This window comes from Panthera onca, chromosome B4 (genome assembly GCF_046562875.1).
Source record: "Panthera onca isolate mPanOnc1 chromosome B4, mPanOnc1 haplotype 2, whole genome shotgun sequence".
Lineage (NCBI taxonomy): Eukaryota > Metazoa > Chordata > Mammalia > Carnivora > Felidae > Panthera > Panthera onca.
The window spans coordinates 58441720-59595152 of record NC_138345.1 but is presented as its reverse complement, the minus strand read 5'-3'; the positions used below and the strand labels follow the sequence as shown (position 1 = coordinate 59595152).

Below are 1153433 nucleotides of genomic sequence, written 5' to 3'. Positions count from 1 at the left end.
CTGAGATGAAGTCAAGAGTCAGATGCTTAACCCACTGAGCCACCCAGATGCCCCCAACTCTTGATAATAGAAACATTATTTTAGAAACCAATAAACAAATCATATTTATGATAGGAGTAACAATGTTTTAAGTGTTTAGTATTATGGTAGAAACATCTAGAAAGGTAACTAAGTTACCTAAACTTCAGAAGCCAGGAGGTTAAAGTATATATATTTTCCTGTTTTAAATGATTTCAGTCAATTTAACTTGCTTCATATTCATCCTGTCTTCCCAGATATGATTCTATAACAGACTCTTCCAGAAATGATATGAAGAGGAAATTTGCACTGACAATGGAATTTGTTGAAGAATACTTGAAAGAAGTTGTAAATCAGCCCTTTCCTTTTGGGGATAAAGAAAAAAACAAACTGACATTTGAGGTATTTTATAAAAACAATTCATTTGTGAGGTTATTCAGTTTTTTCTGTGAAAAGGTAGATACATTGAGCATCAAAGATTTTTTTTCCTCTAATATTTAGGATGTCTTGGTAATTGGGTATTTTGGTTGATGAAGGTATGATCCCTCTGCCATGGATTAAAAGATAGATTTGATGCTTTAATTATACCTGAAGTGCAATACAAAATATTTTAGTTACAATTATCTGTTATATACTATTTTCCTGGATTTTTTGGGGGGGGGGGTTCATTTATGTAAACTTTGTTGCATTTAATGAACAAAGACAGTTTGCATACATTGTCATTTGTTTGGATACATCCCCCCCGCCCCCGACTCGTGGAAATGAAATTTTTAGCCTCATTAAACTGAATTGAAATACCTTTGGTTTTAATATCATTTGGGGAATATAGTGACAAAACGAGAGAATAGATGCCATTACTTGATAACCTGGTGTGTTAGGCATCTACTGGTGTGTAACAGATTACCCCCAAACTTAGCCCAAAGGAACAAGCATTTATTATCTCACAGTTTCTATGGGTCAGGAATCTGGAAATGCATGATTGGGTAGTTCTGGCTCAGGGACTCTTAGGAAGTGTAATCAAGCTGTTGACGGGGGTTGCAGTTATCTGGGGCTGGGTGATCTGCTGCTAAGCTTGCTTATGTGTTTCTTGGTGGCCCTACCTCCTTGCTGGCTATTTACCTGACACTTCATCTTCTTGCCATGTGGGCCTTTCCATAGGCTGCCTGTGTCCTTATGGCATGGCACTCAGAGCAAGCCATTAGAGAGAGAGAGAGAGAGAGAGAGAGAGAGAGAGAGAGAGCCCAAGATGGAAGTTGCAATCTTCTATAACCTAATCTTGGAAGTAGCGTGCTATCACTTCTGCCATATTCTGTTGGTCACACAGACCATCCTTGGTGCAATGTGAAAGGAGACCATAGCTTGGGGACCCTCTGGAAACTGTCATACCTAGATTGCCTTATAGTATCCAGAAAGCCACAAAGCAGCATAGGGACATATATTTCTGGACAAATTCATGGATAATATCCATTTATTAAAGTAACTCATTAATGTAACCATTTATTAAGTGATATCCTACTGACTTAAATAAGTTAATATTTAGTTAAGTAAACCATTCCAGTGTAAGTTTCTTTAAACACCTTGATACACCTAAAGTCTTCTCTTTTTGGCTTCCTTATTGGCTGTTGACCACGTGCCTCATCTTGTCATGTTGGGTTTTGATAGAGGTGACAAACTGGCCCTATTTAGATTTAATCATAAGCTCGAATAAATCAGAGTTCAGTGTTTGCTTTTGTAGGCATTTCAATTCATAGGTGTTAAAGAATTAGAAAGTTTAGAAACACCTGCGCTAATTGAGATGCTATAAAAAAAACCAATGTTAATTTCAGTTTCTAATGTTTTTTGTTTCTTTTCCACCCCCCTCCCTTTCTTTATTAAGGTGGTCCACTTGGCTCGGAATCTTATATACTTTGGATTTTATAGCTTCAGTGAATTGCTAAGGCTAACAAGAACACTTCTGGCTATCCTAGATATTGTACAGGTCCCCATGTCGTCGTATTTTGAAAGATTGAGCAAATTTCAAGATGGAGGTAAGAATTTTTAAGAAAAGTTATAATCTTTTTGGAGGTAAGGTGAAAACATATCTACAGGGAAGTGGTTATTGACATGTACCTGCTAGTGTATGTGTACACATGAAAATTGATCCTAGGATAGCACTGTGTGCTAATAGGCTGGATTTCTAAACATTCTTCTCTGTTTTTAAATTAAAGCTTTGAAAGAAAAATTTATAGATCAATGAGTTCTGTCTTTGGCAACTAATATTATGGCTAATTTACTATTGAAAATATTATGTATTAAAGAATCAAAAACATCTTAATATTTGTGATCAGTTTGGTATGTGTCATATGCTGGCTATGCTTCATAGCAGGGAATAGAAATGTACAAAAAATTGGAACAGTAATGGTTGTGCCAGAGAAGCACTGAATGCAAAACCAGTGTGGGAGGCAGTATAGAGAATGGGTTTTTGAGTTAGAGTGCTGTATTCAAATCCTGCCTTTGCCATTTGTTAACTTAGGCAAGGTACTTCTCTTAAGAGTTTATTTTTTTTCTTGTCTGAGATATGAAGACGATAGCAACAGTATCTTCCTCACAGTTTCCTTGTGAGATTTAGTGAATGTCTACAATATATTCAAGGTACTTCCAACAGTGCCTGTTTCCTAACTCAATTAAAAAATCTTTTGATGGTGATTATCTTAGGTTGGATGCCTTGCAAACACAGAGATAGAGAATTGCTTGCAGGCAGTATATTGAAGGGTGCATACAGGATATACACCTGCAAGGAAGTGAGGAAGGTAGGACTGGGCAGATGGAGGAGCTGATCCACCCTGTAGGTACATCTTGCAAATCAGCTCATCCTATAGGAAGCCCTAGAGCAGGGCTGGCCCTTTGTAGTTGTCACAGATTAAGGCAAAGGTGCTGAGTTTTGTGTTTTTGCATTAGCCAGCCATTGACTGACGGTTTTATCATGAAGTGGGGAGTGTACCCTTGGGTAAGGTAGTTCCCTTCGGCCAGGGGTCACTCTTAGTGAGAGGCATAGTGGGAAGTCAGCACCATGATGTTCAACAACTGGGGGAATAGGTGCCTAAGCTCTGAAGAAGGGACGTGGGTGGAGCATAGTGTGGCCACTATAATGTCCACTACAGGATTAAAAAAGTGAAACCAGAAATGTAATTTCAGACATAAGGAAGAAATATCTGGTTAAGATTTTAAATGAGGAACTTGCAGGTAGCTGAAGTAATTAATTGCTGCTACCTAAATCTCAAGAATCTCTACGTCTTCCAAAAATCTGTAGAGATCAATAAGAAGCAAATTAAACCACATAAATCCCTCACCTTCAGCAGAACAAGAAGAAAGAGGACAATACAAACTTCAGGTGTAAGTAGAAAAGTAGCATCAGTTTTCAGTAGAGCTCTCTCCCAGGTTCTCACTGCAAGCCTTTGTAGACAGTTAGAAGGTTCTGGAAAACCTGGGCTGAAGAGACAAGAAGGGATTGTGTGCAAATCACCCTCAGAAAGAGAAAGTCTATGCTAAGTGTGAAAATACTGACAGAGAATCTAGGTGGATAAGAGCACTGAGTAAAGACGAAGGGACTTAACAGTGCATAGGTAGAAATTGTGGAAATGCAATGCCTCTCAGGAAGAGGAGGGTTAATGTTTATCCCTAGGGATGAAGGAGAGGCACCCTTTGGAATCTTGTTGGTGAAGGGAAAAATAAGCAAGGTGGCAAAATCCTGAGTACCACAAGATAAAAGAAAACCACAAAATTGAAGGAAATGTGCATAATTCCTTTCCATTGCCCCCCCACCAAGAGCCAAACTTTAAAGAAATTGCACTTCACCACTCTGACAGGAGAGGGTGATCTTGAACTAAAGATTACATGAACCAGCTCACATTGTCAACCTTGTCCAAGAAATGCAAATATGAAGTTGGTCCTCCTCTATATGAAACTGTTGTAAGAGCAAAATAGAATAAAAAATCAAAACATATCAGTTGATGGAAATTCTTCTCTGGAAAACAACCATAAAAGATAAAAAAAATTATAACACGAGACTCTAAAGTGAAATAACTATCTTAAAACAGACATTGGGATGTGAAAAATACCTTGAATCATAGATTCAAAAACTAATGTTAGAAATAGACCAAAAAACTAGGAAGAAATGAAATGAAAGTTTATTGGATTTGGGAAAGAAATAGAATAAAATATAGACTTTATTTTTTTTAGAAATACAGACTAAATTATATTATCAAAAGAGTAGATTAGAATGAAAGTGTAATATGAACCATTGAAGAAAGGCAGGAAAACAATGATGAGAATGTCAGTGATATGGAGAAACAAGTAAAAAGAGTCAGAGAGAAAGTGGATGAAATGGAAGAAAGGCAAAGAAGAGCTATCATATGAATAATTGGAGCTCCTTTGAAGAAGAAAAATAAAACCATGGAGCAGAACTTGTATTTAAAATCACAATCCAAGAGAACATTTTGTAAATAAAAGATAACCTAAGTCCTACATGGTGAAATTGTCCAGAATGGTGATTTCTAAGACATAGCATGATAAAATTATGTATAGTGTATATTCAGAGAGAGTCGTGGTGTGTGGGTGGAGGCACTATGAAAACAAATGGAGAAAAAATGAGAATGTGTATAAGTATTCTATTCTGTTCTTGCATCTTTTATATATAATCTTGAAATTTTATAAAAATAAAAGTCTATGGACAATATCTGAATGAAAGCAAAGGAAAAGCCAAGAACAGCAATGGTATATCAAAGAGCAGGGACATGCTGATAGACTATCCTGTTTCTGTTTCCTGAATCTCATCAGTGAGAGGCTTCTCTTAACAGTCCCAGAGGGTACATAGGAGTTGAGATATTGTGTTAAAGATATTTCTTGATGTGATGCTTTTATAATCTTCAGTTTACTATGAACTAAACTATTCTTAAAATGTTAGAAATTGATCTTGACTGTTGGTCCCAGTGCTCACAGTCTGCTTTCAGAGTATTACCATAAAGAAAAGTAGTTTTTGTCCTCTCAAAATTTGATAATATCTTGTTTGCACTTTTCACTGTCATATCCAGGTCTACCCTGTAAGAGGCATTTTTTAAGTTTATTTATTTATTTTGAGAGAGAGAGAGAGAGAGAGAATCCCAAGCAGGCTCTGCACTGTCAGCACACAGCCCAGTGTGGGACCAGAACCCATGAACTGTGAGATCATGATCTGAGCTGAAATCAAGAGTCAGATGCCTAACTGGCTGAGCCACCCAGACACCACTAAGATGCATTTTTTACTTTTTCAAATTGTTTCTAATTCTCATATTTTCTCATGGACTCCACCCATCTCTGGATATCTTCATCATTCTTTCAGCAATCTGAGAACCATTGGTTAATTTTTTCAACAGGAATTTATTGAGTTACTATTGTATGCCAGACACTGTTCTACACACTGGAAATAAAGAAGATAAAGTCCTTAGCCACAAGGAGGACAATTAATAAATACAGAGGCAGAGTCCCTCCCTCCTCTGTATTGGGGGAAACAGATAATAAACAAATGAATATATACTGTTACATCAGATAATGTTGTAAAGAAAAATAAAGTAGGCCAATATGGAGAGGAGTAAGTGGGGAGGATGGCAGAATCGACTGAACAACCTCTGACATTTGAGCAGAGGCCCACGTATGTCATGGAGGTCAGCCCTGAGGCAGAATATGCTTGACATGTGGGAGGAGCAGCAGGAAGGCCATTTTGGCTGAGGTAAAATGAGAAGGAGGAGAATAGTAGGACAGAAAGTTGGAGAAGCCTGGATTGTTGAGACTTGCAGACCTGTGAATCTGAATTTTGTTGAGTCTGTTGGGCAATTTTTGGAGGGATTTGAGAAGGGACTGATATTATCTGATAATTTTGGCTGCTGAGTAGAGAACAGAGAATACTGATGTGGACATAGTGGTAGGAAGACCATAGTAAGAAGCTGTCGGGGAATTGGGTAATGGTGACGAACTAGGAGAGTAGTGGTAGGCAAGGGGAGAAGTGGATGAATTGGGAATTTTACAGTCTTAACTGATAGGACTTGAATGTGGAAAGAGAAAGACAGTCAGAGATTATTCCTAGGTTTGAATTAATATTTGGGTGAATGTGGTACTGTTATTGAGGTGGGAAAGACTGGTGGATGAGGGGGTTGGAGAGAAAATCAGGATGTCTGTTTGGGCATGTTAGGTTTGAAATGCCTGTGGGGCATCCAAGTAGAGAGGTTGTGTCAACAGCTGGGTATATGAATGAAATTTTAGGGTAATGTCGGGGTAGGAAATATAAATGGGAGAATTAATGCACAGAAATCATTCAAAATATCAGACTGAATAAGATCAGTTACAGAGTGATTATTGATCGGGAGGAAATGAGATCTAAACATTGACTCCTGGGACCCTCCAATACTGAGCTATGAAATAGAGGAAGTGTCAGCAAGAGACTGGGGCAGAGAGACCAGTGAATAAAGAATACTAGGAGAATGTGATATCTTGGAAGCCAAGTAAAAAGTAGCACTAGATAATTTTAATTATTTGTTGGCTCATCTACATATATTTTCTAGGTAACTAATATTCATTGAGTACTCTATATGCTAAGTGGTTTTACATGGATTACCTTCCATGTAGTGATTTCTGCTTAATGACACACATTATTTTACTCCATTATTAAAATATGAAACATGACAATTTTACTCAGTATTAAAATAGATTAACAATAGTTTTTGTGAGCCAATTACAATTCTCTAAGAAAGTTCATTTTGTATTGATGGGAAATATCTCTGTATACATACTGCATCAACCAAGACTCAGAGGTTTCTTCCTTTTGAGACTGGTATGTCAAGTAGAATAATATCTCTTCATTTGGGGAAATACATTTTCCTAATTTGTGGAAAGGAGTTTGTGGATTTTGGCTACGTTTTTGAGATCTGAAAGAATGTGCTTATCCCCTTACTAGTAAATACCCAAGAGTTCTGTTATCCTAGTTTTTGGTGTACTGAAATTAATTTGAATTTAAGGACCATAGTTTCAAGATGCCTTCTCTTGATACCTTTCAAATCAGGGTAAATTATTTTTTTATACATTCCTATGATCGGGTACCTAATGTAATCTGCGAGAAAACAGAGTTTGTTGTTAAGCATGATTTGATCACAATTATGATTGAATTATAGATGATACCTCTGAGAGACATTGTTATGCTGTGCTTTCTTCCTTCCACTAACCTCTAGAAGTACTTCCCAAGGAATCATTTTTGCTTTTACTAATGTTCAATGTTTATTTTATGTTAACTTGCATTATTAGCTTTTTAGAAAGTTTTATTTTAAAGTACCAACATAGAAAAGCATATTCAGGGAGATTAATTAACTTGCCCAAGATGTGCTAGTAAGTTAGCAGCATTGCTAAGAGTTAAAGCATAAGAAAGTAGTTTTCCTATTGTTTGTACCACTTGATTATGTGTTAGTTCAGAAAGCTAATACTTTAAAACAATTGTTACTGAGGTTAAATCTTCGGTTCATAAACTTTTTTAAGTAAAAGCTTTGTGTGGGATCTTATAAATATAGATATTTTTAAGGTAAGTAAACAAAATATAGAGTTTAAAATGAAAGGAAATTGAGACAAAGCAATGTCATGTGCCTCTAGATATGATGCACTAAGAAGGACGTAGCATCACCTAGTAAGTGTCCCTGACAAAAATTCAGAATCTCCAGCTAATCACGAAGAATTATGAGACGAATACAAATTGTGGGATATTTTATGAAACAACTGGCTTGGACTTTTCAAAATGTCCATGTCATGAAAGATAAAGAAAGGCTAAGAAACTGTTCCAGATTTACAGGTGATTAAAGAGAAATGACAACTAGATACAATATGTGATTCTGGATCAGGGAAACTATCATTTACAGAAGATATTATTGTCACAATTGGTGAAATTGGAATCTGAATTGTACATTAGGTTGTGGCAGTGGATCAGATTTCCTGAATTTTATAATTGTACTGTGGTTATGTAAGAGGATGTACTTGTTTTTACCAAATAAAAGGTCAAGAAATGAGAATAAAAAGGTCATGGTGTGTGGAACTAACTCTTAAAGGGTGTAGGAAAGATATGTAAGATCTATGTAAAGAGAGAGAGAGGGTGGGAAAGGATGCAAATATGGCTGAGTTTGTGACTCTCATAAAACTGGTCAGAAGATATTATAGGAGTTCTTTGTATTATTTTTGCAGTTCTTCCCATATTTTGGAAGTGTTTCAAAACAACAAGTTAATGACTGAAATAATTAGCCAAGTAGGAAAATGATTTATTGTATTTAAGATGACACTTCAAACTTAAAGTATTATCTGGCATCTCTACTAGGAAGTGTGTTATTATAGCTGAGTTGTATTAGACTATAAATTCCTAACAAAAGTTCTGTTAGACTCTATAAATTCTTAATAAAAAAAGCAAGAGAGAACACATTTCTGGAATCTCCAAATGTGGAGACAGGATTTTCAGGCCTGGGAAAAATTCCTGTGGTATAGGATGAGACAGAGGTTGATGCCAGAGAGGAAATCCCAGACTACAGAAAGTACCTGGGGGGAAAAAAATAACTGTTAGTTTAAAGGACAACTCATGGGAGCCATAGCATTGTGGCCACATTACAATACTCAGTATATCATCATCTTGGCTTTTATAGTTAAATGATATGGATTATATTTTCCTATTTTAGTGAAACCTTATTCAATTGGAAGTCATTTGCAAAGCAAGATTTTTTAAAAACAGGAAGTAACTTTATAAGCATTGTTGCTAGATGAAGCAGTTCCTTTAAGTATGTGATAATAGTTTTCTTTTCTCATACCATGTCTGGAAAATTTTGTGCAATAGAACCGGGTCTTTTTTTTTTATCCTTCTGATCTACTTACAACTTACTAATTCTGCTCCAGCACAGTTGGGGTTGGACATTCAGGGAAATGTGTTTGGTAGCAGTTTGGCAGGTCAGACCCAGGGGAGCGGAGGAAGAGGTGTGTCCAGAAGGAAAGGGCTTTCAGTTCCTGGAGTTCCATTTCTTGCCGGCCTCAGGGGCACCTGACTTAAGGAGGGTGTGCATGCACAGTGTGCAGTATTCTTTTTTTTTTTTTTTTTTTAATCCTGTAGGTTTAGATGTCGGTAATTAGTGTTTGAGGTGATGGGGATGGCTGGCTAGACAAGTGGCAATCACAGAAGCTTTCCTCTTTGGGGTCCTGGGTAACAGCCCACCTCTGTGCCCCTGTGAGTTGTCGTCACGCTGGAGTTGGTTGGGGGTCTGAATGTAGCTCCCAGGCCGTGACTGCTCAACAACACAGTGGTTTTCAGTTGGCACGCTCAGCAGAAGTGGCTAGGCTCCGAAGCAACTTTTCATTTGTGTGCCCTAGAGGTGGCCTGCTCAGAAAATTATGCAGGTGTCCCCACATGGAGGCGCTGGGAGCCAGCACTGCCCTGGCCTGTGCTGTCATGAAATAGAAGATCCTAACCTTCAGAGCCATCAATCCAATACTCTTCATTGGCTATGCACTCACTTAAGAAAACAAATACTGTTTTCAAACAAATGTATTTGCTCCCAGCAGGCTATGTTGTTGAGTCAATTTGCTTTGCCTAATACCTATCATTTGCTCTCAGTGATTTAAAGTGCACAGGCATCATTCAGTGTAATTGATCTTTTGGGTGGAAGGATTATGTCAAGCAGTGCTGTTTTTTGTCACGTATACAAGTTAAAAGCAAATGCATATGCTGGCTGATAAGTCAGATATTTTCAATATACTTTTGAAAGTACATTTTACTTATTTATTTATTTATTTATTTATTTATTTATTTATTTATTTATTTATTATTTATTTATTTAAACTACATTCTATTTAAAAATTATACTTTTTTTTCTCTTTATGCTTATGGAAGGATGTACAATCCAAGGATTGATACTACTGTTAATCAAGATCACTTTTTGTGGCAGGGTGGGTGTATTTTGTTCTCCTAGAGAGTCATTAAATTTGGGAAGACATGTGAATACGACTCACATTCTTCTAACGAACATTACATGTTAGCTCTGAGCGGTGAGGGTAAGTCTCATCTCCACTGAACAGGGTACAGAATGTGATACAGTCTGGGGATGGTTTGGGTCTAACTCCTTATTTAGTGATCTGGCCAGTATCCTTCCATGTGTCTGTTTGTTGTTTGAATGGAACTGGGGTTCAAATTTCAATCTCCAACAGGGAGCAAGAAAGCCTTATCCATGGAATACGATGCAGGCCTAGTTAGGGCATCTAGGCCACCACCATCATTTCTTTTCACAGTTGTCTCCCCGTCCTTGAACTCACCACAGTTTGAAAATGCAGTATATCAGAAAAGTATCAAAAGACCAAACCAGAGCTGAACAGTTTCTTTTAATCTTCTGTCATTTTGCTTTTTTACAACTTCAAATTCTTGGGAGTTTCCATGGTCAAGCCCCAAAATGTGGGCCAGTCCCTAATCAGTAACCAGATAATCTCTTTTTTTGGCATATGTGTTATAATGTTAAAAATGGGAAATCACTAAAAAAGTCAAATGGAGAATTCCATTTGCTCTTAGGATTTCCTTTCTTTTGAGGCTTCAGGCTCGGAGCTAAAGTGCCTTTGGTTTCAGAGAATAAGAAACAGATAACCACAATGCCCTGAAATTACCTTTCTGCCCTAAAAGGGTTGGAGCTGCACTGGGTGAGTTACAGCCCTGTGGGCCCAACCCAGGGTAGGGAAGAGATAAGACGACGGGCTGGAAGAGGCACTTGGCATATATGTCTGTCTGGGGGCACCACTTTGCCTCAGGAGATTTGGGGAAGAGAGTAAGAGCAAACTAACTCTCCGCCTAGCGGCAAAGAACCAGCCTTTTTCTTCAGTTTAACTTTTGCTTTGTCTTGGCAGGGACTGTACACGATCCACCTTGAAATGCTTTTTCTGGCAGCATGTTGCTGTTAAAAAGAAAGGAAACTGAGATGAGAGGTGGAGCAGAAACATTTTTTAATATTGTGATATGGGTGGGAAAGGAAGAGAATATTTGCCGGCAGAATATCTGCCAGAAAATAGTTTCTTCCTTTATGAAATTAGATTAGTCTAACTGTGATCTTTACGGTCTCTTTCAGTTCAAAACTGTGATTCTTTGAAGATTAGTGTGTAACTCTCATTCACTCACTGAATGGTGTCTTTTTAAAGTGTGTTGCAAAAACGCTCCTGTGAGTCAATATCCATGAAGCATATCTCCTGGTTAATAGCTGTGATTCCTCTTTGTGAAGACAGCAGCTAGAATGCCTTGAAACCAGAAGCCTTTGTTCACTTCAGATTTTGAGTGGATCACAAAAAAAGCAAGGAAGCAAGCAAGAAAGGATTTCCCTGGGTGTGGGTGAGGCTGAGGACATATATATGGGGAGCTGGGAGTGAGGATGAACAGAAATGAGGTTTAGTACAAAGACCGTAACTGAAGAGGAAGTACCTGAGGTACAAGGCAGCTTTCATTGTAAAGACTCATTCACGTGTTCCTTCATCTTCTTTTAATTTCTCATCTGATTGAGTTCTTTCCAGGTCTCTATTAAGGATTTGTTTGCAGGGGAGTTCAGAGTACTCAGAAGTGTTAGCAAGGTTTACCTGTAGGGGGAAGGTACCACAGTTTCCATTTGTCATCTGAAAATCTCTTGCAGCGATTTCTGAACTTATGTTTTCCCGATACCATTCTGCCTATCCGTATTCTCCTTTGGATGGCCTTCTTCTTTGACCTGTCTTCCTTCAACTCTGCTTTCAGTGACGTCCCTTTACTTCACATACGTCTGTCTTATCTCCAGTGTGTATCTTGTTCCTCATACCTCCCTACTTCCTGTATGCTGTTCTCTTCTGCCTACTTCTTTCCGTGTGAACCATGTATTTCTAGTAAAGGAAATTTCTAGTATTTCTAGTATTTCATGTATTTCTAGTAAAGGAAATTTCTAGAAATTCTGTATTTCTAGTGCAGTCCTATTCACGGTTCTAGGTTTTCTCTTGTCCCTTTGTGTGTGTGCGTACCGTGTCCGATGAGCATGTTATCATAATGCCTTGAGATTCTTCCACTAATTTTTAAATAATAACAACGGCAACAGCAATGATGCCAGTGTCCCTGAACCTCTGGAGTTACTCATTGCTGGTTATGTTCCCCAGGAAGCAGGCCCTGAACTGGATATTAGCATGAAGGTTTACTAGCTTAATCGTAGGATCAACACCAGTGCAATGGAATGGGAAGAAGTAGGACTGGGCAAAGGGAGAAATTAGGTTGTGATGCAGACCTAGTGGGAAGCTCTGGAATGAGGGGAGAGGTCTGCTGTTGGGACGTCCTTCCAGAATTGTCTCCTATTGGAATGAGGGTGGGGGCTGAGCCTTTATGCCTGCATGGACTGCCCTGGAATGGGTGTGTGGCCTTGCTTGAGGTGGCACTCTTCAGACTAGTCAGTCCCCATAGAGGGCTGACATTTGAGGGCTGTCCTCCAAGTAGCTGAGGCAGTATACTGTCCTTCATCCCTGAAAGGGCATCTGGGCAAGACCATCACAGAGTCCACCATAGGTATCTCCCAGAAAAGTACCATGATTGGAAAATTTGTAGGTCAAGATTAAGATCTCATAGGAAATACAGATTAGGAAGAAAAATAAAAATGATTATGATCTTCTAGGAAATAGAGATTAGGGAGAAAAGTAAAAACATTAAAGCATTTAAATGTACAACAAAGGTCTCGATATGAAAAAAAAAAATTTCTAGAAGCTGCCTACTTCCAAATGCCCCAGAATCATAAGCATCAGAAACCTGTTCTGGGAAGCAAGTCTTTTCTGGAATCATCTTCTTCAGATATGAAGGAGGATTTCTGTGACATTCTGATTCTGAGGCTGGTTCTCCCATGGCTTTGCACTATGCTGACTACACCTCTGAGTTCTTTCTGGCATAATGTACAATGTCTTATACTCCCTGTACCTGCCCCCCTTGGCTTTAAGCTTTTATAAGTTTTAGAAAAAGTGCCTGTAACTGACCAGTTTTCTTTTAGTTATCAATAAAGCCTAAAAGGACTTTTTCCCCTTCTGGGCTTAATCCTCTTTATATATGTCGAGAAAGTTTCAAATAGATGATCTATGTGAGATCATGTTCCTTTTAAAAATCAAATGCATGTTTAAAAATAGGTAGAGAATAACTATGTGATATGTCTACTATATACTGAGTTTCTACCATATGCCAGGCCACACGTTGGCAAAAGATTACTATAAAGGGATACTTATTATTTATATTCAACATTTAATACACCTCTAGATCTTTTGCATACTTTTACTTTTAATCCATATTGGCCTCCAGCAATTAGGTATCATGATCACTATTTTGTCGAGGAAATAAGATTATAGAAGGGTAAATACTTTGCCTAAGATCATACAGCTTGTAGCTTACTGAGCCAAATTTTGAATTCAGGTTTCTTTTCTTCACTTCCTTAAAAATACCCTACAGCCCTACAGTTGATGTTCTTTCTGTTATTATTACACAACTTTCTATTTAGATGACTTCTTCATCTGCAGGGACTTTGTTTTCCACTTTTTCCAAGTTTCCCAAGAAAGTTTAGTACTAAACAGTAGGTGTTTACTAAAGAGTTTCGATTTCACTTGAAGGGATTTTACAGGTCACATCAAGAAAACTTTTTAAAATCGATAGTCATCCCGTCATGAATGGTTGGCTTGTCTCTGAAACAAAGTTTTAATCACAAGTCTTAAAAGTTTTACCACTTAAATTTCTCTTGAAGCTCGATGTTCCTCTTCACTTCTTGCAATAAATTCTGACTGATCTCCCTGACTCCATTTTTGGGCCTTCTTCCCCCCCTCCCCCAATCCAGTATGAGGATCCTTCTAAATCACATATACTATCTTTTTTACTAGCTCTCATCATCTCTGGAGAGTAACTCAGTTCCTTAAGTTGGTGCCCAAAGGTCTTCACAATCTGCACCAGACATCTCTAGCTCTGTCTCTTGCTGTTTCCCCAGTAATTCTAAACACTTTTATTCTCCTAGACACGTTTCTACATCTCATATATACTTTCATAACTCACTTATCATTAGGATGGATGTATGCAAGTGCCATGCCTTATATAAAATATGCATGCATTTGGAGGACAAAGGTTCTTAGAGATCCCAATATTCCAAATATATATTTGTGTCTTTCTTTTGTTCATTTCTGTAATTATTTTTTTAAGTCTTCTTTTCCTAGTAGACTTATAAAAGGCTCATGACTCTTAGATTTACTACTTGGATTATTCTATAATTATCATAATTCAGATTTATTGACTGAGAGAAGCAAGGTGGAGAGAAAAACTGTGAAAACAGATTCTATTTCTGGTTCTCTAAGCTTATTCGTACCGTGTATAATATACTATTATATACATACTAGGCTTTCAAAAATATCTATTGAGTGAAACGCATTTGATGAATGCATGCAAATTACATGTTTTATATAAATATGTAAGTATTTGAATGTCAAAAATATGTGTTAGACCATGACATTCCAAATATATGATTGTTTTCTTTTATTACTTATGAACTTCTAGTTTGGCTTTTCAAACTTCCGGTGAATGAGAGAGAACATGACAAATGCCAGTTCATGTTAAAATACTTCCTGAGATTTTATTTTAGCAGCTTTAATGATTAATGTTATGCTTTTTCAGTGCCCTCTGATGCACCATCTTAATAGAGTAATATGATTGAAATATTCACTTGCTAACTGTATAAGTTAATAAATTTCAGAAGGACTTAATGGGTATGATGCATGTATAATTTACATAGTACAGCAAGTCACGAAGTACCTGTGTAACTTCCTTTTGGTTCTCAATCAGATGTTAGTCACATAAAGTTATAATACATAAAATTATTTTTGTTAAACTTCATAATTAATTGACTTAGTAGAGGCAGAAGACCCACATTCTGTGTTTGTCTGTGTTTCTGTGGGATTTGTCAGAAACAAAGGCATGATCTGTAGGTTTTCAGGGTTTTGATTTCCTAAAGGTGTCAGCTAAAAAGTGACTCTGAAGGTCTCTGGAGTTACCTAGGAGTGATATGAATGACTCCTGGCACCCAGGATGACTACTAATATTACCATATTGAGTTAATAGGACAGAATCAATACCGAAGGATGCCCTCACAAATAACGAGAATGACTAAAGAGGACTACGTTGTCCACACCTCTTCTCTACTCCAACCATTTCCTCTAATTATAAATATAGTTTGAACCTCAGAGTCTGATGCCTCAGTGTTAATACACTGGCTTCCCCAGTTCTCTCAATATCTGTTGAAGAGAGTCCACCAGGGATCTACAATAAAGTGCATTATTGGCACCCAAACATAAATTTATAGAATGTTTGCATATAAAAGGACTGTTGAAATCATCTAAACAATATATGAACTTCAAATCTTCATATAACACCTATTACAAGTGGTCATCTAGGATCTCCTTGACCACCTGAGTGACCAAGATTTTGTTGCTGCAGAAGGCAAGTCTTTCTTCTTTCCAAGAACTCCAGTTATTAGTTCTCATATGTTAGATTATCCTGAATATACCTCCCTCTAACTTCCAATAAGCAGTCCTTCTTTGTTACCTGGAGCCACATTGAAATTGAACACGGCTTCCACATGTCAGTTCTCTCTGCGTTTGAAAATGGCCAGGGTGTTTCCTGAGCATCTCCTCCTCTCTGTGTCATCACCTGCAGTTTCTTTAACTATTTCTCTTATGATTCAATTATCACTGGTCACTGGCCTGACCAGCGTAGAGGCAAGGACAGTTATTTTCTCATTCATTCTGAACACTTTACTTTTGTAATGCAGTCTAGGTGAAATGGGTATTTTGGGTAATAGTGACACAGAATAGATTCCCATGGAACTTGAACACAACTCAAGTTTGAATTTGTGCTCTGACACATCACATTTTTTTTTCATCATATGCTTCAGTTGGCTTTATTTACATCTATGTACAGGGCATTTTATATTTTGATTTTAGCATATGTTTTCAACCTGTTGATGTAGTTTGGGGATTTGATGGAATCATTCATTATATTAGCTATCCTTTCTTGTTTCATGCTACCTTTACATTTAAGAAACGTGCTATCTCTGACTTCAGCAATCACCAACAAAAATACTTACCTGGTCGAGGCAACAGTAGAGCGGCAAGGAACTAGAGACCCTTCTGTACTTTAACAATGATTAATTTACTCGTACTCTTTGGTTACAATCATTTAACTATAATCATACCTATTATTAAATGTATGTATCTACGGTGTGATGAATCAGAAGAGTGGTTGCTCTTGATGGTGGTGGGGGAATGTAGAGGAGATGAAGCAGAGAAAGGCACAAAGGAGCTTCTGGGGGTAAATGGGAATGTTTGGTATCTGAATGACATGTGGCTTAGATAGGTGTATGCTCTTCTTCAGCAGAACTGCGGAAACCTTTCATTTAAGATCTGTGCATTTCATTGTCTTTAAATTGTATCTCGCTTGTAAAACAGTGTGTAAATTCAATTATTGCTTGGATTACCAATTATTAACAATTAAAGTCAGTTTTGCAAATTAAAATCTTGAGGTTTGGAATATCAAAATGGCTTTGTCAGTATTTGACAGTGATGAAATCCAAAGTAGGATGTAGAACTCAACCACTGTTTTGTATGAATTGCCTTTTAAATTCATCCTTTGAATAACACTTCTTTAGGGTGTGGGTGGGATGGGAAATAATTTTCTTTTGAGCAGTCGACTTGATATTCAAAAAAAGATGGATAATAACATTACTATATTTTGGGAACATATTTTCAATAGGTTTTGCTTTGCTCTGATTCTAAGGTTTTGGAAATCTGTAAATGGGTTATCAACATGCTATATTCAGTGAGTGTTTATTTAGAATGGAGAAAATTAGGTGTCATATTGTCTATTTTGTTCACTGAGTATTCTTTACATACCACTTCTCTGAAGGACTTCTCCTTTCCAAGGTGTGACAATCATGCCATAGTGTAAGAAATTATGAGCTATGATTATGTGATGGAACCACACGTTCATTAATAGAATGGTGGCCACGATAATAGAACATGATGCAAAGTAGAATGGCTGTTTTTCAGAGATATAACAAAAGTGCACAAATGTCCTCCACTTTTCATTATGAGCTAATATCTTACGATTATGTGATACTTTTTATTCTTCACGACTTTTTTGCACGTGTTATATAATCTTATTCTCACACGACTTGGAACATATTTTGTTAGGATTAAAATCGTGTACATAGGATGGTGAAATAATTTGAGAAAGATCACACTAAGCTGTCAGCAGCACAGAGCCCAATACGGGGCTCGAACTCACAAACCATGAGATCATGATCTGACAGACTCTCAACAGACCGAGCCACCCAGGTGCCGCACCCAGGCCCAGAGCCTGCTTGGGATTCTGTGTCTCCCTCTCTCTCTGCCCTTCCACCACTTGTGCTCTGTCTCTCTCTTTCTCTCTCTCTCTTTCTCTCTCTCTCAAAAAAAATATTAAAATAAATTTATAAAAACAATAAATACGTTCTGAACAAGAGCTATCCTTAAAATTAAATTGTGCAATAAAAATAAAATGCTACGAGTAGTGCGTGGCCCATCATGTACAATAAAAACTCGTTGGATAAATTCACTTGAGGATAATGTGACCAAGTTTATTATATGATTGATAGTAATTCGACATATTTAGCACACAGTTTTAACTAGAATCTTTGCTTTCTGGGGGTGCCTGGCTGGCTCAGTCAGTAGAGCATGTAACTCTTAATCTCAGGGTGGTGCGTTCAAGCCCCATGTTGGGCATTGAGCCTACTTAAAAAAAAAACCAACAATATTAAAAGAAGAATCTTTGCTTTCTGCATTTTGTAGGTTTTCTGAGTTCTAGTATAAAATGTTTGGAAACTTGTAAGGTGATGGGCTATTAGCAAAGCATCATGGTATTGGGGAAAAAGCTGCATGTTGTTACTGGTTGACCTCTATCAGAAGCTTAACCACTTTCTGCTTGAGTAAAGTGGGATGGGCCCCCCAAGCCCCCACTCTACTAGGATATATTTGGCCCAACAAAATACATGGGATGTTATTTGCCCTTGATAAGGGCAGATTTTATTATTTCCCTTATCTCACTGATATCTATTTTATTACTTCCTTTCTATTTAATGGAAAAGTTTTTAAGTAACATGAAATTATACGTACTTTTTGAAAAAATTTAGAAAATTTAGGAAAGTATAAAGGAAAGCAAGCAAAAACTTACCTTAATGAAAGATGGGCTATTTCTAATGTAATAAGATCCAATTTTAAAGTAAAAATGTCAATCTCATTTTTAATAACTCATTTATCAAATCTTTTTTTCTTTTATTAGTGCATTAATCTAGCAAACAGTGATTGAATGACTGCTGTGTGTCAGGTACTATTCCAGGAGTTGGAGATAGAGCAGTAAACTAGGCAGAATCTTTGTTTTCATGGAGCTTATGTTTTTCTGAGGGGAGTATACAATAAACACATAAACAAATATAAAATATGATGTGAGATGGTGATAATGCCCCATGACTGAAATGTAAAGCAGGTACGTGGGTTCAGAATGATGGCAGTCCTTTTTCAGAGAGAGAGTGGCCAGAAGAAGTCTATCTGAGGATGTGACGTTGCACCTGAAATCATAAAGGTGTGAGAAAGCAAGTTAAGTGAGCATCTGGTTAAGGGAACTCTAAGCGCAGGAACAGTAAATTCCCACCAGGTCCAGCACAAAGCCTAAAAACCTGACAGAGACTGGATATCTAGCTCTCTACAATACCATGATCTAACTTTGATATCATGGTACCCATTATTCTGCTTGTATCCCTAGCTTAATTAAGGCTTTCATCTTATGTTAATCTTTTTTTGTTTTTTTTTGTTTTTTTTGTTTTTTTTTTTGCATGTGTAAAAGTCCTTTTATAACCAAACCCTCAACCACTGGGAGGAAGCACTGCTCCAGAGAATGTTCAAAATAGAAAACTGCTCCAATTCTAAAGTGTGGGCGTCTAGCAGCAAGTAGAGGTTTATAAGAGGCTGCTGAGCAGGGAGGGAAGATTTCCTGAGTCATGTCTTTATGGTTTAATATCATTCTGTTTCAAATGAATTATGATAACAGCAGATGCATTTTTTCAAATTCAACTATGAAAGTATGTTTCAGGGAAGTAAGAATGGTTTTTTGGGTTATCCATATTTTTGGCTTTTATTATAAAATGCTGAGCTGACTTTAGTAGTCACAGAGCAATTAAATTGCCGTGAAAATTATTCCCAGACTCTTCTAATCAAATATTTCATTTATCTCTTATAAATGCTGAGAAGATCCCAGAAATGCCTTTTTGAAATCTAAACAAATTCAAATTACTGTTTCTACTCTTATGTATCTAAAAGAGAATAGTATTTCTAATAGAAAAAGATAATAAATAAAGGTGATTTTAAATAAAATACCAATAGGTATAAAGTTAATTTCAACCAAGTTATACTTTCTAGAATATCACATAACTCTCAATGATTGTTGAGCTCAGTAGTGCTCACCAGCAGTAACATGACTTCTGAATAGGTAAAATTAAATCATGGTCAGCACAGCTTTAGTGTTATGTAGATTTCATATTGCGTTTTATTTCTCTGGAATTGGTAATGGAAACTTGACTCATTAGAACAATCAGAAAAACAAAGAAACAAACAGTGTGTTCTCAGTCCACCCCCAGTCACCATTCGCATTATGCATTTAGCATACCTGTCTTACTTTTAAGTTTTTCTCTTGAGGGAATTAGGATTAATAAAACTATCCGTACAATCATAAAGTAAAAGAACCTGAAAAATCCATCTGCTTGCCTTCCTTCCTTCCTTCCTTCCTTCCTTCCTTCCTTCCTTCCTTCCTTCTTTTTCTTTCTTTCTTTCTTTCTCTCAGTTTAGGGGCAGAGAGAGATGGAGAGACAGAATCCCAAGCAAGTTCCATGATGTCAGTGCAGAGCCCCACACAGGGCTCGATCTCATGACCATGACATCATGACCTGAACCTAAATCAAGAGTCTGACACTGCACCACCCAGGCATCCTCATCTGCTTTTACTTCTAAGCAACTCCTTCTTTCTTCTTTTTGCTTAACAAACATGAAACCCATTTTTTCAAACCATCTCAACACCCTTTATACATAAATCCAAATTCTGGCTGCTGGGTTAAAATGAAAGACATAGAAAAGCTGGACTTTTAGGGGTTAGTTTGTCCACAGGGTTTATATGATAATAAAGTAGCTTTTCCACTGAAAACTTCTTAGTAGTATTAACTAATTATAGTTGAGAAGAGAAATGGTAACATTTCTTCTTTGGCAGCATTGAAAACTGATGGCCTGTGACTTATCTCAATAGTCTAGAATCAGAAATTTGTCTGTGGAAAATGGATACTTGGGAGCCTTGCACATCTGTGATTTATGTGGCATTTGACTATAGTTTTCCAAGCTGTGATAGTTCACAATTTAAGCACTTCTCATCACCACCAAGCAACTCCAGAAAATATAGCATCTTTTAATTTGAGACCTCTCAGTTGGCCATACATGGAGATGTCAGGAGAGTTTTGTGGTGACCACGTGCCACAGGCATCTAAGGATATGGTGGAACCGGAATGAACCCGTCCATGTCACTGACAACATGTGTTATGTATTATTATGGTTCTGGTCTCTAGATTTTAATTTCTTGGTGACAGGATCTATATTTGGGGAAAAAGAATTGTCTGGGCTAACTTTCTGTGTAATAATCGTTTGGATTAAATGATTATTTTCCATGCAAATCTAAATAAGATGCAGAGACTGTGGGTGCCAAGGATTTCTGTGTGAATCAGGGGGTAGGAATAACAAAGGAGGCTGTTCTGTGTTAGTGGTAAGAAAGCATCTCTTGGAGGCTAACACATATACATATTCGAATCAAGATTCAGGTAAATGTACTGGTTAAATGGTGGTCACCTGAAACCATTACCAACAATCAGATGTGCAACCCTGCAGTCCACGTGGCAAACATGGGGGGTGGGGGTTGGAAGAAGTCAACTGCTCTGATTGCTTGAGAACCGCAGACAATGCAGCAATCTTCTCCTCGAAGTTGTTCTGGTAGAAAATAGGCCTCTTTCAAATCCGTGGTCTCAATCTCGTCCAAACCTGGAAGTTACCTTTCACATATATTTTTTCTTATTGCCTGCCTGCTTTTTGGTTTATGCAAACAGCAGTCAAAGAAAAGGTTATAGACTCTCAGAATGAAAACCAAACTTAACTTCTGCCTGGAAAATGCCACTCAAGAAAAAAAAATTTTTACTTATTTGCCACCTCACAAGTGTACTATTTGAGCACTACCCTTTACTATATGTATTTTTTTCATATATGGATAAGATAATAAGTTTTAAAAGGGATTTCACTTTTCACAGTGATTACTAGTGGCTTGATGATAATTGCAGGTTGGTCTGCACAAGACCATCAAGAGTTTTTGGGGGTCATCCTTTAAATATTTTCCTTTTCTTTATTGGTTTGCCTTCCAATCATGTAGATATTCCAACAGATTATACTCTTCAATTAGAGCTGAGAGTTTTATCTCATCCCATCTTATTTCCATTTCCCTTTCTCCTGGTGTACGTGCGTGTGTGTGTGTGTATTTATTTATTCCGTGGTATATACCCTGAGACTCTTAGGGAAAGGAAAATTATTTGCTAGATTCTTAGGCCTTTGCCTGAGGCAAAGTTCCATGAACATACAGGAAGTAAAGACCACTGTTTTGAAAGAAAAGTAGACAATTGTTCTTTTGAATCCTTCCTGCCTGTTGTAGGAACTGAGAAGTGAGAAACAGCAGTGAGGCTGGAGAAAATAAATTGGAGCAGTGTCAGGAGGTTGCTTTGGTACAGCTGCTCATGCTCAGTGAAGGAATGAGTGTACATGCAATTTTACTGGAGGACAAATGAATGAGAAGTCAAACACAGAAGATGTAGAAAGAGGGTGATGCCTTTTTGAAAATGATAATTTAAAAGAAAATTTTAATGCTTATTTATTTTTGAGAGAGAGAGAGAGAGACAGAGTGTGAGCAGTGGGAGGGGCAGAGAGAGGGAGACACAGAATCGGAAGCAGGCTCCAGACTCTGAGCTGTCAGCACAGAGCCCAACATGGGGCTTGAACCCACAGACTGTGAGATCATGACCTGAGCCAAAGTCAGACACTTAACTGACTGAGCCACCCAGATGTCCCGAAAATGATCATGTTTGTCACTAAATTGTTTTTGTGATTACCTCAAATATAATTGCTTTTTGTGGATTTTGAATAATGATTTTTTTATTCAAATGGGATGAAGGAATGGGAAGTGTATCATCAAATACATGCTTCTTCCCCAGATGAAACTGTCTTTTTCTTAAAATGAGGTTATAACAATCCTCCTCACAAGCATTATGAAAGCAAAGCTATGAAGTCCTTGGTTTGAGGGTAGGATTAGGATGCTAGTCACCACTTACATGTTTTCATGTAACTCATTTATCGTAGGGTTCTTTCACATTATTATAAAAGTTAGAGCTTATTGGTGTGACAGTTGAGAGGACTTACTGTGTCCCAGAAGGACCTGCCTTGGATGTTATCAGAGCTACCACAACTCATCCTTGGTACCTCATTTGAAAGTATTTTCTGAGAAAAGTAAACTTTCATTTTTAAAATCTGTCAGTTTGAAATGCGTCTGTCAGGACCTTCCCTATGTCTGTAAGGAAAGAGCCAGAACAGTGTTGATGCTATTCTTTCTTATGTCATTACTTTTCCTGTCATGTTTCCAGTCTGGTTTTGACCAACTGGATATTATATCTGTTTCCCCAGGTGTTGTGTGTATTGACTAAAGGGCTTTTCTTTTGCTAGGAAACAATGTCATGAGAACCATCCATGGGGTGGGAGAGATGATGACCCAAATGGTACTCAGTAGAGGCTCTATCTTCCCCATGAGTGTGCCTGACGTTCAGCCCAGCATCCACCCCAGCAAGCAAGGAAGCCCTGTAGAGCCTGAGGACGTGACCGTGATGGACACCAAACTGAAGATTATTGAGATTTTACAGGTATGCTGCATAATGGAAGCAAAGTGACAAACACCTAATTGAGCTTCTTGGTTTAACTTTCTTACAGACTTTGTTCCACATCACTGTGGAAATATTCTGAAATGCTATTGATCTAATTTATTTCTTTTAAGTTAATGACACTATTTAACATATTAATTACATTTGTTCATTTCCATTAAATGTATTAATGGTGATATCTAACGATTGTGGAGTGCTTTGAGGTTGACAAAACCTCTTTCATATGCATTTTCTCATTTAGTATTGACCCTGATTTCATTTTACCTTCATTTAAGGATTTCAGAGCAGGCAAACTTGAGATTGAATTCTAACTCTATTTCTATTTTTAATTGAATTGGATATGTAATTCTGGGTATCCAGGTTTATCACTGTAGCAAGAAACTGAAATAAAATTTTATTTATTATTAGCAAAATGTTAATAATTGGTTTTTGTATTTTATATAAGTGACTATCTTTGTGCTTTTGAGGCTAGGAATAATATATATATTTAAAATTAACATAGTCTAATACCTAGCTCTGTGAATTTAAAGGAGATAAATTATTATTTTATTCCCCCTGGTTTAGTGAATAAATTCCCTATTACTGTAGCTGTGAATTCTTATATATTTTTTCAAGTTTGGAAAGTAGTTTTATGATACTTTAATTATAGCATTTATTCCAGATTTGGAGAATGGAGCCTGGAGTTTTCAAGGGTCTATTAAGATTCTGGATACAATTTGCTAGGTCTTTCATCATAATTTAATGTAGACTGAACTACCAGAAGTGGGTTAGTAGTCCTGGAAGGGTCTGTACATTTTTATTTAAAGTAATTAGATTTATAATCATAAAGGGTTTCACATTTCCTCCAGGAATTCCAAAGGCTGAATCCTGAGAAATATTGGCAGGCCTCCCAACCCTGTGTTCATGACCCTGAAAAATCACTTAGTTCTCCTCTTCTTAAACTGAGAAACGTAGTGATCACCTGACCTGCGGATCTAATGGGCCCATAGCTTAACATCATCCTACTCACTGGACAACCTGTAAAATATGTGACCTCATTTTAGCCCCAGTTACAGAAGATCAGCGTTTGAAAAACATTCTCTAACAGCTCAAAAATGATGAGATGGAGATACTACTGCGGTGGGACAGATTAGGGCTGACCTTTCTTTGCTGCCTCTTTCGGGCTTTTAATGTATTTCTTGTTGAAACTCTTTCCTCACTCTGATTTTTGTGTTCCGTGTCTGGGTCTGCTTCACTCTGTCTGCGTTCCTATGTGCTGCTCTTGAAGACGTTTCTTTCTTAGAACACCTCTTCAAGAATTTCTTTGTAGCTACATTCCTTACGCAAGTCTCCTGCTTCCTGCCAGCTCTTCCTCCTCACGGGGTCTTCCTTTCTTTTCCCCCATATTTTATGTATCTCTCTTTTTATTTCTCTCTCTCATTCTATCTTTGGCCCTCTCTCAACTATCTTTCTCTGCATTTGTTTTTATTCTTCCCTTTGTCCCTTTCCTACCTTCCATTTATGTTTCACAATTAAATATATTGGAAGATGAAAGTTTTTATTTTGGTTCTATTTATAAATAAAAATCTAGGGGTGCTGGGATGGCTCAGTGGGTTAAGCGTCCAACTCTTAGTTTTGGCTCAGGTCACTATCTCATGGTTCGTGATTTCGAGCACTGCGTCGGGCTCCGTGTTTACACTGCAGAGCCTGTTTGGGATTCTCTGTCTCACACTCTCTCTGCTCCTCTCCTGCTCACTCCCTTTCTCTCTCTTTCAAAATAAAGAAACATTTAAAAAAATAAAATACAAGTCTATGAGCACTAATCTTCAACGAAAATGTAATAAGTATTTCACCAATTAGTGTCTTATTAATTTATTCTTTACGTAGTTTTTTTTTTTTAAACCCTTCCTTTCAAGCACCTGCAATCAGTTTCTGTCCCCACCCTTCTGCTCAAGGCTACCAAATCCAATGGCCCCCTCTCAGCCTGTTTTCCCACAATCTGTCCCCTGTTTTGAAATCCCCTTAACTAGAATCCATTCAACCTGTATGTATTGTAGCACTCACCACATGCTCGTAAAAGAGACTCTTTGGTGTTTGTTACCCTTCTATGTTATATGCTCTTCAAAGGCAGGTCTTATATCCTTGGCAACTTTTTTGTACCCTCAGGTACCTTTCTTAGTACCTGGCTTAGCAAATGTTTATTGACATGAAGCATGTTTGTTGCCCATAAGGAGCATAGACGGCTAGCAGAGGAGAGAGAGAGATAGAGACAGAGAGACAGAGAATAAATAATAGATGTATTAGGTAGCCAAGAGACAAATAGGTGTAAATAATGGGTTGGGTGAGCAAAAAAGAGAACAGTTGGTTTGGATTGGGGAACCAGGGAAAGCTTCTTTAGAAAAGGGATTTAAACTGGATCTTGGAGAGTATCTCAAAGGCTAGTTGTTCTGGGTGGAAGAGAATTTTCAAGGTAAAGTGGACACTGAACAAATGTGAGAAGGCAAAAAAAGAAATATCCAGTGCTATTGGAACAGAGCAGTGTGAGAGGGAGAATGCAAGAAGGGAGGGGGGAAGGACCAGGGAGGGAGGGGTGTGATACAGGAGTCACAGAAATGGTAGGAGATCAGGTCAGATGGTACCATACATGTCCGTTATTGGTTACTGTCCAAACAAGGCTCTTTTGAGAGTGTAGGGGGCACTAATAGTAATTTTACTGCAACAAAAGCTTAAACTAGGCTTATTTCAGGCAAGCTGGAATGGAAGGGAACCTCGTATTAAACCACTTCTTTATTGTTTCCCTTCTCCACTCAGAAATCTGTAGCACATACTTTTTCTTTCTCTGATCTCCACTGAAGTCTGTGCAGCCTGATTTAGTTCTTGACACTTTTTTAACGTTTTTATTTATTTTTGAGAGACAGAGAGAGACAGAGCATGAGCAGGGGAGGGGCAGAGAAGGAGACATAGAATCTGAAGCAGGCTCCAGGCTCTGAGCTGTCAGCACAGAGCCCGACACAGAGCTTGAACTCACGAACTGTGAAATCATGACCTGAGCCGAAGTTGGATGCTTAACCCACTGAGCCGTCCAGGCGCCCCTCGATAATTTTCTAATTATGTTAACCATGCTATATTTTGTTTTCCCAATTCAGGCATAGGCTTCTTGAGAGCAGGGGTTTCAAGTGTTTGCATTCTTCATAGTACCCAGCACAGGCAGGAACCTTATTGTCTTATTCCCTTAGTGTCTCTCAACGTGTTAGTTAAGGAGGCAAGGTCAACAACACAATCCAAGGGAAAGCAAGCACCAATGAAGCTAATCCATGGTATATTTGGATGCTGCTTCCTCAGCTGTCCTTTTGTAGCCTAGATCCCAAACTGATTGTGGTAGAGCCAGAATCCACACTATAGTACCTGGAAGTTTAGCCTCTCTGTGCGTGAATGAAAATCATAGCACCAGCAGTCTCCTCCTAGAGCCAATGTTACCTCCGCAAAATGCTCAGTGAAATAGTCATCATTACCTCTTCATCCAGACTCGTTGGATACCTTGGTCTGGAATATTCAGAGTAATCACGGGGGAATCATTTTCTTTTTCCTAAAAAACTGCTTTGGGATTTTACTGACATTGGCTAATGGAAATGCATCACTCTTGTTAGCTTTATGGCTGATGAGCATGTATGCAACTGGAGTGTTAAGAGCTGAGATTTGTAATTAGTTCGTGTGAAATGTTAATAGTTACGTTGTTCTTGGTGTAATGAACTGTCGTTTTAAACATGATGCTAATAAAATTATGTTTTTAATGCTCTTTTGTAGTTTATCCTGAGTGTCAGACTGGATTATAGGATCTCATATATGCTGTCAATATATAAGAAGGAATTTGGAGAGAATAATGAAAACGCTGAAGCATCTGCCAGTGGCTCTCCAGATACATTACTACCATCAGGTACCTCCTTTGTGACAATATTCACCCTGTAGCATTCATATTTTAAGACATAGTAATATTTCTAGGAGACATAAATGCAGAAACCATATCCACCAATGACATGAAGGAACTGAGACAGAGCCTAGAACGTCTTGGAGGATGTTTGCAGTTACTTGGTGCTAAGTCCTCAGAATGCAGTTAATTTTGTAGCCTTCACAATTCGATGAGGGAGAGGTACTGTTTATGTGCCACTTTACAGATAAGAAAACCGAGGTCAGATGGGTTAAATTACTGGCTAAAGGTCACGAAAGTAGTGGAGGAGGGATTCCCTCAGAGGTCTCTCCAGTTTCAGGGCCTGAATCTTGTAAGCACCATACCGTGTTGGTGAAAGTCCAAGGGAGACTTTTTTGCTTGATCAAAGAGCAGTGTGAAATGTAGCTTTCGGGAAGAAAGGTGATTTTTAGGAAGCTGTTGCCCAGCTCAAGAACAAAGACATGGTATCTCCCAAAGGTCTGAATGAGGGTGGTGATGTGTGTGTGTGCGTGCACTTACTTTGCATGGTTATGAACTGGTACCATATGTCAATTTTTCACATTTAAAAATGTAAGAATGAAAACCACTCTTATCTCCGTGTGTAGGAGCATAGTGAAGAAAGAGCGTAAGAATTACTGTAAAAATTTTGTGACTGTAGAGAATACCTTATGAAACCTAAGAAATACTACATTTCCATGTTTCTGAATAGGTCAGGCCAGTAACAGCAGTCTAGAAACTACTGTATTAAAGATTTAGCCAGGTAACTGAATTCTTTTTCTGAGGATCAGATTTGTGTACAAATATGAAATGTTCTTCTAATCGCAACCAGTATGAAAGTGTCAGGGAACCTCCTCTTTTTTCCCTGTCATTCGATTTGGCAGGAATGATTCTGTGATTGTAAGTGTGTAGTTAAAATGAGTGGTAGACCGGGGTGCCTGGGTGGCTCAGTCGGTTAAGCGTCCGACTTCAGCTCAGGTCATGATCTCGCGGTCCGTGAGTTCAAGCCCCGCGTCGGGCATCTGGGCTCTGATGGCTCAGAGCCTGGAGCCTGCTTCCGATTCTGTGTCTCCCTCTCTCTCTGCCCCTCCCCCATTCATGCTCTGTCTTTCTGTGTCTCAAAAATAAATAAACGTTAAAAAAAATTTAAAAAAAAAATGAGTGGTAGACCACTCAGCTCTCTGACTCCTTAGAACCATCCAGAAGACAGCATGCCTCTGTAGATGGGTTAAGTTTGCCTACGTGAGAAGTCACTTCTGGTACATTTGCAACAGTATTGTTTTTATGTTTCCCAGAAGTATAGAACCCCAGAGGGCCATTTCCAGGAGTCATGTGGCTGAACCAGAGAGCCTAGCTGGCGGTTGCATTGACAGTATCATAAAAATTATTGGCTCTCAGAAGCCAGACTTCTGGAAATAGAAGCTCCAAGTGTCAGTAAAGTATGGGAGGGAACCCCCAGAAAACCAGTTCTTTCTGATTTACCTGATCTCTTTCATTGGTTGAGTCTGGAAGAGAGAGCTTTCTGGGGAGAATTCTTTTTCTTTCTTTCTTTCTTTCTTTCTTTCTTTCTTTCTCTGCTTTGTTTTGTGCTTTGGAGATGAGAAATAAATAATGTACTTATTTAAATGTGTTATTTTAAGAAAGATATCTTCAAAATATTGGTGGTGAGGATGGGTGAGGAATCACGATTGGTTCACATAAGAAAATTAATGTCCCATAAGAAGAAGGGATGGAATTGTAGAAGAGGAGCATTCTGAAAGGACCATGTTGTTTGGAAATACCGTAACAGTTACAAGGTTCATTACTGCTATGTTTTGATTCTTTAAAAAACATATTTAAAAAACGTCCTTCCACGTCATCACCCAGTTAAATTATATAAGTGTGTGTGTGTGTGTGTGTGTGTGTGTAGCTGATGCATATATATATGTTTATACAGGTGATGCAACTTTGTAAATGGTGCTTTCTGATCTAAATATATCTTTGTAGCAATATATGTTTCAAAATGTAAACTTTGTTTAAAACGTTGATATGTAAGTGAAATTATATTGCGGCTTTTTAAACTATTGACTTTTCCTGGCAGGAAGGAATGAAGGCAAAATATTTTTAGGTGTGCTAATATCAATATAAATATTGTGACTCTTAATTATGATAAGATAAAGAATGGATTTTACCCTTTGTCTTTGTAGCGATTGTTCCTGATATAGATGAAATCGCAGCTCAGGCAGAAACGATGTTTGCTGGAAGGTATAGTAACACGTCTGTGGCTTTATCTTGTGAATACGATTTTTGCTTAGAATTTTATTGATACTTTGCTATTGTTTACCTCCCGATATTTATTTAATTTTAGATCCTTTATTGTTGGCAACATAATTTCTGCCAGAAATGAAGCTGCTAATTTACTGTAGAAGAGGAAAGCCTAGCTTTTCTTTTAGGTAGGCCAGGGGGAAAAAGACAAGAGAGATGAGATCAGTGTATTGAACTTTTCCCTGAATTCTTTTTGCTTTTCTTTCCTCAAATAATGACAGCACGCGAATGCCCTTTAAGTCCCCTGGTATCAGTAGCGCTGTGTCTTGCAAAACATCGCTTGCCTGAATCTAAAAAAATTTGAGGCAAGGAAGTAACTTCTTTCAATGTTATCATTAACTATTTGTGAGAAATAAAGCTATTTGCTGCCTGTTGGAAATATCCATGATTAAAGAAAACGTGCCTCTGGCATGGCTACCCTCCTTTGTTACTGGGAGCCCCGACGTTTATTGTTTTAAAGTTGCTTCTTTCCTTTTCAGAAATGAAAACTAATAGCAGTAAAAAAGAAAAGTAAAGGAAAAAAAAAAATGAACCTGAAATGTCTAAGCTACAACTTACTGAGTTTCTAGCATTCATTTCTGTTATAGGTTTGCCATGAGAAACTAAACAAATTTCACACTAAGCCCTTTGTTGCATTTTCTTTGGTTAGAAAGACAAACAAGAATGAAGAATCAAGGGAACCAAAAAGGATTTTTATCTCTAGTGAACATTTGGTTCAGCTTTGTTTTCATGTTGTTTTGGTGGATTTTGTTGTTGTTATTGTTGTGTTTTCCTATTCAAGTATTTCATTATTCCCGAGAAGAGATAGATAATAAATCAGTGTATGATTTTTCACCTTGAAATAAATGGACCTCTTCCTCCAGTGCGGTCTTGCCCAGTGTCTGAGTATAGCAAATACCCAGAGCAGCTCTGGTGATTGTGTCCACATGTGTGTGTGTGGGTGTATGCCCTTGTCCTTTTCCCAGCTGTCACTACCTGTCGTGGAGGGGTCTCTAGGGTTCTGGGGAAAGTCAGCTGTTGCTGTACATCCCTCCTAGTATCTCTTCTCAGTACTAGAGTCGAAATTTTTTGGATCGATTTAGATTTCTAGCCTTTGTCTATGTCGAAGTGAGCAACTCATCCTGGTTGGCCTCGTACCTTCCCAGTACGAGCTCTGAAAAGTCTTCCATTCTGGGAACCCCCTCCATCTCGGACATATTTGGAGGGTTGGTCACCCCTGCTTTTCGTGGACACATAACACAGGCTTTTCTTTGTGCTTTGTTTCTTGATCAGTTACATGAGGGGGGAAGAAAAGTGTAAAATTATTTTGCTTTTTATTTTCCAGTTTTTTGGGGAGGAAAGGAATATATAGCTCTGAGAATGTATACATAATTTGAATACCACTTATGAATAGATTTTATGTAAATATAAGTTATTGTAGAATCATTGTTGGTTTTATAGAAAGGAGAAAAATCCAGTTCAACTTGATGATGAAGGAGGCAGGACATTTTTACGGGTCCTCATTCATCTGATCATGCACGACTACCCGCCTCTGCTATCAGGGGCCCTGCAACTACTGTTCAAGCACTTTAGCCAGAGAGCCGAAGTTTTACAGGCATTTAAACAGGTAAGATTGAGTAGCCCCTCAATGGTGCCAGAGCGGAAGCTCCGAAAATGTTGTCTATAACATCCAACCTGACTTCATGGTTGCAGAGTTAATGAGACTGTGAGGCTTTTCCTGGAGATGCTTTCTATTTTTAAAGATAGATGTGGCCTTGTCTTAAGCCAAGACATGATCTATTTTAGAAAGAGTTCCCCATGAGTGATTTTCAGTTAATATCTTTAATGTAAATGACAGGCACAAAGATTTAGGAAGGTGCTGGGGGGTAATACCATATTAGGAATCTTGTTGCCATGGCTATTATTTTGACCCCAGACTTTACTGATAAATTTGGATAGGACAAAATGTATACAGGTGAAAGAAAGGAACTGTTTTGGATCTAATCTTTTTCTTTGTCATCTGAATGACATCAGTCTTGAGACTATTCATGAATAATACCTAAGTGCTTACATGTGTTTCACTAATATTTATTTTATTTAATAAAGGGCTGATCTTCATTAGGAAGTTTTATAAGAATCTATTAAAATATGAAATAATTCCAAGACTAAAAAAATAGACATAATAGTGCATATATTTGGATATGTCATATAATACACATAAATTATAATGAAATCAAAGTTTATACCATGAGGTTTAGACTGTATCAGAATTCTCTTCCATTTATTTTTGTATTTCTACCTCTTTTCAATCACATAGACTCTTGGAGAAATGAACTTTAGCAGTGAAACTAGAGTTGAGGTATCTTTTATTTTACGTTACTCCTTAGCACTTTGCTAGGACTCACTTTTTAAAAATTTATAATTCTTTATATATTGGCTTAGTGTTCACAGATACCTCCAGGTAAGTTTTCATGCTCAATATACATCTAAAATATCCACAAATATTCTAGAAACATGAAACTTCAACTGAGGAACAGCTTAAAAGACCTGGGATTTTTGGCATAATTGAAATAGGAATGAAGGAATTTCCTTAAGTACATTAAGGGTTCAGAGTTTTCTGTTTCCAGGTGCAATTGCTGGTGTCCAATCAAGATGTAGATAACTACAAGCAGATCAAGGCGGATCTAGACCAGCTTCGACTCACTGTAGAAAAATCTGAGTTATGGGTTGAGAAGAGCAGCAGCTATGAGAATGGAGAAATGGGTGAAAGTCAAGTAAAAGGTGGTGAAGAGCCAATTGAGGTTCGTTTTCACGATATTTTTGGAAATAATGATTTTTCAATTTCTTAAGTCATATGCCATCTAGCCAAAGTTGTTCATAAAGAAAAACTTTATTCTGAGTAATACAGCATCAACTTTTTATTTGCCAAATCAGTTAACTCCCTACACCTGTATTTTGGAATTAGTTCTCTCCAATTGCTATCACTTCTTAGCTCATTTGCCTACTTTTTCACTCTCTCTCCTTTTCACGATACATCTGACAGTCCAGGAATCAGGACAATAGGATGGAGTCAGATGGACAAAGAAGGAGTGGGTCCTAAGCATAGACTTGAATAAAGAGGTGAAGTTTTGTCACCACCATTCACCGTGGCTGTTTACTGCCAACCTGTAAATTATTCCTTTCTTTATTGCATATCCTTATATAATACATAAAAATAGCTAACTGGAACAATCTGCTTTAGTGACAGCATGAAAATAGCAAAATTCTGCATTTGCTCTAAAGAGTGGTAAGATGGTGATCCTATGTCTTCTGTTGTATAGGTTTTAGTTTTCAGTGGGTTAATTAGTTGCTGTTTTCACATTTCACTAAATACTAAATAACCATCTAAAGTTTTTAAAACTGTATTTTAATGGTAACACTTAGCAGACCAATGCCAACATCATAATCGATAAGATATTATTTCTTAAATGCCTATCTAGTGTTTTATTGAGTTGTTTTTTAATCTGTAGGAATGCAGACTATTTAGGTAGGGTTTGCCTACCGCAGCTTCTCTGTTTGTTGGAATACCCAAAGTATTGTGTAGTGAAAGGTGAAGATGGAGTGGGAAATAATTTGAGTCCTCAACATGTGGAAAGGGAAGTTCCTCTGGTGGGTTCCTCTGGTGGGTTCCTTGTCTCAGGACCACTTACCACTAATCTGCACAAAACTTTTGACTGAATCTGTTAGCACCTTTTTCTGTGATTTTATAATGTAAGTTACTAGAATGTAGAATTTCTACTCCGTATAAATTTCTTTCATGACCAGATTTGTTGTTGTTGTTGAAGTAGAGTTCTTCCATAGCATATTTAAGAAATAAGAGGACATTTCATATTAATTTAGTACCTGCTATACATCAAGTCTTAAAGCAGACATTTTCATACACGGTATCTCATTTTGTATGTTACAACAAACTTTGGAGAGAGTTAGATCACATTTCTAAGGATGAGTCAGCTGGAGCTCAGAAAACCCAAGGATTTCGTCACTATTAGGCAGCTCTGCGTGACTCAGCTGAGATTTTAACCTGGGTCTTTCTGATGATACATTCCAGGCTCTTTAGTGTAAGACTGCGCTTTCTGATATAATATTTAAAGGTAATAAGAGATGTATTATGCTTTCACAAGGTTGGAATACCTCTTCCTTTTGCAAATACATAATTTGTACATGTTCTAGGGAATAAACATAACGTTGCTTCCCCTTCCAGAACATTGGATTTTTAAAAATAAAGAACAGCTCTAAAACAGAGATAAAAGCATTATGCTCTTTGTAAAAGTTTGCACAAAATCAGTTAAGAGTATAGGTGAGATGTTCCATGAAAGATGTGAGTCACTAGTCTGAAGTTTAAGTTCCTAATTACTGAAAGAAGTAGAGAAAGACCCTCTATCGTAGTGAATATCCAGGGTACCCCCTTCTCAGTTTAATAAGCAATGTTTTGATGTAAGAAAGGAGAAGGTGTTTGATTGAGGATGCCTTCAAAATAAAACTGCATTCTGTGTGGGTTATAAATCTATTTTTCTAGGGATTTCAGACGAATATAAGTCAATGAAGCTGGAATTTATTTATTTATTTGTTGAGCACAGGATTTATCAGTTCAGAAAATGGTGATAATTTTAGGCACTTGAAGCAGGAAGTGATTTAATACAAGCAGTTATATTTTTGGAAAGTCTGGAGGTGTACACTTCGGAGGCTGCCCCTGGACTATTGATTTCAAGGTCAAACAGTCGTAGCTACGATTCAGAGGTCAAGAAGCTTCTTTGGTTGCTGCCGACACTGCTGCTCCAGCGCCACTGACTCACACCTGAAAAAACATGTGACCAGATAATGGAACACTCCCGTCTATCAGGATTTTCTTCTCAGCCCTTACAGACACAGAAAGATGGCCTTGAATGGATAGGGTATTGAGAGCATGGGTTTTGAGGTCAGATACCCTAGAATTTGCCACCAAGTATATGTGTGACTTTGGGCAACTTATTTTAATTCCCTAAGTGTTTTTTTAATAGTCTATTCAGTGGACACAATAATGGCACTTAGCTCATGGAAATACTGTGAAGATTAAGTGAGCAAGCTGTGCACAAGGCGTGTCAGTGAAAAGGACTCCGGTGGGAAAATATAAACAATAAGGTGACATGTTATCTACCAACACGTCAAGAAGTAAGGCTTCAGCTTTAATTCATTCATTTCTCAGTGTGGTAATTATTCACAAATAGACTTAATTTTGAGACTGGTCTTTTCATGGTTGCATCATGGCAGCAGCGTCCTAGACATTATGCCCCTGCGTGACAACACCAGGAAGGGGTATCTATGATTTTCATGCATTCCTGAGTCTCCTGTTTAGGAGCAAGAAAACCTTTTCCAGGCATCCCTTAGTAGGTTCTATCTCATGCCTACTTGACCAAAGCAGGGCCACATGTTTACCTCTAAACCAATGGATTATAAGATTAATTCAGACTAAGTAATAGATGATCCTTAATCTCCAGGATACCCTCCCCTAAATTACAGTGGGAAAGGATAGATAGTAGAACAAAAATGAAATCTACTATCAAGAAAGAACAGCCGACAGCATCTGCCAAAGTCAGTAGTCAGTGAATGCTTGTTATAATTATTATTGGTTTTTATGTACAGCATATTGTGCTGTTGACTATGATGGATATTGAATTATGAAATTTTAGGGTTAAAATATACTCATAGGGGTATCAAGTCCAATTCCTGTGTGATATTTATTTTCTCTCTGAATACCTCACATGAGATAGTTCTTAAAACCAAACCACCCTTCTGTGATGGCAAATTCAGTAGCTCTTGAGGTAGCACATTCTACTGAAATGAACACGTAGTTTAAGAAATAGAATATTACCAGTAAGGAGTCCCTGCAGTCCCTCCCCATATCCCAGAAGAAATCATTCTCCTGAGTTTATGATTATTCCCTTGCTTTTCTTAATGGTTTTATCACACATGTTTGTATTTCTGGAACATGGGGCATTTGGGTGGCTCAGTTGTTTCAGTGTCTGACTCTTGATTTCAGCTCAGGTCATGATCTCATAATCTATGAGTTGGAGCCCTACATGGGGCTCCACACTGGACATGAAGCCTGCTTGAGATTCTCTTTCTGCCCCTCCCCTTTTCATGCACACACACAAACTCCCTCTCAAAAAATAAATAAATAAAACAAAAAAATATGAAAAATATTTCATTTAGTCTGTTTTGGGTATATTTTTGTCCTCCATCCTTGTTTATATATAGCTGTAACCCATTGATTTTTTTCTAATATATATTAGAATGCGCATTGCATTTTATGCACATGTTTATCTAGTTAACTGTTGGTGGACATTTTCATTCTTTAAAGTTCTAGCGTTTTTAAAGAAAATTTGCTACCAAAAGAAATGCTACTTTGAAAACTTTTGTATGTCACCCGATGCACATGTTTAAGAGACTCTTCCAATTAAAGACTTAGATGTGAGACCTGAAACTATAAAAATCTTACAGGAACACACAGGCAGTAATTTCTTTGACATTGGCTGTAGATATTTTTCTACATATGTCTCCTAAGACAAGGGAAACAAAAGCAAAAATAAACTACTGGGATTATATCAAAATAAAGGCTTATATTTATTTTTTAAATGCTTTTATAGTTACTTTTATTTTAGACAGAGAGAGAGAGAGAGAGAGAGCGAGCGAGCATGAGCAGGGGAGACAGGCAGAAGGAGAGAGAGAGAATATTAAGTAGGCTCAGTGTAGAGCCCAACATGGTGCTCAATCCCATGACCCTGGGATCATGACCTGAGCTGAAATCAAGAACTCGGACACTCAACCAACTGAGCTACCCAGGTGCCCCCAAATAAAAAGCTTTTAAACAGCACAGGAAACCATCAATAAAACACAAAGGCAGCCTACTGAATGGAAAATATTTGCAAATGATATATCTGCTAAGAGGTTAATATCCAAAATACATAAAGAACTTATACAACTCAGCACCAAAAAACCGAATAATCCCATTAAAGGTGGGCAGAGGACCAGGGTGCCTGGGCAGCTAAGTCAGTTGTGCATCTGACTCTTGATTTTGGCTCAGGTCATGATCCCAGGGTCATGGGATGAACCCCATGTCTGACTTTGTGCTGAGCATGGAGCCTGCTTAAGAGTCTCTCTTCCCCTCTCTCTCCATCCCGTTCCCTCTCTCTCTCCCTTGCCCCTTCCTCCTTCTCGTACTCTTTCTCTCTCTCTAAATAAAAAAGAAATCTACTTAAAAAATGGGCAGAGAGCATAAGTAGACATTTTTCCAAAGAAGACATACAGATGAACAGCATGATAAGATGCTCAACATCACTTATCATCAGGGAAATGCAATTTGAAGCCACAATGAGATATCGCCTTACATGTGTCAAAATAGCCAAAAATCAAAAAGACAAGAAATAAGTGTTGACAAGGATGTGGAGAAAAAGGAACCCTTGTGAACTGTTGGTAGCAATGTTAATTGGTACAGCCACTGTGGAAAACAGTATGGAGGTTCCTCAAGAAATTAAAAATAAAAATACCATATAATCCAATCATTGCACCAGTGGGTATTTACCCAATGAAAATTAAAACACTAATTCAAAAAGATATATGCAATATATGCCCCCTTACTTTTATTGCAGCATTATTTACAGTAGCCATGATGTAGAAGCAACCTAAGTGTCCATTGATAGATGAATAGATACAAAGATGTGGTGTATGTATGTGTACACACACACACACACACACACACACACACACGAATATTACACAGCCATAAAAAAGAATGAGATTGTGCCATTTGCAACAGCATGGATGGACTTAGCATTATGCCAAGTGAAATAGGTTGGACTGAGAAAGATAAAAACCACATGATTTCATTCATATGTGGGATCTAAAATAAAACCAGTGAACACACAAACAAAAAGCAGAATCAGATCTGTAAGTACAGAGAATAAACTGAGGGAGAAAGAGGGGATGGGCAAGATGGATGAAGGATAGGAGATCTAGGTTTCCAGTTAGGGAAGGAATAAGTCACTGGAATAAAAGGCACAGTACAGGGGATATATCAATGATAATGTAATAGTGTGGTGTGGTGACAGATGGTAGCTACACTGGGTATCATAGAGAGAACTTGAATTGCTATGTTGCACACGTAAACTGATGTAACATTGTGTGTCAACTATCCTCAAATTAAAAAAAAATTAAAAAGAGACTTCAGGATATATATTTAGGTGTAAAACACCTAGTGTGTTTACTTTTACCAAATAATGCCAGTTGTTTTCCAAAGACCGAGTGACACTCCCTCCAGCAATATATGAGAGTTCCTTATCCTCATAACTGCTGGTTTTTTCGCTTTTCCATTTCTGACATTTGGGTGCATTGACACATTTTCTCTGTTGTGATTTTGCTGCCATTACTCATGAGGTTGAGCATATTTTCATATGCTTATTGGCCATTTCACTTCCACTTCCATTTTAGATTAGGTTAAATTTTGTATGGGCAAATTAGGTCCTACCAATCCATGTATACCTACTACTGAGGCTAAAAATATTAAAAAAATTTTTTTTTAGTGTTTATTTATTTTTGAGAGAGAGACAGTGCGAGCGGGAGAGGGCAGAGAGAGAGGGAGACACAGAATCTGAAGACACAGACTCTCCAGGCTCTGAGCTGTCAGCACAGAGCCCAACGCAGGGCTCGAACTCACAGACTGAGAGATCATGACCTGAGCCGAAGTTGGACGCTTAACTGACTGAGCCACCCGGGCGCCCCAAGGCTAAAAATATTTTTGACTGCAAGTCATGATTATCCTATCCTATAAGTTCAAACTTGCGTACAATCTTTTCATCTGTTATTTCTTTTTCTCTTGCTTTGTTGTATTGGTAAGATTTTTCCAGTATAATGTTGAAAAGATAATGTCTTGCTATCCTTGTCTTGCTTCTGATCTTTAAGGGAATAATTTTAATACTTCACTGTTGAACATAATGTTTATTATCCATTTGTTTTGTAGATACCCTTTATCAATTATAGAAATCCCCTTCTATTTCTAGTTTGCTAATTTTTACCATGAATTGTTATTGGCTTTAATTAAATACAGTGTAAGCATTTATCAAGATTATGTTCTTTTTATGTAATCTTAATCTGCTAATTTTTAAAAAGTTTTCATCGAAGTTCTAGTTACTTAACGTATAGTGTAATGTTAGTTTCAGGTGCACGATATAGTGATTCGACACTTCCATACATCAGCCAGTGCTCATCACAAGTGCACTCCTTCATCCCCATCACCTATTTCACCCATCCTCCCCTAATCTGCTAATTTTTAAAAAAAATGTTTATTTTTATTTATTTTGAGAGAGAAAGAGAGCACAAGGGGGAGGGGCAGAAAGAGAGGAGAATCCCGAGAGAGAGAGAGAATCCCAAGCAGGCTCCCTGCTGTCAGCGCAGACCCCGCTGCGGGGCTTGTGGGTTTGATCTCACGAACCACGAGATCATGACCTGAGCCGAAATCAAGAGTCGAATGCTTAATTGACTGAGCCACTCAGGCACTGCTAATTTTAATAGCATGACTCATAAATAGAGCTTCTACCATAGTAACCTTGCATTCTAAAATAAATATATCTTGGTGATAATTTTTACATTGCTAGATCCAGTTTGCTAATATTTTGTTTAGGATTTAACATCTATGTTGTCAGTGAGACTGGCCTGTAATTTTCCTTACTTGTACTGTTCCTCTCAAGTGTCAGTAGCAAGGTTAGACTGATTTCATAATAAAGTGAGTTGCAAGATCTAATCCTTTCTGTGCATATGATTAGATATCTATTCCATAAATGTTTTTAAAAATATTTTTTATAGTTTATTTATTTATTTTGAGAGAGAGAGCGAGCATGAGTGAGAGGGAGGCAGAGAGAGAAGGATAGAGAGAGAATTCCAAGCAGGCGCCACGCTGTCAGCATGGATCCTGATGTGGGGCTTGAACTCACAAACCATGAGATCATGACCTGAGCTGAGGTCAGACACTTAACTGACTGAGCCCTATTCTGTAAATGTTTGACAAAGCTCATCTGTGAATCTGCCTGGGCCTTGGATTTAGTTTGTGGGAAGATTTTAACTACTGATTCAATTTCTTTAATGGATATAAATTAATTCAAATTTTCTATTTTGGGTCAGTTTGTTTTATTTTTCTGGCCATATGCTTTAGCTTTCAAATTTATTGGCCTAAATTTATTGATATTCTTTCATTATCTTTTAACATTTCTTCTATCTCTTTAGCTTCAGACCCCTTTTTTATTCCTGATATTGTTTACTTGTGTTAAATTTTTCTTTTGCCCCTTTTGATTTCACTATTTGTGTTGTATACTTCTGTGGGTTCTGACAAATGCACAATGTCGTGTGTCATCTTACCAGCATTGCACATATTTTGATCATCCTTTTTAGTGAATCCATTTTTGGCTTTGTTGAGCTTTTGGTTTGTTATTTTGTTATATTTATTCTGCTATAACCTTTTATGTTTCAGATTTTAAAAAATTTAACGGTATAATTTCCTTCTAAGGAACTGCATTCCACAAATTTTGACAAATGCCATTTATATTATTGTTCAATATTAGATATTTTAAAATTTCCATTATGACTTCTTCTTTCTCCCAGAATTACTTGGAAATGAGTTCTTAAATTTCCAAATGTCTAGACAAAATTTATCCCTTTTTGTTATTGAATTCTTAATTAATTAACTTGTGGCAAGAGAACGTGGTTCTGATGCCATCAGTTATCCAAAATTTGTTGAGACTTGCTTTTTGGCCTATTATATACCATCAGGTTTTGTAAATGTTTTATGTGGGCTTGAGAAGAATGTGAACAGGCATAGGGTTCCTTGTATATGGGTAGTAAGTCAAGCTTATTGTGTTTAAAATTTTTCTTAATGTTTATTTTTGAGAGACAGAGAAAGACAGAGTGTGAGTGGGGGAAGGGAAGAGAGCAAGAGGGAGACACAGAATCCAAAGCAAGCTCCAGGTTCGGGGCTGTCAGCACAGAGCCACTGCAGGGCTTGAACTCATGCACCATGAGATCATGACCTGAGCTGAAGTCGGACGCTTAACCAACCCAGCCACCCAGGTGCCCCAAGCTTCTTGTGTTTGAATCATTTATCTACTTACTAATATTTTTGTTTTCTTGACATATCCGTAATTGAGAGAGATTTGTTGACATTTCCACTACAATAGTAGGTTTATGAATTTTTTCCTGTAGTTTTATTAATTTTTACTTTGTATGTTTTAAGGCTATTTTTGTTTGCTTGGTTTTCTTCCACTTAACTTTTTAAAAAAATTTGTGTATAGTTGACATGTTTTAAAAACTTTTTTAATGTTTATGTGTTTATTTTGAGGGGGAGAGAGAGAGAGTACATGCACACAAGCAGGAGAGGACAGAGAGAGGAGAGAGAGAATCCCAAGGAGACTCTGTAGTGTCAGTGCAGAGCCTGATGTGGGGCTTGAACTCACAAACCATGAGATCATGACCTGAGCCGAAATCAAGAGTCAGACACTTAACCAACTGAGCCACCCAGGTGCCCCTAGTTGACATGTTTTAAGGCTATTTTATTTGATGCCTATAAATTTAAAATTAGTTTTTTCTGGGAAGACACCTTTTATCGGTTGAAAGATATTTTCTCCCACTTCTGATGATAATATTTCATGTCTTCAGGCTTCCGTTGGTACTGTTGAAAAGTTTGCTGTCTGTTGAATAGTGGTGCTTTAATTCTGAAACTGATTAAGTGTATGTTAAAATTTATGATTGCTTCAATATCTGTTAATTTCCTTTTCATGTTTTCCCTACCTGGGACTTTGTGCTGAATTGGAATAATTTTTTTAGACATATAAGTCTCTCTTTAAATATGTCTTATCTGCAGTCCACCTACTGAGTTTGTAACTTCAGTCATTATATTTTTTCATACTTGCAATTTGATTTTTAAAACAATCCTTTTGGTCATTTTTGATCATCTTTTGTTGCTTGCTAATTTTTGTGATTCCATATGGCTATTTTTTAGACTGTGTATAATAATTCCAGGATCAGAATACCTTGGGTATTTTTTATGATTCTCACTCATGTTGCCTGTTTCCTCATATATTTGGTCATCTTTGATTATGAGCTCATACCTTTTTTTTAATAGACTTTTTTAGAGCAGTTTTAGATTTAGAGAAAAACTGTGCACAGAGTACAGTAAATTCCCATATACTTCCCCTATGGTCATATGATCATTAATATGGCACATTTATTCTTCGATAAGCCAATATGGATACATTACTATTAATTAAAGCCCATAAGTTTACTTTAGGTTTTACTATTTATGTTGTAAAATTCTATGGCTTTTGACAAATGCATAACGTCACACATGGTATCACACCATGAATAGCTTCACTGAATAGCTTCACTGCCCTAAAAATCCTCTGTGCTCCACCTGTTTGTTCTTCCCTTGTGAAACCCCGAGTCCGGGAAACCACCGATCTCTTTACTGTCTTTATTTTTTTGCCTTCTCCAGAATGTCGTGTGGTTGGAATCGCACAACATACAGTTTTTGGAGACTGGCTTCTTTCATTTAGCAGTACACATTTGAGGTTCTTTTATGCCCTTTTGTAACTTGCTAGCTCATTTCTTTTTATCACTGAATAACACCCCATTGTTGGATTGACAACAGTTTATCCATTCACCTATTGAAGGACATCTTGGTTGCTTCCAGTTTGGGGCAGTTACGAATCATGCTGCTGTCAACATTCGAGTGTGGGATTTGAGCTCTTATGTTTTTGACTTCGGGCATGGGGGTTGAAATTGGGCATATTTTTCTCCTGAGTATTTGTATTTGTGATTGCCTTGGCCTGATGCCAGGGGTCGCTGCTGGCCTGAGACCACGATGCTTTCTTCTCCTACATCTGTCTGAAGGCAGGAGTCTCAGGTTTAGTTCCCCGAATTTGACACTTGCTTAGAACTGACTTCATCTGTGTTTTTAGCATTCGCATTTACCTTCAGGAAACCTTATCATGTTGCCTTGAAGCTTAGAGTTCTGATTTGGTTTCAGGTTACTTTTTTTCTTTTCTTTTCTTCGTTTCTTTTTTTTTTTTTTTTTTTCCCAGTAGATGGAAGATGGGGTTTTGGAGTTCTCCTTTGTTTTCTGTGAGCCCAGAAATGTACTTCAAATAGGTTCTTTATCTAGGATGTAGCTGTTTTGTAATAGGAGGGTCGTTTGCAGTTTTAAATTTGCGACTCTTGCAGGAGTCCATGGGAATGTGTTTACTTAGATATTTAGTAATTTAAAAAATTTATTATGAACTTATATCCTATGGAACTTTATATGTGTAATTCCTCTGAGGGTTATGTTTAATCTAGAGAAAATTTCATTTGCTTCTGTGAGGCACTTTAGGTTGCTTTATTTTTTGTAACTGTATTAAACAATCTTTTTGGCTTTGGACCTTTGAGGGCCCTTTAATAGTGGGAATTCTAGTCACAAATGTTTTTTTTTTATAACTTTTTTAAATGTTTTATTTATTTTTGAGACAGAGAGACAGAGCATGAGCAGGGGAAGGGCAGAGAGAGAGGGAGACACAGAATCTGAAATAGGCTCCAGGCTCTGAGCTGTCAGCACAGAGCCAGATGCAGGGCTCAAACTCACAAACTGTGAGATCATGACCTGAGCTGAAGTCAGATGCCCAACCTACTGAGCCACTCAGGTGCCCCTCTAGTCACAAATCTTAAGTGAAAATGGGCTTGTCTTTGTATGCAGGAGCTAAGGAGAATTCTTTTTTGTTTTTTGGCTTTGACCAAGCCAAGGCCAAGTCAGGTATCCCTTTGTTCTTCTTTGGGCCACATCTTTTCCTGGTTTATTATTCTGGGTATCTCCTCTAAGGATTCCTGGTTTGAAGGCAGTGTCTCTAATCAGAACTCCTGTCGTCCTTGGGATTCAGGCTTTGTTTGCTTTCCATTGTGTGGGTGAGACATATTTAAACTCAGTCTCCAGGTTATAAGATACGGACAGATGCCCTGAGGGCCAGTCCTGTTTGAATCCAGTGGTTGACTACTGCTTGGAAATTTTGATGAATTTTTATGTTTTCTGGCCTCTATTTACTCCCTTTTTTAAATTTTTACTAAAAAAGGATCTTTTTTTTCAAAATGGGATATTTAAAAGGTTTTATCTATCACTTTTAGATGTTGTACTTGGAGGGGTTTCTCCACACTTCTACTTTGTCATATTGGACAGTTCTTAAGTTTTCTTTAAACTCTTCAAACTCTTCTTTATTTTGAGCCCATGCATTTGTCCTTTTAATATCTGTTTACTGATGTAGGTTTGAGGCAATGTGGACCATATCTGAACTGTCTCTGTTGGATTACTGTTGTGCCTCTCTAGAGCAAAATCCTTCTTTTGAACATTCTGCTTAAAGTGTAATTTCAATTTCTTCCCCATCATGCCTATGTAAGCCTTTGTACACACCTAAACTTCTCATTTCCCTCCTTGAAATTCAATATCCGCAATCAGAACTAATGTTCCAGATATGGCTCTTGTCCTCAAAGAACGAACGTGTACCAAACAGTGTGACAAAATGCATGATTAAATACTGAACTGTGTTTGTAAAAATGAGGGAGGAGTCACCGTGGGCCTGAGGACTTGGAGAAAGCTACACTATTTTGAAGGGTTGGGAACACTTAATTAGCTAATAGATTAAAGAATAGTAGCAAGAGAAGCAGAGTTCAACAGGAATAAGTGGTCTGTATTTGAAGTGTCTGGAAACCGGGAGCCTCTGAAACTTCTTGGGTTTGGAGGTGAGTATACTATCTTGGAAAGTTTAGTCTGGCAGAACAAGAGACTAAAGGTGGGGACCAAGTAGGAGCCTCTTGCTTACATTGAGGTGTGAGGTTATACAGGTATGAACTAGGGCAGCAGGGGTAGAAATATATATACATAGGTGGGTAGATTGCAAAGACAGGAGAGTTTTGCATTTATAATAGCCTAGTACAAGGAGAAAAAAGTGAGAAACTACAAAGTTACTAACATACACAGCCAAATAAGCTATGCTTTGCAATGAACCAACTGCCAAAGCTCGTGACAATTTATTGTCAACAGGGTGAAATATGTCACAATATCAATGGAAACAGCCAGTAGCAGGCAGCATGCACTCTAGCAGGCCAAAACAGATAATAATCCTTTGTTGTTCAGTAAATCTTTACAAAGGGTCTAAACACAGAATGATTAGCATTGTTTTAAAATGGCTCATAAGGGTCTTTGTGCCTGCTTAGATATCAGAAGACCAGATAACATTAATGTGATTCTTTATTTTTAAACGTGGTTCTTCATCTTAGTAATAAAACATGTTTCTTATAACATAACATGAAAGGTTTTTTTTTTCTTAATGGTAAGACACCTTTACCTTGGGCAAGAAATGTGAATTGACAATCCATCTACTAATACTAACAAATCTCAGCATATGATCCCAAACTCTCCTATTATTGTAGTTGATTCTCTTATAAATAGGGCAGTGGATGGGGTGGATTTGGTCGTTAGCAGCTATGAGTTTTATTACCTGTTGTATGTTATATTTTCTTTTATTAAACTTATTTTCCAGGGCATTAGAAGACTATACTCTCCTTGTTGAAAGATTAAAGGCTAGAATAGAACAAGTTGCCAAATATCAGTAGTATTACTAATTCATCACATTCAAATATGTGTCGAATTCTAAACATAGGAAAGAGGGATTAATTCAGAAAAACATATTCAAAGGGGTTAAGTCAGGATTGCCCTTCACATCCATGCATTCTAGATTTATATCTGCCCATTTAATTTCATAATTTTCTATTCTTTTAATTGATGTGTAATGTAAGGAACAGAATTAACTGAAAAATATCCTTGGATTTCCACACAACAAGCTGGCTGGACTGTTTTGGAGGTCAGAGTAGGGAGTGTGGGAGGCAGTGTCTTCTCTTTTGAGTGTCTGCACCCAGTTCAGCTTCTGATGGGCAGAACTATGGCTCCGGTCCTCAGCCAGAACTGTCCAATTTCTATGGACTCCTAGGTGGTGTTCCTGATACATTCCTATAAACAGTGGGCGCCTAAATCCAGACAGCCTAGTGCCCAAGACGTTAGTGTGCACCTTCATTGGTAGATTTGCTCTTACACTTGCCCCATAAGAAGTTACTACAAGGTGGAGTAGGAGCAGTTGCTCAGAAATCTAGACCCATGCTGCTGTTTGGCATAGTACCCAGCCCCTACGTGGGGTGATGGAAGGATGGGGGACACGTGCCTTTCTTGCTGACACTTGGCTTGTGCTTTCCCCCTTGCCCAATGAAACTATTCTTTCTCTATGCTAAGGGATGCTATGGAGTCACCCTGGGCATGTGGTAATCACAGAGGAGTCCACGTGGTGTGAGAGACATTATTCCTCACTTTATCTCTATGATTATTTTAAACACAAGTCCTTGAAGATTTTGCATTTCACTGGGAATGATACACTCTCATTATTAAGGATTTTTGTTCTCTTAGCATCAACTTTCCTCATAGGTATTTGAATTTTCATTTGCAGATTTATCTTAGTGAGAGAATGAATTTAAATCTTTCCTGTCTTCTCTCTTTCCTTTTTTTCCCTTCCCTCCATTGTTTTTTCTCTATTTCTCTCTGGGCACACCTTTCTCGTCTCATGGTTTTTCTATTACCTCCATATGCTATTATTCTTTAAAAGCAAAAACTGGTTTCCATTCTTTGCCTACTGCTTCTGATCTTTTTTCTCTGATAAGCAAGAAGGCAAGGAGGCAGATCCCTCTAGAAGGATATCTTGAAAGAAAATTGTGCTTTTCCAAGTGTTAGTACTTTGATTCTGCACAGCAGGAAAATAGTTCTACATAAACTTTGTTTCTTCAACAAAACTTCTGATTGACTAACTCTTGACAAAAGCAACGGGTACAATTTCTAACCTTCATGACTTGGTACAGATGGAGTCCATGTGCTTTAGACAGAACCTTCCTACATGTCCTGCCCAATGAAGGACACTGTGACATTTGCATTAAGAACTTTTGTCCATTGATTTCGGGGCATGCTTTCCTGAATTTTCCTTTTCTGGAATTTGTTTTCTTATCTCCATTTTTTAAATTTTGCCACAGACCTTGTTGTATATTTATTTCATTTATTTATATAACATTACATATCCTGTCTTTGCCTCTGAGCAAATGCTACTGAAGGTGATTGCTTAGGTGAGTGCCACAAAAATAAGTCCTTTCACAAGATACCCATCTGAAAATGAATTTTTGGTTTTGAGCCAAATGCTACTTTTATACATCCTCATTCCATTTGGTTATAATGCAAATTCTTAAATGTAATGCTTACATCCCCTGAGTTTGTTTCTTTGAATTACTTCTACTATAAGAGTCTTTTCCCTTCTTGTCTTTTGGCCTACATTTAAAATTAATGCTGTTTTAGGATAAACTTAGTATTTCCCTTCTTGTTATAAAGAACAGTTCCTGTCTTGCTATTTTTTTTTTTTCACTTTGCCATTTGTTCGCAATTTCATGTAAGTTGTCAGTGAGAATTCTAAGTTTTTATATGGTTTCTTTTCCTCAGCAAGTAGCTTATAAGAATATGATAGAAGTTGATTCATTCACATTAGAGCAGATGTCATTGGACCAGGCACTAACGTTTCTGTAACGCTTGCTTGCTAAAGAGTGAGTCTAAAAGAAGGTGCTGATGGCTTTCCTTTACATTCTGTGTGTACATCCCCCTTCTCACAGCTACATCAGGGAGTGTTGTGATATGATTGTTTCTAGGGAAGCTTCTTTCACACAGCATCTCAGGTATCAGACACAGTCTCTAAGGACTCTATTATATTGCTGTTTTCATTTTCTGTACTGTGCTTTGTTATTCTGTGTCACCCTGTTGACAAAAGGGTTGCCTGTCCTTTCTATGTTTTATATCACTGGTGAGGATTATATTAAAAAGTATTATAGTATAAATACAGTATTGTAAAAAGTGTTATATATTGCTATACTGTAATGGGTTCCTGATGCATTTTTATGAAAACAACTATGAGTTTACATTGAGAAGACCTGTCATCCATTTATTCCCTGTTTTCCTAAATTCCCTCCAGTGCCCTCTAGTGGCACACCCTCTTTTGGTACCTTATTTATCAGAGATATAGATGGCCAAGGAGATTTGGGATGTTTTCTAGGACATCTGATTAAACATCATCAAATACTAATTAAAATGCTGTCAAATGAGTCCATATTGTATTTGTCTTGGGACAAAGGGAAAGGAAATGGGTTTGGGGTAAGGTTAGGAATATGTTTTTACCCTCTAGAAGGGAAAGTATTTGGATTTGAGTTGAAGGAAGTCTGAAGGGAAGTTATCTGCCAGTGATGGTGGACACCATCTCTTCTGCAAACTGTAGATCTTGGGCCAAATCTTCAAGCAGCCTTACATGTCAACCAGAAGCAGAAACTGTCAACCATGACCCCATAATTGTCCAAATTAGCTTTACATCCAAGGTCAGATAAGTAGATCTAGGGTGATTTTAGGGATCTGCAACCCTCTAGAAGTCTTCCTAAATGACTGGTATATGACATTACTCTTAGATGGGAGGGAGAAAAATGCCATCCCACAGTGAGGTTATCATTCTGTTGTCTGAGGAAGGTGACATATATTATGAAGGGCTTTAAACTAAATTATAATAAAAAATATTGATTATTAGATTTTTTTCCCCATGCTTTGGAAGAATCTGGGAAGGGAGAAGGAAGGCATTTGACTTCTGAAGTTGGGAGGATGGTGACTGGTAAATGATGCCACTGATTCAGTTGAATAATGGTTACAGGAAGAGAAGGCTAGGGATACAGATGGTGAGCAGAATGCTTTGCAGTCTTGCTGACTTGACAACATTGCTGAGGAAGGACATCCTGTAACTTCACTGGGGTGGGAACAAAGAGAAGACATGCACTGAGCTATTTTAATAATGCAGCTGCAGATGCAGGCAGTTCTACATAGTAGGATTTGGAAGGTTGTTGTTGTTGTTGTTGTTGTTGTTGTTGTTGTTGTTGTTTTACAAGCATGATTGCCCTTGTGGAAATTAAGGAGCCAGATTCCCATTAACTGGTGCCAATATTTAACTCATCATACAGTTCATATAAAATTATTTCCCTTTATGATTTTTGCTATTGATATAAAAGCATTTCCTTGACTGATGCAAGATAAATTTTGGGGGTTAGCTCTATTCAGAACCAGTATTTGTTTAAATATTCGCTCTTTGAGTGTCTGCCTAGAACCTTGCTCTCCATACAATTTCTAGACTCTTCTAGAAATGTCTAGATCCTTCTAGACTATCCTCGCTATATTGTTTCTGAACCTACTGCTTTATGTTACAGTGTATGCTATGCAATTAAAAATCTACCTTCCTCTATAAAATCACTGAATTAAGCAGTTTCCCATATTCCATTAGAGGAAATAAATTCAAATTCTTCTAGATGATAGGAAATAATTATAGTAAAGTGCAAATACTTTTGGAGAGCCATTTTTATTTTTCATCACTGTTGCCAAAAGGGTAATTGGGGTATCTACTATGCGCATGGCTCTGTTCTTAGTGTTACGCATTTTTTTTTCTGAGCCTACTCAGCTTTGGGGCTCTGCATAAGTTACATTTCTACCTTTTGTAGCTTACTAATATTTTGTTTACTAGAATGAAGGCAGGGATTTGTAGAGTTGGCCACTAACCTAAGGTCAAAGTTATATAGGATTTAAAATGTATAATCAATTTCTGCCCTTTCTGGAGGAAAACTTTTGGAATACCTTGACTTAGAGCATTTTGGCATCAAAATTAAAAAACTCAAATGTGACTGTAATTATACAATTTCCATGTTTTTTAAATCCCCCTGATCTGCTTTGGAATCATCCAGATGTTCTCTGGGTTAATATTTTTGTTCCATTTAATTACACTGAATTATTTTCTGAAATTAAAAGGGGTTGATTTTGAATTCTCTAGTGCTGCCTCCTTTTGTTGACTGCTGGCAGTTTTAAATTAAAATAATTATTCTTCATAATTCCCATACTTAGGGAGTTTAGCACTGTCCGTGTCTTTTCCCAGGCTGAACTAAAGAGCATAGATTTGTAATGTAGTACATTTTGCCTGAGATTACTTTTCTTAAAACAAGACAGCTGCTTTTCCTTCAGGTCATTGTTTGAAAAAATAGACTTAAATATACCTGCCAAAGCTTTGCCAGTATTTTCAACTGATTTTTTTTTTTTTATAAAGGTGACATATATCAGAAAGATCTCCTTTCTACCCTAGGAGATTTGTCATTCTTTACTCTTGTAATATCTTAATCCTAGTTTGTAGTACAAACTTGGTTGTCTTTAATTTTCTTCTCTTCCAGAAAAAAAAGAACATGGCCTTTTAAAATTCAACCTCCACGTTTAAGAGACAAAAGAAATTTAATTATATTTCTAGCTTTCGCAATTTCAATTTCTCATCAATAGTTTTTGTTATCAAATAGAAACTCTGTCTCATTCTCTGACCTCCTGTCTTTTTCTATCTAAATGGTTTCCATTCATATCAGCAGTTGGGCTCCTTCCCTCTTCTGCACTGGCTTCACTTACATATATAGCTTGACACTTCCTCCTACAACTTTTTAGGATTTACTTAGTGACGTCTTGTAGACAGTCTCTCTCGCATTCTTTTTTCTCTTTTATATACCTGTGGTGGAGGTTGGACTGCTTTCCTTTCCCTCCTAGCATCTATCTATTCGAGGATAGATAGATAGGTGATACCATCCTACAATCCAACAGCAACCTTGTGAATGCTTCTGTTCCCTATCCGTTACTTTCTGCAATTATAATACTATTGAGTGAAAGAGATAAGGTGGTCAGAAAGGTAGAAAGTAATCTTGAAGACTATCATGGCATGATAAAGAAAGAGAGTGGGGTTTAAAGAAAATGGTAGTGAACTACAGAATCAAATGCTAAAGAAAGTTTTGGTAATTATGAGTCATTGGCACACAAAGCAATTTTAGTACAGTGTGGTAGAGAGTATTCTTTTCTTTTAAAAAAATTTTTTTTAAGTTTATTTATTTATTTAGAGAGAGAGCAAGCAGGAGAGGGGCAGAGAGAGATGGAGAGAAAGAGAATTCCAAGCACGCTCCACACCATCAGCATGGAGCCTGATGTGGGGCTTGAACCCCTGAACCGTGAGATAGTGACCTGAGCCGAAACCAAGAGTCTAGAGCTTAATGGACTGAGCTACCCAGGCGTCCCTTATTTTGGAAATGTAGTAGGGGCCATAATCTGAGATGCATGACTTCTTCCAAGGCTGGGCATATCACTTAAAAATGGTAGTTTAGCCTCAACTTAGCCATATTTTTAAAGAGGTGAGAATGAATCAGTAGAGAGTAGAAACTGCTCACGCACAGGAAACAGAGATGAAGCAGGGAGAGGAGGCAGGGGAGATGGAATTTTTAAAAGCCATGCATGAGAAGTTTTGTTTTGTTTTGTTTTTTCCTCTGAGACCCAGCAGGGAAGGTAGGTTTGTAGATGGTACTGGAATTTGCAGATGGAAAAGAGGAGATGTTCATAGCCTCTGTAAAATGGTGAGAGAGGTTATTTACTAAGGTTGGCATTCAGATTGGGAACCTCCATCTTGGGCAATATTTGCCTGACAAAAGCAAAGGTGAATACAAAGTTTACTAAGGCGTGGTGATGGGTCTGCACTGGTAGAGTCACTCCCCTACTTGAAGCCTTTCATCAAAATTCCTTTTTTTAAAATGTTTATTTATTTTTGAGAGAGAGAGAGAGAGAGAGAGAGAGAGAGTGTGGGGGAGGGGCAGAGAGAGAGGGAGACACAGAATCCGAAGCAGGCTCCAGTTTCTGAGCTGACAGCACAGTGCCTGATGTGGGGCTCGAACCCAGGAACCATGAAATCATGGCCTGAGCTGAAGTTGGATGCTTAACCAACTAAGCCACCCAGGCACCCCATCATCAGAATTCTTTGACCAGCACACAAAGGTTTGTCTGTTTGTTTGTTTCTTTTCTTTCTTGGTTTGCATTAATTTTGTGATTTGTCATGGAGACGGCTTTGGACAACAGCTGGAGACAAATGAAATTACATTGGCTGGCTTTGCATATGTTTGTCACTTCTTTTCCCTGGGTTTAGATTGGGGGTCCCCTCTAACTGTGAGAACCCAACACCATCAATATAGTCAGGAGTTCAATGTGTTGTTTGACACAAGTTGGATGTGACATTCATCCCAGTGCCATTTTGTATGTGTTGTAAATCAGGAAGGTAATCAGGCGCCACTCTACTAATTGGTCTCTCTACAGGATGCACGGACAGTTCTTGCCTTTCTCTATACACTATTCTGTGTGTTCTTTCTGCAGAGCCCTTTGGCTGCAGTGACCTCTTCACTTAACAAGTGCTCCTCTACCTCCACACATCTCTCATACTTAAATAAATTTCATCTTTCAAGACCTTGGCTTCAACTTGACCTCCTTCATAAAGCTGTCTAAAACTATAGTTTTTCTCCCTTTCCCTCTCTGAATAGTGAATTCTGCTCAGTTCAAATCTTTATTTTCATGTTTTCCCAGTTTTCCTAATTAGACTGTACTGTTCATGTGGGAAGGACCACATATTCTATTTCTTTTCGATCTGTTCATCTTTGTCTGTTACCAGGCATGTGTGAAGTCTTAATAAATGTTCACTTATTAAATTATTTGTGACATATTTTATTTTTATTTAATGATTACGAGAGTTGATATTTAAAATATGTCACTCCCTGGGGCGCCTGCGTGGCTCAGTCGGTTGGGCATCCGACTTCGGCTCAGGTCATGATCTCGTGGTTCGTGAGTTCGAGCCCCGCGTTGGGCTCTGTGCTGACAGCTCAGGGCCTGGAGCCTACTTCGAATTCTGTGTCTCCCTCTCTCTGACCCTCCCCCGTTCATTCTCTGTCTCTCTCTGTCTCAAAAATAAATAAATGTTAAAAAAAATTAAAAAAAAAATATGTCACTCCCTATCTTTGTGTTTTTATCGTACTGCTACAAATAATTGTTGTCACAATGAAGTATTTTGGTGTTTTGGGACCTCTTAGGAAGCTTTATTAATTTACTACTTTAGAATATTATTTTTAATTTAAATTTTCTTTTCTTTTCTTCATTTTCATGGTTTTTTACATGCTTTGCTGGCCCCAAGTCATGACTCTTAAGGATGTCATGGTAACCTGGCAGAGAATTCTTGGGTTAAAGTGTTCTTTCCTTCCATTCCTGCAGTGTTTTTTCAGCTGTTATGATATGATTCTTCACTCTTTTTTTCCCTGTAGTTTATCCCTGATGATGAAATTACACATTTTATGCCCTGGATTTTTACTATTCTTTCTCCTATAGGCAATATAAAGCAATGATATATCTGATATGTTTAGCATAAGGAAATACACTGATAACGTTATGTGTATTATCTTTTCCTTTTTAACTTAACTCTTTAATTATCAGTAATACTGTTTATCTTGTAATTTGGTGACTATTTGGAAATAGTCATTTGCATGACTTTTTCAAACCAAGGAACTTTTTATGGGATAAAAAAGTACAAAGGAAACATTTAAGAACATTTTATAATATACTCATTATTTATTACAAAGTTATATATGGGATAAAAATGCATACTTGTGTTTGTTTTAGGAATCAAGCATTTTAAGTCCAGTGCAGGATGGAACAAGGAAACCTCAGATTGACAGCAATAGGGGTAATAACTACCGGATCGTGAAGGAGGTCAGCAGATGTCCACCATTTTTATATGGGCTTATGTTTGCATGGCAAATAATTTTTGCTTGTGTATCATATTTAATACTATATCTTTTATATTTAATGCTTTTCCTCTTTTTCAAGATTTTGATTAGACTAAGTAAACTCTGTGTACAGAATAAAAAGTGTCGGAATCAACATCAACGATTACTGAAAAATATGGGAGCCCATTCGGTGGTGTTGGATCTTCTGCAGATACCCTATGAAAAGGTTAGTTCTTAGTTACTTAAAAAATTTTTTTTAATTTTGATATGATCTACTATCATATATAGCAAAGTTACAAGAATTTTTTTCCCTGAACTACTTGAAAGTAAGTTGCCGATCTGATCAGCCCTGAGCCCTTTAGCTTGTGCTTCCTACAGAAAGGACATTCTTCTTTCTACATAACCACACAACAACCTTCCAGGTCAGGAAAGAGCATGACACTTTACTGCCACTTAAGCCTCAGTCACTGGTCACATTTTTCTCATCATCTGAAATGTGTCCTGTGTGACAAAAAGGTCCACTTGAGAAACAGGTGCTGTTTGGAGCTCCTATGACATTGACACTTTTGAAGACAGACCAGCTCTTTTGAAAACTGTTCCTTAATTTGGGCCAGCTAATGTTTCCTCATGATTAGATTCAGTTATGCATCTTTGGCAGGAACATAACAAGTGAGGCTACATTCTTCCCACCACTTCCTATCAGGAGGCACATGATTCTGATTTTGATCCCATCACTGATGGTGTTTACTTTGATCACTTGATTAAGGCGGTGTCTGCCAGGATTCTCCACTGTGAAGTACTCATTTTCCCTTGGTAATTAATAAGTATTTTGTGGAGAGGCGCTCTGAAACTAAGCAAATACACCATTCTTCATCAAACTTTCAATTTATTTATTCACTTATTTATTTTGATCAGTATAAACTTGTGGATGCTCTTTATTCAGTAGGTTATTCTAGGCTTCTCTAATTATCTATTTGATTCTCAAATTGTCCCCAGTCTGCCCACTGGGACTCCTCTGAATTAGCTTCTCTGTCCTCTAACATGCCACATCATTCTTTGAATAGTTTCTTGCTTTTTGCACCTTAAAACGTTCCAAGGTCACCTTACATTTTTCTTGTTCCAGCTCTGGAGGTGGCCATTTCTTTAAGTGGCCCTGCTTCTGTTTGGGGAAGTATGTGTTTAGAAGCAAAGTTCTGAAAATTAAGTGTACTTACTGCTTTTGGGGTTTTGTCCCTCTAGGCTCTCTAAATAGACAAATCCAGGGAACATACGTGTGTATTGAAACAGTTACCCATGTCAATACTTTGTAATAGCTAATCTTCCATTACTGCTATTGCCTACTACTCCATGTGGACACCCTCCGCACCTCAGGCTCTGACAACCCCCCACGCCAGGGTGGATGCCCCTTTATCTCTCAAGCACCACCATGCCCTGCCAGGCCTTTCCTGGTGCATATGTTCTCCTGACTTGGACTTTCACTCCTTATGTAGGCTTGCTCCCCTATTCAGCTTACTTTTTAACAGGTAAGCTTATAAATTCTATCATTCCTTGGGTGGCATAATTCATTCAATGCATAGAATGCAATACAAGATTTATTGAAAGGCAACAAAAGGTATTAAATCCTCAGCATTTATTATCCAAATTATTTCATCTTTGATATTGTAACGTGGGCATTGGACATGTCATCAAGTCCCTTTTTCTAATAACATATCTGTAGCATTCAGTATTTTACTACTATGTTATGTTTATAGATTGATTTGTTCAGTTTTAAGAGCTGCCTTGTTCAGAAACATAAAAAGAATAAGATGAGAGTTTCAAAGAAATGTCAGATACGGTAGTTCTGGCCCTGGTGTTCTATACTGGCCAGCTTTTCAGTGGGAATTGGGTATTCCTGTGGCTGAAGTCTCTTTGATGCCTTTCATCTATCCCTGGATTACACAAGTGAAGGAAAGTGTTAGTAGATTTTGAATTAAAATTTTCTATTTTTCAGTTAGGAATGAAGTTTTTTTGTTTTATTTATTCTCCAGTTAAGTATGAGGAAATGGGTCTATTAATGATCATAGGCTGTTTAGTTAGTTATAGATAGCATAAACTATAGACTCTTAGATTAGGAAAAACAGAAAACATTAAATTATTTATTAAAACTACTACTGAAAATATGAGTACATTATGTTCTCTGACACTGCCTACATGACAGATCGGATAATCAACTACCCAGAAAAAACTTAGGTGGTTCCAGTGATATTGTTGAAAGACCACTTTTGAGAAGAGAACTTTGTATTCTTTGTGAATTTCGAGACTTCATTTCTTATTGAGATTTCTATAAGTGAATGATAGTGTCGTGGGACTTTGGAAAATGACAGTAAATAAGGAAAAGAACTTATGAGTACATGTGTTAAGATAGAGGGGGACCCAAAAAAGACTGGGGAAGGGAGGGGGTCAGAGAGCAAAGAGGAACAGGAAAACAAAGAGATGGAAATAAGAGACAAAGTACATAGAAGGTGAGGGCAGAGAGCAGGGGAGGGGGAAGTAGAGTTGAGATGAGGTCAGAAATATATATAAAGAGAAATTTATGGGTGGGAATGGAGGAAAAGTGAGTGGAGAGAAGAAAGAGACTAGGGACAAGGCAAGAGGATGAGAGATGACAGATGCTGGGAAAAACAGTAGGAAGGGAAGAGTTTGGGAAGGAGAAGAATCTAGAAGGTGGGAAAGAGGAGGAAGCAAGAAAAAGGAATATCCAGATACATGGAAGTACTGGGAAAGAGAGCAAGTCCAAGAGAAGGGAGGGGTAAGAGGGATTTGGGGTAAAGCAGAGAGGAGGGAACAGAGAGGTCCAGGGGACAGAGAGAAAGGAAGGCAGGACAGGTGAGCTGTGGGCACAGAGGCAGGGGAGGAAGATGAAGCTGTAGGCAGACTTGGGTGAAGGTAGTGAACAAGCAGGAAGGCTGGGGACCAACAAAAACAAAGAGGGGCTGAGAGCGTGGAGCAGAACAGGTAATAGAAGGAGAAATAAAGAGGAGGTAAGAAACATCTAGAAGATGGTGGAGGTGGGGGATGGTAACAGTGAGGTAACCTGGAGAGGTGTAGAAACAGCAAGAGCACAGAGGAGGGGGAGCATAGAACAGTGGCAGAGAGGAAAAAGAATACATGTGGGAAAGAAGGTTCTTTTTCATAATATTTGGTATTATGGTATGTTTGTTTCTTCATATCATTGCTACTCTCTCGCTTACAGAATGACGAAAAGATGAATGAAGTGATGCATCTGGCCCACACATTCCTGCAGAATTTCTGTCGGGGAAATCCACAGAACCAAGTTCTCCTTCACAAACATCTCAATTTGTTTTTAACTCCTGGTGTAAGTATTTTAGTGACTTCTAATATTTATAGAAAAGTTCCATCAAATTTGTTTTAGCAGCATTGATGAATGGAATTTTATTAGCCTTTGCCACCTTATTTTTTCCTCGTAGAGGTTCTCTCCCTAAAAGTGAATATGTTTTATTTCCATTAAGGAAACATTTACAGACACTTGAAATATTACATGAATTTTACCTGAAAGTGACAACTTCCTTTATATGTATATAGTTTAATGTTAGGGAAAAAATATGGTAGAACAAAGATCTAACTGAAATGCCCTGAGTGAGATAAATATGGAAAACTCAAAGGTAGAGTTAACTCTGTAAAATGCGTGTTGGCGGATCCTGGGGAAGAGCTAACTTTGAGTAATAATTAATCTCAAGAATACCATTGCCAACATGCTGACCTTTATGACAATCAACTCCTTCTTCCAACTAAATTCCTTTGTGAGCTCAGTTTTCTTTTAATGGTGAATGATCTCACTGCATTTCGTAGAAGACTTGCACAGGAAACCCACTATGGCTTTGCATAAAGTAGAAAACTGATCACAAGCAGGGAAATTAGCCTAAGTAGAGTAAAATAGAAAATTGATCGTGTCAGAATTACAAGGGCACATTCCTCTCTGGTTAGCTCCTTGAAGCAGAAACCATGCGGCACATCTTCATGAACAATTACCATCTCTGCAATGAGATCAGCGAGAGGGTAGTACAACACTTTGTGCACTGCATTGAGACACATGGCCGCCACGTGGAGTACCTGAGGTTTTTGCAAACGATTGTAAAAGCAGATGGCAAATATGTGAAGAAATGCCAGGATATGGTAATGACAGAGGTATGTTCTCAGTTTGCATTTTAAGCAGCTTCCCAGAAATAATGGGCTCAAGTAGGTGTTTTCTGTGAATGTATAGTGTAGAAAACCCCCCACAATAAAGGTTTGGAAAGCAATTGAATCCTGACGACTTCAGCAACAAATATATTTTGTTTAGATCTAGTGAAGGAACATAATGTATGTTGATTTTATAACTTTCCAAGAGTTTATTTTTCTTTTTGATCCTTAATGAATTTATGTATTTTAAATGGCAAAATTGTATGAAATGTTATAATTTAGAAGGGAAGCGATACATTTTATATTTAAAATTTTTTCAATATGTAACAACAATGGTTTAAACTTTGCTTTCCCACTGCCTTTTGATACTCTGTTCCTCAAATATAGAATGGATATTCTCTGCTACCATTTGTAGAAAGGTTTGAAGGGAATTAAATTAATTAATAGAAATTATCCATTGGTGATTTATTATAGGTAGAACCGTAGGTATTTAGAGTAAGTTGAAAATTTAAGAAATTCAAATTGTTGAAGTACCTCATTTATGTTGCCCTCTTCATTGTGATGTTTGACATTGAGTGAGGTTTATGCAATGAATAAGTTACTCACCAGGAACCAAGTGGTACTTTGGAGAAATTGAGCCCATTTGGGTAAATCATTTCTCTGTGACCTAATGGTTCTCTAAAGGCCTATATGGATTAAGGCTGCTTTCAACCATGGCGACTAAACAGTCACGTAATAGATTATATTGATATGAGGGGATTTTCATAATTCTATACTTTAAACTTGGGAATGGGGGAAGACTTCTATATTGACACGATGTGATCCCTCCTGCCCCATAGAAATCTTAAAATTAATTCAGCCTAAAGCCTTGAATTTTTTAATATTTATTTATTTATTTTGAGAGGGGGTGGGGGGAAGGGGCAGAGAGAGAGAGGGAGACCCCAATCCAAAGCAGGCTCCAGGCTCTGAGCTGTCAGCACAGAGCCTGATGTGGGGCTCAAACCTGTGAACCATGACATCATGACCTGAGCTGAAGTTGGATGCTTAACTGAGTGAGCCACCCAGGTTCCCCTCTCTCTCTTTTTTTAAGTGTTCTTTTTCTCTCATCTCCACTTTTACCTCCATTCCCTATTGCTGCCCATGACACATGGAACTTCCAGATTCTTGTTGAGCTGCATTTGGCTCAAAGTACTTGCTTTTTGTTTGTTTGTTTGTTTATTTTTGAGCAAGAGAAAGAGTGCGAGTGGGGGAGGGGCAGACAGAGAGGGAGACACAGAATCAGAAGCAGGCCTCACTCAGGCTCTGAGCTGTCAGCGCAGAGTCTGATGCGGGGCTCTAACCCACGAACTGTGAGATCATGAACTGAGCCGAAGTCAGATGCTTAACAAATTGAGCCACCCAGGTGCCCCAAGATACTTGCCTTTTTATTCTGTCACTATTGAAGGGAGTGGAGATATTTTATTCTGTTTTAGTAAGATTAGACTTATGAGATTTCTCATGTCTTTGGCAACGGCATCTTCTATTTGAAGTAGAGGAAAGTAAGTTTATTCAAATATTTTGCAGGTTTAATTTCAGGGGGTAACTCACTGGTGAGTGATTAACTATCATCCATGTCACTTAATTCTTGTCCCTATCCATCCTCCCCATATCTCCCTGGCTGGTTTTGATAGTATTCATAAATAATCACTTGGCGCATGACCAGAATCTTTTTACTACTCTGTCTTGGTATAGTTCTGCTTTTGCAACATTATTTGTGTTTTTACAAAGCGATGCATGTATTTCCAGATAGACCAAGCCTTTAGAAATAACTGCACAGATGAACATTCGATTTGGACTGCTATGTAGATTCTCTTATTATCGTTTCAGTTGATAAATGGGGGTGAAGATGTGCTGATATTTTACAATGACAGAGCCTCATTTCCCATCCTTCTCCATATGATGTGTTCAGAGAGAGACCGAGGGGATGAGAGTGGCCCCTTAGCTTACCACATCACGCTGGTGGAGCTGCTGGCAGCATGTACAGAGGGGAAAAATGTCTATACTGAAATCAAGTGCAATTCCCTTCTGCCCTTGGACGACATAGTAAGGGTGGTGACCCATGATGACTGCATCCCTGAGGTAAGCCTGGCAAAAGCTTAGCAGCCATGGAATTGTTATTAATATAAAGTCCATAAGTGCCGAAGTCCCCATACTATTTATAACGAGATGACGTATTTAGTCAAGAAATTGTACTCAGCTATGTAATTAGAAAAATTTAAAAGGGCATAACAAGTTTACTTTTTCAGTTCCACAAGAAGCTATGAAAGATGATCCATTTTTCAAAGTAGAGACACTGTTGGTTTACTGGGAGCTACTATAAGTCTCTTAAATTCTAAGTATGTCAAGATGGTAAAACAGATTTACTTGTAACCTGTGGTATGTTCTTGAGAATGTAAAAAATGCTCCATAAATAATTCATGGTCATCAGTAGGAGAGGCCAGGATGGGCAGCAGTATCATCGATTAGACTCTGTAGGTTTACCTTGCTTTACGGAATAAATGCATTCATGGAAATATGGACATGCATTTTGCTTTATTCACACATCTGTTTTTTGCTCTCTGTCCTTCTTTGGCTGATAATAGGGAAAAAAAAAACTTGTTAAAAACTGGTTGTCTGCCAACAGGATTAATGAGGCTTCCAGGAATGTATATTGCAATAATTTCTTTTTTTTTTCTACTGTTGTATTGCTGCAAAGTTCATTAATGTGTGATGCATTGAATATAAGTCCAAACATTTTTTTTTAAAGAATCAGGTTGTAGCAAAAAGTTTATGAAGAAAAATAACAGTGCCCTGCTCGTCCCATCCACCTTTCTTCCTTCATTTTTCAAATCTTCCCTCCCGTCCTTCCAATCAGTTTTACTTTTTATTTTTAATTTATTTTTTAAATTTACATCCAAGTTAGTAAGCATATAATGCATCAATGATTTCAGGAGTAGATTCCTTAATGCCCCTTACCCATTTAGCCCATCCCCCCCCCCCGACAACCCCTCCAGTAACCCTCTGTTCTTCATATTTAAGAGTCTCTTATGTTTTGTCCCCCTCCCTGTTTTTATATTATTTTTGCTTCTCTTCCCTTGTGTTCATCTGTTCTGTATCTTAAAGTCCTCATATGAGTGAAATCATACTATATTTGTCTTTCTCTGACTGACTAATTTCACTTAGCATAATACCCTCTAGTTCCATCCACATAGTTGCAAATAGCAAGATTTCATCCTTTTTGATTGCCGAGTAATACTCCATTGTATATATACATACCACTCCTTCGTTATCCATTCATCCATCGATGGGCATTTGGTCTCTTTCCATACTTTGGCTATTGTTGATAGTGCTGCTCTAAACATTGGGGTGCATGTGTCCCTTCGAAATAGCATCCCTGTCTCCTTTAGTAAATCCAAACATTTTAAGTTAGAATGACTTAAGAATGTGTTAGATTAACTTCCCTACTTCCAACTAGTGCTATGTAGTGATGAACTTAAAAATATATTTTTGTGAAATTTTGTGGAATTATTGACACTTCATATGAAAGGTACTTCATGCTTTGATTAGTTTGAAAGAAGATGGCAAAGAAAGGAAGCATAGTGTAGTGCTTAAATTCATGGGTTCTGTCTTTATTTGAGGCCTGAAGCTCACTGTGCTTCTTCCCACATGCAGTTCTTTCTGACCACACCACTCCGACCTCTTATATTCACCTACCTTGCTCCTCTTCATCCTTCTTGATTCAAGCATTACTTCTTTAAGGAACACTTCCCTGGCCTCCCATAGTAGATAGAGTCTATACGAGTCTACAATTTGAAATTTGGCCTTTGGATTTTGTTAACACATGTCTATAGCCTTCACATCCTTTCTCAAGATTATAAGCTTGATGAGAATAGCAACTAGGTTGTTTCTATTTACCATTATATTGTCTGAACCTAAGTCTATACTTAATAAATATGTTGTGAGGGGCATCTGTGTGGCTCAGTTGGTTGAGTGTCCAACTCTTGACTTCGGCTCAGGTCATGATCTCACGGTTTGTGAGATGGAGTCTTGTGAAGGGCTCAGTGCTGACAGTACAGAGCCTGCTTGAGATTCCCTTCCTCTATGCCCCTCCCCAGATCATTTTCTCTCTCAAGGTAAATAAATAAACATTTAAAAATTATATGTTTTGAGTGAATGAATGAATGAATGAGTCAGAATCCTGGATCCGTTACTTCTAGCTGTGTGACTGATTCCAACAGGTTACTTAACCTTTCTGATCTTCAATTTCCACAACTTTATTTTATTTTGTTTTGTTTATTTTACTTATGTAAGTAATCTCTGCACCCAGCATGGGGCTTGAATTCATGACCTGAGATCAAGAGTCGCATGCTCTTCTGACTGAGCCAGCTAGGTGCCCCAATTTCCACAGTTTTTAAGTGAAACAAGGATAGTATATATCTGAGAGGATTGTTGGAGGATTAAATTAAGTAAGATATTACTTACAAAATGCTGAAGGTGTTTGGCATGCAGCAAACCATGGATAAATATAAGCTGCTGTCAAGATGATTATGATAATGCACTGAATGGTTCCGATGTCTCCTTTCCTATAATCAGTTCTTGACACAGGCACCCTGTCACTGAAGGTTTGTTTTTGACCAGAGTCAAGTAGAGATAAGCACTGAAGGCATGAAAGCTGGCCCTGTATTCCTTATGGTTCTAAGTTGGATTCAATGAATCCTTGAAATTGTTTACATGATTTTGTATTTTATATGCATTTTTGAGGGAGGTTTATAGCACACATCACATTTTCATCAAAAAGAAAGAAAAGAAAAGAAAAGAAAAACTACTGCCCTACACACTTTAGAAGCACTCTATGTTGGTGAGATTCAGTCCTTTTTGAGGCATTTTGTTAAGTATGGAAAAGAATTTTATTACATCTTAAAATAATGTAATTTTTTGTAAACTGTGAGCCTGTTTCTTCTCAGAAATAGTAATTTAAATATTTCTGAATGGCAATAACAGTATTTAATGAATACATTTAAACATTATATTAGAATCCTCTTGGTTTCAAAATATAGAGACCTATCTTAAATGGTTTAAATAAAAAAAAGGGAATTTTATTGGCTCTTGTATTTGGAAATTTGAAGGATAGTTCTTATGATGGGTCAAGATATTCAAACAATGTCAGAATTCTTCCATCTCTTGGTCCCTTTACCTTTGTGGTTTTGCATCGTTCTCCTGAGCTTGTTTGTCCTCCACACGTCTGGAAAAGATGGCTTCTTGGAATTCAGGTTTACCTTGTTCTACTTTAGTAATAAGAGAGAGAGAGAGAGGGGGGGGGGGTGGAGGGGAGGGGGAATGACAGAGATGGAGAGAAAGAAAGAGAAAGAGAAATGGGGAGGGAGAGGAAAGAAGACAGGGAAAGGGATCACATTTGACTCTCAGTGTCTCAGGTACAATAGACTTGGTTTAAGTCAAGTGTACTCTTGCACACCAATCACCGGGCCCAGGGGAACAGGCCCCTAGGTCATGTGTTTACCCTGGGTCAGGGGCTGGAGTGGTTTAGTAAAAAAAGGGAAACGAGAATGCTTTCTAGGTAGAAACAAAACATGCTATAATCCACGATAGTCACTCAGATTTTACTTAACTTGTTGTAATTGGCATTTGAAAATGAACAATCAAGAAAACAAACTTTCTTTTGTATTTGAAACTTGCACAGGTTAAAATTGCTTATGTGAATTTCGTTAATCACTGTTATGTGGACACAGAAGTGGAAATGAAAGAAATCTACACAAGTAACCACATTTGGAAGTTATTTGAGAACTTCTTGGTGGATATGGCAAGGGTGAGTTACACTTCCATCATTAAATAGTACTGCATGTTTAGTTAGGCTGTTGATATATATTTTGACAAGGTGGTATCAAAGATCTGGATGAAAACTTGGAATTAAACTCGCCAACTTTGGATGTAATCCATTACATTGAAAAAGTTGTGAATGCATTTCACAAGATTGTGACATTTAATGAGTTCATGTGCACAAAATACCCAGTATAGTGTGTGTAGCAACAAAGCGTTCGTTTTTCCTTTTAAAACTGACTATATCATTTTGTTATGAAATGGGATTTTAGTGGCATTTTTACAGTGGTTAGGAAGATATTGGCAGAGGTCAATTTGTATTCACCCTCTTAACATGGGTGCAATTATGAACCATAGACGGAAGAGATCTCGGGAAGCCTTGACCCATGCTTTCAGACAGACAGGTACTTGACCAGACTACCCAGGGCTTAGCATTGCTCAGTGTTGCCTATTCAGAATTTTCTTTGGGAGAGTGCTCCAGTAATTGAATCATCTGGTATTTTCACTTGTCAGTCAAAATATCTCTTGCTTTTTACTGAGTCCATTTCCTCTTGTTTGACTTTTGGTGGGGATTGGAGAGGACATGTGGAGCTGGTTGACATTTTCTAGATATTGTCCAGCATATGGTTTTGAGTAAAACTGAGTAAATGAATGCACAACTGAAGAAAGGAAGGAAGGAATCTTCTTTATAGACAGCACTTAATTTCATTTAGTTTATCTTAGGCCCTCCCCCGCATTTTGGCATGTTGAATTGTCAAAACATACAGGTTCTATTATGTTAGTATTTTTTGATCTTCTCTAGTTTTCCTTTGAAGTTATGGGATATAATGTTCAAAGAGTTGCACTAATAGAAGATAGTATATAGATAATCCCTAGAACTATGATGACTTATGGTGGACTGGCCCAGTGCTTTGGCTCTCTGCATTCCTGAGTGCTTTATGCCTCATTTAGATATATTTAGAGGAGAGGGATTAGTGAGGTCCATATTTCCACTGTCTTATAAGAATGGATGCTGACTGTTATCCACTAGCTAACTGCCTCCATACAACCCTTTCTGGAAGGAGAGAAGACAAAGGGGGTATGATAAAACATCGAGACAGACTCAGACATCTGAGAGTAATCTTGGAAAATAAAATAAATCATTATTATTCCAGTCCAGGAACTCTTTTATTTAGTCAGAGTTTTCGGGTGAAGTGTGCTTGTTTTACCTTGGCTGTGGTGTGGGATGAGCCAACTCTACTATGTTCAAGCACATGTGGAGTAAGGCAGTTCCGATTTGACTTCATTTCTATAGAATGAAAAGCCACTCATTACCTTTGTCAGGTAAACCAGCACCTGTGGAGAAATCATCTTGTTTTACACAGGACTTTTGTACCACTCATATTTACCCCTGTGTCCTAGAGAAAGCCCTTGTGTCTGATCGGCTGCAAGTATCTCTAGAGACCTTGAAGTAAAGGATGGTTTATATGCCGATGACTGAGCTTTAAAACTGCGCATGCAGGAAGATATTAAAGAGATTATAGACTGATTTGCAGAGTTGCACAGTGCCATGGACTAAAGATAAGCTTGAAAAGACCAAGGTCACATTCTAGGTGGCATGAACTGCAAAGCTAAAAGGATTTTTATTTTTTAAACCATAGAAAGCTGATGGTAACTGCCACTGGTTATGCCACCTTGGAAACACCCTTTTCATTGATGTGTTCGTAAGGCTAAGACCTATATATTCTTTTTTTGTTTGTGTGTTTTCAAAGCATGTGCCTGCTAGGAAAGATTTTTATTTTAATTGTTTTGAGTAAGTAGACAATTAATGTTATTTGTTATGAAGCCTTGAGGGGAGTTTTGAGATCTTTTTAGTTTATTCATTCATTATGTCTAACCACAACAGCTTATCTATATTGCAAAAAGCATTTTTTTTTTTACCTTCTTGTTTTCCTCTTATTTATATTTTAAAACAGCAGCTGTCTTATCCCCTCACTAAGAATGACAAAGAATCACCCTTCCTATTTCAGGGAAGGGACAGGAAACCGGACTTTTCCATAACTGGGCTCTTTCTCCTCTTGAAGAAAAATTAAGGAGCCACCTCATACTCAAATTCAAACACAAAAATTTGTTAAAATAAGGAGAATGTGGCCTTCTAGGCAAATTTCTAGTTGAGTAGATCAGTAGTTCTTAAGCTTCGGTGAGCATCAGAATTACCTGGAGAGTTTGTTAAAGCACAGATTGCTGAGCTCTACCCCAGAGTTTCTGATTCAGTAGATGTGAGTCTTTTCATTTTTAACAAGTTCCTAGGTGATGCTGAAGCCGCTGGTCCAGGGGCCATACTTTGGGAACCATTGCAGTAGAATATAGTAGTGTAAGAGTAGGTACTTTAGAGGCATTAGGCAGACCAAAGTTCAAGTCCAGATTCTGCCTCTTCCCAGCTCAGTTCCCTTGAGCAAAGTACTTACTCCTCTGACTCTGAGTTTCCATATTTGTAAAATGAATACAATAACACATTCCTCATAGGGTTACCAGGAGGATTCAACGTGATAATGTGTATAAGGCTCTTAGCACGTGTGTGGCACTTACTAAGAGTGCTGGTAACATCATCTATTCCATCCAAATTATGGCAACATCACTGCGATTATTATAAGGTTATATGTAGCCTTTAAAGCAATTGCAACAATCTTCCTCAATACCTATGCCAAATAGTAATGTTGAGGATGACCAAAAGGAAGACCATGCAGTGCAGGCGAGAGCCAGAAACCATGCCCGTGAAGCAGGACATGCACAATACTGGCTTGACATAGAGATGGGCTAAATTCAGATGTTCCCATAAAGTGATGAAGTCCTAGAGCAGCTGATTCACATCAGTGAGAAATGGTGGAGGGAATCTGGAGGGAAAGTATGTGGCAACTTGGGCCTAAAGAATCATAGGATCTTAAGGTTGGAAGAGACTGGCAGTCGTATAGTTCATAGTCTTCAGCACCTGCCTGTGTATTTCCAGTAACAATGATCTCACTATTTTTTTTTTTTTTGAGACAACTGGTTTCATTATTGCATAACTTTAATTGTTAAAGTTAATAAGATTAATTTGCTAGCGTGGGGTGACTTGCCTCGCTAGGAGCAAGAGCTGGGAAGTCTGCTGCGGCCTAATCCAGTGCCTTTTCCCTAACAGCTCCTCAGATTTGTTATGACAGCTCATGTCTTGCAGTGGTGCCTCTTCTGGTATGGTTTCTGGGCTCCTTACTCTTTTAGATACACTTTTGGGTTCTCTCTAATTTGTCAGTGTTTTAAAAGTATGACATTTGGACTGGAACCCAGTGTTTCAGGCAGGGTCCGGCCAGCACAAGGCAGATGACTATTTTAGTAGAAGTTTGGAGAACAATCTTATTTAAAAGGCGAATGAAATGAAATATTAATATGGAGAGGCATTCATACCACCTTCCACTTTTCTTTTCATGTTTCTCTGGAGTCATTTGTACCAGGTTCTTTTTGTTTGCTCTTGGGTAAAGCTCTCTAAAGAGTCTTATTTTTTTAAAAAATATTTATTTATTTATTTATTTATTTAAGAGCGTGAGCAGGGGCGATGGGCAGGGGGCGGAGAGAGCATGGAGCCTGACATGGGGCTCGATTCCTTGACCCTGGGATCATGACCTGAGCTGAAATCAAGAGTTGGATGCTCAACCAACTGAGCCACCCAGGCACCCCTAAAGACTCTTTATTAATATCCTTCATATTCCTGTTTTCACCCCCTTGTCTTTTATCTTGCTAAGACCCATATAAGAAAATCTTTTTGAAAGACCATTTTTAATAAACTGGTGCTATGTTTCACATACTTAATTCCATTCTGATTTCCTGACAGCATCCGTGTTCTGTAAAGACACCATGTTTAGGTAGGCAGCAAAGGTATTAGACTCATGAAAAGCTGTTCCACTGTCTTTCAGAGCATGTAGTGGCAGCTCACTTTGGTCCATGTTCCACTGGGCTAAAATTGGCATTCGTAGGGCAGAAATACTTTCCTTTGCAGAGTCAGGGGATTTGAGTCGTTATTAGAAAGCACCTTAAGAGGAGTGGACTATGGTCAATGTTAGCTTCAGAGTGTAGTTTTTTCTCCTGAAGAAGTTTCCAATTTTGCTATTAATTTCAAGATTTTTGTAATGACCAATGGTACTCTAAGTGACATATTGGCAGAATGAAATTAGACCAAGAAATAACTTAGAGGTGCATCTAATGTAGTGTCATGTCATTGTCCCATCAGTCACTGCTTAACAGGACAAATTGGAGTATTTTATTTTCAAATAGTGAGCCATTCCTGCCCGTTTCTTAGCTTACCGAATAGGTCGGAAGTAGGAGTAAAGGCGGAATTTATATGCGCTTTGAACCACACTTTCCAAATTCTCTAATTTGACAGAATTGAGTAAGTTTTCTTTGCTGGATGATTTGATTCTAGAGTTTTTTTGTTTTTTTGTTTGTTTGTTTGTTTTTTGTTTTTTGTTTTTGACTTTCTTAAGTTGAAGGAGCCATTGACAAGTCTTATTTTAAAGGGTTCCTTTCGTCTGGCCTTATTAGCTAGTATTGCAGGGAAGTGAAGAGTAGAAAGACTCTATAAACCTTATCCTTTGTGTGGCACTTTTCCTTCAGTTGTGAAGCCTCCCTCCTTATTGCCCACTCTTTCTCAAGTTTAAAAATTTTTTTTTTAAGTTTTTATTTATTTTTGAGAGAGCATTTGGCTCAAAGTACTTTTTAATTTTTTTAGTGTTTATTTATTTTTGAGAGAGAGAGAGAGAGAGAGAGAGAGACAGAGTGTGAAACGGAGGGTGGGGAACAGAGAGAGGGAGACACAGAATCTGATGCAGGCTCCAGGCTCCGAGCTATCAGCACAAAGCCTGATGCAGGGCTCGAACTCACAAACCACGAGATTGAGACCTGAGCTGAAGTCGGATGCTTAATTGACTGAGCCATCCAGGCACAACTTTCTTAAGTTTTTTTTTTCTCTTTCCCCCGAATCTTTCCAAATATTGGAATGTGCCAGACTCAAACTTTGGACTTACTCCCTTCTATTTACAATCACTTGCTTGCTGATCTCATCATTCTCCTGTCTTTAATACCAGACTGATTTAATACCTTCGCCTGATGTCTAGTCTCCAACTGCCCATATGACATCTCCTCTTGGCCATCTAACCTCATTTACCCCTATGTCCCACTAAAAATTAATTCCCTCTCAAGTCTTTTGCATCTCATTAAATGGCAATTCCATGATTCATTCTAGGCATTCAAGCAAAAAATCTTGGTGTTATCTGTAAGTTTTGTTTTCTTATACTCTAAATCCATTCCTTAAGCAAATTCTCCAAACTCTAAAATATTCAAAACATGACTACTTCTGAACAGTTCTTCACTACCACCTTTCTCCAAGATTAACTCTTGTCTGGATTATTGCAGTAACCTCATTACCTGTTTCCATGCTTTCATGCTTGCTCTCTTTCTTCATCTATTCTCTGTACAACAGCCATAATGACTAAAAAGGAGAATAAGAAGAATGCTGGCTCAGGTCACTCCTCTGCTTAGATTCCTCTGAACGTAAAATGTCTACATGATTTGGCTATTCCCCTGTTTACCCTGTGTCCACTTAATTTCCCCTAGCTCTCTGTTCCATCTACTGGCCATCTTGCTGCTCCTCAAATATGCCAAACACACCTTTCTGTCTGCCTGGGATGCACTGGTCTTCCAGGTATCTTCAAGACCTCTTTCATGTTCCTACTTAAAGTCTTCCAAGAGCCCTTCACTTACTACCTTCTGTATAGCAGCTTCTTCCCTCTTCTCCCCCCTTCACTTGCTCCAGTTTTCTTCATAGAACTTATCTCCATATGACATTTTTATATGCATTTGTATTTTTTTCTACTGAAACAAACAATGGGAAGGGGTTTTGTTTGGTTCATTGCTGCACGCCTGACCTAGAACAGGTTCTCACACATAGTAGATAGTATGTATTTGTGGAATAAATAAATAGATGTCCACTGAGGTGAAAAATATTAAAGAGATGAATTAGAAAACAAAATAAGTGTAGTCTTAGCATAGAATTAAATCAATGTATCAACAGAATGAAATAAATAGGCATAAACAGATTTTACATATGTAAGATATTTATGTAATAAAGAAATTGTTACCCAAGAGTAGGGAAGTGATTAGTTACTTTCAGGGATGAGCAAACTTTTTCTGTAAATGGCAAGGTAGTTAATATTTCAGCTTTTGAGGCCATTATCACAACAGCTATAGCAATTACTAAAGGGAAAGGAGCCACAGACAATATGTAAATGAATGGATATGGCTAGATTTGTCCCTTAGGCTATAGTTTGCTTACTGCTAGATTATTAAAGTAATAATAGAAGCTACATTAAGGTAGTGATTCTTATATATTTAATTCATCGATAGACCTCAGGTACATAGAACATTCTTGGCATGGAATAGGCATTCAACAAAAATCATTGATTTGAACTAAATCAGAATGACATTTGAGGACACTGGCAATGTGGGGTGAAATGAACTCCGCTCCTAACCTAAATCATACAATGGCGCAAATTGCAATTAGATTAAGATTTTAGAGATAAATGTGGAACAATAAAAATGGATGGGAATATAGGTGGATATTTATCTGTCTTTAGATGAGAAAGTTCTTTTTAAGCATAAAAGCAGTGAATGAGAAGAGCTAAGGAAAATAATAGACTTTTCACTATTTGAAAGTTTCAAATTTAAGGACATAAAAACATCACGTGCATAAATAAAAAAAATCAAAATAGAAAAAGTTACTAAATATTTTTAAAAAGGCCTAAGTAATCTTTACATAAAGAACTTTTATGTATAGGTAAGAAAAGCACTCAAAATCTAATAATGAAATGGTCAAGACCCAGGCATTCATGATTTATAGAGGAGGAAATACAAGTGAACCCCTGAAAAAAATAGTCAACTGCTAATAATTTTTTAAAAAAACAAAGAAAAATAAGATCCAGTTTCTAACTATCAAAGTTGTAAGGGCAAAAAGATAAAAGTAAAGAGATAATGTTAAATGGTGGTTCACATACTTTGCTGATGAGAATGTAAATTTATGTCGTCTTTCTGAAAAGCATTTTGGTAGTACATTAAAAGAAACCTTCATACCTTTTTAATGTGTCAAATAATTTACCTTCCAAGAATCTGTCCTTGGGAAATAATTAGAAATGATATCAAAGATTTATGGTCAAAGAAGTTCAACATGCTTTTATAATAATAGATAGTCGGAAATAGTTTCAAATTTTAATAATAGAGAAATAGTTCAATAAATTATGATATATCTATAAGATTGATGTTATGGAGTCATTGAGATTATTTTTCGAGGATTTTTAATAACGTGGGAAGGTGCTAATGGTTCAATGATGAGTATAAAAAGAATACAAAACTGGTTATCTAGAATAATTTCAGTTATGTAAAATGTACATGGTAGAGCACAAGGATTATAAGAGAGGATTGTAAGAGGTTAATCATGGTTTTATCTAGATTTTTGTATTATGGATAATTTTTTCTTTCCATTTTGTGCTTTTCTGTATTTTTTTCAGGGTTCCTATGATCAATACATACTGATATTAAGAAAAATATTATGTTTTTAAAAGATGAATTTAGAATTCTGAGAAAGCCAACTGAGTGTACAAACCGATGCCTCACCTAAAAAGGAGGTGTAAAAAGCAAATGTTTGGAGGTTTTGGCCTCATGAGTGAAGGAATGCAAATGCAAATAAAAATGTGCCATGACCTCAGCTATGCAAAGGAACATGTTTACTGTGAATGAGGAATACAAAAACAATCCTTAGGACTAGTATTCCTTAGTGTCTGTGATCACAATTATGTTACTGACACTAGAGTTGCTCTATCCTACAGGGTAGCAACTTGCCACATCTAAAATTAAATTTTAATTGAGTAAAATTAAATCAAATAGAAAATCCCGTTCCTCAGTAGCAAGAGCCACCTTTCAAGTGCCCAATAAGCATGTGCATGGGACATCGCAGAAACAGATCCATCATTGCAGAAAGTCCTAATGGACAGTGCTACTCTAGCATATAATAATGTATTTAACCCCACCTGTCATCTTTGGAAGAGGAGCAGTCGCTTTCAGAGCCAAAGGGAGAAGGGACATTCTATATGCAAGGGGAGAAATGTTAGTCATAATTATGTCTAGAAATATTGTTTAATATTTGTTTTTCAGCAAGTGATTTTATACCCACTATGTGCTGAGGGCCTGCATGTGCAGTGGTGAGCAAGTCAGACTAGTTTCTGGTGTCAAGGGACTTATATTCTACTGGTGAAGACAGATTTTCACTTGCTCTTTCCCCCAGAAACCTCCAGGGCTGTTTCCTCCCTCCCTTCAGTTTTTTATTAAAATGTCACCTTATCCAGAGAGGTTCCCCAAGCAAGTTATATAAAATAGTAATCCTCAATTGTGCCCATTCATCCTGCAGCATGAAAAAGGAGCTGTACTCCTCCCTGTACAGCCTGACCTTCTTTATTTTTCTCTAGAGTCTTCTATCTGCTCTATTTTCCACTTATATTATGTATTTATTGGTTTGTCTATTGTGTGTCTTTCCTGGTTAGAAGAAAGGCTCTTCTAGATTAGGGACTTTGTTTTGTTTGGTTCACTGTTCTAACTCCTAATCCAATCTTTAGCTTCCATTTAAATAATAATAGTTTAATAATTTAAACAAATAACTTGAAAATAATAATAGGTGGAGTTTGGGATTGTTTTAATATTTTATTTTACAAATATTTTAAAAATAATGACACGTGGAATATACCAGAGATATTTAAATAGTGATTAATGACGTGCTATAAGACAAACCTCAAGCAACCTAAGAATGAGACAACAAATTGCTGTTCAGTAAGTTTTTGGAGGACGGTTGGATATCAAAATGGGAAAAATTGATCACAATCCATAAGTCAGGTCACTACAGCAGCAAACTGCTAGATAGTGTGAAGAGTTAATGGGAGTCAAGATGTGTACAGGGATGGAGAAAGACTAGTAAGAAACTAGAGCAAAACGTATAGCATATCCTTTTCTTTTGTGGAAGGGAGTTTTTCCTTCTTTATATTAAGTAAATAGAAATGATCTAAATAAAAAATGCTCAGAATTCTGAATATTAAGAATTATTTGACACAACGAAATGTAATGGAATGAACATTCTAAATAAAAAATCAGAATGTGAGAATATATGTGAAATGACAATCAAAAACGGCTTACTATGAAAAATATGTTAAAATGATACATACTGTATCAGTCATTATCCAGGTCTTATTTAAAGTGGTTAGAGGATTTGGATCATCTGTACATGACAAAATAGGCATGAAATGATTACATGGGAAGTGCCAGGCCTCATTAGCAATGTCAGAAACACAAAATAACTTTTAGGTGTCATTAAATGGGCAAAATAATGATAATTTACTGGTAGAACAGTCCGTTTCAGCAGGAACCAGATGGCATACTCCAGGAGATGCGGGCAGTGTGTAAAGGACTGAGAAGGCCCGGGGTAGCACCCAGGAATTGGGAACAATGCAAAGCTGTTTGCACCCAGGCCTGGAGGGGCAAGGGCAGTGCCATTGTTACTGGAGGCACTGCAGAAGGGCTCAATAGGAGCTGTCCCCAGAGATGCAGACATTGCTAAAGCCTTTGTGAGGAGGAGTTGGGGCTGGAGGCAGAGGCCTGGCAGGCACCTGACTTCCTTCTCTTCCACTCTGTTCTCCTGCTGGTGCTCCGTATCAGTTGAAACCAACTGGAGCCTGAACACAAGAGCTGGTTGGTACTAATGGGGGAACAAAAAGGTTGTTGATAGCATTGTAAATTTATTATTTTAGAGGATCAGCTCATGAACAGTACAAAACGATCTATATATCCTCATCTGGTGATTCTTCTTTTGGTGGAATGTACCCCAAAAATCTGGAAGTAAAAATAATAATTTTGCACAATTCTTTATGGTTGCAAAAAATTTTTAGGGAAATCACACAAAAGACTAGCAAGAAGGAAATAACCAAGAAAATAAGAAAATGATTTGTATTTTTGGTTATATATACCTCAATTTATTCCCCAAATGGATTAAGGCATGATGGTGCATTAAAATGATGGAATAAGTATAACCTTTTAAAGTGAGTGTTTCAAGAATGACGTGGGATGTGCCTTATAGGAAATAATGGTATGTGAATAATCTGTGCAAATAGATTGAAACTTTGAAAATACATGAATTACACATAAAAGTTAAGTTAATGTGATATCAGTTTTTGAATCATTTCCAATCTTTCCTCCAATTGGAATGAGGCAGTAGAAAGAGGTAAAAGGACAGAGAAATACTGTTATATTTTGGGTTCTTTTTTTCCCTGGAAAGTTTTAAAGAATTTTAATAAGAAAAGTGGCTTCTTACATCTCTTCACTATCCATGATATTATGATGTAGGATGCAAGGTTCTAGAGGTACAAAAATTTTATCATTCATATGGGGCAGAAGAAATATCTTGAAAATTTATTTGAATTTCTGATTCAAATTCATTGAGGAATATATTCAGATAGTTCTGTAAACCCAGACTTTTCATTACCCAGGATTTTGAGGAAAGTCTTTGTATAGAAATAGATTACTTTTACTAATCCACTGACTAAAGCAAATTTCTGAGAGGCTCTTTAGCAAATGTCTAGTTGCAGGCAATTCAGTGTGATACTATAATAGCTCTGGAGAGCCCCACACTATTGTGTGAAATGTCACTGGATTTGGAAGAAGGTTATTTGGGCTGGTAATAATAGAAGTGGTCAGCTACTTCTTCAACTTTAATATATTTTTATCTTACAAATCAGAAAATTTCAGTATAAAAGCCAGTGCTGGGAAGAAACTAAATGAAATAAATCCTACTTTATGTCCATCATGGGAAAACTAATTTTATATTAGTTCTGGGACCGCATTCGATTTTAGTCCTGATGTTCCACAAATATAGCCTAACCCAACGTTAACCTTAAATAGTGTAAGAGTCTTTTTATTCTTTCATTTTTAAAATTAATTGATTCATTCATTTCCCAAATATTTACTGACCATGTTGTTTATGTCAGGCATTATGTTATATGCTGGAACACTAACCAAAAGATTACATAATTTGACATAATTTATTTCCTTTAATTGCACTGTTCTCTGCAATAACTGTGAATTAATTCTAATGCAACCCTGCCAGGTAGTTGACACTTAATAGATGAGGGAAAAATGAAGTGCCCTGATGGGAAATGACCTAGAAGGAAAACAATCCCTGTGCTCTTTTACCTCCACTCGGCAAATACTGTTATTTTTTAAACCAAAACACTGGGACACACGTTTCAGAAAGGAATTTTTCTCTTTCGTGAACTTATTTGTGTGAAAGGTTTTAAAGCAATATCAAATTAAATTATACTTGTTCTTTTGATTAATCATCTTACTGAAAAGAAAAAAATGATGTAGAAATTTGGATTGTGTAAGAACGTCTGGAACATCTGGCCACCATATTTCCCCACCATCACTGTGTGAATGTTTAAATGCTGTTACTCTGCCTCAGGTTCTCACACCCTATGCTTTCCCCCTTCCACTTTCTTCTTCTTCTTTTTTTAATATGAAATTTATTGTCAAATTGGTTTCCATACAACACCCAGTGCTCATCCCAACAGGTGCTGTCCTCAATACCCATCAGCCACCCTCCCCTACTTCTTCTTTTTATCTTCAAGTTTCTTTTTGTTACCCAGCTTTTTTTCATTTGTTTTTAATCATGTATCTTCACGGTTGCAATTTGTCTCCCCTGACATACTTGGAAATTTGTAGTTTGTGTTACAAAATGACCAATTTCTGCCTCATTTAATCACATAGAGCAGGGCAGGAACCAGGCCTATGTTCTTTTTTGATATATCCTTAGCACGTGTATTATCTCTTCTTGCTTAGCTTACATGAAGAAGGAAGCATACAAAGGCGCACTTCCATGCTTCCCAGTTAATCTATGGATGAAAAGGTCAAAAGTGTTGGAAAGAGTTTTATCTTCTTTCAGCTTTCTATTTTCCTTGCCAAATATTTTCTCTTGGCATCTCCAATTTGGGCCAGGTATTATAGGTGAAAATATGTAGAGATATAAACCACCATTAATCACATTCACCCCTTTCTTATAATGACTGTTTCCTCTTTGATTCGCTCACATTGTGTACAAGGGTGTCTTCCAGCAAAGCCAAGCTTGGGGACAGAGGGAGAAGGTTGGTGTGCAAGAGTGTGTAGGAGCAGAGCAGGAGGAAGGGGCTGGGGTCTATGAAAGAACTCTGGTCCAAGGATGAAATGACAACCAAACTTAAAGGAGCAGCTACAGTAGAATGATAAAATTTTAATAGATTTTAGGTAGAAATGTGTCTATTTAAAACAACTTTAAAAAGCACAAGAAATGTTATAAACAACAATTTCAGAGCGATTTCTACAAGGTCTCAGTATTGAGTTAGCATTCAAAGATGTGATAGGACGTATTGAGTTCTATTTTTCTCTCCAGGTTTGCAACACAACCACAGACAGGAAACACGCAGACATCTTCTTGGAGAAGTGTGTTACCGAGTCAATAATGAACATCGTGAGCGGCTTCTTTAATTCCCCATTTTCAGACAACAGTACCAGCCTCCAGGTAACATAAACAAGTACAAAAGCATTCTGATGCATGATTTACTTCCCTCGTTTGAGTAGGAAAAAAGTTTAATCTAACCAGGAAGTCATTTATCACACTTCTGAAGGTTATTTTTCTCTCATATTTTTTATTATTATGCCCCTGAGTTTACCAAACTTTATTTTAAATAAAAAGGCCCCATCTTCTATCTTCAAATTGAATTATTCCTTCTCCCCCTAAGCATAATAGGAATATTCATTTCAGTATATTGGCCGTGTGCCAAATGGTGCAATGAACAGTTCTTTAAATGAACAGGCATTCTGACTCAATAATTCCACTTTAGTAATTTATCCTGAAAGAATTAGCAGGAATTTATATACTAAGATTTTCATTCAAGCATTTATAGTACTTAAAAATTGATATCGACCTTAAATGTCCATGAATAGAGGAATAGCTAAATAAATTATGGTGTGTCTGTAGGGTGGCTTATTACATAGCAATTGGAAATCATGTTTTAAAAGAAATATTTATGACTAAGGAAAATGATTATGAAGTAATATGAAGTGAAACAGGCCCCAGAATTGCAATATAGGATCATCCAAATCTGAGTGTGTTAAGAATATGGGTGCAGGTATACACAGAAAAACTCAGGGAGTAAATATCTTCAAAATCTCGATACTGATTATCTCTACATGGTAGGATTATTGGTGATTTTCATTTCTGTGTTTCCCAAATATGCTACATTGATTGTGTATTACTTTTATAAAAATACCATTTCAGGAGCGGTGGGTTGCTCAGTCGGTTAAGCATCTGACTTCCACTCAGGTCATGATCTCACGGTTCGTGAATTTGAGCCCCATGTAGGGCTCTGTGCTGACAGATCAGAGCCTGGAGCCTGGTTCAGATTCTGTGTCTCCTTCTGTCTCTGCTCCTCCCCCACTCACGCTCTGTCTCTCTTTCAAAAATAAATCAACAGTAAAAAAAAATTTTTTTAAATTCCATTTCAATTATACTTTCTTTAGGGGAAACTTTGAAACTATTAGAACCATATGAAATTGTTTTTGTAGGTCATAATTATTATCTCCTGTACTTGCATGTCATATGAAACCAAAGTATACAATCAGTCAAACAAGCAAACCCAAAACACCTCCTCTATTTATACTGGGAAATAAACCAGAGATTATTAAAGTAAATACTTAAATTCATGTCATTGGTTTCAAACAATGCCAATTTCTTTCTGATTAAGAATATAGTTAAAATGCAAATAATTGGTTTTCTATAGAGTCTGGCATGGTGCCTGTCACGAGCTGGGTACATAATAAATATTTGTTGAATGAGATATTCTGTGAATGGCACTGACACTCAAAAAGACCTGATCATAGTTTATTTTGATGAACATTTTTGATAATGCAATAAATGCTATGTCAGGAGCATGAATGGTTTAATGGTCTATTTGCATACTTTCTGTTTTCAGACACATCAGCCAGTTTTTATTCAGCTGCTTCAATCTGCCTTCAGGATTTACAATTGCACCTGGCCAAATCCAGCACAGAAATCATCTGTGGAGTCTTGTATCAGAACTTTGGCTGAAGTGGGTAAGTCAGAATGTCAGGTCTTATCTATTTTTACATTTTGTTAAAGAAATTGGGCTTTTGGCTAGTAGGCAATACAAGTGGCTTTCCAGTTTGCAATTTAATAAGAAAGCAGGTATGGGAAAGAGCAATGAGCAGCAAACAGGTCTGAATGTTGCATACTTTTGGGGAGGGGAATATAATTATTCTATTTCTTTTTTTCCAAAATTTAACATTTATTTATATATTTTTAATTCTTGTATTTCTAAACTTAAATTTAATATTGTATATGACACTAACATAGCTCCAGAAGATTTTACAGAAAGGAGTTTAGTTTGTTGCCTCACATTTCATTATAGAATTGTTTCCTCTGTTAAGTAGCCTGGCATCCGAATACCTTCATAGAGCAGTGGGACCTTTTAAGGGTTTTGGTTTTCCAACGTTGTTTGAAATCCATCAGTATTTACTAAGGTTTTGTTGTATATAGAAGCCTTCAGAAATTACAAATGAAATGGAAGGTGAGAGGATTATAGCTAAGGGAAGGTTAGTAGATTTTAGAGAGAGTTTCTCATAAATTCCTATTTTCTCTCTTTCTTTCTTTCTTTCTTTCTTTCTTTCTTTCTTTCTTTCTTTCTTTCTCTTCCTCCCTCCCTCCCTCCTTCTTTCTTCCTTCCTTCCTTCCTTCCTTCCTTCCTTCCTTCCTTCCTTCCTTCCTCCCTCCCTCCCTCCCTCCCTCCCTTCCTCTTTCTCTTTCTTTCTTTCTTTCTTTCTCTTTCTCTTTCTCTTTCTCTTCCTCCCTCCTTCCTTCGTTCCTTCGTTCGTTCGTTCGTTCGTTCGTTCCTTCCTTCCTTCCTTTCTTCCTTCCTTTGTCTTTCTTTCTTGCTTTCTTGCTTTCTTTCCTTCTTTCTCTTTCTCTTTCTTCCTCCTTCCTTCCTTCCTTCCTTCCTTTGTCTTTCTTTCTTTCTTTCTTTCTTTCTTTCTTTCTTTCTTTCTTTCTTTCTTTCTGTTAAGAGAAATACTGGACTTAAAAAACAGATGAGCTTGAGCACTCTCGCAACTACTGGTGGTTCTGCAGGCATTGGGAAGGGTAACTTACAGTGTATGTCATCACCGCTGACATTTCTTGAGCAGTCGCCTTGTGCATTGCTAAGCAATTTACTTGCATTGTCTCATTTAATGCCTGGATAGGTTCTTTGTTTATTTACATTTTACACTTGGGAAAAACACAACTATCTAGATTAGGTAACTTGACTAGGGTTAGTTATAGTGTATGCTCAGTAAGTATTTGATAAACGAATAAATGATTTACTAATTAATGACCATCTAAATTTTGTCTTTCCTCCATCCGCAAATTGACCTAAGTGACTGTATATTAACAAGATTTAATGACTGCTCAATTTTAATTTGAATAAATAACCTAAGATAACCTAAGAGGATCAATTTTAAAATTTTAGAACTAAGGAACTAATAGAGTTCATCTCAGTTATTTATTATAAATAAGTAGTAAACTTGATAGATTTTCTATATACCAAAACGAAACAGACTACACTGTGTAAAATGCATTATTCACACTAACAATAAAAATATTAAATACTTAAGAGAAAAGTTATTAACAAGAAACACGAGAGAATAATATACTATATAATACTATATACTATATATAATATATAATGCTATATTGAGGGCTATAAAAATGTATGATAAATAGAGATCTTTACTATTATTGGATTTAAAACTTCCCTTTCTAGGGATGCTGGCTCTCCTCACATAACTGATAAGCATAATGCTTCAACAGTCAGGAACCCTCCTCCACACACACAGCCTACTTGTGCTTAGGTAACACATGCGAGGCCAGACCCCACAATGGTGTGTCCCCTGGCAGCCTGGCCTCTGATGCCCTTCTATGAAGAGACCCTCTTTACTTCCTGTGGGTACCCACAGTCTACCTCGAGCTGCCGAGGGACCTTCTTTCCACCAGCGTGGTCCCTGACTCTGCTGGTCACTCCTTCGCATGCATACGCCCATCACGTTTGATACCCTGTGCCAGGCTGTCCCTGAGCATTGACATGCTCCTCACCCCTCCAAGTTCTGATTCGCCACCCCTGGCAGCCTCCCACACAGGCACCTCTGCTTCCTTTTGACTCAGAAGCTCTGGATCACGTCAGGACTGTGTGCCCTTCTTGCCTAGTGTAGACACTTAACTTTGCTCTGCTCCTCCTACAGATTCTAGGAATGAATCCCTTAAGAACAGAAAGGAAGAAATGAGGGACGAGGCCATAATAAAAAGGACACAAAAGAGAACCTAATTCTTACTTTAAAAAGACACACATAACAAAATGTCCAGAAGGATATAAGTAAAATATTAACACTGATGATCTCTGAGTGGTGAAATTATAGGTGTATCTGGTTCTGTTGTTCATGCTTTAGTATAACTTCTTAGTTTTTAATAATATACTTTTAAGCTATAATGAACCATTACCAAAAGCATTTTTATTTGGATGAAATCGTCTGGGAAATATTCTAGTCATTAAAAGATAAAATCCAAAGGAAAAGCAAAGCAATAAGATGATGCTTTTTTTTTTTTTTTTTTTTTTTTTTTTTTTTTACATAGGAATACATTGTCTTAGCTGCCAAGTATGTTTCTATATTTTACATTTTAAGGCCGCCTGCCTTCTTCTTCCTTCTTTCTCTCTCTGTCCTCCTCCTCTTCCACCTCCTTTTTCTTCTCATCCATCTTGTCCTCCTCCTCTTCCTCCCTCAGTATTTAGCAAATGCAATGGAGGAAAAATACCAGTTGGCCCTACACAGAATGTGGAAAGTGTGCTCTTCATACAGTTAAAAATTGAGATGAAGAGGGACGCCTGGGTGGCTCAGTAGGTTGAGCATCCAACTCTTGGCTTTGGTTCAGGTCATGATCTCCTGGTTCCTCAGATTGAGCCCCAAGTTGGGCTCTGTGCAGACAGCATGGAGCCTGCGTGGGATTCTCTATCCCTCCCTTTGTCTCTGCCCCTCTCCTGCTCGCTCTCTCTCTCTCTCTCTCTCTCTCAAAATAAATAAATAAACTTAAAGAAAATTGAGATGAAGAACTTTGAGCCATAATTGAGACCCCACGCCATGCTTTCTGTCTGAGTTCTGACATCAATGGTATTTCTTGTGCAGTCAAACCAGTTCTTGCATAACAGGATGGCCCAGTGTTGGAGATTTAAAATAGTCACCAGCACCATATTAGTCTAAAGATCTCTTTTTTTTTCTAAGTTATAAGATTTCATTTTCTATCAATCCTCTACTGGCTTGAACCTTATGATTTAGCAGAATATTTTAGTGACTTTTTGTATGCTATAAAGACATGGGTGATAAAGAGTCTAAAAATTAATTATACCTAAGTCTGTAATCAAGGTAGGTTTGGAAGGGTGATGCTTTGGTGTAAAATCTCAGTTTTATCTTTGTGAGAAGGCATGTTTTCTTTCACTTCCTCATTTGTCCTTTCCACTCGAGATAAAGCTCTGGAAACTTTATCTCTATTGTCCCTTTGCATCTGTAGCTCTCCTTCATTCCCTTCCATTAAAGCCTTGACTTCCTTTCTGGACCACTGTAGCAATGCAATGTTCTCGCTTGTCTTTCTTTACTTAAATAAATCTGCTACCAGAGTAATCTTCTTGAAGTGAAATTCTCTCTGTTGGTTTATAAACAGTAACAACAAAGTCCCCAGCCTTCAGCACCATCCCTTTGTCTAACAAACTGAGAACAGATTTCTTTCCTTCTTTAAAAAAGTTTATTTTGAGGGAGGAGGGGCAGAGTGAGAGGGAGAAAGAGAATCTCAAGCAGGTTCCATGAGTCAGCACTGAGCCCAACTCGGGGCTCAATCTCATGAACCGTGAGATCATGACCTGAGCTGAAACTAAGAGTCGGACACTTCCCACGCAGGCACCTGTGAGCACAGATTTCTTACTGTAACATTCATGGTCTCTAGAGCACAGCCCTACCTTACCTTTCTGACTGCCTTGCCCGCTGGTTCCCACACAACTCATGTGACAGAAGACTCAACTATTAGGCCCTAGCCTTGCTCACGCTGTAACTTACTTTCTGTATTTCTGTTTGGTTCTTTTTCTTTTTCTCTCCAGTTTCCACCATTGCCGCTTGTCAGCATCTTTCCCATTATTCAAAATGTTTTGTTCTAATTTCTCCATAAAAGACATTCTTAACTCCCATATCTAGAGCTGAGCTTATCCCCCTTTGACCACTCACACTTTTCTTATGGTCTTTATTTGATCATAGTTTAGCTCATCCTAAGTCATAACCTTATTTCCCCTCTTAGACTTTGAGGGACAATTATTATGAAGTGCCGATCACAAAGACATTGATAAAAAACTATTGTCTGGGATTAAGAAGGTAGAAAGCAAAGTCTGCTTTGTGATAGTGAGACCACATCTCTTTTTGCTTGGGCATGGATGCTGTTCATAGAAAAACATACTCAAAATGAAAGGTGCTCAGAAGTGAGCCTCCACAGTAGTAAAGTGATCTAAACCCAACTTACCTGAATGGTGATTGCAAACATTTGAACTATTTAGACAAAGAAGAGAAAGCTGAGGGTGAACATAAGAATCTTTTGACATTTGAAGGTGATAAGGAACTTCTTTTACAGGGAAAGGGTTATAACTAACATGTGTCAGCTGTAAGAGGCAGATTTTTGTCCTAATATAAAGGATAACTATTTTATAGTTGGTACTCTTTTAAAACCTTAGGGGTCACATTTGATTTTTCTATGTTGTTCAGGCTCTATTGGCTCCATTTCCAAAATATATCTTTTTTCTTTTCCTGTGTGACACTCTTGTCCAAATTCACCTTCATGTGACGTGGACTACAGAAGCATCTTCTTACTGAATCCCTCACCCCCCGTCTCACTACCATCCATTCCCTACACAGCGGTTAGAACAATCTTAAAATGTACGTCAAGTCGTTATCACTCACCTACTCTCCACTGCACTTGAAACTTGTATTCCTTACCGTGGCTTAGAAAGCCCTTTATCGTCTGAGCCTCGTCTTCTTTTTCTACCTTTCCTTCACTCCTCGCCCAATTCTACTGGTCCACCCACACTGGCTTTCCTTCTGTTTCTAATCTACACCAGGTTTGTTCTCATCTCAGGGCATTTTCACACGCCATTTCTTCCGTCTGGATCCTCTCCCTCGGCATCCCCCCACCTCGGCCCGATTGTCATATGCTCAGAATGTAAGTTCTCGGTGAAATGTTCCAGAAAATTCCATAGACAGTGTCCCACTTTCTTCCTGCTCCTTATCCTATTCTATTATCTTATTTTCCTCTTAGAACTTAACACTGTTTGAAACCATCTTGTTTGTTTATTTATTTTTCCTTCTTGTTGTCTGCTTCTCTCATTAGAATGTAAACTATGAAAGCAGGGACTTTGCCTTATTCACTGACTGGTAGGTCCTGAAAGCGTCTGGATGATCAGGTTAATGAGTGTTTGTTGACTGACAGTAATTCACGGGCTAGGAATTTTGCAGATAGTGAAATTTAGGCTTAGAAAGGTTAAATAACTTGTCCAATTAATAAGTAGTTGAGTTGGGTTTAAAATCCAGGTTTCTCTGAGTATGCCACAGTATGCCATACTGTGTTCCCCCAGAAGTCCTATCTTAGGAAGCCCTAAAAAATAAACTAGAACTTGGCAGTTTGGCTTGCTGAGTAGGGATTTACCTGAAATTTTACAACTCAGGTACAAAATCATTTTTGTGCTTCACCAACCCTTTAAGAATGCAAAGAGGTGCTACAATTTAACACAATTCATATATGTAAGAATTTGTAATATTGGAGAGAACAAAGAGGATACATATTTAAGAAAAAGTCAAGAGTACACTCTTTTCATAAAGCAAATGTCCAGTGCATTTATAAGTTGGTAAACACACTCCTGTAATGCAAATATTTATTACAGATCTTCCTTGACTTATGATGGGGTTACATCCTATAAACACCTCCTAACTTGAAAATATCATAAATCAAAAATACACTTAATACAACCTAACCTACCAAACATCTTAACTTAGCCTAGGCTGCCTTAAATGTGTGCAGAACACTTACATTAGCCTACAGTTGGGAAAATCATCCAACACAAAGCTCTTATTCTTTAATAAAGTGCCGAATATCTCATGTATTTATTTTTAAAAAAATTTTTTTTAACGTTTATTTATTTTTGAGACAGAGAGAGACACAGCATGAATGGGGGAGGGGCAGAGAGAGAGGGAGACACAGAATCTGAAACAGGCTCCAGGCTCTGAGCCATCAGCCCAGAGCCCGACACGGGGCTCGAACTCTCAGACCGCGAGATCGTGACCTGAGCTGAAGTCGGACACTTAACCGACTGAGCCACCCAGGCGCCCCTCATGTATTTATTGAATATTATCCTGAAATTGAAAAACAGAATGGTTGCACGGGTGCAGGGCCCTCATGATCACGTGGCTGGCTGGGAGCTGTGGCTCGCTGTCACCTGCCTAGCATTGTGAGAGAGGATTTTACTGCATATCACTAGCCTGGGAAAAGGGAAAAGATCCAAATTCAAAATTCAAAGTACGATTTTTCTACTGAATGTGTACCACTTTTGCACTATCGTAAAGTTGAAAAATTGGTAAGTCAGACCACCATAGCTCAAGAACTTTCTGTGTAGTTACATTGACATAACACTTTGCAATTTGTAATGTGCTCTCAAGTACATAAACTCAACTCATTTATTACCAAAAATTCTTAGTTCTCTTCATTATTTGTACATTAGATACAAAAATTAGTAAAAGACAAGAGCACTTCCTTCATTAGTGCTTACGCTGCTGAGAGCAGTAAGTATTTATTGAGTGTTGGACGGTGTGGTAAACCTTACGATGTGGACATAATTCTTACCCCATCTCATGATGGGGATGTGAGTTCAGCAAGGTGAGGCAGCTTGCCCAAGGTCACACAGGTACATGAGGACAGAGCCAGGATCTTCAATGCTGACACATGCTACCAGGCATTTGTGATGCCCCACTGTCAAATCAGTTTCAACAAGCATTATTTGTTTTATGCCTTTAAGACACAAAATGTAGATCAAAATGGTAATTTAAGCTGTATGTGAAACGAATGCATACAGCTTTCAAATAACTTAAAAAGAATACAAGGAGATTGTGAGTTAAGTTAGTAAGGGTTTGGAGGAAGTCCTTATAGAAAAAAGAGTGCTTCCTATCATTTGTCTCTTTTTCCTTCATGAATACTCCAGAAATATGCTACAGTTTTATCAGTTACTATCAAATGTGTTGAGGACTTGATCAGTTGTGCATTCCTTATGTCATGTTCAATTTGTCTGATAGAACTTCATAAGCATTTAAAGTTGAAGCTGTGATCAGTTGTGAATGTACCATGTATATCATATTAGGTTTATCTGAATAAACTTCCTAATCTTTTAAAAGCTGAGGTGCTTTTGAGTGATTTGTATCTGCAGAAATTACTGATAGTTACCTCCATTGCTACACTTTTTCCCAAGTTATGTGGAATTTGAAATTGATAGGAAGATACAGGGTCTTAAATGGTAATAAATGCAAATTCCCAGGTAATGTCATAGGCAGGGGGCAGAGGGCTACCTGGAATAAGATATAAATATCTCTATCATTCTCTCCTCAGTGAGGTAAGTTAAGGCTGGTTTAGGAGCAAGTATGGATGGGGATCTCTGGAATAAATGCACACCATAAATGCACTGAGATTTGAGAAATGATAGGGCCATTAAGGCCAGGGAAAGTTTTTTTTGTTTTTGTTTTTTATGTTTTTAAATGTTTATTTTAGTCTTGAGAGAGACAGAGCTTGACCGGGGGAGAAGCAGAGAGAGAGGGGGGGATATGGAATCCAAACAGGCTCCAGGCTCTGAGCTGTCAGCACAGAGCTTGACACGGGACTCAGACCCACAAACCATGAGATCACGACCTGAGCTGAAGTTGGACACTCAACCGACTGAGCCACCCAGGCGCCCTAAGGCCATGTACAGTTTTAAATGCGCTTGGTCAGTGCCTGTTCCTCAGTTTACTCTTTTACATAAGACACAATAGCACATGTTAGAAGTACTTTGAGAAAAAGCATCCAAAAATTACTTCCATATTATTTCACTTAAAAAAGAATTTTGTTCCATGTGTTTCATAATCTTCAAATGATTTGGGGGGGATTAATGTTGGGTACTTTGTTGGCAACAGAATCTTTTTTCCAAATGGAAATTCTGTAAAATATCTTCTACAAATGGTTTGAATAATGAACATCAATCTTCAAGCCAATTTTGCCCCAAAAATTTGAAATGTAGAAAATAGTAACTCTTTGAGAAGAGAAATTCAGTCTCTATTAAACAAACAAATCCATTTTAATCTACCTATGGTGTTGTAGTTGACTGTGTGATGAGTTTGACATAATGCACTCCTGTAATTCTGATTTTTCAAACTGTCGTTATTACTTTTGAAAAATTAAATCTGAATAAGTTACAAGATGGGACAAAATCTTATAAATTTTTCACATATTCATTGGTTCATTGGATTTATAATGACTGTTCATTATCTGCAATGTTATCATTTTAGTTGTTTGGAAAAACAATCTGTCAAACTTTATTTCCTGTCCTCAATGAATTTCTAGTACATTGGGAGTAAACAACATGTACAGAGATCACAAAGCAGAATAAGTATCTTAACTAGCAGTGCTAAGTATCCTATCTGTTACAAAATTTTAGAGCCTGAGATAGATAGTGCCTGGAGCCTCTGTAGGTACTCAGTGAATATTTATTACATGAATAAAATAAATGGATGAATATACGTAAATGAATGAATATCCTACTCTTGTCATTGGCTGCATAAGATCTTATTATGGGCCTATATTCTAATTTATTTAACCCCATTGCTGGATATTTATTTTGTTTCAAATTATTTTGCCTATGAGGAAGAATAAGGTAAATACCTAGGAGTAGGATTTCTGGGTTATTTTTTATTCATTTATTTAGTTAGTTTCATGTTTTTATTTAAATCCAGTTAGTTAACATACAGTGTAATATTAGTTTCAGGTGTAGAATTTACTGACTCATCACTTCCATACAACACCTGTGCTCATCACATGTGCCCTCCTAGCCCATCACCTATTTAGCCCATCCCCCTACCCACCTCCCCTTCGGGGAATCTTCAGTTTTTTCTGGGTATTTTAATTTTGACAGACACTGTCCTCTGAAGAGATTGTTTAATTTACATATCACCAGTGATGTAGGAGAGCATCTTCCTCCTCGATAGCATGTTGTTGCCAAATTCTTAGATCTTTGCCAATCTTAACATGTCATTATAGATAATTACAAATATTGTTATAGAAGATATCATTCTAAATAACAGTATTGTTATATATGTGTTTCTCTTTTTATGAATGCAGAAAAAAATCTGTCCGTATGATGGAGTCCTTGATATTTCCTTTTCTGTGGATTTACTTGTGTTTTGCCCACTTTCCCTAAAGGTTTTTTTTTTTTAACCTTAATACTTTCTCAATCATTAATTTATTAAGAAAATATGTTCTTTGCCTATAAGTAACATTTTTAAAAGTTTTTCATTTGTCATTTGAATTTTTATTTTGTTTTATTTTTTTGGCATGCAGAAATTTAGTTTCTTTCAGGCTTTTTAGGTTTTCTTTCATCTTCAGAATGGCCTTGATCAGACTGAGTTTTGTTTTTGTTTTTAATTCCCATTGAGAATTTTCATGATTTTGGTTTTTCTGTCTGTCTGTTTGTGTTCTTGGTGTGGCTGTTTACAATTTCAAGCTGTCTGGAATATATTATGTTATAAGGTAGAAGGTATGGAGTCAACTTTATTTTTTCCAGATGATCAGTCAGGTGTGCCAATAGTAGTTATTGCATAACCCATAAAATTATAAAATTATTCAATTTGGGCATTAATTGAGTGTATGTTGAGTGCCAAACAGGAAAGATGCATTTTGTATCTTTAATGTTCTTCAGATTTAACAGCACTCGTGCTTCAATAGAGACTTACCCTGGATATTATGACATGATACAGAAAAGACACCACACTGCCCACCCCATCACACCTTCTTTGTGGGCCAACTGTTGTGGTTCTTGTGAGCCCACACAGTCAGGCTAGACAACCAACCAAGTGTTCTAATTAGTGCTGATTCTTTCTGTTGCCTTTCTTTCCCCCAACCTGTCAGTTTATCTCTCTAAGCATTTTTTTCCACGGCACCCATCACTGCAATATGTGTGTTCTCAGAGATTTTGTTCTGGCAGACACCATCAGTGATGTTGTCTAATTAAAAATTTTCACACAATAGTCAATATTTAATGAATAATAATTAGAAGTAGATTTCGATTATATCTTAAGATCACTGCAAAGACTAGTCATATCTAGAGAATTTTCAGAATTTATAAGCCTAATTAGTAGGTTAGCCGAATCATCAAAATACCTGTGAGTCAAGATAGCTCATTTTAGAGAACTAGCTATTGCTAGGCAGAGCTCTACAAAAGATAAATGTATTAATAACAACCCATCCTTTCTACCATTAGTTTTTTTAAGAACTCCATATACTTACTCTCTGACAAAATATCATTAACAAGGTATGATCCCAATTGCATTCTAATTCAGAAGAGAAATAGGAGGATTTCTTTTTTAAATGTTTTAAACTTTAACGTGACTCATTCCATTAAAGCACACAGTTGGAGTTAATGCTATAGGCCAGAAGAGTGACTGACTGTAGTAAATTCATTAGTTCTCCCTTAATGAGAGAGAGAGGGGGGCAGTGAACAGCCAGTAATCCAAAATACAGCCTAGTTCACATGTCGATGTACTGTACTATTCATACCATAATTTCCCTAATTTAATAAAAGTAAGATAAATTTGGATTATTTTTTTGGTTGCATTCTAGCTTTTAGGTTTTTGTAAGCCTTTTCTTTTTCTAGTCACAATTTTCTTTTCTGCTTTAATTTTTAAATAATATATGGAAAGCTAATTAGCATTGTCAGCTTTGCTTTTGAATTACTATTTATAATATTTTGACAGTGTAGAGAATCTATTTCAGGCCATATCTTTAAAAGGATTCATATTTTTATAATTGCTTGAAAAATTTTTATCATTATCTCCACAGCTGACTTATTTTAACTCAAATTCTCTTTTCCCCAATTGCATAGTTAATTTTCTTTTATTACTTAAAAATTGTGATCTAGCCCTCGGCTAGAGTTAACCTTAGGCATGACAGAGTAGTGTATTTTACTCAGTTAATCTATAATGTACAATTTGTGCTAAGATAGGAGACTAGAAAAATACCAATGAAAGTAGTACAATTTGAGGAAAGCAAGCAAACAAAAACCCCTTTCGGCAAAGTCTGGGCCAGTGAATTCTCCTGAAGCTGGTGTGTCCATGCTGTTGGTCGTGGTGGAATAGTGGCCGCAACATCTGGGATGGGTGAGATTCCCCTGAGATGGCTAATTAGAAGCCTGCCCTGCTGAGATGAATAGAAGTGCTGTCATTGGACTGCATCTCCACTGGTGTCATTAGAAAAATATTCATTGAGGGACACCTGGGTGGCTCAGTAAGGTTGAGCGTCCGACTTTAGCTCAGGTCCTCCTCATCTAGCAGTTCATGAGTTCAAGCCACGCATGGGGCTCTGTGCTGACAGCTCAGAGCCTGGAGCCTGCTTCGGATTCTGTGTCTCCCTCTCTGCTCCTCCCTGGCTTGTGCGCTCTCTCTCTCTCTCTCTCTCTCTCTCTCTCTCTCTCCCAAAAATAAATAAATAAATAAATATTTAAAAAAAAGAAAAATATTCATTGAATACTTCTTTGTGTACATTCTATTCACAGCAACAGCACTTCCTTGATGGTCAGTTGTACCTAATGTACCTGATTCCTAAAGGGGAGATACATCCCAATCCCCTCCTCTATTTTTTTTTTTTTAAATGTTAGTGTAAACTTGGCTATGATATATTTTGAGGAACATTGAAGTTTATCAATTTTTATTTTTTTGTTGCTTAGAAAAGAACATAGAACAGTATTGTCTTCTGTTTGACTTTCGGATGTTTAGAGCAAGCCCAGCTTATTTGTTAAGGAGCCAGAAAAGGAAGAAAGTCTCGCCAGGGCTTGATCGTGGCGCAGGACTGAGTATTTACACAAATATGTGCAGCTTGGCGGTGTCGAGGCCGTCTGTCCTTCAGATGGAACAGGAGTGAGGTTGCTCTGCTGTGTGTGATGGACATAGACAGCGACATTGTATGCTTTGGAAAAAGGACATTTATAATGAATATCGGGAAAACATTCACTAGGGAAATCTAGGCAGTGGTACAATTAATTGTTTAGGGTTGCCTTAGAGCTTTATTATTTCCTTAAACTTCAGCTAGAGCTCTTCTTTAAATCAGTAACTTTTTATATTGGTAGCTAAAATTACCTGTTTTCAAAGAAGTTTCAAAGTATCTCTCAACTTCAGAGAATTTTCACCAGCATAACTAGTATTATTGCTGCTTCCATTATATGAAGGAAGCTGTATTCTCTCTGTCTCTCTTTATTCTTTCTTTCCTACTTCCATTCATTTAAAAAAGTCTTCCAGGGACTATCACAGTATTTTTTTTAAATTTTCTAAAAGTTTATTCTTTTTTTTTTTTGAGAGAGAGAGAGAGAGAAAGAGAGAGAGAGAGAGAGAACAAGTGGGGGAGGGGCAGAGAGAGGGAGAGAAAGAAACTAAAGCAGACTCCAGGCTTCGAGCTATTGGCACAGAGCCTGATGTGGGGCTCGAACCCATGAACTGTGAGATTATGACCTGAGCCCAAGATGGATGCTCAACTGACTGAGCAACCCAGGTGCCCCAATCACAGTAACTTTAAATAATATCCTTACATCTCTGTATCTTGATTTAACAGCTGTAAATAATGTCCATATCTCCACGCTGAAAAATGAGGAACTTAACATGTTGACTTTGTTTTTATTTCTTCTCTCCCACTCTATGTTCTAACTATTGTTAAGTAGATTATTGCTTTTACATCGTTATGATTTATGGAATTTGTATTCTATTTGGAAATATAATGAAATATTTTATAGGGTGATAAAATTTAAAAATCAGTGATCAGACTTTACAATATTATGAGATGTAAATATTTTTCACTCTGTAACCATTAGAGACAAGGATGTCATGTAATGATATTGAAACTTTTCCAACTGGAAGGAAATTTTCCAGCCATTAATGTCTAATGGATCTTCTTTCATTTGTGTCTTGCTTTATTCTCTTCTTCAGGTTCATACTCAGTTGCCATGATTTCTCATATTCACACTGACATTTTCTTGGATTCCTGTCTCTCTTTTTTTTTAGTGATTTTCATAGCTGGTTTTGAGAAAATTTTCTGAGACATGTTCTGAAATGTTTTTATTTGAGTATCACTTTTGATTTTCAGTTTAGATGGGTGTAAACTCCTAGTTTCAAAGTTTGTTGTCCATTAGCTCTTAAAGGTATAATACTACTGATTCTAGCCTTCAATATTGATGGTGAGAAGTTTGGTGCCAGTATTTTTTTCTGTAGGAATCCTATTTTTTTTCCCCCTAGGAGTTCTTGCCATTTTCTCTTGGCTATTGGCATTTATATTACTTTCATAGGGCCACCATAACAAATTTCCAGAACTAGGTGGCTTACAATAATAGAAATGTACTATTTCACAGTTTTGGAGGTGGAAAGTCTAATCAAGATGTGAGTGGCACCATACTCTCTGAGACTTCATACCTTTCTCTTAGCTTCCAGTGTTCCTTGGCAGTCCTTGGCATTCCTTGAGTTGAAGCTGTGTACGTCCAGTCTCTGCTTTCATCTTCATGTGGCGTTCTTGTCTCTCTCTCTCTCTCTCTCTCTCTCTCTCTCTCTCTCTCCCTGTGTGTGTGTGTGTGTGTGTGTGTGTGTGTGTTTCCCTTACCCCTTTCTTATAAGGACACCAGTTGTATTGGATAAGGGCCCACCCTAATTTAGTATTACTTTATCTTAACTTGATTACATTTGCAAAGACCCTATTTCCAAATAAAATCACATTTACAGGTACCTATGATTTAGACTTGAATATTCTTGGGAGGCACAATTCAACCCACGATAGCATTGTCAGTTTTTATCAGAATATGGTCAATATGCTTGCTTATTTAATCCTTTTAACACACAGTGGGCCCTTTCAGTCTGAAGACATAGGTCTTTCTTCAGATCAGGTAAATTGTCATTTATTATTTTCTTAATAATTTTTTCCCTTCCTTTGTCTCTTACGTTTTTTGATGAAACTTATACATTTTAGATATTTGACTTCCTGGATGACTCTTTCTGTTTCATATTCTCTCTGTTTTATTCTCCCTTTTCATCTTTTATGCTTTATGTTCTAGAAGATTCTTTGACATTCCCAGATTATGAACTTGGTATTTATTCTTATTCTTTTCTTTTTCAGCCAGTTTGAAATCTTTATATGTGCAACTATATTTTCATTTCCAAGATTTCTTTATTTTTCTGATTTGCTAATTTGCTAATGCTCACATTTTCCGAGGATGATAATTAGAATTATTTAAATATTTTTTGTACTTCTTTGAATCATTTCTGTTTTTTACTGGGGCCAGTTATTCTTTTTTTTTAAGTTTATTTATTTATTTTTGAGAGAGAGACAGAGAGAGGGAAAGAGAGAATGTCAAGCAGGCTCTGCACTGTCAGCATGGAGCCTATATGGGGATCGAACTCACAAACCATGAGATCATGACCTGAGCCAAAACCAAGAGTCAGATAGTTAACCAACTGAGCCACCCAGACACCCCATGGGGCCAGTTATTCTTAATGATGATAGTTTTCCCTGTGATTCTTGGTGGTGTGTTCATGGTTATAAAGGTCTTTAATGACTACATGGGCTCCACTTCAGTTTTGAGGGGTTTCTCTACTAGCATTTCCTGTGTAAATGACAGGTCTGACCCAGAGTTCTGAGTGAGGGGCTGAATAAATGATTCAAGCTTTCCTTTGGAGTGTGTGTGTGTGTGTGTGTGTGTGTGTGTGTGTGTGTGAAGCAGAAGACCAGCTGAGAATACTGACAAGTGTTAAAATAGGAGAGCTTTGCTCAGGGGTTAGAGTCTTTTGTATATTTTCTCTTTTTGCTGGAGCTGCCTCTTCTCTCTTCCCTATTCGACTCCTTATTTGATGAGGATCTTTGGAGTTACTTCAAGCCCTGTTCTGCTTCTCTGTCAAGTCCCGACACCTTCATTTGGCATTCTCTCCAGACAGGTATTTCACTTTCATGAGAAAACATTTCTGCAGTTCCCTAACTTTATCCTCTGGATAAAACTTGCTGCTGCTAACTTGTCTGCTTATGCTAGTGAGAGGGAGGAGGGCCTTGGCTTCCCAGCGGTTCACATGCTATGCTTTAACGAGTTGCCCTGATGACTCCCCTGTACCCCATTACCACTCTTGGTGTTCGTTCACTATATTCTGAGGAAGACCTGTTCTAACTCTTAGCTCTTGTAGAGCGGTGTATATTCTCTCCTTTTCTGAGGGACCAGTCATATCCTCATTCTGCTTGTAAAAATGCCTCAACATTTCTGTTTTCCTTATGGCAAGTATTCTCATTTTTTAGTACTGTGATGTAAGTCTGATGAAATACACATTTCAGTAAATTTTGGGAAGAAGGACATGTACCGCATGCCCTCTTCAAATGCAAATTTTTAAATACTCTTCAAGTTTTTATTTTTTTCTTCAGACGTTTCACTAGCTGGAATTCTGCATGAGTGCTCATGTGTGTGCATACACACATGCACATCAGTTGTACTAATGAGCGGACTGGCAGGATTTTATCATGTGTTTTGTGTCTCCTTTCATATTTTCCTTGGCAGTTGGGAAAGTACAAATTTTCATGGTTGTTATACACTGTTTTTCTATATTGATGCTCTATGAAGTTCATTTCAAACATTAATCATCAAGAAATCAAATAAGTTCTTGAATGTTTAATGAGCCCAGTTTAATAATTGGTCATAAGAATTGAAATACTTTCAGGTTAAATGCTTTTGTACTTATAGAAAAGAATTCAATGGCAGAGTTTAAAGATTTGATTTTTTTCTTTTTTTCCTAGTTTTACTTAAATATAATTGACATATTATATTGGTTTAGAGTATACAACATAATGACTTAATATATGAATATATTGCAAAATGATTACCACAATAAATTTAGTTAACATTCATCACCTTAGGTAGTTAGAATGTTTTTCTTGTATGAGACCTTTTAATATTTATTCTCTTTAACAAATTTCAAATATATGATACAGTATTGTTAACTATAGTCACCATACTGTTCATTACATCATAGAACTTATATATTTTTTTCTTTTTTATTCTATGCTTATAACACCATTTTAGTAATGTGTAAGAAGCTTTAGTCAGATTAAGAGAAAAATATTTTAAACCTTTCTTTTTCAGCAAAGAATCGCGGGATTGCCATTCCAGTGGATTTGGACAGCCAAGTGAATACTCTTTTCCTGAAGAGCCATTCTAATATGGTGCAGAGAGCAGCTATGGGTTGGAGACTATCTGCTCGCTCTGGACCACGTTTTAAGGAAGCTCTTGGAGGGCCTGCTTGGGATTATAGAAACATTATTGAAAAGTTGCAGGTACAATAATAGCATGCAATGGCTTACTATTTTCTAAATTATAATTTTTAATATATGTAGTAACACAAAATATGGTTAGAAATGTCAAATTCTAATTGGGGACCAGGCTTTACTTTACAATTCTCTACCAATACTACTCTTTTCAATTTTTATTAATGTTTGTTTATTTATTTATTTATTTATTTATTTATTTATTAATATAATTTGTTGTCAAGTTGGCTAACACACAGTGTATACAGTGTGCTTTTGGATTTGGGGGTATCTTTATTTGTTTTTGAGAGAGAAAGAGAGACAGAGCATGAGCATGGGAGGGGAGACACAGAATCCAAAGCAGGCTCCAGGCTTTGAGCTGTCAGCACAGAGCCCGACACGGGGGTTTCAACTCACAAACCGCGAGATCATGACCTGAGCTGAAGTCGGACACTTAACCAACTGAGCCACTCAGGCACCCAATACTATTCTTTTTAAAAACATAGCTTCTATGTAAACGTTGTTTAGTTATTTTTAGTGAGTATGTATTACTTAATGTGTTTGATAGTATAGTAATGAGTTGTAATATCAAAACAATACCATAATAATAAGATTTGGAGAAATAAGTTACCATAAATTCTCATGTAATAAATTAAATATTCATAACCTTGTTTCAGTTTATCTCTTAGTATTCTCTTCTAGTCCTATTGGTGAAAATGATGTAACCACCTTTAGTCCCAAATTTTTTACATAGTATCCCAATCCTGTGTTTGGCCTGGACATTCTGGGGACATCAAGTAAAGAGAGACATTACATTCATTTACTCAGGCTGCCATCACAAAATATCACAGACTGGGTGGTTTAAGCAACAGAAATTTATTTTATGATAGTTCTGGAGCTAGAAACCCAAGTTCAAGGTGTTGGCCCAAGTTAAAGGTTTCTTTCCTTCTGAATCCCCTCTCCTTGACCGGGTGGTCACCTGGTCACTGTGTCTTCCTGTGGTCATTCTTCTGTGCGCATACATGTCTGTATCCTAATCGCTTCTTGTTGTAAGGACATCAGTCATATTGGATTAAAGCCTGCCCATATGAATTCATTTTACCTTAATTACCTCTTTAAAGGCCCTATATACAATAATAGTCACATTCTGAAGTACTTCAACATATGAGTTTTGTTAGGGAGACACAATTCAACCCATAACAGAAATCTTCCCACCCACATAATTGTAGACGATTTCATGGAGTCAATTAGGGTATGGTTTAAGGAAATTGTTTGGCTTGGAGAATAGTCAAGACATGAACTGGAATAAATATTGCAAGAGGTCACATGTAGAATAATTGGTAGAGCTCCAGAGTTTTAATAGCTGAGTGTTATATGTGATTAAAAAGACAAGTTAGACTCAGTATGAAAAGCTTGAAGGCTATGAGTCATTAAAAATTTGGTGGAAATGTCATTATAAGTGATTAAACAGTTACTAGTTTTCAGGAAAGAATTATCAGGAAGAGACTAGAAGAGGACAGATTAGTTAAGAATCACTAGATATCTCAGCCAGGTGGCGGTATGAATGAAATGAAGAAAAAGGCCTTGCATCCAATAATGAAAGCAGGGTCAACAGACCTGGTGGCTCCTAGATGGAGATAAGAGACAGTGAGAGGCATATAAGAGGCACTGCTGTTTGGAAACCGGGTGATATTATTAAGACTTTTTATTGTAGCAGGGAAGGAAAGAATACAGTAAAAGGAGGTTGGCCATGTTCATTGATAATATGCTGAATCACATTAACAGACTGTGAAATGTATGGGAAATTAAGTCTATATTTGGAGATATTAGTTGGAGCAAGGACAGCAGATGGTGTTGCTAAAAGAGAGAATATAGTGATAGGAAAAACAAAGAACATCTTGTAAGAGGCCAGGGTGGCAGAATGGCCAAGTAAGAGAGACAAATGGCAGGGTCAAAAAGGAGAGGAGTCAGGTTCGTGAGAGCCAAATGAGTAGAACGTTTCAGAGAGAGATGGACAGAAGTGTTAGCCAGCATAGAGAAGGAGTTCCTTGGACTTCTTTTGGAACACTCACTGGCATTCATTAAATAAATATGTCTTTGGTGAAAACGATACCAGCTACTGTGTGCTGGAGATAGAGCTGTGGGCTCTGTGCTCTCATGGAAGGTCTATCCTCACCCATTAGATGGATGCTTTAATGTTAGGTAATTAAAACTATGAGGGGCACCTGGGTGCCTCTGTCAGCTCAGCATCTGACTCTTGATCTTGGCTCAGGGCATGATCTCAAGGTTCATGAGATAGAGCCCCACATTGGGCTCTGCACTGACAACAAGGAGCCTGCTTGGGATTCTTCCTCTCCCTCTCTCTCTGCCCCTCCACCACTCGTGTGTGCGCACACGTGTGCTCTCTCTCTCTCTGTCTCTCTCAAAATAAATAAATAAACATTAAAAAAATGCTATGAATAAAATAAAGCATGGTAACAACATGGTGAAGAAATACTGGGAGAAAGATCTTTTAGCAGGGAACTCTACTCTGTTGAGGTGACATTTGAATTGAGATTCGAATTAATGAAGAGGAATAATCTATTCAAAGATTTGAGGACAGAGATTTTTATTGGGAGAAAATAGTAAATTCAAACGTATTTAGACCGGAATGAATTTGGCAGTTTTGAGGAACCAAGAGAAGCCCATTGGGGTGGAAGTTTAGTGAGCAAAGGAAGAGAGGATTATGAAATTAGGAACTCAGTCATGTAGAGACTTGCTTGGTAAGGCATTTGGATTTTATTCTAAGTGAGATGGCAAATCATTGGAGATTTTTCAGTAGAGGATAAGCATGACATGATTTACTTACTGGATTTTGAGAGATAAATAGATTATAGGGTCCAGACATGGAAGCAGTGAGTCTCTTGCATTAATTCAGGCAAAGGATGGTGGCAGTGCGGCTTAAGTGGATAGTGATAGTAGTGAAGAGAGGTAGATGAATTTTGGATATGTTTGGTTGTAAGGCCAGCAGGACTTGGTAGATGGGTGGATGAGTTGTGGGGTGTTGGAAAGAATAGAGGATATGATATGATTGAATCATTTGCTAAGATAGGAATGGGAGAATTATAATCAGGAATTCTTTTGGGGGGATTTTAAGTGCGAGATACCTGTTTACATGTCCACGTGGGTTTGTCAAACAGGCAGTTGAATAGGAGTCCAGAGTGGACATCTTGGCATGATGTCCATGCAGGAAATATAAATGTGGGATGTTCAAGCACATATAGGATATTAAAACCATGGACTTGGATGAGATCCCTCATAAGAAACGACCAGGAGCTACTGGGAGTTGGCGGTGGAAAATAGAGAAAGTATGATGTCACAGAAGCCAAGAGCAGAAAGTGTTTGACAGAGTAGAAGCAAGTGTGTAAAATGCTTAGCAGTGGTTGGGTAAGATGAGGACAGCAAAATAAGCACTGGGTTTATTAATAGGGTGATGATTGCAGCTAACTAGTACTCCACAGTAATGATTACAAACATGTATCAAGGAATAAAAAGAGGCCAGTATGTGTTAGAGGAGGTTCTACATACTTACCTTTAATTCTCCCGGCAAACCCATGTGATTGGGAGTATAATTATCTCGACTTTTAATATGGGGGAATAACAAGTTAGAGAGATTACATATTGGCCCATGATCAAAATAAACGATGAAGACAGAATTCACATCATAGGAACCTGAGCACAATTTGTTTAGTAAATAAAGTGAAGAGAGGTAATCTGAAAAATAGGCACCTTTTAGTGACATTTTATTAAATATGGTTATAGTTGATAAGCAGATTTTCTTCCCACCTTTATAATATCTAGTTTCCTATTTATGTTATTTCCTTCCTGGTAGTATCTTTTACCTGTCGTCAGAATTTTCTCAGAAAGCTTATTAGAATAGTTGAAGTAGAGGGGTGCCTGGGTGGCTCAGTCGGTTGGGCGTCCGACTTCGGCTCAGGTCACGATCTCACGGTCCGTGAGTTCGAGCCCCGCGTCGGGCTCTGGGCTGATGGCTCAGAGCCTGGACCCTGCTTCCAATTCTGTGTCTCCCTCTCTCTCTGCCCCTCCCCCGTTCATGCTCTGTCTCTGTCTCAAAAATAAATAAAACGTTAAAAAAAAAATTAAAAAAAAAATAGTTGAAGTAGAAATGGTCACTTTTGCTAAAAAGGAAACAAGAATCCAGCAAGAGTTAACTCCCGAAATCTAGACATAAGAAATGAAGAGAGGTGGTACCCCCATCTGTGCTGCTATAGCTGAAAGTAACAAAAAACAATTGACACCAGTTTTCTGCTTAACAAAATATGTCACAGGTATGGGTGAAATTACTCCTGAAACCATCATTACACTATATGTTCACTAACTTGGATTTAAATAAAAATAAATAAATAAAAGGAAAAATAATATTGCTTTATGTGAGAAGATTTTTTTTTTGTCTTTTAACACAGTTATTTTAAAAACAAAAAAGGGATGCGTTAGTCATTAAAGAATGTTCAGTAAATTGTCATTGCCCACAGACCATTTTAGAAACATGTCGGTGCGAAGGCATTCAGCTACAATTAACACGATTTTAACTAAAAGTGGCTTAAACAATGAAAAAAAAATACATCATTCCACATAGCAAGGAATCTGGAGTTGGGACTCTTCCTGCATTGGTTAATTTAGTAGCTCGATAGATCAGGGCACTGACACTGTTGGTCTGTTGGCTTTCAGCTTAAGGCTGGTCTCCAAAGGTCTTATGAGGGCTGCCTCACATTTTGGGTTCACATTCTCAAGCTGTCTTGAGAGCCTTAGGTAGTTTCCAAAGAGTATGCCCCTTCCTCCCCTAACACACACCACCGTCTCTGCTTAGCAAGCCTCACCCGATGTCCTGTTAGCCAGGACTGTGTCACATAATCATGCTTAGACTAATCACTGGGAGGGGAACTGGAATGACCATTATTGGCTTATACTAATCAACCATGACCCTGGGCTGAGGGGCCTCATCTCCCTGAGGACGTTGCTCCCTAATTGAGAAACAACATGGGAATTCTGTTAGCAAGAAGGGTGAAGAAAAGCTTTTGGTTAGATGACCAGTAATGTCTATCAAAAAATGTAATTTGAGGGACACTTGGGTGGCTCAGTCAGTTGAGTGTCTGACTTTTGATTTGGGCTCAGGTCATGATCTCATGGTCGTTGGATCACGCCCCATGTCAGGCTCTGCACTGGGCATGGAGACTGCTTGAGATTCTCTCCCTCCTTCTCCCTTTGCCCTTCTCCCTGCCTGTGTGCTCTCTCTCTAGAAAAATTGAAAAAAAAAAAAAGTAATTTGAAATAGTATTAAATGTCATAAAATCCCTGTGAAGTGCTAATACTGCTTCAAATATCATATCAAGGGATTTCCCCGTTGGAAGATATGGTTAGTTCCAGATGACCAGAAACACATAGAGAATCTTTTTATTTTTTATCTGTTCCTCAAAGAATATCCCACTTTAGCCTAATTTGCTGAATACCTACCGGGTCTCTGTTAAAATCCTAGATACTATAGGGCTCATCACAGTGGCTTTACTGACTTTTCACTTTGTATATATATCCTTAGAAATCATCTACCTACCCACCCTTCTCTTATCTTGTAAATGAAAAAGGTGGCCCAAGCAGTACTCATATAGAAAACCAGACTATACTTAAAGCACAGACTTTTGATGCCATGGGAAGGTAGGGTGCATCTCTGAAATTCCAAGTCTCATTTCTGGTTAGTATTCTTAGCCTGTCATATCTTAAAAGTATGAAGTCTGATTTAGATCTTCACGTGGGTTCTCTTGTGCTTTATTTCTCAGGATGTTGTGGCCTCCTTGGAACAACAGTTCAGCCCAATGATGCAGGCTGAGTTCTCGGTGTTGGTTGATGTGTTGTATAGTCCAGAACTACTGTTCCCTGAGGGGAGTGATGCAAGAATAAGATGTGGTGCTTTCATGTCCAAGTAAGTGTGTACAATCGGAGATTCTGCTTGTGTTACCAAACCAAGATGGCCTCTAGCACATTTCTGCTTTTTACTCTGCTGGTACATAATGATAGTCCACAGAGTACGTGAAAGGTCTGAAATGCATGTTAAAATATACTTCCAAAATAATTAACTTGATTCAATTGAAATTTCTCTTTGATGAAGGTCAAGTTATATTTTGCTGAAATTTCCTGAAAATGAAATGTGTCATTATTGGGCACAAAATTTCACATGCAATTGTTTTTTTGGTTCTAATTCCTTGCTATAACCATATGGGGTGACCTTCCAAAAGATTCCTGTTTCAAGTCACTTATTTTCTTTAACAGAGAGGAAGGAAGGGGAACTAGCATTTATTGCGGTCTTACTGTGTGCATCGTTGTCCTCCGTGTGCTTACCTCTTGTATCATCTATCTGCATGAACACTCTGAGAGATTGACGTCTCAGCCTCATTTTAGTGGTGAGAAGGCTGAAGCATGCTTCAGATGAAGAGCTGTGACGTCTCTGCCCAGCACTCGGCCATGCTGCCTTGATCTTCCTCATCTGCAGCCCTCTCATTTACTTGTTTCTCTCAGCATTTTTGTGGAATTGTCAGATCTAGTATAGCTGATGTGTTTATCCTAGAATATTTCCATTTTTGTGGTAAATGAGCAATTCTCAAGGAAGAGCTGCAAGTTCTGACAGAAAATGTAACCATCTCCAGAAAAAAAAGAGACATATCATAATGCTGAGGGCGCTCATTGAGTAATTCACTCATGATGGCTGGTCAGGTGTACTTGGTCTTCTTGGGAAGAGTATCTGGATGGACAGTCGGAGGAGGCTGCCAACCCCTTGACCATTATCCATCACAGCTAATTGGCTGCCAACCCCTTGACCATTATCCATCACAGCTAATTCCTGTGTCATTGAGGACATTGCTCAAAGAGGTCTCAAAACCCCCTCTGTTGACTGTGATGCACTGAGGCAGAAATGGAAGGACTGGGGGACACAAGAAGTGTGTTCTTGCTTTTTCCAATTAAAGCTGGGATTTGCAGAGAGAAAACAAGATACAGGATGAGAAGAACTGACCACAAGAATCATGTTGAATGGGTGGTGTTTCTGTATTATGGCCTGAATCATGGATTCTTGGCTCTAGACCCTCTCCGTCTTATAGGGACTGGAAAGAATGTGTTTGTCTGGACACTTGCCAGTCTCCTAACAAGAATTTTTAAATGAAGAGGTCCAGAGTATCTGCAAAACTGATGACTGTGGAAGCCATTAGAAAAAAAATTCAGTAGAGATATTGGGTAGTAATTCAATATAAAAAATAGGGCCTTTGGGAAATATCCTTTACCTCCTGTGAATGTATATCAATGCATAGAATATTAATTAGAAAGTGGGTAATAAAAATATAAAAAATAAAAAGTGGGTAATAAATGAGAATTTTAACTCCAGGAAATTCATATGATACTACAGATATATCCCAGAGGGTTGATAATCTAGAACAGGACTGGCAACCGCTGGCTTCAGGGTACAGTGGTCCTTTTGATCATTTTTACAAATAAAGTTTTTTGAAACATAGCTACACACTTTCATTTACATATTGTCTGTGTGGCTATCATACCAGCGTCAGCTGGTGGCCACAGAGGTTGTATATACGGCCCACACAGCCTAATCGTTTACTCTTTGGCTCTTGAGGAAAAAAGTTGGCTGGCTCAGTGTCAAGAATGAGGCTGTCAATACAATAGTTACGAACTACACATAGCTATTCAAGTTAAAATTTAAGTTAATAAAAATAAAAATAAAATAGGGGTGCCTGGGTGGCTCAGTCAGTTAAGCGTCCTACTTCGGCTCAGGTCATGATCTCGTGGTCTGTGAGTTCGAGCCCCGCATTGGGCTCTGTGCTGACAGCTCAGAGCCTGGAGCCTGTTTCAGATTCTGTGTCTCCCTCTCTCTGACCCTCCCCCGTTCATGCTCTGTCTCTCTCTGTCTCAAAAATAAATAAACATTAAAAAAAATAAAAAAAAAATAAAATAAAATATTCAGTTCCTCAGTCACATTTGCCACATTTTAAGTGCTTAAGAGCCATATGTAACTAGTAGCCAACAAATTTATAGCACAGGTACGCAACATTTCAATTATTGCAGAAAATGTTATGTTGGATGGCACCAGTCTAGATCTTAAAGATATACATCTATGAAAAGATGATATAAAGTTAACTCAAAATGCCAAAAAAATATTGACCTGTGCTGCAAATGTGCTGAAAGCAAATCCGTTGCAACACCCGGTATCTAAAAGGAGAGAAACAGAGCGAAATAATAGTGGGAACATATTACAGATAATACACCGAGATGGGAAAAAAAAGTCACATACTTTAGTGGTTAGAGAAGAGATTTTTGTGTTATTATGATTTTAGTATGGCCAGCGACTTGGGAATATCTGTTTTCTGCTCTAGTGATTATCCTACCCTTTCCCTAACTCTGTGAAGAACCAAGGGTTTTATTTGCAAGGATATCTAATGAAATTAGAATCCAACTTTATTAATAGCTATGCAAGAGCCCTTGTATTACTGTGCAGAGCTCTCTGGTAAAGCTTAGCTAGAGAATACAGCTTAGGTCCAAGGCCTTAGTGGGGCTTCTGACTTCCTCAAATGAATTTCATTCTTGGAACATGTTGACTCAGATGGGTCTGCTGGAGAATGTGAGGGATAGATCCCAGGAAAGAACCCAAATGCATATGTCTATTTTGTCATATGGAGAGAGAAGAGAATAAAGAGAGAACAGGTCAATGTGGGTGTTAACCTTTAAGGCATCTGGTTACAATATTCAAATCACCACTTAGTCCTCCCTTATGAAGGATAATCTCAGTGTTTATCACACTGTGGGATGTGTTTCACTTATGAGTTTAAAAATTAATTTAGAAGGAGAGGCAGCCACTAATTTAAAAAATGAATTAGGGGAAGATATAAAAATCAGAGTGCATCTCATATAGTAAAAGTAACTTTTGTGTTAGTTTAATACACCTGTATTTATATGGTGAGTTGTTTCATGAAATTTATTTTTGCATAGATCATAGAAAAAATATTAGAAGGCCATGGATTTTACTCAACCAAACATTATGTAATGGGCAAATACCTTGTATAAACCCCTAGAAGATGGTATTCACCCTTATGCTTGCTCTTTGCAAATCGTTAGTAAATTAAGTATTTATCTAAGAGGAGTTAAATTAAAATAGTCTGAGAGAAAAAAATAAAAAGAAATTGACAATGCCCACCAAAACTATTTTAATGGATTCAAAGACTACTACGTGAAAGAAAAGACCAAATAACAGAAGTTTCAGGAAGGCAGATATTTTCCTTGCAAGGAGAACTCTAGAAGAATTATTCTGCCTGCTGAGCCTGACCGCGTGGATCTAGAACACCTTGTCCGAGTTCACATGTCTAAGAGGAAATCACTTTTCCTTTCCTGCATGCTATTCCTTCAGCATGACCTAGGTATCATTGAAAAGTATTGCTGTCCATCTGTTCACCCAGTCTATAAATTTCAGGTGTCTATGATCTGCCCTTCCTCCTCTTCTTCTATTTCCCATTTGTCATTACTTACCAAGTCCTGGCTATTTTATTTCTCTATTACTTCTTGCATCATAACCCCATCACATGCCCTGTTCACCCCTGGCCTTGTTCTCACTCTTCCATGTTGTCTTTCACATGTGGGCAGGGCCATTCAGGTCCTTGATAATAGTGGTTCCATATTTTCTATAGAGTAAAGTCCACTGTTTAGCATAATATTCCCAGTTCCTTCTTTTCAGATTGCATGTCTTACCCTGTCTTCTTTCATGTCTTCATGTGTCAGCTGGCAGTTGGAGTACTTATCATTTCCTGGACATGATGGTCAGCTTTCTGCCTCTGCCCTTTGTTCATATTGTGCCCTTTGGAAGGATGCCTTCCCTCCCCACCTTTCTCTGCCAGGTGAAATCTTCATTGTTAGAAGTTATCTCTTCACTGAAACCTCTGATCAGCCCTAGGAAACTCCCCCAACAGAACGTAATCATTTCTTTGTCTAGTTTATGGTATTTGTCATTACCTGTATTGTAACACTTATCATATCATATAGAGGTGGCTGTGTGGGGACTCTCTTCACAGTAACTCTGAGACTCAAGAGATTAGTAAATGCATGGTGTCACCACAGAATGGTGCTTCAGAATCTTGGCTCTGTAGTCAGATGGATGTGGGTCTGTTTCCAGATCCCACCACTTAATGATTGTGTAACTGCAGGCAAGTTGCTGTATCTCTTTGGACCTCAGTTTTCTCATGAGCCTGATAATAGAACGTGTAGCATTGTTGTGAGGATGAACTGAGAGAATCCATGGGAAGTCCTCGTACTTCACCTTGACGCCTGATAACCACTGACTAGGTATTATCTAGTGAAAGCTCACTTTTCCTCAGGGTTTCCCCATGGTACTCCTGTTATGTCACTGAAATGGGACCATTACATTATGTTTGACATCATTTTGTTTTTCTAGGAAGACATATCTCACAGGGTCATTGTAGGAGCCAGCTTTTTAAGAGTTATATATGTTAAACTATAAATAGTGATTATAAATATTTTGCTTGGTTTTGAGTTCTTGAGGATGTGATCCTCAAACTCTTCTCCTGAGAGGACACCAGTGCAAAGGTTACCACTACAAAATTAGAGTTTATGCCCAAATTATAGTAAAATAGTCAATGGAGGGGCACCTGGGTGGCTCAATCAGTTGAGCATCTGACTCTTGATTTCAGCTCAGGTCATGATCCCAGGGTCATGGGATTGAGCCCTGCATCAGGATCCATGTTAAACATGGAGCCTACTTAAGGTTCTCTCTCTCTCTCTCTCTCTCTCTCTCTCCCTCTCTCCCCCTCTGCCCCTCTCCCATCCCTCTCTAAAATAAAAAAATAAAAAATAAATAAATGGATAGACTGTCTTGATGTTACTTTGTTGTTGTTTTCTGCTTCTAATTACAAAACCGCCGATTTCTACCAAGTCCTAGCAGTGAAAAATAGCACATTATTATTATTAATGCAAACTGGAAAGCAGCCCATTATGCTAAGGTTGCAGTGTTGTATACTGCTACAGCACCTGTATCATTAAGGTAACACAGTACAGAGAAAATAATATAGTACAACATAATGAAATGTAATATGCTACAAATACTCATATTTCTCTACTACTCAAATTGCTTTAGTTCATACGATGGGATTAAACATCATCAGTGTCTCATTGTCTTTTAGAGTATTGTGTCCCACTAAAAGTACGCTACTTGAATAAATTTAAAAGCACTGAGATATACCACCTATAAAAGAAAGGATGGTTTGTAATACAAAGTTTATGAGCTTAAGTGTAATTTTAAAAGTTTTTAAAATAGGTATCTTGTTTACTTCATATTTTCAAGTAATAGTGTGATGTTTTTTTCCCTCTAGTATATGTTAGTATATAGCTCAAAGAGAAATCACTGTTGTATTTAAGGTTTCATGTTTTGCTTTCAGGTTGATTAATCATACAAAGAAACTGATGGAGAAGGAAGAAAAGTTGTGCATTAAAATTCTCCAGACTTTACGAGAAATGCTAGAGAAGAAAGACAGCTTTGTGGAAGAGGTAATATGGTTTTAATGTTTAGTACTTGAAAATCAAGTAAAATTTCTAGAATACTGTAACCAATGAATTACACAGGCTATGATACGATTGCTTGTATTACGTACTGATGGCATGTGTACTTAGATGAATTAGATAATCTCAGTTTTTATGGCATTCGTCTTTCGTGTCTGCTTTGAATTGAGAAAAAAAAACAACTAAGATTAGAATGGCTAAATATTTGGGTTATTTGTTTTATTATATTTTATCTTGAATATGTGTATTTTTCTCATGTAGACCAATGACCTTTTTTACAATGAACAACTGAGATTCATGATTAAAATTTCGTATAAAGTTCTGCTGAGTATTGAAATGGCCCATGCACTTGGGCACATGTTGATCTTTTATTGTAAATAATTGTTCCATTTTCTATAATGTTATGACAGGTACTATAAAATAATACTATTTTTTATAAGTGAAATAGTATGTTTCTATTCTTACCTGTATTAAGTATTGCACAAATGATTCTCAGGGAGTAGAACTTAGAGATAATAATTGTCATTCTGTTATTAAAAATGACAGCTCAGGCGCTCATTAGGAGATAGCTAGCAGCATGTTTAATACCCAAGGTGATACACTTAAGTATAAAATATAAATCCAGGGGAGGTTTTTTTTTTTTTTTTTTAAGCTAGCTACCTATACCTATAACTCTTAGGTATCAAACAAAATGTGTACATGTTCCTTAATAACTTTTGGTATGATTCCATAAATACTCATCATCTGATATATTTAAAATTGGAAGAATTTATTTATTAATTTATGTATATGCTATCTAATTCCAAAAAGATCATAGTGTTGGTTTTTTGTTGTTGTTGTTGTCGTTTTTAACTTAATCCATAGAAAATAAATGTAATGGCATCTTGGGTATTCATTGAAGGGGTGTAACTTCAAAATACTCCATTTGAATCAGAGGCTTGCTTTATACTCAAAATGACTCTTGCTTTGCATTAATTCTCTTCATCATATCATCTATCTTTGGGAAGCAAATTATGGAAATAAAGGTTGTTAGTGCTATTTTGGCAAATGCTTCTATGACCTAGGACTCAAGAAAAATGCTCATAGGTCTGAGTTTTTGGCATACTTGTAAAAAATGGTAAATTTCAGACTTCCTTGTTGTCTTTTTCCAGTTCCTTAAAATATTGCTCTAGATGGTTTGATTTTGACTGAAGTACTAGATCCTAAATAGAAAAATGGGGTCAATATAAATTTTTGACAGAGGAGTGAGGTTTACGGTAATAGTAACTTGTGGTTAACAGGAGATACATGATAAGAGTTGCACTTTTATGTAACAGATTATTATTGAACTATTCTCAAGGAAAATAAGAAAGAAATCAAAGAAGATTTTACTTTGACTAGTCAAGAGTATTTGAGTGTATCTCCCAAACCACCCTAAATCATGCTGGTGCCTGTTTCTCCTTTCCATTCCCACTGCTCTCACTGGTTCAGGCTTTCACTATCCCTTGCCTACAAGACTCCAGTAGCCTGCCTCTCTGAGACAGAGCTGGAAGGGAGGCAGAGATGCTGTTTTCAAAAGTCCAAGAGGCGCCATTGACATGATATTATGTGAATGGCACCACCAGGACATAGCCCTTAGGGAAGAGTTAAGATGAGAAAGGCTAGTTGGGCTTATTCACTCAGTCATTTAACACATATACTGTGAGCCATATTAAATACTGGTTATTGTGCCTGGTCACTGGGGATAAGGAGATGAGTGACACAGCTTGCCAAGAGCCACTGCACATGCCACAGCTCACGTGCTAGACGACTCCTGGAATAGTCTGCAGTGATCATAAAAGCCTTTCAGAAACTTCCAGGGGCTCTGCACTGCTTTCATATTCCAGACTCTCTCTTATGTCCCTAGTGCTTTCTCCTCCCACCCTTCCTCATCCATTTACCTCCAGAAATCTGTGTTAATGTGTGCCTGACATGTCCCTCAGGCTTATCCTGCACTGAACATTTGGAATCATGTATTGCTAAAATCCAGACAAACCTCAATAACTCCTAGTGATATTTTTGTGGAGGAGCTCTGATGGGTGGTACTTATCAGTTGTTCCAGTCAGCGATGATGACTTTCTCAATAGAATTACCAAAATACATTGTGCCTCTCTTTTATGACACTTCAGGCTATTTCTGAGTATGTAGCCCAAGTATTTATAAATAATGTCATTGAGACCCAGAGAGGTTATGTGATTTGCCTGAGGTCACACAGCAAATTCCAGACCAGGACTTAAATTAGGTCAATTATTCGTGTCAGTGGAGGGGAGTTAAATGATTCACCACTCTGGGTGAAATGACTCTCACGATAGATTCAGAAAATGATCAAAACTATTATTTTACACTCATTGTGTGCTCTCAGGAAAAAAAAAAAAAGCCTGATTATCGGTAGCAGGATCATAGGCTGTTTTCATGATTGTATTAGTTTTCCATTTACCAAAAATTTAGTGGTTTAAAATCACACAAGTTTATTACCTTATAGTTTGGGAGGTCAAAAGCCTGAAATCAAGGTATTGGCAGGGATACATTCTATCTGGAGACTGTAAGGGAGAATTTCTTTCTTTGCCTTTTCTAGTTTCTAGAGCCTCCTGCATTCCTTGGCTTGTGACTCAGTCCTCCATCTTCAATGCCAGCAACGTTGCATCTTCCAACCTCCCTGGCCCCCAACCACCACCACGTGCTCTCTCTCAGACACACACACTCCACTTCATATCTCCTTCTCTTACTCTGACCCTTCTGCCTCCCTCTTATACTTAGGCTTATATTGGACCCACCTAGATAATCCAGTATACTCCCCCTATCTTAAGATTCTTAATCACATCTGCAAAATCCTCTTGCCATGTAGCATATTCACTGGTTCTGGAGGTTAGGACATAGACACATGTGTGGAGGGCCACCATTCAATATATCACAATGATTCTTTTACTGACAGTGAGAAATGACATGTAGTACGTAGATGGAGTGTTTACTTGTGGCTGATTAAAATTGCTGGGTAGGACAGTATAAATGTAAATGAATGTAACAAAAAATGCTTTGAATTTATAGCCCTTTGCTGTTTTCAAAGTATTTTAAAATACTTTGCTACCTTTGGACAGTTCTAGGAAATACGTGGGGCTGGTGGTGTTATCTCCACATTTGTAATGTGGAGACACTCGGAATGGTGTGAAGTCACAGAAGGTACCTAATATCTTGTCTAATATCTGGATTTCTACCATCAACTGTTTTTCTACTATCTGTGTATCAAAGCATTTCCAAAAGATCTCTCAGAAGTCAAAACAGCAAATTCATACCAGGGTTTTTCACACTAGCTATCCTAATACAGTTTTCCTCTGCTATCCCAAAGTGGAATGTTCTCTAAAACCTTTCATAGGCCAAAATGGTGTAAAACAAATAAGCGATTACTATTAATTAATTAATCGATTTTAAATGTTTATTTATTTTGAGACAGAGAGAGAGAGAGAGAGAGAGAGAGAGAGAGCAGAAGAGGGGCAGAAAAAAAAAGGGAGAGAGAGATTCCCCCACAGGCTCGACACTCAGTATAGAGCCCAACGCGGGGCTCAGTCTCACAATCTTGAGATCATGACCTGAGCTGAAATCAAGAGTCAGATGCTGAACTAACCGAGCCACCCAGGCACCCCTGCACCATTAATTTATATGGAAATTTTTTATGCATTCCTAGGCCTAAAATATAGTCTCTCTAAGGCTTTTCTAATACCTCAGGGCGCACCTTGCTAACGAATGCACAGAATAAATAAAAACAAAGCACAGGTGCTGACAGACACAACTCAAAACTCTGGTGACTTCATGTCGTGATGCTGAGTGTGGTTCCCAGGGAGGGAGTTTGGTGGGGCCATTCCCACTGCTTGAGGTCCCTGCTGCCTCTATAAGAGCTGTCCAGCTCTCCGGCAAAGCAAATGTTGAATGCCTTTTTTGCTTTTGCCTTTTGTTGTAGAAGTGAAAATCTTCAGAGTTCTTTCAGTTAGCAAAAACAGGTACTAATATAGGTCTTTTATAAATGCAAAGTGATGTGCCATGAACTTGCAAAAAGTGCAGGGATACATTTGAGACTCCACCTGTTTAAATTTAAAACCTTAAAAAAATCACCATTTACATTTATGTTTCTTTGGTCTCTGATATCCGAAGTTGTGTCTGTTTGTGTAGCTGATAAAATTAAAATAAAATAGAACAATGAAGCACAAATTTACTTCATGGTTGAGTTTGATGCTCTTTGAAGCAATTTCCAACTTTAAGATCTCAGTTTTCTGATTTTATTTGCCTTCTCTGTATGATATATTTAAAAAATTTTTTAAAAATGTTTATTTACTTTTGAGAGAGGAAGAGAGACAAAGCACGAGTGGGGAAAGGGCAGAGAGAGAGTGAGACACAGAATCCGAAGCAGGCTCCAGGCTTTGCACTGACAGCAGAGAGCCTGATGTGGGGCTTGAACTCATGAACTATGAGATCATACCCGAACCAAAAGTGAATGCTTAACCGACTGAGCCACCTAGGCGCCCCAATTCTCTGTGTGATATATTAAGTAGAATCATCATGTAATTACATTTTATGTGGTAGTCAATTATTTAAAAACATTTATAATTTATAATACTATGATTGCAATTCCTAGATGAATTTTACTTAGTATTGTTCCTTGTTTCATTTTTCTTAGTTTGTGCCAAAAATTTGAGAAATACGATGGGCAATAGCTTGAAGATTTCCAATAGACTATTATAAGTAGAGGAAAATTTAATTTTCTGTTATGTGTGTCTCTGTGTGAATCATCTAGTGATCATACATGTACCATATGTTATAGTATAAATTATAGTACTTATTTTTATTGAAGGATAAAACATGAAAATTATATATAAAAAGTCCTTAAAGGGAAAAATTACTAGAGTTTTATAAAAATTCCATGTAAGTATTGTTTGCTTAGGTGATTCTGGTAGGAAAGCAAAAAAAAATTACAAAGGATATAATTCTAACAACCTTGAAATCCCTTTGGGATTGGTCATGTTTGAAGCATTTTACAGGTAACAACAGCTGGTATATTTATTTGCATTAAAAAATATGTAGGGGTGCGTGAGTGGCTCAGTTGGTTCAACATCCAACTTGTTTTTGTCTCAGGTCATGATCTCACAGTTTGTGGCTTCAAGCCCTGCATCAGGCTCAGTGCTGACAGTGTGGAGCCTACTTGGGATTCTTTCTCTGCCCCTCCCCCACTCACACGGGCATTCTCTCTCTCTCTCTCTCTCTCTCTCTCTCTCTCTCTCAAAATAAATAAATAAAAACATTTAAAAAATAAAAAAAATAAAAATGTATGTTGACAATCTGGGGAGAGAAGCAAGAGAAGGAATGTTTTAAAATGGCTTTAGGGCAGTGAGATTTCAAATGTTCTCGATCCTTTAAGCTATTTTGTCCCACTCTTATTTCTATGACCTCTCTACCACAAAAAAAGTCATAACTTGATAGCATATGTGTGCTGTTGAACAGAGCAGTGTAATTATAGCACCACACCATTATTTTGCATGTTTTTTAAATGTTTATTTATGTTGGGGGGAGTGGCAGAGAGAGGAAGAGAGAATCCCAAGCAGCCTCCACCTGCTGATAGCACAGAGATTGATGCAAGGCTCAATCTCATGAACCATGAGATCATGACCTGAGCCGAAATTGAGTCGGATGGTCAACAGACAGAGCCAGCCAGGCGCCCCTGTTTTATGTATTTAAAGACATTTCAGGTCTATACCTGATAAGCATTTACCTGAGGTGGTAATGGAGATACAAGCTTTTGTGGGTTCGTTAGAGGTGAGCTGATGAGGGGGAGTAGGAAACAATAAGGACTTTGTTCAGAGGATTGGTTTGGTTTAAAGATTTTTTTTCTTTATCTTACACTCTTTAGTAGACATGTCCATTAAGATTTATAGAGCATTACAAATTATTCCTCTCATAAAAAAACATATATAAATCATAAATATAGTCTATAAACTCTGATCCTAAATACATAACATGTAGCTTCTGTAGTTTAGAACTGGAAAAGATAATGAGTCCTGAAAGTATTCGCTGATAGCCTGTGGAACTGGTAAAGTTACTTTACTTAGGCGGCAGTCAGAGAAGTTGACCTATGTGGAATGCCAGTCATAATTTCCCCTGAGAATATATTGCTATCTACTCATAAATTACACTGACATACATATAATCTACAGGACAACAAAGATATTTTAGTCAAATTCAATATTCTTAAAATGTTCGGGTTAAAATGCCAATATCCTTGGAATTAATAGAAACTTCCTCTATAATAGCTATGGAGTGGTTTTAACCACTGGTTTTTATAAATGGTAACAGCCCAGCATTTATCAGGAGCTTACTGTGTATCAGATCCTGTTCCTGATCCTTTATATGTATTATTATTTTCATCTTCAAGCCCATGTTATAGGAGGTCCTCTTACCTCCCTTTCACTAGTGAGGAAACAGGTATGGAGTATAAGGTCACACATCCAACAGGCGGAAGAGAGCTGGTAAACCAGCCCAGACATTTTGGCTCCTGAGCTCACACTCTTAATCAGCATATTGGAGCCACACAGGTTATATGGCTTGTAATCATAACCTTTTATTTTCTCAGATATTCAGCTAAATAAAATGAGTTCTTTGATTTTATTCTTGATAAAATTTGCATACATATTTACTGGAAAGCATAAGCCTTTTATTCAGTGAGCTGCTAAGGAAGAGGCTTGAGATTTCAGACCAAGTTGATTGGGAACAGTTTATGACACAATAGCTGTGGGGTTTTTCGGGTTTTATTGTTAACAGCCCTACAGATCAGTATCAGAGCTCCCCACATCCCACCCTGTGATCATGGTCTGAATTGTTAGTACCCTGAATATTAGATTTAAAAGTTCTAAACAGTGCTTTATAAGATGACCATCATAGGCAGCCCCTTGCGGAAATGTGGCATTCAACAAACAGCACAGCATCTAATTGAGAGCTGTGATCTTTACCAATGCCCAGGTGGGGTAGGTGGTATTTACACATTGAACAATAATGGCAGATAGTGGCTTCTTGATTTAAAAGTTGGTATCTGGAGTGATATGGAATAAAGGTCTTTAAGAAATGTTGCCTTCAATTATTTTTAAGATATCTTCCATCATTTTTTTTTAACTCTAAAATTTACTGTCAGCTGAGTTAACAAGAATTTATTCTTCCCCTCAGCAGGAAAAAAAAATCATTGTAACTAATCTCTTATTTCATATTTTGAGGAGCAGCAAAAAAAGAATAAGGAATTATACTAAGGAGCTTACCTCCTACTTCAAATATGCAGACCTGTCAGTCTCGACAGTAATCACATTGTTGCAAATTTATAAAGTGTATCAAGCTACTCTTATCATAAGAGTCTGTGCAGAATCATTCACCTTCTACGCACATACTAATTTTACTCTCTAGCAGGCAAATAAACAAATTTAAGTAGAATTGCTATACAGAGTGCACAGTAGCTTAAGAATTTGATAATAACTGTTTTGCTAGGGGAAAATAAATTTCGGTTTTTAGTATCAGCTGTGTTTTGTAGACTTTCTTACTAAATACATTTTAGAGGTGAATGCAACTTTTTTTTGCAATGTTCTAATGCTGTTTTAAACTATGTACATACAAGAAGTGATGTTGCACACATACTGTTCTATCTTAATCATTCGTATGTTGGGAGTGTGTGTGTTATTTAAATTTAGATAACTAGATGGTTGGAAATATGAAAATATGTTGATGTCTCCTTAAAATAAGAGATCTTTTTAAGAACATAATTAATATACTCTTTCACTTTGGAATCTTGATTATAGTTTCATCTAGGCAATGATCATTAAGATGGACATAAAAGCAATAATTGTTTATAGAAATTTACTTCTTTCAATTGCTGAGCTGGCTGGTGACTGGTTAAGCTATGAAATTGCTAAGTTTACCCAATTATAGTCATTATAACCTCATTGTTTCAAAAATTTATAAAATTCTTTTTTTTAAATTTTTAAATGTTTATTTATTTTTGAGAGACAGAGCATGAGTGGGGGAGGAGCAGAGAGAGAGGGAGACACAGAATCTGAAGCAGGCTTCAGGCTCTAAGCTGTCAGCACAGAGCCTGATGCGGAGCTCAAACCCACAAACCATGAGATCATGGCCTGAGCCGAAGTCAGATGCTTAACTGACTGAGCCACCCAGGCGCCCCTAAAAAATTTATAAAATTCTTAATTATACCTTGTCTTTACTTTTCTGTTTTAAAATCTGACAGCATTGCCTCAGTAGTTTTTGAGATATGCTGTGATTCTGTAGGGATCAATGACTAAAATATCATGATGAAAACATTATCAGTACTCAAAATTTAGCCAACCATTCATTGCTTCTAGTAAGTGTAAGACATTTGGTAGTTAATGATTGTAGATGAAAAATGGTATTGTGATTAAAGAAAAGAAAGAAGAACAAAAAGAAAAGCACATGAAAATTAATATATTATGAAACTATGATGCTAGTTCTTTCCACCTAAATCTAAGTTAAACAACTTTTCAGGAAGCATTCCATGATTCGTTTCTTATAACTCCATGTTATTCTAGTTTATGAACATTTCAGCTCTTATAAAATCCTGTCTGTCTTATTAGCATAGAACCTTTATTATCATGCTTTATGAAGGTTTTTTTTTCTTTATGTTGTTATTTTAAATAAACTAGAAACTCCTTGATAGGCATATCTATCTTATTCATCTAGCCTATGTATAAGGTGTATAAGATGAAGAAATGTCCAGAAGGCCTTGAGTGCTGAGATTCTTTGAGGGTATGGTTGTGTATCTCTCTTCAGTCCCACTCCATTCTCCATAAAGTGTTGTACTTATTGAGGGCATAGACTGGTGATCTTATTCACTGGGGTATTCCCATTGTCTGGCATTGTTCTCTGCACAGAGTCGTTGCTCAATAAATGTTCATGGACTGACTTATTTGCACATGGTAGCAATAAATGTTATCGACTACTGCAAGAACAATGCATTGATCTTCACTAGTGGTATCCAAGGAGTAGCTTCTAGAATTATCACTTCAAGTTTCACTTTACATCTCTTTGTAGCCCAGGAAATAGTAGATTTCTTAATAGTTGGCATGCAGAGTTGGGCCAGCAGTGGACAGAGCAATGGCAGAGAGGGCCAATGAGGAGATTATCTTGCAGCAAGCACTATGTTGGAGTGGCTGTGACATCCATGTTGCTGTCTGACTTGGAAAGCAAAAGGAGGAGTGGATGCAGGGTCCCCAGACCCTGCACAGTAATGATGGAAGCTCAGCCAAGGGAGGCTGGAGCTAAAGAAGGGTGACCAGATCTGGAGGCAAGCAAATGGAAGGAAGGCTCCAGCCACTGTGCTTCTCTTTCAGGAAGGGCTGAAAGGGACCCAGAAAGAACTAGCAAGCGACTCAGGCTGCAGAAGAAGCAGGAAAAGCCCCCTGGAAAACCAGAGGAACATGGGAGCAACTGGGGCTCTGGAGAGAGGCTGAGGCCCAGTCATCCAAACTGGGACATTGAGTGAGTTTAGCTAGAGTAATTAGCTGCAATGTCCAGCTGTGATCTCGAGTAGCATCAGGATCGCCTGCCACGGGGAAAGTTGGTATTTGGAGCTGCTCTGTGTTGTTCCTATCGTAAGGAAGAAAAGGGACATAGAAAGGTTGTGGAGCAGATTGGGCCTGATATGTGTTACCTTTTCTATCAGTACGTTTATTTCTGGACTCCTATTTGAACAGGTCCTCAGAGACGGTGTGTGTGTGTGTGTGTGTGTGTGTGTGTGTGTGTGTGTGTGTATAATCTGTATGTGAGGTACTAAAGCTACATTATTATTATTGATGTTGTTGTTACTTAAGTTTGCTGACTGTGCATCTCTAGGGAAGCTATTTGCAAAGCAACAATGTGTGTGCTCTTGGATCCCCACTGTAACTCTCAGAGATAGGAAAGTAATTTTTAATCTCCATTTTATAGGAAGACTAAGGCCCAGGAGGTGCAATGATCTAGTAAGAACCATACTGTTAGTAACTGACGGAACAGGGATGTGAATCAAGGTTTTCTGAGTCTACTCTACATGTGATGCTTCTCCACATGGCAGAGAATTAAGTAATGCTGGGGAAAATCAATTATAGCTTAAATTTGCTTTTACCTTTTGAAACCACTATCTGAGGCTTTTACTTCTTTTATAGGAGTTTGAATCTGAGGGCTCAAGAAATCTTAAAATAAAAATATTAAAAAAGGAAATGTATTCTTATCAACTTTTAGGTACATGCTCTAAGTAATAGTAACAGCTAACCCTTGTATGGTGTTTACTATGTTATAAAAGCCAGTTGCTTGCATAAATACTTTACAATGTTACTTCATTTAACTCTCATTAACAACACATGGAGGAAATTGTAGCACAGAAAAGTTAAGGATCTTGATCAAAGTCACACAGAAAAAAAGAAAAACGGATGAAAACTGGGCATCTGGCTCCAGTGCTGGTGTTTACCATCACTATGTCAGACTGTCTTCATTCTATCCTGGTATCAATTTGCAAAGCTGTAGGGCCGTCACCCGTGGCTTTCAAAGGAAAATGATTTTCCTGTTTAAAATAACACCCAAAAACCTTAAGATATTTCTTCTTGTGTGTAATGATTTTGAACATCTACTGTTTACTGATTTTTTCAGGGTAGGCTTGGTTTCTGCACATGCTGTCTGGTGCTTGAAAATGAAACAACACACAACATTTTGAATACTTGCAGATTGCTCAGCGCAACTGTTGGGTTTCTCTTTACTTAGTTGTTCCTGACCGTTGGCTGAATTTCTAAATAAAATGCAAATTATAGACTATACTAGTTCTTCTGTTCTGGAATAGGGAAAACCAACATGATATGTTAATGAACACAACATAGCACCTCGGTATAATGAGTTGGTGGCACGAAATCCAAATGAGAGCATGTGGACAATTATAATCAGATCAAATACTTTTAATTAATATCAGATAGATGGCAGAATGGTGAAGACAGTGACTCAGAGACATTCAGTTAAATTCTGCTCCAAGTATTGCATTGATTTCGCGCTCAACATACCAGAGTGTAGCGATCAGGGAAGTACTTGCCGAAAGGTAAGTGGCAACCAGCAATAATCTGACACCTTTGTGGGGGCGCTTGCTTTAGGCTTCTCCCTACCTACCACCTTTGAGAGGGGTGCTTGCTTTAGGCTTCTCCCTACCTACCACCATGGTGTGTAGTCATTTATTCATCTATACATTCAATGAATAGGCTGCACTGTGTGCAGACTGGCTGAGTCCCTCATCGCCTTGATAGAGTTAGATACGACCTCTGGCTACTGGTTGCTCACTCTCTTGAGAGAAGCGGCTGGTATCGATTCTACCATGCTTTTGCCCATCAGTGCACAAAGGGTAAGCACAAAATCCTTCCGGGCCTGGCCCCAGTGTATACTGGACCCTGCCCCGACCCTGCCATTTCTGTCCTCCTCAGTCTCTCAGACTCTTCTTCTCCTGCTCTGTCCTGTTCAGGAAATGCTCCTGTGTCCTGAACTTCTTCAACTGTTCCTTCCACCTTCTTGCTTTAAATGAAGACTCACTCTCCATGAAGGCCTCCTCGCTTTCTCAGCAGCTCTGTCAAAGAGTGTTTCTTTCTTATGTGAAGAGACTTGGTGTCCCTGTTGCTTCTCCTTGTTCCTCATAGCCTGATTCCTCTGCCCTCTTAAAGTCCAAAACTCCTTTGAGGTTAAGCCTCTCTCACTGTATCACCCCGGCATCTGCCAACATTCTGGGCATTCCCTCTCCTCCACCCAGGACTTTGGAACCTGGCTCACATTCTGTGTTTTGGTTTCCAGACCTGCTATCATCAGACGGGACTTTAGTTCTCACGGGCTGTGTTTCCCACGTGCTGGCTGCTTCTGACCTTCTCTTCTCCATGTCCATCACCCACATCTTCTGTAACACCTTGGAAGTTTTCGTCACCAAGAACTGCTTCTTTCCCACCATAGCCAATCCAGGCATCCCACTGGCTGACCTTTACTTTCTCCCATTCAGCGTCCTTGTTTGCACCCATTATGACTATCCTTTTACCTAGTCAGATCCACTGACCCCTCTGAGTTCCCAGTTGCTCAGTTTGCTCCCTTCTTCTGCTTATTAAGCCTAGATTTCATAGTCACAAGTTCAGCTATGGAACAGCTGTTTAAGACCAGGCAGAAACAAAGAGTCCCAACAAAACAGCATGGGTGAGGGGAAGAAATGTTTTTCGGAAGAGAATCAGAATGTGGTTGCCAAAAGATAGTAGAAAGGATGCCAGGGGGCCAAGACACAACCAATGACCCCACCAATTTCTTCTGCAATTTCTTCCTGACAGATTGAGTTATTTAGATTATTTGAGTTATTTGGCTCATTTTCTGTTCATGTTCCACGTCAACATGTATGCCACTTCTTTCCAAATGAAACCAGAAATCTTGGCTCAAAGTTCCCATACAAAAAAAGCTTCTCTACTCCACTATATACACAGGCACTCTGTGTTCTCCAAAATTGAAATGACTGAGGATATCTTTTCTCAAGGCTGAGAAAACATATGGACGAGAGTATGCTACTTCTCATAGTCTGCAGCCTTTTGACAAGACATCTGCTACAACATTTTTTGTTCTTGCATCATGGACTGTTGTTTGCCAATTGTTTTCATAAATATTAATCCTTGAAATCTTGACTGACATATAAGTTGTTCCTTTTTGGTTTCTTTTCTTCTTTATATGCACCATCTTTAAATAATTGTGTCACAATATAATAAACAAGGATTTTCTTATGAAAAATGCCTATTTTAAAACTGGAAGCTAAAATATCTAATTAAAAAACCTGTGTTTTCTCTCTTCTTCTTCTTCTTCTTCTCCTCTCTCTCTCTCTTTTTACATTTGAATTCTCCTCGCTTTTCCTTTACTTAACTAAGTGATTTATTGCTGTTGGAATACTGCTTCTGCATTAATGTTGTGGTCTTTCACTTCAGCTCTTAGAAGTACCTCAGGAAGACATTTAAACTTAACTTCCCCAAGCACGTGATTGATTTAGTCCCAAGGTAGTTGACTATTCCTTCTTAGTCAGATAATAGGAGCGCTAGAGCTAGGTCAGGAGTTTGAACTGGACTATGAATCGCCTAGTAAATATGTTTACTAGTGGCAGTCAATGCATGTTAATTTCTACTCATACGTTTGCATGAGGAGATAACTGAAAAGTCTGCGATGGAAGATACAATGAGCACTTTCCACTGAGCACACTTTGCACTGTTGACAAAGTTTTATTGTTCTCGACCATGCTCCAAGTAGCACATATAAAGAACTGTAAGTGCTATGTGCAGCTTTGTGGGGGCCCATTTTTATTATGCATGGTATTTCCTGATTTATTTTACTATTACCTCTAAGAATCAGCAATTCAGCACAGTTTAAATTGTTTCAATTATTTCTCAATTAATAAATCAACTGAAACAGCAGAATCCTTTCCTACAGATACTTGATTGTAAGGCCTGTTAGCATAGTCATGTGCGTGAAGCCATGGACACCAAACACATCTGGTGCTTAGTTTAGAGGGAAGTTTATTTGAAAACGATGCCGTTGGATCTTCTGTCCTTAGTGAACCACCTTTTCAACATTGAATTCATCTTTGTCTTTACAAATACATTACAAGGTCTCTTTACAAGATCTTGAGAGGAATGCTTCATGGTCAGGTTTTCATAAGAGGCTTAGTTGTTTTTATTTATTTTTGTTTTAAATTAAGAGTACTCCATTATCAAAGGAGAGTTAATAAACTGGAAAATATAGTTGCTTATCAATGTGCGATGAAATTGTTTTGTCCTCGGCTCCATCTAGAATCATGTAAAATTATATTTAGAGTAGAAGAGATTTTCATATTGTGCTATCTCTAGAGGCTCTCTCAGGGATTGGGAATGTATCTCACAGTTGAGATCAAGCACAGTTTCCTCTGAGGTCTATTGGCAAGAGTCAGCTCTCTCCTACATCTGCCATTTTCTGAGAATAAAATGAGATTCACATGTTTGCATACCATCTTGCTAATCCTTGCCAGGGATACTTTCTGGAAAGAGCATACTGAATATTTCTGCTGTGCCTCTATTTTAGGGAGAAAAGAGAATCTCAGAAAAATTGGGAGCTGTTCCGGGATTGGGCCAGAAGTTGAGGAGTAGATGCAGGGCTCATTCCAGGGAGGCTGCTGCTGGGGCAGCTAGTGATTCCATGCAGGTAGGAGGATGGAGGTGTTGAGCCCTGTTCCGCCATGTCAGAGATTAGCACCAGAGAGAGGATTATTTGGAGAGAAGCCTGGCCTCACTTGCATGGTTTCTGTCAATGACCAATACCTATTGAGTGTTATATCGCACTCTGTGGTAAGACACAAAGGAATGAAATGATACTGCCTGTATTCGTTTTCTGTGGCTGTCATAACAATGAACCACAGACTGGCAAACAACAGAAATAAGCTCTTTGGGAGCTCTGGAAGCTAGATGTCCAAGATCCAGATGCTAGCAGGGTTGGCTCCTTATGAGGGAAGAATGTGTTCCAGGCTTCTCTCCTTGTTTCTAGTTGGCCGTCTTCTCCCTGTGTCTTCATGTGGTCTTCCCTCTGTACATTTTTCTGTGTCCAAATGTCCTCTTCCTATAAGGACACCAGTAATAGTGGATTAGGACCCACCCTAATGACCTCATTTCAATTTAATTACCTCTTGAAAGTCTGTCTCCAAATACGGTTCTGTTCTTTGGTAACAGGATTTAGGACTTCAACATGAAGTTTTGGGTGATGCAATTCAGCCCGTAATACCACTTCAGTCTTTCATCTACTCATAGATAAGACATGTGCAAATGTTTTCTGTGTGCTTCTCCTGTGCTCATTTTGTTGAGGGCAGTTAAATGCCCTGAGCAGATGGCTGGCATCCACAGAAATTGAGGCAGTTACTTCTAAACTTTATTATTTAAGTCAGTCTAAACCAACACAGAAACATAGAACAGTGATTTTGCTTTTCTCTTATTTATAACTTAGACTGATGTTAAAAGAAAACAGTTGATTGGCATAAAACTCCGGGGGCACCCGGGTGCCTGGGTGGCTCAGTCAGTTGAGTATCCAACTTCGACTCAGGTTATGATCTCATGGTTCGTGGGTTAAGCCCCACATCAGGCTCTGCACTGGCAGTTTGGAGCCTGCTTGGGATTCTCTCTCTCTCTCTCTCTCTCTCTCTCTCTCTTCCTCTCTCTCTGCCCCTCCTCCACTTGGGCTCTCTCTTTCAAAATAAATAAATAAAAACTTAAAAAAAAAAAAGCTCCAGTGACACCGAGAAGTACATGGGTAGATGTTTGAGAATAAAACTGAAACATGTAGATCTGACTGGTTTTGAAAACAAAAAATGGGAACATTTGATAAAAGTTTAATTTTAGTATTTGTTACATTCTTCAGTTTCGGGCCATCTCTCAATAGCATAGTCCAGTTTATTTTCTGAGCACTTTTCATAAATGTGTCAGCAGTCATGAAAAATGGCAAGTTTCAGATATGATCTTCGGAGTTTCTGTATTTTTACAAGTTGGTTAAAAAAAATTATTCTGGGCTACTGTTTTGGCAATTTATCATTGTATTTCTCTCAGAGCAAAATATACACTTAAAATCCTTCACTAAAAAATGTACCTTTTCTGGAGGAGGGCTTCGTGCTATTTACAAGTATTTGTAAACTATACATGCACAATTTTACTATTTAGTTTGCTAAGTGACCAGTTTTTAAAATGGTTGTTTCTGGGACACCTGGGTGGCTCAGTTGGTTATACATCCAACTTTAGCTTGGGTCATAATCTCCTGGTTCGTGAGTTCGAGCCCCGCGTTGGGCTCTGTGCTGACAGCTCAGAGCCTGGAGCCTGCTTGGGATTCTGTCTCTTTCTCTCTCTCTGCCCTTCCCCTGCTTATGCGCTCGCTCTCTCTCTCTCTCTCTCTCTCTCCCCCCTCTCTCAAAAATAAATAAATAAACATTAAAAAAAGTTATTTCTAATACCCACATAAGGCTAAAGTGAATTTTAAAAGAAATGTGGCACAAACAGGGACACTACTTTAAGCCTAGTCTCAATGCCTTATTCTTTGCACCTGTATGTGGGAGATAACAACAAAATAATAAGTTCTCATTATTTTAAGAAAGAAAATGACTCAAGTTACAGGGCTAATTACTTTTGTAAATACCCTGGTTTATAGAATATTTTTCTGTTATTTTAAGGTACCATTGTTTTATTTTCTTAGGTGCAAAATTTTCCTGCTTCTTATATGTTTTAAACTAGTTCTCTCATACCAACAAAACTAGGACAATTAGCGTCAGAAAAATAGAGTTCAGGATACATTCCAGACTAATTCCTTCCGTCCTCCAACAAGTGGCTATTTGCATAGCCAGGTTAAGATTATTGATCATTTGTGTTTTGATGCAGGTATCATCTTTCCCATGAGATTTTAAGTCATTGGTTACTTCACTAGTTTCTCGAGGAAAGGGAATTTCATGGATCGTTCAGACATACGCTTATGTAAATGCAGTAAATGTGAGACATAGAACTTGGTAGCAGGAAATCAATGGTGTAAATGAGAAAATACCACCTGTTAAAAATGAGAGTGAAGTTCATTATTCTGGAAGTGGAGAGTCAGTTGAAGCCATATAAGAATAATAATCATCAGAGTATTGTTAGAGATGTATCACGAAGCCAAGGGGAGTGGAAAAATCCAGAAGCAGTTTTAAAAACCAGTATTTCTCTAAATTTGGTTTTTACTTCAAGTTGATACACATGACCAGTATGTGGTAAATGGTTAGAAGCAGGTTACAGAATTTAATGTGGAAATCATTTGTTGGATTTTATAGTTCAGTGTTGGCATTTTCTGTGTATTTATTGAAATGTCTTACACACTTCATGCTCTGGAGTGTTACACATGTTTGTAGTTCACATTCGCCTCAGATATTTCAGTGAGCAGAATACAATAAGGAAAATTAGGAAAGCCCAATGAATATTTATGGTGATCGAAGGGAGCCACACACAGAAATGAAGTTGCTTGCTTCCCAGACATCTATCTTTCATTTTATTCTTAAGGGTATTTAACAAAAAAATAATTTGTTGTAGTCGATTTATTTTACCAAGTATACTGAGATTTCAGTGGCTATATCCAAACCTAAAAATGTTGATAGTTCAACACTAAAAGTAGGTTTAAATTGAATCATAAAAGTGTTTACTCTTAAAAGGCTCATTTTTGGCTTTTATCTATCATCAGCTCTTTGTTGGATGTAATTTTTATGATTTAATATTTATAAATTGGATGGCATTCATTTGGAAAACCCAAAATGAGAAAATAAAATATTCCTGGAAAGAAGTATTCTTTTTTTTCTCTGAATGTATTGTTGTAGTCCAATGTAGATAAACTACAGTGTTTGACAAGGCTACATACCTGTAGCCTTTCTATCCAGAACTATATTCTTACCATTTAAGAACCTAGTAGGGGGGTATTTAAGGTTGAGATCGACCCCAGAGATTCCCACACCAAGTACAGTTCCTGATTTAGGGAGTAGAAGGCAGGAGACATTGCGTGTGGAGGTTCTCGCTGTGTGGATTCCTGTTGTTCTTGGCCCCTATAGGTGGGCTAAAGAATAAGAGTCCTCCTACATTTACTCCTGAACAATCAAGAAAGAAAAAAGTCTCCAGGATTAATGGTGAAAATGATCCTCAGCAAATAATATCATCAGAAGATTATTAACATTTGGCAACACAAAAATGAAGTTTCCATCACATAACCATGAACACAAAAGAATGACCCAAATAATTTCAAGTATTCTGTGGTCTCTGGGTCTTTGTTTTTGTAAGGACTTCAGAACTACAAATTCCAGAACAAATGATTGGGAAATTAGCTGGTATTCTGACCCCATATGAATGAGTTTGAGCCCCATGTATGAGAAAACAAAGTATCATCTATGGATTCTTGACTATACAATACTATTAAACATTAACTTAATCAACCTGACTCTGTACACAGACCAAATATGGCATTTAAGGTAACCTTGTACAATGTGAACAGCACTGGTCTGGGACATAGGGGCTCTCTCTGTATCATTACTAGCTGTGGGATCTTAGGCCCCTTGGCTCTCACCTGCTTTACCCATCAAGTTAAATGAAAAACCCAAACTGAACCAGATATCTTCTGAGGTCCCTTCTCTCATGTTTCTCTGACTTTCCTTCTGTTTTCTGGATTTAGATTCTGAGTGTGACTAAACAATAAATAAAATTCTATTCAGAAGTAGCAGAGGGTAGACTTAAGCTCCCCCCCCCCATCATAATAAAAATTTTATTAAGCTGCTCCCCAAGATTATAATAAAAATTATAATAAAAATTTACTGAGATATTTAATCCTCATGACAGTTGTATCAGATAGATGTCATTTCAATCTCCATTTTATAAGTGACAGAACTGAAGTATAGAGATGTTAAGTCATTTGCCTCAGGTTGCACAGACAGGCCCAGGTGACCCAGCTGGGATTAGAACCCAGGCAGCATGGTTCATAGGATCTTTGCTCTTTAATACTAGGTTACTCTGATGCCTGTCTTTGAGCAAAAGCAGGGGAAGGAGAAAAGTGATAGGGGTTTGTGTTTCATGTGAGCTGTTAAGACAATGTCTCTTTGACACGTAATATTTGAGGGAGGTATTAATAGAAAGATGAGTCAAAAATGACTCTAACGAGTGTGGACCAAATAACTGGAAGGATGGAGGTGCCATTTATTGTGAAGGAGAAGACCATGGGAAGAGCCTTACTTACCTTGTGCCCCTGGTGCTCAGCACAGCGAATAGGTGTATTATGGAACTGAACCGGTTCAGTGCAGAATTATTCCTTCTCCTGCCAGGCTTCCTCAAATGAATACAGAAAGCTAAGGCAATGAATTCTAGCCAAGACACCATGTCCCCTTTACAAGGTATTTTGAGCATGCAAGTGGCAGCCACATCAAAAGGGAAAATACAGTTTTAGTTTGGAGGGAGATCGACTTTCATGAGTGGCGAACCTGAATTTAAGATAGGTATGTAACAAAAAGTTTCACTCTTCTACAATGTGTTGAGTGATTTTGAGCAGGATTTCAGGGACTGGTGAAGAAATGTTATTCCAGTACAACTTCTTTCTTGGGGCTTTCATAAGGATGGACATTGTTATAATAAGTGACTAAGGAAGAATTTGGAAGAGGATGATAGGATAGACACTATTTCCTGCGATATGTGCAGCGTTCCTAGAACAGGCAAATGTGTTGGATCCTATGATTAGCTTTGTAGCTTCCAAAGAAAGTTCAACACCCTATATAGCTCTAATTCAAGCTAATGTTAGTATTAGGGCTTTGGGAAGCTCTTTGAGTCACGTCCCTCTCCCAGGATTTGGAATAGTTGAGAGACAGGAACCATTCAGATCAAAGTCAGAATGTAGCTTAATACCCTCAGTGTCCAACTGGAAAACATAGTTTAGATCTGCGGATGTTTTTGGTGGTATTTTGCCCCAACTCAGGAACAACCCCACGTTCCCCCAAAGGGACAAGACTCTAAGACTATGGCAGAGAGTGGTCCAGAATTCACATGCTCTTGTGGTCGGAAAAGAACTTGGGAGAGGTGTTCCTAAGCATCCCCTCATTCCTTCTTTCCAACTCACTAATCACATAAAGTACTTCCCTTTTTCAGGGGAGTGAGTGACTGAGTGGGTGGGCAGAGAGAGGTTAGCATGTCACTAATTGGAGTCCTTCCCCTGTGACATATGAGGTGAGGAACTTCTCCATTTACCTTTCCCTATCAGGAGCTTTTCTCATTACATAGGGTTCCATTGCCTTTCTCCATGCTAAGTTCACATTTTTATGAGAGATACTGTATATGTATATTATTTACTTTGTACTATAGGAGCAGTAGGTCTTAGCTTTTCCCCATAGAAACCTTGATCAATAACAAGTCATTTGTCACACCTCACTATGTGCTTCTGCTAAGCCATGTGTAATTGTCAGTTTTATTGACAATCGTTTCTTTTCTCTGTGAGCTTGAGGACCACTAGCATAAGGCATGTTTCAGTAAAGACTGGCTCAAGAAAAATTATTTTTTTCAAACTTTTTTTTAATGTTTATTTATTTTGAGAGAGAGAGAGAGAGATTGAGAGAGAGAGATTGAGAATGTGAGCGGGGGAGGGACAGAGAGAGAGGGAGACACAGAATCTGAAGCAGGCTCCAGGCTCCGAGCTGTCAGCACAGAGCCTGATGTGGGGCCCAAACCCACGAGCTGTGAGATCATGACCTGAGCCGAAGTCGGAAGCTTAACTGACTGAGCCACCCAGGCACCCCAAGAAAACTTCTTTAAAATGAATATTTGGAATTTATTTCCCCAAAAGTTTGCCAGTATACCTGAATTGAAAGGCATTTGCTTTCCATTCCCCAAATGCTGAGTGTTAAACTATATCAGAACCATATTGGCTGGTGGTGCAGTGTTTAGTAGAATTTTCAAAATTGGATGCCACTGTTAAAACATTATACTCTTCATCATTAACAACAAACATTTATCAGAGCCTCCTTCATACCAAATACAGTATCAAGTTCTGAGCCAACAGGAAGCAGCAATTAACTTTCCACAGATGTTTGTGCTACAGTATAGAATGCATGCCATGTGAGTCCGTGTAAAAAATAAATAATATGTTAGGCCTGTGCTATTTGCTAAGTGAATTATATAGGTGTTAGAGGCAGAATGTGATGTCATGAACCAAAGACATTTTTGACAGATTTGGAATGTGTATAAGCCCTTTCTTAGGAATTATTCATAAAGCTTGCGACACTAGAAATGAGTGTTACTGTTACCTTTTTAGAAATTGATCATTATGGGCTTTTTGGTCCTAGGAAATTTCAGGATGGGATAGAATTTTAGCTGGTCCTCAAATAACCCAAGGATGAACTGTTTGTGTGTGCCCTCCTCACATCCCCCCGAATTCCTCTGATTAATAAATAGCATCCCCCTCCTCCAAGCTGTTCAATCAGAACCTTAAGTGTCATTCTTGGTTCCTCTTTGTCTCCCACCCCACATGGCAAATGCATCAGCAAGTCCCAATGATTCTGCCTATAAATGTTTCTCGAACACACCCAGCTGCCTGTCGGCCCTGCTGTCCTCTGGCCTAAGCCTGTTATCCTGAACGAAGACATCATCATCTCCTGCATGGGCTATCCCACGATCTCCTAATTCATCTCCCTGCTTCCAGTGTTTGTAACCTCCAACCCATTATTTCTATAGACTTAGAGTCATAAATCATAAGTCACATTATGTCATTCCCCTGTTAAAACCCTTTGATGTTTTTCTATTGCTCTTTAAAAGAAAATCCACATTTCTTTTTTTTTAATTTTTTTTTAATGTTTGTTTTTGAGAGAGAGAGAGAGAGAGAGAGCGAGTGAGCGCGGGGAGGGGCAGAGAGTGAGGGAGACACAGAATCCGAAGCAGGCTCCAGGCTCTGAGCTGTCAGCACAGAGCCCGATGCGGGGCTCAAACTTGTAAACTGTGAGATCATGACCTGAGCCGAAGTTGGATGCTTAATGGACTGAGCCACCCAGGAGCCCCCAAAATTCACATCTCTTGCCAGAATAAACAAGGCCCTATGTGACCTAGTTTGTGCCATCTTTTTAACTTCTCTCCCTTATTTTCCTAGAGTGTAGCTACAATGGTATCCTTTCTGTTCCTCAAACAAGATAATCTCTTTCCATTTAGAGGCTTTTTGTTTGCCATTCCTTCTGTCTGGAATGCTGTTCCTCTGCCTATTTGTGCACCTGACTCCTTTTATCCTTCAGATATCAGCTCAAGTATCACATGCTCAGCTCAAATGCCTTTCTTGACAACTCTAACAGAACTTTTTTCCATTTGTTCTTTATTACAATATCCTGTTCATTATTTTTCACAGCACATTTTAGAATCTGGTTTCATTTTTTGTTCTTGTTTACTTGTTTGTTGTTTGTTTTCCTCAGGAGGCCTGCAACTCCAGGAGGGTAAGAATCTTGTCTTTGTATTTATTACTGAATCTGCTGTGCATTATCACAGTCTTAGATTACTCACTAGTTGTTTGTAAAATGAATAAAGAAGGCAGCCTGCGTAAGCAGAGGAGAAAGAAAGGCCACACCAGGCTGGGTGAGTGCAAGGAAAGAGCTGGAGACAGTGTGTAGCATCTTAGCAGTAGCAGTGGGGTCCTCCTGCTTTGGGGCCGGGGAAGCCTAGCAGGGATTAGCAGTGGTGGCTGGGGTTGGAGGTTGGGGCCTGGGGCTGGGCTAGAATGGCTGAAAGTGAGAGTGTCAATGGTGAGTGTGAATTGTGTTCAAAGAAGGAAACAAGAGATTAATAGCAGAAGAACCATATTAAGCAACAGGTCCGATAGGGTGAGTTCAGGTTGTAGAGAGAAGATACCAGAGAACATTAGGAGTAGGGCATAGTATAGAAGACAAGAGAATAAATGCAAAATAATTCAGGCTGTGGTTTGTGAACAAATCGTCCGTAGCGCTGTTTGAGAGTAATCCTGTTTATGTGGTGCAGAGTTTTATTTTGTTAATGCTAGGATATAAATTTGGAAAGTAAAACTAACTTGTAGAAGGTCTTAACATCAAAGCTGTGGGAGTAGAATTTACCTTTCAGTCAACTTGAGGCCACTGAGAAAGAGTTTTAATCAGGGAGTGACTCTTTAGAGTTAATCCTGTGGATACCATTGGTGAGAAATGCTGTGAGCTGAGAGGTCAGGTTGGAGAGGATTGTTGCGGTCCAGCTGAGAGCTTAGGAGATGTATTTCTAAGGCCATTCATTTAAAAGGATGGACTTTTTATGTCGGACATGGATCCCAAACTAAAAACTACTCAAAGGAACTTATTATGCAGTGAAGGGAATGAGGACTTGGGCTTTGAGGAGCTTTATGAATAGAAAAATTGGCACAAACATAGAAGTATCTCTTCTTTGCCATTCCTTGCCTTCCATGTTTGCACTCTCTTCACCCTAGAGATACTGGTGTTTTGCCTTGAAATCTTTTGAAATTTCCTTTTCCTGTCTCTGAGGAGATTGGTGGACAAAGCCTGTAAAGCTGGGCTGCAATATTACAATGCGTCAGTAGGTGTCACCGTCTCACAAACGCTTTTTCCCAATCTTAGAATTTCTCAAGTCCACAGCTTTAAATTATATAAAATAATGTTTTATTATATCCCACATATTTTGAGTTCTCCACAGTCGTAAATATTTATTCAGGTCACAGGAAATCAACTTTTTTTCTTAATCTAGCTACTTAAAGTAACAGTCACATTTTATGCAGGGTGATACTTTTATACAATTGATAGCCTGCTTAATTTTAGTTACTGTAATGTTACATTATTTATTTTTATAATATTTTAATATTGGTAGAGCTATAGACACATCCTAGAACCAGAAAAAGTATCGCTTCTATACTTTGTTTTCATTTTTATTCTCTCCATGTAGCATTTCTACCATCACAGAAAATTCTGTTAGAACTGGCATAGAAGTTCTATTAGCCCTGGCATAGATCAAACTTATCTCATTCATAAAAAAAAATGCAGATATTACTCTGTGCCTGGGTTCAGGATCTTACACACAGATATGCTTAAAAAAATTAAAATATGGCTAGGAATGTATTTTCTTAGTACATTTTATTCTTAGTTTTAGAGATTTGTTTTATATTAGGGCACAGGTTAGTAATAAAATGGAAAGAAGGCAAAGGTTAAATGTCTAGGTGTATATAATAGCTCAATATCTATTTATTTATTTATACAATGGAGTATTACTCAGCCATTAAAAAGAATGAAATCTTGCCATTTGTAATGACATGGATGGAGCTAGAGAGTATTAATGCTAAGGGAAATAAGAGTTAGAGAAAAACACCATGATTTCACTCATATGTGGAATTTAAGATACAAAACAGATGAGCGTAGTGGAGGGAAAAAAAAGAGAGGGAAACCAGGAAACAGACTCTTAACGACAGAGAAGAAACTGAGGGTTACTGGAGGGGATGTGGACAGAGGGATGGGTTAAATGGGTGATGGGGATTAAGGAGGGCACTTGTGATGAGCACCGGGTGTTGTCTGTAAGTGATGAATCAATAAATTCTACACCTGAAACTAATATTACACTTTATGTTAACTAACTGGAATTTAAATAAAAGTATGAAAAAATAGCTCTATTATTTATAAATCTAATAGCATTACTTGAAAATTACTTAATATTTTAAAATGCATAGTAATATTACTCAATACTTTAAAAATGGATGTTCTAATTGATCCTTGGATATAAAATGATGAGACTACAAGCCTAGGAACCCCCGTGGCTCATGTTGAGGAATAGACGACTCATGTGAGACAATTGGCCAGACTCTATGTCGTGTGCTAAAAATGTTATTCGCCTGCCTTCCCCATTTGAAAATTCATTTGAAATGGCAGAGATAACGTATATCCTTAGTGTCTAGGAAAGGCACACTGTTTTCCTTTACCTTCACACTTTATTTCTGGCCACCAAATGTGTGAGTTTCTTCCCCATCGACTAATTCTCCACCACAAGCTAGGTGTCCTTCAGTGTAACTCAGTTCTGCACTATGTGGAGTGTCAAACCACACAGGCTAAAGGCTCAGACCCACAAGGCTGCTCCCCTCTTTCAGATGCCAATCATAAGTCTAGGTCATCACCTGTGCTTCTGAACAACCAGCTATAAACCTGAGGTTCTCAGGACCCTCTCCTCAGGTCTGATAATTTGCCATTGTGGCTCACAGAACTCAGGAAAAACAGTTCACTTACTAAATTACAAGTGTATTGTGAAAAGACACAACTCAGGAATAGCCAGATGAAAGGGCCGCATCGGGCAAGGTAGATGGGAAGGGGAGTGGTGCTTCCATGCCCTCTCCGGACACACCACCCTCCCAGTACCGCCACATGTTCACCAGCCTGGAAGCTTTCTAGATGCATACTTCGGGGATTTTTATGGAAGCTTCATCATGTAGGCACAATCAATTGTTAAGTCCATTTCCGGTCCCTCTCCCCTCTCCGGAGAATGGGGCATGGGGGCTGAGAGTTCCAAACTTCTGATCATGAGTTAGTCTCTATGGTGACCAACCCTCATCCAGCAGCCCACCAAGAGTCGCCTCATTAGAATGAAAGATGCTTCTGTCACTCAGGAAATTGCAAGGGATTTAGGAGCTCTGTGTTAGATGCTCCTATCATTCAGGAAATTACAAGAGTTTTAGGGGCTTCTTGTTAGGAACCAGGGTCGAAGACCAAATATTAGCAGGGAGACAGAAACCCTTGTACGTATTTCTTATTATTTCCCATATGGTTGTTTGGAAAGTACAGTAGAATATTTGATATGTGCTTTCTCTCTGGCTTGCTTAGAAGCTGCAGTGTTCTATGCGTCTTTTATCCTGGTAAATCTTGTGTGCTGAATGACTGGTTCTAATGAACTGTTTCTACCAGTAGGGAAATGGTCCCTGTTTTATTTGCGGCTATGAAAGTCTCAAAACATGTGACTGTCCATGTGAACACTCTGTGCAGATTAAAACTGCAGGGCATGATTGGAGGAGACACAAACTGCCAAGCCACCGAGGCGGCTAAGAAGGCGTCCTCTGCCAACGACAGCATGGGCTTATGTAACGCCTGCAGTGTCTGGCACTGTGTTCCACTGGAGACACATCACGTGTTGTGCAATGCTCTTGGCCCTGAAATTCAATTAGATTGCTTTGAACGATCCGTGAGTCTGCATGAGATAAGCTTTTACTGCTCCACACTAGAAAGCAAATGGGTTGATTAGCTGCACATAAATTGATAAATTGCCATTGTAATTCAAGCAAGGATATTTGCATTATATGTACATCGTCATGCCACGGAGGAGCAGAATTTAAGCATTATGTAACCTGGAAATATAATGGGGCAGAAAAACCCAACTGTCACGACTAGAGAAAAAAATATTTTCTTACAGACACTTAGCAATAGTTTTTTGTTGTTGTTATTTGTTTTTATAGGTTTTGCCATTGTTTGGGGGAATCTGCTTAATGGCTGCCGGTGGTTTTTTTTAATGCCGTGATCTGTGAACGAGAGTAAAGAAATTGACAGAGTGATAATTTTGGTGGGGGGAAGGAACTTCTATTAGAATGGATTTTCAATAGTTCAAGTAGCCTTTTAATACTGAGCAGATTTACTTTCATTGCGAACTTATAGTTGATCAATTTAAGGAATTGGGAACCATCAGAAATTAACCTCATATTGTTTGACTGAGACCTTTTGATATCTTTTCACAAAAGGAGATCTGGATGGAGGAGAGAAGGTAATAGTAAGTGTTGGGATATTGAGATCTTGGGAAGAATTTGAGGGTTATTATCATATTAAGGGCTTTAAAGAGACACTGGGAAACCACCAAAATCAATGATGTGAGTTTGACTTTCCTCCTTCTACCCCCATTTTCCTCCAAATAGGATTTAAGGTTTTTGCCAAAAGCCCTGGTAAGAAGTTGATGTTCATTAGAATCATTAGGGACTCTGAGTTGAAGCCTAAGGCCCTGAAATATTATACAGAGAGCTTCCCTTCTGTTATATCGATGGGGATTAGGTGTACAGTTCCTTTGTGATTTTAGGTGAAGAGGGCTTGAACTGTAGCAAAACCAGTGCTATTTTGTTTTCTCCTTGTTGGAAAAAGGCTTTTATTTCTATCTCTTGAAAACCTTTTCAGGACACAAATTTGCTCAATGTAACCTTATATCCTGACTTTTAATCTAAGTGGCTATTCACGAGTGGGTTTTTTCCTACTGAGTCATATTAAATCCCAGATTTTAACAGGTTTTTATTTTAGTGGATTATCTAAATTTTGTGAGATTTAACAGGCACATGTATTTACCATTCATTAATTTTTCTAACCGTCTGCAGTAGATGCTATTGAAAAACAGATTTATAAAGAGGTACGGTGAGCTGCCAGAGGCACAGTGCAAGGAGGTGACTGGAGAGGGTTCCACAGCAGACTGTAAGCTTTTCATCCCATTATAATAATGGCCCCCAAATGCAGTTCCAGGGACTGATACCAGGCTAGCCCATATTTCAAGGAAATTCTATTTTATTATGCCTGGAATAAAGGCCTGGGAATCTGTCATTTTTAAAAAGCTTTCCAGATGATCCTGATGTAAGATCAGAATTGGTAGCTACTTCATGTCCAATATTCTGAACTGTAGAGATAGCATTAGAACATCTCTATTTATGCTGTACTTCACATATATTTTTTTCTGTTCATCCTCCTTATATATAAATATATAATCTCCATATATACAATACCTATAAACTCAAACTCAAACCAAACTGTAAAAATATAGTTCAGCCTTTTTTGTTTCTTTGTAAAACTTTAGTAAAAATATATTTTTATAGAATAGACATGAAATATTCTGTGGCTAGCATAGCAGTTTTTAATAGTTGAAAGAATATAGTGGGAAATGTAATTCAATAATGACATCTGCTATAAAAAGGCTAGTCTCTAGGTCTTAAATTGATGCCAGCTGGTGTAACTTTGTTAATGAATGAATTCAGAGTTGGTTTAATGAGTTGGTGATAGAGGGATGGCTCGTTATCGTCAGTGAATATAACTTGCTGATGCTTCTTTAGAAAATAATAAAAAGGGACTAGTTCATCCCCTACCCTACCATAATTGAGTCTCCCCCCGCCCCCACCTTTTCCTGTTTGCTTGTTTAAAACATGATATATAATCCATCACTGCTGAGGCTGGGGCTCCATGAACATCTTTCTTTTCTTTACCTCCCTTCCCCGCCCCTGTCGTCTTTTCGCGAAGATCATCTTGTTTTGTACCACAAACATGTGTTTTAAAGGGGAATGTCTTCAAAGGCCAAATTAAGTCTGTGAATCTACATGTTTCATGACCAAAGTATCATGGCTCAGGCTTTGAACAGACTCCAGAGGGGGCTCTGAATGCACACAATGAATCTGAAAAATTTTGACAGTTCTAAGTTAACAAGCAGGGTACAGATAACTTTGCAGAACACGCACTTTCGAGAAACACATTCTTAATGCTTCAACTGTCATAGTGCATTTACCAAGTGTATGACTAGCAGTTAAGGCATTTTTTTTGCTTTAATTTTATTATTTACATAATACCAGTATTACATAATAAGTAGCAATAATTTTTCATGTGTTGTACTTATAAAAATAAATAATAATAAAGTGTTATGGTTTTGTGAACCTCAGTCATGAGTGAATAAATTTTTCTTTGCAAATGAACCAAATATTAATGTCAGCTTTGCATAACTACTGAAAATGCACTGCCTCGCCAAAATGTCTTCAGGTAATAAAACAAGTGAAATCAGCATTATACAGGTTGGTTAGGTGGGGTTTCTTCCTGAGGATTTATACCATATAAAGGAAGCTACTGAAGGGCAGACTCGGGGTCTTCAATGTATTTTCTTTCACAGTAGCTAACATTGCAACATTAATATGATGAAGTTTGGTCCAGTATATAATTTATCAAGGTACTCCAAAAAGAAACAAATTTCGTTCCTTATGTAAATGAATTCTCCCCAGCACCTGAATTGTTCTGCTATGATTTTTAAAAGTTCTATCAGCCTATAGAAGATCCATTCCCATGAATACCTAATCAAATTCATAATAGTATGTGCTTAAAAAATAAAAAGAAAGATTTGCTTGCTATACTGGTCAGGTTTGAGTGAGGAACAGAATAAACACAAGTTATTTTAACAAATTATTTAATATAAAGAATTGCTAACTGGGAATTGAAGAAAGGAAAGAGAACACTAAAGTGTCACACAGATAGCAAATTTAATAAGCAGCTATGACCTCTAGGGCTGGAGCCAAGGGAAGAGATTGGAATTACTAAAACGTTAACAATGCGGAAGAGGGGACTTGTGTGGCTGGATGCAGACTTCTGAGATCTCCAGCAAAAGCCAAGTGCAGATGTTTCTTAGGGAAAGGCACAACAGAAAAACTACATACTGGGTTAACTAACTAGCTATGGCAGGAACCACCCCTGCCAGAATAATGTATGGCTGGAATGCAACTCATAGGAACAGGAAGTAAAACCAGGAAGTCAACAGGAAGCTCAACAGAAGCAGGCAAGAAATAACAAGTGTCTTCCTCCAGCCTTGCAGCTCCCCTTTCATGCCTTGCCTGTAGTCAGTCACCAAAGAAGAAATGTGATTTATAAAATTCCAACCCCACCATCACAAGGGCCTTGTTGGAGCTGAGAGGCAATAGCTTAATAATTGGCATGCTCAAGTGTCTTTGAGAATCTTAAGAAAATTTTCTCCAAGTGTTTTAAATTTTTAGGTAATATACCACATGGTACAAAAATATAAAGAGAATAGTTTCTCTCTCACCGTCATGGCCCTTAGGAACTTCCCACCCTGCCACCCACCTCCACCTAGATAATCATTGCGGTTAGTTTCTTATACGTACACAAGCAAACATAAATATATAATCTTATCTTCCTAATCATATTAGTTATCATACCCCTATTTTGCACCTTGCTCTTTTTACTTAATCATATATCTTGTTGATCTTGCTGTATCAGTACCCAGAGAGCGTCTTTGTGTTTTTAAATTTCATTACCTTAACAGATCCTTTTACTGTTTTCATAGGTTTTCACTTTATTCTCTTTGGTGTTCATAGGATAACATGACATCATCTGCAAATACTGATAGTTTCCAAATTTTCTATCTCTAAAATCATTTGTCTCTGCTAATTGTTTTGGCTTGTACATCTAACGCAATGTTAAATATTAATGGTAATGGTGAACATCTTTGTCTCTTTCCGGCCTTATTGGGAGTGCTTCTAATATATCCCATTAAGCATGATGCTGGATTTGGGGATAAGAGAAACATATTTTATTTTGTTAAGGAAGTATCCATTTGTTGAGATTATTTTTTTAAATCAGAAATGATGTTGAATTTTGACAAATGGCTTTTCAACATCAAGCATGACCATATGACTTTTCTTTTTACACCTAATATACTATGCAATATATTTCCTTACATATCCTACATTGTTAATAGATTTTCTAATGTTTCTAATATTGAGCTTTGTATTCCTGGAACAAAGTCCAATGGGTCATGGAATTTGCGCGCGCGCGCGCGCACACACACACACACACACACACACACACACACACACACTATAAGAAGGGTGTAGGGATTCATGATTGTTAATCACTATTTGTCAGGGTTTTATATCAGTTTTACTTGTTTCATAAGAAGAATTTGGAAGATTTTCTTGTTTTCCTCTGCTCTGAACCAGTTAAAGAACATTGGAATGAACTCTCCTTTAGTTTGGTAGAATTTCCCTGTGAAACTATCTGGGCTTTGTACTTCTTGGGTGTTTAGCTCTTTGATAGTTTCCTCTGTTGGAAATGGTCCTTTGAGATTTTCTGCGTCATTTTGGCTCAATTTTAGAAACTATATTTTCTAGAAATTTATTCGTTTTGGCTTTCAAGAAAATTTTTATATGGAGATGTGAAAACTATGTTGATCATAGAGAATCTTATGATCATTTATATGTTTTTTGTTTGTTTCTTTGATTATTGCCCCTTTGCAGTGTACTCCTTAGTGGTTTAGCGTTTTAGTTTCTTTCTTTACTGGGTTGCCTGATGGTTAATATTTTTCTTTTTTCTTCCCAAAAGGCAAGTTTTCAAAAATTTATTAGTGCCACTTACTTTCTTTCTTTCTTTTTTTTTTTGTTCTGAACAGAGACTATTTATTTCTTTCAAGGGTGTTTCCTCTAAAACCTTTTTTTTAATTTTATTTTTAATTTTTTAAAATTTGCATCCAAATTAGTTAGCATATAGCGAAACAATGATTTCAGGAGTAGATTCCTTAAAGAAAATGTGATATATATATATATATATATATATATATATATATATATATATATACACACACACATACATACATGCAATGGAGTATTACTTGGCAGTCAAAAAGAATGAAATCTTGCCATTTGCAACTACATGGATAGAACTGGAGGGTATTATGCTAAGTGAAATGAGTCAGTCGGAGAAAGACAAAAATCATATGACTTCACTCATATGAGGACTTTCATATACGAAACAGATGAACACAAGGAAAGGGAAACAAAAATAATATTTACTTTCTTTTGTAACACATTACATTGTACTTCTATATTTAAAATTGTATCTGGCTTAAATTTTTGCTGTTTTTAATTTTGAATATGACATTTAATTCACTTTTAATTGCTATAAATGTTTAAGGCTCTGGAGTTTTCTCCCTGCACTACTTTAGCTATCTCCTATAGTCTTCTTTCTATATAGGAATTTATTTATTGTTGTTTCCTAGAAATTCTGAAATTTAGTTTGAATTTTCTCTGGCCCAAAAGTTGTTTAAGGAGAGTTTATTATTTTCCAGACACAAGGGATTTAATTTTTTTTATTATTGAATTATAGTTGACTTACAATGTTATATTAGATTCACATGTACAACACAGGGATTCAACATTTCTACACATTACTCAATACTTTCATATCCTTTTTATATATTTTTCTGTTGATACAACCAACAATTTACAGGAGGTCTTTGAAGTTCCCAAAGCTCTTTCCTTTTCTGCCATCACAAAGATAGGACACAGCCTATAAATATGGCTGCTCTCTTGATTCCTGTTCAGCTGTAGTGTCTCTGCATTTCTGACATTGCCTTTCCTCACCCCCATTCTGACTTCTAGTGATACAATATGGAATGGAGCTTTTGTACTTCTGGTGGGCTTCTTAACTCCAGGACATCTCACTTTGCCTTTCCTTTCTGGTGCTGCTGCTGGGCCATGTTACCGCTCTTATTGTTTCCTCCCTTGGCTTTGTCCTACATGGTTTCTGCCTGATGGCTGCTGACATGGGCAGCAGGACTCACATGTCCTCTGTAGTCTTCAGATTATATCTGTCTTTTCCTTCTACTGAAAATGGAATTTTCAGGGTTTCATTTTATTCTCCTTGTTGATTTTATTGATTTACATGGAAGTAGAATGGTGATAAATTAATTAGCCATGCATACACTGGAAGTCACTATGTGCTTTTAAAGAATAGCATTTTCATATTAGGGCTTTGATAGTTTACACTGGTAATACAGTAATTACAGCAGGTGCTGTACAAATGTCGAAGCAAAATAATGTTCAGACTGCCCCAAAAAAGTCACTGTAGAAAATGAGAGAGATGCTACTTTTCTCTTTCTCCTTTCCTTAAAAACAAACAAACAAACAAACAAATCCAAAAACTTTAGTATTGAAATTTGATGGTAGTATTTGTGTAGTGCAGGAAGATTATTTTCATTAATAAATGATACAAAGCTTTTGGGATTTTTGAGTTATTTTTACCCCTGCAGTTTCCATTTTTTTTTTAACCCATAAGTTCTTTTTTTCTCTTTCTCTTATTCTCCTGCTAGTACTGGAGCAAATTGGTTCAATCTGAGTAAGATTTTATGGTCCCTTTTCACTGTTCTTATAAATGTCTTCTTACTTTTGACAGTGCAGAATATGTTACTGAGTCCTGGGGTAGAAATTAATTTGTATATTTGTTAAACTTTTCCTTGTTTAGGAGAATAGTTTTCTACCATCTTACTTTTAGTTAATAGGAAAATACACAGACCTGTCCCGTTTGAGGGCTATTTTTTTTCAGTCTGTTGTTATAAATCCAGACACTGGTAGATAATTATATTTTGCCTGAAGAATTAATCATAGTTTCAAGGCAAGTTTTAATTGATAAATTAAAATAAAAAATTTAAGGTCAGATGTTCATTAAATCTTATTCCTTTTTGGTGATTGTTAGTAACCAAGGTTAAACTAGGTTGGATTAAGATGAAAAGTAAAGCTTTAAAATGGATTTCCCTTTAAAATATAGTTCTCAGCAACACTCAGAAAATAAATGAACTGAAGTCAGTGTTCCAACCGTATAACTATGCATACAGTGGCAAGTTACTGGAGCTGGCAATTTCCAAATGATAGTAGCTGGTTATATAAGTCACCCAAGATGGCTTAATGTACTATTATTTCCAGACAGAATTGGAAATAACACGTGCCAAGGCAACAGGCAGTCAGACGAAAACATAACAATTTACTTTCCAATAATTATCATCACCTCTAGCCAGGCTGGAACTTGATTGATCCAGTACAGAAGAATATCTTTTGTATGGATTTATTTCAAGGCCCAAAAACATCATGACTACAGTAAATATTCCTGTAAATCATTTTCTGGACTTTATTAGAAGAAATGGCAATAATCACTTCATTCCTTCTGTATCAAACTAAACTGATACAAACTCCAGCCACTATGATCCATCCATTCATTTGTCCTGTTCTCTCTTTGCTTCACTCTTTCTTTTTTCCTCTCTCTCATCTAGAAAAAATTACAGTTAACTAGAAGCTTTTTATATGAGGGTTGATTATACTAAGGAATTTAGCTGGTATTTCTTCCATAGTGGGTAGAATCATAAAAAAACTAAAAACAAAATCTTACTTCATATTGTGCATAAGTATCACATTGTTCTTGGGATATAAAGTTAATTGAGGGATTTCTGAGCACTTTCAGAGGCGTATTAATCCTTAAGCTATCACCGTGGAAGGAAAATATTTTCAGAGGTTCAAAGGCAGGACAAATGAAAACGGACAAATGACAAGGTTGGTGGAAAATAGCTGAAAGCTAGTTTGAAACAGTTGATAATGTACATGTGGCCTGCAGTCAGGTGATTTTCCTTCTGAGTAGCTTTTATGATCTAAACTGAATCTATTCAGGGACAGCTACAGGGGAAAGAGAGAAAGGGAATGTGTGTGTGTGTGTGTGTGTGTGTGTGTGTGTGTGTGTGTGTGAATTGTAGTACTGGGGACTGAGAGATCATGGAAAAATTGGCTAGCAGAGATCAGGCAAAGATATGGGAAAGAGGGAATGCTGTGACAAGTTAAGGGACACCTGGAGAGACTCCTTGTTGATGAAATTGTATTCCCAGATGACTTTTCACGGCAGCTTCGTGACTAGCTTGTGCTCAGAGTCCAAAGTTCTCCAGACACCAGTGGGTCTGGACAAAATACCTTAAGAAGAGTCACAACCGAAGCTGCCCAGGACAAGACTGGCGATTGCCCATCCCGACTGACCCTCACTAGCTTATATTGTTTATGGTAGCACTAGGTGATGAAACATAAACCTGGGAACCTCTGGGGCTTAATCTAATAAAAGCTTACTTACATCAGTGTTAGAAAAGTTAAAATCCCAACGTGAGCGTTTCCACTGGGCAGTACTCCCCCCTACTTAGCTCCCCTAGCAATTTGGAGCCCTAGGTTCCTTCTGTTTTGGGGGTCTGCATCTTCCTAGGCTGCCTTTACCTTTTTGCATCAGGCTGCAAAGAACGCAAGATTCCCACGTGGGCCAGATTCGTGTCACTTCTGCTCACCTTCAGTTTGTTCATCCTCAGTCATGTGGCCCCACCTGACTGCACAGAAGGCTGGGCCGTGTAGTCTGGTTGTATGCAGAGGGAGAGGATTTGGTGAACAGCTGGTCAGCCTCTGCCTCCTCTGGCAGTACACCAGAGTGTTTGTCTTTTACTCTCTTGTGTTGGTAATGACAAATTTTACAGGGCAGGGATATCTGATGGTATCTTTTAACCATGGATTTTTGCCAAAAAAAAATGTTATGTTTTCTGGAAGGAACAGCTATACTAAGATTCTTTTTGCAGGGAGTTAAAATGTTAGCATCATGGCAGTGTCATAATGAATCTTAATTCTGACTTAAGCAGAGGCTTTTAAAATGTAGGATGGAAATGGCTTTCACAAACCTGAGAAATCCCCTGGGCATAAATGCAGCACACTGTGCTTTACGATGATACTGCAGTGTGCCTTCCTGCAAAGTGTCTGCTCAGATGCTTCAGAGTTAATAATTGGTTCCCTTCTCTGTTCACTGAGAGGTAAGACAAGGGCAGAGGGATGTTTTCGGTGGAGGTTTGAAAGAGGTGAAGGGTAACTGAGGCAGAGAGGTACCAGGAGCTTCTTCCAGATGACAGAAGTTGCAAAGCACGGGAGGTTAGTGCCAAGAATGGCAAGCCTGTGTGCAAAGGCATCCAGGAAGTCAGAGGTCAGAGCTAAAGACACTGATGAAGTCTAAAGGGTCAGAGTGGAAGACAGAGAGGGCTTGGGCTTCAAGACTTCATCTTCAGCTAGAGTGGACATGTGGAAATTCCCTTCCACCCTACCATCCTCCGGTTGTTTGTACGTTGGTCCCACACATGTCCCAAACGTGGCCACACAGATGTTTGTATGTTGGTCCCACAAGTGCTTCCAAGTGATTATTTTCTGTCCAACGGGCCAAAATAGGATGGATAGTATTTATTTCATAGTATGACTTTTTAGGTGATTTTGAAAACAGGAATCTGATTCTAAGGAAATTTTCTCGTTAGGAAGTCATAAAAATGATAGAAAACAGAGGTGTTTGGAAATAGAGAAAAAGGGATGAGACAGAATATACTTACAAAAAATTATTGAATGTCTGCTAAGTACTGGAGATGTGTTGCTAAACAACCTAATATACCCCCATAGAGTTGAGGGGTTAGTGAGAAAGTCAGGTACCAACCGAAATGAACAAGGATTGACTAGTTTCTCTTTTTTTTTGTTTTGTTTTTGTTTTGTTTTGTTTGAGAGAGAGAGAATGAGAGAGGGCATGCACGTGAGCAGGGGAGGGGCAGGGGGAGAGGGATAGAGACAATCTTAAGCTGGCTCCCTGCTTGGCAGAAGCCCAAGCACTGGGCTGGATCTCGTGACCATGATGTCATGACCTGACCCAAACTCAAGAGTTGGTTGCTTAACTGACCGAGCCACCCTGGTGACTTTACTTAATTACTTTGAAGGAGAAGTCCTGAGTGCTGTAAGAGTGTGTCCCTGGAGGCTAGGGCAGAAATATCCAGAAGATGGTTTTCCCAAGAAGGTGACATGGAACCTGAGACCTGAAAGATGTGGGTCTTTGGAGAAAGCAGGAAGAGCCTTGCAATGATGCACAGTGGGGGGGGGGGGGGGGGAAGGGGGCAGGGAGGAACAGGTTTCAAGGCCACCGCACTGCTGATGGGGTGATACTCTTCTACCTTTAAAACAATTAGACATATGGAAGCAAAAGGGACTGACGGAAGAATTTGGTTACAGTTCAGGTAAAAAGAAACTGAGAAAACAGGAAGAATTTGAGTGAATCGAAATGATGGTGAATAAGAAGTAGGGGAAGAGAGTTGACAACAGTAAAGAAAACTTGATTAGAGCAGAGTTCTATTTAATATAGTTATTTCTCTAGAGAATGTTCTTTTTGCATTTTTCTGCTACTAATTCCTCTCCCCAATACTTTGAATGAACATTTTCTAATTTTTCACAAGGTTGTCTTTAACATTGAATTAAAACAAATACATACTTCTCAAAAATATTTGCGAACAGAGTAACACAGTTGACTCTTGCTGCTAAGCTAGGTGATATCTTAGTTTGCTATGAGCATTGAATGAAATATTTGTCAAATTGTCCTTATACATAACCAAATACAGTAAAACCCTGGATTGTGAGTAACTTGTTCTGTGAGTGTTCCACAAGACCAGCATTTCTAATAAATTTTAACTTGATAAATGAGCCATGTCTTGCAATAGGAGTAGTTCCTGACGCCGAATGTCACATGATCACATCTGAGCCAATGGTTCATGAAATTCACTTTGATATACAAGTGCTTTGGATTACAAGCATGTTTCTGAAATGAATTATGCTGGCAAGTCAAGGTTTTACTATATTGGTTTAATTTGATTCAGATTTACTGATTCATTTGTCTCCTTTGTTAAAACAAGTTGTGTTCTTTTCCCTCATTTATGCTGGAGCTCATGTAATGACTGGACTGAATGGTCCATAGAAAACAGCTACATTTCCACGCACGCTGATTATCTCTTGAGTTCTGGGAATAAATCCCAACTCGATTGCCTAATAGTGGAAGAGATTTGGGGACATGGAAAAAGCTAATGCTATAACTTTCTTGTTCTTCCTTCTCTAACCTGTTAACGGTATGAACAAACAGGTGTGTGGTCAGGTCTTCTCAACAAAGTGGTGTGGGAAATATCTCCTTTTCTTATGGACACTACATGTATTTTTCTTATGCTTTATTTTGTCTGATTCCAAAATGGTTCGTTAATAACACTGTGGCTTTTATGCTACATCTGGAAGATATGCAGTCTTATTTCATGGGAAGGAGCAAAAGGACGGTGGGCGGAGTAACCTGGTTGTAATTACAGTGTACATTTATTTGGAAAGATCAGCATATTAGTATGCAGTGGCCAGATTAATTAAACTCAGCTGGGATAATTCAATCTAGTTGGTTCCTATAAAAGCTAAACATCTTTAAAACTCTTGAGGTTTGCTGTAAACCTTATGATGATAGAAGCATTTTGAATCTCTCTCTCTCTCTCTCTCCTATGAATTATAAAGCAACTTAAAAACCAGCCTTTTAAAAATTTTGGCTCCCTCTCCCTAAAAAAAATCCCCTATCTACTTGTCAACAAAATAGATTCTAACATCTTTCATCAGGAAGATTAGTATTTTTTTGTTAATGTATTTTTGAAGCATAATTTTTGTGAAGTTGTTTATAATTTTTAGTTTCTACACCTCCAGCAATGTGAGGTATCCATGGAAACTGTCTAGCCTATATTCAGTGCACTGGACTGCCTTCCCACACAGGTCAAGACACAAATAATCCTAGGTACTAGCTCGATTTTGGTGCCTTAGCCATTAGGCAGTTTTAACAAGAAATTGGCTTCTAATTGACACATACATTTTCATTTTTAATTAGCAGTTTGAGCCTCTACATTTTACTAACAGATGTAACATTCAAAACATGTGCCATTGTAATACATCTGTTGTACAGATGCATTTAACGGAAGGGACTTTGTGGCAAATAGTATTAATGCCTCGGCTGCCTAGCAAAAATTTGGACAGAACTGACATTATTTTCTTTAAGATGTGTTTTTAGAAAATACTTAAAGAGTCAGTCTTCTCAACCAATCTAATGGATTTTCTATTTCTATAACAGCTTTTTTGAGATATTCACACACTGTAAAATTCACCCTGCTGAAGTATCCAGTTCAGTGGTTTTTAGTATATTCACAGATTTGCAGACAATGCCCACTGACTTATTTTAGAACATTTTCATTACTCCAGAAAGAAACCCCATACCCATTGGGAATCACTCTCCACTCTCCCACCCCTAACTCCTGGCTACCACTAATCTACTTTCTATTTCAATGGATTCTCCTCTTGTAGAAATCTCATGTAAATGTAATAATAAAGTATGTGATCTTTTATAACTGCCTTCTTCCACTGAGAGCAATATTTTCAAGGCTCATCTATTGTTGTAACATGAATCAGTACCTCATTCCCTTTTTGTTGCCAAATAATATTCCATTGTATGGTATACCACATTTTATGTACCCATTTAGCATTTGATGGACATTTGGGTTGTTTCTACTTTTCAGCTATTATGAATACTGCCTCCATTAACATTCATGTACAAGTCTTTGTGCAGACGTATCTTTTTATTTCTCTTTTGTATAGCCCCAGGACTCTCCCTCTCCCTCCCCCCTCTCTTTCTCTCCCTCTCTCTCGAGAGTTGCTAGGTCACATGATAACTGTTCAATTTTTAGGGATTGTAAAATGGTTTTCCAAAGTGGTTGTACCATTTAATATTTCAATCAACAATGTATAAGGGTCCCTATTTTTCTACATCCACAGACTTGTTATTGTCTCTCTTTTTTATCTTAATCATCCTAGCAGATATGCAGGGGTATGAAGGGGCAGGTTTTTTTTTTAAGGAGAGCAATTTAGTATTGTGCAAGCTTCTAAATTAATTAAATGAATTTATATTACTTATTTACTTATCCACTGCTCTTGATTTGTAAGTAAATATACCTCTTATCTCTATCCATACTGTTGTTTTCTTTACTAATCTTAATGCGGGCCCGACTCAACATATGACATCAAAACTTAAGTTGGTGGTAAATTGAAGTATCGTATAGAATGTGGAGCAATGAACAAAGGCAAACACTTAAAACAAATAGTTTGATTAAAAAATTATTTCCTAAATTTCTGGCTTAATTTAATCTTGCTTTATGTGAACTGAAAAATGGGTATGTTAGTGATGCCACCTGCTCTGAACCTTAGTTGTTTCCAATGTCAGATTAAATCCATTCAATATAATATATCTTCCAATTCTAATCTGCCATCAGTTGTATTGCTGGAAAGATAAAGAGCACTGCCAATTGAGCTATAACACACTATTGATTTTGGATTGACCTGTCTTTCAGAAATGTTAAAATGTGGAGAAAAAAATGTCTGTTACAATCATTGAGATTGAGGGGCGCCTGGGTGGCTCAGTCACTTAAGTGTCTGACTTTGGTTCAGGTCATGATCTCACTGTTCATGAGTTCGAGTCCTGTGTCGGGCTCTGTGCTGACAGCTCAGAGCCTGGAGCCTGCTTCCGATTCTGTATCTCCCTCTCTCTCTGGCCCTCTCCCGCTTGTGCTCTGTCTCTCTCTCTCAAAACTGAATAAACATTAAAAAAAATTTTAAAAAGAATCATTGAGATTGAAATATAATAGAGAAGGAGGTGTGATGTGCACTTCTTGCCCCCTCTACCCCCTGCCTTGGAGGCAACCCAGTCATCTATGCTTACCTATACCCAGGGGAGAAACAAGACTTTTAACAATTCAAGACTTGATAAGTACCTTTTACAAATATGCATTAATATCTAGGAATTAAAAAAAATGGTATATTACCCAGACCACACACAGGAAAAGTGGAGAGAGGTACTTGTTAGTTTAGGGGTATGAGATCAGCAACCTATAGTTCACTGAAATGATTCTTTCCCCTCTCCTCTTCAATGTACTAATTAAAAATAGCTGGATGTTTACCTCAAATCATATTTATTAAAGTGTGTAAGTTTTCTTTTCAGCCCAAGTATGCTTTGTTTTGTTTCTTTCGGAAGCCGACATCAGCAGGCGATTCATAAGCTTGTGAAAATTGTGTTTATAATGCAGATGCCTGGCACCCCAGCTTTACCAAGAAACTACCTTTTCATAACAACAAATGTGCTTTGCATGTTATCGAAAATAACCTTTTTAGTACCTGGATTCTAGTTACAGTCTTAGATATATAAGGTAGTGTAATATCTGCTGGGGTATATGCCAGAGGGAATCAAAATGATTTTAAAAATAGGGTTTAAAAGACCTACTAGTGTTTAAGGATACCTAGTGTTTAATAAACCTACTCAAGGACTTTCTGAAAAAGTCTGCTCCTGAGTTAGGCATATGGCCTTTAATCAGCTCAGGCAGCTTTAGGTTTGTTTGAATTAATACCTCTTTTGTTTGGAGGGGGTGGGTAATAATTGTATTGGTACTCTGAAACACTGATGAATATTTAAGGAATTCCTAGTTTCCACTAGCTCTAAATCATTATCTCATAGTTTTTCACTGTGAAATTCTTTGAAAATTATGATTAACATGGCACACAATGAGGAGCTCATGGGGGAAGATACTAGATATTAAAGCAGGCAAAATATATGGTCTCATGGACAATTTGATGCAGGAAATGATCAAAATCAGGTCTACATATTTTTTTAATGTCATAACAACAACACTAAAGAAAGAAAATGATTTTCATTTTATGAGGGAAAAGTGAAATAAAAGAATTATCTTTAATTTTATCCTGCATTAAAATTATGACACACTAGGAGCGCCTGGGTGGCTCAGTTGTTTAAGCTTCCAACTTCAGCTCAGGTCATGATCTCATGGTTTGTGGGTTCGAGCCGGGTGTCGGACTCTGTGCTGACAGTGCAGAACCTGGAGCCTACTTTGGATTCTGTTTCTTCCTCTCTCTCTCTGCCCCTCCCCCACTTGTGCTCTGTCTCTCTCTCAAAAATAAATAGACATTAAAAAAATAAAATAAATAAAATTATGACACACCCAAACATAATATCTTAAAAAGACAATAGTGGCTTTGTATATTTTGAAATGACATATTCACATAATACTAGAAATTATGTCGCTAAGTCACAGCCTTGTGTGTGATCAAGGTGGTTTCTATGTTTGTCAATAAAACATAAAAAATCCTATTCCCATAGACATATTGTAACAAGGAAGGCCTTGACTAGTCTCTTGGCATATTAATGTGTTCTTTTGCCTTAGGTCATATCTGTGACCATTAGTTCATATTTTACCTTCTGACAATTCAAAGAAATTGTTCATCTTTATTTTTAAGTCTTTTCTAACATTTCGCTTATTGGATTCTAACATAATTTCCTTCTTTCAGCCATAGAACCATAGTTAATGAGCTTATACACTAAAAATATTTAGTTTGCAAGTAACATTGAATGCATCTCAAATATTTGCCAAAGTTATAAGACATGATATACAATGTATATCACAGCCTTTAAATAGATGGCACTCAGCATCAAATTTTGTTGGTAAACATGGTGATCTCTAATGCAGAATCATTTCTTCATACACTTACTCAAAATTATTTATTGAGTAGTTAATGTGCCAAGTTTTGCATAGATCTTAGAGTCACTGATCAGCAAATAAAGAAGAAAAAGGCAGTCCCTATCCTCGTGGTGTTTACAGTCCAGTAGAAGGATACTGAGATCATTCAAAGATTGAAATAAATACATATATAACTCAAACACATGGTGAAGCATGTGGTGTTTGAGGCGATTGAATGAGAGCTGACTTGGTGCAGCTGGAGAGGATGACCCTGATATGGATGAGCTGAGACCTAAAGTTGAGTGGGAGTTAAGTAAGCAAAGTTGGGAGTATTGGTGTTGAGGGGTTGGGCACTGAAAGCATGACTGGCGAAAGGGAACATTATCTGCTAATGTCCTGAGACAGAAGGGAACATGGTGAGACACTAAATGGCTTGTGTGGCGGGAGGAAGATGTGGATTGGTTGAGAAAACAATGTGGATAACGGTTCAAGATTTGTGGGTGTTGTATCCTGGATCCTCGCCTATGCCATGTGATGGATCGTGGTCAGTATTCAGAGGGGTGAAAAGCAACAGAACGTCAAATGTAGGAAGCTATCGCCATTTTGAGGTTGAACATTTTTTGAGTATTTTCTTTTAATAGGATGTTGAATTTATTCGAAATAATAGGGACATCATTTTTAATTGTAAAGCATAGTAATATAATGAAGAGCCATGAACCCCTCAGCCAAGTAAAGAATGAAAAAATTATCAATACCTTGTATCTACCTATGTACTCTGTCTTCCCTTCCAGAGACAACAGGTAGCTCACATTTTAATACCACACTAGGACTTGCTTTTTCCCCTTTCTCTGAATATTATGTTTCTAAGATTCATCAAGGTGGTTGTATATTGCTGTGAGACTCTGGTTCATTCGTGTTTACATTGTATAATATTCTGCTCTGGGAATACACCACAATTTATCGATCCATTTTCCTGTCAGTAGGTATTTGGGTTGATTTGTTTGTTTGTTTTTGTGTTGTTGTTGTCATTGTATTTGCTATCAATGCTTGTATGAATGCCTGTGATGTGGTACTTATATAAATATAAAATGCCAGCTCAATTCTTTTGTTCACTTTTCTACTGGATTATTTTTTTCATTGATTTGTAAGCATTATTCATATATTCATATACAGTAAAACCTCAGTTTGCGAGCAAAATTCATTCTGGAAACATGTTTGTAATCCAAAGCACTCATGTATCAAAACGAATTTCAAGAACCATTGGCTCAGTTGTGATCATGTGACATTCTGCATCATATACTCCTTTTGCAAGACATCGCTCATTTATCAAGTTAAAATTTATTAGACATGTTTGCTCCTCTTGGGGAACACTCACAGAACAAGCTACTCGCAATCCAGGGTTTTACTGCATTCTGAATTTTAGTTCTCTGTTGTTTCAAAAGCCTCTGAATACTGAGTGCAAAATGAATTAGAGGGGCACCAAATGAATATAAGGAGAATAGTTAGGAAGTATACCCTTTCTTAATGAACGATTATTGCATGATAATTTTATAAATGTATTTAATAACCTTATATTTCTCATGTTAAAAATGAATATCAGGAACATGGAACATTGGTTTTCCTACTGACGGTACTTTAAGAAAAGTTGGTCTCAATTGGCTTCTGATGAATTCCACTTTGTGCATGCAGTAGGGATGATTGAAACCTACGCACGTGTAGGTGTTGTTTTTATGAAAAAAACCTACTGATCAAATTGGCTCTGAAGTAATATTCTTCAGAATTAATGCTGTTTTCATTTTCCTTCTCTTAAAAACTAGTGGAAGGTCAGATCTGGATATAGATATGAGTGGGTAAAGCTATTTCTGTCTTCATGGCACTGGGCATTGTAATGTCCTGTACATGCTGTGAGTTTGACAAGTCTTATTTTCCTGTAAACATTAAAAACTATTATAATAACTGTTTACTTAGCACTTATTATAGATTAAGGACTTAAAGCTTTTCATATATACTTTACATATAGCCCTGCGGTATGGACATTATTATTCACAGATAGGGAAATTGAGTGTCAGGGCAGTTAAATAAAGTTCTTGAGATTGCAAAGCCAGTGGCAGAACCTGGATCCAAACCAATTGCATTGGTCTCCAAGACATCATCTTTTCTACTAAGTATACAGGCTTTTCATTCCCAGAGTTTCATAAACTAAATTTATTCCATGTCAAGCTGTGTATATAAATATTATCTCATTTAATTCTCAAGATCTTCCTTTGAAATTGTGCTATGCAGAGCTCCTCATCATTCCAGCAGCTCCATAAACATTTCTCTCCTACCTGAGGAACTTCTAAATATATTCTGAATTTGTTAAAATTTGGCTTTCTTTTGTCAAAATATTTGCACTGATTATGAGTAATGCGTTAGTTTTCTTCCTCCCTTCTAAAGACAATTTCTTTCATTGTATATGGGAAAAGAGATGAGTCCCCCACCCTCCCCCCTCCTTACTCTGTGTGTGTTCAGGGGAGTGGGGGAGGATTCTCTACAATGTTGTTCCCTTGACAACTTCAAGGTCATGTCTTCCTCTCACTGCCCTGTGGGCCAACACTCTCTTGGTTATGATCAGTAGTTCACAGCTTGGAGCTCATAGATGGCACTGGGAACATGAGACTTTAGAGAAATAGGCAGGTCTATGCAAGGCTGAAGAGTGCTGGTCTTCTCTGTCTTTCTGTATGTTTCTTACCTCTTGTGACACCAGCTTGCAAAGTGGTACGCATATATCAATCTTTACTAAATAGTTGTGGAAATATAACAGGAATCACAGCAGGTGAGGATTTGAAATTTTTTTGTTTTTTTAATGTTTTATTTATTTTTGAGAGAGAGAGAGACAGAATATGAGTGGGGGAGGTGCAGAGAGAGAGGGAGACACAGAATCCATGAAGCAGGCTCCAGACTTTGAGCTGTCAGCACAGAACCCGACGCAGGGCTTGAACCCATGAACCAGGACCTGAGCCAAAGTCGGATGCTAAACCAACTGAGCCACCCAAGTGCCCCACAGCATGTGAGGATTTAAAACAGCAAGCTAAATAGGAGCCTTCCCATTATTCGAGAGGAAACCTCTCCCATTATACTTCATATTGTTATTCAGATCCGAGTTGGTTCTCTCATTTATTCTCATCTCTTCCCACTCCTGCTTTATCCTCTCATTTTCTCTGGGACCTCCCATAAACTGAGTCTGTTATTGAACTACATACCTCACTGTATTATCCCTCAGGGACATAGTCTTTGCAGAAGCTTTGAAATGACCACTTGAAATTCCATTTTTCCCAACCTTTGGTGTGAGAGCACATGCTTGCATTGGCAGCATATTGATCCCATTTTTCCAGAAACAAATAGTGCTCAGTAGGTTTCTACACTATGTACCAAGGGATTATGGGCTTAGTATTAGTGGTTGTGCGCACTGCCATTTGAGTGTAATTTTATGAGGTAGTGACTTATGATGTGTGAATCTGGTAGTTGGACTTCAATAGTGAAATGGTAGCTAACACTTACCTGTTTATTTCTTGTTTATTTACCCTTCTTTCAACGCTTTATGTTCTGCAGATCAGATAAAGACTGCTTACGCAGAACACTAACCAATCACAAGCAGAAAAAAAAAATCCATTCTCCAGTACCAAGGGTGAGGGATTGCATATGTTCTCAAACTCTGAATTTAAGCAGACCCTGTATTTAAATTGCTGAGGTGTTTGAGTCCATTGAGTTTGATATCAGTCAGCGTGCTTCTTGGAAATCAAATACCGAGAGGCTTTTATTATACCCCAAGAAAAGAAATAGTTTCCTTTTTTCCTCGCTAGTTATGGGGTGCAGGCTCATCCCCTAACACAGCCTTTTCAGCAACCCTGTTTGCTGAGAGGCTAGGTTTTTTGATCATCCTGGAGTGATGACCGAAGTCATTTTTAGCTTCAGCATCATCATCAAATGTTTACATATGATTTACTGTTTAAATGTTTAAATTTCACAAATGGAATCAAATGGTCTGGTGAGGATTATTTATATTGAAAAACAGTGCCATGTGCCTTAACTCTACATATTTGGAAATTCTTTCAGCATATGCTGCCGAAGTTTTTGCCCCCTTCCCTTTCCTAACAGTTCCTGACATGTGTGTGGTAGAAATGCAGGATGTTCTTACAATGAATAAGAAAAAAAAAAAAGGAAGGAAGATAGAAGTATATTGCCACAGTAGTGTATGAATAATTTGTTTTAACATTTTCTAGTCTTTTTTATAAGCCCTTTTCCTAGAATTGTTGAGACATCCATATGTTTTTCAAGATTACAATGATTATGTTGTTATATTGATGAAGAGCATTTTGTGGATGTATATAATAACTACTCCTGTTGAAGTTTGTGTGTTTCATCTTGCGAAAGCTGGGAAGAAGCATCCAGGGTAGGAATGGCCTTCACTGCTTGGAGTCAGGGACTAAGAAATTCAAACCATTAGACAGCTAGATTATAGGAGACTGGCCACATTTTTCCCAAAGGAGTTCCTTGAAGATGTAGTTGAGTATAATGATGGACCTAATGTAATTCCAATTAGGGTACAGCTATTGCAAGAATTTATTTGAAATTAAAAATGTACCTTTTTACCCCTGGGAATTCAAGTGAGGAAAAATATCTAAGCAGACATGCTATCATTAAACAAAAAGGTTAAGGAAATATCAATTAGGCTAAACCAGGTTTAATGTTAAAAAGAGTCTATGTGGAGTCTACAGGTACATACAATAACTTCCTTACAGATCTCATCCACACTGATTAGTAGCTAAGCGATAGTCTTTGAGGGAAAACCCTAAATTAAGCATCTCCAGTTTGCAGTTGTCATTACCTTTCGAATTTCCAATGGAGGACTTGTTTTCGAGGATTCCGGTTGTGGTTGTCATGGTTTGATGGTGTCTTCATTATATTTTCCACAGTGGAAAAAATATTATTTCAATGTGTCATTTTTCCAAGGGAAAGGGAACACATGTGGATTCAGTACCTCAAATATCATGTCCTTGAACTTTTCACTCTTAAAGCTATTAACCTATTATGGCAAACAGTGTTGTGCTTTCTGGAAAATCAAAGAAAATCCTTGGTCCTTTCTAAGACTAGTAAACTTTTGTTATTCTTTCTACCCATAAAAAGCAATAATTTCTAAGCTTAATTTTTGATACACTGGAGTTGGTGCAACAGGAAGTGGCCAGGAAAAAAACGGTCCTCCCAGATATTCACAAACTGTCAGCATGATTGCTCTGGCCACAAAAGATGTCTTTTTATGGAGATGTTTTGTTGTAATTTCAGAAGGTGGTTGTTAGTTATCTTGGCTCCATTACATTTAGCACATCTGGGATGTGTTCACATGAAGACATTGGCTAAAAGCTGTGTCTTGTGGCCTGGAATTGACTCTGATATTGAAAAGACTGGAAAGGACATTTCTTGCTAGTTGGCCTCATCCATCAAGGACACCTTCCATGGGAAGCCCAGTCAGGAATTCATTTTGGAATTGAAGAGTGAGTATAATAGAAGTCAAACTTCTCAATTGTTGTAGAATTCTTTTCAAAATGGCTTAATGTGCTTTTCGTTCTTTCCCGAATTTCTGCCTTGACAGTTATAGCTCCATGGCACCAGAATTTACAACCCTGGCACCAGAATTTCTGCCAGTAATTCTAAAATTAATTTATTGGAGTTAAAGGAATTTGTGGAAATGACTGTCATCTGAATTATCACCACTGTAACCCATCACCGATAGTGCAGGCCACTAAGGATACCTTAGACAAGTGTGAACACAGGACTTGCCTTGATCCTCAAGTCAGAATTTGGTGTTTGGCAGAAGAAATCAGTTGTGCTCGACTCGTCATGTAGCAATATCGGGAGTTTTCAAAGCTTAAACGAGGATAACTAAGACAAACAATAGAGTCCCATTCATCTACACCTATTCTTGTTCATTTTTAGTGCCGAAGTTTGTGTCTGTTGAAAACCATGGAGTTGGAGCCACAGTAGAGTTTTTCCACTTTAGTTGGACTTCTAGAAAGGTCCATTTTATATAGTGCAGTGTACACATATTAGCTCACACAGACAGAATTCCAAGGACTGGTTAATAGTGGACGAATTAGGATTTTCAGGTAGTTTATCATTTATTACTTTTGCTCTTTCGTTAGTGGATATAGAAACTTTGTCACTTACATGGGAAGGTTTGGTATGAAGTGAGAAAGTCTGTACAAAAGCACTTTGTAAATTGAACACTGTTGTGTGATCTGGATAATATCAATACTGGCAGCAATAGCACCAGCTCTGCACAACTTACGTCGCACCTCCTATGTGCTGGGAACTATTCTGAGTATCTTATAAGTTTTTACCTATTTAATCATCACAGAAACCCAAGGAGGATAAGCATTATGACTATTCCATTTGACAGTTATGGGACTGAGGGCGAGGGGGATGGAATAACTTGCTTAAGGTCCCCCAGTTGATATGTGGCATGAAGAGAAGTGGAACCCAGGCAGTGTGGCTCCAGAGTTAAGAACAGGGATAGAGGAAGTCCTTTCCTCCTTCCATGGCATTCTGAATATTACATAGTTAGAAAATGGATGCTGTTGACAAGGCTGGAATTGGATAAGAAAGATTTAAAAAAATCAAATTACTCATTTGATTGTGATGTTTATGAATCTGACAAGTATCTGTGATTTTATTTTATCTTCCCAAAGAAAATTTAGGAATAATAGCAAATATGAGGCTTGTCTTAATTTGATATGACACACTTCTACTCTGTAGTTGATTTTGAACAGCTTTATTCTTCTCGCAATATAAAGGGCATTTTTAAAAACCAAGGATAAAATGCAGCTTTCTATTCTCCTTTTTAAAAAAGATACACCATTGTCTTATCTTTTGGTTGGGTTCTTGGAGTAATGTGGTTAAAAGGCTCTCTTACATAGACTAAAAAGAGAGCTAATTCACAAGGACCCAGGAGCTCTGTTTACAGCAGGTTCTCTTCCAGACAGTGACACGGACTTGAGTGATTTTAAGAAAAACAGGCCTGCATTTTCATGTTTTTCAGCTTTATTTATTGTAGGTGGGCCAACTGTATCTTACAGAGTTTGAGTGAGAAGCAGTACATTGGCCTGTAGAGGTGAGAAGCATGGTTACTATAACAAACTGAGCTACCCTTTATAGAAATTTAGTACTTAAGTAAAAATATTCTCATATTTTTCTTCCCAACATACAACTATAGCTCCATAGTTAATGGGTCTCAAAGCTCTCTTAGAACATCTCCTTCTGCTATAACAAGATGCACAGCAAAAGCCCATTTGACTTCAAAGAAATATTTTATTTTGTTTTCCCTTTCCTTTTGGAAAGATCATTTTTTTTTTTTTTTTTTTGGTCTGATGAAATTAGTTCAACTCGAAAGGCTTTCTCTTAATAGAATAAAGAGACAGACTCTTTTTTTCTTACGTATTCTCTAGGTTCTCTATTTCTTCCAAGACTGGGCATCACCTTTACTCACTATAATATTATATGAAAAAGTCTTAAAGGAAGAAAACATGAAATAGGGAACAATGGCAAATGTCTGTGTGCTAAAATTTTAATTATCGATAAATAAAAGTCACTCTAAGGATAAAGAACTCCAGACACTCTAAGTGTCTATTAAAATTCTTTGCACTGTGACATTTAGGGCATATTTGTTGTGCATCGACTATGCACAGGACAGCTTTGCGCTGATGATTGTATGGTTAGTAGAGGAGATTTGCATATAAAGCCTCTTCAAAGTCAAGCCTCTTCAAAGTTTTACATGCTTCCACAGGGCCTAATATATGTGCCTATTATGGTACTGACCTTATTGTAAACACTTTGACTGGAAGATTACATATTATTCACTTAGAATAGTGTCTAGGAGTACCTGGGTGACTCAGTAGGTTAAGTGTCCCACTCTTGATTTTGGCTCAGGTGAATCGTGAGGTTGAGCCCTGTGCTGGGCTCTGTGCTGATAATGCAGAGCCAGTTTGGGATTCTCTCTCTCTCCCTCTCTCTCTGCCCCTCCCTTGCTCGTACACTCTCTGTCTCTCTCAAAAATAAATAAACTTAAAAAAAAAAAGAATAGTGTCTAAAACAGAGTAGGTACTTAATGAATATCTGTAGAATGAAGAGGGGGGATAGGTGGTATCCATAAGGTGGAAGAAAAGAACATGACATATGAGAAAGCAAAAAGACTGAGAAAACTGTGGTTGAGAAATCATCATATAGTTCAGTTCAGTTAAAATATTATGTGCGAAGACACTATTGGAAGCTACACCTGAAAAGATAGAATAGGTAGGATTTCACAAATCATTGTCAAGATAAGGGGTTAGTAGATGATCTCTTAGGTTTGGGGCCTTAAATGATCAACATGGTTCTGATGTAAAAAGAAATTGAAATTGAAAGGAAAACAGGTTTAAGAAAGGACAATAAGTGATGTTGAACATCTTTTCATGTGTCTGTTGGCCATATGTATGTCTTCTTTGGAAAAATGTCTGTTTAGGTCCTCTGCCCATTTTTTAATCGGGTTGTTTGTTTTTTCTTGGTGTTGAGTTGTAGAAGTTCTTTATATAGTTTGGATATTAACCTTTTATTGGATGTATCATTTACAAATATCTTCTCCCATTCAGTAGGTTACCTTTTTGTTTTGTTGATAGTTTACTTTGCTGCTTAAGAGCCTTTTATTCTGGAGTAGTCCCAATAATTTATTTCATTTTTATTTCTCTTGCGTGAAGTGACATGTCTAGAAAAATGTTTCTACAGCTAATGTCAGAGGTATTACTGCCTATGTTTTCTTCTAGGAGTGTTATAGTTTCAGATCTCGCATTTAGATCTTTAATCCATTTTGAGTTTATTTTTGTATGTAGTGTAAGAAAGTGGTCCAGTTTCATTCATTTGCATGTAGCTGTCCAGTTTTCCCAGCACCATTTTTGAAGAGACTGTCTTTTTCCCATTTTATCTTACTGCCTCCTTTTTAATAGATTAATTGACCATACAGGCATGGGTTCATTTCTGGGATCTCCTATGTGTCTGTTTTTGTTCTTTAGTACCACACTATTTTGATTACCAAAGCTTTGTGGTATAACTTGATATCTGGAATTGTGATACCTCTCGCTTTGATTTCCTTTCTCAACATTGCTTTGGATATTTGGGGTCTTTTATGGGTCCGTACAAATTTTAGGATTATTTGTTTTAGTTCTGTGAAAAATGTTATTGGTATTTTGATAGGGGTTGCCTTAAATCTGTAGATTGTACTACTCATCAGGGAAATGCAAATTAAAGCCATAAGATACCAGTTTACACCTGTCAGAATGGCTAAAATCAAAATTACAAGAAATAAAAAGTGTTGGCAAGAATGTGGAGAAAAAGGAATCCTTGTGCACTGCTGGTGGGAATGCAAACTGGTATAGCCACTGTGGAAAACAGTATAGAGGTTTCTCAAAAAATGAAAGTAAGTTTTCATATGATCCAGTGATTGAATTAGTGAGTATTTACCCAAAGAAAACAAAAACACTAGTTTGAAAAAATACATGCACCCCTATGTTTATTGCAGCATTGTTTACAATAGCTAAGAGGGGAGCCTGGGTGGGTCGGTCGGTTAAGAATCCGACTCTTGATTTAGGCTCAGGTTGTGATCTCACAGTGTGTGAGTTCAAGTCCCACATCGGGTTCTGTGCTGATAGGGCAGATCCTGCTTGGGATTCTTTGTCTTCCCCTCTCTGTCCCTTCTCTCTCTCTCTCTCTCAAAAATAAAGAATCTTAAAAAAAGACTATGAAAGAAAACAAGGAGTACAATAGCCAAGATATAGAAGCAACCCAAGTGTCCATGGATAGATAGATAAATGAATGGATAAAGAGGTGGTGTGTGTGTGTGTGTGTGTGTGTGTGTGTGTGTGTGTGTGTGTGTATATATATATATACATACAATGGAATATTACTAAACCATACAATAGAATGAGATTGTGCCATTTGACCAACATGGATGGGCCTAGAGGGTATAATGATAAGTGAAATAAATCAGTTGGAGAAAGACAAATACCATATGATTTCACTCATATCTGGAATTTAAGAAACAAAACAAATGAACAAGCAAACAAAGGAAAAAAGAGACAAACAGAAAAACAGACTCTTAAACCAAACTTGTGGTCGCCAGAAGGGAAGTGGGTGGGGGGATGGGTGAAATAGGTAGAGGGAATTAAGAATGTACTCATCTTGATGAGCACGGAGTAATATATAGAATTAGCGAATCACTATATTGTACACGTGAAACTAATATATTTTGTTAATTATACTTCCAAGAAAAAAAAGAATAAAAAAGAGGAGGTCATTCCATTGTGACAAATTGAGTTTGAGGTGCCAGTAGAAACTCCAGATGAAGATAAGGAAATCTAAGTGGAAACAGGATGAAAAGCTTAGGGGAGCCAGGTCGAGCTGGAGGAAAGACATTTGGCAGTCAGACTGCAGAAGTGGTTATGCAACCAGGGATCAGATAAATTTGCTGACAGGGAGAGGGAAGGCGAGGAGAGCAGCAGGACAAGAGAGCTGAGGATGAAACCTCAGAGCATGAGAAGGAGGTCTAACCAGAGCAAGAGAGAGAGAGGAAACGGTGAGGGCCACGTGTCAAAGTGTCACAGCATTGGAAGGTGTGCCTGGGGAGTGACCCTGGGTACCGTGTGTGGAAATGGCCTGGGCGACTCCGTCAAGCACTGAGTTCAGCTCTTTGCTGTACCACCTGTTAGCTGCACGATCTACATCCGGTTACCTGAGCTCTTGGGCCCCAGTGTTCTTACCCACAAGATGGGACTAACACCTCAGTAGTTGCTGTGTTAATTTAGTTTTTAAAAGTATTCTTTAATAATACCTTAAAATCACTTGTCTATTGAAATAATAAGACCAATAAAATGGAAGATCTGGAGTTATCTGTATGTCTTATGTACATCAAGGAACTATATTGCAAAACATTGTATTTTTTTTTGTTGTTGTTTATTTATTTGTTTTGAGAGAGAGAGAGCACATAAGCCAGGGAGGAGCAGAGAGACAGGGAGAGAGAGAATCCCAAGCAGATGGAGCCCTATGCAGGGACTCGATCTCAGGAACCATGAGATCATGACTTGAGCCAAAATTAAGAGTTGGTCATTTAAACGATTGAGTCACCCAGGTACACCAACAAAATATAGTATTTTATTTTTTTTACTTTAATTTTTTTAAAGAGAAAGAGAGGGAGAGCATGATTTGGAGAGAGGGAGAGAGAGAGAGAAAGAGAGAGAGAGAGAAAATCTTAAGGAGGCTCCACACTCAGTGCAGAGCCCAAAGTGGGGCTCAATGCGGTGCTCAATCCCACAACCCTGGGATACTGACCTGAGCTGAAGAGCATCGAGAATCGGATGCTCAACTGACTGAGCCACTCAGGTGCCCCAAAATATAGTATTTTTAAAATGTCTTGTAATCAGTATAACATTGAAGACTTAGGAACTTCTGAATTACATATTTTATAAAGGAATACACTTGTCTTTTGCCCATCAGTTTCTGAATAAAGCCCTTGGAATTTAAATATATTCACTCTGTCTTATCAAGCTTAATTTTTTGAGCACCTGTTGTATACCCAGCACTTTCCTGGCTCTATTTACCAATCTCCTCTTAAATAGGGCTTTTGGTTTCCAATTCTCAGGGTGTTTATTAAACTGTGTCTTCTTTAGGCATCACTAATATTCTTAACAACACTAGGACCCTCAGCCTTTGAGGCAATCTTAAATTTATAGTGCATAGATTTTCTTAGTACAATCTGTTGTGATTTTCTCAGTACATTTCATGGAAAGTACTCTAGTTTGTTCTTTATTTCTGGGAGAAGCAAAATCATTTTCTTAGAAAGCATTTGCAAATTTTCATCTCGGAAAATATTCTATATAAAATTAATTCTTCCATATCAACACCATTGATAAAATGCATCTTGAGTGGGCATTTTAATGTACTGCTACTTTCCCTTTTCATTAGAAAGAGAAACAATAAGAAACACTTTTCTTATCCCTTTTATTAGGGCAACACATTAAGAAAAATACTCCTGAATCGCTACTTTAAAGGAGACTATGGAGTTGGTATCAATGGACACCTCTCTGGAACCTACAGCAAATCTGCACAAGGGGGAGGTAAGACTGATCATTTGCCCCTCGTTCTAGGATTCTAGTCACATGTCTTTCTGCTGGTGCTATGCTGGTATTTAACTTAAAATAGCATAAATATAAAAAATTCACTTGAAAAGCACTATTACAAACTTTTGACATTTTTTGAACCCAAGCCCCTATTATATTTAATGGGGAAGGGAAAAAATTCCAATGATAAATATTCTTTTAAAAAAATTTTTTTTAAATGTTTATTTAGTTTTGAGAGAGAGAGAGAGAGAATGTGAGCTGGCAAGGGGCAGAGAGAGAAGAGGACACAGAATCTAAAAGAGGCTCCAGGCTCTGAGCTGTCATGTCAGCACAGAGCCTGACGCAGGGCTTGAACCCGCCAACCGTGAGATCATGACCTGAGCCGAAGTTGGACACTTAACCAACTGAGACACCCAGGCGCCCTCAATGATAAATATTTTTAAGGTCTAAGAATTCAAAAATGTTACGTACTAATAATGTCTGTAATTAAGTTTTACTTATTTATTTTTGCTAATCACAGGGAGCTTTTCGGGACAAGATTCAGATAAGATGGGGATATCAATGTCAGATATTCAGTGTCTACTGGATAAAGAAGGTGCATCTGAACTTGTCATTGATGTTATAGTGAACACCAAAAATGACAGAATTTTTTCAGAAGGAATTTTACTTGGCATTGCCTTGCTCGAAGGAGGAAATACACAAACTCAGGTATCTGTTTATCATGATGAGCGTTATGTTGGTTATTTGTATTTCTTATTTACTTGTCATAGAAACCAAGGAAAGTAATGTCTTTTTCTCTTACCTTCTCATGACTATCTTAAAAAAAAAACCTAGCAACTTTCATATTTTCCTTATAAATTTATTTAATTTACTGTAGAAACTACAGACCTTCACAAATTATTCAGTGAAGCTGAACATTCCTCAGAAGCATCCTTTCTAACATCATACCAGAAATTCTGATTTGTTGAGGGGAACTTTCAGCAGAGAAAAACAACATTTTGACTCATCTAAGAATTAAATGTAAAAATAGATAGATAGATTCATTCAATGAGCTAATATATATAAACACCTCACACAGTATTTGGCATCAATCAGGTTTTAGTAACATTGACCACCCCTATCAGCACATCCCCTTCCATTTACTTTTCTAGAAGTTTAGAATAGCACCTTTACTCGATGCCCCAAATCTCCCAGTGCTTATTACCCTGATCCCTCTGAGTAAGTGAATTCTCACTGGTCCAGGGAGAGAAGAACAATTTCATTCATTCATTTATCCTAGGAGAGGAGAGTTGAAAGCTGTTACCACCTGCTTGCAGGGATCATCAGCCACGCTTTCTCAAAAAGCACACACTTCACTTTGAAACTCTTACCAGTTGCCCCTGGGCTCCTGCACTCCCAAAGGCAGAGCACACTGGGTGAGCTAGAGGACAGTGCTGGCGAGTGTTCCCAGAGAACACACATCTTCCTCCTTGTCCTGCCACTCACTAAACCTGCTCTTTCCAGGTTTGTCTCGGTTGGAGAAGGAAGCTATGCTTACAGCTAATTGGAAATGGCAGAATCAACCTTTCCTATTCATGGCAAATAGAAACCCTATCTAATTGAAAGCCAGGATATTTTCCTTTATTAACCCACTAGATGCAATGAACAACAGAAGTTTCACTATATCTAATAGCAGGTGGCTTTAGGAATAAAGGCCTCATGAGCAACAGATGTCACGGTGACCAAAAAGCATCTCCCAAACGCCGATCCCTCTTAGTCGAAAAACAAATTTTGAAAAGTCTTGTGGTGGTGAAGCTTCAGCACAAACTCCTCTGAGGGACGTTGGGGAAAGTGGGTGGTGGAGGGATTTGTGTGGGTTTTCTTGGAAGTAGTCTTGTCTTCCACAACCAGATATTCACTTGGGACTTTCTAAAGAAATTGTCTAGGCAACTACATAATATGAGATGTAGATTATCCAGACAGTAGTGAAGGAATTCTTTTTTTTTTTTTTTTTTTTTTTTTGCATCTCAAGATAGAAGCAATCCTTGCTGATATAGTATCTTCTAGATTCCTGTTATTGGACCACATAGGGTCATCAGATGAGATCATCTTTCACCCTCCATACATATGTACGTCTATTTATGTCCTCATATTGCTACAGAATAACCCAGCTTCTGTCAGAAGCTTCCTGTTCTACTTTAAGATTCTTGACAAGTTCCCTGAACCCTCAAATACCTTTTAGTCCCTTTTCACATGATGTTTCTGTGGCAGTTGTCACTGATGACTTTTTCTTTGGTTTTGAAACCTTTTCAGCTTAGGTCTTGGGACACCACTCTCTTCTCACCTCCTGCCATTTCTTCTTAGCCTTCTGTGTAAGCTCTTCTTGATTTACTTAACTGTTGAATCCTGATGTCTCCCAAGTTTCTTTGGGCTCTCCTCTGTTTATTTTGCTTGTTCCTTCATCCTGACCTCATTCATTTCTGCATCTTTAACTTCCATTCGATGCTGATGATTCCCCACTCTGTGCACCAATAGACTCTACCTCCAGCTATCTTCCAGAAATATCTTGTGGGATGTCCCACAGGTACCTTAAACTCAACATGTCCCACACTGAATCCACTCTTATTCTCCATCCACCCACTTCTCCTCTTACTTTGCCTCCCTCAGTGACTGGCAGTCCATCCACACGGATATCTGGCCAGAAGTTGAAAACCCACCTTGACCTCAGCCTACTCATCCTCACTCCCTTCCTGAACGTCTCATTGAAGGCCAATCTCTGTGATTCTGCCCTGTTAACATGTCTCATACCCACACTCTGCTTTCGATCTCTCCATATCCAGCCTTCATTATCCATCCTTCTTATCTTTTCCTGGGCCATGGTGTCTTTCAGGAGGTATCCCTGATCCCACTTCTGTGCTTCTCCAAATCATTCTACACTTTGCCTCCAAAGCTATCTTTCCAAAAAACATGTTTTTCTTCTGCTTAAAATCAGTCACTTGCCCTATAAAGGTAAACTCCCTAACAAAGTCCATAAGATCTTCATGATTTAATCTCTTTACATTTTCCCATTTTCCTTTCTTATCCCACCTCCTCCCTCCTCTGTCCTGTCTCCTGCATACCAGCTATACTAAGCTCTTCATCGTTCCTCATATGTGTTGTGTTATTTCTCTTACGTTGTTTTCTCCTCCAGGAGGACCCAACTCATGAGCTTCTCTTGGAAGCCTTCTCTGATCCCACGTCCCCCTGGGCAGAATTGTCCAGTGGTTACTATATGCTCCTGCTGTATCCTGCAGATGCCTTCAGTGACATTTTTGGCCACTTTATTGCATACGCCTTTTCATGTGTGCACCAGGCTCTAACTTAAGAGGTTACATTATAAATTTAATGATTTAAAGACAGAGAATCTAGATTGAAATCCTAGCTTTACCACTTACTAGTTATGTAATGTTGGGCAAGTCATTTACCTTTACTAAACTTTATCTTATTGATCTACAAAATGGAAAGTCCTTAAAAAATTGAGACCCCATGTGGTTCATCTTTGGATCCCTTGTGTCTGACACCATGTCTGGCCCAGTAAATGTTCAGGAGTGATGGCTGTATGAATGAATGGTTTGAATCAAATTCTACCCCCTTCACAAAATCTTCCTTATCTGGCATGGGCCTTGACAACCACTCCTTTATCTGAGCTCCCATAACACTTGTTTCCTTAATATTTATTTGGCACTCTTCCTGTGCTACTTTGTTTTGTTATTATTTGTATGACATTTTGCCTCTCCAATTAAATTTCATCTTTCTTAAAGTAGATCATGTCCGGTCTCTGACATTTATGTGCTTTATCGCCATTCAGCAAATATTTGTTGATGAAAAAGCATTAAATTATTTTTGTATATGAAAGCCTTTTTTAAAGATGGGTTATGACAATGTCATTTACCAGCCATCCCTTTTTTAGGTTTGTCACTTAACTATATCATGGTGTAACCCAGAGAGCAGCTGTGTGCTTCTGTCTCTAAAAGGTCTCACTGAGGTCAACTTGAATCCTGTTCCTTGACCTTTAGCAGTCTAAAATCCACTCCTCCCCAAGACTCCTGGCAGTCCCCAGAGGGTTTTACATTGTCACGGTGCCCTTAAGCACTAGTGACTTGACACTCCTACGTCTATAGTACTGGGGTAGGAATCTGATTCCCCTCCTTACTTTATACCCTTCTAGCTACATAAGCCAATTTATGTGTCTAATGTACATTATTGAAGATTGGTTGAAGGGGAGGATAGGAGACGTATTTCTATTTTAATTTCAAACTGAACACCAATAACAATAATGAAGATAATACCTACTAAATACCAGGCACCGTTCTTAGTGCTTTATATGTACTAACTTGGTTAATTCTCACAACAGCTGGTGGGGTAACATATATCATCTCATTTTACCAAAGAAGAATTTGAGGTAGACAGTCTAAGCTCCTTACCAAGCTCACATGGCTAGTTATAGGGAGAGTCAGGACTCGAACCCATGTGGACTGGCTCCAGGATTGGTGCTCTTAACCACTATAAACATCTCCTTTCTGAAATAACCTTCTACTTCCTGACTCCTGGTAAATTTTGCTGGCTGATTCACCCTGCGTCATTATCCTAAGCCCACTTCATCTCTAGTTCCTCACTTCATGTTCCTTCTCTGCCTTCGCTCTTCTACTCTTCCCCATCCTTCTTGGGGGGAAAGTCTTTCCTCTCCCATATAGATCTGTTGGTCCATCATCCTTGGTTCCTGAAAAAAGCCTCAAGAGTTTCCCCTTATACTCTCAAGCTTATGGAAACAGTTTCCTAATCAAAAACCATATCTTCTACAAGGGAAATCCTTATGCTGCCTGTTGAGATTATATATGTATATATAAAACATACTTTTTATTTTTGTTAAAGACACACTGTTCAGCTTTGTAGTGCCCTGGTTTTAAAAAGGTGTGGTCTATGTAAATGACCAATTATTTTGAGCTTAAGAGGTTACTTTATAAATTTAATGATTTAAAGACAGAGAATCTAGATTGAAATCCTAGCTTTACCACTTACTAGTTATGTAATGTTGGGCAAGTCATTTACCTTTACTAAACTTTATCTTATTGATCTATAAAATGGAAATAAGATTACTCTCTATCACACAGTTGTATTGAAAGTATCAATGAGATCATGTATTTCAAGGAACTAAATAAATTATAAAACTTTGCTTTAATAGAGCCACAAATTTCCTATAACTTCCTCATTAATATATTGGGAACTCCTTTCACCTTTTAACCTGGTTATATTGAAAATATTAGGATTTAAGCATCAGCTTAATTTGTGGGACTGTAGAGGTCTGTAAATGCTGCATTTATCCTTTGAATTAATGGAACCAGTGTGACTGTTTCCCTGTAGTTGCTATGGTTACTGTGGCTTTTTGTCCTGCTTTCTTGAGGGTTTGCTAGCCTCCTGCTTAGAGCTTCCACCTTTTAGGTATGAAGGCGACTCCTAAGTCTTCATAAATTGCTCTTTACTCATACATTGTTCACATTGAAAATTGCAGGACAGACATCCATTTCAAGACTTGATGTCATTAGTTTTACCTGCAAGTCCCAGGACCTATCAGTCATGGTTCTAAGCATTCTTTTAAGAAAGCCTATGTACAGGAGCCAAACTCACCAGAATTAGTTGTTTCCATTTGCTGGATTATGGTTCATTGTACTTGATTAGGTAGTCATTACTTTTCATGTTTTCTTCACACTATCTCTCATTAAGGTTATATAACTTTCTTTCCATCAGTATAGTTACTAGAATTATTTTCATTTATTTTTTTTACTTTATTTCAAATTCTATTTTACCTGGTACATATCACCTTTCCCATCTCCTACCTCTTCTGGATACTGCCATAAGTCACTAAGCAGACAGTGATTAGATAGATATTCTCAAGGCTTAGTATTTCTACCTCTCACTAAGACATATTTTATCATTGTTTTGGTGTTGAGCTCTTTCTACATCATTATTCACTCTTAAAGCAGAATCCATTTTATGCATCTTATGGCAGGCTTGTCCTAGACCCCATGCAAAGCAGTGTAGCTAATGAAGTACCAAAAAAACTTAGGGCCTATCTATCAGTGGGTTCCTGTGAGTGAGGCTGCCATGGTAACACATTCTAAATTAAATGTACTATAATTTAGATAAAGAGAAAAATAACTCTTTGTAACTCTACGTAAACCCGCATTTAGACAGCATGATCATTGGATTAGTGGCTGTTTTCCACTCTAGGTGACACACTTATGAGGGGAGGGATTGTGGTGGCTTTTCCTTTTTGCTCTATGCCTCGTAGTAGCAAGGGCCTGGCACGTAGTAGGCACTCAATAAATATGTGTTGAATCAAGACATGAGTTTACAATATTATAAAAATCAAGGCACTCCTTGCATACAACTTCTTACAATGCACTTATAAATTTTTAAAATAAAATAATCACTAAAGGTGAATTAAATAACAGGAAAATATATTGGATTTTACTGGAAAGTGCTAAGCAAACACAAGTTATTATTAGTATATGTTAAATGGTACAGGAGACTGGCAAAGGCTGCTAATTTATGAAATAATGGGCAGCACATGAAATGTGTGCTTTTATTCATAATGTTTATATTTATTTCAAGCAAGAAAGCACTATTTTTCTCCCCTTGGGTGTTGATATCTTAAAATATGCTTTCTTGCAGTACTCCTTCTACCAGCAATTACATGAACAAAAAAAGTCAGAAAAATTCTTCAAAGTTCTGTATGACCGAATGAAGGCTGCTCAGAAAGAGATAAGATCAACAGTGACCGTTAATACCATAGACTTAGGTAACAAAAAAAGGGATGATGACAATGAATTGATGACATCTGGTCCACGAATGAGAGGTAAAGAGATAGTTGAGTACGTGGGGGAATAGAGAAAAAAGAAGGTCACACCACCTTTAGATCTCACTTACCTTCATCTCAATATCCCATCTGTGGTTCTGTGTATGGAGCTCCATCCTTAAAATCCTATGGCCACGGGCCACGGGGCTGACTTTGAAACAGCTTTGTAGGACCAAATTCAAACAAGGCATTATTAACGCAAAGGAACAAGTGACATTGAAAAGTTTGACTTCATTGTGGAAGGCATGGTAAAGAGCAACTGCCCAAACCTTTTGAGTATTCATGAAACCCAAATTTTAAGAATAGGAGTTACAGCACCTTACTGTAATGAAAGATTCTTGGTATTTGGAATAACAAAGTCATCAGTGAAGTTAATACAAATCATATAAACATAACATTTTGAAGCTTGCCATATTTTCCCCCACCTTCTTGTATTCAAGAATTCTCATATTTTATATTTATCAGAAAGACACAAGCCCTTCTGAAATTGGCTGAACATTCAGATTTTTTTTTTTTAATGTCCTGTGCAAATTTAATTCTGTAGTTGCTAGATTATTTTGGGAGAAATTGTTGCACCTCTTGTCAAATGTTTTTTGATTTAGTTGTTAGAGTATTGGGGTAACTGGAGGTCTTGTTTTTTAATTGGCAAAAGGAAGCTAATTCAGAAATCTAAGAGTACTGTTTTATTTCAGTGAGAGATTCATCATTACTTTTAAAAGAGGGAATGAAAGGGCAATTAACAGAAGCTTCTTCGGCAACCTCCAAAGCGTATTGTGCTTACCGAAGAGAAATGGATCCAGAAATCGACATGATGTGTGCAGGATCCGAAGCAGGAAATGCCGAGGAAAAGTCTGCCGAGGAAGTAACCATGAGTCCTGCAATTGCCATCATGCAGCCCATACTGAGGTTTCTGCAGTTGCTGTGTGAGAATCACAACCGGGAGCTGCAGGTATTTGTTCTACTTTGTGTAACAGTTGAGAATACGGCCTGTGATTGTAGGTAACTAAATTCCAATGAAACTAATGTGTAGCTCTGGAGAGATAATCAATAAAACCAATGGGGTGCTCTTTTGAGTCGGGAAGAAACTTTTGCATCTAAGTGAAGGAAAATGAAGGGAAAATTCCTTTATGTGTGAAAAAAATCAGGCTTGTACAGTATCATCCTTTGTATCCTCAACTCACATCTGTTTAGCCTCAGCATTATCTATTCCTAATATTCTGGTATTTGTTGAGTAAGGTCACATTTGCCTCAACTATACCTCTCATGGTTTTGTAGATACAGGGGGTTTCATCATTTCCGAATCAGTTCATGTATCTTTTTTTTTTTTTCAATTCATATATCTTGAGTGAAGATACAGAGTATGTTTATGTCTTCATTAGAGACAGTTAATATACAAGAGGATTTTTCAGGACAGTAAAGGTTGATACCTTTGTAGATGAATATGATCCCGGTCTTACATCTTCTTTGGTACATTTTTCTTTGTCAAGTAGGTGGACTTAGCAGTGCTTAGGAATTTTCGCCTCTTGTTTTTTTCGTTGTTGGTGCACACTGCTTATGTCACTGTGGCATAATTACGTGAAAGGTGCAATAGTCTCTAACAGCATATGTCCAGGATTAGAGAGAGCAGAGTTTGAAGTTGTGTTCTCTAGTAAGAGCCTAGAGTGCAGGTGTTCTGAGTTGGTAAGAGATAGTAGATTCATGTAAATTGCATTAAATATCCTTCAAGGAGAGGAGAAGCTCTGGAATTAATAAGTGGTAGAAGCTATGAGTCTTGTGGACCACATCATGGAGAGGGCTGCTGCAGACCTGGGCCGGGCAGAGACCAGTGTATTACTTCCAGAGGGAAGATACTGGATATATGCCTACATGCTTATGCTGATCCACTTGGTCTGTCCATGTAGCAGATAGATACATAGTATCTGATCAAATATTTTTCTTACAGGAGTGTGGGATCAAACAGTTTGGAAAATGCTACTTATAAAAAAAAACCTTTGTTTTAATAGGACAAATGGTAGACTTACTCACAATAGCTAATATATAGAATTGCCCCAATGTCCATCAACAGATAGGTATACAAAATGTGGTATATGGGTGCAATGGAATACTGTTCAACCTTACCAAGGAAGAAAATTATGACATAGGCTACAACATGTATCACCCTTGAGATATTATGCCAAGTGACATGAAATCAGTCACATAAAGACAAATACTGTGTGATTCTATTTTTATGACATATTTAGAGTAGTCAAAATGACAGAGACAGAAAGTAGAGTAGTGGTTGCTAGGGGGAGGGGGAGGGGAGAATGAGACGTTAATAGGTATAGAGTTTCAGTTTTACAAGATGAAAAGAGGTTTAGAAATGGATGATGGTGATGGTAGCTCAACATTATGAATATATTTAATACCACTGAACTATACACTTAAAAATGTTTAAGATGGTAAATTTTATATCTATTTTGCCACAATAAAAAAGTGGAAAAAAATCACACAAAAAAACCCCCTAAACAAAGATAAGTGGTTGGAATAAATTCAAATAAGTAAATTACATAATAAATCAATAAAAATAAATAATAAATAAAATAAAAATAAAACTTTCCCTCTCTGCCTCCCCTTTCACCAGGTTTACTCTCCCAAAGAAATTACGTTAACAGTTGTACTTCCTTCGAGAAATTTCTACGTACATAGAAGCATATCGATCTGTACATGTAAACTTAAAAAAAAACTAGATTATATAATGTTCTTCGAGTTACTTTTTTCATTTAGTAATACATCTTATTACGAAATTATTACTAGACTGTGTTTATATCAGTATATATTGAAGTACCTCATTTTTATAGCTTTGCAGTATTCCAATGTTTAGATGTACTATTATTTGTTAAACCAGTTGCATTATGATAGGTATGGTATGGTTTCCAGTTTTTGCTATTAATAAGCAGTGTGCAGGGAACCTCTTTGTAGTCTTATGTGCATGTATTATATATATATACATATAAGTTACCATATATATGGTATATAATATAGATATAGATATAGATATAGATATAGATATAGATATAGATATAGATATAGATATAGATATAGATATAATATGGTAACTTAGGAAGTGGAATTGTATATTAACTGAAAATTTTAATAGGTGCTTCCAACTTGCCCTCCATAATGGTTGTATCATCCACTGTTTGAAGCTGCACTGTTTACGAGGGATCCTTTACTTGAAAATTTGATTGCTTCCTTCCCTAAAGAACTTCTTTCTAGTTTCTTTTTCCCTTCTCCTTTTCCTACTACTTCTTTGTTTGTTTGTTTGTTTTTGCCTTGTCCATATAGTTTGAAGATAATGACACTGAGAAATGTTTGTTATGAACTATACTGAGAAATTTAGATTCTTGAGGAAAAACTTAAGAGTCTTTTTCTTAAACCCAGGGGAAATTTAATAAATGTGAACACTTTCTTATAAAAAGCAATTCCATTCCACATTGCCACGGGGATATTTTTGAGTTAGAAAAACACACATAGTGAGAGAGCTGAAAACAATTAGCACAGTGATTTCTTTTAACCCCTCAGGTATATTTTCTTTTGCCTTCAGAACTTCTTGAGGAATCAAAACAACAAAACAAATTATAACCTTGTCTGTGAGACCCTTCAGTTTTTGGACTGCATTTGTGGAAGTACCACCGGTGGCCTGGGCCTATTGGGTCTCTACATCAATGAGAAGAATGTAGTGCTGGTCAACCAGACTCTGGAGAGCTTGACGGAGTATTGCCAGGGCCCATGCCATGAAAATCAGGTAACCGTGAAAGCAGCTCTTCACGCAAAAGTATTCATGACGAATTAGCAAAAGGATCAAATTGGTGAAGGAGCCAACCTTTGTCTACATTTAAAAGGTCTTTCTTCTTGCTTTGCCAGATATTTTTACTTTTCTCACAAAACATACAAAGACTGAATTATAGACTAGCAAATACTATGCCATATTTTTATTTAATTTCATTGTAAAAGAAATTTCCCATGAAAATGTTCCAGATAAAAATCAGACCTACCAAAAAGAGTAAAAGGCATTTCTTCATCGTTGCTCAGTTTTCATCTTCAATGATTCTTTTCCAGGATTCGTAGAACACACTCCCTTTGGCTCCTTCCACTGCACTGCAGTGGGCAGTATATATTATCTCCTTTATATTCACAAAATTAGGAAATAGGTCTTCTTGCTCCCATTTGTGGATGAATAGGCTCTGACTCAGAGGTTAAGTGATGTTCTATTGTCTCAGAGTGATGGAATCAGTAAATTGTAGAGCTGTTCCTAAAACTCAGGATTTTGATGGAGTCTAAAAAGAGTGCGCTTTTGACTGTATTACCTTTTCCGGGGTGAAATTTTACCTCTCTCTTCCAGAATGTTTGCCTGATTCCATTTTCTTGGATATCAAGGACACATTGTGGGAGTAGAAGATAGGACACGTGAACTAGTAAAGGGAGGGGAGCCACCCTAGAGTTTATTAATTGACCATTCACATCCACTTAATTATGGGGCTACCATTGCAAGCATGGATTCACCCTGAAAGAAAAAGTTTTCGGGTTGTAAACGTCTTTGGAAATAAATTTTAAAGTAGCCATTGGGACCAAACATCAGTGCATAACGTAGAAAGAAGTGTGAAAAAAACTGCTGCTTTTCTATTGCAAACTATATGACATATGCACAAAAAATGCATAAACATGTGCACACACATATGCATACATACAGAGGTATGTAGGATAAAAACTCAACAATTGCTGACATAAAGAATTTGTTATGAGGATACTCTTCTCCCCTCTGCAATGCACATGTTCCCTGATAAAGGACTTTTCAGATTTTGCCCTGGATTTTCCTGGATTGTATTTCAGTCTCCTAGGGTAATGATACAAGAAAACTTAACTATTGATTTAAAGTTAAGGAAAAATATGTAGATTTAGAGATTTGGTTTTGTTGTTGGTGAAAACATGTATACCTGTAATGCCAAACACATATTCCCCACTTTTGGTCTTATAAATGGATGAAATTGAGTTTTAAAAATCATTTATTAAGTCAGGTAAGCTCTAAAAGTAAAAACTAATAATAAAATAACATAATAAAACAATATAAGTAATAATAATGAACAGGAATCCCATATCTAAAAATATACTTACTTTGAACCCCGTGCTCTGAAAATGTGTGCGAGAAAAGAAGGTTGCCAGAAAATTCCAGAAATGATCTGCAAATCGATTGCCTCTAAGTCTAGCAAGTGTTTTAATGATCAGAACCTCAGGAAATGTAGAAGATGAATAGAGGACACCTTTCCTTTGTGTCATGGGAGTGAAAAAAATTTTGTGCAAAAGGAGAAATGAAGCCCATTCTGAAAAATAGCAGTCATTCCAGAGTTACCTTGATTTTACTCTTGCTCATTTAACTCCACCCGAGTTTCCATTTTTCAACCCCCTTGACTGGGTGCTGCATTATAACATGTAATTCCACAAACTCCAACCCACAGGTTTCTGTTTTTCAAGTTCTATAAATTGAATTAAGTTCAGAATCGGGGCACAGTAGACCTTAACTTCAAAATACTGATATTTATCTCTCAGGATGTTTTATAAACTTTCCCCAAGTAAGGTTCCTCTCTAAATCACTCAGGTTTAAGGAATCTGCAACTTTTCATTAGCCATCATCATGGACAGGATGTCCCCAGAACATTGGAAGGCACCTGTATGCCTTGTCTGCTGCCACCCAGCACGTGCGGCAACATCATTTGTGACTCACTGAGTACTAAGTACCAGATAAATTGGTATGCTACATCAGTGCCAATAACATTGACTTGCAGACCTTAGGCATATCACAAACACTACTTTCATAAATGGGAATATTCTCTTAGCCAGGAGAGATCAGGTCTTAAAATTCTGAATTTAAGGCACTCTTCTATTGTAGGGAATATTGGAATTTGTTGGTTGAAAGAGTATTTAACTTAATTTTTGAAATTCTTTGAAAGTCTATAAAAGTGGTTCATTTTAAAAGATACCTGGGGTCCCTGGGTGAGTTCATAATAATACATAGAGTGCTCCTATTGGGTGAGTTCAGTTGGTTAAGCGTTCCTCTTGATTTTGGCTCAGGTCATGATCCCACAGTTGTGAGATCAAGTCCGGCACCAGGCTCTATGCTTACAGCACGGAGTCTGCTTGGGATTCTCTCTCTCCCTCTCTCTGCTCCTCTTCCATTCACTCTCTCTTTCTGTCTCTCAAAATAAATAAATAAACATGTTAAAAATAAAAGACACCTGTTACACACGGTCTCTTTCAGTGTTCTGCATTCAAAGCCATTTAATCAAAACTAATCAATTAAAAGATTCTATATAAAAGAACAAAGGAAACTTAAATCCTTGACTTCAAAGTTAAATCTTAATTATATTTTAAAGGTCAAAAAAACTAAGGTGACTGTTATTTTATGTTAGATAATTTCTAGTGCTTTTATGTTGTAAATAAAATATTGTTTACAAACATTTTGCTTTCTAGACGTGTATTGCTACTCATGAATCCAATGGGATTGATATCATCATTGCTTTGATTCTAAATGACATAAACCCTCTTGGAAAATATCGAATGGATCTGGTGCTCCAACTAAAGGTAGAGTAAATCCACTATGTGGAGGGGCGGGGATAGGGAGTGACATGTTCTATATAAAACTTGCTTTCTGAATTGACTCTGAATCTTCAAATAGCTCTTGTAAAACCCCAGATATTATCCTATTTTCAGCTAATGACTTGACAGAAAGGAATAGCAAAAGCACAATGCGCACTAAATTCCTAATGAAATGTCCAACAAGCTTCGAGATAATGTTTGGCTAGAGGGTACTTTACTGAAAGGTCTTTTAAGTAGCTACTTTGTTTCACTACTTCCCTTTGTTTTTATTTTACATTTTTTATTATATAGAGGAAGATAAGGTGTTAAAAACTCATCATGCCATATATTTTTTAATTCATCTTGACTACAGAATTCTATCTAGCAAGTCACAATGAATTAGACTATTTAAAAAAGGGCTGCATTCTAGTTTTATTCTGCTCTCTTCTAAAAGTTGTTTTCTTTTAAATCAGAATCTTATTTTTTCCCCAAATACTGCGAGCTATTTTCACACTCCCTTTGAGAAGCTGCCTTAACTTAAGCTGTGCACATACTTCCCAGCAGTTACATTTATCAGAGATCAGGAAGAAAATGGCATTTAAAAAAAATTTCATCAAGTTTTTGTTCAAATGGAAACAGACAAATGAATATACACAAGAAGCTATATAAATCCCAAATCCAAAGGCATGATATTCAATACAGATGAATTATTAAAGACCACATTATTGTGTTTAGTGTTAAAGAGGTAAAAAAAAAAATTGGTTGAATACAATTTTTCTGTAAAGACAGGTCTATCCAATATCACAGCAAGTATAATTAAGTTAAACTTTGTGTAGGTAGATTTATGGCTAGGGAGAATAGGAATGACATTTTTATAATTTTGTTTCTTTTTTATTAAAAAAATTTTTAAACATTTTTATTTATTTTTGAGACACAGAGAGACAGAGCATGAGCAGAGGGAGGGGCAGAGAGAGAGAGGGAGACACAGATTCCCTAACAGGCTCCCCAGGCTCTGGGCTGTCAGCACAAAGCCCGAGGCAGGGCTTGAACCCATGAACCATGAGATCATGACCTGAGCCGAAGTCAGATGCTTAACTGACTGAGCCACCCAGGCACCCCTATAATTTTGTTTCTAAATATGGATTTAGATATATAATGGAATCATATGTTGTGCTTATGTGTAGATTGTGCTAAGAGCTCCTAATAAGCAAATGTTTCTTTTCATAGACGAGATGAATTTGTATTTTTTTCACTGTTTTCATTGGCAATATGTATAAGCCTTCAGTCTTTCTGTTCATAGAATAGAATGAAGATGATCCTTACATAGATTGAACTTGTATCCTTTTCTTCGTTAACATCATGCTTTAGTTAATGAAGCCAAGCTAGGACCATGTGACAGATAGCTTAGGTTGAGTTACAAGAAAAATGTTTATTTCATCTTATATTCATCTTTAATCATAATTCATAAAAAAACAACATACAGAAGCCTTGACCTTTGGCTTTTAAAGTCCTTTATTGGCCTAAAAACTCATTTTTAATTGATATAACTTAATGGAGGGAAATACTGAGTGATTCATCGATTAGAACAAAGTATGGGCGTATAGATTATTTACAAATCCAGACCTATTAAAAAACTAAATGATGGGGTATTACTTAACCGTATATAAATATTTTTATCTATTCAAATGAAAATGCTTTTTTGATAAAGGATTATTTAAAATTTCACTTATGTTACTAGGCACTATTATGTATATCTTTTCAAAATATGACAGTTGGCTAAATCAAGATATGTATAAAATACCAGAGGGATGGATTTAACTTGAAATATTTAAAATATAGTCTTCTACTTAAGGAACAAGGCATATATACCTTTCCAAACAATCTATGAAGCTTTATGTATAATGGCCAATATGAGAACAATGTTTTTAAAGCAGAGCAATACAAAGTGGCAAATTTTAGGGGGCTTCCATGGGTAGAATGCTTTTAATTATAAATTCTCCATAACATAGAGTATGCCATAGCAAAAATGCTAAATTAAGTTTTATTTTATATCAGTCATTCTTAAATTTAATTGCTTAATTATTTATAATTTTAACTGTACTTAATTTTATATACTCATTTACTATATAGGTTTATGAATTTTTTATGCATATGTCTTATCCTTTCATTTTTAATTTATATTTCATAGCTGAGCTGTGACTGTAAAGTGTTGAATGTGTCAATAGGTAGCTTTTTTTTTTATAAAGGTCCCTAGCTCCCTTTGGAAGAAAATCTTCTGTTAACACTGGCACACACATTTGATTTCTTAGTGTATGTAGGCTCTTGTACTTTCAATTTGATTCAGATTTCTGTAGGTCATTTACAAGATTTCTATTCTTCCAACATAGTATAAAAAGAAGATTGGTTGGAAAAAATATCATCTTGCCAATGGTATTCTGAAATTGGATGTATTTTTAAGCTATTATGTACTGGGCCTGCTAAGTAAGGTTCATTAGAGAATACTGTGAGTGTTACCAAGGTTTTAGCTTTAAATTCTGTGGGGTCAGTTCAGATTGGTCTGAGGATCTCAGCTCCACTAATCCTGGAACCTTATTTTTTTTAGGTACGTTGTTTGTATAGGATGCTAGATTATAAAAATGGATTTTTAGGATTTAGTACCAATCCTTAAAAATTGAAACTGGAACAGAAAAAAAAAATAATGCCACTTCCCTTACAAAATTCTAAAGCTTTTTCAGGACATTGCTACCATCATCATCAGACATCATTGCTACTAATATTAGTCATTTAAAGACAGTCTTTAGGCTGTACTCGTGAAAGAAAAAAGTGGAGAGAATTTAGTATTAAACTACTCAATAAAATTAATTTGTATAAAATTAACAAAATTTATGTAGTGAATATCTGCATACATCAAGCAACTGATTCAGTTCAGGTTTTTGTCCCGTAAGATGTTATTTTTGACTCACTGAGAAACATCTTAAAGCCATTTGACTCTACTTCTCTTGTGCTCCTATCAAAGATTGTGTGTGGAAGTTGAGATTTTTATCGAAATAAATATTGCAAAAACACTGTAGAAATATCTCCCAGGTGGTTTTTATCATTTCACAGGTGGCCACAATTCTGGAGCGGTGCTATTGAAAACAGTGTAAAGAAACATCTTCCCACATGTTGAGGATATTGTGCTTTGTGTAATAAGACTTTCTGTAATTCTTTGGATCATAAATCAACTATATCAGAAACATTTTTGGAATCCATAGGTTAAATGTTTGAGAATACATATTTATAAACCAAATTGGAACATTAAAGACAACATAAACTGTTTTTAGTCTCTATTAAACAAAATTAGAAAATATTATTCTTCAACAACCCAGATGATAAACATGATGCATATATACTGGCATATAGTGAGACGAATAAACTATTATCAGTAAATTTATATTTTACTTCTAACTTGTGAATTTAGAATTTTAGATTAATTCTCAGCAATTATTGCTTAAATTTATTTAAAGTTTTGGTATGCTAATATGCTAACATGTTACAAGCTATTACACTAAATTCTTTAAATTATATACCATTTCTATAAAATACATTGTTGCTACTGGTTCACCTTACTGTCATTTTTTTAAATTGTTTTAAATGTTTATTTTTGAGAGAAAAAGAGAGAGAGCAGGGGAGGGGCAGAGAGAGAGAGGGAGACACAGAATCCAAAGCAGGCTGCAGGCTCTGCACTGTCAGCACAGAGCCCAATGCAGGGCTTGAACCCACGAACCATGAGATCATGACCTGAGCTGAAGTCAGATGTTTAACCGACTGAGCCACCCAGGCACCCCTCACCTTACTTTCTTATTAAAATGGCATCATGGCAATGCCTATTTAGAAAATAGTGAAGGAAAATATTATATTTTAATGCATTACGTACAAAGTCAATTTTGTATTTAAAACACCCTTTCACCAATATTTAAAATATTCTTTGTAACATACCTCTCATGATTCATTATTTTTATTTCTTGTTGACAATGAAGTAAAGCATTCTATTTAATTTATTTTTTGTTTTTATTTATTTATTTATTTATTTATTTATTTATTTATTGAGAGAGAGCATATGCGTGTGCACATGTGCAGGTGAGCAGGGGAGAGGCAGGAGAGGGAGAGAGAGAATCTTAAGCAGGTTTCATGCTCAGTGGATTCCATGACTGTGAGATCATGACCTGAGCCCAAATCAAGAGTTGGATGCTAAACTGACCGAGCCACCCAGGTGCCCCTAAAACATTCTATTTTAAAATGTTAGTTAGCCAAATGAAATTAGCAGTTTAAAATTGTGTTTATTTTTTAAAAAATGCTCCTGGTAATGTCAATCAAAACAAATGCAGGGATTGTTAATCCATGAAATAGACTTTTCATGTGCATTAACTAAATCTGTATCTCTAGAACAATGCCTCCAAGCTTTTGCTGGCCATCATGGAAAGCAGACACGACAGTGAGAATGCGGAAAGAATTCTTTTTAACATGAGACCCAGAGAACTGGTAAGAAAACTTTTGAAACTGTGCTAATAGTGTGCATCCAAAAAGGGACAAATTTGTAGTATGCATGTCATGAAACAAGTCTAGTGGCTTTCACTGCCCTACCAGGCATGATGGCACATCACAACCTACCTTTAAAAGTAACTCAGGAGTTCCCATGATGCAAAAGACCTTTGTGATTTGGGTCCTTACTTCATTGGTTTTATCCACTCTAGGCACTTTTCTTTTAAGTTTATTTATTTTGAGTGAGAGAAACAGGTAGAGAGTGCATGAACAGGAGAGGGACAGAGAGAGAGAGGGAGAGAGAGAATCCCAAGCAGGGTCCATGCTGTCAGTGCAGAGCCCGATGTGGGGCTCAATCTCACAAACTGTGAGTTCATGACCTGAGCCACAACCAAGAGTTGGACAGTTAACTGGCCGAGCCACCCAGACGCTCCTCTAAGTACTTTTCTTAATCAAACTGTCACAGTCTATTAAACTGTCTGCAAATTCTTTTTGCCAGAAAAAAAAGCAAGTTTTCTTTAGTTTGTGTATTGGAATATTTGAGAAAGGTATGTGAAAAATGTTTGTACTCCTCGAAAATTTTATTTTTATCTCTTTCTGAACAATAAGAATAAAACCAATTCCTTCTGTGCTTGTTTGTATCATTGAAATGTTACACCATGCTTGGCCTAAAGAAAATTATCTGAAGACTTGACTGGGGATTCCACAGAGATCATTATTGTAGAAGTTATATTTTCCTCCTTGCTTGTAACATAAAAATTATGAAGTAATATCAGCATGCTTTAAAAGCACTGGGCTTTTTTTTTTTTTTATTTTAATTCCAGTATATTTAACATACAGCGTTATTTTAGTTCCAGGTGCACAATATAGTGATTGAACAATTCCATGCATCATCCAGGGCTCTTCACGACATGTGCCCTCCTTAATCCCCACCACCTATTTCACCGCCCCTCCCCCACCCCCCCCCCATCATCTCACTTCTGGTAACCATAAGTTTGTTCTCTATAGTTAAGAGTCTGTTTCTTGGTTTGCCTCTCCCTTTTTGTCCTTGAAAGCATGGGGTTTCAAAAGCATTGCTCTCTCTTTAATAGTGAGGAATGAAGTTGAGGAGGGCAGATAAAAATGTAAGATACAGTTTTATTTAACATATATTTACTGAGAGCCTCATATCTGTAGGTAGTGGACTACGAGGACCAAGACATTCTCTATTCTTATGGTTAAATGGGGCTAAGAGTTACATGTTCATTCAACAGCAGCAATGTACGATAGCCCTCTGCCTACAACACCTTATTCTCAACATCCACTTCCTTCTTGTGGCCCCCCATCAGTCTCTTGCCTGAGTTCATGTCCCTACTGTGTGCTCACTAGGTGCCTCACACTTAGTGCTGCTGTAGAACTGTTGTGTTCACCTCTTGATGTACTGACTCTCCCGCTGGACAGTAAGTTCCTTGAGAGCATATACTGTGTTGTACCCACTGTTGGGTCCTCAGTACAGAGGACGACGTCCAGCACCATTTGTCCCTGTACCTAGTGGAAGCTTAATAAATAATGGATGTGTCTCAGGGTTCTAGAGCTGCCTAATTCATTGGAACTTTGGCATTGTCAGTATTCAAACATCAAAGCAAAAATGTTCAAGGAAGACAGAAAATATTGTTCATGTTTATTTAAATAAAGATGATTTCTAAGGCCATTTTCATTTATAGTTCTTTCGTAGTTTTCAAGTCTTTGGAAGTGTTCCAGTTTTTAAAATTTTTTTATTTAAAAAATTTTTTTTTAATGTTTATTTATTTTTGAGACAGTGGGAGACAGAACGCTAGTGGGGGAGGGGCATAGAGAGGGGGAGACACAGAATCTGAAACAGGCTCAAACCCACAATGCAGAGCTCAAACCCACAAACTGTGAGATCATGACCTGAGCCGAAGTCGGACGCTTAACCGACTGAGCCACCCAGGTGCCCCAGAAGTGTTCCAATTTTTCATTATACCTCATAGACAACGTAAAATGCCTGTTCTTCCTATTTGTTTTTTTGATAGGTGGATGTGATGAAGAACGCCTATAACCAAGGATTGGAATGTGACCATGGGGATGATGATGGAGGAGATGACGGTGTTTCCCCAAAAGATGTTGGACACAATATCTATATTCTGGCCCATCAGGTATCACATTTTATGTCCAATATTATTTTGTTAATCTTAACAGTTGTGTTTTGTGCCATGGCTTGTTATATTTTCATGTTCTGGTCCCTTCATTTCTTCAGCACCTGCCCCCTTGTTCTGGGCCAAGGAGAAGAAAATGCTCTCAGAATGCCCAGTTGTGTTCCGGGAGTTATGCTAGGGGCTGATCTACAAGAAAATGATACTTGCCACCAAAAACTGCTGGGCCAGGAGGGAGGAAACAGTCCCAGGTCAGAGCCTGAAAAATAGGAAAACCATGGCAACTAACGGCAGTTTGAAGGAGAGAGGAGGAGAGGCTGAGAAAATAGAGAGTGTGAAGGAAGGGGGTATGTTCAGGTCTAATCAGGATAAACCTTGAGGATGGCTTTTGGCCTCTTGGAGTCGTAGGTTGGCATGTTTCATACAGAAGCTGTAAGTATCAGCCTGTAATTAGTTTCCATTGGACTTCTAACAGATATTAGGCTAAATTTTAAATTCTTTTAGAGGAACCATTTTCATTTTATAGTACCTCATGAAAATAGGTGCTTAATAAGTGTTGTTTGATTAATTTAATTTTATTGACATGAAGATCAACTTGAAATTTGCATCTTCTAACACAGATTTGTTTAAACGTTAAAAATATTGAATGCACAATGCCAATTTGATTTTTTCCATAGTAGCTTCTTTTTTTTTTTTTTTTTTTTACAGGTTAAAGTCCAAACTTTCTGGACTTTCCCAGTCTTTCTCTCCAGTCATTTTCTCACATTGTCAACCTCTCCCTCTTCCTTCTTCCCATACATCTTAACAGTTAATTGAACAGACATTGGTAGATATAAAGTAAGATCCTGAGTACATTTATTTATTTTTACTTTTTTTATTTTTCCAGTTTTATTGAGATATAATTGACATATACAGCACTATGTAAGTTTAAGGTGTTGAAAGGTTGCTCTTTAGACACTTCTTGCCCTTCTCTTCTTTGCATAACTATCTAATATACATAAACTTGAATATAACTTTTACAAAAGATTCTGGGAAGGTGTCACATTCTAGGATATATTAACAAAAGAGGTTGCTCTGTTTTTTTTTAATACATTTCAATCACTGACAAGATTTTTGGGTCTCTCATAGTATAGCAAAATGCATATACAGAATGGAAACAGGTAAGGGCAGATAGATTATAGCTAGAAAGACAAAAGAGGATTTTAGGTATTGAAGGATAAAGGACGGAATGAAGGGCAAGTTGAAGGAAGTAGAACACAGAGGTTTAGGATGTGGAAAAGGTGTTTTTGAGAGAAAGAGAAATTCAGATGATAGGAATTGAGTCAGTCTAGAAAAGGAGTGACTAAAGATTGAATGTGAATGGAAAGAAAAAAAATCACAGGCTGAGAATGAAAATCAAATTGGCTACTAGAATGAATAGAGAAACCTGATGGCCCAACATGGACATGGGCAAGGAGTTATTTCACAAGCTGTAGCATGGTGGAAGGAAAACAACAGGGAAGAATGGGCCAGAATGAGCAGTGAAAATTTTAGAAGAAGGAAGTAGAGGAGTCCAGCCACCCATGTGCTCTTGACTGAAGGCTAATTTTGCTCTGTCTGGAGAGGCTGTCCCCTCTGCCCGAGTGAGCAGTTACATGAACAAGTCCTGACCTTGCAGCCTTTCAATGGGAAATGAACAACCAGACCAGCTAAGGCAGCCTTGGAACCAGTAGAATAGCAGATGTTTGAACCAATCACCCAGATCCATGAAGAGGAGGTTTAAAAATGCAACCTCAGATTACCAGTATGATGTATGTAATAGTAAAAATGTCAAGGTCAAGAAGAGACTTTTCTAGGTCAGTTCATTTTTAAGCAGACTAAGTATAGGGTAGAGAATACAAATTTTAAAAACAGGCTATGGGGGATGTTGAAAAGAATGAAGAATGAGAATAAAGAATGCAAGAGCTAGTCACAGATTGAAAGGTAATGACACAAAATACAAACAATGTTAAAAGCGAACATGGTGCAAGGGTCAATGGTCTTGATGGATTTAAGTTTATGACAGTTCTTGAAGAGAATAGCTTAGATTCAAAAATTATGGTGGAGTTGTCCAAAAGTGGGAGTTCAGAAGTAGTAAAAAAAAAAAAAAAAAAAAAAAAAAGGGAACAAGGGGATAAAAACAACTTACTGAAACAAAGAGATAAAATTACAGATGTGAAAATGGCTTGCATGGATATGTAGAGGTTTCTCAATTTCACAAAACCAAAACGTTGAAAAAGCAACAGTTTGCAGAACCAGGATGGTACAGTGTGGATATACATAAATGAAGCCCGATTTCAGGAAGAGGGAGTACATCAGAGGGGTAAAGGGAAGGAGATTCGGAATTGCTGAACACTCTAAGCCTTGTGATTAAATTGTTAGGAGTAAATATGAAATGAGAGTCCATGCACATTCTTCTAGGAACTCAAAACGGGGTAGGAATGGCAAAATATATGGAACGGGGTATGTGCAGCTGACAGTGTCGGGTCACGCAATTGTCCTCTTACTTAGTTACAGTGACGCAGAACATTGTTACCTTATTACTTTTAAATGCATTCTCTTGGGTAACTCTTCCCACCATCTTTTAATGAAAAATTCAGTTTTCACTCATAGAAGAGAATCCTCTGTGCTCTTTTGATCTTTCCACAAGTGACTCCTTCAGCTTTCTCTAGGCTTGGATGTTATATTTGGTTAAGTGCATTATGAATCTGTTACCCAAACAGCTCCCTCACCGAAGCACAAATGCAAAGAGCAGGGGGTGTATACTTGGCTTCAGGAGGAGCCATGTAGCTGTGCTCCAAGGGTTTGGTGGAGCCCAGGTTTCACTGCTTTCATTGTGGACATGGAATTATTTGCCTCCTGAACACTGATGACCATGCAGATTGGTTTCTGCCTTTGCACAGTTCAGTAATTCTAAAACCAAGGTTCAACTTCCTCCTTGTTTTACTATAATCATCTTTTGTACAGACAGTTTATTTTGGTGCACTGAGACTTTCAATTTTTGTTGTTATTCTTTTCATGGTATTGAGGTAGTTCTGCTTTTCTGCCATGACATCCTTTTTGGCCCTTCCTGTGGTTGGTGTTACAAGAAACAAATAATGCTTCTTGTAAGTGTCTTGTCTGATCTACATAATACTATAAATACATCAAAAAGGGAATTTCTTAAGTTCTAATACTATGGTGTGTGCAGAGAATTTCCTTAAAATTCAGCTATGTGTCCTTTTTGATTTTCTGTCCTCCACATGTTCTCCTTACGCATTTCTGTCTCTTCTTTCTGCTGTGGTCTTGTTCTTTTATATTTTGCTTTCTTCCTGTTCCTTCTCCCATCTTTCCTCTCTTTCTATAGAATAGTCACTACCTGCAATCTAGGACATTCTTCAGTGCTTTGTGTATGTTTAACTTGTATTAAACCATATTGCTTTTCTGATCCCATGTAGCAATTTCTGTTTTTTGTGTCTGAAATTTTTTTTTATTTTATTTTCCCCCAAACCTTATTGAGATATAATTGACACATAACACTGTATAAGTTTAAGGTGTATAATGTGATGATTTGGCACATTTGTGTGTTGCAAAATGATTACCACCAACCATTAGCTTCATCTCATTGCATCATTATTTCTTATTTGCTGAGAACATTTAAGGTATACTCTCTTGGCAACATTCAAGTATATGATACAGTATTATTAGCTATATTCACCACTCTATACATTAGATCCCTGGAACTTGTTAATCTTATAACCGTACATTTGTATCCTTTGACCAACATCTTCTTATTTTTCCCACCTCCAACCCCTGGCAACCATACTTACACTGTTTCTATGAGTTCCACATTTTTAGATTCCACATGTAAGAGATCATATGATATTTGTCTTTCTCTGACTTATGTAACTGAGCATAATGCCCTCAGGGTCCATCCAGGTTGTTGCAAACGGCAGGATTTCCTTCTTTCTTAGAGCTAAATAGTATTCCATTGTGTAAATATATACACCACCACCTATGTTGTTTCCATATCTTGGCTATTATAAATAATGCTTCAGTGAACATGCGAGACCTTCTATTTTAATACCTACCAGAACTAAGATTTATATGGAGAAACTTCTTTCTGTCTCATGAGGCAAGAAAGAAGGGATCATTATAATTGGCTATATGAAATTATTTTTAAAATATAGGTTTTAAAAGTTTTAGTAAGCATTTCCCTATGTCACTAAATGGTCTTTGAAAACATAATTTTAATGTGTGCATAATCATTCATCATTTGAATGTACCATAATTTATTTAATCACTCCTATTGTTGGACATTTAGATTTCTAATGTGTTGGTATTATAAATTATGCTATGATTAACATCCTCATACATTAATCTTTGTCTGCTACACTGATTACTTCCCTAGGATAAATTCCAAGAAGTTTAATTACTAGGTCACAGGATAGGAACTATTTTATGGTTCTTGATGCATATCATAAAATTGTTTTTCACAATGTGTGATGGTATTAATTTTACTGAATCCTAAAATTACTACTGTTTAAAAAAATATTTGCCAAACTTACAGTGTTTGGAACATAGTGACCACTCCGCAAATGTTTGTTAAATGAGTTAATCAATTATAGATGAAAGGGGATCTCATTAAAAAAAATTTAGTTAACATTTATTCATTTTTGAGAGACAGAGAGAGACAGAGCATGAGCAGGGGAGAGGCAGAGGGAGAGAGGGAGACACAGAATCCGAAGCAGGCTCCAGGCTCTGAGTGGTCAGCACAGAGCCCCATGCAGGGCTTGAACTTACAAACCGTGAGACTATGAACTGAGCCAAAGTCGGACGTTTAACCGACTGAGCCACCCAGGTGCCCCGAAAGGGAATCTCATTTTAATTCACATCTTTTGGATTATAAATAAAATGGACTATCTTTTAATGCTATTTGATATTTCTATTTTCTGTGAATTATTTGAAAATGTGTTTATCCATTCTTCTGACAGCGTCCATTTTTTGTTAGTGAATTTTAATTAACAGTAACAAATCTTAGTCATAGTAGTTATATCTACTTTTTCCTGATTAATTTGCTTTTTAATGTTTTTTGTTTTTTTTTTTTTTAACGTTTATTTTTGAGACAGAGAGAGACAGAGCATGAACGGGGGAGGGTCAGAGAGAGGGAGACACAGAATCTGAAACAGGCTCCAGGCTCTGAGCTGTCAGCACAGAGCCCGACGTGGGGCTCAAACTCACAGACCGCGAGATCATGACCTGCGCTGTTTTTTAATGTTTTAATGATAGGTTTCTTTTGCCACGTTGAGATCTCTTAAACACTCACCTAGATTTTCTTCTGGTATATAATGAATTCAGTTTTGTATTTGATTATATAATCTTTCCATGTCATAATGCAGAAATAATAAAAAAGTAAGTTCTGATGCTAAGTTATCTCTGAAGATACAGTCTCAGATTTAGTAGTAACAGCAGTCCATGAGGACAGGGTTTATAGGAGTCATGTGAGTGTGATGTAGAGCATGGGTCACAGAGACAGCTTTAGCAGAAGAGGTCAGGGCCAAATCGAGACCACCTTCATGGTCAGACGGGGCATGTGACTGAGTGCTGAGGGAGCAGGTGAGGCTGGGACAGTCTGGTGATCCTCGTCCAAAGCAGGCAACCATTACTCACCTCTGCTGACTTTCCAATTGGGATTGTAGGCCCTAGATTTCCACTTCTTTCAGCATTTCAACAGAAACCTGAATTTTGAAATTTTTGAAAAATGTAAAATCTTTTAATTTTTAAATTTGACAACTCATTCAGTATTAAAAAAAAAAACAACAAAACATGAGCAGTCCAAACAAAGCTCGCCAGCAAGTGGAACGTAGCCCATAAGCCATAGTTTGCCACTTATGGAAAAGAGGATCCAAATTTCTCATTTATTCTTCATTCAATTGCATGGATTTCTTGTGTGCTTACTCGATGGCAGGCACTGTGCTAGATGGTAGGAGTACAGCAGTGGAAACTAAGAGATCAGCTCTCAGGGAATTTACATTCTGACTGGGAGCAATGAAGAGTAGACAAACCAGAAAGACAGGAGAGTGTGATATAAGCTCTGTGGTGAATGAGAACAGGGTGTGATGAAAGACAGTGGTGAAATGCCATTGTAGATTGGGGATCAGGAGGGTTTTCTTTGAGGAGCTGAAATTGAAGCTAGCTCTAAGTGAGAAAGCTAATGCCAGCGGTATGAAATGGGGAGGGTGGGGGACATCCCAGAGCAGAGAGTGGCTTGAAAGTGGCAATGAGCTTGGCGTGTTTAGAGGGACAGAAGATCTGTGAGACTAGACCCTCAACCAGCTGTTAGCACTCAAATATTATAATAATCACGTACAGTGCACCTAAGTCTCCTTTATTATAAGATAGTCATTCAAGAATATTCATTGAGCACTTCTTACATTAGGCATCGTTTCAGTTGCTAAAATGGAAAGATGAATAAAGATGCCATCAAGGAGCTCGCAGTTAAGAGCTCGCAGCTCTAACAGGGGGATAGATAAATCATAATTTAATATGCTTTTGTTAAAATGGAAGCATGCACAAAATACATTTTCCCTAGGAGTCAGGAGAGGGTTCATGGAAGAGGCAACACTTGAACTGAATCTTGAAGGATAGATAAAGGGGGAAGACATTCCATCAGAGGCAACAAGTTCTGCAAAAATGCACCATAGATATTTTAGAGGAAGGAACTTCTTTGGGGAAAATTGGTAGGGCTCTTGTGTGATAGCTGCTCATGTCTTTATAAGAAATGAATTGTAATCATTTGAATTAAATCAACATCTTTGATAACTGTGAAGACCTTGATTATAGGCGTTTAACAAATGTATGAATGAATGAATGAAAAATGAATAAACGAATGAATTAATGATTAAGACATGATGTACTCTAAAATGTCAGTGTTTATAATTTCAGTATTATAATTAAAAAAGTGAATAAATGTAATTTCTTGTTATCATCATCATCCTTATCATGATCAAAACTAATGATAAATGTTTCCACTGGAATATAAATTCTGTGTGCACAGGCAGTATTTTTTTTCTCATCCTGTGCCAGCTACACCTTAGCATATAGCACATACTCAAGATGAGTTTGGAGGAATAATTTCTTGCAAAAATGCATGCAGGCTGATATTATTTTTATGTAATAATACAGGTACTATGTAGGATTAATAGAAATAATCCTACCAAACTGGTACTAGCTTTCTGGGAGCCAAGATCTTATTCAACTTTGATGGAGTTTTTAATTCTGTAGATCACCCTTTACCAATCATATCAGCAAACTCTACATAGATAGACACAGCCGTATAATATTTTCCAGGCACTTTTCTTACTTTTGTTCATGATGCCACCTCAGAACTAATAAAATATCTCCTTCTCTTAAAACTCATTTTAGTACTACATTAGTTTTTCTAAGGTTTCAAATTGAGATGGACTTACCCCATTTCTTAGATGAATCCAACCAACAATGATCTTCTCTTTGTATTGAATTCCTACAGCTGTAATGTTCACCCCAAACTGCATACATACTTTCATAATAGCCTATGCTGTATATCATCCTAGAATTGTTCTTTGTTTCATATGTGTAGGTCTTGGCTACTTAATTAGTAGTAGATTCTCCAAATCGGGGCACCCATGAGGCCTCATTTAAAAAAATGAAAGGAAACTTTCCACAAAGAAAAATATCTTGGGGGAAAATACTTGACATATTAGATTTAAATCCTTTAATGGGCACCTACATATCTTTCACCAAGCAACAAAGACTCTTTGGATTACTTCCACTTACATGACCTCTCAAATTCATGGTTAATGGGAGTAATAAAAAATGCAATCCAGGAAATGGATTGAAATTGGACTCTCTAATTGTTAGTTTGGTGTAAGGATCATGAAGCCAAGTTCAGTGGAAGCAATTATTTTTCTGCTTAACATTTCATGTTTGGTAGATATGTATTTATTTCTGAGCGACATAATTGTTATGTTACAGCATCAATCTGAATTCTAGCAACTTAGAAAGCCTTTGCCATAACTTGGCTCCTTCTTATGTCTGCTCTGATTTCAACCATATCCACTGAATTCAAAGTCTAATAGGAAAGCTGGAGATATCAGGCAGGGGTGCTTCTATATGTATTTTTTTTTTCCATGCAGAAAAGTACATAGCATTTCCTAACATATTTTAAACGCTTGGATTGTTACACTGTCCCCACTAGAAGACAGTATCTCTTTCTTTCCTTTCAGGAGAGAGAGAACGAATGGTAGGAATAGTCATGTTTCAAGGAATAGGGTTCTTAAAATTTTTTTTAAGTTTATTTATTTACTCTGAGAGAGAGCGAAAGTGCGAGTCAGGAAGGGGCTGAGAGAGATAGATAATCCCAAGCAGTCTCTGGACTGTCAGCGCAAAGCCCAAACTGGGGCTTGAATTCACGAACCTCTTGATCATGACCTGAGCCAAAGTTGGAAGCTCAACCAACTGAACCACCCAGGCGCCCCTTAAATCTTTTTTATTTTAATTAAAAAAAATTTTTTTAATGTTTTATTTATTTTTGAGAGAGAGAGAGAGATAGAGCGTGAGCAGGGGAGGGGCAGAGAGAGAGGGAGACACAGAATCCCAAGCAGGCTCCAAGCTCTGAATGGCAGCACAGAGCCCGACGCGGGGCTCAAACTCACAAACAGTGAGATCATGACCTGAGCTGAAGTCGGACGCTTAACTGACTGAGCCACCCAGGCACCCCTTTATAAAAATTTTTTAATGTTTATTTATTCTTGAGAGAGAGCGAGAGTGGGGGAGGGGCAAAGAGAGAGGGAGACACAGAATCCCGAGCAGGCTCCAAGCTCTGAATGGCAGCACAGAGCCTGATGTGGGGCTTGAACTCATAAGCCGTGAGATCTTGACCTGAACCAAAGTTGGACACACAACCAACTGAGCCACCCAGGCACCCCAAATCTTTTTTTTAATGTTTATTTATTTTTGAGAAAGAGAGAGAGAGAGCGAGAGGCAAAGAAAGAGGGAGACAGAGGATCCAAAGCAGCCTCTGCACTAACAGTGAGCCTGTTGTGGGACTTGAACTGGTGAACCTTGAGATTATGACCTGAATAAGATCTTGACCTGAGTGAGATTATGACCTGAGCTGAAGTCAAACTTAACTGACTGAGCCACCTAGGTGCCCCTCAAGGACTAGGATTCTTAATGTTACGTTATGCTGAAGGAATTTGCTGGATGTCCTGATAGTCCTCATTAATCCATTTTCTTTTCCTTAAGTATTTGACCTCAGAGCTGCAATTGCTTGAGCTATATTCATTTTAAGGGATGCGCATATACATACTCTAAGCAGCTAAATTTTAATTTATACTGAAGTGGAATGAAATGTATATATTACTCAGACTACTTAAAATGTTTTCCTTAGAGACTTTGCCACTCACCTCTTTGCAATTTCTATTTTGTTATGTTAATATATAGTAATCAGCATTGCTTCGTTTACTTTATTTGTAGAAACAGAAGGATGGGTTTGTAATTGGATACATAACTTCCATCTTTAATATCTTTGAAGGGTTTTAACTGATTTACAATTACTTCATCTTTATTATTGCTTGTAGTGCAGAAAGTAGAAAACACAGCTGGGCTTTTCAGCTCACAGAGGCACTTGTAACTCAGTAATATGTTGGCTAGAATATTATACAAATAGCTTAGTTGTTATTCACCCTCCATTTTCTCCATTAGCTGATTACGTCACTCAACTTCTCTGACTTTACCTTTCTTGTCTATAAAAATCTGAGGGGTATCCATCAACTGTGTTTCCAGAGTAAACTTTCAGAGACTTTTATGGACACTTAGAGAATAGTTGGACCATGATGGCTCTTTTACCGGATTAGATTATGTTTTAAATAATGTAACAGAGAAACTAACCAGCTACTGGATATTTACGTATTTATTTATACCTTTCCTACTCATGAAAGGAATCTGAGGTCAAGTAAGAAATGCACTTGTATAATTAGATTGTTAGAATTCAAGATCAAAAGCCCTGAGAAGGAAAAGGAATCTAAGTATGCTAAGGGTCTTGGCTGATATTCTTACTGCTTATCAGTAGGACTCTGAGCTTCTTGGTAACCAAGAGTAAAAAATCATGTGCAATACAATTAACATCTTTACAGTTCGTTAATGGCCAACTTTTTTCTGGTATTTAATTCTAAAAGAAAACTATGTAAGGGCATAGGACAGCATGGTAGACGGTGTTTTCTAAGCAGTTCTACAGAACACACCAGATTTTATACAAGTGCACAGAGCTGTTTTTCAGTCTTCGGGGATGAATAATGTTCAGCACTTCTGAGTTACAATCAAAAGTGAGTATAAATAAACTGGAAGTATTTACAGTACAATAGTCATTGTGAAAGTAGATATGTAAGGTCACTTCGTAGAGAGACTTCGATAATGTAGAAACTTTCCAATATGTAAACTTAGTAGAAAAAAACCTTTTCTAATGTCAAGAGATTATTTTACTAAAATCGCAGAAAATGGACTAAACTTAATTGCCCAGCTACATGAAGAAAAACTATTGTTAAGTCTTGGCAGCAGATATGTAGAAATATAAGCAACTGAAGGAACTTTGCCTGAAAACTTAACATAATTGTAAGTTTTCTTTTCTAAAAGAAATTCTTTCCAAAAAAAAAATTCGGGCTCAACTATTTTCCCCCTACCAAAAGATATTTTTCTGTGTTGCCTTCACAAAGCAGTTTGAGGTAATAAAATGCATGATTATTAACTAATGCTACTTTGAGCATTAATTATTCTGTGTTTCTTGGCAACCAAGGCAAAGAGAAATACTTTACATGATTCATATATAATGCAAAAAAACAACAACAAAAAGCCACTCCTGTTGATTATTGGTGTAGCACAAAATTTCTTTGCACTTAATTTTAAGAGGAATTCATTGAGGGAACCCTCATGTAGTAATATTAATTTTTGGTGGTGTGACAGAGGTTGGGATTAGCAGGCCTTTCTCACTAGTATAATTTGGAAATAAAAAATGCCTCTCAGACACCAAATTAAAAAAAATAAATAAAAATCTTGTGGTATCCTGTTGCCATACATTCTCTGTAGTAAAAAAAGTAAGCAGATTTTCAATTAAAATTTTAATGTAATATAAAGGTTGAAAATTTTTCGATCAACAGCCCATGCGTCCGGCATCTACATGGAGCCTGGTGCACAGGAAGTGCTCCATAGACATTAAGTCTCATCAGAATTCCTTTCATAACTTTCCCCAGCTAAATTCATTCTTAATTCGTTCTTTATTCAGTGCATATTTACTGGTTACCTGCTGTAACCAGGCTCTGTTCCGTGCTCGGGATAAAGTAGTGAGCAGACAGACGAAAATCCCTCCCCTCAATGAGCTTGCATTCTCATGGGGATAGGTCTCTCCTTGTGACTACATCATTTGCTCCTTTCGGGGGCAGATAATCTACAGGTATCATTTGTGCCATGGACATGAAGATTAAGGTGTGCAAATGAGATATAGTCTCTACCCTCATGAAATTTACCATTCGTTACAGGGAGACATAAAAATAATCACAGTGTGGCAGCTCCTGTAGAATATGTATATCTGGAGTGCCCTGGGGTGTCGGGTTAGGAGTGGGCCTCGGAAAGTGAGCTGGTGGCAGAGACAGGGGAAGAGCCAGAGGAATAGAGAGAGAACAATTTCTTTCTATACTCGATCATTCCATCATTTGCTCAGCATTCAAGCATGAAAATCTGCTTCTCTAAAGCCCCTAGTCCACTGGGCCATTACTCTGCTCCCTTTTATACCAAAACTTCTCAAAAGATTGTACACAATTGCTATCTCCAATTCTTCTCTTTCTCTTCTCTCTGGAATCCATCCCTGCCAGGCTTTCATCCTCAGCATGGCACCAAAACAGCTCATGGTGAGGTCACCAGTGACTGCCGTCTTGTTACATCTAATTTGTTCTCATTCCTCATCTTATCTAGCCTGTCACTAACATTTGACACAGTGGGTCACTCTCTTCTTTTTGAAATAATTCCTCCACTTAGCTTTCACACAGCACAGTTTCCTGGTCTTTCTGCTTCCTTATTGGCCCTTCTCAATTTCTCTTACTGGTTCCTATTGCTCTCTCCTGCTTCTGTCAGAAGTGTTCTAGTCAGTGTGTTCTAGGACTCATTCCATGGATCTCTTGTCTCCTCAACTGACACTCACTCCGGAGATAATCTCATTCAGTCACGTGACTTTAAACACCAGCTGTACCACAATAAGTCCCAAATTTATATCTTCGGCGTGGGCCTCTCTTCTGAACACCGGACTGGTACATCCAACTGCTTGTTTGAGATCTGCATCTAAATGTCTTTTTAGGCATCTCACACTTTACATATCCATAATGGAACTCTAGATTTCCCAGTTTTTCTAACTCTGATGCAAATCCAGGCACTGTGACTCCAGAACCTGAGCTCCTTATCATTACTTTACCCCGTCTGTTCCTGGGTGTTCCCATTGCACACTGTGCTTACATCTATCAGTGAATTATTGTGGCCTATTTAGTTGTTTGTCTTCTCTTCTGGACTCCGAATTCAGTAAAAGCGGGTGTTATGTATTATTCATGAATGTGTTGCGAAACGCATAACATAATACTTGTATTTGATATGACAAATACTCTTGATTGATTAAGTGGATGAGTGACTATTACAGTCAACAAGTGAGCGCCATAGATGACTTAAAAGGAAATAGCTAATCTTGGCTGGAGTTACTGCAATGGGCTTTGTGGAGGGGCTGATATTTTAGATGAATCTTACATATGGATGAGTTTTAGATAGGCAGAAAAAAAGTGAGGAGGGGGGGTTCTCCATCATAGGGAAAGAATGAGCATGAGTAGAGGAAATATTCACCATAATACGTATGTGGAGGTTAAATGCTCTGGGACATTACATTAAAGGGACAGAGGAAACAGTGTGGTGCCGATGTGAGAAGTAGCAGTGGAGGGCACATCTTAGCAAATTCTAGAGGGCTTTAAGTACCAAAAAATAATTAAGTGTAAATATATATTGAAATGTGACATAGCATAAATTTCTGCTAAACTGCTCCTTAGGGTACTTAGTTCTTATTCATGGTGCCATAAAATTAATGAGATATTAATGATTTTGTAGAATGCTGAAACAATAACACAAAAACAAATGGCACAGAAATCTGCCTTAGAAGGTATCCACTGACTCAAAAGTATTATTACAAGTCTTAAAAAGATCTTTTAATGATTGTACTTTTATTCATGCACTAATTCATACCCTGACATTAAGCAAGTGTTTAAAGATAAATCAATTAAAAATGAACCCAAGAGAAAATATAATTAGTGAACACATGAGCCAGTATAAAAACATTGACATCAAAGCACTGAGTAATATTCTGGGCCTGCATGTTTATACACGTGCTTGCATGTATCTGCCTATGCATATTGATTAACTTGTTTTTCTAGCTAAAACATAAATGTAAGAAGGATAAACTATACAGCTGACACTTTATCCTGAAGACGCATTGTAGAAGTATAAGACAGGATGGCATGAGAGAGATCCAAATAATACCTTTTAGTCAGTAGATCCAGTTCTAGAACATATTAAGCTAGTATATGAAAACAATTCTCTTCTGATTTAAGAGCTGAGAGACTCATATAGGGATGTGAATCTTACTAGTAATGTAGTGAGCTTGCTCAGCACTTGTGTTTTGTGGCTATTGGTACATTCTGAATTTCAGAATTACTTACAGAGGCACAGAAAAATGACAGACCATTATAACAAAATCACTCTGGAAGATAAACTGTTGGGTAAAAAGTCAAGTTTCAGAAGGGGAAATAGTTATCCTCGGCCAGACCAAAAAAGTCCCCCTTCTACGTCACAACCAAGTAGTTATATGAAATTATACAGCGGGGGAAATTTCTGGAAAGTCCCTTGTTAAGATTTATGTTATTGATAAAATAGAATCATTTTTAGACATATAAAATTGGTTGGTTCAAAACCTAACTTCTAGAAACCTATGTATGTGTGTATCTATTTCTCTATGTTTCTATCATTTTAACATCTTGTCAGCTGTATGAGACCCGCAAACCATAAATATGCGTTACATTTATAAAGAGTTTGCCAACATTTTGCAAAGGGTCCCATAGTAAATATTTTGGGCTGTCTCTGCTGTAGATACTCAACTTTGCCATTCTACTGTAAAAACAGTCATAGAGAATACGTAAACAAATGAGCATGGCTGTGTTAAAGTGAAACTTCACTTAAAAAAACAACAGGTGGCAAGTCCGATTTGACCCATGAGCTGTAGTTTTCCAAACCCTGCTTTAGATGATTTTTACAATCTTCACAGTCAAAAAGTTTCCCGTGTGTCCCACATTTGAAGTGTCTTTATGCACGGGGCGCCTGGGTGACTCAGTTAAGTGTCCGACTTTGGCTCAGGTCGTGATCTTGTGGTTTGTGAGTTTGAGCCCCACGTCAGGTTCTGTGCCGACAGCTGGGAGCCTGGAGCCTGCTTCAGATTCTGTGTCTCCCTCTCTCTCTGCCCCTCCCCTGCTCATGCCCTGTCTCTCTCTGTCTCTCAATAATAAATAGAAATGTGAAAAACGTTGAAGTATCTTTTTTTTTTTTTAACGTTTATTTATTTTTGAGACAGAGAGAGACAGAGCATGAACGGGGGAGGGTCAGAGAGAGAGGGAGACACAGAATCTGAAACAGGCCCCAGGCTCTGAGCTGTCAGCACAGAGCCCGACGCGGGGCTCAAACTCACAGACTGTGAGATCATGACCTGAGCTGAAGTTGGACGCTCAACCAATTGAGCCACCCAGGTGCCCCAAACATTGAAGTATCTTTATGCAGAAGAATCAATAGGTCATGTGTTTGTAAGTATTTTTCATGTTTATATTTATAATGTTTAACTCATTTTGTATGTGAGTGTAACACACACACACACACACATAGAGAGAGACATAGAGTTTCTGACTGGATAAAAGAGAGCACACTGGCCATTCTTTCCTTCCATTGCTATGACTCTGATTTCAGTGTTCTGTGAACAGTGAGAGTTTGATCATAAATGAGAATTGACTAAGCAATCGACGGGGCAGACATATGTTCATTCATCAAATTGAGCAAATGAATGAATGAAGTATGAAACAGGAGTATGCATGAATCAAGTAGCAGAAGCAGAAGAGGGGGACAGGAAGGCAGAAGCAATTGGAATGAGAGAGAATTAGGGGTCAAACTTGAAGAAACTTAGCTGGGGAAAAATGTAGTTTTCTGTTTGCATCTGATATACAACTTGGGACAAACTGTGTGTTAAAGTTGAGGTCAAAAGCAGTGGTTCTCAAATTGTAGTGTGCCTCAAATCCTGGACCCCATCCCCAGAGACTTTGAGTCAGTCTGGGTCAGAGCCCCAAATTGCTTTTTTACAATACATCCTGGATATTTTACTCGAGTTGTCTGCAGGCCAAAAAGTTTCAAAAAAGCTACTCCAGACTTTCTCCCTCCTCAGCTTCCTTCCCTAATTGTCTGAGAGCCTGATCACCTGATCCAGATACAGCTATTTCATTTCATTCCCTTCCTTCTACTTTTGTGCTTTCCACCTTCCAGATATCAGGCTAATTTGATTATCACCTAACTTTCGTTCCTGTTAAACCACCCTTTCTCAGAAATTATAGGAATTGATCTTTGCTATTTTGTAATAGGAAGAGACCTTTTAAAAACTTGCACCAAAACAAATGAAAACCATAACTCTTTTGTAGGCATCTATTCCTTGGCCCTATAAGGCAATGTGAGAATCCCAAGCCTCCTACTGCTTTATATATAAAGTCTCTAATGGCCAAATATGAAGAGAAGGCCAGAATGTCGGGCAAAAGAGGGAGAGGGACACAGATGAGGCTGAGGAGGTAGGCAGGCAGGGTCAGGTCCGGAGGGTGTGTAGATCTTGGCAAGGAGAAGCCATCACCACCTCCTTAACCCAAGCACTGCTGCATCCCTGGCCAATTTAATGAGTGGGAAAGGTATGAGGAGAGTGGGAATCATGTGTGAGTCTTGGATAACTCCCAGGTACAGAGTTGGTGGGTGAGTAGATGATGGTACATTTCACAAGATTGGAAATAGAAAAGGCTTGGAGGTACAGTGTGGAGAGGAGAAGCCTGGTTCTAGATCTTTGGTATCTGAGAACCTAGGGGACATTAGGTTGGAGGTGTACAACGTGCAGTTGATTACATGTACTTGATTCTCAGAAAAGAGAGCCAGGCTTGGAACATCGATGTACAGAGACGTTAGTATAGATGCTGTTGGAAATGGTGGGTGTAGTTGAGATTTTGCCGACATTTTGCAAATGTCCAGGAAGAACCACTGGAAAGAGAGGGGTAAACCGTCAAGAACAGAACTCTGAGGGCATCTGGGTAGCTCCACCAGTTAAGCATCCAACTTCAGCTCAGGTCACGATCTCACCATTGGTGAGTTCGAGCCCCTCATCAGGCTCTGTGCTGACAGCTCAGAACCTGCAGCCTGCTTTGGATTCTGTGTCTCTCTCCCTCTCTCTCCCTCCCCTGCTCACACTCTTTCTCTCAAAAATAAATAAACATTTAAAAAATGTTCAAAAAAGAAGAGAATGGAACTCTGAGTAATATCACACTTTAAAAGAAAGGACGAGGAGAAACCTGCAGAAATGGGCTGAGAATGAGTGGTCTGAGGAACGGGATGTGAACGTGAGGTAGGACGCAGACTCACAAAGGGGAGGGACCAGGGGCTCCAAAGAATTCAACACACAAGGTGCAGCCATAAATCTGATTCCGGGATTTGGCACTCAGCAGGTCACCAACAGTCTTACCAAGAGCAATCCACACTGAGTGCTGGGGGCCCCAAATGGGCAGCAGCAAACGGAGGAGGCTGAATGATTACTACCTAAAAAGTAGATACACTCCAAAGTGTACATTAGAGTCAAAGGAGCAATGATTCAAAGCACCTCAGCCAAAATGTCCCATTCTGACCCCAATCTTATGCAGAACAGAAGTGAAATATTAGTTCTAAAACATCAAGGGGAGGGAAAACAAGATGTAAACAATGGTGCCATTACAATTCACTGTTGTCCCGCTGAGCAACTTTATTGATAACCCTCAATACACTACAGTGACTCTTCAGAAGAAGTGGTGTGTGTTTGCGGGTATGTGTTTGGTTTAAAACGTCCTCCAAGATGTCCTAACCCTCCTCGTATTTATCCTTGCTTTCCTTTCAGCTCCGTGGCCTTACCAAAAAACAGTATCAGTAAAGGGCCAATAGGAAATACTCACAGGTTCCAGTTTGCAAAAGCACATCTTGTTCTGTCAGACGGGGATTTGTTTTAGCTTGTACCCACCCTGGGTGGTGCTTCATGGCTCTCATCTAGTAAGACGTGCTCTGGGATCGCAGCAACAGTGCTAATGAAATGTCAGTGGGCTTGGGAGCTGCAGTGAGGCCTTCCCGCTCTGACTGCTGAGACGGAGGCAGGAAGGAGAGGCGCATCAACCCTCCGGAAGCTCATTAGGGCAAGGTAGGGCTCGAATTCAGACAGCGTCAGCATCAGGCTCTAAATGGATGCTGCAAGAGGGCCCACAAATGAGCTCCAAAAGGAATAAACAGCATACCTCTTTATAGCTTTAACAGAAAACAATTTATTAGGGCAAGATTTCCTTGCAGTTGTTCCCCTCCGTCGCCCCTAATTTTATTGACTGCATCACAGATTCTAGAAGTGCCTCATATTTAACTTGTTTTTAAAGTTGAGCACTCCCACATGTTCCACATTGACACAAACTGAGGAGAAGTTTTCCAAAGCAATAAATTGAACACACTTATCAGGAGAAGATCAATGCTTTGGTGTTGGTGGTGACAGGCAGCCAGGCCCTTGCTAGCTTCCCCCAAAGGCCCTGACATTCTCCTTTCTTCTATGTGGCAATCTGAGCCCACTGTGGCACAGGGAAGCTAAGTCTTGAAGTCCTCATCTGTCCCTCCCGAGAGTTACTCTGAGCTCTCTTTCTAGTGAGTGGCATGGTTCTTTAACCAGTTATCAAGCTAGAAAGCTGGCATTCGTCTTGACCCTTCCATGGCTGCCATCCAGAGAGCACATCCCTTCGGTTCTACCTCCTGAATGTCGCTGGGATCCTCTCCGCTTCTTACTCTTTCTGCATTTCCTCCTCTTGGCCATCCTCGTTTCTTGCCTGGACAACTGCAGCAGCCTCTTGTTTCTTTGCCTCTGGTTAGAGTCCTTTCAGTCACTTTCCACAGGGAAGTCAAAGGGATTATTCTCAAAAGTGTCTGTCTCTTCATTAAACACTTCAGTAGCTTCCAATAGAACAGAGTATGCACCCACTGGCATGACTTAGGAGACATTTTAATGTCATGTTCCTGATTACTCTTCCTTCTTTCTATTATGTTAGCTCACATTTAGCAACATCTTACTTTGTATGAGGTGCGGTGTCTCATCTAATCATCTCATAGGTAAATATTAAAAAGCACTGTTATTAACCTCATTTTGCTGAAGAAGAAAGTGAAGCTCAGTGAGGCTGTTACTTTGTCCACGATGCTTGATTAACAAGTGGGATAGAAAGGATTTGAACCCAGGTCTCTCCAGAGCCCGTGATACTAACTATGCAGTCCTACTCCCTAGCCATCTCTGGCATCATCCCTCTTCTTGCACTATATGTTTCAGAATCTGGCCACATTCCTCACCACCACCTGGTCCCAAACTGCCATCTCTCACTGGGATTATTGCAATGAGCGTCTGTTCTCCCTGCTTCCATTCACCTGTGTCTGCCTTTATGTCTTCTCTAACACAGTGACAGCACTAGCCCTTAAATAGAGTATGTCATCTGTCTGCTCATAACTTCCCAATATCCAATTTCTGAGCAAAACTCAAATCTTGGCATTGGCCTCAAAAGCCTCTCAATATGGCCTGGCCCCTTTTCCCCCTTCACCCATCTCTCTGGCTACCTTCCTCCTTACCTGCTCAAGCCACACGGGTCTCATGGCTGTGCTTTGAAGTCAAGAAGTATTGCTTTGTGTTGTTGAGTTTACTGTTTCTTCTCCCTTTTAACTTTCTGCTAAACCCTTCTGATCATTTGATTTAAAATGGTAACTTCCTGGGGGTGCCTCAGTTGGTTAAGCATCCATCTCTTGATCTCAGCTCACATCTTGATCTTGGGGTCATGAGTTGGAGCCCTGCCTTGGGCTCCTTGCTGGGCATTGGCCTGCTTAAAGATAAGATAAGATAAGATAAGATAAGATAAGATAAGATAAGATAAGATAAGATAAGATAAGATAAGATAAATAAAATAAAAATAAAAAAAATAAAATAAAATGGCAACTTCCATTGCCCGGTGCTCCTTACTCCCGTCCTCTGATTTATTTTCTTCTTAGCATTTGCTCGTTAGTTTGTGTCTTCTCCATTACCAGAAAGTCAATCCATAAAGGCTGAAGATTTGACTGTCTTGTTCACTTTTATAACTCCATTTCCTGGGGAATCACTGGGCACACATCAGGGGTTCATGAACTATTTTAGAACGAGCATACAAGACATACACCCGTCATTGTATTTGCTCATGATTGCTTAAGTTATAAGGAAAACTTTTTTTGTTATTTTGGATTGGGATTATGAGTCCTTCGTTGTATAAAAATTGCATATAACATGCTTTATGGATCTAACAATTTTATGTTCCATTTATAGATAATTCGTGACCTCATCATATAGTACCAAAGAAGCTTATAACACAGGCAGTAACTGTCTATAGCATCTATGTTTGTGATCAATACCTGTACCCTTAAATGTCTTTTCTACCAGCTAGCTGTATAATTTTCTGAGAAAGTAGAACAGGATTTCCTAAATGAGTTTGTCTCTAAATTGTATTTCCTCCCTTCTTTTCATGCCCTCCTTTGTATTTTCATTTACAACCTGGGCAATTTAACTTCTGAATGACTAGATAGCATTTAAAAGGGTGTTGGATGTCACAGAATGAACAAGTAACAAAATACATCTGTTCAAAATTCTTTGTCTCTTTTCACTTTGATTCAAGTGATCTGTATCCTTACTTAGAGTTGAAATTCACCTTGCCACCTCATTTCCTCCTTTATTAGGTTTGCCTTTGAAATGCAGAAGTTCACTTGAGCAATAATTCTCTCACTTTTGAGAACCACTCTAACAAAAGCTGACCTTTTTTTTAAGCAGCTGTTGATTAGACAGTTAAACATCGAGGCAGCACTCGCATGATAGTTCTCAGTCTGATGTAACTTGGAAATAGAAAGCTATAACAACCTGAGGTTGAAATGCTTTCAAGCAATTGAGCTTAAAGTTCCTGAAAATTATCTTGTAGGGCTTCTTCTCAATTCCCCACATTCCACCCCCCCCCCCCCCCCGATTTTACATCTGGCTAATTTGCACACTTCAGATTGGATTCCTGAGCACACTGGCAGTGTGAGAACTGTTGTGGAACTCATCATTATCATTCCAAGCCTTTAATTAACCCACTTGAAAGTGGCTTTGTCATGTCTATGAGCAACAGAAAAGCAATTGACTCATTCTTAGAATAGGTGTATCATAGGGGAGAGTAATGAGTAATACTGTGCTCTTCACTAAAGCCTCATCGGTCCAGGAGCATAAGGAACATTAAGAACACAGATCCTCCAGTAATTCTCTTTGATACAATAGTGTAGGTATTACTGTTTTCTCACAGCTAGGTAAATTAGACATAGAAAGGTCGAGTGATTTGTACGTGTGCCCATGAAAGGTCAGTGGCAGAACCAGAGGTAATCCCTCGGTGTGAATGATAAGACCACTCTCTCCAACAATTGCTTTGAGAGCAAGGACCCTAACTTTTTTTTCAGTCAACTGCAAGACCTATTTTAATATGGTCAGAGGTCTCAAAAAGATGCTTCTTTTCACCTCTCTGTGCTGGCCTTGGAAAAAAAGAATCACTAGAAACAGTGAAAGAATTAGAATGCTTTTGAAGAGATAAGGGACAGTATAATTCTTATTTTCTTTATGTTGTAAGTAAATGACTAATCACTTTATTCCATAAATACGAACTAAAATATCTTTCACATTTACAAATTGTAATTCAACATTTCATAAAAATCAATCTCCTCTGGAAAATTAGAAACATATACCATTAAAAATAGGTCAGACAGGAACATTCTATGCCATCCATCCATTCAATAAATATTTATTAAGGACCTGTTCGGTACTGGACACTATTCTGGAGGCATGGGATACAACAGTGAACACAAAATTCCTGTCATCCTGAAACTTATAGTTTAGGTGAGGGAGACACACTAAAATCAAATAAATAGTATTTCACACTCGCATATCATCATCTGAATTGTCATAGAGAAGGATCCTTGTGTTCTGCTGTTCCTATCCAGACCACATTTGAAAAATCACTCGGGAGGGAACGCGGATGGGAAATATCCAACACGCTGATTTGTAAATGCTTGATGGAGCTACCAAAGTAGTCTTATCCTCTCGTCTCTGGATCTGAAGAAATAAATACATTACTTCCTTATAGGAATAGTAAGACCCAGAAATTTCGAAGACTTATCTTTATGATCATCAGAAAGAAATAGAGTTTGGATGAACATCTGTGTTTCATCAATTCTATGGAACAAAAAAAAAAACTACAAGTGTACATCATTTGGGGGTTTCCTAGAGATTAGTTGCTACTTTCTCTGTTTATTAATGTTTATTTGTGTTTTGTATAATCACATGAAACATGGAGAATTGGTTTCATTTTTTGCTTCTCACCCCCAAATATTTTATCCGTTTTGAATAGGACACTACAACGATGATTAATGTAGAATATTTTTGTGAAATACTGATTTCAGATAAGATGATCTACTTACTATTTTTATGTAGTTTTTTTCATGTAGTTTTAGTCATTCAGAAAATATTGATGTATATTCTTACTATGATATCAGAAGCAATTAAGCATGATACTTCATTAAACTTTGCATGAAAAATATAAAATGACAGGTATTTTTTTCTAAAAGTGAAAAAATTTTTTATAAAATTCTAATATATATAGCTTTTGAAGTATTGAAGTAAAAGAAAGTATGACCTGTTCTAGTTGAGCAAAATCAAACTCAAGAATAAGTTTGACTTAAATAATTGTAGGGAAAAAGTTTGTTTTAGAAGGTAATTTTGTTCATCTACTCTTTTCATGAGAATAAGCATATAAACTAATTTTATAAACTAATACGTGTACTATATATTTTGATAAATATTATAGAAACCTCCTTATTAGCAATTTTTTTACTTGAATGGGGTTCTAGTACAGAAATATTTTTAAAAGTGTAAAATGAGCTCAGAAATTAAAGCTATGAGTGATAAATGACCAATATTTATTTATTTGTTTGGTTTTTTACTTATTTACTTATTTATTTACTTATAATTTATTTTTCTTTCAAGTTTTTATTTAAATTCCAGTTAGTTAACATATAGTATAACATTGGTTTTCAGGAGTAGAATTTAGCAATTCATCACTTACATATAACACCCAGTGCTCATCACAAATGCCCTCCTTAATGCCCATCACCCATTTAGCCCATCCCCCTACCCAGCACCCCTCCATCAACCCTCAATTTATTCTCTGTCCTTAAGAGTTTATGGTTTGCCTCCCTCTCTTTTTTTTCCTTTCATTTCCTTATGTTCATCTGTTTTGTTGCTTAAATTCTACATATGAGTGAAATCATATAGTAGATAAATGACCAATTTTTAAAAGCTAAATGGAATATTTTTCATACGTCTGATCTCAGTTACAATTGAAAAAAAATTGTTCAGGAAATTACTGTTATTAAGGCTATCTAATATTGTTTACATTTTTCTTGTAGGGAAGGGAAAAAAAAACTCCTTTAAAACCCGTTGCTTCTTTAGTTTTAGATTTTTTTTAAATTTTTTTTTAATGTTTTTTAAATTTATTTTTGAGACAGAGAGAGACAGAGCATGAACGGGGGAGGGGCAGAGAGAGAGGGAGACACAGAATCGGAAGCAGGCTCCAGGCTCTGAGCCATCAGCCCAGAGCGCGACGCGGGGCTCGAACTCACGGACAGCGAGATGGTGACCTGAGCTGAAGTGGGTCGCTTAACCGACTGAGCCACCCAGGCGCCCCTTTTAGTTATAGATTTAAATGGAAAGTGGATTCCTGTCCAGTATTTAAATTGGTCCTGGTGGTAAAATTTCCTCTCCAAGAAGACAGTGGTTCTTAAATGTAGTCAGGATTGAAATCACCCAGAGGGCTTGCTAAAGTGGTTGCTGGGCCCCACCCACAGAGTTTCTGATTCTAAAGGGCCCTGAGGCAATACCTAGGAATTTGGGTTTCTGAGGAGTTCCCAGGTGATGCTGATGCAGCTGGTTCAGGAACCACATTTTGAGAACCACTCCATTAGGATGAAATTCAGCAACCACTAGGAAAGCTGGAGTTTTCATAGCAACACTTTGAATGCTTTATGTCAAAACCATAGTGCAAATATAACCTACTACCTTAAATCATTTAAAAATGCATTGTTGCTGGTGGGCCATTTATGTCGGGGGTTTTTTCTTTCCTACTTTGCTTTGCTTTGAAGTTTGAGCTATCAAACATATCTTCATTATAATAACGAAAGGTCTTTTATTGATTTTACTGTGATTTTAGATAGACCCTAATGAATAGGAGTCCAGACCATCTGAAAATTGAGTGTTTTTTGGGGGGGGGGGGGTGCGGGGGTTGTCCGTTTGGTTGGTTGGTTTTGGTGAATTTCTTGTCATTTTGTCCATCTTTGTCTTAGTTTGGCCACAATGGAAAAAATTAACTGTTTTCTAAGAACCGTAAAGAATTTATTTTGGATATTGGATGAATAAAACCTATATATTTTTTAAACTCCTTTTATAAACATGCTCCTTTATCAACTCCTTTGATAAAGTATAGAGTAATGTTGGCATTCTAGGCTACTTTAGTCCTGTAGGAGGAGGGAAGGAACCAGGTCATTACTTCCCTATGGTTGTAGGTATGAGGAAACAGTCCTGAGATCTCATGCTTTCCTTTGTGTCTGAGGTCGTTGGTCTGGCAGTCCACCCGTCCTCTACAACTGCCTCTCAAGGTGTTCAGGGGTTTGTGTCGTCTCTTTCCCAGGCTTACTGATTTGTATTTCTCAGAGTGACACTCCCTCTGTTCACCTTCCTCTCCATTGCTATGCTTTCCTCTTGGCCATGCTTTCTTTGAGGCATTCTCTGTTTTTTTGTGTGTGTTTTTTTAAACTTTATTAATTTATTTTGAGAGAGAGAGAGAATGTGTGTGTGCAAGAGCAGGGGAGAGGCAGAGAGAGAGAGAGAGAGAGAGAGAGAGAGAGAATCCCAGGCAGGCTCCAGGCTGTCAGAACAGAGCCCAATGCAGGGCTCCATCTCACAAACCACAAGATCATGACCTGAGCTGAAATCGAGATGGTTAACTGACTGAGCCACCCAGGCGCCCCTGAGGCGTGCTCTTCAGATTCTTTTGGAAGTCCAGAAAAATAAACATTAGGTCTTTCTCTTTCCACTCTAGTTAAAATCCAAATTCTGCAAGACATTATGGACAACCATGCTTGACTAGGGAACAAGAAAGTCTGGGAAGGAGAAAAAAGAACTAGCATTAACTTTAAGAAAGACTGAGGTTTTCCAGCTAATCCATTTCTTTACACTCTTTGGTGGAGAATCAGTACTTTCGTCTGCTTCCCATAGCCTTATCTATAATACTATATAGATATTGTATACATAATATCAAACCCATGTCTGTAATACTCGTCCACATTTTCTCCCCTCACTTTACCCCTCACCCCCAACTCTCTAATGTGCTCACCCTCTTCTGGAAATGCCACCATTTCTGCATCTTTCACTATTTAACCTCAGATTTAATTTGAAAATTACTGGGGGGGTTCCTGCAGCCTTGATTTACTGATTGAAGTAGAGAGCAAGTGATCCTCTCTTTTAGAAATGCCAGAAGTTTATATGCTTATAAAGGGTCTAAGTGCACATACCCTGCCACAGTGAATATTTTCTTGCTGAGACCACACAGTTCAGTCTCATGTGAGAAAGCCTTTTCTTCTTAACATGAGTTTGACCCTACTCCGAACACAATCATAATCCTGGTTTCAATGTTCTAGAGGGACAGTTATTTCTTCTTTCGGTTATTTTCTTTATAAGGGACTTTGTAGTACTGAGAGCAGCTCTGGACAGTTGGCACCATTCTCAAATGGTTTCTCTCTATCCCCCAATTCTTTTTCTAATAGAAGGGGAAAAGAATAAGAAGATCTTAGTTTATCATATCAAAATTAAGAGAAAAATTCCTTAATGGCTTGCATTTGTATTAGCTTCTGCTATAGATTGAATGTTTGTGCCACCCACCACCCCCAAATTCGTATGTTGAATCCCAACATCCAGTGCAATGGTGTTTGGAATTTTTACCTATGAGAGGTGATTAGGTCATGGTGGTAGAGCCCTCATGAATGGGATTAATGCCCTTATACCAGAGACCTGAAAGATCCCTTGCCCTTTCCACCAATGAGGTTTTAGTGAAAAGACGCCTGTCTATGAGGAAGTGAGCTCTCCCCAGACACCAAATCTGCTGGTGCTTTTTCCCTTCAACTTCCCAGCCTCTAGAAGTGTGAGAAGTAAATCTGTATGATATATAAGCCATCCAGGCTCTGGTATTTCTGTTTAGCATCCCAAACAGACTGATACAGCATGCTAGGGCTGCTGTACCAAATTACCACAATTTTGAATTTTTTTTAAGTTTGTTTATTTATTTTGAGAGAGACACAGACAGCATGAGTGGAGGAAGGGCAGCTAGAGAGGGAGAGAGAGAGAGAGAGAGAGAGAGAGAGAGAGAGAGAGAGAGAGAATCCCAAGCAGGCTCCGTGCTGCCAGCACTGAGCCCAATGTGGGGCTTGAACCCACGAAGCTGTGAGATCATGACCTGAGCTGAAACCAAGAGTCGGACGCTTAACTGATGGAGCCACCCAGGCGCCCCCAATTACCACAATTTTGATAGTCTAAAATGGCAGACATTTATTCCCTTCCAGTTCTGAGGGCTGCAAGTCCTAAATGAAGGTATTGGCAGAGCCATGCTTTCCCTGAAAGCTCTAAGGTAGGGTCCTCACCTGCGTCTTCTTTGCTTCTGCTGGTAACAGCAACCCTTGGTGCTGTTGGCCTTGTATCAATCCCTGTCTCCTGTTATTACATGGCATTCTCCCTATGTGTCTGTGTCTGTGTCCAAATTTCCCTCTTCTTACAAGGACACTAGTCTTTGCATTAGGACCCACCTTCATCCAGTATGACCTCATCTTAACTGAATACATCTGCAAAGACCCTATATTCAAGTAAGATCACACTCACAGCTATTGGGGGTTAGGACTTGAGTATGTCTTTTTGGTGGACACAGTTCAACTTCAATAGTATTCTCTGCTCAAACTCCTACATGGGCATTTAGTATGATTGCACCTTCCAGACCTGTCTCTCTCTACCCATCTTCTGTGACTTTCTTCATGCATGTCCCCATCTCCCCTAAGAACGGCTTCCTCATGACATCCTCACCTCCCCCTTCCTGCCTATGGACATTTTATCCATTCTTTAAAACCTTTATCAGATGCATTTTTTACATGATTCTTTTCCTAGTGCTACCACCAAATGTGATCTCTTGCATTCCTGCCCGTATTTTCCTTCATATTAATTACATTTCTATAATTATTTTCATTCCTCCAACTAGAAAGTAGATTGCTTAAAGAAAGAGAATAAGTCTTACTTATCTCTATAATCCCACAGTAGTGTTTTTTGCTTTCTACATAAAAGAAACACCAAATCAGAGAAAGATACATGTTTTGAAAACAGGTTTGTGTATTTTAAGCATGTTAGAAAAGGTAAACACCTTAGTTTATATTCTCCTGCTAATTTCTCTCTGCTTCTAACAGGAAGAGTGTTTGCTATAAAAGCATTGTACAATTATTAACGTAAACGTACAAGCCAATTATTCTGACTTCAGGCTCCAGCGCACTTTGTGATCTTTGGAAAGGCAGTTGCTCTGTCAGTTTTACCAATTAATACAAGTGGAACTCACATGAAAAAAATCACATGAGAAGTGCCAAAGAATAATTATTGTTGAATATCATTCAAGTGCAATTGCTTGATTTTTTTTTTTTACTCCATCCCTATTTGGACCAAAACTGAAATGAATCAGAATTCTAATGATGGGAAGATAAATGTGAATGGTTTAATAAGGGATGCTGCTAAAAATAAAAAGCCTAAATCTGTCATCTTTATTCCCTAATCTTGGATTTAAAAAGCTGCACGGTGTTACTTAAAGACTTAGCTGTAGGTTATATATGTTTGTGTATATGGTTGTGTATATGGTACTTATGAGTGTGTATGTATTTTATATATATGCACAAATTTTTATTCCTGTTTAAAGTTGTATATGTATTTAAATTGCAAATATGTCATGACTAGTAATGAAGTGCATGATTTTCCTTCCCCCCCAACACATAATGAAAGATCTCTATGCATTCAAGGGAGTCTTTCCTTGTGGGAGTTATGTCTTTATTCTTTTATAAGACTAACTGCCAATGTTTTGATTTCTTTCTCCCTGATATATATATATGCATATATCTACACATGTATTACATTGCATTTTTTAAAACTTTAATATTATGAAAGGGATAAATTATCTCAGGCTAGTTTTTCTGTTTGTAGTAATGAGCTAATAAGAGTTTTTTATTGGTAAAATTCTTTCATCACCATTTACCAAGCAGGTATGGCGAATGTAGGCATCATGTCCATGCCATGTATAAAACGATTGCTACAATTTCACCTAATAAAGACTGTTGTGGATTGTAACTATTTCTAGGTCCCAGAGATTTTCTAACTATAACATTATTCCTTTTTAGTATTCAGTGATGATGCCCATGTTCAGATTCTCATTATTAGTAACATTGATGGATGGTTGGTTTTCCAGACCATGTTGTATAGTGACATCAGGTAATTTCAAATACTGTTGTGAGGGTCTCTGTGAGCTAAAGTTATATATCATAAGATGACTGTCCTTGTATGTCTTCATTAACTCTTTTCAAGTTTTTAATTAAGATTTAAATTACATTTCTCATTGTGATGGATCTCCACAGATGTGCTATACTTGTCTAGAAACTTACCGTTTTTTTTTTTTTTTTTCACATTTGGTTTCCAAAGCACATGATATTAAATGATGCTGTTGCTTCTTTGAATTCTGGGGTTGTTTTTCTTTATTTGTGTCATATAAAAAAGTATGTGGCAGGGAATGGTAGAGAAAATTGGCTAAAGTAAAGAGCCCATCACTAAGAAAAAACTAATGTTTATGATTGGCAGCATGGTCATTCTGGGTAACATTTTTAATAGGAGTGCATATAAAGGGGACTAAATCTTTTAAAAAAACCCAAAACTGTTGAGCATATGTTAATTGGTCTCTGAGAATTTATACTGTGCTTCTAGTACACTGTAAACTTGGACCAGAGAGCTCTGTATCGATACCAGTTATTTTCACATGTTTTAGAATCATTGAGATATTATTTACTTTTGTATTTTGTTTATATAATAGGGATTCTATCCTTGCTTCACAGGGTTCAAGCCCACATTTATTGAGTATTCAGGTCCTTCTTCTCCAAATAGCTTACAATACAGCAGAAGAGATATAAGTACATGAATTAACTATGAAATAAGAACAGAATATTAAAGTATTTTATTTCTACAAACCCTGGGAATTCTACCATCATCTGATGTCTAACTATATTTCTTTGGCCTTTGTATTTTATCAAGGAGGAAACAGAGAGATAATTCATCGAGATTTAAGAGTTTTTGCCCAATAAATACATAATGAATGTCATTCACTAACTTGTTTCTTTAGCAAATATCTATTGTGTCTATTTGGTGTACCAAGTTCTGTTTTTTCCTCTGAGAATGTAGAGGTTAAGACAAGGTCCTTTTCCTTGGAGAGACATAATATTAACTAAGATACCATATGAGAAATTTTGCTATCTAGGTATGTTACAGGGCACCATCTGAACACAGAACAAGCAAGAGCAAACTAGGCTAATTAGTCAGGAAAGGCTCTCAGTCACAAAATAATGTAAAAGATATCCAGGCAGAAAAAAAATGGTACAGTTATTTCTATTTTGTTTTTTCTTATTATATATTTTTAATTTTCCAATGTATGTGTAGATTACATATATAATTATGAATAAATTTTATTTTAAATGTTTGAACATGTGAGAGAGGCCTCCACATCTTATTTTTTTAAAGTGTCTTTGAGAGTGCCATTATCTTCAATAAAACAAGAAAATGTAGAATCATCTCATTAACACTGCAGGAAAGAGAGAAGTCCTGCTGTTTCTGTTAAGTAGTACATACTAAATGAAAATTATCTGTATAGATTTGTACTATTCATTATATCACATAAAATGGCATTGTTGATTTCTTAAAATCATTATGTTAATTTTAATACTATAAAGTAACTATAAAGAAGTAAAAGTTTTTAATAAATAAATTTATAAGAAATTATTCAAATTAATGTCTTACATTGGAAAGCTATCCTTTGTTTATGATTTAAGAGTTCTGATATTTATATTTAATTTATTAAACAAATATGTATTGAATATCTACTATGTGCCAGACACTGTTCTAAGCCTTGGAAATATAACAGTGAACAAAATGGATGAAAATCTCTGTTCTCCAAGAACATAAGCTTACTCTGTTGTGGCAGGGATAGTTAATGAAGACATTGATAATAAAATATGGTATGTCAGATCATAGTATGCTATGGGGAAAAATAAAGGAGGAAATGTTGTTGGATGTATTAGGAAAGATGGACGAGGTCATTATTCAAAGCATGTTTATTGATAAGCCGGTATTTGAAAGGAGTCCTGAAGAAGGTGAGGAAGCAAACCATGCAGGTGTCTAGAGGAAGAGGATCCAGAAAGGGAACACCTACAAAGCCTTGAGATGGATACACGCTTCTCAGGTTGAAGGAACAGTCAGGAGCCCAGAAGGGCTGGGATCTTGGGGAGGTACCAGGAGAGTAATGAGAAAGGTGTAACAAGGCCAGATTCTATTGGCCTCGTTGGCCATGGTGAAGACTTGGCTCTAACTCTAACTGAGATGGCAGCCATTGGAGGGTTTTGAGTCGAAGAGGCATGATTGTACCAAAAAGATGACTCTGGTTCCTGTGTTAAGGCTAAACTCTGGGAGACCAGGGTGACTCAGGGAGACCAGTTAAAGGCTATTGCAATATTCCAGGTGAGAGAAGATGGTGGCTCAGGGCAGTGTGGTGATGGAGACCAGATGATAGATATATGGTTACACCTAAAACCTGATCAGTACTAGTCACTGCTCCCTGCCCCCCATCAGTGAGTTCCACTTTAAGTATCTCAGGCTGGCTTGCCTTTTCTAACTAGTACTTTTCTTCTAGCACTTCAACTGCAACACATTTTTTTAAAGACATTAGAAGCTACAATTCATTGATCCTACCACCTTTTCATTGTCCCTCTTGGCTTCATTACCTTTGTAATTCAGCTTAGCTTCCATGGACCCATTGAAAGTCCTAGCATGGACTCTTAATTTCCACGTATGTCTTTTTGGTGTGTTGTTGACCTTGTCCTGAAAAACCACAAATCCCATTAATTACAATTCTGTCTACTTATGCCTGGACCCAGACAGCTGAACCTCACTGGAGAAAAACACACAAACATGCTTACTGACCTCGCTTTCACCATCACAGAAAGGGAGCTCTTAGGACTTCCTGACAATCCTACTACATTTTCCAAGTGTGTTCACTTTCCCTAGCTCACCATCTCATATCTTCTCTTCCTCAAATTTCCAACACCTCCTTTCTCATCCTCATTATCAGCTTCCTACTACACTGAGAAAATAAAAGTAACCAGGAAAAAACCCAAAACTTTTCTGTGTTCCCATCATCAAAACTAACACCCTCCTGACTCTGCGCCCATAGCTCTGCTGTCAGTATGGTTGAATTTGTTTCTATCTAAGGCAAAAACCTTCCACTTACATCTTAGATTATTCCATTCTCACCTAGTCAAGATGTTGCTTTAGCAAACGTTCCAGCTCTCTCAAAATTAAACGAACATGATGTTACAATTCTCATCTTTAAAAATACCTCCCTTTTGCCTTATCCATTTGTCTAGCTACCACCCTGTCTCTTGGCTCCCCCTTATAGTGGTGCTTTTCAAGAGTTGCCTATACTCATTGTTTATACTTCTTATCCACGCATTCTTACTTCAACTTGTTACATTAGGCTTTGGTGTCCACCATTCTCTGAAACTGTTGCTGTCGAGGTTATCAGTGACTTTTAACTGTCACTTCCTGGTCATCATTTGATTCAACTGTCATCAACTTTTGACACAAATGATCACTCCCTCCATCCTGAAGTTCTTTCTTCATTTGGCTGCCAGGACCCTGATTTCACTGGTTTTGTTCCGACCTCCCTGGCGCAAATTTCTCAGTCTTCTTTTCAGATTCCCCTCCTCTTCCTAAATTCTATTGGTGTTCTTTGGATCTCTTTTCTCTGTCTGAGCTCACTTTTAGGTCATCTCATTAAGCTCATGATTTTAAGTATGACACATATACTGATGACACCTCAGTACATAGTTCCATTCCCGAACTCTGCACAGAACTCTTGATAAACACGTCCATCCAACAGCCTGCTCATCGTCTCCTTTTGCATGATATATAAAGTTTCATGTGTCCAAAATCAAAGTCTTGATTTTCTCTCCCTAAATATGGTCCTTCTGCATTTTTCCTTAGTTACTGGAATTTCTAAGCCTTCAGTTGCTCAGGTCTATACCGTTGGGGTCAATCCTAACTCCTTCATGCCCTAGATGCAAACTGTAAACAAGTCATGCCAATTTTACCTTCAACAAACTTCTTAAAACATATGCTAATGTGCCTAAATGATTATAATAATTCCATCCTTTGAAACATATTTAGAATTTTAGAAGCACCTATAAGTCACAACAAATTTCATGACTACAGTTTGTAATAAAAATCTGTATAATTCACATTTAGTCAAGAATGAAATGTAAATGGTTTTCTTGAGTGAATTATAAATATCCCTGAAAGCCAATCTAAAATAATAGCTTTGGAAATGATTTGCTTTAGAGCAGCATCAATGGAATGAATATTTAATTTACCACGTTACCACTTACAAGTATAATTTTTATGAGGTTTTTATAGGTCCTGGATTATTGTTTAAAATTTATCTCCATTCTTAATAATCACAATTTGAGTTAACATCTTAAGAATAGTACAAAGACTTATTTATTGCTCTGTAAGTTGATAAGAATACTATGAAACCATACTGCTTGAGTTCAATACTGGCTCTATCATTTTCTAGAGACATTATCATGGGCAACTCCCTTAAATGCTCTGTGCCTCAGTTTCCTTATCTGTAAAATGGGGATAATACGAGTGCCTACTTTAGGATTTCCTAGAAGGATCAAATGAGACCATGCACTTAAGTGTTTAGGATTAGTGGCTGGCACAGGGTAAGAGATAGGAATGGTGCCAGGAATAAGAATTATATGTGGATTCTTTTTACTAGAAGCCCTCAGGAAACTTGAGGCATGAGTAGAATACCTGAAAGGTTAAAGACATTGCAGGGTTTCAGGAATTGTTCAAGACAGCCATAAAAGTGATATGTGAAGGCATCATGTATTAGTTATTTACAACGTGAGAGAACTGGCACGTTCAAATGGGACGTTCAAATAGACGTTCAAATAGACGTTCAAATGGGAGAGAAAGATTACTTCTATCAACAGAAGTTTAAGACAATTTGTGGTGAAATTTTTATTCTGTAAATGCCATTTCCACTCCTAATAAAACTGAGAAAAGTATGAATTCTGACATATGAATATTCAGAAGCATAGGACTTTAGTACAAACTGCTAATGTAGAGAGCTTTGATTAGATTCCATAAGAGAAATTCCTCTGAAATATAAATACCTATTTATTTGTGTATATAGAAGCTGCCATTTATATTGGTACTGTTACCTACTGAAGTATCACACTGCTGATCAAGTTGTTTTAGATATGCATGTATTTTAAATCTATTATAGGGAGTATCAGTTATATATCTCTGCAGGTGTTTCTTCTTCCTGGCTCAATTATACATTTATCTAAGATATAAATTTAATCAACAGATAGTAAGTGAACACCTACTCTGGGAGAGACACGGTCTTCTCATGAGAGGAACATATATATTGCCAAACAAAAAAATGTAAAATTGATATGGTAATAACAGCTGATCCTTATAGTTTCATTATTTATAGCTTTCAAATGGACATGCCTTACTGAAGTGTAATTAATCACCGTTAACCCCAGAACTGTGAAGCTATGTGTACAAGTGGACAAAGTAATTTCAAAGTTTAATCCCAGGAAAGGGGGAAAAAGAGACCTAAATCCTTTTCTCTTCTCTTTCCCTCTAGTTGGCCCGTCACAACAAACTCTTACAACAGATGCTCAAACCAGGATCAGATCCAGATGATGGGGATGAAGCCTTAAAATATTATGCCAATCACACTGCACAGATTGAGGTAACCATCAATTATTTCTTGAAAGGGATCAACTGTGAAAATATATGTTCACTTTCTATTTCAGGACATTTTCATAATTGTTTCCTAGAACAATGAAGCAGAATTTAAAAATATAAACTGGAAAAGTATATATCAAAAGATAAGATGTGAAGAGTCATCTATAAGAAATCGAGGTGCATATCTTTCAAAGCAGTCTTTGATTTTGGCAGATAAAGCAGTCTTTAGCTTTTGGCCAGAACTATATCTAAATTTTCTTTTGTAATTAATGTGACTTTTGTTTTATTTTGGTCATAGAAGCAATCATTGCAGAGCAGTGGTGTTTTCATGAAAAGATTATTATAATAGAAGTATCATTCAAGAAAAGCATGCTCGGTCAAAACTCTAAAAGGCTAATTAAAAGAGATCTCTGTGTAAGACAGTGTTCAAAAGTATGGAAGGCACTATAAAGTTTTCATATTGATAGCATAAACTTGGAATGATTTATAGCAGTTTCCATTTTCAGTACGCAGCAATTGATGCCCTACCCCCTAAATGAAACATTATTTAATAGCTGGTGGCAACTCAGAAGGTGGAGGTCAACATGGACTTATCATTATGTGTTGTGAGACCCATCTGGCTGTCATTTACTAGCTATGGTATCATTTTGACACTAGTTGGCAGAGCTAATCAGGCAGAAGTGAGCAGAGTAGTTGACGCTTGTCACTCGTAATTTACATTCATACATTTATTCACTTTGGCAGGTATTTTTTTAGTTTTCAGCAGAATGCATGATGGGTAACACTGCTATTAACTCTCAGGGTATATTATCACTACACCTTGTTGTTTCCTATTGCCAAACATTTGGAATAATGAGCATTATTACCTCATATCACAGGATGGATCTCTTGCTCACGTTTATAGACATGAATAATACTGCAGCCTTGGTGGGAGATTTGACCCTGGTAGAACCCATGAGCTGGACCAGAAGCAGAAACATTCTTTATTGCATCAGGTGCTTAGAGACAGAGAGGCTGGCCAAGTCAGGAAGCTGGGGAAATTGATACAAATTTATCACCAAACCACTTAGGTTCTGAGGAAGGTCCCAGAAGTCACAGTACAAAGCTACAGGATTAGAAGAGGTAGGAATAGGAGGTGGGCTGGGTGGGTCAGAGGAAGGGTCCAGTTAATACCTGTGTGAGAGATGGCAGCTATCATTTGAGGTTGGATTTTTACTGGTTTCCCAGCAATGAGGAGGTATTTCACTGCAAATACACAACTTTAGTAATTTGTTAGCAGATCACTTACTCTCCATCACATACAGAAGATAATTCTGTGTAATAAGTGCATAAACAAAGGGCGAAGGAAATGTAGAGAAAACAGCAATTAACTGTGCCTGGGGAGTTTCAGGATGGATTTTACAGACAGTTGCCAAAAAAATATATTAAAGATTGAGTAGAAGTTTCTTCATTAAAGATTTGGCACAGAATTTCAGATAGAAGTAAATGAAAGAAAGATGTGAAAGAACATATGAGTGGGGGTGTCTCTTTTCAAAAGAACAACTGTGAAAGATGATGGTATTGAAGATGACTACACTGGAGAAAAACATGTGTGTGTGTGTGTGTGTGTGTGTGTGTGTGTGTGCATGCACGCATGCGTGCGTGCACGTCTCTGTGTGTGTGTAGGATATTTATAATGCTCCTTATAAAATGTGATCACCTAAGGAAAAGGGTATGGAAAAGGACACCCCTGGGCTTCTGGTCTGAATAAATAAGCAGAACTGGTGTTGCGCATTGGGGGCCTAGCTCTGAGACCCCAGAGAAAGGAAGACCATTTGTTGGTTCTTGGATAAATAGAACTTGAGGTGACTTTGAGGCATGCATGAAGTTGGGTACAGAAGTCCAGGGTTCAAAGGAACAGTCTGGACTGATGATCTAACTTATACATGTTGACCAGTCCTCATGCTCATTGGAAGACCAGCTCATATGCCCCACGCAGAGAGGCCTCTCACCCTTCTATCAGGCATTCATTAGTTTCATCCCACTGCACCTCCCACAACAGTTTGATCATGCTGTTAAATATATCATATTGGAATATGTGTATTATGTATCACTTGTCCCTTCCTTGAGACAGGGCCCATTCTTGATCATCTCTATGTTTCCAAAACTGACACTGTGCCTGGAGCACCACCATAATAATGATTATTGTTGAAAATAATAGGTTTTCTAAAGTTATAGACTGAAAGACACTGGGAAATTTGAAGGACCTTGTGGGTCACCCATCCAAAGAGAAATTATTCTGTAATGATCCTGCTTCCACTTCCAATTCTTCCTGTGATAGAGATCTCACTACTTCAGAAGGAAACAGATCCAATTTTGAACAATTTGAATAATTAGAAAGTTATTTTTTTATAAAGAGTGCACATCAGCCCACTTTAATGTTTACCCAGTGTTCAGAACATTTGCTCCTCCATCAGCATGATAGCTTGGCTGTACCATTTGAAGACCCATGATGATCACTAAGCTATAGCCTCCTATAGATTGGGATTCATGATGTTTTTTCACTTTGAATTCCCCAGAGCTCCTTACCTAAGGAGTGAATAGTCATTTGTTGAATAAATATATTGAAAACATTATCCATTTTGGCTTTTTACAGTTAATACATCCCCCTTGTCTGCAGCAATCCCTCTAGTTTGTAGGTGCCCCCTTGTAAAATGTGACAACCAGAATCAAACATAGCATCTCATAAAGGACTGAATAGTTTGGTTTGTAATAAATAAGGCTCTATTTATTTTTCAAAATTAATCTTAATTTTAATTTTTGATTTAAATTTTTAAAAAGTCAAAAGCAATGCACCCATTTTTCCCACATCCCGTCCCCTGACTCTGGCAACCACCAATCTATTGTCTGTATCTATGTATATCTATTGTATGTATCTATTTATATTCAGAGTCCACATATAAGAGAGATCATGTGCTATTTGTCTTTCTCTATCTGACTTTTTTCATTTATATGAATAATATAAATGGACCCTTGAGGTCCATTCATTTGTTGTCATAAATGGTGAGATTTTGTTATTCTTTATGGCAAATATTCCTCTGTGTATATATACCACCATTTTCTTTACCCATTCATCCATTGACAGACACTTAGGTTGTTTCCATAATCCGACTATTGTAAATAGTGTTGCAGTGAACATGGGGGTGCAGATATTTTTCAAATTAGTATTTTTGTTTATCTTGGATAAATATGCAAAAGTGGAATTGCTGGATCACATAGTAGTTCCAATTTTAATTTTTGAGGAACCTCCATATTGTTTTCTACAGTGGCCACACCAATTTACATTTCCACCAAGAGTGCACAAAGGTTCCCTTTTCTCCACATCTTCACCAATACTTAATATTTCTAGTCTTTTTGATAATAGTCATTCTAACATGTGTGAGATCATATCACATTGTGGTTTTGATTTGAAGTTTCTTGATGATGAATGATGTAGGGCATCTTTTCAAGTATTTATTGCCCATTTGTCTATCTTCTTCAGAAAATTATCTATTCAGATCTTCTGCCCATTTTTTAATCAGATTGGGTTTTTCCGCTATTGAGTTGTATGAATTCTTTATATAGTTTGGCTATTAGCCCCTTATTGGATATTTGATTTGCATATATTTTCTCCCATTCAGTAACTTGCTTTTTCACTTTGTTGATGGTTTCCTTTGATGTGCAAAAGCTTTTTAGTTCGATGTAGTCCCACTTGTTTATTTTTGCTTTTGTTGCCTTAGCTTTTGTCATGTGATTTAAATCATCATCTTCAAGACCTATGTCAAGGAACTTACTACCTGTTTTCTTCTAAGACTTTTTGTGGTTTCAAGTCTTCTGTTTAAGTTTTGATCATTTTGAGTTAATTTTTGTGTACTGTGTAAGGTAGTGGTCCAGTTTCATTCTTTTGCATGTAGCTGTCCAATTTTCCAAACCATTTATTGAAGAGACTGTCCTTTCCTCATTTTGTGTTCTTGGTTCCTTCATGGTTAACTAATTGACCACATATGCATGGATTTATTTCTGGGGTCTCTATTGTGATCCATTCATCTGTGTTTCTGTTTTTATGCCAATACCACACTGTTTCATTACTATAGCTTTGTAATACTGTTTGAAATCAGGGAGTGTAATTTCTGTCTGTAACTTGCTTTGGCTATCTGGGGTCTTCAGTGATTCCATACAAATTTTAAGACTGTTCCTTTTTTGTTAGGAGTGTTTGTTCCATTTGAAAAATATCATGGAAATTTTGACAGGGATTGCATTGAATCTGTATATTGCTTAGGGTAGTATGGATATTTTTTAAAAATATTAGTTTTTCCAAACAATGAGCATGAAATATTTTTCCATTTATTTGTGGCTTCTTCAATTTCTTTCATTGGTGTCTTACAGTTTTTAATACATAGATCTTTTAGCTCCTTGATTAAATTTATTTCTAGGTATTGGAGAGAGAGAGAGAGAGAGCGAGCACACAAGTGGGGGAGAGGAGCAGAGGGAGAGAAAGACAGACAGAGAGAGAATATCTTAAACAGGCTTTATGCTCAGTGCAGAACTCCATGTGGGGCTTGATCCCATGACCCTGGGATCATGACCTCAGCCAAAATCTAGAGTTGGATGCTCAAATGACTGAGCCACCTAGGAGCCACTGTTGTGTTCTTTTTGATGAAATTCTGAATGAGGTTGTTTTCTTTATTTCTCTTTCTGATAGTTCATTATGAGTGCATAGCAATACAACAGAGTTTTGTGTATTAATTTTTGTGTCTTGCCATTTTACTGAATTTGTTTAGTATTCCTAACACTTTTTTGTTGGAGTATTTAGGGTTTTCTATACCTAATATCATGTCCTCTAGATATAGTGACCATTTAACTTCTTTTTTTCCAATTTGGATGCCTTTTATTTTGTTTTCTTGTCTAATGGCTCTGGTTAGGACTTCTAATACTATGTTGAATAAAAGTGATATGTGTCTTGAGAACCAGAACAGGGCAGGGTTACCTAGTGAGCAAAAAGTGTGATGGGACAAAACAGAAGAATTAATGTTGATTTCAACACATCATTGTCTTGGTACTGATCTTAGAGGAGGAACTTTCATCTTTGTACTGTTGGTATATTATGATAGCTGTGTGACTTTGTCAGGTATGGCTTTTATGTTGAGATATGTTCCCTCTATACCCACTTTGTTGAAAGTTTTTACCATAAATGGATGTTGAACTTTCTCAAATGCTTTTTCTGCATCTGTTGAACTGATTATATGATTTTAATGTTTTATTTTGTTACTGTACTACATCACATTGACTGATTTGTGGATGTTGAACATCCCTTGCGTCCCTGGAGTATATCCCACTTGATCATGGTATACAGACACTATTTCTTAAATGCATCCTGAGAATTTTTTTTTATGGTTTTATACTTTTGGATCAAGAAAAAAAAAAACAACGTTTTTTTCCCCCTGCAATATAAATAGGTCCAATTTTTCTTTTGTATAATTGACTTCTTTAACCTGTGTTTGGGAATTTTATTTACTGCTACTAAATTTCATTCTGTGTGTGTATTTTTTTTCATTTTTTAATGTTTATTTATTTTTGATAAAGAGACAGAGACAGAGACAGAAATAGTGCATGAATAGGGGAGGGGCAGCAAGAGTGGGAGACACAAAATCTGAAACAGGCTCTACGCTGTGAACTGTCAGCACAGAGTCGACATGGGGCTCAAAGCCACGAACTGTGAGATCATGACCTGAGCCAAAGTCGGATGCTTAACCGACTGAGCCAACCAGGTGCCCCTTTTTTGTTTGTTTATATGATAGTATTCTAGCATTTAGTTTGCATATTTACATATCATTTAGGATAGCTTATATTACAAGTAACAGAACACCAGATTGACCATTGTTTGAACAATAAAAATATTTGATTATCCCACATAAAATGAAATCTGTAGGTACCGGTAGTTCTACAATTGATTCAATAACTCAAGTGATGTCTTCAGACATGCAAGCCTTTCCTATCGTACTTTGTGTCTTCCTTATTATGCTGGTGATATCTCACCTCAAGATTGCAAAAGGGCTGCCAGAGTTTTAAGCATCATGCCCTTCTATTACCTTTTGTTCTAAGTGGGAAGAAAAAGAATACAGGCCAAAACAAGAGTTTTTTGTATTTTGTATTTAGTTTTTTGGCTTTATTATTTTGTTTCTTTCATGTGACTCTCTGTTTTTTCAGGAAGCAAAATCTTTCCTGATTCCCTCTCCCCTGCCACCAGGATATTTCTACTTATGCCTCATTTCCTGGAACTAGGTCACATGCTTGCCCCACTATACCAGCCTGTGGTGAAGGGGAGTAGTAGGGTGGCCTTTCTGGCTTAGACCAATCCTGATTCATTCTTGAGGGATAAGCACAGTATATAAACATGTACCTTGAGATTTAGTCTAAACAAACCCTTGTTGCATGGTGAATTCATATGAAAATATTCAGCTGGTTTTTGTTTTGTTTAGTCTAACATTAAACTGTCACAAGTACCAAATAAGACAAATTGAAAATAAGGAGTACTTACATCTAGTTATATATTTAAATGGATATTATACCTACAAAAATATGTTTTGCCATGAGTAGGAAACATTTTAATGATATAAAGCACCTTTTTCTATAGAACTCAGGGCACATCACGTTGAGTATGTCATTTGGTCTCCAACAGATCTTTTTAGGAAGAACAAGCTAAGAATAAGATGCAGATATACCAAGTGCTGTGTTTAAGGTTATGCAGCCAATCACTTAGTTCTTAATTCTCTGATGTAACTCATGAAAATAAAAAATGGGTGACAGAAGTTTAATGTTATTCCAGAAAGAATAAAGATTTGGGGTTTTGTTATTTATAACAGTATTTATGATACAGTCATCAGTTAATTTTTCTTTTTTTATTATTTTTTAATATTCATTTATTATTTATTATTCATTTATTCTTTTTTTAATGTTCATTTACTTTTGAGAGAGAGAGAGAGACCTAGTGTGAGTGGGACAGGGGCAGAGAGAGAGGGAGACACAGAATCTGAAGCAGGCTTCAGGCTATGAGCTGTCCACCCAGAGCCTGACATGGGCTTGAACTCACAAACTGTGAGATCATGACCTGAGCCAAAGTCGGATGCTTAACCGACTGAGCCACCCAGGTGTCCCTAATTTTTCTTAAAGACACCAATGAAAAGTAGTGCACTAAAGGATTATTCTAGGGATTTCATGCTGGCATGTTTTTTCAAACTTAATTAATAAAATATCATTCATAAACTCATGCTAAAAACACAAAATAGTCTAAGACTGAAGTGCCCAAAAGCTAAAGCAAATGCACATTAATATTTTCAGATTGTTCGGCATGACAGGACAATGGAACAAATAGTTTTTCCTGTCCCCAATATATGTGAATACCTTACGCGAGAATCCAAGAGCCGTGTGTTCAACACAACTGAAAGGGATGAACAAGGAAGTAAAGTGAATGACTTTTTCCAGCAAACTGAAGATCTCTACAATGAAATGAAGTGGCAGAAGAAAATCAGGAGTAAGTACAATAAAGTAAAATGGTTAGTTTTGAGCATAATGGTAGATAAGTTGGTACTTTAGGATACATAACAGGATTCATTTAAAATTTTTTTACAGCTTATTTATTTATTCTGAGCGAGAGTGTGAGTAGAGCAGGGACAGAGAGAGAGGTAGAGAGAGAATCCCAAGTAGGCTTTATGCTGTTAGTGCAGAGTCTGATGCAGGGCTTGATCCATGAGATCATGACCATGAGATCATGACCTGAGCGCAAACCAAGAGTTGGACGCTTAACTGACTGAGCCACCCAGGCATCCCTAAATTGGCTTTTAATTTCTTGCCATTTGATGGTACTCAAATCACTTATAAGCTTAAGAATATAATCTCAGTCCACACCTGAGTGAGAGCTGAGACACCTGTGGCTTAACAGAAACAGAAGACTACATTAGATCATCTTTTAGTGCTGATCCTGTAGTTTTATAAATATTATGAAATGCAAGCTTGCAGCTGTATGTTTCAACTGCTGAACAGCTGCAAGTCTGCTGTCCTTGAATGGGCTCTGACTGGCCTTAACGATCAGTGAATGGGATGGAGAGACATCGGCACCAGCATGCTTGTCCTCTCTTATCTTAAGATCCTATGAGTGAATAGATTGTTTAATGTTTTCTTGAAAGTCATTCTTTCTTTCAAAATATCTTTACCTTGCCAAGTCAGACTAAAAATTCTATGGCACTTGTATAAAAATAAAGCAATGTTATAATTTTACAGTTAAAAATTAATATAATGCAGGAGCGCCTGGGTAGCTCAGTCACTTGAGCATCGTTCTTGATTTCAGCCTACGTCATAATCTCATAGTTGTGAAACTGTAACTCGTGTTGGGCTCCACACTGTGGAGCCTGCTTGAGATTCTCTTTCTCTGCCTCGCCTCTGCCCCTCCCCTCCCCCCAAATTAATATAATACAGTTTCCATTACTTACATCACAGCAGTCAACTCTATATGCAAATATTGAGTTTTAAAATTTTTAAATTCTTTTTTTAAAGTTTATTTATTTGGGGGGTAGGGTCAGAGTGAGATGGGGCAGAAGATCTGAAGTGGGTTCTGTGCTGACAGCAGAGAAACTGATGTGGGACTTGAAGTCACAAACCTTGAGAACCATGAGAACCTGAGCTGAAGTTGGACACTTAACCAACTGAGCCACCGAGGCACACCTAAAATTTCAAAATTTTAAAGTTTATAATACACTTTAGTTTGCTTCCCCAGATAAGGGATATCATGAGTTTTAAACAAAAATTATTAGGGGGGAACTCTAGATTAGGTCTTTCCTATCCTTGGGGGATGTTTTCCAGACCAGCAGGCATATGTTCTCAATACCTCCATTCAACAGTGTTTCATCATTCCAGTTTCCTAGGAACTTTACTGAGTGTGGTTTATGGATTTGAGTGGAGCTTGTGACATACCATCTTTGGCTATAAGATTATGGTATCCACTGTTAGGCTTTCTTATCAGAATATTTGAAAAATAAAGAAATGACTCTCCCTTAGCATTTTGCCATATAGAACCTTATGGAATTCAGAGAAAATTTAGGGTGTCTAGAACACATACATGAAAATTCAACAATTTTATCTGGGACATTGGAAAAGCACACATTTTATCCCTGACTAAACTAAGTTGAATAATGAACTAGTGCTTGTGGGGTTTGTTCTTTTTTGGATAAATATTTTATCAATTATTAAAAAACAAATCTTAAAATGAATTTCAATGTACATCTTACATTTAAAGTTTGGAAGCAACTTACTATGAGGTTATAGATAGAATGATTCATTGGATGTACTACAAATGTATGTATCAACATCTTCTATTTTGTCTTAATGTTCAACTTTTCATTTTTTTAAGTTTATTTATTTTGAGTGGGGGGAGAGCATGTGAGGGAGGAAAGGCAGAGAGAGAGGGAGAGAGAGAATCCCAAACAGGCTCCATGCTGCCATCACAGAGCCCAGTGTGGGGCTCGATCTCAAGAACCACGAGATCATGACTTGAACCAAAGTCAAGAGTTGGGCACTTAACCAACTGAGTCATCTGGGTGCCCCAATATTCTGCTTTTTAAAATGAAGACTCCTAATAAAAATGATGGAGATGCAGATATTTACAATTTAAGATACATCAGTCAACTAAATGCCATAGCAAATCATAGCCTGTTTCAGCTTTGGGATCCTTTATTCCAAGAGAAGGAAAACAACATATACTGAAGGGAAGTGCAGTTTATAAGTGAGCAGCAGATCCCAGATTGGAATTCACAGAACATAATTTGAAAAGTTTATAATTTCTCCTTGAAATTTGATGTTCCTTTCTCCCTCATGTAACTCCAATATTTTAGATGTGATGTTTAGATAGTAAGAGTTAGAGAATGGACAAGCTCTGAAAAAGTCATGTGGTCAAATTTGTATGCATTTCATATTTGTTCAGTTATTTAGGAGACGTAGATTTAGTAGATGCACCTACTAATTCATTTCTGAAGATAAATACAGAATCTCATTTCTGAAAATATTCAGTAAAGCCTCTCCCACTTATTAGTACTTCCTATTGTATCTTTCATGTTTTTCTGCTGTTAAAAACCCAAGTTTTTAGGAAGTGTTAAGGTTTAAAACTTAGATATTGTAAGGGGCACCTGAGTGGTTCAGTTGGTTAAGCATCCAACTGTTGATTTCAGCTCAGGTCATGATGTCACAGTTCATGGGATTGATCCCACATTCATGGGATTCTCTTTCCCTCTCTTTTTGCCCTTCCCCCCAATCGTTCTCTCTTTCTCTCTCTCTCTCTCTCTCAAAAATAAATAAAACTTAGATATTATAAATCATGAGTTCCCAGTAAGCAGTATTATACCATGCTATTAAGGTTCAGAATTTCAGGTTACTTTGGGTCATAGGAATATTCATCAGACATGAGTCTGGTTTGGGCTTTTTTTTTCCTTTTCCTTTTCTTTTCCTTTTCTTTTCTTTTCTTTTCTTTTCTTTTCTTTTCTTTTCTCTTCTTTGCTTCTTCTTTTACTTCTTCTTTTCTTCTTCTTCTTCTTCTTCTTCTTCTTCTTCTTCTTCTTCTTTTGACTGTAAGGCATGGGAGTGGGACCAATTAATCAATATTACTGACTTACAAAGTGATACATACTGTTCTGTTAAGGGGGGCCCCAGGCATCCACTAACCTGTCTTTCCCCTAATCTGCTCTAGGGATGTGTCAGAGGGAATTATTACAGAATCACCTTTTCTGACCGTGTTTAGCAATTGCAAAATTACCCACCCCTTTATAATGGCTTGGGTGTAAATTGGCTGAAGAATAAAGAAGGAATCAAATAGAAAACTTCCTTATGGTACTGATTATAAACTTTCTTAAATAAGTCACTTTGGATGTTTATTTAAATGTGCTTTTATACTACTTTACAAAAACACAATTTAGTAAAATGTTGTTTCAGTAGGGTTCTTGTGTTGAGATCAAAATTAATTCTTCTGTTTTGTCCCATCACACTTTTTGCTCACTAGGTAACCCTGCCCTGTTCTGGTTCTCAAGGCACATATCCCTGTGGGGGAGCATTTCCTTCAACTTGGCTGTGTTCATCAATTTAGCTGTTGCTCTCTTCTACCCATTTGGGGATGATGGAGATGAAGGCAAGTGCTTGTCTTTCTTTAAATGATAAATAATTTTAAAGTTCTAAAAATAATACTCTTAAAAATACATCCCTTAACTAGTTAGAGCTTCAAAATAATAATAAGTTAATTCTTGTTACATAAACTTTTCTGTATTCATTGGAAGTAGACAATGGTGGTAAGTAGATTAGGCAGAAAACAATGGTCAATAGAAATGTTAGTTTTCCAAAACCTCACATACAGAAGAGCTATTAGAGGTATGCTAGACTGGCAAACAAAGCAATGAAAAAGAATTATTATTTCTACCTGATTAGTCTTACTGAAAGCATTTTTAATATGGTATCATCTTAATTATATAAATATATGGGAAAATGAGAGGTTTCTGCAAAAATATCCATTACGATTACCTTAAATGGTGGAATTTGTAATTTGCTCTCTTCCTTTCTTTTTGTTTTGTTTTAGTTTTCGATAGTGAACACACATGGACTCTGAAAAAAATTTTTTTAATGTACAGCATAGAGCAGAATATGATCATAGAGAATATCTCACATTCTCAGATTAGAAGCTAATTCTTGTTTCCAATCTAGGACTTGTCTACATGATGACTGACTGAAATTAATATTATTAAACTAACAATAAATGAAGTTTTACAAAAGCAAAGATAAGAGATATCTCATTTTACATGAAATGGGAAGTAGAAGTGGAATATGCTGAAGGGTGGGACTGTGGAAAGAAAGTTTTGTTTAAGTCTCCCAAAGCGCATGGGAAAATATGTTGCAGGCTTTGGATACATTCGGTAAATAGCTCTGAAATGTGTGTGGAGAGAACTGATTGAAGGAAAAGATGAGAAACATTAATAAACAAGAACCACAAAGTGCTTTTATATTTCACCTGTTCATAGAATTATTGTAAGAATTGAATGAGATGCTATATAGGTAAAGCATTTGGAACAGTACCTGGCAAGCATTCCATGAAGCTTAGTTGTTGTTGATGTCACTGTTGTTAAATATTAGTACAACAAAGGGAAGCCCAGTGAAAATAATAGTACAATGAGAGCAACAGGTATTTAAGCCGATTTCAGATGAACTGAAAGTGAGCATGGAGGGAAATGAGAATCCAGGACTAATTTGCTATTTCAAAGCTCTCTTACAGTTAATAGACATCAAAATCCAAACCTTTAGGTATAATTTGAATGCCTTTTAAAAAAGTTTGATATTTTAGAAGGCATGCTTGTACTGAAAGAAGAATACTCAACAGTGGAGCAGATGGGTGAGGAGTGAAATAGAAAACATAGCAAATATTTGGCCATCCGTTGTGGGAAGTTGCAAATACACCAGGAAGTGGAAACAGCTTTCTTTTCACTGTTTAGTCTTATTTAGTGATGACAGCCCTCTTGGCAGAGAAGAATGTAACTCTCGTAAGAAGAGAAGTCCAGCATGAAATGATAAATTGGTATCATCTGCACACAGAACGTTGAGAGTAGGTTGTAGAGTCTCAGTTAATAGAAGCATAAGGTCTTAGATATGGAAGCAATTCTGGAAATCCTCTGATATCAAATCCTCATTTGACAGATAAAGAGATGGAATCCCAGAGAGGCTAAAAAATGGTAGCCTCTCTTTAGTAGAAAGTTAACTCCTTTGTTTCCAATCCAGGACTTTTCTACATAGATAATTGGGTTGGGAGCATATAGATAACAGGAAGATGACAAATCTTCATATAGAAGATTATTTTTTCTGAGTTCCATTCTATGGTATCCCTTACTTGACCACTAGAGCCAATGTATATAGCCTCTGCTGCCACCTATTGTACATGAAATATAATGGTAATGGGCAATGCCACCCCTCTAGACATCTATTTTTTACTCATTCAGGAGAAAGTAAAATATCTGATACATTTTTGATACTTGCCTAGTAACAGTTATAGCAGTAATATTTATATAATAATAATAGCAGCTGATGTTGTTTACTATTTAGCTTGGGTCGAGCAGAATGCTAAACACTTCACATACATAATTTCATTGACTCTTCCTGACAATCCTATAAAGCAAGCACTTCATCTTTATGGATGAAGATCTGAGGCTTAAGAAGATTTGCCCAATAATTCAGGAGAGGAGTCCATAAATATGTATTTTTTAACAAGCTCCCAAGGTATTGCTGATGCAACTGGTCATTGAGCAAGCACTTGAAACCACATGTATAGTACAGTTTGGAGTAAGGCTTCAGCGTCAGAAAGAAATAGGACTAACAAAAACATGACTGAAAAACATGGTGCCTCATCATCATGTGAAGATGCAGATTTTACTCTTCCAAAAGGACTGGGTAATAGTTAATACTAGTAACCAAGGTAGAGGCTCAATCTTAGGTGTCCGTGTCGAGTGAGGGGCACTGATGCTAAGAGAGAAGAGAAGGCATGAGCTGCCATTTTGGCAATATGGAATCCCAAGGTCATGTTTGGCTAACCTAATTACAGTTCTGGATGAGTTATTTAATTATAATTCTATGAATAAAGTTAAAATTTTGGTCAGGATTAGCTCAGTCTTTAACCTTCAGTTGTACACTATGCGTAGCTAGGAAGACTGAGAAAACAAAGTCAAAACGGAGAAGCGTACTTGGATATCAGAACTGTCTGGAGAAGGATAATCCTGTGCTGGACATGCAAGTTCTCTAATGCTGGATTTTGTTAGACATAGTTTGGGTGACTACTTGCCAAGAGCACTTGGAGGTGATTTAAAGGTGGATTAGTTGAGCATTAACATTCCTTCCACAAAGTACATGAAAATGATGGAGACATGTCAAAGAACACAAGATCCAACTTGCAAAGCTTCCCAGTGACCACATCTGCAGAAATTTTGAGGAAAAAAAAAATGTATTGACAATAATACATAATAACCCATGCAATAAAATGAGAATCTAGGAGTCTATATGGATCATGAGAAAAGAAAGCTCCTCCTTACAATAGTATTCCAATTAATAAAAGTAGAAGGAGGGGCACCTGGGTGGCTCAGTCAGTTAAGCTTCCGACTCTTGATTTTGACTCAGGTCATGATCTCGTGGTTTGTGAGTTCAAGCTCTGTGTTGGGTTCTGTGATGACAGTGCGGAGCCTGCTTGGAAATCTCTCTCCCTCTCTCTCTGTCCCCACCCCATTTTTGCTTTGCTCTCTGTCTTTCAAAATAAACTTTAAAAAAAAGCATTAAAAGAAAAATTAAAAATAAATGTAGAAGGAATGATGGATATAGAATATCACCATTTGGCAAACAATACTGTAGTAAGAATCATCAATTGAATATTAGTACTACATTTAATGGATGCTAAAATTCATAGGTGAATGTTAGATGAAAACGCATAATGAGACACAGGATATTGACATAGTCTCAAAGTGTTTTACCCCAACATACTTATTCATTACGAGAGGAGAAAGAATAACTTTAATTTGGAGAAATCACTTTAAATGATCAGCGTTAATGTCACCAGTAATGAGATGTCAATAACAAGTACCTCTTGATATGATCCACTGACAAGGACATGGCAGTATTAGCCAAAAATACATAAACTGAGGAAATTTTAGACAAACCCCAAATTAGGGACATTCTTCAAAATAATTGGTTAGTAATCTTTAAGCTTATGAAAGATAAAGATAGAGGAACGTTTCAAATTAATAGAGACTAAAGAGATATGACAACTGATATAATATGTGATCCTGGTCCAGATAAAGAATACTAATTGGGCAACTGATAAATTTTGAATAAGGCCTATAGATTAGATAAAAGTGATATATCAAAATAAAGTACCTAGGAATAAACTTAACCAAGGAGGTGAAAGACCTGTACTCTGAACAGTATAAAACACTGATGAAAGAAACTGGAAATGACACAAAGAAATGGAAAGATATTCCATGCTCACAGACTGAAAGAACCAATATTGTTAAAATGTCCATACTACCCAAAGCAATCTACAGATTTAATGCAATCCCTATCAAAAGACCAACATCATGTTTTACAGAACTAGAACAAATAATCCTAAAATTTTATAGGACGACGAAAGTGGTGGAATATCCAAAGCCGCACAAAGCTAGAGGCATCACAATCCCAGATTTCTATTATACTACAAAGCTGTATAATCAAAACAGTATGGTCTAGCACATACACACACAAAAAGACACATATATCAGTGGAACGGAATAGAGAGCCTAGAAATAAACCCTTGCATTCATGGTCAATTAATCTTTGACAAAGGAGACAAGAATATGCAATGGGAAAAAGATAGTCTCTTCAACAAACGGTGCTCGGAAAACTGGACAGCCACATGCAGAAGAATGAAACTACACCACTTCCTTACACTATCACAAAAATAAACTCAAGATGGATTAAAGATCTAAATGTGAGACCTGAAACTGTAACAGTCCTAGAAGAAAACATAGACAGCAATCTTTTTGACATCAGCCATAGAGATATTTTTCTAGATCTGTCTCCTCAGGCAAGGGAAACAAAAGCAAAATTAAACTATTGAGACTACTCCAAAATAAAAAGCTTTTTCACAGCAAAAGGAAACCATCAACAAAACCAAAAGGCAACCTACTGAATAGGAGAAGATATTTGCAAATATCCGGTAAGGGGTTAATATCCCTTAATAAATGTATTCAAAAACTCAAAATATATTGATTTATATTATCAAGGTATATAAGCAATTCAAAACTCCCCCCAAAAAAATCAATTAAAAAATGGACAGAGCACCTGAGTAGACAATTTTCCAAAGAAGACATATAGATGGCCAGCAGACATATGAAAAGATGCTCAACATCACTCATCATCAGGGAAATGCAAATTAAAACCACAATTAGATATCACCTTACACAGGTCAGAATGGCTAAAATCAAAACAATAAGAAGTAGCAAGTGTTGGTGAAGATGTGGAGATAAAGGAACCCTTGTGCGCTGTTGGTGGGAATGCAAACTGGTGCAGTCACTGTGGAAAACAGTATGGAGGTTCCTCAAAAAGTTAAAAATAGGGTTAAAATAGAATAATTCAACTACTGAGTATTTATCCTGAGAAAATGAACATACTAATTTAAAAAGATATGGGCATCCCTATGTTTATTATAGCATTATTTACAATAGCCAAGATATGGAAGTGAACCCATGTTTATCCAAAAATGAATGGTTAGGTGAAATAAGTCAGTCAGAAAAAGACAAATACAGTATAATTTCACTCATCTGTGGAATTTGAGAAACAAAATAAGTGAACAAACAAAGAAAAAAACAGACAAAAAGACTCTTAAATACTGAGAATAAACCGGTGGCTTCCAGAGAGGAGGTGGGTGGGGAATGAGTGAAATAGAGAAAAAGAATTAAGAGTACATTTATCTTGATAAGCACAGAAAAATGTATAGAATTGTTAAATCATTTCATTGTTCACCTGGAACTAATATAACACTGCATGTTAATTATACTTCAATTTAAAAAAGAAAAGATAAATAAAAATAAAAAATGGTGTATTGCATTAATTTCTTGATATTCATGACTGTAATATGGTTATGTAAGATGGAATCCACGTGAGGGGGATATAGTAATTTTGCATTATATTTGCAGCTGTTATACAAATCTGAAAGTGTTTTGGAATGAAAAGTAAAAAAAGAAAAGATAAATATGAGGATTCTGTCCAACTCTAAAGTCCCTGGATTCTGGGTATAGACATTGATCATGAAATCACCTGGGAAATCCTGGGCCAAAAAAAAAAAAAAAAAAAAAAAAAAAGGCTTTGGTCATAATGAGCCACTTTTCCCAACCCCACACCCTACAGGCTGTTCCAGAGTCATTGTGGCTACTGTGGCAGTGAGGACAGGGATGCTGACAGAGGCAATGGGCTGTGTAAGCTTTCTCCAACCATGTTTTCCAGCCTGATCACACATGAACTGGGAATTACTGGTGTTTATATACCTAGTGTACTGTTGGATTGTAATATTAACTGAGAGTGCATTGTCTCCCTTCAACCATAGTAGTGGTGTATAATAATTAACAGAAGGGTCACCTGGGTGGCCCAGTGAGTTAAGCAGCCAACTCTTGATTTCGGCTCTGGTCATGATCTCATGGTTCCTGAGATAGAGCCCTACTTCTTAAGATTCTCTCTCTCCCCCCTTGCCTGCTGCCCCTTCCCCATGTGCATGTGTACTTTCTTTCTCAAAAAAGTTTTTGAGAATAAAATATATAGAATAAATATAAAAGAAGTAATTAAAGGGAGGTACTTAAGGGGAAGGTGATTCTCAGGGGATCAGCTTAGTGCACTCTCTCCCCAAATCCTGCTGTAGATCATTGCCTTTCATTGCCAGGCTTTGAAGAGCTCAGTTTGAATTTTTTTTGTTTGTTTGTTTGGGGGAATATTATGCAGTAGTTTTTATTTATTCAACTACAAAAATTATGGCAATTTTTTTGATGGGTAACACTTTAGAGTAACACTATATTGCTATACATTTGGTTGAGGATCAGATTGGATTCAGGAACAAGTGAAAACAATAACAAAAATCTTCAAACATTGAAGCAAAGAAATACTTTTTTTCTCCCCTTTAATTAAATGCTACTTTCCCATAGGCTTCCCTAGACTGGTTTGCAGTCTAAGGTGATAGGAAACAAGGCTTTGGGCATTCTCAAGAGACTGCAGGTTAAGCTATGGTGCCAAGGAGGAGACTGAAACCCTGATCTGAGTGTTAATCTTAGGCATGTTCTGAGAACAGAGGCAGATTCTCAAATGTTGCCTAGTGGTCTTTCCTCTGAACCAATTATATTTTCCCTTCTCTGGCTAATTCAATGCAGTAACAATCCTGTCACTACCTTTCCTGGTTATGTGGAGGGAACCTGACAGGAATGTGTGGCTTCTGACTGGAGAGACAATGGACTAGCTTTGATCTATCTCCTCCTGAACAGTGAGGAGTTGCTGAGGAAGGCCTCTTTGGGCAACTGAAAGGTCCTGTGTCTTGGGATAAACATTTCTTACCCTTGGGAAATGGAGGACCTCTCAGCATGAAACTGTGAGCTCTTGAAGGCATTTCCACTTGACCGCTCTACTCTGTCCCACACGATTCAACTTGGTAACTGGGCTGTAGGAAACTTTGTTAGATGTAAAAACAAAAAGAAGTTAACACAGGTCACTTTTTATGCCATTCTAAATATTTTGGGTTTTTTCTCTCATTTCCTCTTTACCATTTTTGGAGAGGAAGCCCTTTTTTCCCTTTGACCTTTCCCAATGGTATGGATTGATTTTGATTGGTCATTTCCACCAGGAATCATAGATGACTGATGCCAGGTTTAGGAAGGGTGAGCTCAGTTTACATTTATTCAGGAATGCAAGGTTTATTTGTATGGCTACTGGTTTTGGTTTTGGCTTCTTTGTTTGGTTGATTGGTTTATTTATTTAACATATGCCTCTCTAAAAAGGAAACTTGTGCCCAGAGTTGAGTAATGAGGTTATGGCTGCAGCTGTTGGTGCTAGAGAATATCCTAGATGTCCATCCAGAAGCTGAACATTTGCCATGCCAACTGCCCCTGCCCAGTTTGGAAAAGGCAGACTAATTAGTGGAGAAAATTGCTGCTATGGGAATTTCTTATATCCAGAGAACATGTTTTTTTTTCCTAAATCAGTTTCAAATTTAGAGTGCAATTTGTTTTTCCCTCCAGTGCTTTGTGTTAAAGAAAGTTAAGTTCTTCAAGGTTATTTTAATTCATTCAATTTAATAACAACCACTGATGAAGTGTGTCTATATGCCAGGCACTGTACTAGGCCCTAAAGACACAGAGGTTGGTAAAGCTGTCCTTGCCCTCAAGGAGCTTATGGTCTAATTAAGGGACGAAGAAATGAGTAAGGCACAATAAGTGAAGACCACCCATGGATTTATGGCTGGATGTCTACTTTAGCTGGAATGAGGTGGGAGAAACAGGAAAGTCTTAGGAGGTTACATGGAAGGCAGAGAAATGGAGAGAGACTTGAGGTAAGAAGCAGCGTGTTCTGTACAGTAAGCTATAAACGAGTTACTATGAAATGGATAAGATACTCCCATTATGTGAATTGAATTGAGGTCGCCAAGTTTGCTGTTTGAATTTTCTCCCATAAAGGACAAACTTCGTACTTTTTAAGACTTAAAAATATGTAGAGTGAATTTTTTAAAAAAATTCCATTATTAAAGTAACAATGCTTATAATGGAAAATTTATACAAATATAAAATATTAAGAAGAGTCACCCCTCCCACATTTAGTGGGTAAAAACTGTCTTTGACAATTTGTACTGTACTGTTGTCAGAGTTTAAATTTATTACTATTTTTGCATTAAATCTTCAGCCTGAAGCCAATGTGACCATTCTTACAGAATATGATTGCACCTATTGACAATTGGCAATATTGCCATTTTAAGTAACTTTTAAGTTTATTAACTTCACAAATATGTATCTAGCATTAAACTATGTGCAAGGTACTACATTAGATGCTCTTTGAGTTCTTTCTACAAAGGGATCAAATGCCCAATTTTTTAAAATATAATTTATTGTCAAATTGGCTTACATATGACACCCAGTGCTCATCCCAACAAGTGCCCTCCTCAATGCCCATCACCCACTTTCCCCTCTTCCCCACCCCCCCCATAACCCTTGGTTTGTTCTCTGTATTTAAGAGTCTCATGGTTTGCCTCCCTCCCTCTCTGTAACTATTTTTTTCCCCTTCCCTTGCCCCATGGCCTTCTGTTAAGTTTCTCAAGATCCACATAGGAGTGAAAACATATATCTTTCTCTGACTGACTTACTTCACTCAGCATAATACCATCCAGTTCCATCCATGTTGCTGCAAATGGCATGATTTCATTCTTTCTCATTGCCAAGTAGTATTCCATTGTTTATATAAATCACATCTTCTTTATCCATTCATCAGTTGATGGACATTTAGGCTCTTTCCATAATTTGGCTGTTGTTGAAAGTGCTGCTATAAACATTGGGGTACAAGTGCCCCTATGCATCAGCAGTCCTGTATCCCTTGTGTAAATTCCTAGTACTGCTATTGCTGGGTCATAGGGTAGTTCTATTTTTAATTTTTTGAGGAACCTCCACACTGTTTTCCAGAGCAGCTGCACCAGTTTGCATTCCCACAAACAGTGCAAGAGGGTTCCCATTTCTCCATATCCTCGCCAGCATCTATAGTTTCCTGAGTTGTTCATTTTAGCCACTCTGACAAGTGTGAGGTGGTATCTCAGTATGGCTTTGATTTGTATTTCCCTGATGATGAGTGATGTTGAGTATCGTTTCATGTGTCTGTTGGCCATCTGGATGTCTTCTTTGGAAAAATGTCTATTCATGTCTTCTGCCCATTTCTTCACTGGATTATTTGTTTTTTGGGTGTAGAGTTCAGTGAGTTCTTTATAGATTTTGGATACTAGCCCTTTATCTGATATGTCATTTGCAAATATCTTTTCCCATTACATTGGTTGCCTTTTAGTTTTGTTGATTGTTTCCTTTGCAGTGCAGAAGGTTTTTATCTTAATGAGGTCCCAATAGTTCATTTTTGCTTTTAATTCCCTTGCCTTTAGAGATGTGTGGAGTAAGAAATTGCTGTGGCTGAGGACAAAGAGGTTGTTGCCTGCTTTCTCCTCTAGTGCTTTGATGGTTTCCTGTCTCACATTGAGGTCTTTCATTCATTTTGAGTTTCTTTTTGTGTATGGTATAAGAAAGTGGTCTAGTTTCATTCTTTTTTTAAAAATTTTTTTTAATGTTTATTTATTTTTGAGACAGAGAGAGACAGAGCATGAGCAGGGAAGGGGCAGAGAGAGAGGGAGACACAGAATGTGAAGCAGGCTCCAGGCTCCAAGCTGTCAGCACAGAGCCCAACGCGGGGCTCGAACTCACGAACTGTGAGATCATGACCTAAGCCGAAGTTGGACGCTTAACCGACTGAGCCACCCAGGCGCCCCTAGTTTCATTCTTCTACATGTTGCTGTCCAGTTCTCCCAGCATCATTTGCTAAAGAGACTGTCTTTTTTCCATTGGATACTCTTTCCTGCTTTGTCAAAGATTAGTTGGCCATACATTTGGGGATCCGATTCCAGGTTTTCTATTCTATTCCATTGGTCAATGTGTCTGTTTTTGTGCCAATACCATACTGTCTTGATGATTACAGCTTTGTAGTAGAGGCCAAAAGTCTGGGATTGTGATGCCCCCGCTTCGGTTTTCTTCAGTATTACTTTGGCTATTCGGTGTCTTTTGTGGTTCCATACAAATTTTAGAATTGCTTGTTCTAGCTTCGAGAAGAATGCTGTTGCAATTTTGATTGCGATTGCATTGAGTGTGTAGATTGCTTTGGGTAGTATTGACATTTTAACAATATTTATTCTTCCAATCCATGAGCATGGAATGTTTTTCCATTTCTTTGTATCTTCTTCAATTTCCTTCATAAACTTTCTATAGTTTTCAACATACAGATCTTTTGCATCTTTGGTTAGGTTTATTCCTAGGTATTTTATGCCTCTTGGTGCCGTTGTGAATGGGATCAGTTTCTTTCTCATTCTGTTGCTTCATTATTGGTATATAAAAATGCAACTCATATCTGTTTGTTGATTTTGCACCCTGCAACTTTGTGGAATTCATGTATCAGTTCTAGCAGTCTTTTGGTGGTCAAATGTCCAGTTTTAAGTGCATGGTTACAATTTCTTGTTTAATCAGGGCTCCTGGGTGGCTCAGGCAATTAAATGTTGACTCTTGATTTGGGCTTAGGTCATGATCTCACAGTTTGGTTTGTGGGATCGAGGCCCTGCATTGGGTTCATGCTGACAGCGTGGAGCCTGCTTGGGATTCTCTCTCTTCCTCTGTCTCTTTCCCTCTCCCACTCATGGGCATGTGCTTCTTGCTCTTGCTGTCTCTCTCTCAAAACAAACAAACAAAAAAACAACCAAACTTAAAAAAACACACACAATACTTTCTTATTTAATCTAGGGGAAATCTTGGCAGGCCAGATACTGTCTAGGAAAGAATAGTCAAGATGTGTTTAGCCTATCAGGCATAAATAACAATGAGCAGTGTAACTATTAGTGTCAACACTAGGATTTTTAAAATAAGAATGTCATGGGGTGCCTGCGTGGCTCAGTTAAGCGTCCGACTATTGATTTCTGCTCAGGTCATGATGTCATGGTTCATGAATTTAAGCCCTGGTTTGGGCTCTGCACTAACAATGTGGAGCCTGCTTGGGATTGTCTGTCTCCCTCTCTCTGCCTCTCTCTCTCTCTCTCTCTCTCAAAAATAAATAAATAAAAATTTAAAAATAATAAAATAAAATAAGAATGTTGCACCAAGCCACTGCTTGTGAATTATACCGAAGAGTCCAGTGACTGGCTGAAAGTTGTTAAATGAACATCGATGTTGGCAGTTTTAGTAAACTTAAGAGTGAAGCTCCACAACTAGCAAATTTTTAACCAGAGACTTAGTTATGGACTCAAAATGAGCTCACAGATTATGTTTTTGTTTATTCATTTAATCAATGAATATTTACTCATTGCTGCATGCCACATTTGTGATAGGCCCAGAGATCACTCTTACAAAGCTAACATTCTGACAGAGTCCAAATAAGAATGAGAGAAAGTTGAAGGCACTATGGTCTCCATGGATCTTTGAGATCTGTGAAGCTAGGGTTGTTGGTGGTCAGGCTATGTTTTGGTAGACATAAAGTGTGAATCAGCCAACATAATAATAAACATGAATTGGGTACCCATTTTGTTAGCATTGCCAGAAGATGGGAATTAGGCTAATTTCCAGAGAATTGTATCCCCTCTTCTTTCCCCATCTTCAAAGTCATGTAATCAGATCATAAATATGGTGAGGAACTTAGATCAGTTCTCTCTTCCCAAATTTCTTTCATCACTGTTTGAGGCAACATGATAATAATAAACACTGAAAAAAGAAAACAGCTAATGCTGTTTACTTCCTGACTTGTTTTGTTTTGTTTTTTAATGTCTAACAGACTCTTCCTACCTATTTTTGATCTATTAGCACTCACTATGAACTAAAGGCTTACACAGAATTCATTGAAGGAATTCAAATAATCCCAGGGTGTCAGTGATAATACAGAAACTCTACACACCAAAGCATTTGTGGTGTTTTGCATGCAGAAGTGAATTTTATAAATAATGAAACTGGCCAAAAGAAATAACTAGTGGAAAATCTCCATTTTGTTGTTTCTCCTGTGACTTCATTAGCCAATAGACCCGTGTTTGAGGTCCTACAGCTGATCTAATCAGCCCAAGAATGTGGCCCCTTACTTTACTTCTGCAAATCCAGCACCCCCAACCTTCACCCAGGGGTTCCTCAAATCCACATAGTGAGTACAAATATCAATGAATTATACTTTTTTAGAAAGGAAATATATTTTTTAAACTTGTTTTGGGTAATTTCTAAAGAAATTTTGTTTGTAATGGCGTTCATTTTTTTAAGTGTTTGGCCACTTTTGTTTTCTGAGGCTTTAAATAGCTCACCATCTTTTTAGAACTTGAGTTGCGTCTCAGAACATACATTCAAACACACATATACACATTCGTACACATATATACACATGTATGTGTTAACAGCTAAAGCTTATGTCTATTTTATTAAAGACTGGATATTTTACATTCTTTTTTTTTTAATGTTTATTTATTTTTTGAGAGAGAGAGTGTGAGCAGGGGAGGGGCAGAGAAAGAGGGAGACACAGAATCTGAAGCAGGCGCCAGGCTCTGAGCTGTCAGCACAGACCCCGACACGGGGCTCAAACCCACGAACCATGAGATTATGATCTGAGCTGAAGTTGGATGCTTAACCAACTCAGCCACCCAGGTGCCGCTAAAGACTGGGTATTTTACATTCTGAATTCTTTACAAGAATCTATAATATAGAAGCTTCATAACAATAGAAGAAAGCAAGGTATGAGTTCAGTGAATAAAATACTTGGTTTCATATGATGTAGCTGCACACTTAATAGTCATTAATCCTAAATTTTGAATTAAGGTTCCCAAGTGAACTACATCTAGCAGAAGAAGTATTTAACCGATAACTCTCATAGGAGAGAAAGATGAACAATTCTCCGACTTAATGGAAGGAACATTAACTAGGGAGTATTTAAACATCCTGAAAATAACCACAAACTTTCTGGAAATGTAATAATGAGGGATGTGTTCAGAGACATTGCCTCTAAATATATAGTGTGTAGAGTGGGTTGTTATGAAATTCAGTGTCTTATGGCTTGACTTGCTATTGTTATATAAGGTGGAGTGGCAAAGAGTTTTACATTTTCTACTTTTGTCCTCAGTAAAAATAAACTTCTTCCACATTTTACAGGTACGCTTTCCCCGTTGTTCTCAGTTCTACTTTGGATAGCAGTTGCAATCTGCACATCGATGCTATTTTTCTTCTCCAAGCCTGTGGGTATTCGGCCATTTCTTGTGTCAGTAATGCTCAGATCAATATATACAATAGGTCTTGGGCCTACATTAATACTTCTTGGTGCAGCTAATGTAAGTACTTTACTTAGCTTTGTCCTATTATAAATTAATTAAAAATGTACTAACTATAAAAGTGTAACTATATATTTTAACTCAGGTATGCATAGTAAATTCTTATGTGTTGTGAATCCAAATTAATGAGAGTTTAATTTGTACATTCTTAATTTTGAGGAGAAAAAAATGACAAGTAAAAATTTGATATATTTAAGAAGGTGGCATTTGAGGCGTGACCCAGTTCTGCAATCAATTTAATCCAATCCAGTTTTAATGCCTTCTATACCCAAAGCTATTGACAAAAATGCTTCTGAGCCACTGTTAACATCCTAAAGTGACTTCTAAACCACCCAAGAAAGATTAAATTATATTTGGTAGAATTTTAGAAGTAAGTACCTTTTATAAAATGATCAAAGAAAAAAGGATTGCTATATGAGAAAATACGAAATTGGTCTCTTTTTATGTGAACAAAACCTATAAACTTGTGAAAGACATAGATGAAATTAATATTTTTTTCACTAAATTTTAAAATATTAGAACAAAGGAACACATTTCAAAACCTCTGTTAGGTAGGTTTAAAATAAGTAAGCCAGAGTACCATTGTATAGCAATATGTATAGCATTATTATTGTATAGCAATAATGTATAGCATTAATGTATACAATTATTAGCATATTATTGTATACATTAGCATATATATTATATATGTATATATTAGCATATACAAATAGCAATAATTGTACTCAAGAGATAAAATTTTAAAGGGATTAGACAGCTTTCTACATGGTATATCCATAAAGGAATATTAAGAAAAGGGCAAATCCTCAGGTCAATGAAAGAAAAAATGTTCAATTAGTATATTGCTAATATGTCTGCTGAATACCTGAAGCACTGTCTATATCTTGTACTGTGTTTCTAACATAAGGTCCTATATTCTGGTATCTGCATAAATGACTTATCTCCCCTACTACATTATACATTTCTTATGGATAATGATTGACCATTCAGTGTCTTGGATTGTCATTGGTACTAACAAATATTTCTTTAATGAATTAACTAATGAGTGAGTGAATGAATGAGTGAAAAATTATCTTTGTATTCTTCTACATTTACAGTGCCTTGTACATAAAATACATGGCAAGTATTTACTGAGAATGAACAAATGAAATAGTCAACCAAACTTTTGAGAATTATAAAGCTGAGATAGAATGACCAAGTCTGTGTTTCTGACCATTAGCATATTACACTTCTTTGAAGGTTCAACATGGTATATATGACAGGTCCCAGTTAGAACATTCAGGCAACCAAATTACCAGTTATTCCTCAATCACTGTCAATAAAGGGAAGTTTACTGTACATGCAAAGAGATCTATCAGTGAAGAATTCTGTCAAGTACCAAATATACGATTCCTAAGCTTTTTGAGGGCAGGGGTTGTCATGTTCGTGGTATAATCCTGCCCTCCTCATTCCCAACTCCATTTTTCTCCCACTTCATGCCTACTACTTAAACATTCAAAAATTATTTACTTGAACTGAACTTGTACTTTGAATGTTTTGAAAATAAGCTAATTTTGCAATATTGCCAACCAAGCTAATTGAAGAATCTTCATGGATTTATCTAAAATTTTCTAAATTGGGGTGCTTGGGTGGCTCAGTCAGTTAAGCGACCGACTTTGGCTCAGGTCATGATCTCACCGTTTCCAAGTTCAAGCCCCACGTCGGGCTCTCTGCTGACAGCTCAGAGCCTGGAGCCTGCTTTGGATTCTGTGTCTCCCTCTCTCTCTCTCTGCCCCTTCTCCACTCGTGCTCTGTCTTTCTCTCTCAAAAATAAATAAACATTAAAAAAATTAAAAAATAAAATAAAATTTTCTAAATCTATTAGAAAACTTGAATTAAGGAAGTCTGGCTTATTATTTTAAAAAAATACATTCAATTTTGAGCCAGATTATTTGAAGAAGCAAATAATATTCATAAAATGGCAGCTGGTCTTCAATAAGACATTAATTCAAGAAAGAGAATATAAGTTTGATAAGTTGAAATAATAGCTAGCTAGAGTTGGGCCAGAAAAAAACAAGCATTTATTGGGCCTCTGTTATCTGATAGACATTGAAAACACCAAGAAGTGGAGAATGTGGTTCTTTCCATACAGAAGCTTCAAGAACATATAAAGAGATAAGGAAAAACATTTTAATGTCTATTGTGGAAACCCAAAACATTTGGAATTATTTTTCCTTTCCCCCTTGGGGACAGGTTAAAAAGATGATTTCTGCCTAAGGTTTGGTGAGAATAGTTTCATTACAGGAAATGAAAATTCATATGAGAGGCAAGTATTGTACTTTAATTTCTTCATGGGGAGAAAATACATGGAAATGTATCTTTCTTATTAACTGTATGAATCTGTGAGTACTCTTCTATTTCTCACAGCATAAAAAATCCATTTGCACACCCCCTGAATGGTACATTATAATTCGGTAGTTCAGGGTATTTTGACAAAGAAAATAATCAACTTTAATTTGAAACAAACAAACTGGATAGAATAATTGTGATTTTGATAATATTGATAGAAGTTTTATCTATAGTTTTGATATTGTACAGATTAATAAAATGTTTTAGCCAATAATCATTCACCTTAACTTTTAACATAACAGGCTTCTTCCTGTGCTTTACCATTTCCCAGGAGGCAGGAAAAAAATTCAAACATTAATCAGCCCTATTTTGTAACTTAGGATTTAATATATTTATTTACTTAATTGGAACTTAAAAGTTTGCATTGTGTAACAGGTAAAACTAGAAGTGCTAAAATTATAAGTATCAGAAGTAGGGAGAAACAAAAGCAAGTATCTACCTGACAGTTATGCCTTAAGGAGAATCAGAATTCAAGATAGGCAGATCAAGCCTCTGAGTGTAATTTTTCTCATCAGTGAAATGAAGATATTAAAGCTTAGTCTTCACCCACCACTTGTTGAAAAGCTGAGTGTGAAGATTTAGAACAGGGCAGTAACAGTGATGCTATAATACCAAAAAAGGCTGCCATTTATCAAGCTCCTAATATGTGAGGTGCTATTTAATTGTAAAACATTGGTACCATAATCGTAAAAGTAATTGTGTTTCGGTCCACAGAGAGTTATTTGTTTCTGACTCAGTGTCTTTCATAATGTTAAGCAAATGTAGACAGTCACTTTTCTGGAACAGGAAACAAGTGGAAGGAAAAACCTCAATGTCTGTTCTGAGCATTTAATATTATCAGTTTCTGTTTATTTTGATGCTCCATTTTTATCATCTTCACTCATTTCTAAAATCAAAGTTTTGTTTAGATTGCAACTAATTTCTCTGTCTTGTCACAAGGGTTCTCTCAATGTTTAAGATGTTTCAAAAAATTCAGGTGTTTTTCTCTTAAAACGCATACCTTATAACCCAGTACAATTTACTTCTCATTGTCTACGTTGTAATGGAAATTAACATATTGTTTTGGTAAATATAAACACACATTTTATAAATTTTGGATCACCTAATATTTCTATACCACTAATAATAATATTCCCAGTCATATGGATGCTATATAATGTATTTAACCATTCCACTAATTTTTATTATTTACATTTTTAGATATTTTTTTCTAATAATGCAGTAAATACCTGTGTAAGATCTTTTAATATCTTCTAAATACTCTTATGTACAATGTTATTTTCTTCTGTAGTAGTGCCTGGAAATGTGTAATTTATTTAGGGCACTTGTAAATTATTTGCCTTTCTACAGTTATTTGTAAGGTGAAAGTGTTTCCTTCTGCCGAAACTTGGTCTTGCCATTTTGCAGACAGGAGAGACAGGTGGAGTTTCGCAGATAGCTGTCTATTAGCAATAAGCCACAGTGTTCAAATTTAGTAGTGTCATGCCCTTAGTTACTTACCTGCAGATAGTTTCCTGGTAGGGCTCATGTTACTGCTATAATGTTGAGCCCACCATATGTTCATTTAACATATACAAATTCAATTATATATTCTGAGTCAAAGCATTCTCTCTCTGTCTGTCTGTCTCTCTCTCTCTCTCTCTCTCTCTCACACACACACACAAACACACACACACACACACACACACACACACACACAGCCTGTGTTTCATATAATATGGTCACTAAATGCTCATAACTAATTCTGATATTCAGTTGTAGTAGTAGAAAACTGCTTCAGTTGCTGGAGGAAGGACTAGCATGTGTTGAATTTATTAAAAGACAGTATAGTTTACACCACCCTTGTTTATGATACTGTTTTGTCAGCAGTTTAAAAGATTTCCAGGGTGATATTGACTACCTGAAGATTTTCCTATGCTCTGACCATACAACCGTATCCTGTGTAAGATGTAACACTACTGAAATGGAGATTTTTTGTAACACCATTGAAATGGAGAGTTTTGAATCAAATCGCATCAGTTTTAGTAAGGATGATGGTTGATGACAATATAGTAACGTAGTTAATGTGTAGTTCAATAAATTCAATTTTACTTTTCAATAAATACTAGATGGCCTTTTTCAGTGGGGGTGGGGGGATGCTATAGTTTATTCCTGGAAAATAGGTTATTGTTTTCCCCTAGGCACAACGTAACATGGGGATAGAATTCCTGATCAGGGACATAGAACCAAATAAGACAAAAAGGATAACATAAAGGCAGCTATAAATTTCTGTAATCACATAGAACAGTAAAATTTAAAGAACATCCCATAGAATTCTAGACCATTGAGGCACCTTAAGGATTATTCACTTCCAGGCATTTCATTTTAGAAATGAGTATACAGAATCCGACAGAGACCAGGAAGATTTACTAAAGCAACTGGTGGCAGAGCCAAGAATGGAACCCAGATGGTCCAACTTCTAGTCCAGTGTCTTTCTATTCTGCTGCACTGTTAAAAGTCCTGTAAAGACATATCAGTGAATTATGAAGCATATATGAAAACAGTACTGTACTATATAATTAATTTACCCAATTAAAATGAATGAACTTGATTCACTCTACATTAATTAACAAATGGACATTAATTTTGTTTTTGCTTTTAGAAAACCTATTGGTAAATCATTTTTCAAAAGGCCACACAGAACGCTTACATTGATGCTGTTTCCCTACCCGACTGCCTGCTTTTCCCCCACCATCACCCGAGTCACCTCATCCTCAACAAAATGTACAGTGAAAGGCATTTTGAAGAATAGATGGAAAATGTTAAAAATATGTGGGACAGTTGTGGTCATTTAGATTAGTATGCTGATTCAAGACTCTTCTCAGCACCAATTCAGAAGGGGCTGGTCTTTTAACCACCTTGTCAAGTTCCCACTCCCTCTATTTATCATTGCCCACACGGACCCTTGCCTCAGAAACGAAGATTGCCTAGGTAACGGTATTGACAAATGAAGGACTAGTTAGACAACATCAAGCAAGTCATGGCATGAAAAGGGAGAATAAGTTTTGTAATTTCTTCGTTACTATAAATATTCCCAACTTTCATGGAAATGCTCTATAAAAACAATGTATACATTTCAGGGTCACGGTGCAGGAAAAAACAGAGTTCAACTTCTTTCCTACCCACATCACTTATTCTCATACTTATTTCTCCTTGGTATGAACAAAGGACAATTTCCTTCCTTCTGATCTCCACAGAAATAGATGTATGTCACTGCCAATATCAACTCCACTCTAGTTTGAGACGTAGTCAAGACAACAGGGACATATCCATCAACACCAAGCTCTAGATCAAAGTTCAAGGAAAATAAAAATCAACCTGTAAACAAAGAAGGCAAACCTTTATTTTTCATGCAAAAGTAGCAGTGGCTTTTTTAGGCAGAAATAAGGCTTTTGCATTATTTGAGAACTGAAGTGTATTGCTTTGAGAACTTGAATTCAATGTATTGTTTTTCCTCAGTGTATAGATTTATAAATAGTTTTCCTGCATCATTTTTTAATGATCCAGTTTAGGGAAGTAAAGATCAGGAAACAACACATGAACAATTTGTCTTGAACATATCCACCCTTCTGAAAAGTCTTATGACTTCCAGGTTTTAACTTTATTTTTTACAGAACTTATTATTTCTTTTTTGTATTGATAAACTATAGTGGGTGAATCAAGGCAAATAATTTGAACTTAAATAGCCATTCAAAACAATTTAAAGAGTAAAACATTGAATATTGCTTCACCTAGACATTCTGTATTTCACCATCTTCATGGTTGTTTATTGTCAAATAGGACACTTATCTGAACACCTTGTATATATTTCCTGTATATATTTGTATATATTTCCTGAGTTTTTTAAATGATGACTTTTTATAATATTAAACTTACTCTTGGATAATAATCATAAAGACATCCATTATACTGTAACAATGCTTAATAATAAAGATCTGATGATGAAATACTAAAATAATGAAGTACAACTTTCTGCTTGACATTATTCAAGTTCTCAAAAAGACGATGGAAGAACTGATAATACTGATTATTGAAAAGATAGTTAATTAGCATGGTGAAATTTTAGGGAAGGTTGAACTTCTATGCTATTGATTCAGTTTGACTGTTAACACATTTCTCATTTTGTCTGTATTGATTTGGACTTCAGAAAGTTGAAGGAAAAGGTTTTTCCCATCTCTTAAATTTCACTTCTGCCTCAAAGTGTTATGCTCCTTCTTATGTTATTTTAAATCATTCCATAAGGCAATTTTTTATTTTTTTTTATTTTTTTTTTTATAAGGCAATTTTTTAAATATATAATATAGCTAAAGTCAACAATGTTGCAAAAAGCAACGTGTTTTCCCTCACTTAAGTTTGGACTAGAAAGACAAATATGGTGCCATCAGATAACTTGAAGAACTCAGGAAACAATTTGGAAGAACTGAAATTTGAAATCTATAATTCTTTCCATGACGACCAAGAGGCAGAATTGTCTCTTTAGTTTATAAATAAAGTAGTGACTCCAGAACCAAATATATGACACTAAGTTTATGATAACTGTGTTCTTTGGAAGTCACCGCACAGATCACTGTTATTGCCAAAGAATCTCAGTGTAAATTTCTATATTCCAAAGTTACACCACAAAAGACAATTTTAAATAGTTTAAACACAAATACATAGCACCAAGCATAATAAACACTCCAAAATATCTAATGAATAATTACTTCACATGGAGCTTAGAAAATATATGCATACATTATATTTATTTTAACCTAACTGCATAAGTATATTCATATTTTCATGTATTTAAATTAAATTCAAGAATCACCTTTAATGGCTTGCTTTTTAAAAATAATATTCAGTAGAGAAAGTCTAGGCTAAAAAAATCAAGGATAGATCTTTTCTGGATATTTTCAGAGAAGATACTTTTCTGTTACATACCCAATATAATAAAAATATTACATATATTATTTTTAATATGGAAAATATGATGAGTAGTATTTAAAGCATCATTGTACTAAGTGTTTCAAATGCATTATGAATTGTTTAATACTCTGAAGAGGTCTATGCGATGGGAGTTCCTTTACTCCAATTCTTCCGAAGAAACAGTCCAGGCCTGCAGCTGCATGACCAGGGTGCGACAGGGGTGAGACAGCCAGGGTTTAAATTCAGGTCTGCCTCGATTGTCCAGCTGGGGCTCTTCATCATTCTCATTTTCCCTGGAACTGCAGACAATACAACTTTTGTGTGTATTACGTTTACATGCAGATTTGTAAGCAGTGCTGAAAAATCACCAAATAAAAAAATGAGAAAAGAAAACCACAGAACTCGTGAATAATAGGTTTTGCCAATGACTGTTATTTTTGTGAGCTTCCAGATAAATAAGACAGTAAAATCTAATCTTTTCCTCCCTGTAGCTTTGTAATAAAATAGTGTTTCTGGTGAGTTTTGTGGGAAATCGTGGCACTTTCACCCGAGGCTACCGAGCGGTCATCCTGGATATGGCCTTTCTCTACCACGTGGCATATGTCCTGGTTTGCATGCTGGGCCTCTTTGTCCATGAATTCTTCTATAGCTTCCTGGTGAGTACTTCTCCGTGTGGACAATCAATGCTGAAAAAATACACAATGCTGCCTCTTCCTTTGATTTTTTTTTTTTAAAGCAGGGCCTGACATTTAGGACAAATTATGTTATTTTTAGAATTTCCTAGGAAAAGTGTGAATTATTATTATTTTTAATCTTTTCCTCTGAGAAACCACATAGGTGGTGGAATTCTTTATTTCCTCTCTGAGAAGTCACTAACGACCCCACCTCTTGACCCAGGCTTCATATAGCAGCTGCTTTTGGTTTCGGCCAAATCCTTACTTCACTTTACATTTAGAGAGTCTCGAACAGAGTGTAGGGGGAAAGTATGGGGATATATTTTCATAGTACTGGAATCATTGCATTTTGTTTACAACAACAAATATTATTGTGACTTTAGAATGGCGTATACATAAAATGAGGGAGAAACTGCCAACCTAGTAAAAAAAACATAGTGAGTTGTTTTAAGTCTTCATTTCAGATTTAATGTGTCATTGTTGCTAAGCTTATCTCCATGTATCTAACTCATTAAATGGATTTGCAGATTTCTTCTAGAGGTCTGTTTTTTGTTTTTCACGTTATCCATTTTACTTCCTGTATATAGACTGTTTGATAGCCATAAACTAGGAGAGGAGACAGTATAAATATGTGGTAATATTTTGAAACCTAAAACACTACCAGGTTAATATCACGATGTCATGGGAGAAATTTATTTATATCTCCCACCCATGGCTGGCATGCAGTGGAGAGCACTAGCCAGTAAAATAATTCCTGAAACCTAAGGTAAAGATCTAAAAACATTACGATGGCCCTGTTTGCTTGGGTCGTGAGGAACAAATCCATTGCCTACTGCTTTCCTGTTTTCTAGCAAATCCATGTAGGAAGCCTGAAAAGAGGCAAATTTTCTATTTACTCTCAAAGAGCCCCAGTGATACACAACTATCTTCTAGGTAGTTAAGTTAGATTATTCAACAGTCAAAAGTAGATTTTTTTTTCTGTTCCAGGGATCCAAATGAATTCCCTTTCTGCTCTAATTTTCCATAAAGAATCCACTTTTTAAAACATGCCTGTGATATATAAAGTCTTATTATACTCAGCACTTTTACCGGACTGTGATATATAACAAACATTCTGTAATGTTTTTGTGCTTCAACCCTTCTCGTCTATAAAATCGATAGGGAGAGGATAATAGACTCGTACTATCAAGATTCATTAAAGAGATAATATAAAAAAAACATGTGAAATGATGTATGTAAATCTTTATGTTTTCCAAGAAAAGGCATTTGACAAAATGAAGGTGTATTTGAATTATTATATTAGCTATTGATAGTAATGTTACTTTTAATTTACGTTACTTAACCTTATTTTCCAATTGTATTTTCTTCTTGTGTTTTATCTTTCAAATCTTACAATACTGATGCTAATTTGTTTTCACTGCGTTGTTTGTGAAAACGATATTATCCATTTTTAAAAGTTTGTTTATTTATTTATTATTTATTTATTTAGAGAACGAGAGTGAGAGCAAGAGAGAGGCAGAGACAGAGGGAGAGAGAGAGAATCCCATGTGGGGCTCTATCTCACAAACTATGAGATCATGACCTGGGCAAAATCGAGAGTCAGACACTTAACTGACTAGGCCACCCAGGTGCCCCAAGGATATTGTCCATTTTGATGTTTAGAGTATTAGGAGGAAATTATAATGGACGTGATGCCAAAATGGCATTTAAGTATTTTTTAAAATATGTATTGTATTTTAAAAAATACATGAATATGTATTCCTAGTTACATCCACAAATACCAATACTTTATCCAAAATAATAAAAGCCATTTTCCTTTCAGATATAAATAGAAAGAACCATCAACCTGCCCAATGTCAATACCTTTTTTGCCTTCCCAAGATTCTGATTCCATGGGAATGGAATGGGGCCCAGAAATAAGCATTTTTAGTAAGCATCCCATGGGCTTCTGGAAGTGATAAACTTTTAGAAACCATTCAGAAGTGACCTAGAGTCCATTGCCAAACCTTTTCTTTAAGCCACTGTTGAGTTAAAGTAAAGGAATATCTCCTTTATGTCAATGACATGCTTAAGTAAGTTAAGTCAGAGTGTCGATAATTTGGAAGTTGAATTTGCATTAGTTAATTTTGTCTGTACTGAGGAACATTGACTTTATTTCTGGAAGTTTCTGCTCCCTCCAGAAGATAAGCAGATAGCAAAATATTTAAACACTTTTTTTTATGTATGATCATGATAAAATGTCAACTTCCTAAGGTGAACAAATAAGGTAATATCTTTATGGCAATTATTTGCAAGACTAGAATTAAATTGGAAAGTAAGTATATAACCCTCAGTACTCAGAAAAACAGAGTATAAACAAGGCCCTGGTGTTTCCGAAGGGATTTGTAACACTGGTAATGGATCATTTCAACCAGTTCAGAAATTCTAATCAGTGCCCTCAGAGAGCAGGAGACAAACCTTAATTATTCCAACTTCCAAAATAGTATTCATTTCCAAACAGATATTTATGCCTTTTTAAGTGAATGTTAATTTATTGCTTTTAACCCGCTTTTGATAATATAACATGTACTTGCTAATGTATAATTTCAACTTAATAATAGAGCAATAAATAAAACTGCCCTTGGTGTGGACTCCAGACAGCAAACACATACCTAGGTTCTTGACCAGTGCATAGATTCTCTACTACTAAACACAAAATGGATAATAACCCATTAGAGGAAGTGGAAATTTAACAAATTGTGTCCTATAGTTTTGCTTATACTTCTGTTTCCAAATGTACATACTAAAATAATAGGTTTTGTTTTTGTTATGTCCTTGTAGCCAGGAAATGCATTTCCATTCCTCAAATATTTTTAAATTTCCTATCTTTTCTATGGCAGCAGGCTCATCAAATTGTTCTGGTAGTTTCTCCTCTAATCCTTCGATTAAACAATACATTTAATGAATCTGTCAATTATTCATCACTTAGGCAAATGTAATTCAGCATTCTCACCTTAGCCATTTTACGTATTCCAGAAGCAACTGCAGAACATCAGTAAGATTAAAAATAAGGAATAAGTAACTAAGTTGGTTAAGTATAGTATTACAATTTTTCTAAATTCAAATGTGACACTATGCTATTTCTGTATCTTACAAAATTAAAGTTATGTTGGTTATGAAACCAACACACATTATATGCACATTATATGCCATGTTAGAGTTATCTTTATTGAAAAACAGTTTATTAATACATTCCAACTGTAGAAGAAACACATATTTTGGTGCACCTTTAAGGTATCACTTAGATTGTTATTTTTTCGCAGACAAACTAAAACGGCTTGCATTTGTATCCATAATTACCTTTACGTTTATTCAGCTTTTGCTCCATTGCATTTTTTTCTTGTTTTGTTTTGTGTTTGTAGCTGTTTGATTTGGTGTACAGAGAAGAGACTCTGCTCAATGTCATAAAGAGTGTCACACGGAATGGCCGCTCCATTATTCTAACTGCAGTCCTGGCTCTCATCCTTGTCTACCTGTTTTCCATTATTGGATTCCTTTTTCTGAAGGATGACTTCACAATGGAAGTGGATAGGCTGAAAAACAGAACTCCCGTTACAGGTATTGCTATTACCACCAAATGAGCTTCCTCTCGTGGCAGACATGACTTGTACACAGCTTAAGAGCATTACAGATAAACACTAATGGAGGAAATGTTTCCTTGAAAACATGTTCTTGTTCACTGAGAGCTCATGAATGTCCAATACTCCTCAGCGGTTTTTTAGCCGTCAATGTGTATAGAGAAATCCTGATATAAGAAACATCATCTGGGCTCAGTTTCAGTGAGAAAGTTTCAACAATGCTAACTATTTTCCAGAAGACAGTCAACAACTTCAGTGTAGGAGAATGGCTTTGGAATCTTTTCTTCCTCTTTTTTCCTGTCTTCCCCCAAGAACAACATCTAGCATCATTCACAACCATTATTCCACATATGTTTGCTCACGGTACATCATATTATACTTAAATAATTGAAAATGATAAATGTTTTGATTTGGAAACCATCAGGAAGTAAGAAATTTGGTATTGAAAAAATTCTCAACATGCTGTCATTAAGGAGCTCAATTCATCAGTATGTGGCTATCACAATTTCTGTACAATATTTCTGTTTTCTCACTGGTTAGACATCATCCACTTAGACTTACTGTGATTCTTGTGGTGATAGGGCTTATTCTTTCCATCTTACTTTGAATTTTTATTTATCATGCTTTCTAATGGTTTCTTTTTTTCCCCCTTTCCTACCTTTTGTTGTTTGGGTTAAATTTCTTTGTTACTCTTTTTCCTCCTCTCCTGCTTTGCTGGATACAAATCATAGTTCTGCACTTTGCTGTTTGTTTCTCTGGGTGATTCTGCTGCCTATGAGTTGTAGAGAATGGAAACCACAAAATGACTCTCCCCTCAAGCCATTAAATTTAAAGGTATGACATAATTAGTGGTGACTTATAAACAATATTCTTTCTTTCCTTTAACAAACATTTCTTGATTATTAAATTGATGACAGATGGTAGTTTCTTGCTTAGAATATGGGATAATTAGGTGATGTTTAGATCTGTTATTAAGTCTAAGTGATCAAAGCACAGAATAGAAATGTCATATACATAGATTGAAAGTTATTAAACTGGAGACTGAATTTCATACCTAGGTATTCATCTTTATTCAGAGGAACGTGAAATATTTTGTTACTGTCTTTCCTGTTCTCCCATAAATGTTACTTGTTCCAGAATTTTACAGGCATATATATTTAAAGAAAGGGCTCATATTTGTAAGTAGCCTCTCAAACTCCCCCAAAACTATCTGTGAATCATAAACAAAAATCTTCAGGTTTTAATTATTTCTTATTTACCAGGCATGATCACAATGAGTTACTCAGTACAGGGAGAGTCTGAAGCTGAAGCAATCACAATCCCTGAATCCAAATGTATACAATAGTTATTGTTTTCTGACTCTAGTCATAAATATTTTTGTGTTATTAAAAAGGATGTTAGTGACATTATGAACATTTCTTCCTTAGAAATATAAAAAGGGGCACCTCGGTGGCTCAGTTGGTTAAGTGTCTGACTTCAGCTCAGGTCATGATCTCGCAGTTTATGGGTTCAAGCCCCGGGTTAGTCTCTGTGCTGACAGCTCAGAGCCTGGAGCCTGCTTCACATTCTGTGTGTCTCCCTCTCTCTCTGCCCCTCCCCACTCATGCTCTGTCTTTCAGAAATGAATAAAAGTTAAAAATTTTTTTATTTTTATTTTTTATTTTTATTTTTCTAATTTTTAATGTTTATTTATTTTTGAGAGAGATACAGAGCATGAACAGGGGAGGGGCAGAGAGAGAGGGAGACACAGAATCCAAATCACGCTCCAGGCTCTGAGCTGTCAGCACAGAGTCCTACGTGGGGCTTGAACTCACAAACCGTGAGATCATGACCTGAGCCAAAGTTGGATCCTAACTGACTGAGCCACCCAGGTGCCCCAGAAAATAAAAATTTTTTTTAAAGAAATATAAAAATATCTTTCCTTTTTTCTTACAAAATAGGCAGCATTAGACCTAAAATGTCAAGATCTTTATTAAAAAATGTTCATATTTAGGGGTGCCTGGGTGGCTCAGTCAGTTGAGAGTCCGACTTTGGCTCAGGCCATGATCTCACTGTCTGTGAGGTCGAGCCCTGCGTCGGGCTCTGTGCTGTCGAGGCCTGGAGCCTGCTTCGGATTCTGTGTCTCCCTCTCTCTCTGCCCCTCCCCCACTCATGCTCTGTCTCTATCAAAAAGTGAATAAAAGTTAAAAATTTTTTTTAAAAATGTGCATATTTACATGAAAAACTGTTAAATAAGAGAAAGCATTTGTAAATACTATGAAAATCTAGTATACAAGAAGTTAAACTCTTGACTCTTCATAGATTGAGAATGTTTGTTGCATAGGGCTGAGAGTGAATATGATATTGTGCCCTGAGGAAAGCGCCTTTATTTTCATAATATTTTTAATTATTTAATTTGTAACACCATCTGTCTATTGATAAATAGCATCAAGTTTGTTTTTTCAAGTACCAAACACTATTTGCTCCCAAAGTTGAGTGAAAGCTTATTGAGGATAACCAGCCTAGGTAGCAAGTGAAATCTGGAGGGCAGACATGTGCAGTTGTTCAGGGGGTAGGAAATAGTCATGGGAAAGCCAGGAGGTGGGAACAAGGAGGGAAGGTTGGGAGTTCTAGAGCTTGCGGCAGAGCATTGCAGACACATAGGAGAGTGGAGGATGGATAATTTGCAAATGGCATCGGGAATTTAGGAAAACGCAGATCCTACCTCTGAGACGCGGGGCCCCGCGCTCCACAGAGGAAGCAGCTGCCACTTGACGGGGTTGAGGGGGGCCCATGTCTTAGAAAAGCCCAAGGAGTTGGAGAGAAGGATCTGTTGACAAGCAGAGATTACAGTGTTTCTCACGTGTTCTTTCTTCCCCCTTCTCAGTGCTGCCCTCTGGCTTCCCACCCTCATTTCCTCTCACCCAGGAGACTAGGAACCTCTTAGGTGGCTTCCCCACCTGCAGCCCCTTCTTCCCGCCCAATTCATTCATTGTAACCTCTGATTGATTCGGTGTCTCATTGATTCAAAAACTGCTGGGATCTGCACTGGCTGTGAGATGTTTGGTTTAAAACAATAGCCTGGATGCTCAGGTCACTCTGCTCCCATGTCTGTGCCTTCGCTGGCCTCTGTGCCTTTTGTCATAACAAACTGCACCAGGAATCCCGCCCACCACCCCCCCCCCCCATCTTTCTATGTGTGAATCCCATGTCTTTAGATGTATCCTTCTCCAAAACGCTTTCTGTTTGTTTGTCTGTTTGTTTGTTTGTTTGTTTGTTCCTAGAATTCACGTCTCTCTCGTAATGCACTCCATTACGTTAACTGTACTTTACTTCCTCCACTCAAGGGTAATCCTGTCTTTGCCTCTCGGTATTCCCGAATTATCAGGTCTCTGAGGCCTCGACTCTGGGCCCTCAGAGCCTGGCATGGAGCCAATAAATATTAAGTAAGAGAATGGCCACCAGGACACATTCAGAAACCCCATCTCTCTCCTTCTCTGACCACCAGAAACCCTCTCCAGCACCAGATGGTGCACCTGCCCTTTCCCCGGAGCTTGCCCCAGTCAAGGGGCAAGGAAAGGTGGAGGTGAATGTGTGACCTCCCTTCCCTGAGTGGACTCTGTCTTTCTCAGCTCCAAGGCTTGGGTTGCAGGCAACCCCAGGCCTGGTCCGTCCCCCAATCATGTGTCCTAACTTCAGCTCCTGTTTGTCACTTCTGCCCTCATCTCATCAGAGAACCAGGATAACTTGGTGTGATGTTGCTCTGATATGCACTTGAGTATTTCTTCAATCCTTTGTATATACAAATGAACTTACTCCTGCCCCTCCTTCTCATGGACTTTGATGACTGTTTGAAAAATCGGTTTGAAGAGAGGGAGGGAGGCAAACCACAAGAGACTTAAATACAGAGAACAAACCAAGGGTTATGGGGGGTGGGGGAGAGGAGAAAGTGGGTGATGGGCATTGGGCAGGCACCTGTTGGGATGAGCACTGGGTGTTGTATGGAAACCAATTTGACAATAAATTATATTAAAATTTTTTTTAAAAAAAGAAAAATCGGTTTGAGAAGTATGAACCTCTTTACTTTGTATTTGTTACTAACAACAAAAAAAATTTCTTATAAAGCTTCTTTCGCACAGATACGAAGTTTACCATTTTCTGTTCCATTCTGGCTGGGGAGATAGGCCAAGCAGATGGATCCTTGGGAACTAAGGGAGAAAAGAAAGATTCCCCCCACCCCCCACCCCAACTGTACTGTTAGAACTGCCATGACCTGAAAGTCTCTACCTGCTATAGGGACTGACCAGTGGCTTAGAATCTGGGAAACCAACTGCTCTGGGGGAAATGTGTTCTGTCATTCCAAGTCTGAATCCTGAATGCATTTGGCCATGGAAACATTGTACATGGTGGTTAAGGTCTGCATTATTATTAATACTTTATCTTTGCCACTTCAAAAAGGTATAAAAGGCTTTTAGTGGGTTGGCTTGTGAACTTACTCCCTATTTATAAAATGCCTTCAATACACAAAACTGTGTTCAGAGTTCCAAACCAAGTTCCTAAAAGACTTTAGGATCACAGCTAAGTTGAGGTAGTAGTGATTTTTATTTATACGCCTTTGTAACTATATGTTCATTTCTTGTCATTTGCGTATTTGTCTCTATACCATATTCTAATTTGTGTGTTCTCAGGGAGTAATGAAGTTCCTACTATGACTTTAACTTCAATGATGGGAACATGTGAAAAGGACAACTGCTCACCCACAATACCAGCTTCAAATACAGGTCTGTAAAAAGGACCCCAGAACAGTACAAACCTGATACTTTGTAGTTATGTTTATTACTGCTAAGGGAGTTGCTCTAAGAATTTCGTGGTGGATTGAAATAGAATCATGGAGGGTAAAAGAACCAAAAAGTTTCAAACTAGAGAAAGGATTCCCATATCTGTCATTTTGTATCCCCACCCCATTCCTTATATTATTCCTATTCTTGAGGATTTATCAGATTTACCTTGTGGTACCTGCTGCTAAAAATACTATTACCAAATTGCAAACCCATACCACACTTGACACCCTTTTAAATGTATAGCCTTTAACAGAGAATCTGGAAACACACAGGCTTGGAACTCAAAAGACTTGGTATAATCCTGGACTTCCCACTTTCTAGCTCTCTGTCTTAGATATGTTATGCAAATTTCCTGGACTTTGTTCACATGGTTTGCCCAGAGTGGGAGGGGGTGAGGGACCAGACAGACAGACAGAGAGAATATGATCCTTTCCTTGCTTCCAAAGGAGCAAATGGGAACCATGCTCATAAAAAGAATTTTTGAAACTCTAAATTGTTCTCAATGGTTTGGAAACTATGGCATATGTGAAATTTAATGAACTGTAGAAGGAATTAGTGATCTCTTTCCAGAAGCAGCAGTGATTTAGGGAGTATATATCTTTAAATATTTGAAGAGTTTTATATATAAAAAAGGAGTGGATCCAGTCTGTATTACATCTATGAAAGGCAACAGTGGACTCAGGGGAGATGATGGAAGGAAGAGTTAAGCACAGTGTGAGGACAGAGTCCCCCTTTTCCATCTGGGAGCACACTGTTTCTCTGATCATAATGATAGGGGCTTCTTTCCTAAATTGCCTTTTTCCTTGAGATGTTGGATTGTTGCATGAGGAAAAATGGATGTGCCCTTTGGCGAATGAAACATTTCAACCTTTATGACCTAAGGGGAGAAATAAACACATGTACATTCCATCCTAATGTCTCAGTAGTCAAAGGAACTGTGAGCAACTGCCTCCCAGGCTTCTTTCCTCCCCTAAGTCCTGGCTACTGGGCTAAGGCTTCCAAACAACAAACCAGCTCATTCCATGCTTGTGTAGCTTTACTGTGCTCTGCAATTTCTAAAATCCTGGTACATGCATCCTCCAGTCTAAACATTTCCAATTTCCTCAGCCTTCCCTACATATTACAGCAGTGACTTTTGATGTAACACTCCAAGGCAAGAAGCTGAGTGGTGTTATCTTATTCTGGATAGTGGAATTGGGAATCACACCATACCCTTGACCCAGATTTGGCTGACTCTTGGCTAACATGCCATTCTTCACTGGTTCAGCTGTTAAGCCATAAATGCCTATCCTGTACTCATGTAATTGGGAGTTTGGAATTTCAAGCATAAAACGGTGCATTTATTTTTACTTATTTCTGCCACCCCTAATCCAAGGCCATCTCAGTTTGTCCTGGAAATAGACAAGGAGTTGTTTTGCCTGGTTGAACTCTAAGTTTCCAGCACCTTCTAGTTCTAACCTGTCACAGAGCTCATGATATCTTTATGGATCCTGATTCTGTTAAGCAATATGCTCATTCTCTCTTATGTCATCCTCAAGTTGATAAGCTGTAGAACAGGGATTGGCAAACTATGGCCTGCGGGGAAATCTGATTTGCCACCTGTTTTTGTACAGTCCTTGGGCTAGGACTAGTTGTAACATTTTTAAAAAGTATTTTCTTTAAAGAAAAAGATGCAATGGAGGCTTTATGTCACCCACAAAGCCTATAACATTTCCCATCTGCCTCTTTGAAAAACAAAATTGCCCACCTCTGCAAAGGAAGATTTTCATTAAAAGTGCTAGAAATGTTACATAGGACAGTGCTAAGCTCAAAATCTTTAGCATGCTACTAGAAACATGCTTTCAGACTGACATAATCATGTTCTGTGCAGTTCTTCAGCCACAGAGAACTCTGTCTTAAATAAACTATCAGTGAGCCCATGTTTCTCTATCTTTAAAAGAAAAATCATGGGACTCCTCAGAGTCTCCTTGCCAAATCCCAGACACATGTCTGTCACATCCCCAATTTGAGGTGAGTGTGAACCCATGCTGGTTTCTCTTGACGCCTCCTTCTTCCCACACCATCCTTTCAATGATCCATTTTGGTATGTTATCTTGGGGATCAGCATCAGGCCTATTTGTCAGCAGTTTGCTGAATCTATCACAATCTCAAATTCAGGTCTATAAATGCTCCTCTCTTCTTATTATTCATGATTTAAAAAGAAATATCATAGCTATTTTAAAAACTTGGGCATAGTTTAAGTAGCTGTGTAAAACTAAATAGCTCTTAGGATCTTTACCCCATCTTGAACTTCAATCTATTGTCACTAGAACTTGTTATCTTCTTTTCAATACAGCCTTCTTTCTCCTTAACAGTGTGAAAAATAATGGGTTAAAAATTTAACTTTCTTTTTAGCACAAATATTCTAACAACAGTGTCCCAAGTATATAGTGACTCAATTCCTGCCTTGCTCTCCTGTCTCTGAATATTACCTTACAATTATTTCCTTTATTTTAAAGCAAATATACATTACCTATAGTTTGATTTTAAGAAAAGAATATTACTTTGCCAGTGAACCAAACACAAAGCCAGCATTCTTCCTGCCAGAGACCATAAAGATGGGAGACCCAGGGGCCCAGCACAGTGGCTGAGCTAGTGATGCTCATCCCCAGCATGGGAGCCAGAAGCTCCTAAGACTCGGGGAAATAGCTGCCAGAGGCTCTTGTCCTGGAGTGAGATCTTCCCGGTCTTATGTGCTGTGAGCATGTCCCAGGACGTGGTTGCCCAGCTCTGTACAATCTTACAAATTTTAGGCTTTATACAATTGTTATTGATAACCAACCAGGCATTCTATTGTAATTGTTTTATGTGCTGTTACTAATTGTGACATTTTGATCTTAACGTTTTAAAAAAAGTGAAGTGAATATTTTTGTAAAACCAGAAATTCATTAAGTCGGTTCAGTACACATGATCATGATATTATTAATTATATATAATTAATAATTCTATATATTTAGATATATATTTATATATAGAATCTATATATATATTTTTATATAGAATTATTAATAACTAATAAAACCTTAATAATCAATTAATTATTATAATTATAAATCCTTACTCGTTCCTTCATATAGCAATACTTGTTGAGCCTGTACTACTGGCCAGCCACCATGTTAGGTGTTCAAGACATAGTATTGAACAGACAAACATGATCCTAGTCCTTATGGAACTTATAAAACACTGAGGGGGAGGCATAAAAAGTCATAAAATATGGTGAGTCCTACAAGCGGCACTATGATAGATAATCACAAGAGAGTTTGGCTGTAGGTAGAGCAAACAGAAAGGCCTTTCTGAGGAGGGATTATTTAAATTGAGACTTGGAGCATGAAAAGGAGCCAATCACACCAAGAGGTAGTGCAAGTACATTCTAGGCACAGGGAACAGCATGGGTGAGGGCCCTGAGGCATGTCAAGGGTGTAGATAGATGCTCTTAATTATCCTCACGTTATACGTAAAAACACTGAAGGACACAAACTTTAAGTAAGGTCACAATAGCTCGTAGACTAAGCTAGACCTCCAGTTCCAGGGCCTGTCCTCCAGTCTTCTAAGTTTTATTGTCTTCTAGTTAAAGGATTAACTGGGAGGAATGCTAGGGGCGTCTGATGAATAGAGGCCAGGGATTCTGCTAAACATCCTACAATGCATAGGACAGCCCCCCTCAGCAAAGAACCATCCAGCCCAAAATATGAATGGTGTTGAGGTTGAGAAACTCTGTTCCATCACAAAGTCCATTTGGATATTGATTTACAACTCTGAATACAAACTCATAAAAGGCTTCTCATAAAAACCTCTACAACCTGTGACTCACCTCATATATTACCCAAAGAAGAGAACTTCCCTTTTCGGGTAGACAGATGGGGACAATTCTTCCTGGCTTATTACGCCAGAAGCAAAGTCTCCATTTATTTAGGCTCCACCTGCACTGGGAGCAGGGAAAGGCAGGTATGACTTTGCAGGGAAGCTCCCAGAGAATGGAGATGAGGACAGCAGAGGAATGTCAGCCCCAGAGGGTGACAGGAACACTGTTGGGAGCCAGAGCTGATGGCAATCATTCCTAAATCGGTCTTTAAAACTGCAGGAATGCCTGTATTAATGTGCCTACTCTTTCCCCTGTGCCCGTTTTGCGTTTGGCACGGTTAAGTGATAAAATTCATTGGGCTGAAAAGTCCACAGATTTGATCCTCTAGCCCTTGGCCACATGTATTTACTGCAGAAGTGAATAAAAGCCAGAACCTGGTGTTTGCTGTGCACCATGTGCCACTGAGATTTAAAAATAACTTTTCTATGTCTACAATCAGAATTAAATTTTAATTTGCAAACCCTAGTGTGCATTTGTGACGGCCTTGGTTTGTTACCTTGTGGACAGCAGGTCCGTGTTACAAAAGGCCCAGACACATACACAGTAGCAGAATAACAAGCCTTGTGGTGACTGGGAAGCCCAGCGGCCGGTCCCCGAGGAAGTTCCAGCAGATGCCGGTAGGGTCATTGTCCCAGGAGCCGCACATTCGTACGGTAACTGGCAACCAACTGTGGTCGGAAAAAAAAATAAAAAGAACTTTTATTTCATTTGCTGCAGACCTACCTGAATTCTTAGACAAATATAATCACCAAAGAAACACCAGAAAAATTTAATAACTGATTTTCTAGAAAGCTTAGGGCTTTTTTAGGCAATTTACAAAACACAGTTACAATTATTTTCCAAGGAAAGGTCATTTGAATATACAGAAAAGGGAGGAAGTTCACAGATTTCTCACACTAATGAGTAATTCAAATGTAACATGTTTTGGTATTTTACTTTAATGAAAAAGACTGAGGAATAGCAGAAACCAATCAGCCTTAGTGCCAGTCTACGTCTTGGCTTCCCACTGGGGGCCCCGCGTTTTAAGTCTCTCTTTCTAGTTAAAATTTTTAGAAAAAGAATTTCCATAATGAAGCGATTGTAGTTAAAGTTTAAAACTAACAAACAAGAAATTTTCAATTGCACTCAGGCTTTCAGATATATATCTCAGTGATAATCTGTTGTTTCTAAAAAATCACTAAAAATGGATAATTTAATTATTAAAACAGAAAAAAATAGTCTTATTAACAGCTCTTAATTCAAGCATGCCCAATATTTGAAAAAATTTATAGATTAACACCTCGGATCGGAGCCAATCGAATATATTTTTATTCATTTCTTCATATAAAACACTTCAATTTCTTTTATGAATTAAGAAAAACCACTTTATTTTACTAATACTCAACTGAAAAGGAGGATAATTTAACCCCATATTGTTCAAGTATCAAGTTTGTTATACTAAAACTATAACTTTGTATAAGATTTTGTAGCCCTCTATCACCAATAATGAAATTATGATACCTACGTTTGTTACCCCCCATGTGCCAAGTGTGTCCTCAGTTTCTTACAGGTATATATTTAGTTTTTTTAAGTGTGTCCACATGGCCCATCTATTTCCATGAATTCTTTACTTTTGCCTGTACACAAGCATGTGTTGTCACTGTTTTTTTTCCATAAAGCCTATTTATTTATTTATCTATCTCTCTATGTATCTATCCATTTATTTAGAACAGGGGAGGGGCAGAAGGAGAGGGAGAGAGAATCTCAAGCAGGCTCTGCACTGCCAGCACAGAGCTCAACATGGGGCTCAAACTTGTGAGATCATGACCTGAGCCAAAATCAAGAGTTGAATGCTTAACTGGCTGAGCTACCCAGGTGCCCCTGTGCTGTCGCTTCTTTTATAACTGCCTGTTTTCATCATTACCCCCTCGCCACCATTAGCTAGATTATTGTTCTTGCATTTGAAATCTCCTTGCTACCATCTGCTTGAACCTTCCTCTGCTCTCTGTTATCCCCACAAACTAATCCATCTCCTTCCTTTCAGGACCAAAGTTTCCTATAAAACAATTGACCTACCCTCTCTCCTTGATTTCTGCATCAGTCGTCTTCTGTTTCACTGTCTACCATCTTCCCGTTGTTTCCTGATGACCTTAATGTTCAATCCATCGACCTTTTCTTGCTTCTCATTGCCTTTGACTCTTCTGTAATTTTTACACTTTTTTGTGCCTTCTCCATCTTTAAGTTATTTTCTTCCTGAATTTAAGGTCACATTACTCTCCCAGCTGTCTTGTGCTCTGTAGCTTTTAAAAATGTTTTCTGGGGTGCCTGATTGGCTTGGTCGGTTAAGCATCTGACTTTGGCTTAGGTCATGATCTTGCAATTCCTGGGTTTGAGCCCCACATCAGGCTCTATGCTGACAGCTCAGAGCCTGGAGCCTGCTTCGGATTCTGTGTCTCCGTCTTTCTCTGCCCCTCTCCTGCTTGTGCTCTGTGTCTCTCTCTCAAAAATAAACAAACATTTAACAAATTTAAAAATGTTTGCTCATCTTCTCATCTACACACACAGAAATCATCTGAAATTCTTTCTTTGTCTTCATCATAACACCTTACATCCAGCTCCCCCTTCTCAGTTGTCAATTTCTGTGGTTTAATGGGACCATCCATTCCCAAGTAAGCTCTGGCTGGAAGCTTCAGTAGGATGTGTAACATTGCCTTCTCCCTCATGCCTAGGGTCATGGCACCTCCTGTTCATCCATACTTTTCATTCTCATGGCCATCACCCTGTTGAGGCTCATCACACATTATGCCTCCTATCTGGTCTTTCTACCTCCAGGCATTCTCTTCTCTTCAATTCACCTACTGTATCACCACTAGACTGCTTACCAGAAATCACTGCTTTGGGTATATTTTCCCCTACCCCAATGCATGATTTTCATGATACTCCATTGCCTGCCAAATAAAACCCAAACTCACAGAGAGCCCCCAGTTTCTCTCCCCAGAATTATCTTCCACTCCTCTACATACTGGTTTATTTGATCTTCTATCTTCATCATATAGGTGAATGTTTTTCTACCTCTTGGGCTCTGTGGCCATACCATGTGAATGCCTCTCTGCTACTATTTTAATCCATTGAATATTCAAGGCAAACTCAGAGGCTATAGTCATTAGAGGGACTCCCCTCTCATTATCCCTAGTATTAAGTGTTCTTTCTCTATTCTGATTTCTTTGTATCACTTCTGTGGCTTTAAACACATGTGAATTTGCCTTATTATTTAAGTAAATATTCTATCTCATACTGTTTCATCAGCTAGTTGATAAACCACCTTGCCCCTATTTAAAGTTCTCCAGTGGCTTCTCTTGGCTTTCAGATAAAGTTGAAACCCTTTATCTGAGTGTGTGAGTCTCTCCATAATAAACAGGCCCCTTCCTGTTTTTCTTCTCACACTTGTCTACATGCACCAAAGGCCCGGTCATTACAATACACCTGCGGTTCCAAAAGCACCTCATATGCATTCATGCCTGTTGACCTTTGCTCATCCCACTTTCTCTGCCTGGAATGTCTTACTTTGCTGATATTACTAGCCAGGCAATATCTCTTTCAATATTCAACTCAGGCGCCACCTCCTTCAAGATGCTGTCCCCAATGCCCCCCATCCTGTGAGATGCATACCACCCTGCCTGCACATTGCATTGTCTTTGTTCACCTGCTGACACATCTTTCCTAGGAAGCCACAAATCTCCTAGGGACCCCCACACTCTGCTCTCCCCACCTGTATACCCGGCACTTAGCACAGGGTCTGTTGAGGTAGTGAGATGAGACAGGTTTGGCATAGAGAAGGCAAGGTGGTTATGTAGGTAGGTCTCCACAAGGTGGCATTTACTTAGGTGAATTTACTATGACTCAGGGCCTGGCTTTCAGCCTGAAGGCCTGGGAACTTGGCTTAACATATTGTGAATAAATCCATCTCACAAAGATAGAGCCTTATTAAAACCAAGCTCTTGGAGGCTGCTATATAAAACTAGCATGCCTCTGCACCGGATATTATAGAGTGAATATCAATTGTTGTCATTGACCTGACCTGGGTATTCTCCCCCTGTTTATATGCCACACAGAAGGTCAGTACTCTCATTATATATATTTGCAGCCAATGAATTTTATTTCACAATGGCTAATCATGTGAATTGTGTGCGTATTTTACTAGCTCACCTGTGACAGAATGAACAACCTCATTCTTAAATTCTTGGGGAGAGATGGGAGGACTTTCATGTGGCTTCTATGTACTGACCAATCTGGCACATATTAAGTCATTAGTAAGCACTTATGTGACATGACCAGGTAGTTTCTGATTAAATATATGAACCCAGATCCCTCCACTAAATATAAGGTTGCTTTGATTGAAAGTCTAATCATAGCAAAGTAGCATATAGACCTATTCCATATGACCTCATTACTGGAAAACCGTGTTTCTCTTTTTAAAATTCCTTTAATTCCCTTATACATTTCTATTTTTTTTTCCTCATGTTTATTTACTTATTTTGAGAAAGAGTGGAGAGAGAGAGCAGGGGATTGGCAGAGAGAGAGGGAGAGAGAGAATCCCAAGCAGGTTCCATGCTGTGAGCACAGAGCCTGATACTCATTCTCACAAACCATGAGATCCTGATCCAAGCTGGAAACCAGATTTGGACACTTAGGTGAAGGGGCCACCCAGGTGCCCCCCTCTCATGCGTTTCTAACCAGTTTTCTTTATGGTCTTCCTAGCCATCACATTAGAACCCACCTTCAGGTGTCAGAGACCTAACTAGCATGTTGCACGCTGAGATTTCTCTGTCTGATTCGTCTCTTCCTCTGCGCTGCTGCCCCTGCGAGCCTCACCTCTTCCCCATTTCTCCTTCCTCCAAAAGCAGTTTTATTTCTTCTACTTTCTCAATCAGAATGTGCCTCAAGGCTTACCTCTAAGGCAAGTGGTCTGGCTCAGAATCTGCTGCTAGCTTTGAAGCTGAGCTTGATACTTGCCCATCTCTGACTTCAGCTTTCCACTCGAGGTATATGTTTATGTTTTAAAAAGAAACAGCTCTGAATAAGGTGAAAGTATTGGGATCCCCTATCCATGTGAAGTTAAAGTCAGTTCACAAGAGGAAGATCAGGCTTTTTATAACAAAGTACCAAACAGGCTGTTGGTTGGATCATGTAGACAAAATTAGACTTTCTTTCTTTTTTTTCCCCTCTGGTTGTTTCCATACTCCTGCTTTGACATACACACTGTGGCCACACAAGTCCAAAAGTCAATGCCTTTATGGTTCTTTAACCTTGTAACAAGAAAAATACGTTTCTGCTCACTTACCAATATTAGAAAATCCTGATTCTAATATCCAATTTAGTATGAACTTTTCACTATTTTAAATGCCTGGGAAATAATTACCAAGTCTGGTAACTTTACCTTTAAACAAAATAAGACCAGGAATTTTTCTGTCACATTGTATCTTTTCTGTCTCCCCATCTCTTACTAAATATTTTCACATAAGTACATTCCCATGTAATAAATTGTTCACATAAATACATTGTGATTCTTGTCCATAGCTCAATGCTCAACATTAAAAGAGCTTAGGGGCACCTGGGTAGCTCAGTCAGTTAAGCATCCAACTCTTGGTTTTGGCTCAGGTTGTGAGATCGAGCCCTGCGTCAGCCTCCACACTGAGCATGGAGCCTGCTCAAGATTCTGTCTCCCCTTCTCTCCCTCCCCCTCCTCCACTCGTGTGTGTGTATGTGTGTGTGTGTACACTATCTCTCTCTCTCTAAAATAAAAAAATATATAAATAAAATAGCTTAGATGCTTAGCTAAAGTAATGAAATAATATCTGCTCTAATTTTTAAGCACCTACTAGGTGTATGCTAATCTCTGTGCAGTGTTTTACATATCCTAAATATAAGGTTCTGAAGGGTTTCACCCTAAATCAGACCTCCCCATTTTATAGATGAGGATATTGAGGTCAAGTGACTGCTGAAGTCTCAGTACTGGGACAGAGTAGAATTTGAAGCCACGCCCATGTAACTGCCTTCACATGTCCCTTCACCTGCAATATCTTTGCCTCCCGGGTGAGCTGTTTTCCTGAGCTCTTACCACAGCCTCCCCACACGACACAGTGCACAAGGCATACTAGCTTTCTTATATTTTGTACTTTTCATCCTGTGATTTTTTCACCAATGGAAGAAGACAAATATTTCAGAATCCCATTGTGTGACCTTCTCAGTCTGTGTCAGTCACATGCTGCAACATTTAATGCATGTTGTGTGATCTCAAAAAATTGTGTCGTGGCACAATTATAATGAAATTGAGATTCGGAAGTAGACGATAGCATATTTAAAAACATGAGCTTGCTGCGGTGTTTAATTTGTGTGTTTTCATAGCAGATGAAGAGTATGAAGATGGAATTGAAAGGACGTGTGACACGCTCCTTATGTGCATTGTCACTGTCCTGAACCAGGGCCTCAGGAATGGCGGCGGCGTGGGAGATGTTCTGAGAAGGCCATCGAAAGATGTAAGCTGGAGAAAAAAACATTTTTTCAAGGAGAATATAATCATTTTTTATAATTTATTTATTTATTTCGAGAGAGAGAGACAGCACACGAGCACGAGCAGGGGAGGAGCAGAGAGAGGGAGAAAGAATCCTAAGCAGACTCCACACTGTCAGCGCTGAGCCCCACGGGGGGCTCCAGCTCAGGAACTGTGAGATCATGACCTGAGCTGAAACTGGGAGTTGGACACTTAACCAATTGAGCCACTCAGGGGCCCCTGAACATAATCATTTTTTTAAAACCTTCTTACTAGCATTAACAGTATTGTTTTTGTTTTCAGGATACCATATCATGTTGTTTGTTTTCAAAGTATAATGGTGGCCATTAAAACCAATTCATTGTATGCTAGAATTACACAGAAATAGCTAATGTACTAAAAAAATCTATGTATGTCATGAAAAGTTTCCAAATTTGAACTGTGTATTGTATTACAGCAATGAGATCATGCCTACAAACTTCATACAGGAGTTAATTGTTACATAAATAACAGAAACTATGCTGCTCCTTGTCTATCAGTCTTCTCAGACATGAAGATTTTACTCTTTGTCTCTGAATAGTAATGGCCACCATTATTTATCCATGATGAATATAAAATTTGAACAAATTCTAACATGATTTCATATATTAAAATGGCAAGGCTGAAAATTTTCTCATTAGCTACAAAACTCTCAAGCGCCAGGCTGGAGACATAAAAAAAAAATCTCAGTTCTCCAACAGGCCAGCTGTAGCGTATTGTCAGTTCATCTAATGGTGCCTCATCTATGAAACAGCTGGATTATAATCTCTAATGTGTGTTTTCATACTGTCCATCAAAGAGAAGTAACCTGGAGCTGTGTGTCCTTGACCCTATAAGGCCAAGAACAAAATCTACTCTAGAAACTGGCAAGTCCTTCTCAGCTCCCTAATCACTGACTTTTGGAATGGCTACTTGTCTGCTTTTCGTGTAGCTTCTGGGATAGGGTCCCAATGTGCCAAAATGCAGTTAGCAAAATCATACAGGGAAGTGGTTTTTAAGAAAAGGTTAGAGTGGGAGAGAGCCAAAGCATAAGAGACTCTTAAAAACTGAGAACAAACTGAGGGTTGATGGGGGTGGGAAGGAGGGGAGGGTGGGTGATGGGTAGTGAGGAGGGCACCTTTTGGGATGAGCAGTGGGTGTTGTATGGAAACCAATTTGACAATAAATTTCATATATTGAAAAAAAATAAAAAATAAAAATAAAAATAAATAAATTAAAAAATAAAAAATAAATTAAAAAATAAAAAGTAAAAAAAAAAAAAAAAGAAAAGAAAAGGTACGTGTCTGATTGTTGGGAGGGGTAGAAGTCCTAGAGAATACAAGGGCTTCTGGGAAACAGATGTGATGTTTATTTCACGACACTTAAGGAAAAGAATATGAAGATAGAAAGTGTGTGTCATTTTTTTTCCAACTTGGAGTACCATTTGTATTTATTCAGGAAACATTAATTGAATATATTCTCCATGTTAGACAATATGCCAAATCAACTTGCCTTGAAAATGTGTATATATATTGATATACTTTTAAAATATCCTATTTCAGGAGCCCTTGTTTGCTGCCCGAGTGGTATATGACCTTCTTTTTTATTTCATTGTTATCATCATCGTTCTTAACTTGATTTTTGGTGTTATCATTGATACTTTTGCTGATCTCAGAAGTGAAAAACAGAAAAAGGAAGAAATTCTAAAGACAACATGTTTCATCTGTGGTAAGTGTTCTCGGAATACTAAAATAATAGATGAAGAAACTGTCCAAGAGAAAGGAGGGGCTAGGTGATTTTTATTTGTCATGCTTTGGGAAAAATAATTTCAAAATGAAAGCTGGACAAAAACTATGTAACCGAGGATTGGACTAGGGTTCTCTGCTTCCAGAAATAGATGAATTATATCTCAAAGCTATCTTGTCATTATTTCTGCAATTTGTATGATTCTCTGACTGTAGAACGTGTTGCAAAAGGTTACACCAACTGGAAAACAGATTTTTAATCACAATAACATATTGATTAAATGACAGAATGATTTTTATTTTATTTTGTTAGATTGTGAATCCACAGATGATTTTTCTAGCAGCTTGAACTTCTATTCACTGACTGTAACTTCTCTCAGTTTTTCATCTGTCTCTCTCTCTCTCTCTCTCTCTCACACACACACACACACACACACACACACCACACTTCACACCCCATACTCTCCTCTCCTTCTCCCAGTGTTAGCTTTCTCAGACTCATCCAACTTTCTCCTTGCCTCATCATTCCTTTTGGCTCTACCCTATTCTCAATATACCACAGCCCTTTCTGGCTTTGGTTGTCTCTGTAGCTGGCCTAGCACCCTAGAATCCTTCCTCCTCCTTGAATAATCACCAAGTCCAGGTTACCTTCACCATCTTTTTTACCATGCTGAGCTAAAGAATCTTTTGCTTAAAGTCAAAAAACAAGAGTGAAGGCTTCACTACAACATTATCCTCTATAACTCCAATTGGGCCTTCAATAAATCCCATTTCCTCCTTGGTTCACCTTTTGTCAACTATCTCATTCTCCTCAGTGGATCTTCCAAACTTTTCCAACATTCCTCTAACACTTGGAGGTGTACCAAATAATGAACTGTAACAATGAACTGTCTTCCAAGGAAACAAACATGAATTGGACATGCCCGTCTTCAGGGTATTCACAGTCTATTGTGGAGTACAAACACAATAAGTATCATGGCTATTTAACATTTAAGCAAAAATGAACTATTGGGACCTCATGAAGATAAAAAGCTTCTGTACAGCAAAGGAAACAATCAACAAAACTAAAAGGCAACCAACAGAATGGGAAAAGATATTTGCAAATGACATATCAGACAAAGGGCTAGTATCCAAAATCTATAAAGAGCTCACCAAACTCCACACCCGAAAAACAAATAACCCAGTGAAGAAATGGGCAGAAAACATGAATAGACACTTCTCTAAAGAAGACATCTGGATGGCCAACAGGCACATGAAAAGATGCTCAACGTCGCTCCTCATCAGGGAAATACAAATCAAAACCACACTCAGATATCACCTCACGCCAGTCAGAGTGGCTAAAATGAACAAAACAGGAGATGATAGATGCTGGAGAGGATGTGGAGAAGCGGGAACCCTCCTGCACTGTTGGTGGGAATGCAAACTGGTGCAGCCGCTCTGGAAAACAGTGTGGAGGTTCCTCAAAAAATTAAAAATAGACCTACCCTATGACCCAGCAATAGCACTGCTAGGAATTTACCCAAGGGATGCAGGAGTGCTGGTGCATAGGGGCACTTGTACCCCAATGTTTATAGCAGCACTCTCAACAATAGCCAAATTATGGAAAGAGCCTAAATGCCCATCAACTGATGAATGGATAAAGAAATTGTGGTTTATATACATAATGGAATACTAGGTGGCAATGAGAAAGAATGAAATATGGCCTTTTGTAGCAACATGGATGGAACTGGACAGTGTTGTGCTAAGTGAAATAAGTCATACAGAGAAGGACAGACTCCATATGTTTTCACTATGTGGACCCTGAGAAACTTAACAGAAGACCATGGGGGAAGGGAAGAAAAAAAAATGGTTAGAGAGGGAGGGAGCCAAAACATAAGAGACTCCTAAAAACTGAAAACAAACTGAGGCTTTATGGGGGGGTGGGAGGGAAGGGTGGGTGGGTACTGAGTATTGAGGGCACCTGTTGGGATGAGCACTGGGTGTTGTATGGAAGCCAGTCTGACAATAAATTTCATAATAAAAAAAAATTAAAAAAAAAAAAACACTTTCAGAGACATAATAGAGAAGCTCACAGGTTGTTATACCCCTTCAGGTTGTGGTAAGGGACAGTCAAGAAAGAGTCAGGAAAGGCTTCAAGGAGAAATGGTCACTGAGCTGATGGTAAAAAATGGAGGGTAATTAGTCATATTAAAATGGGTAGAAGTAGAGTGACCAGCATAAGAACAGGCATGGAGGATGAGAACAGCACAATGAAAGTCTTCAGTTACTCTAAGGAGCTCAGTGTTTCTGGAGCATGAATTTTGGAGCAGGGCATGTCCAAGGAAGAGATTCACCAGATCATATGTGGCCTTTTATGTTAAAAAAAACTTAGACTTTATCCTGTAGACTTATAGAGGATGCTGAATCATTAAAGAATTTAAAGAGAGGAATACAGGGTCTAATTTTTGTTTTAGAGCAATAGGGCAGCTATGAGAGGTTGTTTGTTAGGACGTAGTCCACGTGAAAAGTAATGAAACCGTGATGTAGGAGAGTTAGGGTGGCAGTATTAAAGGTAGAGGATTGGGTCATGAAATATTTAGGGACAGAATTTTTAAATCTCAGTGGTTAGAAATGGATATGAAAGATAGTTGGATGTCTGGGTGGATGGTAGTACCAACAGTTGAGTTTAAGAAGAAAAGAAGAAGAAGAATTTAGAGAGGAATATGCTGAGTTTGGCTTCAGAAATACTGAAATTGCAGCATACATTGAACACCCCAGTGGGACACACCCAGCACAGAGGTCAACATAGGTCTGAGCCTCAGAGAATGAGTCTGCACTAAGAGACAGCAGTTGGGGAATCTTCAGTCTGTGTGTGGAGCAGAAGTGTGGAGAAAGACTTCTGAGGGGGGAAGAGAAGAAGATGGGTTAGCATGGGAAACATTAGCACTGAAGAGTTAAGAGAGAAAGAGGAACACACACACACACACACACACACACACACACACACGCACACATGCTCACACGCACACACACAAATCTGTCCAGTCAGAATGGTGTGAGGAGAACCAGGAATGTGTGGCATGTGGACATGAGGGGAGGGTGCATCCTTGGGAAGACAGAGACTGATTATCAACTATTTCAAAGCAGAGAATGCCAGAGACATATTAACTGAAGTAGAGCCTTTGGTGACTCAAGATAAAGATGGAGAACTTTCCACAAGGATAAGTTGCACAATGCTGAAGGGACACTTGCTGGAAGGAAATGAGGCAGCAAAAAGAGTCTTGTCTTTCTAGATCTAAATTAGATGGAGAGAAGCAAGATTGGGATGGAGCCAAGGAAGATATTGTACAATAATTTGGGGGATTTAGGGAAGAGAAATGTTGTATGGAAGCATGAGTCCCATGGGGAAAAGAAGATGCTGCCCTTGAAAATCTCTCTTTGTGTCACAGGATCTTGCTTCGACAGTGATTCATGTAAACCCTTTTCTTCATGATCATAATATCTATTATGTCAGTATTCAACTTTGGAAGAAAGGGTTGTTTGGAAGAATGTATCAGTAAGAATCGAGCCTCATTTGAGGACGTGATCCTATCTCCTGTATTCTAACAAGAAACATGAATAGCAAAACAAGTCCATCACTTAACCACTATTTCTGCTCCTCTAAACTTTCCCTTTGCTGTCAAAATTCTCTTTGGTTTTTCACAGTTATTAAAGAAACCTATAACCTATACACTCCTTAAAACATCACAATAACCCTCATCACAAAATTGAATGTTTTTGTCAACTCTCCCCATTAATTTCCTGCTGACCTTTTCTTCTGCCTTGGATTGTTCATTCTTTGGTTCCATCACAAGGCCCAATGTTTTTTTCCAACCACTGGATAAGCAGTTCGGACTTTATCATTGACTTCTTGTCTCTTCTCTCTGCCCTCCTCTTTAATACCACCTTTGTGCAGATTACTGCCAAATGTGCAACCACAGCTCCAACCTCTCTCCAGGCTTTTGTCCTTTGTTTTCAATTATTGACTGACATCTATGCAGGCATGACTTCCTGGCAGCCAAATTTACCATGTCTAAAAACCAGTGCATCCCGACTTCCCATCGTCTTCCTCTGACCTACCAGTTTATCCTGACCTCCACATTGCAGCTGATGATATCCCATGGTGCCTTCAGTTATCTGGGCTGGGAGCTTCTCCATCGTTTTTAACATCTCCTTTTTCCCATTCTAGGTGCACTAGTTACCATGTGCTAATAAATCTGCTCTCCCAGTCTCACTCTCTTTCTTCCACACATTCCACAGCCACACCTTGATTTTGCAGGCTCACCTTGGCTCACATCCAAAATATCCTGCTCAATGCTGCCAGATTAATTTTTCCAGTGTGAATTCATCATTTTCTTACTCAAAAGGCTATCAATAGCATGGCACAGTCTGTAACTCTAATATTCCAAATTTTCTGGCCTGTGAGGTGCTCCACAATCAGCCTCCTTCTTTTTTTGCCCACCTTTTCACCCAATGTTCTCCTGTTTGTAGCTCAACTTCCAGCCTAACTGCATTACTCATCTTTAATGTAGAGACTCTCAGTTATAGTATTTCCATTCGGAATGCCCAAACTCCTTAGCTATTGAACTCCAACCCTCTGTCTAAGACCAGCTCTAATGCCATTATTCCGTGAATCCTTCTCTGGTTTCACTAACCAGCAGCAAGTCCTCACATCACACTTTGCTCCATGGTACTCTATGTATTTTGTCTCTTGTCATATCTCTCTTGGATGCTATGCACTGTCATATCATAGAAAGGGCATGGGCTTTATAGTTAAGTAGGCACACTGGTTCCACATCTTGGATATGTGATCTTGGCCAAGTTTCCTTTCACCTTGAACTATTGTTCCCTCATCTGGAAAGTGGGGAATATAATGCCATCTTGTGGGGCTTGGGGAGTATAATTGAGACCACATATATCAAAATTCCTAGCTCAATGCTTAACTGAGTAAGCCTTCAATGCACATTAATTTCCCTTCTTTAAGAGATCCAGATTCATGCCTTATTTATTTTTATGCTTCCATAGTATGTATTGGGGACCATTCATCAATATTTGCTGAATGACTATTCAATAAATCAGCCCAAATTAACATTATCTCTATTTTTTAAAAAATTTTCTTTATGTTTATTTTTGAGAGAGAGGAAGAGACAGAGAGCAAGCAAAGAAAGGGCAGAGAGAGAGGGAGACACAGAATCCAAAGCAGGGTTGAGGCTCTGAGCTGTCAGCACAGAGCCTGATGTAGGACTCAAACTCACAAACTATGAGACCATGACCTGAGCCAAAGTCAGATGCGTAACCAACTGAGCCAGCCAGGCACCCCACATTATCTCTATATTTATGTGACTTATAACCTACAAAAGGAAGATAAAGTGGGTAAATACTAAACTGACATATACTGCAGACAAAAAACCTGGGTGCAACAATTCCAAGTTATTAAATTTTGTCACATTCAGGGTATTGTTTCGGTGGCATCTGCATTCCCATGGAGATACTGGGTCATCTATCAGGAGGCATAAGGAGATATTAGATCAACATGGTCTATTTTCCAGAAGCTTCACATTTATTCTAAAATTTGAGAGGCCATTTAAGTACTTTAACCTAAGAATAAATGTAAAGAGTATTTTTTTTAATGTTTATTTATTTTTGAGAGAGAGAGGCAGAGAAAGAAAGGGACAGCATGAGCAGGGGAGGGACAGAGAGAGATGGAGACACAGAATCCAAAGCCGGCTCCAAGCTCTGTGCTGGCAGCACGGAGCCCGACGCAGGACTTGAACTCACGAGCTGTGAAATCATGACGTGAGCTGAAGCTGGACACTCAACCAACTGAGCCACCCAGGCACCCCAAGAGTATTTTCTGTATTAGAACAAATAGAATGCTACAAAGTAAAACAAATTTAATGTGAACATTTAAAATCATGTAGAATTAGGGGCTCCTGGGTGGCTCAGTCGGTTAAGCGTCCGACTTCAGCTCAGGTCATGATCTCGCGGTCTGTGGGTTCGAGCCCCGCGTCGGGCTCTGTGCTGACGGCTCAGAGCCTGGAGCCTGCTTCGGATTCTGTGTCTCCCTCTCTCTCTGACCCTCCCCCGTTCATGCTCTGTCTCTGTCTCAAAAATAAATAAACATTAAAAAAATGTTTTAAATAAAATCATGTAGAATTAAAGAAAAATTTGCAAAGCAATCTCAGGCACTTTCAGCTATTAATACCTGTGACCTCAGTAGCATAAAGGCTCTCTGCTCTCTGCCCTCAAAGAAACTTTAGCAGAAATGTGTGAAAAGCATTATGATAATGTATATCTAGATATGCATCTGTTCCTGGAATTGCTTACCATATGTAAGATCTAACACGTACCGTATACATTATAAGAACTTAGTTACAAGAATGATTTGAACAGTTGGGATATTTGGGGGTTGTACCAGTAGGCTATGATATAGTTATTACTTGGTAAATGATTCTTAGAAGAGTTGGGTGTTAAACTGTGATCCAAAGAGGGATATAGTATCGAACAGAGGAGAAAATCTCCACAGTAGGAGAGAATCGGCTCCAGGACAACACGTACCAAGTGACACCCAAGTAGCAACAGAGGAGGAAGTAGGTTCTGCGACAGGCGAAGAGAGCAGATGGGACATTCCTAGCCCTGAAGGCAATGACCAGATGTGTGAGCATTATGACTCAGAAAACAATTGCTAGTGATCCAGAAGGCGGTCATGATAGGGTGATGATGAGCAGATGCCAGAGCTGGGGCAGAAAGCACAGGAACAAATTGGCACTGATATCCATATTAGTTATTAATTTTGAATTACCAGTGGCTGAAAATCCAGTGAGAGGGAGATGTTGGCAGAGCAGATGTGACAAAATAACAGAATGGAGAAAGGATTGATGGGAATCTGGTGCCTAGAATTAAAGATCTTTCTAGGTGATTTCATAGGAGATAAAGGCTGCACTGTCAGAGAGGGGCAATGTGTTCTTCTCTCAGTATATTGGTTCTTTATTTGTACTTACACACTAAGGTCATTTATGCATTTATTTGTTCAGTGATTACTTATTGAGTGTCTACTATGTGCCACGATATTGCAGTGAGCACAACTGGACAATGTGTACTGCCATCATGGAGCTTATTTTCCAGCGTACTTAGAATGCATGATGCCAAGGGCTATGCAGAAAAATAAAGCTGAGAAGAGGAATAGACAGGCACGCCTGGGTGGTGGGTGGGTATGTGCCCTCGCCTTAGTCATATTGTGTGGGAAATACGACATAGGTATTCTGAAACGTTTGTGTTGAGCACACAAAGTACCTTTTACCTTCCTTTCTTTTTGCCTTGCTCATCTCTTCCAATACCGTGGCTTTAATTGTTAATTTTATGTCATTTATCCTTGAATTAGTATATTTACACCTTGACATCTCTGTTCAGAGTTTCTAGCTTCAGACCTAGCAGCCCAACACCGGTTGTTCGACAGGCATCGTAAACTCAACACACCCCAAAGCAAACATATCTTCCCCCAGTCTTTTCTTTCTCTTTTTTTTCCTCTTGCTGTGGTGATATTACCATATATTCAGTCATTCAGGTCAGACTTTAGGGTCATGCTTGATGCTTCTAAATCTATACCTCTAATTGGACATCAAGCCCTCTTAAATTTTCATTCCAAAACTTCTCTTTACTCTCTCTGTCTTATTCATTTTTCAGTTACTCTGTTAATGTTAGTTGAATGCCTACTGTTTTCCAGATACTATGCCTGGTGCTGATAAAAATAAGTCAGACGGTACGGTGCTAGAGGCTAAGATAGAAATAGACAAATTTTCATAACAATGTTATGGGCACAGAGAGGATCCACTAGCTGGTTGTGCCTTGTGAGAGTCAGTGGTGGCAGTAGTTAAGCTGGGTCTTGAAGAAGGGTAGGAGGTAGGAAAGGGAGGAGATGGAGGCATAGAATTTTCAAAGGACTTGGTTTGTTTGGAGAATGGCGAGAAAGTCAGAGTCACTCTAAGAAATGTGCACAGGGTGGATTGTCACAGCATGAGTCCGAGGATGACTTCAAGTTCCCTGGTTGACAAAGACTTCATTAACAGAGGTGAAGAAGAAGAGCATGACATGCCCATAAGCTACCCAGCACGATTTACCCAGTAGGCAGCTGGAAATAGAACCTCAAATTGGGAAGAAAGGTCAGCGCTGGAGATACCTCGCCAGTATGATGCCGGTTGAAACCATGGGAATGGCCGATAAAGTTTAGCGAGCAAGAACCACTGAAGATGAAAGACAAGCAGTTCCCCTCTTTTACACCCCTCACCGCCCTAGTCCCCTGGCCTCTCCACCCTCAGCCTCTTCTCTCAGTCTTCCTCTAAATCCTACCACACAAAGTTACCTGATGCACAGCTCTGAACATGCTGGTCTCCACTCAGAGGCCTTCAGAATAAAGTGCAGTCTCCATTGCTTTGTGCTTAAAGCTCTTCACGCTTTGTGCCAAATGCACCATTTCATCTTCCTTTCCAAATGTTCCCTTCAGAGGAGTTGATGCTCCCCCAAACAGGGGATCCACTTTTACCTGTAGCTTTGCCCCGCCATTTCCTCCGCCCAGGAGGCAAAAGAACATGGCTTTAGAGCCAGAAAGTTTTTATTTAAACACTGACCGATTTTTCCACTACCGAGGCGTCAACTTGAGCAATTCACCAAATTCCTCTGAATCTGTTTCCTCATGTGCTAAAAGGTCAGATTGGATTACTGTAATTACCAGAGCATATTTACACATCTTTACGTTGTTGTCAGCACAAATAGGTGCTCAATAAAAATTAGTTGGCTTTTATTACCATTCATCTCTTTTCCACTTGCCATAATCCTGTTTCAAGGCTAGACATTTAAAGCTTTACACCTCTTTTAAACCTTTTAAAATGTACCTAGTCACAATTCATTTTGTCCTCCTCTGTGCTTCCTTGGCAATTTATCACCACTTCAGGATATAACACAAGTTTTCTGTTTCCTCTACCATATTACAGATTAATTGATAGTAGACACATTGTTTTTATAGCCCTATGTACCTTGCAACAGGAAGGTAATTGTTTGAACTGAATTCTGGGAACATCTACTTTAACATTCTCTCTCTCTCTCTGTACCTCTTTTGAGATATATGCCCTACAACTCACCCATTTAAAGCATACAAGTCTGTGGGTTTTAGTATATATATTCAGAGTCAGGCATCCATCATCACAATTAATTTTAGAACATTTTCATTGCTCTCAAAAGAAACTTCACACCCCTTAGCCCTCACCACCATCCCCCACCCCCAACCTTTCCTCCTCCTCCGTCCTCGGCAACCACTGATCTACTTTCTGTCTCTGAAGATTTGCCTATCCTGGACATTTTACATAAATGGAATCATATAATATGTGGCCTTCTGTGACCTGCTTCTTTTATTTAATATGATGTTTTCAAGATTCATGTTGTAACATGTATCACTACTTCATTCCTTTTTATTGCAGAAAATTCCATTGTACGATATGCCACATTTTATTTATCTTTTCATTAGTTGATGAATGTTTGGATTACTTCTACTTTTTAGCTATTATGAATAATGCTGCTGTGAACATTCATGTACTAGTTATTGTGTAGACATATGTTTTTATTTCTTCTGGTTAGGTGCTTCAAGTGGAATTTCTGGGTCATATGGTAACTCTATGTTTAACCTTTTGAGGAGTTGCCAAACTGTATACTACTTGACAATGAAAAAGAATGAAATCTTGCCATTTGCAACAACGTGGATGGAACTGGAGGGTATTATGCTAAGTGAAATAAGTCAGAGAAAGACAGATATCATATGTTTCCACTCATGTGTGGAATTTGATAAACTTAACAGAAGACCACGGGGGAAGGGAAAGGGAAAAAATAGTTTCAAACAGAGAGGGAGGCAAACCATAAGAGACTCTTAAATACAGAGAACAAACTGAGGGTTGATGGGGGTGGGAAGGGGAAAATGGGTGATGGGCACTGAGGAGGGCACTTGTTGGAATGAGCACTGGGTGTTGTATGTAAGTGATGAATCATGAGAATCTACTCCCAAAGCCAAGAGCACACTGTATACACTTATATTAGCTAACTTGACAATAAATTATATTTTAAAAATATATAAAAAATAAAGTGCTTTAGGAAATAAAAATTAAAATTGAAATTAAAATTAAAATTAAGTTGCATTATTTTAGATTCCCACCAGCAGGGTATGAGGGCTCCAGTTCATCCACATCATCACCAAGATTTGTTATTAATCTATTTTTGATTATAGTCACCCAAGTGGAATAACATTTTATTAGTGAAATATTCTTAATTCATTCAATAAATATTGTGTTCAGTGCTGACGATAAACCAGACACCAATCTAAGCTATTAGGACTGTTGTTGAAGAAAAAAAGACAAATATATCTGCTCATAGACACACAATAAATAATAAACATAATAAGTTCTTATCTGAGTTCCTGGATAAATTTGCATTCCTTTCTTTTGTGCTGATTAACAAGCAGGCTTTTTCTGGCACAATCATTTTTACCTCTTTATCTTAGACTTGTGGTCCGGTTTAATTTCACAACTTTGATATGGCTGTGTTCAGTCTGCTAGGAGGTGATAAGCACCCTAGGAAAAAGAGGATAAAAGAGAAAGAGTGATTGAGGGTGTTGGCAAAAGGGAAGGTTGTAGAATTAAATAGGGCGATCAAGTTAAGCAACACGGAGAAGGTGAGATTTGAGCAAAAGGTGAGCAAGTTCATCAAAGAGACATCAGAGGAAAGAGCTCTGTGGGTAGAAGAAGCCACCAGTCCAGGAGCCCTGAAGCAGGAGTCTGCATGCAAGGAACAAGGAGGCCAGTGTGGCTGCATAAGAGTTAGCAAGGGAGAGGAGAGTAAGAGACAAGGTTAGAGAGGCTATAGGGCATAATCATTTCCAGTTTAGCAAGTAGATATTACATGGGATATACTAATACTCAACAATTGTTCATTATTTATATGAAATTAAAACCTGGCATCAACCCAGAATTCTGTATTTTATCTGGCAACCCTACTCATAGGCCATTGTAAGGCCTTTGACCTTTACCTTGAGTTGGAAAAGAACCACTGCAGGGCTTTGAACAGAAGAGAGACACATTCTACTTAGGTTTTTGAAGTATCGCTGTGGCTGCTGTGTTGGGAATAGGCCAACACAGAGAGTTAAAGTGAAAACGGGAAGGCCTGGGAGGCTAATGCAGCTGTCCAAGTGAGAGATGATGAAGGCTCAGATAAGAGAGGAGGCTGTGGAGGTGGGGAGGAGTGGCCAGATTCCAGATCTATGTTGAGGGTAGACCCAAAAGAATTTCAACATGAATTGGATATGGATGAGAGAAAGAGAGGATTCAAGGATGACTCCTCAGTTGGCTTGAATGACTGGAAGCCTGGAGTTGCCATGGAATGAAGAGGCAGACTGTGGGTGGAGTAGTTTTGGGGAAGAATATGGATTTTATTTGGGTCATGCTGAGCTGATGATGGGTCAAATAAGATGAGGCGTCACCATTGGCCTCATCTAATTTTATGGTATTTTCCATTAAAATGTCCAGTAAGGTAATATAAAAGGTCACCCTTTCACTAGGGATAGATTTTTTTTTTTTACTTATTGTATGTTATATCTTACTATTTAAAGAGTCTTCTTCATGCCTGAATGGCTTAAAAAAAAATGCTTACAAAAGAAGAGCCAGGATTGGAATCCAATTTCCTAGTTTCTTCTCCAGTATCTGAACTGCAAAACCAGACTGAATCCCAACATCCCATTTTATTTGGCGATCTGACTCACTTTTCCATAGATGTTTTTCTTCATCTCCATTCACTTTCTTTCATCTACTCTTCAGCCCTTGAAAGAAAAGATTCTTGCTATGCAGAAGCCTCCTCAGTGTCCTTCCAGCAGCTGAAAATCTGCCCTGGATATTGAACAGACCATCCCCTCCTCAAAATGCCAGGAACACAGTAGTCTAAAGGCTGGATAAGTCAGAGTCCTTATTGCACTCGGAGAAAAGATCACCGTGGACGTTGGCTTGCCCTTCACTGATTACAAGTGGTTTTCAAGATGACTCTCGCAGCTGACTTTCCCCTTTTTACCCAAGTTCCTGGATAAAATACCTTTTTTTCCTGTCCTGATTAGCAAGCATGCCTTTTATTGCACAATCATTTTTACTTCTTCTGCTTAGACTTGTGGTCCAGTTTCATTGGACAGTTTTGATATGACTATATTTTAAATTATCTTCCAATGTTACATCTATAACAGGACCGCACATTTCTAAGGACCCATTGGGCAGGGGGTGGAGGAGGCTGGAGAATGTTAGTTGAGAAGAAATCTATAAACTATGGCCTTTTTTTCTGGAGGTCTTGTGTACTGTGTTGTTTTTAATCATAACATTCTAAATTGGCACACTCACAGAAAGCATTTTTTCCACATAATTATTATGTTTTGTTTTTATGCTGGGAAGCGCATGCTGATTAAATGACAAATCACATACATTGTGTTTTCTGTGTCTTGCAGGACTTGAGAGGGACAAGTTTGATAACAAAACTGTTTCATTTGAGGAACACATCAAGTCAGAACACAACATGTGGCATTATTTGTACTTCCTAGTCCTGGTGAAGGTTAAAGACCCCACTGAATACACTGGGCCTGAAAGTTATGTGGCTCAAATGATTGTGGTGAGTGATCAGAGCATTTTAACCCATGACTATGTTGCATTTTGTATACTTTCCCCTTCTCTACCCTACCCTTCTCCCAAAATGGAAAAGTTCTCCCAATCATTTGGTTAACTACCAAATAGGACTGTCAATCACTGAAGAATCCTCAGGCTAGCTAACTCACTGGTTTCTAATGGACTTCTTGGTTATATAAACCAAATCTAAGTCTCCAGGGCACAGATGATATTTACTGAAGAATTCTCTCTGCAGTGAGTAGTACCATCTCAGTCATGTCCGTCATCTCCTGACCTCATGTCTTCGCTAATGTCTCAATTCCCCAAATCTGGAACTTTCCCATTGGCAAATATGAACAGAAGATTCACGCTTTAAGAAATTCTTTGAATTTCGGAAATCAAGAGTTTAAGAAATTTAACCGTGTTTGAGAAGGGTATGACATTTGATCTCAATGGGAGAACACTGTCTTCCTGTCTATACAATTTGGATTGTCAGTAACGATTGGTACTGATTCTGCCATGCTAAGTTGCTTATAACTCCTCATCAAGATCAGTAGCAGAGGCTGTTGTTGTCCATGGTTTGGAGTTCCTTCTGTTTCACAGAAGATTAAAACTAAGTGGTTTAAAAAGAAGCCTAAGTTACAACTTAAGGGTATCATGACACATGTTTAGTATTATTGCATCCAATATAAATTCATGTATTCTTATAATAAACATGGCCATATGTTGGATTTTTTTTTTCTCAAAAATCTTCTTACAAGATAGTGTTCACTATTTGAGAATGAGGCTTTAGAAGAGTCATGACCCTCCTTGCTGCCCAGTCCCAAGGATAGCATTTAGTAAACACCAGTTCCAAAGCTTCAGAGAACCAAGTGACAGTGACTCTGTGTCCGTCCTTCTGGGAGCTGGTCATGCACATAGGAAGACATATACTGCAGTAGAGGGAGCAACCAAAGAGCATGTTTGGAGGGTAACATCCTACAAGTAAATATTGCAGTAATTTGTCTTACCTGACAATATTTATGTGTCATAGCAGAGCTACGTGTAAATTGAATTTTTATTGTTCAGCATTTTTCATGTTTTCTCCTTTTTGACTTACATCCTCCTATAAGTTGTTTCATGTGCATAGTAGTTTGCATCCTACTATGATGTCATTCTTTATGTGACAGGGGCAGAACCTAATATTGTTTCTTTTTCTCCATGTTTCCTTTTCTGCACTCTCTCCCTTCTACATTAGGGGGAAAAAGCTAATCAGTTTGAAGATAGGCATTCATAATCATTATTGATACATTCTTGATCTTGAGATGCTCGAGACCATCAATGTGAAATATTTTGTGTCTGTTTACTGGAGAAAAGACATGTAGAGCATTAAGTTTATATATATATATTTTTTTTTCAACGTTTTTTATTTATTTTTGGGACAGAGAGAGACAGAGCATGAACGGGGGAGGGGCAGAGAGAGAGGGAGACACAGAATCGGAAACAGGCTCCAGGCTCCGAGCCATCAGCCCAGAGCCTGACGCGGGGCTCGAACTCACGGACCGCGAGATCGTGACCTGGCTGAAGTCGGACGCTTAACCGACTGCGCCACCCAGGCGCCCCTATATATATATTTTTAATGTTCATTCATTTTTGAGAGACAGAGAGAGACAGAGCATGAGCAGGGAAGGGGCAGAGAGAGAGGGAGACACAGAATCTGAAGAAGGCTCCAGGCTCTGAGCTGTCAGCACAGAGCCCGATGCAGGGCTCGAACCCACGAACTGTGAGATCATGACTTGAGCTGAAGTCAGATGCTCAACTGACTGAGCCACCCAGGTGCCCCACACATAGAGCATTAAGTTTAAAATGCAACCTCACATTGCTGTATGTTATCAAAATTTGAGTAAATATAATTAGTATGTATTTACTGGGCATCCACTCTGTCCCTTGGACTAAAAGATTTGGGGGAATACACTGAAGAGTCTGACACATTCCTTCTCTGCCAAGGAACTTAGAGCTTAATAAGAGGGGGAAGAGAATAACAAACCAGAAGTAGAACAGGCCAAGTTCCTCAAGGGTGGAACAAATGAAAATCTGTAAAGGCTTAAAGATATAGAGTGATATCCAACTGGGAGGTGGTAGAAGGGAGAGTGTGTGTGGGTGTGGGTGTGGGTGTGTTGGGGGGCAGTCCATCAGACAGAGTAGGATTTGTGCAGATTGGGAGTGTCTGATGGATTGAGTTCCTGTAAGAGGGAGCATCTGGCACAAAGGCATACAGGTGGAATTTGGGGGACACCGGCCCAGTTTCAGTGGCACAGAGTCAACTTGTAATGAAGCTCTGAGAGATATTATAGGGAAAGTAGACTGGACTTTTGAGTAGTGAGTGTCCGTTTGGGCCATCATTTCATTAGGAATGAGAAGGCACTGGAGGGTTTCACTACAGGAATGATGTGGCCTAGAACAGTCGTCAGGCAGTGGTGCATAGGCTGGTTGGGGGAGGGGAAAGATGAAATCAGAGGTGCTATCTGGCAATTGATGAGATTAGGGTGGGGGCCAATATGAGCCCAAGACACCTGACATTGTGAGCCTGGTCACTGGGAGAAAGGTGGTGTATCAGTTTCAGAAGGCCTTGCGCAAGATCAGAAGCTGGTCAGAAAAGAACACTTTTGATTTTAAAATGATACTAGAAGCTAAGTCATAAATTAGGAGGGACAGGGTAGTAACAACATGAGCCTTAGAGCCCAAAAGATCTGGGCTTACGCCTTAGTTCTGTCACTTATTTGCTGTGTGGTCTGCGATATCTTGGGTAAATCTTTGAACCTACCATACAAGGCTTCTGTCTTCTCATCCAAAAGGGAGAAAATTGCTGTGACATCAGTGAGATGATACGTTAAACATGGCTAGCATACTGGAGGTACTCGGTAATTGACAGTCTTCACTGTGACTGTCCACATGGAGTAACAGTTGAAGCCATCAAATTAGAGAGAAATGAGAGAAGGGAGACTGTGTAGAGAGAAAGGCAGAGAAAGCCAGAGACAGGACATGCGAGATCCCCATTCAGGAAGAAAGAAGAAAGACACATAAAATAAGTAGGAAGACAATAAAAAGGGCAAAAGGAGAACCAGGAAGCAGAGTATGTCAAAAGGCAAGAGACAAGCCTTGCAATGTCAATTTCAACAGCATCAGTTGCTGTAGAGAGGCCATAAAGAAGAGACAGGTCAGACAGAGCTTTGGGGTTTTGTAATAAGGAAATCACAGGTGGCTTTTACCATAAAACAGTGTTGACCTCTGTTAAGCCTTAACATTAAAATCAGCATTTGGCCAGGCACTTGTACCTGAATTTTTAAGTGCCCACACACTTATCCATGTTTCTGCCCATCCTATTCCATCGGCTCTCTCCAGGACCGTGATGGGAGGGAGAAGAGCTCATAAACTCATTCCAATCTGAACTGTCTCATTCTCATCCAAGCAGGGCACATCCAAGACAACAGGCACTGTTTCTGAATTTCAATGGCCAGGAGAAGGAAGAGTGAAATTATTAAGCTCAGTACTGATGGAAACAAAAAGTCATTTGCACCAAAGAGTGTTCACTTACTGGAATAGCCTTTCTGGAAAAGTTCAAAAAATCTGTAGCTAATGAACCCAATATAGAAAATCTGTGACTCTAAGCTCTGTGGAGATTATGGCCTTGAAATCCTGATCTACATAGAGAGAGAGAAAGAGAGAGGAGAGAGAGAGATTTTAGAGCACACAGCAAGTTGAATCACATCTATAACTCAATTCAAACTCTATATCTTTTCTGTCTCCAAGCCAGAGGTAACTACTTTTAATAGTTTGGTAGGAAACCTTCCAGACATTTTCCTACCACCTTTATTTTTGTCCTTAAAAATAGCTTCATTTACCGAGCTGATTTAAGTGCTTGTTTATCAGCAGAACTTTAAAGCTTTAAATTCTTCATAATTGATGTAGCTCTTACCCTCAAGTGTTTATGCAAAAGAAAATGAGGAAGTTCCTCATATTCACCAGACAACTCATATGAATTCTACCACACTGCTTAAGTACATCTGATTTGTACTCTGGGACCCTCAGGAAGTTCCTCCTTCCTTTTGGTGACATGAGGAAAGCAAGAATGTAACAGAGGGAGGCAAACCACAAGAGACTTAAATACAGGGAACAAACTGAAGGTGGACGGGGGTGGGGGAAGAGGGAAAATGGGTGATGGGCATTGAGGAGGGCACTTGTTGGGATGAGCACTGGGTGTTGTATGTAAGCCAATTTGACAATTAATTATATTAAAAAAATAACAACATTTTGGGGGATATTTCTCTCCCTTCCATGTATAGTTTGTCACCTTTAGTGCTTCAACTTTATTACTATGTCAATAAGGAATATTTATATGAATATGCATTAAAACATACATTGTAAATACATTTATTTCTAGAGGTTAGAATCTAAATATACCTGTTCCTCTACATCCACCCAGTGATAGGCTCAAGACTCTGAAATATGAAAAGAAATTTAAACCTTCCTTGCCCTTGCCTTCAGATGCGACAATAAGTTGTTCGAGTCTCACCACTGTCTGAGTATCTGAGTGAACACAAAGCATCTTCTGGGATATAGTTAGGGGAGATGTGAGTTGATCAAGGTATCGGGGGAATATATTTTCTCTCAGCAAGCGAGCCCTCATTTTTGATAAGAGAATTGATATTTTGAGCTAGTATTTATGGGGAACAGAAAATGAGAAGGGAAAAGGAAGGACCATGCTGGAAAGTAAAAGTAATGAAAGGGAACCCAATAAACGGAGGGAAGGGTATAAAAGGATAAATCCTCCAGCCTGTACTAGTAATGGCCTTTGAGCATCACTAAGCCCTTTGGCTTCTCCCATTACCCAGAGGATGATGACTGAGGAGGAACAAACAAAATAGAGATCATTAGAAAAAATGCCCAAGGCTTTTAGATGTTTCTCTAACATTTTGAGGACATTTTCAGATTTTCAGTGTTCATTTGCTGAGATATGACAGGGGCCTTTGGGGATATTTAGTACTTAATTTGGCAAATAGCGGGATCAAAACCGCAGGTGTCTGTGAGAGGGGTATTGTGCATGTTCAGAGAACTGCTGCCTTGCCCGTGTGCTCTGCGGTACTGGGCTGCAACCAAGACCCTGGCTGGCCACCCCCCATGAGCATGGGTTTTTGAGATCACTTTCTCATTTTAGTACACGGCACTCTTACACTCTTCCACTGACTTGGCTCTTAACTAAAAACTGTTTCCGGCTAGCATGGAGATGTCAGCTAGGACAATTGAACTCATGCTTTTGTTAACATAATAATTGCTTTGACACTAAAAACAGTTAAGTTTCTTGAAGGCCACAAGCAGGAATAGAGTAGCCCTTGGTTCTTTGTAATAGCAGGGCAGGTAATAATATCTGTAATATGCCTTAAAGTCAATTTCATGAACAGTGAGTGCTTCCTATATCCTAGCAGCGATGTATGGGTTTGATACACAAGGATAAGTAAGAAATAGTCTCTTTCCCCCAGGAAGCTCAAAGTGTTTAGCGAGTGAATAATAAAGTAACAAGTCAATTAACAAATGAATGGTTTCTTCTTAGCCCTCTGGTTGTGGTACATAATTTACAGAAAGATACACCAAAAGAGCTGCAAGGAGTTTGGAACATGAATTTCTCATTAGTCAAATGTCATCTTTCCCCTCCTTTAAATCAGAAGACAAAGATGCAGCAGGAAGGCTTAGGCCACTGGAACCAAGTATGATGAATGATCCAAGTATGATTAGAAATCACGTGGCTGATGAGAGAGAAAAGACGATTTAGTCCCCTCTTGCGGTGTTTCTCAAACCCGGTCCCTCCCACACGTGCATGTGCTCAGAAGTGTGCCTGAGGCTGCTCTCCTGGCAGAGGCGGAGGCATGCACAGTGGAAGGTTTTGCAATGTAACTCATACTTAAGAATAAATTCTTCCAGGGGCACCTGGGTGGCTCAGTCAGTTAAGCGTCTGACTTCAGTTCAGGTCATGATCTCACCGCTTGTGAGTTAGACCAGCGTCAGGCTCTGTGCTGACAGCTCGGAGCCTGGAGCCTGCTTCAGATTCTGTGTCTCTGTCTCTCTCTGCCCCTCCCCTCTCACACTGTCTCTCTCTCTCTCTCAAAAATAAATAAACATTAAAAAAAAAGAATAAATTCTTCTTGGTGCGCCTGGGTGGCTTATTCGTTAAGCTTCCAACTTCGGCTCAGGTCATAATCTCATGGGTAAGGCTCTGTGCTGACGGCTCAGAGGCTGGAGCCTGCTTCTTGTTCTGTGTCTCCCTCTCTCTCTGCCCCTCCCCTGCTCTCTCTCAAACATAAATAAACATTAAAAAAAAAAAAGAATGAATTCTTCCTTACAATAATCTATTGAGACTTCAGAAAGAGGGATGGTCCTTTCAGTGAGATAGGAAAGAAATCTCTCTAGTCACCCATTAGTAACAATTTTCCAGATGTTGTCTTCTGTGTCTAGATCTCAAAATCAGTCTTGTTTATTGTTAAGCATTTTGAGCAGTAACTGTTGGAGGGGGAGATGTTTGGGCTCATGGAAGACATCGAATCTTCTAGGATTTGTATGCAAACCTCCTGTGTTAGCACCATTTGCCAACCTAATTTCTGCATTATTATTATGTGTCATAACTATGAAATTATATGTTCTGATTCTATTGTTTCCAATTTATGCTAATTGTGTAATTGGATCTAATTAAGCCAATTATGTAACTGCTCAATCTTTAAAACCTATTTTAAAGACTTTAGAACTTCATAAGACACTGCTAAAAATGTTTACATTTCAGAACAAACCAAGGGGGTCTCTGCAGCTCAGAATGCACAATTAAGAAGTAAATATGCATATTGAGGGAGACACCACCTTCACTTTCCATATTTTAAGTCCAGACACGTGTCTTCAATTTAAGAAGGGTCCTTTTCAGTTCCCAACTCTGGATTTCATTTGTCATTGTGGGGTCTACCCTCTACATTATTCTAATTTTTGATTTAGTAGTCATATGTAATATCCATGAGTTACCACATTTTTGTGCATGTTAACATCTTTCTTGTCTTCTTTTTAGTTTGTAAAATAGAGATAGAAATGGTAAGTACTTAACAGTGTGGCTATCCATAGGGTCATCATCTCAAAGATTCTCCTCAGTGCTAGAAGTGAGGGTGAAGAATTTGGGCCAAATCCTGTTTAAATGAGATTCATGGATGGGAGTGGGATGGGGAATCAAGACGAGAGCAAGGCGCTGACTCGAGTTAACATTGACTCCTTCCTGAACTGATCAGAAATTGAAACTGCTGGTGTCCAGGAGATAGTTCTGCAAGTTCAAAAAGCCAAAAAATTGGGGCGCCTGGGTGGCTCAGTCGGTTAAGCGCCCGACTTCAGCTCAGGTCACGATCTCGCGGTCCGTGAGTTCGAGCCCCGTGTCGGGCTCTGGGCTGATGGCCCAGAGCCTGGAGCCTGCTTCCGGTTCTGTGTCTCCCTCTCTCTCTGCCCCTCCCCCGTTCATGCTCTGTCTCTCTCTGTCTCAAAAATAAATAAATGTTAAAAAAAAATTTTTTTTTTAAAAAGCCAAAAAATTGTTTTGTTAGTTTTCCTAATCAGTGTGGAGGAGAAGCTCAGTGTGAGGGAATCAGCCTAGGTAATAGATTCTGAAGTTTGACTTCTTAGGATTTCCATTTACAAGATTGGTGACTTGACCTCCCCCCCACCCCAAACTTCACTTTACCCATCAATGAAATAAGTGCAGTCAGCCAGTCAGCGCTCAGAATAAAACCTGCTGAATGTGGCTGGATCTGGGAGGCCTCCTGCTGAGCGGGACCTTGTCCCTGTCCCTGTCCTTGTGGTTTCTGGATCCTGGAGAGAAGAGAGAGGCAGGGATCCCAAGGGAAGCACCTGGGCAGAGAAGGCTGCAGGGTCATAGGGGGAGAGGGGGATTTTAAGGCTGGGACAGTGGCTAATTTGGCAACTAGGAAATATTACAATGGTTTTAGCAACCAGTACAGCCGTATCTATGCATACTAGATAAATGTGGGCCCTGGACATAATAAGACTTTCTTTGCAGAGTTGCTGTAAGAACCAAATAAAATCATGCGTACTGACAGTACTCCTACAATATAACTGACATTTGATGAGGGGCTGACTGTGAGCCAGGTGCTGTGCTATGTGTTTGACACGGGATCTCTTCTGAGGCCCTGTAACAATCCTAGGTAGCACTCTGCTAATACTGTCCCCATTCTGCACATGAGGAAGCAGGCTTAGAGAGGACTGATTACTTGCCCAAAGTTGCACTGCCAGTGGAAAAGCACACTGCGTCTGTAATGTGCCTGACACATACAAGTGGTCAATAAATACTGTGTTATTATCTGATGCTGTGTGGTGCATAAAGCTAGGAGCCGTGGTTCCTTTGAGAGCGGGCCAGGCCGGCTGCACCCAGCACCCCCAAGGAGTGGGCCTCGTGCTCTGCAGAGGGGGGACTATAAACATTCAGTTCAGGGCAGGGAGTAGACCTGGCCAGGGAGACAGGAAGTCAGCTGACATCCCTACAATTGCAGGAAGGCCTGAGAGGAATTCAAATGGGAAAAATGTACCCGTTCAGAGCGGGTTGGCAACTGCAAGCTTCCTACAGCGATTAGAAGTACTGCAATTACAATTATTACAATTGCAGGCAAGAAAGACAGAGGCTGCAGGATATTTCAATTTAATTTGGCAAGAATTTTCCAGGAGCGCTGTACACAGGTGCTGATCGAAACAAGAATAAAACATCGTCACTGCCCTCACAGAACCACACCGTCATGGAAAAGACAGCTACGTCCACTAGAAACTATAGTGCAAATCCGAACTCTAGTAAGAGGTATAATGGACATACAAACACAGCATCTGGAGAAATCTTAAATTATACGGTTACCCCCCTGCTTAAAACCCTTCAGTGGTACTTAGTATAAAATCCAAACTCTTTCCCGTGGCCCCTTATACCATCTGGCCCCAGTCTGCTTCATTCCACTTTCCTTAGCCAACTATAATTCAACCACATTGGTCCTTTTCTTTTTCTTGGAAATTCACACTTCTTCCCTGGTCAGAGCCTTGGCACGGGGGTGCCTTCTCTTTGCAGTTGCTGTTGCTAACGCTTTCCATGCCTGGCACCTTTCCTGACACCCCTGTTCCAATTACTTCTGTCCTGTCACCCTTTAGAGCACCTATATTAATCTGACCCTAGAATTGTTTTTACACTTATTGATGTGTTTATTCCTCTCCACTACGACTTCAGCATTTATACATCTGATTTGATCACTGCACCTAAATTCCCAGCACCTAAATTAAGGCCCAGCACACCGTAGGTACTCAGCATAGATTAGTTGAACAGAATGAATAAGACGTGGAGCCACAGAAGCCCTGAGGACAGGACAGGTCTTTCTGGCCAAAAGAACTAGGGGCAGTTGCACAGAGAAGATTATGAGGGGAGTTGGGCCTTACAAAGGATTTTGACAGAAGGGGAATATATTCCAGGCAAGGTGTGTATCTTAAAGGGAAAGTGTGAACAGTCAGGAAGAAAGGAATCTAAGTGTATATGTGCTAGCAGCTTTGCATGTTATTTAATTATACCCATTTTATGTACACCGAGGCTCAACGAAGCTCATTACTTATCCAAGGTGCTCGGCAAATAAATGTTTGAACCAGGGCCCAAATACAAATTTTTCTGGGGCCAATGTCTATGATTTTACCTTTCTCTGTGCTTCACCTACTGAAGAATGAGGCAAAACTTAACGAAGACCAAATATATGTAAGTCAAGTATTGGAGAAAAAGTAGGAAAAAGCCCAAAACCAAAAGACATCCTTTGGAAGGAGAAAAGTCTTCCCCAATATTTTAAGGAATTAGAATTCTTAGTCCTTCAGCTGCAATAGTTGAAGTAAGATATAAAATGCCTTTAAAAAAAGCAGGCCAGTAAAGTACTTCCCATTGGTGAATGGTTTGTTCATTTAACAAGCACAGGCTGAGTGCTTACTGTGCTCCAGGTGCTGGGCTGCTTAGGGTTCAAGGTTTAGCTTCCCTCAGGAGGCTTTGATGAAATCTAGGAGACAAAGAAATCTACGTACTAAAGGAGAGGTGATGGCTCTGTGCAGTGGTAGAGCCTGCCATGGGTATGGAGGGAAGGGAGGCTTCATAAGGTCATGCCAGATGCTCAAATAAGTCAGGTAAATGAGAATGGAACAGTTGAGTCTGTCTAGAGAAAGAGTGGGGCTAACCATGGGGGCACCAGGAGCCAGATCACAAGGGCATGGTGTGCTTGGAAATCTTTACTTGATCCTGAAAGCTAAAGGAAGCCTTTCAGGGATATTAAACCAAAGAGACATGGTCAGATGTGTATTTTAGAAAGCATGTTCCATGGAACAACAAGAAATGGAGACAAGGGGCTATCCTGGAGCAAGAAGAAGAATAGGCAGAAAGAGTTCATTCCCCAGTAACAATCATGAAAGCTGCTATGAAAGGCCACTGGAGATTGAGAAGAAATGATAGATGTGAAAGGATGCGGGTGGAGCATTTACTGAAGGTGAGGGGAACGTGGTTTAGGTCTCTGGCCCTGGATAGTTAGGGGTGGCGGGTGGAGCAGTGGGGCTCAACCTAAATCATCAAGGGTCCACAGGAGTAAGTTGAAGAAATGTTATAACCTCAGTGTACCTGATAGTATCCAAGTGCCTAGGTCCAATTTGGGTCTCCAAGTGCATTATGACCAACAAGAAGCTGAATAAAAAGAGTCTGGAATTCTGGAGAGAAGTCTAAAATGGACAATCCACTAGAAAAGATAAAGTGTCACAAAGATAAGATTTCAGTCTTTTTTATTCACTAAGGTGTCCCAGGAGCATAGAACAGTGCCTGGTATATAGTAGATACTCAATTAAGATTTATTAAATGAGTATAAATATTTATTACGTCACTAGAGAATACATGATACATGACATTTGGGACTGGGACAAAGCTATCCAAGGGAAATTATATATAGTGAGTAAATTAGAAAAAAAAAAAAAAGAAACATGCCCTTAGACTAAAAGATACAGCAGCATAACCATTAATCAACACTAATAACTAATGATGATGCTGATAATAATATCAAGAGTCTTCCCCATAGATTTTACTTAACAAAAAATAGACCCAGAAAGGAGAAAATGATTTTCCTAGGACTCTGAAAGAGGATTTTAACTTCTCATCCATCAGCCAGTGAACATAGAAGTCAGTTTTTTGGATGTTTTGTGACCCAACGTTGATTAATAAGTTTTAATATGGAATTATGCTGCAAACCCAAATGTTTACAGCAAAACGATTTGTATTTTGTTCAGTGCCTCTTTGAAATAGAGGCCCATCCTAAGTCATTTATTTTGAACTTAAAGGGATGTTCACATCTCTGATTCTCATAACCTTAATAAAAGGATTTCTTCCCACTGTGCTGAAGAAAATTCTTGTTTCCCAGTCCTAGTCATTACTGTAAGATCTTGTTCAATTCTCCATTGGCTTTCTGGAATAATCATGTCCACATTGTTAGGACTGATACATTTTATTCAGAAATTCTGGCTTTCTTCCAGAGAGTAAAGATACCAGCAAAATGTAAGTTGTGGGAATGAGAGCTGTGTACCGTAAAGCCACCATGAATTCTGTCTAGTGGTTTTAATAGACTTGCATAGCCCATGCCATAACATGAGTAATTAGTTGAGATGGTAATTAAGCTGAAAGACTGCTCTTGGGTTAGGTAAGGTTATCAGGCAAGTTAATTGCCATCAGATTTTGGACTAGTTTTAGCTAAGGGAATTCCTGAAAAATTGCTGAACTTTACAAAAGTGATTCAATACTTGTATGTCAAAGATTAGTTATTTAATGTCATGTTCGTGGAGTCTGTTGCTCATTTGGGGGATTTAGAGAGCAAAGAGTTTTGAAATAATGGCATCTGAGGTAGATTACCCCAGCTCTCTGAGTCTATTTCCTCATCTGTAAATGAAGGTAAGTAAGATTCTTGATGGTTTAAACAAAGTTCCATATATCCTAGTGCCTTACATGATGTCTGGTTCAGTGTTATTGCTCTATAATATTTAAATGGTCCTTCCACTTTACTTAAAATATTTAGCTACTCACTATGGCTAAATGTAAATACTAATTTGCAGATTCAGAGTATTCTTAAGCCTTTTAGTGTTCAAATGCATTACTGATTCTGCATAGTGGTCCTCTTACAGGTTAAACAACGGTCAACTTTTATTTGTTCGATGAACACTTACTACCTACCATGTCCCAGGCACTGTGCTAGCTCCTGGAAAGGGGGACAGAGGACATCAGAACAGATGTGGCCTGTCACAGAGTTTCCTGTTCAGAGCAGAAGACAGATCCTAAAAAGTCACCACAGTTTTTACATGGTTAAATGAGCGTTACCACCAGGACAGAGTGGGCAGGGGAACCTTCCTGTCTCATGGCCTGACTCAAACTGAAGTCCATTTGGCACCTGTTTCTTTGTTAACCCAAACGTCAAGAGCTCACTTAACTATTTTAATTGCTGGAACCATTGATGAATCCATTTAAGTTTTACAAGCTATTTTAGGACAGAGAGTATGGTGAGATACTGTCAGGAGTGTGCCCGAGAGCACACGAGGACATTGTGAAAGGGAGTAGTAGGAGTTGTCATTGAGTCAGAACAAAGATTGTATAAGAACAGATTTTACCTCACTTACTGACATGTTCACCTCGGGGAATGAGAAGGGCAAGCTTTGCCTTTTTCTTGGCTCTGTGATGGGAGCAACAAAGGAAGTCTATTTCATTTTCCAAAGAGTACCTTTTAAGCTTCTTCAGGTGAAGAACTTGCAGTCATGTAATCACCTTTTTCATTTCTTTCAGCATTTGAAAAAGTTCCAGTATAAAGCACACACATTTTACTTTAGAACGAATATTCTAGCTCTCTAAGTTTCCTTCTGCATTGGTGTTCTACTGTCATTTTGAACTCTTAAGAAAGGTTTCAAGGTGTTTATGTTGCTCAGAGATTATTGATTAGCATTTCAAATGCAACTGACATAAAAACACCAGGTCACCAGAATCTGAAATACAAAAATAGCTGAATTTAAGGGTGGTTTATTTGCAGAGGTGCCTGTAACTTTACAAAGAGATAATTGCCCAGGGTTTTCTTCTAGCTATCTGGTGCCGAGTTGTGATATAAAGGTCCTTGGCCCTGGTTCTACCTGTGACTTAGAAGAGGTTTGACTCCCATGCACATCAGTTTTCATTGATAATGAGAGTCTGAATGGTTTCCAAAGTCTCTTCTGTCTTAGTTTGAAAGTTCTGACAACTCGAATATCTTAAAGAATTTCTATATCAAATTTTGAGTATGTTACTCTGTGTTTTATATTACAAATGAGAAGTAATTGTAGCAGGAGTTTTGGAGTGGTCAGAATTTGACTATTTCCATTGTATTCACTGGGAGGATATATATGAATTGACCCTTTCCCTAGCCCTGGCTGGAGTTTGTTAAATCCCCAGGGTCTACTGTTCACATGATTACACCTCCTTGCGACAGCCATCTCTGTAAGACAACACCGATTAAGGCACCAGATCATGAATTTTCCTCTAAGACCTGAAGCCTAAATGCTCGGAGAGAAAATTAAACTGTGATTCTGGCAGAGGTTGAGAAATTTCGTCTCGGGCTGCACCTGTGCTTCAGGGCCTCAGAGAATTTGTTTCCTGAGCTGAGGGCCTCATACTATGCAGGACTCCTAAAGCCAGTTTGAAAATATCATTGTAAAGGACAAAGACTTAGTGCTGACAGATAAATAATAAGGAAATTCATTTTATGGGGGACTGTAAAATTGCTTCTTACTTGAGAGTATCATGTTTTCCTCACTTTGTTTTCTTGTGCCTGAGTAACCAAGAATAAAGTCAGAGGCAGGTGTGTTGAAAGGGAATTGGTGGAGGGGTGTTTTGTGCATGAGAGAGATAGCATGGCTGAGTGCTTTAGACACAGACTGGGGACTTTCAGAGCCTTGGGCAGGTGACTTAACCTTCCTATGTCTCAGCTTCTTCATCCATAAAATGGGTGAATATCTCTACATATAGGGTTTTTATGAAGATTAAACAAGTTAATATTTATACAGTATCTGACATGTGGTAAATGTTATATTCAATTTTAAAGCATGTATAAGTGTTTGAGGATCAGAATAGCATTTCAGAGCTCAAAAATGGTTACTTATTCAACAACTTTTATTTAGTGCCTATAATATCTGTAGCAATGGGTTAGATATGGTAGGGAGCACAAATGAGACAAATAAATTCTCTGCTTCACAAATCTAGGGCCTAACTGGTAGAGCATGATAGATCATCCTGAAAGTTGGATGATAACACCAGGCAGCGACATTTCGTGAACTAAAGATGAGGGGCTAGCCTGCAGATTGAGGAGAAGACACTGGGTACGAAAGAAAGCAGATCTGAGTAACTGATATCAAAGCACAGGTAGACCCACCCCCAGGATTAAGATGGGGCTAAATGGTAGCAGTAATTAATTGCTCAAGGTAAGAAGTTTCTGCTTGAGCCCACCAACAAAAGAGAGACATTGATGACTTTCAAGTAGAGGGAGCATATGATTTTTTTAAGTAGGATTTTTTTTATGAAGTGTCAAATAGTTCGTAGTAAAATGTAGTAAAAGGACAAGAGGCTGGAGGAAGGAAAACCAGTGGCCAACACACTACTGGAAAATGTGATGGAAGAAACCTGTAACAGAAAGCAAGGGATGTCTGGATTTGACCGAGAGCAAGGATGGGCTGTTGTCCTCTTTCTGCCACCATGAACCAGGTGGGACCACCCCCTCCCTGTCCCCAGCCTTCGTGGCTTTCGTTCTGAGGTTTCCAGTTCTGCCAACTTGTCTTCCACTCTTCCCTTCACCTGGAATGCTTATCTTCAGAAATTAAAATCCTCCTTTCCTGCCCAACCCAACTAAAGAAGACCCCGGGCCCTCTATGAGTATCTTGTCATATCTTACCCCAAATCTGCACCACTACCTGAAATTATTTCCCTGTGAATTCATGTATCTACTTTTATAAAATGTCTTTGTTTCCTTGGGTTCTGGACTCTTGACCGTCCTTGTCACTGTTCCCAGTAGCTAGTCTAGAATAGCTTCTGGAATAAAAAGGCTCCCAGCAAATGTTTGTTGAATTGAATGCATGATATAACTAATCTCTGATGTTTGTCCACACTAATTTTTAACTCCCTAATTCCATGTGCAAGATAAAATAAGAAAAATGTTTACTGACAGTGCCTTTAGGAGAAAGGAAAAGAAGGCTAAGGCTTTGAGTTTGGGCGACTAGAAGAATACTTTTATTGACTGAAATATCAGTAGTTATTCTTCCCCCCAAAACATTCAGAGAAATAGTGACTTTGGTCGCCAGTCCATTCCATGTATTGGGACCCTGGGCAACGATTCCATTGGTTCTTGGAAATAACAAAACTGGATTTAGGAGCGAAGACTGATCAAAACTGAAGATAGAGTTTTTGAAATGGTATATAAGACACATGTTCGCTAACTGAAATAACAAATGTCTGTTTATGTAAAACTATCAGTAGAGCTATTGATATTTGAATGAAAGTTCCACATGCAGGGAAACACACTAAAGGAAAATGGCGAGAGATTTTAGCATGGTAAATCAATTTTAACATGTAATATTTACATGGATTTGTTCACTGTTCATGACAGAGGGGTAGTGGGACTAAAATGCTCCCTTCCCATTATGACTGGACTCTGGATGAATCATTCTCCCCAGGTCCATTCTGTCCTGCACAGCGGCGGTAACTGGAGATGCTATACTGACACCAACTATTGTTGTGCAGTGCCATCCTGGCATTAGCAGTACTGCCCTCACTCTGCTCTCATTGGACAGAAGCTCAACCCAAGAACAAGATTTGCAATACCATTCTGATGCTTATCACCCAGAGTTAGCTCAGATCACACAAGTTAGATGGAATAGTTTCTAACAAGACTGCCCTTACTTCAGATGCCAATGGCACTTTGGGTGTCCTCAGGCCCCCAGCACTTCTGAACAACTGGCTTCACATGCAGGGTTTCCATGACTCCTTCAGGTTTGAGAATTCACTAGAATGACATACAATATGCAGAGAAGTGCTATACTCCAATTACAGTTTTATAAGAAAGGACATAGATCAGGAATAGCCAAATGAAGAGACATATGGGGTGCGACGTAGGTGGGTTTCAAACAGAGCTTCTGTGCCCCTTCTAAGTGGAACAGGGCCCATTGTCCTCCAGGCACAGCAATGTGTTCACCACCAGGAAGCTCTACTGAGTTCCCATGCCCAGAGTTTTCACTGGACTTTCATGACATAGGCACAATTGACTTAATCATTTGCCACAATACTGAACTTGGTCTCCAGCCCCATTCCCCTTCCTGGAGCCTGGGCTAACTCAAAGCCCCAACGCTCTAATCATGGGTCCTGACCAGTGACTAGCCCCCATCCTGAGGTGTCTCCTCCCTTAACAGAAGCTCAGGTGTGATCCAGGGGGCTCATGAATAACAAAGACACTTCTAGCAGTAGAAAATTCCCAAGGGTTTTAGAACCTCCCTCACTAGAATCAGGGGCAAATACCAGTCATATGCTTATTAGGCAGTAGATGTAGTCCCCATTTTCTGCACATGCACATGTTGCTTTTTTTTAAGCACTTAATCTGAAAGAAGTTTTAAATCTTAACCGAAGGTTAGACCTCCTCATTCTTCTCTTTCTTATATGCAACATACACTTCATCAAAATATCTCCTCTACCTACAGTATCCAGTGAAACAGATATGAATCTACTGCTTCTTGAGACTTGTACCACTCTCGTCCAAATAACCTTCAACTCTGACCTGAACTGCTACAAGTTCCATGAAGCTGGCCTTTCTGCATCTATACTTGTCCCTCTACTGAATATCTCTCAGAGAACAAAGTGATAACTTTGAAAATGTACATCAGAATATGGCACTCCTCTGCTCAGAACCCTCCACTGGCTTCCTAGTACATAGAGTAAAATGCAGACTTCTTGTCCAGGCTTATATGCTTTGACACCTGCTGTTCTCTGCCCCTCCCTCACTCATTGGCTCCAGCCATATTGGCCTTGCTGTTTCTATAGTAAGTCAGGCTTGTTTCCACCTGAGGACCTTTATATTTGTTCTTCTCTCACTCTGCAACATTATACTTATCTTTCAGATCCTGCATCACTCTGCTTAAATGCTACTACCTCAGAGAGGCTTTCTCTGGTCACCTTTTCTAAAGGGGCCCTTCTCCCCACTTTATTATTCTTAATCCTCTTATGCTGCTTTCTTATTTTCCCAAAACACTTACTGCAGTCTGACATTATGTTGTATATTTTTTATTGTGTGTCTCTCTTATTTGAATGTAATCTGTATTATAACAACTTTGTTTCATTCATTGTTCTATCATCAGGACTTAGAACAGTGGTTGGCACTTACTAGATGCTTAGCAAATATTTGCTGATTGAATGGATGGCTGAATGAACAAAGAAATGAACAAGAAATAAGTAATGATATCTCCTTAGTGACTTAGTTTAGCTTCCTGATAATGCAGATGATGACTAGAAGACAAAAATTTGTAGTAAGAAAAGCACAGGTATTTGACTGAATTTACATCCCAGTGTGGCTACTCCCTAGCTATGTGACTTTGGGTAATTTGCTTAACCTCTCTGCCTCAATGTCCTCATCTGTTAAAAAAGAAAAGATAGTACTGTCTACCTTGACTCTTAAAACTATTTGAAGACCTCCAGTAATGAAGAGCTTCCTCCCATTCATCATAACCCTTTAGTCTACACACATTCAAGTGGAACCTCTGATCAGAGGACCTAATAGATCTAAAATCGACCTCTTGTACATAGAAGACTGAGTTAGAAATTAAGACACACAAGAGAGCTTATCCAGGTTATTTAACCTCCTCTTGCTTTCTTTTGTGAAAAACAAAAGGGTTGAATTCAGTCTACCAAATCTATTAAAACACCCTTCGAGCTCTGATACTCTCTGGCTTTAAAAATCAAAACCACAAGTCTGGATGGACTTGGAAGCCAAAAGTTTCTAGGAGGATCATATACCAACCTTATAATCTGCTCATTCAAGTGGGCACCAAGCAGTCCTACAGTGTCAACTAAATTTAATTCACAGGACATAACTCATCACTGAAAATCACCATTTGGTTGGCTATAATTAGGTTGCCAGCTCTGGTCTGTACAGGGAAATGGCAAAGAAAATGGAGGTGAAGCTGGAGTCAGATTTAGATCAACAACCCATGTCAGCCATCTCTTTTCTTTCTTACTCTTTGTCTAATCAAGCACTACCTAAGAAGTAATAGTAATTAGCTTCTATCATTAGTGAAAGACAGGGCACTAAGGCAAATTGGGTAGAAACATGAATGAACACATGTAAATGTAATTTCTCCATCTGGCAACATGCAACTTTTTTGATCTATTCAAATCAGAGTAACATAGTGAGTCTTCCCAGAATAAATAATTTATTTCTACTGCTCGATTGCTCTCTCTTGGTTTTTCCAAGTATGGGTCTTAGTTTGTTTCTATAGCCAGATTTATTTTCTTCATATAAATTCATTGTTTCATTAATCTTCCAAACTGGCCTTACGAATTTTTGTCAGATTTTTATGTTCCATTGCAAGCCTGCTTTGTGAAACCTTATCCTTTCCTATCTTCATCTTTTCATCTCTCTCTTGTTCTCGGTAGTTTGGAGAATGTGAATGTGATAGGAGCTAAGATTACATCACTTTTAATAAAGGAGAAAATATATTGAGTATGTAGAAACCAGGTGAGCTTATAGAGAAAGAAATCAATCAGGTTGGCAAATTGCATCTATGGGATAAAGTGCAAAATGCTTGTTTCATGCAGTATTTATTGACCAAGTTTGTGGAGAAGATGGTTAAAACATATATGGAATAGTAAGGAGTCATTTTGTTCAATTTAAATGACATTGATATTATTTTTACATTATGAAATCTTTCAATATTTCCAACAATCCTTGATGTAGTATTTTACACAGTTGCTTCAAAGGGCTTTCAGAAATAAACATATGTGTATAACATTGTAAATTGGGTTCATCCAATCTGTTTATAATAGAAGCCTCTAGTCACTCCACAAAATTCAGTAGATCAATTATTGCATTATAGCTTGGAAATTTGGGGGAAGTTGAGGTTTTGAGTAATCCTTAAAGACCATGGTTAACTGTCATTGCTTTTAATCAATCCCAGTTCAGATGGCATATAAGTGTTCTTCTGTAGGACAAAGTTGTCGTGTTATGTTCTTCTTTTGTTCACCATGGAAAAGAAGTCATAATGTTGGTTTTATAGAGCCAGAAAATTTATTCTTCCCAAATTAGCAAAGGTGATAAAATTACTTTTCTTTCCTTATGGCTATTGGAGCTACCAATACAGGCATCCTTTCTAGAAGTGACCGCTCAATAGATTGTCTTTATTGCTATTTCTCAAAAGCAAACATTCAAGCAAAGTAAACCCTCCCAGATCAAGTGACTGCAACCCTCTGATGATGACCATGAATGGGGGTGTACAACAGGAAGAGGGGTGTTCTTGAAAAAACTTGCATTCTCTTTCATCTTTTTATCCTAAAAGAAACCCTGAAACAATGGTGAAGAAGAATATGGTAGATTGTGTTTTAGTTATTGCAACAACTAAAGAATGTGTTTATTTTGAAGACAGAGCAAAAATTGGACTGTAGTTGGGAGACTCTCGATAAAGACATCTCTGCTAATGAAAGCCATAAACATAACCCAAAGCTACTTTTTGTAAAATATATCTCTAGTAAACATCAAAATACCAAACTAAAATTAGCAAAAGGAATTGTCGACAAAAGCTTTATTAAAAAACAGTTGCAACAGGGTGTGAAATTATAGTTAAAGCTCACATAGCCCTTCATTCCTTACTTGCAGTTTTAGTTAGATTTTCTTATTTCCCCTGCCTGTTGCTGTAATTAGCCATTAAGCTAACAGAAACTACATTTTCTACATCACACAGAAATGTCTTTAGAGTTTGCAAAAAGAACAAGGAAAGCAAGCTAACCTGTTTCATGAAGAGACCAACTAATGTAGGAAAATGAGACCAACTAGGAAAAAGAGACCAACTAATGCAGGATTGTTGCATAATCACTGAAAACCTGTCGGCAAGCACAAGAGGATATTTAACTGGTAATTAATTTAAAATAGATTTCTCTTGTGTCCTTTTAAAGACATCCTATGTATATTTTTACTTTCTAGTTTAAAATAATTTATAGTATTCGTGGTAAATTGGACAATGTGCAAGAATAATACTCTATCACCCCAAAATACTCACATCAGAAACGGTTTCTGTTTGGGCACCAGCTGTGGGACCAGTGTTGGTGAAAGGGTTTCCCCTTGCACACTCACTGACTCTTAATGCCTGAACACCTCAGCTGCTCTCATCATTTAACACTGTCTTAAGCAGATAAAGTTGTTTTTAAGAAGCATCCTATTTAAACCCTTTAAATGATAGATTTTTTTAAATTAAAACATGGTATGTTTTAAGTAGTATGCAAATATTTTCCACAGTTTATTTCCTACAGAGAACATTTTCTTTTATGCTCCTTACCTTCTAGAGTAATGCGCAGATGAACAAACTTATTTTAAGATTTAAAACTGTAAACTCATATATATCATGGTACACAAGCATGAACAATTTCAAGTTTCAAGTGTGTCGTGTGTACTTAATGAAAATTCTGATCTATGACTTTGAACTCCTGTGTCTTGGGAATACAAATATGTCAAGGAAAAAAATAACAGCTTCCAAAAGGAAAAAAAAAAGGTTCGCATAATTAAGATTGCAGGAGTCATTTCTTGAATCCTCGCATGTTTGGGGAATGTGCAATGCCCTACTCTTATATTAAGAATATCGTTAGGCACTCAGGCTATGGGAATTACTAAGCCTTAGATTTAATTTTCACTCTTTCGAGCTGCATTGTTCGTTTGCCTTTCTTCAGGTCCTCTGTGTTCAGGCATGAAAACTGTCTGACTTGCTTAGAGTTTCCAGTTTAACCTTGCCACTAAACCCTGAAATAAAACCGTGGCTTGCTTTTGTACTCCGGCTGAGCCAGCATGATACCAATGAGCTTCATTTCACAATTCATGTTCATCGCTGTCATTCCCAAATTATACAAGCTAACTATGGTCAGAACAGTGCTCTGCTAGAAATGCTTTATCTTGGGTCAGATGGGAATACAGTGATAACAGTATTATCCCAGTATTCTGTCACCTGGGGAGGCTGACCAACCACAGATCACCAGGTGGTTTTTCCAGAGACAGCGTTTCAGACACACTTTCTTATGTGATAAAGTTCTAGATCCTGTGCTAAACTAAATTTTGCAATCTCAGATACTTGATGCCATCAGAGGACACAGAATGAATTGAGGTGGGAACACACTAATCAGAGTCAAGAGACAGAAATGTGGATAAATCAGAATGCCTGTGCATTGATTTAACAAGATAAATTATAATTTCCAAGTGGAACAGACATGAATGATGGCTGGTCAGTGTTTTTTTTTCCCCCGAGGAGCCAGATTATAATCAGAAGGTTGCTTAATGAGCAGAGGTTTGGAGCAAAGGGAGTTAGCTGGTTGCATGATTTGAATGCTTAGTGGATCAGACTAAGATAAGCTGCTGCACACAGCTATAGACTGGAGTTTAATCCTGTGTGTGAGCTCTGCCTATACCACTTACCAGCTCTGTGACCTTGTGAAACAATCACTCCATGTGCCGGTTTGCTTCTCTTGAAGTGAGTCAGGACTAGCACCTATCTTAGGGTTATTGTGAAAATACATTCTTCTGTTATTCATTTTCACCCTCTTATTAAACACTTACCATGTGCTGGGTATTATTTTAGGCACTGAGGAGTGGCAGTAAACAGAACAGACAAGAATCCCTACCCTCATGAAGTTTATGTTCCAATAGCAGGTAATCAAAAAGTCTGCTAGATAATGATGGATGCTACAGAGAAGAACAAAGCGGGGAAGGGAAAAAACCAGGACAGTGGAGTTCCTTTAAATACAGAAAAAATTTTAATGTAAATATCATGGCACCGGGCCATCATATTTTTTATTCTAACTTACTGTTATTACGACTACTTTCATTTCATCTTCCATGAGGAGCAGGTGAGCCTAGCCAGATATCCCCGGGAGAGTGCTGGGCACACAAACCAGTTCTGCTGCCTTCTGCCTTATTTTTTCCTAGCGAACTGCCTTCCTCCTGACCGATGTAGTTGCTTTTAGATGTGTTAATCCCATTGATTAATTCATTGTTGGGTTTTTCTTTGCTGAAAGACATTTTATCTGTAAGGTGTCATTATACACATTGCATTTGTCTTGAGTTTTTAGGGCTAACTTCAAGCATTTTAGAGGTGTCTATACTTAAGAGCATTATGTAGGACTCTCTTCTAAAGTATGATCATGAAAAGGATTCTAATACTTCACAATCTCAAGAAAGGGTCTTGGGACCTGGAAATCAGAAGCCTCTATTCCAGTTCTGACTTTCTCATTATGTCTGTGACACTGGTTAGGCAATGACAGCTGCACCTTAATTTTCTCTCCTGTGTCTTGGGGACACGTGGGGCTGCCCTTCACAGGGTTTATGAGAGAACAGAATGAAAGAATAAATATGGAAGAGCAATGAATTATCTAAAGTATTATGTGATTGAAATAGTACCAATTTTCATGTTATTAATTGTTTCTCCTCTACTTTTCCTTTCATATCTATTCTGATTTTTTGCCCACAAACCTAAGTAGGAGTTGAGATGACAAAGCCTGAGCTTTAGAGATTCTAAGGGCTGCAAAGAACTAGTCCTATCTCCCAGTCCAGCTCAGGAATCCCTCTCCTAAGGGAAGATCAGAGAACAAAAGTGACTCACCCAAGATCATCTGCCAGGAGGCTCCCTATCTTTTGCCCTCCCAATTATGCATTCTTCAAGTACATTGCAGAGAGTGATTACACAGAGTGTAAGTGATTACAGAGGGTGAGATACTAAGCAGAATACAAGTGAAGGTAGCTGTCAGTGAAGTTGGGTGTCTCCATAATGGTAGGGCTTTAATGTTATACCACGAGACCAAAGAGTTTAGATGAGATAGATTTAGATAGGTTAGAAAGTGATGGTGTTTGAGCAAAAGAGCAGCCCATGATGATGGTTTTAAGGCCCCCGGCAGCACTATGGTAAAGGAAAAGGGTGTGATATGAGAGATGTAATAAAAACCAATTATAAGTCATCAGTGACTAATCAGCAGGTGGGAGTGATGATGGTAAAAGTCTATCCACATTGTTGCATGTGCACATCCATCTCCAGATGTCTGAGCGCTTGCTGGGCCGCACGTGCCAGCCAATAAGCAGAAAAAAAATCTAAGTGGTCTTTACGCGTATGTGATAGCAGGGCAACCCGGAAGGACGTTTTCTAAAATGTTATGATGGCCTTTACGTTTCAGAAGCACTATGTAAATCATTTTATTTTTTGATGAAGAACACATCCTTGTGAGCTCAGGGTCTGATCTTCAGCCCAGACTGGAGATAAATTGCCAGTGGCCAGCTCTGGGGCAGAACGCGTCCAGTGCTGTCGATGAGCTAGGGCAGGTAGGCTGCTCTACACCCTCTGGTGACATGTGGCTACAGGTAATTCCAGCCTCTTTAATGGAGCTCTAGCACTTTGACCCCAGCTGGAAGCCTGGGAATGCCGTGCCCTCCAGCCCCTGGATTCCAAGCCACTTGGAAGCTGGGCATATCAGAAACATCTCATTGCCTTGCTCCAGCGGTTGTAAGTGTACTTATTACAGTGGAATTCTATGCAGTGAGGCAGTGATACCGTGACTCAGGGAATGAGCTCAGGAGACTCTGTATTAAAAGTGGGATCTAGCTGGTAGGAAGTTTACACTGCACATTGCATCAGCTGCTTTCGTCCTATAAGATTTGACTTTGCAATAAAATGGTTGTCAGTATAAATAAGATTTTTCTAAATTAGCTGCCTGACCTGATAGAACACATCGAAATAATCTCTCTCTCACTTTTTACACTAGGCATGTCTTTGGAACGTTGCATATAAATGTATTTTGTATTGAAAATTGTATTTTCAATTGAAAATTGAATTTCAGTTCAAATTGAAATTTGAATTCAATACAATTCAAAATTGTATTGAAAATTGAAAATTGTATTGAAAATTGAAAATTCAATTGTATTGAAAATTGAATTGAATTCAATACAATTCAATACAAAATTGTATTGAAAATTCAATTGATTGAATTCAATCAAAATTGAATTCAATGACAATTGAATTCAATACAAAATTCAATTGTATTGAAAATTGAAAATCAATTGAAAATTGATTCAATTGAAAATTGAATGAATTGAAAATTCAATACATTCAATGTATTGAAAATTGAATGATTATTATTCAATACAATACAATAAAATTGTATTGTATTGAAAATTTGTATTGAAAATTTGTATTGAAAATGATGCATGCTTTTAATGTATCTGGGGAAAATGTTACTTTAAAAAATCCTGCGGTTATGCCTTTAGGAAAGAATCCTTTTGAAATGAATAAATAATGTATTTGGGGTTCTTTTATAAATGTCACATTAGCCTAAAGACACCTGTTATCTTAAGTTAAAATAATTAGATTACCTTTTTTCCAGAAGTAGTTGGTAGTTGTGCACAATCTAAACTAATACAATCAGCATTATATAGTGGTATTACCAAATCATTCCCCACATTTTCAACAAATTAAAAAAGAGTTATGAAGCAGTGGGATGGGGGAGGGTAACAAAGATTACTCTGAAGAACAAAAATGTGTGAAAATTGTTAAATCTCACAGGATACATAAACCATGACCAGAGATGTAAATCATAGCCAAATACCTTAAGTAATATTGAATAGATGTTGCTATAATTCCAATAGAAAGTGCCATTTCCAACCCAACACAATTGTGAGACTATTGGTAGCCTTCTTTTAAATTCTAAATAAGGACCGAGATTCCAAAAAATTATTAAGCTTTGGGGTGAACAACTATAATATCTTTTAAAAATACTTATGTCTGTCACACAAAGATGTGATCAAATTACATTAAAATCTTAATAGAAAGAAAAGTATATTTCATATCTGCCCAGTGACATTTATAGGATGTAGCAGAACATCAATTGGTGAGCTAAGGATAAATTTGAGTTCAACAGGACCTTGGAAGTCTTGGCTACTAAAACTGGCAAAACCATCAATTTTCCATTCCTGGTGATAAATTTTAAGTCCAAATAAATCTTGTTTGTCAGGGCATTAAAAAGTCTTGTCAGCTCCAAAGTTAGGTAGGCATGCATTCGCTGGCAGTAGACTGAAGCCGCAAACTGGGCGAAAGTGCAGACATCCCCTATAATCTAATTTTTAAGTGCAAAGTTATGGCGAAGCCAAAAATGGCTTCAAGGGCAAGGTTTCTTTAACACAATTCATCGCATGCCCATGGGCTTTGGGACCAGGCAAAGCTAAAGGTCAGTATCATTTCTCCAAAACAGCGGGCCTTGGAAAGAGGTGACAAAGAGGCCAGAACAGGAGAGGGTAGAGATAAACCTGATGTGTGGAAGAGGTTCTCTGCGTCCTGTTGGGTAAGATAAAGAAAAGGGAGGAAGTAAAAGAGGATTAATAGTGTGTTTAGTAAAATGCAGAAGGGCTAAAACACCCTGGAAAAAAAGCTTCACAGCTTTCTCTCAGAGTAACAGTCCAGATACACAAATGGGTCAGCTCTGACTGTGTGGGCACCACCCCCTAGGAAACCTGACCACAGGCTGCTCTTGCAAAGAAACTGAGAAAAAACAAAACAAAACAGAATTTTCCCATTCTGGGGTGGTGTGCCCGTGATTTTCAAGCAGTTGATTTTGAAAGCTAAGTTGACTTGAGGAATTTACGTTTTCGAAAGTGGACGCTTTGTACTTGGGGATATGGAAGAAATGAATGGGCTCCTCATTCGTACAAGGTTACTAAGCCTTGAGGTGGGGCACAGTGGGGGGAAAGCCCTCTGAAACTCCCAAATAGCAACTGACGTGGGAAAATTTAAAACCTCGCATCAGGTGACTCCTTGCTCTTATCCCTGAAAACCTGTTGACTTCAGGAAGTCGTAGTCCCCTGAGGCCAGTTACAGATGACTCCTTCCACTCTCTGTCCTCTTTGCCCCTAACCTTATGTCCCCACGTGCTACACCCACACTGCCCTGCCCCAACTCTCATCCTGTTCTCCCCCCATCAAAAGCATGTTATGCATGTTGTTCTCTGTTTCCCCACGAAAGAAAGGCATCGCCCTAGTTCCTCTCCATCATTTTATCAAATCCTGATAGAAATCCTAAAAGGTAAGCATTATTATCTGCATCTTCAGGGAAAGAAACTTAAATAATAATCTTCTCTGATCACACACCTAATGAGAGGCAAACCTGGGATTCAGACAGAGATTGGGCTGCCTCCAAAATCCTTCCCTTTTTATTTTTTTAATGTTTATTTATTTTTGAGAGAGACAGAGAAAGACAGAGAGGGAGAGAAAGTGTGCACAAATGCAGGAGAGGGACAGAGAGAGAGGGAGACATAGGATCTGAAGCAGGCTCCAGGCTTCATGCTGACAGCAGTGAGCCCCATGTGTGGCTCGAACTCATGAACCGTGCAATCATGACCTAAGCCAAAGTCAGACACTCAACCAACTGAGCCACCAAGTTGCCCCCCGAACCCTTCCCTTTTAAATCATTGCTTACTTGGGGAGCCTGGGTGGCTCACTTTGCTAAAAGTCCAGCTCTTGATTTTGGCTAAGGTCATGATCTCACAGTTCGTGAGATCAAGCCCCTCGTCAGGCTCTGTGCTGTTGGCACAGAGCCTGCTTGGGATTCTCTCTCTCTCTCCCTCACTCTCTCTCTGCCTCTCCCCATGCTGGTGCTCTGTCAAGGGAGTGAGTGAGCAAGCCATGGAAAGATTTAGAACCTGAAAGAGCCAGTCTCTGACAGGAATGGGCTGCACAAGAGGACCGGCAAGACAACAAAGGGTGACCAAGGATGTGAGAAGGGAGAGGGATAGACAGGATCATGCCAGGCCCCCCAGTCTAGGAAAGGGGTTTAGACTTTATACTAGGAAAATTTATTCTAAAAAATATATCAGTGCTTTCACTTTTGGGTTCAACGTTAATTATGTGTAGTACACAAAATTCACTCCTGACAAGGAAATGGGTAGAACATACTAGAGTAAATAGTTTAATCCACAGAACATTCACAAGCTGGTCGATTTTCAATTGCTCCTGACCCCAAAGGCAGGATGGGTAGGGGGTAAAGAGAGAACTTATTTAAGATTGCAATACAACAGCATCCTTTTGACTTCATTCTTTTGCCCTAAACACACCCTGCGTATTTCCTTCTGCCTTGCGTGGTTGTATCTGAGTGTGTATATAGCTACAGGTCTCTGGGTATGTTCTGTCTTCTGTAGCTCTTCTCTTTACAACACTACAATTGAATGTTGACTATGTCTAAATTTCAGACCAGCAACAGCAGATGCCCACCTAGCCCACTTATCTAGACTGGCTGCCCTGCAGCCCCTTCGCCATCACTACCATGGCACCCTGCCCCTTCTTGCCACCAGCAGCCGATAGCCACAGGGCCCACAACCAGAGACAGTGAACAGGGTTGGTGCCCATTCTAACACATACGTATTCCATTTTAGCCCCAACTAGGAGTACTGCAGCTTAACTCTGGCACTAACCACTGAGAGCCAGTGTCAACCTCGTAAGTTAGAGGATGTGATCCCCAACAAGAATGCCCTTACTTCAGACACCAACCACACTTTGGGTGTCCCCAGGTCATCTGCATTCCTAATGGACTAGATATGAATTCAGAGATTCTCACCATCCCTACAGGTTCAATGATTCACAAGACCAAGACCCAGAACTCAGGAAAACATTATTCTCACAATTACAGTTCTATTACAAAGGATATAAACCAGGAGGACCAGCCAAATGAAGAGATGGATGGGACAAAGTTTGGGGGGAGCTTCCATGCCCTCTCCTCATAGAATCCAGATGTGTCACTCTCCCTGTACATCAGTGTGTTTACCAACCAAGAAGTTCCAGTGTCTAGGGTTTTTATTAGGTGTTTTTTACATAAGCCTGATTTGTTGAGTCATGGGCAACATGATTGAACTCAATCTTCAGCCTCCTTCCCCTCCCCCGAGGTCAGGTGAGCCCCAAGTCCCAACCTTTTAATCATGTGCACTTGGTCTTTTGGTGACTATCCCCTATCCTAAAGCTGGTCAGGTGTGATCCAAGGGGCTTGTGAAGAACAAAGACATTTCTATCATTTGGGAAAATTCCAAGGGCTTGGAGTATCCCGATAGGGACCAGGGACAAAGACCGGTCTGATCCCTTAGTATACAATAACTGTCCCAGCCAGGAGACTGATGGATCTGGGAATGGGCGAGTCAGCAGTGGGAGGAAGGCAGCAGAGGTAGAAGGAAACTGGAGGAGAAAATGTAAGGTTAGGAGTAGCTTGTGCTGCTATGGGTGCCATAAACGTGTGTGTGTGTGTGTGTGTGTATGTGTATGTGTGTGGTTTCAACTCTCAAGATGTGCACCATCTAACTGAGGGGTCAAGATATATACTTAAATCAGGAAGCAATTTCAAAGTCAGCCAATATTGATCGTAAAATGTCTCAGGGCAGCATCTGAGTCCTCAACAGCACCGAGTACCTGTATACAATAGCCAATCAGAACCAAGCATTACATGATTTCATCTGACTGGCTCCATCATGTGTCAGAAACAAGTTTTACATGTAAGAATTGCTTTAGTATCTGTTTGAATTTTTTAGTCTCTCAGATTGACTTTGTAAAAACAAATAATCAGGGAAATGTTTCAAAAAGGGAAACATGGATAAAATGCATCAAACCTGAATAACCTACTTTTAAAAATTGAGGACTTTGTTTATGAAACATTAGGTATACAGCACCTACTGTGGGATCAGCTATTGTTTCCGCGTTGCATTTGTGTAAAACTGCTTTCTGGCTCATGGCTGCAATTCCTGTTCACCAAAACTCTGTGCCTTTTGTGACTTGGCATTGTGTAATTATAATTAGCCAGGAGCGATTATCCAAAAGGAACCACCATCCTCTGAAGTTACAGTATATTATATTCTTCTTTCAGCCTCGCTTGCGTTCCAGGCAGCCCATAGCTCTGCTTCATCTGTTGTAATCCCTCTTGTTCATCCTACCTGAAATTACCTCACTTCTTTTCACCATGTAACAGCTGCTTGGCACGGTTGTGTGTCATCACCTATGGCTGCTGTTCCTCACCGTGTTCAGGACGACATGGTCCATTGACTCAGCTAGTCAGCAGTTGATGCACTGAGGGCCATGGTGAAATTCTTTTTAAGCTGTGTGCCATTCTGTAGTTGGTCCAAGTCCCAGAGCCAGCTAGACAGTGGTCACAGCTATACTCTTGAAAGCTATCCTCTAACTGGGAGTTCATTCCCATTTTGACATCATACCTGCTTGCTCCTATCCCAGAAGAGCATATTGATTTAGACCTAATTCATATGTTTTAAATTCAGCATCCTTCAATCCACATGATGTCCTATTTGAAGAATCTAGTGAAGAAATTTTAGCTCTTTGATGCTAATGAAAATTTTGGCCTCGGAATAAAATTTGTGCAACCTGGTACACTATCTTGGTCCAACTTTGAATTTACTGTTAGGTCTGTGTTATGTTAACGCAAAAGAACCACTCCAGATCTTTATCCTGACCATGCCCTAGCTCTTTGGTGATGGACTTTTGAAACAATTCAGAGGCTGGTAAAGAGACCAGCAATGATAAAGTCTAAGGGAAAAAATTTGATTTTCTAAAAAGGGAAATCAAGGAGAAATTTCAGGGAGTGTTAGCATACATCCATTTTATTTTTTTATTTTTGTAAGCTTATTTATTTTGAGAGAGAGAGAGAGCATGAGTTGGGAAGGGACAGAAAAAATCCCAAGCAGTCTCAGTGCTATCAGTATGGAACTCAACTCAGGGCTTGATCTCATGAACCATGAGATCTTGACCTGAGCCAAAGTCAAGAGTCAGGCGCTCAACCAACTGAGCCACCCAAGAGCCCTAATATACATCCATTTTATAAGGGGAAAAAAAGAGAGATGGGACATAATGAAATGAGAGTGGCAAATATGGACCACTTCCATGAGAAATGTGTCAAAACGCGTTTCTATAGGCAACTTACAATGACCAGAATACTTAACGACTTCCTAGCTGATTGTACCTCAAAAGGGTCCTCAGCAATTTACATACATAAACGAAATTTTCAATCTATAAGAGACCACTCAGATACTGTTACAGAATTCTTTCATTCTCCTAACTAATTGGTCCAGATACCATAAGTGATAGTTCAGGTTTTAATGGAACCTAGAGGGACCATAGTTTTGACTATAATGGTCCAGGTTATGCCCCTGTCTCTGCATTATTTTTAATAACATTCCTTTTATGCTCAGATGTATCCCTATTTAGACAACAAATTGTGTGATTATCCCATCAGTGTGTAACATGAGTACAATTAAGGATTTTCATTAAGTTTCATCCAATGACTAGTGATGTTAAAGTATCACTGGTTAGGTCTTGAGTTATCTGGAGTGGTTGTTACCAAACTTTAGTACACCTCAGAATCACCCAGAGGGTTGTTAAAACACACATCAGGGGGCCCCAACCTTAGAGTTTCTGATTCTGCAGGACTGGGGGTAAGGCCTGAGAACTTGCATTTCTAACCATTGCCCAATTAGTGCCGATACTGCTAGCCCAGAGGACACAACACTTTGCAGACCACCAGCTCTTTTCCTCTGCTTGGGGAGCATTTGGAAGACAAAGGGAAAGACTTAAATATAGCCCCAAAGTTAAAAGAACAATTTGAGAAAATGTCTTAATGTGAGGGACTAGTAAAAGAACATCAGCTGGTGAGCAGACCAGCTACAAACTTAGTATAATCCAATTACACTGGTTAAAGTTCTGTAGTTATGATAACCACAGGGTGCACTCTGCACTGAGCTGTGCTGGTTGGTTTTGAGATTTGGTGACCATTCATTAGCATGTTCTCAAGGAACAAAAAGAATATTCTTTGTTGTTGCTGTTGCTGTTGTTGTTGTTGCGTTATTGTTATTACTATTATTGTCCCAAAGGAGGAATTTAAGTAGTATTTTAGAAGATTTACCCATTTCTTTGTGTGACACAAACATGTGTGCTCCATACACACACATAGGAGAAAAAAGGCAATGCAGTTCACACAGTAGTCGGTGCAGTTATGACAGATTTTAATTTCATTTGTTGTTGCATTTGACTCTGGTGTTAAAAGATTTGGGGAAATTGTTTTTCTCTAGATACAATATTTTCCATATAGATATTTTGCATTGACTATATAGACATTCTTAGAGACACTATATAGAAAATTACAGACACATATTCTCTGAACTCTGCATATAAATCTATTATTATTAATTCTACTAGTTAGTCACATAAAACAGAGATGAATATGATGATTGTATTTGAGAGAAATATCGGAGGAGTCCTATCAAAATATCAGATATCAGATAAGACTTGGAAAACGTTTCTGAGTGACCTTTTAGAAGGAAATTTATCAACTTGTAGATTAACTGAAACAGGCACTAAATCAAATTATCATTTTTATGATTAAAGCACAAAACAATTGTTATTTGAACCTCAGCATGGCTTGAAACCCCAAACTGTCTCTTAAGATTGCTTCTAGAAGATGAACACATAACGATATCCAGACAGACTCTAATCATAAAGTTTGGGCAGACCCCACCCTAAAAGCCTAGCCTAGCCCCTAAATGCTCAGATTTCTCTTTCTCTAGGCCACTCTGAGTCTGCTGCCAGCACAAGCTACTCAGCATTTCCCCAACCATATTGGATATATAAACTGCACTTTTTGTTTTTATTGTTGAGATTTTTTAATTTTAAAAACAGGATGATCTTGATGTAAATATGCTTTTCATTATCATAATCGAGGAGAGTAATATCTAAAGTACTTATGTAAATACAGAATAACAAAGATTCAGAAAGAAGATTATTAAACCCTGAATCCAGTCAACAAAAGTAAATTCAAATCATGGCATATTTTAAGGTCAAGACTCTTTTTTTAAGTTTTTTATTTTTAATTCTAGTATAGTTAACATACAGCGTTCCATTAGTCTCAGGTGTATTATATAGTGATTCAACAGTTCTATGCATTAGTCACCGCTCATCATGATTAAGTGTACTCTTTAAGAAAAGGAGTGTCTTTGGTGTATTAGGAGACTTCCACTGTCATGCTGGTTCTGCCATGATCATTTGGTATATCACTTTGGGTCAGTGGTTTAATTTAAACTATCCTTAAGGATTCCCTCATCTCTTTTAGTAAAGGACATAATCCAGTAGTGTGATTTTTAATGTGCAACAACCACTTCTGGTTGTAACGGTAGCATTTTCTGATGGTAGCATTTGCCCCTTTCCATGGTGTCAATACTCCCAACTGTGGCTGATCTCAAGCTACCAACACGGTATCACTGAATATAGTTGTTGGAACATAATGGCATGACCCAGTTCTCTTCTCCGGGGAAAGAGCCCTGAGGTTCTGGCCCAGTAATTCATTTAAAGTCTGGACTATCCAGTCTGTTGGCTCACATTAATCATGCTAATGAGAGATTTCAAGCTCTGTGAATGCAATCTTATCCTGCAAGAAATGGTGCTGTCAAGTATACATTTTCAAACACCCATTTACTGACTTCGAAGCCCTCTTGGCTGACGTTATTCCAGTAGCCCCGTTCCTACCACTCTTGCCAAAGCCACCATTAATGCCCACCTGAAGACAGTGTCTCCCAATGAGAGTCTCTACCATGTCCATTCTCCATGTAGCAGCCAAAGTTTTATTGTATTTGTGTGTGTGTGTACACGAATGTACGTGTGTATGTATTTTTGCTGTAAACCAGGAATTGCCATTCATCTGTTGGGAGCCAAAATCCTCCTGTATCTCCCTCTGTATACAGGGCTGTCCATAACTCATGCCTGTTCACATCTGGCTTCTTACCTCCTACCACTCTCTGTGTCTCACGTGGTGCCTCACTCTTGTTACACAAGTCTTTCTTTTCTTCAAATACACCAGCATTGTTTTCATCCCTGGGACCTTTGCATTATGATTTCCTTTGCTTGAAACTCTGTCCCCTCATTTCTGTGTAAAGCTATTTCCTTCTTATCCATCAGACATCATCTCCCCACAGCAGCCTTCATGGTCTGCCCAGCTGACAGTAAGGGCCTCTTCCCCAAGATTGACGGGGATGTCCACTCTCATCACTGTTGTTCAACATAGTACTGGAAGTCTTAGCCTTAGCAATTAGACAACAAAAGGAAATAAAAGGCATACAAATTGGCAAAGAAGAAGCCAAGCTTTCACCAAGATAATCTTCAAGCCATCATTTTCTTCATAGTATTTATCCCTATCTGAATTTGTTTCATTTATCTTTATTTATTGTCATCTCCCCACCCTTCCATCATTCATCTCCTATTAGAATATAAGCTCAAAAAGATCAAGGACTCTTTCTGAGCTGTTTACTGTTTTAGCCAGTACCTGGAACAGTATTTACTACCTTGTAGGTGCTCATTAAATATATGTTGAAGAAAAAGAGAAAAAAAAGGATTTTTGATTTGGATTAGTAAAGAACAAAAAGAAAGAGAAACAATTTGTACTAATAATATATCTTATTGAAAAAATCAGGTTACCTTGCTTACCTATATTCATTAGTACCATATGCAACAACTCCTAATCAGCTATTCATTTTACAAACAATATGTGACACGTGCCCATGTCATACAGGTTCTGTCAAATGGAAGGTATAAGAATAAATCAGAAGTGGATAACCAAAAGTTCATAAACTAAGCAGTTCATAAATTTGTCCTCTGTGTAATTGATGGCCCCATAAGCAATAATACCATAAACGGTATCCAAATTAGAAAGGAAGAAGTAAAACTATCACTATTTACAGATGATATGATGTTATATATAGAAAATCTTAAAGACGCCGTCAAAAAACTGTTAGAACAAATCAAATTCAGAAAAGTTTCAGGATACAAAATCAGTACATAAAATTCTGTTGTGTTTCTGTACACTGATAATGAACTATCAGAGAGAAATTTTAAAAAATCCCATTTGCAATTGCATCAAAAAGAATAAATTTAATCAAGGAGATAATGAACACTACAAGACATTAATGAAAGAAATGGAAGCAATCACAAATAAATGGAAAGATACTCCGTGCTCACAGATTAGAAGAATGAATACTATTAAAACATCCAGGGGGCACCTGGGTGGCTTGGTCGGTTGAGCGTCCGACTTCGGCTCAGGTCACGATCTCGCGGTCGGTGGGTTCGAGCCCCGCATCGGGCTCTGTGCTGACAGCTCAGAGCCTGGAGCCTGTTTCAGATTCTGTGTCTCCCTCTCTCTGTGACCCTCCCCCGTTCATGCTCTGTCTCTGTCTCAAAAATAAATAAACGTTAAAAAAAAAAAATTAAAAAAAAAAAAAGAAAAACATCCAGGGGCGCCTGGGTGGCTTGGTCGGTTAAGTGTCCGACTTCACCTCAGGTCATGATCTCACGGTCCGTGAGTTCGAGCCCCGCGTCGGGCTCTGTGCTGACAGCTCAGAGCCTGGAGCCTGTTTCAGATTCTGTGTCTCCCTCTCTCTCTGCTCCTCCCCTGTTCATGCTCTCTCTCTCTCTGTCTCAAAAATAAGTAAACGTTAAAAAAAAATTTTTTTTTAAAAAAACATCCATATTGCCCAAAGCAATCTAGAGATTCAGTGCAATCCCTACTAACATTCCAATGGCAGTTTTCACAGATATAGAACAAATAATCTTAAAATTTGAATGGAATTACACAAAAAAATTCCCAAATAGCCCAAGCAATATTGAGAAAAAATAACAAGGCTGGAGGCATCACACTCCCTGATTTCAAACTATATTACAAAGCTATAGTAATTAAAACAGTATAGCACTGGCATAAAAACAAACACATGAATCAATGGAATGGAAGAAAGAGTCCAGAAATAAGCCCATGCATATATGGTCAATTAATTTGCAACAAAGGAGCCAAGAACATATAATGGGTAAAGGACAGTCTCTTCAGTAAATGGTTTTGGAAAAAATTGGACAGCTACATGCAAGAGAATGAAACTGGATCACTACTTTACAACACACACACACACACACACACACACACGGTGGGGGGGGGGGGTGGAGAGAGGCCACACATACACATATGCAATGAAATTTTATTCAGCCATAAAAAAGAGTGAAACCATAGTGACAACATGGATGGACCTCAAGGGCATTATGCTAAATGAAGTAAGTCAGAGAGAGAAATACAGAATGATCCTTCTTTTGTGTGGAACCAAAAGAAAAAAAACACATGAGCTTATAGATACAGAAAAGAGGTTGGTGATTGCCAGGGGCAGGGAGAGGGGAGACGAGATAAATATACAATAACTGAAGCATCAGGCATGGTTGGATGCAGGATGTGAAAATAATTAATGAAAAATGACGATCAGGGGCGCCTGGGTGGCTAAGTCAGTTAAGCGTCTGACTTTGGCTCAGGTCATGATCTCACAGCTTGTGGGTTCGAGCCCTGCATCTGTGCTGTCAGCACAGAGCCTGGAGACTGCTTCAGATTCTGTCTCCCTCTCACTCTCTGCCCCTCCCCCAATCATAATCTGTGTCTCTTTCTTTATCAAAAATAAATAAAGATTAAAAAAGAAAGAAAAGAAAAATGAAGATCAGATACCAGCTAGGTAATGAAAATCGCTAGCTGTCTTCTCCTTGGTAGAGATTTCAGCCTAAAATCATATGCCAAATCCAGCTTATCCCCGACCCCTCCACTGATGAGAACTATAGAGGTGCCACAGAGGTTTAACCTCTGGCGTGAGCAAGGTGGCTCCCACCAGGCTTCCAGGACTTGTTCATTTACTAACCATTGACCAGTTTACTAGACAATTACTAAATATTCCCATTACCATACCCAGTGCTTGAGCTAGAGGAATGAGTAAGGCAGACACAAATTCCTGCCTTCATGGAGTTCATATTTTAGCAGAGCCCATAGACATGGCATGCAATAAATCAGTATATTATATGGTGTGTTAGAAGGTGACTCCTGGTACGGAGAACAAATAAACATGGGTGAAGGGGATGAGAAAGCCACGCGTCAGAGGATTGTCCATGACAAAGTCAAAGAAACACAACTTTGAGGAAGGTGAAGACAGATAATGTGAGGAATTTCAGAGGGACTGAGACCTGACATTTGTTTTGTGTCCCCTTGCTACTTGCAAGAGGTTCATCCAGGACTAAGTGAGGGCCTAGGGGGTGGCCCAGAAAATAATTGGAGAGAGAGTAACCTGGAAGTGGTATAGATAAAACAAGATTAGTTGTAAATTAACAATCATTGAAACTAGATGATGGGTGTATAGTCTAGTCACCAAACTTAATATTTGGAATTTTCCATGATAAAGAAAGGCATAAGAATATTTATTATGAATCTTTTCCAGGATCATTAAATAATATAATGGCTCTATAGCTCACTGGACTGTGATGTGTCATAATACATTTGATCATTGACCACTTTGTTGACACTTAAACTATTCCCCATTTGTTGCTATTACCACTAACACTGATAAAACTCTTCTACGTGATTCTTTGGGTCCATCCATGATTATTATTTTTACTTAATTCCATAAAAATTAATATCATAATTATTATCTAATTATATGCTACTGAATATAATTATTATGTCATAATTAATTTGCTGTATGACTTGGAGAAGGCCCTCAGCCTTTATTCTGGACAAAACTGGCCAATGTTAAGTAGCACTTGGCCCTGTTAATTTCTTGAAGCTTGTAACCAGCCAGGGTTCCTCATTGCAAACAATAGCAACTGACTCAGGAAACCTCAGGGAGAAAAGGAATCTGTGAGGGAGGCCGGGAAGGAGGGAAGGATAGGGAACAGGAATGGGAAACAAGGTACGTTCTCAGGGGCCGAGGTCTCTGCTCACAGTCCAGCCTGTTGTCCGTGATGAGACCAGCCACTAGCCACCACGGGCACAAAGCTAAACTGATGGGATCTCATCACACCTGTATCCTCACCTGTTTTTCAGGTCACCACCCAGAGCCCTGCTCTTCAAACACTGGTGCATTTTCAGGTTACCTGGTTAGGCGGACTTTGAAGATCACAGTTCTCTCAACCTCCTAAATAGCCAAGGCCCACCATCTGGCATGCAGACCCCCCCTAGGGAATGACTTTCTGGTCAGCCTGGTGCATTGCAGTGCCTCCCGCCCGTTGCAGGAGAACAGTCCCCGTTACCGGCTACCTTTACCACTACCTAGTGCCTCCACCAGTCTGGAAACGTCTGATGACAGAAATCTTGACCCATGAGTCTTTGAAACTCCAGAGCCTAACACTCTTCCTAACAAGCTTTTGTAAAGCTGTTTTGACTTTTTTGAAACTTTTTTGAACTGTTTTGACCCGCTTTTCCGTCAAGGAGGTCCATGCTCCCCTGTTTCACCCTGGCTCCCTGAGGTGAGGAAGCCACAGAGAGAGGGGACTTCATGCTTCCACCCCTGCAGAGGCTGGAGCCTGCGAGGCCGTGATGCAGTGCTGAGCATCCCCGCTACCCCCGCTACCCCCACCCCCCGCTTGCCCTGCACTGGCCATAGGTCATGCCCACTCCCACCTCAGCTATGCTGCATAGGAAAAGGCCGGGGGGGGGGGGGGGCTGTAGAATAGGACCGGCTTCCAGTCCCTCCCAGCTGTCACTTTTTTTTTTTTTAACGTTTATTTATTTTTGAGACAGAGAGAGACAGAGCATGAATGGGGGGAGGGTCAGAGAGAGAAGGAGACACAGAATCAGAAGCAGGCTCCAGGCTCTGAGCTGTCAGCACAGAGCCCAACGCGGGGCTCGAACTCGTGAACCACGAGATCATGACCTGAGCCAAAGTCGGACACTTAACCGACTGAGCCACCCAGGCGCCCCCAGCTGTCACTTTTTGATTCCAAACCTGCAGCCCTGCTGGGACAAACAGCCCTGTTAAGTCATTTTCACAAGCACACACCTCTCCTTCACTGGACCTTTTTCTCTCCCTGCCTTCCGGAGCAGTGACTACTTCCTGGCAGGCTCCCAGGCCAGCAGCCCCCTTCGCATCTACACCCTGGAGATGATGCCGTGGAAGGGGGTCAGGCAGGAGCAGAGCAGCGAAAGCAGTGGCTGTTGCTCACTGAGCATCTGTCAGGTGCCTTACACAGGCACAAGGTAAGGGCCCACACCTGTACACGTATGGCCCCAGCGGTCCAAGGATACTTTATGTTTGTATAGGGCTTTGTAATGTTCCAACCACTGTCACGTACATAATGCAAACCTGATATCTGAGCATTTAGATTTTAAACATATTTGAACATCTGACAATGACTCTCTAAAGAGATTTTGTTGTTTTGCAAAATCATTCGATACAGATTTGCTTTGGGTAACTAACACATTTAAAACTTTTCAAACCACACAAATTTGGTACTCTACGTTACATTTGTCAGAACCCGTCAGTTGCAGAGGAAGAATTTAGGGAGATACAGATACAGAATAAACAGAGAGCCACAGAAGGAAGATACAGTTAATAAGGACAGGCAAACGAATCTTCCAGTCCCATAACATGTTATTTTTCTAAATTTGTCCAATCCAGGAATAGTGTTGTAACTTCAAAGGATACAGCTAGATCTTTTCTGTCACCTCCAGTTCCTAAAGCTTGTCAGACAAGTGTATATTTTCCAGCTCACCCTTCCTTCTTCTGAACCCCCATGAGAACCAGCCTTTTTGTTGCCTACATTGAGCAATGTTTGTCATATGCAGGTGGGATATTCAAGACTGGGAATGAGACTAGAAACCCAGATGCCAGTGTCCTGGGTGTCCCTTAAGTTTTTGAGGTAATGCCTACCCTGTCATCAAGGTCACCATGTTGCTGAGAGGGTGAGAAGCGCCCTACACTGCTACGTCATTAAGCTGAGACTGGCATGGAGTACTTGAAGCACTCCCCCGTAGCCAAAATGATTACTTCCACTTCAGAAAGAATCCTTGTTCCAGGTTGTTTTTGTAGGTTTGAAGTTCCAGGAAAGCAGCAATGGTGCCTTTCCCTCAGGGACCTTCCGACTTACTTCCAGTAAGTCAGTAGTATTTGCATTGCTAGTGTTCCTTTGGAGAGCCATTTCTGCTGACATCTTCAAACCAGAAGGCAAAGAGAGGAATGCAGGGGGTCATACTGAGGCTTTGGGGAAATGGTTACACTTGTCAGCTTAGGAGCCATCGTAAATGATTGCAGATCGGAAAATGCAGTATAAACATGAGGCTTAGAAGAGAGAGAGATGGGAAGAAGCAAGACCTTAGCAAACATGGTCTTGGGACAGCACATTCAGCAGAGAAAGTGGAAACAGGGCTGTATGAGATGATTTATTGGTACCCCATCATAATACAATACAGTACGTGGTATGTTCAGTGTGTTACCCCTCGTTAGCAGTATTTTAGAGCACTCAGCAAATCGCTGTGAATGTCAAGCATTGATGCATTGTCATCAAGTATCTGCATATGGATCTGATGCCCTCCCTAAAGAATTTGTGTTTCTCACGTTCAATAAGTAAGCCTTTAGCAGGCTTCAGAGGCAACCAAGGGGTGCAAGTTATTATATTCTCACTGTAGTCCGTTTTCCTTGGCAATGTCAGAAGCTAAGCACTGACCGCTCTGTTAGATGTAGAGAAATAGTCCCGTGTATTGAAAGGAACATGAGATTTCCAGTAGCACAGGGTGGAGGCCAAGGCCTGGCCCAGGCACTTTCCATCTGTGTGACCTCGAGCAAGTAACTGATCCTTTTCCTGCCTCAGTGTTGTCGTCTGTAAAACGGGCATGGTAACAATCTCTAACTTATGGAGTTGTTGTTGTTATTGGCCATAGCATGGCTAAAGTGCCTGACACTTGCTAGGCAGCCAACAAGTGGGATCTATAACTATGGTGTGGATAGAATATACTCTTGCTTTCTATTCAGTTTACCAGCTGGCAACTTTGAATGTGTACCTAGTAGAGCTAAAAACACATAAGGCAACTTCACCAAAACTTGGCTCACTGAAATCAGTCACATTACTTCTTCTTCTTCTTCTTCTTCTTTTTTAGTTTATTTATTTTTTGACAGAGAGAGAGAGAGAGAGAGAGGCAGAGAGAATCCCAAGCAGGCTCCACACCATCAGTGCAGAGCCCGTGAGATCAGCTCACGAACCGTGAGATCATGACCTAAGTCGAAATCAAGAGTAGGACACTTAACTGACTGAGCCACCCAGGCTCCCCTCACATTACTTCTTAATCTCACTAGGATGTGGAGAGAAATCATCACAATCTTACATGTCCTTGAGTCTGTGGCCGATTAAGCATCAACGGGGATAGATTATATAAAATCTATCCCAGTACGTAATGTGGAGAAGCTTGTCCAGAAGGGGCAATCAAGTGCAGGGACATCTGTCACTGTATATAAGACCTCAAGGAAACCTAAACTTTCTAGGTTTCAGCCTGGGCAACTATAATATGCTGAGCTTGGGTTATGTGGTTTCAAGGTTGCGTCTAGCTGAAATGTTTCTGTTTGCTCACTTGGCGAGCTCAAGGCTTGTCTCAGCACTTTGAGTTGTAAAGCTTTCCTTGAATTCCTAGCTCACAGAATGCTGAGCCGGAGGGGACATAGAGATGACCTGGGGTATCATTCTAGTCTTACAGATGAGGAAACTGGGACTCAGAGAGTAAGGCCCCCCTCCCTTTGTATCACAGAGCTGGCTTGGGGCTGAGCTAAAACCAAAACCAGGTGTTCTGAGTCTTAGGTCAGTGCTCTTTCCATTATACCACATTGCCTCTTTCACACAAATGGGGCTATCACTCTGAAGAACTAAATGTAAGAATAGCACAGCAAGCCTTGAGGGACACTGACACCCTAATCATGTTATTGAATAACTACACAATTAAATAAGTCCAATGGCTCTGACTGTTGGAAGTACTATTTTAAAAGATTCTTACATTTCTAGTCACCTAGAAAGATTCATTATTTTTAGAATGTAGGGATAGCTAGAGGGTGGGGGCTGGCATGCTCCGTGAGTCCTTTCTCAGAGACGTGACTAGTTCATTTCTGAGCTTTGCATTTTAGAACCCTCAAGAAGCTCTGAGTTTCCACTCACCCAGTTACCAAGTTCATACATTGTAACCACAGAATCTAACAGTTAATCTGCTTTATGCTACCCTGTGGTCAAATATTTTCATTCCTGGTGAAAGAAGGAAATGATTTCATATTGACTAACAAAAGTCAACATGGGAATGTACTAATCATGTGCATGATCACAAGATGTACATAGCACATATGAGTAACTGAGAAATAACGAATCAAGTCAAGCTGCTTTGTTAGATGGCGGACACATTACAAGTTAGCGCAGTAAGGAAGTGGTGTCCTGTTCCGTGTGTCTGTCCTGCGGCTCTGGCTCAGGTGAATATCCAGAGTCTCACCCTCCTTGGTCCGAGCCTTCCATGGAAGCTGCTCTATCTGCCATTAGAGCAGAGAGAGGGACCTTAGGATCCACTTTTGACAAAAAAGCTTATGCAGGATTTACTCTGAGAACACTATTGTACTTGAGTTATTTTGGTGAAAAAAAATGTACTTCCCTCATTAATTTGAAGAAACATCAGTTGTGAAAATTATTTTTAAAAGACTGGCTTCAGTTGTAAAAAGAGGACAGAAAACAATTTAACTTGGTTATTTTTTCGGTTTTAGTGAGAGATGTAAACCACTTAAGTCGGGCTCCTTAAAAATTAAGAAAAGGGTCCACAAAGCATTCAATATTGAAAAAAGTCTTAATCACACATGATCTTTTAGTTTCAGTTTGTGGTCAGTTGATGTAGAGAGGAAGGCTAGAATGAAACAACAATCACAGAAGTGGGAGAGAATAGATGGAGACACAAGCACCCAGACAAAAATGGAGAAAGAAACAAGCAGAAAGAGAAAGAAAGAGGAGGAGGACCAGAAGGGGATTCGAAAAGAACAGCTTCATGGGACTCCAAGAAAGGAGCACAGGGCCTGTAAGCACGAGCTGTCCGTGGCTTTCATCAGCATTTGGCTGAAGCCTTACTCTCCACCTGGAGTACTAGCTCCACGAACACAGGGACCATGAGGTTCTCACTTACCATGGTTTTGCCAGTGCCCAACACAGACATGGTCAACATAGGAAGAATTAGTGAATGAATGGATGGACAAAACAACAGGTGAAGAAAGAGAGTGTAGGGAGAGGGAGTCCCGGCCCCGGGACACCTGTGATAGGATTTGTTCGAAGGTGGCTTCAGAGTCTCACCTATGTTCTCTGAAGATGTTCTGCAGTCTGCTAAGCCTCGGAGCAATGGTGTGCTTCTGTTTCGGAAATTTTCTGGAAGTTGATGCTTCCACCATCCCGACCCTGGGTATCACCATGTCAGCTGGGACCTTCTCGCTCCAGGCCCAGCCGTCTGAGGCTCTCCAGCCCTCTGGCCCATCAACTGCCCTGTCCCCTGCCCTGAAACCCTGTCATGGTACAGACCACCTCTTGCATCCCAGAATGCTGCCTTCTTGGCTCTCCCAAGACCGCCCCTTGTCTTTTAGCCCACTTGGTGGCAGCTGCCTCTTTCCCCAACCCCTCCATACTGAGAGCCCTGCAAGAGGGTCAGCAGACTGGGTTTCCCTTCACTGAGAAGCCATCACATCTTCACCTTCACGTGAAAATGTTCTTTTTCAAGCCTTTCCCGTCACTGCCTTCTAGTAGCTCCTGGTCATATCTGGGACCAGATTTTGGCCCTTGGCCACCCACAGCCTCTTCATCCACCCAACTAGTGACCTCCTTCAGGATGACTTCAGGGACTTTGCACACAATTCATCCTAAAGATCAGCCCCTGCAAATCCAGCAATTTCAAAAAAATGTAGTAAAATACACATAATATGAAATTTACCAGTTTAACCCTTTTAAGCATACAGTTTTACAGCATTAAGTACATTCCCATTGCTATGCAACTGTCACTATGTCCCTCTGCAGAGAATTTGCATCTTCCCCAACTAAAACTCTATATCCATTAAATACTAACTCCCCCAGTTTGCTGATACTCTAGCAGGTTTAAAGCACTCTCATCCTAAAATCTTCATTTCCTGAAGTCGTTCTACATTCAGAATCTTTTTTTTACATTTTTTTTTTCATGTTTATTTATTTTTGAGACAGAGAGAGACAGAGCATGAACGGGGGAGGGTCAGAGAGAGAGGGAGACACAGAATCCAAAGCAGGCTCCAGGCTCTGAGCTGTCAGCACAGAGCCCAATGCGGGGCTCGAACTCACGGACCGTGATATCATGACCTGAGCCAAAGTCAGACGCTTAACTGACTGAGCCACCCAGGCGCCCCTACATTCAGAATCTTAAATGTTATCGTTCCACCTTCTGTCTTGCCAAGAGAGCTGCCTCGTGGCAGACAGGTCTGGGTTGGGGTCCCAGCTAAGCCATTTGCTAACCTCAGTTTCCTCATCTATAAAGCTCCAACAGTAGATGATACTGCAGAGAATATAGATATTAAATAATAAGAGAACTGAAGTTAAGGGGATTGTTGAAAGGACTGAGTGCTTATAGAGCAGTTGGGCCCAGGTCTGTTCTTCTCCATCCTGCCTACCAGGCCACACACTGATGTCCCTCACTCCAGCCAGCCCCTCGCTGACATTTATAGCTTCCCTATACCTTTGTCTTTCTGATACTGGACACACCATCCTGTATCAGTCTGGCTCTCTGTCTCAGATGCACATCCACCCGGGCTGTTGGTAAACAATGGTTTTTGTGGGGGTCACAGTCTGCTAGGCCATCCATCCTGCCCTACAAGCACGGAATGGGCCTGCATTTGGCTCTTCTTCCTGTTTCCCACAATAGCTACTCCAAACCTTTCCCCTTCGGGCCATCTTCCTACCCCGCCACTACTCCAGGTGTTCTCATTCATCTTATTTGTCTCCAGTGACCAGGGTTCTTAAACTTTGGTCCACACAGGAATCCTGCACATCCCCAAAGAGGTTCTGATTTGGAAAGAGGTAGTGGGATTGAAATCTGCAATGTTAACAAGCAACCCCAGAGGATTCTGATGTGCATAATGCACAGTCTCCTTTTCACGGAAGCCTGTCCTAAGCCAGAAGCCCCTTGGAGCAGACATATTGTCTTATCTGATTTTCACCTCTAAATCCTGGGCGATAGATAGATGTTGGAAGGATCGCTTGAATGAATGAATTTGGCTGTCACTGTGCACTCCAGTATGTTACCATTCTCCTTTGAAATGCTAATTAGCTACAGCTGTGTAAATTCAGTTTAAAACTTTTTGATATGTTTATCTTTAATTTTTTATCTGTCCTTTCATTATATTGGGGGTAGGGAACTATAAAGAACTTGCTGTTTTCCCGGTAGTGACAATAGCTACAAAGTGGTAGACGAGACTGAAACAGAAGGGCAGAGATAAGTTGAACCTTTCCTCAGGCGGGGAAAGTACTTTTTTGACCCTCATTCTAGTGATTGGCCAGGCAGAAGTCCTGGCAGCCACTGAGGTGGGCTTTTCTAAAGTGGAAGTGATCTTAAGCAGGAAGATCACTGCCAGGGATGTTGGGAGGTTACCTGGAGAAACAGGTAGGTGAATCGCAATGCAGGTTGGCATACCCAGTTGGTGGTGGAAAGAAAGGCTCACCTGGCTTCAGATCCTAGCTCGGCCATTGCCTAGCTCGTCCAATGGGTGTTAAATTGTTGGGGCGGCTCATCTGTAAAGTGGGGCAAATATGATTTACCTTGCAAGCTCTTTTGAGCATTGAAAAGTGTAATCTAAGTAATGCACAGTGATTCTATGACATTAAGCAAGCGAGTTGTCAAGAGAGCTGGGCATCTGGTTAACTACTCGTTTCTGCAGCAGTAGAGGGCCGCACACATACTCACACCCCTACACCCAGTCTGCCTAGAAAAACAGAAGTGGTACCAGCTATTGCCCTCTGGGGAAGTGTAACTCTGAAACCTCATCCTCACTGTAATAAAATGTTTCCAGAGGGAGCAGACAGAACAACCCAGGGCCATGCCCTTCCACTTCCTTCTTGCCTGAGTGGAGCTCAGAGCCCGTCTTGGGGAAGTGGGGGGTAAACCAGTTCAGCATGGGTGGCTGGAACCGAAACATTTCTTTTACCACCCTCCTATCCTGCCGCCCCTCTCTCTCCCGTGCCGGGGGAGGAGAAACAGCTTATGCCTGCAGTACCCACACGTACTTGGATCTGTTGTCCTCAGCCTCCTGACCCTACCTCATCATTCGTCAGGATTCACTGAATGCCCTCTGGGATCGGGGTGCTGTTCTAAATGCTTTATCTGGGACCTTTGTGGGAGCCTGTAGGAAGTTGGAGCCAATATTTAAAATCTTCCCCCAGCTCATGAAAACCAATGTTTAACCCTCACTTCATTCCCACCAGCAGGCCTGGCCAGAAAGAGTAACTTTTGCTTTGAATACTAAGAAACTTTGATCTAAATGTTAATACTGGGGCGCCTGGGTGGCTCGGTTGGTTAAGCATCTGACTCTTGGTTTCACCTACTGTCATGATCTCATGGTTTTAGGAGTTTGAGCCCCACGCCCGGCTCCACACTGACAGTGCAGAGCCTGCTCAGGATTCTCTGTCTCCCTCTCTCTCTGCCCCTCCCCTACTGGTGCTGTCTCCATGTCTCTCAAAATAAATAAATAAACTTAAAAAAATAAATGTTAACACTAATGAACACCTATAAACCTTCTTTACAGAACTGTAGGCTCCCTTCCATCACTCCCTTGTTCTTGAACACGTATTTGCTTTTAGGAGAAGAATTTAGACTGGTTTCCTCGGATGCGAGCCATGTCCCTCGTCAGCAATGAAGGTGACAGCGAGCAAAATGAGATTCGGAACCTGCAGGAGAAGTTGGAATCCACCATGAGTCTGGTCAAACAGCTGTCTGGTCAGCTAGCAGAGCTCAAGGAGCAGGTCAGTGTGCTCAGGGAGCCGGGGCTAGAGCTGGGTGAGCTTGAATCATTCACCACCATTGAGTGAAGGGCAGTGAGGGGAGTGTGGAGAGACCTGGACACTCCTGGGGGCCAGATTGTTATTCACAGGGAACTGTAAATTCCAACGAGGAACCCTCACACTGTGCTGTATGAACCACATCCCCGCAAGTAGAGGCTTCCATTTGTCCCATTACCACCTGTGTGCCCCTTCTGCACCCATGGAAGTGGGGGAGAGGAGTAAACGCCAAAGTACAAGGGCCTCTTTGCATTTTTTGATAGAAACTGGCATTTTGTGCCATCCTAGCCATTACTAAATACATCGGAACGGCAGATCATCTTCAGAATCTGTCATTTCAATGCTATAATCAACCCTTTCATCGCGTAAAATTATTAGTGGTAGTAAAAATACTATCAAAAGTAACTGTGGTAGCTATTAAAAAGACTAGGCTGACGGTGACGATTGTCTGACAAGCAAAGAGCCGCTCTAAAAGAACCATGGTTCCTGTTTTTAACCACAGAGAGGGGTTTGCTTATTTTCTGCTTGTGGAAATTCACTTAAAAAAAAAACATTTTCCCTTTTTTAAAGGTAAATAGATTCTATATGATGCCAGACACAGACTGTAGGTGCTTGGGAAATTTACCCCCAAGCTGTGCAGCCCACCAGCACTGGGGAAAAGTGAGAAAATGAGCTGAACACACTCTCTCTTTTCCCCCAGATGACAGAACAAAGGAAGAATAAGCAGAGACTGGGCTTTCTCGGATCAAACACACCCCATGTGAATCATCACATGCCACCACACTGATACCATGGGGGGGAAGCCGTGACTAGCCTTTCATCAGTGTCCTGCCTGATCACTGAATAAAGAACTGAGATGGAGGGGAGTGAACAGTGCCTATTGTTGAAAGTTAAAAACAACCAAGTGCCAAGATGTGGAGTGGTTTAGCTCTGAGAACAATTTATAACTGTTTTCATGGTTGAGGAGACCAAACTTAAAAGCTGGAAAGCACACATCACGCATTCTTAATGTAACTCCAAGTAGCTTGCTCACATGGAAGCAGAGGGGACGGGAGGCAGGGTGGAAAGGGGTGGGGTGTGGCGCAGAGAGAAGAACTACCTTTTGCTAAATCAACGAGGGAGTCTGTTTTGTCTTAAATACTGACTGCAACCTTCATCATGGTTGGTTGGGACTTCTTTCTTTTCATCATGGCATAGAGGCTAGTGATACAGGTATTCAGACTCTGGGGGCTGCATTTTACTAAGGAAAATAATGGAAAAGATTAAAAATGAGGGTTGCAAAGAAAAATGTTAATGCTTCCAAACCGTAGCTGTCACGGGGCAATTCTCTTATCTATCACATGCGACACAATGTATTTACAGCTCCACGAACATCGTGCTTTGGAGCTTCCGCCCCTCATGCTGACAGCACAACTGAGATGTGGTTGCTTTCTCTGAGATTCGGAGGGGCTCTGTCGATGTGGAGCACAAAAGGGGATTTTCATATAACCTGCTCAAAATGTGTTTTACGTCATGTATAGTGTAAGCTTTTTAAAGACTGGGGGAAGTAAAAGCTGACAGGAAGCCCCAGGGAGGAATTTTTGTGAACCTATGTATGCTATTAAAATATATTGAGAATAATAAATGAAAGTGCTTAAAGGTGACAGGGAATATTGAGAAACTTATGATGGTCACATTTCCTTTTATAAATAAGGAGTAAAAGCTTTTGATTCATGTTTGCTGTGCTTAAGGAACTGAGTGGTTTTATTTATCCTATTTCTGCAGTTAGGAAAAAAAAAACTAAGAAATTTATTGAATGCCCAAGAAAATGCAGCATTTCAATTGCACGTTTTAAACTGTATCAGTAAGAGCTTTTCAACATGTAGAAAGATAATAATCTCTTCCCCAAATTGTTTCTATGTTAAATTATGCAACCAGGATTTGTGGAGGGAGAAAATAACCTGCCGTGCTCGTAATATTTTTTGAGACTATACATTTAGAATGTTAAAGCAAACTGACGGTAATGAAAGCACAGGACACCAGACTCTGGGAGATGCTTTGCAAGTTGATCTCTGGTCCCTGCCCCCATAGGAACAAACAATTCTCTCCAGAGTCTTTAAACTCTCAAGTTTTTACCGCCAAGGTTTAAGGTCTGGATGGGGTTTGCTATGACCATTTTGAAGCATTTGAATGGTTGTCATTTAAACTATTGGCTCTTAAAATTCTCAAATCATGGTCTGGATAGATCATAAAGGATTCCTGAACCAATCCTTCTTCCACAATGTTAAAATGTAGATTTGGAGAGAAGCTGTTGAAACCCAGAGCAGCAATTTTTTAGCTGAATCTACTGGTACCTTCCATCCCTCACCCCAGTACTTCCTCATGTTAAGAATTCTTTACTGTAACACCATAGTATTTTCCCTTACCAGTCACTGACGGACCATGATCCAAAAATACCAAGAAATTGGGATATCTATCTGCATGCAGCACAGAACTTTGAGCCTAGTAGGCATTCAACAGGTGTATGAGAAATTCCACTGACGCTCAAAACTTTAAACTATATCACATACTTGATTTTTTTAAATGGCGTCACCAAAGCCAGAGTAGACCAAAGCAGCCATTGTTTTAATCCAAGACCATCATTGTTATAACAGTATTAAATGAAAGTACACTTTAAAATATTTTAATGAGAGAGTGTGCAGGTGGGGAGAAGTGGAGAAAATTGGTAAGGATTGACCATACTCTGGTGTGGAAACCCATCTCTTTTTGAACACAAAATAAAATATTTTTGATGTCCGAACATCAGGAGAATAGATTAATTTGTACAGATGAGAGCAACCTGTTTTTCATGTGATGAACTATCTCTTCTTTTCTGGGACCATGATAGGTCTTTCTTATAGTGAATAAATCATTGGGTAGATAACTGCCATCAACAAATGGCCAAACAGTGTTAGTGGCAGCTCACCATTTCACAGATCTTTTCCCATGGGGAGTATCCAAAAGAGATTGCAACTAACAAGACTCTTGTTCAAAATTGAAATATTTCTCAGTTGTGTTTTCTCTCTTGCCTAAAATCTTGGAGATTGTAGAGCAAAAGAAATAAAAACAAGCAAACAAAGAAGGCACTTTCCAGGCTCTTAAAGTCATGATGTTGCAAGAAGATAACGGGAAACTTGACATTTGGTAGAAGTTTATATTTGTTATGTATATGTTTGTTAATGCAACTGGAATATTTGACCTAGGCAAGTATCAGTTAACATTTTAATATTTATATAGTGGCATTAAAATGAACACAATAATCATTGATTTTGATGTTAAGGGAAATGTTTTACTCTTTAGTTATTAAAATGCATATTAGTTTAAAAAGATCAATTTCTTCTGAATATAATTTTTAATTTCAAAAGGATTTTATTCCCTTGCATGCTACACTGTGAGGCCCAAGATTTTAATGAAAGTATGTTTCCTAAGTTATAATATCATTTTAGGTAAGAAAATGTTTGTATCATATAAGACTATAATATTAATAAATAAATTATATACATGTAAAAATTATTTTTTCTACCCCTTGAGAAAGTTCATTTAGAAAGGGCTTATTTTCTTGCTTATTGAAATTCCTCTGTTGATGACAAAGATACAGTTTCTAGTAGTTTATTGATTATATCAGGAAGATATTTTGTTCAAGTCAGAACTAATCATGTGTGTATTTCCATATTCTCAGCTCACAATGCATTGTTTTGATGTCTTTTTTTATAGTTGTTTTATTATCCTATAGTTGTTTTATAGTTGTTTATTACATACTAGGGTTGAGCTGAGTGGAGAGGTTTGTGGTCTTAAGATTTGGTCAGGGAAGGTGGAGATGGATCTTCACTATAATCAGGGAAAAGGAGTAAATGATAGATAATAGGAAGAAAAGGGTTGGCCCTGGAGACTGGGGGGCGGGGGAGGGGAAAGTAAGTAAATATTGTACAGGCATAATGATATAACAGATTACAAGCTCAAGAGATCACACTTAAACATGCATGGAACAATGCTTGGTGGAAAAGCAGCTGTTAAGAGGCATAGTCCCTCAGCTGTTCTTAAACTGTTATAGAGTAGCAAATCGACATATTCTGACCCACAGACCAGCTCCAATATATACGACACATGATACGCTTCGAAACAGAGTGGAGCGAACACACGTGCCTATAGGAGCCAGGCAAGTCACTAAAATGCGTGACATTATGGGGTGTACACCATTTGTAGCGAGTGGGGAGGCTACGGTGAACTCTCTCTTTGCAAAATTTGACAACCATTTCCAGTATTTAGAAAATGCCCGAGGCCATTTGAAGCCCTCTTGTCACTCATTGGCTATCTCTAAAATAATTGTTGGTAAAACCATAGCATTTAGTAAAAGAAAACACAATGCCAAAACCAAGCAGAGGAGCTAATGTGCGTGGGAAACTGGAGAAACTGGAAAACAAAACCAACTGTCATCTCTGAACTGGAGTGTTTTCATGGACTTGAATAGTTTATAAAATTATCGTACCAGTACTTCTCATATCATCACCAATAGACTTTTTTCCTGCTGTAGAGTATTACTATTTCTGCCTCAAATAGTATGATTCTAATAGAATATGTCAAGACCAGATAAGTATAATTTATAAATTATTATTAATAAATGGGATTTATACAACTTTTTTGTGTGTGACACTTTAAGTGCTTTTTTTTTCATTTCTTACCATTTTCCTAAATAATGTATCAGTATGAAAGTCATTATTATTGCTGTTTTACATAGTGAGACACGAAGGGCAAAAAATTGGGTGAGTTGAACCACACTGCACTAATCCAAATGGAACATTTTGCCCAACATTTGTTGGGAGTTGGCTAAATCCCCAACTGGCCAACACCTACCGGAATACGTATACTGAGTCTGGTGCCTCTGAGATGGGCTCAGTGGACACAGGCTGTTCAGTCATCTAGCATTTCCTGGTGCTTTGCAATGATAGTTCCCCTCAGAAGAGAACGAAGCATGCAACAGCTGAAATCAAAATGAGTTGCATGAATCACATGCAAACCGTGAATGGAATTCTTTGCTCATGTGGGCATTTTCCAGTATGCCACAGTTCCTTGAAGCAGTGTGGCAAGAATTATTTTGTTTTGCTTGGAATCAGAGGAAAGGTTGGGGGAAGGGACTTGGACAATGAGTTCCTCTTCCAGTAAGAATAATTGGCACGAAGGGCAGGAGTTTGCCTGTGGAGGGAGCGTGATGGATGTCTACAAGTCACCCTGCCTTTGGTCAGCCACGGTGCTTTGAGGAAGTCCTGGGAAAGCCTCATCTTCTTGACACAACTGTAGGCCAGAAGTCTGTGTACCTTAGCCTCTCTTCTGTCTTTCCTCAATAGCAGAGCTGCTGGGACATTATATGGAATCGGCCACATGACAAAGAAACACAGAAACCCAACTTTATGCAGGTAGAAAATTTATAGGAACAGAGATTAGTCGTTGAGCACAGTTGGACTCAATTCAACAGAAATTTCTCCTTTTTCTTTTTTTTCTTGCACTTCAATGTGGATTTCCCCTAGAATAGCCTGTTCCCCTTTAATGCTGGTCCTGGGGATAAAGTCACCTCCTGAGAGAATTATCTCCTCACAGCTGTGGAAATGTGGATACAGGTGTGGATTTCTTTTGCAATCCACTGCAACACATCCCTCCAAAGTCCCACCCCTACCGCCACCCCATCACATCTATTTGCTTAGGAAAAAGTGCCTGAGCTGCTCCCTGTTCTAATAACTGCTTTTAGTTTGAGTTTATAATTGTCTTCACTTTGGAGAATTGTATCTGCCTTTCTATATGCCATAACCTGGTACTTCTTTTTCAACGTGGATAAAATGTTTCTTCGTGATCCTGCTCTTCTTGGCAGTATATTGAAATAAAAATTCTGTAAACATAATAGCTTAGAGTTAGACCCTACTTTGTAAAAAAAATTAATATACTTCATATCAACTACAGCTTTTATCAGAGAAGCAAAACCATCATGACTGAGATTTATTTTAGGGATTTGACCTCATGCAGTTGTAGTGAAGAACTCTACAGAAGGCTGGTTCTTTTGCATCCGGTCGTGAGTCTGAAGTCACTAAGTCAGTAGGGCTGGCAGTCAAAAAGAAAAGCTGGGTATGAAGCAGAAAAAGAACAAGGACGAACTGGAACCCACGGGAACAAACTAAAATTTGCATCTAGCTCTTGCCACCAAACTCCATAGCCCCTGTGACCGAAAAAGAAGTTGGCATTCTTCACATTGGAGCTGTGTGTGCATGTGATCCAGGTCTCAGAGAAGCTGAAGGAGTCTGATGGGGGCTGGAGAGGTGTGGACTGGCTGTTGCCACACACCAACAAGGTGTGCCAGGAGATCAGGCTGTTCCTCTTCCTTCTGAACTTGAGGGCTGTTGCTTGACTTCATCTACCACATCTTGTGAAAGAATTTCCTGAGTTCAAAATCAACCTGTAATCCTATGAGAAAGGGAATTCTGGGAAACATAGTTCCAGCCAAGCTAGATTGCCACAGTATATAGCCACCCCACTGGAATAGACCAAGAGTGATGTTCCTTTTCTACTGAACACGTATGAGACGCATTCCCAGCACCAATTGCAGTTGAGCGGGAAATACATGAGTAGTCCTGACCAATGGATTGTGAGTGATTGACAAGCTGAGGCAGTAAAAAATCCCTGCACAACTTCCAGTTCCCTCCTCACCACATCAATTATGGAAACCAAAATGGAAGCAGCCTGACTCCCTGAGTCACCTCTTTGAAGGGAACTACCCTGAAGAGCCTTGACAGGCAGAGCAGAACTGGTGTGAATGAGAAATAAACTTTCGTGTGTTAAGCCATTGAAATTAAAGGAGTTTTGGTTGTTAAATAACTAATGTGGGTATGTGTGATTGTTACTGCAGCATAACCCAGCCTACCTGACTAATACAGATATATGTATTATATATGCATTTTTGGCACCAGAAAATACACTTTGGGATGTACCCAGGAAAAATATAAAGAAACATCTATATATACAAAATAGTCATCATATCATTATTTATAATTCAAAAATTATATGCAGTCCAAAGTCCAGTAATTTGGGTTTGTAAAAATTTATACTTCAGTCATAGAATGGAATGTTATGAAATCTATGAGAGGTATGTAAACTGAGGCAATGTTGTAAAACAGGATAAACTTTAAAATATTTTTTAACGTTTATTTATTTTTGAGAGAGAGACAGAGCATGAGTGGGAGAGGAGCACAGAGAGAGGGAGACACAGAATCCAAAGGAGGCTCCAGGCTCTGAGCTGTCAGCACAGAGCCCGATGTGGGGCTCAAACCCATGAACCATGAGATCACGACCTGAGCCGAAGCCGGACGCTTAACCGACTGAGCCACCCAGGCACCCCCAAACAGGATAAACTTTAAAAATAGCCACAAATTATATGTACGCCATCAACTATATAAAAACATGTTTCTCAAAAAGGCATGAACAAAATATACTATAATGATATTTGTTTTAAAATAATTATATGATTATACATTATTTTCCTTTGCCTTTATTTTCTAAATTTTTAAAACTGCTTTTATAGTTTAATAATTTTTTAAAGGGAAATAAAACTCATATGATAGCCAGCAAGTTTTCCCAAACCCATTTAAATTTTTATAAGATAACTGGAATTGTAGATGAAGTGAGTACCATCACCACCATTTATACTGATTTCATAAAGACATTTAAGAAAAGTTGCATGAACTTGTTATGATGAGCACTGGGTGTTGTATGTAAGTAATGACTCACTGAATTCTACTCCCGAAACCAATATTACACTGTATGTTAACTAACTGGAATTTAAATAAAAATTTGAAAAGTTGCATGATATTCCTGTAGATGAGGTAGAAAAATGTGTCCTAGAAGAGAGTAGGGTTCTACAAATCCCCTATGCAAGTGAATGATTTTACTTAATGTGAGGTTAGAGTAAAACATCCTTGGTTTATTTAGGGTGTCAGCCCTTGGCCTTTTCTTTACCAACATTTATTCAATGTCTGGAATAAAGAAATAGATGACAAAATTATAAAATGTGGAGATGACATAAAGTTGGGGAGTAGAGTGAACGTGATGGATGACAGTAACAATAATGTCAGAAAACTGTTACAATGAACAAAGCTATTCTGATGAACTTTAACTCGGATACATGTAAAGTTTAACTCCAAAAAGCCCAGGTGAATAAATATATGATAGAATAGACAATCATTCATGTAAAAACAAAACCATCCATGAAATTCTGAATAACATCTAGCTTCACATTCATATATTAATTTACTTCAATGTATGTTTATTTAGTGCTTACTATATTTAAGGACAATTGCCAGAGTCCAGACAAGATATGATGAGGGTTTTATCTCAAAGAGTAAGCACTGGAAGTCGAAAGAGGGGTTGGTTATAATATTCAAAAGGGAAAATCTACAGAATTTTGGTGCTTAGTTGGGTGAAGAATGAGGAAAAAAGGAGGAATCAAGAATGATTCCTTGGCTTTAGGCTTGATGAATGGGAAAACAGTGATGTCCATTGAGATAGGAAATACTGGAGGAGTAGGCTGTAGGAGAGTATAAGATGAGTTCATTATTGGACATACTAAGTTTTAGTTCTTTGAGACATCAGGAAAAAAGATTTGTTAGATAGTTGGATATAGAGGTTTAGGGTCCATGAAAGAAATCAAGGCTAGAGAGAAAAGATCTAAAAGTCATCAAGACAGCCATACATGGAGGTGAGAGAAAAGGAATAAAGGAATGCTAAAAGACTGTAGACATTAAGAAGAGAAGATCAAAGATACATTCCCAAAGAAAATCAAGCAAGTGAAGCTAAAAAAAAAAAAAAAAAATAGAAAAAAATCAGCAAGTGTAAGAACAAAGAGAAATGAGGTTTCAGAAGTCAAGGGAGGAGTTTCAAAACTCCTCGAGAGAGGAACTTCCTCACAAATGTGCTCATATCCTCTCAGAGCCTCATCTATCCCTTCCTAACTTTCTACTCACAAACATATAAAAAGTAGAGGGTAACACCACACCCAATAATATAATATAAAAACAAAATACCATAATCATACAGAAACTAGGTAACTTAATACCATTACTAAGGCTAAGAAAAGTCTAGTAATGAATTTTTCTACCTGCATCTGGGCCACGGGTTAGACATTCCAATCTCAGAATCAGTTTGTTGACAGCCTGGCATAAGAAACTAGGAGAAAAATTTGACATGCTCTCACAGCTTGTCTCTAATTCCATCTTCATCTGAGGAAGAGGTGACCATCCCCTTTTACAGGAGAACTGTGTTCTGAGTCAGTCAGTTCTTATGTCAACCTTCTATTCCCTTCCGTACTCCCCAAATCTTATTCTACCTCTAGAGGTAAACTTCTTGTTTACGACACTGCAAGAAATAGAATGGGGTGGCTGAGAAGCGAGGTTCATCTTGGCACATCTAGTCAGTGGAGGAGAAGTGGTATGAGCCTGGACAGGAAGGTTGCCGGCAGTAATGCTTACTGGACGTTGTGATTCTCCACATATATTAAATAAGAAAGAATGCACTGCATCTGACTCTAGAATCGGTGCAGAAGGAAAGCATTTCTGCTTCTTCAAGGATTGTTTTCTGGACAATGCAATTTGGGCTGCCAGCTATGCACATCAACCTGCTCAAGCCAGAGAAGTAGAGTGGGAGTAAAGAAAATGACCTTCTATCAAAAGGAACTCATCCTCTCATTCTTCCAGCATTACTGACTGGAGGGCATCTAGGAAGATAACACATAGCATCGGCTCAGTGTAGCACGGAAGGCCCCAAGCAACCATGTCTCAGTCACGCTCTCAAGTCAACCTTCACATTGTAGAGATGTAGCTGAATGCTGAACTAGAAAGATGCCAGGGAGCCTCCCCTGCATCTGAACTTTTAAATTTAGCTACGTGAAGAACTACAAATAAGTATAAGGTCAGGATATTTGAAATGAGAGGCATTTTACCATCATCAGTTCAGATTTGCTTCCTAATTGTAGGCTTCAATGTTCTGGCTTCAAGATTTATGATAATTTACCTGTGGTTTTTTTTTTTTCCTTAACAGTTTCAATATTGTTCTAATGGTTTGGCACATACACTGTGGTATGTCCCTTATGTTGGCTTAAAGCAATACAGCAATATTGTGTGTAGACACACAGATAGATAAACACATGTAACAAGTGTACTATACTACAAACTGTTGAGACTAACTTGGCACCATGCTCCATTTTATTTCTCTCGTGTCTCCTTTAAAGACCCTGGGCTGGCTCAGTGAATGAGCTATGGGGGCAGCCAATCCAACGGTGTGATGGCTGAGTCTGTGAAGGCTGTACTTATTGCTGAGTGGCCGGACTCCACTGTCTCCTGATTAGAAATGCCTGCTTTCATCAGTCACTTCTTTAAATTAATAATACTTTTGCTGTGTGTGGAGAATAGAGGGATAAAGTAGTGGACGCATGACTTCAGAACACGTCCTGTAAAAAAAGCACTGATGGGAAGAGAAAAAGGACCGTGGAATTCTAACATTTTCCCGTTAGGTCATCATATTGGCTAAAGGTCAGTGACACATCCCTAAGTGAATGAATACATTGATTGCCAACTTTGTGCCTAATACCGTACTCTAGGTAGAGAGTGGCAGGCAGGAATGAAGAAATAAAAATAAAAAGACATGATCTGTCTTAAAAGAACTTGACAGTCACTAAGGGATAATGATACATAGACAACTGCAAAGCCAGGTGGTAAGTGTGATAAGAGAAGTAGACTGTGGGGCCCAGAAGAAGGATCATGGAGGAGAAAGGAGAGTTTGCAGAGGGAGATTCACATTTCAACTAATACTACTAGCAGCTAACATTTCTGAGCGTGCACTAAAGGTCACTAAAAGCTGCACATGTATTAAATCATTTAATCCTCATACAACCCTATGAAGTAAGTATTATAATAATCTCTACTTTAAAGAGGATGAAGACGAAGCACAGGGAAGTCAAGCAACTTGCCAAAAGTTCCACAGCCTATAAGATCTCAACCTAGACAGTCTGCTTCCGAAATCCATACTCTTAACCCACACGCAACCATGTGCACTGATAAACAAATAGAAGATCTAGGACAAATAATGTTCCGGGAGAGATGGGGATGTAGCGTTATGGTTTAATAGTTAAAGAAAGATAGAAACAAGAGAGGTAGACGTGGGAAGAAAGCTAGGCAGCTCTCAGAAGATGAAGATCCAGGAAAAATGCTTGAAGGATAGGAGGTAGTGCTTCTTCATACATTTATTGATCCATCAGGCATCCGCCAGGGTCAGATACTGTTGCAGGCACTGAGCGAGGCGCTGGAGATACAACAATAAATCAAACTCCGACGCTGTTCTTACAAAGCTCACGTTTCAGGAGTAAGACAGTCCAGAATGTATTTGAGTCCAATGTAGCACATACTATGGTCAAAGGACAGAGGGTGCCATGGGAGCTTAAAAGAAGAAGGTCCAAAGTGTTGAGATGGCACAGAAAAAAATGACATTTGAACAACTGAATGGGAAGTTAGAAATGGTCAAGAAAGGAATCAGGGAGAATGGGCATTCAAAGTTACAGGCAGTGTACAGGCAAACAGAGAGAAACGACGAAAAAAATGAACCGTGTTCATGGAATGGCCAAAGTCACAATGGCTGGTATGTCATGGGGGAGTAGTAAGAGTCAGGTTATAAAACTGTTCCATGTTGCTAAACTAGGGAAAAAATGGGGGGGGGGGGCAGGGACAGGTAGCAAAAGCTTCTATATAGGAAGCAGAACATGATCATGTTTAGTTTGGGGAATATAACTAGAGGCAGAGTGAGGATGGATTGGAGAAGAAGAAGCTACAGACACGAAGGTCAGTTCAGTTAGGAGAACAGAAGGCCTGTACCAGGGCGGTTAGCAGTCTGACAAAGAAGTGTGGCCAGACCCGAGAGATGCCCATGAGGTAAGGGTCCGGGATTTTAGACCAACAAGGGGAGAATTATTGAGGATTATCTTAAGGTTCTAATTTGAGAAAAAGGGTAGATGTCCATTAGCCGAGAATTCATAACAGTGGGTATGTTTGTGATCTGTTGAGTTTGAGGAATCTGCACGGCACCTAGAGGAATATTATCATAGACTCTATAATTGCTGAGGCAAAACGATATCATCATTGTGATTGCCTAACACTTTATTTTCAGTATCAGATAGCTTTACTGTAAAGACACTAGTAATGGATAGTAAATATTCAGCAACTGAATCAGTTTCCTGAACATTATAAATGAAGAGGCAATCATCCCCATGTACTATGAATTCAGTTAGAAACACTCAAAACTTGTATCAAGTTTTAGAGTGCTTTGACATCTTATTTTTTTTTTATTTTTAAAAATTTTTAAATTAGTTTTATTTATTTATTTTTTTTGAGAGGCAGAGAGAGACAGAGCGTGTGTGGGGGAAGGGCAGAGAGGGAGACACAGAATCGGAAGCAGGCTCCAGGCTCTGAGCTGTCAGCACAGAGCCTGACCCGGGGCCCGAACTCACGAACCCGTGAGATCGTGACCTGAGCCGAAGTCGGACGCTCAACCGACTGAGCCACCCAGGCACCCCGACATATCTTATTTTTAAACCTGCCCCTGACCCAATAATCCTAAAGGTCTGTATTTAATATTTGTCCAAGGCAATATTGAATATCCTTCCAATTTTACCGATGAGGAATCGAAGTCAGTCAGTTGTCTTAATGATCACACAGCAAGAAGCAGAGCGAAGACTGAACCAGCTTCTTCTACCTTTTCCTGTGGAAAAGATCATCTTCATGAGCCTGCAAATCTCACTAAAGTCAAAACTGCTCTTATTAATTCTTGTGATCTTGATGCTTATCACAATGCCCAGCGTACGATAGCATTGAATCACTGGATTTATTCTTTTGTGGAGGGGTGCCACACATCTACCCTGCCAGAATTCTTTACTTTGATAAATAACATGACTACATTCCGGAGTAAATATTTTCATGGAAATGAAAAATTAAAGGTATTAGTTAAGCAGGCGTTACCTCATGTGAAGTAGCTTGGGGGAGTGGGCAGATTCCATTAGCTAAAATAACACATATGGGAGAATTAATGACTTAAAGAGAATATATTAAAAGAAGTATTTCCATGCAAACTAATTAATTTCTCCAACTGCTGGCATGAAGTCCCTTTCCTGAAACCCACCTGAACAAGTGTCTTCATTGCTTACTTTCCAAGGGTGCGTGTCTACACATCAGCTCTCCTTGCCTCCTCTGCCTGCTTCTCTCTATTTTATTATGTGACATTTTCATTGAGCTATTGAAATTGGATGTGTCAGACATATTAAAAGCAATGGCAGTTGTGGTAAGTGAGTTGATATATTTTAAAATAAACCAAGAGGGCCATGTAAGATGTCAGGGGAATAAATTGCTCTGTTTAGCAACAAGTGATTTATTTAACTACTCTAGACGGGGTCCGAGGGATGCCAAGCTGCATACATTTTGGGAAAAGCTGAGCTATTTTCTCAGAAATCTCTCATGTGGGACCAAAATAAAAGCAGGAGAAGTTTATGAGAAAATTAATTAAATTCTTGATTTGGGAATGACCCTGAGGAATGGATTTTATTTCCCATGTGCTACAAGATCGACCTCTTAGCATTTCTGAAGGTGAGACACGTTCTAGAAGCATCAGGTGTTAGCACTGACCCAGACTTCACGGGCTTCCCTCAAACCGCAGCCACAGTGTTTTTCCCTCGCTTGCCTGGGAGGGCAAAGCGTGGGGTTTCTAACCAAGCGCATGGCGAGCGAAAAGGCACAAGTCTGGGATTTCACTCTTTCTTGCTCTCACCTTCAGCCTTGCCAGACACAAGGTAACCCATCTACGTGCATTGATTAGAATCTAAATTTGCAGAACTACAGCGGCCTCTAAAAGCACCACAAGGGTCCAGATTTGCATCCCGGTTCTGCCACTTACTCTTGGGGGGACCGGGAACAGGGTTCTGGTCTTTCTGTTCCTCGTGTTTCTCATTCACAGATGCAGACAAGGAACAGTACCCATCACATAAAATTGATGTGACGTTATGAGTTACGACAACTGAGAGAGGGCGAGCCGTAACTGTTTCTTCTCTTTTTTTTTTTTTTTCAACGTTTTTTATTTATTTTTGGGACAGAGAGAGACAGAGCATGAACGGGGGAGGGGCAGAGAGAGAGGGAGACACAGAATCGGAAACAGGCTCCAGGCTCTGAGCCATCAGCCCAGAGCCTGACGCGGGGCTCGAACTCACGGACCGCGAGATGGTGACCTGGCTGAAGTCGGACGCTTAACCGACTGCGCCACCCAGGCGCCCCTGTTTCTTCTCTTCTCTTGATCATTTCCTCTCAATTGGTTCATTCCCCTCAGTGTACACACAGACTGTCATAGCTTCCTTGAACAAGAATCCTTGATGCGACATCCTCCTCTGGTTTTGACCTTATTCATTTTCTCCCACGTACATCAAACTCCTGTGGGGGGAAAAATGTGCATTTGCTCTTTGATCCACCCCAGGCAGACATTTATCTCTGTGATTCCAGTGAAACTATTCATCAAAATCATCAGTGACCTCCATCTTGTCTAATCTGAAGGTCAATTCTAAAGGTCCCTCTCATGGGACACAACTTTTCAGCAGCATTAGACCCATTCTCGACTCCTTCATTCTGAAACACAGCTCTTGGTTCTGTCCCTCCTGCATACGCCCTACTTTCTTAGACTCCTTTTGCAGGCGCTTCTTCACTGGAGAACCCTGAGATTCAGCCACTGAGCTCTTCTCTCCTTTTTCTACACTCCTCAGATGATTTCAACTAGTCTCACACTAGCTACAGCTGTAGATTTAGATACACTCCCAAATCAATACCTCCAGTCCCATTTCCCCTGGAATCCCCTGAACTCCAACTCATATTTCATGTTTCCACTTGGATGAATAATAGGCCTCTCTTAACATAGTCAACCCTTATTGTTTCTGAATTCCATATTTGTGAATTTGCCTATTTGCTAAAATTGATTTGTGACACCCAAATCAACACCCCTGGTACTTTCACAGTCATTTGCAGATGTGCGAAGAGCTGCAAAAAACACATTCTAGCTGAGGTTGAACATGACAACACACTGCCTTCTTGTTTCAGCTCTTATAAGTAAGCATCCTTTTGTGATCTATTTAATGCTACCTTCTTCGCATTTTTGTGCTTTTTGATGGTGACTTCACTGTTTAAAATGGTTCTGAAGCATTGCCTCAAAGTGCTGTCTAATGTTCCTCAGTGCAAGAAGGCTGCGATGTGCCTTATGGAGAAAATATGTGCGTTAGGTAAGTTTCATTCAGACGTGAATTCTAATGCTGTTGGCCATGAGTTCAATGGCAATGAGTGAACAATATATATTAAGTAAGGTGTCATTAAAGCATATGTAAAGCAGATCATGTATTGATCAGTTGACAAAAAAAAAATTTGCCACCAGGGGCTCATGGGAAGCTCACCCTGTATTTCCCCTAGGAGTAATGGTTCAGTATTCACTGATGCAGTGTTAATGGTGACATTATAGGACATAACTGTTGTGAATAATGAGAGTTGACTATATATCCAAAACTTAACAGTGAATCCCTCTCATCCCATTCCTTTTTTTTAATTCTTTTTTAATGTTTATTTATTTTTGAGAGGCAGAGAGAGAGCACGCGTGAGCAGGGGAGGGACAGACAGAGAGGGAGACACAGAATCCAAAGGAGGCTCTAGGCTCTGAGCTTCCAATGCAGAGCCCGATATGGGGCTCGAACTCGCCAACTGTGAGATCATGACCTGAGAAGAAGTCCTAAGTTTGACCGACTGAGCGGCCCAGACACCCCTAACCCCATTCTTATGTCAGAAAACTTCATTCTTCCAGTTGCTCGGGACAGTTTCCTTCGTTACCGGTTCCTCTTACCTCCCACGTGCATTACATCAGCCGGTCCTTTTGTATCTTCCTTTGAAATTGCTCCACCTCTTACACCCTTACTGCTTGAAGCCAGGTGCAAACCATGGTCACGCTAACAATAACAGTAGCGACCTTATTGGCTATCTTGATCCCATCTACGGCCACGCCCACCCCAAACCCACAGATGCGTTATATCATGTCACTCTGCTGAGACTCCTCCCATGGCTTCTCACCTTATTCAGAGCAATAGCCAATATCCTCACCATGGCCTTGGGCTACACTGTTTTCTTTGCTGACCCTCTAACACATCACGATGTGTCTCAGCTCAAAGTCTTGCACTTGCTCTCTTCTCTATTCCAAGCATTTATCCTGCAAGAATTCACATGGCTCACTTCCCCACTGTCTTTGTGTCTGTCCTCAGTTTACAAGAGAAAGCTCCACTAGGGACTCCTTATAAAATTGCACATCCCTTATTCCCTATCCCCTTATCTTGCCTTATTTTGCATCATGAGTTAGTATCCAATATATTCTATATCTGCTTGTTTCCTCTCAATAGAATGTAAACTTTTTGAGGGCAAGGTGAGGACATTATCTGTTATGTTCACTGCCATTTCCCCAGTGCCTGAAACAGTACCTGACACAAAGTACATGCTAAATAAAGTTTATCAGTAATCTGATTGATTCTTCTATTTCTTTTACTTGAAATGGAGATAATATTACCCCTATTTCACACTGTGATGTATCTGTAACAATGTTAAAATTTATTTTAGACTGCCTTTTCTGCTTACTCCCATGCCTCTGGGCCATCTTCAACAAGTCTGCTCAGAGAAGGCACATGCTCACTGTTGACCTAAGCAAGGCAAATGATGCACTATATCCCAAAGCCTGATATCAAGAATGTTGAGATTACCCACTGCCCCTGCCTCTTGGCTTTGGTAAGGGGGATTAAGAATGACTGAGTTGCTTTAGAAAATATCATCTTGAAAGCTGTATAGGGGATGAGCTTTGTCTCATAAATTTCCTGTTTTCTTTCCCATATGAATTATGGAGGAAACAACGTTCTTCTCAAAGGAAGATGTGCCATTTGAAAAAAATTTTTCCCATGCAGGATGCACCACAGTGAGATCACCATTCAGCCAACCGTGGTAATGTGACTCAGGAAATTCATGCAGATTGAATGCTTGAAAACATTAACTGCGTGATTCCCAGGTGTAGGGCCCTTACCAAGGTTGTTTGCTTAATTTTGAAAGAAATGTTTCCCTGGGAACATACTTCCTGGTGAACAGGGTCACCTGTTGCTTAATATATATTAAATAGATACAGAGTAAACCATGAGCTCCTGTAGGGGAATTAGCTGCTTAGGCAAACTCACTCTTCAGTCTTAATCAGCAAGCCAGAATTTCAGGGCAGAGTCAGGGCTGGAAGCCACGTGCATTGGAGATCTAAGAAACCACCCACAGAGCCATCATTCTTCCAGTCTCAGTCTCCTTAAACAAAAATCCCACTCTGTTCCCAGGCCAATGAGCCTCTAGGGCTGGAATTGCTCAAGCCGTGGTTCTCAGGCTTGTCACTATATTTATTTGCTTCATAGGTATGCACATAGGTTGGCCCGATACACAACAGTCCAAGTTAATAGAGACCTGGGAAATTGATATTTATTGCAAAATGAACACATGGTCGTTGCAAAAATTTCAGAGCATACAGGAAGAATCATGAATTAAAGAGGGACTCACAATTCTAAGAGTCAGACACTAAACACTCTTAACAATTTAGTGTATATCCTTCTAGTCACTTGTCTGTACGTGTGGAAGTATATGTAGTTTTAAAAAAGTCAGATTATTCTAACAACGTTGTTTAATAATTCTTTTCTACTTACTAGGCTATTGAGGACATTTTCCAGATCATTATTCTGTCACAGTGATTTTTTTTGAATGGTTGTCTAGCCTTCCAACATATGAATGTGCTGTATTTTATTTAAAAACACTTTACAGTTTAAAATTTAGATAATTTCCATTTTTCAATATTAAAAATACCTGTGTGATGAACTTTGTTGAGTATACATAGTGATGTGTATCTCTGATTATTTTCGAAGAATAAATTCACTCAAGTGAAATCATACGATCAAAAAGCATGAATATTTCTAAGCCTTCAAAAAGTTTTTGCCAATTTATATTCCTACTCGCAGACCGTGAAAGGGTCTCTTTTCCAGAGGTGGCTTTTAGATGTGGCTATTCTGGGAGTCTCTCTTAGGGTCCCCTGCCCCTGAGACAGCTAACCTGCACCCCCGGAAGCTGCCCCAGGGCAGCCGTGTGCAGAAAGCTGTCTCTGCGCCTCAGGGCCTTCCGGGCCACGTTTACTCATCTCTACAGCTGGGCCAGCTGAAGCATGTGGAGGTCAGGTGATGTGTGTGGGGTCATGCAGCCAGTGGTGACTCAGCCAAATCGGCTCCAGCTCCTGAACCTTGCTCAGATCACAAGGCTGAAAGCACTCACTTCCCTGAGGCCCATTATTCCCAAATCATTAAAAGAGGCCACTTGCACTTGAGTTTGTGGGTGTTAAGTTCTGGAATGACTGGTTCAGCCCCATGACTTTGCTAACTGGTGACACTAAATGCTATATAATCCTGCCATCTTTTTCCTTTTTGGAACGAATCAAATAATGATTTATAGAGTTTCCCTTCACAACATAATTTGCAATGAAACTATGTAATGGATGTATCCAGGTGTCTATCTGAGATTTACAGACTCAGATAACTGCTTAACCGGATCAAAACAAAAATCCTAATTCATGATGACTTATACATAAAGTCCAAGCTATAAAAACAAACGAACAAAATGCTGGTGACCCAGATGAAGGCTTCTTGTCTACATCATCCATTATTCAACAAACTGAATTAAATTCAAAGGACCCAGAACCAGCCAACCTAATAAGAGTGAGTCTCTGCAGGTGTTTGGGCCAATATGGTGAATGACTATAGCTGTTCCATGATGGGTCTGTGCTTCCAGTGGTTCGCTATCCCTGGATTACTCCCTGGAATGGTGCCTATGAATTCAGTGCCCTCCTTGGACATTGTGTTTTGTTCTGACACTTAGCCATACATAGTAGGAGTTAAAGCTCAGATGTCCTCTTAGGTACCAGTACCACTTGCTCTTTCACAAGTGGAAAGAGAAAGGGGTAGAGCACTGAGCCATCCACACAATGGGGGGATGACTCCTGGCTCTTTCCCTAGGAGGGTAAATCACTTACATCCTTTGCATTAACAGATGAGCTTAATGTATTATTATGTGTATAATGTATTAAAATAAAATAAACACACTGAAGCTGTACTATAACTGCCACGTTTATTTAGCTACATGTATAAATACACAAACATGTACCCCTGCTGACCCCAAACTGGGATCCAGGGGATTGTTTATAGAACCAGGAACCAGGAACTCCTTTCATGAGTTTGGGTTTCAGGAAGGCTTTGGCTTTTACCCAAAGGATGATGATGGCATTTGTTGAGGAATTCCTGAGACAGAGAGAAAGCTGAGAGGGATGAGGACAGTGGAGGGATGGCATGGTATTTGGTTCCTTCAGGAGCTTTGAGAGTGCTTTTGAGCCCTGAAGACAAGAGGGATTCCAGTCACTTCTACTCAGCACTGCTCTGACATTATGGAGGTCAGTAGATTTGGGGCTCTGAGCTTGGACCATGGTGACACTCATGACAGATCCTGCCCGCAATGGTATGAGTGAGGTTCCTTCAAAGGGTGTTGAGAATAGAGAACACTAAGTGGGGGAGGGGCAAGAAAAAGAACTGGGCAAAACTCACATGCGGTTGTATCCAATAGACTGACCCCAGTTCCTGTGAAAGAACTTTGGGGACTCACAGAAATCTTAGGGTCAGAGAGATTTTAAAAAGGCCTGGAGGGTAGGTTAGGGCCAGAAACAGGAAGCCTAGTAATAAATGCTAATGTATTCATCATACCGAAGCCCTCCATTTTAATGCACCAATCCTTTATTGCTCGGTATTAAGATAGTTTTTCCAGTTTTTCGTTATTAAAAATAACACTGATGAACATCCTTAAATATGAACATTTGTCTAATTTTTATTCATGAGAGCAGTTTCAGATTCATGGAAAAATTGAGAGAAGGTACAGAGAATTTCCAGATACCCCCTATTCCCACAGATACATAGCCACCTCTGTTATCAACATCCCCAACCACGGTGTTACATTTGTTACAATGAACCTACGGTGACACATCATGATCATCCAAATTCCATAGTTTGCCTTAGGGTTCACTCTTGGTGATGTACATTCTATGGGTTTGGACAAATTTTTAATGACATCAATCAACCATTATAACAACATACAGAGTAGTTTCACTTCCTTAAAAGAATCTCTGTGTTCTGTGTATTCATCCCCTCTCTATCTCTACCCCTGGCAACCACTAATCTTTTTACTATTTCCATAGGTTTGCTTGTAGTAGTCAGGTTTCTCCAGAGAAACAGAGCCAGGAGAGTATAGATTATATATAGATAGATATAGATAGAGATATAGATGATTGATTATGAGGAATTGTCTCACATGATTATGGAGGCTAAGAAGTCCCACAGTTTGCCATCTGCAAGCTGATGATCCAAGAAAGCTGGTGACGTAATTCAGTCTGAGTCCAGAGACCTGAGAACCAGTGGAATTGATAGTGTACATCCCAGTCAAAGGGCCAGAGAATACAAGATGAGATATCCCAGCTCAACAAGCAGAAGCAAAAAGGGGAGAATTCCTCCTTCCTGCAACTTTCATTCTATTCAGGCCTTCAGTGGATTGGATAATGCTTACACACAGACAACCTACTTTACAAGTCGACCAATTCAAACGTTGAACCCGTGAAGAAGCACCTTCACAGACTCACCCAGAAATGTCTAATCTTGGAATACTGTGGCCAGTCAAGTTGAAACATAAAATCAATCATCACATGCCTTTTTCAAAACGGTTATTTATTCTATTCCATTGATCCATTTGTCTATTCTTTTGCAATCACCACACTGTCTTGATTACTATAGCTTTACAGCACGTCCTAAAGTAGTGTCATTCTTCAAACTTTGTACTTCAATATTGTGTTGGCTATCCTGGGTCTTTTGCCTCTCCATATATACTATAGAATAAGTTTGTCAATAGCACAGAATAATTTGCTGGATTTTAATTGGTAGTGCATTCAATCCATAAATCCAGTTGAGATGACCTGATATTTTACCTGCTTTAAGTTTTCCTATCCATGAACATGAAATCTATCTTTATTTTTTAGTTCTTCTTTGGTATCTTTTATCAGAGTTTTATAGTTTTCCTCATATAGGTTTATACATATTTTGTTAGAGATACGTATTTAATTTGGGGGAGTGCTAATATAAATTATATTTTTTTTTTTACTTCAAGTCTTTATTTAAATTCCAGTTAGTTAACCTACAGTGTAGTATTAGTTTCAGGTGTAAATTTAGTGATTCATCATTTACATACAACACCCAGGGCTCATTGCAACAAGTGCCCTCCTCAATACCCATCCTCCATTTAACCCATGCTCCCACCCACCTCCCCTCTAGTGACCTTCAGTTTTTTCTCTATAGTTAAGAGTCTGTTTTCTGGTTTACCTCTCTCTTCCCCCCCCCCTTTTAACCTGTTTTGTTTCTTGAATTCCATGTATGAGTAAAATCATATGGTATTTGTCTTTTTCTGACTGACTTATTTTGTTTCGCATTAATACTCTAGCTCCATCCACATCATTGCAAATAGCAAGATTTCATTCTTTTTTATGGGTAGTATTCCATTATGTATTTGAATAGACGTTTTTCCAAAGACATTGAGATGGCTAACAGACACATGAAAAGATGCTCAACATTAGTTATCATCAAGGAAATACAAATCAAACTTACAATGAGATATCACCTCACACCTCTCAGAATGGCTAAAATTAACAACACAGGAAATAACAGATGTTGATGAGGATGCAGAGAAAAGGGAACCCTCTTATACTGTTGGTGGGAATGCAAACTGGTGCAGCCACTCTGAAAAACAGTATGGAGGTTCCTCACAAAGTTAAAAATAGAACTACCCTACGGCCCACAAATTGCACTACTAGGTATTTACCGAAAGGATACAAAAGTACTGATTCAAAGTGATATATGCACCCCAACGTTTATAGCAGCATTATCGACAATAGCCAAATGCTATCGACAAATAGCACAAATGTCCATTGACTAATGAATAGATAAAGAAGACGTGGTATATACATACAATGATATTGTGTTTCTAATTTCAAAATCCATTTGTTTATTGCAAGTACATAGGAAAGCAATGAATCTTTGTATATCAATCTTGTATCCTGCAACCTTGCTGTAATTGTTTCTTAGTTCTAGGAGCTTTCTTTTTTCTTTTCTTTTCTTTTCTTTTCTTTTCTTTTCTTTTCTTTTCTTTCTTTTCTTTCCTTTCCTTTCCTTTCCTTTCCTTTCTTTTCTTTTTTGTCAATTCTTTTAGATTTTCTATGTAGACAATCATGTAATCTCTGAACAAAGACAGTTTTATTTCTTCTTTCCCAACCTGCATACTTTTATTTCCTTTTCTTCTCTTATTGCATTAGCTAGGATTTCCAGGACAATGTTGGCAAGTTGTGAGAGTGGACATTTTTGTCTTATTTCTGATCTTAAGGAGAAGCTTCAAGTTTCTTACCATTAAAGTTGATATTAGCTGTAGGTTTTTTGTAGTTATTTTTTATCAGGTTGAGGAAGTTCCCCCTCTATTCCTAGTTTACTGAGAGTTTTTATCATGAATAGGTGTTGGATTTTGTCAAACGCTTTTTCTATGTCTATATGATCATGTGACTTGTCTTTTTCAGCTTGTTGATATGAAGAATAACATTAATTGATTTTCAAATATTGAACAAGCTTCGTATATCTGGGATAAATCCTATTTTCTCATAGTTTGTTTAATTATTTTCTTTTTACACATTGTTGGATTTAATATGCAGATATTTTCTTGAAGATTTTTGCATCTGTGTTTTTGAGAGATAATGGTTTGTAGTTTTCTTTTCTTATAATGTTTCTCTGATTTGGTATTAGAGTAATGCTGACCTCATTGAATGAGTTAGGAAATCCTCCTTTTGTTTTTATCTCTTTAAATTTTTGGTAGAATTTACCAGTGAATTCATCTGGAACTGGCACTTTCTGTTTTGAAAAGTTTTTAACTATTGATTCCATTTATTTGATATAGTCCTATTCAGATTTTCTATTTCTGCTTGTGTGCATTTTGACAGGTTGTGCCTTTCAAGGAACTGGTCCATTTCATTTAGGTTATCAAATTTGTGTCCATAGAATTGTTTATATCATTCCTTTATGATGGATGCTTTTTCATTTCTGATATTATTAATTTATGTCCTCTCTTTTTTCTCAGTTAGCCTGTTTAGGGAGGTATTGATTTTATCAGTCTTTTCTAAGAACCATCTTTTGGTTTCATTGTTTTTTCTCTATTGATTTCCTCTTTTCAATTTAATTGATATTTGTAGATCAATTGAAAGTGCAAATTTGAAGAAGACAAACCCTATAAGATTTTGAGTCTTGATTCCAAAGTTTCAGATTGTTAAGGGTAGGTCCAAAGAACATAGTGGGTGAAGACAAGGGCTTGGGGTTAGCATGATGGACACAGCAAAATGCCAAATGGATAGAGGAGCCTAAGATGAGGGGGGCAATATTATAATAGCTGACCATGTAGCCCAAACTGAATGAAGCATCAAGAGAAGTTAGAAGGTCTCCCATGTGCTGTTGTGGTAGAAAGAATGATAAGTAATTGAAGCTAAAATAATAGTAGAAGAGGAATTTTAGTTCTTATGAGTGAATGTAAGAAATAATAGATGACGAGGTTGCAATATAAACAATGAAAGGACCAATTTGAGAACTCAGTTGGGAAATGTACAAAGAGAACCAGGATATAGCTATGTGGGTGGAACCTGGTATGGCCTGGAGATGAAGGCCAGTAAAGCCATAAAAGGCAAGAGGATGTAAGGTCAGTAAGTTGCCATAATCATTGTCATTAAGAAGCTTTTAGTAAAGGCTGGAATAATCAAGTTTGAATTTTAGGTTTTGTACCGAACAAAGTGATAGATGCCATATCTGGCCACTAGAAATTTATCATCTGAAACCTCTGGGAAGAAATGAAAACTAATTTCTCCATTTCTGGAGGATACACCTCACTTGCTTTTTCCAAATTGAGAGGAACCAGGAGGACGTTTCAGTGACAAGTTATTGTCTAAAATGCTAAAATATGTTGAAATCTACTTTGGTAGACTGAAGGTCAGAATACATTTTTTTAAAAACAGACATTGAATGGCTTCTTCTTTCACTTTCTGCCACAGTGTCTGCTAGGCAAGGAAAATGACTCATTAATAAATTTAGCACTAGAGGTCTGACTCATTCAGAAACCTCCTAACAACCACCTCACCCAATCTTACTATACTTTAGCTAATGATATTCTCCAGCTTAGGCTGTCAGAATTATGCCTCACACATGGGTAATGGGTTTTATAGTTGTACTAGAAGTAGGCTAGTAGTAATAATTTCATTTTAGTGATGTAGAAGCCGATCTAAGTGAATCACCTTAGGCTAGACATTGAATAGGGTGTGAAACTACAGTTCTTCCTCAGCAGTGTCCATAGCAAAACACTTAGCCCCAGATCAGCCACTCCAGGTGATGATTTGACGTCTAAATCCAGTGACTATACAGAAATAACTTCTACCAAATTTGAAGAAGTGATAGCATATCTGCTAATGAACAACTTGAGCGCAGGAAGAATTTCTTATCCAAATTTGTATTTTCTGTACCTAATACAGAGATCAGTAATAAGTATTCAAAAACATGTTTGTTAAATGAATGAATATCTTAAATATCAATTTTTGTGATCACTGTCCTTCCTGAGAATATAATAAAATGCATGCTTTGTAGCTAAGGCAAATGTAGTTGTCAGCAGTGAAATGTATTCAAATGCAAGTATCAAGGCTGAAAAGATCTATCGCCCTATATAATTTTCAGTCTCTTTGGTCTCACTTTCTTGATCAGGGTTTGATGCTAATATCCAGGTAGTTCCTGGGGCAGAGGTAGGGAAGGAGCACAACATGATGCCAAACTGACCTCTAGCTTTCTGGGCTTAAGGTCTCCAAAGTCTTATTTTTGTGTTTATGGTCAGAAGCTTGGAAACCTCAGTAGCATCCTCTATACCACTAGAAAGAGAATGTAGGTGAATCTCAGAGAAGTCAAATCCAATCAATAAATATTTACAGACACATCTACATCTACAATAAATATTTACTGACACATTTGGGGGTTACAAAATTTAAGATATAGGTTTTATCCTAAAGTGTTTGCAATCTACATCGGGGGCAAAAGGTATAAAAAGTGTGAAAAGGTGACAATACAAGGTACAAATAGCAGTTCAAGATAATAAACACCATAAATGACTATGCAGCATTTATCTTTCCTCTTCTTGATTCCTACCAGGCGTCCAAATTTACTCAAGTATCCACTCCTCCCAGGGGATAGAGAAGATGGATCTCCCCCCAGACCAAGTGATAGTCCTAATGAGTAAGGACTAGTAACACGTGACATTTCCTGTGCAACTGCTACTGGTTCAGCAGTAGGCACGTGACCAATGCTGGCTCAAGCCAACTGAGAGAAACAATAGCCACTGCTCAGGGAGAGGGCTCCCACTGTATGCTGCTAGAAGAAGGTGGCTCTAGATACTTTTGGCAGCCATCTTATGGCCATGAAGAAACCAGATATGGGATGGCAGAGTGGAGAAAACTTGGGTCACCAATGATGCATTTAAGTCCCTAAATCAACCTTGGAGTCTGTCCTAACTCAGAGTTTCCTGCTACATGATAAATTTCTTACTGCTTAAGTTGGCTTGATGGGGGATTTGTTTCCAAAAGAATCTCAAGGAGACAATGACCAATTGCCAAATGCGTGGGCAGATAATATTGACTGTGAGAGTCCAGAATGGGGAGAGTTCACATCAGGCTAGAGTGGTCAGGACAGCATTCAGAGAAACAGAGGCTTTAAAAATGAATAGAATTTGTACAGAAGGAGAGGCAGGAGAAAGGCATTCCAGACAAAAACCAGAAGATGAAAGGAATTTGAGGAACAATAAAGGAATAGAGAGTGCAAAGTGAGGAAGGAAAGGTCAGATCATATTTTAGAAGACCTTGAAGAGCAAGTTCAAGTACCTGGGACTCTGCTATTTAGGCACTAAGGCTTCAATAAAGAGTTTTGAACAAGCAAATTATCTGTTCCTGCCTGAGCATTTGAAGTTGGGTCCATCCAGCACGCATTATACTCCTGCTGGGCTATAACAACAAGTTTCAAACATTAGTGGGTATTTTAAGCAAATGGCCCACACCACTGCCCTTTCCCCCTGACCTACCTCCACTTTGATCTCATCTCTCTGGCTCCACACTCATGTCTCTGGGATCCTGACTTGGATTCTGTGTCTTTGGCTTCTGCAGATTAGTCTCTCATCCTGATCACCCCATTGCCTAGTCTTTGTTTCTTCTCTCATAAACTCTAGGGTAGCAGGCCTTTCTGCAGTGGAATTCCACTATGTTCTTATTGGATACTTTACTTCCTCATAGGCTAATCTCCATCCAAGAGACAAGAATGGAGGAAAGGTTAGGATAGGAAATGACAGAAACAGGCCAAATATGGCTGTGCTCATGGTCTGAACCAAGATTGTCTTAAGGGAAGTCACACAAGTAGTTAATATATATGGTATGCAAAGAGTGCTTAGAAGTTGACCAGAACAATATGAACAACCCAACTGAAAAATGAGTTAATGGCTAACCAACATGAAAAAAGTGTTCAAATTCCTTAAAATTATGGGACCACAAATTAAAGAAACAATAAAATATCACTTTACTGATACCTGTTACTCTGGCAAAAGTTAGAAAGAGCTGTACTACTTATTGCTGGTGGGAATGTAGAGAGAAGTGGACTTTTATACCATACTCTAGGAAATATGAAGATTTACAGCCTTATTGGTGAGGGCAAAATGGCAACATCTCTTAAAATTAAAAATACATCTAGCCTTCAATCCAACAATCCACTTCACTCCACTCCTGTGGATAGACATAGAAACAGCAATACAAAAGATATAAGTACACTTATATATTGCAATTCTACTTGTATGAGGGAGGAAGCTGGATAAAAAAAGAGAATACTCATCAAAGAAAGAAGGAGTGAATAAATTACAGAATATTATGTAGCCATTATAGTCGATTAGTGCTTTGCCCGTTGACATGGAGGGATTTACATGGGGAATACAATGGCTCAGATTTATCTCCTGCTTACTAAACACAAGGTACAGTTCTAAGTACTTCACATGTGTTAACTTACTGATCCTCATAATAATCCTGTGAACTAGGTATTATTATAGAAAAGTTAAGTAATTGTTCAAGAATGCAATTAGTAAGTGGCAAAGCTAGGATTTGAACCCATAGAGGTGTGGAGCTGCTGAAATCAGTGGATTGAGGAGACTAAGAGAGGAAATCCAATTTAAAAAAAAGAAAAGTATCGGACTTTACTTACTAAATAAATCAGGTATGACACAGTAGAATTTATGCATTACAAAACTATACAGTTGTGTATGTAAAGAAACTTGGTCTTTTAAAAATGAGAAGATATAGAATCATAGAATGTTAGAGTTGGGAGAAAATAGAAGAATCATGTAACACAATCACCTATCTGAAGCCTGAGATGCCTCCATAATATACCAGTAGTTGGAAGATATACCAGGATGACAAATTTAATGCTTTTAATTAATTAATTAATTAGTCAGGTAGTCCCTATTTTATTTGGATCTTTGGTTTTTATCAGTTTTTGTCTATCATTTGGTTTTCATACAGAATAATCATATTTTTCTCTTCCACAAAAAGCCTGTCAAATATTTTAGAAAAGATATCATATTTTACGTAGACATTCCTTTCTCCAAATGCCTAGTTCCTTCAACATGATTTTGAATTTCCATTATTTCTTACAAATATCATCTGGTTTGTTTATATCTCTCTTCTTTCTTTCCTTCTTTCTTTCTTTCATTCTTTCTATCTCTCTCTTTCTTTCTTTTATTGAGAGAGAGAGAGGGCCCAAGTGAGGGAGAGGCAGAGAGAGAGAGAGAGAAAGAGAATCCCACACAGGCTCTGCACTGTCAGTATGGAGCGAAAGTGGGGCTCAAGCTCACCGGATGTGGGCCTCAAATTCATGAACCGAACAGTGAGATCATAACCTAAGCAGAAGTAGGGTGTTTGACTGAGCTGCCCAGGCACCCCTGTATCTCTTTTTAAGCATGGTGCTCACAGTTGGATGTGGCTGGGACACATGGTGACCGTTCAAGATTCTGACCCCATGTTGATGCAAACTAAGGTAATGTTAGTTTTAGTAATGACCCAACCATGCTTTTGGTTCTAAATGAGCTTACTGCCAACTAAAACCACTGTCTTTTTCACTACAAAGTTCTCTTACATACACTTTACATCAACAATTGTTTTTCAGATATAAGTGACATTGTAGAGTGATAGAGAGACTGACCTAGTTTGAATCTTGGCTCCATCATATCCTTCAAGAGAGTCAATTATTTTGTCTAACCTCAGTTTCTTCAACCGTAAGGTAAGTATAAAAATTAAACTTACAGAGTTGTTTTAAGGATTAGAAATAAGGTATATAAATGTTAATCCATGTAAGTACACAATAAAAAAAAGTTATTTTTTTCTAGTAATTGCCATTGGTAGATTTAGCTCACCATACCAACCTTTGGCATCCATTTGGGATTGAGATAGCTTCTTTTTGTTAACCCTTCACCCCTGCTTTCTGTCAACTGCCACCAATAACATCTTCTGACTGACTAATCTTCATCCTTCGAGTAAGGTAAGCAATTTTTTATTTTTCTATCTGATTATCTTTTTCTTTAGTAGTCCTTAGGCTATTTTGGAAGAGAAAGAAGGTAACTTCTTTCTTTTTTTATGCTCTTTTTTTTTTTTAATTTGAGAGAGAGAGCATGAGCAGGGGAGAGGAGCAGAGGGACAGAAAGAGAGAATCTCAAGCAGGCTCCATGCACAGTGCAGAGCCTGCCATGGGGTTTGACACGGGTTTTGATCCCACAACCCTGGGATCATGACCTGAGCCAAAATCAAGTCAGACACTCAACCAACTGAGCCACCCAGGTGCCCCAGTAGCTTCTTTCTTGAAGTCAGAACATTTACCTATTTCCAATAGTATTTTATTTTTTCACAGTTCCACAAAATTTACCGCTAGTGGATTCACTGATCTCATGAACCAGGAGAATTAGGCTCATCTAGAGTAGTTAAGGGAATTAGACCATTTTCTCTCAAAATTCCCATCAACTTCACTTTCACCAAGACATTCTTCTTTATTAAAGTATAAGCTCCCTCTGTCTCTTCCTCCACTTAGTGATTGATAATTCTGTCAGCAAAGTAAGGCAAGAATTTGTCAGATGCTCCACTTTGAGCCAAATGAGACCCCTTGCAGATGCCCTCCTGGCTGGAGAAGGTTTCTGAGCTGTGTTGCGATCTGGGTCAGGAAAGTATCCTCTCTGCCAGCTGGCCCCAACTGTGGGCTCCTTAAAACTACCCATATGCCTATCTGGTGTTCTCATCCTCAAATGTATACATTTCTACACAGGCATACAGGTAAACTGTATCCCCTCCTACAGGGCTAAATGTTCTTTTACATATATATATATATATATATATATATATATATATATATATATACACACACACACACACACACACACACACACAGAATCCAAAACAGGCTCTTAGCTGTCAGCACAGGGCCTGATGTGGAGCTTGAACTCATGGACTGTGAGATCATGACCTGTGCCAAAGTCCAATGCTTAACTGACTGAGCCACCCAGGTGCCCCAGGGCTAGATCTTTTTAAATCTTTTGAACCTAGAAAATTTTCATTCTCCATTATCCTCCCTCATGTGCCCACTTCCCTGCAGAGTCAGCTTAAATTTCATCATTAGAAAAACTCACAAGCATCTTAAATATCTTGCTCTTTTTTTCCCCATTGTATTTACTTGGTTAAACTCTGGTCCTGATTACATCCTATACTGTGCCTACCTCCTTCCATCTTATAATATTGCTGGGAAAAAAATCACAGAACCATATTGAGTAGTCTCACTTTAAATTTAAATACTTTCCTTTAAATTTAAGACCAAAGACCTCAAATGGGCTCATAGCACTGCTTGGTACTACCTATTTATTTCTCTAGTAGTTGATTTGCCACTCTCCTAGCTGATGTTTTCATATAAGTCCTCACTCCTTCAATACTCAACAACTCCTTCCCTTTCCTGCTGACCTTCTAGATACTAATGCTCCTTCTGTTCCTTTGTGTTTGTTGTTGCTCTGCCTTGGGGGCTCTCTTGCACTCCACCTTCTTAACTTCTTAACTTCATGATTTACTCCTTCATTTTATTTATGTTTTTGTTCAAGCCTTCCCTAAACACCTGAGCTAGGAGGGCACCCTCCATCACCAACTCTCTTTTTCCCTTCATATTACTTCTTTCTACCTGAGTTATTATTCACAAATATATGTATCCCCACACATATGGTAGATACATGCCATTGGTAAATTTAACTTACTGTACCAATATTTGGGGACCAGAGTTATAGGGACAGGAAGCATACATATATGTATAGCTATATATTCATATGTACACACACACACACACACACACACACACACACATACAGTTGACTCTTAAACAATATGGCTTTGAATTGCATGAGTCCACTCACACATGGACTTTTTTCAATAAATACAGTACACTACTGTAAATATATTTTCTCTTCCTTATGATTTTATTAAATAACATTTTTTCTCTAGCTTACTTTATTGTAAGAATACAGTTATAATACATATAACAGAGAAAACATGTGTTAACCAATTGTTTACATTATCATTAAGGCTTCTAGTCAACAGTAAGCTATTAGTAGTTAAGTTCTGGGGTAGTCAAAAGTTGTATGTGGATTTTCGACTGCATGGAGAGTTAGGGGTCCCACCCCCCGGATTGTTCAAGGGTCAAATGTATATATATATATGTATATATATATATGCATATATATATATACATATATGCATATATATATATACTACTCTTACCATAATTTTTTCTTTCTTAAAAATTTTCACTTGCATAATTTCCATATGCATATTCTTAATTTTTTTCTGGATGCTCCATCACATAACCATCCATAATATCTGCCTTATTGAATTTGGATACCTGTCTCCCAAGCCCCCTATACTGCTGTTCCAAACTGTAAATGTTGCTCTCAATTTAGGTCATGTAGTGAGTATCCTAAGTCTTCTCTCTACTCTTCTCCTAAGTTGAATCCACTCTTTTCTAGATAATATGTTTTATTCTTTCTCGGTTTACTTCTTTGCGCTGGGACACATCTTCTGGGAACTAGGATCTCTAGACTCACAGAGCCCAGAGTTATGAGAACAAGAAGACTAAATTTCCCAGAAGGGTCACTGGGAGGGATGATAAGAATTACCACTCTTATTTCCCTTCCCCCCCTTTTTCCTAGACCCATTTATTCTTCCTATTGGAGGCACAACACATTATAATGGTCATTGATTTATGGAAGCTCTTCTTAGCAAGCATTTTCCATGATAATTAAGCTCTAATGCCCCAGTATATCCATTATATTAAATGAATTAACTTTCTTCCTAAGAGTCTAAAATAGTATTAGCTATGGACTATCTTTGGGAAAATTGAAAAAATAGACAATTTTTGGTATGGTCTAAATCTCTCATGGAATTCTGATTAAGAAAGACTGAGATATATAATATACCCTAGAGGATGATATCTACACAAGGTACTATCTCCAAACAGGCACTGTACTTTCAAAAGACCCTTTTGTCACTCTGTCAGGGTAGTATCTTCTTGGTAACACAGTATGTGATAAGACCAGTAGATATTATGGCCATATGTCCAATGCCACATCTTTTTTTTTTGTTATAAAGAAGTGGTTCTCAAATATTCATGTACATTAGATTTATTGGAAGGCATATTAAAACATAGATTTCTGGGCCTTAGCTCAGTTGCATCTCTAATAAGTTCCCAAGTAATGATGAAGGTACCGATCCAGGGACCACACTTTGAGAACCACTGCTGTAAAGTGACTTCTTTGGTCCAATGTATTGTTATGCAAGATCCCAAGCCAATGGCTCAAACGTTCTATGAGCCTTTGGATAGCAGTACAGGTTGAAGCCCTAGGACAGACAAATTTCATACCCATAATATGTGCCACTGTCCTTTCTAGGTGGAAGGGTCCAATGTAATCAACTTGCCATCAAGTGACTGGTTGATCTCCTTAAGGGACTGTATCTTACCAGCATTGGTTCTATTGATGGCAGATTGGACATTAGGCAGAGGGAGTATCTAGAGCAGGCTTGGTGAGTACAAGCCCATGCTGTTGAGCCCATGAATGTCCTCCAATCATGCTACCATTGTATCGCATTCATAGTCTCATTGTGTCAGCACTCAAGTGGTTGATGACAGAGGTTTGCTGATGTCAACTGGCTAAGTCATTCTGATTAATATTTTAGTATTTTGTGGTTGATGCTATTTGATATGTAGATAATATGTGAAACAAAGATTTTTACATTTCATGTTCAACTCCCATAAGTCTATCCATGTTATCTTCTTGAATATGCTGAGACTTGATCCTCTGTTATATAATGATCTTTGTTTGTCTCATGATTAAGGAGGCAATTCATCAAGAAGATATAATTTAAAAAAAGTATGCATCCAACATTGAAGCACCTAAATATGTAAAACAAATATTAATAGAATTGAAAGAATAAATAAGCATACAGTGATAGTTGGGGACTTTAATACCCCATTGTCAATAATGGATAGATTATTCAGACAGAGAATCAATAGGAATCATTGGGTTTGGACAACACTAAAAACCAAATATACTAAACATATATACAGAAAATTCTATCCAATGACAGCAGAACACATGTTCTTCCCAAGCACACAGAACATTTTCTAGAATAGATGATACGTTAGGTCACAAAACAAGTCTCGGTTGTCTTTGAAAATCTAACTTGACATGAATAAGTATAGCTACCTCTGTTTTCTTCTGGTTACCATTTGCTTGGAATATCTTTTTCCATCTCTTCACTTTCAGCCTATGTGTGCCCTTAAAGCTAAAGTGTAAGCAGTATATTATTGGATCTTGTTTTTTTTAATCCATTCAGCCACTGTATGTCTTTTGACTAAGGAATTTATTCCAATTACATTTAAAGTAATTATTGATAGGCAAAGACTTACTATTACCATTTTATTAATTGTTTTATGACTATTTTGTATTTCTATTATTAATTTCTTCCCCTCTTGCTGTCTTCTTTTGTGATTTGATAATTTTTTTGTGGTTGTATGTTTCGATATAATCTTTTCTCATGTCTACTACAGATTGTTCCTTTGGGTTACCATGAGGCTTAGATAAAAATCTTATAGTTATAGCATCTTATTTTAAGCTAACAACTTAACTTTGACAGCATACAGAAAAACTATACTTTTACTTCTCCCTCTTCCTCACATTTTAGGTTACTGATGTTACAGTTTACATCTTTTTTATATTGTGTATCCACTAACAAATTATTATAGCTATGGCTATTTTTTGTTTGTTTGTTTGTTTGTTTTAAAAACAAACAAGCCATGTTTGTTTTTAACTTTTAAGCTAGAATTGTAAGTGATTTACATATCACCATTACAACATTAGAGAATCTGGCTTTGACTTTATACTTACTTTTACTGGTGAGCTTTACACATTCATATGTTTTTGTGCTGTTAATTAGCATTTTTTCAGCTTGAAAAACACCCTTAAACATTTTTTTCTAAACGTCTAGTTGTGATGAACTCCCTCAGCGTTTGTGTGTTTCGGAAAGCCTCTATCTTCCCTTCATTTTTTAAGGACAGCTTTGCTACGTATAGTATTTTTGGTTGACAGGATTTTTTTTCAGTATTGTGAATATATCATCCTATTCTCTTCTGGCATGAAAACTTTCTGCTGAGAAATCCACTGATAGTCTTGTTGGGGTCTGAAGGCTTCCTTTTGCACTTAAAAAGAAATCAAAATTCCTCATCATTGCTCTCAAATATCTACATGATCAGGCCCTATCTACCTTTCCAACCTCACTTCTTCCCACTCCCCACCCCCTTTATTATCCTCCAGCTTTTCTAGCTTATTTTTGGTTTGAAACTTTTCAGGTGGACTCCTCCCTCGTGGCCATTGCCGATGTGGTTCCCTCTACTTGGATCACTCTGTCCCCATTCCTTTACATTGTGGGTCCATCTCTCGGCACTTTATTCAAATGATGTACCCTCAGAGTGCCCATTCTCACTACCTCCAATCCAAAGTTAACTGTTCATCTCACTACATCTCCACTGCCAGTTCTCAATCTTTATTACCTTTTCATCATAGTAAAAATCACTATATGAAATGTTCTTATTTATTTAATTGCTATCCTGTTTATGTTTTGCCTCTCACCCTCCCATTTGTTAGTGAGCTGCATCATTTAAAGGCTCTTGTCTCTCTCATTCAGTGCTCTATCCTCAGCACCCTAATAAAGTAGGCACTCAATTCATATTTGATGAATAAGCAATGACTCAGTAAGAAACATTATCTGATTCTTGAGTCCCATTCTACCCAATTTTATTTACATGTATAAAATTAAGCCCAATGATGTATTTATGGCCCAGGTTTAGGCCTTCTAAGAAACCATCCTTCACTCATCACCTCCCAAGCAAATACATTCACCAGTTTCAATAATGCTTAGCAACCTAGAGAAGACCACAGCCTACTTCTTGAACCCAGTCACTACAAACCACTCTGGGATCAAATTCACAACCTATTCCTTTCTCTCTTCCTCCTGGCCTCTTGCTTTATTCCACAGCTATGGTGTGCATTTGCTCTAAAGTTTCCTCAAGCCCTAGTGACAGAGGACTGATATCTGCATCATCATCTCCAGCTCCACTGTGAATTCCCCATGGTCTGTGTGCACTGATATTGAAGCCTTCTCCCCATCACACGTGTGAGTCACTATGCCCTTTCCCACTCTATTGTTTCTTTACATGTTTCTACCTGCTACCTTCCACGGTAACTGTTTTCACATGTTTGGGACTATTTTTCTTCCTCCTCCACTATACTGACTTAAAAGCCTCTGGTTCTGCCAATCTAGCCTCTAGGCAGACACTCCTTTTGTGCATGTGAAATGTGAACCACTCATGGCCAAGAACCTAGTATTCTAGCATCTTAAGCGAATGGGCCCCAAATCCAAATCCAGTTCATCATCACGGTCTGGATAGGCAGTCATTGATCTCTTAGCTCTTTCTCTTCCATCTGAAATCTATACTCTCAGCAGAATTGAGTGATAAAAACAGCACCTGTGCACCCAACTAATTTTTTGTTGTTGTTCAGGGGTTTGTATTCTCTATAGACTCTTTCCTAAGAGCCTCTGGTTTTCTCTGTTTTGAGACTCAAATGCTGCCTATTTTCTCTGAAATAGCCAGATTTCCTGTGAACAGGTCTGGACTTTGAGCATCTGTTTATAATCAGTTCTGACATAGGCCAATAATTTCTTTGCTGCCATACTCCTATATACCTCAGAGATCTTTCCAAAAGATATACCAGCACTATTCGCGCTTTAAAATATAGTTCTCTATTGAGTTGAAATCCCAGAGTCAGGAGATCTGCATACCCCACATGAAGGAGAATGAGCAGGTGAGGGAAAAAAAGATGATAGAGAAAAATGAATCTAGTTCCTAAGCAGGAATTATGATGCCCATGGACTATCTGGGAAACTTTAAAAATCTCCAAATGGAAATGGAGGAATTCATGAGGTCACCTCATGTTGTACTTTTTTGCCTTTTATTGCATACCATAAACTTTTTAGAATAACCTGCCTGTGAATTAAAAATTTTGTTGGAATATCGCCCACATTTAAGTTATAGACACAATATTAAACAATAACTACTAGGAAATAAGAACATCAAGGTCTTTTCCAAATTGATTAATCAGCTCATTTTGTATTAGTTTGTTTATGTAATTATTAATGCAGTTAATGTTTTAGGCCACAAGGCTATAGCATAAAGTGCTTAAAGAAACAAGTGGTTCAAAACAGCCACCACCAGGAGAATAGAATCCAACAGCATCATGGGGTTCAGAATCAGAACTCAGTTCGAATGCCACTCAATCAGTTGAGTCTGTCACATTCAAACTCCCTGAACTTTCCCATACTCATACATAAAGACATAAGTGAAGACTCCTTTCTGGATTGTTCTGAGGATTTAATGACACACCCGCAGGAGAGCACTAGTGCAATACCTGACACCCGACCACTCAATGTTTGTTTACTCATCTTCCTACCAGATGACCATTCCAAACTCTGAGGTTTTAAACCCCATACAAATATTAGACATTCAGAGCTATGTCCCTTTAAAAAGTAGAAGGAAATAGCTTTGTTCCACCTTCTTAAAGGACATTGGTTAAAACAACCCTTCAATACCTACTCAGTTGTTTTTAGAAAGGAAAATCTCAAGCTTTTTCTACCAGGGGGATGTTTAATATTGAAATACAGGGAGTCTCATGGTATCTGTGTCTCAGCCCAGTGAAGCTTTCGGTTCAGAATTCAAACCAGAAAAATCTTAATCCTATCAAAAGAGTATGTACATGGAACAGAAGCAATAGAAGTGGATGAATCAAAATTCGATAAGGGTAGAAAACGCAGGTACACTGAGGGACAGTGTTCATTTGTTTAATGATGAAGTCCTGGACTTTCATATCAAATCTCACCCCATGTCCTTAGTTTGATTTAGGTGATTTGTTTACATTAATGTAGAGTAAAATGCAAAACTATGGTTCTCATGTCCTATTATGGGCTCAGTCATTCTCAACAAAATATTTTGTTGTCTTTGTGAAGTTAAAGAAACCCTCAAACGAAGGAAGGACAAAACCATGGCCAAGGCCAGTGTACCTTGTTTCCTTTCCTGTTCCCGTGGCAGACATGACACCATGGCATTCATTCCCAAAGACCTTGAATGTGGTCTCAGAATTGCAGCCAAGATAGTGGAGTCCAGGACAGGTAAAGGCAGACTAACAGCTGTGATGACAAGTCTTGTGTCTGTCTAGGTGTACTATGTGCCATGTTGGCCATGAGACATGAGAAAAAACATACTCTATCAAGTGATGTCAATAGGTATTTGCCACTGACTGACTCCAAAGAACTTGCTTCTCTTTTGCTGCTCATTTGGCTTGGACTTTTGACCTCAACTCTTTGGCTATCACTGGCTTTGTTCCTGCTATTTTGAATGCCCTATGTGGCACACAGCTCTGCTTCCTCCCTGGCACACACTTAGCTCCAGACCACACTTCAGATGCTCAGTCGGTGCTCTGTTGCTCACTGAACATAGGTCTCTAGGACTTTCCCAGCAGCCAACTGCTTTTTGCTACTCCTACTGGGCAGAGCCTGCTGTGGCCTTAGCAGGCAGCCACTCTCAGCTGTCCTCACCTGGTCTGATTAACCTAGTTCTGGGAAGCTGCTCTGTGGGGTCCATTCTTGCCTGCCCTGGCCTTGTCCAGCCTTGGCACTGGAGGGGTCTTCACAGCCCACATCTTTCCTCAAGGGACAGCCTGTACCTGAGTCAGCCCAAGCCAAAAAGGCAGCCTCCTCTTCCTTTTCTGGATTTGTGGTTCACTCATTATTCCTCAACCCTACCACAGCTGCCTTGGCAGCAACACACCCTAAGGTCTGCTGGGAAAATTCCACACTCTGATTTGGCACCTGCTTCTGGTAGCAGGAGGCCTGAACTGCTGGAAGAACACGGGCATGATGAATTAGATATTGAACTGATTGAAGCAACAGTGGAGTCTCTTTACATAAAAGTGGCCTGCAAAGCGGAATTAAGAAAATGACTTCTTTTCTTTCTTCTGTTAGCAATAAATCCCCTCACCCCAGGACAGCCTCAGCTTGGCAGGTTGACGCCCAGATGATTTCTGATGGCCTACGTGCCGACCGCAAGGCAAGCTTAAGCACTGCCAATTCAGCCCCCACAGAGAATCCCTTCTCTGGGGATGAGAGGTGCTGTTCCAAACCCCAGTGTGCTGGAATGCGTCCACTCTATCCCTTGCATGCGGCTCCAGTGAACAGTGGTCAGCCGAATCAGGATTGCTAAGGGATGGCCTGTCTGTGCAGGAAATGTTAGTCCTTGCTCTGAAATCTGAAACATGAAGAGAAATTTGGCCATGGGAGAGCTGTAGTTCCAAAACTGATAAAAATGGTCCAAAATCTTGCTCTGTCATATGCTTGGTTACACCAATCCTCAGGATGGCAAATGAGCTTCCATCTTAATTATAGCTGGGGAAAGGATGCATAGAAATTTCTCTGACTTCTGTTTTATTCAGTCTGTCCATTCCAGATAGCTGCTTCCAAAAGGAGGAAAGAAGAAGAAGAGACATAAATAACACTCCATGGACTGTCTCATTTGCTCTGGAAAATCTCCTAAAAGGTAGCATTGCTCCTCATGCTTCTGGGCATGTGTGGGTCACATGCTGGGAGCCAGGAAGTGACTCCAGACTCCCGCTGTGGTAATGTCCAACCAGGCAGCTAGGGAAGGATACTAGGCAGCACAGACATAAGCTTTGGCAAACCAGTGTTGACCTCAGGGTTATGTCTGTGACTAGAAATTACATGAGGAGAGAACTCTCAGTTTCCCTCCGTGGGAGAAGGATGGTACAAGCGAGGGAAGGGTAGAATGATTATAATGCCTTCAAGATGTCCAGAAGGGGGAAAACCCCTTAGACAATGAAGAGAAGGAAGCCACTGTCAGCCTCAGTCACGCTGAAAGCATCAGGATTCCTTGATCCCGGAATCAAGGAAAGGGGGCACCTCAATTCCTGTTTGGCACATGATGGATTTCCAGTGCCAAATATCCTGACCAAGGCATTTTGTGGCAAGGAGAAAGGAGATGAATAAATGGGTCAAACCCCACTGGAGACTGTCTCCTGGGGAAAAGCCAAAGAACTGAGTTATTCTGTTTCCCTGTAGTCTGAGAATCCTCACACTACAAGGCAGGGAGCCCAAGCCTCACACAACTGCATAGGCAATAAGGTGCCAGAGAACCTGGCCAGAATGCTGTTTTGCTGTGCGGAGAAAGTGATTGCATCCTGCCAGGAAGTATGGGACTCCTGTCAGTGAGGATATCAGCAGAAGAGATACAGAACTCACCCCCAAGAGGCAGAGATGTGGGATGTCTATGAAAGTGAGGTGGAAATGCAGCTGGAGCAGTTTGAAGGCAAATATGGCTGCAAATGCAGCTGCCCTCAGCAGGCTCATGGAGAAACGAACCAAAGCCTCTGAGGGCAAATGAAGCAAGGAGATGTGCGGGGATTTGGCGCCCCCCACCCCACTTCTCTGCCACCTCCCAGCCTCATGTGGTTCTCATGTGCCAGCAGAGGCTCTTGGATCCATGTGAAATCTGCTCCCACTGGTGTTGGAGGTGGGCCATGCGCCCGGATGCCCTATGAATCACCTGCAGCAGGAGGAGATCATCTCTCTCCCATCTGCTGTCCCTGTTCTCAGCCTCCAAATAGAGCTGGCAGCTGGGAATCGGCCAGAGGACCTCAGCCCTCTCCCCCTTTCCCACTCTGCCCACTGGAAGTGAGAGGGCCCAGTCAGCTAACCTTTGTGCTCTCTGACTGTCCAGAGTGGGACCATCGTAGCTGCTAAAGATGCCCAGCAAATGCAACTGTTTGTGAGTGACGTTGGAATGTGTCCTTTGGAATCGAGAAGTGTAGAGTCTGTCTGGGAACACTGGGACCAGCACTTCATGCATCGGGGAGCCTCCTCCGCCCTCCTGATTGGCTGGGAACATGGCACAAGCCAGGCCATCTAAAGGAGCCTATTTTTGGTTTTTTGTTTGTTTTCTTTTGTTTTTAGCTGCTTGGGAGGGGGGAGACTAAGAAGCAAACTCCTGTTGTGCTTTTGCTTCTATTCATATTCTTCAACCTGACCACATTTATTTAGAGAATGGTATAACCTGAAAGGTACCAGGGACCTCAAGGGGTCTTCTGGCCTGGTCTCTTGCTTCCAGGAAGCTCTGTAATATGAAACCATTCAAGACAGAAAAGACATAATTTTAGCAGCAAAGGTTTTTCCTCCCTGCCACCTCCAGCATCTGCCAGATGCCCTGAAAATTTCACAGATGAAAGTTGCTCTATTAAAAATATGTACTCAAACTAAATACAATTTATAGTGGAGGTTAGGATTGAATTCTTAAAAAAACAAACAAATCTTATTTATTGCTTAGTATATACCAGTCACCAATGAAACTGAGGTCTAGGGAGACTTATTAACTTCCCTGTAGACATAGCTAGTAAGTCAGAGGATTAGAGTTTGAATCCACACCTCCTCGGTCCCAGTCCAGTGCTCTCACCATAATACCATAAGGAAAGGAAGGAAATGAGAAGTTTGAGTTTTAAAATTTTAATTATGGAATTTCTTTTAAACAATATAGTTTGAAGTAAGTGTATTTCTGACTTCACAAAAAATATCTTTGCCGGTAAAATTCATAGGAGACCTAAAATGTAACCTAAATGTAATCTATAATATAATCTAAAACTTGAGAAAACAGTGTTTCACAAACAAGGTGAGCATGGTCTTGATAATGTGGTCTTATTTTGCTTAGCAAAACCCTTTCTCTGGCCACTCACTCCCATCTTAATGAGTATGAAACCAAATGAATGGAATCCCAAGTAAGGACACATCCTGGAGAATGAGGTTCATGGCCTCTCCTATGATGAGGTAGGCTTGCTTGCTATATGGCCGCTTGATCCAATGACAAACTTCCTTCAAAAATTAGAAAGCATTTAGAATTTCTGCTGTTGTAACTTTTGAGAGATGCGGTCAAGGGCTCTTTGCCAGTTCTTTCTCAGCGTACCTCCTACCCCAGAGCTGGCAAATTAGGGGAAGGTAAGCTGGTACTCACCCATCCTCCACCCATGGCAGTCATGGCTAATTTGGCATGGCACTCTTTCCCACTGACCTTTCGTGTGACTCAGAATTCTTAACCCAGCACCTAAGACATAAGTTGTCAACAGAAGGAACCAACATGTGAATGGACATCAGTTGCCAACATGGTTTTCCTTGCTTCTTTTGACTCAGAAGGATGCTGGTAGCTCCCACTGTTCTGTTCAGTTTGCTCCTTGTTTTCATTCAACTATGGCAAGGTCACATATCTTCTTACACCCAGATCTATAGATATAATATAGTTTCATATTCTGCTACAGCTGCTCTTATCACCCTTATCAGACAATGGGGAAGAGACAAGGAAGAGTTCTGCACTTCAGACCAGCTTGCCTCAGACTTTTATGTGCGTATGAATGAATCACCTAGGGATCTGGTTAAAATGAAGATTCTGATCCATCATGTCTGAAGTGGGTCCTGAGTTTTGCATTTCTAAGGAACTCCTAGCTAAAGCTGTTGATTTGGGGCCCATACTTTGAGTAGTAAGGCTTTTAGACATGACAATAAACTTAGTCATGTATTATATTTTAGTATTAATATTATAATTTAAATAGTCTCCTTATGTAATTTTGTAGTCTCTCTTACATAAAATACTTAATTCCTTCAGAGTTCTGTCTCCTCCCCCACAGGAATAGTGTCTGGGTATTTGGGGAAGAAGTATGTATTAAGTGACCTCATGGTGGAATGGGGAGATGGTATTTATGAGCCTACTTGGAACCCTCTGGACATACCTAGACCTAGTGGCTGGTCTGGACTGCTTTATGAGCTGGTGGCCACTAAGGTTTAACTGGTCTCTTCTCTGGACCTGATGGTGCTGACATTTTCAGAAACTGATCTGATAAACTGATCTTGCAAAGATATTATACATGACATTGATTTCCTGTGTCAGTGAATCTCCTGTGTCAGAGAATCGGTGAGCATCTAGAGAATTGTAAGCAAGATGGAAGACTAAAGTTTGGGACCAGAGGGTTCAATGGCTCTGAAATCTCCGGTGGCTACCTAGGGATAAGACCACACTGAAATGTACAATGTCTCCAAGCCTTAGTTTCTTTTGCTATAAATCATGTCCATACCAGAGGGGTTTTGCCCTGCACAACCCATACTTTTAGTGCCCTCCATAACTACAAGAAGCATAGTGAATCTGCTTTTGGTTTTACTTCAATCTAAGTAAAACCTGAAATCTGTTGAAGTAAGAGTATGGGAGATGACATCAAGTAAGCCTAAGAATCCCAAACCCCAAGTCTTGAGAATTCCAGAACAAGGGTCAAACTTAATGACAAGTGACTCTCCCTAAGTACGATTTAGTCATCTTTTCACCCATCTATCTCGCCAGAAACATTTGTTAAGCATTTAAATGTGTCACATGCAAAATAGTACACTAGGTATGAGTCAAACATTTAAGGTAACCAAACATATATAAAGTTCAGGGTCACAATTCAGAAACACAAATTTTGTTGCCTTAATTTGCAAAAGGAATGTAGCATAATTTTGTTCGCACAAAAAAACCTTTTTCAGAGTGGTCTTGACTTAAGTTTTGTTGAAAGCCCTTTTAAGTAACACTCTAAAGAGTCCCTGACATTTTCTCGGGATACTGCAAACGATGGCTTTTAGAATGCTCTACAGATTGCCACTGAGAGCTCCCATTAACTTGCAAATCCACTTGACTATCAAAAGCGAAATGAGGATAGGAGCCAAAGTCTTGTAAATAGAAAGAGGTCATTATTACACTGGTGGAACCAAGTTGCCCAAGCCTTTCCACCAGACTAATGAATTCTCCCAGTCCCTTTTCACTTTGGAAAGAAGGAGCAGACAGACTGGGTGACTTGCCCAAGGCCACAGAATGTACTACCACCAGGGTTTGTAATGAGACATATAGTTCCTGGCTTTCAGGACCTTGCCTTCACAGCCCTACCTCTATTTGGCTACAAGGATTAGTCTGAAGACAAAAAGAAATGAATTAGAAAGTGTCATTTAGGGGCACCTGGGTGGCTTAGTCAATTAAGCATCCAACTTCGGCTCAGGTCATGATCTTGTGGTTTGTGAGTTTGAGCCCCGCGTTGGGCTCTGTGCTGACAGCAGAGAGCCTGGAGCCTGCTTCAGATGCTGTGTCTCCCTCTCGTGTTCTGCCTCTCCCCCACTTGTGTTCTATGTCTCTCTCCCCAAAATAAATAAACATTAAAAAAAAACAAGGTATCATTTAGCTGTTATTTTTATAGTCCTATTGTAGATGACATCTGCCCCTTGTGAATTTGCTCAGTACACAAGGAAAGCCAAGGATTTTATTACTCAGACAGCGAATAAAGCCTGGTCACCAGTCCTGGAATTGGTGGGAGGCCTGCCAGTCCTTGAGTCTTTGGAAAGGGAATGCTGATAGGCCTTGCTTGCAGCCTTGCCTTGTCCTGAGCCAATCATGTCAGGAGACTTAGCCCTCTACATGGAGTAGGAAATTAACTCATGACATCAGTAGTCCCAGTGTTGAAGGTATGAGTACGTGAATGACCAAGTTTATCTCACCCCTAGTATCCCTTTCTCTTCCAAAATGATGATCCACTTTACAGAATGGAAATAAGTTGTTTTCCCTAGCCCCCTCATAACGCACTAAGATGGGAAGATAGTTCTAAGCCTCAAATTCCTTAGCTGACTCTTGCTAAATCCCAGAACTTGGAGTCAAAGGGCACTTGCATGCAGTCAAAGGGCACTTATTTTTCAGCCAGTCAGCACCTGGCTGAATCTGGGCCTACAATCAACAGTCCAACAGAAGCCATGGTACTTTTTACCTCCTTGCACATCACTCAGGGTCTGAAACTCCCTTTGTTAGCTTAGCATGAGGGATGGCTTCCCACTGGCACTTATGTGAACCACACTTAACATTCTAACCCATTAAAAGCCCACTGGACCCTATGCATCGGGCCCATGACTAAGCTAGCTGGGGTTAGCCTCTGTAGGTAGATTGCTTCTCTTTCACCTAAACCTTCACCTTAGCTTTCTCATTCTCCCCACCAGTGTAAGTTTTGGCAACTTTAGAAAGGTGCCCATACCCAGTGTGATAAGGTCAATAAGGGGCAAGGTGCAGGTCTGTGTAAGAGAAACTGTAGGAGTAGTCCGGGGGTTGGCAGAGTGAGTTCCATAGGATCTGTTCCCAGATCTACCTATCGGCTGCCTGGAGAAATGGCCGTAATTACCCTGATAAATATAACATGCACATTACCACCCTTTGCTGGAGAACCTGCCCTATATCCCATGCTTTAGAAGTCCCTGCTCTTATGCTGACCCAGGTGAGTGAGAGTCAACAAGTCTGAGAAGACACGCCTACCCAGGGCCCTGGAATTCCTGTCCAAACAGTTCAAGGTTCATTTTTAAGACCTGCACGGGGGTCTCTTCCCCAGACTCATCCCTGACTAGTGGACAATGAGTGTTATGTGCAGAGGCAGGTGGTGGAGATTGGGGGTTGTGCTCAAGTGGGTTGGGGTCTCCACACACATATGCATGAGGCCCCTCCTGATGTGACTTAGAGCTTCCTTGAATACTCCAGGCCAAGGGCCCATGCAGCCCAGAGCATGAGAAATCCCCAAACCTTCCTTTCTGGAACACTTTTCTACTTCCATCTACTAGGTCAGCTCATGAATTCTCATGGGTTCAAATACCAGCTTCATGCTAATGACATCTTAATTTATATTTTTATCCACTGAGCTCTAGAGTATCTACCTGATATGCCTGCTTAAATAAATCAGATATCTCAAATTTAACATGGTTAAAACAGATTTCTTGATTTTTCCCCCACAAGATATTTCGCTCCCATCTCCAAGCTTCCTCACCTCAGTAAATGGTGTCACTATCCACCCAGTTGGTGAATCTGAACGACCTAGAAGCACAAACTAGAAGATCCTAGGAGGATCTCTCCCTCTTACCCCACATCAAATCTATTGGCAAATTCTATTGGTTCTACCTCAAATCTCTTTCTTCTCTCCCTTTCCACTGCCATCCCTTTGGGTCAGGCCACCATCATTCCTGCTGGACAAGCGAAGTAACTTCCTGACTGGTTTTCCTACTTCCACTCTTGACCTCCTACAGTATATTTTCCCCAGAGTGACAAAAGTGCTCTTCTGTCCATATAAATTAGATCATGCCTGTTAGCTGGGTAAAAGGGGGAAATGGCTTCTCTCAGCCTTATGGATGTGGCCCTCACCTGCCTCTCCATCCTTATCTCATGCCTCCCTCCTTCTCTTTTGTGGTCTAGTCGGGCTGGCCTTTCACTTCCTTCAAGCCCTAGGCTTTTCTACATCTTGTATGGCCAACAACACCTCATTGTGAGATCTCAGCTTAAATGTCTCCTGCCCAGAGGGCCTTTCTTGAGCAGACCCACTAAAAACTGTTCTGATCGGCCCAACCTCCACATTGATTCTCCTTCTCAGCCCTTTGTTTCTCCGTGCATAGCACTTACTGTACTTGAAATGATTATTTTAAATGATATATTTTCTAATGTATCCTACAAGAATATAAGATTTAAAAGACAGGGCGATGTCTGCTTGTTTCTTAGTTCTGTCCACTGCCTAGGGCAGTGCAAGGCACATAGTCAGCAATGGGGAAGCATCTGATGTATGTATAATGAAGACTAGGGCAGGATTGGTGGGTGTGGTAGACACATAAGTAAGAATAACATTAATGTCCCTCAGGGACCCAGACCTCATCATTTTTCCACACTCCAAAGAGTCAACCGCCAATGTTTCAAGTTCCCTTTTCTCCTGATCACTGATGTTGGTTTCTAGATCCTCTGTATTTGCCCTCAGAGGGCCCCTTCTAATCTGTTTCTATAGAAAGCATTTAAGACCCTGGCTAAAGCTTAAGCTAAGAACTTCCACTGGGCCTCAGCTATTGAGAGAAATCAGGTCCTACCCTGAGAGTGACAGGTTACAGCTCCGCTCATGGGGGCAGCCCCGTCCTCAGAGAGCCCTGTGGGGTTTCTTGGGCACAGAGATTACAGAGAGCCTCTCTGTTTGGGGTGGGTTTTCTTTGCTTTGTTTTCTTGTGTGCTCAGTGGCTTGTTCCTAACTGGCGGCCAATCACCGCACTGCCAGATGGTGCGAAAGATTTACCGGAATTTCATTTTCAAATAAACCACAAGCTTGGATGAGCTAATGTTGTTCCACATAAAAAAGCCACAAAACTGGACAAATTAGAGTTGTTTCAAGAAAAGAAACTTGTCCAAGCCATCAGCTCTGCCCTTCTCAAAGAGCTCTGATAGCTGCATTAAGACACGGGGGCTGGGGTCATTCTCGTGTGAGGCCACCACACCAAAGGATGGGTGGGGAGGGAGCACCCCCCATCCCTTACTGCTGACTCCACAGAATAACTTGGAAGTGCCGTGGGGAATTTCATTCTTCCGTGGAACTGAATTGTCTCTCTCAAGTTTGTCTCGGTTACACCAAGAGCCCAAGGATGACAAAGGCCTCTTCCAGTCCATTGGAAATGGCTGCAGTTTCCCTCCAAACACAGACTGCCTGTGAGCTTTCCTGGACAGCAGGTCACATGACGGCTACTCAGCAGGGATAGGAAGGCAGATGACTTATACACCACATGGAGAGGGGCTAACCCTCAGCAGTAATGGCTGAGTAGTAATAGCCTGGTAGACATGATACTTCCAAGGTCAGAACCCCAGATCCGAACCCCAGTTGTGGGATCATGGGCAGGTTGCATGCCTCTGAACCATACTGTTTTCTCGTCCTTAGGATAGAGAAAATAATATTTAGCAAACATGGCCATCTTAATTGTAAAATTGAGGTAAATGGCCTTTGACTGTACCTGACACATGTAGTAAGTGCTCCCTAAATGTGGCTGCTATGTGGGGCAATGAGGAGGAGGATGATGTCAGCTGTGTGGCTGCCTCCTCATCCTACAGCACTCGGAGCCAGTCCCAGAGGTGGTGCGTCATCTGCTTCCTGTGGTCAGCTGAGCTGAACAAGATACTATGGAGTAAATCAAGCTAGGAAATCAATCAATATAACTGAGGCCAAAAGAGCCCTTCTTAAAGAATCTAAAGATCTGCTTTCTCTTTTATCCTTTCTTTTCTCAACCAAACTCCAGAATAGGCCCCTTCTGACCTTTGCGTTAAGTTAGAATTCTATGAACTCACCTCCCTTTGGAAACTTTATGTCATAAATAAATGTAGGAATACTCTAAAAGGGGTGTCTGTGATCTGGGGGTTGGAACTTCATTTTGCTATATGGGATAAAGAAACCTGGAACTTACTTGAGCAGAGATTCGGGTTTATGGGCTAGATAATATAATAACAACCCAAATAGCTACCATTTATTGTACTTTCCAAGCCAAACAACTTTATATACTTCATTCTATTGAATCTTCACTATAAACCTATATTTCCCCCATTTTATGGATGAAAATGCTAAAGGAAATCTCCACTAGTTGTAAAAAGGCCATTATCTGCTTGACCATCAGAACTGCTCCTGCTAGTCTAACTCACTAACATATTTTGGGGTAGAAATCCCTGGAGACGAACAGTACGTTAACATTAAATAATGAGAGTCATGGTAATGATACTGTTAAAATCACTATCATTATCACTAATGAAGGTTTAAAAAAACGTTCAGGATGCTTTATATGTTTTACCTCAGACCTCACAACCACCCTATGAGGTAGACACTCTCAGTGCCTCCATTTTACAGATGAAGGAACCAAGAAGAGAAGCTAATTGTATGTCAAAGTCACATGGCTGGCAGTTGGTACCAGAGCTGGGATTCAAACCCAGGCAGTTTGACCTTGACCTTTAGATGCTGCTTCTCCGAAGCAGAGCTCTCAGCCTCCTGAGCTTTGTGCACTGAGGAAAATGTTCCCTACATTGTCCTTTAAGCAAGACACCCTGAAATTCTTGCAGCATCCTTTACAACATCAGGTAGAACCACCAGCTGCATGAGAGACACCCGCATGTGCACGAAGATTTGGGTTGTGATTTGCTAAAGAGGGACAATGGGCGGCTATGACTTCTTTTTTTTTTTTAAGTTTTTTTTATGTTTATTTTTGAGAGAAAGAGAGACAGACAGAATGCAAGTGGAGTAGGGGCAGAGAGAGGAACACACAGAATCCAAAGCAGACTCCAGGCTCCGAACTGTCAGCACAGAGCCCAATGCGGGGCTCAAACTCACAAACCCCAAGATCACGACCTGAGCTGAAGTCGGACACTTAACCAACTGAACCACTGAGGCACCCAGAGGTGGCTGTACTTCTTGCCTTGCATTTTGAAAAGCATCACAGGGGATGGGGAAGAAGGTTATAAGAAATTGTTTGCTGATGTGAAAAGTCTGTAAAGTTTGACTGCATTTCTTAGAAGAGGGACAAATAATTTCTGGTTCATTTTCGCACAGGGCTTAATTTCGTTTTCTGGAGATTCTGTTTGTTTGCTTAACTCAGAACATGATGAAATGTAGAATAGCTTAATTTTTTATGTCTGGCTGAAACTGAACCTTTTAACTTCTCAGTTGATATAAATAGGCACCCCCCCCCCCCAACATATCAGACTCGTTTCATTTCTGAGAATTAAAATAAGGTTTGGAGAAAGCTCTATTCGTTCTGCAGCTCCTGTCTTCACCCCGACACTCCTGGATCCCGACTGGGGCCTGGAAAAGGCTGCAACTGCCCAAGATAGGAAAACCCCTGTCAGGCCAGCCACAGGCCTAAATAAACAGTGACTCTCCTCACAGACTGCCCAGCTAAGCTTCAAATGTCCCTAAAGTTCCCTTCAGCAGCTCGACACGTGAGCCCTCTGGGGGCCTGCATTTCAGAACTTTCTGTGGTGATTTCCCTTCCCAGGGCAGGCACCCCCGGGCACTGACTCAGTGCTTATCATTCTTTACTAGAACTTCCGGATGAAGCAATGCAGGGGAGAAATTCACTGTTTCTACTCCCTAAATCTGACCATGACTCATTATTCAGCAAACACCAAATGGTTCCACATCCTCCTCCCAAGAAGGAGGCACAGAGCCCGTTACATAAGCAGCGGTCGACAGCTGCTCTTGGGTAATTGAAAGTGAAGCCTTTCTGACTGGAAACCCTGCTGGGAGTGACATGACTCTTTCTTCACCCCATGATACTAATCTTTATGAGGGGAGAAACCGCTCCAGGAGAAGGCCCCCGAACCTGGGTGTGCTGCAGGGGTTTGTTTTTTGCACAGTAGGCCTGATGTTTGAAATAGCTTGTATTTTCTGCCTTGTTAAAATGCGGCCCCTCCACGGTGTTTCTGATCTTATCTCTTGATGAGCTGGAGCAGAGCTTCGTGAGGCAGACTCTCCCCGGGCACGCTCAGCCGAGAAGGAAACATGGCGTGGGGTTTCAGTGCCCAGGGACCCACCCAAGAAGGACCACCCAAGAATGATCATCTTTGGGGGAGGGAGTCTTCGCAAAGACTGTTTTTGTGTAATAAGCTCAGCACTGTGATCAGAGACAATAGAGTTGAATTGCAAAGGAGACAGTTGTTTCTGGTTCAGGGAGAGAAGTGATTTTAAATTGCTCTTCGAAAGAAACAGAGGGGTTAGACGAGATCATCTCTGGGCTCAGTAATCCTGTCTTCTTTCCTAGCCTGCAATGCCAGGGAATTACTTTTGAGTAGTGGCAAAACAAATTCTGAAAATCCATTTCTGGAATTTGCTTCACACAGAGAAGGCCTGCTTATAAATGCCACAGGAAGTACAAACTGATGAGAAGGAGACTATCTTTTTTTAATGCCACCCCTAGGAGGTTGGGGTGTGTGTATACCCAGCTCCTTACGCAAGACCACAACCCTCCTTAGCTGGGCCTCACTGTCTGCCTGGGCTGAGTTGGGAAGGGCTCCTAGGGAAGGACTTGTGGGAGAGGGAGCATATCAGCATGAGCTTGGCAATGTTGCAGTCCTCAAGGGGAATGATCCAGGAAACATCCCCAACATCACAGAGAAGTTAGATCCTGAGAAGGCTGGCCTAAAGCGCTCAGGAAGACCAGCAACTTTGGGGCATTTTGGTAAGAAATGGAGATGGAATGATGTTGAGTTATCCAAATGTGGTATGTCGCCATGAAAAGGGAATTGTCTTGAGGTTCTCAGCCTTCCCAAACGTCAGAGAAGTGGTATTATAAGCTGAATTGTGTCCCCCTCCATTTGTGTGTGGAAGTCCTAACCCTTAGGATCACAGAATGTGACTGTACTTGGTGATAGGACCTTTAAAGAGAAATTAAGTTAAAATGAGGTCAGAAGTTGGGCCCTAATCCAATATGACTGGTCTTCTTATAAGAAGAGATGATTCGGACACACACACCTGCAGAAGGAAGACCATGTGAGACACAGGGAGAAGACAAGCATCTGTAGGCCAAGGAGAAAGGCCTCAGAAGAAACCAACTGTGTTGACACCTTGATCTTGGACTTCCAGCCTTCAGAGCTGTGAGACACTAAATTTCTGTTAAGTTCCCCGGCCTATGGTAGTTTGTTGTGGTAACCCTAGCAGACTGCCACATGGTGACCCTGCAGTTCCCTTAGACTTGGAGACCTTGGCTTTTCTTTGTAGCTCAAAGACTGACCTCTTATGTACTGTTCTCAGAAGACAAGCTAGGGCATGCAGAGAGAGAGGGCTTCCTTTCGCTATTACAATCCCTGAGCATGAATGGAACTGTGAAGACCAAGTTTCAAGGCTCTTTGAGCAAAACGCAAAGGCCCATAGGCCTGGTGAGGAGAAGCATAAAAGTCTTCCAAAGGCCCCAATAAGGAAATACAATTATGTGGGCTTTTTAGGCCAGGACATTTTGACCAGCACCATCTGAATAGAGTGCACTCAACCTACAAAGCATTTTCCCTGAGCCCCAGTTTACAACCACATTCACCTGGAGCCTGGCCAGGACTTCAGAAGCCCCTACTCAGTCAAGAAACTGCCAAAGGAGTGCTTTATCCATGTGCCTCGAGCCTATCAAGGGAGACTAATTTTAGACGTTGGCTGAGAGGGTCTCAGTCGACCCTTGAGGAACGAATCCTGCCTGATGCACAATACTAGATAGTCGGCTATTAGCTTTGGTAGAGCTCAGTTTTGTGTTCTGTTTCCTGTGAGGCACGTATCGGACACCAGCATGAGCAGGATAACAGCCTGAAAGATTAATGACTGGATCCCTCTCCCCACCCCCACTGTATCAATTGCTTCAGTTTTATCTTTTCTAACCTTCCAGAAATCCGATATTTTAACTAAATATTCTAGCTTTGCCTTCTCCCTCCCCCTCTCTCTCTTCCTTTCCTTTCCTTTCCTTTCCCTTCCTTCCCTTCCTTTCTCTTTCTTTCTTTCTTTCTTTCTTTCTCTTTCTTTCATCTATTTTAGTTAAATGTTCTTTGGTTCCTGGCAAAGCTAACCTCAACTGTTAACATTCCGGTGTGGGCAGGCAAGTTGGAGTTCAAGCTGCCCTTCAAAGTTGCATCAGTGCCTTGTCCCTTCTACAACACCCACACGAAGAAGAGGACAATAGGGCGCTGTGAGCCAGTGTCTCAGGACAGTTTCTCAGAGCCACTCCCCCCTAACACTACTCTTCCCGCTGTGGGGGCTCTCAGGTATGGGTGGGATCTGACAGAAGCTGGTAACCTCATCATTTAATCCAAGACAAAAATTAGAGCTGCATTAAGAAGAAAACAGAGCACAAAGAGCATCTTAGCACCTGCTGCAATTCAGAGCTGAAGTGTATTTTAGAGAAAAAAATTAAACCCTCAACCCATAGGTAACCACTAAATCCTGATGTAAATGCCTCATAAACTTGGAACTTCCAACACAGCCCTGAGAATGCCACTCTCTCCCACGCACTGATGGCAGGCCTGGCCCTCTGCCAGGGAGTTCAGTTGCAAAGCTGGAAACTCCCTGACTTAAAACAATGTCTGGGTGTTTTCTGCTTCATAGGACCTCTGAAGGAGGGTAAAATTTTAATATTTGTTGTTTAATTTGACTTCTCTTACTTTCTGTGCCTATGTGTTTCATTCACCTTCATTATCATGCTTGTTAGGAATGTGCCAGCCAGAAAAGGAGGGGCTATACATAACCCAAGGAAACAAATGAAGAGATGGCTTCAGGTTCATTGTCCATTGCGGAGCAATGTGCTTGGGTACTGCATAGGATAAGCCCACTCCAAAAAAAATAAGACATAGTCCCTGGTTTCCAGGAGTTTCCAGGCCAAGGAGTCCAGACAGAAGAGCAATCATCCCATTAGATACTGATTTCTAAAATTCATGTCCTTTTGATTCTTCACCTTCTTCTCTCCTTTCATTGTCCCACCCCTTCATCTATCCCTTTCCCTCTTCCTCTTCCTTTACTGGAATAGAGGTGAGAACACATAGCTTATCTTCTATTGCTCTTAAGGTCAAGGACAGAAGGAAGTGACTTGGAGATGTCTTTGAAGTAATCTCCCCTATCCAATCCAACTTCTCTTTGTTGAAGTTTTTAGGAGTGGAATATGAACAAAGAAAAAAAGTGGATGCAGAAACACCTCATCAAAAAGTATTCACTAGCAGGGAAGAATATCATGAATGCACAAGTGGTAAATCACATAATTTACATATGAAAGAGGGCCGTGGGCACTCCAAGGGGCACCTTCCCTGAGCCCCAGTTTACAACCTCACCCACCTGGAGCCTGGCCAGGACTTCAGAAGCCCCTGCTCAGTCAAGAAACTGCCAAAGGAGTGGTTTACCTTATAGATAAGGAACAGGAGACCCAGGAAAGTTGGAGATGTGTTCAAGGAGAGAGAGTAATCAGCAAAGGGTCTAAGACTTTGGTTTTTCTATTTCTAAGTCAATTCTCCTTCTCTAGGTAAATGTCCCCCCTAGATGCCAAACAAACATATATGATTGGGGAGGCCATCCATGGCCTAATACTACCCCACACTTACCATCACCTTCACCTGCAAGTTCTTTCCTCTTCTCCCATCACATTAAATGAAACTGCCCAGGGATGGCATTTTAAGGTGTTATCTGTCAGTTATGTGTCCATGTACATGAGTAATGGGAGGAGGATGGAACAAAGGCAACATTGAGCCCTGAGTGCTGACCTGCCTCCACTGATCGGGTGGCCTTGAACAATGCATTTAGCAGAATAATCTAGACGAGTGCTGTCCAATAGAATTATAACATGAGCCCGGAATGTGAGCCATCTGTGTAATTTCGAATTTTTTAATGTTACATTTAAAAACGTAAAATGAAACAGGTGGGATTCATTTTAATGATACATTTTATTGAAACTAGACTATCTAAAATATTATCATTTCAAACTGTCATCAATAAAAATGTATTAGTGAGATATTTTAAATTCTTTTTTTTTAGTACTATGTGTTTGGAATGCTGTGTTTATTTTGTACTTGAAGCACATTTCAGTTCAAACTAGCTATTCCAAATGCTCCCTGGCCACATGACTAGTGACTACCATATTGGACAGGGCAGATTTAGATCTGTTTTATCATTTGTAAAAAGAAAGGATAAGACTATCAAACTGTCTTTGCTTAGATTCCTAGGAATTCTTAAGAGATGCCTCAAGGACTGTGTGTGTGTGTGTGTGTGTGTGTGTGTGTGTATGATGGATTTGGGAAGGGTGGAGATGGCCAGCTTTGGATCATCTACTTCCCACTTCGTGCCAAATACTTCCAGAATTAACTGGAAGTATTTAAATCTTGGACATTGGTGTGAGATTTTGTTGGGAGAAGAATGTCCATGGCTAAATAAAGACACTAAAAACCCTTGCACACCATAACCTGCAAGTTGTACCAAGAGCCCTAGCCCAGCTTCTGGAGTTATGGAAAGAAGAGTAAACAGTCACCTGCCAAGACAGAAAAAAGGCCAGATGACAAGCATGGGAGTCAGCCCGCCCTGCAGCTGGTTGCAAGAGACATATGGCCCCATAGTTGTGGCCTGTAAACCAGTGGGTCAGGCATAGACTGACTCCTTTCCACCTGGTCAAGTTAATGGATAACAATTCCTGTTATCGGCTGGGCCTTTGTCTGGTGGGGCTGTTCTGGAACCCTAACCTTTTCCCTAGGCCAGAGTGTCTGGAATCTGGGCTGAGTGATACACAGAAGTCTCAGAAGACAACAGACAACAGAACTTTGTCTCTCTTGCTCCTGAAGCATCCTACCTGGTGGATACTCTGCCCATGGGGGCTCCATAGGTGGCTCCAAGAATTCTTCTTGCTCTTGTCATTTAAACATAGAAGAAAATACACACAACAGCAAAACAGCTGTAATATTCAAACAGCTATATCAGCAAAGGATGCAGTGTTGGAGGATATCATTAAATCCAGCTTCAAGCCCAGCAGCCAGTATACCCACTCACTTCCCAGGCCAAAGCCAGTATGAGATGAAGCTCATGGTTGCAGTGCTCTAAAACCCAAGTGCTCAAGAAATTCATACATTTTGGTTAGATTACTATCCTTCATGTAATGAGTTATGAAGTAGCCCCACTGAGTTCAGTTAGACATACGGTCTTCACCCTTCTGGAACTTCTTAAATATTATGATAAAATGAAGATGTTCTCCTCATCTGTTTTCTAAGGATTCCCAGAGTGTTAGGAAGCTAGAAAAGAGCAAAATGTATAGCAGTCCCTGACATTTTTACATTACCAAGGAGATAATTAAAAACATAGCCTGGAAAGGATATTTCCACAAAAAATTAAAAATAGAACTACCATATGAGCCTGTAATTCTACTTCTGGGTATTTATCTAAAGGAAATGAAAATACTAACTGGAAAAGATAGTATTGGAAAATGGAAATATGGAAAATACTAACAGGAAAAGATAGTATAACAGATAGTAAAAACAGCCCCATGTTGATTTCAGCATTATTTACAATAGCCAAGACATGGAAACAAGTATCCATCAACAGATGAATGGATTTAAAACCTGTGTCATAAATATATACAGTGGAATACTATTCAGTCATAAAAAGGAAAGAAATCCTGCCATTTGTGACCAGGATAGACGTTATGGCATCAAGCTAAGTGAAATACATCAGACAGAGAAAGATAAATACCATATGATCTTAATTACATGCAGAACCATAAACAAAACAAAACAAAATGAAAGCAAAAACTCTGAGCTCACAGATACAGAAAACAGCTTGGTGGTTGCCTGAGATGGGGGTTGGAGGTGGGTGAAATAAGTGAATGTGGTCAAAAGGTATGAATTTCCAATTTTAAAATAAATAAGTTCTGGGAATGTAATGTACAGCATTAATATTACTGTACTGTATATTTGAAGGTTGTTAAAAGAGTAGATACTACAAGTCCTCATCATAAGAAAAACATTTTTGTAACTATGTGTGGTAATGGAGACTTATTGTGATGATCATTTTACAATATATGCATATATCAAATCTTTATTACCATAATGTTATATGTCAGTTATATCTCAATTTTCATAAAAGGTGAGGGCTAGTCCCAAATCCATCCCTGAAAACGAATGAACAAAAATAACTTAAAATAAAGATGTTTCCAGGGGCACCTGGGTGGCTCAGTCGGTTAAGCATCCAACTTTGGCTCAGGTTATGATCTCCCGGTTCGTGAATTTGAGCCACGCATCAAGCTCTGTGCTAACAGCTCAGGGCTTGGAGCCTGCTTCAGATTCCCTCTCTCTCTCTCTCTCTCTCTCTCTCTCTCTCTCTCCTCCTCCTCCTCCCCCACTCGCACTTTGTCTCTTTCTCTGTGTCAAAAATAAATAAACATTAAAAAAAGTTTTTTTAAATAAACTGTTTCTAAGAAGAAAAGATAGAAAGAGTGTACATTCTCCACTCTCCTCCAATCTCCAACACTCTTCCAACTCTTGGCCTTTCAGTTCCCTCTCGTTAGGGGTATTTGGATCTTTGGGCTGAGCATAAACAGGAATCCTCAGAAAGAAAGCTCTGGATGTTTCTCCGGGTACAAGGGAAGATACCACCTAAGTGTCTAGCAGCATACAAATAATAATTAGTCTTAGAATGAGCAAGACACTGTGCTGCACATGTACTATGGGGCATTGCTTTATTTAATTTTACAACAACCTTCGTCAGTCCCCCATGATTTATAAAGAATGAATTGTTTTAGTGAGGATCAGACACTTGCCCAGTATTACAAAGTGGGATGTGATAGAACTGGGACTCTAACTCAAGCTTAGAGGCCCATGTACCTTATGTGTACCATTCCCTTGCCACCCTTAGGATGATGCAATGCATTTTTTTTTTCTAAGATTTTTTTTTTTAATGTTTATTTATTTGAGAGAGAGAAAGCACAAACTGGGGTGGGGCAGAAAGAGAGGGGGACAGAGGATCAAGTAGGCTCTGTGCTGACAGCAGAGAGCCTGATGCGGGGCTTGAACTCACAAACATGAGATCATAACCTGAGCTGGAGTCAGACGCTTAACTAACTGAGCCAACCAGGCACCCCTGCAATGCATTTTTAAAAAAGAAAATTCTATAGAAATTCATTGGTCACAATAGTAGAGGAAAGAACAAGTAAGTATGTTCCTGCTCATTAGTTATTAATTTGAAAGGGGGTATTAATTAATTACTTAGAGATGCTAGACACCAAGAAGAACCCCATGATTGTAACTAATGATTAGTCTAGAACAACTCCTTATCTCCTGTAGGAAGCCCCTTTCTAACAATGAGTGTCTTTCCTCACCCCACCTCCTTAACTCTTGCCAAGGGCCTGGACTTATGTCTTACTTCTATAGGGAAAAAAAAAAAGTGGACAAATGGTTTGATGAATTATTTTTCTAATATGTGGATTTAATTATATTAAATCTTGAAAAGTTTTTCAAATGAATTGCACTCAGTTCTACATGTCACAATTTGCTTCTTTGGGGGAAAAAAAAAAGGAAACTGAAGTGAAATTTAGACTTTCCAGAAAAATAGAGTACACACATCATGACCTGAGGAATCTTACTCTCAGCCATCTGAAAACTCAGGTATCTTCTGACACAAATGCATTATCCAAGGGGTGCCTGGAGGCTCAGCCAGTTAAGCCTCTGACTTCAGCTCAGGTCATGATCCCACCATTTGTGAGTTCAAGCCCCGTGTCAGGCTCTGTGGTGATGATGGCTCAGAGCCTGGAGCCTGCTTCTGATTCTGTGTCTCCCTCTCTCTTGCCCCTCCCCTGCTTGCACTCTGTCTCTCTCTCCCTCAAAAATAAATAAACATTAAAAAAATTAAAAAATAAAAACAAATGCATTATCCGAGAAAACCAACTGAAAAGCACTGAGGCTTCTAAGTATTTGCATTTTAATAGGGGCCTCTTGAAGACCAAACTTTTCTAAACGCAAATAATGAAATTGTAATGATGGAAGGACTGTTGGCTGTTTTGGATAATAGTCCTCATTTCCTTAGAAGTTCATTTCACACCTTTGCTCTCCTTAAAAGTCCAATACTTCTTCCAAGCTTCTCTTTCAGCCCATGACCTTTTTCCAGTCACTGAAAAAACAGAAGCAATCAGAACTTCCACAGACAGCCAACCACATCTCTCACATATATATGGGGGTAGAGATATCCTTGTCTGTTCTCCATTTGCTGAGGGTGAACTGTCTGTGTGTCTAAGTCCAAGCCCTGTATGTTACCATCTTCTTTTATCAGCTCATTAACATCCCTTCATCTCTTCTTTCCTGTAGCAATATTTTTTTTTCCTTTTCTACTGGTCCATTTCCCCCCAGCATACAAATATGCTGCTATTTCTCCCATAATTAAAACAAAGCAAAACAAATGAAACACAAGTCCCACTCTTGACCCCATACTCTTCCATGACTGCTGCTGTATTTCTCTATTACTCTACAGAAAACACCTAGGAAAAGTTCTCTTTATTTATCATTTCTTATTCTCCTCCTCTAGCTTTATCTTGAACCCGTTGCATTCAAACTTCCACTTCTTAAAACAGTTCTTTTCCAAGTAGCCAAAAAATAAATTATCAGTTCTCTCTTCCTTGACCAATCTGGTATTCAACACAGTTGCTTGCTCCCTCCTCCTTCCAACACTTCCTTCACTTGGCTTCCAGCATGCCAAGCCCCTTGGCCATTTTTCTGTCTTCTTTGATAGTTCGTCTTTGTGTCCCCATTCTTAAATACTGGATGGCCCCTAGCATGATCCTTGGTCCTCTTCTCTTCCAAATCTATACTCCCTTAGAGATTTCCTCTAATTGCACCATTTAAAGTATCTTTACACAGAGGACCACTCTCCTTAACTCCAGACTTGTGTGACCAACCACCTGCTTGACGCCTTCACACAGTTGTTTTGGTCTCATCAACCTTAACATACCAGTTTGAACCTGCTCTTCACATGGTCTTCCCTCTCTCAGTAAACGACAGCTTCATCCTTCCAGCTTCTCAGAGCCAAACCTTGAAGGCAGGAAGTGAGAACAAAAATAGTGGCTATCTCCTAGGGCTCTTGCAAAGATTATATGAGTCAATATTTGTCAAGACCTTGGAACAGCCCCTGACATATAATTAATACTACATAAACTTCAGTTAAGTGATTAAAATTAATAATCATCTTTGGCTTTTCTCATTCTCTCACACCTTGTATCTAATCATCAGCTAATCTTGTTAGCTCTTCCTTAGAAATATATACAAAATATGGCCACTTCTCATCTCCTCCATTGCTAACCCTGATTTAAGCCATTCTCACCTCTCGCCTGGATTATTAATATGTGTCTTAACTGGTCTCCCAGCTTCTGCCTCTGCCTTACTATAGTCAATCTCAACACAGCAACTAGAGTAATCCCTTTACAACCAAAGTCAGACTGTCATTTCTTTGCTCAAGATCCTTCAGTAGCTTCTATTTCACTCAGAGTAAAACCAAAAGACCTTAAAATGTCCTGCAAGTCCCTTCATGCTCTACAAGCCAGATCATGTCTACTTCTCCAAACTTATCTCTGCCACATACCCCTTCCACACTGTGCTACTCCCACATGCTTGCCCTTCTTGCTCATATATTAATATACCAAGAATGCTCCTGCCTAAAATCATCTGTATATTCTGCTTTCTCTCTGCCTTGGTTGCTTTCTCAAGTTAGCTGCATGATTCCCTCCCTCATTTCTTTCTGATGTACTTAATGTCATCTTGTTAGAAAAGCTTTGGCCATCCACTCCACATACAATGGTAACTGCCATCTCCACTGTTCCCAATTCCCCCCTTTCCCGCTTTTCAGGGTTTTGCAAAGCCCTTACCTACTAAAACTCAGCAGTTATTTGTTTATTTCTTTTCTTCCTCAACTACAGTGTAAACCCCACGAGGGCAGGAACTTTGTTTTGTATACTGCTGTATCTCCAATGACTCCAAGAAGAGTGTTTGGCACAGAGCAGACTCTCAATAAATGCTGGTTGAAGAATTAATGAATGAAGCCCTAAATTTAGCCCAAGGAACTCACATTTTGGAAAAAATTCTGTAACATGAGATCATTCATATTCATCTTTTGCTGAGGAAAAGGAAAAGATTTATTCTATGAATGTGAGTTAACCTTGTCCAATTACATCTAGTAAAGGGACTCTTTGGCTTGTGACTACTCAAGTAAAAAATGGCCTGTTTACATGATGAGTTTCCCTCTTTCAAACTACCCTGGTGTAGGAACAAAGCTATAGGTGTCAAAAGTACCACCTCGTGGATGAAGGGCACAGCATGAGCAAAGGCACAGATATGAAAAAGTGGATACCAAAAGCTGCTTTGGTGGAAACAGAGTGGATAAAACAGAATAAATTGTGGCAAGAACATGTAGCAACTTGAGTGTCAGGCTATAGATTGTATAGTCCATGGAACATGGTTAACTTTTTAAAGTTCATTGAATAAATTACTAAAAATTGATTGAGAATCTTGATGAGTTATGCTCCAAAGACAACATAATAAAGATACTCTTCTTGCTTATAGTGGTTTCTACTGATAAGAATTAAACATGTTAGAACTTTTTCATTTTTTACAATAGCTATACTGAGATATGATTTACATGTAATAAAATTTACCTACTGTTGGGGCGCCTGGCTGGCTCAGTCGGAGGAGTGTGCTACTATTGATCTCAGGGTTGTGAGTTTGAGCCCCACATTGGGTATAGAGATTACTTAAATAAAGAAAGAAACTTAAAAAAAATTACCTACTGTAAATACACAATTAAATGATTATAGTAAATTAAGAGATATAGCAAGCATCACCACATCCACAGATTGAAAAAATTAGGTTCTTAATTTGTTAAGAGCTTTTAATCATGAATGGATGTCATGTTTTGTCAGATGCTTTTTCTGTATCCGTTGAGATGATCAGGGGCTGTTTGTATTTTAGGTTTATTTTCAGATCTTAACCCCAACTTTACATTCTTAGGCTAAATCCTACTTTATCTTAATTGTATATATTACTGGATTCAATATGCTAAAATAGTGTTAATGATGATGATTACATTTGTGCTCATGGAGGTTATTATTGGTCTGAAGTTTTCTTTTGATGTCTTTGACTTTGGTATCAGGGTAATACTGGTAATACTCATAAAATGAACCGGGAGTATTCCTTCCTCTACTTTCTGAAAGATTTTGTGAAAAACTGCTATTATTTCTGTACATATTAGATAGAATTCACCAGTGAAACTCTCTGGCCTGGGCTTGCCTGTGTGGGAAGATTATTAATTACTAATTTCATTTTTTTATTTGTTATAGATCTGTTCCAATTTTCTATTTCTTCCTGAGTCAATTTTGGAAATTTGTGACTTTCTAGGAATTTGTTTATCTCATCTAAGCTGTCTAAGTTATTGGCATACAGCTATTCACAATATTCCCTTATAACCCTTCTCAGTTTCCAGGGGGTTAGTAGTGACATCCTCAATTTCATCCCAATTTTGGTAATTTGCGTCTTCTCTCTTTTTGCCTTCACCAGTCTCCATAAATGTTTGTCAACTTTCCTGATCATTAAAAAAAAATTGTTTCCAGGGGCATCTGAGTGGCTCAGTTTGTTGAGCGTCTGACTTCAGCTCAGGTCATGATCTCCCAGTTGACAAGTTCGAGCCCCGCGTCAGGCTGTGCTGACAGCCCAGAGCCTGGAGCCTGCTTCGGATTCTGTGTCTCTCTCTCTCTCTGCCTCTCCCCCGCTCATGCTCTGTCTCTCTCTGTCTCAAAAATAAAGATAAACATTAAAAAAATAAAAATAAATTGTTTCCATTGCTTCTCTCTATTGTCCTTGTATTTTTTTTATTCATGGACTTCTACTCTAATATTTATTACTTACATTTTTCTATTTATTTGGGGTTTTGCTCACTTTTCTTTTCCTAATTTATTTAATTAATTAATTAATTAATTTATTTATTTTTAATATATGAAATTTATTGTCAAATTGGTTTCCATACAACACTCAGTGCTCATCCCAAAAGGTGCCCTCCTCAATACCCGTCACCCACCCTCCCCTCCCTCCCACCCCCCATCAACCCTCAGTTTGTTCTCAGTTTTTAACAGTCTCTTATGCTTTGGCTCTCTCCCACTCTAACCTCTTTTTTTTTTTTTTCCTTCCCTTCCCCCATGGGTTTCTGTTACGTTTCTCAGGATCCACATAAGAGTGAAACCATATGGTATCTGTCTTTCTCTGTATGGCTTATTTCACTTAGCATCACACTCTCCAGTTCCATCCACGTTGCTACAAAAGGCCAAATTTCATTCTTTCTCATTGCCACATAGTATTCCATTGTGTATATAAACCACAATTTCTTTATCCATTCATCAGTTGATGGACATTTAGGCTCTTTCCATAATTTGGCTATTGTTGAGAGTGCTGCTATAAACATTGGGGTACAAGTGCCCCTATGCATCAGTACTCCTGTATCCCTTGGATAAATTCCTAGCAGTGCTATTGCTGGGTCATAGGGTAGGTCTATTTTTAATTTTCTGAGGAACCTCCACACTGCTTTCCAGAGCGGCTGCACCAATTTGCATTCCCACCAACAGTGCAAGAGGGTTCCCGTTTCTCCACATCCTCTCCAGCATCTATCGTCTCCTGATTTGTTCATTTTGGCCACTCTGGCGTGAGGTGATATCTGAGTGTGGTTTTGATTTGTATTTCCCTGATGAGGAGCGACGTTGAACATCTTTTCATGTGCCTGTTGGCCATCCGGATGTCTTCTTTAGAGAAGTGTCTATTCATGTTTTCTGCCCATTTCTTCACTGGGTTATTTGTCTTTCGAGTGTGGAGTTTGGTGAGCTCTTTATAGATTTTGGATACTAGCCCTTTGTCCGATATATCATTTGCAAATATCTTTTCCCATTCCATTGGTTGCCTTTTAGTTTTGTTGGTTGTTTCCTTTGCTGTGCAGAAGCTTTTTATCTTCATAAGGTCCCAGTAATTCACTTTTGCTTTTAATTCCCTTGCCTTTGGGGATGTGTCGAGTAAGCGATTGCTACGGCTGAGGTCAGAGAGGTCTTTTCCTGCTTTCTCCTCTAAAGTTTTGATGGTTTCCTGTCTCACATTCAGGTCCTTTATCCATTTTGAGTTTATTTTTGTGAATGGTGTGAGAAAGTGGTCTAGTTTCAACCTTCTGCATGTTGCTGTCCAGTTCTCCCAGCACCATTTGTTAAAGAGACTGTCTTTTTTCCGTTGGATGTTCTTTCCTGCTTTGTCAAAGATGAGTTGGCCATACGTTTGTGGGTCTAGTTCTGGGGTTTCTATTCTATTCCATTGGTCTATGTGTCTGTTTTTGTGCCAATACCATGCTGTCTTGATGATGACAGCTTTGTAGTAGAGGCTAAAGTCTGGGATTGTGATGCCTCCTGCTTTGGTCTTCTTCAAAATTACTTTGGCTATTCGGGGCCTTTTGTGGTTCTTTTCCTAATTTCTTAAAGTGAAAGCTTAGGTTATTGATTTGAAGCCTTTCTTCTTTTCTAATATACGTATTTAAATTCCCCTCAAAACACTACATTAGCTAAATTAGTAGCTTCTTAAATTTTGATGTGTTATATTTTACTTTCATTCAATTAAACTATTTTCTAATTTTCGAATTGCATTTTTAAATTTCCCAATATTTGGGAATTTTCCAGATTTCTCTTTGTTATTGATTTCTAGTTCTGTTGGAGAGCATACTTTGTATGACCTTAACCCTTTCAAAGGTATTGAGACTTGTTTTAGGTTCCAGCATATGGATGATCCTGATCTAACCTTGTGTGCTTGAAAGAATGTACATTGTGCAGTTGTTGGGCAGAATGTCTTCATATGTAAGTTGGGTTGAGTTGGTTGATAGTGTTGTCAAGTCTTCCATATTCTTGCTAATTTTTTGTCTAGTATTTCTTTTTTTAATGTTTATTCATTTTTGATATATATGTATGTATATACATACATATATATATAGAGAGAGAGAGAGAGAGAGCATGAGTGGAGGAAGGGCAGAGAGGAGGACAGCCCAAAGCAGCCTCTGCACTGACTGCAGAAAGCCCAATGCAGGGCTCGAAGTCACAAAACAACGAGATCTTTTTTTAAAATTTTTTAAAAATGTTTATTTATTATTGAGAGACAGAGAGACACAGAGCATGAGCAGGGGAGGGGCAGAGACAGGGTGAGACACAGAATCTGAAACAGGCTCCAGGCTCTGAGCTCTTAGCACAGAGCCTGACGCGGGGCTCGAACCCACGAACCGTGAGATCATGACCTGAGCTGAAGTCGGTTGCCCAACCAACTGGGCCACCCAGGCGCCCCAAGGAGATCTTTACCTGAGCCAGAGTCGGATGTTTAACCAACTGAGCCACCCAGGTGCCTCTTGTCTAGTACTTCTATCAATTATTGAGAATAAGGTTTTGAAATCTCCAACCTTGGTTATTGAGTTGTCTAATCTTTTTTTCAATTTTATCAAATTTTATTTCATGCAGTTTGAGACTCTATTATTAGGTGCATTTACATATTATATTTTCCTGATGAAGCGACATGGAAGTCTCTTCATTTTCCATTTTTAACATTATATTGTCCTGACTCTTAGCTGTTGCCTCAACTTCCTTACAACTCAAATAGAATTAATAATATCTATCATATTAGATTGGTGTAACAATTAATAAGTACAGTGGAAAATCTTTAGCACATCGCTAGGCATGGAGCAGGTACTCAATAAATATTAAGCCCCTTCCCATTTTCCCTTTTTTTCCTGTTATGGGAGTGGGTACAGAGTTGTCTTTGAAAACAATTTTAAAAAAATGTTTTTAATGTTTATTTTTGAGAGAGAGAAAACAAGCGGGGGGGAGGGGGGAGACATAGAATCGGAAGCAGGATCCAGGCTCTGAGCCATCAGCACAGACCCCGACACGGGGCTTGAACCCACGAACTGTGAGATTGTGACCTAAGCCAAAGTCGGACGCTCATCCAACTGAGCCACCAGGCGCCCCTGAAAACTATTCTAACAAGGGCAACCGCTAGCATTACTTTTGTTTCTAGTAAATATTGTTAGACTCAATAGAAAAGTGGAACAAAGGGCATTAAGAAAGCTGGGAGCTGGGAGCATGGCTTTATTTTTCATCACTGCAAGCTGCTAGAGAGTAAATAGTATAATACTTTATTAGTTTCTGTACAGTTTCTGCACACTATATCTCTCAATAAATATGCAATCAATGTAGCAAACTTTCTTGGGCAACTTATAAGGTATCGAAGGCTTGCCAGAGGTAGCTCTCTTTAGGCGGTAAATCTAAAAGAACAAAGGGGGAAGTGTTTGCCATATTAATTAAGAAAATTGAAAATTAAAATTAAATAGCAGTTACCCGTGTAGGGGAAGGGAACGTTTTTGAAGGAGGAGAAGTAGAAGGGGAAAGGAGAATGAGGGCTTTTGGATTCTGGCGATGCATTTTTAAAAAATCTGTGTTTGTTATCTGTGAAACACTTTTTTGTTAATGATTAAACTGGACATTTACATTTTACATGCTTTTTATTACTGTTTTATATTCCAGAATTTATAAGTTAAAAATAAATAATTTTCTTCAAATGAGTTAAGTGCTAAGAGGGTGATTAGCTATAGTTCTTGACTAATAATGATTATAGCTCCCATTTATTTTATTTTATTTTTCAATATATGAAGTTTATTGTCAAATTGGTTTCCATACAACACCCAGTGCTCATCCCAAAAGGTGCCCTCCTCAATACCCATCACCCACCCTCCCCTCCCTTCCACCCCCCATCAACCCTCAGTTTGTTCTCAGTTTTTAACAGTCTTTTATGTTTTGGCTCTCTCCCACTCTAACCTCTTTTTTTTTTTCCTTCCCCTCCCCCATGGGTTTCTGTTAAGTTTCTCAGGATCCACATAAGAGTGAAAACATATGGTATCTCTTTCTCTGTATGGCTTATTTCACTTAGCATCACACTCCCCAGTTCCATCCACATTGCTACAAAAGGCCATATTTCATTCTTTCTCATTGCCACGTAGTACTCCATTGTGTGTATAAACCACAATTTCTTTATCCATTCATCAGTTGATGGACATTTAGGCTCTTTCCATAATTTGGCTATTGTTGAGAGTGCTTATAGCTCCCATTTAGTAAAAGTTTACCGTGTAACAGGTAGAGCTCGACACTGATTACGTCATTTAATCTGTCATGTACAGAATTATCAGCAATGTACTGTTGTCATCATTCCGAAGATGAGGACACCAGGGCTCTGAAAAGTTCACCATTTGCCTCAACTCCCACAAAAAGGACGTGGTTTAGGTAGGATTAGGCTTCAGGAGTGTCTGATTTCAAAGATGACCCTCTGCCTCATGCAACCACTACCAATATGTGATTGTCATACCAACAGAATTTTCCAGGAAAATGTATTTTATGTGCTATTTTTGGTTTATTTTTACTGACAAATAGAAAAAAAAAAGTGTTCAAGTATTTACCATAAAACCCCAGTTGGACCATTATTTCACAGCTTTAAGAAGTAGTCCAGATTAGAGCTGAGAAATACCCCTGAAGAGAAAGTAGATTTTTATCAAATTTTTTGACTTATTAAGATACTGGGTCATTTTGAGGTATTGTGAAAAATAATTTTTTATCAAAGATGAGAAAATGAATAAGAAAGCCATTGTCCAATACAAAGTAAAGTAAAATATGACAAATTTTGAGAAACTGATGATGTATATATAAGAAAAAAAAATAGTATCCACTTGACCTTGATGCTAGGAACATTTTCCTTCAAATAGTCCAGAAGTTATCACACGGGGCCTGCAGATAAGGATATTTCACACTAACACACAACTTGGCACTGCTGTGAACAATACTTAGTCTTACTTATGTAAATGCAATTTGTTGGTTTTCAATTTTTAGAATAAATATATTCAAATCACAAAAATGTAAACATAGTAATAAAAATAGCAGTACTTCTTGAATGCTGATGAAGAGGATGATGATGTGCTGATCACACTCGTAAGCACTTAACACGCACTGACTTGTTTATTCTCCACAACACTGAGGTGGGCGCCATTTTTCTGTCTCTATAGTATGGATGAGGATTCAGGTATAGAGAGATTACTTACCCAAACTTAATATGCTGATGTTAAGTAGGACCAGGCTCAAATGTGCCCAACCTGCTACAGACCCCATTCTCATACGACGCCTCTAGTACTGGGATAGAACAGAATATAAACATCATTAACCTTGAAAATGTGAAAGTAAATGCACGGTTGATAAAAACCACAATTCAGGAAAACAGAGGTGGTATTAAGGAAATAGTAAGGGTGACTATATCCTTATCTTGCTTGGTTGGTATATTAGTTTTCCACGGCTGTCTTAACAATACCCATTTACATTTTTTGAAGGTCGGAAGCCTTGGTCTGAAATCTGTTTCACCACATCAAAACCAAGGTGTCACTAAGGCCGCATTCCTCCTGACGCTCAAGGAAGAAACCTATTCTTTGCCTCTTCCAGCTCTACTGACCACTGGCATTCCTTGACTTGTGGCCCCCCTTCACACCGTTCTCTGCCTCAGTGGTCACGCTGCTTTCTCCTCTTCTGTGTCAATATCCCTCTGTCACTCTTATGAGAAAAATGTGATTAAATTAGGGTCTGCCCAGATAACCCAGGATAACCTCCCCATCTCAAAATTCTTAATTTAAACATATCTGCAAAGACCTTTTTTGCTGTATAAAGTGACATTCACAGGATCCAGGAATTAGAATGTGGATGTCCTTGGGAGTCAATATTCGGTCTCTCATACTTTCATTCTTTAGATTTTTAATCACTGAGCTAAATTCCCAGTGTCTATTCAAATGAAGGAACTGTCTCTGAGGTAAAAATAAAATGTTTAAATCTAATTGATTTAGGGCTCTGGAATCACTATCAAAGTAAAACTGGATGGCAGAAAGTATCCACATTTTTCAGAGTTATGTAGTTTGCTTAATTATAGTAGCTTCTCTTACTATTTTATATATACTCCATCTTATTTAGTATTTGACCTCTGGTTTTTTTACTCTTTTTAAACATTTTGTCTTCCATTATGTCTTTAAGTCACCAAGGGATAAATATGATGAGCTGAATAAAAACATATCTACATGTAACTTATGTTTTCATTTATTCTTTGTTAGTAGCTACTCTGCTCAAGTCCATCAATTTTCTACAGACGTTAACTTTGTTTAAAAAAAAGGTATTTGTTTCACTTTTGTACATATTTTGTGGGTATGCAGTCTCTGTTTACTTGTAGTCTGAAGAATGCCTCTAATCACTAGGTGTTTAAAACTCCATCCTTTTACAAAAATAATATTATGTAATTTTAGCCATGTTAGACATAATCACAGAGTTCATAATAAAAATTATGTCCCCTTTACCCCATATTTTCCTTTCCTGTTCTTAAAATTCTTGAAAGGAAAGAAGGAAAGAAAGAAAGAAAGAAGAAAGAAAGAAAGAAAGAAAGAAAGAAAATGTAAGCCAAATAGAAAAGGAATATTTGAAGGAGCTTCATAGGTCAACACCCCAAAACATTTATTTGTCCAAGCTCTTTCATTGACTGGATCTTCCAGGGCGGTTCCAATGTCCTGGAACAAAGAGAGACCATCGTGGTTAAACAAGTGGCTAAAACTGAAGGTTCTTGTCTGGATCTCAGAGGGAGACCTGGTACTCTGTGCAAATATGGATAAACCACGCACTTGTAAACTACCGGTTATTGGTTTCTTTAACATTTTTTAATGTTTTTTTAATTTTTTTTTTAATTTTTGAGACAGAGAGCATGAGCGGGGGAGGAGCAGAGAAAGACACATAGAATCTGAAGCAGGCTCCAGGCTCTGAGCTGTCAGCACAGAGCCCGACGTGGGGCTCAAACCCACAAACTGTGAGACCATGACCTGAGCCGAAGTTGGACGCTTAACCGACTGAGCCACCCAGGTGCCCCTGGTTATTGGTTTCTTAAACCAAGTCACGCCTTCTCTAATGGGTAAGTCCTGCAGACTTAGAAAGATAACCAGTTTTCTCTTCCCTGCTCTGTCTCTGTTCTAGTTAATTCAAAATGTCTTAAGAGTTAGTTGGCTTTGAAAGGTCAATGTCCAGCATGACCTGTGTGGATGATGCTGTTTCATTTTGGGTATTAATTTCATAAAAGGGCTTTAAGAAAACACTTGCCTTATTTTCCAACCTAGCCCTTCCTTTTGCATTGCTGACATTGTTCATCCTTCTTTTTGTTTTTTAATTTATTTATTTTGAGGAAGAGAGAGGGTGCATGCATGAGTGGGAGAGGGGCACAGAGAGAGAGAGGGAAAGAGAATCCCAAGCAGGCTCTGAGCTGTCAGTGCAGAGCCTGATGTGGGGCTTAATCCCACAAACCATGAGATCATGATCTGAGCTGAGATCAATGGTCAGATGCCTACTCAACTGAACCATCCAGACCCCCCTGAAATTGTTTGCCCTTCTAAATATCAAATCTGAAGTGGCATACAATTATAAAAATGTAGAATATTTTCACAACCCAAACTCAATTTCCACCCTAGCCACATACCTTCCCTGTGTTTGTATGTAAGTACCTACGTATATGGAAATGGGAAACGGGGTAAACATCATGTCACTCCACTGCTTACAAACACTCCAGTGGCTCCCGAACTCTTCCTGTGGCCTACAAGCCACTCTGTGATCTGACCCCAGCTTACCTATCTGGTCACAGCCTGTCCCTCCAATACCATTATTAAGTTGCCTTTGTCTTCTCTCTGTTCTCCTGATCACCTAACTTTATCCCTGGGCATTAATCCTAGCTGTCACTTCTGACTGGCTTTTTACCCAGGTCATTGCATGCCTCGCTGCTTCCATTACTGAGGTCCCAGATCAAATGGCATGTCCCAAAAGATGACTTCCCTTATCATCCCAGTATCACCCTGCCCCTTCACTCTCTCCAATAAGACTATTCTTCAGAATACTCACCACTACCTAAAATGTTCTGTTCATGTACTTATACTTTCATTGTCTGTTTCTCCCACATGAATGTAAGATTTACTGATCCCTATACATCCAGCTCCTAAAACGAGGACTATCACAAAGTAGGTATTGGATAAATGTGCATTGGAGTATTGAATTTTTTCCATTCCCTTCCCTTCTTCACTTCCTTGTTTTTTATCCTGTGGCCAAGAGGTACAGGTGTTCTGGAGAAGCTCAGAACATTCACGGCTCCAGTTATAACAAAAGGTATCTCATGGCGAACATCAGGGAAGGGCTTAGAGTGCTAGGATCTTGAACACTGGGGGATTTGGAGGTGAATGTTAATACCTGCCCCTCCACCCAATATATGCCCACCCACTCACACCAATCTCAGCTGGTCTCTCTTCTTGGTCACTTCTTCCCCAAAAGACTCTTGCAATATGGAGTACATAAATAATTTAATGATCCAGGTGCTATGGCCATTTCTAATAGCTTCGGGACAGCATGAATAAGCAAGCTGGAAAGATGGTACGCACTTCTACAGCCTTTTAACAAATGCCCTGCCCTGTTCCCGCCCTGGAAGGGGCTGCTTTGCTGAGTCACTCTTGTAAGGCCAGGCAGAGGAGACAGCTGCAGGGACAGCCTCCTTTCTGGAGCTGTGTATTCCTTGTCTTAGACGGGGAGAGCTGAAATGGAAACTTCTAGCTAAAGGGGATTGGAAGAGGGGGAGCAGGGACAGCAGTGGTCCTGTCTTTCTGCCCTTGGCTAAATTACTTTTATTATTGCTCAATTCAAGTTAGGTTAAAAGCAGACAGATTGTCTTCTTACTTTTTTTCCCCCTTTCAGTAAGTTTCCAAAAGTCTAAAAACTGATATAATTTAAAGTTAATGAAAAGAAAGTTCAGCAGCTGCATCGTATTTCATGCCATTCTTTTCTTCTCAGTCTGGCCTCCCCCAGCCCCCGCAGCCTTCTGTTGTGTTGCCAAGGGCATCGCACCGAGCAGAGGAGCCTACTCCGAGGCCATGGAAGCCTTCCCCACAGCTCGTTTCCCATTAGCCTCTCACTGCGCAGAAGATAAGTGGGAGTCGAGTCCTTTTCTCAAATTGGGCAGGTGAAGACTATTTCTAATTGTTCTGGTGACATGACCAAGGTCATGGTGCTTATTCCTGTTTTACCTACAGATGCCAAGTCCCATGTTTTTAGCTTTAAGCTTGCATATTTGATTCCTCCCTGAAATGCAATGAGAAGGAATGATTCCTGAGCGCTTTGGAAGGACTTACGAAATTCGCCAGATTCCCCAGTCATTGTGTCTGTGTTGCCTGTAGTGTTGGTGGTTGGACAAAAGACGCAGATAAAAAAAATCCGGAAGCAGGGGAAGGTTTTTGTGCAGCATGATTCCATTAGCATTGTCAGAGACTCCCAGATCACTGTTTTTCTTTCCAGATTACTATGGCCTTCAGAATTTATCAGTATCAGGTTAATTAATTGCCGTTGGAAATTCTCTTCAAAATCCCTCTCTACTTTTCCCTTGAGTGCTGGTAATTATGTGATACCTCCTGAGTGGTCCACTGCAACCCTACTAAAGGCAAAAAGATTGGGGTGCCTGTGTGGCTCAGTAGGTTAAGCATACGACTCCTGATTTCAGCTCTGGTCATGATCTCACCGTTCGTGAGATGGAGCCCCCTGTCAGGCTCTGCGCTGACAGCACAGAGCCTGTTTGGGATCCTCTGTCTCCCTCTCTCTCTGTTCCTTCCTCATGCACACATGCGCGCATGTTCACGTGCACTCTCTCTCAAAATAAATAAACTTTTTAAAAAAAGACAAAAGGATTGACACAACATTGGAAAGATTAATGATCTGATGAAGAAATGTCTGTCTCATTACTTCTACCCTGAAATTTTCATGCAGCCAGAAAGGCTGGCTCTCAAGTCCTGCTGCTCTTTAAAAGCACTAGGATGTATCTCCCCCAAAGACAAATCCAGCTTTGAAATGGACATCACCCAAGGCACAGGAAAGTGACCAGAAAGGATCCTCCAATGCTTATTGGGGATAGGAGCATTTGGAACAGAGTCTGTAAGTCATCCTGCATTTGAAGACGTGGGTTGGGTGGGACTGTGGTTCCTGCTGCAGATCAGATGCTACAACAGGAAAACCTGGTTCCTACCACTTAGAGAGAGGCTGATTAGAGCAGCCAGAGACCAGACTTTAATCTGGTGAAGGCTACCAGAAAGCTCTCTAAAAAGCGCATTCTGGGAACTGCTCTCTATTTTGATAGTATGCATTAATAACCATTTGAATGTATGCATTAATAACCATACACCTAAGCTGAGTTTAGGTATAGGAAAAAGGATTTTCCACTGTCAACTCAAGCCATAACTGTGTTGTTCTCCCTAGTACCTGGTCAAACATAATAAAACAATTCCCCTCCTCTTCTATCTTTGGCCCAGATTTTCAGATGGGCTTGGAAGCAGGTTTGGTAATACATAATGATAACAATAAGCATAGATTATGGCCTTAGAATGTTCCAGGCCCTTTTTCCAGCACATTACAGATATGAAGTCATAGTACTCTCCTTTTGTGAACAAAGTTAAGGAATTTGTCCAAGAGTCTATAGCTAGTAAATGGTAGCAAAACCTAGACTGGTACCCCAGGTAATCTGATTGTTTCCAGAGCCTGTTTTTAACCAAGCTAGACGGGAAGCTCCCTCGGGGATTCCAGTCACCAATGTCATACAACCACCACCATAGGCAGGCTCTCAAAAAAAGAGGCTACTTTGGCCATCCCCTCAGTGTTTCTTACTCACACTTATACTTACTCTTCTTCAAACTCTTGGGTCACTGTGAATCACCTTTTTCATTCTATTATTTCCATTCCTTCAGGGTCACTGAGGTTGAGAGAGGATGAGTAAACTTTGTTTAATTTCTTTTTATTTTATTTTATTTAATTTTATTCTAAAGAAGCATAGAAGAAATGTCCTGGAACACACTAGCAATATGAATGTGGGGTTTGTGCCCTGCCCCACACCTTTCCTAGCCTCCATAAGAAGAGTGAGCAGGGATTTTCAACTTGTTGAAATAAGAGCGTGTGTAATTGCAGATCCCAAACAGTAAAATATTTCAATTTATATGGCAGAGTAAAGAAAGAAATTAGGAATAAAAGCTTGTGCCAGTTTAAAGCCAAATATTTACACTAAAAAGGAAAAAGAGAGAGAGAGAGAGAGAGAGAGAGAGAGAAACGGAGTCACATGACCTTAAACAAGTCACTGACCCTCATCTGGACTCAGTTGACCCTCATCTGGCCTGTTTGTTCTTTTATAAAATAAGGGAGTTGGATAAAGATTCCTTCCAGCTCTAATACAATGACTTTAAGATGAGAAATAAATATTAAGGGAAAAGTTTAGGAGTAAACTAAAAGAGATTGTAAAACATTTTTCCCCTTTTTATATTTTCCTTATAACTAAAGCAAATGTAATAAATAACTTTTCACTGTAAATAACAAGACTCAGAATTTAAAACTTAAGAGCAGAAGAACATTTCTCCCTTTTGCTGTATGTCAAGGCCCATGACTGCATTTGGAGACAAATGCACAGACATCGAGCGTGGATGGGAGTATAATCTGAGGGCGGAAGAGAAATATGATCTCTAAAAAACATTTAAAAATCTAATAATTTCACTCAAAAACCCACCCGACGCTTAATTCCTCTTACAAAAGAGTAAGGAAGCTTCAGTAAATCCTAGGTTTCCACGCAACCCTGGTGCTTGCCTTGAAGTACATAATGTGTTTAGTCACTCTGACCTTCTGACTCTTTTTCATCCAGAACTGCTTTTGTGTTATAGGAGGAAAGAATACAAAGCTCTGCAGGCAGATATCCAAAGGCTTTTATGCTAATGTCTCCTTGGTCCCTCCTCCTCCCCCAGTGCCCCCTCCCCCCCATGTCCTTGCAGTGTTTCTTTCTCAGCATGAAAAAAAAAAAGCAGAGGAAGAGAATAAACTTGGGGCAGAAGGGGAGGTGGTTTGGAGTTAAGTGTGGTGTGGGCCACGTCTCTCTTTTGACGTCAGAGTTCTACGACTGTCAAAGCAATGGATGTGGCTTGGAGTGTCTGCTCCTGGTCAGATGAGATCCCATTACATTTCGCCTTAAGGCAAGAAAGTCACCTCTCTTCCAACAGGATAGTTTGCTCATGCCTGTATTTAATTTCTATTTTTAATTCACAGGCATGCTGTGAATCTAAATCTCATCTATCTTAGCTCTTCAGAGTACCCAAGATGTCAATTTATAGAACTCTGCATTTAGGTTTGGACAGAGGAGGCTTGCATTTTGAGCCCACTTCTGGGGCCAGCCCAAGGGGCCTCTGGCCCAGGCAGTGTGGGCCTGGTGAGAGCAGCTTTGAAAAGTCTTCTGCAAACTTTTTCTCTTGGATTCCAGTACTGACCTTGGCTATTTGGACATGGATCCATAAAATTCAAGGATCCCAATTTGCTATCAACCACTTTATTTTCACACAGAGGTCCCTACCAGGACTTTGCCAAAATCCAACCCCTACACGGAGCCTGAGTCGCTTGCACTGGGCAAGGGTTCAGCTCGTGGATGGTAGGAAGAAAATGACTCTACCAGCTAGATTTGAAGTCATAATGTATCTGCAAAAACACTTAATTCATAAACTGCCAGGGTCTCCAAAGCAGAAATGGTGGGTTTGCCTTTCCCAGTGTGCCTTGTCCACTACTCAAACCTCTTTGTTACTTTCTCACTCCCTTAAAGGCTACGTGAAGTAATTGCTACAACCTGGAGTCACCCATATCAATGAGAGTAGGGAAGAGGCCCACAGGATGGTTCTGGGCCCTTAAAAGACTTACTCTGGCCCAGTTCAGTGAGCCTCAGGGCTCCCAGATACCAGGACTTTGACGCCCTGCTCCAGTTTGTCAACTGAGTAGAGATCATGGTAGAGGAACAAATATAAGAAAATTATCTGTATCGTACTTCCCATGTTTACATGAGGCAGAGGGATTGCTGTTTTGTACTTAGGCTTTAGAATACAAAGACTATTAATTTGTGTGTTTCTTCAAAGTGCTTCACTCTAGAAATTTTAGAGGCTACCAGTTTTCCTGGTTTCCTGATATGCCACTGAATTTTAATTTGCTGACAGTTTATACTCAAAACCAACCACTTACATAGCATTGATCATAGGAACTCTTCTAAATCCATTACAGATAACCATCCATTTATTCATTCACTGTTCACAAATACCCTATGATTATCCTTCAGACAAAGAAACTAAGACAGGAAGGCACAGAAAGAGTAGGTTGTTTGCCCAAGGCCATATTAGAATTCAAGATTCAAGTATGGTTCCAAAACCAGACTCTTATAGGCCTTAATATATGGACTCTCAAATATATATATCGACACTGAATTCAAAGGGTCCTTAAAATATCATTCAGAGATTTCCCAAGTCCAATTAAAGAGGACTGTGTTTTTACATAATATTTTCATGTGTGTGCTTAAGATATGTAGTCCATTATTAAATAATTTTAATTTAAATTTTATTTTTATTGCTAACTTGAAGTGATAATTGATATTTCAATTTGACTTTCTACATTCCCTTAACTTCCCTATTTTTGACTCTGTCTCCAAAATTCTTAAGCCAGAAGTATTTCTAGACATAGAAGAGGCAAAGGGACATGTTAGAAAAGACAGCAACACAATTAGAAGTCTGTTGGTTTGGTAAGTCCCCATGAATTCCAGTTGGAAGAATTCTTTTTCTTATAGCTTTTAGGTTGGGTTTGAATGAAGCCATTCTAGGAAAAGAGTTGTGTACTATTTTATTAATAACCTTTAGATAAAATTGTTTAATATTCTATTGAGATAGGGATTCTACAAGTTGGTAATTTCTCCATACTTTACACATTTGTCATTAGGAATTTCTCCTTAATGTCTATTCTAAATCTTTCCTACATAGCAAGTTAGCATTTAAAAGAAAAATGGATTTGTAATAACACTTTCATGAGCTATGTTGTTCTTACAGTATAAAGAGTCCCTGCCCATTTTTGAATGCATATTGTATTCAGATAAAATGGAAACTTTCCAATTTTTTCATTTGAGATGGACTTGAACTCCACCTTGTTTCCTGGAAATGGTATACCAAAGATTTATTCTTATTCTTATTATTTCAAAGCTGGAGTGGTTTCCCATACCTTGTCCTGTAATGTAAGCAAGCAGCTTCTGCAAGAAGCTTGGGCTTTAGAGCTCCTTGTAGAAATCACTCTTGAACAGAATGGAAGCTCCCTTGTACTTTCAGCTTTTTCTAAATCAGTGAGCTGGACAGGATGAGACATGAGCCACATGTGCCACAAAACTCAGCGTAGCAAAATTTCTTACATGCCAGTTTGGCTGCTGCTGTTCTGAGATCTGTGCATGGAACTTGGCAGATTGGTACGCGATACTGAGGCCTTAAGGGACGTGGCAGGGGCAGCCATAGCAAGGGGAGATGGGCTCTCACCTTTTCTCTCCATGCTACTCAGGTATGCTCCACATGGCGGATGGAGATGGCTGCACTTCAGCAAGTTCAGGGTCCCTTTCTGAAAGCTTTGCTGAAGACTCACATGTCACTGAGCAGGGAAAGAAATGTGCCTCCACCTGAAACTAATCACGTAGCTGGTCCCAGATGAAAACAAAAAAAAAATGTCTGCTGCAGAAAGAAATAAGTAAGAGTCTTTAGGGATCCTTCAAAGACGGAGAGATCCATGGGGAAGAGAGTAGGCTGGAGAAGGCTGGCCCCCAACTCTCTCCAGCTTCTCTCCCCAGAGCTGCTCTGGCAGCAAAACCAGATGGAAATGTCACCTAATGCAGAGTGTTTTATTCATCCTTGTCTACACCCCTGCCTTATACAGTGAAAACTCCTTGGCAACACCATGCAGACAGAGGTTCTTTTCATTTTTAATTGAATCCTAAGAGGTATATTTTTTTCTAGAGGTGCCAGCTTAAGTAATTACTAGAATTCCCAACTGGGCTAATCAGAGATTCATAGAAAATAAAGACAGAGGAGAAGACCTTACCCAGTGGGTTTCTGTATACTGCTTAGAAGGCTCCTGCAGTCCAGGGTGGTGATCACAGTTCTTGGCATTGTGGACTGTTAACAGGAGCCTCGAAATAAATCCCTGCCCGGTGAGGTAAGAGAAACTGATTTCCCTGCCTGAGTATCTCTCCTCTGGTGACCAGACACCTTCCACTTTCATCAGCTGTTTATCAAAATCAGATTAGTAAAAAGATCATCAGATCAGAATTGTTTATGCCTGTCTCAATCTTGAATTACAAATGACTTTCACGTGGTGCTCGAGCAAAGCGCTGTGACCTATAGATAAACAAGGCTTTGTATTTCCTGTACCTTGCGCTGAACTTAGCGTTCCCCCAAAGACAAGAGTCATTAAGTCTCGTTGTTGATGATTGATCTAAGATAGGTGAGGCTTGCTCCATGGGGGCCGTGAGGATGTGGGTAATAGATTCTATCTTTGCGATAAGTTGTAAGTCACTAATGGGTTATTTTGAGCTCTCCCAAGTGGAAGACAATGGAGCATTTAGTAGGTTGTACGGTTACGTAAGACATCTCTTTCCAAACAAAGAGGAGGCAGGATACCCAGCCAAAGGACTGAGCACAGGAGGCTGTGTGGTCTGGTGGTTCCAGGGAGAGATGTGGGGCCAGAGCTTCCTGGGTTCAGCTACCAGCCGAGACTCTGACTCAGGGGGAGCAGAGCCAAGTCTCTTGGCTTGAGGCAGATAGACTGTAAAACCCAGGAGAGACAAAACCACGAGTCTGTGCTCAAGGACTCTAGGGGAAAAGCACATTTTGGAAATTAAAAAAAAAAAAAAAAATCACCCTGTTTAGTTATAATTTGGGACTTTTTCAACAAGAAATGAACGTTTTTATTGCTTATTGCCTGACACGTCCTCTTCTGGGCAGCAATGTGAAGCCAAGCCAAGTCTCTGAGGGTGTTCTGTGTGGGATGAATAGAGAAGCCTGGGGGTCTGCAAAAAGTCAGTCAACCCTGGTGAGTTGTCACAAGTAATGCTCAGGGAGCTGGGCACTGGGGGCAAAGAGGTTCTGCATGAATTCTTACCCTTTTTTTTTTCCCACTCATTGTGCCTTCCACAGTAAAATGCCCTCTGAAATTATGGGAGGAAAACCTCTTCCCTTAGACTTCTGGAAGCTTCCCTGCAACTAGTTTGAGCAGAGATTTGCTCAGCTGTAACCAGCGGCCTGTTCAGCTGCAGACCCACACAGGTTCCCAAGCCACAGCCAGAGCCGAGGTTAATGGGAAATGTTCTCCAAGTCCCACCAGCTCTGCAACTATGATGCTGCTGGTCAGACAGAGTAGGTGGCTACCTACATGGCTGAGTTTGAAAGACTACTGGGCAGGTCTCCCTGCCCTGGCATCATGCCTCATTTATCTGGAACTGAAGCTTCCTGATCTTTAGGAATATCCTATTCAAATGAAAACAATATTTATAGAGATCTCTGTATTTTAAGGTTTTAACCCCCGGGCATTTGAGTTAGGATACCTGAGTCCATTGAGTGTCATAGAAATGGGACAGGGGATGGGAAGGGGAAAGCTATAGGATGAGGTGGGGGAGGGGCAGCAGTCTCTTCTCTGGAAGAGTAGAGAATGACCTTGTTGGTCATTTTATCCCCAACTGTCCAAAGCAATTTTATTTAAAAAATTTTTTTAAATGTTTACTCATTTTTGAAAGAGAGAGACAGACAAAGTGCCAGTAGGAGAAGGGCAGAGAGAGAGAGAGGGAGACACAGAATCCAAAGCAGGCTCCAGGCTCTGAGCTGTCAGCACACAGCCTGTCGCAGGGCTCGAACTCACAAACCGTGAGATGATGACCTGAGCCAAAGTCACACGCTTAACTGAGTGAGCAACCCAGGCAACCCTGTCCAAAGCAATTTTAATATCTGATGGTGGGTGGGTGTGAGGGTCGCACCAAGATGGCTGCTCCTACTCTAACCCAGGCGAGGCCAACTGGAATCCAGGGTTTCACTTGTGGTCACTTCATCCAGACCCCAAACATACTTATGGTATCATTCCTCCCTGCATTTGCCTGAGTGCATGTTCCCAGCCGTTAGTTTAATAGCCATGTTCAGCGTCCGTGGTCCTAAGCTTCTGTATATTAAAACAATTTCTCTCTCTTTTCAATTGTATAGTCACTTTTGTTGCAATTGAGAAAAAAAAATTAATAAATACTTAAAAGTCTACTCGTGCCCATAAGGATACCTGATGGATCATTGGTTATTTTGTAAGAGTACATGAATTCTATCCTGAGTGAAAGAGAATTAAAAATGATCCACTGAGGCGATTGACAACTTTAGTCACATAAGTTTCGGACTCTATTTCCTGTATCTCTGCTAATTCACTGTGGCCAGCACACCACTTTCAAGCCTCTTGGTGACTGGGTCACCAACAGTCCATTAAAACATGCGTAGGAAGATGTAGGGAGACCAGTTGGGAGTGGATTGCACGAGATGGCAGTCATCTTCTCTGGCCACAGCCCCCTGTGGTCCTTGCGAGTCACCGTCTTGCCCTCTACAATCGTACCTGGCCGGGCAGAGACAACACAGTGTGGGCTTCTGAGAAAAGGCGGCTGGGTAGAAAGAAGATGCAGGGCACCCCATCTAGAGAGAGACGTAGTCCTAAATCTCCAGGTTCAGAGACCCCCAAACTGCCCACAGATATCTCCTTGTCCAGCTCCCTCATCAGGCATTAGCCAAGCCTCCTCCACAGTTCCTGCCAGCAGCAGGGAGGCTCACCTTCTTCTCCAGCCGACTTCCGGGTCGAAGGGGCAGGGTGTGCCACAGAAGACTCTCCAGGCCTCCACATCCCTCCTGCCCCAGTCAGAGCGCCTTGTTGAACACAAGGCTTCATGTCTCTGTGGAAATCTGGATCATGGCCCTGTATCTGCTTTTTCCCAAGAATAACAGATGAGCATATGTCCCGTGTGCCTCTGATTAAAGGATCTTTCTCGTGACCCTCCCAAACAACAACAAAAGAGATTTCCTCTCAGATCCTATGCTTTGGAAGGGATCAAGAAACATAGATAAATATTTGTTGGAAAGAAATGAAAGAATGAGTTGCTGTCTTCAAGATGGCACCCCCATACATTAGTTTCATTTTTATTTGCTTACAGTCTGAATTTTAAAAGTAAAATAGCCAATATTAATCCTGTACTTCATAAAGATGAGTCTGTCAAACAAAAAAATAATTTAATATAAATATAATAACTTATTATGAGCTATAAAGATAGATAGACTCTATCAATGGAAAAAGTAGATTTCTGGCCGTATAATTTCAATAACTTGCCACAAATTTAAAGATTTATATGAGTGTTTTCATATCCAGTATGGAGAATGAAGCTCCGGTTGGTATTTGCTGACTACGCTCAAAACTAGACGTTTTTATGATTCTTGAATGAGAATCAGCGACCCACAGAGTGAAGCATATCAAAGGTGGTTGGTGGTTGGTTTTTAAATAAATGAGGGGTTGTACATCACAACCTAAAATACAGGGGACTGATAATGTACCAGAGCTCAATGAAGCTTCGTTTGAAAATGTTGGGGTTAAACACACTTCTATCAAAATAATTCAAAGTGACATGAAAATCAGAAGAAATGCCTCAGCTTCTAGGTCTTCCTGAAGGAAGGAACCGAGAAAAGATGGCCACAATTGGGAAACATCCAGATGCATAAACCAACAAATAGGGATCCCGCCAGCCCATAATTCTGTGCACTATCATCAATAAGAGTTGGTGCTATCTTATTTTAAAAGTGGAATTTCTGAGGTGCCTTGGTGGCTCAGTCAGTTCAGCATCCAACTCTTGATCTCATCTCAGGTCTTGATTTCAGGGTCATGAGTCCACACTGGGCGTGGAGCCTAATAAAAAAAAAAAGCAGAATTTCTGCTGGAGGCTCCTTTGATAATGTTCCTGGTTTATAAAAGAGGGAGTCACCAAAGGGGTTAGCAAAGCAGAGCCATTTTTCCAATTGGATATGGGGACTGGAGCCTGCATCGATGAGAAGCATCACAGGCTTGCAGAACCCAGCTAAGGATGGAAGAATCCAAATGTCTACTAAGCCTCTTGGAGCCAGTTACTTTGCTAAGTGCTATTTCGTGTAACCTTTCCCATGATACTGTGAGGCAGTTATGTTTTTCTCCACTCTACGAATGAGGAAGCTAAACATGAAATGGTGTGTTTAAAGTCACACGGCCAGAAAGTGGCAGTCAGATTTCCACCCCCTGGGACCTGCAGCCCTAACACTAAGGATAGGAAATCCACCTCAGAGAGTGTATGCTAAGTCATTATTCCTTTCTTTTCACATTCTACAAGCCTTTCTAACTAAATTAAACAGAAGGAACCACCACATTTTACAGTATAATCAACTATTTAAATTGCCTCAGAGTTCATAAGGAGTCCCTGCATTCAGATTTGAAATGGAATTAGGCCGTGTGTTTTTCCATATAATTAAATGTAGGATATGATTGAATGTGCAGCACTCAAACGTGTGTTCCTTTCTCTAGGCCAAGCTTTACTTGACATTAATAGATATAAATTAAGAATCAGCATTCCAAGTACTTTTTGCAAGATCTTTTTTCAGCTCAGGCCTGGGGAGCATTTATAACCTTGATTTCCACAGTGGGTGCAGGTACCAAAATAGAGACAGTCCCTGAATAAAGGAGTCAAAATGAGTATTAGTTCCCATCTATTCCAAAACCTAATTTTGGAAGTAAACACTAACCTGAGAGGTTTTTCTGTACACAAGTTCACGTGTAACGTACTGCAAAGCACATCCAAACACGGTGTTTTCAGATTATGAAAATTTTATTAACAAAGAAAATCTGCACATACGCATCTCCTTTAAAAATCACCACTTCATACCTTGAGAAAGCACTTTGTTTTCTATTCACTATTTCATCAATGGCAGGAAAATGAAATCACAACACCAAAATGCAGACCGATATTTCTGAAGGGGATAATCATTTGAGATAATCAAGAAGATAATCGAGAAAATCAGAAGAAAAGAATTAAGGTATTCATTGCCCAGGCTGAAACACTGAGCCTTCATCGAAACAAATGTTTCCACCACAAGTCAGTATATTTGGCCATCAGCTCTTTTTAACACTGTCCTGCATACTCAGTGTACATCTAAAAACATGACAGAGTTTTCTGAGTATAGTAAAAACTGATAGCCAGCATGATTTACAGAAATTAACGGCTCCATGGCAATAGTTGAGAGGTAATTACTAGAAAATGTGAAGGTTTGTTTCGTGACAGGATAGGATTGGTTTTCAGGGCAACTTCTCAGTTTGTTTCTGGTTAAGTAACTGCTCCACTGTTGTCCTTCAGAATCTTCCTTGGATAACCTCTACCCCACCTTTTACTAAAAATCTATAAACATATTCCAGATACAATGCATGCAAGAGGAGAAGTACAAGAATATTAAGAGATTCTGATGTCCTGCCCATGAATAGAAAACACACACATAATGGGCTCTCGCTGTCAGAACACATGGCTATTGCAGCTGGAAACCCCTCCAAAGAGATCATATAGACAGACGTTTAATTCAAAGAGGGGAAAAAAGTCAGGCCTGTTACTTGACTACAGTTTCTAGGGCCTGGTGTAGCTATATTTTTAGGCTTGGCTCCAAGGAGCTGCCTCCACAAATTTGGACAGAGCGAGGGAGGCACAGATGGTGGTCACGTGAAGGCACAGACCGATCGGGTGGGCTTGGTTACAAAGTCTGTACATTTAGGCTGCTGTATTCCTCCTATTTCAAGTACTGCCAAGTCCCGGCAGTTTCCACTCTTTCCAAAGTCTTGATTCATTTAATTCTCCTGAAGGAGGTGGAAGAGGAGGAGGATTGCGCAAATCTTACTGTTTTATGGTTTAGAAGAGACAGTCACCATCTTGGCTCCTTGTCAGATTTTAAATGTAACATTTTGCTAAGTGTAAAGCTGTGTCTCTGTTCCTTTTCTGTTGCCGGTTATTGTAACTTCAATATTTGCAAAACACAACCTCAAAATACTTTAAATCCAGCGTAAAGCAGTTTGTTATTCATGCAACACAATTCTTACATGTATCAATACTCAGTGAGTTCACAGCACAGGAATCTTTTCTTGGTTTCTTTCCTTCTTTATTTATTTGTTCCTTCTTTCACTTATGATTATTTTTTTCCTTTGGAGATTTAAGAATGATTTAATTACATACATAATTATATATATATATATATATATATATATATATATATAAATTTATAAAATATATAAATCAGGATATATATATATATATCCTGATTATTATCAAACTTATTGTCTCATCCTTTTCTGGTTGCATTATTTAGAAAAAGAAACACATAAACTAAAGTTATTCTACCATGTGAAATACCCTGTGAATTGTTTGTAAAACATTGAGCACCTTAGTGATGTGTAGACTTTTAATTTTCTAATATAAAACCAGTAGTGTTTGCTATAAAAAGGAATTCAGGGTGTGCTTCTAGTGGTGCCTGATTCATAGCAATTAGCATTAAATCATCAGTTTCTCTCTCTTTACAGAACAGCCTACAATATTTCAGATTCTCTGTCATTTTCTTCTTTATGTCAAAAACTGTCCAAATCAGAATGGATTCAGCTATTGTTTTTTTTTTTAGGTCATCATCCGGATGCTTGGTGTTCTCTCGATATAGTTTTTGCGTGTAATCCAACCTCTGCTCCAGAGTCTTATCTACTAAGTGTGAGTTCTTGGCCTGAGCTGGTGTGTAGGAAGGCCATTTTTTAAGCAAGTCAATACATTAAAAAAAAAGGTTTTAACATCTGTTAATCAGGTGTTTTATCTGGAGGACATAAAAGCTTTTTACAATTCTCCAACTAACTGACTTAATGTTTTTCCTTTTATTTGGATATTTATATTGTGTAGAAATTGACACTATCGTCACAACCAATGGAATTGTTCAACTATTTTCTAAGGCAAACAAGAAAATGATTTTCTTTTAGGGTAGAATTTCATGACTAGCAGAGTATATCAAAAGGCAATGTGGAGAGGCAAATTCATCTCAATTATTATCTTGAATTTCTGATTTCAATAGAGCATGCTAAGAGAGAAAGATCTTGATAACATTTATGCTGCATGCATTTGCATTCTGAGCTCCTTCCTTAAAATATTGGTATTGTTCAGAACCAAGTAAGAGAGAAAAGACTCCCACCCCAGCGTGCCTGTGCTTTTTTAAGTCACAGTAACTTAAAAACAAAACAAAATAAAAATTACCTTCCAAGTCAATGGGCATATGCTCAAATAAGGACATCAAGACATTAGTTTAAGTCTCTGGGTTGACTGGATACAAATATCAATAATAAGATTGCATATCAGATGCACTTTTGTGAATGGAACACTTAGGCATTACCCAGTCTTCCTCAAAAGTACTTAGCTGCCAAGAGAGATACTTTATAACGTATCACAAATGTGCTATTTGTATAAACATTTCCCATTACAAATGCTCTTGTTTTTGTTTAAATGAATATTTTTAACCTGAGCTATTAATAAAGAAATTTTTTTCTTCTCCTTTGTAAAGCTTGGCTTTCAGAAGAAAGAATCTTTAAGCCTCCTCTCTTGTGAGAGTAATTTCTCCTAATGCCGATGGTGCTACATAAGTACAGACAGGGCTCATTAAGTAGGCTTCTGAGCATAATTATAATTAACAATTAGGTAGAAATTAGTTTTAATGATTTGTTTTAGATGGTAGAATAGAAGCATAATGTAATTATTTTTAAGCCTTCTACATCATTAAGAATACAACTACCACCGACTTTCAATTATTGAGAAGCAGACAATCATCCAAAGTATTTAGTAAGTGATCTACTTACAGAGCCAAACTAAGGGAGCTGAAGAGAAAAGGCTGCCACCCCAGCCCAGGTGCTGATAATTATTTAGCCTTTGCAAAGTCTCTTCCTTTTCTACTCTGACCCTTGAAGCTGTTTCATGCCTTGAAGACATCTCTAACCAGGGAGAATCCAGAGAGTCAACCTAGTTGCTCAGCTCTCCCCCCTTTCTACAAGGCATAGTGAAAGGAATGGGGGGAGGTGGGAAGTTCTGGAAACGACTGCAAAATTTAGCAAGTGGTCCTGAAATGCCAATGCACACTATAAACTGAACAGGAAAGAGGATTATATAAATAATGGATAAAATGAGTACAGGTTTTCCCCGCTATCCGAAAGTTTGCTCTACGCCGTTTTGCTTTAGGAAATACCTACATTAGCACCCATTTTCGCCAACCAAAAGAAATCTGAAGATTTCTGCTTCTACAAAACAGTGTCTTCGCTTTACCCCATTTCGGTTCACGGAAGTTTTCATGGGAATGCTCTATGTTCAGAAAGCGGGGGTGGGGGTAATCTGTACTAAGAAATAAACTCCAACCTGCAAAAATAAATGTATGCCATTCCTTCCCCGTTCAGTGTTCTTTTAATGTCTTAAAGTCAATTTGGATCTTATTTTCCCTGTAAGAATTTTTAAAAATACTATAGAAACCTGAAGAAATGCTCTTATTTCCTGAAAAATAGAAAAATATTCATTTACAACAGTGAATATTATTGTCAAAAGTTTTTTTTTCTTCCTTTCTTCCTCTTCTTTCTCTTTATCCTTTTCCTTTTTTGACCCCAGCTAGTCAGTGTGCTGTTTTCTCTCCCGCCTTTGAGCGAGTATGTTAGACCTTTTGCTGCTGGCCTTCGGAAGCTGTTAGGGAGCACATTCGGACACCCACGTAAAAGACCTGGTACCTGTGTTTCCACATGACAAAACAGGCCACCAAGCACACAAGGCCGCAGACCAAGTTAAGAATCATTTGGATGAGTAAGAACAGTTTGAACGTGCCGGTGATGCTGGTACAGTCAGTCACATCCCTGTACACAAAGGTCCTGCTGAGCGGCTCCAAGGAGGGCAGTTTGCACTGACAGGCATCGAGTGCTGTTCCACAGGTAAACTGTGTGAGCTGCGAATAGTGGTGGGCAGCGAAGGCCACGGCCAGCACGCAGACCATCAAGCCCAGGGCACTCAGCAGAAAGTACAAGAGCTGCAAGAAAGCAGAAGAAAACCTTTCCAGTTACAAAGCACAGCGGGTGACTATTGACAAAACTCATTAATAAAAGCTGGTCTTTTTCTTCTCTGGCAGGAAGTTCCCTGAAGGATGGGGCTGTTGTCTTTTCAGTAACGGAGTACTCGTGACTTAGGAATGGTTCCATGTCGATTTGTTAGTGAAGCAATCCGTAAGCCCTGATCGTATTTTTATTTGCCATATGGATGCGGAGTGCTTTGCATACACCAAGCCAACAATATTAGCTTGATGGTGGATACTTGTATATGGATGTAGCAAACTTTAGATGAATCCCAAACATGAGAGCCATCCCTGAAAGACATGCCATGATTGTTTTGACCTCAAAAGCTGCTCATATGAAGATTGCAGAAAGGCTAGAAGGTAAATGAAAGGCTAGAAGGCAATGAAAACACTGTATTGGCCAAAATTGGCAGTGATCGATCAACTAGCAACACAGGTTAATAAAAATGACCGTGGTCAATATAGTGGTTGCCAACCTGTGTCCAGAAATGCCAGGAGCCCCAGTAAGAGGTTGCTAGAAAAAAAAATTATGGTTCCAGAAGGTAGACGACTTGATGTCAGCTTCCTCACCTACAAGTGTCAACCCAAGTCTACCTCTAACCATCTAGTTCCTGAGTACAAAAATTAACTCTAAATGGCTCCTCAGCTGCCGAGGCTCTAAACACGTTGGCCTGTGTTGATAGCCTTGTGATGGAAAAGTCTGGTTCAAGTTCCAACTCTGCTGCTAAAGAACCATGGAATCCCCGAACAAGACATTTAGCCTACACTTGAAATATGTTGATCAAAAATTGTGAGTGCTTGTTGACACAGTCACAATATAAACCATTTTATATGACAAGAAATGTTCTTGGGATTGTACTCACCTACTGGAAATGTTTCTGGTCCCACCTACTGAGGCTCTAGATGAGGAACAGAGCCCCAACTGTCGGGACTAGTGTACTGAACCAAGTTCCTAATGTGAGATGTACATTACCATAGTCCAATGTTGTTTGTAGGGCAGTTCTCATGAATGTGAACTCCCCAAAGTAAGATTAGTTCTACTCATGTCCAGGGCTAGATTAAAGCAGCTCTGAAAAGATTATGCACTCTCTCTACTTCCAATGATATGTAGTTTAAAATAAAAACATATAGCCAAGATTATAAAATATGTGTACAAAAGTCCTCCAAATGAGTTATTCTCCACATGGTGACAATTTCAAGTGTTTTCAAGTCTTAAATATAGAATACTTAAAAATGTATTTTTTTCTTCTTGAATGTGGTGTGTGTGTGTGTGTGTGTGTGTGTGTGTGTGTGTGCTGGTGCCCTATCCATGTGTCTAGTTTGCTTGAAAGCTTGACTAAGGGCACAGGAAGAGAGTGGAACTGGTTAAAGCCACTTTGTCTTAACATGGCTGCAAAGCCAAGGAGTGCATGGATTCTTTGCATGTCTTCATCAAAGATATCATAAACGCATACACTAATCTTTTTCAAATCTCTTGAAGAATTGCCAGATGGAACTCAAGTTTTTTCATCCATGAAACAGTTTATTGAAACATCTTATATCTCAGGGACATAACAAGGATAACTTTCTTTTATTGTAATTTTCAGGGTTTTTTTAAATATTTATTCTTGAGAGAGAGAGAGAGAGAGAGAGCACATGAGGGGGGTGAGGGGCAGAGAGAAGGAGACACAGAATCCAAAGCAGGCTCCAGGCTCTGAGCTCTCAGCACAGAGCCTGATGTAGTGGGGCTCGAACCCATGAACTGAGGGATCATGACCTGAGTCAAAGTCAGACGTTTAACCGACTGAGACACCCAAGCACTCCAACAAGGATAACTTCTATTCAATGTGTTTAGTCCTCCCTTGGAGGAAGGGAAGCAGATAAATACAAGGGGCACCATTAAAACATTTAAAAAGGAAATATTTAATTTGTGAAATTGAACACATCACCTAAATTTTTGTGGTCATATTTCCTGCAAAAACTATAGTGCTTAGGCTAAAATGTAGGAGTTTTTATTTTTGTGGGAACATTGGAGCAGAATATTTGAAATATTCTGGGTTGTTATGAAATATTCAGGCCTGACGATTGACTTCAAACTCCTGATACCAAGAGCCAAATTAAATCGTGCTGGTGGTGCTGTACATGTGTACCCACTGTAACTGTGTTTCCAGTGCAGGCAGCATGGACCTGGGAGCTATTTGCTTTGGGAACATGGGTACATTGGTGACTTTACCAGGAGGGAAGGCCCAAATTAAAGGGGTAATTTCCCACCTGAGAGTCATCTGCTTAGCAGAATGGCCCCAATTGGAGTTTTCTCTGCACATTTTATTGCCATCAATGGCTGGAACTGAGGAAGTCTTGTAATAACCCTCCCACCTCCAACACACACACACATCCTTAGCAGATTTCTATAACATTCATTGGGACACTATCTTGAGGCAATGACAATAATCCCTCCTTCAGTCTGTAAGTAATTCGAATGGCTGCAAAAATATTATTCTCTCACACAATCACGAAAACCCATTTGCTGAAATGAGAATTTTGCCTGTTTTTCTAAAAATGTTTATTCTGTTTTTGAGAGAGAAAGAAAGAGCACAAGCAGAGAAGACGCAGAGAGAGAGGGAGACACAATCCGAAGCAGGCTCCACGCTCTGAGCTGTCAGCACAGAGCTGGAAGTGAGGCTTGAACCCACGAACTACGAGACCATGACCTGAGCCGAAATCAAAGGGCTTAATCAAAGCCAATCAACTGAGCCACCCATGTACCCCAAAAGTTTGCCTATTTTTAAAAGATCTCCTTTTGGCTTAGATATTGGAAGATTTGCTCAAGACATTTAACAAGTGTACAGCCGAGTGATGGTTATGAGCATAAATAGGGGAGCCAGACTGCCTGCTTTCAAGCCTGATTCTCCCCTTCTTAGCTGTGGGCCTGGAGCAAATTGATCATTCCCCTGCACACCTATGTTACTTCACCTTTAAACTTGGAATGATGATCATAATAGCCCTATGGTCATAGGCTTATTATAAGGATCAAAAGAGTTGATATCTGTAAAGGGCTTAGAGCTGCCTCTAGTACATAGCAGCACTGTTTAAGTATTTGTGAAATCAATAAACAAATTACTAGAGATGGAAAGAGCTGCCAGTTCTCAAGACTCTTAGGGTATCAACTTTACGGGCTTTGTCTTATTCTCTGTCATGTGGGAGTAACAATGCAGGCTTGGCTTGTAGAAAAGATGTAAACATTTACACAGACACAGGGATTGCTCAATTTTAAGTGAGCAACTTAAATATGCTGGGAGCCCAAACAAAAGCCTTGCCCCTTAGCTCCTTGAATATGAATACACTTTCGTTGGTGCATAGCTCACACATTGTGATCCTGCATCTCCCACTCTGTGAAAGCATCAGGCCAAGTAAACAGGAGTGAACCACAGAATCAAATTTCGTATCCATACTAAGACATAAATGTATACTTGATCCCCCAGGCCTGCGGGCTACATCTGCAACGCTGTAGCATTTCCCCAACCGCTCCCCCTCCCCCCCCTTCACTGGCTTTTAATCCATCTGACAGCAACAAGCTTCTGGGTTAGAATCTGTAATTTAAAATCAAGTGGCTTGTTTTACCTACGCGGCACGAATAAACTATCAATGAAAGTGTTTACGATGACCTTGGGAATGCGAGCAAATATATCTTGATAAAAGCCTGGCTCGGGACGCATTTGTCTTGCCGGTGTCAGCCCGTGTGTCTGGCGCTCGGCAGCGGGCGGGGGAGCCGAGGCCCCCGGAGCTTATGTAACAGCGGCGCCCAGGCGCGGCTCCGCTCGCTCGCTGCCTCTAATTGGTACCCGGCTGCGGCTTCAACGCTCGGTGACTTTGGAAGGAGGGCGGTTCGGCTTCGATTTAATTACCTTCCCGGGTGGCAGGGGTGGTGAGGCCCGGCTGCCGCTCGCCGCGCAGGAGGGGGCGGCAGCAGCAGCCCTGGGGCCTCCTGGCTGTGGGCACCAGGCGAGTGCGCCTTAAATGCCCTCCTGGGGAATGTGCCCGGGAGTGTTTGCAAGCACATGAACCGGACACGTTTCTGCAAATAACCAAGGTGAGCCCCGAGAAAACAGGGCCACGGGGAAAGGCAGGCGGCCCAATCGGAGGCCGAATGGCCCGCCAAGGCCGCGGGCAGAGCCCTGGGAGAAAAAAAGAATGCGCCGGCGGTGTCGCGGGCCTGCCAGAGAGCGGACTGCGCTAGCCTCAGATGAAAAGACAAGTCCCGTGGCTATTGTCTCCAAGAAAAAGGGAGGGAGTGTGTGTGTGTGTGTGTGTGTGCGCGCGCGCGTGCTCAGGCTGCAGAGAGACGCAGTTAGCACCCCCTGACTGGTTGCCCTGGCCATCTGGGTCTTCCAACAGGAGAGAAAAAATCTTCAACAAAGCTTAGGCCAGGGTATATGCAGGCACTAAAATGCCGTAAGGCTAAGTGAGAAACACATCATGAAGATCCATTTCGTTCCTCCCCCCCACCCCCCATCCAATGGTGTGGAAACACAAGGAAAGTCTGCTGTAACCTGTTGTGCCTTTGGAAAACCTGGAGATTGACTGAAGCTCATTTTAGACCTGAAGATAACGTAGCGGGCACCTTAGAGAGCTGGCAGCAAGCATCACTAAAGGTCACATTCAGGAGAAGAGAAAAGTGCCTCCGTATTTGTCAATGTCTGTCACAGGTGGAAAAAAAAAAAAAAAAGGTGGCTAATGAGATCTTCCTAGTGGGGAATTCTCAACCTGGCTGACATTGGCAGTGACTTTTTTATTTTATTTTTGCCCTTGCTCCTTATTTCAAGTGCAGATGTTGAGGTGGCTTTGGGGGCCTCTGCTGGGTCATCTGGAGGGGAAACGAGGGCATTTCACATAAGCTGATGAACGTAGTGTAGAGCACTTTTTACCTAGTGAAAGAGGTCCCTGTAATTTAACAGGCCATTTCTTATTAGGCTTCCAGGGTTTTTTTTGTTTTTTGTTTTTTGTTTTTTTTAATTCATCACTAAGCCTTATTGTATTTAGTGAGACCTCTACAAAAACAGTAAACATGGACTGATGTCTGCTCTCTCTGGCCTTCTTTAAGGAACACCCTCAGACAGAAAAATTAAAATTTCCAAATGTAGGTATATCCACCAAAATCTGTCGGGTTTTTTTTTTTTAAAGAATCCATTATTTTTTTTAAGTTTACTTATTTATTTTTTGAGAGAGAGAGAGAGAGAGCAGGGGAGGGGCAGAAAAAGAGGGAGAGAGAATTCCAAGCAGGCTCTGCACTATCAGCACAGAGCCTGATGTGGGGCTTGAACTCACCAACTGTGAGATCATGACCTGAGCGGAAGTTGGGCACTTAACCGACTGAGCCACCCAGATACCCCCATTATGTTTTTAATTAGAAAAGTTATGTCTAACTATTGGAGAACATTTCAGAATTAAAGAAGAAACTACAAAATGCAGCTATCCTCCCACTACTCACAGATAACCATTTTTTCTATGCACTGAGAGCTATTTTTTTTTATTTCTGTAGGATCACACCATAGATTTTGTGTAGCCAGCTTTTTTTTGACTAGTTAATATAATGTGAGCACTTTTATTCCATTATTACCCTTTTACAACATGATTTAAATATATTTACATATAATATAAGCACTTTGCTTTTTTATGTCAACCACTTCAACCATACTAGAATAAAAAACATCTTTTCTGCCTCTTTGTAATTTCTAAATAATAGAATTGACTTACTCTTATGCATTATGCTTCTTGTGAACAAAGAAGTATCTAATTGTTATGTGCTTGGTTATGAAGAAAAAGTAAACAGTGTGAGTGGACCAAAAAAAAAAAATACCCAACAAACGAATATTACAGAAAACATTTTGTTGTCTGCTACAAGTGGTTGAAAGAAAATGTAGGAATTTGATTTCTCCTAGCTCTGATTGCTGGGTTGGGTTTTTATCTCCCTGAACTCTAAAAGGGTGTGTCTATGTTTTCCTTTGGACTAGATTCTACTGTGCAGTGAAAATGCTGTGTACTTGAATGGGCTCCGACCGAATGCACTGTCTTTAATGGAGAAAAAAATCACATGCACGTGAAAGACACACACACACACACATACACACACACACACGTTAAACCATGCATATCCTACCCACCTACCTCCCCCCCCCCGCCAATACCCTCAGGCTCTTGGCACAGATCATTTGGATGCACCCAATGTACTTTTTTTGTCTCAGTGATCCCACCTACAAGAGGAAATACACTTAGACTGCTTCCCTATTAAAATATTCTAAAAAACCCCAAGATATGGAAGTGGGCAGTAACAGAGACACCTTTTCCCTGGCCAAGTGTTTTGCTGAACTGATGAATTTTCAAAATTCTTTGTAAGGGCATTGAAGGACAGACTTTATGTGATCTATGCCAACTTAGTGCATGGAAATTACGACTTTAAAAAAAAGACCAGCATTACCTTTGGGGTCTGGATGAATGCCCTCCTAAAACATTTTTTTGGCCTGCCTAAAAATGCAACTTCTAGTATAATCTGATATGCAACCCTTTAAAAATCATTCTTTTATTTTGTACTTGTGTTTTTTTCCCCACGTGACGATAAAAGAGAAAAAAATAACAACTTACTTTCATAACAAACTGGATACATGTCCGTTCGTCAACTTGATATGAGACACAAAGCATAAACAAACCAAGATATGCCACTAGGCAGACCTGCAACAGAGAACATGGACGGAAGGATGTTATCAGGGCAAGTCGTGCATTCTAATGACATCAATCTCAGTGTCTTTCACCAATAACATCCTTGTTATCCAGGTGTTCATTTCATTTACTTATCTTTATGTGTTATTTTTCTCTCGGCTCGAGGAACAGAGTTTTTTAAAATAGTAAAATCAATTTGTTTCAATTTAGCCAGTATTTATTAAGTCCTTTTGATGTGCCAGGTGCTATGCAAGGTCCTTTCGCGTGTACAATGATGAATAAAACCTCCTCAGCCTCAATAAGTGTACGGTCCAGTCTAGGCCAAGATAAGTGGACATGCTATTCTAAGGCAGGGCATTACATGTCAAATGCTATTCAGAGAAGTACAAAAAGAGGAAAAAAACAACATTGAGTTGGGCAATTTAAAAAGACTTCACTAAAGAGGTGGATTTGAAATGGTCCTTGAAAAGGATGATGATAATAATGATGATCGCTAACATTTACTGACTACTCACTTTGTGCTGGCCATCTTCTAAGGGCTTTGTATGGATTTCCTCTGCAATCATCACAAAACCCCATGAAGCAGGTGCTGTTATGATCCTCATGTTATAAATGAGGAAACAGAAGCACAAAGCTAGTAAATAATGAAACCAGCACTCAAACCAGGTGGTTTGGGTGAAATAGCACAAGCAATAGCACAGAGGTAGGATGGCACAATTGTGGGGGGAGAGTAGTAAACATTTACCCGCAGTCGAAATAACAAGACATAGAGCAGAAAGGTAAGTTAAAAATCTAGGGATACAGGATTGATTTCATAAGCAGTGGGACTCCCGTGAAAATTTTTAATCAGACAAATGACATGATTCAAGGCATCATGTTTCAGGAAAATGAGCAGTGGTGTTGGGTGGGTTGGCATCCAACCCACATCAGGATTATTATTTTACTAATCTAAGCAGAATTAATATATCAGGTGGGCAGGAGCTGAGATGACACAAAGTCAGGGAAAGAGACAGAGAGGAAAGTTGTGGTCCTGGCAGAATCTGTATGTCTTGGCTATTGCATGCTGATAGGAGGACACTGGCAAGGGAGAAATAGGAAGTGATCCCCACGTGCCTGAGTGTCCATGAAGGAAAGAAAGGCACGTGTCTGGCTGAGAGGACGCTGGGAAGAGGAATGACAACTTTGAGACAAAAGATACTCGACTGCTTTGTCAAACCAGATTTTCTTTTTTAGTGCCCTGAAGTTTTGCAAATGTGATTTAGAGTTTCTAATCAAAGTGTATCTGTTCACCCTTAATTTTGGAAACATTAAAATGTTGCTAAGTTGTACTTTAGGATAGAAACCCTAAGCAACCCTAAGCGCATCTTCTGCTAAGCACGGTTTTCCTAGAGACGGATGTTTGAAGGGTAGCTGAGTGTCACCTGGTAAGCCATTAAATGACTGGTTTGGTAATAATTTCTACCCCTAGGGCTAGCTTTACACCACAGGGTAGCAGAACTGTTTACTTACAACATCAACATAGCATTTTAGGGTAATGCCTCTATCCTAGTCTCTCCTTGTTTACATAATCAGTAACTTGCTTGTGCCCCCGTGGGTTCTCAAATTGAGCGCTGTTCAGGTTTCTACTGGGCCGTGATGCCAAAAGCCAGACCTTCCTTTAGTGCTGGCTCTTCCATCATTTGGACTGGCTGATAAATTAATAGTAAGTAACATTCCCAGCACAGGGATATAGCATTAAAATACAGGAGCATGGCACAGGCTGGAGAGATCTGGGTAGAAAACAAAGCAGGTAGGACCCAGGGAGGCAACTTTTCAGCAGAGAACCGGCAGATGCAGAGTAATGATACTGAAGTTATTTGTGTAGACCACAACATGACTGACATTTCCAAGTCAGGGATGAACTTCTTTCTCAAAGTTCATTTTTAAAAGTTAGGCAGAAGTTTGATAAGACCTGTAGGGACTCACTATGTATTGTCACATTAAGAATTTACACAACTGAAACAATGGAAGAAAGACCTCCTTTTTTGTTCATTGGCAACAAACCAGATGGAGGCTCCTCAACTTGCTTCTGTGAAGATTGTTAAATCCTGAAGCACGTGCCTATACGCCCTTGTTAGTGTTTGTTTGCAGGTGCATGCACAGGGTTGGGCTCTCTCCCACGTGGCTATCTTTGTCCCTAGAGGCTCTTGTGAAGCTGGCACTTGCCAAGACTCCTCTCTTTGTCTTTATGAGAGACACATTCCAACAATCAGGCCTAACTGGACCCGCATGTTAAAAATCTGCCTCTGTGCCTTGCTTGAACAAATTTTCCCACGTTAGTAGTATCTACTCCTTTGTAGCTTTCATTAGGCCAGTTTCCAGCAAGAAGGTGCCCGGGAACATATGACCTCATTCTAGGGCATTTCTCATGGTCAACTGACAGAACTCTTTTGAGGACATACACTAGCCAGACCCTTTGCACAGCTCTGGGAACTGAGAGGTAAAAAGATAGAGTCTCAGCCTTCAAGGAGCTCTCTCTCTCAGTCCAGTGGGGAAAGAGAGCACAGTGAAGTTAGAATACCATCTAAGTACTAGGACCTCATCTTCCATAATACACAGGAGGGGTGATTAACCCAAAGGCAACTGGGGGAAACTTCCTGAAGGGAGATGGATTTGGAAGGATAAGCAGAAACTAGTTAGGAGATGGATGTGAGGAAGGGTCAAGAAAGTACCAGTAGGTACAAAGGCATGCAGAAGTGCAGAGTAAACATCGAGGACTCCCATAGCTCCAGTGCAGAGGATAAGAGAAGGCACAAGAAGTGCTTACAGAGATGGCCAGGAGGTAGGTCACAAACGACTTTTGTTTCCTTCTAGGGCGTTTGAAGCGGAGGGATGGTATGATCTACTTTGCCCTTGAGAATGGTCCTTCAGGCTGTGAAGAATGCACTGGGAAGGGAAGACCAGCTAGGAGGCCATTGTGCATCTATGGAGAAATGATGAGTGCCTGAGCTCAGCTAGCAGTGGGGAGAGAGAGTGGGTGTGTTTGAGTGACACGAGGGAGGCCAAATCTTTGGGCCCTAAATAAAGACCAGATGTGAAGGCTGCTGGGGTCGGAGGGGTCAGGAAGGTGCTCAGCCACCTGACTTGAGCTGCCAGGTGGATGGTGTTGATATTTAAGGAGACACAAGATACAAGAGGAAGAGCAGAATGGGAGTGGAAAACGAAGATGCCCACATGGATTCAAAGCTCACTGCAGGGGCCTAGAGCTCAGGAAGGAGGTCTGAGCTGCAGATAAACACTTGTTAGTCATCAGCATATGTGAAGTAATGAAGCCATTAGAAATGCTAGACCATCCAGAAAGAGTCTAGTGAAAATAGAAAAGAGCCAAGTTACCCAATTATGCAGAATTTTTGACTCTTTTGAACAGAAAGCATCTTAAATATACTTCTTATAATCTTGGTTTTACTTCATAACATGTCTAAATATTATGAAACTGATTACCCTCTTGGATTTTTGGATTTCACTTTGAGATCTTTGTGTAGCACATTTGCTATGGAACCTGGTTAAACTCAACACATTTTAATTTCTTAGCCTTGTGCTAGGGCTCAGTGGGTTCCAGGAGGGGGGACTTCTTTTTCTTACAGATCTGCATGTTAGAACAATACTTCTGTATCAGAGGGTTTATTGGTGTTCAGCAGCTTTTAGAAGAGTAGCATTTATCGAAACTTAAAACTGAAAGCTTTGTGGCCATGGGGAGGTAATCAGATTTCTCACGCCAGACTAAGGGTCTTGTTTCCTGAGCTGGCAGGACATGGACGCTCCAGGAAGACAGGGTGTTCTGACTTCCCAGGAAGGGAGGAGGAGCTCATGTTAATGAGAGACCCGCCAGGTCTATCTGGAACAACATTCCTGGATTCTGGGCCAGAGCTTCCATTAGATTTGGTGAGGTGAGCCTCATGGAACAGGAAAAAAGCAGTTATGTAAGGTTTTCAATAAGGCACTCATTGGACCAGACACCCAGGCCTGGGCTGGACAGGTGGTGTCACTGAGCACAAAGCCAAATAAGAGTGGGGTAGCATCGGGGAAAGTAGTGTAGAGAGGGCAGCGAGGCTTTAAGAACTTGTCCAGTCAGTTCATGTACAGATGGAGAATTATGCTAATAAGAAAAGCTTGGAATGAGTTTTTTTTCAATGGAAACAGAAGACAACTACTGTCATCTTAAATCAATTTTTGGATGCACGTGTCTACAATTTGTTTTCTCCTTAGTGTAAAGAGAAAACCGAAGTGCTAAATTCCACCTTCTGTCTAAAGATATTCTTTGTCTGCTTAGAGTGAAGGCTGCATTCTCTCTTGTGGGTTAGAAAGTTAAACAGAGATGAAATGTTCTCTGAATGTTAGATCCATTTCTAGATGGATGAGTCCTGAGTCCTGTCACACACTGTTTCTGTTTTTGTTATTTGGCCCTATTGTACCTGCAGTGGTGCTTTTTAAGGGTTGGCATTATGAATAAAAGGTGAGTGCTGGACCAGTGTCTTGGAGATTTACCTAGACATCATTTTTTTTTCCTTTTCATTCCAGCATAGCTAGAAGATCCCACTCTAAAACATTTTGTGAGAACGTGAATTATTGGTATTTACTTCTCCCCATGTCATACGTGTTTATATTCTGGTCTTGTGACATTCACACAGCATCCAATTTATTTGTTTTCTTCTTTTAGTTGTCGACAGAGCTGCTTGACAGGGCTATCTGGGGAATACAACCTTCCCCTGTCAAATGCCTTTCAAGGTTTCTCTCCTCCTTCCACCCCCACCCTCTCATTTGTGGACCTGAAATGTGACTCTATTCCTGTAAGTTAATCAACTTTCACCTTTATATTCTGTCAATATAGTAACAAGATGAACTCTCTTCTCATGTTTGCACAGACAATTGATCAACAAGAGATGTAGCAGAACTGTAAATATTTCTCTGGATATTTCTTAAGAGAATTTCTGTGGATTTTCATCTATTTAATAGGATTTAAGGTCAAATATTAGAAATCACTTTCAACAAATGATAAACATATTGCAATCTGTCAACTGAATGCAGTCTCACCCAGGAGAATTGTTGATTAACACATGGTGTGTCCGAGATTTAAATAATATATAAAAGAACCTTTCATGAGCATCTATTAAGAGATGTTTATTGGATCAAGACTTCAGAAGGATGGGAGAGAATATTTTAGCATAACTTAAGCATTTTTACTGGATTGTCATTGCCACGGCCTTATGGTAAGACAAAGTCGAAGCCGGTGGTTCAGAATTACTTAGAGGACTTGGTAAAAACTGGCCCAGTCCCCAGAATTTCTTATCCAATTGGTCTGCAGTGGAGACCAAAAATTTGCATTTTTAACAAATTCCTGGGTAATGCTGGTGTTGCTTTTGCTGCTAGTCCTGAAGCCACACTTTCAGAACAGGTAGTTTAAGCTAAAAACACAGTCTTCTAAATGCTAACACCTGGTCTGGGGCTTATCTGAAAGTTTGAGGTCTAGAGTGATACACTGACAAGTGGGGTTTCCTATAGAAGAGCTGTTTATTATAAGTAATAATGAGATATAATAACAATAATTTTCTCATAAGGAAGTTTAGTCTTTTCTATCATAGGAATCCTTAAAATTGAAGCGAAAACCCTTCATTGCTATCAACATGAAGTCACTGAACACAGAGTTGGGAAGAGATGGGCGCAGTCAGCTGTCACAAGCCCACCAGGAATGCTGTAGCACACTCCTACATCTCTACCACATTTTCTGCCTTTTCTCAGCCCCTTCTCTTACAGAAGCATCTGCTTCCCAAGTGGGATTCATCTGTAACTAAAGGGCAAAGTTTGGCACATTATTCTTTCCTAGTTATTTGGAATCCCTGAAACCAGCCTGCAGAATCACATAAAAAGATGCAAGGGAGGGAGAGATCCAGAGAGCAATCCTAATACTCATTTCCTGACTGGAAATGGAGTAAGAACTGGTACAATGTAATCTTTCAGATCTTTCTATTAATGGTCGTCCTAATCTAGGTATTACTCCCCACTGAGGTTAGCTCAACAACCTTTATTGAAGTAGATACTAGGAGTATAAGGAAGAATAAGATACGGTCTTTGCCCTTTAGAAATTTACAGTTTAATCCCTACTTTGTTGAAGAAGTGAGGCATAGGAAAATTAATTGCCATGGGTAATGTCGTTTGATCAGTTTTGGCCAGGTGGGAAAATGAACAGTCAATAGTAGCTCATACAAATCCATCCTTACTGTTCACTCATCGAAACCCCCCATCCTTTCTAAATGTAAGGGACATTGAATCAACTGTGTGTTTTTTTTTTTTTTCCTCCTGTGTATTAGTTTTTAAAGACAATAAAGTTTTTGGTGCTAAATAGGACTTAAATATGGTGGAACTGTGAGGTTATTCCCTCCCCACATTTATTATTATTATTAGTTATTATTTTAAATTACATTTTGGGGTAAACGGACTCAAAAATACTCCTCCTAAACAGATGAGGTAAGAATGGTGAAAAAAACTCTTGAAAGCATGAAACATTAATTAACAGTTCATTCAACAAGTGGTACCTGCTTTTTAGTTCTGTTACAATCAACTAGGAAACTGTACGTGTAATTAAATGCTGCACAGTGGGAAAATGTGGGCTAGAGTTGATGCTTGACTCTATTATTTTAGTAGCTATATGATCTTGAACAAAGCTCATTCTTCATAGCCTCAGTTTCCTTATCTATGAAATAGAGACAACAATGCCTTCTTTTGATGGTTAATTCAAAGATTAATGATAATGTAAATAAGGCGCCTACAATAATGCTTAAGAAATAACGGGAGAAACACTGGCAGTAATTATTATAATAATTATTATTGCAAGTCACTCATATGTTTATTAGAGCAGATCAAATTTAGAGCGTATTTAAGGGCTCACAAATGAATTACCAATTAACCACGTTTAAAACTGATAGCACATACACTGTGTTGGTTACAACTGCCACACAGTCTACTCTGTATTAGTGGATACCGGTGAATATATTCCATAATCTTTATATTTACATAAGAAAAGCTAATTACCAAGCCTAAATGGTTAGACATTTTAATGCTAATTTTGAGCACTTTTACGTGCCAGGCATTAAATTAAGCACTCTACGTAAATGATCCCATTTGGTCTTCGTGAAAATCCTATGAAGTAGTCACTATCATCAGCCCCATTTCATAGATGAGGAAACTAAGGCTCAAAAAGGTTTTACGCTCAAGGTCACAGAGCAAAGATAGAGCTGCTGGCTGCACCAGAGTACAGAGCCTGGCTCTTAGCCATCACCCAGCCTGGCCACCTCTATGGAGGAATCTGGACAGCACTGTAAACAAAGTGAGAGCTGCAGATATTTAGAGAACATTCCGTTATCTGCTCCTCTTCCATGCTGAATGGTGTGAAGTACCACTCCGGAGGCATAGTGGGGAGAAGTCTTTGAGATTGCAAATGACTGTCCAAGCCAGGAGAAGGTGACACAGTCTTTAAGACTCAGCCTCTTCATGGATAACATAGAGAAAAGAACACTTTATAATTTGTTTTAAGGATCATGAATGATGTGCCTGCAATTGCAGTAGATGTTTTTTCTCCATCTCATAGGACCTCAAACTGTGCCAGTATAACTTACTCTGAAACTTGAGCTGAAATGAATAATACATATAAATGTAGCCCTCTATCACATCTTAGAAATAATCTCATTTCGTTCATTTAACAAATATTCGTTCTGTACCTACCACGTGCCAGGTACTCTTTGAGGACCTGGAGATACTTCAGTAAATAGAAGAGACCAAAATCACAGTGACCATAAACAAATGCCTTAGTAGATACATCCTATGTCAGTCATAGAGGAGCCATGGAGAACATAGGACTTAACATCATTGCTTCTTTTTCCCATAAACGGGACATTTAGTAATTAGCAAAATGCAGATAAGTCCACAAAGCGGTATGTTCCCTCTCAAAAACTGAACTGGTAATGCCCACTGACCCCTTAAAAAAAAGACGATTGACTCACGGCTTTCTCTTATGAGAACCTTGCTGGGTCTGTTATTCCAACAACATGTATCTGCTCTAAGTTATCTAAGACCTAACAGGCTCCAAAAAAGATAACCTATACATGTCTGCAGGAAAGGGGCAACAGAGGGTAACTATATAAAGTTTTACAGCAAAATGGTCCACGTGCGTAAAGACAGAGACAGAGGCAATATATCCTAGCTCTAGATCTGACAGACCTGGGTTCAAAACCCACCTCCACTACATTCTAGCTTTTTGTCCTGGACAGGTTAACTTCCTCAAGCTTCCGTACCATCATCATTTGTGGGATGATCAACAATGCCCACTTCAGAAACTGTTGTAAGGATTATGTGCGACAGGAGAGGTGAAAGACGTAACACAATACCCAGCACGTATGTAGCAGTCAATATACATGTGTCAAATAAATAAATCTATTCATTTAGTGACTTGGGCTACTTTAGCTCTCATAGCAAGGGCCCACTTTTCAAAAATCTTTCCAATAGTGTTGACATAAATAGTTTGCAAATACCTAAGAGTTCTAAAGTTCATTTTCTGCTTCTTTTCCCTTCTGCATCAAAACTATTTATTCTCTACTACCCAGGAAATTCCAGTCTTGGAAACCATGCTGAGCTGCATATGTTTCTCTGATTACACTATTATGGTTTTACAAAGACAAGCATTTAATTTCTGAAAAACTACTGTCCAGCTAAAAATATTTTCTGTCCAAAGCAGATCCAAGATTAGTATCACCTTTTAAAAAAAAAGAAAGAAAGAAAAAGCATAATTGGGGGCACCTGGGTGGCTCAGTTGGTCAAGCGTCCAACTTCAGCTCAGATCATGATCTCACGGTTTGTGTGGTCAAGCCCCACATAGGGCTCTGTGCTGACAGCTCAGAGCCTGGAGCCTGCTTTAGACGCTGTGCCTCCCTCTCTCTCTCTGCCCCTCCCCTGCTCGCACTCTGTCTCTGTCTCAAAAATAAATAAACATAAAAAATAAAGTATAATTGTTTTAGCCAAACTTAGTGCACAGATACTAATGGGAAATTCCAAAAGTGATATAAATATAAAGATTCAAAATCAACCAAAGAGTTTATGGCAGTATTGAACATCAAGATGCGAGAGAAAGCTGTAACCATCTGTCTCTAAACACTACAAATATTAATGTACAGGCATTAAAACCCAGAACATTATTATAAATTTGAAAAAAAAAATCTTGGTTTTTATTAAACCAAGTGTGAAGTAGTAGCTTCTTTTCCACTTAAAACAAAACTATAGCTAGCAACAACTTTTTATGTCTAGCAACTTTTGCTAAGGAGAATTTTCTTTGGCTCATCATACATCAGGAAGGGATTCAATGCCTTTTCATTTGCCTTAGGAATCTCCAAACCCAGAGTTTCACTGTTTTACACTTTTCATTTTTGTTTTTTCCTTAGAGTAAAAATAGTCAATGGACAGCATTAGTCAAGAAATACTCTCGTAATTCAAGGACTAAATTCTGCTTACCCTGGGTAGAGTTTGGGTTACAGCACACACTGTCATGGATGCATTTCCCCATCCTCCTGTGGGGGTTGGGGGGAACAATTTGCAATATTTGCTTTGCAAAGACAACCTAAGAGATTAGTTTTAAAAGAAGCTCGGTAGATGGGGTGCCTGGGTGGCTCAGTCAGTTAAGTGTCTGACTCGATTTTGGCTCAGGTCATGATCCAGGTCAAAATCTCTCTGTGAAAAGGCAATTCTAGATAACCAGTTCTATCACAGAAAATTATTTCTTTTCAGAGTCTAAAGACAAATGACACTTGCTCCATCACACCTGAGTTTAGCCCATCTGTAATATGCACTCAGTCTTTTTCTCCCCTTTATTATTATATTTGACTGAGGAATTGATACTTGACAAGTCCATGTCTGAATTACTGTAAATATATGTATAGACTTTTCATATATGGTGTGCAACGATACTGAAATTGAATCAAAATAAATAATTTATGTGGTAATAGATTGAGTTGAAAAACAAAGCAGGCCTTTCATCACCGAGAACTTGGCTCAATCTAGATTTCTTTGGAAAATAACTTGTAGAAACAAGATTTCTAAGAAGTAATGAGGCCATTCTAAAGGCAATCATTGCTCATGTAATCATCAGTGATGAGACAGATTCACCTTCTCTGTTGCGATAAAAGCTCTCATTGGTTGGTGAAGAAGTAGGGAATAGTAAAGAGCAGTTACATACCAGGCTGAAATCTTTCCCATGGTAGGATATATCCTTTATAATTCAAAGTGGTGGCTTCCTTTATAATGATTTCAAACTATCTGATTGCAAGAAATATATATATATGTACATATGTATATATAATTATGTATATTTACATATATTGTATATATTTGTATATAATATACATATATATATCTTTAATTTTCCTAGCCAGTGCTGCCTTGTAATTGCATTTCTGTGTAGTTTAGCCACATCTGTTGTGCCAGCACAGAAAGAGCAGAAAGGAAAATGTGCCTGTCAAGTGACTGCCTTATTTCTCAGCACACATTGTGCTTTGCAGATGTTCACTTGTAGCTCATTTGTTGCTTTGTAAGATAACAGAAAAGTATCCTGACGGAACTGATAAAAAGGAGTTGAAATTTGTGATCAGCAGCTGGATGAAGGGAGCATGAATCCCCCAAATCCTATGGATATAGTGTGCTTTCCTTGATGTCCCTGCCAATTTAAGGCTGGAAAGCTAGGGAAATCTTTGAGAGATGTGCCAGCATGAAATTGCTACAATTCATAAGTTCCAAAAACCTTGCCTAAAGATTATTGCAAATAGCTCATTTTAGACCAGTGAATCTCACAACTGAGTGTTGTATCAACACAGAGAAAACAGAAGACAAATCCAACAACTATCCTAATGTATGACTTATCATGGAAACATTCAAGTAGAATCCCTTTGGTTTGGGTCTTATTTTAGTATTCTAACAGATTTGTGTATCTATGTTAACATTCATATTTGATAGTAACTACTGGGAATTTTTGCAATTACATCCTCAAAAAACTAAACGAGCACAAACAACAGAATCGTGAAGCAATAAAGTTGGTTGTGGATGAAAACTAGGTTTAGGACATGAATTGTGCCTTTCACCTAAAATGCCCTTTTACTTTTCCATCCCCCTTGGTATAGTACTTCTCCTTTAATTATTTTGAATCCAGTAATATTCATTCTTCAAACCCTGCTCAAAAATCTCCTCTACGCAGACAGAGTATGTTTCGTTCATTACTTACTTTATATATTTGCTCATTTATTCCGTAAAACAATGCAATAAGTAAAAAATACTACTCTGTCTTATAGAAAATTGTGACTGAGAGAGGTTAAGAAATCTGCAAGTTGATCCAAAGACTTTTTTAAACATCAGGAGGTTTTATTTCTGCATAATATTAAAGCCTAACTTATATGAAACTCTTCTAGCTGTGAAATACATTAAAATGCTCTGAGCTTCTACAGGCTAAGAGATGGAGCTAAGACCGTGGCGTAAAGGTAGGCCCCTCAAATGGCTACGCCATTACATGACTCAAAAACAACGAACCCACTAGCACTGGAAGTCATCAAGAAAACTGTTGTCTTGGCTGATGGTGGAGGTGGAGGTGGAGGTTTTGAGAAAGTAACATGAAAGCAGTCCTGAAAAAAAAAAAAACTTGATTTTTTCAACAAAAAATTGTGAGGAGGAAAGAAAGAGGAAGGGGAGGGGTGAGAGAGAGAGACATGATATAAAAGAGAGAGAAAGGGTAAGTCTTTGAATAAAGGAAACATAAGAAATATATAAACTAATTGCAATGTATAGATCTTATTGGGATCCTGATTCTGACACTGAAGAAATATTCATGAGTTAATCGTGGATATTTGACCACTGATTTGATTCTATTAAGAAATTGTTAACTTGTTAGGGATGATTAGTATTTTGATTATTTTTAGTCTTCATCTTTTGACTTACATATGAAGTATCTATGGATGAAATGATATAATATCTGGGATTTACTTCAAAATAAACCAATATGTGGTGTGTGGGTGTGGAGTTTCAGAGCATATAAATGAAGCAAGATTGATCATGAGTTAATAATTATTGAAGCTGGGTGATGGGAACACAGGTGTCCATTATAATATTTGATCTACTTTTTTTGTATGCTTGAAACTTTCCATAATAAATAGGTTAAGAAAAAAAAAGTGGCTCATAATAGCACTGGGACACCTGGAAAGAGAAACCATCTTGAAGGGTTACACCCTCAAATAGGCCACCGCAAATTATTACATATAAAGAAAGCCTCTTGGAAAATGAACTCACAAACCAACTATAGCAATCCCATAAACAATCAATTCATTAGTGAAGGCCGGCACTGTATGCATTAAGTTTATGTGTGCACACAAAGATACACACTCTCTCTCTAAGAATTAAACTTTGTGAATTTCAAATAATGGAACTAAAGCAAGCCTATAGAAAAAGTACATTTGGGGCACCTGGGTGGTGCAATCGGTTGAGCGACTGACTTCAGCTGAGGTCATGATCTCAAGGTTCGTGAGTTCGAGCCCCACATCAGGCTCACCGCTGTCAGTGCGGAGCCACTTTGTATCCTCTGTGCCCCCTTCTCTCTGCCTCTCCCCCACTCGTGCTCTCTCTCTCTTTCTCAAAATTAAATTAAAAACAAAAAACAAAAAAGCACACTCAAAATAACTGAAACCATGAAAGAAGAAACTGAAAACGTGAATAAAGAACAGGGCACTTTAAAAAACACCAGGGATATATTAAAAAATAAAACATCAATGAAAACAAAAGACAAGTTCTAGAATGAAAAAAAAATCATTGGAATTAAAAACTCTATGTAGTAGATTAAACTCAACTGAAAAGGGGAATAGTGAACTAGAAGATAGATCTGAAGGAATAACCCAAAATACAGAACAGGAGATATACAGGAAATGCAGCAGAGAGGGTAAGAAACATGAAGACAAAATAGGAGGTCCAAACATATCTCTAATAGTAGTTTCAAATGGAGAGACTAGAGAGAGAGAGAGAGAGAGAGAGAGAGAGATTATTTGAAATAAATAAATAAATAAATAAATTTTTCCAAATATTTAAAATATTCAGAAATGTTTTTCAGAATTGATGAAAACGCAAAAATCTTAGATCCAGGAAACATAACAAGTCTCCAACAGGAAAAACAGAAAGAAAATCCACATTTGGACACACTGTAGCTAAACTGTAGAACATCAGATAAATGGAGAGAGATTCTTTGCTCACGTAGAGAAAGTACATGAATCAATCAAATGAAAATACCAAAAGGATTTTTCTTGAAACTTCAAAAGAAGCCAGTTCTGACATGTATATGGAAGAGAATGTGGCTAAGTCTCACCAAGACAATTTTGAAAAATAAGATGGGACTGGGGATGGGTACAGGTGAGCTGCTTATGCTACCATCTTCATCACAAGGTGCACTGTAGTGCTGTTAATTTAAACATTGTGGTATCGGCATAGTGAATGACAAATAAAATGACGAAATTAAAGAGACTTATGGACACAATTCTCAATCTAATATGGGAACTTGATAGATGATAAATGGCCATAGCATTTCAGTTTGGAAAGGATCAATTATTCACTACATAGTACTGAAACAATTAATCACTTGTATGAGAAAAACTGGACACTACCTCACATCTCATGCAAAAAAGTTAGAACACATAGGTTAAAGATATAAATACGAAAGCAAACCTTCAACATTTTTGGAACACAGTCTAGAAAAATGTCTTTGTGACCTGGAGTAGAGAGAGACTTAACATATATCAAAGCACATACCATAAAAAAATATTGATAAATATAGGTATGTTAAAATTAAACCTTATTCACAACAAAGGCACCATAAACAAGGATAAAAGACATGATACCAAAAAGAGAAGATATTGCCAGTAGCTAAAACACAAAGGTTAAATAACAAAGAAAAGAAATTCTATAAATCAATGAGTAAGAGACAACTCATAGAAAATATTTGTTGAGTAAATAAACACTAGAAAACAAATAAAATGGCCAGTAAACATTAAAATACATTCAACTACCATAGTAATCAGAAAAACATAAATTAAAACAAGATATTGCATGGGGGTGCCTAGGTGGCTTAGTCAGTTGAACAACCACCTCTTGATCTCAGCTCAGGTCTTGATCTCATGGTCATGAGTTCAAGCCCCACAGTGAGCTCCATGCTGGATGTGAAGCCTACTTAAAACAAAACAAAACAAAACAAAACCCAAGATATTGCACACAAATAAGATAGGTAAAAATTTTAATGGTCTGACAGTAACTAATGTTGACAAGTTGTAGATTGGTGGGAATTCTAATTTACTGCTGGTGGGAGTATAAATTCATACACTTGTGGCTTTGTGGCCCTGATTGGTGATAGCTAGTAAGTTGAAGATGTCTATATCTTATAATCCAATAATTCAATTCCTAGGAATGTGCCCTAAAGAATCTTTGAAATACATGCATAGGGAGCCATGGAAAAGAATGTCCATTGCAACACTTTGTAATTGCAAAAAAAAAAATCAGTTTTGAAAATAACCTAGTATCTCATCAACAGGAGAATAAATTGTTGTATATTCATATAATGAAATATAGCATAGCAAAAGTGAGTGAATGGTATCTATGTACTATTATAAATTAATCTCAAAAACAATATTGAGCAAAAATGATGTTGTGTCACCATTTATATAAAATTTAAAACATAAAACACAATTATTGATTGTGGTTATATACATATATGAAAGTATGAAAACACATATAGGCGTGATAAACATCAAATTCAGGAGAGTAGATAACTCAGGAGAAGGAGGGTGGGGTCGGAGAATATGACTAAGAAAACAAACAGGTGATGTCAATGTATTGTAATGTTTTATTTCTTAAAAAAAACTAAGACAATTAATGAGAAAATATTAAAATGATAAATCTAGATATAAGCAGGTGATTGTCTTACTATACTCTATATGCCATTATATGCGTGAAAGTTTTTGTAATTAAAAAATAATCATAGAATTGCATAGAGCCTCTTGTACTTATTTAAACCCACACAAAAATGAAAATAAGGAGTAAAATAAAAAATTTTTGGAAATCGTTACCAATTGATAGAGCTAGGATTCTACCCACATTTGTTTCATTCCAAAGCTGATGCCCATTCTGCAATTTCAGACCCCCTCTCCTTGACTTTTCTGATCCTCTCTGGGCAGGGTTCATCACAGCCTCCACTGTGCTATCTTCATCAGGGTACCACTCTTGCACTAGGGTTTTTAAACTGTATTGTAGCTGGTTGTACGTGTGTCCTCTCCTGGACACTGAGCTCCTGCTGGCACTGTCCCTGGCATATGGAAAGACCAAGGCAGCCTAAGAGGTGAAGCCTTTATTAAGAAGTATCTTTCTTATATAGGCTTTTGTTTCTGTTCTTACCCACCACCTAACTCACTTTTTTGGTTTATCAGAAATGAATTGCCAATATATTCAATATACACCTGCGTTTGCAAAACTAACCATTTTCAAAGAATGTAAGAGAAACAAAGTTTGTGTTCTAGCATCTCTCATTAATCAACAGGAGGGACAGAACTGCTACATATTTGTGGGAAAAGTTAACAACCTATACTTCATTTGTTTCACTCTGGGATTTTTCAAGTCCTCAGAAGGTAAAGGAATCTTATAAATGTGAATTTTGCCTACTCCTGTGGTATAGTTATAAGCTGGATTTTATTACTCAGCCATAATTAAGTAGGTTCTCAAATTAGGTCCCACTTTAGAAATGATTGCAGAAATAATTCTATATTGACATCTCTGGGTTCATATATCTGAAATAGTACAATAAATAAAAAGTTATGAAATGATACAGTATATAGAAATTATACAGTAAATCAATATAAATTCAATTATGTAACATTGTAACAAGAGTGTAAATGAGACCATTCTGTTCAACCTCCAAAAAATATTATCAAGTGGGTTTTCTAATTGAGAGCACGTTAAAAAAAAAAAAAAACAGGCTATAATGTAACATTAAGTGATATATAGTAATATTATTTATCCTTTGTAAAGTGTTTTGTCCTTTTCAAAATGAAGAGGTCAGTGTCCCCAAGCAGCCTGAAGCCTCACTAGCATTTCTCCTGTTCCCTTCCGTGGCAACATGGGTTAGCTAGACACTGAGCTTTTTGTGATGTGTGTGAGGACAGGCAGAAGGGGAGCGAGGCCTCAGAGAGGTCTCGAGGTGGAAAAATTTGTGACGCACTAGATTTGGCGACTGAATGAGAATTATTTATTGAGGGTTCTCTAACACAATAGTTACGGTCACCCTATGTTCATCTAAAAAAAAATCTATTTGGTCTCAGAGCCCTTAACTCAGATCAAAACGCTTTAATAGGCGTCCCGAACTACTTGTTCACGAAAAGACTATGAAGCAAAGCCAGCCTGCGTGGGTTTGATCCTTCTGTTCCAGAATCTGACTAGCTGACTGCAGGAGAGAAACGCATAAACTTAGTGAACGTGTAACCTGTAAAGTAAAATGGTTGGATTCTGCCATTCATCTATATGCAGTCCTGGAGAAAGTATTTTCCATCGATTACAATGTCTTCACCTTATGGAGACCCGATCTGCTTTTTCATTGCCTTAGACACTCCACCCTTTCCCTGAGAGAGGGATGGAAACTCCGGATTCTCCCTAAGTGAGCAGCTCGTTCTGCTCTCCAACAGAAATGATGAAGACTGAACTGCTATTTCCCTTATCTTGGAAAAGGCCTCCTTCCTTCATAGCGTTCCTGGCACAGCTAAATGTGAGATAAGATTCAGCCTGAGCCTAACGGCCTGATAGGTGTGCCACACCTGATACTTTAGAAAGAAGCTGGTGTTATTTTTTTTTGCCCCTAGTAATACAGCCAAAATTCTCTCCCTAGTCAGGGTCTAGTTAGCACATTAGCAATCCCCCCTCTTTTCTTGTCACCTGTCATTATCTTCCGCACAAGAGAGAGGCCTTGATAATAACCTATCCTAAAGGGTTTTTTACTGGCTCGTTACAATGAATGCTGAATCAAACACTTTCAAAACAACAGTTGAGTGGGATGCCACTAAAACAGCATCCTTGATGTTTCTCGCAGCCTCTCCCAGCCAGGGCGGAGAGCTGCTCATTTCTGCAACAATAGAAGCAGGCCCCACCAGAACTTCAGCAGCATCTGAGAATGCTGTTTGTGAGCAAACACTTTGCTTTCCAGTGTCCAGTCACTTACTGGCTTTTTGCCGGCACCCAGGGAACACAGCGCTGGAACACGCCCATGGCTGTGAGGCAGGGTAAGTGGCTCTAGCAAGGTTAGAATGGTGTCAACTTCAAATAGGCTCCAAGATCAAAGCTGAGATATTGCAGGGGGGCCCCAGAACAAGGACCGTGCCTTGTGTGTGCTCCTCATCTGGGCCTGGGATTGGACCAACTATTGAAAGGAGGCATACCGGACAGTTCGAGGTAGTCTACTCTCGTCTTTCCCTCTGGGATGGTTTGGGTTGTGCAGCACTTGATAAAGAAAAGCAGAGCCTAGTTTAGGATTTCTAAGCTAGACACATAGGATCCTATGAGAAGGTATGTCAAGGTATCCCCCCTGGGTGGGGTGGATCTACTAAGGAGACACAGGCTCCTAGACTGTTACATCAGGAGACCCAAGGTGGAAACATCTCCCTGGTTTTATTCTGACCTGTTCCATAGAACAAACACTGATAATCTGGTAATTTTCAGAAGCATCGTCAAAAATGAAAACAACAGGGGCACCTGGGTGGCTCAGTTGATTGAGCGTCCAACTTGTCTCAGGTCATGCCGATCTCATGGATCATGGGTTCCAGCCCCATGTCAGGCTCTGTGCTGACAGCTCAGAGCCTGGAGCCTGCTTTGGATTCTGTGTCTCCCTCTCTCTCTGCCTCTCCCCAGCTCACACTCTGTCTCTGTCTCTGTCTCTTTCAAAAATAAATAAACATTTTTAAAACTTTTAAAAAAGAAAAAAAAAATGAAAACAACAGCTGCATAGTATAGAGACCTGAGAGGTGACTTCCCTTGGGTTCTAGAAACACTGAGCATGAGTTCACTGCCCATCAGAGGACAATGACCAATGCTCCACCAACCACCCTCATTTCCTTGCCTCTGAAGCCAAGGTGTCTTTTCGCTAGATCCTGCTACCGAGTCACTCCTGGGACAGAAAAGTAAGGCAGAAATTTACTAAACAGTGATTCCTAAGCTTTAAAGAGCTGGTGGCAAATGAAATGCTTAAGCTACCCTGAGAATTGTAGGCACTGGCTGAATCTACTGCACTTGACTTCTACAGAAATTTGACAAAAGCAGCAATCTGTAAATGCAGAAAAAACAACCTCCTCCATATGTCTCACTCCTGGCATGCGCACAGAGCCACACCACCCTGTTGCACCACCACATAGCAGTTTACTGGCTCAGAATTCTCATCAGAAACATTCACACTTCTGTCTGTTCCAGTGGAAGTCATAGGGCCATTATGAATAAGCTGGCAAATGAGATTAAAAAACACTGAAGTGCTTGTATGAACTTTGATCCTTCACTGAAAGTGCTATCCGCTGAATTATGTCCTCCCCAAATTCCTATGTTTAAGCCCCAAGGGGACTGAATTTGGAGCTAGGGCTTTTAGGAAGTAATTAAGGTTACGTGAAGTCATAAGGGTGAGGTCCTAATCCAATAGGACTGGTGGTCTTATAAGAGGAAGAGAGAGAGAGAGAGAGAAAGATCTTTTTCTCTCTCCAGGCACAGGCACAGGCACAGAGGGAAGCTTATGGAAGCAGACAGTGAGAAAGCTGCCGTCTGCAAGCCAGGAAGAGAGACCTGAACAGAGGCTGCTGGAGCAGACTAAGACAGAAAGAACAATGTGTTTTGGTTATTGCCATACATGTAGGTATACACATATGAATGTTAAAATTAACCAGGGTGGGGGCGCCTGGGTGGCTCAGTCAGTTAAGCGTCCGACTTCAGCTCAGGTCACGATCTCACGGTCCGCGAGTTCGAGCCCCACGTCGGGCTCTGGGCTGATGGCTCAGAGCCTGGAGCCTGCTTCCGATTCTGTGTCTCCCTCTCTCTCTGCCCCTCCCCTGTTCATGCTCTGTCTCTCTCTGTCTCAGAAATAAATAAACGTTAAAATTAACCAGGGTGATCCAGTGAGCTGCATTGCTCAGGCATCTGCTACTCCTGCCAAGTTTTATCTCAATACACTGAGATGTGAGGTGGCATCCAAAACATCTGAAAGAGGATGTGCCTCTGAAATAGGCTTTTATATAGTTTGTGTTATAAACACTGTTACCAACATCCACTTTAAAAAAAAAAAAAAAAAAGTTCACCTTGAGCTTATGAACTCATAGTAACAAACCTGGATTTAAATATTCACAGTGAGAAATAACTAGAGTTAAAATATGACATCATGAGGTCCCCTCCAGCTCTAGATTCTGATGGGCCCTTTTGATCAGCATTTCTCTAGTTTGCCAGGATCTAGGCCCTAAAAATGAACTGTAGTTTGCAACAAAATGATATCTAATTAAAGTTTAATGACTAGATTCCATTCCTTTCCTCCAGCAACACAGATATATGTATAGTGAGCTCTTCACAGAGCCTTTAATGTTGATGCTAACCCTTTAGGGTGAAACACTGGTAGGTGGACCCAGTTATAGAATACCCTTTGTAGAAATGCACAGACAAGGCTAAAGGCAAGAGAAAAACTAGAAAACATCCACTTACTCAGAACAAATTCAAAGTGGATTATCATACTGGCAAACTACAAAACTCTTGGACTAAATTGGGGAAACCTATGCCATTGCTTTCTGTGTATAAGGAAGACATCAGCATTCAGCCACGTCAATCCTAATTTGTCGTCATTTATTCTACTTAAAGAAATGTGAAATAAGTCAAACGACCTCTTTTTCCTCTTTTTTTAATCCTGTAGTTATTTTATAACACAGAATTAAACATCTCAGTAATGCTAAGTTAGTGTATCCTGGATATTTCTGGAACCTAGGAGCCCAAAATGCAGGAATAACACATTCCTTATTATTACCTCATCGTTCTTCAAAGTGTTATCAATAAACTTAAATTGGTACTGTAAAACACAGCTATATATCATGCCTCAAACCATGGTTTAAAAAATGTGTTTTCACAAGTTTAAGCAGAAACTATGATAATGGGAAGTGTGGTATAGACAGAGTTCAATTCAACACTGAATGGGTACCCCGTCTTGTGTCTAGGGATATGCTACGTAGGAGTCCCATGGACATGCGCCATACTTAAAGAGAATAAACTGCTTTATTTTTATTTGATTACCCCCCAAATCCTATGCACTAGTATTTCTGCCATAAAAAATAAAACCAAATGATGACTGATACCTCAAAAGTTTCCAGAGGTTAAATTTCTAAGTTGAATATATCCACACTACAGGATTTAAAAATATCAGGACCAATCACTTCTCCTCCTTATTTTAAAAAAAGAAAGAAGATCCAGGGATAACTTCCTCATTAAATACACACCTTCTTGGCCTTCGCATGTGTGGCTTAGTATGAGGCTAGCTGCAGCCTTGAAAATATATTTCTCTTAATGATTCTGTCCAATCTTAACCTTCCTTATTCTTTATTCTAAGATCCTTTCAGGAAACAGGTCACCAAATTCTCAAATATTCCATTATTTTCATATACTTAAATTAATTTCTTTTGCCAAATTAATTCAGTGGTATTCCATTTTTCATACTTACTAGGAGAACTTCACATACCTAGAAGATAATTTTCCTACCATTATTTATTATATACACTCAGTGGAAACAGAGTTAGGCCATGTAATTATCATTCCTCAGTTTCTAACAATCCTATGACAGTTGCTATAATAAAAATTATTTCCCAGTGGTGCCAGAGGTACAACATTAGATCTTGGAAGCATATCAAGTTCCAATGTGAAAAACAATGTATTATTATGTAATGTTTTCTTTCTTTTTTTTTTTTTTTAATTTTTTTTTAACGTTTATTTATTTTTGAGACAGAGAGAGACAGAGCATGAACGGGGAGGGACAGAGAGAGAGGGAGACACAGAACCGGAAGCAGGCTCCAGGCTCTGAGCCATCAGCCCAGAGCCCGATGCGGGGCTCGAACTCACAGACCGTGAGATCGTGACCTGAGCTGAAGTCGGTGCTTAACCGACTGAGCCACCCAGGCGCCCCTGTAATGTTTTCTTAAAAACATAATTTCAGATTAAATTTCTCAAATGTCAATATACTTAAATGGAAAACTGACACCATTTTTAGTTTCTTGATTTTTTTCAGGGTCTGTCCAAAATCCAAATGCCAAACCTTCCTCACCTTCAGTTTCTCCTATAACCATGATCAAATCATTTAGCCAAATCACCATGTCTCAGTTTTTCTACTTATAAATTACGGATAATATTATCTGTTCCTTACTTGCTATATGTCATATATCTACTTGTACATTTCAGGATCTATTCTGTTTTAAAATAAATAACCACCTAATTTTCCATTCCATTAAGCAAGGGTTAAGAATAGATTTTAAAAATCCGAATACACCTGCATTTTGAATTCCTTAGAGTAAGTTAACATATGAAAACTGCTATTGAAATTCTTGACAGGACTTTTAATCATTCCAGATTCATACGCTGAGCTTTATGAATGACATTAAAGAAAAGAAATATTCTTCCCTCCATTTTAAGCCCTTTCCTTAAACTTTCCAATGTGATTAATGTGGTATATATCTCAGGGTTTTTATTCTGAGTGTGGTATGGGTACAATGGAGAAGGTGTGAGGAAAGCTAAAAACCACAATAATGCAAATTCCCACTTTCCTTGGGAATATTCCCTACAAGGGCCAAGAGACTAACAAATACTATGCATCCCCATTGGGGATGAGAGGAAAGAGTTTGCTCTTAAATTGACTTCGGCGTAGAGATGCCAAAGCAAATAAATCACCATAAGTGAAATATTTTGAAAGGTAAATGGGCTTTAAAAATATTTGTGTAGGTTAAATTTTCTAATCGGAAGTATTCATTACTGTCAGATGTGATAAGGGCACATGTCCATCAGGATCTCTAGAGATCTCCTCCTGGTATATGATTTATTATTTTTAGACCAATGCCTAGCACAGCAGACACCTCCAACAAATGTTACTGAATGAAGAAAAATAAGCCAAAGTTCAAATATGTTACACTTCACTGAAGCCAAATTATGTTCATTTGAGTAAGAAGTTAAGTAAAGGCCTCAAAGTTCTTAGATCCCTTCAATGCATATGTGGTTTTTTTTCTTTTTTATCAATAAGGATTCTGGAATGATGAACACACCTGAATGCCTATTTGACCCAACTACTCAAGCCATTAGTAGAATAAAATGCAGAGCAAACTTTTATTTCCTAGGATTCCCTGCCTCTAGCCAAGTTCATCCTCAAAGACCCTGTTTCACTTTGTATTCTCATTGTGGTGTGACTTACAACCCTCCAACCATTTATAAAGAATTTTGAGAGAAGAATGGCACTTTTACAGGTTACATAGTCTCAATAGTGGCTCCATTCCATTTTTTTCCTTTACAGGAATCTTTTGTAACTGAAGTAAAAAGACTTCAGTCATCTCTCTGATGGAGGATGAGGAAAGTCACATTTATGGGTAGGTAAGAAATGACCTATTTGTTTTCCTAAAATTCCACTGGACATAAATCTCTGATCCTAGATCGACAGACTTCAGTTTATAACCAGAAGTTCACTGAATATTCATCAAGTTACCCAGACATTGGTCAATGAGAAGTCACCTGAATGGATTCACTTACCTACCCAGATTCTACGATGAGAATGGCAGTCGCCAAATCCTAAAGTAATACGATAGTAACCTTTGTAAAATGAAGTAAGTACTATATGGTAAGAGGAGACGCAACCAGTATAAAGAGAAACAGAAGAGTGAAGCATTAAAGCTGTTGATGGGGTGGGTGTACAGTCTGGGTGCCCTGCTTGAATGCAGCCTAAATTATAGAAGTGGGTTTGACTTTGCCTCAGCCCCAGGGATTGACCTGTATTGCTTTGGTCTAGCAGATATCCTAAAGTGTGCAAATGTTTCAGTATTTCCTGGAGGATATCCCAGACCACAGTCACTCCATATCCCTAGGGAAAATGACCCTGAGGAGCTCTTTTTCCTCCAGGTTAATTGTTATAAACCTCCAGAGAGATCTAGAAAGTACTGACTAATCTAATACCATAAGATTGCTCACAGTAACTTGGCTATGAACAGAGAAATTTTGAGAATCAAATTGACATCTCCTTCAGGGTTCAACTGGTCTAGGAAATGTAGCAAGTCTAAAATAACTGTTCCACAAGACTGGAGATAAAATAGAGCCGCTTCTAATTTGAAAAGTGATTCCCACTACCAGTGATTGCTTCTCTGATTGCTCATAAAAAGAGCTAATTCACTCCTGAATGCTTACCACTAGCCAGCACTGCTCTAAGTATTAGGACTTGTATTCATTTATTTAATTCTCACAACAACCCTAAGAGGTAGGAATTATTGTTACCATTCTGATTTCAATGAAGAAATGGAAGCCTAGAGAGATTAAATAACTTGCCCCAAGTTATTTAGAAAATAATGGCCAAGTTGGGGCTCAGTACCAGGAGCAGTGTTTACACTTTTGCCTCCCTGTCTTTTCCCTTCCCTGAAAGTCTGGACGAGTGCCCGTGACCAGCCACACACAGGGAGATGAGGCTCATAAGCACGGTGTCTGTGGGAGCCCGGGACTCTGGCCCAGCCGGGATGAGAGTTTCTCCTCGCCTAACTCCAGGAGACCCTCCTCAACTTGTCTCAGGGCATCTCCACTGACTGCTTTTTTCTCTATAGATTCTCTGTTGAAAGAAAGCCTAAGATTACAGGTATCATCAGGCCTACACACTACGAGCAAACTTCAAATGGATCCTAGATTATAAACCGGAAAACTGGAAAGAACAGAGACCTGGCCGTATACAACGTTCTTTGTATCACACCCAGGGAGCTTCCAAGGCAATTAGGAGCATGTGATGCTTCTAATAAGAGCCCATGAAACTTCAGAATTGCACGATTCGCATGGCCGTGCCTTAAACATAGGGATGCTTTTTTCGCGTCTAATTTGGTTTTTTAGTGCTGAGCTTTTTAAAGTTGAAATAGAGAAAGGATAGAAAACACACTTACAAATGACATCAAAACCACTGAATGAAGGAGCCTCATTCCTTCTTTCTTTTAATTCGCCTAGCCTTAAAGGACAGACTTTTTCCCCTGAGTTGGTTGACAGTCACTTAGGTGACTAAAATACCCAGTATATCTTAGTGAAAAGCTATTTTTAAAATTACTTGATTTAGAAAACTCCAATCATGATAATTTCATGGGAATTTGTAGTACACAAATTAGAAGTTTTAAATTACTCTGCAAGAATTTGTGAGTTCAAATAATCTTAATTAGGAAATACCTGCATCGATGCATATTTATTAGGTGTTTTTAACATCTGTCCCTGATACAAAATTATTTTGAGCGTAGTTTTATGAGTTCTAGTTCCTGTGGTCAGTAATAGCAGTCATGACGCAGTATGAAACTAGGAGCCAGAAGTATCCATTCTAGTGTCGCCTGGCTGTGCCACTTTTAATCTCTGGGCCTAGAGATTGTCACTTCGCTTCTCTTAGCCTGCTTCCTCCTGTCCAAAGAAGGGTAACAGTTCCCACCTCAAAGTGTTGTTTCACGGATGAAAGAAAAGACTGCACGTGAAAGAGATCTGAGTAAGCCTCAAGGCACTCTAACAATATTAAAATCACAAACTAAATGTGGCAGCGTGGCTCACTGAGGAAAATGCAGGTGTGGTCTGGTGCAAGAAGGAATCAACTTGGCTGATTTGCCAACTCGTGACTCCGGGTGAGTCTGCCCTCGGTTTTCTCATCTGAGAAATGAAATGATAGTAAGTGTCTCAGAAGGATGACGTGGGGATTAGAAATAAAGTACGGAAGGCCCCTTGCAGGACAGGCAGCACTAGGTGCTCAGTAAATGGCACCCATTTCACATCAAAGAATCCATTTAATTAAGCCAAGTATGCTGTGCGTTCCAACACTCAGTCACAACAGCTGACCAGTGTTCTGCTTAGAACAGTACATCCATTAGCAGAGTCCCAAATATACTTCTGCGGCAGCCAGCCCCTGGGTTTATCCTATTTAGACTCCAGTAGAGTAAGGCTGTGCTTGCTGTATTCACAGATCCTGCCTTAAAACATTTCTTTATAAAACTTACTCATGAAATCTCAAATGTAAAAATATAAAAGTAATTAAATCAATACGACCCAACGTGGCAACCCCAAACGCAGGCTTTCTCCAAACCTGCCTTTACGAGATGAACTTACTTCGCTTTCTGTTACTTATCTAGAGACAAGGGTGGGGTCCGGGGGACCAGGATGAGGAAAAAGCCGAAGTGAATCTGCTGTTGTTATCGAGAATGTCCAACTTAACCAAAATAAGCAGCCTCTGACTCGCCTTGCCAGCTCCAGAACGTCAAAGGCAGGCCCGTCGGAGCAAGAAGCGGAAGAGGGGCACGAGTCTCACCGTGCCCAGCCTTGCCCCCAGGCACACCAAGTGTGGCAGGCACCAGTCACCAAGCAGAGCGCGAGTTAGAGGAGTGGAGCTGGGGAAGGGCGCATGCAGTTGGGTTAGTCTGGACTCGACCATGCTGCTGTGCATTCCTGTTTGGCAAACGCGCTTAGGCAAAACAGACTTGATGCTTACAATGATCCCAGCCCAAAATGGAGTGTCTCTGACTAGCAGGGAGGAGCTGATGCTCGCCATGAGAAAGCCCAGCACGGTCACGGCGATGCCCAGGGCCAGCTGCAGCAGCGCGAGCAGCAGCGGGAACCGGCAGCCGCAGCACGTCCGGGCCTCCTCCTCCCCGCACTCCTTGGGGGCCCTTTTGCCCGTCTTCGGCCCCATGTCGTCGGGTCCGGCGGCGTCCGCGGCCGGCCCCCCCTGCCTGCGCTGGCCGCGGGGCTGCTTGTCCTTGCCCATGGCCGCTGCGTGGGTGGGTGGGTGCGTGTGCAGCTCGCTGGGCCCCGGAGCGCGGCGCTGGGCGGGCTGAGCCTGCCCTGGTATTCGAATTACGGAGGCTGAACAAATATGGAAAACATTTGGAGCCGACTCGCCGAGCCTCCAAAGGCCACCGGGAGCCCCGCCGCAGAGGGGGAGTCAAGGGGGGTCGCCAACTGCCAACGCGCCGGGACGCAGCGCCTGCTGGGCCCGCGAGCAGGGTTTGTCAATCGCCCTCGGCAGTCAGCGCGGGTCTCTTGGCCTTGTAAACCCTGTGCACTTTAGACAGGCTGCGTGTGTGTGTGTGTGTGTGTGTGTGTGTGTGTCTGTGGTGTGACTGTTTTCCTCACTCAAAACCCCAGGATTTTTTTTTTTTTTGGTTTTGTTTTTATTTTCTGAGAGGTGCAATGCAAGGTGATGAATGTTTAATCATTTGAGTTTAATTAATAGGCAGTTTAATCCAAACTAGGCATTGCTAGGCTCCAAGCTGTGAAGTCATTTCCAGAAGTTAAATTGTTCTTATTTTCCAACAAAGAAACAGGCTCTTCTCTTTCTTTGTAAGTTCTGCAATCTGGCTGACAAAGGCACTTTTCCCGTTGAAGTAGGTGCTTTTAAAAGCACTGTTTATGGAGATGCTGGACTAATACACTCTCCCGAATGCATTTGGTTTTAAAACTTCTTTCAGTCATCTATATGGACTTCCCAATCAGTCTTCACTAATTTCCACATCAGTGGCTAGGGAGCTTGGTCACGGACAGTTCAACTCCGTCTCCATTTGGGGTATTTTTAAAAAATGTTTTATTTATTACTGACACACAGAGCGTGAGCAGGGGAGGGGTAGAGAGAGGGGGAGACACAGAATCAGAAGCAGGCTCCAGGCTCTGAGCTGTCAGCACAGAGCCCAATGCGGGGCTTGAACTCTCCCACCATGAGATCATGACCTGAGTGGAAGTCGGTAGCTTAACCAACTGAGCCACCCAGGTGCCCTCCATTTGGGGTATTTTTAAAGCATCTACCCTGTGCTACAACATAAGAATGTTCAAGATAGATTCAGTCCCAGCCCAAAGTCACAAAACAAATCAATAAAACAGATGATTCTTATTCCTGCATATCTCTACTCAGTAGCACTTAGAGAAAATTTCAGTGAAACCGCTAAGAAATGCTCCCACCACTTTGGAGTATTTATATCTACTTTGGGATGGTCATTGTAACATTCGGAAAGCTGTATTTAAAAAAAATAAATGATGTTGGTATGCTGCTAGGATAGATAAAGCCTACTCCTAGATTGCTGCCTATCAGCTAATCTAAAGAAAGTCTAACTCCCCACTTTGTTTTCTTAGAATTATAAACTAATCATCATCAACTCTCCTTGTAAACTGTCAAGTCCCAAAAAAGGCACCTTTGAAGTATAAAATATATTCATACTTATTTTATAAACCTCAGTGCTTTCTTATACCTTCCTTCTGGATCAGTGAGAAAAATATGATCCAAGGAATAAAGGCAGTAGCCCCCAAAGCAGAATCCACACCACACAGCCCAGAAGCAGTAGAAACAGTGCTCTCTCACAAGAGGAACTCAGGGGCTGAGGCAAGGTCATTGTCAACTTTGGGACGTCTACACGGCTAGCATCTCTAGTGAGGACAGACCAAAAAAAAAGGTGGTGTTACACCAAGGTACCTGAGAACAACCCAAATGACAAAACTGTACATGGTTTTTCTACATAAACATGGTAAATGTTTTTTAAGAAGCTAATTGATTACACAGAATTAATTATTTGTTGTTATGAATAATATAGATCCAATTACTCAGTACCTGCTCTATGTCAAGTACATGGCAGGTGCTTTACATACTTGCCAGTTACTCCTCACAACCACCTTATAATTATAGTTTCCCCTTTAAATATGAAAAAATGAATATCAAAATTATCAAGTAACCAGATTATTAAGCCATTCACCTAGTTAGTTAGGGATGGAGGTGAGGGGAGCCAAATGGTAACTCTTGTGGATTACTTATTTTATTATTTCCTACAGGCAAACAAGTGGACTGTGTAAATCATTTGTGATGTTTTAAAAAAAAATTTTAATGTTTATTTTTGAGAGAGAGAGAGACAGAGCACAAGTGGGGGAAGGGCACAGAGAGGGAGACACAGAATACAAAGCAAGTTCCAGGCTCTGAGCTGTCAGCACAGAGCCTGATGCGGGGCTCAAACTCACAAACTGTGACATCATGACCTGACCAAAGTCAGATGCTTAACCGACAACCACTCAGGTGTCCCTCATTTGTGATTTTAAACAGTTTAATGGTCATAGGTAGTATTTTATACATCATGGAATTAGCTGTTAGCGTTGAACCTAAGGCTATTTGAGTACTTTACAAAAATATCTTGATTCACCACCATGATATATACAATAGTCAATGGAAACTGTTATTTCTATTATTAACTTGTGACTAGACACAGGCTCTATTTGCTGACCATATGGCTATGCTGTCTTAGAAATAAAATCTTCTTCAAAACTTTAAATTAGATGTAAGTTAGAATAGTTAAAATAATAGGATATTCCTGTAGGTTTGTCTTACAAGTTTCAGAACCAGTGTGGCTTACATTCATAAGCCAGTTGTACATAAATTCTTATAATAACGGCTTCCTTTTAATCGCTTCGCAGAGACAAGTTACAAATGAAACCAGCAGCAGTGAATAATAGCCTAGATGAATTGTAATCCTTCTAGTCTGATTACAACCACTGACTTCAATTTCCAGCTTCCAGTGAAGGAAACAGCGATACAGGGAACCATATGCCTGCTCAAATCCCAACTGTTTGGTTGAATCTGTGTTTGAGGAGGCCTGGTCTATAACCATGAGATGATGGTGGTGAGAATGGCATTTTGACTTACCAATATGGGGAAGTAGAAGCAAAGAAGAGGGTGAGAAAAGTGGTCAAAAGGTTAGTGATAAAGAATAATCAAGGCTACAATGGAATCAGAGGGTCGTTAAGAATGCGACAAGGAAAGTTCTTCCTTTATTTGACATGTCCTTTCCACTGAGAAAAATCACCATTTCCAGCTCATCACATCGTTTAACAGAAATGAACAGGGTGTTTTTAGTATTCATAAATTTGAATGTCTCTGTTTTATAGGTTAAGCAATAACCTTTTCAGATATTTATATTACTGGGAAGAAAGGCAAAGTAGAAACAAAGTGTCTTCAGATACTCTCCTGGCTGCTCTTAGAACTCAAAACTAACAGAGTGTAAAGTAGAAATTGCAGGACAGAAGTTGATACACGTTATTTTGATCCTCTGGGGAAAGTAACAAAATTAAGCTTAGTATCTTTGCTGTGTCCCCAATTCCACATTATTGTGAAGTATTTATGCCTCAGAAGTTCAGAAGTGGGAAGATGATAACTCTTTTTGTAACTAGTATCATTAACAAAATGTCCAACTAGAAATATCTTTTTTTTTTAAGTGTATTTATTTTGAGGGAGAGAGAGAGCACATGCACACACAAGCAGGGGAGAGGCAGAGAGAAGGAGAGAGAGAATCCCACGCAGGTACTGCACCATCCCGCAGAGCCTGATGCGGGGTTCAAAGTTGCAAACCGTGAGATCATGACCTGAGCTGAGATCAAGAGGAGGACACTTAACCGACTGCATCACCCAGGTGCCCCTAGAAAAAATCTTTAAACCAAAGTATATCTGAACACATGAGATGAGATTTACCAAGAACAAAAGAGATTTCATAGAAAAATTATTACAGTTCCAAGGTCTGCATTGAGTGTCTTTATTTTTTTTTAATTTTTTTTTTAACATTTATTTATTTTTGAGACAGAGAGAGACAGAGCATGAACAGGGGAGGGGCAGAGAGAGAGGGAGACAGAGAATCTGAAACAGGCTCCAGGCTCTGAGCTGTCAGCACAGAGCCTGACGCGGGGCTCGAACCCACGGACTGTGAGATCATGACCTGAGCCGAAGTCGGCCGCTTAACCGACTGAGCCACCCAGGCGCCCCTGCATTGAGTGTCTTTAATGTGTAGTTAAATATATCAAAGAATTCACTTAGATTTTTAAAGTTTATTTATTTATTTTGAGAGAGAGAGAAAGCACATACACCAGCACATGAGTGGGGGAGGGGCAGAGAGAGGGAGAGACAGAATCCCAAACAGGCTCTGTACTGTTGTTGCAGAGCCCAATTCCAGGCTTGAACCCACAAACCCTGAGATCATGACCTGAGCCAAGATCAAGAGTCAGACGCTTTACCGACTGAGCCACACAGGCACCCCTTTATTTCTTTTTTTTTAAGTTTCTGTTAGATTTGATTTTAAAAAAGTATCAAATACTCCCCAGAGAGCAACTGAAAACTCATGTGTGATATGCAGTACCATTGGCCCCTACATAAAATGACTACAGGTATTGCTGATATGTATGTGTGTGCATGTGTATTTGTTATGTGTACAAGAAATTTTAAAAACTCCCATTTTTTTCTATTCTCTTTTTTTCTTTGTCATTAATTTTCAGTATATCTTTTGGTTCATTTTTTTTTTTTTTTTCAAAAAATTGACCCATCTGTGATTTTTTTCATTGCAGTTTATATTTTCAGGTTAAGTGTTATATGGGCAGTATACTCTTTATGGTCAACAGAAGACTTCTAACTTTCTCATTCTATAGAGAGTCTGGAGAGATGATAACTATCATTTTCTAATGCATTCCACCTCTTTGATGTTATTTATAATGATATCAAATTTTTCTACATATAATTTTGTCCATGTAATTCTGATGTTGTCACTGCCTATGGTCAAGAAGAAATAACTAAGTGTATTTTACATCAGAGTACAGGGAGAATGGTTGTGGTGCATTCATACAATGGAATACCACTTGACAATAAGAAGGAATGAACTATTCACTGTATGTTAATTATACTTCAATTAAACTCTTTAAAAAAGAGGGAATGAACTACTATGTAAGCAATGACCTGAATGAATTTCACTAGGAGTGTACTGAAAGAAAGAAACCAGATACAAAATAATATGCCCTGCATAATTCTATTTGTGTAAAAAAATTGTAAAGGCAAAACTAATCTTTGATTATTGAATTTAAAAAAGGATTATGGAGTTGGCAACAGAATATCCTCTAGGCCTATCCATGTTGTCACAAATGGCAAGATTTCATTCTCTTTTTTTGGCTGAATAATATACCCTTATAATGTAATATATATACCACATCTTCTTTATCCATTCATCTAACCATGGACACTTAGGTTGCTCTCATATCTTAGTTATTGTAAACAATGCTGCAATAAAGAGGAGTGCATGTATCTTTTTGAATTAGTGTTTTTGTTTTCTTTGGGTAAATACCCAGTAGTGAAATTACTGGAGTATATGCTATTTCTATCTTTAATTTTTTGAGAAACCATACTGTTTTCCACAGTGGCTGCACCAGTTTACATTCCCACCAACAGTGCACAAGGATGCCTTTTTCTCCACATCCTTGCCAACACTTGTTATTTATTGTCTTTTTGATAATAGCCATCCTAACAGGTGTTAAAGTGATATCTCCCGGTGGTTTCGATTTGCATTCCCCTGATGATTAGTGATGTTGAGCATCTTTTCATGGTTCTATTTGCCATCTCTGTGTGTCTTCTTTGGGAAGATGTCTATTCAGATCTTCTGCCCATTTTTAAATCAGATTTTTTTTAGTATTTAGAGTAGTATAACTTCCCTATATATTTTGGATATTAGACAGTTGGAGTTTTTAAAATTCAAATTCTCTTATCAAACTCTCTTAATTTCTCTCCTGCCTTTCTGGCTCCTCTGTATTAATTATTTATTGCTGCATAATAAATCACCCCAAAACTTAGTGGTTTGAAACAACAATAATTATTTATTATTTCATAGTTTCTGTTGGTCTAATATTAAAATAAGGAACAGCAGGGATGGTTTGTTTCCTCATGTTATCTGGGGTCTCAGTTGGAAGCCTTGAAGACTGGGGTCTGGGATCATCTGAAGTTTTGACGGAAGCAGAAGGTTCTGGTTTCAATGTGGCTCACTCCTCCAGCTGCCAAGTTTGTTCCTCCCCCTGTGGCCTCTCCACTCACTGGCCTCTCCACAGGGCTGTTTGAATATCCTCACAACATGGTGACTGGCTTCAACCAGAACAAGAGATTCAGAAACTGAAGGAACAAGGTAAAAGCTACCCTTTTCATGACCCAGCAACAAAAGTCACGTAGTAACTCTTGAGTTACATTCTTTAGGAGAGATTCACTAAGTCCAGCCCACACTCAAGGGGAGAGGAATTAAGAGCCTTCTATTAAAAGGAAGAGTATCAAAGTATCAAATAGTATCAAAGACATATTTTAAAACCGCCACACTCACCTTCTCAAGTTTCTTCATGGACTGGATTTCTTTTGCTGAACTCCTAAATGTTGGTATTCTGTCTCCTTACACTATACGTTCTATGGATTCACTGAAGATTCCCAAATGTAAGGAGCCCAGACTTCTGTGCTTAGTTCTAGGTCTGCAAATGTAAATACCTACTCACATCCTCATTTGAGTGTCCCAAAGTTACCCCAAACTCATTCCCTCCTTGAACTCTATAAAGAACCAAGCAAGGTAAACATAAAATGTACATAGACTCTAGTGGCAAGATGGCCATTGATTGCCTTTGCCAAGAGCAGCCCCATATAGTAGTTTCAAGATTTTAGTGAGTGGGAAGGGACAAAGGGGAAACCCATGTAGAAATAAATCTACAGAAAAGCTTAGCTGTGAAGGGAAGGAAAAAGAAAAAGCTGTAGCTAAAGGGAAAATATAAAGTTGAAGAAAAGTTTGCCTCATTTTTTTTTTTTTTGGTTAATTGATCAGATAACTTCCTTGAGGCAAGAGACTTAGTCAGATGGAAATTCCCTTCATAGGCTGAGATACGAGGAAAGAATGTAGAACTGAAGGGAATGCAGTTAAATTTGCAGGGATGGAAAGAAGGCATTTCAGAGAATTCATGTCTTCTGGCCTCTTCCAGGATACATATACAATGAATGTAATATCAAATATTCTTCTTCTAAATGATGCAGATTTTAGATAGAGAGCCATTCTACTTCCACATCCTATCTCACAGCATATTTTATCACTATATCTAATTATAAATACATTTCATAAAACTACATCATTTTCTGAAAATTTTCTCTAAAAGAATAAAAACATAATTTTCTGTAAAATTACAAAAAATAATAATAATGTCTGAAATGTGTATCTGTATCTTTATGGGTTACAAAGTTCTGTCACATATTATCTCTAAATCTCATCAAAATCCAGTGAAGTCAGAATTTCTTCAGAGTGGTTAAATGATTTGCTCAAGGCTATATTTTTTCCTTCTTACTCTAAGACCGGCGTTCTTTCGATATATTTTAGCTATATGAATTGGATTTTGTTAGATTTGTTGATACACATTTAATGTACAGCTTGATGAGTTTTATTGCATAAAGAAATTGAATTAGTACATTGATGTTAACATACATGTTAAACATATGTGTTAAGGGCTATGCTCCCAATTCCAATGTGTAGGTTTTTCCCCATACCACCGAGCAGTTCTCCAACACCAGCTGGGTATGCTACATTTCAATCCAATTCTGACTGTATTTACCCAGAGACAGCATTGATTGATTCCAGAGGTTAAGGGCTCAGCCCCACTAAGACTAAGACTGGCCCAACTTCAGATGCTGTTACCTGTGCTTCTGACTTATTGGCTATGAACAGAGGATTCTGTGATCCTCCCCTTGGATTTGATTAATTGGCCAGAGTGGCTACAGAACTCAGGAAACTACTTTATTCACTAGATTACTGGTTTACTACAAATGATATGAAAGGATACTAGTCAACAGCCAGGTGAAGTGATCCACAGGGCAAGGTCCATAGCAAAGGAGCTTCTGTCCTCACAGAGTCTGGGGCCTGGCTCGGTGGCATGAGAAAGATTCCAGTTCACCAACGAATCCTATCCCTTTGGGGTTTTGTGGAGGCTTCATTACATAGCCATGGCTGATTAATTCATTGATTACTGGTGATTGATTCAACCTCCAGTCCCTCTCATCCCTGGAGGTCAGGGGGTGGGACTGAAACTTCCAAACCTCTAATCACATGGCTGCTTCTTCTGGCAGCTAGTCCACATCCTTAGGTTTAGTCCCAATATCATCTCATTAATATAAAAAAAGACATCTTTATCACTCTCATCCCTTAGGAAACTCTGAGGATTTTAGGAGCTTTGTGCCCAAAATGAGACAAAAATCAAATATATATTTCTTATAAATCACAGTATCACCAGGGCATACAGTGCTTCGTACACAAAAATCCCTGCCAAATCCCAGAGTAGCATGGACAGATGCTGTCTAGAGTCTAGGCCATAAGCACTATGAGGGCAGAAACCATGCTTTCCTTTTTTTTTAATTTAATTTTTTTATTTTTAAGTAATGTTTACACCCAACATGGGGCTCAAAATCACAACCCTGAGATCTAGAGTCGCACACTCCACCGACTGAGCCAGCCAGGTGTTCCATGCTTTCCTAATCACCATCAGTCCTATAGTACTCAGCACAGCACATAGAACTTTGCATGGTTTTAGTAAATATTTATAGATCCTAAATAGTTATGCTGTTTTTATGCAATCCATCTAGATTCAGGTGTTTCTGATGTAACGGTATTTCTTTAAAATTCTTGAATTGCGTATTTTGTTTGTCCATTTTTAAGAGTTGTCTTTAGGAATAACTCAAATGGACACTGGATGAATTATAATCAGGATTTCTAAATAATAACATTTAAAACACCACAAAGTCGGGGTGCCTGGGTGGCTTGGTCAGTTAAGCATCCGACTTCAGCTCAGGTCATGATCTCACAGTTTTGTGGGTTAGAGCCCTGAATCGGGCTCTGTGCTGACAGCTTGGAGCCTGGAGCCCGCTTTGGATTCTGTGTTTCCCTCTCTCTCTCTGTCCCTACCCTACTCGTGCTCTGTCTCTTTCTGTCTCTCAAAAATAAATAAATATTAAAAAGTATTTTAAAAAACCACCACAAAGTCATTTTAAATATCCTATGTTGTTACAAGCAAACTATAATTTTCATTCTGACCACAAATCTTCCTCCTTAGTTAGAATAACTGAGTCATTGTCTGACTCTATGACAGACCAACATCTTTTATCCTTTTCAGAATATGCAGGTTTCTGTAGACTTATGACTCCCTGCGTTTGGTTCCATATCCAGTCATCACCACCTTTAAAGACATCTTTGGCCATAAGACAAATCCATGCCAGCCATGTTCTCTTTCTCCTACAGTTCTTCTATGAATTCTCTCACCTTTATATAGCTCTGAATGCAAACACTGGACTCAGACTGCCTGAGTTCCAATCTCAGCTCTAAGTCTTAGTAACTATGTGATGAAAACATGAGAACCGTTCCCTGGCATGGATAACTAAGCAATAATTGTTAGCTTTTATCCTAGCTCTGCCATATTTTCTTATTCATTTTTCCTTTCCTATGCACTATCTTTCTTTGCAATTTCTCTTTGGCATGTCCTCATGGTTTCCCCTCTCACGTTCTCCACAGAAGAGTAACCCTCACTGTCCTTCTCTTACACTCACTGTCTGATATCTCTCAAGTTTTGCTACCAAATTAGTGCTTGGCTTCACAATAAAATTTTGTTTTTCCTCACCACCACCCACTGTACTCTCACCCAAATCAGTAATTGGGACTTTTCCAGGATGATCTCCAGAAAAAGATGATTCAGCCCCTTCTCTTCTACTGCCTTCAAGCTCTCTCCTCTGAACTTTGACCCTACCCACTGCCTCAAGGAAGTGACTGTACTCAAATATCTGACACTCACCCCAGTCAATCATAAAAGGGCTACTGTTTTATTTATAATCTTGTGCTATGCACCTTGTGAAGGTAACATCAGATTAGGAAGGAAACTCACACTTGACTTCCCCAATTGATTTCAAATTATTTCACAGAAGCTACTGAATTTCTGGCACTTCAGAAACAATGTTTTGATAATCTAACATTAAGTGAGATGAGATAAATCATGATAGAAAAAAGTTTATACTTCTCAAATGTTCTACTCCCTATAAGATCATGGTATGGTGGATGACACTGGTTTTGTGGCCTAAAATCCCTTTTGATGTTGGGGAATGGCCTCTCACCCATCCCAGTATGGTCTTGTGGGACTTCTGCCCATCCCCTGACCACAGGAATTGGCCTCTGGCCCTAGTCTAACCAATCGTAGTACCTCTGCTCCTACGCTGGCATTAAGGGTCAGGAACATGAAAGACGAAGGCAAAACAGAGTAAGTGAGAATCCTTCCATGAAGCATGAGACAAGAATGCTGGGGTGGGGTGCAATCCTCTGGCTCTTTTTTTTTTTTTTTTTTTAATTTTTTTTTTCAACGTTTTTTATTTATTTTTGGGACAGAGAGAGACAGAGCATGAACGGGGGAGGGGCAGAGAGAGAGGGAGACACAGAATCGGAAACAGGCTCTGAGCCATCAGCCCAGACCCTGACGCGGGGCTCGAACTCACGGACCGCGAGATTGTGACCTGGCTGAAGTCGGACGGTTAACCGACTGCGCCACCCAGGCGCCCCCTTTTTTTTTTTTTTGGAATGGAGGTTGTCAGTTGTAGGGTATCTTTCACACAAGTCGGAGGGAATCTTTCTGTAACAGGTAAGAACAAGACCAATGAACAAGGAGAAACAGATGAGAGAAGAGAGAGACAGAGAATTTGACAACATTCTCTGAGCCTCAGAAAACAACTGTGCCTGAAGCAAGTTCCCTGAGTGTCCTAAGGCAGAGATTGTCTTATTTGCCACTGCACCATCAATTCTCGGCGCGTACTAGGTGCTCAATCAGTATCTGTTGAATAGCTAAATAAATAAACAAGTCAAAAGATATCCCTTTTGTTTAAAAGTGAGTTATTTCCCTTGAAACTGAAGGTATCCTAACTATGTACCCACCTAGGTGAACTTCAGCATTGCCCATGAATACCCCATCTCTGAAATAACAGACCTACAGTAGTGTAAGAAAAACATATAGAAATGGCAAGTGAGAAGTGCGTTCATTTCCAAAAAGACAGGAATGTTAAAATAACACATTTTTTTCCCTGTCAAACTGTGTAGAAAAGTATGAAGCCATTGTAGGGTAGGATAGACATTTTATAAAGTGCCCATTTATGACACTTTCACAATTTGGCATGTGGGGAAATGCCAAGTGCTATTTTACAATCTATACCTCCTTTAGCTTATTTGTACAAATAAAGCATTGTGCTCAATTAGTTAATTACACCTAAAGCTTTTGTTGCTCTTTAATTAGCCTAAATCTTAAAATTAAGTAACATGTTAACAGATACTTGCATGCTGGTGTTTAGTCAAGAATGAAGGTCAGAATCACCTGAAGAGTATTTAAGACATGTTGGGGTTTTTTTCCCCAAATTCCGGATTTAGTTATATTTGGGCTGGACTCTAGGCATTTAGTATGTGTGGGATGTACCCTCATGCTTAAGTCTCACTCTATAAACCTGTCAAGGACACACCCAGACTAAGCTCAACACCCTTGTCATACCTTAAGGCAATTCCCTTCCCAAAGGCTAACTGTAACTATATCAATTTATTTCTTCTTGGTGCCTCTTTCTCAGTAGTGAGCTGCCTGTACAACATTCATTCCTGCGTTCATTCCACCAACATTTATTGAGTGTCTAAAATTGCCAAGTAACCCAGTAGGCATGATGGTAAAAAGGTAGGAACCCATTCAACTGGAGAGAGACACATACCAGAAAAGTATAACAAAGTGTACATGTGTGAGAAGGGGATTGTGTGTCAGGTGTAGCAAGGCACAAAGGGCCAAGTGACTACTACAGTGTGTCACAATCTAGGGCACACAGAATGTGTAGTTGGGAAATGTGTGGCATAGCAGAGTGATCATTCATGCCTTGTGGTTATTTATCCATGAGGTAACTCTGAAATGTATCAGGTTGGACCTGTTGATTCATGAAATCCTGTCACTCATCCAGCAGCTCCTTCCCTACACCTAGGTCTTGGAGACTAACCCTCCTAGTTTCGCTTTTTTTGCCCCTCTGCCCCAAGGTAGTAAGGGTATAATCAGACCAGGACAAGGTATTGGGGGTGGGGGGGGGCGGTGACTGACTAAATACCCAACTATATTGCTGGTCCTGGAGGACGGCCCTCCCTCAGCTCTGCTGAATACCAAGAACCAAGGTCTTGCTGTAATTCATGACTCCCATGCCTGTCAATCATTTGCAACATCTATTTTTCACTTAGTCATATTTCTTGTCCATAAGCCATCTGCAATATACATTTCATACATCACGTAAGTGGTGAGAAAGAGCATTTTTTCTCAATATCATGTATTTCAAAATTCATGCATTATTTTAAATCTTGTTACTAAAAGCCTAACATTCCATATTTCAAATCAAAATAATTTTATCTTTTTGTACATCCTGTTTAGAGAGAGTAGGGGAAACAACATAAGAGAAAAGGGAAAAATGTGAAACATTTATTGAAGCAAGTTGCTTGGGGTTTAATAAGAATGAAACTGGCACCTAGAAAAAACTCACTGAAATGTTCAAAGCAATTCCTTTGGGGGCAGTGAGACATACATGATATTTGTCCCATCTTCCTATTTTTGTGTTGTCCTCTAATGGGCACATTACATTGTGATATCACCAACCAGACAACAAAAACAAATTTAAAAAAAAGAAACAGTTTTTAAGAGAAACTCACTTCCATCATTCTATAGGCTGCATTTCATTTTTGCTCTCTTCCTCTTTATGAGATAAAATATTTCCATTTTATTTACTAATATTTATAATGCTCTTTCTTCTGTGGATGCCCATCTAGAAGAAAAACAAACAAAGCCACTAAATGTTCTATGTTTTGACCGTTGATGGTCTTTGGCCAGGTGTGCAGCTTCTATTCCCTCTCAAAGTCCCAGCTGACTTGTCACTATTCTCCAGCATCCAAAGGAAGAGTTCACATCCCTGGTCACAGGTCAGATGTTTGCTCTGTAAACACAAGGTTTACTCTATGTAAAGGTCTGTCTTAAGCCCACACTCCCTGTGAAGATTTTCCTCCCTCTCCCTGCCATTCAACTATTTCTTTTTTTGAACTTCTACAACATTATATGTATTATGTAATTTTGTAAGTTGTTATTTACAAGATCCTACAGTCTGCATTTGCTTTACATGACAGTCTTCACTCATAAAGCATTATTGGTTACCTACTTTGTGCTAAGAACCATGTTAGCACTAAATAACGAACAAGATGGGTTACAGAAGAGAGTGTAATAAATAACAGCAATTTATAAATATGCACAGTGCTTTGCAAATCCAGAAAGGGGATATCTTCATCTTTGCTCATGCAGATTGCTTTTTGCAGGCTACGGAGCAGCAATCTTCCTTGTTCCCCCCTAGTCCTCGGCCAACACCCCCAGGAAATTGTTATGGGCCGATTAGAAGGACAAGCTTGTTTGTTGTTCCTCTCCTCAAGTTTTCATTCACAAGTGAAGGTAGCAGGCTGAGGTGGGGGCTATTTCTTTGGGAAGCTCATAGTCCCCTGATGCTCCTATTTGAAGACAGGTTCCTTTATTTCAGTTTCTTCCTTCCACATGGTCATCTAGAGTACAGTATAATTTGGGATGCTGACCAGGAGTTGTGACGAGGCCCTGGATGGGTGGCTAGCCTAGGCTTTGTGATCCAGCTCAGAATCATATTGCAGCCTATGATGGTGTCTGGGTCCAAAGTCCAGCTAGCAACTTAGCACCTTCTTTATGCATTCATATTCCTTAGGAAACTCATGAGGGAGGGTGGCTTTGATTTGGAATAGATCTAAGTATTCTGAACACCCCTTTCATAATACCATCAACATCCTCCCCAATTTCTAACCTTGGCCATTTAGGATAGAGCTTGGGTCTTAAATTTATTTTATAGTCTCCTAAACAACAAACACACAATCAGATATGTAGTGGATGCTCAATTTAAAAAAATCACAACTTAGTAGATGGAGAAATTCTCTCTGGACCAGATGCTCATATACTAATTGAATTTAGTTTCAATTATAAGATGCTGCTTAAATGGGGCATTTGGGTGGCTCAGTCGGTTGAGCACCCAACTCTTGACTTCAGCTCAGGTCACGATCCCAGGGTTATGGGATTGAGCCCCATAACGAGAGATTCTTTCTCTCTCTTTCCCTCTTCCCATCTCCCCTTGCTCCCATGCTCTCTGTCTCTCCCTCTCTCTCTAAAAATAAACAAATAAAATATTTTTTTAAATAAGATACTTCTAAGATAATATTTTTAAAGAAAGTTTTATGGGGGAAAAAGATAGGTATAATATACTAAGGTAAAGGTAACAATTTCTGAAAGTAAAGGGGTTATAATCAGTTAGTGGTTCTGAATCCCATCTGTGTATCAGAATAACCCACACTGTTGTTCTTTTTAAATACCTATGACCTAGACTTTTCTCTAGAGATTCTAATTCAGGAAGTGAATTTGGCATACAGCATTTGTAGTTTTCAAAGGCTCTATAGATGATCTTGATACATGACTAGGAATGTAAGCTGTTGTCTCAAATCAAAAAAGAAGAATAAAGTCCAGGCACCAACTAATGCATCTGAAATAACTCTGATCCTTCACCCTTGTGAATTAAAAGAGTTAAACTTTTACTTAGTAAAGCTATAGTTGCTCAAACATTTGGAACTTTTATTTGGGACGTTCAATCAAAGATGTTTTAAAAACCAATCAAGATAATTATCCTTATTACTTAATCATTGTATAAACCTAGCCTGTTAATTTTATTTTGCCAAAGATTTATCACCAACTTAGGACAGAAATTTAGAGTCAGAGGCAATTACCTCATCCCTCCACTCCTGTATGGAGTTTCCTACAGTGAATGCTCAATAAGCCTCTCTTGGATGAAAAATGAATGAATGAATGAATGAATGAATGATTCCACTTCCTCATTTTTACAGATGAGGCTCAGATTGTGTCACCTGCCTGTGGTGTCACTCCTTGCTGATGACCTGATGGCCGTGTTGGGATTCAAAATCAGGTTAGCTCACTCTTTGTACTCAACTCCTCCCATCCTGCCACATGCTTTACTCAACTCCAAACAGCTGTTGTTTGGAGACTGCTATCAGCTGCCATATAGAATATTAAAACTAATGTACCACACAGGGTTTAAAAACAATTCTCAAAAAATAATTAACAAAACTACTTGTTGCAACAGCAACACTATGTGAGTGGAATGCCTTCCAAAGTGACTATTTTAAAAGGGACATATTTATTTTTACATGTAAGTTCTGGTTTCTTAAAACTCAGTCTTTGATTTTGTATTTCTAAAAATTGCACAGTGTTACCCTCCACTTACAGGTGTTCCAATGAGAGGCATTAATGAGACAGGTTTAGTTTACTTTGTATTTTCCTTTGGGCCATTATCTCACTGGACAAGTCTGGCTCTGATCATCCTACAGAGCAAAAAGAAAAAAAAAGTAACTAAACTTTGATCCGTAATTGAAGTCTCTGTTGTCACAATCATACATGTTGAGATAAGACTGCCAGATTACCTCCCTAATTGCCTTTTGGAAACCTGTAGAACTAAGAGAAATTGTGGTTTTAAAACACATTCTTACCACACCTTCTTTTTAAGCCACCATCAAGGAAAAAATTATAACAATAAGACAGAGTAAGGGGGTTACCATCGTTATTGATCTCCTTTCCACAGTCAGAAATGTTGGAGTAGGACTTTGGTCCCAAATAATAATTCTATTTTACAACATAAGTTTTGCGCTATCTTGTCTTCAGAGAGAAGATAACGCAGAATTCAGGTAAAGAAGTGGATAAAATGAGTTTTCTGAACTATATGGAGAACAGTTTCTTTGGAAAAGGAACAACAACAACAACAACAACAACAACAACAAAAAAGAGTACCAAACTCTAAGAAAGGAAAAAGATTTCCACAGAGATCACAGTCTTTCTTACTGATATGACCAAAGTGATAAAGAAAATAGATCCCCTTTAAACAAAAGTAACACTCGTGTGAGATTCTGTGCAGTGTCAGAAAATCATTCTGCTTTCTGTGAAGCTTGTTCCTGGTCCTCGAACAATACGGTATCTTCCCTGGAGTACAGCCACGCTGGCAAGCATTATCGTGGGTACATCTCAATGGACTGGTAGCCAATAGGGGTTGTTTCCCCCTTGGAGATGTTTAGTTCTTCCCTTCCAGAGCTATAAACCCTGCCACGTAGCTCTCACTGTTACTCTTACCCTCCGTATGTTCAATTCCTGCAAACAAGATTTACTCCACGTCTTAGCCTGGAGCTGAACCCAACTGTTGTTGAGTCACTAACTATGTGCAGGATGTGGTGTGATTCTTGAGAAGATGAAAAGACAAAAATCTGATGTCCTCTCCATTCCTCTCAAAAGATCTCAAGGCACCTTTCAAGTTTGTACGTATCTTAAAATAATGTTTGTTTCACTCCAGACTGTATCTCTGGACTAAAAGTGTTTATTAAACTGTGAACGTTAAGCTAAATTTTAGGTTGGGGTGGTAGGGGGGATATACGCTGTGTGCCCAGAAAGCCCAGGGGACAGTTAAGTGAGAAAACAATCAAGTTTCTTAAATTTAGTGGTTGGGTTTACATTCTGTAGGATGAGATTATGTACGTGAGGTACAAATGGTGGGGCTTTTGGGGCTAGTGTGGGAGGTGAAGCAAAAAGTCCCTTCCCTCGTTGTCACCTCTGACTAGGTTCTGCAAGCACCCTAGTGTCTAAAGGTGTCGGGACACTCTGTTCATCGTGTCAAGAAAAGACATTTCGCCACTACGTGCACAATCGTGTGAATGAATATTCAGCACCTCCAACTCAGATTCACGGCTAATGATCTACATTCTGTATCTTCAAGGGCCAATTGTGCGGCCTCCTTCTTGCCTGCTGCCTTTCTTTTTTAGCAGTTTCATTATTTGTTCACACCTCCAGGAGAAGAAGTGGAGAAAGAAGATGAAATAGAAATTCACCAACTTTTTTCAACTACGTCCTTAATCTTACCAAGTTCTCTGGCTGCAAGAGGGCTGTGGGAGAGCCAGGAGCTTGGAGGGCAGAAGGCTTCTGCTGTGCCATCAGAAACACGTCCTCACCCCAGGACAGACGGTGTCCTCGGCAAGGGCCTCAGTGAATGTTTTACCATGGCACTGCAAAAAACAAACTCGCAAATAATAAAAACCTGGCTAAAGTCAGGACCCAGCCTATCTGAAGGTTTCAGTCACCCAAGAGCTAGGTGTGAGCAGAGATTGCAAAACCATGTGTGTGTGGGGGGGGGGGGGGGGGTGGTCAAGATCTCACAGAGGGAGGGTACAGCTAGATCGGAGCTGTTGCCTTCTTCAACAGGTAGCCCTAAACCAAGAAGGAGGAAACTTAGTCTGCTTGTTCTTGATGACTTCCATATAGTTTGCTGGCACCATTTTGTAGGGTGTCTTAGAGCCATTGAGAACTGGGGCCATATGGTAAAGCCAGTATTTCTGATGCCATATGGGTGCAGTCATGAGAAACTGAAAAAAACGCCCATGCGGAGGGCATTTTTTGTTTACTGGTGACAGTTTAAGGAACATCGTGGAGTAGAGGAGGTTGCTCTTGACATCGAGTCCCCCTTGCTTTTGAATACTCCTCTGTCTTGGTGGTCCTGTGTCACCTGCTGCCACTCCCCATGCCACAGTGCCTGACTCCTGTCCCCCAGAAAAATAGGAAGGGTAACCCAGCGGCATGAGTGAAATCCAGTCCACATGTTACAAGCTTAATCTCTTCCACCCCTTCCCATGGTCCCCAGTATAAAAGTACAAAACCCTCAGCATGACTCCTGGCTGGCCCATTCGCTCTTACCCTCTCCTCTCTGTCCTGTCTCCAGCCATACGAGGGTTCTGTCCTTCCTCAAGCACTGCTTCCTTCTTCTTCTTCTTGTTTAATTTTTAAGAGCAATTTGGTACATTTGTTTATTTTTTTAATGTTTACTTATTTTTAAGACAGAGAGACAGAGCATGAGTGGGGAAGGGGCAAAGAGAGAGAGACACACAGAATTGGAAACAGGCTCCAGGCTCTGAGCTGTCAGCACAGAGCTCAACGACCTGAGTCAAAGTTGGACGCTCAACCGACTGAGCCACTCAGGGACCCCAAGCACCGTTTCCTTCTTGCTGCAGGGCTTTTGAACAAACATTCCATTCTCTGTACCCAGACCATTCTTTCCCCCACTCCCCCAGCTATCTCCCAGGAGGCCTGCCTTGATCCTCTGGCCTTAGTCAGTCAGCTCTGCCCCTCAAGCCCTTTCCTAGAGCACCTGTGTTGCTGCTTTAGAAGTCCCTATGCCATCACCGGTTCTTCACGTGATGTCGTGTTCCCTCCTCCACTATAAGCCATTGTGTCTGTGAGCTCTTGACATAGACTTGTTTATTGCCACATCCCCAGCACAGAGTCTGGCCCACAGCAAATTCCAAATAAATATTTGATGACTGAATGATTCAATGAATTAATCTAGCCCAGATATCTACACTAATATCATATCTTTGGAGAACCTAATATCTTTAAACTTGTAAGAAGGCTTTCAGGTTTTTACCCCAGACCAGCTGCTCCCACTGAGGGAACAGACCAGAGGCCACACTTGCAGGAGAAGAGACCGCGGCAGAGGCTGTGAACTCAGGGCGCATCTGAGCTTCTTGTGTTTCAGCAGCTGAGACTTTTGCCTACATCTGAACCAGATGACTCTGTTCCTTTTTCCTCTCCTCTCTCCCTAACCCCTCCATATTTCTGTCCCAAATATTTCAACTGAGGAATTCATAATTTTTTTAAGTTTATGTATTTGTTTGAGAGAGACAGAGACAGCACGCGTGGGGAAGAGGCAGAGAGAGAGGGAGAGAGGAGGAATCCCAAGCAAGCTCTGCGCTGGCAGCGACGCGAGGCCCGAACCCATAAAACCGTGAGATCATGACCTGAGCCGAAACCAAGAGTCAGACACTTAACCAACTGAGCCACCCAGGCGCCCCTCATCTGAGGAATTCAGATTCCATTTTTACCGTGCTCATTAATTTGCTTTCCTTCCCCACTCCTCCCACTTAAGCTGGATTTCACCCTATATCTGGGCAGTCATTATTCCATCAGCCAAGCAAAGACAGCCCTTCCTAATTTGCCCCATTCTGTACTTGAGGTTTTTGTCCTTATCATGATTGTTCACACTTAGATAACACTTAACATATACTATGCACACATGTACTTGCACAAATGCACACATATTTCATCTTTACCACAACAATATTTCTATTATTTCTATTCTTTGGATGAGGAAACTGAGGCAAAGGAAAGTAAAGCTACTTGCCCAAAGTTACCAGCTAGAGACAGGGTTTAAACTCCACCGTCCATGCTCTTAACTACCACACTTCAGTGTTTCTCATGTATTAGAGATGTCTATTCTTGCCCTCACCGCATCATTTTCCGCAGGAGGTCTCATAGAGCCTACCGAGTGAACATCAAAGCCTGCGACCTTGCATTGCATGGCCTCAAATAATTAAACACCTGCTAAATAGCTGGCCTAAGATATTTGATCCATAAGTCAGCCAGTGAACTAAGATTTGGGATCTTTTTATAATTATAATTTAGACCAATCAGGTTCTTCTCTGGAAAGCCTGGAATTGAGAAGTGAGCAAAAAGATCCGGCAACAGTGCATGTCACAGATGACCTGCCCTGATATTCAGGATATATATAGAACTGGATGGCACCACATTGGGTCTTGTGCAAGATGAGGAAGTAGAAAGCTGGCCGAAGCAGAAGAGCACAGCAGATAGCCAGAGAAACCATGTGGCACTTCAGATTTGGAGAGACTACTTCCAGTTCTTAATCTTTCTTGTTCCCAGTTTTGGGGATTTCTGTTTCTTATGACCAAAAGATTTATGACTAGAACCCACTGCCCCAAGACTTATGGTCCCTAAGGAGCCTAGTCAGCTCTTCCAGGTGAGAAGAGAAGAAAACAAGGGGCTCCTTGATAAGAAGAGAAACTACAGGTGGTGTGGTGTGGGTTTAAGTCATGTGTGATCCCTAGGAAGCTTCTATCACTTTCACAGCCCCTCCTCCAGGACGATCCCAGCTGTCTACTGGGTACCATGACTGCTCAAGGCTGAGCACCTGTAAGGGTTGAGAATTGAGACAAAGGTATCCAACAGTATGGCATTTATCTGAGTTTCTAGAGACATGTAGCAACCAATCAAATATGCCAGGGTTTCAAGAGCATAGGCTCGAATAGCAAGCCACTTAAAAATAAAATCTGCGTTCCGTAATTCTCAGAGATTCGCTGAGAGACAAGAAAAATACTAACATGATGATGACATTAACATAATGTTTTATGCTTCACAAAGCCCTTTTACTTAAATTATCTCATTGGATCCTTGCCACAACCCCATATCCATTCAGTCTCTCGGCTTTGCTAATTTTATATTTTGAACTTAAAAAAAATTCTATCTCCCCCGTTCTTATATTCTCATTCTTGTAAGGATAAAATCCAACATGAATAGCTTTGTAAAGTCACACTAAGAAATTCGGGCTTTATTCTTAAGGTAATGAAAAGCTATGGCCAAGATTTGAGCAGGCAAGAAATGTGTTTAGAGTCATATTTTGAAGACACCACCCGGTTATAGTGTGGATAATGGACTGACAGAGGGAAAGAATGGAGGCAGGGATATCAGGAAGGAGGCTGCTGTACGAATCCATCAGAGAGACGATGGTGATTTGAACAAAGCAGTAGAATTGGGGATAAGGACGGAAAGAAAATAACGCCCAAGTATCTGACTTAACCAACTCAGGGGTTAAGTGTTTCCATAATAGAGGATAAAGTAGCTACTTCCAAAGAATATTTAGATCATTCAACCTCAAGTATTTTTGGACGAATATCTACTTTTATGTGGCACAAGCACCCAAGAATACAAGAATAGAAGCAATAAAGAAGAATTTTGATAATGAAGATACTGAGTTGAGTTGTCCAGCGATGTTCAGCTTCCTTCCAACTGCATGAGGAAAGGGACATAACCAAATTCAGGATGCTGGCTTTAAATATACTACTTGAACATCCTTGTCTAGAGTTTGTCTTCATTTCAGGATTAAATTTAGCAGAACTTTGATACAAATATAAGAATTTAGAGAGCCTCATAAAAGGGATAGGCCCATCATTCATAGACTCCCTTCCATTTACCAAATGTGATTCATATAACCCAATATTCTACAAACAATCTAATGATTATGAATCTTCTATCTATAAATTGAAAGACAGAGAGACTGAATAAATTATTTCATTAGAGTAATTCAGGTTAAAATACCTAACTGAAGAGAGAGAAAGAAACCAAAAACTAAAAAAATTTCTACATCTGAAGCATATTTTACAATTTAAGAAATTAAAAATACATTTTTATGCTCAGAATATGATTCACTTAAAACAGCCATGAAATTACAGCTTTGGTAATTTTTTAATTTTGAGAAATAAGCTCTGTGATTTATATCAAATCGTATTTCGCATAATAACTAACGGTTCAAGTAAACTGCATCTTTGAAATTATGTTTCAAAGTCTGAGGCATCACCTCAGCCTTTCTGTATAGTTGTCTAAGACAGCTGGACGGGCTATGCTACTTATCAGTATGATTGTCATTACTGCTTTTAAAAACATTCCCATAAAGATCACAAAAAATAAAATGGTAAGAGAATGAAAAGACAAGCCATAGATTAGGAGAAAATGTTTACAAATCACATACTAATAAAAGACTTGTGCCCAGAATATATAAAGAATTCTCAAATTCAAAAATAAGAATAAAAAAATAACCCAATGAAAATGGGTAAGGGGAGCCTGGATGGCTCAGTCAGTTAAGCGTCCTACTTCAGCTCAGGTCATGATCTCCCAGTTAGTAAGTTCGAGCCCCGTGCAGCACTCTGATGACAGCTCAGACCCTACTTCAGATTCTGTCTCCCTCTCTGCCCCTCCCCCACTCACACTCTATCTCTCTCTGTCTCTCAAAAATGATAAACATTAAAAAATTTTTTTAATAATAAAAATAATAAAAATAAATAGGTAAAAGATTTGGATAGACATGTCAAAAAAGAAGGTACATGGATGGCAAATAAGCACCTATAAGTACCATAAGTATAAGAAGTAAATAAGTAGGGGCACCTGGGTGGCTCAGTAGGTTAAGTATCCAGCTCTTGATTTTGGCTCAGGTCATGATCTCTTGTTTCATAGGATCCAGCCCCATATCAAGCTCTATGCTCACAGCGTGGAGCCTGCTTGGAATTCTCTCTCTTTCTTTCTCTCTCTGCCCCTTCCCTGCTTGCTCTCTCTCTCTCTCTCTCTCTCTCAAAATAAATAAATAAATAAATAAATACATAAATACATAAATAAGTAAATAAATTTTTTTAAAGTAAGTATACCATTAGTCATTTGGGAAATAAATTAATCAAATAATTAATTAAATAATTATAATCAATTAAGTAACTAAAATTAATCTTATTAATTTAAACTAGTAAATTACAACCACAATGTAAGAGAGAGAGAATTCCAAGCAGGCTCCACACTGTGAGCATAGAGCTTGATGTGGGGCTGGATCCCATGAAACAGGAGATCATGACCTGAGCCAATGAGCTACCATTACATACCCATTAGAATGGCTAAAATTCAAGAACCTGAGCATTCCAAGTAATGGTGAGAATGTGGAGGAACTGGAACTCTCACCCACTGCTCGTAGGCATCCAAAATAGCAGCAGCACAAGATAGTACAAGCTTCTTGAAAAGTTAAATACAAACCTGCCATATGACCCAGCCCAAAAGAAATGAAAGCCTGTATCCACACAAAAGCATGTATGCAAATGTTCTTAGCAACTTTATTTGTAATAGCCTTAAAGTGGAAAGCACCACACGACAGAACTGCAGAATAGTTACTCCGTGAGAAAAAAGCCAGACAGAAAAAGCACAGATGGTGTCATGAAATCCTAGAAAATGAAAACTAATCTAGAGCAGTAGAAGACAGACCACTGGTTTCCTGGAGATGGTGGCAGAGATGGGGAGAGATAGAAGGAATGGATTACAAAGGGACAGAAGAAAATTTTGGAGGGTGATGAATTTGTTATCTTGATTGTGGTGATGATTTCATAGGTATATACATATGTCAAGCTTATTAAATTGTATACTATAAGTATGGGCAGGTTATTGTATGTCAATCATACTTCAATAAAGCTGTTAAAAAATGGGGAAAAAATAAGTAGATGTGGGCAGTATTTGTAGGTTAAGTGGAACCTGAAGAACAATCAATATTTAACCAAGATGGTATTTAAAGATCAGATGTGCATAATAAGGTAGTGATGATGCCCTAAAAGCATGAATTTGACCTTCAAATAATGTTTAACATTTTTCATGGGTACCGCAAGGAAGTACCCTGATTTATTTCTACTTCATCTTTACTAGGTTGTAAACAAGGTGAATTTATTTTCTTGCTGACCAGTGAAAGCCTGGCCATTTCCTCCCTAGGATGCTTTTAACCATGAGAGCCTGTCCATGTTCTAGAATGTTCCACTAAAAGAAATTTGTAAACTTAATATGGAAATCACATGAATTGCGTATTTCATTTGAGTTTTTGAGATAGCTGCAAATGAATTTTTCCTTGTCAACCAGTTTTATGGTATCACATAAATCTTCATTTCTTCATTCATCCTTGAAGACATCACTTAAGTTTAGTCATACCCCTACATGAACCACAGTCAACATAATAATGAAAAGAAATAAGAAAAATAATCAGGATAATATATTTTAATGTACTGCAATTTCACTTCCAAATCTCCTGAAACAAAAAATTTGAGGATACAATAGCTAGTGCATCAATCCTTAAAACATTTTTTTAAGAGAAATTACCACAGGCTTCTGATATAATGATTGAGCATGTGATTTATCGATCCTCCTTCCCAAAACCCTACCAAAATGGCCATAAAGGAGTAAAAAGGGTAGAAAAAAAAAAAAAAAGCCTGTAAAAGTAAAGAGAAAGGGAAGGGAATTATAAGCATGTTAAAGAGATCAACAATATCTGAACATGGGGAAGAGGAAGGAAGCATGTTGACAGGAGAAGCAGTCTTGATTATTCCCAAAAAGAGAGTTCCAGAGTCAGCGTTCCAAGTATAGCTCTAGGAAAGACAAAGGGCAAAGTTCAGAGGTGACTTGAAAACTGGGGACTTAATTAAACCTCTCTTCATAGAGCAGTTGCACGCTCTTCTCTGTCTCCATCTGCGCTCTTCAATTTAGAATAACATTTACATGCCAACCTGACATTTGGCCCCATCCTCTACAGAGATGAAACAAATAGAGATTCCTATGATGACAGCTCACTAGGGGCTAAATTCTCCCCAATTCCGGAAGCTGAACATCACCCAGAAGCCTTGCAGTCATTATATCCTGTCCCACTGTCTAAGTATGAACAAGCAATCAAGGATTACAGAATGTATAAGTAAAATGAAAAATGCATTTATTTGCCTTTGAGGCTGGAAGCCTTCTCCTTCAAGTGGCACAAAGATCTCACCTGGCTTTGAGCCTGTAGAGAAGAACACGCAGTGAACAGTATTTACAAAGTCATAACGATGCAAACATACTGATAGTTCAATGAACACATAGACAAGATACAGGAAAAATAATTTGATACCGCATAAAATGTAATGACAGTGAGAAGGGTACACTGTCAGAAATAGGGAAGCAGAAGAGAAGTGAAGATGGAGGGCAAGTTAATAAAGCTATATCCTGTTGTTTTATAGGGTGGGGTCAAGAGACTGTCTAAAGAGATATTAGAGTAATAAAGGAAGAAAATGTAGTGGGGCAGCAAGTAGAGGCCTAATTATCTTATTCATATTTAAAATGATATACGAGTGGAGCACCTGGGTGGCTCGGTGAAGTGTCTGACTTCAGCTCAGGACACGATCTCACAGTTCATGGGATGGAGCCCACATCCAGCTCTGTGCTGGCAGCTCAAAGCCTGGAGCTGCTTCAGATTCTGTGTCTCCCTCTCTCTCTCTGCCCCACCCCCTTTCACTCTCTCTCTCTCAAAAATAAATTAAAAAAATTTTTAAATCTGTAAGATGATATATCAGGGATAATACAAATAAACTGTATCTTCATCTTTCACAACATGGACCATTTATTTATTTATTTATTTATTTATTTATTTTGATATATGAAATTTATTGTCAAATTGGTTTCCATACAACACCCAGTGCTCATCCCAAAAGATGCCGTCTTCAATGCCCATCACCTACCCTCCTCTCCCTCCCACCCCCCATCAACCCTCAGTTTGTTCTCAGTTTTTAAGAGTCTCTTATGCTTTGGCTCTCTCCCACTCTAACCTCTTTTTTTTTTCCTTCCCCTTCCCCATGGGCTTCTGTTAAGTTTCTCAGGATCCACATAAGAGTGAAAACATATGGTATCTGTCTTTCTCTATAACATGGACCTTTTAGACACCATCTAAAATTGCTAATCAAGAAATGGAGGAGTAATCTACTCCTACTTAGAGTAGTGATGGTCACTACCCAGAAAGGTGAAAGCAGCAAGGGAATAGGACATATATTTACCTCCAGGGAGTGGAAGTGATGAGCTAAAGGCCAGGAGACCTTTTTCCCACCAAAAACAAAAACAAAAACAAAAACAAAACAACAACAACAGAAAAAAACCTCTGGAATGTTTAGATTTTTTACCATACACCTGAGTTATTTTCACACACATTTAAAAATTTCTAAGGTGAATGTATATACTTCACACCAAAACAAGCAGGATCTATCACCCACCAAATGTAATGAGTGACTCTTCTGAGTTGGGCAATTTTATATATGTTATCTCATTTGATCTACACCCAGAGGGTGGGTAGGGGTGGTTATCCTCTTGTTTCAGTGAGAAACCAGACCAGGTGTATTTAGATGGCTCCGAGCAAACAGGTGCGTGAGCGGCAGAGGTGAGGCCAGAGCGAGAACCTTCTGATGTCAAATTCCAGTGTTCTTTCCTCTGTGTCCACAATCCCCAGAAGTTTGATTTTAGCACTTCTTTATACCCCCCCAATTAAGAAGCCCAAATATATTGTGTTTATATAGATCATATCTACTGATATTTACTGTATTAAAAGTTAAAATTGAGATCTTTAAAATATTTAGTTATTAATCCATTTAAAAACAAGACCACAAACCCATATGATAACAAAAATATTTGAAAAAAAATAACTATGGTTTCCAAAACAAAAAAAAAGTAGTGAAAGCAGGAGCATTACCTCAAATATTTTTGTAAATCTCTGGATTGGCAGAAGACAGTGGGATTCTCATGACTGCTGATGCATTCACTGTGTTGGGAAAGCACACATCAAGTTGCCCCTGGCGAGATTCCATTGCACACATAACAAGGGCAAATAATATCTTAGCAAAATTAAGAAAAACAGTTTTGACTTTGTAAGCTCCCTGAAAGGGTTCCAGGGACTTCCAGTGGTCTCCAGACTACACTTTGGATTCCACTCCTTCAGGAAGCTTTCCTTGATCTCCCCAGAAAGAAGTCAAATCACTTTCATTGTTGTTCCCATGGTTCATTCCTAGAACCTCAGGTTAGTCCTAATTTTACTGTTTGTGTAATAGTTGTTAACAAATCCATGTCCTCTACTAACCCCAAAACTTACCTGTGTTCCAGTCCCCACCTAGCACCTACTACAATAGTATATACCTAGGAAATACTCAGTAAATGTGGAATAAATCAATAAATGAAGCCCAGTAATGTACCACAGCAACTAAGGAACAATAGTATAATCTACAGTGTTCTGATAGAGAAATAGAAAAACCAAACTAGAATACAGTGACATTGTTAAAACAGGAGCTTGTAAATTAAGCCAATGGGTTTGAATCTCATCTCTGTCCCTTACTAGCTGTAGGACTTTTACAAGATACCTTATCTACATCTGAGTTTCCTTATGTGTAAAAGGTTAAAAATAATAGCTACTTGTAGAGTCACTGTGATGATGAAATGTGGTAAGTTACACAAAGTAATTAAATTGCATACAATGCTTGGCAAATGATGAGCACTTAAACGTTTACTATTACTTCTGTCATTGGATGGGCAAAGCTAGCACTCCCTCAGTCTCCGCCATTTGACTAAGAAGTGGGGCTAAAATAGGGAGAAAACACCTACCTCAAAAGAGGAACTGCTCAATAAGCATCCATTCAATGAATTCCAAAACATAAAATACCAGATACTGAATTGAAGCAAATTTCCTCTAGCTGACTTGGAATTAGCAAATCATAGACCGCATGGAAAAATTAGAGTAATGACAATAGATGATTAAAGAATAAGAGGTGAAGCATACAACTCAGGGATGTTTGTATAGATTTTTTTACAGTGCTTCGTTACTTTGCAAGTATTTCAAAAGTGGTAATCAATCCAATTGTTTGGATCTTAGTAAATACATGAAGACTCTTAAAATAGCACTACCTTCTGAAGTCGGCTTTAATATCATTGGAGGAAGATGGTCTAATAATAGCTTAGGACAGTTCTTACTTTCAGCAAATGGAAATAATGCCACGCATTTTGAAGACAAGTTTCTTAGTTCAGCTTTATCCTATACCTATTGAGTTACACTAAGAATAATTTATTGCAGTCAATCCTCATTTGACTCCTAATTTTAACATTGTGTAGAAGTGCTGAATAGTCACTCACATCGTAGACACTCAGTTGTAGCTTCTTTATTTTTACTAGAAGCTTCTTCCTTTTACTCTTCAGATTCTCAGATTGCCTCATAAGCCCCCATGTTTTGGGGGAGTTGGAGAATATAGGGGGTGGCCGGTGGGTACATATTTTGTTTCATCTGCAGATGTTAATCCTGTCCAATCGTTTGGACCCTCTCTTCAGAAAACCCAGCTTCTGCTTGGATGACTTCAGGTAAGTGCTCAGGCATTCAAAGGTTGGCTCCCTCCTCTGTTTCTCTCTAGGAAAGCTTCTGGGTATAGGGAAGGGGACTGAGGCTTCTGCATCCTTATTGAAGCTTAGGGGAGATGCAGGGGGGCTGCTCCTTGGACTGGTGACAAGTTCTATCTGACCTTTGAAGATGAAAACTTAGTTCCCAGCACTGAAGTTGGTGGTGTAGGTCATTTGCCTCTAATTCTTCACAGCCTTTAGCCTCTCCTTTCTGTCTGTAAGTCTACAAAATCTTTCTGCACCCCTGGCACTCCTCACAGAGTACGCGTTGCCTTTTAGGTCACATATGTGGGTAGGAGGAACCAGTTGTTCACTCTTGACCCACATTGTGCTGCTGCCCTCATGCAGCTGCTATCTCCCTCCTGCCATCTTGGATATGCGTCAAGCCAAAGGCTGGAACTTTTGGGGGCAGGGGGGAACCACAGCCTCTTGCACACCACCAGAAAAGTAAGGCATTAGTCCAAATGTTTTTCAACCTTCCACATACCCATCTGAACATTTCTAAAACCTTACTTGCTGAGCTTTCAACCTCACATGGGAGATAGAGTTGAGAATTGGATATTTGATCTCTTCAAACTCCTGTCATACCTCTCTTGGACCAGAAGGGGCAGGATTCATCCTTTCTATTTTGTCTACATCATATCCTCCTGTCTCCTTTATCAGCCAACCTCATAGCTTAGCTGCCTTGAAGGGAAGGGTTATACATTACTCACTATGTTAGAAAATCTATGATTTGAATTCTCATGGCTTATTCTTATCAGTTAAAGAAATTTAGAAAACGTTCTTTTCAGGCAAAATTAATGATTGTTATCTTTTTGAAAATCCTATTTTGATGTCAGAGGCTACATACTAACCCTCCCTATATTTCTTAACCCTTGGTATTTATTTTTCTTTGTTGTTTTTTCTTATTATTTAATTAATATTTTTTAAATTGTGTGTGTGTGTGTATATTTAAGTAAGCTCTCCATCCACTGTGGGGACTGAACTCTAGATCAAGAGTTGCACGTGCTATGGACTGAGCCATTCAGATGTCCCCTAAATACTAACCCTTCCTAGCCTTTCATATTTCTACCATAACCTTCCTAAATCCTTTCTCAAGGCAAATGGTGCTTCTGGAAGAAAAAGGAAAATCCATGAGAAAAATCTCAATATATTTCAAAAATAACCCCCATTACAACTGATTGTTATTACTCCAAATTCAGGCAATTTTAATAGACAGCCTTAATTTGCATATTAACTGAGAGCCTTCCAAATGCTTTTAAAAGGTTGAAACAAAGAGCAAAATTGGTTAGTAGAGAGTAGCATCAATTCTTCAGGAGTTTCAAAACTAAAGAAATGCTTGCTGAACATAGCAATGCTTTTCAAGAGTTCCCCTGGAATGCCATAATTCCAATCAGCTAACTAGATAGTTGATGTTGGATGACCCACCATTACCTTAAATTATTTTTTTCAAAACAAGGCTCATAATCTTTCTCTTAAAAAAAATCTGGCTTGCTTTCTTTATCTTTTAATCTTGCTAATGATACTATATTTCTCCCAACATGACAATCATCTTCAACAAATTTCATTCAAATCACATTTGCTACATGAATGGCAGGGGCTGTGTTAGCCATTGTAACATGTCTAGGGCACAAATTCTGCTCTCAGGCAAATGTCTACATAATGCCCCTATCTAATCAATCACTGAGTCATATAGATTTGTCCTTTGAAAATGTATCTCGTGTTTTCCTCTTGCCTCTTGTTCCTTTTTTCTACTGTTACTGTATCCTCGTATCTGAATCACAGCCATGGTAGTTTGATGTCCCTCTCCCTCCAGGCCGCCAACTCCCTGCTTCCCAGAATACAACACTATCTTCAGTTATTTCTTCACCCCAATATCGTTGGTGCCCAATAAATACTTATTAGATTTAATTCAGTCTTCCATTCCCTACGTAGATATCTCTGATCAGCCTAAGAACTGTATCCAAAGGCAATGAAAGAGGACCTTCCCTGATGTCAATGTTACTTCATTCATGTGAAACAACTATCAATGATTGCCTACTATCCCCGCTGGGTCATCACTGCCCTTGACAGCCTCAGGACACTGGGCTGAGTGGCTCACTCTTTGGATCATTCTGGTATTTTTTAAACTCTTTTTCTTAATCTTTTTTATGGATGCCTTATGCACATAACAATTTCTTAATGCCTTTCATTGTTCAGTGCTAGTCACATATTTAATCCTAATATGTTGCCTTTGCTATTAATTTCATCCCTATATGTCTTGAAATATTGAAAAAGAAATATTAATAAATGGTGATGCTATATATTACTTGAAACACTGAAATGTAATATAATTAATGGTCATTTTCCTGACTAGGGAGAGGGAGAAAGAAACCAAGTATTCAGTATCCAGGCTCCAAAACCAATTCCACTTCAGAAAAACTCTCACTTCAGCCTTGCTCTGGTGTGAGTGCATAGGTCATTGTGAAGGACACAGAATACCAATTAAATCTCCTCAGAGAAAGAGTTGGGTTTGCTCAGATGGCACAACGGTTCGTAAATATGCTTGTTTTATCTTTATTGAACGGAAGGACAGGCTTTCATACTTCCTGGCTCCCTGAGTTGGTGGAGGTAGAAAACAGAGAAGTTTTTAAAGGGGGTCCTGCTCTTTTCTTTTATAAAGAGAAAAGTGATAAAAGAGGAGATACAGGCAGAAATTGCTGGAGCAGAACAAGCCACAGTCCCTAGTGTCAGGGGTCCTCTGCGAGCCCCACCGGGCAGTTTCAGTCTTGCAGAGAGCTGGTTTTCACCCTGTCGAGCACTCTGATGTTTCCCTCAATCTTTTCTGAGATTTTTAATATGTAAGTAACATAAACATCATACAGAAAAAAAAAAGAGAGAGACAAGAAAAATAACAAAATTGATCACTTTTACTCAATCACTATAAACACTTTCTAGCTTGTTTTTTCCCTCTCATGTATAAGGCATATGTCTCAATAATATTCTAGCCCCCAATACATATTTATTGGATAACTTAATTAATGGACAAATTAAAGGCTAGAATCATACAGGTATACACAAGTTGGTGTTCTGGTTTTTATCCACATTAACTGATAGAAGCCTTTTATTTTTTTGATATTGGTAGATAATCACTGCCTTTATTTTTAGTGGTTTTGAAAATTTCTGTTGAGTGGATATGCCACAATTTACTATTAATACCTATATATTTGGGGAACATTTATGTTTTTACAATTTTTCTATTATAGATAACACTGCGATGATGAGCTTATTACACGTTTTGTGGGCCACTTCGTTTGGATAGATTCTCTAGATCAGGGGTGAGCAAACGTTTCCTGCAAAGGGCCAGATAGCAAATATTTGCTATACCTTCAACCTTATTTTTGGTTGTTAGAAAAAGAGCAGCTCCTATGGTCTTTGTTTCAGCCACTCACCTCTGCTGAGGTAGTGCAGAAGCAGTTGTAAACAATGCACAAATGAATGAGCACGTCTATGTTCAAATCAAACTTTATATATGTGCAATCAACCTTAAATTTTTTCCACTTTTAATGGGTCATGAAATGTCATCTTTTCTGACTTTGTTCCAATCATATAAAAAATATAAAAACCATCTTTAGCCCATAAGAGGTACAAAAATAAAAAGCAGCCTAGACATGGCCAGCTGGCCTATAGTTTGCTCTAGAGTCTAGGGATTACTGGGTCAAAGATGCATGATCAGCCAGGTTTTTGCTGGTAATTTTAACAGTTACCCTCAACTGTATTTCTTGGTTGTTAAACTTCTCATTGGGTCACTTAAATAGGCAGTGTTTTCCTCCTGGATTACATAATTATTAAGACCTACCTTCTGCAGTTTATTACCTCTGGACAGTAACCATTTTCTTAAATCGATTTAGAGTGGCAAGGCTGTACGAGGGGTCATCTGCCTTGGCCCCCTGAAGCAAGCAAAGCTCTAGTTTAAAAGGTGTCCAGAAGGGGCACTCCAGGATTTCATCATCTAACCTTTATCTTCCCAATTCAAACACATTTCATTCTAATTCTTCAGTTGAGCCTGAGAACACCTGGCCAGCTGCCACCTTCAAACACAAAGACAATTATTAAGGTAATCCCTCTGCATTTCTTTCTCTCTCCTGGGTTGATAATGAGGAACAAGAACTATTTCCTTTTGTGGATTGTGAAACTGAAGAATAAAAATTCCTTTTCTCTGATTGGATGGTAACTCAGAAAAAAAGGAAAACCATGTTCCCTGCCTCTAGGGCTAACTGTAATGATCATAAATTAATATTTATTAAACATCTTCTGGTCGCATTCCACTGTGTGAGGCACAACGGCAATTAGTCCCATTCATTACTGTACATTTTTAAATTTTTTTCAATTTATTAAATTGTATCCTGGATGATTAGATTGCTTCAGGCCATAAGTACAAAATTGAAAATATTAAATTAGGATACATATAACAAAGAGGCAGCTAAAACACAGTGCATTAAAATGTCAGCTTTACAGCTCTTATTCTCAAAATCTAGAAGGGGCAGGTTTACAAGGCATTCTGAAGGCCAGAGGACTTGGTCAGACCAAGAAGGGCAGTGAACTCTCCAGCTCTCTGTAGATGCAGATCAGGGCCCAAGATTTCTGGGAGCTTATCTCATCTCCCAGAGCTTTTCTAAATCACTTCTTACTTTTAAGATACAAAGAAAGTACACCTACCATTTTTATTCCAACTGGAAGTTAAGGATCTTTCAAATAAAAATACTCAACTCTTCTTTATATTCTCTCCCTTGCTCTAAATATTTTTAAGGGGATTTTTGTATAAACCAGGCAATAAACTAAATACAAAGAAAAGAGTCATTTCTCTTTGTGAGAATGTCAAAGGAGTTAAGGCCAAAGTTATTCATGGCTAAGGGTGACTAATGGATACAGTGGTATTCCACCGAAATCCGTCCAGGGAGGAGAGTTACAAAGGGATTTGCTGGTCTTTATCCTCACAAATGAAAGAAAAATCGTATGTGGGTCTAGTAAATATGTGACTTGGTCTAAATCACATGGGACTGTTAATAAATACTGCAGAGAAAAGAGGTCAATTTGGGGTGACTGGATGGCTCAGGAAGTTAAGCGTCCGACTCTTGATTTTGGCTCAGGTCATGATCTCATGGTTCGTGAGATGGAGCCCGCATCAGGGACTGAGCTTGCTTGAGATTCTGTCTCCTTCTCTCTCTCTGCTCCTCCCCTCCTCAAAATAAATAAATAAACTTTAGTAAAAAAAAGAGATCGGGCGCCTGGGTGGCTCAGTCGGTTAATCGTCCGACTTCAGCTCAGGTCATGATCTCGTGGTTCGTGTGTTCGAGCCCCGCATCGGGCTCTGGTGCTGACAGCTCTGAGCCTGGAGCCTGCTTCAGATGCTGTCAACCCCTTTCTCTCTGCTCCACCCCTGCTTGTGCTCTGTCTCTTTCTGTCTTTCAAAAATGAGTAAACATTAAAAAAAAAATTAAATGTGAACATAATCTTTAAAAAAAAGAGAGATCCATTCAAAATAGTTTTGACTCTTAAAAACTCTATAGATTTAATAGGAACACACCTAATAAGATGAAATTTAAAGTGACAAGTGTAAAAGGATATACCTAAAGTGAAAAGAAAAGTCAACAAAGAACACAAATGCAATATAGCAAAGGACCGGTTAGGCCTCCATATCCTAGAAAGGCAGTTTGGGCTGATATTTGACAATGAGCTGAATTAAATCAATAATGGAATGTCACTGGAAGATGAGCCAATATAAATTTAGGATATCTTGACATCTGCCATCCTGTCATAGGTTTAGGTATATAAAAAAATCATTCTGTGTTAAACCCAAAAAGCATGATTCTGAAACAATGCCTAAGAACCACTTGGAGATGCTTTAAAAGCATCTTTTAAAAAGATGCTAGAACCCATTACGGTAAATATGATAGTAGTTTCTTGAGAAGGATCTCAAGAATCTGTGTCTGCAAGCTTGTGCCATGATTCACATGCAGGTTGGTCTCTGGACCACACTTGGAGGAACACTACTCTAGAAAGTGATTAATTCTTTTCAGTCACTGTCTGCAGTTCAAGTACCTATTCTTGGTAGGTGGCATTGCCATGACTTTCAACTGAGTGACCTACTCACTGGGCTGTGTACAGACCGGAGGAATGAGAGTAGCCCCATTCATGCTTAGGCCACCTGCTTCTGTTTTTTATTTCTTTAAAAATATAACTCTTCGTTAAAACAACTGCTTAAATGATATACACTATGATTTGAATATTTCTCTGTCCTCTGAGTTTCTTGAAAGCAGAGACTGGTTTTGTTCACCCTGATGGTCTTAGTGCTGAGCACAAGGGAGTTCAATTATATTTGTTGGATGTTAGGCACAACGATTTATCAATGTTATAAGAGATGATATATAGCATATCTGCATTTAAAGAAATATAAATCTGTGAGTAACAGAGATTCCCACTTAAAGTCAAGCTTTGTCACTATGAATGGAAAAACTTTCTCTCACTTATTTTTGTGCTTAATATTCACCCAATTCTACCTGCTCTGGCCAAGGGCTTCAGAGCCATTTCAGATTACCTTAACAGTTGGTTACAATTTGCCATAGAGAAGGTACTAATCCCCTTCTTAAGAACAATGCTATGTGTCACTCTCCTCCCCACACTTAACCTTTAGTCCATTCAGGTCTAAACTTGCCCTCTATTAAGAAAAGACTGCTCTCAGTGTCTCCATGCTGTGATGCCATGACCGTATTTACATTCTAAGTTCCAAAGGGCCCAGGCCTCAGGATTTCTTGTTCTATTGGTTAGCAGTCTCTCTCTCTCTCTCTTTCCCTCTCTCCCTCTGTCTGTCTATATATCTGTCTGTCTGTCTGTCTCTCTCTCTCTCTCTCTCTCACACACACACACACACACACACACACTGAAGCACACAGTATTTGCTTCTGCCTAATCCTCTTCTTCTAACCTCCTTTGTTCACTCTAGTTAAACATCCTCCTACTCCCTTAACTTCATTTGGATGTTACTGTGTATAATTTTTTTCAAATAACATTAACTCATCTTCCCAAGCTCTCAGATCATTTTTGTAGTATCTTCATAGGATTTCTTCTTCTGTCATGAATATTTTACTATTTAAACCAAGCAAAACTCTGGTTATACAGTGGTTGCCTCATAAGGCAATCCTTGTTCACCACTTTTTTTTTTTAATTTAAATGTTTTATCATTTTATTTATTTATTTTTTACCTGATTTTATTAATAATTTATTTATTTTTTATGTTTTAATTTACATCCAAGTTAGTTAGCATTAGCGCAACAGTGATTTCAGGAGTAGATTCCTTAATGCTCCTTACCCATTTAGCCCATCCTCCCCTCCCATAACCACTCCAGCAACCCTATGTTTGTTCTCTGTCTTTTAGAGTCTCTTATGTTTTGTCCCCCCTCCCTGTTTTCATACTATTTTTGCTTCCCTTCCCTTATGTTCATCTGTTTTGTATCTTAAAGTCCTCATATGAGTGAAGTCATATGATATTTGTCTTTTTCTGACTAATTTCGCTCAGCATAATACCCTCTAGTTCCATCCATGTAGTTGCAAATGGCAAGATTTCATTCATTTTGATTTCTGAGTAATACCCTTGTTCACCACTTTAAGCTAAGCTTTAGTGAACTGTTGCATAGAGCAAAATATGTACCACCTTTTGAAACCTATTCATTAAAGTAACATGTTTTCAGAAAAAAACATATTCCCTATGAAAAATTAATGATATTGGAGCTGTTTCATCCATAGACCAGAATGCTGAGGGATTTGCTTTACTTTTTTCAGCTCCATGAAGGGCTTTTGGGAAAGAGGTGCCTGGTTACCAGTTATCCCTGTCTACAGAGAATAAATAAGAAACTCAGGGCTTAAGCTAAAGCAGGAGAACCACAAGTTTCACAGCAGGAGGAATTCAGCTGCGACCATTGACTGAGGATGAGAATAGCAAGGGGGCTAGAAACTTTGGATTTTCTACTTGCCTAAAAGCAGGACCTGGCTGAGAGGTTCTCATGAAGCCCTATTGAACTGGAATAATCATAGAAAGAAAGAACAGCTATATGGAAGAATGTGGATGTGATTTTTCTCAAGTTAAAAGAAAAAGGATCTTTTGATGTTGTTTGCATCCAAGATAAACAAATGGGATACCAACGGGTGCTCAAAGAACGAATGAAGTAATGAATGAAAGGACTGGTGAGCATCTGGCTCCATGCTGACAGTGCGGAGGCTGCTTGGGATTCTCTTCTCTCTCTCTCTCTCTCTCTCTCTCTCTCTCTCTCTCTCTCTCTCTCAAAATAAATAAACTTAAAAAGAAAGAAAGAAAGAAAGAAAGAAAGAAAGAAAGAAAGAGCCAGTGTCTGTTACACAGAAGGATGAAAAAGGTGTGGGCAAACTAATACGCACCAAAAACATGCATTTATTCACTCGTTCATTCAACAGTATATACTGGGTACCTACCACATGCCAAATACTGTTCTAGTACTTACAAAAGAATAAAACAAATGTGCTCCTTGTGTAGTTTATATGCTATTAGTGGGACACTAATAATAAATGAAAAATACAGTAAATAAGTAAATCATAAAGTATGTTAAGAAGTGGTAAGTGCTGAGAAGGAAAGATTGCAGATTAAGAGAGATCAGGGTCATTGAGCAGGGGGTGGAGGGGTCTGTTCTAGGTCAAGTGAAAGCAGAGGCCTTAAGGCACAAGGAACTTGATGGGTTCAAGGAGCTGCATGGAGGCCATGTGGCTGGAAGGGAAGAGAAACAGGAGAGGGGATTAGAGGGAAGGGGGTGTGAATGGATCATGAAGGGCTTGTTCAAGACTTTGAATATTTACTGTGAGTAAATGGGAGCCATGGCAAGGTTTTAGGCAGAGGAGTGACAGGAGATGACTTTAAGTTTAGAATGCTCACTCAGGCTGCCGTGTTGGGAATAGGTTGAAGAAGGGAAGGGCAGGAACAGAGACACCTTCACGAGGGTCTTGCAGTAAGACGAGAGTTGAGGATGGCTCTGACCTGGGTGGCAGCAGTGGAGGTAGTAAGTGAGCAGGAAGCAGGGTGATGGCAGGTTATAAATAAGGAAGAAAGACAGTTCAAGAGCTGCCACAGAGCAGTTGTACCTATAAAGGAAGAATTCACACATTCCCTTTTTCATCAAGGAAACAAAATAAACCACTCTGTGTTTATATTGTTTATGCTGAATATTGCTGCTTGCGTAATTTCTCAAAATGACTGACAACACCTAATGTAAAGATGCGTTTGTTCCAGCAGCTATTGTAAAATGGAGTAATTTCTCTTACAATCTAATGCACTGATGTTATTTATGTGTTTAGATTACAGTGATTACTTGAGTCTGCGGACAAAGTAAACTGACTTAAAAAATAAAGTGAAAGCACACCTGAAAGTGAAAGATCATTGGAGGGGCAAAGGTAAACGAGGAATATAAAACAAGTGTCCATTGGTACACAAAATAATTTTTCTGTTTTCTTTACCTTGATCAAATATTGAGTATGGACTGTCTCAGACCAAGACACGTGCTAAGTTGTTGCATTCTCTCTTTCAAAATAGAATTCCCCCTCCCCTCTGCTGCCTGGATCCTCCATCACCTCTTGTTCCATCCCAGGCCAGACCTAGTTTCAGCTTCCCAACCCTTCCACACGTCTCAAACCTCTGTAGTGAGATTTCCTGGCAGTGCTGCAGGGAAGGGCTTCACTCAGAGCTAGAGAATCCTCTACAAATATTCATCAGGGGACATACCTCATAGCCACCTCCCTTCAACACTTAGACCCTGACAGAGGGATCTGTTCTCTAGCAAGCAATCGTGAGCAGGGGCAGTCCATTCAGTGAACAGTTACTGTGTTCCAGGCACTGTGCTGGGTACTGAGAATACCACTCAGGGAAGCATCTGTGCTGCGGGCAGGTTTAGAAAATGTGTTTTTCTCATTGAACCATCTGTCTCTTTGTAAATTCTGCCTCCATCTGGGATTCTGTCGTCTGGACGGGAATACTTACAGACTGTGTCTATTCCTGTTTCCACATATTAGCCCTTTCTGTGTTTGTAGACATGACCATCCTCATGAATGGGTACAGAATGGACCCTGCTTCTTCAAACATGAACCACCCTGGAACAGCAACTGAAACCATCCAGACAGAGCCAAAGGTGGCTCAGCTGGGCATGAGCCCCTGCACTGTTCCACCTGCCCCAAGGGATCCCTGCCGGAGGGCATACAACCATCTTGACACCTGGGACACCATAATCCCCCAGTCTTCCTCTGGTGGCCAATCTCTAGCCTGGTCATGTTGCCTAGGTTTCTGTGCTGCCTAGGCCAGTTTCCTCATTTGAAACACACATTGTTTACAGTATTAGCAAAACTCCTACCTGAAAGCAGAGACTCTAAGGCAGTAGGGTCATTGGACGCAGAGTTAGCTTTGGGACTTCTCTGCTGTCCTACAAGACCCCTGCCCCAAGCCAGGGCATGTCCCAGCAGGGTCATACCTTTCAGGCCTATTGTCCTCTGTCAGTCTGTCTGTCACACCCCATGGATTGGTTCTGCACTCCAGTTAGCACCACTTCCCTTTCCCATCCAGTATGATCTGGCCTGGGGTTAGGTAGAGCAGTGGGGCAGAATTGCTTTTCCTGACCCCTAGATAGTCACCTGGCAGCTGTGTCCATGAGAAGTCTTTATTAAAGGCAGTAGAGCAGGGCACCTGGGTGGCTTAGTTGATCAAGCGTCTGACTCTTGATTTCGGCTCAGGTCATGATCTCATGGTTTGTGAGAAGGAGCCCCCTGTCAGGCTCTATACTCACAGTATAGAGCCTGCTTGGGATTCTCTCTCTCTCTCTCTCTCTCTCTCTCTCTCTCTCTCTCTCCAAATAAATAAACTTTTTTTTTAAGGCAATAGGGCATAGGAGAGTGTGGCCCAAACTAGTTCCTGATAATCTATCTTTGCTCCTATCTGTTGAAATGGCCCCAGATACCTTCCTCTATGCCTCTGAGCTTGATCACACTGGATCACAATGGCAGAAGTGGGGGCCAGGCTGGGGGGTCAATATCATGCCCATGGCATGAGAATATCTCACAACCCTTGGCTTTAAAGAGGCTACTGTGTGGCTGTGGGCAAATCAGAGTTGAAGATACAAAAACCATGTTCCAATCGTCAGCTTTTAGGGCAGTCCTCCCTGCCGGGATTCCTCAGCTCTGTTTGTTTGGAAACCACCAATTCAGCCTCCTTTAGCCAGGACCTTATCTGTTCTGGTCATAAAAAGGTGCCTTTCAGAGTCAGGGAGCACAGTTAGAAGGGCTTCCTGCAGACCTTGTGATGCCTCTGTCGCTCCGAACCTGAAGGAGCTATGACCAAGCTGCCAAACCTTCTTTATCATGACCCTCTTGTCTGAGGCTGTCAGATGTGGCCAGGAAGCTTATGTCTGTTTCCAGAACCTGGGCAGGGTGGGCTCACACATGGCCACATCCTAGGGAGGAGGAGACCCAGAGCAGAAGGGAGAAGGATGTACAAATAGGGGAGAATTAAAAAAGAAATAAGGAAGTCAGAAAAAGGGAGGAAAGAGAGAGAAGGAAAGAAAAGAAAGAAGGAAAAAAAAAGAAGTAAGGGAGGGAAGAAGGAGAGAAGAAAGGAAGGAAGAACAGCAAGGTGGGGAAGATTCTAGAGATCTCCCACATCGAGCTACTAATTAATATCCTTCTTGTTTCTTCTGTTGTATTAAAACAAACATGTTTTCCACCTTCTAAAACAAAACCTATTCTCTATTTCTAGTTGTCCTGGATGTGACATTTTGAGCAAAGAAAAAATATGATCTACCCCTTTACGATGACCTTATCACAGATCAGAAGGTAGATAATGAGATTTGTGTGCTCTTTCTTGTAAAAATGCCTTGGATCCTGAATAAAATGTGTTAAAAGGCGAAATAAGCTCATTGCCCATCTGCACTCAGGAAATAGCTGTTTTCTTCATGAAGAGCCTTCCATAGTAATCAAAGGCATTGATTTTTGTCTTGTGATGTGGGGTTGCCATGCTGTTACTGAACCACTTAGTCTTATCAATAATTGGGGAATATTCATTTTATCCAAGTGGAATGGAGCAGGGGAATAGATAGCCATGAAGTGTCTAGAGACATTCAGCAGTGAACTTCAAAGTCACGGTGACCCTGATTTCTAGTGTCTTCTATTCACCCTAGTCCAGAAATCGGGGGTGAGAGGTGGCATTCTCCAGATTTCCTTAAAGGAAAAGCAAAATTAGTAATCTGAACAGCTCAAGAGTATCAGCATGGTATTGATAATTGTGACTATATTCAATATGAATTTTTGTGGGCCAAAATAAGTTGATTCCATTCTGAATGGGCCAAAGTTAATTCACTCGATTTTGCTCAGACACACTTAGGTGTGAAACAAGGACTCCAGGGTCTGGGAGTGAGGGTGTATTTCCCAGCAGTCAGCTTACCTCCATGAATGACATTGAGCTGGTCATCAAAGAACTGCTTTCCAGAGGATCATTGTATCCTGGACAGCAGCAAACAAAAGGGCTCGCAGTAAAATCCCGCAATCACTTTGTGAAGTCAGCATTCACCTTTGTTAATTATTAGCCAATACAAGGTTAAGGTTCTATATAAAGCTGCACCTGGAAAACACTAGCACAACCAAAACCTGCACTAGCAAGACTGAGCCGAATGTCATCTTCATCTGGAAAGTAGGGGTTGTTTTATTAAAAACTAGAGAATTTCTCAAATGATCTACCTGAATAGCACAAAGAGCCCTGCTCAAAAATATTTCCCCCATTATCTGATACCCCAAGTTCGCCATTGGAAACGTATTTCGTTCAGTGATAATGGCGCAGCAGTAAGCACACTAGAGTCAAAGTCAGGCATCAAGACTCTAAAAGTCAGCTACCACAGGCCAGTCCTCACACTCTACGGGCTGCAGTTTCCTTATATGCAAAGTGGTGATAATAAAACCTCTACCAGCTTCAGAGGGTTGTTTTTCATACCCACCTAGGTGTCTCTCTATCCTATATCATAACCATACTTCCTGCCAACCACCGTTAGGGCGTCTTCCTGAGCTACCCTGTATCTATGCCTTTTTAAAATTATTGTTTTCTGTGAAGCACCTGTTGCAGCCAGCAGTATGCCAATTGTCCAGAATCTCTTTCTTGTCACAGCTTGGGGTTTCTCCAAATCACATGTTTCAGCACCATTGAACATTTCATGTGACCACCGATGGAAGAGTTTCTGTTGGCCTTTCTGAGCCACTGAGTTGCTTTGTTTTTCACTCAAAGCCTTTCAGAGGGACCTCTTTGGCCAAAGGAAAAACAGGTGGTGTGAGCCTAATCATCACCCTATGGTCCTCCCTTTCTCATTTCCTTTTTTTGGCTTTCTAGTCATGTTTTATTTGCATTTCTAGCCCACCATTCGAAGGAGATGCCATTTCTGCTCTCTCACACCCACTGTGAGCACTTCCTTTCCCAAGGCAGCTGCTTGAGTGGAAATGCTGTGGGCTTTCTAGTGCTGCTGACAGCGGTTCTAATCCTGGCTCTGGTATTTACCAACTAAGTGATGAACAACGGCTTCTCTGCATTTCTAGCTCCTCATCTGTGTAAATGGAAATCATGCCTATTTCAAAGGGTTCTCGGGTGATAAGAGATTATATATACGTGGCTGAGTCTTCAACATGCTCAATAAATACTAATCTCCTTATTCCTTTATAAATGCTTTCCTCTTTTTATTCTTTGCTGTGTCTTACTTTCATTAGAAGATTCTTTAACATCAAAGTTCTTTGTACCTTTCCTTCCCAATCTTCCTCACTTCCTCAGCCCTTTGGGCACAATTGCTCAATGGTCAAACACATGAGCTTTTGTCTCAGAGACCCCTAGATGCAAACCTCAGATCCCCTTCCTCCTTGCCCCATCACCGTAGTCACCCACTTACCCTGTTCAGTGGAGCCAACCATCATCTCAGAGGTTGCTCTGATTCCATGTGATGGGAGATGTAAAAAGCTTGCCATAGTGGGTTTCATGTGTGGTACATAGTCACTAATGTTAGCTTTATTCTTTGTCCCCCTGATTCATTATTAAATCTTGCTCTTTCCTTTGCATTCATCATGAATGATTTGCCTTCATGTTCTTCTAACCTCAAATTTCCTCTTTCAGATGAACTCTTCCCCCTTCTGCCAAATTACTCTCTCGCCTACACACATATTACAAAACCATTCAAGGGGCATCAGTCTATTATTGTGCCAGAGCACACTTTCTTAAGTGGATTTTTATTCCTTTTGAGGTCTTAAAGTTGTAATCTCCAGCCATTTAAGGATAAAGCCTGGGCCTTTTTATATTGTTAAAGGCTTATCTCTCATTTTGTTTCTCTTCCCACAACACAATACTATCCCCTCTATTTCAGGTACCTGCTTCCGTCCTTTTCTTCTGTGGTCCTCTCTTTCATATTCATGATTACTTCTTCTTTAATTTTCACCCCTTTACCTACTGTTTCACCTTCCCCAATCCAGACCAGTAACTCTAACTCATGGTTCACTCGCTCTACCCAATATAAGAAACAGATGTTACCCAGTGGCTTTGCTTTATATGATGAATACACTGGTCATTAGTTTAAAATCAGTAAACTGCCAAGTTCTTCCAATTCATGTTCTTAGAACATGGTTTAGCACTTTTTTTTCTCTAAAGAGTAGATATTTAGTGAAGAGTAATTTGATAGAGATCCAGATATAATACCCAGTAAAATTTCCCATCTAACCTAGGTTCCATAGATTGTTTTCTCTGTTATACCGTCATGCCCAACTTCCTCACTGCACACCTCACATCACAGTGCCCCAGCCTCTAGGCCCAACCCTACTTCTGGCCCAAGACCAGCAATGAATCTGTTACTAGATCCAATCCTACTCTGCTGTAGACATACTTCTATCCCTTAATCTTCTTGCTGATAATATGCAAACAAAAAGCACTCTACAAGAGTCATATCTACAGCTTCCAGTAATTTCACTCATGGTAGGTACCAGGTTCTGAGCTAAAATTACATATCCTATCTCAGTTAATCCTCATAGGAACCCATTTTATTTCTATTTTACAGATTGGAAAACTCAGAGAGGGTAAGTAGCTACCTTTAACCAGTCATTTTACTTGTGTCAGGACCTGAAGCCAGACCTGGCTTTGAAAAAGCCTGCCCTCTTTTTGCTCAGTGCTTCCTTGGGAGGAATTGGTGAAGGAAGGAAGGGAGATTATTCAGAATGTCTGGCCTCTGGAACTGCACAGAACTTCACCAAGGCCTTGCTTTCTAGGATTTCGGATATAAAATATGCAATGGTAAGAAAGACAAGCAATCTATCCTCCAAAAGCCCATAGCAGAATGAAGAAGCTTGGTTTTCCACATCAACAGAGGGTGAGGGGCAGAAAATCTTCAGGAACCCTTCCATATTTTGACATATCAGGGATCTAAATGAAAAATGAAACATATGGGAATGGGCCTTTCTAAATCACCTTCTTTGAACAACTGCTCATGTTTAAGATAGATGAGCTCAAGATAAGGTTTTGCCATAGATGACGTATCTGCTCTAAATACAACCACTAAAAAAGCAAAGGTTGTAAGTCTTCCTGAGACAATTCTGAGTTCTTCCACTAAAGGTAATCATCACTGAGCTTCCTCATTAAGGAGAACAAAGGTGTCCAAGGCACCTGGACTCCCAAGCATCAGGCTGCTTCCAAAATCCCAAGATCATCATTTTGTGTCTGGGCTCATTCATCGCTATGGGTAGAAACTACTAACTCTCACAACTTAGACTTCACTACTGAAGCAGAGTTCAGCCATAGCATTACTGACAATTGAGACCACAGAGACATCAGCTACTTGGCGCTCAGGAAGGACCAGGACTCAGAATTCATAGAAGTCCTGTGGTATGTTACAGGAGTCAAGGAATTCCCCCATCTACATGAAAGGCCATGTTTTTACAATCATGCTGATGACAAGCCTCTTTGATAACTTTTTCTAAAAATAAATCAAAGCTCAGAATGGTGTCACTACCAGTTCTTGTGTTTACACATTTATACACACATTCATTCAAAAAATACCAGGCACTATTCTAGGTGATGGAACACAGTACTGCACAAATCATTCAAGGTCACTGCTCTCCAGTGGAGGAAACAGGAAAAAAAATGCACAGACAAATAAATGCACAAAGTACTTAGTACAACAAACATCTTAATAACAATAATAATAACAATGATAATAGTATCAGCAGTAAACTTATATACTATTTAATATGATCCAGGTAACATTCAAAATAGTTTACACATATTGATTCATTTTATTTTTACAACCCTATGAGGGCAGTATTACAGATACTTCTATTTAACAAATAATAAAACTGAGGCATAAAAAGGCTAAGGAATTTGCCTGAATTTGTGAGAATAATGTAATGTGACAGAGAGGTGATGTGGGGAGTTGGGGTACTTTAGATTAAAAAAGCTAGGTAAGACTCTCCTACAACATTGTATTAGTCAGAGTTGTCCAAAGAAACAGAACCAGTAGGGGAAATGACATATGGTAGATGATAGATAGATAGATAGATAGATAGATATTTATGATTAGGTATTGGCTCATGCAATTATGAAGGCTGAGAAATCTCATGATCTGCCATCTGCAAGCCAGAGACCCAGAAAAGCCAATGGTATAGTTCAAAGGCCTGAGAGCCAGAAAGCCAGTCCAAGTATGAAGGCCTGAGAACCAGGAGCCAAAAGCAGGAGAATAATTGATGTCCCGGCTCCAGCAGTCAGGCAAAGATGGAATTCCTCTAGCTTTTCATTCCATTCAGGTCCTGAAAGGATTGGATGATGCCCACTCACATTGGGGAGGGCCATCTGCTTCACTCAGTCAACCAGTTCAAATGCAAATCTCTTTTGGAAACACCTTCACAGACACAGCCAGAAATAATGGCTAACTAGATATCGGGGCATCCCAAGGCCCAGTCAAGTTGACACAAACTTAACTAATGCAAGTCCGTTTCTTGTCAACCTGGCAGCACTCACCTCTTCTTAAACCATACTTAATTTCCCAATAAAGAAAATAACAAGATTATAATTCCACCTAACATGTAACTATCCTGCCTACCACTGAGAACACTCTAACCTCTTCTGAGAGGAGGTAAAGTTTTTGAATGATATTATTCTTCTCCTTGATATTTTGTACCTTAAATACTGTGATGTAAAATTCATAATACTTAATTAAATAGTATGATATAAAGTCAATACATCTTATATTACACAATAAGGGAATAAGAGGAAAGAAAGCAAAAATATTTGACACATACACACATACAAATGTATTCATAAAAAATTAAGGAGGAAATGCTTATTGTAGTAACGTTTCTCATTTCTGCAAATGGTCACACGGTCGTAGCTGCTAACATTCAGTCCATAACATTCCTCAAGGGAAACCAGCCTCTCCTTCATGCAAGGGGCTTTGTCTCCAGTCTGGGAATTGATTAAGGGACCATGACTGTTTTTATGGTTCAGGTTAGACTCTGGTTCACTTGACCTAGGACTTTTCTGTTTACACTGACCAAATGAGAATTTAGTAGGCTTCCTATTTATTTGATTTCTTGGAATATCGTGATCAACTAGCGGACTCCATAGGTCTGCATGAGTCACTGTTCTGAATGTGTTTGATTTCACTGTCCATTACAGTAGCCATGCTCACCTTGCCCTTGCTATTGAGTGCCGCCACTTGGCCCAGCCACCCTGGGATCCAATTACCCCCATCCTATTCAGGTTTCCCAATTTGGTGGTTGCAGTTCCCACTGTGAGGTCTCACCTACAGGGAGTAATTACAGAGCTCTTGAGGGATGTCAGGACTCCCCTCACAAATGTATTTCTCACAGTACTGGGCATAAAGTAGGTCTTCTGGACCCTCCCAATATGGGGAAGGAGGTCTTAAATGACAGATCCAAACTCCCTAACATTCCAACCTCCCTAAGCCTTTCAGTCCTTTCCTCTACATTAAACCAAGGCAGGTTGGGCAATTTCAGTTCACTGTGGGCCACTTTTTGATCTGTGTGTGAGCCAACTAACCAAACAAATTGTTAGAGCCCTTTCTAACTCCCCGACTACAACATTAAATGCAGAGTCTCTGTTAGTGAGCCCACCTCAATAAACCTGGCTTGATCCAACCTTATTTGCCTTTCTCCATTATTCTACACTCTTAGTACCCATTCACACATATGTTCCCTGGATTTCTGTCTATATAAATTAGAAAATTCAAAATTTTTTAAAAATTTTTTTTTAACGTTTATTTATTTTTGAGACATGGAGAGACAGAGCATGAACGGGGGAGGGTCAGAGAGAGAAGGAGACACAGAATCTGAAACAGGCTCCAGGCTCTGTCAGCACAGAGCCCGATGCGGGTGTCAAACTCACGGACCGCGAGATCATGACCTGAGCCGAAGTCGGACGCTTAACCGACTGAGCCACCTAAGCGCCCCGAAAATTCAAAATTTTTTAAACGTTTATTTATTTTTGAGAGAGAGAGAGAGAGAGAGAAAGAGAGAGCTAGATGGGGAGGGGCAAAGAGAGAGAGGGAGGCACAGAATCTGAAGTAGGCTCCAGGCTCTGAGCTGTCAGCACAGAGCCTGGCGCGGGGCTCAAACTCATGGACAGTGAGATCATGACATGAGCTGAAGTCAGACACTTAACCAACTGAGCCACCAGGTGCCCCTAAATTAGAAAATTCAAATAGTTCTTTGGGATTGTAGAGTACTTCCTTATGGGTCTCATTTTGTACCTCACCTTTAGGGCCCTACTGAGACTTGAGTCTAGTTATAGGTCTAGAAACAAAAAGGAGTGGTTGAGGTGGGTCCTGAGGAGAAGCAGCAATGTCTTGCATGGCAACTGCTTCAGGAAATGCCATTATAGTTTCTCAGACATCACACAGTTAATCCCCTCAGCTGGAAGTGGAAAGGCCAGTACCCCTGGAGGATGCTGTTGTCTCTTGGGGTGAAGACGCCATTTCTGCTGGGAGCAAGGAAGTTACTTCCAATGGGGTAGGGAGACCACTTTCACGTAGGGTAGGGAGATCTCTTACACTAGCAAAGAGGACTCATCAGAATTTAGGGGCTCACTGTCCCCAATTTCATCAGGGTCTTCCCCTGTGTCCCCATCCCAACTTATATGATCTGCTTATTTCCCAGTCAATGCCCTCACTTTTACAGTACACACCTTCCAAAGGTGGCAGTTCAACATACATTGTAATTGCGCCAGTCACAGGATGAGATTCTGCATTGGATTTTCAGCAATCTCAGCCCTGCATCTACTGGAGATAAAGATCCCCTTCAGGGCTCAAACAGAAGCCTTCAGGTCATTTATACAGTGCTTGAGCTGGGAATTCCAAATCTCTGAGCTCATCCTCTTCTTTTGCTACTTTGTTCAGAGACATTAGGAGATGCCCACCACCAATGTCACTATATTCAATAGTTTTCCAAAAAATGTTAAAAAGTACCACATACACAATCATTCAACTGCTTGCTTCTTACAAGTGGTTGATTAGGAGTATTCAGTGCAGATATTTTGCAGATCTCTATTACAAGTTCACTCCATGAACTACCAGTGCTCTCTTTACTACTAGAAATAAAGTCATTAATATCATTAAATCTAAACAGATTAGAAAGCCAATTCAACTTACTTTGCTTTTTTTGCTCCATTCAGGCCCTTCATGGATTGGATAATGCTTACTCACCTTGGGAAAGGCAATATACTTTGCCCAGTCAACCGTTTCAAAAGCTGATCTCTTTGGAAACACCCACATACACACCCAGAAATAATATTTAACCAGATGTCTGGGTATCCTATAGTCCAGTCAAGTTGACAAATAAAATTAACCACCACAAGGATATTTCACTGAAACCTAATGAGAAGGAGTCAGCCCTGGAATGTTGTGAGGAAAGAGCATTCCTAGAAAAGGGAACAAAAGCCAATGTCCTGAGATTCCTATGAAGTAGATATGTTTTAGGAAAAGCAGAAAGCCAGTGTGGCGGCACATAGTGCTTGAGCAGGACAATGGGCAAGATGAAGCTATAAGGGAAGCTACAGGTAGATAGATGATACAGGGTTTTACTGGGCCTGGTAAAAGTTTGAGTTTTCTTTGAAGGACAACGGGGAAACGTTGGAAAGTTTAAGATGGGGAATGATGTGATGTGATGCACATTTTAAAAATATGATCTGGCTTCTGTGTGGGGAACAGACTATAGACGCATTAGTAGTGGAGGCAAAGGGAGCATTTAGGGGGCTATTGCAGGAACACAACTGAGAGGCGATATGATGAATAATCTGATGATAGTAGGGAGGTGAGTGATCCAAGATACATTGTAGAGTCAACATAGTTTGCTGTTGGACTGAAGGGGAGTGATAAAGGAATTCAAGAGACCATTTATTAAAAAAAAAAGAGATCATTTATGATTACTATGGTTTGGGTCTACCATAGTGTCTTGTGAGAGTCAATTGTTAAATTCTTAGAAAGCTTGCAAGCCAGTTGTCCAACATAGCCATTATTAATAAATTATTTAAATTTATTATTAAGTAAATTATATTTTTAAAAAAGGTAACAAATACTCAAAACTCATCACTTCCTAATTATTTTACTACATGTTTATTATTTGCAATCTGGAAGTTATTTATGGCTACGTCTCCATTTGCTGGAAATATTACATAATGGGGAGCTACTGCATATCTTTTCTACATTCAGTGACATCACACTGGTAGCTTGAGATCAGCTGTGGTGGCAGCATTTACACCATGGAGATTGCAAATGCTTCAATCAGGGCTTGACTTATTGTGTGGTCGACTGTCTAGACTTAAGAAAACAATGGGGGAAATATTAATAACGCAGATCAGATTTAAAAGTATATTGTGTCTGCAGACGTTAAATTTCGAGTAGCAGAAAATATTGAGAAAATAGTCTGCCAGGATTCAAAAGTATTATATGGGGCACCTGGGTGGCTCAGTTGGTTAAGCGTCCAACTTCAGCTCGGGTCATGATTTCGTGGTCCATGGATTCAAGGCCTGTGTTGGGCTCTCTGCTGATAGCTGGGTGTGTTGAACCTGCTTCAGATTCTGTGTCTTCCTCTCTCTCTGCTCCTTCCCTGCTTGTGCTCTGTCTCTCTCTCTCTCTCTCAAAAATAAACGTTAAAACAAAAAATTTAAAAGAAAGTATTATCTGATGCAGCACCTCTTCCTCTTCCCTCTTTCCTTCAGTCTTAGAAACAAAGCATCTCCCAGAAACAATGGTTAAATTGCTGCACTGGGTGGGGGAAAAAAAAAAAAAGAAAAAAAACCTAGCTTTTTTTTTTTTTTTTTTTTTCTTTTTTTTCCATCTTCTACCAGACAGGCGCATACAAGGAAGATTAGATCAGGTACAGACACAATTTTTAAAAAATGTTTATTTTCGTAGCTATGAGTGCAATATGTTATTTGAATTGGCAGTCATACTATAAGGAATTTATAATAGATACCCTGGGGCCAGAGGGGCACTGTAAGCATGCTGAAGGCTGGATGTTGTCATGCCCAGACAAGTTCGATGCTTGGTGTGAGCTAAACTGCAAGCTGTAAGGGGACAAAGGAGCTTCGTCTGTTTGTTCACAGAGGGGTCTTGAGAACTTTCAATACTGCCTGACATGCACCAAGCATTTAAAAAGTATGTGCTGATGGGGCCCCTGCGTGGCTTAGTTGGTTAAGTGTCCAACTTCGGCTCAGGTCATGGTCTCATGGTTTGTGGGTTCGAGACCCACATCAGGCTCTGTGCTGACAGCTCAGAGCCTGAAGCCTGCTTCAGATTCTGTGTCTCCCTCTCTCTCTGCCCCTCTCCCCTCATGCTATGTCTCTCTCTGTCTCTTAAAAAAATAAATATTAAAAAAAATTTTTTTTAATTGTGATAGTGAAACATTTATATGAAAAAGTATCTCCAGACAGAAACTTTGAGACCCAATTGAGGATTTTAAAAAGCAGTCATGTGGGTTAACAGCAAGAGAAAAAGTAACACAATGTGTGTGTGACTATTTTTTCATGATTGAGAAGAGATCTAAGAAGGAAATAATGCCAATACTGATCTAAATATCCCAGAATGAACTTTATTCCCTTCATTTTTCCTCCTTGCTCTTTTCTAGCATCTCCAAAAAGATTCAGTAATGTTTGATGGTTTTGCTTGGGTATTTTAACAAAAGCTGATCTCATACTGGCATTATAACATGATTATTTTTCCAAAAAAAACCTGTTCAAAAGACTAACAGGGCACTTAAGAGTTCTCTGAGAGAAAGAACAGTCATGGGATTCTTAAAATAATTACTAGATCCTTTATTTCTAAGTTCCACCTGAAAACCCCACTAAGATTTGCCTTTCCAGTGCCTGAAAAGCAATGTAGTTTTTCTGTATCTCAGAAACTTCTGGAAATGATTGTTACAACCAATAATTTCTCAACCACTGTTCACACTGGCCAATGAATAGCATTCTTGGGTTCTCTAGTGACCAGAGCCAAACAAGTGACTTCAGGCTTCAAAATCCCAGGAGTGATTTTGGCCTGGCTCTGACTTTCCCAGAGGCAAAATTATCCTCATGCAGAATACATCACAAATCCCAATGATGACTGCCTGTTCCTAGGTTTTAAGAGGGATCTAAACAACAACAACAACAACAACAACAACAACAACAACAACAGCCTTATGTGTCTTCCCAAATCCACTAGCACTCATAATATTGGACTTTATGCTCATTTATTACAAAGTATTCTCAGCTCTGAGGTCTCAAAGATCTCCCGTAATGCATTTTTTAGTAGGTAAGTGCATTATAATGATGCAGAGGACTCTCCAAATTAAAATCGTACAGAGATTTGCACAAAAAGAAAAAAATAGGACTTTTCATTTGGTTTTTATTTTTTAAAGGACACTTGTAAACAAGGCTTTTTGAAGTATATTTCAAGTATATGTATAGGGCAAAGAAATAACTTAGTCATTCCTGGGAAAATGAATTAGCTTAAGTGAAAAAACTAATAAACCAGTTTTATAGCATCAGTATGGAAAACTATAACTGATAAATAGACTAACTTTATTAAGTATGAGGTTGCCATTTGGGGGAGGGCGTCACATAGACATTATCAAAAGCATTCACTGAAATGTGTTGTTCAGCATTAGGGTATTTAACTGTGTGACTGTGTGATGTTGCTGTAACAGTTTGTATCAAGTATAATGTGTCTGAGTTGGGTGGGCAAAACAAAGCACCCCAGAGTTAAATCCACTTTTTTCTCTCTCCAAAGTGCTTTTTTTCTTATGGCTAATACAAGTTTGTCCTTGAGCCCTTCCTGACACAATCAAGAAGCAGCTATAAACCATGGATGCCCCAGGTTAAGACAGTGCTCAGTCGGCCGGAATTGTCTTCCAGTCTGAGACAGTATACCATATAGCATAGTTATGTGCCCATGTTTCTTCCTACACTTGAGAAGATGGGAGAAGTAATGACCTTGAGAGTATATGTATCCAAATACAGGGGGATTTAAATTCAAAAACCTCTTTTTAAAAACTTCCGTTGCAGTACATATGGACTGCATATAGGCATAGCTATATATATTACCTTTGTAATGGTACGGTAATTGACTAATGAGTTATCACATTATTTGTTAAAAAGATTACAACATAAGTCCCACATGGAGTACTATTTCCAAAGTATTATCGTTGTTACCATTGCTGTTGCTGACTTGTTGTAGCCAGCAACATGTATTGAGGGGACAATTTTATGTGCCAGACAAGTACATTTACTGGCTTGTTCAATTTTCATGTGAAACTTACGAGTTGTATGTGATTATCAACAAAAGAGAGATGAGGAAAATGAGGCTAAGAGATGTTAAGAAACTTGTCCAAGGTTAGAGCAAGAAAAAGGTGAAGCTGGGCTTCAAGTCTGGTGTTGGGTCTCTGTGAAGCCTATTTTTCATGCTAAAATAAAATGAGTTCAATATTGAAATCACTAAGGGTGAAGTTTGATCTTTCTTTGATGATTTAGAAAATAATCTCTATTGTCATAGTACCTCTGAATCACCAGGTTGGTCACTAATTACCACACAGAAAATGGCTAAAAAATTCAAAGCAATAAGATTTCCAACCATGAGAATTATGAATGAGTATATTTTTACTGGAGGTTCACAAATGCAGATACACAAACAAATAGACACAGGACTTTGGAAGTGGGATTTATAAACTGTGTCACATCTATAGCTGATTTGAAAATAGTTTTTACACATCAGGGGAGTAAGCCCTGTATTCATCAATTTATAGTAAGTGCTTCTCCACATAAGACAAACGTTGGGGAAGAAATATCTCCCATTGCTTTAAAATCCAAGATGGCTTAGGGTACCTGGGTGGCTCAGTTGGTTAAGTGTCTGACTTCAGCTCAGGTCATGATCTCTTGGTCTGTGAGTTCGAGCTCCGCATCAGGCTCTGTGCTGACAGCTAGAAGCCTGGAGCCTGCTTGAGATTCTGTGTGTGTCTCTCTCTGTGTCCCTTCCCCGCTTGTGCTGTCTCTCAAAAATAAATAAATGTCAAAAAAAATTTCTTTAGTCCAAGATGGCTTGAAGTTTTGCTAATTGCAAACCTTGATGAAGAACAAAGAGCAGTTCTGATTAAAAAAAAAAAAAAAAAAAGATGTGCAGGCAGGCACTTGCATAGGGCACCCAGCAGGTCTGAGTGTGTAACAATGAAATGAGATAAGAACTGTAATTGCACTAAGATTAGCCAGTAATGATCAGGTAGACATAGCATTTTGTCCACTGTGATTTCTGTAAAATCCTCATTTATTTTCAAGACATTTCTGAATGGAAATGTCACATAGCACAACTGAGAGAATCTCATAATGATAAAGTAAGTTTTTCTCAAAAAGAAAAATTGATGTTACAATCTCTTGAGTTCATGTTTTCCTTTGATGCAGGCACAGTTTTAGAAAACCATGCTTGAAACAAGGTGGAATTGAGTTAAGTGTTATAGAATGCAAGATGTCAAAAGTGCAAAACCTTAAGTAGAGAAACTATAGCTTTCTCCGACCCCTGCATTTTCCACTTACATCCAGTCTGTAGAGCAGCATATCATGCTGGGAAATTTTTAATAAACACACAAGCCCACAATATTCATATTTATCTCACAATGTCAGTTCCAACACATTCAACAGAATTATTCACTGCCTACATTTCATTCAGATCGACTTAAGGTCTCCTCTCCATCAGTGCTCAGAACAAAAACACAAGCTAGGTAGCATCTCAACCATATTCACTTCCCAGCAGCATAAACCTAGGCCATTGCACCTAATTAGAATCTGGGGAAGAAGTCAGGTGAGTCCAGAATAGCCTCAAGGTAAGGCTGAGATACATAAAACCACCGACAGACCCTGACACTCCATGAGTAACAAGGAGAGTGGTCGGAGAATGGAAAAATAACCAGGGCCAGATCACAGAGGTCCTTAAGAAGTGCACAGTGTTAAGTTATGGGCTATTACCCTCAGATAAGATTTTCGAGTCCCTCCCTTGACAGAAATTCACATAACAGAATTCCAAACCATAAAATAAATGTACCAATTATGAAATGAAGAATGTTTCATTATATAAACAGTAAGATGTATTCTAAAGCTCCAAAAAGTTCTCTTAGATACAACGCTTCTAAAAAGAAGATTCTATCAGTGAAAGACAGGTATGAATGCACCCCACCCCCTTAGATACATTTTGAGAGCCTTCCAGTAAGCCCACAAATTACAGCAACCTAACCATCTACCCATAGGGTCCATGGCTGTGCAGAACTTTACCTCATGATGGAAGGGGACAGATCATTGAGAGGCAAGCACTTGCTGCCTTAAAAGCCTTCCACTGTCAGGCTTGCTGAGGAAGAATGGGGAGAAAAAAGAAGTGTTCCATCACTTATAGCTTGTCTTTGGTCATGAAGAGTTTATGAGGTTGCATTAAGTAGTATTTGAATAGCACCTCCACACTTTTTTTGTCATGTGTAAATATTATTGCTTTATCTTTTTCATATCCAGCTACATTGTTTATTGCTTTATTACACACATTACAGGATTTCTTGGCTGAACTAAGGCTCAGACATATATATTTCCAGAAAATGGAATTCTGCAAAACCCCTATCTCCACCTATCCAGTTGTATTGACTAATTTGTCTACGTGTCGAAGAGCATCCTTGGAAAGATTGTTGAATCCTACCCACCCAAAATCTTCTTGCAGGACATTAATCCTCACTATCAATCACGTTTTAGAACTTGTAGGATAAACTTGCACTTCACACTGAAGTTTTACTCTTGTAATATTATTTAGACTTCTAGTTTATGAGACATATGTATTTTAAATACTACTCTTGAGGTCAAATCAATCGATCTTAAACATTTAAAGTTTATTGAGCTGATTGCCAGTAAATAGAGATCATGAATTCACATGCCTCACTCTGACATTTATGTCTTCTGCTAAAATATCCCTTATAGTGTGGACAAATTGTGACCCTCATATACTTCTGGTGGGAATGCAAAATAGTGCAGCCACTTTGGAAAGCAGTCTGGCAGTTCAATTACCATAAGCACCAGCAATTCAAGTCTTAGGTATACAACCAAAAGAACTGAAAGTATGTGTTAACATAAATATACCTACATGAATGTTCACAGCAGCATTATTCATAATGGCCAAAAGCGGAAATAGCTCAAATGTCCATCAACCGATGAAGAGATAAATAACCACATAGTGGAATATTATTCAGCCATAAAAGGGAGTGAAGTGTTGATCCACAAGAAGCAGTCTTGAAAACATTATGCTAGGTAAAAGAAGCCAGACACAAAGGGCAACATATTGTATGATCCCATTTATATGAGATGTCCAGAATAGGCAAATCCATAGGGACAGGAAGAAGATGGGTGGTTGCCTAGGGCTAGAGGGGAGGGAAGTAGGGGGCAGTGGGGAGTAGGGGGCACTGATAATGGGCCAAGGGGTTTCTTTTTCGGATGATGAAAATGGTCTAAATTTGATTGTGGTGATAGTTGCACAACTCTGTGAATATACTAAAGACTACACACCGTAAATTAATTATACACTGATTTTGCAGTGTGTAAATTATATCTAAATAAAAACTGTTATTTTAAAAACTTAGAAACAGTACATTTGTCCTAACTCTCCACATGGTTTTAAAAGTTAGTAGTTGTGTGTAGAGACAGTGAGTTTCCTATTAGTACCAAAATTAAGGCGAATCTGTACTTTGAGGAATTATGCAGACAACTAAGTCAACTGATATCAAAGAATCCCTCCTGGGTGGTGCAATCTACCAGCATCAAGGTCGCCTACACCTCTTAAATGGAAACGGCCCCAACAGAGGTCGGAATGAGACTGAGGGGGCCCCAGGAAGTCGCGAAGTTAGAGCTAATGAACTCTAGTTAGAGCTAGAGCTAAGTTAGAGCACAGGTAACTAGTACAATCATACATCTGCATATGCAATGGAAAGTGATACCCGAATCCATCCCATCCCAGTGTGTCCACCAAGGTAGTCTGTGTACTCTGGAGTAGCAGTAGTTAGAAGGAGCTAACTCAGGGCAGAGGGGCCTGAGGCAGCATTTCAGTTTTATCTTCAGGGAGTGAGTACTCATCTCCACCAGTACCCAATCCAGGACTATGGTGGCGGCGCTGTTCCCGCTAATATGAGGAGTTTCATGAACAAGTCCAGACCGTAGGATCCCACAGCAGGGAGTGAAAGCCAAGACCACGTCTTGGGTACTTAGAGGCATCCTGAGCATTCCCAGAATCCTCAGTGCACAGAGGCTCTGTACAAGATGGAACTTCCTGCTATCTGCTACGTGAGAGCTCATAGCCATCAGGGTATGAATGCTAATGTCATGAGTGTAGTGGGCACCACTGTTTTTCACCTGTTCTTAGATATAGATCCCACCTCCTCTCCAACCATAAGGGCAGAGCTGTTACTGAGGCTAATGGGTCAGAGCCCCTCATCGGTCCTTCTAGGACATTAGAAACTAATCAAATGTCCTCAAAGGAGCCAGTCAGAGTCCTTTCCCAGTCTTTCTTGAACTGAAACCAAAGGATTAACCTTCTTTCTGGTTACAAATCTAAAGATGTGCCTATGCTATAGCAGCCCTCCCCATCCACCTGCCCCCCTACACACCTGAGTTTTAGCTTCAGGGAAGAAACTGGCTTGAGAGAATAAAGCTAATTTGCAGAGAGACTTTAGAGATGGAGAGAATGAGGTCCAAAGATGTTCACATCCACACTCACCATGCCCTCCCTTCAGTTGCTTATGCAAACCAATAATCTCCTTCGCTGCATCAGCTAATTTGGTTTCCGTCACTTGCAGTGGGGTGACTCCTGAATAATACAGTGGTGTTATCTGGTTGATGAAGTCTGAGATATTCCTATTACCAAAATGTAGATACGACAAGAATTTGACAGATGTGTAAATTCTAGTTTTTCTCAATAAACGGGAAAAAAAAAGACTATATGCAATTCATCAAATGGGGATTTGGGTAGTTGGAGTCTCACATTATTAGAATTCTTTTTTTTTCTCTAATAATATAGTAAGATAATCATTTAAATTTGTTGTATTATTCAATTAATTGGAATATTAGTTAAAAACATATAAATATGGCACTAGAGAAGTGATTATATACAGCAAGTTTATCATTATGTTTCATAACCTGAAAAAGTGAACTTAAAAATGAATAGTTTGTTTTACTACATTAGCACAGAGGAAGAGTGACCAACATTATTTTTAATAGGAATTTGGACCCTGAATAATATAATCACAGACTGTAGAAATGGAGAGATTTAGATCCATTTCACCTGTCAGACACTTGCCCCATTCTATAAAACCATTCCTTTAACAAATATGTACTGAGCTCGGGATCTATGGTGAAGGCCAGCAGTAAACAAAAACAGCAAAGCCTCTACCTTCTGGAGCTTGTATCTGCCCCCATTGCAATAATTGATACAAGTTGTATCCTATTCACTGCCTCCTCTTGTTGTGTATTTGCTACAGAATAAATGGGAAAAGTGAGCTCTGTTCTTTACAGGCTCATAGTCCAACACAGACATAATTTATATGTTATATGTTACAATTTTTACAGGCTAGTGAGAGCCAAGACCATTCTCCACCTCCTTATTACATAGTGAAGAACCAGGAAGAACTGGATATTGCTACTAGAACTGCAGTAACAATATCTCTTAAAAGTTTGCCTACTTCAGGCACTTAAAACCTCTTTGGGGTCTTTTACTCCATTAAATTCATTTGTGCCTGCCTTAGATCATGGTGGCCAGTATTTGTTTTTTGTGCTATAGTATCCCATAGCAAAATTCTGCATTCTAAATATCTTACTGAATGAAATTGATCTTATTTTAGTATTTGTTTAAACCAGCAAGTCTTTGTGTTAAGATAAGTTACAAAAATCCAACTATTTGTTTCACATGCAACTCTGTCACCTATTTATTTCTAACCATCAAAATGCACAGCAGATTGTGGGCACTTAAATTACCAAAGCCTCTCTGCAGGTCTCTGAGGTGCCCTTCCTGCACCTGACTTGCCTTGACACAATTTTCTATATATTGTCAACTGAAAGGCTGGAGCTCTAGAGAAGCAGTAGATTCCCATGGAACCTACCTCTAAAATATTCCTCACATCACCCCACCATTCTCCATCTTCACTGCCATTGCCCTAGGGTCTTTTTCTTGACAATGACCACATCCTCCCAATTGGTGTCCTCTGCTTCAATTGATTCTCAATAGACAGTATCATCAGAATGAATTTTCTATGATGCAAAACTGACACTGCTTACAAACTTTCAAGGCCCCCTAATTGCCACCTGGATGAATTAAAAATCTCTTGGTAGCTCACGTCAAGTCTTCTGCAGTAAGGCGTTTTCTTACCTTTCACTTTAGGCTCCCAAGGTAACCAAACCACCTGCAGTTCCCATGTTACCTTTCCTTTTACACCTTTGTGCCTGCCCTTGCTCCCCCTGCCACATCCTCTGCCTGACAATCCACCTGCTCCTTTTTACCCAGCTTTTGCTTTCCTAGTTTCTCCCCAGGAATCTTCCCAGTAGTCATTCCTCTGGAAAGCCTACCAAGGTCCTTTTCCCATGGGTGCCCATAGCATCTCACAGGAACTGCTTTCAAAGCAGCCACTACACTGTTCCATTATCACTGCTTTTTTCATCTTCTCTCTCACAGAATGTGTGTACCCTGAGGCAAGGCACCGTGTTTTCATTCATTTTTTTCAAGAAGTATTCATTGAGTGCTTACTGAGTGAACATGATAGACTAGGTCCCTGATTTTATGACGTTTATCTTTTGACAGTATGTGTCTGGTGGGAAGGGAGGTACAGAGACAATAAACGAAAGATAAAGACAATTTCAGATCCTGATAAAAAGCTATTCAGAAAATAAAACACAGATTGGAAGCGACTAGAGGATGGTGCTTTTTTGAGGAGGTTTCAGAAATCCAAATGATGAATAGCCAGCTCTGTGAAGATCTCAGGAAGAAAGTTATAGGCGAAGGAAGAGCTGGTACAGAAGCCCTAAGGAAGGGTCCACCTTGTTGTGCAGACAAAACAAAAGTGCAGATGACCAGAGCTCAGTGACCAGTGGGGAGACTGACAGGTGATGAGATCATAGAGACTGACAGAAGCAGATCTGGGAGGGTCTTGCTATTGCATCGGTTTCCTGTTGCAGCTGTAACAAATTGTCACAAATTTCGTGGTTCAGACGACATGATTTTATTATCTTACGGTTCTCTAAGTCAGAAGTCTGGCATGGGTCTCACTGGGCTACAGCCTAGGGGTTGGCAGACCTGCATTCCTTTCTGGGGGCCCTAGAGAAGGATCCCTCCCCTTGCCTTGTCTGGTTTTTACAGGCTGCTCTTATTCCTTGGCTTTTGTCCCCCTCCCTTTGTCTTCAAAGCCAGCAATGTTGCATCTCCCTGATCATTCTGTAGTTACATCTCCCTCTGACTCTCTTCCACCTCCTTCTTTCATTTTCAAGAACTCTTGTGATTACACTGGGCCCATGTGAATAACCTACCTATCTCAAAGTCCTTAACTGACTCACATCCTTTTGCCATGTAAGGAAACATTTAGTCACAGATCCCAGGGATTGGGACATGAACATCTTTGGGGACCCATTATTCTGCCTACCACAAACATGGCAAGCAAGACATTGGACCTTATTCTAAATAAAATAAATAACTGCTAGAGAGATTTTAAACAAAAAAAGCGACATGAGCTGGGTTATATTTTTCAGAGTTGATTCTTCATACTGTGTGTATGGAAAAGTAGAGGCAAGAAGACCCAGTAGGCGTCTCTCCATAGTCCCCATGAGAGACAGTGGGTTTGATGAGGAAGATAGCAGTGAAGATGCTGAAAACTGTCCAGATTCAGGAAAGATATTGGTATAGAAAAGACAGAAATTGTTGATGGACTGGGTGTTGAAAATATGAAGGAGAAGGACCAAGGCTGGGTCTTAAATTTGGGGCTCAAACCACTGGTGTATGGTGGTGCCATTGACAGAGCATATGGTGAAGAACAGAGGAAGAGTAGATGGCCCTGGGGCAGAAGGTGAACCTTAAGATGTGTCAAGCTGGAATGGCCATGTCAACTTTAGGATACCCATTAGATATCCCAGGGGAGCCATCAAGTAGGCTGTTGGATTTACAGGTCTGGAGCTTGCAGCTGAAAATAAATTCAGGAGTCATCAGCATAACGATGATATTAGAGCCATAAGCCTAGATGAGATCATTCGGGGAGGAAAGGCTGATACAGAAGAGAGCAACAGCACATCCTGGAAGGCACAAATATTGACAGGCTTTATTGATATTTATAGTCCTAGCACTTAGTCCTGGCACAGAGTGGCCCCTCAATAAATTGTTGATGACAGGATGAATTCTGGGACTAGCCATTATTAAAAATTAAGTTATGTAAACTTATGACTAAATAGATTATATTAACAACAAAGGTGGTTAATATTCAAAAACTTGTCACTTCCTAATAACTTTAATACATTTTTCTATTACCTATGCTCTTGAGATAGTTATGTCTCCTGTAGCTTACCAACTCCATTTTCAGTGCTGCTTTATGACTAATGTACAGTTGATCGCAGTGGGAGTACTGATGCCGTGGAAATTGGCAAATGCTACAAATTAGAGCTTGATTTATTATTTTGTCAATTGTTAGACTCAAGAAAGTAATAGAGAAATTTTAATCACATAGATTGGACTTAAAAGTGTGTCATGTCTATAGTCATGATATTGTGAATAGCACAAAAAATTGAGGAAATCTTTTTCTAGTATGTGAAAATTATTACCTGATTTAGGGAGGAAGTTGCTCCTATCACTGATGAATGAGTGAGGTTCAAACAAATGTCTTTATTGTTTCAATTTCACTTTCCTCAACATAAATAAAAATACCTAACATTCATGTCAGAATTATACTTATGAATTAATCACAACCATAGGCTGGCAAGGGATAAAAGATATGGCAAAAATCAATAAAAGTGTTCAGCGAGAATCAATTGGCTATATGGAATTTTTAGGAGCAATGTATATTTTATTATTATGTTTAAATGGTTGCTGTGCTACACATCCTTTACAATAATAAAATGTATAATAAACTACACACACACACACACACACACACACACACATTTCTCCCAGAGGACCAGTTAAACATTTGCCAGTACACAACTGCTTATATCCAAACCTAACATACATATGATATGATATGCAGTATTAAAATTATTATATTACTATCCATTTATGGGAAGTCATTAAATATTCATAGCAAATTCATGATCAGTATTTTAAAATGTTGATAAGTTATGTCATTTGGGTTCCAGTAAAATTAAAATGGATCTGTCAAGTATCATAAAACCCAGTGAGGTTGATGGCTACAGTTTCTCTTTATTTGCCTGAATTTATGCTTGATAATTGATACTTTTTTTCCTTCCTACATAGATACTGAGCATCATAGACACCTTAGGAAAAGAACAAACTAAAAACCTGTCTTGGCTTTCTTAAAAGAATTATCTGCTGATCAGCTAGTATTTGGACCAGATTAAAACATCTAGACTTTCACTGTGCAATATGACCGCCACTGACCACATGTATCAATTTAAACTTAAATTAGTTAAAAGTAAATAAAATGAGAAATTTAGGGCCTTAATTAAACTAACCACATTTCAAGTGTTCAATAACCACACACAACTAGTGGTTACCATATTAAGCAGCACAGATTATAGGACTTTTCCATCATCACAAAAAGTTCTATTAGCATCAATCCAGAAAATGCCTTCCATATAAAAGATGATCCACGATGATTAACTGAGTGATCAGAATTTATCCTATTTTTTAAAAAAATGAAAAGTCAAAGGAGTCAAGAATTTATTTTTCAGTAGAAAAGAAACCACCAATAATTGCACACGTGGATATATTTAGGTACTTAGTATTCAAGGTGGGCACTAACATTACTTGGGTATCTCCTTGGTGGCAGGCATAATTTTAATCACCCTCACAACGGATACATAATTTCCTCACTGAATAAATGAGGACACTGAGGCTCGTAGAAGTTCAATACCTTGCCTTTTGCACTCAGGCAAACAGGCAGTCACAAAGCTTAACCTTCTGGTCAGAGTTTCAGACGTTCCTTCCGTATGGCGAACCCTCTCTTCTCTAAACAGAATCATGGATGGTAAATGGAAATGTTCAACTTTTCTTTGGATATTGGGGAAGCCACCGGGTAAAGGCAGTAAAGTAAGAGATCATGGGCATCGGCCCTGCAGTCACAGTGCCTGCTTGGAATCCTGGCTCGGCCTGACTTGGACAAATTACTTCCTCTTGTACCTCAGTTTCCTCCTTTTATGAATGACATTATCACAGTACCTAACATAAAGAGTTTGGGGGCAATTAAATGAGTTAATATTTGCAAAACATGGGGCGCCTGGTTGGTTAAGTGTCCGACTCTTGACTTCAGCTCAGGTCATAATCTCACGGTTTGTGAGACTGAGCCCTGAGACCAACTCTGTGCTGATGGGGTGGAGCCTGCCTGGGATTCTCTGTCCCCCCTCTCTGCCCCTCCCCCGTGCTTGCTCTCTCACTTTCTCAAAATAAATATGTAAAAAATATTTGTAAAACACTAAAACAGAGCAGAGCATGGCATCAAGTAACTACAATAAAAGCACTTTCTGTTAGGATAGATGGCACAGAGAGGAAATAAGTCAACATGTCTCCCATGGCCTGATAACAACATTTGAAACTTAATTCATCCCTGTCATTCATTTAAAACCTGAATAGGCCTTAACTTATCACAGAGCAAGGGCTGACAGCATCTCCTCCTATTCGTGCACAAATGTGGAACTGACTAGCCTCTCAGGAGAGCTGGCTGAAGGATATGTTTTAAAATCATAGGATTGTGGCTGGTATTACCCATTTCCAGCTGGCACATGAAATATAACCATATCTCTTTCATGGAAAATCACATTCACAGGTCTGCCCTCTGTTTTATTATTCTTCGCCTATTAGTAAAGGATAATTGAAAGCAATACATTTACCTCTTGAACTTGAAATATGTTACTTAAACTGTCAATTAGTTTCAAACCACAGTCCATGATATCCACCACTTGGATCAGGCAGCTGATCAATCATCGGAGAAACAATAGCTACCACTTACCACTCGCCTGCTGTGCCTCAGGTGTTCTGCACTGTCACGAGCCCATACAACAACCAGTCAGAGGTAGACACTATCCCTGCTTTGCACTTGCAGAAACTGACTCATTAATAACTTGCCTAAGGTCACACAGCTAGTCAGAGGGAAACAGCATTTGAACCCAGGTCTTCTTAACTTAGAGCCAGAACCCACATCACTCTGCCACTGTAAGCAGGAACATGAAATAATATGAAACGGGACAGAAATATGGGATGTGTCTATTTCATTACCTTCAGCACATCGAGAGAGCAGAATTTCAAAAATATAATAAAAACACAGGTTCCAGAACAATCATCAGCATAGCTATCCAAAATCACAACAGACTCAGAACTGTATCTGTTGGATGACCACCGACAATGCAGGAGTGCTGAGCAGGTGTGAACTCAGACCCAGGCCTACTGATGGCTTGCTACCACCAGGGCTATGTTCCATAAGTGCAGGCTTATCTTGCAACTGCATGCTTAAGAAAATCAACACTTTCTGTCCAAATACATTATTAGAAAAATGGGACCTCTGTTTTCACAAGTCTTAAGTGCCAGGAATAATGCAAAGTTGATTTGTGGATGAGGGTCGAAGTTGTCCTCCCCATATTTCCAGCCTACCAGGGGCAAGACTGACCACCCCAAAGAGAATTCCCCCACATCAGTAGGGTCTCATCCCAAGCTGGTCTCTATCTCCCCTGTCTTGTTCCAGCTCTCCTTTGTCTGCACTGACCTCTCACTTCTTGTCTCCTCTGTGCCTACCAGCTTGGCATTCTGATGGAGCGGCTTCCTGGATCTCAACACTCCTACTTTGTTCCACAGTCTGAGGCTTGACTCCTACATCCTGGCACAGTGCTTGTTTCTTTCTGCACTCCTGGTAACCAAGCTCTTTGGCACTGCCCCGGGACCCCCTCCTTGGATCCACTCAGCCCAGCAGACCTGTAAATATGGCTTGTCACGCCGAACTCTGCACCCCCTCCCCACCTCTGGCCTCTGAGAACCATCCCCTGAATGTCACCTCGCCGATCCATGGTCGCTGGAGCACCTGTGGAATTCAGCTGGACCAGCTTCAACCCCTAAAGTCTCTCTGCCTTGGTCATGCATGCTGTGAAAGGAAGTACGATTCTGAGACTGGGAAACGCCAACTCACCACAGCCATTAGGGAGCACACTGGCAGAGCTGATTGCCTTCTGGTCACAGAACGTGTCCACCCTGGCACAGTGACCGGCAGCAGTTCCAGAGTTCTACCCCCAACAGAACTGCCTGCCATGCCACTCAAAGCCCTGCCAGGCTCCTGGGTTTCCTGCTACATCAGGAGCACTTTATGGTCCTTCATATTGTCTGCTTCCTAGTCTTCACATGCCTACTGAGGCCAAGAAAGAAATTCACAGTGCCCCAAGTGGAGTGAAGGTGCTCCTGCCCATAAGAGCCACATCACTATATGAAAGTCCTAGTGGGGGGGAAGGGAAGGTAGAAGCCAACACTATATCCTCACTTCCAGCAGGTCTGAGGACTCTTCAAATGCTATGTGGCTGGGTTGTGACTTGTCACTCAAGCCCTCTGCTGGAACAAGGCTTCAGTTCATAGATGATTTGGTGGAGCACTTGCAGGAGGTCATTCAAAAAACAGTTGAGTTTCTATTCTGTGTTCAGTTCTGTCCTGGGCATTGGAGACACAGCAGTAAACAATTCAGGTGTCTGTCCCTGGAGGGGCTTACAAACTAGTGTGGAATGTGGAATACAAACATTGAAAAGTCTTACGAGCCTTTCCAACAGTATAAATGTTATCAAAGACAATTACAAGGTACAAAGGAACTTACAGAAGGAGACAAGTCTAATCCAGGAGCTCAGAGAGAGCTTGCTGGAGAAACTGAAATTTTGATTTTTTAATGTTATTTATTTTGACAGAGAGAGTGAGAGAGAGAAAGAGAGACAGAGAGAGAGAGAGAGAGAGAGAGAGAGAGAGAATCCCAAGTAGGCTCCTGCTCAGCACAGAGCCCAATGAGAGACTCAATCTCTTGAACTGTGAGATCATGACCTGAGCCAAAATCAAGAGTTGGACGCTTAACTGACTGAGCCACCCAGGTGCCCCCAAAGGGTTTTGATCAAGGGAATGGCATGGACAGAAAGATCACTCTGGTCATAACTTAAAAGTGAATTAGGTGTGGTGGAGGGGGAAAGTGGGCGTACCTAGTGTGTATGGAGTGTGAGATGTCAGTTGTCAACTCAGCACCAGTACCACTGCCTTCTACACCTGGCTCTCATCCCAGGCAAGAAGCTTGGGAATGACATTTTCCACTATCCTTTGCCTGCAGGGTTCCAGCTTAGACTGTGCCAATAAGAGGCCCTTGTGCAAGATGTGGAAAGTGGAAAAGACACAGTGGAATCCTTCAGTGGAGGCTGTGTGCACGTGAGGCTCACAGAGTCTGCCAGGCAAGCTCCTGCAGGTCAGCCTCCTCAGCAAGGCAGGCAGCTGAGCTCAGTGGCATCCAGGTTTTCATTAAACTTCTGACTGTCAACATTTGCTGGAGGTCAGCAGCAGTTTCTCCCAGGCTTGATTACCCCAGCTTATGTATCCAAAGGTTATGTACGCTTCTAATTCCCCCTGTTAAGTCCCTCCTACCTGAAATATCTGAAGTGGTTTCTGTTTTCCTTACTAAGCTCCAACTGTTAGGAAGGCAAGTTCTTGCAGTAGTTGGGGTGAGAGATTAGGGGGGCTTGGTCCACAGTGCAGGCAGTGAGGATGGGGAAAAGGATGGATTCAATGTATATTTAAGAAGCAGAATCTATAGGACATTGTTATTAACTAAATGGAGAGAGTGAGAGAGATGAAGGGGCCAAAAATGACCACTAAGGTTTTGGTTTTACAGTCAGGCAATCTTGCTAACTTTGCCATCTGGTCCATGTAGCTGGGAAGGGATGTGGACATCAGACCTCCCCAAGTTGCTAGCCCAGCCTGGCCCCTTTCCAGATTGAAAGGCCGAGACCAAAAATGAACAAAAGAAATTGACAGCATGATGGTGAAAAAGATGTGCCCTTTTGCGGGATGTAAAAATCTGTACCCTGGAGGTTATGAGCCACTGTAATGAGTTATCATCTTTTTCAAAACTGCTCTAGCCGGCTCTGGGGCAGATGAAATTAATTAAGCCAGGTTGTGTCCAAATTTCAACCTAAAAGGGAATCTTTGGGGCAATGACCCAGCAGCTGGGGTCAGGGTGAGGGCTGAGGACTGGGATGGAACAGGAGCTACTTATCAGGGACTTCAGAGGTGTGGAGCACCAAGGATGAAAACCAAATGTTAATCCACAGGGCAAAGTTCAAAGAGAGAAAGTTCAAACACTAAGCCAAAAGGAGAGAAGGTCACAATACAGGTGATAGAAGATGACAGAATCACAGACTGCAGATCAAGAGCACGTAAAGTGAAGTTGTATGTACTTGCGGCGGATGCTGTTGAAGGAGCATTCCCACCAACATCAGGGAGTTTGGCCAAACCAGGGGAGGGTAATGATGGTCTAGACAGTTTACAGGAGCAGGGCAGACAGCATTTTCTTTGCATACAGGAATGTTTTGATTACAGGAGAACAGGGGCTTATCCATAGACTGAGGCCACTGACTACACTTTCTGTAGTGATTTCTAAAGTGTGTTACTAGAGAAGCATAGCTGTACGTGTATCTCAAATGCACCAAAGAGGAGGCATCTGAGTACTACCTTGGGAACAAGAAATGGCTTTAGGATAACCACTTAGCTTCCTTAGTGATCTCTCCTCTTAGAGAAATTTTGATCGATTGGATTGGAAGGTCGTTGAAGGCAAGGTTCAATATTGAATCCTCAGTGCCCATCACAATGCACAGCATCTATAAGCACAGTAAATATTCCAGTGGACTAACCACAACTCTCATCCACACATCTGTCTGTGGGGAGATACACCCAGAATTCCAACTCAAATGTCAGGACACCACTGCACAAGAACAAGAATGCCTCACCCCACCCTCTTCCCCTTGTCTCAGCAACTATAACCAGCCTCTGCTGATGGCTCCTGTGACCTGGGGGGGGGGGGGGGGGGGGCTTTACCAAGAAAGGTAGAAGGTTTGGGTGGGGTATCCCCCTGAGGGCTGAGAGGAGAAGGTGGTTGTTAGAACCCTAGACCAGGGGCGCCTGGGTGGCGCAGTCGGTTAAGCGTCCGACTTCAGCCAGGTCACGATCTCACGGTCCGCGAGTTCGAGCCCCGTGTCAGGCTCTGGGCTGATGGCTCGGAGCCTGGAGCCTGTTTCTGATTCTGTGTCTCCCTCTCTCTCTGCCCCTCCCCCGTTCATGCTCTGTCTCTCTCTGTCCCAAAAATAAATAAAAAACGTTGAAAAAAAAATTAAAAAAAAAATTAAAAAAAAAAAAAAAGAACCCTAGACCAGATAGTGACAACAGGAACCTCAGGCCTTAGATTCCCTATTTACTATGTGGCAATGACAAGTTACCTAAAGTCTCTAAACTTGAGTTTGTCCATCTGCAAAGTGGAGTTCATGGTGCCTAGATCAAAGAGTCCAGAGAACTAAATAAGGTTCGTAGGACAAGTGTCTGAATACCTGGGCATACGAAAGTGCTCCAGAGATGCATTCTCTTACAGGGTTCACTTTTCAATTCCAGCCTTTGAGATTGGTCCCTCTGTTCCCATTCTATTGCACTCACCTCCCTCTTCTCTCCTCCCTCATCTACGCTGAAGCTACTGTGGCCTACAACAGTATGGTTCAAAGTAGATGAAGAGTAAAATCCTGGCTCCATGCAGGTGGAAACTATCAGAGAGTGCATTTCTGCAGGGGGTTGTCTTCTTCCACCCACATGCCAGGAGCAGAAGGCAGAGCTATGGAGACAGACCAACCAGAGGACAGATGCCACTACATAAAAGGGAAGACAATCATTTCCCAGAAAACATGCATGCACAATTTGCATTCTACGGGAAGAAGAGCAAACCCCGTTAAATTCCCTCCCTAAGCAGATTTCTGTAATTATTAGGACTTAAGAATACAGATGTTAAAAAGCATGTGCTTAAGGAGTTAGTTAAGCTTATACAATTGCAGATGGAAAGGCTGAAAATTTTCTGAAATTGGTATTACGTACCCTCATACAATAAAGGGACATTGCCAACACATATGGCATAGAAGAGAAAAAAAGATCCACTGATGAAAAAAAAAAAAAAAAGAGGACCTGAACAAGCCATTTATTTTAATCAGACCACCTCAGAGATGACTCGTGCCAACTGAATATCCATTCTCTGCTCCCTCTGTACTAGAAGAACACCTACATTGGTGGGGGAGCCTCAACTAGAAAACTCTATTTCTAGCACTCCTGTAATAGGATTTGACATAGATATAAGCAGAAGTTATTGGGTGGAAATTATAAGTAAAGCTCTTTATAGGAGGTTTTCTCAGTTATGAGGCACCATTTTATCCACCCCTGCAGGAACACCAGCAGCCATATTATGACCATGAGGAAATCCTGAGGATGGATGGAAGCTGGTGGAGAGTGGAGCAGAAAAGCAGAAGTCTGGGCTGCTCACAGCACTGTTACAACTTCATGTTACCTCTGGACTCTTTTCCTCCATGCTTCATTTATGTGACATAAAAAGAAACCCCTAATATGTTTAACCTGTTTCTTTGAATCAAATGCAGCTCTTAACTGATACTCACATCTAAACTAGATTTCCATCAGTTTCCTTGTCAATGAGGATTATAAGTTAATATCAGAACCTTATTACTTTTTGGGTAATTAGATACACATTATTGCTTTAAGTTAACTATTGAATAACATTTACCAGTAGTTCTAAGTGCAGATTAAATCGTCCTTAGCTAGTCTTTCTGTTGCCTTTATAAAGTACCAGAGTCTCTTAGCATATAGCTCTCTGCACTGGGCAGACACCGTATGAAATCAGTATTCAAGGATCACACCTATAATGGACAGATGAGATAAATGGTTGTTTAGTATATCCTATTCCTATTTGTGTCCCACAATGCATAAATATGAATCTCTTTGAGAACTTTGTACAGTTTTCATCAACAGTAACAAGGGGGTGGAAATGAGTCAACAGACCCCATGTTCATGTAGCCTCTCTGGATTCCACTATCCAGCTAGTCCAGGAGAATCCAGAGGAAGGTAGGAATCACTTTGTGGAAATTCTTAAGGACTTGTCATGTGCTCCTCGCTCCAGTTTTCCAGGCCTAATAGGTATTGTAAGCACAGGGGCACCTGGAGAGACGAGCCAGATACTTAGGGAGAGGAGAGCCAGGGAGCTCCCCCCTGTACTTGTAGGCTTTAGTTGTCTCTCTCCTAGCTGTTTTTTGTATGCAAGAACTTGGGCAATCTGAAGCATATATTAAATTCAGTAACACCTACACGAATGTTTGTGATAATCACACGAATACAGAAACACAAATCATTTCAGCAGCAATAAAATTCATTTCCTCCACTTCATATTATCTGCTCCTTGGTGCTATGCAAAGACTAATAGTTTACAAACTCCTCAAGCAGTGTTAACACACATATAAAACGTGATTCGTGTGTATATTTACAACCACGGACACATTAATTGGTAGTCTACAGTAAGTTCTTTTACAAATTAAACAGACTCTTGTGCTGTTCTTGCTAATTCGCTGAGTTCCGAACTGCAAAACCCAACCTTCTATTCTGGGATATGAAATCCGGTACCTTCACAAAAGCGCATTATCAATATTTAAAAGTTATATTTAGCTTCTGGTGAGTAGCACTGGGGTTTCCCTCTCTTTTAAGATCCTTCTATGAGGTGGCCTTCTTTCCGTGCTGTGCCTGACAACACTAACTTTTTGTAGCTAAGAGCAATGTGCAAGCCCAGAGAAAGGACTCCAGGGGAAGCTTTCACTTATGCCTAATCTATCATCCCACTCTGTCTGCTCCCCCGCCTCCTTCATTTTAACATCAACCCTAAACTTTCCAATGTTTATGAACTCTGCTTGGTGGGATGTATTTCCCTTTTTGATGGAAAATGATACAGAGTGACTATACATTTTTGCCCACCACCCAAAACAGAGGTGATTAAGAAAGGCATCTGCCCACCTAATGGGGCATTTTCACAGCCCATCAGGCAAGAAGGCTCATACCCTTGAGCAGATCTGGGGTCTTTAAAGCTATTGGAGATGGATGCTTAGTTTGAATCAAACTGGGAGTCCCATAACACCATAGTCATCTTCCAGGAGAGTGGTAGGTCTTACAGAACCCTAAAGGCAGAAAACCTCTCTTCTCTATGGAAACTTTAATTCTCTCAGGAGAGTTTAGTTTCTGTTGGAAATCCAAGACTTTGCAAGTAAGCATGATAAGACCTTCCAAAGTCACAAGGTGAATATAATGAGTGTAGCCCTTTGAATACTTACATGGGGGTAGGGGGAAGGGTGGGAACTGGGGTAAGTGTTCCCTTTCATTAGCGTCTCCATAGGTAGTGATTCCCTACTTAACCAAAGGAAAGCAATGCAAGCAGCCTCCCCTCCACCTATTAAAAGGACAAGGATGGGTATCTTTAACTGAAAGCAAGCCATCACAAAATTCTTTAATTATAGGCTCAAAGGGGTTTCGAGCTCATCTTGTATCTCCTTGGTTTTCAGCAGGACAGCATTAAATCTTCCTAAAAAGATAAGACTCAACCTATTTTTAAACATACCCAAAGAGGGCATTCTAGTCTTTTGTTCCTTTGTTAGGGGACTTTTTTTTTTTTTTTTTTTTTTTTTTTGTCCTTTCTAACCTCACCACAGGTGAACTTTTGCTATTACTAACCTGAAGTCTTCACATTAGAGTTTGGCTTGGTTTGCTCAGTGGAAATGGTGAACAGCTGGTCACCATTAGCCTTGTCTACACTGTACTTCTTTGTGTCCATCAGTCTGAAATTATAACAATTAATTAGGATATTTGGGTTTAAATCAATAAATTTGGAGTTACATGCCAAATGAATCACTCACTGAACACAGACTGCCATCCTTCTTTTCCTCATACCTTGCTTTCTCAATCCCAAAGCTAACATCTCTCCCTTCCCTATCTCTCTTCCAACACTGTCCCCACCCCCACTCCAACAAATGTGCATACTGACACTGGTAAATTTTTTTGTTAACTTTCTTAAAGTTTTTATTGATTTATTTTTGAGAGAGAGCAGGAGAGGGGCACAGAGAGAGGGAGAGACAGCAAATCCCAAGCAGGCTCTGCACTGTGAATGCAGAGCCCGATGCCAGTCTCAAACTCCCAAACCGTGAGATCATGACCCGAGCCGAAAACAAGAGTCGGAGGCTTAGCTTAACCCACGGAGCTACCCAGGCACCCTGACGCTGGTAAATTTTTTAAAACATCCTTTAAACAGCCAGTCAACATTCCCTATTGGTCCTATTACCCCAACAAGGGGTAATAATAGTTAAGAGCACAGACTCTGGAGCCCACTTGTGCTTATATCCTGGGTCTGGGAGCATAGGCACATTTTTGAAATCTCTTCATATCTATTTTCTCATCTGTAGAATGGAGACAATAATAGTATCTACCTGACAAGGTTGTGGGAAAAATTAATGAGTTCATACATTAAAAGCCCTTAGTGTAGTTTCTGGTTCTTTAATTGTAAATGCCACATAGTTGTTAGCTATTGTTATACCCTCCTTGCAGCAAATATTAAACTATGTCTCATATTCCAGAAGGTGAGAATCTGAGAAGAGGAGTAGGACTCAGGTTTTAAAGGAAGTGAATAAGCAAGAAGAGTTATCAAGGTGAATGGTTAAAGAAAAAAAAAAAGGCCAATAAGAGATTAAGAGATAAAAGAAAAACTGTAAAGAAGGAGAAAAAACAGACATTTCGTGGGGAAAAGGTAGGAAGAGGAAGACATAAGGGAAAAGAAAAGAAACAGGGAAATGAGTAAAATGGTGGGCATGGAAAGGAAAGACAGAAGAAACGGAAAACTGAGAATAACAAAGGAAACCTAAAATTAGAAATGACTGCATTCACAGTTTGGGCTGGGTATCAGAAAGAGAAAGGAATGGAAGAGAAAACAAAAATGTGTACAGAAGTAAGGAAGCTTGGGACAGGATGATGGGGAGAGGAGATCAAAGTAATAACACAAAAGGCTTCATTTGCAGCAACAGGCTTCTATGTCTTCAAATTATGAGAAGTGTACATCCAAAATTAACACACCCATGATCCACTAGTCTTCTTTCCCTTTCCCTCCTGTTCTCCCCCCCCCCCACCCCCGCCCTTTTCCTCCTGTTCTAAGTTGCTTTAGAGTCCTCCCCAGAATTAGTCCCTAAGGTTTGCCCTAGTCAGACGTCTACCTTGTGTCTTGTCTGCTCTACCAACAAGGCCAAGATGAAGTGATCCAGTCTTTATTTTATTTTCACTAAATACTCTAGCTATGCTTTTCAAGTGAAAATTTAGCTGTGGAGCAAATATTTATACCCTCTTCCTACTTCAAACATTTACAAACCTATAAGGGGAGGTTTCATCTTAAAGGCATCCTCCCCAACCACTCCCCAACCCCCGTTTTTTGGCCAATTTAGAACAAGAGGATAGCACTGCAGGGATACGCCGCTCTTGGTGCATCAAATTGCCCTCCCCATTAAAGAGAATTAACTACCCAATGACTTGGAAACAAGAGAGAGATTGGATGGAGGTTTAAGATAAAGGCAGTATTTAAACATTATTTAAGTGTTATCATTATAAAATTTGTCTGTTTGATGCAAACTACGTCCGCCTATTTGAGGAAGTCGAGAGACCTTAAAGGGCTCTCTACACAGATGAAGTGGACAGACCGCGAGCGTCTCCTCTTGCCGGGGTGAGCCTGGGCCGCCGCCGCCGCAGCCGCGGGAGTCACGAAGCCAGACGCGGCGCGTCTCCGCCCAGGACTCTGGAGACTGCAGCAGCGCGCGCGGCGGCCGCGGCCCGGGCGGCTCCTGGAGGCTGGGAGGAGACGCGACTCCTGCAGACACGTGACCTCCTCCCAGCCGCCGCTTCCCGCGACCCAGATCCGTCCCCGGAACCCGCGCTCTGCGGGGCGGGCCGGGGCCGGGGGTAGGGGTGGGGGTGGGGGGACACGTAGCTACGGCCCCGGTCCCTGCTGCGCCCGGGTGCGTGCGCTTTCGCCGTACTTCTCCCCTTGGTTCACGTGCCGTTGGCAGTGATGAAGGTTTCGGGGATAACCCAGAATGTGAATCTTACGCTTGCTGCAGGAAGGAAAGACCTTTGGTTTTATGTCTTTCTACTTATATAAGAGAGATCAACATATATTCTCTCTATCCACCCCCAGCAGAGCCGAGTAGCGGCAGCAGCGGGGCGGGAGCCCTGGGAGTCCCGTAGGACGAGCTTGCCCCTGGCCTCCAAGGCCCCTGGCCGCCCGCTGCGTCGGGCGGCGCGGGCAGTGCGCATCTCCGGGCACCTCTCGGTAACTCTCGATAGCAGTGAGTCATGCTCCCGGGATGGCTCTGGGGATAGGTAACCCGGCTCGTGCTGGCTTGTGCTTCCCAGCACCGGGCGCCGCCGCTCCAGGGCGAGCGCGCGCGCGCGCACGGGTTCCCCGCGCAGTGATGTGGCAGCAGCAGCAGGTCGGATCACGTTGCTGGCCCTGTGCTGGTACCCGTTTGAGACAGGATTAAGGAGGGAGGCTTTGGAGGTGCCAGCGGTAGTAAACGTGGGTTCTGCACACTCCCAGCGTCGCTTATCCCGGGGGGGGGGGGGGGGACGTGGGGAGGAGAAGCACGCAGCACCACCCGAGGCGATGAGGGGCGACGGAGTTTAGCTGGCCAGTGATAAAGCTGCATTGCTTTTCCGCGGTAGCCCCTCTCGTCCTCTCCTCCCCCCTCTCTACCGCCGCGTTCCTCTGGGAGCACCAGAGGCCCCAAACGTCGTCATCTGCTTCTGTGATTAGTGGCACCGCAATTCCGGCTGCTGCGGGAAGTTTGGGTGGCCCAGGGACACCGTGTCGCCGAAAGACACTTGGATTGCGACATTCTGACCCAGTGACTACATTTCCATTATATCTTAAATCCTTCAGGGAGCAGATTTCAAGTTGCCCCATTAGGGGGCAACCTCCAACCTGGGCCAGCCCGCGCCCCCCCCCCCCCCGCCCCCCAGGCCACTGAGCGGTGAGCAAACAAGTCTCCAAATTTTCCTTCGGGACTGAAGTTTACCCACCGCGAATTCTCTTTCTCTTTCCTTTCTCTGGTCCAAACCAACAGCGCAGTCGGTGGCGAAGCAAAAAGCCACGTTCACGTTCCTGCACCGTAATGACGGGCGAATTGAAGGAGTAGCATTTCCAAGCCCAGGAAGCCCTGGCTGCCCCGCACCCCCGGCGTCTCCTCCCCCTCCCCCAGCTGACTGCAACGCCTTTGGGAAGATGAATAGCTTGGCTGAAGTTGTTTTTCCTTTCCGGTGGCCCTGATCAGGTGTCCCCGCCCCCTCCTGCCGTTCGCCCTCCCTCGCAGCCTGCTCCCGACACCCCCCCGCCCCGGCCCGGCCCCTCCTCCCCCGCCCCCCTCCGGGCTGGACCGCGGATGGTACGTTCCGCACGTGAGCTGGGTGCTGGTCTGGCCGGCGACGCGCGTGCCCTGTGGCCAAACACTGCCCGGAGTGAGAGCAAACTACCAGCGCAGTGGGGCCGGCGCGAGTGTGCGTGCGTGTGTGTGCGTGTGTGCGAGAGAGCGAGCGCGGTGGGAGGGGGGGGGGAACCAACTGCTTCACACTTTCAACACTGCACTGAAGAAGGGAGAGAGAGAGAGACTGGAGACGCACAGATCCCCCCAAGATCTCCCAAAGCTATCGTCCCACAGATTATAAAACAGAACCCCAAAAATCGAAACAGAGGAAACGGACAGCGGTTGAACATGGACGAAGGAATTCCTCATTTGCAAGAGAGACAGTTACTGGAACATAGAGATTTTATAGGGTAAGGTGCACGCACCCTTGCGAATATCTGTCTAGATTTTTTTTTTTTTTTCCTTCTCCAGAAAGTGGTATGGAGCGGGCAAGGGCAGTGCCCCTCCCCGAATGGGTGCCTGATGCTGATTTCTGTTTTGCAGACTGGACTATTCCTCTTTGTATATGTGTAAGCCCAAAAGGAGCATGAAGCGAGACGATAGCAAGGTAAGTGTAAGTTTCCGATGTTTCCCCATAACCTGCCTGGATAGTTAATTAGGGCCATTGATTTCACAGCGAAGCTCTGCCCGCAAATATATTCCAGCCCTTGAGCTTCCCCAACTGTGAATTTTAAGTGGTTTGCTGGATACTCTCAGGGGGAGATTAAACATCATACCTGAATTCAAATTGCATTTCAGAACAGTCCAAAGGAAAAGCTTTCTTGGCATAGTTTATCACATAATATGGGGGTTTTGGGGAGGGGTATTGTTTTATCCAATAAATGTTTAGCTTATTGTTTTCTCTTTTCCATGATTGTCGTATATTAAGGATACCTACAAATTACCGCACAGATTAATAGAAAAGAAAAGAAGAGATCGAATTAATGAATGCATTGCTCAGCTGAAAGATTTACTGCCTGAACATCTGAAGTTGACAGTAAGATGTACATTTTCATTCTTTGCTGCTCTCCAAGGGCGTGTTAATAGCTTGGTACTACTCCCAGAGATACAAGAATAAATGTAAATATCATATGCCTTACGACTTGGGCTGTAGTGTAGAGTTTCCCACAAACTCAAGAGTAGGTGCTCACAACTGAAGGCAAGAAATCATTTATAACTCGTCTTCTGGAAAGCTCAAGAAGTATAGGAATAGTACTTCTTTCAAAGTGTTTGCTTAAGTTGCTGTGCTGAGTGGAGAGCCGATTGAGCCAAATGTGTGTTTTTAAGTAACCAAAGTGCCCCCTTTCTTTTTTGCACCACTGCAGACTCTGGGGCATCTGGAGAAAGCGGTAGTATTGGAATTAACTTTGAAACACTTAAAAGCTTTAACAGCCTTAACCGAGCAGCAGCATCAGAAGATAATTGCTTTACAGAATGGTAAGTCAGTTCAGGGAGGCCAACCCACCCTGATGAAGCCGGGTAGCCCACAGAGGGGCAGTGTTAGGACTCTTCCCCCACCCCCTCCTCCTTCCTTGGGCCCATGGGCGCAGTCTCATTTGTTAAATTGCTTATACTTTCCCTTCATTGGAAAGTGCCCATTTCCCGAAGCATCCTAGAAGCTTTCAGCAGAACTCAGATTTTTATTTAAAGTGGCGGTTGCGCTCTCCACTTTGGTTTTTCAGCTGGGAGTAGAGCGCCCCCCTGCTCCCCCCCCCCCCCTCCCCGGCAACCAGTGGATTATATCACCCGAATACAGAGGAAAAACCGAGATCACTTTAGTCAATGTAGGGCCCACGTGATAAGCAGATGTTTTAACGTCGGTATTTTTCTTCTTGCCTCCATTCCTCTGCCCCCACCCCCACCCCTTCCTCATCCTAGGGGAGCGATCTCTGAAATCGCCCATTCAGTCCGACTTGGATGCGTTCCACTCCGGATTTCAAACATGCGCCAAAGAAGTCTTGCAATACCTCTCCCGGTTTGAGAGCTGGACGCCCAGGGAGCAGCGGTGTGTCCAGCTGATCAACCACTTGCACGCCGTGGCCACCCAGTTCTTGCCCACCCCTCAGCTGTTGACTCAACAGGTTCCTCTGAGCAAAGGCACTGGCGCGCCCTCGGCCGCCGCCCCCGCAGGGTCTGCGGCCGCCCCCTGCCTGGAGCGCGCCGGGCAGAAGCTTGAGCCCCTCGCCCACTGCGTCCCGGTCATCCAGCGGACTCAGCCCAGCGCCGAGCTCGCCGCCGAGAACGACACGGACACCGACAGCGGCTACGGCGGCGAGGCCGAGGCTCGGCCGGACCGCGAGAAGGGCAAAGGCGCCGGGGCGAGCCGCGTCACTATCAAGCAGGAGCCCCCCGGGGAGGACTCGCCGGCGCCCAAGAGGATGAAGCTGGATTCCCGCGGCGGCGGCGGCCTGGGGGGTGGCGCGGCGGCGGCGGCGGCCGCGCTCCTGGGGCCCGACCCGGCCGCCGCGGCAGCGCTGCTGAGACCCGACGCCGCCCTGCTCAGCTCGCTGGTGGCTTTCGGCGGAGGCGGGGGCGCGCCCTTCGCGCAGCCCGCGGCCGCCGCGGCCGCCGCGGCCCCCTTCTGCCTGCCCTTCTACTTCCTCTCGCCTTCGGCGGCCGCCGCCTACGTGCAGCCCTTCCTGGACAAGAGCGGCCTGGAGAAGTACCTGTATCCGGCGGCGGCCGCCGCCCCGTTCCCACTACTGTACCCCGGCATCCCCGCGCCAGCAGCCGCCGCCGCCGCCGCCGCCGCAGCCGCCGCCGCCGCCGCCTTCCCCTGCCTGTCCTCGGTGTTGTCGCCCCCTCCCGAGAAGGCCGGCGCCGCCGCCGCGACCCTCCTGCCGCACGAGGTGGCGCCCCCTGGGGCGCTGCACCCCCCGCACCCGCACGGCCGCACCCACCTGTCCTTCGCTGGCGCCCGTGAGCCCGGGAACCCGGAGAGCTCTGCTCAGGAAGATCCCTCGCAGCCAGGAAAGGAGACCCCCTGAATCCTCGCCCTCTTTCTTAGACAGGACGAGGGTTCACGCGGAATAATAATATTAATAAGTTAAAACACCCTTAACGTTTTTAAGGGAGGAAGTGTAATAGATGCACGACAGGCTTTTAAAACAACAACAACACAGGTGTTTTGTGTACATTTGGAGTTCCTGTTTTGCTCATCCCTCACCACCCCACCCTCCGCACACTAACATCCTTTTCTTCCCCCACCGGCTCTAAAAGATCCTCTGCGGTATTGATACTTTATTCTTTAAAGAATTTCCCCCCAAATAAGTTTTGCCTTCCTTTAGGCCATGTTCCATTGTTTTTTAAAATACAGAACCTAATTCTGGAGGAAGTGAGAAGGGTCTGCTGTGTGGGTGAGCTAATTGAACCAGGGGAGGAGCAAGGTGGCCCAGGAGTTGACCTGAACGGCAGGTAGGCAGTTGTTATCTGCCTGCCTCATGTGTGCCCTGCCTGCTTCAGGAGGCTTTCCACAAACAGTGAGGACCTTTTAGAACTGAATTTACTCTTCAGTATTTTATAATGTTCAGCTTTTTAAAAGGTATATATTTTTCAAAGAGGAAGAAGTGAGGATGCAGTCACTTGCGTTGCAACCTATTCTGAAGTGGTTTGAATGGTATCCCTTAGTAACTTGCTCTTGTTTAAAGAGACACGGAGTTGGGCCATTGTCAGAACTAAGTCAGGGAAGGAGATGGATGAGGAAGGCCGGAATCATTCTTGGTACATTTACTAGCACTTTATTGAGAAATTGACCGTGAATCAATTGACTTGTCTTAATTTCATATATATATATATATATATATATATATATATATATATATATATATCTGTATCTATCTATAGATATATACAAACACATATGTGGATATATATAGATATATATAGATATATATATTGCATCTATTCCCACCTTGTCATTATTTAATCCACCAGGTTCCTAAGTTTTTATAATATTGCTGTAAAAAAAAAAAAAAGGAATGTGCACTGAACTTAAAAACAAAAAAGAAAACAAGTCCAAGATGATTTATCCTATATTCTTTCTGTTAAATAACAAAAGTGGAGAAAAGCATTAAACTGGTCAGTTTTGAGTGGAAATGCTGTAAAGATGTGGAATGAAGCCCTGTGTGGCCTTCCTATCTCCAAGTCTATGTATTTTCTGGAGACCAAACCAGATACCAGATAATCACAAAGAAAAGCTTTTTTTAATAAGGCTTAAACCAAGACCTTGTCTAGATATTTTTAGTTTGTTGCCAAGGTAGCACTGTGAGAAATCTCACTTGAATGTTATGTAAGGGGTGAGACACAACAGTCTGACTATAAGTGAAGAAAATATCTGGGTCTTTTAGTCAGTTTGGTGCATTTGCTGCTGCTGTTGCTACTGTTTGCCTCAAACGCTGTGTTTAAACAACGTTAAACTCTTAGCCTACAAGGTGGCTCTTATGTACATAGTTGTTAATACATCCAATTAATGATGTCTGACATGCTATTTTTGTAGGGAGAAACTATGTGCTAATGATATTTTGAGTTAAATATCTTTTGGGGAGGATTTGCTGAAAAGTTGCACTTTTGTTACAATGCTTATGCTTGGTACAAGCTTATGCTGTCTTAAATTATTAAAAAAAAATAAATACTGTCTGCAAGAAACCAGCTGGTTTAGAAAGTTTTAGTATGTGAAGATAAACTAGAAATTATCTTTATATTCTAGTATTTTCAGCACTCCATAAATTCTATTACCTAAAAAATATTGCCACACTATTTTGTGATTTTAAAATTCTTACTAAGGAATAAAAACTTTAATATACGACATGAGATTGTCTAATAATTAAAAAGACATACTGCTCAATTAGTTTTAAGATATCTATGAATTGAGGGATGAAAGCTATTAATGTTCTAAGATAAAGAACTTTGTCATTGGCTTGATATCACACGTTTCCAATTTCTTGCAAGCCTCCAGGCTCTGGCTGTGTCTACCTACTTATTTCCAGTGTATCTCAATGAAAAGTGCAAAAGAAAAACCTACCAATCACTTGCGTGGTCTGTTGATGTTAGACCCAATTTGCTAATGTTTTTATGATTGATGAATTTTTCATTTCTCATCTTGACACCAGATAGGCCTGGTGTTTCTCCAGTATAAACACACTGTCATGTAGGAGAGCTTAATTTCTCCATATATTTTTAGCTCTTCAATCTTTATAAAATAATTTTACTGTGGAACTTCATCATAGAATTCAAGGAAAAGAAATGATTGTCTTTAGACTTGTCTCAAATTCATAATCAAATTTGTGATTTACTATAAACTGTGTGAAGGATTGTCAATTTTTAGTTTCAGTAATGTTCTTCACAAACCCTTTGATTTTTGAAAGGTGTTGAAAGAATAGTCAAAATTTATGAGATGTAGAAAAAGTGCTCCCTCTGCTGACTTACAGCAAAGAAACTCCAAGTCATTGAATGTGGAGTCAAAGGAATCTCACAGATCAGTCTGTCCAGCCCCCTGCATTTTATAATATGAGGGAAATGAAGCCTAAAGATATCATATATCCTCCTAAGATCAAACTGCTAGCTGGAGGTATCACAAGAGGCCTGAACTATTGTAGCCCCCCAGTCAGTAAACTACCTCCCACTGGAAGTATCTTTAACCACATAAACTGAAATTGACTGGGTAGCATTCGTGAACCATCATAAATAAACCACAAGAACAAAGGAAATAAAAATGACCATTAGGAAACCAGGTAGGATTTTTGAGCACCATAATTTATCGAACTTTAGAAAGATATTGTCTATACCAGAATAATGGGATAAAGTAGGATTTTAAATATTTTGAGCTACATTTTAATGTCCTATTGTAATCATACTACTTTCAGAACCAAAAATGATTCAGAGTAAATCAGAGAACAGTAAAATGTTTTTGCATTTGTATAATTTTGGTATAATAGAGTAAAAAACCTTAGGGTTGGGCCAGATTTTATAGGTCTGTTATTTAGTCCAAATGTCTATATACTTATATGGTAATATAAAGTTAGTGAGGACAGACTGCACAATAATATTGTCTGTATGGCATCTGAAAATTATTTTCATAATTGATTTATTTTATGAATTAAAACACTAGAGTAATGACTCCAGTAATAATTTACCAAGGATGGTCCTGTACTTGCAGTGGTGAAATTTTACCCAAAATGTTTTGTAGTGTATGTGATTTTTCAGTCTAAGACAGACATGAATCTTGAGTTAGTAATGCTTTTATACATATAGTATTATGCCACTTAATTTTATGTACATATGTATTTCTCAGCAAACATCATATTGAATTGATAAGTGGCCTCTCCCCCGACAAAGAGCTAAGGCACTAGAAACTACATTTTAATAGCTATTTAAAGTATGACTGGAGTTTTAGTTCCTATCATTGTGAAAATTATTTTTCATTTAGTTCACTGTTATTGGCCATGCAGGCCATAAGTTTGGTTATTGCTCATCAACTGAGATTGGTTCAAAAGTATGTAAAAGAAGGCCTCAGCCAATTTCTGAATATGTCACAGGTCAATTTTGAACCTCTCCATGGAAGGTGATTGCCGGTTGAGATCGTTGGAAGACAGGCTGGGCAAACAGACTAAGGCCTTTTCCTTTAAAGAGAAATGAACAGAGGCCTCGTGAACCAATTAAGGCTGTTATAATGCCAAAACCTGGCTGTACTATTGTGATAATAGTATTTTACTTCAATCTGATGTTTTTCTCGTTAAACAAAATCTATTGGACCCTCAGATCAATACTTATTGTTCTGTGCTATGTAAGTTCAAAATGGATATACAGTGCATGTTAAAGTCCAATGTAAGTTCTAGTTTTTCACATAATTTAATAGGAGATTGACAAGGAAAATTATCACATATTTCTTGTGATTAGGATGAGATTTATACTAAAAAGCATGTGCAGCATGTGCTTAAAAATAGGCTCCTAGAAAGGAGTTGGACATTTGTCTTAAAATTGGGTTTCTTTCCCTACTTCAGTGATTACCATATTGAAAACTTCAAACAAATGTAAAACTATACCTTTTTCAAAGTTGATATTTTAAAATTATGAACTTAGTGATGCCCAATTTATCTGGCCTCAAGGAATGACACGTGCCCCATGAAACAATGATTCAGAAAACTGAAGGTTCTATATTTAAGTTTATTCATTTATCTTTTCTTTTTTTCCTTAACATTTTAGTGAAAAGCTTCCTAAAAGATATTACACAGGTCCTCTATACTGTCTTATACACGTCTTAGAAATAAATACCCTATCCATAGTTATCCATTCTCCATAATTCAGGGTCACCCTTATAAATACCACTTTTGCACTATGCATGTCATCTGGGAGTATTAGCATCTGCACTAAATACTTTCTGAGTTCTTATATCTGCTTTTTATAGGTTTGTCAATCTCTTTATTCACCATCAGGCTGCCAGCTGTCACTTCTTGATGTGTCAGGGTCCTTGCCTCTAACTCTTATCTAATTTGCTATCTCTGACTTACTGAGACCTGGGAAACCATTCGACAAAAACCACACCCATTTGAAATGTGCCTAAAATTAGAATAAATAGGCTCTAACAGAAGTACCTAGGATCACTTTTCTAAACTGTGTGAGCTTATAGAATCAGTAACATGTTTCTCCCCTAACGCTTTTTTCTTCATTTCTTTTACTTTTCACATTCTTGGCAATGTTCCTATCAGAACACTTATGCAAAAGCCCTCAGATATTTTATATATTTTTTGATCATCTTATTAAGTAAAAAAGCAGCTTGCTAATGGCTTTATTCCAAAGCTAACCACAAAATAATGACATTTCCATGCCAGAAACAAATTATTTTATCTGATGAACATTTCTTTCTCTCAGACTGATAGGAGTAGAGCACCAAGGGTCATTAGTAAAAACTGATTCAGCATTTTGATTCATGGATGACCCTGGCCCTGCTTCTGCTGTGTAATCACCCCCACCTCTGGGTTTTAGAAATCTTGAGTGGCACATCCAGCAAAAACATTCTGGGGAACTGGCAGGGAGGTGTGTGGGCCCAGATGCTGCCTCTGAACTTAGACACACCCATTGGAGAGCTTCTGGTAAGAGGTTTCAGACTTCCTACTGATTGCAACACACTCCTTATCTCAGTGAGCCTATAGATTGAACAAATGGTGGGCCTGGGGATACAGGCATCTGGTTTGACCCTACTATATGTAAGGTGCTGTGATAGTGCAGGACAATCAAAGATTAATAATCTCTGAAGATCTCAAAGTCTAGTGGGAGTGACAGACCAACACTAAAAGAACTTAATGCAACATAGTAGGTGCTATAAAGAGGTGAATACTAGGGGGTGAGGGTTGCTACCTTCATCTGAGTAAGTCTGAGACAGCCTAGAGTAGTAGTAGCTGGTTTTCACAGAATGAGCAGGTGAGTGAGTCCATGGGGCTCTCTCCAAGAAGGTTCTGATATACTCTGGTCCTGTGCTGAGTACCAGGAGTTTAATTGGCTATATTTGACTAAGGTCTGAGCAAGGATTTCCTAATTTCTTAGTCTCTTTAGAACCTGACTGCTGTACTCTCTCACCATCATCTCCTCTTGAGGACCTGAACCATGAGCTGGGACTGAGTGGTCATAACATTTCCTACTGCAAAAGAGAACATTCATAGCATGATAATCTCTAATGCAGCAGAGGGGTAAAAACCTAGTACCTCACAAGCAGCTCTGTCTCACCTCAACCGTTGATCTTTCTTACAGAAGAAACTAAGGGTGACTTCTTTCCCTTCACGTAAGGGCGTGATGATCCATGTTCTCCACTCAGCACAGGAGAGGGGGAAATGAGAGAGATAGAGAGCAGTCCTAAAGGGAAACAAGGATTCCTTAGGTCTATTTTTCAAAACCTCCAGGAGGAGGCTGAGGCAAACAACTAGTCCAAGGTCATGTAGCTCACTAAGTAGCCGAATGAGGACTGGAACCAGATTTTTTGGTTCTGAGTCCACTGCTCTTTATGCTATCACCCCATGGCAATAGTAATGAGGAGGGGAAAGCCTGACTTTTGCTCATGACATGAGTGGAGCTAGTCCACGTGAGGTCCTAACAGGCAAGAATATATAGTTGGTGGTGGAGAAGGAAAGATGGCCAGACAATCCCTTTCCAAAACATGGAATAGAGCATGCAATAATTGAAGATAGAGAAATTCTGGAGACACAATAGTCAAGGTCCTCTACAAAGAACCATACAGTTTTGCTGTCTACTAATTTGGAGACATCCAGAAATGTGCCCTCCTTTGTTTGGAAGTCCACACATGATCTGGTGAGCGCTCCACCTTTGCCTCTACGCCTCCTACCTACGTGGTCTGGTTTAACTCTAAAGATTCTCCATGGAAGAAGGAATCAAAGCAAACTACGAATCTGGACAAAAGGAACATTTAGATTTGAGGAAGTAGGAAAGAGGGCGATTTGCTACAGTTTTTACATGGGGTATTTTTAGGATGTTGTAAACTTTAGCTACAGTTTCAATTTGAAGCCTTTTACATATTGCTATGCACATGTGTATACCTAGAATATCAAATGTTTCACAACGAGGTATTCAGTATCCACCACACAACCCTGTAATAAACTGTGATTCCATATGCAGCTTTACAGGTTCAGTATTGCGTTTAGAAAATTAGTTTCCATGGGGCGCCTGGGTGGCTCAGTCGGTTAAGCCTGCGACTTCAGCTCAGGTCATGATCTCGCAGTCCTGAGTTCGGCCGGCCCACCACCGGCTCTGTGCTGACGGCTCCCAGGCTGGAGCCTGTTTCAGATTCTGTGTCTCCCTCTCTCTCTGCCCCTCCCCCGCTCACGCTCTGTCTCTGAAAACTGAATAAACCCTAAAAAGAAAAAAACAATTAAAAAGAAAAAGAAAAGTAGTTTTCACAGGTGAACTCCACCCTGGATCCTGTTCCTGCAGACTTTCAGTTACTTAGGGTAATCAGAAAATTCCTTTATAATACGACATTTTAAAGACACTGGCTTCTCTTTCCATACTACCTTAAGCAGGGCTTGGTTTTCGAGTATGTATATGTTGAACGAAACTCATCTGCGGAGCTATAACGCAGCTGGGTGATCCGCACGTGACCCAACAGGTGAAGAAACCGGACTATACGCCTGCATCCCTGGAGAGCAATGTGCGCGCGATGAAGGAGCCATTTCTGAGGTCTGTGTTTGAAACGTACTCATTTAAACACTGGTAAGCCAACTCTAGCTCCTTAAATCTCCCTACGAGCGCTTCTTGGTGGAGAATTAAAGCGGGGAGGGGAGGGGGGAATAATATCATCAGCCTTGAGATCTTCAAGGAGCCCTGGGATTGGAAAGAGAGAAGCATTCTTAGGTTGCCTAGCGATAAATCTGACGATGATATCATTCTCCCGGAGGCCGGCCTCCCCCTCCGGTCCCCTCCCGGCCGGCTTTCCTTCCCCACCCCCCGTCTCCCTCCCACGCCGGGGTTCAAAGTACAGCCGTGCGGGGTAAAGGAGCAGGAGCCGGACGCGGCGCTGTCACGTGTGTCCGCACATGCCCGGGCGCACGCTGCGCGGCACGTGAGAGGGGGCGGGGCGGGGGCGGGGAGGCGCCTGCTCGCGACTTTCCGCGCGTGCGCTCTGGACCCCGCGCCCACCACCGCCTAGACGCGGCCTCCGGGAGCGGGCGGCCAGCTGGCTGGCGGGGTGGAGGGCTCGCGGGGCCGCGGGCGGGGCGGCCGGGTGGGGTTGAGGACGCACCCTCCCAACAGCTGCGACACAGTCTTCCCTGCTGAGTCTGAGCGGGCCGGCCCTAGGTAGTCATTCCTCCCGAATTAAAGCTGGCTCTGACTCCGGGCTCCTCGAACCGTTCTGACACAGCAGTTTCCGTGCAGCCCTTCTGGGCGCGGGTTAGAGGAAGGTCGACAGCCGCCTAGGGAGGGCCTTGGGGCGGAGACTTCAAGCCTGGGCTGGCCGGGGCAAGTGACAGGTCGGGAGAGGGGGACGGGGATGGGGGAGGGAGGTGGCTGACACACCCGGCGGCGCCGGGTCTGGGGCCAGACCCCGTCCTGCCCTGGTCCCAGGGCCACGTCCTCCCGGAGAAACCCCGGGCGGTCGGTGGGAGACCTGCGCAAACCCGGTGTCGATGTTACCGGCTGGTGGAGTCGTTGTAGCTTTCAGTAGTCTCAGTTTTACACATTGAATTCCCACTGATTAACTAGGGGATTTAGTTAATTATGATAAAATTTATTGGGACTTTCTATGAAAGGTTTAAAGTAAGTGATTTTGTGGCAGTAACGGATTCTGCATGGTGCAGTAAAGTGAAGGAAATTAATGTAGTCAGTGGCTGAAAGATGTTTTTTTTTTTTTTTAATTAAAAAACATTTGCAAGTCGATTAAGAAAAAATGTTCAAATCTCACACTCACTTTTCGAAGTGATCACCATATTTGATTTTTGTAAAACTCCTAGAAACATGCATGCTTGTAAATGATCTAATATGAGTAATTAGCGTGGAGGAATTTGGAATTCATGATGCCCTTTAGATAACCGAGAATACCCAGCAGTGTAACAAAAGTAGGGAAGCACCATTACCTCCTGCAAATATGTTTTTGGTCTTGTGATGGAAAGCGATCTCCAACGTTGCCAGTAATATTTGGACAGGTCAGGTGCCAGTATTTGCAAAGACATCATAGAGCGGTTGTGTACCGTCAGGTGGAAAGGGTACAGTGAGTGCCATCCTGGAGACAGACTGCTATAAGCTAACAGGCATTCACAAAGCACAAGACGACTTCATTGTTGTTCGCTTTTTAATAATATGTATGAATAATGTCCTGGACAGCTTAGTTATTAATATCCAGAAAGTTTACAAAGCAAAGATAGACTTCAAATATGCACTCAACAAATTTATATTGAGCTCTTACTATGTGCCAAGCATTGGGGATATAGCAGTGATCCATACGGACAAATATTGGGGATATAGCAGTGATCCATACTGACAAATTAATCACCCATCATGGTGCTCAAAACCTGTAATAAAGCCTCACAAGTTGTCAGGCACTTGCCAATCGATTATTATTGCTACAACCAGTGATCAATATCCCTCTGCACCTGATTCTTTTTCACTTGGCACTTGCCAGGTGAAAGGACTACATCTCCTGTCTCATCAGTGCCCATATCCTTTCTCCTATTTCTTTTCCCCTTTTCCCACCCCCTTTGGATCCATACTTGTCTAGTCTTCTAAGAGGGTAAGTTTGATCCTTACCCAGAATATTTGTACTTGCTCATCCATCTGCCTGCAACATTCAGCCCCGGTTGTCTGGATAGCTAATTCCAGCCCCCCAACCCCCACCTTTTTATAGATCTCTGTTCAAATGCCACTTCTTGAGAGAGGCCCTATCTGAGCAGCCCAAAGGCAATATATAAAATACCAGTTCCCCCTATCATTCTTTACTTTTATTCTACTTTTTTTTTCACAGTGTGTATCACCCCTGACATAGTGTGTGTGCATACTGGTATATATGTCTACACACAACACACACACACACACACACACACACACACACACACACACACACGTAATTTGTTTATTGCTTGTCTGTCTCATTAGAATGAACAGGGACTTTGTTTTGTTCATTCCTGTTTGTCCATTGCCAAGAATGGTACCTGGCAGTAAATAGGTAACTATTTGCCTTTTATAAATAAACATGTATCAATTCTCAATAAATATTTGCTGGATGAATGAGTGAACATCTCTGGCAAGTGCTTTAGCTTGATTGTCTCACCAAAGACCATAGCACAGGCCCTCTCAAAGTGTCTTTTCATATTATGAATCCATTTTCTCAACACTTACTAAGCACCTGCTATGTTCCAGGTACTGTGTGCCATGGAGATGTCAGCAAGGAGTCAAAGGCAGTTAATGTCCTATAATTGCAAATGGGAAAAGAGTGTGGTCTGGAAGCTGATTGAATTTTGTTGTCACAACAAAATGATAACATATGTTATTAAAGCATTAAGATACAGCATTAAAGCATTAATTGAGTTCCCCTAACAAGATAATTAATGTCAATTTAATCTTATTCTAAATGATTGCAATTTATTGTGTTAAAAAATTATTTGCTTAACTGAAATACCTTCTTTGAAATTAAAATATATTCTGATAACTTCTCCATCTCCTGAGTCAGAACAAGCTACAATAGCCCTGTAGTAGAAGGAGTAAATTTCAAAACAGGGTGTATTTCAGCTCTCAGATCGCTCTTGAACCTGTGTAGAACTGAGTGAGAGCCTCTGAATTCCACCCATGATGGAATACACAACACATATGACTAGGGCTTGATGATTCCGGATGCTTTAGCTCTTCACTGGCTCTTCCAGGTGTGGTAAACTTTGTTCCTTGGTGAATGAGCGTCTTCAAGGCAAGAGCTAGTATCATCTATTTATCAGTGTGTGCTCAGCACCAAGCACAATACCTGGCACACAGTAAGCACTCAATAAATGGCTGTTGAAATCCAAATCCTCCTCTCCATTCCCACAATCACTGTTCTAGTTCCAAGCTTTATCATCTCTCACCTGCATTATTGCAAGAATCTGCTCAGTGGCCTTTGTCCAGTCTTCCTTTCCCCATGCACAGGCCACACTGCCAGGAAATCCTATACCAGGGACTCCCCACTACAGGAAGCAGGCATGAAGGCTTAAACCTTCCCTTCTCATTTCACCCCCCTTTATTCTAGCTCCTCTCCTGTTTCCCCCAACCAGAAATGGGCATCTAGTGCCCTAGCTGCACTCAACTACCACAGGTCCCCGAATATGCTTTCTACTCTCAAATGTTTGTCTTTGAGTAGAATAGCCTTTATTTGGAGGCCTCCTACTCATGCTTCAACACACAGCTCAAATTAAATCTCCTCTGTGAAAACTTCCAAAAGTATGGTAGTCAAAACCTAACCTCACCCACTCCTGTGCTTTCTGTTCTCTTAGCCCTTTCTTTAAATCTCCACTTGGGTGTTTAAAATCTTATTTTACAAACGTGTGTGTGTGTGCAAGAAGTGATGTGTGTTCTTGTTTTCTGTCATTAGTTGAAACTTCAAGCTACCTCCCCAAAGGCTGGTGGAAAACAATCCTGTCACTGTGAGCTCTCCTACTCCTACCCACTTCAGGATTTCACAAGGACCTGGGATACCATGATTACAGGGGAAGAACCCCTTTATTTTCGGACTGTCCTAGATAACTGTCATGTCCCTGCATGCTGCCTGGTATCCCTAGCTTCTCTGGGTCTTTCTAGGTAGGAATCTTTGCCAAGGATGGGTGAGCTACACCTTAGGAGCATTGGGTCCCCATTCTCCTCTGTGTCTTTGACACACTAAGGAAACTGCAGAACTGCGACCCCACAGGCCTGAATGCTTCTTCCTCTACTTCTTCCTCCTAACATACCTCCAACTTGAGAGAGGTTCTAGAGACAGGCAGTTAACCTACATTAGTCGTGTTGGCTAAGTGTAAGACCATAGGCAACCAAAGGGACCCCAGGGAACTGGGGGTTGTAACCTCTTAAAAGAGGCAGACATTGCTCAGTTCCAACTAATTGTTATCAGATGAAAATGCTGCCTAGCATCGCCAGGTCATCCGGTTTTTCCAGGAGAGGCTGGAATCTACATTTTAAGGTAAAATCTACTTTGAAATGTTTCCAACTATTTTTTAAAAACTTCAGAAACACTGTTCATTACAAATGAGGCATACCTGTAAAAGTATTAGTCTGGAGAAGGTCACTTCAAGACCTCTGTTTTAGAAGAAGCCTGGCAGGAGGCTTTCCTTCAAGCATTTAACCCCAAACGTCCCTGACACAAATAGCCCCGAAGTCATTCTTGAACATAGGTAGAGGGGAAAATGCAATGACAGTAGACACAGATTAATGTCTCAATAAATTACCCTGTCACACTGGGACTCTTCACATTTTCTTGTAAGTAATTGTGTGTGTCTCCCACAGCTGGTCACCCACACCCCCGTCACTCATGCTGGCACCACCTCCAGCCTCCACTTGGCGCTTGGCCCTGGCTGCTGTGTGTCAGACTGTTTACTTGTTCTTAGCTCCTTCTTGAGTTTCTTTAATGACCCTCCCAGACCTCTGTCTCCCATTTACCTCAAGGCCTCTGCTTGCCTCCAGACTCTCAGGAAAACCCCCACTTCATCAAGAGAATTCAGCCGATCCAGCATAATATCCCCAAACTCTCTACTCTTCCTACCTACCTACCCACACCCTCCCACACCCTCACTTCCCTTCCTACCACTGCAGAGGGTAAGGTGGCCCTCCTACTCAGAGCCAGCCCTTCTATTTGCATCAGCGGTAGCACATCAAAACTATTTTTTAAAACTCTGCCATCCTTTCCGTGCAGTGAGTCTGGATCTCTGTTAACGGCGTTCTGTTACTAACTCATCATTGTATTCCTGGAACCTAGCAAACTACTAGGGACAGGGCAGATGCCCACTAAACATATATTAAATAAATGCCTTTTTTTATCAGGGGGCTGTACCACAGTTCCTAAACAATTGTCTAGAGGCGTAAGACTGCTGCCGACACCTGATGCTTTGTAGGTGGTTCATCTAGAGAAAGTAGTTTCCCCTGACTCTGAACGTGGGCTAAATTTGGAGGAGATAATCCAGGAGGGAACGTAGCTGGCAGGCGAGGGAGTTTCTCCTGGGTCAGGTTGGTGCCATCCAGCTGTGAGTTTGCTGTATTAATACCTCCTATCTGTCTTCTCTGATTACTGCTGGTGAGGCTCGCCTTTGGCACTTGCTGAGGGGAGCAAAGGGAAGCCTCCGTGACCAAGGTCTCACATTGCTCTCTATCTCCTTAAGGTTCCACCTGAAGACACCACTACTTCACCAGCAAGTGTTTCTTGGGGAAAGACAATAAGCACCAAGACTTCTTACTCCTTGTTACATTTCAAAACAGTTTTTCTCTTTTCTTTTCCTCTAACTTGCCACCTTTTAATTTTTTAAATATTCTCGTGGTATATTTATGTAAATCATCTAATTATATTTCTCTTTAATCCCACTCTCATGTTGTAAACAAGTATCTCATATCCTATTTTATATCTTCCTTATTAAGCTGTTGGCTTTCAGTCTTTTCTTATTTTGAGTTTTATCCATTTACAATTATTTTAGAACTGACTTCATTTTTATTTTAATTTTAGAAACTACTTTAACCTTCTCATTTCCTTTTGAATTTTATTTTCTTTCTCTAATCTTCCTTCAGCTTATTTTATAGCCCGTGTTGTACTTTTGTCTTACGAGTTTTTATAATCCTCCTGGTTTAAAATCTTGCCTTATTATTTCTTTAAGATTTTCTTATTTCTCAGTTTTAAGCTTTTAATTGGTTATAAGTCTTTCAGAATCCTTTAGCATCACATTTTAATCTTTAGTCTCTCTTCCCTTTCTTTTTTGACACTATAACTTTATTATCTTTTTTCTTATTTATTATGTCAATTAATCATGACCTTTAAGAAACACATTGAAATTAGGAAATCTTCTCTGCCCTTGACCCCCTTCTTACCAGCCATTATTGTAAGTACTTTTTTTTTTTTTTTTGCATTTATGTTGTTTTTTGACATAGGATTTCATGCAATCTTTATTTTTATATTGTATATTTTAAAATCTATGGTCTAATTGTTTTAAGAAATTTCATTTGGTTGCAAGGAACAAACTAATTCCAGTTACCTCAACTGATGATTATTTTATTGTAGGAATGAATGTGTGAAAGGGGAAACAGAAATCTCAGTTACTATGCAGGCCAGGTATTGTGCCAATCCTATGGGAAGTCCTCAGGAAGAGTTGGAACTGATGTGGTTTTGGGCCTCACAGGTACTAAAACAAACAAAAGCTGAGAAACAAATGCAATGTCAGTGTGGGAATCTTTATTCTCTACTTTGTTAATACGTGTGACAGAACTAAATCTGGATTTCAAAGATTGAAAAGAGAATCACATGGACGTCCAGGAAGAAGAATCCAGCCACCCAAAAGTGGGGGAAAAGTTAAGTTGAGATAACTCTAGTTCTTCCATAGCAATATTCTGTACAGAAGACACAGGAGTAAGGCTTATACCTTTGCTATTCAGAAATGTGATTCATGAACCAGCAGCATTGGTATCACTTAGGAGCTTATGAGCAATGCAGAATCTCAGTGCCATTTCATATCTACTGAATCAGAGTCTGTATGTGGCCAGATTTTTAGGTGATTCCCATACATCTTAGATTCTGAGGAAACAAAAGTGTGATACAATTGTTATAGGCCCACCCAAGGAGTCTATAGTATAGAGACAACAAATTCTCAAATCTGAAAGAATAAAGTAGTGATTCTCACTCAACCCAGGTGATTCCCTTGACCCTTATTTACAGCTTCCTTTGGTCTTTTTTCTCCCCCACCTCTCCCAGGAGAGCATGTTAATGTAATTTCTCTGAGATTGGAAATATCCACTTTTCTGCACATTAGAACCATCTGAGATTTTAAAAAAATACTGTTGCATGGATCATACTCTTAGAGAACCTGATTGAATTGGTCTGGGATAATAGCCCAAGTCAGTAGTTTCTCAGATCCTCTCAAGGTCATTGCAATAGGCAGCCAAGGTTGAGAATCATTGACTCAAGGGAAAACAAACCCATGAGCCCTCCTCGAAAGAACTACTGAAAGATGGACACAAGACAACCAAGAAATGAATCAAAATAAAGAGCTTAGGAATGAAGAGACTGCAGTGAGAGGTCATTATTTAATTGATTTAAAAATAAAACTACAGTTAAATAACTTGGCATTTTGGTTACAGAATATAATGGTTGGAGCTCTCAGGATGCAAGTATGCTATTGTCTACCCCCTAAATTTCTGTTGATGTTGGGTGCAGTCTCTCACCAAATCCATTATTTTTTTAGTTTTATGTTATTAGTTCTCAGAGTTTCACACAGTGTTGTTCCTCCACGTCCCTCCTTCTGCTCACTTTACTGCTGGCAAGCTTTTCCTCAGCTAGAAGGCTTGACAGTGACAATGGTGACTCACCTTGCCAGTCTGCTCTCACGCTGAGTTTCTAGAAGAGAGCCAGAGATATGAAATAGGAGAAGACCAGGGAAAGCCTAATGATACTGGATCGGAATTTGAAGTATCAGTATAAACTCATGATTATATTTATATAAATTGCAAAGCTCCTGCCTCTCAGGGGCCTTGCCTTTCAGATTCCAGTGCTTCATTTGTCCCAAACTCTGATCTTTTCCTCTGCAGCTCAGAGGGACCTCTGCTTGGATTCCAGATCACTACACTGCAATCAGGAAATTTTCCCCAGGCAGGGAATCATGTTCTTCATGAGGTTCACCTCTTATATTTCCCTGCCTTCAGGGATGGATTTCAGTCTTGCATTGCCTGCTCTGCCTTGTGTTGCTTATTCTCCAATGTCTGAAAATACTTGCCTCAGACATTGTGTCTAATCTTATAGCTAAGACAAGAGAGCTAGTACCGGATACTCCGTCACAGACAAAAGCAGAAATGCTGGGCTGCATATTCGACAACAGTATTTCATTAATGTTAAAGTTCCTGAAATTGATCATTACATTGATCATGAAAGAATTCCTTGACTATGGGTTATGGAAGCACTCCTTGTTCTTAGACTACATGCTGAAATTCTTGGGATAGAGGATTACGTTGTCTACGATTTACCCGCGAATGGTTCAGTGAAAAGAATAATAATTTGAATAGCAGTAATATGTATTTTGTAGATGGAGCAAGAGAAAGTAATTAATAAGGTATATATGGAAAATGCTATCAGTGATGAATCTAGATGAAATGTATGTGTGGGTTTATCACACTGCTTTTGTATCCTTCTCAGAAGTTTGAAATGTTTTCAAAATAAATAGTAAACAAAACATTCCTTGGATGTGGACCGGACTTAGTGATTCACATCCAAAGTTAGAGTTTGGAAAGAAAAAAATACGTAACTTTACAATGAAGAAACCTGGCAAACACCACTTTACCCAAGTGATTAAGGCTAATATCACCAGTGGTAAGTCATGTAGATATCATGTACCCGCTGATTTGTGATAAGGTTTTCTCGCTCAACATTTATAACCCAAATTAAGAATTAATGAGTATCCTTAAATACACCTTTCTTAAATACCTTTCCAAATTGGGTAAATATTAGCCATTTCATTTTGTGTCTACCTAGCTTAAGTAGAATCCATCTCTAGAGAAATGATCGTGTGTATTCATTTATCAATTTTATTATAATTTTATAGTCCAGAGAAATCTATGACATTTGTATAAAACAGTGACTTTTTTTAATTTATTTTTTAATATATGAAATTTACTGTCAAATTGGTTTCCATACAACACCCAGTGCTCATCCCAAAAGGTGCCCTCCTCAATACCATCACCCACCCTGCCCTCCCTCCCACCCCCATCAACCCTCAGTTTGTTCTCAGTTTTTAAGAGTCTCTTATGCTTTGGCTCTCTCCCACTCTAACCTCTTTTTTTTTCTTTTCCTTCCCCTCCCCCATGGGTTTCTGTTAAGTTTCTCAGGATCCACATAAGAGTGAAACCATATGGTATCTGTCTTTCTCTGTATGGCTTACTTCACTTAGCATCACATTCTCCAGTTCCATCCACGTTGCTACAAAAGGCCATATTTCATTTTTTCTCATTGCCACGTAGTATTCCATTGTGTATATAAACCACAATTTCTTTATCCATTCATCAGTTGATGGACATTTAGGCTCTTTCCATAATTTGGCTATTGTTGAGAGTGCTGCTATAAACATTGGGGTACAAGTGCCCCTATGCATCAGTACTCCTGTATCCCTTGGATAAATTCCTAGCAGTGCTATTGCTGGGTCATAGGGTAGGTCTATTTTTAATTTTCTGAGGAACCTCCACACTGCTTTCCAGAGCGGCTGCACCAATTTGCATTCCCACCAACAGTGCAAGAGGGTTCCCGTTTCTCCACATCCTCTCCAGCATCTAAAACAGTGACTTTTTAAGTGTAGTTCTGCTTTAATCCAAATGCCAGTATTACTGAATTAATGTCATTCATAACATTTGAATGACATTTAGGATATCTTTATTTAAAATAATATTTAAAATATTACATTTACATACATTTTAAAATATACACATATATACTTCCTGTCATTAAGAAAGGAAGGAAGAAGGAAGTTTTCATTAAAAAAAAATATATATTTGACTTCTCTGGGATCATTCCATCCCAGTTAGAAGGCAATAAGAGGAGTGTGGGCTTTGGAGATTGACTATCTGGGTTCATCTGTTGGGTTTAGTAGGAGTGCCTTCATCATAGGGTATTGTGAGTATTGACACACATGTATGCATTACATATGGGCAAATTGTGCTCACAGAGTAGAGGTCAATAGGGAGCTATACAAGCCTGGCACGCAGCAACAAATTTTGGAAAATATTAGTTACCTCATTGTTTGTCCATTATTTTTAGATCTTGTTTGCTCAAGTCAAAGAATCATTAGACTGGTGGCCCTTTGGGTAAAGTGTCCTCCCTACTCCAGTCGGCTCTGACTATGAGAAAAGGTCACACATATCTAGCATAGCTGCCCCCCCAGCATCAACTGCTGGGATCAGAGGAGTTTTCATTAGAGGCCTTGGGCTTAGGAAGGATGGTCACTGACACATATAATACTTGAGGTACATGTTGCATTTTGTTTTAGGTAAACTGATCACAGGAAAAGGTGGATAATCCTGAATTAGGTTTTTAAACAAAGTTATTTGTTCTCTTCCTGGATAACTCTACTAAATTGTCATGATTTTAAACATGGTTAATATCCCCCCCCCAAAGATATTCATGCCCTAATCCCTGAATCCTGTGAGTATGTTACCTTTCATTGCAAAAGAAGCTTTGCAGATGTAATATGATGAGATTATCCTGGATTACCCAGGTATGCCCAATCTAATCACATAAAATATTAAAAGTGGAGAGTCTTTTCTGGTTCAGTGAAAGAAAAGAGAAAAAAGAAGAAAAAGGAAAGCCTTGAAGTAGGAGAGGGGCTTAACCTGTCATTGCTGGCTTTGAAGATGGAGGCAGGGGGCCATGCTAAAGGATGTGAGAAGCCTCTAGAAGTGGGGAAAAGGCCCTTAACTGAAAGCCAGCAAGGAAACAGGGACTTCTACAATCACAAGGACGTAAATTCTGTCAACAACCCAAATGAGTAAGAAATGGATCCTCCCCTAGAACCTTCAGAAGGAGCACAGACCACCAACACCATGATTTGAGTTGAGTGCTACTCATACTGAGCTTCCAACCAACAAAATGGTAAGATAATAAATTTGTGTTGTTTTAAGTCACTATGTTTTTGGTAATTTGTTATAGAAGCCAAATTAAATGAATACAATAGACCTCATTGAGAAGGTAAAATTCCAGCAAAGGCTTGAAGGAACTGAGAGAGGGAGCCACGAAGAAACTTGGAGGGAGAGCATTCAGGGGCAGGGAGCAGCAAGTACAAGGGACTTGAGTTAGGAACCCGTGCAGCATGTCTGAGGGACAGCAAGGAGGCCAGCATGCCTCATAGAGAGTGAGCAAGGAGGAGGATGATAGGAGATAACCTCAGATCAGAGGGCTTGCCTTCTCTGTTGTGAAATCAGACTGACTGCACTTCCTACCTGAATTTAGAGAAAGATAACCATCTTGACCTTTTCCTGATTGAGAAATTAGTCCCGGGCCACTCCAAACTACCCAATTCCATTTGTCTGAGTGGTAGTTTGGAGCACCCTCCTTGTTTGGTGCGCCTCATTTTCATGTCAGTGAGGGCTCATTCTTTTTTTTTTTTTTTCTTTTTTTTCTTTTTTTTTTTTTTTATTTTTTAATATATGAAATTTACTGTCAAATTGGTTTCCATACAACACCCAGTGCTCATCCCAAAAGGTGCCCTCCTCAATACCCATCACCCACCCTGCCCTCCCTCCCACCCTGCCCTCCCTCCCACCCCCCATCAACCCTCAATTTGTTCTCAGTTTTTAACAGTCTCTTATGCTTTGGCTCTCTCCCACTCTAACCTCTTTTTTTTTTTTTTTTTCCTTCCCCTCCCCCATGGGTTTCTGTTATGTTTCTCAGGATCCACATAAGAGTGAAACCATATGGTATCTGTCTTTCTCTGTATGGCTTATTTCACTTAGCATCACACTCTCCAGTTCCATCCATGTTGCTACAAAAGGCCATATTTCATTTTTTCTCATTGCCACGTAGTATTCCATTGTGTATATAAACCACAATTTCTTTATCCATTCATCAGTTGATGGACATTTAGGCTCTTTCCATAATTTGGCTATTGTTGAGAGTGCCGCTACAAACATTGGGGTACAGGTGAGGGCTCATTCTTGTACAGTTGACCTGGCTAGAAATCCCCAGGTTGCCCAATTTCAGGGAACTGGTTATCAGGCTTGATGAGTTGGTTTGTCATGGTCGTGGCCACTTTGAAAGTCAGTGTGGTTTTATCCCTTTATCACCAGTAAACTCTGACGCCTGCCTATGGAGGCTAGGTTTCCTGTCCTGGAGAGTTGGCTGTGGTCAGAACCCTGATGTGCTGGTTTTCCTCACAGGATTTGGCATCAGTCTGCAAGACATCTCAAATTTTTAATACTCAAAATTCCCCTCCTCACATTCATGGCTTCAGTCATTTTATCTTTCTGGCTGTTAGGAAATATGTATTTTGGCAGAGGTAAATGTGAATTGCTCATCTTTACGTCTGTCAAGCTCCAAGGAACTATTATCAGGCATCCAAGGCCATGTTTCAGGAATCTTTTTCATTCAGTTTTGGTCTAGGTCTACAATAAATTGTATGTGATTTGTCTTAACAATAACAGTTTCTGCCCAAGGCACGTTTGGGTGGTTTGGAGTGTATGATACCCCTCTCCTCTCACAGTGGGAGAATATGTGCACTCCAGCTCACACAGAAGGCAAAGTGATTAAGCCAGAATAGGGGGGAAAAAAAAAGCCTGCTAATTAGTATTTTTGAATTTTTCCCCAAAGTCTCCATTTAGGATACTTCTGATATACTTGCATTTCTCCTTCTCCTCCTCTTCCTCCTCCTCCTCCTCCTCCTTCCTCCTCCTCCTCCTTCTTCTTTTTTAAGTAACCCCTCCCCCACCATGGGGCTCAAACTCATGACCCTGAGATCAAGAGTCTCATGCTCTATCGACTGAGCCAGCCAGGCACCCCATACTTACTTTTCTTAATCCTGCTCATGAAATTATATTGATTGTATTGATGTCCAGTGTGGCTTATTGGGCTTTATTTAATTATTAATCTGGGTATTCCCAGTACCTAGTACCATGCCTCACATTCAGTAAGTATTTTAAAAATTCATTCATTCACCCATCACTCATTCACTCATAAAATTAATGGCCCTTCTAAACTTTTTGTTTCTACTATCAGAAATAGGTAAAATTTGGTGGTACTGACAGCTTATTCTGTAGTTGAGGAAAAAGTAGTGTTACCTTTTATTTCATGGAGTGAAAAAAAATTTTTTTAAGTTTATTTAGTTTGAGTGAGAAAGAGTGAATGCCCGTGTGTGTGTGTGCCGGGGAGGAGCAGAGAGAGAGGGAGAGGAAGAATCTCAAGCATGCTCTGAACTGTCAGCATGGAGCCTGACATGGGGCTCTATCCCCTGAACCTTGAGATCATGACCTGAGCCCAAACCAAGAGTCGGACACTCAACTGACCGAGCCACCCAGGTGCCCCAAAAATATTCTTGAGGAAGTTTTATCTCATGACAACAATATCCTCTATTTTTATTATAAATTGACAACAAATTAACTAGAGAAAGTTAAATAAATTTTATAATTGAACCTACAGGGATTAATTGATTAAACATTTTATTTTATAACTGAAAAAACAAAAACAAAAGCCAGTTCTCTAGATGAACAGATTCAGTACCTCTGTAGTGGGGAAAATGTGGTACAATGGGTGTGAGGTAACTGATCCCAGTAACTCGCTTCTACCTTGAGTCTTGAGGCCTCCTCCAAATGATTGCAGGTATCACCAAGCTCACAAAACTTGCTCAGGATGCCTGCCAGCGTTTTGAGACCCAGCAGCACAGCGTCTCAAGACCAGCTCATGGGAGTAATCTTTGACAGAGATCTATACAGGTTATTTCCTTTCTCACACAGAACAATGTCCTATTGATTCAGCTACCTTCCCTTCACCAGGCCTTCTGAAATCCATAATAAGTAACAGGTTATTAGATAAAAGTAATGGAGTAAGCCTGGAAATGCCATTTTCTCCAAAATTCAGAGATGTTTGTCCTCCAGAGGGAAGGAAGGTTCTCATCTTGTGGTGGTCCTCTAGCTCTTGGCATTCAGGACGATTAGTATTTGCTTATTAATCTAGGGGGGATTTACATAGGGTATTGACATGTTACTTTAAGGATATTGCTTAAATCTAAAAGTGTTCTCTTGAAAACTCATCTTCAACAGAAAAGACATTACCAGATTATACAAGTCCTACATACCATCTAGAGAAAGGGAGTAGAGCCCTCAGATGTACAGATACAGTCATCAGGATGCAGAATTAGATGATAATTCTAATTCTATTCACGTAAAAGCATTGTCTGGGGAGATAGCGAAGACAAGAATAGACTGAGGTCCTGACCTCAGAATCTTTCCTCTTCCGTGGGGTGCTCAACACAGCTTATCCCATTCTTTCTGAACACTCTACCTGTAAATTCTACTTAGATTTAAAGACCAGGGATGCCTCCACTAGCTAATTGTGTAAATTTGGGAAAATCAGTTACACATCGTTTTGTCTGTTTCCTTATCTACATGATGGAGAGTATGGTGCTGTCATGGAGAGGCCCACGAGGGTTTGGAGCCTCCTGAGTGTTAAAACACTAAACATTTATCATAACTGGTTCCATGGAGGTAGTCTAGCATAGAGGTCGGGAGCGTGGGATTTAGAGTGAGGCAGCCTGGTGTGAGTGTCCGTTATCAGCATTGTGACCTTAAGTGTTACTTGTCTAAATCTATGTTTCCCTTCCCTATCCCTAAAGGGGACAGATTTAGGGAGATAGGATAGTTCTGAGGACTAAATGACATAATCTAAAATCTTTGCATTTCTTCCTGGGTGGTTTGGTAGTTATGCAATGCTGTGGGAAGACGGACGCAGCTTCCAGCCGGTGTTAATGGGCATGCCCCAGCTGCATTTGGCCCTTTCTGGGGCTGCAGAGCTGCCCAGAGACCCGGAACCCATCCCCATTCAGTGTATTCTGAGAAGATGCCCCCTGTGACCTGCAGTGGCTCTGCCTTTCCTGCTCCCCCCACCCCACAATTCCACCAACCTTTAGCCACCTGATAGGTTGTAAAACTAGTTTTCCTGGTGTCTTGCCACCTAATCACTTCTCACGTGAGGTTTTTTTTTTCTTTTTCTTTTTTCTGGGTCAGAGGATCATGAGTTCTCGGGTTCACTGGGCTCAGAGTCTACAGCCACCTATCAGGAAGTTGCTTCACTTATGAGATAATTCAAAATTTCTTCAGGAACTTCAATCTGTTGCTGGATAACAAACTTGAAATTGAAATCTGCACAGATATTCTATTTTTCTAACTAGAACAACTGAATACAGCATAGTCAGGAACACCCTAGGATTCCCCAGCTGTCAAACACTCAATTACATTTGGATTCTTTGGCATCTCTCACATCTGGAACCCTGAAGTTCTAAGCAAGTCATGTCACGTTACTGTCTAGCCAGGTCAAGATGGCCCTTCCTAAATTAAGCAGTTGTTTCCACTAACAGCCTTTGTTTCTGGTTTTGGAAAAGAGATAATGATAATGCTGTCTGCTAGGTGCCTCTTACTATAAATGTTGGGCACTGTTCTAAGCACATAATATGTACTAATTCATTTAATACGGTGCTACAATATAAGGAACCCTAGGCACTGAGAAGTCAGGTGACTTGCTCCTAGTCAGATAGCCTGTTGCCTTTGTCTATTCCACACTTGATTTTAGCAATCAGCCAGAGGAAAGAAGAAAGCTCCTTAATAACATTTGCTTCTAATAATTACAAAGGACTATTTCTTTCTATTACTAAATTTACTATAAAGAGTTTTGTTGCAGCCATACAAAAGAGCTTTAAAAAATACACTAATCTCACAGTCATGTAATTCTAATTCTTAAAAAAAAATGTATATTTGGGTCAAATATAATAAGAGGCTCACCCTTTTATTTATCATATTTTAACTTTTTTAAAAATTTGCTCTATCTCTTATCATGTATTTTTTAAGATTCAGCTTGATTTTTTTCTTGCAATTCTGTTCTGATTTGGTTTATTGGGACCTAACCTGCCTATAATAGATGGATACATATTAAAATGCGTCCAAAATATCCAGTTAAAAATTTTACCCAATCAATTGCTTTGCAACCTATTGTAATATCCTTTTTAAATCCCTGTTGGGGGACACCTAGGTGGCTCAGTCAGTTAAGCATCTGACTTCGGCTCAGGTTTTTATGATCTCACCGTCTGTGAGTTTGAGCCCTGTTGGGCTCTGTGCTGACAGCTAGACAGCCTGGAACCTACTTTGGATTGTGTCCCCTTCTCTCTCTGCCCCTCCCTGCTCCCACTCTCTCTCTCTCTCAAAAATAAATACACATTCAAAAAAATTTTTTTTAAAGCCCAATTGATTTGTTTCCAGAAAGAGATTTTCCTTAGGGTAGCAATGATTTGGGGGCTATTTGGACACAGTCTGTTTATTAGCAAAATGCTTTACACCTAGTACAGTATTTAGTAATACTTCCTGAATGAAACAATATGTACTTTTGACAATGCTATATTTATATCCATATCATATAAGAATGCTCAACTTTCAACTGCCTATTTAGTTAATTTTAATAGAATAAAATTTTCATCACAGGCTAGCTACTAACCATTTCTTGTTACTGCCCATTTCCTTCTGTGCAAGTGGCAGGAATAGGGTGGGGAAAAGGAATGGTGAGGTAGCTGCATGTGGGAGGAAAACCCCTAGAGCCTTGGCTTTTGAACGTATGAGACCAAAAGCCCCTTTTATGACAAATATTTTGTTTTGTTCCTTTACTACTCTGAAATGAAATCCATAGAAAATATAATCTATAAGACACATAATTAAAATTATACACACACACACACACACTCACACACACACACACACACACACACACACACACACACAATGCCTTAACTGCAATACAAAGGAAAAATGAAAGGAAAGAAATATATATTTAAATATGGAAATGCACAGATACAGCTATACTGAAAAACATAATGAGGTTGTCATAGCCTACACTGATTATGAGTACGCTGGAATTTAAGTGATGCAGGAAAATCTTCAACTTGATTTTTCTTTTTAGAGATGACATTTTTATATTTATTTATTTATTTTTAATTTTTTTTTAATTTCTATTTGGATTTTATTTATTTATTTATTTATTTTTTAATATATGAAATTTATTGTCAAATTGGTTTCCATACAATACCCAGTGCTCATCCCAAAAGATGCCCTCTTCAATGCCCATCACTTAACCTCCCCTCCCTCCCACCCCCCATCAACCCTCAGTTTGTTCTCAGTTTTTAAGAGTCTCTTATGCTTTGGCTCTCTCCCACTTTAACCTCTTTTTTTTCCCCTCCCCTCCCCCATGGGTTTCTGTTAAGTTTCTCAGGATCCACATAAGAGTGAAACCATATGGTATCTGTCTTTCTCTGTATGGCTTATTTCACTTAGCATCACACTCTCCAGTTCCATCCATGTTGCTACAAAGGGCCATATTTCATTCTTTCTCATTGCCACGTAGTACTCCATTGTGTATATAAACCACAATTTCTTTATCCATTCATCAGTTGATGGACATTTAGGCTTTTTCCACAATTTGGCTATTGTTGAGAGTGCTGCTATAGACATTGGGGTACAAGTGCCCCTATGCATCAGTACTCCTGTATCCCTTGGGTAAATTCCTAGCAGTGTTATTGCTGGGTCATAGGGTAGGTCTATTTTTAATTTTTTGAGGAACCTCCACACTGTTTTCCAGAGTGGCTGCAACAGTTTGCATTTTTTAAATGTTTATTTACATTTGAGAGAGAGAGAGAGCGCGCACGCACACAAGAAGGGGAGGGGCAGAGAGAGGGGGGGAATCCTAAGCAGGCTCTGCACTGTCAGTGCAGAGCCCGAGGTGGGGCTTGAACTCAGGAACCATGAGACATGAGCTGAAATCAAGATTCAGTCACTTAACCGACTGAGCCACCCAGGTGCCTGAAAAAGGTATATTTAAACAAGCACTTAGAACCACCATGAATCAAGAGCTACAAAGGAGGACTGTTGCTAGTGTGTTCTATTGGTGACTCGGGCCTACCAGGTGCTGCTGGTGCCACGATCCTCAGAGATGGTTACAACTCTTGGTCAAGTTCTGAATTAAATAAAGCACAATTTTCCCTTGACTTACCTGGTACTTATATTCCAGAACACTGAATTTTATTAAAACCATGCTACAAGTGATTTGTGCTCATACGTAAAACAGACTTAGTTTCTAAGAAACAGAAGATTTTCATCTGTAAAATTAAGGCAGGACATATGCATTGTAGGAGTTATTGTCCCTGACTCTCCAACTATACTAAAAGGACGTAGTGCCTCCATTTCCTGGGACCACCAGAAATACCCCTGCAAAGTTCTAAATGCCCCTACTGGATAGAACTGCCTCTATTGAGAAGCACTGCCCTGGACATTTGTGATAAGCTGGGATAAAAGGAGCTCTTTAAAAATTAAGTCTTTCCAGAGAGTCAAATTCACAACAGTGGTTTCTTAACCTATTGTTTCATAGAACTTTCAATCCACTTTTTACAAAATTTTCATTTAGAAAATCTTGTGGCAGCCAGTGAATACAATACTGCAAGCTATGTTTGAGCCAGCTCATCTGTAGGGCAATGCTTTTCTCACCTTAATGCTAACTGAATGGCTTTCCATTTGTTGTCAAATATAGTGATCTTTGCAAATTATTTCCTTTAAAAGATGGACTTTTAGGTTCTTGTTCTGTTCAGGACATTCTGATTCCTCAACAATTCCAGCCAAGTTGAGTGACTGAGTGTAGATTTTGTAAGTGGTTTTCTAAACTTTTGGCTTGGCAGTTTGCCTCTGAAATCTGTACATGCTTCATGATTACAAACTGTTATCACTTGATAGCTGCTACATGGGCTCAGTGAAATGAATTTTTCCTTTTGATCAAATCCATAGTAGATAAAAATGTCCAATTACTACCAAGTTGTACAGAGAAACTAAGTTTAAAATGATCTTTCAGACTGTTATTTTTCACTTTAGAAATGAGTCACAGAGTGTGAACAGATAAAAACACGTTCACTGCTACTTCATTTTTGGCAAAGAAACACCTCAAGTCCTTGGAGTAAGAAGCCCATCGTCTTTCAGAAACAATGCAGCAGAGCAAACCAACATAGAGATAAACAACAGACTTCTTAGGTGGTCAGTATCTCTTCATTCCCTCAGTCTCTTCAAGTAAGGAATCAGGAATCCTGGGCTGTGGAGCCCCAGAGGGCTGGCAGGCGGTAGCTGCTGCCCCCTAGTGTAGCGCTCATTGTTACTGCAGACTTCGGATTGACAAATGCATTGGAAATAAAGGTGCTCTGTTTAAATGATGAAGATAATGGGGAACTTTTTAGTATACCATTCCCTCGGAATGAGTAACTATAACACTTTTTTTTTTGGTAACTTCCTGAAGAAATAGTCATTTAAATATTTTCCTGTCACTGGTTCAAGTTTGACTTTCCCATCATTTTCTGCTTTTCCTGTCGAGGCTGGCTACATAATTTGCAGTGCCCAAGCTAAATGAAAATGTGGGTCTAAGAATCAGGAAAAGGGTGCCATTAAAGGTACAAAAATGCCTTTTCCTTTATTCTGCAATCTCTCGCTTGACTTGTCATGGTGTTTTTTAATTTGCTATTTAAGTTGTCGTTCTAAAGTAAAGAACAATTTAAGATCTTAATTACCAAAATGAATTTTATCATTCCTCTTTATATTGTGCAATGCAAATTGTAAGTGCAACCATCAGAACAAATGTAATTGTATCAAGTGCAAATATAGCTTGTACTGAAATTACACAATGTATATTTTGTACCTCATACATTCATATGTATTTTGTTCTTCCCATAACAGTGGAAATACTGAACAAAGGTACTTCAATTGTTTTTATTTCACTTCATGATTCATGCACATTCAACCAACACCCTCTGCCTTTGGCTTGCTGATGAGTAAATAAGAACTGAAAGGAAAAGGCGCTTATGGATTGTCATTTTTCCTTTTTCTTCTATGCCAAATATGCACAGTAAGTGGTTGGCTAAGTAACATGAGTAAGAAAGGATATTATAGGATTTCTTGGTCATTTGTGTTTCTTAGAACACCAGTGGCTTCTAGCTGCATTAGAAGAAATTATGGTAAAAGAAAAGGATGACCTCCCAGGGCTCTCAGTGCTCCCATTTAGACAGAACACACTTATCTTGCACTTTCTTTGAGTCTTGCTGAAGTCCTTCACATTGTGGGTCCCAGACTTCTGTGTTCATGGGACACTGTGATGCCCTATGTGGAGGGGAAGGTGAGGAGTAATGGACATGCTTGGTGAGTGGATCTCCTCTGCTCACACGCACATTCCATTGTGCCAGCTGACATCACTTACAAAACACAAGTTCAAAACCAGAATTACTAAGTACTTCATGACAGTGACAGCAGAGCATTAAAGCAAGCCCAGGGCCCTTCTGTGTGCGGGGGGTGGGGGGGGGGGAGGGGTGTCCTGTGTGGCTGCACAGATTGAATACCCATGAACCTGGCCATGTGTAACCTTAATCAGTTCTGCAAAATTACAACCAAAATCTGTTTTGCTTGTGTGAATTTCCAACAGTTCTGAATGGGAATGTACAATTTAGACTCTGGAAGAATGTGGAGCGATTTTTCTTAGTATACAACCGCTGGCCAACAGGTACTCCTGGCTGGGACAGCTAAATGGGATTCTGTGGCTGGAGCCACATGTTAGGGCAGTGGCCTCTTGACTACCGTGATTTGCAGTCTGGTTTGTGTTCAGGCCTATAGTTTCAAAGTGAGGATAAAGATTACTAATGTAGGAATCACGAAAGAATGTTCAGCAGCTAATGGGGGCATATCTAAGAGACTAGAAGGATATTTGCTGTAGAGCAATCAGAAAAAGTCTTCCTGACTCCTTAGCATAACCATGTGACAAGAGGCAAAATTAACTTCACTTTTAAAACTTCATAGTATTTAAAAATAGACAAGTGCTAGGGTTTCTTCAGCTTAACCTTTCAAAAGGGGTGGCTAAATCCTTTCAAAAGGGGTAGCTAAATAAGCCTGGCAGGAGGACTGAATTTTAGCTGAAAATTTATAAATGAATGCATCAAAGATTCAATCAGAACACATGTGTTCTGGGTGTGCCATGCTTAAAGCACGTACCCAGAGGGAAAACAGAAGGGGGCCTCCAGAGGCAGAAGGCAGAGTTTCTGCCAACCAGGACCCAACTGTAGCCATGACATTATCAGAAAGTAGTATAAGGTCCAAATAAAATAATTTTTACTAGTCTAGAAATGAAATTTTATTTTACTCAATTTAGACACAGATTTCTTACAGACATATCTCACTTTCTTGCCTACGCAAAGGGTATCTTGAATCTGATTTGATTTTTTTTTCTAGATGGCCAACATGCATTGGCATTATTAGAATTTTAAATTATTTCTTCTTCTCCCCTCTTTCTCCTCCTCTGATAAATTTTCTTTTTCTTGTTTTCTTCCCTGGGTGTAGGGTTATTAGCTGAATAATCAGTGTATCTGTTTCTACCAGACCTTCTACTCTCCATTTCTTCACTTGCTGCCTCTGATCTGCTGAGGCTGGAACACCAGTTAATGAAATTTGCATCCATGTAAATCTCTTTATTCCTTTGTGGAGATCCATATTTCCAACTGGTATCATTCTCTGTCCAAAGGACTTCCTTTAATATTTCTCATAGTGTAGGTCTTCTGGTGAAGAATTCTTTCAACTTTATTTCACATTTATTTTGAAAGATAATAACAATCATCCAGAGATGAGATTTACTTTTGAATGTAGGTGCCCCTGTTTTAAAGTGAGTTTTTATTCCACTGGTCTTGTGGCCTTGACCCATTAGTCTACTACCATAGATAAATAGAATGACTGGATAGGTATTTAGTTTTCCTCCAACGGAAGCTTCCCTACAATGGAAGTTTTCTTACAGTGGAAGATTCCATGGATTTTGCTTCATTTCTGCTAGTCTTTATGAAGAAGTAAAGTCCCGAGTCTTAAGTATTGAAGGCATTATACTATTGAACTTTATATCTAAACCACAGGCCTATAAGAAAGTGAAATCTTAGAATCATGAATTCCAATCACTGTCCCAAGTCTACAATTTTTTTTTGTTTTAGTTTCACAGATAGAGAAGCTGAGGCAATTAGTAGGAATTAAGTTCATTTGCCAACCATGTACACAGCAGAAGCCATATTCAGTGTATGAAGATCATGTTCCTCTGCCTTAGATTATTTGTTCATGTCAGTAGCTTTTCAGTATGATTTCCCTGAAGTCAGTTTTGGGACACAGCAGGAATGGTGAGGAGTTGGCAGGAGCGCATTAACTTCTAGACATATAGGAACATCTTCTCTTAGCCTTAGTTTACAAGGTTCAGGGTTTGTCTGTTTTTGTATTTGTAGCACATAGCAGAATGCCTGACTCATAGTAGGTACTTACTCAATAAGTTTATTGTTGGATGATAGAGATTATTAACTATTATCCCTGGCTAAAACACTGATGCTGGAAACCAAAGAATCTACAGAGTGAAGAAACATTGAATTTAAAAATAATTTGGAAAGAAAACACTCTTGGGCACCTGGGTGGCTCAGTTGGTTAAGCATCCAACTCTTAGTTGCAGCTCAGGTCATGATCTTGTGGTTTCATGGGTTCAAGCCCTGTGCTGGGCTCTGTGCTGGCAGTGGAGCCTGCTTGGGATTCTCTGTCTCCCTCTCTCTCTGTCCCTCCTCTACTCATGCTGTCTCTGTCTCTTGTCTCTCTCGAAATACATAAACAAAAAAAAAAAAAAGAAAAAAAGAAAAGAAAAGAAAAGAAACCACTCTTAAAATTTAAAACCATGACCACAATGAGTGTGTCATTTTTTTTCTCAAAAGATCTAGTGTAAAATCATCAATGTCTGTTTAAAGGATATAGCTAATGCAACAGAGGCCATTAAAAGGCACAAAAGATAAGGTAGGAAATAAAACTAATTTATATGACCTTTTAGAAAGGCGATAAATATTAGCAGAGAAGGGTGACCCAGGTGTATGCATAAGGTGATTAATTTTCAGAGCCAGAAGAAAACTTGGGAATCATACTGGTCAACCCTTTAATTTTACAAAAGATAACACTAAAGCCCAGAGGGGTGAAATGGCTTTTCAAGGCATTACAGTAAATAACAGAAAATTTCTCACGACAATGCTTTCTGCTCTTCATCTCAGCCTTCTCGAAATGTTTTCCTTGCAGTATGAAGGATCAAATCAAAATACAGACTAAAATATATGGTAGGGATCCAGAACAAAGGAAAAACAAAAAGGGATTTGGTTTTATATGCCAAGAGATTTTTGAAGTAAATTAAAATCGGAATACTAATATCTGTATCAGACCTTCCCTCTAAATTTGAAACTCTTTCAAGCACCAGAGGTTTTCAATGTAGATAGATTTTTTTGTGTGTGTGTGAAATTCAGTAGCATGAAAAAAAATCTCCAACTTTAAACGGATGGGAATTTGTGGGGGTAATTACAGGTAATATGCACAGTGTCACAAGATCAAGCTCTGGCTTTGTAAAGACTGTAAAAGCATTCTGGATACAACAAAGCCAAAATAGAGTCCTCCTGCAGAGGGCACCGGATGACCAGGCAGGGAGCACACAGCTGTGGTTCAGTGCATCACCCTGGTAGGGGAGACCCATTTTAGTCACGCTCTGATAGAAAACTGGAGAATGCTGGTGGCAACTGGAGAAGAAGGAAAGATGCCGAGTCAGGCTTTAACTGTGTGTTCCATGTGGGCAAACTTTCAGACTCCACACGCATTCTCTGCACTGTGGGCTGGTTTGGGGAAAGTTAGGCTTGCTTTTTTTTTTTTTTTTTTTTTTTTTGTCAAAAAACTGTGACCAGAGGCTGAGGAAAGTCTTTTGAGAATGCATTTTCTCTGCATTGTGATAAATAGAACAAACAAGTAAAAGACTCATTAAAAAGTACTTTGAGCCATTCAGATTTTGAGAACTTGCTTTGATGACATTATAAGGTGAAGAAAGATAGTTCTTCAAATGGAAGTAATTTCCATTTGGGCAGGACTGTGTTTATTCTGCTTATCTTAAATCAGAGGTATTAAGCCTAATGGATTTTAAGGAAATAATTCAGTGAGAGGGAGCTGTGGGCATGGAAGAGTGGGGGAGGTAGGCAGATACAGCAGATGGAGTGGACATGTTGAGGAGTGTAGCTCTGGGCAAGACAAAGGAATGGAGCAAAGGACACCTGGGCTCTGGAAATGGACCTACAGCTTGGCATGGTGGATCAAGGGCTGACCTCAGATTATATAACCCAAGTATCTGGGCCAGAGATAAAATTGCTGCATTAAGGATGAGAGATGATCCCACATCGAGTCCGCTGGAGAAATACAAATACCATGTATTTCTAATTTGAGTGTTTGCATACTGGCATCCAAGATATAGATGAAGGTGAATGAGAGAGGAGAGGTCATGGTTCTGAATATTTCACTATGCTACTCCACATGAGGGCAAGGGCCATATATGCTAAGACCTTCTGCAAACAGGCAGACTTCTTTCAAGCAGGTTCCGAGTTCATATTCATAAAGTATATACCGAGCACTGGCAAGCACGCGGAGAAAGGGCAAGTGAGGAGGGACCGGGTGTGCGGCAATATACCCTCAGCTCTGCGTCTGCTTCTCCCTCATCACTTCCTCCCACACCAGTGCTACTGCCAGGAGGCTGAAGTCCAGGAGAGACACGAGGAGGCCGCCCAAAGTGGACGATGGGTATGCTGTGGAGCCAGTGAGAACGCATCCATGATTTTGTTATCTCACTTGTTAGCGATTTAACTTCCTTAATGAGACTTCATCTTCTCATAAGCAAGATGAAATACATTAATTAAATTTTCCTTCAATTAATATTTATTGAATGCATACCATATGCCACGTGCTGGAAATAGAGGGGTAACAAAACAGGCAGTGTAGTAAAAATGGACATTAAATAATCAGACAAACCAGTCTCTATGATAACTGCTGTGATAGTAAGTCAAGGATGCTATTAGCACATAATAGGTGAACCTAAAGAGTGGGATGGGGGAGGAAAGGGGAAACGTTAGGTCAAGTTTTTTAGCTAAAACCTATAGGGCAGATGTGAAGATTGACAACACAGGGGGCTCTTCATGCAGGTTCAGCCTTTAAGAGCAACAGGCAGCCTAATATACAAGGACACTGTTGTGAGCATGTGGGAGGAGGTAAGTTTTAGCCAGAGGAGGCTCTGTCAAGCCACTCTGATTGGGAAGACTGGATCTCCGTCTTGTGTGTTAGGAGTTAGTGACCTCTTTTCAGTCTGCCTCCCTCTTACCAATTGTTTTCCCTGGCTGTCCATATTGTGGACAATGTTCGGTAACAAACTTCAAAAAGATTAAATTGACTGACAAATTTAGTAGCTGCTGTATTTGTGATTCATGTTCTTAATCTTCATGACTTTTGGACATTTTAATATATACTGTCTTTGTTACACATCATTGATTGTGGGGGCCAGAGCTGGAAAACAGTGAGGAATCATCTCATCTCAGCTCTTCATATTACAGAAGTGGAAACTGAGGCCCAGAGAAAGTCAATGACTTGCCCAATGTCATATGGCTATTACAAAATAGAGATGGTGTTAGAACTGAGTCTCCAGGCTCATCTGCATTTTCTACCCTTATGATTGTTTTTCCTTTAATAAATATCTGACAGAGTCAGGAAATGGGAAATTCAAGAAAACATAATCGTAATCTATTAGACACCATTTTCAATAAAATCTCTCTGAAATGAAGCAACTCTGGCAATAGAGGGTAAAGGAAATAAAAAAGGCATCACATTTGTTCTTTTTCCTAATTACATACGATGTCAGTCAATTATCGGCACTTTCCCTACCCTCCTTCTTTGCCCCACTTTGGAAGCACAAGAAGCCCCTGGACTTCTATAATTCAGGAAAAAAGGAGTGGCTTGGTTCCCAGCCTTTGTTGAGGGTGAAGCATTTGAAGGTAGCCAGCTCTGGCGCTGACCTCCACACACGCAGCCATGCCCCCCAGCAGAGCTCAGCACTGCCGTGATGCCACAGAGACTATGCAGATGGCTCTGATGCCTAGAACCTTCAGTCCTGGGCAATCTCATCTCCAGCTGTGACGTTACTCCCCTACTGAGCTGTTGCTCCTCAGGTCCAATCCAGCCTATTCCTTTTTTTTTTTTTTTCCTTTTTGCCTGTTACCATTAAACCATAAAGATTATTTGCAGGGCCATTTACTCCCATTTCAAAATTCTCTTCACTTAGCCCAAATCACTCACATACAAAAAGCAATTTGCCATCCTAAGAGGTAAGAAGAGTCCAGATGTCTGGATCTTTTCTCCTTTCAGGGCATGGAAGTCAGAGGAGCAGAGAAAGGGAATGCTGTTAATATTGTCTAGAAAATCTGGAGTTGCTAAAAACAAAAACACTAAAACCTAAAAGACATTGGTTACTTTCATCCTCATCCCACCCCATTACCTAAGTAGAATTCTGTTTAGACAAATGTTCCATCCACCTGCTTGTTGACAATGTCCCTTCTGACATTTTCAGCTTCTGATTCCTCATGGTCCCCCTCTCTGGTCTCCTGTGTGTTGGCCTTATAAATGCAGAGGTTCCTCCAGCTCCTGTCCTTGCCCTTCTTCTTGGTGTACTTCAGCACTTCTCCAAGTTGAATGTACTTATAAATGATGAGGCATCTTGCTGAAGCACAAATTCTAATTCATTAAGTCCAGAGTGGGGCCTGAGACTCTAAATTTCTAACCAGTTCTTGGTGACACTGAGGCTGCTAAGTACCAGATGTTTATCCTTCTCTCTGAGAAAATTTATTTCTTCACTTAAAAACATATTTGAATGTTTTTAAGGGGGTTTTCCTGCTGTGTTTTCAACTATTGCCTCAGTGAGGTTTCTATATGTCCATCTTCAGCTTTATTTCCTTCTCAAGCTTCAGACCTTCATATTCAAATACTTTCTGGATCCTATCGGCATCTTGACAGGACAAGTGCAAAACCTGACTCACCATCCTCTAAACAGCTCCTTCCTGGTGGATCCCACTTGCATTAAAGATATCACAAAGTAGGGGTGCCTAGGTGGCTCAATTGGTTAAGCGTCCAGCTTCGGCTTAGGTCATGATCTCATGGTTTATGGGTCCGAGCCGCGCGTAGGGCTCTGTGCTGACAGCTCAGGGCCTAGAGCCTGCTTTAGAATCTATCTCCCTCTCTCTCTGCCCATCCCCCGCTCATGCTCTGTCTCTCTCTGTCTCTCAATAAATAAAACATTAAAAAAAATTTAAAAAGATATCACAAAGTGGTAGAATTTCAGAATAATGTCCACCAGCTCCCCAATGCCCTAAATGGATCCCCAAAACATGCCAAATGTTTGTTGATTTGGAAAAATCAAGGATATAACTTTGAGGCAATAGCAAATGAAAGAAAGTGAAAACCTGGTTTGGAAGCATTCTCTCATATTTGCTTGTGCCATAAAAGAAACTGCCAAGGCAGCAAGCCACTATGGTTAGATATGAACTGGTTCCTATGCAACAGATTTTCAAGAACTTGCCCGGACTCCATTTGAAGTTCCATTTACCACATTGCAGAGGGAAGCCCTCCATGAGTATTTGCTCAGAGAAGACCCCGTAAAGAGCTGATCCTCTGTTTTCTCTAAACCTCATAAATTTTGTGTGAGCTCTTGGTAGGAGAGATATGGTCAAATAGCAATAGCAATAAAGCAATTCCAGTGGTTACCTTTAGATGAATACCGGAGAGTTTGTGTACAATGGTACATAAAAAAGAAAGGTTTTTATTTGGCTATTGTATGTATTATAATATAAATACTGTGTATATATAACATAAGGCACATATTTATATACATATATAGATCTATATGTATACATATGCATATGTATATATATGCACACACACACATACATATATACCTACATACTGTGATGGTTAATTTTAATGTGTCAATGTGACAGGGCCTTAAGCCAGATGACAGGCTTTGGAATTTTTCTATGCCATTGTTTGAGTAAACTCTCTGTATCTGTTCTTGGATGGCAGAGTCTAGGAATTGTCCATTTAGGTCCACCTGGGGTTTCTTCACGGGCTATGCTAGATATATTTTCAGGGCAAAATGGCGACACAGGGTGAAAAGTTGTCACTGCTATTTATCAGAGAATTTGGTAGGGATGGAAGATCAGGGAAGTTTTCATAAAAGTGTAACATTTATGCAGATCTATTACAACTGCTTCCCAGGGGGTGTCCCTAATACCGATCTCTTCCTGCTGCAGCCCAATAACTGCAACATTGCCACAGTAAGCTTTCTAAAAATTAAGTCCAATCTTAAGGCTCCTTTGAATTCATTTGGCTCTCCACTACCCACCTGATGAAATTCAAAGTTCTTCATAGTATGGTTCCATCTCCCTCCTTACCTTCCACCCTACTCAGTGCACACTCTAATTTTCCACAAGCCCTCAAATGTCTGTATTAGGAGTCTCTACACAATGTGTCTCTGAAACCTTTTCTGGGAGTCCATGGAACTCAAATTACAGTTCCCTTCCATAAACATAGACTGTAACATTGATCATCATATGGCAGAGTACCTGAAAATGGCTTGTTTTTGTTTAATATCTTGGAACTGAAAAACATCTATCTTTTAAGTTATAAAGCTGCATTAAATTTGGGAGGGATGCCTAGCAAAATACAGCATCGTTAGATATAAAAGTATTCCTTTAGCCACTATTTTGAAAAATAGAGGTCAAATGTAAGTCTATGCATAGAAGGACATTTTACTTCTGAATTTAAATTTGGAAAGGATTAAGAGTAATTAAATTCAGATTTCAAACTTTTAAAATATCTTTTCCCTTCACTTACTTAGATTTGAGAGGATTGATCGAACAAATAATTGGGAGGAGTTAACTGGCTCATAGCCAGAAAGAGGCCTATGCATTCTGAGTCAGTTGCTTGGAAACAGAGAGCCAGACTCCACAGGCTTCTCAGGCAGCTTCTGCCTTTCTCACAGAAGCCTAACAGGGGCTATAGAGCCTAGATACCTCCTCTTCCTTTTTGCAGGTGTGCTGGCACCACTTCTATGTGTTTACTCCAACATCACCTTTTAAGCGAGGCCTCAGGCAACCTCTATAAAATTGCAATTTTTTCCCCAACTTCTGGTACTTCCTATTGCTTTTACTGCTTTGTTATTTTTCTCTTTAGCTCTTATCACAATAAAAAAAATGCTAATATATTTGGGGCACCTGGGTGGCTCAGATGGTTAAGCATCTGACTTTGATTTTGGCTCAGGTCATCATCTCATCACAGTTTTTGAGTTCAAGCCCCACTTCAGGCTCTGTGCTGACAGCGCACGGAGCCTGCTTGGGATTCCGTCTCTCTCTCTCTTCCTGCTCCTACCCGCTTGCTCTCTGTATCTCTCTCAAAATAAATAAAAATAAAAATCTAAAAAAATACTACATATTTTACTTCTTTGTTCTTCTGTCTTTCCTTCTAGCATATTAAGCTCCAAGTGAAACAGGGATTTTGGCCTTTTTGTTCACTGCTGTATCTCTACTGCCTACCACATAGTAGGCATTCAGTAAGTATGAGTGAAGAAAGCCTATTCACTCTTCAAGAGCCCATTTCAGGAGCCTAAACCCCCTCCATGGTGCCTTTCCTGATTTTCCCACTCACCTCCTGTATGCTCCTATAGTACTCTGTCCTTGACCAAAGTATCATCATTATCTATCTGACATTAAAGCTCACATCTTCCTTCTGGAATTTATTACTTTCAAAGTGTTTAGAGATGATAAGTATTTTGATAAACTAAAATTCTACATATGCATCCTAAAACTCAACCACACACATACAAGTTAGGAAAGATTTCACTGACAGCAGAAAGTGTGGAAAAAGGCTTTGGCAAACTATCAATCAGTCCAATGACTTATTTGCACATTAAAAATTTATTTTTGTTTTTTTAACATATTAATGATTTCAGCAATAGAATTTAGTGATTCATCACCTACATATAACACCCAATGCTCAACCCAACAAGCATCCTCCTTAATGCCCATCTCCCGTTTAGCCCATCCCCCCCCACCCAACACCCCACCAGCAACCCTCAGTTTGTTCCCTGTATTTAAGAGTCTCTTATGGTTTGTCTCCCTGTTTTATTTTTGCTTCCCTTCGCCTATGTTCATCTGTTTTGTGTCTTAAATTCCTCATATGACTGAAGTCATATGATATTTGTCTTCCTCTAAGTTTGCTTAGCATAATATCCTCTAGTTCCATTCATGTAGTTGCAAATGGCAAGATTTCATTCTTTTTAATTGCTGAGTAATACTCCATTGTGTGTGTGTATATATATATACATACATATATATATACCACGTCCTCTTTATCCATTCATCCATCGATGGACATTTGGGCTCTTTCCATACTTTGGCCATTGTCGATAGTGCTGCTATAAAACATTGGGGTGCATGTACTTCTTTGAATCAGCATTTTTGTATCCTTTGAATAAGGATAGTAGTAGTGCAATTGCTGAGTTGTAGGGCAGTTCTATTTTTAATTTTTTGAGGAACCTCCATACTGTTTCTCAGAGTGGTTGTACCAGTTTGCATTCCCACCAGCAGTGCAAAAGGGTTCCTCTTTCTCCTCATCCTCACCAACATCTGTTGTCTGAGTTGTTAATGTTAGTCATTCTGACTGGTGTGAGGTGGTATCTCATTGCGGTTTTGATTTGTATTTCCCTGATGATGAGTGATGTTGAGCATTTTTTCATGTGTCGGTTTGCCATCTGGATGTCTTCTTTGGAAAAGTGTCTAGTCATGTCTTTTGCCCATTTCTTCACTGGATTATTTGTTTTTTGGGTGTTGAGTTTGATAAGTTCTTTATAGATTTTGGATACTAACCCTTTATCTGATATGTCATTTGCAAATATCTTCTCCCATTGTCGGTTGCCTTTTAGTTTGGCTGATTGTTGTCTTTGCTGTGCAGAAGCTTTTTATCTTGATGAGGTCCCAATAGTTCATTTTTGCTTTTGTTTCCCTTGCCTCTGGAGACATGGGGTCAAAGAGGTTGTTGCCTGTTTTCTTTTCTAGGATTTTGATGGCTTCCTGTCTTACATTTAAGTCTTTCATCCATTTTGTTTCTTTTTGTGTATGGTGTAAGAAAGTGGCTCCAGGTTCAGTCTTCTGCATGTTGCATGTTCCCAACACCATTTGCTGAAGAGACTGTCTTTTCCATTGATATTCTCTTCTGCTTTGTCAAAGAGTAGTTGGCCATATGTTTGTGGGTCCATTTCTGGGTTCTCTATTCTGTTCCATTAATCTATGTGTCTGTTTTTGTGCCAGTACCATACTGTCTTGATGATTACAGCTTTGTAATAAAGTTTGAAGTCCGGAATGGTGATGCCTCCAGTTTTGGTTTTCCTTTTCCAACATTACTTTCGCTATTTGGGGTCTCTTCCGGTTCCATACAAATTTTAGAATTGTTTGTTCTAGCTCTGTGAAGAATGCTGGTGTTATTTTGATAGATATTGCATTGAATATGTAGATTGCTTTGGGTAGTAGTGACATTTTAACAGTATTTGTTCTTCCAATCCATGAGCATGGAATATTTTTCAATTTTTTGTGTCTCCTTCAATTTCTCTCATAAGCTCTCTATAGCTTTCAGTGTATACATTTTTCACCTCTTTGGTTAGATTTATTCCTAGGTGTTTTATGGTTTTTGGTGCAATTGTAAATGGGATCGATTCCTTGATTTCTCTTTCCACTACTTCATTATTGGTGTATAGAAATGTAACCGGTTTCTGTACATTGATTTCATATCCTGTGACATTGCTGAATTCATGTATCAGTTCTAGCAGTTTTTTGGTGGAATATTTTGGGTTTTCCACATAAGAGTATCATGTCATCTGCAAAGAGTGAACGTTTGACTTCCTTCTTGCTGATTTGGATGCCTTTTATTTCTTTGTGTTGTCTGATTGCTGAGGGTAGGAATTCCAACACTATGTTGAATAGCAGGGGTGAGAGTAGTGGTGAGAGTGGACATCCCTGTCATGTTCCTGACCTTAGGGGGAAAGCTCTGTTTCTCCCCATTGAAGATGATATTATCTGTGGGTCTTTTGTATATGGCCTTTATGATCTTGAGGTATGATCCTTCTATCCCTACATTCTTGAGCGTTTTTAGCAAGAAAGGATGCTGTATTTTGTCAAGTGCTTTTTCTTCATCTATTGAGAAGATCATGAGGTTCTTATACTTTCTTTTATTAATGTGATGTATCACATTGATTGATTTGTAGATATTGAACCAGCTCTCCATCCCAGGAATAAAGCTCACTAGATTATGGTGAATAATTCTTTTAAGGTACTGTTGGATCTGGGTTGCTAGTAAGTTCAATGATTTAATAGCGAGGGGAGGTTCACAAAAAACTTAATACCAATAAAATAAACCATTTTAGTTTTAGGCTGCACAACAATGAATCAAGTTCTTGTGTTGACCTGATCAAATCACAAATGGAATTTTGTGATTAGTTCTGGCTGCCACATTCAAGAGTGTCTACAGCATGTTCAAAAGAGAGGAGACTGGAAATTATACTACTTGAAAGAATTGGGAATTCAGAAAGAGAATAGTAGGAGACATAATAGATGCCTTCAATATCTGAAGTGTTGTCATATTGGTGGGAAACTGTTTGTTCTGTGTGGTTTTAAGAAAGGTTGTGAATTACAAGGAAGTCTATTTTGGCTTAATGAAAGGGAGAGATTTTTGGCCTGTTGAGGTGACCCAGGATGGTAGTCCTTGAAGGTTCTAATGCAGGCTGGGTTTAGTAGGGATGTTATGTTATGGTATGGAAGATGGTCACAGCTCAGTGACTGCCACAACTGGCACCCTCTTGGTTTAGTGGGTGGCTCCTGATGAACATCTTGCTCAAGTTCCTGCTCTCCCCAGCCTCTGTTTGCATGCTACCTGTTGCCACACAGCATTTAGCTCACCGTGTTCTTTGGTTACAGTGTCACTGATTTGTTGTATGCTTTAAAAAAATCATTTGTTACTTAGGTATTCCAATCATTTATTTGATTTTCACACTGCTAGCAGTTGCAGGAAACTTGTAAATATTGGCTTGGCATAGACAGAGACAAGTTTGTATTGTCCACCCTCTTCACTTACTTTCACTTTGGACCATGGTCAGACCCTTCTAATGTCTTGGACACATATTCATGGCAGATGAATAAAAGTGGCCCATATAGAACACAAAGTAATGCTGGGAAAACAGGATTCCAACATACCAGATGAGGAGACTGATGGTTACGTCTGGTGCTACAGAGAGAGAGAGCTTTTCCCCAAATCCACACCATCCTCACAGGAAAGGCTGCATGGGCTCTATATAAGGGGGAGGTTCATTGGAAGATCACTTCTCAAGTACATATTCTTCAGGTCTCTATTCTCTCTTCCCTTCCTCCTCTCCCAATCTTTCACCCCCAGCACACAGAACAGAGTATCTGTGACTACTCATCATTACGAAACTCACAGCACCATTACTACCAGCCATTTAAGGCTGTGCGTAGCTGTCAAACACTTGGAGTTTCCTGGATTCCTTTATTTTGCCCCTACCATTTGAACACCATATCCTTTTGCTACTGTTTACTTAGAATGTCTATAACTTGTTTGGTTCTCTTCTTCCTGGCACAAAGTAAGTGCTCAATAAACATTTGTTATCAAATAAACCCCAAATTCTTACTTTCTTAGTTCAAGTTACTATTACCTCTGCCTGAGACTCCTGGAGACACCTCAAGTGGTCTTTCTTGCTTTCAGTCCTGACCTTCTCCAGTCAGTCCTCCACAATGCCAGCAAGGATGATCTTCTTAATATGCTAGTCTGATCATTTCAGTGCCATGCCAAACTCCTTCATAGCTCTAAGGATAAAGTCCTTCCTTACCATGGCAACCAAAGCCCTTCAGGATGCCGACGACCTTCCCTCTTAGCCCTCCAGACCTTTTCACTGTGGTCACAGCCCCACAGGCTCTACATCTTCCCATCTGTAAGTCTGTGCCAGATAACCTTCCCCAGTTTATATTCTCTTCTCCAGGGTGTGCCAACACTCTGGACCAGAGCTAAGCCCTTCTGGTGCATTTCCATGGCACTCTATCCTTGTTCCTTTAACGGTGATCATTAGACTGCAACCTCCTTGAGGTGCAAAGCAAATCATACTAATTTCAGTACAATGTCTGACCAACAATAAAGGCTCATGAAATGGCAAAAGACGGCGAGAATGTGTCCAGCAAGTTTCTGCTTATTTTAATAGCTAGGACTCTGCTGGCCCTTCCTAAGAGGCAGCACAAATAGGTGAAGTGGGCAGCAGGTGAAGAATCAAGTGGAGAAAGGTTATTCCTTGCTCTGCCATTAACTAAACAAACATCTATAGAGGAGGACATGATAATTAAGATTTTTAAATTCCCTCAAAGCAGGCCAAAAATAATTTGTATTTTGCATTATTTTGTTAATAATTTGCCATTGTTTTTTAACATACTATTGTTCATATGTATAATTTCTTGGTCAAGATATAATTTATACAGAATATAAAAATGACAATTTATGTACTTTCACATTAAAAACAGAAACTGACCATTATAAAGCTTGTGTAGTTTGTCATGGAATATAGAAAAGTACTTTGGTATCAGAAAGGTCTAAGTTCAAGTGCCTTGTAAGTTACTCATTAGTTGTGTGATTTGGAAGAGTTTTCCCTGCATGGCTCAATGTGTCTCCTATTATTGTACTGGGTACATAGTAGGTATTTAATTGTTCCCCTCATTTATGGTTTTAAAGAAATCTGAGAATATAGAGGTTCATTAAGATACAATTTTTTCCTTTTGCTTTTGAAATAAAAGGGAGGTATTAATTTCTTAAGTTTCACTTGGATAAAACAGCTACCTTATCTAGCAACTGGTAATTCTTTTAACATTACTTTCAGAGAAATGTAATTTTATGTCACGGTTATGCAGACCTTTTCTCTTTAGTATCTTTTAAAGAAAATAAACTCATATTTTGAAATATTAAACACATAAGAAACAGACCAGCAACTGTAATGCCCCAATGAATCCTGAAAATTTATTACTTGGGAGAATATCAGATACTGATCCTTTGTTTTACAGCTCATGATAATAATCAGAAAATATACATTTTGAAATGAAAGTCAAAAAAAAAAAAGAATTACATATAATACATATTACAGATATTTTATTGGTACATAAGCAAAGCAGTACTAAAAGCATATTTATGTGTCCACAGTAGTGAATGTGGCAATTATCTGTTTAAAGCTGCAGCAACTCAAATCCTCCTTGGGTCAATACCAAAAGACAGATTGGAAATATATTTAGGGCTATCACCATGTCTGGCTGTAAACCTATTTTTTAATCTTTCCCTCCCCCCATATATATATGTATATACTTTATTGCCTTTATATTTCTGCTGGTTTAATATAATTAGTATACTAAATAGTTATCTGCATGTATTTGGTTTCTAAAAATATATAAAATGCATTGGAATAGAGCTCCTGCAGCTTTCAAGCAGTCACTGTCCTGGCATAGAAAGCTTATTCTGGAAACGTAAAGCAGCAATACTGAATAAATAGTGATTGTTTTGTCTTCTCCACACAGCTGATGGCCTTCACCCAAAACTTAAAAATACTGTAGCAAATAGTATAAACATGCAAAAAAATGGACATAATATAAAAGTAATACTTATGAGCTAAATTTTAATACAATATGGATTAATAAAGACAACTTTAGGTAGAAGAGGGATGTGAACACAGCACTGTTATATACATATAAATTAAGGCCCAATTTTTCAAAGGCAATGCACACAGGGAAATGCCCATCTGCCCACATCCTTTGCACACCTGAAATCAAGAGTTTTTGCCTTTTCCGTATTATTTCCTCAATCCATTATTATAGTTCTAACTTGGAAAGATGTTCACAGAAATGGCTTTAAATGAAGTTTCTTTAAAGACCGTTTTTCTCTTATTCACAAAGAAAATGTTCTTTTAATGCAGGTGCAAAATTTATTTATGCTCTGGAAGCAAGTGTTTTGTTCTTGAACACTGTTAATAATCACACTTCACACCATAAATTCTGCATCTTTACTGTTTTAGCTCTAGTTTATGATTTATTTGAACTATGGGAATTGATGATTATTCAGGGATGACTGAGGGAATTAAATAGGTAACTACTATTAATACTAACCAAAGTCTCACATATCAATTCCCTGTGCATCAGGACAAAACAAAACAAAACAAAACAAACAAAACATGCTACTCAACCAAAATATCTCATAAGGAAAAAAAAAAAGGACTGAGGCAACCAACTATGGATCATTCTCTGAAGATGCTAGACATTCTAAAGGGTCAAATATACCAGTGCTATTTCAAATCGTTCCTTGGTAAGAAAAAAATATCTTCTAATGTACTTAATACAGGAAATCCTAATAAAACAACAACTTAAAGTATAATAATAATAATAAAAACCTTATAATCTAGTTTAGTATTTAGAACCTGAATATTCCCCCAGATGCAAAATTTTATATTTGGTATTTTTTGTATATCATTGCCCACTGCCCCCCTCCGAAATGTATCCAAAAGATGTGGCACTTAATCTAACTCATCTATATTCACAATAGATAAAAATGATCAGGAATAGACTACAATATTTTTAAGATGTTCTAGGGAAATGAGTTTTCTTTCTTCTATTTTAAAAAAAGACTTAGAAAATATTTCTTAGAGATGTTCTTCCAGAAGTAATATAACTGATTAAAAAGTATAGCTGCTCAATGTATTTATCAAATTCACATTTATATATTCTTCTCACCTAGGAAATAGTATTTCTATCTATAATTAGGTACATAAAGATTACTTGGCATTTGAAAATTCAGATAAAGTTGTCACAATGCTGCCAGTCTTTCTTTAAAGTTATTAGGTTAATGCTGATAATAATTTACAACAATTATGTTGGATATTGACTTTGTGTTTTTGATGGCACACCAAGGCATCTTTGCAATTACAAACTGCAAAGTTTAATATATCTTCAGTTTAACATTTTGATTTAAATAGGATATGATCAATTTATAAAAATGTTTTTCTTTGTGAATAAGATCTTAATTTCTCTGAACAACAATAACAAAATGACTCTTGGTATAGGATGGAACCCTTTAAAAATAAGGCATATATTGGGCATACATAAATCATTGCTGTCACAAAATCTACAAATTATTTTGATTTTTTTACTTCTCCTAATTTTTAAATATATGTAGATATGAAATAACTATTATAAATTGAGAGCAAATGTGTACAGACTGTAGTTATTTAGGTAAGAATAACTTATTTATCAAGTTATTTGCAAAATAGTATAATGGCACAGTCAACTTGATAACTCCAAGAACCCAAAGAAAATAATATCTTTAGTTGAGGTCTGCCATTTAGCTGGACTAGAAAAGGCAACTCTGCATTATTACTTTCAGTTCTCTAGAAGCTTCTATATATTTTCATAGCCATTCTTAAAAGTTTTCATTGGAAACCTAAATGCAGCATTCTCAGCATTCATTAAACCAAAAATAAGTCAAATGTGTTAAAACATCCAAAGTTGCCCTCATGCATAAGATATAACTTACATCTTTTTATTGTTACCATGGCATTAATATACTAATCCACTTTTACTTTGTTGCATGTAATACAGAGAATATATTTTCCTCAGAATTAAAAACTACTTTAAATTTCAGTTTAAAGTCTTAATTATACTGTACCAAATTTTGATCAGAGGGAATGTAAAAATGGCTAAATGGTATCTGACCACATCCATCCAGATATTACTTGTGAATCTTAGTTAAGTCACCACTCATGGGAGAGGTGTTGACTCATTTTTGGTTTTATAAATAGAGAAAATATATGTACAAATGGAGACTCATGTTCTACATGTAAAAGTCAAGCTCAAAAATGGGGAAAAAAGAAAAAAGATTAACTTAATTTCCTTTGCAAAAAGTACCTAACTCCAACATACTTTCTCTCTAAGCGATTGGAGAATTAGCAATAGTTCATAAAGTACAGAGTAAATTATGTGCAAGCAAAAGCTTGCCCATGGGTGCTTACACCAACAGATCATACATATGAAGTGGGTCATTTTAAAAATGTATCACTTAAAGTAACCTTTCTGAAGTAGACCCACCAGGTATCTCTAACTTATGTATTATGGCAACTCTTGAGGACCCATAAGATTAAAGTGATTAAGGCAGGGCAGAAACAAAACACATAATATATCAGGAAACCCCACACCTGTCTGGATAGTCAACAGTTACATTTTTGTTTGTTAAAGATACAATTAACCTCATGAAAATATTTCTATTTTGCTATGTGGTCATTCATGTACTGGAAATATTGTAAAGAAAAGATTAAAGTCCAGATTAAAAAGAAAACCTGAATGACTTGATCTAATTAAGCAATGGTTAGGACAGGTACACAAAATAAATACAAGTGGGTTCTTAAGGACTTAGTTTTGATGGTGGAGCACCCTATGACACCTGTAGAGCTGTAAATTGGCAATGTATGGATGGAGTCTGGCACATGCACACAGTCATAATCACACCATATAGAATGTAATTAGGTCACAGGATTAAGTATTAATAAAAAATATTAAAACCAACATTTACCCATTAATCGATTATATGGAATAAATTAAACTAAGCCAGTCACGTATTTCTCTTCACTCTTGTCATGGTTTTATTTATGTATACACACAGTATAATACTTTCCTAATGCTCTCAAAATGCTACAAATAAAAATGAAGGCTTTGCATTACAGCTGCTGGACAAAAACGTCAACACTGTTGATGTGTGAAAACACAGTTTCTTTGTTCTTTAGCATCAGTGCACAGGGTATGGCTCCAAGTGGTATGCAATTTAGGACAGAAAAAAGATACGGTGGCTTGTGAAATATATCCTCTGTTCATCATTGGCACAAATCAAAGAAGGAATTTTCACTGTCCTTGGTACCTTCATTGGGTCTCTCCCCTGAAGACAGATAATGTTATACATATATGCCTTCAGGATTAAAACCAGATGAGATAGGATTCTGTAGAATACGGAGATTACTGGGGAGCTGCCGAGATGAACCGGGCCGCTTCAGGGACCCGGACTGGAATGGTGCCTCTACACAGAAAACAAAGAAAGCCATTTTGTGGACTCAGCAACTCGAAGGACTTAGCAACGTGAAAAATTAGAATTTTTCCTGCCTGAAGAGCCAACTAACATTACACTGTAAAACTGTAGTCCCCCGTGGGGTCTGGGGTACGAGGAGAAGGCTAAGTCTTCTTGACCCTCTCAGTGATAAAAACAGTTTTCAGTGGTTTCAATAGTTAATGGTCTTTGTAAAAAGGTGAGCACTTTGCTTCTCTTTCTTGGTTGTTCGGATGATACATATCTTTTAAATATCAGCACAAATTAATAATAAAGACTTTTAGGAGAGGAGGAAGGGGTGTCAGGAACAGAAGCTAAAATCTGACTCATACGTCAGGAAAAAGTTTCTTTAAGAAGCAGTTTAAAACAAATGACAGAAGATTTGGGGATTACATGCTTTTCTAAGTAAACTAAATAACCTAAATATTATTGATTTTCCCCAGAAACAGGACGTACATCAATTTTTTTTTAAGTGGCTCAAGCTTTGAGTGGCAGGTTAACGTTTTAACTGAATGCGAGTAGTTTATTCAAAGTTAACCAGTGAGAATAAAGGGAAAAGAGCAGATTTCTCAACACCTTACCCCTTTCTATGTCTGCATGTGAGGCCTCTACTTCGATGGGCTCCGCTGGCAAAACGGTAACTTTTGTCCCTGTCTGTTGGATAAACTGCTGGAGATTGACTTGACGCAGCTCTTTAGTCAACTGCTCCAGTTCTTGTTCTTTGTCCTAGATGGAAGTTAAAATGTTTCTTTTTATTGGAGGAGTCACTATTGGCCAGCTAAAGACATCCTGGTGATAGTCCATCTGCTTATGGGGGCTGTGTGTGCGATACTTGCTTGCACAAGAACACAGTCAACAAATCTGTGTTAATACTGATACAATAGGCTAAAAAGAGGTCATTTTTGTTCTGTGGCACAGGCCAAAAAGTAAGCAAATAAAGGACAAGAGCTTCTTTAGTCTGTCCTTTTAAATGTGATGCTTTCCTCTGTTAGGAATTCACTATACACCTGATGAAATAAATATATATCTATAGACTTTCATCAATAAATACCAGTTTCCATCCATCCCAGTGTTTATAGCAATGTTGCTATAAGCTGTTCACAAATAAATTTCCCTATTATTTACTTCAAAACCGACTGTAAAATTCATAGTCATTTGGTCTGTGAGACTCAGAAAAGTTCTTGTATTTGGTGGACTGTTCAAGTGTTCATGGGATCCGTTATTGAGATTTATATTAGAGCATGAGGAAAGCAAAATTCCCACAAGATTTTCACTGTGGGGTTCTTAACTAAATCCTTGGCAAAGACGGATCTGAGAACCGAAGATCTTTAAAGAAAGGAGATCAAGTTTGGACAGCCAGAAAGCTCAAAAAACAAGGAAAGGCATTGATGAAGTTCTCTTTCTCTCCTTTACTGCACTATAGGGAAAAGTGGCAAGGACTCACCAGGTTGAGTCTGTTTGATGAACCTGGCAGGGGTAGGGGAGAGATACCAGAAATGAGTGGTTGCTTCTTCCACTTACTTTGAGCGTAGCAGGTACTTGGAGATATGTTAGTTTGATTATGAAATATTTTTCAATGGGTGGTGAGATTTACTAGTAATGACTGTCAAGAATTAGTGTTTCCTGTAGATAATAGCAAAGGCAACACAACTTCCAATTGTACCCTTTTTAAGGGTCAAAGTGAATCCAAATAGTAGAATACTGACAAATCAGAGGTTAACAACTTTCCACTGCATGAGAAATTCTCAATTTTCAAAATTTTGGTGGAGGTTTTCTCTCTTACTATGGTTAGTGGCACAGAAAGGAAATCATGAAAGTTCTTTCTGAAAGCTCAGCTTTCTCTGCTGATAAAACTGTTGATATTCCAGTTGAGAAATTCTTCTCAAACTTCCACATGCGTAGGCACTATCTGGACACCTTATTACAAATATAGATTCTGAATTTTTAACAAATGTGTCCTGAACTGCATGGATCACTCTGAATAGCAAGCTTCTTCACCAGCACTGATCAATAATACAGCAACCACTAGACATGTGCCACAGAGCATTTGAAATGTGGCCAAATGTAACAAAAATCAGATGTGTGAATTTATATGTACTATTTAAGCTTTTATTTAATATTAATATTTAATATTTTAACTATTATTTATTTTTAATACCTCTTTTGTAATTCTCCTAACACCACCACATTTTCTTTTCAAGAATGGGTGTCTAAGAAATTTAAGTTGAGTAATCAGCACCTAATGGCAAAATATAAATATTCTTGTATGTGAACCAGAGAGTGGAAAATCAGAGAGGAACCTCTGTGTCCCTCTCAGGAAAGCAAAGGAGAGTAAGTAATGTGGAGAGAAGGGAACTATTTACATCTCAAGAAAGATGGGGTTAGCAACAATGGAGAAGTAATAGATAAGCAGTTAACTAGCCACACAGTCCCTGGCAAAACAATCTGCAGTAATCTCTTTTGCACTGGATTCCTTATCTCTAAAAGGAGTGAAGGTCAGATTCACTATCTCATCATTAGTGTCCATTCCAGCTCCGAGGTTCTATTCTCTGTATCCAATTACCTAATGTTACAACTGACACACAGTAAGAAACCTGTTGCCATGGAACAAGGGTCAGTGTGGCTTTAGAGCTCATCTCTGTTTTGGTCTCACATCTTAGCTTTGTCGTAAGTCACAGAAATTCTAAGAAACTTATAAGCCAAGATAGCTTTCTAACTTTCAATATAAGAAAAAATGGACAATCATTAAAGAAAATGCCAAGAATATATTAATTCTTTTAAACAGACGAAACATCCTTTTTATAAAAATGTTCTTACCTGTAATCGTTTGGTGGCTTGTCCAAGAGATCTCTCTACAGCTTTAATGCCATTTTCCAGCCTCAGACTCTGTTGGCCTTGAATGTCAATTTCTCCTTTGACCTTACCAATCTTTCCTTTAACCTCTTCTTCATTGATTTGTGCCTCCTGAACTTCCCGTTGTAATTTTTCTGCTTCAAGACCACTTTCCATAGTCTGGATCTGAGCCAAATAGTCCTTTAATTTGCTCTCACATTCTGTTATTTTCTGTCTTATTTCTTGAAGTTGATCCTTCAGCTGTTTTTCATTTTCCTGTTCAATCTGCAATTCATTTTCCCAAAATTCTTCCTCTTCAATTTCTACATCATTTCTTTTGATCTTTTGCTCCAGGCGGACAATTTCCTCTTCAAGGTTAGAATTATACTTTTGCTCCCAAAACTGTATTTCGATTTCATTTGATTCTAGCTCTTTCTCAATGGATTGAAGCTTCTCTGTCTGTAACCGAATCAGCTTCTTTAACTCATCTGCTGTTGTTTTGCAGTTATTCAGCACCTTTTGCTTAAATTCAGTTTCTTTACCCTTTCCAAAAATGTCCATTAATCCTTTGGCACCTCCTGTAAATGTTAATGATTTCCTTTTAGGTTCTCTCCTTTTGATTGATTTGTCAATCTGAGGCCTCAGTTTGGCTAAAGGGGGCAAACTCTGCCTGTATAAAGTTCTTTCAGGAATTCGAGCCACACTGTCTGAAGTGGGTCGCTCACTAAGAGATGGCCCAGTTCGACGTAAAATTAGCTGTACATCACTAGCATACTGCCCCCATTTGTTTAAGGATATGATAGGATTTTCATGAGGCGCTAAGTGTCTTTCAGTATCTCTCCATTTTTCTATAAGAGTGTACCTTCCAGTTCGACCTAGATAAAAAAGATAATAACAAACTGTCAAAGTGGCATATGCAATAGCTAAAATAATGCTACAGAGGACACTATTTAATAAATGTGTCTTCTTGATTAGCATCAAAGTCTAGTCCATGCTGCTTTTAAAACTTCCCTTGAAGATATGTTAACAGCATAAAATTATGGGATGTAAATTACATATATCCTTCAGATTTGCTTAGAAATTGAACACTTTAAAACTCAGGGAGACTTTTATGCTCTTGTTAAATGCCTGATTGCCTAGACCTTCCTGTGTGGGACAAGACTTCTAGATAAAACAAAGGATGACAGGAGAATGCCCCACTGGAAGCCATGAGGGCCTGGTCGCAGGAACTAGGTAGAACTTCAAAACTGGAATAAATTTCCTCTTTGTGAATTCCTATGCTTTCTCTGCACATTAGAACTTGGGAAGGTTAGAGGCCCATTTTCCTCCTGAAAGGAGATATTGAGCCAGTGAACAACATGCTACTTAGCTAAGAGGTGGCTGTACAGGTCTTTCCTCTGTTTCTGCATAAGGGCTTGGCCATCCCATAGCTCACACTGCTGGTATCTTTCTGCACACCTGTGGCAAATAAAAATCACTTCAGTGAAAACAACTCTTCAAAATAATTTTGTAAAAAAATAGGGGCTGAAAGAGAAGCCTTCTACAGTTTTGATAGTTGTAGCTTAGAAGCTGGTTAAAAAAATTTTTAAAGGCAAAAATATTTAAAAAAACAAAAACAGCAATAAAATCATATATAAATAGAAATACTGAACCTAACTAGTAATTACAGAAGATAAAATTTCAGAAGACAGTATAATATCATTAAATTGAACACAGTTTCTAAACATTTTCATTTAAGGTAGGTAGGTCAGATGGATATTTTGTTAAAAGTATCCACTACATACCTGAAACTAATATAAATGTTACATGTCAATTACATCTCAATAAAAAAGCATCCATTACTACTTAACATTATTACAAGGAAGAAAAAAACTGATCCTGGTACCTAGTAATTATAATACTGGTCCATACAGCTACTGATTTATCTTCTTTTTGAATTTCATGAGCTTCTGAACCAATAGTAGTTATTTTCTCAGTTACTAGGTCAATAAATTAAGATCTGGATATACATATTCCTATGTATATGAGTAGCCATGTATGCAGTGTAGAGTTAGTACACAAAGAATGATACTGCTTTAAACATATGCATATATTCTCCTTTAAGGACACTGAATCTTGGGTACAGCTGCAAAGTTGAAGCTTGGGAGGCAAACAGACTGGAGTTTTAATCCCAGGTTTTGTTTTTTTGTTTTTATTCTTGAGAGAGACAGACACAGAGTCAGAGAGGGGAAGGAGGAGAGGGGTACGGGGGGGGGGGGGCGAAGGGAAGGGGAGGGAGAGGGAGAATGTTAAACAGGTTTCACGCCCAACATGGAGCCCAACACGGGGCTCCATCTCACCACCATAAGGTCATGACCTGAGCTAAAATCCAGAGTCTGAGGCTTAATAGATTGAGCCACTCAGGCACCCCAGTCCTACGTTTTAATTGCCTATTGGATAAATAGCATAACCTCACTTCTAAAATAGAGACAGTAGCAGTATGTCACAGGTTCTGGGAGTCAGAGGCAGACATAGTAAGCACCTACAACGCTGCCTGGCCCATGGCAGGCATTCAATACATGGTAGCCATTATTAATTTTAAACATTGTTAGTCACATAACAAAAGGGTTGACCAGAGACCTCTTAAAAATGATGTGACGTGACAATAATCTGACTTAAAAATCCTTCAGCACCTTTCAACAACTCTCAACTATACAGAGCTGAAAAGAGCAAAAAGGCTCTGGAGTCAGAAGGCCTGTGTTCAAGTTTGGCTCTGCCAGCTACTTAAATGATCTGCGTGATGCATTAAATTTCCTTTGGCTTCAGTTTCCTCATCTAAAGGGTGAGAATAGTATTTTCTTACTGATACTGTTGTGAGTCAAATGAGATGTGAAATATAAAATTTTTTTTCTAAAATTGAAAAGTTCTATACAAATATTAGTTGTTACTATTATCAAAATGCCTGGGCAAACAAGGGGAATGAAGAAGAAAGCCTTAGTACAGTGGATTGGCTTCTTGGAGTAAAAACGTTTCTAGTGACTTTCAGGTTAAAAGTTACTGTAATTACTCCAAGAAAAACCACATGACAAATCTGCAAGGCTAAAACTGTTCCACGTGTACTCACTGCTTCAAAGATCACAGCACTCTGTGTTCTTGGCTTTCCTGCCTGTCAACTACTTTTAGAATCTCACTCTTATCTGGAGCTCTGTGTCCTCATAAGTAATGTGAGGGGTTAGACTAGATCAGCAGAGCCCTCTCTAATTCTACCAGGCCAATGAAGCATCTTGAAAAAGAAAACAGAATCATTATATTATACAAGTTATATTAACAATTTTAAAGACCCTAATTTAGTCATAATTAAATACGAAGCTAATTTTTCCAATGCTTAATGGTACTGCTGCCCTATGAGAATGTCTTGGTAGAAGATTATTTAGAATTACTTTTAATGCCAGTTTTCCCTTTTTTGTTAAATAATGCATATTTAGTGCAGTTAGACGAAAAGAAAAAAAATCTATCCAGTAATATAAAAAAGCTTTTATAAAAGGTAAATTAATAGCTTTGATTTTATTATAAAAATTGGGTTTTAGGTTATGTAACAGTTAAATCCCATAATAATTATTTTTAATACCATACTTGGCAAGACCCTAAAGATCCTATTTCATTTGGATAGATTCAAATTCCTCCTGCAAAACTCCTTTCAATGCATTTTATTAAACGGATACACTGAGTTGTACCTTGCATTCCATCTTGATGTACCCCTAAAACTAACAAAAAGGAGTATCTACCTACCTACCTACCTACCTGTAGCATTTGTAGATTAGGCTGTTGTGGCTATTTAGAAATGTGTGCCACAATAATGAATGGTAAATAAAATACTGATTGTACTTTTGGATAGATGAAGCAATTGAGTGTATTCCCAGTATTATATTAACTTCATATAATAAGGAAAATCACATAGAGAGACTTTAATGCATTAGTGGAATCTCACTGGATGATTGACATAAATTAAAAGGAAATAGGATAACAGATTCTTCTCATCTAAGTTAAAGCAGAATAGTATGTAACATGAAGTTTTTGAAAATATACACCAAAACTCAAATAATTCAAATATGAGTCACTCAGAAACATTATGCCCTTATTTCAACCACTCAACAACATTGTATAAATCATTTTTACACAATTTTAGAAAATTTCTCCAGAAATTTTTTGGAGAAATTTTCTAAATAGAGAGCCAAATAACAAAATCATGATTGAAAAGTCACATCTTGTTATTTAGTCAACAAGTACATACAGAACATCAAATACCTGTCAGAAATAGTGTCAGGCCCTAGGGATATAAATTCTATTGAACACCTTGATCATCAACCCTCTTTGTAAGTTTTAGCTTTAGCTGACATTTGGTTTTTTCTTCAGTTTCAAATCCTTCTTACCCCCAAAATGAATACTATACATTATTCAAAAAAACATGACAGAGAGTTGCATTCATCACTTATGAATTTAATGCTAACAAATCTTCCTGTTTCTGGATATATTAGAAGTGATGTCAGTAAACTTATTCTTTATCATGAATCCTACCGCCCTGAATTTTTCCAATAACAGATACTTTTTGCTCCTTGAGCTATATAAACATTTTGGATTCTTATATAGACTCTAGTTAACATAACCAATCATTCTCATAATGACTTAGAATTCTTACAAGGAACATCTCTGTACAAGAAATTGCATTGTATCATTTAAATGCTTTTGATGCTGACACACACACACACACACACACATATATATAAAACAAAGATATATAAAATATATAAAAATATATTTTACACACAGGCTTAATTGGTTTTGTGAAATAAGCAGTATAGATATGATCCTCAACTTTTCAGTGAAGAAATCAAAGCTTAAAGAATTTAAAGCAATTTATCAATTACAACTACTCTGCAAATTTGTCAATGGATTTTCTACAAGTCCTAAGTGTAGCTATTAAGATAATTTTAACCATAGAGTATTTAATTTATAATGACAGTGATATAATGTAAATATCTCTGAATATAACCTGTTGGTCAGCTATAGACAACCCATAGTTAAGTCATTCACAGTATATTTTCCCACAGTGTTGATGAGAATATCATGTAATCTATTTATCGTGTAATCACAGAATCACTGCACATTAATTTAGGAACTATTTAGTATTATATGATGAGTTTACTACTATTAAAAAATAATAAAACCATTAAATTTATTGATTTCATAATGATTTACATTTATTATGCCTCTATTTGCTAGGCACTGTGTTGCTTACTTTGCATAAATACTATTAATCAAAATAAGAGGTAACATTTATCACTATAGACCAGTAATATTTGGGGGGACTTTTTGTTAATGTAGCATAATCTAACCCATCCTGACTGATACATGCTATGAATTACATGTATTTACATTCATTAAAATAATCTTTTATGGATGTAGAAAATATAGAAAGTACTTAGAATTATGAATGATTACACTATTGTTATAAATATCAAAACTGTAAAAGATGAACTTGGCTACATAAAAGCAGTATAATTTACTATTAAGGACTTTTATTTCTTGTTTCAGTATAATTCAATCAATAACTATACTTTCTAACAGATGTCCACTGAGATTATAGGGGGTATAACCAAAACAGTATACAAGAAGTTAAGAGCAAGGTTCTTGAATTAAGACTACTGGTTTGAATCCCAGTTACCCTCTTACTAGCTCTAGGAGCTTGGGCAAGTTATCTGGTATCTCTGTGCCTTAGCTTGATCATCTATAGAGATAATAGATGATCCTCATAAGACTTGTGAGGATTAAGTGGAAAATTTAATTCAAAATCCAGTAAATGAAAAATAAGACTTTAAAACTATCAAGAATTATGGAGAGTGAAATCTTTAAACTTATCTAGAGGTACATAAAAGGAGTGTGTATAGTGATTGCTTCTAGGAGGCAAGATCGTGAGTGATTTTTAAAATTTTCTTTGTATTTTTTCTGAATTTCAAAAAAGTCTACAATGAATACATCTGTAAACAGATGTAAAATGGGTAAATTTGTAAATTTCTAAAATTGATAATTTATGCATGAAATTAATAAGAGTTAAATGTGAGAACATAAAATATTATTTTCCTTATCTTCTAAAGGATCATATACTCTTAGAAATGGATAGGGCATTAGGTGGTCACCTAGTTCAGCCTGTAATTTATAGAAAACTTTAAAAAATTCATTCAGTTATTCACAAATATGTATTGAGTGTCTACTACTTAGGCATGGCTTTAAGCTATGAGAATAGGCAATAACAAAACAGTAGCAGGCAATATACAGCACACAAATAAATGTAGGTCTACTGTCCATTATCCAACAGCTTTAAGGCCAGATATGCTGAAACTTCAGAACTTTTTGGATTTTAGAAAGGTAACATGGTGCTATCCCTATAGGTCTATAATCAAACATATTACAGTTTACGAAGTAAAATGTATCAACATTCATATCAAATGGAATAAATATAAATTAAAAACAGCCTCATATTGAATCCGAACAGTTTTTACCACCAGATGAGTTCAAGACATTCCAAGTATGGCTAACAAATGAAGTATGATAAATTCTAGGCTTTCAGAAATGTTTAGATTTAAAAATGTGTATATGGTCTATATATGTGGCCTATAGGTAATATGTCAGGAGGGGTAAGTGCTATAGAGAAAATTAGAGTACAGCAGATAAAGAGTATGTGAGTGTATGTGCATGTGTGTATGGATATGTGGTCAGGGACATCTTTTGTGGGAAGATATTTAAGCAGAGATCCAAGGGAATGAATTTTGAAGATATCTGGGTGCAGAGTATTCTCAGCAGAGAAAAGAACAGATGCAAAGACTGAGGCAGAAATATCTTTGGTGTAAGTAAAGGGACAATCAAAAGTAAGTGGTAGAGAATGAAGTCAGATTGGTGAGGGGGTAAAGTAGAGATTCATTAGTGTCTTGAAGACCACTGTATGGACTTACACACACACACACACACACACGCATGCACACGCACAAACACACAATGGAATATTACTCAAAAACAAGAATGAAATCTTGCCATTTGCAACAGCATGGAGCTGCAAAGTATTACGCTAAGGGAAATAAGTCAGTCAATGAAAGACAAATACCATATGATTTTACTCATATGTGGAATGTAAGAAATCAAACAAAGGAGCATGGAGGGGGAGGGAGGGGCAAACCAAGAAACAGACTCTTAAGTATAGAGAACAAAGTGATGGTTACCAGAGGGGAGGTGGGTGGAGGGGAGGTAATGAAGATTAAGGAGGGCAATTGATGATGAGCAATAAGTGTTGTATGTAAGTGTGAAATCACTAAATTGTATGCATGAAACTAATATTATACTGTATGTTAACTAACTGGAATTTAAATAGAAACTTAAAAAAAAAGTATTACTTTAAAAGAAATATGGGATGCCTGGGTGGCTCAGTCAGTTGGGCATCCAACTCCTGATGTCGGCTCAGGTCATGATCTCATGGTTTGTGGGATCCAGTCCTGCACTGGGGTCTGTGCTGACAGTGTGGAGCCTGCTTGGGATTCTCTGTCTCCCTCTCTCTCTGACCCTCCCCCACTTGTGCTCTCTCTTTCTCTGTCTCAAAATAAACAAACATTAAATAAAAGAAATTTGTTAAGAATAGGCCGGAGGGGACCAAGATGTTGCAGGGAGATGAGTTGGAAGGCTACAGCAAAAGCCTAAGTGAGAAATGATGGTGGCTTACATCAAGTTAACAGTGACTGTGAAGAGAAACAAGAGTCTGCATGTATACTGAAGGTAGTACAGGTAGGATTTGTTACTGGATTAGTTGTAAGATATTAGAACAACAACAAAAAAGATCACATAAAAGTTTTCGGTCTAATCAATTAAAAGAAAAGAGATTTCATTTGTTGAGATAAAGAGAAAGAAGAAATTTGCGGGTGGGCAGCAGCTGAGAAACAGACTTGGGTTCTCTCATTTGAAGTTTGAGATACCAGTTAGTCGTCTTCTAGAACAGTTTACTACAATACCCGTTAACCACTAGCCACATTTAAATTTTAATTAAAAATTCATTTCCTCAGTTATACTAGCCACATCTCAAGTACTCAGTAGCTGCATGTGGCTAGTGGTTACTATACTGCATAGCACAGATACAGACCATTATTATCCTTGCAGAAAGTTCTACGGGACAGCACTGTTTTAGAAACTATGTTTTATTGAATACTTACTTTAGGCAAAGCAATGGTGTAAGAAGAATAAACAAGCAGGATCCCTACTGTAGGGGGACTTCCAGAGAAAAGAAGCGTTGAATAGTTAAATTAGAATTCAGTATAAAATGTGCTTGTTTGAAAACTGATCTCGTGGGGCAAACTATATGAAACAAGCCTTCTTAGGAACAGTTCACTCCACCTTGGACCCCAGCCCCATCAATTTGTTTATACTAAATGCTAACTCTGGCCCCAGTTGAAGGAGATATAGAAATAAGATCATTAGAAGTGGGAACAGAGAAAAATTCTAAATCTTTAGTACTTCAAATGGTACCAGGCAACAAAGGAGTGTGAATCAGAAAACTTTTCCCTCAGTCTCCTTGATTTCTTCCTCTTTTCCTCTCTAATCTTTTGTTAGCCATACTTTACTTAACTTCTAAGCTACTTGAAGGCAGAAATACATTCTTTTCATATTTTGGGAATATTGTAAAAGCAAATGCATTTTCTGGACTATAACTTGAAACAGGCTTTCTGTTTCACATACAGATTTGAGAAGCAGTTTGAATTGTGAAATAATGGCATTTCTGGGATAGTTTATGAGAAAAACAAGATAAAATATCTGAAATTGGGACTGTTTCAGAAAGCCCAAGACGTATACAGTGACCAAACACACAGCACGCTGCAGGACAGTTTATCCATCTCATGCCAATTAAATGTTTCAGAGTTATGTTTTTATTTTGTTATTCTGTCTCATTATTCCACCACCTAGATATAACCTGTCAAGGTAGTCACAGATCAGAGTAGAAAGGATTTCTTTCTATACTATTAGATGCATTCAACATCTTTTACCAATTTATGTTCTATTTTTAGCTATTTTCTAATTTGACTCAATTGAATAGCAGCACCAAGTCAAAAAATGTTTGCTGCCATATATATTTGCAAATTTCCAAGTTGTGTAAATATTTTTGTGTCCTGATGGTTTCCTGAAAGTAATTTTAGCTATCCAGAGAATTTCAATAATCCCGAATCAAGAATATATCTATGGTGTTTCCATCCCATGAGGCAAATGTGTGGGTTTGAACCCATGAAGGTATTCTACAAGTTGCTTCAGTATAAATTTTTTAGAAGCATCTGCAGTTTTCTCATTCAGTACATACTCTGCTAACAGGATACCTAAACTTTTACTGTGTTAAGCCATAGAATTTCTGGGACTGTATGTCACAGAATTAATCTTCCCCAATTGATAAACCCCTTATTGTTTCTTATAGTGGAAATAAGGTCAAAATAATACTATAAAACTTTCACTTAGTGTTTAAACTTTGAATGCCAATAACCCACATTACAAGACGGATAAATGTTTAAGTATGTATCAAAAGCGTACTGCATCTGAAGCTGAGAAAATCTTATGGCACAAGAGAAACAAGGATCAACAGTCCTCGGCTGGTTGCCAGTTGAGTCATCTCTCAGATGAATTCTGAATTTAATGAAGTATTTATGATACAGGAAAAGAGTTGTTTGGCCAAGTCTGGAGAAATATAAAACCTCTATATTCAAATCATCAACTTTTCAAAACGGTCTGGACTGAGTTACCGAGAAAGCAAAAATGGGGTAGATTTTAGTTAAAACTTCTTTCTGGCTTGTTCACAAACAGGTACATTACACTGTTTAGTTCAAATTGGTAAACACACACCTGGTATATCTGGGCATTTTCCCTTTGAAATTCTGTGTAGAAAATGTGACTATCATAGGATATGGACAGATTCAGCTTACTGCACTCCTTAGCCACCCTGTAAAATATACTCATTTTATTTTAAAACACTGCCCATGGCTTTTTTTTTTTTTTTAATATTTATTTATTTTTGAGAGACAGAGAGACACAGAGTGCAAGTGGGGGAGGGACAGAGAGAGATGGAGACACAGAATCTGAAGCAGGCTCCAGGCTCCAAGCTGTCAGCGCAGAGCCCGACACGGGGCTCAAACTACTCACGAACTGTGAGATCATGACCAGAGCCGAAGTCGGATGCTTAACTGACTGAGCCACCCAGGTGCCCCTTATTTTTATTTTTTAAAAATGTTTATTATTGAGAGAGAGAATGAGAACACATGTGAGCGGGGGAGGGGCAGAGAGAGAGAAGGTGAGAGAGAATCTCAGACTTAATCTCATGAATTGTGAGATCACAAGCTGAGCTGAAATGAAGAGTCAAATGCTTAACTGACTGAGCCACCCCAGGCACCCCTGAATTTTTTATTCTTATTTTAAAGAGAGAGCACGCAAGCAAAGAGAGAGAGAGAGAGAGAGAGAGAGAGAGAGAGAGAGAGAGAATCTTAAGCAGGCTCTATGCTCAGCATGGAGCCTTGATGCAGGGCTCTATCACATGACCCTGGGATCATGACCTGAGCCGGTATCAGGAGTTGGATGCTCAAATGACTGAGCCACCCAGGCACCCCAATGTTTTTCTTTTCAAAAAGTAGTCAGAATAAACAGTAAATAGGATTTTTTCCTAATGAGGGGTCTGGGAACTAGGAATCTATGTTTTTGCTCAAGAAAACATCTTTAGTTCCAGAAATCATTGTTTAGGATAAACAGTAAGAGAACAGAGACAGTGCAGACTCTGGACTCAAGATCAGTAAATCTGGGAGAAGCCAGAAGACAAGTGTCTTTACAGATTTATTTAAGCATGGGGAACTGTAATAAGTAAAAGTGTGCTCTCGAGTTGTATTATGGAACCAAATAAAAAACTAGAAATCTATATTTAATACAAAAAAAAAAAACAAACCCCAAACAACAACAGGAAGGATAAACCACTTTGTCTCAGACTCCCAGAGAGTTCACTTACCTATCGCTTGAGCTAAGGCTATTACAACCTCCTGGCAAGTTGTAACTTCGGTGACCCCACAAACAATCCTCTGAACTCCATCCACCCATACTTTAAGTTCCATGGTGCACCAGCCAGTCACCCAAGGGCCCTGAGACTGGTCATCAAGGTGTCAGGTCATGTCGCTGGCTATGGAAATGTGAGGAAGGCAGAGTCTTGTGTAGTCAGCTAAAAAGAGGAAAAAACATTTTTAATAAAATGAGTCTTAAAATTTCTTAAGTATTATGCAAAATAAATTTTAATATCTCATAATCCTACTACCATTAATGACCAAGTACTTACTTATTTCACAGAAGTGAATTCAGCAGCATGAATACAACTATAGCCACCTATTCATGACATTATTTCATATTAGTACAATTTTCATAATTATAATTTTATTTATTTATTTTTGAGAGAGAGAGCGAGCGATCAAGTAGGGGAGGGGCAGAGAGAGCGAGAGAGAATTCCAAGAATGCTCCATGCTGTCAGTGCAGAGCCTGACATGGACGTGGTCCCATGAACCATGAGATCATGACCTGAGCCAAGATCAAGAGTTGGATGCTAAACAGATTGAGCCATCCACATGCCCCATATAATTGTAATTTTAATCATGAAGTAACTCTTCTTTGGGTAAAGAAATCCTACTTACTGGACCAAGCCCTATTGCTCAACATAGAAGCAATTTATTAAAAACACGTAAGCTATTTTAAAAAAAATATCTCATTAGGATCATTTCTGAGGTTAAAAAAAGATCTTTGTCATTTTTTGAATAATAACTGAACCAGTTTCCACAGCCTTGCCGGCATTTGTAAATGTATCTTCAGAACTCCACTGTATTCCTTTGTTTCATGTGAACCTTGCCTCCCTCTCTTCCCAAAAGGACTGAGAGTGTTGCTTTCACCACAGAAATTCTAACACTAACCATAGTATAATGCATAGGTGTGCAGAAAATATTAGTTGATGGAAATTAATTCTTTTACTTAAGGCTGGCAACTTCCCCATATATGAACTGCTTGACTTTTTCTTATTTATTTCACTGGGGTTTGATAATATTCTTAAATTACAAGTTATTCTAATAATATAAATCTCAATTTTTGTTGTATTTGTGGTGTTTCCTCATTGTTTTTTTTTTTTGTTTAGCTGCATTTATTCATATGCCGTGCAGAAATTTTCACACTCTCCTACAATCAAACCAAATGTCTTGATTTCTTGTATTGATTAGAATGTTATTAGCTTGCTAAAAATCAATTGCACACAATTCTTTTTCCTGTAGGGTTTTAAAATCCAAGTTCTTCCTGTGTTAAATCTTTAATCAATCTATGATTTGTCCATTGTCCTATGATCTTCCTGTTTTTTGTTGGTTTCTTTGAAAAGAATATTAAAGTTTATGAGATGTAATAAACATTGATTTAATTAATTAAAACAATATTTAAATTTATTTAAAGGTTGACAATGGAACTAGTGTTTCAGCATTAATGACTTATTGAAAAGCTTATTTAAAAAAAAACGCTAAAAACTTTTCTAGTAAAACAGCATTTGTTACAAACAGTAACACAGTCCTTATGCATTTTCTTAAAGGACCTAAGATAGTTCTAGGCCACCTGGGTAGATGAGTCAGAACATATGTGAGCGAAGGCAAATAAGCTTATTTGCTTTCTCCAGGGAAGGTGCAAAAATACTTTTTGTCATCCTGAAAACAAGGGAAAGGACTGACAGTTTCCCAGCGTGTTACTTCAGCTCCCTCTGCCTACGCTGCAGTACAGAGGTGGTTTCATCAACCCTCTCTACACCCAGATAAAGGGCTATTTGCCTGTGACAAGCTAAATTGCCATAACTGTGTTCCTTAGTTATGAAATCTCATGAAATGGTGAAGTTTCTGGGGGGAGAAAAGGGCTCCAAAGCCAGAGAAATGTAAGAAATTCTACAAATAAAGTTAAACAAGTTTCTTTACAGTTAGACCACTCTGAGCATTTAATAGGCTGATGTATAGTTGAAATTTCAAATGAGAATTTCAAATATGCTACTGTCCTCAATCCATTTAAAGACCATTTGATGAGAGGAAAAAGAATTCTGACTTTAAAACAAGATATTTTTCGTTTTCTGCCAGACGCTCTACTTATTAAAAATAGAATACGTATTATTCTTTCTTGGAATATAGTTAAGATTAAAAAATTGGCCCAACATTAAGATATTGTATTAAATTAATATAAAAAAATTAAATTACTTTATTAAATAAAAAGCTGATTTAAAAAACTAAACTGAATTAAAATCTATTTAATACCTAGTCCATTATTTTTCATTAAAATATCTTACACTTGGGGAACCTTGCAAGGAAGACAGCAGATCTCATTAAAGGCCTCCTCCCCCCAAAGAAACCTGTCATTTAAAAGAAACTTATGAGGTTCATTTTTAAGTTCTACAAAGGTTTTAGTACACTACCACATATTTTCCTATCTTGAATTATCATTGTTTACCTCAAACTTTTAATCATCAAGAGAATACAAATGAACAAAGAACACATGTACATCTACTAAATATTACAGAGTATAGTAACATTGTGGGAAAACACTGAGCATAAATAATACTGCTTAGTTTATATAAACTTGCAGGTATTTATCCTCTTGATCAGAGACTTCCTACCACGGCTTATCACAGAGAAGACCAGCATCTGCATTTTTTACACTACTAATATTCTCTTTCAAACTTAAATCCTTAAGGAGGGTAAAAAAAATGCCTTAATAGATCATGTGGCCCAAAATTTTATTTCTAACAGGGCTATTGTTTTTAGATTATGGCTTCTGTCCAGTTTGGGCTGTACTAACAATCATCCCTAGTTTCCCTAAAAATCATGGTGTTATTCATGGAAGTCATCTGTAGAATCTGTCCCTCTCTAAGCCCTTAGGTACTCCCTTCCAGGATCTGCAACCCTGTTCTATCCTCCAGAGTCTAATTCCTATGGCTCTGTTCCCAGTCCCAGAACTAGACTAGAAGGAAAATAAAGTCCTACACTGTAGGTGCGTGTCGTAGATTGGTCATCCTTGGAACTAAGAACTCGAGAAGCTAAAGGGCTTTGGCATCTCAGCTGGAATTTGGAATACATTTTTCCATGGAAACAATGATGTAGGTAGAAGTAAGGTTCTACTGCAAAAATATTCTTATAGTTCAGTTATGGTTTCCACTATAAGGTTTCTATATTCAAACCATGATTTTAATTTTTATAATGAAGAACTAGGTTTATTCAGTAACAAGCTACTGGGAACAAAGTGTTCTTTAGTTAAAAACCATTTACTGTCTTGAAAGCCTATTGGAATTAAGCATCTGCATTTGTGGAGACATATTCCTCCAAGACCAGTACTTAAATAAAGCAATTTCAGTCAATCCTCATTATTTGTGGGTTCCTTATTTGTGAATTCATCCACTCACTAAATTTGTAACCCCAAAATCAATATTTATGGCACTTTCACAGTCATTCACAGACATGTATACAGCAGTGGAAAATGCAGAGGCAATACTCTGCCTTCTTGTTTCAGCTTTCATAATGTCAATAAGTTATCTTTTCTCAGTGTTTTTAGTGCCATGTTTTGGCATTTTTATGGTCTTCATTGGCGATTTCATTGCTGAAAATGGCTCTCAAACACAGTGCAGACACTATCTAGTGTTCCTAAATGCAAGAAGGTTGTGATGCGACTTACGAAGAAAATACGTTATTAGATAGGTTTGGTTTGAGTGTGAGTTATAGTGCTATTGGTTGTGAGCTCAATGTTAATGAATCAACAATAAATATCAAATAAGGTATCTTTCAAGAGAAAAACACACAAAACAAGGTTATGTCTTGATCAGCGGACAAAACTGTTGTGACCAAAGGCTCTCACAAATAAGTGCTGACTGCATATTTAAAAATGGTGTAAGTTCCTTGTGATGGCTACCATTGAGCTACTGAGCAAATTCCCTTACTCCCTGGACACTAGACACAAACATACAAGCAAGCTTATTGCCAATTTTATCATTTCTTTCATGTCCAGTTTTTGGTTACTGCATATTAAAGCATTCTTTATAGAAACATCATACAGATAAAATGAGTTATAATAAAATCTTTACAATCAAACTAGCTACTTTAAATAAAATACTAATGCTACGCACTAGTTTTTTTGGCATTATACAGAAAGAGATTCTGCACAATGAACATGGTATATCCTGAATAATACTTATTGGAATCAATAATAAGATACCCAAATTCTCTTTTGTATAGAAAACTAGTGAAAAAATAAAAACTAAAGGGACTTTACCTTTAGATTACCTTATTCTAAAACTGATTTGATGTGGGAATTATGAAGTTATGTAGAACAACTGCTACAAACTAAAAAAGGATTAACTTTTTGATGCTCAGATGGTTTTGAGGTAAGGAAAAAAAATAGGTACATATTGCCTGTGGGTGATGGGAAAGTAACCTAAGTTTAAAAAAAAGAAAAACATACCTGGATAACATGAGAGGATGAAGCGCAATGTGGGTGGAGAAGGAGAAGAGTGAAAACAGATTAGGAAGGAAGACGGTGGGTAAGAAAACAGATTTTGGTAGGTACAGGTAACAGGTTCTGGAAAATTGCATCAGATGCCAGTCATAGGTTATCTGCCCCTGAACTGCAGTGTTCAGGTGATGCATGTTTTATAACCCTCTGGTTCTGTATTTTGGAAATACAGTTAAATGTTCAGTTGCTTTTAGAAAACCCATTATTTTGCTATAACACAGTTCTGGAAATGGTGTCACAGAGAGTAGGTTGTCATAAAAGGTACAAAATGTTAAAAGTGGGCACTGAGGAAGATGACCTTAGTGATATCAATAAGATCCTCCCCAAATGAAATATTGAGAACAATAGTCCTGTGCACGCACCATAAGGAAATAAGGTTCCCCAGTTCAACAATTTTGGGAAACATTTCAAAATACAGTGTGGGAGACAATGTGCGGCAAGATATCCCACAGTAGAGAAACTGGTTAAACTTTGTTAAACTAGTACTCAGTGACTCAGCATGGAGGGTGAGAGAGTGGAAAAGAGGCATAATGCCTATAAAATATCCCACTGAACTACAGGATACAAAATTACCAACTTTTGAAGATATGCTGTATGTAAAATGAGATTTCTGTTAGCCTTTTAATGTATTTTGAAACACCCAGAAGTGGTGACAGATACAACTATGTTGTAGGAATAATATAGAACAAATGAGAAAATTTAATAGCTTTTCTCTTTCTCTTATATGAAAAGTCTTAATTGCCATGATTAAGCCATCTCTTCTAAAGATAGGTTTTATATTTTTCTTTTTAGAAAAGTCAGAGTATCTCGGAGTTGGAGGGAAGATGGCGGCTTAGGAGGACGCTGGGCTCACCGCGTGTCCTGCTGATCACTTAGACTCCACCTACACCTGCCTAAAGAACCCAGAAAACCGCCAGAGGATTAGCAGAACGGAGTCTCCGGAGCCAAGCACAGACGAGAGGCCCACGGAAGAGGGTAGGAAGGGCGGCGAGGCGGTGTGCGCTCCACGGACTGGCGGGAGGGAGCCGGGGCGGAGGGGAGGCTCGCCGGCCAAGCAGAGCCCCCTAGCCTGGCTGGCAAAAGCGGAGGGGCTGGGCTGACTGTGTTCGGACAGCAAGCGCGACTTAGCGTCTGGGAGGTCATAAGTTAACAGCTCTGCTCAGAAAGCGGGAAGGCTGGAGGACAAAGGGAGGGAGAGCTGCTGAGCCCCCGGACGGCAGAGCTCAGCTTGGGGAACAAAGGCGCTCGCCAGCGCCATCTCCCCCGCCCATCCCCCAGCCAAAATCCCAAAGGGAACCAGTTCCTGCCAGGGAACTTGCTCGCGCAGCGCAAACACCCAACTCTGTGCTTCTGCTGAGCCAAACCTCCGGCAGTCGATCTGACTCCCTCCCGCTGCCACAGGGCCCCTCCTGAAGTGGATCACCTAAGGAGAAGCGAGCTAAGCCTGCCCCTCCTGCCCCCGTGCACCTTGCCTACCCACCCCAGCTAATACGCCAGATCCCCAGCACCACGAGCCTGGCAGTGTGCAAGTAGCCCAGACGGGCGACGCCACCCCACAGTGAATCCCGCCCCTAGGAGAGGGGAAGAGAAGGCACACACCAGTCTGACTGTGGCCCCAGCAGTGGGCTGGGGGCAGACATCAGGTCTGACTGCGGCCCCGCCCACCAACTCCAGTTATACACCACAGCACAGGGGAAGTGCCCTGCAGGTCCTCACCACTCCAGGGACTATCCAAAATGACCAAACGGAAGAATTCCCCTCAGAAGAATCTCCAGGAAATAACAACAGCTAATGAACTGATCAAAAAGGATTTAAATAATATAACAGAAACTGAATTTAGAATAATAGTCATAAAGGGGCGCCTGGGTGGCGCAGTCGGTTAAGCGTCCGACTTCAGCCAGGTCACGATCTCGCGGTCTGTGAGTTCGAGCCCCGCGTCAGGCTCTGGGCTGATGGCTCGGAGCCTGGAGCCTGTTTCCGATTCTGTGTCTCCCTCTCTCTCTGCCCCTCCCCCGTTCATGCTCTGTCTCTCTCTGTCCCAAAAATAAAAAAAAAAAAAAAAAAAAAGTTGAAAAAAAAAAAAAGAATAATAGTCATAAAATTAATCACTGGGCTTGAAAACAGTATACAGGACAGCAGAGAATCTCTTGCCACAGAGATCAAGGGACTAAGGAACAGTCACGAGGAGCTGAAAAGCGCTTTAAACGAAATGCAAAACAAAATGGAAACGACGACAGCTCGGATTGAAGAGGCAGAGGAGAGAATAGGTGAACTAGAAGATAAAGTTATGGAAAAAGAGGAAGCTGAGAGAAAGAGAGATAAAAAAATCCAGGAGTATGAGGGAAAAATTAGAGAACTAAGTGATACACTAAAAAGAAATAATATACGCATAATTGGTATCCCAGAGGAGGAAGAGAGAGGGAAAGGTGCTGAAGGGGTACTTGAAGAAATTATAGCTGAGAACTTCCCTGAACTGGGGAAGGAAAAAGGCATTGAAATCCAAGAGGCACAGAGAACTCCCTTCAGACGTAACTTGAATCGATCTTCTGCACGACATATCATAGTCAAACTGGCAAAATACAAGGATAAAGAGAAAATTCTGAAAGCAGCAAGGGATAAACGTGCCCTCACATATAAAGGGAGACCTATAAGACTCGTGACTGATCTCTCCTTTGAAACTTGGCAGGCCAGAAAGGCTTGGCACGATATCTTCAGTGTGCTAAACAGAAAAAATATGCAGCCGAGAATCCTTTATCCAGCAAGTCTGTCATTTAGAATAGAAGGAGAGATAAAGGTCTTCCCAAACAAACAAAAACTGAAGGAATTTGTCACCACTAAACCAGCCCTACAAGAGATCCTAAGGGGGATCCTGTGAGACAAAGTACCAGAGACATCGCTACAAGCATAAAACATACAGACATCACAATGACTCTAAACCCAAATCTTTCTATAATAACACTGAATGTAAATGGATTAAATGCGCCAACCAAAAGACATAGGGTATCAGAATGGATAAAAAAACAAGACCCATCTATTTGCTGTCTACAAGAGACTCATTTTAGACCTGAGGACACCTTTAGATTGAGAGTGAGGGGATGGAGAACTATTTATCATGCTACTGGAAGCCAAAAGAAAGCTGGAGTAGCCATACTTATATCAGACAAACTAGACTTTAAATTAAAGACTGTAACAAGAGATGAAGAAGGGCATTATATAATAATTACAGGGTCTATCCATCAGGAAGAGCTAACAATTATAAATGTCTATGCGCCGAATACCGGAGCCCCCAGATATAGAAAACAATTACTCATAAACATGAGCAACCTTATTGATAAGAATGTGGTCATTGCAGGGGACTTTAACACCCCACTTACAGAAATGGATAGATCATCTAGACCCACAGTCAATAAAGAAACAAGGGCCCTGAATGATACATTGGATCAGATGGACTTGACAGATATATTTAGAACTCTGCATCCCAAAGCAACAGAATATACTTTCTTCTCGAGTGCACATGGAACATTCTCCAAGATAGATCATATACTGGGTCACAAAACAGCCCTTCATAAGTTTACAAGAATTGAAATTATACCATGCATACTTTCAGACCACAATGCTATGAAGCTTGAAATCAACCACAGGAAAAAGTCTGGAAAACCTCCAAAAGCATGGAGGTTAAAGAACACCCTACTAACGAATGACTGGGTCAACCAGGCAATTAGAGAAGAAATTAAAAAATATATGGAAACAAACGAAAATGAAAATACAACAATCCAAACGCTTTGGGACGCAGCGAAGGCAGTCCTGAGAGGAAAATACATTGCAATCCAGGCCTATCTCAAGAAACAAGAAAAATCCCAAATACAAAATCTAACAGCACACCTAAAGGAAATAGAAGCAGAACAGCAAAGGCAGCCTAAACCCAGCAGAAGAAGAGAAATAATAAAGATCAGAGCAGAAATAAACAATATAGAATCTAAAAAAACTGTAGAGCAGATCAACGAAACCAAGAGTTGGTTTTTTGAAAAAATAAACAAAATTGACAAACCTCTAGCCAGGCTTCTCAAAAAGAAAAGGGAGATGACCCAAATAGATAAAATCATGAATGAAAATGGAATTATTACAACCAATCCCTCAGAGATACAAACAATTATCAGGGAATACTATGAAAAATTATATGCCAACAAATTGGACAACCTGGAAGAAATGGACAAATTCCTAAACACCCACACTCTTCCAAAACTCAATCAGGAGGAAATAGAAAGCTTGAACAGACCCATAACCAGCGAAGAAATTGAATCGGTTATCAAAAATCTCCCAACAAATAAGAGTCCAGGACCAGATGGCTTCCCAGGGGAGTTCTACCAGACGTTTAAAGCAGAGATAATACCTATCCTTCTCAAGCTATTTCAAGAAATAGAAAGGGAAGGAAAACTTCCAGCCTCATTCTATGAAGCCAGTATTACTTTGATTCCTAAACCAGACAGAGACCCAGTAAAAAAAGAGAACTACAGGCCAATAACCCTGATGAATATGGATGCAAAAATTCTCAATAAGATACTAGCAAATCGAATTCAACAGCATATAAAAAGAATTATTCACCATGATCAAGTGGGATTCATTCCTGGGATGCAGGGCTGGTTCAACATTCGCAAATCGATCAACGTGATACATCACATTAACAAAAAAAAAGAGAAGAACCATATGATCCTGTCAATCGATGCAGAAAAGGCCTTTGACAAAATCCAGCACCCTTTCTTAATAAAAACCCTTGAGAAAGTCGGGATAGAAGGAACATACTTAAAAATCATAAAAGCTATTTATGAAAAGCCCACAGCTAACATCATCCTCAACGGGGAAAAACTGAGAGCTTTTTCCCTGAGATCAGGAACACGACAGGGATGCCCACTCTCACCGCTGCTGTTTAACATAGTGCTGGAAGTTCTAGCATCAGCAATCAGACAACAAAAGGAAATCAAAGGCATCAAAATTGGCAAAGATGAAGTCAAGCTTTCACTTTTTGCAGATGACATGATATTATACACGGAAAATCCGATAGACTCCACCAAAAGTCTGCTAGAACTGATACATGAATTCAGCAAAGTTGCAGGATACAAAATCAATGTACAGAAATCAGTTGCATTCTTATACACTAACAATGAAGCAACAGAAAGACAAATAAAGAAACTGATCCCATTCACAATTGCACCAAGAAGCATAAAATACCTAGGAATAAATCTAACCAAAGATGTAAAAGATCTGTATGCTGAAAACTATAGAAAGCTTATGAAGAAAATTGAAGAAGATATAAAGAAATGGAAAGACATTCCCTGCTCATGGATTGGAAGAGTAAATATTGTCAAAATGTCAATACTACCCAAAGCTATCTACACATTCAATGCAATCCCAATCAAAATTGCACCAGCATTCTTCTCGAACCTAGAACAAGCAATCCTAAAATTCATATGGAACCACAAAAGGCCCCGAAAAGCCAAAGTAATTTTGAAGAAGAAGACCAAAGCAGGAGGCATCACAATCCCAGACGTTAGCCTCTACTACAAAGCTGTAATCATCAAGACAGCATGGTATTGGCATAAAAACAGACACATAGACCAATGGAATAGAATAGAAACCCCAGAACTAGACCCACAAACGTATGGCCAACTCATCTTTGACAAAGCAGGAAAGAACATCCAACGGAAAAAAGACAGTCTCTTTAACAAATGGTGCTGGGAGAACTGGACAGCAACATGCAGAAGGTTGAAACTAGACCACTTTCTCACACCATTCACAAAAATAAACTCAAAATGGATAAAGGACCTGAATGTGAGACAGGAAACCATCAAAACCTTAGAGGAGAAAGCAGGAAAAGACCTCTCTGACCTCAGCCGTAGCAATCTCTTACTCGGCAGATCCCCAAAGGCAAGGGAATTAAAAGCAAAAGTGAATTACTGGGACCTTATGAAGATAAAAAGCTTCTGCACAGCAAAGGAAACAACCAACAAAACTAAAAGGCAACCAACGGAATGGGAAAAGATATTTGCAAATGACATATCGGACAAACAAAATGCAAAGGGCTAGTATCCAAAATCTATAAAGAGCTCACCAAACTCCACACCCAAAAAACAAATAACCCAGTGAAGAAATGGGCAGAAAACATGAATAGACACTTCTCTAAAGAAGACATCCGGATGGCCAACAGGCACATGAAAAGATGTTCAACGTCGCTCCTTATCAGGGAAATACAAATCAAAACCACACTCAGATATCACCTCACGCCAGTCAGAGTGGCCAAAATGAAGAAATCAGGAGACTATAGATGCTGGAGAGGATGTGGAGAAACGGGAACCCTCTTGCACTGTTGGTGGGAATGCAAATTGGTGCAGCCGCTCTGGAAAGCAGTGTGGAGGTTCCTCAGAAAATTAAAAATAGACCTACCCTATGACCCAGCAATAGCACTGCTAGGAATTTACCCAAGGGATACAGGAGTACTGATGCATAGGGGCACTTGTACCCCAATGTTTATAGCAGCACTCTCAACAATAGCCAAATTATGGAAAGAGCCTAAATGTCCATCAACTGATGAATGGATAAAGAAATTGTGGTTTATATACACAATGGAATACTACGTGGCAATGAGAAAAAATGAAATATGGCCTTTTGTAGCAATGTGGATGGAACTGGAGAGTGTGATGCTAAGTGAAATAAGCCATACAGAGAAAGACAGAAACCATATGGTTTCACTCTTAGGTGGATCCTGAGAAACTTAACAGAAACCCATGGGGGAGGGGAAGGAAAAAAAAAAAAAGAGGTTAGAGTGGGAGAGAGCCAAAGCATAAGAGACTCTTAAAAACTGAGAACAAACTGAGGGTTGATGGGGGGTGGGAGGGAGGGCAGGGTGGGTGATGGGTATTGAGGAGGGCACCTTTTGGGATGAGCACTGGGTGTTGTATGGAAACCAATTTGACAGTAAATTTCAAATATTAAAAAAAAAAAAAGTCATAGGATTTTTTCTTTGATATTACATTTTTAAAAATTCACAATGATAGGCAATATTTGCATATTAATTATTACATCCAGCAAACCCATGCTCTTCCTTCTACTATTCGTTATCCTCAGGTCACAACATTTAAACACATGCAGTGATTTAACATTTTCCAGATTTAACATGTTCAAGTGACCGTTCTGCAACTATGGCAAGGAATGGCCTGAGTACCTACCATCTGGTAAGCACAGTGTATTGTTTCTCATTTATTCCTCACAATATGAGTGAGTTAGGTACCATTAGTCTCATTTTAGGTGAATCTTAGTTTAAATAATTCTCTCAAGGTCACAAACCTAGGAATAGGGGCATATATTCAAAATTGGGATGAATGAAGAAACTAAAGCATGAATAAGGCAGGCCTCTCTAGAAGGATTCAATGTATTCAAATAAATGTTTTTAAAATGTCCTAAGTTACACTAAGAAATCTCATCTATCATAACCTAGAAATTTACTTTTGTCAGTAAGCAAGGATCAGACATGTGCATACTGTCCATTTTAGGAGAAAGTAAAGAGTAAACCAACTAAATCATGTTAAGAAACTACAGTTTTAATTCAGAGAACCTATGACAAATAAATACACAAGTCAGCAAAGCGAGTGTCTGATGATTAGGTTCATTTTCAGCACTAACAAATTATTCCTTCAGCTTTTGAAAATTATATCCAGATTTACTTACAGAGTCCAAAATAAATATGTCTGCATATTTGTGATAATTTTTAACTCCTGCCTTAAATACAAAGCAAGGCTTCACAGATTTCTGGCATTTTTTTTTTTTTTTAAGTTCACACCATTAAAAACTACTTTTTGGAAAAAGCCATTTTTCCCCCCAAGGTAACACTGATTAGTGGAAACAGCATGCACCAAGGTTCAAATCCTGAGTCAATTACTTACTGTGTGACTTAAGTCAAGATGCATAACTTTTCAAGAGGCATTTGTGAGAAATGACATGTCTTTTTAAAATGGACTTAGTGCAGGGCTTGGCACAAAGTATGAATTCAACAAAAGTTAGTTATGGAAATAAATATAACTTTCAGAAGTTAGAAACTTTTTTACTATATTATAATATTGTAAGTTATTATACTTATTAATATAAAAGTTTCAGAAATACTATTATTTTAATAAGAGCATCTAAAAATAAAGACATTTTAGGTTATTATACCATATACTTAAGAGCAGCCAACATTCTCAAAGTTTTTAGATAGAGATTAGAAATGATAATTGGGATTAGCATCCATTTTAGGAAATTTCAACTGCATCTGGTATAAGCAAGATACAAATCAAGTTAAAATTACTGGAACAGAAATATTGATTTTGCTATTAAGAACTACTTTTTATTTTCTTAAAAAACAAACTTTTAAAATAAATATAGCTAGTAACTTTAGTTTTTTATTTAGCATCAAATTTAGTGGTATAAGAGCCATTACCTTCAGTTGAGTTTCCTATTCCAAACCCACCTCCAGAAAGCTTATTGGCAATTATATTTTTCTAAATCATATATAATGTTAAACTGATAATCTATGACTTTGGTATCTCCTATACCCAGAGATGTTAAGCAAATGTTCATAAAAGAGTATCAAGAAACTTTTGGGAGTATAATACTTCACCAACCTTATTTCTGAACTAAGAATTTGGGTAAACTTTGATCTGTTAATTAAAACTCTAAGCAGGAACACAGGATTTCTATGTAAGAATTATAACTTTGAGAGGAAGCAAAATCTTTGTAATTGCCCATTTTAGAAAATAAAGAGATGTGTTTCTAGTAATTAAGGTTAGTCACAAAAGCAAGCTCTGCTTCAGGATAATAATTCCTTCTACCAGTCTAACATACTGACACTACCAGAAAGTCATTTCTTGCCTATTCCCTTCAAAATGGTTACCATTTGTAAAATCATTCTAATAATCCATGAAACACAAGGCCATGTTTATTAGACTGAATTCTCCTTTGACTTCTGGTTGACAGAACACTACTAAATCAAGTGTTTTGCTTGGGAATTTAACTTGGAACATCACAGCCTGAAAAGGATCACAAGAGAAGACGCTAGGCAGCTATTGTGGTGGCATGAGACAATAACCACTTGGTAGGTATGTAGGAATATCATAATAGTGATGGAGATGAACTTAGACCAACACACAGAAACAATCCAGTTCAAGTCCTCCAATGGCCCCTATAGCCATCATTGTAAGCCAATTTATGGTTGTCACAGTCTCTCTAGTGGTAGTAGCCCTGAGTGAACTTTAACTGGAATGTCACCATTCCACACAAGTGCCACTAAAATGTCAGCACATGAACCTTCTTTTATTCCTTCCTTTCTACCATTCCACCTTTGCCGTATTCTTCTTCCCAAGTCACAAGACAGCCAACAACACCCCAAAATACATTTGGCTCTACTTGGTAAAATTTATAACAATCCCATGCACTGGAGAAATCAGAGAGGGATGGCACATGATGGTATTTTCTCTCATTTCATAGAGTTCACTGAAACCAAATGGATAAGATATCTTGTCTTTCAGAGCTAGCAACTCACTGGCCATCAACTAGTGTAATCATTTATCTGAACACAAAAGGCTGGGGCCTGGCCAATTACATAATTTGATCAAGGTCACATGGATAGATGTTAGGCAATATTTGGAATAATATTAGTCTGAAAACTGAAATTAAATATATTTACATATACTGAAATAAATTAAATGTCCAGTATAGAAGATGTTGAAGGAGTTGCTCCTATAAAACACTCTAGTTAAAATAGTCAGACCAGGGGCAACTGGGTGGCTCAGTCAGTTAAGCGTCTGACTTTTGGTTTTGGCTCAGGTCATGATCTCATGGTTTGGGAGTTTGAGCCCTGCACTGGGTTCTGCACTAATAGCATGGAGCCTGCTTGGGATCCTTTCTCTCCCTCTCTCTGCCCCTTCCCTGGTCATGCTCTATTTCTCACTCTCAAAATAGATATATACACTTAAAACAATAATTATAAACAAAATAGACCATAAAATGGTGGTTACCATTGATATAACAGAAGTATGAAAAAAATATGTGTTGTCTGTTCTTGCTAATTTTGTTAAATGTTTATGGAAGGTGGAACAGTAGAGGACATTGCAACTTGGTTTTACTAGGGAAAAATCTCCTAAGAAATATAAAAAATAATATACCACTGGGTTCCATTTCTTGCTGAAGTAATATAAAAAAGAAACATAAAAAGCCATCTGTTTTGCAATTATATCTTCTGTTAGGATCCCAGTCTACTTTGAGGCCCTTTAGAGGTAGTTGGAGGCATGTGTGCAGTGTCAAGATCTGTGATGGCTTAATTCCTGTTAGAGCTCTCAGCCTGGGATGAGGGGTCACACTCTCAAAACTCATAATGTAAAAGCCCTAAACTCTGGCATCAATTAAATCATGCCTTTTACTATATGTGCTATTTCATGGCTCTCACTCATAATCATTAGAAAACATTGCAGTGAACAAGGCTATAATGTACTTCCAAAAAAATTACTGAAGGAGAGGAGGAATTAAGTAGTAGGAGGAGGACCCGAAGCTTGTTTGGTCCCTCAAACTAAGCTAGATAAATACCAATTCATTCTGAATGCCCAAGAAGTCAATCTAAGGACTGACAGAACTGCACAACTAGAGAGACAGAGAAGAGGGGAATCATGGAAGGCAGGAGGTGCAGAGATGCGATTCGGAAAACAAGTGGATTGTGGGTGCTACAGAAGGGAGGGATCCTTGGTCACAGAGAAAGGTGAGAGAGAGAGGAGTGCGCAGGGGATCACACAAGGAGGAATGTTTCCCCAAAGCCACTGACTAGGAAAATAAGAGGGGCTGATTTTCATGAGTTTTTACAACCAAAGACTGGAGTTGCAGAGGTCCACGGTATGCCAGGTGTGGAGCCCAGTAGACACTGCAGTGCTCCTGTGGAGAAGGAGCGCAGATAATCCAGAGGCAGATGGAAGTGTGATCTGAGATCTCCTGGGACACATTGGGAGAGACAGTTCCCCCTTCCTGGAGCACATCTGAGAGAGGTGGCATTGCCTCTATGGGTACAAAGGAGCTGGCGGGTACCATTTCTCTCTCCCCGCCCTCAGCATAAACTAACTTCAGTAATCAGCACAGTGTCAACAGTGGCGGTGTAAACTACCAACGCCAGGCCCTCCCCCACCCCCATGCTCTGCAGGTGCTGCTTTGCTCAGCTAAGTGTGTCAGAACCAGTGCAGCGGGCCCCACCCACAGAAGACCAGCACAACCCTCCCCCTCCAACCCCCTGCATGCACCAAGTCTACTGACAATTAGAGTTCTGCAAAGCTTCAACTCTAGTATAAAATAGCATCAGGTCTTTTAACAAGCAGACCAGACTACACCTAGATAAAATTCACCACACTCTGGACAAGGTTGAAACACTCCCCGCTGCAGGTAAGGAGAAACTCTGCAGAGGAGTGACGTGAGGGAAACAGCAGCTAAAACACAGCAGCAGAGTGCACATAGCATACACCAGAGACACTTCCTAAAGCACCAGGCCCTGGACAGTATATGGCCTCTTCTTTATAAAGCCATTACTCTCAGGAGCAGGAAACATAACAGGCTTTCCTAAGACACAGAAAAGGAAGACAGAAACTTAGACAAAATGCCAAGATGGAAGAATTTATCCCCCCAAAAAAGAACAAGAAAAGGTCACAGCTAGGGGTCTAATTGAAACACATGTAAGTAATATGCTTGATCCAGAATTTAAAGCATTGATCATAAGGATACTAGCTGGGCTTGAGAAAAACACAGAACACCAGAGAGTCCCTTACCACAGACTAAAAACTAGTCAGGCCAAAATAAAAAAAATGCTATAACCAAGATATGAAACCAACTGGATGTAATGACCACAAGGATGGAAGAAGCAGAGGAACAAACAAGTGATATAGAGGACAAAATTATGGAAAATAATTAAGCTGAAAAAAAGAAGGAAAGAAACATATTGGATCCCAAATGCAGACTTAGAGAACTCAGTGACTCCATAAACATTCATATCATAGGAGTCCCAGAAGAAGAGAGGGAAAAAAAGGTAGAAGGTTTATTTAAGCAAATTATACCTGAAAACTTCCCTAATCCGAGAAAGGAAACAGACATCCAAATCCAGGAGGCACAGAGAACTCTTAACAAAATCAACAAAAGCAGGCCAACACCAAGACATACCTTAGTAAAATTTGCAAAATACAGGTAAGGAAAAAATCCTAAAAGTAGTAGGACAAAAGAAATCCCTTAACTTACAAGGGAAGACAAATAAGGTTAGCAGCAGATCTTTCCACAGAAACTTGGCAGACCAAAACGGAGTGGCATGTGCTGAATTCAACTGTGCTGAATGGGAAAAATATGCAGCCAAGAATACTCTATCCAGCAAGGCTGTCATTTTAGGATACAAGGAGAGATAAAAGGAGTTTCCCAGACAAATAAAAAATTCCTGAAAACTTGGTGACATTTTAAATGTAGATGTGAGTGCAAACAGATTTGTGATATTTCTCCTTGAGCAAATGCACTTTAGTACCTTCACTGTAAACCAACTCTTCAAATAAAAACATGTCTTTGTTATAACACAAGAATAATAATAAATAGCTACCTCAGCTCTTACTTTGTGATAGATGAAAAGTTAACTGTTATATTTAATCCTTTTAATACCCATCTATATCTCTATATGATATGAATTATTATGATACAAATGAAGAAATGGAGGTATAGAGAAATTAGGAACTTGCCCAGAGTTACTCAGCCAGTAAGTAGAAGATCCACTCTGATAATGCTTGTAACTACTAAAAAGTTACTTATATTTATGAAATAAAGTTATTAGTAAAGTTTTCCAGGACTCTGTAATCACCAGTCTTGGCTCAGGAGAGAAAATAATCAAGTGGATGTGACCATGGGACATATAAATTCCAATACGACTAAGTTGAGTGATATATTTAGCCTAATCATTGCCATAGAGCTGAGAAGAAGCAAGGAGCTAATATTCAATAATAATCAGACTTAGTAAGGAATACATGACCCCTGAGAATTCCTACCAGAAACTGCTTCTCTGACACCTCCCTTGTCTCAGTGAAGCAGGAATAGAGCTTGGGTCTAAATCCAAATGTTATTAGACCTCCAAAGTCTAGATCCTTTCTACTACAACAAACTGTCTGCAAGGCAAAATCATTTTTCTTCTCCACATCTGAATAGATACTGGCTACTTCATTAGTGATTTTTATCCATTTGAGTGACAAAATTATGCTGTGACCTTATGGTCATCATTCAAGTATAAAGAATCTATTTCCTGAATTTAGTATTAATGACGTTCTGTGATAAAACCCAATGTTTTACTTAATAGGGGATAAAAACAAATTTATTTTTTATTCATGAAGCCAAGATCACTACAGACTTCTCGTTCATGTTTTCATAAATACTGAGCCCATCAATTCCGACAAGTAAGCCCATTTTTATAGTTACAATGAAATAAGTATAAACTTTTCAACAGAACATTGTTTTGACTTACAGTTACAATGGTGACTTCAAATAGCCAAAATTTATATGTCAAAACATGTTCCTCTGAAGGTACAGGAAATTAGTATTTCTAAGCTAAATTAGAATGTAAACATTTGAAAGCCAAAATAAAAGAATTTTGGGAGGAAATACTAATGAAATAAATATATAAAATTAAAGAAAATGTGAGTGCCTGACTCCTGGCTCAAAGTAGTTGCCAGACTATAAAATTTGCACTAAATTCAATTTTAAGATTTAATTAACACAGTATATAAAGTGCAACAGTTCAAATGTTTTCCAAAATTTCATTACTATACTTACTCAGTTGGTGAAGTACTAAATGCTTTAAGACTACAGAAGCCTGAAATTGTATTTGGCAAAACTAAACATGCATGATCCCTAAGAATCTTTGTTAAAGTGGACTATTTCAATTCAAAAATTTAAAAAGTATGAACAGGGGTGCCTGAGTGGCTCAGTTGGTTAAGCCTCCGACTCTTGATTTCAGGTCAGGTCATGATCTCACGGTTCGTGGGTTTGAGTCCCACATATCTCTTTCTTTCCCTGTCTCTGTTCCTCCCGTGCTCTCTCAAAATAAATAAATAAACTTTATATATAAAAAAGTATAAACAATATGAAAAGACAGTTTTCCCATAATCTTTAAAAGTCAAGAAGAGGGGCACTTGGGTGACTCAGTTGTTTGAACACCTGACTACTGACTTCAATTGAGGTCATGATCTCACAATTCATGAGATCCAGCCCTGTAGCAGGTTCTGGGCTATCAGAGCCTGTATGTTTTTTCTCTCCCTGTCCCTCTCCTCCTCTCCCACTCATGCATGCGCATGTCCACATGCTGTCTCAAAAAAAAAAAAAAAGATAAGAAAAAAGAGTCAAGAAGAATTTTGCTTTTTCTAGAAGACAATCTAAGCCAATTAAATAATTAAATCCCTAGATGATATGCAAAAATAGGTGCATGTTTTGGTGATATTTTAGTAAGTAATAGGTATTTATTTAGTAAGTAATAGGTATTTTCCTTCATAGCAAAAATTTAATACCGAGGTTATTCAGTGTACCCATAATGCTATTGTTCCAAAGTACCATACTTTATTCCTTACATTATGTTTAGTTTCCATTCTCTTTAAAGAGGTATTATGTGCTGCTCTGCATTCATTTGGGGAAGTTTTGGAGTTCAAATAATCTATGAAGTATTGCATTGTTTGAGGGGGCAGTCAGTATTATTGGAGAAGACAGATGCTAAGTTTGAGATGTGTGTTATGACATATTGGGGCAAAAGGCATGGTATTTATTATAAATATGATCATTGATGTTGACTAAAGTGGTATTCTACTTGACAATATTCTATTTAAAGAATTGGGCTTAGGCCTAGTCCCTGCCCTTTACTGAAACTAGTGGTGCTAGGTGAGGATGGGTGTGACCTGTCAGTCAGTAGGCAGACTGAATGAGGAAAGCTATACACCTAACCTAGAGCACATGAATTAATATAAATGGCTCAACTGTAAGGCACAGCAACTAAAGCAATTAACTGTTAAAAATCCCAAAACACTTTCCAAATTAAACAAGGGATGGGGATGGGGGGTGGAAACTTAAGTTTTTGTTATGTTTAAATAAATTTATTTACATTTCATTAGCACATCTGATTTCTACAATGTGTTTACATTTCATCAACTCCTATATTTTTAGAGTAAAATGAAAAGCTCAAGTACTGCTAATCTAGCAGTTACCTTGGCAAAGTCCCCTGTAGAACTATCACCCAATGGAATGAAATGCGTCAAAAAATATGGCCAAGGATTACTCCAGTAGTGATGCTACGATGAATATTACACTACATTGTAAAATTCCTAAATATTGTATATCTCAAGGTAATACCTATGAAAGGAATACTACTGTTCTAATCTACAATTTGTGGCTTCCATGTGATCTTAAATATTTAATTGAAATAATTTTATGGCTATTAATTTTTTAATGCTCAGTGAAAGGAAGTGTGCAAGTAAAAGAGTAGATAGAAAAATAACTGCACAAATAATGCCTAATGTTTAGAAATGAAAAAAATATCAGTGTAGTATAAAATTCTGCTGACAGGGCTCTTTCTCAACACCTTATCACTTTAAGCAAAGCTTTTCCCTCCCTAAAAACAGATTAATCAAAATAGGCCAAATGTCTCCAGTTAAAAAGAAAGACATGCTCCACCCTACACACTCAGAGAGTTTTAATAAAAAGAATGTAAGGAATTTAATGAAATCAAAACAAAGGAATTGATAAAGTAAACAGTACGGACTTCTCAAGCCATTTTCAGATTCCGGTTTATAAATGACCTATCTAAATAACTTATCTAAGATTATGAAGACAAATAGACCCATAGATAGACCTGTGGCTAATATTCTTTTCCATTTCAAAGCTTGGGAATACACAGAGTGAACACAACACATGGTCTTTTCCAAACTGTTCTTTCAAATACATTGTATTCTCTGTAAACAAGTTCTTAAATTGCTATGTTTAGCTTATTTAGGTGCAGAAAAGATAAACTAATCTTTTCTGTAATTATATTATTTAAGAAAAGAATTAAATAAACATGTACTTCATTTTATTATTAAAACTAGACCCTAAAAGTTCCAAAATATTTACAATAACTAGCAATTCATATTCTCAATATGATTTTGCCATAAACAAAAAGTTTTTAAGTTTTGGATATTTTGAATTTGTAAGAGCAATATTTCTGTAGAGCTGTTCAGCAAAACTAGAAATCTGCATCTGGAACTGAGAAGACAGATCCAACAACATCACAGTATCAGAGAGGTGACATAAAGCCATAAAACACACTCAAGTATACTCTATGCCCTTAAATAGTATCTCCTTAGCATTATTGTACACATTTATATCAGGCTGTCCTGTACTTCCATTGTTAAGACTGATCTAGATTTGCAAATTTGTATTTTAATTATGTATATGTGTATATATGTGTATACAAACATATTCACACACATACATGTGTGTGCATGTGCATGGATGGACACACACACACACACACACACACACACACACACACCTTCTAATTCCTCAACTATATTTTAAACTAGAAGTCAGAATTCATTTCCTTTATAACAGCTAATGTTGTGAACAATGTGCAGGCTCATTACATTGATAACACCTGTTTAAGTTATACAATCATCCAATGTCAAAGCCAGGAAATCAATGCATTTATGATTGCCTAAATTTCTACAAATCCATAATGATATTACTCCAACTGAGCTCCCAAAGAAGTGAAAGAGTATAGACCTTTGAAGAACAAACTAAACAATGAAATACTCTAAAAGCTGTACATATGAAAACAAATTTAAGAAATGTCAAAAACTCATGACTTGTGTTTTAATGTGATGGTAAGCAACATATTCAGGGAAAAAGATAGATTAAGTAAATTATTAAATTTTAGACTATGAAAAAAATCACAGAGACTAAAATCTACATGTGACCAATATTAATATATTAAATTCATGTTAGTTCTATATAAATACATTCAGTGCTCAGAAAATAAGAAGTCTCAGTATAATGAAGAGTCAGCAGTTACCTTACTAATAAAACAGGAATCAAGGATTCAAGGCCTAACATATTTACTATTTAAAAGCCAGTAGATTTAATGTCTAAAACCTGCAGAGGCGGGGGGAGGGGCAGAGAAAGGGAATGAAGAAGGGCATTCAGGAAGTTTCAGCACAGTAGCATGGGACAGTAGTTTTTACAGTCAAGAGGTATCTATAGCTAGTTAACTGAAACGTTAACAGAAGTATAATTTGAACTTTTGGAAAGTTTTTCCATTGCTCAAAATTTACCTAGAAGTGGCAGAATGACTAAGAGAATGAAATTTTTCATTTTTTAAATTCAAATCCAAGGAACCAATTATTTGTGCCTAGCTACTGAACCAGAAATCCTATGTTAAGGAGATTAAACAATGTCCTAATTTCCTTTTTTAAAAATCAAAAACACTAATATATTTAAAGTTATGATTCAACAACTAAAAAGCAAAAACATTGATATTATTACCAAAATCAAAGCAAAAAGCTACTGTTCAAATGAATCAAATACTCATGAGGATGAGGATGATGCAAGGCCAGACAATGAAATAATGATTTAATTTTAAATACATCATGTATTGACAAGTGCTAGATAATTTATGAAGTTAGGCAAGCAGTTATCATTTTATAATCCATAAAATCTATATTCTCTAAATATATCTCTATAATTTATAATCTATAATACTATCATTTTATAATACTCCCCCCCTTCCACTACCAAAAACAAAACAAAATACCAAATGGTTGAGGTTAGTAGATCAGTTCAAGAGTTAAGGTTAAAAGAGTTAGGTAAAGAACTCAGGTCTCTAATCTTCAGTCCTCTCACACCCAGACTCAACAGAGTCTAGACTGAAATTAGGACTACACCAACTCAGACCCCTAACAGCCTCCCAGATTTATTATAAGTGAACTATCTGCAGCAGATAAACAAAGAGGCCACCTTCCACCTGCCTAAGCAAAACCAAGGAATGGAGATTGTTTTATCTACTTCACAAAACTAATTCTGATGATGATTTCTTTGGATATGCCATGAAAGTCACCTTAAGAACTCACCTTCTGATTCTCCCTATGTAAGAGTCTCTTATGTTTTGTCCCCCTCCCTGTTTTTATATTATTTTTGCTTCCCTTTCCTTGTGTTCATCTGTTGTGTCTTAAAGTCCTCATATGAATTAAGTCCTATGATATTTGTCTTTCTCTGACTAATTTTGCTTAGCATAATACCCTCTAGTTCCATCCATGTAGTTGCAAATGGCAAGATTTCATTCTTTTTGGTTGCCGAGTAATACTCCATTGTATATATATATACCAAATCTTCTTTATCCATTCATCCATCGATGGACATTTGGGTTCTTCCCATACTTTGGCTATTGTTGATAGTGCTGCTATAAACATTGGCGTGCATGTGTCCCTTTGAAACAGCATACCTGTATCCTTGGATAAATACCTAGTAGTGCAATTGCTAGGTTGTAGAGTAGTTCTATTTTTAATTTTTTGAGGAACCTCCATAATGTTTTCCAGAGTGGCTGCACCAGCTTGCATTCCCACCAGCAGTGCAAAAGAGATCCTCTTTCTCCTCATCCTCACCAACATCTGTTGTTGCCTGAGTTGTTAATGTTAGCCATTTTGACAGGTGTGAGGTGGTATCTCATTGTGGTTTTGATTTGTATTTCCCTGATGATGAGTGATGTTGAGCATTTTTCATGTGTCACTTGGCCATCTGGATGTCTCCTTTGGAGAAATGTCTATTCATGTCTTTTGCCCATTTCTTCACTGTATTATGTTTTTTTGGGTGCTGAATTTGATAAGTTCTTAATAGATTTTGGATACTAACCCTTTATCTGATATGTCATTTTAAATATGGAGAACACAGGGTTACTGGAGGGGTGGTGGGAAGGGGGATGGGCTAAATGGGTAAGGGACATTAAGGAATCTACTCCTGAAACCACTGTTGCACCATATGCTAGCTAACTTGGATGTAAATTTAAAAAATACGATAAAAAAAATTCACCTTCTGAGCCTGACCACAAGCAGTATGTTAAATTTCCTAAGAGGAGGCTCAATGAAACCCACAGCTTTGGATCAGTTCCCTGCCCAATCATGAGGAACAACCACGACATCCCTTCCAGTTATGATTCTAATGCTTCACATTGTGAGTGCCAGTAGAATATATAAATATATTCTAATTTCCATACATAGATATTTAAATATGTATATACACACATATATGTACACACACGTGTCTATATATATATACATATATGTATATTTTAAAAGACAACTCAAAAACAAACTTGAAAAATATAAACATTTTCTAGGAAAAAAAGAAAAAGTCCTACAATTACATAGGAAGAATAAACATCTGGGACTGTTCCACAAAGCTCTAAGTAGAAAGGACTGACACAGACCTGAGTGACAGGAAGGATTTGTCTTTGAAAACAAAGGAGTAATTTATCAGGCCAATAAATTCATTGTGAAGACACTAAAGTCAAATTAAATAAAACCAACAAGAGACAAAGCAATGTCCTAGTTTTGTGCACTGGGAGCTGAGGCTTCACTAAGCACTAATTATATCTGGTTGGAAATGAAGCAAATTAAATATGCTCCCTTTTAAATGGTGTTTTTTTTTAAACAAGAATTTTAAAGAATGAAGCATTTTAAATTATTTTCCCAAATTAATCTTGGGAGTTAACGAGTAGGTTATGCAAGTGACTTTTTTTCTAATGTGCCCTGGGTAACAATGATGAAGGTGTACATTGAAGATACACTTAAAAGCCAAATATCTAGTTTTATATTTTTGTGGTTTCCAACATGCCTCAGAAGCTTAGGTTCTAAACGCAGAGTATAAAAACAAACAAGTAAGCATGTAGGATCTGTGGTGCTCATAATTGAGAAGGTAAAATACTTTTAGGAAACTATCAAAACCACATTATTTCAGCTTATTTATCTTTGTGGTCTTTACTGTATTTTTTTTTTTTTTACTTCTAGTCAGTTCTATTTCCAAAGCAGCTGAGATGTTCTCCTTTGAGACTTTGATCTTGAAACAAACTTTTACTCTAAAAAATAGGTATAAAACAGCAGAGAAAACATCACAAAGAGAACACAATATTTTATTACAGTGGTATTAGTTCATTCAAAGCATATACACCACATATAATCTGTGTGCCAAATCCAGAGGTTTACAACCACCATCCGATATGATAACTGATGATGGAGGTATGTACAAGGTAGAAAGATAATAATACACTAGGAGGAGGTGAGATCCTAAGCATATATATATATCATAGGCATTGTTCAAGCTCAGTCCCGGAATTGAGCTGAGTTTGGTTTAATACATATCTGCTCTTCTCTCTTTTTTTAAGAAAAAGTTTAAATTGTTTCACATCCCGGATGGCTGGAACATTATTTTCCTTTAGACTCTGACTCTTGGGCAACAAGCATGTTGTGGTGACCTTCAGGGACCAGCTCTTGGTTTCAGGACCCTGCTACCCCTCTGAAGCTCTTTCCCCTGCATCCCATTCGTGTATCTCTTTGTGTGTATGTGAACACAGGTGTGCACACACCTCCCCCCTCCAATGTAGAAGGGTCCACTGAAGTGGTCGTGGTGGTCCATCAGCCATAAAAAAGGCAGTCCATGCTATGAAATATATTTGCTTTTGAAAACAGTTACCTAAATTTAGTGCTAATCTGAATAAACTACAAGTGTTACAAGTCTAATAGAACTTTCAGTCTTAAAAGTCTAACAAAAACAAACAAGAAAATTATTAATAAAATACAATTTGGTCACAAAATTTTAAAAAATGGGATGAAGATTTTGACAAAAGGCAGAATAAAATGGGATACTGGTAATAAAACATTTTAATCTCTACCCTATTTCTAAAACTACCTCCAAAAAGTATATAAAATACAAAATTATACAAAATAACATATACAATTTTAAATTTATTTGTAAAGAGTTCACTTTTATAAGAGCATATACCAAAGAGGATAAGGAGTGGGCACTGGCAGCGATCCAGTGGAAAGTATTTTATAACTGATATTATTTAATTTGAGACGTTGAAATTGTTTCTTGTCTTTGTTTCCTTTTTATTTTGCTGCCTATTAAAAGGGAATTTAACAAACTCTGGGGAAAACAATGCTAGACTAAAATGAATTCTGCATCTCTTAACTAGTCTGTTTAGTTTGCTGTACTTCAAAGCTATATTTATAACTCATTGAAATCTACATGCTTTATCACAGGCTCAACTGCTTCTTCCCTTTTTTGTTTTAGGATAATCTCCCATCTACTTTCCTGCAGTACTTCTTTAGTAGCAGTTACATGCATCTGAAAGGATATAGATCCAAAGCCCTTGAAAGGATCTATAGATCATCTAGGTCAGGGACTCTCCATTTGGTCTCCAGCCCTAATACCAGAGAAACAGGACACATATCTTTCATGAACACACTGGTCAGCTGGAAGAGTCATAGCAATGGCCGGGGTATGGGGATGAGAGAAGATTTGTCAAAATCCCTGAGTCCACAGGGGCAGGGTGAAATACTCCCATGCCCTATCTAGGATTTTATCGCTCTTAATTTCTGAAATTAAAACTCTTTTTTTTTAAGTGCGAATGATCAAACAATCATCTTAGAAAAAAAAAACTTTTTTTTTTTTTCTGGCAGGCTAAGTAACTCTTAGTCCTTATCCTCCAGCATTTACTATCCATATTTCAAATAAGGGAACACTGTAGAACTTCCTGCTTCCTACTTCCTTACAAAATGCAGGGGTGAAGAGGGAGAAAACCAAACAAGGGTGGGATAAAGTCCAAATACAGCAAAATTATTTATTATATCTTTTCCACATAATCTATGTATTAAAATCTATGATACTAATTCTCAATTGTTTTTAAAGCCCATCTAACTAAAAAATACCATATAGCAGATTTATAAGCTGCAGAGTTCTTCCAATTGGTTTGTTTTACCTTTCTGGGTATTTTCTTTTTATTGCAACCTTTGGTTTTAATTTCCTTTTTTTTAAATGTTTATTTATTTTTGAGAGAGTGCATGTACACACACGCGTTGGAGAGGGGCAGAGAGAGAGGGAGACACAGAGTCTGAAGCAGCCTCCATCCAGGCTCTGAGCTGTGAGGATAGAGCCTGACATGGGGCTCCAACCCATGATCCGTGAGATCATGATCTGAGCAGAAGTCAGACGCTTAACCAACTGAGGCACCCAGGTGCCCCTAATTTCTATGTGCATTAGCTGCTATGGAATATATCTTATTTTTTGAGATTTATGAAGATTACTCCAGTATTTCCTTATAAATTTTAATGGACATTTTCCCAACTGCCCAATACTACTGATAAAAATTATAACTTCTAGGGGTAAGGTTAATAAACTTCTTCTCTAGGCTGTACTAAGGCACTGACCCCTCTTCTGTGGGCATTACTGCCTAGCTAGTTTTACTCTTGCATAATTAAGTTGTATGGTCTAGTGACAGTCCCTATCTTTACAGGGGGCTAAGAATAATATCACCTGGGCTAGAACTTATTTATACACTTAAAATTCCTTTTTCAAGAAATCCATAACCATCCATAACTTCATTCCTTTAACCATAAGCAGTCTCAACAGCAGACATCATGACAATCTCTTCATTTTAGCTTCTTTTCTCAGTTTAAATCCATCCAAAAGCAACCTAGTTCATTTCTGCATTAATTTATCCACTCAACAATAGTATATCCCTGGGCCTCTTCTGCTTAAATCCATGAATGTTCCTCACTGACTTTAGGATAAACTTCCTACCATTGTCCACCTCAGTCCAGCCCGTTCCTCAACTACACTTCCTTTTGTGAGGTAGCCATATCTCTCTGCCCCACCAAGTACTGTTTTCTCTACCTAGAACATCCTCCTCCTTCTTACCCACTGCCCCCAGGAATCAGCTGGTCTCAGTTTGATGAGATGGTGGTGGAAAAGACACATCAGCAGAAGCCACAAGCTTCCTCTACGTCAGCCACATATACTAACTAAAAATAACGCAAAATGTGAATATCATCCCCATTTTACAAATGAGTAGAGGCTCTGAAAGGTTAATGGACTAGATACAACTAGTATAACATGAAACAAGGATTTTAATTGAGTCTGACTCCAGTCCTTACTCTTAATCTTTACCCAGAGGGTGGGAAAGCCCACAGGGACCAGGCAGGTTTGCATATTAAATGCAAAGAAACAGTTTTCCATGGACAAAGAAACATGCTTAAACACACACACGGCCATAAGTTTCTTTCTTTCTATGAAGATGATTTTATTCAGTTTCATCTTATGTCTATCATAAAAAATCAATAGCACTTCATGTTATTAATTTTCTAAAACAAAACCTGGATAATTATATTAATGTCAATTTTATAGATAAATCATGTATACTCTCTTGAAAATTTTAATGTGCTTTTTAGGATGAAAGAGTGAGATAATAACCTTACTATGCATGAAGGAGGAATGTAGTGGAAATCTATAAAAAGATATAGCATAGTTCACTGTTCTTGTCATTTTCTATTATAAAAATAAAAAATGCTATAAGCAAATTGGTATCTGTTGTGACCTAAAAGATCACAAGTTTTACTTAGAGTTTCAATATTTACATGAGCAGGTATCAGATTCTTTTGATCAAAGGAGTTCCAACAAATTCTGTAATGGCTTAAAAGCTGAACCACATAATTTTGGTAAGAATTTGATCTCCAATTGATCCTAAGTCTCATTATAGAGTATCTGGGGTCAAACTGAACTCATTAACAACATTTACACTGTCCTTACTTTTTATTTTTTCAGTATATGTGCTACCAAAGTGAGCAGAACACTGTCCTTACTTTTTGCCTTAGAGGAAAAGTCACAATCCAAGGATGGCTGAAGTATGTGATATAATGTATTTAGTTCCTAACACATGTGTGCTTTAAAATAAATTCACACACATAAATTGCTCTCTGTAGTACATCTGTGGGTAAGAAGTTCCCTTAACTGGTTATGTAACACTTTAGGTTAGGTAGTAAAAGATCCCAGATGTTTACCCTAACAGCTTTTGTAGACACACAAGATTAATGTTAGACACGTAATCACTGGTTTTGGAACAGGGCCAAAGTGTGTACACATGCTGTTTAATTATGTTGGCACCCCAGGCATTTCAAATATCAACAGAATTTCTCAGTTGATATTCCTATTACTAATCCTACTTTAAATAACTATAGAAGGGTAAAGAAAACTGGGCATTTCACATGTTAATGAAATCTATCTAACTACTTTGACTTTCAATAGATTTGGAGGTTTTATGGCTTTAAACATATCTTAGGCTATAAAGAACAGGTAAATAAGATATAAAAATTGCACGGAAATATTTTGTTCAAAATTCTTTCTGCACACAAGTGTAGCAATTTCCACATCCTTTTTTGTTATTGTCCTCCCTTCTAAAAATCCATGTGTCCCAAGGGAACCTTTGATTAAGCCATGGAAGTTTCCCATGAGTCCTACAACTTGACTTTGGGTTTCTACACCAAACAGTGCAAGAAGTTTGTTTTGAATGAACATTCCAAAGTTCCTTACCTAGATGAGTTTGAGAAACCTGCTGAGAATCTAACTGCATACAGACATAGTAGAATTGTTTTTATATTTAATGACTCAAATTTCTCCTACTCCTTTTTAGGAAAAATTAAGCAACAACATACATATTTCCACAAATTTTCCAAAAAGATATTTAAAAGTTTTTAAATTTTTTTAATGTTTATTTTGAGAGCGAGTAAGCACCAGTGAGGGAGGGGCAGAGGGAGAGGGAGAGAAAGAATATGAAGCAGGCTCAGCACTGTCAGCATAGAGCCTGACGTGAGGCTCAAACCCACAAACCTCGAGATCATGACCTGAGCTGAATTAGGTTTATCCAACTGAGCCACTCAGGCGCCCCAAAAGTTTTTTTTAAATGTTTATTTATTTTTGAGAGAGAGAGAAAGAGAAAGAAAGAGAGGGAGAGAGAGAGAGAGAGAGGGAAAGAGAGAGAGAGAGAGAGGGAGGGAGAGGGAGGGAGGGAGGGGGAGAGGGGGAGGGAGAGAGAGACCGAGAGGGAGACACAGAATCCGAAACAGGCTCCATGCTCTGAGCTGTCAGCACAGAGCCCTATGTGGGGCTCGAACTCACAAACTGTGAGGTCATGCCCTGAGCAGAAGTGGACACTTAACTGACAGAGCCGCCCAAGTGCCCCATATTTAAAAGTTTTATATGTGACAATAAATGAGTAAATCATCACAAAAATAGATGAGCTTGGCCAATAAAGCTACAGACTATCTTAAGAGGAAGGATCTTCTCAAGGGGAAGCAAACTCAATGGAAAAATTCCTAAATCCAGAAGTTTTCCAGCCATAAAATTTCCAAACTTCCCAAAACCATATGTTCGTCACTAGCTCTGCTAGGATATGGGAAGTTTCCTTCCTATGCTGCAGGCTGCTGATATGCACCTAAGTTTGAACTAAACACACAGAAACGTACATTTCATTAAAATAGCATGTGATGATGAGAAACTTAAGATATTTTGGTAAATTTATTCGGAATGCATTTATAAGTAAAACATATAGGTCAGATCCAACCACTGAAGCATCTTTTCAGACTTCTTGAATTTCACTGAATAAGGAGTATTTTCAATAATGATAGGAATAGCTGTGGCTTTACATGTACAGTTGATATTGAAATCTCTATTAAACCCTCTTCTCTCAAGCTCTCCCACCCTGACTCTGATCACTCAGATTCCACTTAACAAGCCACTTTCAGAAGCAGACACTCATTTTCCAGTTCTCTATTTTAAAATATCTCAATCAACTGCCATTTTCACTGCCAATAGTTCAAAACCCTTATTATTATACAGAATATTTGTATTTTGCACCATCATCTCCGTGGTACTGATATTTTGCAAAAACATGTTTGTGATTATTGAGTAATTAGTATGTTCTTTGTATAACCAACTATAGAATATCTGTATTGTTTTATCACTATAGGACACTTAAATACTATGTCCCGATAGGAAAAAATATACCAAAATCATACATGCTTGTCAAATTTAAGATATCTCAGGTTATCAATAGAATAGTGGTTAATGGTCCAAGAATAATTAAGCATAGTCTGGCCTTTGATAGTACTGTTTTCTTTATGCCATAGTTTGGATATATTTTGTGACACACAATTAACCTTGAAAACTTGTACAGTATGTGAGAAAAAAATGCTTTTTGAATTCTTTGCTTCAGACATTAATATGGGACTGCTTATTAATTAAAATGTAATTTTGGGAAAAAAGAAGTTCAAAGACACGTAATTGGTTTAAAAAGCAGTTAAATATTATTTATTAGAATAATACACTTTTCTACTACATTAGAGTAACACGGTAATTTTTGTTTCATACCAAACACCTCAGCAAAAATGCCTGTGGATTAGTAATAGCTCTGCAGAGCATCACGGGCTGTAAAAACAATTCTATGTATGATAGATGCAAACTCAATACTGGATTACAAAAGAATAGAATCCATCTTATCTAGATAAGTGTTTTTAAAAAGTCATTCTATTGAACTTCACAGAAAGTTCTTTGAAAACAAGTAGAATTCTGTGGAATAGATTAATTTCTGCTTCTTATACTCTCCCTACTCAGGATTATAAAGCATGAGAACGTAGATTTACTGTCACAGAAACAATTTTTTCTTTTCTCCACAATAAAGCATTCTTTTGATCATGGGGAAAAATTACTAAATTATTTTATTATTAAACCCACCCACATTAATCATGATAGCATTTATCAATTACATTTTAGAAAAACAATGGATTAAAATCAGTTTTGATGGGGCGCCTGGGTGGCTCAGTCAGTTAAGTGTCTGACTTCAGCTCAGGTCATATGTCATAGTTCATGGGTTTGAGCCCTGTGTTGGGCTCTGTACTGACAGCTCAGAGCCTGGAGCCTGCTTCTGATTCTGTGTCTCCCTCTCTCTCTACCCCTCCCTCACTCACGCTCTGTCTGTGTCTCTCAAAAAGTAAATAAACATTAAAAATTTTTTAAATCAATTTTGAGAAAATTTAGACATTCTATAGTATAAACTGTGCCCAAGATACTTTTATTTCTTTGCTTCATTTTTATTTTAAAATTAATTTTTACCATTTTTATAGTATGCATCTTTGTGAGTTGCCCTAAATCCTTTTTAAACAAAGTGGGACACAAATAACCAAAGCAGTGAAGATTGATATGAAAACAAAATGGACAATTCAGCTGCCACTTAGTGACAGACTAAACAAGTAAAGGACAAATATCTCTGAGGAAGCAACTGAATTAAATATTGGTTAAAGGGTTAGTTCAAAGATAAACAGTAGCCTGGAGTATGAATCAGACAGCATAGTTGGAGATTGATAGGTTCTTTAACCAGTAGGTAAAACTTTTTTTCTAATTAGAATAATCACTAAAAACTATAATTTAAATAGAAAAGTTTTAAGTTTTAGTACCAAGGAGACAGTCTCGTTAAGAAAATACAATTACATTAATATATCAATTAATTTTAATTGTTGATGTTATTATAGCTATGTAATGTATTATGCTATATAACTATATTAAGAAATTAATAATAATTTATTAGTCATAATATTATATATAATTTTTAGATATATTTACATCAATAATTAAATTAATATATTTTATTAAGAAATATTTTAGATCTTGAATTAAGGTCAATTATGAATTGACAGAGCACAGCTCTGAGTAACAAAAGATGCAGGATTTAAACATGGTGGCAGAAGATACTGATTTACTTGGAATGAGCACATGGAGCATTACAAAAAGTGGCAAAACATGAACATATATACACACAATTTGAGCAGAGGTGAGATAATTAAAGCTTTAAGTCTCTTGAATTTGGGGCTTTTCGTTTTAGCCACCAGAGGTCACCCTTCCCCAGAAAGATGAAAAGCCGGGTTTGTGAAACACAACTTATTGTGTGTTTGTTACAAGGATATAAAAAACAACAAAAACAAACAATGCATGTGTTTGCAATTTTATCTCCTCACCCAAACTGAGAAGGGACCCCCTCCTCCATCTTTACCCTTAATGCTGACATACAGGTAATGGAGAACAGGAAAACTGAAAACAGCCTGAGAGGCTAAAAATGATCAATGTTAACAGCTGAATCAAGCAGTGAGGGGTAGGTGAAGGGGAATAGGCGATGGAGTTTCTTGAAGAAGAGAGATTTGTGAACAGGTACTTGTGAGAGATAATGGAGGAAACTGGATGAAATTTCAGTTTCAAGAATTTTTACTGTGTATTGTATTACAAATCTAAGCATTCCTGGACATTTTTCAGCTAAAGACTGCAGTAAAGATTTATACAGCTTTTTAAATTAGTTTTGCATGTCAAAATTAACTTTTGTGTACCAAATCTGGCTTTAAGGAAAAAGTAAATTAGCCAGGGCTTCTTCAGGGTTCAGCATATATATTTACAATTAAAGAGACCCTTAATTTATCATAGTGTCTTACACAAAGTATGTAAACCTTCTTCCCCACTCACGCCATCTCTCATATAAGAAGGCGCGGAAACCCAAAGTTTCAATCTCTTTTGTTTCTATTACATTAGGTAAGGTAGGGCCCAGTTGTCTCCATTTACTGTAAGCCACAGGTAGAAGTAAAATTCAAGGGGTAAAGCAGGTTATTTCATATATGTAGATTAAAGCAGCCAAGGGACAGTTCAGCATAGACCCTTATGATTATAATTTAGAACTTTCTAAAACACAATCTTTCTTATTGTTAAAGTAGCACCAAAGGAAATCCCAAAGCAAAGGTCACTTAGCAGGCCAGTGAAAGTCCTTAGAAGTTTGTAAAATACTTCTTTAGAAAACTGTTTTGTATTTTCAACATATTAGCAAATAAGGCTATTGCACATCATTGCATCTTTTAGATATATAGCAACTTTCTTTTCCAACTACAAAGGTAAAATATGTTCATTATAGAATATTCAGTAAATGGACAATGGCTCTAGGAAAATAAAATCAACTATAATCCCACAGAATATGGGAAAAAGAATACAGTTCTGAGTGAAATATATTTTTAAGACATTAAAATTTACACATAGCTTCAAATTCTTATAATTCATCTCCATTTACCTCACAAACACCACTGTAATATGTCCTCCCTTTACCAATGAAATACTTCCAACAAGTTCACCAAGAATCTCATGTTTGGAGGGCCATATCTTTATACTCCATTTATTCTTTCTTTGTACCTTTTTTTGATATTCTACAGCATTGGCACTACTGACCAAACTGTTGTTTGCAAACACTCTCCTGACCTGATTTCTTACATCCCACTCTCCATGGCTTTTCCCAGTCATCTGGCCATTCTCTAGGAGTCATCATTATGAGCTATTCTTTTTCATGTCAACATTAACTACTGATTTCCTGTCTCTGTCCTCTATGCCACTTATTTACACCTTTTCCCTAAGTGAGCAAAGTCATTCTCGCGGTATCAATTATTAGCTACATGTTGACAGGCAGTAACACACAACAGATGCTCAATGAATGTTTAATTTTATTAATGGCTTAATGAATTTCAAATCTAATCTCCAAGAAGTTCTTAGCTCCAAGACCAGAACCACCCAGCTGATGTCTCTTATTCTCTATAGCTAGAATAGCAATTGGCTGACTAACTGCAAAAATGGATTAAGCAGTCAATCATAAAAACACATTTAACTTTAATCAAACAAACGTGCAATCATTTGCCAGTATTTTTTGAATCAAGATCACTATATAATGATAATGGGTCAATTTACTAGGAAGATCTAATAATTATACGGAAATCATGGCATCCAAATATACGAAGCAAACATTGACAGAAATGGGAGAAACAGCAATACAATAATAGGGAACTTCAATACCCACTTTCAACAATGGATGGATCATACAGAGCAGATCAATAAAAAAACAAAACTTGAACACTATTGCCCAAATAGATCTAGAAGACAAATTCAGAACATTCAGCCAACAACAGGAGAAAATGTATTCTTCTTAAGTGCACATGAAACATTCTCCAGGACGGATCACGTTAAGTCACAAAAATGTTAGCAAATTTAAGATTGAAATTATAGTATCTTTTTTTTTAAAGTTTATTTATTTATTTATTTTGAGACAGACTTGCTGGGGGGGGGGGGGAGAGAGGAGGGAGAAGCAGAGAGAGAGAGGCAGAGAGAGAGAGAGACAGAGAGAGAATATCTCAAGCAGGCTTCACACTGTCAGCAGAGCCTGATGAGGGACTTGAACTCATAACCCTGAGATCATGACCTGAGCCAAATCAAGAATCAGATGCTTAACTGACTAAGCCACCCATGCGCCCTAGTAAGTGTCATTTCTAACCATGATAGAATTAACCTAGGTATCAATAAGAGAAAGAAAACTGGAAAATCCACAAATATATGGAAATTAAATAAAACACTTTTTAAAAAATGTTTTATTTACTTTTGAGAGAGAAAGAGAGCAAGAGAGAGCACAAGAGGGTAAGGGGCAGAGAGAGAGAGGAAGGCAGAGGATCTGAAGCAGGTTCTGTGCTGAAAGTACAGAGCCAGAAGCAGGGCTGGAAGTCATGAATCATGAGATCCTGACCTGAGCCAAAGTGAGACGTTTAACTGACTGAGCCACCCAGGTTCCCCTAAATAAAGCTCTTGAACAACCAGTGGGTCAACAAGCAAGAAAGAAATGAGAAAATATCTTGAGACAAATGAAAACACAATATATCAAAATTTACGGATGCAGCAAAAATAGTACTAACAGGGTTGTTTATATCAATGAACATCTATATTAAAAAAAGAAAGATCTCAAACAGCCTAATTTTACATCTCAAAGAACTAGATGAATAATCTAGGTGCAAAATTAGCAGAAACAAGGGAATAATAAACATTAAAACAGAAATAAAAGAAATAGAAAACAGAAAAAAATTTTAAATCAAAATACTTTTTAAAGATTAACAAAACTGACAATTTTTTTGCTAGACTAAGCAAAAAAGAGATTAGACTCAAAGTTAGATATTAAAGAAGAGACATTACAACTGATACCAAAGAAATACAAAGAATGAAAGAGTACTATACACAATAACAGACTAACAAATTGGACAATTTAGAAGAAATGGGTACGTTCCTAGAAATATACAACCTACCGAGACTGAATCATGAAGAAACAGAAAATCCAAACAGACGAATTGATTAAAGATTGGTCTTTAATCAAACAGTAGTCAAAGACTGAATCGGTAATCAAATTAAATCAGTAATCAAAAATCTCCCAACAACGAAAACCTAAGGACCAGATGGCTTGAGCGGTATAATTCTATCAAATACTTAAAGAAGAATTAGTGACAATTCTTCTCAAACTCTTTCAAAAAACTGAAGAACAGGGAGCACATCCAAATTCATTTTATGAGGATAGCATTACCTTGTTATCAAAGTGAGACAAAATCAGTACAAGAAAAGAAGATTATGGCCAATATCCCTGATGAACACAGATGCAAATATCCTCAACAACAAACTAGCAAACCAAATTCAAAAGCACATTAAAAGGATCATACATCATGAACAAGTGGGATTTATCCCTGGTATGCCAAGATGGTCCATAATACAAAAATCAATTAATATGACATCCCACATTAGCAAAGTGAAGGATAAAAAAATCATATGATCATCTCAATAGATGTAAAAAAACATCTGACAAAATTAAATACCCTGTCATATTAAAACTCTCAGCAAACTAGGAATCAAAAGAAAATACCTCAACTTATAAAGGTTGTACATGAAAAGCTACATTTAATAACATTCTCAACAGTTAAAAGTTGAAAGCTTTTCTTCTAAAATCAGGAATTAAGGCAAGGATTCTTACTCTTGCCACTTCTATTCAACATAGGCTTGGAATGGTCTAGCTAGACGATTAGGCAAAAAAAAAAAAAAAAAAAGCATCCAAATTGGGAAGGGAGAGACAAAATTATCTGTTTGCGGATGATACGATCTTATATGTAGAAACTCCGAAAGAATCCACACATATACACATAGGTACTGTTAGAACTAACAAATGAATTCATAAAATTTCAGGACACAAAATCACAACACAAAAATCAGTTGTGTCTATATACTAATAAGAAACTATCTGAAAAAGAAATTAAAAAAATAAACCCATTTACAGTAACATCAAAATGAATAAAATACTTAGGAATAAGCTAAACAAGGAGGTGAAAGACTTGTACATTGAGAACAACAAAACACTGATGGAAGAAATTAAAGAATATACAAACAAATGGAAAGAGACCCCATATTCATGTACTGCCAAGCTTAGTATTGTTAAAATGTCTAAACCATCAAAAGCGATCTTCAAATGCAATGCATTCCCTATCAATATCCCGACAGTTTTTATAGAAACAGAGGAAACAATCCTAAAATTCACATGGAACAACAATGACCACAGAGAGCAAAAAGAATCTTAAAAAAGAAGAACAGGGGCGCCTGGGTGGCTCAGTTGGTTAAGTGTCCAATTTGGGCTTAGATCATGGTCTTGTGGTTCGTGAGTTCGAGCCCTGGGTTGGGCTCTGTGCTGGCAGCTCAGAGCCTGGAGCCTGCTTCAGATTCTGTGTCTCCCTCCCTCTCTCTCTGCCCCTCCCCTGCTCACACTCTGTCTCTCAAGAATAAATAAACATTAAAAAAAGTTAAAAAAAAAAAAAAAAAAAAAGACGAACAAAGCCAAAGGATTAAAGACCTAAATGTAAGACCTAAAACTGTTAAAACTCCTAGATGATAACCTAAGGACAAAGTGTGACATTAGGCTTGGCAATCATTTCTTGGATATGACATCACAATTACAGGCAACAAAAGCAAAAATAGACACAGAGGAGCACATTAAAAAAAATCTTCTCCAGAATAAAGGAAAATGTCAACAGGGTGAAAAGCAACCTACAGAATGGGAGAAAATATTTGCAAACCACGTACAAGGATTTAACATCCAAAATATATAAGGAGCTCTCAGAACTCAGAAAAAAAGAAAAAGCCAGAAAAAGCAAAGAAAAAAACAAAACAAATAACCAAATTTTAAAATGGGCAAAAGACCTGAATAGATATTTTCCTAAAGATGACATACAAATGGCCAACATCATGATATATGAATAATGCTCAACATCACTGGTCAACAGGGAAACAAATATCAAAACTAGATGGAGGTATCACCTCACATCTGTTAGGATGGCTATTGCATAAAACAAACAGCAGAAAATAAGTGCTAGTGAGGATGTGGAGAAACTGGAGCTCTTGTGCACTGTTGGTGGGTGCACTATTGTAATAAAAACAGTATGGAGTTTCCTCCAAAAATTAAAAATAGAACTACCATATGATCCAGCAATCCCAATTTATATATTTACCCAAAATAACTAAGATCAGGATCCCAAAGAGACATCTGCACTTCCATGTCCATTGCAGCATTATGCACAATAGCCAACACTTGGAAACAAATGTCCAGGAATGGATTAATGCATAAAGAAAATGTATATACATGCAACTATTACTCTGCCATAAAAAAGAAAAAAAATCCTGTCATGCTACAAAGTGGATGAACCTGGAGGACATTATGTTCATAAAATCATCAGGGAATGCCAGTGTCATGTTAGCAAAACTTTGTCTTTTTTTTTTTATCTCTGGTAAGATATCCGCCCAGATCTTTGGCTCAACTAATTGCTGGCTGATTGCTCTATTGTTTTAAACAGTGCTTTGGGCATAAGTTGTTTCACAGTCTGATCCAGTTAAATTTGGGCATTGGTAGTTTTTCTGGCTAGTCTTTGAGGTTTGTTCTGACCTCTTCTTAGCTCTTTGCCCAGCTCTCTTTTGTGAACAAGATGGCCTATGGGTTAGCTTTTTGCTGCTCTTACTTGCTTAAGAAATCTCCATTGTTTTTGAGAGCACCATTAGGTTTTTGTTTCCCCATACTCCATTTCAAGTAAAATGAGTTCCTTTTGGGAGAGCTTAGGTACTACTCTCTGTTCTAATGGACTACCTCTTCCCCTAGGCAAGATCATGCAGCCACTGGTCCAGGGGCTGAGTGGGGGCAGTAGCCTCTGGTCTTCTTGGGCTTGCCTCACTCTGTGTGAAACTTCTGTTTTTCAAGCAAGGTAGAGCGAGGGCAATTGTGCCCCAGTATTCCAGGTCTGCCACATCTGGAGTAGAGTCTCCATAATATCAGTGGGGGCTGGGAGGAGGAAGGGAACCTTTGACATCTTGGCTGTACTCACCAGGAATTTAGCCTCTATAACTTAAAGTTGGAGGGGATGAGAAATGCCGGTAGTCTGCCCTCCTCATAAGACATGGTATCTTTTCACTGGGAGATGAAAGAGAGAATACCTGTCTTCTTAGCCACACCTGTTAACAGTCCAGCTATTATAAAACTGAGCTGTTGGAAGTGGCGTAGGGCAGGAACTCGTCATTACTTAATTGCCTTACTGGCTGCCCCTATCAAGTACTAGCAGGTTTTCCTGGATAAATGTTTCTTCAGTTGGTGCAAACCTATAGAACAATATCCAGTGACTTTAATTTTTTAAAAATAGTTTCCACTAGTTATGCTTGTTTTGCTGTGAAGCAGATCGCAGAGCTTCTGGAAATGGAGCCTCTCTTCAGTATCTTTATCTTAAGTGAAGGAAGAATGAAATAGTTTTTGAAGTAATCAGGTGAACCACTTCCTTAGATTTTAAAATTTTTATTGCAGTATGTTTTAAAAAGACAACTAAGTAACATATGTTGCACACTTTAAAACATGCTGGGTGTTGTTTTGAGGGATTAAAAATAATACACACTTAGCCCTCTATAAGGTGCATAGTTTGTTTTATTATCCTCATTTTACTGATATGAACAGAGGCCCAAAAAGCTTTAGTAATTTGCCCAAGGTCACACACTTAAGAAGTGGAAAAGCAGGGATTAAAGACATGTAAATTTGCTCCACAGACTGTATTTTTTAATTTTACTTTTCTTTTCCTATAAACAGATACCTACTTAAAATTTAGTTCATAATTTTAAATTTTAAATCATGTTTTTACATAGTATATGGTAATCATATTTTTACCTTAAATATTCTTTGAAAATAGTTTCTAACGGCACCATAATTTTGTTCCAAATTGCCAAATTTCCTTCACTTTCATAGCAGTGTATGATAGTATCTGTCTTATCTAGTGACCATCACTACATACAATATTTTCTTTTAAAAAATAGCTATCAATCTCTAAAATATTTTCTCATATGGTTGATTTATCTTATATTTACATTTTATTTTTATATTTGCTTCATTACTAAGTGTCTTAGTCAGTTTGGGCTGTTAAAACAAAAGAGCACAGATTAGATGGTTTAAAAAAACATTTATTTCTCCCAGTTCTGGTGTCTGGGAGGTCCAAGATCAAGTTGCCAGCAGATCTGGTGTCTAATGAAGGCCCACTTCCTGGTTTGCAGACGGCCACCTGATCTCTTTTTATGAGTGAACTGATCCTATCATATAGGCTCCTGACTTCATCCCAACCTAATTACCTCCCAAAGGTTCCACCTCCAGATATCATCATCACATTGGAGTTAGTAATTAATTCAACATAAGAATTTTAGGGAGAAACAAAGATTCAGTCCATGCACTAAGTGAATTAGTTTCCTGGAAATGCTATAACATATTACCACAAACTGCTTGGTATGAAAGAACAAAAACTGTTCTCGCACAGTTCTGGGGGCCAGAAATCCAAAACTCAGTTTTGATTTTGCACCAAAATCAAAGTATCAATAGGGCCATGCATACATCACTGGTTCTAGTACAGAATTCTTTCTTTGCTTCTTCAAGCTTCTGGAATGCTCCAGGCATTCCTTGGCTTGTGACCACATCACTCCAATCTCTCTGCCTCCGTGGTCCCACTGCTTCATCATCTTCTGTCTCAAAAACTCCCTCTGCCTCTCTCTTATATTATTGCATTAGGGCCCTCCCAGATAATCCAGGAAAAAGATTTAACATACTTATTTCTTTTGTCATTTAAGGGAATATTCACTCTTATCATGTAAGGTGACAAGTGAGATTCTTATGTTCGTTTTCTTCCTGTTACATCTTAGACAAATGTCATAAAGCTGCAAATTTTAAGCTTACAGCCCTGAGGCACTTTCAAAGATATAATTTAAAAAACATTTTCAAACAATGGATATCTAGAAAATTAAATTCCCTCTTATAAGAGAATTCTCTAAAACATCAAAGTTAAAAATGTGGCATTAAGATAATCAGTAGATTTATACCTCATCCAAACATTCCTTTAAAAGAACAATAACTCATTGCCCTTCTGCAAAATGATAAATCTTTTCCTACATTCAGGAATTTTTTTACAATTCAAAATATCTTATAAACTCAATTTAAAAATACACACACACATACACTCGTCTACATCAATGAGGCATGAAGACCATTTATATTATTTATTTAGTCTACTCTAGGAGGTAAAAAGTTTGGATTTTGGTGCACCAAAGCTATTACCAGGAGTTATGAGTACAAAGTAATGAGACATTTTTCTTTAATACAGAATTTCATACTTCACGTGCTGATGGGTACTGTACCCATTAGGGAAGGCAATTTGGGAAATATATACTTCCTCATAATTTGCAACTTCTCAAATGGTATTTGTAATTCTTCTTTTAAAAATTTTTTCTGTATTAGTGTATTATACACCAAAAAGTCTTATTTTTAATGGCCATATTTTCTAAGTATCAGTAGTATTCCTGAACTCACTCATAATTATTATTCACTGAAACTGAGACAGTTACCTCTTATTTTTAAAAATAAAATATGCTGATAGGGCATGTTTTTGTTATTATTAAAATTATTTTAATTATATAATCTTATTATGTTTAATTATTTAAATATATATTAAATTATATTAAGATTATTTTAAAAGAATAATTCTGGTACACTGTAATCTGTAACCAATTTTGACAAGCAGACATGCTGGTCTTACTGGAGACATTCACCAGTGGATAGTTATGACCACTGCAGTCCAGCCCTCCAGTCGTCTTTGTGCAGTCTACCCCAAGCCACCTCCTATAAATGTTTCAATGATAGCACACTACTGCTATGACCAAACTAAGCCAGGTAGAAGACAACGGTCTCTACCATGATGTAGACAGCTCCAGGTTCACCAGAGTTGAGGTCAACTCTTGAGAAGGCTTATTGAGCAAATTTGGACATATCTACTGAAGCCACACATGAACTAGTTATTCTATGTAACTGATTACACAGGGGCCAACATTAGTCATCAGGTCTGGGGCCAGACTGAATTTTCTAAATGCAGTGAAAGGCTCTTCTGACAGGGTAGATCAATATCCTTGACTTAGCCCCGTATCCATTCAATATCACTTTTCCTCTGGAAGTGGCATGTTTACAACCAGGGCAACACAGTTTTACCTACAGATACTTTCTGCTACTTCTCCCACAGGACCTACATAATTTCTGGTCAGTAATTTCAAGTTTCAAATAATTTTAAGTGTTTAGTTTGCATACATTTTTAATATTCTCTAAGAAATTAAAATCATGTTCTCTCTTTGGCTACTAATGCTGGGATCCATATTTGGTTTTATAAATTTTTTTTTTTAGTTTTATTATTATTTATTTTTTTAGTAATTTCTATACCCCACCTGGGGCTCAGATTCACGACCCTGATAATCACATGCTCCTCCAAATGAGCCAGCCAGGTGTCCTCTTTTCTTGTTTTTAGTCTAGTTTGTTTTTGTTTTTGTTTTTAGCTCATAAGTTTTGTTTGTAAATAATATTAAAGCAGAATGTCATAAAATTTCAATCTAGTTAGTAACGTCAAGAATTTTAAAATTAAAAAATGGATTTGTTAAGCAAATAACAAGCTTCTACAGCTATTTCAAAAATACTTTTAATCAAGAATAAATTCTTCACAGGTGGCTGCCAACCCCTGTATAACATTTATGTGGATGTTTATAGTGTAATGAATATGGGTCAGAAGCATGATGAAATGAAACAATGCTTTTTAAAAAATAATAAAAATTAGCTTTTATAGTGACAAATTCTTAAGGAGCAGATATGCACTAATTATAAAGGAATAATACATTTCACTAGACGTTAAGTAACTAATATGCCTGACAATTCACATGCCTCTTACATTTTAGTAGAAATGACATCAGGCTATCTCACAGACATGGGAAAGAGAAAATGTTTTTTGTCATGATCTTGCAGGTTGTGTTGGTTATTAAATTATTGCCTCTCAGCTCTAAATTCTTCCCTTTGGCCCACTCTGAAAATGGATCTGGCGCCTTAAGTAGGTTTTCTTGGACAACCGCACCACGTGGAATTTTGTCAAGAGAGGGCACTGGAGAGACACACTAGAGAAGGCAAGAGGAAAGGGTTTTGTTTCCTGGTAGCTCCCCCAGTGCCCAGATCCTACAAGTGTAGAGAGGTCAGCAGAACCAGCAGCTTTCCCAGCACTGGCTTTGGGTGATTTTATACCGGAGTGCCTGTGGTAAGACGCATCCTCAGCAAGTTCCAGGGGGGTTGGATTCTGGGTAAGTTCCATCAACAAGGCACCACACTGACTTTTCTGCAGAGAGCCACAGCCAGGCCTTGTGTAACAAACTCTGAATCTCAGTCCCATGGGGCCTCTTCTTTGGATACTCAATCTCAGTTTTAGGGTAGTGGCTATTAAGATCTTATTATATCTGCTATTCCTATATTCCACAGAATTCTCTTTACCTCGTATCAATCTCTCACTTCATATTCCCTGCCATATTTACAGTCCTCTATTAAATTTTCACTGTTCAAAGGACCATATCATTCCTCTCTCTTGACTGGGCCCAGATTTGTTCAGCAATGGAAAGCACTATTTTTCTAATTCTTCTTTGTGTACCTTAGAATAAATACACTTAGTAACAATGAACAATACTGATATAATAAAGACAAAAACAATCAGAAAAAAGCTTTTCTGTTAAAATACTTTACTTACCTAATCCTATATGGAATTTAACTCCCATATGAAAAACCAGAGAAAAACAAGTAAGAATGTTCTCATTTACTATTACGTATCTATAGGGGAAACATTCCAGTTGAAAATACTAAAACTGTGAAGCCAAAGCTTGCATAAAAAAAGAAAACTTGCCTGGTTTGTGCATAGCAGAGAAATAAAGAATCAAGTCAATTTTACAAATCACTAGAAATGAAAAGAAAAAGGAAAGGTCTTTAAAAGGGAATTAGTTCAACTAATGAATGAACTTCAGATAACATTTTAATTATCTATCCTGTCATGTTAAAGTAAGTAAAAAAATACAAATGAACATTTATGAAAAAGGACAAATACAAATCAAATAGCATGAAGAAAAAGGGGAAGAAGAAAATATTTTCACACCTTTTAAATGGACTGACATAGACAACTGTCAGCAAACAACTTTATAAGCAACTTAAATTCTGAAAATTATTTTTTATATTTTATATTTATAACTACCTAAAAACAACTTTCTCACTCAAAATAAAAACTGTACAGAACTTTAAAATTTATTTATAAAGCTCTTTCTCATAGGTCCTTATATTTAGATAACAACATCAATAAAAAAGATCCCTCCTATAATGAACTATCAGAAAGAGAAATTAAGAAACCAATCCCATTTACAATTGTGTCAAAAGGAATAAAATACCTAAGAATAAGTTTAACCAAGGAGGGGAATATATGTATACTGAAAACTTTAAGACACTGATAACAAAAATTAAAGACAAATAGATGGAAAGACATTCTATATTCGTGGATTGGAAGAATATTGTCAAAATGACCATACTACCCAAAATGATCTATTAATTCAATGCAATCCCTATCAAAATACCAATGGCATTTTTCACAGAAATAGAACAATCCTAAAACTTGTCTGAAAACAAAAAAGATCCCAAATAGCCAAAGCAATCTTGAGAAAGAACAAAGCTAGAGACATGCTCCCTGATTTCAAACTAGATTACAAAGGTACAGTAATCAGAACAGTATAGTACTGGAATAAAAACAGAAACATGGATCAATGGAACAGGAAAGAGAGCCCAGAACTGAACCAATGCATATGTGGTCAATTAACCACAATTAACAAAGGAGTCAAGAATATACAATGGGGAAAGGAGAGTCTCTTCCATAAATGGTGTTGGGAAAACTGGACTGGACAGTCACATGCAAAAGATATTTTATACTATACCACAAAAAAAAAAAAACAAAAAAACAAAACAAAACACCAAAACCCAAAAACCTCAAAATAGATTAAAAAAAGAACCCTAAATATCTCACACTATACAAAACCAACCAACCAACAAACAAACCTTCAAAATGGATTAAAAACTTGAATGGAAGGGGCGCCCGGGTGGCTCAGTCAGTTGAGTGTCTGACTTTGGCTCAGGTCATATTCTCACGGTTCATGAGTTCAAGCCCCACGTCAGGCTCTGTGCTGACAGCTGGGAGCCTGGAGCCTGCTTAGGATTCTGTGTCTCCCTCTCTCTGTACCCCCCCCCCCCCACACACACACACTTGTGTCCTGTCTCTGTCTCTTTCTCAAAAATAAATAAACATTAAAAAAATTTTTCAAGAAAAAAAAATTTGAATGGAAGACGTGAAACCATAAAACTCCTAGAAGAAATATAGGCGGTAAGCTCCTTGACAGTGCTCTTAGAGATGATTTTTCTGGATCTGACTCCAAAAACAAAGGTAACAAAAGCAAAAATTAACAAGCGGGACTAGCTCAAACTAAAAAGCTTCTGTGAAGCAAAGGAAACCATCAATAAAATGAAAAGGCAACCTACTGCATAGGAGAAAATATCCGCAAATCATTTATCTGATAAGGGACTAATATCCAAAATATATAAAGAGCTCATAAAACTCAACAGCAAAAATACAATTGGATTAAAAAATGTGCAGATGATCTGAACAGGCATTTTTCCAAACAAGACATACAGACAGCCAACAGATACATGAAAAGACACTCAACATCATCAATAATCAGGTAATTGAAAATGAAAACCACAATGGGGGTGGCGCCTGGGTACTTTAGTTGGTTAAGCATCGACACTTGATTTTGGATCAGGTCATGATCTCAGAGTTCGTGGGATCGAGCCCCACATCAGGCTGTCCTGACAGTGTGGAGCCTGCCTGGGATTCTCTCTCTTCCTTTCCCCTACCTTGCTCTTTCTCTCCTTCAAAATAAATTAAAAAATTAAACAAAAACCCCACAACGAGCTATCACCTCACTCATGTTAGAATAGCTATCATCAGAAAGTCAAGAAATAACAAGTGTTAGCAAGGATGTGGAGAAAGGTAACTCTTGTGCACTGCTGGTAGGAATGTAAGCTGGTGCAGCCACTATGGAAAACAGTATCTATGGAAAACAGTATAAGTGATCCTCAAAAAATTAAAAATGGAGTTACCATATGATTCAGTAATACTATTTCTGGGTATTTACCCAAAGAAAACAAAAACACTAACTAAAAAAGATACATGTACCCCCATGTTCACTGCAGTATTATTTACAATAACCAAGATATGGAAACAACCTAAGTGCTCTCCATCAATGTAAGAATGAGTAAAGAAAATGTCACACACACACACACACACACACACACACACACACACACGGTGACATATACATAACAGAATATTGTTCAGCCATAAAAAAGAATGAAATGTGGGGTGCCTGGGTGGCTCAGTTGGTTAAGCGTCCAACTTTGGCTCATGTCATCTCACTGCTTGTGAGTTTGAGTCTCGCATCAGGCTCTATGCTGACAGCTTTGAGCCTGGAACCTGCTTCAGATTCTGTCTCTCTGTCTCTCTGCCCTTCCCCTGCTCATGCTCTCTCTCTCTCAAATATAAAATAAAACATAAAAGAATGAAATGTTATTTGCAACAAGATGGATGGACCTTGAGGGCATTATGCTAAGTGAAATAAGTTAGAGAAACAAATACTGTATGATTTGATTCATATGTGGAATTTAAAACAACAACAACAACAACATCAAGAAAAAAAGCTCACAGATACTGAGAAATGATGGGTAGCTGACAGAGGCAGGAGGCAGGGTGTGGGGTGGGTGAAATGTGCTAAAGGGCTCAAAAAGTACACATTTTTGGTTATAAAATAAGTCATGGGGAGGTAATGTACACCATAGTGACTACAGTTAATAATATTATATTGCATATTTGAAAGTGGCTTAGACAATAGATCTTAAAGGTTCCTTATCGTAAGAAAAAAAAATTTTTAACTGTGTTATGGGAATGATTTTAACTAAACTTATTGTGGTAATTGTTTCACGATACATACAAATACAGAATTATTATGCTGTATGCCTGAAACTAATACATTATGTATCAATTATGCCTCAATAAAATATTAATACATAAAAAACTTCCTTCTTCCTTAGAAAATTGTTATTTTCTAGAATAAATAGCAATAATATGTAGATTAATTAAGGTAATATTACAATAAAAATCCGGGCCATGGATTTGAGAGATCTTAAAATCTTAGGTTAGGGAGAAACAAATTCTTAATCTAAAGGAACACTATACATGAAGGAAAGAAAAAGCACCAGTTAGACTTTAAAACCAGGGAGAGTCATTAGATAACCCAAAACCAAAACCTCTAACCAACCAACCAATCAAGCAAACAAACAAACAAAAAACTCCATAAGCAACCCTTAATAACTTCCAGATTTTTAAGTTTAAAACAAATGAAAATGAATGAATGTCCCATGTGTTTCAAGGGAAAACAGGCCCTTCCTGACTCTAGTTAAACAAACTCTTTAGTTGAAGGTTCTGACTCTCCAATTTTGGAGAATATGACTGCTTGACAGGCAAAATACAGGATGAAAATAAAGATAATAGTAATTTGGTAACAAATTATAAACTTCAACTAGCCACCAGCACTTCAAAGTAACCATTAGTCAGAGTTAGCGGGGTCTGTGGTCACAGCGTTATAGAGAAGTACTGTCTTCTGTTTTTAAAGTATGAATAACTAGGACCTTATCAATAAAGAAAAAACAGAAACGTGTTATTGAGAACAAGGAGAGTTTCTAAAGAAACACTATTGAGTTATTTCTCTTAATTTCATTTATTTTTCCAAAAATCACACTCAAGTCAGCATTTCTCACAACACAATAACAGACTGTCCAGTCTCTTCAGTATTATATATTTTCTTCTCCTAACATCACTATAAAAATAAGCAAGGAAAATTTTCATTTCTTTGTAAATGGAGATAAGTAACTTAAAGTATAAGGTTACTTAACTTTAAAGATACACACAAAAGATAAAGAATTTTCCATGGCTTCACATATTAATTTGGATTAAATTATACCTCAGTCTCTTTGCTGGAAAAATATTTTGATATCAATTATTTTCTATTTTTCAGTTTTGTGCCACTATTTCAGAGGAGAAAAATGAAGAACACATTTTCTAGAAATGTGAACAGTAAGGAGCAGACAGGAATGACAATTTATTATAGCAGGTATTACTGGTCTTTGGCTTAAACATGCCAACCCTGAATCCTGTCCTAAGATGCTCTTCAACAATACTGCAGGGAGGGGAGTCCCTCATATCAAGGAGTCAAAAGACACACTGGAATGCCTATTTGATCATATGTGAAATTAAAAAAATACTATCTTGAGTTGAAGTAGTAGTAAGGTCTGAAAGAAAAAAGGACTATAAATAAATAAGTATATAAGAAAGGTAAGTAAGTAAATAAAGCTGTAATCCTAACAGCTTTTTATTTCCATAACTACAGCCATACACAGAGTTTCAAATTAATTTCCTGCTGACTGTATAAAAAATCTAATTTCATTATAACAAACTCTATGACCACCGTCAAAATTTGTTTATTTCAAATATCCATTCTAAAAATTTTTCAAATAAATAAATATTATAAATAAGTAAAATCAACTTGCCTTAAAATTTTTCTGACATGGAGATGACTTTTATATGCTATTTAAAATGAAAGTTATCCTAAATTCAATTCAACTGTCCACACCAATGAAGTCGTCCATAGAAAAATATTGCATATTTGTTCTTCCTATCAAACAAAGCAATAGTTCACCTTATTTATTATTTCCCAAAAGCAAATTGGCCCAATTTCAACACACCACTGAAATTTCAGAGAAAGCTAATAAAAGACACATTTAGAGTTAAAGATAGCATGTATATTTTACCTTGCCTATTAAAAGTCTGATTGTTTGACTACAGAAGCCAAGAATGTAACAATTGCTAGAAAGGATTATCAGCTCAGCATGAACACATACCATGTGCAATTAATCATGTCTGCCATGGGCACATGTATACACATATGACATATTTCATCATCCTTCATATGGAAGTTGCTGGTTAAGAACACATTTTAGTGGTCAGGCAGCACTGAATTCAAATCCTGACCCTACCACTTATTAGCTATATGACTTGAGACAAATTACTAGCTCCTTGGCTCTAAAGTGGAAATAATAGGGGCGCCTGGGTGGCTCAGTCGGTTGAGCGTCCGACTTCAGCTCAGGTCACGATCTCATGGTCCATGAGTTCGAGCCCCGCATCGGGCTCTGGGCTGATGGCTCAGAGCCTGGAGCCTGCTTCCGATGCTGTGTCTCCCTCTCTCTCTGCCCCTCCCCCGTTCATGCTCTGTCTCTCTCTGTCTCAAAAATAAATAAATGTTAAAGTGGAAATAATAATCCTTAAATTTGTCAGAGCTAAATAACAATGAACATGAAGACTTAAATACAACCTGGCATGCAGCAATTACTTAATAAAAATAGCTATTGGTATTACTATAGGAGTTAGGGTCTTTCAGAACTCATCAGCGACTGATCATTGAACATGATCTTGAAATAGGCAGTTCTCTGCCCAAACCTGCTTGTCATAGTGAGCGAGCTTTTGCTCAGCAAGCCACTGGACACATGGCACCAGCCAGCTGTGGCTGCATCTGCAGCACTGGCCGCTCAGGCAGGGGACACGAACACAACCCCATGAAACAAGGAAGGCCCACACTCTCCTATTCTTCAAACCAATGCTACAGGTCTGAGGTTTGTCCCGACAATACAGAAAAGCGCCATTTACTCAGAATGAGGTTTAGAAAAATAATGGTTACAAAAATGGAACCATTTTATTCTTCTTGAGACCACTCACCTACCTATCAAGTACAGGATAAGAACTGGTAATTACACTCTTCTAAGAATTTCAGAAAAACTCTTAATCTAGGCCTACTCAACACCAGCCACATTGAAAGAAAAAAGACTTCTATCAACATGAAATCTACTTTAATGACAAAGGATACATATAACGAAAAAAATACCTTTAAAAATTTAAAGCTAGTTAGAAAATGCATAAGCAGGAAGAATACATAACCAGAAAGAATGAATAATATAACTAAAAAGAAACTGGGGCCTTTTATTTTATAAAAAGTAAAGTTTTCAACAGCTAAATACAGTGTCAAATCTTACAGTATTTGAAATTCTAATTCTATGATTATGATTTCTATGAACAGTCTCAGCTATTATTCCTATTACATGATTTTGCTGAGCCTGAGTGACTCTGATCAGAAAGCAATAAAATGGGAAGACACAGGATTTAAGGAGTCAGCAGACCTGGGTTCACTTATATTTTAAGTGAACGCCCTTTTAAACTCACGCAGGCTCATTTTTTTTTTTTCAGCTGTAGAATACCTATAAGAATATCTTTCACATTAGTCTGCTGTGAGCATCACCCTAAATTCACCTATTTAAAAGTGTTTTATGAACACCAAAGTGCTGTCCCAGCAGGTGGCTATCAGCAGAGAAGCCACATTTTTCCATGCGTTTATAAAACAGACTTGGATTACTGCAAACGAGAGAAGCTGGGAGGGAAGTCCTGTGGGCACACCACATGAAGAGAACTCTGCCCCCTCTATTGAGCAGAACTGCCCAACCCCCTGACTATGAGCCTGGATCAACAAAGAACCCTGTGGATATCATGCTGCTGCCTACATGGAAATCTCACCATTTTTTTTTTACATGTTGGGAGATATACCTTCCTGTATTTTGATTCTATAAATTTGGGTGGACAAAGCACAAAGATGGAACAAACTGTACCACTCTTAAAATTCACATGGAAGGAAACATCATAGACACAGAATACTCAACAGAAAACAAATCTGGATACTAATCATAGTACTCACAAATTTTTTAAAAACTCAACGCACTTTTGTGATTAGCAAAAGTGTAAACAATATGTGAACACAGTGTCAAGAGTGTGTCAAGAATGATGTATTGACATGAGGCCAGATGGAAAGATGACTTCTATTCCTCCACCTTCAGAAACACAGGAAGCTGTTTACAGCCACTGAAAAAAGGATTATCTAGTATTCAAGCAACCAACTTTCAAGTATTCATTGCCAGCTACAGTGTTATTTGGGGAAGAAGTAGAGACTCGGTTTTCTCACTTTTTAAATATTAAATGTCTGACAGCTTTTGTTAAAATCATTCGTAATATTTATTAAGTACTTACCATACGCCAGGAACTATTCTAAGTGCTCTGAATGTATCAATTTATTTAGTTCTCATAATAATCTTAAAAGGTAGGCACTATTATTATCCCCACTTTTTATAAGAGGAAATCATGGCACAGAGAAGTTACAAAACTTGCCCAAGATCACACACCTCATTAGGAGTAAGGCCAGGATCTGAATCCAGGCAGTATGCAACCAGAACTCAAACCATGAACTAATATACCCTACAATCTAATAAAATAAATAATTAAGCAGAATATATATTATACTTAACGGTTTCAAAAAAGCATTTACTAAAGGTCTACTATTTGCCAAACATATGACAACAAAAGCTTTAAAGACACTAGATTTAAACAAGTTGATGAGTTAGTCTCTATTTATCAGTTAATTAATTATGTCCTCACATTTACTTACTCAGCTGTTTTTGGGACTGGACGTGAAGAGGAGGCAAGGGCCTAGAAGAGTAAGCACTACTAACAAAAATGATATTGCTCATGAAAAAGAGGAAAGTTTTTCTGGGAAATACTTGACTAATTTTTTGGAAAATCAGTTCTGGGGAAATTCTCAAAGGACCTCCTGATTATGTAACACTGAGTAAAGTCAAATGTCTACTATCTTCAGTGAGGACTTCTTTCCATGGGCACATGACTGTCAGTTCTCAGATATGGAAATAACACAAGCTAAACCAGCATCAGGCCTCATCCCAAAAGAAACTGCAATAAAAACTTCTGTCATCTGATAGTATTGCTCCCAGATTCACTCATATGTGGCTGCAACTTATAAAGGTTTAATTTTGTAGTGAAATATCTCAAGATTTAAAATAATAGGATCATTAATCAGTTATCTTTTATTTCATTCGTAATTAGTCATGGACTTCTTGCCATTCCAGTTTTCATGGTGACCACTTTAAAATGAAGAAAACTTTCTCACTTGTAAATTCAATTGGCTTTTCCCATTCCCACACTTCTTAGTGGAAGCTCCTAAGAGCTGTCTGTATACATCGCTCCCCACCATTCCTTCAGTTGACTCTCATTTTGTACACAAGCACATCTGCACCATCTCTACACATTTGGTCCTAAATGCTCCTCATATGAGAATCTGTCAACTCATATAGTAAGGTCAAGATGGTCCGTGATTCTCTATTGTATCTTTACCGCTATGGCTCCCTCAGAGGGGACAAACACAAGATCACATGACACAAAGCCTTGAGAATTCTCTGGGTTCTGCAGATGTTACTGTAAGTCTTTTTTTGGTTTCTGAGATACAAAGATGGATAATTCCTCAGATGACCTTAGAAGATCTTTCTCAGATCTGCACTGGGCAGAACAAGAAAGTCAATTCTTAGGACTAACAAGGTTAAGTGATAACCTATCACCTTGGATTCCAAAGATGGAAGGACAAGATGGTACCAGGGCCCTTAAAACTCTTAAAAATGACAAATGTACTAAGCTAAAGTGGAACAGTTTCTATTTTTGTCTTCACAAACAGAATGGATTCTCCCTTCTATCCCCCAGTTCCTTTTCTCCAGCCTTTTTGGTATCTAAAAGTCCTTCAAGTTGTTGGCCTAAAGGCTCCAACCAATCATTCTCTACTCTGTCTCATCACTAATTTTTCTTTTGCAGAAAAGAAGCATTTCTTTTCTTCTTTACCAAGTATTCCTCATGTTTGTTAGTTGGCAAAGTCAACCAGATATTGAGGAGAGAGAGGAGTATCAGACTAACTAAAGCACATAAATCTCCATTTGGTAATATAAGAAGAGATAATTAGGGAAAGAGTTTTCCTATTATTCCTTAAATGAACCACAGTGCCCATTCTCAGGACCAGGGGAATTAGGGGGCATGTAGCAAGCAAAGTGTGTAGGGTGCAAAATGTAAGGAGGCATCATTCTCAAGTGCCAACATTATACTTGCATGACTCTAAAAGTGAGTGCCTCCTCAGCCTGTGCCCTCATAGGTGACTCACTTTCCTTATTCTAAAATCCCTGTGCCATTTACCCAAAAGTCAAAATGGTTAAGGTGGTCCCAGTGGACAAGAAGGAAAAACTTAAGCTGCTCTCAGATGCTTTTTGAGAAGGAATTGGTTCTGCCTTCCCTTCTAATTTCCCACTAATTTCTAATTTTAGTGTCTGGTTAAAGCCTAAACCTTTGTCTGGTGCCTGATCAACTTTACTAAACAAAAAAAATGAAGAAACACCAGAGAGTGAGAAGATGATCCCAGGGCCTCAAAATCTATTATGTATTAATTGACTATTCCAGAGCTATGTCATACCAGATGCTTGGACAACTAGTGGTGCAGCCATAGGCATCCCATGGCTAAGCAGCATGTCAGCCCCCTTATATCAGCTCCAGCATCATCACTATCTTCTTCAATTTTTATTGTCAATCAGAGAATACGTAAGTAGCTATATTACCCATCTTAAAACAAAAACAAAAAATTTTTTTTCTGATCCCACTTCCCCTACCAGCTATCCTCCATTTCTTGATCCCTTTTCATATTCTCACCTTCCATCTCCATTGAGCTCATTCCTGTCAGGCTCTTAACTCCCATCACTCCACCAAAACCATGGTCACCCATCATGTTTAGCTCATGGCTAAATCTAAGTGTCAATTAATCACTCTCTCGTCCTTATACACTTTCTTCATTTGGCTTCCAGAACAGCTGCACTCTTTTGCTTTTCCTCCAATCTCGTTGGTGTTCCTTCTCAATCTCTTCTCTATGCTTTTGAGAATTTCAAATCTCAATCATGGATCTTTTCCATTTATATTCACTCCCTTGGTGATTTCACTCAATTTGATCATAACTTGAAATACCATATACTTGACAGTTCCCATAAAATTTCGAGCTCACACTCCTCTCTGAACTTCAGTCTCACATTCAGATGCCTACTTAGTGTTGCTACTGAGTGGTAGACATCTCAAACTCAACATGTCTTTTTTTTATAGTTAGACTAAATTTATTCAGTACCCTAGTAAAAGTTTTGATTATAAGTACAAAACAGATTTGTAGATTTATAATATATTAATACAAAGTGCATGACTATATACAGTACATCCTACAGGCAAAGAGGTGGAAGGGGAAGAAGAAGGCTGTGGTTGAGGTCTAGTAATAAATAAATAAATACAGAAGTAGAGATGATCCATATTACAGTATATTCTATCACCAATACTGTGGCAAAATGTACAAAAAAAAAAATTTCAGAACAACAGGAGGAAGATGATAATGGCTGGGACTCTTGTAATTCACCTCAGAGGCTATGGGAGAGCCAACCCAACTCACAGTATAATCTGTGCATATGGTGGCTTATAGTTTTTGCCATAAGGAAGAAATATAAAATTTTAAGTTTAGATTAAGAATTATAAAACTATATGGTGCCCGTAAAAAGTGGCTCACTCCTTACTGTTTATACTATCTAATTTTTAAAATCCAGTTTTAAAAATAAGCACTGAGTCATGTTATTATGAGGTAGGCAAATGATCCTAATTATGAAAAGTCTGAACCAGTGATAGGTTATTCCTGAACGTTTAGAAAACAGGCAATGACAGTACTTTGGTTTGGGTTCAAGTAAAAAGCCTTCAAATGAAGATTTTGGAATTGAAGAGCTCCGTGTTCCGGATGCATCATCTATCATCTCAATGTTCACAAAGCCTGACTAAAAGAAGTCAAACCTAAACCAGCCCACTCAGCATTAACACACACCTCTTTTCTTTTAGAATTTTACTTTAATATAGAGTGGGAAAAAAAACCCCAAAAACCCCAAACCCTAATAGGTTAAAACCAGTCAAACAACCACTACATAGACAAAACCTTCACAAAGGTCAACTGAAGTAATCCAGAGCTAAAACTGAATTGTGCAGATTTTCAGTGAAGTCACCAGTCATGTAACACAAACAAAAGTCAATTATTTACACACTAGGCAAGCCCTCTAAGAAATGTGCCCTAAGAAGCATTAACCTTTGTTTTTTTGTGTGTGCCATCCTGAAGACTTGTACAGTTTTAAAGATAATTTAACATTTTTAATAGAATGTGATCTCTACCATGTGGTAATGCTTTGGTTCTCTTCATTTAGGGTTGCTCATCCTAAAACTTGTCATTTCCTCAGAGGAGCTTTGATTCTGCTTTAGAAGTTTCAATATAGATTAAAATCTTTATCAAAAATGAATATGGAGGGAGGTGACAGAGGATGCAACATATACACTCAAGTTACCTCTCTGTATGTTTAGAAACTACTCCTTCAAGGCATTTGTACCAGAGAGCTTAGTGTGTCCTGCTTAATATTCAGTAGTACAGGTTTGAATCATCAGAACCTTGACAAGACCTTAAATTATGAACAACTACCTCTTGGGGCAAGTCCATGTTACTGAGTTATGACAAATTTATTATCATGAAGGAAAACAAATATAGCCAGCCATCTTAAAAATGCCCCAACCACTGCTTCTCAATATAGAAAGACTAAAACTACATACGTTTATCATACAACAAATCCCATCTCTGTCCCCTGAAATTCCCTTAGATTCATTCATTAGAAGGGGATAAAAAAAAAAAAAAAAAAAAAAAAAAAAGACTTAAAGAGCACTTTACAGCAGCATTCAGCTTTCCTATGAAATACTTAGCATCTTAAATATTATGTACACTTTTTTTCTTTTAGTAAGCTAGACACTGGCTTCAGAGTTTGTGGAACTGGAGGAGAAATAACCCATTCAAAACTATTCTAGAAAGTGTCTTTTGGCAGAATAGCAGGTATCCAAGTTAAAAATAGGAGGGTTTTGTTGCTTTGTTTTCTTTCCAAAATTTAAATCGTTTTTTTGTTCCCCTTCTACCTAAACCTCAGTCACCACTCCTGAGTGGAGATGGGCAGAGGCTCTGGCCCCTGCTCCTCCGGCTTCTCAGCAGCTGCTTTCTTATTGCTGCAGCAAGGCTTGAATAGATGTGTGTCAATGAGGACTTCTCCAAAACGGCCTTTATAGATAATCCCACAACATATTTTCTGTCTTTTCTAGTATGTGAGATCTAAAAAGGAAAACACTGGCATTCTATTAGAGCCAGGAGCCGTCTCTGTATCTGAGCCATCATCTGACTGGTTACTATAACAAGGAGACTGAGCCGGGGAGGCACTTGAGGTGGCACCGTGAGCATCAGAATTGTGATGTTTAAATTCCTTCTGTAGTTTACTGATCTGGTTACTTTTTATCCTGTTTCCAGATAGAGTTTTCACTGTCTTTGGTTTCACTGCTGTCTTCAGACTAGGTCCTGCCCTTGCATCTACCACGATTCCAGTTTTTTGTTTTTTTGTGTTTTTTTTGATCCTGCTGGCAGTTTCTTCCATCTTTTCAAAAACAGGACACAGGCATTACAGATGTCTCCTGAACGAGTCTCAGGCAACCCAAAACAGCTCTGGAAGTCCTTTCCATAGCATTTACTGTCAGTGAATTGAGAACTGGAGGACTTAGCTCTGCAAATACAGCAGCCCTCTATACTTCGGTACATCTTTGGCTTGTGAAAACCAAACATCTTTTCTTCTGGGCAATAGTCTTCCAAAATGAGCCATTCTACGCACAATAACGTTCCCGAGGTCTGGAGTGCATGCCAAGCCAGCGTCCCCCTTCCAACCGCTCCCTCCTCCTCAACTGCCTTTCTAGCTCAAACTCAACATGTCTTAAAAGAACTCTTAATCTTACCACCCCCCACCCAATCTGTTGCACCCATATTCATCTCAGTTCAAAGCAATTAGAATGTATCCATCTGGTTGCTTAAGCCCAAATGCCTACGGTTATCCTTGATTTCTCTATCTTACAAGCCATCATCTAATCTGCCAGGAAACCCTATTGGCTCTATCTTTGTCTATGTTACCATAATTGCTCACCTAACTGCAAAAGCCTCCTCATGAGTCTCCCTGCTTCTACACTTGTGTTTCCTCTACCCCCAAATAGGCTATTCTCAACAAAGAAGCCAGAAAGAAATAAAAGAAAAATAATTTATAGCAGAGAGATATGAACTTAACTATGTAAATGACAAGACTCAATGAAGTAGCTAGATGCTCACACCTTTACAGGCCTACCTTGTTTGATTGTGCTTTGCTTTACTGCACTTTGCAGATATTGTGTTTTTTACAAATTGAAGGCTTGTGGCAATCCTACAACAAGCAAGTCTTTTTTTCAACAGCATTTGCTCACTGTGTGTTTTTCTCATATTTTGGCAATTCTCAGAATACTTGAAACTTTTTCATTATTACTTTGTTATGGTGATCTGTGATAAGTGCATCATCATCATCACTGAAAACTCTGATGATGGTTAGTATTTTTTAACAAGGAAGTATTTTTAATTAAGGTATGTATGTTGTTTTTTTAGACATAATGCTATTGCACACTATTAGACTACAGTGTAAATACAACTTTTATATGTACTGGAAACCAGAAAATTTATTTCACTCACTTAATTGTCATGTTTGCTTTACTGCAGTGGTCTGGAACTGAGCCTACAATATCTCTGAGGTATGTCTATATCATAAATGCCACAGTTGTAAACATAGGTATGTAAAGTGCAGGTACGTTGATAGGAAACTCAAATACTACAAAGGGGACTGTTGTCTGTGACATGGTTATTAAACTGGAGAACAATTCTTTTTCAACTTCTGAATTAAATATGATTTTCCCTTAATTTCCATAACAGTTGTATTCCTAGAAAATTCACTATATATTAAGACAATGCAAAAATGCTTTGTGTATACATGTAAAAAGTTATGCTCAGTTGTGGTTTTTCAATAGGAAACTGAGGGGGCCATTTTAATATCAATATGTGGAACTGTCCTGTACACTACAGGATGCCTGGCATCTCTGTTACCCATTGACTAAATGCCAACAGTACTCTTCCAATCACTGTAATAATCAACAATGCTCTGACAAATTTTCTAAACACCCCAATGGTGAAATTACTCCTGCTTAGAAACACTATTCTAAAAATATAGTCTCCGATCCTACAGAATATCTTGACTCTGTAATTTCATCAAAAGAAGCATGAATGAGGCCCCTGGGGGGCTCAGTAGGCTAAGCACCTGACTCTTGATTTCTGCTCAGGTCATGATCTCACAGTTCATGGGACTGAGCCCCACGTTGTGCTCTGTGCTGACAGTGTGGAGCCTGCTTGGGATTCTCTCTCTTCCTCTTTCTCTGCTTCTCCCCAGCTCAAACTCATTCTTCTCAAAACAAACTTAAAAAAAAAATGAACAACATATTGAAAAGCACAAAGTGCCATCTATCTTGAGTGTGGAAATTAAATTCATTCAGGAATATTCTGGTATATCCATTGATTCTCAGTCCAAACGGCCCCTTTGTCCTAACATGTTGATGAGCTTGGCTTTCTTGTGAGTTGGGGACGGGGTTATGACAGCCAACAATCATGCATAAATACATAATTTGAAACCTAAGGAATGCTGCTGCTATGTAAATCCACTTTGCGAGAGGGAAAACAGATGGGGGAGGTACCAATGTACAAAGAACATGGACTGACCAGGAATCAAATGAGGTGTGTTGTAAGAGATGTATCCACCTATTTGACAGATCTTTATTTATTGGCTAGGCACTGAGATTACAAAGATGATGAGAAGAGTTTCTGCCCCAGAGGAGATGTCTAAAGGGAGCAAATCAGTCTCCAACTGGGTCTTGGTTTCTTCAAGCTCAAATCTGAATGTTCAGAGTGCTTTCCAAGAAAAAATAAAGATTTTATGTATATGCTATAGTGTAGCATAGGGAAAATACAAAATGAAGCAGGCAAGATGGTACTAGAGTTAAAACAGTCACTCATATGACATTATTTTATTTCTCACATGAGAGTGTAAATATTACTACATGAAATTACTATTTTGTTAATAGTAAATGTCATTATGTTTCTACTTCTTGATATAATAAAAAGATGGAGAGTATACATTCAAACAATTCTCAGGAGCAAAATGGAATAGAAATGGCAGTTAATATCAGCATGTTTTTTTCTGAAAGCATTATTTGCTGTACAAAAAAAAATAGCACTTTTAATCATTTCATCCCTCACCCAATTCACATTTTGACAAGGCAAAATCTGCAAAGAATTTGCACACCAAAATTGTCTGGTGGCTACAGAGCAGCTCACAGAATAAAATGTTAACAAAATGAATGGAATGTTAAGCTAACTGGCTGGAACCAGTATATATAGATTTTAATGTTATCTATTTATATCTAATTTTTTTTAAGTGAGAATATTTTAAAGTAGCAATATCCTTTTGAAGAATGAGGATATTGTAAATATTTAATTTCTTGAGATTATAGAAAAACCATCAAGAATAAAGAAAGTAATTTTTCTCCTTACAGAGACAGCTATAGTTTAGGTTGTTCTAAGTCATTAACACTTCTACTACTTTTCCAACTAGAACTTTATCTACTTACAATATTGATTCTTTCAATTACAATAAAGCCCAGAGCCCTAGAAAAGGGCTATCATTTAGAATAAGAATTCCTTTTTTTTAAATTGGTCATCTCCTTGGCATCCACATTCGTATTCACACCTAGCTATACTTGTTAATTCCCAAACACATCATGCTCCTTATATGCCTTTCTAGGCTTTGCATATGCTATTTCCCAGGCCATTCTCAAAGGCTTTCTCCCCACTCCTTAAAGACCTACTTACCTTTAAACACTTAACTTAAATGGTAGCCACAAACAGCCTTCCTAAACCTTTGCACAAAGTACTTTCCATGTGCTCCCATAGCACCTTCTTCATTCCACAAAAGTGTAATTTATGACAGGACTAAAATCATTTACCACCTGTCTGTCCTCCACAGACTCTCTGTAAGCCTAAAGACCGGGAAATACCACCAAGTCTGAATATGGATTTGCTAATGAAGACAACAACTATGAAAAATAATGGTGAAAATGCTGTGATCATTTTGCAAAAGGCCCAAACCTTGAGGTCTATCTATTACTTCTTCCAGTTTTGTGTTATTAAAATTTATTTGTAAATGATAAGAAAATCAAACTTGGTATGTATATTACCAATTATACTATTAATTTTTAAGGTTTCGGCTAGATTTTTTTTCCCAAGGAAGAAATACATCTCTACGACTGATGTGCAAAAACAAGTGCCTTTGATTCTCACCGTGTATTAAATGCAAATAAATATTCATACCTGAAACATTTAAGAAAAAAATCCCCCTATTTAGATTATGTTCATCCAAAAAATAGGAAAGCACATAAGAAAAAAGCATACCACAGGAGAATTTATAGGGAAAGTGGGTGTGGTTCCTGAACACTACAATTCATGCTTTCAGTGTTAAAAAGTGATTAATTGAAGCAATATAGACCAACTCTCCACAGGAAACTGAGGAACCACATGTGCACTTGGTTATGACTACCACCTACAATTTCCAGTGGAATGAACTATAAAGATACATCAAGGTTAAGTACCTAATAACACAGCTATACACAAACTTACCCATCAGCACAACTAAGGTAATTTGCAGAGACACAGAAGGGAATTAACAGGTGTCCAATTTCCACATATATACAATGTTTTATCAGACTACAACTTCATTTAATCTTTCTAGTCACCCTGTGAGCTAGTTATTGTTAATCTCAGTTTAATGAGTAAGGAACTAAAGCTCAAAAAGATGAATGTGACCTCACTTGTCCTATATCCTCATTGTCTCACTCAATGACAATGACCTGTGTTCTCTGAGCATGCACCACAAATGAGGCATGCTGAGTGACCACTCATCCTGGTTTACAGTTTACATGGTTATCCCAGCATAATTAACAATAATGCCACGTTTCAGTCTCCAAAGTGTCTGGTTTGAACAATTACATAGTTTCCATAAGTACAGAAGGGTGAACATCTGCTTATATAAAAATATATCTAGCCTAAGTCTGAAACAAGATCGAAGCATTTGGGGAAAACAGTACTCTTTCAATAAAATTGGTGATAATTATAATACACTGAATTTTGTACATGCTGAGACCTTTACATTCACAGTTAACCCTTGAACAACACAAGTTTGAACTGTGTGGGTCCACTTTTATGTGTATTTTTTTTTCCCAGTAAATACAGTATAGTACTATATAAATGCATTTTCTCTTCCTTAGGATTTTCTTAACATTTACTTTACTCTAGCTTACTTTATTGTACAAATATAGCAGATAACACATATAAAATACAAAATGTGTGTTGATTGTTTATGTTATCAAGGCTCCCAGTAGTTCTGGAGAAGTCAGAAGTTATATGTGGATTTTCAACTGCATGGGGGCTGGCACCCCTAAACACAGCACATTAAGGATCAACTGCATAACTTAATCTTACCTAACATCCGAGTAAGAAAACTGGATTTTAAAGACTAATCAGTCAAGGTCACACAATTAATAATGGGATAAGCTGACTTGTACCCTGACAGATGAGTCCAGATGACACGTGGCAGTTTTTGTAGGTTTTTGAGGCATCTTAAGAAGGGATGAGGTTGAAGCCAGAGTCTAGGAAGACTATCAAGATTGCCCTTCCCCCAATGTGAATCTCTTTCCTCTAAGTCCCAGATCTTTGGTAGGTTCTACTAAGTGGTGTGCATGTGTTGTGTTGTGCTGTGTTCTCAGAGAATCCACTAAAAAAGAAAGGCTTAACCCTGGACAAAATGAAGACTATCCATAGAGTCAAGTCAAAGACAGATGAGGGGATTCTCACTGGAGACACGAAGCCTTGAGACCTATCAAGATCATGGGGACACTTTTATAAGCTTTGAAACTGGAGATTTAAGACAAGTTTCCCTAAATTTCTAAGGAGCCAAGTATACCCTGGCTAAAATGTGAGAGAAAGGAAGAGGGAAAGAGAGAGAGCGTGCAAGTTCAAGAGTTCAAGAATTGCTATAACATGGTATCGCTTAGCAATAAAAACTAAAAACTATGTTTTTCCCATCTGGTGTGAACCTGCTTAAGTTGGTGAGACTATATATTCCTGACAGCAGAAAATATGGACTCCATCCTATTCTACTTTATAACTTTCATGAGGTCTGCTTTATATAAAAGGAATTGCCTTTGTAAAATTAGAAAGAGTGTTATGGAGGATGACTGGGTAGCAGTTGGTTAAGGGTTGGAGTCATGATCTCACAGTTCCAAGCCTCTGCCCCTCCCCTGCTCATGCTCCTGCGCACTCTCTCTCTCTCAAAATAAATAAATAAACTTAAAAGAAAAAAAGTGTTATGGTATCATTATTTCTTGAGTATTATCTTAGTAATACCTTAAGAACAAAAAATGATTTTGTATTTTGGCCCTGTTTAATTTTTGTATTCTTTCTACCACATTCAGGCAGATATAGGCACCATTTCAATTTGTAGGGATAGAAACCAGATCACAGAGAATGATAGTCATAGGTGCAATCAGAAGTAGACTCCATCAGAGTCTCGAGTATACCAGGTAATTCCATACTAACCTTATTTTTATAAACTCAGCCAAATGGAAGAATGCACACTAACCATATTTACTGAACTCCCACCAATTCAATGAGCAGTGTGATAATAATATCTGCCTTTAAGATTATTCTGGTAATTAAAGAAGTCAACCTGTAAAGAATCTCGTGTAATACACACACACACACACACACACACACACACACACACACTATTACTTATTGCTGTAAGTTTAAAAAGGCATAAATAAATGTTGTATGCACATTTTCTGCAAAGATACCCAAGAAACTGTTAACAATGGTTCCTTTAGATAGAAGAAACACAATGAGGAAGAAAGGAATCTTGTTTTTCATTTTATACCTTTCTATACGTTTTAAACTTAACTGTATTACTTTTTTTTAAATGAGCAATTGTTTTAAATATATGAGAACTAATGCTTTGCTAAAAGCCTCTTTTCTAGAATTTCAGATACATTGAGTCTCTGCATCTTCAGAATAAAGTTTAATAGTTTCCCGCCCATGGCCATTTGCATTTCTTACAAAGTTTAATCCCCAGCATAAATTTTTGTTGCTACTATGAACAGACTCTTTTTTCTCTATTTTTGTACCGGTTATTACTACTATATAAATCATGATATTTACATTATTTATAATGGAATTTTACTATATTAAATATCTTGGGCATTTTTTATTATCTACAAATAATTCTGTCCTTTTCAATAATTCTCTTTTTCTGTTCTTAATATACTGGCTAAATATTTCAGAGCTATTTTAGATAGTAATGATGACAGCAAGTAAGCTGCTAATTCTAATAGGAGATAAAATTGTGTGTTTCACCATTACTAGTATTTTGGCTATTGATAACTTGATCCTTAATTTGTTTATAGCACATAACTTCAGATACTTTCCATAAAATACGTACAGTAAATATCTCTAAACAGTGAGATAATAGGTGATTATATTTTCCTTCACAATTTCCAGTAAATTATGTAGGTTTATTTAGGTTTTCTACATCTACCTTATATTTTTAAACTCAATTTTGTTGATTTATGTTTTTTAAAAGATTGCCCATTTGATTCAGATTCTCATACATATGTGGAAAAGTTTCTACAAAAGTATTACCACTTTTATCTACAGATGACTACAGTTATATTCAACAGCTGCTAATTTTGTATATTATTTTTTACTATTAGACTAGCTACAAACTCTTCCCATTTATTTTCCAAGTTTCCTAAAATGAATGGACACATACACCTTTATCTCCTTATTTCTCCTAATGTTCCTTGCTTAAGGAGAATGTTTCTAACTCTAAATTATGGGTCGGTTAGTCATCAGTATCTTGCAGAAGGCAAGAGTGAAGCAAAACCTAAAAAAGCTTTCTCTTTATTTATTTATTTATTTTAATGTTTATTTATTTTTGAGACAGAGAGAGACAGAGCATGAACGGGGGAGGGTCAGAGAGAGAGGGAGACACAGAATCTGAAACAGGCTCCAGGCTCTGAGCAGTCAGCACAGAGCCCGACACGGGGCTCGAACTCACGGACCGCGAGATCGTGACCTGAGCTGAAGTCGGCTGCTTAACCGACTGAGCCACCCAGGCGCCCCAAAAGCTTTCTCTTTAAAAACAACATTGTACCGTCCTTTGTGAAAGACAGCATATCTAACAATAATGTCTGGATACAAATTTCTCAAAGTAAACTTATTCTGCTAATAAAAATGATATCTCCTCCTTTTTATTTAAATACATTCATGCTTAAGAATACAAGATGCCATAAATATATTAAAAATCTGATATTAGGAAAATCCTAACATTCCTAGATCAGAGTTCCATGAAAACCATTTTCCAATACTCTTAATATTAAAATTTGCATGTTAACAAATGTGTGTGGCAATGTGTTCAAATCCTCATCAACTTCTCTTTTTCTTTTCATATTTCATTAAGTAACCATTATATTGAACCTATCTTGTCATCCGAAATGGTTAGTTTGAGATACATTACCAGAAAATGCCAAGTTTAAATATAAACAGCTAACTTTTCATTTCTACTCTACCAGGGAAGTTTCAAAGTGTTAAAAAATGCAAGCTGCTACTCATCTTCTAAAAACAGAAAGCGAATAATTAGATCACAATTGATGGCTCTTTTCTCAGAGGGGAAAAAAATGATGAATGCAACTGGAATGTTTATTGTCACTGAAATTCTTCAGGCCTGGATTCCAAGTATCGGTCTTGATGCAAGTTACTATGACAACTTAAATTACAGAAAATGTCCCCCCTTCTTCTACCAAGTTTTTTTTTTTTTCCCAAAAGATCATTTCAAGTCTCCTAAACTCTGCGTGCATAAATTACCTGTAACAACAATAAACATCTCTTTAACAAGTTTTATTTAGAAATGCCCCCACCTAAACCGTTAAAACCAAGTATAAGCATATTAAAAAATAAATTCCACTAAATCTACGTGGGACAGAAAACCTAACCTGAAAACATGAACACACACACACACACACACACACAGCTTAAAATGTAAAATGTTGAGGGTATTTTGAAACTATTCCCCACTACCAGAGGCACAAAATATTACCACCATAAGCTTCATTACAGAAACTATAGGAAATTATTTACAGGGCAGTTTTGAAAGAAGATTATAGAGCTAAGTCCTGTTTATCATTCTTTTCCCTCCATTAATGCTTTTTCCAGGAAGGTACCAGAAAAGGGGGATGGGAGAAGAATGCAGTCATCTGGAACAGAAAGAGAAGCAAATAAATTATCTGTAATGTCTTATTCTGTTTTACATAATCTGTCTTTTTTACATAAAATATGAGTTTTAAAGTTTCTTCTTACACAGCCTCAAAGTTAAAACCTAGGAAAGATGCCTTGTGATAAATAAAATGTGAATTATTCTCTATCATTCCCTAAAAGAATAATGGCTCACGAGAAACTACATCATTGTGGAGAAAATGTAATTTAGTAGAAATAGTCTGATTGCAAGACATTAAAAATTTAAAGTCACTCCATAAAAAAATATTTAAGGTAGTTTCACAGTGTAGCAATACTGAAAATTCAAAGCTGGTTTTGTTGCCAGAAAGATGCTACATTCAGAAAGGCTTAGGGAACTCAGATACCCTCTTTCTATGAGTAAACTGGTTTACTTCAGCAGCCAGCAAGGGCAAAAAAGTTTTATGTATTACTATAACACATCCAGAAACCCCTCATTTATTTAAAACAGATAAAACTTCATTTGAAAAAAGAAAACAAGGCAGTATGCTAAGGGAATCTTTTTGCACTTGAAGTCAAAAATCAAAGACTGTTAATTCCTAGCATAGTAAGCATTTGAGAAGAAATAGCAAAAAATTAACTCTTTATCTGCAAAGTTGAATCAAGTCCTACATCTTCTACATGTATAACTACCAGCGTTCTAAAAGAAACAAAATAACTGAAGCATTCAAACCCAAGTGTACACAATATCTAAACATTAAATCTGAACCATAGTTCCTCTTCCTATAATTTATATATAAATCCTCCCAAACAAAACATAATTAATGTAAATAAAAGAAAGATTTACAGAATAGCTTCATCAGTGATGAAAGCTAAACCTAAAATTTAAGTGGTAACATAATTATGGAGAGAACTGTAGTAAGTTAGACTACATAATACATTTTATTCCTTATACTTTTCTTCTTTAGATCACATGACAAATAGCAGGGCTAAACTAGAATTTTTCAGCTTCTGATATGGATATAACAAAATTGTCCAATGAGAATCTGACTATCTTTTACTTTCAGCACGTGTGGCCTGCTTGTCATGGATTTTGCTAACGCCACAAGCAATGCGAGAGTCTGTAGGAGAAAAACTGAACCAGTGAGGATAAGGACTTGTGGCTTTAGGAAATCATTTCCCTCCAAATATTCTAGCAATTACTACAACTCTCTAAGGTTATTTTTATTTCAGGGATGAATTAATTTATGTTAACACCTTTGAAGATACATCATTAAGGCAAAAAAGCAAGCACGTAACTTTTGCAAAATAAGAGACTAAGGAATTTATGAAACAACATGCTGGCTGGTGCCCTTAAAGAGTTAATTCACCTTGTAAAATGTGGACAATTTATTCACAAGTGATTCACATACTACAAACAAGGTCAAATTATTTTCCCTTCTGAGACCAATGAATCACTTTGTTTCAAGAGGTGATACACATCAAGCACACAAAAAGCAAGTGAAAATTAATTTAGTTGTATATTCTCACTTTAAGAGACTTTGTGAACCCCCTTTAATGAAGACAATTACAGTACTTAAGAGATGGAAGCTCAAACTATAAGCTATTTCAAACTTATCAAGACCTTCTAATCTTCACTGTTAGAAATACTTCTCTGCTTTAAAACAGGCCATTGATTAATGAATGGATAAAGAAGGTGTGGTGGGCATGTGTGTGTATATATAAAATGTGTGTACACACACACACACAAACAATTATTCAGCCACAGAAAAGAATGAAATCTTGCTATTTGTGACAACATGCACAGAGCCACAGAGTATTATGCTAATGAAGTAAATCAGTCAGAGAAAGACAAATACCCTATGATTTTATTCATATGTGGAATTTAAGAAACAATACAAACAAGCAAAGGGAAAATATATGAGAGAGACAGAGAGAGAGAGAGAGAGAGAGAGAGACAAAGTAAGAAACAGACTATAGAGAACAAACTGATGGTCACCAGAGGGGAGGAGGATGGGGGGACAGGTGAAATAGGTGATGGGGATTAAAGAGTGCACGTGTCTTGAAGAGCACAGGGTGAAGTACGGAAGTGTTGAATTACTATGTTGTGCCTCCCAAACTAATATAACACTGAATGCTAACTAACTGAAATTAAAATAAAAACTGAAAATAAAAATGAATAAATAAATAAAAGAAGCTGCCAATTTAAAGCACGAGAAGAATAACGCTCAGAAAGCCTAAGTGGTGACACACCAACCTGCAAAAAATTTGCTTGACTCCACGTTTGAAATCTAAAGCATGGTTCATAATGCTAGTAGTGTCACCCCAAATTTGGACCTAGGATTTATGGTACACTGGCAAGGAAATACTAGTGCTAACTACCCTTTATACTTATCTAAATACAGGACTTATAAGTAATGATTCTTAGGAGTTCACCAGTGAACACAACCTCTGAAAGTCTCCCCAAATTTTGAAAAATTGTTTTTAAAATGTCACTTTAAGTGATATTTTTCTAGGATATATGAAAGGAGTACAAATTTTCAGACTCACCTTAGGGCGCTGGAGTCCCCAAGTGGGAGGAGTGTCGAGGTAGTCTTGAGGAAGAGTGGAGCACCAGACAGGTATTCTAGGAGGAACTACACAGGCACCTGAAAAGGTACACAGTGTTCTTACAGTCCTGGCTAATTTTTATCTTAAAAATGCTAAATCACCCCATTTTAACTTCTAATTATCCAAGAACAAAATACATAAGCCCTTAGCTTCAAACAGTTTTCCGAAGAACAATTTTTCCTCCCCTCTCCAACCTTCTCCCTTCCTCATTTGAACTGCGGTATTTGTGGGGTGGGTTTGTGTTCTGTTTGATCTCAATTAGCGTTTTTGTGCCATTGAAAAAGAAATCTCAGCTGTTTCTCAAAAAGGTCATTTGATGGGCCCATGGTGTTCTAGGAAAGACTTTGTGCCCTCTTTCTCCTGACCAAAGCTGACTGCAACACCACAATAATTTATTGAGAGCAGTTTAGCAGTTAGACATTTGGAAAACTGCCAAAAGCCAGCACCTAAAAGTGATGTTGAGGGAGAAATTTCAGGTTTTCAGTCTTCAAAAATAAAAACAAAAACATGCCACACTTTTCCTTAGGGAATATAAATTATTACCACTAGTAACCCAAGAAAGAGGGCAACTTGGCACCAGTTCTTTTGCCCATTCTATTGCCTAATGCTGTGAGAATGTGAAACTCTGCCATTAGTTATAAAGAAAGCCTAAGAAATTTGGCCACAAGGCGGGAATTGACGCAATTCAGATGTCTGCCACATTCAGACTCTGCCCTTAACAGATGTTTCTGCATTTATTTATAGAAAGGTTTACTTTAATAACAAGACCATCTTCCATCAACCATTTTCTTTTCACACTAAAGTACTTCATGAATAAAAACTATCACCAAAAAAGTTACAATCCTTAAATTCTTAGTTATGAAATAATATTAAATGTCAAATTAGAAATAGTGTAAGGAAAATGAACCCAAATATGATGCAAGCTATCAGAAAATATATAAATTTCAAACATAATTGAGGAAGGGATAAGTTACTTCAAAATTTTCCCCTTCCATAGCTGGGTTCTCCCTGAAAGGCTATATAACCCTGAATGGAAACACTGTCTTTCAGTCTGTTTGCTACACTAACATTTCATACAACTTAATAGTTGTATGTATAAAATACCATCCATTTCTGGATTATTTTTTAATAGTGTTATAGCTGTAGTGCAAAGGTGCATTAGTACATGCTTCTAAGTTTTAAAAGAAAAAGAGGGAAGCATTCACATGAAAATTCTTTCTAATGAAAATAAATAAGCCTTAAGCAAACTAGATATCAAAGAATTCCTGTCTCATCATTTTATGTTAGATGGGTTAGAGCCTTCTGGCTTCAACTAGACCTAACTACCTCCTAAAGAAGCTAAAAGAAAGACACAAATTGGAGGCTCATGTGTCTTGGTAAAAGAGTCTGTCCATGGAACATGTCATCCAAAAAGCAATGAAGGGTCAGCCCTGTTGGGAGAGAGTATTGGAAGATGAATTAAAAGACATGTGAGAAAGGCTAAATAGACTAAGCACTCTAATTCCCACCCTTGGGCCTAGAAGCTGTCTGGAAGTCAGCCTGGTTGGCAAAGGGATTCTTATTTATCTAAATCAAAAATCTCATTTCTTACCTATCTTTTCTTCTTTAAAGCCTCATCTCTCTTTTTAGTTTTGTTTTCAAAAAAAAACTTTTGAAAGTGGGAAGTTGGCAGTTAAGGAGTTTCTAAAATTGACATAATCATTATCCTCTTTTATCCATAAAATAAGGTTATCAAGACTAGAGCCAGACATTTAAAGGCCAAGAAGATTATGGTGCCTATTTCCTCATATGTAATTCAAAATGATACTTAGATATACGCTAACATTAAAATCTCTCCTTCTTAGATTTTTATAATTGCAAAATTCTGGATGAGTCAAGGTTCTTTAGATTAGGATGGGAAGTGTCCTAGTCCTGCCCGGGTCCCGGGAATGTGCTTGGGATGCCTATGGGAAATGCCAAACCTGACAAGAAGGGCCAGGTTCTGGTATACTTGTACTCACCTCTCTAGTCTCCTGCGTGGCCTCAACCCTCTCCCCATTGATTACTATAACCATCCTAACTACTCAACCCATTGCCCAAACCACTTTAAAAACAAACAAACAAAGAAATAAAAGAGCAAAGCCTATCATTCTACTGTTTTTAAAACCTCCACAAAAAAGTCCAAATTTTTTGTTTGGCCTGTCATTATGGTGACAATTTCTTCCTAACCATAAATATGGACATAAGATCTAGCAATCTGAAGACAGCAAGAAATTTGAGATTTAAACATAATCTCAGAAAATTTACAATGTATTGGGGCTCCACCTGAGACTTCATATCCTTGCATGCCACTGTCTAAACTCATTTCTAGTCGTTCCCTTGAAGCTACCACATGACATGCCGCAGCCTTACCCCTGCTCAGCTCCTCAGGCTCCAGCTCTACTGCATGCTGGCATCTCATCCCTGGGCTCCACCAATCTTCTGTGCTGACCAAACTCCAACTTACCCTCCAAGAAACAACTCAATCATCTCACATTCTCTGGAAATCTTCCCTCATCCAAACTGATCATTCCAGGAATTCTGGCTGGCTAAGAGCACTCACTGGTACTGTTTCCTAAATCCCTACAACCCTATGAGGAAGGTAAGTTGTAAAAAGGGAATAATCAGAAAACTAAAGAATAGAAAGGTTGAATAAGTGGTCCAAGGTCAGATAGCTAATAAATTAGAGAGCTGGAAATTGAACTCAGGCAGATTGACTTCAGAGCCCATGTTCTTCAACAACTGACCTCATCATCTGTAGTATGTACCTCTGTTATAGTATTTGGCATAATTATAATGAAATGTTTGCCTTTCCTTGAGGACAGAGACATTTTGCATTGCTACCTGTATTCATGTTGCCTAGCACATAAGAGGTGCTCAGTAAATGTCTGTTGAGGGCTTGATGAATTCAGAGTTTTACAGAATGGCAACAGGTTATTCAGTGGTGCTGAGCTTATCACCAATGAAAGTCCTGCCTTGCTAAATGATTTCTTTTACCTAGAATTCTCCTGTGACTACATGTTCGAAAATAGGTATCTATTATATAAGTAATTGAAATGAACCAATAACCAATGTATACCAACACATGCAATTTGGAGCAAAAGATGTAAAAACTGAAAACCTCTACACCCCAATTTATATTATTTTTGATAAAATTAAAATTAAGGCTATTTGAATATTCACTGGACACTTGCACATATTAGATTAGACATTCTCCTGGTTTGGTAGCCAGTGCCTAAGATAGCCCCTAAAGATCCTTGCTTCCTGGTCTTCATATCCTTGCGTATTCTCCTCCAACTATGAGGAGAGTTAATTTGTATAGCCAGAAGGGTATCATGGAAATGATGTGTGACTTCCAGGCTAGGTCACAAAAGATGATGCAGCTTCTATCCTGCCCTTTGATCATTTGCTCATGTTATGCAGATGGTCAAGTAGCCCTATGGAAAGGTCCACATGGTAAGAAACAGGTCTCCTGGCAACAACCAGCTCAAATTTGCCAGGCATGTGAGCAAACCACCTTGGAAATAGATCTTTCAGCCCCAGTAAAGCCTTCACACAGACTACTTATAACATGAGATGACGTCTAGACTGCAATCTCATGTAAGATTCTGAGCCAGAGCCACCCACCTAGGACATTCCTGGATTCCTGATCCAAAGAATCTAGTGAGATAAAAAACAAACATTTATTGTTTTACATCCCTATGTTCAAGGCAACTTGTTATGCAGCAATAGATAACTAATATATATCTATTGTCACTTACACAGCCTTTATTCAGTTTATAAGAATGCAAATGGAAATTACTGATAACAAATGAACACAATATCAGGTTATCGCAATTCCTATACACTGAACAAAACCAAAATAGAATGATTAAGAGCAACTCAAGTGCAAAATAAATTCCAGTTTTCCAAGAGATGTTGCCTTTTTCCTTTCCTTTTTTTTTTTTTTTTTTTAATAGGTGAAATGAAGCATGCAGGCCTTTCATTTGCTTGTAGGTTATCCCTTAATGACTACTGGTTAATTGCTGGGTATATTCCCTTCTTCTAAACTAGGCCCACCAAATGAATAATCAGTGGACAACAGTCAGAAAAGAGGTTACTGCTCTGGTTGTTCAAGTCTTATAGGTCATATAGGAAAAATTCTAAAGGTTTTAGAGGAAGCTACTCTCTACTCTGTGACTTCAAGACACTAAAAAGTTAAAAAAGTACATTTTTTTATTGGAAAGGGAAAAATCCATCTAAATATTCAACTATATTCAACTATAAATATTCAATTATAAATAGACTGCAACAGCACATTTTTATAAGTGATATCTCTTTGTATACACAAAATAAATTAAAACTATAAATATTATGCAAATTTGAAATTCTCCTGAATTTTTAGTTTTTCTAATAAAAGAGAGTAGGAACATACAATTTTTTTTTCTTCTTTGACACCAAAACTCCTAGACATCCTGCATCTGTGAACATAATTCAGTTCTACTACAAGAAATACAGTTATTAAGAAAAGTATCTTAGGTTTCTAACATTTAATATAAAATGTTAAAATAAAATTATTACATAAACAATAAAGGTGAAGTAAGTCCATTAGGATGCTATAAGCTATATTAGTTTGCAAAGCAGAGAATTATTTATATAATCAACATCTACCAAGCTCTTAATATATTTAAAATATAGTAGGGATTATAAATGTGAATAAGATAAGGGTTTTTTTCCACTAATTGTGCAATATTTGTGAGATATAACTAATATACAGTAATAATAATACCAAATAGATGTTTTGGAAGCACCAAAAAAATGTAAAAAAAGCTACAGCAGAGTTCATATCCTGGATATTTAGGAAGCCTTTGTGAAATGTCATTATACTTGCATATGACTAAAAATTTTTTGAGCTTTTTCATGTTAATATGTTATAATTCCCATTATACAGATGGCAAAGCGGAGGCTCAGAAAGATTAAGTGACTTGATCTGAACCAAGTTTCTGCCTTTTAAAGAAGGAATAGTAGACACTCAGAAAATAAGTGCCAGGCAACACTCAATGCATAATTCAGAAGCTGTTCACTACACTGGGAAGGTAAATCCTACAGTCCCCATTTTACAGATGAGGACACTAAGACCTTAGAAGATCTGGTACCTTTCCAGATTCACATGGCTAGTAAATGGCAGAGCCCTGATTTGAACTTAGGTGTACCTGATTTGAAAGATCCTTCTTTTTTCTCCCAGACTCCCATCCCAGGTTAGTTCTCCTAACCCGTGCTGCTCCCAGTAAGTGTTCACATTCTTTACTGCACCTTCCCTTTCTGGCCTAATAAACTGATCCATAAACCACAGGAATTGAAATCCATCCTTGTTAGTCTTATGATTTGTTATTAAATGTCACACAGGAAATCAGAAGAGTTAAAGGAGGAGAAGGAGAAGACAAAAGACATGATCAATTAGTTTTTAAACAGCCAAGCAATCACTTTTGCTTAGACAAGTTTGAAAAATGCATTTCATAAACTTTGCTAGAGAAGCTATCCAATGATTGCTTGGATAGGGTCTCCCTCTCCTAGCTAACACTTAACCTACACACCAGAGTTGTTTTCAGATCAACTGCAGAGTTTAACAAGCATTCATCAAATTATCTAGTTGTCCTAACTGAAGCTCTATTATTCCAATCTGAGTTGGCCAAAAAAGCCACTGTTAAATGCATATAAAGAACAAACATAACCATGCTAACAGAAGCTATGTTTCCCTGTAGAACACACATCAGACAAATGTGATACTGGGACGTCTTAAAGAGTTACATTAAGCAAGCACTGAGAAAGATCTTGGTGTGGTTCCGTGATCAGGACAGCACATGTGGCCTGGTGTTTGAGAAAACATCAAACTGATGGAAATGTTAGGAGGGAAAAAGACCTGAAGAACAGAAAAGGAAGTGGGCTTTTTCTGCAAAGCTGTCTTTACTGCTGCTCAGAAAGTAGTACAAGGCTCTTTTGGAGGCACAGTGAGTTTGCAGAAGAATTTAGGTGGGACAGATAATACCTGTCAAAGAGCTGCTTTGTAAAGAACAGGAAAAATTCAAAGAACTTAACTAGTTTTTTATTTAAATGAACTACAAAAGGTAATGAGCTGGTGAAGTTGACAGCTCCTTCAGCAGATAGCTTCTCTAAACATACCAAAAGGATTCTTTGGAGGTTTCCACCCTGTTTTGTGTTATTTGTTAGACCTACTCCCCTACTGTACAATGGAATCCTGTCTCACTTCTTTATAGGCCCAGCACCTAGCACAGAATCTGGCACACTCAATCAATGAGGATGAGAGGAAGGCCAGGAAGAGGATCTTGATAAAGCAGGAATTTGACATGCTATTTCCTGAGGTGGCATGCAGGCAGCTAGCTGATAGAAATTTTTCTTTTCTTTCTCTCCCAACAAGGATGGATTGGTTGGAAGGTAGGAGGGCTATTTAAAAACAATTTTTTTTAATGTTTATTCATTTTTGAGAGAGAAAGAGAGACAGAGCACGAACAGGGGAAGGGCAGAGAGAGAGGGAGACACAGAAACTGAAGCAGGCTCCAGGCTTTGAGCCGTAAGCACAGAGCCTGACGCAGGGCTCAAACCCATGAACTGCAAGATCATGACCTGAGCTGGAGTCAGACGCTCAACCGACTGAGCCACCCAAGCGCCCCGGAGGGCTATTTTTTAAATCAAAGAAAAATAATTTAATTAAAAAGCAAACTTGTGGTTTTGTTTTTGTATTAACACAAATGAAATCCCAAATATTGATTTCAGCCACCAGTCCCCAATTACCCTGGAAATTTTTTAAAATACCACAGATTGCTCTAGTTAACTTCTTCTCAGCTTATCAGATTTGATTATCCAGCTTTATTTCTGTAAATTTAGCATATGTTCAATACTGCTGCCAGGCAACAAGAAAAATCCCTAGATTACTTATAAAGACCTGACAATTCTGACTGAAAGGTTGTCCACATATGTTCTAAACTTTCTCTCATTTTTCTTCTAACAGTCTTAGAACTAATTTTTAAAACCCTACCATAAAGAAGGGTATATTCAAATGTGATGGATTCATTTTTAAAAGAACACTAATTGATTTTAAGTGACAATGATTTCTATTCTCTCCTTTTAAAATAGGAGTTGATAGAAAATTTTTAGCATGTTTTTTAAACATGCTAAAACACAAAACACAGAGATCAAAGAACATCCTCCTATTAAATTTGACAATCACTATAGCATTTGGCATGTTCAGATGTTTCAAATAATTATCTAATTTCCTAAATTGAACAGTTTCATAATATATGCTAATCTTGAATAAATGTCCTCATTTCGGTTCAAAGAAGAGCATTAAGCAATAAAGCTATCTTAAGTTGAAGAAAAGAGTATCTTTATGTTTAAACACTATTTAAGCCAGGAACTTGTGATTATTATTACACTTTACCTATTTCTGAGATCTTATCATTTCCTGCCTTAGTGTCTTAGGGAAGGGAAGTCCTTGGATCATTTCTGGAATTATAGTCTCTACAGTTTTGGTGTCTTCTTTCCCCTTACTGAGACCATTATGATATTGACTATAATGCTATGTTAATAATGTTCACTTTGGCTCCAGGGAATCAAAAGGAAGTTAAGAGGCAAGACTGCATAGTTCACATGCTGTATTGTGGATTTGGGTCAGTGTGCCATGTTCCAGTTCATACCATTCACTGTCTAATAACGACTCTACCTCTCCTGACCCCAGGTACAGGAAAAATGGCAAAAACATACAAGAGCCAATGTGTGAGAATAAGTAAGAGAGAAAACAGGATAAGGAAGGGAAAATGATTAAAGGAAACAGAAGTGGCAGAAGAAGCGGGGGGGGGGGTGGGGGTAGTAAGTAAATACGAACCTGGTCAGAGTTATGAAAAGCCAATGACTGGGAAATGATAGGTCAGATACAAGAGAAACACACAGAGGAAGCCAACAGAAGTCTAATCCCTGCACAATTCAGAGATGGGCAAGGAGGAGCAGCCATTAGATGCCTTAATAGAAAAGGCAAACAGCCCTGGCATGATGTGGACACTGGTGACAGCCTACCAGTCCCCAAAAGGCACACGGAACCCACAGTCTTGATGGTCCAGTCAACCCAAGAAATGTGAGATGATTCATATTGTATGAAATTGAGGCTTCAAAGAGAAAACTGGCTTTATCCTCCACAGTTCTGGAGGTAGTACATACGAGAGCAAACACCCTAATCCCAGTTCTGATGTGAAGTGCATTTGGGACACTCACAACTTCCCTGAGCCTCAATTTCTCATCTGCAGAGCAAAGCTCTTAGAAATCAGTGTACCTGTTATGTCTTTTAGTAACTGCATTATAATCAACATCTCAATGCCCCTGGAAGATGAAGGATCTTGGAAGAAGATGAACTGATGAATGCAAATCATCAAGGCCACTATCACCTTCTGGATGGGGCAGAACCCAACTTGGGATGTTGGGGATACCAGACTGGACATAACTATTTCACCTCTTTAAGACTGATGGCAGGCTCTGCTACGAGGTCACTGAGACCAAGAGAGTTGCTTGCTACAAGCCAGAGTCCGGAAAAATATTTCTGTAAACACTTCATTTTAATCACTTTCTATGTGCTAAGCCACTGTTTTATGTACTGTATACATTAATTCATTTACTTTTCATAACAATCCCATAAAATAAGGATTTTCCTCATTTCCTGATAAGGCAAATAACTCATAACCCAGTTCACCCTGCTAGCAAATGGCAGATTCTGTGTATATATGAATAGTCTGTGCTCCTAACCACTCCACAACACTGCCTCTAGCCAGGACCCTGCAACTTGCTCTCCTGACAGGAAGGCCTTCTCTCTAAAGAGTGATTTTAACCACCTCTCCTTGAATTTCACATCTGTAAGATGGAGATAAGACCACTTCCTTCCCAAAGGAATAGAATATTTTTATGTGACAATGCCTAAGAAACATATGAAAAGATGCTGTACATCATACATCATCAGGGAAATGCAAATTAAAACAATGAGATACTACTACACACCTGTTAGAATGGCCAAAATATGGAACACTGACAACATAAAATGCAACAGGAATTCTCATTCACTGCAAAATGATAGCTACTCTGAAAGACAATTTGGTGGTTTCTAACAAAACTAAACATACTCCCTGCTGGCAGGATCTACCTATCATGCACCTTTGTATTTACTCAAAGGAGCTGAAAATTTATGTCCACACAGAAACCTGCATAGCAACTTAATTTATAACTCCCAAAACTTGGAAGCAAATAGATGTTCTTCAGTAGGTAAATGAATAAATAAGCTGTGGTATATCCAGACAATGGAATGTTATTCAGAACTAAAAATGAGCTATCAACCATGAAACGACATGGAGGAAAGGTAAATGCGTATGAGCAAGTGGAAGAGAAGCCAATCTGAAGAGGCTACAAACTGTATTATTCCAACTCTTTGACATTCACTCAAAAAAAGGCAAAAGTATGGAGACAGTAAGAAGATTAGTGGTTGCCATGGGTTGGGGGAGAGAGAGGAACGAAAAGGCAGAGCATAGAGAATTTTTAGGGCAGGGCAACCACTCTATAATCTAATGGTAGATGCATATCCTTGTGCATTTATCCCAACACACAGAGGATACAACACCAAAAGTGAACTGTAGTGTGAACTACGGACTTTGGGTGATAGTGGTATGTTGATGTAGGTTCATTAACTGTAACAAATGTATCACCCTGGTGGGGTATGTTGATAATGGGGAAGCCTATGCATGTGTGGGGTATATGGGAAATCTTGGTAAGTTCCTCTTAATTTTGCTGCAAACCTAAGACTGCTCTAAAAAAAATTAAAGTCTTAAAAAAATGCCTAACAACAGCTGGCACATTGTAGATCCTCAACAATTGCTAACTTATACCTTTACCTCCAGTGATCATTATACCTAGATAAAGGTTACCATTTATTTGCCCAACCTTCCACGTTTATGTCCAACTAAGGCCCTGGTCAGACAAACTGGCTCCCTGCATAGCCAAAGACAGAGCAATGCTAGGACTGAGTTTGCTTTTCCTCCAAAAGACACCAAACCAAATTACCCAGATGCACCTCCCTTCCATGGATACTACCTGAATCTAAAGATGCTTTCAGGAGCTATGGATAGCACAGGGCTTGTCTGAAGCCAGTAATGAAAGGTCCCATTTCTGAGCTATTACTTGGTATATTACAACATGCCACATAAGGCCTACAGTTCTAGCATTTGACAGAAAAAACAATACAACAATTGTAGACATTTTTTAGAACTCATTTCTGCATGGTGCAGCAGAAGTATATTACCCTGAGACTTAACAGAGCACAGTTCACTTCCCACATCCACTAGCTAATGGATCAGGGAAATCAAAACTGCCCCATGCTCAAAATTCACATGATTTTCATCTAAAACATGAAAGGCTCAAGACCAGGTTTATATCATTACTCTGGATGTTTTCCTCTGGACACATTCCAGTTTGTTAAAGTCCATAAAATCTGGCACCCCAAACTAAAAATGTCTTTCTAAAGATGGTCTGATCAGCATAAAAGATTTATTATCTGTGTTGATCCTGCCTTGGCTTTTTTATTAAGTTATTTTCATTTAATGCTCAATATATAAAGAATTCTAAGGGAATAAACGTGTGTGCCACAACCAGTTTTAAGAAAAAAAAACCAAATTACTAACACCTCTGAAGCCCCTTTTGACTCTTCCTAACCCACTCCCTAATCCTCCACTTAGAGGTGAAACTCTCTTAAATGCTGTGTGTACTCATCTTTAGAAAAATAATTCAATTACATGTTTGTATCCCCAAATGATTACTAGCTTGCCCAAATTTCTGAACTTGATATAAATGGTATCATACCACATATAATCTTTTGCACCTTGCTTTTTTTTTTTTACTCAGTGTGATGTTGCTGCTTGGATCGGTGCTCTATGCATTTCCAAAGCTGCAGAAAAGGTTTGCGCGCACAGGTGTGGGCTGAGGCTGGCTGTTTCCTGGCAGCATCCACTCTGATGGGGTGGTACCCATGTTGCACTTACTGGTCATTTATCATGTTATCACCTTAGTCCTACAGTAATCCACTATGTGTATAAAACACACCACAGATATGTTTTCTACAACTGATGGGTTTTCTTCCAGGTTTTTTGGAATGGGCCACATGAAGCGCTACGAACATCGGTGGATAAATGCTGGGCTGCAGGGTATGAGTATTTTCAACTTTATTAAAATCAGTTTTCTTCAGAACTGTGGTCATGACCTATTGTGTGTGGTTCATAAAATTTCCTGGGTTGGATCCAACTTTTGTTTTTAAATGAAAAAGAACAAATTAGAAAGGAAAAATAATGGAGAATATTACTCTTAGGAGGATACAATCAGTTTCTTAAAACTCTGACTTAAATTATACATGTGTTACATGCACACACACACACACATCAGTAAATGAATTTCTTACTGTGGGTCACAGTCAGAAAGCTCAGAACTGTTCTCCAGTTGATTAATTCTTTCTTTGGCTATGTTTAATTTACCACTAAGCCTGTTTGCTGATTTTAAAATTCCAAGTAAATATTTAAATTTTCAAAGCTCTATCTAGTATTTTCAGACCTCCTTTGTCATTTTTATATTCACTTGCTATTTACTCACATTTTTAACATTCCCATTTCTTTAACACAAAGCTACTTTACATTCTCTGTCTGATAACTATATCTTAGATCACTACATGTCTAATTCTATCATCTACTACTCTGGCTGGTTCTATTCATGATGCTTTGTTTACTTGTCTGTTTTATAATTTTGATTATGAGTTGAAATTTCTTGAAATTATATTTTTTGAACTCTTGGAGGCCTACATTGAAGAAAGATTCCTCCAGAAGGAATCTGCACTTGCTTTTGCTTTCTGAAAACACTTAACAACTATTTGTCTTTTTTGAACTACCTTAGTAGGTCTAAATTAGGACTAAAAACCTGCATGAACGCTATTTGCTATGAAATATTAGGCAGTTTTCCTTAGAGTTGCTAGGGACTGGGAGAAGATCAGGGGGAAAAGTTAGCTCTGGTTTAACACCACACAATGAAAGTAGTCTTTACAGGGTTCCAGACTGATGTGGAGACATCTAGTAAAGTTTTTCTCCCTCACACAGGCTCTGGGCTTTGTCTCCTATCTCCAAGTAAATCACAGCTCACATCTGGTGGATTCAACAAGTGTTCACATATTGGCCATTTCACGTACCTCATGGAGTTGCTTTTACTTTCGGCCCAAAGTTTCCCTCTCACCGTTTAAAGACACAATTATGTAACTTATCTAGCACTTTTAGTTTGTGGTAGAAAAGAAGTTGAGCATATTTAGTCTCACATACCAAGAAATGAAAGGTAGCATTAATTTTTTTAAAGGCCATTACTTCCTGTTATTTTTCATAGGAGGTATGTTGAGATGTTTCCTCATTCCTGTACTTATGTAACTGTTATTTTTTAATCTAAATGCAGAAATTCATAATCCATTAAATTTAGTCCTTTTATGGTTCAGCCATTGTTTTAAGCCATTAAAATCATTCTGAATTCACAATCTGTCATTTTTAGATTTTTATCTACATCTTCAAATTTTTTTCATTTACGAACCTGATTAACATGACTTCAATATATTTATTCCAAGTTGAAAAGATGTGGAACATGATATCATTCACATATCATCATATATATATATATATATAATTATATATATATGATGATATATATCATATATCATATATATCATTATAAAACATAATTTCTGAAAAAAATTGATACATCAGGAAAGTAGCACCCAGTATGTTAAATTTCATGCAATAAAAGATATTTGCTTGGATATGTGCTTATATAAAATTAAGGTTTTATTACCTTTACCTAAGTGTCACTGAAGGATGATTATGGATACTTTTGGTATACATCCTTGAAATGGGGATTGCTATGCCTCCCTCACACACCACAAATTAAATCTGATACAGATATAAGAGTAGGTTAAAATTAACAAGAAGGATGGCTTTGAAAACTATGATACAGATATAATCAATCATGGTTTAAATGTTGCTGACAAGTAAAACCATGACAGCAATAGCAAAGATCCTTCAGGGAGGGCTGAGAGAGTAACAGTGAGGTGAAGACTGGTTTATCCTTTGCTTCAGTGATTAATTTTACAAGAAGCAACAAGGTCATTCAGCATACCTGGCTCATTCCAAGTCTATGAGAAAGGGACTAACAGCTAAAGAACATATTAACATTATATAAGGTAACCATTTAATTTATCATCCTGGACTAAAGGTCCTTTAATTATTCCAGAACAAGAGTGAACCAGGACTGATCCAGTAAGTCAGGATATGTTGTCACCCTAGCAATATATACCTCCTCCTTTTTAAATAAAGCAACTGCCTCAGTATCTCCTTAAACTGCTCATAAAAGTACACATCCATTGTCAATTTTCTACTGAACAAAATCTAAATTTATGGGATAATATGCTAATAATGTCTTTTAATACATCCCTCACAAATATTATGTTTAATATATTATTTGTTAAAACAGGCAGTTTGATATCCTTAATTCTTAGAATGAAGGTTTTAAAGGAATTTAAGTTATCTAAAAAACTCACTGAATTGAAATATCTCATTCCATGAATTTTTAAAAATTAGCTTAGATTTAAATTATTCTTGAAATGAGACTATTTCGACAATCTGACATCTACGTCCCCTGTGATTCAAAAATTAAAATTAGTGCATTTATAACGACCCCTCGCCCAGACTAGGTCTGCTCAGTAGCTGGCTGAGGCTAATCAGGTAACCAAGACATCCTTTCCCACAGGCCTAAGAACTTAGTACTACCCCTACCCTACTCTCACCAGCTAACAAAGACACTGATACAATTTAAAGCACAAATTCACCTTCCATTTTGTTTGGCTAACATGGTGTTTTGATGTTTTTAAAAAGGTGGAAATGACCCAAAATATCCAGATATATGGCTTCTCTGAAAAAAACCTGAATATAAGCCAAACATTTCCTAAGGGCAGTAATCAACTTGAGCAGAGCAGGTGACCACCCCTTTAGGTAAGGCATATACTCTAACTTGCCACAGCCCTAACCACTCATCCTTTATACCAACCCCACCTCACCTCTTAATGCCATCTGCGTGACTGCTGTAATGAGTTTGTAAACCTTGCCAAAAAAGCATCTGAAAAAAAGAGACACCCCATATACATAGAAGGCTAACATATCCAAGACAAGGGCATCGCATATCCACAGCCTCAGGGGTTCCAGAACAAGAACCTCCAACACCACACACGTGAGTCTGCTGAATGATTCATCTGTCTCATCTCTCATTCTTTTGTTCACTTCCATGCCCTCCCTCATATCTGCTTTTTCTCCTTATGTTGGCCTCTTTCTTCTCAGACCAGCTCTTCCTACTGGCTGCTTAACTTTCTGTAGTTTAAAAAATCTCTCCAAACCTGTTTTCTCATTTTTTCAAAAATTTTTAATGCTTATTTATTTATTGAGAGAGAAAGAGAGAGAGAGAGCGCGAGCACAAGCTGGGTGGAGGCAGAGAGAGAGGGAGACACAGAATCCGAAACAATCTGAGTTGTCAGTACAGTGCCCGACACAGGACTTGAACTCACAAACTGCAAGATTATGACCTGAACCAAACTTGGATGCTTAACTGACTGAGCCAGCCAGGCGCCCCTATTTTCTCATTTCTAAAATGAGCAAATTTACCTTGCAGAATTGTAAGATTAAACAAAAATGTGGGTAAAGCACCTAGCACAGCCTCTGCACCTACAATGTTCACTTAGTTCATGGTTGTTCTTACTATTTTTAGGGCAACGGCCCTCCCCACCCCAACCCCTCCCCCCCAAAAAAAACCCAAGAGTGAGCCAATGCAATAAAACAACTTCATGAAATTGAGTTTTTAAAAAGTTATAATTTGCTTGCTTTTAAAAAACAGGTAACAAAACTATACATAAAGAAGACATAATAAACTCAGCTACATCATATAATCACTTAATGGAGAGAGGGCGGACGTTACTCAGAAGAATCCTGAAACATTTCCAGAATTCCTTCTTTCCTAATTTCCTTGTTCTCCTCATTTGGAGAACAGCTTCATTTCTTCTAAGGTGCTTTTAATGAAAGCACAGGAATGATTATGAAAGGTCTTTTCCACCCCATACACAAAGCATAGTAGTTACTACACTTTTTTTAATTACTCTTTTTCTAAAGAGAACATTGCATATAATTGCATTATAAATGTTACAGCACAATGACCCACCTAACCAAAACAAATAACAAAATATTCACATTTGTGAGTTAAATACCTTGTTAGGACAAACCCATTGCAGACTTTTAAAGACACAGCATATTCGCTTAAATCAGTTTTTAACCATATGGGAAGAGTACTTAGAAAATTTGATGGAAACAAAGAAGTAGACTTAAGGATGAAATCCAGCTTCCTGTACCTAAATTTTTTAAACCACCACTCTAAATTTTGCCACTGCGAACCTCAGTTTAAGAGTTACCTTCTCCAACAGACCTATCCTGATTCCTCTCTCCTTCCTCCAACAATTAAAAGCCGGCCACAGTCTTCCTGTGTCCTGACTCTACCTGCGACACACTATCACAGAAATGAAAACACTCCATGTGTCATTGAGCCATCTACCCTACTATTCTTGTAAAAATTCCTCTAGGGTAGGAAGTGTCTCTGTGTCCCCATCACCCCACAAAGCACCCAAACTTTCCTCTATGGCAAAGCTTCAGCATGGAATGGTAGTTAAAATCAATAGTGGTGTAGCCACTTTTGGGTTAGAATCCTAGCTCTGCCTCACTCTTCCTACCCATGTAAGTTTGGGTAAATTATTCTGTGCCTGAGTTTTTGTGTAGGTAAAATGGGGGATAAAAATGTGTATAGACTCTATAAGACTCAATACTGCTGGTTATTTCTGCTGGTTATTGAGACTTTTCCCCTTTGCATTCAGGGAAGGTACTGCTCTCACCTTTTCTCTCTGGCTTCTCCTCTTGCCTAGGCCAGCTGTTGCAGCTTCTCACTATTTAACTCTTACTCTACACCTGCTTCTAGGACAAGCTTATCTATTAATTGGTCTTCAACTACTACCACATGTGGGAAAGCAGAGTGTATAATTCAATAAGCTTTTATCTTTGGGGGATACAGACCATATAGAGATTAAATTTAAATTTAGAAAAAATATTTGCATGTCACATCCTCACATTTATTCCATACATAATATATTCCAACCTATCCCAAAAACCATCTATATTAAGTTTAGCTACCAAACTGCACCTATTGCATGCTTGAGTATGTAAATATATGCACAGCATTCACCAGACTATAGCTTGTTTTAAGTGTATGTATGTATGGGTGGGTGTCAAAACCCTAGCCTTACCTCAGTAATACAAATCTTTAAATTTTTAGTTCTCATTTCTTCCCAGAAAACTACACCTGAGATTCGCTTAGTCTTTGGGCTGTATAAAGATGATACATATACACACACAAATAGTCACTAAACAGATACCATGCACACATGCCTATTCATGCTGCATTGATGTGGGCAAAAATAACATCACCACAAACTCACTCTCCACATTTTGTTAAGACTTCTATAAGCAAATTAATGTGTCTGCTAACTTCTTTATTAAACAGAATACACAAATAATAGTGTAACTTGCCTAGACATCTCAAAAGTCTAGATGTGTTTCAGTATCTGCAATTTACTTTTTGAGCCATTTTAGCATACAGGCTGTGATTTGTGACACTTTTTAGGTTAGGCAATAACTTTGATAGTAGTAGGAATGCACTGTCCAGAGTGGAATCAGAAAGCCCATACTTTAGCAGTGGTTATAAGAGACAAATGCTTTGGGGACACTGCTCATTACCTACCGTATGGATTTTCTTCAGTGTATTCAGCAGCTTGCTAATTATAATCAGCCTGATGAATATTAGAAATAGAATCATATTGATGAAATTAAAGGATTCAAGTATGTATGGCTTGTTACAATGTTTCAGAGATACTTCCACCCTGCAGTAAACAAAGAATCTGGTGAAGCCTGGAACCCCTCATGACAAGTAAAAGACCAAGTATCTCTCCTCTGCCACGCTGCTGTCTGCTTTAAGTAAATGTTCCTTGCAAGGTGTGTCAGAACACCTAAAAACACAAAGATTTGAGCCTTCATCAAGCTTATACACCAGGCTGTATTAACAATTTTTTGCTATTTGCCAGTAAATGTTTACCTAAAAATTATCTGTATGTGTAGTTTAATCAAAATTTGCTTTCATTATAACCCAGTAGTAATGTTATAAGAGACCAAGAATTTCTCACTTGCTTCAAGCTTCTTTGCCAGATACCATTATCTACCTAATCCCCCAAATAAGACACCTAGGAAGGTGGGAAGGACCAAATTGACTGTGGAAGAATGGTGTAAATATCTGTTATATTAGACAACGTAGTCTATGACTTCACTTTGCATGGACAATGAGAATGATGCCCAGCGTACCATTCTTACAGGTTTTCTGGAACAATCAAATGATTTAAAAGATGTGAAAATGATCAGAAAACTACAAGACACCATAATCATGTCCAATATTTTGAAGTTAAAGAATGCTGGTCTTGTCCTGCCTCCTGAATGTTTGTTTAATCTATGTGCCTGTTTTCAAGGCCCTCATTCTGTTGCTCCTGAACCCCTCCCCACACAAACAAAGGTACGTACCTTTCAGTCAAAGGTCTAAAACATTTTGGACCGGAAATAAGCAACATTTATTATTTAACAATTAATATCATTAACATAATCACATATAGTACACACATAATTAATATAGAATTAAATAATAATAAATTTAGAAAGTAGGAAACATAGAGGTTTGTGACTGCCACTGTAAATGCTTTTATTAGACAGGTGAGGTTAGCCAGTCTGACTTCCAGATACATAAGGATATTATATTTAGGCCAGTCCCAGTCATTTAGGAGCTTAAAAATAACTTGATTTGACCTTAGAATTGAACAAAATGTTCCAGATCAGCTCGCTCTATCAGAAGCTCAGAAGCCTCTGCATATTCAATGACAATCTATTGTTTTTTTTTTTTTAATAGAATGTTAGAAGAGTTCCATCTTTATTTCCAAGATAGGTCTGAAACTTACTGCCATTACTATAATGCCATCAAATTACATTCACTCAGTGCTGATAAGCAAGTCCTTACTTTTGTTTGTGTTCTGTGCCTTTGTTGTTGGACTTGGGAAAAGCCTCCATCTCCCACACTCCCTCAGATGGAAGGCCGAGGACAGACTGAGGAGTTTATACCTGATCCTACTACTAACAACAGGAAGCCTAGGAGGTCTCATGACCTCGTCCCATATCCTAACACTATGTGACCTTCCATTGCTATTCTTCAGAGACTGCTCTTCTGAATATGATACAACCTCCCAATCTCTCCAGTGTCAACACCACCACATCTCTATAGGAATTCTATAGGTTTAGTGTTTGATGTCAGTGGTCCTTAATTATAAAAATAGTATTTTTGCCAATACTACAGCTGCTTACAACCTAGGTAATCTCAATTATGATTTTTAAAAGGCCAACTTTGTTGCTTTTGGCACAAAGAATTCTAAAGGAAGATCCTCAAATTTTTTTTTTTACAAATATTTTAAGTTGTGCACTTAACTTGGTAAGTCCTATTGCTTTAAAATGACTCACAAAATTAATATACTTTGTTAGCTTGCTGAATATTTGAAGGATGAAAACAATTTTCCTGCTAACTATATGAAATTAAGAATAAAAACTCCAATGATTTAGGCATATTATTTCCAGAAAAAAAAATCAAAATGATTTGTTGAATGAAAAAGGTTTACTAAGAAGTTAGGCTGTTCCTATAAAAAAGAATAAATAAGATGATTATAGGCAAACTCCCATATAAGCCAGTTAGTTTCTCTCTGTGTAATGATTACAGATGTAACTCATAATCTCAGCCATTTCAAAACATCACACCCAACAGGTATAAATCCATGCAAGCACCTCGCTGATGCCATAACAACATGGCTGACGTGCATTCCTTGGTAGTCTGAATCACTCATGGAAGGCCATGGTATAATGACTCAATGGAAGGAACCCTGGACCAAACAGGGTCATAAAGTCACTGTTTCTAATTTCATCTTCAAGTCTCACCACTGAATGATCTTGGGCTATTCATTTAGGCTTTCTGAGCTGATTTCTCTATGAGCTGTCTGATCTATTTCCAAAAACTGTTAAGTATCAGGTTATACAATGGACACAAAAATAGTTGAAAAACTGAACAGTGTGCTGCAAAAATCTAAGGCAAGGAGAACCAACACCAAAGGATTAGCTGCTGACTATGAAAACATCCTGATTCTAGACCAAAATCACAATTTCCTTGGTAATCTGTACAAAACGGAAGAGTCTCTGTCAGATGGTGTCAGGACTAGGCAAATTACACTGGGCTTGTTCTGAACATAGCAAGTGGAAGGGAGAACTAGAGACAGTGGCAGCCTGAGTTGGAGAGAAAGATCAGTAGAAGACTTGTTCTTAAAATCTTACCGCCTTGGAATAAAGTTCAAATTCCTCAGTGCAGTATGTAAGACCTCCAACACCTGGCCCCAGCCACAAAGTCCCATTGCCCTCTACTCCCAGCAGTACACTCCAGACTGAGTGACTCTAGACACGGTGCTACCTCCCAACCATACTCTGCACATCTATATTCTGGGCTAGTCTCCACCATGGTCCTCAGGCTGGGGTGGCCTCTTTCCAGTTCCCCAATCACCTTGCCCCACATTTACACCACTGTCCCCCAGTCATATTTCTTTTGGTCTTTTCAGTCCTTGATTACACTGTCGTCGTCTTCTTCTTTTGAGAGAGAGAGAGAGAGAGAGAGAGAGAGGAAGGAAGGAAGGAAGGAAGGAAGGAAGGAAGGAAGGAAGGAATGGAGGGAGGGAATCCCAAGCAGGCTCCACACCCAGCCTGAAGCCCAATGCGGGGCCAATCCCAAGACCCTGAGATCATGAGCCAAGCGGAAATCAAGAGTCTGGTCACTTAACTGACTGAGCTACTCAGGCACCCTGATTACATGGTCTTCTAAATACATTCCTCAGCTTCCCATAGTTCTAAGTAACAAGCACATCCTCTTTTCTTTTGCTATTATCTTTAATCCTCTTTCTTTTGCTATTATCTTTATTTCCATAATAGGACTTTTGAAAATTAAAGTTTTGCTTCACTAACTAGACGGTAAGCTTGTTGAAAGGCAGGGGCCATTTCTCATCCTTGTAATACCATCCACCACCAAGTATAATTCCTTCAACATAACGTGTGCTTCATAAATGTTTGTGGAGTATTCACGAGGTGATCTAAATACACTGTATTAAAAGACACTGAGCAGTACTCTAAGCCCCAGTTAATTCTAAAGCAATCTCTAAATTTCTTCCTAATGTAAAATCTAAAGAAGTAAAAATCTTAATTCAGAACAGAAACAGAAAAACTGTTTCTCATAACCAATCATGCTATCAACAGAAACTTAAACTAACTTTAGGACAATGTGCTATCCTTCCCCAACCCCTGGGTTGCAAGAGGAGTCAGGGAGTGGGGGTCCCTACCTCAGTTCCTGCCATTCCCCGACTTCACTGTACACATCTAACTTTAAGAAATATCAAAACTACTGTACTTTTCCAACAGACCATGTTCTCCCTTATGTACTGTTCCCAGGGGGGGTGTCTATCATTTCCTCAGTATGGAGTGTCCTCCTAGAAAATGCCTTTCTTCCTCAAGTCTTCATTCAAGAGTGAATTTTCCTCTTAAACCTTCCCTGATTTCTTTAGGCAGACTCAGAAACACCTTTCCAGAAACACGCACTTCCAATCCCACCTTAAGAACCCACATCTCCATTTTATCTGTTATCACATTCCAAAAATTATTTCTTTAAATACCTGGCCCAGATACAAACTATCTGGAAGATAAGACTGGTTCTCTTTGTTTTTGCATATCTAGCTGGTAGGCACTCAATAGATACTATGTGAATGGATTAAAACTGAGCAAAGGAACCAACATCATTTATCTACAAATAGCTAACCTTCCAGGTATTGGGCTCAGAAACTAGTGCTCACCTATCCCTATATTTGGAGGCGTCAGAAAAAACTCAGAGTGCATTCCCAGAAGTTTTCACTGTACCTGAGTATTACTCTCATAGAAACAATGCTATCCATGAATACAGTTCCAGGCTGACACATCAAGCCCTATTTTATTTGAAGGATCTAAAATAGTTAAAACTAGTTGATTTTAGGACTCTCAGAACTAGAAAACATGTTAGTAAAAAATACCTACCTGCCTGTTCTGTGGACCTTTGTGGGCTAGACTAAAATCTTAGCCCTCCCTTTTAGTGCAAATACGCTTGGAAAAAGACAATCTAAGTTCCAAATCACTGTGGACTTCTATAATACACATTTTAAATCAGAGGTTCCCTTTAAACAGTGTTCTCTTTGTAGATTAGACATCGTACTTCTCATGTGTCAGTGGCTTTCTTTCTTCCTCCTTCCTTTTTCTTTCTGTTTTTTCCTCCTCCACTTTTATAATAAAGAAGATTCACCTTAATGGTAGCCCAGATAAATCATAATCTTCTGGAGGAAAAACTTACACACTATATTCACATTTATGCTCCAACCTCAGCTGGGCCCTCAACACTGCTGCATTCTTCCTGCATTCCCCCTTGGGTCCCCTAGCTCCTTGAGTACTTAAGGGCTGCCTGCCCCAAAGCTTCTTTGCTTTGCGCAAACTAATATGTCAAAGCCATGTGCTTTTGCTTACAAAGAACCCTCAGCCCTCACTTCATAGAGAAAATGGGAACTGGACATGAGTTCCCTCCTTGCACATCCACCCTCTCTAACTCCAATTTTTAAATGAAGGACCTCACCACCTAGCAGACTCACAGACTCATGATCTCCAGCTAACCCTTATGCCTAGTTTATAAGGAAGATATCATCATACCTAGTTGACCAATGGATGAGAAAACTGAGGAACAAAGAATTAAAGAGTGTGTCCACAGTCTGATGACTACTAAATGACAAAACAGAATCTGGTTGTCTTGATACTGAGTTCATATTGCACTGCACATCTGTTTCTAAATAGCCACAACTTATTTTCTCAATTCTCCTTCATACGTTCCATGGTCTAGCTGAATTGGGGAACTGAATCTACGCAGGCACGAATAAACTTGACTTTGCATCTTTGAAAAAACAAATGTAATCTTTTTCTGATTATAAATACATGCTCATTATAGCAAATTTTGGAAAACACAAAAGAGCATGATTAAAAGTCATCCATAATAAGTAATAAACATAAACAACCTAAAAAACTATACATAATATGGGTGAATCACATATGCTGAGTGTGAGAAATTAAGACACAAAAGAGTACATGTTGTATTATTACATTTCTGGAAGGAACAAAAACAGTCAAAACTCTGGAATGTCACTGAAAGTTAAGAGCACAGGGGGCTTGTGGGAATGCTGATAATGTTCTATTTCTTAATCTAGGCATTTGTTGCATGGATAGGTTCAGTGTGTAAAAAACTCACTGAAGTGTATATTTATGATATGTATTGTATATGTGTAATACACACACATAGATACACACACACATATAATATACTTGAAGTCAGATGCAGTGTATATATTTTGGTTTATTTTCTTCCTGGTGCTTTTCTTCCTCCTAGATGCCTGGTTTAAAAAAAAAAAGTTGTCTATATATGTTTATATTCTGATATTTCCCCCTACAATAAAGCATATGCTTTACCCAAATTACTAGAAATTCTTTAAAAATATTTTTAATGGCTATCTAACAGTATATCTGGAAGCTGTGCCACCATTTACTTAACCAGTACCCTGCAATCAAACATTTAGATGTTTCCAATTATTATTATAAAATTGCCATAGCAAATACATTTACCTTTAAGTCATTTAGCCACTCTCTCCTCATACTCTGCTTAATATATTTAAAATATATATAACATACTCTGCCATATGTAATTATTTATATATTTACTGCATCCTCATTGCTCAATAAGCTTCCACAGACTACATCACCTCTCCTCATATCATCTACAAAATCTTACTGTTGACCATGGTAGTTGCTACTTGTTGAAGTGTTTTCAAAAGCCAAGTAAAATATCCATTCCTACCAACCAAATTTCAGTATCACCTCAGTCATCCATGTAACATGAATGTTTTAGTCGTCTATATTTTAAACTCTTTGTTTAGTCTACACAACTATATACTTAGAGGAAGTTTAGTACGGTTCCCCTTGAGGGTATAAATACTAGCTAGCAAATGAATTCATTCAACAACTAACAGTTCCATGCTCTACGAATCCAAGGAGAATCAGACAAGTTCCTGCCATTAAAGAGATTGTAGTTGATGGATAATTAAATATGGATCTCACTTTCAAGGAGACCCACAATCTAGCAGGTGACACGAAACACATCCTGACCTCCCTACTCCTGAGCTTTCTTATCACAATTGCCAAGATGGGGACATATACTGGCTCCAAAGCCAAACTCTGAAAACTCTGCCTTGGGTGGGCACCTTCCTGTTCATTAGTCTGTGGATGAATGTGTTTGCTATATTTAAAATATGTTTTAAAGTATTTTAAAAAAACATTATTAACCCTATCATTATCTCACGATGAAAAGCTACAGTACATGTCTAATGTACTAATAAAAAAGACACAAAATTATGGCAGAAACAAAAGGATAACTAATAAAAATAGCTGAGAGTGGTAAAAAATATTTTTCTTTTTTTTTCCTTTTGTATATGGAACCCTGAAGGATAAAGGATGAATGGGGCTGAGGGTGAAACAGGCTAACCTATACCTATTAACCTAGCAGTAATAATCAGCCAGAACAGAGAAGACAGATCTTCAGAAGTTTTTCCATTTTGAATATACAACAGGATGATCAGTGTTAAAAATGGAAACTTGGCCCAAAGTTAGTTCAGGAGGCCAGGAAATTGTTCTAGAACAGAAAGGCTGAGTACAGCCAAAACTGAACCCACTGAGGCTCCTATAATTCAAGAGGTAAGGAGTGAAGTTGGACTCCAAGGGCTATTAAGGGGCTCCCCCGGGCTCCAAACAGACCATAAAGGACCCATCTGCCTCAAGAGATTTTTAATGTAGACAAAGCTGCTCCACTTCAGAAAAAGATGCCCCACTGAACATCCAGCAGCAAGGGCATAACTGGTTACAAAGCTTCAAAGAACCAACTTACACTCCTTGAACTGCACTGGGGGACTGCAAGCTTAGTCTTCTTAGTCACTTTGAACCTGTGAACAAATGAGCTTAAGAAGAGCCTCTTAGAAGCTCATCTGTTTGAAATAGAGAGCTTCTGAAATTACAGCACAAAGAAAGAAGAGAAATATGCATGCATATGATATATAAGGAAGGCAAGATGGACTTCTAAGTGAGCGAGCACTTCCTTCAGGAAGAGAGGATAGCCAAGCTTGGTTTTAAAGCTATAAAGTATGGGTAAGAAAGAGACTGAACTATTTTTTCATGTGGCCAAATAGCATATTTAGATGTTGCAGCATCAGTGCATACAACAGCTTATTAATTTGGTCCTACTAGAGGCCAGCACAGAAAGACAGGTGAGGGAGGAGAGCTGGTGGGCAGCCAAGCAGGGAGGCAGGACAGCCTCCTGAACAGCCCAAGACAGGGAACTAGAGCCAGATTTCAGAGATCCTGTATGCAACCCTGCAGGCACTGACAGAGCTGAGTTTTTAGCAAGTCAGTGACACAGTGAGATTTCTGTATCCAAGCAGTCATCTGCTGATATGTGGAAGATGGGTCTCAGGTGGGAAGACCAGCAAAGTGGCAGCAATCTAAATCAGAGATGCTAAATTAGAGTAGTGTATGAAGGGGAAATGGAAAAAAAAAATTCCTCAGCTGTCCAGGAGGTAAAAGCAGAACTAGATGCATTAGTCAAGATGAAGTGGCACAAAAAAGGCAAGATTAAGAATAAGGTGGATGATGGTGCCACAAACCCAGGTGGGAAATACAGGAAGAAGTTAGAAGACATGTTGATCCTGAGGAAGTGTTGCATGGTTCAGTAGAGAAGGGTCTAGAAGTCAAAGCACAGAACAGATTTGAAAGTCCACCACCATACAGGCCAGAATAAAAACCATGAAGGTGGGTAAGACCACCCATAACAGAAATTCTTGCATTCTGAGGATATGAACCCTTTTGAGAACTTGATTAAAATTCTTACCACTACCCCATTCACTAAAATGTATATAAACAAACATTTTGGAAAAAATACTTGGTAGCTTATAGGCCCCCTGCTACCCACACAGGACCACAGGTTAGGAAATCCTAGCCCAGGGGACAGGTAGGAGAGGTGGGAAGAAGGTCTAAAGCAGCATTTCTCTACAAGGTAGCTACCGGCAAATTGCAGAAGACATATCTTCATCATGCATGATATTGAGCACTCACTGAACACAAGAAATATCCACAACTTCGTCTCTGTGACAGCCAAAAAGGGCCCCCACATATTTCCAAACACTACTACCCTTTCTGAGAACCCTTGGTCAAAAGGGAGAGGAGGAAGGAGCAAAGAAGACTGAGCCAGAAAGATCAGAGATGGGAGGAAAAGGAGATCTATTCCTGAGCCAATAAGTCATCCTTATTTCCAAAATACACCCACAATGTGACCCTTTTCCCCACCTTCACAACTAGCACCTCAACTAAGCCATTCCTTGCATGAATTATTGCAATCATCTCCTAATTGGTTTTCTTTTTTCCTTTTCCTTTTCCCTCCTTCCTATTGAGCCACCATGCTGTATATTACATTTCCAGGACTTATGTATTGTATAAGCACAAGTTTGTACCTTTTGACCCCCTTCAACCATTTCAACCACCCCCACTCCCCGCCTTTGGCAACCACCAATCTTTTTTCTGTATCTATGAGTCAGGTGTTTTTTTTTTTTTTCTTTAGATTATGCATATAAGTGAGATCATCCAGTATTTGTCTTTCTCTGTTTATTTCACTTAGCATAATGCTTTCAAGGTCTGTCCTTTCAAGGTTTGCCATGTTGTCACAAATGGCAAAACTCCTTTTTTTCTGGCTGAATCATATTCCATATGCTACATTTTCTTTATCCATCCATTGACTGATAAACACTTAGGTTGTTTCCATGTTTAGGCTTTCTGCTTCTATTCTAAAATTCCTCTTGACAAGACCTGGAAGCACAGGGAGCCTTTTCTATTTTACTGATTTTATTTAACAAGCATTTTTATAATACTATCTGCCATGCTTTGTTCTTTATAAATATTAACTCATTTCATCCTCATGACAACACTGTGAGATAGAGATCATTCGTATTCCCATTTTACCAATGGGGCACAGAGAAGCTACAGAACTACTACAAGGTCACAGAGCCAGTTAAGTTTAGGGCTGGGATTTTAACTTAAGTAGCCAGCTCCACAGTTCATCCTCTCACCTACTACTCCGTGCTACTCTCCAATTCATTCATTCCTCTCTTCAAGATCCTCAACTGTCTTCTCACTCAAGAGTAAAACCCAAGATCCTTGTCACAGCCAATAAGGGGCCTGGTATATAGGCCCCACTGCCTCATCTCCTGCTATTGTCCCATGCCCTGGCCCCACTCCCAGCCTCACTGATCTGGAGACAACTGTATGTACCTGCTTCAGTGCCTAGGCACTCAATGTTTCTTCTGTGTGGAGTGCTCTTCCTCCAGACAGCTGCAGAGTTACTTCCTTCGCTTCATTAAGTTTTCTACTGAAATGTGTTCTCATGAGTGAGGACTTCCTGCCTATCCAATATCATGTAACACCTCCACTCCCAACCCCAGCATTTTCAATTTCTCCAACTTGTTATATTTTTTTCCTCTGATGCATTTATCATCATATAAAGAATGTAAAATTACTCATTATCTAACTTCCTCCAGTGGAGTGCACTTTCTATGAGAGCAGTGTTGTGTGTTTTGTTGTCATTTTTGAATAAATAAATGAACAAAGAAAGAGCGCTGACAAGGAAGCCGAGGAGAAGTCTGGAGACACAGGAAGATAGCTCAACAGTGCAAACACGCTACAAAAAGCTTCTGTTATATTAGAAGTAAGAAGTTCCCATTGATTTTGGCAATTAAGAAATTGGTGCTGTGGCAAAATGTTTCTAAGAAATGGTACCTGGCTGAGGAGTGAGTAGTAGAAGCATTAAGCACAGACACCTCCTCAAAGAAGTTGGCTGAGAAAGGAGACAGAAGGAGTAGACAGGAGGTGTAGCAATGTCAAGAGAGATTTGAGCATATTCTTTCCAGGCTAAGGATAAGAAGAGAAGGAAAGATGAGACTGAAATCCAATAGGGAGAAAGGATTACTAATGGAGAATAGCCTAGAGGGCAGCCAACTCCAGACTGCGAGGGGTGAGGAGGATGTCACCCACGTTAACTAGCAAACACTCTTCTCCCACCTTTCTATTATCTACACTGACAGTGTTCTCTCCTCAGACCACTTGCCTAGACAGACTGTGGAGCACCTGTCTTCTCCAAAGAGCACTGGGGCCTGTTCAGACTCCCAGTTGAGAGAGAATGAGTATCCACAGCTTACTGGAGTTGGGTAAGGAAGAAAGGCACTAACTCTTCACTGAGACATTTCATTTACATTCATTTCCATATATGGACACATACAAACATCACTTTTATTCCAAAACACCCCTGAGTGATGAAATAGTAGCCCCATTTAAAGGAAACTTGAGAAGGGGTGAGCTTTATAACTTCTCCAAGGTTACCCAGTCCCAGCCAGGTTTTTAACTGAAGTGAGCAGTCTTTCCAATATAAACCATATGTCATGACTCAACAACATAATAGGAGAAGAGACAGACCATCAAAACTAGGAAAATTAAAATGGAAGGTGTGATCTAGGTTGAGAGATTTTCAAAGAGAGAAAACAAATAATTTTCATTAACAGTAAAGTTAATTAAAATTTACAGGGGTAAGTTGTGCATGTCCCACCACCAGACTTTATTATATAATACATAGCCAATAACAAAAAGAGAAATAAAGGGAGAAGAAATGTTTGTGTAGGAAAGGTTTACATAAAGGCTACAGTAAGAAAACTAGAAATTTTACTAAACATGACAAAAACACATTCATTGTCCAGAATAGGATTTAGTTGCTTTTCCTTTAGTTTGTTTTATCCAGGTATGAATGTCAACTGATATAATAAAAAGAGATATAAAGGGCAACTCATTTCCTACAAAAATGCAAACAACTCAGTAAAGAAATAATAGTCTTTTTAACAAATAGTGGTGAAACAATTAGATTGCCATATGCAGAAAATCAACTCTACCCAAAACTCACTCAATTAAAAAAAAAAAAAAATTAACTCAATAGACTAAACACCTTAATACCTTGCCAAAGCTAGAGATACGGCAAATAAGCATATAAAAAGATGCCCCACATAATATGTCTTCAGCGAAATATAAATTAAAACAATGTAATATTAGAATGGCTGAAATACAAAACACTGACAACACCAAATGCTGTTAAGGATGTGGAAGGGCAGGAACTCTCATTCACTGAGGGTGGGAATGCAAAATGGTACACCACTTGAGAAATGTGGCAATTTCTTATAAAACCAAACATACTCTTACCACATGACCCTAAAATTGTGTTCCTTTGTATTTATCCAAAGGAGTTGAAAACTATGCCCATACAGAAACCTGCACATGGACGCTTCTTGCAGCTTTATTTATAATTGCCAAAAGTTGGACACAGATGTGTCTGTCAGTAGGTGAATGGATAAACAGACTGTGGTACATCCAGATAATGAAATATTATTCAGGGCTAAAACGAGCTTTCAAACTATGAAAAGACATGGAGAAAACATAAATGCGTATTAGTAAATGAAAGGACCTATATGAAAAGGCTACATACCATATGATTCCAACTATATGACATTCAGGAAAAGGGATAACTATGGAGACAGTAAAAAGATCATAGTGGTTTCCAGGGATTAGGAGAGGGAGAAATGAATAGGCAGAGTACAGAGGATTTTTAGAGCAGTGCAACTACTCTGTGGGATGCTATAATGATGAATATGTGTCATTATAAATTTGCCTAAACACACAGTACTTAGAACACTTAGAGTGAGGGAACCCTAACATAAACCATGGACTTTGGGTTATAATGATGTGTCAATCAATGTAGGTTCAACTACAATAAATGCACCATTCTGGTGGGGAATACTGTAATGGAGGAGGCTATGCATGTGTGGGGACAGGGAGTATATGGGAAATCTCTGTACCTTCTCCTCAGTTTTGTTGTGAACCTAAAATTGCTCTAAAAAATAAAGTCTATTTTAAAAATATAACTTCAAATAGGTGATATACTTCAATGTAAAACCTAAAACTATAAAAATTCTAGAAGAAAATCAGAAAACTTTTAGAAGACAATCTATGTGAACTTAGCTTAGGCAAAGGTTCTTAAAAAGCACACCAAAAGCACAATATATAAGAGAACAAAATCATAAGCTGGACTTCATCAAAATTGAAAACCTTTTCTCTTCAAAAGTCACTGTGAAAATGAAAGTGTAAGCCACAAACTGGGAGAAAATCTTTGCAAAACATATATTGGATGAAGGATTTTTCAAAATATATAATGAACTCTCAAAATTCAACAATTAAAAAAACAATCAACCCAATAAAAACGTGGGCAAAACACTTGAACAAACACTTCATCAAAGAAGATATAAACATAGCAAAAAATACATTAAAAGGTGCTTAACACCACTAGTCATTAGGGAAATGGCAAATTAAAATAAAAATGAAATACTGCTGATAACTAAAATTAAAAAAGACTAATCATACTAATTGTTGGCAAGGAAGTGAAGGAACTAGCATGCTTATACACTGCTGGTAGGAAAACAAAATGGTATAATCACTCTGGAAAACAGTTTGGCAGTTTCTGAAAAAGTTAAACATGTATGTCTACCATCACCCTGCCATTCTACTCCTATGTACTTACCCAAGATTAATGAAAACGTATGTCCACACAAAGATTATATGCAAATATTCACAGCAGCTTCCTTTGTAATAGCCCAAAATTAGAAACAGCCCAAATGTCCATCAATAGGTACATACATAATTTGTTGTATATACATATAATGGAACACTATTCATCAATGCTGCATACATCAACATGAATGCATCTCCAAATAAATAATTATTCTGAGTGAAAGAAGTCAGACCAAAAAAGAATATATTATATGTTTCATTAATTTATATTCTGGAAAATGCAAACTACTCTGCAGAGACAGAGCAAAGCTGTGCTCTGTCGGGGAGGGGATGATGGATAGGGAAGGGACTGCAAATGGGAATGGGAAATTTGGGGAGGGTGATATATATATATTCACTATCTTGACTGTGGTCATGATTTCATATTTATATATGTAGGTCAAAGCTTATCAAACTGTATGCTTAAATGTGTGCAGTTCATTGCATGTTACTAAGCTGTTCACCTCAGCTTAGCTCACTAAAGAGGTTTAAAAAAAAAAAGAGAGATGGGGCACCTTGGTGACTCAGTCTGTTGAGCTTCTGACTTTGGCTCAGGACATGATCTCATGGCTCATGAGTTTAAGCCCCACATCAGGCTCTGTGCATCAGCTCAGCCTAGAGCCTGCTTCAGATTCTGGGTCTCCCTCTCTCTCTGCCCTTTCCCTGCTCACTCTGTCTTTCTCTCTCTCAAATATAAACATTAAAAAAATTTAACATAAAAAATAAAAATTAAAAAAGAGATATAAAAGAAGGAAGTCATTATATACAAAAAGAAAATAAGGAAAATGTAGCACAAATAAACTAGTTTACTTTCCTGACATCTAATGGCATCAAGTATTAGAACTTGCTTCAGAAATGCCCAAATTTTACCTTAAACACTACAAATTATTCCCAACCTACCTTTCAATACTATTTCTGCAGTAGGATTTCAGAAATTATAAATCTATTCAAATATTTTAAGCAAAAATTAGAGTGATATCTTACTTTTCTGTCCAATACCTATCCATTAAGAGCACTCGAATTTTTCCACTTGTATGTGCTTCTTTCTGAAAAATAATTTAATTTTAGGTGATTTTCCAATAATAAATTTACTACAATTAAGGATAAACATGATTAACCAGAAGCCAATGACCATTAACAATTGACAAGATATATCACACACATGAATAAAAGCTGGTAGAAAAGTATTACAACTCTCCTCTTGTTACAACCTGTACTCATACCTGATTGCTTATCAAAACAAAGAGTTAAAACATATGCTAAGAAAACATTTTTCTTAATGCATAGAACTTGACAGCATTGGAGTTAATTGTAACGAGCTTTGTGATATATTTGAATGTGACAAAAAAAAAAAAATTGCCAAAAATAAGTCTTCTAAATCCAATAGCAAGGCTGTGAAATAAATAGGTAATAGATATTGTTGGTGCTATAAAGCTTCAGGCAACTCATTCAAGGTCACCCAAAGTAACCAGTAAGCATGTACGTATGTATGTATATATATATATACATACATATGCATATGCGTGTGTATATGTTAATATATATATTAATATATATATATATGGGTAAAAATAACTAGGACTCTCAACCATAACTTTTTTCTCCTCCGTAGTAGTAGTTACTCATGGTGCAAATATCCTGGAGCACAGAGACCTACCTCAAAGACAAATCAAAGGGCATGCCCCTTTCTGGCCCCACATCCAGTATTTTTATACAAGTAAATTCAGGTCTAAATAAATAAAAAGGTAAGGTAATGGGCTGAGCTAGAGAGGGCTTCACTATCTTGCCATGCCTTCCTAACTAGAAAAATAAAGGGTAGGGAAATGGAGGAACAACAAAAACAATTTCTTTGAGTGAAGCAAATGTATGGAAAGGTTATGGTTCCTTTTTATGATTTTGACTGGATGAACCACTCACTGTTCTTTTGCGAGAGCACTTAGCCTCAAGCTTGGCATATAATAGGGACTTAAAAATGCTGCTGTAATCTCCCTTACTTCCCCAATCCAAGGGCATCCAGCTTCTTGCAGACAAAAACTGAGTCTAGACCACTTATGAGGTATAACATTTAGGAGACACCCAGAGGTTAAATGCAAACAAATAAATCATGAAAGAACTAGAATCAACTCCTAAATTCTCTGTATACTTTATGACCTAAAGTATAAGCTACAAAATGAAAGAGGAATTAGATTTATACTCTAAGAGTGCAAGGGAAAATTCTAAAAAGAAACTCAAGTCCTAAGAAATAAGTCAAAAGAAATGTGGGTTATTACTTAAGAATTAGAGTAGAAACATTAATACTAAGGACATAAGCACTTTAGAACTATAGTGCATCAAACTAATAATTTGTAGAGAGCAACCACATGACAAAAATACTCAAAGCTTTAAGCCTTCCTTGGCCTTGGAAAGTCATGAGACTTTTTTGGCTAAAAGAAGGAATGCTTTAGTGAGAGAAGGAAAAAGAATTTACAGACCTCTAGGTGGCTCCAATTTTTAAATAACTACTCTGCTACCTTAACTAAATGTTCAAATGATATGTAGTTATTTATGCAAGTCACATCAACAGCTGGAAAGTACTAAACATCCTTAGAACTAGAACTCTCATCTTTCTACTAGTTTTCTCTACCTTCCTTTGAAGTCTGACACTGAGCGATCAATAGCTGCTAACATATTATCCTATGACATGTGTAAAATAATATGAACTACTAAGATTTTTTTCTTTCAGTAATCCCGTGCTGATGAAAAAAAAACCGTAATTACTTTAATGATGTACTTAGAAAAAGGATTATCTACAACAGAAAATCACAAGGGTAACACTAATTAAAAGGTGTCTCAATTTATTACTATGAATTTTCCACATAGCCCAAATGCATTAATTTTGCCTCGTATCTGCAAAGGCTGTTTCATATTACACATTTAACACCAGCAATGAAGGAACACAGGAGAGCACCAGTCTGGCTTTTCTGTTATGAAAAGCAGAATGAACAGTGACATAGGAGGCAACCAAGACATAAATATAAAACTGATATTATCTTATTAATTATAACAAGAATCCTTTATTGAGCACCTACTAACTGTACCAGGCACTGAGTATAGACTGGTGAATAAACCGGGTATTACTTAGACCTTGAGGCTAAGAAAGAAACATTAAGTAAATAATATATAAGTTATGATAAACACAAAGAAGGCAAGATGATTGTGCTATGAGGGAGAAAATAAAGAATTTCTAAATGACATGATGCTAAGGATAGGGTCTTCTCAGAGAAGACATTTATAGAGAGGATATTTGAATCCATATCCAAGGATGACAAATTACTCAAGGAGATGGTCCTAAAATAGAAAGACCAATAGCATGAGCAAGAGCCCTGATGTGAGCCTGCTGGAGAACTGAACAATGTGGCTAGCAAGAGACGAAGATTGGGGGTGGGCAGTGGCCAAACCATGCAGGACTTTACAGGTATGTTGAAGATCTCATATTATATCTGGAGAAATAAATGTGTTTTCTTAGAGCTTTGAAGACTTTAAATAGCAAGTGACATTTTTTTTTCTTTTTAGGCTGCTGGTAGGAAAAGAGACTGGAAGGGATACAGAGTACATGCAGAAGGCAATGGGGAAAGATAATGGTGGCCTCAAGTGGAATGGAAACATAGTGGAGACTGAAAATCAGACAGGTTTGAAAGAGATTTTTCCAGAAAAGTAAATAAAGACTTTGTGACAAACTGGTTGGGGGTGGGGAGGGGAGGTGAGAACAGAAGTGAGAATGAATATTAAACTCCAGCCTTCTGGCCTGAGCCACTTGTTGGATGGAGGGGATGAAAAACACAGGAGAAACAGGCTGAAAGGTTGGGTAATCAAGAGCTCAGTTCTTGAGAAGTGTCAGATACTGTCATGTATTGACTGAGATGTACCAGACACTATGTTAGCTATTCCACTTGTCACAGCATCCCTTTTAGGAACAGTATTCCCATTTTACACAAAGCAAACTGTAGATCATGAGGTTGAAGTAGCATGGCCAAGCTAAATCAGCTCAAAGTGACAAAGTCACTTGCTACCCAAGTCTGGTTGGCTGGCTGTGGGGTAAGCATTCTTTTCACTATACACAGTTCTTGGAAACTATGTCCATATTTCCCATTTTGAAATCTACATGGGGTTGGAGCAAGCTAGCACCCAAGGTGAGTAAACAGGTGATATGTTATTTTTTAAATCCAAGTTCTCAGGGGTGCCTGGGTGGCTCAGTTGGTTAAGCGTCCGACTTCAGCTCAGGTCATGATCTCACAGTCTGTGAGTTTGAGCCCCGCGTTGGGCTCTGTGCTGACAGCTCAGAGCCTGGAGCCTGCTTCGGATTCTGTGTTTCCCTCTCTCTTTCCCCCTCCCCTGCTCATGCTCTGTCTCTCTCTGTCTCAAAAATAAATAAGAACATTAAAAAAAAATTAAAAAAAATAAATCCAAGTTCTCAGATTTATGATGCATAATGTTTTCCTATCCCCTCTCCACTTCTCCCTGCAGAGTTTTGCAATGTTTTGAACACCAGCAAGATACCTAGGACCTTAATGGTTTACAATAAAGGAGCAAAGCCACTATGCCAGAAATCAATGATAATGAAAAGAGCAACAACACCCAGCAGTGAACAATATTTTTACTCACAAACCATACATGAATCAATATAAGATAGATCAACTAAGAAATTCTGAAAAACTATTTCTCAAAATGGCTAAACCATTCAAGTAAAAAATTAATGCAAGCCACCCAGTACAGAAGGCTACAAAAGGAAGTATTGAGATTCCCATTAAACAATCAAAAACTTAAAAGGATACAATGTTAGGCAAAAAGAAATGATACCATAACTGTAGAATTTAAAATCTGCAATTCCCAAATTTCTCAACCAAATGCCAAATTCAGTAAATGTGCATGCTAAAACCTGAACATTCTTCTTTTTAACTGCTTTTCTCTGCAGCACATTGACACTTTAGCAAACTGAAATGCCTTTCCTATCTGCACAGTCTCATGATTCTCTCCCTCTCTGGGCTGATGTCCCCCTCAGCTATTGAAGCCAGAAATTAGGCTTGATTAATGAACCTAGAAAGAACTCAATGCATTACTAACAATTGTGTCTATTACTGAAAGTACCAGCTTGAGGCTCTTAAAAGGAGAGAAAATGAGGGAGAGATTTTTGAAAGGTCTTATCGCCTACATTACAAATTCTATTTTGTTGAGTCTGATCCTTCAACAGAATAATCAAATTACATTCAGTCTTCTTAAAGCTGGGTATGGTCACACGTAATTTTCATGGTTTTGGGAGATTCCCCATGGAGATAAATAAAAAGTAGCATTAATATGCCCACTAAAAGATAAACACACAAACCACCACCACCCCCCAATGATAGTACTACAGTGTCCTTCTGCCAGATTCTTGTGTCCACCTGCACCTCTCCCTGCAGAGATCTAGCTGGCATTCACTACTGCCTCACCCAGGCAAAGGACGGGATGCTGAAAATACATTAAGAAAAGCTTCCCGTTTTCTAGTCCTTCAAAACAGGATGGCCAACTGCTGACAACCCAAAGATGAAAGAAAAAAAAAAGAAAGAAAGACGGCGGGGAGAGGGGGGGAGGACTACCTGAGGCCTTCTATCAGAATGAGGGGTTAATCCAATCGGCAGAAAAGCTGAGCTCTATACCTTTTTAAAGGCCCTTTCTAGTGACACAACAGATCTAACGAAGAATTGCTGAGCCACATCATACTGGAAAATTTGTAAATGTTCCTCCTCGCTGTTACCAGGCTGGAAGAATTCTTTTTAATGCAATGCTGTGATGCACTGACACAGCTAACCTGATGGGTTTCACAGCTATGAAATGTGCCCTGCATCTATTTCCCTTCTAAGTCCCTAAAGACCAGGGGCAATGCTGACCCGTAATTACATTCAACGCTTGCTCTGCTCAAGATGCCATTTGATGCTGAAAAAGTAGCGGTTTAGCAACACCAGGCGGCTCTAGGATGCTAAAATAACAACGCCAACACTCAATTACGAACCCAGGTACTCGCTTGTAAGCTCTAGTGCCGCACAAGGAGCCACATTCAAAGCTCACGTCCCTTCAGGTTGAAGCTTATGATGCCTTCTGCTATGAACCCTCGCAAAGTTTCTAGTCTGCAAAACGGAATTACTTTTAAAGTCCCCTCGTCTGGACTCGTCTCTCCAGACGGGTTGGCGGCAAGGGGAAATAGGGACGGAGGACGGTTAAGCGTTCAAACAAAATTTTAAAACCTAAAAACCAAACCTGTTTTCAGAGGAGAAAGTAAGCGTTCACCAAACCGTCACCCGGCAAGCGAACATCCGATTTCCATTTGGAGAGAAAAATGTTAAAGAAGCCATACATACATTTCCCTGCCCAACAAAAGTGGCCTCTAAACTCCCCTGCCAAGGACACTGGGAGGAAACAGAGAAGCAGGACACAAGCTTGTACTTCTCAGAGGCGCGTGTGCGCGGCGGGCAGAACGCGCAAAGGCGAACACAACAGGGAAAAGGTGAACCGGAGGAACTGGGAGCCAGTGGCCGCAGGGTAGAACCGGCGAAGAAACCCAAGGTGCAGACGGAGGGGTGAGGGGGCGGGGAAGGGAGAGCCCGAGGCTCCAGGAGGAGAAGGGAGGGATCCTAGACGTTGCCCAGAAATCGCAGCAGCGGAGTAAAGTTAATACTTACTCAGTTTCGCAACTGCGCCGCCCCCGCAGGCCGCCCGCCCAGGCCGGCCGGGGCGCTGAGGACGCGACGGCGTCCGAAGCTCGGCGGCCGCCCAGCTCCTGTCCCGGCCGCGCCGCCCGGCGCGCCTCCCTCCGCCGCACCCGGCGGGCCGCACGCCCCGCACCGGCTGGAGGCCCCGGCTCCCGGCGCGTCCTCTCGGCGCACCTCCCGGCCAGCGCTAGGTGAGTGTGGACGCCCCTGGCTGAGCTGCCGCGGTGTGGGAGCGCGCGGGCAGCGGCTGTGCGGCCCGCAGGAGCCGCCCCCAGCGCCGCCGCCGCTGCCGCGGGCGGTCTAGCGAGGCTCGGCGAGGAGAGGGGCGGCGAGCGTTGTGCCGGACGGTGGAGTTGGCGGCCGGCTCGCTCCCGCGGCCGGTGCCTCTGGGCTGGGGGCCGGGCTGGGGGCCGGGCCGGCTCGGGCACCCGGGCGGCTCCGCCCCTTCGCCGGGCCGCGGGTAGAGCGCGCGAGAGGAGCGGCGCGGGGGCGCCCCCCTCGGCCGGGCGCTCGGGTTACAGCCCCGGCTCTCCGGCTTCCCCGCCCGCGCCTCGCCGGTTCACTCGCGCCGTGAGAGACATTGTAACGGAACTGGGACGCCAGCGCTGCATTGTGGGAGCTTTTAAAGCGGCGGGGAGCGCGGCGCAGCCGCTCGGGCCCACCGGGCCAAGCTCACCCCAGCGCCCCTAGCTCGGCCCCGCCGCCGCTCGCCCCACCACACACCCCCGACCGCCGAGGCCTGTGGACCAGAAAAGCCAGAAATGGTGAGATGACCAGTGCCTACTGACTCTCACAGGAGCAAAATCTTCCAGAGCTCCGGGTGAGACTTGTAAAACTGCCCTCTACGGTCATGTCGGAAAGTAGGAGGCTTATTCTGCAGACGCTTAAAAAAGAAAAAAAGAAAAGAAAACAAAACAAAACCTTCCATCCTCCAAGGACTGGGTTTGAATTGCTTTTCATCTGGAGTGGCAGTGATTCAGCGACCCCCTTCTCAGCGGCAGGCAGTGACAGAGACAGGAGATGAAAAACACAGCGAATGAATCAGACGTGAGTAACCAAGTTTAGAAAGAGCTGGGCTCAGATTCAGAAAACTGCTCCCCCCCTCCCTGACCCTTAAATACAGCAAATAGTCGAGGAAGAAAACCAGTGCTTTCATCTGGAAATGCAGATATGTATGTGGTTCTCCCTATCCCACCTTTTTTTTTTTTTTTTTTTTTTTTTTTAAATGGCACGCAGTTACTCTAGCCACTGGACAAAATTCAGTCTTTGGTCCAGGCTTGTGCTCACACATGCCCACAACTCAGCAACAGCTATTAATTTGGAGGGAGATGGAGTGAAGATAATGGTTGAGATACAAGAAAACATTCCAATTATAAAATGCCCCTTTTAATTCTCCAGACAGTTTTCTTTTTTTTTTAAATCAAAACAAGGATATTAAATTTGAAGCACAACTTGTTACAGCTTCTCTTACCAAAGACCTGATTTGTTTTGTTTTGAGTTTGTGTTTGTAGGTCTTTTGTTTCTTCCTCTTGTTTTTTGACCTTTAGTTATTGCACAGCTCATTAGTTCCTTTGCCTTTGAGGTGAACTGAGGAGAAAGAGAGATCAGTGAGACTCAAATTTGGCTGGTAAACATTTGGAGGATTTGTGGACAAGGAGAGTTCTCTAGGATTCAGATGCAAACCCTGAGGGAATTTTACTTAAGGTGATTCCTTAGGGCATGGATCCTCTTCTCAAGAGAACTTTTCCAGACTTAACGTTAACATTTCCTAAACTCTCATTCCCTTGTCAACCTTTCACTCCACTGAACAACATCAGTCACCCACCTAATTGCCAAATCTAATGGAAAAATTTAATCCGCATTTTGTTATGCCCGTTGTGGCATTTGCCAATTTTGACCTCTTCCTTCCTTGAACTTTCCTCCCCCCACCCTTTTTTGTTGTTGTTGATAGTCCTCCCTTTTTGGTGGAGGTCTTGAAACAGGGGTGAGTGATAGCTGGCAGAAGTGTGGCTATTGTTAAACTAGGATTCAGGATCTTACTGAAGGACATACCTTTTATCTTTCTGTAAGGGGAATGGAAGTAGAAGAAGAACCTTAATCTAGTTTCTGTTGGTCACCAGTAGCGTCCTGACCTCAATTTTATCACACATCCAGAGGTGAACAGTGGACTGGCTTATGACAACCGACTTTCACATGACTAGCATTTAAATCAGGATGAAGTTGACTGTGATAGTATAACCATGACCAATATTTAGGATAAACACTTACTAGGCTCCAGGTACATGATGAAGTATCCCCGCCTCCAAACCAGCGTGTGTCTTACTGATGGTGCCAGAGTCAAGTGAATTTATCTCTGTCCAGTCCTGAATCAACCCAGAAAAATCTCTTCTCTACCTCAACCCCATATGGTTAATACATTTTTTCTTCAGTGTAGAGTGCAATTTGTTTTAAGCTTTCTTAGCTATAATCACATCCCTGTTAAGCTTTCCTGAGATCATACCAAATGTCCTTGACAGGATTTTGTAAACAACCCTTATTTCTGGTTTCTAATATATTCCCCAAAAGTAATCTACCTAGAATCAGGGAGTATTCATGCACCTTAAGCCCTGTGACATAATCAGATTTGACTTTCAGGAAAATAATCTGAGAGGGTAGATTCAGAAAAGAGGAGAATCCCAAGAAAGATTTGTGAAGGGGGAGGGGGACACCATCTAGAAATATATTACTGTGTATTATTATTTTCCTATTGCTACTAAAAAAGTTACCACAAACTTAGTGGCTAAAATCAAGAATGTGTTATCTTGCAGTTCTGGAGGTCAGAAATTCTAAAGTCAAGGTGTGGGCTGTGTTCCATCTGGAATCTCTAGGGGAGAATCCATTGCTTTGTTTTTTCTAGTTTGTAGATGCTATCTGATTTCCTTGGCTTGTGGCCTCTTCCTCCGTATTTAAGGCAATAGCATACATATCATCTTCAAATCTGTCTCTCTTCTTGTGACCTCTGCTTCATGGTTAGGGGCTATTTTTTTCTCTAAGGTAGGCAAAGAAAATAGGAATTGATGTAGATACATTTCTAGCCATATATGTTACAAACTGAATTGAACCGGATTATTTGTAGGAAGAGATGAGTGTTTTAATTATTAGTCACAGCATCATAGGGATAACTTATGACTGTAAAATTGCTGAAGTGGTGACCCATTAGTCCAGCTAAACCTATATCCGTCCTGGTCACTCGTGTAACTGAAACCCAAGGTGTAAACACACTCAGAAAACCAGGTTCAGATCTGCACTTTCTGGGGGATAATTCCCTTTCTCTGGAAGTGCCTGGCAACTCTTTTTTATGGTGTCTAGTAGACTCATATTGCCAAGTTTGAGAAACATGTGTCTAGACCAACATTTCCCAAACTGGCCTACCAGGGAACATCATCCTGTAAGATGGGATGCTGGGAAGACAGTTGCTCCATGCTTGGATAAGGTCCATAGAACACAGTTGTAATTACAGTTTAGGCCAACCAAGAACCTTGTCAGTGGGACAGATCCATCAAGGACAGAGTGTTGGGAAATTCTTTCATGAGGAAGTCTAAGGGAGAAACAAACATTTTGTCACAACAAATAGGTATGTGTGCTGGCAGGAATAAATTATGGGCTTATGATTATAACTTATGTTTTTTTTTATTATCTATCCCCACCTTTCCTTCTTTTTCTCCTCTTCTTTCCCTAACTGTATGTTTCACCCAGACTACTTACAGCTTCATAACCTCTCAAATGGTGGCTCAGGACCACTTCTTATTCTTAACCACATCACCTTGAAATTGCCTGTGTACCTTTAAAAACATTTTTTTAATGTTTATTTTCTGAGAGACAGAGAGGGAGACCGAGTGTGAGCAGGGGAGGGACAGAGAGAGAGGGAGACACAGAATCTGAAGCAGGCTCCAGGCTCCCAGGTGTCAGTACAGAGCCCAACGTGGGGCTCAAACTCATGAACCGTGAGATGATGACCTGAGCCAAAGTCAGACGTTCAACCGAGTGAGCCACCCAGGTGCCCTGAAATTGCCTGTTTACTTTTAGAGCCATTCCTATCCTCCCCTAACGTCACCTCTACCTGCTTTGTAAAGCCAGGGACTGTGTTGTATTTATCACTGTATTCCCCATGCCTGATACAGGGCCTGGCTCAGGCTGGGAGCTCAATTAATATTAGTTGAAATAACAATTAAATGAATGAGTGACAATATAAATGGAACAAACTCCGGGCACCTAGGTGGCTCAGTCAGTTGAGCATCTGACTTCGGCTCAGGTCATGATCTCATGGGTTCGTGAGTTCAGGCCCGGCGTCAGGCTCTGTGCTAACAGCTCAGAGCCTGGAGCCTGTTTCAGATTCTGTGTCTCCCTCTCTCTACCCCTTCCCCATTCATGCTCTGTCTCTCCTCTGTCTCTCAAAAATGAATAAACGTTAAAAAAAATTTTTTTAAATAAAAAAAAAATGGAACAAACTCATGCCACTTACCTGTTATACTTGTCTTTAATAAACATTTTGAAAAATGTAATAAACTGTGGTATTGTGCCAGGTTCTGAGATTATAAAAATTAATATGACATAATCTCAGCCTTCCATGACCTCACAGTTCATCTAAGGAAACACATACTTAAAAAGAAAATAAGGCAGGTAATACTAGTTGCCTATCTCATTTCCTTTCTTCCTTTTGCTCTTAGTAACAGAAATCTGATTTTGTGCCCAGTGAAAAATTTCATTTCATAACCTTCCTTGCAGAAAGCCATGGTATGTGGATGGGAGGTATTGTATGGAACTCCTTATTTGTGTACCTGGTGGTAAGTTACTAGCAGGGCTGACTCAAGCCCTATGATTGCTTGGAATATGATTGATATAGCTGGAGTTACAGCAGCAATCTTGTGACATCAATACTACCTGGAAGCTCAAAGTCATATGCTAAAATTTGTACAAATGGGGTCATTTATTCAGCCTATCACTATTACTGATAAATTTGGAAGGAAAAGGAAAACAGTCACCTTTTCTCTTCAGTATGTATATATGGAAAGCAAGTAAATATGGTATTCTTTCCCATTCTTAATGAAAAACCTGTATACATACTGAAATAAGGTAAAGATATGTAAATATTGTGATTTATTTGACCAACATAAAGGGGCTTTTTAGAAACAAAGCACAGTTCTCAGAGCTGTAGGAATTTTTAATTTCATGATATTTTCTTCTTAAAAAAAAAAAAGATTAGTTACCAAGTCATAAACAACCCCTTAAGCAACCCTCCAATAACTTGATGGGGAGGAGAGTGATGACCAGTATATTTTGTTAAGCAATGAAGTACAGTATGGAATTAAAATACAACATAAGCTATAAATGGGAATTGTAACCGGCTATACCAAAAGGAATACATGCAAATATATTCAGAAATAGTATTTAAAATATGATTGGGTCCTATTTATGTAGAAGTTTTTTAAGAGGATAATCCCATAAAAATGAAAAAGTCTTGATATTTTTTTATTATAGGCTAGAAGAATGAATTTAATCAGCTGAGATTAACTATTGGGGGCTCTCTACAAGAGCCTATATTAGGATCAGTATATTGGGGGAAAACAGTGAATGCAGTACCTGGTGTTATGAGGTTACATCTTTGTAAATACATGAAGTAAAATCTGGTCTGTCTGGACTTCTTTCAACCTGAATACTACTCACCACTCTCCTATACTTGTGCAATACTATAATTGAGGTATATAATGATGACCCTAAAATGACTTCTGAATCATAGCAGAAAGATTAAATTATCTTTTGCTTTGCCTGCATATATTTAATTATATTTTTATTAATTGCAAGCTGGAAATTTGATCTGTTTTATAACACTGCTAGATTAACCAGAACCTGCTAATCTGGGACCCAACCATCCACAATCCAGAACTTATAGTTCATGGGAAGAAAAACCCAACACGTGATTAAAAGTGTGAGATTTATATGATCACAGCAAGAATAATCATTACAAATTAACTTAAAATCATCCAGCCACATTTTTAAGAATTACAACAAGTGTATTGGTTAATAATAAATGCCACATAGCTAATTTTTAAAATAGGTATAAAAATTAATGTTCTATAGTAAGAGAAAAAGTAGAGTATGAATAAATAAGTCTTCAATTTGGATTTGATAGAATGTGGTCTGTTAGTGTCTACAAGAGAGCAGATATTAGGTATAGGCCTAGAAATAGTATAAATTGAGGTTATATGTCCAGATTTGGTTTAGGGTCCTGTTAAGTTGCTCCTTATTTTATTTTTGGTTTTCCCAGAGATGTATTATTCTGGTGCCAATAAAGGACCTCCAATAAATACATGGAATAAGTATGTATCTGAGGTAGGGTTACATAGTGGAGCCTGAGACAGGGATTCTGGTGCAAGTGAATTATTGGGAGCATGCCTCAGGAGAGGGGATGTGAGGGAGGTTGCATGGTGTGGGGGGAATAAAGCTAAGTAAGGATATGGTCTCAGCTGGAGACCAGCTTCAGCCTGATTCTATGGAGAATTCTAAAGAAGGGATTGTGCCACAGAGTTGGTCACTTGGGGCAGGAAGCTGGCCTTTTGCACCCCATTATCAGTTACTCATTAGCTGAAGGTTGGTGGTAACTCCCAAGGCAAGCCACTTTCTGTTCTCCCAAAGGTAATCTCTGAGAGGAGGGCAACTACTAGCAGCCAACACTTACACAGTAGCTAGGGATGCAAGTACCAGTCCAAGAAGGCGATCTGGGCAGGGCACCAAGAGTATCCACTACATGTCATATATAGGTTAGAGGCCCAGAACAACCCTTCATGATCCCATAACAACTGAAGCGTACTACTAAAAGCACTACAGAGGTGAAACAACATGTATGACCTTGTTTCTAAAGGAAAAACGTCCAGAGCACAACTAAGGATGCAGGGAACATACCTTCTTTCCTGGCATGGGCTCTCCTCTCACTTACCCCTTGTGTCAAGCAGTGGTAGTAATGGTAGCTTCAGGGACTGAGGCAAGGTGCCCAGCAGGGAAGGAACTAAGGATGTTAGGAAAATTTAGGATCAATCCAGAGAGGCTGGGATGGCAGTAGGGGACTCTTGGGTTAAGGCTTATATCTGAGGTCAACTTGCCAGTCTCCCCCTTTCTTTTCTTCCAGTGGTCCCGAAAACATATGTACCTGCTTATCCTTCCTCTATCAATCCTGTTTCTGCCCACCAGGATTTCTATATCCCTTGACCTCCTCCAGAGCCCTACTTAACTTTCTCCAAACAGCTCTTCCACCATTCCTTGTATAACAAACATCCAACTTCAGCTTCTCTGACATTTTTTAATAGTTTGACAGCTAAATACAAGGGTAGGTATGGGGAAAGGGAAATAAAAATCCTTCCCATGCTCTCTCCTTTCTAGATTAGCCCAGTGAGCCAAGCCCAGCATGGGTGCTACAGGTGGGTCTTTGGGAAAAACAAGCCCATGTATTTGATTCACTTGCATTTCAAGGGAGCACCCACAAGCTGTTTTAGGAGGTGCTCGGTGAAGGTTCTGGGATGCAGTGTGGGAGTGTAAGTAGACAACTCCAGAAGAGATACAGGAGTGAGCAGGTGGTACAGGAAGAGGGACAAGGCAGTGCATACTGTTCCTCTAGAAAACTCAGGGACTTCCTTCTCTTCCGTCCTGGCCCTTTATCCCCACTCTTCCCTCTCCTGGCCCTACCTTCCACTGAAGACACCATTTTAGACTAATGAAAGATATGTTGACAACTGAGAATATGTCAGTTTGGAGCAGGAGTAGGAAGATACTGGCTACTACAGGCTCTGAAGGAAAGAAGGAAAATCATATTTTTTTTGCTAATCTGGGAACGGAAGAGACATTACTGGGGTGGAAATAAATGACTCGAAGAACTACTGATTTTGAAATTGTAAATACTCCCACTTTGGCTTGAATCAGAACATTTCCTAATACTAAAATAAGCTAAGGGTTGGGGTTGGCCTCTGGAAGTACAGTCCATGTAGATGCTGTATGGCACAGTGGAAGGTAGGAGGTGGGGCTGGTTAAGACATCAATGGTATAATCATCCCATGCCTGACATTTTCTAAGAGACACTCTTCCCTTCCTCCTGGAGATCCCAGTCTTCCTGACCTGTATGGGTGGCAAGTCAATCCATTTAAATAAAAGAACTTTAAAAGAACTCTAATGCCCTTTTCTCAGAGATTTTGGAAAGATGGCAAGACAGATCTTAGGTTCAAGTCCTAACTGCTTCTTATTACCTGGGTGACCATAGTCACATTGTTCAGGGTCTTGGACCATAGTTTTCTTATCTCAAAAATAAATAAATAAAAATTTAAAAAAATAAGAGAAGAGGAGAGAATGATAGTAGTAGCACAAAAAGAGTTATTGTGATTAAGTAGAATATTTGTGTACAACATTCAGCACAGTGCCTGGTTATGCAAGTGGTGTTATTATCTGTCGGCACTTAGGTGAGAAGGTACTTCCAGCAAAGCCAATAACTATAATTTATTGTTTCAGGATACTCTGTGCCAGGCACTGTTCTAAATGCTTCTCATATATTAACTTTTCTTTAATACAACAACTTTATCAGGTAGGTACTATTATTACACCCATTTTGTAGATTAGGAAGTCAAAGCAGAGAGAGATTAAGTAATATACCCAAGATTCCATTGTTGGATAATGGCAGCGCTGGGGTTCAGACCCAGGAAGTATGGCTTCAAAATCTATAGTCTTTACCCGTACAATATGTAATCGAAGAGTGGGCAAGAATTAAAAATAGCAGAGAGAATTAAGGATAGAATTGGCACAAATTCAAGGTGAAAAGATCAGAATGGAATCACAAATTGAGATCTAGGTTAAGCAGGTTCCTTTCATCCAGAATGTGCTGAGGAGAACGGGTGGGGGAGTGAGGATTGGGCAGACCCCACAGCATTAAAACCTCCTCATCATGTACTGTTTATCTAGCAAAATAAGTTAGCATACTACTTTAAGATTGATAAGTTTCCAAGTCAATATATAAGCAAATCGGGAAAATAACCCACAGATAACCATGACTAAGGTAACCATGTGCATTTTAAAGGGCATTCCTGGTTGTATGTCTTTTACTAGGTAAAGGACCATCCTAGGAAATGACCCAGTGAGTGCTAGTTCTACTGCTTAAATCAGCTTTGTCACCCTGGGTAAGTCCTTTTACTTTCTGGGACCTCTGTAAGATAGAAGTATGAGCTGCCAATGGTTTTTGGAACCCCAGCATTGACTGGCAGATCTGGCTGCCAAGTGGGAGTCCCCTTTCCCTCTTCTACTGTTCCCTATTTATCCCCCATGTGTGTTTATTGCGAAACACTTCATTCCAGGTGGGACTGCATTGTTCTTATAGCAAGGGCTTACAAAATTACCTCCAATATCACATGTAGCTCTAATATTCTGAATATATGAATCATAAATAATTGATTCCATTGAAAGACAGGAGACATGGCAGAATAGGCTTGTTTCTACTTCTAATAATGACCCAAATAGCAGTTTAAAATCTAGCTAAAAAATCCAGAAAAAAAATTTTAGGTGAGGCTTTAAAATAGATTTGCACCAGAAACATAATATCAAGTCAATATAATTCTATTATATAGTTTTTACTTTGTCCTGTGACTTCACTCTGAGCATTCAATTTATATATCAATTTCTGAGCATTGGTTTTCAAAACAGTCATTGTCCTGTGAGGTCTATGAACCACTAGAGCTTTATAACAAATAAATGAACAAAGAGTAGATACCCTAAGAAGAAATAGCCTCATGTTACTTGTTGCCCTTAAAACTGGGAAGTCCAAGTACTAATAGGGGTCATGACAGCATGTCAAACTGTAGAAAAACTGCACAATAATCCAGTGATTCTAGATGGAAGTAATCAATTCAGCTTTGTAGTTTCAGAGAGTAAAGAAAGGGAAATCTTTTTTCTTCTCCTCAGGGCAGAGACATTTTCTGTTTTCTGTTTTTGTGTTTTAATTTTAGCACCTTATGTTCTCTAGGGAAATGTTGGTTAAAACAAAAACTATGTACTAGCACCCAAGTGTCAGAAATTAATCAAAGATGGAGTAACATGTCAGTCTCTCTTCTCTTGTAATAAGAGTAATCATGATTGTACTGGGGGGGGGGGGCTCTTTGTAGGTAAGGGTTCTAGGCCTGTCTGGTCATTTTATGCAGGAGCAAATGAGAGGGTTATTAGGAAAAAAATCTGGCACAAAAACAGACACTCAGATCAATGGAACAGAATAGAGAACCCAGAAATGGACCCACAAAATATATGGCCAACTAATCTTTGGCAAAGCAGGAAAGAATATCCAGTGGAATGAGAGTCTCTTCAGGGGCTCCTGGGTGGCTCAGTCGGTTAAACGTCTGACTTTGGCTCAGGTCATGATCTCGCGGTTCGTGAGTTCAAGCCCCACGTCGGGCTCTGTGCTGACAGCTCAGAGCCTGGAGCCTGTTTCAGATTCTGTGTCTCCCTCTCTCTCTCTGACCCTCCCCCGTTCATGCTCTGTCTCTCTCTGTCTCAAAAATAAATAAACGTTAAAAAAAAAAAAAAAAGTCTCTTCAGCAAGTGGTACTGGGAAAACTGGACAGCGACATTGCAGAAGAATGAACCTGGACTACTTTCTTACACCATACACAAAAAGAAACTCAAAATGGATGAAAGACCTAAATGTAAGACAGGAAGCCATCAAAATCCTCAAGGAGAAAGCAGGCAAAAACCTCTTTGATCTTTCCCGCAGCAATTTCCTACTCAACACATCTCTGGAGGCAAGGGAAACAAAAGCAAAAATGAACTACTGGGACCTCATCAAAGTAAAAAGCTTCTGCACAGCGAAGGAAACAATCAGCAAAACTAAAAGGCAACCGACAGAATGGGAGAAGATATTTGCAAACAACATATTGGATAAAGGGTTAGTATCCAAAATCTATAAAGAACTTATCAAACTCAACACCCAAAGTACAAATAATCCAGTGAAGAAATGGGCAAAAGACATGAGTAGACACTTCTCCAAAGAAGACATCCAGATGGCCAACCGACACATGAAAACATGCTCAACATCACTCATCATCTGGGAAATACAAATCAAAACCACACTGAGATACCACCTCACACCTGTCAGAATGGCTACATGAACAACTCAGGCAACAACAGATGTTGGCGAGGATGCAGAGAAACAGGATCTCTTTTGCACTGCTGGTGGGAGCCAGCCACTCTGGAAAACAGTATGGAGGTTCCTCAAAAAACTAAAAATAGAACTATCTTATGACCCAGCAATTGCACTACTAGATATTTATCCAAGGGATACAGGTATGCTATTTCAAAGGGACACTTGCACCCCCATGTTTATAGCAGCACTATCAACAATAGCGAAAGTATGGAAAGAGCCCAAATGTCCATCGATGGATGAATGGATAAAGAATTTGTGGTATATACATACCACAACTTCTACATATATATATATATGTATATATATACGCACATATATATACACACACACACACACACACATATACAGTGGAGTATTGGCAATCAAAAAGAATGAAATCTTGCCATTTGCAACTACGTGGATGGAACTAGAGGGTATTATGCTAGGCGAAATTAGAGAAAGACAAAAAATCATATGACTTTACTCATATGAGGACTTTAAGATACAAAACAGATGAACACAAGGGAAGGGAAGCAAAAATCATATAAAAACAGGGAGAGGGGGGCACCTGGGTGGCTCAGTTGGTTAAGCGTCCGACTTCAGCTCAGGTCACGATCTCGCGGTCTGTGAGTTCGAGCCCCGCATCAGGCTCTGGGCTGATGGCTCAGAGCCTGGAGCCTGCTTCCAATTCTGTGTCTCCCTCTCTCTCTGCCCCTCCCCTGTTCATGCTCTGTCTCTCTCTGTCCCAAAAATAAATAAACGTTAAAAAAAAAAAACAGGGAGAGGGACAAAACATAAGAGACTCTTAAGTATGGAGAATAAACAGAGGGTTACTGGAGGGGTTGTGGGAAGGGAGATGGGCTAAATGGGTAAGGGGCATTAAGGAATCTATTCCTGAAATCATTGTTGCGCTATATGCTAACTTGGATGTAAATTTAAAAAATAAATGAAAGAAGAAAAAGGAAAGAAAAAGAAAGGAAAGGAAAGGAAAAAAAGAAAAGAGAAAAGAAAACAAAAGAAAGATCAAGTGAAAATAAGCAAAACAAGACAAAATGAAATATGGGAGTTAAAATTCCAGACCTGGGCAATTAACACCCATTCCAGGGTGCTGTGCAACAAAGGAAACCAGTGGAGACCCTGTGGCATCATCATTCAAAGCAGGTGATTTTAATTAATCACTTCTTTCTAGTAGGCTGAAGTTGGAAAAGGAAGTGGTGATTTGGAAGAGAGACTGTTTTGCACATAACTGTTTTACTGTGAGAGCTCAAAGACATCCTTAGGATATATTTTAGAGATAGTGCAGAATTCACATGAATGATTAAAATTCAAATTTCTAAGATTGAAAGTAGATTATAGATAGATGATTCCCAAATTTAATATAGGCAGGAAAGAAGATGCATTGGGAAGTAACAGGTTTGGAAGACCTTTGAAAGGCTTTAGGTACTGAATTATAATCCTCATAGGCCATGGACAACATCCTGGAGCTCTTTTCTCTGCTTTTAAACCTACTCTCCACCAGACAGTTCAGTAGTTACTATGCAAGTAAGAGGTGCCTGCGTGAGTCTTTTTTATTAGGTATATAAATGCACTTTTCAGAACTCTCTTCAGATACTTGAGTCTGACTGAGTGAGGACAGTTATAAGGTAAGATAGAATATTTGAGAATGAAACATGTTGAAGCCTTCTAATGCTGTTTGTCTGTTTTAACTCATTTTCTTCCTGGCTATCATAACCCCCATTTTGAAGGCAAGAGAACTGAGCACTATAGATGCTTCAGGAAAACTGAGAAGTGTGTGGATCAGCATTAGAATCAGGATGGTGGTGCTGTTTTAGGGCAATTTATTTAATCTGTTTGGGTCTCAGTTTCTGCATGTGTAAAAAGAGATGACCGTAATTAATATTTATCAAATAGAGTGGTTGAATGGTTAACTGTGTCTGACCTAGCATAGGCTGCAGTTCAAGTTCGCTATTATGCTTAATCTTTCTACTGAAACCAGAAGTTTGGGGTTGGAGGCCTGACTGTACAATGAGATGTTCTCTCACATGATGTCTTATGGTGGGATAAGGACTCAGGTGTGAGACCAGAAACCTAGCCTCTCAAGAGTGGAAAAGAGAAGACCTGATGCCCTGGTGATGAATCAGAAATGAGGACCAGTACCAGCTGCAGATTTTAGCCCCCAGGTGGGTGAATATTAGAAGAAAAGTTTCTTCCTATACTTGTTTTGTTTTTGGTCCATCCTACTGATAAACATCCTTACCGAGAACTTAACTATGGCAAATGAAAATACTGGAAAACCAGGCCTCTGAAATGTCATTGCTTTTCTTTTTTTAAATCAGTCTTTTATTTAAAATCTGAGCCTAGACCTGACGTTATTGTTGTGAGTGAGAGTTCTGTGTGGCAAGGCAGAGGCTGAGCGGGAGGGTAACATTTGAAGGCTTTTCTTAGTGTTGATTTTGAATGCCTGTTTGTCACTTTGTAAAGTTGGCTTAGGGTAGTCAGGTTGAATTGGAAAATCTTAAGAGTCACATGGCAGCTTTTTAAAAACTTTTTAGAGCTGGGCACAGAATTTCATAGACTCACCCCCATCCAAGCAGCCTCTAGCAGAAGAAAGCAGAGCAGCTGTGAGCGATCTGTTCAGAGCAGTATTGCATAGGCATGAAGCAGTGTGCTCCATCTTTAAGTAATTCAAGACTGCCAGTAAAGTTCCCTGTCATGGCACAACTGAAGCTGAAAAAATTTGAATTACAGCCTGTCGAGCTGGAAGGGATTTTAGAGCTCATCTCATCCAATCCCTTCAATTTCCAGGTGAGGAATCAAATCCAGAGATGTCTAGGGACCTGCTCAAGATAATGCAGCTAATTAGGCTCAAAGTTAAGACTCCAGGCAGAATGCAAACAAACATTTTGTATTTAACCTCCCCCCCCCCCCCGCCCCGTCATTTCTGTCCCTTGTTTTGTCAACCTGTATCCCTCTGCAAAATAGTTAATGCAGCAGCAGGCTGGAATAAGAGAAATTTGTGAGCAAAATTGTGCCAGCATGTTTAAGATTGTATTAATATTCTCTGAAACCACAAAAAAAACATTTGATTGAATAGTTTGCAACCAATTTGAGAATCTATGTTTATTTTCAAAGCGTGCTTTCATTTTCAGAAGTTAAAGAAATCTTTGTTCTGTGTTCAGGCTTTAATGGCTGGGCTCCTGATGCCCATGGTGATGGTTCATTGTTGCTGATGCCACTATTAGACCAAGTACTGTTCAAAAACAATTTGAGGCTTGGGCTTTTTGGAAGAGCTCAATGTCATGTCTTTCTGATTATAGTACGTGCAGTTGTCAAGTGAGAGAAACCAGTGTCTCTTGGTGAGTTCTGCAATCAATGGGCTTTGAGCAGTCAATCAGGCTCACAGAGAACAGGACTGTATTTAAGACACAGGACTTCACTGTATTTAAGACACAGGACTTACCCCAGATCAAGTTGTCTGAAATTGCCTTTTTACTAAAAATCAAGCATCTTCAGAGGTCATACTATAAGCAATAGGGGAAATATTAAGTTGTACCGGAATAGAACAGCTATCCCAAAACAAAACAAATGTGTACTTGAAAGACACAAAGAGGCTTATACTAGGTATATTTGTAAGGGTCCTGTTCAGATGTGTTTTTTCTGCCATGAAGATTCTTCTGATACACATTTTGGTAGGTTTTCCTTTTCTTGATTTCAAATTATGAACTTTCCTTGTGCCAATTAAAGAAAAATGAAATAGAAGTCAGTTACTCCCTAAATTCCTCTCAGCCTGTGGACATTCTTTTTCCACACTCTGTCGCTTATACACTGCCTCTCCAAACCTGAGACCTTCTTTGGAGTAAGTAAGCAAATTCCTGGAGGTTGGACCAGAGAAAACTCTATCCCAAATTGTTCTCATCCTTCCTCCTGAGAGATCCTGCATATGTCTGTCTTCATTCCTCTTCCTACCCTCAATTTTGTCTTTCCCTCTGCTTACCTCTTTCTTGATGTATTCCTATAGATGTGGAGACATGAGACTTTACCTCCTTTCCCAACTCTCACCTGATTACTTTACAGAACACTGTCCTCCTACACCTGTTTAGTATTTTCTTTCTCCCATTTTCTTCCAAAAATCTACCTGTATGCATGACTGATAAACACATTCATTTTGCTTGAGGTAAACTTTGGAGGAAAATCAAACTAAAGAGCCACTACCAGAACACTTTTGAAAGTTCACTTTGACTTTACATGAAAGTGTTCATTTCCCACTTCCCACCACATCCTTCTCTACTTAAACTTAATTTCCTTATTAAAAATATTTTTAAAAATTATTTTTAGCTAACATTCCATTTTGAGTGCTACAGGGCAGTATTGTCTTCCACTACTTTTCACTACAGATATACCACAGGAGGTAAATGAGCCCCTTTGAAATAATTTTGGAACCTGGCCATTTTTAGAACATTGTTTCTTTGAGAAAATGAATTCCCAGCTTTTAGAACATGATTTATTTTAAGTTGGGTATTTCCTCTGTGTGTTTGATAACAAAAATCTTTTTGATGTGGTAACATAAAATCAGAGGGACCTGCCTTGGTTTTTTTACCTTGTTGAATATTCTCATAATAGAAAAAAAAAATAATGTGCTTGTTATATTCTTTTATGTTTGTGTAACATTCTGGAGGCCTTGCAATGTACAGTGTTGTTTTTTACATAATTTTTAACAATCAGAGAGTCTATGGGGCTGCAGTTGCCTGCCACTTCTGTTCTTCCCCTCTTCCTGGTGGAGAGTCTCCCTTGTAGCTCTGTGTGGCTGTGTGACTGGATACTTGCCAATGGAATATGAGTACAAGTGATTTAAGGAACTTCTACTTTATCTGCTTAAGAGGATATCCCTGGCTGGAGACTCCCTGGCTTTCCCCTGTTTAGTCAGCTGGAATGGCGACGACCAGACCAGCCCCGCAAGCCAACTGTTGATGGCAGAGCTGCTGCCAGCCTTGGTCTCCAACGACTGACTGGAGCAGAGCTGCCCACCAAGCTGGAATGCTTATCTTGCACTGTTAACTGGGAGACAAATAAACTTCATTGTTCTTTGAACCACTGAGTTTGGGGGCTTTCTTTCTTACAGTGGCTTAGCCTACTCTATAATACTACTACAGAAATTATTTTACAAGATGTCTGTTGTAAAGTCTTTTACCTCAGTATAGAGAATAATCAAACTATATAAGCAAAAAATCATTTTCTTCAGAAAACAAAGCTCTAGACATTTTCAACTGTTTTTCCTTTGATTCTGTTAGTGAATTTCTCTATACATTAATATGTTAATAAGGCTAACTTAATCTTCCATTCAGACATAAAAATCTGTTTACCAAAGTCAGATATATTTTCCAAAGAATTGTTATTTGAAAGGAGTAGTGTGTTCTGGCCTTCATTACATCTGTTAAAGGAAAATAAGTAAAAGAATACCCATTTCAGAAGCACATTTCTTTGATATAGTATCCTGTGATAATCCTGTTTTAATTAGGGCCAAATTCTGCTTATGATCAAATGTATTCCTAAAAAACAAGATTCTTCAGGGTTCACTCTGTAATACAATAATGAAAAACAGCATAAAGCGAGGTTAACATCATCAACTTTCCAAATAAATAAATAAATTGGACAGAGGGTAGAATCGCACACACCTGTTCATGGTTTGTTTTTTATACCTACAATTGGTATTATACTAATGGTGCTTCTTTGCTGAATATTTTTGTTTGTGCATTTGGTGGTTTGCTCTGTTTTCCTTACAAAACAATTAATTATAATTTAGGGTTTTTTGTAAAGTTCTTCCATCAGAATAGTTGTTAACAAAATAATAGAAAATATGAAAGTTAAAATAAATAGTGCCAAATTGGCCCATGGCTAAAAAACAAACATGTGGACTCTGAATGATGGAAGGGTGAATTCATTTTTCTCAATCCTAAAATTGAAGAGGTAGGAAAAGAGATTACAGAAGAATCTATGATCTCATAAAACTTATAAAAACTCAGTGAGTATTACAGTACTCTTAGTAAAACTCAGAACCCTGAGTTCTGAGAAAATAATATTCAAGAGGATAAAACAGGCATGAGCTATAGGAACATCATCCATTCTCTCTAATAGCAAATGCATCTTGCTTTTTTTTTTTTCAAATACAATACTCAGCTTTAACACTCTGCCAGTACCAAAATTATGATAGTTCTTATGTAGATCTTCATTACATTTATGAAGATTTCTACTTCAGCCTTACACTGACATCTGCAGAACTTTGCTTTAGTAAATATCATTGCCCCTCTTCCATCAGTTCCTGGCTGTCTGACCAAGCTGGGTAGAAACATCATAATGAGCCATCAGACTGACAAAAAAAAAAGAACACGTTTTATGGAGTGGTGGGGAGAGGGTGACGGGATGCAGTATAATACGGATTGTAGATCTGAAAAGAACCTTGATAAGTTTTCTATTTCTGTATTGGAAGATATAAACCATACATTCTAGGCAATTGACTGCTGTGTGACAAGGTATGTAGAGGCTTGGTCCAAAAAGTCTGGAGAACTGAGTTCTAATGGTGGCTTTAGTACTACTTAACTCTATGACAATCCAAGCTGGGTCTCAACTTCATTTCTGAAATAAGAATACTGTATCCATACTTGTTTTCCCCAAGCCCACTCTAAAGGAAGTCTGTACTTGCAGATATTACGCAGCATAAAGCCCTTTAGTTTAAAATAAAAATAAAGACATTTTTAAAGAGGAAATACTGTCAACAATGGGAAAGAGTAGTGTAAGGCTGAGGAGATGTGACTATGGGAATGCCTCTAAAACAGGGGTCAGCAAAGTACAGTCAGAGGGCCAAATCCAGCATGCTGCCTGTCTTTTTAAGAGCTAAGAATGACTTTTCCATTTTTAATTTTTTTAATCCAAAGAAGAGTAATATTGTATAACACATTAAAAAGAGAAGATGATTTTTGATGAGTTGGGAGAGGAAGGAATTGGAATCCTTGAAGGAAGCAAGGAAGGCACAAATAGTGCATGGTATGTCTTCTGGAAACCAAGCTATGGAGTGAGTTCAAGATGAGTTGGTAAGAGCAGACATGTCAGAGGATAAGGTAAACTGAATAATAAATCAATTCATTGGATATGGTGATTAGAGATCATGGTGGTCTCTAAGAAAGCAATTTTTATTAAACAATGTGGCATTAACCAGTTTTCAGGAGGTCCAGGAGCAAACAGATTTACCTTGGAAAGGAAACCAAGAAGATAACAATCTGAAGGGGTTGTAAAACCAAGGGAAGTTGACTTTTCTTTGCTTGCTTGTTCATTGTTATTCATAGGAAAGTACTGCAGAGTGTTTGTAGGCCTAACAAAAGCATCTAGGAGAGAGATGAAAAGAGGAGACAGAGACAAGGACGGAATGGAGCAAATGCCAGGAAAAGGAATGGAGGAAAGGCTGAACTGATGACTGAGTTGAATATAGAAAGAGCCAAACTCCCTATGAAGCAATAAGGAAGAAAGAAAAGAGTGGAAGCACAAAGAAAATTTGAAGGAGGAGGCAGAAAAGGATGTAATGACAAGTGGCAAGGTCACCTACATAGAATCAGGGAGCTGGGATTATGATGGGACTTTTCAGGAGGATAAACCAATAACTGTCTTGCATGAAGCTATATAAAGTCCACTGGAGGGTCTGAAAGAACTGTTGAGAAAAAACTATTTGATATGGTTTCATAATCTTTCCCCAAAGTTTGGCAGCTTAGGTATAGAGATGGGAAAGAAAGTTGAGATGATCAGGAGCTGCTATTAATGTGGAAGACTCAAGAAAAGTTAAGGGGTGGAATGAGTGTTCAAGAAGACAGTGTTGAAATAGCTTGTCCTGCAGTCCAGACTGGTAGATCATGGGAAACCAGAAGGAACTTGATCAGCTAGGATTAGAAAAAAAGACTTGAGACAAATAAGACCAAAGTGCCCTTTGTATAAGATAAAGGTGGTACAAAAGACATCAATCATGAAGATAAAGTCAGAAAGGAGGACACCTATCATTACTACCACCAAATTTAAGATCTTGGAGTGTTGAAAATAAGATAGAACATCTGGCCATGTAGGTACTGTGGGGATCACAGATGAAATCTGAAGATGGAATTCTAGTAATGTCTACTTTACCCAGGAAGGCCCTTGTTCCTTATGAATATTTCTTGTTCCATCTTGTGCATCTTAGGGCCCTCCCAGAAAGGTGATCAGAGACCAGACAAGTGATGTCTGAGATGTTGCCAATAAGACTAGGTCACAAAGAAAGTCCTTAAGAGAATCTTAACTTGAACCTGAGGTTGAAACAGAGTAGTCCTTTGGAATGGGGCTGAACAATGACTCAACTCATTGACTTTGGCTCACTGGGCTCCCCTTCCCTCCCTTCCAGGGAAACTGAGATTGAATGAATAATAGCTGTGAAATACTCCCTTGAGAACAAGACTCCCACAAACTAATAAATACTCAATGCTCTTCATTACAATTTAAATGAATAACTAGCTTCCCCACAAAATGCCTCACACTGAATTGCATGAGAAAGAATTACATTTCTTCAAAATGTTACACATTAATACTAATAATATTATAAAATCATGGATGTCTACAAATTTTGTTGATTGAAAATTAATTTGCATAAACTTTTGAGGACTGGTGGGAGGGAAGTTAATAAATACCTGAACCAATCAATTATTTGAAGGACCTAAGCATTAGATTAAGTTTACCAAAGGGTAATTTCAAAGTATATTTAACAAATTAAATAATGATATTTTGGGGTCATTTGAAATGAAAAACACCTTTTTGTGAGCTCCCATTTCACCTCCTCCTTTTCCCCCTGGCCCCAACCAACCTTTCCCCCCTATCCTTGCTGCCCCTAAATATTCTTTCAGAGATTTAGCAAAATTAGGAAGAAAAAGATTCACATATTCCAAAAAGCAGATAATTTCCTGGTCTTCATGACATAAGAATACTAGCTCTCCCACAGAGAAACAAATTGGATGGCAATTTTAGGATAATTGAATTGCTTGATGCTTTTCAAGTTGTTGGGAAACCAGCACTGTGAAAACCAATTTTTTTTTTCAGTGCTACCTGTAGTTTCCTGTGATAGGAGATTTTGTGTTTACTCATTAAAAACAAAACACAGAGCAAAGATTTACAGACTTGTGAGTAGTTTATGTTATACAGTGGCTGTGAAAATGAACATCTGGTAAACTAAATTAAAACATACTGAGTTGCCCAAATTTTCAATAAATCAGATATAATAATTAGGAGTGAATAAAAAATATGTATAAAAGAGACTTTGTAGATCTTAAATGATTTCAGGGAAAAATAGTTAAACTTTGTTTTCCTTTTTGGATGTTGATGGAGCTTTCAGGTGTGAAACATTTGATAAGGATTACAAACAAAATGGCAATCACGAAAGAGACAAATGCACAAAAAGAAAAGAGATTAGCCGTGGAACTGAACAGCAACAGTATGATTTAAGCTTTTGGGTTTTTTTTGTTTTTGTTTTTAGTTTTTTTTTAATGTTTATTTATTTTTGAGAGACAGAGTGTGAATGGGGGAGGGACAGAGAGAGACACACACACACAGAATCTGAAGCAGGCTCCAGGCTTTGGGCTGTCAGGACAGAGCCTGACATGGGGCTTGAAACCACAAACTGTGAGACCATGACCTGAGCTGAAGTTGGACACTTAACCGACTGAGCCACCCAGGTGCCTCTAGGCTTCTGGTTCTTAAACTTGAATGAGCATCAGAAGCACGTGGACAGCTTGTTAGAGTGCAAATTGTTGGGCTGCAGCCCGAGTTTCTGATTCAGTAAATCTGAGATGAGGCCTGGGAGTTTCCATTTCCAACAAATTTCCAGAAGATGCTGATGCTGCTGATCCTGGGACCACATTTTAAGAACAAAATTTAGGTGGAACTGGGTCAATGTCTAGAGACAGGCTTAATAAGAAAGTGTTGAAGACTGAGGAGAGATAGAAGATAACTTACTGGGGGAAGTTAAAGGGAAGAAGGAATTAAGAAAATGTAGTGATGGCTAAATTAAAATAATAGCAAGGGAAGGTAAACTTTAATTGAATGCAAAGCTCTGTGCTAGGCACTTTACATTCACAGTCCTGCCGGGTTAAGAAATAATGATAACATCCAAAAGAGGCCCCAGAAGATGCTCAAAAACTTGACAAATATGAGTAGATAACGATGACTATAGTAAAATAACTTTCCAAGGTCAACGCGGCTAAAAAGTAGTTCTGAGTTGCAGGCCACTTAAAAGATAGACAAGGAATAGGACAGATGGAGATCAGAATACCATACTTATTACTGATTAAGGCTGGAAGGGATAATATGGCTTAGGAGTGCAGCAACTGTGGATTTCCTAATACTGCAGCTCAGAAATATGCAGCCTTATCCATCAACCCAGGCCAGATGGACACATTTCCTCCTGTGGGGGTCTCCCCTTGTAAAACTTCCAGCATGGAAGAGAAGACATGAATATATGCATTCCTGTAGCCATTCCTCAAGGAAGGAGAGCATGGCAATGGTTGAGCTCTGCAAGCCCTGCTTATTCTCTTCTTAAATGTACCAATCAAATAATTTGCTCCTCATTCCCGGAGCCAGAGTGATAAAGGAGTGAAGAGGCCAGGAGTGTTATACCAGCTGAGGTCTCTCTTAATACAAGAAAATATTAGAAGACAGGCATCGCCTCCTCCTTACAGGTTGGAGAACATAGGTTAAAAGTAGACTGTTTCACTTGAGGGGTGCTTGGGTGGCTCAGTTGGTTAAGTGTTTGACTTCAGCTCAGGTCATGATCTCGCAGTTTGTGCGTTTGAGCCCCATGTCAGGCTCTGTGCTGATGGCTCAGAGCCTGGAGCCCGCTTTGGATTCTGTGTCTCTCTTTGCCCATCTCTCGCTCACTCACTCTCCCTCTCTCTCTCTCTCAAAAATAAATATTTTTTTAAAAATTAAAAAAAAATGTATACTGTTTCACTGAGAGCCTGCTTCTTGCCAATGATTCTGTTGCTACTAGAAAAAAACCAAAAATTGAGGAGGAAGGAATGGTATTTTTTATAAAGAATCCTAGTAAGATGCATGATGAAGGAGCCACATATTGTACTTCGGTACCATGGTAACTTGAATTGCTGGCGCTCAACAACTGGTCATTGCCTCCAAGACCAAACAGTTGGAATTGGGCCTGGCAGGTGGCTGGGTTGACACTTCAAGGAAAGGCTGGCTGGTCTAAATTTCATACATGGCTTCCCAGCCTGCTCCTCTCTCATTGTGACAATTTTGTAGCCTGAAGGCATAATAATTAGTTTTCATTTTCTGTATAACTATGTCCATGAGTTTGTCCCTTGGGTAAATGGCTCAAATTGACATTCAGGAAGGAAAAAGAAACTAAAGGACAAACCACTCTACTCAAACAGACTGTGTGGTCAGGCTAATATTTCCAGTAGTCCAACCTGCCATGAATCCTAACTCATCACATCATCAAAAGGCTTCCACCCCAGTTCCTGCAGAGGTTGAGAGCCTCTCTTCTTTAGTACTGCTTCCGTGCTATCCCAATAATGTTAGATTGCACTCAGAGTTCTGTCAGTGGTACATACTTCCATATACAACAGATGAAGGGCAGGCTGTCCATCATGGATAGCTCTCACCACTTGATATTTCAATGTACTTGGGTTCAGTAGAGCACCTTCTTAGCACAGTGAGAGTTCTTTACATCAGACTTTGTTGAAATGCCTTTGGAGGTACATTTTAAAGCTGACACTTTAATTATATACCATTAATGACTGCTGCCTCCATGTATTTAAATTGAGTGCCTTCTATTCAGTTCTAAGGCCTTAAGGATTTTATCCCAAGAGGTGAAGTTTTATGTATGCAGTGGTTTTTTTATTGTTGCTGTTTAAGGAAAAATGTTTGAATGCTGGCATTCCTTGCTGAGGAACCAGAGATGTGCAGGAAGTCAACAAATATGAGTGATGAAGATGAATATAGGAAAACCAGCAGGAAAACAGTAGCTGAGCTGACTGAAATATAAAAAAAATCCAGAATTGTCACACATTTTAAAAATTACTCTAAGAGTTCTACTTTTTTGGCAAACCAGAGGGTTTATATTAGTATATCATTGTACAGTTGAAATAATCAGAAAATGTAACCTGAATTCAAACCTGAACTTGAACTCAAACCTATAGTTGGTCAAAAATTTTAGCCGGAAATAGAAGAGAAACTAGTAATACATCTTCTTGAAGTTCCAAACACCCATATAAAACTCTTGCCACTTGGAAAATTTGTATCTTTACGAGGACTAATTACCATAAATGTATCTTCCTAATTATTTTTTTAATATTAATAAAAGAACTTCAAAAATTTTTGTCCTAAATACTTATTGTGGTTAGTGAGTGTTCAGTGTAGTATATAAATGCTCGTTGGAATATAGAGATAAGAAAAAGTGAAGAGATCAAGATTCTAGTCTATATTCTACCATAAACCAGTGGTAAGATCTTGGGCAGGCTTGTTTTCTCATGTGTCAAATACCTATTATACAGCATTCAGAGATATATTATAATGGTAAAATTAGATTATGTATACAAAGCAGTGGAAAAAATTTAAAGCGTTACAGGATTTTGGTGCACCTACTGTTAAGTGCCCAACTTTAACTCAGGTCATGATCTCGCAGTTCGTGGGTTCAAGCCCCACATAAGGCTCCACACTGAAGGTATGGAACCCGCTAGTGCAGAGCCTGCTTGGGATTCCCTTTCTCTCCCTCTCTCTCTTCCCCTCCCCCATTTGTGCTTTCTGTCTCTCAAAAATAAATGAACAAACTTGAAAAAAATAAAACAATTAAGTGTTATAGGACTTTTAAGTAATATTATTATCATCATCATTTGAATAGGCGAATAGCATAAATTGAAGATTAGGAAAGGTAAGGCAGAAGTGGTATATCAAAAGTGTCTCCTGATATTTGAAGGGTTGTTCCATTGATCTGGAGGACAGACTTTAAAAGATGGTAGAAATTACAGTCCAGAAGTTTTCAACATAATGTAAAAAAGAGTTGTCTTCAACAGTGGAACAGATGGACTTGTGAGAGAGTGATCCAACTGTCCATCATGGTGTGCCAGCCAAGTTCCTATACTGATTATCAGAGATGCCTTTTATGACATCAGCTGCTCTAATTTATTATTGGACCAAGAGATCTCTAAAATCCCTCCAACTTTCAGAGCCTTTGTTTCTGTGTTCATACAACAAACTAGGTAATGAATTTTGTGGCAATTGATCCCATTGACTAGAGTGATATAATTAAGTGGAAAAACATATTGAGATGTACCTTAAGGAGCATAATGTGTTCTCCAGAGAACAGTGGTGTTCCAGAAGGCCGTATGCTTAGTGGACTTTCCTTAACCCTCCTAGGACTGCCTTCACTGAACAGTACTTTACTATCATATGCCACAGACAGTCATTTGATATTAGCAACAGAAATCCAGTTGAAGATACTATATACTATATTATAGCATTTATTATTCTTTTCTTCACATGAGAAATATTTTTTGAAGTTTTAAAAAACATTTATTTATTTTGGAGAGAGAGACAGAGCAAGCATGAGCAGGGGAGGGGCAGAGAGGGAGAGAGAGATTCCAAGCAGGCTCTGTGCTGACAGTGCAGAGCCCGACACGGGACTCAGAGCTCAATCTCATGAACCTTGAGATCATGACCTGAGTAGAAATCAAAAGTCAGATGCTTCACCGACTGAGCTACCCGGGCACCCCAATATTTTTCGAATTTTAAATCAAGGAAAGTCTTTTCTTTTCTGAGAAACTAGGATATTTCCTTATTCCAGTAACAAAGCTCTACAACTATAGTGTGCTCAGCATCCTGGCTGCCTGGAAGTTCAATACAGATTTGAAACTATCATGGCAACTCTAACAATGCTCAGAGTTTGCATGTTTATGTTATCTCCTGGTCCCTTGGTCTGAATTTTCTTTTTCTCTTATAATGTTTTAAACTGTGTTAAAATTTTTAAAAAGATAGTCATATTTTAAAAGTAGTCACTGTAGATACCTTCAGTTGATTTTTCTGAAAAGGCTTTTATGCTGTAATTTCTATAGCCAATCTTGCTCCTTCCACACATATTTTCTATATACCTGTGTCCATTCACTTGTTCCATTGGTAAATGACTCAGACAGACGTTTGGACACCTTCAGAAAGGAAAAAAGAAACTAAAGAGTAGGACCAGTGTATGCAAACATTTACCTCCCCTCTGCCACACTCGCACACAATGTAGTATTGCCTTTTTAATACAGCAGCAAATACACTGTATTTTTAATGCAGCAAATACACTGTAAAAAACACAGTAAATTATTTGCAGCTCTGAAAGCTTTCATAATCAAATAAATCTGATGATTATGTTTTTGTGGCAGATGATGCCATGTTTACCAAAAGATCAGGATGACTTATTTCCCTGTCTTCTAGAGATTAGGGAATCTATGAAATATATTACTTCACAGTCCTCAGGAAGTGTTTTACTGAAGGCCAAGAGGTTTGGACAGTGAAGGATCTGGGATTCTTTTGATCCTAATGACAAATATTAATTTGAAGTACAAAGATTCCCAGTCTCTGCCAGTTTTTCTTTCCATCTAATTTATTCAAATGTTATTCCTGTACTCCTACCTACAATCCTTATGATAGCGCTTAACCCTTTCATTAAGAAGCTTCCTTTTGCCTTTTTAAGCTCTCTTGGAGTCAACTGCTAGATTTCTGGTTTGTAATTCCATGAAAATTCTTTTGCTTTTTCAGAAAACTCTGGAAAGCAGGCAACTTCCTTTTCACATTCAAACCTGCTGTGGATGTATCACGGAAAGTTTTTATACTCCATTTTGAATAACATATTCCATATGCCTTCTTTGTAAACAACTCAAATCTTTTGAAAAGTGGTTATCTTAAAACAATGAAGCAAACAGAAAAAAATCAGTGAATAAATCATTTGATCCTCTTGATTTAAATTGCACAGCAATTGGCATATAATTGAATTTTAAATTTTTGGCCTGATACCATACAGTTACTGACTCCTTGTTAATTGATTTAAACTGTTCTGACTCCAGTGTGTGTGCATTATTGCTACTTTAATATGGAAGTTGATTAAAACAAGTTGGGCCATAAAGTATACTTTGCTATTGTTGAGTTTACTTAAGAATAGAATATCTAATTTTATAGGTAATTTCCTATATTTGTCCTATTCTCAGAAAAAAATTTTTACCTTCATGATGTATTATGGTTTTTAAAATTACATGAAGTATTTTTAGGAAGTGTCAGTGAAAGGTTTACAAAAGATTTTGACACTACTTAAAATTACATCATTATAAACTATGACAATAATAAGTATAACTATGAAAAATAACTGTGTAGTTTCCTGTATTATTCTTTCTCATTTGCTTCCTGACTAAATTTGCTAATTAGCTTTGTAAATGACATTTTTAATTGTACCCACTACTGCCATGCACCTCTGATGTGAAGACTTTCTGCCCCTATGTCTTAGATTTCATAAAAAAAATTCAGATGACTCTAATGGTGATTCAAAAACCAAACTTAGATGAGGTTAATTTTCCTTCATCAAATTGGGATAGGAAGGGGAGGTTGAATCCTCTCAGGGATATTTACAAACACCAAGACAGCAAGATTACATAATTAGTTTGGGTTTATTGTGATAATTTTTTTCAACTGCAAAGTTTTTAAATTACTCTTCTAAAAAAATCTTTTCCTTTGTAATTGACATATGGGGAGATACTTTGAAACTAGGTAAATAATGCTGTTTCTCATCAAACTTTTACCCATTGGTTTTATCCAGTGATAAATTTCATTGATAATTTTCTACCTCCGTCACTTTTTTCTATATTTATTAGTTGGCATTCCACTATAAGGAAGTATGTATGTATGTATGTATGTATTTATAATGATTACGGACTCATGGTTTCTTTTTTTTTTTTTTTTTTTTTTAACGTTTTATTTCTTTTTGAGACAGAGAGAGACAGAGCATGAATGGGGGAGGGGCAGAGACAGAGGGAGACACAGAATCAGAAGCAAGCTGCAGGCTCTGAGCAATCAGCCCAGAGCCCGACGCAGGGCTCGAACTCACGGACCGCGAGATCGTGACCTGAGCTGAAGTCGGACGCCCAACCGACTGAGCCACCCAGGCGCCCCTCATGGTTTCTTATTCAATAGGTTACGATCCATTACTATCATCATTTATATTGATGCCCAAATTATCGTAGATTTGGTGAGTGGAAGCACCAGTGATTCTTTTGTGTATTTTGATATACTCCATCATTTTTATAGCAATCCTTTACTTTCTTTTGAAATAAGATGTTCCACACTCATCCTGTACTTTCTCTGCCTCAGCCCTGAAATCAGCCATTTCTGTAATCAACTATATTTCCTTTTAATGGAGAATGGTACCAAGATTTGGGTACATAGTTATGTTCATTGCTCCTGGTATGTCATTGTTTCCAGGCCCTTTCAGAGAAAAAAAGATAGATAGATAGATAGATAGATAGATAGATAGATAGATAGATAGGACTCTGATTTCACATATTGGAATGATAGCTCCAATTCCAGTCCAGAACCATAAGTTACATTATATTTCAGCACTGTTCGTATACAAATATGAACCACATAGATAACTATAAATTTTCTGGTTGCCATGTTATAGAAGTAAAAAGAAACGACAGAAATTGATTTTAATAATATATTATTTAACTCAATATATCTAAAAATTTTATGATTTTGACATATAATCAACAAAAAAAATTATTAATTAGATTTTTTACATATTTTGTACTGGACTCCTAATCTGTGTACTTGACGTTGACAGCACATCCTCAGTTTGGGCTAGCCATATTTTAAGGTTCAAAAGCCACATGTGGCTAATACCCATCATATTGGACAGCACAGTTTTAGTTTCTTTCTTTCTGTATTTGCTACCAATTCTTCTACAGTGAGAAACCTGGCTCCCATTATTTTCAAAATGCTAGAATTCTGCTCAGAATGACTAACTTATACTGCCAAAAAAGGCAAACGTAATGATTAAAGCTTATGGTTGTTTTCATTTTTTTGATAAAAAATACAGAGTGAAAGCCCCAAAACTTGCATGTGCAATTCAATGAGATTTTTGTTTTTCATTCTTTTAAAAAAAGTTTTTATTTTAATTCCACTTAGTTAACATACAGTCTTATAGGATTTCAGGTGTATAATATAGTGATTCAACAATTCTGTACATCACCTGGCGCTCATCACAAGTGCACTCCTTCATCCGCATTACCTATTCACCCTTTCTTCCCCCGCCTCCACCTCTCCTCTGGCAACCGTAAGTTGTTTTCTATAGTTAAAGAGTCTATATCTTGGTTTCTCTCTCGCATTCTCTCTTCCCCCATTTAGTCGTTTGTTTTGTTTCTTAAATTCCACATATGAGTGAAATCATATGGTGTTTGTCTTTCTCTGACTGACTTATTGTATTTAACATTATACTCTCTCTTTCTACGTTGTTGCAACTGGCAAGATTTCATTCATTGTTATGGCTGAATAATATTCCATCTTGTGTGTGTGTGTGTGTGTGTGTGTGTGTGTGTGTGTGTGTGTGTATACCACCTCTTCTTTATCCATTAATCAATTGATGAATAATTAGTCTGCCTCCACATCCTGGCTGTTGCAAATAATGCTGCTATAAACATCAGGGGCCTGTATCCCTATGAATTAGTGTTTTTTTGTATTCTTTGAATAAATACCCAGTAGTGTGATTGCTGGACCTTAGCTAGTTCCATTTTTAACTTTTTGAGGAACGTCCGTACTGTTTTCCACAGTGGCTGCAGCAGTTTTCATTCCCACCAACAGTGTACAAGAATTCCTTTTTCTCCATATCCTTGTCAACACCTGTTTTTTCTTGTATTATTGATTTTAGCCATTCTGACAGGTGTGAGGTATCACTTGTAGTTTTGATTTGCATTTCCCTGATGGTAGTGATGATGAGCATCTTTTCATGAGTCTGTTGGCCATCTTGATGTCATTTTGGAGAACTGTTTGTTCATGCCTTCCATCCATTTTTAAATTGAAGTATTTGGTTTTTGGGTGTTGAGTTTTAGAAGTTCTTTATATATTTTGGGTACTAACCCTTTATTCGATATGTCATTTGCAAGTATCTTCTCCCATTCCGTTAGTTGTCTTTTAGTTCTGTTGATTATTTCCTTCACTGTGCAAGAACTTCTTATTTTGATGTAGTGCCAATAGTTTGTTTTGCTTTTGTTTTCCTTGCCTCAGGACCTATCTAGAAAAAAGTTCCTATGGCCTATGTCAGAGAAGTTACGGCCTGTGTTCTCTTCCAGAATTTTTTATGGTTTCAGGTCTCACATTTAGTTCTTTCATCCCTTTTGAGTTTATTTTTAGGTATACTGTAAAAAAAATAGTCCAGTTTCTTTCTTTTGCATGTTGCTGTCCAGTTCTCTCAACACCACTTGTTGAAGAGACTGTCTTTTTTTTCCCTATTGGATATATTCTTTCCTGCTTTGTCAAAGATTAATTGACCACATAGTTGTGGGTTTATTTCTGTTTTCTATTCTGTTCTATTCTATTCTATTCTATTCTATTCTATTCTATTCATCTACATGTCTTTTTGGTATCAGTACTATACTATTTTGATCACTACAGCTTTGTAATACAACTTCCAGAATTGTGGACATCCAGAATTGTGATGACTCCAGCTTTGGTTTTCTTTTTCAAGGCTGCTTTGGCTATTCAAGGTGTTTTGTGGTTCCATAACAATTTTAAGATTGTTTGTTCTAGTCCTATGAAAAATGCTATTGATCTTTTGATAGGGATTGCATTAAATGTGTAGATTTGGTTGAGTTTTATAGACATTTTATCAATATTTGTTCTTCCAATCCCTGAGCCTGGGTGTCTTTTGATTTCTTTGTGTTCTCTTCAATTTCTTTCATCAGTGTTTTATAGTTTTCAGAGTATAGGTCTTTTACTTCTTTGGTTAGGTTTATTCCTAGATATCTTATTGTTTTGGGTGCAATTGTAAATGGGATTATTTTCTTAATTTTTCTTTCTGCTGCTTCATTATTGGTGTATAGAAATGCAACAGATTTCTGCACACTGATTTTGTGTCCTGTGACTTTACTGAATTTATTTATCAGCTCTAGCAGTTTTTTAGGGGAATATTTCAAGTTTTCTAATAAAGTATCATGTCATCTACAAATGGTGAAAGTGTTATTTCTTCCTTGCCCATTTGGAAGGTTTTTATTTCTTTTTATTGTCTGGTGGCTGTGGCTAGGATTTCCAGTACTATGTTGAATAACAGTGGTGAGAGTGGACATCCTGGTGTTATTCCTGACCTTAGGAGAAAAGTTCTCAGTTTTATCCCTTTAAGGATGATATTCATTGTGAGTTTTTCATATATGGCCTTTACTAAGTTGAGGTATATTCCCTCTAAATTAACTTTGTTGAGGATTTTTTATCATGAATGGGTGTTGTACCTTGTCAAATCCTTTTCTGTGTCTATTGAAATAATTGTGTGGTTCTTATCCTTTGTATTATTATTATTTTTTTTTTGAGAGAAAGAAAGAGAGAGAGAGAGAGAGAGAGCACACATGAGTGGGAGAGAGGGATGGAGGGAGAGAAATCTTAAGCAGGCTCCATGCTCAGTGCAGAGCCCAATACAGGGCTCGATCCCACAACTCTGGGATCATGACCTGAGCTTAAATCAAGAGTCTGACAGTTAACCAACTGAACCACCTCAGTGCCCCGTCTTTTTCTCTTATTGATGTAATGTATCACATTGATTGATTTGTGAATACTGAACCACCCTTTCAACCCAGGAATACATCCCACTTGATGTGAATGATTTTTTTAATGTATTGTCAGATTTGGTTTGCTAGTATTTTGTTGAGGATGTTTGTATTTGTATTCACCAGAGATTGTCCTGTAGATTTTTTTTTTTTTTTTTTTTTTTTTTGGTGGTATCTTTATCTTGTTTTGGTATCAGGGTAATGCTGGTATCATGGAATGAATTTGAATGTTTTCCTTTCTTTTCTTTTTTTTTTTTTTTTGCAATAGTTTGAGAAGTATAATTATTAACTCTTTTTTAAATATTTTATAGAATTCCCCTGTGAAGCCACCTGGTCCTGAACTTTTTTGATTTCTGATTCAATTTTTTTTGCTGGTAATCAATCTGTTCAAATTTTCTTTTTTTTTTTTTTTTTTTTTTTTTTTTTTTTTTTTTTTTTTTTATTTATTTTTGGGACAGAGAGAGACAGAGCATGAACGGGGGAGGGGCAGAGAGAGAGAGGGAGACACAGAATCGGAAACAGGCTCCAGGCTCCGAGCCATCAGCCCACCGCCTGACGCGGGGCTCAGAGCCCGACGCGGGGCTCGAACTCACGGACCGTGAGATCGTGACCTGGCTGAAGTCGGACGCTTAACCGACTGCGCCACCCAGGCGCCCCTAAATTTTCTATTTCTTCCTGTTTCAGTCTTGGTAGGTTATAATGTTTCTAAGAATTTATTCATTTCTTCTAGGTTGTGCAATTTGTTTCAATATAGTTTTTAATAATATTCTCTTGTTTGTATTTCTGTGGTATTGGTTATTTCTCCTTTCTGATTTTGTTCATTTCTCTTTTTTTTCTTGATAACTCTGGGTAGAAGTTTTATCAATTTTATTGATCTTTTCAAAGAACCAGCTCCTGGTTTCATTGATCTGTTCTATTGTTTTTTTAGTTTCTTTATCTTTTGTTTTTGCTCTAATCTTTATTATTTCCTTCCTTCTGCTGACTTTGGGCTTCATTTATTGTTCTTTTTCTAGTTCCTTCAAGTTAGGCTGTTTATTTGATTTTTTTTTTTTCTTTTGCTTCTTGAGTTAGGCCTGTATTGCTCAAACTTCCCTTGCAGAACTGCTGTTGCTGTATCCCAAAGGGTTTAGACCATTGTACTTTCATTTTCATTTGTTTCCATGTACTTTTTTTATTTCTTCTTTTATTTCCTGGCTGATTCATTCATTGTTTATTAGCATGTTTTTAACCTCCGTGTATTTGTGATCTTTCCAGATTCTTTCTTGTGGTTGACTTCTGTAGTTTCACAGTGTTGTTGGTCAGAAAGATGCATGACTTAGATCTTCCTTAATTTGTTGAGGCTTCTTTTGTGACCTAGTATGTGATCTATTCTGGAGAATGCCCCATGTGCACTTGAAAAGAATGTGTATTCTGCTATTTTCTTAGGATGGAATGTTCTGAATATATCTGTTAAACCCATATGGTCCAGTGTGCCATTCAAAGGCACTGTTTCCTTGTTGTTTTTCTGTTTGGATTATCTCTGTTCATTGATGGTTGTGGTGTGTTATAGTCCCCTACTATTATTGTATTATTATTGATTAGTTCCTTTATGTTTCTTATTAAGTGTTTTATGTATTTGGGTGCTTACATGTTGGGTGCATAAATATTTACAATTGTTATATCTTCTTGTTGGATTGCCCCCTTTATTATTATTATATAGTGTTCTTTGTTTCTTGTTACAGTTTGTGTTTTAAAGTCTATTTTGCCCAAGATAACTATTGCTGTTCTGGCTTTCTTTTGACATCCATTTGTATAAGTGTTTTTTCATGCTCTCACTTTCAATCTGCAGGTGTCTTCAGGTCTAAAATGAATCTCTTGTAAGCAGCATATAGATGTGTCTTGTTTTTTAACCCATTCTGTCACTGTATATATTTTGATTGGAGGAGTATTTAGTCCATTTATATTCAAAGTAATTATTGATAGCTATGTATTTATTGCCATTTTATTACCTGTTTTGTGGTTGTCTCTGAAGATTTTCTCTATTTTCTTGTCTTTCTCTCTTTCATGGCTTGCTGGTTTTCCTTAGTAATATATTTGGACTTCTTTCTCTTTTTTTTCATTTTATTAGTGGTTTTTTATTTGTGATTACCATTAGTTTTGTATATAACATCTTCTGCATATAACAGTCTTTATTAGGTTGATGGTTGCTTAAATTTGAATCCATTCTTTACTCCTCTCCTCCCCATGTTTTAGGTATATGGGTTCATATGTTACATCCCTTTATTTTGTGAGTTTCTTGACTGATATTTTATGAAATCACTCAATTTTACTGGTTTTGTATTTCCTACATTCATATTGTCACTTTTGGTCTTTCCACTCAAAGAATTCCCTTAATATTTCTCATAGTACTGGTTTAGTGCTCTTGAATCTCTTTAAGTTTTGTTTGTCCAGAAAACTCTTTATCTCCTTCTACTGTGAATGATATTCTTGCTGGATAGAATATTCTGGCTGCAGATTTTCCCCATTCAGTACTTTGAATATATCATGACATATATGATGACATGAATATATCATGACAATATCTTCTGGCTTGCAAAGTGTCCACTGAAAAATTCCCTGAGAGCCTTATGGAGTTTTCCGTGTATGTAACTGTCTTCCTTTGTCTTGTTGCTTTAAAATTTTTTTATCACTAGATTTTGCCATTTTAATTATAATATGTCTTGGTGTGGATCTGCTTTTGCTGATTTTTTGGGGGGTTCTCTATGCGTACTGGATCTGGTTATCTGTTTCCTTCCCCAGTTTAGGGAAGTTTTCAGCTATTATTTCTTCAAGTAAATTTTCTGTTCCCTTTTCTTCTTTTTCCGGGATTCCTATAATATGAATGTTATTACATTTGATGGAGTCACTGAGTTCCCTAAGTCTATTCTCATTTTGCATAATTCTTTTTTGTCTCTTTTGTTCATCTTGATTACTTTACATTACTCTTGTCTTTTAGGTTATTAAATCGTTCCTCTGCTTCTTTCAGCCTGCTGTTCATTACATCAAAAGGGCCTCTAATTACATTTATTGCACTCTTCATCTCTGATTCATTCTATTTTATTTCTGTGTTAAGAGTCTTGCTGATGTCTTCCCCTCTTTTATCAAGTCTGGTGAGTATCCTCATGATCAATGCTTTATTTTTTAAAAAATGTTTATTTATTTATTTTTGAGAGAAAGAGAGATCATAAGTGGGGGAGGGGCAGAGAGAGAGAGAGAGAGAGAGAGAGAGAGAGGGAAACACAGAATCCAAAGCAGACCCCAGGCTCTGAGCTGACAGCAGAGAGCCTGATGCAGGGCTTTGACTTACTGTGAGATCATGACCTGGGCCAAAGTTGGACACTCAACCAACTGAGCCACTCAGGTTCTGCTTATGATCAATGCTTTAAATACTCCATCAGCCATGTTACTGTTTTGCTTAGATCTCTGTCTGTGGCCTTGTCCTATTCTTTTTTGGGAGGCAAATTCCTCTGTCTTCTCATTTTGTCTAAGTACTTGTGCCCATTTCTGTGTGTTAGTAAAGTTAGCTACATCTCGTCTTCTTGAAGGTAATGACCATATGAATAAGAGCTCCTATAGGGTTCCCTGTTCCCCAAGGCCTGGCACTTCAGGGAGTATTTCCAATGTGTGTTGTGTGTGCTCTGTGGTTTCACCCTGCCACTTTATCTTTCAGACCAGCCATCTTCAGAGGCTCTTTTTGCCTGTTGTGGGCAGTGTTTGGTCAGTGGCCTGAATGTGGTGCATTTTTACTAGGTGTGCTCTGGTCTGCTTGTGGAATGAGACCCGTTGCCACTGCTGCTGGATCTGAGGCCCTGCAAAACTCCTGGGTTCGGGAGATGTGGTATTGGCAGGGTTTGTACTAGTCTTCTGGGGGTGGGCCCCCACCATGCTTGGACTGAGGCAAGTGTGACTGGGAAAGGCAGTTTTATTGGAGTTGTGGGGGAAGGTGGTTGGTGCAGGCAAATTAGGTAGCCAATGTCAGGGCTGAGCTGGTTGCCACAGGTGGTCCTCTGCTTATGCTAGGGGCAGGCAAGGGAAATGGAGGCTTCCAGTTCCTTTGTTCCCAAAGGGGAACCCCCCCAAAGGGGTCTTTCCATGAATGTTGCCTCTCTGGGACATGCTCTGAGATGAGCAAACAACCTCCCACTGTGTGCTCTAGGTGCTCTTCTGATTGCTGTTTCCATGCTGCATTGTCTGTGGACTATTTGCCCTGCCTTCTCTCCAAGAGTGGCACAATGCCCTCCAGGCTCTATCCCAGCCAAGCCTGCTGACCTCAAAAACTCCAGGCTTTAAGCCCTGCTAGTTGCAAGAACTCATTGGCCCCTCTTGCTTTCCAAGCCAATTGCTATAGGGACCCGTCTTCCCCATTCACTCTACCACGTACCAGCCCATCCCTCGCCCCATCCTGTGACCTCTGTTCCTTCCCCACCATAGGGGCCACTATCTGTCTCTCTCTCAAACCACATCACAATTCCCACCTTCCTCAATGTGACCTCCTCTCAACCTTCAGCTGTGGAGCCTGTTCTGCCAGTCTCCAGGTTGACCTCTGGGGCACTTAAGATGATTTGATAGCCATCTAGTCACATTTGTGGGATGAGGCAAGCACAGGGTCCTCCCACCCTGCTGCCAACCCCTCAAGAAAGAAAAACCACAATTCAGTGAGTTGTAATAGTGCATACACATGTGTGACCCCCATCTCTATTACTTTCAACACTCCATAAATTTCCCCTGTGCTCCTTCCTAGTCAGTGTCTTGCCCCTGCAAGAGGCAAAAACTTATCTGATCTTTTTATCACAGAGTAGATTTCTTTCTAGAATTTCACATAAATGTAATCTCAGTATTGTCCTTTATGTGTATGTCTGGCTTTTTCTCTCAGTATAATGTCTGAGATTCATCCATGTTGTTGAATGTTGATTTCTTTTTATCACTGATTATTATTACATTGTATAAATATACATAATTTGCTTATCTATTTCACTGTTAATAGGCATTGGAGTTGTTTCCAGTTTGAGCTAATATGAATAAAGTTGCTAATAATATATTTATTCTGGTTTCTGTTGGAAATATGTTTTCATCTGTCTTGTGTAAGTACCAAGGAGTGGAATTAGGTTAGATGTAATAATTTTCTTTTATATGCTTAAATAATGTTGACATTTAATGTTATTAATTATTCCATGCTGAAACCATCAACAATACTTTTATCTGCAGTTTGGCTTTAAAAGCTAATTAATGGCATTTATATTATCATGACACTTTTTCATGGTGGGTCAAGTAGAATGGCTAGATGTAGAATGGTCCTCTTTTTAAGGCCATTAACATTGCACTCTTTCCTTCTTTTGCACTCCCTCTTTCACCTCATTCCTGCTTGAACTGGTTGTCTCCTACTCATTCTTAAGACCTCACCTCAGACTCTTCTCCTCCTAGAAGCCTGCCCTGAGCTTCCCAGTCTGGATTAGATGACCCACTAAGAACTTCATAATTTCCTCCTATCGTGATTTGTGTCACCCAGCTTTGCAAACATTGGTGTATATGTCTATCTTCTGTTTTCCATTGTGAGCTCCTTGAGAACAGAATTATTTACTATTTTTCTTTGCATAACTGTTGCCTAAGCCTATTTGACATGGTAGTTCCTCAGTAACTGTTGGTTGAATGAATAATTAAAAGTGAGGTAACTTACTCAAGATCCATAGTGAGTTAAAGGTAGAACAAGAATTTGAAGTTTTGTTTTTAAATTCATTGTTTTCCTCCTAATTTTCTGGGTTAAGCATTTTTTAAGCTAAGACAAAATAAAACATTCTCCAAACTTATTTTAGATAAAGAGAGAAACTAGTAAATCCCTAGAGATCAGATGTAAGTATCCCAGAGACAAGCAGTTGGGACCAGTGGTGGTATCATTAAATTCCTGTGCAAGTAGATAGTAGAGTCTACGAGTTCAGAACCTTGAGAGAGCTGTGGAGCCAAGGAAGGTAAAAGGTGAGAGCAGGACCCACGGGGATAAGAATCTCTGGGGACATTGGACCCCTTCCCTAAGGCTGTTCTTTCTAATGAGGAAGGACAGAGCATTAGCATAAGTTACAAATACCAATAAGCAACAAATACCAATACAGTTTTACCCATAATCTACATTTAGGTCACTTTGTCAGATTTTTTAGTATCCATGGTAACAAGTTGATCAACTAATTCCATACCTAGATAATACGTGAGGGGAAAGAGCTGCACAATACAATAGTATTTATAGACAGACATGGTCAATAATATTATTGTCAGTCACTGTCAAACAAAACAAATTTTATTGTTGTTTTCTTCCCCAGCCATTGCTCTACGTGATATTTCAGGCTTCATTTTAAAAACTGGAACAGTATAATGTTAGTATTCTTTAATTCCTGTTGAGACTGAAATTGAATTCTGGGGTGTTAGGAATTGCAGAATGGGGGGTTCCTGGGTGGCTCAGTCAGTTAAGCATGCAACTCTTGATTTCAGCTAAGATCATGATCTCACAGTTTTGTGAGTTTGAGTTCTGTGTAGGGCTCTTCACTAAAAGTGCAGAGCCTGCTTGAGATTCTCCCTCACACTCTCTGTTCCTCCCCAGCTTGCTTTCTCTGTCTCCGTCTCAAAAATAAATAAACTTAAAAAAAACCAAAAATGATAAATATGACATTTGATCAATCCACACTCTGTCATCTGACTTTTATTTATCATATTTTTCTAGACTGCAGAAAGATCGACTAAGGCACATTAGTGAGAATGTTAATAATAATGAACCTAGTATTCCTGGGTTCAACCCAGGATGTAGTTATTTTCCTCAGAGCAGCAGCAGTAAACAGAGTGTGGACAGATGGCTAGCGAGGCAAGATTTTTTTAATTCAATCTCTCCACTATGTTTATAATAAATAACCACAAGTTTTGACTATTGAACTGGTTTTTATCCTTTCTAAAAATTAAAACCTCACCCCCTAACCTTCCATTTGTTTTCTTTTCCCCTGTTGCTTGCCTTTTCCTTCTTGTTCAGCCAAATTTCCTAAGCCATACTGATTATAGATTGGAATCTGATTTTATGTCTAAGATATATTTTATGATTATAAAACATTTTTAAAAATCTAATATCCAAAGACTTTTAGCAAAATTTAATTAATCCTCTTAAATTAGTGATACCACACAATGTCACAACATTAATCCCAAAAGCAAATTGTATGTTTTAATTTTTTACAAGAAGATTATTTTTCATTTCCCAAAATGACAAATAACTTAAAACAGTAGGAAAATTGATTGGTTGCCTTCAGCAGCATTGCAAGTTAACTTGCTGACTTAAAAAATCAATTACCATTAAAGTATTGATGGAAATACCTGGTGTCTTTGTAGTTTTTTTCATCAAATTCTACAGATATGAATTATGATAATTTAAACCCTATAAATATAGTTAGTGCTATATCTAGATTAATAAATGCACAGTATTAAAGATAAATATTACTTTTACAAGTGAGTAAGGATCCTGTGCTTCCTGAGCATAGAGAGATAAAATTCAGCTGAGAATTTACCCTTTTTGTTTGTACATATAGACATAACCCAATTTATTAGTCAAAGCTGCTTTATTTTCTTTTCTTTCAGGCTATCTTAGAAGGGGAATTATGAGTTAGGAAGCACAGAGGGGATCAACCTAAGGTAGGCCCCAGCTTTGTCTATAATCAGATTAAGTAGCATCCTCACGTTTTAATTGCCTGTTTAAGCATCTCCTTTGGTTGTTGGTAATTTGCTCCATGCCATTTAGAGGATATATATTGTAGGGCCTGGCTTCCATGAATATCAATCATGACTTTCTTCAGATTAAGGGATGTGTTTACGAATTGGTTTGTTTGTGTATCATTGTGTGAGATGTCTGTCTGAAGACTTTATATGGAGGGGATATAGACACGAGATCCTGTATAATTCAGCTGTTTTTCTTCCTGTACTTTTCATTTGAGATTAATTGAAAATTTTTCCCAGTATAATTTCTTCCAATAAATAATTACATTTAGATTTTTATAAAAATATCATTTTATCTACATATATTTCAGTATATATCTTTTATTTTTTTTTTGTTTTTTTTCTTTTTTAATATATGAAATTTACTGTCAAATTGGTTTCCATACAACACCCAGTGCTCATCCCAAAAGGTGCCCTCCTCAATACCCATCACCCACCCTGCCCTCCCTCCCACCCTGCCCTCCCTCCCACCCCCCATCAACCCTCAGTTTGTTCTCAGTTTTTAACAGTCTCTAATGCTTTGGCTCTCTCCCACTCTAACCTCTTTTTTTTTTTTTTTTCCTTCCCCTCCCCCATGGGTTTCTGTTATGTTTCTCAGGATCCACATAAGAGTGAAACCATATGGTATCTGTCTTTCTCTGTATGGCTTATTTCACTTAGCATCACACTCTCCAGTTCCATCCATGTTGCTACAAAAGGCCATATTTCATTTTTTCTCATTGCCACGTAGTATTCCATTGTGTATATAAACCACAATTTCTTTATCCATTCATCAGTTGATGGACATTTAGGCTCTTTCCATAATTTGGCTATTGTTGAGAGTGCCGCTATAAACATTGGGGTACAGGTGCCCCTATGCATCAGTACTCCTGTATCCCTTGGATAAATTCCTAGCAGTGCTATTGCTGGGTCATAGGGTAGGTTTATTTTTAATTTTCTGAGGAACCTCCACACTGCTTTCCAGAGCGGCTGCACCAATTTGCATTCCCACCAACAGTGCAAGAGGGTTCCTGTTTCTCCACATCCTCTCCAGCATCTATAGTCTCCTGATTTCTTCATTTTGGCCACTCTGACTGGCGTGAGGTGGTATCTGAGTGTGGTTTTGATTTGTATTTCCCTGATAAGGAGCGACGTTGAACATCTTTTCATGTGCCTGTTGGCCATCCGGATGTCTTCTTTAGAGAAGTGTCTATTCATGTTTTCTGCCCATTTCTTCACTGGGTTATTTGTTTTTCGGGTGTGGAGTTTGATGAGCTCTTTATAGATTTTGGATACTAGCCCTTTGTCCGATGTGTCATTTGCAAATATCTTTTCCCATTCCGTTGGTTGCCTTTTAGTTTTGTTGGTTGTTTCCTTTGCTGTGCAGAAGCTTTTTATCTTCATAAGGTCCCAGTAATTCACTTTTGCTTTTAATTCCCTTGCCTTTGGGGATGTGCCGAGTAAGAGATTGCTACGGCTGAGGTCAGAGAGGTCTTTTCCTGCTTTCTCCTCTAAGGTTTTGATGGTTTCCTGTCTCACATTCAGGTCCTTTATCCATTTTGAGTTTATTTTTGTGAATGGTGTGAGAAAGTGGTCTAGTTTCAACCTTCTGCATGTTGCTGTCCAGTTCTCCCAGCACCATTTGTTAAAGAGACTGTCTTTTTTCCATTGGATGTTCTTTCCTGCTTTGTCAAAGATGAGTTGGCCATACGTTTGTGGGTCTAGTTCTGGGATTTCTATTCTATTCCATTGGTCTATGTGTCTGTTTTTATGCCAATACCATGCTGTCTTGATGATGACAGCTTTGTAGTAGAGGCTAAAGTCTGGGATTGTGATGCCTCCTGCTTTGGTCTTCTTCTTCAAAATTACTTTGGCTATTCGGGGCCTTTTGTGGTTCCATATGAATTTTAGGATTGCTTGTTCTAGTTTCGAGAAGAATGCTGGTGCAATTTTGATTGGGATTGCATTGAATGTGTAGATAGCTTTGGGTAGTATTGACATTTTGACAATATTTATTCTTCCAATCCATGAGCAGGGAATGTCTTTCCATTTCTTTATATCTTCTTCAATTACCTGCATAAGCTTTCTATAGTTTTCAGCATACAGATCTTTTACATCTTTGGTTAGATTTATTCCTAGGTATTTTATGCTACTTGGTGCAATTGTGAATGGGATCAGTTTCTTCATTTGTCTTTCTGTTGCTTCATTGTTAGTGTATAAGAATGCAACTGATTTCTGCACATTGATTTTGTATCCTGCAACTTTGCTGAATTCATGTATCAGTTCTAGCAGACTTTTGGTGGAGTCTATCGGATTTTCCATGTATAATATCATGTCATCTGCAAAAAGCGAAAGCTTGACTTCATCTTTGCCAATTTTGATGCCTTTGATTTCCTTTTGTTGTCTGATTGCTGATGCTAGAACTTCCAGCACTATATTAAACAACAGCGGTGAGAGTGGGCATCCCTGTCGTGTTCCTGATCTCAGGGAAAAAGCTCTCAGTTTTTCCCCGTTGAGGATGATGTTAGCTGTGGGCTTTTCATAAATGGCCTTTATGATCTTTAAGTATGTTCCTTCTATCCCGACTTTCTCAAGGGTTTTTATTAAGAAAGGGTGCTGGATTTTGTCAAAGGCCTTTTCTGCATCGATTGACAGGATCATATGGTTCTTCTCTTTTTTTTTGTTAATGTGATGTATCACGTTGATCGATTTGCGAATGTTGAACCAGCCCTGCATCCCAGGAATGAATCCCACTTGATCATGGTGAATAATTCTTTTTATATGCTGTTGAATTCGATTAGCTAGTATCTTATTAAGAATTTTTGCATCCATATTCATCAGGGATATTGGCCTGTAGTTCTCTTTTTTTACTGGGTCTCTGTCTGGTTTAGGAATCAAAGTAATACTGGCTTCATAGAATGAGTCTGGAAGTTTTCCTTCCCTTTCTATTTCTTGGAATAGCTTGAGAAGGATAGGTATTATCTCTGCTTTAAATGTCTGGTAGAACTCCCCTGGGAAGCCATCTGGTCCTGGACTCTTATTTGTTGGGAGATTTTTGATAACCGATTCAATTTCTTCGCTGGTTATGGGTCTGTTCAAGCTTTCTATTTCCTCCTGATTGAGTTTTGGAAGAGTGTGGGTGTTTAGAAATTTGTCCATTTCTTCCAGGTTGTCCAATTTGCTGGCATATAATTTTTCATAGTATTCCCTGATAATTGTTTGTATCTCTGAGGGATTGGTTGTAATCATTCCATTTTCATTCATGATTTTATCTATTTGGGTCATCTCCCTTTTCTTTTTGAGAAGCCTGGCTAGAGGTTTGTCAATTTTGTTTATTTTTTCAAAAAACCAACTCTTGGTTTCGTTGATCTGCTCTACAGTTTTTTTAGATTCTATATTGTTTATTTCTGCTCTGATCTTTATTATTTCTCTTCTTCTGCTGGGTTTAGGCTGCCTTTGCTGTTCTGCTTCTATTTCCTTTAGGTGTGCTGTTAGATTTTGTATTTGGGATTTTTCTTGTTTCTTGAGATAGGCCTGGATTGCAATGTATTTTCCTCTCAGGACTGCCTTCGCTGCGTCCCAAAGCGTTTGGATTGTTGTATTTTCATTTTCGTTTGTTTCCATATATTTTTTAATTTCTTCTCTAATTGCCTGGTTGACCCACTCATTCGTTAGTAGGGTGTTCTTTAACCTCCATGCTTTTGGAGGTTTTCCAGACTTTTTCCTGTGGTTGATTTCAAGCTTCATAGCATTGTGGTCTGAAAGTATGCATGGTATAATTTCAATTCTTGTAAACTTATGAAGGGCTGTTTTGTGACCCAGTATATGATCTATCTTGGAGAATGTTCCATGTGCACTCGAGAAGAAAGTATATTCTGTTGCTTTGGGATGCAGAGTTCTAAATATATCTGTCAAGTCCATCTGATCCAATGTATCATTCAGGGCCCTTGTTTCTTTATTGACTGTGTGTCTAGATGATCTATCCATTTCTGTAAGTGGGGTGTTAAAGTCCCCTGCAATGACCACATTCTTATCAATAAGGTTGCTTATGTTTATGAGTAATTGTTTTATATATCTGGGGGCTCGGGTATTTGGCGCATAGACATTTATAATAGTTAGCTCTTCCTGGTGGATAGACCCTGTGATTATTATATAATGCCCTTCTTCATCTCTTGTTACAGCCTTTAATTTAAAGTCTAGTTTGTCTGAAATAAGTATGGCTACTCCAGCTTTCTTTTGGCTTCCAGGAGCATGATAGATAGTTCTCCATCCCCTCACTCTCAATCTAAAGGTGTCCTCAGATCTAAAATGAGTCTCTTGTAGACAGCAAATAGATGGGTCTTGTTTTTTTATCCATTCTGATACCCTATGTCTTTTAGTTGGTGCATTTAATCCATTTACATTCAGTGTTATTATAGAAAGATATGGGTTTAGAGTCATTGTGATGTCTGTATGTTTTATGCTTGTAGTGATGTCTCTGGTACTTTGTCTCACAGGATCCCCCTTAGGATCTCTTGTAGGGCTGGTTTCGTGGTGACAAATTCCTTCAGTTTTTGTTTGTTTGGGAAGACCTTTATCTCTCCTTCTATTCTAAATGACAGACTTGCTGGATAAAGGATTCTCGGCTGCATATTTTTTCTGTTTAGCACACTGTAGATATCGTGCCAAGCCTTTCTGGCCTGCCAAGTTTCAAAGGAGAGATCAGTCACGAGTCTTATAGGTCTCCCTTTATATGTGAGGGCACGTTTATCCCTTGCTGCTTTCAAAATTTTCTCTTTATCCTTGTATTTTGCCAGTTTCACTATGATATGTCGTGCAGAAGATCGATTCAAGTTACGTCTGAAGGGAGTTCTCTGTGCCTCTTGGATTTCAATGCCTTTTTCCTTCCCCAGTTCAGGGAAGTTCTCAGCTATAATTTGTTCAAGTACCCCTTCAGCACCTTTCCCTCTCTCTTCCTCCTCTGGGATACCAATTATGCGTATATTATTTTTTTTTAGTGTATCACTTAGTTCTCTAATTTTCCCCTCATACTCCTGGATTTTTTTATCTCTCTTTCTTTCAGCTTCCTCTTTCTCCATAACTTTATCTTCTAGTTCACCTATTCTCTCCTCTGCCTCTTCAAGCCGAGCCATCGTGGATTCCATTTTGTTTTGCATTTCGTTTAAAGCGTTTTTCAGCTCCTCGTGACTGTTCCTTAGTCCCTCGATCTTTGTGGCAAGAGATTCTCTGCTGTCCTGTATACTGTTTTCAAGCCCAGCGATTAATTTTATGACTATTATTCTAAATTCACTTTCTGTTATATTATTTAAATCCTTTTTGATCAGTTCATTAGCTGTTGTTATTTCCTGGAGATTCTTCTGAGGGGAATTCTTCCGTTTGGTCATTTTGGAGAGTCCCTGGCGTGGTGAGGACCTGCAGTGCACTTCCCCTGTGCTGCGGTGTATAACTGGAGTTAGTGGGCGGGGCCGCAGTCCGACCCGATGTCTGCCCCCAGCCCACTGCTGGGGCCACAGTCAGACTGGTGTGTGCCTTCTCTTCCCCTCTCCTAGGGGCGGGATTCACTGTGGGGTGGCGTGTCCCGTCTGGGCTACTTGCACACTGCCAGGCTTGTGTTGCTGGGGATCTGGCGTATTAGCTGGGGTGGGTAGGCAAGGTGCACGGGGGCTGGAGGGGCAGGCTTAGCTCGCTTCTCCTTAGGTGATCCACTTCAGGAGGAGCCCTGTGGCAGCGGGAGGGAGTCAGATCCGCTGCCGGAGGTTTGGCTCCGCAGAAGCACAGAGTTGGGTGTTTGTGCGGAGCGAGCAAGTTCCCTGGCAGGAACTGGTTCCCTTTGGGATTTTGGCTGGGGGATGGGCGGGGGAGATGGCGCTGGCGCCTTTGTTCCCCGCCAAGCTGAGCTCTGCCGTCCGGGGGCTCAGCAGCTCTCCCTCCCTTTGTCCTCCAGCCTTCCCGCTTTCCGAGCAGAGCTGTTAACTTATGACCTCCCAGACGCTAAGTCGCGCTTGCTGTCGGAACACAGTCCGTCCGGCCCCTCCGCTTTTGCCAGCCAGACTCGGGGGCTCTGCTTGGCTGGCAGGCTGCCCCTCCGCCCCAGCTCCCTCCCGCCAGTCCGTGGAGCGTGCACAGCCTCGCCGCCCTTCCTACCCTCTTCCGTGGGCCTCTCGTCTGCGCTTGACTCCGGAGACTCCCTTCTGCTAATCCTCTGGCGGTTTTCTGGGTTCTTTAGGCAGGTGTAAGTGGAATCTAAGTGATCGGCAGGACGCGCTGTGAGCCCCGAGTCCTCCTACGCCGCCATCTTCCGGAACCCCCATACCTCTATCTTTTAAAAATAAGGTCACTTTTAATAAAAAATTCTCCTTGTTATAATTCTCACACCTGAAACATTAATGACATGAATTTAAGTTTTGAAAAGTTAGAAAATAGACTGGACTATATTATCACCAATATTAAAGGAATTGCCTCTCTATATAATTGTGATTATAGTCATTGAAGCAGAATAGGGATTACACTTTTGCTCAACCTGGTAATATTCTCTGTTGTAACTCTGGTATCAAATAGAATATTTAATTCACATAATCATTATATATCTGCACTGAGAAGACAATGGGGAAAAATGGGAAGATAATTTGGAAAGAATTATAGGGTTATTTCAAAGAAGAGTCCTACTAATAATTGAAAGTCCTCTATACCTTGATCTTATCAACCCTGTTAATTCTTAAATTTGAGTAAAACCTTATTATATATTTTCAGTGCCCTATTCCTCAGTGACTATTTCTGGAGAAGTTTACTCTGTGTGTATTATTAATCTAAATTATTTCAAATCCTTAATGCACTTTGGTAGTTTTTTTAACTGATCTGTATTTGATTTCCTATCAAATCTACCATTGTTTATTATCCCTCTATTACATCAGATAGAAGATAGTCAGACACTTCCAGATGAGTCCCATGAAGAGTACTGAAGGGCAAGAGGATAGGGTATGAAGTTGGAGGGCACATTTCAGGGATCAAATCCTAGTAGGGAACCTATCATCATAGCCCAGACAGTGAGTTCAAAGTCACAACTTCAAACTCAGGACCAGACGGAGAGCAGGAATTAAGCAACAAATCAATAACAAATTTTATCTGGAAAATCTGAAATTTGAATAATACATTCTAAATAATCTATGGGTGACAGAAGAAATCACAAGAAAATTTATAAAATATTTTGAACTGAGTGAAAATGAATATACAACATAAAAACTTGTGGGATGAAGCCAAAACAGTGTTTAGAGACAAACTTATAATGTTAAGTGCTTATATTAGACAAGAAGAAAGGTCTCAAATCAATGATCTTAAAAAAACTTGAAAAAGAAGAGCAAGTTTAGCTCAAAATAAGCAGAAGGAAGGAAATGATGGAGATAAGAGTAGAAATGACTGAAAGAGTAAACAGAAAAACAATGGAGAAAAATCAATTAAATTTTTAAAAAACTGTTTTTTTGAAAGCTTAATAAAATTGGTAAAACTTTATCCAGACTGAGCAGGAAAAAAAAGAGAAAGGAGAAAACATGGATAACCAATATTATAAAGCAAAAGGGAACCTCTCTGCAGATCCAACAAATTAAATTGTTTCTTACACATTCAATGAGTCTATCCTTATGTGGTTTCCATCAGTACCAGCATTTAAAGGATAAGAAGAGGGGCACCTGGGTGGCTCAGTCGGTTAAGCATCCAACTTTGGCTCAGGTCATGATCTGGTGGTCTGTGAGTTCGAGCCCCGTGTTGGGCTTTGTGCTTTCAGCAGAGCCTGCTTCAGATTCTGTTTCTCCCTCTCTCTCTCTCTGCCCCTCCCTAGCTTGCCCTCTGTCTCTCTCTCTCAAAAATAAATAAACATTAAAAAAATAAAGGATAAGAAAAGTATATTATAAAAACTGATATGAAATTGACAAATTCCTAAAGAGACCTAAACCACAAAAGCTCACTGAAGAAGAAATGGAGTACATGAATAGCCCTATATGTTAAAAAAATTGTATTTGTATTCAGTTAGCTGGGTCCATATTCTATCTAAAGCCACTGTGCTTTAGATAGGTGGTCAATATTGTTTAACGAAAATTCTCCTATTATTCTACCTGTTTGCCTTAAAATGTCTCTATGAACTCATCCAACCAGTTTTATATCCCTCTGGACTTTGAGGAAAAAGTGTTCCTACTCACCGATTCCCAAATATATTTGGTTTTGTTCATGCAAGTAGGATGATAGGAATAGGGTGAGTCATAGAAAACTTCACAGAGGAGATAACATTTGATTTAAATAGTAAAGGATAAGGACTGTATAGCAGTTGCAGGACTATGCTAGAACACTTTTGATAGTCTTCCATAATGCCCTCCATCCAGTAGAAGGGGCACAGAAATGGATACAACAGCCTAGAATGTTTCATTTCTATACCTGGAAAGCTGTTGGAAACCAAGATTAAACAGAGACTCATTAAGTGCCCAAGAAGCATAATTTATTGGGAAAAAGGTTTATTTTCCTCTAAGGATACAAATAAACATTTGGCCAGAGCAAAATTTTGAGGAAGTTATCAGGGGATTGAAGAACAAATTCTGACATGGATAAATGACTAGCTTGGAGATCTAAAACAAAAGAAGAATTAAAAAAAATATTTATAAATAATATAGAAGTACAAATAATGAGTACCTGGGATGAATACTAGAATTGGGTGTATTTAAAATTTTTATAGATGACTGAAAACTTCAAATTTATAAATGATATGACATTTTTCTAGATGGAAAGATGCCAGGTACACATAGAAAATATGAGGCAGTATCTCAGAGGCTAATGGACAGGAAAGTGGCAAATGAGCTTCTTTCTGACAAACATGGGGTTATCACACATTTATGTAAAAATAATTCAAGCTGTATTTATAAAATGATGAGTTTAAGTAACACTTATGAAAAGTAATTCAGGAGTTATTGTAGACTATTCCTATTCTTTTTTTAAAAGGAATTATTAAATAAATAGAAAAGGAGGAAAAAGAAGATAAAAAAAATTTGTGTGTGCTTGTGAACACATTTTGTCATTAGAAATGTTCCTCCAGTTCCAACAAGTGTCACCAGGCACCATGAATTGCCTAGAAATGACCTAGTGTTACATTATACTCAAGATTCCATTAAGTTACAGAAATAAGGAGTCATCATTTTAAGAAATCCAGCAAAGAGTATCTTTGAGTCGATGGCAGTGATGAAGCACAGGTTGTAATTTGTAATTACATCTGTGAGTATAGTCCCATATTTACTTCTTCTTGATTTTAGTCAGCATGAAATAATTATGTGTTCCAGATTGGAGTGCATTCAAAGTTCCGTTTAAAAAGTTCATGGAGATTTCCCACTTTGCTCTAAGAAAAATCTGCTCTTAATGTTATGTTCCCCTCTGGCATGCCATAAATGGACACCCTAGAGATCAGAATAGCTAATAAGTAGAGCAACTTAAGAATAGCCTCTCACAAATCAAACTGGAACAAATGTGAGATCCACATAGCAGCAACCAAATATATACTTTCCCCAATCATATATCACACATTTAAGCTTTAAGTATAACCTATTAACAAATTCAGGTTTAATCCTCTCTCTGGGGTTTGGTAATAAGTTTAAGAAATGAAAATGACTTTACAGGTTCGAGAAAACTAAGTAGAATATTAAACAAGCAGTGTTTTAATCCACATTTCCTTCATGGAATATGAAAGCTTTACTTTTTCTTTGGTTTAGGCCTCATACACCTGAACATTTAGGTAAGCCTAACAATCCTTTCTAGAGTTTCTTTTAGCTTTTTTTCAGCAACTTGTACATTTATGATTTTTACATTTAAAAAATCATACTTGAAAATTGCTGTCATGGGTGCTTCTTCAGATAGATCCATGTATAGGTCAGGCAGTTAAAAATAGTGAATGTTCATGGGATAGGGTGGGACACAAGGAGCTTGAATTCATCATGACAATTACAGGTGATAAAAAATTCTTGTTTTCCTGCCCAGAATTCTAAGGGGACCACTATTCAGTTGCCTTACCCCTTACTCCAGATTCCTTCACCTTCATATGTGAAGAGGTCTGTGTACTTCTTACAAAGTTCTTGAGGTAGGAACTTGGTCTCAGAGTGGTTTTGGTCTCATAGGAAACAAAGGCTGGATTTATTAAGTATGAGAACACAAACGTTCTATCCGTACATGCTAAAATGCTTTCTAGTTCCATGGGTTAAATCAGGTAGTCTCTAAAAAAAACTCTCACATTTGGTCTTCAGTGCACCAAAAAAAAATCTCTGGTACTGAGTGACTGACCTTGTTCTGGGTGGGAGAAATACTATATCTGTATAAGTGGTTCACGTTTCTGACTTCACTCCTTACCTTACATACTCAATGATCTATGATGAAATAGCTCAGCAGAGAGCATCAAACTGAGGTACTGTTGGAGTTAGGGAAATGTGCCCAGGGCTTGGAGTGACAACTGCACATCAGTCCTGGCGCAGGTGTGTGACCTGGGGAAGTTCTCTGAATCAATTTAAGTCCCCTCGTTTGCAGGTAGCGGTAATATCAAACACACCTACTCCTTTGGTGGTTTTCCATCATGAAGATGGAAAACGTTGTGTTTGAAAATACTTTGTAACCTGTAAACAGCCTCCTAATGCTCATTATTGTTATTGTTCCTTGTATTTGATAACAATGCTCCTGCCGTTGCTATTTTCTAGGCCAGTTTTCAGCTTGCCCTGGGATGGATTCTGAATTTTTTTAAGTGGACAATGACTGGCATTTTATCACCCCATTCTTCTTTCTATGCACATGTAGCCCAGAAACACACAATGCAGAAACACTTGGAAAACATGCAATCATTTTTTCAAGAGCTGGGACCAGGTTTCTCTTTTGCATCCTACAGTAAGCTAAGATTGCCCTTAGATTCCCTACAGTCCTGCTTTCAATCTGTTTCAACCCTTGCATGATGATAACACATCAGTTACTATCTTACAAATCATCACAATTTCAAGCATCAAATATGCAGACTAACCCTTTGTCTCCATAGGTAGGAGCCAGAACTATTCAGGTCAAGACCTAGGTCCTGTTCTCTAAGGTGTTCCTTTGTTTGCTAAAGAAGCCTTCTCAAAGTAAGGGATCAGAGCCTAAGGGGAGAGTGCAGACCAGTGGAGTGCACAATGGAGAGCTCAGTGCCTCTGTTCTTTCTAGCTCCTTTGTCTAAGGTCATTACATCTCTGATTCTCTTTATATGGTATCCTTGCATAAGTAGAGTTTTAGAGAGGCAGCTTGACACATAGTCATACTTTATATGCACACATGCTTTTACAAATACATAGATATGTACAAATGTATGAACTGTGGATTAGTATATATTTAATCATTAAGTACATTATCTTTGCCCTCAAGGAATTTAGTATCTTAAATAATAGAGATAAAAATATGCAATGCATTCAAGTACTCTGATAACCTGGATGTTCTTTTTTATTTTTAAGTTTACTTATTTTTTTAAAATTTATTTTGAGAGAGAGCACAAATTGGGTAGAGAGTTGGCTAGAGGGGCAGAGAGGGAGAGAGAACCCCAAGCAGCCTCCAGGCTGTCGGTGCAGAGGCTGACATGGGGCTCAAACTCACGAAACTGTGAGATCACGACTTGAGCCAAAAACCAAGAGTCAGACACTTAACTGACTGAGCCACCCAGGCGCCCCTAACCTGGATGTTCTTAAATACAGATACACATATGAGTTATCCAGATGTGTTATGTTTTATGTTTTACTGAGTGTATACCATCTTCCATGACTAATTTAAGCTCTTTACACGTGTTGACTCCGTTAATCCTCCCAACAAATTTATTAAGTAGATACTATATATGTGTGTGTATTTATATAGATATATGTATATACATATATCTATATTTATATTTATATATATGTATATATATGTATATACACACATATGTATATGAGGTAGGTACTATTATGAAGGACAGATGCTAAGCTACACAGAGATTAAGGACTTTGTCCAAGGACCTATAACCATCAAGTGGCAAAGAGGTGAGATTCCACCTGAGCAGTTGGCTTGAGACGCCAGGTGCTTAATTCCTCCACTAGACTGCTTCTATGATAAATGCAGGTCTCCAGTCAGCCTTTAGTGAGCAGATACTCACAGCATGCTGCCTCCCTGGCAGCTGTGCATATGATTAGTGGATGGTCATGAATCTTGCCAGCAGCATGGTTCTACCATACTCTGCCCAATATTGTTGAAGGCCACTTTTGTAGGCTGAGTTTCACTGACATAGGCTCTGAGATAGAGATTTGCATGCCAAAGTGAACTGGGGAGAACTCTCAGGAACACCTATTAGGGAGTGAGGGAAAAGGGAAGAGCCAGCATCCATTCAGAGTAGACAGAAGAAGACTTCAATTTTGATGCAGCTTCAACAGAGGTCTCAGCAGATCCCTTGCAGAGTTCCAGACTGGATTGGCCTTTTCTCAGTTAAGGAGAAGGCACAGGGTGTTTGTACCCCCAGGTCAAGTAGTCGCTGGTTATGGGCTCCCACAGGAGAACAAGGAAGCTCCCTTTGAGGGTAATTCCTGGGGAAAGAATCAGCTGTGAGTTGTCAGGAGGCAGTTCTCCCAGTGGCAGAGGGGATGAGAGGCTCAGCCTGCAGGGGGATCTGGGCAGCTCTCCATGTATCCACTATAGACTCTCAGAGTCTTGGTGAAATGGCAGGCGCTGAAGATAGTATTTTAAGAAAGGAAGTCCTTGCTTTGTTCCTCTGCCTTGGAAAGACAGATACTGTTGTGGAAAATCACACACACATACACACACACACACGGTTGTGAGTGGCAAGCAGGAATGAGGAAGAGAAGGTTCACTACACCCACCCCCCTTCCCCTTCACATATCCTACTCCTTTCCATGGCTGGATTACCAAAATTCTTGCAAAATTTGCAGGGGTGGCTCATCCAGGTGGATTAGAATATTTAGCTGCTCTGGGAGGATATGGCTAATGGGCAATCTTTCCCTTTCCCTCTCCAAGAAAATTTCTTGCCCATTCTCTGAGAAATTAAAGTAATATATTTCTCTGAATGGAAGCTAACTCTAGAAGTAAAATCCATAGCTCAGGTGAGCTTTAGATTATTCCTAGAATGGTGAAATAATAAAGTAATTAAAGCATATTTCTATAGGCCTCCTCTTTCTCAATGACATAGAATCATTGCCCCATTTTCTTCTCCCTCTTCTCTTCTCCCCCTCACCGCACTGTGTATGTGCATACACTTGTGTGTGTTTTAGGAAAAACATGAAGATATGTTATATTTATAGCAATATCTACCAGGTATTAAAAGCCTTCTATTGCTAAATATCCCAACAACCCCACACAGTAGAAATGATACTGTTTTACAGAATGGGAAATTGTTGCTCAATGAGTTTATGTGAATTGCTCATGATCCACAGCCAGTAAGTGACAGAGCAAGTATTTGTTTTTTTTTTTTTTTTTTTTTTTTGGCTGATAGAAATTTATTATAGAGTAAACATTAACAGATATACATGCATGTAAAGTAGCATGAAAATGACTGCAAATATAGACAATATTTTTATACAAATTTATACAGTAAAGTAAAAGGAGGAACAATCAAAATTCTCGAATTTTTAAAAACAAATAGGTGCATCTTGTGACTTTTCTCCCATATATCTTTTTTTTTTTTTTTTAAATATATGAAATTTACTGTCAAATTGGTTTCCATACAACACCCAGTGCTCATCCCAAAAGGTGCCCTCCTCAATACCCATCACCCACCCTGCCCTCCCTCCCACCCCCCATCAACCCTCAGTTTGTTCTCAGTTTTTAACAGAGCAAGTATTTGAAACACTCTGTCTAGATCCTCAATCCACACTGACTCTCTGTGAAAAGGGGTTTGAAGTATCTTGCATCTCATTTAGGGTATCTTGGGATAGATGTTTCCCTGCAAGGCAAGAACTGAGTTTAGGTGTGGATAAATACAGCTCTACTTAGGCCCCTACCCACACTTCTCCTACAATCCACTTTATGTATCCTGTGTGTGATGGCAGGAGTTCACTCCTACAATCCACTTTATGTATCCTGTGTGTGATGCAAGAGTTAATTGCTTACACATCCCCAATAACACAAAGTCTTTATTTAACTCGAAAACATTAATAACTGGTTTTTGCCTTGTTAGAAACAGCCTCTAATCTTCCTGGTAGAAAGTGGAGAATTTTCTCTCACAGCTGTTATGGGCTTTGATTACCATATAATAGTTAACTTTTCATTTGTTTTAAGATCTTGAGTGGGAATATGCAGTGTACAATTGCATATTGTAGTAGTCCAAAATAAAAAAGGTTTGCCTTTAAATATCATTTATAGGATTTTCCCTTTATACTTAACATTGAAGCTGGTAAACTTATCTATGGACTTAAGACTCTTCATGCTTGTTTTTGATAGGGGCCATGTGAAGCGAATGCCATTGCCTAAATGATTGTTCTCATGGTGAAAATGGTTGCCTTTACTGGCTTCCAATTAAAGAAGAACCCTAATCTTTGCTATGTGCTCCCAGGTCTGGAGCAGAAACAAAATAAGTGTGAGAACATCAGTCCTCATCTTGGAACGGGAATGGATAAAGATCTGTTCTCTCCCATCTCCCAAAAGCCTCCCACCATCCTTTCTCCCACGTTCTATAAGTTTGGTCTCTCACATGCCCAGAAGACATCTTGTGATATTTTTTTTTTCTTAAACAGCACCAGGCTTTAGAAAATGAAATCTGTTGGTCAAAATAAAAACAAGTTAAGAGTGTCTGTGCAGGGTAAGGCCTTTAGTCAAAGCATTGAATTACTGAAAGATTAGCTTTATGCTGAAATACTAAATGACTGTAGAAGAAATCTGAGAAACACCATTTAATATCATTAAAGACTTGGAGAAACAGGAACTGATTCATGAGAAAAGAAAGTACAGAGGAGAAGGGTCAGTTAGCTGGAGGCTTAGAGGCATGTTAGGATCTGTACTGGGGAGAAAATGGGGAAATAGAAATGTATTGGTTTTTACTGCACTGAGTGATTTTCTTATATCAGTGGTGCATAGATGGTTAAATACTGCCTATAGGTAACTTAAGGGACTGAATTGCCAGTGTAGCTTTCTGAACTGTGATTATAGGAAGAGGAATGTATTCTGGTTATGACATTTGGTAAAGTATTACAACAAAACCTTTGGTGACAACATGATACATTAGCCAATACAGCACAACAGGACAAAAACAGTAAGGCACACTCACTGAGAAAAATGAAGCCACAGGCAGTTCCTACCACATCAGGGAGGACCTGATAAAGTACACCACGAAGAGTTATTTCATTCAGCACAAGCACCATAGGCATTGGCTGACCATTTAAGACATGAAGACGAAGGGCTATGAAATATTAATCCCACATAATTTGTTATTCTTATATTCTTATAACCTTATGAGGAAAGGTCAATATTCTACTATCATAAAACTCCTGTGCCACTGAGAGTGTTGTACAGAGTTCAACCAACAATCCCCAAGCCTGCTATAAATATGTGGTGTTTTTGAAGGAGGGAAAGTTCCAGAACAGAGAGAGAGGCTGACTATCTTACTTAAGGACTCACAGCAGAATCAGTCCAGCCAGCCACTGGTCTTTAGTACCTCCTGAATTTATGGTTTTTACTTTCCTTTCTGATCCATTGCTCATAATTTTTCTTGTAGCATGAGGAGAAATGCTTTAACCCAATCCCCATCCTTTTTTGGGGGGGTGGGGGTTCAACTCAAGTCTCATCACTTTCTTTCTCAACCACTGCAGCTCACAGATCACTTCTGCCATCTTTGAAAATCCTCAGTACTTATTGCCTACATTTTTAATGTATATACTATACATTATATATCCTATATTGCCATGAAGTTAATCTTAATTTTTAAGATATATCCATCTTTCCTTAAATAGATGAAATAGAGATATATTTTTACTATAAAACTATTCTTATATTTTTTCTGTTGTTACCTAAATTCTAACATAAGGTTGATGTTAAAATAAGCAGGCAGCAAATACATGGTAATGAGTGAATGAATGAAAGTGTATTTATTAGGAATTGCCAAGTTAGTAACAATTACCTGATAGCAATGACTTCAAAAAATAGAGGTTTATTTTCTTTCATGTAAAAAAGTCCATGTTATAATTATACAATACATAATTATACAACACATAATTATACAATACAATAATTATACATAATTATACAATAAAATGTGCCCAAGCTCCTTCTAGGTTTCTGTTCCACTATCCCTAGCATGCAGGTTTCCTCATGGTTGTAAAACTTCTGCTGAAGCTCCAGCCATTATATCTCAGGTTAAAGGCATGAAGAGGGAAAAAATGAGAAAGGCCCAAAGGAGCACATCTTCCAAAAGAGTCAGCTTCCTTTAAAGAGCTTTCTGGAACACCTATGCAGATGACTACTGAGTATATCTCATTTACATCTAAAAAGAGTTAGCTCTATTTTTAAGAGAGTAATCTTAGGCTATGCATATAGTATGCAAAAGAAAATCAGATTCTAGTAAAGAAGAAGGATATGGAGGAGGTAGTTACCAATGTCTGCCTATGTAGTGGTCAAAGTTGCCTCCTGATTGGGGTTCAGACCTGTAAGATTAGATGTTTTTCCAGTATAATGCATCTGTGGGGGAAAATATATATACCTTGGAATTTAGACAAAAGAATATGAAAAGAGTATCAGTCATCCAGGATGGAATTAAAGAGTCAAGGATCTGGCAAGGTGAAGGGAGGAGAAATGGGGTCTTCCAGTAATAAAGTGAGACTGAGAGAGCTAGAGGTCTCAATGATGTTGAGAAGCTGGTATCGTGGTAAAGACATGAAAAAGCTAGAAAGACAGGCCACTGTGGTCTGAGGATGGAATACAGGATTTAAGATTTCAGAGTCTTAGCTGTTCCAGACAGTGAGTGACAGGGATCAGGGTTTGATTTTCGAAGTAGAGCAGATCTGAAGGTCATTAGAGTAGAAAAGACTTATAAACTCTCATGGTACAGGATCATATCTATTGAATGTGCTTTACATATTTCCTAGTTGTGCCAAGCATAGACGAATTTTCTTTTCATTGTAAAAGCAGTACAACTACATTTTGGAAAATAGAGGTGGAGAATCCTCATATTCCCACCATCTACACAACTCATGTCTGAATTGGTGTATTGCCTTCCACATGATGTACATAATTGCAACCATAGTTTACATATGATCATTGATTATTTTAATTTAACAGTATAATTTAGCATTATAATGGAAGCAGTTTTGATGTTGTAACATAGCTTTTATATAATACAAATTTTATGTAATTACAGTTATAATTACTTTCAATTGGGGGATACTCCAGATGATAGATCAAGACCATGTTTCTAAAGACCCATTAACACAGTACTCACAATCATAAATACAGGCTCAAGATTCTTAGTATGTATTTTGATTTTTGACAATTTTAGCACATCTTTAATTCTAACTTGAACAATGAGAATTTTTCTTCATGTGTTTTTGGATCCATGCTTGCCAGGGAAGATTTCAGGGGTTCAGCAAAAAGGTAAAATAAATTCTTACTGCACTAAATCATCTAGTCTTTCAACAGACTTAAAAACCAATCTTTTCCAACAAGGAGAAAACAAGAGGGTAGAGAAATGAGAACAAATGAAATTTTATAACTTCCTTATCTTGTATTTAGGATAAGAATATATCGAGTATCTTCTCAATACACTTGTAAAAAGAAGGCCTGGTTCTGAGGGTGGAGGAAGAGCCATCTAATATAACTCTTGCACTTACAGACCTTGATCTGTACACTGAACAAACTTATGTTAATATTCCCAATTTCAAATGGTTGAGGAATGCAGTTGGCAAAAGGGAAGAGTGATGGTTGCACCATCAAAACAAGAGAAATCAGAATACCCTGGGTGTCTAACAGTAAGACAAAAATGAGTCATTTCCCTCTTTATTCCTGGTAATTTAGCTGATGTTTTGCAATCCTCCTCTTTAGTTTCACAAAAATGAGGATCTTGATCTGTGATCCAGAGTATTCCAAAATTGTTATTTGAATCACTTATTATGAACCCATTGATTAATTATAATAGTTATTCTACAACATGGAAAATGCTTATATTATAATGTTTAATTAAAATGAAAGGATAGCGGGACCTGTATGTCTCACCTGGTTGGGCTTCCAACTTTGGCTCAGGTCATGATCTTGTAGTTCAGGTTCGTGAGTTAGATCCCCACATCAGACTCACTGCTGTCAGCACAGAGCTCGCTTCGGATCCTCTGTCCCCCTTGCTTTGCCCCTCCCCTCTTTGTGCTCTCTCTCTCAAAAATAAATAAACATTAAAAAAGAAAGAAAGAAAATAAAAGTATAGGTGATTATATGTAAACCATGGTTGCAATTATGTACATCATATAGAAGGCAATAAGCTAATCAAGACATGAGCTGTGTAGATGGAGGAAATGTGAAGATTTTTCCTATTTCCCAAAATGTACTTTTATTGTTTTTACAACAGAAAAAATGTGTGCCTTCAAATCTTTTGACATTGCTTCCCTCTGACTTATATGCCCAGAAAACTTCCTACTATGGTCAATTCACCTATTCTTTTGGGTTGCCTAAAATTGCTATGTAAATTCATACAGCCCTATGGATAGAACCCCTACAGAAGTAAATTTTCCATTTCAGGCCAAGCTCAATGCCGTTTAATAATCTCAATACTTGGGGCACCTGGATGGCTTAGTCTGTTGGGTGTCCGACTTTGGCTCAGGTCATGATCTCACAGTTCAGGGGTTTGAGCCCCACATCGGGCTCTGTGCTGACAGCTCAGAGCCTGGAGCCTGCTTCGGATTCTATGTCTCCCTGTCTCTCTCTCTCTCCCTCCTCTGCTCGTGCTCTGCCTCTCTCTCTAAAAATAAATAAACATTTAAAAAAATTAAGAAATAATAATAATCTCAATACTTTTCCCTGGCCTTTTCTCCCACTTATTTCCAAAAATGGCTGTTCCAAATATTTCCCCTTTATATAGCCCCTTACATGTGTATTTTCCAGGGTGCTGTCCTCAGGCCCTTCTCTTCTTTCTCTGTTCATTATCCTGATTTAACTACCATCCATTGAATTTGTATTTCCAAATTCCACCCATCCTCTCGCTCTACACATTCATTGTGCTGGGTATTTGGATGTTTGTGCTCTTGGATGGCACATGGGCATCTCAGGATCAAACTCATTATATTTGATAACCTTTAGAACATTGTTATAGTTTCTATGCTTCAGTTAATTCTTTTTTAAAACAAATGTGTTTTTTTATATATAATTTGTTGTCAAATTGGTTTCCGTAAAACACACAGTGCTCATCCCAACAGGTGCCCTCCTTAATGCCCATCACCCACTTTCCCCTCTCCCCCACTCCCCATCAACCCTCAGTTTGTTCTCAGTATTTAAGAGTCTCTTTTGGTTTGCCTCCTTCCCTCTCTGTAACCTTTTTCCCCTTCCACTCCCTCCTGGTCTTCTGTTAAGTTTCTCAGCATCAACATATGAGTGAAAACATATGGTACCTGTCTTTCTCTGCCTGACTTATTTCACTTAGCATAATACCCTCCAGTTCCATCCAGGTTGCTACAAATGGCCAGATATCATTCTTTCTCAATGCAAAGTAGTATTCCATTGTATGTATAACCACATCTTTTCTTTTCTTTTCTTTTCTTTTGTTTTATTTATTTTATTTTTTTATAATTCACATCCGAATTAGCATATAGTGCAACAATGATTTCAGGAGTAGATTCCTTAGTGCCCCTTACCCATTTACCCCATTCCCTCTCCCACAACCCCTCCAGTAACCCTCTGTTTGTTCTCCATATTTATGTCTCTTATGTTTTTTCCCCCTCCCTGTTTTTATATTATTTTTGTTTCCCTTCCCTTATGTTCATCTATTTTTCTCTTAAAGTCCTTATAGGAGTGAAGTCATATGATATTTGCCTTTCTCTGACTGATTAATTACACTTAGCATAATAACCTCCAATTCCATCCACATAGTTGCAAATGGCAAGATTTCATTCTTTTTGATTGCCAAGAAATACTCCATTGTATATATATACCACTTCTTCTTTATCCATTCATCCATCGATGGACATTTGGGCTCTTTCCATACTTTGGCTATTTTTGATAGTGCAGCTATAAACATTGGGGGCATGTGTCCCTTCGAAACAGCATACCTGTATTCCTTGGATAAATACCTAGTAGTGCAATTGCTGGGTCGTAGGGTATTTCTATTTTTAGTCTTTTGAGGAACCTCCATACTATTTTCCAGAGTGGCTGCACCAGCTTGCATTCCCACCAACAATGCAAAAGAGATCCTCTTTCTCTGCATCATCGCCAACATCTGTTGTTGCCTGAGTTATTCATGTTACCGATTCTGACAGGTGTGAGTTGGTATCTCATTGTGGTTTTGATTTGTATTTCCCAGATGATGAGTGATGTTGAGCATGTTTTCATGTGTCGGTTGGCCATCTGGACGTCTTCTTTGGAGAAGTGTCTATTCATGTCTTTTGCCCATTTCTTCACTGGATTATTTGTTTGTTGGGTGTTGAGTTTGATAAGTTCTTTATAGATTTTGGATACTAACCCTTTATATGATATGTAATTTGCAAATATCTTCTCCCACTCTATCAGTTGCCTTTTAGTTTTGCTGATTGATTCCTTCACTGTGCAGAAGTTTTTATTTTGATGAGGTCCCGATAGTTCATTTTTGCTCGTTTCCCTTGCCTCTGGAGACATGTTGAGTAAGAAGTTGCTGCGGCCAAGATCAAAGAGGTTTTTGCCTGCTTTATCCTCAAGGATTCTGATGGCTTCCTGTCTTACATTGAAGTCTTTCATCCATTTTGAGTTTCTTTTTGTGTATAGTGTAAGAAAGTGGTCCAGGTTCATTCTTCTGCATGTCGCTGTCCAGTTTTCCCAGCACCACTTGCTGAAGAGACTGTCTTTATTCCATTGGGTATTCTTTCCTGCTTTGTCAAAGATTAGTTGGCCATACATTTGTAGGTCCATTTCTGGGTTCTCTATTCTGTTCCATTGATCTGAGTGTCTGTTTTTGTGCTAGTACCATACTGTCTTGATGATTACAGCCTTGTGGTATAGCTTGAAGTCCGGAATTGTGATGCCTCCTGCTTTGGTTTTCCTTTTCAAGATTGCTTTGGCTCTTCAGGGTCTTTTCTGGTTCCATACAAATTTTAGGATTATTTGTTCTAGCTCTGTGAAGAATGCTGGTGTTATTTTGATAGGGATTGCATTGAATATGTAGATTGCTTTGGGTAGTATTGACATTTTAACAATATCTGTTCTTCTAATCCATGAGCATGGAATCTTTTTCCATTTTTTTGTGTCTTCTTCAATTTCTTTTATAAGCTTTCTATAGTTTTCAGTGTATAGATTTTTCACCTCTTTGGTTAGATTCATTCCTACGTATTTTATGGGTTTTGGTGTAATTGTAAATGGGATTGATTCCTTGATTTCTCTTTCTGTTGCTTCATTATTGGTGTATAGGAATGCAACCGATTTCTGTATGTTGATTTTATATCCTGAAACTTCTGAATTCATGAATCAGTTCTAGCAGCTTTTGTGTGTGTGTGTGTGTGGAACCTTTAGGGTTTTCCATATAAAGTATCATGTCCTCTGCAAAGAGTGAAAGTTTGACCTCTTCCTGGCCGAGTTCAATGCCTTTTATTTCTTTGTGTTGTCTGATTGCAGAGGCTAAGACTTCCAATATTATGTTGAATAACAGTGGTGAGAGTGGACATCCCTGCCTTATTCCTGACCTTAGGGAGAAAGCTCTCAGTTTTTCCCCAATGAGGATGATATTAGCGTTGGGTCGTTCATATATTGCTTTTATGATCTCAAGGTATGCTCCTTCTATCCCTACTTTCTTGAGGGTTTTTATCAAGAATGGATGCTGTATTTTGTCAAATGCTCTCTGCATCTATTGAGAGGATCATATGATTCTTGTCCTTTCTTTTATTGATGTGATGAATCACATTAATTGTTTTGAGAATATTGAACCAGCCCTGCATCCCAGGTATAAATCCCACTTGGTCGTGGTGAATAATGTTTTTAATGTCTTGTTGGATCCAGTTGGCTAATATCTTGTTGAGGATTTTTGCATCCATGTTCATCAGGGAAATTGGTCTCCTTTTTAGTGGGGTCTCTGGTTTTGGAATCAAGGTAATGCTGGTTTCATAGGAAGAGTTTGGAAGTTTTCCTTCCATTTCTACTTTTTGGAACAGCTTCAAGAGAATAGGTGTTAACTCTTCCTTAAATGTTTGGTAGAATTCCCCTGGAAAGCCATCTGGCCCTGGACTCTTGTTTTTTGAGAGATTTTTGATTACTAATTTGATTTCCTTACTGGTTATGGGTCTGTTCAAATTTTCTATTTCTTCCTGTTTCAGGTTTGGTAGTGTGTATATTTCTAGGAATTTGTCCATTTCTTCCACATTGCCCGTTTTATTGGCATGTAATTGCTCATAATATTCTCTTATTATTGCTTTTATTTCTGCTGTGTTGGTTGTGATCTTTCCTCTTTCATTCTTGATTTTATTTATTTGGGTTCTTTCCTTTTTATTTTTGATCAAACTGGCTAGTGGTTTATCAATTTTGTTAATTCTTTCAAAGAACCAGCTTCTGGTTTCAGTAATCTGTCCTACTGTTTTTTTGGTTTTGATAGCATTAATTTCTGCTCTAATCTTTATGATTTCCTGTCTTCTGCTGGTTTAGGGTTTTATTTGCTGTTCTTTTTCCAGCTCCTTAAGGCATAAAGGTAGGTTGTGTATCTGAGATCTTTCTTCCCTCTTTAGGAAGGCCTGGATTGCTATATACTTTCCTCTTATGACCGCCTTTGCTGTGTCCCAGAGGTTTTGGGTTGTGGTGTTATCATTTTCATTGGCTTCCATGTACTTTTAAATTTCCTCTTTAACTTCTTGGTTAGCCCATTCATTCTTTGGTAGCATATTCTTCAGTCTCCAAGTATTTGTTACGTTTCCAAATTTTTTCTTGTGGTTCATTTCGAGTTTCTTAGTGTTGTGGTCTGAAAATATGCACGGTATGATCTTGATCTTTTTGTACTTGTTGAGGGCTGATTTATGTCCCAGCATACGGTCTATTCTGGAGAACGTTCCATGTACACTGGAGAAGAATGTATATTCTGCTGCTTTAGGATGAAATGTTCTGAATATATCTGTTAACTCCTTCTGGTCCAGTGTGTCATTCAAAGTCATTGTTTCCTTGTTGATTTTTTGATTAGATGATCTATCCATTGTTGTGAGTGTGGTGTTGAAGTCTCCTACTATTATGGTATTACTATCAATCAGTTTCTCTATATTTGTGATTAATTGATTATGTATTTGGGTTCTACCACATTTGGTGCATAAATGTTTACAATTATTAGGACTTCTTGGTGGGTAGACCCTTTGATTATGACATAATGCCCTTCTTCATCTCTTGATACAGTCTTAAAGTCTAGATTGTCTGATATAAGTATGGCTACTCCAGCTTTCTTCTGTTGACCATTGGCATGATAGATGGTTCTCCATCCCCTTAGTTTCAATCTGAAGGTGCCTTTAGGTCTAAAGTGGGTCTCTTGTAAACAGCATATAGATGGATCTTGTTTTCTTATCCATTCTATTACCCTATGTCTTTAATTGGAACATTGAGTCCGTTGACGTTTAGAGTGAGTATTGAAAGATAGGAATTTATTGCCATTATGATGCTTGTAGAACTGGAGTTTCTGGTGGTGTTCTCTGGTCCTTTCTAATCTTTGTTGCTTTTGGTATTTATTTATTTATTTATTTGTTTGTTTATTTATATGTTCATCTTTTCTCCCTTCAGAGAGTCCCTTAAAATTTCTTGCAGGGCTGGTTTAGTGGTCACAAACTCCTTTAATTTTTGTTTGTCTGGGAAACTTTTTATCTCTCCTTCTAACTTGAATGATAGCCTTGCTGGATAAAGAATTCTTGGCTGCATATTTTTCTGATTCAGCATATTGAATATATCCTGCCACTCCTTTCTGGCCTGCCAAGTTTCTGCGGATAGGTCTGCTCCAACCTGATCCGTCTTCCCTTGTAAGTTAGGGACTTTTTTTCCCTTGCTGCTTTCATGATTCTCTCCTTTCCTGAGTATTTTGTGAATTTGACTATGATGTGCCTTGTTGATGGTTGGTTTTTGTTGAATCTAATGGGGGTCCTCTGCTTCCTGGATTTTGATGTCTGTGTCTTTCCCCAGGTTAGGAAAGTCTTCTCTATGATTTGCTCACATAACCCTTCTACCCTATTTCTCTTCCTCTTCTGGGACCTCTATGATTCTGATGTTGTTCATTTTTAATGAGTCACTGATGTCTCTAATTCTCAAATTGTGCTCTTTTGCCTTAATGTCCTTCTTTTTTTCTGCTTCATTATTCTCCATAATTTTGTCCTTTATATCGCTGATTCTCTGTTCTGCCTCATTCATCCTTGCCGCCGCGGCATCCATCCATGATTGCAACTCAGTTATAGTATTTTTTATTTCATCCTGACTAGTTTTTAGTTCTTTTATCTCCACAGAAAGGGATTCTAGTCTATTTTCAACTCCAGCTGGTATTCTTATTATCGTGATTCTAAATTCTGGGTCAGACATCTTGATTGTATTGGTGTTGGTTAAATCCCTAGCTGTCGTTTCTTCGTGCTCTTTCTTTTGGGGTGACTTCCTTCATTTTGTCATTTTGAAAGGAGAAAGTGAATTAATGTAGAAAAATTAAAATTAAAAAAATAAAAATTAAAAAATATTAAAATGAAAAAATGAAAAACACACACACAAAATTGAATAAATTATGCTAGATCCTAGGTATGTTTTGGTCTGGGTGTTGAAAGTGGTTTGACAGATTAGAGAAAAAAAGGGGGAATAAAAAAATGGAAATCGTTTCAGAATTTGAAAAAAATAAATACACTGAAGTAGACTAAAATGAAATGATGAAAGTAAAATAGAATTTGAAAAAATTTACACAAAATTAAAGAATATAGTAGAAAAAAATTAAAGAAAAATACTTTTAATAAAAATTGAAAATAAAAATGATTTTTTTCTCTTTCTGTATTCAAGAAAAAGAAAAGAAATGAAAAAGAGAAAAAAAAAGAAAATTGAATAGATGGACCTGCTAACAGATTAAAATAGGACTGAAATTACTTCGTTTTCCCCTAGAAATCAGACTATGAAGTGCTTTATAGTCTAGGAACTAAGCAGGTGGTGAGACTTGTCTTCTTGAAGAGGGAGGTTGGCCCAGTTGGGTGGGGCTCAGTGTAACAGCTCTGTTCTCCACTATATGGCACTGCTAGCCTACTGGGATGGAGTGTTGTGGTGCTTGTAGGTGCATATGCACATGCGCGGGAGTGGTGAAAATGGCATCACCAGCTACCTAGTCTCTAGTATCAGAACTCTGTTCTCCCCAATCAGCAATCACGCACCTGTCCTCTGTCTTCAGCTTTCAAACACTCCCCGCTTTTTCACTGTCCGTTACCAAGCCCCAGGCAGTACCTGTCTCCCTAGTTTTGTCTCAGATGCATCTGTTTTCCCCGGTCCCTTACTTCTGAAAGACTGGGGCTTTGACGCATTCCTCCCCTCTGCGGGAGGGTCTCACCGAGCAGTGGCTGAATGTTGGATGCCCCCAGGAATGCTTGATGGACCCTGCTGCTGCCAGTGCCTCAAGACTGCGGCCAGGTGCCAGCCTGCCCCAGAAAAAGTTTGTGAGATAGGGTAGCAGCAGCGTTTCAGGAATTATGGAAAATCACAACACACGTCTGGCACCAGGCTTCACCCTTAACGACCTTGTTCCAGCACCAGTGAATGTGGCCATTTTCTGGGGTCTGCTGGGACCAGGTGGCTTCAATAGTCTCTACCAAATGTCCTTCCAGCAGTGGAACTGCTTTTCCCTTTCCCTGTGTGGCCTGAGAACCTCCCGGACCCCACTCTGCTCCTGGGGATTCACCCTTCCCACCAGAGCACCGCCAGGTATTGAGCTGTGGGGTTGCAGCCTTTGCTCTCCCCTTGTTTACAGTCTTAATGGAGTTTAAACCCTCTCCTTTCTCCTTTCTCCCTTTTTAGTTTAGCTCCTGTGGCTGTTTCCAATTTTCCACTTTCTCTCCAGCTGCTTTTGGGGAGGGGTGCTTTTCCCGTATTCTCCTCCCGCCCCTGTCTCTGTCCTCTCTCCACCTGCAAAAGCAGCTCCCTGTCTGCTGCAGCTTCTCACTCCCCAAGTTCACCTCTCTGTGCTGCATACCTGTTGAATTCTGTCGTTCAGGTTGTGCAGATTGTTGTGTTAATCCTCCAATCAGTTTTCTAGGTGTGAAGGATGGTTTAATGTTGGTCTGGCTGTGTTTCATGGATGCAAGACACACAAAAAGCTTTCATGCTGTTCCACCATCTTGACTACCCCCTCCAAACCACATCTTCTTTAGCCAAGTAGTATTCCATTGTGTATATAAACCACAATTTCTTTATCCATTCATCAGTTGATGGACATTTAGGCTCTTTCCATAATTTGGCTGTGTTGGAAGAGCTGGTATAAACATTGGGGTACAAGTGCCCCTATGCACCAGCACTCCTATATCCCTTGGGTAAATTCCTAGCAGTGCTATTTCTGGGTCATAGGATAGATCTATTGTTAATTTTTTGAGGAACCTCTACACTGTTTTCCAGAGCAGCTGCACCAGTTTGCATTCCCACCAGCAGTGCAAGAGGATTCCTGTTTCTCCACCTCCTCTCCAGCATCTATAGTCTGCTGATATGTTCATTTTAGCCACTCTGACCAGCGTGATGTGGTATCTGAGTGTGGTTTTGATTTGTATTTACCTGATGAGGAGTGACGTTGAGCATCTTTTCATGTGCCTGTTGGCCATCTGAATGTCTTCTTTAGAAAAGTGTCTATTCATGTCTTCTGCCCATTTCTTCACTGGATTATTTGTTTTTTTGGGTATGGAGTTTGATGAGTTCTTTATAGATTTTGGATACTAGCCCTTTATCCAATATGTCATTTGCAAATATCTTTTCCCATTCTGTCAGTTGCCTTTTAGTATTGTTGACTGTTTCCTTTGCAGTGCAGAAGCTTTTTATCTTCATGAGGTCCCAATAGTTCATTTTTGCTTTTAATTCCCTTGCCTTTGGAGATGTGACGAGTAAGAAATTGCTGCAGCTGAGGTCAGAGAGGTTTTTTCCTGCTTTCTCTTCTAGGGTTTTGATGGTTTCCTGTCTCATATTCAGTTCCTTCATCCATTTTAAGTTTATTTTTGTGCATGGTGTAAGAACGTGGCCTAGTTTCATTCTTCTGCATGTTGCTGTCCAGTTATCCCAGCACCATTTGTTAAAGAGACTGTCAGTTTTCCAGCTTTGTCAAAGAATAGTTGGCCATACATTTGTGGGTCCAATTCTGGAGTCTCTGTTCTATTCCATTGGTCTATGTGTCTGTTTTTGTGCCAATGCCATACTGCTTTGATGATTATAGCTTTGTGGTAGAGGCTAAAGTCTGGGATTGTGATGCCTCCCACTTGGTTTTCTTCTTCAGTATTACTTTGGCTATTTGGGATCTTTTGTGGTTCCATACAAATTTTAGGATTGCTTGTTCTAGTTTCGAGAAGAATGCTGGTGCAATTTTGATTGGGATTGCATTGAATGTGTAGCTTGCTTTGGGTAGTATTGACATTTTAACAATATTTATTCTTCCAATCCATGATCATGGAATATTTTTCTATTTCTTTGTATCTTCTTCAATTTCCTTCATAAGCTTTCTATAGTTTTCAGCATACAAATCTTTTACATCTTTGGTTAGGTTTATTCTGAGGTATTTTATGATTCTTGGTGCAATTGTGAATGGGATCAGTTTCTTTATTTGTCTTTCTGTTGCTTCATTATTGGTGTATAAAAATGCAACCGATTTCTGTACTTTGATTTTGTATCCTGTGACTGCTGAATTCATGTATCAGTTCTAGCAGACTTTTGGTGGAGTCTATCGGGTTTTCCATGTATAGTGTCATGTCATCTGCAAAAAGTGAAAGCTTGACTTCATCTTTGCCAATTTTGATGCCTTTGATTTCCTTCTGTTGTCTGATTGCTGATGCTAGCACTTCCAACACTGTGTTAAACAACAGCGGTGAGAGTGGATATCCCTGTTGTGTTCCTGCTCTCAGGGTGAAAGCTCTCAGTTTTTCCCCATTGAGGATGATATTAGCTGTGGGCTTTTCATAAATGGCTTTTATGATGTTTAAGTGTGTTCCTTCTATCCTAACTTTCTCGAGGGTCTAAAACAAATGTTTATTTGTGTTCTTTTGATATATATAGAGAGAATGTGCATGTGAGGGGAGGAGGGGCAGAGTGAGAGGGAGAGAGAGAATCCCAAGCAGGCTCTGAGCTTTCAGCACAGAACGTGATGTAGGGCTCTATCCAATGACTGTAATATCATGACCTGAGCTGAAATCAAGAGTTACTTGCTCATCCGACTGAGCCACCCAATGGGTGACATAGGCATCCCTGTTTCAGTTAATTCTAGTGACATCTATCCAGCCACCAATTCAGAAATCTGGAATGATCTTTTTGTTGTTCCTTTCCTTCTCCTGCCCCAAATCAGCATAATCATATTCTATTAATTCTATTTCTTTTTTTTTTTTTTTCAAATCTGTCCCTCCTCTTCATTACCATCCTTGCTATATTAGTCACTCCCTCATCATAAATGACGGTGGTCTCATAACTGGTCTTCCTAACTCTTGAGTTGCTTCCTCCAAAGCCACCCTCTTCTCTCTTACCTGCTTTTAAAACAGTATTTCATATTACTTGGTCTGCTTAAAGCTCTTCAGTAAGCTCCTCAATCGCTTAGCAGAATAAGCCCAACTCTTTAATGTGGTAAACAAAGTGTGTTGTGATTTGAACTCAGTTTTACCTTTCTAGCATCATCTCTTGCTTCCACCAGTGTCTTGCACTCATCTACACTGAACATTCATTTCAATAAATGATGCCCGTCTTTTACACTCCTCCTCCATGCTGTTCCACAGCTGTTCAATTTTCTGCTGATCATCTGTTGATCTTCGGCTAATTCACTTACTTCCTTGAAGTCTAAGCAAATTTAGGGTCTTTTGCCTCTTCCTGCTGTTCTCTTATCATACTGCTGTTTCCACTGTCATCACATTTTACTGTAGCTGTTTGTGTTTCTATCTCCTGAACTAAATTATGAATCCCTTGAAGGGAGGGACGAGATCTCAGTCATTTCTGTCTTCCTAGCATCTGACATATATTAGTTGTCTAGGGATTGATTGATTGATTATTTTTATTTTTTTCAAATTTTTACTTAAATTCTGGCTACTTAACATATTGTATAATATTGTTTTCAGGAGTAGAATTTAGTGATTCATCACTTACATATAACACCCAGTGTTCAACACAAGTGTCCTCCGTAATGCCCATCACCCATTTAGCCCATTCCCCCCACCCAACTCCCCTCCAGCAACCCTCAATTTGTTCTCTATCATAAAGAGTCTCTTATGGTTTGTTTCCCTCTCTCTTTATTCCCCCTTCCCATATGTTCATCTGTTTTGTTTCTTAAATTCCACATAAGACTGAAATTATATGGTATTTTTCTTCCCTGCCTGACTTATTTTGCCTAGCATAATGCACTCTAGCTCCATCTAATTCATTGAAAATGGCAAGATTTCATTTCTTTTGATGGCCAAATAATATTCCATTGTGTATGTATACTATATCTTCTTTATGCATTCATCAGTCGGTAGACATTTGGGCTCTTTCTGTACTTTGGTATTGTTAATGCTGCTACAAGCATTGAGGTACATGTACCCATTCAAATCTGTATATTTGTATCCTTTAGGTAAATACCTAGTAGTGCAATCGCTGGATCTAAGGTAGTTATATTTTTAACTTCTTGAGGAAACTCCATACTGTTTTCCAGAGTGACTGCACCAGTTTGCATTCCCACTAACAATTTTTCTGCATCATCACTAACACTTGTTGTTAATTTTAGCTATTGTGCCAGGTATGAAGTGGTATCTCATTGTGGTTTTGATTTGTATTTCTCTGAGTGTAGGGATTTTTTTTAAACCAATGTCCCTCTGACATTGGGTCCCCATTTTGTGTTCATTTCCTTTCTACCTTATTGAATGAATTATCAACACCACGTTAAGTTCCACCCTTTTATTTCCCATTCACCTTGCCAACTCAGGGCAATAAGGCTCCTACCCTCTTCACTTCCAAGAGGTGCTCTTGGCAAAGTCACCAATGGCTCACATATTGCCAAACCCCAATAGCACTTTCCAGCACTAAAATTATCTGATTTATCCTATGCCTTTGGCACTGGGGACTATTCTTTTCATTGCAAAGCTCTTGTAAGTTTCTTGCTGTCTCTCTCTCACTGATACTGGGCACTTCCCCTGTCTCCAGCCCTTTGTAAACTCTTCTCTGCTTACCCTTCCATAAGATTTGGTACTCAGTCTCCTGTTCTTATTTTCAACACTCAATGTAGAAAACTTCCATAATATCATATTAACCCTATGGTTTTAATTACTACTCACATTCTGATAAGTCACTAAACTATATCTAGCCCTCACCCTCATCTGCACTTCAGGTTCAAATATGCAACTGTCCAGCCAGTTCCTCCACAACTAATTCACATGTCTTCAGCATGTCACTGCACCCTGAATCCTCCACCAAAGCGAGAAATCTTTTGAGGCACAAATTCTATACTTTCTTTTTCCTTATTTTAAACCCTTGGATGGTTTCCTGTCCTTCAGGATTAAGCTTTAGCATGGCATAGTAGGCTCACTGTGACCTGGCCCTTATCTCCACCTCCATTTCACCTCCTGCCACTCCCTGCCTTGCACTTTTATGCTCTAGTAATCTTGGACTGCTTGTGGTTCCACTTCACTTCTTTGTTTTGTTAGTGGTAGCTCTCTGGCGAGAATGCAGTTTAACCTTGATAATCCTAATCATCACCCAAATTGCTCTCAGTATTACATCCTTCAGGATGTTTTCTCCAACTTTCCAGGCTTGGTGGTTAGGAGCTCCAGTTCTTTTTTTTTTTTTTTTTTTTCAACGTTTTGTATTTATTTTTGGGACAGAGAGAGACAGAGCATGAACGGGGGAGGGGCAGAGAGAGAGGGAGACACAGAATCGGAAACAGGCTCCAGGCTCCGAGCCATCAGCCCAGAGCCTGACGCGGGTCTCGAACTCACGGACCGCGAGATCGTGACCTGGCTGAAGTCGGACGCTTAACCGACTGCGCCACCCAGGCGCCCCAGGAGCTCCAGTTCTAAAGTTGTTCTATTGCGGTTTAAACCCTCTTCCAAACCATATTAGCAGAATGACCTTGGAACAATTACTAAACCCCCCTAATCATGAGTCCTCCCAACTGAAAAATGGGGATAAAAATAGAATGTAATTTACAAGGTTGTTAGAGAATTAAATGAAATTCACAGAACCTGGCACGTGGTAAAAATTCAATAAATATTTTATAACATGACGATCATTCTTCTGAACTATGCCATATCCATTTCTGTATCACCAGAGCTAAGAAATACTTGGCATATTGTAGGTACTCAACACCTAGTTATTAGATTGAAACAAACTGAATGAATTAATGAATAAATAAACTAGAGGATATTTATGTATGGTCCATATTAAGAGTGTACAAAAGGGGATGTCTGGGTGGCTCAGTTGGTTAAGCATCCAACTTTGTCTCAGGTCATGATCTTGTAGTTCGTGAGTTCGAGCCCCTCATCTAGCTCTGTGCTGACAGCTCAGAGCCTGGATCCTGCTTCAGATTCTGTGTCCTCTCTCTATCTGCCCTCCCCCGCTCACATTCTCTCTCTCTCTCAAAAATAAACAAACATTAAAAAGAAAAAAAGAATGTACAAATGAACCAAACAGAAGAGTCTCAGTTAAATGATTTATTCTGGTAAGTGCCAACTGCTCTTTTAGAAAGAGGTTGGTATATTTAACGTGCTGGCCCCTGTGGAGCATTGCTCAGCTCCACCCTTCTGGATGGAAGCACTAACTCCTCCAGCTGTTGGGAGTATGATGGCAGACTTCTTACAGCTGAGTATCCCTTCTCTGGTGACAGTGCTGGGCTGAAAAGAGCCATTTTTCCCAATGTACTGCCCCAGCCTGCATCTAAAGCCTAGTCTACTCAGTAGACTAATGTCTAACCTTGCTCTAACTTGGGACAATTTTACATGGCCATTTTAGTTGCAGAGGTCACCATAAGATTGAATGAGCCTCTGTTGGAACTCCCATGCAGCCCAATTGCTTTCTCTGTGCAATCTGACTTCCTTCACATTTGTATAGATGTTGACCCCCATGAACACATCCTGTAACATCCTGTGTGCAAACTTCTGTTTTAGAATCTATTTCCTGGAAAATCCTACCTGCAACATTTCACAAAGGATGAGAGTCCAGTGAATTACATTTTAGATATAGTTTATATGAGATGTATATGAAATGACCAGGGCTATGGCTGGCATCAAAACAGAAGACGTGATGATTATTTTTGAGAGGTGACAGGATTTAGGAGGGAGTGTCAAAATAGAAGCCACTGCTTACAGCAGCTTAATCTCTGGCTCACCCTATAACCGGAATATTATGAACTGTGAGTCCTTTAGACTCTGTGTCACATATGTGTATTTTCTATCACTTGTATCCTACAGGAAATGCAAACATGGCAAGTGAAAGAAATCCCTGAGCCAGCCTGCCTATATCAAGCTCTTGGGGAAATTGGTAAATCCTGTATTGTGATTATGTATCCCCTGGCAGGCAGTGATTAAGTTTAATGCTGGGCTGCATTTTTATTAATAAAAAAGGGCAGTAACATTAGAAACAATATACTGCCTGCCCATATTACGTTGGAATTTCACTTTAAAATAATTTGTTCTAGAGAAAATAGCCACTAAATAACTAAAGTTGAGAAGTCTTAGTTATTAAACTTGTCACAAGGGTTTAGCTCAGCACAAATTAATTCTTAGTATGGATGGCCAGGATAGGTTTGTTTTTGTTTTTTAACTCCAGGATATATGATAGCTTCTATTTATGAATTTCAAAGGAAAGAGATATACATTTTACTGCATAAAATACATGCACAGAAAAAAATAATACTGAATTCTACAAATTAAAAAGTGGAGGTTCTCCACCATTTCTCACTCCACAATGTCATTTCCCAGAAGTAGTCACCACGAAGAATTTGGTGTACATCTGGGAGAATATATCTCATATGTATTTATATTTATAATAAAACTATGAAAATAATACAAAAAACTGGATAGTGAATCTGTTAATTTTTTAAGCTAATGTATGTATATATAGATATGAAAACCTCTATTCTCTCATTCATCCTCCTGTTCAGTTGAATCTCCTGTGTACATAACACAGGAACCTCAGTTATTGCTAGAATATTGACAGTTTTCTTTTTCCTTCTTTCCCAAAACAACTTTCTGTGAAAACACCAGTGGGACTGTGTGTTTCTTTGGAAGTTCAGCTTCTGAAAATGGTGATATCTCATCATATTGCAACCTTGATGGAAGGACTTCTTATTTTCCCCTTTGTATGTTTTTAATCCCATATTCACGTTGCACCTAGATTTGCTGCTTTCATTAGTTCATATCACTTTTAATTTAATAACAGAGAATTAGACAGTTTCTGCTTCTTAGGACATTGCTAGTATTTCTCTTTCAATTTGTTTGTACTTGTCTCAACTTGTGCTCTCTTGGGTCCCAATACCAACTACATTTCCTATGTAAATGACAGCAAAAGGCCTCAGTCATTACTGCAGAAATGATTAAGAAAGAACTCCACATTTTGAGGCTTGTAAACCATAAAAAATACTACCATAGGAAATGATTCCCATTTCCTTGGAGAATTCAACAACATAGAAAGTTTGAACATAAAAGATTAGAAATCATCCTATCTCATTTTACTGAAGATGAATTTTTAACAGCACAGCAGAGTAATCTAATCTGCAAACATAAAATATGTCAGTACTATGAGTAGCTCTGATTCAAATGCATTTAGAGGCAAGAACCTAGACAGATAAATCTGCATAAACAGATTTGATGATTTTGAGGACAATACCTGGATGCAGTCCTTTGCATTAAGAAAGCAAATATTATTGCTGCTTTTGAATATTGCAAGCAAACTGGACAGGAATGAGCCAATCTTAAATCATGCCACTTATGTGAAGAAATTTTTTTAAAGGGTAGGCAGTAGCTGGAATTTTTTATTTAAGAGTTATCAATTTCGATGTTCAGGTTTGAATCAAGAAATATGGTCTTTAATTATAGACAGCTACTGTTTTTCTTATAATAAACAAGGGGCTCATTTCCTTGTCATAAGAAAGAGAAATAAATACCAAATTGTTATATATGCAGCATGAGCTATAAATAGAATATTTTTCTAGTGTCATTAGGTCATTTGTAAGTTTTGAAATCCTTGCTTTAGAATTACCATTGTCATTAAAACCTTACTTCTCAGGAGTGCTGAAATGCATGTGCTTCTTATCTGTACTGGAGTAAATGCTGTCATGCAAACCAACAACTCAAGGATACAACAATGATAGGAAGTTAAATGTAAAATAAAACTGTGAAAAACATCAACATAATGAAAGCTTAATGTACAATATGGTAGAACTCTTTTAAAGGGAAAAATAAAAAGCTGTGATGAGTCAGAAAATTAGTGTCTCTAAGAGAGTAGAATTGATAAACAATCATGAAAACAATTTTTCACATCATGCATCCTACAGACCTGGAACTTTTATCTTAAAATGGTCATCCTTCTTAGAACAAAGATGGTAGTCAGGAAGATAAGTAGTGATCGGCACAATAGACCATAGATTTTATAATTACCACCATGCTTTTGTAAGCATATGTCATCTGAATATTTTAAAATCTATTATAATAAACATACTTGAGCCAGTCAAGCACAAACTTTCATACAATACACCCTTGCCTGTTATTTACTCATATAACTAATGCAGTAGACCATGCCCAGTTAAATGGAGAACATTCCCTTGTAACAGCACAGCTGCTGCCTGGGACAACCCACAACAAACCTGGCTGTAGCTGCCCCAGGAGTCCAAGCCTGAAAGAATGGTGATTTTACCTTGATATTCTGCTGAAACTTCCTGGAACCTACGAGGTTAAAATCTCAGAACATCTAGAAAGAAAACAGTAAGTACTGTTAAAACAATGCTGGAGAGGAGCTAATAAATTCTTCGGATTAACACCAAAGCCTGATGCAAATGAATTTAATCCCTTGATATTCAGGGAGAAATTAAAGCTAATGAATTAAATACGCAGGTCTTCTTTTGTTGCAATTCTCTTTTGCAAAATCTTGCATTGTCAACATTATTGGAGAGCTACTTTCTAGCTATTTTGAACATATTTCCCTACCGAGCATCTGTTATGCTTAGCATTTTAAGTGCATTGATTAGTTCTCAAAATCCTGAACTTTTTCTTTCATAAAATTTTTATTTTAGGAAATAGACAAAAACATCTTGCATATATGTAAATGTCACTACCGATGTCTTTTAAAATAAACAATAAACTTAATTTTGCCATAGCTTATTTAAAGTTTTTTTTCCTGCTGTCTTAAAAAAGACATACTAACCATAGATTTTATAAGAAAGCAAAAAAGACTAGGAATTTTCAGACTTTTTCTCCAATATCAAAGTATTAGTAAGATGATAAGAAATAGGTTCTTATACTAAATATATCTGTTATTTTTATAGCCAAATGTTTCAACAAGATATTTCAAATCCTGAAATCATTCCCACTTATATGAAGTCAAAATATATATGTCTTAGGTCATTAATTCATTAATACTTTGGTGGATTATATTTAAGTAATTTGATGCATTACACTTACCATTGGTAGTAAGCAAAGGATTCAGAAAAGGACAAGCTAGTTGTTGTGAAGGGTTGTCCTGATGCAATATGGATTTATACTTAGGCTAGAGCCCTGCCTTTTAACTAGGGAGGGGGCATATTTTTGGTTTTGTAATGTAGCTTGAGGTGAAGGCAGACCATGTCCCTTTTCCACCACCACGTTTTTATTTATTTTATTTTTATTTTTTATTTTTGGGAGAGAGAGAGAGCAGGGGAGGGTAGAGAGAGAGGGAAACAGAGGATCTGAAGCAGGCTCTGTGCAGACAACAGAGAGCCTGATGTGGGGCTCCAACTCATGAACCGTGAGATCATGACCTGAGCCAAAGTTAGGTGTTTAACCAAGTGAGCCACCCGGCGCCCCTCTACCACCAAATTTTTAAAGAATTAGTATTTTAATGACAGCAGTTGTAGGACTGATTGAATTGTCAGGTTAAATTTCTTAATCTAGGTTCACAGGGACCAGCGATTATATTATTCAGAAAAGTCAGTGGGAAGCTGTAAGAAAAGATTTTTCCCTAGAGTGTGTAAATACTGTACCCAATAAAATATTCAAAGATATTTTAGCCAAGTTTCATTAGATACAGAATTCCTTAATTGGAATGCATGGTGCGGTGAGTGTTTAGTCTACCTACCGCATTGTGGATGGATGGGTTCATTTGGGTTTGTAAGAATTATCTGGAAGCCTCAATATATCAATACTAGCCTCTAGGTGAGAAACTACATTGCCTGGAATTATTTTATGTGCATCAGTGAGAACCGTATAAGGAAGCCTTTAAAAACCTAGGATGCTAACAATGGTTTCTTCTCCTCCCCACTCTTCTTTTTTCTTTTCCTTTCTTCTTCAGTTTTTAAAAGCATAAATCCTTCCCCAGGGCAATCAAGGGAATGGTAAGCAGTCTCCACCATTTGTAAACTTTTAAGTGCTTGGGGATGTTCTAAAAGGCCTGGTGTCAGAGTGCTCTGTGTGCTTTCCAAAAGATGAATTTCTCACCACACACTTTATGCGAGATGGTCCTGAACAATAGAATGATGACATCCTTCCCACCTCCTGCACCAGTGTGACACATTGTCTCACCTGGTTAACTAAAGACTAGAAAACACTTCCTTTAGAGCTGATAATTCAGTGCCCTAATCAGGGGGTTTTCCCAGGAGACAGAGTACTCAGGCAATGCTGAGTCTATTCACATGGCCTATATTCTCTGGCATTATTCAGTACAATCCTCAAGTGCTTAGTGTTAAAGAATTGGGCTGCTTTTCTTTTCAGTTACTTATATCAAGAATCATTTGACTAATCCAATATGGTTTGGGGAATAAAACTAGATTTAGAGAAATATCAAACCTCTATAGAATGTTTTATTAAATTCTTACCTCTCCTGGAAGGACTTAAGTCTTAATGAGTCATATTCTAAAAAGGAGAATAGCATTTAAAAAGGAAGCAGGAAACCAATTTTCCCAGTTTAAGAATACAAAGAAAAGGATTATTTTTTTTTCTTTGAGTGAGAAGTAAGGGCATTAGAGTTAATAAAATCAGTTTAGTTTATTTCAGTTCTTATCAGTTCAACAAATATTTACTGAGCATTCACAGGTACTAGCATCAAATGAGGTGCTGGGGATACCAAGATGAAGAAGATACTGTCTCTTTATTCAAATAACTCTGGGTCTTACGGGTGAGACAGACACACAGATGGACACTTCCACAAATATGGTAAGGGCTGATTGAGTAGTTCTCAGGGTGCTCTGGAAACCCACAAGAAGGAATCTGAATTTAACCTAGGAATGGATGCTGTCAAATGGGGATAATGCCTGCACTGTGTTTATGGTATGAAAAGGAGGTTTCAGGCTAAAAAAAGTCTGAGGTGAGAAAGGGGAAAAGAAGAACTCTGGTTGGGGAGACTAGCAGGCAATTCAAGCAGAAGGGACAAGGTGAGAAAGATGGGAAGATACAGAATAGGATGTGCTAATTGGAGAACTATGATCAGCTGTGGACCATGAGTAACTACTATGAGGAGAAGGATGGTAGAGGGACAGATCCACTCAGAGTACTGAGGGCTAAGGCACTTGGACTTCAGTCTATAGGTATTGGAGAGAAATAGAGAGGGGCTGAATGTTACAGACTGTGAAGGGTTTGAGATTTTAATCACTTTGCAAGCTAACAAGTTAGGCTGTTAGAGTTTCATAAATGCTTGGACACAAGACTCCTGGGTCAGAGACAAAGGATTTTGTTACTCATGACAGGGTGAGGTTCAAATTCATATGGTTTTCCTTCCATGGGGGCAACAGGAAGATGGGCCCAGGTGGATATTGTGCAACAGTGGTTTTGCATCACAGCCAAGAGACCCAAAGCTCAGAATTCCCCAATATTTTATAAGGAAGATGTATGCAAACTTGCCCAATCTTTCCCTGGGGGAAGAGATTATTTTTATTATACTGTGTACAGCAAAAAAATCTGTTCTCTCCTAGAGTGAGACACTATATTTTCTAAGGATGTTTGCCATACAAATATTCTTGAAAAGATAATCTGGAATAAAAGCTTTCAATGCCTCTGCTCACAAGATGTGCAAGAATGTTAGAGACCTGTGAAGAGTTTTCCACAACAGTATAACAATGAAATGTGTGTTTTAGATGTATCATTCTGGTAGTAGGTGAGTGATGGGGGTTGGGAGGTTGTTGCAATCATCCATGTGAGAGCCTAAGTTTGAGAGGTGGTAGGAATGAATTTGAGAAATATATAGGAAGAAAAAATAGGTAGCTTTTGCCTTCTGAGAGAGGGAATGATCTAAGATAGGAGCCAGCAAACTTCTTTAAATAAAGGGCCAAATAGCAAATATTTTAGGCTTTGTGGGCCATATGGCCTCTGCCTCACTCCACTGTGCCATTGTAGTAGAAGGGCAGCCATCAACACATATAAATGAATGGGTGTTGCTGTGTTCCAATAAAACTTTAGTTATGAAAATATGTACATGGAATGTAGTTTTCCGACACCAGGTCTAGAATAAAACTCTAGGTTTTTGTTTTCTTATGACTAAACAGACGGAAATGCTAATAATTGAGAGAAAAGATTTAGCCAATTTTGTTAGTGTGAGTTAGAGAGTGAGGAGATGTGGTTTTGAAGTTTTGAATTTAGGAAAGTAAGAAGTATCCAGGTATAGATGTTATTAAGCAGATGGATATAGGAATTTGAAGTTTAAGACAAGGTCAGTGTTAGAATGATTTAGAAGTTCTAAGCATATAGGTGGAAGTTAAAACCATGGAAGTGAACATCATCATTCAGTGAGAACATGAAGAGTAAGTAAAGAAATGGACCAAAGACAAAACCCTAGGGATCACCAATATTTAAGGGTCAGGCTTAAATTAGGAGGTACTCCAAAATTTCTTAAGATGTGACATCTTATTGGTGTGTACTTGTGTGTATGTGTGTGTGCATGTGTGTGTGTGTGTGTGTGTGTGTGTAAAGAAGGAATTAGAGAATGCATTTCAATGATAAAACAATCCTCCCCAAGACCTTCAATTCTGAAAACACCCCCAAACTGTGTCAGTCATTTATTCTTCATCAGAATAATAAAAAACTTCTAAGAAATTTCAGAGGCACACTTATACTTTTCTCTTTTCAATTTGTGATTTTGAGAGTAAAGTTAAAACTGAGAAGGACCTTGATGAGTCATAGTGAAATCCAAATTACTTCCATTAGAATACAGTTTTTCATTTCATCCAGTAAAGGCATACAGGTAGGTTTGTTCCAGTTTTCTCTTCTGAATAGAAGTACAACTGCAGTTATTAGTTATTCATTTATTTGGGCAGTCACTTAGCAAATATTTAATCAGTATCTACAATGTGCATAGTGAGGCACTGAGAAGGATAGAAACATGAACAAGACACAACCTGCCTGGGTTTAAACACAATAGCAACATCAAGTAGAATGTGATCAGCGGCTCAAGAAATGGCCACTAAAACCATAGCAACGTTATTGGTGTGTTTTCTCTGCTACTCTTTGTAATGTGTAGAAACTTCCAGAAAAAAACATGAACCCATACTTTTAAGTCATAGTGATCTATGGGTGCAGGAAGGGGAAACTGTAAATAAAACCACATGCTTGCACATTCTCTTCAGAAGAGTTTAGAGGGATGAAATTCATTCAATACTATTGCAATCTATTTGAGCTGTAAGAATAGTTTTCTTTGGTAGCTTGTTAAATATACTCACATTACAAGGGTAGAAAATACCTAATTAAAAAAAAAATTAAAAATCATGTGGTGAGATAATGATTGTGTTTACACACACACAGTGAGTTTGACTTTGGTTCAAACAACTATTTTTTAATCTATATGACAACAATTTAAAATTTTTAAACATATTTTTAAATTAAAAAATCTTTTGAAGTAGTTTAGGGTTATGTAAAATTCAAACAAACAAAAAGAAAGCATTTTTTTTTCTTGCTTTAGCTCCAAAATGGAAGACTCTAATATTTAGTGGATAGGGTAAGTTATATTGGCACAGGAGTTTCCTATTGCATAATCATTGAAGAACAAGTCAAACCAATAATCAATTTCTTTATGTTACAGGCATATATCTATATTTGAATCCTGAACGAATTCATGTACTTTCGTTCTTGAATTACAACTGTTTGGATCAGATATAATGTCTTGTTTATACCAATGAAATTTGTTTGCTTTGAGTATATTCTTTGGTGGTTTGTTGTGAACTCTATGGAGAATCCTGTAGTTTTTAATCCTCAATTTTTATTTTAATTCAAATAATTGAAGAAGCCCTTAGATTATTAAAAGCTATTACATGTTCAGTAGGAGGGTCTTTGATTAATTCTTTTGAACATTCATTATGGAAATAGTGTTAAATCACCGCTGAGTTTAGGCACTATATTTTACACAGCATTTGCATCTGTAAATAATCGTGATTGTGAAAAATGCCTGTTTGTGTTCATGAAAGTAAATTTCCTTGATCCACTAGTTAGATAACATATCTGACAAGGCCTTTGGTGAGTGAGTTCTTTCAAGGATCAAGAGATGTTGGCTTGATGGGCTAGCCACTCACTGCCACCCGTCTCCATTATTTTGAAAGCCTACTTGGAAAATGAAGGCTAACTTCATAGCAGCAATAACCTGGTCCAGTATGATCAGAATCTTATATTTCTTGCCAACTCACATCTATTCCTTAAAGAAGAGGGTAAATTTGTGTCATCTTGAGTGGATCAGAATAAAAGAGGATTGTAAGTGAATAAAGATGTATTTGGAAGTTTCTCCCATCAGTTTTAGTACAAAGCTTAATGAACAGTATTACCTATACTCAGTTCTCACGTATATATGATCCTAATGTTGCCTCATAAGTGCTTTATATGTTGTAGTTTCTGCCCTTCCTCAGATCTTCTGTAGAAAGTATCATCTGAGTAAGTGCAAGTGCATCTTCATTATAACTCTAAGTTTGTTGCTGGAGTTAATTTTGCCTTCATTAGGCTGTGAGTTTGTCTGGGGACGGACTGCTTCTACTGCTTCCTTTACAACTCTCCTGATAGCAAGACAGGTGCCTATGACTGGGACTTAGTAGGCATTACTGCTTGTTTGCCATCAAAATGTTAAGGTTTGTTATTAAGAAGCAAAGAGCCGAGATTTAAGGTTAGTTGGAAGCACAGGTTGAGGCCAAACGATAGAAGGGCTTATCTGCTAGGCATATTTGGACTTTATGATTTTTGGGGGGCAAGAGAGAGATGTAATAGTAGCTGTGCTAGAGGTGGCCTAAGCACTTGGGAGGCAGAGAGTGGGTAGTGGAGGTTAGGGGGTTGGACCAGGCAGTGTGCAACTGTTGAAGTTTAGGCAAGAAGAATCAAAAGCCCTAAGTACAGATGACAAATATCACAGTGAAGGAAAACACTAATCGATGATGTCTGAAGGAAGAGGTTAGATTCAGAGTGGGGAGACAATAATTGAGCAAAAAGAGAAAAAGAACGTTTTAGTTTTCTAGAAACGTTAATGGAATTTCAGTTACTGAAATATTTTTGACAAAAAGTTCATGTCTTTCTCAAAAAAGTGAATAAGTTCATTTTTCACTCCCTCCCTTCCCTCCCCACCTTCCTCCTTTCCCTCCTTCTTCTTTCCTTCCCTCCCTCTTCCTTCTTGCCTGCCTGCCTGCCCTCTTTCCCTCTCCTCTTTCTCCTCTTTCTTCTTCAACAAACACTGTCAACAAATCCTAAAGTTTATTACCTCTGGTTTCATTTATTTCACATTTCCCCTTTCCCTGGTGTCTTAGTTTGAATTTATTGATTTGAAATTGTCTTCTTTTGGACTATTCCTTCTGCAAAATACATTATGGAACTTAAAATTAGTGACCCAGAATTGTTTAAGAATTTCTTCCCTAGAGGTTTATTTTTTCCCCTAAGATAAATATGCAGAATTTTACTAGATTTTTGAAGAGTTCATTTTGTTCCATGATTTCTCTGCACTTCCACCCCAGAGGTCAGGAAATGCTCTCAGGTTCTTCTGAGATAATGCCTCCTAAATAATGTGTAAGTCTCTATAAATGTGACCTGGAAAGGTATTGCTGGAGACAATTATGTGTTGCCTGCTTTCATTAGCATGGCCTGCCTACTCTTGTCAGACCCTTCTTCCCTGTTCTCTGTGTGTGTACATGTGTGTATGGTTTGATGAAAGTGGGGTCCAGGGATCCAAGAGGTAGGAGGCAAGTGAGGTGTCATTTATCAAAGTATTAGCACAGTGGGCAAAAGCACAGTGGGCAAAAGGACAGTGGTGCTAGAATCTAAATTGAGTCACCAGGCCAAAGTCTTCATAAAGAGAAAGAGTTTGATAAGAAGCAAAAAAACAGACAAACGAACAAAAAAAACCAGGGGTACCTGGGTTGCTCAATCCTGCTTAGAATTCTCTCTCTCCACCTCTCTCTGCCCCTCCCCCACTCATGCTTTTTCTCTCTCTCTCAAAATAAATTTACAAACTTTAAAAAAAGAAACAAGTGGGGGAAGGTGACAGCAAGAGAGCAGAGCTTGAGAGGTTCTGGAACTGTAATGCAGATATTGAAGTCACTCTTTAGAAGGCACTAGTATCACTCAGCAAGGTGGCTAAGTTTACTTAAGGGATTGAAATGGGGTGGAATTACCTTTTCTGGTCCAAAATCGCCAAAGCTATGAAACTTAGGAAAAGCATCTCTCCAAAATACCTCATTTTTTTATTTGGAGAAAAGGGAGAGACAGGACTCCTTGTTTTATAGTCATTATAACTCACCAACTTACTTAAATCTTTAATCAACTTAATTCCAGAAAGGAGAGAATTGATTGAGCTGTATGATTTTCAGAGACAACATGTTCTTGGTAAATTGAAGATATACAGCTTTGTAGTGTAAATCTCAGTCTCTGGAATCAAGCAAACCTCGCTTTGAATCTTTGTTATTTATAAACTTTGTGAACTTGGACAAATTTCATAAACTCTGCAGGCCTCTATTTCATTATCTGTAAAAAGAAGGTAATAATAATAATACTGATCTCTTAGGATTTGGGAGATAATTTAATGAAATTATAAAGTGCCTGGAGTCATGTGAGACATAGAGTAAATGCTCAATAATGTTAGTTATTGTTACCATTATGATTACTTTCAATATAAATTTTTATTTTCTGATTACTTTGATACCTAATTACCTCAATTATATCTTTAGTATAAAGAATGAAATTGGATAAAAGATCATCTATATTCCCAAATAATTTCTTTTATTTCAATCTAACACTGGGTACAAATTGTTCAAATGAAAATAGTTGGAATTAAATACAATAGAGTAAATATTTTCTAAGTGGACCATTGTTGGATCTATTTCCGTACTCAAATGTCATGGAGATGGAAATGTTATTCTTAAACACATGTATTCAGTCCTATGTCTAAAATTTCAATATACTAGAGTCAGCTGTCTAATAAGTTAGCAACATTTTTTATTATTCACTAAATACAAATTACCTTAGCAGGTACTGTGTGAGAAATGAGAAAGAAATGCAAAATTGAGTTTTGGTCACAGAGCTCCTATTGCCAAGTTAAGGAAACCGAAGATAAATACACAGAAAAATAGAAGAAAATGTGTAAATGAATACTTTAATAGACAAATAAGTGAAAATAAGAAATTTAGAAAATAGGCACTGTATCCTTTACATATAGTTGGACATATATGGATAAATAATTTTACTTTCAGCTTTTTTCTTAATGTTAGCACATAATAATTTACCCATATCATTAAAATTTTTGTTCTTAATTGTTATTGACAGTTTAAACAACTTTGTTGAGATGTAGTTGACATACCACACAATTTGCCCATTTAAAGTAGATAATACAGTGTTTTTTAGTATATTCACAGTTGGAAAACCACCACCACAATAAATTTTAGGACATTTTCATCACCCCCAAAAGAAACTTCATACCCATAAGCAACCAGTCCATTCCTCCTATTTCTCCCCAACCCTTCTTCAGCTTTCCAGCCCTGGGAACCATTAATCTACTTTCTGTTTCTTTAGATTTGCCTCTTCTGGATATTTAATATAAATGGAATTATAAAATGTGGGGCCTTTTATGACTGATTTCTTTTACTTACATGTTTTCAAAGCTCATTTATGTGTGGCATGTATCTGTACTTCATTTCTCTTAATTGTCAAATAATATTCCATTGTATGGAAATACTGTGCTTTATTTATTCATATATCAGTTCATGGGTATTTGGACTGTTTGTACTTTTTGGCTGTTATGACTATTGCTGCTTTGAACATTTGTGTGTAAGTTTTTGTGGAGATGTATGTTTTCATTTCTCTTGGGTATATACCTGAGAGTGAAATTGCTGGGTCATATGGTAACTATATATTTAACATTGTGAGGAGCTGCCAAACTCTTTTTCTAATTGACTGCATACCATTTTACATACTCTCCAACAATGTATGACGGTTCCAGTTTCTCTACATCCTTGCCAGTATTTGTTATTTTCTGTTCTTTAAAAAATTAATAAAATCATTCTGGGGAACTGGTTTTGATTTGCATTTCACTAAATACCAGTGATGTTGAACATTTTTTAATGTACTTATTGGCTCTTTGTATATCTTCTTTGAAGAAATATTTATTTGAATTCTTCACTTATTTTTTAATTGTGTTATTTATCTTATACTTTATCATACACACACACATAGATATGTGTATATGGATACATATATATATATATATATATATATATATATATATCTCCATACACATGGATATATATATATATATATATATATATATATATATCTCCATACACATGGATATATATATATATATACATACACACACACACACATTTACATGTACATATGTGTATTCTGGATACAAGTTCTTTATTAGATATGTGATATGCTAATAGGTTCTCCAATTCTATAGATTGTCTTTTCACTTTCCTGATGGTATTATTCACAGCATAAAAGTTTTTAATTTTGATGAATTCCTATTTATTTATTTATTTTCTTTGATCAGTTGTGCTTTTGGTGTCATATCTTAAAAGCCTTTGCTTAACCAAAGGTCACAAATATTTACTCCTGTGTTTTCTTCTAAGAGTTATATAGTTTTAGTTCTTACATTAAGGTCTGTGATCCACTGTGGGTTAATTTCTGTATATAGTGTAGGGAAGAGGTGCAACTTCTTTTTTTTTTTTTTTTTTTTGCATGTGATATCTGGTTGTTTGGTACCATTTGTTGAAAAGACTACTCTTCCCCTCCATTGAATTGTTTTGGCTAGCTTTTCAAAAAGCAATTGGGTATCATTTCTGTTTCATTGATCTATACACCTAGCTTTGTCAGTACCAACCGTCTTGATTAAGGTAGCTTTGTAGTATGTTTTGAAATGAGGAAGTATGAATCCTCCAAGAACTTTGTTCTTTTTCAAGATTGTTTTGGCAGTTCTGGGTCCCTTGCATTTCCATACGAACTTTAAAATCAGTTTGTTAATTTCTGCAAAGAAAAAGATTCACCTAGGATTTTAATGGGAACTGCATTGAATTTATATATCTGTAAATACTTTTATTTCTTCCTCTTCAGTTTGGATTCCTTTATTTATTTATTTTTTCCTTCTTGACTAAGTGCCCTGTCTAGAATTTCCAGCACAATACTAAATAGAAGTGATGAGAGTGAATATTCTTCTCTTGTTCCTGATTTTAGGGGGAAAACATTGTCTTGCACATTTAAGTAAGATTTTGGTTGTGGGTTTTTCTTAGATTAGTTTGAGGAAGTTCCCTTCTGTTCCTAGTTTGTTGCTTAAAAAAAAAAAAAAAAGGTATGTCGGGCTCTGTGCTGACAGCTCAGAGCTTGCAGCCTGCTTTCGATTCTGTGTCTCCTTCTCTCTCTGCTCCTCCCCCATTCATGCTCTGTCTCTCAAAATTAAAGCTAAAAAAAAAATTTTTTTTAAAAAGGTGATAAAGTTTTGTCAGATGCTTTTTATGCGTCTATTGAGATGATAACATGGTTTTTTTCCTTTATTTTGCTAATATGTTTATATGTTGCTAGATTTGGCTTGTTTTGTTGGGGATTTTTTTTGGTCTATACTCATAAGAGATACTGGTTTCTAGTTTTCTTGTAATATTTTGGTCTACTTCTGGTAACAAGGTAATACTGGCCCCATAGAATGAGTTCTGACTATTCTTTTACATACATGCATTTTACACTTTTTTTTTAAACAAATCAATGCTCTCATTTTAGCTTCAATAGTCAACCACAATTTAGAAAAACCAATAAAAAAAGTCTATTATATTTATCACAGTTTTACTATTTAGTTGCTCATCCTTCCCTCTTGATGTTTCAGGATTCCTTTTTTATTATTTACTTTCTCTTTCAGGAACTTTCTTTAGTCATTTTTTGAAGCAAGTCTGTTGGTAATAAATTCTTTTTGTTTTCCTTCTTCTTTCTAATATCTTGATTTCCTCTTCATTACTGAAGGATATTTTTGCTGGATATAAAATTCTAGGTCTACTGCTCTTTTCTTTCAGCACTTGGAAAATGTTATGCCACTTTCTACAGGCCTTAATAGTTTTGGTTGAGAAATTCCCTGTAATTTGCATTGTTTTTCCCTGATAGGTAAGGTGTCATTGTCTCTTGCTGCTGTAAAGAATTTTTTTATGTGTTTGGTTTTCAGAAGTTTGACTATGATGTGTCTTATTGTGGAATTCTTTGAGTTTCTATATGGAATTTGCTCAGTTTCTTGAAAATGTCTGTATTTCACCAAATGGGGGCTTTTTCAGCAGTTGTCTAAAAACTACTTTTTCAGCCCTCCCTCTTTCTCTTCTCCTTCTGAGACTTCAATGACATAAACGTTAGATCCTTACTTGCAGTCCCACAGTTCCCTGAGGCTCTGTTCATTTTTCTTTTCAGTCTGTTTCTCAAATTGGTTTATTTCCATTATGCTGTCTTCAAGTGTGCTGTTTATTTTCTCTGTGTTCTCCATTCTTCTGTCGAACTTATCTACTGAGTTTTTCTTTTCATTTTTTAGTTATTGTATTTTTCAGTTCTAAAATTTCCATTTAGTTCTAATTGATATCAAAATTTTTTTCTATTGTTTTCATTTGTTTCAAGCATGTTCAGCTTGTTGAAGTATTTTTATGATGGCTGCCATAAAATCCTTGTCAGGTAATTCCAACATCTGTTTCCTCAGTGTTGGCCATCTGTTGTTTGTTTTCTGATTCAAGTTGAGATTTTCCTTCTTCTTGGTATGACAAGTGACTTTTGATTATTTCCTAGACATTTAGAGTATTTTTAAAGTTTATTTATTTATTTTGAGAGAGAGAGAGAGCAGAGAGAGGGCATTTATTTTGAGAGAGATGGAGAGAAAGAGAGAATCCCAAGCAGGCTTCACACTACCAGTGTGCGTAGTCCAATGCAGGGCTCAAACCCATGAACCATGAGATCATGACCTGACCAAAACCAAGAGTCAGAGACTTAACTGACTGAGCCACCCAGGCTCCCCTAGAGTATTATGTTTTGAGAATCTGGGTCTTACTTAATTCTGCTGGCTCAGAAGACTTTATCTGACACCATTCCAGAGGAGAAGAGGGTGGGAAGCTACTCCCTTACTTGCAGGTAATTGTGGAAGTCTAGATACTCCACCTGGTCTCTGTTGATACCCAGAAGGGCTGAGGGAGAGTCCTATGACTGATAGGTAGTCAAAGGAGTCAGCCTTCCCACTAGGCTACCAGTGGCATCACCCTGGCCTGAGGGAAAGGGGTGTCTCATTACTATTCCCTACTTGGTGTCTCCACTGACACTGTGGTAGAGGGGTGCCTTGTTACCAGAAAGTAGGAGTATCAGTCTACATGGCCTCCACTGGGCTATGTGGACCACCACCCCCACTTAGTGGTATTGGTGGAGGCCAGGTAGGAAGCAGTAACAAACCACCCCTCTCCCTCAGGACTAGATGGATCGAGAAGGGGTGGTTATTATCTAAAAGTTTTCTATCTCACTAGTCTATTCTTTTCCTAGTACTTTGGTTAGAGAGAAGTAGCTCTTCCTTGGGCCTCTTTGTTTGCTTGTGCCTATTGGTACTTACAGGTTACTATTTCCCCAGCAAAAGGAAAACCCAGGTAACTCACTGCCATGTCTTTTTCAGGTCCTGAGACAGTTTACTTTTTCTCTAGTCTTTCAAAGTCTTTTTAGGTTTTTTTAGATAAAATGTCTAGAATTTTAGTTGTACTTCTTTTATACCTATCTTTGAGCCATAATTCATAACTAGTGAATATATAAGTTGATTCTAACTTTTGGTATTATATTTACTCTTCAGTGAATATCTTTATGACTAAAACCTTAGGGTAAGTGGGAAGGAAACACTGACCTGAACAATGTGAATATATTTAAGATTTTTGACATATTTTGCCAAATTTTCAGAAAGAACATACCCACATGTACTTTCATCAGCAGTGTGTAAAATTACTCACTTCAGAAGATTATCCTAGCCAATTGGGCTTTATATTTTTCCCCAATTTCATAAGTGCATGTTGGTATGAGAGCTAAATTTTTATGATGGTTTTGAAAGATATGAAAGATTGCCATCATTTATTATAAAATAATTCACCAAAGAAAAGTTATAAGAATAATAACATCACCTTTTGAATGCTTAAAAGTGCCACGCACTCTGCTGAACATTTAATATTTTATTCTCATAATAACTTATGAGATGACTATTACAATCTCCATTTTTATGAGATTTAGAGAATAGAGGTAATTTGCTTAGGTCACATAATTATTAAGTGGTAGAATTGAAATGTAATCCAGTTTTCCAGTTTCCTCTAGCTCCAAAACCCTTGCATGGATTCATTGTGGGCAGCAATAGTGAGCTGATTTGTCTAAATGATTAACAGCTTCCTTAATTGTCATAAATGAAGGACAGAATTAGAACATTAGAACATTAGAAAGGAATTTCTCAGTATCAACAGATGACATACAGGAAAAACTATTCAATCCAGTGATTCCAATTTCACTGTACAGCTATGAATAATTGGTATTGGAGAAAACCATTCAAAGATGTCAAATTTTTCCCTTAATTGCAGACTATTAAAAACCTTCAAATCAATACCTAGTTTAAAAATATATGAATGATTTCTTTCATACAAACTGCATTCTAGAAATAATGATCAAAGCTGGCAGAAAATTTATTTCACACAAACTACATTCTAGAAATAATGATCAAATCTGCCAGAAAACTAGTGGAGTTCTAGCAAACTGGGATTTGGGTGGGATTGGCTGTGACCAAGCTTTATTACCCTAAGAGATTAGGAAAAAGATCTTTTACTTTTTAAAATTTTTCACTCAAGTCTTTTAAGGATGGACCATGATTTCCATTAGAGCTCCTTCTATGATGAAAATGCTTTGAAATCCTCAGAGGAATGAGACGGCTATATATTGCCTTTCCAGTCTCATCTCATATAACAATGACAACTTGAATCTGAGCCAAGGGAATTATAACAATTGCATAGAGTCAGATAGCAGGGAAACCAAGTTTTATTCCTCACACCTGGACTGTCATTAGTGAACCCCTATGGAGAGTCTCAAGAGTATGAAGAATGTCATAAATTAGTGTAGGTGACCCGTATGCAAAATGGACAGAGGTGTGGAGTTACTATAAAAGGAATATTTATCTAATAATTTAGATGTCTTATTTGAGAATATGTTGGTACATATGTATATATAGATAAATTGGCCAAACCTGAAAGCTTCAGTTCAGCTAATTTACCACAGTTTATTAAGTTGATCCTAAATAGGGAAAAATCATTTATTTCCAGTTGCTGTTCTATGGTATTTTTTGAGCAGACCAGATATGCCCTTTTTGTCACCTGTTAATTAAAAGGTGTGGAGGGGTGCCTGGGTGGCTCAGTCGGTTAAGCAGCCGACTTCGGCTCAGGTCATAATCTCCTGGTCCATGAGTTTGAGCCCCACGTTGGGCTCTGTGCTGACAGCTTGGAGCCTGGAGCCTGCTTTCCATTCTGTGTCTCCCTCTCTCTCTGCCCCTCCCCCATTCATACTCTCTCTCTGCCTTTCAAAAATTAATAAATGTTAAAAAAATTTTTAAAAAGAAAAAATAAAAGGTGTGGAAATGATGAGGCCTCATTAGACATAAATCAAGTTATAATGAAAATGCTGAGATCTAATTTTAATGCCTGTTAGTTGTAGTGAGATTTTGATAAAACACAAATGCTATTTAAAGGATGAATATCATATTATTAATCAGAATTCCTGGTACTGTTAATTTCTATTTTTATATTTAATTTTTGTTAATTAATGAACACTGCATTTATTCAGAGAAAAGATAATACCCCCCCCCCCCCCCATTAAGTGGCTTTTTCATACAAACTAAAAAGAAAGACTAACCCTAATAACCACCTGTGGCAAATAGCATGTATTCACTTGAGAAAGTGTTTCAGGGAAATCTTTTGCCTATAGAATATTGAATAGAATGATTATATATGCATATAATACATATATATGTAAAATAATATACATATTATGATATACATATATATATAAATTGCTTGTTCTCTGTACCTTTGGAAACCATTAAACATTTTCTTGAGGTACAGAAGCCTGTTATCTCCGTTTCTTCATAAATTATTGAGAAAAAATATATGAGTAACATTTCAGGTGTCATCTCCATGCTAGGATGACAGACAATGCAATCCATTTTGACCTCGGGATGAAAGTTAACTCAACCTTGATGAAATTTGTTGAAGATAAAATTAGGAAATGAAGTCAAAGTATGAAAAATGCAAAAGAATCTGATTAAGTTTTGCTTCCTTTAAAGAGATGAGATTTTATATGTAAGAGCTAGAGTAATTTATATTCAATACATATTTATTTGTTGTACTCAAAGTTGTAAATAAAATATTTGTTATTGAAAAAATAATGTAAAATTTGGAGAAATGATATATACAATTAAAATAATTCACAACATATTTAGTTGGTAGACCATACCTGTCTATATTTTATAATACTTATGTATGGCTTTGTGTGTGTGTATACATATATATGTATGTATGTATATATATATATACATATAATTTTTATGTTGGAAGATAAGAAATTTTGAAAGTAGGCTTCGAGTTACATGTATTTTAACTACTTTTGGAGAAAAAAAATTGATGGGTATAGCTTTGAAATTGACACATTTGTTTTTTATCCTATTGGGAAACTAGGTGAAATACTGGGAGAAAATATTTACAGCTTATATATTACATTTAATATAAAAGAATATGTGCAAAGTAGTAAGAGAAAAAGAAACTCATTGAAAAATTGGAAAAAAAATATGAAAATGAAAAAATAATTTAACTTCTATTGTAATCAGTGAAACTTAAATTCAGATAGGAATGAGATACGATATTTTGCCCATTGAATTGGCAAAAAAAAATGTATAATATCCAGAGTTGGTTGTTAAGGGTATGGGAACATAGGTGTTGACGGGAGTAGCAAATGGCATAGCTTTTTAGAAAAAAATTTACAGTATATAAAAATTGTAAATGTATACTATCCGTTAACATCATAATTTGACTTAAAGAACTTATCCAAATATACATACACATGCACAAAGATATATGTATGTGGATGTTCACTGCAGCCTTATTCATAAAAAAAAGGGTGATTTCTTAATGTTAATTTATAGGGTGATGATGGCAAAAATCATGGTTTTGTACACTACTATCAATTCATTAATCAGGTAGCTTTATATTAGGGTACCACATAATTCATTGTTCACACTTGGCTACTTTTGATGGTGAAAGAGGACACTATCAACAATTAATCTGAGAAAATAGAATAAATCTATACATACAATTGCTGAATTCAGTATGTACTGATGTGGAAAAAAGTTCAAAACATACTGCTATATAAAGAAAACACTTTACAAAAAAATTATGTGTATTTGTGTGTGTGTGTGTGTGTGTGTGTGTGTGTGTGTGTGCGCGTGTATCTTCCAAAACTAAAGCTCTGGGTGTGTATATTTATGTAAATGCATAGGAAAAGGATAGAAAAATATGTACCAAACCACTAATATTTGTTACTTCTGGGGAGGAGAATAGAATTGGGGAGAAGGATGAAGGCAAACTTATCCTTTTAATTCTATGTCTATATTAATTGATTTTTCATACAATGAACAATCATTTATGTATTATAAGATCAAATAGCAATAAAAACCTTCCAAAAATTAAGACCACTTAAAAAGAGCCTTTGAATGCATCACCCAATAATTTAGTTTTGTTAATTGTGATGATTGCTTCAGCTGATATGGTCACCTTCAAGTGAGGACCCTAAGATGTCTAACCACAAAGCTGAGGGCAGTGTAATTAGTCTCAACAAAAAGCTTTCTCAATGGTAATGAACAATGAGAATTTTGTTGTTACTATTCAGTAACAGCTATTAACAAATAATAGAAAGCTGTGGTTATGAATAATCAAGCACAGCTGCTATATTATGCTAAAGAATTTAATATAGCTCTATAGTCATTAACTGTCAGGTGAAGACTGATTATAAATTTATTATGAACCAGGTTCAATTTATGGTGTCTTATATAAAGTTCTGTGTTCATGGAAACAGTTTAGACAATAAATGACTTTGCTAGTAGTCTCCTGATGGAAAATACAATAACTAACTAACTGCAGGATTCTTTCCATGGTCATGATTTTGCTGTTCAATCCATTAGATCTTTGGAAGAAACACCATGATTGACAGTCATGCTGAACCAGAATTTTATTCATTTGGTTTCTACCAGTGTTCTAGGCCCCAGAGATACAGAAAACACTAAACATCCCTGCTCTCTTGGAATTACTTTCTAGTTGTGGGAGAGTAGGAGATAGATATTAAACAAGATAAGTAGAATATAAAGGTTATTAGTTTATAATAAGTGTTATGGAAAAATTAAAATTGGCCAAAGAATGCTAAGTTAGAGAGATATTTTATTTATTTTTTTTTTAAATTTTTTAACGTTTATTTACTTTTGAGACAGAGAAAGACAGAGCATGAACAGGGGAGGGGCAGAGAGAGAGGGAGACACAGAATCTGAAATGGGCTCCAGGCTCTGAGCTGTCAGCACAGAGCCCGACGTGGGGCTTGAACTCACGGATCGTGAGATCATGACCTGAGCCGAAGTCAGACACTTAACCAACTGAGCCACCCAGGTGCCCCTTATTTTTTTAAAAAATGTGATAAGGTTTCTTAAATTCTACATATGAGTGAAGTCATATGATATTTGTCTTTCTCTGACTTACTTCGCTTAGCATAATACACTCTAGTTCTATCCACGTTGTTGAAATGGCAAGATTTCATTCTTTTTGACTGCTGAGTAGTATTCTAGTGTGTGTGTGTGTGTGTGTGTGTGTGTGTGTGTGTGTGTGTGTATAACATTTTCTTTATCCATTCATCAGTCAATGGACATTTGAGCTCCTTCCATAACTGGCTATTGTTGAAACACAACGGATGAACATAGGCGAAGGGGAGGGAAAATAAGATAAAAACAGAGAGGGAGAAACCATAAGACTCTCTTAAATACAGAGAACAAACTGAGGGTTGCTGGAGGGAGATGGGTGGGGGATGGGCTAAATGAGTGATGGGCCTTAAGGAGCACTTGTTGGGATGAGCACTGGGTGTCATATGTAAATGATAAATTACTGGGTTCTAATCTTGAAACCAAGATGACATTGTATGTTAACTAACTTGTCTTTAAATTAAAAAAAAATAAAATTAAAATAAAAATTTTTAAAAAGCCCTCTTAACAAAAAGTGATACGGTAAGGAAAAGACACGAAGGAGGTGAGGGAGCAAGCCAGGAGGATAACTGGGAAACAAGAGGAGCAAGCATGCTTTCAGACTTTGAGGAACAGCAAGAAGTCTGACATGGGCACCCCAGAATGAGGGAGGGGAAAGAGTAGTAGGACTTGAAGAACTGAAGTAAGGGAGTCACATATCTGTTCTTGTAGGGCCTTATTGGTTAGTAAAAAGTCAGTAAAAGGACTGACTCTTACTCAGAGCAAGATGGAAAGACATTGGAGAATTTTACTAGGAGTGAGATGATTAACTTACATTCTAACAGGATCGCTCTTCAACCTCTTCTACCAACTGCTTTCATCCATTTAAGAAGCCAGCTCACTAGGGTTCTGACTGATTATTAAATTCTTTTAGAGCATGTACTTCCAGGTAGGAGTTGGTAAAATGTGTGTTTAAAATGTACTTATGTTTACATCTTAATCTCAAATGACTACAAATGAAAACAACATTAGGCAATTTTTATCCAGTCCATGGAACGAGAAAGTCACAGCTTTCATTCACATATTCTACATATTGTGTAGAAATTGAGAGAGAGAAAATTTCTTCATCTGCTTTTTTTTCCATCTCCATTGTCCCAGCCCTGTCTTAGGACAACATCATTTCTTCACTGGATGATTGTGGTCCTCCTCCCAACTGGTTAGAGTTCTTTGAACTAAACTTCTCTTCTGTCAATACCATAGTTGAGATGTCATTTCTTTTCTAGAGCACTACAACAGCTTCCCCTAAACTGTGTTTCTGCCTAAATTCTCATTCTGCCTTCAGTTATATTTTTAATTGGGTTATCAGAGAACCTTTTCCTATTATGGAAATGCTATTCTAACTAAGTGTTTCAGTGTCTACGTAGAGGGTGCAGGTTAAAGTCAAACTCCTTAGGATGGCATAGAAGGTTAGTGATCTTATCTAGTCCTGCCTACCTCTATCTTGTCTGCTGACCTCATCTCACAGTATCTATGTTCATCTTTAAAGACCTACTTACTTCTTGGATGTACTGTGGTTTCTCTCGTTTCCATGCTACTTTGCACATGCTATCTCCTTGGTTCACTTTTAGTTGTCATTCAAGATTCAGTCCATGCTGCTACCTATTTTGGGAAGTAAGAGCTATCTGCCTTTTCCACATGCAATACGGTACATTTTTCAATTATCATAACTGTTGATTTACTCTATAGGTTTATAAACTATTTGAGAGGAGAGTCTAAATTTTATATCTTTGTGTTTCCAATACTTAACATATAGCAGGTAATAAATAATTGATCTCTGAAGGAGATGAAGAGAGTACAATGAAGAACAAAGTAAGGAGAGAAGATTGGTATGTAATATAAACATGATCTCTGTCCTGGATAGTAAAGAGAAATGGAATAGAGATGCCAATAATTGACTGAGATTATGTGAGGCAAAATAAACTTGGCCAGAGTTTATTAGCCACTTAAAAAATGAGTATGTTGAAGCAGAACTTGAAAGTTATGGTTTGTTTTACTATTATTGTCACGAGTGTTTGAAATAAAGACTTTTACAACACATACACAAATCTGTTAGATCTACATATTTATATGTTTTTTCCCTTAATATTCCAAAGAATATAAAGACATCATGGTGGCTTCTTCATAGCTTGGACTAGAGGAATAATTGATCATCTAATAGCTGTTGCTACAATGATTCAAGATCTTTTACTTCCCCTGGGATTCCATTGTACACTTGCAAAGGAGACATGGGAAAGTACTTTTTGTGATAAAGTCTGTGACAGTTATGGAGATGGGCATAGATTTTTTTAAATGCATTTATTTAATTTAACAAATATTTGACCACCCACATGGACCAGGAGCTGACCTAGGTATTGGATACAATTTTAAATTAAACAAACTTGCAGCCCTCATGTAACTTGATTTAGAATGTCTTCAGTTTCCAGAGTGCCTGGGTGGCTCAGTCGGTTGAGCATTCCAACTCTTGATTTCGGCTTGAGGTCATGATCTCACACTTTGTGAGTTCAAGCCCTACATCGGGTTCTGTGCTGACAGTGCGGATCCTGTTTTGGATTCTCTCTCTCCCCTCTCTCTGCCCCTCCCCTGCTCTCTCTCTCTCTCTCTCTCTCAAAATAAATAAATAAATAAACTTAAACAATTTTTAAAGCTTATATTAAAAAAAATAATGCATTCAGTTTCCATTCTATAAATGACCATGGGGACATGGGAGTAGAAATGATGTTGGACCAAAAGATTCAACAGATCTAGTTTGTTCTTGAAAATGGCAGGAAAGTGAAAGAAATTTGAAAGTTTAGTTTTCTGTCACATCCCTGGAAAATTTCCTGTAGAGCCTGAACTGAATGAAATGAAAATTCATTCAGCCCAGTTTCTCCTCTGTGGATATGCTTCTCTCATGAAACAGACCTATTTACTTTCAACACAATATTTCATAATTCTGCTTTGCCTGAATTCCTTCTCTCATAGATGGTTTTTCTGTGTTGGAATTTTCAGAAACTCTTGCTTTTTTTTATCTTTATGAATTAACCCACTTTATAGTTGTTATAAAATATTTGAAAGGATAGTGATACTACTCCCAACCAATACAGTGACATATTGAGGATATATTAAATCTCCTTCATTTATATTGAATTCATTAAGAAACTTAAAATGCTAAATAACCAGTAACTTTTGCAACCAAATTACAGGGCTAATTGAATTATCTGGTAATAGCAGTAAGGAATCATTTGTCACATTTGGCCCATTAGTTCTTTGACATTCATAAATATCTAAAAGTAGCCAGTTGCTAGGTCATCACAATAGCAGCAATTGGAAGTTATAGATCATGTGTTAAATAGTAAATGGGTACAAAGATTTGGTCAATTCAGGTATCTGAAGTGACTTACTGATTTTTTAAAAGGTTTATTTTTACTTATTGTGTGTGTGTGTGTGTGTGTGTGTGAGAGAGAGAGAGAGAGAGAGAGAGAGTGACCAAGTGGGGGAGGGGCAGAGAGAGAGGGAGACAGAATCCCAAGCAGTCTCTATGCTGTCAGCACAGAGCCCGATTCAGGGCTTGAACTCAGAAACCATGAGATCATGACCTGAGCCGAAATTATGAGTTGGACGCTTAACTGACTGAGCCACCCAGGCACCCCGAATGACTTACTGATTTTAGTCTTTGTCTAATCATCAGGGAGGATCTCGTATGATATTGCCAAAAAAGGTTGAAAAGAATGATTCAGAACTAGGGTCATAAATAGCAAAGTGTGCGGGAGCTGGTGTCCTTGGCCCTAAGGTCAACATTGTATTGTTTATGACATATTTTTTCTACTGCTATTTTATCTTACTCTTTATATTGTTTTTTATATTTTAAAAATTTTAATTCCAATATAGCTGACATACAGTATTCTATTAGTTTCAGGTATACAATATGGTGATTTCACTATTCCATACATAACCCAGTGCTCATCACAACAAGTGCACTTATTAATCTTCATCACCTATTTCACCTACTCCCCCACCTGCCTCCCCTCTGGTAACCATCAGTTTGTTCTCTATACTTAAGAGTATGTTTCTTGGTTTGTTTCTCTCTCTCTCTCTTTTTTTTTCCTTTGCTCATTTATTTCTTAAACTCCATATATGAGTGAAATCATATGGTATTTGTCTTTCTGTGACTTATTTTGCTTAACCTTATACTCTCTAGCTCAGTCCACGTCAAATGGCAAGATTTAATTCATTTTTATGAATTCATTTTTATGAATAATGTTTTATTATATTATTTATTATATTATTATATTTATACAAATTACATATATTTCACCTTTTCTTTATGCAACTATCTATCAATGGACACTTGGGCTGCTTCCATATCTTAGCTATAATAAATAATGCAGCTCTAAACATAGGGTGCATGTATCCCTTTGAATAAGTGTCTTTGTATTCTTTGGGTAAATACCCAGTAGTGCAATTGCTGGATTGTAGGGTAGTTCTATTTTTAACGTTTTGAGGAATCTTTATATCATTTCCCCTTGGCTGCACCAGTTTGCATTCCCACCAACAGTGCATGAGGATTCCTTTTCTCCTCATCCTCACCAACACTTGTTTCTTGTGTTTTTGATTTTTGCCATTTTGACAGGCGTGAGGTTATATCTCATTGTAGTTCTAATTTGCATGTCCCTGATGATGAGTGATGTTGACATCTTTTCTTGTGTTTGTTGGCCATCTGTATGTCTTCTATGGAGAAATGTCTATTCATGTCTTCTGCCTATTTTTAATTGGATTATTTGGTTTTCTGGGTGTTGAGTTTTAGAAGTTCTTTATAGATTTTTGGATACTAACCATTTATTAGATATGTCATATGCAAATATCTTCTCCCATTCCGTATGTTGCCTTTTAGTTTTATTGACTGTTTGCTGTGTAGAAGTTTATTTTTTTATTTTTTTTATTTTGAGGTAGACTTAATAGTTTATTTTTTGCTTTTATTTCCCTTGCCTCAGGAGACATATTTAAATATCCATATCTATGACCAATGTTAGTTAGAGACATTACTTCTGGTGTTCTCTTCGAGAATTTGTATGGTTTTGGTCTCATGGTTAGGTTGTTAATCCATTTTGAGTTTATTTTTGTATTTGTATAATAAAGTGGTCCAGGGGCGCTTGGGTGGCTCAGTCAGTTGAATGTCTGACTCTTGATTTCAGTTCAGGTCATGATCTTAGGGTTGTGGGATGGAGCCCCACATCAGGCTCTGTGCTGAGCATGGAGCCTGCTTAAGATTCTTTTTCTCTCTCCCTCTGCCCCTCTCCCCCACTCACACTCATTCTCTCTCAAAAAAAAAGAAAGTTGTCCAGTTTCATTCTTTTGCATGTTGCTTTTCAGTTTACCAACACCATTTGTTGAAGATTGTCTTTTCTTTCCTGCCATAGTGAAAATTGCCTATGTAATTGTGGTTTTATTTCTGGGTTTTCTATTGATTACTGATTCAATCTGCTTACTGATAATCAGTCTGTTCAAATTTTCTATTTCTTTCTGCTTCAGTATTGGTAGGTTATATTTCTGGGAATACATCCATTTCTTCTAGGTTGTTCGATTTGTTGGCATATAGTTTTTCATAATATTATTTTATAATTATTTGTATTTCTGTGATGTTGGTATTTGTCCTCTTCCATTTGTGATTTTGTTTCATTTCTTTCTCTCTCTATTTTTTTGAAATAAATCTTGCTAGAAGTTTATCAATTTTGTTTATCTTTTCAAAGAACCAGCTCCTGATTTCATTGATATGTTCTATTGTTTGTTTTTTTAGTTTCTATATCTTATTTATGCTCTAATCTTTATTATTTTCTTTCTTCTACTGACTTTAGGCTTCATCTGTTGTTCTTTTTCTAGTTCCTTCAGATGTAAGTTTAGGTTGTTTATTTGAGATTTTCCTTGCCTCCCGGGGTAGGCCTGTATTGCTACAAACTTCTCTTGCAGAACTGCTATTGTTGCATCCCAAAAGGTTTGGACCATTGTGTTTTCATTTTCATTTGTTTCCATGTAATTTTTAATTTCCTCTTTTATTTTCTGGTTGACTAATTGATCATTTATTAGCATGTTATTTAACCTCCATGTATTTGTAGTCTTTCCAGATTCTTTCTTGTGATTGACTTCTAGTTTCACAGCATTTTGGTCAGAAAAGATACATGGTATGACTTAGACCTTCTTATATTTGTTGAAGCTTCTTTTGTGACCTAGTATGTGATCTATTCTGTAGAATGTCCCATGTGCACTTGAAAAGAATGTTGTTTTTTAGGATGGAATGTTCTGAATATATCTGTTAAATCTATCTCATCCAGTGTGTCAAAGGCACTGTTTCCTTGTTGGTTTTCTGTTTGGATGATGTGTTCATCGATGTACATAAGGTGTTAAAGTCTCCTACTATTACTATATTAATATTGATTAGTTCCTTTATGTTTGTTATTAAGTGTTTTATGTATTTGAGTGCTCCTATGTTGGATGCATAAATATTTACAATTGTTATATCTTCTTGTTGGATTGTACTCTTTATTATGATATAGTGTCCATCTTTGTCTTCTGTTACCATCTGTGTTTTAAAGTCTATTTTGTCTGAGATAAGTATTGCTACTCTGACTTCCTTTTGACATTCATTTGTATGATAAGTGTTTCTCTATCCCCTCACTTTCAATCTGCAGGAGTCTTTTGGTCCGAAATGAGTCTCTTGTAGGCACCATATGTATGTGTCTTGTTTTTAATCCATTCTGTGTCTGTATGTCTTTTGATTGGAGGAGCATTTAGTGTATTTACCTTCAAAGTAATTATTAAAAAAGTTTTTTTTAGTGTTTATTTATTTTTGAGAGAGAGAGAGACAGAGCACGAGTAGGGGAGGGACAGAGAGAGAGAGAGAGAGAGAGAGAGAGAAACAGAATCTGAAGCAGGCTCCATGTTCTGAGCTGTCAGCACAGAGCCTGACATGGGGCTCGAACCCATGAATCACAAGATCATGACCTGAGCCAAAGTCGGGTGCTTAACCAACATAGCCAACCACGTGCCCCCAAAGCAATTGTTAGCTATGTATTTATTGCCATTTTGTTACTTGTGTTGTGGTTGTTTCTGTAATTTTTCTCTGATCCTTCCTTATCTTTCTCTCTTTGACAGTTTACTGTTTTTCTTTAGTGATATCCTTGGATTCCTTTCTCTTTATTCTTACATATCTATTAGTGGCTTTTGATTTGTGGTTGCCATTTTATATAACATACTTCTACATATAGTAGTCTATATTAAGTTGATAGTTGCTTAAGTTTGAACAGATTCTTTACTTCTCTCCCACCTAACACGTTTTAGGTATTTGGTGTCATATTTTACATATTTTTATTTTGTGAATTCCTTGATTGATTTTTTTTTTACATAAGTACTTATGTTTACTGCTTTTGTGTTACTCTCACTTTTGATCTGTCCTTTCCACTCAAAAAGTCCCCTTTAATATTTCTTGAAGGATTGGTTTATTAGTCATGAACTCCTTTAGTTTTTGTTTGTCTCCTTCTCTTCTGAATGGCAGTCTTGTGTATTCTTAGCTGCAGAATTTTCCCTTTCAGCACTTTGAATATATCATGCCACTCCCTTCTGGCCTGCAAAGTTTCTGCTGAAAACCTGCTGATATTCTTATAGGGTTTCCCTTGGTAAACTGTCTTCTTTTCTTTTGATGCTTTAAAAAATTTTGTATCACTACTTTTTGTCATTTTGATTACTTTGTGTCTTGGTATGGACTTCCTTTGGTTGATATTGCTGGGGGATCTCTGTGCCTCCTGGGTCTGGATATCTATTTCCTTCCCAAGGTAGAGAAGTTTTCAACTATTATTCCTTCAAATAATTTTTTTACCCCCTTTTCTGTCTCTTCTCCTTCTGGGATCCTTACAAAGAGAATATTATTACATCTTATGGTGTCACTAAGTTTCCCAAGTGTATTCTTATTTTGCATAATTCTGGGTTTTTTGTTTATTCTATTTGATTACTTTCCATACTATTTCTTCTAATTCATTATTTCATTCCTCTGCTTTTTTCAGCCTGCTATTTATCCCATTAAGTGTATTCTTCATTTCATTTATTGTGTTCCTCATCTCTGATTGGTTATGTTTTTTAATCTGTTTTAAGTGTCTCGCTGATCTCCTCCACTCTTTTCTCAAGTCCAGTGCATATCTTTATGACCATCATTTTATATTCTCTATTAGGCATATTATTTATGTTTCACTTAGGTGAACCAGTTTCACTTAGGTCTCTTGCTGTGGTTTTGTCCTGTTCTTTCATTTGTGACATATTATTTTGTCTCCTCATTTTTCCTAACTCTCTGTATCTGTTTCTCTGTGTTAGAAAAGTCAGCCATGTCTCTTGCTTTGGAAAGTAGTTGACAGGAGGTGCACTTTTAAGTGGATGGCTGTGGTCTTCCACCACCGGGACACACAGCTCCTATAGAGCCCAGGCTGGCAGGGTCTGCTCTGTGGAGCTCATGCTGGCAGGGTGTGCAGTTTTAATAAGGTGTATGTATCCTCTGCAGGAGGCAAGAGTTGCAGTGGTGGCAAAGTTTGCACAGTCTTCTGAGGGAGGGGATCCCTAGCACTGAGACTGAGGCAAATCTGGTTCATGGGGGTATGGGTGGGGTGGGAGATTGACAGGGGAAGCAAGTTAGATTGTGAGTGAGTGAATGAGTACAGCACCGCACTGTTTGCCGCAAGTGGCTGTGTGTTTATAATGAGGGTTTGGGGGAGGAAAATTGTGCCTGCCAGCTCCTTTGTTTCTGAGGAAGTCCCTCAAACTCTGAGATTAGTAACTCTTTCTCCTGTAACCCACTGGCATCTTTCAAACTGCTGCTTCTAAACTGGTCTCTGTGGGTTGTTTTCTGTCTCTTTAAGGACAGTAACTTAGCTTCCTATTGCCCCCTGGGCCCTCTCAGAGCAGAGTCTGCTGATTATGAAAGTTCCAGGCTTTAAGTCCCATTGATTTTAAGCACTGGTGAGTAACCCCTCTGATTTTCAAAGCAAAATGCTATGGGGATTTTGCTCCCCTTTGCAGGCTCCCTGGTGTAATAGTTTCTCACCCAGCTCTGTGGCCACAGCTCCCTTATTCTGGTGGTCAAACCCACAGGGTTTAGGTTCTCACCAAGTGTTTACCCTTCCTACCCCCTTCAATATGGCCTCTTCTCTACATTTAGTTGTGGAGTTTGCTTGATCAGTCTTTGGGTCCTTTTCTGGGTTATTTGTTCTGGTGCAAGTGTTATCTAGTTGTATCTTTGGGGTGAGGTAAGTTTAGGGTCCTCTTACTCTGCCATCTTCCTCGGAAGTTCTGTTGTTTTTCTATTACTATTCTATTTCTATTACTAATGTTTTCTATTACTATTACTATATACTTTTCTATTATTAGCCTGTTAAGACAGATAAATAGATTAAAAAAATCATTAACAGTTTTACCTTTCACTTTAAAGAGTATTTAAGACAAGATGCTCTGCTTGTTTATCATTTTTTAATGTTTATTTATTTTTTAGAGGGAGAGAGAGACAGAGCATGAGCAGGAGAGGGGCAGAGAGAAGGAGATACAGAATTAGAAGCAGGCTGCAGGCTCTGAGCTGTCAGCACAGGGCCCGACACAGGGCTTGAACTCATGATCTGCAAGACCATGAGCTGAGCCGAAGCCAGATGCTTAACAGACTGAGCCATACACTTGTTTACTTCTAATTAACTTTTCAATCCACATCAAACTTTGCTTCTATGACCTTAACAATTGCCCATGCTTATGTTTTATTCAGCTTTCCCTCATGGACTCAAACTAATAGTTCTCATAGTTTATAAAACTCCTCTGCTTGAATATCTTATAGCTACCTCAAAATCTGTATGTGCAGAATTGAGTTCATTATCATCTGCCTAATACTCAAACTTTCCCCCAGTCTCCTGACTTCATCATCTCAGACTTCACCATCTATCAGTCTACCCATTACCAAACGTAGTCATTCTGGAATCCTGCTGTTCTCTCATTTCCCCTATCCTAATGGTCAGCAAACCCTATAAATTCTGACACTAAACTCTCTCCCCACTCTGTATTTACCTATTCATTACTACTGACGTTTCCTTAGTTTAGGCTTTACATGTGTATTCATACCTCAGTTTGCTTTCACACAATCCTCTGCCTACTTATATGCACTTTTCTCCCTTGTCTGCCTGACAAACTCCTACTTATTTCTAAAATCCCAGATTTTCTCTTCTGTAAAGCCTTCCTACTTGCTTCCACTACTTTGCTACCCACCAGATTTAGTCACATCTTCCTTACTGATCCTATATCTTCTGTAACATACTTTCATGTAATATTTACCAGCTTAAATTATAGACACTACAGCCACACAGTAATAAATTTCTATAAAATTTAATAATTTTTAGTAACACAGCCCCTGGGAATTGAATAAATATTTGTTGGATAAAGTAATGAGTTATTTAACAAAGCTGGCAAATTAGCAACTTGTTCATTCTTGAGCAGAAAAAAGATATGATACTAACAAAAGATTAGGGAAACATCTTTAGGGACTGTGAATTTTCAGACAGGAAACTGTGAACTGTAAGTCATGTTTCCTTTGTTTCTTTTTCATTGGAGTAGAACATTGGAAAGATAGAGGATTCTCTGGAAATGGAACTACTGACAATGCAGTTAGTGTTGGTGAAATGGACTTAGATACCTGGATCATGACTTAATATCCTGGAAGGCTCTTGGCTAGGGTGACTTGTATATTTCAAAATGGGGAAGAACAAATGTGTTTTCCCAGAGGTTAACTGACCTGTTCAAGAGGGCTCTACACTGAAAATGTAGAGAAAGCAGAACAAACTGTAAGATAAAGCCATGATGCTGATTTCACTGGAGAAGAATAGATAGGACATGGAAAGAAAAATAAGACTGAAGGAACTTCTCAGCGACTCACATGAGAAAATAATTAGAAGAGACCGGAAGTATTGCTTAAAAATTCAAATACCACAACAAATGTAAAGTACAGGGGTTGCAAATAAAATGAATACACATTGCAACATGTATACACACATATAAGCTAAAGGGAAATACCAAGACTAGTTGGAAATATTTTCATAATAGTTTATCTCATGCACCAAATAAATAAATAATAACTAAACATCAAATAGGAAGGAAGGTATTCCAGTACTGTATATCAAGAAGATATACCTCTAAGGAAATCCACCAAATATATACCTTACAAATGAATAAATGGGAAAGAAATGATGTTGAACTGACCTTAGAGAGGAAATAGATGATGTGTTCTTGATATATTTTACAAAACTGGCACAGAATCAAGATATAGTAGTAATGGGGACATAATCTTGCCATCTGCTGGAAGCTTTAGTCAGCTAAATACAGAACATCTGACAAGTTCTTGACCTGCTTGATGAAAATTCGGTCTCCCAAGAGGGTGAAGGAAAAGTTCAAAACTCATCCTACAAAATAGGAGAATTATTATGCTAATATTTTTCATTTTTATAAAAAGATAAAGAAAGAATGTATATGATTATGTGTTTGATATGTTTTTATATTCATTTAAAAAACTCTGCAAGAACACAGAAGGAACTGGTAGATAACATTGATTGCCTCTGGGAAGGGACGCTGGTGGCTAGGGAGCAGGAGTAGCAGAGATATTTTCACTGTTTTACTTTAAAAATTTTGGGGGCACCTGGGTGGCTCAGTCGGTTGGGCGGCCGACTTCGGCTCAGGTCATGATCTCACGGTCTGTGAGTTCAAGCCCCGCATCAGGCTCTGTGCTGACGGCTCAGAGCCTGGAGCCTACTTCGGATTCTGTGTCTCCCTCTCTCTCTGACCCTCCCCCCGTTCATGCTCTGTCTCTCTCTGTCTCAAAAATAAATAAACGTTAAAAAAATTTTTTTAAATTTTGGACTATGGAATTATATTGCTTGTTCCAAAAGATAAATTAAAATAATCAAAGGTAAAAGAAGAAGGAGGAGAAGAAGAAGGAGGAGGAGGGTGGGGGCAAGAAGAACTAATTCCAAAACAACACTCATGCTGGGTAACACACAGGAAGGATCATTTTAACATATAACATAACATATTGCACAAGCTTTTATTAAGCCATTTGTATTGTATTGCAATAATATAATATGAGCAGGTCTCTTAAGCAACCTTCCAGATTAACCAGAGCATTCCTTTCTGTCTGGGAAATACAGTGATAGATACATAGAGGTGGACTGAATGCTCCCAGCTGGGAGGTCTTCCTCTCTTGTTTGCATGTCTCTGCCTTCCTCCCCTGGGGTGTGCACCTACCAAGAGTCAGCAGTGTTTGCACTCAAACCTGATTATGTTAATCATACTTGATATTTTTAAATGTGTAATTTAATTAAACATCAAACTGATGAAATATTCAGTGTGGAGTGAAAGAGAGTTGTTTCTTGAAAATGTATCTGAATACTTTGGAAAGACTATAAAAATGAATGCTAAAACAAGTGTTATCAGAATAGGTATGAGCAAGAGAACTGTAAAAGACTAGGGGAAAAAAAATCAGAAAAATCTAAGTGGTTTTGGTACTCAGATACTTCTATAGTGTTGTAACATTCTTACTCTGTTTAAGCAAATTGAAGCTAGAAATTATAGATGATGTGTTATGGCTATGCAAGAAAGACCACCAGTCTTGTCAACAAAACTTGAGAAGGGTAGAATGAAAATGGTACTCACCAAATTGAATTTAGGAGATGAGTGAAGAGAAAGAATATCCAGGTTAATAGAAGGAGCAGAAAATCTCATTTTTGGTCAGTGTAAGAGCTAGAATAGGAAGAAAATTTAACGTCGAGGCTAATAGAAAACGACAAAGAAGCAAGAGGAAAATAATTAACATATTAGGAGTTTCAAGCAAGACTAAGTTCACTTGAAATGTTATGGCCATGCCCCTTTCAACATTTCTCTCCTGAACTTCAAGATAAAATAGTCAGAATGAACTTTCAACATAAGAAATTCTGGAAACTTAAGCTAGACCTAATTCTATAGGAGTTTGTTGGCAAGGGGGAGTGAAAGATTTCTTGGGACAAAATAACTAAATCATTTGTGATAACCAGGGAGGGGAAACTTTATTTAGATACAAACAGAGATGAGAATTTCCCAAATTGTGTTAAATGGAATAAAAGATTGGGATATATTATATGCTCTGTACTACCCAGAGTATATTTTCATGTTTATTTATTTGTCCTTTATCCTGTCTCCCTTTCTGAAGAGTAATCTCAAAGAAAGAACTGGCTCTTCTGGCCTGTCTTGCTCAATGCTACAAGTCCACAGTTTTAAATAGCGTATAGCACATATAGATGCCTCAGAAATATTTGTTAAATGAAGGTTTGGTGAACAAAATGGAGAGGCAGGAACCCAGCAGCTCCAGAAACAGCAGGGGCAGAGTTCACAAACAGAATTGCAGATAAAAGTCACTGTAAAACAGGAGGAGGCATTAATTATCCAAATCACCACCAAATAGGGTGTTTTTATTTGTAAATTGAAAATAAAATGAGCTCTATTTAGCCTACTATAAAGTACATTGGTAGAGGTGCAAGAATCAGGCATGGGTACCCGGGAGACTAGTGGTGATGTTAGTAGAAACAGAGAGTATCTCTCTCTTATACAAGGTGAAAACTGCTTATTACTTTATTTTATAGAAATTTGTGTCTGCTTTGGTTTATAGCCAAAAAAAAAAAAAAAAAAAAAAAAGGAAGTTCATTAGCTGGTTAACATAGTTTCAGTAATTTAAAGATAGAATTTATGAGACCATTTTATAGTAACTATAGGTGTTACTATATCATTCCTCTCTAAATCACTCAGATGAAAAGACAGAATCATTATGCAATCATCTAAGTATTCTTAATTAAAGAGATCGTGTTCCTATTACAACCTTTCTTAAAATGACTAAATTGTGAAACTAAAGGACAAAAGAAAAAGAGCATTGCATGCCTTTGTATACATAATTCCGCAGAAAGCAATGGCCCTCAACTTTGCTAGAATCACGTGAGAATTTTAAAGAACTAATGACAAGCCACACCCCAGGCCAATTAACTGAATATCTGGGGGTGGGACTCTAGTGACAGAAGTTTTTAAATGTTCTCTGGGTGAGTCTATGTGGTGAACAGCTGAAGACAATGAAACCATGGGATGTTTGGAGGGGATGAAGAACAGGAGACTATCCACTTTTTATGAGTCAAATTGGACTGTAGTGAGAAGTTGGAACTGAAATTCATGCCTATGGTTTCACACCTGAATGTGCTAAATATGACATTTATGTGGAATTCTAACTTATAATGTTATATACATTTTTTTCATTAAGGATTCAATGTACTGATCTGGAAGTTGGTTAAAGGAAATAAACCCTTCAGAAAGAGTAAGAATTGTCCATTAGAGACAGAGTATCATTCATTATGCATTAGAAATGATTGCTGTATACCCAGTCAAATTTTTTTTATCTTTCTGAAATAAAGATTGGGAGGTGCTGAAATAGCTTGTCAGGTGAGGTTGTGAAAATTATTTTTCTACAGATACTTGAAATTAAAGTCATGTTACAGTTTTTTTGAGATATTTAAATTGAGTTCTGTCTAGTAAAAGGGAAACAGACTAGATGATTTAGAGAAATTATTTTCACATCAGAGTTTATTTATTTTACTTTTTAGTCTATGATTCACTTGAGGACTCTTGAAGTCAGTTTGATGGTGTCTTGTGCTGCAACTACATGTTCTGTTTTTAGAAAGATGGCCAACTGGCTAACAGGCTGCCCAGTGTGGGTGTGGACAGATGCCCATTCCCTGCCTGCTGTGACATGTGACAATGTGGCTGACTTCAAGTAAAGAGACACTCTGTTTTCTTATTCAGCTTTTCTACTCTGTCACTCAGCTTTCACAACACCATTGTTAGTTCTCTGGGCCACTGTTTTACTCCTTCTTTAGAGTGAACACACTTAATTTGTGCCAGGAACTCACAATACCCCTACACCATAGATGCTATTATTATGCCCACTTTCTGGAGAAGGAAGGAGGGTGATGGAAATATAAGACAGTTTTCCCCAGTCACTCAGGCTTCAAGTTGTAAAGGTGCCTTTTTAAAAGATCTTAGGTCAGTTTAATTCAGAAGTTTAAGCTCTTAAGCACTATATTTGCTCCCTCATCCTTTTACCATGCATGGATTCCCAGGTAATACTCAGGGCTGTTGCCCACTGGAATCAGACCCCATTTACCCAGTCTGTAAAATGGAACACTTCTGTGCTTTTTTACTCCTCACTACATGGATCAGTTCTCATGGCCATGGATACTACACCCAGGATATATGGCATCTAGGGAAATTTCACTAAAGGGGAAACCGGATAGTTGGGTAAATCAAAGCATGGCCATCCTTTGGCTTTGCTCTAAGGGCCATTCCAATGGTAGTTTGGTCCCTTTCAGCGATAATCTCCTCTTATTCCTTGGGGAGGGGGATAGGGTCACTTTTTGATTCTCATTAGGCTTTCCTTAAAGCAATGGAGCTGAACACTTTTGTTAAGACTTTTTTCTTATAAGAATGTCCTAAGAACCTTCTCCACAATCAGATCAGGTCTTCATTGCTTCTATAAAAGTGTTACAGTTCCATGAAAAGGAGATGGCTGGCTTTTATCCAGCACTACAAATGTTTCAAATTAGAGCCATTGATTTATTGAATGTCTTTATATAATTTATCTTAACCAGAGAGTCACCTACTCAGAACCTGGTTAAACTGCTGGGAGAAACAAGAGTCATTCTCCTTAAGAAAAGAAAGAAAGGAGAAAAATTGTAACTTGTTTTTTATGCTGACCAACCTCATAAATTTGCTCCCTAATAGCCTAAAGGTATACAGTGGTGCTTAATTACAATATAAAACTATTTGGAGGTGCAGAATATCTGGCTCTGTGAGTCACATTAGACTCCAATCTATCCTCAATTTGCATCTGAAATGATACTATTCACTTCAAGCACAATAGACCTTGTCTGAGGAGGCTTATTTATGTGAAGAATTGTCTAAAGAATTTATTACCTGATAGTAAAAATATTTTGGACAAATCATGAATATGATCAATTATACACAATTAAAATACTGAGGGAAATACAAGTAAGACTTTAAATCAGGGTGCTAAATTTATTTTTATTATTGACAATTTTAAGTATTTATTATCAGAAATTTGAAAGGTTCAGTTGCCTAAAATTAATTTTTTTTAGAAGTGATAAGCATGTTAGAATGTAGCTGTTGACTATTGTACGTCTCTCTTGGATCTTAAATCAGGATCTTAACTGATAATGTAAGGATTTTATTGTAAGTAGGTGGATGCCGTAAGTGGATTTCATAAAGAAAGTATACTGAACAGTATTTTTTCCCATGAATAACTTAGTAATAAAAGAATTTGAGGATGAGTAGAAAATTTACTGAGCCTCAAATCTTACAAGTTTGGAAAGTGAGCAAGTGAATAATGTTTACTGATCTATTCATTATCATATTAAATTATAAATTAGATAATACAGACATAGAAAAATTGAAAAAATGTGTAAAATACTATTGAAACAATGTATAAAATACTAACAAAAGACATTTCTATAATAGAATGTATTTTATACTTGTTTTTAAAAATGTTTCATCACTGCATGTAAGATACTAGATTATGGAAAATATGAAGTCAATGCTGTAAAATAAGCATTTTGTACTCAACTGCATTAACCACAGCTGCCCAAATGGATTGGATGGTAGAGAATGTTGTTTAGGGACTCGAGTTGATGGAATGCTATTGGGAGTCAGCACAGTGGACATCTTGTGGTCTTACCTGCCCTAAGTTCCTTCTCCTTAAATGTGCCACACCTAATTTTTTTGGAGGGGGGACTCATTCCTCCACTCTGAGTCCACATAGATTGAATCAGAGTGACTACAGTGATTAAAACAGTTGATGTCAGAGATGGAGTGTGTGATCTATGTCAGGCCAATGGGAATGCATATCCTCTTAGCCATTGGAATTACTTCAGATGTGGCTGCATTACCCAAGCCAGGCCAAAGACAGCTCATCCCAGGGCTTCAGGGCTATCAGGAAAAATGTGCACTTTTGCAACAATGAAGTTGCCTGAGTTCGTTGGATGTAAAGACAAATGGAGCTAATGGTAGTTATTTTTAATGCTCCACATAAAAAATATGCCTGGAAATAATCTCAAACCAAAGAGCTTAGACATGGAGAGAGACACATGTCTGAGGACATTAGACTACTTGGATTCTGCTTGCTCTATCCAAAGCTAGTAAGCCCTTGAATCTCCTGGATATATGAACCAACATTTTTGTTTTTGCTTAAACTAACACGTTACTGGGTCTCCATCCTTTGCAAGTAAGGTATCTTATTAACACATCTAATTCAAATAGTGCTAGTAATAAGTAGTTAATTTGAAACAGTGACAGAGAAATACAGTAATAAGGCAGAAATTTTTAAAGAAAAATTATGCACCTCAAATAACATGAAGCAAGAATATATTTTTATTAGACCATTTCAAAACTTAGAATTATAGAATTTTAGAACTACAGACATTTTTTTCTTTTGACATTCTAATTTTAAATTTATAAGTAGGTAAACTGAGGTCCAGAAAGAAATATCTAAAATATTCAATGATATTATTGACAAATGCTTCCATGTAATTATGATAATGGACATAAACAATGGACTGCTGAAAGATTTTTAAAGATTTAAATTTTTCAAAGCTAATTAACAGTATTAGGAATCAAATTAATGTTATTTTTCATGCAACTTAATCTAGCCAATAGCAGAGCTATTACCACATAACTGAAATAGGATGGGTCTACTTATTTAAAAACAGTTAATTTCTTTCCTTAAAAGTGATTTCACTCTTTGTTCAATGAGGGAATGTAGGTAAAATTTACAAACAGACATGTTTGTAACATGAACCAGTTTATTTCATATTAAAATATTAATTTAGTTTTTTTTTTACTCTCTAAAGGAACAAATAAGCACTTATCCTATTGAAATGGGACTTTGTTTAAAATTATAAATTGACATCATCTTAACTTTAATTTCTAAGCAACTATCAGTATTTTCATGTTACCAAAGTTAATTGAGTAATTAGGAAAAAATAATCAAATCCATTGTTTGGCATCATGGAGCCCAGACAGCTGGCTGACTTAGATAAAGGTTTCACTCTTCCACAAACAGACTTGTGACATGCTGGCATCACAACAGAGGATTTGGGGACATGAATTACACTTGGGAAAAATAAAAACCAAGTAATCTGTATTTTTAAAAATGCTTTGTTTATTTCAGCCATTTACTAATTTATAATTGTGAATCTGGATGGTGGAATTATGGGTTGGATTTTTTATGGGAGGGTTTGGAATGTTTTAAAACAGAAAAGGAAACTATTAGCCCTGTCTCTGAAAAACAACAAAACACAATGGAAACATTTCACACCATAGGGAGATAATATATAAATAGCAAGAAGATTGTGTCAATTTATTATCAGTATAAAACATAGGGCACACTTCCTACTCTATCTTTTGTGAAAAGTATGCATAATAAAAAAGCTAAGCCAATTGTTAGTTTTAATTACTAAAGGTAATAGGATACAGCAAATATGCTCTCCTGAAACCATAAGTTTATCAAATCTCATTTAAATAATTATGTAAAGCTCAAAACTTGGAAAAAACAAAATAACAAGGGGATGAATATTGACCAGAAGGAAAGATAAATAGACTAAATGAAAAAGACTGGAGTCACTCGTATTCATGTTGGAGATTCCATGGTTAGCAGAGTATCATTGGTACACAGACCAGTGACTCCAGCTAATGTAATTATTTGGCAAATGACTGACCACTTTCTGTGTTGTTAAAGAGTCATTAAAATTTTGCTCAGTCGATTACATGGTAATTATACAGAAACTGACCCTAGAAGAGCTATTACTAATAAGCACTGAGAACATTTAAAAAATACAAATGGAAGCAAGTATGATTATTCATACAATGGTGATAGTATTTCTCTGTTAGACAGATAGATAGATAGATAGTCTCTGTTGAAGACTCAGAGAATTAACAAAACAAATGAAAATTCTCAGAAATTATGTGGAAATGAACATGAAAGCCAGCTTAAATACTACCGTATTGCCGTACTGTAAGGGGCTCCAGGCTAAAGAAGATCTTTCACTGCTGTGTGGTAGCCATTGGTCCCTTGGATACAGGCCTCATTAAACAACTTGCTTCAGGTCACATCTTTCCTTAAAAAAATAAAAATCAGATAATATATAAGTAAAAAATATTCAAATGAAAATACTCCTTTACTCATGTATGGTTCTCCTCAAAGATACTCTGCCAGGAGTATCAGAGCCAGGACTCTGATACAGGCATCTAGTGTGTAAAATTAAAAAGGCATTGAGAGTGAGTACCTTACATTTTGTGCTCTAGGCACCTCACTCACTTCCCCCTATCCTGGTCCTGATACATATGCAAATGTATGTATATAATTTATACAAATTTAGCTATAATTTAAAATCAAAATGGGATTGTACTGTACATGTGTAACTTGCTTGATTCACTCAACAATACGTGGCAAGCATTTTTCCTTATTATTATATATAGATCTATGTCATTCTTTCAAATATATGCATGATGTGTTATAATGTTTATTAAATCCCCCTCGCTTGATGGGCACTTACATCATTTTGGGTACTGCTAATAATACTGCAATTTTATACAGACATTTTTGTGCACTGTTTCAGTAGGATAGATTATTTTCAATAGCGTAATTGTACATTCAATAAATATTCACATTTTAAAGGCTGATAGATACTGACAACTTTACTTCTAAACTACAGCAATGTCAAATCAAACTTTCTGAAATGACAGAAGTGTTCTCTATCTCTGTCGTCCAACATGGTAGCCACTAACCATATAAGACCATTGAATACTTCAAATGTTGCTAGTGAGACAGAGGAATTGAATTTTAATTTTATTTCATTTCAAATCTAAATTTTTCAGTTGATTATCTTTGATTTCCGTTGCTCATGGCCATTGGCTAAGGCCTCTATAAAAATATTAAATAATACCTATAAATAAGCGGATTTCTTGATTCTAGCTTCAATCAGAATGCTTTTTTCAGCATATGTTTGACATTTGTTTTGGTTTTGATAGATTATCTTTTTTTGTTTGTTTAATGTTCATTTATTTTTGAGAGAGACAGAGAGAGACAGAGCACGAGGGAGATGGAGCAGAAAGAGGGGAGACACAGAATCCCAAGCAGGCTCCAGGCTCTGAGCTGTCAGCAAAGACCCCCACATGGGGCTCTAACTCACAAACCGCAAGATCATGGCCTGAGCCAAGTCGGATACTTCACCAACTGAGCCACCCAGGTGCCCCTAGATTATCTTTTTTTTTAAAGCTTATTTATTTACTTTTGAGAGAGAGAGAGAGAGAGAGAGGGAGGGAGAGAGAGAGAGAGAGAGAGAGAGAGAGAATGAGCAGGGGCGGGGCAGAGAGAGAGGGAGGGATGAGAGAGAATTTTAAGTAGCCTCCACGCTCAGTGAGGAGTTCGACACGATGGTGGGGATTGATCCCACCACCGTGATACCATGACCTGTGAGGAAGCCAAGAGTCAGATGCTTAACTGACTGAGCCACCCAGGCAGCCAGCCCTCTGATAGATTATCAAAGTAACAGACCTTGCTAGTGGACTGACTCTAAAGCCATTCTGTGGCCTCTCGTTGATGTTGGAGAGCCTGTTACTTACTTCTGTTAGGGAAAGTCTACTAGTTTGTCTTAAAAGACGAATAACTTGAATCCTCTTAAGGGATAGATATCAGTTCATATGTGAGTGCAGAACTTGTTGGCAATTCTCCATTGCCTACATCTAGTCTTGATGTGTGGAGTTGTGGCAGCCATTCTAATAATATGCAACCAGCATGAGAATGAAGAGCTGACAGCTAAGCATGGTCAGAACACAAAGCTGGAATGAGCCTGAGTCCTGGGTTATATTTTTGGCTCACTGACCCAATTCGAGACGGTCTGCTTCTGAAATTCTTTTAAAATAAACACAGAATGTTTTTGTAGCTTAAACCACCATTCCTGGAGTTTTCTGTTACTTTCCACCTGAAGCATTCTTAACGGGTACCTCACATTAAGAATTTTCTTCTATTTCTGGTTTTATGAATATTAAATAATATTTTAAATTCATAAAACCAGAAATGAATGTCATAATTGGTCACATATTTTTTCAAAAATAACTTTCAAATAACAGCAAATACTTAAATAGTGATGAATATATGGAAGGAACTTGTTCTAAATGTTTACATTTATTAACTAATTGAATTTTTACAACAACACTGTGGGGTAGATACTATTATTGTCCAAGATGAGGAAATTGAGACAGAGAGAGGTTAGGTAAGTTGTCTAAGGTTACACAGCTAGTAGATGACAAAGCCAGGATGTGAACCCATACAGTTTAGCTCCAGAGTCCTGGATTCTATTTTGCCTCTAGTATTAAAAAATGATGCATGGGCTACAATATGTCTTTCTCAATTCTGTCATTATTATCAGTTGTCTTTATTGTAAGAATGGCCAACAGAGCCATTTAATTAAATTAATGGCAAATGAATATGAATTAAGTATTTTAACATGTCACTTACATAATTCACAGTAAAAAGAGCACCAATAAAACTCAATGGAATAAGCATCAAAGCAAATCTTAGTTTTTCTTACTCATTTTCTTTTCTTAAATTAAGTTTGATTTCACACTTGTTTCTTAGACTTCTTTTTTCTTCCTGAGACTCAAGAGAACAATATTCTTTTTTTATTCTTTCTAAAGCTAGAATTATAATAGATGAATCAAAGCAATTTTTCCCATTTCTTTGACATGTCCTGACTTAGGCTATGTTTTCCTCTTTTTCCTACTCTCCTTTTTTGATCAAGGACAGTGATGCTTTTGTTCTCTGTCATCCAGGAAAGTAGCATAGAAACAAACAAAAAAAGAGAGCAAGAACTTAATACTCCCACCTACTCCCGGGTTTTTATGCTTCATCTCATTTGTCCTATGTAGACTGAGTGTGACTCAACATATATGGACAATGTCTTAAAATCCTGTTGATACTCCATAAATAATAAATGGCAATAACAGAGCCTCCTGACAACAGCAGTTATGTAAGTAAATGTGAACCTAGATTATCTATGATGCAGAGTGCAAGGTGAATTACTTTTCAGCTTTCCAGAAGTTGTTAATAGAAAGCTTTTGATACTTGGTAATGTTTTAAGGCATTTGTTCTATTTTTCCTCTTTTGTCATCTTTATGTATTCATTGGCATCTGGCAATGCCTTTGGAAATACATTGAATTCAAAATCACTAAGTAGGAATTGTGTAAACAGCAATATTAGTGGGACGACTACAGTCAACCATCATCATAGGCTTGTAGGTTTCTTTATCAACACCTAAGGAAGATAGGTTTTTTGTGTGTATACAAGTGTAGTAATACTTAGTTTGTAGATTTATCATCATCATTGCCATCTTTATTATCATTATCAAGGTTATAATTTATCAGTCATAATTATCACTATTACGTGAAGTTTTTATGTATTTGCTATTTAATATAGTTCATTTTCTAATGATTCTTTAAAAAAAATCATTGCTATATGTGTAATTAAATGTCAAAGAATTTATATAATTAATATTTACTCTGGGATAAATACTGTAATATCAATTGCAAATAAATTATGAATTAACAAATACATGTTTGCATGTCTTTAGCAAATATATACACAAGAGATTATATAGATGTTATCTATTATGTAAATATGGGGGGTTATTTTAGGTATACCATACAGAAATGAGAAAAATAAAGATAATGTAAGCAGAGGGTTTGTAACATTCACAGGACAGCAGCAGGGGTATTCATAATGTTCACAGCCACAGAAGAAAGTAGAAAGAGTAAGATGAAGCATAAACATGGAAATAGTAGAATAGATGAGAAGAAATTGAATAAAGGCCATGAGACTTACAGACTCGAAAGGAAGGTTGGGAACTATTTCCTTGATATAGAATGCACTGGAACCAAATAAAGAATAAAATAAAAATAAGCTTGAAAACGGAGACATTATAGAGAATTCAGATAGGAAATTTGGGTTTCTTTGCCATGGGGATGTCTGCTCCTTTCAATTTCATGCCTGTAGGGCCACAGATAGGAAACTTAAAAAAAAGGCAGGGCCTTTAGTGGGGGGCTCTATGGGTGTTACCTCATTATCATTATTCCTGAAAGAGTACCAGCTTTCCATGCTCTTTAGTTTTTCTTTCATTTCATAATGGAAGTTAGGTAAATTGCCTATGTAACACCCTTATAGACATATCAAACTTTCAGAAAAAACAATATTTTCTTCTTTATGTCATAGTTTCATGGTGGACCAAGCTTGGTTTCTCTGTGTGTTTGGACACACAGCTTCCTGTGTGAAGTCTAAAATTAAACTCTAGAGTCAAAATTTGAAGCAGGATTGGAATCCTGGTTCTGCTGCTAGCAGTGTCACAGCTTCTGTAAACTGTTGTTTCCTCATCTGTAAAATTGGGAAAACAATTCACCTAACTCAGAGGTTGTAAGATATGAGATAAGCACTGTGAATGGAACATAGTGAATGTTCAGCAGCTGATATTATTTCTTTAATATGAACCATTGTGTAGCTATTAACTCAGTCATTATCCACCTGCTACTTTGTTTAATGGCTGAGTATTGTACTGATACGACAGCTCACTCTGCCTAGCCAAACGTTACTTTTTTTTTGTAGTCATGACGAGGGTATCTTCCTGGTTTTCTGGTTTAGAAAGAAGTTATGTTGGTGCATATTTATGATAATATTAAAGTTGCTATGAATCAGGAAAAACAACATATTAAAAGGCAGCTATTGTTTGGAACTTCATAGAACATGACCTTGTGACTCCTGTAAGATGAGATTTGAAATATTATGTCATTGAGAAGTTGCAGGATGCAGGGAAGCAGGAGAGGCAAGGCCAGAGAATATTCTTCTGGGGCCCTCCTGAGCCTAACTGTACCCCAGTCTAATATTTGAAAATAAGAGGAGCACAATGAAGAAATGGGTAATTTACAGTGCTGCATGCACAGTAGTTTGGGCTGACAGCTTAATGGAATCATTATCCTTTCACAATTCTTCAGATCATCAATTTAGTAAATAAAGCAAATGCAGACTGGCATGACTTCTGTGGTTGCTACCACTTGGTTTGAAAGACATTATTCAGATAGTTGTTTTGGGAAAGAAAGAGCCAGAGATATTTTAAAGGTTAGGACCATGTTTCTCCCTAATAAGCATTGTGTATCATAGTATTTTATAACTGCAATAGTTTTTAATCATGAAAAAATGACTCTCACTTAAAAAAAATGAAAATGAAAAAATGACTCTCACTTAAAAAAATGAAAATGAAAAAATGACTCTCACTTTAAAAAATGATTTATTAATAATTATAATTATATATACCACATCTTCTTTATCCATTCATCCATCGATGGACATTTGGGCTTTTTCCATACTTTAGCTATTGTTGATCGTGCTGCTATAAACATTGGGGTGCATGTGCCCCTTCGAAACAGTATAACTGTATCCCTTGGATAAATACCTAGTAGTGCAATTGCTGGGTCATAGGGTAGTTCTATTTTGAATTTTTTGAGGAACCTCCATACTGTTTTCCAGAGTGGCTGCCCCAGTTTGCATTCCCACCAGCAGTGCAAAAGAGATCCTCTTTCTCCACATCCTCACCAACATTGGCTGTTGCCTGAGTTGCTCATGTTAGCCATTCTGACAGGTGTGAGGTGGTATCTCAATGTGGTTTTGATTTGTATTTCCTGGATGATGAGCGATGTTGAGCATGTTTTCATGTGTCGGTTGGCCATCTGGATGTCTTCTTTGGAGAAGTGTCTATTCATGTCTTTTGCCCATTTCTTCACTGGATTATTTGTTTTTTTGGTGTTCAGTTTGATCAGTTCTTTATAGATTTTGGATACTAACCCTTTATCTGATATGTCATTTGCAAATATCTTGTCCCATTCTGTCAGTTGCCTTTTAGTTTTGATGATCATTTCCTTCGCTCTGTAGAGGCTTTTTATTTTGATGAGGTCCCAATAGTTCATTTTTGCTTTTGTTTCCCTTGCCTCCAGAGGTGTGTTGAGTAAGGTGTTGCTGTGGCCAAGGTCAAAGAGGTTTTTGCCTGCTTTCTCCTTGAGGATTTTGATGGCTCCCTCTTACATTTAGGTATTTCATCCATTTTGAGTTTATTTTTGTGTATGGTGTAAGAAAGTGGTTCAGGTTCATTCTTCTGCATGTCACTGTCCAGGTTTCCCAGCACCACTTGCTGAAGAGACTGTCTTTATTCCATTGGATATTCTTTCCTGCTTTGTCAAAGATTAGTTGGACGTATGTTTGTGGGTCCGTTTCTGGGTTCTCTATTCTGTTTCATTGATCTGAGTGTCTGTTCTTGTGCCAGTACCATACTGTCTTGATGATTACAGGTTTGTAATACAGCTTGAAGTCCGTTAAATTGCTTAGATTTACTTTTGCTTTTAAAGTTACAATGATGCATTAACTTTAATTATAAGGGAACTTTGAACTTATGCTTCTAATCTATCTTATCTCCTGTGACTACAGATCCATAATGTACACAATCTTCCTGTTGTGGTCTCTTCTAGTCCAGAATCAACATGTATTGATTCCACTGTATTCTTTTCAGCATTTCATGGCAAGGACATCAAATTAGTATATATATTTGTCTCACCAAATTTTCTTTTTGCCTCTTAGATATATTACATAAAAACATAACCAAAGAAAGGCAGCTACCAAATCACTAATACCCACTGTTTGCTTTTTATTTTTTAGCAGAAATATTTATAATAAAATCAGAATCAGAACACAAATGTATCACCTAGAAATGTTTCAGCATTTTCAAGCATTTTCAAGCTATGTGTCAAAGTAAAGAGTCTTGGATTATTTTTAACATACCTTTTTTAAATTGAGGTAAATTGGTTTATAACTTCATGTTAGTTTCAGGTGTACAACATAATTATTTGATGTTTGCATATACTACAAAGTGATCAGCACAATAAGTCTAATTGCTATCTATCACCATACAATTGACCTTTCGACCTTTTCACTCACTCTGCAAACCCTTTCCCCTTTGATAACTACCAATCTGTTCTCCATATCTATGAGTTTTGTTTTGTTTAGATTCCACATATAAATGAAATCATATGGTATTTGTCTATCTCTGCCTGACTTACTTCACTTTGCATAATACTCTAAAGGTCCATCCATATTGTGGAAATGGTGAGATTTTCTTCTTTTTTATGCTGAGTAGTATTCTGATGTGTAGATATCACAACTTTTTAATTCATTCATCCATCAGTGGCCACTTATACTATAACTATATCGTGGCTATTCTAAATAATGCTGAAATAGACATAAGGGTACATACATCTTCTCAAGTTAATGTTTTTATTTTCTTTGGATAAATACCCAGAAGTGGTATTGCTGGATCATATAATAGTTCTATTTTTAATTTTTTGAGGAACCTCCATCCTGTTTTCCATAGTGACGGCACCAGTTTACATTTCCATCAACAATGGACAAGGGATCTCTTTTCTCCACATCCTCGCTGACACTTGTTATTTCTTGTGTTTTCGATAATAACCATTCTAAGAGGTTTGAAGTGATATATCAATGTGATTTTGATTTTCATTGCTCTGATGATTAGTGACGTTGAACATCTTTTATGTGCCTATTGCCCATCTGTGTATATCTTCTTTGGAAAAATGTTTATTCAAATTATTTGCCTATTTTTCAATCAACATTTTGTTGTTGTTGTTATTGAGCTCTTTGTGTATTTTGGATATTAGCCCTTTATCTGATATATGATTTACAAATATCTTCCCCCATTCAGAACGTTGCCTTTTTGTTTTATTGATGGTTTCCTTCACTGTGTAGAAGCATTTTAGTTTAATGTAGTCTCATTTGGGTTTTTTGCTTTTGTTCTCCTTGTCTGAGAAGCCAGATCAAAAAAATATTGCTAAGAATAATGTCAAATAGTGTTCTGATTACGTTTTCTTTTTTATTATTCCAGGTTTTACATTTAAGTCTTTAATCCATTTTGCATTTATTTTGTGTGTGGTGTAATATAGCAGTCCAGTTTCATTATTCTGCATGTCCAGTTTTCCCAACAACTTTTGTTGAAGAGACTGTCCTTTCCCATTGTATATTTTTGCCTCCTTTGTCATAGATTAATTGACCATTTATGTGTGGGTTTACTTTTGAACTCTCTATTCTGTTCCATTGATCTATGCATCTTTTTATGCCAATACCAAACTGTTTTAATTACTGTAGCTTTGTAATATAGTTTGAAATCAGGGAGCAGGATACTTCCAGCTTTGTTCTTCTTTCTCAAGATTGCTTTGGCTCTTTTGAGTGTTTTTTGGTCCCATACATATTTTAGAATTATTTGTTCTAGTTCTGTGAAAAATGTCATTGGAATTTTGATAAAAATTACATTGAATTTGTACATTGCTTTCATAATACAGATATTTTAACAATATTGATTCTTCCAATTTATGAGCATGGAATATCTTTCCACTTATTCGTATCTTCAATTTCTTTTATTAATGTCTTATAGTTTTCAGTGTACAGGCATTTCATTTCCTTGATTAAATTGATTCCTAGGTACTTTATTCTTTTTGATGCCATTGTAAATGGAATGGTTTTTTAAATTTCTCTTTCTGGTAAATTTCTGTTATTAGTGTATAGAAACACAACCAATTTTAATATATTGATGTTGTATCCTGCAACCTTACTGAATTTATTTATTAGTTCTAAGAGTTATTTGGTGGAATCTTTAGGGTTTTCTACATATAGAATGAAGTCATCTCCAAATAGTGGCAGTTTTACTTCTTTCTTTCCTATTTGTTTACTTTTTAAAAAAAAATATTTATTTATTTTTGAAGGAAAGAGAGACAGAGTGTGAGCAGGGGAGTGGGGGTGGGTTGCAGACCGAGAGGGAGACGCAGAATCCGAAAGAGGCTCTAGGCTCTGAGCTGTCAGCAGAGAGCCTGACATGGGGCTCAGACTCATGAAGCAGAAGATTATGACCTGAGCCAAAGTCGGACGCTTAACCTACTGAATCACCTAGGCGCCCCCTATTTGAATGCTTTTTTTTTTTCTTACTTAATTGTCATGGCTAGGGCTTCTAATACAATGTTGAATGAAATGTTGAATGAGAGTGGGCATTGTCTTGTTTCTGATTTTAGAGGAAAAGCTTTCAGCTTTCCACTGTTGAGTATGATGTTTGCTGTGAGCTGTCATATATCACCTTTATTATGTTCAGGTATATTCCCTCTATCCTCACTTTGTTGGAACTTTTTAATCATAAATAGGTGTTGAATTTTGCTATATGCTTTTTCTGTATCTATTGAGATGATGACATGTTTTTTATCCTTCGTTTTGTTAATATGATGTATCATGATTGCTTTGTAGGTGTTGAATCATCCTTTCATTGTGGAATAAAACCTCCTTGCTTATGTATGATCCTTTTAATGCATTGTTGAATTCAATTTGCTAATATTTTGTTGAGGATTTTTGCATCTATGTTCATAAGGGATATTGGCCTGTAGCTTTCTTTCTTTCTTTCTTTCTTTCTTTCTTCTTTTTTTCTTTTTTCTTTTCTTGTAGTTTTCTTGTCTGGTTTTGGTATCAGGGTAATGCTGGCCTCATAAAATGAATTTGGATGAATTTCCTCCTTTTCAATTTTTTGGAAGAGTTTGAGAAGGATCGGTATTAAATCTTCTTTGGAAGTTTTCTGGAATTCACCAATTAAGCTGTCTGGTCCTGGACTTTTGTTTTTGGGAGGTTTTTTATTATTGATTCAATTGCCTTACTAGTCATCAGTCTATTCAGACTTTGTATTTCTTCATGATTCATAAAGAACCATAAAGATTGTATATTTCTAGGAATTTATTAATTTTTTGAAGAATCATAATTTCTAGGAATTTATTCATTTTTCTGTATTGTACAATTGTTGGCATATAATTATTCACAGTAAGTCTCTTATGATTTTTTATATTTCTGTGGTATCTTTGTAACTTCTCTTTCATTTCTAAGTTTACTTATTTGACACCTCTCTTCCCCTTGGTGAGTCTACCTAAGGGTTTGTCAGTTTTTTTCATCTTTTCAAAGAAGTAGCTCTTAGTTTTATTGATCTTTTCTATTGTTTTTAAATCTCTATTTCATTTATTTCCACTCAAATCTTTATTATTTCTTTCCTTCTACTACTTTTAACTCCTTTAGGTATACAGTTAGATTGTTCATTTGAGTTTTTTCTTAGTTCTTGAGCTTATTTCTTACTTCTTGAGCTTTTTTTTTTTATTTCTTGCTCTGAATTTCCCTCTTAGAACTGGTTCTGCTGCAGGGTGCCTGGGTGGTTCAGTCAGTCAAGAGTCCCACTTTGGCTCAGGTCATAATCTCGTGGTTTGTGAGTTTGAGCCCCATGTTGTGCTCTGTGCTAACAGCTCAGAGCCTGGAGCCTGCTTTGTATTCTGTGTCTCCCTCTCTCTCTGCCCTCCCTTGCTCATACTGTGTCTCTCTCTCAAAAATAAACATTAAAAAAATTTTTAAAGAAAAGAACTGTTTTTGCTGCATCCATAGATTTTGTGTTGTTGTATTTCCATTTTCTTTTGTCTTGAGGTATTTTTTAATTTTCCTTTTGATTTCTTCATTGACCCATTGGTTGTTCAGTACTATGTTATGTAATCTTCATGTATTTGTGATTTTTTTTAGTTTTCTTATTGTAATTGATTTCTAGTTTTATATCATGTGATCAAAAAAGATGCTTCATATGATTTCAGTCTCCTTAAATTTATTGAGATTTGTTTTGTGGTCTAACATGTGATATATCCTGGAGAATGTTCCATATACACTTGAGAAGAATGTGTATTTTGCTGCTTTTGGATGGAATTATCTGTATATATTTATTAAGTCCATCTGATCTAATGTGTTTTAAGGTTGATATTTCCTTATTAATTACTGTATCCATATGGATTTATCCATCCATGTAAGTGGGGGTGTTAAAGTCCCCTACTATTATTGTATTGTTGCCAATTTCCCCCCTTACATCTGTTAATATTTGCTTTATATATTTAGGTACTCCTAGGTTGGGAATGTAAATATTTACAAATGTTGTATTCTTTTTTTGGATTTACCCTTTTATCATTAAGTAATGCTCTACTTTGTCTTTTATTAGTCTTTGTTTTAAAGTATTTTGCTTGATATAAGTATAACTTTCAGCTTTTTAAAAATTTCCTTTTGTGTGGAAAACCTTCCATCTCTTAATTTTCAGTGTATGTGTATTTTTAGATGTGACGTGAGTCTGTTGTGGACACATAATGAGTCTTGTTTGTTTGCTTGTTTTTTTTAATCCATTCAGCTACTCTATATCTTTGATTAGAAAATTTAGTCCCTTTACATTTAAAGTAATTATTGATAGGTATGTACTTGTTGACATTTTGTTCATTGTTTTCTGGTGGTTTTGTAGTTCCTCTCTGCTCCTTTCTTCTTCTCTTACTCACTTCTCTTGTGGTTTTATGAATTTCTTTACTGTTACATTTAGATTCCTTTCTTATTATATTTTGTGTATCTACTGTATGTTTTGCTTTGTGGTTATCATGAGGTTCATATACAATAGTCTCCTTTAAGTCGGTAGCAACTTAAATATGAATGATTCCAAAAAATTCTACTTTTTTTTACTACTCATCCCTGCATATTTTGTGTTCTTGGTATCATATTTTACATTTTTTTAATTTTGTTTATCCTTTAACTGACTATTATAGTTAAAATTGATTTTACTACTTTTGTTTTTTAAACTTCATACTAGCATTATAAATGGTTAATCCACTACTTTTATATGTACCTTTACCAGCGAGATCTTAACTTTGGTAATTTTGTTGTTGTTGTTATCAGCTAGTACCTTTTCTTTTCAGCTTAAAGAAGACCCTTGTACATTTCTTATAAAGCTGGCTTAGTGGTGATGTACTTTACCTCTTGCTTGCCTAAAAATCTTTTGATCTGTCTTTCAATTCTGAATAATACCATTCCCAGATAGAGTATTCTTGATTGGAAGTTCTTTTCTTTCAGCACTTTGAATATATTATGCCACTCCCTTCTGGCCTGCAGAGTTTCTTTTGAAAAATCAGTTAGTAGTCTTATGGGGATTCTCTTGTATATACCAAGTTGTTTTTCTCTAGCTCCATTTAAGATTCTTTCTTCATCTTTAAATTTTGGCATTTTAATTATAATGTGTCTTGGTATGAATCTCTTTGGATTTATCTTTTTTAGAACTCTCTGGGCTTCCTGTACCTGAATGTCTGCTTCCTTCCCCAGGGAAGGGAAATTTTTAGCCATTGCATCTTCAAGTAAGTTTTCTTCCCCTTTCTCTTTTATTCCTTCTGAGACACCTATGATGCAAATGTTATTCTGCTTGATGTTATTTCATAGGTCTCTTAAGTTATCTTCACTTCTGAAATTCTTTTTTGTCATTGATGTGCTCTGTTTGAGTAAGTTCCACAGTCCTGTCTTCTAGGTCTCTGACCCTTTTTTCTGCTTCATCTCGTCTCCTGTGGAACCCCACTAGTGTGTTTTTCAGTTCAGTTATTGTACTCTTCAGCTCTGTGACTTCTGTCTGGTACTTTCTTATATTTTCTGTCACTTATTGAAGTTCTTACTATGTTCATCATTATTCTCCTGAATTTGGTGGGCATCTTTATGACCATTACTTTAAAGTCTTTATAAGTAGAATACTTATGTCTGTTTCATCAAGGTCTTTTCTGAGGTTATCTTGTTCTTTCATTTGGAACATATTCCTGCTTTTTCGTTTTGCTTGATTCTCTATGTTTGTTTCCATATGTTAGGTGAAACAACTACCTCTCCTAGTTGAAAAAGTGTCCTTGTGTAGTAGATGGACCTTGTCTTTTAACTCTTTCCTCACTCTTGGTTGCCTGTCAAACCTTTGGGATTGCCTGAGTTGCCTAACGAGTAGCCTGATTTATTCTTTACAGGTCCCAGTTGTTGAGCGTGCGCCAGAAACTGTCACTGTTCCAAAGGGAGTGATCTCAGTCAGTACCTAGATTCAGGCTGATTAGAAGCCAGATCCTCAGACAACAACTTTTAAAGTGTGCTATAAATATATATAGTCCTGTGGGATCTCAATTATAGATGCTGACCTCTGGACTAGGAGATCTGGACATGTCCCCTGAATAACATTTGCAAGAATCAGGGCTTCAGACAAGTGTTTAAGCTGCTTTATGGGGGGTACCAGTGAGCTGTGGTGAGGCCAAGGGAGGGTGCACAGATGGTATGTCCTTGCCTACATTCCCTCAGAGCAATTCTGTAGTCTTTAGATATGTGGAAAACCTGAATCTTATCAGTCAGGTTGAAGCTCCAGGACAATTAAATGGGCCTTTTTCATGTAGACTGGGGATATTGTTTCAGTGTGCTGCCTGTGTAGCATCCTAGGTGTGGTATCTTGCCCATAAATGTCTTTCTAATTGTTACAGTCCCTTTAGGTCAAGAAGCACAAGCTCCTTTGGCCACCAGAACCAGACAATCAAAACACCTCTACCTGTGGATTGATCTCCCTACCAGCTTTAGTGGGGCTGTGGTTGCCTGTGGCTTTATCGAGTTCAGGAAAGAGTGTTGGGGGCAGGGCATGCTTGCAGTTTTAGTGATGCCAGATAAGAGTGCTAGGGGCAGAGTATGCCTATGGCTTTAGTGAGGACCAGGATGAGCTCTAGGGGCAAGACTTCAAGGTTGTGTCCATGTGTGTCTGCCTGTGTTAGCAAGGCAGAGAGAGTGCAAAAAATGTCACTCTCTAGTGCCTTCACTAACTAATTAATGATGGAGTTTTGAAGTGGTGGTGGGGGTTCTTTGGAGATGACAGAGAAAAAAGAATTCTTAAAATTTTTTTTAACATTTATTTATTTTTGAGAGACAGAGCATGAGCAGGGGAGGGGCAGAGACACAGAATCGGAAACAGATTCCAGGCTCTGAGCTGTCAGCACAGAGCTCCAACCCGTGAACCATGAGATCATGACCTGAGCCGAAGTCGGACACTTAACAGACTGAGCCACCCAGGTGCCCCAAGAAAGAATTCTTTTTTTTTTTTTTTTTTATTTATTTATTTATTTTTGGGACAGAGAGAGACAGAGCATGAACGGGGGAGGGGCAGAGAGAGAGGGAGACACAGAATCGGAAACAGGCTCCAGGCTCTGAGCCATCAGCCCAGATGCCTGACGCGGGGCTCGAACTCACGGACCGTGAGATCGTGACCTGGCTGAAGTCGGACGCTTAACCGACTGCGCCACCCAGGCGCCCCTAGAATTCTTAAGGAAATCTTTGGTGCAAAAGAAGTGATTTTATTAAAGCACAGGAACAGGACTTGTGGGCAGAAAGAGCTGCACTGGGGTTGTGAAGAGTGACTGCTTATATACTGTGGAGTTGGAAGAGATAAAGTCAAAAGGAGTTTTCTTAAAGGGATTTCCATATACTAATGACACAGATTACTGGAGGTCTCACTATTGTTAAGCTAAGGTTATTTTTTCCTTCTAGCAAAGCATTGTCATTAAGATAGTAGGGAGTTCCTGGAGATTAGGCTATTGATAAGATTGCCTTTTTGTAATTTACTAAGATATTTGTAAACTGATGGATACTCTATCAGTTTAACCATTTGTTTTCTGTCCTTTTCTTTGTTTTTAGGCAGCCAAGAGTACCTAAGAAATATCACACATATCCCACCTGGGTTGGGGGGGGGGGGGGTGGGTGTTGTTAGTTTGTACTTTGCCCTCAGCTTGCCTTACACTCCCTCATCAATTAATATATGTCTGACAGATGCTTTAAAATTAGCAACTGAATCACCTTCACAGATAATTCAGTCACCTCTCAAACTGCTGTGTTTTCCCTGCTTCTTGGAATGAGTGAGGCTGCCTAGGAGGTCCTCAAAAGGAGTATCTCAGATTCCCACAGTCCCCCGGGTCCCCTGAATGTAAACCTCATTGATTTCAAAAGCCAAACATTCCTTGTACCTCCTCTCTGGTGCAGGTCCCAAGGGTTAGGATGCCCAATATGGGGTGGGCACAAATGCTTCACTTTTCAAGGAGAGGTTCTGGTCTATGAGATCCTTCCCTAGTTTGTGCTGCCGTATGTAGGTTTGGTAAGATTTCCTCTCTTCCTTTCCTATCCCTCTTCCTCCTTACCCTTCTCCTAGCCCTTTTATCTGTTGTTGTGGAGGAAGCTGTTCAGCTAGTTTTCAGAGTTTTTTTTCAGTGGGAATTATTCTATATGTAGTTGTAGATTTGGTGTGTCTATTGGATGAGGTAGGTTCAGGGTCTTTTTATGCTACCATCTTGGACCACTCTCTCTTTTTCTAACATATCTTAAGGAATCTTAAGAATTTCCTCACCTTAATCAATTTGGGTAAATGATTTTGTGAGCTTTGTTTTTGTTTGTTTGTTTGGTTGGTTGGGATTTTCTCAATGGCCTCAAAGACAATCTGACTTTCTCATTTATCTTCTTACAATAAAATTACAGGCATTTCAAGAGATCAGAGATAGCCTGGCCACTCAGAAGCATCATCCCATCCATTAGGAAGAGAACCCAAATTGAGGATTCCACCGATTCCAAAAAAGCAACAGTCTGGAAAAGAAGTCAGTGCTTCAGAGGTGATCTGAATCTAGGAAGAAATGCAAGACGCCTACAATAAAAAAAGTAAGTCTAATTTTTACATGTGCTCTTGCTTGTCTTTTTTGCAGAATTTTAAATGCTATTAGAGTTCACTCAACTGCCTCCCTCCTCCAAGGCTGAATCATTGCTAATGTTTACTAAAGAAAATGGTACTCTGTCTCTTGGTCTTTAGAAAAATTGCTAAGTTTTTTTTCATCTCAGTGAAAAAGGTAATTACCATAGTGGAAGACCTCAGTGTCTTAAATTTTTTTAAAAAAATTTTTAAGTATTTTATTTTTGAGAGATAAAGAGAGAGAGCATGAGTGGAGGAGGAGCAGAACAAGAGAGAGAGACACAGAACAGACTCCAGGCTCTGAGCTGTCAGCACAGAGCCCAATGCAGGGCCCAAACCCATGAATTGTGAGATCATGACCTGAGCCAAAGTTGGACACTTAACCTACTGACCCACGTAGGCACCCTGGGGGCTTAATTTAGATCATGGGAATTTTTTTTTTCTTGGGGTCTTGCTCTTCAACTTACTGGCTATTTGATCTCAGTCACTTTTTAAATCTCCATCTAGCACAGTTTGCTAATCTGTAAAACTATGGCAATAGTACCTATAAGCACCTGATAATTGTTAGCTGTTGACAGAATTATTGTCAGATGAATGTGCTGGAGTAGCCTTTCTACCCTTTTACCTGATAACTTCTGGGTGTAAAATGTCTGGTAGGTAAACTACAGTCACATCAATAGTGGGCATTATCATTAGGCCTGGGATTGAACCAGATGTTGAGAAAAATGAAAACATGGTCCTGACTTAAACATCCTAAAAAATTTTTATGTGCATAAAATATATATGCAGTAGCAAAATTGTATTCAATTGTGAAGATTTATTAAACTACACACTTTGTGTATTTTTTATGCATGTTTTTAATCAATAAAAGTTAGAACAAAAAATAGAAAATTGCTATGGCAATCCTATAATGTGGGATGATTAAAAAATAATGGCATTTATAGTCTGGTTGAAATTAGAAATTGGAATTAATTAATTTTTGGAACCATCACACTGATAATAAAGGAGAAATCTTAAATCACCACTAACCTGGTTACCTTATTAACATTGGAATTGGTTCTAAAACCAGATGAAAATCTTTGCCTACTTATAGGATAAGTAAAAGAATTGGTTTTCTCCGTGTCTTTACACTATTCGAACATGTTCTCCTAGAAAGCTTCGAAGAAATAAGTCTTACAGCAATTAATTAATCTGTGGTTTGCCAAAAGCAAGAGAGAGTTTTTCTTCTATCTGTAGTAGAAAAGTCCTGGGACAGAATGTCTGACCCTACTTATCATAAGGTCATCCCTGAACTAGTCATTGAGCCAAGGGGGATGAAGCTGCCACTGCCTGGTTTGTAATATCATGGGGAGTGAGAATATTGTGACTGACAGTCCCCAAGACAGCATGTTTTGGGGAGAGAGTATTTCATTGAAGGAGATGAAAATAGGCAAACAATTCACATCCGTTTGCATAGCACGTAAAGAAGTTTTGACATTCTTTTGCTTGATCAAATTTTCAAAGTGGAGATAAGGAGACTAATTTAGAGATAATTGCTACAATCTGGGTAGGACCAATGAGGACAGCAGCTATGAAGAAGAGATGTGATAAGGAGAGATCTGATGGATGTAGCATCTATAAAAATGCTTGACTCATTGGATGCAGAGGGAGAAATCCAAGGTGACTCCTAGATATCCGGTTTAGGTGACTTGGATAAACGTGGTGACATACCTCTTAAAAAAGGAAACAGGAACAGAAGTAACTTGAGGCAGAAAGGAAGTAATAAGTTCAGCTTGGGACATGTTGAGTTGTAGAAAATGATAATGAGTTGGAAAAACATAAGTAAAACCATACCGTAAAATTTTTAAAAATAGATAGATTCTTTGAACAAATCTAAGTTTACTTAATTCAAAACACTTATGAAGGAAAAAAAAGAAGAAAAATACAAGTTCAGTGACTTGAATTTCTTTTGGCAAAACTAGCACTTTGGCTTATTTGGATACTAAAGCAGCCTTGGCCTTCTCTTGAGAGTATCCTTTTTCCACAGCATTTTATTACTACTGAGAATACCTCTTTAAAGAATATCATTTTTCTCATTTCAAAGTATTTCATACATTTTAGAGACCATTTGAAAAGACAAAGTAAAACAATACATCATGTACAATAATAAATATTTTGACAGTCTCTTGTCTCTAACATGTTTTCAGTTATTATAAATAACATGTCATTATAAAAAATAGAAAAATAGATAAATATATATAATATAAAATATATATAAATAATATAAAATATTTATATCAAATATATTGACATATTAATATATTTTGATATATATTAAAATAAACTATATTTAACATATTTATATAGTAATTAATATATATTAAAATATAAATATATATACATATATAGATATAGAAAAAGAGTTAAGATCGCTTAAATCTCACTACCTTGAAATAGCCACTGTTAGTGTTTTGTCTATGTTTTCATGAGTCTCATATATATACACACACACAGATGCAAATTTACTTAGATGGGATCATATCATATATGCTCTTTTTATCACGGATATCTATGTATTTTTAAAACTGTTTATTACTTACTTATGTTTCTTTTATGTTTCCTTCCTTTTCTTTATTCCTTTATTTTCTTTATTCTCTCTCCAAAATATCTTACTTACATTAATGATATATATGTTTATGTATATTTAGTAAATTATATATTATGTAAATATATATACATATATATTATATTTGTATGTATAACAGATATATACAAAGCTATGGAGAAATTGGTAATTGTTTTAAATTTGTTTTTAAAAACTAAGGTCAAGGGTGTCTGGGTGGCTTAGTCAGTTAAGCGTCTGACTTCCTCTCCGGTCGTGATCTCTCAGTTTGTGGGTTCTAGCCTGGCGATGGGCTCTGTGATGACAGCTCAGAGCCTGGAGCCTGCTTCAGATTCTGTGTCTCCCTGTCCCCCTACTTTCACTCTGTCTCTCTCTCTTTCTCTAAAATAAAGAAACTTAAAAAAAAAAAAACAACCTAACATCATATTCTGTATACTTTTCTGTATCTAGCTTTCCTCCCTTTCTCCCCATTGTGAAAATCCTGTCAAATCATTTGTTTTAGGTACCACAATAGATTGTCTCATCTACTTGAGAGTAACTTTCCTAAGAGCAGGGACAGTGTCATATTTGTTTTCTGTAAAACCTAGTATCTCAAAGCATAGAGCAGGGACATAAGAGTGAATATACTGATGTTATCAATGGCTTGAAGCTAGACTATTGAGGATGAAAATATTTAGGCTGAGTAATTCATCAAAGTTCATTTACGCAAATCAAGAAGTGACAGAACTCAACACCCCATGAAGTTGATATTATTATGTCTTCCTGTTTCATACATGAAAAAAATGAGGTACATAGACTTAAAACAACTTTTCCAAGAACTCAATATCTGCTGATTGCATAGTACTACACCCCAGTCTCACAAATGTGAACAAAATGTTTTATCCCTCATGTTCTGTGAAATAAGTGTCAGTCATGATAAAATCAGCACACCCCTCTTGGATAAGAGAATAACTGAATCTTGAGGACTCAGATCATGCTCTTTACCAGGAGCTTTTCATGCTTCTCCAGCAGTCAGTTTTCCTCTTTAGTGGTCTTTTAGGTGAGTACTGGACATGAATTTTCACATTTCATTTACAGAAGAGAAGATGGAGACACAATGAGGTTATTTTATCAAGTGACATGCAAGAAGTCAGTAAAGGAAAGAGACAAAGAAGCCAGTTTTATTGATCCCCAGGCTACAATTCTGCCTCCCAACAAAACCTGAATTCTGGAAAACCCCGTTCAGCTTCAGTTTTGTTATAAAAGTAAATCTCAGCACTCGGTTATTTTATGGCTTTCAGGAGAAGAAAAGCAGGAAATGTGGTGATGCTTCATTAGGGGCTGGTACATAGCTGGGAATGCAGAGTCAGGCTGTGTCTCTCCTGAGCCGGGTGTGCTGCACAGATGGCCTATATCAGAACCTCCCAGAGAGTTTGTAGAAAGGCAGAGCCTGGATCCACCCACAGAATTGGAATCTGGAGGATGGAGCCTGGAATTTAGGGGATGAACTATGGGATACACTTTTAATAAACATGTCAGATAACTTGCATACATAGTAACAGTTGAGAACAATTGTTATGCCCTTCAAAGGACTCTTTTAGACATCTTGGCTTAGTGGGAAAGGCAGCCACTTACTGTAGACTCTTGGGGAAGTTACTTAAATTCCCCAATTCTTGGTTTCCACATCTATAAAATGGGGATAATAGCACTTATTAACACATGAGGATATCATAATAATAAAAGTAAAATATGTAAAGATTCTGGTACTTTATGATTAACTATAAATGGCATTAGGCCCAAATCAATCATAATTAGAGAGAAAGCTTGTGAGCTTTTGAAAACATGAATCTGATTCACTTGGTGTTACTTTCAGTTTGGAAAGAATCTTGAAGAAAGGAAGTTAGGAATCTAGTGATACGCAGTGACTAAACTCAAATGAAGGTCAAGATCTTAAAACTCTTTATGAAGCACCATCACTCCCTTATGGCATTCTTTAGGAGCAGATGGAGGGGTAACAGGATGTGAAAGCAGACCCATAGGCATGGAACAGAGGATGGCAGTTGTGAAATACATTCAGATGGCGTGGTGCTGTTTAGATAATGATGGTAAAACTATGTTATGTTGATCCCAGTGCCAAATGGTGAAGCAATGATACCAGGACAACCTGGAAAATAGCAATATAAATACAGAACTTAGGGAAAATGGGGATATGCCAAGTTAGGGGAAAAACAAAAAACAAAAAACAAAAAAGACCCAGAATCTTCATGAATTCTAACTTTATAAATGCATGTGATGGAAAAAGTACATCCCTTTTCACAATAAAGGAAGCAACTAAAAAATGAAATTTAGAACCAATTCTAATGAGCACTGTAAGAAATTTTACCAAGACAGCTTCTTAGACATGACTAGAAATAAGTCACAATCTTCCATAGCCTTAGAGATCTCAGCAGTGGAAAGAATAACTAATTCTCTTAAGGCCTCTTTCAGTGGGAACAACCCCTCTACCCCCATTTTATAATAACACAGTAGAATGCTAACTTTAGTTTTATTTAGTCTTAAGTCCATTCTGAAATAAGAATATTAATAAACTGTCATTTCCATTAATAGGTTTCCTATGTTGTGCCTCTTGTTTTATGTTCTGTTATGCATTGTTCTTTAATACAAAAACAAATTAATCAGAGATGGGGAAGAAAATGTTAAGTACCATTTATTGAGTTCTTAACTAAGGCTAAGATTTTTTATTTCTGTTGAGTTGTATGAGTTCTTTATATATTTTCAATATTAACTCCTTACTGGACACATGATTTGCAAATATTTTGTCACTCAGTGGTTGCCTTTTCATTTTGTTGATAGTTTTCTTCGTTGTGTGGAAGCTTTTTAGTTTGATGTAGTTCCACATGTTTATTTTTGCTTTTGTTGCCTTTGCTAACTTCTATTATGATGCTCATTTTACTTATGAGGAAATTAAGGAGCAGGCTCAAAATCATTGAACTTGTCAGGGTGAGAGGAAGGATTGGACCCATTCCTCCGTCTATGCACTAATTGCCATACATAGAAGAGGGGCCACTCATGTTGTTGAATAAGAAGAATTGCTCCATCAGTGACTGGAGAAACCCTGATTGTGTTAGATTTTGTTATAAATCCACTCCTATGTTTGCCCTGCTTTCTATTCCTGGAACCATTCCCTCAGAGACCCAAAGGGTAACATTACAGCAATGAAATGAGCCATCTGTCACTGAATATTTTGGCTGCAAAGCTTTATTTTGGATCTAGTAGGCAGGAAAAAGACCTGACAGGGATTCTGCAGGGTGAAGTCCAGGGCAAAGGTCTGGTAATGACATTGCTGGTGAATGAAAATCCTTCTCTCCTACCTTTGAAGGTTTCCACGTGCCTGCTACCCAAGTTGATTATGATAATCTTAATCAGGAAATTGATATGATATTATCAGGAAATGATTTCCTCAATTGTCATACTGCTTCATTTTTGTTACCTGGAATCAGGGACAACTTACCTAATGACATAGAGGGAAAAGAAATAAAACATTTTAAATGACATTAAAAATAATTTTCGGCCTGTGGCCAAGAATACTTAGAATATTTTTATTTTTAGAAGTTGATAAAATTATGCTTACATTTAGATTTCCAAAATTTATTTTTGAAGCAAGGTTTTCTGCTTTGATAAAGTTTACTCATTAAAAAAAAATGGAATTTCACAAGGCTTGCATTTCAGCTTAGGAAACCATGATAGGTCAACACTTTGTTTTAAATTGAATGCAGTGACTAAGGAAAAACACTTTATTTTACTTGCATGAATATATCAATTATTAATCAAAATCAAAATCCAAAAATACATGTTTAATAACCAGAAAAAAAATTCTGACATTGGCCTCTGAGATATAGGAGCCAGGGAATGTGCTTACAGGAAACTAGTTAGGAGCAACTTTTGTTCCAGTTAAACAGGAAAAGTCACCTTAAAATTCTTACTTCTATTAACCTCTCAATTTCCAACAATGTGGCTGTCAATTTACCATTTATAAACCTGGGATCATCTTAACCTTATAGGTCTTGGCATTTGGGTGATATATAGGCATTAAATTGGGGATATCTCCCCAGAACATCTCAATACCATGAAAGTCATCATCACTGAGCAAATATTTCACAAAGCATTTTTTAAAATGCTTATTTATTTTTGAGAGAGAAAGAGAGAGCATGAGCAGGGGAGGAGCAGAGAGAGGGGGACACAGTATCTGAAGCAGGCTCTGTGCTGATAGCAGAGAGCCCGATGTGGAGCTTGAACTCACAAACCATGAGATCATGACCTGAGCCAAAGTCGACGCTTAAGTGACTGAGACACCCAGGCGCCCCCTTCCCAAAGCATTTTAACACTTGCTAGTACCTTGCCCACCTGCAAGTGTGCCTAATCCAAGACAAAATATTGACCTAAATATAAAGGAGACATAAGTCATTTTAAATAAGCAATTTAGTAACATAAATAATAAATGTTGTATTTTTATTATGTGTAAATGGAAGAACAAAGTGCATGAAAACAGGATGGAAAACAAAAGGACTTTGAAAGTTACAAGTTTAGCCAGGGAAGAAGCAGTTATTCTTTGAGGAAAGGACAGGTTTCCTTGGTAGGTGGTGTGATGCTGAGAGAAGTCAATCACAGGAGCCACTTGGCTTGGCAGAGAGTGAGGGAGCTCCCGACAAATTGCTCACAGAATGGCCGGAAACAATGCAGACCTGGTTAGGGAAGAGCTATAGCGGTTAGCTCTAGTGGAGCCCGATAGGTCATAGAAGGTAGTTAACGGAAACGATGCTAAAGGCTCAGGAACTGGGGGTTAGGGGATGGAGGGCAAGATGGCTCAAAGCCAATGGCTGTGAATAAAGGAGAGGATATCAAGGGGTTGCTGAATTAAAGATGTAGGGTTGGCAGGACAGCTATGGTTTCTTATTTTTTGTAAGGCAAGTTTGTATATTTTAGTGTCTCCTAGAACTATGTAGTAAGGAAAATTGGTTGCTAAAGTAATGTTGCAACATTCTTCAAAGGACATTGAGTCTTTATCATGTCAGTCTAAACTTAAACTTGACACTTCCATGTCCAGAAAGTTAGACATGATTGTCAATGTGATTTCTAACAGTTTCTGGCTGTACTTATAATATCTCAATCTTTTGAGGATACAAGTCTAACAATATTATTAGTTCTGCTTGCTAGGTGTGGTAGGCAGAATTCTAAAATCATCACCCAAGAATCCACAGAACCTCTGGAAATGGTATATTATATGGCAGAGTTAACCTTTTAAGAGAGAGGTTATTCAGGTACAACTAATCTAACTGCATGAACCCTTAAAAGCAGGGAGCTTTCTCCTAAAAATGGCAGAAAAGAAAGACAAAGAGATTCAAGACCAGAAGGGGCACCTGAGTGGCTCAGTTGGTTAAGTGTCTGACTCTTGGTTTTGGCTCAGGTCATGATCTCACAGTTTGGTGAGTTTGAGCCCCATATCAGGGTCCATGGTGACGGTGCAAAGCCTGCTTGGGATTCTCTCTCTCCCTCTCTCTCTGCCCTTTCTCCACTCGTGCTCTCTCAAAATAAATAAATAAACTTAAAAAAATATATTAACAAAAATAAAGATACAAGAAGGATTTCATGTGCTATTATTGGCTTAAAGATGGAGGAACCACATGATGAAGAATGTGTGTTGTCTCTAGAAACTGAGAGCCATCTTGGGCCGACAGCTAGCAAGGAGATGGAGGTCTCCATCCTATGATAACAAGGAGCTGTGTTTTGCCAACAATCTGAATGCACTTGGGAACAGATTCCTCCTCAGAGCATCCAGATGCGAGCTTAGCGCAGCTGACACTTTGACCTTGGCCTTGTAGATCCAGCCAAGACCACCAGACTTTTCAACCCACAGAACTGTGAAATAATAAATGGACACTATTTTAAGTTGCTAGTTTGTGGCAGTTTGTCACACAGTAATAGATAAATGTTATCTGTTATGTCTAGGCAAATGGGACTCCTGCCTGAGTGATGGAAAAAATAAACCTCATCTAGGCATTCATTCTAAATTTCCCTGATCCTGTGGCTTCATCTTATATCACATTTGGTCATTAGCATATATTCTACTTTGTCGGGCACAGGAATATGATGATGCCTCTGTGTATTTCTTTCTGACAGCCTGGAATGAATGATGCTGCACTTAATTGTGTATCCGCTGGTGCAGGATTTAGCTCCATGAGAGCAGAAGTCAGTTTCACCAGCTGCCCTGTGCAGGGAAATCATCCTTGACAAGCTGAGATTTGCCTCAACTGTCACTCACTCTTTGAAATTCTTCTCATTTATGGAAGAAAATGTAAAAACAAAAATACATCAGAGGCTGTTAAAATTGGGGTGTTGCAGAAGGAAAAAAGACCCTTTACTCTAACATCAGGCAGATTTTCAAAAGGTTCCTAGGGAATGCAGCATTAGCTGCTAATGCATTTGGACGCTTGTGTTCAGGAGAATATATGCTTCTTACATATTCATGAGGGAGCTTCAATGTGCATACATCTCAGTGTTAAGGAGAGTCAAAACAAACTAAATCTGGAAGGTTGTCCCACATTCCCTTTAGAGCTAGGACTGTGAAGTACCCCCTGATCCAACCTTTAAGAACCTTGATCTAGAACAGAAAAAAATTTCTAGGAACCTGCTTTGTGTTTTATTTTCTTTCTTTCCTAGTTGGAGGTGAGAAAAGAGGCGAAAGCCCAAGCAAAACCATTATCTTCAGGCCTGATAAACTAATAGGTTGATGTTACCCTAAACTCTGCTTTGAAGGACCCAACCCCATCTACTGGGTGAACCAAGTTGAAGCAATCATGAGTTCCAGTCCCTGCTCTTTTCTTATTAGAAAATAAGAATTTCTCATCTCAAAAATGAGGAAAGTAATACTTAGCTCATAGGGCTGTCAGGAGAGTGAAGTAAGAAGTATATGGAAAGCCTTTAGCATTGTACCCGGCATTGTAAGGGCTCCATGGAGCAGTTTATTGATGTTATTTTTACCTCCTGTTTCTCTGGAGGAGACACAGGGTTGTGTGCCTAGAACTCACTGGTTAATTCCTGATATAGCTTTTGCAGTGTAAGACTCAGTTCTTATAGTTTGCAGTTAGCAATGACTGAGCAGCACAGGAGTTGTAGGACCTGATGAAGATGGAGAGTTGTTAGCTTAGTTAAAATGTGTCACACACTTTCAGTTACAGCACTACTTTAAAGGCAGTGTTTAGAAATGATTGATAAACTTGTGACAATCTGCATACATAACTATATATTTGGAAATACACATCCAGATGACCATTATTATTGATTATAATACAGGGTGATGTGGAGGAGTACAGAGTCCTTTTAGAGGGATTTTGTAGGTAACTAATGTCTTCATCAGATTTCGTAGTTTATAGAGTCTTCCACAGCCATTAGTATAACAGTCCTTTTGGGTTATAATATCTCATAATCATCATCATCTTCGTTGTTATCCTTATTAATCATTAAATGAATGATGACATTAAGATTCAGGAAGGCAAAATGACTTGCTTGAACTTGTTTGTGCTTTAAATTCCTAGGAGAAAGAAAGATAGAAAGAAAGAAAAAGAGAGGAAGGTATGGAGGGAGGGTGGGGGAGACAGAGAAAGAAAAGAAAAGAAAAGAAAAGAAAAGAAAAGAAAAGAAAAGAAAAAAGAAAAAGAGGAGAGGAGAGGAGAAGGGAAAAGGAAAGGAAAGGAAAGGGGAAGGGAAGGGAAAGGGGAAGGAAAGGAAAGGAAAGGAAAGGAAAGGAAAGGAAAGGAAAAAGGAAAGACATTCCTAACGACTAAGATGTTTCTTCCCCCTTTCTAAATACTCCTATGAAGGGGGTGGGGTGGATGGGTGGCCCAGTAAGTTGAGCGACTGACTCTTGGTTTTGGCTCAAGTTGTGATTTCAGTTTGTTGGTTCGAGCTCCATGTTGGGCCATGTGCTGGCAGTGTGGAGCCTGTTGGAATTCTCTCTCTCCCTCTCTCCACCCCTCCCTCCCCCATCTCTCTTCAAAAATAAATAAATAAACATTTAAATAGATATTCCTGGGGTACCTGGGTGGCTCAGTTGGTTAAGTGTCCAACTTCGGCTCAGGTCATGATCTTGTGATTTGTGGGTTTGAGCCCTGCTTTGGGCTCTGTGCTGACAGCTCAGAGCCTGGAGTCTGCTTTGGATCCTGTTTCTCCCTCTCTGTCTGCCCCTCCCCTGCTCGCACTCTCTCTCTCTCTCTCTCTCTCAAAATTAAATAAACATTAAAAAACAATAATAATTAAAAAATAAAAAGATATTCCTATGAAGGGCAATTTACTTCCAGGGAGTTATTGACACATTCAATTGGGGAAGAACAGATTAATTCTTGTATGTACCAGGACACCAATTAGAGATAATCACTATATGATACAATAAGTTATAGCAATCTAAATTTGTTATCAAGACAGTTAAATTAAGAAATCTGTTCCAAACTTCAGTGTGTTTTGTAATTAAGAATATGATTGAGATATGGGGTGATGTTGGACTTGTGATATTTAGGAAGAAGGTGGAACCATGCAATGAGGTTCCTAGATACTTCTATTTCTCCATAACTCATTCATGGCATAAATCTCTACAGGAAAGAAAGACATGTTTTGAAGTGCACTTTTATTTCTAGTTGTATATCTGTGGCCATGGAAAAATAAATTTTGTGCCTGTAAATTCAAAGGGTTGGAAGAAGAGTCATATTCACTTAGAAGCTCATTTATAACAGCTTCATAATTTCAGAGTTTTAAAGTTGCTTCCATACAAGTATATCTCATCTGTTTTCCTTCCTCTGTCCACATTTGAAACACGCGGAATCTTGGTAATAAAACCTCTAAGGGCAATGCTATTATAAACATTGTAGGGAAAAGAAGTTCAGGGACTTCTTGGAGAGTGTATCGCCCTTTTCCTTGGCGATACTGTTAGAAATAACAGATTAGTTACGTGTTCAAGACGCTTGTGGTTTTTTTCCCTTCTGGCAACTACTCAGCTATTGCTTTGCCTCCAATAGAAACCATCCCAGTTTCTACACAGGCATCTGTGTTCTGTGGTTCCCAAAGCACAGGACCTTGGGGAGTTGCCTCGCAGTTTGCCATAGGTTGATCTTGCATTAACACGTACATTTTGATTTTTATAAAAATGATAGTTCTACACAGTTAACTCTGGTGCAACTTAGAATAATGCTGCAAAAACTTTGTCACTGGACTTTTGCCTTGGTGGGATTTGGAGAATATAGCACAGTCAAAGAAATCGAAAGGAATCTATCACCTGGGGGGAAGCATGCGTCTTTTTGATAAGCAAGGAAGTAACCATAACCCAGGGGAATCCAGTATGTTCTTTCCCTCAGGGTTGGGGAATGATGGGGGAGTAATTCAAGAATGTTCTGATTGGTAATATAAAATGGGCACACAGAGAAGGCTGTTTCCGGAAGAGGTGAGCTAGGATATATGCACAGGTCCTTGGGAAAATGATAAGAGGAGCTTAGCTGTCAGTAGATAGGCTGCTCCTAGGTCACAACCCTCAGTTTGTTGTATATTTTTATGTTATTCAAGTATCTGAGTTAATAGGAAGTTTTGGTCTATATCTTGTGATTAGAAGAAGAAATTTACCCATATACCAGGTACTGTTCTGGGGCTGATGAGAACCAGTGAGCTGCGTGACCAGTGCCAAATATAAGTCAGGGAGATTGGGTGTACAACAAGGCAGAAGGAGGAGTCTAGGACTCTCTCTCAAGTGAACCTAAGGTCAGGAAGTTGCCTCAATGACTTATCTAGATCAGTCCATGCATAGCGGGATATAAAAATGGGATTGTTCTTTTTGTATTACTGAGGGATTAAAGGCACAAAGTACCTCACTTTCTACATTTAAAGTGATGTCAGGGTGTAGTGAGAGATGCCGGTGCTGAGAACCAGCCCTATAACCAACCACCTTCCCTGCCTTCCCTTCCCAGCTAAGGTCCCCAAATAAACTGTGTGTGTGTGTGTGAGTGTGTGTGTGTGTGTGTGTGTGTGTGTGTGTGTGTGTGTGTGTGTGGGGGGGTGGTTGGAGATAAAATGCTGCCTTTAAAAAGGTGCTATCTTTGTGGAGAGAAGTTTTTCTTTCCATATACTGTATACATTATCACCTCCCAAGGCCAAGGAAGGGATATCTCAAGATAATTGCCAAGACAGCTTGTGGGGATGGGGTGGGTGGGGTGGGGTGAAGGTGGGGGTGGGTAGATGGGGGAAGGGAGGGGGCAGGGTGCCTGAACTTTTCTGCCATCCCCACTTCCACAGACTCAGAAACTAGGATCTCTTCATTGAAATTTGAGTCCCATTAGACTGCTGAGTGCCAGTTGTTCCTGGGGCAAATAGATAAAGTTCTGCAAAGAAACAGGCCAGGAGACCAGATTGCATAGACACAGTGGTTCTTCCTCTATTGACAAGGTCATGAAAATTGAGTAGATGGGGCTAGGCTATATTCTGGAAGAAGAATTCTCTGAAGCAAGAGGCCATGAGGCTGATGGCCAATGGTGGGAGCTAAGAGTGGGTGGCCAGAGCCCCCCCTCCCAAATCTGCAAATCTTGCAGCGGGAAGGCTGGTCCTGCAAAGAACCCCATATGTTTTTTACACCAGTGTTTGACTCTCAGACACACAAACAGCAACAGAAGTTGCTGTTGGAGAAACAGCATTGATAATAGTGAGAACCACAACTTTGCTCCATCAAATAAGGATGCATTGACCCATTCTTTCATTTCTCACTGCTCTAACGCTGGAGGAGCCAGCACCTAGAGGAGGAAGGAATGAGGCCTGCTAGAACAGATCAGAAATACCTCTTCCTAAGGACCATCTCTAGTCCCCACCACATACATTCACACATTCTCCTTAGCCTGAGCTAAAGAGAGAAAAGGAAAAATACTTCAATTCAGCAACTGGAAGTTTCAAGACAAATAATACTGTGTCTTAAACACTGGAAGTAGACTGTTATAATAAGTGAAAGTGGCTGAAAATGCTTTTAAGGCATTAATCAGCAAGGAGAAAAAGGGGAGCATCGACAGAAATATTAACTATTTGGAGGCAGTTATTTATTGGAAGAAATAAGATGTTTTTGTTTATACCCAGAACAAATTGAAGCTCCTCAGTAAACTGGGGAAAATGTAACTGGGCAGACTGAAGGTGATAAAAAAAAAAATACAGTGCAGCAGCTAAGCTGAGTCCTACCAAGAAGGAAGAGAGAAAAGGAAAAAGAAGGAAAGGAAAAAGTGTGTGTGTGTGGGGGAGGGGGGGGCGGGGAGTAGGAGAGTCTTTTATCTGCTTCCACCAAGGAGAAGGCTGTGGAAGCTTCCATAATGGGCCTCAGGAACTGTCCTCAATGGAGACTGAGTCCAGAAGGTAATTCTTAAATCTCTTGTATGACATCTGATCGTTCAATAATAAACAAAACCAATGGCTCCTCCCTTTCATGATTGTCATTTAAGCATATATAAGTGTCTTCCTCTAGACTGAACATGCATAGTTCTTCATTGAAATCTTTCATGACTTGTATCCCTTTCTCATGCTCTCTAAAATGTGGTCACTTTGGCTTTAATATATAGTATTTTGATACGAAGCATTTTCTAAGTCTTTCATTTCCCTTCATGCACATGAGTGATCATTTGATGTCCTGCCTTGAATGTGAGAAGTGGAAGCTAATTCAATACTACTGAACACATTTACAAAGGAAAAGAATTTTTAAGTAAGTTTCCCAACGCACACAAATAGATGAATGGCCAGGATAAATTCTTTCTCCCATTTCTAGAAAATGAAATAGGAATAGATTCTTTCCACTAAAACAGAAAGTTTATTTCTTACCATTCTTTACACTTGTTTATGCCAAAAAATAAGAGTGGCCACTGAGATTGTCTACATTTTGATAAAACACACACACACACACACACACACACACACTTTTGTTTTCTTGATCAAGAAAGTGTTATTTGCCTCCACACTTCCAACCTGGCTAATTGTAATTGTCAAGTTGCCAAAATAAGTTACCCTTAAATTGAGAATTTTATTGGAACAGTCATCATAGATGGCTGCCACACAGATTGAAGGGCCACAAATACATCATCTGTAATGCTGGGAGGAACTTTCCTAAAGAATATAAATTTTACTTCCACATGATTTTTACTTTATGGGAGACCATAACTTCTGGAATTCCTAATAAAGAAGGAAAAGAGGGTTGTTTTTAGTAGATGCTTTTAGAAGGAACGATTGAATGTATTCTGCCAAAATGAACTCTTAAAGACTGTGCAGGTGCCTCATAAATACCTAGGTTTAGCCTATGTCAGGGACACATTTACTACTTCGATGCTATGAATAATATAGACATTTACTATCCAGTATGACTCTGTAGTAGAACTTACATCAGGCACACTTAGATCACAGGAGCTTAAAAAAGCTAACTTTTTGGTACACTTGAAAAAATAAAGCAATAAGATATACTCTTGGCTGTGGATTAATGACTGTTCATAGAAATCAGAGATTTTCCTTTTTTCTGCTCACTGCTCTTCTTAAATGAAATGACAAGTCAGCATTCACATGCATATATTTAAATAAACACACACACATAATTTTTTTCAAAGATCACAGTGCTTTGAAAGTATTGTTGGGCACCTGGGTGGCTCAGTTGGTTAAGCGTCCAACTCTTGATTTTAGCTCAGGTCGTGATCTTGCAGTTTGTGGGTTTGAGCCCCGCCTTGGGTTTTGCACTGATGGCAAGGAGCCTACTTGGGAATCTCTCTCTCTCCCTCTCTCTCTGCCCCTCCCTCACTCACGTTCTCTCTCTCTCTCTCTCTCTCAAAAATAAACAAATAAGCATTTTGAAAAAGTATTGTCTTATGGGTTCTTTATTCACAAACTTCTTTTTCAAACATCAATGAGGGTTGTTTTCTCTGTTAAATAACAACTATAGTGAACATTTGCAGTGAGTAAATTCTTCAAAGGGATTTATTTTCTCTTTTTTCTTTTGGGTATTCTGGAAGGGTGTTTATTTGCTCCTGTCAAGTGCACCTCTGGAGAGGCTGGACTTTCCAGGCGTAAAGGCTGTGAAACTAACCTCAGCTATATAGAAATGCCAAACTTCTTTGCTCGAGTACCCAGTAAAGGAATTTTCCTAAAAACTATGCACCTTCTCAGTCATTTTTAAGTTGACATCTAAATTCACTTTAATTGTTAATTGAAGGAAATTCATTTTTTTTGTTACTAGGAAGTAGAAAATACTGAACATATTGTAAAATGAAATAAGAGGAGGATTGACTGTAATTGGATAAATATTTCACAATATGATTTGATTAAATATATTTTAATTACCTAACTGGATAAAGCACCCTGAATAGCAAAGAAGCATGTAAAATTTACAGCTATGGGGTTTTTCAAATATTTTAGATTTTTTTGTCCTATAAATTTCTGTAAAGTACTCCGGTTACATTGAAAAGGATCAGTATCATTGATCTTTATTTGTTAATTATTGTGAATTCAGAAAAAAATTTAAAATAGGTTAAAATAACTTCTTTTTTAATGCAAACTTTATCTTTTTAAAAAAAATTTTAAATTTGAGAGAGAGAACCAGCAGGGGAGGGGCAGAGAGAGAGGGACAGAGGATCTGAAGCAGGCTCCACGCTGACAACAGACAGCCTGAAGCAGGGCTTGAACCCACAAACTGTGAGATTGTGACCTGAGCTGAAGTCGGATGCTTAACCGATTGAGCCTCCATGCAAGCTTCATCTTAACAGATGGGAAGATGGGAGATTCTCTGTGTTTAGGATGCCTTGATCAATCATGGAAGGAGTCTTCTTCCAAACCAGTCTTTCCCTGTTTACCTTTGTTTGGGGCCTTGGAGACTTTTACAACCCCAGAGAAATGCCCAGTAGTAAGATTTGATGTGTATATGTGTGAAGGCATGCCTTTCTTTTATAAAAGAGGAGAAGGACTGTGGAGAGGTAGCCTCATTTTCATCAAATCAGTTTTTGGAAAGAGCATATATGAAAGTTGACGATTTGGAAATTTAGTCCCTTAAAACTATTTGTGTATGTAACCCCGAGCAAAGCCCAGTGTAAAGATCACCTATCTAGGCAATATCTTTCCTCATCTCTTACAATCAAGTACAATTTTTTTTAACGTTTTTATTTATTTTTGAGACAGAGAGAGACAGAGCATGAACAGGGGAGGGGCAGAGAGCGAGGGAGACACAGAATCAAGAAGCAGGCTCCAGGCTCTGAGCCATCAGCCCAGAGCCCGACGTGGGGCTCGAACTCACAGACCGTGAGATCGTGACCTGAACTGAAGTCGGACGCTTAACCGACTGAGCCACCCAGGCGCCCCACAATTGAGTACAATTTTATAAGGCATACCTTGAAGTGAACCTTGATCTACTGCCAGTCCTAGCTCTACTTGTTGCAGTAAGATTGACTAATAAACAGGTGAATAATGACAACATCATGATTCAGCGGTATGATGGTAAATGTTTAACACCTGGCTCTTGCAGAAGGAAGGAAGCCTGCTTTATAGCGTTTGCCCATGTCTGTGGTATAAATACTCCCACCATGGACTATTTCAAGCTACAATATGAAGTAATCTGGCTTGCAAAATACCTGAAATTAACTATCAGCTCTCAAGCTCTCATGAGCTGGTCTGAGCCAACTCTAGCACACCAATGTGTCATGATTTATTAATTACACTATTCTGATTAGAGTCAGCTGGAGAAGAAGTGGGTTTGCAGTCTCCCAGGATTTTTCAAAATGCATGCTTACATTTGCACACTTATAAAAAAAAACCTGATACCTCTCTTCAGGTTTCCACCTGACACCTCTATTGCCATCTGTACCGTTCTTTGGCTTTGTACCTAGAATGATGACTGACCTGTCTTTACTTGGTTTCAGCCCTTACTGTGATTTTATTCCATGTGTGTGCAAACCATGTTTTGTTCCTGGTACCAAAATTATGTAATTGAAAAAATGTCTGCTTCCTAATATGCTTTACAAAATATTGTCGTTAAGCTGGCCTGTTTTATTCATTATCTTTGCAATTTTGGTTTTACTTGGGGGTATTTATAAGATACTTTTTCAACCTGAAGATACCATTATACTCATGACCCTTTGATTTAATCCCGTGGAAGCAGAGTCTGAGATAAAGATTTGAGTGCAATTTAGAGGTGCAGGGGACACCAATACGGGAGCAGGGAAAGAATACAAGGAAGGGAAGGCAGCTGATTAAAGGTGCATTATTAAGCCAGCTACCACAATGAGTGACTAGAGCTTATTCTTGTGGGTAAACACATGCCTCAGAATTACCCTGCTGAAGAGATAGGCTTCTGGGGCATTTATACATGAGTCCCTGAGAACCATTGGTTGAGAGCTGCTTCTGAGGGCTGTTTCTGAGGTTGCTCATCCTGGCTTTTCCATGGTAGCTTTGTAGGCAGATTGTCTTTTGGTCCTGGGAAGTGTCCTCAGGCCAGAGATGCAAATATTGGCAGCTGGAAGAGGCCCAAGGAGGAAGGGTGGGCACTGACCCAATGTCTGCTTTGTGTTAAAACTTCCGCCAAATATGGGAGTGCTTCGTTAGTATTACTATTTTGTCTAAAAAAACCTCCAGTTTCTTATACATGTACATGGTACCTAAGGAAACCAAACTCAAATCAATCACGTTTTGTCTTGACCAGGGTTTCTTACATTAGGCAGGCATTTGAATCTCATAGGAAAATGACTCCAAAGACAAAAACCAGAGACCCCACTTATTCTTAAATGCATCAAAACTTGAGAGCCATTTCTTTAGAAAATGATTCCCAAATATTGGTCCACCCAGGGGATGGTGGGAAGTTTATTATGAAACAATTATCTGGGGTTATTGTATTGAAAATAGATCCAGGGTGCACCTGGGTGGCTCAGTCAGTTAAGCATCCAACTCTTGATTTCAGCTCAGGTCATGATCTCACAGATTGTGGGATGGAGCCCCACACTGGGATCCATGCTGACAGCACAGAGCCTGCTTAGGATTCTCTATTTCCCTCTCTCTCTGCTCCTCTCCTGCTTGTGCATGCATGCATGCACTCTCTATCTCAAAATAAATAAATAAACTTAAAAAAAAGTAGATCCATGGATGCTCCCCAGTCCTCCTTTCTTTGGAGGTGTGGCTTCAGGTATATTTGTTTGTTTAAATCATGAAGTGATAATGTACAGTCTGGTTTGGGAAAAATGGCAAAAAAAAAAGTCAATGCAGTGGTCAGAGGGCTGCATCTACAAGGGGCTGGAACCAGGGATGATTTCTAAGCAAGAAACTGTAACTATATTTTTAATATATATGTCAAAATTTCTAAGGGCCTGGTGGAGCAGAGTGTGTCTTTACCCTATCTGGCAAAATTGGAATTAACAGTGAATGCAGCTATATTGCCTGGTGGTAAAGAAAGCCCACCAGTTCTGCATCTATGTAACCTTGCCCTATCTGAGTGAGTGTGGACTGACAGGGAGGCACTTACTAGACTAGTATTGCTACTTGCAATCTGGACCAGAACAGTGACCAGATCTACTGTCCCTTCCAAAGGTGGAAGTTTGGGTGTAAATGGAGAGAAGGGAAAATAGTAGGTATGGGTAAAGGAATGAACACATGGGTATGTAATGAGGGGGATCCAGTGTTACATTAACACCTCAAAAAAGGCTCAGAGCAAGAGAGGATATGTCACTTGATATGGTGAAGCCATATATTGCTGGCATTGCTATTGCTTTTGGAACCTGATGAGATGGGATGGAAGTCTGAAAACCTGAGCAGCCTTAGTTTAGGTGACATTTTCATATGATGTGATGATGATGAACTAGATGGTTATTAATGACTGGATGAAATTCTAGTAATGGCCAATATTTTTTGGCTTTTATGATTGTTTTGCTATTAGGGTTTGTGTTTGAGGACCAGGGTATGGACTGTGATACTGTGATTTGTAATAAGAAATATATATTTGGTCTAAGTCCCATTTTTAGAAAGGAGCTGCTAAAATCCTTAAAATTTCCTAAGTGAATAGCGTGATGAAGGTGTCTTGATATCCATAACAAACACTTTTCAACCTCACCTGAGTTTATGTTAATGAGATAACTTTTGGACAGCACCTGAGGGTGGGGGTTGGTTGCCAGGGGAACCTCCTTCCAGAAGGAAAAAGAGGCTAGAGATTGAGTTCAGTCACTAATGGCCAGATTTAATCAATCGTGCCAGTGAAATGAAGCCTCTATAAAAACCCAAAAGAATGGGGTTTGGAGAGGTTCCAGGTTGGTGGACATATAGAGCTTTGAGCAGAGTAGCACACTCAGAACATGGAAGCTGTGTGCCCCTTCCTGTACCTTGTCCTATGCACCTCTTCCTTGTGGCTGTTCCTTAGTTATATCCCTTTGTCATCAACTGGTAAATATAAGTGCATGTTCTTGAGTTCTGTGAGCTGCTCTAACAAATTAATCAAAGCTGAGGAGGGGTTCATGGGAACCTCCAATTTATAGCTGGTTGGGTCAGAAGCACAGGTGACAACCTGGACAACCACAGGTTGGCATCTGAAATGTGTGTGTGTGTTATGGGGGAGGCAGTCTAGTGGGACTGAGCCTTTAACCTGTGGGATCTGATGCTGTCTCCAAGTAGATAGTGCCAGAATTGAGTTGAATTGTAGAACATTCAGCTGATGTGAAAGAATTCCTTGGTGTGGAACCACACACACACACACACACACACACACACACACACACACTGGAATTGTCAGAATTTTAGAAACAGGCCTGGGAATGTTTGCCAACTATGCTTAAGCACTTTAGAGGAAATCTTTTTCCTTTGTCAGTGACACAGTTGATTAATACTTTGCCTCCTATTCACTTTCATCTTCTAATACATGCCCTCCCAGATTGTCTGCCATAAATATGGAGTACTTTTTAACTTTCTATTACACAGACTGTTTTCTCTTTTTCTTTTTTGTTCATTTTTATTTATTTTTATTTTAGAGAGAGTGTGAGCAGGGAAGAAGGGCAGAGGGAGAGAGAGAGAATCTTAAGCAGGTTCCATGCTCAAGGTGGAGCCCTACACAGGGCTCAATCCCATGACCCCAGGATCATGACTTGAGCCAAAATCAAGAGTCGGATATTCAACCAGCTGAGCCACTCAGGCATCCCTGGACTATTTTCTTAAAAGTTAAATTAAATTAAATTAAATTAAAAGTTATATTAAGGAAGACACTTGTTGGGATGAGCACTGTGTGTCATATGTAAGAGATGAATCACTGGGTTCTACTCCTGAAGCCAACACTACACTGTATGTTAACTTACTTGAACTTAAATAAATTAAAAAAAAGAAAGATAAAAAAGAAAAGAAATTTTGCTAGTTATTGCAACTCTTCTATGAAGTTTTCCCTGATTTCTCATTCCTTTGGCCTTCCATACTCCAATAGAAGCTTTCCTCATGGCACTTCCCACTTGCATGGAAATGATGTGTTTGTTATATGTTGGTGGTTCCTGCAAAACTGCAGGCTTCACCAGGTATGAACCTGGTTTTACTCAGCTTTGTATCCCTATTCTTGAACACAGCGTCTGGTAGATAGTGGGTATTAATAAATACCTACAGGGGCGCCTGGGTGGCGCAGTCGGTTAAGCGTCCGACTTCAGCCAGGTCACGATCTCGCGGTCTGTGAGTTCGAGCCCCGCGTCAGGCATCTGGGCTGATGGCTCGGAGCCTGGAGCCTGTTTCCGATTCTGTGTCTCCCTCTCTCTGCCCCTCCCCCGTTCATGCTCTGTCTCTCTCTGTCCCAAAAATAAATAAAAAAATGTTGAAAAAAAAAATTTAAAAAAAAATACCTACTAAACAAAACCACATTTCTCTTTAGGAGCATATGAAAGAAACTCAAGAAGATAAACATTCTCTGTGAAACAAAAACAATTATAAGCCCTTTTGAAAGGGGAACGTTCATCTTATAAGCTATAAAAACTGATGGACTTTCATAAACTAGCATTTATTTGTACTTAACTCCTAAAAGGATTGATTTGGTTAGTATTCTTGCAGGAAAAAAAAAATATTGCAGTTATCCATGACCAATCACTAATATGCCTGTCTGTTCTTCCTTTCTTCCTTTCTTTCTTTCTTTCTTTCTTTCTTTCTTTCTTTCTTTCTTTTCTTCCTTCCCTTCTTTCTTTTTCTTTCTTCCTCCCTCCCTCTTTCTTTTCTTTTCTTTTACATTAGAGAATAAATATGGTTCTTTTTTAGGGAATCATAGATAACAATATTATTTATGATGATCAAAAATCATCATAAAGGCAGTTTAATGATGAGCCCCTTAAGTCAAAATAAAGAATTTTTAGTAAAGAAAACATCATTTATTGAAATACACTAAAGAAAAGAGAAAATAAGAGGCTAAATAGAAGACAACTCATTAAAAATTTCATCCTAACAACTTGTATAATGTACAAAAGGTAAAAAGTTACTCTGGTGACCTGACAGAAATTCCCTTTGTGGAATATGACTCTGAAATGAAAGATTTTCCACAGTGGTTTATAGAAATACCTTTAATTGTATAGTTACTCCCTGTATACTCAAAGCTGCAGAAAAAGTTATTGGGAGATGTTATAAAATTTCTTTCCCAGGGGGATCATAAGACTGGGATTGAAACCCCTCTACCTGATGGGTTCTAAAAGTGGTGTGAGTTAGACCTGAGGACACTTTAATTTTTCTCTTAGCCTTCAGAATAGTCCACTGTGATAGTGGCTGTACATTTCAAGTTGGATTAGAATAAAATTTATTTTAAGAATAAATTCATCTTTATAAAGAGAGAGAAATGCTGCAATTTGTGATAATGATACACTTATTTTGGGCTCCTGGGCTTCAAATTGATATGGAACTGAATCATATAGAAATTATAGTATGCAAATGAACTAGTTGAGATGCTGGAGTTTCTTCTCATGATATTAAAATTAATCCTATCAGAGGATGCTGCATGTTAAGTCAGGAGAAAATATTCTCAAATGAATGTTGGGTTTCATGTTAGAACATCAAAAATCATCATTCGGTATCATTTGATTTTTGACTGAAAACTTCTCATGATAAAACAAGGTTTTCTCTCTCCCCTCACCCCGTTTCTTCTTTCTTTTTCCTAGAGGTTATCTTGCGAGTTCTTAATTTGGTAATATTTTTATGCTGCTCCTGATAGGAGGTCATAAAAAATAGTGGGGTTTCTGAGTCAGTCATAATATGAAAAGTACAGTTATCTCACTTTGTGTTTATGAAGGAGAAGCAAAAGAAAGAAGAAAGATAGTATTAAAACATGGTTTTTTAAATGGCCAGATTTATAACCTGAGAGACTGAAGGCCCCATTTATTCACAGAAGAGGTATGGAGGAGTTATCTGTGCGTGGTGACTCCTCCTGCTGAGCCGAAGGGCTCACCCACAGATGAGAAGTTGATTTAGTTTCTAGAACGTTCAGTCTTCTTGTTGAGTCCACTCACAAAGGTGCTAATTAGGGAATATTGTTATGCTGTTTTTGTCTTTTTTTTTTTTTTTTTTCGCTTTAACAGCTGTTCCCCATGAGCTGGACACAGAAAGTTAAGTCATTTTGGAGAATCAGCTAGGCAAGTTGGATGGCAGTGATTCTGTCATTGCCATAAGAAGCTGGAGTATAAGCAGAGGCCTGGATATGACAGGCTCAGAACCCCATAAATCCATGGACTTCCTAAATCTGGCTAAATAAACTCTCCATGCTAAGGTTAGAAACCACAGAAGACCCGGCTTTAACAAAATGATAGCTTTAGGGTGTCTGGGTCTCTCAGTCAGTTAGCATTTGACTCTTGATTTTGGCTCAGGTTTCTCAGATTTCTCACAGTTTGTGGCATCCAGTCCAGCATCAGGCTCTGAGCTGACAGCATGGAGCCTGCTTGGGATTCTCTCTCTCCCTTTCTCTCTGCCCCTCCTCCACTCACTCTCAATATCTCTCAAACTAAATAAATAAACATTAAAAAATAGCTTTTGCACACAAGAATTAAAGATGAGTACAAAATATATATGTTTTCATTTTTTTTCTTAGAAATACATTAATTTTTGGGGCGCCTGGGTGGCTCAGTCGGTTAAGCGTCCGACTTCAGCTCAGGTCACGATCTCGCAGTCCATGAGTTCGAGCCCCACGTCAGGCTCTGGGCTGACAGCTCAGAGCCTGGAGCCTGTTTCAGATTCTGTGTCTCCCTCTCTCTCTGCCCCTCCCCCGTTCATGCTCTGTCTCTCTCTGTCTCAAAAATAAATAAACGTTAAAAAAAAAATAAATAGAAAAAAGAAATACATTAATTTTTGCAGCTGGTATTGTTCTAATCACTTTACATCTATTAACTCATTTAACCCTAATACCAACATCAGATATAAGGTAGATATTATCCTCATTTTACAGAAGTCAAACAAGTACACAAAAGCAAGGAAACTGAGGCATGAAGTGGTTAAACAACAAATGAGTTGTGAGCCTAGGATTCTAACTCAAGCAATCTCACAACTAAAAATAAAATATCTGTATGTTTATATCTATATATAAAACAATCAGGACACATAGTGTAGTAGAAACCTAGTACTCTTTCAATGAAGAGTTTACCTGAAACTAACTCAAGTATATCATTCAAGTTTTGCCTAGCAAGAAAACACTTAACACTTAGAATTAAAAATCTCCAGATTCCAGTACTGTGACACTTTGATACTTGGCAACAATCTCACCTACTCTACTTGTATTCCCAGCTCCTCACCCTATGTTTTAGATGACTACATGTGTGAACACTGATTTAAATGTCCAAACCAGGATCTAGGGAGAAGCTACTATAAAAGGTTACAACAAACTCTTGCTTCCTTAGTACATTGCCTGTGGGGAGCTACCAAATACCTAAGAGAAGCTGCATAATAAAAACGACCCAGATGGTCTCTTTTCTGATACTTTGTATGAAGCCCATAAAGCATTATTGTTTTCTTTACCCATATTATATAATGCAGGTCATACAAAGGGACAGTGAAACCTAATAACTATTCACGAGCTTTGGAAAAGAGAGATACAGAAAATCATTTGTGGTCCAGAAAAACTTCCGTTAAAAAAATATGGGTCCCAAGTATTTATTCAGCAAACTTGGGAATCTATAGAAATTGAAGATTTTAAGTGCTTGATAAAACTCTCCTATAATTTGTTTTCAGTTATATCTACAGGAAACTTTGCTTTCCCGTTTTACTATTTATTTATTTGCCAAATGAAGAAAAATTTTATCATACTATGTTTTTGTTTTTATTTGTGCCCCTGTCTTGGCATAAAGAAATCATTCTTTATTGGTACTATATTATCTATGAACTGGAATAAAAAATCTCTTCATTAAGCCTCAAAATTACTCTTAGAAGTCCTAAGCAGACAATTTTTTAACTTATGAAAAATATTTTTCCTTTTTTTACCAATTGGAAGATATTTCAGATACTATTAATTTTTCGTAGTACATACCATCACATTACCTCATGGTTCATTCCTGTCGTTGCTATAGGTAGTTATATTAAGGAAGGCTAATCTTCTAGTCTAGATTTTATATGACAAATACAGAATGTTTTTGGCAGTTACAACAAAATTATCTTTCCAACCCTTCTTTGGCATGTAATATTTAAAAAAATTATAATTTTTGTATTCACTTTTTTCTCTTATTTACTTATCCCACTATAAGCACTCAAGGCTTGTCATCAGTGCTTCTGTTCTGCAAGGCGTAGGGAGACTATTTGTTCAAGGTCATTGTGTTAGTATGTGATGACAGGAGATGGTTTCTATTGCTTATTCAAAAAACATTAAACCTTTGTCCAAATAGACCCTGATGTCGTAAATGTATCTACTTTCTTCTAACCAATCACACACTTTTTTGACAGCCTCAGCCTGAGCCAAAAGGGATGACTCATAATTGATTTAGGTATGGATCTGTGATGCAATTCTGGCCAAGGAGATAAGAATTTTAATTCGCATTTCACAGGGCAATTAATGAAACTCAACTAGAACCCAGCTTCCTGACCCCAAAGCCAACCATTTTCTTTCTTCTACACATGGGGACACTCATGGAGAGCATGCTTATTTTTAATAAAGTGTTTGGATATTTATTTGTCATTTGCATTGTCATCTGTTACTACATAACAATTAACCCAAGAGTGTGTTACTTGCAACAACAAATATCTATTGTCTCAACCAACTTCTGAGGGTCAAGAACCCAGGAGTGGCTTAGCTGATGGCCCTGGCTCAGGGTTTCTGAGGTTCTGAGGTTGCAGTCAAACTTGGCTCAGTAAGATATTTTGAGGCAGCGTCCAGAAAGAGATAGAGAAAATTAAAACAAACAAACAAAAAATTATATATATATATATATATATATATATATATATATATATATATATATAAAATTATATGTATTTGGCTTAAAAATTCTCTTAAAATTTTCTTTTAGTCTTTATATTATATCAGAATTTCCCAATCATAATCTGTGATACCTTAGGGGAAAAAAGAACTGTTATTGTAGATGTCTGTATTTAGCATTTATCATACTATCTTGCAATTACTTATGTAACATGTAGTAAACTATATTATTATATGATACTAATGACTGTCCCTTTAGACTAGGAGTCCTCAACACTGGCCACACATTAGAATAACTTGGGAGCTTAAAAAATTACTAATATATGGGCCTCACTCCCATATAATTGAATGTGAACCTCTAGAATGAGTTCTAAGAATTAGTAGGTTTTAAAATCTTCCTAAGGATTTCTAATATGTATATACCTAAAATTGAGAACAACTGTTCCCTTAATTAATTTTTATCCTTTTGTTTATTTTATGCACACTTTTGGGAATCTAAGGAAAACTATGAATCCCTCTTCCTAGATAAATGGGATCTATACATTCATGAAAATGTTTTGTATAATTTCAAGGCATTGTACATCCCTAATTTAGACTGATTTAGCTCTTCAATGTTAGAAACTCTATTTTTATACACATACACACACACACACACACACACACACACACACACACACACACACATATGTATATATATACATTTTTTTTTGGTATGAACCTCTCTCTGCCTTACCTACCTCCACTTCAAGAAGAGTTTAAGTCCTGGCATAAAAACAGACATATAGACCAACAGAATAGAATTGACAGTTTAGAAACAAACTCATACTTCTATAGCCAATTGATTTTTTTCTTTCTTTTTTAATCTAAAAAAAAAACCAGTTCTGTATAAGCATTACAAAATGGGAACATGTTCTATTCCCTGAAATTGCATTGTGCTATTGTGTCTTTAATGTAGCTTCTTAAACATATCTTGTAAGAAATGTTCTGAAGGCATTCTGTATAAGCATTACAAAATAGGTATGTGTAACACACACTGAAATATCACTGTGCTGAATTTGTATTTAATGTAGCTTCTTATTGCTTTATTTTAATTTTATTTTTTATTGAAGTATAATTAACATACTATTATTTTAGTTGCATGTATACAATATAATGGTTCAACAATTGTCTACATATCTCAGTGCTTATCAAGAGAAGTGTACTCTTAATTTTTTTTTATCTATTTCACCCATCCCCCACCTACCTTCCCTCTGGCAACTACCAGATTATTATATTTGAATCTTTTTGTTTGCATCTTTTTTTCCCCTTGTTCATTTGTTTTGTTTTTTAAAATTCCATATGAGTGAAATCATATGGTATTTGTCTTTCTCTGACTCATTTCACTAAGCATTATACCCTCTAGATCCATCCATGTTGCAAGTGGCAAGATCTCACTCTTTTTTTTATGATTTTTTATCTTTACTTTATTTTTTTTATTTTAGAGAGAGAGAGAGACAGTATGAGCCCTGAAGAGGGGGAGAGGGAGACAGAAAGAGAATCTCAGCTGAGCATGGAGCCCATCATGGGGCTCAATCCTACAACCCTGGTATCATGATATGATCCAAAATCAAGAGTCAGATGCCCAATAAACTGAGCTACCTAGGTGCCCGAAGATCATGTTCTTTTTTATGGCTGAGTAATATTCCATTATATATATGTATACACTTGGGTTACTATATATATTATATATATGTTTAGTATACATATGTAATGTATATTATATATATAATACATATGTAGTATACATATATATTGTATATATACATATATATTATATATGTGTAGTATACTATATATAGTATACTACACATATATAATATATATGTATATATACACATTATATATATATATGTACATATACATATATATGTACATATACATATATATATGTAGACACTTGGGTTACTTCCATATCTTGGTTATTGTAAATAATGCTTGCAATAAGCAAAAGGGTGTATATATGTTTTTAAATTAGTGTTTTCATTTTCTTTAGGTAAATAACCCAGTAGTGGAATTATTGGATCGTGTGGTGATTCTATTGTTAATTTTTTGAGGAACCTCCATACTGTTTTCCACAGTGGCTGCACCAGTTTGTGTTCCCACCAGGGTTTCTTTTTTTCCACATTCTTGCCAACACTTGTTATTTCTTGTGTTTTTGATTTTGGCCATTCTGACAAGTGTAAGGTGATATCTCATTGTGGTTTTGATTTGCATTTTCCTGATTATTAGTGATTCTGAGAATGTTTTCATGTGTCTGTTGGCTATTTGTATATGTTCTTTGGAAAAATGTCTAGTCAGATCCTCTGCCCATTTTTGTTTGGATTATTCGTCTTTTTTTTTTTTTTTTTTTTGGTGTTGAGTATATGTTATTTATATATTTTGGATATTAACCCCTTATCAGAGACATTATTTGCAATTATATTTTCCCTTTCAATAGGTTGCCTTTTTGTTTTGCTGATAGTTTCCTTCACTGTACAAAAGCTTTTTATTTTGGGGTAGTCTCAATAGTTTAATTTTGTTTTTGTTTCCTCTGCCTGAGGAGACATATTTAGAAAAATGTTTCTACAACCAATGTTACAGAAATTACCACCAAGCATAGGCCAATTGATAATTAAGTCCGGGGCCCCAAGACAATTCAGTGGGAAAAGAAGAGTCTCTTCAGCAAATGGACAACTGGATATCCACATGCAAAATAATGAAGTTGTACCCCTACATTATACCATATATAAAAACTAATGTAAAATAAATGACAATATATGAGTTAGAAGTATAAAACTTGCGGAAGCAAATATAAGCCTAAATCTTTGCGACCTTGGATTTGGCAGTGTATTCTTAGATAGGACACCAAAAGGAGCAAAAGGAAAAACAGATAAATTGTGCTTCATCAGACTTAAAACTTTTGTTTACCAAATGACATCACAAAGAAAGTGAAGAGACAACCTACACAATGGGAGAAAATATTTGCAAATCATACATCTGGCAAGGGGTTAGTATTCAGAATATAAACATATTCTTAGAACCCAACAACAGGAAGACAAACAACCCTATTAAAACATGTACAAAGTACCTGGTAGACATTTCTCCAAATCAGATAGACAGTTGACCAATAAACCCCTGAAAAGATGCACCATCATTAGGCATTAGAGAAATGAAACTCAAAACCACAAACAGGGACTCCTGGGTGGCTTAGTTGGTTAAGCATCCAACTTCGACTCAGGTCATGATCTCATGGTTCATGAGTTTGAGCCCCGCGTCGGGCTCTGTACTGACTGCTCAGAACCTGGAGCCTGCTTTAGATTCTGTGTCTCCCTCTCTCTCTGCCCCTCCTCCACTCACAATCTGTCTCTCTCTCTCAAAAATAAATAAACATTAAAAATTAAAAAAAAAACCCACAAACAGTTGCCACTTCACACCCAGTAGGCTGGTTATAACAAAACACACACACACACACACACACACACACACACACACACACACATTGTGGGTAATAATGAGTGTTAACAAGGATGTGGACAAACTGGAACTCTTGTGTATTGCTGCTGGCAATGTAAAATAGTGCAGCCCTTGTGGAAAACAATAGGGTCACTTCTCAAAAAGTTAAATATGGACTTGCCATATGATTCTGCAATTCCATTCCTGAGTATATACCCAAAAGAACTGAAAACAGGTGCTCAAATACTTGTACGTAGATGCACCATTCACCATAGCTAAAAGGTGGAAACAACCCGAATGTCTAACCACTGATTATTAGTAAACAAATGTGGTATATTCTTACAATGGAATACTATTTAGCCACAAAAAAGAATGAAGTATTGATATATGGTACAATGTTGATGAATCTCAAAAACATTATGTAAGTCAAAAAAGCCAGACACAAAAGCCAGACACACATTTTGTATTATTCTATATATGTGGAACGTCAGAGATAGGTAAACCTATAAAGACAGAAGGCATATTGGTGCTTACCAGCAGCTAGGGGAGGCAGGAATAGTGGGTGATTGCTTAATGGGTTGGGGAATTTCTTTTGGGGTGATGAAAATGTTTTGAAATTAGATAGAGGTTGTGACTGTACAACATTGTGAATGTGATTAAATGCCACTGAATTATACAATCTAAAATGCTTAATTTTATGTTCTGTGAATTTCACCTCAATTAAAAAAAAAAAAAAAACTGAGGCAGTCCCAAGTAAACTGGGACATCCTATTCCTTGTAATGTGAGAAAATTTGTATGCAAAACAATGGACTCTTGAGTTATTCCCTTAAACTATTTAAGACATTTATTGGAACACACTAAGTGCTCAATAAATATTGCTACTATTAAAAAAAAATAGAAGTGGGGATTTGAGACTCTTTATTTTTTTTCAACGTTTATTTTTGAGAGAGAGCACAAGTGGGGGAGGGGCAGAGAGCCGGAAGGACAGAAGATCGAAAATGGGTTCTGTGCTGACAGCAGAGAGCTCAAGCAGGGCTCAGAGTCACAAACCGTGAGATCATCACCTGGGCTGAAGTCAGAGGCTTAACTGGCTCAGCCATCCAGGCGCCCAAGGGCAGTTTATAAAAACATTAACTTTGTATCCTCAGCCCCTTACAGTTTCTGACACATGGTACTCCATAAACTATTTCATACAAACACTGAAAAAACAATGTAGTGAAATAACTGATATGGCATGAAGAGCAATATTCATCTTTATATGAGTAATTTTGTACAATTAATAATTAGTCCTTAGTCAAGAATTTGAGCTGGGTAAATCCACATGTAACTTCTGGGAGTCTGAACTCTAATAACACAGAAGTCCGAGGGAAATGGGGAGAATCTCATCTCTAAATATAATGGACTTTACTTCAAATAAGGCAGCAATACCTTTCTAATTGTAAGCTTTGTCAAATTACTTGTTTCAATGCTCACAGAGTCTTAAACTAGGCCGGGATACATGAACAGGAACAGTGTCACTTATTAATCTGTTAGGGAAAGCATTTTTGGGGGAGGAAATTGTGCTAGTATTTTTAGACCTCTACTCTTATTTTTAGCACTACTGCATCCAACAACACATTTCTGGATACCAAATTAATGAGCCTTCCACATATTATCAGTACTTTCCTCTGAGAAGCTCAAAATGTGCTGTGCATTGAGACTCATTATAGTTCTCACATGGTTGGTGTTATACCAGGTTGAGAGGAATAATTACAGTATTTAGTTTTGTAATCTCATTTTATAAAAGCAGATATTTCATGCTCAAACAGGGTCAACGATGAGGTTATTTTTAAGTGAATTTCTGCTTATGGCCACTTCTGACAGAATAAATCTACAGAGTCAATCCATAAAGAGAGCATTAAATGGAATTCTGCATTTCACTCACCCAATCCTTCCCCCCACATCTGTTTCCCAGTGTCTGATCTTACTTGTATTAGTGCATGCCACCACTGGTCACCCAAATGCTCAAGGTTGCAACCTGAGAGTCATTGTTGAATCTTCTCTTTTCTTGAGTCCCCACGCTCACTCCATCAGCAAGCCACATCTTTTCACTTCTTGCCATCTCCTCGGCCCCGTGTGGTCCCGATGGCCACTTCTCTTACCAAGACTTCTGCAACAACCCCCTCCACTTTTCCTCTTCACTCCTCCAGGCCATTTTCTGTAGGACAACCAGAGCAATCTTTGCAGAAGTGCAGTTGGTCACTGTGGGTGTTTGTTCCTAATTCCTTGTTGCCCCTCACGCTCTTTCTACCTCAGGAGCAATACTGTTGGTTGTTTCTTCCCCAGGAAGTGCTTCGCCATCTTCCTATGGCCAAGTCCTCATTTGACCTTGAGTATGCTGTCTAAAGAAGATCTCTACCACCAATACATACAACAGTCATTGTTACCTTTCATCCCTCATTTTTTTTCTTCATAACATTTCCAATTTTATAATTATTTTATTGCTGCTTATTTATTTGTAAGCATTCCTATCTTTAGAATGACAGCTCCCTGATAGTGGGGCTCCATCTTATTGACGGTGGTGTCCCCCGTTTGGTCAGTGAGCCCAGGCACTGCTGATAGAGTGAATGTGTCACTTATGGGTCCTTCCCACTTCCTTTGCCTCTTGTCCCATAACCCCACCCCTTAAACTTCTGAAGACTGCAGGTAAAATAATTGACAGAGGTTAAACACTGTTTTATTTGCTGCAAAGAGGATTTTCTTATGTCTCTAACTTTTCTTTCCCCCTGAACATACATGTGTGTAGAAAAGGTGAAGGTAAGAAAGACTTGTATGGAGGAGTTCACGTATTTTTTCTCCCAATCTGTAAGATATGGAAATGAAAATGGGGAAATGTTTGTAGAAAATGTGAAAATTAAATGTTTATGGAGACAGGTCCAAATTTTGGAAGCAAAGTATCTTTTTTAGGACTCAATTGGATTGATTGCCATGGATACATTTCATGTAAAGTGGGCATAAAAAAAGACATATCAAGGTTAAAAATTTAGAAAAAAAGGCCATAAATAACCCTTTATGGTTTCTCATAGTTTTCCCCTGAGCAAGCAGCTATGAGAAAACTCCTTTGTCTTCTGATTAAACATACAACTTAGCTATGATACCTTAGAATTTTTTTTATTGTTTTAACATCAAAAGTGGTAAGCTGTATACTCACTGTGGAATCTTCCTACTAGTACAATTTTTGTAAGATTTTACCTACAATTTGGAAAACAATGTTGCCTTTACTTCCTGTGTAGAGCCTGATTTTACTTGGGTAATGTGGGCTATTTGTGGATTCACTAACCACTCACTACCCACACATACACACACACCCATGCCAGGCACTATTAGTTGAGCAAGACCAACATAACTAAATTATGGACTAATTTATCCAATGTCTTCTGCCATTCTAAGCCTCTCAACTCCCTGGGAAGAGTGACTTCCATTTTTCATTAAGTGTGCCAGGTCAGACATGAGACTTAAACTTAGGTCAGTTAATTATTTTCTCTCTCTTAACATATTGTCTCTCTTAACATTTCTCGCTCTCCTTTTGATTCTTTTGTTTTCACCATATGTGATCCATTCCTTCACTCTATAATGTGCCTTGAGTGATTCAGCCAGTTTCTTGAATACTGTTGTCCTATAAAAAGCCTTATTTTTAAAATCACTTTCCAAAAAGACCATGTCTCTGGAAAACTTTTGGTTATAGCAAAGTGGGTTTAGTTCTGGGGATGGATTCCCAGAAATGGCAAGGTCATTTCTATGTGGGTTCTTTGGAGGACAGCCCCAAGGAGATGTTTTCCAGACAATTAACATGGAAAATCTCTCTCTGCTGGTCAGTCCTCCAGCTTGCAATTATGTCTATGATGTTTATGAAGGTCAAAGGACCTTGAAAACTTACTAAGTGCTTTATGATCTTTACTTTCTGGTTCCTAAGTCATTTCTTTGAAAACACCTTATGGTCTGCTTATCCCCCTCACCACCTTTGTGTAAGTGTTACTTCTGTACTCTTTGACTTATTGTCATTAATTATGGGTCAAAACTTCACCGTAACACAAAATAAATAGTGGAAAGAATAGTTACAACAGAGTAAATAGTATATGTTTTAGAACTTGGTCAACTTAGTAAATTAAGTTAGAGTACTCTCCCAACAAATTATAATAGGTTTAGATAGTACACTTAGTGTTTCATTTCTTTCTGTTATTTAGAACACAGAATTTAGTGTAGGTCATCCAATGGATTCCACTGGTTCTCAGAATGCAGTAAACTTCGTCATTAGGACAATGAAGCAATTGTTTACAATTTTAATTTACTATGCCATGTTGTTTCTCACAAATCATCTATATGCCACCTTCTTAATGTCATGTGATTATTTTTAATTAAAATCCTAAAGAAGTAGGGGCACCTGGAGCGTGATTCTGACACAGGTCATGATCTCACGGTTCGTGGGTTTGAGCTCCACATTGGGCTCTGTGCTGACAGCTCGGAACCTAAAGCATGCTTCGGATTCTGTGTCTCCCTCTCTCTCTTCCCTTCCCCCACTTGTGCTCTTTCTCTTTCTCTCAAAAATAAGTAAACATTAAAAAAAAAAAAAGCAGAACCAGAAAAGTATATTATAAAATTACACATTATGAATATTGATGGAACTATGCTGTAAAGAAACTGTGCTTTTTAAAAAATTAACCAAACAATAGTTCATGAGAAAAAATGTAGTTTATAAAAGGGAAATGTATCAGATAATGCATTATAATTATTAAATGAATGAACTTGTTAAAACATGAATAGGCTATAAAATGTCATAAAATGTAGCAGATTAAACTACTTTTTTTGAAGTCTTGCCAGATTTTTAAAAAAATGAGTTTATATACTGCTTTTAACAAAGAACTGCTGCAGGCAGAAAAGAAATTAGAACTTGAAAATTCCCATCATGCTTCATTCTCTGGTGAAATTTTCAGACCTTGATAGGGTTTGTTTCATAATCAGCTTTGGTGTTCAATGGCTTCTTTTATTATAAAACAGAATTCTTGCCTAATACAGCCCTGCTTCTTCTTTTTTTTTTTTCCCCTGCTCTTTCTGGAGTTACAAATGCATTTAAACAATGATTAAGTCATGCTGCAACAGGCACAGGGAACAAATGAACAAATGCAGCAAGAAATTGCTACACTTGGGTCTGAAATCCTAGCACTGGAGAAAAAGAGGAGATCAATAATACTCGAAAGTGTGAGTTGATGGAAGATTTGAAATAACTCCATCAGGTTTCATACCTGCTGTTTTATTCTTGCTCTTCACAGAACACGGGAACAGTTGGTATGATAGAAATCATTATAAAACAGTTACTTGCTACTTTTAACTATGTAATATTTGGAAAGTGTCCAGATGCAACTGTCATTTTTTTTTTTTATTACTGGGCTATAAAGTAATTAGAAAGAGAGCTGAAATATAATGAATGCAATAAAACAACTCCCTGATTTAAAATTTGTTTTATAATCAACCCTACAAGTAACAGATAAACTCTAGGTGTCATTGAACCTTCAGCTCTCATTGCAAATATGTTGCAACTTATTTACTTCAGGAGATCAAACATCTTAATCTTCCTCTACATATTCTATTAATTTCCCCAAACTAACTCAATGTACTTTTCTCAGCAAGAAAAAACAAGTTTCTTACTATAGTAATTTATGAAAATGAGAGACTTTTTTTTTATTACAATCATGAGCTGGCTAAAATTCACTAATGATATGAAAGTGATATCACCAAGCATTGCTATAAACTCCTTTAATCAAATATTATTAGACAAAAAGAATAATTATTTTGCACTAGGGATGATGATTGCCAACGTGGAATGTACTTAATGCCACCAAATCGTATATTTCAAAACTGCTAAAATTGTCATTTTGTGTTATATATATTTTATTACGGTTTTTTAAAAAACACCACAAAAAAAAGAATTTTAAAAAGTATTGTTATGCAGTGTTCACCTGGACACCCACCACCAAAGTTAAGAAGAAAACACTATTTTTAACTTTACTTTCTTGTGAAATTCTTTCCAATGTGTCATCCCTCTCTTCTCTGCACAACCCTGTCCTGGCCTGAATTTGTCATTATCATTCCTTTGCTGTATTGTTTAATCTTGCATGTCAAAGAGCTTTGTAAATGGAATTTTACTTCATGTACTTTTCTGCAACGGCTTTTTGTTTAATCTTTAATTCCTGAAATTCATTCATATTGTTACATGTAGCTGTACATGTATTTATTTTCACTATTATATAATATTCTATCACACAGCTGTACCATAATCTATCCACTTATTGTTGATCTGTTGATTGATATTTGAGTTGCTTCCCTTTTTAACCCTTTTTCTTTTCTTTTCTTTTCTTTTTTTTTTTTTTTTTTTTGGTTTTCTTTTTGTGAGTTATGAGCATTACACGTCTCCCAATTTGTGACTTATCTTTTCACCCTCTTTTGGTGTCTGCATCAACCATTCTTTTACTTTCCATTATGGACAAAGTCATGAGGAAGAACAATGATTTAGTTTTCTGAATCTCTTGTCTCATAAACTATTCAGGGTCTATCATCCAACAAGGTTGAGTTCATTTTTCTATCAATTGAAAGGACCACCTACATCTTGGCATTCAACTTCATCTCAATCATCATTAAACATTTTTGGGGGTGGGTTGGTGCCTGGATGGCTCAGTCGGTTGAGCATCCGACTTCAGCTCAGGTCATGATCTTGGAGTTTGTGGGCTCGAGCTCTGCATCAGGCTCTGTGCTGACTGCTTGCTCAGAGCCTGGAGGCAGCTTCAGATTCTGTGTCTCCTTCTCTCTCTGCCCCTACCCCACTCATGCTTTGTCTCACTCTGTTTCTCAAAAATAAATAAATGTAAAAAAAAGAATTTTTTTTGAGAGTGTGAGAAAGCATGAGTAAGGAAGGGACAGAGGGATGTGGGGCTCGATCCCACAACCACGAGATCATGACCTGAGCCGAAATCAAGAGTAAAGTGTTCAAATGACTGAGCCACCAGGTGCCTCTAAGGATTTTTATGATAGTGTTTTAATTGTACCTGAACAAATGATTGCTCCATCCATTTCCTTATCCCACTGTGCAGCATTTGTTCAGTAGCCATAGAACCTAAAACATAGAGATACTTTATTTTCTAAGATGAGAAGAAGTTAAATACGTTCAAGGCTCTCACATTAACAGCATGCCTTTATATTCAAACAGACCCAGTTTCAAATACTCCCTCCTTCACTTTTCAGATGTGTGAGGTTAGATACGATTTCTAGGCTTCAACTTCATTCTCTCTACTTTGGGACTAACGATAGCTACCTCATAAGGTTTTTGAGTAGATTTAATTGGATAAACTACTTAGAGTACTCATCATTTAACACATGCTCAATAAATGGTAATTATTGGTGGAAGTATAATTACAAAATAAATTGCCATACCAAAAATTGCTGCATAGAGGTACTTCAGTTCTATTAAAATAAAGGAATGGAAATTTAAATTCCAGGAAAGGTAAAACTTACGCTAATCAGTTATCAGGAGCAGTAGGACAAATGAGTTGGTACAGTAGCATGAGGGCCACAACCATAAGGTGAGCGAAGGGTATGACATGTCCTAGCCTTCTCCCTCTGCCTCCAAATCCCCATTATACTTCTAGTTTAACCCAGCAGTGGCACAAAGGAATAGAGTAATTAGGAAGTTGATGACACAGAGGACATTTTATTCCCTTAAGGCAAATGGAGGACTTCTTAGAGTCTAGCCTGGAATCCTTTCCCAACTCTCTATTCATGTTGAACTCATCTCTGAGCCAACACAGAGATCTCGTGATAGAGCCCTAAATCATGAATGAAAAATGCCTTATTGCTGCCCTTAAAGTGTTTATAATCTAGTTGGAAAAGATAGCAATCCCTATAAAACAATTGGAGACTGATGAAGAAAAGGTAATTGTCACATTGTGGCTTTTATTTTAATAGCTATATCCTAGAAAAAGTTAATGCATATAGTTAAATCATTATTAATTAAAATTGGTTATTTGTTTTGAAATTTACCTCTTATTTAAAAAAAAAAAGGCAAATGTACTTTTAATTCAATATTTTGTTTCCTATCAAAATGTCATCAGTGGTGCTCCAAACTGATCATGTCAGCTTCAAGTTAATTTGCTGCATTTTCTTTGACTGTGTTCATTATCATTTTAAGAAAAGTGGTTCACTTGATTGACAGGAAAGGTGGTGGATCAATTCGTGGCAGCTTAAGTGAACTAATCTGATCAAGGGTACAGACAAACAGGGAGTCATTTTCACAGACAGAGCTGAAATATTTAAACTTGTAGTTCTATACTTTTCCTTCCCACTGTTTCCCAGCTCAAATGAAGATCTATTTTTGTCTGGGTAGTTTAAGTAAAGCATCATGTTAGTGACAGGAATGGCTCTCACAGGGAACATGAACCTTAGCTTCTCAGTGACAGCCTGTGCCTGTCTCTCCTCTAGGATGCTTTCCTGCTTATCAGGGGAACAAAGACAAGTGAACATAGGTCCCACTGTGCTGCTGTGCTTTCAAAAATACCTGTGAAATATAAATCAGGGTTTCCATTTCTGAAGCAATTTCAATAACTCTTTAGCCCAGAGGATGGGCACAGATAAATTTGCAAAACTCTTTTCAGAGTAATTTTACATTAAGATACTCAGAAAACAAAACTGAAATGACTGAAAAAAAAAAAAAAAAACCAACCAAAAGCATCTGGTACTCCTTCGTAAAATTTAGCATATATTTCTACTTATACAACATGTTCTAAAATAAAGCTATTATTCTCCCCACGTGGCAAGTATAGATACAAACACCTAGCTAGCAAAATCTTCCTCTCTGAGGTTATAGACTGCCTTGTTTCCAAGAATAAAAATTTAGTGACAATGTCAGCTGTCATACTTACGCCATCACTCATGCAACAATTGAAATGATATGCTGTGTACTCGGCTAAGCTTAGGACAGGATGGTTATTGTCTAGTCAGGAAATGAGTCTTCTGGCATTCTCTTTGGCTGTTAAAGATAAAATGCTTAAGTATGTGTGATAGCTCACTGCTGAGTACACATCTTCAAGCACAGTACACCTTTGACTATCTTTCCTGAGTTCATTAGAGAATGTGTACTACCTCTGACCACAGTTGGAAGTGAATGAGTACAACTAGCCTGCTTTCATTCCCTAAAGAAGGTGAATGATTTTAGAACAAAAATATTCTAATGAAAATAGACACCCTTAAAAAGAGATACACCACCAGAGTATTGATTTCCACTCTAATTCTTGTGTTCAGTGAAGCAAATAATTCTAAAAGTAATTAGGGCATACCTCTCTTTAAGGTTTTCATATATTCAAGTATTTTTCTCATGTGCTCCCTTCTAAAATAAAATTGCTTAGTAAAGAATTAAAACCTATTGAAATTGAATGTGAACCTGAATTCGTTTTATTTTGGAGGAAGATGGAGAAGAACCACTCCATACTGATAGGCCCACCATAAAAAAAAAAAAAAAAAATCTTAATAGAAAGATTTGTTATAACTTCCCCAAAGGATATACCTTGTGATTCACCATTGGAGTATGTGAAGGATGGCCCAATTATTTTTTTTTTCTCACTGAAATATGATTGACATATAACATATGAGTTTTAGGTGTATGGAATGGCATAATTCTGATAAAGGCAGTTGATTAGGTTCCAGGTCTTGCTTTTGCACCTCAGGAAATAATGTCACCTTTTGCTTTTATCACCTCAGGAGATAATGTCACCTGTATTGTTACTTCTCTGACTATTTGACCAATGTCCACCAGGGTTCCAGACAAAGAAATATTTCCAGAGGTTATGACTTCTGCCTGTGGTTGGGTGTAAGTCAGTTATTGGCATCAGAATGTCAGAGAGCTGTTATGTTAAAAGATAAGAGATTCCAGATGGCAGGTGGCTTCTGGTTGAGTTTTCAGATGTTTTTCTGTGATACTGAGGTAAAGGCACATGCCATTGTCCCTCCCCACTCATTACTAGGTTCTAGATTCTTCCTCATTATTCAGAGTGTGGTAGGGGAACAATAGCATCCTTGGTACCTGGAAGTTTGTTAGAAGTGCAAAACCTCAGATCCCATTCTAGGCCTACTGAATCAGAATCTGCATTTTAACAAGATCTCTAGCTGACTTCTATGTCTATGAAAGTTTGAGAAGCATTTTGTTACTGTATCAAAAAATTATTCTATTTGGTCTTTCCTAGCCTCCACACCCACCCCCGCCTCCCCCCACACAGTGCCCTATTACTTTAAGCATTTCCAAATATTCTTCACTATTCAATTTAATTATGTAATAGATGAGGCCTAATGTCAGATTATGCCTTTTCTAGGTGAAATATGAACTCAGGATTAAGGAAAGACAATACAAAAACTGGATTATTTATAAATTCTGTCTCGACATTCTGAGTTTGTTACATTAAAAAATGTATTCTTCAAACTGAGGATTGATGGGGGGTGGGAGGGAGGGGAGGGTGGGTGATGGGTATTGAGGGGGCACCTTTTGGGATGAGCACTGGGTGTTGTATGGAAACCAATTTGACAATAAATTTCATATATTGAAAAAAAATGTATTCTTAATGGATTGGTTTAGTCAAAACTACTGGCTAAATACAATGCTTATTAAATTATGATAATAACAATAGTAATGTCCACAAGTGAAATAGTAGAATGAGACATTCTTTTTACCTTGGAATTTCTATTTTTTGCACTTTTATTGGTGTCATAGTTGCCATCACATTGGTAAAGAATCATTTTGATATAAATCTGGAGAAAATAGGTGAATAGATGTCAAAGTCTTGGTTAAAGTTCCTGAGGATAATGTCTTCAGCATTTAAAACTTTTAATGAAAATTTTCCTTCTTTTCTTTTGTTGCACCTGGATACTATGGGTAAGGTTTGGGTCACATATATCTACGGCACAAAAGACCTGAGTTTCTTTGGGGGAATGTCACAGCTGTATTGGCTCAGACCACATTCAGAATCCTGGAACAGTCTCCTCATTTGACCACCCTAGAATAACACCAGAGACGGTGATATCAGCTAAAATCTCTGCAAGCCCATTATGTTAGATGTGTTCAATGTTTTATGAAAAGAAAACAAAAAATTATTCAATAATAAGCAAATAAGAAAATTGCAGTACTCTAACAGCACAATGAAAATTGTTTCTTGTGCTAATCACTATTAATTACCTGATATACATTGTCTCCAATTCTATTATGTGGCAGTCATTACTTTTACTTTAAAGAAACTAAGGCTCAGAGACATTTTAAAACTTTCCCAAGATTATATAAATGTTATAGAGTTCACACTCAAGCTCATGTCTGTATTTCCCACAGAGAGGCTCTTTAAGCTATATATGTCTTAACCACTTGACATATAATGAGTAATTGCCATTTTAGGCATTAGGAAAAGGCAGCTGCATATGGGGGGCTCTTATAATACTCCTCAGCCCTGAACACTGAACCCTTTGGTCCTGTTGGCTAATAATATCGGCCTATTGAAGTTCTAGGTCATAGTGAGCCCAGGTCCCCAAAGGCCCTGCTTGTACTGTCCAAAAAGAATTTGTGTTCATTTGGAAATTCATAAAATTTATAAAAATTATTTTTATAGCTACAGTAACTTTTATCAGTGCTGCTATTATATTCTATTCCCTTAGGGTATTTTCTCTGTTATTGATCCCTCTGATTTTTATATTCCCCCTCTCAATCAGCCCCCACCTCCCCTTATTATGGGCATGGTCAAACCTCCTATCCTAAAAAAACCCAACCAACCACCACCAACAAAAATTTTTCCTTGATTCAAGTTCTCTTTCATAGTGTTGCTCCATTGTTCTATATCTCTTTACCTCTGTCTACTTTTTGAAAGAATGGCTAAGTCACTTACTGTCTATTTTCATTCACTTCTGAAACCATATTTATCCAGCCTTTTCTTCCGTCACTCACTGAACTAATTTAACCATGCTTAATAGGTTTCATTATGCTGAGGTTTAGTAGCCTTCTTAGTGGAGGAAAATGGAAATGGAAAGAGAATACAAACTATATTTATGGAATACATACCGTGAGCCATCTTTATGCAGTGGATTTTATGTATATTTTCTCATCTAACCCTTATAGTAACCCTGTGGTATTTCAAATTATCATTATCATCATTATTATTATTATTATTTAAAATTTAGAAAACACTCCTAGAGCATTTAACTAAAGTTGAGATCTGATTCAAACCCATGTCTATCTGATTGAAAATCTCATGCTCTTTCATTATACAAAGAAAGAAAGAAATGGAGGGAGAAAGAAGAAAGAAAATGAGGAAGAGGGGAAAAAATGCAGAGGAAAGGACTAGAGGGAAGTAGAGGAGGAAAGCCGAATCCAGAAGTTTCTCTACAACAGGTTCATTTTTTTTGTTGTTGTTTATTTATTTTGAGAGAGACAGAGAGAGAGAAGGAGAGAGAGGGAGAGTGGGAAGGATAAAGAGAGAGGAGAGAGAATCCCAAGCAGGCTCCACACTGTCAGCACAGAGCTTGATGTGGGGCTTCAATGTGGGAACGTGAGATCCGCCACCTGAGCTGAAATCAAGAGTCAGATGCTTGACCGATTGAGCCACCCGGGTTGCCCCAAGAGGTTCAAATTGATCATTACATTAATTTCATTGCTACCTGTCTTTTAACTTTATTGTACAGGAATACCTTAATATAGGACTAGAAGCATAGAAATCAGAGGAAAAAAAATTAGTAACAAAAATGTTGTATACTTAATGGAAAGACCTCTGATCCTCTGTTAAATTATGTGTTCTTCTGAAATGAAGGCTACCTCTAGAGTATCAACTTGGTAATACTGCCATCTTGATCGACTTTCTGAGGTTTTTATTAAAGCTCAAGAAACTAGGATGTAGAGCTGATAGTGAATGAATTTACTTATATGTGAGCTATTTAAATTTTCTCAGAATTATTCAAATTTCTCTGGCCTAGAAATCAGGACAGAACCTCAGGACAGATGGCTTGGTAATGAGTTTTTCACCTCTTTCAGCTGCCAAGCAATTTGGAAATTGCACTAGGCCAGGCCCCTGTCAGTTCAGTTCGGCACTTCAACTTGAAGACTAGTCAAGACTAGTCAACTTGAAGACTAGTCCTGGTGAAGACACCAGGAAGTTGTCATCAGCAGCAGCTAATGCTTAGCAAGTGTGGCATGCCAAGTGTCATGAAAATGGAAAGAAAAAGTGTGCTGTTTTGATTGTAACTTCTTAACAAGTTTGGGAGTTCAACTTCTATCTCCAGTCCAGAAACCTTTCTTTTCTTTGTACTCATGTACTTGATTATCTATTGTATATTTTTACTTGGATATCATTTAGGCACCTCAAGGTACTCATGCTCAAAACTGAATTCTTCATATTCCCCAAGAAAGCTTCTTGCTCCAGTGCTTCGTATCTTAGTGAATATTAACATTCGACTATCTCCAGTAATTCAGATCTAGTAATCTCCATCTGCCCTGCCCCACGTCCAATTACCGTTGATTGTACTTCCTAAATGTCTCCTGAATCTTTTCACTTCTCTCCATCCCCATTGCCATCATGAACTTTAGGCCACCATCAATTTTGAGTCACACTTGGGCATAGCTCTCTCACTGAAGTTCTTCAACTTTTTTCTGCCCAGTCCATTTTCTCCAAGGAGCTAGTGTGGTAGTATACATCAGCTCATGCCACTCTCCTGCTGAAAACCATTCCAAGCTTTCCACTGGTTTAGAAATGGTTTGATCATCTCAGCCTAACTTCAGAAGGTAGGCCGTCATCTACCTTCTCAGTGTCATTTCTTACCAGCCATTTAGTCAGCAAATATTTATACAGCCCATATTGTGTACCAGACCTTGTTTTTAGGCTCTGGAGAAAGAGAATTAACAAAACAGTCACTGTCCTTAAGAAGTTGACATAGTATACTGGGGCGCCTGGGTGGCTCACTCTGTTAAGGGTCCAACTTCGGCTCAGGTCATGACCTCAGGGTTCAAGAGTTCAAGCCCTGGGACAGGCTTTGTGCTGACACCTCAGAGCCTGGAGCTTGCTTCAGATTCCGTGTTTCCCTCTCTCTTGGCCCCTCCCCCACTCGTGCTCGCTCACTCTCTCTCGCTCTCTCTCTCTCTCAAAAATAAATAAAAAACATTAAAAAATTAAAAAAAAAGAAGTTGACATAGTATTGGGAACAGAGAGACAGTAAACATGGAAACAAACAAATTTTAGATAGTAGAAAGGAGATAATTGTCGAATGTACCTTCTATATGCTTTTCCTGATCCCACCTAAACAAAGATAGATGCTTCATGACACGTACTCTCTTATATGCACTTCTGTCATTATAATATAGCACTCGTTATTTTATTTCTTGTTTGTCTATGTTCTATGATGGATCATTATAGATTTAGTGAGGGCAGAGATTCTAGATATTACTACCATATCCTAGTGTTTAGTTATTGCCTGGCATATGTTGGATGTTTAATAAATATTTGTGAAATAAATGAATGCTACTTCTTGAGTATAAATTAAGTTCTTATCTCAATGAGTGAAAATAAATAATATATAGTGAAATAAAAAATCAGGTGAAAGTAAAAGATATAGGCCTTCTGAAGTTTATAACCATCCAGATATTTGCAGAACTAACATGAACTATATTGAACTTTCAAACACATAAATTAATTAAACTTATTTACTTCAAATCCTTAAATTGCTACAGAATATATATATATATATATATATATATATATATATATATGATTACAGAATATATATATATATATGATTACAGAATATATATATATATATATATATATATATATATATATATATATATATATGATTTCTTAGTTTTTCTTCTCATTTGCCAAGAAAACCAAATTGAGAAAGAACTGTGGGAAATTGTAACATGGAAAAATATTCTCTAATTCAAACACTATAAGGAGAAAATATAAAAGGGGCTTCTATGTTATTTTAGGTGAAGAAACAAGAAAGTGGATGATAAGCATAATCATCTTAGGCAATGCTGTGCTAATGCTTTCTGTTTGTTCAATACATATAAGTTTCCAAGGTTGATATCTATTATTCTGTTACATCAAATTTTAAGTCCTTGTAAGAATTAATAGAATAGTGTTATGCCCTTCTAAAGGGAAATGGGATGACCACACTATTTTCCATCTTCAGGCTCTGTGGAGAACATTTTCTCTACCTGTGCTCACTATAAAGCCAAGCAAATCACAACAAATAACATCAGTTTGAATAAAGTTTGGATTGGCTTTTGTAACCTTTAAAAAAATAGTTTGTCCCACCCTTAAAACAAAAGTATTTGATTACACAGTTTTCACTCTTTTATTCTGTTGTAGATGAAAGAAACTTCTGGGACATTTTGAGTTCCAAGTTCTTTAATATTTTCTTCTTAAATTCTTTCTTCAAACATCTTGTGTTTTCACTGTGGTGGTTTAGGGTGTGTATCAGAGTTTCTTTTAGAAACATTTGCTTTCAAAAAATTTTGACACAAACAATCTATAAGAATAGCTGTCATATCAATTTCCCTTAAAGGTGAATAGTGTTTTTTTTTAAACACACCATCCTTCCTCACTAAGCTCATTGCTTGCAAATATTCCAATGTATATATTTATAGTTTGAAATCAGTTGCAGGATTTTCCCAAATGGAAATAGTTGCAGGCAAAATGCAACACAGGATTGTAGAAAAACCATGGGCTCTGGAAGTAAAAAACCCTAAGCCAGGATATTCTCTCAGTGATATGATGCATCCCTCCTTCCTGTAGGTCCATACTTTTATCTCCTCTCAATTCCTTTTCCAGAATTTAGCTCTTGAATCCCTTGGTTTTAATCCCTTGAATCCCTTGGTTCCAAACCAACCAAGGACTTGGTATTGGTTTCTTTGCTGTTGCTGGTTTAGCCAGCTTGTTGTCTTTGTAGAAACTTTTATTTTTATACCAATTCAAGTATATAAACCCTTACCGCAAAAAGAAAACCTTCCACATACTTCTCAACTTCTCAACAATTACAATGTACCCTACATTTTTCTGGGTTTTAATATTATGTAACCCACGTCCTATTTCATAGCTTAAAACATGAGTGAAAGATGGACTAATAAGAAGAACCTAGCTCAGAAAAATATCTGACTAATGAATTCTGTGAACCTATGTGGTAATCAGGCTTCACAAAGGCTCTGAAGTGCCAATCGTTTTAAAAAAGAAAAGAAAAAGTACACAGATCACAATTACCAGTAGCAACACAGAAAAACCCATAGAGCATGTCACTAGCAAAACTCCTCAGTTTCCTAAATGTGCAAAATATAAAACAAAACCTCCTTTATGATAAATATTTGAATTTCTAATTCTTTGGGCCTTACAGGTTTATTATGAAAACCAAATTCAATTCCCCTAAGGGGTGAGAAAGAACCACTTCCTATTACATAAAATTATACAATATCAAATTTTTAAAGCCTTATAATTTGCTCCTGGGGTAGCATTATATTGTCCTCTTCTGGGTTATGTAAGTCTGCCTTGGCCTTTCAAACACAGAAACATTTTACCCTTGACACAATTTGGAATTTGGAGCTGCCTGTGAAAACATGAATAACTTCATTTTTCCATTTGAAAAGTCCCTAAACACAAATTGATAAATTCTCAGGGAGCTTCAGTGCGAAGTTTTCAGGCTAGCATTTCAAATGCCAAGACCTATATTCAAAGTGTTTGAATTGCCAGAAAAAACACAGCTGTTAGTCTATATCTCAGGCAATCTCTATGCCATCTTTTAGGCAGGAGAGATTGCAAAATGGGCCAAAGGTTAGATGCAAGTCTTAGAACAACAACATACAGTACTGGAAGGGGACTTACCCAAAGTCCAAAACCCACATAAGTCCCAAGTATTAACACTAACTCAGAATATCAGAAGTTCTAAATTATTGTTTATTTAAAAAGGAACCACTCTCCCCACAACCAATCAAAAAGTTACAAGTATCTATCTACCAGCTAAAAGTTTTCTTCTAACCTTCAATTCTAGTCTTGATAAATGCTCTTGTATCTTGTTTTAGCTATTATTTAAAGAATTGTGATGGCCTAGATAGAAACTGGCCACCTGGGGTGATTTCATGGAGTCATGGACAGAGAGGTCTCATGAGGTCAGAGCAGCTGTGACAGACAGTCTCTGACATTTTTATAAACTAAATTGAATTCTTGGCACATTTTGAGCTTGGATAGCATGAATTTCCAGCCCTGATTCTCCTTAGTTGTATCAATTCTGCTTTAATTCCTGCCCTGGTAATGTAATAGAATAAAGTGGGCTGTTTTTCAGTCAGAATTTAGTAATGATCTGAGATACAGTAAACTGCACAAATAATAAAGGAATTTGTTTCAAAAAATGTGAAAAGCATCTTTGGATTTTCTCAGTGTCTTTTGTTATTAGGGTATAAATTCGTATGTCTAAATCCATCTAAGAGTTAGTTCATACTTTGACAGTCTGTTGTAGAGATAAGATTTGGGCTATGTGTAATTTCCTGTGTGCACACTCTAATTTCCATCTTTCCCCACTACTGTTGTAATTCCCCAATTTGTTAGGATATTCTCATGAGAAACCCTGTCCTAGATATTCTAGAATCTTCTAACCAAAGCCAGTATTAATTCAATGAATATTTACTGAATGTACCTAATTTATTTCAGCCTTTTGCATATAATGTTTTGATTAATTATCACAAAATTCCTATTCTTCAAGTTAAAAAAGAGCCCAAAGAGTTTCAGTAACATGTCCAAGGACACATGACTAATAAATGGCATGCCAAGATGTCAATTCATGTTCTCTGAAACTATTTTTAGGTACCATTAACTTGAGATGCCTTAAGCTGATATAGTGGGTGCATATCACAATGGAAACCATGTGTCTACTGAATCCATGGTACTAAATCACATAATCTGCCTTGCTTTGCACTTTCTGACATGGGATTCTCTGGATGCTGATGATGTAAAATTTTGATCAATAAAATATCAAAGTGATTTTTCCATTTCAGGAAACTTATACAACTTTCAATCCATATTAGTGACATCAAATATCAAAACTCTGTTATTCCACAGATCTCAAGAGAGTTATAACTGGCACCTAAATATAGACATTTCCTAATTTAGAAGTTAATGATCTTCTCCAAGGCTTCTTGTTACCAGCTACTTTATTAAACGTAATGAATAACTTCTCTTAGGATGATTTGTTGTTGTTGTTTTGTTTTGTTTTCAGGGACAGGTAAAATTGAGACTCTCTCTGGGAGTTGTAGATGTGATTTTAATTGGATTCATGCCATTATGATCCCAATCTCAGGGTTTTCTAATGAAACTCATAGAACTGCTTGAGTAAGAAAAAAAATAAAGAGATCAACTAGTCCTGACAGCCTCCAGGCTGCAGCTGGCCCTAACTCTGTGTTGTTTGTCCTCCATAGTGATGACACATGTTGAGTTCTTATAATTTTTGGATTGGTTGCCAAAATTTTCAAGTAAATGATTTCTCAAATAAAAATCTGCATGTTAGCTTTCCCTTGAAAATTTGGGATACTAGGCAGTACTGGGGCTGCATTCCTGCATAGTGAACAGCAAGTGCTTCTTCTAGATGGACCTGGGCTTTCAAGTGTGACCCCATCCTGGAATTCCTTGATGAATTGGTAATATTGTGGCCAAAGGTCTGTTGACATTGATCATTGTGTTTGTGGTTTTATTTTCTTGTGGTAAATTTAAGAAGAAAGAAACATTTTACTCTATCAGAAATGGGAAAACAAAATATGAGAGGACTTTGTGTTTAAAAAAATAGGAGAGAGCAAGTTTCTTTGTGGAAGTGAAGAATGTGCCTTTTTGATTAGTGTGCAAATAAAATGTCTTAGCTTCAAATTCATTTATGGTATTTCCTTGGCTCTATAAGCATTTGAGAGCCATGACATGGCCATATTTTTGGTGATCTGAACAAAGAGATAGAAAAAACTTAAATAGATTCCTCAGGGTTTATATTTTTAGGCTGTAACTAACTAGATAGAGGGTTTCCTCAACTTTTAATACAGTGCTTGGCATGTGAAAGATAACAAATACTTGAAAGAGTTTGTGGGCTAAAATAAAAAAAAAAAAGTAACATTATGAAATGTTTTCAGAAAAAGAAGATATGATATTTAAGAAATTTATGTAAATTTAAAATGGGTACAAATCCTGGAGGTGCAAAGAGAAAGGAGGAAGATGACCACAGAGTAGGAGGACCCTAGGCTCATCTTGTCCCATGGACACAAGGTAACTATCAAATCACCAGAGCACCTAGTTAAAGTGCACCATACAGGCCAGGGACAAAATACTGCCACCAGCAGGCAAGAAGAGCTTCTGCAGACCACTGGCCTGATGGATAAAGCTGCCAAAACACAACAGCAGAGTGCATGCAGCACTAGCACCAGAGACACTCGCTGAAGTGCCAGCCCCTGGGCACTACATGACCTCGTCTTCATAAGGCCATTCCACTCAGGAGCAGGAGACATAACTGGCTTGTCTAACATATAGAATAAGGCAGAGACTTAGACAAAATTCCAAGATTCAGATTTTTCTCCCCAAGGAAAGATTCCAAAGGAAATAACAAGATAAGGCCATGGCTGGAGATCTAAGCAAACAGATATCAGTAACATGCCTAACAGAGAATTTAAAGCAACAATCATAAGGATACTCATTAGGCTTCAGAAAAGAATGGAAGACATCAGTGAGAGTTTTATCACAGAGGTAAAAGAGTTAAAAAAGAATCATAGTTGAAGAATACAATAAATGAGATTGGAAATAGGCTTGATGCAATGAAAAGCAAAGTGGAAAAATCAGAGGAACAAATTAGTGACCTATAAGACAAAATTATGGAAAATAATGAAGATAAAGAGAGAAAAGAAAGACTTAGAATAGAATTAAGGAACTTGGTGACTCCTTCAAATGTAATAACACTCGTATTATAGGAGTTCTAGAAGAAGAAGAGAAAAGGAGGCAGAATATTTATTTCAAGAAATAATAGTAGAAAACTTAATCTGGAGAAGAAAACAGACATCCAGATCCAGGAGGCGCAGAGAACTCCCATCAAAATCAACAAAAGCAGACCAACACCAACACATTGTAATTAAATTTGCAAAATATAGTGACAAAAAAAAATCTTAAAAGCAGCAAGACAAAAGAAGTCCTTAACTTACAAGGGAAAATCCATAAGGCTAGCTGGAGATTTCTCAATAGCAACTTGTCAAGGCAGAAGGGAGTGGGATGATATATTCAGTGCTGAACGGGAAAAATCTGCAGCCAAGAATACTCTATCCAGCAAGGCTATCGTTCAGAATAGAAGGAGACATAAAGAGTTCCTCAGACAAACTAAAATTAAAGGTGTTTGTGACCACAAAATCAGCCATGCAAGAAATATTAAAGGGATCTTGTTGAGTGTAAAGGACAGACCAAAAGTTAACAAAGACAAGACAGGCTCTGAGAAGATCTCCAAAAACAATGACAAAACATATAATAAAATGGCAATAATTGGATATCTATCAATAATTATTTTGAATGTAAATTAACTAAACACTCCTCTAATCAAAAGATATAGGATGTCAGAATGGATAAAAAAACAATTCTTACCTATATGCTGCCTACAAAAGACTCATTGTAGACCTGAAGACACCTACAGATTGAGAGTGACAAGGTTGAGAAAAATTTATCATGCAAATGTATGTCAAAAGAGAGCTGGAGTAGCAAAACTTGTATCAGACAAATTAGATTTAAAACAAAGCCTGTATAAGTGAAATAAGTCAGTCAGAGAAAGACAGATATCATGTTTTCACTCATATGTGGAACTTGAGAAACTTAACAGAAGACCATGGGAGAAGGGAAGGGGAAAAAGTAGTTTCAAACAGAGAGGGAGGCAAACCCATAAGAGACTCTTAAATACAGAGAACAAACTGAGGATTGATTAGGGGTGGGGGGGGCGAAGGGAGAGAGGAAAATGGGTGATGGGCATTGAGGAGGGCACTTCTTGGGATGGGCACTGGGTATTGTATGGGAGTGATGAATCGAGGGAATGTACCCTGAAACCAAGAGCACACTGTATACACTATATTTTAGCTAGCTTGACAATAAATTATATTTAAAGTAAATAAATAAATAAGTAAATAAATAAATAAAATAAAGCCTATAAAAAGAGACAAAGAAGGACATTATATACTCATAAAGAGGACAATCCCATAAGAATATATAATTGTAAATAGTTATGCACCCATCATTGGACCACCCAAATATATAATTATAACAATTAATAACAAACATAAAGGAACTAATGGATGATAACACAATAATAGTAGGGGACTTTAATACTCCACTTACATCAATGGACAGATCATCTAAACAGAAAATAAACAAAGAAACAATGGCTTTGAATGACACACTCAACCAGCTGGACATAACAGATATACTCAGAACATTCCATCCTAAAACAGCAGAATACACATTCTTTTCAAGTGCACATGGGACTTTCTCTACAATGGGTCACAAAATAGGCCACAAAACAATTCTCAACAAATTCAAGAGGATCACAGCCATGCCATGCACCTTTTCTGAACAAAATGCTATGAAACTAGAAGTCAGTCACAAGAAAAAAATCTGGAAAGGACACAAATACATGGAGGTTAAACAACATGCTACTAAACAATGAATGCATCTACCAGGAAATCAAAGAAGAAATTAAAAAATACATTGAAACAAGTGAAAATAAAAACACAGCGGTCCAAAACTTTTGGGATGCAGCAAAAGTGGTTCTAAGAGGGAAGTATATGCCAATACCAACCTACCTCAAGAAGCAAGAAACATCTCAAATACACAACCAGGCCTCACACTTAAAGGAGCTAAGTAAAAGAACAACAAATGAAGCCTAACTCCAGCACAAGGAAGGAAATAATAAAAATTAGAGCAGAAATAAATGATATAGAAACTGAAAAAAAAAAACAATAGATCAAATCAATGAAACCAGGGACTGTTTCTTTGGGAAAAAAAATTAATAGAAGTGCCTGGATGGCTTAGTCAGTTGAGCATCAGACTCTTGATTGCAACTCAGGTCATGATCTTACAGTTTGTGAGATCAAGCCCTGCATCAGGCTCTGTGCTGAGTGCACAGTGCCTACTTGGGATTCTCTTTCTCCCTCTCTCTCTGCCCCTTCCTTGCTCATGTGTGTGCATATTCTCTCTCTCTCTCTCTCTCTCTCTCTCTCTCTCGCTCTCTCTCTCTAAATAAATAAATAAATAAAACTCTGGAAGAAGAGAAAAAATTAATCAAATTGATAACCCCCTATCTAAACTTACCAAAAAGAAAAGAGAAAGGAACCAAATAAATAAAATCACAAATGAGAGAGGAGAAATAACAACCAACTCCACAGAAATACAGATAATTATAAATGAATATTATGAAAATCTATATGCCAACAAATTGGACAACCTGGAATAAATTGATAAATTCCTAGAAAGATATAAACTACAAAAACTGAAACATGAAGAAGTAGAGAACTTGAATAGACCTATAACCAGCAAAGATTTTGAATCAGTAATCAAAAACCTCCTAACAGGTGAATTCTACCAAACATTTAAATAAGAGTTAATATGAATACTTATTCTGCTCAAAGTATTTCAAAACAATAGAAAAGGAAGAATACTTCCAAATTCATCCTACGTAGTCAACATTACCCTGATATCAGAACCAGATAGACTCCACTAAAAGAGAGAACTACAGGCGAATATCCCTGATGAACATAGATGCAAAAATCCTCAATAAAATACTAGCAAACCAAATCCAACAACACATTAAAACAATCATTCACCACAATCAAGTGGGATTTATTCCTGGTTTGCAGGGGTGGTTCAATATTTGCAAAGCATTCAATGTGATACACTGCATTCATAAAAGAAAGAGTAAGAATCATATGATCATTTCACTAATGCAGAGAAAGCATTTGACAAAGTACAGCATCCATTTGTGATAAAAACCCTCAACAAAGTAGGTTTAGAGGAAACATACTTCAACATAATAAAGGCCATATATGCAAAACACCAGCTAACATCATCTCCAATGTGGAAAAACTGAGCTTTTCCTCTGTAGTCAGGAAGAGGACAGGGATGTCCACTCTCACCACTGTTATTTAACATAGTACTGGAAATCCTAGCCATAGCAATAAGATAACAAAAATAAATAAAAGGCATCCAAATCATCAAGGAAGAAGTCAAACTTTTACTATTTGCAGATGACATGATACTCTACATAGAAAACCTGAACGATTCCACTAAAAAACTACCGGAACTGATAAATGAATTCAGTAAATTCCCAGGACATAAAATCAAAGTACAGATATGTGTTGCATTTCTATACACCAATAATGAAGCAGCAGAAGAGAAATTAAGGAATCAGTTCTATTTACAATTGCACCAAAAACAGATATCTAGGAATAAACCTAACCAAAGCTGTAAAAGACCTGTACTGTTTAAGCTGTAAAACACTGATGAAAAACCCATGCTCATGAATTACAAGAATAAATATTGTTAAAATATCTATACTACCCCGAAGAATTCTACATATTTAATGCAATCTCTATCACAATACCAATAGCGTTTTTCATAGAGTTAGAACAAACAATCCTAAAATTTGTATGGAATCCCGAAACACCCCGAATAGCTAAAGAAACATTGAAAAAGAAAAGGAAACCTGGAATCATCACAATTCTGGACTTCATGTTATATTACAAAACTGTAGTGATCAAAACAGTATGGTACTGGCACAAAAGTAGACACATAGGTCATAGAACAGAATAGAAAACCCAGAAATGAACCCATAATTATATAGTCAATTAATTCTCGACAAAGCAGGAAAGAAAATTCAATGGGAAAAAGTCTCTTCAACAAATGGCGTTGAGAAAACTGGACAGAATCATGCTGAAGAGTGAAGCTGGACCACTTCTTCCTTTTTTTTTTTTTTACACCAAATGCAAACATAAATTCAAAATGGATTAAAGACCTAAATATGAAACCTGAAACCATAAAAATCTTAGAGGAGAACACAGACAGTAATTTCTTTGGTGTAAGCCATAGCAATTTCTTTCTAAACATGTCTCCTGAGGCAAGGGAAACAAAAGTAAAAAAAAAAAAAAAAAACTATTGGGCTACATCAAAATAAAAAGCTGCTCTACAGTGAAGGAAGCAATCAACAGAATTAAAAGGCAACTTACAGAATGGGAGAAGATATTTACAAATGACGTATTTGATAAAAGTTATTATCTAAAATATACAAAGGACTTATAAAACTCAATATCCAAAAAATGAATAATCCAATTTAAAAATGTCAGAAGACATAAATAGACATTTTTCCAAAGAAGACATACAGATGGCCAATTGATGAAAAGATGCTCAACATCATTAGTCATTATAAAAATGCAAGGAGATATCGCCTCACACAAGTCAGAATGGCTAGTATCAAAAAGATAAGGAATAACAAGTATTGGTGAGGATGTGGAGAAAAGGGAAACTTTTGCATTGTTGGGAATATAAATTGGTGTAGCCACTGTGGGAAACAGTATGGAATTTCCCCCAAAATTTAAAAACAGAAATACCATACAATCTAGTAATTCTACTTCTGGGCATTTACCCAAAGCATGAAAACACTAATTGAAAAAGATATATGCACCTTTATGTTTATTGTAACATTATTTATAACAGCCAAGATAAGGAAGCAACCTAAGAGTCCATTAATAGATGAATGGATAAAGAAGATGTGGTACATATATACAATAGAATATTATTCAGCCATAAAAAGAATGAAACATTGCCATTTGTGACAACATGGATGGACCTAGAGGGTAAGTGCAAAGTGAAATAGGTCATACAGAGAAAGACAAATACCATATGATTTCACTTACATGTGGAATCCAAAAAACCCAGAACAAATGAACAATCAAACAAACAGAAACAGATTCATAAATACAGAGAACAAACTAGTGGTTGTGAGAGGAGAGGAGTAGGGGGATTGGTGAAATAGGTGAAGGAGTTTAAGAGGTACAAAATTCTGGTAATAAATAAGTCACAGGGATGAAAAGTACAACACAGAGAATATAGTCAATGATATTGTAATAAATTTGTGTGATGATAGATAATAACTATACTTATTATGGTGAGCATTTTGTGATGTATATAATTGCCAAATCACTATGTTGTATACCTGAAACTAATACAATATTGTATGTCAACTATACTTCAATTAGAAATTTAAAAAATGAAAAAAACAAACACTGGAAGTGCAAGCATTGTTTTATGCAAACTTCAGAGTTAACTGAATCTTTCCTCTTACTTATATGTAGCCAAGAGAGCTTTTTATCACCTTTTATGTGTTCTGGGTATATATTTAGTATAAACTACTACAGAGTGTGTCTCAAAATAAGGCTAGAAAAAGTAGTTTTAAGAAAAGTCTCTCACACACACATACACACACATATATACACAGACGAGCTCAGAAAAAGTTAGTCATATTTTTTGTCTTCCTCTATTACTAGATGTATATGATATAAATATTTCTTAGGTTGAATGAAATGACTCCTTTTTACCCACAAACACTAACAGAGAGTCTCAGGAAAAATTGGAAAAAAAAAAGACATTGGAAAGAAAGGCCTATGTTATACCCTCATTTTTTTCCACCCAAATTAATCACAGAGTTCAGTTCCTTAAGGCACAACTATCTTGTGAGGTTATGGATCCATTCCTAACTTTTTGAAATGACCTAAAACATCAGTCCAGACACTTTTTCAAAGTCTTCCAGACACAGTTGCTTTTTATATCTTAAAGGGAACTAAGGAAGTTTCTACATATGCAGTTTCTAGAAACGATTCTAACTTGTTGATATTTTATATTATCTCCAAATATTTTATTAGTTTCTGTGATTATTATGATTTGCTTTCAGGGGAAAAGATTCCACAATAACAACTTGTGTGTAAGAATCACTCACAATCAATTTTCACTATCAGGAAATTGTTTCTCATGTTTATCTTAGACACTACATGAGTATGTTTACAATCACTTTCTCTGTTTAGTCATGTGAAACAGAAACAGCTAATTATCATCCTCAAAAAAAATATTTTTTTCCTTTTTAATTGTCTCACCTCAATTTTCTCTTCTGTAGTTGAATAATCTCAGATTTTTAAAAAGTGTTTCAAAGATAAGGCCTGTGTGATGTCATAGTGATCCAAAAGATGGTAGAGGAGCCCCAGTGGTGCATTATCCTAGGCTTATCTGGAGGTGCTAGACCCTGTTGTATTTTCCTGAGCAAACACCACAGATTTGGTCCACGCCAGCTTCCCTTCCTTGGTGGAAAAGCCCAAAGATGCCCATAACCTTGATGGGAGACATCTTTAGATGTAGAGGTAGAGAGTTCATTTATTTGTGCATGCATTTGTTCTTTTTCTTTTTTTTTTTTTCATGCATTTGTTCTTGAGGCAGCAGAGAGGCTGCTCATGATAGAGAGCATAGGATGTTCTCATCCATTCTGGCTTACATCCCTTTCCCACTATTTGTTTAAATTTGATCAAGTTACTTTACTTCTCCAAGCCTCTCTTTCCTCATATGTATCATGGGGGTAACCATAATAGTAATATTTACTGTCTGAGGTCAGTTTCCAGGGAAATAGCCTCTGAAAGAGGGATTTGCAGGGAGGAGGTTTATTGCAAACACCCTAGTGTTCACATCTGTGGGGCAGTGAAGGAAACAGCATTGGATTGAGGGAGGAATTGAACTACAACACAGTCCCAACAAAGGCTTCAGCTGATCTCTCAAGGAGCTCAAGAGCTAAAATGGCCCTTCGGAGTGACTCATCTTGGGGCAAGGGACTGAGCCCTTAAACTCTTGCATCAGCCAATCAGGGAAGGAGGTATGACCTGGGTGACATGACTCTCTTCGGTGAAGACAATTCATGGAGAGTAATGCAGCCCCCAACACTGCTGGGAGCCAGAAGAATGAGTGTCTTAGTCCTATAGAGGGGATTTGGACAGCACACTGTGTACCCACCACTGTGTACCCTTGCCTTGTGTGGTTCCAAGAGGAATAAATGATGGACCTGCCTTGATGAGAGGTTACTGGTGGAAGGCACAGCCTTTACATTTCAGCATTTCAGCCTTTACATTCCATATAAATTATTCCACCTTGAGAGCATTTATCTTTTCAAATCTTCAAGTGTTTTCTAGAACAGACTATTAAACCCTCAACATGTCTGATGGGAGGCCACACCAGATATCTTTACTCAGATTGGTCCCTCTTTTTCACTTCACTACCACCTTGCTTTGGAAAGGAATAGAGCTTACTGATGAGGAGCAGACCTAATGGTCAGGAACTAAGGCTATTAAAATTAGGTTAACGTTAAGTCAAATTAAAAATTCAGTTTCTCTGGGGACACCTGGGTGGCTCCGTTGGTTAAGCGTCCGGCTTCGGCTCAGGTCATGATCTCACGGTTCATGGGTTCGAGCCCCGCATCTGGCTCTGTGCTGACAGCTCAGAGCTTGGAGCCTGCTTCAGATTCTGTGTCTCCTCTCTCTCTGCCCCTCCCCCACTCGCACTCTGTCTCTGTCTCTCTCAAAAATAAATAAAACATTAAAAAAATTAAAAAAAAATTCAGTTTCTCTGGTGCAAATAGCCACATTTCAAATGCTCAATAGCTACGTGTGGTCAGCAGCTGCTGTATTGGACAGCACAGATACAGGACATTTTGATCAAGCACATAAAGTTCTTTTGTCCAGTGCTGCTCTAGAGCCAAACTGACTGGATTTAAATGACATCTTTGACACTTATTGTTTGTGTGGCTCTAAGCAGGTAATTTAATATTTCTGTATCTTACTTTTATCATCTATAAAATGAGGCTTTAAGTGTCAACTTACTAGTATCATTTATGAGAACTAGTGAATTAGTGTATAAAATATATTTAGAGCAAAGGCGGGCATATGGTATTTTCTCAACAAATGTAAACAGTTACTATTAATAAAAAATCTGATAAAATGACACTCATTTCAGAAAGAAAACATAGAATTTATAGATGAAGGGAGGGTGGCTCAGAGTAGTTGCCCATTACCTGTGCTCCTAGAGTTCATGTAACTAACTGCCATGGAACCCATCATAACATATTGTAATTTTCTATGCCTGTGCCTGTTTTTTTTACTAGACCCCACGGGCCAAGGATTGGTGTCTCACTCCTCTTCATATGCCTGGTACCTATGATGGCACCTTGAGTACAGATGACATTGAACAAGTACTTTTATTTTCAACAGAGTTGAACTATCTTGAATGCTTAAGAACTGACAGTCTTATTATTTAATACTTTAGTAATAATAGTGGGATTGGGATTTTGCTAATTTCACCGTATTTTTGACCTTATAGGGACAATGGATTTACAGTTAGGTTTAATGACAAATGGGGAAGAGTATTTAAAATCAGGAGTGGATGGAATATCTAAAATAGACGTTCACGTGTTGGAAAAAAAGAGAAGGGAGGAAAGGAAATGAAGGAGAGAAGAGAGGAAATAGAGTTAATAAGTCCTATTGGAGAAAACTCAAAGACAGATTTTCTCTACTTCAACATTTTACCACAGGCAGATCCTGAAGCCTTGGATGTAATCATCTTGGCTGGAATGCCAGAGCTAGAGTAAACAGAAATCTGAGTGTGTCAACAAATTATTTAATTAAGCAGAGTAGGTGGCAATGTGAAAGCAAACTCATAATGTGCAATAGGATAATGTGATTGAAAGTTTCAGCTGTGATGGAATGGAGAAAGACATGAAAGAAAAAAATTACAGTACTAGGGACCAGACTACAGACTCATTTAGCCAATGTGGGAAACAAAACAAAACAAAACAAAGCAACAGGAAATAAGATTTTAAAAATGAAATTGTATTATTCAAGAAAACACTTCCTGGGTATAAACATAAATTTAAAAGCAACTGAGATTAAGCCATCATTTTAGATGAGCCAAGGGTCAGAAAGAGGACTTGAAATGGCATTAAAAAGAGTCTCAGGATTTGTGCTATCAGCATAAAAGTGGCAGTTACAATTAAAAGCAGAAGTGAAATGGCTAAGAAGTATAAAAGCTAGAAATGAACAGATGGCCAGGCATTCAGCTTGCTAGGGTGCTAAAACTGGATATATTTTATATTTCATTCCAAGTTAACAAATATTAGGACATTAAAATGCATGAAACATGGTGTGTATCCTATCTTGCCATGTTTTTATTACTAAGTTAGAAAGAATTAGACTGCATGGAACGTATGCAAATGCATCAGTCTGAGGAAATGCTGAGTCAGAGGAGATCAGGAAGGTCAACTGGATTTCTAGTTTCCAAAGAGAAGCCTAGTCAACTGTGTACTAAGCATCCTTTGTGGGGCTATTCCTAAAGTGGCCACCCACAAGACTATGAAGGTTTGATTGCTGGATGACACTTTCTTTTTTTTTTTTCAATATTTATTTATTTATCTTTGAGAGAGAGAGAGAGAGAGAGAGAGAGAGAGAGCATGAGCAGGGGAGGGGCAGAGAGGGAGGGAAAGAGAGAGAAGCCCAAGCAGGCTCTGCACTAATTAGGATTCGAACTCTCAAGAGTTGGACGCTCAACTGACTGAGCCACCCTGGTGTCCCAGGATGACATTTTCCTTAACGGTGGCAGTGGCCTGGGGTGCCTAGGTGGCTCAGTCGGTTAAGCATCTGACTTCTGCTCAGGTCACAATCTCACAGTTTGTGAGTTTGAGCCCTGTGTCGGGCTCTGTGCTGACAGCTTAGAGCCTGGGGCCTGCTTTGAATTCTGTGTCTCTCTCTCTCTCTGCTCCTCCCCCACTCATGCTCTGTCTCTCTCTCTCTCTCTCCTTCAAAAAATAAAAAAATAAAAAGGTGGCAGTGGCCAAGACTCCCATCCTATTTTGTTTTTTGTACTAGCATTAAATTTAGAAAGTAAGAGGTAGCCACACTAGGATCAGTACACTGTTGGTAATACCAGACTGTCATTATGAGACATGATTTTCAGACATTTGCTGTTGACTCTGGAGCTTTCTGCATAGGCTGAGTGAGGCCAGATGGAGAGAACAAGGTGTTCATTAGTTCACAAGCTTATTGATTAAGGAATATGAGTATGTTTAGACTAAGTGACCTCTCTTCCACTTCTTTGTTTGATCTCAGTCCATGTCTAGGGTTCTGAAACCAGAACATGACTCTGATTCTCTGTGAAGTTTCTTTTTGCATGACTAGGAAATAGCACATGTGTTCTAGGCCACCAGATTCGCTTCTCTATCTTCAGAATGCATAGTGATGAATCCCTGAAAAAAAAAAGAGAGAGAAATTTCTTTTTCTCCATTTTTCATTTTGACTTGAACCATGACTGCAGTATATTCATTCATTCAGCCAGTCACTTAATCTATATTTTTGGAGTGCCTACAGTGTGCTCGGTACTCAGAAAGGAACTTGGGATAAAACAGTCTTTGCAACTTATGCTTAAAAACAGACCAACTTTCTCATAGCCTGTGTTTATTAATTCTCACTCCTTTTGACATATTCTAAATGCAGTGTGGAAAAACATCCAAACCTAACATTTATGGAGACTGCAGCTGCATATCTAAAATCCTTAAGAGAGTGTGTGTCCATTCCCCTACTTCCAACTCCCATCTGCTCCAGGTTACATGTAGAAATACTGTAAACAGAAAGGTAGTGTCTGTGAATGGTGTCAAATTTGCTCTTAGATTGCGAGGTCATTGGGAGAATATTTAGCTTCCTCTATGTATAATTAACATCTGGAAGGAAAACCACTGTTTGACCAAAAAGAAGGAAATAAAAATCTGTGTAGTCATATATGTGATTACATATGTAATACATACTATTATGTAGTTACATAGGTATATGTTATATATATATATACCTGCAGGTATAAATGTATATAGAAATTAAAATCTATTTTTATTATATATGGATAATTTACCTATGTACAAGCACAATAGAAAACAGCATAAATTTTTAAGCATGTTTAAGGTAATTCTCACTGTAGGCATGAACTTACAGTAGTATTGTGTATTTGTGTGTGTGTGTGTGCATGTGTGTGCATGGGCCCATGTGCATATGTTGGGGTAGGGATGAAGGCTAGGGGAGGATGGAGATACTATGAAAAAGCATGCAGAGCATAGAAACACAGAATTATTTGGTATCCCTTATCATGATTACTGAATGGGTATGGATGGTGCCATAGTCATGATCAGTGGTGATGGTAATAGAAGGGAGAGGATGGAAGTGATTATTAGAGGAAGGGTTAGAGAAAGATGGTCCCTTGGCTGCAGTAGTAGCATATCCTATTGCTATTTTAATATGTAATACTATGTATTTATACTTAATTTATTGATATATAAAAAAGTATACACATACACAGGTAATAAATGCATAAATTGTGCACCAATAGAAAATAGAAATATCTTCCACATTTCCAAAGTTTAGAAGTTGATAATAAGCTTTCTTTAGATGGTAGCAAAGGTAAACCACCTTCATTTATAACTATAAACTATACATCAAAAGTAATTTAAAAATCCATTTATTTGAAATTTGCTATAAAGAACGAGTCTGTTTTAAAACTGATAAAATATGTATATCATTTCCAGCCATACCCAGCTGTGATTACATGATTTTTATAAAGTCAATAATTATTTCAGTATTCATCTAAAATATTCTGATTGAATGAGGAGATAAGCAAATCTGCTATTAGAAGATGAAAGGAATATGTATATGTAAAATCATTGAGGAGTATACTTGAGAGAATTACACAAATGCTTGAGGAACATTTATGTAAATATCAATTTTTAGAAATGTAAATGCAAAAGTGTTCCAAGAGTGGCATACTATTATGTCATAAATATGTATCATTCTAAAAGCAATGTTGAAGGCATAAGGCATTTCTCTTTGGGATAGGTACTATTTAATGAAAATAGAAAAACCTTTTCCAAGTATCTTGACTGATGAGTGTTCACATCAGTTACAACTGTTTCAGTAAAAAAACAAAAACAAAAACAAAAAAACCACACAGATATTTCAGGGGCTCCTGGGTGTCTCAGTTGGTTGAGTGCCTGACTTTGATTTCAGTTCAGGTCATGATCCCGGGGTCATGGGATCAAGCCTTGCATCTGGCTCTGCACTGAGCATGGAGTCTACTGGGATTTCGTTCTCTCTCTCCCTCGGCCCCTCTCCCCTACTCTGTCTTCTCTCTCTCTCTCTCTCTCTCTCTCTCTCTCTCTCTCTCTCTCAAATAAAAATAAAAAAATAAAAAAATAAACAAACAAACATAGATATTTCAGTAGAGAGAATAACTGAAGGATACTTTTTCTTGACAATATGTAGCTTCAGGATTAGATATTTCAAAGATAGAAATAATTTTAAGGGCTTGAAAATAACACCTACAAAGATGAAAAATAGAGTATATTTTCTAGAAGGTTTTACAGGAATCAGTTCTTTTCACTAACTCTTCAGTTACTCCCATTCTCATGGCTGTTGTCTCTGGCATTAGTTAGACCACAGGGAAAAGAGACCATGTACAGAAACATGGGTGAAAGAGACACTGGACTTAGGGTATTATATACCTACTAATGCTAGGAACCTGAGATAAATTGTATAAAAATAAATATTGAGTGCTATGTGCCAAAATATTGTGAAAGATGGTTTTCATTTATTTTTAAAATCTATTACTTCCAAAACCCTGTGAGAAGTTAACTATTATCCCCATGTTGCAGGTGAAGAAACAAAGATGCAGAGTGACTTAAGTTAACTTGCCCAATGTTGAGCAACTAAAAAATGGAAGACAAGACTCGACTGGAACTTAGGCAGCTATGCCTTTAACCACTTCTCTGCATGGCCAACTCTATTAAACCCAACTATAATTCTTTATGATTAATTTTATCTCCAGAAGTCAGAGAACCGTAAAATAACCTGCCCAAGGTTATTTTGCAGATTAAGTGTCAGAGCAGGATTTAAACTCAATTTGACTCCAAAGCTACCTTCCACTGTGTTTTGCTACCTTTCACTTGAGATGTTGCCAAATATTTGTACCATGTACTGATAACCTGTAGTTTATTGAGCTGGTAGCAACAGATCAAGGACCCTCACAGGGTGCTAATGCACTGGTAGGAGGCCAGGAGGATCCCTGTCTAAAAGTGTATCCAAATGGTCCAGCTGCAAGTCAAAATCTGTTAACTTTGTGCCACGTTGACCCCTCATGGGACCTATACCCTATACAATACAGAACTGAAAATAGCATCTCAAAACTAGTTAAAATGTGTGAGTAGCCATAAATCACGGGTGGTAGATGAGACTGAAAGAGTCAAACTAGACATACTACTACTACTACTAAGAAGAAGACTATCATATACATATTGGAGTATCTAGCAATTAAATGAACATTAAGAAATGTATCTGAGTACAGATAATCTATTATGCAACTAAAATACTGACTATTGCTTAGAACCAGATTTTTGAATGCATGTAGCCTTATATGGATTAGTAATTATAATACTGTTCATTATCATGGATAGTAATCAAAGCAAACATTATTTCTTGGAAGAATGTAATGTCAATAATGTTATATAATATATTATTGAAAAGGAATTATTTGGCCTCAATGCCAACTATACAGATCTGTGGAAGAATTTCTTCAAAGTAACCCTTCAGGATCTAGAGATACTTAAAATGTATGTGCATGTTTCATGGTTACTTGAGTGTGGTTATGTGTATGCTGACAATGGAAACAAACACTCTGGAATCATTAGAAATACACTCTCCCAAACAGATCATTTTTAGTGAGTATAGAGGCCTTTTGAACTTTGCCAAAACAGGTATTTCATGCAGAGAAGACTGCTGAGACCAAATGCTAGAATTATTAAGTAGCCATTAGAGAAATTCTAGATAGAGAGCTACGAAAGGACAGAATTTGATGAGATGAATGACCTTTCATCGTTGCTAAGGAACTCTCGTGGTAGATTTTCCCCCTTAATTCAATAGCCAGCAAATAAAGCAATAAATTTGAACATGCCCAACCACCAGGAAATCATTTCTCCTGCTAAAAGGAATCGTAATAGGAAGCAGAACTCAGATGGTTTAGCTGATAGTGTTCTGCTCCCATGGGGCCCATTCTTCAGTGGTGAGCTTTCCCAAGAGCTCTGTGTCTGATAAACTGCTCTCCCCTGGAGTCCTGCCCCAGCCAGCTGACATTAAGTGACTGAACACTGAGCAGATCTGTCCCCCTGAGCCAGCCAGGCTCACCCTACTTCCCCAGACAGCAAAAGACTCCAGAGGAGTAAATGCAGACCCAGTGTGATTCAGGGACTTCTGGCATGCGCTTCCCTTTTCCCTTCATCTGTTGATTCCTTTAAGCCTGGAAAAACTGGAAAATATTCGTGAAGAAATAGACCTGACCTCTCTCACGCTAGAACACATTGTAACTCAAGAAAAATTGTTCTCCCTTCACTGAGGGGTGGGTGTTATTTAGATTGTTTTAGGGCTCTCCTTATTCTGACAAAAACAATTGCAGTAAAATACTTGCTACATTATGTGGCAAAAATAAATGAAACAAATAAATATGTAAATAAAGAAAAGCCCGTTAAAGGGTACTTTAAACCCAACGCTTCCATTATGCATCACCTTATCATTCTCTGTAAGTTACTGTGCTATTAAAGTCACCGCCAAGTGAATCCTTATTAAAGATGCAATTACAGGTGGAGTCTGGGTCTTGGACCAAGTGTTTGTTTTGTTTTCTTTCTCTCAATAAATTCCTTGATCTGAATTGCAAGAAAATATGATTTGGCTAACTCTGTAGAGTTGGACTTTTCTTTCACCAGGATTGCCTGTTTGAGAAATACCATGATCCTAAAACATGTCTTATAAGTGATTTAGCTAACCCGGTGATAGTCCCCTGAATAAAAAAAGAAAAAGGCTGCTGAACTTCAAGTTCAAGTGAGATTCGTGAAGGATTAATTAACTATTAAAGCTACCACCCTAGTCATTATCCAGAGAATGGTAACCTGGTACATAATGGGAACATTGTGTTCTAAAATACCCTTTACACAGGATTTACTCTATTTATATATTTATTTGTTTTATTTATTTTTGTCACAAATGTAGCAAGTATTTTATTGCCTTTTTTTGTCAGAATAAAGAGAACCCTAAAACAATATAAATAACATCCACTCCTCAGTGAAGAAAGAATAATTTTTCTTGAATGACAATGTACCCTGGCATGAAAGAGTTCAGTTATCAGACAAATCTTCCTTTCAATGTCTTGCTCAAGGTGCAATCATGTGACTGCTTAGCTCTTAAAGTGTGCTGTTGACACAAATAACATCTCTCTTTATTAGCAAAAAAAATCTCAAAGCCAAAGCCCTAAGAAGAAATGGTGTCAAACAATGTGATTTCAAGAAAAAAAAACAACAACAAAACACAACAACCCTGTTTCTAATGAGGCTAATTCTTTGATCCATGAGGAGAGGCTGTCAGGTCAACAGAGGTGGAGTTGATTTGGTCTGGAAACCTGGAAGATCAACTTTGGAGAAAGGCAACTTGAACCAGGACCTAAGAAACTTGGTTTCTAGTGCAGAATTTGCCAGTAACATGCTGGATCACCTTAGGCAGTGGTACTGTAGCCATTCCCTCTAGGTTTCAGTTTTCTTGTTTATTAAGTGAGGAGGGAGAGAGGCTTATTAGCAGATCTGCATGGTAGTTGTTAGCCTGATTGTTAGCCAATTGCACTTGAAATATTATCAATATCAAAGTCAGAAATACTGTTTAATATTAACTGGAAATATGTTTCACATTCAGGTAATTATATTTGGGATTATACAGTGTGTGCATATATATTTTTTTCTCTGCTTATTTCTAAATAATCATGAATTAAAGAGAGTATCAATACAGTTTTAGTTCTAAGAAGGAGACTATAGGGGTAGGATAGTTTGGGCAGGTTCTGTATTTAAGGCACAAAGTCACTTTTACTAAATCCCTACTTAAAATTTTAAATGGAATATTATATTTCCAAGGAACTAATGATCTTACAGGATTTTATGAAATATCTCTGAATTTTCTCCAAGAAGAGGTCTCATTTGAAATTAGTAAGTCTATTTATTCTATAAGAAAAAATTTAAGAGCCTCTTTTTAATTTTTTTAAGTTTATTTTTATTTATTTTGAGAGAGAGATAGAGAGCAAGTGGGGGAGGGGCAGACAAAGAGAGAGACAGAATCCCAAGCAGGATCTGAGCTATCAGTGCAGAGCCCAACATGGGGATGGAACTCACGAATCGTGAGATCATGACCTGGGCCCAAATCAAGAGTGGGACACTTAAACAACTGAGCCACCCAGGTGCCCCAGTGAGAATCTATTTCTTAATAATTTTTCTACTTTTTTCTTTCTAATCAAGTAACTGGAATAAACTAATTAATTCACTTCACTGTTTCTTGGTGCCTACTAAGTGCATATCACTCTGCTAGAAACTGTGGAGGTTAGCAAAACAAATAAGACACAATCCTGCCCTCTGGGAATTTATGATCAACAAATATAGGATTATATTTATATGCCTACAGGATTCAGACATTTGAAGAAATAATTATATTGGTTATTTCCATATTACATTTGCTTTCTTTCTCCACTTACCTTATTTTAAAGAGGAAAGAAGAAACATATATCATTTTGTAAGACTATACTTATAGAGAAATGCTTTATCATTAGGGAGAAAGTTTTTGTGGTGTAAAGAGAGGAGTCTGTAGTCTTCTTTTGTCTCGTGATGCTAGGGTTGATACAGTGCAAACCACGTCTATTTTGAAACACAACCTGCCCTAATCCTTAGGCATCAGGGTGTGTCTGACATTCATGTCAGCACTGCTTTTAAAGGCTGCTGTTTGGCATCACAAAGCAGCTTAAGGGAACACTTGCATAGGTGTGGGGAGCACTGCTATCTACCTCTCCAGTAACTGTAATGTGAGTCTTCTTTCCATACATATAAAGACTGGAGGCATGAAAAATGTCAAAGGGCAGAGGGCTTGGGATGCTGCAATACCAGACAGGGGTTATCTTACTGTGCCCTTGGACTGTGAAGAAAGAATCCCTGATCTAGGATTTCTGTGCCCCCTTATTTTCACACTGAGCTGCATCAGAAATTCGGTAGTTATAGCCTGCATTCTTCAGTCAGTGAAGTTTGGTTATGACTACACAGTGAACAAGTGAAATATATGGTGACTAAACGTGGCTGTAGAGAAAGGTTTGCTTTACTGTTCATTGGGGTCAAGAATTGACTTCATACAGTAACTTGGAGAAGAAAGGAGATACGTTAGAAAGTGGGGGATTTTCCTAACAGTTCAGAGTTGTGTGAAGGTAGAGTTGGTCATCTATCCAGTGTTCACCAGCACAGACAAACCAGAAATATGTTACCATATGTTGAAGATGAGGGAAATCCAGTAGCCACCGGGAATTTGAATTACCCTGTTTCTGTGAGTCTGTGAATTAACTCTTTCATTTTTTAAAAGGTCTCTACTGAAGGAGACTTTGCAGCAGAGTATATTACAGGTTTTCTTAAATTCTGTCCCATGAATTGTAAGTTCTTAGAGACTCTGGTTTTGCCAGAAAAAGGAGTTCTGTGACAAAACACATTTGGAAAATGCTAGACACTAGACACTAGAACCCTCCACTGGAGATTTATAATGCATATAAACAAAGTTGGTAGTAAAAAAAAAAAAAAAGAAAGAAAGAAAAAAAAACTTGTTTAAACTCTGTTTAAATCAGTATTTCTCAAACATGTTTACTCTAGACATTATAACTCTTAATGTTCCATAAAACTAGTGTTCCAAAATGCACAGCTTAAGAAATGATCTGTAGGAAGAAAGAACATGACTTTTTAGTCATGTGAACTTGGATGGCAAGACTGGCTAAGCCACCAATTACCTGCTTGAGCTGAAACAAGCTTCTTGCTCCCACAAGTTTCAATGTCCTTATCTGAAAAATTGAGGAAATACCCATGCGGGATCTTATGAGTATTCAAATAGTTCTTGTAAAGTTCTTGATAGTGTCTGGCCAAGAACAAGTGCCCAGGAAATTGTGACTATGTTTACCAGATACTAATATCACAATCTTTTTTTCACTTGGGCACCTATTTCTCTTGCAGTTTAAAGTGCACTTCCTTTTGTTGGTCTTTGATGAGGATAGGAATAGTGTCATTAATCATTAAAATAACCCTGATTGCATGATTTGATGAAACAGCTGTGGCTTCATCACCTAGTCTTTGCCCCTGGGACAAAAGGCCTCAGCTGCAGTAATCCCCAACCCTTAATTTCAGGGAGCAGCTCAGCTTTATTCACTCTTCCCAGATAGACTTGGAACTGAGGGGCACAATATTATAATGGGGTCCTGAGCAGGGTGCTCGAAGGCTGAAGAATATACATTAAAGCAGTATTTTCTTTTACCTCCACAAAACTTTGTTTGAACCCCAGTTATGAGACTAATATTTTAGGATTGTGATGGGTAGTAGACCTAATGCATCCTCCCACTATTCTCATGAAATTTATTGTCTGTATCTTGTATTCTAAATATTTAGTTGTCCTGAATGCAAAAATGGTCCAGCCAATCAATTCATGATCCGTGTCCCCAGGTTCAGCCTCAAAACTTAGGCTATCATCTCCATATTAGTTTTATAGGGGCAAAATGCTAATTAAGAGAGCATCATTTCAATAATGCTTTTCTTTGCAGAACATGACTTCTTTTGGAAATGAGAGACTTAAAAGGAAAAATCCATTACTATTGTAATGAGGTCAAGAGAATGCCTCAGAGTGGATATCCAATGTACTGAGGGACTTTCGGTAGTCAGTGGTTGAGATGCAAATTGAAATATATCTATTGTTGATGATTAGACAGTGTTCTTGTGACAGCTGTTTCTCTCTCTGCCAAGAGTACTTTCCTTTAAGAAAGTATGGTGGTTAAGGGCACAGGCAGACCTGGTTCAAGTGGCCTTGGGTGAGTTGCCTTATCTGATCCTCAGATTCTTCATCTATAGTAGGAGATAATGATTCTGGGGGGTATTACTAAAAGTAAATGTGAAAATAAATGCACATATATACATAGCACTTGACACATTGGAAGGAAGCACTTAATAAAATTTAGCTATCTTTGTTATCTTTGTATTACTCCACTGTAAGATTGTGCCCCTCAGTTTATTTCTTAATAAATAATGAAATGATTAGTACTATATAACTTTTTATATGTGTTATTGTATTGGATATTGTGAGATGATTAACTGGTACAAAGAAGGCTTCATTCCCACTGGAGTTTAGTCTGCTGTAAATATAATACAGAAATGAGTCATTTCATCTAAATACAGGGAGGAGAAAAGTATTATTAATGGGCTTATTGAGTCTTCATAGTCTGAAGAAATTCAGAAGTCATATATTCCACAACATTTTTCATCAGAGGGAAATATAGTCATAATTAGAGACATCTAGAAATGGCTATTTAATAAACTTCATTTAAATTTTATACTAAGCCTTTAAAATATTTTACTCATTAAATTATATTAATGATTCCAAAATTTATTACCCTCAGTCTTCTTCTGGAAGTTCTATATGGAGTTCAACAACTATTTTTTAATAAAGGGATTCATGACTAAGTGAAATCTAGGTGATTTCTAGATAGCAGAATATATGGGCATGTCTTTGCATTGTTTCTCCAGAAGAAAAATTTAAAGCAATAGCTACGAGAAGGAAAAGTTTAAACAATCCAAATATAAGGTGATAAGAGATCAGCTAGCAGTGAAGGGAAATGGGAACACCAGTTTATTAGAAGGGACTTAGAAGGATGAGTTTTCCTACCACCATAGCTTCTAAACAGTACTTTGGATTTTCATGGCTCTGAGCTTTCCACTTCGAGAGAGAAACATTTCTTATATCAACTAAAGCTTTGTCATTTCTAAATTTAAGAAATGAAGACAAATGATCCATAATTATTCTAATTTTTCCCTAAACCAAAATATGACTTGAGCTGTGAATACACCTTTGGTTTTACTGATTACACTTGTAAATTATGTTGTTTGGACCTCTGGTAGAGACATTGGGAAGAATTGTGGCCCCTGAGGTTACAAACAATCAATGTTTGCAATTTCCTTAGACTAATATTGTCCAACTGAATAGAAATCCTAGCTTTAAGTATCTCAAAATGAATTCTCCTGGAATTCATACCCCAATACAGGGAAATTACTTCATTCCTCACACAACTTTCCTTCTGTTAGTAAACTCACATATCTTCTAAAATCTTCAGCTAAAATTCATAGATTGATTCTGATTTACACATTAAAACAGTGATGTCACTTAGTGCTTTCTCATACAAAACATAGTTGGAGAGAAAAACCCGTATGTTTTGTATCTTCTCAAAACTCTCAAAATTTTCTCAACACTCTTAGGACAAATTTAACATATCTAGCTTTATTGCAAAGATTGATCAGATTATTTCATTTCTTTCTTTAATGAATAAATGCTCACTATTTCAAAATCACTTCTTTTCTAGCTATAAGTATACAAGAAAATAAAAATGTCATTAAGTGCTTTAGTAAAACCAGGTGCTGGAGTGTGGATAGGGAACAACTGGAACTCTCACGTACTGCTGATGGGAGTGTAAATTCGTATATCCACTTCAGAAAACCATTTTTCAGTGTCTAGTAAAGAGGCATATCCTAGACACGGGGATTAAAAAACACATAGGTATGTTTATAAAAAACGTGTATAATTCTTAAAATACATATATGTAAGAAGTTCATTAGCAGCATTATCCATAACAGGCAGAAATGGAAAGCTATCCAAATGCTTATCAACATTAGAATGGGTAAGAAAAGTGAGGGGTGCCTCAGTTGGTTGCCATGACTCAGCTCAGGTTATGATCTCACAGTTTGTGAGCTCCAGCCCCGCATCGGGCTCTGTGGTAACAGCTCAGAACCTGGAGCCTATTTCAGATTCTGTGCTTCCCTGTCACTCTCTGCCCCTCCCCTGCTCTCTCTCTCTCTCTTTCTCTCTCTCTCTCAAAGTTTCTTAAAATAAACTTTAAGAAAATTGAAATATATTTATGTAATTGAATACCACACAGCAATGAGACTACTCAAACTACAGCTACACAAAACAATATGGATGAAGCTTAGAAACATAATGTGGGGCAAAAGCAGTACTTACTTATGATACCGTTTACATAAAATTCAAAAATTAAGCCAGGATAGTGACTGTTTTGGGTCCTAGTGACTAGCAGAGGGCAAAAAGGGCGGTTCTGGGAGACTGGAGTTGCTTTGTTTCTTAAGCTGATTAGGCTGTACCCTTGTGATTTGTGTACTTCTCTGAACATGTGTTATACCTCACCAAAAAGTTTTTTTTTATTTCTCTAGTGTCAAAGTTATGATATTGAACAGATGGCATCCAAATAATGCTATACAAATTAATATGAAAATTGGTTGTAAATTTTTTTCAGAAAAATATTAAAAGATTCAGTACATTTATGACGCAAGTTTCATAAGCTTCTTTCCCTCGTATTTTGAACATGATCCTGTACATTTGGAAGGCCTGCCTGTTTCTTTCAATGCACTATCAGTTAGTCTCTTCTCTGTGTCTGAGATGTAGCTCCCTGACATTGAGGACTGTTAATTTTATAACTTCTATTTACTAGAAATACCTAAAGATCATGAAAAGCATTTGCTTAATCTTTGCAGACATAATACTATAAACATGACTCAAAACTCAGTTTTGCTATAATTAGATTAAAGATGGGTATGTAAAAAGTGTATTATAAACTTAGTGCAATTCAGACATTTGATGTGATGTATTTCACTATTTGAAAACATCTCTCATTAAAGTATGCAACGTTAAGAAATCAATAAAAAAGCAGTTAGAGTGAAATCTCCTTAAAATGAAAGGATCAACTAGAAGATATATTTTTAGACCATGTTTGCCCATTCACGTACATGTATTGAAAGTGTTTCAACATTTCAAGTGACCATAAAAAGAAGGAAACAAATGTTCTTACTAAGGAAAAACCACTTACCTTTTCTGTACTTTTTGTACTATTGACCTCCAACTATTTTATTTTCTTTATTTGTAGTGTTTATTCATTTTTGAGAGAGAGAGAGAGACAGACAGAGACAGAGACAAAGACAGAGACAGAGAGTAAGCGGGAGAGCGGCAGAGAGAGAGGGCAACACAGAATCTGAAGCAGGCTCCAGGCTCTTCTCTGAGCTGTCAGCACAGAGCCTGTCACAGGGCTCGAACTCAAAAACCATGAGATTGTGCCCTGAGTCGAAGTCAGACGCTTAACCAACTGAGCCACACAGGCGCCCCTCTATTTTAGATCAAGTATTCTTTGTTTCACAGGATACTATTTTACATGCAATTAACAATTTAAGCATCGTATTAAAAAGAGAATACCACACTCCAGTAGAGTTCCTTGAGCACCAGACATGGTTTATCAGTAGCTGGGAGTCCTTGGAAAGTAATTTAGAACGATAGAAAATCAGATGTGAAAAATATCTTAGTCCCAGCCTACCATTTTGCAAATGAGGATGCTAAGACCAAGAAATACTAGGTAATCATAAAGTGCTTATTAGTAGTGGATTCAGGACTGGCCCCTAATTTTCTAAAAACTGCTAAGCCATTGTTATAATTGCCCAAAGAGAGCACTTTCCTTTTGCATAACTTAAAAACAGTATAAATCAAGTCAATCTTAAGACTTACATCTGGCTTTATTTTTAAAAATTACTCAAACTTTTTATTTTCATAGTTCGTTTTCATTTGATTTTGAACAGTTGGTATACAAGTATCTGGGCTTTTTATGCTCTATGTTAAAGCATAGTGTTCTCTGTATTAGAATTTGAGTACTACAGTCAGTCACACAACTCTACATATAAATATCAATATCATTTTAGTTGAGAAGTAGCTTGTTTCATTTCTTTTGTAGTTCGGATTTCCCTTAATTTTGGATTGTGATTCATCGTAGCATTGAAGATCAGTAGAGTTGAGGATCATGGGAAGACAAATCATATAAGAAAAATACATGTATTTTTCCCAAATCTCATAACATTTCTTTACAAGTCTCATTTTAATAAAAAAAATGGAAAAACAAGTTGCTACCTATTTTATTGCATAGGATGGCAAATGAAACTTTTACTACTTTGAAGTTGTAGTAAGGTTGGTTGCTTACCAAATTGAGAAAATAAAAGCATAACTTTTCTTTTTGGCAGCAAAGATGAAGTAATATAAGAAAAAGTTCAAAATTAAGATTTTCATCTAGACTCTAAATATATGGTTCTTACTAGATGCATAATTTTGTGATGACTAAATGACTTGAAGGCTCAGAAATAAATGAAAAGAACAAGGGGGATATGAGGACTAGGTTTGAGATGGCGCCCTGCCACTTTCATTTTAGGCAAATCACTTGGTCTCTCTGCAGGTTTCATGTGACAATTAGGCCAGATTACATCTGTGAAAGTGCCTTGGAAAATGGATATAAATATACAATTGTAAAATGCCATTCTTGTTGTTAACTCATTCTAGGTGCCTGCTAAAAGCTTGGCACCATTTTACAGGGCCGGAGAGTCCTTTTCTATTTCGCACCTTCCTCCCTTCCAAATTTTAATTTTTTTGCACGAATATTATCCTGGATAGCCTGACTTTAATACTTAGCAGGAGAAGAGTGGGTTCTTACTACATTACAGAGAAAAGTAAGTAGTTGGAATGGGAAAATTATTTCAGTTTTAAGAGATCTCATCAAGAATGACTTGGATGAAAAGAAAATCCAATGTCTGAGTCACACATCCACCCAAAGATATCACATTGTAATGCTGTTATCAAAATACCTCCATTTCATCACTGATAGTTTCATGAATTGGAGCATATAGAGAAATGTATCTGGTAGAATATATTTTTGCTATTGCTTGCTATGTTTAAGGATAGGTGTATACTAGTCTAGAAAGAATATTCATATTTTTATGCAATATATAAATAGCATACTATGTACTTACAGAACTAAACGTATAACAAATTGTCAATAATCTAAATATACCTAAGGAAAAGAGTAATTCAAAGAAGCTCTATAAATGTCACAATGGATTCTGCTACTGATAAATGACTAAGAGGTCATACTTGCAAGTCATTCATTCATTCATTCATTCATTTAACTAATATTAATTAAGTGCCTTGGAAAGGTATTGTACAAGGTGTTAAGGCTTTGTGTAGGTGATGAAGTGCATATTACTCATCCCACAACATTCTTTCCTATCCTTCCTACCACATTTTCTCCATCTTATACCTGAGTTTTTTTTATTTCTTTACTTTAGGTTGTAAGCTCTGTTACATGCTCAGTTGTAAAACAGATATCATGTTTTATAGTGCAAAAAAGCAAATTAGGAGAAAAGAGGACATCTTGGAAAAGATCTTAGTAAGAAAGAAAGAAAGAAAGAAAGAAAGAAAGAAAGAAAGAAAGAAAGAAAAAGAAAGAAAGAAAGAAAGAAAGAGAAAGAAAGAAAGAAAGAAAGAAAGAAAGAACTAAAAAAACTAAGATAAAAGCTATAAGAAGCAAGTTATAGTGCTTAGTTTTATTAATTTATTAAAGGATCCTTTGTATAAAGATTCAGTATGGTCAAGATGTCAGTTATTCTCAACTTGAGCTATAAGTTCAATATAATCCCAATCAAAATCCCAGAAAGTTATTGAATACTGAGGAACTTCTTTGAAGCTAAAATGGAAAGACAATAGACCCAGAATAGGCAACAGAATATTGGAGGAGAAGAATAAAGAGCACTGATATAACCTGATATCAAGACTTATTATAACACTGCAGTAATAATGTGGAATTGGTAAAAGAGCAGACAAATAGATCAGTAGAACATAATAAAGAGCCTAGAAATAGACCCACAAAAATATAGTCAATTGATTTTTGACAAAGAACTGAAAGCAATACAATAAAGCAAAGATAGTTTTTTTAATAAAGTACAATATCCACTCATGATAAAAACTCTCAATAAATTGGGTTTAGAGGAAACATACCTCAACATAATAAAGGGCATATATGCAAAACACACAGCTAATATCTTACTCAGTGGTGAATAACTGGGAGTCTTTCCTTTAAGATCAGGAACAAGACAGGGATGTCCAATCTTACCACTTTTATTCAACACAGTACTGTAAGTCCTAGCCATAGCAATCAGACAAGAAAAATAAATAAAAGGCATCCAAATCAGTAAGGAAACACTAAAACTTTCACTATTTGCAGATGACATGATAGATACTATATATAGAAAACGTGAAAGACTCCACCACAAACACTACTTAAATGACAAATGTATTCAATAAAGTCATAGAATACAAAATAAATATACAGAAATCTGTTGCATTTCTCTTCCCTAAATATAAAGTGGCAGAAAGAGAATTTAAGAAAATAATTCTATTCACAATTGCACCAAAAATAATAAAACATCTGGGTGTAAGCTTAACCAAGGATGCAAAGACTTGTGCTCTAAAAATAATTACATAATTGGTGACAGAAACTGATGATTACACAAATTGAAAGATATTCTATGCTCATGGATTGAAAGAAAAAATATTGTTAAAATGTCCATACTGTCCAAAGCAATCTACAGATTTAATGCAATCCCTATAAAAATACCAAAACCCATTTTTTACAGAACTAAAAAAAAAATCATAACATTTGTACGGAAAGACTAACAACCCTAAACAGTGTCTTTCAAAGAGCAAAAGTTCTTAATTTTGATGAAGTCTCATTTATTAATTTTCTTTCTTTTATGAACTGTACTTTTGTTTTTTTGTGTATTGTGTGAGGAATGGACCAGAGTTTTTGTTTTGTATCAGTTATTCCAGAATCATTTGTTGAAAAGCCTTCCCTTTATCCACTGGATTTCCTTTACACATTTGTCAAAAATCAATTGACCACTTCAAGTAACCCACAAAAAACTATTAGAGCTAATAAACGATATCAGGCTGTAATTGTAGATTTATCTATTTCTCCTTGCAGTTATACCCATTTTGTTTCACATATTTTGAAAGTCTGTGCCTGAATGTGCCTAAATGTTTAAGATTATGATATCCTGTTGATGAATTGATCCCTTTATCATTAAGAAATGCTTCTCTTTATTGGTGGGAATATTGTTTACTCTGATGTTAATTAGCCACTACAACTTTCTTTTGATTCACATTAGCAGACTATATTATTTTCCTCTACATTCAACTTATTTGTAGCTTTTATACCAAACCATATAGTTGGGTCTGTTTTATCTAATATAATAAGCTCTGCCTTTAATTGATGTGTTCATACCCTTTACATTCAATGTGACTTTTGAATCTATCATCTTGCTATTTATTTTCTATTTGTCTCATGTGTTCTTTATTGCATTGTCTGTCTAGTATTCTTGAGTTGAGTATTATTGTATGATTCCATTTCATCTGCTTTGTTAGCATATTAGCTATGACTGACTCTTTGCATTAGTTTAGTTGTTGCTTTAAGGTTTATGGTATACATCTTTATCAGTCTAACTTTTAGCATTAATATACTTCAAGCACATTGTAAGATCCTTACAAAACACACTTCTGTTTCTGTCAGTCTTTGTGCTATTGTTATCATACATTTTACTTCTATATATATATTATAAACTCTAAAATGCATTATTAATATTTTTGTTTTAACCTCTTAATTAACTTTCAAAGAGATTAAATAATAAAAAAATATATCTGTATTTACAAAGGTAGTTACTACCATTTCTGGTTCTTTATTCTTTTTTGTAGGTTCAAGTTTTTGTCAGATTTTATTTTACTCTGCTTAAAGGATTTACTTTAACATACTTGTAGTTATATTGTCAGGTTGTTATTATTTTCTTCTTTTATATGTTAAAAAAAAGCATTTATTTTATCTTTGTTCCTAAAAGATATTTTCATTGGGTGAAAAATTCTAGGTTGACAACTTTTTTTTTCCTGTCAGTACTTTAAAGATGTTGCTCTGGTACTTCCTAGCTTACATAGTTTCAATGAGAAATCTGCTGTCATGTTCATTTTTGTTCCTCTGTATGTAACATATAATTTCCCCTCCTCCTCTTTGGCTTTTGAGATTTTTCTCTTTAATTTGTCTTTAAGGAATTTTATTATGATTTTTTGGTATATTTTTATTTTTGTTAGAAGTTTTCTGAGGTACTTACATGTGTATATTTATAGTTTTTATCAAATTTGGAAACATTTTGACATTTTTTTCCCAAATATTTTCCCCCACTCCATTTGTGACTCTAATTACATATATATTTGGATACTTGAAATAATTTTCAATGTATTTCATTTTGGAGAGTCTCTATGGCTATGTCATTGAGTTCACTAGGCTTTACTTCTGAAATGTCTAATCTGCTTTTAATCTCACCCAGTATGTTTTTTATTTTAACATTATAGATTTCATCTCTAAAAAATCAATTTTTGTCTTTTTAATATGTTCTATGTCTTTACTTAATATGTTTAATTTTTCTGCTATATTTTTGAACATATAAGACATAACTAGAATTAATAATTTAATGCCTTTGTTGACTAATTCTATACCTGTGTCATTTCTGAATCAGTTTTGATTGATTATTTTATTTTTCTCCTCTTCATACCCTGTAATTTTTGGTTGCATGATAGACATTGTGTAATTTTCCTACTTAAGTGCTGGATATTTTTGTGTTCCTGTAATTATTTATTGAGCTTTGTTCTGGGACAGTTATTTGGAAATAGATGATCCTTTTGGACCATTCTTTCAAAGTTTGTTAAAAGGGACCAGAGCGATGTTTAATCCAAGGTTAATTTTCTCCACTGTTAAGGCAAAATATTTATGAGTATTCTAATTCATTCCCCATGGATCATATAGTTTTCTATTTTGGCTATTGGGTTGGCATTATTCCTGCCCCTTTGAGAGTGTCAGACACTGTCCCTCTAATAATTTCTACTGGATCTTTATCCAGTATGGATAGTTTCTTTGTACACATGCTTAATCAGTATTCAACTGAATTCTTGACAGGGACTTTCTGCAGTTCTCAGAGTTCTCTCTGTACAGCTTTCTCCTTTCCTGTACAATGCCCTGGAAACTGTAACCACTTTGACTTCTCCAGATTCCTAGCTCTGTCTCCTTACTTCAGGGAGATTGCCAGACTCTGCCTGTATTTCCCTTCTCTGTGCTGTGGCCAAGAAATGTTCTTCAAAGGAGTAAGCTGCAGCAATTATTGGGCTGACTTTGCTTATTTTCTTTTTCTTAAGGTCATTGTCTTTGTTGTGTCAGGTCCTGTTGTTTCATATATTTTGTCCATTTTCAAAGTTGTTTAAATAGGAGAGCAAATACATATCCTTTTAGTCCTTCTTGGTCAGACATAGAAGTCAGAGTGAACTATTTTTAGAAATATTATGACAAGTAGATCTTCAGTGGAATGTGGAAACTAACACTTATTGAGAATTTATTATTTTGGGCTCTATGTTCAATTCATATTATCTAAACCACAAGGTGAGATAAATACCATGAACTCAATTTATAGGTAAAACAGAGACTAGAATAATTTATACAAAAGCATACAGCTAATAAATAACAGAGCTAATTTAAGTTTAGTTTTGTTTTCTTCTTGAAGACATTCTCACACTAGACAGTCCATATAGACCTCTGCTAATAAATTTTCACCCTTAAAAGTGTATTTACCAGCCTACCACCAAACAATGTTCTATTGGAGCCTATAGGAGGAGACTTGGCTCACAGGAACATGTATAATATATGGTTTTCCTAATTAAGTCCAATATCTCACATTGGTTCCTCAGAATGGGTGAACAAAAGACCATAATGCATCTCAATGTGACCAAATAATAATAGGTCAAAACTCATTTCCTACTAATGCCAGTTTAGCAGCATCATCTACACATTCAAAGGCTTGTTTGCATCATTTCTACATAGTGCTTAAAGTTGAGATTCATGTATTGGTATGCTAGAGAATTTTTACTCTATAGTCAATGTGCACATTTTGTTTTGTTTTGTTTTTTAGAATTCAAAAAGTAGCATGGTAAATACTTTAGCTACAATTTAAGGGGAAAATATATATTATAACTTCCAAAATAATTCCTGGACCCAGTGTTTCTGGACTTTGATCAACTGGAATGTGTTCTATAAATGAATCTCCCTTATTATAATAACATTGTACTCTCACAGGGTAGACACAGGGTTTTGACCCTCTGAAGTGACCCATGAGAGAGGCTGAGCCACTGAGTAACCATGGGATATAGCAGTGTTATCTCTCTTGCACCCTAACCTTTCTTGTGGCATCTTTCTTCCCAGAAACCAATTCTTTATCATCATGTTGTGAAACATTATCAGTATACCCTCAATCTCCCACACACCTTTCCACAAGTGAGGCATGCCTGGGAATCATATCTTCTCACTATTGGAATGGGAATCCTTATATTTAAATGTTGTTGTCATTTGCTTATCATGAAAAGATGAGAAACACTGAGCTGGGCTGTTGATATCATGTGCCTATCAAATAAATTTCAGTAAATTCTTCATAGATAAACAATCCTTCTTGAATATTTAAATAAATGAACAAATATATATTGTATTCCACTCAAGTTATACACTAACTTTTATACACTCTCTTTATATAGCTAAATGTATCTATACTGGTACTTAAAAACATGACAATTGAGGTGGAAAGTTTTTGGACATAGAACTTTGGTCAATGTCTGAATATGAAAACATTCAGCATTAGAGTAAAGAAGAGAATTGGGAATTCATCTGTTAGGGGCTAATTTTCACTCAAAAACATTCCAGATTTATTAATGTAACTGTTTACATAATTCAAGAACACATGTGCATTACATTTGTAAAATCCATGGCATGAGTAGACCCTGTGAAAGGACAGTAGCAGCAGCCAGAGGTGCAATGAGATCAAAATTTCATTCTTTAAAATTACAAACCCTTCAGACAGTTAGCATAAGGTCTTGCATAGAGAAAGTGCTAAATAAATGTTTGCTAGATTTGAATCAAATAAAGATTGATCATACACATGAATGCATTGTTTCTGAGAAAGTCATGTAGAACTTGACCACATGCCTATGGATTCTCCAGGTTGGCTGCTCCTCTGCCGGCTCCAACTATTACTATTATTACTATTACTGTCGTGTCCTGGGACATTGTACTTCTGGCCTTTAGAGTGAGGTTTTATAAAAATCAGCACATAAATTAAATGTCTGGTCAATAGCAGCCAATATGTATTGTCCAATACTTGAATTGTCCACATGATTAAATATATGACTTAAAACTTCTTTAGTACTCCTTCAGGACAGATTTAAAGAGTTCAAATTGAAGTCAAAACTTCAAATTTATTTTCAATTATATGTAATGTCATAAAAGCTCCCTTAGATGTGAGAAATGGAAAATAGTCTCTTACTATTTACCTTTTAGGAAAATGACCAGCAAGCAGAAAAGGAAATGTACTCACTAGGTGATATAAAAACCAATACTATGTGGTTACATGTATGGAGCAGACTTTTAAGCCAGTTACCAAGTCTAATTCAAGAACATGTGACAATGCACCTAGATTCCTAGATAGTCCCAGAAGGGAGACCCTGGACATCCTACACCCAAGCAAGTAAGGGCTGGAGGCATTGAGATTATGAAATTAAAATCATTAATTATGTTAGATGTTGTTCCATATCTACACGGTCACTCCTTCAATTCCTTCAGAGCTCTTTGTTTAAATGCCCCTTAGTAGAGACATCTTTATTCATCACAGTCTTATCTTTATCTAGTTCCTCACTCTGTTATGTTTATTCTCTTTCTTCTTACTCTGTTTTATTTTTCTTATTAGCACTTATACCACCTAACATAATATATATTTACATTGACTTGTTAATTTCATTAACAGGGAATTTGGTTCATCCACTTCTGTGTTTCTAGCACTTATAACAGAAGCACATAGTATATGCTCTATCAATCATTCACTCAATCTGTATTAATAAACACAATTGAACATATGGATAATTATTATCTATATACTACCTGCTCTGAACTAGGCATTAGGTAGATAGTAAAGAACTGGCTGTCTTCATGGAGTTTACTGTTTTGTGGGATGATCAGTGAAGCTAAGAAGCTGAGATGTCAGTTTTCTCAATAATTTGTCTCTTTATACTCTTTACTCCCCGCTTCAAAACGTAGCATTACTGTCAAGGAAGTAGTGCTCTTCACAGGTTAACAGACCCTCAGGCAGTCTAAATAACTTTTCCTTTTGAACTTCAAAGCTGTCTTTGATGTTCATTATAGTGTCTGGAGAAAGCTAGCACATGGTAAGCTTTGCCCTCACATCTGTTTGGCTGACCTCATTGTTCTGTGCTCTCTCAGGCCAAAGGACACAAAAAGGACAATGACTGTATCTAAGGGATGAAATATTTACTTGACCCTTTCCTCTCAGAGAACACTCCATCCTGGCTCACCTAAATGTCTTGGGTCTGAGGTTAAGCTATTTCCATAACATGGTCTGGAAAATTTCTAAGCAGTTTCTCAGAAGGCAGAGGTGTCTCTTCCTCAACACCACTATTCTTTCCCTAGAAAACACATAGTACCTATTATTCCACCTGGAAACAGGAAAACATTAGGCTTACCAGAATGTAATCAGGCTGTTGGTTGTTAAAGTAGAAGTTCAGTGCTACTGGGGCAGCATGGCACAACTGAGAAGAAAAGCAACTGAGAGGCCAGAGGTCATGTATTTGAGTCTATAATTTACTACTTGCCAGCTCTGTGACCTTGCTGAATAAATGCTGAGAATTATAGCAATATTTATCTGCTATGAAAATGTTGAGGGTTAAATAGGAGAATATATGTAAAATGCACTAAGCACTTGTTATATATCTCATTCAAAACTTTTGCTGTCATTAACATTAGAATAACAGCTCAGATTTCTTTCTTTTTTAATTTTTTTTTTGGCAGGGAGAGCACAAGTGAGGGAGGGGCAGAGAGGAGAACAGAGGATCTGAAGCAGACTCTGTGCTGTCAGCACAGAGCCCAGCATGGGACTTGAACCCATGAACCGTGAGATCACGACCTGAGCTGAAGTCGGACACTCAACCGACTGAGCCACCCAGGCACCCCAATAGCTCAGACTTCTTAATATTAGATATTTAGGATAAAGCCTAGATATTAGATTCCAGACTAACTCAAGTAGCGTCTTTATTTAGATTTAAATTTCGGTATTAAAAATGAGAGATTTGTGTTGCATCTTCCACTGTTATCTGTCAGTACATGTCTGTGGCTATTCCTTGCATATGAATACCAACTTCACGTTTGTACATTGACATATACATCAATGAGTTGATCAGTTGACCAATTGATAGAGGTTTATATTCTGACTTTCCCAATGAAGTAAAAAAATTCTCATGAGCTTTCTTGCATCTGCCATCTCCATACTTCTCCACAGTCCAGACCTCACAATATGTCCTTCCTGCTTCCTAGAGCTGTGGACACAGGGACCACAAATTCCTCCACATTTATACATATTAATAAAATTAAAAGAGAACCACTGATTGAAATCTCCTAAACTTTAAAGTTTATCATTTTCTGACTTGAAGTAATCAGTGTCACTTTCTTATTATTTACTGACTTGAGTGACCAATGTTCCAGAGAGAAAAATTTATACTTAGCCCTTAGGTATAATTAGAAGCCTGCCCCCTGTCCGAACTGCAGCTCTAACAATAAGCTAATAAGCCACTTGCATAGAAAGATTGAGCTTCTGGGTCTATTGCCTTTTGATGTGCCCTGGGGAGTGGTAGCTGTTTAGGAATTATTTCTCTGTTGGTTATAGTCCTCTGGGGCCTACTAGCATAGGTACCAGTGGCCGTCAGACCCAAGCAATGTAGCGCAGGAGCCATAAAAATCAAGGCACCAGAGAAGGCTATAAACTTCCTTCTGGAAGACACAGGCAAAGTGGAGCAAGGCAGAGAGAGTGTGCAAAGATGCATCCACTGGCTTAGATGTGCCAAAACAGAAGCCTGCCCCTCAGGCCAGAGTGCCTGGATGCAAATAGGCCTCTTTCTCAGGAAGACCAGGGTGTGTTTCAGCCTGCTATGTCTGCAGTGCCCTGGGAGTGATATTCTGCCAAGAAGTAAATCTCTGATTGCTATAGTCCTGTGGGACACAGGAATGCAAGCTTACCTTGGTCTCCAGGGCCAGCCAATCAGAGGGTGTTCCCTGGATGGCAGCTGCAAAACTGGGTCTCCAGATGTAGGTAGAAGCTCCCCTTCAAGAGGTACTGACACTCTTGTGTGCAGCAGCAGGAGAACGCAAAAATGGTGAGTACTGTTTGGAAAGAGGCAGAGGGGAAGTACAACAATGGTTCCCACTGAAAACAGAAAAGAAAAAGAAGAAAAGAAACGGAAAAGAAAAGAATAAAAAAATAAGGGAAAAAAGGAAAAAAAAAGAAGGGGAAAAGAAGATAGTACCTACTGGTTTTAGCAAGGCAGAGCAAAAGCAGGAAGATGTCACCTACCAGCCTCTGTCCCTGAAGAGTATCTCAGCAGGCTGTTGCACCTCAGACCAGTGCTTCAAAATTAGGAAATGAGACTCTTTCACACAAAGTCTAGGTGAACTCTTTTCAAAGGCTTTTTCTGCCCTGGGCCCTGGGGCAGGTAAGTCTGTGGGTGAGCCCTTTAAAAGCTGTTCCATAGCTCACCACAGCCACGTGGGTCTCATGGGCACAAGCCCCAATGGTCTTCAAGCCAGGTGTTTTGGGAATTTGTCTCTCAGGTGGAGCCTCAAAAGTTGGAGTGCCTCATGTGGGGTATGAACCCTTCACTCCTCAGGTAGAAGCTCCTGGTTGTGAGTCTGTTCCCCAGTGTGGGTTGCCACACCAGTGTTGGGGCTTATGGCAAGAATGTGTCTCAGCCTTTCCTTTCTGCTTCGAATGTGAAGGGGTCTCTCTCCCTTAGTTTTTTTAGGGTTTATTTTCAGAGGAAATTGTTCCATATATAGCTACAAATTTGGTGTGTGCATATGTGCATAGAAAGAGGTGAGTTTACGATCACCTCACATCACCATTTTGAACTGGACCCCCTATTTATTTTTTTACATCAATTATTTTGTGTTAAAAGTAAATTATCAAAAAGTAAATTGTAGCAATTATAAATGGGATCAATCCCTTGATTTCTTTTTCTGTTGCTTCATTATTGGTGTCTAGGAATGTAACGTATTTCTGTGCATTGGTTTTATATCCTGTGACTTTGCTGAATTCACGGATCCGTTCTAGCAGTTTTTTGGTGGAATCTTTTGGGTTTTCCATATAAAGTATCATGTCATCTGTGAAGAGTGAAAGTTTGACCTCCTCCTGGCTAATTTGGATGCCTTTTATTCCTTTGTGTTGTCTGACTGCTGAGGCTAAGACTTCCAGTATTATGTAGAGTAACAGTGGCGAGAGTGGACATCCCTGTCTTGTTCCTGACTTTAGCGGGAAAGCTCTCAGGTTTTCTCCATTCAGGATGTTAATGGTGGGTCTTTCATATATGGCTTTTATGATCTTGAGGTATGATCCTTCCATCCCTACTTTTTTGAGAGTTTTTATCAAGAAAGGATGCTGTATTTTGTCAAATGCTTTCTCTGCATCTATTGAGAGGATCATGTGGTTCTTGACCTTTCTTTTATTGATGTGATGTATCACATTGATTATTTTGCAGGTAGTGAACCAGCCCTGCCTCCCAAGTATAAATCTCCCTTGGTCGTGGTGAATAATTCTTTTAATGTATTCTTGAACCCAGTTGGCTCATATCTTGTTGAGGATTTTTGCCTCTGTGTTCATTAGGGAAATTATTCTGTAGTTCTCCTTTTTAGTGGGATCTTTGTCTGGTTTTGGAATCAAGGTAATGCTGGCTTCATAGAAAGAGTTTGGAAGTTTTCCTTCCATTTCTATATTTTGGAACAGCTTCAAAAGAATAAGTGTTAACTCTTCCTTAAATGTTAGGTAAAATTCCCCTGGAAAGCTATCCATCCAACCCTGGACTCTTGTTTTTGGGGAGATTTTTGATTACTAATTCGATTTCTTTACTGGTTATTGGTCTGTCCAAATTTTCTATTTCTTCTTGTTTCAGTTTTGGCAGTTTATATGTTTCTAGGAATTTGTCCATTTCTTCCAGATTGCCCATTTATTGGCATATAATTGCTCATAATATTCTCTTATTATTCTTTATATTTCTGCAGTGTTGGTTGTAGTCTTTCCTCTTTCATTCTTGATTTTACTTATTTGAGTCCTTTCCTTTTTCTTTTTGAACATACTGGCAAGGGGTTTATCAATTTCGTCAATTCTTTCAAAGAACCAGCTCCTGCTTTCATTGATTTGTTCTACTGCGTTTTTGTTTGTTTATTTGTTTGGGGTTTTTTTATTTGTTTGTTTCAATAGCATTGATTTCTGTTCTAATCTTTGTTATTTTCTGTCTTCTGCTGGTCTTGTGTTTTATTTGCCGTTCTTTTTCCAGCTCTTTAAGGTGTAAAGTTAGGTTGTGTATATGAGACTTTCTTCCTTCTTTAAGAAGGCCTATATTGCTATATACTTCCCTCTTATGACTCCCTTTGCTGCATCCCAGAGGTTTTGGGCTGTGGTGTTATCATTTTCAATGATTTCCATGTACTTTTTAAATTCCTCTTTAACTTCTTGGTTAGCCCATTCGTTCTTTAGTAGGATGTTCTTTAGTCTCCGAGTATCTGTTATCTTTCCAAATTTTTTCTTGTGATTGATTTCGAGTTTCATAGTGTTGTGGTATGAAATTATGCACAGTATGATCTCGATCTTTTGGTACTTGCTGAGGGCTGATTTGTGTCCCAGTATGTGATCTACTCTGGAGAATGTTCCATGTGCACTCGAGAAGAATGTGTATTCTGTTGGTTTTAGGATAAAATATGGTCCTGTACATATCTGTTAAGTCTATCTGGTCCAGTGAGCCATTCAAAGCCGTTGTTTACTTGTTGATTTTCTGTTTAGATGATCTTTCCATTGCTGTAAGTAGGGTGTTGAAGCCCCTTAATATTGTGGCATTATTATCAATGAGTTTCTTTATATTTGTGATTAATTGATTTATATATTTGAGTTATTTTACATTTGGAGCATAATTGTTTACAATTATTAGACCTTTTTGGTGGGTAGACCCCTTAATTATGATATACTGCCTTTTTTATCTCTTGTTACAGTCTTTATTATCAAATCTAGATTATCTGGTATAGGTATGGCTACTCCAGCTTTCTTTTGGCAACTGTTAGCATGATAGATGGTTCTCCATCCCCTTACTTTCTATCTGAATGTGTCTTTAGATCTAAAATGGGTCTGTTGTAAATAGCATATAGATGTGTCTTTTTTTTTTCTTATCCATTCTTTTACCCTATGTCTTTTGATTGGGGCATTTAGTCCATTGACGTTTAGATTTAGTACTGAAAGATATGAATTCATTGCCATTATGTTGGTGGTGTTCTCTGGTCCTTTCTAGTTTTTGTTGCTTTTGGTCTTTTTTTTTTTTTCTTTTCGTCTTTTCTCCCCTCAGAGAGTCCCTCTTAAAATTCCTTGCAGCGCTGGTTTAGTGGTCACAAATTCCTTTAGCTTTTGTTTGTCTGAGAAACTTTTTATCTCTTCTTCTATTTTGAATGACAGCCTTGCTGGATAAAGAATTCTTGGCTGCATATTTTTCCATTTAGCATATTGAATATATCCTGCCACTCCTTTCTGGCCTGCCAAGTTTTTGTGGATATGTCTGCTGTGAACCTGATTTGTCTTCCCTTGTAGGGTAAGGCCTTATGTTCCCTTGCTGCTTTCATGATTCTTTCCTTGCCTGAGTATTTCGTGAATATGACTATGATGTGCCTTGTTGATGGTTGGTTTCTTTTGAATCTAATGGGAGTTCTCTGTGCTTCCTGGATTTTGATGTCTGTGTCTTTCCCCAGGTTAGGAAAATTTTCCACTATGATTTGCTCACAAAAACCTTCTACCCCTTTTTCTCTCTCTTCATCTTCTGGGACCCCTATGATTCTGATTCTGATGTTATTACTTTTTTATAAGTCACTAAGTTCTCTAATTCTTATATCGTGCTTTTTTGCCTTAGTCTCCTTTTTTTTTTTTTCTGCTTCATTATTCTCCATAAGTTTGTCCTCTATATCACTGATTTGCTGCTTTGCTTCACCCATCCTCGCCACCATGGCATTCTTTCGAGATTGCAGCTCAGTTATAGCATTTTAAATTTCTTCCTGACTAGCTTTTACTTCTTTTATCTCAGAAGAAGGGATTCTAACCTATTTTCAACCCCAGATAGTATTCTTATTATCATGATTCTAAATTCTGGTTCAAACATATTGCTTGTATCTGTGTTGATTAATTCCCTGACTTTCATTTCTTCCTGTTCTTTCTTTTGGGGTGAATTACTTTGTTTTGTCATTTTGAAGGAAGAAAATAAATTAATTAAGTAAATAAATAAATACATAATTAAAAACAACATTAAAAAAATCAAATAAGAGACGCTAGATCCTAGGTGGGTTTTGGTCTGGTTGTTGATCTCTATTCTTGATAGAATAGAGAAAAAAAAGGGAAAGGAAAGGAAAGGAAAGAAAAGAAAAGAAAAGAGAAAAGAAAAGAAAGAAAAACAAAGGAAATCGTTTAAAAATTTGAAAAAAAAATGAATACAATAAAATAGAATAAAATGAAATGATGAATGTAGAATAGAATTTTTAAAAATTACAAAAAGTGAAAAATATAGTAGAAAAAATTAAAGAAAAATCTTTTTTATAAAAACAAAAAATAAAAATAATTTTTCCCTTTCTGTATTCAAGAATAAGAAAAGAAAAAGGGAAAAAAATAAATAGATGCACCAGCAAACAGAATGAAATAAGATTGAAATTACATCCAGTTTCCCCTAGAAGTCAAACTATGAAGCACTTTATAATCCATAAACTAAGCTGGCGGAGAGAATTGTGTTCCTCAAGAGCAGCGGTGGTCCAGTTGTGCGGGGCTTAGTGTAATGGCTCCGTTCTCCACTAGATGGCGCTGCTTAATTTACTGGGGGGATTGTTGTGGCGTTTGTAGGCGTGTATGCGCATGCGCCGGAGGGGCGAAAATGGCATCACCCAGCTACCCGGCTCTAGTTTCAGAACTCTGTGCTCTTCCTGACCGGCAATCAAGCACCCTTCCTTTGTCTCTGGCTTCCGTCCACTCCCACTTCTACAGTCTGTGACCAAGTCTTCAGACTACCAGGTGGCAACTCCCTCTCGAATTTTACCTCAAATGGGGCTGTTTTCCAACCCCTCACTTCTGAGGGGCTGCACTTTGACCTGCTCAAACTCGCTGGGCGAGGGTCTCCCTGAGCAATCGCGGGGTGCCGGCCACCCCGGGAACATTCGCTCCATCGTCCTGCTGTCGCTGTCCAGAGACTGCGGCAGCTGCCCACCTACCCCAGAAAAAGTTCGCGTGATGGCTTAGCAGCAGCGTTTCAGGGATTATGGTAAATCTCGTGATTTTTCTTTTGGATATGCATGCAGGAGTAGAATTACTGGTTTATAATTTATATACCTTTACCTTTACTAAAAATGTCAAATTGCATTTAAAAGTGGTTATACCAATTTAGACTCTCAGAAATCGTATACAAGGAACCTAATACAAACCTTAATAGTCAGTGGAACTCCAAAAATATTTATTGTGCTGAACTGAGGACTAATATGTTTAAGCGTTAATAATCTAAGTTACTTACCATAATATGGATTACTTTATTAGATCTTTTTTAATATATTTTTATTTTATGTTCTCTCTCTCTCTCTCTCTCTCTATATATATATATATAAAGAGAGAGTGTGTGTGCGAGCAAGATGGGGACAAGGGCAGAGGGTGAGAGAGAGTATCTCAAGAAGCATGCTCCATGCTCAGTGGGGAGCCCAACACAGGGTTTGATCCCAGGACCCTGGGATCATTACCTGAGCTGAAACCAAGAGTTGGATGCTCAACCAACTGAGCCACCTTGGTTCCCCTAACAGATCTTTTATTGAGATAGATTTGATAGGGATGGGGGAAAAAAAATAACAAGGGTCTTTGGTACCTTACAGAATGGGAAGATTAGGGTTACTGAGTTGGTATAGAAGGACAAAAAGCCAGAGAATAGAAATAAGCCTCTTGTTTGATGATTTTTCATAGGGCCAGCTTTATTTCCTACCTTTCTTCATGACACATCTAATCTAACTCAGCTTTTGGTCCAAACATACAGTTTTAAAAATTTTATACATAATTGCTTCCTACAAATATTTTTGTGCATCTGTTTTAATTAGAGAGATAGAGAGAGAGAAGAGCTAATTATCTTCCTCTTAATAACAGCACTTCGTATGCTGGGGAACCATGTGTGAACAAACGCTCCCTTTTCTAAGCTAAGCAAGAGCAGTTGCTTTTCCCATCTGATGTATTTTTCAATAATTGAACATGTTTATCATTTTCCTTTGGGATTGCTTCCAAACCTCCCTCTTCTTTACAGTGTGAGGCTCCAGACTGTCTCCATTATTCTAATGTGAGCCTTGCTCCACTCCAAATATAGGACTTAGAAGGAAAACCCAATTTTGCTTTTATATTCATTTCATTACAATGTGAACAGAATGTAAGGTTTGTGATTTGTCTTTAGATGATTTTAATAAGCATCTGTAGGTGTGATTTTGCCATGCTGGGACAATAAATAACAAATTAAATTGGTAAAAGCCTTCCTTTCTAGGATACAAAAATAAAACAATGTGATTTAAAAGACCCATAAAAAATACTGAGAAATTTTAAATGGTATATGAAATAGAAGAATACAGAGTAGCAAACCTCAAGATTAAGAAATTACTAAGCATAACATCTAATTAGATTTTTCTTTTTTTCCTGTACAAACAAGTTCCCCACTTTACATAAGGATAGTTAATATTAATAGGAATGAATGAGATTTGGAATACTGTTTCAAGCCATTGGAAAATAAGAAAACTAGAGTAATATTTATTAAATGCATTTATCATAGTCTTTTCTGTTTCTTTCCTAAGTTATTTCACAAAGGAAACATTTCAAAAATGTGTAAGACTTAAACTGAAATAATTATAATTATAAATTATAGCAACAGTTTCCTGAATAGGAAAAACATTAACGTATTTTTTCTAGCTTTATTGAAATATAATTGACATATAACATTGTATAAATAATGTTAACATATTTTAGATTGGTATTTCTTCCTTTTGGAGGTATTAACAGCTTAGGACGCAAAATAAAAATGCTTTGTCTATAGTTTAAAGAAATATTTATATTATCACAAGAAAGACAGAAGTCTTTTATCCAAAGTTTCCCAACGTTTGGATCTCACTTAAATTAAGATGTAAAATCCAAGAAAGAGAAGTTGTGTTATAATTAATGCCTATGTTAGATGAACTCATTCTAGTTTTTGAAGATCAAGGTGCAGAGAGATTCCTTGTCCACAGCGAGGATGTTACATATGCACAAAGAATATCAGGCCTATGCCCTTCCCTAAATTGAAGCCTAGGGTAGAGATTCTAGACAGTTAATTTTGGATTAATGAAATCTATTTGTGGAAATAATGATCAACATAATGACCATAATAAGGGCTAAGAAAATAATCCCTCTTTCTTTTTCTTTTTTTTTTTTTTTATCTTTTGAAAACCAGCAGCATAAGTGACCTGTGGACCTCCACTACTTAGAGGAGGTATGTTTAATCCTGATGTTCATTTATAAAGCATTTAGCTTAAAAGGCAAAGAATTATTCCTAGGTAATTGTTTCTTAGAGCAGATTTATTGTGACTAGAACATTTGTGTTTATGTGTGTGTGTTTGGGAGTGTTGTTTTCCTGGGCACATACAGAAGACAGATTGTTGACAGTAAATGTTTAGTCAAGGGTGAGAATACTTTTGTTTTAGTTACAGATCATTTCTACCAGCCAGATGATATTTTCTCCTTTAATCAGTGCCACAGAAGCTTTTGTGCATTATAGGAATGCTGCTAAATATGATGAAACAGCCACATCTTTTAATTTAGTCCCAGTAGGAGAATAAGCTATTCTTCTTTTACTAGGCGACAGACGGAGACTTTTTATGTTACCTAAGGCTCAGCTGTGCGAAGCCTTTGAGAGATGGTGCTATCATGTTGGACTTCTTGAATCATTTACCAGAAGCAAATGGCTGTCTCTATTTTCTCCAAAGCATTCCTTTTGAATTGGAAGGCTTTTTGGAAATGAACCTATACAGGCAACATGTACACTTTTAGGACATTGTTCCACCGTCTAATTCTTAATAGGTGTGATAGGACAAAAGTAATTAACATATGAGGAAGGTTGTGGTTTGGCCTGCTCAATTCCCTATCTTTCCCTGAATATAGAGGAAGTTTCCACCAATTCCAGGCAATTCTTTAGGCTTTTATGATGCAAAATTGATGGAATGAGGATTAGACAGAAAGGCCCAAACCAAAGCAGATGGATTTTTTACAGAAAAGAAGAGCCCAGAAGAGAACTAGTGTCTAGAGGTCTGTAGCAAGGCACATCTTTTGCTAGGGGGCTCTGTGAAGAAATTACATAAAGAAAGAAATTATATAAAGAAAGAAATCTGGATGACAGAATGATGTGGAAGCATAAGCAATTTCTAGGGAAGGAAAGAAAGTGGCTTCCAGGGCCTTGGGGCATAATAAAATAGGAAAAGAAAGGATTTTAATAAGTTTTGTTGTTTATGTAATGTTTCCTCTTTAAAGATGTTGAAATATGCATATAAACATTGGATGTCCTGTCTGGATTACATATCTCTGAATTTAACAGCCCTCTGGGACTGAGCCAAGTGACCAAGGCTTCCTTAGGATTATATCAGTATGATTGTTACAAGCTTTTGTAATGGGTTTTTTGTTTTGGTGCTTACTGTCTCAGACACACTTTTGATACATTGGAAAATTTCCAATGATGAGACATGTCTGTGGGTAAATGAATATCTTTGAGCTGATAAGACTTATTTATCTACAAGGCCACTTTAGACATCCATGAAGTATTCTTTGTGTCACCTAAGCAGTGTATCTGCTGACAATGCTGTATCATACAATAAGATTTGTGATATGTTAGAGATAAGAGATGGTGAATGAGGATGATGGAGTACAACATCTTAACAGCCTGAAGGTGAACTGGAAAAAAATCAAAATCAAATTTCAAGAGATGTATTTGCCAGTAAGAGTCTAAAGAAAACTTGTCAGGGCAGGTAGAAGTAAGTAGATCTACAAGGGAGTTATCAAGTCACTTAAGTCTTCATTTTGTGCAAAATATTCCAGTTGAGTGGAACTGTAACTGACCACTTGCTGAATGTTCTCTTGAATCTCTGAAGTTTTTCTGGGACTTTGACTTTACTAATAAGAGATTTTCAAAGGAAAATCTAAGCATCCCTCAAGAATGATTTCCGTTTCTAAACATACGTGTCAGATTCTATATGATATAATCAATTATATTTAAAATCTTCTGTTCTGCCCACTTCCAGTAGGAGTTGCAGGGTGCTACCGGTAAGCCTGACTCTACCCAAAAGAAACACAATGGGCCTAGTCACATTTGCTCACCTCCTTGCTATTTTGCTCATTTTATATAATCTACTTACACCTATTTTTGTGTACAAATAGACTGGGCTGTCAGTCACAAAAAGATGCCTTACATGGAGAACCATGATTTCGATTTCAGATGAGGTCTACATCATCCTCTTGCTGTGACAAAGAGTTTAGAAAAAGAATGATGGAGATACTTTTTCTTGAACGTTCTGAGAGCACATTTACACCGCTCCCTTGTAGAAACTTTAGTGCTTTAAGTAACCCTATGAGGTATGTGTTTGTGTGTGTGTGTGTGTGTGTATACATACATATATATATATATATATATATATATATATATATATATATATATTCAGGTAAGTAATTCAAGTTGCTCTAATAAACAAACCCCCAACCTCACTGTTTCACACAGTAAGTGCTTACTCTGGTTTATACAAAGTCCAAAGTGAATAGTCCTATCTAGCAGGAGGTCTTCCATGAGGTCATTCAGAGACTCAAACACCTTCTAGTCTGTGGCTCTACAGTCCTCTGGGGGCCCAGAGTCCTCTTCTAAATTCTCTGTATTCACTCAGCAGTCAGGAAAGAGAGAGCATAGAGTGTAACTTGGAAGGCTTATATGCACCAGAGCTGAAGGTGGCATCCATCACTCCTCCCCTTTCCCAATAGCCAGCATCATCTGGCTACGTTAGACTATAAGAGAAGCTGGGAAATACAGTCTAGCTCTTTGGCCAGAAGGAGAGGGACTTGTTGAAACACTAGGCAGTCTCTGGCATAGTGTTATTGTTCCCACTTTACTGATGGGGAAACAGACATAATGGGGTTAAGTAATATACCAAACTCACCTAGCTAACAAGTGGTGAGCTAGAATCTGAACCCAGGAATCTGACTCCAGAACAGTCTTTTTAAACTATGGTACATACAGGGCTCCCTCCCAGATAATTAATGCAAAGTACTTCCCATTATTTCAAATGAGTAAAATGAGGTAGAGGAATATAACATGCCTCCTCCTAGTTCATAAATTACAATACATACAGGATTGTTTGCTTACTCTGTGGAATCACAGTCCCATTTAGGATGAGTGCATGACCTTCTGATTTCAGTGACTTTCTTTCTGAGTATCTTTGGGGAAGGGGGGCATGCATGTGTTCCAAACTCAATGAGTATTTTGGAGGTGAGCCAACTCATACTCTATCACTTGAGACCCTTGTTTAAAACAGCAAGCCACTAAGGAAGCCAATGATTAGAATTAGAAATCTTGGGGTCAAACAGACAGGCAGTAAGTATGGCATGGGGTTAAGAGGCAGCATCTGGAATCAGAGCTCCCAAATCAATAAAACCCAATGCTGTCTCTATGATGTACTGGCTGTGTGACCTAAGTTACTTAATCTCTCTGTGCTATAGCTCATTCATTTGTAAAATGTTGAAAATGATCATATCTACCTCATAGGTTGTTATGAGGATTAAATCAGTACATGTTAAGTGCTTAGTATCTGACATAAGCAATCAGAAGAAGTTGGTTATTACTGTTGTTATTGTTATTTACTTGCACCCAATCAAGCTAAAGATATGACACACAGTTTTGCTGACACATAAAAAATCCTGCATCTCAGTAAATGTCAACTTCATCTGTTAACTCATGCTATTGGACCCTAGCCTCCTTCCTCCTCAGACTTTAATCCATTGGTAAGTTCTGTGTGCTCTACCTCAAAAGTATTTATTATACTAGTTCTGTCCATCTTCCCTGCCCCACCCTTGTTTAGACCCCTATCATCTCTCGCCTAGACCATTGCAAAACCCTTCTAAAATGTTCTCTACTTCTTGGGGCCCTACAATCCAGTCTTCACACAGAAGTCAGAGAGATCTTTAGAAAATATAAATGAGACCATGTAATTCCCCCAATTAAACCCACTGATTCCCACCTCATTTAAATAAAATTTCAAGTCCTTCCCTTGGTCTTTGTCTTAGAAAGTCCTAAATTGTCCAAGATAGTCTTAGCTTATACTGTTGTTCTAAGATTATTATTAATAACACCTCCTTTCATTCTCCAAAGTGTCCTGACCTAGTTGATAAATTATATAATTACCGTGCTTATGGGATCTGGAGCATCCTTCCCCTAAGTAAATATTATAAATACTACATGGTAATAAACCTTTTCTGGAGGTGGGAGTCTCACCTCCTAAATTAATCAAAGTCCATAAGCCTTAAATACAATGCTTGAGGCAGTTTGAGTGTAATACTGAAGTTCAAATTTAGTTTGACTGGTTTTAGCCATATTTCAAAAGAAGCAGTGAGTTACTCATATGTGAGCAATTCTGCCCCTGAGCCCTGCCTTCTTCATGGAGGGATTCAGCCAGCTCTCCAGCACAGCCTGAGTCAACAGGCTACTGTCCAGGCTGCACTGTGGCTATTATATGTAGGCTCACTGGTGGACTGTGGACCCTCACTCAGTCTAGTCTCTTGGAGAATTTTCAGCCCTCCCTTATAGCAATACCTTCTCCCTCTCTGCTTGTACCCCACTTGGAGTGGTGAGAAGCTTTACCCTTTGAATCCCTTTTTTGCCTGGGGAATATCTCTTTTCTCATCCCCTGAGGGTTGGGAAAATAGAAAGTGGCATTTAACCTCCCTTGTCTAATACCTACCTGTGCCTAGTAAGGCTGTGTGCTCTGTGTAAGGTCCATCCACTGAGAGAAACAAGAACCTATTTCTAGTCCTTATCAGACTTTTGTGATTTGGCCTATGTCTACCTCTTTGACTTCATCACCTTTTATTCTTCCCCTCTGTTAGCTGTACTGCCTGCCTGTTCTTTTTGGAATATTTTAAGCCTTATCCTGCCTTAAGGCCTTTGCACCACAGTTCCTTTTACCTGGAATGCTGTTTCCTGATCTGGTTGGCTCAGCTAAATGCCACATCTCTGGGAGGCCTTCCTTAATGACACAAAGTAAAGTAACTTTCGCAATCACTTTCTCTTTCGTAATCCTGTTCTATTTTCTTTACAATACTTATCATTATCTAATGTTACTTTGCTGGTTTAATTGCTAATTTTCTTTCTTTCAAAAATAATTATAATAAATAATAATAATAATAATAATAGTTACTAGACTTATCATGAGCCTAACATTTTTCTAAATGCTTTGCATTGATTAATTTTTAAAAAATCTTTACAGTTATCTTATGAAATAGGTATTATTATTATGGACAAAGAAACTGAGTTTAGAGAAATGATGAAATTTACCTAGTGTCACAGAGAAGAAGCCAGGATTCAAGCCTAGATAGTGTGGCTGCAGTGTCTAATCTGAACCACTAGGTAAGGCCACCTCCCACGAAAGTCCTCCCCGGAGGACAGAACTTGCCTGTCCTGTGTGTTGCTGTATCTACCCCCACGCTTCTACGCTACTGATACTGTGATTTATAAGTAAACTTTGGTCTTTGTCCTTCTGGCACAGAGCTCCTGAAACCATTGGAATTTCCTAAGTGATGAGAGCAATAAGGCGTCTTTTGTTATGTCAATGTGTGGCTTTAGAAAGCTATTAAGGATGGTTGCCTGAGAAACCAATCATGTGATTAAAGGGTTGGAACTTTCAGTCCCACCTTCTTCACTTCTGGGGGAGAAAGGGACTGTAGATTGAGTTTAATCATTAGTGGCCAGTGATTTAGTCAATCATGACTATAGAATGAAGCCTTCACAAAAACCCGAGAGTATAGGGTTCAGAGAGCTTCTGGATTGGTAAGTGTGTGGTAATAGGGGGAGAGTGGCACACTCGGAGAGGGCATGCAAGCTCTGTACCCTTTCCAACAACCTTGCCCTATACATCAGTTCCATCTGACTATTCATGAGTTATATCCTTTTATAATAAACCAGTAGGTAATCTAGTAGGTAAAATGTTTCCCTAAGTCCTGTGAGCCACTCTAGCACATTATTTGAACTCAAAGAGGGGGTCTTTGGGATCTCTGTTCTTTTTAACATTTATTTATTTTTGAGAGACAGAGACAGAGTGTGAGCAGGGAAAGGGCAGAGAGAGAGGGAGACACAGAATCCGAAACAGGCTCCAGGCTCAGAGCTGTCAGCATAGAGCCCGGCATGGGGCTCAAACCCATGAGATCATGACCTGAGCCAAAGTCAGACACTTAACTGACTGACCCACCCAGGTGCCCCAGGGGACTTCTATTCTATAGCTGGTTGGTTAGAAGTCTAGATGAGAATCTGAGTTTTAAATTGACATCTGAAGTGGGGGCAGGTGGAGGGCAGTCTTATAGGACTGAACACTAACCACTAACCAGGGGAGTCTGATACTATCTCCAGTTGATAGTGTCAGAATTGAGTTGAATTGTAGACACCTAGCTGATATCCAAGAATTGCTTGTTGGGGGGGAAACCTCCCACAAACACACACCAGAATTGGTGATCAGAACACCTTTAAACTCATACAGGACTTGGCTCAGTTAATGCTTGAACTTTGAGTGAATAAATGTTGTTATAAAACCATGACTCTGTTTTATTTTTTATAAACAGAGAAGAAAATCACTCACCTACCTAAGAGAAAGGCTGGGCCTAATCTCATTTCAAGATGAACTGGAGGAAGGGGCTCAGCCAGAACTGCCCTAGAAACTGGATGGAAAATGCTGTTACCCCATGGCAGATCCTACATAGAATCTTGAGAAATTTTTAAGGGTGGCTTTCCATGGGGTTTCTGAGTTAGTCATAAAATAGGCAACCTGGCACCAGATTAGTAATTATAAAGGGAGCATAATGTAGACAGAAGCAATGCATAGAGTGAACTAACAAATACATAAAGTGAACCTTCCCCACGAACAGGGGCGAGGAGACAAAATTAAGCTGTCTTAGATTGAATTTATACTACCTGTGGCCCAGTACTAGACAACCTCCTTCCCCCATAGTCTACATCTCTGCTACCCCTCCTTTGGGCTTCTGCAGTACAAACCTGGATCTTTTAACTCATCGTGTTCTATAGAATTTCACTATTCATTTGTTCCCCTTTCCCTATAAATGGCAAAGTCCGTTAATAGTGTCATGTCTCATTCATCCTTTATATGCTATAGCATGGTTCGTAACTTATGCTTTAATGTTATCAGAGTCAGTCTGGCCTGCCTTAGTTTAATTTTCTGTGAGTGAAAGAGAGAGTCACACAAATGATTTGCAAGTTGTCTTCTAGCCCCATATGCTGTGTTGGGCAGGTGAGGACCGTGCATCACTCTTGTTTTGGATTCAGTCCTTGTTACAAAAAGATGAGTCTGTATGCTCTAGAGTCTGGTTGTGTTCCAGTGAGTTTTTAACTAGATGAATATGCCCTTCAATGCCCTGTTCCTATTTGTTCCCCTATCTCTTCTGTGCACTGCTGGTTATTTATGTATTTAATATGCAAATAAAGATGCATCAGCTCATACATCAGAGGCCTGCTCTCAGTATCCAAGGGGCCTATTAGAAGCAGATCTGTGCATCTTGACTAGAGTGAGTCCCTTTGAGGCCATTCATCTAGACTGGCTGTGTTTGTAAACTGGGGCTTCTCTTTTTCCTCTCCCTTTACTTTCTTTGTATTACTGATGTTTGTACAACTATTGTTCAATTCTCTTTTTCTGGATATCATTTTTCTCAGCATCTGTTATACAGCCAATCATACACACATGCACAATGAAACATAACAACATTTATCTTACTCTCCAGGGAATTTAGACCTATTTATATAGTTGCTGAATGTGAAGACTCTGATTTATGTAATTTGTATTATTCTAAAAATGAACTGTGAATGTATTGGGAGCCTTAGCCAAGTTCTATAACTTTCTTAATCATTTGCTTTTTTTTACCACTAAAAACAAATAAGAGAAACTGAACCACTGTGTTTTTGTAATATTAATCCTAATATTTATTAACTAAGTAAAAGGTGTTTAGCTCTACAAGGATTTTATGCTGGTCAAACCTTTGTTCCTTTTCCTATGTAATTCATTCATTCAACAAATAGATATTGGATGTTCTATGTAGCAGGGAGGAAAACTCAAAAGCTTAATTTTTGTCTGTGTGTCTTTTTTTAAATATAATTCATTGTTAAACTGGCTAACATACAACACCCAGTGTTCATCCCAACGAGTGCCCTCCTCAATGCCCATCACCCATTTCCCCCTCTCTCCCACCCCCCATCAACCCTCAGTTTGTTCTCTGTATTTAAGAGTCTCTTATGGTTTGCCTCCCTCCCTCTCTGTTGGTAACTATTTTTTTTCTCCTTCCCTTCCCTCATGGTCTTCTGTTAAGTTTCTCAAGATCCACATATGAGTGAAAACATATGATCTCTGTCTTTCTCTGACTGACTTATTTCACTTAGTATAATACCCTCCAGTTGCATCCACATTGCTGCAAGCAGCATGATTTCATTCTTTCTCTTTGCCAAGTAGTATTCCATTGTACATATAAACCACATTGTCTTCATTCATCAGTTGATGGACACTTAGGCTCCTTCCATAATTTGGCTATTGTTGAAAGCGCTGCTACAAACTTCATTTTTTTAATATTGAGTCCATTTGCAAATATGTCTTTTTGACATTTGTAGCTGTCTTAAGTGTATTTGAATACATTCTGTGCCTTCTGGGACTATCTTTAGTTTTCTATTTCTTTATTTCATTTTATTTTTTTTAATTTATTTTTGAGAGAAAGAGAGGCAGAGAGAGAGGTGAGAAAGAAAATCCCAAGCAAGTTCTGTGCTGTCAGTGTGGAGCCCGACATGGGGCTCGAACTCTCGAACTATGAGATCATGACCTGAGTCAAAACCAAGAGTCAGATGCTTAACCGAGTGAGCCACACAGGTGCCCCTATTTCTTTCTTTTAATGTGAGACCCAAACAATATTCTTCTATGTTCAGCACAGAGCGTATAGAGAAGCAGCTTAATGATTTTTTTTTTTTTTTTTTTCTGGATGAATTAGAGAATTTTTTGTTTCCTGGCATGAGGCAGCTTATCAATAAGGAGTTTTTGAATAAAAATGAATGGATAAAGTTAAATTTAAATAAAATAAAAATTTTCAAATGACACCACATGACTGCCAACTTTTCTCTTACCATCCCTTCCTTCCCTTTGCCATCAACAGACCCATCAATCTCTGCCTTCTATGATCTGTGAAAGTTTCTGTCTCGTTTCTCTCCTCATACCCTTACACCATTAACCTTTGTGGCTCTATAGGAACAATGTTCTGAAGGTACTGGAAATAGATAAAGCTCATGATTGTTGTGTTAAATTTGTGCTGATTCTTATAACACCTGCAATGAAGAGGAAGTGGAAATGGGAAGTCTAAGAAGAAAAGAAAGCACACATTTAATTCAAATATTGAATGAATATTTTACATGTTCTCAAGATGAGCAGTGTTCTTCTTTTAATGGAAGGAGAAAATAAACAAGCCATTATAGAAATAGAAAAATATCAGAGAAGAAGTATTTTGGGGGAATTAAAGCAGAATGATGAATAAAGTGTAACTGCTAATCACTTCAATTTGGGAGATCAGGGAAAGCCTATTTGAGGAGACTATTATAATATTCATGCCTTTTATTTTCTGTGTTTTATGATGTTTTGGCATCTTGAGGACTTGCAAATCCTGGAAAGAACTAATTCCTGGAGATAGCAGATGCTCTTGATATGTCAGCCAACCAATCCCGAGTCCGTATGTTCATCATTTCCTTTTATCGGGGTCCTGCAGTCCAGGACACTATTTCCTTGTTCTAAATGAATCAAGACCAGGTACCAGACAACTAGGAACCATGCCTATAGCCCAAAGACTGCTAAAATTATTCAGACTGTCCAATCCTAAACTTATTCAGCTGTCCACACTATCTTGCCCATTCTTCCTATGACAGTGATAACAAATGCTTAGGTCCATACTTTCTCCTCACCCTTCTGCTTCTTGACTGACCTTGGTGCTTCCCCTGTGTGCCATGCCTCCTATTTCTAAGGACCTATGAATATAAAAATCTTCTTTCTTCATGATCGTTATTTCCATGTCTCTGTGTTCTGCAATTCCTGATTAAAACAAATTTCAGATACATTTTAATATAGTGATGTTTAAGCTGAGATCTGAATGGCAAGAGGGGCCAGCTGCACAAAGATTGGGAGGAGAGCCTTCTAAGTAATGGTGTAAAGACACTAAGTTAGGTAAGATCAAGGAGCAGATGGTGAATTCCCCTCTCACCTCCTGCAGCTTTTCTTCTTCTTCCAGACAATCATTGATTTCTGGTATCCACAAACTCCTAAGGACAAATATAATTCTGGAAGTCAGATGTCCTATCATCCCTTTTATGCAAGTTACCTGTATAAGTAGATAAGAAGAACTAAAGGTCTCATTAAAGCATTTCACACTAAGGTTAGAAAGAATCTTTGCTAATGCACTTTCATTGAAAGGGAGAATTTATTAACTGAAATGATTTCCTTTATCAGTCACACTCAGTAGTTTTTGTATCTTGACATCATTCAAACACCCCATGCATACTTACCAAGTATATCCCTCATTATACCCAAGTTCTAGAGGTAGAGTGAAGAGGAATGACTTTTCCTATAGATGTGAAGGTCTGTTGTGATCACTCTTTGCATTTGTGACTTTCTGTTCAATGTCTGTCTTGCCCTTTATTATACTTATACCCAAAGCTACATGAAGGTGGGAGATATGTTCAGCTCCATATTGCTAGCAAAATGCAGTGTCTACCAGACTGCAGGCATTCTGTTACTGTTTCAGAATCAAAATTACTGGATCAAGCCATGCTAAGATAAAGTGTAAATATGGAAGATAAAAGTAATTTCCAACATTATAGTTCCTCAGGGCCCTGCAAGGCTTATTTCTTAGACTTACAGGTTTAATTTCTGGCTGCACATTAAATTCAACCAGGGAACTTTTAAAATATATCTGTACCAATCCCCATTCTAATCAATTAAGGCAGAATCTAAGAGTGAGACTCAGCCATCAGTTTGTTTGTTTGTTTATTATTGAAGTATAATTAACATATAGAGTTATATTAGTTTCAACCTGGCTATCAGCATTTAAAAAACTCTACTGTAATATGCAGCCAAGTTGAGGAATACAGATCTAGACTGAAAGTCTACAAACTGAAGAGGTTAGTGTACCTGGTCAGCGTCTTTGAGCAGTGTAAAGAACAGCTATCATAATTTGTGTAGATCACTAAGAAAGTAGAGTTCTCCAGGAAGAAGAGGTTCACAAAATTCTAGGCTTTAGGGACAGTCATGTAGAGAAATTTGTGCAGAGAGGCTTTAGATAGAGATCTAAACTTTGTATGAGCAAGAAGGAAGAAGGCAGATTGGTATTTGCAACATAGTGAGTTCTTTCATGTTCATTTTTATTGAATTGTTTTGAGTTTCTTTTTGTTTTTATTAATTATTATTTTATTTGAGACAGTGAGTGTGCGAGCTGGGGCGAGGGGTACGGGGGGAGAGAGAGAGAGAGAGAGAGAGAGAGAGAGAATGAGAGAGAGAGAGAGAATGAGAAAGAATGAGAATCTTAATCAGGCTCTACACTCAGCAAGGAGCCCAACATGGGGCTTGATTCCACAACCCTGGGATCATGACCTGAACCAAAAAAATCAAGAGTTGGACACTCAACAGACTAAGCCACCCAGGCACCCCTCATGTTCATTTTTAAAGTGCATGGAAAACTTCAGGTGACTGAAGTCATTGCAGAAATACAAACCATAATATTTGAAAAACAAGAAGGAGAGAACTTGAGGGCAGATTTTATATTCGTCTTAAAAAAGAAAAAAAGATGACCTGGAAAATTGTACTTTATTTTGCTGTAAGAATTCATTATACTGAAAAATATTTATAAAATATTATTTCAGCCCACGAATTTTATTTTAAACATCCACAGTAAGGCCTAGCTGCATAGAAAAAAATTCCAACCTTCCTTTTTATTCCAGTTCCAGAGTCATACATTTTAAAAAAGGATACTGGACCTTGGTTTACACTTTCTAATGATGATATTTGCCACAAAATTTTAAGCTACTAAATGATTAGGTTTCACAAAAACTGTCCAAGCAAATCCTCATTATCAGGAAACCTCATTAATGATATGAAATCCAAGTTTATCACTGAAGAAATTCTATGGAAACCAATACCAATCAAATACCAATTAAAAATTGAAATAGATTAAAATCTGATCTTCCATGGTTGCAAAGACTTCACTCTGTTGGATAATTATAAAATCTGACCTCAAGTTTCTCTCCTTTTTGTTTCCTAAATATTATGGTTTGTATTTCTGCAAAGATGCCTGCCAATGACATCAGTCATCTGAAGCTCTCCAAGCACTTTAAAGATGAACATTTTAAAGATAAACACTTTAAAGAACTCATTATGCTTATAAATATTTGTAAAATATTATTTGAACCCATGAATTTTATTTAAGCAGGACCTAAAGTTTGAAAGTGGTCTCAACATAGGTTTGTGATTAAAAGCATGATCTCTTTTTTTTTTTAAATTTTTTTTTTTTTAACGTTTATTTATTTTTGAGACAGAGAGAGACAGAGCATGAACAGGGGAGGGGCAGAGAGAGAGGGAGACACAGAATCTGAAACAGGCTCCAGGCTCTGAGCAGTCAGCACAGAGCCTGACGCGGGGCTCGAACTCACGGACCGCGAGATCATGACCTGAGCCGAAGTCGGCCGCTTGACCGACCGAGCCACCCAGGTGCCCCAAAAGCATGATCTCTTGATCAAATCCCAATTCCACCATTTCTTCAAATCAGTACTCATTCAACAATTATTAATTTAGCATTTGCTAGTGACAGCACTGTTGTAGATAATCAGAATATATTAGTGAACAAAAAGGGCAAAAATCCTTGCCCTCCTGAAGCTTATTACATGCTACTAAAAGAGACTGACAATAAAAACTATAAACTTCAATATATTACCAAATTGTATAACATGTTAAAAGATATACATACTATATATATTTTTAAGATGGGGGATTGGGAATGCTGGGAGGGTCAGGAGTGGATTCCATATTAAACAGAATAGTCAGGGTAGATTTCACTGAAAAGGTGATATTAGAATAATTGCTTGAAGGAGATGAGAGGGTTAGCTTTGTGGCCATCAAGGGGAAGAGCATTCTGGGCAGAGGGAACAACAAGTGTAAAGCCTAGTAGCATAAGTTTGCTGACATCAGCAAACCTCAAACTTGGTTTGAGGACACCAAGGAGGCCAGAGTAGCTGGAACAAGGTAAGCAAGGGGGAGAAAAGCACAAAATGAGGTCAAAGAGGTTGGCAGAGGTAAGTGGGTTACAGGGTCATTTGGGCTATTTTATTAAATTTTTTTTTTTAATGTTCATTTATTTTTGAGAGAGAGAGAGAGAGCATGAACAGGAGAGGAACAGAGAGGGAGACACAGAATCTGAAGCAGGCTCCAGGCTCCAGACTCACGCTGAGCTGTCAGCACAGAGTCTGAAGCAGGGCTCGAATTCACCAGCATCATGACCTGAGCCAAAGTCGGATGCCTAACCGACTGAGCCACCCAGGTGCCCCTCTTTGGGCTATTTTAGAGACTTCAGTTTTTCTTCTTAGGGAGTGTGAGAGATTGGAAGATTCTGAGCAGAGGAGTGGTATGATCTCACTTATGTTTTGAAAGCTTACTTTGGAGAAGAGTTCCACCTCTGTCATTACAGTGTGAGGAGTTCCACAGATCCACTCCCCATGGAAACTAGTGAAAATTATTTTTAAATCAACCAGTTACGGTCTCTCTGGAAATGACCCAAAGAACATACAGCAAAATAAAGACACATTTATTCAAGAAAATCTACCAAAACTTGGTAAGAACTGCAATTGTCTGTGGCATTTGAACCAAGACCCACAATCTCCCAACTCTCAGCTCAGTGAGATGGAAACTCCAGAATGGTACTATCTTAAACACAGGGCTCACTTTCCGGTCAGCTCATAGTTGGAGGGCTATCATTTCAGGAGGAGCAGTGCCTAAGCATTTCTCATCTGTTTCCAGTTACCTGTTGCTGAGGCTAAGTCCCAGGTTAGTATCTTTTTCCTACCCAGCCCCCACTCAGCCCACTCACGGGATGGAGGCTATACTTTGAACATGGCACCATTGAGAATATGGGGACTCTGATTGCTCTTTCATTGTCGTGTGGAATAGAAGTTCCATGCTGAGAGAAGCCAGCTGAGCAGACCTAGGGCTGTTGTCCCGCAGAGTGCTCAACTCCTAAAGTGGGGAGTCACTCAGGGAGATTTGCATCATTGTCTCCACCCCTAATATCAATGCCATGGCTCAGAGATTTTACCTAGGAGGAAAAGCAGACCATAAAACAGACAACTTGAAATCATTCCTCAAAGGATTCACTTCATTTGCAACAGTGTAGAGAAGTTCAAGCCTAAAGTCATTCAAAAGCAGTGGCAGTTGTGGCGAAATTCCTCCAAGTAGGAGGAGACTGATAGATTCTTTGGTGATAAGCATTAAACTGGATGTAGGTCAGCTAGTTTTCCAGAGAGATGGGAAGAGACAGCTGGGAAAAGCCCTCCTGGGCTCAGAACAAAGCTCATACACTGACTTTGGGAATTATCCCTTCAAAGGTGTCAAATTCTGATTGGATCAGTCTATGAAGTGATTTATGACACAAAGCACTGTTGAAAACAACACAGCAGTCAGCCTACAATTAGTGGAGCTTAACAACTGGGTGTGGTCAGGGAGAGAGACAAAGAGAGCCTTGACAAAACCACTGTCATCCCAGAATAACAGTGTACCTCAGAGAAACATGGGACACCATTAAGTGCACCAACATCAATGTAATGGGAATACCAGAAGGAGAGGAGAGAGAAAAGGAGAAGGGAAATATTTGAAACAATAATGACTGAAAGCTAATGAAATTTAAAATGTAATTTATGCAGCCAGGAATCTTACTGAACTCCAAGTAGGATAAATACAAAGAAATATAAAAATAGACATGTCAGCAAAAATATTGAAAGCCAAAGACAGAAAATCTGGAAAGCAGGGAGAGAAAAATGACTTCTCATTTACAGGCACTGCAATTAGATTAACAGCTGACCTAGAAACAAAGGCGGCCAAAGACAGTGGGATGATATACTTGAAGTGCTCAATGGGAAAAAAAAAAAAAAAAGTCAATTAAGAATCCTGTATCCAGCAAAGCTTTTTTTTTTTTTAAATGAAAGTGAAATAGACATCCCAGAAAAACAAAATCTAAGCAAATTTTCTACTAGCAGACTTTGCTTGCAAGAAATACTAAAGTAAGTTCTTTAGACTGAAAGCAAGTTACCCCCAGATGGTAATTAAAATACACATGAAAAAAAGAGCACTAATATGAATAATTATATAATTAGAAAAGGCAGTATAAATGCACATTTTTCTTTCTGTTCTTAACAGATTTAAAAAGTAATTGTATAAAGTGATGTACAAAAATAATTATATGTCAAACACATTATGTGTTTAGAGGACTATGACATATAAAAATGTGATATAATTGCCAATAATAGTATAAAGGAGACAGATAGTAGCAAAGTGTATTAGGCTTAGGAAATGACTCCAAATGGTAACTCATATTTACAAGAAAAAATGAAAAGCGCTGAAAATGATAAATAAAAAGTTTAAGATTTGAAAACTGTGAGTATATACTCACTATTCCTTTTTCTTCTCGGCTTCTTTAAAAGACATAAAATTACATAAAGTAATAATTATAATGATGTAGTTATGGGCTTGTAACATTTATGGATGTAATACTTATAGCAACAATACCACAAAAAAGGGGGAAGGCAATAGGATTATATAGCAGTAATATTATTATAACTCACGAGAATTAAATTTGTGTAAAATTGGAACAGTGTTTAATAAGATAAGGTAAGCCCTAGAGCAACCACTAAGGAAATAACTCAAAATAATATGGTGGAAAAAATCATTAGAGAAATTAAAATGATACACTAGAAAATATTCACTTAACACAAAGGAAAGCAGTGCAGGAGAAATAAAGTAACAAAAACAAAGACAGATAAATAGAAAAACAGTTGAATAGCAGATATAAATCCAATTATTTAATAATTAAAATAAAATGGATTAAATAGTTCTGTCAAAAGTCGGAGATTGTTAGATTGGATTAAAAAAACAAGTACAATTTAACTATATTCTGTCTGTAGGAGATACATTTTAGATTAAAAAATTCAGTAGGTTGATGGTAAAAGGATGAAAAAAAGATACATCATACAAATAGCACTCACAGGAAATCTGTAGTATCAGACAAAATAAACCTAAAAACAAAACTTGTTATGAGAGATAAAGAGAGACATTGAATAATGTTGTCAATGTATCAGGAATATATAATAATTATAAACATATATGCACTTAATAGCGCACTAAAATACATGAGGCAAAAACTGAAATAGACAATACAACAATAATAGTTGGAAACTTCAATAACCCACTTTCAATAATGGGTAGAGCAGTGAGGCAGAAGATCAATAAGGAAATAAAAGACGAACAAAACTATAAACCAACTATACCTAGTAGACATCAATAGAACACTACATACAACAACAGCAGAGTATACATTCCCCTCAAGTGTACATGGAAATTTTTCTAGGAGAGACCATATAGTGGGCCATAAAACAAAATCTTAATAAATTGTAAATGGTAAAAATTATAGAAGAATACAAAATATGTTATCTGACCACAGTGGAATAAAATTAGAAATCGTGAACAGGAAAAAAATTGGAAAACCCTCCAATATGTGGGAACTGAATAACATATTCCTAAGTAACTAATGATTAAAAGAAGAAATTCCAAAAGAAATTATAAAATACTTTGGGATGGATGAAAGTGAAGATACAACATACCAAAACTTATGCAGCTAAAATGATGTTTAGAGGAAAATTTATAGCTGTACACTCCTATTCAAAAAGATGAAATTTGAAATCAATAACCTAACCTTCCACCTAATACATTGGAAAGAGAAGATCAACTAAACCTAAAGCAAGCAGAAAAAAAAAGAAAAATAAAGATTAAAAAATAAATTAATGAAGTAAAGAATGAAAAAACAATAGAGAAAATCCATAAAAACAAAAGCTGATATTTTGAAAAGATTAATAAAATTAAGAAACATTTAGTTAAGTGACCAAGGGAAAAAAAAAAAAAAACATACAGAAGACTAAAATTACTAGAATCAGAAATGAAGAAGGAGACATTACTACCAAACTTAAAGAAATAAAACGGATTATATAGGAAGACTCTGAACAATTAAATGCCAATAAATTAGAAAATTTAGATGAAATGGATAAATTTCTAGAAAGATATAAGAGCTTACTCTGTTTACTATGTATAAAATTTCATGTACAGGGTTGAGGTTGGAAATAGGAAAAGCTGTGAGTTGTAAATGGCAAGACATGGCTCAATGTGAATGGTACCGGTGGAGGTGGTGAGAAGTGGTCAGCTTCTGGATATATTTGAATGGTAGGGCCATTGAGATCTCGTCATAGATTAGATGTAAGAGAGTCAAAGATGACTCTAAGATTTTTGCTTAGAATAAGCAACATGTCTTTTCCACACATTGGTAGGGGGGAAACTCTAGGTGGAGTTGTTTTGAGAGTGGACAGGATATTTTTTATTTGCCTCTCTAGACCCACTCTCTATCCATCTTCATTCTGTTCTGTGCCCCAGGAGGCTGGCCTCTACAGAATGCACTGGCTGATCTCTTGCTCTCTACCTTTCCAGCTATGTCCAGTCAATGAGGAATACCGATGAGAGATTTGAGGGAAGGAAGGAGTTGCTTTAAATTGGTTACACTCCTCCACCAAGGGTCAAGTTCCTGTCAGTTGACCTTCTTCACACCTCTTTCTCTTTCTCTCCCTCCCCTAGTAACAAGTGCTCTCCCCCTTTACTCCATTGCCCTTCAGAATTGGTGGGACAACAGCCACCTTTATTGGCACTGGGATATTGCACTAACTTTTGTTGTTTTCCTACACCCTGTAAATAGCCCCTTTATTAAATGGCCCTCAAATTGCTTGAATTAAATGTTCCATCTGTTTCTCGCCAGAATTATGACTGATATGCGAAGAAGGTAAGAAATTTGGTTTTGCACTTTGGGGCATCCTAGGTCTGAGATATGAAAGGGGAAGTGAGAATAGGCAGTTGAGTATTTGAATCTGCAATTAAGGAGAGTGGTGTAGCCCAGATATAAGAATTTGGGAGTCATTAGAAGAAAGAACATATTTAGAACCAGGAGACTTGATGAGATCATTGAAGGAATGAGGAAAGGTTGAGAACAGAAAAGGGCTGAGATGGGGGCCTTGGATATGATAATGTTAAGAGGCTGGATCCATGAGGGGGAACCAGCAAAGGAGACTGAGGGGAAGCAGCAAGGGAGGTAGGAGGAAAACCTCAGGTGTGTTTTGGAAGCTAAATGAGGAATACATGTCAAGGAGAGGAAGTGATCCACTGTGTCAAATGCTGCTGAAAGCCAGGTACAAACAGGAGTAAGAATTGGCCACTGAATGCAGCAATGTGGAGGTCATTGTTGACCTTGGCAAGAACATTTTCACTGGGGAAGGACTGAGTAGTGTGGTTTACAGAGAATGAGAAGAAATGGAGAGGTCAAGAACAGACAAATTTTGAATTTTGCTACAAATGCAATAGTACATGGTCGGTGGCTAGGGAAAGAAGATAAATTTTGCCTTTGTATTTATTTATTTTGTTCAGATGGGAGAATAACAGTATATTTGCATGCTGTTAAGCATGATTCAGCAGAAAGGAAAAAAGATAATAATGCATGTGTGAAATGAGAGAATTGCGCAAGGATGCCCTGGAATAGGAGAGGGTGAGGTCTAAGGAAAAAGGAGAGGGATTATTTGAGAGAGGTACACAGAGCACAGGGATAGTCTGCTTCAGGAGCACAGAGCACACGGTTCATCTATAGTAACAAATGCGATGGCAGAGTGTGTAGATTCAGAATTTTCTCTTTAGATTGTATGTTTTTAGGAGAGTAGGAAGCAAAGTAGCCAGCTGAGAGTGAGGATAGGAAGGACGGGTTAGAAGCTGAAGAAGGTATAGCTGTTTGCCTTCAAATGTAAATGGTAGTGACCTGGGGAAATGTAGTTTGAATGCTAGCAGCATCAAGTAATCCCTTAAGGTCCAGGGTCATGATTTTAAAGTGGGAAGCAGTTATAGAGTAATCAGAGATTTGGATTTAACAGGACTTAAATTCAGCAAATGAGATTTCATTAAGCAAACTGTGTGGCCTCATGTAAAATGGGAATACTATTTACCATGTGAGTTGCTTTATGCATTAAATGAGATAAGGCAAATAAATACTTAACACAGTGTCTGGTACATAGTAAGTGCACAATAAACTCCTGCTAGAATTATTGGTATTATATAATGTCTATTAAATCTAGAAACTTTTCCAAAGTGGAAATATTTGTTTTAATCACATCTTTGGTTACCAAATACTTCTCTTGGCTAATTGTGATTCAGTTCAACTGTCATAGCACATATCTTCTTAGTAGATGGGGATGTAGAGACTACATCTATGTTGACTTTGCAACATTTCACTTCTACTTGGCATAAGACTTCAAAAAATAACTTTTGTGTATCTCTGTGATGCTTCAATTCCCACTGTAGAGCAACAGTTGGAAAGCCTACCTTCTTCAGTTCCTTAGAGACTTCTGACATTTGATCTTTTTACTAAATTCTTGGCAATGGCCTTAAGGCAAATAGGAATTGATTGCTTAGATTCATATAACTTTGAAGACATTCTTTTGTTTCTAGCACTAGTATTCTAAAAGTAGGAATTTCAAACAAGCACAGATAACTTATATGCCTTGCTTGACCTTCCAGACATCATTTCTTTTATATTGGCCATTCATTGTACTATATCATATTACTTTGGCTATATTTACTGTTATTACATTTACTTCAAAGACTTTGTTTGAAGAAATCTTAAATGATCCATTGACTGATACTATTCAGTGTAATAATACACTGAATATATTCCTGAAGAGAATTGACATTATCTCTTTGTCAAGATTTTCAGTTTTTTCATTTGGTTCAAGAGAATTTGTACTTGATTATTCAAGCATTTTTCTTATGGCTGCTTTAAAGCCTTATCACATAATTCCAACATATGACTCATGTTGAGGTTGGTGTCAATTGATTGTCTTTTCTCATTCAATTTGGGATTTTCTTGGTTGTTGGTGTGGCAGGTGATTTTTTTCTTTTTTTGTGTGCCTTGGACAAGTTGTCTGTTATGTTAGGAGGTTTTGGATCCTATTTAAATCTTTGATTTTAGCAGGTTTAGGTTTAGCAACTAAATGGATCTTGGCTTAGCTATGCATTGTGATTTCAAAGACAGTTTAACTTGTATCTTTTTTTTTTTATTATTAAGTAATTTATTTTGAGAGTGTGTGTGTGTGTGTGTGAGAGAGAGAGAGAGTGGGAAAGGGACAGAGAGAGGAGGAAAGAGAGAATCCCAAGCAGGTTCTGCACTGTCAGCATGGAGCCTGGTGCAGGGTTTGAACCCATGAATGGAGAGATCATGACCTGAGTCAAAATCAAAAGTGGGATGCTTAGCCAACTGAGCCACCCAGGCACCCTGGCAGTTTAATTTTTAGAGCCTTATTTTGATCTGCTTGGTTTGTATGTTGGTAATGGGATTCTCAATTGTCCCTGAAGGCAATGTCTGAGGAGTGAAGAAATGTCCCCAGGCAAAGCCATTAGGTGTTTCTTAGTCTGGGTATGGTGGGGGGTGGGGGGGGGTGGGGGGGGGGGGTGGGGGGGGGTGGGGAGCAGATATAGTGGCATTTTCCTTTTCAGTGCCCCCAAGCTGCCCTGGTGTTTCTGGACAGGGAAGGAGAGTCTTAGGCCCATGGGGACAAAGAACCTTTCAAGTTAGACTGCTTGCTATATAGCTGAGTTCATCTTGCCAATTTCATCCCTACCACTCCCATCTCAATATCTTCATGGAGTAAATGCAGTTTTGCTAGAATTCCCCCTTTCCTACACAACAAAATTTGTCATTAATGTGTAGAAGCCTGACAGTATGATTAAATACATAAATATATAGAAAGCATATAATATTTTGATTTAAAAGTTTTTCAAATTGATACAAAAGTTGAATGAAGAACAGTGAGTGCTCATACACTCGTGTCTGGATTCATCTACTGTAGAATTGCCAGATAAAATACAGGAATCCAGTTAAACTTGATGATCTGATTATCATCAGATAAATGATGAACAATTTTTAAGTATAAGTGTACATGCAATTTTGGGGACATGTTTACATTAAAAAAATTATTTGTCGTCTATCTGAAATTCAAATTTAATTGGGCATCTTGTGTTTTTATTTGGTAAATCTGACAACCCTAACTTTCTGTTAATATCTATCCTCACTTGTTCCAATCTTTTCTCTAGATACACTTTTCCTTTGCCAAACCATCTGGGGAACATTTGAAAAATAAAATCCCAAATAGGTTTTGTATGTGTATAAGCAGACCCATCTACTTTTTTAAAGTAGTGCTTGTTATTATATAGCACTATTTCTCAACTCTTGTCTGGTTCTAGGTTCTAGGCCAGTTCTAAGTCTACATCCACGTTAATCACAAACACACTTCAACTCTCATGTTAAAAAATCAGTTGCTGTCACCAGTGAAACAATAACCAAGTGGCCTCTGAACACCCTCCTTCTAGAATTAATACTAAACTATTTTGAGCTAAAGGCAAGCGCTGTATGGAAACTCTTGTACTGATTAAGCACCTACTGTTGCTTGGTTCTTATAGACTTGGTTCTTATAGATTATCTCAGTTTCTCTAGTATGAGAGATTTTACCCCAATTTTCCTTTGTTTAGACATATCTATATTCATAGGTACTTTAATGTAATGATTAAAAGCACAAGCCTAAGAGTCAGGTAGCCATGGGTTAAAATCCTGCCTCCTATAGTTACAGTTAGTTCAAAGAGATTACTTAACTTCTTTGTATCTTATTTTTCTCTTTGAAAAAAAATGAAGTAAAGTATCCACCTCCTGAACTTGTTACAAGATTTAGGCCAGCCCTGTGCTAGGTACATAGTAAATGGTCAATTATCTTGGAGCTCTTTACCATAATTTATCAGACGTTCTCAGAGGCCAGTTTTATATTATGTATTCCTTATCTTTCCCTAGGAAGAATTTCCACACTGGTTTGAATACTTCTAAACCATAGCTACTGCTCGCAACATTCTTATTACAGTATGTATAGGTAGCACATACAAAACCAGAATAGAGGTTAAAAGGGATGAAGTCTCAATTGTATTCTTAAACCCATCAACACAGGTCATTAAGCTTTTCTATCAATTTGAAAAAGTTTTAAATCAAAATATTGTATGCTTTCTATATATTTGTGTATTTAATCATACTGTCAGGCTTCTTCACATCTAAAGAGAAGTATAGCAGAAAACATATTTGGTTCCATTACTGACCATACAGTGTATATGTGTGTTTGTATGCATGTGTGTGTGTGTGTGTGTGTGTGTGTGTGTGTGTGCACATGCATGTGCCAAGGTTGAAAAACCCATATATATGTATATATATGAATATAGATATATTGACATCATATATGGGAAATGATCTTTCCTTCATACTTCATATGAGTCAGATGCTTAGCAGATCAATGTGCCCAGTTTGAGGGATCAGGCCTTTAAAAGAATGTAGAGAAACTGGAAAATATACAGAGAAGAGAATAAAAAATATGCAAATGATATATGAAAAAAAGTCAAAAGAATTGAAGCTGTTTAGTTTTAAGAAGACCAAGGATGACCTGGTTTGTTTTCAAGAATAAGAAGGGCTTTCCATGAAGACTCTGATCAGTTTTTCCTTGTGTCCACAGAGACCAAACAGGAGGAAAGGAGTACATTAAAACAGTGTGTATTTTTAAATTTTGTATAAAGAAGAACTTCTAGCAAGCTTAGTGGTAAAATAACAGACTGGACTGCTCAGTTAGTTATGAGGTCTGTAATAGAGAAGTTTTGCCTTAAAGCTTTGTAGATAATCCCCAGACCTGGTATTTTCAATTTGACTTCTACCTGAACCAGGGGGGCTGCACCAGATGAATGCTGAAGGTTCTTTATAGCTTTGGAATATAACTAGAAAATAGCAAGGAGCTGCGTGTACATATGAGATATGTTGCACGATTCAAAATCTGTTAAAAAAATCAACTATCAAAGAGATGGATCAGCCACAGTGTGGAGGCAAGTGTTTTAGCATGCTCTGGCTGTCACACAAAGCGCAACTTGAGACCCATCAATCAGCTTCTAACAGACAATTCCAGGTCAGCCAGACTGACGGGATTTTTAGTGTTGATTACATTAGATTTGCATTTGCTATTACGAAAGAGAAAACCAACAATTTCTTAGAACGTAAATTAGTGTGCATGCCTTGACCCATAACCAGTGAAACAAACAAAATAAGAAAGGTTGGCATTAAATTAATAATTCTCAGTATGTATGGGAATGTTTCCCTTACTAAATTCAGAGTGGATTCATTCTAGGAACAATTTTGGTGTAGTGGCTCTCACTTATTATAGATTACTGATTTTCAGTGCTCAACTGCCAAAATACTTTGGCTCATTCTCAAGCCCCAAGAATTGCATACATTTTTCCTCTCCTCACGCTCCAGAGCCATTAACAATATCTCCAGATGTTGTTTCTTCTCACTTTATCTACTTTTTTGTCTCAAGTCTCCAAAGAATTTCTGTATACTAATTACACTGTTGTATATTAATGATGATTCATAACCATATATTCATTTTCATAATCTTCCCAAAATTGTGTTCCTTTATTTCTTTACCTGGTTGATATGTTTTCTTAATCTGTTGGGATTCTCTCTCTCCCTCTCTTTCTCTCTGCCCCTCCCCTACTTGCTTTCTTTCTCTCTCGAAATAAGTAAATAAACATTAAAAAAATAAATAAAGGGCTTGGTTGACTGTATGTAACAGACGAAACAACAACAAAAATAATGCAACAAATCAAAACAAAAACCTCATGAGTAAAACCAGTCAGAACTTTATCACCCACATGAAAAGATCTAGAAGTGAGAAGTCCTGGGCTGGTAAGGCAGACCCAGAGTTATACAGGTTTTGGACTCCTGTCCAGCTACTCTCCCATGCTCAGTACATGGCATCACAGTTCAGGTGGCACCTAGTTTCAGGTATCACATCCACATTCCAAGAGGCAGGATGGAGAAGAAGGAAGGGCTGACATACCTCCTTCAAGAAAATTTTCTGGAAGGGCCACACACTTCTAGTTGATTCTCGTTGCCTGGAACGTGGGTGGGTAGCCACTCCTAGCAGCAAAGGAGGTTGGGAAGTGTCGTCTTTTACTCCAGTTGACAATGTGCCCCATCAAAGGCCAGGATTCCATTATGGAGAAAAGAATCATTGGATGATGGACTGGACAATGAGCATCTCTACTCTAGCTCCCAAATGTTGTGTTGACAAGAAGAAGTTCAACCCAAACATAATGACTTAAAATGTCAGTGTGATGGGGCCTTTCCTTTTGGTAACTATGCACCAAGTGCTATGAATTTAATGCTGTGCCATGCATAGTTCATTCATTAAGCACTTCATCAAAAAAAATCTTCATGAAAACCTGGGAAGAAGGTGATATTATGTCTCAAGGCTACATAATTTCATTTCATAGGTGATAAGACTGAAGAACAGGAAAGATAAGTAACAAGCCACACAGTTAATTCATAGTAAAGTTGGTAATTGAACCCAAGCAGTCAGATCTTTGGGTATATGGCTATCAACTGTATTATTGTATTTCTTATAAAGTAGCTTAGGGGCATTGCCTTTCTAAGAATTTTTGAGGTACACCATAGCAGAACTTTCAGGGATTCTGTGAAATTGCCTGTACAATGACAACATACACACATGTGTGCATGCATGTAGTCTCCATATTTGAAGAAAATATGGTTCTGCCTTCATTTGGGCATGATATGCAATTTTTAGGAGTCGCTCTGAACTTGGTGGTGGTAACATTCTACTTCTATTTTATCCTTTATTTGTTAAGTGTTGTCTTTATTTTTCTGCTTACTAGAAATGTGGAACTATGTAACGTTTGTTTTAGTTATCCTTTGTTGCTGCAGTGTGTTCATTTGTTTAATCATTTTAGTCTTATAGTTACCTATGAGAATTAAGATATATTCATGATTCAAGATGATGATGTCAGCCTATTTGGCTGGGAAAGGCCAAGCCATTGTCAGCTCAGGCATAGGACAGATGACAGGCTTATTGTAGGAAATAAGATTAGAAGGATTTGGAGGATTGATTTCAGTCTAAAGAAAGATATTCTATTGTTTTGATTGTACAGGAAAAAAAAAATCAAAATTTTAGTCACTATATAGTGACAGATGTTTGGCAAATAGTAAAATATACCTTAGTCCTTCTGAGAGTCAAATTAATAGAATGTTACCTTAGGGAAAAACTCATCTCAAAACAATCTGTGTTTTTTTTTAAAAATCCTTATTTTTTTTCTAACTCACTTATTGTATTTCCTTCATGCAAAATCAAAACCTTCCAGTCCAAGGTTCATTATATAAATATTTGATATCAGTTGATGTGTGAAATAGTCTTCTTTTTAAATAACTGATGGAGGGTAGAGAAGACTTAATGCTTATGGAATTCATTAAGGTTTCAGACTGTTCTGAAAGGGGATTTTCATAGTTATTTTTTTTCCATGAGTCATGTTATAGTTTTCCAGAAAGAACTGAAAGAAAATGGAATAAAGATACTGAGATAACTTTTAAAAATGTTTTGTTATAGAAATTGTCAAACATATAAAAAGTAGGGATAAAACTATTATGAATTGACATGGACCCATACCCCAGCTTTAACAACTATCAACACAGGGCTAATCTGTTTCATTTCCCTTTCCATCCCCATTCCCTTCCCTTCTACGTACTGGATTATTTTGGAGTAAATCTCAAACATCATCTCATTTATTTGTTAATACTATACTATGAACTTGTGCAAAATAAGGATTCTTTGGGTGTTCTAAAAACATATTCCCAGGGGCACCTGGGTGGCTCAGTCAGTTAAGCATTCAACTTCAGCTCAGGTCATGATCTCACAGCTTGTGGGTTCAAGCTCCATGTAGGGCTCTGTGCTGACAGCTGAGAGCCTGGAGCCTGCTTCGGATTCTGTGTCTCCCTGTCTCTCTATGCCCCTCCTCCACTCACACTCTGTCTCTCTCTCTCTCTCTCTCTGTCTCAAAAATAAATAAACATTTAAAAGTTAAAAAAAACCCATAATCCCAAACATAATATCACTTCTCAAAACAGTAATAATGGTATTGAGAATATGATATGCTAATTCTATCTCTCTTTTTCTCTCTGCTTTTTAACAGTTGTATGTTTTAATGAGAGTCCCAGCAAGTTCACATAATTGCATTTTGTTGTTATATCTTTAGTGTTCTTTTAATATATAGGTTCATTTTTCTTTTGTTCATTTTTCTTGCATTTGTTGAGAAAACTTATAGAATATGTTATATTGTGGATTTTGCTAATTTGTGCTCCTGTGGTGTCATTTATTGTGTTCCTTGGTCTCTTGTATTTCTATAAATTGATCAGATTCAGGTTTGATTTCGTTTTTCTTTTTGCAGGTATACCTCATACAGGATTATCTACTTCTTGTTTTAGCATATCAGGAGAGGTGTATGTTTATTTGTCTCTCTTTTTGTGATTCATTTTTTTTAAGTAATGTCAGCCAAATCTTTTCATCTCATCAGCTTTTCAGTTAACAATTTTGGTGACTATTTATGATCATCACCTAAATCAATTATTTCATTAGGGGTTGCAAAATTGAGATAATCCAATTTTATAATTTCTTCTTCATTTCTTAGCTAGAATTTTTTCTATAAAGGATAGCTTTTCTTTTTTTTTTTTTTTAATGTTTGTTTATTTTTGACAGAGAGAGAGAGACAACATGAGCAGGGGAGGGGCAGAGAGAGAGGAAGACACAGAATCTGAAGCAGGCTCCAGACTCTGAGCTGTCAGCACAGAGCCCGACGTGGGGTTCGAACTTATAGACTGTGAGATCATGACCTAAGCCGAAGTCGGATGCTTAACCGACTGAGCCACCCAGGTGCCCCAAGGATAGGTTTTCTACATCAACTATTTGCTTATCTTGAAGTATAGGAAAGGCATATAAATACTTGATTCATTCCTTTATCAATCAGAACAATGAGCTAATTCCTTAACATCTGGCAAAAGTTCACCAAGGGACTTCTTAAAAGCATTAGTATAAAAATATTATAAAAGTATTATTTTATGGTTTTTAAAAACATATTCAATATTTTAAATCTACTGCTATTATTATTTTTTTTTCCTTTCTATGCTCAAATTGTCCTATCTTTGGGTGGTGAGAACATTTTTAAGTTAGTTCCTGTGTTCTTTTCAGGGTATACTTCAGCAATGAGATGTTCCATGTTCATCTTGTATATTTCCTGCCCTAGATCTGGAATCAGCCATTTCTCCAAGGTTCCTTTTAATGGAGACGGTATTTAGAATCCCCAGTCTAGTTGCTGAGTTGACTATTGTTTCTAGATCTTTTCAGTCAAAGCTAGGAAAATAGTTGAGAAGTCTACACTATTTCCATTTCAAATTTTGGTTATAGGAATTTTACTTATTTGATTTATATTTGTATCTTTTCCCCTTTTATTGAAAACCTTAGTTTCTAAATGGAATAATATAATTATTTGTTTTATCTTATAGTTTCAGAAGGATGATATGTTAATACTAACATTATGATTATTGAGTAGAATTTTTTATTACTGAGAATTTTTTTCTTGCATTTATTTCATCCTTAGAATATATCCTACTAGGGATATACAAAAAGATTACTGCTTTAAAGTCACTTTGAGATAAGTCTTCTCTGGGTGATTAAGCCAGAAAACTAAAACAAAAAACAAAAAAACAGAAAATACCAAAAAAACCACTTGATTATTATTTTCTTTCAGCTTTCTAGGGAGTGGTACTTAAGTTTTGATATTTTAATTATGCAAAAACATTTATATGTTTCCAAAAAAATCTACAAAATATTGTTGAAAATCTAACTTTTATCTCTATCCCTTCACCTAATTCCCATCTCACCTAACGGTAACCATTATTATTAACTTCTGATTAATCTTGACATTTTTTTAGAAAAATGTGTGCATGTGTGTGTATGCATATTTCCCCTATATTTCTTAGTTTTAAAATGGCATAGACTACACATATTGTGTTTCTCAATTATCGATGTATCTTTGTGATCACAGCTGCACAGTACTTATATTGTAGGTGTGACTTTAGCTTATTCAAATAGTCCACGATTGATGGGCATTTGGGTTCTTCCTAGTCTTTTGCTATTACAGAAATGCTGCAATAAATATGTTTCTTTACCAATTACAATTTATTTGACTCGTACTTTGATAAGTCCTTTTATAAAGCAAAGTGTGATAATCATCCTTCCACATATGACTTTGGTTATCTTACTAGATTGAAAGCTCCCCGAGAGTATTTTATTTTATTTTATTTTATTTTATTTTATTCCTGAAGTATACATAACAGAAAGCTCAACAATTTGAAAGTATTCTGGATTTACTGATTAAGCTATGCAGATTGTGAAAAATACATCAGGAAAACACATACATCTTTTTGGAAAACATATACACATCAATGTGTTCGCTATATTCAAGATTAGCAAAATAAAGATGTTTTTCTACCAGATAAATTTTTATCTGTATTTTGTTTATAGTAAATTTTCTCTGAACAGAAATTATTTCCAAATAAATGCAGAATAAACTTGAAGAAGGGAGTAAGAGAAAGAGTAGCTCTATTTATTGAGCAGCTGCCACACTCAAATTAGTCAAACCACAAAAATTAATTGTGAGTCACTAATCTAGGTGCTGAGAATAGTGTTAAACACACAGCATCCTTGTCTCAAGGAGCTTATTTTCTAGTGGAAAGACTCAAGTTGGAAGACACAGATAATAAAGACATAGAGAAATATATATTTTAGGAAACTGATAATGGTTAGAGAGAAATCCTTGGAAAGGGGAGTGGGATGGGATTCAGAGCACCAGTGGTGGGTAGAGCCTTAGGAATGTGTGTTGGTGGATTTGCGGATGGGAAAATAAAGTGGTCCCTTTTTGATTGGGTATGTTTTCTCAGGGAAGCAGTGAGTGGGTGATGAGAGGGTACCAGGTGTAAAGTAGTTGATTTGAAAAGTAGGAATGTAAAGTTAGTAAGTGGATACTATGTTTGGTAACAAAAGCTGTTCTTCCAGCTCACTTTGCTAAAGGAAATTTGACTGCCTATGATCTGGCCAGGGGGGTTAAGAACATTTTTTTCCCCCACCCTCATTAAGCTGATTAGTAAAAGAACCAGCACTGGATGGGTAGCCAATCCATAGACTGTAATGTCTAGCCTGTGGCATATCACCTTTGACATGACAGGCAGTGGTTTTAAGCAATCAGTTTCCTTTCTTAGGAATTTAGAATTAGGAAACTAATGAGAATGAGGCAATTAGCAGACAGTGCAGAAACTGAAAGAGCACAGTGAGAGATGGCTATTACCAAGTTGAAGCCCTGACAAGCTGGTTAGAAGAAAGCAAAAACTATGCTTAAGCTGAAGAAATATTTCAGAAAGCACAGAAAGGATGTGCAGAGAGAGGAAAAGATACAAGAGAGATGGAACAAGTTCTGTCTAACTGCTTCATTTTCGTGAAAACATTCCAGGCCCAATTCCAAACACATGTTTGCTTGGGGGAATACACTTTGACTTGAATTAGGTTGAGTTGGTATAGCAGACAGCTGCCATCACTGTACCCAACGTCTATTTTCTCTCTTTTTCGTAAGAGCACACTGATTTTTTTTTCTAGGAAAATTATTCTTTCTTACTAAGGTCCATGAAATTTGATGCAACTGGCCCATCTACTCATTCCATCTGTGGGCACATGACCCATGTTTGGTCAATTATCACTCCCTTAATCACAATGACTCGTTCATAGAAGGCCGCATGACATAATAAAGGCCAATGGAATTCAATTTGGGAGGCATTTGTTGCAACTTTGAAAAAGAGACCTTTGGCTGTGTTTGTTGAGAGGATAGGATAGTGGCTAATTTGCCACCATGTGGAGAGATCTAAAAACTGAATCAAAGAGAAAAAGCAGAGACAAGAAGGAAAAGCAAGACTAAATTAAGATGATGTTGTATGAACTCCTGAATCTATCATGCCTGAAGGTGAAAAATTCAACTGCACCAAGCACAGAAAGGATAGGTCTGATATAATCACAAACCACATATGCTTTTGGTTAGAAAAATATAAGTGACAATGATAGGGATCCAGATTCAGTATACAAAGAAGAAAATTTGTGTCAAACCAATTGGGACCTTATCTTTACACCTCTTCTTCCCATGGATTTTTCTAGCATTTCAGATTTTCTATATCCTGTTATCACTTCAAAAATACTTCTGGTTATTCTTTGCTTGTGTTCCTCTTTGCCGAGGAGGAGATATAGAGAACCAAAGTTGTTCCTTGGTTTTTGAAGCTTACCTATTCCTATTAAAAAGTACTGTTTTAAAAATGTATGTTTACTCTGCCTTCTTACCTGAAAGTCAGGAGTTCTGAGTTCCAGATCTAATTATGTCTCTGATCAGCCCTGTGACCTTGGGTGGCTCATCATTTTCCACTAGCTTACTGCAACTGTTTTATTTGCAAAAGAGAAGGCACCAGAGCTGACCTCTAAGGCAGGAAGAGAAAAGAACTGGTACGTGTGGTCCCATCTCCTCTCCTCTCCTCCCCACTTCAGCCTAGCCCATGAACCACTGAGCCCATATGCAGCCTTAGATAATTCCCATGAGACAGAAATCCTGTTTGCTTTATCTGCTTTGAGGTTTCTTGAAGCCCTGAAGTCTGTGGTACTTCCAAAGAAGAATTGGATGAAATTTAATATTTTATTATCTTTACTTTTATCTCCTACAGATTAACTTCTTTTCATAGATAACTGTCAGCAATCAGGAAAAAAATTTAATCTTACATTTTTAAAGTTTTGTTTAAAAGCTTAATATCAGAGTATAGGCTGTATAAATGAACTCTGACAGAGTCTACCATTAAGTATACTGAAATAAAGAAGTTGTGCCATTACAGAAATAAAGAAATTGTGCCATTACAGTGAATGGTTTGCCAAAAATTCTTTTCTTAAAAGGGTTAAGATTTGAAATGTGAGCTAGAGTGACTGCATTACCCTTCCATAGTTATGTAGGTTTAAGATGTGCAGTCATCTATGGCTGCTCTTAACATCGAATCGGTGACCAAAACCTTTGGCTACATTTGTTCTTTCATGAACATTACCATTGCCACCAGGCAGGTCCAGGCCTTTATTATTTTGTGCCTAGAGCATTGAAATATGGTTATAATTTGTCTCTCAGACTAATTATTTTTTCACTTGCCTCATCATGGACACATGGTCATATTGGCCTTGTTAAGACAATGGATTGTCACAGCATCTCCCAGTTGGAAACCAGACTCCATGTCTCAGCTCCACAAACCATGATTTGGTCCATACTATGTTTTTCCTACTCCATTACATGAGCTTTATGCTTAGTTCACAAGATTATGCAGTCAAATAGTATTTATGGGGTAGATTTGTGTTATGGCTGAGTATACAACTATGAATAAGACACTGCCTCTATGATCCCAGAGCTAGTACTTTATTGGGGCAGCCAGTCAAGTAAATAGGAAGCAAGATACACTAGAGTGAACTCTAACATAGGGGAGAACATGGAGAATTATGAGACCCCCAAAGCAGTGGCAGCTCATCCAGTCCTGGAGCCCCAACAAGGCTTGCCTGAGAAGATGGCATCTCACTTGAGTCCTGTAAGACAAGTAGACTACTCATTGGCCCTACATATGGGAAACAACCTTTTAGGCTCAGCTCAAACCTCAGGCTATGAAATTGCTTCCTTACCACATGGTCAATCCCACTGGTCTCCTCTCCCTATTCTGAGCTGCTATAGCATTCACTCATTTATTCATTCAATAAGCAAATACTTCTTGTGTCCTATTATGTACCAGGAGCTGTCTAGGCCCTGAGATACAGCAGTGAACAATTAAGTCCTTGCCCTTGGGGAACCTACATTGAAATGAAATGAAGCAGACACTATCAAACAAAGAAATAAATATATAATATATCAGATATGGTAGATCCCGTGAAGAAAACTAAAATGGGATAAGGTAATAGGGGATCTTATTTTAGCTAAGGTGAAGTCCCCCTGCTACGGTGACATTTGAGTTGAGAGGTGCATAAAGTGTGGAGAACTGAGGGAAGAAGTTTGCAGGCTGAAGGAACATCAAGTGCAAAGGTAATGCAACCAGGAGTTGGTTTGGAGTTGTAGGAACAGCACTGACTTAGTATTGCTCATTTGACTTCTCATTGAATATCACCTCCAATCGTTATTGCCATTTCAGGTGAAGGCTGAGCTTTTCCTCTCAAACATATTTTCAGTTTATGGAGGCTAAGAACTATAACTTCATCTTCTTTATAATGTTGCTGCTCTTCTCCCTTTATCAGTCCACTGTCTTCATGAGGCTACCAAGAAGTGTTTTACTGATTAATGTTAACTGGGATTTATTTATGTTCTTGATAAATTATATATGTTACTTTCCTTACCTGGCTGATATTAAAAGAGAACATCCCATAAACACTGAGAGAAATGGGTGGGTGGTGAGGAGAAGGGTACAGAAACACAGAAAATATCCTGAGTACCAATTTCAAGATGTGCTTCAAGGGCAAGAACTAGAACACTTGTGGCAACGTTTCTGCAAAGTTTAATGCAGTAGGGATGTACTGGGAACCAGAATTGGACGGACAACTCCAAAAAACTGATTTAGTGAATTGTAGTGTGTGGGTTGATTAAGTATTGATCAGTGACCCAGCTCAGGTCTGAAACAGCCTCAGAACTACCTTCTAATAAGCCATAAAGCAAAAGAATTGTTCACGGATTTAACTGGAAATCTCATTGGGGAAGCTGTGAAATCCTTGGGAATAGGAAGTTAAGAAAGTTTGAAAATTCACTTAAATGTTTATCTTTTTAAAAATCAATGCCGCAAATATCACTAAGGTGAATAAGATTAATTAAGGAACAGATGGTTCTGAAAACTCTGAAGGCATTCTTATTTGAGACTCAGGAAGTACCTGATTCGGATTTCATTAGGTATTTTAGGATATGTTTAGCATGTGAAGTCTTTCTTTAGGCGTTGAGTTCAAATGGATCTCATGTTGTAGAGTAGCAGTGCAGTCTCTGGATCCCTGAGGATCCTGTGACATCAAACTATTTTCAAAATGACGCTAAGATGTTATTTTCTATTAAGTATGTCCTGGTGGTAGGGAAATCTGCTGGTGTCTTTGCAGGAACCAAGTAGATAGTACCAGACATTGTGTTCTTCATTACCATGTACTCACAGTTAAAAAAGATGTCTTAAGAATGTCCTTGACAGAGCAGTGAAAATTTATGAAATTTCAGCCCTTGAGTACATATCTTATAAATATTCCATATGCATTAAGTACTTCTTCTGCATACCAAAGCTCAATAGTTGTCTAAAGGAAAAATCATTGTTTGAGTTGCAAGCTGAATAACATTTTTACATAAAAGAATGTCTACACACTATCATTTTATCAACAACGAATGAAGTGGGTATGTCACTTTAAGGAAAATAACTTATTAGGTGCCAATGATAACATTTAAGCTTTCAAATGAAAATTTGAATTTTTGGAAAATTTGTATCTACCACTGTGAGCTTGAAGTTTCCACAAATTTAAAAGGGACTTTTAGGATGAGATTTACATTTATTACATGAATGTTAACAAATGTGATATTTTGATATTGTTTAATGAAATGTGTCAACATTCCGAAGATCTCCATAACTCATTGAATTAGTAATTTTCAGGTGATGGATGCATGTTGTTTCAAAGCATGCATGTATAAAAGATCCAGTCAAAGTATAATATACACTGGTGAATTTTAACGTAACACAGTGTGAAAAGTTCATTGATGTGGTTTCTGATTCCACATTGCAATAACCATTAATAACTTTTCAAGTTCCTCTATCGTATCAAAACATATCCACAGTTATCTGAAATGCCATTAAAATGTTCTTCTTTTTCCATCTACACATCTGTGTGAGGCCAGATTTTCTTTATATACATCAACCAAGGCAACACCCAGCAAACACAAAAGGCAGAAGCAGACATGTGGATCTAACTATCTTTAGTTAATCCAAATATCAGAGATATTTGCAAAAATGTGTAAAAATCTTGCTAGATTTTTTATTTTGAAAAATAATTGTTATTTTTCATTAAAAATAGGTTATTTATATTAATATGTAAAGAGGTTGTCCTTGTTATTTTTAAATTAATATTTAAATGTTCTCAGCCTTAATTTCTATTATGAAAAGTATCAATAGACATAAATTGATACAGACATATCTCTTTAGGCTATAAACTCTTTAGAGTCCTTAATAATTTATATAATGCAAATTATTCCAAGCTTAAAATGTGGGAGAACTACTGCTATCCAGGGTTAAAAATTATTATATAATAAAATAATCTAATGAGTATCAGCAACACTGAAAACAGTCTCACTTTCCCTTGTTGGTATGAATGCATACATAGGTAAGAAGATTCTATGCATGCCTGGATAAATAGATAAATGCTTTCTCCCCACTGCAGACCTCAGGGGCAGGGAGTTGAGTTAATCACAAACCTTAGTCTATGATTAATGGTCCCTGTAAAGCTCTGCTCCTGTTTTATTTAAACTCTTCTAATGTGTTTGCTACATATTCTTCTTTGGTTTTGTATATGTACTTGTAAAACACATATTATGGTTTTATTTACATAAATGGTACCATATATATATATATATATATATATATATATATATACATATACATATACATATATATACACACACACACATACATATATAATTTTCTTTCTATTTTTAATCTTAGCATTATAAGGATCTAGCCCTGCTATCATCTGCTAATAAGAAAAGACAGACAGACAAATCATCTGACTTATGTATATTTTTTTCAACGTATGCAGCTAGAGATTTTATGGCAGCATTTGAAAATTCTACCCTTTACATGACAAACATGAAAAGCCACCTCTAAGGTACAACCAAATATAAAATGGTTTTACCGTTTGCTCTCAAAGCCCATGCCATTGAACAGCTTTTATTGATGGTCTGTGTGGTCCGTGTGCTTGTTCGCTCCATCAGGGTTTCTTACAAACGTGAGACAGACCGCAGAACTTCAGCGTTTTGACTCCCCAACTGTGTGATCTTAGGCAGGTTATTTAACCTCTCTGTCCTGTCTATAAAATGGGATTAATAATACTACCTGCTTTATAGTGTTGATATGTGGGTTAAATGAATTAATATTTGTAAAGTGTTGAGAACGGCACCTGGAACATAGGAAACATTATATAGGTATTTGTGAAATGCAATAAAATCAATGAAAAGAATATGCCATCTGAGAGCATCTGACTAGTTCCTGTGAATCATAATCTGCTTTTCCTATTAGAGCATTTGTCCCCTTTATCTTCCTGAGGAAGATGTTTTGGTAATAAAATATCACTGAATGATTACAGACAGAGGTAGGAGGATCTTACTCTGTTATTTTATAGGAATTAAGTTTTCATACCTTGTAAAGAAATTTTGAAAACCCCAAGAATTATATCATATCCTTTAAAAACTTTACATAAAAATTCTAAGTAACAATTAGATCCTAAGGATAAGAATCAGGAGCAGAGATTCATTGATCAAAAAGACTCATGTGTGCTTAGAATAAGAAAATGAAAGAGCTGTATATTTCATGTCAAATATAGTAAGTTGCCAAGTTCTTTAGGGGCCACAGAGCTATCTTTTTCCGTCTCAAGACTTCTGTGACTTCACACTGTTCTTTCCTGGCCACAGAAAACGGAATTCCCAGTGTCAGGAGCTGTGAAGACAGAGCAACTACAACAGCCTTCAGGTGCTTTCTATGACCAAGTAATTCCTGGCATGAGGCATTACATTTTTTACTGCTCTTATCCTTATCACTGATGATGATGTCATTTTAAAAGCACTAACAACATCAGAAAATGATGAGCGCTTTTAATGGAATTTGAAGAAATCTTTCAGATAAAAGGCCAACCATGGGATAAATTTCTTAATTTGAAAATCAAGCCAAATTTAATTGTTCCAAACTGTTTTCTGTTACAGACCATTGTAATAGAAATATTTTTTTTTCCAAGAGTGCTCACAATCACTTTTCAGATTCGGATGTCCTGGAATAAAGCCAGATTAAATCTGAGCTGTGAATTTTGCAAACACTCTTGTTTAACCTATAATCGATTTAAATAGAGCCATTCTACAAAATGCAAACATGGTAATTGGTGCAATTTTATTTTTTTGCATGAAACAGCATACAAGAATATGCTGGCTTTGACTTTCTGGATCTTTGCACAGCCAGAAGTCTGGCAGAATAATCACTGAAGTTCAAATTAGAGCCCCAGATGGAAACACAAACAGGGGCCACCACTGTGCCTTTTTCATGCTTCGAAGCTCAGTTCTGGACAGAAATGTGTTTCTAGTTAAAATGTAATCATTTCCAATTCCTTCTGATCACTGGATCATATTGGAAAGAAACAGCCTGAGGACTACAATTGCTTTTAATTACCACTGAATGTTGATTGAAATTTTCATTTCCTTTCCATACATTTGTATTTTTATTGAACAAACAAGAATAAAATAAAGATATGGCCTCTTTATACTTTGGAGAAAGATCTTTGTTTAACATTACCCTCTTTGAATTAGAATTTCCTTGTCAGGATTTCCTTTCCTTTCCATGGGTTGCAGAAAGAGCCAAATCAGTTTAACATTCTTGAATTGAGGTCAGGTTTAAAATTAGGTAGTGTTGTTTGTTTGTTTATTTGTTTTAATTCAGTAAGACTCAAGGGAGTTCATATACTTCTGTGATTAAAGAATTTAAAACAGTAAGATACTTTTTTCCAACCTCACCGTGCTTCTACCTCTTCACATCATTTTATTTTACTATTTTTACATTTTATTTATGTAAATAATCTCTACACCCCACATGGGGCTCGAACTCATGACTCTGAGATCAAGAGTCACATGCTCTTCCAACTGAGCCTGCCAGATGCCCACCCCACACCATTTTAAAAATTAATATATACCAAAATTATTGGGAGAACAAGTAAAAAACAAATGAATCGAAAGCCAAAAATATCCTTTCTCACATTAAAACTTTATGGAATATTCAATATTTGAAATTTTACATTAGTTCTGATCATCATATATTACTGAAATGCTATAAATAACAACTATTCTTCTTTTTAGCTAGGACCTAAGACCTGTATTCTAAAACCCAGCAGTGAATAGTGGCACCCAAATTCTGCTCAAAATAGGAATGAATGGCAAATAGATGTTTCATGGTCTCATATGATTTCTTATGCAGTGTCTCAATTGTGAACAATTTATGTGTCCAAGGAAATGTATTTTTAAAAATTTTTTAATGTTTATTTACTTTTGAGAGAGAGAAAGAGAGAGAGAGAGAGAGAGAGAGAGAGAGAGAACGTGAGTAGTGGTGGGGACAGAGAGAGAGGGAGACATGGAGTCCAAAGCAGGCTCAGAGGCCGACATGGGACTCGAACCTATGAAATGCAATATCATGACTTGAGCCAAAGTCAGCCACTTAACTGACTGAGCCACCCAGGTGCCCCAGTAAATGTACTTTTTGATGCCTTTCTGATCACCGATTAAAGAAAAAATGCCTTAGGAAATTGATTGTATTGTGGAAATATATGATCTCTAAAATGAATCCCATATTTGGGTTTCTGAAGGGGACATTGGAAATAAAGAGAGGAAATGTATATGCATGTCTGGGAAGATTTCATAAATCAGTATGTTTAATTAATCCACAAAATGTTATTAATAGCATAAGCTGTGGAGTCAGAGATACCTACATGGTTCAAATCCATTTTACTAATCCTGTGAACTTGGGCAAATAACTCAACCTCTCTATGCTTAAATTTTCTTGCCTGATAAGTGACTAATTATAGTCTCTCCCTCAAGAGTTCTGGAGAGGATTAAATCAGATAAAATGAAATGTTCAGCACAGTAATGGAACCATAGTTCTGAATAATGATTATTGTTCCTATACTTACATATACACAAAAAAGAATAAACTACTGTCCGTGCCTTCAGAAATATTATTTTCTCACTGAGGTTTTGATACACATACATGAAAAGTTGTATCCATTCAAACCAGAATATGATTCAGTGAATCTAATAAAAGCTTTAGGGCTTTAGAGAGGAGGAAATCACTATGGAATGCAGTTGTCTGATAAGGCCTCATGGGAGAGAGAGGATTTGAGCTGGACTGTAAATGAAATGTAAGATTCAGATATTGAGAAAGGAGGTGTGGTTTATTTCAAATATGAGCAATGGAGGGAAAATTGTCATTTGCATGGGATTTTGTGGGATACTTCTAGACCAGTGAATATGTGTATTTGGCTAGCATGGAAGGTCATTCTTGTAAGAGAGACTGAGAAGATGTGGAAAGGTGGATTCTGGATGTCTTTAAAGGCCTTGGGGTTTTTTGAGTAGGGAATGATAGTAGTTGAGGAAGATTTATTTGGTTGCTTCTTGTTAGATGAGCTGAAGGAAGGATCAGATGGAGAAAGGATGATGAATGAAGAGGTAATTTATGTGTGGAACAGGATGGAGGTCATGAGATTGGAAAGAGAAGATAATGATAGTACGAAATTAGATATTGCAGTTCACAACAATCACCTAGTTTAATCCTTTTAACAACCCTAAATAATACAGCTAGACAGTGAAAATGATACAAAGATGAAGTCTGGTTTTCTGATTCCAGAACTCAGGCACTTAACCATTGTGCCATAGTGCCTGCTACATATGGGAAAATTGGTGCCTAGGAATCCATGCCTTATTTCCCTTGCAAAATACAGTTTCTTTTTAGATCAAATCCGAAATTGATCAGTGCTACAGAAACAAAATCAACCAAATGAAAAATGCAAAATTGGGAAAGCTTCAGAGTGGAAAAAAGGAAAGGCTTCAGGTGTGTCCTGATTGGAGGTTGTTGTCATGGAGAAGCTGTAAGCAGGCTAACTAGAAGTGGAGCATCTTTATGTGATTGGTTAGGGTGTGTTCTTGACTTTCTCTGGTTGGTCCTAAATTGAAAGTGGGGACAAAAAGTAGGGAAGCTGTCAGTTATTAATCAAGTCCTGGCCACTTGGGGCTGATTGTTACAGAAGTTATTGTTTACCTTCCTGGATTGTCACTAGAGATAGCAATCTGGCTTCCTGTAGTCTGATTTAAAGTTGGCTGGCTTCCTGGGTTGTTTATTGTACATAAAGGGATTGGTTTCCTGGGCAGGTTGCTGCAGGTTGTGGATCAAAGTTCTATTTTTATATATGGTCTATTTTCCATTTGTATATTCAGTCTCTCAATATTTTTCCAGGGCTTAGTTGCCTTTGAACTCCCTAAGGTACTTTCTGACCCTGGTGAAAGAAACATTATTCAGGATATAAATGTTAGAAATCTAATTAAAAATTTATTTGGGAGTACAAAGTTAAAATTGCATATTTGAGACTTATAGCCATACAATATTTTATCTCAGAACTAACAATATGTCCAATCTACACATGCATGGTTGTATATTTCAACTTAGCTTCATGCCCACCCTCTTTGTATATTCTCCCTTCCATTGCAGGGAAGGATCCTGGGAACTATATTTTCCAAAATCCCTCACCAGAAGGTTTCAGGTTATATTCCCTTATGGGAGGTTTTTCCTCAAAATATAAAAAGGAAAAAAAAATCCACTATTCTTCAGTGGCAGGCAGGTGAGGGCTTGGAGATGGTTAATGTGAAGTTTTTCCAGTGGCTTCCAAACATCCTCCTGAGAAACATTCACTTTTGTGAATCAGCTAAGGTCAATGGAAGCAGCTTTCCTTATGTTCTTGCACTTCTAGATTTCCTGAAAGCTTGCAGGGGCTTCCCTGACATTCGCTCTCCTAGCCCTTTGAATGGTTTGGTAAGTCTTTCATTCCCAATGTTAAACCCTATTTTGTTCAAAATACCTACAGTGATTTTGTCCTTCTGACTGACCCTGATGGAATGATCAGATATTCTGCCAAAAATAGGGGTGTACACATTGTCTGAGAATGTTCTGGATGAAACTGAAAACTGGAAACTATTGTGAAACAAGAAAGACAAGATAAAGAGAGGTATAGCATGAGGATAGCAGCAGAGATTCTAAGATGCCACACTGCTGACTTTGAAGATGTAGGAAGGGGACATGAACTGAGGAAACCTGGAGTATACAAAGGTATACAAAGGTATACCAGGGTATACAAAGAGAGATCCATGCAGCCCCTCATGTGAGTAAGAAATTGACTCAGCTGTTCTGGAATAAGAGTTATTCTTCTTGACCACTGTACAGCAGAAATCATTAACTTTAGGAGTGACACTGTCCATTTGAGAACTGGAACACAGCTATTTTGAACTGAAGAGCAATGGTTTGGGGATGAGATTTGATACCACTATAAACATAACAGGAAGCCCAGGACTGAAAACCTTCTGTACTGGATGGCAGGTGGACAGTGGCACAAGTTCACATTTGTCAGTGAAACCAAAAGCATGATTTATTCAAGGGAATCATCATCTGGGATGGGAATATTTATGCCAAATGGATACATAACACAGTGTCTGAACCTGAATCACCCTTGCCATCTTGCAGTGATTTTTTTAAGCCTGATGCAAGGAATAGTGGATTTACAGAGGCTTTTGGCCAAGCCTAAAAAACTACATTATGCAGCGACAAGACTTAGTCATTTGGAAAACTGTCACTGCAAGAAGACTTGCCAAGTGAGTGGACCACTCTACAGAGACCAAGTCTTCTGGGTTGATGGTGATCACTACAGGAAATGCACATGCAAACGTGGTGCTGTGGAATGTTGAAGAATTTCCTGTCCCCTTCCCGGTTGCTCCCCAGGATCCCTCCTCATGCACATCGCTGGCCAGTGCTGTAAAGTCTGCTGAGCAAAATGTGTCTGTGCAGGAAAAGTCCTTTCAGAAAGCCAGTGGATTTTAGCTAAAAGCTGCTGGGAATGCTGAGGTGGAGTTTTAGTAAAAAATTACAGAAGCGTGCCCTCCTTTGAACTGCTCAGAAAAGAATCCCATGCAGTAGAGGTTATAACTTTTGTACAGAAAGATCTAAATGTGGTGAAAACTCACAGTGCAAAAACTAGAACACAAAAGCTACTTGTGAGTGCAAGAATGATTGTATCTCTGCCCAGAGAGATTCTGACTGCTGTAGAAATATTGAAGAGTGTGCAGCTAAGATGCATTACTGTCATGCCACTACTATGTGTGTAAACTTGCCTGGCTTATATCACTGTGACTGTGTCCTGGGATACATTCGTTGTGGATGACTTCTCTTGTACAGAGTATGATGAATATGACCATGGGCAGCACAACTGGGATGAGAATGCCATCTGCACCAACACTGGCTGGGACACTGCTGCACCTGCAAACTGGGCTATGTGGGGATTGGGACCATCTGCAGAGAATTCTGCCAAGAGGGCAGCGGATATGGAATATCTGTGGCTCTTAACAAATGCATCTGGATTCAAAGGAAGCCACTGTGAAAAAGATATTGATGAATGCACAGGGGAAGTCGTAGAGTGCCACAACTATTCCTGCTGGTTGGTACGACTGTGAGTGCAGAAGTGGTTTTTATAATGATGGGACCTATTCACTGTCCAAGGAGGCCTATATTGACATTGATGAATGTGCTTTACGAACTTATACCTGTTGGAATGATTCTGCCTCCATCAACCTGACAGGGGGATTTGACTGCCTCTGTCTTTATGGGCCCTCCTGCTCTGGTGACTGCCCACATGAAGGAAGACTGAAGTGCAAATGGCAGGTGTGGATTGTGAAAGAAAACAGGTGTTCTCTCCATTCCTGTGAGGACCAAAAGATACTCTGCCAGTAGATAACTTGTGTTTGCTGGAATCCAAACGTTGACCTTTTCTGTTGCCCAAAGTGTGACACCAATGTCATGAGTCAATATTTAGATCATAATGGACACAAGCTGTATCAAAATGGAGACAATTGGACTCACAGCTGTCAACAGTGCTGGTGTCTGGAAAGAGAGTTAGATTACAGGCCACTCGCTCCAAATTGAGCTGCGAGTACACAGTCATCTTGGAAAGGCATTGCTGTCCTCGCTGAGTCAGTGACCCCTGCTTAGCTGATAACACTGCCTATGATATCAGAAAAACTTGTCTGGACAGAGGTGGCATTTTAAGGCTTAGCAGCTCAGTGTCAACATGGCTGGATCTCCCTGCACGACCTACACATGCAAGAATGGAAGTGTCTGCTATTCTGTGGATTTGAAGTGTTTTCATAATAACTGAAGGATGTAAAATGGAATCATCATCATGGGGAAAAATGGACAAAAATGACCATCCAATATGATGAAGAACAGGAGTTGGTGGTTTTGTTTGTTTGTTTGTTTGTTTGTTTGTTTGTTTGTTTTTTTACCACAGACAATTATTGAAGTCTCCATCTGAAGAAGGTGTTTGGGGAATCCATTTTGGACCTACTTTTTTGTTCATTCATGCTAACCTAATCTAGGGGATATACAGTGCAGTGCCTTTAAGTCTTTGCTTGTTAGAAGTTTCCCATGTTTTAAATCATGTTTCCCTTATCAGATCATTTGCAAATACATTTATATGATCTCATGGTAACAGTTGATGGAAATTTTGGTTTATTTTGTGTACTAACATAATAGAGACTCAGCTCCTTTTATTTATGCTTTTTCTGGATTTTTGGATCAAATTCTACAAGTAAAGCTGCCTAGTGTAATTTTGTCACCCCTAAACAAACAAAACCCAGCAAAAACAATGGAGAGAAAGAGTAAACATTTTAGCTCTCATATATTAGACTCAACTTCTTAATATGGGTTTCATTTCTTATTTTTTTAAATCTTTCCAGTGTTTAGCACAAAGCTTTGCACAAATCTGTCATTCAATTATATCTGTTAAATCAAGTTGAATTAACTATGCAGATGAAAAAAGAAATAGGAATTTTGAAAAAAGAAATAGGAATTTTGAAGCAAACCAAGTCAGAAGCAGTTGATCAAAAATGAAAATAAGTATAAAAAAGAAAATAATAAAATCATAAGTGATAGTAAAATTATATATCCTGCTAAGGCCCTTCTACAAAGAGGAAATTTAAGATCAAAAGCATTAATTAGGAACAGTCTTAGAATTATCCTATGGTTTATTTCTGGTTGTATTTACCTTTTAATGCTTTTCCTCACATTCCTTCCTTTCTATTGCTCTTAACTCCTTCCAAACTAATCTGAAATCCTTTTACTTTCTGTTACTAGCCTATTAGTGACTTGTCACTAGCCTAACCCAAGCAACACCTGCCTCACTGGGACTTCTGCAGTAATCTCTCAATTGAGCTCTCTGCTCCCACGCCTGCACCCCCTCGCCCCAGTTCATTCTCTAGATCTGCACTGTCTAAGGTGGTAGCCACCAGCCACATGTGGCTACTGAGCACTGGAAATGCTGCAGGTTTGAACTGAGATGTGCTGGAAGTTTAAAGTACACACTGAATGTAAAAATGTAAGATGTCAATGAACTTGTATGTTGATATGATAATGACCTGATGGTTTGGATATGTTGGGTTAAATAAGATCTATCAGTAAAAATAGTTTTATATATTTCTTTTCACTTTTAAAAATGTGAATAATAGAAAATTTAAATGTCCTATGTGGTTGACAGTGTATTTCTACTGGACAGCCCTGCTCTAGACTGTAATCAGTAATCTTTTTAAAATAAAATTTTGTTCCTATTATTACCTTGCTTTAAACCTTGCACATAGGATAAAGACAAAAATTTGTAATGTTGCCTTTAAGCACCTGTCTAATCTGGCTTTTCCATCCCCACATCCTCCTCCTCAACCCTCATAGCTTTGCCCTTCTTACAGTTCCTCAAAGTCACTCTTCTCTTCTTAGCTGCAGTTCCACTCACATGCTATCTCCTACCTGAAATGCTTTTCGTACACTTTATGTGTCTGGTTCCTACTCATCCTTTAAGTCTCAGCTGAAATGTTACTACATGAGGGAGGCATTACTTGACAGCCTTATAATCTTAGCATAGGTGGTCATAACAAAATGTGACAGGTGGATAGGTGGCTTAAACAATAGAAATTTGTTTTCCCAAGGTTCTAGAGGCTGGAAGTCTGAGATCCAAGTGCTAGCATGGTTAGGTTCAATGAAGGTTCTCTTCCAGGCTCTGAGATGGCCACCTTCTTGATATGTCCTCACATGGCAAAGAGAAAGAGACAGAAACTCTCTGTTGTCTCTTCTTATAAGGGCATTATTCCCAGAAACAATCAACAAAACTAAAAGACAGCCTATGAAATGGGAGAAGATATTTGCAAATGATGTATCTTATAAAGGATTAGTATCCAAAATCTATAAAGAACTTATCAAACTCAACACCCAAAAAATAAATAATCCAGTTAAGAAATGGGCAGAAGACATGAACAAACATTTTTCCAAAGAACGCATCCAGATGGCTAACAGACACATGAAAAGATGCTCAACATCACTTGCCATCAGGGAAATACAAATCAAAACCACAATGAGATACCACCTCACACCTGTCAGAATGGCTAATACTAACAGCACAGGAAACAGAAGCCTGAAGAGAAAGGGGAACCCTCTTACACTGTCGGTGGGAATGCAAACTGGTGCAGCCATTCTGGAAAGCAGCGTGAAGGTTCCTCAGAAACTTGAACTACCTCCCTATGACTCAGCAATTGAACTACGAATCATTTACCCAAAGGATACAAAAATACTGATTCAAAGGAGCAAATGCACCCTGATGTTTATAGTAGCATTATCAACAATAGCCACATTGTGGAAAGAGCCCAAATGTCCATCAACAGATGAACGGATAAAGAAGATGTGGGAGATTGTATATATAATTCTTGTGGTTCTAGACCCTTAACTTGTGGGATGTGGTACAGTTCAGCAATAAATTATAGGATACCTAGTTGGTGTGTGTGTGTGTGTGTGTGTGTGTGTGTGTGTGTGTGTGTAATGGGTTATTATTCAGCCATCAAAGACAATGAAATGTTGCCATTTGCAAGTACATGGATGGAGCTAGAGTGCATTACACTAAGTGAAATAAATCAGAGAAAGGCAAATATCATCTGATTTCACTCATATGTGGAATTTAAGAAACAAAACAGATGAACATAGGAGAAGGGGGGAGAAAAAGAGAGAGAGAGAGAAGGAAGCAAACCGTAACAGACTCTTAACTATAGAGAACAAACTGAGGGTTGATGGAAAGAGGTGGGTGAAGGGATGGGCTAAATGGATGACGGGCATTAAAGGGGGCACTTGTGATGAGCACTGGGTATTATATGTAAGTGATGAATCACTAAATTCTACACCTGAAACCAATTTTGCCATGTATATTAATTAACTAGAATTTAAATAAAAACTTGAAAAAAAAGGGAGCTATTCCTATCATGAAGGCCCCACCCTCATGACCTTATCTAAACCTAATTCTTTTGCAAATACCCCATCTCCAAATACTATCATTAGGGGTTAGGGATTCAGTATATGAATTTAGCAGGAGGGTAGATGCAATTCAGTGTATAGCCTTCCCCAACCTATATTAGATCCCCTATTATTTTATCTTATAGCAATATGTTTTGTCCTGTGTAACACTTAACACAATTTATAATTATGTATTTATTAGTTTTACAGGGATAGCATTGCAGAGTTCTTATTCAGTAAATGGTTATGGAAGCATTTTTATTGGGCTTATGTACTTTCAGAGATAGAAGGAACCTTATATAGATATGAGGAAACTAATACAGTTTACCTTTATTTTAAAAAGGGGAGTTCTCTTTTCTGTGATTTATGTCTTATAAAGTTAGTAATATTTAGATTTTCTGTGATTTATGTCTTATAAAGTTAGTAATATTTAGACTAAGAAGCTGCATGACAGTACAATTTCATCATACTGTGATAAAGTATGATAGATGAGATGAGGAAATCCTGCAAATTTGTATGAGGAATGCACAGGTTTACCTCATGTCTTGGGATTATTTAACATAGACCCACTCTGTAATGCCATGTGAGGGAGAGTGGAAGAGGATAAGCCTTTAAATTTCAAAGAAGTCTGAGCTATCTTTGCTAGTTCCAAGTAATGCAAGTTTTTTTCAAATAATTCAAAGTATATGAAAAAGGTGAAGTCAATTGTAATTGATATTACTTGAGAGATATTTCCAATTGTTTTTCTGTTTGTTTTTTGTTTTTTGTTTTTTTCTTTCTTGTCTTTGCTTCTCAGTATGTAATGTGTCTACTTTTCTCCAGCTATTTTTAAGATTGTCTCCTTATTTGTCTGATACTTGACTATAATGTGACTTTCATGGTTTTCTTTACATTTATGCTGCTTTGGGTGTGTTGAGATTCTTGGATCTTGGGTTAATAATTGTCATCAAATTGAAAAATGTTTAGACATTCTTTCTTCAAACATTTTTTTCTGTCTCTCTATTTTCTCTCCTCTGAGACTCTAATTACACATACATTAGACTATACTGTCCCACAAATAATTTTTCAGTCTTTTTGTGGTCTCTATGCTTAATTTTGCATAGTTTCTTTTGCTATATCTTGATATTCACAACAAACATATTTCAACAACATCTGAGTTTATGTTACTGAGGTGATTTTTGAAAAACCCCTAGATAATCGCAGGATGGGGGTTAGCTGCTAAGGGAACTAACTGATTAGAGGGTTGGAACTTTCAGTCCCACCTTCTGACCTCAGAGGATGTAAAAGGGCTGGGGGTTGAGTTAATCATCAGTGGCTAATTATTTAATCAATCATGCCTACATGATGAAGTTTCTGTAAAAATCCTAATCAAAGGGATTAGGAAAGCTTCCTGGTTGGTGAACATATAGAGGTGCTGGGAGAGTGGCATGTCCAGAGAGGTCATGGAAAGTCCATGCCACTTCCCTCAAACCTTCCACCTGCATCTCTTCCACCTGACGGTTTTTGAGCTGTATCCCTTTTATCATAAAATGTTAATCTCATAAGTAAACTGTTTTCCTGAGTTTTGTGAGCCACTCTAGCAGATTATCAAATTTGGGGAGAAGGTCATAGTATCTCTGATTTAGAGCCAATTAGTCAGAAGCACAGGTGACAGCCTGGACTTGTGATTGGCATCTGAAGTTGATGGGAGAGGGTATTCTTGTGATACTAGGCCCCTAACCTGTGAGATGTGGTACAATGCAGCAGTTAAGTTATAGGATACCTAGTTGGTATCCAGAAAGCTGGAGAATTGTTTGGTATGAAAAGCCCACACATCTGGTGTCAAAAGTGAGTTATTATGAGTAGTAGAGTAAAAGTAGAGGAGAAACACAAAATGTTTTTCTCTTTCAAGTAGTATGTATTTTCCATTACTAAAAATATGTATACTGAATAGTGTAAGATAACCATACAAAATTCTTATAAGCTATATAATTAATTCCCCAATTTCTTACCTCTCCTTCCCAATATGCATATGTTTTAGAGGTAGTTATTATCATGGTATCAATTTAAAAGAAAGAAAGAAAGAAAGAAAGAAAGAAAGAAAGAAAGAAAGAAAGTTAAAACTGTCACAGAAGTAATTCCACATCTTCATGGCTTTTCCTATTTTCAACACTCCACTCCTTTTAAAATGATATTTCTTTCAATTACTCAATTGAAATATTTTGAAGAAAATTAAATTAAACTGGGTATTAACTTATGTTTATATTTTATAAGCTATTTTTAACATAAAATTTTCAAACATAATTTATATCCACCAACAATATCTAATTCATGTGTTTTATTGAAAATGAGACTCTCTAGAGTACTATGTACTACTAATCTTGCTCAGCACCACAGACTCAACTCTTATCAGCTAAACAACTCTTCTTAGACAATATGATAGTTAATAAAAGAATCAGTTGTCCCTGATTGTTTATGCTACCTAAAGTCAAATTTAAAGGGATTATGCTATGATACAGGGTACCATCTAAGATGCTTGCAAGATGGCCATTGTATACTGCAATATTCATATATATATATATATATATATATATATATATATATATATATGAAGTATATATGAATACTTTAGTCCTAAGAATAATATATATATGAAGTATATATGAATACTTTAGTCCTAAGAATCACCATATATTATGAACAGATACTTGGCAGTCTGCTTATGTGTATGTATATGTTAAAAATCAGGACTGTAAATCCTGCATGAAAATGCTGGAACTTGAAAGAGCTGCATGGAGTTAACGTTTATAGCATGGAGTTAAACTTTATAGCCTGGGAGATTGCCCCTTTGTCACAACTTGAAACACCACCACGGCTTGAGGCATAGAGATGAAAGTCCTATAACTCAAAATAGGCTAAAACAAGAAAGTGGCTGCTATTGAAGCATTTAAGAAGACCAAAACTTATTTATATTATATCGTCTTCAAGTTGGGTATAATGTATAAGCACCCTATCTTTTCAAAAGGAAATTTCAGGCCAACTATTTAAGTATATCATTTCTTGGCCAGATTTTTTTGCCTTCAGTATAGGTGTGGTTTTGGTTCTCCCATGTTCCATCTTAAAGGAATTGTCAGCAAGATCCAATACCAATTACTTCATACCTAAGCACTATGATAACTCTATTTCTCTTTATTTCATCACAAAACCCTGTAATAGCTACTGAAGTCTTTTTCGTCATTCATCATTCTATCAGCAGTTTTTTGATGGCCTAAGGCGCTAACTGTGCTACACTGATGTAGATCTTAAGCTATTCATTCTACATGGATCTTGAGCTGTTCATTCCACATCAGTATACTCCAAGAGACAGATACAACCCCAGGTTTAAATAAGCCAGAACAAAGCTTTGAACTTTGTATTATGTATTTGTATTATGCCCTCTCTTTTTAGATATACAGATATACAACCAAACAACTTGGTAAAACCACTGTATAAAGTAGATACATATCTGCCTTCAAATAAAAAATTTTAAGGTATTCTGATTATTTGAAGGATCAGAAAGTCATAATGTTTGTTAGTCTAGGCCTTTCCAGTTGTAAATGCCACAATGGGATTAAATACATACAGATTTGATTTCTGTGAGAGAAAAATTGGTGGGAGTCCGAGAAGGTGCTGTGCAAGGACCAAGCACAAGAAAAGGGAAGGAAAGTCATATGGAAGGATTCTAGACTATCATGCAGCCTAAGGAAGATTCAGCAAGACTCTCAGGAAGTTCTCCAGCCAAACCTGGCTGTCAAAGGCGTTCTGCATCTCCCAGGAATGGACCTATTTTAGTAGCCCTGCCAATGCTCAGCCCTAACCTGGGAGCAGCCCAGTGCTGCTTTGTACTAAGCATGGCCTTAGTACAAACAGGGGAATGGATTTAGGAGCATGGCAGCTGGACCCTGATCAAGTTCTCTGTGGTTACCTTCTCATGCCCACCACAGTTATTTTCTTAAAATATGAAATATAGTTCAGGATTCAGGAATTCATTTTATGTAAAACATCCAAATCCACCTAATTGTAATTTCTGTCACAATAGGACTTGTATATTATATTACTTCAAACAAGGCTGGGCACAATACAAACTACAACAACCAGGCCTCAAAGCAATATACTTCATAAATGGAGAGCAAAGGAATCTGCCAAGGTCCCAGAGTTGAGCTGATTTAATCTACATCTTGAATCTGTGTTTAGCAGCTTGGGCAAAAACAGAAACACATTAGGCTACTCTTGTTTTCTTTTTATGACAAAAGAAAGCCAATAAATTTAATACCATCGTTCTTCCTGGAACTAAACTCAAACAGGAATTTTATTACTTGCTTCCCTGTACAAGGAACACTCACTACCATAATGGGTCATATCTCCAATTGTGGATTTATAAAAGGATCATAAAATGCAGTTCAAGGAGATGATTCTTGTATTGGCCTATGCTAAAGGTAGAGGACTTAACACTAAGCTGTAACTTGGTCAAGGAATTTCTTTTTGGCTTTAATAATAATGATTCAAAAACCCATTCCTTCAGGTATCCTAAAATAATGCTGGGAAGAAAACTCAAAAAACTCAGAAGAGAAGATAATAAGCCTGCTCATTAGACTTGGCTAGACTTCCCAATTACCTAAAATTGTAGAAAGGTCTTCAGCCAATCTTTGAGGGATGTAAATTTATAGGAGAATTTATAATCAGTGTTTTCTAAAGTGTGTTATATGTATCATCCATAGCTCAAGTGAAGATGTAAGAGGATAAACAAAATTTTTAATAATGTCATTTTAATATGTTTTAATAAATATATAACTAGTTCATTGAAGCCATGAGTTCACAGATAAAATTAAGAAAAAAAAGATTTAAGACAGCTATTAAATTATAGTATATGGGTCAGCAGACATGGAAAAAATCAAATAGTGAGGATGATACTATAACAGGCTAGATAATGGCCCCCAAAGATGTCCAATACTAATCCCCAAATCTGTGAATGTTCACTTACATGGTGAAAGGGATTTTGCAAATGTGATTAAGCTAAGGATCTTGAGATGAAATTACCTTGGATTATCCTGGAGGGCCCAATGATGTAATTACAAGTGTTCTTAAGAGGGAGACAGGAGGGTCAAAGACAGAGGAATGGGAGATGTGACGAGGAAGCAAGAGGTTGGAGTGTTGTTAGGAAGGGGCCACAGGCCAAGGAACACAGGCGGCCTCTAGAAGCTGAAAAATAAAAGGAACAAATTCTCTGTAGCTCCAGGAAGGAACCAGCCTCGCCAACAACCTGATTGTAAACTTGTTTAAAAGACTTGTTTTAGGCTTCTGACCTCCAGAACTGTAAGAAAGGAAATGCCTCTTGTTTTAAGCCTATGATAATTTATAGCAGCAGAAATAGGAAACTAATACAGATATTCATCAAATGACTGACATTTGTGAAACATTGCTTTAGCAAGTGTCTGAGTGCAGGTATTTTATGTTATTTATTAAGGCAACAGTCACAAACTACAGATGCCAGATTTGTTGTAATTTGTGTATTCATCACTTAACAAATATTTCTGCAAGTTACTCATTCCCCTACTATATAATTCATCTGTAACTGGACACTTGAAATCAGTTTTGTAATTTAATGATAATAATGGAGGAATTAATAGCATTTATAGAACGTTAAGCAGGCATGACACTGTTCTAAGCACTTTATACATATTATTTAGCCTTCTGGGATAGTTTCTGTTATAATCCTATTTTATAGATTGACTTTGCTGAAGAATGGAGAAGTAAAATAACTTCTCCAACATCACAGCTGGAACCAGCTTTAAACCTGCAGGTCTGTTTTTATCTGGAGCCTGGGTTTTCACCATATTTAAGGAGTCCTGGATGTTCTCTTTCCATTTCCTTGCCTAAATTGGTCTTCAGTTCTCCTTTACAGTGATGTTGTATTCTTTTCATTAAGTGATCATTCTTCTGGTTGTAGAAACCAAAGCAAAATAAGAATACTTCTGCCTTCCCTCTACCATCTGATAACATTAAAGCATTTTCCTATCCACTGTTTGTTAATAATTTTCTCAATAGGAAGCTACTTCAAATATAAGTTAATATAAAGTAAAATAGTTTTAATAACACTAAACAAAAATCATGGAGAAGTAATAAAAATGTAATATTCCGTTAAAATGCCATTAATTTTCTTTACAGGAATTTAGAGTAGTCTGTGCTCTTGCCCTTGCTTCTTAGAAAAGCAATATGGACCTTCTCCGTTACTGTGGAATCTTAAAAGGCATTTAGGCGCTTTGGGCTTCAGGTCCCTCTTCTGCGAAATTACAGTTGGGCTGAAAACTCCCCAAGGCTTCTTTGAATTCTTGAATTCAATGACTGCAATACATATATTTATTTCTTTTGGGAAGAATAATTCAACAGAACCCTGCCTGTTAATATGACACAGGACCCTGATTTACCAGACATGTCTAAGAGCCATGTGCCTTTGATGCTGGACTCATTACTTATCTTGTAGGCTGCTTATGAAATGTGTTCCCTTTCAGTGGGTGGGGCCATTTCATAATGTATGTTTGCTTGAATAGTCTACTTGCTCCTGTGAACTTCCTACCTCTTGGTGAAAATCAGAAACTGACCACCCATTTATTTAGTTTAATGTTCTTTAATTTAGTTCTCCAAATACTGCCTGCTTCAGCCACATACATTAATACGTAACATCATTTGGCTAGCAGACTCAGAAATGTCCAAAGTCAAGAATTTCACGGAAGGAATATCCACATTAGGTGTATGGTTGGACCAGATGACCTGTTAGGGTTTTCTGGGGAATGTCATCATTTTAACAGTGAAGGTCCCAGATCCCAGGAATCCCTCAGTCCTGGGATGGTTAGTTGCCCTTTCTAAGGTCCCTTAAATCCTGACTCTAGATTGGTGCTGTCCAGAAGAATTTTCTGCAATGATGGAAATATTCTATACCTAAACTATTCAATTCAGTAGACTCGTGTGGCTATTGACTACCAGAAATATGAACAGCACAATTGAGGAACTGAATTTTTAATTTAATTAAAGTGTAACAAGTGGCTACTATATGGGACAGCACAGCTATAGGTGATGCCATGAACATGATCATTAGTGAGCTGCTTTGTGCAACAGCCCTAAGGGAAGCACCCTGGAAAGCAGTCTGAATGAACACTTGTCTAACACTCAACCCACCAGCTTTATTTCCTATATCCATTGTTATACCGACAAGGCAGTGTAAGTTTATCCAGGAATATTGATAAGATGTACCTTTATCACTCTCGAGGTCAAAGGATAGATTCCATGATGGCTTTTTGAGAAATATGTGATTTAAGTTGTGTATTTAGTCTGAGTTTCAATAGATGAGTAAGCACATCCAAATAAAAGCACTCTAGTAATTAGTACTTTGTGGTTCTTCTGTTAAGACATAAACAGCTGTGGATTTTAGGTATATGGAGACTGAACCCTTTCTGATCTAACCTAGTGGTTTAGTGAAGCTTAGGGACATTATACCGAATTAAGTTCCAATTTGGAATGAGGACTGATTTAAAATTTTCCTAAGAGAAACCCAGGGAACTGAAGTTTGCTTTATTATATTAAAGTGAGCAGTCAGCAGACAGAAAAACACAACATTACATCCTAAAGGAGAAAGAGAGTTTTCTTGAATTGCAGAATGTTGACACCATACATCTGTCTGACATCAAAGCTGTTGGTTATAAATCTTGCAGATAACTGATCATCCCAAATCCACAAAGGCAGAAGTTGAAAGAGAAGTTGGAACATCAGAAGAGGCAAAGAAACTCCACAGCCCCTGAAGGAGTTGAAGCCAGTTACAGTGTGACATATATCTTAGGTTTCTGCAGAACTTGGCTGTCCATTTAAATGCTAATGTGCAACCCTGGCATATCCTAGGAATTAAAGTGCTGAAGCAGGCAACAGCACTGGAAATTTCAGACCGTTGTTGAATATTTAGCATCCATGTGCTAAAGAGCTCAGGTATACTTTTAAATGTCAGAGAACACACCACAGCTCTCACTGTGCTCTGCTATGAATTCTTTGGCAATGTGCCACTTTTTAAAGAAAGTATGACTGCAGTTTTGAGTTTTCAAGTGATTTTTATTAAGTTGATTTGATAAGCAAAACAAGCGGTCATTACCTATAATTTATACATAGGGTATTATATTCAAATTTTCTTCCTGGTTAAAAGGTTTTGTTTTATCTCTTAAAGTTTCAATCATCTTCAACTATGAGAACTGAAAACAGAAATTTCAAGCAAATTTCAGATTTTCTTCTCATTTTATTACTCTGAATTTAATACTGTAGCACATCAAAGCTTATTAATATATCACTGAGCCAGCAACAAGCAGACACTTTGAGAAGTAGTAATAACATGTTATTGAATTTGGTACCTTGAGAAAAGGAAGAAGCTATCCCAAGGCTTAGAGTGAGCTTCAGGAAGGTCAATTATATAGGGAAATATAGCTGCTAGATGGGTAACTGCTATAATCTCTAGAGAGTACGGGTTCTTGGTATCCAGTCAACAGTTATATGCAGATTATCATTCATATGTTGGGCGTTGGGCTAGGTGCTGGGGATGTAATAATCATAATTATAATCATAATTATAATCCTAATCAGGCACTCATATACTGATTGCCCTGTGAGTAGCACTATATAAGTGCTTTACATATGTTAATTCATTTAATCTGGTGAGGACGTAATCCAACCTGTAGGTGTAAGCACCCTTATGAGGTAAGTATTTATGGACAGGGAAGTTGAGGCAAGAGATTATGTAATTTGGCTAAGTTAATACAGCTTATAATTAATGAAAATGGGATTAAAACCCATATAGTCTTATCTTAAAATTTACACTCTTAAAACCCCTATACATAGTGCTTTAATCCTTAATGTTACATTCCAGTAACATTTTGACCATTCTTCTATTCCAAATTTCTTTAGGTATTTGGCTTTTTAAAAAATAAAATGTTGACTCTCACTAGATGATAAATGCCTTGAGATTTTCCCCTAGTGTGGTGGTTTGCCCATATTTGGTCTTCTGTAAATGTTTGTGGTACAGTCAGTGTACAGTAAGAAGAAAGGTTTTGGAGCTGGATAGAACCTGGATAGAATCCCAGCTCAACTACTTACTCAATGTATGAACTTAGTTTCTTCATCTGTAAAATGGAAAGAGTGGAGTTATTGTGAGGATCAAATGAGATATAAAATTTTTAGCACAGTACTTGGCACATGACAGGCTTGCAATGAAAGCTCACTGTTATTAGTTAAATAAATTACTTGTTTTAAAAATTGTTAACCATTATTTTCTCTTTAAACTAGAGATGAACTTAGAAATATGGAGCCATAAAAGACCTGAGAGAATATAGACCAAATTCTAGAGCTGAGGAAAATGAGGTCTAGTTAGACTAGAACCCTGATAGTTTAATGTTCACTCAGGTCTCTTTATATAGAGATCTTTTCTCCCTCCCTTCATCCTTTCCTTTCTATTACTTTATTTACTCACTCAATATATTTTTTATTAAGTACCTACCTAGGTACCAGGCTCTGTAATAAGGATAAATCAAGTAGTGAGTTTCCACTCCTGACCCAATTTCTTCTCTAGCGGTGGCTCAGAGTGTGAATCCTGGACCAGCAACAGTTGCATCGCTTGGTGTGATGGTTAACTTTGCTGAGCCATGGGGTACCTAGACCTTTTGTCAAACATTATTCTGGATAGGTCTGTGAGTATGTTTCTGGATGAGATTAACATTTGAATTGGTAGGTTGAGTAAAGCAGATAGACCTCCCTGATGTGGTTGAGCCTCATCTAATCAAAGACCTGAATTGAACATAAAGGCTGAGTAAGAGGGAATGTCATCTTCATGAGGTCCCAATAGTTCATTTTTGCTTTTAATTCCCTTCCCTTTGGAGATGTGTCAAGTAAGAAATTGCTGCGGCTGAGGTCAGAGAGGTTGTTGCCTGCTTTCTCCTCTAGGGTTTTGATGGTTTCCTGTCTCACATTCAGGTCCATCATCCATTTTGAGTTTATTTTTGTGCATGGTGTAAGAAAGTGGTCTAGTTTCATTCTTCTGCATGTTGCTGTCCAGTTCTCCCAGCACCATTTGTTAAAGAGACTGTCTTTTTTCCATCGGATATTCATTCCTGCTTTGTCAAAGATTGGTTGGCCATACTTTTGTGGGTCCAATTCTGGAGTCTCTATTCTATTCCATTGGTCTATGTGTCTGTTTTTGTACCAATACCATGCTGTCTTGATGATTACAGCTTTGTAGTAGAGGCTAAAGTCTGGGATTGTGATGCCTCCTGCTTTGGTCGTCTTCTTTAATATTACTTTGGCTATTCAGGGTCTTTTGTCGCTCCATACAAATTTTAGGATTGCTTGTTCTAGCTTCGAGAAGAATGCTCGTGCAGTTTTGATTGGGATTACATTGAATGTGTAGATTGCTTTGGGTAGTATTGACAGTTTAACAATATTTATTCTTCCAATAGTAGGAGGGAATTTCAGCCTGTCTGCATGAGCTGGGATATACCTCTTTTCTTGCCTTTGACTTGAACTAAAAAATTGGTTGTTTTTGGGTCTCAGTTCTGCTGGCCTTTGGACTAGAACTTAGACCATAAGCTCTCCTAGTTCTCAGGACTTCAGATTCAGACTGAAATTTACACTATTAGCTCTCTTGGGTTTCCGGCTTGCTGATTGCAGCTCTTAGGACTTCTCAGCCCCTCTGACTACTTGAGCCAATTTCTTATCAGTCAGTCAGTCCTATTGGTTCTGTTTCTCAGGAGAATGCTAATACACTTGGGAATTCCATTCAGGGTCTACCCTGAGAGTGAGCCCATCAATTTGTATTTTACTGCCACCCCCCCCCCCCCAGGTAATTATTACATGCACTGACACTTAAGAACTGCTGTATTTAAGGGGCTCCTGGTGGCTCAGTCGGTTAAGCATCTGACTTCAGCTCATGTCACGATCTTATGGTTCATGAGTTCAAACCCCATGTCAGGCTCTGTGCAGACACTTCACAGAGCCTGGACCCTGCTTCAGATTCTATGTCTCCTTCTCTTTCTACCCTCCTGCACTTGTGCTCTGTCTGTCTCTCTCTCTCTCAAAATAGATAAACATTAAAAAAAAAAAAAAAAAGAAAAACTCCTGTATTTAAGACACACATCCTTGATTGCCCAGAACAATGAGGAGGGCAGCATTTTAATACCAGCACAGTTAAACTCCTGAGTCATGATTTATTTTTAGATCTCACAAATGAATGTCACCTCCCTGAACTAGCCCATTTTGACAGAATACCTTCCCTTCAGTAACAACCAGGAGACCCTGGTTGTCCAATTTCTTAATGAGCTTAGTGTATATAAATATAAATGTGAACATTCTGAATATCTGTTGTTGGTGTTGTTCCATATAAATATATTCTAAAGACTAAGTAAAACAGGTAAAAAATCTCCCCTCAAACCCTCAAAGGATTCTAATTGTTTTTACCTTTAGTGTGGGATGGACCTTATCTAAAGCAAGCAAGGTACAGAGACAACAAAGCATTTTTACTCTTAGAGTGTTCAGCAGAGCCTGCTGGAGTTACACAGTGCTCCCTCCCCAGGCATCGTGATCTTCATTATTCCTTCCCCGTGATTAAACATGCAGCTCTGCTTTCAGACTCTTCAAGGGCAATCAGAGGAGCTACAGGAATTCACATTCTGCTGTTCTGTTACCAAAACACTTACACTGTTCTCATGGCTGTTCTGGGTTTTTGTGAAGTATTGGTGGTGCATGTTTGCCATTTGCATAGTAGGAGTCCGTCAGTAATGAAGGTCACAGACTTTTTTTATTTTTTCCTCAAGGAAGATTATCTGGAAAGAGTTTCATTTCTTTCCTAACAGAAAGGACACTTGAACAGGTAATAGACCTTTTGTGTCAAAAACATTGTACCAGCACGTGATCCATGAGTGTTGTTCCACAGCAGTAAAACAGACCTTCAGCCAAATGGCATGTTCTGGAATTCTTTGTAGGCAGATCAGCAGTCAGTTTTTTAGTGCACATACACAACAAATGGATTATAATATGTTGTGGGTTATTAATCAAACAATCCTAGCTTACATTTGTCATCATCCACAAATATTCCTTGAGAGCTACTATGTACAAGCCAGTATCCAATGGCATGGTACACAGACAGAAACACAAAAATGCTAAATCATAATCATTAACCCCAAGTATATATTAAGTACCTACTGTGTACAAGCCAGTCTCCTAGGCAATCATGCATAGCTATAAACTCAAAAGCCATTTGATGAGTGCCTTTATGTATTAAGCATCTTTATTAAGGCATTTATATATATTTTTTCCTCTTTAGATCCTTTCAACATCGATATGAAGCAGGCATTATTGTCACCATTTTATAGATGAGACAGTGACATAGAGTTGTTAAATAATTTGCTCAGAATCACTTATTTTTGTGAAATGGAAGAACCTGATCTTAAATCCTTATCTCTCTGAATCTGAACATTGTAAATTTGTGTGTGTGTGTGCTTCCAGAAGTTTTTATCTAAATGGTAAGTCAGAACACATACATTAAAAAATAAACAAACAAATAAATAAATAAGTAAGCAGAGACAAACAAACACAACCAACCTCTACAACAATGCAAATCTGCAAATACAAAGTGACAGGTGAAGGATATAAAGAATAAGTGTCAAAAAACAGATGGCGATGGATACTGTTCCACCAAGGTCCTGCTGGTAAGTCAGAAACCACACCAGGTTTGGGTTTTTGTTTGTCATTTTTTTGAGACAGAGAGCAGGGAGCAGAGGGAAAGAGAGAGAATCTGAAGCAGGCTCCATGCTCAGCACAGAGCCTGACAAGGGGCTCCATCCCATGACCCTGGGATCATGATCTGAGCCAAAATCAAGAGTCAGATGCCCAACTGACTCAGTCACCCAGGCACCCTCCACAACATCAAGTATTTTTAAAAAGAGATTGACCAAATGGGTATTAGAGAACTGAAGAGGAAAAAGGGAACCCAGAGGTAACTGCAGAGAGCAGCTCCTGCTCCTACACTGTGGAAACAAAACCAAGAGGTTGGAAGTATCAGAACTTAAAAGCTCTAAGGAGGGGTCCTGCCCAGTTGAACCAGACCTCTGAGGAGGGGTCACTAACTGGCTGGTAATTCTGAGAGGGGTTGTTAAAGCTGATCCTGGGAAGGTGGTGGGAAACAAATCTGAAAACTACAACCAATTAATACTGGAGTAACTGCTGCAGATGAAAAATTAATTAACTAATTAAAACAAAACAAAACAAAACAAAACAAAAAATAATTGCTGCTGAGATGCCCAAAGATATGGGAAGCAACCAGGATATCTGGAAGAAAGAGAGAAAGTACTTTCTCTTCCTTCAGCCTCTCAGTCAGCCTTTACACTGCCATTCACAGGGCCTAGCATGGACCCAGCCAACAAAGGAAAAGTGTCTGTTCCTGAAATCCTCATTGCTTCTAAGTTCACCCAAGTGGGGCATAGACCACATGATGGCCCACCTCTGCACTGATTAGTTCATGAACTTGAGGAGAGGCCTCATGTATGCAGAATTCAGTTTCATTTATCCCCTCTGCTCCATTTGGTGCAACTCCACTCATGCTCTTGGCTCTTTTCATTCTTTTGGGTTAAATAAAGTAACATTTGCCAGGTTGTCCACCTAGCAGGTAGACATTTTTCTGGTTTTCCACCACCAATTTAATGACTAGTACATGAGTCTACTGATTTATGTCCTTTTAATTCTGCTCATTGCTCCTGATACCTTGCCCCCTCTAACAGTACAGGTTTTACTCCCACTTAATATGCCTTTCTGATTGTCTTCTTTTTACCAATGGAAACCTTCCTCTGTTTATATTTTCTTTTTCTACATTATTATCTTCTGATCAGAACTGGTTATCACTTTTTCCCCAAATTGTAGATGAAATTCCTGGGATCTGGGGTTTCAGAGGAAAGGATACTTAGAACAAAAAGAATCCTCAAGTAAAATAAATCATTGGTTCTCTACACTTCAGACCAGTGCTAATTTATGATGAAGTTTTCCCTAGTGAAAAATAAAGACAATATCAAGAACTAAGAGAGGCAACAAGGCATGATGGTTAAAAGTGAGGGCTGTGGAGCCACTTGACCTGGTTTGAATTCTGGTTCTGTAATCTTTGAGAAGTTACTTAGCCCTACTGTACCTTAGTTTCTTCATCTGTATGGTGGTTGTAATAAAAATATCTGTCCTATGGGGTATTATGAGGATTCCATTAGTTATTACATATAAGCACATAAAACAGCACTCGATAAATGCAAGTAATATTATTTTTAGATAGTTTAACTATACTAATGGTTATTTTTGGGGGGAATAACTGCCTTATAAAAAGAGATAACATTATTACTACTTTTTTTTTAATTTGAAAATGCTCCTTCTTACATTAAATGGAGTTAACAGTCGATATGGTGAAATCTAAAAGTCCTAGAACACTGTTTTAAAACACTCCTAAGATATATAAAGAAAGGAACAAAAATCAAACAAGAATTTGTGCAGGGATTTTGAGTTTATAAAGTAGGAATTACCCTTTTAACATGGATGTACTCGCTGCCACCCATAGGCCAGACCCTGGGACCATCCTAGAAATGCCATGATGAGCAAGATAGACATAGTTCCTATCCTCAGAGTGGTGGCAGTTTAGTAGAGCTTTTAATATAACTTGTTTAATTTGTTCCTGATAATCATCCTGGAGAAGGATATTGTTGTTATCATTATCATCATCATCATCATCACTATCATCATCCCTATTTTCAATAATAAACTGAAGCCTCAGAAGGGGGAGAGATCCCATTCCTTGTGTTGTACAGCAGACAAAATTTGTGGTTCTTTTCACTACAACATAATGATAGACTATGTGTAGGCCTATTCCTTCTGCCAGGCAATGTATCTCTGTTCTCATAATGAGATCCTGTGGGAATATGTGCTTAATAAACTTGTGTAAAGGTCATCTTTTCTGGAACACATCTAGTCTGTGAAATAAGACTGAGTATAGAATTGAGTTTTTCCCCCAAAAGAAGTTAGCTAGAGAATTTAACAACTGAGTCTCTAACCCTTTCACCTCATATTTGTTGAGTATGAAGGATCTGAAGTATATCTTTAATGTCTCTGGCCTCTCCTTTCCCCCTTCTTTACGACTTTTTGCTCCAATGTCCCCCAAAAAGAGACTTGACTATGCTAATATGCCTTGTGGATCTCCAAGAAGGAGTGCAATGCATACATTGGTTCTCTTCTCTTTCTACCCATTTATTTTTTAAATGCCATTATCTTTTGAACAATGCCTGCTAAGGAGTCATTTGATAATGATTTAAGATGATAAAAATCTTAAGTCTCAAAGGAAAGGAATTCTGAATGATACTCAATGGTGTTGTACATGCACTCTCTGCTTAAATCATAGCATATTGGCTTTCCGCTCTTAGTTTTTTTAATTTTGATCCATTAATCTCTCATGAAGCTATAGTCTTTGGAGTGAGATATTCATGTTACATCCACACCACAAGCTTTTGAAGTAGTATGGTAGGTGCCTTTCATATGTAAGCTTATAAATCCTTACAACAGTCCCACCAGGTAGATACCTGGAGTACAAAAGAGGAAACAAAAATTGCTTTTAAATTTACCTCCCTCCTTACATGAATTTTTTAAAATAACAATATGTAAATGTAATTAAATAAAAGATTTACAGATAAGTTAAGTAAGTAAGTCACCCAACTATAAAGGTTTGAAGCTAAGATTTGAACCCAGAGCTCTCTGGCACCAAATCTGTGTTTTTCCTTTTATACTAGCACTTCCCAAACTGTATACAGCTAGACATGATTTCCACAAGGTATTAATAATGCTATTCCTAAGAATACATCCATTATCAAGTATGTTTGGGAAAGAGTGAACACCCTTGATTCCTTTGGAGATTGGCGGTGTATACTATGTAGCAAATTAAGACTTTCAGAAGTTCTGTTGAGTACAAAAAAAACCCTGTTTATTTGGCTTAGACTAGCATTTGAGTTTATACTTCTTTACTGATTTAAACACTTAACAACATTTGCTGTAGGATAGAGAAAATGGGGCTTTGCAATGCATCAGTCAAAACAGTGAGAAAACAGGGACAATTGCTAGACTTGGATAAAGAATTTCCCCATAGAGCCAGGGTCACTGTCTGAATCAAGATGGTCTGCTGAAATCCAGAAGACAGAGTTAATGATGGTCTTTGGAACAGAACGTGTCATGTAGGGAATAGAAAAGGTCATTCAAAAGAAAGAGTGTTCTAAGTGGAAAGGCCCCCATTTAGCTGAAAGCACTATCTACTTACAGTGTGCTGAATGGGCAGGAAGAGGCTGCAATTAAAAAGAGATTTATTACATTATAATTTTATGTATAGTTATTGTTGGGTCCTTTCTCATTCTACAGATCAAGGGCAGTTAGATAGACTGACTCATTTTCCTAGGGTGAATAAACATCTTGGTTTGTAGGACTTTCAAGTCTAAAGTTGACCACCCTACATTTACTAAAAATGATTATTCGCAAAGGTTGTTACTAATATTCAGGCCCCACATCCATGTGATCCAAAAACATTTTTAAAATGTATTCACTTTATCAAGAGAGTTTATTACACACGTAATTAATGATATTGTTTTGATACAGAGTGAAGCATTCTTGTATATTAGATGTTAATGGTATAATTTGGGATCTGTCAGGGATACATCAATTTTTTTTTATTTTTAGCAAATCAGAGCAGAGCAGTGTAATTAATCTGATATTGGCCCCCTTAGTAATGTAGGCTTCGCCCAAGAAGACCTTGTGCCAATTCCAGGGCTGACAGGACAGACCCACCCAGGAGGTGGAAAGCACCAAGTTTTAGGGTTGTAGCAGCCTCCAGTAAGTGGTAAGCCATGAAAGTCCATGATGGGAGTTCATAGAGATTGACAGGCTGCATCTAGTTGGCCTGTATAAGAATAACAGGCACATGGCCTCTGAATTAGAATCAAGGCAAAGCTTCAAGTGGTAGAACCAGCAAGAACAAAGGAGAGACAGTTTTCAAAGGCAAGGCAAGTGCAGGAGGCCCATGGGGACATTACAGAGGAGTGAGAGGCAATATGTAGACCAGTACAAAGGGGCTCACACTTGCTAATGTAAGCAGGCAGCAAGGTGTTTAGTAGCATAGCACAAGCCAATGGACTCCCTCTAGGACATTTCATATTAAACTCTTCCTGACTGTGAAGAGATCAAGGGCCCCAGGCTTGTAAATATTTCCTGTCCAAGAAGGGCAAGACTGAACACATAGATGGAAGATCATCAGAACTAACCAGGAGAAGATACAGAGAGAGGAAATGGGGCCTACTAATTGCTGATTGCAGCAACTGCTCATTCAGTTCCTGAGGGCTTGGAAATTCTGGGAATCGATAAGTAGAAACCAACTGTGAACCAACTGAGTCTCCTAACCCACTCAGTATTGTGAGGAATGTATAGGGAAGACCTATAAATACTGTGTTTGCATGCATCTTCATCCTCTTTATGTCTTCTGGAGAAAGAATATTTGCTATGGGTGGGATTCTTCAGGAGACAGGACATGGAGAATGTGGGACTTGGGCACAGAGCTCCATGTCATCTGATGTTAAGTAGTTAGTTTATTCCTAAAGAGGGAGGAAATGGAGGGATTTGGCAAAGCTGTCATCCTCTTTTTTTTTTTTTTTAATCATGTAGGGCCTCCTTTACAAAGAAGATAGCAGACTATTTTCCAGTTAAAATGGAAGAATTGCTTTCTGAAATTTCAGTGTTAGAGTTCATGGTCCTGCATATCTTCTGTACCTAAATAAAAACATCTGATTTAAAGTAGACTGTTGTTGAATTATGATACCAAGAACCATGCCACCACACTCTAAAATCTTGCAAAATGAAAGCTCTTGTAAAGTTCCTTTTAAAATACTTTTTTTTTTTTACAAGGACATCTTATAGAATGTTTCAAATGACTGGAGGGGAAATAAAGAGATTAATCACTTTATAAGCACCAATTAATGTGACTCTTTATGCTATTAGTGTCTTACTGGACAATCAATTTTTAAAAAGACATAAAAGTTTCTAGGATTTACATTGCTATGTTTCAGCTAATGACTGTTTATTATTCCCTGGCTTAACTACTTGCTGATTAATATCCTTGAAACAAAATCCTTACAAATATTTCCTTTATTTGGAAGTTCAGTTTCAGATGTAATATTCTGCAGTTAGTTCCTCTGAAAGGGAAGATCGGGAAACAAAGAAGTAATATAATTTTCCAAAAACAACTCTGCAGATTAAGTTCTGAGTGTGATTTCTTTGGGTAGCAAATTCCTCCAGATCTCCTTCTTGCATCCCCTAAATTTACCTTATTATTCAAATGTTTCCCATGAAGGCCACTTTTTGCTACTCTTTTTAATGTAGATAATCTTAGGGTTTTACTGTCTTTTTTGCTTTCTTCACATACTTTTTCTGGACCACCTCTCATTACTTCAACTGACATCTCTAAACTTCTGACACTAAATTTATAGCTCTACCCCAGACACTCTCTAAAGCTCTTGACTGCCTTATTGACACCTTCTCTGAGAAGTTTCATAAGCATCTCAAACTTGACATGTCTAAAACTGACCTGCTCATCATCTGTTTCTCTTCTATTCTCTAGTTCAGGAAATGCCATCACCATGATCAGTTGGCCACGCCTGGAATTTGTAAATGATCTTAGACTTTACTCTCCCTGGAAAATGACTCTCCACAACAAGTATTGCTCCCAGTCTGCAGCAAAGGTCTTGACAAATCCCCTCCTGCCAAGTGTGGTTCCTGACCCTTGATTCCACATTGGTTGATGCCATTAAAGTTTTCTTGTAGCATGCTGAATGGAGGTCTGGAATGAGGTGAGACATGAACCTTCTGGGTCATGCTATCTTAGGAGCTAAAGCAAGCCCCTAACTCACTTTCTCTCTTTCAATCTCTCTCTCTCTCTCTCTCTCTCTTTCATCCAGTTATTATTTGTAAGGCTGAGTAGAAGACAGCTACCAAACTGCACTCAGAATTATTTCTATCTTCTAACTGCTAATAGGGTGTCTCTTGATCAAGATTATTGAGTTCTTCAAAAGATGCTTCAGGATATCACTTTGTACACCTCCAGAATGTCTGAATCCAGTTTAGGCTTGGGTGGGGATATCTATCATCTATGTAGACAAATGACATGTAAAGCTTGAGGCTCTAGACAATTCCTGGATGTCTTTGTTTACCAGGTCGGGGCTATAATTTGAGGAGCTGGTTGAAAACCATTGTTCACTTGTCAAATAAAGTACTTCAAGTGGATGCTCTCATAACATTTTGAAAAGGGCTTTGGTATTTACATAAAGAGGTTGAAAAAGGCTCCCTTCCCATGATCCTTGGAAAAAAGGCTCTTTGCTAAACCAACAAGCTGTTTGAGATGTGGGTTTTTGTGCCCCCCCCCCCCAGCCCACTAGAAAAGAGTACTATGAACACCTAATTTGTGTAATGTGATCTTGAGGCCACAGGCAATAACTTGTCCCTATGGCCCGGCTGAACAAAGGCTGAGTCACCTGCCGAGTCAGGAAATGTGAGAACATCAATTGTACATATCCGGTGATCTCACTTGGAGTCATTGCTGAGTTTCAACCAATTTCCAAAGGATTTTTTTTCAGTAACCATCGTAAGTGTTCCCTTACTATCATGAAACAAAAGGCCTGAAAATTTCTGTGGAATTTTTATATGAAAATTAATTTAAGCTTTACAGAAATTTGTGCCTCATTTATGAAAAAGGGTCTGCCCTTTTATACTAACATACAGCATCTCCAATGCCCAGCCATTTCACAGCTATATAGAGCAATATTTGACTTATCATATTTTCTAATTAAATCTGTATTGAAAAACTAAAGATACAACTGACTGAAATTTTGCTTTCTTCTGATAATTCCACTTGAATCATAATCCTTTCAAACAGAGGTCATCCTTTTTTCCTCTCTGCTCTTTGCGTCAAGCTTAGAAAACAACCTCAACATTTTTCCTACATTCTACTGCTTCCCTTTTTTTTTTGTTTTTTCTTTTTCAACCTGAGTGCAAATGTGATGGAATTGATGATTTAGAAAGGCCTTGGTGCACCTGGGTGGGTCAGTGGTTAAACATCTGACTCTTCATTTCTGATCTGATCAGGTCATGATCTCACATTTTGTCAGGCTCTATGCTGACAGTGGAGCCTGCTTGGGATTCTCTCTTTCCCTCTCTCTCTGCCCCTCCCCCACTCACTCTCCCTCTAAATAAATAAATAAACAAACATTAAAAATACAAGATGAGCTTAGTATCTGAGCAGAGTGTGTATGGGAGGAGAGACGAGAGGGGAACTAGACTCCGGGCAGAATAAGCTGGGGGTCTGGCTAAGAAGGCCTGGGGTGTTACATCATTAGGACCAGGTGTGGAAGGAACCAGGACAACTTGGCTCTGGCATGGGTGTGGCTTACAGAGATGGATGGGAGTAGAGGGGGAGGAGGGAGCTGCTGAGAGTAAGATGCTATGGGGCATCCAGGGAAAGTGCTCAGAGACCATTGTCCTAGTGGTTTGGTGCTTTGTGAAAGGTCTGAGTTTTTATTCCCTAAAACAGATCAGACAAGCATGGTGACAGTAAAGGTAGGAGTAGGGTTTGGAGAAGAAGTGGGAAGAACTTGGGGATTGTTTAGATGGGGTTCGTGAAAGAGAAAGAGGGATCTCGGATGATTCCAAGGTTGTTGCAATTAGCAATAGCAGTCCTGGTGGTGTCATTGCCCAAGACCAAGAACATAAGAGGGAAGGTCTCAAGGGAGTGGGAGTGAAGGCTACCTTAGATTTCCTCACCCACTGACTCTCGGACACCTGCCTGGCAAATCTAACCGCTGCCACTATATGGACAGGTAACTGTTGTCATGGGAGATAACTCAGTAACCGGCTACACTACGTGTACATATTATCCAACTTCAGCTGTGTCTCCAGGCTCTTTGCAGATATTTTTACCAATTTCAAAGTAAATCCTTTTCTACTCCTCATATTGAGTTTTAAAAACATTTTCACTCTTTCCATAGTTCTAGTCCTATCTTTCCTCCTCAGTTTCAGCAAACTACTTTGCTGTTAATTTACTTAAAAAATATAGAGACCAAATGATGTGATTTTGCTCAAACTCTCTCACTTCCACTTCAAAACTGTCTCTGGATCTTAAGCCGTTCTCTTTTCTTCTCTCAATGGGAAAAGCATCCCTGTTCCCTCTCCAAGCTTTCTTCTCCACTTGTGTTCCTGATACAACGCCATTCCACTTTTTCTGGAACATTGTTTCATAAACTACCCCAATTTCATGTTAAAGAAAATAATTTTTTTCCAAGTCCATTATTTATATACTCAATGCAGACAATTTGGAACACACAGAAAGGAACTAAGATGAATATAAAAATAATCTACAATCTCATATTACACAGTAAACCACATTTGATTTCTAATATATATATATATATATTTTTTTTTTTTTTTTAATTCTCTTTCTACTAGTTCCCTTTCTTTAACCTGGAAACATGCTTAAATCTTTTCTTGGACCCTAACCCTAACTATTAAAAAACAAAACAAAACAACAAAACAACAAAAAAAACTCTCTAGGTCTTGCCTCCCTTTCAAAAACTACTATGAAATCTCCATAGCAACCACCTAACTTCAGTGCTATCGGTGAGCTTTAAGACACCTCTGGAGTGAAAAAGTTGCCTCAGGCTTGAGAGGCTGAGCCAAGACAATGTGCAAGATAAAGATAGAACTCATCTAATCATCGAAACCATATCTGTGTTTCCTGGATATGCCTCTATTGCTTCACTATCCCAGCTGGTTCCTCTTGTATCTTGGATTTTGCCTCATGTCTGATTGTATATTTCCCCCAACCAACCTGCCATGTCCTCACTCCCTTTGTGACCAAACCTATCCATTTTATGGCTTCATTTATCATTCTATATGTATGACTTCAAGTTGATATCACTAACCAAGACCACTCACTGAAAGCCAGAATAACATTTCCAACTGCCTTCTAGTCATCTCAATATGGGTATCATACCAGGAAACTCCATACATCCCAAACTAACATTATTATATTATCTGCCAAACTTATTTCTCCTTTTGTGTTTCCTATTTCAGTTAGTGGTATTATTATCTTTTATTCAGCCAGGGTAGACAATAGGGAGTCATCTTTGACTCTTTACTTTCCTTAATTCAACATCAAATTCTATTGACTTAATATCATATTAATTATTTACTTTGTCAGGCACATCGCTAAGTGCATTAGGTAGATTTTCCCAATCTTTCATTATATTTTGCTCAATTTTATTTTACATGTAAGAAAACAGAAACTTGGATGCTTATAACTCAATGGTGAAGTCAGAATTTGAACTCAAGCCTATTTATTTCCAAAGCTACAGTCTTGATGCCTTTTCAATTTATTCTCCTCTTTTTTTCCATTGCTGTAGCCCCAGCTCAGATCATCATAGTAGAAGCTCTGCTAGCCAATCTCCAATTAGTCAAATCATGTCATTAATAACACTCTTCAATCCTCTTACACACACTTATCACTGGAGACTAGTAAGAAATTGCCTGGAATGTTGAACTTTCCTGGTCCCATCAATTTAGTTGCACATTTACCAAGAAACAGTTGTATTTTGTTCTCAAGCTGGTCAATGCAGTTGTACTTTTTATTATGTTACAATATTTAATTAAATACTATGTAAAGTAATGAGATATGAGTGTGAAAGAGAGCTGTCCTATGAAAATTGAGTTGAAAGCTTTGGAAAAAAATAGATGAGAGCCAGTGACTGAAAAATATTATAATCCAAATAAGTATGGAGAAGGGGAGCCAAAAATGATTAGGGAAAACTTTCGTAAAAATTTCTTTAAGATTCTGCACTCCAACTGCCTTTTGCTGCAATTTAAAGAAACAGAAACATGGGTGTGGTTCATGCAGGAAAAATGATACAAAACTCCATATGACAGACCTGTACTCAAGGGGCCTTGGCACTCTGTTATATAATTGCTGGATGAATGTATTCATATCCGTCTTAATCTACAATATATCCGAGGTGAATATCTTTTATTTATTATCCTCTGATTTGTTAAGTTTTGCAAATGACTGACCAAATTCAGTCCCTGATTTCACTGAATGAGAGACCTTCCACGTTATCTCCCATTATCTTCCAAACAGTAATGGTATCTCTCCTCTGACCCCCCAGGCTTCAGTCATCATTTCCCCATTCAGTCTGCAAATATGTTTTGGGAGCCTACTAATTACCAGAATTACCTTCTTAAAACACAGATCAAAGCCTCCCTCCTCCTGCCCACAATAACTCAGTGATTTCTCAATAGTCTGCAGAATGAAGCTAAAAGTACTTAGTGAAATATTGAAGACCTGAAATGATCTGTCACCCACCTTTTTAGCTTCCACTTCCGAGCACAGTGCTCTGTATCTTCTAAGTGTCAGTCATCCACATTCTGGCTGTTGCCCAAATACATGACACCATTATTCAGCATTCATTCAGAAAGAGCCTGAACTATATATTTATATCTGTCATAATTTTACTTGTTATTGAAAATAGTGGTTTATGGTGGGAAATACATTGTTCATAACAATTATGTAATATAGAAAATGCTAAAGGTATGTGAATAAATTTTACTGAATGAATTTTAGGTTGTAAAGTCAAGAGTATTGTATAGTACGTAGCCTGGGGATGGAGGTGTTAACTTGTCTTTAATAATCAAAAGTTTAAATTTGTCTATACTCATAATAATTTAGGAAAGATTTAAAAGTCTGCATAAATATGATAACTTGACTGCCCTTACCAGTTGTCCAATCAGGAAAAGCACCTGGTTCCTAGGTGACAAATATCAGTGGACTGTTGTGTCATATTGTCCTTGTCTGTTCCTCTCATTCACATTTTCCCCCTGGGAGTTTTATACCTGTCAACAGCCTTAGCTGCCACTACTGCATGGAAGTCCTGAAATGTTCATCTCAGCCAGAGCACTTTGTCAATTCCACTCCTCTTTCTAACTTCTTTTGTATAATTTCACTTGGGAAAACACCATCTCATCATACCAGAGTTTAAAAAGGAACTTTCCCAGCAAACTCACTTCCCTCTGCCTTCTGTCAGTGAGACCACTGCCTCCAAGGTTTTGGAATTATCCACAGCTCTTGGGGTCTGTTTTGTTCTTTGTTCTTCCTTAGGCCACAACTAGTTGCCAATTATTTCTTCCCATAAGGACTGAATTTTTAAGGGCTTTGAAAACTGTCAATACTTTCCCCTTTTCAGTCAAACTTCTTGAAACATTTGTCCATACTCACTGTAGTCACACTGTTATCTTCTGTTCACTTCTCAACCCAGTGTAATATGGCTTCTATCCCCAGATTTTTATGGAAGCCATTCTTATCAAGGTAATGAATTACTGCCTTGGTGCTAAATTTAATGGACACTGTCTCAGTTGTCAACCTAACTTCTTCTAGACTTTGATATTTAGACCACTCTTTCTACTTGAAATTAATTCTCCCCTCTGCTTCTGTGACATGTCTCTATCTCTCAGTCTGCTTTGTTGTACTATTCTTTCTCAGGTTCCTTTCTTCTGCCCTTTTAAACAAATGTGTCTGTTCTGGAAAGTCCTGTCTTCTTGTCTCTTCCCTCTAAACACTCCTCTAAGCAGTCTCATTGGTTTCCCTGGCTTTAATTACTACCTCTGCCCATGATCACCAAATCTGTGTCTCCAGCTCCGTTATTAACCTGAGTTCTCAAGATGTACATATTTAACTGCCTCCAGGTGTGCCCTCTTCAATATTGCACAGGCGCATTGACTTTAACCTGCCTGAAGCTGATTTTACAAAAGTGCAAAAATACTCCTCCTACTTGCTGATCTTAGTGAGTGGCACCATTCAGTATCTATTTGCTCAGCTGTCAGTCTTAAAATATAGCTATCAATCTTAACATCTCCTTTTTTATTCCTTATTCTCTGATCAATATCAAAACTCTGTCAACTCTACCCTTGAAATATTTCTTATATCAGTCCACTTTCTCCATCCCTTCTATACTATATTGTTCAACACATGATGATATCTCCCATAGATATCTGCAACTTACTTCTAAAGAGGACCCCTGCCTCCAGGCTGCAACACACTCCTCTTTCCAAACGCACGAATTTAATAACATTACTTCCCAACTTTCTTGTCAATGTCTCCATGCTACCCTCAGCATTAATTTTAATCTCTTTCACATGGCTTGAAGGCTTTTTATGATCAACCCCATTTGTCCCTCAAGTCCCATCTTTGACACTTTCTCACATTCTGTGGTGCTTCTTTGAATTCCCAAACTGTACCAATTCTCTACCTGTGGACCTTGGTCATCCAGGAATCTGCTCGACTCTGATCAGATTCTTCTCTCTGCTATGCTTCTGTACCCTCCCCCTGCAATTTATACATTCCACATACCTTTGAAAATTTACTATATATCAGGCATTGCTCTAGGTGCTAAGACTACAGTAGAGAGCGAAGTGGATATATTGTACTGAACTCATGAGGCTCAGTGTCTACCAGATAGACAGACAAGGAAATTTAGGCCATCGCAGACCTTTGTGGTAACAGGTGGACACTGGGCATCCAAAGACCCAGACGAGGACATCTCACTCAGTCTGGGAACAGAAGGCTTCCTAGAGGCAGTGTTGTTTAGAGTGTTTGACCTGAGACAGAGAAGTCTAAAGGTAAGAAGCAAGGGAGTTTAAGATCTCAAAGTGTAAAGCTTTTATCTTTTCTTCTTCTTCTTTTGCCTTCACATTCTTCCTAACTCTCATCCTCCACATCTAACTACTTCCATTCTTTAAATAAACCCTTTGGTTGGTTCTTACGGTACCCCTGGAAGTTAACTATTATTTTCCATCACTGGTGGCATCCATTTTCACAGAAGCACTTCCAGGCCTTCAGCAAACCCACCAGCTTCCTTTCTTCAAGTCTCTCCTCAAGCTGAAAATGAGGAAACCTCATTCCATATAAGCAGCCATGTCATCATCCATCTTTGGACATAGCTTCAGCTAACTTGTAGCTAACTAGGGTCAGGTCTAGATATTCCTTTTTTATCCTTCTGCTTTACACATTTTCCACTGTCCATTTTCCTGTTCATATTTTTCAAGAGTCCACAATGTCAAATTGTCTATGAGAAAGACAATGCATGATCTTCCCTCATTTTCCAATATAGCACAGATAAAGTTTAAGAAGCTTTTTCTCATAGACTTGAGATTCCTGTCAGATCTTAAGCTCACCAGAATAGGGTGGTGATAAGGTTTCTCTTGAGCTTTGTTCTAGGCCATAGCAAGACCTTATATATACAGCAAAAATGAACAGTCAGCTAACACAATTCCACAGATCTCTCAACTTCTTACTTTTAAAGGGGTATATCATGTTAAAAATTTTTAGTTCCCTTAGGGCTTATTGTTTTACATAGTTTTCCCATTCAAGAAGTGCCCCTCACTTTAGAAGATTTTAATAAGATGAGAAATATCTTAGCATAAATTTACAGACATCGCCACCTGCCATCCTCCCCTGGGGTAAAGAGGAGGGTGGCTTTACCCATGATTGCTCAGTGGCTACAGGTGACTCTGCTTTGCATCAGCAATGTCATTATTTTCTTCAGTCACTACAGCCTGAAGATTTGGCAACAGTGTTGTTATTTGGTGCTTATATATAAAAGGACGCTAATTACTTCATTTCATTCTTTGTTGGAACATTTTCCTACCCACTTGCAAATAATCTTCCCTTTCCTTTAACAGCTCCTCTCTGAAAAGCCCAACAATAGAATATTCATCAGAAGAACAGCAGTTGGAGCCCAGAGGGAGACAATGGAAGGTTGGGACCAGGGGCCCAAGTTAGAGGTCAGTGTTCACCAGCTCCTAGTAATTGGCCTCCCAGTCTCCCCAAAGGCCTTCCAAACAGAGGCCAATAGAAACGTGCATTGAATCCTTATATGTTTAAGATAGATAGATAGATAGATAGATAGATAGATAGATAGATAATAGATAATGTAATTGTTTTACACATAAAAGTAGTCATATTTCTATTAGCAATGGCTCATTCAGGGCTTTCAAAAGTCATTGCTGGCCATTCTTTTGGGGACTTTATAAGCAATCATTTTCTTTGTCTGAAGCAAAAGAAGAGTCAGAACACAAGGCTGCCTTTTCAGTTTTTGTTGTGGAAAAAAAAAAAAAGACACCACCTGAGTGCTTTAATCACAGGGGCACCTTTGTGATGACACTGGGAACAGTACACTCTGTGCCTCTATGAACTATAAAATCTATAGCACTTTAATCAGTTGTGATGCCCTTTCACAAAGAAATTAACCAGTCAATAAAGACAAATCGTGGAAAGGGCAGTTTATAAACCAAGATGCAGACACTTTTATATATCATCTGATATATTATCATCTTGATAATACAAAATGGCTGGAGATTTCAACAGGCTCATCCATTCTGAAAGAGATTCTATGCTTATTGTTCTTTAATGTTTCCAGTATATATTTGGATATTTAAGAGCAGAGCTACAATCTTTGGGATCTGATCAAAGGGGAAAGTCGGGGTGAATAGTTCCAAAATCCAGCTAGTGCCTTGGCCAGCAAGCCCTACACATAGGCTTCCTCTAATCCATATGTATGGGCTAGTGGAAGTTCTGTTTAAGAGGCTGGAATACAGTAAATTGACGAATAATCTAAATATCCAATAATAAGGTATTGGTTGAAAAATATACATAGAATTATTAAATGAAATCATTAAAGCAGTGGTGTGTGTGTGTGTGTGTGTGTGTGTGTATATATATATATATATATATATATATATATATATATGAAAAAGCAGGCTATAAAATAGTATATGTCACCCCATTTTTGTGAAAGAAATAAATGTAAATATACAGAAATGCGAACATATATTATCTATCTAATTATCTAAATATTCAGGGAAAAAATTGGAAGATTATGCACCAAAATGTTGACTGCAGTTATCTTCAGCTCATAAATTTTTGTGTTTTTTTTGGAGTGACTTAGCTTTTACTCCTTTTTCTGATGAAAGTATACTGACTTCATGGTGTGTGTGTGTATGTGTGTGTGTGTGTGGGCATGCAAAAGAGACAGACAGACAGAGACCGAGAGACAGAGATCAAGAAAGAGGTGGTTATTTTTTTGTGTAATAAGAAAAAAATTAAAACCTTAACTTGTGGATTGAGGCTTAAACAGTAACAACTCGTAATAGTTACTTTAAAAGTGACAAATATTGGAGCACCTGGGTGGCTCAGTTGGTTGGGCGTCCAACTTTTGTTCAGGTCATGATCTCACTGTTGTGGGTTTGAGCCCCACGTTGGGCTCTGTTCATGGGTTCAAGCCCCACTGTCAGCACAGAGCCCAGAACTTTCTTCAGATTTTGTGTCTCCCTTTCTCTCTGCCCTTCATTCATGCTCTGTCTCTCAAAAATAAACATTTTTTAAAAAGTGACAAATATTTGTGAAATAGAAACCTGAAATAGTGTTTACAACCATCAGGGCAGTTAAAAGGAAGGTCTAAATAGTCCGAGGACAAAAGTATTATTAGCTGTTTGATTTGCCCAGTTTTTCAACTGCAGTGACAATGGCTTTATGACAACATTTTCACAAACCAGAAATAGATGTTACAGTGAATCATCACTTAGATATGTAATTATAAAGTAATCCCACCTCTGATATGGATTGTATTTAATAATCCCATTCAGAAGAGTAATACCATAGTCCCTTTAGTATAAATGATTTATTACTACAATGTTCAAAGAGATATAGCACATAAAGGAATTATGCCTTTGGCATTCTGCATTAGTTTTATTAGGAAGATGAGGAAAAGGGAATGTGTTAAGATGTGACTTCCATTCCCTGACTTTTCCCTTTGGAAGAATTATATTCTGTGAGTCCTTGAGACAAGAGTCTGAAGCTAATATTTACCAACATATATTAGAATATCTCTCAGGCATTATACTGGTACATTTAACATTTACACTAGTTCTTTAAGGCATGTATTTACCATTTAAGAGACTGAGGCTCAGAGAAATTAGGAAATGTCCTAATTTCACACAGCCAGTAAGGTAATGGCACCAAAATTCCTACTCAAGTCTTCCTGACCGCTAAGACTTTGTTCTTTCCTATTAGGCCAGAGTTATAATGTTCCATGGTGGTGGACTGTATTATCTTCCAAAATTACTCAACCTCTCCATTTCTATAAGATGATACATCCTGCCCCATTGCCTTTAGGCACGGCTGTGTGACCTGGTTTGGCCACCAGAGTGTGACCAGATGTGAGCCATCAGGCTTTTTTGTCAGCTTACTTGCTCTTTTCCCTCTGTCCTGTGAATGTCCCAAATAGGGGAAGCTCCTTTAATATGGGTCAAACTGTGAAGACATGTGGAGGAAAGCTGGGCAGAATCTCAACAGCTGCCAACACAAAGCTGCCAAACCATGAGCAAGTGTGTGTTACTTTTCTATTGCTGCATTATAAACTACCACAAACTTAGCAGCTTCAAGCCACAAATATATTTATCTCACAGTTTCTGTAGGTCAGATAAATATGGAAGTGGCCCTGTTGGGTACCCTGCTCAGGGTCTCACTGGGCTGATATCATCAGAGTGTCAGCTGCCGTTCTCATTTGGCATTTGGAGTTCTCTTCTGAGCTTAATGGTCATTGGCAGAATTTATTTTCTTGTGGCTGTAGACTGAAGACCTATTTACTTGTTGGCTGTTGGCTAGGGGTTGCTCTCAGTTCCTAGCAGCTGTTCTCAGGTCTTTTGAGTGTGGCTCTTCCATATTCAAGCCAGAGGTGGCACATTGAAGCTCCCTTCCCTGGCAGATCTCTGAGCAGCAACTGGAGAGAACTCTCTACTTTTAAAGGGTACATGTGATTAGGTTAAGTTTACCCAGATAATCTTATCTTAAAGTCAACTGATTAATCAACTTAATTACATTTGCAAAATCACTTTGCTGTGTAACATGACATAATCGCAGGAGTAATACCAAGGGATAGAGACCTTGGGGGCCTTCTTAGAATTCTGCCTACTATAAAGAGATAATTGTATTGTAAGCCACAGAGATTTGGGGAGATTGATTTTTTTTACTGCAGCAAACTGACTAATGCAACTAGTTACCTCAACTTGCGTGTCTGTGCATATAGAAAAGGGCAAAAATCACAAGGGGCAAGAAGCTGAACAAATTTGCACAAAAGGAACACACCTGTACAACCACCAACTAGATTAAACAAAAACAAATAGGCAAAAATAAGAAAATTATTAACAACACAGAAGCCCCTTTTCCAGTCATTTCCCAGACCCTAAATAACCACAATCCTATCTTCTAACATCATAGATTATTTCAGCCTGCTTTTGAGATCTTATGAATGGAATCTGACTTCTTCCTCTTAATACTAGATCTAGGAGTTTCATTCGTTTTTTTGTGTTCAATTTCAGTTCTCTTCCTGTATAATATCCTATTACATAGATATTCCACAATTTGTTTTTCCATTCTGCTGTTGTTAATACACAGTTGGTTAGTCTCCAGTTTTTAGCTATTACAAATAATGCTCCTCAAACTGATTTTGCAAAACTTCTATTCCTACCTCTCTCATTCTCTGTTCCTTTCCCCTCCCCTCCTCTCCCCTTCTCTCCCTTCCTCTCTTTCCTTGCTTCTTTCCTCTCTTCTCTCTCTCTCTCTCTCTCTCTCAATCTCTCTCTTTCAGATGCCTTCATATCTTAGATATAACCTTCCCCCTCTCTCTAAAAAGGAGGGGATCTAGTTTGGTTATTATCATCTTTCAAAATTAATCTTTAAGAAACCCTCTCTGAGAAATGATTAGAAAACCACAATGAATGGATTTAGACCAGGTGAGTAGGGGACTAAAATAGGGACAAAAAACAAGATATTATTTCCTACCCTTGGTTTATCTCAGGGCAGAAATTATTTAGGTGAGACCAAGATAATTTCAGCTGTCACGCTGAGCAGATCCATGCAGTATAGTGGGAAACAGCATAGGCCCGAGGCACCATTTAAGGATCTGAATCTGGTTCCTTTTTCTAGCTGAAAACTTTGGCAATTCACTACCTCTGAGTTTCATTTCATTCACCTGTCATGGGGGCAATGAGACTCTTCCATTGAGATGTTTCAGTTCCTTCCCATACTTCTCCCACTTATGCAAAAAACAACAGCACATTTTGCCCCAACCCAACTCTACCATCTGTTCTCTGCTTTTGCCCTGCTCTTGCCCCCAACAAAACTGACCTCTATTGACTGCATCTATCATCTGGCTCTCTTATTATTTTGCTTCCATTTGGGTTCAGCCAATGGGAGTCACTGGCAAGAGATTAGAGGGAAGGAGGAGAAAGAAATTGGATTATTCCCTTATGCACACACTGCTCCCTTCTTGTCTTACTGCTGTTCTAGGGGGGCTGCTTTCCTCTCAGACCACAGCTTTAACTACCACCTGGCTCCAGTGACACCTCTGTCCCTCTTGTATTTTAAACCCAAAGCATGATTTCCCACTCATTGGTGGCCCACCATCTTTGGTTTCTTAACCCAGTCCATGTCTTTGTAAGTAGTTCCTTTATTATACTCTTTTTAGGCTTGAATCCTTTGAGGGGATCAACCATTTTTGAGATGTCCCTGATAATAGAGAAGGGAGCCCAATCAGATTGTTGAATGTATGGGAGAAGAAGAAACAGTGTTAAAAGTTGGAGGCCAAAGAAAATAAGAGATTTAACGAACTGGGGAGATGAGATGGAGCAATGGAGTCATAGTGTCATATGAGCAGTTTCCATGGTCCCTGCTAAGTACTTTACATGTGTGGCATTTAAATTTCACAGTGTCCCCATGAGTTAATATGATGACTACCTAATTTTAGAGGTAAGGAAACTATGACTTAGAGTGGTTAAGTAATTTCTTGAGATCACTCTTTAGTAAGTGGCAGAACTAAGATTTGAATCCAGGACTTTTCCTCCCAAACCTGTGGTATTAACCAGAAGGGCAGAAATTTATTCTCTATTGCAGAAACAAGGGCTGTAGTTGACTGCTAGCTTTACACACTTTCAAGACTTAGTATGTGGCATGGTTGGCTATCTTGAAGAGAGAGATATGGGACAGATACTTTGGAGATAATAAGCAAAGTTATCTGAGTGTTGATGAGTTCAGAATTAAAACGTTGTAATGGGAGCAGTGGCATTTCTTTTCTGTGCCACTTCCTCCTCTCACAGCTTTGCCAACTCCCCACTGACCCCCAGATAAAATCCAGTGTCAGTTGCCTGTTGCATAGGGTTCTCCACAATCATGATGCTTCTCCCTTTCTGGAATTATCTTCCACCAGTCATGCACTTAACCTGCTCCAACCAAACTGACTTATTCTTCTTGGTTCACTTGTTTCTTCATGAACTTGCCTTTGCTCCTTTTTCTCCTTTGAAATCCTCTTGAGGCTTTGGGCTCACTTAAAAGCTACTTCCTCCAGACAAATTATGTTATCACACACAACCAACCACAGGTCACCACCCCTCCCTCTTCTGAACATTAGCAGTTTTGTTTACACTCCTTTCTCTGCATAAACCATATGCTACTTGGAATTTTAGTTGTCCATGTTCATCCCCTTTTCTCTCCTATTTGACATTAGGAGCTAAAAGGATGGGGAATGCTAAGATGAGTAAAACAGAAGCCCTGCCCCTAAAGAGGTAAGAACACAAAGAACTCTAAATACCAGTTCCTTTGTGTATTTTGGCATTTTATTTTAGGCAAATGATGTACTTTGGGCATGTAAAAGAGTAAATGTTCACATGTAATTGAGGAGAAGGCTTCTTGGAGAAAATGACATTCAGGATGTACCTGAAGTCTGTTTTGGCTGTCAGCTGTCAGAGTTTGGGGAAGGCATTTTATAAAGAGAAAGTAGCATGAGGTGGCTTTAAGAATATTGTTTCCAGGGGCACCGGGGTGGCTCAATTGGTTGGGCATCCAACTCTTGATCTCTGCTCAGGTCATGATCTCATGGTTCGTGGGATCGAGCCCCATGATGGGCTCTGTGCTGACAGTGCTGAGCTTGCTTGCGATTCTCTCTCTGCCTCTCCCTGGCTTGTGCATGCATGCTCTCTCTCTCAAAATAAATAAATAAAAACTTAAAAAGAAAGAATAGTGTTTCTATTGTGCATCCCAGTATCTCTGGTGATTAATGAAAGTAATAATAGCAGCTATTGTTTACTAAGTGCTTGAGACGTGCCAGACATTGTGTCAAATGCTGTTTGTATGTTATCTTATTTAAGACCTTCCCATTATACAGATGAGAAAACCCAGGCTTCAACAGATTTGATAACTTCTCCAAAGTATCCCAGTTAGTCAGTGGCAGAGCTGACGTTATATATATATGTGTGTGTGTGTATATGTGTGTATATGTACATATATATATATATATGTGTGTGTGTATATATATATATATATATATGTATATATATATACACACACACTAGAAAGCCTAGATGAGGAAATATGGGGCCACATTGCTTTTTTACTTACAACTTGATATAATGCATAATTCTTTATGCATTTTCCACTAACACTCCAGAGAAAATTCAAACCCTCAAAGAGCCATATGGAGCCAACAGAATTCTCGCATAATATTTATAAACTGATAAATTTTAAGGAATCTAGTTATTTACAATGCATCTCTGAGAGCTCTTTTTAAAACTGGCATTTCAAAATAAAATTCCATTTATCTTCTATTGAGGCATGAAAATTGTGGCTCTTTAATCTGAGGTATAAAACAAATTATAAAATCTCTTTGAGTGATGATATAGTTCTTCTCTTGAAATATTTTCTAAGAATAAAATATTGTCCCATAGTAATTATGTTAGTCACCATTCAAACTGAGGTCTCTATTTAAATTCAAAACTATATTTAGTGAGTTAAAAAAATGGCCTTGATATTTTTATCAGGATAAAAAATGTGACAGTGTCTCTCAATCTACAATGAAATTAAATTCCGAGATATGAAACTGCCATACATTATAACATATAGGCAAAATTTGCCAAAAACAATGAGCTTCCATTTTCCAGATGCTCAGATGCTCAAGTAATGACATCAACACTGTGGAGTTTCCTGGGTACAAGTTATAGACTAGTACAAAGTGAAAAGGAAATGTCAGTATATTTTTATTTTTTCTTAAATGATACAATATTTTTTTCCTAGCTGTTATAAAATCTTTCTGTGCCCTTTGTGGGAACAGTAATGAATTTTCATATTAACAAAATATGACTTGTGCATCAAGATGTTGACAATTATATGGCTTTCAGTCTTGAACTCCAGGATGAATTAAAGAGGCAGTCACCATATTGCACTATGTTAGCATATGCAAAAGAGCATTGAGATAAGGTCAGCTTGAGGACAGATTGCTACCAAAGTCTTTAAAAAAGTGTGTGTGTGTGAGAGAGAGAGAGAGAGAGAGAAACTTCAAGGATAGTTATTTGCCTATCAGGCAAAAAGATGACAGGTGTTCTTCAGTTATAGTACTACCTAACACAGTACTCCTTCTCAGGCCTCTCAGGGATGCCTTGTATTGTTACAGAGAGACAGCTCTCGAGAACTACAGGAAAATGTTAGCTTTAATAGAGGCCACAGTGCTAAAGATTTTGGGTAAAAAACTCACATCTGAAAGACAAAGTTTGGAATTGCCTGGGCTTTGGCTCAATTCAGAACTAACAGTAGCCAGAAACAAAATGGCAATGGAAAATGAAGCCTTCACAATTTTACTGAATTGCTATTTTATGCATGCATCAGCATATGGACTTTAGTGGGCACTGGGATGGCTCAGTTGGCTAAGTGTCTGGCTCTTGATTTCAGCTCAGGTCATGATCTCACAGTTCCTGATATAGAACCCTGTGTCGGGCTCTATGCTGAGCATGGAGCTTGCTTGGGATTTTCTCTCTTTGCTCCTCCCCTGCTCATTCTCTCTCTCTCTCTCTCTCTCTCTCTCTCTCTCTCTCTCAAAAATAAATAAACATTCCCAAAAATAAATAAAAAACGTTGAAAAAAAAAAATTTAAAAAAAAAAATAAATAAATAAACATTAAACAAAACTAAACAAACCATATGACTTTAGACAATTAACAAACATTTTCAGATCACATATTCTTGTAAGAAATGTAGAGGGCTAAAAATTTCTCCCATAATGACTTCAATAGCTTGGTTACATTTGACCATAATTAGACCATAAAGTGGGTAAGTCTGATTTGTTTAAACTACTGTTCATTCCCTAGAAAATACCACCAACATCATAAACATCAGTGGCCTGGTAAATACAGCTTATCCTACTGAAAAATACATAGAGTGAACAACCATCCTGGTTTGTCTGGGATTGAGGAATTGCCCTAGGAGAAGGGAATTTTAGTGCCACTGAAACTGGCACTAACCTGGAGTAGTCTCAAGCAAAACTGGGAGTTGGCCACCCTACAATAATATCAAATGTATAGGGCACCTGGGTGGCTCAGTTGGTTAAACATCTGACTCTTGATTTTGGCTCAGGTCATGATCTCACTTCATAGGATTGAGCTCCATGTAGGGCTCTGCTTCAGGTGGAGCCTGCTTGGAATTCTCTCTCTCCCTCTCTCTCTGCCCCTTCCCTACTCATGCTGTCTCTGCCTCTCTCAAAATAAATAAATACGCTTAAAAAAACTTTTAAAAAGATCAAATGTTCCACTTTCTCTTTCATATGCTAAATTCAATGAAATTCGTGCTAAGAATAAACTGTTTGTTTGTTTATTTAAACTTTAGTTAACATACAGTACAATATTGGTTTCAGGAGTAGAATTTAGTGATTCTTTACTTACATACAACATCCAGTGCTCATCACAAGTGCCCTCCTTAATACCCATCACCCATCTAACCCATTCCCCCTCCCACCTCCTTCCATCAGCCCACTGTTTGTTCTCTATCATTAATAGTTTCTTGTGGTTTGTTTCCCTCTCTTCTCTCCCCCCCCCCACCCTTCCCATGTGTTCATCTGTTTTGTTTCTTAAATTCCACATGAGTGAAATCATATGGTATTTGTCTTTCTCTGATTGACTTACTTCACTTAGCATAATACATTCTAGCTCCATCACATCATGGCAAATGGCAAGATTTTATTCTTTTTGATGGCTGAGTAGTTTTCCATTGTATGTTTGTATGTATAACTCTCTCTAATGTGTATATATATATATATATATATATATATATATATATATATATATACACGCACACATATAATCTCACATCTTCTTTATCCATTCATCTTTTATTAAGCCACAAACTTCTATTTGATTTTTTAAATTACAGATTTACTGGAAAACTTAAAATTACTGTTTATTTTAGAAATAAAATAATGCAGGGGCGCCTGGGTGGCTCAGTTGGTTAAGCGTCTGACTTCAACTCAGGTCACGATCTCACAGTCTGTGAGTTCGAGCCCCGCATCTGGCTCTGCGCTGATGGCTCAGAGCCTGGAGCCTGCTTCGGATTCTGTGTCTCCCTCTCTCTCTGCCCCTCCCCCATTCATGCTCTGTCTCTCTCTGTCTCAAAAATAAATAAAAGTTAAAAAAAAGGAAATAAAATAATGCAATAAAATATTAGCTTCTTCCATACACTGAAGATGTTTTTTCATATCTCATAAGGAATGATTCAGTCACTTCATTACTTTAAAGAGTGTCAAAATTTTTGCTTTAAAAGTGAAATAAAGAAACCAACAAAAAGAAAACACAAAATAAAATGACTTCTAAAAACTAATACCATGAAGAAGAAGCTATAGTGTGAGAGCAGTAAGAGCTGGTGTATTGGCAATGCTAAGAGTGGTCCTGGTTGGGGGTCTGACCTGGGCTATGTTGAAAAGTAGGACTCAAAGAGGTGGTGAGTCAGCCTAGTATTTGTGTTATAGCAGATAGCTGCATGTGTGGATCACTGAAAGGAAATGATGGGATGAACTAGAGCCATTCTGTGCCATTTCCTTTGACTTGGGCCTCCTTGACAGGACCAGCTGCAGTTGAAGTGGGAAGAATAGGGGGAAAGAACTCTAGACATGTACACTGAGACCTAAAGATCATCCTCTTTTTGTACTTAAGAGCAGGGCTTCAGGCAGTTCTGTTTATTGCATTAGAAGTTCATAATAGCTGAGTGGTTTTTAAGATACATTTTAGAAGGAACATTGCACATGTTTGTGATTTATTCTGATTTAAAATATAAGGTGTTCTATTTTCATTCCTTGCTTTTGTGTTGTGCTAAGTGTGCATAAGTGGAAAATGATAATCTTGTGTCAAATGAAAGAAGCTGAAAACAAAGCAGAAAGGCAATTGTGGTTCTGATTTTTTTTAAAGAGCATATTTTATATACACCAAAAAAAGAGGTAAATTAAATTTACTAAATGTTATTAGTTTATTTCCAAGTTAGAAAATAAATTTCTATTGTATTTTTAAATTATTTTCCATTGCTCTAAAATAAATGTGCATTGTTTTTAGAGTAGAAATAATTATTTATCAATAAACATTCTTTTTTGAGGAAAACAAAACACTGATTACTTTTACATCTGCTAGAGAAATTGATGATACATTTCTTGACTATTGGGTGCAAATAAAGAAGGTTTGATCCATACCCTCAAAAAGTGTAAAATATATCAGGAAAGGCAGACTGAATTTGAAAAAAAGAAAACCATAAATATTAAGTTGTGATATAAAGGTCATTGTTATTCAAGTTTACTCATTAAAGCAGTAATTTAGTATTCTTTTTTGCCATATACTACTTATACATATATTGCAAAAAATCTTTGATTATTAGAATTTACCTGCATCTTTTTTTTTTTTTTTTTTTTGGAGCGAGAGGGTGCAAGTGGGGGAATGGGGCTTTGGAAAGGGGGAGGGGGGGGGGGAGAATATTTAGCAGTCTCTACAGTCAGCATAGAGCCCAGTGCAGGGCTCAATCCCATGACCCTGGGATCATGGCCTGAGCTGAAATCAAGAGTTGGACACTCAACTGACTGAACCACCTAGCCGCCCCAATATGCCTGCATCTTAAAGTACAAAATAAGTTCCAGAAAATGTCTCTCGCCAGAAGCTTTATACATAGTTTCCCAAAACAGCATTTAGTCTAAAATAATCCAATTTGCCCCAAACATTTATGAATGCTTACCCCATCTTCAATCACTTCCATTCTTTCCATTTGTTATTCATCTTACTAATAGGCATCTGTGTTGAATCTTTCTATTTTATGGAGTCAGGAGAAAACCAAACCAAATGGAAAAAGAGAAAAGAACCACATCTGCAGAGCTTTACAAATCATTTTCAGATTCTAATAGGATCTGCTTTAATTACAATTCTCATCATTTGAGTCCATCATTTTCACTTTGGGCTGAGATAGATCACCCATATTGTGATACTTCTCTTTACTCATCTGTATAATGAGACAAAGTGATTACCTCTCTTCTTAAAGGAACCATAGAGTGAAGCTGATGCTATCTTTTACTGGCTGATAAAAAGTACCTTCTCTAAAACAAACTTTGTGGGAAAATTAGACATCAAAGCAACTGTGCTGATTGGCCACTATGATTTTTAAGGATAGGATAGTCCTTTTTTTTATCTCACAAATAAATGCAAACATAAAAAACAAGAAACCATCCCTCAGTAGATCAACTGGGAATGGTTTTTTTTTCCTTCCCTAAAAAAAATCAAGCTTGTTATTGTTACTATGGCAACAGGTTGTCAGTATGAAGACTAGAGTTTCTCTGTCCTGCTTGATTACTAAACACAAGGAAACAGAACACTTTATTTATTATTATTATTATTATTATTATTATTTTAAATTTAAAAAAATCAGTGCCTTTATGCTTTTGTATGGTTGGGAAAACAAGTGCAGTAATAAGAGTTACATTGCAAAAGGAAGTTTGGCAGGGGAACACTAAGAAAGTAAGCTGGACCTCGGGGCACAGAGTGTGCCATCTGTGACCTCCTGGTGGCTGGGCTGTGACCTCTTGTTTGACCTGATTGGATTCTGAGTCCCTTCACTTGGCCTTGTTGTCCTCTCTCTGGGGGGAAATTCTAGGTGGGAGATAATGTGTGAGTGAAAGTTCATTCCCTCACCAATCAACAAATGCTTATTGAGTCCATACTATATACCAGGTACTATTCCAGCTCCTGACACAGTGTTTGAACAAATGGACAAAATTACTGCCACCATGGACTCACATTCTTCTGGGAGATTCAAGCCAAAACCAAAGAGGTAAAGCTATACATAATGTCGGATAGAAATAGTTGCTATGCAGCACTCTCAACAATAGCCAAATTATGGAAAGAGCCTAAATGTCCATCAACTGATGAATGGATAAAGAAATTGTGGTTTATATACACAATGGAGTACTACGTGGCAATGAGAAAGAACGAAATATGGCCCTTTGTAGCAACGTGGATGGAACTGGAGAGTGTGATGCTAAGTGAAATAAGCCATACAGAGAAAGACAGATACCATATGTTTTCACTCTTATGTGGATCCTGAGAAACTTAACAGAAACCCATGGGGGAGGGGAAGGGAAAAAAAGAGGTTAGAGTGGGAGAGAGCCAAAGCATAAGAGACTCTTAAAAACTGAGAACAAACTGAGGGTTGATGGGGGGTGGGAGGGAGGGGAGGGTGGGTGATGGGTATTGAGGAGGGCACCTTTTGGGATGAGCACTGGGTGTTGTATGGAAACCAATTTGACAATAAACTTCATATATTGAAAAAAAAAGAATGTCTATGAACCAATAAAAGAAAAATTATTGTTATATCCCCCCCAAAAAGAGAAATAGTTGCTATGAAAAAATATAAAGCATATTAAGATAGTAATAGGAAAATTTTTGAAAGAAGAGGAAAATACTGAAAAATTATAAGAAAATCCTAACATTTTAATTTGTCTGTAACTAGGCCTGATAGACATAGATTATATGTGAGCATACTACATCAGTCATATTTTTTAAAACATATATAGACTGAATATGAGCCTCTATTTTCCGAGAACTGGGACTCATTGCTTAGAAAAGTGAAACAATAACTCAGTGCAACAGCTTAAAATATTGCAGGCCCTTCATATGGCTAACAGAGGCCCCAAATTTTAAAACTTCAATTCTTTTAGCACCTCTCTTGAGTAAATTCCCTAGCAAATTCCAAATATGCTTAATTGCTTAAAAAAAATCCCTTTGGGCTATTTAAATATAGTTTCTTATAGAGAAAAGAAGGCTTAAAATTTTTGCTCTCTGGCTTACAAGTTCTTTTTATGGAGTTTATGACTTTGGAAGGTGGTAATGGAAGAAAATATAAATGGATTTGGAAAGAATTTCAACAGATTTGTGAATGGCAGAGCCATTCCTACCAACTAAGAAAATCTTAAAGGTTTGGAATGTACATTCTGCTAAGGAACCCACAAAACAGAGGTCCCACCAGGGGATGAAGAGAATCAGGAAAGGGCCCATCAGTTAGGAAAGACAACCACTCCCTCCTTCCCCTGTTAAGTTGCAGTGGCAGCAGATGACTGAGCTGCGGGAACACTACACCACCCAGTACAGCAACCTGTATTTTTATCAGATTGTATTTATTCTTTATTGTCTCATAAAGAACCTGGCACTTATTTGGCCAGGACAAAGTCCAGGACTTTGCTGGACAACATGTAGACATAATATATTTTTATGTTACCATAAAGCAATGATTATAGTAAAGCATACTGCTTAACTGCTTTTCTAATTGTCAACAATTGGTGTGGATTACAATTGAACTGTTTGCTTTCTTTGCCTGGATTGAAGATCATATTCTGCAAATGATTCTAAGGTGCTTCAAAATACTGTGTGCAGCAACATAGAAATGTGTGTTTTTACAATAGTCAGAGTTGACCAAACAGGGTGTTCACATAGAACTTTTGGGACATCTTGAATTCTAGAACTTGCATAGGCAAATTTCTGAGGGTTACAAACGGCTCTGTTCCTCCTCTAAAGATTTTGGGTTTGTTTGGTTGGGTTTTGGTGGGGTTTTGTTTTAAGTGGTTTTTAATCTTCAGTCTACCAGGGTCATATCCTGTCGCTCTTGGGTTAATCTTGCTCTTCCAGTTGACCGAATCGTGTCTAGTCCCCTTGAGAATTCCATCAAGGTGAAGAGTTGACAAAGTGAGACCTACAGCAGCTCTGATGAAACATTAGCAAAAAGCTAATGTTGGACTCTGGCCCTGGGTTCAGCTCTCTCTTTTCCATTCTCAATCCTCCACATATTCCCATTAGTACTCTTCACACTGGGGCATTCTCACTCCTTTCCAATTCAGAGAATTGGCAAGGGAGCATCATTAGCATGAGTTCTGGGTGGTGAAACACTGTGTTTCAGCCCATTTCTTCTGACAGTACGACCTGTACGAGGCAGTCAGCAGTGGTCCTTTGGAAGATCCTCGCAGTTAGTTAATTAGTGGCAGAACTTATATGTGCATATGGGATATTATGATATGGTCCTCTATGAAGGGTTACTTCTATTCACATGTTAAATCCTGAAAAATTGAAGTCAAAATGTTAATAAGTTAATAAGACTATAATTTTTTTTTTCAAATTTGTACACTGATTTTTTATTAAATTGCAGAATGTGGTAATTTTTATTAAGTTGCAGAATTACCACATTTTTCCTTTCTTTTCTACACTAATTAATTTATTTTGAAAATGTACAGACTGTGGAGATGGTGTAAATTATAATTCGTACCTTCTCAGTAATGTCCTTTGCTTGCTACAGGTTTACAGCATTGATCTGGCTCTTCCAACTTCTCTTTGTTTTCTTTAATTTTCAGCCAAGCCTAGATATGGGCTCATTTGCCTTTCTTTTTTGTTTGTTCACATTCCACAATCCAGATCAAGTCTCAGCTATTTCTTTTAGCTGCCTTAGATGAGCAAGGTTCTTAGGTGAGCAAGGTTCTACTTTGACTTTTAAAATATTTGTCTGCCTTCAGCACTTTATCAGTTTATATTATTTTTGTCAGGTCATCTTGACATACTGCATCATTTCTTGTTTTCTTACATCCTTGCCCATGATTCTATTTGATTAGATGTAAGTGGCAGAGTCATTGTGGCCTTACATTTGAACAAAAAAATTGCTCTTGTTCGCGCGTGCATGTGTGTGTGTGTGTATGTGTGTGTGTGTGCAAGTTTGTAGTGAAGGCTAGGGGTAAGGAAGAGAGAAGTTAGAGAGAAAAACTTCTTTGTGCCTGTGGTATCAGCAGCTTCTCCAAGAAAGGATTTGAAATACACCATCAACACCCTTGTCCTTCCCTGAGGGACCCTTGAATCAACCTGCGCAATCTCCCATTGAGATTTCCCAGAAAACAGAGAGGTTCCCCAGAAATTGCTGTATAGACCAGCCTGGATTTCCTATGCAAATCCAGGCATTCTTGGGGCTATGTGGCAAATAAAAGCAAAGAGATTTCTGAAAATAGGAATTTGCTTTGGTAAAGCCCCAAAACTCTCTAGGCTGATTTTTTTTTCTGTAAGGCTGGTAAAATGGTTATTTTTTTTAACTCTCCCCAGGAGCATGTTCCATGTGGGGAAGAGAGATATAATGGGAAAAGAGAGGGATTATATAGACGTTCAAATGTTGTTGATTGCGTATGTATGGAAGTAAGCAGGTCAAGGTCTTTCTTTTCATTGAGAGCACACTGAAGGTGAATGATCTGTACACAGTAGGCGCTCAGAAAATATTTAATTTAAAAATATGTGATATTTAATGTTTATTATTTATCAGAAAATCTTTCTTGGGGATTAAAAATAAATAAGCTAAAACATTTTGAGGTAGCTTCCAGAGCTCCATAAGCAACAATCAGGTAGAGAGATGGACCAACCAACCAGTGCTTAGGAAGCCCGGAGAAAGGGCTGGAATGAGGAACACAGGATGATCCTGCTTAGCATGCTCTTCAGGGGCCACTTCCTGACCAGTGAACTGGCATCTCCAATGTTCCACCCTAATTTGGTTCCATGACCCCAGGCTCTGACAGGTCACCATGAAAGGTGATCTCAGCCCCAGGTGTCACGGTCACTGACCTGGCATGACCTCTCCCACATCTGCGTGGGCCCTGGAGCTAAGGAAGCGTTCACACTCCCAGATCCCAATAACTGTGGGTGTCCCAGTCCTGGTCAGGCTTTGCCTGCAGGCTATTGTCCTTGCTGACTTTACCTAACAGGAAGCATGAAATTAGGCAGAAGCTATTTGCCTTCCATCTGCCCTACATTCCACAGCACCCCTCCTTTGTACTCATGGAAGCATTTCCCCTTTTAAGGTTCAGTCTGACCTAGTACCAATGTCAGTCAAACCAGGACAGAGAGAAGCTGAGAAGTTTTCTCCCTCTCCTGCTCCTTCCACCCCAACCTAAGCAGGTGAGGTCTGGAATTAGTCTTATAGATATAGACAAGAAATCTGGGAATGATCTCTCTCCTGTCTGTGCCATAGTGGCCCCTTCTGTACAACTGTGGTTATGCCTTGGACTTTTGTTGAACATGTATGTCAGTGCCCTGAAGTCCCTCCTGATAATTTAGCTCAGCTGGCTAGTTGGGCCTTACCACCCTGTCTCACTTTTACTCAGCCATGTTGCATTGTCTGTAGTCTTCAAACAGACTGATCACTTGGCCTCACAATGCTGCTTTTCACCTGACTTCATGGGTCCGTACTCCCTGGAGGGTGGATTCTCATTGCTTTGGTGCTCCTTTGGGTATCTATCTGTCTAGGCTGGACTAGAACTTAATAAGGCCACACTCCATTTTTGGCTACACATTTGGGCTACTGGCTACTTTCTGGGAGGCGAGAGCCATAGCTGTGTCAATTTTCACAGCCATAGTTCTTGTTTTCTCTCCTCATGTACTGGCATTTGCCACTGAAGTCCCAGCACACATCCATGCATCTGTGTGCAGGATAGGAGTACCCATCCTTCTCTTCTGCTTGTTAGTTCTGTTACCTGACGTCCTGTCCAGTAGTACTTGCCAGGCCTCACTTGCTTAGCTGGTGCCCTGGTCCTGAGCCTCCTAGATAAGCCTCTGCTTTAGCTAGTTATGTCTTGGCAGGACAGAAGGTCCTTTCAGGCCATTATTGTTCTGAGTGATTATTTCACTTGCCAATTAGCATCCTGGTATACTCCATCATCTTCACATAATCGGGTGAATCTGCCCAAGCTGCATCCAGAACATCAGTGCCTAATAAATATTTGTTGCCATTGATTTGATTGGAATTGCCTAATTGTAGAGTACCTCACTGTAAGTTGCACACTCTTCTTTTTTTAGTGTTTATTTTTGAGAGAGAGAGAGTGTGTGTGTGCGCGCGCATGCAAGTGGGAAAGGGGCAGAGAGAGAAGGAGATAGAAGATCCGAAGCGGGGGCCAGACTCAAATTCACATCTGTGAGATCATGACCTGAGCCAGAGTCAGATGCTTAACTGAGCCACCCAGATGCCCCTAAGCTGCACACTCTTTAAAAAACTCAATGAAAATTAACAAAGGCAAACAAATTGGATGATAGTTAGTGGCTTTAAAATGGGGTTATTCATAAAAAATATCAACAAAGTGTTCAAAGTTTTTTGGTGCATTTCTTAACTGCTAACAGAGATGGAGGCACAGACAAGCAGTGTCAAAACTATTCCTAATTGAAAATTATGCAGACATAAAGACAAAGTGTACTTAAATCAACAGGATTTCATTTATTCAAAGTTCTATTCAATCACAGCTAGTCAGTAAGAGCTAGATTAAGGAGAAGCTGTATTAGAGACTCATTTGTGTATCACAGATAAAAATTTCTACCTTCTTAAACTTCCAGCTCCATATCCTCTCTTAATGCTGGGATAAAAGTAAGCCACTGCCAATCTTATCTTCCATTTCTTTTTCTGCCCTCATGGTGTGTCTACACTGACTGCTCAGCCTTTTCCTTTGGCACACAGGGCAGTGAAATGGGAAATGAACATGGATTTGGGGCCTAACAAGCTGTATGTGTCATTTATTAGCAGAGGCATATAAATAGATAAATTACCTATCTAGGAATAGAATGAATGGATAAGTTGTGTAAAGGCACCTGTACAATGAGGACTACTATCTATCTCTAGGTGCTTGTAATGACCAAACAATAAAATTTCTGTAAAGTACCTCTGTGTTGTGGCTCAACATGTAGCCATTCTTTATTCCTTTTTTCTCCCCTTTCCGTATTTTCTCCCAAAGGAAGGGGAAATTAATCTCCAAGTCCATCTTGCCTCCTGTGCTGACCTGTTGCCTCAATTCTCCCACCACTCGTTTCCTCACACATCTGCTCTCTCCTTAGCACATGTGCTGTCTCCCTCTCTCCAGGTACCTTCCACTCTGCCTTTGATAAACACATCATGTATACATCCTATTCTGGAGAATAATTTTTACCTATTGTTTTCTTAATTTCTAATGATCTCCTTCTTTTCAAAGTCAATATACTAAAATGAGTGATTTCACTATTAGTTTTCTCATTACATGTCATCTTCTTAATTCTTAGTTGCTTGCAGAGACTTTTAAGTCCCTCTAAAAGGACACTTCCAGAGTCTGGAATGCTGTCCTTCTGGATTGGTGGGATTACTAGTAACTTTGAAGTATTGTCTATGCTCATCAGATGATAGGAGTGTTTTCACATTTTTATAAATGTGAGAATTTATAAATTTATAAATGTTTAATATGTTAGGACTATTGCATTGAAAAACCTGCCTTATAGAAAAAAGACACAAAGAATCCAAGCCACAAAATTTGAAAATTATGTAAACCTATATTTTTATCGGTACTAAAAAAATACATTTTTGAAGCAAGGTATAATCTCAAAAATGTCCAATATAGCATCCTATAGGAAAGGAACTTTAGACACAGATGATACAAAGATAAAACATAGATGATAGATAGATAGGTAGATAGATGATTGATACATAGATAGATAGATAGATAGATAGATAATGTATTGAATTGTTAGTGTTCCTTTAAGAAAAATTTATTATTTTGAACCATTTTGCATTAGACTGAAACCCTTCCAGAAACATCATACACATTTAGTAAACTACAGCACTTTTACCGAATTGCTCCTTTAGGGGCTAATGACCCCCTTTGCTGCTTTGTTTAAAACACCTGATGCAATCAGCATGGAAAAAGCTGTGCTCAGTCTCATATATTGCCTTATAAATTTACATTTACTTCAAAATTAAATGCAATTTCAAGGTGTCTTTTTTTTAAAAAATCTAATCAATCTAGTATACTGTAAGCATTGCTTTAAGTTACACATTTGCTAAAATTTGTGAAGGTGACTTTGGTGAATGGATTTTTGTCTTTAAATAGATTCAGTTTGCTGTATATGCAAAATGATTTGAGGAGAATCAACCATGGCAATTCACTGAATATGTCCTTTGCTCTCATAATATTGAAAACCACAGCATAACCTGAAGGACCTCATTTAGTTAAGAAATCAGTGTATGATTTATAAATGCACCGTGTAGAAACCTTATCAGGGGTCCATGCCCAGCATGTTTCTCTGTTATAATTATTATTTGCAGAGGTAGCTTTGTGGATTGGATTTTATTTTATTTTTCAATACATACTTAATTTCTTGGCCAATTAAAAATGTGTAAGCTTCATATTGCTTAAATAACTTTCTGTAGAAATATGAATAATATAGATTAAAACTACTTCTCTTCATAGAATCTGAGATTTTAGAGCTGGAAGGAACCTAAAAATAATATATTCCAATGCCCTTAATAGACAGACAAGCAAAGAGAGGCCCAGAAGAGACCAAGTGACTTGCCAAGGTCTGTTTCTCCTTGCAAATAGGTGGCCAAACTAGAATGAGCACCTAGTTTATGAAAGATTTGATTCTGTGGGAATGAGAGGGGTACATAAACATTTATGAAAGGATTTTTAATGAATTAAAAACTTATTTTGCCCAGTTCATGGTAATATAGTATAGAAGAGAACAGATTTAACTTGGAAAGTCATCACTCTACTTAGTTGGTTTTCTATATAGAAAGAGTATCCTTTTTCAAATGAATTTTGTATTCATTCACATTTTTTTAGTGAAATGAGTAATTCGACAATTCTTTTCATTTGGAGTTTCACAAACTAAGGATTTCATTAGTTCTACTGATAGAAAAGAAATTTCTTAGGCAAATGTGGTACATGAAAATTATAATGGGAAACTTTACCTACATATTCCAGTCATTTGCAAGTGCTATCCATTTATATATAAATATAGCCAGTGCTAAGGTGGATTGCTCATTTTGGTAATTACAAACAATATTTATCTATTCATTATAAGACATTATCTTCTATACTTGTTTAACTTAGGTTTGGTGGTTGCTTATAACTGAAAATAATGAAAGTGGTAGAATCGAATATAGGTAATTCTTAGATTCTAACTTTCCACTCACATTGGTCTTTACTTTGGTATATAGTGTTTTATAGTATATAAACTCTGAAGATTTGCTTAGGGTGGTATTTCTCTGAAATAAGATAGGACGCATATTTCCAACCTACTTTTTCTTCCTATAATAATCAAAAAAAGTGTGAAAGAAATAGGGACTTTGGGTTAACATTCATTGGTGGCAGACACCACTACTCTCAACCCAGCTTCCCCTTCAAAAGGCTTTGAAAGAAATCACAAGTAAAGACATACCCAGGGGCCAGTCCATCAACAGGAAAGCAGAATTATCTAAAATGGAGATTAGATGGTACAAACCAAAATGAGTCTAAGACAGAACAATCAAACAACAGATTAGGGACAGGGGAGAGGCCAGAGCAAGAGGAGAGGGCTGTGGGAGATAAGAGGGAACTGAGAGGGAGGTAGAAACTACAATGGTTTCAGAACATATTTAGAAACCTGACACTCTGCCGCATAATGTCCACAAACACTTGGCCCACTCTTGCAGGGCTGGAGGCACTATCTTGCTCACCACTGTGTCTGCTAGTTTGGGGCTCACCATTTATTAAAACTATTAATGAACATCTACTATGTGTTTGTCAGGTATTGAGACCACAAAAGGGAATAAGACAAAGTCATTGCCCTTAAGAAGTTCAACGTAGTGGAGGACAAAGGAAACTCATATGTATTGAAATCCCACCATGTGCCAGACATGCTGGAGGGGATTTTATATACACTGTCTGCTATGGGTTGAATTGTGATCTCCAAAAACATCTGTTGAAGTTCTAATCCCCAGTACCTCAGAAGGTGACCTTATTTGGAAAGAGGGTTGTTACAGATAGCATTAGTTAAAATGAGTTAAAATTAGTTAAATTAGTTAAATTAGTTAAAACTCATTAGTTAAAATGAGTTTATACTGGAGTACTTTGGGCTCTTAATCCAATATCACTGGTGTTCTTATAAGAAAAGAGACCCAGGAAGAACACAATGTGAAGAGAGAGACAGAGATTGGAAAGGATGTATCTATAAGCTAAAAAAACCAAGGATTTTTGGATATCACCAGAAGCTAAAAGACACATGGAGCAGATTCTCCCTGAAAATTCTCAGAAGGAAGCAACTTTGCGGACACCTTGATGTGGAACTTCTAGCCTCCAGGCTGTAAGACTGTCAACTGTTGTTTGGAGCCACCCAGTTTCTGGTACCTCATTAGAGCAGCCCTCACAAACTAATATACTTCTAAATTAGTCCTTATAAGAATTTACAGGGTAAGTAGCATTAGCCCCACTTACAACTAGATATATTTATAACTCGCCTTATTCCAAAAGAAATGGCTTTGGGATTAGATAGAACTGAATTCACATTTTCATCTGCCAGTTGCTAGGTGGAAAAACTCAGAAAAATTATTTAAACTCTCTTAAGCCTATATTTGCTCTAGTGTAAAATGGAGGTCATTCTACTGGCGTGCTTACTTCCTGGTTTACACTGGCTGCTAGGAAGCTAATAACCAAATCTGTAGCCCAAGAATATAAGATCCCAGGCATGCTTCCAATTGTTTCGAATCTGTATAAACTTTTGTTAAGCTGCTATAGATTTGGGAGAGTTGTAAGTTAAATTAAACATAAACATAATTTTAGATAAAACAAATGCCAATAGAATAGCATCCATATATTACAGGACAGGATTGAAAACATTCCACTACCATCTAAGAGAGTGGCCTCCAAAGCAAGGTTTTATACCCATGAGATGAGATTATCCATTGGGGTGAGGGAAGAAAATGTTAGAACCAGTATTTACATTTTATCACAAAAAAAGGAAATAAGCTTTCCTAATATTTACTAAGTGTTGACAATCACACCCTCACCCCTTTTTTTTAATATGAAATTTATTGTCAAATTGGTTTCCATACAATACCTAGTGCTCATTCCAACAGATGCCCTCCTCAATACCCATCACCCACTCTCCCCTCCCTCCCCGCCCCCCATCAACCCTCAGTTCTCAGTTTTTAAGAGTCTCTTATGCTTTGGCTCTCTCCCTCTCTAGCCTGTTTTTTTTTTTTTTTCCTTCCCCTCCTCCATGGGTTTCTGTTAAGTTTCTCAGGATCCACATAAGAGTGAAAACATATGGTATCTGTCTTTCTCTGTATGGCTTATTTCACTTAGCATCACACTCTCCAGTTCCATCCACGTTGCTACAAAGGGCCATATTTCATTCTTTCTCATTGCCATGTAGTACTCCATTGTGTATATAAACCACAATTTCTTTATCCATTCATCAGTTGATGGACATTTAGGCTCTTTCCATAATTTGGCTATTGTTGAGAGTGCTGCTATAAACATTGGGATACAAGTGCCCCTATGCATCAGCACTCCTGTATCCCTTGGGTAAATTCCTAGCAGTGCTATTGCTGGGTCATAGGGTAGGTCTATTTTTAATTTTTTGAGGAACCTCCACACTGTTTTCCAGAGTGGCTGCACCAGTTTGCATTCCCACCAACAGTGCAAGAGGGTTTCCGTTTCTCCACATCCTCTCCAGCATCTATAGTGTCCTGATTTGTTCATTAATCACACCCTCACCTTGATCCATGTTAGGGAAGGCAAGTTGTGAGACAGCCAGAGGAAAAGTGGGGGTTCATGGTTGACTGCAGTGCACACCCTGGTTCGTCAATGAAAGCCTGTTGTACAGTGTTGCACCTGATGTAAGCCCACTTAATTGAAATTACAGATCACATTGTCTAGCATTAACTAAGCTTACCCTCAACAAAATGGACATGTGGCTTAAAAAGAGGCATGCAAACAAGTGGTGGATAGAAGATAATATGCAAACACAAGTGAACAATAAAATTGCAGAATGGACACATCTACTCCTAGAAAAAAACCTTTTTCACCTATACTATTAAGTTACGACAATTGTGATTTCATTGACTATGACAAGAAGTTAGCCCCTGAAATTCAAAATCATCAATAAGATTATTTGAAATGTGAATTTATACCAACTACCATTAATGAGCTCTAAATATATACTGCGCTTTGAAATATTAGCTGAAAATAGTTTATATTAAATATTTTATAAATACAAATGCCTATATTGGTATTTTTGTTCAAAAATGTTTACTAGACTAGCATACATTTATAAAATATTTGAAGATAAATTGCCTAAACAATGAGCATATGCTAATAATTACCCTCTTCCTATATCTCTCTTTAAGCTTCCTTACAGAATTGTTTCTATAATTACAAAACCCCACAGGGAGAGTCATTAAAATGCTTTGAAGGATGGGTCTAATATGACAGGTACAATAACATAATTTATTAACAGCCTTGATATTCTCTCAGTGTCTCCACTGGCATTGTCCAATAGAACTTAATACAATGACAGAAATGTCTCTCTCTGTGCTGTCCAACATGGTAGCTACTAGCTACATGTAGCTATCAAGCACTTGAAATGTGGTTGGTGTGACTAAGAATTCACTGTAAATAGGAAATAAATCTGGATTATTCCCATCAGGTAATTACCTGGCCTACCTCATTTCCTTGCTACACCAGTAACATCTGATACTTTAGAAAGTGGTTATGATTCAGGGCACCTGGGTGGCTCAGTCAGTTGAGCATCTGACTCTTGATTTCCATTCATGTCGTGATCCCAGGGTGGTAGGATTGAGCCCCACTCAGTGTGGAGCCTGCTTGGGATGCTCCTGTCCCCAGCTAGCATGCATGCTCTCTCTATAGAATAACAATAATAAAAAAAAAAAAAAAGAAAGTGGTTATATTTGTTGTCACCACTGATACAAAAGGACAATATTTTTTCACAAATATGTAGATGACACTTCTAAAATAATGAAAATTGCATGAATTGAAACATAATTTTTAAGCAAAACATCACATAGTCTAGTGAAAAATAATGTTTAAGAGGTATATATACTATGATTCCAGGATTATAGAAATAAACATGCATGTATAAAGACAGGAAAGACATTAAAGTATAAACAGAGGTATCTCAAAGTAGTGGACTTTTAGGTGATATATGTTGTTTCTTTTGGTTCACCCATGTTTTCTAAATTTCTCCAATATATATGCATTACTTTTATATGAAAATAACTTTTTGTATTTTTTAAAACTACATTCTCTACATTTTGGCTTGAATAACCAAATAATCCTCTGACAATAATAATAGCAGTGTAATAATACAATAGGCCAAAGGGGAAAAAAGGAAGACATAAATGGTAAAACCATCGTCAAATTTGTCCTGAAGGCTACTTTTACCAATTTGCAAACTTGGTAGTTGCTGTGAAATTGTCTGTTTTTACCAGACTCCAAGTGTCAATAGAGAGAATTAATAGAAAGTCGACTGGAGAGTTTACCCAATTTCAAGACTTTAAATGAAGTAAATTTATTTAAAGTAATAATAAGCAAAGATAGAATTACCCTATGACCCAGCAATTGTACTACTAGGTATTTATGCAAAGGATACAAAAATGCTGATTCTAAGGGGCACATGCACCCCAATGTTTATAGCAACACTATCAAAAATAGCCAAATTATGGAAAAAGCCCAAATTTCTATCAACTGATGAATGAAAAAAAAAAGATGTGGGATATATACAATGGAATATTACTTGGAGGTCAAAAAGAATGAAATCTTGTCATTTGCAACAACATGGACGGAACTGGAGAGTATTATACTAAGCAAAATAAGGCAGTAATAGAAAGACAACTATATGATTTCACTCATATGTAGAATTTAAGCAACAAAACAGATGAATATAGGGGAAGGGAAGGAAAAATAAGATAAAATTGGAGAGGGAGGCAAACCATAAGAGACTTTTAAATACAAAGGACAAACTGAGGGTTGCTGGAGGGGAGATGGGTAGAGGGATGGGCTAAATGGGCAATGGGCATTAAGGAGGGTCCTTGTTGGGATGAGCACTGGGTATTATATAGAAGTGATGAATCACTCACTGGGTTCTGCTCCTGAAACCAGTACCACACTATATGTTAACTAACTTGAATTTAAATAAATAAATTTAAAAAATAAAATATTAATAAGTGCATTTTTGGATTGTAATAGTGGGAACTCAGAAGATGATAAAATTAATTGAGTGATTGATTGATTCCTTCATTCACCTAGTGAGCATGGGAAACTATGCAATGTGTGGGGGGTAAAGCAGTGAATAAGATGAACACAGTCCCTCTGCCACAGATTTAACTACACACATTCCTTTTTACTTATACTGTAACTACTTCCAAAATGGTTTGTGTGGTATTGTAGAAATTCTGTAAGAAAAATATTTATTATTTTCTTGAACACAACATTATGGAATGGCCAAACAATCTGTTATGTACAAATCATCAAAACCTTAATCTTCTATCTTAACAAAGCTCACTGTAAAGATGTGAGAAGCTACCAAAAGAAAATCCAAATTAGTCTCTTTCCAGAATACTAGGAAAGGCATTTTAAGAGTAAGCTCCCCTTTTCCTGTTTTCTCTTAGTTGATGGGTTTTAGACAAGGTATACCAACCACCTCTCCTATGTAAGAGATAAATGTTATGGAAAAGTTTTCATATTATTTGAGTTATAAAGTTTAAAGATTAAAATGCAGATACTTAGTCTGAAAGTAGAGTTTCTATGGAAAAGCGGGTTTGCACTTAAACTTTCTGAGCCCCAGGAGATCCTCACCTACTTTATAGGGATTTTCTAAGGCCACCAGGACATTATATTTGAAAACATTTGCAGCTTGCTACTATTGGAATTTTATTTTGGCCATCTGTTCAATTAGTGGTGATCTCTGTCTCTGAAATGTGGGTGATGTTTCCTTGCTGCATATTTTCAGTCTCCTTTTTCTTCCTATAATAATCAAAGCCAGTGAGTATTGAAAAACCAGGGACTTTGGGTTAACACACATGGATGGCAGACATCACCAGTCCCAACCCAGTTGCCCTCTAAGGGGCTTTGAGAAAAAACACAAGTTAAAAAAAAAAAAAAAAGGCAGGGGGAGGGGACAGGTTGGGTACTGGCAGTGCATCAACAGGAAAGTGGAAGATCATTTAAAAGGGAGATTAGATGCTATAACCCAAGATGAATCTGGCAAGATGGAATAATCGAATGACAAATTAGGGGCAGATAAGAGGCCAGAGCAACTGGAAAGGGTGTGGGAGATGAGAGGGAACAGAAAGGGATGTAAAGACTAGGATGGTTTCAAAACCATGTAGAAACACGGCACTACAATTGCCGTATGATATCTACAAACACCTGGCCTGCTGTTGCTGGGCTGGAGGTAGGCTGCCACTCCATACTGTCTAGCCCACTACCATGTCTCCTAGTTCACTGTTCTTCATTTATTGAAAAATGTTAATCCAGGTATTGTGACCTCTAAAATGTGAGTAGTCAAAATTAGACCTTCATTTCTATCATCGAAATTATTATATATCATGCAATAATCAACCCAAGTTTTACCCCCACCTATGATAGCCCTGTAAGGAGAAACCTTTCTTTGCCTTTTTGGTTGACATATGCCTTCCACATCTGTACTCAGAGCACAGCCTTCCAAAATGGATCCACAACTGCCATGCAGCTGTAGGAACGTGGCTCCTTATTTTCACACTAGTTAATATTTACTGAGAACATATTGTTTTTAGGCACTTTATATATTGCTATCCTTCTTAATGTGTGTAACAACCCCTGTGAAAGAGGTAGCCATATCCCAGTTTAAAAGGATAATCCAGGATTCAGAGTCGCTAAGAAATATACCCCAAGATAGATAGCCTCTACGTGTCACAGCTAGGGCTTAAATCAGGTTGCTCTGACTTCAAGCCCAAGATCTTTTCCTTATGCTGCGATGTTGCTGTATTCACATCTAATGTTATGTGGACAATTTTACCATGTCATTGCTGAATTGGCACATTTCCAACTCCCTAATCACATGGCTTCATCATAGCCATACATAATTGTACTCTTTATTAACAGGCTGGGCTCAGCAGGTACTTTGATCTTTCTGAAAAGTCTGTAGTAAAATGCAGAGTAATAACGTATGATCAATCTGACTCTTAAAAGTGAGAACTTGGTCTGATGGTCGCTACCTTTTATTCTTTTAGCTTTCTTACTCTAGAACTTCTGTTGCAATTGTTCCTTAATTTTATTAAAACCTCCAGTACATTGATACTGCTACTTTTTCACAATCTTCATTACTCTCCTAATTTGGCCTTTCTTTTACTGAGCTTACAATTCATGACCCATTATTAAAATAATCTACTTGAAAACATATTCAAATCTCTAGCTTCATTTTCCTGTACTTTCCTGGCTAGACCCCAATCCTTCATGAGCCTATTAGCCATCTTCTTTATGCCTGTACCTACTGGAGATTATATCACAAGTGTTTGCTGGCTGCACTTTAAATTTGTGATCCCAAGCCTCAAATATACCCTCCGTAGTGCCAAAGGGCTTTTACTGCCTTTCCTAATAAAGCACCCTTTGGAGTCTTTGAAATAACTGTTTTATATTTCCTTCCCCCAAACCTCCCACACTCTCTCCCTCCCCATTCTTAGCTGATGGCTTGGGCTCATACCTACTTGAAAAAAATCTAAGCCATCATACAGGAACGCCTGTATTTTATTAAGCTACTCACGTTGTCTCTGTGCTCCTATTCTCTCTGCCTTCCCTCTTCTTGAAATGGAATAAATCTATCTGTTTCTCTCAGAGGTCAATCCTTCCACTCATTCTCAGATTCCACTCACTCTTACCTTTCCAAGAATGTTGTTTTCATAGTTAACCCTCACCTCTATTCTACACCACCAGTGTCTTTCTCTGCACTGGATCATTCCAGGCAACATACAAACAAGTTTTATAATCTCTCAAATTATAATAACCAAAACTTTCCTTGACTCTCATGATTTCCTGTACTATAATTCTCTGTTTTGCCACAGCAACCTCCTGAAAAAACTTCCTTAGTTTTCACTTACTCTGGTTACTCCAAGCTCCTGCTCAACTATTGACTGAGTCTGCTCTTGTCTGGGCCACCAGGAATCTCATTATTGCTAGATCATCTACACACTCTTCCTGTTTTCATTGTACTCACCTTCCTCCCCGCAACATTTGACCCTTATCCAGTCCCTTCCTTTTCTCCTTTGTCTTTTAAAACAAATACTCTCCTGCAACTGGCTCTGGCCAGTTCACTAATTGCTTCTCCACCTGTACCTGATCTCTATCACTTCTTGGCCTTTTGGCTAAGATCAAGTGTACCTGATCTCTAAATATTGGGATATAGCAGAGCATAATACTGGCCTGTCTTCTAAGTCTATATATATTCTTTCCAGGTGATTGCATCTAGTCCATGATCGTAAATACCAGCCATATACAGAAGACTTCATCTGCCATCCAACACCTTTCCATGAATTCCAAACTTGTATAATTAACTGAGTACGTGCCACCTACACTTGGATAACAAACATAGATTTTTCCATGGCACTTTCTATCAGAAGCCTATCCAGCAGCCATTCCTCCCTTCTTTCTTGCTAAGAGGAACCTTGATTTTATGTAGTTACCAGAAGTGATTGGACACCCAGGTGAAATTTGGTTAGTCATGGCCTAATCATGGTAGTCCAATTCCTACTGCTGGCGACTGATTCAAAAATAAAAACGTACACATGACACAATTCTGGCTAATGAATTGAAAGAAAAACCTGCTGCAGAGCCTCCAGGGACATTTTCCTTGGTATTGAAAAGTACTATGTAAATCAGATCCTATCTCTTCCCTCTTTATCCCATGTTTATCCCTGTTGTCTATAATGCCCTCTACAATTGGGTTCTTGCTTATCTTTTTTATTTCATGCCATTTGTTCCTTTCCTTACTCACCATGCTGACGTCCTCTTTATTTTCCCAATACATCAAGATTTCAGGACCCTTTGCCTTCTCTGGTCCCTCTGCCTGAATTGCTTTTCTTCCAGTTCTTTGCGTGGCTTGCTCCTTCTCATCATATAGGATTCAATTCAAATGTCATCTGTTTTAGAAAGGTTTCCCTTGCTCATTTTGACTTATTTACTGTTTAACTCTTATCACAACATAAGATTGCCATTTTTGTATGTTTATTTCCTTGTTTTTTTTTATTTTCTGTCTCATTCACTAGAATATAAGACCACTGAGAATTTTATTATTGAGGGAATATTAATCTTCTTTCAAGACTATGATGTTGTATGGTATTTCCAATGCCTAGAACAGTGCTTAACATTTATATTTATATTTGCTGAATTGTATATATATACATATATATATATGTATGTATATGTATATGTATATGTATACATATGTATATACATATGTATACATATGTATATATGTATATATGTATGTGTGTATATATATATATATATATATATATATAGTTGTAATTGGCTGTAATTAAGTACATATTGGTGATGTGGCATCAGAATTAAATTAACCCACCAAGCATCAGCTAGGGTGGCTCTGATTCAAAATAATACTTCATAAGAAACAGTTTCTTAATGCTTTTCTAAAGTGAGGAGGGAAAAGGAGAGCAAAAGATATTTTTGTTGTTTATATATTTTTAAACAAATTTTAACATTTATTTATTTATTTTGAGAGAGAGAGAGATGGAGAGCGAGCAGGGGAGAGACAGAGAAAGAGGGAACAGAATCCCAAGCAGGGTCTGCACTAGCACAGAGCCTGGTGCGAGGCTTGAACCCATGAACCATGAAATCATGACCTGAGCCAAAATCAAGAGTCAGGCACTTAACCAACTGAGCCACCCAGATTCCCCTATATAGTTTTTGAAAGGAGGAGAAAGTTGTATTTGGAAAATAGAGCTAATGTGTATTCTCTGGCACCTCTAGTACTAGCAGAGATGGCCAAAGAGAGATGAGATGTGTTAGTCCATTCAGGCTGTGGTAACAGAATGCCACAGACCAGGGTGGCTTAAACAACAAACATCTATTTCTCAGTTCTAGAGGCTGGGAAGTCCAAAATCAGGGTGCCAGCATGATCTGGGTCTTGGTGAGGGCCCTTCACGGCCTTCTAACTGTATCCTCACATGGTATAGAGAGAGAGCCTGGTCTCTTGATCCCTTTGGGAGGACACTAGCTTCATCATGGGAACGCCAACTCCATGACCTGATTTGACTGTAATAACCTCCCAAAGGTCCCATCTCCAGATACCATCATAGTTCGGGGCTTCAACATAAGAATTGGGGGAGGATACAAACATTCAGGCTATCACATGGGGGTATTGGGAATAATAAGCCTCCTTTATCTTGAGGCCTCAAATGAAACAAACCTTACCCTAGATACTTTAACATTTATTATTTTTTACTGGCATATAAATCATAAAATTAAATTTGGCAACATTGGAGAAATACTTTAAAAAGTTTTAAATGAAGCATGGTAGTTGGATTAATGAGACTGCGCAGTGAACAAAAGCCCTTGGATTGCAGAATTGACTTTAAGAATTTCTGATTGCAAATCCACAATTTTTTCAGGATAAAAAATTCTAAGCTACTTAAAAAAAATTAAAAGTCCTATTGTAGTTATATGTAATAGGACAGATAATAATGATAAATTTATTATTTAAAGAAAAGATTAGAATGAGAAAGCAAACAAATCTCAGTGGACCAAGTTTTCAGTAATCGTTTAGTTTTTAAATTATGTTCATCTTAAATTATTTTCTGTGCAAATCAAGAGTTCGATAAAATTCCTCTTATTATATCACAAAAGCTTGTTATGACATAGCAAAAACACATTTTAAATGTTTACCATGTGGACAAATAATAGTGCAAAGAGTTATATTATTTGCTGAAAAGAGGTAAATTCAAGTAAACTTAATAAAGATAGCTGCCATTTATTAAAATTACGCTTTCTGAATACACATTTTTAATAATCTTTCCAAGTAGAAGAGGATTATTACTCCCCATTAATTGATGAAGGAACTCAGATTTACATAGCTCATCTCAGGTTTACATTGGTAGTAAGTTCCAGAGACAATATTTGAATCCACATTTTTCTGATAGAAACTCCTTTCCATTGTATTTAGCTTACCATATCAGTCAATAATTTTGTTCTTGTGGTTTGGTTTGCAGCCAAATTATTAGCTTATAACAACCAACTTCTAAGGAAAGGAAATTGGGACATAAATGTTACCTGGTCTTGGTAAAATTCAAATTTTGATACCATAATATACTTTTATAAAAATAAATATAAACAACCTCAACATAATAAAGGCCATAAATGAAAAACTCACAGCTAGCATCATACTCAAAGGGAAAAAACTGAGAGCTTTTCCCTTAAGAACAGGAGCAAGACAAATTATGTCCACTCTTACCATGTTTATTCAGCATAGTACTAGAAGTCATAGCCACAGCTAGCAGACAACAAAAAGAAATAAAAGACATCTAAATTGGTGACAAAGAAGTAAAACTTCTAACAACAGTTCTAAAATTTGTAAGGAACTACAAGCGACCCCAAATAGCCAAAGCAATCTTGAAAAAGAATGACCAAACTGGAGATAATCATAATTCCAGATTTCAAGTTGTATTACAAAGCTATAGAAATCAAAACAGGATAGTGCTGACCCAAAAATAGACACATAGATCAATGGAACAGAATAGAAAACCCAGAAATAAATCCACAATTATATGGTCAATTAATCTTCAACAAAGGAGGTAAGAATATACAATGGGAAAAAGAGTCTTCCACAAATGGTGTTGGGAAAACTGGACAACTACCTGAAAAAGAATGAAACTCGACCACTTTCTTACACCAAAAACAAAAATAAATTCAAAATGGATTAAAGGCCTAAATATAAGAGCTTAAACCATAAAAATCCTAGAAGAAAGCACAGGCAGTAATTTCTCAGGCAATAGCCATAGCCAACATCTTTCTAGCTATGTCTCCTAGGCAAGGGAAACAAAAATAAACTGTTGGAACTACATCAACATAAAAAGCTTCTGCACAGCAAAGGAAACATCAACATAACTAAAAGGTAACCTACTGAATGGAAGACAGTATTTGTAAATGACATCTCTGATAAAAAGTTGGACAGCTGACATATGAAAAGATGCTCAACATCATTCATCATCAGGGAAATGCAGATCAAGACTACAATGAGATACCACCTCACACCTGTTGGAATGGCTAAAATAAAAAAACATAAGAAACAAGTGTTGGTGAGGATGTGAAGAAAAAAGAACCTTTATGCACTGTTGTTGGGAATACAAACCTGGGCAGTCACTGTGGACGGCAGTATAGAGGTTCCTCAAGAAGTTAAAAATTGAGTTACCCTACAATCCAATTATTGCACTATTGGGTATTTACTTCCAAAAATACAAAACCACTAATTCAAAGGGATACATGCACCCCTGTGTTTACTGCAGGATTATACAGTAGCCAAATTATGAAAGCAACCCAAGCATCCATTGACAGATGAATAGAGAAGAGGTGGTTTATGTATAAAACATAATATCATTTAGCCATGAAAAAGAATGAAATCTTGCCATTTGCAACAACATGTTTGGAACTAGGCAGTATAATGCTAAGTGAAATAAGTCAGTCAGAGAAAGACAAACACCATATGATTTCACTCATGTGAAATCCTTCTCTGCAAGAGCACTGCTCTGCTAGCTAGGCTTGGCCTTGACAATGGCATAGACTTCAAAACTTCAGGCTTTCTGCTCTGATGCTTATAAAAACTTGTAATAATCAGATCCTCTTGTTTTAAGGAAATGTTTTTCTTGTGCAATCCCCTGTGTGCTGTTTTCTCTCTCCGTCTTTCTCTCTCTCTACCCCCCTCCTCTCTGTGATCAGGGCTACCTCCTCTCTGCAGTACCCAAGATTCTTTTCTCCCCCAAATCACATCACCAAACTTCCTACTTTTCACAAGGTGGCCTCTCTTCTCCCTCCAGTTATGCAGTTTGTGTTCTTAGTCCTCAGACTGATTTCCAGGTATTCAGAATGATTTGATACTTATCTAGTTATGTTCAAAGAACAAGGCAAAAATAGGGTCCTCCTACTGCTCTGCCATCATAACTCCTCCTTGTAGATAACATTTTTTTTCTTTTATTTCTTTTATTATTTTTTTAAATTTACATCCAAATTAGTTAGCATATAGTGCAACAATGATTTCAGGAGTAGATTCTTTAATGCCCCTTACCCAGTTAGCCCATACCCCCTCCCACACCTCCTCCAGTAACCCTCTGTTTGTTCTCCATATTTACCAGTCTCTTATGTTTTGTACCCCTCTCTGTTTTTATATTATTTTTGTTTCCCTTCCCTTATGTTCATCTATTTTGTCTCTTGAAGTCCTCATATGAGTGAAGTCATGTGATTTTTTGTCTTTCTCTGACTGACTAATTTCACTTAGTATAATACCCTCCAGTTCCATCCACGTAGTTGCAAATGGCAAGATTTCATTCTTTTTGATTGCCAAGTAATACTCCATTGTATATATATACCACTCCTTTGTTATCCATTCATCCATCGATGGGCATTTGGGCTTTTTCCATACTTTAGCTATTGTTGATAGTGCTGCTATAAACATTGGAGTGCATGTGTCCCTTTGGAACAGCACACCTGTATCCCTTGGGTAAATACCTAGGAGTGCAATTGCTAGGTCCTAGGGTACTTCTATTTTTAGTCTTTTTGGGAAACTCCATACTGTTTTCCAGAGTGGCTGCACCAGCTTGCATTCCCACCAGCAATGCAAAAGAGATCCTCTTTCTCTGCATCCTTGCCAACATCTGTTGTTGTCTGAGTTGTTAATGTTAGCCATTCTGACAGGTGTGAAGTGGTATCTCAGTGTGGTTTTGATTTGTATTTCCCTGATGATGAGTGATGTTGAGCTTTTTTTTCATGTGTCGGTTGTCCATCTGGATGTCTTCTTTGGAGAAGTGTCTATTCATGTCTTTTGCCCATTTCTTCACTGGATTATTTGTTTGTTGGGTGTTGAGTTTGATAAGTTCTTTATAGATTTTGGATACTAACCCTTTATCTGATGTATCATTTGCAAATATCTTCTCCCATTCTGTCAGTTGCCTTTTAGTTTTTCTGATTGTTTCCCTCACTGCAGAAGCTTTTTATTTTTTTTTAATTTAAAAAAAAATGTTTTTATAACATTTATTTATTTTTGAGACAGAGAGAGACAGAGCATGAACGGGGGAGGGTCAGAGAGAGGGAGACACAGAATCTGAAACAGGCTCCAGGCTCTGAGCTGTCAGCACAGAGCCCGACGCGGGGCTCGAACTCACAGCCCTCACGGACCACGAGATCATGACCTGAGCTGAAGTCGGCCGCTTAACCAACTGAGCCACCCAGGCGCCCCCAGAAGCTTTTTATTTTGATGAGGTCCCAATAGTTCATTTTTGCTTTTGTTTCCCTTGCCTCTGGAGACATGTTGAGTAAGAAGTTGCTGCGGCCAAGGTCAAAGAAGCTTTTGCCTACTTTCTCCTCAAGGATTTTGATGGCTTCCTGTCTTACATTGAGGTCTTTCATCCATTTTGAGTTTCTTTTTGTGTATAGTGTAAGAAAGTGGTCCAGGTTCATTCTTCTGCATGTCGCTGTCCAGTTTTCCCAGCACCACTTGCTGAAGAGACTGTCTTTATTCCATTGGATATTCTTCCCTGCTTTGTCAAAGATTAGTTGGCCATATGTTTGTGGGCCCATTTCTGGGTTCTCTATTCTGTTCCATTGATCTGAGTGTTCTTGTGCCAGTACCATACTGTCTTGATGGTTACAGCTTTGTAGTATAGCTTGAAGTCTGGGATTGTGATGCCTCCTGCTTTGGTTTTCTTTTTCAAGATCGCTTTGGCTCTTCGGGGTCTTTTCTGGTTCCATAAAAATTTTCGTATTATTTGTTCTAGCTCTGTGAAGAATGCTGGTGTTATTTTGATAGGGATTGCATTGAATATGTAGATTGCTTTGGGTAGTATCAACATTTTAACCATAGTTGTTCTTTGTATCCAGGAGCATGGAATCTTTTTCCATTTTTGTGTGTGTGTGTGTGTCTTCAATTTCTTTCATAAGCTTTCTTAGTTTTCAGTATATAGATTTTTCACCTCTTTGGTTAGATTTATTCCTAGGGATTTTATGGTTTTTGGTGCAACTATAAATGGGATTGATTTCTTGATTTCTCTTTCTGTTGCTTCATTGTTGGTGTGTAGGAATGCAACCGATTCCTGTGGGTTGATTTTATATCCTGCAACTTTGCTGAATTCATGAATCAGTTCTAAGCAGTTTTTTGGTTGAATCTTTAGGGTTTTTCATATAGAGTATCATGTCATGTGCAAAGAGTGAAAGTTTGACCTCCTCCTGGCTGATTTGGATGATTTTTATTCCTTTGTGTTGTCTGGTTGCAGAGGCTGACTTCTGATACTATGTTGAATAACAGTGGTGAGAGTGGACATCCCTGTCTTGTTCCTGACCTTAAGGGGTAAGCTCTCAGTTTTTCCCCATTGAGAATGATATTAGCATTGGGTCACTTATATATGGCTTTTATGATCTCGAGGTATGATCCTTGTATCCCTGCTTTCTTGAGGGTTTTTATCAAGAAAGGATGCTGTATTTTGTCAGATGCTTTCTCTGCATCTATTGAGAGGATCATATGGTTCTTGTCCTTTCTTTTATTGATGTTATGAATCACATCAATTGTTTTGCAGATATTGAACCAGCCCTGCATCCCAGGTATAAATCCCACTTAGTCCTGGTGAATAATTTTTTTTAAAGTATTGTTGGATCCAATTGCCTAGTATCTTGTTGAGGATTTTTGCATCCATGTTCATCAGGGAAATTGGTCTATAGTTCTCCTCTTTAGTGGGGTCTCTGTCTGGTTTTGGAATCAAGGTAATGCTGGCTTCATAGAAAGAGTTTGGAAATTTTCCTTCCATTTCTATTTTTTGGAACAGTTTCAAGAGAATAGGTGTTAACTCTTCCTTAAATGTTTGGTAGAATTCCCCTGGAAAGCCATCTGGCCCTGGACTCTTGTTTTTTGGGAGGTTTTTGATTACTAATTCAATTTCCTAACTGGTTATGGGTCTGTTCAAATTTTCTATTTCTTCCTGTTTCAGTTTTGGTAGTGTATATGTTTCTAGGAATTTGTCCATTTCTTCCAGATTGCCCATTTTATTGGCATATAATTGTTCATAATATTCTGTTATTATTGTTTTTATTTCTGCTGTGTTGGTTGTGATCTCTCCTCTTTCATTCTTGATTTTATTTATTTGGGTCCTTTCCTTTTTCTTTTTGATCAGACTGGCTAGTGGTTTATCAATAGATAACAAATTTTTTTAACAATTATTGAGATATGTCAATGATTCTTGGTATATTCACAGACTTGTGCAATCATTGCAATATAATTTTAGAACCCCCAACACAAAACCCCATACTCATTAGCAGTGACTCCTCATTCTTTCCCAGTGCTCTCGCTTGAGTAAACCATTAATCTATTTTCTGTCCCTATAAATTGGCCTATTCTGGATATTTCATATAAGTGGAATCATATAATTTATGGTCTTTTCTTACTGTCTTCTTTAACTTAGCATAATATTTTCAAGGTTCATCTATATTGTAGCATGTACCAGTACTTGATTTCTTTGTATCGCTGAATAATATTCCATATATGGAAATATTCCTTTTGTTTATGCATTCATCAGTTGATGGATATTCGGATTGTTTCCACTTTTTGGTTATTATGAGCAATGTGGCTATGAACATTCATGTACAAGTTTTAATGTAAACATATGTTTTTATATCTCTTGGATATATATCTAGGAGTGGGATTGATAAGTCATAAAGTAACTCTATGTTTAACACTTTCAGAAACCACCAAACTGTTTTCCAAAGTGGTGGCACCATATTCATTCCCACTAGTAATTCATGTGGCTTATAATTTGTCTACATACTGACAAACATTTATTATTGTCTTTTTCATTATAGCCAGCCTTGTGTTTGTGAAGTGGTATCTCATTGTGGTTTTAGTTTTCATTTCTCTAATCACTAATGATGTTAAGCATCTTTTCATGTGCTTATTGGCCATTTGTATATTGGTCTTTGAAAAAAATATCTGTTCAAATCCTTTGCCCATTCTTAAGTTGGATTATTTGTCTTTCTTTTGTTGAGTTGTAAGAGTTGTTTATATATCTGGACAAGTTCTTTATCAGATTTGCACATATTTTCTTTCATTTGTTGGGTTGTCTTTTTACTCTTTTCATAGGGTTTTTGGAGCACAGAAGTTTTAATTTTGATGAAATCAATACTTTTCTTTTGTTACTTGTACTCTTGATATCATATCTCAGAAGGCTTTGCCTAACTCAAAGTTATGATCATATTTTTATATATATTCTTCTAAAAGTCTTACAGTTTTATTTCTTACATATAAGTACATGATCCATTTTGATTTGATTTTTGTATGTGGTGTGAGGAAGGGTCCAACTTCTTTTTTTTTTTTTTTTTTTGGCATGTGAACATCTAGTTATCCAAGGACAATATGTTGAAAACACAGTTATTTCCCCTTTGAACTGTTTTGACACCCTTACCAAATTTAGTTGACCATAAATGTAAGGGATTGTTTTTGGACTCACAGTTACGTTCTCTTATCTGTATGTCCATTCTAATGCCACAACACCATACTATCTTTATTACTCTAACTTTGTAATAAATTTTGATATCCAGAATCATGAGTCCTCTAACTTTGTTTTCAACATTCAACAATGTTTTTCAATATTTTTTTGGCTACTTTGGTTCTCTTGCATTTCCATATGAATTTTAGGATCACCTTCTTAATTTCTGCCCAAAAAGGAGGGCAGGCAGCTTGGATTTTTATAGGATTGCATTGAATATGTAAATGAATTTGGAGAATACTGCCATCTTAACAACATTAAGTCTTCAAATCCAGGAACACAGGATGTCTTCCATTTATTTAGATCTTTCATTTCTTTCAACAATCTTTCATAGTTTTCAAAATACAGGGGCGCCTGGGTGGCTCAGTCGATTAAGCATAGTTTTCAAAATACAAGTTTTTCATTTTTTTTCTTAAATTTATTCCTAAATATTTTATGATGCCATTATAAATGGAATTATTTTCTAAATTTTGATTTGGGGTTGTTAATTACTAATAAAACTACAATTGTTAATTACTAATGGATAAAAGTACAATTGATTTTTGTATATTGATCTTTTATCTGCCGCTTTACTGAACTAATTTATTAGTTCTAGTAGGTTTTTAGTGGATTCCTTAAAATATTTTCTATGTACAGGCTCATGTCATCTGCCAGTGGAGATAGTTTTACTTCTTCTTTTCTAATCTAGATGACTTTTATTTTACTTTATGTTTTGTCTAATTTTCCCTGACTATGCTAGGCTGAAGAAAGAAAGAATTTATGATCTTGGCCACACCCACTTGGAGTAGAGCTCCATTACATTGAACTAGAGGATGAGGAGCAAGTTGTGGCTCAAATGCCAGAGACTCACTGTTCTTAATGAGATTTAGTAGATTTTATTAAATAAATATTTCTTCATTTTCTTTATGTCCTTAGGACAATTTCCAGAGGCTCTAAATGGCAATTGTTTTTATAATTTTCATTAAACTTGTTTCACTGGGAAGAGGGTCCACAGAACTACTCACACCACCACTGAGAAGTGTTCCTCCCTAATATGGTGTTTTCATTTCCTATGGCTGCTGTGGCTAATTACCACAAACATAGTGGCTTAAAACTGCAGATTTATTCTCCTGCGGTTCTGAAGACCAGGTGTCTGATATCAGCTTCACTGGGCTAAAGTCAAGGTGTTGGCAGGAGTAGTTCTTTCTGGAGGCTCAAGGGAAAATCTATTCCTTGCCTCTTCCAGATTCTATAGGCTGCCAGCATTCCTCAGTTTGGGACCCTATAACTTAAGTCTTTGCTGCCATTGTCACATAGCCTGCTTTCTGGCACTGACTTTTCTTTGTCCCTTTTATGAGAACCTTGGTGATTATATCAGGCTCACCTGGATAATCTCATTTGAAGATTTTTAACTTGATCACATCTGCAATTTCTCTTTTGCCATGTAAGGTGATATTCCCAAATTCCCAGGGATTAGTATGTAAGCATCTTGGAGGGCAGGGGGAGGCACAGCTCTCTGCAATTGTGCAGTTTTAGTTTTTGGAAGGAACTGTAGTCTTTGTAGATGAAGAAACTGTAGTTTGAATTAGTTACAATCACTGAAGGTCTATACCTAATGTGTCGCAGAGCTAGAACCATGTCTCCAAAGTCCTCTATGTTAGAACATGAAGTTTGAATGATTAAACATAAATAAAATCCATGTTATTTATAGAGTCTAATCTATAGATCTACAATTTAAAATGGTGAGTTGTGAAAGCACAAAATTGGTTTTTATCAAAACTAGTGATCTGAATTCAATTTAAAAGTAATATATGCATTTCAGGGGTGCCTCGGTGGCTCAGTGGGCTAAGCGTCTGACTTTGGCTGGGGTCATGATCTTACGATTTGTGAGTTCAAGCCCCACGTCGGGCTCTGTGCTGACAGTTCAGAGCCTGGAGTCTGCTTTGGATTCTGTGTCTCCCTCTCTCTCTGCCCCTCCCCTGCTCATGCTCTATCTCTCTCTCTCTCTCAAAAATAAACATTAAAATTTTAAAAAAAAATAGACATATGCAATTCAATCATTGTATTCAAATTTCACCTTTTGTAACAATCTTTGTCTTTCAAAGAACAGGATTGGCTGCAAGCAAGATGTTTTCCCCAAGTTAATTTAATTCATGTTCATGAATATATGCAGTAAAATGTAGTTATTACCATATGCACTATGGAATAAACATATGCACATTTAGATAATTTATGGATAATGTGTCCTTTGGTGATTCCAAATGACAGAAATCATCCACAATTTCAGAAGGGCTCTGGAAAACTTAATTGAATGCACTGTGTGGTGTGGGAGGGTCTCTTTCCAAAAAATATTTTCACTAATTTAATTTTATAAAGTGTGATCCTCTCCAGTGCTTTTCTCTAGGGTTGTTTTTATCCCCAGCTCCTGAAGGACATTCAGAGCATGTTAACATTTCTCTTGTGACATAAAATGACCCATGGAAAGAACTGATTAATGATTGCACACAGTTCTCTGGAGGAAAAAGTCATCATGAGATTTGAAATGGTTCCTTTTAACAACAACGGCTGTACTTAGTTTTCCAAAGCCATTTCACTTTAAAAAAAAAAAAAAGAAAGAAAAGGAAAAGGAAAGAAGGAGCCTCCCTCCCTCCATGGATGCCTTTCACAGGCACATCATCACCACTCAATGAGAAGTTGAACAATAAACTATTGTCACTTATGAGCAGTAGTTACAGGGAAAGAATCTGGCCCTTGAAAGGGATAGATTACACTGCCAAATAGATTTGATCTGGCCCTCTTGTTAGCATGTAAAATTCCTTTTGTAGTGTCAGCCCAGAGAAAGGAAAAAAAGGTAGCATGGGGGTATTTTCTGGGCATGGAATTGGGTTCTGTGGAATAGATCTTCTTTTTTATTGTAGGATATTCTTCACTAGACTCACTGATTTACTACTATTCTATAAATGCAGTGCAAGAGCACATCAAACATTTTCTCAAATGATTGAGTTTAAAGACATTTTTAAAAAGAATCATAAAACAAATCTCTTTAATCAAGAAAAGCCATTGTCTGTTGTATTTTCAAGTGATGTTCAAGCTCTCTGAGAATGTCTTTGAGGTTTCAGGTTGGGTGGGAGCATTCTTTTATGATTATTCTGTTGAAAATTCTATCAGCTGCATAGAACTCTACAGCCTGTAAATAAACATGGAGAAATAGTGACATAGAGTACATGCTATGTCCAGTCTCCACTGTACTCTGCCCTTTAAATAATATGTGCATTTTTTTTTTCAGTGGCAAAGGACAAATCATTTAGGTCCCAGTTAATTCTGTTAGGAAATTAATCCTAGAGAATCACTAAGTATATTAATCAAATTGTACTTTTGTTCATAAAACATGAATTTCATAGGCAGTTCCTGCTTTTATGGAAATACAGAGTTACACCTGTGTCATTTACATAAGGAAGAAATGTCATTGATATGGCAGCATTTTAAAATAATGACCTATTTACTTAATTGAAAAAATCTTTGTTGAAGTGTAATATATATACAAAAATATAAATATCATGAATATGCAGGCCTATAAATTTTAACAATTTTAACACACCTCTGTAGCCAGCACCCAGATCTAGAGACAGCATCCCCAAACCCCCTTTATTTAATCTATTAAAAAAGGATTTGATCTTGCTTGTTTAGAACTTTAAAAAGCTAACAGAATAGTCATTTTTCTGGCACACCTTTTTCTTAGGCAATTTATAGGGACCCAAAAGTATTTGTGATCACTTTCAGACAGATGAAAAAGTACACTAAAAGGGAAGAAGAAATAAGTCTAACCCTACTCTCTTTTCCATTTTTTAAAGGAGGGGGCATTTATATAAAACCATAAGAGAAATAAGCAATTTGTGAAAAGGACTGAATTATTAGTTTTAAAACCACAGACTCTTGGAAGATTATGATTTTAGGGAAAACATTTTGTGCACAGCCCATGCTGCCAGAGGCCACCACTAGAGGGAGGCAGAGGTACCACCTCAGGCTCTAGGGCTGTTGCAGGGGCTGGTGCTGAGCCTGCCTTGGTGGTGGTCAGGCCAAGGCCCAGGCAGGCTCTGGCAACCACGAGGATGAAAAAGGCTTTCTGGACAAAGAAAGTCCACTTCCTAGATGAAGACAGGAAGATAGGGAGTAACTAGAGGGGAGTAAGTAGAAATTAAGTAAGTTAAGTAGAAATTAAGCAGGCCCTGAAAGAACCTGAGCTGGGGGTCCAACTGGAGGAGGCTGAGAATGTTCTGGTACCCCTCACAGACAGCAGACCAGACTATAAGGGCACAGGGTCCATTTCACAGGAAACAATTGAACAATTGTTCAATGAATTTCCTAACATTATAGATACAGAAACAGAGCGAAGTGGTGTTCTAGTTGCAGGGCTATCAACAGTGATGCTAAGACAGAAACAGTCATCTCCCGGCCTCCAGAGCTCATTTTATTCCTTGTTATTTCTCAGATCAGATCATTTTACTACTTTATTACTGAGTTGTATTGGAAAGATGTTTTGGTTCAGGAGCCTTAAGAGCATAAGTTGAGAACTTAGGATCAAGCAGTTTTGAAAGCTGTTGGTTAAGGGAGTTTTGTGGGGATGCTGTGAAATCAGAGTTATGTTATTATTCAAATGGGGCTCATCGTACTAACTTTATGCTTAGCTGGCTAGGGAAAAATGGAGATTAAGTGTGAATGAAAAGGACCTCACTACAGAGATAAGCCCATTAACACTCTGCTCTGGTGGTATGCGTGCTTATGTGTATGTATAAGTATGTGCCCAACATTCTTGGGTCTGTTGTGGCTGTTGTAATGCTATTATTTACTGTTGGTCACTTTTTCCATATGACAACTGAAAATAATAGAAAGTTTCAATTGCAAGGCAATGCGTGGACACTGGGATGCTTGCCATTTTATTTGCCTTTAGACAGAGGATACAGGTAACTTGTTTTATAAAAGTGTTTGTGATCTGTATGTGTTTTGAAACCCAGGTCACATGGTTAAATGGAATTAGTTTTAAGTTAAAGAACACACACCTGAATAATGCAAATAATGGTAGCTCAATCCTCCTTTATCTTGGACAACGGTTAACATTATCTAAACTTGTAAAATTTAGTGGACGGTTTGGGCTGTTCAGTTAGCTCCACACTGTCAGGCTTCTTAGCTGTGGCCAGCTAGCTCTTTTTTCTACTCTCAACAAGCCAAGCTCATTGGTTTAATCCTTTTGTTAACTCTTAAGCTTTGGTGCGTGCCACAGCCATGGACTGAGTACCTCTTCCTAGTTTTCTGTTTTGTAAATGACTCTTTCTGAAAATAAGGAAGACTAATGAAAACTTGCAGAGGTTGGTAACTTTGTAGATAGTATTCGGTTTAAGACTGATGGCAAACTTTTGAGGATACTTTTAAACCGAACAGGTATGATTCTGTGAGTTCACCACTTCTGAAAAGAAAGATTATTAACTCAGGAACAGCTCACATTGCATCCTTATTCATGACGTGATGGTTGTGTCCTCTTCGTATGTAAAAGGTATTTCCTGCATGTTGAGTATTAGGGCAGTCACAGGGAGTTCTGGTGGATCCAATGCCAGTACAGATCAAATCTGGGCCAAAGCCCAGAGAAGACAGGTGGATACCTGACATCCACACAAACAGCCACATTTCAGGGAACACCTCTGAGTGCAGGCCACAAAGGGCCAGTCCCAGCAGATAGAGCAGACCTTGCAACACCCTGGGATGGAAATGGGAGGGAGAAAGGGGACAAATGATCTGAGAGGTTTAAGGCACTTGCCGTAAACAGGACGTGTATCTGAGGGTATGTGTTTAGTGTCTGTTGATCACGCATGTGGCCATGTATGTGGCATACAGGCCAGAGTATGGGATCAGAGCAGATACCCAATATTATTTCAGAATGAGATATTTCATTTGGCGGACTTTCCAGATACCTGAAACAAATCTTTCTAAAATGTATACATTCATTATTTCCAGGGAAACCTTTTAAATGGATTATATATTTCCTGCCCTTCTAAAACAGAGTTGATGAGCTCGGTGTAAACCTTATTAGGTGACCATCTCTGACTGTAGTGAAGCCTTCAGGTTTGTTAAGCTCAGACTTCTTGTCCATATAGGAAATATAGAGCCTCCCCAGAGTACCACATTAAAAAACTTGTATGTTTTTTTATGTATAATTTTCTTCTAGCAGTGTGACGATGTCTCTTACTACATCTCACCCTTCTTGGTGTGTCCATTTTTATTAGTGCTCTTCCCTCTTCCTCTGGTGCCAACTTGTTTCTGATTGATCTGTTTTGGGTCACAAAAACAGATGTTCAGGTGTGTTAAAATTATGTGTAAAACAAGATGGGGATCCTGCAAAAAAGTGTTATGAATTAAGCATATATACTTAAATACCTGAACGTCCAAATTCAAACATCTATTTAAACTACTCAAAATCCTTTCTGGTGGCTTTATGTTATGTTTTATTTTATTTTGTTTGTTTTAGTAGTTGAGATTTTCATGGGTCATCTCTGACTATGTGATTTGGCAATATACATTGGCTGTCATGTCTTTTCAAGAACTGTGACTGGCACAGAGTAAGGGCTTAGCAAATATTTATTGTAAGAATAATATATTGCTGAATGAAGGCAGAACATGCAGTTTCTGTCCTGCAAAATTCAACTATATGCCCATTTCAGCAGAAGGCACATACAAATATTAACTTAGAATGATGTGAGTAAAAGCCAATGATGCTGGTATCATTTTCTAGGAGTCACAAACCCAAGGTCAAGGGAAACACTGGCCAGAACAACCTTTTGTTTTATGTCAGTGCCTGTGGATCATGCATGAACTCCCTAGTTCACTGGCCTCACCACTACTTTTTTATTTCACACTTGGCTAAGTCAGTTAGGTTACCTGCTTGGTATACCCTGAGGGTGTTTGGATTTTAAGGTCCCTGAGTTGCTGTCTTATATAATCTTTATTGAGTATTCTCACCATACAAGGCAGTACTAGATGGTGAGAAACATGTTCAAAACCCAAACTCTTGATTCCCCTCTAATCCCAAGCTTCCCCTTCTATAGCCTGCCCCAACTCAGTAAATGCCCCTCTTCAAATGATAAAAACCACAGGGACATTCCTCTCTTTTTTTCACATCCCTCTTTCACTCCATCAGCAAATGATACCACCTTTGAAAGATATTTAGAATTTAAGTATTTCTCATCACTCTCATTGTCACTACTTTAGTCCAACACCTCCAGCCCAGATTATTATAACAGCCCCTGACTGGTCTATCTGCTTCCACACATGTCCTCTTACACTTATCCCCACAGGGAGATGCTTTTACTTTGGAAGTAAATCACAGCAGTTCTCTGTTCAAAACTCTCTGTTAGTTTCCGTCTCACTCAGTGTAAAAGTTGAGGTCCTTTCCACGGCCTATAGACCCAATTCTTTCCCTTCCCCCACCTCTCTAACCATGTGTCCTACTGCCCTCTTTCTCATCCACTAGGGACCACGCACACTGGCCCCCTATTGTTCCTAGAACATGCCCAATGTTCCCACCTCATGCCCTTGCATCTGCTTTTTCTTCTATTTGGACCCTCTCCCATTAGATAACCAAGTGACTCATTTCCTTTCTTCCTTTGGGTGTTTGTCCAAATGTCCCAATTTTAGACAAGCCTTCCACAACTACCCTATCTAAACTAGCAACCCCACATCATCTTCTAGCCCCTTTATCTTGATGTTTTTCTTGACAACTCCTTACCTGACACTAAATATTTATTAGTCTGTCTCCTCCCTCAAGAATGTAATCATCTTGAGGGAAGGGATTTTGTTCATTATTGTATCTCAAGTGTATAGAATAAGGCCAGTTTTATTGGCCCAATCAACATTTTTTTAATGAACAAATACATGAATAAGTGAAAGCGAAGTATAGCGAAAAGATTTATTAATTCAAGAAATACTTACTATGTGTTAACATGTCACACACTGTCCTAAGCCCTCGGAATTCTTCAGTGAACAAGCTAAAAGAAAAGTGGTCAGGCACTGGCAATGAACTGAGATGAAGAGAGAAGACAAGGAGGCAGCCTAGGACAGTGGTCCACAGTCCAGTCTCTGATGTCAGCTCCCTGGGTTTGAGTCTCCCCCCTGCCTCCTGAACAAGCCTTTGATGGTTCAGTTTCTTTCCATCTGTAAAGTTGGGGTGATGTATCTATTGCCTAGTGTTGGTGAGAATTACGAGACACAGTGCATATAAGACATTTGACATGTGGCAAGAATTCAATAAATATTGACCATCATTAGAGCAAATGAAGACATGGAAGCCAAACAGTAATAGCTTTTGAGATGAATACAATCCACAAGAAGTTTGGGGAGAGGACCAAGGTGATCTGGTGCTTGAAGCTGCAGTGCTGAGTTTAGTACATTTATGTTCAACACAAGGTAAAGAAGTCAGTTCAAAGAAACAGTGTGCAGAAGCAAGTCTAACTGAATGACCTGCTCTGTGCGATTCCACTATGTACCTGGAGCACAGACTGATGGAAAAGTCCAAAGCAATAGTTTTGGTTTTGCTGTGGCAGGAAAGCCAGCAAATTTACTCCTATCTTGTTAAAGGAAAAGAAACATTTATACTGAAAGTGTCTATTTTACTGCTTTTCCTATCCTTCAGAGAAACAATCAAAAAGAAGCAGATTCATAAAATTTATTTTACTAACTGTAAACATGAGAATTGAGAGCACAGAATTAAATGCAGTTGGACTAAGAGGATGTTGAAGTTCCTGTTAACGTCACAAAAGTCCTGTGTGGGTTTTTTGTTTGTTTTGTTTTTGTTTTGCTGAAATGTCTTTTTAAAACATTGTATGGAAAATCACCATAGGTGTTGCTATTTCATCTCAAGTACAATCATGCATGGGAACATATAGCTTCTTCTGGAAGAGCAGCTCTGTCATAACTGGAAGTAAATATGACAAGAGCTAAGCTTTTTTTTTCTTTTTCTTAGAGTAGTACACCCAAATTTCAAGCAGGGTTAAAGGAGAGTCTAAATCATAAAATACATATGGTCATCCATGTGTATATTTCACATGTCTTGAATATTTATAAAGCTAAAGTTTTTGGAGATACAAAGTTCAAAGGATTCCTTGAGAGTGGTCAGACCCTTCTACTCTAACTCTGAGTTATTTGATTTACATGTAGGAAATTTACATGTAGCCAGAATTTATATGTAGGAAAAAATCTTGCAACAAATGTTGCAAAAAAAAGAAAGAATTAGCAAATCTATGTATGGTCAGCCTTAGTGAGAATTCTCTTGAATTAATTATGCCCAGGATAGCTTGACCATCCATTAAGCCAAAACTAGTCCATCCCTGGGGGGATGACCAGGGAGGGAAAAGGCAGATGTGCCAGGGAGGGGCTGCAGGCTGCCCTATGTGTTGCCTCACCCGCCGAGAGCTGGGAACGAACTTTGGAAAAAAGGCAGAATAAGCACCTGCAGTCTTAGATCATTCTTTCCTGGATGTCAGCCAGACTGTCACCAGCCAAGCTGCCCTGAAGAACCATCTGGAGATGTGAATATTCTCCAAAACAACTTCTTGAGGCAAAGAGAGACACAAAGGATGTTGGAGGGCAGGTGATGGTAGCTGGTCTCTACTAACCATTTTATGAGCTGATTACAAAAGGCAAACCTAGAGTTTTGAGTCCGTTTATTATATATTTTACTTGCACTGGAAAGAAATGAAAAAAGGCTACAACATGTTTTAGCTTGTTCATTATACATTTGGTAACTTAGAATTTTTATTATTTTAATTCAAATCGATAATCTTTTCTATATTTTGCATTTTGGTATTATTTGGAGCATAAAGCTGGAAAGCTAGTTAATAATATGAAAGGTTGATGAGCACATACCACCAACCCAGCAATTCTACTTCTGTGGCTATATTCTAGAGAAAATCCTGTGTAAGTGCACAGGGAAACACCTACAAAGGCTTTTTTTTTTTTTTTTTGCAAAAAGTTGGGAACAATCTAAATGTCACTGAAATGGGCAAATAAATGGATATTTATGGATAAATAAAGGGAAATGAATAAATAAAGAAAATTATAGAAGGTTCTTACAATGGTATGGCAAAAACTATGAACCAATCATCAAACGTGTTTTCTCTCCTGGAGCAAATAATTTCACATTGAGGAAGATGAGTGATGAATTTCACTCATTATTTAATGAATGACTTCTAAGTATTAAGTATTATACTAGGTGCTATGGACACACTGAGATAAAACACCTGCTTACGTGAAGAGTTATAGCCTTGCCATCTTTGTACTTTACTACCCAATGTATGATCTTGAAATTAATTTAGGGTTATCATTAGATTATTTTAGCAGGTGGTTCAGTGTTGGAGTCCATTATTAAATTACATTGAGAAATATTCAAATTGATGTCAAATGATTTTACTAAGAAAAGAGCAAATCCTTGACTTTGAGTTCAACCTTGGCTTCTCTGATCCTAATGATCACTTCTTTTCTAGACCCAGGTACTGTACTGCCAGCCCTCCTGAAGTTCTCATCACAAGGAGAAAGGAGAATTTATAAAAATCACTCCCACAGAGATCTTTCTAGGGACTTATCAATGTGTTGCTCCAACCCCAAAGAACATTTCCATTTTAAGGGAGAAAAGTGTTAACCCAAAGTAATGGCATTACAAGTAACAGATTCTTATATTTACCCCTCAGAACTCTTTCATTTAAGTCACTGATTCTCATCTCCAGCTGCACATTAGAATCACCTGGGGAATGATTCTAAAAGACACTGATGTCTGAGCCTCAATCAAGACCAATTAAATCAGAATCCTCAAGGGTAGAGCTTGGGACTTGGAATTTTCTAAAAGCTCCCGGTGCAACCCTAATCAGCAGACTTGGTTGAGATCAATCAAAATATCCATCTCAAGTAAAATCCTACAGGCATCTCACACATAAACAACCACAGAGGGACAAATACAAAGTTGTAAAGGTGGTTTTTAAATAGTAACGGTATTTGTGTGAAAAAGTTAAGATTGGGGAAATGGTTGAGAGAGAGCAGGCTCTAGAGTTAAACTAGGTAAGCTTATGTCAGTGCTGCACACACTAGCTGTGTGAGCAAGGACATCAATCCCTGGGCCTGTAATGGGGACAGGGACAATACCTACCTCTCATGAAACCATTATGGATATTAAATACTTAGAAAACTGTCTTCTCATTACCATTATATATAGCCTTCTAGCGTCACTTCAAATTTTCTTACTCTGTAAATCTTCTCTTGAGTCACTCAGGAAGAGTAAATCACTCCCCTTCTCTGGCCCCACGTACCCACCAATGAGACTAATAGTATTCACCCATTTATCCTTTGGCATTGTAGTTGATGTAATTTTTTTTCTATCTCCCCTTATGAGAGGTTTCTGTTAAGTATGATGAGGCATTTCACACTAAGGAGGATCATTTTATCAACTAAGAAAATAAACATCAATCTTTATTTTACTGAATTTTTAACACTCTTCCCTATTTTAACTCTCTGAGAAAGAAGAAGCCACCAGGAGAGAACTTCTACAAGTACCCACCACCATCTCTACCCACCACCTGCCTCAGTGCCAATACATCCTACCTTCCCCCATCGCCATGGATGAACGATCCACTCTCCTAATCAAGACCAGCCCCTCCGCCAGTCGATGAGGTCTCATCCATTCCTTTCTACTGATACCTAGGCCTCCTGGGCTTGATCAGTGTCAGTAGAGTCTGGTATTGGTGATGCCTCTGAAATTAGAGGCAGATGCCACTCAAGATTTCATAGGACAGCGGCGCCTGGGTGGCTCAGTTGGTTAAATGTCCGACTTTGGCTCAGGTCATGATCTCGCGGTTTGTGGTTTGTGAGTTCAAGAGACGCATCAGGCTCTGTGCTGACAGCTTGCTCAGAGCCTGGAGCCTGCTCTGGATTCTGTCTCCCTTTCTCTGTACCCCTCCCCCGCCCCCACACACTCTGTCTCTGTTTCTGTCTCTCTCAAAAATAAATAAACATTAAAAAAATTAAAAAAAGATTTCATAGGACTCTGGAGTTCTTTAAAATTCACCTATTACCTAGGTACTACTCATTAAAAATAAGGAAAAACCCTATATCCAACAGGGCCTCAACTTTAATATTAACATTAATGTTAATATTAATTTGGGGGCCATTATTCAGCCATTAACATTAATGTTAATATTAATATTAATAACAGCTAAGGGAAAAGCAAGACTTAGCCAGAACTTGTGAGTCTTAGTAGCTGTGTAAGTTTTTAGTCAAGTTGAACTTCCCTGAGCTTCGATTTCTCTTTTGTAAAATAAATTATTGTGAGGATCAAATGATATAGAACTTAGCACAATGTCCGACACCTACTAAGCACTCAAAAAATATCAGCTATTATTATTGACTCATCTGAGTTTTTCCTTAAGTATTTCTTTCTTAGAGATCCCTTCCCTAACCACACTGTCTGACATAGTATCTGTCATATCACCGTCTGTCCTCTTGTCCTGCCTTCTTTATTTTCTTCATAGCCTAACACTAACATTATCTGTGTGTGTGTGTGTGTGTGTGTGTGTGTGTGTGTGCGCGCGTGTGTGTGGTCTGTCTTCCCTAGTGTAAGTAGCATAACAACAGGGACTTTGTTGATTCACTGCTAGGTTGGGAATAGTGTCTGGCACATGATAGCATGACAGGCGCTTAATAAATATTTATTGAATAAGGAAATGAATGATAATATTCCACGTGCTCATAATTTTAGGCAGAATCATGCTAAATCACCTGAAATAAAAGACAACTCCTCTTATTTTTAAAGTTAGCAAACCATTGCAGTTTTTACCAACTCACACTGGTGAGAAATACTTTCTTATGACAACAAAATTACTAACATTAAGAAATAATTTATGGCAAATCTTCCTATCCTTTCACTCTCTAAGTTATGGATTTGAGAACTACTGATCACTGTCTTCCCAGTGACCATTTTTGAGTTAAAGAGCATTAATAACTCTTTATTCAGCCTCCTTCTTCCTGGGCTGAGAAATTTCAGTGTCTTTACTAATTATTAAAATATATGGTTCTATGTGGTTCTCTTCTGAATTGAATCCCAAACCTTCACATCCTCCTTGGTTTGGAATTCAGAATTGGAAAGGATGTTTTATTACTGAGCACTGCAAAGCACAACTGATGAACTACCTCACAAATTATACTGCATTCTCCTATTTAAATATCCAGGAATTGGGTTACTGAGTTACATCAGTGACTCGTGGCCAGCACGTTATTCACAATGACCTCAGGAACTTTTTCTGCCCAATTTGTACGTACACAGCCCATCTTCATCTGCTGAACAAGGAGTTTATTTTGCTACCTAAAATTTTCCCTTTTAACTGAGCTTCATTCTGTCTTTGGCCACTGTTTTGGGCTGAATTCTGTTCCCCCCAAATTTATATGTTGGAATCCTAACCTTCACTACCTCAGAATGTGCCTATATTTGGCAATAGGGTCTTTAGGAGGTAATTAAGGTAAACTGGGGTCATTAGGGTGGACTGGTGTCCTTATAAGAAGAGATTAGGACCCAGAGACACACAGAAGGAAAACCATGCAAAGACAGAGAGAAGGCAGACATCTACAAGTCAAGTAGGCCTCAGAAGAAACCAATTGTGCCAACACCTAGATCTCTAACTCCTAAGCATCTAGAACTGTAAGAGAATAAATTTCTGTTATTTAAGCCATCTGATCTGTGGTACTTTGTACAGCAGCCCTAGCAAACTATTACAGCCACTTTTCCTATTTAACAAGCATACTTTGAATTCTGATACTGCCTCCCTACACTCTGCTTGCAAAGTGCAGTCTGGTCTTCTGCAGTTACCTTCTGTCACCTTGTTCTCTTCTGGGTTTCCAAAAGTTAACTTTAGAAGGAAAACACCCAGGGGTGCCTGGGTGGCTCAGTCGATTAAGCATCCGACTTCGACGCAGGTCATGATCTCATGGTTTGTGGGTTCGAGCCCTGCGTCAGGCTCTGTGCTGACAGCTCAGAGCCTGGAGCCTGCTTTGGATTCTGTGTCTCCCTCTCTCTCTGCCCCTCTTCCACGCTTTCTCTCTCCCTCTCTCTCTCTCTCTCTCTCAAACATAAACATTAAAAAAGAAAAGAAAGAAAGAAAGAAAGAAAGAAAGAAAGAAAGAAAGAAAGAAAACACCCAAAAGAGAATGGGCACCAAGTTTACTGCACTTGACAGGATCATGGAAGGTAAATTAAACTTTAGTCTGAGGGATATTTGTAAAAGCACCCACAAGCAGTTATATGCTGGAAGTCAGCACTAAACATGTTACCCAGAGACCCAACAATTGAGGATTTAGAATGAAATGAGCTTATCAAGGAATGCATCTGTACAGACCAGATAATACCAAGGACTGAACTGTAGGAAGCACTGGGATCAGTAAAGGAAGAGCAGGAGGAGCCAGAAATGGAGCCAGAATGGCAGCTGATGTGGCAGGAAGAGAACCAGGAAAATGCTTATGAAGCTTAACATTCAAAGCCAGGAGAAAGGAGAGTCCCTCTCATCCTCCTCCACCCCACCTGTCAGCATCCCTACAAGCACTGGCCACTAGTGACTTACCTCAGTAAATAAGACACTTTCTGCAGATCCTGTCTTCTTTTATTTGAATCCCCTGATGACACTTGACGTTGACAGTCATTCCTCCTTTTTTGAAATATTCTCTTCCTTTACCACAGCACTCTTTTCTGGTCTTCTTCCCGTCCCTCCGACTGCTATCCCACTGCTGCCCAGTTTCCTTCTCCTTAAGTCACTCTTCAAATGTCAGCTTTATTCAGAAATCTGACTTTGCCCCACTTCTCATTTAACACATCTCTTTCGCATCAGCCACTTCTGTAGCTCTCTGTTCCCATCATAGGTGGTACTCTGTGCCCTAAACTTTTCCAAATGCTTTGTCTCCTCCCAATATTTGCCTTCTCTGTGACAAAATTCTGTTGTTTTTTATGCACCAGTTTCATTTACTCACCAATTTCATTTACTCATCCATCCACTCTTTCATTCCCTCAACAACTGTGTACAGGTGTTAGGTGCCAGGCACTATGCAAAGCACTGAAGTACAAAGTTAATGTCCAAATGAGACTCATTTACATTTTACCAGAAGACTTCAGTTCCTAAGTCCCAAAGAGTAAGTAGGAATAATATAGTTTGCATTTGTTACATTATATAAATAAAGTGTATAATATATGATGTAATAATCATGTGATGCTCATAAATATTCCATAAAATAGATTGAGTGGACAGATATCATTTTAACCTCAGGAAAGTCAAGCTCATTGATTCTGACAAAATTATCTTTTTTTTTTTTAATAAGGAGGCATTTCTATTCTATTATAATAATAAAAAGTAAACCTAATAAATACATCTAAATAACATACTGCATTCCAGTTCTATTAATTGGTATAGGAACAAACTGCTACAAAAATAAAACCTGGACAAACTTTATCTCTTAGCTTTTGGATATTAACTGAAATATGAGAGTAGCATAGAGATAGCTCATAGCAAATGCTAAGTAAAAAAATCTAGAATTATAGATAAAACCTTTTAAATAAATTTATTCCTCATCTCATAAAAAATGGCAGTCTGTTTTTTCAGGGTATTAATTTTCTGGTGTTGCTATAACAAAATACTATAAGCTTAGTCGCCTAAAACAACACAAATTTAGTATCTTTCAAATAGGGAGGTCAAAAGACCTAAAGTCAATGTATTGGCAGACTATACTCTGGAGGCCTTAGGAGAGAGTTTCTTTTCTTGACTTTTCCATATTTTATTTTATTTTATTTTATTTTATTTTATTTTATTTTATTTTATTTTATTTTATTATTTTATTTTATTTTATTTTATTTTATTTTATTTTATTTAAATTTTATTTATTTTATTTTTATTTTATTTATTTTATTTTTTAATATGAAATTTATTGTCAAATTGGTTTCCATACAACACCCAGTGCTCATCCCAACAGGTGCCCTCCTCAATACCCATCACCCACCCTCCCCTCCCTCCCACCCCCATCAACCCTCAGTTTGTTCTCAGTTTTTAAGAGTCTCTTATATTTTGGCTCCCTCCCTCTCTAACCTCTTCTTTTTTTCCTTTCCCTCCCCCATGGGTTTCTGTTAAGTTTCTCAGGATCCACATAAGAGTGAAAACATATGGTATCTGTCTTTCTCTGTATGGCTTATTTCACTTAGTATAACACTCTCCAGTTGCATCCACGTTGCTACAAAAGGCCATATTTCATTCTTTCTCATTGCCACGTAGTATTCCATTGTGTATATAAACCACAATTTCTTTATCCATTCATCAGTTGATGGACATTTAGGCTCTTTCCATAATTTGGCTATTGTTGAAAGTGCTGCTGTAAACATTGGAGTACAAGTGCCCCTATGCATCAGTACTCCTGTGTCCCTTGGGTAAATTCCTAGCAGTGCTATTGCTGGGTCATAGGGTAGGTCTATTTTTAATTTTTTGAGGAACCTCCACACTGTTTTCCAGAGTGGCTGCACCAGTTTGCATTCCCACCAACAGTGCAAGAGGGTTCCCATTTCTCCACATCCTCTCCAGCATCTATAGTCTCCTGATTTGTTCATTTTAGCCACTGACTGGCATGAGGTGGTACCTGAGTGTGGTTTTGATTTGTATTTCCCTGATGAGGAGCGACGTTGTGCATGTTTCCATGTGCCTGTTGGCCATCTGGATGTCTTCTTTAGAGAAGTGTCTATTCATGTTTTCTGCCCATTTCTTCACTGGATTATTTATTTTTCGGGTGTGGAGTTTGGTGAGCTCTTTATAGATTTTGGATACTAGCCCTTTGTCCGATATGTCATTTGCAAATATCTTTTCCCATTCCGTTGGTTGCCTTTTAGTTTTGTTGATTGTTTCCTTTGCAGTGCAGAAGCTTTTTATCTTGATGAGGTCCCAATAGTTCATTTTTGCTTTTAATTCCCTTGCCTTTGGGGATGTGTCAAGTAAGAAATTGCTGCAGTTGAGGTCAGGGAGGTTTTTTCCTGCTTTCTTCTCTAGGGTTTTGATGGTTTCGTATCTCACATTCAGGTCCTTTATCGATTTTGAGTTTATTTTTGTGAATGATGTAAGAAAGTTGTCTAGTTTCATCCTTCTGCATGTTGCTGTCCAGTTCTCCCAGCACCATTTGTTAAAGAGACTGTCTTTTTTCCATTGGATATTCTTTCCTGCTTTGTCAAAGATTAGTTGGCCATACTTTTGTGGGCCTAATTGTGGGGTTTCTATCCTATTCCATTGGTCTATGTGTCTGTTTTTGTGCCAATACCATGCTGTTTTGATGATTACAGCTTTGTAGTAGAGGCTAAAGTCTGGGATTGTGATGCCTCCTGCTTTGGTCTTCTTCTTCAAAATTACTTTGGCTATTCGGGGCCTTTTGTGGTTCCATATGAATTTTAGGATTGCTTGTTCTAGCTTCGAGAAGAATGCTGGTGCAATTTTGACTGGGTTTGCATTGAATGTGTAGATAGCTTTGGGTAGTACTGACATTTTAACAATATTTATTCTTCCAACCCATGAGCACAGAATGTTTTTCCATTTCTTTGTATCTTCTTCAATTTCCTTCATAAGCTTTCTGTAGTTTTCAGCATACAGATCTGTTACATCTTTGGTTAGGTTGATTCCTAAGTATTTGATGCTTCTTGGTGCAATTGTGAATGGGATCAGTTTCTTTATTTGTCTTTCCGTTGCTTCATTATTAGTGTATAAGAATGCAACTGATTTCTGTACATTGATTTTGTATCCTGTGACTTTGCTGAATTCATGTATCAGTTCTAGCAGACTTTTGATGGAGTCTATGGGGTTTTCCAAGTATAATATCATGCCATCTGCAAAAAGTGAAAGCTTGACTTCATTTTTGCCAATTTTGATGCCTTTGATTTCCTTTTGTTGTCTGATTGCTGACGCTAGCACTTCCAACACTGTGTTAAACAACAGCGGTGTCGTGTTCCTGATCTCAGGGTAAAAGCTCTCAGTTTTTCCCCATTGAGGTTGATATTAGCTGTGGACTTTTCATAAATGGCTTTTATGATGTTTAAGTATGTTCCTTCTATCCCGACTTTCTCGAGGGTTTTTATTAATAAAGGATGGTGTATTTTGTCAAATGCTTTTTCTGCATCAATTGACAGGATCCTATGGTTCTTATCTTTTCTATTATTAATGTGATGTATCGCATTGATTGATTTGCAAATGTTGAACCAGCCCTGCATTCCAGGAATGAATCCCACTTGATCATGGTGAATAATTGTTTTTGTAAGCTGTTGAATTCGATTTGCTAGTATCTTATTGAGAATTTTCATCCATATTCATCAGGGATATTGGCCTGTAGCTCTCTTTATTTGCTGGGTCTCTGGTTTAGGAATCAAAGTAATGCTGGCTTCATAGAATGAGTCTGGGAGTTTTCCTTCCCTTTCTATTGTTTGGAACAGCTTGAGAAGGATAGGTATTATCTCTGCTTTAAATGTCTGGTAGAATTCCCCTGGGAAGCCATCTGGTCCTGGACTCTTATTTGTTGGGAGATTTTTAATAACTTATTCCATTTCTTTGCTGGTTATGGGTCTGTTCAAGTTTTCTATTTCTTCCTGTTTGAGTTTTGGAAGTGGGTGGGTGCTTAGGAATTTGTCCATTTCTTCCAGGTTGTCCCGTTTGTTGGCATATAATTTTTCATAGTATTCCCTGATAATTGCTTGTATTTCTGAGGGATTGGTGGTAATAGTTCCATATTCATTCATGTTTTTATCAATTTGGGTCATCTCCCTTTTCTTTTTGAGAAGCCTAGCTAGCTGTTTATCAATTTTGTTTATTTTTTCAAAAAACCAACTCTTGGTTTCATTGATCTGCTCTACAGTTTTTTTAGATTCTATATTGTTTATTTCTGCTCTAATCTTTATTATTTCTCTTCTGCTGCTGGGTTTGAGGTGTCTTTGATGCTCTGCTTCTAGTTCCTTTAGGTGTGCTGTTAAATTTTGTATTGGGATTTTCTTGTTTCTTGAGATAGGCCTGGATTGCAATGTATTTTCCTCTCAGGACTGCCTTTGCTGCATCCCAAAGCATTTGGATTCTTGTATTTTCATTTGTTTCCATATATTTTTAAATTTCTTCTCTAATTGCCTGGTTGACCCATTCATTCTTTAATAGGGTGTTCTCCATGCTTTTGGAGGTTTTCCAGACTTTTTCCTGTGGTTGATTTCAAGCTTCATAGCATTGTGGTCTGAAAGTGTGCATGGTATGATCTCAATTCTCGTATACTTATGAAGGGCTGTTTTGTGACCCAGTATGTGATCTATCTTGGAGAATGTTCCATGTGCACTCGAGAAGAAAGTCTATTCTGTTGCTTTGGGATGCAGAGTTCTAAATATATCTGTCAAGTCCATCTGATCCAATGTATCATTTGGGGCCCTTGTTTCTTTATTGACCCTGTGTCTAGATGATCTATCCATTGTTGTGAGTAGAGTATTAAAATCCCCTGCAATTACCACATTCTTATTAATAAAGTAGCTTATGTTTGTGATTAATTGTTTTCTATATTTGGGGTCTCCAGTATTCGGTGCATAGACCTTTATAATTGTTAGCTCTTCCTGATGATAGACCCTGTAATTATTATATAATGCCCTTCTTCATCTCTTGTTACAGCCTTTAATTTAAAGTCTAGTTTTTCTGATATAAGTATGGCTACTCCATCTTTCAGTAGCATGATAGATAGTTCTCCATCCCCTCACTTTCAATCTGAAGGTGTCCTCAGGTCTAAAATGAGTCTCTTGCAGACAGCAAATGGATGGGTCCTGTTTTTTTATCCATTCTGATACCCTATGTCTTTTGGTTGGAGCATTTAGTCCAGTGTTATTATAGAAAGATATGGGTTTAGAGTCATTGTGATGTCTGTAGGTTTCATGCTTGTAGTGATGTCTCTGGTACTTTGTGGTCCTTGCAACATTTCACTCACAGAATCCCCCTTAGGATCTCTTGTAGGGCTCGTTTAGTGGTGATGAATTCCTTCAGTTTTTGTTTGTTTGGGAAGACCTTTATCTCTCCTATTCTGAATGACAGACTTGCTGGATCAAGGATTCATGGCTGCATATTTTTTTCTGTTCGTCACGTTGAAGATTTCCTGCCATTCCTTTCTGGCCTGCCAAATTTCAGTAGATAAGTCTGCCACTAGTCTTATGGGTCTCCCTTTATATGTTAGGGCAAGTTTATCCCTAGCTACTTTCAGAATTTTCTCTTTATCCTTGGATTTTTGCCGGTTTCACTATGATATGTCATGCAGAAGATCGATTCAAGTTACGTCTGAAGGGAGTTCTCTGTGCCTCTTGGATTTCAATGCCTTTTTCCTTCCCCAGATCAGGGAAGTTCTCAGCTATGATTTGTTCAAGTACACCTTCAGCCCCTTTCTCTCTTCCTCTTCTGGAATTCCTATTATATGGATATTGTGCCGTTTGATTTTATCACTTAGTTCTCTAGTTCTCCCCTCATACTCATGGATTTTTTTATCTCTCTTTCTCACCTTCCTCTTTTTCCATAATTTTATCTTCTAATTCACCTATTCTCTCCTCTGCTTCTTCAATCCGTGGTATGGCCTCCTTCATTTTATTTTGCACCTCATTTGTAGCATTTTTTAGCTCCTCATGACTATTTCTTAGTCTCTTGATCTCTGTAGCAATAGATTCTCTGCTGTCCTCTATACTCTTTTCAAGCCCAGCGATTAATTTTATTACTATTATTCTAAATTTTTGTTCCATTATATTGCTTAAATCGTTTTTGATCAATTCATTAACTGTCGCTACTTCCTGGAGTTTCTTTTGAGGAGAATTCTTCTGTTTCATCATTTTGGATAGTCCCTGGGGTGGCGCCAAACTGCAGGGCTCTTCTCCTGTGCTGTCTGGACTAACTTGTGCTGGTGGGTGGGGCTGCAGTCAGACCTGATGTCTGCCCCCAGCCCACCGCTGGGCCACAGTCAGACTGGTGTGTACCTTATCTTCCCCTCTCCCAGGGACAGGACTCACTGTGGAGTGGTGTGGCCCCTGTCTGGGCTACCTACACACTGCCAGGCTGTGGTGCTGCTTCATTGGGATCTGGCATATTAGCTGGGGTGGATCCGCAAGGTGCATAGGGGCAGGAATGGCAGACTCAGCTCACTTTGCCTTCGGTGGTCTGCTTCGGGAGGAGCCCTGTGGCACCAGGAGGGAGGCAGACCCATTGGAGGGATGGATCCGCAGAAGCACAGTGTTGGGTGTTTGCGCAGCGCAAGCAAATTTGGTGACGGGAACTGGTTCCCTTTGGGATTTCAGCTGGGGGATGGGAGAGGGAGATGGCGCTGGCCAGTGCCTTTGTTCCCCACTGAGCTGAGCTCCATCCTCTGGGGCTCAACACCTCTCCCTCCCGGTGTCCTCTCGCCCTCCCACTCTCCAAGAGCAGAGCTGTTGACTTATAACATTCCAGATGTTAAGTCCTGCTGGCTGTCAGAACTCACACAGTCTGGCCCCTCCGCTTTTGCAAGCCTGACTGGGGGATTCTGCCTGCTGGGCAGGCTGCCCCTCCACCGCCCCAGCTCCCTCCCACCAGTACCATGTAGCATGCACCGCCTCTCTGCCCTTTCTACCCTCTTCTGTGGGCCTTTTGTCTACCCTTGGCTCTGGAGAGTCTGTTCTACTAGTCTTATGGCAGTTTTCTGGGTGATTTAGGCAGATGTGGGTGGAATCTAAGTGATCAGCAGGACAAGGTGAGCCCAGCGTCCTCCTATGCTGCCATCTTCCCCCCTCTTTTGACTTTTCCACATTTCAGAGGCCATCACATCCTTGGCTCGCAGACCCCTTTCTCCATTCTCAAGGACACACAGCAACATGTTATATCTCTCTTATTTTTGCTTCCACCATCATGTTCTCTCCTCATCTCTGACTCTCTTGTCTCCTCCCTCTTATCAGGGCCCTTGTGATGAGGATAACCTAACAACATATTGAATTTCCTTACACTAATTTTGGTTTTGAATTTTCAAAAAAGTTTAGAAATTATTCTCAATTAAAATTGTTTTTCTCCAATTAGATAAAAATTACTAGAATTTTTGTCTATGAGGTGATCAAATTTACCAATAATAACCTTTCATTACAAGTTTTATAGAAGGATTTAAATATACTAGAGGATTGACTAAATAAAGTTGATGGATAGTAATTGAAAGTTGTATTTTCTTCCAATGAACCTTTTCATATTATTTTAAAAAAAATTTTTCAGTATAGCTGACACAAAGTGTTACATTAGTTTCAGGTGTATAACATGTGATTTGACAAGTCTCTCATTATGCTGTGCTCACCACAAGTGTAACTACCATATGTCACCATACAATGTTATTACAATAACATTGACTATATTCCTTACACTGTACCTTTCATCCCCATGATTTATTTATTCCATAACTGGAAACTTGTTATCTCCCACTCCCTTTCACCCATTTTGCCCATCTCTCCACCCCCTCCCCTCTGGAAACCATCAGTTTGTTTTCTATATTCATAGGCCTGAGTCTGCTTTTTTGTTTGTTTGTTTATTAGTTTATTTGTTTGGTTTTTTTTTAGATTCCACATGAGTGAAATCATATGGTATCTTTCTCAGTCTGACTTATTTCACTTAGCATAATACTTTCTAGTTCAGTCTATGTCTGGCAAAAATGTCTTGCTAAAAATTGGTAGAGTCAAAACTTGAGCCCAGTTCTTTTGGCTCCTAAACTAGTACTGATTCCTTTCCACTCCAGACACTCTCTCAGAGCTAGCTGCAAAGGACACTTTGATGTCTAGAGGGAAAATGGGGTTTCCATGGTGTACTGGTTTCTTATTGCTGTTGTAAAATTTACCATAAACTTGGTAGCTTAAAACAACGTGCATTTCTTCTCCTGCAGTCCTGGAGGAGTGATGGCCCCTCTTCTCATTACCTTTTCTACCACTGCTTCCATCATTACATTGCCTTCTCCCTCTTATGGCACATCTCCCTCTAGCTCCTTTTAAGGATCGTGTGATTACTCCGTTGGGCCCACCCAGGATAATCACCCCATCTCAAGAGCCTTAATTTATTTTTTATAACTTTTTTTTAATGTTCATTTATATTTGAGAGAAAGATAGTGCACAAGCAGGGGAGGGGCAGAGAGACAGAGACCGAATCTGAAGCAGGCTCCAGGCTCTGAGCTGTCAGCACAGAGCCTGACTTGGGGCTCAAACTCACAAGCTGTGAGATCATGACCTGAGCTAAAGTCAGACACTTAACCGACTGAACCCCCCCAGGAGCCCCCCAAGATCTTTAACTTAATTACCTCTGCCAAGTCCTTTTCCCATATTTCCCCACCTTTACCGTCTTTTCCCACAAAAATCAATACAGGCTTCAGGGATTAACACCTGGATATCTTTGGGGGCCATTATGTGGCCTATTACACATGATACCCTTTAAGTTGTACATTTAGGAAGCTACATTTTTTAAATAAAAAATCAGGGCACCTGGGTGGCTCAGTGGATTAAGTGTCTGACTCCAGTTCAGATTATGATCTCGTGGTTTGTGAGTTTGAATCCCTCATCAGGCTCTCTGCTCTCAGCACAGAAGCACAGAGCCTGGTTCTCTCTCTCTCTCTCTCTCTCTAAAAAATAAATAAACATTAAAAAAATCACTCTAGGCCCTAGTCTCCCTTTTCCATCTCCTTACATCTAGATAAGTTAATCAGTGCTTCATTCATTCAGCCAAAAACCATGGGACTCCTATGTGTGTTAGGCACCATGTAAGGTAGTAGGCATACAACAAGCAGACGGTGATAGTGAAGGGATGTATAAAGTATGATTAGAGCTCATTTTGCCTGAATGACTCAGCAAGGTTTTCCCAGACATAAAATTGTTTGAGCTAAGTCTTGAATAGCAGTAGGAGTTTACTAGGCAACTTGAAAGCAATATAGACAAAGGAACAGAAACTGTATAAAGCCCAAAAATGTGAAACCTCAGTACCCAAGTCCTACAAGTAGTTGTTCAGTACTGCTGACAAGAATCACAGGTACCTCACAGAGAGATGGTTAGTTGTAGCGAATGACATTGTTTTTTCAGGCAGTTTACTCACTTATTTTAACAAGAAACATTTGAATTTCTCTGAAAAATTCTAATTTTGCTAAGTCTCTATCAAATGCCACAGCATTTTTCTCATTTCAGTAGTTATCTGTAGAAAGCAAAGCTCTATCTCATTGAATACACACAAGAACCTTTGAGTAGGTACAATTATATTAAAAGCTAAAATGATAAAACAAGCTTAATAAGCATTCTGTATCTCTGAACTGAAATTTTGCTGTTTCAAGGGGAAATACATTTGACTGATAGATATTTACTGTTTAGTTCTACCACACATAATAAAGGGAAAGCAGCCAAAGTGGTAAGCAAAGGAAATCCAAATTTATAAAGAACCACTTCAATAAGAAATCAGGTTGGCATAAAGTGAATCCTATTATAATCTAATTTCTGAATGCAAAGCTTTTGCTCTTTCAGGACATAGGTTCAGGCTTCAACACTGAGAATACTTGCATTTTACTTACTTTACTTGCTCGTGTGAAATAATTTCATGGCCAATATGTAGTAACTTGGCTCATCAAACCACTTGCCTGGAAAAATAGTCAAAGAAATATTTTGGAAATGCTCATGGCTCTGTGTATGTGTGTGTGTGTGTGTGTGTGAGAGAGAGAGAGACAGACAGACAGACAGACAGACACAAACAGACATAGACACAGATAGATGAAGGGGAAGACAGCCTTTATTTCTCAACAATATTTGGGGAGTTTTTCATTAAATATTTGTACTTTAAGGTATTATACTATAAATGTTCTTAAATGGAATACGTGAATGCTAGAGCTAAACCATTATTTTGAGTAAAATTATGGGATCATATTTAACTATCTTAACTCATCGACATAGATAGTCAAGGATCCCAGAATGTACTTATTTCCTTCCTCTCAGTCATTCCCACATAGTCCCATCACTATATCTTTTCACTGCCTTTTCTCAGGTCTCCCCATCCTAGACAAACCACCTCCCACCACCATCTAAACAATCAGCTTCTTTTGATTTTGTTGATCTCCTTAAATTTATTGGCAGTGTTTTTTAACTCATCTGTCTTTGTGGTCTCCCCTTCCTCACCACCTAATCCTATCTGTACACCTTGTATAATTTTTGTCCCTGATACACCACTAAAATTGCCCTTTAAAATATGTATTCTTAATCACCAGATGTGATCACTTTACCACAGTTTTTATTCTCCTGGATTTCCCTGGAATTTGATGACAAAATTTCATCCTTCATTTGAATGCTTCAAAGTAGCATTATATTTGTTCTCCTGACTCTCCTGTGCTGCCTTTTCTGACTCCTACAAGCCTCTAAAAGTAGGTGTTTCTCAAGGTTATCTTTTCTATTTAAAACGTTACTTTCAGGATCTTATCCACTCACCATTTCAACTGTTAAAAGAAGGTAGCTTCCCAACACATCTTCCACTGAAGCCAATTGTGCCTTGAGACTTGCTCCTTATATCTGATTAACGAGACCACCATTTTCCCAGTCCAAATTAAAGCCTTGAGGGGGCACCTGAGTGTCTCAGTTGGTTAAGCATATGACTCTTGATTTCAGCTTAGGTCATGATCTCATGGTCGTGAGATCGAGCCCTGCGTCAGGGTCTGTGCTGACACCGTGGGGCCTGCTTGGGATTCTCTCTCTCTCTCTCTCTCTCTCTCCCCCTCTCTGTCTCTCTGCCCCTGCCTTGCTTGTGCTCTCTCTCTCTCAAAATTAAATAAACTGTAAAAATCTTTAAAAAATAAAAGTCTGAAAATTTCTGTGTCTTCTCCCTCTCCCCCGTCTAATGAGCTGCCAAGGTCCATGGCATCTACTTCCATATACCCCATTCACCATTTCATTTGTACTATTCACTCCTTTAATTCAGCCTCACACTGCCTTTTCCCCACACCACTGTCCTAGTTTCCTAATAATCTCTCTGCATCATTCTCTCCTTTTTAAAAAAATTTTTTAATGTTTATTTATTTTTGACAGAGAGAGAGAGAAAGATAGAGCATGAGTGGGGGAGGGGCAGAGAGAGGGAGACACAGAATCTGAAACAGGCTCCAGGCTCTGAGCTGTCAGCACAGAGCCCGATGGGGGGGGTTCAAACTCACTGACAGTGAGATCATGACCTGAGCCAAAGTCGGACACTCAACCGACTGAGCCATCAAGGTGCCCTTCTTCTTTCTTTAATCAAACCTTAGCCACTGCCAGCTATGAGTCTGTGTGCAAGAGCCTTCAATGGCCTTGCATTACCTACTAAACTAAATCCGAATGAAGCGGTTGTAAACTGCATCAGTTACACTATAATGTCTAAAATAATAATAAGAGCGGAAGTAGACTCCTCCCCTGCACATTAATAGATTCAGAATTGTGTCCTATGGAGGTGTTTCACCTAAAGGGGGATATAAGAAACAGTTCAATCAGAGTACAGCGACCAGGGTGGGGAAACATCCATGACCATGTCAGATAACAAGTGGTTAAAGAAGTGGAGATACTTTGGGCGTAAGAATCACAATTTTTTTTTAAAGATAATTGACTTCAATATTTGAATAACTGCCATTTAGAAAAGGACTTCTTTTATTTCATGTGGCCATAAGAGGTAAAATTTGAACAATTAGGTAGAATTAGGTGTAAGAAAAATGATTTAGCTCAATATAAAAAAATAGAACTAAACAAAGTTGGGACAGGAGCTCTCAAGAGGTAGCAGATTCTCCATAACCGAGGTTGTTATTTAAATTGGATGCATTTCTGAGAATGTTATGGCATTGAGTCAAGAATATAATTCTTTCAGTCGTATAGTTGTTTGTGTAGCTCTTTCTTAGCCTAGAATGCAAGACCAACCCACTTTTCCAGCTTTCCCTCTTAATTTTTATGCATGTCCATGCCATTCCCTATGTGTAATTTCCTTGGCAGTTACAGTCAATTTATAGTTCCCCTGACAAAATTTTATCCGTTTTTCAATGGCCAAATCATATGTTGCCTTTTCTAGGAAAATCTCTCTCCTCCTATCTTAGATACTACCATGAATAGATGAGTTGTTCTTCTGTTCCAAAACTTCAGTACTTCATTTATCTATTTAAGGCACTTAATAGTCTTGCTCATGTTATTTGTGTATATTTCTCCTTTTACCTAATAGAATGTCAACTTCATGAGGCAGGAATTACTCTTATATTGATATATCCTCTATAAGACCCAGTATAATATAATTCCTTTCTTTATTCATTCAACATATATTTCTTCTACTTTGGAATTAAAAAACTAGACTAAATCATCTCTACAGAGCCTTGTAACTTAACAAAAAGTCTATGAATCATGTTCTAGAACTTATTTAATAATGAATACATAAAAACCTCCTTGTCTCCATATTGACTATGAATACAAAGAATAAGATATAGTGATGTCAAACTGGTTTTATAAGAAAGTTTTTTAAATCTGATTTTGAAATTTGGGTAACTTTATTTTTCAAGAACTTTTGCAACATGCCTATGAGATATTTAACACATGTTCCTTATAGAATTTTGAACATTAAAAGAATTCTCCATCTGGTTTTATGAAATTAAGTGACAGTAAATCAGAGCTCTACAAAGTTAAAGGTTGTATAATTAAGAAGATCAAGGGGCACCTGGGTGGCTCAGTCTGTTGAGCATCTGACTTTGGCTCAGGTCATGATCTCACAGTCCGTGAGTTCGAGCCCCATGTCAGACACTGTGCTGACAGCTCAGAACCTGGATCCTGCTTTGGATTCTGTGTACCCCCCATCTCTGCCCCTCCCCGACTCATGCTCTGTAATGTTTAAGAATATAATTCTTAATAAGTAAATGTTTAAAATAAGTAAATGTTTAAAAAAATAAGTAAATGTTTAAAAAAATTTTTTTAAAAAGAAGATCAAATGGTAAACAGTGAACTCTGGCAAGGCTTGAGTAAGGGAACATCTTATTGTGATATATCAGAAGTTTTTACCACTCATTTATCTTTACCTTTTCTTCCTGCTTTTTATATAAATAAAGAATATTTCCATTGGTGCTGATTTCTGTTTGGCAAATTGCTACCAAGAGCCCAGATGCTTTTCAGTGTAAATTTACAGAAATTTGTGTTGTCCAAATTTCAGAAGTGCTATTACACTAGGTTAGATAAAACAAGATGAAAAAAAAAAGAGCAATTTATATTGAAAACTAAGCCTAAATTCTTTATTTGTTTCAACTGCTTTTGTTTCTCTTTTTTCCCCCCCATCTGTGTTTACTTCTCAAGTGACTCAAATTAGGGGGCTAAGAACCAAATTATGAGGTGAAGGTATGACTTTGGCATCCAGGAAAATCCAAATATATAGGAAACTAGTAAGACAGTTTCACCAGGTCAAAAGTGTCTTTTACTTTTCATAAAGGACACTTCTTAGGAAACAATCTTCCGAATCTTTTGACTGTCAGCCATTATAAAAGCCCCTTAGAATAAGCCTAAGAGAAAGCTCTCCCATGTGGGTCTGAGGCAAATGTGACACTGCCAAGACAAGGAAGTCCTATGACTCCCTGATCACTTCAGCACCTCAGGAATTAACAGAGCTCAGTGATTTCCCTCTAAGTATATCTTATGCTTTCTGCTACAGTGCCCTTCTATCTTCTGACTTCCCCTCCTCCTCGGCCTAAACAAGAGAAAGTTGGAGTGATGTGGTCCAAAAACAGGTAGCAAGAAGTTTGTAGGTATTTTCTTTTTCAGCTGGATGCATGCCCTATAAAAGAGAAATTTAGGACTAACAAGTTGCAATCCAAGTCAGCTGTCCAGTTACAAGTCTGATTTCAACTATTCTGACAGATTTTTGATACCAAAATTAAATATTGCCCTACTCTCCCTCCTTCTGGTATTTTTAATTAATTAGAATAAATTTCTAGATATAAAAGGTGCATGGTTAGAAACAATCAAAGTTATTGACATCATTACCTGAAACATGCTTTCTGACATTATAGCACAGGAATTAAGATGTTGACCAACCATTCAGAAAAGAATTAACTTGGTTTTCAGCAAGAGTGGAGCATGAGAACTGATGATTAAGTATTGATTTTCTTTCTTATAAACTTGTATCTTGTGTTCCAAAGGCATTAGCTTTGTTTTGCAGAAGAATTGAATCTTCTCTGGGATTTTAATCCCCACAAATGTACTGCTCTTGTAAGGTGGGTAGGATGAGTGAGTGGTGACTGCTTCAGGCTTAGCCTTGGTGTGTAACACTTTGCCAGTGCCAGGGACTCATAGAGTAAGCAGATGTGGGGTAATTGCTCACTGAATGATTGCTTTATGCCATCTATACTGATTTTAGTCTAATTGTGGGCTAGAAAGCATTTTTATAATTATTCCATGTGGAATATTCTTGCTATAAAAATATTAAGTCTCATAATCCCTTCCTGGAAACATGGAAGGTACCTGAAACATCAAAGTAATCGGATCCTTTATTGTTAATGTAAAAAATGTGTGAAATGAAATATGTAACATATTCAGAAAACTACATATAGGTATATGTAATTTTAAAAATAAGGAAAATGAGGGGTGCCTGGGTGGTTCAGTTGTTAAGCATCCGACTCCTGATTTCCACTCAGGTCATGCTCCATGGTTTGTGAGTTTGAGCTACACATCAGGCTCTGCACTGACAGCATGGAGCTTGCTTGGTATTCTTTCTCTCCCTCTCTCTCTCTCTCTGCCCCTCCACTGCTCTTGTCCTCTCTCTCTGTCTCTCTCTGTCTCTCTCTGTCTCTCTCTCTCTCTCTCTCTCTCATTCTCCTCAAAATAAATAAACATTTTTTTTAAATAAGTAAAAAAACAAAATTATATCTACCACCCCACCCAAGAGATACAACAAGCAGAACATTAATAATGCCTTGAAGTCACCTATGTACCCATCCTGTGCCTGGCCCTAATAGGAACCTTCAACCATTACCGCAAGTCTTCGCCTTTATCAGTTCTTTGCTTGTCTTCATAATTTTACCACTTATGTCTGCATCTCTAACATGTGCATCTCTGTGTGTGTAATATAATTTTGTAATTTTCAGTTTTACATAAAAGACATCATACTTTCTTTTCCTGGTTACTTGTTTCCTTAACATGTTTATGAGAGTCATTCATGTAGATGTGTGTAGATCTAGTTAATCTATTTTTTACTGTTCTCAAATGGATAAATGCTTTTTTTATAAGTTGAAATGTTATTCTTCTTCCTATTTATCAACATATGGATTGTTCCCAAAATTTTGCTATTATAAATGATGTTGAAATAAACATACATATACATGTATCTTAAAGAGTCATTGCTGGGCTATAGGGAATGCATGTGTTAGCTCTGCTAGATAATGCCTCAGTTATTTTTAAATTTGATTTCCAGCAGCATATAGGAGTTTCTTTTTTTTTTATTTTAACTTGTTTTATTTTTTATTTTTTTAAATTTACATCCAAATTAGTTAGCATATAGTGCAACAATGATTTCAGGAGTAGATTCCTTAGTGCCCCTTACCCATTTAGCCCATACCCCCTCCCACAACCCCTCCCGTAACCCTCAGTTTATTCTCCATATTTATGAGTCTCTTATGCTTTGTCCCCCTCCCTGTTTTAATATTATTTTTGTTTCCCTTCCCTTGTGTTCATCTATTTTGTCTCTTAAAGTCCTCATATGAGTGAGGTCATAGGATTTTTGTCTTTCTCTGACTAATTTCACTTAAGATAATACCCTCCAGTTCCATCCACGTAGCTGCAAATGGCAAGATTTTATTCTTTTTGATTGCCAAGTAATTCTCCATTGTATATATATACCACTTCTTCTCTATCCATTCATCCATCAGTGGGCATTTGGGATTTTTCCATACTTTGGCTATTGTTGATAGTGCTGCTGTAAACATTGGGGTGCATTTGTCCCTTTGGAACAGCACACCTGTATCCCTTGGATAAATACCTAGGAGTGCAGTTCCTGGGTCGTAGGGTACTTCTATTTTTAGTCTTTTGAAGAACCTCCATACTGTTTTCCAGAGTAGCTGCACCAGCTTGCATTCCCACCAGCAATGCAAAAGAGATCCTCTTTCTCTGCATCTTCGCCAACATCTGATGTTCCTTGAGTTGTTAATGTTAGCCATTCTGCCAGGTGTGAGTTGGTATCTCATTGTGATTTTGATTTATATTTCCCTGATGATGAGTGATGTTGAGCATTTTTTTTCATGTGTCAGTTGTCCATCTGGATGTCTTCTTTGGAGAAGTGTCTATTCATGTCTTTTGCTCATTTCTTCACTGGATTATTTGTTTTTTAGGTGTTGAGTTTGATAAGTTCTTTATAGATTTTGGAAACTAACTCTTTATCTGATATGTCATTTGCAAAGATCTCCCATTCTGTCAGTTGCCTTTTAGTTTTGCTGATTGTTTCCTTTGCTGTGCAGACACTTTTTATTTTGATGAGATCCCAGTAGTTCATTTTTGCTTTTGTTTCCCTTGCCTCTAGAGACATGTTGAGTAAGAAGTTGCTGCGGCCAAGGTCAAAGAGGCTTTTGCCTCCTTTCTCCTCAAGGATTTTGATGGCTTCCTGTCTTACATTGAGGTCTTTCATCCATTTTGAGTTTCTTTTTGCGTATGGTGTAAGAAAGAGGTCCAGGTTCATTCTTCTGCATGTCGCTGTCCAGTTTTCCCAGCACCACTTGCTGAAGAGACTGTCTTTATTCCATTGGATATTCTTCCCTGCTTTGTCAAAGATTAGTTGACCATACGTTTGTGGGTCCATTTCTGGGTTCTCTATTCTATTCTATTGATCTGAATGTCTGTTTTTGTGCCAGTACCATACTGTCTTGATGGTTACAGCTTTGTAGTATAGCTTGAAGTCTGGGATTGTGATGCCTCCTGCTTTGGTTTTCTTTTTCAAGATTGCTTTGGCTCTTCGGGGTCTTTTCTGGTTCCATAAAAATTTTCGTATTATTTGTTCTAGCTCTGTGAAGAATGCTGGTGTTATTTTGATAGGGATTGCATTGAATATGTAGATTGCTTTGGGTAGTATCAACATTTTAACAATAGTTGTTCTTCCTATCCAGGAGCATGGAATCTTTTTCCATTCTTTTTTTGTGTCTTCTTCAATTTCTTTCATAAGCTTTGTTAGTTTTCAGTGTATAGATTTTTCACCTCTTTGGTTAGATTTATTCCTAGGGATTTTATGGGTTTTGGTGCAACTATAAATGGGATTGATTTCTTGATTTCTCTTTCTTTTGCTTCATTGTTGGTGTATAGGAATGCAACCGATTTCTGTGCATTGATTTTATATCCTGCAACTTTGCTGAATTCATAAATCAATTCTAGCAGTTTTTTGATGGAATCTTTAGGGTTTTCCATATAGAGTATCATGTCATCTGCAAAGAGTGAAAGTTTGACCTCCTCCTGGCTGATTTGGATGACTTTTATTCCTTTGTGTTGTCTGATTTCAGAGGCTAAGACTTCCAATACTATGTTGAATAACAGTGGTGAAAGTGGACATCCCTGTCTTGTTCCTGACCTTAGGGTGTAAGCTCTCAGTTTTTCCCCATTGAGAATGATATTAGCGTTGGGTTGCTTATATATGGCTTTTATGATCTCGAGGTATGATCCTTCTATCCCTACTTTCTTGAAGGTTTTTATCAAGAAAGGATGCTCTATTTTCTCAAATGCTTTCTCTGCATCTATTGAGAGGATCATATGGTTCTTGTCCTTTCTTTTATTGATGTTATGAATCACATTAATTGTTTTGCAGATATTGAACCAGCCCTGCATCCCAGGTATAAATCCCACTTGGTCGTGGTGAATGATTTTTTAATGTATTGTTGGATCCAATTGGCTAGTATCTTGAGGATTTTTGCATCCATGTTCATCAGGGAAATTGGTCTATAGTTCTCCTTTTTAGTGGGGTCTCTGTCTGTTTTGGAATCAAGGTAATGCTGGCTTCATAGAAAGAGTTTGTAAGTTTCCTTCCATTTCTGTTTTTTGGAACAGCTTCAAGAGAATAGGTGTTAACTCTTCCTTAAATGTTTGGTAGAATTCCCCTGGAAAGCCATCTGGCCCTGGACTCTTGTTTTTTGGGAGGTCTTGATTACTAATTCAATTTCCTTACTAGTTATGGATCTGTTCAAATTTTGTGTTTCTTCCTGTTTCAATTTTGGTAGTTATATGTTTCTAGGATTTTTTCCATTTCTTCCAGATGGCTCATTTTGTTGGCATTCTGCTGTCATAATATTCTGTTATTATTGTTTTTATTTCTGCTGTGTTGGTTGTGATCTCTCCTCTTTCATTCTTGATTTTATTTATTTGAGTCCTTTCCCTTTTCTTTTTGATCAAACTGGCTAGTGGTTTATCAATTTTGTTAATTCTTTCAAAGAACAAGCTTCTGGTTACATTAATCTGTTCTACTGGGTTTTTTTTTTTTTTTTTGGTTTCTATATCATTAATTTCTGCTCTAATCTTTATTATTTCCTGTCTTCTGCTGGTTTTGGGTTTTATTTGCTGTTCTTTTTCCAGCTCCTTAAGGCATAAGGGTAGGTTGTGTATCTGAGATCTTTCTTCCTTCTTTAATAAGGCCTGGATTGCTATATACTTTCCTCTTACAACCACCTTTGCTGTGTCCCAGAGGTTTGGGGTTCTGGTGTTATAATTTTCATTGACTTCCATATACTTTTTAATTTTCTCTTTAACTTCTTGGTTAGTCCATTCATTCTTTAATAGGATGTTCTTCAGTCTCCAAGTATTTGTTACCTTTCCAAATTGTTTCTTATGGTGATTTCGAGTTTCATAGCGTTGTGGTCTGAAACTATGCACGGTATGATCTCAACCTTTTTGTACTTATTTAGGGCTGACTCGTGTCCCAGTATATGGTCTATTCTGGAGAATGTTCCATGTGCACTCGAGAAGAATGTATATTCTGCTGCTTTAGGATGAAATGTTCTGAATATATCTGTTAAGTCCATCTGGTCCAATGTGTCATTCAAAGCCATTGTTTCCTTGTTTATTTTTTGGTTAGATGATCTGTCCATTGCTGTGAGTGGGGTTTTGAAGTGTCCTACTATTATGGTATTACTATCAATGAGTTTCTTTATGTTTGTGATTAATTGATATATATATTTGGGTGTCCCACATTTGGCGCATAAATGTTTACACCTGTTAGGTCTTCTTGGGGGAATTATGATATAATTCCCTTCTGTATCTCTTGATAAAGTCTTTATTTTAAAGTCTAGAATGCCTGATATAAGTATGGCTACTCCAGCTTTCTTTTGTTGACCATTAGCATGATAGATGGTTCTCCATCCCCTTATTTTCAATTTGAAGGTGTCTTTAGGTCTAAAGTGTGTCTCTTGTAAACAGCATATAGATGGATCTTGTTTTCTTATCCATTCTGTTACCCTATGTCTTTTGATTGGAGCATTGAGCCCATTGATGTTTAGAGTGAGTACTGAAAGATATGAATTTATTGCCATTATGATGCTTGTAGAGTTGGAGTTTCTAGTGGTGTTCTCTGGTCCTTTCTAATCTTTGTTGCTTTTGATATCTATCTATCTATCTATCTATCCATCAATCTATCTATATTTCATCCTTATATATTTATATATATTTTTGTATATATTTTTCATCTTTCATATATATATACATATATATGTATATATATGTATACATATATATACACACATATATGTATGTGTGTATATATATATATATGCATATATATGTGTGTGTATATATATATATATACATATATATGTGTGTATATATATATATACACACATATATATGTGTGTGTATATATATATATATATATATATATATACACACACATATATGCATATATTTTTTTTTTCATCTTTTTTGCCCTCAGAGACTTCCCCTTAAAATTTCTGCAGGGCTGGTTTAGTGGTCACAAACTCCTTTAATTTTTGTTTGTCTGGGAAACTGTTTATCTCTCCTTCTATTTTGAATGACAGTCTTGCTGGGTAAAGAATTCTTGGTGGATATTTTTCTCATTCAGCATATTGAATATATCCTGCCACTCCTTTCTGGCCTGCCAAGTTTCTGTGGATATGTCTGCTGCAAACCTGATCTGTCTTCCCTTGTAGGTTAGGGACTTTTTTTCCCTTGCTGCTTTCATGATTCCTTGCCTGAGTATTTTGTGAATTTGACTATGATATGCTTTCTTGATGGTTGCTTTTTGTTGAATCTAATGGGGGTCCTCTGTGCTTCCTGGATTTTGATGTCTGTGTCTTTCCCCAGGTTAGGAAAGTTTTCTGCTATGATTTGCTCACATAACCCTTCTACCCCTATTTCTCTCTCTTCCTCTTCTGGGACCCCTATGATTCTGATGTTGTTCCTTTTTAATGAGTCACTGATTTCTGTAATTCTTAAATCATGCTCTTTTGCTTTAATCTCCCTCTTTTTTTCTGCTTCATTATTCTCCATAAGTTTGTCCTCTATATTGCTGATTCTCTGTTCTGCCTCATCCATCCTTGCTGCCATGGCATCCATCCATAATTGCAGCTCAGTTACAACATTTTTAATTTCATTCTATTTTTTACTTCTTTTATCTCTGCAGAAAGGGATACTAATCTATTTTTGACTCCAGCTAGTATTCTTATTATTGTGATTCTAAATTCTTGTTCTGACATCTTGCTTGTATCTGTGTTGGTTAGATCCCTAGCTGTCGTTTCTTCATGCTCTTCTTTTGGGGTGAATTCCTACTGAATTCTGTGGTTCAGGTTGTGCAGATTGTTGTGTTAATCATCCAATCAGTTTTCTAGGTGTGTAAGATGGTTTAGTGTTGGTCTGGCTGTATTTCATGGACAGGAGACAGACAAAAAACTTCCACGCCATTCCACCATCTTGGCTACCCCCAGGAGTTTCTGTTCTTTCATAGCCTCACTAAGATATTGTCATACTCTTTAATCACATTTGATGGGTTAAGCAAAGGCTCTCATATTTAATTTTTTGTTTCTCTAATTACTAACGATACAGAGCATATTTTTCATGTTTAATAACCACACAGTTCTGATTGTTTGCACATTTTCCTATTGGAGTATTTTATTTTTACTTATTGGTATACAGGCTTTCCTCCCATTTTAATTGTGAAATATAGTAGTATACAAAAAATGCTCTGTGAAATATCTATGTACAATTTAATATATAATTTGAAATTACAACTTAATAGATAATTTCAAGGAAATATTTTAGTAATTACAACATACATCATGAAATAAACATTTCCAGGATCCCTACATGTGTCCTTCTCTAATTCAACTCTAATTCAACTTCAGTTTTGTTCCAGAGGAGACCATTATCTTGATTTTCCTGATAATCATTCCTTGCTTCTCTTGATAGTTTTATCTTCTATATATATATTCCTAAACAATATAGTTTAATGTGGTCTGTTTGGAGCTTACTCTCTATATATTCTTTTGGGTTTTGCTTCTTTATTTTGTTTGAGGGGGAGATTGCTTCTTTAGATCAACGTTGTTTGTGAGACTTAGCCTGATCTCATATCCTATCTTGCAGGGTCCAGCATTTGGGGTCCATCTTACTGTAGTCCTATAGCTTTGCCTATAACTCACATTAACATTGGATTATCAGTTGAACCATAAGCCTAAAAAAATAATTCTCATCTAAATCCATTTATGTCTTCCTTTTTACCTGAACTTACAAATCTATGTTAATTCCAGGTGAGTCAGGAGATTTCACTAAATTGCTAGTTAGTTGCTATGGTAACAGGTTTATTTTAGTTTTTTTGCTACTTATCCTTGAATGTTTTATGTTTGTTATAATCATGAATTAACTTTAATACATCCCCACTTTACATCTACTGCCTTTGACGCATGGCCAGTTCTTTTTTGTTCTTTTCAGTAGCCCAAATATATACCTTAGAAGAACTTCTGGTCTTCTGGGTTCATGGAAATATAATATGAAATAATTAGATAAATTATAAATATTCACATTCTCTGCTTAAGCCATGGTGCCTAATAAACACTAATAATGAGGATCCAAGCACATTACAGGTTATATATAAACTAATTAAAAAGAAACTTTACTACTTTGTACCTAGTTGTCTTGTTCTCTCACTGTCTTTCCTAAAACACCCTGAAGAATTCGATTCAAATTAGGTCAGTTCAACAGTTATTGAAGGCCTAGGCAATATCCCCTCCTCCAACCATAAAAAAGGGAAGAAAGAAAGTGGGAAAAAGTACTTATTTCTTCTTCAATGGATTTATAGTCCAGATGAGAAAACATAGATATAGAGCAATAATTACTATGTAGTATAAGGGCAATAATAAAAGTAAGAACAAGGTGAAAGTCACATAGAGAGAGAATGAGTAACTCTATTAGAGTTCAGTGTGTTAGGGGAAGACATCACAGAAGAAGAAAGCATCAAACTAGTTTTTAAAGGATGAATAGAAAATTTCCAGCCAAGGGAAACAGGATGAGCAAAAGCCTGGAGGTTATAGTGAGTTCAGTGAACTGCAGATGATTCAGTATTGCTGGAGTTTAAAGCACAAAGAGGAAGCATGAAGAGAGATGAGGCTCCAGAGAAAGTCCATGTCTTGTCAAGATTTGTCATGGACTTTGAACTTTATTCTATGAGAAAAGGAAGCCATTTAAGTATGGGGATGCTATCAGATTTGTGTTTCAGGAATATTACCTTCAAGATGTTGTGGAATTTAGGTGCTTAGCTGTATGGTAAGTATTAGGATTGGCTTCACTGACAATAACCCAAAATAATTCTGCTTTAGAAAACTAGTCCAGAGATCCAGTTCAGAGCTGATATGGCATCAGAGACTCCGTGGTGTCAAAAACTCAGTCTCTTCCTATATTATTGCTCACATATGTTGTTGTCATATATCCCTCTTATAATGTGTAAGATGGCAGTGTCCAGGAAGCAAAGTTGAATAGGAACACAGTAAAAGAGGGCAACGGTGCCCACCAACTGTCTTTTTAAGAAGAGCTCAGGAACTGCAACACGACTCTTCTACCTACCTCCCATTGGCCGGATCTTAGATACATGGTCACATCCAGCTGCAGGGTAAGCAGGAACGTATCACAGAAAAAAGGGTCAATGGAGGACAAGTGGCAGTTTTTATCACTGAGAAATAAGACATTGGAAGTGAGAGAAGCCAATAAAAGACTACTGTAGTATTATAATGGGAAATAATAAGTACTGCATTAGGGCACTGTTCGTGAGGATGGAGAGTGAAGGAAAGATCTAAAAGCTGTTTGGGAAGCCAAATGGTTTAAGAGTTGGTGATCTAGTGGATGGGGTGATAACTCTTGGCTTCTGGCTTGAGTGGCTGAGTAGATAACATAGGGAATTTTCAACATCATGAAACAGGTGGGAAAAAAAAATAAAAGCAAAACAAGAAAAAATCAAAGTAGTATTTTTACAATATAAAGACTCCTTGCCTTTGACAATATCCTTTCCCAAGAGCTTTCCTCAAATGTTTGGATCTTACTTAAAAGCAGAAGGGGATATACAAGTCTCCAAATAACATAGGATGCTGGCTCTTTCTCTTTTACCCAAGACATTGAGGTAGGAAAACTTCCAGACCTGACTGTCACCAGACAAATGAAAGACAGATGGCAAGTAATTATATCCTCTGGACTCTAGTTACTTCATATGTGGAGTTAGAAAGTTTCACTAGATAATGTCAAAGGTATAATCAGCTATAGAATTATTTGATTCACTAATCAGACCAATGCCCCGTACAAATCAACAGCACAATGTGAACAACCTTGCATCACTCTGGCCATGCAATCCTTGCCAGTGGAAAAAAGTGAGTGAGGCAGTATCTTAAAGTTCAAGTAAACACAATTTCCTGTCTAATTGCTTCACATCTCTTTGCACTTGGCACTTAGAAACCCAGTTTGGTGCGGTCTGGTGGTATTAAAATTTGGCGAATTTGCAATCTCTTATTAAAGTGGAGGGGATTTTGCCAATTGCATTTCAAGAGTACTTAAAAAGTTGTACTTGGGGGGAAAAAAGGATTGCTTTTCCTATTATGTATGTAAGTCTACATGTGGTAGCTGAAAATATCTCCCTTGAGTTAAGAAGTGTTTTCCCTTTTGGTTGGTTGAGTACACATTGTTCCACCTACTACAAAGGATTAAAATGACCTGTTTCATCAGAGAGCAAAGTAATGGTGGCAGCATGTGATTTTTGGCAGAAAGAACACTTTGTAATTGCTAATTTCCTATATCCAAATTCAGCTGAAGATCACAGCCTGAGACCATAGTACTTTGCAAGTCTTAACAAGCAGGACCAAAGGATGCTGCCAGGTTTTGTAAAATGCCAGTGAATCTAAACTAGCAGGGAGTTTGCTGAAGATGAGCCTTTTGGAAGGAATGTTCAAATCCAAGACCCCAAATGCCTTATGGAGACATGAAAGAGTCCAGTTGGTAGACTTAGGTGTTTGCTTTGGCTCACATCTCTCTTCTCATCTCCATTGTGTTCTGTGCCAACTGGCAGCTGTCCTCAAGGTCACTCTTCTTAAAAAATCAGCAACTTAAATGAGAACCAGTAATGCTTTCAGCAGGTATAATCCATTTTACTTGGAAAGTGTTTCAACTAGTATTTCTTTTGATACAAAAAAGTTTGGAAATCTGATATAAATGTAATATTTTAGAATTCATATCTAACACCAAATTTGCATTTCTCACACTAAGAAAAATATTCCTTGCTGAATAAGTATTACATCCCAGTCTATTTATGAAAAGCTACATTTTTTAGGTGGCCCAAAGAAAACAAGTGAAAATAAGACTGTCCTCATATAATCAACTTTGAAGCCAGTTTTATGTTCAAGTTCCCAAATAATTTTCGACCTTGTCAGTTGTATTTTTTAATTAATCATTCTTCGCATTTGACAAACAAACCTTAAAATGCAAAGTGCTTTACTCTTTATCAAAGCATTACATTGTGGCACATTTGCAGGATGTGGGACCTGGGGTGTTTGACATCACCAGAACCCTGCGTACCTGATTAGGTCTATAAAATATCTTTGATTATGTAAGATCTGGGAATTATCAAATTTCCAAACACTGTATAGAACTTTTGCTGAGCAAAAAGTTGAGATGTGCACAGGAGCCATTGTGCTATAGGGCAAAGAGAATAGGTTCAGTGGTTACATTAAGGCCAAGCTTGTCCCTTCTTAGCAAGCTAACCTTAGGTGAACTAGTTAGCTACGCTCTCACAATTTCTGATTGTCTCAGTCTCACTTTAAGTAAGAAAAATCATGACTATGTTGCACATATAGATACATATGTAGATAGATAATGTATCAGTGTATTGATGGATAGATAATTTATTATTACTATTATTATTATCATCCATCCATCCATCCATCCATCCATCCACTGGCAGCTTAAATACTATAGTTGATCAGACCTAAATCCCTGGAATCATCTTGTCTCTTCTCTCACACTTCACATCTAATCTACCAGCCAATTCTTCCAGCATTTCCTGCAGAATATATCCAGAATATCACCATATGTCATCACTTCCACTGCTACCCATGGTGGTGCCCAGCACCATCAGCTCTCCCTGGATGATGGCAACAGTCTCCTCCTCTCCAATTTCTCTGATTCTTGCTCTCCTTCAGTCTATTTTGAATACAGAAGCCAAAGTAGCCTTCTTAAAACAGAAGTCAGATCCTGTCACTCCTCAGTTCAAAGCCCTCTGATGACGTTCCTTCTCTCCCTCATGTTCTTCCCATGATGATAAAACCCTGAGGATCTGGCTTCTCCGTCAGCTCTCACTCATCTTCCATCACTCTGTAACCCCTCCCCTGCCCCTGCTGTCCCCAGACTCACCAGCCTCTTTCCAGATACACCTTGCCTGCAATCTCTATTATTGCTCCCTATCTCAGCGAAAGCTGGTTTGCTGATCCAGGTTTCAATTAATAAGGACAAAATATTAGAGTTGAATCATTGGGAATAAAAAAGATGCAGTGAATGCAAAGCATGTTTAAGAATGAGATATTATAAGACTCAGTAACAAATTATAGCAAAGGGATTAAAGAGGATAAAAACAAGTCTCTGTTCCTATAATAACAAAAGATATTTTTAAATACTTTGTTATATTATTCAAGTAGTTTATTATATATCGTATAACATAAAGTTCCTCAAGTGTTGGATTCACATGTATTTCAAACTCAGCACTTCAAAGTATCTTCTAAATCTAAAATTCTATGATTAACAGGTACTATAAAAATAACTTAATCAAATACAGATATACTTTTCCACATAATTGTGTTTAATAGAATATTGATACGGCATTTTATTTAAATACCAGATTTAGGTTGCTATATTTTAAAAAAATTTTTAGCTATGTGTTTTCATGAGAAGCCTTTTTCTACTTCAAGAAATTTATCAAAAAACAATAACATTTTAATTTTCCTGCCTATTGAGATCTCATTTTGAGCATTGTCCCTTTCTCTCAATAGACTGGATATGTGTGTGTTATATGTGTGTGTGTGTGTTTAATGAATTCATCAATTCATCCGTAAGACAAAAAATAAAAATGGGTATCAAAATTGGGGAAAATTCAACTACTTATTACTTCTTCTATGCATAAAGTAAGATTTGTATTTTTTTAAAGAAGAAACATATTTCAACCTACATGGATCAGATACAGAAAGACTCTCCCTACCTGTCCCAGAACCCATTGCCAAGAAAAAAGAAAGCTGAAAGACTTCTATTTTGCATTTAATTTTTATTTTTTAATGTTTATTTATTTTTGAGACAGAGAGAGAAAGTGCGGGGAGGGGCAGAAAGAGAGGAAAACAGAGGATCTGAAGCAGGCTCTTTGTTGACAGCAGAGAGCCCGATGTGGGGCTTTAACTATGAGCAGTGAGATCATGACCTGAACCAGTTGGATACTTAACCAGCTGGGCCACCCAGACCCTCCTTTAATTCCAGTGTTGTTAACATATTGACTGTTATTTTCACTTCAGGTGTACATACAGTGATTCAACAATTCTGTACATTACTCAGTGTTCATCATGATGAGTGTACCCTTAATCCCCTTTGCCTATTTCACCCATTCCTCCTCCCCGCCTCTGGTGACCACCAGTTTGTTCTCTGTAGTTGAGTCTATTTTATTTTTTGCTTTGTCTTTTTTTTCCCATTGTTCATTTGTTTTACTTCTTAAATTCCACCTATGACTGAAATTATATGGTATTTGTCTTTCTCTGGCTGACTTATTTCACTTAGCATTTTTCCTTCTAGATCCATTCAGGTTGTTGCAAATGGCAAAATTTCATTCATTTTTGTGACTGAATAATATATATATATATATATATACATTCTCTTCTTTATCCACTCATCTATTGATGGGCACTTAGGATGCTTCCATAGTTTGGCTATTGTAAATAATGCTGCAGTGTACTTCGGAGCACATACATTTTTTTGAATTAATGTTTTTATATTCTTTACATAAATACCAAAAGTGGAATTACCAGATCATATGGAGTTCTATTTTTAATTTTTTGAGGAACCTCCATACTCTTTTTCACAGTGGTTGCACCAATTTACATTTCCACCAACAATGCACAAAGTTTCTTTTTTCTCTACATCTTTGTCGACACTTGTTATTTCTTGTACTATTGATTTTAGCCATTCTGACAGGTGTGAGATGATACCACATTGTAATTTTGATTTGCATTTCCCTGATGATGAGAGATAGCAAGCATCTTTTTGTGTATCTGTTGCCCAGTTATATATCTTCTTTGGAGAAATGTCTTCATGTCTTTTGCCCATTTTTTAATTGGATTATTTGTGTTTTTTGGTGTTGAGTTGTATAAGTTCTTTATATATTTTGGATACTAACCCTTTATCAGATATGTCATTTCCAAATGTCTTCTCCCATTCAGTAGATTATCTTTTAGTTTTGTTGATGGTTTCCTTTCCTGTGCAGAAGCTTTTTATTTTGGTGTAGTCCCAGCAGTTTATTTTTGCTTTTGCTTCCCTGGCCTCAGAAGATATATATAGAAAATGTTTCTGTGGCTGATGTCAGAGAAATTACTGTCTGTGCTGTCTTCTAAGATTTTATGATTTCAAGTCTAGCATTTAGGTCTTTGATCCATTTTCAACTTATTTTTCTGTATTGTACAAGAAAAAGGTACAGTTTCATTCTTTTACATGTAGAAGTTTTCCAGTTTTTCCCAAACACCGTTTGTTGAAATGACTCTCTCTTTACCATTGCATATTCTTGCTTCCTTTGTCAAAGATTAATTGACCATGGGTTTATTTCTGGGTTCTCTGTGTCTGTTTTTGTGCCTATACCATACTACTTGACTACTATATCTTTTTAGTATATATTGAAATCTTGGATTGTGATTATTTCCAGGTTTTTCTTTTTCAAGATTGTATTGGCCATTTGGGTTTTGTGGTGCTTTCATAAAAATTTTAAGATTATTTGTTTTAGGTCTGTGAAAGATGCTGTTGGTGTTTTGATAGGCATTGCTTTAAATCTGTAGATTGCTTTGGGTGGTATGGATGTTTTAACAATATTTGTTTTTCCAGCCCATGAGCATGAAATATCTTTCCATTGATTGCATTGTCTTTAATTTCTTTTATAACTGTTTTATAGATTTCAGAATACAGGTCTTTCATCTTCTTTGTTAAGTTTATTACTAGGTGTTTTATTATATTTGGTGCAATTGTAAATATAATTGTTTTCTTAAATTCTCTTTCTGTTGTGTCATATTTAGTGAATAGAAATGCAACAGATTTCTGTAGTTTAATTTTTTATTCTGTGACTTCACTCAATTAATTTATCAGTTTTAATAGTTTTTAGTGGAACTTCAGGGTTTTCTATATATGGTATCATGTCATCTGCAAATAGTGACAGTTTTACTATTTCCCTACCAATTTGGGTGCCTTTTATTTCTTTTTCTTGCCTGATTTCTGTGACTAGGACTTACAGTACTACGTTGAATAAAAGTGGTGAGACTGGACATCCTCATCCTGTTCCTGCTCTTGGAAGAAAGCTTTCAGTTTTTCACCATTGAGTATGATATTACCTGTGGGTATTTCATATGTGGCCTTTATTATGTTGGTGTATGTTCCCTCTAAACCTACTTTGTTGAGGGTTTGTATCATGAATAGATGTTGTACTTTGTCAAATTCTTTTTCTGCGCCTACTAAGATGATCGTATGGTTTTTATCCTTTCTCTTGTTGATGTGATGTATGATGTTGATTGATTTGTGAATATTGAGCAACACTTGCATCCCAGGAATAAATCTCACTTGATTGTTGTGAATGATTTTTTTCATATATTGTTGGATTCAGTTTGCTAGTATTTTGTTGAGGATTTTTATATCTATGTTCATCAGAGATATTGACCTATAGTCCTCTTTTTTTTTGTAGTGTCTTTATCTGGTTTCAGGGTAATGCTGGTCTTAAATGAATTTGGAAGCTTTCCTTCTTCTTCTATTTTTTGGATTAGTTTGAGAAGAATAGGTATTAACTCCTCTTTAAATGTTTTATATAATTAGCCTGTGAAGCTATCTGGCCCTGGACTTTTGTTGGGAGTTTTTTGATTATTGATTCAATTGCATTGCTGATAATCAGTCTGTTCAAATTTTTTATTTCTTCCTGATTCACTATTGGGAGGGAGGTTATATGTTTCTAAGAATGTATCCATTTCTTCTTAGTTGTCCAATTAGATAATATGTAATTATTTTTTATAATATTATCTTATAAACTTTTGTATTTCTGTGGTATTCATTGTTATTTCCCCTCTTTCATTTCTGATTTTATTTGGAGTCCTCTCTCTCCCTCTCTCTCCCTCTCTCTTCCTCTCTCTCTCTCTCTCTCTTTTGGATTAGTCTGGCTAAAGGTTTATCAAATTTGTTGATCTTTTCAAAGAAGCAGCTCCTGGTTTCATTGATTTGTTATTTTGTTTTTTTCAGTCTGTATTTCACATATTTCTATCCTAATCTTTATTATTTCCTTCCTTCTACTGGATTTGGCCTTTGTTCATTCTTCTTTCTCTAACTTCTTTAGGTGTAAGGTTAGGTTGTTTATTTGAGATTTTTCTTGCTTTCCAGGATAGGCCTGGATTGCTATCAACTTCCTTCTTAAAACAGCTTTTGCTGCATCCCAAAGATTTTGGACGACTGTGTTTTCATTTTCATTTGTGTCCATGTACTTTTTGATTTCCCCTTTGATTCCTTATTTAAGACCATATTTAAGACCATATTAATTAACTTCCATGTATTTCTGCCTTTCCAAATTCTTTCTTGTGATTTATTATTAGTTTCATTGCCTTGTGATTAGAAAAGATGCATGGTATGACTTCAATCTTTTAGAATTTATTGAAACATTTTTGTGGCCCAATAAGTAATCTGTTCTGGAGAATGTACCATGTGAACTTGTAAGAATATACAATTCTGCTGTTCTAGGATGGAATGTTCTGAATATATGTTAGATCCATCTGGTCCAATGTACCATTCAAAGCTACTGTTTCCTTGTTGATTTTCTGTTTGGATGATATAATTGTTGATATCAGTGGGGTGTTAAAGTCCCCTACTATTATTGTATTACTATCAATGTATTCCTTTATGTTTGTTATTAGCTATTTTATGTATTTGGGTGCTTTCATGTTGGGTGTACAAATATTTACAATTGTTATATCTTCTTGTTGAATTGTTCCCTTTATGATTATATAGTGTCTATCTTGATCATCTGTTATAGTGTTTGTTTTAAAGTCTATTTTGTCTGATATGTGTTCTATCCCAGCTTTTTTTTCACCTCCATTTGACTTGATAAATGTTTTTCAATCCCTTCACTTTTAATCCTCATGTATCTTTTGGTCTGAAATGAGACTCTACATGAGCAGCATGTAGATGGGTCTTGCTTTTTTATCCATTCTGTCACCCTATGTCTTTTGATTTGAAGTATTTAATCCATTTACATTCAAAGTAATTATTGGCAAGTATGTGTACTTATTGCCATTTTGTTACTTGTTTTATGGTTGTTTTGTGGTTCTTCTCTGTTCCTTTCTTCTCTTGCTCTCTTCTCTCACAGTTTGATGACTTTCTTTAGTGGTATACTTGGATTCCTTCTTTATTTTTGCATATCTATTACTGATTTTTGATTTGTGGTTACCATTAGGTTTCTATAAAACATCTGATGCATATAGCAGTCTATTTTAAGGTGATAGTCTTTGTTTGTTTGAGAGAGAGAGAGAGAGAGAGAGAGAGAGAGAGAGAAGGAGGGTCATAGATAGAGACACATAATCTGAAGCAGGCTCCAGGCTCTGAGCTGTCAGCACAGAGCCCAATGTGGGGCTGGAACCCATGAACTGTGAGATCATGACCTGAGCTGAAGTCAGACACTTAACCTACTGAGCCACCCAGGAGCCCCAAGGTGATAGTCTTTTAACTTTAAACACCTTCTATATCCCTCTCCCATCCCACATACCCACGTTTTAGGTATAAGATATCATATTTTACATCATTTTATTTTGTGAATCCCTGTACTGATTTTTATAGATGTACTTAATTTTACTGCTTTTGTGCTTCCTGCTTTTCTCACTCCTGCTTATGATCTTTCCTTTCCACTCAAAGAGTCCCCTTTAACATTTCTTGTTGGGCTGGTTTAGTGGTCTTGAATTCCTTTAGCTTTCATTTGTCAGGGAAACTCTTTATCTTTCCTTCCATTCTGAATGATAGCTTTGTTGGATAGATTATTCTTGGTTGCCCTTTTTTTTTCTTTCATCACTTTAAATATATCATGGCACTTCCTTCTGGCCTGCTAAGTTTAAGCTGAAACATCTGCTGATAGCCCCATAGGGTTTTCCTTATATATAATGGTTTTCTTTTCTGTGTGTGTGTGTGTGTGTGTGTGTGTGTGTGTGTGTGTCTGTGTGTATGTGTGTGTGTCTGTGTGTTAATTCTCTCTTTAACACTATTTTAGCCATTTTAATTACTATGTCTATTGGTATGGACCTGCTTGAGTTGATTTTTTTAGAGAGCTTTCTGTGCTTCCTGGATTTGGATGTCTGTTTCCTTCCCCAGATTTGGGAACTTTTCAGCTATTATTTATTCAAATAAATTTCTGCCCTTTCTCTCTCTCTTTTCTCCTTCCGGATCCCTATTATGTGAGTGTTGTTGTGTTACTGAGTTCCCCCAGTCTATTTTCATTTTTTTGGTTATTGTTTTTATAGTTCCTGTTCAGTAGCTTAATTGCTTTCCATTACTCTGTCCTCCAGGTCCCTGATCCATTCTTCTCCTTCCTCTAGACTACAATTTATTTTTTATTTCATTTATTGAGTTTTTAAATCTGATTCATTCTTTTTTTTAATGTTTTCTCTTTGTTGAGTGTTTCACTGATGTTTTCCACTCTTTTCTCCAGTCCAGTGAGTATCTTTATGACCATTACTTTAATTCTCTATTAGGCATATAGCTGATCTCCCTTTCATTTAGTTCTCTTGCTCTGACTTTTCCCTATTCTTTCATTTGGGACATATTCCTCTGTCTCCTCATTTTGTGTAACTCTCTATATCTGCTTCTCTGTGTTAGTAAAGTCAGCTACCTCTCCAGCTCTTGAAAGTAGTGGCCTTATGAAGAAGTCTTGTAGTGCCCTGCAGTATAATGTCCCTTGTTCACCAGAACTTGGCACTTCAAGGGTATCTTCTATGTGTGTTGTGTGCATCCTGCTATTGTAGCTAAGCTGCTTTTGCCTTCATTCCATTCATTTACAATGCCTCTCTTTGATTGTTGTGGGCAATGTTTTGTTATTGGGCCAGTGTGGGACCACCTTGGGCTTGAGTTGAATCAGATCAGGTGTTATCCAGAGATGCAGGAGTACAGAACTGCAGAGTGATTTCCCTGTGTTGTCCTTGGCAAGCTTTTGTTGATGGGTGGGGCCTGCAGTCAGACTAGATGTCTGTCCCCAACCCATTGCTGGGGCTGCAGTCAGAACTGGGTATGTGGTTATCTTACCCTCTTCCCAGGGCAAGAATCATTTGGAGTGTGCTGGTCCCTGTTGGTGCTGCTTTCACAAGGCCAGGCTTGTGGCACCACTTTGGATGGGCTCTGGCCAAGGGCTTATTGGAGAGGGCACGTCTGTAGTTGAACATAGGGTCAGGGTACACAAGGTTAGCAGGGTCTGTGTTGGTCCACTGTGGGATAAGAGCTGCAGCCACAGGGAACCAAGGTAGTCCAGGTTGAGGGAGGGAGATCCACAGAAGCATGCAGAGGCAGGACACATGATGTTAGCAAGGTTTGCATGGGTCTGCTGTGGGAGACCAGGGACCAAGGTCTGGCTGTAGGGGACATGTCCACAGAAGAATGTGGGGACAGGGCATGCTATTAGCAAGCTAGGTAACAAGTATTGGAGTCCTGCTGATTCCCATAGATCTTCATGTGTCTAGCTCAGGGGTTGGGAAGGGAAATGGTTCCAGATAGCTCCTTTGTTCCTGGAGAAGTTCTCCCAATGATCTCTTCACCTGAAGCACATGCTCTGAGATTAGTAAACAAATGTCCCTCTCATATACCTCAGATGTTTTGCAAACTGAAAAGCAGAAATACTTCTAATTTCTCAATAGCTTATCCAGAGGAGGGCTTCTGTCTTTGGAACATGCTGTAATTTCTTAAGTAGTATTAAAATATTTCTTTAAAGTAGTATTTGCACAGTGCTTTAGAAGAGGGATTGTTTAAAATGCAGATACCTAAGCCTCATCTCAAACTTTCTGAAATAGATCTGTAGTCCTGGGGCCCAGGAATTACGTTTTAATATATTCTCCTAGGTGGCTTACATATGTTAAAATCTGAAGATTACTGCAGAGAAATTATATTCTATATTATGAAAATGAACACCTAATGAACATTGCTTGAGGATTCCTGCTTTTAATTTTTTTTTTTATGTTTTTATTTTCTTTTTGAGAGACAGCATGTGAGCAGGGGAGGGGCAGAGAGAGAGCTTCAGAAGCAGACTCCAGGCTCTGAGCTGTCAGCACAGAGCCTGATGTGGGGCTTGAACTCACGGACCGTGAGATCATGACCTGAGCTGAAGTCGGATGCTTAACTGACTGAGCCACCCAGGCACCCCGTGTGTTGCTTAGGGATTCTAAGTCCATAACATGGCAGGAATATGTTTTGTGCCAGTAGGTGTATATGCCTGCTATGTTAATTGACTTAGAATTGCCAGACTATTTACCAAAGAGCACTGGTAATACAATTGTTATAATAATAATTATTATTATTGTTTAATAGCTTTATTTAGAGATAATTTATATACAAATCTCCCACTTAAAGTGTGCTATTCAATGGCTGTTAGTATATTTATAGAGTTGTGCAACCATCCCAACAATTAATTTTAGAGCTTTTTAATCATTCTCAGAAGAATCTGTGTATCCTTTAACTATCACTTTCTCACCTCCCCAGCCCTACAGCCCAAGGCAAACACTAATCTAATTTCCATCTCTCTAGATATGAGGTGAACATTTTTGTACAATTTTTTGTGTGGACATGTGTTTTAATTTCTCTTAGTCTTATACATAGAGTGGAATTGCTAGTCAAATTGTGACTCTATGTTTACCTTTTTGAGCACTTGCCAGACTGTTTATCAAAGTGCCTGCCCTATTTTACATTATCCCCACAATGTTTGAAGATTCTGATTTCTCTCCGTTTTCACCAACACTTATTATCATCTATCTTTTTAATAATAGCCATTCTAGTGTATGTGAAGTGGTATTGGTTTGCATTTCCTTAATGAGCAACAAAGACATGTGCTTCTTGGCCACCTATACATATTCTTGAGAGAAATGCCTTTTCAGATCTTTTGTCTATTTTTAAATTGAGTTATTGGTCTGTTTTGTTATTGAGTTGTAATATATTTTTAATATATTCTAGATAGTCTCTATCAGACGTGTGTTATGCAAATATTTCCTACCATTCTTTGGATTATTTTCATTTTCTTAATAATGCCCTTTAATGCACAAAAGTTTTTAATTTTGATGAATTCCAATTTGTCTATTTTTTCTTTTGTTGTTCATGCTTTTATTGTCTTATCTAAGAATCTGCAGCCAAATCTAAGGTCATGTAGGTTTACTACTATATTTCTTCTAAGACTGTTATATTTTAGCTCTGAAATTTAGATCTTCAATCCAATTTGAGCTAATTTTTATATATTGTATGAGGTAGGGGTCCAACTTTATTCCATTACATGTAAATGTCCAATAGTCCCCACACCTATTGAAAAGATTATTCTTTCCTCCATTGAATGGTTTAAGCACCCTGTCCTGTAGCACAAAAATCAATTTACCATAGAGGCAAGGGTGTATTTCATAACTCTTAGTTGTATTCTATTGATCTGTATGCCATCTTTATGCCAGCACCATCATGCCTTGACTCCTGTTGCTTTATACTAAGTTTAAAATTTTATTTAACGTTTTATTTATTTTTGAGAGAAAGAGACAGAGAGTGAGGGGAGAGGGACAGAGAGAAAGGAAGACAGAATTGGAAGCAGGTTCCAGGCTCTGAGCTGTCAGCACAGATCCCAATGCAGGGCTTGAACTCATGAACCCTGAGATCATGACCTGAGCTGAAGTTGGACGCTCAACCGACTGAGCCACCCAGGCGCCCCGCTTTATACTGTTTTAAAATCAGGAAGTGTGAGTCCTTCAGCTTTTTCATATTTTTAAACATGGTTTTAGCTGTCCTGGACCCCTTGAGCTTCAATATGAATTTTAGGATCAACTTAAAATTTCTAGGGGCGCCTGGGTGGCTCGGTTGGTTGAGCGTCCGACTTCGGCTCAGGTCACGATCTCGCAGTCTGTGAGTTCGAGCCCCCCGTCGGACTTTGTGCTGACAGCTCAGAGCCTGGAGTCTGCTTCGGATTCTGTGTGTCCCTCTCTCTCTTCCCCTCCTCTGCTCATGCTCTGTCTCTCTTTCTGTCAAAAATAAACATTAAAAAAACTAAAATTTCTAAAAAGAAGCTAGGTGGGATTCTGATAGTATTACACTGAATTTGTAGATCAGTTGGGGGAGTGTTGCCATCTTAACAATGTTAAGTCTTCCAATATATCAACAGAAGATGCCTTTCTGTTTATTGAGATCTTCTTTAATTTTTTAAACAATGTTTTATAGTTTTCACAGTGTGTGTTATGCACTTTGTTACAGGTATTCCTAAGTATTTTGTTCTTTAATGCTATTGTAAATGGATTTTTTTTTTAATTTTATTTTTTGGATTGGTCAGACAAGTGTATAGTAAAACAATTGATTTTTTACATATTGACCTTATACCCTGCAACCTCGCTGAACTTGTCTTTTCTTATAGATTTTGAGTGGATTCTTTAGGCTTTTGTACATGTAGGATCATGTCATTTGCAAGTAGAGATAGTTTTACTTCTTCCTTTCTAATCTAAATCCATTTTATTTCTTTTGCTGCCTAATTTATCTGGACAGTACTTCCAGTACAATGTTGAATAGAAGTGGCAGGAGTAGACATTCTTATTTTATGAGGAACTCATCTTGGGGGAAACCTTTCAGTTTTCACCATTAAGTATGATTTTAAAACAAACAAAAAACAAGAACAAACTCTTACACAAATGAGCTTATGATCTAAGATGAGACAGACAATAATCAAGTAATTGCACAAATATAGGTATCCCCCCTTTTCAAAAGATAGTGTTTTTTTTTACTTTTATGAAAGACCTACAGTAGTGACAGTTTTCACTAACTAAAAGAAATCCAAAGAGTATTTTTTCTTTTATAGAAAAACAAAAACAAAAAATCAAAAATAGCATTCAGTGTTTATTTTGCAGCTGAGCCCTTATAGAGGCCACATGTACCCTAAACACTGAGAGTGGTACTGCCAGCTCCTTCCTGGAAACTGCAATAAGCATCTCAGCATCAAACCACTGTAGCTTTGCATTCTGTGAGCATCTGTGCTTTATCTCCATTTATCTTGTGCATTAATTAGCCAGGTATGACCTACGGTATCAGAAAAGCCTAAGAAGGGTTACTTTTGGGGTCCGGGAATGCTAAAAAATCTTTTTATGTTAATTAATGGTAATTTTTTCTTTGCTTTACACAATTTCAGCTTACAAAAGTTCTCATAGGAATATTTTATTTTCAAATAGTGGAGGAGATCTTTATAATTAAATTATGATAACTATGACAGTGAGAATGTATCCTTGACCCCTGTAGATAGATTACAATGACCATGTGCTTTCTTTTGCTTCAACCCCTGAGGGGAACAGTTAACTTAAAACAGGATTAATCTTAACCACTGATGCCTTGTTGGGCTATTTTGGTTTGTCTGTCTCTTGAAGGAGTGTCCAGTCTATAATTTAATCTTTATTCAGGACCCTTCCATAGTTTCTAAGGCTTACTTACTTCAAATAATGCTACATTTATATACGGAATCTATGTCAGCTCTGGATATGGAGAAATTCCTAAGTCTATATATATCTGTAGATTCCTAAGAGGTAAACCATAAAATCAAAGGAGCTTATTCAAAGGACAAGGAAGGCAAGTAACCTGAGACCTCTATAGTAACAATATCCACTACTTTGCCAGAAACTTTTTTTTAAGTTTATTTATTTATTTTGAGAGAGAGAGCACAAGCAAGTAAGGAGCAGAGAGAAGGAGAGAGAGAATCCCAAGCAGGCTCCACACCATCAGTGCAGAGCTTGATGAGGGGCTTGCATTCATGAAACAGGAGATCATGAAGTGAGCCTAAACCAGAGTCGGGCACCCAACCGACTGAGCCACCCAGGCACCCCCAGAACTTCTAATTTATAAAACCTAAGTTGAGACAGGGAACAGAAGCAAGGATTCCAAGACGTATTTCAGAATTATGCAGGTTTTTTTGTTTGTTGTTTTTCATACTTATTTCCTGCTGAACCTGACAATGAGATTATTCTTAATTATACAATCTTCTAAATGTTTCATGTGATTCCTTATAGGTTTCAGAGCAAGACTGTCATTTGGAGACAGACTTATGTAAGGTGAATTATGTCTTTGTATGTAATTTACAGATGAACAGATATTAAAATAACAGCTGATTTAATTTGTTAAATTACAGAATAAGTTTGGAAGTAAAGTTTTCACACCAATTTAACCATCCCTGGTGACACCAATATATAAACAGAACTATTTGGATCTGCAAAAAATGTGAAGCAGACAGTGAAAGGAGGAAATCACACTGACCTTTTCCCTGAATTCTTCTTTTGGCCACTCCTTGTTATATGCTAAAAATCCATATTGAGTTACCATATAATCTTGTTCCTCAGTAAGAAAAGATTTTACACTTGTTGGCTAGTGGCTATGATGCCAGGTTTTTATTCCCTCACATGAATGAAGAGGGATAGAAGTAGAATAGGAAAGTAAGTCAGGGAAATAAAAGTAAATACATTTTCTAACCTAGATTTAACCTGTTGTAATATCAGTTATTTCTGTCAATTTTCCATGTTAGAGTTATATGCCTAGGACAATAGAATTTAATCAAAAGAGTAATATTGTGGAACAATTTTTTTTGTTCTCTTGGTTTTATTACTAAATTTTGTGACTTAGAGATATTCAACTTCTTTTTGTCTCATAATCACCTTTCCCAGTCTTAAGAGATTCAGAGTGTTATATAAATAAAACCATTCTGATTACATTACCAATCTTGACAATTGACCTACCAACTATATTACCTTGTTACTGCTCATATTTCATCTGCAAAATTTGCTCCATTGAAAATGGATTCAGATGTTTTAAAACCAGATGCTTTAGGGATAAAACACCAGTAGTTCCTGTTTTGAAAAATGAAGAGCTGTCTTAGGCTCTTTAATTTATCCCTAGTACATAACACCAGCCATATGAACATTTCTCAGTCACCCACAGTCAGAATTGGCTTATAGTAACAGGCATGTTGCCCATGTGATGGACTATGTATAGCTTTTATGGGATGCTGCCAGGGGATATGTGCCTCATGTGCCTTTTCTTTCTTTCTGACTGGAGAGATTGCTATTCTCTCAAAATGAAAAGTTATTTACTAACTTAAGTTAGTTCCAAGTATATCAAAGCTTACTGTTCATGTAGGATTATATCCCATATACTTAAATACGTGATCTCACTTAGTTCTCATAACAACTCTATAAAGGAGGTATCTATTTTTCTGTTTTTGAAGAAGAGAAAATTGATCTCATACACTTTACCAAAATCACATAGTTTTTATGAGAGTGCTCTCAATTCAATTTTAGGTTTGTCTGATTCCAATGTCCAGGCTTTCCCAGCCCAGTTTCAAGAAAGGAAAGTCATAAGATTACCCAAACCACCTGTTATATGTATCTGGCTCCTGAACTCATCAAATCCAGAGTGTAATTTTTATCATCAAAGACGTCCATGATCATTTGGGTATAAATCAGAGAAACTTCATAATTATTAAGATAAAAGTATTAAGATAAAAGTAATGCTGTTTTTCAGAGAATTACTATGAAGACTGATTGTCTCATTTTATTTATTTCATCAAACTTTTAGGGCACACCTGTATACAAGCATTATACCTGTCACTGAAAATATGAGTATGGATAAGATACACGGCCCCTATCCTTTATCTCATATCATCGTGGTAGAGATATAGATGAAATAAGACCTATAATCAGGAGTGCCATTCAAAATGTTTAATAACTATACTGAACAAGCACCAATCAATCAGAGCATGACTAGTTATATATAGCTGCTGTGTTTGAAAATCATGCTCATTGCCTATCAGCTTTGACTATAATAATGTAATTAATACTCAAGTAGAGGTATGTGGGAACACAGATGGAGACGGGTGGAAGGAAGGGATAAAGGTGATCATGAACAACCTGCAAATAGAGATGACATGATCGTAACCTTGAAGGATAAGTGGGAGTTTTCCATTGGACAAAAGAGGACACGGCCTTTTAGGCAGAGGAAGCAACTATATTAAACAAGGGCTATATAGTGGTTTTAGGGGCTGGGAATGTGGAGTTACCAATCAACAAGCATAAAGTTTCAGTTAAGCAAGATGAATAAGTTCTTGAGATCTGCTGTACAACATTGTCCCTATAGTTAACAATAGATCCCATCTTAAGTGTTCTTACAGCAATAAAATTAAATTAAATATAAATACATTAAACAAGCAAACAAACTAAGGCTGGGAAGCACTGAGAAATGCCTAGCAGCTATGATTAGATTATGGGGTTCATGAGGAGTAATGGCTAGAGACGATGGTAGAAAGTCATTTTAAGCCAGATCATGAACCTAAGCTAAGAAGTTTTTACTTTTCTTCCCTGGGCATCAAAGAACCTAAACAATTACATCTTTGCTTGAGATAATTTCGGTTGTATTGTAGAAAATATACTAATGGGAAAAGGCCATGTAGAGGCTATATTAATAATTTAGGTGAGAGATATGATGTGGATCTATACTGGTATTGTTGTAAAGAGGAGAGGGATGTAAGAGACACTGTATGTATTGGTTGATTGCCTATATTGAGGCGGGAAAGAAAAAGTCAAGAATGAATTTGCCTTGAGCAACTTTAGTGGTTTTACCTGAGATAGTACAAGCAGATGGAGATAACATATCCAGTATGTTTGGAAAGTGAGCAAGATAATGATCTCGGTTTCATACATAATATGTCATGCAGAACACCCAGGTGGAGTAGTCAAACAGACAATTAGAAATGTAGATGAGTAACAGTACTTATTCTATGCTACACACACACACACACACACACACACACACACACACACTCACTCACTTGACAGACAACTCAATGTACGGAAGAAATACTTTGAAACTAAAATATGTTAACTACTCCCCCTTTAGGAAAACAATTTGTTTTCATTTTATGGTTTGAGTCAATTTATAGATTGCATATCATAACTTATAAATATCAAAATGTATTCAAAAACTATGTTTTGCTTATTTTGATATTTTATTGTGCTGGTAAGTCAAAGGTTAGATCTTGATTGCCCTACAGGTAAGTTTGATTTGCAAATATCCCTCATACACTTCTTTTATTATTTTGTTTTAGTGAATTCCAAGATCGCATGCTGTTGTATAATAATAAACTGCCCATAAAAACTCCAACACTGACTTAGAAAATGGCAACTGGGGGAATTGCTCAGTATTGGTAGATAGTCTGAATTGGCTCAAATCTACAATAATGGGAGTGAATCTTTATATCAATAAGCAATACAGTATTAAGCAACTCCCTCATTTACATGGTTTTGCATTAAACTGATTGACATATGCATATAATATATTATGAGACCAGTATTTCAAGTCACACTGAAAGCATATTCTGTTTCTATTTGGTTACCTGCCCTTACCACTCTCCCCAGGGGAAAAAAAACTACAGATAATTAATTTGTTTTCACTACATTCTCATCTATTAGTGTCGCTGTTTTCCTAACTTTTAGGCATCCAAATCCTCAAACTAACTCTGCTTGCCCAAAGGCTACCATCGCAGTATTTCACTGAAACCTGCCCTTTATAGGTGCCTAGATCACCTTTCTTCCTCCTGTCTGGTGTCACTTAAACTCCCATTTAAGCAACAGCACATTTTAGGGATTTAGGTTTATTCACAGTAGTATTAAAAACAGTCAGCCAGTCTTCCCAAGGTGTGTCCAAGGTGTGTCCAAGGTGTGTCTGTGCACTTGTGTGTGTACGTGCATGTGCATGTGCACACATGCACACATGTGTGCCCCATAATGTCTGCATGCATGAATGACCTGTTTCCTATTGTGCTCTGTGAGATCAAGTAGGTGAGGTGGACAACTAGACAAGTGAACAGAGCAAGAAGCCTCGCCTCAGTGTGAAGCTGAGACACTAGCAGATACAAGGAGTCAGTACACTGGGACTAGAGAAATAGGTTCTCACCATCTCCTCCTTAACCCTAACTTTCTCCTCCCAGGAGTTTGCTAAGACATGTTGATGAGACCAGCACAGACCCTGAAATGCCCTACCCTCTCAGAATCTGTTTTCAGAATGCAGAAGCTGCTTCCTAACTGGTCTCTGGAAGAGAGGCAATTGGCCTTGGTCAAAATGTCAAGGAGACCAAGTTTGTTTTTTCTATCTCCCTCACTGAGTTATTTGCAGACCTTCTCCATACTTGATGGAAAAAACATATTACATTAATTTTAAGATGGTAATTTTTCACAATTTAACACCTCTGTATCATCAATGGCATCCTCTGGCATTGGTGTTGTCTGGATTTAATTTCTTGTATAAACATTTATTTCCAACAATTACCTAGAACTACTATTGGCCTGGTACCACTTTAAATTAAACTTTATTCTTGAGGTTTTTACATCACACTAGTGGTGTGAATTCAGACCTCATATCTATATAATGGCTGTGGTTCAAAATCTCAGGGGAGATTTTTCTTTTCTTTCTCCTCCCAGTACTAAGGTTAAGAAGTACAAGTAGTCCCTTAGGAATCCCAGCTTTATGCCAGGGTATCTTATTAGATTCCCTATCTTGGACTGTTTTTCTTCGTATTTGATAAAATAATGGTGTATCTTATAGCCAAAGAATATAAGAAATTTGGTATTGGAATTGAAAAGGTTCACCAGGGACAAAAATTCTTCACAGTTTATTACTTCTGCACAGCAGCACTGCCTTCTTCAGGTCTTTACTTGTCTTCGAGAACCTGCCAACACCTCTCAACAAGACCTAGGTAATCACCCTCCAGATGAATGATTCACTATGCAATTTGTAGGTATAATGGGATTTGTTAATTTGTAATTTCATCAAGATGTAATTTGTGGGTAAAGATTGTGATAAAGCCATAATTACCACTGTGGTGATTTTGTTCATTGCTTTTGCAAATACTTATTAATGTATCTATCTTGTACCCTGAGGAAGGAACAAAGATTCCCAAGAAATGGTCCCTGACCTCAAGGATCTTAGAGTCTATTTTGATTGAATAAAGCATGTGCAAAATAACTGTAATGTAATGTGGAAAGTAATGCTGTGGGATGAAAAGTATGCCCTGTGGATATTCAGGAGAGAAAGGAATTATTTCTAGTTTGAGAAGAACAAAAATGCTTTACAGAAGAGATGGGTAATAATATTAACAATAAAAATAATAATTACCATTTAAAATGATTTACTCATGTTATTTTATTTAATCCTGTATAAAATAGATATTAATTATACTTTATTACTGAGAAAACTTGTTCTGAAAATGAATACATTTTTAGAGATAGAAGCAGTGTTGGGAAGGGTGTTATTAGTGGGAATAGTCAGAAGAAAGGCATGAATGGGAAAGCAAGACACACATACAGAGATACTACATAGATTAACTTGGTTGGAGCATTGGGGGGGTAAAAGAAAGTAATAAGAGAAGTAAAACTGAATATTTTGTTTTAGTTAGGTAATGGAGGAATAGATGGGAGTTGTCATGGAGATAGAATAAAATAACTTGGCAGACAGTTTATTACAGAATAACAGAGGAGGAAGATTTATCAAAGATGAAGAAGTGATTTGGGGATTAAATGTCTGAGAGAACCTGTCAGAATGGCTAAAATTAATAACACAAGAAACAGGTGTTAGTGAGGATGTGGAGAAAGAGGAACCCTCTTGCACTGTTAGTGGGAATGCAAACTGGTACAGTCACTCTGGAAAACAGTATGGAGGTTTCTCAAAAAGTTAAAAATAGAACTACCCTACAATCCAGCAATTGCACTACCAGTTATTTACCCAAAGGATACAATGATACAGATGCAAAAGGGTACATGCGCCCCAGTGTTTATAGAAGCATTATCAACAACAGTGAAACTATGGAAAGAGCCCAAATGCCCACTGACTGATGAATGGATAAAGAAGGTGTGAGATATATACATAATGAAATATTCTTCAGCCATCAAAAAGAATGAAATCTTGCCATTTGCAAAAATGTGGGTGGAACTACAGTGTATTATACCAAGTGAAGTAAGTCAGAGAAAGACAAATACCATATGATTTCACTCATATGTGGAATTTAAGAAACAAAACAGATGAACATATGAGAGTGGGGAAAAAAAGAAAAAAGAGAGAAACAAACCATAAGAGACCCTCTTTTAATTTTTTTAATGTTTATTATTTTTGAGAAAGAGAGAGAGAGAACAAGCACAAGCAGGTGGAAAGCAGAGAGGGAGACACAGAATCTGAAGCAGGTTCCAGGCTCTGAGCTGTCAGCACAGAGCCCGGTGTAGGGCTCGAATTCACAAACCATGAGGTCATGACCTGAGCCCAAGGAAATCAGACACTTAACTGACTGAACCACCCAGGCGCCCCCCCACCCCCACCAATAAGAGACTCTTAAAGATAGAGAACAAACTGACAGTTGATGAAGGGGGGTGGGTGGGGGATGGGTTAGATGGGTGATGGGTTTTAGGAGGACACTTGTTATGATGAGCACTAGATGCTGTAAGTGACGGATCACTGAATTCTGCTTCTAAAACCAATATTGCACTGTATGTTAACTAACTAGAATTTATTTTTTTAATGTTTATTTATTTTTTGAGAAAGAGTGCAAGTGGAGGAGGAACAGAGAAAGGGGGGGACAGGGGTTCCAAAGCGGGCTCTGCATTGACAGCTTCAATGCTGAGCCCAATGCAGGGCTTGAACTAATGAGCCAGGAGATCATGACCTGAGCTGAAGTTTGCCACTCAACTGACTGAGCCACCCAGGCACCCCAACTAATTAGAAGTTTGATAAAAATTTGAAAAATAAATGAATGGGAGAAAGTGATACTAGAAGAAGAAACAGTAAACACAAGAGAATATGGTCCCTTGAGGCTCTAACCTAACAAGCTTAATTATAAATGTCCTAACACTCCCTTGCAAGTAGAGAAAAGGCTTGGGGGAAGGACCAAGAAAAGTATGATATGTAATCAATGGTGGTAGGTTTATAAAGTTCTGAACATCAAGGATAGTCTCCCTGAATGGATAATCTTAGATGAGGGTGTGTAAACTCAAATCCAATTTAAGGAGGTCCAATGTTGTACCAGATGTGAGCCTCCTAGCATGGAACATGGTGACTCAAGAAGTAAGGGGAGACTAACTCACCAGGGAAGACCTTTCAAGGCCAAATGAGAGAAATTGAAAGCAAAATTGAGCCACAAGGAAAAGGATTTACTTAGGCTAAAAGGGTTTATTTATCCCAGTTCTGTCCCACTGCTAGTTACCAATTTCCTAGGGCACAAGGTTGACTTTTGAAAAGGATACTTTCCATTCCACCCCTTGATAAACAGGCAGAAAAATTGGGCATCACCAACCTAGGCAAAAGGTCTAGCCAAGAGTTTTCTGGGTGGGGTTTTGTGTTCTTTCAGTGAAAGAATAAAATGTTATGCTATCAGCCAGTTTAGGGCTCTGTTCATTTTAAAGCATTATATGCATAATCTAAAAGGAAAAAATCACCCAACTGACAGAGAACAGATTGGTGGTTGCCAAAAGCAGGGATTGGGGGTTGGTTGCAAAGGTTGAAGGGGGTCAAAAGGTACAAACTTGTGCTTATAGGATACATAAGTCTTGGAGATGTAATATACAGCATGGTGACTTAATAAAAAAGGAAGGAGGAAGGAAGGAAGGAAGGAAGGAAGGAAGGAAGGAAGGAAGGAAGGGTGGGAGGGAGGAAGGAAGGAAAGGTGGATTATGCTAGCACAATAGCTCTAAGTTGAGAAGTTTTTCTTTTTAATTAATCAAATTTTTGAAATTTGTCTTTAGAAATAGGTCTACCACCACTAATTTTTTATTGTCACACTGTTTCTATTTTATGAAATTTGGATTCCTAAGGTCCTGGATTAAGTCCCCACTGCCATATACTAGCTTTACCTTTTCCATTAAGCACAAGCTGTATGATTTTGACAAGTTACTTAATCATACATTTTTCATGAGCAAACGAACTATTTCTTTGTTTACTTTGTGATCTTTTCTCCCAGGAGAATGTCTGTTTAGGTTAGTTGTCATCGCTCAATGCGGAACACTCCTTCTGCAAAGAATGGCCCACCAAAACATTTTCAGAGGTACTAATCAGTGTGAATATGGTTTTTACAAAATAAATGATTATGAGTCTAGAATAGTAACACCACCTTATGCTACTTGTATACTTGTATATTTCTTCAAACATTTAAAAAGAACTTTCATAGACATTTTCTCATTTAATTTGCATAACATACTCTGTAAAAGTAGGAAGAGTGAAGTAGCTATAAATGAACAAGATAATGAAGACAAAGAAATATCACCAAGTAGCAAGACAAATTTGAATCTCACCTTAAATTTGTCATGTAACTTACAGGCTATAGGATTAATTCTTTTGTCTAACCCCTATACTAAAAGAAAAATGGTGGTGGTGGGGTGTGTGTGTGTGTGTGTGTGTGTGTGTGTGTGTGTTTACTAACTAAAGACACCAATATAATAAACAGTGAAGTCAAAAGGCATACAAATATTTTGTTTAAACAATATGAGGATAAGTTTTTACTAATGGCTGTCCAGGTAATTTGTACTAACTCTCCTACTAAAAACAACCAGGAAAGCTGGGACAATGTATCAGAACTAAAGACACCAGAAAGTTCTCAAGGCATTCAATTATCCTGATTCCCATGATCCAGAAGAACAAAAGGATCCAGAAGGATAATGCATCTTTACTGTCAAATTTGCTCTAAAGTTGTCAGGTTATTTTAGGAAGAGTTTGCTGACAGTATGAACAGAGAGTTTACAGATTTGAGAATTTAGAGGACAGAAGTTGGAGTAAGAGGCCCAAAAAAGAGAGAAGTCCTGGTAACATCTTCCTCCAGACTTTGAGTTTGAACCTTGAAGGTCATACCTTAGGAGTAAGGATAAACCAGAAACAGACTGACCTTCACAGGAACTGAAACCAGCCTCAAGTGATCTCAATCCCTGATTGAACTAATTAAGTTAATATGGACTTCCTAGTGTCCCTAGTCACTTAATATAAATTTCTGAAGGACTATAATGTCACTTTAGACCTAAGTTATGTCTCATAATTTTTTCATTAACTGTGTTTGGTGCTCCATCAGGAATACTCAGAAATATGAGGAAACAAGACAGGTACCTGAGCGCACACAGAAGTAACACATATAAGGAATTCATACAACACAGTAGCAAAGTAATAATCATCATCATCATCCAATTAAAAACAGGTCAAAGAACCTGAACAGACATTTTCCCAAAGAAGACATACAAATGGCCAACAGGTACCTGAAAAGATGCTCCACATCATTAATCATCAGAGAAAGGCACATCAAAACCACAGTGAGCTATCACTTCACACCTGCTAGAAAGGCTTTTATGAAAAAGACAAGATAACAAGTGTTGATGAGGGTATAGAGAAAAGGGAACCCCTGTGCACTGTTGGTGGGATTGTAAAATACAGGCATAACCTGCAATCAAAATGATAAATTTTAATATTACTCTCTGTAATTTTTATAATATATAGGAAAAAATCAGTATGGATATAAATGACTTGAATAACAATTATTACAATTAAACTAATTGAGACCTATAAAGCACTGCAACTGAAAAAAAAATCAGAGTATGCATTCTTTTCAAAAATACATAAAAGTTTTACAGAAATGGACCATATGCTGGCCATGAGGTAAACTTGATAAATTCGGGACTTAAATTATTCAGAATATGTTCTCTGACCACAAAGAAATTAGCTAAAAATCACTAAAAAGGGAAAAAAACCTAGAACATCTTCATATGTTTGGAAATTAAGCTATAGTTTTTTTTTTTAATTAAGTTTTTAGGGGCATCTGGGTGGCTCAGTTGGTTGAGTGTCCAACTTTGGCCCAGGTCATGATCTCCCCATTCATGAGCTCGATGTTCACGAGCATCGGGCTCTCTGCTGACAGCTCAGAGCCTGGAGCCTGCTTCAGATTCTGTGTCTTTCTCCCTCTCTGCCCCTCCCCTGCTCATGTTCTCTCTCTCTCTCTCTCTCTCTCTCTCTCTCTCTCAAAAATAAATAAAGACACTTAAAAATTATTTTTAAAAAATTAAGTTTTTAAAATATGATAAAATAAGTTATAAAAATATTACATACTAAATTTTAAAAAAAGGTAAAACCATGGTTAGTGGGAAATATATAGTTTTAACTGCCTATATGAGAAAATAAAAATGGCCTGCAAGGCAATTACCTAAGCATCTGCCTCAAGTACTCATAACTGAGCAACAAACTGAACACAAAGAAAGTTTAAAAAAAAGTATAAGAAAAGGAAAATATGTCATTAATCACGTAATAAAGAAGATCAAAGAATCAATAGATGGTTGTTTAAAAGAATTGATAAAATTAATTTAGAAAAAAAGAGACAAATGACTATCAGTGATGAAAATGGAGATGACACCACAGATTCCACCAACATTAAAAAGATATTAAAAGGATATTTTGAAAAAAATTTGGTAAAAGTATGGGTTACCAAAAACCAACATAAAAAAATAGAAAATATGATCAGTCCTATAACTACTAAAGAAATTGAATTCTAAAACTTCTCAGAAAGTGAAGTCTATAACCAGAATGTTTCATCAGTAAATTTTACCTTGGATATAAGGAAGTAATAATGCCAATCTTACACAAATTCTTCCAAATGATGGAAAAAGATAGTTGGCAAAAGCAGTTGCCAACTGCTTAATGAGACCAGCATAATGTTTATACCAAAACCTGACAAAAATATTACCAGAAAGGAAGATTACAGGTAATCCAGTATTTCCAAATTGATCTGCAGATTCAGTATAACCCCAATAAAAGTCTAAACTGTTTTTTTAATTAAGGTGATTCTAAAAATTCATATGGAAATCAAAGAACCTAGAATAGTATAATAACATTGAAAAGAACAAATTTGGAAGACCTATACTATACTATACTACACTATACTATACAGTTACATTAATTAAGACAGCGTGGTAATAGCACAAGGATAGACAGACTAATAGAACAGAACAGAGACCCAACGATATGGTCACATGATTTACAACTAAGGCACCATTATCTTTCAATACTGTCTTTTCAGTAAATACAGCAGGATCTATTGGATAGCCATGTGAAAAAAGAACTAAACCTTGAATCTTTTGGCATACCATAAGCAAAAATTAATTTAAGGTAAATTATAAATGTGAAAGAGAAAAAAGTATAACTTGTAAGAGAAAAAATAGTCCAATATTTTTATGACTTTGAGATAGATAAACATCTTAAACAGGACACAAAATCATTAAGTTAAAAAAGTTTATAAATTAAACTTCATTAAAATTAACAAACTCTAATGGGGCGCGTGGTTGGCTCCGTCGCTTAAACGTCCGATTTTGGCTCAGGTCATGATCTCGTTGTTCCTGAGTTCAAGCCCCAAATCGGACTCTGTGCTGACAGCTCAGAGCCTGGAGCCTGCTGCTTCAGATTCTGTGTCTCCCTCTCTCTGCCCCTCCCCCGCTCGCACTCTGTCTCTATCTCTCAAAAATAAATAAACGTTAAAAAATTTTGTTTAAAAATTACAAAGTCTACTCAAAATGTACCATCTGGAGAGTTGTAAGACAAAGTACAGTTTAAGAGAATACATTTATAATACATAAATCCAGCAAAGAACTTTGATCTGGAATATATAAAGAATTTCTATTAAAAAAAAAAAAAGCAACCCCTTTCCAACATACACACACACACACATACACACAAATATAAGCAAGAAATTCCTGAAGTGTCCTATAATTAGTCTAATTATTGAACCATTAGGAACAAATAAATGCCTGCATTATGCATACTCCTTGGTCTAGGTGTAAGGCCTTCCACAGCCTGGTCTCCCGTCTCTCTGGTTCTACTTCACACTGTACATCCAGGCTATCTCTCTGTCTCAGCCATTGATATGCCTACGCCATGTCTACCCCTGCATTTTGAGGCTTGCCAGAGAAGCACATTCCACACTGTCTAGCAACAGCAAACAATTACGGCATATTTGTTAAATGAATGCATGCCTGAAATAATAAGTTAATAAATGTCTTCCTTCCTGTTCTCTGACTTTTGAAATCCTATCTTTTGAGGTTCACCTTATCTCACCTCTTCTGAGGTGACAAAACAACAGCACAAGTAATTCTGTGCTGAGTTCTTGTAGCTCTTAACAAACTATTCCTTTGATTCATATCATATTCTGTTATGCATTGTTTTTTTTCATATTCAGATACTACTGTCCCATCAAAAGACTAAACTCCAGAACAGCAAGGAACATGTTTGACATCTGTTTATATTACTACAGAGTCCAATTGCCTTGTAAACAGCGGTGCTCAATTTTTCAGAGAATAGTGTGGTGTAATGGTGAAGAAAGTAATCCCTAAAGTAATACCAGACCTTAACTCTGGCCCTTGCTCTGCTACTTTATAGCTGTGTTACTCTGGGCAATTACCTGACTGCTATAGGCATCAACATGCTAATCTGTGAAAGGCAGATAATAATGCATCCTTAAAAGGGTGACATGAGATCATATGCGTAGAGTACTTAACACAAATAGAAAACATGGTAAATAATAGCTGATAGTAGTAGTAGTATTCACTATTGATTATGGCTGACTTTGAATTGTAAGAGGATACACTCAAAAAACTAAGGGAGAAACAAATGTGAACAAAGAACAACAACAAAACTAAGACTATGTTGTAACACTTACCATATAAGAAGTGGCTGTGTGTCGGGGCACCTGATTGGCTCAGTGGGTTAAACGTCTGAGTTCGGTTCAGGTCATGATCTCACAGTTTGTGGGTTTGAGCCCCATGTTGGGCTCTGTGCTGACAGCTCGGAGCCTGAAGCCTGCTTCAGATTCTGTGTCTCCCTCTCTGCTCCTCCCCCACTCATGCTGTCTCTCTCTCTCAAAAATGAATAAATGTTAAAAAAAAATTAAAAAGAAAAAAGAGGTGGCTGGCTGTGTGGGGACTCTCTTCACAGTAACTCTGAGACTCAAAAGATTACTAAATGTATCATGTCACCACAGAATGGTGCTTCAGAATCTTGGCGGTGTAGTCAGATGGACATGGGTCTATTTCCAGATCCCACCACTTAATGATTGTGTAACTGCAGGCAGGTTGCTTTATCTCTCTGGACCTCAGTTTTCTCATAAGCCTGATAATAGAACCTGTAGCATTTACTTATTGTGAGGATGAATTGAGAGAATCCACAGGAAGTCCTTGTACTTCACCTTGACACCTGATACGCACTGATTAGCCATTATCTACTGAAAGCTCACTTTTCCTCAGGGCCATGTCCCGCGGTACCCCTGTTATATCACTGAAATGGGACCATTCCATTTATGTTCAACATCATTCTGTTTTTCTAGGAAGCCATATCTCAAAGGATCATTGTGAGACCAGCTTTTTAAGAGTTATATACGCTAACCCTATAAATTCTTTTTTTGTAACGTAAATCCAAGTTGGTTAACATATAGTGTAATAATGATTTCAGGAATGGAATGTAGTGATTCATCACTTACATATAACACCCAGTGCTCATCCCAACAAGTGTTCTCCTTAATGTCTCTTGCCCATTTAGCCCATCCCCCCACCCAGTACCCCATCAGCAACCCTGTTTGTTCTCTGTATTTAAGAGTCTCTTATGATTTGTCTCCCTCTCTGTTTTTATATTATTTTCCCTTATGTTCATCCCTTATGTTCCCTTCCCTTATGTTCATCTGTTTTGTATCTCAAATTCCACATGAGTGAAATCATATGAAATCATATGCTTATCATAATGCACTCCAGTTCAATCCAAGTTATTGCAAATGGCAAGATTGTGTTATTTTTGATTGCTGAGTAATATTCCATTGTATACATATACTACATCTTCTTTATCCATCATCAGTCGATGGACATTTGCTAAGCCTACAAATTCTGATTATAATCATTTGACTTGATTTGGAGCTCTTGAGGATGGTATGTAACTGTGATTTTTAAACTTTTCTCCTGATAGAACACCAGTGAAAAGGTTACCACTATAAAATTAGAATTTTTGCCCAAATTGTAGTAAAACTAGTAAATGGAGGGGCACCTGGGTGCCTCAGTTCATTGACTGTCCAACTTTTGAGAACTCCATTTCCAAACAGTGCATGGATTTTCTCATTCCATCTCAGGTGTCTGGATTCTCACCTCTTTCTAACATACAGGGTCTCAAAGAAATGACACAGTAAAATTTCAGACACAGTATTATTATCCACCCCAGTGACTTTTCTGTTGCTAGTCAAAGTCACAAGTATCCTCTTATAAAAGATATAACTCAAATCTCAGGGTCATCAATAGTATTAGCAACTTCCTGATTTCTTCTGTTTTCTCATTTGCACATGGAGAAGAAAGCTGCTAACTTAAATTAAATTTCCCAATTTAAGTTTACTTATAACTCAAACTGTCAGTAAACTAATAAAAGCAGCTTCATTTATATAAATAGTATCATGGGATTTTTCAAGAATAACTAATTCACCCTTGGTGAACTGTACCTCTCAATTGCCACCTATCACCATCATCAATAATGAGTAATGCTAACAGTAGGTACCACAGATCAAATTTGTTATATGTGCAGAGGAAGAGAAGGAGGTGCCCTTTGCCTGGGTGAGCTTCCACTTTGAGCTTGGCTGGGCTCCATTTAGACATATTTTTGCCTGAGGCCCCTGGAAGGCTTTATATTCAGGCTTCTAATAACTCTCTTTCGTACTCTTTTAATCCAGTGTTTATCACACAGTGTTCCTATGGGGTACGAGTGTTCCATAAGCTGTAGAGAGAGAGCATTTGACTGTAATATTGAATAATGATTGCCTTTACCCTGCTTGCAGAGGGGGAAAAAAAGCTAATGGATAACATTTACTCAATTCAAATTGTTTTCCAATGATTTTTTACAAGTCTTTGGTTCCAGATACCATTTTTCTGCTAAAGTTTGCCAATAGATGACAGAAGAAAATGAAATTGCAAATTCATATTGATAGAAAAACTCAAAACCAACCATTTGTTCTTGGTTCAACAGTTTGTTGGGTGTTTTAAGATGTGTAAGCTGGTGGTTGTGAGGTTATATGTTATACAAATAATATATGATGGATTTCTTTTTGCTAGTAAAAATATATTAAAATAATGTGTAGATGAAATAAAAATATTGATTTATATTTTTTTAATATTTTGCAAAGAACATGGTGCTCTGCAAATAAGAATGTGATCTGGGTCTCTGCCCCCTAAACAAGTCTGAGATAACCTGTCTTAGAATAATAAGCATTATATTCCTTTAAAGAAAATGGATAGAAACTATTGATGGATAAAGACTAAACCTAAAATACATGTACCCTATGTGTGAAATAACTATGCAGTTATTTATGAGACAGTGCTAAAACTGATAGGAATGTCTGAGGGTTGAAACCATTGCTTGATACTTAATACCACATAGGCAGATCTAAAGTCTTAGTGTTGTTTCCGAAAAGAATTTTGTGACAGGAAAGACCTGTGAAGGTATTTGGACAAACTATCTGAAACTGGAACCTCCCCCAAATGGTTCTTTATCCTTTCTGTGAACATCTCCAGTAGGATCTTAACATGACCCTGACTGCAAGGTAAAATAATAGTATCTATGTTTGCAGCTCTGTTACTTATATGTGGATCTTGGGAAGGAGATGAATCAACCTAGTTCATTTTTACACTAGGAAGATGCTTTGCAATAGGAATTTATACTATATTTATGTAGGTGCAAATGTGAAACTGTATTCCTATATATACGAACTCTTGAATCTTAGCTAGTGAAATATGTCATGTTTTAAATTGTAATCCTCAACTGCATATTACTGCATATGAATATTCCCACCCATGGCCTGAGAGGGGATGGAAATTCTCTTTATATATACAGTCTGCATTCACACAAGACATTTTATTTATATTACCAATTTAATAAAATCCCCTACTGTGTAAATGTTCTCCATATGTGGAAACAGAGGACTAGAATGCATAAAGCCAGTTCTTTGTGTTTTTCAGCTTTTAAAAAATTATGTGCATGTAATGTTTCCCTGGTTTTTTAAAATTGCTGAATATAGTATTTTAACTCTTTTAATTTTTCTTAATTAAGGTAAAAGCTCACAAAATAAAAAAAAAAGTTTTCATTATTCTGTTTTACCCTATATCTGTCTCATGGGGAGTACTTCAGTTTCTCATGCAAAATTCTAGCAGTTTTCCAACAAAGGATAAGACCAAAGAGAGAATTGACACAGGTTCTGGAAGCCAGGGGAGAGAGTCATTGGAGATCAAAGCAGAGAGAAACCAGGGCAAAGCTGGTTCAGGAGTAAGTGGTCAGGCAGTTACCATGGAAGGAGTTAGGAAGATTTTGGATAAGAATTACAACAGAGAAACAGGGGGTACAGTGAAGGAGTCTTTGCAACAAATACATGTGAGACCATATTCTGGCTCTGCCATCTATTGGTGGTATAACCTTGGAAGAGGTATTCATCTCTCTGAACTTCTACCCCCTCGTTTGAGAAAATGGAGCAATTCCTATCTTCCAGAGCTGTGATGAAAGGATCTGTGTAAAGACTATTGTACCTCATAAACAGTAGGTGCTTCTGCTTTTCCCCTTCAGCTCTTGCTTGACCCTGTCCTTCCTGAGCTAGAGACAGCCATGATGATGATACCATCAATGTTTAAAGTCTACAGATCCCAAAATGAAACGTGTGTTCTAGCCTTTTTACTCTAGAAAAATCCAAACATTTAAAGAAGAAATAGACATAATGTATAACAAACCTCCTTGTATTCATTACTGAGCTTCAACAGTTACAAATCATGGCCCATCTTTTTCATCTCCATCTCCATTCACTTCTTATGATCTGTATTATTTTGAAGCAAATCTAGACATCATATAACTTTATGTAAAAAGCTTCAGTATGTATTTCTAAACAGTAAGGATTATTCTTAACGAATACAATCATAATGCCAAACACACCTAAAATATTTAACTTTTATTCCTTAATATTATTAAATATCAGGTTGATTTTGTTGTTGTTATTGCTATTATTGTTTTTTCTACCATTATTATGTATTTTCAGGTACATTATATAAACCACATGAATACACCATGTGGTATTACCATTGATGGTGTAATTTTTCCAAACTGACAAACAACTCTTTGAAAAGTTCTGAACAAACCAATACACTCTTCCTCAATGTAAACAAATAGTTACTTCGTGGAGATTTTAGTATATATTTAAAGTTTGCAAAAATATTTTGTATTTATAGGTAATACGGAATTGGGCTTTGCACTCAGATAATTATAAACTAGTTTTCATCTTTGTCTGGAAAATTATGTAGTATGTGGGAAAATTATTTGCAATATTTAAGAAAGTCTCTGGCTCGTATCCCCACCAATCTTTATGACTACTGTCACTGTTCTTTCACATTTGCAAAATGCCCTCCATGGTTCACTTCATACCCTGTTGAAAACCACTTACTTAGTTTGAGCTTAGTTTTAGCTGCATATATGCTATAACTTTGGGAAAATAAATAAGGAAGATCCTGTATGGGGAATGACTAGTGGAACATTCGCAAACTTAAAGCTTTTCAAAATTTTTCTCAGTTGATGAAATTTTGTTTCTCCAAACTATGTTGCAGAATGTGAATAGGTTCTCTGATAAAACAAGTGAGATCATAATGACTTCATGGTAATATATGTAGTTCAAGTACAGAAAATTTTAACAACTAAGAAACCAGTCAGGTAGAATTAGGGAAACTGGGATAGTTGTAAGAAATAATAAATTCATTTTTACTTATTTCCTAAGAATAAGTATAAATTTATAAATCTCTTTATGCTATGTTTACATAATTGGCCCACACCCTAATAAGGAATTATGCTTCATCTCCAAGACAGAGAAAATACAGTCAAATGTTTACCCTCCTCTAGCTTACTTGCTTCACTATAACTTCAAGTAGTATATTTTTTGTCATTTCTTTTTTTACTCATTTTTTAAATTCAATTATAATTAATATACAGTGTTATATTAATTTTAAGTGTACAATATAGTGATTCAACAATTCTATACAGTACTCAGTGCTCATCATGATAAGGGCACTCTTAATCCCCTTCACCTATTTCACCCATCCCCCCACCCACCTGTCCTCTGACAACCACCAGTTTGTTCTCTATATTTAAGAATCTTTTTTTTTTGTTTTTCCCTTTTTTTCTTGTTTTTCTTCTTAAATTACACATATGAGTAAAATCATATGGTACTTGTCTTTCTCTGACTTATTTTACTTAGCATTGTATCCTCGAGCTCCATCCGTGTTGTTGTATATTGTAAGAGTTCACTATTTTTATGGCTGGAGTAATATTCCATTGTGTATATACCACCTCCTCTTTACCCATTCATCTATTGATGGAACTTGGGTTGTTCCCATAACGTGGCTACTGTAAATAATGCTGTAGTAAACAAGAGGGTGCATATATCTTCATTCATTGTTTACTACCATGTTGTTTAGCTTCCATGTATTTGTGTTCTTCCAGATTTGTGTGTGTGTGATAGATTTCTAATTTCATACCATTATGATCAGAAAAGATTCATGATATATCAATCTTTTTTAATTTTTTGAGACTTGTTTTGTGACCCAACATGTGTTCTGAAGAATATTCCATGTTCATTTGAAAAAAGAAATGTTTATTATGCTATTTTTGGATGGAATGTTCTGAATGTATCTGTTAGAGCCATCTGGTCCAGTGTGTCATTCAAAGCCACAGTTTCTTTGTTGATTTTTCTGTCTAGATGATATATCCATCAATTTAAGTGGATGTTAAAGTCCTTTACTATTATTGTATTACTATAGATCACTTCCTTTATGTCTGTTAATAGGTGCTTTATGTAATTGGGGGCTCCATGTTTGGTGCATAAATATTTACAATTGTTATATCTTCGTGTTGGATTGTTCCCTTTATCATAAAATAGTATCCTTCTTTGTCTGTTGTTACAATCTTTATTTTAAAGTCTGTTTTGTCCAATATAACTATTTTTACCCAGGCTTTCTTTTCACTTCTATTTGAATGATAATGCTTTTTCCATCCCTTCACTTTCAGCCTGCTTGCATCTTTAGGCTAGAAGTGAGTCTCTTTCCATAATTTGGCTATTGTTGATAGTGCTGCTATAAACAGTGGGATGCCTGTGCCCCTTTGAGACAGCATTTTTGTATGTGTATTGACTGATAAATGGATAAAAAAGATATGAGATATATATACCTATATACATACACACACAATGTAATATTACTCAGCAATCAGAATGAATGAAATCTTGCCATTTGCAACAATGTGGATGGAACTAGAGTGTATTATGCCAAGCAAATAAGTCAGAGAAAGACAAATATCATATGATTTCATTCATATGTGGAATTTAAGAAACAAACTAGATGAACATAGGGAAAGGGAAAAAAATGTAAGATAAAAACAGAGAGGGAGGCAAACCATAAGAGACTCTTAAATACAGAGAACAAACTGAAGGTTTCTGGAGGGGAGGTGGTTGGGGGGATGGGCTAAGTGGGTGACAGGCATTAAGGAAGGCATTAATTGGGATGAGCACTTGGGTATTATATGTAAGAGATGAATCACTGTGCTGTACTCCTGACACAAATACTTCACTGTATGTTAATTAACTTGAATTTAAATAAATAAATTAAGAAAAAGAAGTGAGTCTCTTAAAAGCAGCATATAGATGGGTCTTGCTTTTTTATCCATTTAGTCATCCCATGTTTTGATTTGAGCATTTAATCCATTTACATTCAAAGTAATTATTGATAGGTATGTAGTTATTGCCATTTTGTTACTTGTTTTATGGTTTTTTGTTTGTTTGTTTGTTTGTTTTGTAGTTCTTCTCCCTTTCCTCTCTTGCTCTCTTCCCTTTTGGTTTGTTTTCTTTAGTGATATACTTGGAATCCTTCCCCTTTATTCTTTGCATATCTCTTACAGTTTTCTATTTGTGATTATCATTAGGTTGATATATAAGATCCTATGCATATGGCAGTCCATTTTAGGATGATGGTCATTTAAGTTTGAACCCATTCTAAAAGCACTGAATTTTTACTGTCCCCTCCCACGTTTTATGTATATGATGTCATACTTTACATCCTTTTATTTTGCTTATCCCTTAACTGATTTTTTATAGATATGACTTTACTGCTTTTGTGATTTAGCTACATTGACTTTATAAGTAATTAATCTACTACTTATTATGTTTGTGTGTACCTGTGAAACCTTTTCATTTCATAACTTTTTTATTCTTGATTATGGCCATTTTCTTTCCAGTCAAAAATTCCTTTTAACATTTTTTGTAAGGCTGATACAGTGATGAACCCCTTTAAATTTTGTCTAGGAAACTATTTTATTTCTCCTGTTCTGAAGGATAGCATTGTTGGATAGAGTATTCTTGGTTACAGGTTTTTTTCTTTCAGCATTTTGAATATATCATGCCACTCTCTTTTGGCGTGCAGTGTCTGCTGAAAAATCAGCAGATAGCTTTATGGGGTTTCCCTTGTATGTAACTGTTTTCTTCTCTCGTGGTGCTTTTAGGATTATTTCTTTGCCATTACTTTTTGCCATTATAATTATTATGTGTCTTGGTGTGGACCTCCTTGCGTTGATTTTGTTGGGGGCTCTCTGTTCCTCCTAGATCTGGATGTCTATTTCCTTCCTCAGATTAGGGAGGTTTTAACCTATTATTTCTTCAAATAAATTATCTGCCCCTCCCCTTTCTCTGTCTTCTTTTTCTGGGATACCTATAATATCAGTGTTATTGTGCTTGATAATGTCACTGAGTTGCCTTGAAATATTCTCATTTTTTACTATACTTTTTTTTCTTTTTGTTGTTCAGTTTCTTTGCTTTTCATTATTCTGTCTTCCAGCTCACTGATCCATTTTTCTGCTTTCTCTTATCTACTGTTGATTCCTTCCAGTGTATTTTTTAATTTCAGTAATTTAGTTCTCTATCTCTGATTGGTTCTTTTTTATATTTTCTGCCTTTTTGTTGAAGGTTTCACTGAGATCCTCCACTCCACTCTTTTTTCACATCCAATTAGTATCTTTATGACCATTCCTTTGAATTTCTATGAGGCATATTTCTCATCTCCAAATCATTTTGTTATGATTTTGTCCTGATCATTTGGGATATATCCCTCTGTGTCATTTTGTCTAAATATGTTTGTTTCTATGTATTAGGAAAGTCAATTATATCTCTTGAAAGTAATGGACTTATGAAGAAGAGGTCCTATAGTGCCCTGTAGTGCAATGTCCCTTGTTCATCAGAACCTGGCACTTCAGAGATGTCTCCTATGTGTGTTACATGCACACTACTGTTGTGGCTGAGCCACATTTTCCTTCACTCCAGTCGGCTGGGTGGTCATCTTTGTTGTGGGCAGGATTTGGTCTCTGTGCTATTATGAGGATAGTCTGGGACCACTTTGTGCGTGTAGTTGGGTCAGACCAGTCGCTTGCCCTCAGCCTGTTATCCAGAACTGTAGTTGCACTTACCTGCAGGCTGCTATCCCTGCATTGTCTCCTGAGTGGCTTTTTTTGGTGAGTGAAACCTATCAGACCAGATGTCTGCCCTCAGTCTGTCTGTTTGCAGTGGCCCCCCCAACTACAGGGCTTTCTCTTTGTGCTGTCCCCTGTGAAGTTTTTGTCAGTGGGCAGGGCCAGCAGTTAGATCAGATGTTTTCCCCCAGCCCACCGCTAAGGCTGCAGTGGAACTGACCTGTGTGATTATCTTTCCCTCTCACCAGAGCAAGAGTCATTTTGGAGTCGTGCTGGCCACTGTCAGGGCTGCTTGTAGAAGGCACTGCATCAGACATGACTTTGGAAGGATTAAGGCAGGATGGATGGGGCAGTCTACAGAAGAATGTGGGGGCAGGGCACACAAGTGTTATCAAGGTAAGTGCTCATCTTCTTGGAGGATGAAACCTAAGCTAGGTACCAAGTGTTCATGCTGGCTCCCACAGATGTCTGGCTATCCATGCTGGGGATAGATGGAGATAATGGTGCCCACCAGCTCTTTTGTTCTTGGAGAAATTTCTTAAAGATTCCTGTTCCTCTAGCACACATTCTGACATTAGTAAATAAATCTTCCTGGTGTACCCCAGGTGCTTTTCAAACTGCTGCTTCTATGCTGTATCTTGTCAAAGTTGTGTGCTGTTTTGTTAAGGGTGGGAACTGTTTCCTGTCACCTTCTGGCTCTCCTGGAGCTGAGCCCACTGATTTTTAAAGTTCCCAGTGTTAAAACCCAGTGATTGTGAAAACTCAAAGTTAAGAATTTCTGATTTTCAAAGCCAAATGTTATGGGGACTCATCTTCCCAGTTCAGGCCCCATATGTCTGGGGTGCCTGGTGTGGAATCTGTTCTCCTCCTTTTCTGTGCTTGTGGTGTCCCTCTGGTATTTGTGGTTAGTCTCACAGGTTAGTTTGGCTCGCAACTGGGGTTCCACCCTTTCTACCATTTTTTTATGTGGCCTCCTTTCCAAAATTAACTGTGGAGAGTCTATTCTGCCAGTCTTCATGTCATTTTCTGAGTTAGTTACACTGATGTGGCTGTTATCTAGGGGTATCTGTGTGAAGAGGTAAGTTTAGGATCCTCCATGCCAGTATTTCATAGGTTCCCCAAGAAATCTTTTTCTTTTGACTTATTAAAGCAGTTACTTTGTTCGTTGGCCTTTGTATTTAACTATTATTCATCATTCCCTGATGGAAGCTATTTTCTAATCTAAATTGGAAGATGTTTATCTTTATTCCTTGAAGAAGGAATTGTTAGTGCCTATCTGGTTCCTGGTACAGAGTGGATGCTTATTTAAATATTTATTAAATGAACTTACTCACCCAGTAATCATCATTGTTAATCTGCCTTATTACTGTGTACAGTCATGTACCTTCCTATGTGTTAATTTTATTCTTATGTCATAATTATCATAAAGCATTAAGTGTGAATCTTTTATTCAAGGTTGGAATCTGAACTAAGTGATTTTTTCTAAACCATACTGCTGGCATAACTAGGAGAAGAATTTAGGTCCTCCTTGCTTTGATTTCACTATTTCTACCAATAGGTTTCTTTCTGCCTGAAAAGTATACAAGTTTTCTGTTCCTGCTGCTTGGCCATTTGTGTGTGTTCAAAGACATTTGCCAAAACAAAATAAATTAAAAAAAAAACAATTAAAAACAGTAACTAATGCTCCCAGTATTTATATATAGGCCTTGACCCTCAGATATCCAAAATAGGATATTGAATATTTTGGTATCAAAATTTATCTGGTGAGAGATATGGCTCTCCTAAAAGCAAGTTACCTTATTTACTGTCTGCAAATTGAAAAGCAGGTGCAGCATCAATATAGTAATTGCTCAGAGACTGGAACTTTGTAACTATGGAGACATTACCTCACAGTGTTCTAACAGGCAGTGTTGGCCAGATATGAAAGTTATAGTCATAAAGGTAGCCTTGCTGGGTTGCCGCCCTGCCTCTTGAGCTGCTTCAAGTGAATGTTACGCACCTTCACCTTGATTTGCATAATATCATTAGCTAATACCAGTATTGGCTATGTCAATATTTACATATTTACATTAGAAGCCTGGCTCTGGCACCAGTTTGGGAAAGAAATTATTTAATCTGGCATATGCTTTGAGGTAGTTAGATTAACTGATGAGGTCACTTGAAAATAAAGTCTACCTTCAAATTCAGCTATATTTATTCCTAATATCATGATTTTTTTTCCCCAGGAAAGAAAAGAGACTTTTCTTCTAGCCAAGATGAAAGACATGCAAGCCAGTCAGAAAACTTCAGTGGCCCTGCAGAGTGAAGTCCATGAGCAGGAAGATAAAATGGAGAATCAAGCACAGTAAGAATGGCATAAGTGAGAGGAGAGAAGGATCTGAGTTTTAGAGGATAATGAGGGCGTACTTGACCTCTTGTTTCAAAATATCTTATGAAGTAGTTGTAACTAGAATTGATTCCACACATTTTCTAAAATTAACTATAACATACAACTATTTCCCCAACCACTGTGTTATAAAGTACAGTCCTTGAGTAATACAAAAGTTCACCTGTACAGATCTCTATCATATGAGTCATGGTTGAGACTCCAAAACTTATATCTAGCGTGTTAAGGAAATTGGCAGATAATTTCTTTAGAACTACTTTACTGACCTTGGGGACAAAGAATTGATAGAGAATTTTGGTTTGGAAAATGCCTGTGAGGATGTGAAATAAAAACTGCAACTCACCCCACCACCACCAAAAAAAAAAAGAAAGAAAAACAAAAGCAAAAAACTACAACTCCCTGTTTTTACTAATTAAATCATTCTATCAATTACAGGATTAGCATAGGTTTTCCAGGTTTTTTTTAATGGCCTCTAGTATTGAATATACCCAACTTAAATACCTAAATTTTTTTTAAATAGGCTCCATGTCCAATATGGGGCTTTAACTCACGATCCTGAGACTGAGAGTCATGTGCTCTACAAACTGAGCCAGACAGGAACTCCCTGAATATACCCAATTTAAAGCTAATGTTATTTCGCACCTAGGTGTCCTGTGTTTACTGTTCAGTTTAAGTCCATTTTTTAAATGGTCATCTGAGGTCATCTGAGAAATGATTGGTGTCAGTATTACCAATGTAGTACCCCTTAAAATAACATTGAAATGTGGGAATTGAACTTTTATAACTACCTCTGGTTTAGTGCTAATCAATCCCAGAGGTAACAAAGTACCAACAAAGAGCTTAGAAAATTCCATACAATAGAGGCAAAGCTAACTAAGCACTAGGACAAATCCCTTATCTTCCAAAAAGAGTCTAACAAGTCAGTGAGTACAGGGTTTAAATAATGTGTCTAGACATGTGTCTCTTCCTGAAATGTTGGAGCTCTTACAAAAGTATGTGCACCTATTAGAAATTTCTTATTCAACTACAAAAATAAGAATACTTTGTAGCCCTAGGCCAGATTTCTTTAATCACAACATTTGCAAAAGCTTATTAGGAATCTTCTGTGGAATTAAATTATTCCAAAATGCTATTGTTTTACTGGAGGAAGAAAAAAACTTTGAAGCTTATAAAATGAACATGCTGAAAAGATATAGGCAGTTTGTAATGAAACCCAGATAGATGTAAGGAACTTTGAAAGAGAAAAGTACTTTCCTGCTTATTCTAGCTAGTATCAGGCAGAAATCATATCATATGATCCTGTCTCAGGTTGGACAGAGACTAAATATTTGTAATTTGACAATTTACCTCTATAGTCTCCTTCCCACTACCCACCACATCATACACAAGAGTATATTTTCATAGGTTAGAGCTTTTATGACAAAGATGAGTGCTTAGGATGTCAGCAAAATGGCAAATGCTCAAGCTTAACATGTATTGGGCTAGTAGTACAATTTTCAAAGCCAATGCCATTTAATTATTTTAAAAAAACTAACTGGGATGTCTGTGCCTTCTGAGAGGTACATTTAGAGAAGTCTGGCTTTGAGTACAGAACTCTCCAGATACAATATTTCTGATGAAGGAACTTACAAATTGCAGAACAAAATTATGAATATCTCTTGGTAAACAAAGAGATTAAGACTGATATCACTTTGGTGGATTAGGAAACTTCAGGCCCTTGTTCCCTTATGAAAACATTTGGAAAAAAACAAAAAAAAACAAAAAACAAAAAAACAGAAGACTTGCTAAAATATCTTCATAGGAACTCTGGAAAATAAAGAGATCAAAATAGTGACAATCCATGAAGGCAAATACTTAGCTCTTGACTAACAGAGGTAGATAAGTGGCCCCCAGTAAAGGGGTGCATAAGCTGACCATTTACCAAGTTTTTCAGAAATCTAAAGGATTTTGGACCCCAGGACTTTGTTGATAATTCAAGTATTAAACACACACACACATGCATACACACACACACACACACACACACACACACACACAGATTGCTTTGAGGTAACTAAATCTCAATGTGACTCATACAAAGTTTGTCACAAACCTTTTCATGAGTCGTGCCATGGGAATATTGTTTTACTTGTAAAATAATTGTGTTGTAGTTTAGAGGCTTTGTTTAAATGCACACTAGTTAATAAATGCTTTACGCATTTAAAAAAGAAAGAAAGGAAAATCTTTGTTCAAAGTAAGATTTACTTATAAAAATAATACTGGCAAATTAAGTCTTTCTTCTCTCTCTTTTCTATATTCCCCTCAACATACACACACACACACACACACACACACACACACACACGTACACACGTGCTCTGCATTTATAGAAATTAATTTTCAGACTATATTTGAAAGTAGACATTAACTCTAGAATTTTTATAATTAGAAATAGAAATAGAAAATTAGTTAAGCAACAGGAATTGAAAGAAAACGGTTTAGTAAACAATGATACATTAAACAGGAATTATAATCATGCTTTTTAAGCTAATTGAAAGGGAAATATTATGTAACAAGTGATAAAAGTGGGATATAAATGGTTTCTAGAGTCTCAATTTTGAGTGAAAAAGAATACACTAAAAGGCCTGGAATTAAATTGTAAAATTTTTGGTTGGTGGCATTTTGGTGACTTTTGTTGTCTTCTTTCTACTTTTGTAGGTTTTCAAAATCATCTACAGTCACAATTTACTTTTTAGGTAAAAAAGTAAATAAAAGCATGTCTTGAGGCTTAAAGCATCTTACTTAGATCGTTAAAACTACAACTGTAAGATGTCCTTATGCGTACAGATGTATAATTCTTTTAAAAAGCAGAACTCTGAGTAATAATTATAGTTCATGATTCTTATGTTTGTATCTATTCGTTTTGACTTTCTTACTTTGTTTATTATACTATTTTATGTGCACAGAAGAGAAGACACACATGATGGTCGCCCAGTGACACAGCAATCTTCAGTACATTTTTTTCCTCAAACAGATTCAGATGCCACACTGCCTTTGTCACAGTCATTAACCTATGACACACCTCTCAATTACTATACGTCTGGCCCTCAGTTTAGTGGAATAACTGTATCAACAACTGGGCAGAACACTCCTAAAACTACTATAGAGGGCCATTCCCAATCAGCAAACAGCTTGGGTAAGTAAAACATGTATCAAAAATTTTAGACTATTTTTTAAAGCATGTAGTTCAATAGGTTTTTTATGTGCCTAGAAGTCAGAATGATGTGTTATGATTTGTCTCCAATAACACAAATCTCTTAATGCCATATGCAGAGTAATTGATTATCCTTACCATTGATCTTAGCACTGGAGTCATACTCAGGTCACATAAATATATGTGGCCAGATGTATCACCCCCATGATTAAAATATCTTGAATTGTCATAATGTTCATGGGCTGATGGCTGAGGTGCTCTAGAATTGCTAGATGAAAATTCTAATGTGTAGCATTAACTCCCCTTCCTCTGAACACTATCAGAAAGACTAAGCGATGTCTTGTGTATTTGTGCCATTAGAAGACTTATGGCTTATGTAAGGAAAAGACAGATAACAGAAAGAAGCAAAATAAATGGTAACAAAACAGTGGAGAGAAAAAGAACAATAATGAATTTGGAGGAGAAGAAAACAGAAACAGTTCTATAATAGGAAAAAGTCAGGTTTTGACAGTTGCCAACACTGTAAACAATGCACTTTAGCAATACCCACAGGATGTTTGTTTTTAACCAAGTGTAGGGAACTTTGAGGGTATATTAATTATCAAGGTTTACTGAAAAGACCATGGTCTTGGAAACAGAGGACCTAGCTCTAAACTATATTTCTACTTCTTGCACTGGGAGATTTTAGGTAAGGGTATTTAACATCCCTGAGTTCCATTACCCACAAGTGCAAAATAGGGATGAAAATGTCAACTTCACAGGGCTGGCCTAAGAATTAAATAAAATATTTATGAAAATTACCTAGCATACAGTAAGTACTAAATAAAAGTTAGTTGTGAATCTGAATATATCTACAAGCACCTTCTCATTAAATAGGTTAAATTTGGGGTCTGTATTTCAATTACCAATCAACAAGTTTCCAAACTGGTAGCACAAACACACCCATGACTCTTGATGCCTCTGTTTTCCTCTATTACTCTGTGGACAGTTAAGCCTGGCTGCTGTTTATCTGTGTTTCATTTTGTTTCTGATATTTTCCTATTTCATTTGGGGATTTCACCTAATGCCATTATTACCTATGCTTCATTGTTTTTATGCCTAAAATATATTTTTTACAAAGACCTCCTAAGATCACACTGACCTTTAGCAGTGACCAAAATCCATACACTCAAAAGTGAAAATACCAACTTTACATCTAGGGAGGGAATATTTTTCCTTCTTTGTCACTGTATCATCATGGTATATGTCCTATATTTGGATTAAATGTGCAATATCTTAGTATTAGGGGGAAAAACAAAACATAGTGGTTTCCCCTTGCAAGATGAGACTTGAGCTGAGATGTAGTTTTCTCCTTCAGTTACCGTAGATTCAACTTCTATAGATAGATACCTGGGTTCCTTTCTAGATTAAATAACAACTGGCACTAAAAGTAATCCATCTTCTTTCTTTTTAGAATACAAAGATAATGTATAATCTCCTTCCCCAAAGAAATTTAATGATTAAGTAAATACTCACTTGACTGGAAATGAACTAATTGAATTCCATACATTGCTTCTAGACAAAATACTCTGAGGAATTCTTTTTAGGAACTACGTGTTTACTCCTATCCTTCTTTCATCTTGTTTTGGCTTTGTTAAAGATACAAGAATATAAAGCAAACTCTAGATTGCCTTAATCCTTTGATGATTTTGGACCCAGTGTCACATTAACCAAAGTCCCTGAACTACAATAATTGCTATCACTTACTGAATACTTGCTAAATACTAGACACTGTGCTAGACAGTTATCTACATTTTCTTCAATCCTCACATTGCCTTACACAAGGTAGTATAATTTGTGTTCAGGAAAATGGAGAATTAAAAAGTTTAAATCCATTGGCTTACTAAGTGGCAGAGCCAGGATACAATTGCAGGTCTGTGTAAATCCAAGATATTTTGTTCTATCCACTCCATCATGGTCCCTCTCTGAAGTGTTACTCTCTCTGCAGACACATGATTAGGTTTACTCAGCATGGTTCTTTCCATGCAAAATCATAATTTAAAAAAAAACAAATTTCCAAGAGCATACTAGAGTCTGATTAAGCATTACTTTATCTTTCTAATAAAGAATTTTAGTTCATTAGAGGAAATTTAAGTCTTTACCTGGCACAATTACTAATTGTTGGTAGGAAGGATTCATTTGAGGTTTTAATTTATGGGTAATAATTTGGGGAGGATGGCTAATATGAAATAAAATAAAGTTGTGTTTATATATAACATATCCAAATTTGAGAAACTCAAATGTTTTACCTCCTGGAAAGCTTATGATGCTTCTAGTACATATGAAAGCTTATAATGCTTCTAGTATTTAATAATCAGTTGAGTAAAAGTCATTATGCCAGTGATATTATTGATAATTTAAGATTATTGAAATAATCTCTAGAAATTATGTGTTACTAAAAATAATCACTAGTTATTTTATAGACTTTGGCTTAAAGCTTTTAATTATCCTCATTGAGTTGACAGTGACCGTAAAATGTATAAAGAATATAATTTTGTAGAAGCAAAGAATAAAGATAGCAACTTTGGGTTCCTTTAATGTCTTTTTATTTATTTCTCTCTCTGTTGCTTTCCTCTTTGACTGATTTCTTTAAAAGGAGTCAACAGATTCATAATGACAAAGAAACAGCCTCTGTCAGTCCTTGCTCCTGAGACAGCTGTAACTGGGGAAGGAGAAGATTATTTCCTATCTTTGTTTGGTGATTCAAAGAAATTTGCTGCATGCTCATTCCAGGCAGAGAACACCCGGAAGCACTTTTCCATGATTCTTGAAGAAGTGGGCCAATCTAGATCCAGGTACATATTCTATTTGAACTATTTAATATCTTCTCTTGGGATAGAAGCTACTTTATATCAGTAGAGAATTTTATTTCTTTTTCCTTAATGTTTATTTATTTTTGAGAGACAGAAAGAGTACAAGCAGGGGAGGGGCAGAGAGAGAGAGGGAAACACAGACTCCAAAGCAGGCTTCAGGCTCTTAGCTGTCAGCACAAAGCCCAGTTCAGGGCTTGAACTCCTGAACCATGAGATCATGACCTGAGCCGAAGTCAGACGCTTAACTGACTGAGCCACCCAGGCGCCCCAGAAAGTTTTGTTTCTAATCTGTTGTTACATCCATGATTTCATCTAAAACCCTAAACAGTTTGTTGAAATACAACTGTTTCACGTTCTGAACGATGATAAGAAATCAATGTAACTTTCTAGGGAACCAAACAAGGATGCTGATTTTTCAAAGATGCCAGAGAAAATAGCACTACATAATCCCTACAAATAAAGTCAATTATATTTTTTTTATTATTGGGAAATCATTCAGATGGATTTAGTATCTTTTTTCTCTTCTACTAGTCTCTTGAGTTCAAGATATAAGGAGAAAGGTGGACTTATTCCTTGATCCATTTTTATGGTTGTTGGTATCTATGGCAAAAAGAATTATCAGGATGAAAGTTGATATTAGAACTAAAATAAAAGAGTAGACTCATCTATACATTTACTTAACCCTGATTTTCTTGTTCCTTAACAACAGATTGAATTGTGAATTATTAGTAATAAACACATGTTGACAGAGGGTGTTAGAAGGCTAAAAGAAGTTGTTAGCCAGGTTTGATGATCAGACATAAAGGAAACATTTCCCCTTAGGTCACATTTCCTAAAATCACCCACTATTACCATTCAACTGTAGTGAACACCTAAATATTCTTTCAACCATCCAAAAACACTTCATCAAATTGTTCATTCAGTATCTATCTACCATGTTAAAAATGATGACTTGTTTGGGGCAAAATTTCAAAAAAGACTTGTGAATATGGTTTTAAGAACTTTCACTCAGGTAGATCAGAAAAGACCTGCAGGTGTAAGGATTGAGAGAGAGGCAAATAATGTATCAAGGCATTTAGAGGAGAACTTTCTCCTAGCCAAGGATGATCTGGGAAGACTTTGTGAAGGAGTTATCATTTAGAATTATCTTAGAAAGATAAGTAAATTTGGGGTATGCGAATTTGGAGTCTTTGAGAACATCCTAGATCACTAGTTCTCAACCCTACCTACACAATTGAATCACCTGAGAATTTTTAATGTCCTGATCCTACCCTAGACTCTGAGTCAGATGTTCTAGTGCTGGAATAGAGCATGGTATTTTTTTAAACTCCATAGTAATTCTAGCACATGGCCAAGGTTGCGAACCACTATCTTACTGAGAGCAAGGGAACAGCATAAACAAACTGAAGGAGGCAGAAAAAGCTAGGATCTAGGAGATATAAGGCATTTTACAGCATTGCTCCACTGAGCAGTGTATCAATTAGTGTAACAGGGCTGTAGGGGCCAGATTTGGGGAGTGATCACAGTGAGCCTTGAATACCAGGCTGAGGAATTTGATCTTCACAATGGGCATGGGAAGCAATGGGAAAATTTCAGACAAAGGAGTAACAGGATCATGATTCAGAACGTTTAATTGTGGCAATGAATATTATGAATGAATGTTGGAGTAGCATTTTGTCAAATGCTTTTTATGCATCTACTGAGATGATCATATAGTTTTTCTTTCTCAATGTTAAAGCAACCCTGAGCTCTTAAAATAAATCTCATTTGATCATAATGTTAACCCTTTAAATATATTGTTGAATTTGATTGGCTAAAATTTTGATTCAAATGTTTACATCTATGTTTGTGAAGAGTATTGATCTGTAGTTTTCTTCTGTAATGAATGTCTTTGTCTGCTTTGGCATCAGGGTAAAACTTGCCTCATAGAATGAGTTAGGATATGATTCCACTCTCATTTTCTAGCTGAGTTCCTATAGGATTGATTTTTTCTTAAATATTTTATAGACTTCATCAGCAAAGCATTCTGGGCCTGAAGTTTCTCTGTGGGAAGGTTTTTACCTACAAATTCTATTTCTTTAAAATAGATATCAGGATATTCCAGTTATCTGTATCTTCTTGAGAGAATATGAATAGTTTGTGTCTTTCAAGCAATTTGTCCATTTCATCTAAGTTGCCAGATTTATATTCATAAACTTGTTCAAGATATTTCCGTATTATCACATTAGTATCTATAGAATCTGTAGTGATGTAACATTTCTTGTTGCTGATACTGGTCAGGTGTGTCTCCTTCCTTTTTCCTGATCAATCTTGTCTGAGAGTTATCAGCTTTATTAAACTTCTTAAAGAACCAGTGTTGGGGCGCCTGGGTGGCTCAGTCGGTTGAGCATCTGACTTCAGCTCAGGTCATGATCTCGCGGTCTGTGAGTTCGAGCCCCGCATCGGGCTCTGTGCTGACAGCTCAGAGCCTAGAGCCTGTTTCAGATTCTGTGTCTCCCTCTCTCTCTGCCCCTCCCCCGCTCATGCTCTCTCTCTCTCTCTCTCTCTCTCTCTCTCTGTCCAAAATAAATAAGACATTAAAAAAAATTAAAAAAAAAAAAAAAGAACCAGTGTTTGGTTTCATTGGTTTCCTGTGTTTTTTGTTTTCTGTTTCATTGATTTCTTTTCTGATATGTATTTACTGTCTTCTGCTTTCTTTAGGTTTCATTTCCTTCTTTTTCTAGTTTCTCAAGGTGGAATCTGAGATCATTAATTTGATACCTTTTCTAATATAAGCATTTAGTAAATTTCCCTTTTGTGGCATCCCACAAATTTGATAAGTTATATTTTCATTTATTTCAAAATACTTTCTAAGTTTCATTTAATTTCTTCTTTGATCTTTGTGGAATAAGAAGTATATTGTTGAGTTCCCAAATATTTTACAAATTTGCCAGTTCTAGTGATTTTCCAAATATGTCTTTGTTATCAATTTCTAATTAAATTCTATAATGGTCAAAGAACATACTTTCTATGATGTGAGTCCTTTCAAAGGTGTTGAGACTTGTTTTATAGCCAGGATATTGGTTATCCTGGTAAATGTTCTGGGCACACTTACAAATAATTTATATTCTGATGTTGTTGAGTAGAGTATTTTATAAATATTGATCAGGTCAAATTTAGTTGATGATGTTCAGTCTCCTGTCTTTCTATTGAGGTCTTATGCCCATTTTAATATCAGATTATTGGCTTTTTTGCTCTTGAGATGTATGAATTTCTTATATATTTTGGCTATTAACCCTTATCAAATATATGGTTTGCAAATATTTTTGCTCATTCTATGAGTTGTCTTTTCATTTTGTCAAGTATTTCCTTTACTATGCAGAAGCATTTTAGTTTGATGTAATCACACTTGTAAACATTTGTTTTTGTTGCCTGTGCTTTTGGTGTAATATTGAGAAGACTAATATCAAGACTATTTTTCCCTCTTTTTTTCTATGAGTTTTATGGTTTCAAATCTTATATTTAAGTCTTTATTCCATTTTGAGTTGACTTTTGTATATGCTATAACATAAGCATCCATTTTCATTCTTTTACCTGTAGATATCCAGTCTTCCATCACTCATTGAAGAAACAATCCTTTCTCCATTGTGTGGTTTGGGCACTCTTGTAGAAGATCAATTGATCTTAATTTTTATGTATTGGTTTGTTTGGGGGCTTTCTATTCTGTTCCATTGGCCTACACGTCTGTTTCTATACCAATACCATACTGTTTAATTACATTCATTTTATAATATAATTTGAGGTCAGGAAATGTGATATCTCTAGCTTTGTTCTTCTTGCTCAAGATTGTTTTGTCTATTTGATGTCTTTTGTAGCTCTATATGAATTTTGAGATTGTTTTTCAACTTCTATGAAAAAGTCATTGGGATCTTGATAGAAATTGCATTTTACATTTAAAATTATTATCAAGAGATAAAAACTTACTATTTCCTGGGCTTTTAAGTGGCTCAGTCTGTTGAGCATCTGATTCTTGATTTTGGCTTAGGTCGTGATCCCACAGTTTGTGAATTCAAGCCCCACACTGGCCACATTGACAATGCAGAGCCTGTTTTGGGGAATCTCTCCCTCCCCTTGTCTCTCCCCTGTCTCTCACCCTCCCCTGCTCAAGCTCATGCTCTCGCTCTCTCTTTCTCTCTCTCTCTCTCTCTCTCAATGAATAAATAAATAAATAAATAAATAAATAAATAAATTTTAAAAAACCTTACTATTACCATTTTAATTGTTTTGTTTTTGCAGCTCTTTTGTTCTTGTCTTCCTCTCTTACTGTCTTGTTATTTGATAATTTTCTATAATGATTTTATTTAATTTTTTTCTCTTTTGTATATCTGGCATGGATTTTTTTGTGGTTATCAAAATACTTGTATAAATCTTCTTATAGTTTTAACTGTCTTTTTTAAAATTTGATAATTATGTAAGTTCAATTAAATACAAATATCTACACTTTCACCTCACACACATAGTTTGTGTTCTTGAAGTCAGAGTTGACTTTTTTAATAATGTGAATCCTTCACCAAATTTTCATGGTTATAGGTACTCTTAATACTTTTATTCTTTTATATTTGGTTATGAGTAATTTGTATACCACCACTAGTGTCATATTATTTTGTATTTGAATATATATATATGGAATATGAATACATACATGTATATCTTTACCATCGAGATTTATACTTCCCTATACTTTCATGTTGCTGTTCAGTGTATTTTTTCAATTAAAAATTAAATTAAAGAATTCCCTTAATCATTTATTATAAGGGTTTAATGGTGACAAATTCCCTTCATTTTTGTTTATCTTGGAAAGGCTCTCTCTCCCTTTCACTTTTAAAGGATAGCTTTGCAAAGTGTAAAGTATATCTGTTTGGCAATTTTTTTCTTTCAGTACTTTGAATATACGATCCCACTTTCTCCTGGCCTACACAGTTTCTTTTGAGATATCTACTTATAGTGTTATGGTGGTTTCCTTGTATGTGATTAATCTTTTTTTCTCTTGCTGATTTTGGGAGATTTGATTAGGATGTGCCTTGATGTAACTTTCTTCAGTAATTCTATCCGTGGATGTTGTTAAGTTTTCTTTGGATTGTAGATTTATAGACTCACAGTGTTAAAAGTGTAGAAAATTGTAAGCAATTATTCCATAAAATATTTTTCTGTCCTCTGTCTCTTCTCCTCTAGGGACTCCAATTACATGTCTACTAGGCCACGTGAAGTTATCCCACTGTTCACTGATGCTCTGTTCTTTTTTAGCCTTTGTGTGTGTGTGTGTGTGTGTGTGTGTGTTGTTTTGAATAACATCTATTGCTATGTCTTCAAATTCACTAATGTTTTAATCTGCAGTGGTTAATCTTGTTAATCCAATCTAGTGTATTTTTACTTCAGCCATGTCTCTATCACCATTCAATTTTTCCTCTAGTTTTTTGTATATACAGAATATAGTTACAAGAACTTTTCCTTTTCTGGTATTTCTGACATATTTGCCTATTCTGCATAAGTTTTGATTTGTTGATTTTTCTCCTTATTTTGGATTGTATTCTCCAATTTATTTACAGGCCTGGTAATTTTTACTAGATTCCAGAAATTGTCAGTTTTACTTTATTTGAATGCTGGAATATTTTTGTCTTTCTATAAATATTCTTGAACTTTGTTCTGGAATGAAATTAAGTTACTTGGAAATACTTTGAGCCTTTTGGGACTTGCTTTTAAAATTTGTTAGGTGGCAGCAGAGCAATGTCTAGTCTATGATTAATTAATCTTCACTATTGAGGCAAGACTCTTCTTGGTGTTCCACCCAATACCCCATGAACTGTGAGGGTTTTCAGTCTGGCTTATGGGAACAGACACTTTTCCTGATCCTGGAGGAGGTCTGAGTGCCATTTTCCCTAATGCTTTCAAGTGGTATTGTTATCCAGTCTTGGAGGTTTTACTCAAATGCATGTGCTAATCAAACCTCTGCTGAATACTTAAAGAGAATCTTCTGAAATTTTTCCAGAATTTTCTCTTTATGCACCAGTCTCCTCTCCGGTACTCTGCTTGTCACCTCTTGCCACCTTAGTCTCTCCAGGCTCTCAGCTCCATCTTCTCAAGTGAGAGAATCCACCAGGCAGTACCTGGCTCCACATCTCCATGACACAGCCTAGAAACTCTCTGAAGACAGTAATCTAGAAAAGTTTTAAAGCTCACCTCATTATTTTCTGTCTCTCGTGGATCACTATTCTTCAGTGAACAGTGTCCAACATCTTGGAAAACATCAGTTCATATAATTTCTTCTAGATTCTTAGTTGTTTCAGGTGAGAAGTCAAATACAGTTTCTGTTACTGAAACTCAGCTAGAAACAGAAGCCTCTTCTCAATTTGATTGTTTTCAGTAAAATATGCTGTTTATTTCCTGCTATCACTCATTATCTCTAAGGATGTTTAATATATTCCAGCAGGAGGAAGAAATAGTAGACAAACAAGAAACAAAATGAAGAAATTATTAGAATTTTCACTAGCTATGCGTGATCTTTCTTCCTACCTCTAAGACCATATATTAACTTCCAGGTCAGTTCTAGATGCCTCAGGAGTGACCAAACTACATTAAGAAGGCTACCTTCCCACTCATTCTCATTCTCTACACTTCCCTAGGCAGTTGTTCATTCTGTAAATCTAGAATCAGGATGGTAGGAAGCTGTGGGCCAAGATGGACGTCACCAAGATAATGATAACTACATGAATAGTTTTTGTCCAAAATAGCTTATAATGTTACAAATCTGAGGGCTTTTCTCTTGTAATAGCAATGAGCTGAATCAAACTCCCTGAGTCTTCCTAAGTTTGTCTTCTAAAAACTTATAGGTCTTGGGGCACCTGGGTGGCTCAGTTGGTTTAGCAGCCAACTTCGGCTCAGGTCATGATCTCATGGTTTGTGGGTTTGAGCCACCATTGGGCTATGTGCTGACAGCTCAGAGTCTGGAGCCTGCTTCCGTTCTGTGTCTCCCTCTCTCTCTCTCTCTCTGCCCCTCCCCTGCTTGTGCTCTCTCTCTAAAATAAATAAACATTTAAAAAATTTTTTAAAAACCTTATGAGGTCATAAATACTGTACCCCTTCATCAGACCTCCCACAGCTATAAACATAGGTGCCAATCTGTACAGAGAATTGTTAGGTAGGTGTCTATTGGAAGAACTGACACTCTAAGGTAATTTTAGCAAACTTTAGAGTTGTAGAAACCTTAATGTAGATAAGTAGCATGAAGCTATCAAAAAGAACCTAAGAACTAGATAAATCAGGGCTTAAATAATGGAAAGTGTTTGTTTTTTAAAAAGTTACATAGCCATATGTCTCTTCAATCTCTTTACTAATCAGTCCCATGCCAAGACTCCTGAAAGAATGATTGGTACATTTTACACTCTCAGCATATCATGACTTATAAGCAGAGGTCTGAAGTCACTTTTCTACTAAAGAAAAGTGGGAAGGCTTATTGTAAAAAGAAAAAGATAACTAGTAAAGGCTGTGTGATAGCAGTTTAACAGCCCTGCCTCTGTGAATTTCTATGTACTGTGTGAAGTATTTTCCTATAGCTTTTGGCCAAATATCAAAAGGCAGGGAAATGAAGTGATTAGCCCTGACAGGGGTGAAGTTGTTTTTTCCTTCAGACAAGCTAATTTATTCTATTTATGTGCATAAAATAAAAATTTAAGATCAATGAATAAACAGTTCACGTAAATAATGGAAGGTTTTTGAAAAGCAACTGTGCATATTCCATTATGTGTATGATAACAAAAGGATAACGGGACTATTCTAGGTTCTTATCTGTTTAAAAGCAAAACTCAAAATAGTGCTCATCTCCCATGCAAAAAAAACAAGTCAGAAAAACAAAAAGGCATCTTGTCAAGAAATTAAAGTATCTCACAGAGAATTCAGTGACAGTAGGATGAGGATGACATAGAGGAATTCTAGGCAAAGAAGAGTAAAATGTTATATCAACAATTTAGTAAGAACCATAATGGTAATGCAAAAGAAAAAACAGGTATGTAAATTACTCAAAAGTAAACCTCTGCAAAACAGCCATTCTCATATAATGCAATGGAAGTATGAAATTAGACCGCTATTTTTAAAGCAGTTTGGTAGTGCATATTGAGATTTCATGGATGTTTACATTCTCTGTTCTCACAATTCCTCTTCTAGGAGAGGAAACTCAGAGTGATAGTCTGACATTTTAAGCCATTTTCTCCTCAAAACAATTGCTAATTTGAAACCAGCAGCTAAGAAGCTGAGAAGTTAATCATATATTGGCAGTCTCATAAGACTAGGTGAATAAATATTGAGATTCAGGGCCTGTCAAGAAGGAGGACCATTGATAAACAACCCAGGCTTTCAGGTGGAACCTCAAAGGGTCACCCAATAGTAAGAATTTACAAGGCATACAAAATGACAAAAGTTGACCAAAAACTAAGGTTAAAAATGGACATTAAAAACAGGCCTAGGTAGGGGCGCCTGGGTGGCTCAGTGGTTGAGCGTCCAACTTTAGCTCAGGTCATGATCTCATGGTCTATGAGTTCAAGCCCCATGTCAGGCTCTGTGCTGACAGCTCAGAGCCTGGAGCCTGCTTCAGATTCTGTGTCTCCCTCTCTCTCTGCCCTGCCCCCCCTCATGCTCTGTCTCTCTCCCTCTGTCAAAAATAAAAATAAACATTAAAAAAAACTTAGAAAAAAACAGGCCTAGGTAGTAAAGATATTATGGTTATCTGACAGGGATTTTAAAATAACAATGACTAAATATTCAAGGAATTAAATGACAAAATAAATATTTTATTAGTTTATTCTCTTATGAAATTATCAAAAAGAAATTCTAGAAGTAAAAATTCCAATAAGAGAAATTACTATTTCAGAAATAGTTGGGTTTAACAATATATTTGATGCAACACAAGAGAGAATTATTGCACTAAAGCATTCTCAGAAGAAAATACCCAGGCTGAATTGCAAAGATTTTAGAAGAACAGACACTAGCACACAATTATAAATAGAGAAAGATTTAAAACAAAATTGAACTACTTGTAACTGAAGTCCCTTAAGGGGAGGAAACACAGATTAAGACAAAACAGTATTGGTCAAAATCCAACATAGAAGTTTCCCAACCTAATGAAAGACATCAAGCCACAGATGCAAGAAGCACTGCCAACTCCCAGAAAGATAAAAGGCAGAAAAATAAAAACCCAAATCTCTGATTACATTGTAGAAAAACTTCTAAAACAGAAGACATAAGGAAAATCTTAGAGAAAAAAAAAGACACTTAAACAAAAGATTGGTAGTGGTTTATCATTAGAAAAACAGAAGACTTTGGCAACATTTCTAGCACACAATTTAAAAATTTATAAGAAGTGTATGTTAGTTTTCTATTGCTACCATAACAAATTATCACCAATATAGGAACTTAAAATTACATGAATAATACTTTTATTACTGCACAGTTCTTCTTCCAAAAATATGTGTATATATTTAAATGCTATTTTAGAAATACTATTAGCTCAATTATAAAAATGTAAAACAACCTTATAGAAGTGGAAAAAATAATATTAACAGGGAATTCACAGAACAAAACTGTGTGGCCAATAAATAGCTTACTCAACTTCTCTATAATCAGGGAAAACAAATTTTGTGCCCATGATATTGAAAATATTAAGAAATTTGAAAATTTCAAGTGTTAGTAGGGATGTGGGGAATAAGAAGAGTGACTACCAACACTTGCAAAGACAGTGAGTAAAGCATGCAATGGCATGAATTATCACAAGTCTTGTGGTAAATTTTAAGACTTCATGGTTACAGTTTAAGCAAAGCTAGGCGGTAGGGGGAAAAAAGAAATTATGTACAGCCTCGTTTCCATGCTATGAAGCTGGTGTTTTGTCTGGAAGTATATGGTAAGATATTGAAGGGTTTATCCTTGAACAAAGATTGCTCTGGAAGCAAAATGGAGACTAGTTAGGAGGGTACAATACTGGAGAAACCAGTTAGGACACTATTATAATATCATACAAAGGTGATGAGAGCCTCAACCACCAGGCTATATAGACTTTAAACAATTTGAATGTTTGCATCAAACCTCTTTGAGAATGCATTAGTTGAGTGAGACAGAAGAGCTAATGCTAACATTTATTGGGTACTCTTGGACACGGCAATCTCTCTCTAAACATGTCTGTAAAATGTCCTTGTCTGTAAAATGGGACTAAATAGTACTTGTCTCACTGGTACTTGTTGGAAGAATTACATGAAATATTAGTGTTCCTCAAATTGTTTACCATGACCTTCAGTAAGAAATGGGTAGCCTTATTGTGAGGATTAAATGAATATCTGAAAGTTCACAACGCCTTTCCCAAAATATCTGGGGACTTAATGTGTTTCAAAATTCAGAATTTGAGGGATTTGAGGAAAGTAATATGATGACCAGAACACATATTACATAACACCCCATCAGGGCTTAGAAAAGTATCCAAAATCAAACATTAATCTTTCCACAGCCAAACATAATTAATATTCACACAAACCACAAATGAAGGCTCTTAATAACCTCCCAAGAGTTTCAGGTCAGATTTTGCCACCAAAAGAATTCAGGTCAGATTTTTCCTCAAATGTATATTTTTGTCAAGTTTTTATTTAAATTCCAACTAATGGACATACAGTGCAGTATTAGTTTCAGGTATAGAATGTAGTGATTCATCACTTACATACAATACCCAGTGCTCATCACAGTATCAAATGTATTTTTTTTAAGTTTTGGTGTTTTTTAGGATTTTTTGGATTTTGGAATTGTGGATATGAAATTGCAGTTATAGATACAATCTTTACAAAGTACCCAGCACATAATAATTATTGGTTATTATTGCTGGCATTTCACTTGTAAAATGATGGCTATAACCCACAAATGGGATTTCATGTGACCCACACTCTAAGAAATGCTAACATACAAATGTTCAGCCTGGTCCCTGGCACACACTAGGCTTTCAACACGTTGCAGGGAAAAATTACCATTTTATATTTGTATAATACTTTAAGTTTCAATCATTCTTTTTAAGCATGTAGTTGCTATTCATCTTCACAGTAACTTTATCTGAAATAATCTGAATGGTTTAACTTTCCTCTTCATTTAGATGGTAGTTTCATGTCTCAGTGCTTTTATGATGAACAGAAGGAATGTAAATAATGATAAACACATCTTCCTATGGCATTTATACCTTGACACCTAAAGTGCTTTCTAACTTTTCTTTAATTACTTTATGTGAAAGAATTTTGTTGCATAGATAAACAAGCAGAACCAAGAGATCAAGCCATTTGTCTTAAGTTATAAAATACACTATTTCTACATAGACTGTGTCCAATAGACTATACAGCTATTTGAAAGTTGTACTTTCAAAGCATATTATTCAGTCCTTAAAATGAGCTAAAGACACGTTTCTTTAAAGTCGCCTTATAATCTTTGTGTTTTATTTTTTCAGTGCTCTTGGAGATATTAAAATAGCTGAAGTAAATGTCAAGGGTTTATTTGTGAAGCTCATTAACTCTTCCCTTGACAAAGAACTGGAGATTGGAGGCCATATTCTCCAGCAAAATGTGAATGGACAAACAGTCTCTTTGTACCGCTTCCTTCCAAATATCATAATGCAGGCCAATCGCACAGTAACAGTGAGTGCCAGATATAAATGCTGTGATGCTCTGAACTAGAATTGTACAGGAAAAACTCATCTACCCAGCCAGACTGGCTCAGCACCAGTTATTTCTTCATCATTTGATCTCTACGTAAAATGTGGTTTCTCGTTGTTGTTGGTTATTTGTGCCACTTTGTCCATCCCTGGATGTAAATTAACACCCGTAATTCAATTTCCATTGCTTTCCTCAATTTGGTGTACAATACCTTTTGTTTTTATGATTTCACTATTAAAATGAAATACTTAGGTTCCCAAAACTAAGCAAACATAATCCTTAAAAGCAAAGAGATTATTTGCTTAGAGAACAGGTAATTAGTTGATGCTGGAAGGTTTCCTTTCTTTTTTGTGCTTTAAGTCATGTACAGTAGCTTGGTTTACACAGCTGATATTATATATTATACAGTCATATTTTAAAACCTCATTGTTCAAAATGACACATTTCAATGACCCCCTGACATATACAAAACTATGTGAAGCTGCAATGGCATTTGTCATTAACAAACCATTTTTCTTATAGGTATGGGCAGCTGCATCTGAAGCAAAGCATCAGCCACCATCAGATTTTCTTTGGAGAGAACAAAAAATGTTTAAAACAAGCCCAGATTGTACAACAATTCTGTGCAAACCTAATGGTGAAGTCAGTGTCTGATTCTCAACAATAGCTTTTAAAAGAATGCATAGCTCTCCTTAGGTTCCCCTTCTCCTCTTAGCTGACTCAACTATTTTCCATCCTTAAGAGCTCAGATAGAACCATCACCAACTGCAATAACATGTCAGGCAAATCAACAGCATCCTCTTCCCAGGACCAAAATGCCAAAGAGCTACTTACAAGTTGGCAAAAATAATTTTCATAGCCCATATTTATAAGAAGTTACTTCAAATTTTAGAATCAGGGATGGATTTTATTTATGATATTTAGGCCAAAGAGTGGAATAAGAAAGGAAAGTACTACATAGAGACCTTTTCTATTCACTTATTCATTTCTCAGTTATTTGTTGAGATTATTGTCCATTCCAATGGCTGTAGTAAGTGCTGAGAATATAACATAGAGTAGGATATGATATCTGCTCTTAAGATATTAATATTCTAATGAAAGAATCTATAGTCTAATTTGTAACAACTATACTTTAAATCAACTTCACCATAAATTAAGTGTATTAGTAATAATTTTAGGTAACTTATTCCCAGTATTTGACAATTTTATATTTTCACTCTACCTTTTCCTTAGCATAATAGTAGCGTAAGTATATGCCCAAAAACACACTAATAAAGTTGAAAGCTATCTTTGTTTACAACAAAAAAATTAATCTTTTTGCAAAAACATTATTTCAATTTTTCTTGAAAAATCTTTTTTTTTCTTACCCCCAGTCTAACTTACTATGTCATATAACTACTAATCCAGATAATATGTTAATTGGAATCTCTTTGATTGTCTTTGTTGCTACATTATACCTCATTCTTAGATTGTACTCTCTCTTTTGAGTAGACTTGCTAATTTATTAAGAGCCATTTAATGTCTTTCTGTAATAACAGCAGTTGTTAGATAGGGAGACCACTCATTAGCTGTAATTTTGAAGCATTTACTCACTTACCTTTAGATCTTTCAGCGGGCTAAAACTGAATTTTGTAATACTGCTAATGATTCTCATTGATGGGAAAAATAGGTGATATAATCTAAGTTATTTACTCAGCCTTGTAAAAAATCATTGGCAGATTATGATTAAGGCATTTCTGTTTCAGATTTTTCATCACATTTATCCACCCATTTATTTGTTCTGCAAACACATTTGGGGTTTCTACTTTGTGTGCACACTGTTCCCAGACACTGAGTGTTGAACGAGAGAGACCAGATCTCTGAGCTCCTGGAATGCCTATTTGAGTAAATTGTCCTTCCCTGAAATGAAATTAGTCTTTGTACTTACACTGCTCCTTTTACTCTGATTTGAACTACACAACTACTTACAACTGCTTTTTGCACAGTTCTTTATAGTTAATGAAATTTAGTAGCTTAACTGAACCTCACAACACCCTCATATAACAATTCCCTACCACCATCCTCCCCATTTCACATATGAGGACACAGTCCAAGATAATAAGCAACTAATCTGTCTGAGGTTATGCAGTTTGTAAGTTTTAGAATTGGAAACTAAGGCCAGGATGCCTTATTACATCCTCACTGTGTGTTTTATTAATTCACCAATAGTAAGTGAGTGGCATCAAATTGTTTGACTTTGAAATTTTACTGCAATAAGCCTATGACATTTAAAAAAAAACTATCCAACTCCATCGGTAGTTGACATTAATGAATCATTTTTGTTAGGCTGTCGCCTGGTACACTCCTATTCACTGGAAACAAGTGTGGGAGAAATTAGAGACTGACATTGAATTTGACAGATGCTCAATAGTAAGTCCGACGTCTCGAAGACACATATTTCATTGGCCAACAGCTATATCTACAACTAAAGAAAAACAAGACAAGTCTAATAAGGATACCTCAAAAAATCAGATGGAACAAGTTAGAGTTTTTCTTAAAAGGTAAAAGTTGTTTGGATTTTTTAAAAAAAAATTTTAACTGAACAAGTAGGAATGACTGGGTGACAAGTAGAGACATGATGAATAGGTAAATCAATAATGACAAAAAAAATCCTATTTCAAATAGAATGATAAAAACCATAATACTATTTGTGTTTTGTGAAAAACACAGAGAAAGCAGGGTTATAGTCATGGGACAGTAAAGGCTGGTGACTTCCGCTGGGCAATATCGAGACCCCTCCGGCCATTTCACTTCTTAGTGGCAATGCTGTTAGAGGCAAGGCTGTGGAGAGGTGAAGAGATGAAGTTATCACCATGTCTTTAGCAGTGCTTCAGTGGAGGGAATAGTGAATCATCTAGGAATTTCATCTTGGATCAAAAGTTGCCTTCTGGCTTAACGTGAAGAATTTGTTACACATGTGTGGGCAAATACTTCTGATGTGATAAAAGCACTGCCCACATGGTCTTAAAACATGGTCTTGAAACATGCTTTCACTTTAATTGAGGTTCATTGATAATGAACTATGATGATCCCTTTTTGGTTCACTTTGGACTTAATTTTTTTTTTTTTTTTACAGAGAAAAAGAAAACCCACCAACCCTTTTTCCTAATAGCAGTCCTTGGTGCCACAGTCCCAATGTCCCTGCACATCCCTACTGTCCTCTGATTGAACCTCACAATACCAGCATGGCTGGAAGCAGCTTAGATAGACAGCCTAGGCCTCAGTCCTCTGGGTCTGATCCAGCCCAGGTAAGGCAAAGTACTTATTCCACTGGAGAGTTAAGAGATGTGGGTGGGAGGAGGAAGAGAGAGGAGGAAGGAAGAGAGAGAAGGAGGGAAGGAGACCTGGTGAAAGGGGTTAAGTGATAAAATTCACTAAGTACTAAAAACTATTTGGGGCATTTGGATGGCTCACTCAGCTGAGCATCCGACTCTAGGTTTTAGATCAGGTCATGATCTCATGGTTTGTGGGTTTGAGACCTACATAGGGCTCCACAGTGACAGCATGGAGCCTGGTTGGGATTCTCTCTCGCTCACTCTCTCTCTGCCCATTCCCCACTCACTCTCTCTGTTTCTCTCTCATAATAAACAAACTTAAACATAAATAAATAAATAAATATTCATTTCTTCAAGTGTAGATGGCTCCTAAAGCAAGTATCATGAATCATTCACTTACATTTGCTTTAGCACAGTGTCTTCTACTGTTCTAAATATCTATTGAATAATGATTTGCTATAATGATTTGCAAACTTTTAATTAGTAGAGGGATGCTTTTTTAAATGAAATATTGGGCAAACTCAATATATAAAAGAATAATGTGGCCAGAAAGAGTACATAGGATACTTGAAGTTTGGTCAAAAGTACATTTTGTTTTTCATTAGGCAAGAAAAACTAGCCTTACAAAGTTATGCTATGCTTAAAGAAAAATTTATCTTTTTTTTATATTAAATATAATTTATTGTCAAATTGGTTTCCATACAACACCCAGTGCTCATCCCAACAGGTGCCCTCCTCAATGCCCATCACCCACTTTACCCTCTCCCCTACCCTCCATCAACCCTCAGTTTGTTCTCAGTATTTAAGAGTCTCTTATGGTTTGCCTCCTTCCCTCTCTGTAACTTTTTTCCCCCTCCCCTCCCCGCTGGTCTTCTATTAAGTTTCTCAGGATCCACATATGAGTGAAAACCTGTGGTATCTGTCTTTCTCTACCTGACTTATTTCACATAGCATAATACTCTCCAGTTCCATCCACGTTGCTACAAATGGCCAGATTTCATTCTTTCTCATTGCCAAGTAGTATTCCATTGTATATATAAACCACATCTTCTTTATCCATTCGTCAGTTGATGAACATTTAGGCTCTTTCCATAATTTGGCTATTGTTGAAAGTGCTGCTATAAACATCTTTTCCAAACGCATTCTAATATCAATACCAAATTCTTACTCTTTTTCAACAAGAAGTTTCTTATTTCAGTCCTCTTAAGTTGGGTTATCAACCCAGGATCTGTGAATGCATTTTGGGAAGTCCCTTAACTGCTACATCTGGTACACAAATGTGTGCCTATATGATGGTTTCTGGAGAAAGAGTCCATGAAGTTCATCAGGTGCCCCCAAATGTTTACAAGAATCTAATTAGAATGCAATTCCTGATCCTAAGCTGTGAAAGTCAGCTTCATACAGGTGCTATATGCTGCTCAAGCTATAATGATTTGCAAACTTTTAATTAGTAGAGGGATGCTTTTTTAAATGAAATATTGGGCAGACTCAATATATAAAATGTTACAAGGAAACCTGTCCAAATTGAAGAAAACGTAGCAATTCCCACTGCCCACTATACCCTTCTTCCCTCCCATCTTCCCTGGCTTCTTCTCTCCTTCCCTGTGATCTTTGAGGTACCTTTCTGGATCATAGAATTTTATACCATAGTATGAAAACCACTGTGTGAGTATACTAACACATAATTGGAAGTAGTACCCCCAAAATAGTAACTTTTAGAAGTGGAATGATAAAAATTATGTAAATTCCTGAATATATTCAATTTCATAAAATTAATACCCTACATCTTTGTGCTTGACTTTCTTCATCCATCAAGTAAGAGATTTGGAAATTTAAAGAGCTCTTTAGCAATAATTTATACATGTAATTTTTATGTATAATACACACAGACACACACTTTTAGTGCATTACAACTTAGATTTGAGATTCATAAGAAGAACACGAATTATGTTTTTCTCCAAATAATGATAGTAGACACTATTTTACCCATTCTAGACAACTTGTTTCTCAAAGAAATTTGGCTTCAAATTTTCTTTCTTTAATCTTTTTATTCAACTATAATTAACATAAATTTTATTGTATTTCAAGTGTACAATATTATTATTTAAATCTCTGTGCATCACTCAGTGCCCATCACGATTACTGTACTCATAATCCCCTTCACATATTTCATCCATCCCCCCACCCACCTCCTCTCTGGCGACCACCAGTTTGTTCTGTATATTTAAGAGTATGTTCATGAACAGACGTTACTCCAAAGAAGACATACATACAGATGGCCAATGTGAAAAAATACTCCATATCATCCATCATCAGGGTTATGCAAATCAAAACCACAATGAGATATCACCTCACACTTGGCAGAAGGACTAAACTTAAAAACTCAAGAAACAAGTGTTTTGAAGATGTGGAGAAAAAGGAACAAAACAAATGGACAAGAAGAAAAAACAGGCAAACCAAAACATAAACTCTTAACTATAGAAAACAAACAGATGGTTACCAGAGGAAAGGTGGGCAGGGAGATGGGTGAAATAGGTGAAGGGGGTTAAGAATACTCTTACCTTGATGAGCACTGAGTAATATATTGAACTGAAATTAACACTGTATGTTAACTACACTGGCATTCTAATAATTTTTTTAAAAAGAATATTTTAAAAGATCTATAAGAATTTAGATCTAAAACATCTAAAAAGATCTAAATCTTCTTTTAAAAGAATCTTTTGTCTCTTTTATTCCTTGTTCACATGTTTTGTTTCTTAAATTCCACATCTGAGTGAAATAATATGGTATTTGTCTTTCACTGACTGACTTATTTCACTTAGCATTATACCCTATAGATCCATCCATGTTGTTGCTCCAAATGGTCAGATTTTATTCATTTTTAAGGCTGATTCATATTCCATTGTATATATATACCATTTCTTCTTTATTCATTCACCTATACATGGACCCTTGGGTTGCTTCTAAATCTTGGCTACTGTAAATAATGCTACAATAAACATAAGGGCGCATATCTTTTTGAATTAGTGTTTTTGTTCTCTTTGGGTAAATATCCAGTAGTATTTTCACTATGGTGATCATATGGTAATTCTATTTTCAATTTTTTGAGGAAATTCTATACTATTTTTCACAGTGGCTGCACCAATTTGCATTCCTTCCAACAGTGCACAAGGGTTCCTTTTTCTCCACATCCTCACCAATGCTTGTTATTTCTTGTCTTTTTTTTATTTTAGCCATTCTGACAGGTGTGAGGTGATATTTCATTGTGGTTTTGATTTGCATTTCCCTGATAATTAGTGATGTTGAGTATCTTTTCATGTGTCTGTTGGCTACCTGTATATCTTCTTTGGAGAAATGTATATTCATGTCCTCTCTACATTTTTCAGTTGGGTTGTTTCTTTGGTATTCAATTGTATAAGTTATTTTTTTCAAGTTTTTATTTAAATTCCAAATAGTTCACATTCAGTGTAAGATTAGTTTTGAGTGTAGAATTTAGTGATTCATCACTTACTTACAAAACCCAGTGCTCATTCCAAGTGCCCTCCTTAATAACCATCACCCATTTAACCCATTCCCCCACCCATTTCCCCTCATTTGTTCTCTAAAGTTGAGTCTGTTTTCCAGTTTTCATCTCTTTATTTTCCCTATGTTCATCTGTTTTGTTTCTTAAATTCCACATAAGAATGAAATCATATGGTATTTGTCTTTCTCAGACTATTTCACTTAGCATAATACACTGTAGCTCCATCCACCACGTTTCAAAAGGCAAGATTTTATTATTTTTATGGCTAATATTCCTGTGTGTGTGGTTGGGGGAGCACGTCTTCTTTATCCATTCATCAGTTGATGGACACTGGGGCTCTTTCCATAATTTAGCTATTGTTGATAAAGCTGCTGTAAACATTGGGGTGCTTGTGTCCCTTCGAATCAATATTTTGGTAAATACTTAATAGTACAATTGCTGGATCATAGGGTAGTTCTATTTTTAACTTTGTGAGGAACCTCCATACTGTTCTTCAGAGTGACTGTACCAGTTTGCATTCCTACCAACAGTGAAAGAGGATTCCCCTTTCTCCACATCCTCACCACAGCTTTGTTTCCTGTGTTGTTAATTTTAGCCATTCTGACAGGTGTGAGGTGAAGTCTTATTGGAGTTTTGATTTGTATTTCCCTGATGATGAGTAATGTTAAGCATCTTTTCATGTGTCTGCTAGCCACCTGTGTGTCTCTTTTGGAAAAATGTCTATTCATGTCTTCTGCCAATTTTTAACTGGATTATTTGGTTTGGGGATGTTGAGTTTTATAAGTTCTTTATATATTTTGGATACTAACCCTTTATCAGATAAGTAAGATGTTAAAGTCCCCTAATATTATTATATTACTATTAATTACTTTCTTTATGCGTATGTTATTAGCTGCTTTATGTGTTTGGCTGCTCTCATGCTGGGTGCATAAATATTTACAATTATTATGTGTTCTTGTTAAATTGTTCCCTTTATGATTATATAGTGCCTTTCTTTGTCTTCTGTTGTAGTGTTTGTTTTAAAGGCTGTTTTGTCTGATGTGTATTGCTACCCCAGCTTTCTTTTCACCTCCATTTGCATGATAAATGCTTTTCAATCCCTTCACTTAAAAAACATTTTTTAACGTTTATTTTTGAGAGACAGAGATAGAGCACAAGCAGGGGAGGGGCAGAGAGAGAGGGAGACACAGAATCAGAGGCAGGCTTCCAGCTCTGAACCACCAGCACAAAGACCGATGTGGGGCTCAAACCCACGAACTGTGAGATCATGACCTGAGCCAAAGTTGGATGCTTAACCAATTGAGCCACGCACGTGCCCCTCAATCTCTTCACTTTTAATCTGCATGTGTCTTTAAGTCTGAAATGAGTCTCTTATAAGCAGCATATAGATGGTTATTGCTTTTTTATCCATTCCATCACCCTATGTCTTTTGACTGGAACATTTAGTCCATTTACATTCAAAATAATTAGTGATAGGTATGTGTTTTTATTGCCATTATGTTACTTGTTTTATGGTTGTTTTGTAGTTCTCTGTTACTTTCTTCTCTTGCTCTCTTCTTTCACAGTTTGCTGGCTTTTTTTAAAGTTTATGTATTTATTTTGAGAGAGAGAGAGAGCACACATGAGTTGTGGAGGGGCAGAGAGAGAAGGAGAGAGAGAATCCTAAACTTTCAGCACAGAGCCTGTTGTGGGGCTTGAACCCATGAACCATGAGACCATGATCTGAGCTGAAAACAAGAATCAGATATTTAACTGACTGAGCCACCCAGGTGCCCCTGCTGGCTTTTTTAGTGATATGCTTGGATCCCTTTCTCCTCATTTTTTGCATATCTATGAATGATTTTTGATTTGTTATCACTATTAGGCTTATATATACCATCTTATGCATATATAGCAGTCTATATTAAGGTGACAGTCACTAAAGTCTCAACCCATTCTTTACTCCTCCTTCTCCCACATTTTAGGCATATGGTATTATATTTTACATCCTTTTATTTTGTTAATATCTTACCTGATTTTTATAGATACACTTAATTTTACTGCTTTTGTGCTTTCTACTTTTCTTACTCCTACTTACGGTCTTTCCTTTCCACTCAAACGTCCCCTTTAACATTTCTCGTTGGCCTGGTTTAGTGGTCATGTATTCCTTTAACTGTTGTTTGTATGGGAAACTCTTTAAGTATTTTTCTGTTATGTTAAGATGATAGCCTTCCTGGATAGAATATTCTTGGCTGTGGGTTTTTTTCATTCAGCACTTTGAACCTATCATGCCACTCCTTTCTAGCCTGCAAGGTCTCTGCTGAAAAGTCCACTGTTAGCCTTAAGGGCTTGTATGTAACTGTTTTCTTTTCTTTTTGGGCTTTTAATATTCTCTCTGTCTCACTACTTTTTGTCATTTTAATTACTATACGTCTTGGTGTGGACCTTCTTGGTTTGATTTTATTGGGGGCTCTCTGTTCCTCCTGAATCTGGATTTGTTTTTTTCCCCAAATTCAAGAAGTTTTCAGCTATTATTTTTCAAATTTTCTGCATTCATTTTCTTTTTTTTTGGATCCCTATAATGCAAATATTACTTTTGATGGTGTCACTGAGTTCGCTATGTCTATTTTCATTTTTTATTATTAGTTTTCTCTCCTGTTCAGCTTGATTGCTTTCCATTACTCTGTTTCCTAGGTCACTGATTCATTCTTCAGCTTCCTCTAGTCTATTGCTTATTCCATCTAGTGTAATTTTTAACTTTGGTTATTGAGTTTTTCATCTCTGATTGGTTCTTTTTTGTTTTCTCTTTCTTTGTTGAGGGTCTTACTGATGTTTTCTACTCTTTTCTTCAGTCTAGTGAGTATCTTTGTGACCATTACTTTAATTATCTAGCAGGCATATTACTTATCTCTGTTTTATTTAGCTCCCATGCTCTGATTTTGTCCTGTTCTTTCATTTGGGACCTATTCCTCTGTCCCCTCAGTTTGTCTAACTCTCTGTGTATGTTTCTATATGTTAAGAAGATCAGGTATGCCTCCTGCTCTTGAAAGTAGTGGCCTTATGAAGAAGATGTCCTTTGAAGACCTGCAGTGCAGTGTTCCCTGTTACCAGAACCTGGCACTTCAGGAGTGCCTGCTAGGTTGTGTGTGCCCTACTATTGTGGCTGACTCACATTTGCCTTCATTCCAGTTATTTGCAATGACTCTCTGCTGTTTGTGGTCAGTGTTTGGTCTCTGTATTGTTAGTGGGCCAGTCTGGGGCCACCCTTGGGCTTGAGTTGAGTCAGACCAGTTGTATGCCAGCACTTCAGTAGCACTGAACTGCAAAGCTTTCTTTTGTGTTGCCCACTAAGAAGCTTTTGCTGGTAGTCAGAACCTGTAGTCAGTCCTGATATTTGCCCCCAGACTACCAGACTACTGTGGGCTTCAGTTGGACTGGTTTTTATCATTATCTTCCCCTGTCCCAGGAGTTACTTTGCAGTGGTCCTGGCCCCTGCTGGGGCTCTTTGTACACTGCCAGGCTTGTGGCACCAGTTTGGATGGGCTCCAGCCAAGGGTATATTAGAGGAGATAGTCTACAGGAAAATGTGGGAGTAGACTGTGGTGCCTGCAAAGACCATCCTGGTCTGCTGTGGGAGGGGCCCTACAGCCACCTGGGAAAACTGCCAAGGTTCACCAGGTTGAAGGGGGCAGATCTGCAGAAGCTCACAGGGACCTGGCATGCAATATTAGTAGGGTTACCTCTGCTGTGGTAGGGGACCATTAGCCACTTTGGAGAACTCCTCCAGAGGCTGGGTGCAGGGGAAGGTCCATAGAAGAGCCCAGGAGTGAGGTATACTTTTAGTAATCTAGGTGGAGTGTGTTGGCACTGCACTGGTTCCCACAGGTGTCTGTATATCTAGGCTGGGGGACAGGGGAGGGAAATGGCACCCACCAGGTCTTTTGTTCTTGGAGTAGTCTCCCAAAGATCCCTACGTCTCTAGCACATACTCTGAGATTAGTAAATAAAATCTTCTTCTATATTTCAGGCATTTTTCAAACTGCTGCTTCTATACTATGTCTTAGCAGGGCTGTTTGCTGTGCTGTCCCTAAAAGAGCAGAGACTCCATCCTCCCAGCTCTCCCAGAGCTGAGTCACTGATTTTTAAAATTCCACTGATTGTTAGGCACCTGTGTTTTTCAAAGCCAAACGTTTGGCTCCCCATGTGGGTTCCCTGTGCCTGAGGTGCCTGGTATGGGGTCTGGTCCTCTCCCTGTCTCTATGCTGGTGGTATCCCTCCCTCCCTGGGACAATCCCATGGTTCCATTTGGCTCCCAACCATGTCTCCATCCTTCCTACCCTCTTTGATATGGCCTCTTCTTTACATTGAGCTGTGGAGAGTCTGTTCTGCCAGTCTTCAGGTGGTTTTCTTGGTTATTTGCACTCATGTGAGTGTTATCTAGGTGTATCCATGGGACATGGTGAACTTAGGATACTCCTACTCTGCTATCTTCTGCAGAAGTCCTATACTATTTTCTTATGTTATTAAATTGACTAGGTTCTCTGGTATATTATGGAAGAGTTCCAGTAAGCATGACCATCTTTGGCTTTTTTCTATTCTTGATAATAGTGTTTCTAAAGCAATAGCAGGATGTTTGCCAATTATCATTTGGTCTGCTGAGAATTTATTCCCATAGGAATTAGCAGAAACATAGGGGAGTGTTCTGCATGGAAACTGGATGGAAATCACAAGATGCACAGAAGGTCCAGTTAACGTAGTGGATTAACAGATTATTAAATGATTAAATAAGATATGAAACTCATTTTCTCCCACTGAATGTTCACAACAAAGTAAAACACACACATACACACATACATACACACACACACACACACACACACACACACTTGTATGAGGAAAGTATTCCTGATAACTATGGAGTTATGAGAGAGGGTTTCATCAAAGCCCCCTACCAGGAAAAAAAAAGCCACAAATTGTGAATAGAATCTCCTTAAAAGTCCTTTCACCTGTCTTACAAGGGGTGTGGGGGCATCCACTGGCCCTTCACTTCAAATCTCTTTCCATAATCACTCTCATCTTCTCTTTTAGAAGCACAGTTCCTCCCATACCTTCAGAGATCACCACAACTTCTGTCAAAAGGCTGTCAAGATATCCTACCCTATCATAAGAGAAATCTGATGACAGATACTGAAATAATAAATTTTCATCTCATTATAAGTCCCATTAATGTTCCCATTTCACAGCTAAAAAAGTAAGTGATAGAGCTAGAAAATTTCCCCTCTTTGAAATTTTTTTAATACTATAAAATATATAAAGTTGCAACACAGTCCTCTTCCTACTTAAAGTGAAAATATTAATATGTTGTCATATCTGCATCAGCTATTTTCTGTTTTAAAATAAATAAGTATTACTTATAAAGCAGAATCCCCCTGTAGTTCCTTCTGTGGTCCTTGTCTCCTCCACCTCTCCCTGAAGCAATATACATGAACTTGGGTGTTGGTGTTGGTGGTGGTGCTTGTATTGTGTTGTTGTTCACCTCAAATCTAACTTGAAATTCTGAAATTTTTCTACTATGAACTGTGGAAGCTCAAAAAACTTATCTGTTGCTACTAATATGTCTTCCAAACCTAGAATACATCATTCCTTCTACAAAGAATATGTATTAAAGACATGTTATCAACAAAATTAAACTATTTCTTTACCTTAATAGAAGAACTGAAGGGACACTGAACAAAAGAAAGAGGGAGAGAATATTGACATCTGGGTAAAGCCCATACCATAAACAATTTACTCAAAAATGGCTGAGTGCGTATAATAAATCATAGTGCTAAGCACCACAGACACAAAAATAAGGCACTCTCTTTCTGGGAAGCAAAACAAATAGTAAAGCAACAAACATAGTAAGGTAGTGACTTACAAATATTTTTGACCATAAACCACAGTAAGAAATATGGTTTACATCATTACTCAGTATACATATACACATGTACATGTGTAACTGACATAAAAGTTTCAAAAGGCAGTACTTAATTTTCTGAGTTGTTTGTATTTCCTACTGTATTCTATTTCATTTTTAAGTACCTGTCATGACCCTCTAAATTTACTTCATTACCAATAAATGGGACAGGATCTCTGTTCAAAAAACATTGTTTTAGAAACATTTATAAAGTGACATGAAAGCAATTGAAAAGGCAACTCAAAGGAGATAGTATTTGAACTATGATATTGAAAGAGGTATAGAAGCTATTCAAGTTTAAAAGAAAGTGGGCAAAGCATTCTGAATAAAAGAAATAGCATATTTTAAAAGCATATGGAGATAAAAATAAATTCTGTGTGTCTAGAGAACAGTGAGAAATTGCATCCAACTGAAATATATGTTGAGATGTTAGTCTGGAAAGTTTGGTGGGGACTATAAAAGTCTTTGCACACCATTATGTGAAAGAGTTTGGACTGTATCAGATAGCTAGGAGGAGACACTGATGGTTTATAAGCAGGTGGCTCATATAGGTAGACCTATTTTTGAAAGAACTTTGAAAACTATATCAGAAATGATATGGAGTAGGAAAAATTTATACCTTCAGCCCAGCCCTCTATTCTGAACTCGATTCATGAGGCCAATTACCTATAATCTCCTGGATGCCCCATGAGTGTCTCATTCCCAACATTTACAAAATTTATCTCATCATCATCTCTCCCTTAAAGTTTGTCAATCCACTTTTTCCTCTTATCTCAGCAAATGCCATTCAGAACCCCAGGACCTGAGAATCTTTCTCTATTCCTTTTTTTCTCAACTCCCACCTATAATTAACCACAGAATCTTGTTTATTTATCTTAAATAACCTCTTCACTTTTCCTGCTTAAATATTTTCATTTTCTCTCCCAACATCCTCATGATGAAGTTCAAACTCATGAAATTACATAAGTATCTTGTAGCCTGACCCAGCCTATCTCAACATTCATCTTGCACTCTGTGCTTCAGCCAGCTTGAAGTTCCTTCAGTTCCTCCAGCATACCATAACTACCCCTAGGCCTTCACAAGTTCTGTCACTCCTCTCTTCACCTGGATAAATATTCTCCATTCTCAACATTTCCACTTATATGTAATTACCTCCAAAAAGCCCATCTTCTGGCCTCCACCAAATTAGTTTTATGTTCCTTATATGTATTCTCTTAGCATCCTATACTTCCCCTATCATACAAAGCCCTTATAGCACTCTACTATAAATTCTCTTTATCGCTGGACTATAAACTCTAAAAGGATAGAAATAACTTTTACACTGCTTACCTTCTTGTCCCCTGCACTAAGCTTAGTGCATGACCCATAATAGTTGTTTAATACATGTTTTCTGAAGGACAGACAGAAATGGAGACCTGAAAGTTTTTAAGCATCTCATAGATTTAGATATATATTTTAAAGAAAATTTTAGAAGCAATGCTGAAAATGTTGTGTTGTAGAAAATATTCCGAAAACTAGAAAGGAAAGAATTGGGGGAAGAAATGAAAGGAAAGAAAAACAAACCAGATTATAAAAAGAGATTAGGAAAAAGTAGGTCTAATAAAGTTGTAATCTGAGTTCCACAGGAAAAGAAGTGAAAGATTGGGGCAGAAGTAATATATAAATAAATAATGAAAAAAATTGTCAAAAATTGATGAAAGACACCAAGTCACAGAATTATGAAAAATAAATCCCAAGCAGCACAAATCCAAAGGGAACACCAATGTATATTATAATAAAACTTCAGAAAAGCAAATAACAGAAGTTAGAAGATGATGGAATGATATTGTCAACGTGTTATATACTAAAAGAACTACTAACCTAGAGTTCTATACCTAGCAAAAGTATACTTCAGAAAGTGAAGGTAAAATAAAGGCATTTTCAGGTAAACAAAACTAAGAGAATTCATCGACAGCAAATCCAAGGTCAGGAAATACTGATAGAAGTACTTCAAGAAGAAAGCAAGGATGTACAGAGATGAAGGACAAAATGAAGAAAAATGGAAAGAGTCAAAGATGGATAAACATAAATGAATATGCACTATACAAAACAATACAAATTGTCTTGTAGGGGTTAAAATGTATATAGAATTTAAATACATGACAACTGTATTAGTTTTCTAGGGCTACTGTAACAAAGTACCACAAACTTAGAGGCTTAAAACAACAGAAATATATTCTCTCACAATTCTAGAGACCAGAAGTCTGAAATCACAGTGTTCATAAAGGCTCTGGAGGATTATCTTTCCTTCCCTCTTCTTAGTTGGCAATCCTTGGTGGTCCTTGGCTTGTAGATGGCTTGTAGATGGCTTTTTAATGGCCTTCTCTCCTAAGTATCTGTGTCCATATTTCTCTCTTCTTATGAGGGCACCAGTTATTGGGTTACGGTCCCCCCTAATCTAGTATGACTTCATCTTAGTTAACTACATTTGCAAGGACCCTATTTCCAAATAAGGTCACATACACAGGTTCCTGGGGTTAGGACTTCAACATATATTTTGGGGGGACACAATTTAATCTATAACAACAGCAATAATACATAATTTGGGAGGGGAGTAAATGGAATTAAAGTACTCTAAATTACATGTTTTGTCCAGTAAGTTGTAAAAATTATAATTTATAGTAGTCTTTAGTAAATCAAGGATTCACGTTGTAATCTAGGATAGACACTAAAAGAATTATATAATAATGTCATGTTTATGGTCTGACATATGTCATAGTTTCATTATCATTCAGTCAAAATATATTCTAATTTCTAATGTGATATCTTCTTTGATATATGGATTATTTGGGGATAATACATCACAAATAAAGTGGGTTTATTTCAGAAATGCAGGGTTGGTTTGAGCTTTGAAAATTAATCAAGTCACCTTACATTTTAGAGATTAAAAAAAATTTTGATGTTTATTTTTGAGAGAGAGACAGATGAGTGGAAAAGGGGCAGAGAGAGAGTGGAAAAGGGGCAGAGAGAGAGGGAGACACAGAATGTGAAGCAGACCTCAGGCTCTGAGCTGTCAGCACAGAGCCCAATGTGGGGCTTGAGCCCACGAACCACAAGATCATGACCTAAGCTGAAGTTGGACGCCCAACGGATAAGCCACCCAGGTGCCCCATAACCTTATCATTTTAACAGAATAAAGAGGAAAATTATATAGCCATCTCAAAGATATAGAAAAAGCATTTGATAAAATTAAATAGCCACCCAGGAAGAAAGAACCTTAGAAAATTAGGACCAGAAAGAATTTTCTCAATCTGATAAATGTTATATATAAGAATCCTAAAGCAAATTGCCATAACTAATGGGGAAGATATGAAAGTTTTCTCTTTGAGATCCAGATAGACAAGAATTCTCTCTATGGCAGTTTCTGTTCAACATTACACTAGAAGTCTGGGTGCAATAAGGCAAAAAAATATATATTTGGATATACAAATATCCCATTACTTTATAAGCTAACAATTCCATTCCCAGGAATTTTATATGCCTAACAAATATATACATAAGTATACAAAAAAAATACAATAACGATCATAGCAACTGCATTTGTTTTTTTTAAAAAAATTTTAATACTTATTTGTTTTTGAGACAGAGAGAGACAGAGCATGAGTGGGGGAGGGCAGAGAGAGAGAGAGAGGGAGACATGGAATCCGAAGCAGGCTCCAGGCTCTGAGCTGTCAGCACAGAGCCTGACGTGGGACTCGAACTCACAAACCATGAGATCATGACCTGAGCCGAAGTCGGATGCTTAACTGACTGAGCCACCCAGGCACCCCATAGCAACTGCGTTTGTAACAGTCAGAAACTAAGAAGCAATCCAATTATTCATCAGTAATATAATGATCTATTAATTAATTATGATCTATTATTATGATCTATTAACTATCTATTAATTAATTATGATCTATTAATACAACCCCATAAACAATGAAAGTGGATGAACTACTGCCAATGAAATAACATCAGTGAACTTAATAAACATAATATTGAGCAAAAGATGCCAGACAAAAAGGAATACATGTTGTATGATTCCATTTATATAAAATTCAAAAACATACAAAATTAAACCATGGTGTTAAAGATCAGAATAATTATCTCTGGGAGGAGAGGAGTAGTACTTGGAGGCTACACAAACTGCTTCTAGAATACAAACGATGCTCCACTTCTTGATCTAAATAGTGTTTACATGTATCACTGTTTTCTCACTGTTTTCACCATGCTGTGCAGTTATGACTTGTGAACTTTTCTGCATGTTAATTATACTTAAATAAAAGTATGTTATACTTAGATAAAATACTTTTTTTAGAAACTTGATGACAACAATAAAGGAAAATTAGAAAGGAGAAGTAAGCAGAGTTAGTTACAGTAATGAGCACTGACATCTTATATCTTGACAAAGAAAGAAAGGAAATCTTAAAAAATAGATTGATGAACTCAAAATGAGTGTTAAGAAAGCTTATTTAAGGTAGGAGAAAAATAGTCTTACCTGAAATTAGTCTAGGCCTATCATTATATTGCAGCATGTAGGGATTTGATTTTAATATAATTCATCATAGCTTAGTCATGTCCAGGAATATCTCTGGCAGAGATGGCTAATTACTGCCCCTAAACCATCATTCCTTCAGATACACAATGCACAAGTCCAGGGAAACCTCAACACATGGCCACCAAGAATAAAGCCTATTCGTCTCAGCCTCTGCTGCAGTTAGATAGGACCATGTGTCTATATTCTGCATAATGGAATGTGAACAGAAATCATGTATGCAACATCTGGATTATGCCCTTGGAGTTGTACTTCTCTGTGTCTCCTGTGTACTGTGATAACAAGGGCTGCAGCTGCCATCTTTCAGGTCAGAGATGAAGCTGTGAGTTTGATGTTAGGATGGAAAAGCCACACTAAATGCCCTGGATCAGCACATCTCCAGGCTAAATGAGAGAGAAATAATTTTGTTTAAGCCCCTGTTAAGTTGGCCTACACCACATCACTACCATTTAATTTCACTTAAAAAGCTACTTGTTAAAAAAGAAAAAAGTCACAGCTAAAAGGATATTAAGACAATTAAGTACATTTAAATGTAGAATTAATATTAGATATTGACAAGTCATTGTTCTTCCCTTGTGTCATTAATTGTGTTCTTTTTGTTGTGGTTGTATTGGTTGTTCTTAGATTCATACAAAGATCTTAATTTTTCAATGGTTCTGTGATATAAGCATAGAGAGATCATGCAAAGTGGCAAAATATTAACTAGTGAAGCTGGGTGACAGATATACATATTTGGTTGTATTATGCTTTCATGTTTTCTTTGTTTCAAATTTTTCACAATAAAAATTTGAAAAAAATAAACATTTCTGATAGAATGTGGTATACCCTTGGAGCTATTAGCACACAGAGGCAAGGCATGAGGACACCATGAAGGAGGTGCACTTAGGAAGGTTAACCTTTGACAAAGCAGATGTGTTTGCATTGTGTTGCCACCGTTTCTCCTAGGCCTAGAGAGAATTTGCATTCTTTTTGCTGAGATTACCTCACAGAATGTGGACCACACTGTCAGTCTTCTTCTGTAGCTCAGTTAAGTGGCAGGAATTAGTATGAAGATAGTATCCTATAGACATTGTTTTAAGCAGGCAGTGTGGTGTGTGTGCGATTTAATGTACCTTATTTGCATGCTGTCTGATACCCTTTGCCTATCATCTGTGATCCATATTGCACCCTGTAGTGGGATTCATTTTAATTGTAGACTCTACAGCTACAACTGTCTTCCAGACAATGTTATTATAGTAATAATAATAATAACAACAATGTTCCTTTGTTTCTGAAGACGGCAGAACCACACTATAAAAGCCAATCTGTTAGAAAATAAAGGAAACTAGAACATAGATAACATGCAAGAATTAAACATTTAAAATCTCACCACTGTAAGCTCTATATATCGTAAGATCACATTTATGGAGTTTTACTTTAGTTGGACTGTAGGCAAATTCTCATTACAGTTCAAAGGTCTGGCTTGTCTGTGCTGGGATCAAAATATTTCTTCCCTATAAGAACATATTTCTAATCCATAATAATAACAAAGGAAAAAATACAAGTTAGAAATAAATTATCTTTAAGTATCCTCTATATAAGTTCTTTGTTCTCTATATTGATGTTTACACTTGTGTCACATTATTTACATTTATTGATTAAGAATTTGGAATGTTGAGTGTTACATCTCTGGTTTTTACTTAACGTTATATCTATCTATCTATGTATCTATCTATCTATACACACACATACATAGTACTAATCAATAATATAATTAGAAATTATATGAACTGATATGTAGGGGAAAAAATCTGACTATCCTTTAGAATAGCAAAGGCCAATTACTTGGACCTCTTACACATAGACTGAGTAGAAAATAATTAGTTGAAGGAACACTGAAAACTATCAAGGGTTTGTGTCCAATTTTTGTTATCAAAATAACAGCATCAAAAAATCAAGAACTTTTTTATAAAGGAAATTATATCACATCATGTATTCAAGAGGTAATGATTTTTCTTTCTGTTGCTTGCTTTCAGAAAATTTATACTATAACATCACCATATTCCTACAGGACATTTTTCTAAATAGTAGACAAATAAAACCATTTATATGTCTCTTCTTAAAGGTGAAATAAAGTTTTTTTTTAATAATCATACAAAGAATTTTAAGATATTAGTTCTAATGACAGAATGATTGGATAACTTCATGGCTAGATCTGTTATCTAAAAACAATTCAACATTATAAGACAGAAGTATTTGAAAGTAATTTACCTTTAGTTATGAAATATTATAATCTCATTTATGGAAAAAATAATTAGTGAACCATTTTTTCACACAAGTAAGAAATACTATTTCAGGAAGTCAGAGTGTTGTAAGATTAAAGTTACTAGGGGGGCACCTGGGTGGCTTAGTTAGTTAAGCATCTGACTCCTGACTTCAGCTCAGGTCATGATCTTAAGCCCAGAGTTGGGCTCTGTGCTGGCAATGCAGAGCCTGCTTGGGATTCTCTCTCTCCCTCTCTTTCCAACCCTCTCCCGCTCATGCAAGTTTTCTCTCTCTCTCACTCTCTCCTTCTCTCGAAATAAATAAACATTAAAAAAACAATAATAAAGTTACTAAGGCTGAATGCTTCGGGCTCAAATAACCATCAAGAAATTGCCATCACTCACTGAAATTGAAATAAACACCACTGCTACTGATAATTCTGTCATTAAATTTCAAGAAATTATAGATGGGAATTTTTTTATAAATATTTTTATCTCTAAAATCAGTACTTTGTTGGCTGAAGAACAAGTTTTCAGGGTGCAATTCAAAACCTCCATCCTCAGGCCACTCAGTTTGGAAAGACATACATAAAATATTCACGAAGTTTGTTTCATGCCAACAAATTGCTCCAGAAGATGAGAAATGATGAGCTAGATTCTTACATCTGAGCCACTGTCTCTGGTATGGAAAATACCTTAGAAACCTATTCATGCCCCAGGTCCACAACTTACTATTCAGAAAGTTTTCACTGTGATGAGCCAAATAGCATGCTGACTCATTGGATTCAGAAACCTATTAGTGACTAAGAGAATCACTGTGTTAACCAGAAGCACCCTGCATTTTTGTTCATCTTTCTTTCAGATCACACTTTCACATCCAGCCTCTGGATATTGTTTCTTTGTAATCAAATACTGGCAATTTAACTTGATAATTCTTCTGAGCTTTCAGAGAAAAAGAAAGGGTTAGATATAACTGAGTAGCTTTTCCTGTAGTTGTTTGTTTTTTTTTTTTCCCAGAGGAGCTCATTATTGTCTGTACTTTGAAAATTATTTTGCCTTCTTATCTTTTATTTTACAGGAATAAAAGAACATCTCATTTCTGGGCTAGAACTAAGTGGTACTTGGTATTATTCAATTGAGTGCTATTTCAGTTTGATACTCTCATTTTCTGTGTAGAAATTAAACAAAGTGACTTTCAATGGCTGCTTAAGTATATAGAAGTGAAGGAGGCCACCATATCTGTCACCTCATTCATCACTGGGGTGAAGTTAGCTAAACTGAGAGGCTAAGCATCATTTACTTCTGTCCACACACCATCTCATGCCTGCCTCCTGATGCAGCCTGATTTCTGTACCTCCCTTCACTAGCTACTTCATTATTATGGCAGCTGTGAGTGTAGAAAATAGAGAATTTGAGGAATTTTACAGGCTGGTAAAATTACCCCGCAATCTCAGTTTTTAAAAATATATCTTTCAGATGGATATTTCTTCTCTCAAAGTTTTGATTAATTATGTCTTGAAATATAAGTTTCCTTTTAAAATGATTCACTGAAAACTTGGGCTTAATAATCACACAATACTCTTCAAGTAGTTTTCAAACCCCTTGTTTAAAGTTACCATTAAATAATGTCCTTAAACTTTATATTTCTTGTTCAAAGAAAGAAAATTCTTTTTTATAGTTTATTCTAGGATTTGTTTTAATGTGAAAAAAATCACTGCTTGGAATATTGGATTCTCAATCTCTCTCCTTTTGGGGGGGGGGGGGGGGGTTTGCAGGGACCACGAAAAATAAGACATCTGAGTTACAAAAGCAATAGGCAACGAACTTAAAGGTAAGTAACAGTATTGCAAATTTTCCTTCTCTGCAGAAAAATAAGAAGACTAAAATAATTTGTAAATATAAAAAGCCATCAGAACATGGATTGTTCTCATATATTCTATAGTCATTAATTTTCTGTTAAATATTTATGTTGCTTTTGGATGCATCAGTTTTTATCTTCCCTGTTGTATGATAAACTTTCTAAGAATGGGAAACAAGGAAATTTCACATCTTTACTTTTTGCCCTATATCCTCATGCTATCCTTATTGGTGGATAAGTAAGGACAATTAGAATCCAGAGTCACTTCAAATACTCAAAAAACATTCTGCAACTATACCAATACATTTTGGTTCCTATGAGCAACAGATTATTAATAGCATAACAGAAATTGTTCTGGTTTAAGAGATTGCAGATGCTCTATAGTTTTATGTCTCTTAAATGGCAATGAAAGGGAGGATTAGGAACTCTGACCTCTGCTATTCAGTTGATAAATGACCCTGTATCATTTAACCAGTCACTTTCTACATTGCCTCATCTTTTTCATGATATTAACAGCTAAGTAATTGAGGAAGATCTCAATGGCTTTCTGTTTTGTTGGTGGTTGTGTTTAAAGTGTTCCCCAAAGAGCTGATGACAAGTGATTTTTTGTGGTCAAGGATTCCTTTTGGTGAATATTCTTCTCTAGTTTACATCCTCTGCTGCTCTAGTGCATAACTGATCTATTTATATGTTTTCTTGCTCTTTTTTTTTTCTTGCTCTTTTTTTTATGAGTAGGCTTTATGTTTATTCCTTGGTTTAAGAATAAAGCTGGAGCCACCTGATCCCTAACTTGTTAGTATTCTAGACCCTACTGGCAGAAATGGCCTAATTTTACCACTTCACACAACCTACTGGCCTTTCATAGTGCCCCCTACAACCCACATCTGTGTACCAACCTTTCAGTTTTTCTTAGATTGCTCAGCTGGCCCAATTTATTTCAGCTTGTCTCCCTCTAGATTTTCTCTAATCATCATCATCTTCTATTTTTCTGAATGTCACCTACTCTTTTACAAGTCTACTTTTACTCTCTATTTTTGTAGCATCATTACCCTTGAGCTTCCAACTTCCTAAAAATATGGTGGCCCCAACCTCCCTGTTCTTCTGAGAAGCTTTCTTCTCAGACACTTATTATAGGACATCAGGAATGTAGAGATTTCTTCAAAACACCTCATTTTAGAGCAACTGAAGTCTGTAGAGACAAGTTACCAAAATTCACCTTATAATCAACCACAGAACCAAAACTAAATCTAAGGTCTTTTAACTGCAGAGAACTGGAGAATCCAGCCTTGATCCCCACTGATATCATTCCTGCCCTCAGAGGTCTACCTTCCCTGGGACCCATTTCCTCCAGTTGATATAACCCTGAGCAGAGTGTAGTTGAAATGCAAAGGAGAGAATCTAAAATCCACCACAGACATTACCAACCAGCACTTCTACAATTCAATTACCTTTCATTTCTGTAGCCAGGAAAGAATTATACCACATATAAGTTGGAAAGTGGACATGTTATTATATATAAAAACAAGGATTTGTTGTTTTTGGGTTTGGTTGGGGGGAAAATGTTTTGAATCCTCTTATTGGATATTGGATAATATAATTTTGGGAAAGGTTTTTGGCCTCTGTTGGTTTTCTTCAGTTCTTATTTTGCTTAACCACCATGGTCACAAATTTGTTCATTGATTCCTCTCTGTAGGAGATTCTTTGGTAGGCTTGATTTTTTTTCCCACCCTGTTTTGAAAAGTTTCAGGTGGCTTACAGTTTTCTCAGAGCCTCCACCCCCATCTGGTGATATCTTTAGGACTGACCATCAGTGTGCCCTCAGAATATTTCTGAAGACTTTATTGGGAGCAAAATTTTACTGTATCTGTCAGTGAATAAATTTTATATGGTAGTCAGCTCTTAGGCCAGAATGTCTATTTACGGAAAATTGTTCAGAGACTAAGTCATCTTTCAGTTCTCATTGATATTCATGACCTTTCCTTGGCGACTTATAATGCCATATGCTCATATAGCATTTCATGGTTTTCACATTATCTTGTTTGAGCCTATGAAGTAGGTAGGCTGATATTATCTCGTTTTATGGTTGAAAACACTTTAGCTCAGAGAGATTCAGTGACTTGCCTAAAGTCACTTAGATAGTAAGTGACAGAGTTAAGACTAGAATCCTAGCATTAAGATTGTCTTTGTCTTATTGACCCCCTCCCAACTCATCTGAAAGGAAAAATACCTCTTCTTATTTAGAAGCAGAAATAGGAAAGAGACATTTTTACTCACAGAAAAAAAAATAGGAGTTGGCTACCATGAGAATCTTAAGACTGCTCCATACAGCAGAAAAGATTCAGGTCTTAGTTCCAAAACTGCTAATTTAACAGACTGCTAATTGTTGGTACAAACAGCAAAGCAAAGTTCATTCTCAGGGATCTTTGACTGCTAATCACATTTTTGTGCTACAACTGATTAAAACCATGCAGTTGTACTAGGAGTCACAGCTCTCAAATGCTCTTTGCTCAGTACTTTGCAAGGAATGTGTGGGAGTTCTGCTGTGTGACTAATGGGCAGTGTAGGTGGGTGATGCCACAGAAGTTACAGAAACAGAAATTTCCATGAGTTAGAGTTAGAGAACTCTGGAATGACCAGGTAATTTCCCTGTGTCTGCCACCTGCCATATGAACTCTCAGACTTGCCAGGAGACACTGAGGAATCTAGGGTAGAAAATAGAGAGGGGATAAAGGGTAGGAACAGAAGCAGGATTTGTTACCTATCACCAGCACTGTCCTCAAGAGTATCCAATTGCTTAGGACCTGACAAGAAAGCACCAAAATTTGTAAATACAGGATATTAAATTCATAAGTGGTAACAGTGCCTATACCTAGGAGGCACTCCTAGCAAAGTACTGGTGATGGAGTCCTTCTGTGAACTAACCTATGTTCACATATCTCTTAGTGTTCTGAATGGCCCAAAGTGGACATGAGATGAACTTCTAGCCCTCCAAAGAAACTTCTTTGGGACCCTGACAAGAACCATCCATAACAATTTCTCCTCCTGGGGTTACTTTTTGTGAGCAATGAGTCCGTATTTAACAGCCCGGAAAAAGGGACTAATACTTAACACTCCTTAATGTGAAACCTTGCTAAAGAAGTCTTAAAAATCTAATGGTTACATTTTCTGGTGTCAAATGTTTTTACTTTTTAATCTATACTTAGTTGTATATTCCTGCCATTTACTCATTAATATTTTTCTCCTATCACCTCTCAAAGTGTTATGTTTCCAAAATTCTTCAGTTGAAATGTCATGAATATTTGTTTCCCACAACCTCCTTCCTTCAAAGTCTGCTTGACACCCTGTTCTCTATCTTCCCAGCCTAATCTTACTGTGTCACAGTTAGGTTGTAAGGAGGGAGTAAAAAGACCTGCAATCTATATTCACACTGGGTCAGAGGTATTCCAGAGTTTAAAGAAAACTAGATGCTTATGCAAACATCTCCAGTTCCACTTTCATAAAGGAGACATAGAACATAAACATCTCAGAGTGTGAGGTCTCCTTCTGACTCCTAGAGAAGACTCAAGCAGTTCCATACACAGAGAAAGGAAACTTTCCCTTTTTTATTACATTTTTATGTTTTATCTCATATATTTTAAATCCAGGAAACATCTTAGATATTTAATGAAAAAGATAGTTAGATAATATTCAGGTACCATCAAGAAGGAAATGAAGGGTACAAACATTTAGAAATGGCTCATCACACTGATTGCCTCAGAACAATTTTGATCTTCATATTCAAGGCCAGAAGTAAACAATATCCATGACCAGCTAATGAAATAGGTATGCTGCTTAAGAATCAAAGAGCCCCCTACATCATAAATCATCATTAAAACTGTAACCTAAATAAGCACACGTTACAGAGTTGAGTTAGAAAAGAGAAAAAAATGAATCCTTTCACCTTGGTGAAAGTTGAGGTATCACAAAATAATTTCCTCCCTCCTATTATTGTCCTTCATCCCTGAGTAAGTTCAAGATCTGCTATTTCCAGGGCTTAATTTAAGATTAAGCTGAAAGAAAGACTTTAAATATCTCTCCTTTATATTCTATAACAATTTCAGCATATTTAACATCTGTGTTATATTTCACCATGCATTGCCATTTATTTTATTTTTCATCAGGACAATAATATTCAAATCTAGAGACTACAAGGATACCCAACATGTCACAGCCAGCCTTTCACAAGGGAGAAGAAGCCAGCAGCAAGCAAGAAAATGGTTTATTTTAGAAAAGATAATTCCTCAGGACTTTACGGTAACCATTTCTTAAAGAAGGAGATAAAGTTTGTGATCAAGTTAAACCATTTGTTTTCTAGGCTGTAAAGAAAAACATTGGTCAAAAGCAAAAGCATCCCAGTTTTCACTTTATGCATATAATGTTCCCCAATAACTAATTTCAGTCTTTTATAACCTGCCCAGCTCTTAGGTCTATCATTTCTGCCATTTCTGCAGGTGTATTTTCTAAAAGCATGTTTCAGAAATTCTGAATCTGTGGTCTGATTCTTTACACTTGGAATCTGTTCTGTATCATTAAAGCACAGATTAATTTAGCTTCCTAATGACTGGAAGTAATAGGTGATGTTTCTATGGAGTAACTAGTTGGGTGTTTTTAAACCCGCCTGCACTTACCCCAAATTCATCAAAGATAGTGTCTTTTAGGTGCAGTACTAAGTCCCAAATCTCATGTATATGAAATATCAAGAATGTTTCAATTAAATAATCTGATTGAGCTACTTTTTTATTCGACCATTCTTACTCCTTATTCTCTGATAATCTTATTCTATACCTGCCACAAGTATAGAATTTGAAAAATAATGAAATGTACTCATTTTTAATGTTGACCCTCTTTGTAGTCAGAAGGTATGATTGCTTCAGTTTCTGAGAACAAATCCCATCTATATCATGTAACCCTGCATAATTTAATTTAACTTACATTGATTTATGTGTATTTATATAACTTGTGAAGAAAAATGGGGCATACACAGTCCTGGAATGTGAGGAGTGAGAGAAGTATGGATTTTTCCCAGTATCTGTTTAAAAAAATAAAGAAAAGTAGGGCACCTGGGTAGCTCAGTCAGTTAAGCATCCAACTTCGGCTCAGATCATGATCTCACTGCTCGTGGGTTCGAGCCCCACATCAGGCTCTATGCTGACAACTCAGAGCCTAGAGCCTGGTTTGGATTTTGTGTCTCCCTGTCTCTCTGCCAGTCTCCAGCTCACACTCTGTCCCTGTCTCTCCATCAGAAATAATAAACATTAAGAAAGAAAGAAAAGTAAAATAACCCCAAAATCCATCCAGTGGTGACTACTGAACTTTGTTTCATTACATTCAAACACCAAGACTAAAAATATCTTATTTTTAAAAAGTCATATGCCAAAGCACTCAAACATATACCAATATTCATAGCAGCATTATTCACAATAGCCAAAAGGTGGAAACAACGTAAGTGTCCATCAACAGATGAATGGATATTATATTATCCACCCATTAAAAAATGAAATTCTAATATATACTACAACATGAGTAAACCTCAAAAATGTTAATGCTAAATGAAATAAGCCAGACACAAAAAGGTGAATATTCTATGATTCCATTTATCGGAGGTACCTAGAAGAGGCAAACGTACAGAAGTGGAAAGTATAATAGAATTTACAAGAGACTAGAGGAAAGAGTTAATGCGAAGTTATATTTAATGGGTATGGAATCTATATTTGGGTTGATGAAAGCATTCTGGAAATAGTGATGATGGTTGCACAATATTGTGAGTGTATCCAATGCCTTGAATTATACATTTAAAAATAGTCAAAATGATAAAAAAAAAAAACCTTTAATAAAACTGATTAGTTTTTCCAAGGTGAAAAGTAAAAGTCATATGCAAGTCTAAAGCATCTGAGAAGATATACATTGCTTAACAAAAAAAAATTGTCAGATATTTTTGGGTTTAATATAAAAAGGATTCACATTAACCCCTGCATAGTGATGCAGCATAAATATTTTCTAGTCACCAGGCCACACTGATCACATTATTTCCTCATTCTTTGGACATTTAGGAATAGACTTGCCGTTTTCAGAAAACTGCCAATAATACTTTATGCTACTTTGAACTAGTAAGTAGTATCTTTGAATCATGTGTTGGCTAAATTGTGTAGGCTGTTCTGTCTTTTTTCATGGTTACTATAGAAATTGTGTAGTCCTGGTGTTATGAGACGACCACAGGGCATCAGAGTACACAATAAAAGTTAACTTATATCATGGTTTACAATTTCTTCCAGCTGTCCCCTTTTGTGATTATCATGTTAACATTGAGAGTATAAACATACAACCAAAAGGGTTCTGGTAACTATAGCCAATAAGCGATCTCACCCGTAACAGATTTCCAACCTCCTTCCCTCAAAGATTTGGATAGAAACACATGAAAGAAGTGGCATGTAAGCTTCAGGTGTTTCCAATTATTTCCCTCATATGAGCAAAGGTTTCCTAATGCAAAACACGTTTCAGCTCAGATAGTTTTCCTTATATTTAAAGATTATGTAGTTTCAGAAGAATTTCATCTACATATTCCTAATTCATCGACACTTCATCAATAACATAATATCTCCTCCAATCATTTCCTCTCTGGGTGGTTGAAAATATGGTACATTTAAGGACTGTTTACTTTTGCGAAGTGCACTTTTAGAAAGTGTATAACCTTTTGGCCCTGCAAAAAAAGAGAAATAGATGCTCAGTGCTGGGATTTGTAGTAGATTCCTTGCCAGTTAAGTCACCACAGAGTGTTCTAGTACAATGCCTCAACTATCTTCCTGTGCAAGAACTGTCAGTTTCTGTCCAGAATGGTATACGTGGGGGAAGATAGACCCACCTTTGCTGGTGTAAATCATTTACTGCCTAAATGTTAACACTCAGGCAAGCCTATTTAAGGATTACAAGGAGAGAATGTGGATTTGGAGCATTTTGTTTTCCTAAGCTTCTGTGAGTGAAAGTTACAACATTGATCATTTAGGCTTCAGCAGCCTTACATAGCAGTGAGCTTTATCTCACAGTTTCAGAAATTTCCACTTCATTGTTGCCTTCTGAAGGTTAGCAGCACCGCTCTGTTTGTAATTACTTACAAACAGAGGACTGTAGGACTTGTGAGGATTATTTCATAGGGCATTTGAATAATGACACCGCTAAACAACATTCACTGTTTAGGGAAACAAATTCATCTACAGGTGGATGAGCCAGATGAATTACAATGAAAAAGAAATCCTAAACCCTACCTACTGCTGAATATTTTCCAAAATAGGTGAACATCTCAATCCCTACCCCAGCACATTCTGTCTGCCCCTTCTACTCTCTCCCTCTCTCTCTCTCTCTCTGTCTCTCTCTCTGTCTCTCTCTCTCTCTGTCTCTCTCTCTCTCACACACACACACATACACACACACACACACACATACACTTTATGATTTTGGCAAGAAATAATGAAAAAAAATGTGAAAAGATAAACACTGCTCTGATGATGAAGTGTTTTTGGTTAATTGCCAATGAGTTTTGACGAGGAAGCCAAATTTTCAGATCAGTATCAGGGCTAGAGTTCTTTTAGGAGGTAAACTCCTGCTACTCTTAGCACTTGATCCCAAGTCCAAGTAGAGGAGGCATTAGATTCTAACAATCTGAGCAAGTTTTAAATGTATAGCAATAATACAACTTTGCACTTAGAGAATGTAAGTGGTTACCACTCATTTATGTTTATATACATATGTACTTGAAATATATCTATATAGACATATTCATAACATATTCATATTCTTTGGAATACATTACAAGAAAACTAGTTACAATTATAAATTTTGTTTTATTTTTAAAGTTTTACCTTCCTAATATTTTACTTTTCTTAGGCTAAAGACAGTTTCAGTAGGTTGAATGCCATGAAATTACCAGCCTGTTGTTTATATTTTACCACAGTATGAGAAAATGTAAAACTTGTGAAATTGTTTGAAAGCAGTATTGTCTGATCTACCCATGTTCTGTATGTGTCCGTATTGTGGTCCTGAGAAAGGAGAAAGTTTTCTCTAAATAAGAGGTTAGTGTGATGGCCAGGCAGCCAGATTTTGCCTTAATATCAACAGATTGCAAGGATGAGTGATAAATACTCTTCCCTACCTTCTACTTGTTTTGCACATTAGATTTTACAGTAGTCAACTAATAATTAGAGTTAGGTCAAGAAGGAGGAACATAATAACTGTGAGTGGAAATATCATAGGAAATATTTTTCAAGGTCATTTCTCATAATTCCTGCTCTGCTGAAAACAGGGCAACTATAAAGAGCTTGGGGATGGGTGTGGGTAGGAGAACATCCCCTCCCAAGATAGCTCATCCAAGTGACAGGCAAATTGTTGCTGACCCACGGCCTCTCCATGAGGCAGCTTGGGCTCCCTCATACAAGGTGTCTAGGTTCCAAGAGTGAGTGCCCCAAGCAATAGGAAGTGGAAGCTACCAATTTCTTAAGACCTGGCTGCAGAAAATGACACAGCATCACTCTGCCATGTTCTATTAGTCAAGGAGCTATGGAGCCTATATTCCAGGGGAGAGGACATAGATACCACTTCTCTGTTGGAGGCCTAAGAATATTGTGGCCTTGTTTTAAAACCAGCACTACTTGTAAATCACCAAGAAAATACATACTTCTTTTCAATTTGATCTTGCCTTTTTTATCTCAGTTGGGAATGTGTGCCCCAATCTTGGAAAATAAAATATATCTCCTAGTTAATTTGGTGGATCAGTTGAATCCTGCTATTTCAAAGAATCACAACAAAACAGCAAGAAACTTTATTTGGGTATATTGTGAGCAAGGGACACCTGTTTAAAATATTGCCTTGAAACAGTAATAGGCTGTAGAAATTGTAAATTACCTCTTAATTTCCTGCACCACCTGTCTTGGACCCCTCAATATCTTTCTCTCTTTAAATCACTAAAATATATGTGGATTAGCTAGAGATACATTTTGAAGGGCCTGTAGTTGTATTTTAGTTAGTTTGTATTTTGTAGGCTCATTTTTCCCTGTCATGCATTCTTAATCACCAAATTTTTTTAATGTTTATTTATTATTGAGACACAGAAAGAGACAGAGCATGAGCAGGGGAGGGGCTGAGAGAGAGGGAGACACAGAATCTGAAGCAGGTTCCAGGCTCTGAGCTGTCAGCACAGAGCCCAACGCGGGGCTCGAACTCACGAACCGTAAGATCATGACCTAAGCCGAAATTGGACGCCTAACTGACTGAGCCACCCAGGTGCCCCAGTCATCAAATATTTTTTGAGCAACTAGTGTTATATGCTAAGCACTGGAATTTAAAAGATACATGATTCATGGTTTTATGGGACTCATAGGCCAGTGGAAAACATACTTGTAACAAAAAACAAAAAAATCAAAGACATACTACAGTAAAGCTAAACACAACATCTCGTGGGTTCTTAGAGAATGAAGAATACCAGATAGGTGCCATGGAGCTGATTTTAAGAGAAAAGTAAAGATACTTCAGGCAAACGGAGAAAAGGAAAGTTAATCGGCACATGCAGCAAATAAATGGAAGGCACTGGGTGTTTTGAGAAATGGCCGTTTATATTGGTGCTCATAGAATATGGAATGAAAGGAAAAACAAGGAAATAAGGCTTGTAAGGTAGATTGAGCCAATCCTGAGCTTTGTGTTCTGGGGCCAAGTGTTTGAACTTGCTCCCATACGTCACAGAAGGGACATGGTAATTCCAGATTTGCCTTCGGAGTCTGTCAGTACATTGGAAAGTGAGAGATGGAGAAAGAATTTGTTCCACTGTAATATGATGACTATTTTTCTAAGAAACCTTAACTTTTCCAAACTCACTTTTTATAAAACTTGCTTTAAAACAAAAAAATAAAAACAAAATTTTTTTTCAGTGAGAAATAAAAACATGGAGTATAGCATTTCTGGCTACACATATATAGTTATAAAACTTGAAAGTCATTGAGCAAATGCAGTGTTTGATTACATCTAGCTTTGGCTTCAGAGTAAAGGTCTATCTTGCTGTCAGCATACGCTTCTGAAAATTCTCTCTACCTCCGTCATCTACTGTTAGAACACAACATACAAATAAAAACTCAAAGAAGGCAGCCATGGTTTGTGTGATGGGTTCCCCACCCCCCAGGAATTTAATGTTAAGCCAATATCAATCTGTACAATTAACTCATGTTACCAAGTTAATAATGGCATATTGTCGAATCTCCTTTGTGAAAATATGCTACTGGGAAATTGCCAGGAAGTGGTAAGGAGTGGTCTCAGGAACTGAGTAAGGTATTCTGTTAAGGGGGTGTGAACCTAAATTAAAAAGTTGGCTTGAATTATTCTAACCCTATGTTATAGAATTTTCAGGTAAAAACTTCATGGGGAATGGGAAGATAATTCTAATTTTAAAAAGACTTTTGAAAAATGTGCTAATAAGAATGACCTATACTTTTTTAAGCCTGCACTATTAGTTTTTCCAAAGTGAAAATTAGCTCACATATTGTGGTTCAAGATCCCATATTGGTGCTTACTCCCCTATAGTTTGAAATCTGAAGTGAAGTCCAAGGTGTGTTAAATCTTCTGGTTGATTTCTGGTCAAATTATGCTTCTCTCTTCTGTATTTATTTGCATATTACTATCCTAATTAGCATTTTATTTTTATGTAAATTATCAACTCTCTAAATGTTCCCAAGGACTCCTCCTGCCCTCATTTTGGGAAACCCTCATCTTTCCCAGTAACTCTGGGGGATTATTGATTGTATATAGGGGTTGTTCCGCCTGGTCACAAATTACCTCCTGCTGAATTCTCCAAGGGCTATTCTTGTCTTACCTTCTGCATTTGCTATCCTTTCCCTCAAGCTAAACATTACTGGATACTACCAGAATGAGGCTGAATACTACCAGAATCGTCCACACCCCAAAGTACTTCCTACGTAAGGCTGTGTGTGTCCAGCACACATTGCATTGGGGCAATAGAGAGGATTCATGCGACTTAGTCTACAGCACAGCAATTAACTTAGAACTGAATGTTTAACATATCTGTTCTGAAGTTTTTGCAACATTCCCAGACAAAATTCTGCACCCAGGGGCGCCTAGCTGGCTCAGATGGTAGAGCATCAGACCCTTGATCTTGGGGTCATGAGTTTCAGCCCCATGTTGGGTGTAGAGATTACTTTACAAAAAGATTCTGGGGGTGCCTGGGTGGCTCGGTCAGTTAAGTGTCTGACTCTTGATTTCTGCTTAGGTCGTGATCTCAAGGTCATGGGATTGAGCCCATGTCAGGCTCTGCACTGGGCATGGAGCCTGCTTAGGACTTTCTCCCACATTCTCTGCCCCTCCCCTGCTCACACGTGTGCACTCTTTCTTTCTTGAAATAAATAAACATTAAAAAAAGATTCTGCACTCAGTTATAGTGTGTGTGTGTGTGTGTGTGTGTGTGTGTGTGTGTGTGTTTGCCCACACCAAGCAATTCTCCAACCTTAGCTACAATTTAACTCAATTCTACCACTACCTGGAGAAAGCATCAAATCCTACAGGTTAAGGGCTCAGTCCTACCTGACTGCCCACCACCCCACCACCACTGTAGATGCCCCTCACAAGTCCAGGTTGTCACCTGTGCTTCTGACCAGAGGTTCTGGTGCTTCTGACCACCTCTATAGATCAGAGGTTCCGACGGACCCCTCCTTGAATTAGATGAATTCACCAAAGCAGCTCGCAGAACTCAGGAAAACATTTTACTTACTAGATTACCAGCTTTTTATAAAAGGATGTAACTCAGAAACAGCCATATGGAAGAGATGCATAGGGCAAGGTATGGGGAAGAGGCTCAGAGTTTCCATGCCCTCTCCCAGAGCATACTACTCTCCCCAAATCTTCACATATTCACCAAACAGGAAGCTCTCCAAATCCCATATTTTTGTGTCTTTTTGGAGGCTTCATTACAGAGACATGATTGACGAAATCAATGGCCACTGGTGATTGATTCAGCCCCCCTTCTCCTCCCCAGAGGTTGGGGCGGGAGGTGGGGGGTGGTAATATGGAACTAAACTCTAATCACTAGGTTGGCTCCCCTGGCAACCAGCCCACATCTTTAAATGTTTTCCAAAAGTCTCTTATTAACATAACAAAAGCTCTCTCATCACGGGAAATTACAAGGGTTTGGGGAGCTCTGTGCCAGGTACAAAGACCAAATATATATTTCTTACTATAAATCACAGTATCACACCATCTCTGGGAACTTCTCAAAGACATTGCTCCCATAAAAGTATGTTGCTTCATCAACCTTCCTTCTTAGCCCCATTTCCTTAGCTTCCTAGTCCAGTTCTAACTCCAGCCATCCCCCCACCTCCATGGTTGACTTTCCTATTACTTCTCTTATGGAAAATTACTCTTTCTAGCTTTTTTCTTATTGTTGCTAAATAAGTCAATCTTTTCCAAAAGGAACCCTGATTTCAAATTTAAGTAATTAAGTAATGTCTTCTGCACTCTCCAGTATATCCATTGGCCCATTCTCTAATCAGCCTTTGATTTTATCATTATAGAATGCTGAAATATTATTTGGACTTGTTTGCTAGTAGTTTCATTTAATAATTGTTTTTATAGAAAGAAGAGGAAAAAACAGTTATTGAGCACCTACTTTGTACAAGCCACTGAACTAGACAGCTCTCATTTTATCCTCAGGCAACATTGGCCCCCAACACCAGCAGTCAACTAGAGCTCAATTGCAGCTGTTTTATTTACATCTGCCCAATTGCTGTATGGCTCACCTCTGTCAACTGTCTACATCTATTTCACTTTTACAAAGGCAAAGAACTTTGCCTTCTGGTACTCTGGCATGGTGCTAGTCAAAGATTAGTCTCTAGAACAGTTGCATTGAATCACCTGGGAGCTTGTTGAAACCCATCACCTTAGAATCAACCCTAGACTTACTGAGTTACAATCCACATTTTAATTCTATTCCTCAGTGGTTAATATGCACATCAGTGTTGGAGAAGCACTAATTAGAGTTTTAAGTATATTACTCGGATCACAGAAGCTTTGCACATACTTCCTGATTAAGTTGTGCATTCAACTAGAACTACTAACTCAGCCTAGAAGATGTTGATGACCCTACGCCTCCAGAAAGCAAACAAAATAGTTTAATCGTGCAAAAGAGAAAGGAAAGGCTTTAGTTCTGAACTTAAGCTATTCATAAAAATTTTAAGAAGTGATTTTCATTTTTCAAGTTCCCTTCCATACCATCAAATAAGGTTTCCTTTTGTCCACACCTTAACTGTAAATCCTTCATTTTTAACTTTTATAAATGTATCCATTCCATCTAGATAATAGATTTGTTAACTTTTGTTCACTGACAACTAAGGGACATATGCCTCAATAAGTTTTGTAATTGCCATGTGTTTCAGAAATGATATCCTGAAAGAGGAGGTACTATGGTTTAAATTTCACTTATGTTAGAAAAATTTTACGAATATAAGTAAATCCTCTTTGAAATTGCCAAATGGAGTTTGGCTAGTTCTTTTGCAGCTAGCAACAAACACTATAGATTTCTGTCATTATCTATAGTGTTTCTTTGCTAAGTGTAGGTTTGTTTGCTTATGTCTTCCTATTTTTTTTTGAAAGGGGGACTTAGGAGATGGAAATATGGGATAATGTTACAAAAAAGTAAATTGTACATTATAGGCTTATTCAAAACTTTTAAATGTTCAACAAGTAGGGAGAGCTGATTTGGAGCAGGGAGCTGGAATCTCAAAAGATATTTGCTGAACTGTTTGTTTTTTTGTTGTTGTTTAACCTCAGATAGTTACCAAAAAATAAATTTTCTGGTTTCCTTCAGATTTTATCAGTAACATTTTCACAATATCTCTTTGGTATAAAAATAAGTCTGGGGTGCCTGGGTGGCTTAGTCGGTTAAGCGTCCAACTTCAGCCCAGGTCATGATCTCGCAGTCTGTGAGTTCGAGCCCTGCGTCGGGCTCTGTGCTGACAGCTCAGAGCCTGGAGCCTGCTTCTGATTCTGTGTCTTCCTCTCTTTCTGCCCCTCCCCTACTCATGCTCTGTCTCTCTCTGTCTCAGAAATGAATAAACATTAAAAAAAATTTTTTTAATAAATAAAATAAATCTAATATATTATTTCAAATTACACTAATAAACTGGTAGCTATATCATAAAGATACTGAAAGCTATATAAATAAGTATGCTTGAAATCAGTACCTACAATCTTTATATACCGTTTTTTCTTCTTTTTGATTTTCAATAATATTATTGGATTTTCTTATGTAATTTTATCATAAACATAGTACATATTGCTTCATAGTCTTTATAACTGCTTAAAATGCCTTGAGTTGAATCTCATTTATTTATCTATCTATTCACCTATAGGACATTCAAATCATTTCCTAAATATTTCCTATTGTAAACAATGCTTCAAGAGACATATTTATGCATATTTATTACTTCTACATGTCAGATTATTTACTTGGTGTCCAAAAATGCTAATGAACATATTATTTTAAAAATAAAAATAATTTAGGTGCACCTGGGTGGCCCAGTCAGTTGGGATTCTCTCTCTCCCTCTCTCTCTGCCCCTCCCCGCTCCCAGTCTCTCAAAAATAAATAAATAAATTTTAAAAATAAATAAAAATAATTTAGGGAGAAGAATTTAACTTTAATTGAAAACTCTAATTGAATAAAGTGTGAATATTTACTAAATCTAACTCCCTCATTCTCAACTCCAAAAATTAAAAAAAAAAAAAAAGGAATTCCAGAAGAAAAACTCAAAAGTAACTATCTGGGTAACTTAAATACACTTGCTTTTTCTGTCAACTACCTGGAAAATTTGAGGTTAATCCCCTTTCTGAATGAACTTTCTTTGCATAAATAGACACAATCTTAAGGTTAGTCAGTATACTTAAAGCTGTTGGTCCTCCAAGTCCTAGTTAGTTCTCCAGATTATTTATTTCAACAAAGAAATATTTTAACCAAGGGGTTAAAGGGTTAGAATTCTAATTCATAAATTTTGTGGGGTTACTACCTAAGAAACTTTCGCTTCAGCCATTAAGTATTCATTCTTAAAGGGCCACACTGGTATTTCTTATACCCATTTTATTCTCTGCTACTTGACTTAGATGTGTAAATTCTGTGTCAAAATCAAAGGCTACTAAAAATTTCTTAGATAAATGATGAGCAAACAGTCTAAAGTTAGAGAAATATTAGTGGATCCTGTGGCAGTAGTTATAGTGACAAAGATATTGTCACTACTCTGAAAACCTTAAAAACACTTTACCAAGCTAGATGGTTAATATAAGTGAACACACATTCTGAAGTGCACTGTGACATGGCAACATTCTCTTCTGTGAACATAGAATTTCTGGGCCCCAGAATGCCGTTGACAAATGATAATTAATTTAATTGTGAACAGCTGTTTCCTGAGCCTGGGCCTTTTTAAGTGAGGGGGCTGAACATAATAAACACACTCACCCAGGAAGGCGCAAGGAGGATAGGAGTTCAGGGATATGAGAGGTGAATCTTCTGAAAAAATTCAAAATGTGATAAATTTCGCTCCCCGTTTCTTCATTTTAAAAGGAACGACACTTGTCTTTATCTCTTACATTTGATTACTGACGCTCACTGGGAACATTAGCAAAGAATCTATCCAGAATTTAACTGTTTTTTTTTAATAAGGAAAAGAGACACTCCCAAATCATTCTCAAAAAGTATGATGAATCAAGTTATTGCATAAATATTAATAGTGTCTTATTGTGGCAGTTTAGATTGGTGTTAAGTCCTGGGCTTTATTTTGTTTTCCTATGAAAGTAAATTGTCTTAGAACATCAAGATTAATGATCTCTGACAACTGTAAAAAATATAATTACTGGGAAATGTAAAATTAAAGACAATGGAAGCTGTTGAAGCTAATGTGGTTCTGGGATCGATATGAAGTTAACAGTTATTAGGTCTCAACATATCTTCTGTTGATTCTAATCAAATTTAGCCAGTTAATCACTTTACCTCGTAACGGTCAAACGTGTGCTGCTGACAACAGCCATTTTATAGCCTGAAGTTTAGAGTATGCAGAATTCTTTATTTATTGCTTTTTTTCGTTTCCATTTTGTTTTCATACATATTCTGAACTGTTTTGCAAATTATTTCACTTTTATCTAATCATCCACAATCAGCTAGTTTCCATTACCACAAAGGAAAACACTGCTGAAGAGATTTGAGTTAGAAAAGTAAGGTAGTGCTTAACTTACAGCCTTTAAGTGAAAATTCAGAGGAATTTATTTTCAATATTCTTTACATCTTGCCATACACACACACACACACACACACACACACACACACACACACACACACATATATATATATATATATATATATATATATATATAAAAAACCTTTGAACAACACAGGTGTGAACTGCGCAGGCTCACTTATCGCGGAAATATAGACCCGTACTGTAAATGTATTTTCTCTTCTTTATGATTTTCTTAATAACACTTTCTTTTCTCCAACTTACTTTAAGAATATAGTATATAATACATATAACATAAAATGTGTGTTAATCAACTCTTATCATTAAGGCTTCCAGTCAACAGTAGGCTATTAGTAAAGTTTTGGGGGAGGCAAAATATATGCAGATTTTCAACTGCATGGGGAGTCAGGGCCCCTAGCTCTTGTATTGTTCAAGGGTCAGTGTGTGTGTGTGTATGTATGTGTATCAGAAGAAAAGGCAATACACTAATATATGTTGGTGACTTAAGTATGTATCCGCTGACCTAACTTAGTAAATTAAGTGGTTACTTTAGTTTTGATTTAAAAGAAGTCTTGAGAAATCTGACTGTTCAAGAATTTCTTCCTCCCCCTCCTCCTCCTCCTCCCTCCTCCTTGCCTTTAACATGGACCAGCTATCAGTTGAATCACTAGCAACCCTATTGAACCATGAGGTGACCATTGGAATGGAAGTTGTGTGCTTAGGATAACAGATAAGGAAAATAAAAGCTTGGATCGCCAATACTATCTTAAAGATATCATAATGTATCCCCAAACTAAGAGAGAAATAAACCATATCAAGCTTAAGTCACTGTTATTTTGTCTTGTTTCGTACTGTTGTTTTGTAACGTGGAGCTAAACGTGATCCTAACTGATACACAGAGGCAACATGGACATTATGGAATATGCAGAGAGAGCACCACTGAGCTGGCATTCATCCACCACTCCCTCACCAAGACACCAGAGCTAGAACACATTCATGGATAAACAACAGTTTTAAATGAACTTTTAATATATGATTATAAGATATTATAAATTGGTTTAAGGATTTCCTATCAGGAAAAGATCACCCAGATTATGGTCTATAGTGAAAAACAGAAAACTACATTAAAAATTTCTCAACCAAAGGAGCCATAAATACAGTTTTCCTGACAATACTTCTCAATACTCTAATCATGTGTTTGTGGTTTTCTCCCACTATTCACAAAGTAAAAGAGGAGGTTGTGATGTGTACCATTGACAGTGTATGCTTATAATATTTTATTCTTATACAAATATACTTATTTTAGTTCCAGGAAAATACTTTGTCATACATTCAACATGTTCTTCTTAAATAAAAATAGTTGAATTCCTTTTATAATAATGTAAAAGATAAAGATTATCATAAAAACACACAAATTCATAGCAGCATTATTTGTAATAGCAAAGAGTTGAAAAGAACCTTAAATAGTCTGGCAATAGAATAGAGAATCTGTGGTATGTCCATAGGATGGAACACTATATAGTAATGAAAATGAACAGCTACACACAAACATGTAGATGAACTCACAAATACTGTAAAAGAAGCCAGATATAACAGAGTACATGCCATATGAGTCCATTTATGTAAAGTTCAAAAGTAGGAAAAATTAATCCCCCATGTTAGTAGTTAGGATGGTGATTTCCTTCAGGGGAACCAGTGATTAGGAGGAGGCAAGGTGAGGCTTCCAGGGAACTGATAATTCTTCATTCTATACTCACTTTATAAAAGTCATAAGTTTACCTTGTAAAAAGTCACCTAACTATAAATTTATAATTTTGTACCTTCACATATATAAGATACACTTAAATAAAAATTTATTTGGATAAAAGCAAATTGAAATAAACACCACCTGATTCATATTTTCCCATCCTTCTTCCTGAATCCAAATAAGAAGTTAGAACATTCAACATCTTACCCTGTAGCCAGCACCAGGATTTTAAGTGACTCAGTGATCACCTCTTCTCCATCCTTTGTTTTTTCCTGGATAGTCTCATTTTTAATAGGAATCACCTGGTCCCTATGAATTCTCTTTGTATCATCTCAAACTTCTCCAGTATCACATTTGGAGGATTATTTGGGGGGTAGGGGATGGTCTCAAATTCTAGATTTCTCTCCATCTGGTTTCTCTTTTATCCATTTCTTCAATTTGTTCCCATTGGCAGACAGGGACTTGATCCTAGTCAGTGACAGCCCAAAACACATAGGCCCAATGAGTGGTGACATACTCTAGCTATGACTGATCAGTGACTCATCCACTCTCCTAGTAGGTTATTATATTTGGAGCTTTCACTTTAGATAAGCTCATCTAGAGGGGTTGAAAAAAATCTGCTAGAGCCCTGACTTTTAAAATTATTATTATTACTACTACTACTATTATTATATTTGTTGTTATTATTATTATTATTACAATAAATGTTTTCTGGATCCTTGCCATGCTTTTAATAATTGAAAATAGAGCTCTAAAAGCCTCCATAGCCAGTCCCAGAGGACTCTCTAGTCAGAAGGACATAACCATGGCGCCTGGGTGGCTCAGTCAGTTAAGCATCTGACTTGGGCTCAGGTCATGATCTCACCATTCCTGGGTTCGAGCCCTGTTGTCGGGCTCTGTGCTGACAGCTCAGAGCCTGGAATCTGCTTCGGATTCTGTGTCTCCCTCTGTCTCTGTCCCTCCCCTGCTTTTGTTCTCTCTCTCTCTCAAAAATAAATAAAACATTTTTTAAAAAAAGGAAGAAGAAGAAGGATATAAGCTAATCCACGGCAGCATCTCTTGGGAGCCTCAGGAGGCCTATTGACACTGCCTTGGTTCTAGGAAGGCCTGACCAACAGTGTCACAACTACACCATCTCTTCTTCAGGGAATGAGGAGGGGACTTTGGCCTCTTACCAGGGGTATTCTTACCCTTATATATCCTTAATTCTTCTGTTGATAAAATAAATGACAAAGCAAAGATACGGTTGATAATGGTTGCCACTGTGGCATGGAGAGTAGTTTGCCAACCTTTCTTAACTTTGTAATCCTTTTTGCAAGTATATTCAGGTAGGAGGGGCTGATCTTGTTGAGTTCAGGGCAGGAGAGGAGACTTACCACCTAAGCTGCTACCCAACCTTCAACAGCTTCTAAGTGGGCTCTGCTGGGTCACAGAAACACACTGCCCTGAGTCTTTGTCCTCCTAAAATGGTGTAGTTCACAGGTCACTGGAAGAGCAGCTTCCCAAATCCAGTCCTCCAATGAAGGCCAGACTGGTTGTATAATAATCACTTGTGGAGTCGGTCAACATTCAGACTGCCAGGCCTGATTAAATTTAGTGGTGGGTCCTGGGAATCTATATTTAACAAGGCACCCAGGTAATTCTGATGCACAGACCAGTTTGGGAACCATGGGAATAGCCTGAACAAAAACCTACATCCATGTTTCTGAAAGTAAAGACCAAGGACTATCTGCATCAGAGTCACCTGCATGACTGGAGTGTGCGTATTAGGACACAGAAGGTTACCCTGAGAAATGGCATGTGGGGGCGACTTTAGTTGAATTGAACAAGGGTTCAGGCCTTCACTGTATTGAAAGCCAAATACTATTGGATCTGGCAGCATTTGCATGTGGATCAAAGTTCCTATACAGTTTCTCTGACAGTTTCTGAACTTAGGGCAAGGCCAATTCCGTTCTGGGAGACCCACCAATGTCTTTGCTTTATTTGCTCACTCCATTTTTTTTCCCTCCTCTTCCCCCATCCAAGAATCCTTGATCTGGGCTTATGGTTAGAAAAATTGGCTGAGACTGATTCATGTTCTTCCAAATCTCTCATTCTTGGATCTCTGTCAAAAAGTAAAGTGCTTTGTATTCTGTGATCTGCTGAGACCTCCCTTTCCCAAGACATGAAGTTGGAAAACTCTAGCTTAAGGTAGAGAAAGGGTCTCAGGATACAAGCAAAGGCAGAGGGAATATACACTGGTTCCAGTAAATTTCTGTTTCTTGAGCTAGTGTTAGGCACACAGGTATGTTCAGTTTAAAAAGACACATTGATTTGTGCATCAGTACACTTATGATTCATACACTTTTCTGTATGTAAATTATAATTCAATAAAATTTACAATAAAAATTTGCTGATATCTCAAAATATTATTGTGGCCACAGGTAGATTGGTTGATCAGTAGAGGCAAAGATAGAGATACAGGTATATTTTGAATAAAAATTGTTAATGGAAACTGTTTCAGTATTTTAAGTATGTTGTTTTTAATTTAATTTAAATTCTTCAATTTATCATATCCTTAAAATTGTCAAACGCTTATTTTTTAATGCTTTTTTTTAAGAGATAGCAAGAGAGCAGAGGAGGGGCAGAGAGAGAGAAGGGGAGAGAGAGACAATCCTGAGCAGCCTTCACACTATTAGCACAGAGCCAGACACAGGGCTCGATCCCATGAACCATGAGATCATGATCTAAACCTAAATCAAGAGTCAGACACTTAACCAACTGAGCCACTCAGGCACCCCTGTCAAACACCCGAAAACTTAAAAAAAATTCTTAAAGTTCTGTTCTAAATGATGACAATAATTAACAGCAAAACAATTTCCCAATCTTGTTACCTGATGATGACCTTTTGAGGGTGCTGCTCTAGCAGTGAATTTTGAGCATATTATCTTTCTTGTAACTTTATAATTTTGGAGTTCATTTGCACAGGAATATTTTCCATCTGTGGATATATCTGCACACACTTGCTGGAGCCGATGGAAAACTTCAAAGAACTTCTAAGAAACAATGGTTTTCAGAGAGCCTTGCAAAGTCAGAGCTCTGTAAGTATTTATATAAGAAGCCACTTAATGTCTGTTTGACTGATGGGAACTTAAATTGCAATAGGGCAGCTGCTGAATAGAAAGTAAAGTGTTTTTAGAGATGAAAGAGACAGTACTCCTGTCTGCCCTCTCCCAAGGGTCAGCGTTATACAACATTCATGCCAAAGAATCACATGAGGTCCTCCTGAATGGCATTTTCAAGGCCGGCTAAGAGAAATTGGAAGCAGGCAGAAATGTCTCTGGTGCCCAATTTCATTCTCAGATCCCCTAGTTCCCCTACCCCCTCCTTTTTCCCACCCCACTTTACCCCCAACCACACACACCATTTAGCTTATTAATCTTTTTCCCTTTCCTCCTCTCAGCTGGATGACATTAAATTCAATCTTTTCATCAAATACACATAAAACAGTGACTCCAAAGGATTAACTGGTAATTAGTGGTACCTGAAGACAGTTTAACATGTTCCCTGTGTCCTTTCCTTTCTAAACGGGGAATTCTGGAAAGAGAGTTTTCAGACAGGTGGTAGGATGGATATTTCTGGCCAGAAAGGCATCTCTGCCTCACCTCAGTGTTGTGCTTAGAGTCATTTTACCCCACAAAGCCATCCATCCCTTGTTCTTATCAGTTTGCATGAATGCCAGTTTTGGGACAGCATTCCTTTGTCATGTTCTTTGCTAGAAGGCTCAGTGAGGTGACTTCTTGTGGCAGTGGCTTCTAGGTTAGAGGGTAAGAAACGTACCCTGCAGGCTCTCACCACCTCCTCTGCTAACAAGGGAATTTTCAAAGGTTTAGCATACTCCCTCTCTCCTCCTAGACCAGGCTGCTGTCTCCTGCTCTAAGTGCATGTGAACACTATGACTGAGTGAGCTCTGTGCCCCAAACCACATCCATACGGCCCTTCAACATAGTCCTGCCTACTGCCTAGAGCAGTAGGTGCTTAGCTTCTATGTACCTCCATTTCCTCATCTATAAACTGGGAAGAGCAACAGTGCCTATCTTATGGCATTATTATGAAGATTAAATAAGTTAAAACAGGAAAAGCGCTTAAGCACGGCACTCCGTAAACAATACTCAATATAGGTTAGCTGTTTAAGCACCCAAAACCATTCTTTTCAGGGGGTTCCCCACATGATAGAGGTGAGAACTCCTAGTAGCCTCTTATTAGTATTTTGTATTAGGTATGCTTCAAGTAGTCCTCTACTCAAATGCTATTCATCAAGGTGGCATAGCAGTCAATCATTAGTACTCACAGCATGCCAGGCACGTTTACATCACTGCCTCCTTTAATCCTCATGACAGTCCTCGGAGGTAGGGGCTGTTGTTCTTCCCATTTTACAGATGACAAACTAGGTACAAGGAGGTTTACTAAATGCCCAAGGTTCCACAGCTACTAAATGGCAGGAGTGGGATTAGAATACAGGCAATCTAGCCCCAAGGTCTGTGTCAGCCACTGTACTTTGCCATATAGTGCACCGCCTACCATTGCATTGGGCCAGAAGAGGCAAACACACCTGGTGGTCAGAGACCTGGTCTAGCTGTAACAGGCCCACCTCCAGCTTTAATCCGAGTTTGTGTTCAAATGATGGCCCAGTGAGAATGTTGGATGTTCTCAGTGCTTTTAAAATTTAAATATTTTTAACATCCATAGTATGTAAACACTTTCTTTGGACAGTCAAGAATAAAAACAGCTTAGCTTTTTAGCTGCTAATACATTTTGCAGTTGTAAGGGAGGAAAGATAATTTTGCCTCTACCCTTCTACATT

General features: G+C 38.0%; 5 protein-coding genes and 2 pseudogenes across 24 annotated transcripts in view; 4 read left to right on the top strand and 3 right to left on the bottom strand.

The window, feature by feature from the left end:
- ITPR2 (inositol 1,4,5-trisphosphate receptor type 2) overlaps positions 1-329948 on the top strand; it is a 489660-nt gene extending 159712 nt beyond the window's left edge. For 2 of the 4 annotated variants that reach the window (XM_060658095.3, XM_060658097.3), the window contains exons 20-57: positions 276-420; positions 1895-2045; positions 22921-23114; positions 26916-27045; positions 29241-29298; positions 30799-30964; positions 31965-32138; positions 53024-53113; positions 53231-53356; positions 56363-56485; positions 57115-57315; positions 59176-59427; positions 63026-63151; positions 75683-75811; positions 77265-77385; positions 93804-93994; positions 99796-99938; positions 105457-105565; positions 159200-159308; positions 159832-160019; positions 166002-166185; positions 166878-167134; positions 169769-169969; positions 172690-172800; positions 177220-177315; positions 179349-179471; positions 212993-213100; positions 220453-220645; positions 224156-224281; positions 237585-237760; positions 245584-245748; positions 249168-249363; positions 254051-254143; positions 264489-264619; positions 266214-266379; positions 278932-279092; positions 325096-325257; positions 325994-329948. In XM_060658095.3, coding sequence (XP_060514078.3) covers positions 276-420; positions 1895-2045; positions 22921-23114; positions 26916-27045; positions 29241-29298; positions 30799-30964; positions 31965-32138; positions 53024-53113; positions 53231-53356; positions 56363-56485; positions 57115-57315; positions 59176-59427; positions 63026-63151; positions 75683-75811; positions 77265-77385; positions 93804-93994; positions 99796-99938; positions 105457-105565; positions 159200-159308; positions 159832-160019; positions 166002-166185; positions 166878-167134; positions 169769-169969; positions 172690-172800; positions 177220-177315; positions 179349-179471; positions 212993-213100; positions 220453-220645; positions 224156-224281; positions 237585-237760; positions 245584-245748; positions 249168-249363; positions 254051-254143; positions 264489-264619; positions 266214-266379; positions 278932-279092; positions 325096-325257; positions 325994-326080 — 5662 coding nt within the window. In that variant the 3' untranslated portion in view covers positions 326081-329948. Of the gene's footprint in view, positions 1-275; positions 421-1894; positions 2046-22920; positions 23115-26915; positions 27046-29240; positions 29299-30798; positions 30965-31964; positions 32139-53023; positions 53114-53230; positions 53357-56362; positions 56486-57114; positions 57316-59175; positions 59428-63025; positions 63152-75682; positions 75812-77264; positions 77386-93803; positions 93995-99795; positions 99939-105456; positions 105566-159199; positions 159309-159831; positions 160020-166001; positions 166186-166877; positions 167135-169768; positions 169970-172689; positions 172801-177219; positions 177316-179348; positions 179472-212992; positions 213101-220452; positions 220646-224155; positions 224282-237584; positions 237761-245583; positions 245749-249167; positions 249364-250114; positions 250218-254050; positions 254144-264488; positions 264620-266213; positions 266380-278931; positions 279093-325095; positions 325258-325993 lie in introns of those variants that run through there. The other 2 variants (XM_060658096.3, XR_009617392.3) reach the window with 2 other exon arrangements.
- A 78398-nt stretch (positions 329949-408346) lies between these two features.
- Positions 408347-443740, bottom strand: SSPN (sarcospan). The gene is made up of 3 exons (XM_060658100.3): positions 443326-443740; positions 417435-417521; positions 408347-410774 (listed from the first exon to the last, which is right to left on the bottom strand). Exons 1-3 carry the CDS (start codon positions 443599-443601, stop codon positions 410409-410411), a joined length of 729 nt encoding a protein of 242 aa, XP_060514083.1. The 5' UTR covers positions 443602-443740; the 3' UTR covers positions 408347-410408.
- Positions 443741-517911: 74171 nt separating this feature from the next.
- On the top strand, positions 517912-522762 carry BHLHE41 (basic helix-loop-helix family member e41). Its single transcript, XM_060658101.3, has 5 exons — positions 517912-518324; positions 518458-518521; positions 518843-518950; positions 519279-519390; positions 519832-522762. The coding sequence occupies exons 1-5, from the start codon at positions 517933-517935 to the stop codon at positions 520938-520940; spliced, it is 1785 nt and encodes a 594-aa protein (XP_060514084.2). The 5' UTR covers positions 517912-517932; the 3' UTR covers positions 520941-522762.
- Positions 522763-563339: 40577 nt separating this feature from the next.
- On the bottom strand, positions 563340-686172 carry RASSF8 (Ras association domain family member 8). Of its 3 annotated transcripts, none has more exons than XM_060658118.2 (5): positions 686072-686172; positions 581351-581557; positions 570292-571181; positions 568056-568200; positions 563340-567447 (listed from the first exon to the last, which is right to left on the bottom strand). In XM_060658118.2, the coding sequence occupies exons 2-5, from the start codon at positions 581451-581453 to the stop codon at positions 567326-567328; spliced, it is 1260 nt and encodes a 419-aa protein (XP_060514101.1). In that variant the 5' UTR covers positions 581454-581557; positions 686072-686172; the 3' UTR covers positions 563340-567325. The 3 variants fall into 3 exon arrangements, with proteins under 3 accessions (XP_060514101.1, XP_060514099.1, XP_078306129.1); XM_060658116.2 differs by lacking the exon at positions 686072-686172 and adding an exon at positions 584379-584455; XM_078450003.1 differs by lacking the exon at positions 686072-686172 and adding an exon at positions 571677-571764 and having other exon boundaries at positions 581351-581439.
- On the bottom strand, positions 636892-638495 carry LOC144616819 (SIN3-HDAC complex-associated factor pseudogene; annotated as a pseudogene).
- A 9-nt stretch (positions 686173-686181) lies between the features above and the next one.
- Positions 686182-1147676, top strand: LMNTD1 (lamin tail domain containing 1). Of its 15 annotated transcripts, XM_078449996.2 has the most exons (17): positions 686496-687148; positions 724751-724804; positions 759966-760116; positions 813232-813408; positions 903699-903737; positions 976138-976239; positions 978741-978840; positions 1091182-1091300; positions 1094288-1094517; positions 1097171-1097369; positions 1108885-1109071; positions 1109612-1109731; positions 1111415-1111629; positions 1112205-1112376; positions 1120994-1121156; positions 1130456-1130511; positions 1134699-1134729. In XM_078449996.2, the coding sequence occupies exons 7-15, from the start codon at positions 978757-978759 to the stop codon at positions 1121081-1121083; spliced, it is 1416 nt and encodes a 471-aa protein (XP_078306122.2). In that variant the 5' UTR covers positions 686496-687148; positions 724751-724804; positions 759966-760116; positions 813232-813408; positions 903699-903737; positions 976138-976239; positions 978741-978756; the 3' UTR covers positions 1121084-1121156; positions 1130456-1130511; positions 1134699-1134729. The 15 variants fall into 15 exon arrangements, with proteins under 15 accessions (XP_078306124.2, XP_078306122.2, XP_078306125.2 ...); XM_078449999.2 differs by lacking the exon at positions 724751-724804; XM_078449997.2 differs by lacking the exon at positions 759966-760116.
- Positions 935378-946103, top strand: LOC132695381 (protein kinase C-binding protein NELL1-like; annotated as a pseudogene).
- Positions 1147677-1153433: the final 5757 nt, after the last annotated feature.

Coding starts and splice junctions, on each gene's coding strand:
- SSPN (XM_060658100.3), bottom strand. CDS start 443,601: ATGGGCAAGGACAAGCAGCCCCGCGGCCAGCGCAGGCAGGGGGGGCCG. Junction 417,522..443,325: donor CATTTTGGGCTGGGATCATT/GTAAGCATCAAG, acceptor TCTCTGTTGCAG/GTCTGCCTAGTGGCATATCT. Junction 410,775..417,434: donor GTATCCAGTTTGTTATGAAA/GTAAGTTGTTAT, acceptor GCTTTCTTGCAG/CTCTTGTACTTTCTGCTGAG.
- BHLHE41 (XM_060658101.3), top strand. CDS start 517,933: ATGGTACGTTCCGCACGTGAGCTGGGTGCTGGTCTGGCCGGCGACGCG. Junction 518,522..518,842: donor TGAAGCGAGACGATAGCAAG/GTAAGTGTAAGT, acceptor TCGTATATTAAG/GATACCTACAAATTACCGCA. Junction 519,391..519,831: donor GATAATTGCTTTACAGAATG/GTAAGTCAGTTC, acceptor TCCTCATCCTAG/GGGAGCGATCTCTGAAATCG.
- RASSF8 (XM_060658118.2), bottom strand. CDS start 581,453: ATGGAACTTAAAGTATGGGTGGATGGAGTTCAGAGGATTGTTTGTGGG. Junction 568,201..570,291: donor AAGCCACCAAACGATTACAG/GTAAGAACATTT, acceptor ACTTCCATCTAG/GACAAAGAACAAGAACTGGA. Junction 567,448..568,055: donor ACATGCAGACATAGAAAGGG/GTAAGGTGTTGA, acceptor TTTTCTGTGTAG/AGGCACCATTCCAGTCCGGG.
- LMNTD1 (XM_078449998.2), top strand. CDS start 978,757: ATGGGTCAAACTGTGAAGACATGTGGAGGAAAGCTGGGCAGAATCTCA. Junction 1,109,072..1,109,611: donor AGGCCAATCGCACAGTAACA/GTGAGTGCCAGA, acceptor TTTTTCTTATAG/GTATGGGCAGCTGCATCTGA. Junction 1,112,377..1,120,993: donor CTGGGTCTGATCCAGCCCAG/GTAAGGCAAAGT, acceptor CTTCTCTTTTAG/AAGCACAGTTCCTCCCATAC.